Genomic DNA, 1,153,433 nt, shown 5'->3' with positions numbered 1-1,153,433 from the left:
TTATGGACCTTACACCAAGGCAGAAACCGGGGCATGGATTTACCGTGTGATATCGGCTCTTCACCGGGAGAACGTGTGAAGTGAGCTGATATCATGTGACACATGGTGCCACCGCATGAGTTGGCAGATCTGCCTTCAGTGCCCACATGAAGGAAGAGGGTGGACCATCAGGGCTCACATTCATCCTATAACCTACTAGCCCACAGCTTCTCACCAGATCAAGGGACCGCCAACCACAGAAGGTGGACCCAACATCAATGCTCGACCCTTGGATGAAAGCTGCTCCAAGAACTGTGAGTGCATCAGTTCCCAAAAAGCACAAGGCTGTTCCCTGTTTCGAGATAGAACACTGCTCCTAAGGGAGTAGGGCATTGAGCTCACCAGTAGAGACAAGCTCACAAAAGGGCCACTACTTTTCATGGGGTCCTTTCTGCACCCACAGAAGCCAGCAGAGGGTAGCAAGCCTCCCATAAAGGCCATCAACACCCAAACTTCGACTCTAAAACCTTAATAGTTTCTGAAACCACTAGGGTTTGCCACCATCCAGTTGACATCAAGATCCTGATTGACTTTGAAATTATCCTCACCATCCACCACCCCTTCGGGTCCAAAGGTCAATTTTTCTTTCATATTTGCCATTGACCCCCCAAACTGCCCTCGACATCAAACCCCCAGTCGACACCGAAGCCCGATTCAGCACCAAAGTTGCATCACCCTAGAGAGTTCAAGGACACAAAAACAACGTAAGCCTCCCACAACTCCTTTGCAGGAAGACATTGACACTCATACTTGATTGGCTTCAACATTAACTCTAAGCAACAGCTCCTCTTTATTTATCTGCTTACAGGGGGTATTTCTACCAGGGTTTCTCCACTATCAGACCCTGTTCTCACAAGAAGAACTCGTTTTTGAGAAAGAAATAGCTACCAATCCTTCCGCAAAAGAGCCTCCTCTAAAAAATAGACAATGAAAGTGCTACAATCCCTATTACTCTTCCACACACCTCCACCTTGCCCTCACAACTCCTCCATTGTATACTCTTGCCTCTGTTAGACTCCCTGCAACGGTCACCTCACTCGACCTCTCCACATGGCAGACCTATTGACCAGTTAGACCCATGTGACCAGCCTACAGGAGGGCAACCTCTTGATGACATATGGGAGAACTATAATGTGGGCACACCAAGGTATCCTGTTCTGGGCCACTGTTGTGTCAGGCCTACCACAAGGTTAATTATCTGGCAGCCTCCTACCCTAAGGTGGATATGCATGTGGCGCATTAAGAGGAAACCTTCTCATGGAAACACTCTCCAAATCAGAGATGTCAGTCCAGTTCCTCAGCATGTTAAAGGGGGTGTTAAAATCTGCCCTAGAAAATGTTTAAGTGCCCTTTCAGACCAGGGTTGTCATTCTCAAGGGTAGAAAAGAAAGTTAAGCCCTCCCCCCACCAACCCCACATATATTAGAGGGCAGGTCTGTTCCACAAGCTGCCTCCAGACAAGCCTCCGACCAGGCCATTGGTGATACCTCAAGGTAATGAAATAGATGTGGCAGTTAAGATGGTGGCAGTAGGAGCTGCTATCTACTGATGAATAGCCAATTTGGTGACTCTTCTGTTGCGTTATGACAGAGCACAGTGGAAGCAGGCAGAGGATCTCTTCAAATACTTCCCAGACCAGAATAGGAAAAAGGGAGCGGAATATCTGAGGTTTTAAACCTGAAGTACAGCAGCAACTTATCTACTTGCCATTAGATGGAGAACACCTCTTCTGCCTTCAGGTTGATTAGATACTGGAAAAGATAAAACAGATATGGATACTGCCAAATCTATGAGCGTTCTACAAACACAGTTACTGCCTCGTACTGCATATCACTCCTGCAACATCCTACCATGCGCCCACAAACTGAGTGCAGAACAATTTACCCTTTTACAAGTAAACCTGCATGCACTTCTGTAAAAGGGGGACATAGAGCCTGTACCCCCACAACACCAGAGGACATGAGTATGCTCACTGTACTTCCTCATTCCAAAGAAGTATGGCTCCCTCACACCCATCCTTGTCCTCAGGCCCCTCAACCTGTGCATCGTATCAGAATACTTCTGAATGACCACACTGCAGGAGGTCTCTCCCCTCCTGTGACAAGTGGATTTTATGACGGCTCTCAGTCTCGAAGATGCCTACTTCCACGATCTTATCTACCCTGCAATTAACTTCTCTTTATGGTAAGTGGTGACCACAACCAATTTAAGGTATTACCTTTGAGGGTCACCACAGCCCTAAGGGTGTTCTCAAAATGTTTGTCAGTTGTAACAGCACATTTCCCCTGGAGGCAATTCATGTAGTCCTATACCTAGAGGATTGGTTAATCAAGAGCAGCAGCAAGCTGCAGTGCCTAGTGCACACACAAGTAGTAATGTCCTTGTTTCATGTATTGGGCTCCACCATAAACACCACAAAATCCCACTGTCTACCCTTTCAATTGCAGCCATTCTTTCACAACATACTCAACACACTCAACACCCTCACTAACAGGGCATACCCCAACCAACAAAATGATGCGGCCCTCCAGAACATGCTCCCTCTTTTTCAACCAAACCATGATGTTCCGGTATGCCCAATTATGCGCCTCCCTGGGACAACTGTGTCCTGCATCCCAATACTACATTATGCAGGGTTATACATGAGGCCCTTGTGAGAGTTCCTTGCAGTCCTGTGATCACAAGGTGAGGGACAATTAGAAGATCCAGTGTTGGTTGAGGCCAAAGCGCACAAGTCTCTGCAGTGGTGGAATCTACCAACATCGTGCAAGGCATGCCTTTTGCAGACCCACATGTAACTATTACCAAGTACACCTCTCCTGGGCTGAGGCACTAATTTTTCACCACACTAAAACAGTGGCCCCTTAAGTGTCAGGAGTTCAATAGTAATGTCCTAGAGCTCTTGCCTACACCACTCTCTCTCAAAGGCTTCTTTCAAATTATTGAAGGGAAGATCTAATCAGAACAGACAACGTAAATACAGAAACAAGGGTTATACATTCACCGCAAAGCTCTCGCCTAGCACTTGAAATTCGGCGATTCCCTACATTCTTCATCTACTAGAAGAACATCCCTAAGGAGTAGTCAACAATTTTTCAGACCTACTCAGCAGGATGCATCAACAAGCCCACGAGTAAAAACTCGTACCCCAGTCCTTCACACATACTTTCAACAATGTGCCACTCCACAAGCAGACCTGTTTACTACTGCTGAAAAATCAAAATGTCCAAGCTTTCCGGCAAAATACCAACACAGTCCATGGGGAATGCACTATGGATCAAGTCGTCACGGGTATTTGTCTATGCTTTTCCACCTCTCCCACACTGCTTCCATTTGTGATCTGTAAGCTCACACAGATGTCTCTCACTCTCATTCTAGTTGCAGTAGCCTGGGCCAGGTAACCAGGTTCTCTACCCTTCTAGAACTTTCCATCTATCCCTGCGAGACACTTCCTCTCAGACCAGCATGCAGAGAGAGACAGACAGATCAGACACCCAAACCCAGAACAGCTCAATCTTACAATCTGGCACCTGAGGTCTTGGAATTTGTCTGTCTATACTTATCCCTGGAACAGATATCCGTCCTTAAAGAGGACAGAGATAACCAATATCTCCGTTTGTTACAAAGGAAAGTGGAAAACTTTGGTCCACCACTGCATAGCCAATAAAGATGACCCTTTTAAGCTCTACAGTACAACAGGTCGTTACCTTTCACATCTATCCACCTCCATCTAACCACAGATGTAGCTTATATGCCGAACTGGCAGTGTGCATCTATGGTCAAAGCTTGTATGGAGGAACTAAGAAGGGTAATCTCTCCATGACCCCTCTAGTCCCTGTCCTTACCAGACTTATGGGGCCACATTTTGAACCTTTGCATTCATGTTCTCTCCAATTCTTTTCATGACAAGTAGCCTTTCTGGTTGCCATTACCCCCCTTAGGCACATTGGTGAGCGACAAACTCTAAATATTAAAAACCCCTTTATACAGGAATACAGTTTTCCTCAGAACCAGCACTAAATTCCTTCCAAACTTGCTATCACCTTTTCTTCTAGACAAAACTATTGAACACCCAGACTCGGATTCTATTGGCAGAAACGACATTGCACAATTTAGATGACGAAAGTGCCCTTATATAATCTTTTTGGGCCTCACCAGTGCCTATTGCGTGTTCATGAAGGCTGTGGACACAGTGTATCTTTTGGCGGTTGTGGGTTCCATTCTTCCTCTACTTAGCTAGATGGACTGGCTCTTAAATACAGGCACACATAGCATTTGTCATCTTATCAGGCTGCCACTGTGGTAGAATCTTCTGTTGCAGCAGCAGGCAAGGTCTGTCATCCAGACCTGTACAATCTACATCTGATTGTGTGGAGGTTGAGTGGCGGTAGTTGACCACATTCGATCTACCTCTAGAAGTAGTGGATGTCATCCTGGCGGCTACTCGTCCTTCTATGAAATTCCTTTGGGCAGGATTTTGTACGGGCTTGTGGCTTGGTGTAGCATCCGTAATAAAGACCCATTACAAGCCCAAACTGTTGTATGTGTTACTGTTCGTCTTGTCTATGACTAAGCAAGGTCTTGCGGTGCTCACTGCTAAAGGTTACTTGTTGGCCCAAATCTGCTACATGATGGCAAAAAAGCAGCCTCTGGGCCCACTCTACAAGTGCCAAGGTTGCTACAACTATGTTAGCATGCAGAGTGCTTGTCCTGGATATTTATCAGTCTCCAACGTGGGCATCACAAAACACTGTTGCCGTGATAGCATAGTGTACTGGTTAAAGGCATTTTGGCCATTTGGTCCTGCAGGACTTTTAGGTCTGCGTCATTCCAAAAACCTTCCACCTGGGGAGGTGCTGCTTTGGTATCTATTCTGAAGGTGAAGAATCAGTGGTTAGATAAATTAATAAAAAAACGAGTTACTTGCCTCCGGCAACGCTTTTTGTGATGGATACTCTAATCACAGATTCCTCACTGCCCTCCCACCTCCCTGTTCTATGGAATGGACTCTTTTCCATCTGAAGAGGTCCCAGATTACAGAACCGCACACTGGCAAAAGTGATTACTGTTGGGTTCCTGGAGATAGTTAGCAGACAATGTCCAGAAAGAAACTGACATCAGCGCACCTGTCAAATCAAACTATAACTAACTGATGAACCCTAATATGGGCAAAACTGGTCTATGGGTACTGGACTGTTACTATTGGAGCAGGGTCAAGACTGATTTGGAAATTTCTGGTTCCAAACTGTGATGCCCCCCCCCCCCCCCCAATGGATTACCAGTTGCTGAAATGAATTAAAGCATTCCATCCATCACTATCTGAAAGAAACACGTTAGTTAGATTCCTCACCTTAGAATATCCCCAGGCGTCAGGCTGGATCCGGAAATAATTTTTCGTCAGCAATACCCTTGCGCGTCGCTAGGCATCGTCTGCGGCTCCGCGTCCGTCGTCGGTGTCGTGATCGCCGGGATGACGTCGTCGGAGTACTTAGACGCCGCCCTCGCGCCCGGACGTCAGTAAGCGCCGATCCGGGAAGAGCATACCCTTTTAGTCACTTTTTGACTAAACTTTTTTGAACTCTTTTGGTTCTATTCTTGTCGACATCGACTCTGGTGCCGGTAGGGATGCCTGGCTTTAAGGCTTGTGACTCCTGTCACCGACTGATGTCGGTCACGGACCACCACCGCCGGTGCCTCTATTGCCTTGGAACTGACCACAACGCCGAGTCGTGCCTCGACTGCCGGGACTTGACTTCGAAAGCTAGGCGGGAGCGGTCCCGCAAGCTACTCAAGTACTGGCAGTCGGCTCAAGGTCCCGGTCGAGGAGGAGGTCGAGGGACCGGTCGCGGAGCCGCAGCCCCCACCGCTCGTCGGAGTCCAAGTCTTCGAAATCCGGTAAGTCGAAGCACAGCAAGAAGTCGAACAAGCGACATCGCTCTTCTGACTCCCCTCGCCGGTTGCGTGACTCGGCTGAGGGTTCGGGTGGCACCACCCGCGCGACTCCGTTGGAGCCGCAGGGGTCCCGTCCGTCCCCCCTCCGGTCCCTGGGACTGACACGACTCCGGCGGAGGTCCGTGCCTTCCTAATGGCTATGAGGAACTTGGCTCCGCCGTCGACGCTTGCCGGCGCGCCTTCGGGCCCCGCAGGCTCGACTGGAAGGCCTAGCGAGCCGGCGGCTCCGGCCCCGACATTGACTCCGGTCCCGACGCCGCAGGTCCCCGGGGGATCCAGGCCTGGATCCCAGTCGGCGCCGGTCGACCTCACGACCCCTCCGCCGGCGCAGACTCTTCCGGTGCCACCCCGGCGCCGTCCCAGGACGACGCCGTTCCCCAGTTTAGTCCCGGTCCGTGCCCGGCGTCGGAGCAGCGCCGCACCCAACGCCGATGGGTGGCAATTTCATCTTCCACGTGGCTCCGATCATTCCACCTGTATACCAGCAATTGGATGACGGTGACTACTGGGAGGGGTCTGAGGACCCTCTGGCCCGGCAGGGCCAGTTATCTCAGGACTGGGCTGACAAGCTGGGGGATGCCAGTGGTCTTGACACCTCCCCTGACACTGGCTTCATCTTTCCTCCGACCGTGGCTTCGGAGGAAGGTGCTGCATTTTCTGTGATGCTGCGCAAGGCGGCCGAAGGACGAACCTCCTCACCGAAGTGCTTCAGCCGTCAGCAAGGTTCTTGGAGCCTCTGCTGCAGTTCAATGAAGCACTCATTGACGTTCTGAAGGGCACCTGGTCCAAGCCCTCCACAGTTCCTCTTGTGGACAGTAACGTGGTCCGGCGCCACCGCCCTGCACCGGGCGACCCCAGTTTTCTGTCCCAACACCCCACGCCCGAGAGCCTGGTTATCCAGGCCTCTACCTCCCAGACCTCTTTCCCGTCTGCTCCCCTGGATCGGGAATCCAAAAGGCTAGAACAGTTAGGGAAGACGCTGTTCTCTCTTAGTTTGGGGTTGCGATCTATGAACACCGCGTGTCTTTTGGACCGCTACTCCCACTCCCTGTGGGATACGGTGGAGGACGTGCTGCCCCAGTGTCCGGAGGAGGCCGGACACGGCTCGCCCAGGCTCTTGCAGAGGGGCGGGATGCGGCACGGCATGTAATCCGATGTGGACGGGACACGACGGACTCGCTGGTGCCTTTACTGCCTTGGGGCCGACCACGACGTGGAGTTGTGCCCCGACTGTCGGGCCTTGACCTCGAAGGCTAGGCGGGAGTGGTCCCGCAAGCTTCTCGAGCTCCGACACTCGGCTCCACACCGTTCACGGTCCCGTTCCAGGAGGCGGTCCAAAGACCGGTCGCGGAGCCGCAGCCACCACCACCACCGATCGTCGGGATGCAAGTCTTCGGGTAAGTCGAAGCACAGTAAGAAGTCCAAGAGACGACATCGCTCTTCGGACTCCCCTCACCGGTCGCACGACTCGGTCGCGGGTCTGGGTGGTACCACCCCCGCGGCTCCGCCAGAGCCGCAGGAGCCACGTCCGTCCCCATACCCACTGGTTCCTGGGACTGACACGACTCCGGCGGAGATCAGTGCCTTCCTCTCGGCCATGAGGGGCCTGGCTCCGCCGTCGACGCCTGCCGGTGCGCCTTCGGGCCCCGCAGGCTCGACTGGGAGGCCTAGCGAGCCGGCGGCTCCAGCCCTGGCGCCGTCGTCGACTTCGGTCCTGACGCCGCAGGTCCCCGTGGGATCCACGCTTGGATCTCAGTCGATGCCGGTCGACCTCACGACGCCTCCTCCGCCGGCGTCGACACCGGTTCCACCCCCGGCGCCGTCTCCAGACGACGCCGTTCCCCGGTTTAGCCCCGGTCCGGGCCCGGCGCCATCCGGCGCCGCATCCAACGCTGATGGGTGACCATTTCATCTTCCGCCCGGCTCCGATCATTCCCCCTGTTTATCAGGAATCGGATGACGGTGGCGACTGGGAGGTGTCTGATGACCCTCTGGCCCGCCAGGGCCAGTTATCACAGGACTGGGCAGATGAGCTGGGGGATGCCAGTGGTCTTGACACCTCCCCTGACACTGGCTTCATCTCTCCTCCGACCGTGGCTTCGGAGGAAGGTGCTACCTTTTCTGTGGCGTTGCGTAAGGCGGCCGAAGCCCTTGGGCTGGAGCTACCTACTGTGGCCGTGAGGACTAACCTCCTCACTGAAGTGCTCCAACCGTCAGCAAGCTCCTTGGAGCCTCTGCTGCCGTTTAGCGAAGCACTGATGGACGTTCTGAAGGGCACCTGGTCCAAGCCCTCCACAGTACCTCCTGTGGATCGGAACGTGGCCCGACGCCACTGCCCTGCACCGGGCGACCCCAGTTTTCTGTCCCAACACCCCACCCCTGAGAGCCTGGTTATCCAGGCCTCTGCTTCCCAGACCTCCTTCCCGTCCGCTCTCCCGGATCGGGAATCCAAGAAACTGCAGCAGTTTGGCAAAAACCTGTTCTCCTCCCTTAGTTTAGGGCTGCGGTCGATTAACACCGCTTGTCTCTTGGACCGTTACTCCCACTCTCTGTGGGATACGGTGGAGGACGTTCTGCCCCTGTGCCCGGAGGAGGCCCGGACACGGCTCGCCCAGGCTCTTGCCGACGGGCGGGACGCAGCGCGGTATGTCATCCGATGTGGTTTGGACACGACGGACTCACTTGGCAGGGCAATGTCGTCCACGGTGGCGCTTCGGCGTCACGCCTGGTTGCGTTACACGTCTTTTTCCGGGGATGTCCAGAGCACCCTCATGGACATGCCCTTTGATGGCGATCGCCTCTTTGGCGACAAGGCGGACAGTGCGCTGGAGCGCTTTAAGGACTCCAGGGCTACGGCCAAGTCCTTGGGTCTCTCGGCCCTGCGCCCGCAAACTTCCGCTTTTCGCCCCTTTCGTGGCCGGGGCGCTCCCTCACGTCCGCCTAGCCACAGGCCGCAGAACCATCCTCTATGCGGTCGCGGACGTGGATTCCGCCGAGGCGGCACAGGGGGGTCAACGTGCCGGTCCATCCACATCCACCCCAGCAGCATCCGCCTCAAAGCCTTCCTAGTCCGTGCTTTCAGGCCCATTCCACGCCAGTGGGCGGCAGAGTTCGCCATCACCTGCTCCACTGGCGTTCCATCACTTCGGACAGGTGGGTGCTGCAAATCGTCCGAAGGGGCTACTCCCTCCCCTTCGAGACGACCCCTCCAGCCATGCCACCGCAGTGCCACCGCATGTCGGGGATCACTTGAATCTTCTACGGGAGGAAGCTGCGGCCCTCTTGGCCAAAGGGGCCATCGAGCGCGTTCCTGGTCCAGAAGTAGGCCGTGGTTGTTATTCCCACTACTTTCTGGTTCCCAAGAAGGGCAAAGGGGGCCTACACCCGATCTTGGACCTCAGGAGCATCAACCCCTTCCTCCGGAAGGAGAAGTTCAAGATGCTCACCTTAGCTCAGGTTCTGGCTGCCCTAGACCCTGGAGACTGGATGGTAGCGTTGGACTTGCAGGACGCTTATTTCCACAACCCCGTCCTGCCGGCCCACCGGCGTTACCTGCTGTTCACGGTGGGCCAAGAGCACTTTCAGTTTACCGTGCTCCCCTTCGGCCTCACCAGTACCCCTCGGGTGTTAACGAAAGTGATGGCGGTGGTCGCAGCTCATCTGCACAGATTGGGGGTTCCAGTCTTCCCCTATCTCGACGACTGGTTGTTGAAGGTGGGCTCGCCCCAAGCAGTCGTTTCCCACCTCCAGACTACAGCCGACCTCTTGCATTTGCTGGGGTTCTCCATCAATGTGCCGAAGTCGCATCTGAGTCCCTCCCAGAAGCTCCTCTTCATCGGAGCGGTTCTGGACTCGGCGCAGTTCCGGGCCTATCCTCCGGAACAGCGGGTCCGGGATATTCAGGCTCTGATTCCCATTTTTCAGCCTCTATCCCAGGTTTCGGTCAGGTTGGTGCTGTGGTTTTTGGGTCTGATGGCCTCCTGCATCCTATTGGTGCATCACGCCAGGTGGCGAATGCGGGCTCTGCAGTGGGACTTGAAGTTTCAGTGGGCCCAGCATCGGGGCAACCTGTCCGACCACGGCCTGATCTAGGAGGGCACTGCGAGACAGTTGCAGTGGTGGCTCACGGACCGCGATTGGGTCAGTGGCAGATCTCTCTCCCTTCCCCAACCGGAGCACGTAGTAGTGGCGGATGCGTCCCTCCTGGGATGGGGGACCAGATGGGAGAGGTGGAGATCAGAGGCCCATATCAACCTTCTGGAGCTGAGGGCGATCCGACTTGCACTGAAGGCATTCCTTCCCTCTGTCCGGGGAAGTGTAGTGCAGGTGTTCACGGACAACACCACCGCCATGTGGTATTGTAACAAACAGGGCGGGGTGGGGTCGTGGACCCTTTGTCAGGATGCTCTGCGCCTCTGGACATGGCTGGAACATCAGGGCATCACCCTGGTGGTTCAACATCTGGCGGGCTCTCTGAACGCTAGAGCAGACGAACTCAGCCGCCGGTGCATGATGGATCACGAATGGCGTCTGAGCTCGGACGTGGCACAAGGTCTCTTTCGGCAGTGGGGAGAGCCTTGGTTAGATCTATTCGCCACCGAAGAGAACACGCAATGTCGGCAGTTCTGCGCGTTGGAGTTTCCAAGGCGGCACCCGCTCGGAGATGCTTTTCTTCATGAGTGGAGTTGCGGTCTGTTGTACGCCTTTCCGCCTATACCACTTCTGCCCAGAGTGCTGAAGAAGATCAGGCGCGACCGGGCCCAAGTCATCCTGGTGGCTCCGGATTGGGCACAAAGATACTGGTATCCCGAGCTACTCAGTCTGTCGATCGATCCCCCGATTCGACTGCCTCTTCAGGAGGACCTTTTGTCGCAGCAGCAGGGACGGTCCTCCACCCGAACCTGTCCAGCCTCCACCTCCATGCGTGGAGATTGAGCGGTGGCAGTTGATGCCATTTGACTTGCCTCCTGAAGTCTGTAATGTTATTCTGGCAGCCAAGCGTCCCTCCAAAAAATCGGTATACTCCTGCAGGTGGAACACATTTGTGGCATGGTGCACAGCAAAGGCAGTGGATCCCCTTTCCGCCCCTCTTTCTGAAGTTCTCCTCTTTCTTCTTTCCCTGGCCCAGCAGGGCTCTGCTCTGGGCACCCTCAAGAGACATATTTCAGTTATTTCTGCTTTCTTACGGCTTCATGATCAGCCTTCTCTTTTCAAATCCCCTGTTGTTGCTCGATTCTTTAAGGGCATTACTCACATGTTTCCTCCTGTCCCTTTCGTAATGCCTCAGTGGGATTTGAATCTGGTATTGACGTTTCTGATGTGCACTCCCTTTGAGCCACTTCATAATTGTCCCCTTCGTCTTCTCACTCTTAAGACTGCTTTCCTGGTTGCCATCACCTCTGCTAGACTGGTGAGTGAGCTCCAGGCTCTCTCTTCTAAGCCTCCTTTCCTTCTGCATCCGGACAAAGTTGTTCTCAGGACTCGTCCTTCCTTTCTCCCTAAGGTGGTGACTGCCTTTCACATCGGACAGTCTGTTACTCTGCCCACCTTCTTTCCGCCTCCGCATCCCTTGAAAGAGGAAGAGAGGCTCCACCGTCTGGACCCAAAGCAGGCGCTATCTTTCTATCTGGACCGCACCAAACAGTTCCGGGTGGACGACCAACTCTTTGTTGGCTACGTGGGCGCTAAGAAGGGGCGGGCGGTGCACAAACGTACCATCTCTCGGTGGGTCGTTTTGTGTATTAAGGCCTGTTACTCCTTAGCTAAAAAGGATCCTCCTGTAGGGATGAGGGCCCATTCCACTCGGGCCACAGCGGCGACCACTGCTCTGGGCCGGGGAGTCCCCTTACAGGACATCTGTCAGGCAGCAACGTGGGCCGCGCTGCACACGTTTGCCAAACACTATTGCCTGGACAACCAAGTCCGGAGAGACGGCTTCTTTGGCCGTTCTTTTCTCCAGGACTTTCTGGTGTGATCTTGGTTCGCAGTCCCACCTCCGGGGTTGGTATTGCTGGGGTATCTATTCTAAGGTGAGGAATCTAACTAACGTGTTTCTTTCAGATGAACAAGTTACTTAACTTCGGTAACTATATATCTGTAAGAAACATTAGTTAGTTAGATTCCTCACCGCCCCACCCATCCTCCCCGTTATGCGAACCGATATTTAGGGTTGAGGTCATCCCTTTCAGGGCCCTAGAATTTTTGGGCACCAGTGTCGGTCTCTTGCATGGCTCTGCGTTCCTGGCGCGGAAAGCTATGTACAAGAACTGACGTCAGCGCGCGAGGGCGGTGTCTAAGTACTCCGACGTCATCCCGGCCATCACGACGCCGACGACGGACGCAGAGCCGCAGACGACGCCTAGCGACGCGCAAGGGTATTGTTGACTAAAAATTATTTCCGGATCCAGCCTGACGCCTGGGGATATTCTAAGGTGAGGAATCTAACTAACTAATGTTTCTTACAGATATATCGTTACCGAAGGTAAGTAACTTGTTCTTTTGGCACCTATATACAACTCCAGTCATCACTTCCTTCATCTATACTAGTGGTAAAGCATTTGATGTTTCCCTCCTAGAATTCAGTTTAGGTTCATGCTTCTTTTCTAGCAATATTTTGACTTGCAAAACAATCAAGTAACTAGAACTCACACCCCCACCATACACCGTGTTATCAATGATGTCATTACAGATGTTGCAATGATGATATCAATGGTGTCACAGAACATGTCACATTCTCATGAGTGTTGTAATATGTGGGGTCATAAGCAGTGTATGACGAGGGCGCGAGTTATAGGTCTATAAGATAATTATAAATGGTGAATTTTAGTCGTTTTATTAGTTTAAAACAGTATGCTTTAACTCACATGTTCTCCTGACTATAAAGTCCCTGTAAAATTTGTTTTTTTCAGTGAGTTTCTTTTTCTTTTAATGCAAAAGAAAATATTGACTTAACTCACTATGTCACTTTAACATTTAGTTCTTTTTTCACAGAATTGTTTTTCTTTTCGTTTTGTAACTAAAGTTAGATGTCCATTGCTGTGCGTTTCATGGAGTTAGGTGGCCGGACCTTGTGCTCATCCCCCTCGCTAGCGCCCAACACCCCCCGCCCCCCCCACCCCCATCCCACCCCCCTTTTTCGGCTGTGCATGACATGGGGTTGGGTGAAGTGCGCCAAAACTCCACATATATATCCCCCACAACATTAGAAAAGTATGTGGTGGTGCCCATGTCCTGTCCAGGGGCACCACCAGCACTCAAAAATATAAAGAAATAGCCTTTGAAGGGCTTTATGGAGTGGTACTGCTTGTCTGGTGTTGCTCTATTCTTTTTTGTTTCATACACATTTGTTTGTGTGTGCCCCACCAGGGTTGCTCTCACCTTTTTAGGTTGGGGCTGTGGGGGAGCCCCAGTGCTCCCCCGGCTGGCTTCCCAGCCACCACTGTGGCAGACGAAGGTCACTTTTTCATTTTTTTGAAGTTGTCAAGGAGGGCCCCTGCAGCTTTAGCCAGTACCCCAGCCAGCAACTTAATAGGTGCTAGCAGGAGCCAGCTCACTAACTTTGCTCCCGCATCTTTTAGGAGCAAAGTTCTGTTTTCTGCCTGGGAGAGTGCGTGCAGCGTAAGCCTGCACTCTCCTTAGACAGAATATAGTACTGTCTTGGGGGTGGGGTCCCGGGACACTGTAACTGTATAGTGCCCTGAGGTATGGGGTCCCCGCGACCAATCATTCATTTGGATAGGGGAGCCCCTGTCCCCTTTTGTGGATTATCAACCCCAGGGGATAGGGTTCCTGGGCCTGTTCAAGGCTCGGGGAAGGGGCCCACGCACCCCCCCTAATAATAACTTATCAGCCTTGGGAGATAGGGGGTTCCCCAGGCTTTTAAAAGACTCAGCGAGGTGGGCTGCACACCCCCTCCCCTTAATATTGAAGTACTGATCCGAAGGATGGTGTCCCCAGGTATAGGTGCTGCATTTACCTCTCCTTATTAACCTGTAGGTGCCTCCCCGTGTCCCAGGCCTACCCCTGGTGGTATACATTTTTTGGTTTTTTTTTGCCCCTGTGGAGCACCAGACCTAGGGCGCTCATACACACAGACATACCTACCTACCTTCTTCTAGTGTCAGTCACCACTAGGAAGTTATAGTTAGGTCTGCTTTTGCATTGACGGGCGAGGTTTTTGTGAGTTGGTGTAAAGCCAATCAGATGTTTTTGAGGAGCTAAGGTTTAAACATATTTGTATATCTGGACGGTTGTGTCCTTGGCCCAGGGAACTTTTTTTCTCTTGGGCCATCTCGCTCCCGCTGGAGTCGGATTCCCACAGGAGGGAGCGCTCTGATGGGCTGTCAGCAACATGAGAAAACTGTTGCTGGCAGCTATTACAGAACTTGGGAACTAAGTCCCCCGTCCTGAAGCTAAAACAAAATAAGTGGGCAGGGTAGGGATAGCCTGCCATCCTAGGCCTCATTGGGGGGACCCAAAGAAATTAACCTGGGGCTAAAATACCAAAAGAACATAACATTTCCTAGCTATCGTGAAGTAAAATTTCAATTCTATTAAGTATGCGGAGGCGAGGATTATGCATTTCTCTTCCTTTATTTTATTGCTGAGCAGCCTTAAAAACCATGCTACAACCAAAGACTACAAATCCCAGGAGTCTTTGTAAGAAACAGAAAACAACCATAGAGGCAGTCCCATATAAACAACATCAAGGAGCGACACTCCCTCTTTCTTCGGGCGAAACACCTGGTTCCGTTTCTCCGTTAATAATCTCTGCTCGGACCCTGAGAAGACAAGGAATCTGTATCAGAAATGTGATAAACGACTGCTTTCCCTGTAACAGTGCGATAAAGAGGCAGGTTAGTCAACCATGAACAATCATACGTTCACAAAGTAGATTAGCCGTACGTGTACATTAATCCGAAACCCTTCTGAGTTATTATACTTATTCAACGTGCAGACTGCCAACTTTGAGGGAGGGTAAGAATAACAATTCCACTGGGTGAGATAATCCACGCCTCCTCGTTCTTAATAGAATTTAATCTTTCCTTCACGATAGCTAGGAAATTTTATTTTCTGTGTCAGCACTGGAGGCTCAGATTATGCTAGTTCAAAGCTGATCGACCACCAGAGAAGCCATGCCCAAGATGGGTTTAAAGAAGAAGGCCTTAAAAGTGGAGTCAGAGGACCAATCCACTGCTCTGATGCTGTCCTCTAGGCGCCCCCCCAAGGGTGAAGGCTTTCAAAGCCATGGCTCCCCTTGCCGAGTGGGCCCCGAAGGCCGCTGTATCAATGCCAGGTTTCTAGAGCATCCATCTCACCCAACGGGCAATCGTGGCAGCTGTCACTGATTTGAAAGGTTTTTTGAGCGAGAGGTAAAGTTGTGACAGCCCTTTTGGGCCTGTATTCCTCTGTCATCATCTTGTACACCTTGAGACAAAAGTACCACACAACTTGGGGTGACCCGGGAAAGCCGGATTGTGAACCACTCTAGTGTTGTGCAACGGTGAACCCCGTCTAGTGTGAACACCCGTGCCCAAACTTCCAAGGCCTATACATCTGATACCCGTTGACACAAAATAAGACAAAGGAGCATCGCTAGCTTACCTTTTCAATTTGTTACGGGAAAGGTAAGAGTTATCCTGCCAGGATTGCAGCAGAAAAGCACCATATTAACGTCACACAAGGAGGAATATCTTGTGCGAGGTGGAAACGACAGGCGTATGCCTCTCAACAGTCTACATACCAGAGGGTGCTCCCCTACAGGAACCTCCTGAACAGCCAAGTGGCCGCAGATATTGCCCACCTACTCACGTTAATGGAGCGATAGGTCAAGCCCTTGTCTACTAATTCTGACTAGTAGTTGACTACATGGACTACATCTGCCCCCACAGGATTCAAACCCCGTCGCAAACACCAGCGTGACCACTTTCTCCAAGAAGACCTATACCGCTTGACTGTAGAGTTTGCCCATGCCTTCCTGATAAGGGAGGGATCCCTCTCTGGACTTCCCAACGTCCCGTGTAATCCTCAATCAATCAATCAATCAAGGCATTTATAGAGCGCGCTACTCACCCGGAGGGTCTCAAGGCGCTTGGGGGGGGGGGGGTAAGGTGCCGCTACTGCTCGAACAGCCAGGTCTTGAGTTTCTTCCTGAAGGAGAGGTGGTCTTGGGTCAGGCGAAGGTCGGTCGGGAGGGTGTTCCAGGTCTTGGCGGCCAGGTAGGAGAAGGACCTTCCTCCTGTTGTCGCTCTTCGGATGCGGGGGACGGCGGCGAAGGCGTGGTTGGTCGATCGAAGGTGGCGTTTGGGAGCGTAGAAGTTGAGGCGGTTGTTGAGGTAGCTCGGGCCTTGGTCATGTAGGGCTTTGTGTGCGTGGGTGAGGAGACGGAAGGTGATTCTCTTGTTGACGGGGAGCCAGTGCAGGTCTCTCAGATGTCCGGAGATGTGGTTGCGTCGGGGGACGTCGAGGATGAGTCTGGCTGAGGCGTTCTGGATCCGCTGGAGTCTCTTCTGGAGCTTGGCGGTGGTTCCGGCGTAGAGGGCGTTGCCGTAGTCCAGTCGGCTGGTGACGAGGGCCTTGGTGACCGTCTTCCTAGTCTCGGTGGGGATCCACCGGAAGATCTTCCGTAGCATGCGCAGGATGTTAAAGCAGGACGCGGAGACGGCGTTGACTTGTCTGGTCATGGAGAGGGAGGAGTCCAGGATGAAGCCCAGGTTGCGTGCGTGGTCTGTTGGTTTGGGTGCGGTGCCCAGGGCGGGGGGCCACCATGAGTCGTCCCAGGCGGAGGGCGAGGAGCCCAGGATGAGGACTTCCGTCTTGTCTGAGTTCAGTTTCAGGCGGCTGGTCGTCATCCACTCGGCTACGTCTTTCATCCCTTCGTGGAGGTTGGTTCTGGCGGCGGCTGGGTCGTTGGTCAGGGAGAGGATCAGCTGGGTGTCGTCGGCGTAGGAGATGATGTTGAGGTTGTGTTGGCGTGCGATGGCCGAAAGGGGGCTCATGTAGACGTTGAAGAGGGTGGGGCTGAGCGAGGAGCCCTGGGGAACGCCGCAGATGACTTCCGTGGCTGCAGATCTGAACGGTAGTAGGCGAACTCTCTGTGTCCTTCCAGCGAGGAAGGAGATGATCCATTCCAGTGCCGTCTCCTGGATTCCGATGTTGCTGAGGCGCTGCACTAGGGTGCGGTGGCAAACAGTGTCGAACGCCGCGGAGAGGTCTAGGAGGATGAGGGCCGCTGTCTCACCGTTGTCCAGCAGGGCTCGGATGTCATCGGTGGCAGCGATGAGGGCGGTCTCGGTGCTATGGTTGGCTCGGAAGCCAGACTGTGAGGGGTCGAGGGATCCATTCGTCTCGAGGAAGGCGGCCAGCTGCTTGGTGATGGTCTTCTCGATGACTTTGGCTGGGAACGGGAGGAGCGAGATGGGGCGGTAATTCTTGAGTTCGGTGGGGTCCGCTGTTGGTTTCTTTAGTAGAGCGCTGAGTTCGGCGTGTTTCCAGCTCTCAGGGAAGGTGGCGGTGTCGAAGGAGGTGTTGATGATGTCCCTCAGGTGGGGTGCGATGACAGCGTCGGCCTTGTTGAAGACGTGGTGGGGGCAGGGGTCGGTCGGAGATCCGGAGTGGATAGAGTTCATCGGCGGAGGGCGATGGAGGGCAGCCTCCAACCCATAAGGTTGAGGCTGCCCTCCAGAACCAGAGGGTACAAGTTGCCTGAGAGTCCATCAACAGAAGAGGAGTCCAGGGAAGTTGTATTGGAAAATCTATAGAAAGTTCCATAAGAACTGGATACCAGACTTGAGATTTCCAACGTGGTGTCACTAGAATGAGCTCTGCCTTCTGTCTCCTGACCAGTGCCGTAAGCCTGGGTATCATGGCAAACGGGAGGGGACGCATAACCCCATAAAAGGCTCCAGTCTTGCAGAAAGGCATCGGTTGCCTCCACCAGAGGGTGTGGACACCAGCTGAAGAATCGGGGCATCAGGCAATTGAGGCGGGACGCAAAGAGGTCCTCCTGACATGGACCCCACCACGTCATAAGGTCTGAAAGATAGCCGGATCCAGCTTCCAGGCTTTGTAATCCTGCCGATGTCTGGGATGCTAGTCCGCCGTTTGGTTCAGCCCTCCTGGAAGGTACTCCGCTCTGACTGACAATTTGTGTGCCAGGCAATAATTCCAAAATTCCTTGGCCAGATCCGCTAGGAGTTTGGACCGTGTGCCCCCCACCCGATTGATATTTCTCACTGCTGAGATATAGTCCCTTTTCAATAAGATTGCGCAGGAGACTTTGTCGTACACCAGACTCCGAATTGCGAAGGAACAGGCCAGAAGCTCTAAACAGTTGATGTGTAACGATTGCTCATGCTCGGACCAATGCCCTCCTGTAGTAACATCTCCACAGCAGGCGCCCCAACCCAGTCGACTGGCGTCTGATTCGATCACCAAATCTGAGGCGGATCTTACAATGGCCCTTCCATTCCAGTCCTGCATGTTCTCGAGCCACCAATGCAGCTCCGTACGAGCTTCCTGAGAGAGGGATATCTCCTGAGTATACGTAAGGCCATGATGTAAGTGCTGCGTCTTGAGATGCTGTAGAGCCCGGTAATGTAACGGGCCCGGAAATATTGCTTTTATCAAGGACAACCACAGGCCCACGATTCGAGCTAAGTGGCGTAGCAAGAAGTTCTCTCTCGCCAGGGTACGACGCAGCTCCCTGCGGATCAAACGCATCTTCTGCTGGGGCAATCTGGGGCACTGCTGTACCGTGTCGACCTCAAAGCACAAGAAGGTCAATTGTTGAGCTGGCATGTAAACAGACTTCTGGTCTTTCAGGATGAAGCCCAGTTTTTGTAGAAAGTTCTGAGTCAGTCGGAGCTGAGATACCAAGGTGTGTTCTCAGATACTTTTATAAGGTAAGAAGGGCACTCCCTGTGTTTGAAAAAGTTATTAGATATATTTAAAACAAACTAATTAGGTGTGCTTCTGAGGCCAGCACGCTGTCTAAACATGCCTTAGACAATTACTAACTTAATGCAAGTTCAAAAAAACTTGCCCTCTGAGCACCATAACCTAGTAGCTAATGCTAAATCATATATCATGAAATTGTTCTACCAATTCATCATAATCAACCACATGAATAATAACAAAAATCAGCCTGAAAAGTTTTTCAAAATGTCACAAAACATATGAAACATTTATTCTATTGAAGTCACAAAAAATAACTTGATTGTAGTCGAAATCAAAGTGATGATAACAAATCAGTTCATGACATTCATTTTATGCCTGCCCAATGCATTTCGGGCCTCTATGGCCCTTCTTCAGGGGAGAATTTCTGCAAACAATACAAATAATATTGTCATTATAGTGTACAGGGTGACACGTTATCAGAACCTAAAATACATAAAACCTCCTAACTTAGTCTAAAGACAAATATGTCACCATAACATTAATATTAACTTAATATCATTGCCAGTATTTATAGAAAAAAACGAAATAATTCCCATTCACCCCAAGTGATAGTGAAAAAATAGTAATTAAAGTGATAAGTCTCAAACGTGATCCAACATCACCATCTATCAATAATCATACCTGGTATTCAATCCGTAATCATGAACAACCTAAAAGAAACCAACTGAAATCACTTATAGATATACTCTGTAAGTGGTACAATCTTTGAACACCATAAACCCAAATTAAACTAACCTCCGAAAATTTCTTCGATCCGTGTAACGTAAAGATTCCAAGAGTGTTCTAAGAGCCGCTACACTTGTAAGTCTGGAGAAATCAATAAAAACAAATTGAAATCCCAACTCGACTGCTCCATGCCTACAGCATTGCCGCCTAGAACAGTATAATGTATAATGAGTTGTGGAATCGTTATAGAGTTTAGTATTTACGTTTTAGCAGTAGTTTTTGTTTTCAGATACATATCTGGAATGGGTTTTATTCCATTCCAAGATGGCGGAATTTTTTCTGGCGAGCAGTGAAACGTAGTCCGTTTTTCATCTTTTGCCCGGGAGGACTTATACGTCAGACGCGGTCATCACGAGAAACGATTTGTGGAACGTTGGCAATAGAGGCCGGTTCTTCGATACTGCTTTTTAGCACAGAAGCTTTTTTGCTCGAGTTCAAGGTGAGCACGGTGCTGTTCTAGGCGGCAATGCTGTAGGCATGGAGCACTCGAGTTGGGATTACAATTTGTTTTTATTGATTTCTCCAGACTTACAAGTGTAGCGGCTCTTAGAACACTCTTGGAATCTTTTCGTTACACGGATCGAAGAAATTTTCGGAGGTTAGTTTAGTTTGGATTTATGGTGTTCAAAGATTGTACCACTTACAGAGTATATCTATAAGTGATTTCAGTTGGTTTCTTTTAGGTTGTTCATGATTACGGATTGAATACCAGGTATGATTATTGATAGATGGTGATGTTGGATCACGTTTGAGACTTATCACTTTCATTAATATTTTTTCACGATCACTTGGGGTGAATGGGAATTTTCGTTTTTTTCTATAAATACTGGCAATGATATTAAGTTCATTTTAATGTTATGGTGACATACATTTGTCTTTAGACTAAGTTAGGAGGTTTTATGTATTTTAGGTTCTGATAACGTGTCACCATGTACACTATATGACAATATTATTTGCATTGTTTGCAGAAATTCTCCCCTGAAGAAGGGCCATAGAGGCCCGAAATGTATTGGGCAGGCATAAAATGAATGTCATGAACTGATTTGTTATCATCACTTTGATTTCGACTACAATCAAGTTATTTTTTGTGACTTCAATAGAATAAATGTTTCATAAGTTTTGTGACATTTTGAAAAACTTTTCAGGCTGATTTTTGTTATTATTCATGCGGTTGATTATGATGAATTGGTAGAACAATTTCATGATATATGATTTAGCATTAGCTACTAGGTTATGGTGCTCAGAGGGCAAGTTTTTTTGAACTTGCATTAAGTTACCAAGGTGTGTTCTACCTTGTGTCGTCCAGGTAAACTATGAGGCGCACGCCTCGTGCTTAGAGCCATGCCATGGCTGGTCTCAGCACCTTGGTGAAGCACCAAGGAGCTGACCACAGTCCGAGCGGCAGACAAGTGAACTGGTATATGTGCTCGCCCCATTGAAACTGCAGAAACCGTCTGTGGAGCGGAAAAATTGGTACTGTCAGGTAGGTGTCCTTTAGGTCAAACCAACCAATCGTTTGGCAATAACACATCTCTGAGGGTGAATGCCCTCCCTTTCGAAGTGGCGATTCACCACCCATTGATTGAAGTCTCAGAGGTTGATCACCGGCCGGACCTCTTGTCCTTCTTGTCAACAAGGAAGATATTGCTCAGGAAACCTTCGGCGTGCAGGGTTATGCACACGATGGCCTCTTTGCTTAGGCGATCTTGTACATCTCTGTCTACCACCTTGTGTGAGAAATATAGGGGTCTGGGACGAGAGAGTTGGTGGGGAGTCCTGTGGAACGCGATATGGAAACCCATCACCGTTTGTAAAACCCAAGCATCTCATGTAATTGCTGCCCAGTTGTGTCGGAACCACTGCAATCTTCCCCCCACCTCTGGTAGGAAAAAAGGGGTAGTCCTTACTGGTGGGTCCACCAGGTGCGTTAATGGCTCCTCAAGAGTTGCTTCTTCCCCCACGCCTTCTGCCGCGATCTCTCGAGGGGTAAAATCGTCCGAACTGCCGTTGGTCCTGACATTGCATGGACCGCTTGGTCTGGAGCTTATGGGGGTTGGCGTTGGAAGGACGGCCGGAGGAATGCCCCCTACCTCTTCCTGTCCCCCAAAAATTTGCTGGTTGAACACTTTCTTATGGCTTGCTGTGCCTTGTCCAAGGAGGAGAAGGTGTTAACAAAGCGAGACAACTCTTTAATAAACTGATCTCCAAAGAGACCCCTGTTTGCCACAGGCCTGGCTTCCATAGAGGCCAGGTCGCCATGTCTGAGCTCAATCTTGATCAATAAAGAGTGTCTACGCTCACTTGATAATGCGCAAATCGCATGCTCAAGGAAACATACGTCTCTCTGTGCCCATCCGAAGAGAATCACAGGATCAATCAAGTGGCCTCCCTTTGGCGTCCTCTGCCATATCTAAAAAATTTGTAAGGTGTCCCAGCATATCCAAGTCCTTGTCCTGGCAAGCCCACCAGGAGCGGTCAAGACCCTTCTTAGGATCTTTGATAAACTTGCTGATAAAGGTGGCCACTCTGACGTCAATTTCTGGGGTAGGTGACACTTTATTAGGCAGGGATGGCCGGGGGCATTCCGCCTTCAGGCGGCCATGGACCTTCTGGTCCATAGGCTTCCGAATTCGGCTAGCCACATAGAACGCCACGATGGGTGCCGGTACCCAGTCCGCAGAGCGGAGGTGGTAAATGTCCTCCGGGTTAAACATACCCAAGATATCTGCCGAGTCCTGGGTTTTAGGTACGTTCAGCCGGGGATTTTTGGCACTGCCTTCCAGTCTCCAGGGTCTGCTCGGACCAGTCTCATGATCAGAGTCCCTGTCAGGGGTGTCCGTGTCCTCGCCGGTACCCACCTTGGGGGCAGGAATCCTCCTTGGTCATCCCCTCCAGCTGGGAATCCTCATGCACCTCTAGATTATCCAGGCATCTCCTAAGGAAAGCCTGGTGCAGCCTCTCAAAGGCATCTGGAGAGGTAGAAGTCCTACAAGCCTTGGCGGAGCCTTGGCTTTGCCCTTGCAGGATTCTTTTACGCCCTCCATGGGCTCCCTCTAGTCTTCCTCAGTAGAGGTAACCACCCTGCACCGAACTGTAAGCTCAATAATGCAGCGATTTGAGGTTTTAAGGGCTGAGGAAACCGCCCTCTCCAGGGATGCATCAATCGCATCCACTAGCCTCATGTGAATGGGGAGAAAAGAGGGCTCTTCCTCTGCAGGTTCCCAGGAATTAGACTCACCTGCCATAATCAAGAGGATCAAGATGAGGCCAAACAAACTTACTGCAAGACAGATTAACAAAACCAGCTCAGTGTAGGCAATTGGATTTGCCAAGACTTGATGCCCACTAAATGTAAAGGAGGTTGGTATGAGATGCACTCCGCGGTATACCCGCAACACTGGAGCCACTAATTCAGGATGCAGGCAAAGCTGCTGGAACCTCTGACTGACAGTCTGTTTTAGAGAGGACACTGTCATACGCGGCCGGACGGTAGCCGAGGAACGCCAAGAACGCCAGGAATGTGGAGGGAGACTCCCCCTCTCTCCTACTTGCGCGTGTGTACTGCACTCCCTATTGAGGCGCTAGTGCACCACGACATGCTCAGGAGGAAAACCGCACAGCTGGGGGAGCCCCGCCCCTAGACCGGCACAGCCGTTAAGGCAAGCGCTATCGAAGCACGCAGCAGAAAAAACTGACACGAAAGCGTTACACAACTCAAGCACGATCGAAGCGCCCAGACAAAATAATGGTCACAAAGCTTCCGCCCAACAAACACTATCGCTTTCAATCAAGCAAGACACTATGCATCTGACACGCCTGTCAGCGTGGCCGCGACCCCCAGAGAGTTCTCTGGTCACAAAGCAGACACCGCTGAACAGAACACTCGCCGTGTGGCAAAGTGAAGTACCCAAGAAACCACTTTAAAGTACGATCCAACAGGAATAAACAAGATCAAGGAAAGGCTCTTATCTGGCTGCTGAGCAGTGAAGACAGAGGAAGTGCCGCTCCTTGATTTTGGTTCTATAGGACTGCCTCTATGGTTATTTCTGTTTCCTACTAATAACCATGGGATTTGTAGTCTTTGGTTGTTACATGTTTTTTAAGGCTGCTGAGCAATAAAATAAAGAAGAGAAATGCCTAATCTGAGCCTCTGGTCCTGACACCTGACATAGAATCAGCAGTTTTTGCTGCGATCCTGCAGGACTCCTGCAGGATTGTGCCATAAACAGAAAAAACTAAATGACCATACGGGGCAGCATTGTTTAATGAAGGAGCTCATCCCGTGCCGAAATGTCTAAAGAAGCGGAGGGGGCCGTGCAGACCCCTTCTCGGGCCTTTACAGTACTCGGGGACCCATCCCCTGGTACTGGTTCACTTGCTGTGTTCCAGGGAGCCAACCCCTGGGACGCGATAGTAACCCTGGCTGCACCAGTGCAGGCAGACAAACATGTTTGCTCCCGTCTGGCAGGAAGCATTTTTTTATCTCCTGCCAAACAGGAGCAAACACAAAGTCTGCTCCTAGTAGGCGAGAGCTTTAGAAATGCTCCCACTAGTTGGAAGCAGACTTTTAGTCCGTTCTCCTTTCAGCACTGATGTGGGCAGGGAACAGAACAAGATATTGCTCCCACCCGGAAATAACACCATAAATAGCTGCTTCCACCGGGCAGAAGCAATGACTGCTCCTGCAGCATGCGGTCCCAATTTGTACATTGTGGGTGCCCTGGGTGGGCATCGGGGCACCCACATTTAAAAAATGTGTATATATATGTGTGTGTGTGTATATATATATGTGTGTGTGTATATATATATGTTCGAGGCATATGAGCTGCAGATCACACACTTGGCATTAGATTGCCATCTGGTGTTGGGCTCGGATGCTTGCACCTTGTTGTTGTCTTGGAAGAAGTCTTTGTAGTCACGAGATAGGTGACTCCTCCCTTGGACGATAGTGCGCATGGGCATCGACTCCATCCTCAGATTGTTTTTTTTCCGCTATTGGGTTCGGATACAATTTTGCACACCGATTCGAAACTTTGTTTTCAAACTTTTTTGACTTCCAAAACTTTCTATAACTCTTCAAACTGACTTTGAGCATCGAAATCTTCGACATGCCTTTCACCGGTTCGATTCCAGTCGTCGACGCGGCCCGCTGGGCCTATCAACGCCGTTAAGGCTTACGGCTCATGGAAAGGACGCAGTTCATAAAATGCCCCCAGTGTGGAGCGAAGTTCCCACACAGTGACCATCATAAGGTCTGTAACCTGCGCCTTTCGCCAGAACACGACGAGTCCAGCTGCCATGCCTGCGCCTCTTTTCGATCGAAAAAGACCATTCGAGATCCTCTGGCTCGACGTCACATCATGGCGCAGAGATCAGCTCCGGAACCAGTGAACATCTTCAATGAAGGCACAGATGTCCCAGAAGAAGATTCCGAAGACCTACAAATCGTGTCAGAGGCAGAAGACTCAGACGACCCCATCACTCCTGGTCAACGAGTAAGTACTACTGCCCCTACCCCAACCCCACCAAAACAGAAGGCACTGGTCAAGACTTTGTTTGAAAGTATATATATAGGAAACTTATTCCAATAAAACAAAAATATTTTTAACAAAAAACAAATATACGTGACTGTGCCTTATGTAGTCATTGTACCAAAAGATAACCTAAGAAACAATTTTGTGATTTCTCTGTTTTTATTGTCTTATTTTATGAAATTTCTTCTTTTATGTACATATCTACAGAATATACAAAATGTCAATTCTTGTCTCTTACAATGCCATCTCTTATACGGACTATTACTCTCATGAATACTGAGTCATTAGTCTTTAGACATATTCATTCAGTTCAGTCTTGGCCAAAGAAAAATTCTTTTTTGATGTGGCTCTATTTAATTAAGTTGATAAATTACTTTACACTTGATATAAAAAAAAAAATGTTCATTGAAAACATGGCTTTATTAAATCTACGCGCGTTTCGGCGTTCAACCTTCCTCAGGTGACCATGATTCTTTAACTCCTGATAGCTGTTGCTATAATGTTGATCGTGTGTAACAATATACTAAGGCGTGTAGCGCGCACTTAATCGTCCGGTATTTGGCGCGGGTTGACGAAGATCTATATCTGCATCGTAGTTTCGCGGGCTCCTGAATCTAGTTATGGTTGACACTGTCTTCAATTAATCTGAACTAATTTCTAGGAATGAGTGAAGAATCCTCAGGGGTAACGTGAGGGGTTACGTATAGCTGATAACCCAGGCAACTGTGGACCCCGATCTCGGGACGTAATAATAGCACACAGCAGTTACGAGTTCGTTCGAGCATTGACAAAATTAGATTGTGACGTGGTACTCCAGCACACCCATGGCAATTTTCAGAGGAAGCACAACGTAAGCACTTCGACCCCACAGCTTTATGCAACCACAGCAGCTATTATTACGTAATGTATGACATTGTTCTGCATTCTGTCCATCAATTGTTGTTTTGTATCTTTTGGTACAATGACTACATAAGGCACAGTTACGTATATTTGTTTTTTGTTAGTTTGTTTAAAATATTTTTGTTTTATTGGAATAAGTTTCCTATATATATACTTTCAAACATTCATTTTAGACCCTGATATAGGAAGCTAAATTAGGGGTACCCTTGTTATAGTGCATTATATACTGGTCAAGACTTTGCCTGTTGGCCCCAGTCGACACCCGAAAACACACTTCAGAAGCCCCGCCTCCGGACCCGGCTCCGAAGAAAAAAGACGAGCCTTCCAGTAGCTCGGGACCGAGCAAACCGCATGTAATAGTCTCACCGGCATCTTCGATACTGAAGCCAAAAGAACATTCGGCTCCAAAATCCACGCCGAAAGACAAACCGGCCCGAACACCTCGAGGCCGATAGATAAACCGGCTTCGAATACTTCTAAATCTAAAGATCATATTTCGGCTCCGAAACCCAAGCCTTCGGAACCGAAAATAAGCCAAAGGATTCTACTACGCCCGCTAAGGCCAAGGATCACAAAACCCTCGGAACCGAAAAAAACGGCGCCGAATGCGGTTATCGAGGAATAGGAACTTTTTTCATCCGGATCCTGTCGATCCCAAACAGAACAAGCATTGACATAGCCAATAGGTCTCGCCTTTGGGACCTTAAAAGTGTTTAGCCATGCAACAGTTGCATAACTAAATACTTATAAGGTCCCAAAAGCTATGCAAAGCAGCCGTGCGGCCCCGAAAGTTAAAGTGATCGCGATCACGATCAAATATCAAAGCGGCCGTGAGGCCTTGAAAGTAATCGCGGTAAAGCACGTCGCACGCATCCGTGCACATGCACTGTAGCTCTATGCTGGCCTGGTAGCACTTTTTGGAGCCCTCTCAATAAGTTTCGCCAGACCAGCGCATGCGCTGGGTCAGGCGAGACCTAAAAAGATCTACATTCATCCCAAAACAGGACATGTTACAGCTGTGTCATGCAAAAAGAGGAAGTCAGACACAGCACATACCCCTCCAGTGCCTGTCAAGAAGGACTGTGCCACTTCACCTATGCCTCCTTCTCCTGTCCTTGCTTCTAATCCCCTTCCTCTCCCTAAACCTGTTACACCACCTCTACCTGTAACTTCTCCACCACATACACTACCACATGATGCTGATAATGATGACCTAGGGGGAGGGGGAGACCCTAATGACCCGTTCACAGATCCAGACAACACACCACAAGACGATTGGGATTACAACGACCCAATAGATCCACCAGACAGCCCAAGCCCCCAACCAGACCTAACAAAACCATCTCCACAGATGAAAACATTGGTTTTGGGCAACTCATTAATAGGGCTGCTTTCTTTCACGGTGTGCACATGCACTCAGACACGACAGAAGAGGACTTCCTTTTTGATACTTTTGAACAGTCTCAAAAAACTGTACAAATACGACCAATGATTAAAGGGGTCATTAAACATGCCCCTGAAATATTCAAAGATCCTGTACGAGCTAGGATTCTTAATCCTAGAATCGATAAAAAAATATACACCTGCCCCTGACGACCCTGCGTATATTAAAGGACAGCTGCCTTTGGATTCACTAGTGGTTTCCACAGCTAGGAAGCGTGCCACTTCACAAACCTCTGGGGATGCACCACCCCCAGATAAAGAATCCAAGTTACTAGATGCATCTGGCAAAAGGGTAGCTGTGCAGGCGGCCAATCACTGGCGCATAGCCAACACTCAAGCACTGCTGGCTAGATATGATAGGGTGCATTATGACCAGCTGGAAACCCTATTATAGCATTTGCCTGACCAATATAAAACTCAAGCAAATGACCTAATTCAAGAGGGCAAATCAATAACTAATGCCTCCATTAAATGCGCCCTTGACGCAGCAGACACTGCCTCTAGGTCTATTAATACTAGTGTTCTGCTCAGACGGCATGCCTGGTTATGCATTTCAGGCTTCAAGCAAGAGGTCCAGACAGCCATTGTAATTCAGCCGTTCAATCATGACCACCCATGGGAGCCCATGCAAACTGTATCTGCAGAGCTGTCATTGCCCCCAAGTGAAATGGTGCTTACGCCTTTCACTTTGGATATAAGGTTTCCCTTAGAAGTCACCCCCAAGGTAGGCTCTTAAGTCCAAGAGCATGTTGCATGGTTCTAAGTGTGTGGGCCCCCCTGCATGAGCAGAGGTAACCCTACAACCCCAAGACTCAATTTTCTGGGCTATTTATGTGTGGGACAGCCATTATAAGATATGTAGTGGACACTGGCAAGTCGAGATGTCCAACTACATAATGGTTGTCCAAACATGGTTATTTTTGGTATCAAACATGTTGTAATCATGCAACTACACTGATTCCAGTGTTAGTTGCATGATATGTTCTGGGGGGCTCCTTAGAGGACCCCTCAATACCTACCCGTGTAGCCTTACAGGGTCTGCCTGCCAGCCAGCCAGCTCTGCTGCCGAACCTAGACAGTGTTCTGCCCCCCTACTGACGACCTTAACTCGGGCAGGGGAAGCTGAACAAAAATCTCCTGGGAAGGAGAAGTGTGACCACCTCTCCTTTAGAATTAGGTAGGGTGGGGGTGCTTCTGAGCGCCACCAGACTTCATTGAAGGGCACATTTGGTGCCCTCCTTGCATTAACCAGTTTTGCCCAGTTCAAGAGCCCTTGGCTCCCACTCTGGCTCGAAATTGCATAAAGGACACGGGAGTGTCCACCCCCCTGTCATGCTCCTCCCTAAGGAGTTGCCCAGAGCTCTTCTAGGTGGCCACTTGATTCTGCAATGTTGAATCTTGGCCCTTGGGAGCATCTGACTGGCTAAGGCAGCTGAGTAGCGTCCCTGACCTCCTCTGGTAGGCGGGTCACCACAGAAGAGGTCCTTCCCCTTTTAGGTCTCGCCTAGGCAGTGCATGTGCTGTCTCGAAGAGACATGTTGTATCTAGGATATGGACTTCAAAAAACACCCATCTTCATTGAATTCTTTTGCTGTCCTTTAAAAATGCTGACTTTTCTTTGGTGAATACAGTTAGTAGTCCCTCCTTTTGGACTTTTGTACCCTTCTGGGAGGACTGTCCCTATTACTTGCACTCTTAGTCCTCAATTTACTAAGAGATCTACGAGAGCACTCTTTTTCTTTTTGTTGACATGCCTCTGCTCAAGTGTTATGTTTACTTTGGTTATTCCTGTGCCGTCACCCCTCCCACCACACTGCTTCCCAGCCCCCACCACTCCCTCCGACATTGTGCATTTTTTATTTTTATGTTAAATTAGTAGGGAGGTCAGGGAAAGATAAAGTGATTTGCCCAGATTCACAGAATGTTGAGCTGAGGCTCGAACACTGATCGCCAGCTCCTGAGTTGGTAACTCTGAATGCTGTGCCATGTCCTCTCACTCTGGGGATCCATGTTGGGAGTCTCCCTTTGTTCACCCTAAAAGGTGCTTCTCAGGAAACTTGCACAGCCTTGTGCCTTTTATTAGCACGGTGCCTGCTTCTTGTTGTTTTTAGAGCCAAACTCAGCAGTATTGCCTAATTTCTGCCTTCCATAGGGATCATATGGAATGAAAGAAAACTCTGCATCTTTCTAAGAACATCTGACTAGCAGGATATACACGAACATACATTCAGCGTGATGTGAGTTTTTCTTACTGAACGCCTTCCACTGAAGTAGGAGCTTAAATAGAACAAGTAAGTTTTCCTACATCTGCTCTCGAGCTGCACTTTGCAAATCTGTTTAAGCGAAAATATCGGATCAAGCTCTATGGGATCTTTAACCATATTGTTTTGCTGCTCTGCTACTGATTTTATTAAGATGTTTGGCTTCTTAAATAGCTTTGTTTGTAAATTCACCCTGGGGGCCATGATTTGTAAAGTGTAGTAAGGTGCAGCAAAGGTCTCATGGTGCTGAATTATAGGCACAGAGAGAGTAAGTGATTTGTCCAGCATCACAGGATGTTGACGCTGAGACTCGAATCAGGTTCCACCCCGGCTCCGATGGTGGCAGCTAAGGCTGCTGCGTCACATCCAATTACCAGTTTGCCGATGTCAAAAGGTTGTTGTGTTTGAAACACTGTATTATATGCGCTGTTTTCATTAGTGTTAAAGGTATCGCACAGTTTCCAAATTATGTTCATTTGTGCATGTGCTGTCCTGACGCATTTAATCGTTGCCCTTTTGTCACTCTTTCAAAAACACCTCTGTGTCCGGCATCGCAATGGTAATTAAAGACCTCAATAAACTACTTCGTACTGTTTTCCCACAGTCTCATTAGAACACACAATTTCTTCTATCACTTTGAACGTTGAATTAGTAAGTCGTTTTTTTTAGCAAAATATGCTATATCGAATAATTGTCATCCTTAATAGTACATCTCCTTTTAGAATCGTGCAGATTTTTGGTGAAGAGTCCGGCTTATATATGAATCTTGGTAAGTCCTTTCTGTGGCCGCTGCGGGGTGGAGATCGATTAGGCGAATGGTCGCAGGAGGTGGTGGTGGTCCCAGACGGGTTCAAATATTTAGGAGTCTCCCTCTCTGCGTCCCAGACTATAACGTGGGACAATAATTTAGCTCCCTTGTGGATGCAGGTGGGCGATCAGACACAAGTGTGGTTCCATATGCCGTTGTCTTTATTTGGCAGCTCCGCCATCTGTAAAATAATCTCCCTGCCCCGGCTTCTATACCAACTCCAAAATCACCCGTACCCTATACCGCCAACTTGGTTTCACCAGTTAAATGCCATTTTGGGCCGTTTCCTTTGGGGGCGGCGGCGCGACATGATTAGCCCTGAGGACTTGCTTTCAATCCACGTATTTGAGTGGGATAGCCACTCCAGATGTCCAGGCATACTACATGGCTGCGCACCTTCTTGTCTTCAATGATTGGTGGTATGGCGATTGGAGGGATCCAGCCTATGCTGTGGAGCGTTGGCTGTTGAGAGATAATGCCCTGCACACGGTCCTCTACTCTGCAGTACTGCTCAGGGAGCTGCCACCCGCGACCCCTACGTTTTTTAAGATCTGGCAATCTGTGCTTCGTATGATGGGTTGGTGGGGAAACTCACGAGAGAAACTCCTTTGTGGAGAAACGGACAGCTGCCACAGCTGGCACGACTGCCTGGCTTCCAAGGCTGGGAGGCTATCGGGATAGATACGGTAGGCGCGTTTATGCGTGGTCAAAATTTAAAGTCCTTCCAAGAAATCCAAATGGAGTATACTACGCCCCGCTCACAATTCTTTCGATATCTTCAGTTTAGGCATGCCTTCACCCCATATCGATCACAACAAACAGATATACCCGAATTCAACCTCGTTGAGCTGAAGGTCTTTATGGGCGAACTGGTAGACCATAAAATAACCAAACTCTATCCTACACTTATCAACAAAACGCCTACACCACTACATAAAACCAGAGATGCGTGGCTACATGACCTGGGCTCCCTAGATGAAGAAGATTGGGTGGAGGCTCTAGAATCCCTGCGCAGCGCAGTGATAGCGGCCCCTTTGCGCTTTATCCAGTTTAAATATCTACATAGAGCCTATTATACTAGACACAGACTGTGGCGTGCTGGCCTGATTGCATCCCCGCATTGCCTGCGGTGTGGGACTATGGAGGGTACCTTTCTACATACGGTGTGGGCATGCCCAACACTTTTGAGGTTTTGGAGAGGAGTGATCATGTGCCTGTCTGAGGTTCTGGGGTGGGAGGTTCCATTTTCTCCTCGACTGGCCATGTTACATATTACAGATGGTCTGGGTGGCAATAGGTACAAGCGCCACTTACTGTTTTTTGGCCTCACTTTGGTAAAAAGGGACGTTGCCAGGGCCTGGAAGGATGAGTCCCCGCCACTGGTGGCAGTCTGGAAGAAGGGCTTGGGCTTTAATATGGGCCTAGAAATCCCGTTTTTTGAGGCGAGAGGATGCCCTTAGTAGCATTTTAAAATTTGGAAAAGATGGGCAGATTATCGAGGGTTGTATCTGGAAACCTCCTCATCCCACTTCTACTGTCGAAGAACAACTGACATGATCATAATAAACTGGAACCTAAACTTCATAAGTATTAACTATGGTTATGGGTGGCTTGGAATCCCTCCATTTATAAGACTTCTCTACTTCCCATGCAGATATAGTGTGGCACTGTTGTTTGTTTTTCTAAAGCGTTATTTAGCAACTTATTTCCTGTATGAACGATACTATAATATCGTTGAAAAAGTTGATATCATTTTATGTAACCTTGTATGCATGTTGCTGGTGCCCTTTGAGGTATCAACCTTGTGTTGGCTGTCAACAATAAACTTATGTTGTGAAAAAACAAATAGTACATCTCCTTTTAAACAATTGTTGTGTTTTTTTAAATCTGTCAAAAATCATTGCTTGTTGAGCGCCTCACGCTTAACCCAGGCTTAGGCATTCTCTTGCACTCTCAGAATTCCCCACCAGACCATGCCTAGCAGATGGCACCTGTATTCAGATTTCACTCTGCCTAAACCAGCTTTGCAACAATCAGTTGGAGGTCAGACTGTGTTGCTGAACCACTCTTTTTAATGGGTACCCACTGTGAGTGAGCTACTTTCTGTGCTAAAGCTTCTTAAGTATATGTAGTTCATGTAATGTGCTGCAAAGTTTCAGCAGTGTACAACACATTTTATTTTGTTTGCATCTTATGTGCTCAGCGGACCAAGAGCCTGTCCTGTTTTTGTGATGGTTTATTCAGTGTAGTAACACTGCTGATGCACACGTGCCTTTTTGATCTTATGGGTCTCCTTGTAGGTCAGGTTGGCAATGGAATGGCATACTCGGATCTGAGGTATGTGAAACGCTTGCTTGAGCTCCCCGAGAATTCCAGCTCTTATGACTATGCATGTTATTTTAGTGGCTTTAAGCAATTCCTTTTGTGTTGTGATCTTTATAAATGGTCATTAGTTGTATTATTGTTCTAGGAACTTGCCACCAGAAAATACTGACAGAATCTCGGATATCCTTTAAAGCATCGAGGGGATACGTGAGATTTTCTTAAAGGGTGTTATTGGAATTTGTATTCAACACATTGACGGGTTTTTTGTTTTCAGATTGTAACTAATCTTTCTGACGAGAGGGATGGGGAGTTAAATACCAGTTGAGATAGGGCTTTACAAGGTGAAAACAAGAATCAAATGGACTTTTATAAAACCTTCTACTTTAAAGGTAATTGACTCGAGTTCCCAATTTGTCTTTGTAGCTCTGTCAACTGTCTGAGGGCCAATTATGTCAGTCGGAAGGCCTTTCTTTTATGAAGCAGCATTTTGCATTACAGAGACTATAAATGCTTCCAGGTGCTGTAAACTGTCGACCTCCTTCTCCCTCCTGCTTACATTAATAGAGGAAACATAGTGCTTGTAAAACTCCTCCAGGCTTCGCTCTGTAAAAATCGTTGTCTGGATCTTAAAAGAGACCCCCTGCTCTGGAAAAGCAGCCCCTGGGCGGCGGCAATGCAGGACTGTGCAGTCAGCTCCCAGGTGAGCTGAAACCTAGGGATTGTATGTAGTTACAAACAATATAAAAAGCATTATGTGGAGTACTGTTTGAAGAATTAAATGTGTTAATTTGAGAAAGAAAAATAACATTGGACAACATAAGTAAAAAACATCGTCATTTACAGCGCCAATAGTTCTAACCTTAACAAATGCAAGACCGATTGCATTGCAAATGCGTATTAGGGTTAGTTAAGGGCTCCCTTGAGGTTGGGTCCTTAGATTCGTCCCAACAACAACTTCAGGATCAGACTGACTGTCATCTGAAAACTGTCCAGAGAATCTTCTGGTGGACACTGGAACTCTGGTGCTCTTCAAGCCAGGACTCAAGACAAGACTGCTCCTGGTAGGAAGTTTCCTGTTGCATGTTCGTCCCTTTGTTTCTCCAAGTTCTGCAACTCCGTGGCCATTCATCCTCTGATTCATCAAGGACTCGGCCTGCATCCAAGCCTGAAGGAATCTCCTGTAAAGTGAAGGAGTCGCCTCCCTTCATCCGCAGGCACCTCTGCGATGGCGGCCGGTTTGCTGATCTATTGTCCCACAGACATCGCCTGGTTTTGCAATACAATTGGTTGTTTGTGGGTTCTCCAGAGGCCTGACCGGTATCCCCTGGAACTTGGCTGACTGTAATCCCTCTCCAGCCAATATGAACCGCCTCTCTGTTTGCCGTTACCAAGGCTTGTTGTCTCTCTTCACGAAAGATCTTCAAGCTCCAAGAAACACCAGCACTGCACAGCTCCAAGAACGACATCCTGCCTGCTTCCTCAGCATCGTGGACCTTCATCTCCTGTGTGCTGTTGAGGCTTCCCTGTGACTCCCTGTGCCTGCTACCAGAGGGTCCTCAAGGGGGCTCCATCGATTCCTGCTGGATCTCCTGTGTGCTGAGGAACGGCCCTGACTTATCCTTGATGGGTTAGTCCCACTGACCTTGCTGGTCTACAACACAGCATCTTCACCTGCAATCCTTTGTTTGCATTTGTCAAGGCTTGTTGGTGGTCCTGCCCGCCACTGACCTTCCTGCGCTCGTTGATTGTCATGGGACAGCTCGTGGATGGCTCTTGTGCTCCTATATTGTCGCCTGGGTTCCACAGTTGCTGCTTCAACCTCACTGTGCTACAGCAAGAACCTCCGACAAGGGCTTGTATTGTGCTCCTGTGCCTCCTGGTCATCTCCGGGTGGTTTGGACTCTGTCCCCTCTGCTTTCAGTTTCTTCTCATCTGAATTCCACATAATGGTTGCACTGGTCTGGTCCACAAGGCTCTGTAGCTGCTGATCTTTCACGAACCTCCATTGGCATCTACGGGCGGTCCGACACCACTTCATCCCTATGCACCTGGGCTCCCTTGTGTAGGTATCTTGGTTCCCGGGGTATCTACAGGTGGGGTGCCCCTCCAACTTTCTTTGATCCAAGTGGTTCCTCTGAGGTCCTTTGAGAAGGGTCCTAGAAATGTAAAATCCAACCAGGACTTACCTCATGTTATCCTATGGACGTTTGACTCAGTGTAACTACTCTGCAACTGGGCCGCTTGGGGTCACTGGCTACTCTCCTTGGGTGGTTCCGTGATTCCCCTAGGGTCCTCCATCCTTGGGTACTAGTCACGTGTTGGTACTCACTTCGCATCCCACTATTTTAGTATATGGTTTGGCCTTCATGTTGGGGCATGTGTGTTTTCCTATGCTACTTAACTATTTCCTAAGTATTTCTTGTGTGTAATTGATATCTCTAGGTAGGAGATATAGCAAGTTAGTGTCTAGTGTGTATTAATAAATGCAAAGTATTTTTATACTCACCTGGTGTGGTTCTTTCTTTTGTGAAAGCTTACTGACTGACTCAGTAGTAAATGTACTGACTTACACCCTGCTGAATAAGCCTTAGCTGCTCTCCACGGCTACCCCTTGAGAGCTTTGCCTATCAGGGACCTAAACGCTATCACTAAGGGCTACCTGAACTCCGTGCACAGTGCCTCACCATAGGTGGACACTATATACTGAGCCAGCCTCATACAGGTGTTACATTGAGTGTACATTGTTCTTAGTAGATACTTATCTGAAAGAGACAGTTAGTTATAGATTCCTTACCTCAGCATTACCCCCAGGCGTCAGACTGGATATGGAGAATTTTTTCTTAGCAGTACCCCTGCTCATCGGTGGGTGGTGTCGGCTGACTCCGCGTCCATCATCGGCGTCGTGGACGACGGGATGACGTTGCGGTGTGTACTTATACTGACGCCCATGCGTGCTGATGTCAGTTGTTTCTTTTTCCGTGCCAGCCTAGCGCAGATCCGGAGAGAGCTACCCCTTTAGTCAGTCTTTGACTAAACTTTTTTGTGTATTCAGCTCCTGGTGCATGAGGGATGTCCCACCGTCGGACCGGGTTCAAGCCTTGCGAGGCATGCCGCACCTCATGTGCCTTTGGTGTCTGGAGCGCGACCACAACCCGAAGTCGTGCTCCGACTGCTGGGCCATGAATCCAAAGTCTTTGCAGGAGCCGTCCCAAATGCACTTGGAGGCCTGGCGGTCAGCTCTGCGTAGCTACCGGTCTCGTTCAAGAGTAAAGTGAGGATGAGGCAGCGGTCCTCAGTAAAAGGGCTCTGAAAGTCAGAATTAAGAAAACAATCTATGGGGTCTCTTGTGAAAGGGATATTAAAATGTGCACAGAGAATAGTAATAATGACCGTATTGTGGGGAGTAGTATTGTCAAAAAACCCAAACCCTATGTTTTATGGAATCTTAAACATGGAGTACGTAGGGTGATTCTGCTGCCGAGACTGAATTTACTTCCTCTAAGAATTATAACAGGAGCTTGGGAGGGTATTCCTAGACAGGAAAGATATTGTAATTTATATAAATCTAAAAGAAACACATTAATTAGATTCCTTACCTTAGAATATCCCCAGGCGTCAGCCTGGATCCGGAAAGATTTTTCGTCAGCAATACTCTTGCGCGCGTTGCTAGGCTTTGTCTGCGGCTCCGCGTCCGTCGTCGGCGTTGCGACCTCCAGGATGACGTCGTCGGAGTACTTAGATGCCGTCCTCGCGCGCTGACGTCAGTTCTTCTTTTTTCCGCACCAGTAAGCGCAGATCCGGGAAGAGCACACCCTTTTAGTCACTTTTTGACTAAACTTTTTTGGTTCCCATTTCGAGTCGACCTCGACTCCTGGTGCCGGTAGGGATGCCTGGATTCAAGCCGTGCGACGCCTGTCACCACCTGATGTCGGTCACGGATCACCACCGCCGGTTTGTCTACTGCCTTGGGGCCGACCATGATGCCGAGCCGTGCCTCGACTGCCGGGCCTTGACCTCGAAGGCTAGGCGGGAGCGGTCCGGCAAGCTGCTCGAGATCTGGCAGTCGGCTCCGTAGCCATCACCGCCCGTCGGGGTCGAAGTCCTCGCATTCCGGTAAGTCGAGGCACAGTAAGAAGAAGTCGAAGAGGCCCACGCCTGAGAGCCTGGTTATCCAGGCCTCTACCTCCCAGACCGCCTTCCCGTCCGCTCCCCCGGATCGGGAATCCAAAAGGTTGAAACAGTTTGGGAAGAAACTGTTCTCCTCTCTTAGTTTGGGGTTGCGGTCTATCAACACCGCATGCCTTTTGGACCGTTACACCCACTCCTTGTGGGATACGGTGGCGGACGTGCTGCGCCAGTGTCCGGAGGAGGCCCGGACACGGCTCGCCCAGGCTCTTGCCGAGGGGCGGGATGCGGCACAGTACTCGATACGATGTGGGCTTGACACAACGGACTCGCTAGGCAGGGCAACTGCGACCACGGTGGCGATTCGTCACCACGCCTGGCTGAGATCCATGAATTTCTCCGGGGATGTCCAGAGCACCCTCATGGACATGCCCTTCTATGACCGTTGCCTCTTTGGCGACAAAGCGGATAATGCGCTGGAGCGCTTTAAGGACTCCAGGGCTACGACCAAGTCCTTGGGCCTCTCGGCCCTGCGCCCGCAAACGTCCATTTTTCGCCCCTTTCGTGGCCAAGGAAGGGGTGCCCCCACACGTCCGTCTAGCCACAGGCCGCAGAACCAGCCTCAACGCGATCGCGGACGTGGATTCTGCAGCGGCAGAGCAGGGGGACAGAGAGCCGGTCAACCCACAACTGCCCCAGCAGCATCCGCCTCAAGTCCCTCCTAGTCTGAGCTTTCAGGCCCATTCCACGCCAGTGGGAGGCAGAGTTCGCCATCACCTGCTCCACTGGCGTACCATCACATCGGACAGGTGGGTGCTACAAATCGTCCGAATGGGCTACTCCCTCCCCTTCAAGACAACCCCTCCAGCCATGCCACCGCACTACCACCGCATGTCGGGGAATCACTTGCAACTTCTGCAGGAGGAAGTTACGGCCCTCTTGGCCAAGGGGGCCCTCGAGCGCGTTCCTGGCCCAGAAGTAGGTCGGGGTTGTTATTCCCACTACTTTCTGGTTCCCAAGAAGGGCAAAGGGGGCCTACGCCCTATCTTGGACCTCAGGAACGTCAACGCCTTCCTCCAGAAGGAGAAGTTCAAGATGCTCACCTTAGCTCAGGTTCTGGCTGCCCTGGACCCTGGAGACTGGATGGTGGCGTTGGACTTGCAGGACGCTTATTTTCACATCCCCGTCCTGCCGGCCCACCGGCGTTACCTACGGTTCACGGTGGACCACGAGCACTTTCACTTTACATCTGCCCCTCTGCGCAGATTAGGGGTTCCAGTCTTCCCCTATCTCGACAACTGGCTCCCCCAGGCAGTCGTCTCGCACCTCCAGACTACGGCTGACCTCATGCATTTGCTGGGGTTCTCCATCAACGTGCTGAAGTCGCATCTGAGTCCCTCCCAGAAGCTTCTTTTCATCGGAGCGATTCTGTACTCGGCGCAGTTCCGGGTCTATCCTCCGGAACAGCGGGTTCGAGATATTCAGGTTCTGATTCCGATCTTTCAGCCTTTATCCCGGGTTTCGGTCAGGTTGGTACTGCGGCTACTGGGTCTTATGGCCTCTTGCATCCTGCTGGTACATCAAGCCAGGTGGCGGATGCAGGCTCTGCAGTGGGACCTGAAGTTCCAGTGGGCCCAGCATCGGGGCAACCGGTTCGACCACGTCTTGATCTCAGAGAGCACTGCAAGACAGTTGCAGTGGTGGCTCACGGACCGTGATTGGGTCAGTAGCAGATCCCTCTCCCTACCCCAACCGGAGCACGTAGTGGTGACGGATGCGTCCCTCCTGGGATGGGGGGGCCACATGGGAGAGGCGGAGATCAGAGGCCTCTGGTCTCCGGCGGAGTCCCGGCTCCATATCAACCTACTGGAGCTGCGGGCGATCTGGCTTGCACTGAAGGCATTCCTTACCTCTGTTCGGGGAAGTGTAGTGCAGGTGTTCACGGACAACACCACCGCCATGTGGTATTGTAACAAACAGGGCGGGTGGGATCGTGGACCCTTTGTCAGGAGGTTCTGCGCCTCTGGACATGGCTGAAACATCAGGGCATCACCCTGGTGGTGCAACACCTGGCGGACTCTCTGAACTCCAAGGCGGACGAACTCAGCCACCGGTGCATGATGGATCACGAATGGCGTCTGAACTCGGGCGTGGCGCAAGGCCTCTTTCGGCAGTGAGTAGAGCCTTGGTTAGATCTATTCACCACCGAAGAGAACGCGAAATGTCATCAGTTCAGCGAGTTGGAATTTCCAAGGCAGCATTCGCTCGGAGACGCTTTTCGTCGCGAGTGGAGTTGCGGTCTGTTGTACGCCTTTCCGCCTATACCACTTCTGCCCAGGGTGCTGAAGATCAGGTGCAACCGGGCCCAAGTCATCCTTGTAGCTAGGATTGGGCAAGAAAATACTGGTATCCCGAGCTACTCAGTCTATCAATCGATCCCCCGATTCGACTGCCTCTTCAGGAGGACCTTCTTTCGCAACAACAGGGGACGGTCCTCCACCCGAACCTGCCCAGCCTCCACCTCCATGCGTGGAGATTGAGCGGCGACAGTTGATGCCATTTGACTTGCCTCCTGAAGTCTGTGATGTCATTCTGGCAGCCAGGCGTCCCTCCACTAAAACGGTATACGCCTGCAGGTGGAACAAATTTGTGGCATGGTGCACAGCAAAGGCTGTGGATCCCCTTTCCGCCCCTCTTTCTGAGGTTCTCCTCTTTCTTCTTTCCCTGGCCCAGCAGGGTTCTGCTCTGGGCACCCTCAAGGGATATCTTTCAGCTATTTCTGCTTTCTTGCGACTTCCTGATCAGCCTTCTCTTTTCAAATCCCCTGTTGTTGCTCGATTCTTTAAAGGCATTACTCATATGTTTCCTTCTGTCCCTTTCGTAATGCCTCAGTGGGATTTGAACCTGGTGTTAACCTATCTGATGTGCGCTCCCTTTGAGCCACTTCATAATTGTCCTCTTCGTCTTCTCACTCTTAAGACTGCTTTCCTGGTTGCCATCACCTCTGCTAGACGGGTGAGTGAGCTCCAGGCTCTATCTTCTAAGCCTCCTTTCCTTTCTGTCCATCAGGACAAGGTTGTTCTCAGCACTCGTCCTTCCTTTCTCCCTAAGGTGGTAACTGCCTTTCACATCGGCCAGTCTGTTACACTGCCCACCTTCTTTCCGCCTCCCTTGAAAGAGCAGAGAGGCTCCACCGACTGGACCCAAAACGAGCACTGTCCTTCTATCTGAACCGCACAAAACAGTTCTGGGTGGACGACCAACTCTTTGTTGGCTACGTGGGCGCTAAGAAGGGGCGAACCATCTTTCGGTGGGTCGTTTTGTGCATTAAGGCCTGTTATTCCTTAGCTAAGAAGGAACCTCCTGTGGGGCTGAGGGCCCATTCCACTCGGGCCACAGCAGCTACTACTGCCCTGGGATGGGGAGTCCCTTTGCAGGACATTTGTCAGGCAGCAACGTGGGCCTCGATACACACGTTAGCCAAGCATTACTGTCTGGACAGCCAAGTCCGGAGAGACGGCTTCTTTGGCCGTTCCGTTCTCTAGGACTTTCTGGTGTGATCTTGGTTCGCAGCCCCACCACCGTGGTTGGTATTGCTGGGGTATCTATTCTAAGGTAAGGAATTTAACTAACGTGTTTCTTTCAGATGAACAAGTTACTTACCTTCGGTAACGATATATCTGTAAGAAACATTAGTTAGTTAGATTTCTTACCGCCCCACCCATCTTCCCCGTTCTGCGAACTAATATCTAGGGTTAAGGTCATCCCTTTCAGGGCCCTAGATTCATGGCACCAGTGTCGTTCTCTTGCATGGCTCTGCGTTCCTGGCGCGGGAAGCTATGTACAAGAACTGACGTCAGCACGCGAGGGCGGCGTCTAAGTACTCCGACGTCATCCCGGCGATCACAACGACAGACGCGGAGCCGCAGACGACGCCTAGCGACACACAAGAGTATTGCTGACGGAAAATCTTTCCGGATCCAGCCTGACGCCTGGGAATATTCTAAGGTAAGGAATCTAACTAACTAATGTTTCTTACAGATATATCGTTACCGAAGGTAAGTAACTTGTTCTTCATGTATACAAGACTTAAATCATGTCCTATTCGTCTGTCCCGCATTACATTCAAAACGTCGCAGATACCTAAGGAATTGTTTTTAAAGTATAATATCGCCACAGCATAAGAGGCCTGGAACTGTCTGCTCTCACCCCCATCTGAACTAATGAGTTTTAAAAATTGTAATTTTTTAAAACCATTTTTAAATATATATTAGAGCAGTAATGATCGATTTAATACGTATGTTCTGAGCACTTGCATTTGTTGACCTTTCAGCCTTAAGGTTAAGGAACAGAAGAGGCCGATTTATTATGTACGCAACTGAGCACGTGCACTTTCTACAAACTTTTTTGCTGCTAGTTACGTGTCCTGTGTGATCGCTTGCACTTTAGTAAACCCTTGTTTTGCTGCTAATTATCGTGCGTTTCATGTCGAAAATGGCCCTTTAAAGTATGTAAATACTCTTGCACTGCTATTATGCTGCTGATTATCCTGTACTGTTTAGTGAGTAGACAAATTATCGTTTTTAATCACATGGCTACTTTGCTCGTTATCTAGTACTGTAGAGCGAATTGTCAAATTCTCACATTTTATGATAAGGTTTTAATTCTGAAAGTTTAATGATATTAGATAATACATTTTATACAAGTCCGCAAGTATTCATCTAGGGTAAAATTGATTTTTTTTATGGTTCAACTCTCTTGGCATTCGAAAATCTATAGAATGGCTGCTATCGATATGCTTATTTGTGCTTTTAGATAAGTTATGATGAATTTAGTACTGGTAATATTTATGGAGTGTAATGTTGTTCTTAAGATGTATTTTTATGTGGAATTCTTCGGAATTCCAAATCATAATAAAATAAGTTGAATTGAGTAAGGTCTCGAGGTCGCTCGCAAAGCCCCCACATCTCGTCACACTCAAAGTCTTCAAGCACAAGAAGAAGGCAAAGAAGCACCTTCGCTCTTTGCCTTCTCCCCGTTGGTCAGCTGACGTGACACGGGATCTGGAACGTTGTCGCTCTAAGGCTCCGTCTTCGGTGCCCCCTTCAGGGACGACTACGCGCCTCCCCCCCCTTTTCCGGGAGCCGAAGTGTCCCCTGCCCAACTTCATAAGTTCTACAAGGCCCTCCACCTCCTCTTTGGGCAGCCCGACTCCGCTGGCATGCCTTCAGGCCCACAGGGAGCCGGTCTGGGATCCTGGGCCTTCGATGCTAGTGGCTCCAGCACCAGAGGGCCCACCAGGATCAAGGCTTGGAACCAGACCGGCGCAGATCGATCTTGCCCGACCTGCCCCGGCGTCTATCCCAGCGACGACGCCCCTATGCTGACCATGCCCCCGGTCAACGCCGTCTCCATCCTCACCCCCCGAGATGGAGCCGGATCGATGTCTGATCTGACGGCTGAGGGTTCTTTAGTTCCCCTGTTCATCCCTGGTGTTCGCCATCTCCATCACCCAGAAGGTGGTGTTGAGGACTTGTAGGGGTTACTGGACCCTTTAGCAGACCAGCTAGAAGAGCCAGACTGGAGAGATGACCTGGGTGACGCCAGTGGTTTGGACACTTCTCCAGACCTTGGCATGCTTTCTCCCCCTAACATGGCTACGTAGGAGGGAGCGTCCTATTCTGTGGTGGTGAGAAGGGAGGCAGAGGTCTTGAGCTCCCTTCAGTGACGATCAGGACTAACCTCCTGACAGAGGTGCGACAACCTGCGGCATCTACTTCCGAACCCCTATTGCCCTTCAATGAAGCCCTCACTGACGTCCTCTGGGCACCTGGTCCAAGCCCAGTACAGGGGCTCTTGCGGAAAGGACGTTCGCTGCCGCCCGGCCCCGGGCAACCCAGTTTTCCTCACCCAACACCCTTCCCCCGAGAGCTTGGTTGCCCAAGCCTCTTCCTCCAAGGGTGCATTCCCTTCTGTTCCCCCTGCGGTCTGTGAATATGGCGTGCCTCTAGGGCCGATACTCCCATAGCATCTGGGACTCGGTTGCGCAAGTGCTGCCTCACTGCCCATAGGAGACCCAGGCCGTTCTCTCCCAGGCAGTGGTGGATGGGAGGGGCACAGCCAAAAATTACAATAAGATGTGGACTGGATACCACCGACTCAGAACGATTGCCACGTCGGTAGGCCTTCGGCGCTATGCCTGGTTGAGGACATCTGGCTTTTCAGGGGATGTCCAGTCTACCTTGATGGACATGCCTTTTGATGGCCGTCGTCTCTTTGGCGACAAAGCAGACCCGGCACTGGAGCGCTTTAAAGATTCTTGGGCTATGGCCAGATCTGTGGGCCTCGGTGTGCCTTCTTGTCCACTACAGTCTGGTTTTTGTCCCTTTTGTAGCTACCGAAGGGGCGCCCAGCCACATCCGGCCCAGTCTAGCCACCGGTTCACGCAAGCTGCCCAGCATCTGCGTGGTCGCGGACGTGGGACCCAGCGATCTCGCCGGTCTGGGAGCCATCGGCGGGCCAGTCCACCCTCGCACCCCACTTTCTGGTGCCACACAAAGACAAAGTTCTGCATCCTATCCTAGACCCTAGGGCCCTCAGCAGCTTCCTCCGCAAGGAGAAGTTCAAAAAATGCTCACGTTGGCTCAAGTCCTGTCTGCTCATCTGCGGAGATCAGGTGTTCCAGTCTTCCCCTATCTCAATGACTGGCTGTTGAAGGTGGGCTCACCCCAGACTGTCGTCTCCCATCTCCAGACTATGACGGACCTCTTGCATTGGCTATGTGTTCACTATCAACGTGCCGAAGTCACACATGACTCCCTTTCAGACGCTCCCTTTCATTGTAGCTGTTCTGGATACAGTGCAGTTTCGGGCATATACTCCCGAGCAGCGAGTCCAGGATATTCTGGCTATAATACCGATGTTTCAGCCTTTATCCTGGATTTTAGTGAGAATGACCCTGAGGCTGCTGGGCCTCATGGCATCCTGCTGGTGGGTCATGCCAGATGGCATGTGTGGGCTCTGCAGTGGGACCTGAAGTACCAGTGGGTGCAGCATCAGGGGAATCTTTCCGACTACGTCCTGATCTCGGAGGGAATTGCCCAACAACTACAGTGGTGGTTAACAAACCCATCTTCGGTCAGGCAGATCCCTCTCCCTGCCCCATCCAGACCTCACAGTAGTGACAGATGCGTCAGAGTCCGAGCTCTTTTTCAACCTGTTGGAGCTCCGGGTGATCTGCCTGGCACAGAACGCATTTCTTCTCTCTCTGAAAGGGAAGGTGGTGCAAGTGTTCACAGACAACACCACCGCAATGTGGTTCTGCAACTAACAGGGCGGGGTGGGGTCGTGGACCGTATGTCAAGAGGCTCTTCACCTCTGGGCATGGCTGGAACATCATGGCATGGTTCAACACCTGGTGGGTTCCCTGAGCACCAGGGCGGACAAACTCAGCTGTCGGGGCTTGGTAGATCACGAATGGCATCTTCACTCGGAGGTGGTGCAAGGAAATTTGTGGGGAGAGCCTTGGTTAGATCTGTTCGCCACCGAGTAGAACACACAATGTCAGCAATTCTGCTCACAGCGCTATTCGTTGCGAGTGGAGTTGCAGCCTCCTGTACGCCTTTCTGTCTATACCACTTCTGCCCCGAGTGCTGATGAAGATCAAGTGCAACCGAGACCAAGTTATTCTTGTGCCTCCGAACTGGGCACGAAGACTCTAGTACCCCAAGCTCTTGAGCATGGCGATCGATCCTTCAATCAGAGTGCCCCTTCGGGAGGATCTACAACAGCAGGGGATGGTTCACCCGAACCTGTCCAGCCTCCACCTCCTTGCGTGGAGATTGAGCGGCAACAGTTGGCAGCTTTTGAACTTCCACCTGAAGTCTGTAAAGTCATCTTGGCAGCCAGGCGTCCCTCCATGAAAACGGTATGCACCTGTTGATGGAACAAGTTTGTGGCATGGTTGATCCCCTCTCTGCCCCTCTTTCAGAGGTCCTTCTCTATCTACTTACTTTAGCACAGCAGGGCTCTGCCCTGGGCACTCTTAAAGGCTACCTTGCAGCTATTTCTGCTACCAGATCAGCCATCAGCCATCCCTATTCAAGTCTCCTATTGTAAATAGATTCTTTAAGGACATTATTCATCTCTTTCCTCCTTCTCCCTTCATAATGCCCCAGTGGGACTTGAACCTTGTTTAACTTATCTTATGTGTGTTCCCTTCAAGCCTCTTCACAACTGTCCCCTCAGGCTCCTCACTCTAAAAACTGCCTTCCTTGTTGCCATCACCTCTGCTCGTAGAGTGAGTGAGCTTCAAGCTCTATTTTCTAAGCCTCCTTTCTTCTCTGTTCATTGGGACAAAGTGGTGCTTAGGACAAAGCCTTTGTTCTTTCCTAAAGTGATTTCACCATTTTACATTGGACAAATTATCACTTTGCCCACCTTTTTCCCACCCCCTTCCAAGGAGGAGGAGAGACTCCACCATCTGGACCCTAAATGTGTGCTATCTTTGTACCTTGACCGCACAAAGGACTGCCGATTGGATGATCATCTTTTCGTTGGCTAGGTAGGTGCCAAAAAAGCCCGGGATGCTCAAAAACGTACCATCTCTTGATGGGTTGTCCTTTGCATAAAGATCTGCTATGCTATAGTGAAAAAGGAACCTCCAGTGGGGTTACGTGCTCCCTCCGCTAGAGCTACGGCAGCAACCACTGCATTGGCATGTGGAGTAGCACTTCTTGGAATCTGTCAGGCAGCCACATGGGCATCCTTGCATATGTTCACCAGACATTACTGCCTGGACAGCCAAGTCCAGAGGGACGGCTATTTTGCCAATTCAGTTTTCCAGGACTTTCTGGTGTGAACTTTGTATGCAGACCATCCTCCAGGGTTGGTATTTCTGGGGTATCTATTCTGAGGTAAGGAATATAAACTGTCTCTTTCAGATGAACAAGTTACTTACCTTCGGTAACAATATATCTGTAAGAGACATTTGTTAGTTATAGATTCCTTACCGCCCCACCCATCATTCCCGCTCTGCAAACTGACTTCTGGGGATAGGGACTCCCTTGCAGGGCCCTAGTTGTTGCGCAGCAGTGGCCAGTGTCTTTCATGGTTCTGCGCTTCTGGCGAGGAGTCATGTCAGAACTGAAGTCAGCACGCAGGGACGGCATCCAAGTAGGCACCGTGACGTCATCCCGGCCACCACGACGACAACAACGGACGCAGAGTCTACTGACGCCAACCACCTACCGGCAGGGGAAGTGCTAAGAAATAATTATCCAGATCCACTCCAACACCTGGGGGTAATTCTAAGGTTAGAAATCTAAACCTAACATATGTCTCTTACAGATACGTTGTTACGAAAGGTAAGTAACTTCTTCTTTAATACTCTGTGGTGTATTTCTTATGAGAGTTTCACTGTCTGCAAACTGTGAGATACAGAGTAAACTCTCTCAATAGAGTAAACACTTATCTGATATAGACTTCTAGCCACAGATTCCTTACATTAGAAATATCCCCAGGCGTTAGATTGAATCCGGGAATTTGTTTGTGAGCAGTACATCTGCACGCCAGTAGGTGGTGTCGTTCAGCTCCACATGGCGGCTGTATCTGAGCTGGAAGTGACACATGCGGAGGCTCTATAGACTCCTTCCCAGCACTCTGACATCAGTTGTTTTCTTTCCGCACCAGTCAGCACCGATCCGGAGAATAGCTACCCCCTTTTTTTGACTTCTTGTTAAACATTTTTAAGACATTGTCTCCTGGTGTGGAATGAATGCCCTTGAGGAAGGCTGGTTTTAAGCCCTGTGGCACCTGTCACTGGCAAATGTTGGGGACAGACCCACACTTTGTCTGCCTCTGGTACCTCGATCACGACGGCAAGACCTGCGTCAGTTGTCGTGCCATAAACCCCTGACCCCTGACTTATTTTCAGGCCTCTAATGCCATATTAGTTTATAGAACATGTGTGCAAAAGAAGTTTGGATGATGTCATCCGTGATGTCATCAATTGTCGTTTGAGATGGCATCAGTGATGTCATAAATTATGTCATTAAACATATGACTGGTGTAATGTGTGACGTCATAAGCAGTTCATGGGTGGGAACATGTTATAATTAGCTCTGCTACCTATAACTAGTGAATTTCTGTGACTTGTTTTTTCTTTTTTAGGTTCAAAACGCTAATGTTGTCACTTACATATTTACCTAGCTATAATGTTACTTTAATCTTTGTTGTAGTTCTCAAATTTAGGTTGAAAGCAGCTCCAGTATAGAGCACTCTTAACACCAGCGACACTCTAATTTTGCTCACCTCAAATGTCTGCTTTTCTATCAAAGTCTGTAAGCGTAGGATTAGCACAGTGCCATCCACGCTGAGATAGAAAGGGGCAAAGTCTTTTGCCATTTCTACAGCAAAGTCTTCAAGCAAAGGATTAGCACAGTGCTATCTATGCCGAGCTGTAAAATGGCCAAAGCCTTTTACCACTTCAGGCACAGTATTACAGCTTTGGAGCGGTAAAATACCATCCAAGCCAACCTGAAATTAATAAAAGCAACCCCTGACACGTGTTTCGTTCTCATTAGAGCTCTTCAGAGATATATAGCTTTGTCCAGACACAAGGTAGCACCCAGTATAAGTCAAAACAAAACCCTTTCAGTCATAGAGTAAAGCATAAATTATGCAAAAAAGAAGCAGAGATCTCTGGGTAGTTCTCAAGTTTAGGTGAAACGCTGCTCCAGTATAGAGCACTCTCAACAACATCGACACTCTAAATTTGCTCACCTCCAATTTCTGCATTTCTTTTTTTTTTTTTTTACCAAGGTGCTATCCATGCCGAGCTGTGCTAATCCTATGCTTAAAGACTTTGATTTAATTCTAAGATTCCCAGTGGTTTCAACACTGAGGAAGATTTACATGTCCACTTATTAATTTTAACCATGAAGAACATTTTATGTGACTTTGTTAGTTTATGGTTCGTAATCCCAATGATTTTGCTTTAGATTTTTACTATCTAAATCCACTCCTGCTTATATTGTTTTACCTATGTTTTTAAAGTTTCACTTATTTACACTGCACTTTAACACTACGTTCGATCTGCTTATAATCAGTAGGAATTTCAGACATATGTAAAACAAAGGGTATTAATGGGCACTTGCCCCGTATGATGGTTTTTATTACATTAGTAGCAATGTTGATGCATTAGACACTTTTATGACTTATGCTTGTTCTCAATGAATTGGACGATAAATTGTGTTATTTATATCGCAGAGAATTTGGGGAAAATAAGCACACTTGTGCAATACATTAATCCTCCAACACATGATTTGAGTGTGGAGACAGCTATCGACAATGTAAAGGCACTTTTAGTGCCTGTTGTCTTTTGTGAAAATTCCATACTGGCACAGAGTACATTCTATATAATTATTTGTTCAGATTGATTTAAGGTTGTTGAAACTTTGTGGTTGTATAAATGGAAACATGAATGGCGGCAACATTGGGTTTTACAATAAACAATAAAAAAAAAAGGGAGAGGGACCCCTTAAGACTCAAGGGAAATAAGGTACTTATAACCAGAGGAAAGAAAAGAATTCCCTTGATTCTACAATTTTAAAGCATACAATACTATGTCAAAAATCTATATAAATAAGATTTTATTCAGAAAAATATTTTTCTCATTATTTCAAAACAGGTAAAATCACAAATCATATCATAATCCTTCAAATAAAATTATTTAAAAACAACCTACAATACATATCAATCAAATATAATTGTCATTAAACAACAAAATACAATACACTGTGCACTTTTTGCTTTTTTGTACATTTTACACTGCAAAAAGAAGGCTGTTTCTTCGGCCAATACTACGATCACTAGAAACCATATCTCATGCTGGGGCCTTTGCTTATCTGCACTGCATGGGAAATTAAACTTTTGTTCATGCTGTTTTAAATTACATATCAAGTGCTATAAAGGTACGATCTTATTGTAGAACGATTTTGTCATCATACTGAAGCCTTTTAATACTTGCTTTTCGTGTTTGTAACACAATTCTCTGTTTATGAAGTAAGTTTTATACTGTATTTGTCTTCTTGTTGTGACTTTTATGGCTTAGTGGAGATGAATAAGGTATTTTTGATGATGATGGTTTAGGGAGCCTTCTCTAAGGAGAAGAGCATGAAATTCATAGATTTTTTTTAAAAATGGTGTCAAATTAAAAATATAGATTTACTTAGTCGATTACTTGCCATGGGTTTTTAAACTAATTGCATATATGCAGATTTCGAGAAGATGGGGTTGGAGAAAAAGAATGCTGACTATTTAAGAAAGGTCCATGACTTGTATGTGCATGTTATTTTAGCACCACGACAGGGCTGGCTTTTTAGTTCATCGGCCTTTACCCTGTGGCCATTGCAGGGCCAGTTTCTGAATGCTTGGGGCGCTGTTGTTGTCTCAGTCACTTTTCCCAGTGATTAATTGTAGATGCCACATGGGGCTTGAACAGAAATAGGGATGGGTAGAGCAAGAGATCAGGGAAGGAATTGGGAGGGGAAGGAGAAAGAGAAGGATGGATGGGAAAATAGCGAGGAGAGGAAAGAGGCGTATCTGGTTTGAACACCTTTGCCAGGACTTCTTTTAGTTCCCCAGTCCGGCCCTGTTTAGCATGTTTTGCTTGCTCGTTTCCTTACAAGGCTAACACATTTTTGTTGTATTTCTAAGTATCGCTAGTTAGATAATCTAATAATGCTGCCTAGAAGTGGTAGAAAGGCAGCTTCTTATTTCTTTCTCCTTTTTTTTTAGGCGAAAGACCATTTCAGTGTCATCTATGTGAAAAAGCCTTTAACCAGAAGAGTGCGCTGCAGGTGCATATGAAAATGCACACGGGAGAGAGGCCTTATGAATGTGACTTTTGTTCAATGAGATTTACACAGAAAAGCAATATGAAACTCCATATGTTTAGAGCTCATGGCTATCCTGGTAAGTGACAAATATTCGAAATGTTAACGCTCTTATTCATAAATTCAAAGTCAGGCCACTGTTATTTTTAGAAGCCATTCACTCGATTATACAGATTAAAATGGCAAAACAACTGTTTAAACACATACGTATTCCCATTCACAGATATTTTTGTACCCAGTTATTGTTACTCTAGATAGCACATCTGAGATCTTAGAATATAGTTCGAATTTTAAAACTGTTAATTGCACTTGAGAGGTTGAAAAATCCACTATGGTAATTTTTGTGTTAGGAGTAGTAAAGGGTTTTTTGCTAGTAGCCATGCAAAATGCACAGAACAGCTACAGATACATACATTTACGAATGTTCACAAGCATTGTTTATGACCAGCCCCTTTGTTGTAAGAGGCGTAAAGTTGCGCCTCAAAAAGGGTGGAATAATGTTGTTTCTAGATTGTCCATGAGGTATAAAGAACTACTAAATTTTATTTGGCTTTTAAAGGCGTCTGCCAAAGTGAAAACATATTCCCTCTGCTGCAGAAAACACAAAAAGTTAAATGTGCATAGCTATATATTATAGCTCCGTCCTGTTGGGTGATAATATACTGGTTGCACTTGCGCTCACTGGTTAACGGGTGTAAGTAAAATATCTATATCTCAATGGTGGTGCTCCAAAGGAACGGGGAATCACCCTATCCCCTAGAATGAGATCACAAGGATCCCTCCGTAATGAAAAACCTTTGCCCGAGCACACACTTCACCCAGTAAAAGTCACAATATTATAATACAATTCTTGTATATTTTTCTTTGTCTTTAATTTTCTTCCTTTTTGGTAGCCCAACCAGCGAACACGTGTTTCGTCGTTTAGGGTGTTCCCCACAACTGCATCAGGGCTGTGTTCCTGGGAATCAACTTGTCTCCAAACCCGTTGTACTTGGTCCCGGCATGACTGCAAGGAAAATCCCCTCTGCATCCCGATTCTGTATATCCTCCAAATTTCTTTTACGTACAATTCTCTATTATGTCCTCCTGAATGAAAATCCTCAATTTTCCCAAAAAATCGCAGTGATTTGTAATCACTGTATATATGGCCAGAATATCCGCCACCTCTAGAACAGAGGCGGCCTATAATCCAGTCCAACCCATTCGGAAGCTGTACCCAGTGGAAGATAATGGGCTCGCCACATGCTGTCGTCTCCCACCTCCAGACTACTGCAGACTTCCTGCATTCGCTGGGGTTCACCATCAACGTGCCGAAGTTACACCTGACTCCCTCTCAGATGTTCCCTTTCATCAGAGCTGTTCTGGGCATGGTGCAGTTTCAGGCCTTTCCTCCCAAACAGTGAGTCCAGGATATTCGGCTATGACACCGATGTTTCAGCCTATATCCTTGATTTCAGTGAGACTGACTCTGAGGCTAATGGGCCACATTGCATCCTGCTGGTGACACATGCCTGTGCATATGCAGGCCCTGCAGTGGAACCTGAAGTTCCATAGGACGCAGCATCGGGGTAATCTCTCTAACATGGTCCAGATCTCGAAGGGAACTGCAAAACATCAACAGTGGTGATTAACGGACCGCGATTGGGCCAGCGGCAGACCCATCTCCCTTCCTCAACCAGCTCTCACAGTAGTGACAGATGCGTGTCTCCTGCGACGGGACAGCCATCTGGGAGAGGTGGAGATCAGAGAACTCTGGTCTCCGGCAGAATCCAGACTCCATATCAACCTGTTGGAGCTTCAAGTGATCTGATTGGCATTGAAAACCTTTCTCCCCTCTATACAGGGAAGGCTGGTGCAAGTGTTCACAGACAACACTACCGCCATGTGGTACTGCAACAAACAGGGCGGTGTAGGGTCGAGGATCTTTTGTCAAGAGGCCCTGCGTCTCTGAACATGGCTGGCACAGCAGAACACATCCCTGGTGGTTCAACATCTGGCGGGTTCTCTGAATGCCAGAGTGGACAAACTCAGCTGAAGATGCCTTGCGGATCAGAAATGGCATCTCCATCTGGAGGTGGTGCATGGTCACTTTCAGCAGTCGGGAGAGCCTTGCTTTAGATCAAGCAATGTCAACAGTTCTGCGCGCTGGAGTTTCCAAGTCGGCTCTCGCCCAAAGACACTTTTTGTCTTGAGTGGAGCATAGGCCTCCTTAACGCCATTCTGCCTATACCAATCCTGCCTGGATTTTTTAAGAAGATCAGGAATGACCGGGGCCAAGTCATCCTTGTACCCTAGGATTGGGAACGGAGAGTCTGATATCCATAGCTGTTGAGCAGGTCATCGGTCCTCTGATCAAGCTGCTCCTTTGGGAGGATCTTCTGTCGCAGGGAAGGGTTCTCCACCCAAATCAGTCAATGCTCTGCAGCCTTGCATGAAGATCGAGCGGCTATAGTTGCCAGGTTTCGACCATCCTCCCGAAGTCTATTACCTTATCTTGACAGTCAGCCATCTCTCCACCAAGACGATTTACGCCTGCCGTTGGGCAAAATTTGTGTACAAAAAGACAAATTGATCCACTTTCTGCTCCCCATCTCAGATTCTCCTGTTAATCCTTTCCGTTGCCCATCAGGACTCTGCTCTGGGCACTATGAAGGGCTATTTCTCTGCTATTTCTTTTTTTTTTTTTCCCCAGCTTTTTTTCAGTTGCCAGATCAGCCATCCCCCTTCAAAACCCCCTATTTTAAATAGATTTCTGAAAGGTTTATAGCTTTTGTTTCCACCTTTTCCCTTTATTATGCCCCAGTGGGTCCTCAATCTCGTGCTCACTTTTCTTATGTGCACTCCCTTTGAGCCTCTGCATAATTGTCCACTCAGGCTCCTTACCATCGAGATGGCCGTCCTGGTGGTAATAACATCTGCCTTGGAGGGTCAGTGAGCTTCAGACCTTGTCATCCAAGCCTCCTTAACTTAACATCTACCCAGACAAACTGATGCTTCGCACAGGAGGCTTCCATTCGTCCTAAAGTAGTCACTCCATTTCACCTAGGCCAATCCAATCCATCTTTACGCCTACTTTTTATGCTCCGCCTCATCCCTCCAAAGAAGAGGAGCGACTTTACTGTCTGGACCTAAAATGAGCTACAGGTGGACGACCAACTCTTCTTGGAGTACGGCGGAGCGTAGAAGGGACGGGCCCTACAGAAAAAGACAATCGCGTGATGGATCATACTCTGTATCAAAAGACCCCAATAACGTCATTATGTAGTCCGCCAGACAAGGATAGCAAACCCTTTGACAGTCTGGTCAAAGAATTTCTTCTATGGCAGTATCAGAGTTTTGGGATGTCTAGTTTTCGTTGCTCATGAAGATCACAAAACTTCAGAGCAGGATTCAATCAGTGTGGAGGTCAGACACATTCATATTATCCTCAAAGACAGTCTGGATACAATCAAGGATACTCCTTCATCCAGAATCAACAACAGTCTTACAGGAGGTCTCAGAAAGGAAGAGAGGTTCGGGGGCAAGGCAGTACTCCAGGTACAGCGAAGCACCCTTCGAGCCTGCAGGAACTCACAGAGCGGCATAACGTGGCCCTGGAGTTCAACAAGCTCATGGTGAAGGAGTAGGTTCTATTGGAGGCTGCTTGTGGGGCGGTGTGATCCGGATGGGCCTGATGCAGTGGGAGTGGGGGATCGAGAGGCAGCCCTCTTCTGTCCTGAGGGAGATCCTTCCTCCCCTGCTTAGCCGGTGTGGAATTCCACGCAAGGGCTGCACCGCCTCAAGAACGCGGTCTGCGGAGTCTGCACTCTGCACAGCGGAGGGGGTGACTGCCGGCAGAGGCCTGCACCTGGGACGAAGCAGCAGCGCAGGCCTGCATGGCTTGGTGGCTGCTGATTCCTGCCTGAAGCAGGCACTTCTGAGTGGACCAGTCGGTTGGATGTGGACGGTGAGTGTGGCCCTGAGGGACCATTCTCGCTGACGGAGAGTAGAGCAGGGGGACCGGAAGTGGATTGGGCCCCGGCCTGCCGACGTGCCAGGAAGACCCTGACATCGACAAGAATCTGGAGGAGACTTGTAGGGCGACGGCTGGGGCTGCTAGTGTCCCTCTGGCCCCCCACCCCCACCCCATTCAGCATCACCACTGAGGAGATTTTTTGAGTGCTGCGGAGCAGGGAGGTGGGAATATGATCCCTTCCTGCGGGGTGGCGGGGCCTGCCCCTGTACATGTCTGAAGCCAGTTGTTGAGGCAGTGGATTGGGCCTCCTCAACTTCATTTCCCCCTCCCGGCGGGGTTCTGAGAGGATGCGGTGAGCCCGGTAGGGGCGCTGTGGATGTGAGGCTGCCTGCTCTGGGTGCCTCCCTCTTGGTGCCATAGCAGGGTGCGGTTGGCAGCAGCTTGGCTGTCCTTGCGTGTCTGCTCCTGGCTAGTGCGGCAGTGCAGCCTGGGGAGCAGGAATATTCTGGACCCCACTGCACTGATGCCAGTGCCTGTGAGGGTGCTTTGAATCTCTGGCTCCTTATCCACCTGAGGGGGGCGAACTGTGATCACATGAGTGGGTTCCCCGGGACTGCTTATCCTGCCACCTAGCAGCGCATCACACTGAGATGCCTTAAAGTGGATTGACTGTTCTGCTACCCTTGGCAGCAGACTGGATGGATTGTTTGCTTTGGGACGGTCCCCGTGAGTCATGGGGCAGCGAGGGGGGGGGGGGGGGGGGGATGGTCTAGGGCGCATTCTTTGGGCCACGGGGAGGTGAACCCACTGGTGAGCAGAGTGATGGATCCGGTGGATCATCCACATGTGACAAGTTTGACGAAATACTAGCGGCCATCGCGGCGACATGACAAAACTTATGTAATCTCATAGACGCAGTGGCAATAGATCTGAATCTGATCCGAGATGACCAAAAGAAGCTGGCTGGCCAAGTGAAGCAGACGGAGGGTACCCTCTGGGATCTTCAACCCAATTGGAAGGCCATGGAGGGTCAAATTCGTACATTGATGACCAGAGTGCAGGAGCTGGAGGAAAGGGACGAGGACTCGGAGGGCCTCTCCCCGGAACAATCTATGGGTTGTGGGGCTTCCAAGGGAGCGGAGGGCTCAGGCTCTGTCTCCTTCTTTGAACAGGGGCTGGCACAGGTGGTGGCTCCATCGCTTATCTCCCCACAGTATCAGATTGAGCGAGCGCGCAGGATCCCGGGGAGACGACCACAGCCAGGATCTCTCCCTAGACCGATAGTGCTTCGCCTATTGCACTTTAAAGACGAAACGACAATACTGAGGGTGGTTTGTGGCGCTGGACCACTGCACTATGAGAATGTCCTCATTTACATCCTTCCAAACTACACCCTGCTGGTGCAGCGTAAAAGAGCATCCTTTTTGAGTGTTAAAAGCGTTTAAGATAGGTTGGCCTTAAGTATTCACTGCTGTACCCAGCAAAGCTCAAAGCGATAGCCAATTAAACAAGCTATATCTCTATGGACTCAACGGATGCCCGGGACTGGGAAGACTAGAGATGATATGAATTGTCCGCCCCGGCCATGCGAAGCCAGCAAACAGGGACAGAGAGGAAGCAGCACACTGGGAGATGGCGTGATCGGGATGGCAAGATCCCGCACAGATGGGGCTCTCTCTCTGAAGCAGATGCGAGACCAACAGCAGCACACACTCTCGGATGTGTCACTCCTAACGGCGGAGCGCCGCTCCCCCCTGCCTAACGAATTTACTGATGACTCGCACTCAGACACTGAATCACCTGACTCGCCCAGCAGCACCACCTCCCTTATTCTGCCGATTGTTCCCCCACAAACAGCAGACAGTATGATTTGACCGCCTACTGTTCTACAATTGGCAATGTTGCTCATACTGCCTGCCTGTTACCTTTCGTGGAGCTCTTGTCTATGGGTACAATTGTTGGCTAAGATTACTCTTATCCTTATTGCAAAATGTTGATGTTATGTTGGATCGGAGCACGCTGACTGTGTGGATGGCTTATGGGCCGCCTGCTTTCCCTAACTTCTTTCCTCCTTTTAGATGTTAGTTTTCCTATTGTTGTGGGGGTTGGAGCACTGCCCTTAGCAGCTGGTTGCCTCCCCCTTCCTTTTCTTCTCTCTTACCTCAGGTGGTCCTACTCATCTCCCCTGGACTGGGGGATCTTGGTTGGAGCACTGGTGGGAGAATCTCTCGTAATGGGTCTATTGGTTTATTGTTTGGATGACTGCCCTTTGGTGCTTACCCTGGGAGGGGAGTTGGGAACTTCGTATTTTATGGTTACCCAGGATATGAGACAGGCAACGCATAGGCACTGAGCTCTCCACTGATACCGCTTATTATCCATGTAATGATGAATCTTAGTGTGTTCACCTGGAACGTTCAGTGGATGGTGAGAGCACACAAGCGACATCTGGTACAGCAGTACATGCGTCTGCGTGAAACACATCGCGCTGCTGCAGGAGAGACACGTGGCGGGAGGGGAGGATGTCAGCTTAAAAAAAGAAGTGACGTGGACATGTTGTAGGTTTGCCAGAGAGGGTGCTAATTTCGATTTGTCCAGGGGTCCCTTTTCACCCTGTGACGGTGGAAATTCTTTGCCTGTCTCACTGCCCTCCTCACAAGATGGTAGCTTATTCCCTGGTTATTTGGGGGAGACATTAACAGCGTGCTAGACTGTAAACAACACCCCCTGCCGACCTCCCTTGTCGTGACGGCCGCCTTGGGACTGTCACAGTGGATGGTACATTGTACCCTTCTATATTCCTGGCGCGCACTTCACCCTGTTGCAAGAGAATATTCCTACTATTCCCTACCTTATGACACTCGTCAGATTGGATCATATCCTTTGCTCCTTGGCAATACTTACACATGTAACGGCTGGAGAATATTTAGGCCGCACCTTCTCTGATCATAATCCCCTTCTTCTACACCTGTGCTGGGTAGCTCCATGCCTGCCTATACCCTCATGGTGCCGGCAATGATATAAGACAGTAGCTTCAGGGGTCGAATGTGTGAAATGCTGACAAACTATTTCTCTGCTAAGGGGGGCATAGCAACGTCTAGGAAGAAGGAGTTGGAGGCATTTAAAATAGTGCCTAGGGGGCACTGTAATAGAGCTGCGCCGAGGGTGCGGGCGGATTTATATAAATATTTGACAGTGTTAGAAGCGACCCTGAATGCACTCGAGGCACAAGTGCATGAGGCCCCATCGGAGAATCGTGCCCTCGCTGCTGCCAGGGATCGCCACTCCTATCTGATAGCGCAGTTGCAGCGACTCAACTTTAGGTCATACCAAGCCAGCATGCATGATGAGGTAGACGAAGCTGGCCGGCTCTTGGCCTGGCTCTTGTGCAGTGCGAACCCACAGACTCCTATCGAGGCAATACGACAGTACCCAACAAATACGGTCTTCACCCAGTCAGAGATACATAACACATTCACAACATACTACAGAGCACTCTATGACCCACTCCCTCTTGCCCATATAGTGCACATACAATCCTTCCTTGAGGACCTAGAGTTACCCGAGAGGAGCAGCATCTGCCCTTAATGGAACAGGAACTGCAGGCCGCAATACGAGGGTTAGCCACCAGCGAATTTGACAAAGTTTACAAAGATATACTAGTTCCCAAATTATTGGAGATTTATCAGGCAGTCTTAGAGGAGGAACAGCTACTGCTGACAATTCGCGAGTCTCTTATCCCTATCGAAGCCTGCAAAGACACACTTGATGTGACATCCTATCACCCCTTGTCGATGCTCGCCACAAATTATAAGATGCTTTGTAAAGTGATCGCTGGTTGCCAAATGGAACATATGCCAACGCTGTTGCATACGGACCAGAATGGCTTCATACCTGGTCGATCGACCGCCCTTAACATACGCAGACTACATAGAGTAATAGAACGGCTCCCCTCCATTGGCCTTTTGCCAGCTGCTTGGTTATAGACTAAGAGCGCGCGTTCCATCGACTAGGAATACATGTTTGTTGGACTCACGCGACTGACGCACCCGGGGAGGCTGCCCGGACTCATTCGCCTCTGCTACACTAGTCCTACCACCAGGGTTAAAACGAGACAGCTCATCTCGGCCCCCTTTCAAATCAGTTGAGGCACGCTCCAAGGGTGTCCGTTGTCGCCGCTTCTATTTGCATTGGGAGTAGAACCGCTGGCCAGCGTTTGAGATGCTTGGAGGGAAGGAATGGGGCATGTGTATAGGGACTGAATTACATGCGGTTTCCCTCTCTGCGGACAGTGTCCTCCTTTACTTACATCCGTGGGGGACTTGGAAGCATTGACTCGGTGTTTGAGCATTTTCAGAATGCTTCAGGGCTGAGAGTGAACTTGGACAAGACTTGCCTTTTCCTACGGAGCCCGATCTGCCCACCACAACTCTTTGTCATGTCCTCATCAGGTGCGTTGGGAGTCGACCATGTTCTGATATCTGGGCGTTCGTATCTACCACAATGCCAGCGACCTGCTAGATTGAAACCTCACGAGGGCAATTACCTCCCTGAGACCGCAGATCGCTTTCTGGAGCACGCTGCCACTCACGGTGCAGGGGCGAGTTTCATTCTCTAGGATGGGGATAGTCCCCAGGCTCCTCTATTATTTCCTGAATCTGCCGGTTGCTGTACTGCTCTCCCCATTCTTCACCCTGCATTGGCTGCTGGGCTTCTTTATCTGGAATAAACGGCGAAGACGAGTGACACTGAGGAAACTTCATTTGCATGTTTGGTTGACTTGGGCTTCTCACTGGACCGCACCACTCAAGTTGTACTTGAGCTGCTGCTGTCAGATGGTAAACTCTCCCGCGACCCAACATCTTATTGGCAATTGCACATACCAGCTACACTAGGAGTCCCCGTTTGATGCTGACGCAGGTCCCTTACATGCCAGAGGTTAGAGTATGGTACATACAACCTTTTAGGGACTTGCTCAGCAGGGCTGGTGTGGAACTCTGGGAGTCGGGGGAGCGGACACATTGGCTCCTTATCACATGAGAGAGCTCTTGCGCCCTTCAAACACCTGCGCACACATTATGGCATTCCCCCCGGTCATTTCCTAGAGACGACACACTACGAACAGCATTACAGCGCTTTTGGCTCATTACGGGCGAAGAACCTCACTCACCCATTGCTACAAGCAGTCCATATGCTGGGTTCCGGCCGGCACCTAATTTTTTTAGGTGGTGGGGGGGAATGTTTTTATATTTAATTTCAATTTATACCAGCAAGTTTCCATACATACATTTCATAGCATAACAGTAGCATTTGTTATGGTATGTACAGTACTATAACATTTGTACAGTATTGATTAGTGGAGCAAGTGCTAAGTGCAAAAGGCAGTGTATGCTTATAACGTGCAACTATGACTTTGTGTGCGACTGTGTATTTGCCCTGGTTCCATAGTTCATAATGTGTGCTAGCGCTATGGTATACTGCTGTTCCTTGTCTCGTGGTGTAGGGTGGCGGGTGATAGCGGTATAGGTACAACTTATAACATAATGGGTTCTATATAACAAGCTCAGAGTTCCCGTTCAGCTCCCCCGCTTAAGATATCATGTTATTATCTTTGACCAATATTTGTGCACTCACTGGCTTTTCAGCATTACTTGAGATGCAAGCGTGCCTGTCGCCTACTGCGACCGACCTGGTTATTCTGTTAGAATAATTCTGTTGTGCGCATGCATATACTCAATCTGCAGAATCAACCACGGGTGGACCCACCCCTCACTTCTCCCCCACCGCCCGATGCCTCTTCTGTCTTGCATTGCATCCCAACTTATCAGCTATCGGGATCTTGCGTATGCCCATGGTGTCTTCGTGCCGGTTGGCACCTCATTACATGGTCCGCACGTGCGATGGTCTCTAACTCCCAAAACTTGATGTAGCCCACGAAACTGCATTGGGAGCGAGACATTGGCCGAGAGATTACACCTAAAGAATGGGATGAGACGCTTATCTATCCCCGTAAGCATTCCCGCAATGCGAAATTTCAATATATTCAACACATCTTACACAGGGCCTATCTCACCCCTGACCGACTACACCAAATGCATGGAAGTCGTCTGTATGCCCTAGATGTAGCACCAGCAACACTGATATGGAGCATATCTTTTGGAATTGTTCAGATGCACAAGCACTATGGGGGACGGTCTTAAATGCTTTAGCGGAGGTTACGGGTCGAGTGGGTCTTAGTACCATGGAAGCGAGATTGCTGCAGATTTACTGACGGGGAAGGCGGAGAGGCATGACAACCCATTTCATAGACCTAGCCCTAATTATAACTAAATGCGCATTGTCATGACTTGGACGAGCATGTCCTACTGGTATGCGGCAATGCTGAAATAGAGCAGAGCGGAGTGCACAGTGCTGCCCAGAGAAGAGGCTAGGAATTTACCCATTGCGCAACAGTGGGATGCCCTTATGTGCGAGTTGCAAAACTACTCTGAAAGCCCTGGCAGGGTGGGTTGGTAAGCGAGTTGAGACTCTTCTCGCCGCCCTCCCTCTCTCATTGCACCCAATGCCATTCCTGGGATGCCCCTGCCCCCATTGAGCCTCGCGCCACCTACTGTGTGTGTATGGAGTGGTGCTGGACCATTGTGCATGCACCTGATGGGGGCTGTGGCGGAATTGAGGAGCTCTATGTCCACTATGCCCCATGTATGCACCTCCCGCATTGGAGATAGATTTTAGCTTCGGAACTGTTAGTGCTGTGCTTGTTGAACAATCAACATATGTTCTCCTTGGATGTCACCGCAACCATATGTAAGGCACCACTCCAATGGGGCATTGTATATTCAATACCTGAACCCATTTATGATACTGTACTTTCCATACCTATCGCCTATTTTCCGTGCAAAAGCTTAATAAGTGTTTTTTTTTTTTATTAAAAAAAGGAAGTTAGAGAGGTTCTTCCCAAACCTGAAACCATGACAATCAGAAAAGCGATTAGCTCATATCCCCCTTTTCCTTCTGGGCCTCAAAAGTTGGGGGGGGGGGATTTCCCTTTTTGCTCCCACATGGAAGAACATCGAATCAGATAAATGGTTGAAACAAATTGTCCATTAGGTAATCAGGATGAATTAATCACATAGTTCGTTTTACAGAGTCTCCTGGAAAATTGTAATGGAGACCCTCAGCCACACTGTCACAACAGCAGTATATCTTGATTCTCTGCTTGTTTGATTAAGTGAGATGAGTGACTATCCTCCACCAGGAGGGAGACTCTAGAGAATGACAGTTGTGAGTGGGAAAAGTGCAGTAAAATACATCATTAAAAATATCTTCGCTCCTGTATGGATTGTCTTTTTCAAAGGGGAGGGATAAGGTTAAAAAGGCAGATGGTGCTTATATGGACGTTTATTGGTCCAATGCACCTGGTGAAAGGTCGATCAATAGGTTTCAGATGGAATCGGTTGGCTTTCTTCAGGACCAAAGGATTCAGCCGTCTATAATCTCAGAAGAATGCAAAGATATTTTGGCGCCAGTGGCATAACAAAGGCCCCCACAGTGCGGGGAGGGGCTCAAGCTCCAGGCCGGGGCCCTGCATGTACTTTGCAGGGGGGGGGTCCTCAAGATTTGTTACGCCACTGTCTGGCGCAGACTCGAGCCCCAGCGACCAATAAGACTTACAATGCTAAGGGATAATAGTCATCATCCACTTCAAGTAAAACCTACTCAAATTCTTTCATATTTGTTGAATTTAGCCAAGAGTAGACTCCAGTATTCATCAGTCAGGGTCCATCTTGCCGCAATCTTGAGATTTATGAGAACTGAAGCCTCAAAGTCTACTCTGTTTTCCCAAATACTTATTAAACAATTTATGAAAGGTCTCTTCAGAGCATTTTCACCTCTTCGACATCCTCCAGTTCCAAGGGAATTTAATTTAGTTCTCGACCAGCTGATGTAATTTCCTACTGAGCCTATACATAAATCAGACTTAAAATTTGTCTCATATAAAAAAACACTACTCCTGGCTCTGACATTCCCTGGTAGAGTGGGAGAAATTCAGGCATTCACCATCAGAGAACCTTTTCTTCGGTTCACGAAGGACAAAGTAATTCTCAGATCCAGTCCTAAATTCATTCCAAACGTTCCTACTGACTTTCACCTAAATGAACCTGTTATTCTTGAATCCTTCTTTCCGAATCCATCTTCAACGAAAAAAAGATCATTACATTCTCTAGATTTGCGTAGAGATCTCAAATTCTGTATAGAGCAGACAAAAGACATACGCACATCGGACCAGCTATTTGTGTCATTTGGTCAACCGAGAAAAGGTCAAGCCTTGTACAATCATAGCTTATCTGTTGGCTTGCAGCCTGTATTTCTTTCTGTCATGTCAAATTTAAGTGTTCTCTTCAGGGACGAGTGAGGGCACATTCCACCAGGGGCATCGCTTCAACTCCAGCCTTATGGATGAAGGCGCCAAGAGACCCTCTGTTTGATGTGCGCTTTCAAATGGCAGTAACATAACATAACGAGGGAGTAAATGCAGTCCTTATATGGGTCATCCACATGAACTCTCTCATTCCCACAGGTCTTACATTTACGAAAAAGGCCTTTTCTGTCAGACATAGTAGAACAGTGAGGTTGAAAATAGCTTTTCAGATGAAAAAACTGCTCGGAGCTTAGGGAGACTCCCTTTACACACGACTTGCTGTGAAGATCTGAGGAAATCAGCCTTTCCTGAGTTTTTTAAAAGGTGCTACGACCTGATTGGTTATAGATAAAGTTTGGTCCTTTTTTTTGCTTTACAAAGGACACAGGCTATAATGGCACTAGGCCATGAATTTAATAGCCTATGTTAGTTATACTAACTGCTTTAATATAGTACCGTGGGACTCCTACTTCGACGGCAGGGAATGATTTAAGTACGTGACTCTATGAAAGATACCAATACTGTATAACTGCAGTTACATGTAAGTAATTTATTTTCTTACCCTTCTCGATGGTACCTCTCAGGCTCTTTACCTTTATTGGATACAACGCTGTTTGAAGGGATATACTAAAGCTTCTTAGTACTCTTACCTCACCCATTATTGTATCTCTTTACCTTTCCATTGCCTTGCCTTTACTGGTGTTGAAAGGTTAGTTTTTTAGTATTGAATCTCCTCAGCTAAGGAATCCACATTACATTGTGATCAGTAGCAGTATAATTATGAATTCATTTGGCACTGTATAGTCTCGAGCTGTAAGTTGCTCGTTCACATCAATATGTTGGCCCGAACTCCAGCCAATAGGGTGGATATGTTATCGGCTCCAGGCTGCCACGTTATGTGTATGAGTCCCTGGTCAGCCTTTCTCTTTTCTTCCAGTTCAGAAGACCAGATACCTTCTTCAGAAAGGAATGCTTGAAGGAGATGATGACAAAGTAAATTCTTGGGCACAGGAAAGTAGTTTACTTTCAAGCTTTTCTTGCCTTTGTTCCCCTCTGGAAATCTCAGCTGAACCTGGTTGCAGCTCGGGGATCTTCCTTGGGTGCATGCTTAAGCTTTTGATCCTGGTGAAAATGTCCTCTTACCTTTATAGTGTTGTTAGTCAAGCTATGATCACCAGTAAAGAAGAAAAATCAGAGCAACGGGTGCTCCTGGCCCAAAAGTTTCCCAGCTCATGTCTTTAAGGATGGCATTGACTTGTGGTCTACAATACTCCTACTGTCTCACTCATGCTCATTGACTTGCCAGGTAACAAAGAGTTGGAGGGGGCTCAATCTTGCATCCAATATTTAGGAAGGGAGATAGGCAGGATCCAGCCAACTATCACCTTATTGACCTTCTTAATATTGAAGATGAAGCAAACGCCTCCGTCCTCCGAAAAGAACTGGACTGCTATGCCGAGGTAAATGAAATGGTTCTAGTGTGCCACGGATAGTATAGTTGTACTTTCCTATCTAATACTTCAGACTACCAATCAGAAGTCGCTCCCCCTTTATGCATGTTTCATCAACTACTCGGCCGCATTTGACTTGGTGGACAGGAATAATCTGTGGAAGAAATTACAGGACTGGGGCATTCCAAACAGTCTGCTTCGGGTAATAATATCACTAACCTCCTCGACCTGGATGAGGGTCCATCTATATCAGACGGTCATTGCTAGGAAAATTCCTACAGACAATGGGTTAAAGCAAGGCTGGGTCCTCGCCCCCTTGTTTAATCTGTATCATGTGGATACGTCTTTGGCTTTAAAACAGGCTAATTTGATCCCCCTCAAAATTGGTGATGTCAAAGTTACAAAACTGCAATATGCAGACAACATCGTCCTTCTGGATCACTCCATAATTGGGATTCGGAAAACCTTAAATGCCCTTCGCAAGTACGAGGTGAACCTAATGACGGCAAATGAGTCGAAGACAAAAATTATAACTTTTGGAAAGAGGACCAAGAAATGAAACTATGACTGGAGCTTGGGCCCTTTAAAAATCGTACAAATATCTTGGCATGTGGTTGTTAGAAAATGGCAGCGCAAACATTTACTTTAGCTTTCTCAATATAAAGGCCAAACTAATTACCATCAGACTCTGGTAGCTCAGCAATGTACTAGTAAGCTCCTCTTCAGTCCTAATATGACGGGTACTCAGAGCAACCTTCCTACCTGTGACCAATTATGGTCACTAAGCTTTCCCGGGCCAACTTACTAAAATAATAGGAAAATTGCACCTTAAAGTGTACAAGAGTGTCTTTAGGATACCCCAATATATAAGAGGCTGCATAATTAGACCTGGAGGGCCAAAAGTGGGCTAATATGGGTGCCTTTCTAAAATATTACTACAGGATCATTAAGGCTGCGCCCAGTACTCTGAAATCTGTTCTCCTGTACATCTTTAAAACAAAGAAGAGCCCCTGGAACAACTTCCTAAACGAATCACTTAACACCCTCCAAATAAATCAGTCTGAACTGAACAAACTCCTGCTTTTGCATTCCGCATTTAAAACTATCTTGGAAATACAAACAAAATCATTGTCAATGTTAAGTGATTTGGTCAAACGGAAGAGCACAGTGATACTTGAAGCAGTGGCAACTTTCATACGTCAACAAGCATCCACCGTCTCTGAGACCCCAGCCATACCTTCAGTGCTCTATTGGGATAGCCTGCCTTGAACAAATCATGGTTGCAAGGTTTATGGGCCTCCAAATCAAGAGGTTAACCCAAATTGGCCCTCCCTTTCAATGACCATGATTTGCAGGCTATGCAGTTATAAAACTGAGTCGTTCAACTATTTATTATGTTGTTGCCTGGCGTTGCTGAATGCCTAGTGCACCCTGCTAAAACCGATTTTCCTAACCCACAGAATAAGAACTTGCAAAGAGGCCAGGAATCTTGTCTTCACAATGACTGAGCCACACGACCTGGGCAAATTTGGAAAATATATCAGACTAATCCAGGAACTTCTTTAAGAACTCTATAAGACTGGCTAAACTTAGCCTGGGAAGACAAACCCTACCCCATTAGGCGGCAAGCACTGTCTTTTCTGAACTTGTACAATATTATGTATTCTGCACTACGGCCGTCCTCGTTGTTTATTGTTTCGTGTTTATTTTGTCTCTTTTCTCAGTGAATCTTTTAATCTCTAGCACTTGACCAGACAGCAATTTTGAATATATATTTTAACCACCACTATGCACTTAACTTTTCTGTGTGAAGGCTATGACTGCTGCTAGGGCCTTAGGCTCATTTTAGAAAGTTTTGCAATTTATGGTTCTCCTAGTAGCGACTGTTGAGCACTTTATATGTCAGATGCAAACCCCAGGTTTAACTCAGAGCATCAAATATAGCCCTCAATGCCTTGCTTTCAAAGGCTCTTTTTATGTATTTTATTCCGTCATGAGCATCTTTGTGATACTAGTTATAAATGAAGACATTACACTATTTGCACTTAATGCTTTGTTATTGCTCCAATTATCTTATTTCTTTTTCTCTATAAAGATTGCAAATGTTTCAATTAATCATAAAATAAAAGGACAATGCACTGGAGCAAGAAAATTCCTCTACCTTTTATAGCATCTGGGGCCAGTAAAAGTGATTGACAAACCTGTCCAAGGTTTTGGTCAGCCCCAGATGTCCAGCTAAGGGGTTGCCATGGGCTAGATTAAGGAGGAACTCTCTGTACTGTTGGGGGACCACCACTCTCCTGGTTACCCCTGGTTTGGTGTCCCGTGTCTCATTGCACAGGATTCCCTCCTCCCAGTATACTTTAGATACCACTAACTTCTTCCTCCTTTCTGACAGCCAACTGTCTCAGGCCTTGAAGAGTGGGACAGGACTGCTTTCCCTTGCTCAAGACCTGTCTTGGGCCACCCCTGCTCTGTGAGGTTCTGCCAGTTCAGGCCAGTCCTTCAGGGCATTTCCCCCTGTTCAGAGACCAGAACTTCCACCTGAGGGTCAGGTTTCTTCTGGCTCTGTGGACTTTTGGAGGAGGCCTTTCCAGGCTTCCTCCCTCTCCTCTTGTTCCTAGGGACTTGGTCCCTTTCTCTTGATTCTTCTTTAAATCCTTTTGTGCTCTGGTGAAGACACACACCCACTCAGGAAACCTGTATCCCTCAAGGCCTGAACTTCCACCCATTGATTTTTGGCCACTGCCTATACTTTACCATAGTGCCAGGCCAGTGGGCCAAGGGTTCAACTTCCTCACCACCCAGGGAAACTAATGTGGATTCAGTTTGACCCCTGCCATGACAATGGCCAACTTCCACCGCAAACCCTACAGTGACAGTTCCCTTGAAACTATCACCAGTGGGTGATTTCTTTGTGCATGTAGGATCTCCCTTCTTGTGCCCTGGCTGTCTGCAGTCATAGAATACCCCACCTGTTGATGGGTCTTACCCCCTCCCCTTTTGGAATTGGAATGTGGCTCTGGGCTCCCCCCCTTGGGCATCTTTTAGGGCCTCTTTAGGTTTATCACTCTTTTTAAACTTTCCCCCATATTTCCCCTGAACGGGGGCTTGTTCTACCTTTTTTGCCTTCACCTCTAGTGCACACACACTCATCAGCTGTCTTCCCCAGCTCTCTAGGTCTAGACAACTTGGAGTCTACCAGATGCTGGTGTGACTTCTCTGAGGTACACTTTTTAAGAATGTGTTCTTTCACCACTAAATTGTATAATTTCTCACTGTTACCCTTAATCCAGCCCTCCAGTGACTTCACAGAGGAATCTACAAAGTCTACCTATGTCTGTGTTGGCTCCTTATATGTTCTCCTAAGCGTTTGCATATACTCCTCAGGGGTAAGGCCAAATAGTTCAATGAGTGCCTCCTTCATGTGGGTGTAAGATTCTACCACCTCATGCTCAAATAAGAGCAGTCTCTCCCTCCCTACGGGAGCTTTCAGTTCCCATAGTAAGGACCCCCAGTGTTGTGCACTCAACCGCCTCATCCTAAGAGCTCTCCCTTAGGGTGCTAGCCACTTGTCTGTTATCCCGCTCAGTGCATTTAGGAACTATCCCCTTGGACAACCTGGGATCATTGGCACCACCTGGTATTACCTCTGCTTCTCTTCTGCCACCATTTTCTTGGAGTCTCATCCCCAGCGTGACCCTCCTTTTCTCTAAGGCCTGTTTCTTCTCCTCCAAGGCCAGCTTCCTCCCCTCGAACTCCAAGAGGCTGAGCTGGGCTGATATGTGTTGTGGGCTCCTCACTGAAGAGTTTCTTTCACTCCCAGACAGGGAGTTGCCTCTTGATCTCTCGTTCTCATACCCTTTCTTGTCATCATACTCCTCTGCACCCCCTTTTCCACTGTTAGTGGGGGGGTATCTTATCTTCCAGTTGGATCTGAGCGCTCCTTGGGGGCCTTTGCAAGGTCTTTTTTGGATGCAGTATTTCCAGGGTAATATTTTTCTCCCTGCACAGAGAGCAGTGATCTTGAGTGTGGGCAGGCTAGCCACATTGATTCTACTGCTCTCCATCTTCGAATACGTTTTGTATAAAAGGCTTTTTTCTACTGAAACTTTTCTTCTAGAGAACAGGTGCATTTGGAATTTCCAGAACTTGGCAACTTGCAAACTTTTTCCCGATGTCGACTTGGCAGTATCTTATCAGTGGTTATCATCTTATTAGTTGTCTGGTACAGCTTAACATAAGTTCTGGATCCCAACGCTAGGCAACAATTTGAGGATCTGAGTGTACTATATGATATGGCTTGGAGCCTTATTCTGGAGTACACGCTCAGATACCATCTTGGGTCCAGTCAGTATTGTTTACTTAACCTTAGCTCAACACTGGGTAGCTGTGGCTGCGAACAGTAAGGCTTGGCATAGGAACTTAATGTGAAGCATTTAACAGCACCAAACTGCGAAATAAGAAAATCACACTAATAAAAAGACGCAACAACAATTTATAAACTTAGAGCGTAGTTTCATCACTTTTTAGAGACCTTGAGCATCAAAATCCACCGTAGGGTTCCGGAGACAAAGATTTTAACCATGTTTATCCCTTTTAAAGGCAACCGCAAAAAAGCATTGGTCAACAAAAAGTTTGTAAACTTTTTTAAAGTTTAGAAAAGCTAGTGAGGGTACTCTGGTCCGAGTTGGGTGACCAAATCCACAAGGATGAGATCTAGGGGCCAGTTTGGATGCTTTGGATAGTTACCTGGCCAACAAAGTGTTTTTAGAGCAAATTCTAAACTCTACTACATGACTGCAATAGAAGACAATGGTGTGGTCCTAATGCTGAGGGATGCAGGCAAAGAGGCTCAAAAGGATGCTCCAGTTGTGGTGCAGCTGACTGGATGTCTTGGTGGTGGTTTCTCAGAACACGGGCTTCATGAAGTGACTTTGGCCACTGAGATTAGGGTCCCTCAAAGTCCTCTACGTTGTAGTAGTCGGGCAGTCGATGCTGCACTACTGGTCTCGCAGCACTGCGGTTGGATGCTCAATCTTTGGTAAGGGCTGGTGTCCCTTAGGTGCAACAAATCTGGACTTTGACAGCACTCTTGGGACGTCTGCAGTGGCTTCCAACTTGTCTGTTTGGGCTCTTTCAGCTCGTTGTCCTGGAGCTGGTTCAGGAAGATCAGAAAACTGATCCTCGGAGTCACTGCTGTTGGTGAAGGCAGGAAATTGACTTTTCCCTGGGTCAGGAGCCACAGTTCCAGTTTTACTAGCCCAAAAGTGCAGCAGGGGGACGTGGCCAGGATGGTGAGCAGGTAGGACGTGTGTTGCTTCGTCTTCCCGACCGCCGATGCCCGAATCGGCCCCAAAATAACAGCAAATTCCCCCAGAAGCGGCCAAGCGGTAGCGGAGCTGCTCCCCAGCCGACGGGACGCTTTGTTGAGATGATTTAGCGGCTGGGGGCTGCACTTTGATCCTTACCGGTGGCAAACAGCGGAGCCCGCTGGAACCCAAGATGGCGGCCAGACTCTGAGCGTCGCCAGAGCTCAGTGTGAAGATCCGCCGCACAGGAGCTCGGCCATCACCTTACCGGGAAGCGACGAGCGTGCCCCTGACAATTCCGGTGAGTGGAGCAGCACTGCTGAGGCGTTTTAGCGGCTGGGGGCCGCATTTTGACCCTTGCTGGTGGCAGACGGTGGAGCCCGCTGGACTCTAAGATGGCGGCCGGATCCTGAGCGGTGCCAGAGCTCCATGTGTAGACCCGCCGTGCCGGAGCTCGGCCAGCACCTTACCGGGGCGCATCGGGCATGCCCCTGAAAACACCAGTGAGTGGCGCGGCCTTGGCGGACCTTGGGCAGGCCACCGGAGTGACTTCTGAAACAGCTGGAGGTGGACGGGGGCCCGCGACGTGGCGCTCCCGCCGTAGGGACGCCCTGCGGGCGGCGTGCGGCCACAACATCCAGGCCTGACTGGCGGTCCTGGTCGGTGGTGGGCGGCTGGGAGCAATCCCCGAGGTGAACTGGATGGCGTCCGGGTGCTGCACCCTGCCCGGAAATCCCTCCTGAAAGGCGTGCGGAGGGCGCACCGCAGATCGGTGGAGAGCTGCTGGCTCAGCGTGTAAGCGGCAAGAGGAGGCCGACGGTAAGCGGGGGACTCACCGCACAGCTTCCCGGACTTGATGGCAGCCCGTGTGGACCTAGACTGTGGCTGGTGCAGGCGGGCTGGGCCAGGGGAGCGTCAGCGCACCATGATTCTGAAGGAACGTGCGAGGCGACGGCCTGGTGCAGGTGAAGGCAGGTCGGGGAAGGAGGCGCGATGCAGAGCATCGGCCAGGGCGAGTCGGCTGATGCTTTGGAGAAGAGGCGATACCCACCGCTCGTTGACCTTCCCTTGACATTCTCTGTGGAGGAGGTATATTTAGGCCCAGAGGGGCCCGAGCCTCCATGTAGGTAGACCGTTCCATTTTGGAGACTGCGCACATCTCCTAGACCTGCATCAGAGGGCATAGAGCGTGGAGCGAAGGGTCTTGGCACATTCCCCTTGTTGGCGTCACTTAGGGTGCTCGCAGCGCCTTGCCAGCCCTGTATTGCGCCTGAGAACTGCGACATTGTTTCAGAAGCCCCCTGGAATTTCTTCAGGGCACAGCCTTCCCTGCCTGGGGCGCAAGTGGAGGCATGTTGAATCAAAGGGGATGGAAGGAGCGCACACTCAAGTAGATGCTGACTAAACCGCCCCAGGCTGGCACTGGCCAGGATGACGAGGACACTCCTATCGCCAAGTCTTTTCTGGAGACACTTTTTAATACCCTATCGGAGGACTTCCACACTCTGAAAAGCGAAGTGGCGGGGGAGGTGCATGAGCTTCGGAGAGAAGTGGACACTCTGGGAGATAGGGTGGCGGCCATAGAGGACCAAGAGCGGTCCAAGGAGGAGGAAGTCACGCAGCTACAACAGGAGGTGATCCGGCTGAAGGAGCAACAGCTCGACCTGCAGGCCCACGCCGAGGACCTTGAAAACCGTTCTCAGCGGAACAATATTCGGGTCCGCTGGGTGCCACCAGACGCAGAAGGGACTGACATCACCGCCTTCCTGCAGGGCCTAGTCCGAGACATTCTAGCTGGCCCCCCGGAGATGGAGATCCGCATCGACAGGGCTTACCGGGTGGGCCTATGGCAGGGAGCCAATGCACCGCCGCCCGACATACTGGCTTTCCTCCTGGATTACCCTCTAAAGGAACGCGTCATACGGGAAGCCAGACTGAAACATCCTGTTTGGTACCAAGACCTCACCATCACCCTATATCAGGATCTAGCGGCTAGTACTCTACAGAAACGAAGAGAATTCAAAGATGTTACGGCACACTTGCGAGAAGCTGGCATCGCAAACTCCTGGGGACACCCTTTCCGGATTATATTTAAGTGGCATGGCAGACTGCACCAAATACACTCCCTTTCTGAGGCCAACAAACTCTTGGGCCTCATGCACCGGCACCCGGAGACAGAAAGTCCGCCCAGTCCACGCCAATCCCCAGCACGCTGGCAAATGGTAAGGGGCAAACGCCCGTTGGGAGCTACCGGAGGGCCCGATCCAGAGACGCTGGCACAGGAGCGGAGAGAGGCAGTTGACGCAGTTACCAATGACACGTCCTCACAGGATGGGTCCTGAGAGGGCTCAAGGGGGCTTTGTGGCTGTTTGAGATGTCAGGGTGGGGGGGGGGGCGGAGACAGAAGGTCTTGCCACTTCGCCTTTGCCACAAGATGCCCTGGACTGCCTTATGTCACCACAGGTACACTGCTTGGCTCAGTGTGCACGGGACTAAATGGGAGGGGATGGGTTTGGGAGTTGGGGTTGGGGAGGGAGGGGGGAACTGGTGTGCTTCAAAAGGGATTACGATTTCACGAGATGGCGCTGTTGGGATGCGTTACCACGTGGGTGGGTGTTGGGGTCCACTCTACACATCAGCAACATGAGACTGGGAGCGCGTTGCCCAACCCCCCCCCCTAACCATGCCCGATTCAGAACTAACCATCATTACGCTTGACGTTAAGGGGCTCAATAGCCCCAATAAGAGGCGCGCCATATTATCTTATCTAGAGAACTCAGGCACGGATATCTGTCTGGTACAGAAGACTCACCTGCTGGCTCGGGATTGGCACAGATTGAGATCCAGGGTATTCCCCTACCAATATTTCTCTTCCATGCACGATAAGAAGACAGGGTGGCAATTCTACTGTCACGGAGGTTTCGAGGGTCTGTGGGGGGCAAAGTAACGAAGCTGAAGGGGCGATTGTTGGCGTACCGCTTTTGGATCAAAGGCCTAGCTTTAACAATCGGGTCTATTTATTAGCCAAACTCGAGCCAGGAGTCCTTCCTACAAACTGCCCTTTCCGAAATTCTGGACTCCCATGACCATTTCCTATTGGTGGGAGGCGATCTGAATTTAGTTATGGACACGACCGCAGACGGGTCTAGTAGTAGATATTCCCAGGCGGGGGAGGTCTCTGTGGAGGGCAAACGGTGGTTGGCAGAAAGGGGATTCGTGGACCTCATCCCCAGCCACCCAGTTTTCCTACTACTCACATGCACACCATACCTATGGCAGATTAGATTATCTTCTTGGCTCAGCCGAGGCCCAGGCAGCCATCAAAGACAGCGGCTACCCTGTCAGATCACGACGCAATAGTGGCAACCCTGGAGGTCCCCTACGCGACCCGGCCGACGGGCTGCTGGAGATTGAGGGAGGCAATGCTCCATAAACCAGTAGTGCAGGAACAGCTCCTCTAGCGCATCACTGAGTACCTCGAGATCAACGACACTCTTGACACTTCCATATCCACGCTATGGGGGGCGCTTAAGGCAGTGGTGCAGGGCGAGCTCATAGCTCTATCGGAAGTGGAGAACATAGAGCGCAAAGCCAAACGGGAAGAGCTTACGGCCCAAGTGCTGGAGCTGGAGAGGGTACATAGTCGGACGGGGGCACCTCGAATTTGGCGCAATTGAAGAACACGTGGGCCCTGCTGGTGGGGCTCGACTTGGGGCGGAATTCGTGGCCCTTTGCCTCAATCACTCATACTATGTAGGAGGGGATAGGATGGGGCGGATGCTGGCTAGCAGATTGAGGGCGAAGACGCAGCAGTGTAAGGTTAAAGAAATTGCAAGTCCAGAAGGCGCTACGCTCACCGACGATGTCGCCATTGCGCAGACCTTTCGGGACTTCTATGCGGCTGTCTACCTGAGTGACTCTCCGTCCCTCCCTCATATAGACACATACCTTGAAGGTGCACACACAACGGCATTGAACCACCATAAAGGAGAAATGCTCGATAGCCCTATTCGCATTGAGGAAGTGGTGGGGGCTATCTCCTGCCTCAAGCTCTCGAAATCTCCGGGCCCGGACGGATTCTCCGCTGGGTTCTACAAGACGTTCTGCCCCGCCATAGCCCCAATACTTACCAGGCTCTTCAGCTCCTTCACTGGTCCTGGCACCATCCCCCAGGAGATGCTATCCGTTTCAATAGTAGTGCTACCTAAACCGGGCAAGGATGCCTCCAGATGCGGTTCCTACCGGCCAATATCGCTGCTTAATGTCTATCTTAAAATATTCACTGGTACACTCGCGACACTTTTGGATCCTCTCATGCCAGGCATCATCTCATTCTCAGGTGGAGAAGTGTGGCTCAATGGTTAGAGCGGCAGACCCTGATGCACCGGTCTGGCCCAGACCAGGGTTCAATTCCCGCCTCGGCGGGTCTTGGGCTCAATTTCCCCGGATACGATAATTCCCGCCTCGGTGCCTATTCTAATCATGGGTCACACTCTGCAACTCTGGGCAATAGCTTGCTTAATCTCTACAACGGCCCCAACAGCACTAGGATGCCTGGCTTCACCTTGGGGGTGCCCAGGGTTCCACAGCGGTATGTGCACAGCGCCTGAGAGACCCTTTCGGGGGTGTGCGGAGCGCTATATAAATGCACTACATTTACATTTACATCGACCCAGATCAATCTGTGTTTATACAGTCCCAGCAAAGTAGTGACAGCACTAAATGCATCTTCCATCTTATAGATAAAGCTCACCGCACCAAGCTGGACGCCCTCCTCTTGTCCGTGGACGCGGAAAAAGCGTTCGACCAGGTGGACTGGTGCTTTCTTGACAAGACTCTGGTGCACTTCGGTTTTGGGGACAGGTTTAGAGCATGGATTTCGAGTTGCTACACTAACCCCTGGGCCACAATCAGGGTGAATGGTGTGACCTCCATGCCCTTTGAGATACAGCGGGGCACCCGGCAGGGTTGCCCGCTGTCACCTCTCCTCTTCGCCCTTTATATTGAGCCGTTGGCTCAGAGGATCAGGGACAATCCAGAGATAAAAGGGATACCTTTCGGGGGAGAACAACACACGGTCAGCCTCTACACAGATGATATAATTGCTTCTCTGGAGTCACCAGCCCAGTTGGTCTTGGCTTTCCTGAAAGAACTGGAGGACTTTGGCCAGGTCTCGGGACTGCGAATTAATAGGGGAAAATACTCGATCCTTAGGTTTCACAACGATGGCCACACGCACCCCCTCTACCTCTATGTGGGTATTCCAACTTATTCCTCTATCTCCTATCTGGGCATAGAGCTAGCGACGTCGGTATCTCAAACGCTACACCTAAATTATTCTAAATTCCTCCAGTGCCCCACGAAAGACCTGAATGACTGGAAACGGCACTCGCTATCCCTGCTGGGCAGTGTAGCAGCAGTTAAGATGTCCCTTCTGCCTCGAGCGCTGTACCTCTTCCAAACAATCCCAGTTTGGCCACCCTTACCTTACAGGCATTGCAGCAGGCCATCAACCACTTCTTATGGGGAGGGAAGCGACCCTGGATACGCAAAGACCTGAGTTATATGAGACCAGACGCTGGGGGATTGGGTATTCCGAACGTTCTCGAATATTTCCGCGCAGCTCAGTTGCGGTACCTTGTTGATTTGAAGCGCCCCGAATCCGAGAAGAGCTGGCTCTTCCAGGACAGGTCCTTAGCTCAACTGGGCCTATGGAAGGTTACCTTCCTTAAACGGGGCCCAGACCCCCTGGCCTGCGGGGCTCCCCTATCACCAGGATGCTTCTTAAGGCATGGGACGGGGTGGCAGTCAACAGGGGCCTGACGACATTTCCCTCCCCATGACCCTCTCTTTGATAACGAGGAGTTCTCCCCGGGCTTGGATGCGAATGCGTTTTCGTTCTGGCGGGCAGCCGATTGGCGATCAGCAGGTCATCTCTTCTCTTTGGAGGGCATCATTCCCTTCCATGATCTCAAGGCAGACTATGGGCTCCCAGAGACTGAGCACTTTCGCTACCTCCAGCTCCGGCACTGGCCCCTCCACGCCGAGGTTCTTCCAGGCATAGTGAGGAAACTCACTAAGTTCGAGAAGTGGCTTCACACCAAAAACACTGATAAAGCACTGATCTCTGACTTCTATGAACATGCTCAGACGTGAGGCCCCAGCAGCACCCACTGCAGCCTAGCGGAGGTGGGAATGAGAAATAGGGAGGGACCAGACAAATAAAGAATGGGCAGATATTTACTACCGAGCAAATCATACAGCGTGTAACATAGCCAGCAGAGAGTCAGCGGTTAAGGTGGCCATGTATTGCAATGTATTGGTATCTGACCCCGGCCCGCTTGCACAAGGGGAACCCAGCGCACAGTCCGCTGTGCTGGCGGGGCTGCGGAGAGGATGGCACCCTGGTACATATATTGTGGGAGTGTAGGGAGGTACAGGCTTACTGGAAGGATGTTTTAGACGATATCGCCTATTCGATACTGAGATACCGCGCTTTCCTGTCTACGTGGTCCTGGGGCTACCCAACCCCATAACATACCCACTTAGATCCAGACGGGGCAGACTAATGGGGATAGCTCTAGGGGTAGCTACTTGGAACATCTCGTCACACTGGGGCTCATCCACGAGACCGACGTGGGTAGGGTGGCTACACAAGCAGTGGTATATTATAGGCATGGAACGTATACAAGTCTCCCTATCTAACGCCATGGCCAGCTTTACAGACGCCTGGCAGTCTTTGCTTTGCCTTCTGTCCATGGAGATGAACGAGATTACATGTCCCAAATATCTCCATCTCCTCCTCCTCACCAGCTTGGCCTCCGCACCACAACCCATGGAAGGGGGCTCCTGATTTCTTCCTTCAAATTATACCTTTTTAACACACTACAATAGCACACCAGTTCAGGGGAGGGAGGAGGGCTGGGGGGGGGAGTTGGGGCAAAGTAGGGGCGGGGGGGAGTTTCCATGTTACTTTTTTTCTTCTCTTTTATTACTCATTAAAAGGCATCATACCCTTGCTTCTCCACAGACAGACTGTCTTGCAGGCGACCACTCTGAAGGCCTAATCAGGGCATGGTTCCTGCCATGTTCCCGGAAGAGCATTGTTAAATAGAATGGACACATTTATAAAGTGATGTAAAAGTGCTAGGCGGATATCTTCATTGCAAACTGCTTGTATATTGTTGATGCAAATGCCAATAAAATACAGTTAAACAAAAAAAGTGCAGCAGGGGCAGTCCTCTCAGTGGTGTAGCCTCTTTGTGCGAGGCAAGGCTAGCAGGGCAGTCCTCCTTCAGTCCTTTCTTCTTCTCCAGTGTGAACTGAGGGGCAGGTCGCCAGAGGTACCCTTCTTATCCCAGGAAAGTGTCCTGTGGGGACCATTCAGTCACTACCCAATGGGCTTCTGAGGTCCCCTCCTATCTAGTGATGAAGTTCCTGTGATGAGTGGCATCTGGCTGTCCCAGGGTACCCCATTCTTGCCCCCTTCAAGGCGGCACAACCCTTCCCCGGTCGTCAAGAGCAGGGTAGCCCACCCTAGAGGTGTGGCTACCCTACCAGTGGTCCACACGCCCATGGGAAAACCTGTTTGGGCACTGGTTTCCCCTTCCTTGGCTCTGTCCCCTAAGTGCCTGGAGGAACAAAAGGCATCCGGCTCAGGGATGTTGTCCAGCCGCAGCTGCCCTTCAAACGTCGCTTCACCTTAGAAGCCTGCTTTTTGGGCTAACACCCTAAGTGGCTTTCTGGGAGAGGAGGTAACACCTTGCTCTGTGGCAACTGCCTTAGTTCCTGGGCCTGGGAGTTGTTCACACATTTCTCCAGGTGGTCAGAAACCCATCTGTTTGTCAGTGCCTTTGTGAGATCACTGGACTAGCTGGAGTGCAGAGTGACGACGTTCTAAAAGTTGCTTATCCTTAATAGTGACTTTAAATCTGGCCTGGGCATCAGGTCGGATTTTATATTGCAATTAATTTGATACCTTACTCATTGTAGTTAGATTGTCCCATTGAGCAGTTAGCCGGACCGGGGTGCCAGCCGGTAACCCTGTGTTAGACAATGGGGCTCTTAACCCTTCCACAGCAAAGCGACAATTTGAAAGTGTTGCTGTTCAGACATCTAGAAAATCATATGTCTTGATAATGTATATCTCCCGGCCATAGGACTCTCCAGACTTTCATTAGGGGAAAATTACATATATTACTTAAGGTAAGTGGTGGCTTTGCCATTGGGTGAAATGACAAAGTCGAACTGGCAGTGTCACACACACTGCCCTGTCAGTCTGCAGTCCATTTTGTCTCTGTTACATGGAGGGTGGCACAAAGAGTGCTGCAGCCCTGGATGAACACTCTGTGTTTGATGCCTTGGGCACGTAGATACTATATCCTAAGGACTTATAAGTAAGTTAGTGCTTTCCAAATGTGTTTGTCCAATTCAACATAACTTGGTGTAGGTTTAAAGCACTGAGATCTGGTAGGCAGGCCTCAGTGCGTTCTCAGAGTTGAAAATCCAGCATCATCAGTCCCGAAAATGTGGGGGTGAACATGCACAAAAAAAAAACAATTTCCTTACAGTAGCCAAACGTCTACTGGAGTCTTTGAATTCCAGGACGGATGAGCTCTGCAGATCCAGTCAACAGACCACGAGGGCACCTTCTTCCAAAGGTGGTGCTGGACATTTGTGACCAGTGAGGCGTGCCTTGACTGAATCTTCTGACTGCCAGAAAAAATGCACAGTATTGAAACTACTGCAACGTTAAGTTTCCACTAATAGAGTCCCTTGGGGATGCTGTTCTGTGGAGCACAAATTCTGTATGCGTTCCCTCTGATGCCTCAAGTTCCGAGAACAATCAGAAACCACCAGTCATCTTAGTGACACCAGATTGAGCCTGAGATTGTAATATCTCAACCTGCTGAGCCTGAGCACTTGCGCCTGTTTCTCTTTGAGGACCCCCTGAATCAGCAACAGAGCCTGGTACTGCACCCAAATCTTCAGTCTAAATCTCCATTCATAGAGATTGGGCAGTGACAACTGACCAATTTCGACTTTCCAGCTGAAGTGGTGGATGGGATCCTTTCAGCTACACTCTCCTTGACTAATGCTATGTATTTGGTGCATTGGAACAAAAGTGTTGCCTGGTATTGAGAATGTCAGCTAGATCCTTTAAAGACTACGTAATCAGACGTTCTACTATTTGTTTTATCTTTGGCTCAGCAAGGCTTTGCTGTGGGTACAGTTCAAGTTTTTCTGCCTGCTCTTTTGGTCGTTTTATGTTTGCCTGACTGACCCTCTTTATTCAAGTCACTTGTTATGAGGTTTTTAAAAGGCTGGGCGTGCATGTTCCCGCCAACGCCCTTTATTATGCCTCAATAGGACCTTTATTTGGTCCTCCTGTGTCTGATGTGCACACTATTTAAGGCTGTGCACAGTTGTTCTCTATGGCTCGTCTCCATCAAGACTGTTTTTCATCACTTGATAAATTGGTGTTGAGAACCTGGACTTTCTTTCTGCCAAAGGTGGCTATCCCCCTTTCCCATGGGTCAATCAATCCTCACCCTGGATGCCTTTTTCTCTCCGCCACATCCCTGAAAAGAGGAGGACAGGCTAAATTGCCTAGACCTGAGGAGAGCCCATAGTTTCTACATCGAGTGCACAAACTAATATTGTGTGGATTACCAGCTGTTAGTGGGCTTTGCAGGTACTAAGAAAGGGAAAGTTGGTGCAGTGCGCTAACAGACCTGGTCCTGGTGGATTGTCCTATGCTTGAAGATATACTATGCCCTGCTCAAAATAGAAGCACCTGAGGGTCTTCATACTCATTCTTCCTTAGTGTTTGTGCATACTTTCACCAGGCACTTCTGCTAAGATATTCAGTTCTGCTGAGAGGGATGTTGTGCCCGCTCATTTGTTCTTCAGGACTATTTGGTTGGAGTCGTCTTGTCTAATTTCCCACCTTTTGGGAGGTTCTGCTAGGGTATCTTTTCTAAAGGTGAGGAGATCAGAAGAACAAGTAACTTCCCTTTGGTTGTGCTCTTTCTGGTGGATACTCTCTCACACCACAGATTCCTCACCACCCTCCCACCTCCCCATTCTGTGGAGGAGGGGGGGGGGGAGGAGGCCCCAAGGTTCAGCACACTGTCTCCTCCAGTTTGCCATGATTAGTCCACATCTAAGGGCGCAGTGGAGTATAAAACAAAACTGACGTTGCTGCACCCAGATACGACTGCGCTGTCACTTTCAGAGCGGTACTCAAGGCCTTTGCGGAGTCCGATGGCACCACCAGGGCCACACGTGAGCAATTGCTCTGAATATCCACATCCAGTATGATACCTGAAATTATTATTATTTTTTTTAATAGTGGTTATTAGTTTTCAGTTCGATAAACACAATCCCAAAAGCAATGGGAGTTGTACATAAATGCCTGAAATTGTCAAGGTGAGTGAAGAGTGTGCAGTTAGATTAGAGTATCCACCTAAAAGAGTGATGCCAAAGGTAAGTAACCTGTTTGATTGTATCATCTTGATTCCTACCAGCAGAGATTAATGGTATGTATTGTATTGTATTGTAATTACATTGCCTGACGAGGCGTCGAAGCGCTTTTTCGGCGAGTAGCACGCTACTCCGGGACCCATAGAGGATTAGTGTTGAATTAGTATAGGGAAACATGCAAATACATTTTAAGTGGTGGATAAGTTAGTCAGTTATGTGCAACCCAATCCTGTAATTTCCTCTAAATTCACTTGTCACGTATTGCCACCAGGCTTCAGTTGAGTGTCTAACATCCACAAAGTATACAAAAAGATATTTTATCACATTAAAAACACACACTTGAAAACTCTTAGAATGGCATGCTTTGCTCTAACTGTAAACAGCGGTCATTGCCACCGCAGATTGAAGGTCTAAAATAAAAAATGGCCAACGTGAAAATGATGCAAGACATCTGAAATAAGACCTCCTTCCCCGTATGTGAGCAAGGCCCAGGCAATCCAGATAGAAGTGTGTTTTTGTGCTCAGGTTAGTTTTCGCTCCTTTTATCTAGTGCATCGGATTTTAGAGGTTTCCCATAATAGCCATGCTTGCAGGCCTGGCCTCATCCCCTCATCCCTTTGAACTCAATCGGTTATATTCTGCTGAGAAGTAAATCGCAATTCGCTATTTTTATACAGCAGGGCAAGCCAGCTAACCATCGTACACAACTGCAAATAAATTACATTTAAGGGCGCAGGAAAGACAAATTAAAGCCAAGAAGGCAGCTCAAAACATTTTCTAGTTAACGTGTAAAATGGCAGAATGTTTTTCATTACAGCCTTTAATATGTTCTAATACACAATGTGATTTTTCTTTTTCCTTAGATAAGGTTACTGCTCCTCCAGAGGACGAGGAGGAACGAGAAGACATCAGTCAAGCGCTTAACTTGGAAGAAGTCGTGCCGGAACCCTCGAATGACTGGCAGTGTGGCTTAGCAAGCGTCTTCCGATGACTTGCCTCCTAAGCTTTTCAGGCCTAGAACTTCTGAACAATGAAAACTCGTGGATTTGTAACTTCTAAGGAATATCTCAACAGTCATCGTTTTGTGAGCTTATAATATTCCGAGAAAAGGCAATGTTTCACCTGAAACGGATTGCCTACAAATCAGCGCCTCAGGTATTGCTACAGGCAGTTTGTTTCTGACCTGCGAACAATTTATCTGGTTGTGAAGAATAAAAGCATCTTGGAATCAGTGGGATACGATCGCCTAATATTGCGAACAAACAACCATCAAAGCTTCTGATTACTAACTGCAACTTTTTATATATTTTTAATACAAAAGACTAGGAAAATGTTATTTACCAAAAATGTACATGCTATCTATAAAGTTTATAATGCACATTGACATATCTGTGTATTTTTTTGTTCATTTTTAAAGTTTTAGTTTCATCCCAGATGGATGACAACAAAAGAAAAACCCAAACTGAACTTACTTTATGATATCCGGAATTTGGCGGGAAATGGGGAGAGAGTCCCCGTTTTTAGACAATGATCTACCAGCATGTGATGATCAAACTGTCATATTCTACCAGATTAAAGTGAACATGAAAAAAGAATTGAAGTACACACAAACTGTGGCATGTCATTGCACTTCCCAGATGCACATATGTACTTTTTGATAGTCGGTCGAATTGTGGAAATCCGAAGCCATATGTTAAATGTAAATAGCGCTCTAAAAGTGCGCCTTAGAATATTAATGCATGCCACTAGTCATTTGCAAAGTTTCTGCAGCTGATAGATTAATAAACATGGGTTGACTTTTGGTAATAACCTGTGTGCGTGTGTGTGTGTGTGGAAATCACTTTGCTTGACACGGGTTTATTATTTCCCAAGGAAACCCCAGTTGCTGAGCTAAAAGTGCACCTTTTTCAAGGCTTCACATCACAGTACTTCTGTTTAATTAAAATAAAAAGTAATAGAGAAATGCCGTCATCATGCTCACTTACAGTTGACAGTTTTGTTTATTTAAATGTAATATACGTGTGTACATATCTATGTAAAAGGCGGCATATAAATGGGTATATTTTGTAAATATGAGTTCCTTTGGCTGAAACGGTCCCTTACATTTGTCAACGGTATATGAACGCGACAAGATGATCATTATGCTTCTTTTTTGTAACATAGCGTAGATCGATATATTGTATATCCATGGATATCTTGAAAATAAAATGGCTGCCTTACCTGGGCTTCCTTTACAAAAAAGTTAATTGATTTTTTTGTTGCCAATAGCCTTGTTTGTCTAACCTGTTGGACTACATGTTTTCGTATTTTTCAATGAAGACCTGTCACCATTTTTCAAGCTGCATATGTCTGTGGTTCTTGAACCTATCGTTATCTCGTGGCATCTGTATACAAGCATTGTAGCTGCTGTAAAAAAAGAGCATTTTGGTAATGTGAAATATATATGTAAAGAAAATGTTTAATAATATTACTTTTCCAAAGTCTGCTTTGTGAGGGTGTTATTTTTTAAGCTAAAGATAAATGAGATTTCTGAGGTGAAATGATGTTCGGTTTCCTCCTTTCAGGGCTGTTGAAGTTTGCAACCCTTTGAATCTCCCTTCTGTCAGGGCTAGATTCGGAAGCAAAAGGGCGGCTAAGGATGTTTAATGGCCCTCATTCAGATTAAATATGTTGCTGCTCCTCCTTTTCAGTGTTTACAGTTGTAGTCTGTGTTAATACCTAATGTGTATAACACCTTTCCCATTGTTCACACTACACCTGACGATTTCCAGTAAGATTCCCAACTTTTGAATACATTTCCCCCTCATTTATTTACTTTCACATCTTTGTGAGTCTGCGAAACTCAGTTGTTTTTGTTTTATGTTAGGTTCAGTCATCATCATAAAACTTTATTTCAGTCACTGAGACCATAGAAGTGCAAATGCATACAGTACAAGGAAACAAGATAAAAAGCATACCGAAGTTCATTAACTACAGATCATCAAGTTTAAACTGTGCTAATGTTCCTAGCCATTGATATAACCAATTAAAATGGCTTCCAGAGCGGTTAGAACTGTGTCAGCAAGAGCCTATTCCATGATGGAGCTGCGCAGCATGGCCGCCATGCAGTCACACTGCTAAAAATTACTCTATAGTCAAAGCTAAAAAACATATAATTAATTAAAAAAAGACTAAAAGATTGGTCAAAAAAGATTACAAACAACTACATTTTCAATAGGACCTTCTAATGATCCTCATTTTATCAAGAGACTTGGCAACTGCACAGGCAACTTGGAGACTTGAATCGGATTTTAGAATGCGCAACGCTTCGCGATGGCAGCGAGTTAGGTTCAGTCATTTTAAAGTGGCATTTTTGTTAAATTATCCGCCACCATAAACACTTAGGTTGTGGCTTGTATTCACTGCCTAATAGCAATTGATATTGACTAGGTAGTCTAGGCTACAGCTACTTAGATGAACGGGGATTTTATTTTGTCAGTTTTGCAGGGGCGGCTCTTCCATTGGAGCAGAGGAGCATCGCCCCACTTAAAATCCCCCAAAACCCCAAGAAAAATAAAATGGTAATTTATTACCATTTTATTTTTCATCCCAGTCCCGAGCCAAGCATCAAGACGGGGACGGGGTCGCTGCTGAGTGACAGCAGCATTGCGAAAGGTGGGCTTTCTATGCGCTTGTGTGCATTTCTTTTTGGCCAGCTGTCCTAATGAGACTGCCAGCCACACGTGCACTTTAAACATCTCTAACCCAGCTGTCTTAAGACAACTGGGTTAGAGTCCGTGCAGGCCTCCAGGACACTGTGGAGTGCAAAGTGAGGCCCCTCCCTCCAATCAGTGCGCTGCTCTCACTGCATGAGTATAGCGCGCTGATTGGTCAAGAGAGTTCCAGGCTCCAGCTTGCAGTTTCTGTGAAGGTCCACAGCGGAGGACGTCACATTCTCCTTGTTAGATTTATTTATTTTTGCATGTGCTCCCGCTTTCCCTCTCCCTGTATCTACCAGACGTTACTTCAGTTGTGTGCAACTTTTATTTACCATGCTGAATCCTAGATCCCTATCACCAAGAGTAGGGTACCTATGTCAAATCAGGTGTCTCCACTGTATGTTGTAAAATGCAAGACAATCTATTGAGATCGTGGCAGATAACTAACAGCTCATGTTGAATTTATCAGCAACTGTTGTCTTGTTCCATCTCATCAGCTGCGTTCAGGTCTGCTTTACCCTAAACAGCAAAATACCATACATGAAAGTGTTTTTTTTTTACTAGGTGCTGAGCATTGTTGCTTATTTACGTTCTAGTCCAGGTCGATTTATTTGTCAGAAGCCAGATTACCTAATTAAAACAGTTTTTTTCAGACTCCAATGTTCCCTCTCTAAGAGTTGCACACTAATACAAATGCCGTAGTGCTGGACTTGTGCACCTCTTTGCAATTGTTTCATGCAGCACATTAAATGCTGTGGATAGTAGTGGCTGATGGCCTTCCTGGAGTTTGAGTGATGTGCTCAGGAAATCTGGTGGCTTCTTTCTTTCTTTGTTTTGTTGCAGCAAAGTCACAAAAATGACCCTGTTCAAGCAGGAGGTAGTGGCTGGTACCACAGATCACAATACCCTTCATTGCATATCTGTAAAAGAACATGAAAGTATATAAAAAGGATTCCATGCAGGTTATGATTCCACTGTTGCAGAGACCTTGCTCTGCATTCTGTCCATCAGTTGTTGTTTTTGCATTTGTCACCCCGAGTGGGAAGGGTATGCTCAGACGTGGTTCCCGTGCTCTCCATGCCACTGGAATCAAGCTATCCTGGCTGAAGAGGGGTGAAACCCCGAAACCGGTCCTAGGATGGTTGTTTCCAGTCCAGGGAGGACCTGGCTTGGCGGTTCTGGCTGGACTGTTCCCATGAGGCACAGGGTCAAGACTGATTTGCATATGGCTTGGTTCAAACTGGAACGGCATGGTGAGCAAAAAAACAATGGATTTAGACCCAGATCTCTGTACTGGGGAGAATGTATGACATTGTTCTGCATTCTGTCCATCAACTGTAGTTTTTGCAGAGACCTGCAGTACATGCCCAGAATGCCACTACATTGCTCATAATATTTTATTAGTGGAGAAGCTAATCAAACCTGGTAAAAGAATACCGTAGAATGGGCATTTATTTTGCCATGTGGGCTTTGGCCCGTTTTTTTTATCTTGGCTGTGACTATTATATTCACAACCCTTGGCACGTGTCGAGGTCCTCTCCGTCGAGGAACTATTCAGGGATGTCCTCTCTCTCCCCTGATTTTTGCCTTGATCTTTGAACCTCTTGCAGCGTGGATCAGAGTGGACCCCTGGATCCAGGGCCTGCGTTGGGCTGAGAGCTGGGAAGACAGAATTTCGTTGTATGCCGACGATGTTCTTCTTTTCGTTGCCTCCCCTCGGTCTTCCATCCCCAGATTAATGAATATCCTGTCTGTGTTTGTGGAATACTCCGGATAGCTAATTAACTGGTCCAAATCGGTGATCTTCGTCCTTCATGGCTCAGTGCACCACCTTCCACCGGGATGTGAGGCTCATATAGCAGAGGAGAGTTTTCTATACTTGGGTATTCACATCACTACTGGCCCTAAAACGTTTCTAACTAAAAAGCTGCTTAGCCTTTTGACCCACCCTAACAGTGATGTGCGACATTGGAGATCTCTCCCACTTTCTTTACTGGGAAGAGCAGCAACTCTTTAAGGTGATGGCATTGCCCCGTTTTCTCTACGTGCTGCAGAACACCCCTTTCCCGTTGCCCGACACGTACAAGCAATAATCATCGAAATTAGGACTTTGCTGTGGGATGGAGGATCCCCACGCATTGCTTTGGGATAACTAACTCGGGGATGATATGATGGAGGGATAGCCCTTCCTGACCTGCAATTATACTACGCAGCAGCCCAACTAACGACGGTCAATTACTTGGCTCATAAGCCCAGTGAGGAACCTGCCTATTGCATCGATCACCTAGTCCCCCGGCCGAGAGGACATCGCCGTGCACTTTACACTGATCCACAACATCTTTCACTGGAGGGGCCGACAGCTTGAACAGTCACCCTCTGGAACACGACCCTGCAAAAACGGGTTTGGGAAAATAATATTACGCCGGCCACATTCTAATGGGACGCTGAACTTATAGGCACCATGGCTAAAAGGCAGGGATTCGATAAATGGGACTTAATAGGGATCTCTACTGTGAGGCACTTGTGTACAGGCAGAGGGGTGATTCCATTTGTTGAGTTACAAAAAACATATGAATTAGCCCCCTCTGAGACCTTCCGTTATCTACAAATTCGACATGCCCTCCAGGCAGTGCTGCCCCTTGATGAAACCCTACCAGAACCATCTCCACTGGAGGAAAGACTGCTGGAGGAACACCTCTCCAACAAGGCGATTTCACTCACATACCGCAAACTTATAAAGAACACACCAGACACACTCTCCCAACTTCGAAAATGCTGAGAAATAGATTTGGAAGATTTCCAGACGCAGACTGAGCAGAAGCCCTGGCTTCACCGACGGAAGTCGCTGTAAGACTACGTTTCCGACTAACCTCCTGCACTATAAGGTGAAAAATGGGCAGACAGATAGATGTGTAGTGTCTTAGGAAATGTGGCCAAATAGGTATTTTTTTCCATATATTGTGGGAATGCCCTGCTGTGCAAATCTACTGGAGAGCTATCCTGACATTCATTAACGAGATCACTGATATAACTATGACATTATTGGCTAAAATGTGCCTCCTTAACATTTGGGACGCCACAGCTTTGTCACGAGCCGACCAAACCTGTATTACACTGGGTATGGTGGTAGCCAAACGTAATATTGCATAGAAATGGATGGTGGTGACGACTCCATGTATTAATGACTGGAAGAATGATTTGGATTGGTGCATGATAGCGGAGAGATCTGTTTATGAAAGTAGGGGCTGTCCCAGGGAGTTGGAGAAGATCTGGGACAGATGGAACACATACAGGGGGAACCCATGCACAGCCCCAAGAACAGGGGTGTCAGACTCTGTGTCAAATGACCATGCTACATCACTGGGTTGTGAATGTTGAATGTACTACCCTGTTTCACTTGAGACTGCCAGCTCTTTTTGTAAAAAATAACTACCTTGTTAATGTATGCATATCAATTGAAGAACACTGAATTAAGTAGTAAGAAGATACTTAATCTTGACCTGTGTGTTTAACTCGCTAACTGTATTCAACAAACACATGCTATGTGGTGGATAACCTTTTGTTGATAAAAAGAAACTATGGAAAAAAAACGGGTAAAAGAGGGTGGGTTCTCTGTTGTTGATTCGACTTAGGCAAGAAGATTGATTAGACCTTAGCGTACTTTCGTCATTTGAAACAAACTCCTCCTGATGGATACTTGTAACCCCAGATTACTCGCCTTTGGAATTATCTGCAGGCAGCAGACTTGGGTCAGGAAACCTTTCATAGCAGTGCTTCTGTGCAACATTAGGTGGTGTCATGCTGCTCCGCATAGGCTTCGTTCTGCACCGGAAGTGACAGAGCAAAGCTGTATATAAGCGCATTCCTTGAGCTCTGACATAGGTTCCTTTCTTTCCGTGCCTTCAAATACAGATACAGATCTGTGGTCCCACTTTCTTTGGTCTTTCGATAACTTCCTAAACTCAATGCAATGTCCAAGGAAACAATGTCCCCTGCTAAAATGAAAGGCTTCCTGGGACCACTGGCGATGTGTAGGCCCCGAACTGGGAACCTCGAGGGCACAAAGCGAGGGCACAAAGTGGTTTCCCTCGTGACTTATGAGTTTATGCCGGCCTGTCCCTGCTGGGGCATAACTATCAAATCATTCCAGTGCATCGATCTCCAGAAGGTATCATTGTACCACACTTTTTATTTAAAATATTTTTTAACATAACTGGACGACTATAGCATCCTAACATAAGGGGATGTGACGTTTGCCCTCTGTTACATATTATTTGCCGCCCCCTTGAGAGGAGACGATTTTCTTAGGTCCTGACGAATTGCCGAGATCCTGTTGGACTTTTAAAAAAGGCAAGAAACATGTTGACCTTTCTGCTCATTTCACAAGAACTGACACAGGTCGAATTCCCCCTCTCAGTTTGTGATTTCTTTAGTCTGTTTTTATCAATGGCCCAGATACTCCACAAATAAAATTCCCTTAGGGATATCCTGGAGCCATTTTTGAACTGCACTCGCACATTCCCACATCTATTCACTCCACACAGGTTTGTCCACACATATCATCTAGCTTCACGGCAGAAAAACCGAGAAGACCTCCGGCAAACAGCCCCCCCCGCGTGGCCCAGCAGCGCCGGCCCAACGAGGAGCTGTCCTGTGCTGAAGCAGGACACCCCCAGGGGTGTGTGAGGGCCCTTGCTCCTAATTGGAGCTATCCCTGGACGAGTATTCACTCTTCTGCTACCTTCAGCACCTACCTTTCCCGACGTGCCTCTTCCCTTTCACCCCCTCTTCCCTTAGTTCCTAGCATACCTTTTGTCTTCCAGTCTTCAAACCGTGCCATGACTGCAGAAAATATTTGTCAGTCACGGATCTGCACAAGGTGTGTTCTTGATGCTTTGGTTCAGGGAAGAGCACTAAGCCATGCAATGAGTGCGCCCTTATGCACCGGAAGGCAATCCAAGACCCCTAAGCTGTATGTGGCCGAACACGGGAAGAAGTCACAAGACTTGTGGAAGTCCAACTCCCACTCCTACAAGGGCGTAGACCCGCTCCCACTAGTATAACCTTCTTGGTCAAAGTCTAAGCAGAAGCATAAAGAAGTGTAGCAGGACTAGACCCCATCTTCCCTATCTGTTTAAAAACAAATTACAAGGGTGTAATGGTGCCAAACCGGAGGAGCCAATCCTGCACTTTAGCCCGATGTGCCCTGAGTTCCTTGGGCCATTTGGCAATGGTATAACAGGTCAATGCCTTTAAGGAAGCCATGTTGGGTATCTTTGCCACTAATTCGACTCCCTCTGGGACACTTTGGGCCCAAAGGATCCACAGGGGCTCCCAGTCCAATTACTGCAAGTTTATCCATCCTTGGCACAGTATGAGGCCCTTGGACCCGCCGCTGGTACAGCACCGTCCCTGATGCAGGCTTCCACCCCATCTTCAAGACCCTTATTGACCCCTCCTTCATAAAAGCTGTCATCGGAGGAGAATCTGGTACCGACTAGTGTTGGCTGAACTCTGACTGCGGTCAGGCTTCAAATCCATTACAGCTCACCTGATACGCATACAACCTTAACCTGAGCCCATGCTGCCACACATTTTTAGATGCTCTCAGAGGGTCCATTGTCTTTTTGGTTCCAATTCTAACCAGAGCTTGCTGCTGCCCAGAGATGATGATGATAATTAGGAGGATTTTACCTCCAACTATCCCCCCAAACATTATGATGATAATCTTTACATGGACTTACAGGAAGTCAGTAAGCCGGATACTTCCCCTGATGCAGAGTTGATTTCACATGCTGGGCCCCTAAAGGAGAAGTGTGCTTTTTTTGCTGTGGTAATTCATAATTCAATGGGTGGCTAACGTTTTGGAGCTACTACTGCCTTTGTAAAGACAAATGTCCTTGCGGAATGTTTGCATCCTGGACCAGCCGCATCGGAAACCTTGCTTTGGTTCCATGAAACCCTTGCTGACACCTTACAATTGGTCCAAACCCTGTTCTTGCCTGCCGGGGAGTTGGCAGCTGGCATAATGCCAAAGACAGGCTCCTGGGGACCCTGATTTTCTTACTCTGCATCCTACCCCAGAAAGTCTGGTGGTCCAGGCTTCCACCAGCAAGGTGAATCTCAATTCCCTAGACAAAGAGGTTTGAGGCATTCAGAAAACAAACATTCTCATTGGCTAGTCTAGCACTGAGGTCAGTCAATGCGGTTTAATTAATAAGGCAGTATACTCGCGCCCTCTGGAACATGGCCAGCGAAATTGTGCTGGCGGTCCTGGAAGAACATAGGGCCTCCTTAGTTCAGGCTATTCAAGATGGTCAAGATACAGCCAAATATGTGATTTGTGCTGGGCTTGATACTAGTGATTGTCTGAGATGAGCGGTTGGCACCATTGTGGTTGCTCCATCACCATGTGGATATACATTTCAGTGGATCACGTATATTTGGTGAAAAAGTGGATTCTGCCGTAAAATGCTTTAAGGGAAGTAGAACCACAGCACCATTTCTGGGTCTCCCAAACCCTGCCAATTTCCTCTCTAGGAGATTCAAAGGCTACTCCAGGGGGCTGGCATACAGGCAGCGCCAGTCTCCCCAAACCCCTCTGCAGTCAAGTCAGCCCTTTTGTGGCCAAGAACATGGGTCTGGCAGTTAGTATGGAGGTCACCCTGGCAGCATCGCTCCTAGTTCCTCTTCCCTTTGGCAGCAGCTTAGCTTGCCTTTAGTAGTGCACAGCCGCCAGATGGGAGGCAGAATCAGTACTTTCTCCCGTTGTTACGAACCATCGCATCCTACTGGTGGGTCCTCCATCTTGTTCAGCATGGTTATGCCTTGTTTCTTAATGCACCATAGCAGCTCCCTCGCACACAAGACCAGCCCTCTGAGCAGCACATTTTCATTCTGTCGCAGAAGGTGCAAGCTCTACTCTCCAAAGGAGCGATCAAGAAGTTTCAGGATTCAGACATAGGGACAAGTTGTTACTCCTGTTATTTCCTCGTGTCCAAATAGGATGGAGGACTTATGCCTATCTGAGATCAACACTCTCTTAATGCCTTCCTGCAGAAGGACATATTTAGAATGCTCATACTGGCCCAGGTTCTGCCTGCCCTGGATGGTGCCTTTGGACCTGCAGGATTCGTAGTTTCATACACCTATCCTGCCTTCCCACAGATGTAACCCACAGCTCAAGGTAAGCCACAAGCATTTTCAGTTGCCATGCTACCTTTCGTTCTCACCAGTGCCCTTATACAAAGTGCCCCGGGGGAGCAATGTGCGTTTGCGCCTGCTTTGTTCACCCCCGTGCACTTTGGTATTACAGAAGCGGCCGCTGACAGTTGTGCGGCCCCTTTTATGATAAGTTAGTGTGCTGGCACACACATCGCCCAGCGCTATCATGAGAAGACGTCCTCTCATGTGCATGGGGGCATGGCCCCATGCAAAGGAGCGAGTCTCTGTGTCTGTGCCAGCACCGTATCCTAGACGTAGGCGCAAAGGTAAAGAAGCTGTCAGGAGGCGGACTGACAGTGTGCCACCGTAAAGGTGGCGCAATTTCAATGCGCCCCTTCATGTTAGCCCTCTAGAGTGGGTGAAGGGAGTTCTATGGACCCCCTAGACATCTTGTTGCAGGCAGGTGCAGTCACTCACTGCACCTGCCTGCAAGGTGATCTCTAATCCCTCTTAAAAGTGCAGTGGGTGGCCTCCTGCACAGTAAAACACTGAGCGGCTGCTTCAAAGCTGCTCTGTATTTCACTTGAATGCACTGACCCCAGCCCCCTCACCCCCCACCGGCTGTAAAGTACTACAGTGTTGGGTCCTTAACATCAACCACCATAAGCCTCTGTTAGAAGTCAAAACAACTGAAAAAGGTAGTTGCTTTTGATTCAAAATAATTTTACTGAAGGCCCAGTTAGTAAATACACTGGACCTTTGTGTTCATATCCCCATTCAATAAATATGGTTTATACAATTGACAAGTATTCAAAAAGGCACACCAGTCTTCTTTAACACAAACCACATTAATTTAGTAAATCAAATAAATCATTGATAATAGTGCAACCTTGATAACAAAACATATAAATAATCCTGCTACTTTTCAACATAAAGAAATTTAAAGACACATACTTATTCAAACCAGTCCATAATTTCAAAACCGGAGGGTCATATCATGGTAATTGAAAAAACCTGACCCTATCGGTACTGGCAATCAGGTTCCAAATTATCTATTATGGATGGATAAGGATTATACAATTCAATTCTACAGTTCACATAGATGTACAGTGAGTGGAATCTCAGATAGATCTAGCCAATGTGTTTGGGACCAAAGGTCACTGGGGGTTCTCTTCAGGGCTTTGGGCTGGTGATGGTAAATGTATATCTGGAAAAGAATATACATAACACTGTTTTTGATTTGTCATCAACAACCTCTCTCAATAAAGTTGCATAAAAACTACCTGAAAGGTAAATATTACCTTATATCTTCAATGGGGAACTGATCCCAAATCGAATACTGTTGCGCGCCGAGGTGACTGCTGAGTTTTCTTTCATTGGTAAAACATCACAATAATTTCTCTATCTGTACCAGGAAAACCAAATTGATATCCCTGCATGGCCTGAATTGTATCTAAACAATAGCACTATTAAATGTGACGAGGGCTTATGAAGCCCGGAAATAGCGATGTCAAATTATGTAATAATTTAAGCGTGGCAGATATTTAAACCAACGCATAATTGGGAAATTTTACAACTCAGAAATTTACACAAACACATGCGGGGAGTCTGCTTTTTAGTTGATGGCAACATTAGGTGTTATATCCGCCCTCTCCGTTCAAAGTGAATGCCTCAGTTGCGCGATTTAATATTTAAAGAAAGGATCTTGAAACCACATATGGAATTCATCACCGGTAAACAACGCTTATTTAATTTAGTGAAATTCACGGCTCACATGGACCTCCGTCTTCAATGGGAAATGAATGGTGGAGTGGCCCGCGGGAACATCTGTTTTTTAAGGAAAGGCAATTGATTGCCTAATAGAAGCTATAATGGTACATGTAGTGAATTCAAACTGACAGTCTGATGTTCTAAGAAAGAAGAAATTTGAAATATAATATAAATGATTGAGTCCTGATATTTCATTGAGGCCTTGACTGACTGTGTTGAATTTCATGATTAAAAATGCCTTCTTTTTCATCAATTGGGATTCTACGTCGCCTCCTCTGGGATTTGGTGAAATTAAGCTGAGCACTGTCCATCGAATCTTTTTCGATGTGTTTGAACTCACAAAAGTGATCGACCAGTGGGGCAGCTGTTGTTTTAGTCTTGATACAGGATTTATGGTGGACTATCTGTTTTACTTCTTGATTGGTCTTTCCGATGTTGATCTTTTCACAGGGGTAGATGACTGCATAGATTAAATTTTTTGTCTTGCAATTTGAAAATTCATGATGTTTCCGCGGAATCTGTCCGTACCTGAAAATTGTTCCTTCAATGGTTTGTCTACAAGCGACACAATTGCCACATAAATGGTGGCGTTGTACTGGTTTCAAATTCCATCTGGACAGAAGGTCAACTTTTTTGGCTGGCTGATGATAAGTTGCTCTCACAAGTTGTGTCCTTAAACTGGCATTTTTTTTCTCAAGGCAATAAGCAGGTGGTCAAATGCACATTCAGAGTTCTTAGTTAAAAGACAATTGCAACATATTGTTTTTTTGAAATTGGTAGTTTGAGGACAGAAAGTGGACAAACGTATCAATCTGGATAACTGAGTTCTGATTCTTCTCATGGTGTGAACCATGCCCGTCTCATAGCGTGTTTAAGCAGCTTATGTGGATACCCTCTTTCTCACGTACGATCTCAGCGTGGGAAAAAAAATCCTCTTTTGTGGTGCAATTTCTTCGGATTCTGAGCAACTGCCTGAAAGGTAGATTATCTCGTAGGTTCCTAGGATGGAATCTTCTATAATGCAAGGCATTGTTTTTGTTGGTTGGTTTTCGATGTAATGTTGTCAATAAAGTGTTCTCAGAATGTTTCACTTCAACATCCAAAAATGGCAGACAAGATTTATCTTTGTTCATACTGAATTGAATGTCTGGGCTTCTGTTATTTAGCCAGTTGATAAATTTCACTGGTCAGCATTCTTGTCCCATAGGCACCAGATGTCGTCTATATATCGCAAGCATTGTACGATATGGCCAGAAAAAGGATTGTTGGTATTATTGGATTTGTTTTCAAAACGTGCCATAAAAAGGCCTGCCATCTCTGGTGCTAAGGGACATCCCATTGCAGTCCCTTTTGTTTGAAGGAAGTATGATCTTCAAATTTGAAATAGTTCCTTTTGGGTGCAAATGTGGCTAACTTCAAAATGAACTCTTTTGGAACCCAATGAGGGCGTGGTCTTCTTTCCAAAAAGTACTCAATTGCCTCCAACCCCTCATTTTGAGGAATCCACATATACAAAGACACAACATCAAGTGTCACCATTAATTGGTTATGTGTATTAAATGGACGTCCTTCAACTTTGTTTATAAAATCCATAGTATCCCTGAGATATGAAGGGACTTCTTGAAGGAATGTTTTGAGAAAGGTGTCAACGTATTGAGAGATCAGTTCTAAGATGAAATCAAACCCCGAGACAATCTGTCGACCCGGAGATATTTGGACATCTTTGTGTAACTTAGGTAGGAAGTATATCACAGGAACACGTGGGGTCTTTTTATGCAAATATCTTCTTCCAAACCATCTTGAAGGATTTTCGCAAGCTCTTCCTGCATTTGTGTTTGTTGGATCTTGAGAAGTTGCTTAATACCACTCTTTGTTGTTCACATGTTTTATGCCTTCAATGAGATACTTCTCTTTTTCCCAAACCACTATGGCACCTCCTTTATCTGCTTGTTTAATGACAACAGAGATATCTTGTCTAAGTTCCTGTATCGCCATTATTTGTTTCTTAGTTATATTGTTTTAGCAGAACTGTTTTTATTTTTTAATCAAAGATGAAACTACTGCTTTTTCAAAAGTTATCAGTTCTTTGGGAATGGTATGTGGAGGAGGGCAAAAATTTGATTTATAACGAAGACCAGAAGGTTCCTCTGCTTTCATCTCCTCTTTCTTTAGAAAGAAGGCCTTTAATCTAGCTTTCCTAAAAACAAAAAAATCAAGGGCTTCAATTTTAAGTTTGATTAAATCATTTGGTTTCGAAGGTACTAAGGATAGGCCCATCTCCAGTACCGATTTTTGTTCTTGTGTCAAAGCTTTTGGTGATAAATTGACTATGCAAGAATCCTTTAATTCTTGTAAAACTGGTGTCTTGTGCGCCTCTCCAAAGATTGACTATTGAAACGTTCTCTGTTTTTGAGTTGATCTCGTTCTAAAAAAGAGGCCTGTCTAGATTAAATTTTGTGGGAAGTACTGGCATTTTAATCTGAATCTCCAGCTGACTCAGAGGACGAAGTGTCGGAAAAAGTGAGAAACCGATTCTTTAAACTTCCTTGGTAACCCAATATAACTTGTCTCGACTATTTCAATGTTGAATGCTTTTCGGTCTTACTCAAATCTATTGATCTTTAAATTTATGGTATTATCTCTGAATGTATGAATTTCTTTTTCAATTTTCTCAAGCATGAGTTTACAGCTGCCCTGGAGGCAGCGCATTCAATCTAATGTGGTGCACTCTCCTTGTTAGCGCAGAGCTCCCTTTTTGAAAGGTGCGCCTGCGCTAAGAAGGAAAATCTGCCGCATTGTATAATATGGCCCCCGGTGTTCACAAAATTGATGGCAGTAGTCACAGCCCATCTTTGGAGTTTGGGGATACCAGTTTTTCCCTACCTTGACAACTGGCTGTTGAAGGCGGGCTCACCGAAGTCAGTTGTAGACCACCTCCAGATAATGGCAAGTTTCCTGGCGTTGTTGGAGTTCACGATCAATGATCCAAAGTCACTGCTGACTTTTTCAGAGGCATCCTTTTATAGGAGCGGCGGTCTTGGACATGGTACCGGTCAGGGCATTTCCTTCATTGAAATATATCAATGATGTTCGGGCTATGATCCAGAGTTTTCAACCTTGGACCTGGATCACTGGGAGAAAAGCTTGGCGGCTTCTTGGCCTGTTAGCCTCCTGCATCCTGCTTGTCAACTATGCCAGGTGACTTATGCGGGCTCTGTAGTAAATCTGAACTCCCAGTAGCCTCAGTGCCAAGACAACTTGTCAGATGCCATCCAGGTTTTGGAGGTGACTACACGTGATCTGCAGTGGTGTCTGCTCGACCGCAATTGGACCATGATACACCACCTTCCCTTCTCCACCCAGAGCTGACGGTGGTGACAGATGTATCACTGCTGGGATGGGGAGGTCATCTGAGGAGGTAATTATCAGAGGAATGTGGTCTCTGGTGGAAACCAGTCTACGTGTGTAGGAAAGTAGGATCTGCTTCATATGGTTACCCCCACTTTTTGCTTGATGTTACACCGTTTTTGACTAGTCTGGCTGGCTGGGATCCTGCTAATCAGGACCCCAGTCTATCTGCTTTCTCTCTAAAATGTTATGTCATGTACTTGGGTACACTCCAGATTGTACCCTTGTCAGTCCCTAGTATATGCTACACATCTACCCAGGGCTGAAGTCTGCATTATGCCACCCATGAGGGGCCATGCAAAATGGAACTACAGGGCTGCCATTGCAGCCTGTGTTAAATGGTGCATGCACCACTTACTTTAGATATAGGTTTACTATATCTATAGGTCACTGCACTTAAAACCTATAAGTCACCCCTATAGCAGGCCTTGACAATCCTGAAGGCAGGTTGCTGGGTTTTATGTGAGAGGGTGCCCCTGCATGAGCAGAGCACCCCTGCAGCCTTCGGAGACCATTCTCCCGGGTTGTCGGTGACGCAGCCAGACATGTAGGTAGAAGTGCATTATATGCTCGCGTAAAATGCTATCTCAAACGGCTACAACAAACCATGGCGTGTTTGGTATGAAACGACTTTGAATCATACCTCCACACCTGTAACTATGATTCCACCCTTCTGAAGCAAGCTTCATGGGGTCCCTGGTCTTCCCGGTACCAGCCTTCTCGACCTGCACAGCACAAAATGGTTGCACCGACCAGAGGCACATTTCAGCCCTCTTGTTGCTGAGCCAAACTCGAACAGAAGAAGGCAGCACACTAAGCATCCTGTCACATGGGAGGCGTGACCACCTCCCAGACAGGATTTAGTGTATTGGGGCTGTGGGGATGCACTTCCAAAGTGCCTGAAGGTCTGCATGAGGGGCACATTTGGTGTCCCTGTGTATATTCCAGTTCAAACCAGTCCTAGAAGCCGTTGGCTCCTGCTCTCGCGTGATACTGGACAAAGGACAGGGAGGGTCCTGTGAATCTGTCCAACCCTCTCCTGTGGGTGCAAAAGGGCTTACCTGGCTGTAGGACCCTAGATTCGATGTGGACAAGGTTCTGAACAAGAAACCACTGACCTTTGACCGTTTGGACACTCTGGATTTCGACGGACTTCAACTGGGCCCGAATTCATCTCCCTCTCCATCCAAAGCATCGTCTGTACCCGTGCACAATACAGGCTCCATGCAGGACCTGTGGAGCATTAAGGACAACTGAAGTGTCTCCCTTGGGGTGAAGGAGTCACTCCCCTGCATTCACAGGCACTGTAACGCAACTGACCTGTCTCCTGATCCTGAGCTCCTGCGGACTCCGAAGGCTCCAGCAACACAGGAGGTGGGTTCCTACGTTCCTTGAGGTCGAACTGCCCTCTCACCAAGTTTGAGGCCAGTATCCCTCGTGGAAACCGCATAACCCGAATCCCTGTGCACCGAGTACTTTTGCAAGTGCATAGCTTGTTGATGGTCCCCAACTACATGCATTGGGCTATCAATAGTCCCAACTTCTGTGCACATTTCCTACAAAGGACTTTGGCCTCCTCGCACTCTGTGCCCTGCAAGCTGTAACTTTGTGAAACTGCTAGAGGCCCCCTCACGACTCCTGTGCCTGAGGCCTGTGGGTCCACTTGAGGGACAACACTGCTTTTCTTGGGCTACCCTGGTTGCTCCAGGCCTGCCCTGACTCCCCTTGCTGTGGTGAGTCCTCTGGTCCTTGCTGGACCAAACCATAATCTTCTTGGTGGGTTGCCGCTGCCAAGGCTTGTCAGTGCTCCCGCCAGACACCGACCCCTCAGCACTGGACATCCTTCATGGGACAGCTTGTATCCGGGTCCTGGTCGTCCTCGACGTCTCCTGGTCGCTGCAGCTGTAGAGTCATGATCTCCATCTTCACACCTGAATTCGTCTACCGAGCCCCTGGTCACTCCTGAGTGACCCAGACTCTGTCCCCTCTGCTTTCAGGTTTCTTCCATCAAGAATCTGCCTGTGGGTTCCACCAGACACTTTTCTTTTTAGCAGTGGCATTTCTTTGAAGACTCCCATTGAGAATGACGGCGGTTTCCAACGCCACTTCAGTCCTATGCACCCGGCTTCCCTGGGATTGGTAACTCTGGTACTTCAGCCTCCACGGTTGTGGTTGGGGTGGCTCTCCAACCTTCTAAGTTCCAAAGGGTTCCTTCGTAACCCACTGGGAAGGGTCCTTAAACTTTAAAACTGCAACCGCAACTCTCCCATTGAATTGTATGTAGCACACAGTCCTGTTCTCACACTGCACCCGTCCTCCATGGGGTCCCTACTTACTCACCTTGGGTGGTTACTTGGGGTCCCAGCAATTTTACACTCTCTAGACACTGTCTTGACTCGAGTCGTGGTTCTTATACCACTATTTTAGAATATGGTTTGGTCTGCCCCTGGAGCCCACTGTGTATTAGTGTTTCTTATGTTTGTTTCTGTGCTACAGTAGTGTGTGCTTTTTGTTTATCTGCATGTAGCAGTTACTGTGAGGTATTTAAGGTGTGTTTACAATAATAAATACATATTTTTATACTACTGTATGGTTCTCCTTTCATTTAACCAATACATTATGGTTGCATTCTGGTAAAACAAGCTGCTTAACATTCCTTCAAGACTAAGCCTGAAGCCTGCTCTCCACAGCTACCACTTGGATAGCTTTCTAAGGTTCTCTTTGACCTCTTAAATCACCAGAAGGGTTGTTTGGACTGGTGCAAGGTGCCCACTTTAATTAGTGGACATCATATACCAGGCCACTTCTCACACATAATAACCGGTTGGAGTTGCATGCCATTCAACTGGCACTGAATGCCTTACAGCTGTCCATCAAAGGGAAATTCCTCACGGACAACACCACTGCCATCTATTGTAACAAGCTGGGCGGAGTGGGGACCTGAGTCATTGTGTGAGAAAGTAGGTTTCTGTTGCAGTAAACCCTCCCCCATCCCCTTTTGTTTTATTGCCATACTACTGATGCTCTTTGACTTGATATGCTCTGGGGCCCTGCCTATCAGGACCCCAGGACCTATGTTCTTTCCCCAAAACAAAACCCAATTGGCAACTTTGGCCACAAGTACTCCATGTACCCAGGGCACTGTGACCAGAGAAGGCTCCTAAGGGCTGCAGCACCAATTGTGCCACCCTTAGGGGCCCTGTAACTTTTCACAAACACACTGCCTTGCAGGCTGCGTGTCTTGGTGCAGACCAAAAGTGAAGAGTCGACATGGCACACATCCCTGTGTTCCATGCCTACCACCCACTGCCCTGGCCTAGGTCAGTCACCCTTCTAGCTGGGTGCATTATGCCAGTGGTGAGGGCACAGAGGCATGAGCCCTGTGCCCCTGCAGTGTCTGAGTCCATTCTCAGACATTGTAAGTGCAGTGTACCATTAAAGAGTATATGGTGCTGGGAGGTTGTCATTACGAACTCCAAAGTACCATGATGGATACACTGAAGTCTGGGAAGTTTGGTATCAAACTTCTCAGCACATTGTACCCACACAGATGCCAGTGTGGGTTTCAATGTAAAACGCCGGACGGAGGGCATTTTAGAAATGCCCCCTGAACTCGACCCACAATCAGTGTCCCGACTGAGTGGCTGCTTAGGCTGCCACACCACCAGACATGTTGCTGGACCCCTGGGTCGAGAGCCATCTGCTCTCGAGGGCCTGCAACAATGCATATCCTTGGGCGAGGTGCTAGGTCCCCTCCCCCAGGATGGGCAGGGGAAGCTTCAAAGGCCTGCCGCCTTTGTGAGCTTCTCCAGACCACTTGCTGTACTCAGCAACTGGTCCCCACTGGTTCTACCCCCTACTTTGGGCGGGAGAACCGGCGGGAAAAACAAGTGAGGAAGAGAGGTGTGCCCACCTCTGCCAACTCCACCCCTAAGGTGGGGGAGGGGAGGTGAAGCACAACCTTGAGTCTCTGCCATCTTGAGGATGGGGGACCCAGCCAACCAGGGACAGGCTCCTGCCCCCCTCTCACTGGAGAGTGGCAGAATAGGGGGTGTACCCGCCTCAGGGAAGGGACCCATTGGTCCCTGCCCTTTACCTACCTGTAACGCCCCTAAATTTAGTATTTAGGGGCACCCTGAACCTTCCTTCCTCAGATCCAGCAGCCACAAGAAAAGAAGAGAAGAAGGACGAAAAGCCGTGCAGAGCTAACGAGGACGACGCCCACTGACTTGGTCCCAGCCCTACAGGCCTGTCTCCCCTCGAACCTGCTCCTGCGAAATCCCGGCGTGTCCAGCAGCCAGCAACCTCAAATACCCCAGAGGACCTGCCTGCCTTCACTTTCCAAGCTGTTTCTTCCGTGAACACCGGACGTGTTTGAACTGCAGCTTCTGGTGCCAGCCAGGAACCGCGAATCCCGCACACGTGCCACCCGCCGAATCCGGCCCGAGCTCGAGTGGACAAATACCACAAGGAGGTCCGCCCGGCGATCCTGACCCGAGATCCGGCGACCCCTGACCTGCCTCAAGCCTGCTGACGACGCCTGCAGCCTCAATCCAGAGGACCCCCCTACCGCGACCAGAGCGTGTAAGAAAATCCTACGTCCCATGGTACCCCAGCGCCCCACGGCCTTGTGTGCCCAACCCAGCGGTGCCTAACCAACTCTCAACATCCCAACTTACCCCTCAAAGTGGTGGTCACTCCTGGAGGATCCTCGTCCCCGAGCCTGCAGTGTTTCTTTGTCCCGGAGAATCTCCTTTGAAATCAACAGGGCACCTGACCTCAAAACAGCACCCTGCACCCGGCCGCCCTAGTGCCACTGAGGGTGCCCCTTTGGTGCTAACTTGGTCCCCAACTTGCCCTGAGCTTAACCCTAGGAGCTTTGCTCCCACAACCCCGTGGCCTGCTTGCCAGCAGCCACCATCCGGAGTCCCCCTATCCTCCATAGGATAACATTGGGCCTCAACACTCTGCACCCGGCCGCCCTAGTGCCACTGGGAGTGCAACAACAGTGCATCACTGACCCTGGGAGACCTCTGAGTCTTGCCCCAGAACCCTAACTTCAAAGACCGAATACTTATCTCGAAACCGATAACCTGTTTTTCCTCATAGGATAACATTGACACTTTTTCTCCCCAAAAGTTTGTGTCGACTTTTGAAAGCTAAGAATATTCCTTAAAAATCGCACAAATAACCTAACCAAATTTTCTCAACTGTTTGCAGGAAAGGTCCCAGCGCTGAACCCAGGTGTCCAGCACTGAGTAAGAAAAGTAACTAAAAAGTAACTTACCTGTGAATTGAATTTCCTTCCATAGGATAACATTGGGGGTTCTTTGTGAATAAGTTTCTAAGTGTCAACTTTTGAAATACAAGAATATTCTTTTAAAATCGTACAAACTACAAAAACGTAATTACTTACCTGTTTTTAGTAGATGTCCCAGTGCTGAATCTAGGAGTCAAGCCCTGGATTACAAAAGTAACGCAAAAGTAACTTACCTGCAATTTACAGGAAAAGCCTATGTATTTCAATGTACTGGTCCAAAAAGTTTTTAAGTGTGGACTTTTGAAATCTGAAAATATTCTTTAAAAATCGTACAAACTACGAATACATAATTACTTACCTGTTTTAAGTAAATGTCCCAGTGCTGAACCTAGGAGTCCAGCATTGGATTACAAGAGTAACGCAAAAGTAATTTTACATGCATTTTCTTTAAAAAGCCATTCATTTCAATGTACTGCATTTACTAAGTATTGGAACCTACTGCATCCCCTATAAATCAAATCAAGTACAATCTTCATTGCTTTTTAAAACTGTTGACAGCAAGTAACTTATTACTGAAAATAATTGAATGCTTACCTGTATCAGGCTTGCTTGGTTCTAATAAAATACCAGTATGTCTTTTTATACAAAAACAATTGGCCTAGAGTTCAGTCCTTGAGTGTGTGAATTCATTTGCTGACTGAGTGAGTACATCAAATGCTTAACACTGTCCTCTGATACTGCCTTACTGCTCGACCAAGCGACCACTTTAGAGAGTAAGGTTCTATCTAACTTTAACATCTGCCAAACCTCTGGAGACCCTTGGACTCTATACACACTGTACCTCACTGTGGTGCAATATATATAGAGCCAGTCTCTTACATTTGCCAATAGGTTCTGCACCGCCAGAGTTAACTGGAGCATTAGGGCATATCCCTGACTGCAAGCCCCCGGCGGGATCCTTGAACACCAATGTGGATTAACTCAGCCAGCAAATCACAAATACCGTCTGCATCCCGCTGTGTTACATGACATCTTCTGACAGTGTAAGGAGCAGACAACCGGAAGCTAGACCCCATGGCTAACCACACTACCTAGATATCATTTAACATGCCATGTGTGATGTAATATGTGAGGTCATAAGCAGTGCATGACTTGGGTGCCAGTTATAATTAGTTCTCTAAAATATAACTTGCAAATTTCAGTCCTTTAAAAAAACATTTTTAGATTAGTTCAACACTCAACTGTAACGTCACTTTGCCCTTTTTTTAAATATGAATCTGTTTTTCTTTGGTTAACATGAGTTAGGATTTTATTTCCATACTGAGCTATAGAGTCACTATAACTTTAGATTTTTTCCCAGTGAATTTATATGTATACATGTCCAACAGTAAATAGAATAAACACTCACTCTGAACATATCCAATGAAGAAAAAGGTTTTTTACTTCTCAAAAACTCATTCTGACGACGCGTTTCGACTGACTCAAGGTCTTGATCACACAAAGAATACAGAAAGGTTATATCCTGACATCCAGAGATAGTGCAGGGAGGTTCTCAGAGGCAGGATATTTAGCTAGAGGGATATCAGATTATGCCCCCCTACAGTTCATCATTCCTACCACTAGAGAAAGAGAATCTCACCCATGGAGGATGGCCACCTGGAGGCTAGCAAACAAACAAGTAGTTAAAGATCTAAATATGGCCACAGACCTGTACTTCTGTGAAAACACGGGCATGGTTGATAGTTCCAGCGTGATTTGGGAGGCATACAAGGCCACACTTAGAAGGGTGCTGATTGCTGGGGAAATTAGAGAGAAGAGGGAAAGAAGGCAGCGCCTTGAGAAGTTGGAACTTGAAATGGCAGATTTAGAGCGACGATTGGCCTCTCATCCGGGGGAGTCACTTTCTAGGAAGCTAGAGAGCAAACTCATGTAATACAATGGGGTAGCCAGATATAAAGTCAAAACCTCCTTCTGTAGTGTGTTTCTCTATGTATTTCTTAAGTCGTTTACATACAATTTTTTTAATCAAGCTTTGAGTTTGTTTATCTTTCAATTGTATTTATATTTTTAGTGCTTTTTCGTGCTATTATCCTGGCCAAAGGGAGGGTATTGTGTGTGTTGTATTTTCACACAATCAGCACATTTTTGTATTTTGTTCTTTTCATTGGATTTAGTCTGACCAGCCTAGGCAAGGTCAAGCAACAATGCTCGTTGTTATTCTCTCTGGTCAGACACTAGCACCTAGTCATAATAAAGGAATGCAGCTGCTGTTCATGAATACACATATCTTGTCATATATCTATCAACAGGGATTCTGGAATGGCGCACACAGAGCGAAGGTGCTGAGACGAGAGTGCAGCGTCAGCTGGATGTAGAACATCCACCTATGCATGCTAAGGTACGGGGTCTGCTACTAAACCCAGAGAACTATACTATTTAATCAATTTGCTTCAGTAGACAGGAGGGGTTAGGCAACTTTATCATATAGCATGACAGGCTTTTCATGTTATACGGTTTATTAACAATTATGATAGTATTATTGATATGTATGTTTTCCAAATTGTGGCACAATTATTGCACCTGAGAGCACAATAGTTTAAAAAAACATTGTAAACGTCCTTCGTGTCTCTATCTTATATTATTGTGGGCAGGTACATGTACATGTACGAAAGTCTGTGTCCTGTTACCGCGATCCCTGAGAGGATCGAGAGTGTTGTGTTCTGGGGTGCCATATAACTTTTCTCTCTGGAAAGTTTAGGAGAGCAAGTAAGGCTCTAAAGCCAGTCGGACTCAGGCTGATAGATACTGTTGTGGTATGGTGACTCAGTTCCCTAGATACTGATATTCTATGGTCCCAAGCATAGTTCTGTTTCCGAGCAGAATCCTGCAATATGGCCCTGCCAAAGTTTGGTCAGGTACTTTTTTGTGAGGACCCCAAGTAGTGCTTGTCCACAATGCCCTCGCAACTTTTACCTGAGATGTCCATGGTTTGGGATTAATCCTCCACAGTATTTAGTGATAACCTGATTCTGTTGGCTTTTTTAAGCTTGAATATTAAAAAGGTTAAACCCAGTTTGTGTTGCACTTTGAATCAATTTTCATTTCTCAATGGCGCAACCTATAGCTATTGCGGCAAACTGCCAACCAGCGGGATATTCACTTGTAACACAACATGGAGTCCCTAATGCAAGTGCTCTTTTGATCTATGTAGTAGAAGCGGTCGCTGCATACCACTTTGAAGTTTTTATTCTTGAGTCACATTTCCAGCTGTGGATGCTAACACAAACAATTTTCACGAATACACTGTCCCACAGACCCGTGCTGCATATACACCTTATGCACTTGTTGAAATTCCTCTTACGGTCTGTGATCACCAGACTTAGTTTAATGGCGCCCTTCCCCTTGTGCAGGGGCTAGTTTAATTGGGCCCTCTCAGTAATGAGGGGCTACTTGGCCAGCATTAGCTAGATATACACCATACCCTAATTTAGGCAATCTAAATCTCGTGCAAACCCGCGGTTTGTACAATGTACTTTGCATCTTATACAGGCCCCTAATGCTTTTTATTTTGCATACATTTATAACTGGTCCAGCGAGACTTGGCCTGTAAGCACAAACCCAGTTGCCTGCAGCGCCTGTTATTAGTCCTGTAATTGTTCATTCAGTTACGGGCAAAAGACCCACTAACTGTGAGTAAATTCAATTTTGGATTGCACCAAAAAATCGAACAACTTCAAGCTGTTAACTCTTTATGGGGCCACAAGACAGGCACCACATTTTAACTATGTGCTTACACACTGGGATGGTTCCCCCTCCAACACTTGGGGGGGGCGGGAATTTTTGCCACACTATATCTGCCATGACACTCCCTCTATGGCTTTTTTACCGAACATTCTCAGTCAGATACAGAATGTAAATGAGGTAGGTCATGCCCTAGATTTGGGGATGAAACTAATTCGTAATTTTACCCTAGTCTCCGTAATGATTCTTTCTAATGTTAAAGGTGAAGTAACATTTCTGGCTATATGCCAGCGACTTACAGCAGTGGCAGTAGTTGACCACGAACATGAGTTGTTATAATTATTGCTAATGTGTATACATATTTAGGACGCAATAATTTGGAAACCATACCTTCTGTACCTTCACTTGGCAAGCCTAGCACTGACAAGGATGCCAGACCAGCCCATGAGTTTGCTAAAAAAAATGGAATAAATCAAAACAACACCAAAAATGTAAACCTCACGGAGGTTCTGCACCCCCGGAGTCCTCTGAAAGGCAATACGATTTCTGTGATTGCACTTAAATTAAGACCCCAGGCAGGTAATCAGTTTCCTGATTACCTCATTTCATTCAGGAATCATCTGACCAACAGTACGAGAGAGGAGGGTGATCTGAGCAAAGACAGGAAGAGTATGTGAAACTGAAAAGGGAGACAAAACACTCGTCTGATTTGAAGATAAAAGAGGAGGACAAAACTCAATATAAAGCCCCATTTTGGGAAAAGGAAGTAGCTGCTTTGACTGCTAAATATGCCACAGACAGTGAGAACCCTCTTTGACAGCGCAGGTGAAGTCACTATAGTATGCCGAAATCTCCAGGAGTTTCTGGTAGCAAAAGCAACTGATACCTTTGTTACAGTTGAAACTGCAGATACAAGTTTAGCCCCTCCAGACAGATAATATCCTTAGATATTCAAATTGAAGGTGACGTTAAAGCAGTCTTCTGGGAGAATTTAACTTTGTCTTCTGACAACCTCTTGGCAGAGGTCGATTGTCCTCCCCCCAATTTGTACTTGCATTCCCCCAAAGAGAGGATGTGAATTTTCCGTCATTTTCTCACCTTGTCGCTGACCAAGTCAAACAAGCTTATGCAGCCGAATGGGCCCTTGCCTTGGCCCCTTGTACTTGACCGCAATCATGTTGGCTTGGATAAGAATTCTCCTTCTTATATTACACCTATACGGTCCACCCCACCGGTGCAGCCACAGTATCCTACAAAATGGGATGCTAAAGCACCCGTTAAGGAAATTCTCTTCCAATTGGAATACCAGGGAGTAAGTGAACCCTATGTCTCTAAGATGAGTAATCCTTTTTTCCTGTTTTAAAACTGTATCGTTCCTATTACATTATCCTAGACTATAGACATTTAAATAGTCATACATGCACATTTGCAGTACAAAATACACACAGTACAACACTCATCAACAATGTAGTCCGTAAAAAATATAAAACCATGTTGGATATTACCGTTGGTTTGTTCAGTCACAATTTGGCTCCTAAGAAGGCTTTTAGCACCCTGGGCTTTCAGATGCATTCCACAAGAAATCCTATGGGCTATAAGAATTGTCCAGGAGTTTTCGCAGCACGGACTGTCAATTGTTCATGAAATTGACCCTGACACCCTGTCTTACGTAGATGATATCTGCCTAATGGACGATGAATTAAATACCCTCTTGGCAAGAGTATCTCACATAATATTGGGATTTGCTGAACTTGGCTACAAGTTCAACTTTAAAACGTCTGATCTAGCTTTTCTAAGTGTCCTTTTCTTAGGATCTGAACTTATTCATGAGGGAAATTCTTGCCCCTCATTTTTTGGAGAATTGTGCACAATTGCAACATTCAAACTGAAGTACTGGGTATTTTAGACCCAGCGGTGCAGGGGCACACACCCTATGACTTCTGGGTTCACCCTGTTCCGGACCTACAGAAACACAGAGTCTTCTGGGTGAAGTCAAAGATTCGTTTATTGGCTGCAGACCAATGACAGGTATCCTAGAAGTACAACAGCGTGTATGTTCTCAGGAGACTGCTGAAAATCATAGGGATGGACTTCATCTTAAATACAAAATATCATGCTCCAGGCACACATTCCTTGGTTTACGATATGGCCATATAAAGGTATACATTACAAACGAAAAAGCAGAGTCATGATGACCATCCCACATTCCAGTTCGGCCAGCCCACAATGATTTACACAGTAAGGTTCAGATCCCACATCGTATGTCAATAGACCCCCCAATAAACATGAGCATCTCCTGTTTTGGGAAACAAGTCATAAAGCAGGAACAAGCAGGTGTGAAAGAGATTAGCCGGGGGATTGTATAGAATGAAAGGGTTTTATGACGGGTCAGGCCCTGATGCTAATCACAGGTGGACGGAGGAAGGGGAGCTCGTGAGACCGGTTTGACCCGGGGCAGCAGAGCCAGCTGCCCAGGTCACAGAGAAGTCAGAGGGAAAGCCCATGTACTGTGAGGCCCGTATTTACTCCATTATAGCCTATGTGAGGGCAATGACAAGATGGCCACTGCTTCCAAAATGGAACCCGCGTAGTGAAGCTGAATAACGTGTACACAGTGCATTCATAGCTAGAACGGTATATAAAGCACTCGTACATGCCGCATTTACCATTTGTGGTTCGCTAATACCAAGATAGACAGGGGTAGGGCCCTGTCCCCTACGCGGTCCCGAATATTAAAGTACGACAAAACACACTCAAAAAGTTGCAGTCCCTGCTAGGATTTCAGAATTTTTGCAGGACATACATACCTGGATATGCACAACGTATAAAACCATTTTATGCATTGAACATACAGATACACTCAGATCTTTACAATCTGATTTCATGAAACAAGCCACTTGCATACTCATGCCAATACCATAAACTGGTCATTTGTATTTTACCAGGTACAATTGGATTTACATACAGCACCTTTAACAAAGGTGAAACAGTGCCTATAGCATATAAATCACAGTTGTATTCCAGAGCAGAAATGTGTTTTGCTTCCACTGAAAAAATACTGGCTGCTGTGCAGATGGCTACCCTGAAAGAAAAGCCACTTGCTCAAAGGAAACCCATTATTGTTGTTACTCCCATGCCAGCCTTAGATGCGTTCACCAAAGCTAGCATCCCTAACGCCCTCTATCCCAGATGGATACAATGGCTACATCGTTAACAGCTGTTGATGTGGAGTTTGTCTTTGACACTTCTTTGCAGACACAAGAATTTCTACAGTATAAGCATGTGTACCTTTTGCCTTCTACTGTTCAGCCTCTTGATCAGTATAAATATATCTGATAGAAACATCTAGCCGCAGATTCCTTAACTTTTCTGTCTGGATCTGGAAATTTTTCAGCAGTCCCTCTGCAAACCGGGGGGACGGCATCGTACAGCTCCGTGATGACGTTGTCTCTAGATATGACGTCAATGGTGCCATATAAGTCCCCTCTGGCACGCGGACATCAGTTTCTTCTTTTCCGCGCTACAATGCGGATCCAGAGAAGCGGATCTTTAACTGTTTTTGGCCTGCTGTGACGATCTTTTTTTCGGAAACAGTGTGCTCTATGCCCCCTGGGTTTAAGTCTTGTGGGTCCTGTACGGTAAGCGGTGTCACAAGAAGTCGAAGGCCCAATCCTCAATGCCGTCTTTGACTCATGATGTGGGTGTTGCCAGTTCCACTTTGGCAGAGGTTTTCAGGAGAGTGGCTGATATCTTGAATCTTACTCTGCCTACTGTGGAGAAGACTAAAGACCCTCTTATTGAGGTTCTAAATCCCGGCCAATCAGGGGTTGAGCCAGTGCTCCCTTTCTGTGAGGACCTTACTGACATTTTGTTGGGGGCATAGGCAAAACCTGAGTCAGGTGCCAGTGGACCGCATCATTGCCCACACATACCGTCCTGCCCTGGCTGACCCCGCTTGCTTTGTTCGGCAGCTGACCCACCACAGCTTCTTGGTCCAGGCCATTACGGCGTCCCCTGAGATAGATAACTTCCCTCATTCCCCTCTTGATAAAGAATCCAGGGAACAGGATTCTCGAGGGAAATACATTTTTTCCTTGACAAGTGCGCCTTTAAGCTCCACTACTACGGTCTGCATCCTCGGATGCTTTCTCCATACCCTGTGCGTGTCTGAGTCAATTTTTACCCTTGTTCCCTGAGGCTAACAAGGGCAAGTTGCAACAGTTGGTTTCAGATGGCCGTCAAGCAGCAAAACTGCTCATCAAATGTGGAATGGATTCCACTGACACCATTGAACGGGCCACGGCGTCTGCTGTGGTATTGTGACAACCGCCTCCTCCTTTCTTTTTCAGTTTGTGTGGATGGGGGGTTCCCCTTTTTTTTTCTTCTGCGGACTTTCTTCCTTTGCACCTGAGTTAACTCAGTCTTTTTTTTTTTTTTGCACCACCTATTATATTGACTGTGTTATGGCTTGTTCTGCTGATCTTTGCAAACACGTTTTGTTGCGGGAGCCAAGTGCTTGTAGTATAGCTTTTCAGGTCTTTTGCTTCTCTTATTATACAGCGGTACAAAAGGGGGTGGTGATGGACGGAGCATCAGAACCAATCAAACACTCACACCCAGTCAACAGATCCGGGTTTGATCCATCACCGTTCTTTAGCCCACTCTGCCACCCCAGTTGAGACATGGCCATATGCAAATCAGTCTGACCCTGTGCCTCATGGTAACAGTCCAGCCCGAACTGCCAAGCCATGCCTTCCCTGGACCGGAAACAAGCTTCCTAGGACCGGTTTCTGGCATTTCAGCCGTCTTCAGCCAGGCTTGCTTGAATCTAGTGGCAAAGTGAGCAAGGGACTCACGTCCGAGCATACCCTGCCAACTTATGGCGAACAAAGCGGTACAAAAGGGGGTGGTGATGGATGGAGCATCAGAACCAATCAAACACCCACACCCAGTCAACAGATCCGGGTTTGATCCATCACGTTCTTTAGCCCACTCTGCCACCCCAGTTCAGACATGGCCATATGCAAATCAGTCTGACCCTGTGCCTCATGGTAACAGTCCAGCCCGAACTGCCAAGCCTTGCCTTCCCTGGACCGGAAACAAGCTTCCTAGGACCGGTTTCTGGCATTTAAGCCGTCTTCAGCCAGGCTTGCTTGAATCCAGTGGCAAAGTGAGCAAGGGACTCACGTCTGAGGAACACGGGAAAGACCTCGGGGATGCCATATCGCTGAGCGAGATTCGCGCAGCAATCAAACACATGGCCAGGCGAAAGACCCCAGGGGCGGATGGCCTGCCCGTCGAGTTTTATGCGGCGTACACCGAGTTGCTGGCTCCGCAGTTGCAGGTCATTTACAGTGAGGCATGGCGAGTTGGGCGTTTACCTGCCTCCGCCCGGGAGGCGATAGTGGTACCTTTGCTGAAACCCGGAGGTGATGCTAATGCCCGCACGGCATACCGTCCGCTCTCTATGCTGACGGTGGACTACAAAATTTTGAGCAAAATATTGGCGTCACGCCTGTTGACCCATATGACCGCCCTGGTTCATCCAGATCAGGCGGGCTTTATTCCCCGGCGTAACACGGCCACCTCAGTTCGACGATTGCTGCGGGTGATGGAGGTGGGCCGGGACACATACCCAGAGGCCTTCACGCTCTCGGTCGACATAGAAAAGGCCTTTGACAGTGTAGAGTGGCCATATCTCTATCGGGTGTTGCAGGCATTTGGTCTGGGGGATGGCTTTGTGCGCTGGACCACCTTGCTCTATAACGATGCCACAGCCCGCGTGAGGACGGGGGCGACCATATCGGCCCCCTACCGAGTGCGGAGGGGAACGAGGCAGGGCTGCTCGCTATCCCCATTGTTATTCGCCCTGGCCATTGAGCCCTTGGCGGCGCAGGCCCGACTGGGGCGCTCCTACGTTGGAGTACAACTAAGGGGGGAAGCCCACTATATATCCCTTTATGCGGATGATCTACTGATGTTCTTAGCGGATGCAGCTGGCGCGCTATGCGGAGCCGTCGCCTTATTGGAGGTTTTTGGTCGCCTGTCCGGGCTCAAGGTAAATTGGGGCAAGACATTCTTGTTCCCGTTGTTGCCGGGTGGACAAGCTCCCCAGTCGCTGGGAGAGATACGATGGGAGGGTAGCTGCCTGCGCTATTTGGGGGTTAATATATATCACACCCAGCCGGATTTGCTGGAGGGGAATGTTGGCAGAGCCATTAGAGGCTTGCGCGGTAGCATAGGTTTTTGGAGTACGCTCCCACTGTCGTGCGCTGGGAGGGTGGCGCTATTGAAGATGGTGGCGTTAACCCGCCTTTTATACTTCTTTCGCACCCTGCCCATATGGATACCAGCATCGCTTTTCGAGCGCCTTCGAGCACTGTCTACGGGCTTTATTTGGGGCTCGGGAAGGCGGCGGGTGGCTTTGACTACATTGCGGCGGCCGAGAGCGGAGGGGGGCCTGGCGGCCCCGGACTTCGAATGGTACTACCTGGCGGCACAACTCCAGTGGCTCACACAGGCGGTGGCTAGGGAGTATAGAGGCCCGGAGGGCCCGCAGGGCAGGTTGATCCCGCGTCATGTGCTTGCCTTCATAGTCCTTCAGCAGCGGATGGACCTTGCCCAACTTACTCTAGAGGAACGCACCCTCAGGTTGTGCTGGAACCGGTGCCAGAAAAGGGCCGCCATAACTCACCCTTATGCCCCGGAGATCCCCCTGGGTATGTGTACGGCGCTCCCGCACAGGGGCGACTGGTCGGGACTAGCCGCTTGGGAGGAACTGGGCGTCCAAGTAGTGGGTGATTTATTCAGAGAAGGGGTGTTGTTGCCCTTCCAAGACTTGCAAGACTCTTATGGGCTTCCGCGGGGGGACTATTTACTTCACGCAGCCCTTGTAGCGGGCCTCCAGAGACATTGGAATATGGGGCTCTCGGAGCCGCCGATCGCCGCGGGCTGCCAATATGTAGTGATGGCGGCGGGGACATCCAAGGCCATCACCTGTCTCTACTGCAGACTGTCGACGGAATGCCTGCGACCCCTAGACAAGTTGAGGGATAAGTGGGAAGTGGACCTCGAGAAACCCATCCCCGAGTCGACATGGTCCACGCTGGTGCGGCGGGCCTGGAAGGGAACGCTTAATGCCCGGTTTCAGCTGGTTCAGTTTTTTACGCTACACAGGGCCTATTTGACGCCGGTTAAGATATCGCAATATTTTGGGGGCGTGCACTCTGTGCCAGCGGTGTGGGGGAGAAGGGGCTGATTTTCGCCATATGTTCTGGTCATGCGCGCAGTTGGGTGACTACTGGGAAGATGTTATAGATTGCTTGAATCAGGTGACAGATCGCTCTATTGCGCCGGAGATGGGGGTCTGCCTGCTGCTTTGGTTTCGCCACACCCGCCGAACGAAGATTACCAGTAAGTTCTATGACTTAGGGTTGATCATGGCCAAGAGGGAACTGACTATGCATTGGAAAACACGAGCGGAGCCTAGCTTTTTGAGGTGGAGGACGGCGTTTGCGTGATGGGCAGGTGCAGAGGGCACTCTCCGGTTGCAATTAGCCCTTCGGAGGGATGATGAAAAGGCACTAGCGACGGCCCGAGCTTGGGAGGCGCTGGTGGTGGAACTTCAGGGGCTGATATCTGATGTGGGCAGAGAAGGGAGCACCTCTGATCGACAGGAGGAAGCGGTGAGCGGGGAGTAGGCAGGGGGTCGTGGTGAGGGCTGGACGTATAACGTATGGGTTGGCATGGGGGAAAGCCCGTGTCGCCTAGGGAAGGTTGAGCACCCGTACACGATTCATAGTAATGAGGGGGGCGCGTCAGGAGGGGAGTAGGTAGAGGGGGGCACACTGACATGGGGTGCGGGAGGGAGAGGGAGGGGGGGCTTTATGCGGGAAGGGCGAATTTTCTCCTGCATACTTGGGGGCAATGCTGAATGTAAAAGATTATTTTGGAGGGAGGGGGGTTGATGGGAACTGTACTGAGTTGTTGGTACGAAAACAATAACAAATGTTTTTTTTAAAAAAAGGGACTCACGTCTGAGCATACCCTGCCAACTTATGGCGAACAAAGCGGTGCAAAAGGGGGTGGTGATGGACGGAGCATCAGAACCAATCAAACACTCACACCCAGTCACAGATCCGGGTTTGATCCATCACCGTTCTTTAGCCCACTCTGCCACCCCAGTTTTGCTCTCTTATTATACAGTCACGGACATGGATCTTTAAGTTAGGTAAAGGTTTATTTCCTGCCTACGCTGCTGTTGTGTTGAATTATTAAGCACTACTTCTTTCTTATTGAGAGAGTGTTTGCCTCCGGTTTCTGATCTCCGGATGGTTTTTGCAGCTGAATAGCTGTTTTGTTCTTTCATTTTACTCTGATGAGGAGCTTAGTCTCAAGAGGTCATACCTTTTATGGTATACGCCTTACTCTATGTGGAGTCTTGGTTGGCTATTGTATAGCTTGTATGTATACTACTTATGCAGTCTACTTGTTTGCTATTGGATTAGTCCTTCTTGGACTATATTATATGTTCTTTAGAAGCCATTAGGTGGGCTCATAGCCATTATTTTTCTTTGATGTTACCTTTCACTCTTGTCTGGTTTTTTCTAACCAGGGTATTTTGTGAAGTTTCTTTTCTTTACTTGAAGCGGACTGCTTATGTATTATTAGTGTTTTGATTTTGAATAACCATGATTGTATTCTTAGAATACAAAGGTTTGTATATCCCTCCCTTTTTTGAAAGGCATAGGTAATTCCTTTGTTCAATCTTGGAACATGGCTCAATGCCTTAGACAGTCTAAGAGATAGTGTTTGAAACAATGAAGGCTGGTTTCAGTCATGCACTGCATAGTAGGAGATCTTTTTGGAATAAGAAGGTATTCTACTTACTCTCCTACAATACTTCTGCATATGTTTTTCTGTCTAAGGTTAGATCTTACTGGTCATTTTGAGGTATGTATCTAATTTTCTTTTCGATACTTAACAGTCCTGGAGAATTCATGACTGGTGCTTCTTGAAAAAGGGTACATTTTATATATGGAGTTGTTTATATATATATATATCAGTACCGGTGGACTAACGGAAAAAAAAATGTTTTTGGATCAGAAGTGTAATGGCAGGTGCTTCCTGCTGGCAAAGGTTTAGTTTTGCAAGAGGCATTATTTTAATGCCAGGTTACCTGTGGTTATGATACTTTTGGCAACTTAGGCGGTTTTGTTGTTAGGTGCAGTACCCTTTTCAATAATATTATAAAGTGTTTGGAACTGGTTTCTCAGTTCTGTTTCTCCATTATGTATACAGTATATGCATGGCTGTGTGAAACAAAACAGAAAGAGGATTTTTAATCTGAGATGTGGTCGCTTCTCTTTCCTCATTTCCCTTTGAGGCCTCAAGGTGTTCATGACTCGATGTCAAGCTTTGTAGTTCTTTGCAGTTCAGCAGAACACATTGGCCAGCAAAATTATGTGAGTTGTTGGGCCACTCGGTGTCTCTGGTGGAAGATACCTGGCACGTATATATAAGTATATATTTATATTCATATAGATATATATGAGCCCATATATATATTATCTACTGGCGGTCGCCAGTAGATAGTTATAGTTAGGACCGTGTTTCCATAGGAAATCCGCAACATTCTATTTGGAATAACTTTGGCGCCGATTGACGAATCCTCGCGAAATTTTCAAAATAGGTGGGGCGCTCCGCTCCTTCCCTGAAAGTCTCGGGGGGATTCGTCAAGCGGGGGCTGAGAAAAAGGGGGGTCCCAAACGCGTTTTTCCCATGCATTTTTCTTTAGGGACCTTTAGTCCGAGCTACAGCCCGAACGGCTGAACAGAATTAGTTGAAATTTGGCAGAGAGGTAGCCCTCAGGTCAGGGATGTGCCTTTTGAAGGTCTCGTGTAAATCTGTTCAGTATTTCCAGAGAAAATAGAATTTAAAAGCATATATATATCTATAGGCGCGTACGGTACGAGCACCCTAACGTGCGCGAGCGTAATTCTGATTGGTTGTTACATTTCAGTCAACGTTCGAATCGGTCGAAATCAGGAAGTGTCGGCCGCCATTTTGTTTGTTGTCAGTGCGAGAGTGGAAAAGGGGCACGGTGGACAGTTCCTGACCCCCTAGCCTTGGTTAGGGGGTCACAGAAAGACCACCAAGGGCCAAAAAAAGATTTAATTTTTTTTACGAAAAATCGCGGAGTACGCGTAGCGTACGCCAGAAGCGGAAAAATTCCGCGAACTTCACGTAAGGATTCCGCGAGCTACGCGTACCGTACGCGCACGGCGAGAATTTTTTTTTTAAAAAGTGATTAAAAAATTTTTAAAAAAGTTGTGAGGTAAGGTTGGCTCTTAAAAGAGCCGTTGTGTTAATACAGGGTCAGAGGAAGGAAAGAATGGGAATATTAACAAGGACCACAGATGTGCTGGTCTATCTTATTGTTTATTAGGGAAATACTGGACTCCCCAAAAACAATTAGACCATAACATCTGGTGCACCTCATTTGTACCCTCTGAAATCGAGGGTTAATGTCCAGAGGAGCAGAAGAGGGTGATGCTCCCACCACAGAGGAAGGGCTCAGCTGAGCTGCCGATGATGTACTCGGCTGAGCTTCTGAGGTTGGGCTCGGCTGAGCTGCTGGAGGGGTTGCTCCAGTAGCTTGAGCAAAGGTCGCAGGATGTACATTCCTAATGTGTCTGGACATAGAGCAGATCCCAAAAGAGTACTTCTTCTTAGGATCCCCTCTAGACAAGACACGCCCACAAAGTTTGCAGGTGACCTTAGGAGCATTAACTTTCTTCTGCCCCTCTGGAAATGTGAAATATTCCCAAACAAAAGAATCTTTCTGCTTCCTCTTACTCTGTCTGAGAAGGGTGTCCTGCTCACTCCCAGAAGTGGATTGCTGCTCTGCCATTGTCTCTCAAAAGCAGTTCAGGTCCTTCTCCTATGGAATCACAAGCAATAATGAGGGGAATGGGTGTGGTGTTGGATGTTTCTGGAAATGAAAGAAGTTTAAACCAATCAAAAGTGTTGTTTTTAGATCACATGACCTACCGTACGCGCTCGCTAAGCTTACCGTACGCGCACGGAAAAAAGTACGCATGCGCGAACATAAGACGTACGCATACGCGTACAGAGCACGCACGTACGACGCACGCGCGCATGCGCATTAGAGGCACTCGCGCAACCGCGTACGTCGGTTCCGCGTAAGGCGCATGCGCGAACAACGCCAGCGCATACGCGTCGCAGACGAAGTACGCATGCGTACGTACGTCGCCTACGCATGCGCACACGGAGCACACATATTACGTACGTATACCGTACTTATAACGTACGAAGCGCGTAGCGTCAGCTTACCGTACGCGCACGGCAAAAATTCCAAAAAAAAAAAAAAGTTTAAAGGGTAGTAGAAGATAATAACTGTGATGTACAACTATATGTAAACATTAATTTTAAAAAAAGTGAACCATTAAATATTGCAGAATATAGTAAATATATGATTATATACATAGGTAGGATATTCTTTAAAAAAAAAAAAAAAACAATAAATAAATAAAAATTGCATTTAAAAAACCTTGCAAATTCACTGAGAAAACCATAGGTTTCACACACGTTATAGTTAGGAATTAGCATTTAAAAAACCTTGCAAATTCACTGAAAAAACCATAGGTTTCACACATGTTATAGTTAGCTGGACATTTCTCTCGTAAAAAACCATTGAAATTCCCCCGTTATAGTTAGTGCAGGCAACTATAACTCACGCGACCGCAATCCTCAGCTGATGACGTCAGATATTACATCACTGATGACATATGTGTCTTTCTGAAAAATAAATATTTGAAATATATGTATAGCTAATGATTAATGGAAGAAGACATGGGTAAATAAGTGTCTAAATACAGTGATGTAATATCTGACGTCATCAGCAGAGGATTGCGGTCGCGTGAGTTATAGTTGCCTGCACTAACTATAACGGGGGAATTTCAATGGTTTTTTACGAGAGAAATGTCCAGCTAACTATAACATGTGTGAAACCTATGGTTTTTTCAGTGAATATATATATATATATATATATATTACCTACTGGCAGTCGCCCGTAGGTAGTTATAGTTAGGACCTATTTTCCATAGGAAATCTGCAACATTCTATTTGGAATAACGTTGGCGCCGATTGACGAATCTTCGCGAAATTTTCCAAACACTTGGCCAGCTCCGGTCCGCTCCTATCCTGAAAATTTCACAGGGATTCGTTAGGCGGGGGCCGAGAAAAAAGGGGGGGTCCCAAAACACATTTTCCCCATGCATTTTCCCATAGGACCTGTTGACGCAGCTACAGCCCGAACTGCTGAACGGAATTACACCAAATTTGGCAAAGAGGTAGTCCTCAGCTCAGACTCGTGCCTTTTGCTTAAATGGTGTAAATCCTTTCAATAGTTCCTGAGAAAATTAGAGTTAAAAAGATAGATATATCTGGGCGGAGCCTAACCACACATCTCATCGTGAGATCTGATTGGCTGTCAGTACTTCATCCAAGAAGTGTTGGCAGCCATCTTGGGACCAATATACATGATAGCACCTCATTAAAAAGCATTGCAGTTAATAGAAGGTTTTAAGACTTTAGTTACATTATAAATCATTTGTTGATGGTACCATACTCATTTTAGGAATTGTGGTGTGTTCTAAGGTGATTTTACCATGTGAAAAAGCCTTCTGCTGTGATATCATGAATCATGTTTGACAGAAAACTATTTTCTCATGCTTCTCCCACAGAGGTTTGGAAGGTGATCTATAAGCTAAACTGAGAGCTTATTTCCGTAAATTCACATTATCTTACTCAATCATGTGAGAATGAAGTCTGACATTCTCAGTAAAACGTGTACATCCAACAAGGGCAGAGACTTTCAGTTGATTCCTTTGTGTTCTACTGCAGCTTCCCAGAGTGTTCTAAAGAACAACTAAAGCACTAACAGTCCTACTTATGACAAACGTATTGTACACCTGAAGCCATCTTGATTGGAATAAAATGGTAACTCTTAAAACATTTAATTTAAAAAGGAACAAAATGAGGGGGTCCATTTTGCCATAGAAAGTATGATTAGTGCTGCAGGACGAAAAATTAGGGCACATTTTGAGTGACTTCTCAAATCCTCTTCTATTTCATTAAAAAATTCTGACATGCAGACTAAAACATGCACTTTCAATACCAGCAGCAGACTTCCCTGGTGAGCAGAAGCTTTACTACAGTGATCTAATGAGCAACTAGAGTGCTAACATTCTGAATTTATGGCAAATGTGTGACACATCTGAATACCTTCTACGATGGAATCAAAGTAAAAAACTGAAAGTATTTCCTACTGAGGAGACTGTAGTAAATGAGGAAATTAGGAAACTTCATAACACATAAGTCTCCCAAAATGGCCACCATTGCCAAAAGAGCCCAAATGTAGCCCAAATATCACCCAGATGTAGCCCAAATATAGCCCAATGACAGAATGTCCCAGAGTGTTCTAACGAACAACTAGAGCGCTAACAGTCTTACTTATGACAAAAGTATGGCACACCTGAACCCATCTTGATTGAAATAAAGTGGTAACACTTACAACATTTCATTTACAAAGGAACAAAATGAGGGGGTTCATTTTGCCATAGAAATTATGATTAGTGCTGCAGAAAGACAAATTAGGGCACATTTTGACTTCTCAAATCCTCTTCTATTTCATAAAAAAATTCTGACATGCAGACTGAAACATGCACTTTGAATACCAGCAGCAGACTTCCCTGGTGAACAGTGGCTTTACTACAGTGATCTAATGAGCAACTAGAGTGCTAACATTCAGAATTTATGGCAAATGTGTGACACATCTGAATGCCTTCTAGATGGAACCAAAGTAGAAAACTGAAAGTATTTCCTACTGAGGAGACTGCAGTAAATGAGGAAATTAGGAAACTTCATAACAAATAAATCTCCCAAGATGGCCACCAGAGACAAAAGAGCCCAAATGTAGCCCAAATATCACCCAGATGTAGCCCAAGTATAGCCCAATGACAGAATGTCCCAGGGTGTTCTTAAGAACAACTAGAGCGCTTACTGTCTTACTTATGACAAAAGTATGGCACTCCTGAAGCCATCTTGATTGGAATAAACTGGTCACACTGAAAACATTTAATTTAAAAAGGAACACTATTAGGGGGTTCATTTTGCCATAGAAATTATGATTAGTGCTGAAGAAAGAAAAATTAAGGCACATTTTGAGTGACTTCTCAAATCCTCTTCTATTTCATTAAAAAAATCTGATATGCAGACTGAAACATGCACTTTTAATACCAGCAGCAGACTTCCGTGGTGAGCAGTAGCTTTACTACAGTGATCTAATGAGCAACTGGAGTGCTAACATTCAGAATTTATTGCAAATGTGTGACATATCTGAATACCTTCTTGATGGAATCAAAGTAAAAAACTGAAAGCATTTCCTATTGAGGAGACTGCAGTAAATGAGGAAATTAGGAAACTTCATAACAAATAAATCTCCCAAGATGGCCACCAGAGACAAAAGAGCCCAAATGCAGCAAAAATATCTCCCAGATGTAGCCCACATGTAGCCCAATGACAGAAGTGTGCAAAACACTTATTTTTTTGTGTATTTGCAGTTTTATATAGTGCAGACTTGTCAGGTATTGGAGTGCTTTACATGACGTCAATGGTGCCATATAAGTCCCCTCTGGCACGCGGACATCAGTTTCTTCTTTTCCGCGCTACAATGCGGATCCAGAGAAGCGGATCTTTAACTGTTTTTGGCCTGCTGTGACGATCTTTTTTTCGGAAACAGTGTGCTCTATGCCCCCTGGGTTTAAGTCTTTTGGGTCCTGTACGGTAAGCGGTGTCACAAGAAGTCGAAGGCCCAATCCTCAATGCCGTCTTTGACTCATGATGTGGGTGTTGCCAGTTCCACTTTGGCAGAGGTTTTCAGGAGAGTGGCTGATATCTTGCATCTTACTCTGCCTACTGTGGAGAAGACTAAAGACCCTCTTATTGAGGTTCTAAATCCCGGCCAATCAGGGGTTGAGCCAGTGCTCCCTTTCTGTGAGGACCTTACTGACATTTTGTTGGGGGCATAGGCAAAACCTGAGTCAGGTGCCAGTGGACCGCATCATTGCCCACACATACCGTCCTGCCCTGGCTGACCCCGCTTGCTTTGTTCGGCAGCTGACCCACCACAGCTTCTTGGTCCAGGCCATTACGGCGTCCCCTGAGATAGATAACTTCCCTCATTCCCCTCTTGATAAAGAATCCAGGGAACAGGATTCTCGAGGGAAATACATTTTTTCCTTGACAAGTGCGCCTTTAAGCTCCACTACTACGGTCTGCATCCTCGGATGCTTTCTCCATACCCTGTGCGTGTCTGAGTCAATTTTTACCCTTGTTCCCTGAGGCTAACAAGGGCAAGTTGCAACAGTTGGTTTCAGATGGCCGTCAAGCAGCAAAACTGCTCATCAAATGTGGAATGGATTCCACTGACACCATTGAACGGGCCACGGCGTCTGCTGTGGTATTGTGACAACCGCCTCCTCCTTTCTTTTTCAGTTTGTGTGGATGGGGGGTTCCCCTTTTTTTTTCTTCTGCGGACTTTCTTCCTTTGCACCTGAGTTAACTCAGTCTTTTTTTTTTTTTGCACCACCTATTATATTGACTGTGTTATGGCTTGTTCTGCTGATCTTTGCAAACACGTTTTGTTGCGGGAGCCGAGTGCTTGTAGTATAGCTTTTCAGGTCTTTTGCTTCTCTTATTATACAGCGGTACAAAAGGGGGTGGTGATGGACGGAGCATCAGAACCAATCAAACACTCACACCCAGTCAACAGATCCGGGTTTGATCCATCACCGTTCTTTAGCCCACTCTGCCACCCCAGTTCAGACATGGCCATATGCAAATCAGTCTGACCCTGTGCCTCATGGTAACAGTCCAGCCCGAACTGCCAAGCCATGCCTTCCCTGGACCGGAAACAAGCTTCCTAGGACCGGTTTCTGGCATTTCAGCCGTCTTCAGCCAGGCTTGCTTGAATCTAGTGGCAAAGTGAGCAAGGGACTCACGTCCGAGCATACCCTGCCAACTTATGGCGAACAAAGCGGTACAAAAGGGGGTGGTGATGGATGGAGCATCAGAACCAATCAAACACCCACACCCAGTCAACAGATCCGGGTTTGATGCATCACGTTCTTTAGCCCACTCTGCCACCCCAGTTCAGACATGGCCATATGCAAATCAGTCTGACCCTGTGCCTCATGGTAACAGTCCAGCCCGAACTGCCAAGCCATGCCTTCCCTGGACCGGAAACAAGCTTCCTAGGACCGGTTTCTGGCATTTCAGCCGTCTTCAGCCAGGCTTGCTTGAATCCAGTGGCAAAGTGAGCAAGGGACTCACGTCTGAGGAACACGGGAAAGACCTCGGGGATGCCATATCGCTGAGCGAGATTCGCGCAGCAATCAAACACATGGCCAGGCGAAAGACCCCAGGGGCGGATGGCCTGCCCGTCGAGTTTTATGCGGCGTACACCGAGTTGCTGGCTCCGCAGTTGCAGGTCATTTACAGTGAGGCATGGCGAGTTGGGCGTTTACCTGCCTCCGCCCGGGAGGCGATAGTGGTACCTTTGCTGAAACCCGGAGGGGATGCTAATGCCCGCACGGCATACCGTCCGCTCTCTATGCTGACGGTGGACTACAAAATTTTGAGCAAAATATTGGCGTCACGCCTGTTGACCCATATGACCGCCCTGGTTCATCCAGATCAGGCGGGCTTTATTCCCCGGCGTAACACGGCCACCTCAGTTCGACGAGTGCTGCGGATGATGGAGGTGGGCCGGGACACATACCCAGAGGCCTTCACGCTCTCGGTCGACATAGAAAAGGCCTTTGACAGTGTAGAGTGGCCATATCTCTATCGGGTGTTGCAGGCATTTGGTCTGGGGGATGGCTTTGTTCGCTGGACCACCTTGCTCTATAACGATGCCACAGCCCGCGTGAGGACGGGGGCGACCATATCGGCCCCCTACCGAGTGCGGAGGGGAACGAGGCAGGGCTGCTCGCTATCCCCATTGTTATTCGCCCTGGCCATTGAGCCCTTGGCGGCGCAGGCCCGACTGGGGCGCTCCTACGTTGGAGTACAACTAAGGGGGGAAGCCCACTATATATCCCTTTATGCGGATGATCTACTGATGTTCTTAGCGGATGCAGCTGGCGCGCTATGCGGAGCCGTCGCCTTATTGGAGGTTTTTGGTCGCCTGTCCGGGCTCAAGGTAAATTGGGGCAAGACATTCTTGTTCCCGTTGTTGCCGGGTGGACAAGCTCCCCAGTCGCTGGGAGAGATACGATGGGAGGGTAGCTGCCTGCGCTATTTGGGGGTTAATATATATCACACCCAGCCGGATTTGCTGGAGGGGAATGTTGGCAGAGCCATTAGAGGCTTGCGCGGTAGCATAGGTTTTTGGAGTACGCTCCCACTGTCGTGCGCTGGGAGGGTGGCGCTATTGAAGATGGTGGCATTAACCCGCCTTTTATACTTCTTTCGCACCCTGCCCATATGGATACCAGCATCGCTTTTCGAGCGCCTTCGAGCACTGTCTACGGGCTTTATTTGGGGCTCGGGAAGGCGGCGGGTGGCTTTGACTACATTGCGGCGGCCGAGAGCGGAGGGGGGCCTGGCGGCCCCGGACTTCGAATGGTACTACCTGGCGGCACAACTCCAGTGGCTCACACAGGCGGTGGCTAGGGAGTATAGAGGCCCGGAGGGCCCGCAGGGCAGGTTGATCCCGCGTCATGTGCTTGCCTTCATAGTCCTTCAGCAGCGGATGGACCTTGCCCAACTTACTCTAGAGGAACGCACCCTCAGGTTGTGCTGGAACCGGTGCCAGAAAAGGGCCGCCATAACTCACCCTTATGCCCCGGAGATCCCCCTGGGTATGTGTACGGCGCTCCCGCACGGGGGTGACTGGTCGGGACTAGCCGCTTGGGAGGAACTGGGCGTCCAAGTAGTGGGTGATTTATTCAGAGAAGGGGTGTTGTTGCCCTTCCAAGACTTGCAAGACTCTTATGGGCTTCCGCGGGGGGACTATTTACTTCACGCAGCCCTTGTAGCGGGCCTCCAGAGACATTGGAATATGGGGCTCTCGGAGCCGCCGATCGCCGCGGGCTGCCAATATGTAGTGATGGCGGCGGGGACATCCAAGGCCATCACCTGTCTCTACTGCAGACTGTCGACGGAATGCCTGCGACCCCTAGACAAGTTGAGGGATAAGTGGGAAGTGGACCTCGAGAAACCCATCCCCGAGTCGACATGGTCCACGCTGGTGCGGCGGGCCTGGAAGGGAACGCGTAATGCCCGGTTTCAGCTGGTTCAGTTTTTTACGCTACACAGGGCCTATTTGACGCCGGTTAAGATATCGCAATATTTTGGGGGCGTGCACTCTCAGTGCCCGCGGTGTGGGGGAGAAGGGGCTGATTTTCGCCATATGTTCTGGTCATGCGCGCAGTTGGGTGACTACTGGGAAGATGTTATAGATTGCTTGAATCAGGTGACAGATCGCTCTATTGCGCCGGAGATGGGGGTCTGCCTGCTGCTTTGGTTTCGCCACACCCACCGAACGAAGATTACCAGTAAGTTCTATGACTTAGGGTTGATCATGGCCAAGAGGGAACTGACTATGCATTGGAAAACACGAGCGGGGCCTAGCTTTTTGAGGTGGAGGACGGCGTTTGCGTGATGGGCAGGTGCAGAGGGCACTCTCCGGTTGCAATTAGCCCTTCGGAGGGATGATGAAAAGGCACTAGCGACGGCCCGAGCTTGGGAGGCGCTGGTGGTGGAACTTCAGGGGCTGATATCTGATGTGGGCAGAGAAGGGAGCACCTCTGATCGACAGGAGGAAGCGGTGAGCGGGGAGTAGGCAGGGGGTCGTGGTGAGGGCTGGACGTATAACGTATGGGTTGGCATGGGGGAAAGCCCGTGTCGCCTAGGGAAGGTTGAGCACCCGTACACGATTCATAGTAATGAGGGGGGCGCGTCAGGAGGGGAGTAGGTAGAGGGGGGCACACTGACATAGGGTGCGGGAGGGAGAGGGAGGGGGGGCTTTATGCGGGAAGGGCGACTTTTCTCCTGCATACTTGGGGGCAATGCTGAATGTAAAAGATTATTTTGGAGGGAGGGGGGTTGATGGGAACTGTACTGAGTTGTTGGTACGAAAACAATAACAAATGTTTTTTTTAAAAAAAGGGACTCACGTCTGAGCATACCCTGCCAACTTATGGCGAACAAAGCGGTGCAAAAGGGGGTGGTGATGGACGGAGCATCAGAACCAATCAAACACTCACACCCAGTCACAGATCTGGGTTTGATCCATCACCGTTCTTTAGCCCACTCTGCCACCCCAGTTTTGCTCTCTTATTATACAGTCACGGACATGGATCTTTAAGTTAGGTAAAGGTTTATTTCCTGCCTACGCTGCTGTTGTGTTGAATTATTAAGCACTACTTCTTTCTTATTGAGAGAGTGTTTGCCTCCGGTTTCTGATCTCCGGATGGTTTTTGCAGCTGAATAGCTGTTTTGTTCTTTCATTTTACTCTGATGAGGAGCTTAGTCTCAAGAGGTCATACCTTTTATGGTATACGCCTTACTCTATGTGGAGTCTTGGTTGGCTATTGTATAGCTTGTATGTATACTACTTATGCAGTCTACTTGTTTGCTATTGGATTAGTCCTTCTTGGACTATATTATATGTTCTTTAGAAGCCATTAGGTGGGCTCATAGCCATTATTTTTCTTTGATGTTACCTTTCACTCTTGTCTGTTTTTTTCTAACCAGGGTATTTTGTGAAGTTTCTTTTCTTTACTTGAAGCGGACTGCTTATGTATTATTAGTGTTTTGATTTTGAATAACCATGATTGTATTCTTAGAATACAAAGGTTTGTATATCCCTCCCTTTTTTGAAAGGCATAGGTAATTCCTTTGTTCAATCTTGGAACATGGCTCAATGCCTTAGACAGTCTAAGAGATAGTGTTTGAAACAATGAAGGCTGGTTTCAGTCATGCACTGCATAGTAGGAGATCTTTTTGGAATAAGAAGGTGTTCTACTTACTCTCCTACAATACTTCTGCATATGTTTTTCTGTCTAAGGTTAGATCTTACTGGTCATTTTGAGGTATGTATCTAATTTTCTTTTCGATACTTAACAGTCCTGGAGAATTCATGACTGGTGCTTCTTGAAAAAGGGTACATTTTATATATGGAGTTGTTTATATATATATATATATATATATCAGTACCGGTGGACTAACGGAAAAAAAAATGTTTTCGGATCAGAAGTGTAATGGCAGGTGCTTCCTGCTGGCAAAGGTTTAGTTTTGCAAGAGGCATTATTTTAATGCCAGGTTACCTGTGGTTATGATACTTTTGGCAACTTAGGCGGTTTTGTTGTTAGGTGCAGTACCCTTTTCAATAATATTATAAAGTGTTTGGAACTGGTTTCTCAGTTCTGTTTCTCCATTATGTATACAGTATATGCATGGCTGTGTGAAACAAAACAGAAAGAGGATTTTTAATCTGAGATGTGGTCGCTTCTCTTTCCTCATTTCCCTTTGAGGCCTCAAGGTGTTCATGACTCGATGTCAAGCTTTGTAGTTCTTTGCAGTTCAGCAGAACACATTGGCCAGCAAAATTATGTGAGTTGTTGGGCCACTCGGTGTCTCTGGTGGAAGATACCTGGCACGTATATATAAGTATATATTTATATTCATATAGATATATATGAGCCCATATATATATTATCTACTGGCGGTCGCCAGTAGATAGTTATTGTTAGGACCGTGTTTCCATAGGAAATCCGCAACATTCTATTTGGAATAACTTTGGCGCCGATTGACGAATCCTCGCGAAATTTTCAAAATAGGTGGGGCGCTCCGCTCCTTCCCTGAAAGTCTCGGGGGGGATTCGTCAAGCGGGGGCTGAGAAAAAGGGGGGTCCCAAACGCGTTTTTCCCATGCATTTTTCTTTAGGGACCTTTAGTCCGAGCTACAGCCCGAACGGCTGAACAGAATTAGTTGAAATTTGGCAGAGAGGTAGCCCTCAGGTCAGGGATGTGGCTTTTGAAGGTCTCGTGTAAATCTGTTCAGTATTTCCAGAGAAAATAGAATTTAAAAGCATATATATATCTATAGGCGCGTACGGTACGAGCACCCTAACGTGCGCGAGCGTAATTCTGATTGGTTGTTACATTTCAGTCAACGTTCGAATCGGTCGAAATCAGGAAGTGTCGGCCGCCATTTTGTTTGTTGTCAGTGCGAGAGTGGAAAAGGAAGGTGGCAAACGTGAAAAGGGGGCAGGGTGGACAGTTCCTGACCCCTAGCCTTGGTTAGGGGGTCACAGAAGGACCCCCAAGGGCCAAAAAAGATTTTATTTTTTTTACGAAAAATCACGGAGTACGCGTAGCGTACGCCAGAAGCGGAAAAATTCCGCGAACTTCACGGAAGGATTCCGCGAGCTACGCGTACCGTACGCGCATGGCGAGAATTTTTTTTTAAAAAAGTGATTAAATTTTTTTTAAAAAAAGTTGTGAGGTAAGGTTGGCTCTTAAAAGAGCCGTTGTGTTAATACAGGGTCAGAGGAAGGAAAGAATGGGAATATTAGCAAGGACCACAGATGTGCTGGTCTATCTTATTGTTTATTAGGGAAATACTGGACTCCCCAAAAACAATTAGACCATAACATCTGGTGCACCTCATTTGTACCCTCTGAAATAGAGGGTTAATGTCCAGAAGAGCAGAAGAGGGTGATGCTCCCACCACAGAGGAAGGGCTCAGCTGAGCTGCCGATGATGTACTCGGCTGAGCTTCTGAGGTTGGGCTCGGCTGAGCTGCTGGAGGGGTTGCTCCAGTAGCTTGAGCAAAGGTCGCAGGATGTACATCCCTAATGTGTCTGGACATAGAGCAGATCCCAAAAGAGTACTTCTTCTTAGGATCCCCTCTAGACAAGACACGCCCACAAAGTTTGCAGGTGACCTTAGGAGCATTAACTTTCTTCTGCCCCTCTGGAAATGTGAAATATTCCCAAACAAAAGAATCTTTCTGCTTCCTCTTACTCTGTCTGAGAAGGGTGTCCTGCTCACTCCCAGAAGTGGATTGCTGCTCTGCCATTGTCTCTCAAAAGCAGTTCAGGTCCTTCTCCTATGGAATCACAAGCAATAATGAGGGGAATGGGTGTGGTGTTGGATGTTTCTGGAAATGAAAGAAGTTTAAACCAATCAAAAGTGTTGTTTTTAGATCACATGACCTACCGTACGCGCTCGCTAAGCTTACCGTACGCGCACGGAAAAAGTACGCATGCGCGAACGTAAGACGTACGCATAAGCGTACAGAGCACGTACGACGCACGCGCGCATGCGCATTAGAGGCACTCGCGCAACCGCGTACGTCGGTTCCGCGTAAGGCGCATGCGCAAACAACGCCAGCGCATACGCGTCGCAGACGAAGTACGCATGCGTACGTACGTCGCCTACGCATGTGCACACGGAGCACACATATTACGTACGTATACCGTACTTATAACGTACGAAGCGCGTAGCGTCAGCTTACCGTACGCGCACGGCAAAAATTCCTTAAAAAAAAAAAAGTTTAAAGGGTAGTAGAAGATAATAACTGTGATGTACAACTATATGTAAACATTAATTTTAAAAAAAGTGAACCATTAAATATTGCAGAATATAGTAAATATATGATTATATACACAGGTAGGATATTCTTTAAAAAAAAAAAAAATAAATAAATAAATAAATAAAAAAAAATTGCATTTAAAAAACCTTGCAAATTCACTGAGAAAACCATAGGTTTCACACACGTTATAGTTAGGAATTAGCATTTAAAAAACCTTGCAAATTCACTGAAAAAACCATAGGTTTCACACATGTTATAGTTAGCTGGACATTTCTCTCGTAAAAAACCATTGAAATTCCCCCGTTATAGTTAGTGCAGGCAACTATAACTCACGCGACCGCAATCCTCAGCTGATGACGTCAGATATTACATCACTGATGACATATGTGTCTTTCTGAAAAATAAATATTTGAAATATATGTATAGCTAATGATTAATGGAAGAAGACATGGGTAAATAAGTGTCTAAATACAGTGATGTAATATCTGACGTCATCAGCAGAGGATTGCGGTCGCGTGAGTTATAGTTGCCTGCACTAACTATAACGGGGGAATTTCAATGGTTTTTTACGAGAGAAATGTCCAGCTAACTATAACATGTGTGAAACCTATGGTTTTTTCAGTGAATATATATATATATATATTACCTACTGGCAGTCGCCCGTAGGTAGTTATAGTTAGGACCTATTTTCCATAGGAAATCTGCAACATTCTATTTGGAATAACGTTGGCGCCGATTGACGAATCTTCGCGAAATTTTCCAAACACTTGGCCAGCTCCGGTCCGCTCCTATCCTGAAAATTTCACAGGGATTCGTTAAGCGGGGACCGAGAAAAAAGGGGGGGGTCCCAAAACACATTTTCCCCATGCATTTTCCCATAGGACCTGTTGACGCAGCTACAGCCCGAACTGCTGAACGGAATTACACCAAATTTGGCAAAGAGGTAGTCCTCAGCTCAGACTCGTGCCTTTTGCTTAAATGGTGTAAATCCTTTCAATAGTTCCTGGGAAAATTAGAGTTAAAAAGATAGATATATCTGGGCGGAGCCTAACCACACGTCTCATCGTGAGATCTGATTGGCTGTCAGTACTTCATCCAAGAAGTGTTGGCAGCCATCTTGGGACCAATATACATGATAGCACCTCATTAAAAAGCATTGCAGTTAATAGAAGGTTTTAAGACTTTAGTTACATTATAAATCATTTGTTGATGGTACCATACTCATTTTAGGAATTGTGGTGTGTTCTAAGGTGATTTTACCATGTGAAAAAGCCTTCTGCTGTGATATCATGAATCATGTTTGAGAGAAAACTATTTTCTCATGCTTCTCCCACAGAGGTTTGGAAGGTGATCTATAAGCTAAACTGAGAGCTTATTTCCGTAAATTCACATTATCTTACTCAATCATGTGAGAATGAAGTCTGACATTCTCAGTAAAACGTGTACATCCAACAAGGGCAGAGACTTTCAGTTGATTCCTTTGTGTTCTACTGCAGCTTCCCAGAGTGTTCTAAAGAACAACTAAAGCGCTAACAGTCCTACTTATGACAAACGTATTGTACACCTGAAGCCATCTTGATTGGAATAAAATGGTAACTCTTAAAACATTTAATTTAAAAAGGAACAAAATGAGGGGGTCCATTTTGCCATAGAAAGTATGATTAGTGCTGCAGGACGAAAAATTAGGGCACATTTTGAGTGACTTCTCAAATCCTCTTCTATTTCATTAAAAAATTCTGACATGCAGACTAAAACATGCACTTTCAATACCAGCAGCAGACTTCCCTGGTGAGCAGAAGCTTTACTACAGTGATCTAATGAGCAACTAGAGTGCTAACATTCTGAATTTATGGCAAATGTGTGACGCATCTGAATACCTTCTACGATGGAATCAAAGTAAAAAACTGAAAGTATTTCCTACTGAGGAGACTGTAGTAAATGAGGAAATTAGGAAACTTCATAACACATAAGTCTCCCAAAATGGCCACCATTGCCAAAAGAGCCCAAATGTAGCCCAAATATCACCCAGATGTAGCCCAAATATAGCCCAATGACAGAATGTCCCAGAGTGTTCTAACGAACAACTAGAGCGCTAACAGTCTTACTTATGACAAAAGTATGGCACACCTGAACCCATCTTGATTGGAATAAAGTGGTAACACTTACAACATTTCATTTACAAAGGAACAAAATGAGGGGGTTCATTTTGCCATAGAAATTATGATTAGTGCTGCAGAAAGACAAATTAGGGCACATTTTGACTTCTCAAATCCTCTTATATTTCATAAAAAAATTCTGACATGCAGACTGAAACATGCACTTTGAATACCAGCAGCAGACTTCCCTGGTGAACAGTGGCTTTACTACAGTGATCTAATGAGCAACTAGAGTGCTAACATTCAGAATTTATGGCAAATGTGTGACACATCTGAATGCCTTCTAGATGGAACCAAAGTAGAAAACTGAAAGTATTTCCTACTGAGGAGACTGCAGTAAATGAGGAAATTAGGAAACTTCATAACAAATAAATCTCCCAAGATGGCCACCAGAGACAAAAGAGCCCAAATGTAGCCCAGATATCACCCAGATGTAGCCCAAGTATAGCCCAATGACAGAATGTCCCAGGGTGTTCTTAAGAACAACTAGAGCGCTTACTGTCTTACTTATGACAAAAGTATGGCACTCCTGAAGCCATCTTGATTGGAATAAACTGGTCACACTTAAAACATTTAATTTAAAAAGGAACACAATTAGGGGGTTCATTTTGCCATAGAAATTATGATTAGTGCTGAAGAAAGAAAAATTAAGGCACATTTTGAGTGACTTCTCAAATCCTCTTCTATTTCATTAAAAAATTCTGATATGCAGACTGAAACATGCACTTTTAATACCAGCAGCAGACTTCAGTGGTGAGCAGTAGCTTTACTACAGTGATCTAATGAGCAACTGGAGTGCTAACATTCAGAATTTATTGCAAATGTGTGACATATCTGAATACCTTCTTGATGGAATCAAAGTAAAAAACTGAAAGCATTTCCTATTGAGGAGACTGCAGTAAATGAGGAAATTAGGAAACTTCATAACAAATAAATCTCCCAAGATGGCCACCAGAGACAAAAGAGCCCAAATGCAGCAAAAAATATCTCCCAGATGTAGCCCACATGTAGCCCAATGACAGAAGTGTGCAAAACACTTATTTTTTTGTGTATTTGCAGTTTTATATAGTGCAGACTTGTCAGGTATTGGAGTGCTTTACATGACGTCAATGGTGCCATATAAGTCCCCTCTGGCACGCGGACATCAGTTTCTTCTTTTCCGCGCTACAATGCGGATCCAGAGAAGCGGATCTTTAACTGTTTTTGGCCTGCTGTGACGATCTTTTTTTCGGAAACAGTGTGCTCTATGCCCCCTGGGTTTATGTCTTGTGGGTCCTGTACGGTAAGCGGTGTCACAGGAAGTCGAAGGCCCAATCCTCAATGCCGTCTTTGACTCATGATGTGGGTGTTGCCAGTTCCACTTTGGCAGAGGTTTTCAGGAGAGTGGCTGATATCTTGCATCTTACTCTGCCTACTGTGGAGAAGACTAAAGACCCTCTTATTGAGGTTCTAAATCCCGGCCAATCAGGGGTTGAGCCAGTGCTCCCTTTCTGTGAGGACCTTACTGACATTTTGTTGGGGGCATAGGCAAAACCTGAGTCAGGTGCCAGTGGACCGCATCATTGCCCACACATACCGTCCTGCCCTGGCTGACCCCGCTTGCTTTGTTCGGTAGCTGACCCACCACAGCTTCGTGGTCCAGGCCATTACGGCGTCCCCTGAGATAGATAACTTCCCTCATTCCCCTCTTGATAAAGAATCCAGGGAACAGGATTCTCGAGGGAAATACATTTTTTCCTTGACAAGTGCGCCTTTAAGCTCCACTACTACGGTCTGCATCCTCGGATGCTTTCTCCATACCCTGTGCGTGTCTGAGTCAATTTTTACCCTTGTTCCCTGAGGCTAACAAGGGCAAGTTGCAACAGTTGGTTTCAGATGGCCGTCAAGCAGCAAAACTGCTCATCAAATGTGGAATGGATTCCACTGACACCATTGAACGGGCCACGGCGTCTGCTGTGGTATTGTGACAACCGCCTCCTCCTTTCTTTTTCAGTTTGTGTGGATGGGGGGTTCCCCTTTTTTTTTCTTCTGCGGACTTTCTTCCTTTGCACCTGAGTTAACTCAGTCTTTTTTTTTTTTTGCACCACCTATTATATTGACTGTGTTATGGCTTGTTCTGCTGATCTTTGCAAACACGTTTTGTTGCGGGAGCCGAGTGCTTGTAGTATAGCTTTTCAGGTCTTTTGCTTCTCTTATTATACAGCGGTACAAAAGGGGGTGGTGATGGACGGAGCATCAGAACCAATCAAACACTCACACCCAGTCAACAGATCCGGGTTTGATCCATCACCGTTCTTTAGCCCACTCTGCCACCCCAGTTCAGACATGGCCATATGCAAATCAGTCTGACCCTGTGCCTCATGGTAACAGTCCAGCCCGAACTGCCAAGCCATGCCTTCCCTGGACCGGAAACAAGCTTCCTAGGACCGGTTTCTGGCATTTCAGCCGTCTTCAGCCAGGCTTGCTTGAATCTAGTGGCAAAGTGAGCAAGGGACTCACGTCCGAGCATACCCTGCCAACTTATGGCGAACAAAGCGGTACAAAAGGGGGTGGTGATGGATGGAGCATCAGAACCAATCAAACACCCACACCCAGTCAACAGATCCGGGTTTGATCCATCACGTTCTTTAGCCCACTCTGCCACCCCAGTTCAGACATGGCCATATGCAAATCAGTCTGACCCTGTGCCTCATGGTAACAGTCCAGCCCGAACTGCCAAGCCATGCCTTCCCTGGACCGGAAACAAGCTTCCTAGGACCGGTTTCTGGCATTTCAGCCATCTTCAGCCAGGCTTGCTTGAATCCAGTGGCAAAGTGAGCAAGGGACTCACGTCTGAGGAACACGGGAAAGACCTCGGGGATGCCATATCGCTGAGCGAGATTCGCGCAGCAATCAAACACATGGCCAGGCGAAAGACCCCAGGGGCGGATGGCCTGCCCGTCGAGTTTTATGCGGCGTACACCGAGTTGCTGGCTCCGCAGTTGCAGGTCATTTACAGTGAGGCATGGCGAGTTGGGCGTTTACCCGCCTCCGCCCGGGAGGCGATAGTGGTACCTTTGCTGAAACCCGGAGGGGATGCTAATGCCCGCACGGCATACCGTCCGCTCTCTATGCTGACGGTGGACTACAAAATTTGGAGCAAAATATTGGCGTCACGCCTGTTGACCCATATGACCGCCCTGGTTCATCCAGATCAGGCGGGCTTTATTCCCCGGCGTAACACGGCCACCTCAGTTCGACGATTGCTGCGGGTGATGGAGGTGGGCCGGGACACATACCCAGAGGCCTTCACGCTCTCGGTCGACATAGAAAAGGCCTTTGACAGTGTAGAGTGGCCATATCTCTATCGGGTGTTGCAGGCATTTGGTCTGGGGGATGGCTTTGTGCGCTGGACCACCTTGCTCTATAACGATGCCACAGCCCGCGTGAGGACGGGGGCGACCATATCGGCCCCCTACCGAGTGCGGAGGGGAACGAGGCAGGGCTGCTCGCTATCCCCATTGTTATTCGCCCTGGCCATTGAGCCCTTGGCGGCGCAGGCCCGACTGGGGCGCTCCTACGTTGGAGTACAACTAAGGGGGGAAGCCCACTATATATCCCTTTATGCGGATGATCTACTGATGTTCTTAGCGGATGCAGCTGGCGCGCTATGCGGAGCCGTCGCCTTATTGGAGGTTTTTGGTCGCCTGTCCGGGCTCAAGGTAAATTGGGGCAAGACATTCTTGTTCCCGTTGTTGCCGGGTGGACAAGCTCCCCAGTCGCTGGGAGAGATACGATGAGAGGGTAGCTGCCTGCGCTATTTGGGGGTTAATATATATCACACCCAGCCGGATTTGCTGGAGGGGAATGTTGGCAGAGCCATTAGAGGCTTGCGCGGTAGCATAGGTTTTTGGAGTACGCTCCCACTGTCGTGCGCTGGGAGGGTTGCGCTATTGAAGATGGTGGCGTTAACCCGCCTTTTATACTTCTTTCGCACCCTGCCCATATGGATACCAGCATAGCTTTTCGAGCGCCTTCGAGCACTGTCTACGGGCTTTATTTGGGGCTCGGGAAGGCGGCGGGTGGCTTTGACTACATTGCGGCGGCCGAGAGCGGAGGGGGGCCTGGCGGCCCCGGACTTCGAATGGTACTACCTGGCGGCACAACTCCAGTGGCTCACACAGGCGGTGGCTAGGGAGTATAGAGGCCCGGAGGGCCCGCAGGGCAGGTTGATCCCGCGTCATGTGCTTGCCTTCATAGTCCTTCAGCAGCGGATGGACCTTGCCCAACTTACTCTAGAGGAACGCACCCTCAGGTTGTGCTGGAACCGGTGCCAGAAAAGGGCCGCCATAACTCACCCTTATGCCCCGGAGATCCCCCTGGGTATGTGTACGGCGCTCCCGCACAGGGGCGACTGGTCGGGACTAGCCGCTTGGGAGGAACTGGGCGTCCAAGTAGTGGGTGATTTATTCAGAGAAGGGGTGTTGTTGCCCTTCCAAGACTTGCAAGACTCTTATGGGCTTCCGCGGGGGGACTATTTACTTCACGCAGCCCTTGTAGCGGGCCTCCAGAGACATTGGAATATGGGGCTCTCGGAGCCGCCGATCGCCGCGGGCTGCCAATATGTAGTGATGGCGGCGGGGACATCCAAGGCCATCACCTGTCTCTACTGCAGACTGTCGACGGAATGCCTGCGACCCCTAGACAAGTTGAGGGATAAGTGGGAAGTGGACCTCGAGAAACCCATCCCCGAGTCGACATGGTCCACGCTGGTGCGGCGGGCCTGGAAGGGAACGCGTAATGCCCGGTTTCAGCTGGTTCAGTTTTTTACGCTACACAGGGCCTATTTGACGCCGGTTAAGATATCGCAATATTTTGGGGGCGTGCACTCTCAGTGCCCGCGGTGTGGGGGAGAAGGGGCTGATTTTCGCCATATGTTCTGGTCATGCGCGCAGTTGGGTGACTACTGGGAAGATGTTATAGATTGCTTGAATCAGGTGACAGATCGCTCTATTGCGCCGGAGATGGGGGTCTGCCTGCTGCTTTGGTTTCGCCACACCCGCCGAACGAAGATTACCAGTAAGTTCTATGACTTAGGGTTGATCATGGCCAAGAGGGAACTGACTATGCATTGGAAAACACGAGCGGGGCCTAGCTTTTTGAGGTGGAGGACGGCGTTTGCGAGATGGGCAGGTGCAGAGGGCACTCTCCGGTTGCAATTAGCCCTTCGGAGGGATGATGAAAAGGCACTAGCGACGGCCCGAGCTTGGGAGGCGCTGGTGGTGGAACTTCAGGGGCTGATATCTGATGTGGGCAGAGAAGGGAGCGCCTCTGATCGACAGGAGGAAGCGGTGAGCGGGGAGTAGGCAGGGGGTCGTGGTGAGGGCTGGACGTATAATGTATGGGTTGGCATGGGGGAAAGCCCGTGTCGCCTAGGGAAGGTTGAGCACCCGTACACGATTCATAGTAATGAGGGGGGGCGCGTCAGGAGGGGAGTAGGTAGAGGGGGGCACACTGACATGGGGTGCGGGAGGGAGAGGGAGGGGGGGCTTTATGCGGGAAGGGAGACTTTTCTCCTGCATACTTGGGGGCAATGCTGAATGTAAAAGATTATTTTGGAGGGAGGGGGGTTGATGGGAACTGTACTGAGTTCTTGGTACGAAAACAATAAAAAATGTTTTTTTTAAAAAAAGGGACTCACGTCTGAGCATACCCTGCCAACTTATGGCGAACAAAGCGGTGCAAAAGGGGGTGGTGATGGACGGAGCATCAGAACCAATCAAACACTCACACCCAGTCACAGATCCGGGTTTGATCCATCACCGTTCTTTAGCCCACTCTGCCACCCCAGTTTTGCTCTCTTATTATACAGTCACGGACATGGATCTTTAAGTTAGGTAAAGGTTTATATCCTGCCTACGCTGCTGTTGTGTTGAATTATTAAGCACTACTTCTTTCTTATTGAGAGAGTGTTTGCCTCCGGTTTCTGATCTCCGGATGGTTTTTGCAGCTGAATAGCTGTTTTGTTCTTTCATTTTACTCTGATGAGGAGCTTAGTCTCAAGAGGTCATACCTTTTATGGTATACGCCTTACTCTATGTGGAGTCTTGGTTGGCTATTGTATAGCTTGTATGTATACTACTTATGCAGTCTACTTGTTTGCTATTGGATTAGTCCTTCTTGGACTATATTATATGTTCTTTAGAAGCCATTAGGTGGGCTCATAGCCATTATTTTTCTTTGATGTTACCTTTCACTCTTGTCTGGTTTTTTCTAACCAGGGTATTTTGTGAAGTTTGTTTTCTTTACTTGAAGCGGACTGCTTATGTATTATTAGTGTTTTGATTTTGAATAACCATGATTGTATTCTTAGAATACAAAGGTTTGTATATCCCTCCCTTTTTTGAAAGGCATAGGTAATTCCTTTGTTCAATCTTGGAACATGGCTCAATGCCTTAGACAGTCTAAGAGATAGTGTTTGAAACAATGAAGGCTGGTTTCAGTCATGCACTGCATAGTAGGAGATCTTTTTGGAATAAGAAGGTATTCTACTTACTCTCCTACAATACTTCTGCATATGTTTTTCTGTCTAAGGTTAGATCTTACTGGTCATTTTGAGGAATGTATCTAATTCTCTTTTCGATACTTAACAGTCCTGGAGAATTCATGACTGGTGCTTCTTGAAAAAGGGTACATTTTATATATGGAGTTGTTTATATATATATATATCAGTACCGGTGGACTAACGGAACAAAAAAAAAAGGTTTTTGGATCAGAAGTGTAATGGCAGGTGCTTCCTGCTGGCAAAGGTTTAGTTTTGCAAGAGGCATTATTTTAATGCCAGGTTACCTGTGGTTATGATACTTTTGGCAACTTAGGCGGTTTTGTTGTTAGGTGCAGTACCCTTTTCAATAATATTATAAAGTGTTTGGAACTGGTTTCTCAGTTCTGTTTCTCCATTATGTATACAGTATATGCATGGCTGTGTGAAACAAAACAGAAAGAGGATTTTTAATCTGAGATGTGGTCGCTTCTCTTTCCTCATTTCCCTTTGAGGCCTCAAGGTGTTCATGACTCGATGTCAAGCTTTGTAGTTCTTTGCAGTTCAGCAGAACACATTGGCCAGCAAAATTATGTGAGTTGTTGGGCCACTCGGTGTCTCTGGTGGAAGATACCTGGCACGTATATATAAGTATATATTTATATTCATATAGATATATATGAGCCCATATATATATTATCTACTGGTGGTCGCCAGTAGATAGTTATAGTTAGGACCGTGTTTCCATAGGAAATCCGCAACATTCTATTTGGAATAACTTTGGCGCCGATTGACGAATCCTCGCGAAATTTTCAAAATAGGTGGGGCGCTCCGCTCCTTCCCTGAAAGTCTCGGGGGGATTCGTCAAGCGGGGGCTGAGAAAAAGGGGGGTCCCAAAACGCGTTTTTCCCATGCATTTTTCTTTAGGGACCTTTAGTCCGAGCTACAGCCCGAACGGCTGAACAGAATTAGTTGAAATTTGGCAGAGAGGTAGCCCTCAGGTCAGGGACGTGCCTTTTGAAGGTCTCGTGTAAATCTGTTCAGTATTTCCAGAGAAAATAGAATTTAAAAGCATATATATATCTATAGGCGCGTACGGTACGAGCACCCTAACGTGCGCGAGCGTAATTCTGATTGGTTGTTACATTTCAGTCAACGTTCGAATCGGTCGAAATCAGGAAGTGTCGGCTGCCATTTTGTTTGTTGTCAGTGCAAGAGTGGAAAAGGAAGGTGGCAAACGTGAAAAGGGGGCAGGGTGGACAGTTCCTGACCCCCTAGCCTTGGTTAGGGGGTCACAGAAGGACCCCCAAGGGCCAAAACATTTTTTATTTTTTTTACGAAAAATCGCGGAGTACGCGTAGCGTACGCCAGAAGCGGAAAAATTCCGCGAACTTCACGGAAGGATTCCGCGAGCTACGCGTACCGTATGCGCATGGCGAGAATTTTTTTTTAAAAAAGTGATTAAATTTTTTTTTAAAAAAGTTGTGAGGTAAGGTTGGCTCTTAAAAGAGCCGTTGTGTTAATACAGGGTCAGAGGAAGGAAAGAATGGGAATATTAACAAGGACCACAGATGTGCTGGTCTATCTTATTGTTTATTAGGGAAATACTGGACTCCCCAAAAACAATTAGACCATAACATCTGGTGCACCTCATTTGTACCCTCTGAAATCGAGGGTTAATGTCCAGAGGAGCAGAAGAGGGTGATGCTCCCACCACAGAGGAAGGGCTCAGCTGAGCTGCCGATGATGTACTCGGCTGAGCTTCTGAGGTTGGGCTCGGCTGAGCTGCTGGAGGGGTTGCTCCAGTAGCTTGAGCAAAGGTCGCAGGATGTACATCCCTAATGTGTCTGGACATAGAGCAGATCCCAAAAGAGTACTTCTTCTTAGGATCCCCTCTAGACAAGACACGCCCACAAAGTTTGCAGGTGACCTTAGGAGCATTAACTTTCTTCTGCCCCTCTGGAAATGTGAAATATTCCCAAACAAAAGAATCTTTCTGCTTCCTCTTACTCTGTCTGAGAAGGGTGTCCTGCTCACTCCCAGAAGTGGATTGCTGCTCTGCCATTGTCTCTCAAAAGCAGTTCAGGTCCTTCTCCTATGGAATCACAAGCAATAATGAGGGGAATGGGTGTGGTGTTGGATGTTTCTGGAAATGAAAGAAGTTTAAACCAATCAAAAGTGTTGTTTTTAGATCACATGACCTACCGTACGCGCTCGCTAAGCTTACCGTACGCGCATGGAAAAAAGTACGCATGCGCGAACGTAAGACGTACGCATACGCGTACAGAGCACGCACGTACGACGCACGCACGCATGCGCATTAGAGGCACTCGCGCAACCGCGTACGTCGGTTCCGCATAAGGCGCATGCGCGAACAACGCCAGCGCATACGCGTCGCAGACGAAGTACGCATGCGCACACGGAGCACACATATTACGTACGTATACCGTACTTATAACGTACGAAGCGCGTAGCGTCAGCTTACCGTACGCGCACGGCAAAAATTCCTTAAAAAAAAAAAAAGTTTAAAGGGTAGTAGAAGATAATAACTGTGATGTACAACTATATGTAAACATTAATTTAAAAAAAAGTGAACCATTAAATATTGCAGAATATAGTAAATATATGATTATATACATAGGTAGGATATTCTTTTAAAAAAAAAAAAACCAAAAAAATAAATAAATAAAAAAAAATTGCATTTAAAAAACCTTGCAAATTCACTGAGAAAACCATAGGTTTCACACACGTTATAGTTAGGAATTAGCATTTAAAAAACCTTGCAAATTCACTGAAAAAAACATAGGTTTCACACATGTTATAGTTAGCTGGACATTTCTCTCGTAAAAAACCATTGAAATTCCCCCGTTATAGTTAGTGCAGGCAACTATAACTCACGCGACCGCAATCCTCAGCTGATGACGTCAGATATTACATCACTGATGACATATGTGTCTTTCTGAAAAATAAATATTTGAAATATATGTATAGCTAATGATTAATGGAAGAAGACATGGGTAAATAAGCGTCTAAATACAGTGATGTAATATCTGACGTCATCAGCAGAGGATTGCGGTTAGTCAGACTCAGTTACCACCAGTATCCCTCTGAAAAAGTTGAGGGTACAGGATGATTTTGCAACAAGGCTTCTTTCTGCTCTTCTGTTTGTTCTTTCTGCACGTTATTCTTCTTCCTGCACTTTTCTTCGTCTTTGAGGACTTCTGTTGGTTCTTTCTGCATTTCTTTTTTTTCTTTCTGTGCGTTTTTTCTTCCTTCTTCACATGTCCTATCTCTGTAGGCATAGTTAGAAATTAGCATTTAAAAAACCTTTGAAATTCACTGAAAAAAACATAGGTTTCAGGCATGTTATAGTTAGGAATTAGCATTTAAAAAACCTTAGAAATTCACTGAAGAAACCATAGGTTTCAGGGGCGTTATAGTTAGCTGGACTTTTCACTCGTACAAAACCATTGAAATTCCCCCGTTATAGTTAGTTCAGCTAACTATAACTCGCGCGCCCGCAATGCACTGCTGATCATAGGTTCTATTAGGAGCCAGGCTATTTTCCTACTATTCCAACGTACATTTAGTTGGTTGTTTTGTTTTGACCGGCAGTTTCACTTTGAGAACTGTTGCAGGATTAATTTGCAGACCCTCCTCAGGTGGGTATAGCTATGGTATTTGATTCAAAAGTTAAGGAATCTGGGGGTAGATGTATCTATCAGATGTACAAGTTACTTACATTTGGTAACGTAATATCTGGTAGAGACACAGTCTAGCTGCAGATTCCTTAACGCCCTGCCCATCCTCCACGCTCTGCGAAAGACCTATGCGACAAAGGGTTATAACCTGTATCAGTACTGGTTTGTACACCAGTGGTCTCCAACTCATGTAATAGTGACTCAGTAAACATTTTGTTGTTGTTTCATGGGTCTTGTATTGGTATGGCCTTGCTTCTCACTTCCATTGGTGAATGGTCTGTAGAGTGAAGGGTGTTCCCCTTTTTAAGGATGGTTCTGCTTCGGGGTGCAGGGTTTCACATAGCCTAAGCATCACAGATTAATTAATGTGTTTTTTTTTTCCTTAAACCCTTTGGAAGATATTGTCGTGTAGTTTCTATAAACCTATATAGGATCTGCATGTTTATACAACATATACTGTAGGATTGGAGTTAGACTGATTCTAGACACCCCTACCGAATATGTTAGCCTGTATAACAGCTAGCTCACAGTGCCATTAGAAAGCCCTCTTACCAAGGAGAGAATAGTTCTGGGCAACTATTGAACATGACAACTCTGTCCCATCAGGGATCGTGGAAACAGTGTTCTACTTTTCGCTCAGTCACTCGTCCTTACTTTGTCTCAGAGAGATACACAGAATAAACAGTGAGGATGTTTTTCAATAAGCATTTATTGAACCAGCGTGATTCTAGTGTAAAATAAGTGTGCTGAAACAATCATTAGACAGTAACAGATATAAATAATTATAAGCACTAACAGAGTAAAAGGATGGTAGAGTTTTACCATCGTGCTAAAACAATTAATACAAGTAAGTATATAAAATACATGACAGTAATAAAGGCTTACTCCCACGATGCGTCCCTAACTAGATGTACCTAGCATGTATGCGGGTGTAAAGGCCAAGAATCCCTCTAGGATAAAGTCAACCCCATTAGCTGAAGTGAGAGACTGTAGGACCCCGTCTTGGTTTTGAGATGGACAACCCGCACGGGATGTCAGACCACTGAGAGCTGGAGTGTCTGTGTGCAGGAGCCTCAGCATCTCGCTTCAGTGTGTCAGCTTGGAAGTCCTTTTCTCTTCTGACTATCTCAGCAACAGATGATGTATATATACCCAAAGTGGTACCCCCTGGGGATATACCTTGCTGTGTCAAGTCGGTCTAGGATGACAGAAGGAATGACCCATATACATAGTTATTATGCAGGAGATGGTAGGCCTGCTGTCCTGCTGTGATTCCAAGAATCCTCATGCATAATGAATGAGGCTTAAGCTGTTCAAAGAAAACCCCATGTCATCTCTGGACATTACTGTAACTAGGTAAAAGGTCAGTATTAAGAATCATTATGCAGTGTAATGGTATGGGAGAATATGGCTGAAAGGTTTGGTGACCACCTGAGCTTATATTGGGGTACATATATGGAACATAACAGTATTGGCATACCATTTCGTGGTGTTCAGATTTGTTTTTTTAAGTGATTTTGAGGTTTTTTTTGGACACTGGTTCTACAGCCAGTTTCTACAGTGGCTCCGCGTTCTGGCACGGAAAGTTTCACGGATGAAACTGATGACCGCAAGCCGGAGGGGACTTGCATGGCTCTATTTACGACATATCCGGGGACGACGTCATCACAGAGCGGTACGACGCCGTGGCCCGGCGCGCAGAGGAACTGCTAAAAATGTTCCAGATCCAGACTTGCGCCTGGGGAGAATTCAAAAGTTAAGGAATTTGCGGCTAGAGTGTGTCTCTACCGGATATTATGTTACCGAATGTAAGCAACTTGTACATTATTTACACTGACGGTTCAGCTCAACCTGCTATAGGTTCTAAGCAGCAATATTCAGCCGCATGCACCATCATTATTGGTGTTATGTTAGATGGCGTTTTCCAATCTCAAACTACTTGAATGCAGTCTTTAGGAGACTGCACTGCACAGTTGGCTGAACTTAACGCTTTGCTTCTTGCACTTGAAAATACGGATCCTGAATTCCCCACTGTTATTGTGTGTGATTCGTATTACTGTGTACAGACCTTTAATGATAATCAACATTATTGGCAGCGAAACAGATTCAGAGATTCAAAGGGTAGCACAATCAAGCATAAACTGCTTTGGGTTAAAGTGGCAGACCTTAAAGACAGGTTGCCACGGACTCATGTGATACATACGGTAAGTCATCAGCATGTGGGTTCATATGCTGTAGGGAATTATCTGGCTGATAAAGCAGCCAAATCAGCAGCCGTTACATGCTCTAAAAATCGTATAGATAACATCTTGGCTGCCGTGAATGCACTTACAAATGACACCCCTTTACTCTTCATTTAAATAACCCGCATGATTCTTTTGTAACTATTCCTGGGGTTGGCGATTGCTTGATTCTCAACCAAGACTGCAGACATTCTTTCGTAGTAGCGGCACATGAAGGTGGTGCTTCTACGCACACAGGAGTGGCAGCCACTATTTTGCTGCTACAGCATCAACATTGGTGGCAAGGCTTATACCAGCAGGTCCAAAAATATGTCTTGTGTTGTGACATTTGTCAACAAATTAAAAGCTCCACTGTGGCTAGCCCACCGCAGACACACCTGTTGATTTTCAACAAGCCTTTTGGTTGTGTTTACCTGGATTATTGTAGTCCACTGATTTCAGATACTGCGTTCAAATTTATTATGGTTGCACTTGATTCTTGCTCTAGATTCTTTTGGGTCTGGCCACAGCGCTCAGCTGACGCTCAAACTCTTATTAAAGACTTGTAAGTCTTTATCTTGCAAGGCAAATGCCTTCTGTGCATTCCATTCAGACCAGAGTCCGCCTTTCTCTTCTAAAGCCTACCTAGATTCTATGATGTCCTTAGGAGTGTAGGTGCATTATTCTTCTTCATATAGCCCGAGGGCAATTATGTTGTGGAAAGAATGAACTGTAACTTAAAGCAGTCCTTAACCGCTAGAGTATTAGGTACTTGGCGTAGTTGGTCCAACCACCTCTATGGGGGTCCAACAAGCTCTTAACAGCCTATCTAAAATCTATGGGTGGGCAGACCCCATATGAAGTACTCTTTGGCATCAAGATGTATATTCTAGACCTTGACGGTCCAGACATTGTATAGGATTCGGCAACCTTTGACGTAGATAACCATTGTGCTGTCTTACAGGACCTAAAAAGCTTTTGTGATGCTTAATCAAGCACACACTTGCACACGTATCTCTCTCCTGCAACAGATGCAAAGTTTGAAGTTTCTGGCTGGATTCCAAAAATTGGAGATATCGTTTGAGAAAAAGTGGTGATTATAATGGAGTTTGGCTCATCCTACCGTGCTCCTGTGACAGTCCTTGTAGTCCAAGATACAAGATTTTTTTTTTATTTTTTTTTTTATAAAAGCCTTTATTTCTTCAAGAATCTGGACACAGCTATTCAGCCGACAACCCGGAGGTTCGGCAGCTTCATTAGGAGAGTATAGAGAATCGTCCACAGTACATTGAAGGAGCAGTGAGAAGGTTCCATTTTTAATAATTACAAACACACAACAAACCCCAGCAAGGCAACAACACTGAATGCCCACGGTGGTAGCCCCCCAGGGGGAGCCGGACCCCAATCATCTAACGGTCACAGTACTATGATAAGAGGAAAAAGGGGGAAAAGCAGAGGCCCAAGAGGTCAATTAACCATCACATCTACATACGGAGCTGGAAAGAAGGTCAAGAAGAAAGCTGTTCCTCGGGGGGATCCAGATCAGGGGCAAGACATATTCCCCCCCTGTATTGGTTCCACCGCCCCCAGATCGCATGCCACCTCCGAGGGCGGCCTCTGGCGCAATATACTGTCTTCTCCCTGAACATACTCCAGTCCATATTTTCTTTCCACGCAGTTAACGTGGGGGGCCCCCCGGAACCCCACAAGCGCACGATGTCCCTCTTAGCAACCATGTTACCCAGGGTCACCCACTGGGTCTGTGCCTCATCATGGTCAGTGGGCCCCCAGACATTCAGGAGACAACACCGCGCCTCCGGCTGCATGGCAATGCCCGTCACCTCCCCCATCACCGCATGAACTCGCCTCCAAAATTCCGTGATGACACCACATTCCCAGATGATATGTAGGAAAGTACCCACCATACCGCATCCCCTCCTACATAGGCCTTCCTCAGAGAATCGCATATGAACCAGTCGCGGCCCCGTCACATACACTCGATGCAGGATCTTAAGCTGCACCAGCCTCAGACGCGACGGGATCGCAACCTCCTTAGGAGAGGAAACAGCAGACTGCCAGTCCTCATCGTCCAACTCGAGTCCGTCCCTAGTCCACTGGTCCCGCAGCCCCAGTAGCACATCAGCCCGAACATTTATCAGTTTCTTGTAGATGAGCGAGATCGTGCTCTCCGGCATATGGCCATCAAGGATCCGGTCCTCCAAAGGAGAGGACTCAGGCACCTTCCCACCCTCCACAAGGACTGACCGCAGGGCATGACGCACCTGAACATATCGGAAAAACTCAGACGCCCCCAACTCATACTCCTTCTGCAACTCTTCAAAGGACTTCACCCTACCCTTAATCAGCATATCTCCAACCCTGGAAATGCCGATCAAATCCCATTTATCAAACCCTTTCGTATGCCAAAGCCTACCCAACCTTTCAGATTCAAACAACGGGGCAGCTAAGGTGAGCCTATCCTTCCAGCCCAGAGAGTCAGTCGCCATCTTCCATACACGCACCGCCACCCCAGTGGGCCCCGTGAGGGATGAGTCGAGGGACCGCGAGTACAACGCCCTAAGATAGTTCCCACCGCGCAACAACCATCTGTCCATGGCATAACCAGGGCTGAGGGCCGGGCCATAGAAACCGTGGTTAATCGCGGACAACTGTGTGGCCCAGTAATAGCGTCGGATGTCTGGAAGCACCAAGATACAAGATTTATAATATTGCCACCTCTTCCTGGCTCTGGAGATAAACACTTTGTCTCCATCAAACTTGTCAAATTACATCATGTGGCTGGTTCTGAATAGTAAGCCACGGGTTGTTTGAGCTCCTGCAAAAGATATTCCTTTGCAGCCCGTGAGATCCACCGATGCTGATACTCCCTTGCTGGTGGGGGGGGGGGGGAAAGAAGGGGAGTGACGAGAGGAGGCTGAGTCCTCAATCGACAATACTACTAAATTGATGACTGTTTCTACTGTTGCGTCTTCTACAGCGGATACTGATCCTTTGTCGGATTTTTTTAGTCCTACTATTGAACTGAGTGCCTGTGGGTATTACATGGATAAAGAGTATTCTTCTTCAGGCAGTTCTTCTGTTTTGCATCTGCCTCCAGCACTGATTTGTGTTTTTATTTCAAGGTTGTCATGGCTTGGATATATGTCTGGATCATGCTCTCCTTGGTTTTCCTGTTCATGTGGATTGGATTTTTGTGTTGGTTCCAGTGACTGATGAGATTGTTTGGGATAAAGTTCCTTTCAATATATTCGGCCCTACGAAGATCTTGCGGATACCATATGTGTTCAAAGTTTCTATGGGTTATGTAATAGTATCTGTGTTACATTCAGATGATTGGAATGTTGAAACTGTAAATTCTATGATTACAGAATTGGAACATTATACTGTTTTTGAATCAGAAAACCTATACCTTAATTCTGCTAACTATGCTGATATGTTCTGTTAACACCATTATGGACATCATTTCCTACACAGAACCAGTACATCCACATTTTAGTTATATACAATGAGAACATTGTCCGAAATCCACAAGGGAGTTCTAAAAATGCATTAAGTCAAATTAACATCTTTAACAGGATATGACACTTTAGACCACACCTCATATTATTTCAAATTAGTCCCTGCCCTACCAAAAAATATATGCTTACACAGTCTAAACTGATATATACGGTTTTGTTTGTTAACCAATTAGCCCTTAAAGGCTATGATTACTGGAAAGATACAATTGATTTAAAATCAGTTTGGGCAATGAAATTGTGGCAGGTTCAGGGAATTGAAACCTTATTTCAAGCCTGCTTAATTCCCACATAAATGATCCTTTTGAATGACAGTCCAGCAGACTACATGTCTGGGCGTGGCAGAAATTAAAGAAATGAATGCTCCAACACTTCCCTCCATTGCCCGCTTTGATAATTTGCAAAGTTTAACAAACTACACCAAAGAACAACTCAATAGCATGGTGCAGAATGGTATATTCAATTCCACACTTTCAGATCCTAATGGGTGGTTATTGTGACCAGTAGACACTAATAGTTGTCATGCTCGTTTTCTCAATTCCACACCTGGGTTCAAATCAAGCAGACCCGATCGCCGATACTCTCAATCACAACATTCTGGTATTGTTACCATATATTCGGCGGGAAATTTGTGTCAACAATGATTGGAAAGTTCCACATGATCTACAGTGGAGCAACATCTTTCTCTACTGTCCGAAGACCTGGATTTGTCAGACGTTCTAAAAGATTTATTTTTGCACCTATAATGAAATTTGGAAATTGTCCCAAATGGAAGCTGCCACACGTTTAAGACAAATTGACCAAGATAATTTGGACAAAGTGCTTGCAGTTGTTGATAATAGTATTAATATACTGTCTTTTCGTATTTACAATTCAAATAACATTGTGTCATCTGTTATTGATATTATTCAAAGTGATTTATCAACTTTGTATCATGGGAAAAGTCAGCTTAGATCTATCATGTAGTTTAGCTGGACACTTCAAATACTTAAGAATGGTCGCGTACCATGGCGCTATCTGAAATCAAGTGGTTTATTTTTGCCTTTTAGATAAACACACAAACAACAACGGATGGCAATGAAAAAAGCAAACCTACACAATGCTGCACTTAGAGAGTTAGAACGACTTCCATTCACTGTAGCTAAAACCCCTTCAGCTGTGTGGTTAATACAGGATGTTATCTCTTTACCTATTTTGACATTCAATTCACAGCTTGCGTGAAACATTTTCATGTTGGTAGATATGAACCCCTCGGAGGCAGCTTCATTCATGAGTTATAGTCACTTCCCTTCTCCTATCGTTGTGAATGTGCTAATAAGGAAGTTTTCCTTACTGGAGAGAAATGTGACTCTTCTGTTGGATAAATTAACAACTTATTTCTTAAGTCGTTAACATGCAATTATTTTAATTAAGCTTTGAAAGGGTTTATCTTTCGATTACATTTATATTTTTAGTGGGTTTTTTGTGCTGTCATCCTGACTAAAGGGAGGCCGTTGTTTCTTTCTCATATGGCCCATTGTCGGTTTCCCTACGTTACACTAATCATGCACGTTGGAGGCAGCTTTGGTTTTGCATACGTTACTAAATAACACGCTTACCTTTGTGCCACATTGTATTTTCCCATGGAATCAGCACATGTTTTTGTATTTTACTCTTTTAATGGGAATTAGTTTGAACAGCCTAGGCAAGGTCAAACAACATTGCCCCTTGTTATTCTCTCTGGTCAGACACTAGCACCTAGACATAATAAAGGAGTGCTCTATGTAGGATTAAAGGTCCCAAGATTCTCTTCCTGGGTATTATTGCCAATTCTTGAAAGTTACAGGAGGGTGTTGACTCGATGTACTGGACCTTACTGACCTCTATTATAAGTAGTTAGGAAAACATGTGAGTACGTAATCCTCCTTAGCAAATTTTAGTATACTTTTAACAAAGAAACTTCGAGATTCCAATTGGTATTTATCTTTTGCTTTTATTCTTCATATTTATTCTTGATTCATGAATTTCCATCAATCTCCAGAGTGTTACACGGATTACTTCTAGATATTCGCCACACGACACGTTTCGCTCTTTAGCGGTCATTCCGACCAGGGCTTTCTCAAGGCTTTTGTAATCTTAGCAGCAACACTTATTATGTAGCATAGTATTAGGCCAAATATACTGCATCAGAGAAATCATGGGGAAACAAGTATTTATTTCCATAAAAAGGCGTCAAGTCCAGGGATAAGCCCTTTTTCGTTACGGTCAGGAAGCGGAGTACGTACTCACATGTTTTCCTATAATAAAGGAGTGTAGCTGCTGTTTTTGAGTACACATATCATGTCATATAACTGGGAATGCACACACAGAGCGAAGGTCCTGAGACGAGAGTGTGGCATTAGCTGGAGATATAGAACATCCACCTATGCATGCTAAGGTGTGGGGTCCACCACTAAACCCAGAGATCTATACTGTATAACCAGTTTGATTTAGTAGTATGGGAGGGTTAGTCAGGTCTGTCAGATAACATGACAGGGCTTTTCATGATGAGCTGTTTATTAACCATACTGATAGTATTATGGGTATCTATTTGTTTTCTAATTGTGGCACAATTTTTGCATCTTAGAGCACAATAGTTTAAATAAACATTGTAAACTTCCTTCTTGTCTCTTTTTTATCTTATTGTGGACAGATACGAGTGAGAGAGCGAAAGGTTGTTTCCTGTTACTGCAGTCCCCAAGAGGATCAAGAGTGTTGTGTTCTGGGGTGCCAAATTACTTGTCACTCTGGAAAGGGTAGAAGGGCAAATGAGGAACTATAGCTAGTTGGACTCGGGCTCATATATACTGATGTTCTATGATCCCAGGCATCGTTCTGTTTCTGAGCAGAATACCTCAACACTTCCTGGCCAAACAGAAGTGCATCTATGACGCCGGAGATAAGGCAGTTAAATTGTTGTCTTGGGTAGGCAGCTGAGAAAGGGAATCCATGCAGTTAAAGAACTGCAACTAGAATCGGGGCAGGTGGTAAGGGGCAGTAGGCAGATTGCTGAGACATTTGCGACATATATGGAGACATTCTATGCCCCCAGGGTTGGGTGCACGGAGTTGGAGATTAGAAGGTTTGTTAAAGATTGCCCAATTAAGACTCTGACCTCGAAGCAGAGGGAAAACTAGAGTTGAGCCTACTAAAGCCTCTGCCAACTTTACCTCTGGCTCCACATTCCACACCAGTCTCTGGAACATCAGCACCAGTGCCGACTTCATCAACTCCAGTGGACATTGCACTACCCATTGTGCACTGCAACACAGAATCTGCGCTGTCGCGAACAAGGCCATGCTTGGTGTCATTGAGCCTTGCCCCCTCCTCCTGGGCCTCTCACCATTCCAGTTCCAAGGGATAGACCACATATGCTGCATTCCCTGTTTGGGACAGACTCTAACATTGAGAATGATGCAGGAGATTAATTAGGGCAACTCTATCATGAAAACAACTGGTATGCGAATGTTCAAGATGCCAGTGGCCTTGACACATCTCCTGATATTGGCTTAGTCTCCTCTCCAGGCCCAGCCACTGAGGAAATTGCCTCCTTCACAATGGTCATATAGAGGGCAGCTGAGGTACTCAACCTCCAGCTCCCCCACCTTGCAGGTCAGAACTAATGTGCTAACTGAAGTTCTCCAACTAGGGAAAACAAATACTGGGCCCTTGTTGCCGTAATGAGACCCTTACCAACAAATTCAAGATGCTAACTCTGGTCCAAGTTCTGTTTGCCCTCGACCCGGGAGACTGGATGGTAGCATTCGACCTGAAGAATGCTTATTTTCACATCTGTGATGCTTGCAGAGGTACTGCGTACAAAAAGTTTAGTTTTACATTATTGTGTGATTGGAAGTGGCTTAGTGTATTTTACTGTAATGGTTGGGAGTCCTTCCTGAGTGTTCTTCTTGACACCAATTTCTTTCACCAGTTCCTGATTACCACCCTCTTTTTTTTTTTTTTTTTGAAACCGTTTATTACAGAATCCAAAAGATGTACAAAGATGGGCCTACAACCTTCAAGCCGGCCACTAGCAAACAGGAAGAGCATATAATACAAGCAGTAAAACACACGCTGCGGCAGAAGAGAGGTCACAGGAGTTGAAAGAAGCGTCGGCAGCCACACCATCCGGACCCCACACAACGGTTTCATTTTTATATAAGAAACGAAAAAACAAATCCACAAGGCAACCAACAGTCGAAGCAGCAGCATGATCTCCCCTGGGGGGGACCCTACCGATCCACAGGAATAGCAGGGGGGGGATAGGTCGGGACGGAGACAAAGTGAACTCAATGCCCAGAACCAGGGAGACAAGCAGGCTAAGGAGACGGGGCCGGTGACAGATCAGGCGTCAGCGGCGGGGTACAGATTCCCCCACGGTAGGTGTTCCAGGGGCCCCACACTTTCACCCATTTCCCAGGCTTACCTCTCGCAACATACACTACCTTTTCCCGAAACATACACCAATCCATGTTGTCCTTCCATGCCGAGACAGTTGGCAACCTCTGGGAACCCCACAATTGCGCAATATCACGCTTGGCCACCATATATCCCAGAGTCACCCACCACGTCTGCGGCACTGAGTAGCCGGTTGGCTCCCACACATTTAGGAGACATCTCCTCGCCTCGGGCAGCAGCGTCACATGCGTGACTGCCTGCAAAACCGCATGCACACCACGCCAGAATCGCGCCACCTCCGGGCATTCCCACAAAATATGGAGAAAGGTCCCCAAAGAACCACACCCACGCTTACACAACCCGTCCACGGCATAGCCCATACGCATCAGACCCGGCCCCGTAACATAGACCCTATGGAGTATCTTGAGCTGGACGAAGCGAAGGCGAGCCGGTATGGCCACCTCTTTCGGGGAGGCCACCGCAGACACCCAGTCCTCGTCATCCAGCTCCAGTCCATCAGCCCCCCACGCCTCACGAAGGCTAGTCAGCAGTCCCGAGCGATCATTGATGAGCTTTTTGTAAATTAATGAAATCGTGCCGTCCGGTACATGCCCATCTAGCACTCTATCTTCCAGAGGGGAGTACTCCGGGATGGAGGCAACATCCGGGAATACGGAGCACAGCGCGTGACGGACCTGCATATATCGAAAGTACTCCCTGTCCTGCAACTGGAATTCCATCTGCAGCACCTCGAACGTCTTAAATCCCCCCCTCGTCCAGAGATCGCCCACCTTGCTGATGCCTATCATGTCCCACTTCTCAAAGCCCTTCGAGGTCCACAGGGAGCCCAGCCGCTCCGATGCATACAGTGGCGTCGCCCGGGTCAACCGGTCCTTCCACCCCATCGCCAAGTTAGCCCCGTGCCACACCCGTACCGCAACCCGCGTAGGGCCCGTCAGACGCGCGTCAAGCGATCTAGAATACAGCGCCCGATTATAGTCGCCACCCGGCAGTAGTAGTTTATCCATTTCAAAGGCCGGGTTAAGAGCGGGCCCATAAAGGCCGTGGTTTATCGCAGCCAGCTGGGAGGCCCAGTAATACCGTTTGATGTCTGGGAGGGCGACCCCCCCGTCGTACCACGGGAGCGTCAGCTTCGCAAGGACGATACGCGGCCTACCCTCCCAGAACAGGCGTCGCTGCAGACTCTCCACCTCGCGAAAGTAGCGCGCCGGGACAACGTCCATCGTATTCTGTAAAGCGTACAGGAAACGTGGCAGCGACATCATCTTAAACAATGCCGCACGGCCGAGCGGTGAGAGCGGCAAGCGCCTCCAACGCGCCACGTCATCCTTCAGGCGCTGGAGGGGGGGGAGCAAGTTCTGTTTATATCGGGCCTCCGCGTCCAGGGTAATGAAGATACCCAGGTACTTAAATCCCTGCGGAGCGATCTGGATAGGACAACCCCGCGGAAGGATAGGAGCCTCCCCGGAAAGGACATACACACAAGATTTAGCCCAATTGATGACTAAGCCGGAGTTGCGGCCAAATGAGTGCAAAACATCAACTAGTACAATCAGTGATTTACGCGGGGAAGCAAGGTATAAAAGAATATCATCAGCGTAAAGGGATACGCGATCCTCATACTCGGGGGTCCATCGGAGACCACGGATAGAAGGATGCCACCGCAGCCACTCCGCGAGGGGCTCCAAGGCAAGCACGAAGAGGAGTGGTGATAACGGGCAGCCCTGCCGCGTGCCCCTACCCAGCTCAAACGGAGCCGACACTCTACCGTTCACCGCCACCTGCGCCAGCGGTCCGGAATACAACAATTTCACCCAACCGATGAATCCCGGGCCAAAACCAAACTTCGCCAGTGTCGCCCAAATATATGGCCACTCAAGCGTGTCGAACGCCATAGTGGCGTCCAGGGACGCCAAAATGGCCGGCTCTCGTATGAACGGGACCCGCGCGAGCACCCCATGCAAATGCCGCAGGTTGAGCGCAGTGTTGCGATGAGGGATAAAGCCGGACTGATCCTGGTGAATCAGATCGCACACCACGCCAACCAGCCGATTAGCCAACACCTTGGCGAGAATTTTGGGTTCCGCATTCAACAGCGAAATGGGCCTGTAGGACGTGACCCGATCCCGCGGCCTCCCCTCCTTATGAATAACCACGATAGTGGCCAGACGCTGGTCCAGCGGGAGGGAACCCGCCGAGCGGGCCGCGAGGAACATAGCACAGAGATGTGGCGCCAGCGTATCCGGTCGTAGTTTATACAGTTCGATGGGGATTACCACCCTCTTGACTCCATCTTCACCTCCAGCAACAGAATGAAATTCAGCCACATCACAAAACTCACCTGGACCAGCCATGCAATCGCCCACTTCACCATCTCCAATGCATAGCACACCATCACCAAGCACCACAGTTCTTTCCACCTCAGACCTCTACCAGGCCATCCAGAAATTTTCTGTCTAGATTACTGAATATTCAGCCAGTCGCTTTGCAGAAACCAGCAAAATCCAACAAAACATCTAAACAAGCCAACTGGTACACCCCAGAGCTCAGAATTACGAAGTGCCACTGCTACCAACTCGAGAAACGATGGTGCACCTTAAAGAACACTGCTGACAGAGCAACTAAAATATCAGCCCTCAGCAACTACCACCTGCGAATCAAAGAAGCCAAGAGAGGCCATCACAGCCCACATCAACACAGCAGCCAACCACATGAAATAACTCTTCAAAATAGTCAAAGAATTCTCTAACCTGGGAGCCACATAGAATACCATTCACCCCTTCCAAGAACCCTACGACACCCTCTTGGCAAGATCGAGAACCTTCTACAACAACTTCGACCCCCAACCCACTGCTCTAAACCTCAACAGCCCCGACTAACCAGGGCACACCAGCTGAATGATCACCACCCGGTCCTTGTTCACCTCTCAAACCACCTTGGCCATCATGTCATCCATCCATCCACTTCGGGCACCAACCGACTCCTGTTCCCACTGCCTCTTCAACCACGGATCCAACTCAGTCAGCCCGGAACTAACCAGCATCATCTAAACCTCCATCCCCACAGCAGTCTTTCTGGACATTGAGAAACATGTAGAGGTCAGACCCCTCCTAAAGAAACCCTCCGCCGACTCCAGCAAACTCAAAAATTACCGTCCAATCTCCCATACCCATGCAAAGTACTTGAGCAGGCCATCAACCAACAGCTCACTGAATACCTGGATCAAAACCACCTACTTGATGCCTCCCAGTCATGATTCTGTGCCAACCACAGCACCGAGACTGCTCTGATCGCTGCCACAGACAACACCAGAACCCTTCTTGACCATGGAGGAACCTGTGACCTTGATCCACCTCGACGTCTCGGCAGCGTTTTACACTGTCTACCACCACACCCTTATCATCAGACTCTTCAACCGGGGCATACAGCACAACATCCTCAAATGGATTGCCTCCTTCCTTACAGGCCGCACACAGAGCATCCGGCTGCCTCCCTTCACCTGCGAACCCAAAGACATCATATGCAGCCTGCCTCAAGATTTATCCCTCACCCCCACCCTCAATACCTACATGACCACCCCCTCGTAGCCATTGTCGGATCCCATCGCCTCAACATAATTTCATACGCAAATGACTCTCAACTTATCCTCTCCCTCTCTGAAGACACCTCCACCACCAGAACTAACTTCTGCAACACCATGATCAACGTGGCCAAGTGGATGAGGGACAACTGCCTTAAACTGACCTCCGACAACACAGAGGTACTGATCTTCGGGAAGAACTCGTCCATCTGGGACCACAACAGCAGAACTCGAACCAGCATCCACACCAACAGACCATGCGCCAACCAAGGCATCTTCCTTGATAGTGAACTGAACATGAAACGCCAAGTCAACACGGTCGCCTCCTTCTGCTTCCAAACCCTTTGCATGCTTCGCAGAATCTTCCGATGGATCCCAACAGATCTACTACAGCAACGCTCTCTACACCGGCATCTCCACCCAGCTCATCAGACAACTTCAGACCATGCAGAATGCAGCAGCCAGACTCATCCTGGACCTCCCCAAAAGGACCCACATCTCCCCCCCTCTGGCATCTTCACTGGCTCCCTATCCAGAAGAGATGCCTGTTCAAGATCCTCATGCAAGCCTACAAAGCTCTACACCGCAATCAATGACCGGCTTCCATCAACCATCGTTAGAATTTGCATTGAACCCCAAGACACCTGCGCTCCTCAGCACTAACCCATACACACATTTCCCCGCATCCGTCACAGCCGCAGCGGGGGCTTCTCCTTCTCCTCCTTTACCATCAAGACCTGGAACGAACTGCCCCTCCATATTCAAACAGCACCCTCCCTGACGGACTTCAGAAATAATCTCAAGACCTGGCTCTTTGACAGTGCACCCTCAGAGACAGTGCTGCACTATACAAATGCTGATTTATTGATTCATTCCTGTCCACCAGGTCTACAGGTGGTATCTGCAGTTCATGGTGGGACAGGATGATTTTCAGTTTGGTGTGCTCCCCTTTGACAAACCACCTGAAATCCTTGGGGTTTACTACCAAAGTGCCAAAATCACAACCTGACTTCTTCTCAGATGCGCCCTTTAATCAAAGCTGTTCTGGATACGGTGTGGTTTTGAGCCTTTCTGCCAGAATGGGGAGTCCAGGATGTTCAGCAATGATCATGTACTTTTGGCCTCTTACCGGGATTTCAGTGAGGTGACCTCTGAGGCTGCTGCAACTGATGGCCACTTGCATCCTGCTGGTCAAGCTTGCCACCAGGCTATCCAATAGAATTTGAAGCATTGGGCACAACATCAAGGGGATCTCTCCGACCATGTCCAGATCTTGGAAGAGGCTGCAAACTACCTGCAGTGGTGGTTGCTCAACCGCGATTGGGTCAGTGGTAGACCCATCTTCCAACCTCACCTTGAGCTGACAACAGTAAGAAATACATCACTTCGGGATTGGGTGCCCACCTCAGAGAGGTGGAAGTCCGAGGTCTGTAGTCACCAGCGGTGGCTCCACTCCACACCAAGCTTTTGAAGCTGATGGCCATCTGCTTAGAGTGGAAAGCATTCCTAGCATCCATCAAGGGAAGGGTGGTGCAATTGCTTCCAGTCAACACCACCGCTTTGTGGTATTGCAATAAACAGTTTGGAGTAGGGTCATACATCCTGTGACAGGAGGCTCTACTCTTCTGGAAATGGCTGGACCATCAAGGAATCTTCCTGACAGTGAACCAAATAGCAGAATCTTTGAATACCAGAGCGAACAAACTCATCCTTTGACACCTAAAAGATTTCTAGTGACAATTACACCAGGAGGTGGTGCAAAGTTTCTTTGACGCATGGGGAGAACCTTGGCTCAATCTCTTTGCCACCGTAGACAGAGACAATGCTTAATTTGAACCGGGACTTTCTGGTGCCCAGCACCAGCACTTAATTGTCCACACCAGAAATTGTAACAGTGTACCACATGGTGGCTCTGCCTGTCTCATATCAAGATGATCACAACAGCAGTTGTTTATTAATTCACTATACATTTAAAATGACTATTGACTGCAGCTTGTTCCATTCCTTTCGATTTGGGGGTCTGGAATAGTCTGAATTGTCACACTTATAGGAGTGAGACGGTTAGTAGGTGTGTTTGTACTGCCGTTGTTAGTGCTGGGAGGGGCAATGTGTGGTGCGAGCTGCAGTGGCCTCCTGGCACCTATTTTATTACAAATTAAGCACTGACTGCCTTCATGATAGAAAAAGTCACTGGTCAGCAGCACGGGTGATGTACTTTCAAAGATGCCCATGGTCTGGCCAGGCTGCCTCTTTCAAATGTGCTCAGTGTCTCAGCTGGCGAGCATGAGTAAAGAGCGTGCGGCTGCTTCTGAGCTCCTTCGCGGATTCCTACTGTTTAATGTGCATTTCTGACAGTACATCACGCAGGCATGATATGTTACTTTATTCTGGGTAATTACAATATAAGTGTTTCCCTGTAGGTTTCTTCTGTGTCGCATTTGCCTCACTTAGATATATGAAAGGAAATTGTCAGTGTTCTCTAAAAATCATATAATCTTGCCAGCTTCTTTATAAAACAACGGAGGGATCGACTAGCTGACATATAACTTGAGTTTGTCCACTTGAAATTCCCTTCACCCTAATCCTTTCTTTGGTTAAGAGTCCCGAAGGGACAGAGAATGACTCCTGTCTCACCAAGAATTCTCTATTAATTCGCGGGAGCGGAGCCTGACTGGGTGGAAACTGTCTGAGTGTGTTTACGCGGCAGCTACCGGCCCGTGTGAAAAGATTCATCCCAATGACATGTCAAGAGGATAAATGTCAGAGGACTGCACAGAGAATCGGACACTATGGAGGCATGCATGACCTCCACGGAAGGTAATAATGGAGTCCCCTGTGTGAAAGAGATTGTCAATCGAAAAAGTATGTAATCTAAGAGAAGAGGTTTCTGCATTGGAGGCAGTAACGAACACTGACGAGACAATCGGGCTCTTTCCATACTGGGCCACAGACACCATCCTTCACTAGGTGTCGAAGAGAACAAGTAATGTCTTCAGAACTGCGCATTGGCGTTTTCAAGGTATCTCTCTCTCTCTCTCCCTTTCTATGTTGAGACTTGGGACTCCTGTATAACTTTCTCGTACAGATCTCTCCTGCTCCGAGTTCTGAAGAAGATCGAGAACAGACCCCAACTCATCCTAGTGTACCAGATTTGGCACAGAGCATGTTTACAGAGCTCCTAGGCATGAACATCGGTCCTACAATCAGGCTGCCCCTCCAGAAGGATCTGCTGTCACAGCAACAGGGCAATGTTTTTACACCCAGCCCTCCCCAATCTCCACCATCATGCTTGGAGATTGAGCGGCAACAGCTGAGCACTTTTGACCTTACTCTAGAAGTAGTTGACGTCATCTTAGCAGCCAGGCATCCCTCAACAAAAACTGTACTTGCCAGTCGTTAGGATACATTTTTTATCTAGTGCAGCACTTAACAGTTAGTCCGGTTTCTTAAACGGACTCCAATATTTGTTTCCTCATTCTCCCTTTGTTATGCCGCAGTGTGATCTCAACCTAGTTCTCATATATTTGATGTGCACTCCCTTTGTGCCTTAACACATCTGTTCTTTGCAACTTCTCCCCCTCAAGGCAGTGTTTCTGGTTTCCTTTATGTGAGGGAGCTCCAAGTTCTTTGTGTCAACCTTCTTCCCAGACAAACTAGTTCTGCGGACTAGGGCATCCTTTGTTCCTAAACTAGTGACACGTTCGACATCGGTCAAACCATCCCCTTGCCGTCACTCTATGCTCTGCCTCACCCCTCTAAGAAAGGGAGACTCCTTTGCCTAGACTCCAAGAGAGCACTGAGCTTTTACACCGATCTTATCAGAAAATAGAGTGGACGATCAACTCGTAATGGGACTTGCTGGAGCGAAGAAGGGAATAGCTATACACAAAAGGACCATCTCTCGCTGGATCTCGCTCTGCTTAAAGATCTGTTATGCATTGGCTAAGAAGCAGTCTCAGGAATGGTTAAGTGCTCATTTCACCAGAGGAAAGGCTTCTACAATGCATTGGTGGAGTTCCTATCCTGGTCATTTGACAGGCGGCTACGGTGGCATCCCTCCACATGTTCACAAAGCACTACTGTCTGGAAAGCCAGATTCACTGAGAGGGGAATTTAGCCCACTCGTTCCTACAGACTTTTTGCTTTGAGTTGATTCGCAGGCCCACCTTCGAAACGTTATTTACCTTCGGTAACACTCTTTCTGGTAGAGACTCTATCTAACCGCAGATTCCTCACTGACCCTCCCATCCTCCCTGTTCTGTGGATCAAACTGCCCCTAAAAAGATCCCAAGTCTGGGCATCTACACACTGGTCAATCCCAATTTGCTTCTGCGGCTCTTCATCTGGGGACGTCGACTGCTTCAAACAACTGATGTCCGTGCAGAAGAGTGGCAGCTCCACACATCATTTCCTCTGCCCGATTAGCTACCTAAGAAGGACCCATGATCAAATGAGAGGCCACTACACCTATACAAGGGCAGCCATTTTCGTGATTTCAAGCAGTGTATCAGTCATAAACATTTGGCAATCGGGTAATTTGATATATATATGTTCACCAAGCAGAATGTTTACCCTTACTTCGGAAAAAGTACCCATTTCTGATGGATACTACCCAGAACTTTGGACTAGTGGGTCTTCCAAATCATAGAAAGAGGCAACACTCTTCCCCAGGCTTCGCCCTTCATCCCTGCTGCGCTCCACCTCTCCCATCCTCTTTGGAGCACTTTGGCATCCTGCAACAAGAAGTTGCAACACTCCTTTTCAAAGGGGGTGTGGAGTTAGTGCCAGAGCAGGAAAAGGGTCAAGGATGTTACTCCTGATACCTCCCTGTTCCAAAAAAAGGATGGTCTAAAAAGTGGTCTAAGTCTGATCCTGGACCTCAGAGAATTGAACTTCTTCCTCAGGAAAGAAAAGTTGAAATTGCTGACCCTTGCTTAAGTGTTACCGGTGTTGGAAGTTGGAGACTGCATGTTGTCATCCGAATTGCAGGATTTGTACTTCCACATCGCAATCCTGCAGTCACATTGAAAGTATTTGTGTTTTATAGTGGGTTCTATGCACTACAATTTGCAGTGCTCCACTTTGGATTACCATTAGCACAGGCTGGTCAAAGACGGGTCCCCAGAGAGGGTGTCATGCCCTCTGCAGTGGACAATATCTCTTCTGTTTGACCTGGGCTTTTCAATCAACAAACTCCAATGCAGCTTCCGGCCATCCCAGCGACTCCAGTTCATAGAGGTCAGTAATGGACACCACCTTCCTCTGCACCTTTCCTCCGTTCTAGAGCTTGCCAAAATGCTGAAAATGGTTCCATTCATCCAACGGGGCACATGAGTTCCAGTTCTGAGAATCCTGCAATTCCTAGGTCTGCTGACTTCATGTATTCTTCTGGTGATGTACTAATGTTGGCATACAAGGGTCTGCAGTGGTGCACCCACAGACAGTGACTACAGTAGAGGGGTGACCTGTCAAACTTCATTATAATTTCCCTAAACACTGCGTCTGAAGTTGTGTAGTGGAGTACCAAGGCGAACCTGAGTTGTGGAATGGCCTTCTCTCCCGCTCCAACCATGGATACATTCGTGACGCATATCTCAACCTCAGGGTTGATGGCTACCTGCAGGAACTTGAAATCGGGGGTCTTTGGTCTCTGGGGGAACATAATCTTCATATCAGTCTGCTAGAACTGTGGGCAATTCGGCTGGCGCTGAAGGCCTTCCTCCATCCAAGGTCGGTCTGTCCAGATCTTGACAGACAACACACGAGCAATGTGGTACATCAAGAAACAAGGGGAATATGGTCTCACCTCCTTTGCCTGGAAAAGGTGAGTCTGTGGTCCTGGACACACCGCCAAGGAATCTGGATTACCACCAATCAACTTGCGGGGTCACTGAATGTCCGAGCCGGCAGCCAGATCTTGTCTTCTTCTCAGAGGAGCATCCACTTTGATTGACACAGTTGTCAATTAAAAAAAGAGAAAAAAAAAGAAAGTACTTCAGTAATGTCTTTTAAAGCATAGAAACTAAAGGAGGACTTTGTGGGACAGCCTTGACACAACCAGAATGAATATTATAAAACAAATAAATAACTTATATCTAAACATCACTGACTTGTAAATCTAAAGAAATATTACTTACCATTCTCAATGACAACAGCCGCTACCTTTACTATGTTAATTTACTATTTTATTTGCAATCTTCCAAAAGACAACAGTGTCTTCTTTATTTATTTTGCTTATTTATTTTGATATAACTTTTGCTTTTCTCTAATACTAAATAAACAATTGAAGGTGTTCAAATTATGCCATGGGATGATTGGAAGGGAGCTTTTGAGATTTATTTAGAAGCAATGGAAGGAGAGGTCTTTACATCAAAAAGGAAATTAGCAATGTTAAAGCACAATTTGGGTACCAGGGGTATCAAAAGTCTACCCAGCTTTGATATGTCAAAGTTTAATGATTATGAACTTAGATGATAATGACAAATTTGATAAAGCCTTGGTGGCATTACAAGAAATCTATGGTAAGAAATGGAATATATTTGTGTAAAGACATACATGTTTTCATGGGTTCAACTTCCAGAAGAAAATATTGAACAATATATTGGTTGTTTGAGTATATGAACAGCTGCATGTAAGTTTCGAGATTTGAGAGACACACTCCTTAGAGACCAACAGGATAATCAGAACTATAAACATCAAGGTCCAAGAAAAACTAAGAACCTACACGAAAGAAGTCAATTGTTATTGCTAAGTAAATACAAAGCATGACCACTTGAAAGTTTTGAAACTGAAACGATTATCCCTTAATTCTGAATTAGACACATCTAAAGGTGAGCGCTCTGAGGTGAATGTAGTGGTCAAGAAAAAAGATATTAAAAATAGCAATAGGAGGAATAATGGTGATAAAAATAACAAGTCCGATTGTTTTAGATATGGTAGTTTCTCACAATGTGTATCATATACCAACTGTCCTGCTTTAAAGGTCGAGGGTTATTGTTGCAATAAAATAGGACCTTTTTCATGTGTGTACAGCTATGGCAAAAGGAGAATGAAAAGCCTGCTCAAAAAAGGGTTTGCAATTGATTGAATGTAATGGTAGTCAGGATGACAAAATTCTAGTAGTTATTAATCTTGAAAAAATGGCACAAACTACAACTCGTAAACAAGTTACTCTGTACATAGGGAAACCACTTCCATGCATAAATGTGAAAGTAGGAGAACCGTACAATATACCTAAATGTTGTGTGCACTAAATTAAAATTTCAAGGAAGTTTACAGAGATTAAGAGCTATGTTATTGGGAAAGGAGAACACGTTATTTACCTCCGATAATTCCTTATCTGGTAGAGACTATATCTAGCTGCAGATCCCTTACTGACCCACCCATTCTCCCCGCTCTATGAACATTTTTCTAGGGACAGGGCTGACCCCTTTTAGGACCCTAGTTTTTCACACCTGCGGCCAGTGCACTTCATGGCTCTGTGCTTCTAGCGTGGAAAGTTGTAAAAAGAAACTGACATCATCATGCTTAGGTGGCGCCTATCTAGGTACAGCAATGTCACTTCCAGTGTGGATGATGCACGCAGAGCCAATCAACGGCAACTACCGGTTTGCAGGGTTACTGCTCACGAAAAATGTTCCAGATCCATTCTGACACCTGGGGAAATTCAAAGTTAATGAATCTGCAGCTAGATGTAGTCTCTACAAGATAAGGCAATTCATCTGGTAGAGACTACTAGCCACAGATTACTTACATTTGAATAGATACCCAAGCAATATCTCACAGGAGTTGGGTCTTCGGACCAATTTCACAGAAGGAAGCCCTGCAGGAGTGAATGGGCAAAGTGCCCCTCCCAATGGACCTCACTGTTCAGGCAGTAGTGCTTGGTAAACGTGTGCAGAGAACTCCCCATGCAAACCACTGGTCGCAGCTTTAGCTCTGGGGGAATGAGCTTGCAAGCCATCAAGTGGTTGCTTCACGGCCAGTGCATAGCAGATTTTGATACAGAGCACAACCCATCTAGAGATTGTCTGCTTCTGCACCGCTCGTCCTTTCTTTGCATCAACATACCCCACAGAGAGTTGGCTGTCCACCTGGAACTCTTGTGTGCGGTCAAGGTAGAACGCCAATGCTATTTTTGGGACCAGACAGTGGACTCACTCCTCTTCTTTAGAGGTATGTGGAGGAGCGAAAAAGGTAGGCAAGGTGATTGATTGGCCTAATGAAATGTGGTGACCACTTTCGGATGAAAGGAGGCCCTTGTGGGAAGCACCAGTTTGTCAGGATAGACAGAGAGGTAATGCGGTAATAAGGCCTGCAACTCACTCACTCTGCGGGCCGATGTAATTGCCGGAGGGATGGATATTTTCAATGTTAGGAGACTGAGAGGACAATTGTGGAGAGGCTCAAAAGGAGCACACATTAAGAATTGTTCAAAATGTCATTTTCCACTAGTGGTCCAGCACAGGATACTGTAAACAATATATCCAAATTAATGAGTCCGACTTATATCCATCAATAGTTTGCACTAGGAGCATATCCAAGAAGGTAATACACAACGTTAATCACAGCATCTGATGACAATGTTTCAATTCAAATATTCTTTTTCTTCATCTTTAAAAAGAAACGCCATTGTGTAATAATTGTAGTAGCCGACGTCTGAGTTTGTCTTCACTGGTGTTCAGAGAGCCAGCCAGGTGTTATACCACCAGGGATATACCCTGGTGTTACAGCCATGTCCAGAGGCACAGGGACTCTTGACAAAGGGGCAACGAGCCCAACCGCCCTGTTTGTTGCAGTATCACATAGTGGTGGTGTTGTCCATGAACACCTGCACTATCCTTCCCTTAATGAAGGGTAGAAAGGCTTTCAATGCCGGTCAGACACTCGGAGCTCCAGCATGTTGATGTGGAGTCCCGTTTCCGCAGGAGACCAGAGTCCTCTGATCTCCACCTCTCCCAGACAGCTGCACCGTCCCAGGAATGACGCATCTGTCACTACTGTCAGCTCTGGTTGGGGAAGGGCGAGGGGTCTGTCTCTGACCCAATCGTTGTTCTTTAGCCACCACTGCAGATCCTTTGCACTTCCCTCTGAGATCTGGACCATGTCAGAGAGATTCCCCTGATGCTGCGCCCACTGGAACTTCAGATCCCACTGCTGAGTCTGTAAATGCCAGCGGGCATTTGTGACCAGCAGGATGCAGGAGTTTGTGAGGTTCAGCAGCCTCAGAGAAAAGCTGAAACCTAGGATAGAGACTGAAACATCAGTATCATAACCTGAATATTCTGGACTCGCCGCTCTGGAGGACAAGCCCGAAACTTCACTGTGTCCAATGAAAGGGAGTGTCTGAGAGGGAGTCAGATGTGACTTTGACATGTTGATAGTGAACCCAAGTGAGTGCAGGAAGTTCACCTGTGTTCTGGACGTGGAAGACGACAGCCTGGGATGAGCCCGCCTTCAACAGCCAGTTATTGAGATGGGGAAAGACTGATCTTAACAGATGAGCTGCAACCACCGCCATCACCTTGGTGAACACCAGAGGGGTGCTGGTAAGGTCAAAAGGGAGCATGGTGAACTGGAAATGCTTGTGGCCTAGAGTAAACCACAGATAGCGGTGATGGGCAGGCACTCTGGAATGTGGAAATAGGCGTCCTGCAAGTCCAACTCTACCATCTAGTCTCCTTGGTCCAGCACAGACAAGTCTTGAGCCAATGTGAGCATTTCAAAATTCTCCTTCTTCAGGAAGAAGTTGAGGGTGCAGAGATCTAGAATAAGATGAAGACAACCGTCCTTTTTAGGTACCAGAAAGTAGTGCCAAAAGCAACCACAGCCTACTTCTGGCACCAGAACCCTCTCTTTGGCTTCCTTGGCCAAGAGACCCACGACACCCTCATGGACAAGGGACAGATGATCCTCCATCAGCCAGTCATGAGAAGGTAGCATGACGTCTTGACGTTGAGGGAGTAGCCCCTTCAGCCAATCTGTAAAACCCACCTGTCGGATGTTATGGACTGCCAGTAAGGTAGTTGATGGAGAGTTCTGCCTGCAACTGGATGCCCATGGTGGTAAAAGGGCAGATAAGGAAGGTTTGGAGGCTGCAACTGCTGGGGGAGTGGTGGACTGACTAGACCGCTGACTACCTGACCCACGAAGCCTGTGTGTACTGTGCCCTTTGGAGGAAGTGACCCATTTAGGGCCACCCGGGTCACTAATGACCACCTCTCAGCCGTCCGAGCTTAATGAAGAGTTGGTCAGACAGTAGAGAATACAAACGAATAACTGTTTATTGATGTGCACTCAGAGTGGAGCCCCATCTGTACAGTCGCTAGGAGTGCTACAGAGGGAACTGAAATCAACAAGCATAGAGATACATTATGTATGTTTCATAGCTGGGCAAAAACACGCCTACAGTGGAATTTTCCAAGCAGAACAGCTGGACAGTGAAATACAAAAAAGGTTTCAGCGCTCGTATCTTACACAAACTAGCATAGTCCACAGTTGTTCCATCCTAGGCCCAACACCAGAAAAGTGGGAGAGGGCCTCTATCTAGTGAGAAAGCTATGCGCTGACATGAACAGTGTACTCATTACTGAAACAAAACCTAACGTTGCAGATATGAAACGCAGGAGAGGGAATTTCTCGGAATTGAACAAGATCAGTTTCGAACAGCCTAAAATGGCACATGACAAGAAAATGGTGCAGCGAATGCTGACTTACACTGGACACTACGTGAGTGCAAATGGGTCCATTCTAACATCTTGGCCACATAGATGCTGGGGAGCATGCGAGGCTTGGTGGCTGGGAGGGAATTGGCGCGGTTGGGAGCCTCATCCATAGCCATGAAAGTACCAAAAGGCAGATTGAGGGTGACGTGGGGCCACATAGAGGCCCAAGGACCTGACCGTAGCACAAGAGTCCTTAAAGCGCTCAAGTGCAAAATCTGCCTTATCTCTGAAGAGATGGGTGCCATCGAAGGGCATGTGCTTAAGGGAAGCTTGGACATCCCCCGCAAAGCCATTCACCCTCAACCAGGCATGGTGCCTCATGGCCAGCATTTATGAAACTGCTCTTCCCAGGGAGTCGGTCGTGTCGAGTCCACATCGTATTGTGAACTTTGCTGCATCTCTCCCATCGGCAACAGCCTGAGAGAGCACAGCCCAGGCCTCCAACGGGAACTGTGGCAGCACTTGCGCAATGTGTCCCACTGAGTGTTGGAGTCACGGACCAAAAGGCCTGCAGTGTTCACAGATAGCAATGCAAGGCTGTTGGAAGAAAACATCTTCTTCCCCAAAGAGTCCAACCTGTTGGATTCCCTGTCGGGGGAGTGGTAGGGAATGTGCCTTGGGATGTCGAGGCTTGGACCACAAATCTCCTAAGGGTAAGGTGCTGTGTGAGGAAGTTTGGGTCACCTAGGACTTGGCAGTGGCGTTGAGTGATTGTCATCTTCACAGGACCCCCTGTGTTGGGTTAGGACCAAGTCCCCAAAAGAACGTCAGTGAGTTCGTCATTGAAAGGGAGTAGGCGTTCGAACAAGGAAACACCCGTTTACAATACCGCTGTAAAGATGTTAATCTTTACTGCCACCAAGGGCAACTGAAGATCAAGGGCTTCAATTGCCCTCTGCACCACCATTGCATATGAGGCTCCCTCCTACGTAGCCACGGTAGGGAGAGAAAGCATGTCAGTACCTGGAGAAGTATCCAGGCCACTGGCTTCCCCCAGTTCCTCACACTGGTTCATATTTGGGTCTTTTTCATTGGGCTTGTATTCTGCAGGGTGCAGCAACCCCACCCATTTCTGCCCGAGGCCTATCCCACAGAAATAGAGCTCAGACTCTGATCTAGGAAGCAAAGTTCATTCTGGTGTTGCATGCGGCATCAGGCTATGCCCCTCCGGCTCTGTGTTGGAGTAGGGGATCACGATGGGGATGGCGACACCAACAGCGTCAGCATTGGGCCAGTGCTGGGGAAGGTCGAGATGGTACAACTGGGGCAGATTCGGATCCAGGAAAGAATCCCTGGCGACCCACTGGAGCCAGGGCCAGAGCCACCAGCACAGAACCAGATGGGGACCCCTCTGACCCAGTGGGGCCCAAAAGTGTGCCAGAGGGGTCGAGCCACCTAAAGATGAAGCACAAGGCCTCATAGAATTCTTTTAGTTGCCCAGGGGTTGATCCAGCTCCCAGAAAGTCGGGGAAGCGCAGGCTCTGGGGAACCAGGCCTTCAATGCCAACGCTCCCTCGTTGCTTCAGCTGACCGATGAGGAGACGTTGTAGACTACTGTGACTTCTTGCTCTTTTTCTTGTGCCTCGTCTTACCCGAGCATCCTGAGGACTTGGAGTGGGATGATGTGGCTTCGAGCTCCGCGTCCACTTCCAGGATCTTCCTCTTTCCTGGAACCTCGATTTGCGCAGTCACATGCCAGGGAGCCATGAGGTTTAGGGACTAGTCCCTCAAGCTTTCAGATTCATGGCGTTGTAATTGGAGCATGACTTCGGGTTCTAGTCGCACTCCAGACACCACAGGCAGGCAAGGTGTGGGTCCGTCACCGACATTAGCTGATAACAGGTTCCGCATGTCTTGAATCCTGTCTTCCTAAATGACATCCTTCTATCACACCAGGAGGAAAACCTCAAAAGCTCTCGACAAAACTTCGAAATTATCCAGCCAAAAAGTGACTGTGGACTAACTCTTCTCCGGGTTAGTGCTGGTTGGAACGGAAAGAAAAGAACTGATGTCAGCATGTCTACATGGAGCCTATATAGGAACTGCAACGTCACTTCTGACACGGATGACACACGACACAACCTACCGGCACACAGGGGTACTGCTCACAAAAAATCTTCCAGTTCGAGTCTGATGCCTCGGGAAAGGAATCTGCAGCTGGAAGTGTCTATCAGATAGAATTTTACTTGAATGGTACAAACAAAAGAATTTCTGAATACCTTTAAATCAAAACTCTCCTTTCCACGTGGTAGAAAGGCGTGTATCAGACATAGATACAAGGAAAAGAGCATTTTTTGAGGTTTTGCAGCAGAAGTTAAAAGGATTCACTCATCGCATTGTTTTGTGACAGAGTTCTGTACCTATGACACATAAGGTGAGAAATGTTTCTTTGCCTTCAAGAGACTAGCTTCAGATCATGCATTGTTACAGAGTATGATTTCAAAAATCATGGCTGGAAAAGAACGAGTAGTGCTATTCCAGGTTGATATATTGGTGTGTGGGAAAGACCAGGTAGACCATGATCGTTTGTTGAGGCCAGTCTTAATGTTGTTAAAGGAGTCTGGGCTTACTGTTGGAGTAGACAAATGTCAATTCTGTGTAAGTAAAGTAGCATATTTGGGTTATTGTATTAATGGTGACGGTATGAAACCCAAGTTGCAACTGCTTAAAGCTATTGAGGACGAACCTACTCCTACAAATAAAGAACAATTAAGATAATTTTTGGGTTTGGCTGAATATTACAGCAAGTTTTATTCTGAAAATACCAGACCTCTAACATCCTAGTCAGGAAACTGCTCTCCCCTCGCGCAGCTCCGTCTTAGAGCCTCTGCCCCCAGAGCAGCCCAGGCTGGTGTTTGAGGCCCCTGTGCTTTCTGCGCTCTGTTAGGTCCTTCTGTCTCTTCACCTTGCGCCTTTCTCCTTGCGCATTTTCTCACTGTGTCTCATTGCCTCTTGACTTTTTCGCTCTTTTTACACTTTGCTTTATTTTCCATTTTTACTTGCCTTATTTTTCTCTTTCCCTCCTTTTTTCCTCTTTTTGCGACCTCCTTCCCGCCACTGCTGCCCTGCGGCCCCTTCCCCTCATGCATGTTCCCGCTCCCACCTCCCAGCTGCTCTCCCTCCCCCACCCCCTAATTAATGACGATCGCTGTGCGACCACGCCAAAGGTGAGTCAAAGGCAAGCCCGCCTGTGCCTGTCCGTGACCCGACCGGGACCAGCAGTGTAACCCTGGACCTCGGACCCATCAGCGCAACAGCTCCTTGGCCCTCTATGCACTCAACACAGGCCAGAAGAACAACTGCGTGGGCTCTTCACCTACTGACACCCACGGACCCTTCACCTGCCACCCCTGCTGCTACTCCTTCACCAAGACCCAGGACCCACCACATCTCTCCCGCCACACCACCACCGCACCCCAAACCCTGCAATGCATCCTCCTCAACGTCCGTTCCCTTCACAGACATGCCGCAGAAATCTGGGACCTCCTCGACAGCACCAACCTTGACGTCACCTTCTTCACAGAAACCTGGACTAACGCCGCCTCGGGATCAGTCATTGCTATCTCCAACCCCGAAGGATACAAAATCACCCAGAAGGACTGCTCCACCAATGCCCACAAATCCAACCTCTGACTGAGCACCCACACCGACTGGCCCTCAGACCTGATGGCACACCTACACTTGATGCTTGAAGATACAGACCAATCCGACCACCACCCTCCAGGGCACCCTCATCTCAGACCCCCAGACCCCGCGCTCCTTTCACCGACTCCATCACCGACATCGTCACCCTGCAAGCCATCACCTCCACCAACTACACCTTGCTGAGAGACCTCAACTTCCACCTAAACCACCTCCAAGACCCCTGCTCCACCTCCCTCCTGGATAACCTCCTCATAATTGGACTCAAACAGATCATACCAGAACCCACGCACTCAGGAGGACACATCCTTCACCCCATCTTCACAGCGGGAAACTCCATCACCTTCAGCCACACCTCCGAACTCCCATGTACAGACCATTGTTGCATCCACTCCACCTTCAAAACAACCACCAACTGTAAACCTCCACGCCAGCTCCCACGCAGAAATTGGAACATGAACACTGGCGACCAGCTCACCCCCTCTCTCAGCAGCTCCACTCCAACCACCATGGATGTCGACCCCTCCAATGCAGCCCAAACCCTGCACAAATGGATCACTGACTGCGCAAACACCATCGCCCCCCTGCGATAACCACAAACACACATGCCAAGAGAGTCAGCTGGTTGTCCACTGAACTCCGAGAATCCAGAAGAACATGCAGACGACTCAAAAATATCTGGCGGAACTCCAAAACAGCATACCATGACAACTTCAAAGCAGCCACCACTGCCCACCACCAGCTCATCGGAAACACAAGGATGAAAGCACTCCAGGACAGAATCTCCACCCACATACACAACAGCAAGGAACGATTCAGCATCATCAAAGAGTTCACCCAATACAACAGTGAGACTAAAGACATCTCCCCTTCCCAGGACCTCTGCAACAAACTCAGCTCTCTCTTCCACCACAAAATCAAGACCATCTACGACAACTTTGACGATGATAACCAACACGTGGAACCTACACCTCCCACTCCTGACACCACACAGCCAACACTTGACAGCTGGACCGCTCTCACCAGCGAAGACACCCTGAAGACTATGAAGTCAATCCACTCTGGGGCCCCCACGAACCCCTGTCCCATTACATCTCCCACAAAGCCACCGTCATCATCGCCCCGACCTCTGCCGAATCATCAACCGCTCCTTCGAGACTGCCTCCTTCCCCGACGACTGGAAAGACGCCAAGATCAACCCTCTCGTGAAAAAACCCTCGGCGGACACCACAACCTCAAAACCTTCAGACCCATCTCCTTACTCCCGTTTCCAGTGAAAGTCATCGAAAAAGCTGTCAACAACCAGCTCGCCTCCTGAATTACAGAAAACAACATCCTTGACACCTTCCAATCTGGCTTCAGGAAAAACCACAGCACCGAAACCGCCCTCCTTGCCGCAACAGATGACATCCGCTCCCTCCTTGACAGAGGGGAGACTGCAGCCTCATCCTCCTGGACCTCTCCGCAGCCTTCGACACAGTCTCTCACCGCACCCTAGCTCGCAGACTCCATGACACAGAGATCCACCCCCCCCCCAGCGCCTTGAGACCCTCTCTGGTGAGTAGCTGTGCTTAACAATCCTATGATTGATTGATTGATTGACCAATGCTTTGAGAACATTGCTGAATGTTAGAAATGGGGGTCTCTAGTTGGCAGAGGTAGGTACCTTTGACCAAGTAGGGGCCCTTGCTTCTAGTCAGGGAAAGGGAGATACACTTCTGGATAACCCTTGCTCACCCCCTTAGTAGCTTGGCACGAGCAGACAGGCTTATCTCCAAGGCAGTGTGTAAAGCATTTGTGAACACATACAGTAATACAGTGAAAACAATACAAATGAACACCACACCAGTTTAGAAAAAGAAGTAATCTTTACTAGACTTAACACAAGACCAAACGGCAAAAATCCACAATACACTATCAAGAATATGACTTTAAAATGGTAGAAATAGCTTAGTTCAATGCAGATGGTAAAAGCGACACATTACTCTCAAAGTACCTTGGATACGTCACGCAATACAAACAAAAAGGGTCGCAGAGGAGGTGATGCGTCGGTTCCTTGCTTCAGGGGAGGTGATGTGTCGGTTCCTTACTGCAGCGCAGTGGCGGTGATGCATCGGTTTCTTACCGGAGAGGAGGTGATGCGTCGGTTTCCCCACTGCGTTCCGGTTACGATGCGACAAGATGGCGCCTTGATACGATGCGACGATCCGGTGCGATGCGACAAAATGGCATATTTGATGCAATGCGACAACCTCTGCGGTGGCAACACGCTTCTCCAGTGATGTGACAGGCTTCCAGCTCCCAGCGACATGCAGTCTCCAGAGGGCCCAAAACAGCAGTAGGCACCTCACTGCAGGTAGAATTACCAGCAAGGGAATTCAGGGGGAGCTGGTGGTGAAGTATTTCTGTCCCTGAGACGTCAGGACAGGAGGCAAGGTCAACTTCAAGCCCTTGGAGATCTTCTTCAAGGTAGTAAAAGTTCACACCAAGTTCCTTTTCTCCTTTTCTTGGCAATAAAGTAACCACTGCAGGCCAACCCCAAACAGCACACAGCTCAGGGGCAGTAATCTTCCTTCAGCTTCTCCGGTTCTTCTCCTTGGCAAAGGTTCGTCTTGATTGCCAGCAATGATCTAAAGTTCTGGGGTCTGGGCCCCAATATCTATACTGCAAAAACCTTTGTCCTCTGAATGCAGAGGGTGTCTGTGCCCAGCCAAAATTAGTTCTGTCCTCCCTCGTGCAGCTTCCTGGCAGGAGGTGGAGACAGCATTGTTGAAAGCAGACCTGGCCCAGGTAGCTGAAATGAAAACTCCTCCCCCTACTCTCTATTCTATTAAGGCTTAGGCATGTGAAAGGAAATCTCCTCCCCCTACTCTCTATTCAACGCAGGTCCTATTCAGCCCAGCACTGACCCATCAGACTGCAGGAGCCAAGGCTCTCTCCAGCCCCCTGTCACTCACAAACCAGACATGGAATACACAAACCTAGCAGAGGCATACTGGATGGTTAGGCAAGAAAATACCTACTTTCTAAAAGTGGTATTTTCAAACACAGAATGTAAAAATCACCCACTCTAAAAGATGTATTTTAACATTCTGAGTTCAGGCATACTAAACTCGTTTTTCTACCTTGTTCCCTGGGTCAGTTAGGATTATAAGATGTTATAATCAAACTGCCCATTCTGGCCTATGGGAACAGGTACCCTTGCAATAGTGAAAAACGAAATTGGCTGTAATTCACTACCAGGACATGCCACACACATCAGGGCATGTCCTACCTTTCACATACAATCCACCCTGCTCTTGGGCCTACCTTAGGGATGATTGACATGTGGAAAAGGGAAGGTTTAGGGACTGGCAAGTGTGTGCACTTGCCAAGTCGACATGGCAGTCCCATACTGCATACAGGCTCTGCAATGGCAGGCCTAAGCCATATTTTACAAGCTGCTTCTGTGGGTGGCCCACCAGCAGCATTTGATTTACAGGCTCTGGGCGCACATGGTGCACTGTACTAGGGTTTGACAAGTAAATCAAATAAGCCAATCATGGAGTCACTTATCCATTACAACTATTTACAATAGGGAGCATATGCACTTTAGCACTGATCAGCAGTGGTAAAGTGCCCAGAGTCATAAAACCAACAAAAACAGTTCAGAATAAATACAGGAGGAAGGCAAAAAGTTCAGGGATGACCCTGCAAAAACGGCCAAGTCCAACACAACCCCCTTCCAGCCAAAACGCAGTGTAGACCAATCACTACCTTGATGAGCTTCCCTGCTTTGGGCGATAGAACATGGACCCTGTGCTGCAATTGCAGGGGCGTACTCCAGTTGTATGCCAATCTGAACCCATTTGGATCCCTCTGTCCATACTCTCAGGGTCCACTAAGCTAAACCATGGAGAACCCTTCCCCTCACCTGTGGACACCATCTGTGCAGCTTCTAACCTTAGCTTGCTCACAGGGGTGTCCCAACAGACAGACAGTACCCACATGGCCAACACAGAGGTGTGGCCCAGTCCACCCCGGGGGTGACTCCTGTCCCCCTCCCAGGGGCAACTTTGTCCACCAGGACAGCAAGCCAAAGTGGTCACTGACAGTTGTCAGTGATGCGACTCAGGCCTTATGCCTCTTAGGGCTCTCAAACCTCTGTGGCATCAAAGAGCGGGGAGCAGTAGCCCCAGGTGCCTGGCACCCTTAGTCCACTCTCCCTCCTGTCAGGTCAGGTATGACATCCTGACACTGACCCACCAGCCCTGGGTCTGTGTCCAGCGGCTGGACAGGAGACTGGGGTGGGCTTTCCAACACCCGGTCCTCCTCCTTAGGGCTCTGCACCCTCCCACCTGGAGCAGTACCCACTTCCAGAATTGTCAGGGCACGTGTCCTGCACAATTGGCCCACCAGTTTAGGGGTTCTATCCTGCAACTGGGACCCCAGCTTAGGATCTGTACCCTTAGACTGGGCAGAGGTCAGGGTGAGGCTGCCCTCTCCCCGCCCTCTTTACTGGTGTCCTGCACCCTCTCACCTGGAGTGGTGCCCCCAAAAAACAAACCGATAGGGACACTGATTACAGTTGTCCTTACCTTCAGGGCAGGCAACACCCGAACCTGGCTTCCCAACCCAGGGACTTGCCCCTGCCGTTGAGCACCTGCCCGACGCACCAGGACTTCCTGGAGAGCATACAGGCCCCGCCAGGGCAACACATAACTCATGTGTTTTTTTACAGTCTGCCTGGCGCAGACCTTCCGACCCCTGTCCTTCTGACAGTGCGCACTCTTACCCCACACCACTCTCCTGAGATTGGCAAGACAGTGTCTGACTGTCTCTGTCACTCAACCCACACTCTTCTGGGCGGTCTTCACACTCACACACCAGGGCTTCAACCATGGTGGAACCTCTCTCCCTGCACCTCTCATCTAGAGTCAGTAGAGTGTCCCTCCCACCACTAGGACTATGAACCCCTGTGCCAGCTCCCCAATCAACATCAGGGACACTGCGCACCACTGGAGCTACCTCATATCCTGGAACCCACTGGTGTATGTTAACCCCCTCCTTCAAGTCAGGTGCCAAATCCCTGGGTGTGTGTACTGCTCCCTCAGCACTAGATAACTCAATTTATTTTTGCTGCCACCATCTGAGCTGGACTCCACCTCCAACTCAGCCAAGCTCACTTCTTGAACTTCATACATTTCTTCTTCTTGAGCTGAGGCCCTCTTGGCCTCAGCCCTCTTGAGCTCCTCATCAAGCTCTCTCAGCTTCTGCTCACAAGCCAGAAGCCAGCCATCTTTTCCTGTTTCTCCCTCCCTTTCAGAGAAGTCCTCCTCCTCCTCCTCAGACTCAACTGGTAGTGTTGGCCCCCAGTGGGGTAACTCATAATAAAATAGAGATGCCTCTAGATCCTCCCTGGACCTTCTCTTCACAGGCAGCCCTCTCTTCCCGCAAAACACACGTGGCTCCTTCATTGTGTAGATGAACATGTGCCAGAAGTCAAGTTCCATTTTGCAACAATAACCAGAGTCTTTGTATCCAAAGATACTTCCAGGAGGACAGCAGAAAACAGAAAAACAGTATGTGGTTGCTTAATGGTCTGCACTCACTAGTAAAGTACACCAATCACTGTATATGAGTCACAAATGCAAGTCCAAATCCTCACCGCTGACCACCAGTGTTAGAAATGGGGGTCTCTAGTTAGCAGAGGTAGGTACCTTTGACCAATTAGGGGCCCTTGCTTCTAGTCAGGGAAAGGGGGATACACTCCTGGATAACCCCTGCTCACTCTCTTCATAGCTTTGCAGAAGCACACAGGCTTATTTCAGAGGCAGTGTGTAAAGCATTTGTGAACACACACAGTACTACAGTGAAAACACTACAAATGGACACCACACCAGTTTAGAAAAATAAGTAATCTTTACTAGACTTAACACAAGACCAAACGACAAAAATCCTCAAAACACTATCAAGAATATGACTTTAAAATGGTAGAAATAGCTTAGTTCAATGTAGATGGTAAAAGCGACACTTTACTCTCAAAGTACCTTGGATGCGTCATGCAATACAAACAAAAAGGGTCGCAGGAAGGTGATGCATTGGTTCCTTGCATCGGGGGAGGTGATGCATCGGTTCCTTACTGCAGCGCAGGGGAGGTGATGCGTTGGTTTCTTACTGCGTTCCGGTTATGATGCGACAAGATGGCTCCTCGATGTGATGCAACGATCCAGTGCAATGCGACAAAATGGCGTCTTTGATGCAATGTGACAACGTGGATGGGATGCGTGCACGCCCAACGGCCGTGCGGCAAAATCGATGACCTTTGGAGCCGCGACAGGTACTGCGACGCGCTTCTCCGGTGATGTGACGGCAACCTCTGCGGCATGCTTCTCTGGTGATGCGACACGCTTCCAGCGCCCAGTAACACGCAGTCTCCAGAGGGCCCAAAACAGCAGCAGGCACCTCACTGCAGGTAGAATTACCAGCAAGGGAATTCAGGGGGAGCTGGTGGTGACGTCTTTGTGCCCCTGAGACTTCAGAACAGGAGACAAGCTCAACTTCAAGCCCTTGGAGATCTTCCTCAAGATAGTAAAAGTTCACACAAAGTCCCTTTTCTCCGTTCCTTGGCAATAAAGTAACCACTGCAGGCCAACCCCAAACAGCACACAGCTCAGGGGCAGTAATCTTCCTTCAGCTTCTCCGGTTCTTCTCCTTGGCAAAGGTTCGTCTTAATTCCCAGAAGTGATCTAAAGTTCTGGGGTCTGGGCCCCAATATTTATACTGCAAAATCCTTTGTCCTCTGAAGGCAGAGGGTGTCTGTGCCTAGCCAAAACCAGTTCTGTCCTCCCTGGTTCAGCTTCCTGGCAGGAGGTGGAGACAGCATTGTTGAAAGCAGACCTGGCCCAGGTAGCTGAAAGGAAAACTCCTCCCCCTACTCTCTATTCTATGAAGGCTCAGGCAAGTGAAAGGAAAACTCCTCCCTCTACTCTCTATTCATTCCATTCCGAAACTTTATTTGATTGTTTAAAAACAGTCATAAAAGCACATGGCATCAATAATACAAAAAAAAAGGAAAACAAGGAAAGGAGTAGAGAGGTACCACTCAGCGAGTGGTGGAGGTGGATACTTCCTCCCGGTCAATTATACATAAACAAAAGGGATCCACCCATGGGTATAAGAGATCTCCCGATTACTCAATATGCATCCCACGGTCGTGGAGAATACACATTAGCTGTTTAAATACCCCTCACACACCAAAAGGGCCCTTGGTGTCATGCTTCATCATAGGGGTCTTCCTGCCCCTCTACGGGACAGGGCGTGCTGCGACCTACGACTACTTGGGAGCACTGTTGTTAGTGAGACAGCTATGTGTGATGCAGGGGTGTGAGAGGAAGGGTCGGGAGTGAAATAAGGAGTGAGTTAAAAAATACCTGGCTCTCTGGACTTGAAAGATTTATTCTGCCATTCGAGCTGGTATTAGTAAAAGGTGGGGTGAGGAGGGTGTATGCCTCAATGAGCTATGCCTCCTAGTGTTGTCGACATGTTTCGAAGCTTCCCCGTGCTTCTTCGTCAGGACCTTAAGGATCCCTTCCTGCCACTAACTGTGTTGTGTTAAAACAAAAATTGTAAGAAAAATGAAAAAATTGAAGTAAATAGCCTCCAAGAAGTCGTAATGTCTTAATAGGTCTTACATAATCCTATTTCCCTAAAGGGAATAAACGTGAGATAAAGGCATATTAGTTACGTAGGAGGTAGTTGAATCCATCGTGTGAGTACGGTGATCTGAAAAAAAGGTGAAGAGTACTGGTCTCTTAACGATATCCATAACGTTATCACGTGATCTGTGATGAAGGCACTGTGTGACAAATGAACATACAACATTGGACATAACACACATACAACAGAAAGCACACACTCTATTCAGAATGGGACTGAAATCCCGCATTAATTCAATGTATATCCATGCCAGTAACAAGATCCCCAAAGTATGGACATACTTGCTAAAAGGAAGTAAATAGCCTCATGAGCTCGTGGACCGAGTGGTGGGCGTGCCAGGTAGGCTACCTATATGAAGGGAGGAATGGGAGAGGAAAAAGTGGTCCAACGATCCAAATGTTAGCGTTGTCAAAATATTACCTCGTTCATCAAAAAGCGCCGTACTTACGTCTCCAAGGATCAATGTCCTGCCAAATGAACCACCCCGGTCGGCTCCGTCGATGAAACTGAGTCGAAGGGAGCCCGTTTAAATAGCTACTTCAATTAGGGTAATCGCGCCAAAAAAGGGGAAAGCCCTATGCGCGCTGACTCTGCACATGGAGACCCGGAACCGGAAGGGGACCGTCCGGGTCATCCAGATCAATTGCCTGAGCCGAGACTGAAAGGAGAAGGACCCCAGGGGGGAGATAGAGGTGTCTTGACCCACTGCCTGTATAGATACAAAATTAATAGAAATAAAAACGGGGAGCGAGTGCTGTAGTCACCTGGGATCGGGGCCGAGGCGGTCACTAAGAACGACTGTCTAAACCAAGATTGAAAGGAAAAGGACCCCAAGGGGAAGGCAAAGGTGTCTTAAACAGATGCCTGCATGGATACCAAACTGATGGAATGAAAGAGATCAAATAAAAAGAGAGCAAGTGCTGCGGTCATCTGGGTTTGGGAGTGGGTAATAGTAGTGGGCGAGGTGTGTATTAACTCACCCTACCATAATGTAAATTAAGTGATTGGCATACCTCCACACAGGTAAGGGAGAAGCCACAGTAGTGATGGGCTAAATAGTCAAACGTCATATATGAGAGACCGCCAGAGTGCTAAGAATGTACAGGAATGTAACAATGATTTTGATGAAAAAGTACAATCTTAAAAAATAGGCGGGGGTGACAGAAGCCTCACAGTGGTGAGGGAGAATTACCGGATAGGTATAGCCATGGAACAATCGCTCCCCAAAAACAAAGGAGTAGAAGGGGTGGTCCAGATAGGTTGTAGAGCTCATAGTAGAAAGCCATTTAGTCTGTAATCAGATCTTTTTAGAGATGGAACTGGTTCCATGGTATATCATCATTTAATCCATGGATATGGGTACCCAAGCGAAAGACCCACCGCTGTTCTTTTTCAAGAAGGCCATGTTCGCTGCCCATTTGTTCAACCACTGTCCATTGTAGATCATCAACGCCATGTCCACTGGAGATATAGTGGTTGGACATCTTGGTAGTACTGCTCCCACATCTGACATTGCTACGGTGTTCGCCAATGCGTATCTTGATGGGTCTTGTAGTCATGCTCACATATTCAAGACCACACGGGCTGGTGATTAAATAAACCACGTTTTTGCTATTGCAATTCGTAAAGCTCCTCTGGTCCCATTTTTCGCCATTGCGGAATTGAATATGTCTGCTTTTTTTTGTGAGTGGACAAGTGCTGCAGTTACCACAGGGATGATGACCCTGTACTGGCGGTAGTAGACCCTCAATTCTAGGCCGGGACGTGTTCTTGGGTCTGGTGTGGACAAGCATGTCTTTGAGGTTGCGACCCCTTTTGTGCGCAAACATAGGTTTAGTAATGTTCAAGCCACAACTGTTAAGGAGACGCCAGTGTTTGTTCACTATCTTAGTGATCTTGTTGGAGTGTGTATTGAAGGTGGTCACACAAATAGGTCTTTCTTCTGTCTGAGTGACCACTTTGTCTTCCAAAAGGGCTTCCCTGTTATTATTCCTTGCTCTCTTTAGGGCTTTATCAATGATCTGCTCGGGGTAGTTACGCTCCATCAGTTTTAGGCGCAGTTCAGATGCTTGTTTTTTTAACTCTTTTACCTCCGTGCAGTTTCTCCGAAGGCGGAGGAATTGACCATAGGGTAGATTTATCCTAAGGTGACGGGGATGAAAACTATCGAACAGGAGTAAACAGTTCTTAGCTGTAGCCTTGAAATGTGTAGTGGTTTTCAGTCTGCCCTGTTCCGGGTAGATATTGAGGTCCAGGAATACCAGGTTGTGAGCCGATACAGTATGTGTGAATTTCAAGAACATATTCTGTTGGTTGAGCCACACCATGAAAGCATCAGTTGAGTTTGTATCACCGTCCCATACAACCAGAACATCGTCTATGTATCTTTTCCAGACTTTGATGTGTGGGAGGAAGGGATTCATTGCGTGTAAGATCCTACTGGTTTCGAGATGGTGTACATAGAGCCCTGCTAGACTTAGGATAAATCTAACCTATGGTCAATTCCTCCGCCTTCGGAGAAACTGCACGGAGGTAAAAGAGTTAAAAAAACAAGCATCTGAACTGCGCCTAAAACTGATCGAGTGTAACTACCCCGAGCAGATCATTGATAAAGCCCTAAAGAGAGCAAGGAATAATAACAGGGAAGCCCTTTTGGAAGACAAAGTGGTCACTCAGACAGAAGAAAGACCTATTTTTGTGACCACCTTCAATACACACTCCAACAAGATCACTAAGATATGCTCAAAGACATGCTTGTCCACACCAGACCCAAGAACACGTCCCGGCCTAGAATTGAGGGTCTACTACCGCCAGTACAGGGTCATCATCCCTGTGGTAACTGCAGCACTTGTCCACTCACAAAAAAAAGCAGACATATTCAATTCCGCAATGGCGAAAAATGGGACCAGAGGAGCTTTACGAATTGCAATAGCAAAAACGTGGTTTATTTAATCACCTGCCCGTGTGGTCTTGAATATGTGGGCATGACTACAAGACCCATCAAGATACGCATTGGCGAACACCGTAGCAATGTCAGATGTGGGCGCAGTACTACCAAGATGTCCAACCACTATATCTCCAGTGGACATGGCGTTGATGATCTACAATGGACAGTGGTTGAACAAATGGGCAGCGAACATGGCCTTCTTGAAAAAGAACAGCGGTGGGTCTTTCGCTTGGGTACCCATATCCATGGATTAAATGATGATATACCATGGAACCAGTTCCATCTCTAAAAAGATCTGATTACAGACTAAATGGCTTTCTACTATGAGCTCTACAACCTATCTGGACCACCCCTTCTACTCCTTTGTTTTTGGGGGGCGATTGTTCCATGGCTATACCTATCCGGTAATTCTCCCTCACCACTGTGAGGCTTCTGTCACCCCCGCCTATTTTTTAAGATTGTATTTTTCATCAAAATCATTGTTACATTCCTGTACATTCTTAGCACTCTGGCGGTCTCTCATATATGACGTTTGACTATTTAGCCCATCACTACTGTGGCTTCTCCCTTACCTGTGTGGAGGTATGCCAATCACTTAATTTACATTATGGTAGGGTGAGTTAATACACACCTCGCCCACTACTATTACCCACTCCCAAACCCTGATGACCGCAGCACTTGCTCTCTTTTTATTTGATCTCTTTCATTCCATCAGTTTGGTATCCATGCAGGCATCTGTTTAAGACACCTTTGCCTTCCCCTTGGGGTCCTTTTCCTTTCAATCTTGGTTTAGATAGTCGTTCTTAGTGACCGCCTCGGCCCCGATCCCAGGTGACTACAGCACTCGCTCCCCGTTTTTATTTCTATTAATTTTGTATCTATACAGGCAGTGGGTCAAGACACCTCTATCTCCCCCCTGGGGTCCTTCTCCTTTCAGTCTCGGCTCAGGCAATTGATCTGGATGACCCGGACGGTCCCCTTCCGGTTCCGGGTCTCCATGTGCAGAGTCAGCGCGCATAGGGCTTTCCCCTTTTTTGGCGCGATTACCCTAATTGAAGTAGCTATTTAAACGGGCTCCCTTCGACTCAGTTTCATCGACGGAGCCGACCGGGGTGGTTCATTTGGCAGGACATTGATCCTTGGAGTCGTAAGTACGGCGCTTTTTGATGAACGAGGTAATATTTTGACAACGCTAACATTTGGATCGTTGGACCACTTTTTCCTCTCCCATTCCTCCCTTCATATAGGTAGCCTACCTGGCACGCCCACCACTCGGTCCACGAGCTCATGAGGCTATTTACTTCCTTTTAGCAAGTATGTCCATACTTTGGGGATCTTGTTACTGGCATGGATATACATTGAATTAATGCGGGATTTCAGTCCCATTCTGAATAGAGTGTGTGCTTTCTGTTGTATGTGTGTTATGTCCAATGTTGTATGTTCATTTGTCACACAGTGCCTTCATCACAGATCACGTGATAACGTTATGGATATCGTTAAGAGACCAGTACTCTTCACCTTTTTTTCAGATCACCGTACTCACACGATGGATTCAACTACCTCCTACGTAACTAATATGCCTTTATCTCACGTTTATTCCCTTTAGGGTAATAGGATTATGTAAGACCTATTAAGGCATTACGACTTCTTGGAGGCTATTTACTTCAATTTTTTCATTTTTCTTACAATTTTTGTTTTAACACAACACAGTTAGTGGCAGGAAGGGATCCTTAAGGTCCTGACGAAGAAGCACGGGGAAGCTTCGAAACATGTCGACAACACTAGGAGGCATAGCTCATTGAGGCATACACCCTCCTCACCCCACCTTTTACTAATACCAGCTCGAATGGCAGAATAAATCTTTCAAGTCCAGAGAGCCAGGTATTTTTTAACTCACTCCTTATTTCACTCCTGACCCTTCCTCTCACAACACTGCATCACACATAGCTGTCTCACTAACAACAGTGCTCCCACGTAGTCGTAGGTCGCGGCACGCCCTGTCCCGTAGAGGGGCAGGAAGACCCCTATGATGAAGCATGACACCAAGGGCCCTTTTGGTGTGTGAGGGGTATTTAAACAACTAATGTGTATTCTCCACGACCGTGGGATGCATATTGAGTAATCGGGAGATCTCTTATACCCATGGGTGGATCCCTTTTGTTTATGTATCAATAATACAATACAATACATAAAATGATAAAATAGCAATACATTCAGTTAACAGTAAGAAAATGGGGCAGAAAGGGGGGTGAGCCAAATGGACAACATCTGCAAGTATCATTTCACATGTAATTTCAGTAGATCATACTTTTCCTGACGGACACAGATTGCAAAATAAAGGTCGCTGTAAAAAAGCATACATCCGGTTCGTCAAGTGCAAAAAGAAGGCTCATCGCAGATCTGACATTAAACACTGAATATTTTTTAAAGAGGGGTTTAAGATAGGCAATTCGGAGATATAAATACAGGGGGCAAAGAAGCAGAAAGTGCTCAGTGCTCTGCTTCGATGTCCCATCACAAGGACAGGGCATTACCGTGTAATTATTAATCAACGGAAAGGCCACTAAAATGTGGGCAATACCTAGACGTAGTCTGGTAAGGACAAACTGATGAGATTGTTTGGTGACCACTTTTAGGTACTTGGCGAAACCTAGACTTGCCTTGTTAAGGGAATAATAAAATTGGTGAGTAGCCAACGTGCAAGTTATGTCTCTACGCACTTTGGATTTAATCCCCAAGTAAATAAGTTTTAGCTCCTTTTTTGAGGAATCTACAGCCCTGGCAGGGTCCACCAAAACATTCATATCGAATATCTCTCTATAGGATAAGATCACGTAATTAAGCCATGGGATCTGGTTATATTTATCCAAACGGTGGCAATCTTTTTTTTTTTTTTTTTTTGAAACCGTTTATTACAAGACTCAAAAATATACAAATATGGGCCTACAACCTTCCGGCCGGCCGCTAGCAATGAAAGGAGCATACGATATACATTTATAGAACACATGGTGCTGCGGCCGAGCATGCACAGGAGGTAACATCGTTGCGAGCCACACTGTCCAGACCCCACTATACGGTTCCATTTTAAACTTAAAGAACAACAAATACAAACAAACCACAAGGCAATCCTCACTCGGAAATAGCAGCACGTGCTCCCCTAGAGGGGGATCCTAGCCATCCATAGGAATCTCAAGAGGGGGGAGAGATCAGAACTAGGGCTGGGTACACCTAATGCCCAGGTACCGGGGGGATGAGTTGGCTAAGGGGACGGGGCCGGCGACGGATCGGGCAATAACGGTGGAGCACAGATTCCCCCGCGGTAGGCGTTCCAGGGGCCCCACACTTTCACCCATGTCGCAGGCTTACCTCTCGCCACATATACCACCTTTTCCCGAAACATGCACCAATCCATATGTTCCTTCCAGGCCGAGACAGTCGGGGGCCTCTGGGATCCCCACAGCTGGGCAATATCACGCTTGGCAACCATATACCCCAGAGTCGCCCACCACGTCTGCGGCACCGAGTAATCGGTAGGCTCCCACACATTCAACAGGCATCTCCTCGCTTCGGGCAACAGCGCCACATGCGTGACCACTCGCAGCACCTCATGCACACCACGCCAGAACCCCTCCACCTACGGGCACTCCCACAAGATATGCAGAAAAGTCCCCAGCGCACCACACCCACGCTTACACAAACCGTCCTCAGCGTAGCCCATACGCAGGAGCTTTGGCCCCGTCATGTAGACCCTGTGGAGTATCTTGAGCTGGACGAAACGAAGGCGAGCCGGTATAGCCACCTCTTTCGGGGAGGCCACCGCGGAGATCCAGTCCTCGTCGTCCAGCTCCAGCCCATCGGCTACCCAAGCCTCACGAAGGGCAGTCAACAAGTCTGAGCGGTCGTTGATCAGTTTTTTGTAGATCAGTGAAATCGTGCTGTCAGGGACGTGTCCATCCAGCACTCTATCCTCCAGGGGGGAACACTCCGGGATGGAGGCAACGTCCGGAAAGACAGAGCCCAGCGCATGCCGGACCTGCAAATACCGAAAGTACTCGCTGCCCTGCAACTGAAATTCCGTCTGCAACATCTCAAACGGTTTAAATCCTCCCCTCGTCCAGAGATCCCCCACTTTGCTAATGCCTATTAAGTCCCACTTCTCAAAGCCCTTCGAGGTCCACAAGGAGCCCAACCGCTCAGACGCATATAGTGGTGACGCCCGGGTCAAACGGTCCTTCCACCCCATAGCTGCATTGGCCGCGTGCCACACTCGCACCATGACACGCGTGGGGCCCGTTAGGCGAGCGTCGGGCGCGCTAGAGTAGAGCGCTCGATTATGGTCACCACCTGGAAGTAGCATCCTATCCATTTCAAACGCCGGGTTTAAGGCTGGCCCATATAGGCCCTGATTAATCGCAGCTAGCTGGGAGGCCCAATAATACCGTTTAATATCCGGGAGGGCAATCCCCCCGTCATACCATGGGAGCGTCAGCTTAGCCAGGGCAATACGTGGCCTCCCGTCCCAGAACAGGCGGCGCTGCAAACTCTCCACTTCACGGAAGTAGCGCGCTGGGACGAGGTCCATAGTGTTCTGCAACGCGTACAGGAAACGCGGCAGCGACATCATTTTAAACAATGCCGCCCGGCCGAGCGGCGAAAGCGGCAAACGCCGCCAGCGCGCGACATCCTCTTTCAGACGCTGGAGGGGGGGAAGCAAGTTCCGATCATACCGAGCCTCCGGGTCCAGAGTAATGAAGACACCCAGGTACCTAAATCCCTGCGGGGCGACCTGGATCGGACAGCCCCGCGGGAGGATAGGAGCCTCCCCGGAGAGAACATACACACACGATTTAGCCCAGTTGATGACCAGACCGGAGTTACGACCGAATGAATGCAAAACATCAACCAGTACTATGAGTGATTTACGTGGGGAAGCTAGGTACAAGAGGATGTCATCAGCGTATAGGGATACGCGGTCCTCATACTCAGGGGTCCAGCGGAGACCACGGATGGAACGCTCCCACCGCAGCCACTCCGCCAGGGGCTCCAAGGCAAGTGCAAAGAGGAGCGGCGATAAGGGGCAGCCCTGCCGTGTGCCCCGGCCCAGCTCGAACGGAGCTGACACTCTTCCGTTCACCACCACCTGAGCCAATGGGCCCGAATACAGCAATTTGACCCAACTGATGAACCCTGGGCCGAATCCAAACTTCGCAAGCATCGCCCAGATATATGGCCACTCAAGCGTGTCAAACGCCATGGTGGCGTCTAAGGACGCCAAAATGGCCGGCTCCCGTATGAACGGGGCACGTGCGAGCACACCGTGCAAACGCCGCAGATTAAGGGCTGTGTTGCGATGGGGAATAAAGCCAGATTGGTCCTGATGAACCAAATCGCCCACCACACCGACCAGCCGATTGGCCAGTACCTTGGCGAGAATCTTGGGCTCCGCATTCAGTAGCGAAATGGGCCGATAGGATGTAACCCGGTCCCGAGGTCTCCCCTCCTTGTGGATGACCACGATTGTAGCCAGACGCTGGTCCAGCGGGAGGGAGCCCACCGAGTGTGCCGCCAGGAACATAGCCCGGAGGTGGGGTGCCAGCGTATCCGGTCGCAACTTGTACAACTCGATAGGGAGACCATTCGGACCCATGGCCTTGCCGGAAGCGACCGAGCGTATGGCGAGGGCGATCTCGTCGGAGGTGGGAGAGGCGTCCAAGACACCCTGTCATCCCCGGAAAGGGACGGCAGCGCGATATCACTGAGCAGGGCACGGGAATCCTCTTCCGAGCAGGGAGACACCGGGGAATACATCCCACGGAAATAATCCGCGAAGCAGGAGACAATTTCTTCTGGCTCAGTTACACACACACCATCCGTTTTCTCAATCAGCGGGACCACACGATTCGCTCTTTCTTTTTTGTCCAACCACGCTATAAGTTTACCAGCCTTATCACCCACATCATACAGTCGCCCCTGTTGCTCTCTACTGAGGCCCCTGGCCGCCTCCGTGACGAGGGCCCTATAGGCCGCTTGCTTGAGTTGGAGGACATGTAATGCGGCATCCGTCACCCCACCTTCTAAATTACCCTCCAACTCGGCTATTTCAGCCTCCATCCGGGTCACCTCCTCCCGCTCGCGCCTCCGGGCGTGGGAAATAAGGGATAGGGCCTCCCCTCGGAGTACTGTCTTGAAGGCCTCCCATAGCGGTACAGCCGAAGGCACGGACCCCACATTCTCATCAAAATATCGCTGAAGGGATTTAATCAATTCAGCGCGAATGGTGGGGTCGCGCAGGTACCAAGGATTGATTGGAACCACCCTACCCTCACCCCTCGGAAAGACATCAAAGTGCAGTAGGAGCGGGGAGTGGTCCGAAATACCCCGTGGCAAATGGCGCACCTCTCCCACCCTCCCAACATAGGCCGCCGGGACAAGGACATAGTCTAGTCGTGAGAGACTACCATGGGCTCCCGAGTGGAAAGTGTACTGCAGCTGCGTGGGGTGTTTTAAACGCCAGCAGTCCACTAATCCAAATGTATCCAAGAGGCCGGGTAGCCACGCCTGTGCCCGGGGGAGGTCCCTAGGGGGGTGACGATCCACAGACCCAGATACCACCGCATTAAAATCCCCCCCCACAACTAAAAGCCCCCCCGGAAGGCCAAGGAGAAGGCGCCCAAGGTCCGCAAAGGTGGTCGACTGCAGCCCCGGTGGGATGTATACTGACACAAAGACAACCACTTTGCCCTCCAGTCTTCCCACCAAGACCGTGTAACGTCCCCTGTCATCGTGGAGCACCTCATCAAGCTCCAACGGGAGCGAGTTCTTCACCATGATGCCCACACCCCTTGAGCCGGACGTGAAGCCCGAGTGAGCCACTAGGCGATAGCCACGCCGATTCATGGCGCAGAAGGAGTTGCCAATAAGGTGTGTCTCCTGCAGAAAGACTACATCGGGCGAGATTCGCTTCAAAAACTGCAGGACCACACCCCGTTTGATCCTGTCCCCCAGTCCATTCACATTCCAAGACAACAAAGTTAGTTCCCTACCCCCCATCATATACAGAAGCCATCATTCGTCCCCCGGAGAGCACTTTAGAACTAACACAAAAATACGTTTGCCTTGTGATAAAAACGAACAACACCCCATCCCTACCCACCCACCCCAACAGAACTCCCCCCTCCCTGCACCCCTGCATGAGCCCAAACAGCCCCCCCAACGTGCAGTGTGCCTGTCGCCCCATATATAGTTAGACTAACTAAACCCCCTAGAGGAGGAGGGAGAACCCCCAATAGACCCAACACAACCTCCATAGGAGGGGAACTTACAAAAACTGACGCAGAATCAAAAGTGGCAACATTTTCGTCCAGAGTGAGGCCCAATATTAGACCCTCAGTCCCGATCCAGCGTGCCGTCTCCCCCCGCCGCCCCCCCCCGCCCCCCCGATCACGATCCCCGGGCAGAGTATCCAGCCAGTCCCCGGCCGCTTCGGGACGATCAAAGAAGTGAGTGCGACCATCCACCTCCACACGCAGCTTGGCCGGGAAAAGCATGGCGTATTTGAGGTTTAGGTCCCGAAGACGGCGTTTGACGCCTAGGAAGCTCAGTCTCTGCTTCTGGACCGCTGGGGTGAAATCAGGGTAAAAATTAACCTCCATATTGTCAAGCTTGACCGGTCCATGCAGTCTGGAGGTTTGCAGGATAGCGTCTCTATCCCGAAAATTGAAAATCCGGGCGATGAAAGGTCTCGGAGGGGCTCCGACCTTCGGCCTTCCCCCGGGAACCCTGTGGGCCCTCTCCACAGCGAAGAATTTGCTCAGCCCCCGTGGCTGGAGATGGGTAGCAATCAGGTCCTCCACAAAGAGATCCGCCGCCGCCTCCTCGCGTCCCTCGGGCACCCCAATAATGCGGACGTTGTTCCTCCGTGCCCGACTCTCGGAGTCCTCCAGGCGTCGATCCATAAGCGCACTCGCCTGACTAAGCCGGCGCACCTCTGTTTGCAAGGCCGCCACATCTGTCGTTAGGCCCGATGCGGTGTGGGCCAAAGAATCTACTCGGTCGTTGGTTTTGGAAAGATCGGCCCTCACCAGGCCAACATCCACAAGGACCGAGTCAATCTTCTGCGCCAGTGTATCAAACCGCTGGCCCACCGAGGCCTTCATCTCGGCAATGGCGCCCATGACATCTCGCAGGGTCAGATCTGCGGGCAGGTCTGGGGCATCAGGAGGGCTCTCAGGGGACTTGCGCGGTCCATCGGGAGATCCCTTCTGGAGGGTATAGCGGTCCATACTGTTGGCCTGATGGACGGCGCCACGCCGGGTCGATTTGGTCTTTGCCCGGTCTCCATCCACCAGTCTCCCAGTCGCACCAGCCACGTCGTGTAGGGCAGGAAAGCAGGGCCACGAGCTCCGGGGGGGCCCCCTCAGAGCAGCGGGGTGAATCACAGCCGGCAGGCAGGCAGGGTCTTCCAGCAAGGCCACACCACACCAACACCAAGGGCTCCGCGACCCAACCTCGCAGAAACGACAAGGTGGTGCGAAAGCGAAAGCGAAAGTGCGGGGTACGCGAGTCGCCAGGCCCTGCCTGCCGCTGTTGTTCACTTTGTCACTGGATCACCCCACAGCGCAAATCCGGGGTCCGGCGAGGGGAAGGCCGCAAACCTCAATCGGTGCTCACTCCGGTGTCCGAGGTCCGATTCGGAAGCGGGAAACGGGTGCCACCTCAGCTCGGGTTCACCAACATAGTCCCCTCATCCAGGACAGGATAATTTCAGGATAATCGTAGGAGGTTGCGGAGGTCCTCGGGAGCCTCGCACCTACGCGGCCATCTTGGTTGCGCGCTAGGCTCCTCCCCCCAACGGTGGCAATCTTGGATAATTTTCCTAGTGAAACCAGTTTCCCTCTTAGCCCAAATCGATCTCCAGGTCATTAGTGGGCCTAACCCCGTAAGGTCAGTCAGATATTCCAGCCCAACCTCAAGGTGGGACAGTCCAATAGAGGCTGACGTTGGGAGACAAAGAAGCCTTTTTAAAAAGCTATTTTCCTCCACCTGGAGGTCTCCATGGCGACAATGACCCCAAACCCCTGATCCATAGAGGGCCACAGAAACACATCTAAGGCGGTAAATGTGCAACATATCACAAGGACGCTGGCTTCCTAATTTTGAGGCAAATTTAAAAACACCAGAAATGGCTTTGCCCATCTTGGCCTTAACGTTACGAATCTCCTGTGCCCACATGCCATTACTACTAAAAGTGATGCCTAAATAGCAAAATGTATCCACAACTTGTATCTTTTGGTCCACAAACTGGAAAGATCTCAGGTTTTTTATTTTCTTGCCACAAGCCATAATAAACGTCTTGGAGTTGTTGATTTTTAATTCCCTCCCCTGGATAAAACTGAAAAAACTATCCATTAGTCTCTGCAGACCCACTGGAGTTCTAGATAATAAAACAGTATCGTCTGCGTAGAGCAATACAGGAATGGCTTGGCCCTCGGCTTGAGGTGCATCAGCGGAGACCAATCTCAATTCTGAATCCATGTCATTAATAAAAAGAGAAAAGAGTAGTGGGGCAAGGACGCAGCCTTGTCTGATACCAGATTTGACCTCGATATCATCAGTGCATTCACCCGCTTGGCCATAACGAATCCTGGCCGATAGTTTACTATATAATCTGGCCAGAAAATAAATAATTGCGGGTGGGGCGCCCTTGTTTAATAACGTGGTCCACAGAAGGGCATGGTTCACTGAATCAAAAGCGCTGGACAAATCAGCAAAGCAGAGGAATAAGGAGCCCTGTTTGGCTCGGGTGTATTTACCAATAATAAGATCCAAATTAACACACTGCTCAACGGTACCAAGGCCCCTACGGAACCCAAATTGGGAGTCAGCCAGGATACCATTGACCTCCGCCCATTCCTCTAGACGCTGTAAAAGCACCCTACTCATTATTTTTAGGGAGGAATCCAGAAGGGAGATAGGGCGGTAGTTCTTTGCCTCGCTCCTAACGCCCTTCTTGTAGATTGGTATAATGATTGATTCACCCCATGTAAGAGGGGTGCTTACCATAACTGCCGCGTTAAAAACTTTGGTCAAAAGGGGGCCCCACAAAAAAGTGTCAGCCTTGTAGAGGTCTATCGGCACCCCATCAGGCCCTGGGGCCTTTCCTCCCTTGCTGGTTTGGATGGCAGTAACTACCTCATCAGTTGTAATATTTAGGGGAAGGTTTGGACCAAGGGCTGCTGCTCTATGACACAAACTAAATTCCCCCCTGGATTAAAAATGCTATTATAAAACACAACCCAGTTTTCTTCACTAACATGTGCTGACAATACTGGGTAAGCCTCCCTCTGATGCAGAAAAGAACTATTCACAGTGCTCCAGAAGAGTTTGCTGTCCCGCAATTCTGCTGCTTTGGAGAAATTATCCTAGGCTTCCTTCCGTAATTCGTGCTTCCTACGGGACAACTGGTCCTTGTAGTTTGCTCTGAGGGATTTAACAACACACTTGTCCCTGGGGTGATTGCATAGGGCTTTCTTTAGTTCCTGCAAGGACTTCGTACAGGCCCTGTCAAACCATCCCACGTTAGCCCTGGGCCTGTTGGGGGCAGTAAGTATTTTTTTTAGTTATGGCATTGATTTCCTCGAAGTCAACAATAATGTTTGCCGCACTTGTATTATCATCTAAACAGCGCTGCAGCTCGGGGAGACTTACAGCCACAATTTTTGACATCAATTTCTCAGAGTTGTCACTGCGCCATTTTATTCTACATCCATTAGCCCTATGAGGGATTAATTCAGCAACTGTCCTACGGGCAACTTGGACCTTCCTCCCCCAAATCAAGGTGGTAAAAGTAATTCCGTTTTGATCACTAAGGGACAGGTCTACAATTTGCGGGACAGAACAGAGAGAGCTGATGTTCTCCGAAACCAACAGGTGGTCAATAACAGAGGCTGAGTTCCTCCCTACGAAAGTTGGAATCGGGTTGCCCTCCCTATCATTAGCGGGCACATGGATGAGTAGGTCCAATCTTAACAATAAGGCGTTTAGTGATCCTCCGTAAGGTGTATGTACGAAATGTGCCTGGACGGCCCCTTGGTCCCCATCAAACCCGCAGGCATTAGAGAAAAAGGAAGTACATGTGGGAATATTAAAATCACCCCCCCAGATAATAACAAATGGAACCGGGTTAGCCCTACATAGATTATCAACTTCAGTTGCAAGTTCATTGACTACAAATGAGCTCGAGGAATCAAACATGTTGTTATAGTAGTTAATCAGCAGGACATCACGGCCCCCACTTTGCTGCAGCCAAAGGACCTGTGAATGGGATCCCACAATGGTGTGAGGTTTAACTTGGACGGGAAGCTTACAGACAAAAGGATCACAAGACCGCCTTTGGCCCTACCCATGGTTGATGCCTGCGCCGGGCAGTTGAAAGAGACAAAACCATCAAAGAAAATCTCTTCTATGGACCAGGTCTCTTGGAGGCAGAGTATATCCTGGCCGTTAACAATCTCCCTCCACCCTAAGGCCTCCTCCTTTTTATGCCAGCCTGCAATATTCCAACTCAAGATTTTAAACCCTGCACCATAAACCACCGCATCAGATCCAAGGATATCCCCCGCGGGACTACTGAGGGGTGTCAAATCCTTAGTGGCCGCCAAGCTACTAAGTTGGCTGGCGCACACAGAGGGAAATTGGGGCTGATTGTTTGGCCATAGCCGAGCACCAGCCGTTGGCAGATACTCCGCACGGGCCAATTCTGGCTGATCGATACTTCCTATTAAAGCTTTTACACTCAGGGGAGTACTCCCCTCCCCAGGAGATGGCTGTGTTACCTGGGGTAGTCAGTCCACTGCATCAAGGCAGCTAAAACGGTTATAATCACAAAACGTGGCTCTGGGTGGCATAGGGCCTGAAACGCCATGATATCTCCTATTTCTGCCCCTATAGTTGACCCTAATCCACTCATTACTGCCACTCCCATAGGGCATCGGGGATTGGGGGTAAAAGAAAGAAAGTGGCAGGGTCTGAATAGTGGAGTCAAAAGACCTATTAAAACCGGCACAAATATGGTGAACTGGTCTGGGGTCCCTAAAATTAATTGTTATACAGTCCCCGTTTATAGTTTTTGCCAGCTTTCCCACCCAAGGTACCCTTCTTAGCATTATGATCTCGCTAGACAGCTGGGGTGGCAGGGGTCTGTTCCAATTAAGCCATTTGACAACCTTGCTTTTAAGTGAGGTAAATGATTCATCTTCCCCTTCTTCTAGGGCTGGGACACCCGCCAAGACCACCATAAAGCGGTTAGCTTCAGGGGGAAAGTCCGGGGATCGGGGTTTAACAGCCCTGGTATCTTTCACTTACGTTGGAGGTACACTATTACCCCTGTCTGTAACTCCTCCCTCTACTCTCTATTCAACGCAGGTCCTATTCAGCCCAGCCCTGACCCATCAGACTGCTGGAGCCAAGGCCCTCTCCACCAGACATAGAATACACAAACCTAGCAGAGGCATTATGGATGTTAGGCAAGAAAATACCAACTTTCTAAAATATCTACTTTCTAAAAGTGGTATTTTCAAACACATAATGTAAAAATCACACACACTAAAATATGTATTGTAACATTCTGAGTTCAGGCATACTTAACTTGTTTTTCTACCTTGTTCCCTGGGTCAGGTAGGATTATAAGATGTTATAATCAAACTTCCCATTCTGGTCTATGGGAACAGGTAGCCAAGCATTAGTGAAAATCAAAATTGGCTGTAATTCACTACCAGGACATGCCACACACATCAGGGCATGTCCTACCTTTCACATACAATCCACCCTGCCCTTGGGCCTACCTTAGGGATGATTGACATGTGGAAAAGGGAAGGTTTAGGGACTGGCAAGTGTGTGCACTTGCCAAGTCGACATGGCAGTCCCATACTGCATACAGGCTCTGCAATGGCAGGCCTAAGCCATATTTTACAAGCTGCTTCTGTGGGTGGCTGACATTCGGGCGGACGAGGAGCAACACCTTAGGCTGAGAACGGGACACTCTGCCTCAGATAACTGAACAGATTTGTCTCCTTCCTTATCCCCCCATGTGGCAAGTAGTTTGTCTGACTAGGGCTTTACAGTTGGAAGCCATCTAGGTAGTGGAGTGTGGCCTACGCCACACCCGCGCAGTGGTATTCTCTTGCTACCAGTTGGTAAGAACGGAGCCCTCTTTTTGTTAATCTAGGTCCTGATGAATGCCCTGGACCCGCTCGGGCCAAGAAGGCAGAAACATGTCGACCTCACAATAGACGGCTAGGGGACACCTAAATTCCCCACCTGCCGCAATTTTGTTTTTAACATCATATAGTTACTGATCACATTAAAAATATTTTGGTAACTATAATGATTTTTAACTTCACGTTCTACCCCATGGGCCCCCACTCTTTAGTTTAGAAGTGCATCCCTGTCTCCAGGTGTATGCCCGCCCTCCATCAAACGAAGGTTTTGGAGGGCGAGGACTGGCCGATGATGAAGCATGACACCAGGTGGTGTGTGAGGCCAGTCCGTCACTTTTTGTGAGATGTCCACACTCAACTCACAACTGTAGTAAGGTCACATCACTCTAGGAGCAGCTTCTTGTGGTTAACAGTAATAATGGAGGCCGCTAGCTCCTAGCACCCCGTGCCTCCCGTTCCCCCCTCCACACTCTGTGGAGTTCTTCTAGTGATTGCCATGTCCTACCTTTCACATACAATGCACCCTGCCCTTGGGCCTACCTTAGGGGTGACTGACATGTAGAAAAGGGAAGGTTTAGGGACTGGCAAGTGTGTGCAAGTGTGTGCACTTGCCAAGTCGACATGGCAGTCCCAGACTGCACACAGGCTTTGCAATGGCAGGCCTGAGCCATATTTTACAAGCTGCTTCTGTGGGTGGCACAATCCGTGCTGCAAGCCAACCAGCAGCATTTGATTTACAGGCCCTGGGCACACATGGTAAACTGTACTAGGGTCTGACAAGTAAATCAAATAAGCCAATCATGGAGTCACTAATCCATTACAACAATTTACAATAGGGAGCATATGCACTTTAGCACTGATCAGTAGTGGTAAAGTGCCCAGAGTCATAAAACCAACAAAAACAGGTCAGAAGAAATACAGGAGGAAGGCAAAACGTTCAGGGATGACCAGGCAAAAAGGGCCAAGTCCAACACTGAAGAATAGTGATAAGTTTTTGTGGACTAAGGAGTGCCAAGAATAATTTATGGAAGTAAAGAAAAGTATTATTAGTGCCCCAATATTGAAACCTTTCAATCCAGAGTTTAGGATATTATATTGATGCTATTGCAAAAGAAGTATTAGCCATTTGGGAGGAATTCTGTATTTCAGGACATACTTATGGGGTGTCCAGTTTGATTTAAGGACAGATCACAAGCCCTTGATTAATATTCTCTCTACTAATGGTGCTGAGAAAGATACTCAGAGACATGCACAGTGGGTTTTCTATGTACATGAATATATTTTTGACATTAAATATGTTCCTGGAATTAGAAATGTTGCCGCAGATTGTCTGTTGAGACTACTGTTAGATACTCCATTCGAAATTAATGAAGAATATTGGATAGTGGCAAGTGTGGGTCAGGTCTCCTGATCCCAAGTTGACAACTGTGTGGAATAAGTTGCCACATGGTTGGAAGAAGGAGTTTAATAGATATTTGTATTTGTGTACGTATAGACTTATTATTTGCAGAGTTATTTTTAGTGGATTGTTTACTTTACCGGGGTGACAGACTGATGATACTCATGCCGTTGAGAGTGAAAGTAATGTCTTTATTGCAAGGGGGCCTAGGGGGAATGACAGCAATGAAAAATAAATCACAGATTAGTTTTTGGTGGCAGGTATCAAGTGGTCACTGGATAAAGATTGGTTAGGTTATTTGAGGGCCATTTGGAATTGGAAGTTGAAGGAGCAAATATGTGATAGTGGTAATGGACTATCACTCCAAGTGGCCAGAGGTGATGGTTGTGAATTAAATAAGCTTGAAGATGTCATTAGTCTTCTTAGCGATGTTTTCTCATGAGAGAATTCCGGGGATGATAATCGCAGATAATGGTCCACAATTCACAATTGTAGGATTTATTTTTGTTGGAACATGGAATTCAATATCAGAAACTGCTCTGTATAATCCCAGGTAAAACAGCGCAGTTGAAAGGTTTAACAAGGTTTGATGAGATTGCTTCCAGATGGTAAGAACATGTGGATTGGATTGAAAGTATGAGTTGAGGTGCATGTTGTGAAACTTTTTACTGGTGTCAGTCTGTTTTTTTTACTAGTCTGACTAGGATCCTGCTAATCAGGACCCCAGTGACTGTGCTTTCTCCCTAAATTGACTATCATAAGTACTTCTGTACATACACAATCAGCTTTTGGTGTACCATTGTAAGATCCTAGTATATGGGAGGTACCCAGGGCATAGGTACACAAGGGTCTCCCACAGGCTGCAGCATGTCTTGTGCCACCCATGAGAGACCACTCAAACTGTGACTACAGGCCTGCCATTGCAACCTGTGTAAGGTGCTAACACTACTTATGACAGATATAAGTTTTCTTCTGTCTGAGGCCACTACACTTAAAACCTATCAGTCAGTCCTGAAGCCAGGGTGCTGAGTTATGAGTGTGAGGGCGCCCCAGCATGAGCAGGACACCCCTCCAAATGCCAGAGTCAATTCTCCAGGCTTTGTAAGTGCGGCCAGCCATTTTGATACAAATAGTGGCCATCCATCATTATGCAAAGGCTTACTATTACTCCGGGAAGCCACCAGTGCTCCCGGTAACAGCCTTTCAGGGTCTGCCAGCAAGCTAGTGCTGGTGCCGACCCCAAATACTATTCTGCCCTCCTGCTGCTGCTCTGAGCATGAGCAGGGAAAGGTAGAACAATAGGTTTCCATTCACGGGAAGTGACCACCTCCCAGATAGGACTTCATGGATTGGGCTGGGGTGGGGCACTTGCCAGCGCCACCAGACTGCTTTGAAGGGCACATTTTGTACCCTTCTTGCAAGCTATGGTTTAAGCCAGTTGAAGGAACCCTTGGCTCTCGCTCTGATGTGAAACTGGGCAAGGAACATGGGAGTATCCTCCCCTCTGCCAGCCCTCCTCTTTGAGGGAGCCCTGGGTCATCCTAACCCCTTTCCTAAGGTATTTAAGGGCTTACCTGTGGGTGGGTCCTCCGATTCGTTGTGGGACAAGACTCAAGTCTGAAACCTGTAACCACACCACTCTTCGACTGTTTGGACACTTGGACTTTGCTGGACTTCGCCTGGAACCAAGATTGCATCAAGTCACATTCCTGCTGCTCCTGGTCTTCTTCATGGTCTTTGCTTCTTCCAGGATCTTCAACAGACCTGCGGGAATCAAGGACACTTGAAGTAATCTCCCTTGGAGTGAAGACGTCACTCCCCTGGATCTGCAGGCACTGCAATGAAGCTGACCGGTCTGATGATCCTGACATCCCACAGAGTTTGAAAGGCTCAACAACACAGGTGGTGGTTCTACAACTCCCTCAAGGCCTGAACTGTCCTCTCTGCAATTTTGAGGCCCGTATCCCTTGTGTGTAACTGCTGGGACCAAACCCCTGTGCATCACATTGACCTGGAATTGCCAAGGCTTGTTGGCTCTGCACTTCAGAGATCTTCAGGCTACATGAAGCTACAGCCTCCAGGATCTCTTCCTGCTAAGATCGGCATCCTCACAACATCCTCTGCAACGTGGGCGTTCATCTTTGGTGAACTGCTCAAGGTCCTCTTGCGACTCTTGTGCCTTTGGGTCCTTTTGAGGGTCTTCTTCTGCTCCAGTGGGCTCCCCTGCTTGCTCGGGGCCTGCTCTGTCCCCCCTGCTTGTGGGAAGCCCCTTAGACCTTGCTGGTGCCAACTTCTTTGCTGTCCCGCCAGACACCGACCCACTGGTTGTCGATTTCTGACATGGGACAGCTCGTGAATGGCTCTTGGTCTTCCTCAGCTTTGTCTGGACCCCACATCTGCAGGACAAGGTCACGGTCAACTCCTCTGAACCCTCTGACATTGGTGGGCATTGCTGTTCTGTGCCTCTTGGTCACCTCCGAGTGGCATAGACTCTGTCCCCTCTGCATGCAGGTTCTTCACTTCAAGAATCCACCCTTAGATTCCAACAGACTCTTGCACAGTCTTCTCCAGCAGCATCTTTCCTGAAGTCCTCCATTGTAGTCTACGGCGGTTTCCATCGTCACTTCGCACCTATGCACCCGGCTACCCTGGTAAAGGTATCCTGGTACCTGGGGTATTCTCAGGTGGGGTGACTCTCCAACCTTCTGTTTTCCATGGAGTTTCTTCAGGGTCCACTGGGAAGGGTCTCTCTTCTCAAACTGCAACCACACTTTCCCGTTGACTTCTATTGGACATGTGTCTGTGTTTCCACTCTGCACACAGCCTCCGTGGGGTTCCTGGGTGCTTACCTTGGGTGGTTCCTTGTGGCCCCAGCTCCTATGAGTCTCCTGGTCCAAGTCCCAACTTTTGTTGCAGTTCGCATTCCACTTTCTTAATATATCGTTTGGTCTCCGCCCGGAGACCACTGTATTTTGTACTACTTACCTTATTGCAACTGAAGTATTGTTATGTGTTTGTGTTCCTATCTTTGGGTAGGAGATATACCAATGTGTTAGTAAGTGTTGTATAATAAAACAGACATATTTTTGTATACACACTGTGTGGTTCTTTTTATGTTTAACCTACACTACATGATTGAAACCAGCTGCTTAACACTCCCTCTGGATAAGCCCGAAGGCTGTTCTCCACAGCTACCACTTAGAGAGCTTTCCATGGTTGTCTAAGACCACTAAAATCACCATAGGGTTGTCTGAATTAGTGCAAGGTGCATCCCTTAAATAAGTGTGCACCATATACTATGCCAGCCTCCTACATTCGTGTGTAGCAGTTGGGATTTAAGCCTGCACTGTTTTACCAGCTAGTCTAGGTGTGGTTAAAACCATCACTAGCATTAGGCCCATATAAAAAACTTTTTGTAAGTAGTAAGTTCTACTGAACTATTTGGATTGACAGTCAAGGTTCTAGCACAATCCTTTCTCTAATCTTTGGAAGTTTCGTTTTCACTAGGGTAGGTAGGTGCAACACCACACTACACCTAGTAACCATGTATTTAGCTAGGGAGGCCAATGGGGCCCAGCTCTCTAGGTACTGTGGCCTGGAGTTCCAGGAACTCCGGACCGTAGCTGCATACAGAAGGCTAAAGACAGGTAGTAACCTTAATACACAGCAACTCATAGAGATGTTCCTGCAGTATGACATTCAGAGTCCTGAAGGGTCAGAAGGGCCGGTTGACTTTGGTATGGGTGGGGCTCAAGAAGTGGGGTCAGGTGTGGCTCACCCCAGTGATCATGATTCTGAGCATGACCAGGAGGAGTCTGATGACTCCGCACTGGTGAACTCTGTTCCCGGCGGGAATAGTACAGATGGTACAGAGGGAGTCCCTAGCCGTATGTGCCCCTTTATTCATCATAGGAGGGTGAAAAGAGTCCAGGGGAGGTGTAGGTCTTCCTCTCTCCATTCCAATGCCTCTAACACTTCCATAAGGACCTCCATTTCTAGCAAGAGGGAGGACTCCTTAAAAAGAGAATACCACCTGCTCAAACTTGAGCTCGCTAAGCTCAGGCTCAAGATGGAGCAGTTGGCCCTTGATAAGGAGATCCTGGAAATACAAAAGTTTAGGAAGAATTTGGGACTAGGGTCCCATGGTTGCAGCACTAGCGAGCCTAGGATCAGTAAACTGTTCTTTGATACTAGGAACCGGAGCAGGATAGTCCGTCCTTACCAGTGGGGGGATTATATAAACAAATGGATCACTGGCTTGAAGAGGGCCTGTAATGTACAGAAGGTCCCTCAAAGGCAGAGGGCAGCTATCGTGTGGCTCTCCTTTGCTAACAAAGGTAGAAACAAACTTCTCACTGTCAAAAAAGAAAATGCTGACAACTACACAGTCTTGAAGCGTGCCCTCATCGATGGGTTTGGTTTAACCACTGAGCAATACAGGGTTAAGTTTAGGGACACACAGAAGACACACACCCAAGACTGGGTTGATTTTGTAGATAGTGCTTTTAAGGCTCTTAAAGGCTGGCTTCATTGAAGTAATGTGCATGACTTTGAGGGATTGTACAATTTACTGATGAGGGAGCACATCCTTAATAACTGTCCAAATCAGCAGCTGCACCAGTACGTGGTGGACTCTGATCTGGCCTCTCCCCAAGAATTGGGAAAGAAGGCAGACAAATGGATCTGCACTTTCTCGGATACTGGGGGGCTCTCCGCCTCTCTGGCAATGGCCGAGATCGCACTGCTTCCCAAACAGGGGAAGGACCTCACGCTATGTTCCTCTTTCCGCCCCATCATGCTCTTAAACATGGATCTCAAACTCTATATCAAAATGCTGACCAAACGACTCGACCCACACCTACCTGGGCTTATTGAGCCAGAACAGGTTGGCTTCATTCGTCACTGGCAGGGCATGGACTATGTGCGGCACATCGCTCATTTAGTCGGGAAGGTTCACCACTGGAATATACCCGCGTGCTTGTTGTCACTCTATGCTGAAAAAGCATTCGACGGGGTGGACTGGGTCTTTCTCTGGGCTGTCCTGCATAAAATAGGGCTGGGACCTTGGATGATTGCTAGGATCATGGCTCCCTACCTCTCACCTCTAGTCCAGTTGCGGGTCAACGACCAACTTACCACCCCCATCTCTCTCCATAGGGGAACCCGCCAGGGTTGTCCTTTATCCCACCTATTATTTGCACTCGTTGTTGAGCCCCTCGCTGTCATAATACGCCAGTCTCCTGATATTCATGTAATTACTCTTGGAGGTTTAGACCATAAAATAGCCCTGATCGCGGATGACCTCCTCCTCACACTGTCCCGCCCGCGAACCTCTCTGCCCGCCCTTCATGGGGTGCTTCAGTCATTCGAACTTGTTTTGGGCCTCAAAATTAACCACTCTAAATCATGGGCCTTGAATCTCATAATCCCTGAATCAGAGATCCCTGTGCTCCAGTCTCTTGTCCCGTATCAATGGGCTTCGCAATCCATTTGGTACCTAGGGCTCAACTTGACTCCTATTCTTAACACGCAGTCGCAAGCCAATTGGCAAGAATGTAAAAAGGCAGTTTTGGAGGATCTGCAAATGTGGAACTCTCTCCCAGTCAAAATTGCGGTGCTGCCGAAAATATTATATCGATTCCAGACCCTGCCCACGCCTTTCCCCCAGCACCAGATTCAGAATCTTCAGCGTGAACACACTAACTTCATTTGGAGAGGGCATCAGCCACGCTTCTCCAATAAATTTCTTCTGCTACCGTGAGATGGGGGGAGGGGCTGGTTTGTCCCAATTTAATGGAGTGTTAATGGGCCTCTCACCTTCGTTTCACTACGGAATGGATGGCATGGGAGAGCGAGAAGGTCTGGTTCCATATGGATAGGGCTGTGACCTGTAGACCCATATGGGATCTTGCCTTGCTCCCACGGGAGGCTCGGTCACGCAGCGCATATAAAACCATCCCAACACAAACTGTGCTCAATATCTGGGATAAGTTAGCATTGTCCAGGGGTCTCACTTCTTTTCCGTCTCCTCACACTCCTATTGCACGCAACCCACACTTCCCGCCTGCCTTGCATCCACACTCCTTCTCGGCCTGGTCAGATAGGTGGTGCCAGACTCTCCGGGACCTTTTTAAAGGGGACTCCTTTAAATCCTCCGAACAATGCAAACGGGACTTTCAGCTCTCTGAGAGGGATCGATTACAGTATCTTCAACTCCGGCACTGGGTACAGGCATCATCCTCCGCTCAGGGAGCCACCCGCCCTTTCACCCCTTTTGAACGGCTGGTGTGCTCTTTTGACAACTCCAGGGGTCTGATCTCTCGCACATATCAAGTTCTTCAACACAGTCCTTGGGTTGCACCACATACCTACCAGTCCCGATGGCAGTCCGACGCATCTACTGACATCACCCAACGCAATGGGACTATCTGTGACATGACATTCCGAAGGTTTTCCGCACCATCTCCCAGAGGGAAACCACATACAAGGTTATGACACAATGGTATTACACCCCCATAGGTCGCACAAAATGTTTCCTACTTCCTTCCCTATCTATTGGCGTTGTACGAGCGCTAGTGGAGATTTCCTCCACATCTGGTGGAATTGCCTGCTCTTGACCACCTATTGGAAGGAGGTCCTTAGTCACATCAAACTGGTGATTGGTTACCCATTGGCTGAAGCTCCGTACACAGTCATTTTAGGACTTAAGCCCATGAACCTGCTTGTCATGTCGTGCAGGGATTAGCACCTACGCCTACATATGCTCGGCGCAGCTAAACAAATCATAGCACTATACTAAAAGAAGGCTGAAACGCCTCCAGTGAATATCTGGTTCACTCGCCTGTGGCATACTATGGCAATTGAGTTACTCACGGCACGTTTGCAACTCCGGGACACCAACTTTACCAAATTTTGGCAACCATTGATAGACTACATTTGCAAGCTGGACCATGCAGATCTTCAGCCCCTGAAGCTCCGGGCTCTACGCCTATTCGAGGATAAGTTACTCCCCTCCGATGCGGATAGACTCTGGGGCCCAATGGAGATGCCGACTAATATCCTCACTACGTGGGGTTACCTCTACAAACAGTCATGCTCCTCTCTCCCCATGCCCCTTTCCACTTATGGGGGATCAGATTCTAGATTTGGAACGCCCCATTCACCATGCCTCCACGGTCCACAACCCCCCCCCCCAGTTGGAACCCTTCATCATCCAACCACTTTCCACAAGCTGGGTAGCCTTGCCCTCCCCTAGAGCGATACTTTTGGTCCATGATGGCGTTGTGAAACACCACAGCCTTGCTTACTAAACCTGCACTTGCCAACCTTTTGGAATGCTGAATGTTGTCCTCCTCCTCCTCCTCCTCCTCCTCCTCCTCCTCCTCCTCCTCCTCTTCCTTCTCCTCCTCTCTCTCTGACTTTTTCTTCCTCTCCTCTTTTTCGTCTTCTCCTTCTTTCTGTTCCCTGATGATCTTGATTGGTGTATTGTTTTTATTTGAATTATATTCTCAATAAACATATTTGAAACTAAATGTTTTTGTAAGCTTTAACAATATCTATGGCTCTATGGGGAAATAAATAATATCAGGCTGTGTCCATTTCCTTTGTTTGTGGATGTAAACTCATGTTTTCAATTAATGGTGCTCTAAAAGGTATTAGATCATGATTGGAATAGAAATAATCATAATGTCCTCGCCTATAAATTAATGACAATAGGATGCTGCAATAAATAGCATACGATAAAGGCATGTGGAAATAGGTATCCTCTTCTGAAACTGAAGTAGGTAAGTGTGTGCATACGTAACAATCCTTTGCATCCATAGGGTTAGAGTATTTGTGTACTAACCTAGAATAAACATTAGTAGATTAATCATTTTTCTTACAGCTTACTAAGGAGTAACTAGAGGGGTTTTCCCTAGTATTGTAAATAGGTGTATAAGTAATGTTCTTTGCTTTAGGCTTTGCCTCTGGGGCTAGGCAAAACCCCTATTAGTACTATAGTGATCATTCCTACTGTTATTACGGAAACTGAGCCCATGATATATTTATACTTATTTCTAATGCAACGCTGTCTCTGAGTCAGTTCAGAACACTGGGGAGCATATTTACAAGCCCCTAATTCCGCCGGAGCGACACTTTTCCTGCCGCTCCGGGGTGTTGCTCTCAACACAATATTTACAAGATGTAGCAAGGTTACATACAGGCCTCTCAATAAAATCCACCTGCATCCTGTTGAATGGGCCACCTGATCTCCCTAGGTGTGTTAGAGTGACATGTGTTTGGTTCCTTACATTTAACTGTCGCACACCAGTGGCAAATCTCTTCTGCCCACATTCTGAATCTGGGGCTGTCTCAACTCTGCTCAAAAAGTCTCACCATTGCATCTTTCCTTAGATGTGTGTATCCATGATAGCATTGTTTCATTAGAAACAACAAGCTATCCTGTAATACTGGTCTCCCATTTACCGGCACACAAATGTTGTTTGAATTTTTCTTGCATCCTGCTCTTACACAAGCATTCTGTTCTGCCTAAGACACGTTTTCCTGCACCCGTTTCAGTTCATCCATGTATCAATAACTTTCATCAGCATTGCAAAAGAACTCTCATCTTCAGAAGCACATGTGAAATTTCCATTAACGGAACAGGCTACCAATGCACAATACCTGGCCACTAAGTCAGCATATCGATTGGCCACGTCAGTGCATCCGCTTCCTCCTTAATGTGCTAAATACTTTACCACAGCAATCTCTCCTGGCAATTGCAGAGCATCCAACAGGTCCTTGACAGATTTTCCATTTTTGAATGTAGTATCCAAGGAAGTAAAAAAGACCTGCTGTGACCATAGTTGTCCAAAATCATGTGCAACACTGTACCTGTATCAGCTGTCAGTGAATATGGCAACTCTTATTTGAGCAATTAAACTGCAAGCTCTAGTAAGAGCAATCAGTTCAGCAACTTTGGCAGAAAATTATTTTTGAAGCCATGATATTTGACCACATCATTTATGGCGCACACAGCACATGCCTATCTAAGTGTGCCACAATTTCCTCTCAAACTTGAGCCATCTACGAATAATACATGATCAGGCTCAATAAGGGGTTTGTCCTTAATATCAGGGTGGGGATTGGTGCACAATTCCATTACATCTAGACAATCATGTTCACTTTCATCACAATTATCATTTACATTTACAGGTAACAATGTTGAGGGGTTCTGCACTGTGCATCTTTTCAATACAATATTGTAAGAAGAGACTGTATTTTGCTCGTATTGGGTTAGCCTATTATGGGTCATATATTGTGTCTTTGTTCTCGTTTTAACAATAGTGCGGGACCATGACAGTTAAAGGATATCCCTTCACTGTGTTTTCACTCTTTTCCAAACTTGTACTTAATGCGACTACTGCTTTAAGGCAACTGGGAAGACCTGCTGCTTAGGGGCAAGTGTAGTAGAAAAATAGGCAATAGGCTTCTGAGCTCCTCCGTGTGTTTCTGTCAAACCCAAAAGTGCGCACCCATCTCTCTTGCCACAAAACAATGTCAATTATTTTGTATAATCTGACATTCCTAGTCGTGGGGCGCGGCACCATTTCTCCTTCAACTCTAGGAACACTCTTGTACATTAGTTGTCCCATGGAATCAGATCAGTGCTGTTAGCCTCAGTAGAGGCTTGGCGACCAAGTAAAAGTTTGGTATCCACTGTCTACAGTAGTCAACCATTGCTATAAACATTCTGATTTCTTTCTGAGTTTCTGGTGGATTCATCTGCAAGATTGCTTCCACTCGATCTGGTGACACTTTCCTAGCTACTTTCACTATATAGTGCCCCAGATATTGAACCTCTTTTTGACAATACTGCAGTTTCCCTGGAGACAGGTGGTTCAAGCGTGCAATGGTGCCATGTGGATGCCACAAGCAGGTCATATATGTACCGCACAAGGGTTGACCTGCCTGGCATTTTTCAGGGTTTCTAGATTTCTTTTCATGATTTGATTGAAAATGGATGGACTTTCTGTATAAACATTTGAGACACAATACCATGTTAATACATTCTCTGGAATATAAAGGAAAACATAAATTGGCTATCCTAGTGCAATGGCACTGAGAAGAAAACCTGGCAACAGTTGATAACTGTAAACCAGTCTTCAGTATATAGGATATAAAACAATATGGTAGCTGGATTTGATACCACAGGGAAACAGGGCACTACTATTTCATTTACCTTTCGTAAATCTTGAACTATCCTGTATTTACCCTTGGTTTCTGCAAACCCATAAATTCTTTTAACATTCCTTCTTGTAATATGTCATCTATCACTGGTTGTATTCCTGGAAATGTCTCTGGCGTCAAATGATATGGAGGTGTTCTGTGATATGCAGCATTTGGTTTCACAGTGTGATTCAGACTGGTTCTACACCTTTAATACGTCTTATGTCTCTCCCTGTATAATCCCAGACTCCTGCATTCACTGTTTCTCTCAAATCCTCAGGTACTTCATCAATGGTTAGCAAAGGAAATATTTCTTTTGAGACCTGTTGTTTAATTATTTTAAAATCTACATCCTCATCATGTGTTTGGAATGTCACACCATTCGGTGTACAATAGATAGTGTAATTTAACTTGCACAACAACAAATTGGTGCTTTTCTTTGAATGAGCCTATATTTACTGACACCTTTTCAGAAACTAGGTATCAGATTTGTTTATTTGTTACTACTACAGCTTGGACAGTTTCCCCCAAGAGAGGTAGGTCTGGGACTTCCACTGTCCTAACAGTGGCCCTGGTAGAACCAGTATCAATAATAAATGATGTGGGGTGACCATGGATTTCTGCATCTCCATATGGGCCACTCTGTTCTACCTCTAAGACTGCACCGAGTACACAATCTTCCTCCCCTATTATCTGAACTGGAACCATCATTTTCAAATAATAGGAATTGTTGTAATACATTCTAGTTTGGATTCTGAAATTGTGGCATGGCATTCTGAACTGGATTGGTATTTATTTTTGGCATTTGATTGAGATTAAACCTGGGATTTCCCATTTGTGCAGCTGCAACAAGCATCAATCGAGCTTGTCCCTGCATTGGCATGTACATACATCCATCCTGCTATTTCTCTAAGTGGATCAAATGTCGCTTCTCCCTTATCTAGCTCACTCTGTCTTCCTGCAATGGCTATCTCCCTCTTTTTCTTTTCATATTTCTTTTCACATCTGATTTTGAGTTTCTCAGTCTCTTTCCATCTGCGAATGCATTTGACTAATTTAACAATGTGCAAACTCATTCCTGTAACCCTCATGTTTTCTTTGCTTGAATCCTCCAAATGAACCCTGTAGCTCTGGCGCAGATTCACATTTTTGCAGAGATCTATTTCATATTTTGGGCTATTTCAGTCAATCTGTTGTGCACCAAACCTGATCTTCATGTCGTTTCCTTACACAAGTAGATTAATTATTTTCTCTGATACTGCTCTACGTGTTCAAACTCCAAACATCATTTTATTATTTCGTTCAATTCCAGTTTTAATGTGGGTATGTCTAATGGCTTCTCCTTTTCTATCTCTGGGCTTTCTGGTGCCTCAACATTCTCTGACTTCTTATTTCTTGTCATCTCCTCAACCCACGCTGGTGTATCTCCTTCCTCAGTAACATTTAGATTCCCAGGAGCCATTGGAGCATTAAAGGTCAAATTCCCCCCATCTATGAGCGCTTGTATCTCTGTGGGGGTTTCCATAAAACTATTTCTGAATTTTGAGAAGTCAGGAAAAATCTGATGCTAGTGGAGAACCTGGTCTAATTTCTGCTGTTGGAGGAGCACTCACAACAACTTGTGTTGTAGTCTGAGCAGGAACAATAGGTGCCAGGGCTGTGCTAGTCATTGCAGCCATAGGTGTCATTGTAAGAATTACAACTTGTGGTCGGGTCACAAACGGTGGTACAAATTGCAGATTTTGTAAAGATCTTTCAACTGATGTAATGCCCGGATTCACAGGGGCAGTAGCCACTTTCGAACCTAAACTAGCACCTAATTCCTTGGGATCAACAGGGGTGGCATTGGGTGGGGGTATGGAGTTTAACATTTGTTCTAATATTTCATTACAGGAATCCGTATCTGACCCTTCTTCCTCTTTCTTTATGGGATTTTTGTCCTTTCCTTTCTTACCAGTTTCTGATGTAATTGCAGGATATAATTTAGTTCCTTCTATAATTGCCTTTCTCCATCTACACTGTTTCTCATCCTACCGGGCACATGTATATTTCTTCACTGCTCAATTGGTTCTCCTCTAATATTTCCCCCGGTCTTTTTTCCATGCTTTAAAAGCCTCATATTGAATGGGTCTAGGTGGTGGCTTTATCTTGTACAATTTTCCTTTTAAATAATCAAGAATCCTGGTGTTAAATGTCCTATTTATCTAGGAAACTCAAGGCACCCTCCTTCCCAGTGATCCTACTCCATTGGCAAAGCCAAAGACAGGTGCTTAAACCATGCTCAGTAGTTATTTACCCTCCGGAGGTGCCTCTTCACCTTTGCGTACGGGAATTGCAATATCCCCTCTCACCAAAGTCTTAAAATATTTAAAACATTTCATAATGACAAGTCAATTTGAAAGAGCAAGAATTATCAGAATATTTTGAGTTTGGTTCCGTATATTCAATTTCCCAATGGGCCAATACATTTTTGGCAATTGTTTTCATGCTTTCTTATTAGCAAATCCCAAATGTTATATTTTCCCTGAAAATCCAATCTCAGCTCGACTTTACATCACCAACCAATTTCAGCTCTAAATACACCAACTGATCAATTGCAGCGCAAAACAATATGACGTTCAACCTCACTACTCACAGCAGTTCACCCTCCTTTACAACTGTCTTCTTATTCACACAATTTTTACAAATAACCTCAAAAACTCTTTCTTATTTGCTGTTCTAAAAGTGTAAGAAAGTAGGATCTTTCTAGCATAGTTACCCCCACTTTATGCTTTGTGTCAGTGTGTTTTTGACTGTCATGCACTGGGATCCTGCTAATGAGGACCCCAGTGTCTGTGTTCTCTCTCCCCAAATTACTGGTAGGTACTTTGTATATCCCACAATTGGTATACTGGTGTACCCTAATAGGTCCCCCTAATATATGGTACTAAGGTACCTAGTGCATTGTAGGTTTGACAAAATGCAAGAGAGCCAGTTTTCTATGCATGTTTCTAATTGGGATCCCGACATAGCAGCCGACATTTTCCATTATCTCCGCAAAGTGTACTGTTTTGAACTGCTGCCCCCGTAAAATTTCTTGATGACCCCCACTCTGATGCACCGCTGTGGCCCTCTCTGGGGAGCTTAGGGGCTTTGCCCATGTACATTCTGATTCCTCTGCCTGCCGCTTGATAATCCTCTTTTGGGTCTCCTGTCTCCTCTCTGGGGCGAGCGCCCGCCACCAATTGCCGCCAAGGTTCTCTTTGTTCTTGTTTCTTTCATTACAAGTTATATTAGCTAATACTGCACAGAATCCTTCTCTATGATAACTGTTCTGTATGCCACACAGATACCATGCGCCCAGCAACGAATCTGCCAAGCTGAGCGTATGGACATACGTGCAGACCGCTGTGACACCCTGTACTGCTACTCTGGAGTGTATGTTAATTGGTGTTTCTTTCCTTACACTTCTCTGATGCGCTGTGGCCTGATGGGTTAACATGTAATGTGATATGTGTGCAGTAATAAAATAAAAACAAGTAAAAAAAGGTACCAGGGCATTGGTACACCATGGGTCTCCCATGGACTGCAGCATGTAGTGTGCCACCCATCGGGGCACTGTCTTTGCAGGTTGCCATCACAGCCTGCCTGAAAAGGTACATGCACCTTTCACTTGCGACAAGGTTTTCCTTATATCCCGGTCACTGAACTTTAAATGTATAAATCTTCCCTAAGGTAGGCCTTATAGCCCACAGGCAGGGTGGATGGTTCTAAGTGCAAGGATGTCCCTGCATGTACAGAGACACCCCTACAAACCCCGGAGTCCATTTTCTTGATATCAAACATGTTGAAATCATTCAACTACACTGATTCCAGTATTGGTTGTGTGATACCTTGTACTGGGGGTTCCTTAGAGGACCCTCCATGTATACCTCTGTAGCCTTGCAGGGTCTGAGGGCAAGCTAGTACTACTGCCGAACCCAAACACTGTTCTGCCTTCCTGCTGTTGAGCTTAGCTCAGACAGGAGAGGGCAGAACAGAGGATTAACTTTAGAGAAGAGGTGTAGCCACCTCTCCTTTAGACTTAGATGTCTTAGGCCCGGGCGGGGGTGCTCTTGGGTGCCTCCAGACTGCTTGGAGGAGCACATCTGGCACGAAACTACACAAAAGATAGGGGAGTGTCCAGTAAATCCTCTGGGAGGTACCCAGAGCTCTGCCAGGCGGCCACTTGATTCTGCCATCTTGAAACTTATATGGGCAGAGGCCCCTGAGAGCATCTGACTGGTCAGTTCACCAGAGTAGTATCCCTGACCCCTCCTTATAGGTGGGTCACTGCAGAAGTAGTCCTACCCCCTTTCTGGGTGACTCAAGGGCTCCCCTAAGGGTGGATCCTTAGAATTGTCTGGACTTCGTTTTTAAGAACCGACTGGCTTCTCATGAAGATCTGTATAAAAACTATTTTGCTGTTCAGCATCGACCACTGCTGCTAGAACCGAGCCAGGAACCAAGACAAGCCTGCCTTTGGTAGGAAGACTCCTACTGCAACACTGTCTCCGTGCTCTTCCAAGTTCTGCACCTTTTGTGGCTGTGCATCCTCCAGAGTCACCAAGTACTCTGCCTGCATCAAGATAGCAAGAAAGAATCTCCCTTGGAGTGAAGGAGTCACTCCCCTGCATCCGCAGGCGCCTCGATGACGATGACCGGTTTGTGGATCCTGCTTTATTATGGACACATCCCGACTCTGCAACACAAGTGGTGGTTTAGTCGCTTCCCAGAGGCCTGACCTTTCTTCCCTGTAACTTGGGAGACTGCAATCCTTCTCCAGCCTACTGGAACCACATCCCTGTGCACAGTGTCTGTCTGCCATTGCCAAGGCTTGTTGGCTCTCCTGACTGAAGATCTTAAAGCTCCAAGAAGCCCCAGCCTCAAGCATCACACAGCTTAAAGAGTGTCATTCTACCTACATATCCTGCAATATGGGGCTCCATCGTGTGTGCGTTGTGTGTGGGTTTTCTCAGGGTCCTCTGGGAAGGCTCCTGAATCCATAAAACTCCAACGGCGACATCCCCACGTTATCCTATGGACATTGACCCAGGGTATCACCTCTGCACACGGGCACCTAGCAACACCTAGTTACTTACCTGTGGTGGTTCAGTGCTCCCCTGGTTCCTAGTTCTTTGGGTGGTAGTTCTGGTTTGGTACTCACCTCGCATTCCATTTTTTAGTATATGGTTTGCCCCCCCTATTGGGGCCTATGTGTATTATGTGCTTTGCTTACCTGTTTTGAAGTATATTTCGATGTGTATTGATATCGCTGGTTAGGAGATATACCAAAGTAGTTCCAGTGTTGATGTATAATAAATACAAAGATTTTTTCTAACGCTAGTGTGGTTCTTTCATGTGTGAAAGCTTTAGTGACTGACTGTGTGGTAATGTACCCGCTTTACACCCTCCTGCATAAGCCTTAGCTACTCTCCACAGCTCCCCCTTGAGAGCCTTGGTTGTCAGGGACCACTACTACTATTACTAAGGGTTGTCGAGACTTAATACAGGGTGCCTCACCAATAGGTGTACACCATAAACTGAGCCAGCCTCCTACACAACGAAATTAAGTTTCCCAACCATTCAATCATTCACAAGAAAGCTCCTTGTCCCTATGTCTATGGTATAAGTGATGGTACCTCACACAATACTTTAAATCTTTGCAAACAAGATTTCAATTATTATGTTATCCCAGGATCTTCCATTACAAGTCCGAAATCTTAAATACCTTTTCAACCAGTTACCAACTAGTTCTACTTCCCCACTCATTCTATTCAAACATTCAAACCAAAAGAAAGATACAATTACTACCACAACACATTTGCAAAACTGCAACTGTCTCCGAATACCGCTTTGTCGGATCTTCAAGTTCTAGAAATTGGAGTCAAGAATCGGGAATTTCAAATAGGATTTTTGGGTAACATTTTATAGCTCTATTCAGGGTGTTAAAACTATCCCCTGCTACCATATTTGATAGCGTGGAAATCTCATAAGAAGTTTATGAACATCTCCACCGTAAAACTTATTAAGATAGTCTCTAATTTCCACGCCAATTTCTTCCTCAGGTCAATGAACCTTTGCCACCGTGTTAGAATGGAGCACAACCCAAATACGTTTCTAAATCAATCATCAACTTGCAGTTATAATGATCAGCCAATGATGAGAGGTTTTAGTGAAGTTTTAAAAGTTTTATTTACTCATTATGAGATTAGTCTGTGTTTTTGCATTTGTATTCAGGTTAGTCAAATAAATCCATTTACAGAAATATTGAGAACATTTGGCTAGAATGAGCACACAAAATAACAGTGTGTTCCATAAAGGAATTAGGGCCAGATGTACGACCATTGGATTTAACGCCACGCAATTTGCGACAAATTGCAAGCGCTCAAATTGCGAGGCGCTAAATCCAATGTACAACAGTGTCAGAGACACTGTTAGCGAATCCCAATGGGGTCGCAAAACGCGAGGCTCATCAATATTCATGAGCCACTCGCAATTTGCAACTCCATTGGGATTGGCCAGCATCACAGGGATGGTGGCCTGCTGGGGTCAGCAGACCACCATGTCTGTGACTGCTTTTCAATAAAGCAGTTTTTTTTCTCAAATGCAGCCCGTTTTCCTTAAAGGAAAACGGGATGCATTTAAAAAGAAAAAATGAAACGTTGTCGTTTAATTTTTTAAGGGCAGGCAGTGGTCCCTGGGACCACTGCATGCCCTTAAAAAATATTTTTCCCTGCGTTCGCAAAGGGGAAGGAGTGGTAATTTGTGAGAGTTTTGTGACCGTAATTGCGGTCACAAAACATTTGTACATAGGGTTGCGCTCGCTATTAGGAAGGGAACGCCCCTTTCCTAATAGCGAGTCGCAGAACCCTAATTTGCGAGTCGCAATAAATTGTGACTCGCAATATAGGGTTTGTACATACCTCATTCCATTTTTGCATGCGCAAACGGGTTCGCAAACCCGTTTGCGCATGCAAAAGTGGTCGTACATCTGGCCCTTAGTCCCTAGCTTAATCTACAGAACCTTACCTAGCCTAGCAAGAACCCATGAAGAGTTCTTTTGGAAAAGAGCAAGAACAATATGGGGTAATAGGCGAATAGCTATGAAAGGTTGAACTCCCCATTAAGAGTAGTTCTGGAACATTTTCTCTAACCACTATATTGACATGCATTTAACATTAAGGGACATTTCTACATTGTTATGAGGTAAATTTACATCTAAATGTTCAACTTCCACACTGACTTCTCTTTCTACTTTATCTTTCAATTGCTAGGGTGGTGCATGGGGAGAGGGGTGGGTGGAAGTTGGGAGAGTCTGATTGGTTTTTACTGTTGGAATCACCTCCTGTAACATGATTGGGAATGCCTGCCTTATTTATGTATGCAACCATTAAACAATCAAAATGGTTGAAACTAAAATATGTCTTCCAGCTTTCGAGAGTCTAAAATATTATTAAACAGATTGATGTACCTAAGCCCGGACTGTTAAAAATCCAAGCGGCAATCTGTCTTCCATGTTGCTGTCAGTTTAAGGGCATGCCAGAATGGATAAACAGGGGCATATTTACAAGGGGATATTGCCATCAGAACATCACGTTTAGTGACATCTGGTGGCGACATCCCCTTCTCCTTATGTACAAAGCGGTGTTAAGCCAATAAATGCGTCTTCACACCGCTTTGTAAATAAGGCCTCTTTTCTTGCTTCACTTAGCGTGAAAGGGGCGTGCAACACCCATTGCTTTTTGATGCTACCCCATATTTATAAGGCGGGGGCAGCGCCAAAAACGAAGACCAGAGAATACCTGGTCTTAGACTGACGATACGAGGAGAAATTATTAATTTCTCCTTGTTTTTTGGTCTTTCTGTGTGCGCTGCATTCTGCAACACACATATAAAGAGAAAATCGCTTTTCAAGATTGTTTATGTGCAGTAGGGTGTCCCTTTCTGCACATGACAATCACACCTGCAGCGCAGACACCCTTGCAGCGCAGGCACCCTTGCAACATGGCACAATGCTGCTTGTTCTGGCGCTAGGTAGCTTTATGAGTGCCAGCGCTAGTGGAAACACAGGGGTGCGCTGTATTTTTGTAAATACGACACATCTTCGCATTTTAATATGTCAGAGCATGGCGTTACCAATTTTGGCGTAAATATCCCGTACAATATTTTTAGTTTTTATTCCAAGATACATACCTACCCTGAACTAGTCCAGGAATTTGAGTGTTTGCAGTTTACTTATGTTAGGATTTTTCTTGGCGGCATATGATTAGTTCTGACCAATACTATCTGTGTGTAATCTAGAAGTCACAGGTTTGAATCCCTGCGAAATGGACTGGCAGGAAAGCATGTGGTGTAACGGCCATTGCTGCCGGCTTTGGAAATAGGGAAACTGGGAGACATATTTACAATATTTTGGGGTAGAGCACCGCCTTCAAGCTGTGCTGTCATAGAAAAGAGCAGGAATGTGCTGTATCTACAAGATACAAAAATAACAATTGATAGACAGAATGCAGAACAATGTCATACATTCACCCCAGTACAGAGATCTGGGCCTAAATCCATCGTTTTTTTGCTCACCATGCCATTCCAGTTTGGACCCAGCCATATGCAAATCAGTCTTGACCCTGCGCCCCGTTGGGAACAGTCCAGCCCGAACTGCCAGGCCAGGACCTCCCAGGACTGGAAACAAGCATTCTAGGACTGGTTGCTGTAACATATATCTATAAGATACAGCTTAACCCAGTCCTTTCTGCCAGTGCCGGTGCACAAATGCACCTGAGTGCCAACGCAGGCACACTTGCACCATGGTGCAAGGGTGTCTGTGCTGTTGGCATGATTGTTTTTTGCAGGACGGGAGACCTTTCTGTACAAAACAAATCAAAGGAGGTTATTTCCTTGTTCTACGTATGCTGCAGAATGCAGCACACGTGGAAAGTGGAAAAAACGAGGAGAAACATTTCTTTTTGTTACGCCTGCTTTGGGAAGGCGTTAGCCTTGGCACTACCCTGGGTTAAGGTATGTCAGAGATCTGGGGCAGTGTAAAAAACCATGTGTTTTGTGTGGGAACACCCTCAGAAACACCCATGGAATGCCCCTTCCATGCAGAGTCTCTGGCGGTGTAAAAGTGCCGCAGGGGCATTGTTTCCATGCCCCCAGGTTTGGATGCTGGCATCGGTCCAACATCCTGATTTATCATTCTGTCACACAGCGCAGCAAATCACCTTACTGGGCTGTGTGAAAGGGAAAGGGCAGGAACGTGCCGTATTTATGATTATACTGCAAATTCCTGTCCTTTCCTAGCACGGCTGCACTGTTGGTGGTCTGGCTCCAACGCAAACACCCTGCATCATATAGCATAGGTGCCTGCATTGTAGACAGAATTGTTTTTGTGTAGGAAAGGACACATGAGAGGCATAATTTTCCTCATTCTATGTGTGCTGCAGAATGCAGCTCATGCAGTTAGAGGAAGAAATGGGGAGAAATAAAGATATACCTCCTTGTTATGCCTCACCTGGGGAGGCATGGTATTTGGATGCATTCCCAGATCGACCACTAATGGTAAATCTGGGAATGCACCAAAAACCATGGTTGGATGCATGGAAACACCCACACTTCACCCATGGAATGCTTCCCTGCTGCCGAATATTGCAAAGGCAGAGATTTGCTCTGCCTTACGTTACTCTAGATTTATCAAGCCATGAAGGGCCACACAAGGTGGTCTTGCGTCGCTTGATAAACCTCACTTAGGTTTTGCGTCGCGCTTGCGCCCCCTTCCGGACAGAAGGGCAATGCAAACCTTGATAAATTATGGGCCTTAATCTCCCCAGGGCTTGTGCCTAAAATAAAAAATAATAGTGTGGTTTTGTGTGCTCAAGTAAAGCACGTACATCTTTACGTAATTACACTGTTGGGTTAGGTTGTAATATTTGCAGCACTTTGTAGCTAGGTTCACTGTGTGTAAGTTAAATATTCGCATGCATGCCCACCGTAGGCTCTAATTACGATGTTGGGCTGACTTGAGTCTGCCCGACACCGTTTCTGTGTGGGAACCGATCGACCATAGGTCGGCGGTTCTGAACACCCTATTACAATGCGACCACACATGGTGCAGTCGCAAACTCCCATTTCCCAATGTGCAGCAGTCGAAAATCGGCTACAGCACAAGTTTTATAGGGAAATGGAAGTTCCTGTAAATCCCTGCACCACATAGCAGGAACCTCACGGTGCCTTCTACGCGGTGCAGGGATTTACAGGGGGGGCACCATAGGCGGTCCCCAACTGGAGCCGCAGAGGCATGGGGGGCCTTGCTAGGGGCCCCCAAAATCGCTTTTCATGTCAGAAAGCCCGACATGAATAGCTTGTAGGAAACCGACATCATAATACCGACGGCAGACACGCCATCTGTAGGGGATCATTTGCGGCCTCAGACTGGTCGACAGGCTCGTTGAGCCCGTCGGAAGCCAGTGAGTCCGACTTGGCGAGTAAAACTTCCACCGCCTATATTGTAATTAAGGGGTCGGACTTTATACCAAGGATGCCGGTCAGAGGCTTTCCGACCGACATACTATTGAGCCTCTAAATGGAGTTGTTGAGCTTTAGAGAGCACACTGCAAGGACTCTCATTACACGACTAATTTCATGAGCCTCGGAAAGATAAAGTGCAGAGTAGGTTATGTAATGTTGCCATACATGCCACCTTAAAATGGCACAAATGTCTGCAGCTGGCACATTAGTCAATTGAGCTTTTAACCACCTCAGGCATGGTGAAACTGGCTATGAGTGATCTGAAGCCTGTTCTTTTCCAGTACACTAAACTCAGGAACAGGCAGTTTGTGCTTGAAGGAAACATTGAAATTAAAATGACAGCCCCACCCCCAGGCTAGCAGACCTAGGACTGCTATTGATCTTCCCCAACTCAACGCAAATCTGAGCCCTCCTCTAACACCTGCCCAGGCCCCTTAAGGCTTTGCTGGGTGCACCCCAAATCATTCTCCTCCATCTTGTGAGTTGCAGCCTACCTATGCCCAGATTGCAGTGAGCAGAGTCCAGGAAATGGTAAGGAGGCAGACTAGTGCTGTCTCTTTCCCTAAAAGTTGTAATTTTTGTTTTCCCCTACCTGTGATTGCATCATCTTATTTTTTCTTTACCTGTCTTTACCTGTGGTTGTCACAGTTTAAAATTGTAGTTTTAACCTGCCAGTGATTGCATAATTTATCCTATGTTTTTGTGTTTAAACTTGTGTGTTTTTTCCTGCCCGTGACTGCTGCAATTTAACCTGTTGAATTGTGGGTTTTGCAGTCCAAACTCTGTAGTTTTTCTCTCTCATTCCCCGTGACTATCAGGTTTTCCCTCCAAATGTCTCCTTTGCTCTGTGCTAAGACCTGTATATTAAGCAGTGCACCCCCAGCGACCATTTTGTGTTAACAAGTCAGTGAAACCAGCCCCAGTCCCCCCGAGACAGCAGTAATCTGGTGTAAACTGTTTAAACTGTGTTTAATAGGGACTGTGCACTTCGTTTTTTGGCCAGGAGAGGGAGTAAAGCTTTATACAAATAGTGTTGCTAGAGGAAAAATTTGTTAGGGCCTTACCACATTGTGGATTGAGCCTGTCTGCCTCCTGGGAGTTTTCTGACTGGAGGAGCAGCTTCCAACTCCATGGCCAGTAAACTTTGTCTGAGGTAGCTGGGACCTTATATAGTCTGATATTGTTTGGTACATGTGTACACTGATTGGTGGTTGTATCTGATGTTTCTATTGGATTAGGGTTAGTGTCCTCATGTGTTGGGTATTTGAGGGTTCTGATTGGTTTCTGGGTCTGTGATTCAATTAATGTAGGGATGGGACTAGGGCTAGGGTTAGGATTTCTATTGGAACTAGGGACTAGGGCTTCCTGTGTTATTGGTTGTTGGGACTAGGGTGAGACTAGAGCTAGGGTTAGGCCTTTAATTGGAAGTAGCGATTAGGGGTTCTGGTGTTATTGGTTGCTGGACTAGGTGTGGGATTAAGAGTAGGGTTAGGCTTTCTATTGTAAGTAGTGACTAGGGCTTCCTGTGCCATTGGATGCATGGACTAGGGTTGGGACTACTGGTAGGGCTAGGGCCTCTATTGGACGTAGAGTTCAGGGTTTTGGAAACTGATTGGGTGCTTGGACTAGGGCTAAGATTGGCTGGAAGGTCCTGGACTCCTATTGGTTCTAGACTTTAGGGCTAGTGTTGTGATTGGATAGTGTTAGGGCTAGGGGTCCGATTGGCTGAAGGGGTCACCTGACTACTAGGGCGATAAACGGCCAAGGCTTAGGGCGTCTCAGCCCGGGCGTCGAGGCTAAGGGTGGAGAGGACAAGGGGGAGTGCCTGTTTGAGCCTGTTCGAGACTGGTCGGGACTGGTCGGGACCTGAGCCAGAAATGCTGCCCATTTTCCCATTCATTAATACCCACCCTATGTATGTGTCCCTCTGTATATAAGCATTAATTTCACTATAGATATGTATCTTTGTGTATTGATTTGTATAAACATGTAAAAAAATTATGTTGTTATAAAAACAACAATAAAACAACAACAACGATCATCTTTGGTCTACATGTACTTGCTTCCATTGTGCATCTATGTACCTCCATGAGCTTGGATCTGTGTGTCTGTTACTTTTAGCCTGAAAAATCATATCCAATGCACTACCATATTTCTCATCCTGTACCTCTATCAATATCTTTAATCTGCATATACTTACCTAATTTATGCATCTATAAACCTTCAATGTACTTATGGATCTCTATAGTTATCACTTTCTTCTAATTTAGCATTTACAATGCACTACCTTATTTCTCAGCCTATACTTCGCTCAATATATCTTGTAGCCCAACTTTCTGACTCATCTCAAACTTCTTTCTACTACTCTTTCCAATGTACTACCCTATCTCTCACCGTATACATCTATCATTACATCCTCTACACCCACTCTCTCATTTATCCCAAACCCCATACCACTACTATGTTTCCCAAAATAACCCTTTCTTGGCTTTCGCCTACTCCACCCCTGTTTGCATCATCTGACACTTCTTTTACTATGCCGATCCCCCAAAACAAACCTTTCTAAACTCTTTCCTCTGACACTTCCCCTCTAAAAACCCTTTTTACTCATCCAAAAACCTCCTCCTACTGCTCTGACCTAAAAAAAGAAATCCTCCACTCTTCTGTCCCTCCACTATCCCTTTCAATCAAAATAACAGATCAGCATGTTCACTTCTCTAATTCCATATTCCACTATACTAATTCACCACTAATCCTTTATGGGTTCTAGAGGTGCATGCTACTCTCCCACAAAGCGTTTCAACACCTCATCAGGGTTACAAGCGCTATATAAATGCAAACCTTTCTCCCTTTTTTACCCCTCCAACCCTTCTCAATCCAAATAACTGACTAACATATCCACCACTCAAATTACTTCATATTTCACTATACTAATTTTCAACACTAATCCTTTATGGGTTCCGGAGTAGCCTGCTACTCGCCAGAAAAGTGCTTCAACACCCCACCAGGGGTAACAGGCGCTATATGATTGCAAACCTTTCTTTCCCTTCTATCCCTCCGCTATCCTTCTCATTCCAAATAACCGACTAATATCCACCACTCAAATTACTTTCATATTTCACCATACTAATTCACCAGTAATCCTTTATGGGTTTCCAGAGTAGCGTGCTACTTGCCCAAAAAAAAAGCGCTTCAACACCCCATCAGGGGTAAGAAGCGCTATATAATTGCAAACCTTTCTTTCCCTTCTATCCCTCCGCTATCCTTCTCAATCCAAATAACTGACTAACATTTCCACAACTTAAACTTTACTTGCATGTTTCACTATACTAATTCAACAGTAATCCTCTATGGGTACCGGAGTAGCGTGCTACTCGCCGAAAAGCGATTCGACGCCTCGTCAGGGGTAGTAAGCGCTATACAAATGCAATTACAATACAATGCAATACAAAGGCGCTGGGTTCTCACAGAACTCCCAACCACATAAGCAATATTTATAGATAGTTGACGCCCATCTTAGAGAAATAGCTTTAGTGTAAGGATGTCCCACATAGCAGGGTAGTCACTGGCAAGAAGCACCCGCAAAAGAGATACAGACAGGTGTGAGATTTCTGCACCTGGCTGTCATCAGTCCATCTGAAAGTGTGATTAAGGAAGACAAAAGACTGGGCATCACCTAAAGGATCCCCTGAACTTTGCACAACAGAATCTACAGTTCCACCCCTGACATGTGACGAAGGGTAATGCTTCAGGAAGTCTGATCAGCAACCCCTTGCTAACAAAATCTTTATTTATTTTTTAGAGGGAGCTGGGCCACCATCCTCCTTACCTCAGTATCTAGATCTCCATCCACAGGAATGCAGGCAGTACACTTCCAATGTCTTGGGAAGCTGCCCTTTCCCTCCATCTTGTGCCATGCCAAAAGAGAGGCATCCTAAATGGATCCCATTGTGCTTCATAATTAATACCTTAAGCCACTATTGAGGATGAGCATCAGTAGACATCCTCTCCAGCTTTTGCAGAATCTTATTTCAATGTTTATGCCTAGCCACTTAAAACTCCTGTGCTGATCAGCTCTCCTTGCTGAAATGGTGGTCTAGTGGCAATCTAGCAGGGGGCTGACTGTTTAACTCACTTTAGCGCCTATGATGGTACCTGAAATATAACTATCTTCACATGCAATTAATGTTGTTTCATTCTACAGTCTTGCATCATCAAATTTCATGCTCTCTAAAAAAAAAACACTCAATGTAGTCCTAAAATCCTGCATGATAAACTGATCTTTGTTAAAATTTCCAATGGCCACCTCTCCTTTTTACTTTCAAACGTCTCTCTCCTTCCTTTCCATCCTCTGCATGCCTTTTCTCTCTGAGCACAGCCTTCTCTAAGTCACAGGCATGTTTGTCTGTATGAACATGCCCGCTTCTTGCTGTATTGTCTAACGCTCTGATTATATATAAGTTGTTTTGAATTTTTAAGTTGTTAACTGAGTTTTCCTGGAGACTGCAAATTGCCCATAACTCATTTCAAAGAGTACATCTTCTCCTTTTTTGAAAGCGATACCCCTTTAATCTCAAACTGTCAAGTCTCCTCTAGCTCATCTATTAATCCCTTCAAACATCTAATGACCTGTTTCTCTCTTTCCAAACAAATGACCGCACCTAACTCCTATCACTTTATAATGTGTCACTGCATTGAATGGTTTGCTTCAGCACACAAGAGTAATCCCATTAACCAATGACAATTGACTACCCATTAACATTGTCTTCTGGAGCAGTGTGCTGCTCGGCATGAAGCACTTCCATGTCTCATCAGGGGCAGTAAGGGATTTTTGGATACAAGTACAAGAGGGTGTTTATCTTGAGCAATGGTGTACAATATTGAGGATGCTGTACGCTATAGCTAAAAACCATTGACCAGAGCAGTAGGTCCCAAATGCGAGACCCATTAGCTTTGCCAATGCTTGTTGCTTGAGCTGTTCTTCAGCATTTGTGATGTGATGAGTTGGTTGCTTTGTAATTGTGTCTTTTGACCCTTTGACCCTCAGGCTGCTGATATTACTGCCAAGGGAATGTTTCAAAAGATGAGAAATCTACAGGAAGTAATTGCCCTCAGAGCAACTAGTTACTTACATTTCATCCTTTTTACGTCAAGCATTCGAGACCTCTTGTATATACTTAAATATATACTTATATGTGTATGTCTTTGTGGGCTCAGAAGATTAGCCCTAGGACTTGTTTACTTCGGCTTAGGGACTTTTTTTTTCTTTTCAACTGTTTCTATTTAACTGTCTTGATAGAAAATGACCAGAAGAGGTCAGTAAAATAACAGAATTGCTTTCTGCTTGTTCAACTGCCTCTATTTAACTGTTTCGATAGAAAACGACCAGCAGAGGTCAGTAAAATACCAGAATTGCTTTATGTTGAGGGACTTTCTTTTTTTCATTTTTCTGGCAACTGCCTCTATTTAACTTTCTTGATAGAAAACGACCAGCAGAGGTCAGTAAAATACCAGAATCTCTTAGCATTCTCTAGATTCCAGTCCACAGAAACAGTCTTCCACGAGCACCCGTAGACAATAATATTTTTTTCAAATCTTTTATTTTCAGTGATATGACTACTGAAGGCCCTGATTTTATATTAAAAACAGAGCTTTGGACTATACCATTTCCCGCTGAAAGGCAATATTTCTCTCCATGTGTTCCCATGCCTGGCGTGTCACGCAGTTTGGTGCTTACTTTCCCTCCATGTTAAAGAACAGTAGATGTTTCAGCACCCAGGCCAAGGTGCTGCATAGCTAAATACATATAAAGTCCCAAAGGCGAGACCGATTGCATTGCAAATGCTTGTTTCTGATGTATTGCCTATCTTTTTGCTGGGCTGGCCCATCATCGCCTTTCTTCCTTTTCTCATTTGATGATGTGCCTTTTCCTAATATTTACTTTGCTGTTACCTTTTTACCTGCCCGCTCTGAAGCAGGTAAACTACACGAGGCGGAGCCATCATTGAGTACATTTTTCTTCTGACTATGGTGATGCTACTGTGGTGCAGGGATGAAAATCGCTTCCTGACACTTGCTTAAGATATTTCAATCTTTTGATCGAATCTGAAGCCAGAGGTTATAAAAATGATACATCTGATGAAAGAAAGATCTTTCCTTAGAAGATGTGCTACCAAAGTCAAGTATCTTGTTCTTCAGATTGATTTCCTCACCTCTTTCAAACTATTATTTAATATGTTCCTCATTAGCCAGCTGCAATCTTTGCTTTCGAGACATATAATAATAATTAAAAAAACTTCAAAAGGCTGCTTTACTATAATAGGGTAGGACAGCCACCGCAGCTACAACATGGAGAATGCAAACTCTTTTGTGATATTTTATTTGAATCAAAAACACCACACGATTTGTGAGCCTGGTTTGTTTTATTAGACGTGCACCACCTTAATCTTTGGTTCACAATTTTGCAGCTACTGGCAACCTCATGCACATTAAGGTATTACAGCAAACAAATGATGGAAGGAATGCTGACAATCCAAACATTCTCCCCCAGTCAAAAGATCTGGGTTAAATCCACCGTTCTTTTGCCCACTACGCCACCCCAGTTTGGACCCAGCCATATGCAAATCAGTCTTGACTCTGTGCCTCATGGGAACAGTCCAGACCGAACTGCCAGGCCAGGTCCTCCCTGGACTTGAACCAAGCATCCTGGGACCGGTTTAAGGGTATGTCACCCTTCTTCAGCCAGGCAAGCATGAATCCAGTGGCACAGTGAGCAAGGGACCCACGTCTGGGCATACCCATCCCACTTAGGGCGAAAAGTGTTACAGCAAACAGATGATGGACGGAATGCTGACAATGCAAACATTCTCCCCCAGTCAAAAGATATGGGTTAAATCCAGCGTTCTTTTGCCCACTACGCCACCCCAGTTTGGACCCAGCCATATGCAAATCATTCTTGACCATGTGTCTCATGGGAACAGTCCAGACCGAACTGCCAGGCCAGGTCCTCCCTGGACTGGAAACAAGCATCCTGGGACCGGTTTCAGGGTATGTCACCCTTCTTCAGCCAGGCTATCTTGAATCCAGTGGCACAGTGAGCAAGGGACCCACGCACATTAAGGTATGGCACTTTGAAGAACAGTCCTGAGGGACTACTTTTCACCTTTTCCCTCCTTTCTCTGCCCTTCTATACTTCCACTTTCTCAGATTAATTCAAGTCCTTCACTATATTTGCTTTGGTTATAATTTTTTAAGTTAATTGGATTATGATTCTTTTCACTTGTAGGCGCATATACTTTAACATGTTTGAAAATGTGAAGGTTATGCTGACAAAACATAGCACAATGTATGTTGCGAAATACATTAATTCATTTAGTAACCCCCATGCAAGGGATGGGCATTTAATTATTATATAACCCTGACACTTTACCTTGTCTGGGGAGTGGCGGGGGACTTAGGGTATGGTGCAGCTAGAAGGGACGATGAGAGGGAAAACATCACAGAATACAGAGCCCGAGAGCTGGCTAGTTTTTTTCAAGTCTGTTTTGGTTCCTTCTATTGGTTTGGGAGCTTTGCACACTTTTCATTGACAGGTTGCCCTTTTTCAATCAGGCCATGTGATTCAGTCAACATGATGTACCTCTGTTGGTGTGGCTTGGTAAATCTGGAGTAACGCCGCTGCCTTGCATCACTCTGCCTGACGTTACTTTGTCTCAGGGAGGCATTCCATGAGTAGAGCGTGGGCATTCCCATGCACCTACCCATGGATTTTGCACATTCCCAGATTTAACCTGGGACCTGGGAATGCATCAAAATGCTATGCCTTCCCAAGGGAGTCGTAACTAGGAGAAATGTATCTGTTTCTTCTTGTTTTTTTTATATTTTTTAACTCTTTATTTTGAATTGTTTGATACAGCAGGGAGGAAACCAGCAAGCATCACTGTCAGTCATATAAGGAGAGACATCAAAAACACCATTTCACAGTTTACATTACATTGCATTGGGAACATCCTGGAGGTCGTGGCAATGCCACCCTTCATAGACAGGCATAAAAAAAAACCAGACCCACAAGTAAACCCTCCCGATGGAGAAGGCAGTCCCACCTCCGTGTCTCCCATAAGCCCTCTGCCACTATCCCTCAGCACCGCTATGAGGTACATCTTGAGTCTCATGTGCAGAGAGGTATCTCGTCAGGGGGGCCCAAATATCAGGGGGCCGGGACACAGGCGGCAACAATTCAGCATATAGCAGAACATTCTCCTGACAAGTACTCATATCCCGCAGCCATTCCTTAAACTTAGGGCTTCTCCCCCGCCCCCATCGGCACGCCACACGCCTCTTGGCTAGCAACAGCGCGCAGGTAACAAATCGTCGATCCACCTTGGGTATATCTCGGGTGTACCCCAGCAGGGCCTGAAGAGGGGAAGGATGTAGCGGGCCACCCAGCATCTCTCCCATGGCAGCATAGACTTGGCTCCAATAATCGTCTACACTCGGGCAGGTCCAGGCCAGGTGTAAGAAATCGGACCCAGGGGAATGGCATCTATCGCATCGATCGTTGTCTCGGAGATGAAACCTGTGCATCTGGACTGGGGTGCAATAGAGGCGGTGTAAGAATTTATAATGAATCACACGGAACCTACTACTCGAGGAAATCATTTCGGTTTGCAGACAGCAGTACTCCCACTGCTCGTCAGTGAGCTCTGTACCGATCTCAGTCTCCCAGCCGGCCCGGGACCTCAAAGTATCCCCCCTGTCACGAGTATAGAGGCGCCTATAAAGCGAGGTGACCATGTGCGACGGGGATGTGGCGTCAAGAAGGTAATGGAACGGCTCTAGAATTGCGGGCTCTGACGGATATGCCAGCAGTACTTTTTGCAGGCCACTGCGCAGCCGTATGAACGCAAAGACCTCCAGAGGGGTGGGGACGACAGCTCCAAAAAGGAGCGGGAGGTCACGAAACCTGCCCTCGTGGAACAGGTCCCCCCAGCACGCGATTCCGTTTTTTTGTTTGATTCGCTGAAACAGACCCTCCGCAAGAAGTGGAAGGGCCGGGTGATACACCAGTGGCATCAGTGGGGAATAAAGAAGCGGCGCACCCATATGGCCAGCCAGAACACTTCAAGCATGCGCCGTAGCCTGAACAGGATTGCGGTCAGCCCGTAACGCGGGGACCTCCGCGAGGACCACTCCCTCCAATGGGATCGGAGCAGCCAGCCAGTGCTCCACCGCTATCTGTGGCATGTAAGGGGTGGGGTGATACCAGTGATACGCGTAGTGTGCCTGAGCGCAGTTGTAGTACAGTTCAAAATCAGGGATATCGAGGCCCCCCTGTGCGTACGGGCGCGTGAGCACAGCCCACTTGAGCCGCGGCCTCCTTCCCCCCCAAACCAAGCGGATAAGTTCCGACCGCAAAGCCCTGAAGAAGTATCCCCCCGGATGAAACGGTATGTTGAGGAATAGATAGAGTAGTTTGGGAAGGATAACCATTTTTATAAGTGAGACACGACCAGCCATGGTCAGCGGCAAGGTCAGCCATCTCCCAACACTTTTGCGTATATCCTCCAGCGCCGTGCCATAGTTCATACGCAGCAACTCGTGTCGATCCCTGGAAACCCGCACCCCCAAGTACTTCACCTCGGTGTCGCACCACTCCAACGGGAATTCGAGCGGGCATCTGTCAACTCCCTCAGCAAGGGGAAAGACCGCGGATTTGCCCCAGTTGATATGTATTCCCGAGTACAGCGAGAACCGAACGAACTCCCTCAGGATGGGGTTCAAGTGCACACGGGGGTGTTTGATGTACAGCGTAAGGTCGTCCGCATAAAGCGACACTAGTATTTGCCGCTGCTGACAGCGCAAGGAAGCCGCGAGGTAATTTTGCCGAAGACGGGACACCAGAGGTTCTATTGCCAAGGCAAAGAGAAGCGGTGATAGCGGGCACCCCTGTCGGGTGCCCCTAGTAACCAGGAACGGTTCTGAGATTCGCCCGTTTATAAGAACTCGAGCCATGGGGCGGTGATACAGGATTTGAATCCATCTGGAGAATGCGATTGGCATGCCCATATTACGCAGAATCAAATGAAGGTAGTCCCACTCGACCGAGTCGAACGCTTTGGTGGCGTCTAAGAACACCGCCACCATCTCAAGAGAGGGATCGGCATTATTCAGGACCGAGAACAGGGTCCGCAGATTGTGGGAGGTAGACCTACCAGGGACGAACCCGGATTGATCAGGCAGGATCAAGTCCCCGATCAGAAGGTTAAGGCGGTTCGCTAGAACCTTGGCTAAGATCTTCACGTCGCTGTTGAGGAGAGAAAGGGGTCTATAGGAATCACAGGAATCGGGGGGTTTCCCCTGTTTAAGGAGCGAGACTATCAGGGTCTCCGACATACTGGGCGGTAGCGAGCCGGTCTCATTCGCCTCCTCGAAGACCTCACGCAAGACCGCCGCCAGCGGGTCTATAAAAGTTTTGTAGTAGTCAACAGGGAAGCCGTCTAAGCCCGGTGCGCTCCCCGATGATGTCTGCATGATGGCCTCCTTGATTTCAGCTATGCCTATAGGAGCCGCCAGAAGCTCCCGCTGGGCGTTTGAAAGCCATCCGAGAGTGAGCTCCGAGAGATACTCAGACATTTCTAACGGTGATTCCCGTCTGGATGAGTACAAGCCCGAATAGTGGGAGACAAAGGAAGAGAGTATGGAGGGTGTATCTCGGCAGAGGGAGCCATCAGGGCACTTGACCTCCAAGATATGATTAGAGCCCCGCGGGGGGCGAATCGCCCCCGCTAGGAATTTGCCGGGTCGCTCTCCTTCACCATACGCCCGCGCCATGAAGTGCTTCCCCTAAAGTGGACCTCTCTCTACGCGGCACGCTTGTATTCAGAGGGCTTGGTACGATATTCCAGCTGTGCTCCAGGATCTTTCAGGAAGTCTGTGGCACGTTCCAATGCCCCCAGATCACGCTCCAGGGAAGTTAGAGTAGCGCGGAGAGAGCGCAGCACCCCCGAGCCCTTCGAGATGCACACCCCTCGCATAGTGACCTTGAGGGCCTCCCACACCGTCGCAACGCTTTCCACCGACCCTCTATTGCGGTCTATGAAGTCCATGATCTCCTGGGACATTTCGTGCTGGAAGAGCTCGTCCCTGAGGATGTTAGGCTGCATGCGCCAGGGGAGCGGTGCACCAACCAGCCCAGTCCTGGCCAGAGTGATCAGTACAGGAGCGTGGTCCGAGAAGGTACGTGGCAAGTGGCGCGCCGCTAGAAGCGAGGTCCCCAAGCCCCTAGAAAGCAATATGTAATCCAACCGGGCCCATGTAGCATGTGGTGCCGACCAGTGCGTGCCCTCCCGCGTGTCCGGGTGAATCCGGCGCCAAGCATCTAACAGTGAATGGTGGGTCAGCAGGTCGGAGATATATGCCTGTGAGCGGGGATGGTGTGCAGCGTCTACATTGGAGCGGTCCAGCGAAGGATTCAAAGTAACATTAAAGTCTCCCCCCCAAAGCAGATGAGTGGATCCCACCCCCAGTATGACTTCCCATAGGGAGATAAAGTGCGTGGGCTCATCAATATTGGGCCCGTAAGAAGACACGATAGTAATCGTGGCATTGCCCATGCAACCCCACGCAACGCAGAAACGGCCATCCGCATCCACTTTTTCCCCCAGAGGCACAAAAGGGGTATGTCTCTTGACCAGGATGGCCGTTCCTCTTGAGTATGTGGAGTACGAGGAAAATAGGCTATAAGACGCCCATCGGGACGCGAAGTTAGGTGTGCCCCGGGGATCTGTATGCGTTTCCTGTAGCAACGCGATATGAATTTGGTGACGATCTAGATACCCCAGGACTTGGCGGCGCTTGCGCGGGTCACCCAACCCCCGTATATTCCATGCCAGGACATTCACTCTGCTATCTGGGTCTCGCAGCGCAACGCCCTCCTCCTGCGCCATCACACAGTCTGACACCATATGTCCCCCTGCGGAATGTCTCTCAGCCATGCCTGCTCACCCTGACACCCTCCCACCGCTAGAACAGACAGGCTGCCCGCCGCCAACTCAAGGTCCTTCCATAAGCAGTGCCCAACCATCCACTCCAATGAAGGTATGTGATCTGTCCAGTAGTTCCATGTAATGCTGTATGCACGTCTCCTCCCCTCACCCATTCCATCCGACTCAACCAACTCGTCAGAGGAAAACTTACCAAGCAACAACCCCCCCAACAAACCTTCCCCTCCCCTTCCCTCCCCCTCCCACCACGGCAGCCCAATCCTGCCGGGAGCCATACCTCCCCCAACCCTCCCATCAAGCAGAACCAGTCTTGTGGGGTACTCCCTCTGCGGTGACGCCAGTGGGCTGGACCTACCCTCCCCAGTCCCGATATCTCACCCACCATATCGCCGCCGCCAAGGGCAGACAGCGAAAAATGGGATGGGAGGGGGAGTGCCACGGCAAATAGCAGCCACCACAACCCTGCCAGCACCTCCGAAATAACAAATGGCGAGAAGAGCGGGGCACTCGACCTTCATGCTCCCCCCCAACCTTCCCGGGCTAGGGCCAGAGTCAGTGAACTGGAAAAAAAGTCTCCCAAAGAGTCAGATAGCCCAGCTGAGGAAGTCCGACAGCCATCCTCCACAGCCAGAAAAAAAGGCGTGAGCAAAGTGGGAAAAAGAAGAGACAAGGAGGAACAGCAAAGAGTGAAAAAGGGGGTAGTGAGAGGGATGCAGAGGAGGTGAGACAGAAGTGGACATTATGGCTTCGTGATATAATACTCATCAGTCCGGAGCCGACGTGGGAGATCGGGACCCGGACCTCGCCCTGGGGCCATGCCGCGGAGACACGGACGGCCGCCGGTCCCTGAGAAAGTCCTCCACCTGCTGCGGGTTACCAAAGAAGTGGACTTTGCCCTGGTGCGTAATCTTGAGCTTAGCAGGGTAGAGCATAGAGTACAGAATATTGCGTTGTTGCAGCTTCTTCTTCACTCCTACAAACTTGCGACGGGCCTCCTGCACCATCTGGGTGAAGTCCGGATAAAACGAGAGCGTAGTATTGTCGTGCTGGATCGGTTGTTGCTCTCGGGCCAAGCGCAGCAGGGTGTCCCGGTCTCTGTAGTTGAGGAACTTGATTATCACCGGGCGCGGTGGAGCCCCCGGAACCGGCCGGGGCCCCAAGGATCTGTGGGCCCGTTCCGCCACCAGTTGAGTCGAAAAAGCATCCCGGCCAAATTTATCCGTCAGTAGGTGCTCTATGAATTCCTCCATACGGCCACCGCCACTGGATTCCGCCAGCCCTTCCAGGCGAACGTTATTCCTCCGGGAGCGCGCCTCCAAATCCTCGTTTTTCTCCGCAATAACTTTGAGTAGGCGGACCATCTGCGTTAGTTGGGTTGCGTTAGTCCCGGCCCCATCTTCTAACTCCGAGATCCGACCCTCCGCCTCTTTGAGCCTCTCTCCATGTTGGTCCAGCCGGTGCACCACCGCATCCAGCCGAGTGTTCATAGTGTCAATCTTTGCGTCAATGGACGTCAAGCTCCGCTGCATGCCCACGAGCAAGGACCTCCAGTCCAGATCCTCCTCCTCGACGGTACTCGTCTCGCCCCCTTCTGCGTTCTGGGCGCGCGTTTTTTTCCCCTTCGCGGGATTGAATTGCAGCGTTGATTGTTTCGTATCCGTCTTGCCCATCGTGACTGCGGTAATGGGGTCGATTCACGCGGGGAGCAGGCAGGGCAATGCAGGCGATGGGCACCAAGGTCCCGGCGGGATGGCCGGTCACGCGCTCCCCCACGTCAGCTCCTCGGGGCCCACCCTCCGGGGCAGGCAGGAGATGTCCAACGAGTTATCCGATCCGGTCCACCACCGGCAGGGGGGCCTCAGCGTCCCCCACGCCCACCAGCCCCCTCACAGCCAGCCCCACATCCGTCAGTCCAGCCGCAGGAGCGGAGTAGGGCCGCGGTAGCTAGCCCTCAATCAGGAGATCACCTTCGTGCACACCTCACGTGAGGCCGCGTTCCAAGGCCCCGTGCACCCACCGCTCCGCACCGCCAGAAGCAGAGAGCCTTCTCGTCCACCCCAGCAGTCTCCAGCAGGATAGGCGATGGGCCGCTCGAGAGGCCACCGGGACACCACACGGGCAGTAGATCACCCGCAGCACCAAGGCTCCACAGAACCGGCACGACCGCGCCGCCAACGGCTGTCCCAGCCCACACTCCAGACTCACTCCCAGCAGTTCACGGAGGACGGGCACTCCACCTTCGAAGCTCCGCTCCTCCCGCCGCAGTATCGGCGCACAGCCCCGGCCCAGCGGCTCAGCAGACCTCGGGGATCCCCGGCCTCCAGTAACGCCAGCGGCCGTCACGTAGCTCCGCCCCTCTCCACAGCTCGGGCGCCGGAGGCCAACAAAGGTCGATTCCTCCCGCTACTGGCCGTCGTTCCGTCTCAGACTGACACAGGGTGAGCTGAGGACGCCCCGCTCCTCACCAACGTGGTCAGAGCAGCATTTGCTGGCCTGGAGGATGACTTTAGAGGATCGGCATTTGCCTGGCCGGTTGGAGCCTCACGTAAGTGCGGCCATGACAGTCCAGCGCCACCTAGCGCATCTGTTTCTTCTTGTTGTTACTTTTTCTACTTGCGCTGCATTCTGAAGCACACATAGAATGAAGAAAAAGCCTCAAAGGATTGTTTTTGTTCAGGATGGTGTCCCTTTCTGCACAAAAACAATCCTCCCTGCAATGCCGGCATCCTTGCACGATGGTGCAAGGGTGCCTGTGTTGCACCAGTGCAAGGAGAGTACAGAATTGTGCCATTTAATAATAAATATAGAGCATTCCTGCCCTCTCCCTGTCACCCAGCACAATGCAATGCAGCATGATGTCTTGTAAAGGCTGCACTGTGTTGTGCGACATTTTGATAAATCTGCCGCAAGGTATTTGCCAGGTACGGAACTGGTGCACTGATATTGGATTGTTAGGTAGATGAAATGGTATTCCTTGGGGATCTTTAGTATGAGACAGTGTGAGAAGTTGGCCTGGCACATGCTGGTCGCTAGTTATAGTGGCCACCTTGCACCAGTCCAATTCGACTCTTATGGTAGATAGGTTTAAGACAACCTTTTAAAGAAAGCTATCCTAGTGGTAGCTGTGGAGAGCAGCCTTCAGGCTAAGTCTCTGAGGAATGTAAAGCAGCTTGTTTTACCTTATAATCTCTTGAATTACCAAATGAAAGGACACCACACAGGTATATATATCAAATATATATGTATTTATTTCTACACACACTCTACTAATCTCTTTATGAGATTAGAAGTCAGGAACACATTCAAATATCAACGTTTCACAATAAGTTAAGCACAAATATGGCTGGGGCCCTAGGGGCGTACCAGACCATATACTAAAAAAGAGGTTTAGGAAAGCCGACTTGCAGAATGACAAGGCCTAGGGCCTGTAGAATCGCTGGGGCTTCACTAATGCAGCAAAAGCAGGTAAGTAAATGACCCACGGGAGACGCATGCAGTGTGAGAACACAGCCGCGGGTTCCCTATTGATTTCAATGGAGCAAGTTGCGCTTTGATTTTTAAAGTTTAAGGGTATTTCGAAGAAGTCTACAAGCAAGCCACTTACAAGGTAAAGTACAAGTGCACCCAGGCCCCTTAAGACTTTGCTGGGTGCACCCCAAATCATTCTCCTCCATCTTGTGAGTTGCAGCCCACCTGTGCCCAGATTGCAGTGAGCAGAGTCCAGGAAGTGGTAAGGAGGCAGACTAGTGCTGTCTCTTTCCCCAAAAAGTTTTAATTTTTCCCCCCCCTACCTGTGATTGCATCATCTTATCTTTTCTTTACCTGTCTTTACCTGTGGTTGTCACAGTTTAAAATTGTAGTTTTAACCTGCCAGTGATTGCATAATTTATCCTATGTTTTTGTGTTTAAACTTGTGTGTTTTTCCTGCCCGTGACTGCTTCAATTTAACCTGTTGAATTGTGGGTTTTGCAGTCCAAACTCTGTAGTTTTTCCCTCTCATTCCCCGTGACTATCAGGTTTTCCCTCCAAATGTCTCCTTTGCTCTGTGCTAAGACCTGTATGTTAAGCAGTGCACCCCCAGCGACCATTTTGTGTTAACAAGTCAGTGAAACCAGCCCCCCGCCCCCCCCGAGACAGCAGTAATCTGGTGTAAACTGTTTAAACTGTGTTTAATAGGTACTGTGCACTTCGTTTTTTGGCCAGGAGAGGGAGTAAAGCTTTATACAAATAGTGTTGTTAGAGGAAAAATTTGTTAGGGCCTTACCACATTGTGGATTGAGCCTGTCTGCCTCCTAGGAGTTTTCTGACTTGAGGAGCAGCTTCCAACTCCCTGGCCAACAAACTTTGTCTGAGGTAGCTGGGACCTTATATAGTCTGATATTGTTTGGTACATGTGTACACTGATTGGTGGTTGTATCTGATGTTTCTATTGGATTAGGGTTAGTGTCCTCATGTGTTGGGTATTTGAGTGTTCTGATTGGTTTCTGGGTCTGTGATTCAATTAATGTAGGGATGGGACTAGGGCTAGGGTTAGGACTTCTATTGGAACTAGGGACTAGGGCTTCCTGTGTTATTGGTTGTTGGGACTAGGGTGAGACTAGGGCTAGGGTTAGGCCTTTAAATGGAAGTAGCGATTAGGGGTTCTGGTGTTATTGGTTGCTGGACTAGATGTGGGATTAAGAGTTGGGTTAGGCTTTCTATTGTAAGTAGTGACTAGGGCTTCCTGTGCCATTGGTTGCTTGGACTAGGGTTGGGACTACTGGTAGGGCTAGGGCCTCTATTGGACGTAGAGTTCAGGGTTTTTTAAACTGATTGGGAGCTTGGACTAGGGCTAAGATTGGCTGGAAGGTCCTGGACTCCTATTGGTTCTAGATTTTAGGGCTAGTGTTGTGATTGGATAGTGTTAGGGCTAGGGGTCCGATTGGCTGAAGGGGTCACCTGACTACTAGGGCGATAAATGGCCAAGGCTTAGGGCGTCTCAGCCCGGGCGTTGAGGCTAAGGGTGGAGAGGACAAGGGGTAGAGCCTGTTTGAGCCTGTTTGAGCCTGGTCGGGACTGGTCGGGACCTGAGCCAGAAATGCTGCCCATTTTCCCATTCATTAATACCCACCCTATGTATGTGTCCCTCTGTATATAAGCATTAATTTCACTATAGATATGTATCTTTGTGTATTGATTTGTATAAACATGTAAAATAATTTTGTTGTTATAAAAACAACAATAAAACAACAACAACAATGATCTTTGGTCTACATGTACTTGCTTCCATTGTGCATCTATTTACCTCCATGAGCTTGGATCTGTGTGTCTGTTACTTGTAGCCTGAAAAAGCATATCCAATGCACTACCATATTTCTCATCCTGGTCCTCTATCAATATCTTTAATCTGCATATACTTACCTCCTTTATGCATCTATAAACCTTCAATGTACTTATGGATCTATATAGTTATCACTTTCCTCTAATTTAGCATTTACAATGCACTACCTTATTTCTAAGCCTATACTTCTCTCAATATATCTTGTAGCCCAACTTTCTGACTCATCTCAAACTTCTTTCTACTACTCTTTTCAATGTACTACCCACTCTCCCATTTATCCCAAACCCCATACCACTACTATGTTCCCCAAAATAACCCTTTCTTGGCTCTCTCCTACTCCACCCCTGTTTGCATCATCTGACACTTCTTTTACTATACCGATCCCCCAAAACAAACCTTTCTAAACTCTTTCCTCTGACTCTTCCCCTCTAAAAACCCTTTTTACTCATCCAAAAACCTCCTGCTACTGCTCTGACCTAAATAAAGAAATCCTTCACTCTTCTGTCCCTTCACTATCCCTTTCAATCAAAATAACAGATCAGCATGTTCACTTTTCTAATTCCATATTCCACTATACTAATTCACCACTAATCCATTATGGGTTCTAGAGGTGCGTGCTACTCGCCCACAAAGCGTTTCAACACCTCATCAGGGTTACAAGCGCTATATAAATGCAAACCTTTCTCCCTTTTTTACCCCTCCAACCCTTCTCAATCCAAATAACTGACTAACATATCCACCACTCAAATTACTTCATATTTCACTATACTCATTTTCAACACTAATCCTTTATGGGTTCCGGAGTAGCCTGCTACTCGCCAGAAAAGTGCTTCAACACCCCACCAGGGGTAACAGGCGCTATATGATTGCAAACCTTTCTTTCCCTTCTATCCCTCCGCTATCCTTCTCATTCCAAATAACTGGCTAATATCCACCACTCAAATTACTTTCATATTTCACCATACTAATTCACCAGTAATCCTTTATGGGTTTCGGAGTAGCGTGTTACTTGCCAAAAAAAAAAAGTGCTTCAACACCCCATCAGGGGTGAGAAGCGCTATATAATTTCAAACCTTTCTTTCCCTTCTATCCCTCCGCTATCCTTCTCAATCCAAATAACTGACTAACATTTCCACAACTTAAACTTTACTTGCATGTTTCACTATACTAATTCAACAGTAATCCTCTATGGGTACCGGAGTAGCGTGCTACTCGCCGAAAAGCGATTCGACGCCTCGTCAGGGGTAGTAAGCGCTATACAAATGCAATTACAATACAATGCAATACAAAGGCGCGGGGTTCTCACAGAACTCCCAACCACATAAGCAATATTTATAGACAGTTGACGCCCATCTTAGAGAAATAGCTTTAGTGTAAGGATGTCCCACATAGCAGGGTAGTCACTGGCAAGAAGCACCCACAAAAGAGATACAGACAGGTGTGAGATTTCTGCACCTGGCTGTCATCAGTCCATCTGAAAGTGTGATTAAGGAAGACAAAAGACTGGGCATCACCTAAAGGATCCCCTGAACTTTGCACAACAGAATCTACAGTTCCACCCCTGACATGTAACGAAGGGTAATGCTTCAGGAAGTCTGATCAGCAACCCCTTGCTATCAAAATCTTTATTAATTTTTAAAGGGAGCTGGGCCACCATCCTCCTTACCTCAGTATCTAGATCTCCATCAACAGGAATGCAGGCAGTACACTTCCACTGTCTTGGGAAGCTGCCCTTTCCCTCCATCTTGTGCCATGCCAAAACAGAGGCATCCTAAATGGATCCCATTGTGCTTCATAATTAATACCTTAAGCCACTATTGAGGATGAGCATCAGTAGACATCCTCTCCAGCTTTTGCAGAATCTTATTTCAATGTTTATGCCTAGCCACTTAAAACTCCTGTGCTGATCAGCTCTCCTTGCTGAAATGGTGGTCTAGTGGCAATCTAGCAGGGGGCTGACTGTTTAACTCACTTTAGCGCCTATGATGGTACCTGAAATATAACTATCTTCACATGCAATTAATGTTGTTTCATTCTACAGTCTTGCATCATCAAATTTCATGCTCTCTCAAAAAAAAACACTCAATGTAGTCCTAAAATCCTGCATGATAAACTGATCTTTATTTCTTAAAATTTCTAATGGCCACCTCTCCTTTTTCCTTTCAAACGTTTATCTCCTTCCTTTCCATCCTCTGCATGCCTTTTCTCTCTGAGCACAGCCTTCTCTAAGTCACAGGCATGTTTGTCTGTATGAACATGCCCGCTTCTTGCTGTATTGTCTAACGCTCTGATTATATGTAAATTGTTTTGAATTTTTAAGTTGTTAACTGAGTTTTCCTGGAGTCTGCAAATTGCCCATAACTCATTTCAAAGAGTACATCTTGTTTTTTGAAAGCGATACCCCTTTAATCTCAAACTATCTAGTCTCCTCTAGCTCATCTATTAATCCCTTCAAACATCTCATGACCTGTTTCTCTCTTTCCAAACAAATGATCACACCTAACTCCTACCACTTTATAATGTGTCACTGCATTGAATGGTTTGCTTCAGCACACAAGACTAATCCCATTAACTAGTGACAATTGACTAATCACTAACAATGTCTTCTGGAGCAGTGTGCTGCTCGACATGAAGCACTTCCATGTCTCATCAGGGGTAGTAAGGGATTTTTGGATACAAGTACAAGAGGGTGTTTATCTTGAGCAATGGTGTAAAATATTGAGGATGCTGTACACTATAGCTAAAAACCATTGACCAGAGCAGTAGGTCCCAAATGCGAGACCAATTAGGTTTACCAATGCTTGTTGCTTGAGCTGTTCTTCAGCATTTGTGATGTGATGAGTTGCTTTGTAATTGTGTCTTTTGACCCTTTGACCCTCAGGCTGCTGATATTACTGCCAAGGGAATGTTTCAAAAGATGAGAAATCTACAGGAAGTAATTGTCCTCAGAGCAACTAGTTACTTACATTTCATCCTTTTTAGGTCGAGCATTCGAGACCTCTTGTATATACTTAAATATATACTTATATGTGAATGTCTTTGTGGGCTCAGGAGATTAGCCCTAGGACTTGTTTACTTCCGCTTAGGGACTTTTTTTTCATTTCAACTGGTTCTATTTAACTGTCTTGATAGAAAATGACCAGAAGAGGTCAGTAAAATACCAGAATTGCTTTCTGCTTGTTCAACTGCCTCTATTTAACTGTTTCGATAGAAAACGACCAGCAGAGGTCAGTAAAATACCAGAATTGCTTTATGTTGAGGGACTTTCTTTTTTTCATTTTTCTGACAACTGCCTCTATTTAACTTTCTTGATAGAAAACGACCAGCAGAGGTCAGTAAAATACCAGAATCTCTTAGCATTCTATAGATTCCAGTCCACAGAAACAGTCTTCCACGCGCACCCTTAGACAATAATATTTTTTTCAAATCTTGTATTTTCAGTGATATGACTACCGAAGACCCTGATTTTATATTAAAAACAGAGCTTTGGACTATACCATTTCCCGCTGAAAGGCAATATTTCTCTCCATGTGTTCCCATACCTGGCGTGTCACGCAGTTTGGTGCTTACTTTCCCTCCATGTTAAAGAACAGTAGATGTTTCAGCACCCAGGCTAAGGTGCTGCATAGCTAAATACATATAAGGTCCCAAAGGCGAGACCGATTACATTGCAAATGCTTGTTTCTGATGTATTGCCTATCTTTTTGCTGGGCTGGCCCATCATCGCCTTTCTTCCTTTTCTCATTTGATGATGTGCCTTTTCCTAATATTTACTTTGCTGTTACCTTTTTACCTGCCCGCTCTGAAGCAGGTAAACTACACGAGGCGGAGCCATCATTGAGTACATTTTTCTTCTGACTATGGTGATGCTACTGTGGTGCAGGGATGAAAATCGCTTCCTGACACTTGCTTAAGATATTTCAATCTTTTGATCGAATCCGAAGCCAGAGGGTATTAAAAATGATACATCTGATGAAAGAAAGATCTTTCCTTAGAAGATGTGCTACCAAAGTCAAGTATCTTGTTCTTCAGATTGATTTCCTCACCTCTTTCAAACTATTATATAACATATTCCTCATTAGCCAGCTGCAATCTTTGCTTTCGAGACATATAATAATAATTTTAAAAAACTTCAAAAGGCTGCTTTACTATAATAGGGTAGGACAGCCACCGCAGCTACAACATGGCGAATGCAAACTCTTTTGTGATATTTTATTTGAATCAAAAACACCACACGATTTGTGAGCCAGGTTTGTTTTATTAGACCTGCACCACCTTAATCTTTGGTTCACAATTTTGCAGCTAATGGCAAACCCCTGGCTGCTGCACATTAAGGTATTACAGCAAACAAATGATGGAAGGAATGCTGACAATGCAAACATTCTCCCCCAGTCAAAAGATCTGGGTTAAATCCACCGTTCTTTTGCCCACTACGCCACCCCAGTTTGGACCCAGCCATATGCAAATCAGTCTTGACTCTGTGCCTCATGGGAACAATCCAGACCGAACTGCCAGGCCAGGTCCTCCCTGGACTGGAACCAAGCATCCTGGGACTGGTTTCAGGGTATGTCACCCTTCTTCAGCCAGGCTAGCATGAATCCAGTGGCACAGTGAGCAAGGGACCCACGTCTGGGCATACCCATCCCACTTAGGGCGAAAAGTGTTACAGCAAACAAATGATGGACGGAATGCTGACAATGCAAACATTCTCCCCCAGTCAAAAGATATGGGTTAAATCCAGCATTCTTTTGCCCACTACGCCACCCCAGTTTGGACCCAGCCATATGCAAATCAGTCTTGACCCTGTGCCTCATGGGAACAGTCCAGACCGAACTGCCAGGCTAGGTCCTCCCTGGACTGGAAACAAGCAGCCTGGGACCGGTTTCAGGGTATGTCACCCTTCTTCAGCCAGGCTAGCTTGAATCCAGTGGCACAGTGAGCAAGGGACCCACGCACATTAAGGTATGGCACTTTGAAGAACAGTCCTGAGGGACTACTTTTCACCTTTTCCCCTCCTTTCTCTGCCCTTCTATACTTCCACGTTCTCAGATTAATTCAAGTCCTTCACTATATTTGCTTTGGTTATAATTTTTTAAGTTAATTGGATTATGATTCTTTTCACTTGTAGGCGCATATACTTTAACATGTTTGAAAACGTGAAGGTTATGCTGACAAAACATAGCACAATGTATGTTGCAAAATACATTAATTCATTTAGTAACCCCCATGCAAGGGATGGGCATTTAATTATTATATAACCCTGACACTTTACCTTGTCTTGGGAGTGGCGGGGGACTTAGGGTATGGAGCAGCTAGAAGGGACGATGAGAGGGAAAACATCACAGAATACAGAGCCCGAGAGCTGGCTAGTTTTTTTCAAGTCTGTTTTGGTTCCTTCTATTGGTTTGGGAGCTTTGCACACTTTTCATAGACAGGTTGCCCTTTTTCAATCAGGCCATGTGATTCAGTCAACATGATGTACCTCTGTTGGCGTGGGTTGGTAAATCTGGAGTAACGCCGCTGCCTTGCATCACTCTGCCTTGCGTTACTCTGTCTCAGGGAGGCATTCCATGAGTAGAGCGTGGGCATTCCCATGCACCTACCCATGGATTTTGCACATTCCCAGATTTAACCTGGGACCTGGGAATGCATCAAAATGCTATGCCTTCCCAAGGGAGTCGTAACTAGGAGAAATGTATCTGTTTCTTCTTGTTGTTACTTTTTCTACTTGCGCTGCATTCTGAAGCACACATAGAATGAAGAAAAAGCCTCAAAGGATTGTTTTTGTTCAGGATGGTGTCCCTTTCTGCACAAAAACAATCCTACATGCAATGCCGGCATCCTTGCACGATGGTGAAAGGGTGCCTGTGTTGCACCAGTGCAAGGAGAGGACAGAATTGTGCCATTTAATATTAAATATAGAGCATTCCTGCCCTCTCCCTGTCACCCAGCACAATGCAATGCAGCATGATGTCTTGTAAAGGTTGCGCTGTGTTGTGCGACTTTTTGATAAATCTGCCGCAAGGTATTTGCCAGGTACGGAACTGGTGCACTGATATTGGATTGTTAGGTAGATGAAATGGTATTCATTAGGGATCTTTAGTATGAGACAGTGTGAGAAGTTGGCCTGGCATATGCTGGTCACTAGTTATAGTGGCCACCTTGCACCAGTCCAATTCGACTCTTATGGTAGATAGGTTTAAGACAACCTTTTAAAGAAAGCTATCCTAGTGGTAGCTGTGGAGAGCAGCCTTCAGGCTAAGTCTCTGAGGAATGTAAAGCAGCTTGTTTTACCTTATAATCTCTTGAATTACCAAATGAAAGGACACCACACAGGTATATATATCAAATATATATGTATTTATTTCTAGACACACTCTACTAATTTCCTTATGAGATTAGAAGTCAGGAACACATTCAAATATCAACGTTTCACAATAAGTTAAGCACAAATATGGCTGGGGCCCTAGGGGCGTACCAGACCATATACTAAAAAAGAGGTTTAGGAAAGTCGACTTGCAGAATGACAAGGCCTAGGGCCCGTAGAATCGCTGGGGCTTCACTAATGCAGCAAAAGCAGGTAAGTAAAAGACCCACGGGAGACGCATGCAGTGTGAGAACACAGCCGCGGGTTCCCCTTATTGATTTCAATGGAGCAAGTCGCGCTTTGATTTTTAAAGTTTAAGGGTACTTCGAAGAAGTCTACAAGCAAGCCACTTACAAGGTAAGGTACAAGTGCACCCAGGCCCCTTAAGGCTTTGCAGGGTGCACCCCAAATCATTCTCCTCCCTCCATCTTGTGAGTTGCAGCCTACCTGTGCCCAGATTGCAGTGAGCAGAGTCCAGGAAGTGGTAAGGAGGCAGACTAGTGCTGTCTCTTTCCCCAAAAAGTTGTAATTTTTTTCCCCCCGCCTGTAATTGCATCATCTTATTTTTTCTTTACCTGTCCTTACCTGTGGTTGTCACAGTTTAAAATTGTAGTTTTAACCTGCCAGTGATTGCATAATTTATCCTATGTTTTTGTGTTTAAACTTGTGTGTTTTTCCTGCCCGTGACTGCTTCAATTTAACTTGTTGAATTGTGAGTTTTGCAGTCCAAACTCTGTAGTTTTTCCCTCTCATTCCCCGTGACTATCAGGTTTTCCCTCCAAATGTCTCCTTTGCTCTGTGCTAAGGCCTGTATGTTAAGCAGTGCACCCCCAGCGACCATTTTGTGTTAACAAGTCAGTGAAACCAGCCCCCCGCCCCCCCGAGACAGCAGTAATCTGGTGTAAACTGTTTAAACTGTGTTTAATAGGGACTGTGCACTTCGTTTTTTTGGCCAGGAGAGGGAGTAAAGCTTTATACAAATAGTGTTGTTAGAGGAAAAATGTGTTAGGGCCTTACCACATTGTGGATTGAGCCTGTCTGCCTCCTAGGAGTTTTCTGACTTGAGGAGCAGCTTCCAACTCCCTGGCCAACAAACTTTGTCTGAGGTAGCTGGGACCTTATATAGTCTGATATTGTTTGGTACATGTGTACACTGATTGGTGGTTGTATCTGATGTTTCTATTGGATTAGGGTTAGTGTCCTCATGTGTTGGGTATTTGAGGGTTCTGATTGGTTTCTGGGTCTGTGATTCAATTAATGTAGGGATGGGACTAGGGCTAGGGTTAGGATTTCTATTGGAACTAGGGACTAGGGCTTCCTGTGTTATTGGTTGTTGGGAGTAGGGTGAGACTAGGGCTAGGGTTAGGCCTTTAATTGGAAGTAGCGATTAGGGGTTCTGGTGTTATTGGTTGCTGGACTAGGTGTGTGATTAAGAGTAGGGTTAGGCTTTCTATTGTAAGTAGTGACTAGGGCTTCCTGTGCCATTGGTTGCTTGGACTAGGGTTGGGACTACTGGTAGGGCAAGGGCCTCTATTGGACGTAGAGATCAGGGTTTTTTAAACTGATTGGGTGCTTGGACTAGATCTAAGATTGGCTGGAAGGTCCTGGACTCCTATTGGTTCTAGATTTTAGGGCTAGTGTTGTGATTGGATAGTGTTAGGGCTAGGGGTCCGATTGGCTGAAGGGGTCACCTGACTACTAGGGCGATAAACGGCCAAGGCTTAGGGCGTCTCAGCCCGGGCGTCGAGGCTAAGGGTGGAGAGGACAAGGGGGAGAGCCTGTTTGAGCCTGTTCGAGACTGGTCGGGACTGGTCGGGACCTGAGCCAGAAATGCTGCCCATTTTTCCATTCATTAATACCCACCCTATGTATGTGTCCCTCTGTATATAAGCATTAATTTCACTGTAGATATGTATCTTTGTGTATTGATTTGTATAAACATGTAAAATAATTATGTTGTTATAAAAACAACAATAAAACAACAACAACGATCATCTTTGGTCTACATGTACTTGCTTCCATTGTGCATCTATGTACCTCCATGAGCTTGGATCTGTGTGTCTGTTACTTGTAGCCTGAAAAAGCATATCCAATGCACTACCATATTTCTCATCCTGGTCCTCTATCAATATCTTTAATCTGCATATACTTACCTCCTTTATGCATCTATAAACCTTCAATGTACTTATGGATCTATATAGTTATCATTTTCCTCTAATTTAGCATTTACAATGCACTACCTTATTTCTAAGCCTATAGTTCTCTCAATATATCTTGTAGCCCAACTTTCTGACTCATCTCAAACTTCTTTCTACTACTCTTGTCAATGAACTACCCTATCTCTCACCGTATACATCTATCATTACATCCTCTACACCCACTCTCCCATTTATCCCAAACCCCATACCACTACTATGTTCCCCAAAATAACCCTTTCTTGGCTCTCTCCTACTCCACCCCTGTTTGCATCATCTGACACTTCTTTTACTATACCGATCCCCCAAAACAAACATTTCTAAACTCTTTCCTCTGACTCTTCCCCTCTAAAAACCCTTTTTACTCATCCAAAAACCTCCTCCGACTGCTCTGACCTAAATAAAGAAATCCTTCACTCTTCTGTCCCTCCACTATCCCTTTCAATCAAAATAACAGATCAGCATGTTCACTTTTCTAATTCCATATTCCACTATACTAATTCACCACTAATCCATTATGGGTTCTAGAGGTGCGTGCTACTCGCCCACAAAGCGTTTCAACACCTCATCAGGGTTACAAGCGCTATATAAATGCAAACCTTGCTCCCTTTTTTACCCCTCCAACCCTTCTCAATCCAAATAACTGACTAACATATCCACCACTCAAATTACTTCATATTTCACTATACTAATTTTCAACACTAATCCTTTATGGGTTCCGGAGTAGCCTGCTACTCGTCAGAAAAGTGCTTCAACACCCCACCAGGGGTAACAGGCGCTATATGATTGCAAACCTTTCTTTCCCTTCTATCCCTCCGCTATCCTTCTCATTCCAAATAACTGACTAATATCCACCACTCAAATTACTTTCATATTTCACCATACTAATTCACCAGTAATCCTTTATGGGTTTCCGGAGTAGCGTGCTACTTGCCCCAAAAAAAGCGCTTCAACACCCCATCAGGGGTAAGAAGCGCTATATAATTGCAAACCTTTCTTTCCCTTCTATCCCTCCGCTATCCTTCTCAATTCAAATAACTGATTAACATATCCACAACTTAAACTTTACTTGCATGTTTCACTATACTAATTCAACAGTAATCCTCTATGGGTACCGGAGTAGCGTCCCTTCACAGTTGACTTGGACCTAGGTGCAATTGTAGTGAGGTAAGTTACAAGACTGAAGCTGGCAATGTTCCCTCAAAGGTGGATATGTCGTCATTGACTTTCCACTCAATTTAGCGGGCCAAAGCTGGATTTCATAGTCACCAAGATTTCACCTTCAGTCTTAGGACCTTATTAAGAGTTTGGCGGACGTAGTACATGGTGGTAGAGGACATTATTTCCATCACATTGGTTCCTTTCAAGGTACAAAATGTTTGGTGGATGGCTGCTTTTGGTTGTAATCGGCGTTCACCAAAGTTTTTTCCAATGTTTTTCAGAAATGTTGTTTCTGAAAAACAAGAAACTAATGACCCCACACCCTGAGAGTTCTCTACCAGGTGTAGGGGGTTTATTTGTATTTTGCTGTCCCTCACTGCCAGCTTTTAGCTGGTGTTGACGGACAGAAAGAAAAGGACATTACATTGTCTTTGCCTAAGAAGACTGCTCCTAATCTGTCAGGTCGACAGAGGAAGTTTTCTCTCGACGCAGCCAGTGAGGGCTCCGTCAATGGTAAGCTTTCTCTAAATTAGGTGTATGGACAGAGAATATGTGGGAAAGGATACTCCAGTGCATTTGTGATGGAGTACCCTGTCCGTCAAGCTCTATAAGACCCTTAGTCACATTTTTGTAGCCTGTCAAGTCTTGATAAGGCTGGATACCTTCACTGCGAGCTCCCACTGGTCCTATTTTCAGTATGGCACAAAACCGTAAGTGGGTGGAACTTGGTTCTGTTACCCACCTAAGGTCTGACCTCTCTGGGGAAGCTCAACAACTTGTCCGGGTCCTCTGAATGTGGAGGGGGTAAAACATTGCTATGTCCCACTTTTGTCCAACTACTGGGAAGGTTCTTCCTGGTCACTTCTGAAGTCTTTTGGACATTTGGTCCTCAGAACAGACTTCTTGACACCAGGTACCTCTCCAGAAAGGGCTCCTGCCTGGTCTGTACACATTTGTAAGCTAGACCTTCTTGGAGTTAGGAGCTCATCTGCTATTTGTGTCCCTGGAGCAGGCCAACCACTTAAACCTTGGAGAGAAGTCCCAGTCTCTTGATGCCTGCCAAAGTCCTTGAGTCCTTTTCTTCCAACGGGGTCTTTTTTCTTCAGATGTTTGCTATCCAGGTCTGGGAGTGGTTTGTGGAGGTGGTGGTGAGGGCCAATGTTATCCTGCACACTTGTTAGTGATTGAAGAGTTTCTAACAGTCAAGTGTACTCTCTCATATTACTGTCACCACTTTTGCAGGTGATCCTCTTTGCTTAGCTGTCAAATTTTGCAGAAGCCATACATCCAAAATGATTTCTTCATTTTCCACCCGGAATGGGCTCTGGTTCTCCTTTAACCCCTCCCCTATTAAAATGAGATACCCTCCTCTTCGCTCAGAGTAAGAAACAGTTTTTTGCTTGGACTGAAGCCAAAAGGTCTAGTATGGCCATGGGGATAAATAGGAGAAGATCCTTTCTGCCGCATTTTGCAGCTTCAAATCAAAAGAAGAAGTGATAAGGCTCCCCTTTGTTCTGCCAATTGTTCCTTTTACCCGCATAGATTGGTACTCGCTGTTAAGGGGCCAATTGTTGACAACACCACTGCCTCCTTTGTCCCATGTCTAAGCCATTATCCTCTGGCAGGAAGGTCATTACCTCCCAGCCTGGAATGTCCATTGAGCCTCTGGAGTAGGCTGAGAGACAAACTAGTTCTAAACCAGTTCTGTCTTAAGCAGCACAAAGTACACTTTTATAAAGTAATTTTTTAACTAAAGCTAATAAAAATCTACTTTAACCATTACATTTGATTTTTTTTTTTTTAAACTAATTGGAAAATAACTTTGAATACATTTCATTTTCTGGTAATTTCCCAGGTGCAGGTATGAAACAAAGATTTTCACCCCCTCCCCTAATTCTGCTCATCGAAAACTTTGGGGCATATTTACAAGGGCATTGTGCCACTGGAGCTTAACTTTTTGCGATGCTCTGGTGGCGCAATGTCCTGCTACATATTTACAAGGCGGCCCTAAGCCACTTTGCATGGTTTAACGCTGTGTTATAAATATGGGCCTCTTCGTCTCCGTTTTCTGCGACAAAGGGGCGTGAAATGGGTGTTTCTGTGGGCGTTCCCACAAAACACCCTTTGCTTTCTGACACTGCCCTAGATTTACAAGGATCTGGAAGTCTGAGGCAGCACCAAAAACTAACGCCTTTGAAAAGGAGGAATTAGAGTGGTGAAATGAGGAGAAATACTTTTATTTCTCCTAGATTTTTGCTCCTTCTATGTATGCTGCATTCTGCAACACACTTAGAAGGAGCAAAACACCATAAATGATTGTTTTTGTGCAGGGAGGTGTCCCTTCCTTCACAAACACAATCATCCCTGCAACGCAGGCACCTTTGCACCATGGTACAATGGTACCTGCGGTGGCCCTAGGCAGCTTTTTTAGCGCTGGTACAAGGGAAAATACAGGGGTGCAACTTATTTTTGTCAATATGGCTCATCCCTGCATTTTTTTAAATGATGCAGAGTGATACTACTAAATTGCTTGCAGTGCCGTGCTGCACCATTTAGTCCTAAATATGCCCCTCAGTTTAACTTAAATGATGTAAACAGCTTTTGGGTATTTTTTCACTGTGGGCATACTATTCCCAATACACCCAGTGCCATGTTTTTATATATTAAGCTGTTAGAACTGGCAGTTTACAAGGGACACTTTAGGGGAGATTTATTGAAATATAGAAATAGGTTTTCCTACTGAGCAAAAACACTTTTCCTTTCCATGTGTCACTGCAGTGTGTCATTCCTGGCTTTTTATGCCTCTCCCACCTGAATTCTGGGATGTGTAATTTCGTTTTTTAATATTGCGTAGATTAAAATATCTAAACTATTAAAGTTCATTGACTAAAAAGCCAGAACTTGTAGAAGTTGCTGGGGTTTGGCAGCTGAGTAGCTGACAAAGGACTCTTGATATCACTGTGGCATAGACTAAAAGGTACAATTGCAGAGACTGTTGTCACAACAATTTCTTCATCTGTCATAAAATATTAGAGGTCATAGTTGCTCCAATACCTACCTGTAGGTAGTTATGATGCCTCCCATCCTAACTCTTTTATGTTACAGCTGGAACTACTTGTACTAGAGGTACTGCCGACGTTCCATACTCAAAGCACTCGAGGGGTTTAACTGATGCTATATATAGTGCATTGTATTTTGAGTTCACTGTTGTTCCAGCACTTCATTCATCCAGATCCTTTTGGGTCAAACCTCTGATCTATTACAATTTCAACACTCAAGGTGCGTATGGCATTCAGATAACCTTTTATCATTCAAAACACATTGTCCACCATGGTTTCTGGCTTACTTCTTCCCCTCACCCAAAATAGCCCTTTTCACCTGCTCTGACAGTCCTCTGGCTACAGTGTCTAGCTGACCTTGAGGAGTACTCCTTGTACTGCTCACTCTAGTAACCAGCAAATATCATAGGTGCTGCTAATATCTCCCAGGTCCTAGCATCAAAAACGAGCCAGTTCTCCACCTACACCATTTAAACTACAGACATAACTTTCGGTGTGTGGCTAGATTCAAATCAGAATATATAGCTACCCTGACATTTAAATGTTGGCCCCTATCTGTGAAGCCTATCTGATTTTTTTTTTGGTAGATAAGATTTTGTGTAAACAAATATGGGTGGTTGCATGAGAAAACCCATGCACCATCCATGGAACACCCCCTTGGCACTAAGTGGCAGATTTACAAGCCCCTATTTCCACCAAAACATCGCTTTAAGTGATGTCGTGATGGCGATAGGGACTTCACCTTATTTATAAGGCAGCATTGAGCCACTTAACGTGGCTTAACGCTGCCTTGTAAATAAGGCACCCTTGCACGCTGTACTTAGCATGAAAGGGGAGGGCAATGGGTGTTGGGGTGGGCGTTCCACCACAACACCCATTGATTTTGACGCTGCCCCCTATATACAAGAGTGGCGTAAATGGGAGGCAGCGCCAAAATTAAGACCAGGGAAAACCTGGTCTTAAACAGGCGAAACGAGGAGAAATGCTGAATTTTGCCTTGTTTCCATGTGTGCAGCATTGTGCAGCACACATAGGAACATCAAATTGCCATTGATTGTCTATGGGCAGGAAGGTGTCCCTTCCTGCCCATAAACAATAAAAAAAAAGAAATTACATTTTGCAACTTCTATATGTGGTGCATTAAGCATAAAAGTTACAGAACGTAATTTAAAGATTGTTTATGCGCAGGAATGGAGACCTTCCTGCACATATACAACATTCCCCTCAACGCAGACACCCTTGTACTATTGTGCAAGGACGCATGCGTTGCCGCTAGGCTGCTAAGTTTAGCACTGGTGCAGGGGGAAACGCAGGGCTGCACCATATTGTTATAATTATGGTGCAGCCCTGCGTTTCTGAAGTGGCGGGGTGCGGAAATAGGCCAGGAAGGCTAACGCCGCACTCTATCACTTCATTGTAAATATGCCCCTAAGTAAGGAAAAGCAATGCAAAGCAGTTGCACTGCTTTGCATAACTTCCAAGTGACTTTCCAGTGCAAAACATGTTTTTCACAGGAAAGTAAATTGAGAAAGAAAAGATTTTGCGTCAATTCGCGTAACCTTTATGAAGAAAACACGGTGCAAAATCTTTATGAAGAAAACACGGTGCAAAATCTTAGTAAATATACCCCGCAATCTGTGGAACAGTAATGCTGATTCTAAAAGACATTGGGGAGATTTATGAGCTTATCATGCAGTACAGCACTGCAAGTTAACTTGTCGCACTGCTTGACAGTGCAAGAATGCGCTGTATTTAAGAAGGCAATATGGCTCATTACTGCCTTTTTCCCTGTGCTGGCGCCCTTTTAGCAGGTTACAGGCACCCCTACACCATAGTGCAAGGGTGCCTGCGTTGCATGCAGGATTGTTTTGGAGCACTAAGGGGCATCCTGAGAGGCATATTCCTCTTTCTATGTGTGCTCCAGAATGCAGCACACATAGGGGCATATCTACCAGGCGGCGATAAAAAAGTATCGCCGCTTTTGTGACCGAAAAGTGGTGATAATTTTATCGCTATATCAGCAAGGTTACGCTATCGCGTGAATCCTTGCCTTAGCGCCTGTATACTGAACGCCGAGCTTTGCATCTCTAATGAGATGCAAAGTGGGCGTTCCTTCCCGAAATAACTGGAGAAATGTCGCTAAGCGACATTTCTCCAATTATCAAGGGAATCGCTAACAAGCATAGCGATAAGAAAAGTAGCGCTAACCATGGTTATCGCTACTTTCCTTACGCCTGCTTTAGTCCTGATTTAGCCATGTAATCCAATGGGAGGTAGATTACATGGCTAAGACCACCCTGCCCTATCAGCAAGGTATCGCCGGTCACAGTGGGGTTATCGCTGGATTTCCAGTTAACGCTTGCATTGCTAACGCTTTGGAGATAAGCGTTGCTGATAGCACACTATCTCCGCGATAGAAAGCAGCGATAGCTGGCGATAATTATCCTAGCGCTAAGTGCGCTTAGCGATAATTATCGCCGGCCCTTGCTGATATGCCCCATAGAAAGTAGCGAGGAGAAATAGAGATATTTCTCCTTCTTATGCCTCTCCCGGGAAGGTGTATCTTTTTGGCACATTCCCAGTTTTACCAGTTCTGGTTAATCTGGGAATGCGTCAAAAACCATGGAAGTTGTGTGGGTACACGCATGCAATGCCAATAGAATGCCTCCCTTGTACAGAGTAAGGCAATGCAGCGATTTGTGCTGCGTTGCTTTACTCCAATTTTGGGCCATGGAAAGTGCCCTTGTGAGGTTTCATAAATCTCATTTAAGGTTTGCATTGCGCATGTACCACCTTGCGTTGTGCAAATTCAACACAAACCAGTTCGTTAAATAGGACTCATTCTTTGAAGCTACAGGCCCTTTTACTATGCTTTTGCATGAGTTGTTTGTGGTACAAAACAGCAGAGACGGCAACGTCGATCAACTTTCCCCTTAGATTTCAACCAAAGCCAGATCTATTAGAGTAGAAGGCCTGGCTTTACGTAAAATCCCATTACCAAATGAAACCAGGCGCAATGGGCAAATTGGATTTCGTGTAGTATTCCTATGTGTAACGAGTAATTTCTTCAGAACAATAAGAGAGTAAGGAAAAATAGAAAGGCTACTTGTCCTGTTCCCTGGATAATTATTGAATAAACAAATTGGACAAGTCCTTGGTAGGTGTAAAGGTCGTGGTTCGTGACCGGGGCCCCGATGATGAAGCATGCCTCCTACTAGGTAGGTGGGTGAGGGGTTTCCTTAAACAACAAACAGTTGTTTGCGCTCCTTTTGCGTAGGTACAGGCCACGAACCACGACCTTCACACTTAACGAGTAATTTCCACAAAATTCCCCACTTTACATGGCTTACCTTTGGACGATTTGCATCGACTAGAAATTTGTACAGTCGTGTGTACCTCCACTGCAAATGTTACTCACGGCCAAGCTGGCTTGCATTTGCGCCTCGGCGCAATGGTAGCGGTGTGCTAAAACAGCATTTATTGCACACTAGTGGCGATGAGAATGTGGGAGAACAATTTTTTTTTAAATACCACTGCGCTATTTTTTTACCTGTCACATAATGTAGCGCAGCACATTTTCACGCATTAATAAAACTGTGCCTCAAAGTGTTATCTTCAGGCAAACAGCTTTGGAACATAGAGTGCCTCATGTTATCTTCTCTGCTGAGTTATCACAACAAAAAGTAATGCACTGTCCATTAGCAAAAAGCATTCAAACAGACAATAAAAAGGGATTTGATTCAATGGCCAATAGTATTGTCTGCAGTGAACATTACAAGAATGCTAAGTGTACCTGCAGCAAAGTGGGCGCATTAGCAATGCTACATTGAGTGGGATCAGAGAAAGCCATTAGGCAGCGCATAAACTAAGGTAATGCGGGAGAGCAAAAGTCATTTTACGAATCTGAAAAGGCATGATGAAGAAAGTTCATGATAAGAAAAAAGGCCCTCATTTACAAAGAATTTGAGTAGATCAGCGCTGCAAGTCATTTTGCTGCGCTGCCCTACGCCAATTCGAAAGGGCAGAAATGCACCACATTTACAAGATACAGTGGATTCCTGTTCTTTCAGCCAGCACCGGTGCACAATCTGCAGCTGAGCGCCAATGCAGGCACCCTTGTACCATGGTGAAATAGTGTCTGTGTTGTTGGCAGGATTGTTTTTTGTATAGGAAGGGGCATCTTCCTGTACAAAAAAAATCACAAGAGGCGTTTTCCTCGTTCTATGTGTGCTGCAGAGTGCAGCACCCGTGGACAGAGGTAAAACAAGGAGAAATGTAAACATTTCTCCTTGTTACGCATGCTCTGGGGAGGAGTAGGGTTTTGGTGCTGCCCCACGTGATGTTGTAAATATGGGACAGTGTCAAAATCCATGATTGTTGAGTGGGAACACCCATGGAACGCCTTATAGATTTACAGCAAGGCAAAGCAGCGCCCTATAAACTTAGGGTATTATTTATGAGTTTTTGACGCATGCAGCGCAGCAAGTCACTTTGATGCACTGCCCTGCGTCAAAAGAAAAGGGAAGGAATGCGCTGTATCTATGAGATACAATGCATTCCTGTCCTCTTTCACTGCTCTGATGCTGTTTTGGCTGCCTTGCACCAATGCAGGGCAAGGGTATGTGCGTTGTAGGAAAGATTGTTTTTATGCAGGAAGGTACACCTTTCTGCACAAAAACAATCAGTGGAGGCGTTTTTCTCCCTCTATGTGTGCTGCAGAATGCAACAAAGGTTGACAGAGGAAAAACAAGGAGAAATGTAAACATTTCTCCTCCTTACACATGCTCTGGGGAGGCGTGGGCTTTTGACACATTCCTGGGTTCACAAGTCCTTGTTAAATTTGGGAATGTGTCAAAATCCATGGGTGTTGTTTGTGAGCACCCATCACAACACCCATGGAAGGATTCTTTGGCAACACAGTGACTTGTGCTGTTTTGTCTTACTTGATATCTTTCAGGCCATGAATAGCCACACAAAGTGGCTCTGCCTGGCCTTGTAGATATGGGCCTTCACTCTGCGCTGACGGTGCCTTCCAAAAACTGACGCACTGGCAGCACAATGGGCTAGTAAATAGGCTCCTAAAGGCCAGGGAGGGATACAAATATGGGGCATATTTACAAGGAAATGATGGAGCACGGAGCTGCGGCAAATTTTGCAGCGTCACACTCATAGGGATGCACAATATTTACAACAATATGGCACACCCCTGTGTTTTCTCTAGCGCTGGTGGTAAAAATAGCTGCTTAGCATCAATGCACACACTCTTGCACCATAGTGCAAGGGTGTCTGCGTTGCAGGAAATTATTGTTTACATGCAGGAAGGTGTCCCTTCCTGCACATAAACAATCAATATTTGCAATTTGTTACTTCTATGTGTGCTGCATTCTGCAGCACCCATAGAAGGTGCAAATCACCATTATTTAATGATTGTTTATGTGCAGGACAGGATACCTTCCTGCACATAAACAATCATTAATCGCATTTGCTCTTTCTAAGTGTGCTACAGAATGCAGCACACATAGATTAAGTAAAAACGAGGTGAAATAAAAGTATGTCTCCTGGTTGCGCCAATCTAATTAGATTCCACTTTATTGTAAATCTGGGGGTAGCATCAAAAGCAATAGGTTTTGCGGTAGAAACACCCACAGCAACACCCATTGCACGCCTCTTTTACGCAGATACCTGCATGAAAGAGTACCTTATTTACAAAGCGGCGTTAAGCAACAAAAAGTGGCGTAACACCACTTTGTAAATATGGTGCAGGGCATTGCGCCACCGGAACATAAAAAAAGTGACGTTTCGGTGGCATAATCCCTTGTAAAAATGCCCTATGCGGCCATATTTATAGCCAAGTCAAGTAGTGCAGCGCAGCAAGTCATCTTGCTGCACTGCACTGCACAACGAATGGACAGGAATGCGCTATATTTAAGTCAATATGGCGCATTCCTGCTTTTCCACTGCACTGGCACCCTTTTGGCTGCCTAGCACCAATGCAGGCACCCTTCCACCATGGTGCAATGGTGCCTGCATTGTAAGGAGGATTAGAAGGGGCACCTTCCTGCACAAAAACAATCTGCTGAGGTTTTTTCCTCTTTCTATGTGTGCTGTAGGATGCAGTACACATGGAAAGAGGAAAAAACAAGGAGAAATAAAGATTTTTCTCCTCATTATGCCTAACCTGGGGAGAAATAGTTTTTTGGCGCATTCCGAGGTCTACCACTTCTGGTAAATCTGGGAATGCACCAATGGAAATGCCTCCCTGGAACAGAGTAACACTACTCAGCGATTTGCACTGTGTTGCATTACTCAAGATTTATTAAGCCACTCAGGGTCACACAAGCTGGACTTGTGTGAGTTCATAAATCTTATTTTGAAGTTGCATCACTCTTGCACCATGTTGCGGAAGAAATGAGGTGAAATAGAGATATTTCTCCTCATTATGCCTCCCCTGGGGGAAGGTGTAAGAGTTTCCAGGACTATAAGTTCCTGTAAATTTAGGGATGCATCAAAATCCATGGAAGTTGCGTGGGAACACCCATGCAACGCCCATTGAACAACTACCAAGGGAAGAGTAGCACAGTGCAACCAGCTGAGCTGAGTTACTTCGGATTTTTGAAGCCACTCAGAGCCACCTAAAGTGACTTTGGGTGGCTTTAAAAATCTGACTTGGAGGTTTGCGTCATGCATGGATCACTTTGCGTGGTGCAAACGTGACCCAATCCTCTCATACATAAGCCCCTAATGATACATGAGAGAATAAATAAGGATTGAGTTTTAGGAGATGGGATCCTGGCCAGTCATCTAGGAAAAAACAGTACTTTAATGTGGCTCCAAAGAGCATGATAATTCAAAAAAAGGGAATTAACTTTTGAAGAATGAATAAAAAATTCAGTGGATGGTGACCTTCATTATCTCTTTGTACCATTAGTGAGTGTGGAAGCAGAAATAAATAGAATTATAGATGGGTAACTGTGAATAACAGGACTGTTTTCACCAAATGGTCCTGAGTTACATCAAGAGTGAATCTCGAGTTGCCTGAGATGTCACAGAGTACCTCAAAGTGAAGAAAAATCCATGATATTCACTTGTTACCCATCTGTAATTGTATGGTATATTCCCCTCAAAATCAGCTTCCAGCGGTGGCTCCTCCGTTAAGGCGAGGAGCGTCGCCCCACTGCTCTCTGAGCAGTGCAAAAAGGAAAAATAAAATAATAGCACAATATTATTATATATATATATTTTTTTACATAGTTTTATACAGTGCAAACTTGACCCGAATCGGGTATCAGAGTGCTTTACATAGCACATGAGAACACATTCATTGTTTTTGTTAGGCACGGGGAGATTAAGTGGTTTGCCCAGAATCACAGGATGTTCAGCGTCATTGCCGAGACTCGAACCCAGTTTCCCAAATTCCAGGTCGACAACCCTAGCCGTTAGGCCAACTCCTCTCCCCTATTATCATTTTTTTTTATTTCACTACTGAGCCAGTTTAGGGCAGGGTGGGCAGAGCTGGTCTGTCGTCATGCAGGGAGAAGGTAAGGTGGGTACCATAAGTGATCATGACGGATTGGCAGGCCGTCTTAGGATGGCGAAATCGACATGCGCACTTCGCATTTCTCCACCCAGCTTTGTTGCACAGCTAGGTGGAGAACTGTCCCAGGCACTGTCTGAGTGACAAATCAGGCTGCTCAGACCAATCATGATGCTGCTGTCATGCTGGTAATATTATTACCAGCATGACAGCAGCGTCATGATTGGCTTAGGGGAGTTTGGGAGCCTGTGTGCTGCCAGGAGTGAGGAACAGAAGAGAATGGAGGAGCTGCAGCAGCCGGCATGTACGTGAACTTTTATTTTTTCTCCCCCATACCCTCCACCCCACAACTTCTGTTCACTAGCAGCTACCACTGTCATCTGCCCCTGCTTTCAGCATCTACACCGAACAGAGCATTAACGGGGGAACCATACATTACATGCCCCCCTTCCTCTTCCAAATATAAAACAATTTCCTGGCCTCCTGGCCCTCTACATTTACTCCCCAAACCCTTGTGTTCAAATTGAAATAAAATACCTGGTGTCTAGCCTATGATAACGATAAGTGATATATTTCCTACAATTGTTCTTTAATTCTATGTCTTCTAATATCATCTCTTGAGATGTGGGTTTTAACATAAATGTGCATTTTCCTGAGAAGAAAATTCAAGTTGGAATTCATTTTTGCCAAAGTCTCCTGTGCAGTAAGATCTTCAGTATTGCAGGTATTATGGTTGGTATATTCATATCAAGACTCCCATCCAATGAGTAAACAGGTAACATCTGGCAAGACAAGACTTAGACCGAGAATCTGGAAGAAATCAGGCAGCCAAATGAGAACCTTAAACTTTATATTATAGATGCATTAACAAAATCACGAAGCGCTTGTGAGTATCATATTTTTGTCAGGGCCACCATGATCACATAGTGTAAGGCAAAAAGCCACTCTGCTGGACTGATATGTACCCTAATAAAGGTACAACCCCACTTCAGACACACCTAGTCATAAATTGGCAGAAGGGAGATCGAACACAAAATGTTGGTTGTAGTGATAACCCAACCAAAGACCAACAATTAAGTTCCTTAGGACTGGATCCATCTTCAGGTTGAACCCACAGAGAGGTCTACTTACAAAAGCATTTTAGAGTAAGTAAAGTAGTTCTTCTGTACTCTTATTGCCCCCAAAATATCTAAAATGGGGAAAAGATTGGAAAATTCAGGGAATGTTCATTTACAATTAATCAAAATAGAAAGGACTTTGTCCTCCTTGCAGTTGTACTAATCGGGAGTTGGATGTTTTTGTACCAGTTCACCAAGGCATCAAAGATTATGTGAAAGAATACTCCTAAAGAGCTACCTCCTGTACTCATGAATGCTTCTCTGAATTAGCTCTTGAGGGTTTCATATCATGGGCCCGATTTATAAACTTTTTACAATGAGTTTATTGTCACAAAAGTGACCCAAACATGCGCAAAACTGTTTTTGTTGGATTTTCTTTCCAGCACAATACTTGTTTTGCTCTCGAAAGTTGCCTAAAAGTAATGCAGAGCAGCATTTCATGGGTGGTACATGGGCCTTCTTCTGCTTTTTGATGCAAAACCATATCTACTAACAATAGTAGACAGGGTTTTCCACCCACAAATAACACCACTTGGAAGGAGGAATTAAAAGGAGAAATACTTTTATTTCTCCTTTCTTTTCCGGTTTTGCATGTGTGCTGCACTGTACAGCACACACACTAAGTGGGAAAAGGTTTTACAGTTTTTCTAGGCAAAGTAATTTTTACTGGAAGGTCATCCTTCCAAGACAAAACCTATACTAGACTCACTCAGACACCTTTGCACTATGATGCAAAGGTGTGTGCATGGTGCACAGCTGCTAATTTCAGCACAACGCTAGGGAGAGGGGAGGAGAGTGGCATATTTCTGTCTATATGCCACTCTCCTGCTCTCTCCTTCTCACGCAATGCAGTGCAGCATTGTTGGCTGCTGTGCTGCGTTGTGTGAGATTTTAGTAAATATGGTCCTTGGTCACTCAATTGGCAAGTACAGGATTACAGGCTGACCCCTCATCTGTGCAATTCCTGAATGGTGTGACCCAAGTGGGCACTCCGTGGTATGAAACAGCTCCTTATATTCTCAAGCCAAAATTAATTTAACTTATTGCCATGTGCAGCTTCGGCAAAGATGCCACTTTGTTGCCTTTAAAACGTCTGTATCTTCCCAGGCGCACATGGAGCCTGTTCCACAAGACAGTTTTCTGTCCTCAAGGGGAGATGTGCCAACGACTCCCAGGAAGGAAAACAATGAGATAGTACAGGTCAGGGCGGTATTACCTCCCTCCTGCAGGAACCCTCTTTGGTGTTAGCTAAAAAAGATAGGCTTCAAATGGGAAGCCGCTTTTGAAGAGCAGATGTGTCACACTAGGGAGGAGGGCTGCCCCATTGTTTAGGCAAACAGGTTGGCACGGAGAGTAGAGAGGGAAAGCAGTTGCCAGTTTTTCAGGGGTGTGTTGCCCTGAGGTAGCCACACTTCAGGGGTATGCTAGGGAGGTCTTAACACTGATGCAGGGATCTTGCCATCTTGGGAGTGGGCAGAATGGTGCATCCTGGGATCACCAGAAGCCACACTATACAGGGAGTTGTCACCAAGTGTTAGGGAACTTGGTAGCCTATTGTCTAACAACTATATCCTTCCTGGCGGGCATTTTCTGATCATGAAGGGGGTACCCCTGACGGCCACACCTCAGATCTCAACCGACTTGTAGAAAGGACCAAAGATGTACTGTCCTGGTACACCACAGGACCAACAAAAAGAGGCGACACCATCAAAGACTGCACCTGCTGCACCTGGTGACTAGCCAAGACAGGGACTGTGCCTGTCGGGTACTGCTCAAGGGGAAAGCTGTTTCCAAAGCCCATTCAAGCCAAGGGCCAACTAACTGGCCCCCAGTTCGCAGCACAGGAACACAACAGCTGAAGAAGCCTGCTGGGACAAGTTGGTAGCCCAAAGTCTTCAAACCACTACCACTGTCATCGTGCAGCGCCTAGAACAAAGACCTGACACACAGAGTTGCATCCAAGTTTGCTGGGACAGAGAGTGCTATCGGAGAGTTGCTGGGACCCTCAGAAGGCAAGTTATTGACCCAGGAAGGATTGACGTGTAACTGCTACTCCGGACGACTTGTAATTCAGTGGCAACTGGACTTCAGCCAGACAGGAGAGGACCTCATGTGATGTTGACCGTGCGACCAGTACCCCCTCACCATCTTCTTGGACTAAAAAATCCCTGCAGGAAGACCCCCGTCGACAACATCACAACTGTAGGAAACTGGCTATTTATGTAGTGTACCAACATAGGAGTCCAAGAAGAAGATAAATTCCCTTTGGTAACCAAATAAAATAATTGTTCAACCAATCATCTCAAAGATACCGCAAACCATTCATATCAATCATACAAAAACACCCATATACCAATATTTGCAATGCCACCTATATTTTATTGAAGAAATGTTGGAGCCATTAAAAAATGTTCATTATACAGAATTAATAAATCTTCATATTATAAAAAACATATATCATTATACAATTTCATGTATTACGTAGACAGCATATCAATTAATCAAGAGAGAAAGGCAATAAATTCATTAAGTATCAAAAACAAATATTATATCACATATGTAAATCCTACAAATAGTAAATACACTATAACCACGTATTAAAAACAATTACAAATGTATAGTTTAAAAGAAAGATACAATAAAAGAAGAAGAGAGAGAGAGACAGACAGCAAATGCAACAGTACACTTATTAGTAGTTTGTGGACTAATCCAGGTAGAAAACCTCAAATGCCAGACATGTATGCAGTCCAAGTGTTTTTATCTCAATGACTAGCCGGTACACTGGATTTAGTTGATCCCAAGCGTCGACGCATTTCGGTGGTGTTCCTAGAATAATGGCCACCTTTATCAAGACAAAAATAATGTCCCTTTCATTTTAGAATCTTCAGACAAATACCTATGTATAAATAAACAGTCATTACTAGCTATACACATAGTACTAAAGTTATCAGGGGCATATTAACAAGGGCTTTATCTCCGCTTTTTTGGCTTTAAAAGCCAAAGAAGCGGAGATAAAAATATTGCCCTATCAACAACAGGGTGCTAACGTGCAAAATCGCATGTTAGCACCCTTTTTCACTACGCTTCCCTTTGCATCTCTAATGAGATACAAAGTGGGGGTTCCAGAGCAAAATAATAGGAGAAATGTTGCTAAGCGACATTTCTCCTATTATCAAGCTTCACGCTAACCCTGTTAGAGACAAAAAAAGCAGCGCTAACCACGGTTAACGCTGCTTTTTTACGTCTGATAATTTTCAGCCTTAGCCAAGTAATCCAATGGGAGGTGGATTACAAGGCTAAATCCACCATGGGCTATCAACAAGGATATCCCTATCCTTGTAGTTTAATCGCTGCATTACCAGCGATAACCTCCCAAAATGCCGCTGTCGCTGGATTTTTTATCGCCTAGGCGGTTAGCGTTGTTAATAACGCGATGACCAGGTGATATTATCCAGCGACAGCGGGCGTTAAAAAAATTAACCCTAAGCGCCCTTAGCGTTCATTTTCCCTGTTCCTTGTTAATATGCCCCAATGTTCCTTAACTTTCTTAATGTAAGGAACTCCCACAGTGAAGATACATAAAGATACTGTGTATTGTCACATCACCAAAGCAGTGTGTTGTGGCACTAACAAATATAAACGGTGCAGACACCAAATCACCAAAATGTGATCACTCTCATACATGTTTGCCTGTTATTGATGCCTCACATACCTGTTGTGTCCCCCACACTGTTCGATTCAACTGGCCCAATTATGCCTTAAGCCCATTCATTCATACATAAATACAGGGCCAGACTAGGAACCAAAACCGGCCCTGGCAAAGTGCTCGGCCAGCCCCCTCGGGGGGTTGGGGTTGCCGCCGAGCTCTTTGACAGGGCCGGTTTTCAGCCGATTTTGTTACAGGGCCGATTTTGCAGCTATGCTGCAAAAAAGGGCCCTGTAACAAAAACGCCCCCCGGGGGCCCAAAACCGTCCCCTACCAGTGCGGCCCACCGGGGGATTGCCCAGGGCCCGCTACGGCCAGTCCAGCCCTGCATATATGCCAGCTCACTACCAGTATTCTATTTTACATATCGAGATTGCAACTCACCCAAGCAACTGTGGCGAGTATCCTAAAGGTGTAAATAGTCCTTGTAGGAAAAAAGGTCCGCCGTATACTATAGGGATATCATCATCTCAATTGAAAAATCCCATCGTGAATGTTCTGTATTTTTGAGAAATATGAAAATGATAGGGAAATATATTAAGTCCACCAGACCTTCCGTGTCAGGACTGTTACCTAATTGGTAGAATTACAGTTTGTATTAAATACAAAGTTTACAAACTGTGCGCGGCTGTAAGCTCACCACAATATGTTACTTGGTGATTACCCCAAGAAACATCACATTGCAATCATTGTCGTTTGACTACCAAGAAGAAAACTGAGCATGAATCACACTGTAACCGTACCTATTCAATTGTGCCCAAGGATTCCAGGTCAATCTGTTTACACTGTCCTTTCTTATGTGTGTGTAGTCCAGGATCTCAAACAGCAGGACCAACAATCTCCCGAAAGCATTTTGATCCTGGATAAACAATATAAGATAAATATTTAGGGTCGTAAGGGTCCACCATGCAAATAGTCCAGAGAGCCTTTATTGGTTTACTGGGCTTAAATTAATAATTCCAAGTGCTCTATTTGTGGAAGTGTGGTTGAGCCGTGTAGGCTTATCAGAGGGTAGTGTTAAGCATCTGCGGCACACACAGAATCAATAAATAAGACACACACTCGAGAAAGAAATCCGAGACCAATTTAGAAAAACAACGCAGATTTTTATATAATTTTAGACACCAAGATCATCAGAATCAGGTAAGTAGTTTCGGAGTTAATATGTCTATGTAGCAATAGAAAAAATACAGTACGGTTTTGAGGTGTGAGCCTCAAACATGGTAATGTTATCCTATGGGAGAAACATACACTGCTTACATATACTTGCTATCCGTTTTGGAGGATACCTTAAAAGACTTAGGGTGCTTAGAAGCCAAGGTCCAAGAAATCACCAGCAGTTCAGGTTTGCCTGCACTGGGGTGTCCCTTTGCAGAGGTGCTGACCACGTTGGTAGCCTCGAGCGCTATGCTGTAAAGTCAATGGAAAGGTACCTGCAAAAGAAAGGCTACAAGTGGGGGCTTGGGGACAAGTCCAACAGAACCCAAAGGGGGGGTTCGACTCTTGAGGGTCTCTGGAGCACAGGGACACAGTCAGTTTCCGTGAACCCAGGCTGGAGGGATTGGGTGCAGTGGCCTTTTGTCTGGTGGGTTGATGTAGTTAGAGGTTCTCACTTGGCTTTGGTGACCTGGAGAGGGAAAGAAAATAGGGCAGCAGGGACACTTTCAGTGATGGCCTCATGGATCCTGAAGTGTCTCATTGGCAGGTCTGTCTCGTCATCAGTGGTGTCCGGACTGGACACATAATAAGCCTTGGTAGTTGCAAAGGCTCCGGTACCCAGGATATTGGGGCTGGGAGGCTCCTAGTGGGGTCACCATCTCAAGACTTGGAGAAGCCGATCGGGCTGACCTCCTGTACTTATGATAACCTGTTCCTGGTGAGTTGTTCGCTCAGTGGGCCTGATGGCCAGCAAGACACAGTACCAGGTAGAGTTGGTCAGTGTCTGCAGTTGCTGGGGGATGGCTCATACACCTTAAGGGAGATGCTGCTGAGTTGTTGAAGTGTAGAACAGTCATTGAAGTATTTGGGAAGGCTTCTCAGCTTCTGTAAGAGTTGATTTTGTGATTATCACGGTGCAAGCAGCCAGGCAGGGCTGGTGATAATTTCGGTGCAGGACCTCTGTTCTCACAACCTCAGCTCTTATTTCTCCTTTCTTGAGTTCCAAGTAGATGAATCTGAGTTCCTGGTGTCAGGGGGACCCCTAAATGCTGAATTTAGAGGCGTTTAGGGGAGTATAGGGTAGTGGCCAATGGGCCACTACCCTATACTCTACTCAACAGTGACTACATCCCCCTATGACCAATTTCTGGGGAGGGTGGGCATAAACCTGACCCAGAGTTCCTTGTTTCACCAAATCCAAGATGGTGAAACCCTTTTTCATTCTTCACTTCAGTTAGCCCACCTTCAGGGTGTGACTAGCCTGTAGGTGACTACACCTTCTGACTAACTAATTTTCCTGCATGCTCTGGTACACAATGGGCCTCAGGCTACAGCGTGGCATTCCCAAGTCTTGGGGGAAGCTAGGGTCACATATCAAATGTGGCAGAGACTTTGAAGCCTCTAGTCTTGATATGGTAAATTTGCGAGCCATCCTGATGGAGGACGTGTGATCATCTTCCTTCGGACAGGCATTGTTTCTGGTCTCAGAGAGAATGGTCTCTCACCTGCAGGGGGTCAGAACATCATCTGTGGTGGCAGACTGGAAGATACCACTCAGCCAGCACACTGAAGAGCTTATTTGCAAGCCCAGTGTGCCGTCAGCATGGCACTTTCATGATGTTCAATCAATCAATCAATCAATCAATCACAGCATTTATATAGCGCACTACTCACCCGGAGGGTCTCAAGGCGCTCGGGGGGGGGGGGGGGGGTCCGCTACTGCTCGAACAGCCAGGTCTTGAGCTGCTTCCTGAAGGCGAGGTGGTCCTTGGTCAGGCGGAGGTGGGACGGGAGGGAGTTCCAAGTCTTGGCGGCCAAGTAGGAGAAGGACCTTCCTCCTGTGGTGGCTCTTCGGATCCGGGGGATGGCGGCGAGGGCGTGGCTGGTCGAACGAAGGTGGCGTGTGGGAGCGTAGAAGTTGAGGCGGCTGTTGAGGTATGCTGGTCCTTGGTTGTGCAATGCTTTGTGTGCGTGGGTCAGGAGACGGAAGGTGATTCTCTTGCTGACCGGGAGCCAGTGCAGGTGTCTCAGGTGTCCAGAGATGTGGCTGCGACGGGGGATGTCCAGGATGAGTCGGGCTGAGGCGTTCTGGATCCGCTGGAGTCTCTTCTGGAGTTTGGTGGTGGTTCCGGCGTAGAGGGAGTTGCCGTAGTCCAGACGGCTGGTGACGAGGGCCTGGGTGACCGTCTTCCTGGTCTCGGTGGGGATCCACCGGAAGATCTTTCGTAGCATGCGCAGGATGTTGAAGCAGGACGAGGATGCGGCGTTGACTTGCCCGGTCATGGAGAGGGAGGAGTCCAGGACGAAGCCTAGGTTTCGTGCGTGGTCTGTTGGTTTGGGTGCGCTGCCCAAGGCGGGGGGCCACCAGGAGTCGTCCCAGGCGGTGGGTGAAGATCCTAGGATGAGGACTTCCGTCTTGTCCGAGTTCAGTTTCAGGCGGCTGCTCATCATCCACTTGGCTACTTCTGTCATCCCTTCGTGTAGGTTGGTTCTGGCGGTGGCGGGGTCGTTGGTGAGGGAGAGGATCATCTGGGTGTCGTCGGCAGAGGAGATGATGTTGAGGTTGTGTTGGCGTGCGATGGCTGCGAGAGGGCTCATGTAGACGTTGAAGAGGGTTGGGCTGAGCAAGGAGCCTTGAGGAACGCCGCAGATGACTTCGGTGGCTTCTGATCTAAACGGGGGGAGGCGGACTCTCTGTGTCCTACCGGCGAGGAACGAGGTGATCCATTCCAGTGCCTTCTCCTGGATTCTGACGTTGCTGAGGCGCTGTACTAGGGTGCGGTGGCAGACAGTGTCGAAGGCCGCGGAGAGGTCCAGGAGGATGAGGGCCGCTGTTTCTCCGTTGTCGAGCAGGGCTCGGATGTCGTCGGTGGCTGCGATCAGGGCGGTCTCTGTGCTGTGGTTGGCCCGGAAGCCAGACTGCGAGGGGTCGAGGGATCCGTTCGTCTCGAGGAAGGCGGCCAGCTGCTTGTTGACGGTCTTCTCGATGACTTTAGCGGGAAACGGGAGCAGTGAGATGGGGCGAAAGTTCTTGAGGTCGGTGGGGTCGGCTGATGGCTTCTTTAGAAGAACGCTGAGTTCGGCGTGCTTCCAGCTCTCCGGGAAGGTGGCGGTGTCGAGGGAGGTGTTGATGATGTCTCGCTCGCAGGTGGGGTGCGATGACAGCGTCGGCCTTGTTGAAGATGTGGTGGAGGCAGGGGTCGGTCGGGGATCCGGAGTGGATGGAGTTCATCGTGCGGATGGTGTCTTCGGTGCTGATCGTGGTCCAGGCGCGGAGGGTGGTGGTGGGTGGCGTTGGTGCGGTCGTGGGGAGCGTTGGTTGTGTGCTGAAGCTGTTGTGTATGTCAGCGATCTTGTTGTGGAAGTAGGAGGCGAGGGAGTTGCAGAGTTCTTGCGGTGGTGTGATGTCGTTGTTTCCGGCGTTGGGGTTGGAGAGCTCCTTCACGATGTTGAAGAGTTCCTTGCTGCTGTGTGCGTTGTTGTCCAGCCGCTCCTTGAATGCTGTTTTCTTGGTGGCGTGGATCAATTGATGGTGCTTTCGGGTGGCGAGCTTGAGGGTGGTCATGTTGTCAGGTGTTGGGTCTCTTCTCCAGGCTCTCTCGAGGGCTCGGCAGTTCTTCTTGGAGCTCTTGAGTTCGTCGGTGAACCATGGGGCCAGCTTGCTGCCGGGTCTGTTGGGCGGGGTCCTCAGTGGGGCGAGGTCGTCTGCGCAGTTGCTGATCCACTTCGTCAGGTTGTTTGCGGCCTGGCTGGGGTTCGCTGAGCTTGCGGAAGGGTGCTGGCTCAGGGATGCGGCGAGTTGGTCGGCCGTGATCTTGTTCCAGCTTCTTCGTGCGACCTGTCGCTGGTGGTGGTGGATCGTGGTCCTTCTGAAGCTGAAGTGGACGCAGCTGTGGTCCGTCCAGTGGAGTCCGGTGGCGTGGCTGAAGGCGATGTCTTTGCTGGATGAGAAGACGGCGTCGAGGGTGTGTCCGGCGAGGTGGGTGGGGGTGGTCACCAGCTGCTTGAGTCTGAGGTTGGCGAGGTTGTCAAGCAGGGTGGTGGTGTTGCGGTCGTTGTTGTTCTCCAGGTGGAAGTTGAGGTCCCCGAGGAGGATGGATTCAGCGGAGGGGAGGGCGTGCGTGCTGATGAGGTCGGCGATGTCTTCGCTGAACTGTGCGCGTGGTCCCGGGGGTCTGTAGATGAGGGTGCCTCTGAGGGTGGTCTTGGGGTCGGTGTGGATCTGGAAGTGCATGTGTTCGGCGGCTTTGAGGGTGTCGTCGGTGGTGGTCGTGATGCGGATGGTGTTCTTGTGGACTATGGCGATGCCGCCTCCGGTCTGGTTGGCGGTGCGATCCCTCCGGGTGATCTTGTATCCGTCCGGGATGGCGATAGCGATGTCTGGCGCTGAGGAGGCGTTCATCCAGGTCTCCGTGAGGAAGGCGACGTCTGGGGATGTTGTGTCGATCAGGTTCCAGAGTTGGATGGTGTGTCTGTGGATGGATCGGGTGTTGAGAAGGATGCACTTCAGGTGGTTGCTGGTGGTGTTCTTCTTGGCGGGTGTGGGTGTGGTGCAGGTCCGGATGCAGGCGAACTTGCAGGCGTGGCAGCTGAAGGGTCCGTGAGCCCGTCTCGGGGTGGCTCGGCAGCATCTAGGGGTGCGTCCGGTGTTGAGTGCGTTGAGGTCGGTCGCGTCGTAAGTCAGGCGGGTGGGCTGGGGTCTGCGCACTGGGCACGCACTGGGCTTACCCAGATCTATGAGGCCATGCAAAGCCACCCTGCTTGGCTTTTCATGGCCTCGTAGATATGGTTTGAGGCAATGCTGCACAAGTCGCTGCGTTGCCTCACACTATGATGCGGAGGCATGCCATGGGCATTAAGGTGGGTGTTCTCACATAACACCCATGGCATCTGACACATTCCTAAATTTACAACAAGTTGCAAACCTGGGAATGCGTCAAAAGGCTGCGCCTCCACATGGGTGCAAAAGGGTTGTTTTTGCAAGGGAAGGTATCCCTTCCCCCACAAACACAGCTTGATTTCAACACAGACACCCTTGCACCATGGTGCAAGCACCATGGTGCAAGGGAGCATGCATTGGCGCATGGCAGCCATTTGTGCACCAGCGCTGCGAAAGAGGACAGGAATGCGCTGTATCTCATAGATACAGGACATTCCTACTTATTTCTTTTGAAATAGGGCAGCACAGCAGGAAGGCATGCGGCACTGCCCTAAGCCACAATATAGTAAATGAGGCCCTAAGAGACTAATAGGATTCAGGGGGCATCGCTAAGGTGCCCTTTGGATGCGTGTCAGAATAAATCTACCACTAACATCAGTACAGATAAATGTTTGGCCCAATTAATCGAGCAAATCTCCCTCATGTGTGATTCTTGATCTTTGAGGACTGAGGTATTTAAAATCTCTGACTTATCTGTTTTTATAATAAAGCCTGCTACCCTTTCATATCCCTATAAACAGTTCTTGACCACTGTTAAGGAGGTTTCAGGGGCTGTTAGGCTCAGGAGACCATTGTCAGCAAATATACTGATGTTATGCTCTCACCACCAAAGGTCACTCTCTTTTCCTCAAATAGGGATCATATGTGAGTGGTAGAGGGCTCAATCGTCAGGGAAAAAAGTAGGGTGATAGCAGGCATCCCTGGGAGTGCCCCTCTGTAGTGTAATCTTGTCTGCAGGCATCCCATTAACTCGTATGCTGGCTTCAGGTTGGATGTAGTTGACCAGTAGTCTGCTTTTCAAATGTGGGTATAAGCCTATTCTGTCCAAAATGACTCTTAAACACTCACAACTCACCCTGTCAAATTCTTTCTCTGAGTCAAATGATAACAGGAGAGCTAGCATTCGCTTCTTCCTGCATTTCTCTACGATATGGGCCACTTTCCGTACATTCTCTGCGCCCTGCCTGCCCCTAACAAAGCTGACTTGGTTTGGCTCAACAAGGTCTGGAAGGACTGTATTGAGGCTTTCAGGCAATATTTTCTTAAAATGTTGACAGCTGTATTCAGAAGTGTTATGGGCCTACACGATTTGCATTCCTCAATGGGTTTCTCTGGTTTAGGGATCACTACCACGTCAGCCACCCTCATGGTGGGGGTCACAATCCTCGTATCTTGGAACGAATCGAATAAATCTGTTAGTGCTGAGAATTCTCTGTAAAAATCACCTGTTAGGCCGTCCTGGTCCGGTGGCTTTTGTGGTTCAAGGGATATAATGACCTGTAGAATCTCCTGTGGTGAAATGGGTACATCTAGCGGTGTTCTCCAGTCCAGTGGGACCTTAAGCAATGAGAGCTCATCCAGATAAGAGGCTATGGCTGCCGAATCTTCCGAGGAATTGTGGGGCATATTATCAAGGCACGGCGTTAAAATTATCGCCGCTTTAGCGGCAGAAAACTGCCGCTAAAGCGGTGATAATGGGCTTGACAATATGCCCTTGAGAATTCCCATAGAAGCCCATGTTCTGGTGTCAACATGGGCTTCTATTGGAATTCTCTGCGGCATATTATCAAGCCCCTTATCGCCGCTTTAGCGGCAGTTTTCTGCCGCTAAAGCGGCGATAATTTTAACGCCGTGCTTGATAATATGCCCCAGAGTTCAATATAGAAGTTGAAGAAAACGTCTCTTTTTCCCCTTTCATCTTTCACCTCCATACCCTCCGATGTGCGCATGACAGGACGATGCAACCTTAATTGGCTAACTAATATCCTATAGGTCTTGTTTTCTTTTACATAAAATCGTTGTTTTGGCCTGAGTAGCATTGTCACTACCATTTCAGTTCTAAGGACTCTTAGCTGACCCTGAACAGTATTCCTTTCCCTTTCTGTTCACCTTGAAGACCGGTGTTTGTGTGCAGAATCCACTCGATGTAGTTACTGTAAGAGGTGCTGCTCTCTACGGGCCATATCATCAAGAATGGTGATAACATTATCGCCGCTTTAGCGGCAGGAAACTACCACTAAAGCGGCGATATGGGGCTTGATAATAAGCCCTTGAGAATTCCAATAGAAGCCCAGGTTCTGGTGTCAAGGACATCAAACCTGGGCTTCTATTGGAATTCTCAAGGGCATATTATCAAGCCCCTTTTCGCCGCTTTAGCGGTAATTTTCTGCCGCTAAAGCGGCGATCATGTTATCGCCATTCTTGATAATATGGCCCTTAGGGGCATATTATCTACAGTCTGCTATAAATATCGCAAAGTGCGTTTAGCGCGATTTTGATTATCACCGGCTATCGCTAGATTTCATCACCGTGTCAGCAGCGGATTAGCAATGCTTAGCTGACAGGCGATGTGAAATCCTGCGATAGACTGCGATAATGAACATTAGCGTGTGAAATCCTGCGATGATTTCACAGCGCTAATATCAAGCTTGGTAATAGGGGAGTGTGGACTTAACCTTACAATCCATCACCCATAGGCATTCATTGCAAGTCAGGTTTTATTCAGGCGATAGAATATTGCGATGATGGGGGCTTAGCGCGCCTTTTCTCATTGCTTCGCTGTTCAGGGGCAGCGTTGGTAATACCGCGATGTAGGTTTTGCGGGCATTGCACTGTTTTTCCTACGATGGAACGCCTACTCCTACTTTGCATCTTATTAGCACTGTATATCGCTAAGATGCGTGGCGTTAGTAATTCGGCTGCTAACATGCGCTGATGCATGTTAGCGCCACCTTGGTAATGAGGCAATGGGATTATCGCCGCATTAGCGGCTAAAAGTGCCGCTAAAGCGGCGGAACTGCCCTTGATAATATGCCCCTAAGTCTTGCCTCACTGCACACATGAGCCTTCAGGCAGATGAATGCTTGGGACACATCCCAGTGGTTGTTATAGGTGGTGTCTTTGGGGTCGTTTTCAGCGAAATAATTGCATATAGTTTGGACTAGTTCTTCCTTATGTACTCTGTCTTAAATAAGGCATGGTTGAAATCTTCACGCTCTTCGCCCCATTTCCACAGTGTCGTCCTATAGTATTAGTTCAACTTGACTATGGTCACGATAGTACCCTCTTTGATCCGATTACTCTTTTGGATAGTTAAGACTATTTTTGATGTTTTTGGGATATTGTTTCCTTTTGGTGTTTTAATATTTTAGTGATGATCACCTAGTACATTATACTCTTTAAAATTCTTTTGGAGCTTGCAGGGCCTCAATTTCAAACTTCTGATGCATGACAGCGCCGCAGGCCTTTCGCGCAGTCAGAGTTTTTCACTCAGTCATTCATCCTTTTGAGGTAGATAAAATTAGTGGCATTGAGTAGGGTAACAACAAACATGTTACTCTGCACAAGATGTTCCAAGCGGCGAACATATGCCTTACAAATACACATGGTGGTGGGGCAGATTTACAAGGAAGTGCCGCAGCGTGGCAACACAAGCCCTATGGCAGCGCCACGCTGCGGCACTTCCAAAGCACATGAATGCGACATATTTACAATGATATGTCGCATTCCTGTGCTCCCCTCTGCGCTGGCGCACAAACTGCTGCCATGCACCATGGTGCAAGGATGCCTGCGTCATGGGGAGATTGTTTTCGTGCAGGAAGGGGGCATCTTCCTGCACAAAAATAATCACTAAAGGCATTTTCCTCTTTCAACGCGTGCTGTAGAATTCAGCACGCATTGAAAGAGGAAAAAACGAGGAGAAATGAAAACATTTCTCCACGTTGCGCCTCGCTACGGGTGGCGTAGCATTCAGATGCATTTCCAGATTTACGAATCCTCGTAAATTTTTAAATGTGTCTTGTTCCATGGGTGTTGCGTGGGAACACCCACAGCAACACCCGTGGAACGCCCCTTCCACGCAAAGTGCTGCATGTGAAGGGGCCATATTTACAAGGACATGAAAAGCCACGCAGGGTGGCTTTTCCTGTCCTTGTAAATATGGAGCATTAACATGCGCCACCAGAACGCCACAAAAAGTGACGTACTGGTGGCACAGGAGGCTTGTAAATCTGCCCCGGTATGTCTAGGCTCCTTTTTGGAGTATAGGACCCTACTGAATTAAATTAAAATGCTTGTATGGGAGATGACCGTATGGCATAGAAGGAAGTATCTGTGGGTCGTCACCTTGTGTAGGGATCTGCAGAGGACGCTACAACCACCAGGGCTGATCCTGTCTCAGTGAAGGCATCTGCTTTGGTTACTGAAACAACATGCCTAATGCACGACATGCTACGAAGTAATCATGATCTGTCTGAAACGTGGATAGAACTCACAGCGTTCATCATGAACACTTACTTCTGACCGCATCTCCACAGGAATAAAGCATGGGAGGGAAGAGACCAGCACAGCAGCATCTACACTGAAAGGAAACACAGTTTACCCAGGTTGGAAGGGGCAGGCACAGTGAAGGCACAGTAAAGGCAAGCCACTGCAAAGCTGTTGGGCAGAGCCTCCTCCACTTTCTGGAATCAATAAGTGGATAGAAGGGAAATGGTGGAATGCAGTGCTTAATTAGTAAAACAAAAGTGCTGCAGCCCAAGGTTTTGCTCAGAAGCCTCCAGCCAGCGCACCAAATATCAGGGGTGCTGAATATCCAGGCAACGTTTTGATTCCACCTCGTGCCTTTTTATTCCACCACCTGACACTCCCTGACCCTTTATCTCTCTACTGCTGATTCTTCTTGATCCCTGCCTCCTTTGGGCTAGATGTACTAAGATTTCCGTTTGCATTTCTTAAATAGCGACTCCATAGGAATCACTATTTAAGAAATGCAAAGGAATATGTACAACTTTTGCGATTCCCTAATAGCCATTCCTACAGATTAGCAATCTCAATTAGGGAATAGCAAATAGGAAACGCCATTGCATTCCCTCCTATGGGTGAAATAGGAAATGGTTTGCATTTCCTAAATTGCGATCTTCTAACAGCAAATCATAATTTAGGAAATGCAAAGCCAAGGGTGCCTCTGGGTTTAATGCTTCCCTGGAGGCACCCTGATTTTCCTAGTGCACATGTAAGTGCACATATGCCCTAGGGGCATATGTGCGCTTCACGTCACAATAATGATTTTTTTTTTTTATTTGCACATGGTTACCATCAACTTGAAGTCGATGGTAATTGCATTTCCTAAATGCCCAATTTGCATTTAGGAAATGCTTTGTACATGTGCTTTAGGAATTGCAACTAAGAAATCCCTAATTGCAATTCCCAAATCATGGTCACAATTTGCAATTTCTACTGATTAGAAATCCCAAATTGCGACCGTTTTTGGTCCTTTGTACATCTGAAAAGGCCCTTTAGCATTTCTTAACGGGTCAAAATAGCGAATAGGCCCATTAGGAAATGGTAAATGGCTTCGTACATCTGAGCTTTTGTGTTTTCTCTCTCTTGCTCTGAGTGAAAGTCTGATAAGGAAAAACGAGTGCAGAACCCCAAAAATGAGTACTGTTGGGCCCCACCTACAAACACTGGCTTAATTGAAGCACTGGCGGAATGGGGCATGCAGCAAAGCATAATAATATCGCCATGTTGATGGATTGATGGGGTGGTTGGAGTCCCCTGTGCAAGTAAAAATGACAGCAACAAAGATGTTCGTGGGAAAGAAGAAGACGATGTTTCTGTCTTGCACCTCAGTTGGAAGCGTTGGAAGGTCTCTACTTGAAGCTTCTGTTTTTTGGGTCATTCTGATTCAAATATACTCAGCTTTGGTATACTGCTCATCTTCTGAATTTTCAGCGCATCTTGTGGCATATGAGACTGGCAATTCATTTTTGTCATTGCCTTGCTTGCAGATTATCACTTCTGTGGTGTGCCCATTTTGCTTGCATCTCCCTGATTCTGGAGAGGGCAGCAGCTCTTGAAATCTCCTTTACCGCATTACCTTCATGGATTTCAGCAAGGTCAGAACAGAAGATAGGGCCATACAAGGCAGTGAACTGCCAGGCCATAGTACATATGCATGTGTAAGACTTTAAATAACTTCTTACCTTCACAATGGTCCTTCTAGGCACCCTCCTAGAATACATCTTTTGTTTGTTTATATTAAATGCCCATGTCTAGAGATAGCGCAGAATTAAGGCCAAAATTAAATAATGTGATTCAATCTTTTAAATTTACCATCACTTACATGGTGAAGCCCAGAACACGCACTGATTTCTTCTCACCAGGTGATGCACCTTTGATACCGTATTTTGAATCGGGAGCTATTTTATCACCACAAATCGGAATCACATTAACAGTTTAAGTTCAGTCAATGATGAGAGCTTAGAATAGTTTCAAAACCTTTATTCTCATTAAGATAGTATTAAGTTTTCCCTTCTTTCTTTATTGAAATTAGTCGAATAATCAAGCAAGTTTATAGAAATGTATCAAAAAAGTTTGGTTAGAACAAATAATCAAATAGTACACGAAGCACATTCCATAAAGGAATACAACCCTATTCTAAAGATCAAGACAGGAAATTCAGAGTTAGTAGAACTCATGAAGACTTCAAATTCAAGGAAAATAAGTGACATTAAAGGAGCCTGAAGCTTATAGCCAAATGTAAGCAGCAGAACTTCCCATACAGAGTAGCCCATGAGACACAGCCGAGTCTCAGTGACATGGGCAAATGATCATACAGTTGCAGTAACAATTTGTAAAACACAGCATCAAAATAGTAGGGATAAATAGGAGCAGTAGTAGCCACAACTGTCAGCCTAGGACAAGGGAACAGGAGAGCAGTCCTTTTTAGGTCTCACGCCTAGCGATGCAGTGCGTAGCACTGCTCGCGCAGCGAGAGTCCTTTTGTCCGGGGTTCCAAAACGGAGCCTGGAATCGCACACGCTCATGCGTGTGCTTTTCCTTTAGGCTTCCGTGATTGGCCTTTACGTGCGTGTGTTTCTGAAAGACGGCACGCAATAGGCCAAAGGCGGGCGCATTACTCCGCCCATGGCCTATTGGTGTCTGTTACGCGCACCAAAGGCCATGTGGATTCAATTATCGTGCCCAGACACGGGCGCGATAATTGAAAACACATGTTCGCTGTGGCGTGCGCGCTCGCACCACACGCAGGCGTGTTTTTTTTTTTTACAATAGTGCTCGCTTTCGCGATCGCTTTCAGTGCCGCTTGTCTTCATTTATGGAAGGGAAAGTGTTTCAGTTTCACGAAATATTGTACGTTGGTAATTTTGATTGCCTTTTGTAGTTCTTATATTGTTTTTATGCGGACTTCGATTGGAGCTCCAAATCATAAAATAAAATTTAATTGAATAGTTAAATAGTAACACGGTCTAGTTTTCCAGGTTCGAGGTACATTCGTCCCTTAAATAAAACTGCTGTAACACATGTGACCAGGAAGAGGGTTGTTACGCCAGTGCGCTATCATCTTATTCAAACTTATAAAATGTGCACAATAATCGTGTTGCGAGAGCGCCCCACTGTGGTAACAATGAGATGTGTGTATGGTGGAAGCTATATTTATCTCGGAGTAAACCGAGAGAAAGAAACACGCCTGAACCGGTCAAACAACCTACGCGCGTAAGTCTCAGGGGCACACACCTGTGCAGTGCCGCGTCGTCCAAAGAATGTGTTACGTGTACTCCTGTAAACACAGCCAAGCGGCGGCCAACTCAAAATAGTGTGTGCCAACTAGCTTGCATGTTCTAGATTATATAAACCTTTCATATGCAAATCTTGGGCTCCGGTTCATCTCTGCAGGAGGACGGTATCCTCCGAGCGTCTAGGTGCTTCGGAATGCAAGAGGTGCGGTGTGTCCTTTTCTACCCTCAGCTTCTTGTGGTCTGGAAAAAACCTGCCTGTTCCATAGTAGTTAAAGGGGAGGACGCTTGTCAGACGCACATACTTATTTACACCCACTACAACTCCGTGTTTCGAAAAGGCAGCACTATGTGCAACTAATGCCTGTAGTAATCAGCCTGTCTTGTTAACGGTGAACCCATGGTCCACGCACGAGGCTTGAGTCCCTCCCCAGTGTGTCATGCTGTGGACGTCTGGGCCGCACCGGGAACGCGGGCATGGCACCCGGGATAGGGTCAGGTCGACTATTAGAGCAGCCTAGCAGTGTTAGTGCCAGCAGGGCACCCCTGTTTTGTCTGTGAAATGGTGCACCCAACAGCTGGCAGCAAAGGTGATCACAGAAAAGGAACAGCGAACGACACAGACAAAAAGGGGAAATTTAGAACAGGGTGCGAATGGGCCGGCAAGCAATGTCCCAGGCATCACTGCCCTTATTCTGTCCACGCCTCGCCATTCTCAATGCCCAGCAAGCCCACCTGGCAGTAATGCTAGTCACCACGAGAGATGCGAGTACGGCAATGAAGAGACTGCTCCTTCACAACGCGAGACATTCTCTTGTCACTCCCAGCATGGGCTCGGATGATTGCTGCAATCCCACCATTACTGGGACTGAATGCGCACAAAGTCCAGTCAATCCTGACTACAAGCAGTCTTGTCTGTGGTGAACATGGCTAGAGGCAAGGGCGTCGCTGGATACTGTAGACCCACTCGAAGTGACCAGAGAGGAGATACAAATACGAATATCTGTGCGGCGCCGATTCTCTGAGCTAAGACAACAGTTCCCGAGTTAACCAAAGAACTGACTTAGTGAGGCTGCTCGTGTATCTCACAACAGAGCTGACAACAATAAAGGTGGCCCACACGGAAGCACCTTTTTCACTAGTCGCCATTAAAGACAAGCATTTGCAATGCAATAGGTCTCACATTTGCAAGACTTTGAGCTATTGGCATTGCTAAATGACAATGCCTTTTATTTATGTGTTGGTTTTTAAAACATAAATAAAAGGCATTGTGATTTACAATGTAAATAGCTTAAACTCTGCAAATGCGAGACCTATTGCATTGCAAATGCTTGTTTTGACTGGGAACACGCACTAATATAAATTTCATGAATACATATTGCAAACATTGTAGCAGGCTTCTTCCTCTCTGGACCAATCGACAGGCAGCACTTGTCGGTGAGCAGGTTCAGCTCTTCCTTATCGATGCAGCTTGAAAGGTTTTATCACAAGTTAGCTACAGGCATCTTGTGTAGTTAGATTCTGGAACCATAAGCCTTGGTTCCCACAGGCATTCGAATACAGGACGGCCTCTAGATTTAAAATGTTTCACTGCGAGAACAATAAACTATACTAAATAGAAGAGACGTCAGCTTGCAAAGTCACTGTAGGTAATGCACATCATTTAACACAAACAAGAATTAATGTTTAAAATGTGCAATTATTCTATTAAAACATTATGTGAGTCATGAGAAAATAGAAAGTCCTTGTTATTTATGAATAAAAGGTTTCTTATGAAAAGTAATACATTTGTTAAACCGGAACATTCTGCAGTTATGTCGAGCATTTCTAAGCATGTCACTTTAAGGTCAAGCATTCTAAATTATGTTGTGCACATTTGAGAAATATTAGGTTCACTTTTAGTTAGAAGAAACTTGACTCTGAGCTTTTCTCTTAGCTCTTAACCTATACAAAGCCTATACAAATGTCTGCTTATTGCGATTTGGCACATTTTTAAATATGTGTAATTTCAGTTTTGAATTTTACATTATTCGTTTCACATTAGCTGCTAAACTAAATAATTTGCATTTTATTTATGAGACTGTATCAGTACCCCATCTGAGGGTTATCTTAACCATCACACTATCTTGATTTCACATGTGAGTTCCCTTAAAGTACACTTTCATTATAATTTGAATCCTGTCTCTTTCATTTACGACTTTGAAATTTCAATGATTTCTTGAAATCGTCATTCATGATATTGTTTAAAGTTATTTCATTTTTTAATCTTTGATTTCTTTCCCTGTCTCTTCTTTTGTATAAGTAATATCTACAGCCCTTGAATAAAATAAATAGGCATAACAAACAAAGCCCTATTATTAGTATTGTCATAAGTATAGCTTTCAAAATAACTCCTACTGCTGCTGTAATCCAATTCCTAATGATATGAAGCTCTTTCCCAACATTTTCGAAAATTCTAGGTGTTTCTAACTCTTCTAATTCAGATTTCAAGTCTGAAATGTTCTATGCAAATTCTTCTATTGTCTTGCTTTCAGCAGGTATGTAGGAACAGCAATGGGTTAATTTAAGCATGTTTTAGACTCTGCCTTTTTCTGCGAGTAAAATGTCTAATGCTAAGCGATCCTGCAAAACCATTTATTTTATGGCCACAAGCTGACTGTTTACTACTAAAAAAACTCCAGAAGTACTAGTTGCCAGCTTGTCCACAACGGTTGACAGTTTTCTAATATTTTCATCATTTATTATGACTCATACAGGTGGAATGATTGCACCAAATATGTCTCTCACAAATTCTCCCCCATTTCGGCACTATGTGTATGTCTGTGTGCTAATGTTATTGTTCATACAGCTATGCTATTCACACAATACATTTTAGGAAATAGCACAGCTAAATAGCAGATACCCTCCTGGTCAGCTGGCATCAGAAAATAAGTATTCTGTCTACAAACAAAGTAAACTCCTGGAATTGAAGATTCTTCTCCCTGTAAAATTTGCCATGTTCCTCCCATTAGTTCCCTACATGTCTAGTTCATTTGGGTGTCCTTCTCTGTAAATGCACATTTTACCTTTATGTTGACTGTCTAATCTTAATTTCAGGAAAAACATTTTCTTTCTAAATTTGTCTTCTTCTTTCTACCAAACCTTTTTCAAAACATCACTATGTTTATCTTTACTAAGGGCCCGATTCACAGAACTAACTTAAGACAAAATCCTAAACTTACTACTGTTGGTATTCACAGAAGTTAGGATTTTGTCTTGAATTTGTCTTAAAACAAACTTAAGACAGACTTAAGACGTACTCAAGACAGACTTAAGACAAACTTAAGACAGACTTAAGACAGACTTAAGATAGACTTAAGTTAGGATTTTGACTTCAGTCTGTCTTAAGTCTGTCTTAAGTCTGTCTTAAGTTTGTCTTAAGTCTGTCTTAAATCTGTCTTAAGTAAGACGCACTTAAGACAAAATCCTAACTTCTGTGAATACCAAAAGTAGTAAGTTTAGGATTTTGTTTTAAGTTAGTTCTGTGAATCGGCCCCTAAGTGTTATGTTAATGTTTCTTTCTCTTGAAGCCATAATAACAATTTTCTCAAATGGTCTCATTAAGCAGGTTAAATTGTTTTGATAAGCCTTAACACTATTTATAGGTCTATGTGGCATAAAATAGCATCAAGCTGTGCCCATTTCCTTTCCTTGCTGGTATGAAGTCATAATTAGAATAGAAATATACAAAATGTTTGCATCTATATACAAGTGTAAGCAATACTACATGTAATTCCATAAGCTAATGGCATATGATAATAAGCTATTTCTTCTGAAGCAGATGACAGTAAATGGGGCACAGACATAACAGTTCTTTGCTCCCACTGCATGTGTGTATTTCTGTACTAATCTTAAATAAACGTTTGTTGAATATTTTCTCTATTGCTTACGACAAATTAATCTTTCAATTGCTCCTCATCATTCAAGCATGTATGTGTTTTCATTGTGTTTGCATTTCTAAAGCCTTTCTCCGGTGTAATCCTAGGCAGTGGCAACACCTCCTCTAAGGTGGAGGAGCGTCGCCCTACTGCTCTTTGAGCAGTGTAAAAAGGAAAACGAAAACGATAATAACTAACGTTATTGTAGTTTTAGTTTTCCTTCTTGCTTGGGTGTGGGGCAGGGCAGGTGGGCCAGGCTGGCCAGCGAAGGGGGCAGGGGACAAGTGTAAAGCACACTCTAAAGTGTGTATGATGGTTTGACCGAACCAAGAGGTCTAACCGTCATGCACACTTTGAATCTTCGCCACCGGGCAGCATTACATAGCTTGGTGAGGAACATGCAAAGCCTCCAAGCCCCTGTCTGAATGCTGAACCCCGGTGCTCAGACCAACAACAATACTGCGTAAGGCAGCATTGTGATTTGACAGGGGCTTCTGGGAGCTTCCTGTTGCAGTGAGGAGACAGAGCAGAGGCGGCAGCACCTGGCGGCATTCAGGAAAGTGAGGTTTTTTTTTCCATTTACCCCTCTGCTCCCCCCTCATCCGCCCACCACTCATGCTTAGTAGTGGCCACTACTAAATTAATCCTAGGACTACAATGGCAATCATTGTTACTGTAATTAAAAAAATTGAGCACATAATAAGTTATATTTATTTCCAAGGCAACACATGTTTTTTCTAAAAGAAGATTAGATATTGTCAAGTTCAGAGTTCAATGCAGAATTTTGAAATAGCTTCTGTAAGTGATTAGTTTTCAGCAAAGAAATCTTATAGATAATCCTTAACCCTACTCTTCTAGTAATATTATCCCTACTCTTCTAACACAGACTTGGGCCTGAGTAAATCTTTTGTAAAATAAAAAAAATAGGAATTTGTTAGTGTGAGTCTCTTGTTTTTTTCAAGGCTTCTTCTAATTTTTTTAATGCTTTTTGTAATATCACAGTTTGTTTTGCCAAGTATTGTTTAACCAAAAAAGCTAATTGTGGTGATGTTATGGAGGCTCAAACAGTTAAGATTTCACATCACACAGTTCATTTATTGTGACATTCAGGGCCTCATTTACTTATTGTTGGCGTAGGGCAGTATCACCAGCCTTCCTGCTATGGTGTTCTAATTCAAAAGGAAAGGGCAGAAATGCGCTGTATCTATGAGATACGGCACATTCCTGTCCTCTTTTACTGTGCTGGTGCACAAATGGCTGCCTAACACAAATGCAGTTGAAATCAGTTTTTTTCATGTAGGAAGCGACACCTTCCCTCACAAAAACAACTGTTACGCAACCCCTGGGGAGGCGTAGGGTTTTAACACTGTCCCATATTTACTGCATGTTGTAAACCTGGGAATGTCTCAACTGCCATGGGTGTTACATGGGAACACTCACCATAACACCCATGGCACACCTCCCTATCGCAGTATGAGGTGACATGGCGACATGCACTGCACCGCCTCACACCATATCTACGAGGCCATGAAAAGCCATGCATGTTGGCAATAAGTGGCCTTGTATATATGGCGCTGCCGTGTGCGCTGCCAGAGCATTATTAAAAGTGACGTTCGGGAGGCACATGAGGTTTTTAACTGAGCCCCTCAGTACTTTGCCCATGTAGTAAGACCACTAAGGTGCTGCATACTTCTGACTATGTACTCTTGCTCTGTTTGATCTTCTCAACTTTTGATAATCTCCTTCTGCATCACTTTCATCATTTGACTCTGTCTCCTAAGGGATAGTTGATGGAATCCGATCAACTGGGATGATCTTTCTCATTCTTTCTTGATTACAGTTCTGTGGCCATTCAACTCTATGGGTGAATCGTCTTGTTACAATGCTTGTTCCTTAACCCAGATCTTGTTGTAATGATGCTGGTTCAATCATGTTTCTAAATTAAGGGTCAGTCTTTGCTTCTACTTTGTTAGAGACTTCAGTGCCACTTGGTGTATCAGCAGGAACTAGAATTGGTACAGCTGGTTGCAGGTCTTCGCCACTTTCTTCCTGATGCTACTGTTGTGATCCAGCTGCCACTACTTTCCACGGTGTCACAGCTTGAGGTTGTGCAGTCACCAATGCTGTTTGTTCAAGATGAAAGAGTACAACTATTTCTTTGGGATTTCTAACTTTCTTGGTGTGCGAGGCATGCACCAAATTTGGAACTCGGCCACCTTCACAACAATATTAGTCACAAAGATGACTTGGAAGAAGCCTTTCCATCTTGGTTCCAGACATTTCTTCCGAACGTGCTTTTTGATCACGACCCAATCACCAGGATTGAGGTTGTGGCACTGTTCTTGGTGTGGATCTTTAGTGTCAGCTGCAACCTGGTGAGAAACAGAATGCACCACATCAGATAATACTTTAGAGTAATTGAGTATCATATCATCTGTGATGTTCAAAAGTGCATTTGCTGGTACAGCAGGCAGCCTCATTGAATGGCCAAGCAGTATTTCATGGGGTGACAGACCAGTCTTCCTATCAGGGATACTTAGAATAGTCATCAAGACCAAAAGTAAGGTGCCTGGCCACTTCAGTGATGTTAAAGCACAAAGTTTAGCTAGTCGAGACTTGATAGTCCCATTCATCTGTTCAACTATACCTAAAGCCTCAGGTCGATAGCTACATTGTAGGCCCTCATTTACGAGATTTGGGCGCAGAGCAACCCAACAAGTCACTTTGCTGCACTGTACCACACCAAAGTGAAAGGGCAGGAATGCACTGCATTTATGCAATATGGTTCTTTCCTGTCCTTTCTCCCTGTACTAGTGCTGTTTTGGCAGCCTAGCGCCAACAAAGACACCCTTGCACCATGATGCCTGTGCTGTTGGCAGGATTGTTTTTGTGTAGGAAGGGGCACCTTCCTGCACAGAAAACAATCCTAAGAGGTGTTTTTCCTCTTCCTATGTGTGCTACAGAATGCAGCACACATAGAAAGAGGAAAAAAACTAAGAGAAATAAAGATATTTCTCCTTGCTATGCCTCACCTTGGGAGGTGTAAGGATTTGGCGCTTTCCCAGGTTAACATGATTTTGCAAATTTGTGGCAGCGTTAAAATCCTTAGGTGTTGCGTGGAAACATCCACCACAATACCCATGGAATGCCTTTTGAGAGCATTGCGCCGCCTTACTCAAGATTTATGAGGCCACTCAGAGCCACACAGGGTTGCTTTGCTTGGCATTATAAAAATCTGATTCAGACCCCTGCCTCATGCATGTACTGCTTTATGTGGTGCAAAAGTGATGCAAGGCTCTCATAAATAACGTCTGTAGTCTTTGCACAATCTGTAATTCTGTGCAAATCATCTTCAGGACCTCATTGTTAAAGTGGGCCCCCCCTATCTGATTCCAGAGAAACCGGCATTCCGAAACTTGAAATCAACTCTCATAATAACAGTTTTGCTACAGTGAGACTGTCATTCCTTCTGGCTGGGTAGGCTTCCAGTCATACCGAAAAGACACATGCTATGACCATGACATATCTCAGTCAGTTGCAAACAGGCATTTCGATGAAGTCCATTTGCATTCAGTTGAAAGTACCACCTGATCTCCCTATGTGACATGTGTTGACAAGTCACACACCGATGACACACTTTTTCTGCATGGCATGCTGAGCAAAAAAACGATAGATTTAGGATCAGTTCTCTGTACTGGGGTGAATGTATGATATTGTTCTGCATTCTGTCCATCAATTGTTCTTTTTGCACTTTTTCTGCAAGCATTCTAAACCTGGGATTAACCAATTTTGCCTAAAGAGTCTGGTCATGTCATCCCTACCTCAAAGCGTGTATCTGTGAAAGTATCTGGTCATTGGAAATAAACTATGAGGTAGCACCGGTCTCCCATCAGCTGACACACATATGTCACTTGCATTGTTCCCACAACCTGTTCTGATCCAACTTTGTTGTTCTATTTCTGAAACATTTTCTTTTTATTTCATTCCAAGTATATGTTACTTTCATCAACATAGAAAATGACGGGCCTCATTTACAACAAAATGACGCAGCGCAGCCTGCAAGCTATTTTTCTGCGCCGAGCTGCATCATTTTAAAAGCACAGGGATACGTCATATTCGCAACAATATGACGCATCCCTGTGCTTTCCCCCTCGCTGGCGCACAATTGGCTACCATGCGCCAACACAGGCACCCTTGCGTCATACTGCAAGGGTGCATGCATTGCGGGCATGATTGTTTTGTGCAGGAAGCGACAAATTCCTGCACAAAAACAATAATTGATGGTGTTTTCCTCATTTTGGGCCTCATGTAGGTAGCCAAATACCGGTCGGTAACGGCCGATTTTCGGTAAATATGCCGTTACCGACCGGTATTCCGACAAGTGAGATGTAGGAGTCCAAAAACGACCATTCGGTAAATATGAGGCGGTAAATACCGAATCATATTTACCGAATTCTAAAATACCGATTCAGATTTACCGAATACATACTTAACGAATCGGTAAATATGAAGTGGTAAATATGAAGTGGTAAAAATTAAAATGACATGTAGGAGCACTCGGTAATTAAGAAATCCAAGAAAATCGGTAAATAAGAGTCGGTAATTAACACGGATTGAAAGCAGGTGGTAACCATCAACAGTGCATATAAGCAATCCCAAAATGCAACAGCGTGGACAACATGGCCGCTATGTATGTCATTGCAAGGCGCCTACGTCTACAGGCAGCAGGACTGAGGGTTTGGCGACGGGAGGAACGCATCTACAGACAGAAAGTTGTCTGCTGCAATAATGTTCTTTTTCCACCCCCGCATGGGCGGCTGGATGTTACCATCTGGCCTTCGATTCCAACCTTGAAAGCAGAGTTCAACAAGTTGTGCAGAATAAGAGCGCTATTGTCCCAAAAAGAGGTGCCTTTGACTTCCTCTCGTGAAACATTTGTCCTTCACGTTGCTAATACGCGCACTGAGGTACAGGCGCTTCTGAATACTGACCTCCCCCTGCATTTCGGCTCTTTGATCCATTCTATTTTCAATGCCTCGTCCACGACCGGCCTGGCTCATTTTTTTAAACTTGTGGGCTCGGGTCTCGTGACCTCTTTCCAAACTATTTTCGGTGTGATTCCGGCATTTCTTCATTCACTTTTCTCGAGCATCTTTGGAGGTGTCCCGCTGCTTCTGGCGCTACTGGCAGGTGTGCTGCTTTTCCTTTTGATACTCCGGAATGGCTGCTCCTTCTGTGCCACACGAGCACCTGTCCCGTCTGCATCTTCTTCGTGATAGGATGCTTGACTTTTATGGTACTTTGCCATTGGCGCCTTTGAGCCTGGCTTATGGATTATCCTTCAGGTATTCCTACTTCACCTGCGTACAACCTGTATTTCACTGCCTGGATTGTCCCTTTGAATGGCCTCTGGATTTGTGCTTGACCAACATGGTGTCTCCGGTGCCGGATTTCGATCGACTGATGAGGCCCTTAGTGTCTCACGAGTTGGCCTGTTCTGGTGTCCGGATTATGGCCTGTGGTGCGGCGCATGGTATCCTGGGTAATTGGGACATCTCAGCGGCCGCCTACGACTTCTTGGCTATGAGCTATTTGGAGGAACATTCCGGGTGCCCTCTGATTGTGGTAGAGGCTCCGATGGTTGGAGAACACGTATGTTCCTTTTCATTACTTAATTGGATGGCTGAGACTTTTAGCGGCCCTGCAAACGATTTTTTGTTGGAAGCAGTGGCCACATATGCTGCCTATACATTCATGGATTAACTGGACTGTCGTCCATTGCGCCTGTGCTACTGGACAGCACCCTGGCGCAACATATATTTCTTTTAAATCTCATTTTTTCTCTTCCTGATGGTCGTTTTGAGTTTTTTTATATACTTGCATTTTTTTGTAGAATTCTATGCTGCAATTTTTTGTAGTGTCGGACTTTGGCGCAGCATTGGTTACGCCTTGTTCTGCTCTGACGAAACTGAACTCTGCGTTCTCTCTTTTCTTGCCTATTGAATAGTGCTTCGATCAAGGGGGCGTGTAGTGAGTTCTCCCTGAATACGTACATACATTGTTAAGTTAGCATGACCACGTTAAATGTTAGCATGCCATCTTTTTGTCTTTGCACACGACACTGCGTTTACATGTTATTTCTTAAATAAACTGCTGACTCGAGACTTGCTTCACACGAGAGCAATCTGTTGTTACCATCCCAAGCTCTGCGCAGCGACCTTGGTCTGTACATGGTGTGACAAACATTCTGGAATATTACACAATGCATGTTTTCCACTCTAGGTTGATCGACCCACTGTTTAGCCATAACACACGCGCAGCTGAAAATACCTGAAAGTTGGTGCTTTTAATGTCACAGACATCATGTTTATGATTCAGACCGAAGACGAGCCTTCCTGCGAGAAGACTCCTGATGCTCCTGTGATGTGATTTCACTAAGCTGATCTTTGAGGTATGGGGTCCCCTATTCAAGCCTAAGAGACCTTCTATTAGCATAATAATAATATTAGCTTCTTAGTAAAGGGAAGGTGGTAGTATCCTCGGTATTTTCCGATTCGGTAAATACCACCTTGGTATTTACCGATTCGGTAAATACCACCTCGGTATTTACCGAATCGGTAAATACCACCTCGGTATTTACCGAATCGGTGAATTCCGATTCGTGATTACCGAATGTTACCGATTCGGTAACTGTTACCGAATTTTTACCTACATATAACTTACCGATTCTAATTTACCGATTCGGTACGGCTCGGTATTTAAGAAACGGTAATAATTATTTACCTACATGAGGCCCCTGATGTCTGTTGCTGAATGCAGCATGCATAAAAAGAGGAAAGAAATGAGGAGAAATCAAAGTATTTCTCTTTGTTGCGCCTCCTTAACCTCCCCTGGGGAGGCATAGGATTCTGAAGCTTTCCCAGGTTTACAAAATGTTGTAAATCTGTGAATGCGGCAGAATCCATGGATGTTGTGTGGGAACACCCACAGCAACACCCATGGCATGCCCTTTTTAAAAAATGTGATGCACTGGTCGCGCAAGGGGCTTGTAAATAAGCCCCAAAGTGTCCTTCTCAGACTCACATGCGAAAGCTTCATTAAATGTGCAGGCCAGCAAAGCCCAGTATTGTGCTAATAAATCAGCATACCTATTTCCCATGGCAATGTAGCCATTACCTTTTGATGAGCTGCACATTTAACAACTGCTCCTAAAAAGTCTCCCACCTATACCCCGTTTCTAACTGGGGTTCCTGAAGTGGTCATGAAATCTCTCTCTGACCATAATTGCCCAAAGTCATGGACAATGCCAAACCCATACTGACTACATTTAAATACAGTCACTCCCATTTGAGCAGTTAAACTGCATGCCCTTGGAATTGCAATCAACGACGTTATGAAGCTTCAACAACATAATTTATTGTACATACAGCACAGGTCCACTTTCAGTGTACCTTCATTGTTTCTCAGACATGAGCCATCTATAAAAATTACATAGGCTCAGTCAGTGGTTCATCATTAATATCCACTCTAGGCTTTGTATATAAATCTGTGACATCTATGCAATCCTGTTCAACTTCATCACAAACATTATCACTTACAGGAAGCAAAGTAGCAGAATTCATAATTTGACATCTCTTATCACCACATTTTCAGAGGACAAGATTCGCTGTTCATATTTCGTGAGCCAATTTTGGGTCATGTATTGAGTTTTTGTTTGGGTCAATAGAAGCTCCACTCAGTAAACATTACAGTTACTGGATATCCCATCACTATGCTCTCACTCTTTTCCAAGCCAGTGCTCACTGCTGCAATGGCTTTAAGACAGCCGGGTAGTCCTGCTGCTACAGGGTCAAGGGTGGTCGAAAAGTATGCCACAGAGTTTCAAGCATTATCGTGCATTTGTGTGAGCACTGAGGGAGCGCAACCCTCCTTCTCAATGCAAAATAGTGTGAATTATTTGCTGTAATCTGATATTCCTAGTGCTGGGACACAACAATGTTTTTCTTTCAGCTCTAGGAAGGCTTTCAAGGGTTCGTTATCCCATGGAGGCGGATGAGAGAGATTCTTGTGTGTCAGCTTCAGTAAAGGCGTGGCCACCAGGGACAAGTTTAGTATCCACTGACTACAGTAATCAACCATTCCCAGAAACATTCTGCCTCCTTTTTGTGTTTGAGGTGGATTTACCTGAAGAATTGCTTCCGCTCTCTCTGGTGACCTCTTTCTAGCTCCTTTCTCAAATATGTTTCCTAGATATTGAACTTCTTTTTGACAGTACTGCATTTCACCTGGTGCCATTTTATGTCCATTTTCAGCCAGGTGATTCAATGGTGCAATAGAATCTTGTTTACAAGCTTCTCATGACTCTGATGCCAAAAGTAGGGCATCAATATATTGCACACGCACTGATCTCTAGGACAGCTGTAATGAATCTAGATTATTGAGATAGTGGCAAGCGCACATGGTGAGAGGTGCAGCCGTATCTCTCCATTTCCTAATTACGTTCTGCATTGTGCCCTTTTGGTAATCATATGCACCTCGTTGATTACTTAGGGCCAGATGTATCAAAGGGTTTTAGCCATTCTGTCTCTATGGGAAAATGTATTCATACATATGGCCCCTACTGTGTGTTTTACATTCGGTCCGAAATACTTTTAAACTGTAGTTGACTTACTTTGAATTTTTAAACTTTTTTAAATCTCTTACTCGCCTGCTCCTCGATCCACTGCAGCAGTTCGTGCTGTTTGAGTGCAGGGTGTCGGTCTGGCTAGGGGGAGAATCACCTGGTTCCCCTCACTTCCTGCAGGCCATCTCAGGCCGCAATTTTGGTGGGGTGACATTCTAGTCTCCAGAATCTGGCAATAGAGCCTGCCTATTTTAGGAGCTGATGGCGTCGACGCGCAGCGGGCGTGCCGGCGGCGTGCTGAAGGTGCACTAAAGGCAAGCCGGTCTGCGCCTGTCCGCGTCTGGACAGCGGCCAGGGCCAGCCATGCTGCCCAAGATTCTGGGAATTACCAACTGAGTTGGACTTGTGATGAACTCCTGCCCCTTAGGATATCCACTTGCCAGACCCAGATACTCTCTGTACTAGGAGACCCTGATGAGAGCAACTCTTGCCCCTCTTGCAATTTCTGCCTTAACTCCAGACCTGATTGTGGGCAGAACAAGGTTTTATGTATGACCCTCCCAAAGCCTCCCAGACCCATTAACCTAAAACCTTGCCTCTTAATTGCAGATCTCTGCCAAAACACGCCTTAGACAAACACCAGTCTCTCATAGATAACAACTGGGACCTCATGTTCCTGACTGAGACATGGCTACGGGAAGATTCGAAACCAGCTGTTGCATTAGCTATCCCCCAGGGATATGGCATAGTATGCGCTAATAGAAAAGACAATAGACTAGGTGGGGGGCTAGCGTTCATCCATAAAGTCATTTGGGAGATTGCTACTTTCAATTTTGACCGGTTGGCAGTATTGAAGTTCTTCCCTTCTGTATTAAGTTGTCCGCCTCGATTTCCTGCTCAGGGCTCCTCCTCTATAGACCCCCGGATTGCTGTCATAGTGCTTCCCTCGCCCTAGTGGATCATATTGCCCAGGCTAGCATGCGCTATTCTATTTTCATGATCCTGGGCGATCTCAACCTCCATGTGGATGATCCATCTTGTTCACATAGCGCAAATTTTATTTCAGCACTTGCTGGTTGCAATTTGATCCAACTAGTTTCCTCCCCTACTCATAAAGCTGGTCATACATTAGACCTTATTTGCTCAAATACACCAGATATCTCAGTCCACACCCCTGAGCCGGTCATTTGGTCGGACCATTTCTTGATCCCTTTCCAGGTACACCTGAAGGGTGAGCTAAGGGTCACTTCCCGACCCAATGATTCAAGATGGAATTGGTGTAGGGTCCCCTTAGAGTCCCTTACCCCACTCCTGAAGGAGTCTAAACCTTCCCTCTCAAATAATCTTGATAACAGCATCATGAACCCTAATGCTTGGGTCAGTAATGCCCTTAATGTAATTGCGCCCTGGAGGCCTGTTACCTCCACAAGAACCTCCCCTTTCGCTCCCTGGTTTTCAGCAAATATCAGAGCCCAAAAAAGTGAATGTAAAAGACTGGAGCGCAAATGGAGATCATTGTATTCTCAGGAGGACAAAATTGGTTATCGAGCAGCACTAAAAGAGTATCATAAACTTCTCATTGGGGCAAAAAGAGCTTTCTTTACTGAATGGATTGCCAGCGCCAAGAACTCGTCTAGAGAGGTTTTTAAGGTTGTGAAGTTCTTCTCTAACCCTACAGCACTCACGCACTCGATTAGCCCTTCACAGGAGTTTTGCAATAAAATTTACTATTTACTAGAAAATAACCCAGATTTATGCGTCTTTCCAAGTAGCGCACTCTCACTCAGGAAAGGACACACCCAGCAGCCCCTGTGACACCCTGCCAGCGTTCACAACTATCTCCTTTGAGGCTTCCTTGGGGGAACTTCAGAAATGTAAATCCGGGTCACCTGGCGATCCCTGGCCAGCAAAACAATATCGTGCTCTGACTGAGTTGCTCAACACCCGCCAAACGCTATCTGGAATTCCTCACTTAGACAGGGGATCTTTCTATCGGCCTGGAAACATGCGTTTCTTCTTCCGATACTAAATAAAGCTAATGCTGACCCTGCAGTCACCGGTAATTATAGACCCATTTCCCTGTTGCCTGTCCCCGCTAAAGTCTTAGAGAAGCTAGCCCACCAGCAGCTGGCAGCTTTCATTGAGTCTAATGGCATACTGCATGAGTCCCAGTCCAGCTTCCGACCTGGCTTCAGTACAGAATCAGCTCTGATTGAGATGGCAGATGCCATTCGCTGGGCGGTGGATGGTGGCTCTGCGGTCATGTTGGTGTTTCTCGACCTGTCAGCAGTGTTTGATACGGTGTCCCATTCCATCTTACTGGATCGCCTTAAGCAGATTGGCATACAGGGGACAGCGCTGAATTGGATCACGTCTTACCTACATGGCTGAGAACAACAGGTCTCGATCCATCCTTTCACCTCCCCCGTGAAACCATTAAAATGGGGGGTGCCGCAGGGATCGGCCCTGAGCCTGCTACTTTTCAACATCTATTTGACACCGCTTGCGGAGCTCATCGCCGATACTGGGATCTAGGTGATATCTTATGCCGACGACACTCCACTGATGTTCGTCTTCAGTGGAGTGTCGGCATCTTCTTTTGACTCTCTGAAAAATTGCCTAAAAAGCGTTTCTGCCTGGATAAGCACTAACTTCTTAAAACTTAATGCTGACAAGACGGAGGTCCTGTTCTTTAATCAAGCTGTAGCACCCTCCACAGCGTTATGGTGGCCAGCTGACTTAGGATCTCCCCCCACACCTAAGGAGTCATCTAAGAATTTAGGAGTCAGGTGGGAAAAAGACCTGTCCCTTGCTACCCATGTTCAACAGGTATCTGCAGCCTGCTTTGGCAAAATAAAAACCATTAGAAAGTTTATTGACTTCTTGCCTGAGTCAGCATGCAAAACCGTTGTCCATGCATTAATCACCTCCTATCTTGATTATGCTAACGGTCTCTACATGGGTCTGCCAATCGGACTGATCCTTAGGCTCCAGATAGTGCAGAATTCAGCAGCCAGACTGGTCTGCTAGGTCCCTCTTCGCAAACGCATTTCTCCTTACCTGAGACGGCTGCATTGACTACCTGTGGCCAAGCACATCGAATTTAAGGCCCTTACGTTTGCTTTTTGGGCATAACAAGGCAGGGGGCCCAGCTACCTAAGGAAGAGGCTTCGTCCTTACCAGCAGGACAGATCCCTTTGGTCTAACCACAAACGATACCTTACCACCCACCGGTTCGCCAAGGCCAGAATGGGGGGAAGGACATTCGAGGTAGGGACCACTAAATGCTGGAATAACCTACCTGCTCAATTACGCGCATTGCAGTCCGAACAAGAATTTAGAAAGGCCTTGAAATCCTGGCTTTTCAATCGCAATGACTAAATATCTACTGACCACTTTCTTTGCTGCTGTCCGTATTAGCACCGGGACACCCCATCAGGGGTAGCTGTGCGCTCTATAAATATATTTTATTATTTTTATTATTATTTTTCAAGATCCGATGAAAGGTCGATGGACATTCTATATATACCCTTGTAGGACTCTGCACCATGTCAAACTCTCTGCTGGAAAATATATGAAATACAAAATTGGCTCTCTTCTTGCAATGCCACTGAGAAGAAATGTCGGCAAAGATTAAGGACAGTAAACCACTCTGCATTGCAAGGAATTTGGAATAGTATTGTAGCTGGATTCTGTACCACAGGACAATGGGACAACTATCTTGTTAATCTTCCAAAGATCTTGGACAATCCTAGATTTCCGGTTAGGGTCCTGCAAACCTGTGATCAGAGAATTACATGGACTTCCAATTAATTCCCTCAAATCCCTGGGGTGGGGTGGCTTCGCCATGCAGCAGAATGGCCGCCTTGTAAAGGGGCTCTGCAGGCTAGGCCACATTATTCCGTCAATAATCCTACCAGGACTCTAGAATCCACCGTCCAAAGCAAAGGGAATCCAACGAGATAACATCCGACCACACTTGTGAGTTGTTGCTGACACGTTAAAGAAGACGAGGCCCAGGAATCGTCTGGCGCAGCCGAGGCCCGCTCTGCCCTGCAACTTGGCCACCATGGATTCGGACTACTAACAGCAGCTGCCTGAGCCTGCCCAGACTCCCCCCTTTGGTCGGTTCGAACGGAGGGGACCCTGCGGAAAAGATTTGGGAATTTTAGCCTGAGCTGCAGCTGCATCAACTTGCGGAGCGCGGCTACCCCGCTGAGGAGAAAAACGGTCGGTGGGCCATGCGGATACCCTGCTGCGTTTCACCACCCCTGTGTGTGGCGGGTCGAGCGGGTGGACCCCGGCGATCTCGATGAAACCAAACCCCAGACCTGCAGCACGGATGCTGGCTCGGAGCCAGACACTGATCGTGGCGCAGACCATTGTGCTAAAGACATTGGTGATAGTCAGGAAGAAGACCTGCGCACCATATTGCTGGACGTTCATTCAAGCATTAAAACTATAGACAACAAAATTGATGTTCTCACCTCCAAACTCGACAGTGTCAAAAAAAGAGCGGACACCCATGAAGGATGCCTAGATACCCTAGAAAATAGACTTTCCGACTTCCATGACTCTCAAGCTGAATCTAGAATACAATTGCTAAGCATGGAAAAGGTGTTGGAGGTGATAAAAGCAAAAAACGAAGTTTTGGAAGCACGCTCTCGGCGCAACAACCTAAAAATCATTGAGCTGCCGGAGACCTATATAGAGTACTTACTACGCGAACTTTTTGGTCCCGTATTGTCGCAAATGTTCATTGTGGAGCGTGCCCACCGCTCATTGGGTCGTAGGCCGCCGGTGGAAGCTATGCCTCGGCCCATAATTGCGCGCCTATTAAATTATAGAGACAGATGCGGTCCTGCAAGCCGCCAGAGATAGGGGCAAAATTATGCACAAGGGCAACGCTCTTTCCTTTTTTCCTGACTACACTCCGACAGTGCAGGCCGCCTGCAGGGAGTTCGCCTCAGTAAAGTGTAGTTTGCAAAGTGCTTATGTTCCTTACGCTATGCTGTACCCAGCCAAGATAAAGATAACACACGAAGGCCAGTCACACTTCTTTACTGACACCAGAGCAGCCCTAAATTACACTTAGCACACATGCTCCAAAAAATTGCCACCACGTCCAGCCCGGCAAACTGACTCAGTGCAAAACTTAAGTGACATTGATTGATGCAACTAACCTCAGTCTGGTTCAGCAATATGTATTATTATGTTCTGTTAGTGCCCCAACAGAAGGACCCACACAGACTATCATCATGCATGAGTTGAAAGTTACATAGTCCCTTTGTCCTAGTTAACACAAATGGTCCATATTTGTTAGGTTCTGCTACAAATGCAACGGCCTAGCCACCCTGCTAATAGGCAGGTTTTTGCCGGTGTCCCTAGCCCCAACAGGGAGAACTCCCATGTGTTCTTGCTTTTCTCTTACTGGGGGGGGGGGGTACTCGGTGGGGGGTGGTACAGGGTCTCAACCTAATTGGTGGGTTGGTGTGGGTGGTGGAGGGGTCATGGAGATTGCAATTTTTTGGGACATACAATCATTGTTCACACACTGTGCTCGCACAGCAGTTCACAGATGTCACTATGTACCCAATCAATTAATCTAGCTCCTACTGATTTACAGATCTTATTTCAGCAAACGGGTTGCATGGCTTTTAGCTCTGACATGCTCTTGCTCTCTTTAGGCACAATCTATGTAACCTATCAGATACACAATGACAGAGGCTAAATTCATAACCTAGAACATTAGAGGGATCAATGACTTCAGGAAATCTAGATTGATGCACACATATTTAATTAGACAACGGATAGACATTTGCTTCCTGCAAGAAACCCACTTGAGACACGACTCCGATCCCAGATTAAAAAACAGAGGCTGGAGGAACTACATTCAGCTCCATACTCTAACTACGCATGGGGCGTCTCAGTGATGATCAGGCGTGGATTGGGCCGGACAACTATGCACAAACAAACTGACCCTGAGGGACGCTACGTAATTCTCCATGGTTTATTGATGACCACACCGATCACTTTGGAAGCCATATATGAGCCTAATGTGGATGACCCGCAATTTTTCATCACCATTGCGCAAAGGTTTTGGCGACCGGGGGGAGGAAAATTATATGGGGTGGCGATTTCAATGTCACGTTGAAAGACGAATGGGACAGAGTAGGGGCTGATCGCTATCCACACAATAAGGCTGCCCTACAATTAAACACTATCATACTTGAGCAGAATCTTCATGATTTCTGGCACAGCAGACATCCAGGGATCCGGAAGGGTGCCTGTATCTTCCCATACCATAATGCCTGGTCCAGAATAGACTACTGGCTGGTCACCGGCGATGTTGCCTCCTGCACTACTGATGTGCTACATCTTCCTCGTACGTTGTCAGACCACTCTCCAGTTGTACTGGGCTGGACTATCCCACAAACATTACCTGGAGCATTTAACTGGTGCCTTCCACCATGTGCTCTTTAGATGCAGCATTCGAAGAAGAAATCAGAACTGAATTCACCCAATTCTCCTCCACAAATGAGGGTTCGGTAGACTCTTCCTCCACCCTCTGGGAAGCATTTAAAGTAGTTATTAGGGGCGCATGCATGTCCAAACAGGCAGGGGTATTGAAGGCAATTAGAACTACTTTAACGAAGCTAGAGCAAAACATTAGATCCACTAAGTTTCTGTTTTACCAATCTAGCGCCTGCACACCTCGCTTCTCTGCGCAAGCTAATCTCGGAATTTAGTGTGGAGGCCGAAAGAGAGACACGATTTCTGGGAAAACACGCAAGAGCTCGCAGTTATGGAGAAGGTGACTGGCCAGGCAGAGCCGTTGCCAATACACTTTAACAACATTCCTCTCCAACCTTTATAACTGAATTACTCAATAATAAGCTGGCCCCCTTAAGAGGGCAACAGATTACTCATAAACTTCTCATCAGCTTCTACGCCTCTTTATACTCTGCCACACAGAACGCTCCCCACCGTGGGCTAGAATCATATTTAGATTCCAATGAATTGCTTTGGCTCAGTGATTCCCACAGGTCCTACCTAGACGAGCTTTTCACAGTGGAAGACATAACACAGATCATTATGGCCTGCCAGGTGAGAAGGCACCTGGGTGAGATGGGTTGACAACCTCCTTCTATAAAGCTTACGCAGAAGAGATAGTGCCCAGATTGTTAGATGTGTATCAAGAATTATTGGAATGTATGCTGCTGCCCCCAACTATGTGGAGGCAGTTATCATCTCTCTTCTTAAACCTGACATGCAGGTGAATTCCTGTGACTCGTGCAGACCCCCTAGCTTTAATTAATGTGGATGTTAAGATCCTAGCCAAACTAATAGCTAATAGGCTGCAGCCGCTTTTGCCACTCCTAGACAGACCAGACCAATTGGGCTTTATTCCAGTTAGGTCCACGGCCCACAATTTGCGTACCTTTTTTGCCACTGTCCACCAAATTGACCCCCTCCTACTGGCCATTGCTGCGTTTTTTGATGCCACCAAGGCATTTGAATCACTCGAGTGGCCCTTTTTATTCACCATATTGTCCAGGATGGGATTCAGCCCTAATTGTATTAATCTGATTAGCCTGCTTTATACTAAGCCTACAGCTAAGCTAAGAGTTAAAGGACTTCTATCTGAACCTGTTGAAATAACACGTGGCACACGTCAGGGGTACCCGCTGTCGCCACTAGCGATGGAGCCACTAGCTGCCAGAATACGTCAACACCATTCTGCTCGTGGGCTGGGCTTCACGGACAGGGGCCTCATAATTTCAATGTATGCAGATGACATTACTTTGTATATTCGCAAGCCAGAGGTAATTTGAACCCAGTGCTACGTGAACTACTGCATTTTGGTGGCATGTCCGGCATCAAGATCAACTGATCAAAATGGTCTAAAACTGCTGCCCCAGTTAAAACGGAATTAGAATTCCCGCTTAAATGGGCGGACGGCGCCATGAAATATCTAGGCTTATGGCTCGGTAGAGACCTACAGCAGATATGGCGTATGAACCTTGGTAAACTATTGGTCTGGCTGGAGCAAAAGTCTAAACTCTGTATGGCTCTGCCACTCTCTCTGGCCGGCAGAATAGCCATTGCAAAAATGATAGCCCTCCCAAAATTTCTCTATCTATTTGTCAACGTACCCATTCCTCTTACTAGGGCCTTTTTTAAATCTCTTCGTTCCATTTTAATAACAATAGTCTGGCCTGGTAAACAGCCACGGGTAGGCTGGAACTTGCTAACAAGGCCGCTTTCACAAGTGGGACTGGGAGCCCCTGACCTTGAGTATATGCACTATGTGCGCAAGCCCAATTTCTCCATTTCTGGATACATCCTACCCCATTTCAACCTCACATGGCCATAGAAAAAGATGTGGCAGGCCCTACACCTATGCACATCGCTATATATAGGCCATATCACATAACGACTGACGAAATAAACACAGTTGGAATGCTTGGATGGGCATGGGAGGGGCTTAGGAAACGTGTGGGCACCTCACTATTACATGCACCCTCTACCCCTCTCACATACTACCTGCTATTTCCTACTCTTCAGGACAAGGGCGCCATTACATGTGCTCGAAACATGGGCCTTTCCACACTGGGTGATCTGTACCCACAAGAGACATTCCAGGTGCCGCTGCAACCCCAAGACGACAATCCTACACCCATCAGGGACTTACTAATTTACTATCAGCTGAGAGCAACCTGCAAAACTCTACACTCCTCATTTCTCTCGCCCCCTGCCACCATGATGCCACTGGAACATCTGCTAGTCTCCCCATCCCCTGTAAATGGATCACTAGATTGTATAATCTTACGCAGACACAGGCCAACATTGACGCACCTAGAGTTCTGCACCAGTGGAGGGTGGATCTCTCAAATCTGCCTAAGACAAACAATGGGCATTCTGCTGCTCCCAACTGAGACACCTTTCCCCTAATTATAAATTAAGATGTATACATTTTAAATGTATACATCGGGTGTATCGCACTCCATTGCAACTTCATAAATTAGGCCTACGACAGGATGCTAGATGCTGGAAATGCAAACAGGACAACGCAAACTTCTTGCACGTTGCATGGAACTGCCCAAACATAGCTAGTTACTGGAAGGGAGTCTTTGATACCATACAGGAAATCACCGGGGTAGTTTTGGAATATACGCCGCTAGTGGCCCTACTAGGCTACGTTGAGGGAATTCCGCCTGTGAAACGTCAATTAATAGCTATGATGCTACTGTTGGTGAAACGTAGATTAGCTATTCAGTGGGGTGCATCGGGAAGTCCCCGGATGAGCGCCTGGTTGCAGGATGTGGCTTACTATCAGGGGCAGCTGGCAGCGTTCTGGGACCTATGCCCACGTCGTCTCGCCCCAGGGATATCTGGGAACTCTTCACGACATGGCTCTGGGAGAGATGTGTGTTGATTGACGTTACCATAGCGCAGGCCACAGATACTTAATACTAATGTTATATCAGACACTGGCCCGGCTCCCGCTATCCGAAGCTCACTGGGTGCTCACTCAAATACCGGTGCGCTCATTATACCCTATATTCCATAGGTCACAGTCATAAATGTAGTTTTTGCAAGTAGGCCCAATGATGCTCAGCCATACCACATGCACTGATAACTACTCTGTTCGCACTGCACTATTTGGATTAATTTATGCTTATGGTGTATACAAATCTTCATGCAGTCTGCAGTCAACCAGATGGAACATATATTAGATCTGTACTAGTGATTCAATGGGTACGATATATACGTTAATTGGTAATGTAAATGGTGCACACGGCTGCTGAATGTATGTCTGTAATACACAACTGTTTGTATAATTTTCAATCAATAAAATTAATAAAAATAAAAAAAATTCCGTCAAATCCCTTTGTGTATGCCTGTCTTCTATTACAAGCATGATTCCTGCAATTGTTTCTGGTGACAGATGGTACAATGGTGTCTTGGAAACACTGCATTTGACTTTATGGTAATCTGGACTAGCTCTAATCCTTTAATTAGTCCAATGTATTTCCCTGTAAGATCCCACACTTCGGGGTTCACAGTTTCTCTCAAGTCAGCGGGTAATTCTTCAATTGTCATTAATGGGAACAATCCTACAGCCGTTTTTTCTTGAGACGTTTTAAACTCCACATCTTCATCATGAGTCCGGAACAACACTCCCTCCCGTGTGCAATAGATTGTATAATTTAACTTGCACAACAAATCTCTCCCTCATTGATTTACTGGGCCTATGTCACGGACAACAAATTGGTGATTTTCTTCAAATAAGCCTATTTTTACCAGGATCTTCTCCAAAATTGGATTTCTAATCTGCTTATTTGAACCTCCTATTACTTGGATCTTCTTTCCCAAATGGGGTAGGTCTTGGACTTCCACAGTTCTAACTGTGGACCTGGTAGCATCAGTACGATGATATAAGAAATGATACGGGTGACCATTCACCTCACCTTCTACGAATGGACCACCCTGGTCTACCTCTGAGATGGCGCCAAGCATGCAATCTTCCTCCCCCTCAGGCACCATCATTGAGACGTATCAGAGTCAGAGCCATCATTATCAAACACAGGAAATTGCTGAAAAGCATTCTGATTTGTGTTAGGGAATTGTTGAAATGTATTTTGATTTGAATTTTGAAAAGGGTTTGTTTTTGGTTTTGTCATCTGGTTCAAATAAATGTTTGGGTTTCCCATATGCTGTGGGATCATTTGACCTGCATTCTCGGAACTTGCTTTTGTACTTGTACATGCATCTGTTGTCCTAGCTTATTTTGCATCTGCACTCACTTCTGTATTTGCACATTTCTGTTTATATTATCAGGATTAACGCTACACTCCCTCTTCCAATGCCCGACCCTGTGACCAAAGTGACAAGGAGTCAATTTCTTCAATGTGGCACCCTCCATTTCTGAACCTGGATCAACAGGAAAACTTCCACCTCTACCTTGGAAAACACAAATTTCCTCTGGACTTCCCTGAAAACTTGCCTGTGGAGCAACCACACCTTGCATACCCCCTTGATTGTCTGCAAAAGAATGATTCTGAAAACCTTTCTGAGCAAAGTTTGTCTGAGCCAACATACATTTCTCTTTAATCTTCTTCTGTTTAATGTCGAGTTCATCTCTGCAATCTTCTGCATACATCAGGATCTCATGTAGTGATTTATTCTGCCAGCAGATTACACTTTGGGTCATATGCAAACTCTCTGGTCTCAATCCTTACACAAATTGAAATACTAAGAACCCCATGCCTTTCTCCTCAGGGTATTCTATTCCACTGTGCTGCTGAAACACCTGCAACAACCATTCATAATATTCATGAACTGATTCTTGTGTCATTCAATCAATTTTCAATCAATCAAGATCTTGCGGAGGCACTCTGCCTTTTAAAAAGGTAATCACTGCTTCATATTTGTCCATAACTACAGGAGATGGTGCATTAGTGTGTGCATCTCTCGCTGGTCCTTCACGTGGCCATTGTACAGCAGTATTACACATAGCCCACAAATCACTGGGTACCACAACCAAAGAACGTATTCGAATCAATCCACAACACCTTAGAAATTTCCACAAATCTATCAACTTGTGTGTACTACGGCACAGGTTTGTCCCTTAATTTTGGAAACTTGTACGTAAAAGCTGCAAGATCACCTCTGCTCCAAGGCACATGGACATACCCTCCTCCAGCCGTTTCTCTCAGCGGATTAGCTGAATCTCTTTCACCTATTGTTCCTTACTTTGCTTTCCTACTTTGGGCAGTTTCTTTTTCTTTTCATGTTTTCTTGCCCATTTGTTCTCTAATTTTTCAAATTCCCTCCATCTATTAATACATTTTATTAATTCGGTAATGTGCAACCGTATACCTGAAGAATGAATGGTTTCATTGCCGCATTTTCCAATTGTACCCTGCAACTTTTCTGCAAAGGAGAAATTTTGAAAGATCAACCTCATATTTCTGAGTGAACTCGGTTAACTTTCCATATGTTATTGCTGCTTGTCTTGTCTTGTAATTTCTTTACACAGGTAAATCAACTCTTTCTCTTGATATGTACTTAAGTATTCTAAATCTAAATATCCCAAATAAATTTTTCCAGCATGATTTTTAATTTGGGAATATTCAGTGGTTTCTCTTTTTCAGGTTCTGGGCTAGTCACTTGTACTGTACTCCCTGTTTTTTAATCCCTACAGCTTCCTCAAACTATGGTGGAAAAATTAAAGCTTCAAACAAAATAGTGTCCTCCTGGATTATTGGGGTCGTAAAGACAAACCTTCCCCCATCTCTTCATGCATGAACCGTCTGTGGTGGCCTCCATACAACAATTTGTGAATTTTGAGAAGTCGGAATAAGTCCTGTCATAGGTAAACCTCCTACAGCTCCTTGTATCTCTGGAGCCAGGATAACATTTACTAGGACACTTGCAACTGGTCTAGGCACTGTCTGTACAGTTGCTACTTGCAGTAATTGCATTGGACTATGCTTAACAGGTGTATTTACCACAGGTGAAGCAAAAGTCTGTGGCTGAACAACTTTTGGTGGGTCAATCTATAGTATTTGAAAGGGTCTCTCAACTTGCTCCACTCTAGTTTCTACAGGGGCAGTGGCTATTGTACTGCTCGTTGTGGCATCACTCTGAGTACTATCTGCTGCTGTTGCATGAGGTGGGGGTCCTGCAACTAACATTTCTTCTAAAATATCATCCCAAGAATCACTATCTGTCTCATTTTCTTTTTCTTCTTTATTCTTGTCTTTTCCCTGGGTATTTCTTCTTCCCTTTCTCCAACGTTGCTGTAGAATTAGCTGGATACAGTCTAGTGCTTTCAACAGTGGTTTTCCTCTATCTTTGCTTTTCTTCATCCCATCGAGCATCTGAATATTTACACATTTCTCTCTTGATTTTTTTCAGATATTTCTTCCTTTCTTTTTCTCGTGCTGTCTTCTATCATAAGCTTAAGGCTTCTAATTTTGTGGGTCTAGGTAGTGTCTTCATCTCACATAACTTTTCCCCTTAACTTGTCAATAATTCTCAATTCAAAAGAACCATATTATGGAAATATCAAAGGACATTGTTTCCCAGTAATCTTGCACCATTGACAAAGCCGTAAACATGTATGTAATTCATTTTCAGTTGTCATATAATGTGCAGGTGTACCCTCAGGAAGTGCCTCCGCACCCTCCCATTTTAGAATTGTGATATCACCTCTCACAAAACTCTCATACCCTATTAAAAATTTCATGTTTTCACAAATTCGTTGAATAAACAATTCACAGTTCAATGTTTTGATTCTGTTCCGTTAACGTAAACTTTCTTCTACTCCAATCTTGTCACAAATTTTATTTTATTGAAATCCTGTTAAAAATCCCAATGCGACATTCACACAAGCACTGACCTATCACAGCATGGCACACGGACATCACTTACCAATCACAGCACGAAAGCACACCAACCAATCTATCTCAGTGAGAAATACTACGAGGCATGATCTTACTCCTCGCAGCAGCTCTCCAGCGTTTACAATTTTCTTGAACGTACACAATTCCAAGAAAAACTTTAAAACAATAATAGCAAAAACATGTAATAAATCTTGTTCGCTCTACTGAAGAAAATAATTGTAACTTAACAACCAGATTGTAAGGTTTTTACACCTTTCAACATTTATCCACACAAAAAGAATTTCATATTTGCAAGTGAAATCTTGACCAGCAGGAAATCACCCTTATCAATGCAGCTTTGCCTTTTTATGCAATTAGGTTCTGCTAACATCAATTAATATTATCAAACAACAAATTATTAGTATTTCTATCTCACTTGTGTAGGTGATGGTACCTCACACTCTACACAAGAAATCTCTGCAAACAAATACCATTTGCCAATGGCTTACTCAAGTGTCGTCTACATTTGTCTCAATATCTTTTATCGTTCTATCCCAGGATCTTAGACTACACTGAGTCTGGAATTCTTTAAGCTCCTTACACAGAAACAATACACATTTCACTCTCAACTCAATAATACAACAGTAAACACAATTAAAATAGACGTTGCATCACCCTATTAATACTCACACCTCTAAAACAGCAACTCCCTTCGGAAATTGCACCTTGTCAGCTCCTCAAACTCCAGGCATTGTATTTCAGGATTTGGGTATTTTATTCTAACTTGGGTAATTATTTTATAGCTCCTTGTTTAATGTATCAACTGTACTTTGCTACCAAAAAACTGATAGCACGGAATGGGGGCCAAAATTAAATAATGCTGTTGAATCTTTCAATTTACCATCACGTACAGGGTCAACCCCAGCTCCCATGCTGATTTCTTCTCACCAGGTGGTAGACCTTCGATACCGTATTTTGAATCACAAGCTATTTTATCATCATAAACAAGAATCACAATAACAGTTTAAGTTCAGTCAATGATGAGAGCTTAGAATAGTTTTAAAACCTTTATTCTCATTAAAAGATTAGTACATTTTCTTTTTCTTTTCAAATTAGTCAGATCATCAAGTAAGTTTACAGATTTCTTGTAAAAAGGTTTGGTTAGAAAGAAAGTTCAAATAGTGCCTCATGTGTGTTCCATAAAGGAAAAAAAACTTTTCTAAAGATCAAGCAAGACATTTCAGAGTTAGAAGACCTCATGAAGAGTTCAAAGGCAAAATAGGTGAGATTAAAGGAGTCTGGAGCTCAAAGCCAAATTTAAGCAGCAGAACTTCCCATATAGAGTAGTTCATGAGACTCAGTAGAGTCTCTGTGATATGAGCAAATGATCAGACAGTTGCAGTAGCAATCTGTGAAATAAAGCATGCATCAAAAACAGTAGAGATGAACAGGAGGGACAAGGAAATAGGAGAAAAAGCCTAGAGAGAAGTCCTTTTTTCTAACTTGGAACAGGCACTAATATAAATGTTATGAATACATATTGCAAACATTGTAGCAGGCGTCTTCCTCTCTGGACTAATCCACTGGCAGCACTCATCGTTGAACAGGTTCAGCTCTTCCTTGCCCACGAAATAGCATGCAGCTTGCACATTTTGTCACAAGTTACCTACAGACATTCTTGCATAGTTAGGTTCTGGAACCATAAGCCTCGGTTCCCATAGGCATTTGAACACAGATCGGCTTTCTAGATTTAAAATGTTTGACTGCAAGAACAATCAACTATACTAAATAGAAGAGATTAAATAAAAGAGACATCAGCTTGCAAAGTCACTGTTAGGAAATGCATTTCATTTAACACAAACAAGGATTATTGTTTAAAATGTACAACTATTCTATTTAACCTTTATGTGAGACATGAGGAAAAAGAAAGTCCTTGCTATTTAGAAATAAAATGCTGCTTATGAAAAGTGATTCATTTGTTAAAGCGGAACAATCTGCAGTTCCATCAAGCATTTCTAAGAATGTCACTTTGAGGTTAAGCTCTCTGAATGAGTGCACATTTCAGAAATATTAGGTTCACTTTTAGTTAAAAGAAACTTGCTCCTTAGCTTTTCTATGTACAAATAGCTATGTCTGCTAAAATTGCAGTTTGGCACATTTTTATATGCATGTCTTTTCAGCTTTGAATTTTCCATTAATTGGTGTACATTTAGATGCTAAACTAAACAATTTGCATTTTGATTATTAGACACAGAAACCAAAAGAATCAGTTCATAAATATTGTAAGAGAATACCCTGAGGAGAAAGACATTATGAGCTTTGTATCTCAATTTGTTTTGGAATTGGGACAAGAGATCAGTTCACATATAAGCCAAAGTGCAATCTGCTGGCCGAATAAATCACTAGATGAGCTACTGAGGTATGCAAAATATTGTAGTGATTAACAAGAAATTAAACAGAAGAAGGTGAGCGTGAACGATACCTGGATAAGTGAGTGGCACACAACAATTGCACCAGCAGACAAGAATGTGATAGTGTGACCAGAGAGGTCCAGTGCCACTAACTTGGCACAGAAGACAGGAATAGAATATTTGGTAGTGTGATGTCACGGCGGGGCTTAAAGGGCAAAGATACAACTATGTGAGTATTCCCAGTCATTGAAACTCAGGTGCTCATTGTTGTCATTGCGAAGATTTTACAATCTCATTGAACTGTGAAAATACAAAAAAAAATGTTTTTGTCTAGGTGAACGACATTAAGGTTTGCAGGGAGGGGAGTAGGATCCCCGCTACCCATGGTTTTGGTTGGCTGATTAACCTTCTACAAGGCTAAAGAGGAGGAGGATACATTTGGACCCACATGTGTGCTAAGGTCAGGAGAACATGTCCGGGCCGTCACAAGGGGAGAGCAGCTGGGGTTCTTAGAATTTTTGGTCCCTGCTCACCTGTTTAAACTAATGGCCTGATCTTTTCATTGTTGCTGCTGCTCATGCAGCAACACTGCCCAGCGGTACTAAATACGGGGGCATAATTACCAGGGAAGTGGCGGAGTGAGGCGTTAGCCTTCCTGGCTTAACGCCTCAGTCCGCCACCTCAGAAACGCAGGGCCGCACCATATTTACAAGAATATGGTGCAGACCTGCGTTTCCCCCTGCGCTAGCGCTACACTTAGCAGCCTAGCGCTAACTCAGGCACCCTTGCACCATAGTGCAAGGGTGTCTACGTGCAGGGGAAGATTGTTTATGTGCAGGAAGGTCCCCCATTCCTGCACATAAACTATCTTTAAATGTCGTTTTGTAATTTCTATGTGTGCTGCTTAATGCAGCACAAATAGAAGTTGAAAACGGCATTTAAAAAATATTATTGTTTACGTGTAGAAAGGGGGACCTTCTTGTACATAAACAATCATTGGCATTTTGCTGTTTTCATGTTTGCTGCACAACGCAGCACACATGAAAACAGCAAAAACAAGGGGAAATGAAACATTTCTCCTCGTTGTGCCAGGGTAAGACCAGGTTTTCCCTGGCCTTAATCCGGGCGCTGCCTCCTATTTACGCATCCATGTAACTAGGGGGCAGCGTCGGAATCAATGGGTGTTGCAGTGGTACACCCACAGCAACGCCCATTGCCCTCCCCTTTTACGCTAAGCATAGCGTGAAAGGGTGCCTTATTTACAAGGCAGCATTAAGCCATGTTACTTAACGCTGCCATGTAAATAAGGCGTAGCCCCTATCGCCACAGGAACAATAGTGACGTTCCTGTGGCGATAGGGGCTTGTAAATATGCCCCACTGTGTTTTATCTTTTCTGGGGCTGTATCTTCTTAATTACGAACTTCTCCTTCTATTAGCAGGCAGCCAACTTTCAGATAAATTTCACTGTACTAATAGAAAAGAAGCTTGGATTGTCAGGAGAGGATAGCAGCTTCTCACATCGCAGAACAATGTGATTGTAAATGGTTTTATATTTATTTACTATTTCTTTGGTGCTGAAATACCTGAAAGCATATAGCATGGTATACAACAAACAATAATGAAATACCGCTGTAATAAAGTTGATAGACAGATGCTGAATGTGGTACAAAAGATGCCTGAAGGAAGTCGGATGGAAGGGGGAACATGAATATAAAATATGAGTACATTTAAATCAGATGAGTGCGGAATAGATGTGTTCTTTTTTTTTTTGAATTTTTTTTTTTATTTAAATCAGGACAAGTGATCAGATCAACAATTCATTCGAAAATACAAAATAATTTATACATTATCATATCAATATATCTTAGACAGCAGGGGTATAAATGTCATAATTAAGTTTGCTAGAACACAGCATTTATATAATTCTCAATTGCAGGTACAGCATACAAAAAAAAAAAAAAAACACCCAAGGGAAAAGAAGGAGGGGGGGGGGGAGCGGGTAAGGATCAAATACAAATAGGCCCCCAAATTCTGTCTAGCTTCTGAAGAGAATTAACTCCTCTAATTTTAGCTAGAGAGGATTCCATAATGTAGATTTCTCTGACAAGAGTCCACCATTCCATCACATGTGGTGGATTGCTTGCGGTCCATGCACGAGCTAGAGTCAATCTAGCACAGCTTATTAAAATGTTAGAGAGATCCAATTGTGGATCTGCTTGTGCATTGTTAGAAATCTGAAAGCCTAATAAAACATTGATTATGTTAAGTGTTATTGATCTAGACATAATCAGTGCCATCCCTTGTTCTACATTAAACCAGAATTCCCTAAGTCGAGGGCATGTATAGAGCATATGTTCCAAGCTTGCAGCTAAAACAGCACATTTAGGACAATTAATCCGCTGATTACCAGTACTATTAATATACCACTTAGAAAGTCTTTCGGGAGTGTAATATAATTGGCAAATAGTTTTATAATGCTGTAGCCTCAAGCTAGAAGAGTGAGTTATACGATTTATATGACTGAAAGCAGAGGAGATCTGGTTAGCAGTAATATTAAGACCTAGTCTAGTGCTCCATTTCGACGCAATTTTCCCACAATCATCTACTTTATATGAGATTAGAAAACCATATCCGAAGCTAATAAGTGATCTATCTTTGCTGGAATAGAAGCATGTCCAAATATCAGAGTCGGAGACATTTAGGATCTTCATTTTACGTATAAAATAATCATGGATCTGTATATATTTGAAACGTGCATTTTCAGATAATTTATAAAGTATTCTAAGTGTCTCAAAGGTCAAAAGACCATCATTACCATATAAATCTCCGAGTGATTCTATTCCAGCATTTACCCAAGTTTTAAATGACCCATCATGGAATATTCCTGGGAGACCTGGATTCGCCCATAAAGATAGTTGAGAGTGATAAAAGGTCGTATTACATTTAGTCAAAATTGATTGCCAGATTTTAAAACTGTCTTTGACCGTCTTAAATTTTACTCGTTTAAAGTAGTTGGGATCATTCATTTTTGCTAGAAGCATGTTAGAATCCTCACCCATCGAAAGTTGATAAAAAAAACATGTATTCTTATTACGGATAAACAGACTCCGAAGACGACTAAAAAAAGCTGAAAAAAAATATAGTCTAAAATCAGGAAAATTAAGACCGCCTTGGTTATAAGACAGTTTAAGCAGATTGATTGATCTTCGAGCCTTTTTGTATCCCCAAACATAACTACTAAAGATCCCATCTAATCGTTTAAAATAAGAATTAGGAACAAAAAGTGGAATAGACCTAAATAGGTATAAGAATTTAGGTAATATGCTCATTTTAATTAAGTTAATTCTACCTATAATGCTAAGAGGAACCTTGTGCCATTTTTTTAATGTCAAAGCTGTTTCTTTAAGAAGGTCCTCATAATTAAGAGTAATTATTTCATTAATATTAGAGGAAATTTTAACACCAAGATAGGTAGCTGTTTGGCATGTCCCCGGAATCGGAGCGAGCGGCTGATAATTAAGAATAACTTGTGTCTTGTGTGAATTAAGTTTATAGCCAGAGACAGACCCAAATTTATTAGCCTCCTCCATAATACCCAATATAGCTTCTGACACATTAGTAGAATATATCGCTATATCATCGGCATATGCCGTAATTTTTAACGATATCTGTCCATGTTCGAAAGGGTTAATTCTAGGGTGGCCTTGCAGGGCAACTAGAAAAGGCTCCAGAGATAGCGCAAATAGTAAAGGTGATAATGGGCACCCTTGTCGTGTTCCACGTAAAATTGGAAAGCTAGGCGAGATTAACCCAGCATAGCTAAGCTTAGCTTTGGGTAAATCATATAGAGACTGTACCCATTTAAGGTATTGGCCGTTAAAGCCCATAGTAGTCAGTGTAGACCAGAGATACTCCCACCCCACTCGGTCAAACGCTTTTTCGGCGTCCAAAAGTATCATACCTAGTGGGGTGGGACCAGTCCCAGCCACATCGAATGCCATAATAGCCGTGTTGATATGAGAAGTGGTGTCTCTTCCCATAACAAAACCATGTTGATGAGGAGTCACAAGATAAGGTATACAAGGAGCTAATCGCGTGGCCAGCACTTTAGCGAAAATTTTAGCATCTGTATTGATCAGTGATATGGGTCGGTATGACCCACATTGGTCACCTGGTTTACCTTTTTTTAAAAAAAAAATGATCCTAGTTGTGTTCCAAGAATCAGGTGCTTTTCCGGAAACTCCTATGTTGTTCATCACACTAGATAGTACAGGTAAAAGTTCCTCTGAGCATAATTTATAAATTTCCAATGGAATAGTATCCTCGCCAGTAGCTTTACCTGAGGGGAGCGCGTTAATAGCTGATTTTATCTCTGACTCGGTAATATTATCAGAAAGCAGCTCGGATCCTTCAATCTGTTGATCCTTTGCTAAGTTAGTGTTTAAATATTCTTGGATCAGATTCTGAGCCGGATGCTCCTCTGGAGTATATAATGCTCTGTAAAATATATCAAATTGCACTAGAATCTGTTCTGATTGTGTATATACTATATTATTTGAGTCTTTGATTTCTTTAACAAGGGTTCTAGATTTATCGTCGGCAACTTTATAAGCGAGAATTTTGCCTACCCTATCTCCACTCTCATATTGAGAGAGGTGGTACTTATGTAAGCTTGTCATATTTTTTTCCATAAGCCTGGTTTTAATATTGAGCCTAGAGCTGGCTAATTTTTGACATATGTCTGCTAAATTTACTGAGCCCTGGATCAGAGCCAATGAGAGTTGTTTTTCCAATATACTTACAGCATTAACCAAGATATCCTGACCAAGTTTATATTTAGAATTTTGAATTAAAACATACTGTTGTGTAAAGCCCCGTATACTCGCTTTAACCGTATCCCAGACTATACTGAGTGTAGCTGAATTAATATTAAACGTTATAAACTCTGATATATGTGCTTTTAATTGTGAAACATAATCCTTATTAGACAGCAAATGCCGTGGAAATGTAAATGATCTTGGTTTTGGGCAACTATGTTGAATATTATAGGACAGTATAATGGGATTGTGATCCGAGGCAACTCTCGGGCAGATCTCCATACAACTATTAGCTATTACATTATCCGACACCCAAGCTATGTCGATTCTTGAACAAAGTTGATGTGGTGCCGAATAGTAAGTAAAACCAGCGGCAGGAGGATATAGTGAGCGCCACGCATCTTTAATATTATGAATGCGTCCAAGTTCGATAATAGCCGCTCTAGATCGGCGCATCCTCTGAAATGAGTGATGACGGGTAGTATCGATATTGTAGTCCATGATCAAATTAAAGTCACCCATTAAAAAAAGTTCTCCTCTACTATCAAGCAATTCAATATTTAGTCTATCGATAATAGAAGAATCATCTACGTTTGAGCCGTAAAACACACAGAAAGTATAAGTGTTACCATACCATTGTATTTGAGCACTGGCCCATCGCCCAGCTTTATCGACCTTCGTTTTAGTTATTGCTAGATTTAGACCCTTTTGTCTTAAGATGGCGACACCTCTAGTTGGCATATTACATTCTGAACAAACCACCACTTCATATCCTAATTGTTGGAGAAGCTTACGATCTGTGTAAGTGATGTGTGTCTCAGAGAGTAGAACCATCTGGGGTTTATACATATTTAATTCTTCTGTGACAAGTCGTCTTTTATTCTTGCTGTTGAGACCTGCAACATTCCATGCCATACATCTAATTCTATTCATTGAATGAATATATTTCTGCTCCCTGCTCATTATTTTGAAAATTCATATATTGTTTCAAAGAAAATTTTTAAAAAAAGAAAATCGTCTCTCTCGTCCTGATCATTTGAACATTTTTACCCACTCCCAGCCTACCCCCCCGAGCCCTACGAACCACCAAAGGAGGTTCAAACTGAACCCCCACACCCAATCCCCAAGAGGAGAAGAACCTCTTATACCCTGCTGCCGCTGGATGGGCAGCTCTAAAGAGAAGCAGCATAAGAGATTAACCTGCAAAAAAAAAACCATAGATTTATTTATTCATAAGCTCGAGAAGCTCCAAACATTCCAAAAATTCCATAAAGTCCGTAGAATCCAAGTTATATAATACTCAGGACAGCGGTTTTCCTCCCCATTAACTTAAATTACCACCCCTCAACTCTCACCCCATGAAAATAATCATCAGTAAAGCATGCCAAAGTGTAGGATGATCCTCCACCTAAGCATAAGTAAGCAGGTACGTGAAAAGATAGGGAGTAGATAGTAGGTAGCCACTGTATAGGAGTTAAAGCTAAAGGGTCTTTTCCCTTTACTATTCCCTTTCTTATTCTATTCTATTCTATTTCCCCATCAGCTTAGATTAGCTTTCCCTCCCCACCTTCTAAATTTTTAATTTAGAGAGCACCTGTTCTGCCTCCTTATCATCGGTAAATATATATGTGCGCCCCCCATTATTAGAATAGATGTGTTTTCAATTGTTCTCAGAACGAGAGGAGCTACGATGGAGTCCGGATATGGGGTGGTTTGGAATTCCATATCCCGAATGCAGCTACAGAAAAGGATTACTTCAGTGTTAGAGATTATTTACATTTTGGAAATTGCAGTTGGAGAGTGTCCTTGCTTCGTTGGTCCTTCGGGGCCTCTTTTATGAAGATTTGGCGTAGGGAAGAACCGCGAGTCTTCTTGCTGAACTGCCCTACGCTAATGTGAGAGGGCAGGAATGCACCGTATTTATGAAATACTGTGAGAGGGCAGGAATGCACCGTATTTATGAAATACTGTGCATTGCCGTCCTTTCCCCCTGCACTGGCACACAATTTGATGCCTAGGACAATCCATGGTGAAAGATGCCTCCTTTGCAGGCAGTATTGTTTTGGTGCAGGAAGGGGCCCTTATGTTCCCTGTCCAAAGTCAGCGTTTCCCTGTCCCAGTGTCCCCATCTCAGTGTCTCTCTGATCTGATGTTCCTCATTACCGCTCCATAAATTAATGTTTCCTAGTCCTGTACAAGATTCTTCTTTATCAATGTATCCATATCTTGCTTTATCTTATATCTAAGTCTCTCTGTCTCTGAGGTAGTTTGTGTCTCCCATACCAGTGTTAGATATTCTCTACACCACTGTCAGAGCCTTTCTCTTTTATGGTTTGCCCTGGGGCAGCTTGTGCCCTTGTCTTTGTTCTTTTCAAGGCTTCCTAGCTACTGTAACAGCAGTGCTTAATTTGAGAGGTTAGTTTCTGTGGGGGCCACCGGCACTCAGTTTTGGGGACCAGCCCTTTATTTGTCTATTCGGACATTTTCCGAGAGCATGAGAGGGAAAACCTACTAGGCGAAAAAAGGAGGAAGAGAAAGACGGAAAACCTGTCATAAAGGGAGAAAATAAGAACCCACAAGAGTGAGATAAATGGACTGCGAGTGTCTGACAGTGGATTTAAGAGGCCTGGGGTGGATTCAAGACTGCTCAGCCTTTTCATTTGGGATGCCCTTTGGATTCTGAACAGAGGTTTGGGCACTGGCACTTAGGCCCTCATTTATAGGCATTTGGCATATGCCAGTGCAGCAAGTTAGCTTGCTGCGCTGCCCTACACCAAAGTGGAAGAGCAGGAATGCACTGTAGTTATGCAATACAGTACATTCCTGTCCTTTCCCCCTGCACTGGCACAGGTTTGCAGCCTAGCGCCAACGCAGACATCCTTGCACCATTGTGCAAGGGTGCCTGTGTTGTTGGCAGGATTATTCTTGTGCAAGGAGGGGCAGTATTGTTGAATATTAAACAAGCATCTCCAGACCATGTGGAATAAGAGTCCCCTGTCATTCCAGCATCTTGTGCAAATGAGCTTTAAGATTTTCTGAGCTTGTCATAATTATCTGGGCGTGTAGTATGCACAGTATAGGTAGTGCAATTGAATAAGCCATAGCAGGGCAGATATTGCTAAGTGCGTGGCGTCATACATGCCTCCCTTCATTCTTCCTCCACTAAAGGGCCCAGCCAACCCTCCCACCATGTCTTCAGGTTCAAGAGACTGCAGTGTGAGTGGTTAACCAGTGCCCTATATACTTGTGATATACCCCCTATAAGTATTAGACTCATGAGGAGTCGTACCTCTAGGGGGTTATAGTCTGGCGGCGCGGCAAGCGCCTCCTGATAACTTGATCGGACATGTCTGAGCTGGAGTTCACAATAAAATTATTATCTAAATGAGGAAAATTCTACCTGAAGAGTGAGAAGCGATTTCATGTGGTTGCCCTTCCATACTTCCCCCAACCTCAACACTCCTATTCCGTCGCATTTACTGAAGCCCTCCAGTTGTGACACCTGGTGCAGCCACCAGCGGCCCACAGAGGTGTCTCTAGGGTCACCCGGTGAGCCCACCCTGTCCAATGGAGTGACGCCTTCCAGACATGAAATACTACCCTGGTCAGCTCCCGGAGAGTTTGGGGTATTGGTGTCCCGTATGGCAGGCCTATAAGGTTGTCCAAGCCAACCAGTGCCACTTCTATTCTGAAGATGGGGTCTGCCCACCCGTCTTACATCCAGTCATACTCTACCAGGGAATGAGCAGCCCATTAATAGAGATGGATATACGCCATTGCCAGCCCCCTATCAAATGTAGAACATACACATTTACCAAAGAAGATTCTGGGGGGTTTACTGACTCCGATAAATTTAGCATTTAGCAGTAATAACATTGAACCAGTGATTCGGGATGGAGAATGGAGAATTTTGGAGGGTATACAGGAGGTGCAGCAGAATTATCATTTTGTATTAGGCCACTATTCCCAACCGATTAAGCTGAAACTTGGTTTATCTATCCAGGTCCTCCTGCACTGCACGAGTAAGGGGCCTGGATTGAGGTCCATGCCAGGTCCGGTTACCAGGTCATATGGATTCCTCGTTATTGAATACAAAGACATCGGATGAGAAGATCAGGGTGCCAGGTTTCATACCCTTTGTCTTCTTGGAGTATGTCCAGGAGTCACTTGGACAAATTTACCTGCAGGCTGCAGCCCCAACACAGATCCAAAGGTGCCCAAAATGAATAGGAGGCATGGTCCGGTGTCAGCTGAGTGGGCCAGAAACAGGAAGATGTTTTCTGCATCTAAAGCTATCCTGTCCTCCAGGACTATTTCCCAGTCAAACCCCCAAACCTTGCCATCACACAGTATACAGGTTGCCAGCAGCTCAATCGCCAGGGCAAAAAGAAGGGGAAACTGAGTGCAGCCCTGTCTTGCACCTCGTCTAATCAGGTTTCTAGAAGATACGTCTCATTTACCCGCACCTGCGGTCTGGCATATAAGACTCAGATGAATGATAAGAACTGGGGACCAAACCCCAGCGTGCCCAGGACTTCATATAGAAAGACCCAGTCAAGCGAGTCAAGGGCCTTTTCGAAATCAAGAAACATAAGCATGGTATGCCGTAGCATTCGAAAGCAGGCCAGTGCCAGGTGAACTCTTCAGATACAGTGCCTGATGCTGTGATGGAGAATTAATCAGCCCTGGTCCAAGTGCATCGGCAGCTCAGGACCCGGGTGAGCCACCTTGCCAAGGTCTTCACGAACAATTTAACTTGATCATTTCTAAGGAAGATGGCCCAGTAAAAGGTGCACCTGTTGGGTAGCTTACCGCGTTTAAGGAGGAACACAATGATGGTCAGTACAATTTCCATAGGGAAATAGCCTCTCTCAATGGCTTCAAGGTACATGTTTAGAATGAGAGGTATTAATATTTGGCATGTTCTATGATAGTATTCCCTGGGAAACCCATCTGGGCCTGGGGCTTTGCCCGAGTTGAGCCCCAAGAGGGTATTGTTAATCTCCTCTTCAGTCAAAAGGCTGTCCAGGGTCTTCCACTTCGCAGGGGTCAGTATGGGCAAGGGAATGTGTGCAACCACCAGGGCATGTGTCTCCCGCTCCAAGTGTATGTGTGTAGCATAAAGGGACCCATAATATTCTGCGACTGTGGAGGCAATCTCAGTGCTGGTTTTGACTTGCACTCCACGTAGGATTATGCACCACTCTAAATTCTAGGGGCCATAGGGGGATCGCCCCTTGGTGGTGCCAACTTCCAGCAGGGCTTGGGCCTCCATGACATCTTTGTCTGAGTCTGATGAAGCAGATGTGTTAGGGTGCCCCCGGAGTCCCTTACGGGACCATTTCCAGCCTCTCGCACCCCAGTTTTTACTTCCATGGGCCTCCAGAGAAGCAGACCCTGGACGATCTGGCCATGGTGGAGGCTGGGTTGGCCGTATGTGTCTTTGTTCCATTAGCCAGTCCCAGTCCTCCTCTGGGATGTCAAAGAAATGTGACTTGCCATTGTGAACCACTTGCAGCGGTGCTTGGAATAAGAGCATACATTGCAGTACCATCGTTTTGGTTTGACATGCTCATATGATTTCCTTTGGGTTTGGACTTGATGGGTGTAGTCCAGAAAAGTTAGCACTTGGCTGGCCTGGCCAATGAGTTATCCCTTCTCTTTTGCACCTCTCAGTATAGTCCCTGTCACAGTAATTAAGGATATTGGTGATCATGGGCTGGAGGTGGCCCCCAGGAGGGGGTTTCTGGGCCAGGGATCTATGAGCCTGCTCGATGGTGAAACAGGCTGAGAGGACACCCTTGTTCCAGGAACAACTCCGGTGTTGTCCCCTCAGCCACCTCCGGGAACCCAACAAAGCGGAGGTTGCTTCTGCATTCCCTATTTTCGGCAACCTCAACTGGTCTGCAAGGGTTTTGGAAGTTGTGGCCAAGTGTGCCACCTCTGTTTTAAGATTACAGACCGTGTCCTCCAGCTTGGAGATGGGTCCTTCTGTCTTGAAAACTCTGGCTGTAGTGTTGTGGCGGTCATGATGTAGCAGGGTCACATCTACCCATACCACGCCAATATTAGATTCAAAGGTATTGAAAACATTCTGGATAGTTTGTAATCTCACTGTAGTGTCCCCGCTCTCTTTGCATGCAGTTGTCTTGGGGTCTTCCCCTCCAACACCCTTATATCCTCTGGCTGGTGAAATGAATTTATACATTTTTGGTTTGGCCCGGAGTTGGCGAGGGCTTGTCATGTCCCATCTTGGCGCTCATGGTCATTGAGATACGGTGGAGGAGGGTCTGTAGGTAGCGTAACACGAGCATCCGGAGGCCTCAGACCCCCAGGGTCCACAGGGTGAAAGCTTGTCTTCACTGAGGCGTCCCATGGTGGCTGGTGCTCCCGTCCCAGGAATCCACCTCTGGTCCCCCCCTGACCACCAGGCCCCAAGATGCTTCTGCACCACCCCAAGACAGGGTCAGTCTGTCTGAAACAGAGTCTCCCCAGTCCTACGTGTCCTCAGTCTGTCAGCTCACCGGTGGTGTCAGACCGGCAGTCCATAAAAGAAGGTGAAGGAAGGAAGAGGGCCCCTAACCTGTAGGCCTAACTTGCAGCAGCCCTCACTGCACAGTAGCCAGGTCTCTCACCTACAGCAGAGGGATGGTCCTGCAGTCGCAGGCAGCCTCTCCCAAATGGGGATACATCGGCAAAGCTCGTGTGGCCCGTGCAGGGTAAGTTACCCCATGGCCCGATGTCACCCAAGCTGGGTGGCCATGTCTGACAAAGCCATCCGGGAGGGAAAAAGGGGAGTGCCCCTGCAGTCCACTGGGTGCTGGTGAGAGCCATTAGGAGCCTGGGCACAAGCACTGCAGCTGAGAAAAGCAGCTGGAGGCTGCCATCTTCCCTCAGCCTCCAAGTCTCTCGCTCGTGCTACAGCAGGATTGGGTCACTGCGCGGGTTGGACACCTCGCCTCCGTCGGCCTGTCCCAGCCAGGCAGGGGTAGCTCAGGGAAGTTGCTCCCCCACAAGCCGCACCTCCAAATTATCGATCGTGCCAGGAGCTGAGCAGGAGCTCAAAGAAGAGCAACCACACCTTCAGGATAGATTCTTGAGATATCATCTGCCCATTTTCCATGCTCTAAACTGTAAGTTGGTGTACCAGTGTTTCCCTTAGGGCCAAGGTAAATCTACCAAGTGTGCTCAGAATTTATCACAAACACATATCAAGGAAAGTTAACCAGGGGCATCTCAATCTAGAATGGCTCCATTTATGACCTACCTCCTGGTGACCAGTGGTTCAGTTTTAAGGGGCATATACATCAGTGTGGTGTTGTAACTCATTGTGTTGCAATTCCACACCTACTGGTCTGAGCTGATGGGTTTTACGCCCCTGACTCTGCAGGTGCAATTCTCCTTGGATTGGGTCATCACTTCTACTGACTTGATTCTTTCTGCCTTTTCAGTACAGTACTTACATGCCCAAAGAGCAACAAATTAATCTGCAACTACAGTGCAGCAATGCTAATCCCGAAAATCTTTATGCAACTGTACTAATTAAGTGCAGTTAAGATGAACACAAAAACACTGCAAAGGAGATTTACCCTGTAAAATAAATTACCACATAGAAGCCTTTTGCTCTATTGAGGTATTTTTTTCTGGAGCTTTTAGGCACTAAGCGGTATATTTACTAATGCTTCACATATTTCAGAGAAGCAAGTAAAGTTGCTGAGCTGCATTGCGTGAAAGGGAGAGAACATTTTGGCACAGGGCAGCGTTGCATGGCTTCTTGTTGTCCTGCCCTGCATCAAAACAAAAGGGGAGGGGTGCACCGTATCCATGAGCACATTCCTGTCCTCTTTCACTGCACTTGCACACAAATGGCTGCCTCGCACCAATGCAGGCACCCTTGCACCATGGTGCAATGGTGTCTACATTGTAGTAATGACTGTTTTTGTGCAGGAAGGGAAACCTTCTGCACAAAAACAGTCAATGGAGACATTTTCCCCTTTATATGTGTGCTGCAACATATCGCACACATAAAAAGATGAGAAAACTAGGAGTAATACATTTATTTCTCCTTGTTACGCCACCTTGGGAAGGTGCACGTTTTTGATCCATTGCCAGATTTACTCTGTGTTGTAAACCTGAGAATGGGTCAAAATGCATAGGCATTGCATGGGAATACCCACCGCAACGCCCATGGCACGCCTCCCTTATGCAGTGTGAGGCAACACAGTGACTTGTGCTGCGTTACTTTACCCCATATCTACGAGGCCATGAAAAGCCATGCAGGGTGGTGGATGCGTGGCCTCGTAGATATGGGTCTGCACTCTGTGCTGCCGGAGCATCAAATATTTTTTGCTACGGCTGCACACAGGGCTCATAAATAAGCTCCCTATTTAAAAAGATATGGAGCATTTCTGCTCTCTCCTTGCACTGGGGCACTGTGTGCTGCCTAGCGCCAATGCAAGCACCCTTGCAAAAAGGTGCAAGGGTGCTTGCACAAAGGTGCAAGGGTGCCTGCAGTACAGGCAGGATAGTTTTTGGGCAGTAAGGGAGAGAATACAGCACACAGGGAAAGAGGAAACAACGAGGAGAAGTAAAGATATTTCTCCTTGTTAAGCCTCACTAAAGGAAGGCATAGTCTTTTGAGGCTTTCTTTGGTTTATTAGCTTTAGTAGATATGGGAAAATCAATTGGTGGATGCATGGGAAAGGCCATGCTTCACCCCTGGAATACTTACCAGCTTAAAATGTAATTTTATGCAGCTCATGCATCTGTGTTGCATTACATTTCTTTACAAAGCCACTCAAGGTGGTGCACATCGCCCCTTTGTCTTTGTGAATAATACTGAAGCTCAAAGCAAGGACAATGCAAAGGCTTGATAAATCTGGATCTAACTTTCAGAGAGCATTTATCCTTACCAAATGCCCGCTGGCTAGGACAGACAGTGTGTTTTCTAGAAACAGTTGCTCTTGCTTCAAGAATGTACAGGATTCATAACCATGTGTTCAACCCAAAATATCAATTGACAACAGTGCTGGCCAGGCCCAAGGATGTAGTCATATAAAAAAACAGAATAATGGAGAGTCTCCTAGTGAGGAAGGCAGAATATCTCAAGAGGTGGTAAAGAACAATCTGGGAGTAAGAAATATGGACAATCAATGGAACGAGTGGAGGGGGATTCCCATTTGAAAGATGAGCAGAAAAGTAATTGAATCATTAACCCATTAATTTAGAAAAATCGAATGTATCACTTACGTAAGAGTGATTACTTAAAATATGCCGAAAGTTCTGAAATATTAAGATATACCATAAATGAATTAAAATAAATTGGCATAAAAAACCTAAAATCTGTCATTTCTAAGGCAATTTAAAGTGACAACAGGACATGCGTGCCTTTTGATTTCTGAGTCTGAGTTTTTGTTAGGACATACTTCAGCCTATTTGGCCTCTTGGGCATTAACAAAATAATATTTATACTTAAGTTAACATACCATACAAAAATTTGTATAACGCGATAAAATCGAGGGCAGCAAACCTGTTATACAAAAACAGTAATATAAGCCTGAAAAGAAAGTGAAAGATTTGGGGGGAGTTAAGGATAAACAGAGAATCAAAGGTAAAATTAGAGGATCAGGTAATTGTTTAGAATCAGAATGTTTCAAGCCCCTTGCTTTCAGTGGCGGCTGGTTGCATTCGAAAGGGTTGAGGCGTAAAAGCTTGGGCTGAGTTTCCTGTGGCAAGCGAGTGCAGCTAGCGAGCCGGACTGTCATAAGGTGGATTTGGGGGGTTCCGCCCTCAGAACATTTTGAAAAAAGAGTGGGCAAATAACGCATTTTTAAGCAAATATGAGAAAGCAAGAAGGTTAATAAAGCTATTGTGAAATAGTAGATATGACATGAATAAAGAAATTACCTATGATAATGACATAGGTAGCTGCCTATTCAGTGTAACCAGAGAACTTCTAACAAACTTCAAGATAATAATGCAGTGAGTACCAATCCAACCCTGACGACCGGTTTTAGAAAAGCGCGTGGGGTTTTTGGGAATGCTTGTTGTGCAGTGCACACTGTTGGTGGTGTTTGTGGGACTTCATCCTATAAGTTTGCTGTGTGGCCCATTTTTACAAGTACGTGGAGCCAATTGAACACCTTGTAGAGCATTATTTAACTGATAGTGATCAGTAGTCAGGCTGGTTTAATCAACCCGTTAGCAAAACATAGGGGCCCATGTCATAGTATAAACACTAATTGGATGAAAGATCTCTTCCGGAATGTATGATACTAGTGATTGTTGGAAATGCAGGATAGAATAAAGAGAGATTTTCGTTTTCCCTTCATTGATTAGCCTCTCTGTGCCACTATGATGCAATAACGTGTTTGGAAAGTATGCAAGCATAAAACGTATTTTTTTACCTTAAGATCTGAAACATATGCAAGTGTTTCGAGACTGGGATTTAGTATTGTACTGCAGGAACCAACCATCTGGGGAGAGTTGGCAGTCCACATGCAAAGTCAATGTCCAGCTTATTATCTGCTGCAACAGACGCTCCCAGACACACCTTGGAGCCTGTAGAAAACCTTCAGGTCAAATTAATTCAAGCTTAAAAAATAACTGTTGGTTTGTTGTTCATGTGCGTTGCAGTCGATTTCCATCCTGATGTAGTTGAAAACATCTTGAAAGTTTCCACTTTTGTTCTCGCATTTACCCTTGAAATCACTGTTTCCTGGAGTTAAAATCGTATAAACTGGAAGATCACTAATTCGGAGAGGGGAATTTAAATGGCCTCTTCAAAAATGGGAGATTTAAAGATCAAGGCAGGTGGGTGGCATGAAGCACAAACAACGAGGTTAGCTTTAGCCCTCCCCTCAATTCCTGAGTGTTGAACTTCATTCAAACATCCTGGACCTGGAATGTTCTTAAACTGACTTTTTACTGGTAATGAAGCAGTAAATCATTTTTTCCTGAATACTCCACAGGTGTTACCACTGTCACCTGACCCTGATGCGATAAGTAATTGCCCGAGCCACCTACATCTTCACTGCAATTGCAGCAAGAAACCACACTATCATCTCAGCTGTGGGAAGCATTGCTCATTTTCTCAAATCTCAAGCTCATTTTTCTTTTAACTTTATTTTTTTAATTTTTACATGACATTAAAACATCAACTTTACAGCAATATGTAGGCCCCTTGAAAATGGAGTTGCAAAGCTAGGAGCCACATGCAGGGCCATATTATCTAGAACGGCGATAACATTATCGCCGCTTTCGCGGCAGGAAACTGCCGCTAAAGCGGCGATAAAGGGCTTGATAATATGCCCTAGAGAATTCCAATAGAAGCCCAGGTTCTGGTGTGAAGGACCACAAACCTGGGCTTCTATTGGAATTCTCTAGGGCGTATTATCAAGCCCCTTATCGCCGCTTTAGCGAAAGTTTCCTGCCGCTAAAGCGGCGATAATGTTATTGCCGTTGTTGATAATATGGCCCGCAGTCTTTTGAATGCAACAGGGATGCTGGCTTACATTACAATATCATGCAGCACATCAGTTTAGGACATTTTGTCTTGAGGCATGCACTTCTTACAGCTATTCTCCCGTTCCCTTCCTCTCTTGACTTTCCCCTTCGCCCGTTTCAATCCCACCACTCCCAGAAGCACTTTGCTCGGACCTTCCCACTCCTGCTGCTAGCCGTGCACAGCATAGTTCTCTCCATTCCATTAGGTCAGCCTGTAGCCCTTCATCCTTATATGTAAGTTTCATGTGCATTTCCTCAGTGACTTTCCACTCTCTGATTCTCTGAGCCACACAGTTACCTCTGGGCCTCTCTGCCCCATCCACGTTATGGCCACCTTACGTCTGGCCAAGACTAGTATCAACTGAAGTATTTTATCGGGCAATTTCCATTTTTTAGGCCTTTGCATATGGGCCAATAGGCACTGCACCGGTTCTTCCCTTAGCGGAAGACCTGTGACTGTGCGTACCCTGTCAGCCACCCCTGCCCAGAACTGCCTCGCAACAGGGCATTCCCAGGCCAGGTGGATAAAGTCCGTTTTCTCCGCAGCACACCTGGGGCATTTACTATCCTTGTTGTGGGAGATGAGTCTCAACTTCACCGGTGTGAGATGCGTCTCAACTTCACTGATGTGAGGTAAGTGTGATGTAAGAAATTGTAATGTATCAGTTTGCACCTAGTGTTACATGAGACTGTGTGTGTGAGGTCACTAATAGTCACCCAAGCCCTCTCATCTAGTTGCATGTTGAGGTCCCTCTCCCAGGCAGCCCTTGATGGTGGTGACGGGGCAGTAGAGTCCTGTTTCATGGCTTTGTATAGGAGAGATATCATCCTGCGACTGGTTCCACATGTGAGCAGAACATCTAAGGTATGTGTCGCTTGGGGGATGTCCGGGTATTGTGGCCAGGTGACCTTGATTACTTCCTGAATTCCCCTCTATTGCAGACAATGACTCTACCCAAGAGCGAAATTCTCGCTTGCCTGTTCGTATGTTGTGAAAGTCTCATTCTGAAAAAGGTCTGCGAGGACCTCGCAACCACCGTCCCTCCAGGCCTCAAATGACGTGTGTTCCCATCTCTCTGATGGGGGCCAGGATCCAAATAGGCAGCTCTCTATGGAATGGCGATCAACAAAGCACCTTTTCCACAAACCGCTGCCAAATGCTCTCTGTGTGTCGCACTACATATGGGAGAGCTCCCTCCACCTCCCTACCCTTCATCAACTCTGTCTAGAGGGTCACTGGGTCCGCCCTACCCACAAACTGTTGCTTTTTGCAGTTGTTCCCTTCTGCCATCCAACGCGCCACCTGCTGTAGTTGGGCGGCATAGTAGTATAAATCAAACCGTGGTGCTTCCAGTCCCCCTTCTCATAGCTACGTGTCAGAGTGTGAAGGGCTATTCTACTCCTCTTCCCCGCCCACAGTATTGAGGTCAGAATCATGTTCAGTTGCTTGAATACTCTTGTCAGGGTCGGGCAAACGAATTCTGGAGTGCATAAAGACACCTAGGGAGCATTACCATCTTTGAGATAGCTAGCCTACCTATTAAGGACAGCGAGAGGGTATTTCAGAACTCCACCGAACGATGCAGTGCCGTGAGTGTCCTGTCCAGGTTCAGAGCAATTGCTTGAGCATTAGTCAACGCAATCTAGACCCCCAGATACCTAAAACTTACCCGTTCCCATCCGAGCCTTAAGTCTGGGAGGTCCCCCAGGGGAACCGAGGTCATACCCGCCAGCGGGAAGATCAGTGATTTGTTATGGTTGAGTCTCAATCCAGAGACCTCCCCAAACCCATCCAGTTGCTGCAGCAGCTCGGGGATGGCCAGCCGGGGGCACGCCAAATAGAAGAGTGCATCATCTGCATATAAGGATGATATGGTTCATGTCTCCCACCGGGACACCTCACCTGTCTAATTCTGCTCTTACCCGCACCGCCAATGGCTCAATGGCTCAATGGCTAAGGCAAATAGTAGGGGCGAGTGCAGGCACCGCTGTCGGGTGCCTCGTCCCAGCACCCACTCCTCAGAGCGCACCCTCCCCAGTCTCACTCGAGCCTGTGGTTCAGTGTACAAAATTTGGATGCACTGGTGGAACCTGGGATCCATCCCCACGGCCCTGAAAACCTCCAAGAGATACACCCAGTCTACTGTGTCGAATTCCTTAGCCAGGTCTATAGACATGAGTGCCATCTCTTCCTCTCGGTCTCTCACTTCCTGCCTAATGTGGTTTAGACAGTGCAGGTTCATTGCAGTGTTGCGGTCCGGTAAAAAGCCGCATTGGTCCTCGTGTACGAGGTGTGGCATATGCGGACAAAAGTGGGACGCTAACAGTTTACAGAATATCTTTGTGTCCGTATTGATCATGGTGATTGGGTGATATGATGAGGGTTCACGGCTGTCCCCTCCCGGCTTCGGGATTATGCATATTTCACCCTGCCGCATACTGCTTGGGAGGATACCCGTCTCGAAGGCCTCCACATACACCTGCAGGAGGGCTCGGGACAACGTGCCTGCTAAGGCCTGGAAAACTCCTGGGGGTAACCGTCGCTATCCGGGGACTTAGCTCCCGGGAGCAGCTGTAGTGCGGACTGTACTTTTACGATAGATAGCAGAGCCTCTAGGTCCGCCCTAGTCTGTCATCAGGGTTAAGGTCTGTAGGTAGGGAAGGTAGGCTTCCTTGCTCACTGTCGGATCCACCGTATAAACTATCTGGAGGTGAGACCAGAGGGTCTGTAGTATTGCTGCCTTGAAGTGGACCATTACGCCTGTAGGTGTGCACAGCACCACTGTTGGGTCAGGGGTTTGTTCTCTTTTAAGGATCCAGGCTAGTATGCAGCTTGATTTGTCCCCCTCCCTGTGTAAGCGCTGTTGGTATTGGGTAAGAGTATATTTATCTAGCCCATCCCAGATATCGCATAAGCATGTCAGAATGTCCCATTCCCTAGTCCCTTCTGCGGTGTTCCGAGTGGTCCCAGGTCTGTACCTTTAACAAGGCCGCCTCCTCTGCCCTCAGGACCCTTTGGAGTTGCTCGCAAACCCCACACGTCACGCTAAGGTAGGCTGCTCTCACCACAGCCTTTAGTGCTTCCCATTTTGTTGCCCTGGACATGTCCTCCCCTTCCCAATTCAGTGTGATGTAGTCTGTCAGTGCTCCCTATATATAATGCTTGCCCAGTGGATCGTCCAGTACCTCCGACTGCAGCCTCCAGTCCCTCGGGTGTCAGGCCGGGGACCCCCAACAGACCATGCAGGCAATCGGGGAGTGGTCTAAGAGGAACCTGGCCTGATGGATCACTTCAATGGACTCTCTGAGTTTCTCTGTCATCTGTGGCTTTTTCCTCCTGCGAGGTAGGCACCTATAAATCTCGGGGTCCAACCCACAATTGAAGTCGCCCACCCATATAAGAAGCACCTCCGATTCCGACACCAATACTTCCTGAAGGGCTTGGAAAAATACTGGGTCATCTACATTTGGGGCATATGTATTTAGTATTGCTACTTTCCTACCATCTATTTCTCAGGAGGATATATCTTCCATTGATGTCAGCCTCCATGTATTGTAAAACGAACGGAGTCCCCCGGGCCACCCACACGAGCACCCCCCTGGCATACGTAGCGCATGATGAGTGAAAAATCTGTCCCCTTCATTTTTTTGCCAGCCTCTGGGCTCCTGCCTCCTGGAGATGGGTTTCCTGCAGGCATGCCACCGATACGTGGTGCCTCCGAAGAAATTAAAGGACCCTATAGCGCTTAGTGCATGTGCCCAATCCTCTTACATTCCATCTCATAATCTTAGTCCCATTTGTCCCTGTGATGTCTGTGTTGGTGTGCCCCGGCTCCCTCTCACACTTAGTGGGCCTACCTACTGCATGCTGTTTAACTGACATATAAAAACATAATATGAACATTCCTCAATAACTACTCCCCACCCATGGGCAAATGACCTGCAACAATGCATGTGTATGAGCCCTCCCCATGCTTGTGCCAGGACATGCACAGCTTCCCCGTCAGCCCAACAGGGCCTGTAGAAATTCCCCCGAACAATTTCAGGCTCCTGGTCTTACCCAACCGCTGGTGTCAGAAGACAAATCATGTGGCTGCACCCTGCGTTAGACCCATCCATCCCCGGTCTACGGCCTCCGCGTGCATCTCTTTGTGCCTACAGGATACCTGCTGAACAGTGAGCCCCTGCCCCTCCCCTCCCTGAGGTGCCCCCTCCCCAGCCCCTCCGCTGCCAATGCAGCCGAGTATGCTTTAGGAATGCTGTACATGTTTGCCTACTAGCCATAAGTTCCAGTGTATCAAGGCATGGCAATCATTCCCTTTCCTGGGGAGATAGGACTAAGTCCATGACAGTCTCAGCTATCACCTCATTCGTTTGGAGTAGGGTGTCAGGTACCAATTCCATTTCAAGATTCCCCACCAACGTCTGTGTTGAGGAGTCACCCAAGCCCAGGGACTCCACCTGCATGGTTCCATCGTCGCCCACCGTGATTCTTTGTCGTTCCGGTGGGTTGCTGTCTATGAGCGGTTTCTGCGCTGATGCCTACGAGTCTCTGGGGGCCAGGATCCCCATTCTTTCTGGAGTCCCCTCCGCTTCCGGGGGGTAAGAGCGTCCCCCTCGGATTTGCAACCACTCCCACACTTTCTCAGTGGACTCGAAAAAGTGGGCCTTCCCCTGCAAAATCATCTTCAGCTTGGCGGGGTAAAGCAGCATGCATTGTAGGTCCAACTCCCGGAGTTTCTGTTTCCCTCCAAGGAACGATTTCCTCTGCTCCTTGACCTGTCTGGTGTAATCGGGGTATACTGATACTTTTACGTTTTCATAGGTTAAGTCCGGGGCCTCCCGAGCACCCCAAAGGATGCAGTCTCTATCCCGGTAATTTAGGATTTGGGCAATTCTGGCCCTGAGAGGGACCCCAGGCAGCAGTGGCAGGGGAACCAATGCCCTGTGTGCCCTTTCAATCACAAACACCTCCGAGAGCCCCCTAGGGCACAGCTTGGTGCGTATCCAGTATTCTAGTAAGCATTCAGTTTTGCCCTCCTCCACACGTTCCGGGGTGCCCAAGACTCTGATTTTGCTGCTACGGGCCCGGCCCTCCACCTCCTTAGCTCTATGTTCCAATGCCCCCGTGATGTTAGTCAGCTGTGTCACCTGCTGCTTTAGAGCTGCCACCTCACCTTGGAGCTGTATGATGTCGCTCTCTGCCGTAGATACTTTATCTGCAACCTTCAATAAGTCTGCCCTGAGTACATTCACGTCTATTGAGACAGTCTCGATCTGCTTCTCAAGAGCTTTTCTGGACGCCTGGATGGCTGCCAGAATCTCTGCTTGAGACGGCTCGCTGGTAGCTTCACTGTCTCCATCCGGGCACGCCTGCCTTGTAATCTGTTGCGAAGGGAGGTGATGGGTGCTGTACTGGGTGATCCTGTTGGGGTTGGACGTGCGGACTGGCTTGTCCTTCTCCATTTTGTCCAGCTCCTGGTGCAGGCCCCTCCTCAATGTTACTCCTGGCCTTGAGCCTTAGCCTCTTCCTGCCTGCAGGAGTGGTATCCGGACCATAGCCCAGTTTTCCGTCTGCCTACTCGACTCTCCGCGGCTCCAAAAACCAGAGGAACAAGACCGGCCCCATAGGTCCCTCTGCATTAGTCAAGTAGGCCTTCCATTCCCCAGAAGGGTGATCCGTCGGAGACCAAGCAGTTGGCCAGCCCAGATCAGCCTGCAAGTGGGGTCCTACCTCTTCAGTTGCCCTGCTCCAGTCTGCAGCTCACCTTGCCTGCGCAGAGGTCCCCTGGGGGCAATCCTCCTATTAGGTCCTCCTATGATCGGATCCCTTGGCTCTGCCAACGCCTCTCGTGTAGGCCCCACAGTCCCAGGCCCTGTCGGGAGTGAGGTGCTCCAGCAGGCAGGACCCTCCTTGGCTTCAGTTCCCCTTGTGCCTCCTGGGCTGTGCCAGCTTGGGGTCCCAGCGGGTCTTCTTCAGGCTTCTCTGCCTGCCTGCCTGCCGCTAAACCGGCGATAATGTTATCGCCGTTCTTGATAAAATGGCCCATGGTTTGAGTCAGAAAATGTGAACGCTAAGGACCTTCATGGATGTGCCCTGTGTTAAGGGGGTTCTATCTTGTCACGTTTGGCATGTAATGTCACTACGCTAACTGTAGCCTTCCCCCTCCCTCAACATCTATGTTTTCCAATGGTAACTCCACTAATTATTGTGTGACTAGGTATCGGTGGGAGGATTTGCTGGGGTAACTTAATGGGTCCCTCCACTCATTCCGCCTTGTTAGTATGAACGTTTTATGTTATGTTTGGGAATAGGGAGGCTCATACCGTTACTACCAACATGCTGTTCGGTATTTACAGCTGGTCTCATCTACATTGGTTCACATATCCTTTTTGGAAACTAATTAGAAAACTCTTTCTGTATTTTGTCAGAGAATTTGGAAAAACTCATTTTTGATTTTCTACAAGACTGAACCCCACCAAAGCATTATTGGTCGTCATTTATTGTTTCTAAGATCAACACTTCCTAAAATGTACATGCGCGCTTGCAAAATATACACTATCTTTTTGGGTCGGTTTGTATCACGCCATAGTCGGCGCAAAACTTCAGTAAATGTGGCCGTAAAAGTAGTGAAATAAAACGACTCATTCAAAGTTCATTCAAAGGTGATTACTTTAATTCAGTCATGAATCTCGTTTCTTTGATAGCGGTATTCTATATTTTCAAAGAACAGTACAAGTTTTACTGACGTTCACTAAGACATTAAAGAGCAAGACATATATCTGGAAAAAGCTACATATTGAAAAATACATTTCATAGTGATGGAATCCAGAATTGCTTAAGAAATGGCAGTATTTGGCTTGTTTTCAGTACACTTTCTCACCCACTCCCCACTCCTTTCCTTTAGTTAGTGCACATTGCATAGAAACAACATTTAAAAGAGAGCTTATTTAAAATGAAAACAGATATAAGCCGGCTTCCAAAAATGGCTCTTGGGGTGTCAAATGGAAAAACGACAGATGAAGCCATGTGCTGATTTAAAAAGCTTAAATCCTCTTGTCGCTATAAAACAAGGACACAACATTTAAAGAACTGAGAAAGGAAAGGAACATTGTGTTAAGGAAAGTTTCAACTTAGGACACGTTATGTTATGAAACAGTGCAATTCAGAAGAGCTGGTTTTTGTGCATACGGCTGGACACACCAGTGCCATATGGCTTATTTTCTTAGTAGGTTTATAAATAGTTAGACCTCTAAAACTAATCAATGAGTGTGTTTATATACTTTCACAAGGCAACCATGGTACAACAGTTAAAGGTTCACAGTAGTTTTCTACAGACCTGTGAGATGTCACCAGATGCCTTAGTTATTGGGAAGAGGTTTGGGTTTATAGCTTCAATATCATGTTTTTTAACTTCATCGCTCCAGTGTAAAGAAGCAAGAGACTCTAACAAGAGCTGCAGAAGAGTCAGGGTACCCTGTATCCCGTGAAGCAGGATTTCCTGTATCTTTAGGTGTGAAGTGGCGTTATTCTAGTGAGTGGACCTGGGGTGCACCACCAGTGGCACCCATGGGTCACATAAAGAAAACCCCTTTGTAATTTGGGGGGATTCCCTGTTTCTGGATCCCCTTCTCTCTCTACCTTTCACTGCCCATAAGCCCATGCTCCAACCTCTAGGATCACACTGCGAGAATGCTGCGTCACCTCAAAACCCCCACAGCTCTCTGTCACACCATGATCCTCACCGGCCCGCAACCACCCTTAACCGCTTATCACATACTAAGAATTCAACCCTTCCCTTTTGTTTTACCAACATGAATCCATCCATTGCTGTCTTTTCCAAGTTCAAAAATAATCAAATAAGTTCATGCATGTGAGAGAGAGGTGGGGGTAACCAACAGACCAACCTAAAAGAAAAATGTAAACCAGCTGTAAAAAAATAGACTTTGCTGACCAGGCCTTGCACATTCTGAGTGTGGCACAGTTGACAGTGTTCCACTGGTTACAGAACTACAAACATGGCTGCCTTAGTTCTGTAGCAGCTTTGGGGATCTTTGGTTGACTGTCAACTAAGGTAGTGTTGGGGTGGGTCGGCTTCTACGTTTAATGTCCTATTAAGGTAGCACGGATTATGAATATACGAAAATAAACAAAAGCATCTTTCTGTGTTAATGCTGTACAACTTGATAAAGACAGCGCACTCAACTACATTGAGTTTTCCTTTCTTCTTTTCGACTTGTTGGCCCGGGGTCGCCAACGTAGTTTGATAAATGATCCTACTGCACGCACAACTCAACAGATGTTAACGTAGTAGCTAGGTAAGTCTTGCAAGTAGTAGTATTATTTGGTGTGGTGTAGGCACGCTATACTCTTTGGCAGAGTACATCAGGATTTTCAGGAGACCTCGCAGAACTTCAGCGTCTGGCGACAGGCGATCCATGTCGGCTATCCCTACCGCCCTGTGAAGAGAAATCCAAAAGTAGTTGAGACCAGGGGTAGAGCAGAGAAAAAATGAATCTAAAAAGGCTAACAAGAGCGCAGAAGGTGGAGAGTAAAAACACATAGAAAAAGTAAGAAAGAGAAAAAACAGCAAGAGAAATGTAAATACAAACAGCAAGAAAAAAATAAGGAGAAAGAGATAGGAAAAACAATTTGAAGACAGAGAGACAGGAAAAGGAACAACAAAACAGAAACAAAAAGCAATATAATAAGTAGGGGAAAAAATAAGGGGTGGAGAGAGAGTGGAAAAATAGAAATTAGAAATAAAATAAAAAAAGACAATTCTTTCCTTCTCTTTAGCCTGAAACACTTGACACAATTCACACACTATTTTCAAAGGCTGCAGGGCTTCAACAACCTTTTTCACATTCATTTAAACACGTTAGTTGCAGCAGACACCGGAAAAGCATGAATAAAAGCAATCAATGTTAGATTAACTTTTATATGGAATATAGAAAATGTTTACTTAATGCCTGTTTGAATTGCCACCGCTTTAAAAGAGAATTCTGTAAGATGCAACCTCTACCAGCACACAGAAATTATGACACGTGGGCATCCTGTAAATGGTGTCCTGAACTGGTCAAGCATCGTAACTTCAGTTTGTTACGCCCTAATTTCGGAATTAAATGATGCTCAATGCCAGGCCGCTTGCCTTGAGTGTTATTTAATAGTTTTTTTTTTATTTATTATTGGCCACAGTCCATTGGCAACGATCACAGTGAAGGGAAGGGCTGGTAACACATGACAGCTTGTAAGCAATCGGGCTATTCACCCAGCCTCCATATCTCACACTGGCAGGCAACCAGCGGCCTCCTGTGCCAAGGGTTTTATTGCTCGCAAATCCTCTGATTAGGTGGGTTTTTAAAATCGTTAAATGAGTTTAGGAAATCATCAGGAATTGATTTTTGGAAGATGCATTTTATGGGCGTACCTTCTAGATACCAATTCCTTATGGTATGTATTAATGTTTTGCAACTGAAATCCAGCCTCAAACACTAAGGGCCATATGTAGGTAGCCTAACATTTACCACTTCATAAATACCGAATTTTACCGGAAGTGGTAAATGCTATGTAGGTAATCCATCGGTAATATTTACCGATTCGGAATGGGTCGGTAATTTCGAATCGGTATTTACCGATTCGGTAATGGTAACTGGCTTCCCATTGATTCCTATGGGCCAGGAGGCCCATAGGAATCAATGGGAAGCCAGTTACCATTAACGAATCGGTAAATACCGATTCGGTAATGGGGGGAGCACAATCAAGGGTGGCAGGGTGTCACAGTGACACCCTGTTGCACCCCTGATTCCTGCATGTGTGCACATGTGGCACACATACATGCCCTAAGGGCATGTATGTCTGCCACATTGCACACTTCAAAGTGCAAAGAAATGCTTTTTTACAGCTATTCGTCATTTACCACCAACTTTTAGTTGGTGGTAAATAACGAATCCCCACAACAACCACACACTCCCGAAACCGGTCCTAGGATGCTTGTTTCCGGTCCAGGGAGGACCTGGCTTGGCAGTTCGGGCCGGACTGTTCCCATGAGGCACAGGGTCAAGACTGATTTGCATATGGCCAGGTCTAAACTGGGGTGGCATGGTGAGCAAAAGAATGAGGGATTTAACCCAGATCTCTTGACTGGGGGTGAATGTTTTGATTTTTTCTGCATTCCGTCCATCAATTGTGTGTCTTTTGCTTTCTAACCAATAGGGATCACCATAACAACAAGTGTTACTCTGAAAACATCACTTCTTGTTTATTATTTTCCTCTGTCTTCCTGCTGATCAATAACTTCTAGGAAACGGCCTCTCAACAGATCATTATTGGTTAGATCCAATTTTTTTGCTCCGTTAAGTGGATTCTGGATGTTTTAGCTGGATTACACGGATGGACTACAGTTTATCGATGATATAGAAATCTAGAGTGTGTTTTTAGTTAGTTGCACTTTCTGTACCCAAGTAAGGAAAATATCCGTTTTTTTTCATTTTGCCTTGCAGAGGGGGAAGGGGCAGGGAACAGGCACCCTCCGGCCATGAATCAGTAGACACTGCACACTAAAAGAACCGAGCAAAGCAGCCTCAAATGCTTGAACACCACAGTACATTATGGCCATGGCCCACCGGTTTGAATCCCAAGACCATCCTCAGCAGGGAATTGACTTAGTTTTAAATAATGTATGTTGTCCATGGATTAACAGCCATTCCAGATTATGCACTGGTTTAATCAGGTGAGCTTTATTTAGGGAGAGTAGCAGTAAAATGAGAATATCAGTGTATGGGCAGGCCTTCAGCGTGTCTCCTCAATCATCAAAACATCTTATACAAAAGAACACTATCATCCACCTTGGAAAACCAATGCTCTTTAAAGGTTAGAGGGGTGTTCAAACACAGCCAATCAATAAATTCAACTTTTCCTAACGGGCTGCCTGAGCCCAGGGGCGTAACACAGTCCCCTGCATCCCCTGCGGTGCGGCGGGGCCCCAAGCTGCAGGGGGCCCCCTCAGCCCAGTAATAAAACCTGAGCGCTCCGTATTAAATCCGGATCAGGGGCCCCTCTGTGTACATTGCAAGGGGTCCCTTTAAACTTTCGTTAAGCCACTGCCAGAGCCTTCTTTCTATTTCTATTACAGGTGGCTGGAGTCAGGTTCTCAGTGACCAGGCCATGCTCTGCCAACTTGAATTCTGACCATACACACAGCTGTTGGTTTGTGGGAATACAATGTAATTCTGACTGTCCAATGAACAGCAGGTTGTTGCTGGGCCAATGGAGTACAATTGAATCAGTACTGTGGAGAAGATTTACTATATTTTTGCATTGGGTTGCATCGCTTTTGTGGTGTAGTCCCAATGCAAAATCATTTTTGGTATTTACTAAGTCATGAAAAGCCACTTTGTGTGGTTTCGTAAATACAAAGTAACGCAAAGTAGCCTATAGCGCTGCCTTGCGTTACCTTGCATTAGGAAGGTGTTCCATGGCTAGAGCATGGGCGTTCCCATGTATCAATTCATGAATTTTGGCACATTACCAGTTACTAAAGCTAATAAACCTGAGAATGCATCAAAATGCTACACCTTCCCAAATGAGGCATAACAAGTAGAAATATCTTTAGTTCTCCTTGTTATTTACTATATTTCCACGTGTGCTGCATTCTGCAGTAGCCATAGAAAGAGGAATACACCTCTAAAGATTGTCTTTATTTAGGAAGGCATTCCTTTCTGCACAAAAACAATCCTAACCATAATGCAGGCACCCTCGTGATGCAAGGGTGCCTGCGCTGTTGCTAGGCAGCCTCAAGTGCTCTCACGCAGGGAGAAAGCTGAAGAGCGCCATATCTTAATAGATATGACGCTTTTCAGCTCTCTCCGATTTACTCAATGCAGCACAGCAATTTGCCTTGCTGCACTGCGTTGCATGAACTCTAAGTAAATCTACCCCTATATGTCAAACAAAACCTGACTGACATTCAAGGAGCATCTAATTTAGCAAGAGGTGTGTCAATGATACCATTAACTGCAATTATCTAAAAAAGTTTTTTAGTACCTCCCTAGACTGAGAGTGGTCCTTGTGTGAGATATTTACTCATAGTAAATCTTCCAATATAGATATCAGTGTTATGACAACTGAGGATATGTCACGTAAGATGTGCGATTTTACTGAAAATACACATCTTTTGCACAGAAATATTACATGCTGTTTTTCCTGACCCTTGTTAACGCTTGATAAAGTATGGCGCCTGGGAAATATTACCCACTTTGCCCCTTCTCCGGAACAACATGCCAAGCACATTCATAAAAGATTTCTCTCAACTCACCATCAATGGGATGGTGCCACCCTCCTTAGACTCATCGTCACCCTTTAAACAAGCAAAATGCCTCCCATAGGGAGACATGGGAGTGGAGGAACCATTAGTAGTCCTGTTACGTAGGTTACAGTCTAACACCACAGTTAAGATACGATACAGCATTGAGGGTGAGAAAACACAGCCGATATTGTGAGAAAACACAGCCGATATTTTCAACTGAGTGGGTTCGTCAAGGTTGTATCTTAGCCCCTTTTTAATTTCTTATGTACACAAATGGATTAGAGGCATACCTATTGCTGAAGTTAGATTTCCCGAGGATTGGCAGTGATTTTGTCCCATTACTCTCTTATGCATACCACAATGTCCTTCTGGCAAGGACAGCAATAAGCCTTCAGAAATCCCTTGATGCTATTATAGATCTTATGACATCCCTTGATCTAAAATGTAATTTTAAAAATATCATATAATATGGTAGGAGGCCCCAAGTTGATAACATCTAAAACTTTTGTGGTGCAGGATTGAGAAAGTCAAAGGTTTTTATTATTTTGGTAACCTATTTAATATACAGCTGCCATGGGACCTTTATTGACGCTAAAAGAGCAGCAGACAACTAAAGCAACAGATGCTGTTTTTCGCTTGCAGCTAAATTGGGACAGAAACCAGTAAAAGAAATGTTAATTCTCTATAAAGCAAAATGCCTTTCTATTGCCACTTATGGAGCAGGAGTAACAAGCTTCAAGTTGTAAGGAATAACTTTATTAGAAGGCTCCTGATGGTTTTTCGAGAGCAATTATTGTGGATTGTCTTGCTATGTTTAATGTTGAGAAGATCTCTTGGCTTAGCCACTTGAAACACATGTGTCATGAGGTGGGTTCACACGATTTCTTTGTTAACCATCAAAATTTGCCCCCCCCCCCCCAAAGCAAAATATATTATCAAAATGATATTTTTTTCCAGGGCTAGTTTACATCACAGGCAGTCTCAGACACAACATAGAAGGCTGAGTCTTGTTGAGGTTAGTCCTTTGACTAGTCAGCAACAAATTTACTTAATGTTTATTATGAATCCGCAATATAGATTTGATCTCACTAGGTTTCGGCTAGGCATAGCGCACTTTTTGGAAGCCTTTCCACATCAAGGCAGCTGGTCAGATAATATTACGCCATGTCCCTTTGATAATTTGTCTAAACAAAGCACTTTGCACTTTGTTTTATTTTGTGCACTTTATAAAATAGAGGGGGAGCAAGATGTGTGCTCCCAATTTCGAGAGTGCAACGTCTCTGCTCTTATAGAGATGGTTTTAGATAGTTGTACTTGGATTCATAAGAGGCGCACTTATTGTCCTCTGAGCTTTTTACAAAAACTGTGATAAGTAGCTTTAAACTGGATGGATTGTTCTTGCAGGTCAGCTATGTTTCTAATTATTGGATACAGATATCTTAGCTCATTGTTTCAATATTTTTGATTAAAAAAACTCTTTATTACTGTCCGTAAAAAATGTTTCATCTCTTCACCATCCTCCAAAATCACTTGATCTCAAACTCCTTAGAAACTCAAAATTTTGAGAGGTGTTTGCCTATATTGGATTGAAAAAGAAGCAGGAAGGGCTCAATATTTGGAATGGCCTGTGAAATCACCCTTGCATAGAAACTAAGGCCCAAATTTAATAACAGTTTGCACCAGGTTTGCATCACAGAAATGACACAAACTGGAGCAAAGTATAGATTTGGGATTTACTTTTCAGTGCAACCCTTGCTGTGTGCTGGAAAACAGCCCTAAGGTAACCCAAAGTAGAGCTTTGCACACTTTGTGTCAAAGGGGTGTCATACATTGTCATTGTACAGGGGCATTCTCATGCAAGCACCCATGGGTTTTGATGCAAATTCCTATCTACTAACATTAGTATACATAGATTTGCGTAAAAAATTATGTCTCCCCGATTTGAGTGTAATGGAGAAAAGTTGAATTTTTTAAAACTTTTCAAACTTTGCATGCTGTACTGTACAGGACACATTCAATCTTGAAAAAGTATTACAATAGGTCTAAGCACAGTATTTTGAACTTTAAAGTCACCCTTTAATTACAAAAACTATGTTAAACATCACACAAACATTCTTGCACTACAGTACAAGAGCATGTGTGTGCGCAAGACAGTCAAAGGTCCACCAGTGCAGGAGGAGAGAGATGCAGTGCCATATCTTAGTAGGTGTGGTGCTGTTGTCTCGCTCCCTTCGATGCAACACTGTGCAGCATCTTTGGCTGCTGTGCTGCGTCAAATCTTAGTAAACTTGCCTCTGAGCTTCTAAACTATCCGCCTTGATGTCATCAACTAGAAGCACTTCAGTTTGTTGTAGTGAAATGTACTAGTCACCTCAAGCATCCTATCATTCAGTGTCATGGTCAAGATAGCTCTGTGGGTTCGGCAGTCATTTATGAGCAGTCGCGGCTAGTGTTGGGCAAAGTGGTGGGGGAAGGGAGAGGGGGCACAACAACAAAAAATACCTGAATGCCGCCCTTTTGGCTCCACTGCAAGCACAGGCTCCCAGACTGCCCTGTGGCCAATCCTAGTCTTGCTCTCATGCATGAGAGCAGCATTAGGATTGGCCTGAGCGGGCTGAATTTGCGCTCCCAGAGAGGTTGGGATCCTGTGTCTGCTGTCTCCAACCCGGCAATGCAGCTCAGGTTGGAGGCAGCTTCAGTGCGCATGCCGGTTTGCCCGTCCGTGCACCTACCACTCCCCCTCGTGCCTGTCATCCCCATGACACCTCACCATGGAGAAAAATAAAACGATAGTAACTAAGACTTATTATTGTTTTGCTTTTCAAGTTTTGCAGCTGCTGCTGTTGGCAGGGGGGGAGGGGGGCAGGGGCGCCGCCGCTGCTTATGAGCCGTTTATTCGTATAGCGAACAGGTAACAGGTATAAAACGAGCAGGAGTCAGGTCGGCCTTACATTCCGCCAGTGTATGTAAAATCAGTTCCTGTGAGATGGATATACATAACATTAGTTAGTTGAGCTCCAGAAAAATTCGGTTTCCAGTTTGTACTACATAAAAGGTCAATATATCTGTTTTGGTGTTGAGCACATGCCTGGTCCAGCCAGCGAGTTCCACTGCATGACTAATGTATGGGAGCAAAAATGTCCCTCCTTTCTCTCTCTGAGCGCTAGGGGGCAGCATTGCACCAGCTAGACAAAATAATCTATCTCCGCCAGGAGTAAAGCCAGCGAATAGCTTTTACGATGCCCTGAGAGCTCAGGCCCGGCCGAATAATAGGTACGGTAAAGAATTACCTTCAAATACACTTTCACATGTGGGGATCTGGATTTTACTAATCTCCTTTGAAAATGAGTCCCGTCTTTTAGTTTTCTGAACCTAGAGGTGCTGGAGGAGGTCGAACTGTGCTGGGATTGGAATGGAAATATGGGGTTGGTGGCTTCTTGTGTCAGGCCAGCTGTTCGTCACCTCTGAAAGTATCCGAGGAGGCCTTTGCCAGCGATGGCCGCCGGCATCTGGCGCGTGGCGGCCACAGTTCTCCAGGGCAAGCAGCGTTTCTGACTTCATTCACACTGCTCTCACCCTGCCCTGCCAAGGTTTCTCTGCGTCCTGGCAGCTCCGTCCGCCGCAGAGCCTGCAGCTTTGCCAGAGTACATCATCCCCGAAGCAGCGACTGGAGAGACACCGGGCAGCAAAAGCTTGCTCAGCCATTTTATCTTATCCTCCTGCCCTCATCTGTGTTTATATGTCCCTTAATGTTTAAAACGAATGGTCGCTGCAGTTCTTGCCGCGCGAGCATCACTCTTCCACAGATAGTCAGGAGCCTGGCCTGGTGAATAACACAGCAACAAATCGAGCCTCTTTCCCACTGCTGGCTCGTCCCGGCGGCAGATGCTGAAATGGCAAAGTCTGAGCCGCAAACGAATCCAACCTAACAAGGCAGAGCAGCTCAACCCAAACAATGGCTTTTTATACCTATGTGCAACTAGTGGACAAAGTGAGGCGAGGGCAGCTGCTCATCACACGCACTTTCTGTTTGCAAAGATAGAGCAATGACGCACGTGTCCAGGGTTTAATTTGAGCCGGTCCTTGCAGGTGGTACACACTGGCACTCATTTTTTGGGGACCGGTAGTTATTTTACCTCATCAGACTTCGAACCAGAGCAAGAGAGAGAAAACACAAATGGAAGAAAGAAGACGGAAAAAGAAACCTGTAAGAGTCAGATATTGGGGGTGCGGAGTCTCTGGGGGTGCATTCACGAGGCATGTGGTGGGATCAAAACTACGCAGCCTTGGTATCAAGTACAGCATTCAATACCACACGATAAAGGGGCATATTATTAAGAACGGCGTTAAAATTATCGCTGCTCTAGTGATCTGGTGTGAACCTGGGCTTCTATTGGAATTCTCAAGGGCATATTATCAAGCCCGTTATTGCCATTTTAGCGGCAGTTTCCTGCCGCTAAAGTGGCGATAATTTTAACGCCGTTCTTGATAAATATGCCCCAAAGACTTCTGAGCAAATCTTTAGGCCCCTTGACTTATTATTTTGCAAATTAAGCACTGAACATGCCATACTTGAAATATTTTCGAACCTGTGATACCCAGATATTGTATACGGTTATATCACCCTTCTCCCTGATACTCGAGAGAGATTTTTTTTTTTATTTATAAATTTTGCTTTCGCAATCTAATGCCCTTATAGCTCGCCAGAGGAGCTCTATCAGCTGTTTAACAGTCATCCCTTTGTTACTGGATTTCGCCTTCTACTGAGGCAATAAGTCGGGGGTAGGTATTTACTGGGTCGCATAGCAGCGGTCTATAAGGCTATATTGGAACACTAAATGGAGTAGATGAGCAGGATCGCATATCCGGTGGTCTGACTCTTGTCCCAAAATAGGGCATCTACTGAAGCTTCCTGACAATACACACATTACTTTTTAGGGATTCAGGAGGAAAGGGTGGGGTGGCAACAGAGGTAGATTTATATGATAACATAATTAGTTAATCTTGGAGCTGATCAAAAGAATGAGGGGATATGTATAAGGAAATGGCACAGAGCAGTGCTGCAAATTTTGCGGCACAGCGCTGTGTAATAAAAAAAAACGCTGGGATGCGTCATATTTACAAGAATACGGCGCACCCCTGTGTTTTCACTTGCACTGGCGGTAAAAATAACTGTCTAGCACCAACACAGACACCCTTGCACCATAGTGCAATGGTGTCTGCGTTGCAGGGATGATTGTTTATGTGTAGGAAGGGCCCCCTTCCTGCACATAAGCAATCAATAATAGCGATTTTCTACTTTTATGTGTGCTGCATTCTAAAGCACGCATAGATGTAGCAAATCGCCATTCTTTAATGATTGTTTTTGTGCAGGAAGGGGGACCTTCCTACACATAAACAATCTTTAATGGCATTTTTTTCTCTTTCTAAGTGTGCTGCAGAATGCGGCATACATAGAAAAAGCAAGAACGAGGAGAAATACAAGTATTTCTCCTCGTTGCGCCAATCGAATGCCTGCTTTTTCATGGCATTAGTTTTGGATTTATACATCCATGTAAATCTGGGTCAGCATCAAAAAGCAATAGGTGTTGCGGTGGAATGCCAACAGCAACACCCATTGCACGCCCCTTTCACGCAGATACCTGCGTGAATGGGTACCATATTTACAAACCGGCGTTAATTCATGCAAAGTGACTTAACGCCGCTTGGTAAGTATGGGGCAGGGCATTGCGCCACCAGAACGCCAAAAAAAGTGACATTTCGGTGTCGCAATCCCCTTGTACATATGCCCCTAGTTCTTATCTTTTTCCAAACTTATGAATACATAAGTCAAGTAAGGACCAATAACTAGCATTAGTGGCCTCTTGCAACGAACATTGCTTCTTTATAATCTCTTGCCTAATCAATGCAACCAAGCCTTCGGCTCATGGCCATAATTGAATGAGAGCGACTAACTAGCACTATTGACTTACATAGTGGTCAATAATGCTTTGGTATCAGGTTGCATTCTATTTCAGCGGTGCACGGTAATGGACTGCTCAAAACATTCAGCACGACAGCCGACAACACACACCACAACTGCATAAAAAATGCTAAGTCCCAAAGACGTTCTGACTTTACACCATTTAAAATATAAAATAACAGTCTAAGGTACGTCACATACCAGGTTGAAGATCTTGGAGAGGGTCCCTTGTCCCTCCCTGTGTGAGTCCTTGTACCCCTTATGGGACGACTTGTAGTGGTGGTCCGATGATCTGGGCCATGATCCATGGGTGGGCTTCTGCCCTTCGGCTCCCTGCGAGGACAGAAAAATTGAATTTGTAGGAATCGTTAGAGATGAAGACTGATATTTTGAAACACTACGCGGGTAAAATGTTCCTAATGTTCTATTACCCCCCCTTTCTCTCCCCTCTTCCATCCTCACTACATACACCGGATTCTTGACATGGTTGACTTCTACCACTTGCGTACATCTAACTATATAGAGCCACCCTTGTGCATGACTACAGACCCTTTCCTCATAGATCTGTTAAAAGAAACTCTTGAAGGCACAGAAATATTGTACCATATTGTTATACAGAAAAATTCTCGCATATACTTATGGCTGACTCCAATGGCTATCAATTGCATGCTTTGTGACACCCGTACCAATTATTTAGTCTTATGTGGCTATGCAGTTCGTGCCTGTCTGTACAATACTATGTTGGGTCACAATATGTTACGCTTGTACCCATATTATGATGTATGTGCTGTAATACAATGAATTATACTGTACTATGCTATTATGACGCAAGGTCTATGCACCTTCGAACTGTTACTAAGGTAATTTAAATGCCAATAAAGTCTTTGGAACACAAACAAATTTTCCTAAGGAGGGAAGAACTCAATACCAACATCTAATCGACACTATTTCTCCTAGTGGCAAATTGTGCAAACTCTGGGACTCAGTAGAGGAATCAGTGCTTGCGGCATGGTAGTCATAAGTACTATCTTGGAAAGAGCGTGAACAACCTTTAGAAAGGGCGGAGATGTGGCCTAAGGACCAGAGCTACTGCGTTTACATCTGGAAAGCCAGATATGAGTCCTGGCCACGACCCAATATCATGTGTTTCTGGGCAAATCAATTCATCTCCCTGTGCGTAAAAAAATGAGTAATTTAATCTGGTGCTCATGTAAAACACCTATCTCGTTGTGCCAAGTTTGCAATATTTATAACTGCAAAAAATATGCATTTGTTGTGCAAGGACTCAGTGGATGGCTTTTACTCTGCTTACTGAGGAAACCTTAATTGGAGCTGAAACAAAAAAGGGCCATTTTGATGCCACAAACAGCTACACAAGAAAATAATCCAGCCTGCAAAGAGTCATCCAGATGCTAAATTGCATTTTTTCCCTCAAAGAAGCAAAATAGAACAGCCTGTGGAAAGAAATGTGTTAATTTCTGTCTGGTTAATATCTGGAAGAAATGAGGAAAAAACAAAATAAATAAATATCAAGCAGCGGGCAAAGCAGAGCGAAATATTTTGATAATCCCAACATCATGTAGCAAAAATGGCCGCTTTTTGGTAGAAAAGGAAATTAATTTTTCAGTCTTGCCTTGCGCATCCTTCTCATCTTCCGATCTGGGTCGGAATAAAGCAGAGAGCAATATTCTATTATTTTGTATGGAGAAATGAAGGTTGCACTATCACAGTGAGCTCAAAATGAGAGGTCTGGTGGATCTTGGATACGCTAGTCTGGGGTACTTAGGTACAACCCATACATACGCAGAACCATGTTGTTATATATTAAGCGCTAAGTAACAAGAGCAAGAACACCGAATTGTGATGACGTACACCACAAATCCAAAGGCAAAGTAGGAATAAAACACAATAGTAACAGTTCCAAAAGCTGGAAGGGTGCCAACTGAGTTCCAATGAAGTTGAGTACATTTTTAAAGGGTGGAACCTTCACCCCATGGAGAAGTACCTGACAGGAAGCAAGAGGTTTTAAGACCACCAGAGAGGTTAGGGATCCCAGGATTATCCTGTAAAACTGAAGTTTTATGGTTTCCTCAATCCATACAGAAAGTGACGTTGAGAGCTAAAGAAGAATGGCGCCTGACCCAAAAAGGATCATACACGCACACAAATAGGTTTTTCTCCACTGGGGGTGTGCAGTGCACAAGTCAGAAGATCCTAGAAGGATATGCAAGACTCCAGCTTCTCAGGATGTCCATTAGCACATCCTTTTCCAAAACACTTCCCTCGATAACCTGTGGGTTGGACTATCTTGTGACGTGCCCTATAATGTGAGTTGGCTTCGGCTCAGCCTGATAGGTCTCTGTGGGACTTGTATTGTTTTAGACTGCTGCCATATTCTGAAACTTTGAGACACAACGAGACTACAAATGTCATGTATGTGTACTGTTATAATCTAAATACATAGGAGGGCAGGATATCCCAACTTATTCCTAAAAAAAACAGAAACATTGCAAACTCATTGTTGGTTCATATTGGTATTTCTGCTTTACCCAAAATACTCTGCTCATTAACTAACTGAGTTGCCTGTTTTATGTAAATTAATGGAATAGGATGCATGTTGTGTACACAAAAATTAAACTATATGCTTTCTGAGCCTGTGAACACAGAGCAGGCGAGGAATTTGTGCCTGATGTATCAAAATGTGTGAGAATGGCTGTCCTCCTTTACATGCATGCTGCATGAAAACAAGCTGCATTGAGAAGATCATGAATGCAGATACAAGAGGCGCTCTACTTTCAATGCCAATGTTCGCGGAGCTCCGCATTAACGGGCCCGCCATTTTGTGAACGCTTTACAAATAAAACAATGCGAGGCAGACGGAGCCGCCGCGAACGGGCAATTTGTAGCGAGGCAGAACAGGGGAGGAAGGGGAAAATTATGAGAAAGCAATTGCGTCTTCCAGGAGCCTGTGAGAAAATAGGTAGCTTTGCCATGCAGCCTTTAATGGGTTTTATCAATTTGTGCAAATGCGGTGTGGTTTTAATCACAGCTGGGCCGCCATGCCTCTGGAGGAGCGCACCTTGTTTCAATCTACGAGTTAAAGCAGCAGCGCAATTACCACTGGAAGCAAAATTACTGTGGGGAGCAAAATGAGTCAGAAGAAAGAAAAATGAGGAGCGACAACCAAACAAAGCTTTAGGGAGCGAAAACATGCCATGTTGCTTGCAGCAGCTGGCACAGGCAGCAGTTGTTGGGCTTGGGGGAACCAAAGAGGCTGTGAATGAAAAATACATTTGTCACCTACCCAGCTAAATCTGGTGAGGGATAATCCTCTCTGCACATAGAAAAGACAGAAAGAGTGAGCGGATGATCGCCATGGATACCTCGCGCTTCAGACAGACAAGAAAAGACAATACAAGACAATACAAGACATGGGGTTGCAATTGGTTTGTTTGAGGGAGGAGTGTGTCCTGGTAAAATTAATGCACCGGGTTAGGAATTTGGGAACATGCATCGCTGTGCAATTCAATTTACCCACAGCAAAACAGCATTGAGATCTGCTCTAGAAATTCTAGGAGATACTTCATAGTGCCTGGACTAATCTGAGAAGTATTTGTTCCACAACAAATGTGGGTAAATAGCAGACAAAGGGCCTGGGAACGAGTTTGGTGGTGCAGCGCCGGGTCCACCCTGCCGCAGCACTGCCAAACGCGTGGTCTGGCCACCTGCCAGATTGCGAGTATTTCTTGTGTCTGGTGGGCTTTTTTTTTACTTTCCCACTGTGGTGCCCCGAAGATGGGCACAGCGAATGGTAACACCAAAAACAGTTCCTGCACAGCATGGACTGCAAAGTCCATGCTGTGCATGAACTGGTGTGCATGCCCACATGGGGGCACATGTTGTGCGCCCCTGTGTGCATCCACATGGCGTGAGGCACCTTTGTTTCCTCTCCGCCACAGTTTTCATGACGGTGGAACTGCCATGAAAACTGTGTGGGGAGGAAACTCGTAATATGCTTGGCGGACCGCGGCAGTCCGCCAAGCATATAGTGGCCTCCTGACCACCACAACACCACAAGGGAATGGCGGTTCCCTTGTGGTTGCAGCGGGCATTGACGGTCTGTCCTCCCTAATTGTAATAGAGTGGTCAGAAGACTGCCACCGCCGCGCCCTGGCAAGTCTGGCGGTCCGGGGACCACCAGACTCGAAATAGAGACCATAATCTGGGTGTGCTGGCAAGATGAATGTCTGCAAAGAGGTCTCTCTAACACAACAGTTTCCTAGTGTGGTCAATGAAGATTGGAGCCATGCCAAATTTTCAGCACATAAACATTACATGAATATACATCCAACAAATCTAAATCCGATTAATTTACATAATGATTTAATGAATATCTGGCCCTACTCCAGCTCTCATGGAACAATGTTGGGCACCCCTGCTCTGAGGACATGCATTCATTCTCTGGACTGTGTTGACCTAAACGTGATCAAAACAAGGGGAGGACATGCCCTTGTACAATAGCAACTATCCTTTGGCTTTTTAGCAAGTTGCAAAATAATCTAGAAGTACAGGTGTGATTTATAACTTAATAGGTGGCCATAGCCCCTCTCTCTACAATCCCTCTGTCTTAATCAGCAATGGCAATGAATAACCAGATTATACTCTGCCCAACTGAATATATGGTTTATACAATGGAATTTTTTCATGTGGGCTTGTTTTACCTAAAGATATTTAACCAAAATCTGGATTCAATGGGTTACATTTCAGCAGTATCTGTGCACTATTTTTTTGCTAAAATGCATGTATGCTTTAAATTCTGCGGATTTCCATCTATATCTACCTTTCATTTATTATTGTTTGTCTTTTTTTGAGCTAACACTGTTTCCCTCAGTCATCGAAAGTGAGACTGAAGGGACTTAGGGCTTGATTTTGACTTTGGCGGTGCTGCGCCGGCTCTGCTGGCACAGCACAGTCAAAGCCGTGCGAAGAGCGCCAACCTAATTACGAGTTCAACTCGTGCAGGCGTATTGTCCTTTTGCCTCCCACGTCGGTGCTCGGAAAAAGGGCACCGCAATCGGAAGGGCAAAAATGTTCCAGCATGGCATGGAGTGTGAAGTCGATGCCGTGCTGGAACTGGGTTGCAAGCAGACAGGGGGCCACATGTTGTGCACCCCTGAATGCATCCCCATGGCGAGAGGGGGGCATGGGGTCCCTGTAGGGCTCACCGCCATAAAAAGCTGGCTGTGGAGTAACTCGAAATAGGCTCAGCGGTACTTCACCAGTCCCGCTCAGCATATTGCATTGCCCCTCTGCCACGCCACCGCCAGGGAACAGGGATTCCCTTGTACAACTGGCAGTCTACCCGTGGAATGACTCAGAAAGTCACACCTCGGCAGTTGGAACACCACCACCGCGAATCTGGAGATCAAATTTAGCTTGAAATGTTTTTGCTAATAATGGATAGCCGCATTAAAATATGGAGGCATCTTAGAGCCACAGTAACTGACTTCACTAGTTACCACTATCTAGACATGGGTAGGCAAAGCCAGTGAGCTGCCTGCTTATACAGTAGGTGTCGTGGCTACTTATGGGACGACGCATGGAAACAATGCTTGTGACAGCCTGTAAAGGTAGGTGACTGTGGAGGATTTTACTATGGCATATGTCAGACCAAGAACAAGCACACAGGAGAAAGATGAACACTGCATTTTTGATTCTGTCTAGGAGGAAATGCAAGTTACAGTTGCAGTTCATGAAAAAACATTTAGCATCAACACTACACCATATGCAAAGATGTCATCCAGCCCAGGGTATCTTTTTACTCATATCCATCTCGTCAAATTCACAGCATGTGCAGCTAACATTGTTTTCAAAGTCAGTAGAAAAAAGGAACTGAAGTTGTGGGGGAACTTCAGTGCGGGACATACCCTTTGTTGCATGGGAGGTGTAGTCCTTGGAGACACCTGCAAAACAAGAAGAACATCGTCAACAGCCGTAAAAGAGCAGGGCGAGAAATAAGCTCTCCACAGAGTGTGAGATTCTGGTGGCCTCACCTTCCCCTGTCTTGGCAAAGGCTGATGGAGTAATTCAATGTCAACACAACCACTCTGTTTACAAAGTGTGGCTTGTTGCATTTACATAAAAGCATGGTAAACAGTGAATCAGACTAAAGTGTGTTTAGCACAGGAAATTGATAAGCTGATTTGGGCAAAGGCCCCACAGAGCTGCAGAAGCTGGTACCTACTTATGCCCCCCAATAGCATCCTCAGGACAGCCCATTATATCAATCAACAGTTGTTCAAAACAATGAAACGTGGCACTAGATTGCTGGGCATGAAAGGACTTAGACACAAGTATGCCCCTGGCCTGCATCTTAGATCTGTACCCTACCACTTGCAGTTTTTCAGACTTCTGACAAGCAAACTTTTCATACTAGCCCCTAAGTGAACCCACTGCAAAAGATGTGTGCCTAAGATGGTTGATCTTTCAGTGATTCTGGGAATTCCATTGATCACTTTCGTATCACCTAGTTCTATCCCCTTTCATCATTAAGAGGTGCTCTCCAGGGAACCAGGACAATTGGTACTAAGTGCCTGATTACGAGTTTGACCACCGAAACCGTGGTGGCGGTCCGACTACTGCCACACTGCAGGACTGCCTGCTGTATTATGACTGTGATGGTTGGACCACCACAAGTCTGCCGCCACTGTTGGGATTGAGGATCCCAGTGGACCGGCAGTCTTTCACCGGCAGGAATATGCAGCCGATGCAGCAGCCGGCACTGCTGAGCATATTCTGAATTGCTACTGGCATGAAAGCTGATGTCATCAACGATGTCATATCATTTGTCATCAGTAATGTTATCAATGATGTCATAGAACAGGTCATGAGTGTTGTGAGGTATGAAGTCATAAGAAGTGTACGACAAGGGCATGAGTTATAGTTTCTTGGATTAACTGTAAATGGTGAATTTCAGTGTTTTTCGAGCTTAATATGTTAGGAAGGACAGAAGGTCGGGCTATCTTCTCAATTTAGGGTTGTAAGGATTTCTGGTTGTTTTAGCAGAGTACTGATATCATCCCAAAGAAGGTCAATTACATGTAATTTCAATTGCATGGCCAAACTTTGTTAGGCATAGTATCCTGTAAACCACAGTCATAATCAGGTGTGGCACACACACAGAACTTACAATGTTTTTGAAGAAGTGGACAACAGCGTTATCCTCGCCATATCTGCCATGACCATGACCATGACGCGAGCCCTTCTGGGGTGAGTAGGACACATGGCTGGCCCGTGATGCATGATGATATTCCTGTAACAAAGGATGAGCATCAGAGTATTAGAACAGGATACAGAGGGAGTTCCAGTGGAGAGAGTGAAGGCCGACCAGACAGAAAAAACAAACAGCGTGAAGGAGAAGTATAGGTCTTATGCATTGCGTTTCAACTAATTTAAAGACTTACCCTGACATAGATACATTAAGTGGGGGCTAATAAGAGGAATTATTTGCTCAGCAAGCTATTACATTTAACCAGCTGAATCCTCTATGTCTCCATATGTTCCACAGCTGCTTCCGTAGAACTTCCCTTTTCCCCATCTGCCCCAGTAAATGAGTTAAATTTGTTTTCCAAATGTCATTCCAAAATCCTACCCATATGAATGTTAATTAATCAGATATTTTTCTAAGACACACCTCTCCCATCATTATCACCTTACCTGACATTGCAATGAACTGACATTTTTACATTGAATTCATATGTTAACCTAAACCCATTTACGAAAACTCAGATTTACTGGGTAAAGATTGGCTAAAATGCACCTCTTGAGTTTTTTGGTTGAGAAAAAGCATCTCTTTCTCCCACATTTGCATTCCTTTCATTGGCTTCTCGTTTAGCCCCATATTTAATTTATTGTGTTTTATCCTAGTCCATAAGACACTCATTTAGAGTTTAAGGAACAGGGTACTCTTACAACGAAGTGATGTTCCGCTCACTCTATTTAGAGTTGGGCAGGTCGTCATGTTTCTGCTGGCTGGCCACAGCCTGAGGTAACCTTACACCGACGGTCCAAAATACTTTTTGATGTTGGTGTAAATACCTTCGTTGATCCACCCTATTTATAGTGGATAGTCTGAGGTACTTTTTTCTGTTTGGGACCACTAGGAAATGCCTTGTGATACCAAACCGAAAATTAAAAAAGTTACCCTCACCTCTTTGGAGAACCTCAGGGTACTTTTCTTTTGTTTAACAAAATCAAACTCCCGCTTTGAGAGCTCGCATTTGTAAAACAAAAAAGTTTGCTGAGTGGCTGCATGAAATATGGCTGCCACTCAGCGAACGTAATGCCGTCACAAGCTTCTCTGAAGGCATACATCTCTGCCAAGCAGTCTAAAAATGGCGGAGAGCAGTCGGCAAAGACAGAAGATGTTATTGCTTCTGCGCCAATGGTACGAGGCAAGGGGGTGGAGATACCAGCACCTGCTGCTTTAGTGGACTACCACCCACTGTACTTAGAGGTCTTTGCCACCACAACGGTTCCTACAAAAGCATTAAACTTTTGCTGAGCAGCTCCCATGTTTCAAGAGGCCACTCAGCAAACATTTTTTGTTTTAAAAAAACAAAAACTCCCAAAGTGGGCGGGTACTCCATTGCATTTGTGGTGGAGTACCCTGTCTGTCAAACACTGAGACCCAGATTTACTAGATTAGCACAGTTCTATGACGGAACCACGTCTCCCAAAACCACTCATGCCTTAGCAATGCCATCTTAACTTTGAATGCGACTTTACCACGTATGCCTTTACACCGAATTTCATTGTAAAGGCATGACAGGTAAAGGTATATGCATGGTAAAGATCTCAAAGCAGCCCCCCCACCCTAAGCCCTGGCCCCATCCCTGTGATCTACCAGCCCCAGCCCTTAAAACGACTCCTATCCCCCATCTTGAGCCCTAAAACCCAGCCCGAAAAACTACCCGATCCTCCCCACCCTAAGCCATAAAACTCGGCCCCAGCCTTAAAACCTTCCCTGACCTCAGACCCCCCTGAACCCTAAAACCGGTCCCCAACCCTTAAAACTACCCCAACCCCAACCTACCCCACACACCCCTGGCCCCAGTCTGACTTACCAAGCCATGTAGTCCTTCCTCTCCCGATCCTTCGTGTTCCTCCTCACACCCATCCGCTCTGCATCTAGAGCGCTGACTGCTTTAACCACACATATGCCTGGTTAAGGCTTATGCGTGGTTAAGGCAAGCATTGTTCTCCTTCATTAGAAACAGCATGCATGGCTAACCCCTCATTGTAAAGGCCGTTTCACAATTATAATGCAGCCCAGAGCTGCAGCCGCAAATGCTATGCTGCAAGAGAAGGAGAGAGCAGGATAGCGCCATATTTACTGAATTATGGCACTCTCCTGCCCTCTACTTAGCGCCGGTGAAGAAATATGCTGCAGTGCGCCAAGCACACATCTTTGCACCATAGTGGAAGGGTGTCTGCGTGAGTCTAGCTTAGGTTTCGTACTGGAAGAATACTCTTCCAGTACAAAATACTAGGCCTAGACTAACTTTAAAATGTTTCTGACCTTGTGTGTGTGCTGAACAGCGCAGCACACATGCAAAGTCGGAAAAGGAAGGAGAAATAAAAGCATTTCTCCGTGATAGCACCTGGTTGAAGGGGATGCTATTTGTTTATGCAAAACCCTGTATACGTTTTTTTGTAAATAGGGTTTTGCGTCAGAAACCTTGGGTGGTTGCATAGGAAAGCCTATGCACCACCCATGGAATGCCCCTTTGGTGCTAAGTAATGCAAAGCAGCGCCATTTGCTGCTTTGCGCCACTTTCAAGTGAAACTACAGTGTAAATCACGTTTTGCACTGGAAAGTAAATTAGTTAAAAAATATTTTGCTTCACTTTTGTGACGCAAACACGGAGTTAAATCTTCGTAAATATACCCCTAAATGAGGCCCTACGTTTTTAACTAAATGACTGGCCTGGCAAGTACGTTAGCTTTCCCATTACCCTTGCATTTTTAGGACAAGTGGGATTTCAAGCTTGCTATAAACTTGAAACACTGGAACAGCAATATCATGCCTGTGGTTAACGACACCTTTATAAACCCAGAGGGAGCTATAGGAATGTTTGTTGTATCCTGAAGTCCGGGGTACACCGTAATGATTTGGTCCTCAATTCTTTACAGGTTGTTACAGCCAGAAAGAAGCTGGTCCGGTGCTTCCTTGAGGCAGTGGTAGGCTGTTTATTTATGGCGTCAACACCAGGGCCAGACTGGGAACCCAAAGCAGCCCTGGCAATTTTGTCAGACCAGCTGGGGGGGGGAGGGTGCACATGTGCACTGCTGCTTTTGTTACTGGGGGTGATGTTGCAGCACTGATGCAAAACATGCCCCCAGTACCAGAACAGCCCCCACCACTAAAAAAACGCCCCCACCCTTCCAGCCTCCTGGGGATACGCCCGATGCCCATTACGAACAGTCCAGCCCTGGTCAACACAAAAGGCCTCAAAAAACCTCAGATCAAAATTTCCTCACAAGATGATTTTTCCAGGCGCTCTAAATTTCTTTGTTACAACAAACAAATGATGGACGGAATGCTGACAATGCAGACATTCTCCCCCAGTCAAGAGATCTGGGTTAAATCCATCGTTCTTTTGCCCACTATACCACCCCAGTTTAGACATGGCCATATGCAAATCAGTCTTGACCCTGTGCCTCATGGGAACAGTCCAGCCCGAACTGCCAAGCCATGTATTCCCTGGACCGGAATCAAGCATCCTAGGACCGGTTTCTGGCTATCAGCCGTCATCAGCCAGGATAGCTTGACTCCAGTGGCGTAGTGAGCACGGGTCCCACGTCTGGGAATACCCATCCCACTTAGGGCGAAAAGCATTACAACAAACAAATGATGGACGGAATGCTGACAATGCAGACATTCTCCCCCAGTCAAGAGATCTGGGTTAAATCCATCGTTCTTTTGCGTGGTACAAGCGGAACATGGCTCATAAATATGCCACTATGTATCCAGAGGCCAGACAAGCTTGGGGGGGGGGGGGGGGCGCCCTGGACGGCACAAGTTTTGGGGATGGCGGCCACCCCTCCTTATCTGCCGTCCTGTGAATCGTCAGCACCCCCTCAAACTCCCGCTCTCACCTGCAGTCGTCGCAGGAATCGCCAGCACCTCCCAGCCCCTCCCCTGTCCATACATACTGCCGCAGGCGTCAAACGCAGGGACCGTTGTGGGCGGCAAACCCAGGCACCATCAGGGCGGCACATGGGCTGGCTACGCCACTGCTCCTGTCTGTGTTTAGAGACAGGTTAGAGAAACACTTCGTAAATCGACTCCTCTATGGCTCATCCTTCTTGACCTCTTTGCCCCTTTTCTGTTTGTATTGCCTAGCCTTGCCTTACTGAACTTGTTATCTCCTCTTCCAAACTTTGACTCTGTTGTAGGTTAGTTAACCAATGTACGCGCGATGTACATACACAAATGTGCCTCCTGCCCCTAATTATTTATCCGATACTGTATTTACGCAAAATGTGATCAATTTCATGATTCTAATGTTTATTACTTTTCCCTGCATTTACTTAACTTCAGGTCGCCTTTCTTCTTGTAAACCGCTGACTTCTGCGTAGAATATGTTTGCAATGTATAAATACCGGAAAATAAATAATAAAATATGCGACTGGCTCCGCCATCACCTGAAACTTTCGGCTTGAACTGCCTGGCTCGGATGAGGGCACACGTGACCCGAGACTTTAGAGCGTCTAAATATGGACGGCAGAGAGCGGGGATCGCGCGATAGCCAAATCATTTTACGTAAAGTCTGGTCCGTCATTTAGAACCGTGGAACTTTCTTTATTCGCCTGCTGCGCCTTGAAGCCACATCCATTGCATGCAGTGCTGAGTTGATATTCAGCTGCCTAATATCTGCGCTGGAATTTGTTTCAAAAACCAATCCTTCTCGTAGTCATGCAGGAGTAGGCTTTTGGCAGTTTTCTCTTTTTACATTGCTCTTTATTACAGTTTTATATTTGAAATACAGTTCCATCTTGACAAATGTCTTGCACTGCGGTCTCTTTCATGCACGCTTAATTCCCGCCACTCATTTACTCTCTTTCGTCCATCAAGTGATGACTTGCTGACAGTGTGCATACAGCCAGTGGCGGCTGGCACCAAACGGAGGTGGCGAGGAAGAGAGGAATGAAAAAAAAATTGCACTTACCTGGGTACTGCCACGGCTGCTCCTCCGTCCTTCTTATGACAAAGCACACAGGCTCCCAGACTCCCCTAGCCAATCACAATGTTGCTTTCATCAGCATGACAGCAGCGTCGTGATTGGTCTGAGCACCGTAGTTTGGCGCTCAGACAGAGACTGGGAGCCTCTTGCATGTTCTCCACCGTAGTACAGTTGGGGGGAGAACATGCTAAGTGCGCATGACGGTTTGTCCCGCCCAAGATGGCCGGCCAAACCATCATGCGCACTTAGAGAGTGCCCACCACTCCTCCCCCTGTTTTGGACTGCCAAGCCCTGCCCTGCTCCGCACGGAAGCCTGTGCAGAAAAATAAACAGAGAATAACATTGTGTTATTATCACTCTATTTTTCCTTTTTGAACTGCTCTGAGAGCAGTGGGGCGATGCTCCTACGCCTTAGCGGAGAAGCCGCCGCTGTATAAAACCACAGTCTCACACCTTCTTTTGAAGCCTTCAGTAAGGAGAGGAGTCCTTTCTCTGCTGAGCCACAGAAACGAGACCTTGTGAAGAGTTCATTTTCACTGAATTGGAATCAATAGCATTTTGCCACTATGGCGTCATGTTGATGGAGCTATGAAGCGGTAAAACGGCACATATATAGGACCTATATCAATCATTAAACACATGGGGGCAGATTTATGACCCTTTCACACAAAGCAGCGCAGCATCCAAAGTTTCTGTGTTGCGTGACAGGGACAGAAGAGGTCAGCACCATATCAACAGAGACATGGCACTCCCCCCACCCTCCCTTAGCGGCAACACACAGTTAGGCAGCCGCGTGCTACGCACACACCTTTGAACCACAGTACAAGGGTGTCTGCATGAGTCTAGCTTAGGTTTTGTACTAGAAGAGTACTCTGCTAGTACAAAATAGTATGCCTAGACAAACTGTAAAACATTTCCCACTTTGTATGTGTGCTGCTTTGCTCTGGAAAGAAAATCCAACAAAAAACTTTGTGGCATATTTCTCAAGGGAATGAGCTGCTATTGCACCCCGTAACGGTGTGCAAAAGCAATGCTACCCTAAGATGCAATTTATCAACACATGCAAGGCGGCCTTGCATGGCCCGAGTGGCTTGATAAATACAGAGTAAAGCAATGGAGCGCAAATCGCTGTGTTGTATTATTCTGCCCCAGAGAGACATTCCATGGGTGGAGTGTGGATGTTCTCACTGCACACCCAAGGATTTTGACATATGCCCAGATTTACCATTACTGGTAGACCTAAGAATGCACCAAAATATGACGACTCCCCAGGGGAGGCATAACCAGGAAAAATATCTTTATTTCTCATTGTTTTTTCCTCTTTCCTCCATAGAAAGAGGAAATTAACCTGGGGGATTGTTTTTGAGTAGGAAGCAGAGGTGACTGATGTTCATGGGCGAAAGGAGCTACCCTCTGGCAAGAGGCAAGAACAGGGAAAATAAACACAGAGCAGCTGAAAAGAAATTACTGCTCTGAGATGGTGTGCTGAATCTCCTGGCTGAACTCTAGTGAACTTTGCAGATGTCTGATTGCACAAGCGCTAGCTGGGCGAAGTTTTGTTTGACCTGAAGGCACAAGCTACAGCAGTGACATCACATGAAAGGGAGTGCTGAATTAGAAAGCCATGGATCCTGTTGCTTTTGGGGAGCATGAACAGTGGCCCTGAGAGGAGTTACAAAACTCCATGCACTTCAATGGCTGGAGGAGGGGCAGCCAATGAGGACAAGGAGGGAGTGGGTGGCATAATTTGCTGAATATCACAGAGGGGCAGGCTGTAGGAGGGGTGCATGAGGTTGCTCTGCTGGCAGTAACACCTGTTTAGTACTGCATTTGGTTTCACTTTGGAAAAAACATTATGGAGCTGAGCGCAGAGAGTGCTCATTTATCTCGACCCACGGTAGAGGCCCAAGAGAAAGAAGGAATCGGCAGCAGACAGCATTTGCATTAATGGTCTAAGAGGTAAATGTGCAGTTAAGACACGGCATCAGGGGCATTGTGAACTCCCACCCCCACCCCTCTCTCTGCTCTAGCAGCTACAGCGGGAGTGGGTTCTGGATGGGTCTCTTCTGTCTGCAGCTTAGCAGACAAAGACTCATATGAACTTGGAAGGGTGAGTGAGTGAAAGGATGGATGAATGGATGATGGATAGATTTATGGATAAATGAGTGAAAGGATTGATGTAACAATGAAAGAGTGAAAGGGAGAGAGGGTGAATGATTGAAAGAAAGAGAGGATGGATGGATAGATGGATAGGTGAAATGGTGAATGGATGGAAGAGTGAAGGGATGGATCGAGGAATGATGATGGAAAGGATGGATGCATGGAAGGATGTATGTTAAGAGGTTTGAGTAGAACAATGGGTGGAAGAGTGAAAGGCAGGTTAGAAGGATCTATGGATGAAAGGATGGATAAGTGAAAGGGTAAATTGATGGATGGATGAATAGATGTATAGATGTAAGTGAAAGAATGGATGGCTGAGTGTAAGGATAAATGGAGGGATGGATGGATGGAAAGATGGATGGGACAAAGGGTGGATGGATGGGTGTAAGGATGGATGGCTGAGTGAAAGGATGGATAGATGGATGAGCCAAAGGGAGGATGATGGCTGGATGGAGTGAAAGGATGGATAGATGGAGTGAAAGGGTGGGTGTATAAGCTAAAGGATGGAAGGATGACTTAAAGGATGGAGGAATGTATGGATGAAGGGGGTGGATAAGTGAAAGGATGGATGATTGAGTGGATGGATTGGATTGGATGGGTGTCCCTGGACCAGTGGCAGCTCTCCTTTATGGTTTCCAAAGCTACACTACACTCTCCTTGTTTTGTGGTCCATTTTTATTGTATCAAGAGTGAATAATTATTCACTTTTAGTACAATAAAAATAAAATGCATGCACGCTTTGGGTTCAGCAACAAACTGAGGCAGCTAGTGATATTGAGTGCTGACACAGGTGCGTAAAGGTGCCTGTGCCATTCCAGGACTGTGGGGTGACTGTGTGCGAGTCTGTGAATGAGTAAGTCAGAGTGAGTGAGAATGAGTAACAGTAAGGAACAGTATGTGTGATAATTAATGTGGGTTAGTGAGAGAGAATGACAGTGAGTGTAACAGCAAGTTACTGTGTGTGCGCCACAGTAAGACTGAGTAATTACGAATGAGTAGGACTGGGTGAGACAGAGTGGGTCAGAGTAGAATGAGTGAGACTGCTTGAATTAGTAATATAGAGTGAGTCAAAGCGACACAGTGAACTCAGGGGGTTATTTACAAGAGGCCTGCACCACCTGCGCATCACTTTTTTAGACACTCAGGTTGTGTAGGCCCCTCAATGATATCTATGAGGCTAAGCAAGGCCTCCCTGCGCGGCTTAGTATAGGCTCATAGAGATGGAGTAAAACAAGGCAGCGCAAAGCGCTGCATGCCTTACTCTGTGTCAAGGAGGTGTTCCATGGGCGTTGCAGTGGGTGTTCTCATGCAACACCCATGGATTTTGAAACTGCCCTAGATTTACAAAGTCACATAAATTGGGTCAGCGCCAAAACCTTACGCCTCCCCAGAGCAGGTGTAACAAAAAGAAATGTTGTCTCGTTCTGCAGGACAAATAGAATGAGGACAACGCCTCCATGTATTGTTTTTGTGCAGGAAGGTGTCCCTACCTGCACAAAAACATTCCTGTTGACAACACCGAACAAGTGTGCCTGTGTTGGCGCTAGGCATCAAATTGTGAGCTGGCACTGGCTGAAAGGATAAGAATGCACTGTATCCCATAGATATGGTGCATTACTGCCCTTTCAATTTAGCATAGGGCAGCGCAGCAAAACGTCTTGTGCCCCTGCCCTGCACCAAGTCCTTGTAAATGAGGTCCTTAGTGCAAGGAAGTGTGAAAGAAGCTCATTGGAATTCGAACCAAGGTCACCAGCCACCACTGGCAGGAAGGTGCCCCTTCCAGCGCAAAAACAATCCTTCTTCCAATGCAGGCATCCTTGTACCATGGTGCAAGGGTGTCTATGTTAGAGCTAGGCAGCACATTGTGCGCCAGTGCTGGGAAAAGGCACAAATGCACCGTATTGTGATAAATAGGGTGTATTCTGGCCCTTTCCCTGTAATGCAGCACCGCAAGTGACCTACTGCACTGTGCTGAGTTACTATTTGTTATAAAAGGCCCTTTTTCTGTAGGTTTGGGTCACTTATGTGATGCAAGCCCAGTGCAAAAGGTTTGTAAATCTGGCCCATGATATGAAATACTCAAGGGCTAATTCAGAGAAGCATTCATGAGTACAGGAGGCAGCTCTATAGGAGTATTCTTTCACATACTCTTTGATGCCTCGGGGAATTGGCATGACTCGACATTAGTAAAAGTGCAAGGAGAGCAAAGTCCTTTCTATTTTGATTTATGGTATATGAATATTCCCTGAATAGTCCACTTATTCCCCCATTTTAGATTTTTTGGGGGCAATTCACAAAAGCATGTGAGTGTACATAAAAAAGTACTACAGGAGTACTACTTTACCTTCTCCAAAATGCCTTTGTAAATAGACCTCTCTGTGGGTTCAAGCTGAAGATAGATCCAGTCCTAAGGAAATGGGGGCCTAATTACAATGGCGGTCGGTCGGCCTGACAACCGACTGCCATCGCAGCGGGAATCAGACCGGCCGACAAGGAGTTGGCAGTCCCACTTGCCATATAATAATAAGACCTCTGTGTAGGCGGTCGTACATTGCCTTTTTCTACTGCGGCTTGTGCTGCAGCCCTTTTTCTGGGCCGCAATGGAAAAAGGAAGTTTGTGCACATCCATGCACCGTGGGTCAGGCACCATGTAGTGCCTGGCACACGGTGCACTGTGCATGGATGTGTGGGGGGCACCACATGTGCCCCCCAGCCCACTTAGCAGTGCCCTTCAGGGGCCCTGCTTGGGCCCCCCAAATTCCATTTCCGTCTGCCTTTTCATGGCAATGGGACCGCCATGAAAAGGCATTCGGAAAAGGACATTGTGATACTGTCGGTGGTGCCTGAGTAGAAACCCCCACCATTCAGGCTCACGATTCTGACAGCCGCCCTGACAGGATTAGTAGATCCTGTCGGAGGCGGTGGTCTATCCCCTGAGACTCAAGGGTCTGACACCTGCATCGTAATGTGGCGGTCAGCCCAAATGGCTGTCTGTCAGTGAGACCGCCACCGGCAGCCTGTCTGTGGCGGTTCCATCGGCATCGTAATGATGCCCTAAATTCTCAATCATTGCTTGGGGCAGCATTACAGCCAGCATTTTGGGCTCATCTCCCCCTCACTTCCCCTGTTCATTACGGGTTATAATGTCTATTTCTACATGCAATACTATAATCCCTTTCATAATATGAAATTATTAATTGGTTTATTGCGAAACCTGCATGCTTCATTACAATGCATGGCTTCTTATAAAAGGTTTTCGTCGTGATTTTTTTTTGTAATGACTAAGTGGTATTTTTGCCACAGATTCTTAGTGCTCTCGCGTTTGTTCTAATACCGTTGCTTGCAAGTAGTTGATTAGAAATCAACTCTTGCTCGAGAGACGAATACGCAATTTTCATTTGCATTCATTTTTCTTTTAATAAAGGCCCTTGTGTGCTGAATAATGTATGATCTAAAGATATTTTAGGAAATTTACATTGTTCAAGCACACTACAAATGAATTCATCATTAGGCAGTGAAGTTGCTCAGTGGCATCACAAGAGAAACTAACTTAAGTCTGAGACAGACTTTCAGAATTGTCCTAGAAAACAGAAGTGTAAGGCTGGAATTGATGCTCATGAAAGCAGGTTCTTAAGACCAGGAGATTAGAGACATATTTTATGTTTAAAACTGGGATCCTCTATCTGGTTCTAAAGCATAGTGTTAAAGACCAATACTTGATTTTGCAGTGCATGGGGTTTAAGTCCATACTATGGCCCCAAATAGTGGGATAAGACTGGGGGTTAGACCCACATTTGGTACCAAAGAGCAGGTCTTAAGTGTATGTATTTTGTAAGAGGCTTTGAAGATTTGCACTTTGTTTCAAAGCATGTTGATTAGGAGCTATACTTGAGAACATAGTCCAGGACTTTTACTCTATAAGCTGCCTGAGCTGAGTGGAGTTCAAGATCACACTTGGTTCCAAAGAGTAAGAGTTTGGACCCTTGCCTGATTCCACTGAACAGAGTCTAAACTATCCAACTGGTTCCAAGTAGTGGGCATTTGGGCACAAAGATGATTATGAAAAGTGAGGGCCATTGCCAATACCTCGATCCAGAGAGTGGGGCTTAGATCACAACTGGTTCCATATAGTGGTTCTCAGATTCACACTCAGCTTCAAAGAGTGCGATTTGTGACCTAGAGTGTAGACGCTCAGACACACAATTTGTTACAAACAGAGAAGGGTTGAACTCAAACTTGGATCCATTGAATAGAGGCATAGGACCTGATTACGAGTTTTGGGGTCCTGGAGTGGCAGCATGCCACCACTCTGCTCCAGAACCGCTGAAACTCACCACTGCCCACCTGCCAGATTACAAAAGAAATTGTGGTCTGGAGGGCATTCGGGTGGCGTGACGGTCCCGCGGCGGTACTGTTTAAAGGCTCATTGTGACCTTCAAACAGCACCGCTGCTGGACCACGAGTGCATGTTCATGCACGGGAAGGAATGCACCATGTCATGCATTCCTTCCTGTGAAGGAACTGGGGGTGCAAAACTACAGGTGGGCATAACATGTGCCCCCCTGCATGCCCACCCGGGCACAGGGGCAAGAGTCATTGTTGCCTCACCTCCACCCTTTTCATGGTGGTGCAACTGCCATGAAAAGGGAGGTGGAGAGGCAACTCAAAATATGCTCGGCGGGGACGCTGAGCCACCATCAGCATATTTTGGCCTCAGACCACTGCCAGACCGCCGCAGGATCCTTCATCCGTGGTGAAAGCAGCTATTCAGTGGCAGTCTGACTTCCACACTTATAATACTGCGGGCGGTCCTGCAGTGTGGCGGTGGTTGGACTGCCACCACAAGAATGGCAGTCCCATGGACCACTGTAGTTGTAATAAGGCCCTTATATATCTACTTGGTTCCAAGGAGACAGTGTTTGGACTCGTACGTCATAACGAGGTGGGTTCTTCACCCATACTTGGGTCCAAATAATGATGTTTTGGACCTTCTAAATGAAATAACAGGGAGGAATAAATACCCAAATGGATACAAGGAGTGGGGGGGTTCAACAGGTTGTTTATTCACCATCCCATTACCCATGCTTGGTTCCAAGATGTATGGGCTCAGGCCCACACTCGTTCCCAAAAGGTTTAGGCCGGGATTTACTCTTGAGTCCAAAAAATGAGGACTTGGGCCCACGCTTGAGTCCAAAGACGGCCCTGGTTTGAATGAAAGGTATGAATCACTGAATCTGCTTGTAGTTGCAATCAAGCATATTTTTTCTTTTCGACACTGGGCCTGTGAAGGCAATTGCCTACCTCTAGATTACATTAACACAAAACCACCAAAGTGACTTACTGTTAATTTGATTTGACTAACATGAAAACAGTGGTGACCATCTATCATGCACAATGAACAGGAACATATTTCACTTCGAAATTAAAATTTGCACTGTGGGTGAGCAGTTTAAAACGTGGGATTTGAAACCAACCAGCATTGTTGCGCTGTGCGTGAAAAGCAGGGACGGCTCCTCTGCTAAGGCAGAAAAGCTTCACCCCACTGCTCTCAGAGCAGTGAAAAAGGGAAAAATAAAATGATAATAACTCTGTTATTATAATTTTTTTTGTAGCTGCATGTTTCCCACCAGGTGGTATTGCACAGCCTGGTGGGGAACATGCACAGGCTCCCAGTCCACGTCTGAGCGCCAAACCATGGCACTAATACCAATCACAACGCTGCATTGGAGCATTGTAATTGGCTTAGGGGAGCCTGTGTGCTTTTCTGCTTCCGGGACTCACCAGGAAGAGAAGCGGGGAGACGATGGTGGAGAGATGGCGGCGCTGAGGAGGTAAGTGTTTATTTTAATAGTTTTTTTAAATCCCCACTTCCCTTACCCCCGCCTGCCACCAGCGGCAACCAGCACGCATCGGAGGTAGGGTGGCGAGTGCAGAGACATGTGGAGCTGAGGAGGCAGGCAGCAAAAAATAAAATAAAAAACTTACCTTCTCACCTCTTCCTCGCCACATCTCTCCTTTGTAGTCCTCCCTTACTGACCTGAACAATGGGAAGCACACCCAGGCGCCCAGTCAGCCAATCACAATGCTGCCTTAGCACCGTTGTGATTGGTCTGTGCGCCGTGTTTTGGAGCGCAGATGCTGACTGGGAACCTGGGCATGCTCTCCATGCAGGTTGTAATGCAGCCTGCATGGAGAACATGCAAAGTGCACAAGACTGTTTTGGGCGGCCTGAGAGGGAAGGCCAAGCAGTCATTGCATACTTAAAAGGGTGTTACCACTCCTATCCTGCCTCCACCCCCTCACACAAAGCTGCAGCAGGAGGAGAAAATAAAATGATAATAATGCAAGTCATCAACATTTTATTTTCTCTTTATTTCACTTCTAAAAAGCAGTGGGGCGATGCTCCTCTGCCTTAGCGGAGGAGCCACCACTGCCCACCAACCCCATCCCCTGCCAGCCGCAACTGTAGAAAGGCTGTTTGATACACGAACGGAACTATTCTTCCTAATAATGGTTTTGGGACCTTTATATTACATTTCTAAGTAGCCTAAATCAGTGGTTCTGTGGACCCCCACTTAATCAATACTGCGACCTCGGATCCCCACTGAATCATTATTGAAATCCAGGGTCCCCCACTGAGTCATTGGTGGGGCGGGACCCTGGCCTAAGCATTTTTGAGGATGTAAACTGCAAAACAAAACATAGAAAATACAGAAACAAGTATTCATCAACAAACACACAAATGATGAAATATTTTATTTAATTTGCAAAAAAATATGAAAAATATCAAAAATGTAATTTTAATGGGGAGGGTGGAGCTTTCTAAATTCAATTAAGGACACTTATCGTCCATAGAGACGTTTTAAAATGTTCTATTTTGCTTCTTTAGTTCTATATGCTTTATTAATCTCTTAATATAATTTCATTTTTCTAAGCAGTTGCAGAACCCCTGAGTAGGCTTCTTGGATCCCCAGGGATCTCCGGATCATAGGTTAAGAGCTACTGCCCTAAGGGGCATATTTATGTAATTGTACCGCAGCACAGCAAGTCACCTTGTTGTGCTATAGTGTGTTACAGGGAAAGGGCAGGAACACGTTGTATTTATTTCAATATGGTGCATTTCTGTCCTTTCCCCAGTGCTGGTGCACAATAGGCTGCCTAGCGCCAATGCCCGCACCCTTGCATCATGGTGCAAGGGTGCCTATGTTTCATGCAGGATTATTTTTGTGCAGTAAGGGGCACCTATCTGCACAAAAACAAAGCTGAGAGGCATTTTCCTCTTCCTATGTGGGCTGCAGAATGAAGTACACATAGCTCGTTACGCCTCTAATGAGAAGGCATACCTTTTTGGCGCATTCCTAGGACTACCAGTGATGGTAAATCAGGGAATGTATCAAAATCATTGGGAGTTGAGTGGGAACACTCATGCAACGCCCATGGAAAGCCTTCCTAGGGCAGAGTAACGCAACACTACGATTTGTGCTGCGTTGTGTTACTCCTGATTTATCAAGCCAGAAAGGGCCACACAAAGTGGTCTTGCGTGGCTTGATAAATCGCATTTTAGGGTTTTCGCATTCACCATGTTGCATGGTGCAAACGTGATGCAAACCTTTGAAAAATAGGCCCTAAATGTATATTTTGCTCACTCCCACCCCATTCAAGCAATCTCCGAACAATGTTGCACGTTTCAATATTACGAACCCCAGACATCAAGATGTTGTTTGCTGTAACAGGTTATCCTTCCTGTTCAACTACATTTAGAAAGAATATAGAAGCCACACTCCAGGTGTGTTATAAAAGGAGCACCTTCTGCAGAAAAATAAATGGCAAAAAAGGTGATTGCCACCTCCTGAGTGAATGCACCCAAAAATGAACTGAGAGCTATCTAAGGAGCTGTCGTGGGAGACAGACGAATAAAAAAATGTCACTTTACTGTTCTGAGAGACCCTGTTATCGATCCCTGCAAGTGCTGCAGGAGCTGGTATGTCAGACCCAGAGATGATGCATTTCCTTCGAAGATGGCACACTGCATTTGCAGTGTGCAAGGCTCAATATAGATTTTGTTACTCTTTTCCTACTGCGGTCACCTTCCAGCCAACAACAGGCAATAAGATTGTTCAGTGGACAAGAGCATCTATAACACGTAATAGGTCATTACAAAAACGCAATAATTGATACATGCGAGGATTGCTAATAATTTCCTAAATGTGTTTTTCTGTTTGGTAAAGTGGATGCAACCACATATTTATGATAAATGTAAATACATATGTGGCTACGGACCAAATCAAATTATTGTTTTTGTGTTCACCGCAAACATACAGGAACTTGCCTCCCCTAAGCATAGTTTGTGATATTTTGTTTAGACCTACAATCTGTAATGCAAGCTTTCTTACCTACGCACATGGGGGCATATTGATCAAAAAGTAATCTTGCTGTGCTGCGTTACAGGGAAAGGATAGGAATGCAGCGCATTCAAGCCTTTTCCCAGCGCTGGCGCACAATTGACTGCCTAGTGTCTGCATTGTATGCATCAAATAATCCCCTGAGGCATTCACAGATAGAAAGAGGAAGTAACAAGGGGAGATAAAGATATTTCTCTATGTTACACCTCCCCTGGGAAGGTGTAGCATTTTGGTGCATTCACAGGTCTACCAGTAATGGTAATTGTGGGAATGCGTCAGATTCCCTGGGTGTTGCGTGGGAACACCCACACAACTCACAAGGAATGCCTCCCTGTGGCAGAGAAATGCAACACAGTGATTTGCGCTGCGTTGCGTTACTCTGGATTTATCAAACTGCTCAGGGCCACGCAAAGTGGACTTTCGTGGCTTGATAAATTGCCTTTTGGGGTTACAGTTTTGCATGCACCAAATTGCATAATGCAAAAGCGACGCAACCCCTAAATAAATATGGCCCACGAAGTACACCAACTACTTCCCCTTGTACAAGTAAAGATATGTGTTTGAAATTACCATCTTTTGCTTGGTATACCCCCAGATTTTTGCCTTGGCTGTTTTTGATGAGTGTAGAAATCGGGACACTTTATTTCTGCTAATCAGAGATAAAGTGCTTATGCTCCCCCGTTCAACTTGATGACATTGGCATATCCCTAGGTGGCATGTTTAAATTACCTGTAAGCCCCTAGTATATGGATACAAAGTGTTCCCAGGGCATGTAAGTTAAATGCCACTTGTGGACTGCAGCACATCCATTACAGTGGCAAACCTGACTGCAGGCCTACCATTTGTAGCCTGGCTGTTGCAGTTTTAAACTGCAAATATGACCTGTCAAAATAACCCCTTTTGACAGGACAATTCCTTCCTTGTTACTATATATAAGTCACCCCTAAGTAGGTCTTACTAACCTTTAGTCTGGGTGCATGGTATTTAAAAGCAGGATATGTGACAATCACTTAAAGCTATTTTCACTGTAGCAAGGAAGGCTGTATCAGAGGAAAACACTGGGTTACATCATTACATTTGATGATGCTAATTTTGGTTAGGAACCAGCTACAAAAAATAATTAAACACCATTAATAGTTATTAAAAATATTATTCAATGGTGAAGTCTGATTTTTGACAAATATTACAGAAAAAGCTACTTTTTAATGTTACCTTTTCCCTGCCTAAAACGCCTTGAGGCCCATTTGCATTTGTTTTTGCCACTTCTGGAGCCACTACTTAGCATCTGAATAGGTGTGAAGGGGTATTAAATGCCCCCCAGAAACCAACAATAGGCTGACTTGGATGGGCAGAGGCTACCCTCTTGAACCTAACAGACTATACAGGGTTGGGCACATGAGCATTCTTTTTGACACTTAAGTGTCAAATCCGGCTTGAAATTCGAATCCTGCTTGGCAGGTCTGTTGGGGTTTTCATACAACACTATGGGTGCACTTCAAAGAAGCCTCCTCTGTCACAGGCAAATGTTAGCTGACAGCTGGACAGAGTCCTTACTTTGTCCCCCCCCCCAGCCATCCAGGCTCAAATCACAGTGGGTCTCATTATGATATTACAGTGTCAAATCCTGCTTGAGTGTCAAAGCGTGCTTGGCAGGTCTGCTGGGTCTACATATAATACTTGAGTCACACTTCAAAAGAGGGAAACAGGATGCCAAACAATTTGTGTGTATCCACTATCTGGACCCTGGATAACCCTGCTTTGTTCTACCAGGTTTTATTGGGTGTACCGTGGTGGCTTTAAGCTGGATTTTTGTGTTAGATGTGTGCGGACACTAAGATTTGGGTAGTACAATCCCCACACACATGCACCCAGCCTTCAGAGCCCAAGTTTAGTGTGGCTGAAAAAGTTTGTTATCTTGAAAAAGTGGGTAGGGTGCGACCCAGGAAACATTACCCCATTGGTTAGGTCAGGGCTAGGAGTAATTCCCACCAATCAGATTGTGCCAGGAATACATTTAGCATCTCCAGGCAGCCACTTCAGAACACACCTAGTACTGTGGAAGATCAATAGAGGACTGACTCTGCTGCATGAGACTTGAGAAGAGCCTAGAAGACTGAACCTGTTCTCCCTCTTGTACCCAGGACAAAGAAGTGGACTTCTATGGTCATAAGGCTGACCTTCTGTTAAAGCTACAGGGACACCACAAGCTAAAAGAGACCTTTCCCTGCAACTGTCCAACTGACCAGTGGCAACAGGACCTGGACTGGACCCAGATATTTGGCCTCTGCGTGACACCCTGTGAGTTTCTAAGTGGTGCCTTCTCTTTGTGATACTGGGGCCTTTCGAAGTGTATTCCTGTGGCACATCGGCACTTAAAAGACTGAAGTCAGAAGGTAAATTCTTTGACAACAACAAACCATATTGGTGCATCTAATCCTTGCTTCATCACGGTCAGCATCAAATTTCACCTAGGTCCTGGTCTATTGCGACTAGCGAATATCATAGCCACTTTGTGCTTTTTAGCGCAGTTTTTACTTGGAAATGTAAAACTTCATACCTCTGGTTCCCCTATTGGATTTTTGTCAGATTGTGGTCATTTTGTTTATGAAAGTTTCTCTATTTTTCTAATTTGGTTTGGGATTTTTAATTTTTTTAATTTCAGTTTTATCACTGTTTTTGTACTGCATTAATACGTTACACATTGTCTCTAAGTTAAGTCTGTCTACTCTGTGCCATAGCTACCATGGGGTTGACCTCAGGTTTATTTTGTGACTTTGAGGGTTCACCCTGAGAAGGAGTGTGATTATTAATTGAGGTGGGTTTTACCTCCTCAGCTAACAGTTCAATTCCTTACAATATGGCATTTGTCCACACTGTTGCCGATGACCAAGAAACACTTCTGGGTACGTTCAGCATTGGCTTCCCCCACAACTTCAGATCCTGTGAAAGTGTTTGCCCCTGATTTAGACAGGTCAACACCATCTTAAACCTGCCTACTCATGGGATAAGATGAGATAGAGGGAACATACAGATAAGCCTGTATTCTCCTCTGTGTGTGTTAAAGTCTTGCTCAGCAGCAATAAACTGCTGGTTACGTTTCCAACCGTCCATCTAGAAGGTTGGTTGGGTGCTCTGGATCGCAAGAATGTGTATATTCCCATGCTGATCTGGCACCGTCACAAGTGATTCCTGGCAGGCAGTGAGCATTTTCAGCTCACGGTACTACTATTGGTTGTATGTCAGAATATTATATGGGAATATAGACCTGCTTAAATATTGTAGCCTAAATCTTGAGGGAAAAAAACATTGAGACAGTAAATATTGATAGGTAAGCATAGGTATAATAATAATCTTAACTCCTTATCTACATACACAAACACACACACACATATTTTATTCTGCTCCCGATGGGAGCAGAATAAAATAATTGGATTTATATTTCGAGTGTGCGCCACGCTTTGTTTCGTTCATAGCACTTGGAAACATTTTATTATATATATATACTTTAATATGTTGTACATAAAAGTGGAGTTAGGTATAGTAAATTTATAATTACCTATGTATGCTTACTGTGGCAATATTTTGGTCCTCAATGTTTATTCAAAGTCATAGCAAGGGGGGGTCCACTGTTCTGCCTCTATAATATGTACTTGAAGAGTTATTTTTAAGCTCTGAAATGCCCTTACCATAGTGAGTGACAATGTTAGTTGTTTAGGATAGAACAGCTCAGTATAGGTGTTTGAGGTCAGTGCTAGAGACCAAACCAAGAGGTGCTTTCAATCCTTTTGGCAGACAGACAGCAGAGAGTAAGATTTGGGGTCATATTTATCAAATGTTTATGCAATGCTGGGCAGCAAGCAAAGTTGCTGTGCTGCTTTGCGTGAATGGAAGTGAGCTCAAAAGCACCATATCTACTAAAATATGGCGCTCTTCAGCACCCTCCATACGCGGGCGCACTTGTGGCTGTGTAGCGCAATGCAGGTACCCTAGCACCGTGCTGCAAGGGTCCTGCAGTATGGGCAGGATTGCTGCTTTGCAGGAAGGGATACTTTCCTAAACAAAAACAATGTTGTACGGCAATTTCCTCTTTCTATGTGGGATGCAGAATGCATCACGCATAGAAAGAGTAAGTAACAAGGAGAAATAAAGATATGGGGGAAGGATCAGCATTTTGATGCATTCGCAGGTTTATAGCTTTAGTAAATCTGGAAATGCGTCAAAATCCATTGATGAATGCATGAGAAAGGGAATTTGCATCAAGGGGGTGCTACATGGATGTTCCCATGCAAACACCCATAGTTCTTTTTACGTAAATCCCAATCTACTTACAATCGTAGACAGGGTTTTACACCAAATACTAACACCTCTTTGAAGCAGGCATTGAAAAGGAGAAATGCTCTTATTTATACTAACTTTTCCCATGTTGCCTGTGCACCGAGCTGTAAAGTACACATCAAAAGTGTAAAAGTTTTAAAGTTAGTATAACCGTAGCATTTTGTACCAGAAGGGTACCCTTCCTGTACAAAACCTTTACTAGACTCACACAGACACCCATGCACTTTCGTGCAAAGATGTGTGCATGACAATCGGCAGCCTGATTGTGCACCAGCGCTAGGGAGAGAGCAGTACGGTGCTATATCTTAGTACATATGGGGCTTTTCTGCTTTCTCGCTCTCGGGCAACGCAGTGCAGCAACTTTGCTTGCTTCGCTGCACTGTGAGACATGTTTGTAAATCTGGGCCAAAGTATATAATGAATGGTATGGAGTGTTAGGCAAAACGGACAGCTTTACTTAAGAAGTCTGACTAACTGGACAACTTCTCCTTCTGTAATTAAGGTTTTAAATAGGGAACTGTTCTTTAAAAATAGCTCACAGTGAGACAGGTGTCAATGATAGTGATTAATGGTAATTTGTCTCCTCCAGTTCCAGGAAATGAACCAAATAGGGCTATTATGCACATCCCCATCAAAACTGAGGGGTTTATTTACAAGCCCCTTGCGCCGCTGATACGTCACTTTTCCCCATTTTAAAAATGACGCGCCAGCGGAGCAAGAGGCATGTAAATAAGCTCCCAAATTCTTCAATCTCACTATGAAAGCCCAAGAAACTACCCTCTGCACATGCTAATGCTCAGTACACATATAGTAAAACTAATACCAATACTAATGCTGATAACAGCTTGTATTTACATTGTGCTTCATTCCACACCTCCTTTTCTAAGCATTGGAAGTAGATGTTATTTACAAACACTGGGAATAGAGGTGCAAACCACTCTCACACACAGAACAGGCACCATAGGGCAGCTCCAGTGCAACTTTACTCTAGAACACAGGCAGCAATGCAAGCTTCTAATACATCTGCAAATCAGTTACAACATAGGCATTGGTGGCGCAAGCTTCCCACATACGCAGAACATTTACAATACAGACAGCAGCCCTACATGCTTTAAGCCCACGCATACATGCACGCGTGCACACTGGTTACAACAGTGGTAGCAGAAAGGTAAACTTTCTTCACCGAGATCAAGCATAATAGCAGCACTACATGCTTTTTAGATACAAGCTCAAGGATCAGGGGCTTAGCTTGGTCAGTTTCATTAGGGGGGTTGCAAGCTTCAGATTTACAGACAATCAGGCTGGCATATAATGTTAAAATACAGTATACGAAAAGCAGGGCGCATGAGAGAGGCTCAAGAGGCAGTGTAAAGGAAGAGGAATGCGGATTGGTAGGAGTACTAAGGGAGGGAAACATAACATTTTGTGTAAAATAATCAACATTTTTAGGGTTTCCAAAACAGATGAGAGAGAGTGTGTGTGTGGTTTTGCCAGTGTGTGCTTACAAAAATCCCAGGTGAAATCCCACAGCCATCTCATCATATCCGACTGAAAGCAACTCTTACCCAATTATTCATCAATAAATACATTTATTAGGGGGGTGTAACACCGCTAACAGACTCCTGAAGCTAAGCCCCTCTAAAGGATCAGGTACAGCGCAGGCAGAAATGCAGGCTTCCAACCCATGCAGCACACACTCAGAGTAGGTACATTACAGGCAGCAACAGTACATGCTTCTCACATACACAGAAGTTATTATACAGGTTTAAAGCTTTAAATCTCATCTGGAGATACATGGGAAACCAATGGATGTCATTAATGGCGGGTGTGATGTGATCCCTCTTAAGGAGGTAGAGGCAAGTTATAGTTTCCACATTCTGAAGTCTTTGGATCCAGACCCTTTTTACAAAGAGGACATTTTTTTTGCTGAAAACGTTTGCTAACTTTTGTGACCCTGTCATAAAATGACGTTTGCAACCCTTTCTGAACTGCAAACAGGAGATGGCATGAAAATTGTCCCCCTGCTATTTACGAGTCTGAAATATGTGTATCAATGGTTTGTAGATGCAATTGTCATAGCTAAAAACTGCAAGCTACCAACCCAGGACATACGGTGGTAACTCCATACCAGCCAACTTGAAGAACAATCTCACAGTGTGAGGAGCAGACAGGGCCTTAAAAGGGGACAGGCCTGCTTACAAGTAACTATGAGGCACTTTTGAACCCCACCCCGCCTCCAAGCCTCCTCCTCCCCCACAAAATAAATCTTGCTGAGGCTGGTGCTCATGTCCTGGGGTCTTTTCACACCCCTTAATGGACGTCGGCAGTTTCAAAGCCTCGGAAAACGAGCTGGAAACCACTATTTACAGTGGTTTTAAGCTGGTTTTCCCTGCCACTGTGTGTTATCGACTACTCACAGGTAGACCGTGTGATGGGAGCCGATTTCGTGTGCCACATGTAACTCATTGGCAAAGGCGTAGTGGGCCTCATGACCACTCAGTGGCGGACAGAACAGATTGGAGGTAGCAGGGCGGGTGCAGGGGCAGGTGGGTGTTAGGAAGGACATGGGGGAAGAGGGTAGCAAAAAATGAAATAAAAAACGTACCTTCTCGCCGTTTCTCTCCTCAGTAGTCCTCCCTCGCTGAACTGAACAACAGGAAGCACACCCAGACGCCCAATCAGCCACTCACAACTCTGCCTTAGCAGCGTTGTGATTGGTCTGAGCGCCGTGTTTCAGAGCTCAGACGCTGGCTGGGAGCCTGGGCATTTTCTTCACGCAGTCTGTAATGCAACATGCATGGGGAACATGCGAAGTGTGTAAGGCTATTTTGGGAGGCCTCAGAGGGCCGCCCAAGCACTAATTGCGCACTTAGGAGGGTGCTACCACTCCTCCCCTCCCCCGCCTCCTCACACAAACTGTGGAAGTAGGAGAAAATAAAATGATAATAACGCGAGTTATTATCATATTATTTTCTTTTTATTTCGCTGCTAGAAAGAAGTGGGGCGACGCTCCACCACCTCAGCGGAGGATCCGCCGCTCTGACCACTGCCTGCTACCTCGATGCCTTCTGAAAGGGAAACTTTTTTTTTTGCACGCTACATCTTTCCCTTTAATACTTTGACAGACACAGCCCCTCTCTAGGAATAAAATGTTTACTGTTTGCGAATTCAACCGCAGGCAGAAAGGTTGCCTCTACCTAATTAATATTCATTAGGCAGGACATATTGCGCCCCCTGCAGGTGTACAGTTTGCAGTGTGACTTCTCAGTACATACATCGCATAGCAAACTGCATTCCTTTTCGCAAACATGTTGGTGTGCAATTTGCACATCCCTGGTTTACGAATTGGATGGTACATTTGGTTCTTACCGTCTAAGGGAACAAAATAAACCCCAAGAAAGTACATTATCTGACTTTGATGAACCAGCAAGACCTTGTTTTCTTCATCTTGTGTTTCATCCCTGACGTGGTCGAGAGAACAACGCGCTAGTAGATTTTTACGCAGCCTTCCTGTCTCATCGTGTGACTCAAACCTCTCTCCACTGAAGGAGCAAACGTTAATAGCACCAAATGTTCTCAGCCTCAGGCAGCCGAGCGAGTCACTGCCAGTGACATGATCTGCGATTCAGCACGACCTACTTGAGTGCTTCTGAAGGGGGTAGTTTCTGGCAGCTCTTGGAAATACGGAGAACTTGAAAAAAGGTTGCACTTTGCGCAGTTGTTCTGTCCTGTCAGGATGACAATGATGTGAAAAGATACGACAGCAAACATAAAAGACAAAGAGACAGAATACTGAATTGCCACTGTAGGGCAACATGTGTTTGTGCCTGTATTTGGTGCCCAAGGTCACGTTGAATGTTACAAAAGTTGCCCAGACACTTGTGGGGTTTCTTCTGGAGCACTAGGCTTCCACCTGTATGATTTCATGGGGATGTGCCCTCATTTTCATAGAATCATGAGACCCTGCAAATAAGAGAGCACCTTTGACCCTGAGCAGTTTTACAGATGCTGGAGCAGGGGCAGACAACCTGAAAGGTGGCACACTACTGTGACCCACTTTGTACACCGTTAGTGCAACCCTAGAGGCAGTGCTTAATTTGTGGCGGTGGTTTCCGGTTCTTGGCACCTGCACTTAAGTGTCAGCACCAGTACTGAAGGCACTCTGCCACATGGTGCTGCCACATGGTGGCGCTGTTTGCCTGCTTTAGAGATGGGCACAAAAACTGTTGTTTATTAATTCAAAATACATTAAAAATGACTAACACCTTGCGCCCAACCTATTCTTATAGCTTTGGGGCCTTGATTAGTCTGAAATGGCACACTTGTAGGAGTGTGATGGTTAGTAGTTTCTGTTGGTACTCTTGTTAGCAGCACTGGGCGAGGCAATGGGTAGTGAAAACTGTGGTGACTTCCTAACGAGGGCCCTGGCACTTATTGTTTTACAAATTAAGCACTGGCTAGAGGCCGCAGCTTGGGATGTGCCACTGGACTACCAGGTAACCATGAGGTAGACACCAGCCTGAAGGGGCAGCTATGTCCTCTTTTTCAAAGCAGACTAGCCCCCATGCTAAGGCACTGTGGCAGCTTGAAACTGCTGCTCAGTCTTGCAAAGCTGCTATGACCCCAGTGTAAGTGTGAGTTTGCAACTGTACTGGTAACAGCACATTTTTTGTAATTTGGTGCATTGTACCTGCCTGCGCATCCAACTATGGTGCTGCCGTGTACAGGTTGGGCCTTTTCACCAAATTAATGTAATGTGGTCCCACATGGTTTAGTTCCAAGGCGATGTGTGAGGGTGACTTTAGGGCCCAAGTTTACTAATGGCTTGGGCTCCCCCTGCGTCATGCAAGGGCAACACAAGCCCTTAAGTGAGATTTACTGCGCCACGCAGAACCACCTTACATGGCTCTGCGTGGCATAGTAAATGTGAGGTAAAGCAAGCCAGTGCAAGTTGCTGCTTTGCATTACTCTGCCCTGGTAAGGCGTTCCATGGCTGGAGCGTGGGTGTTCCCATGCATTCACACATGTTTTTTGGCGTATTCCAGGATTTCCTAACAATAGTATACCTGTGAATGTTTTAAAATACTACACCTTCCCAGAGGATGCGTAACGAGGAAAAATAAGTCTATTTCTCGTTGTTTTTATCTCTTTCTATCTGCGCTGCATTATGCAGCACACACAAAAAGAGGAACAACCCCACAGGCTGACCCTTCCAGTGCAAAAACAATCCTGCTTGCAAAGCAGCCACCCTTGCACCTGCGTTGGTGCTGGGCAACCACTAGTGGACCAGCACAGAGAGAGAGAAGGATGTGCCATAGCTTAGTAGACATGGCGCATTCCTGCCCTCTCCATTTGACGCAGTCCAGCAAGTTGTATTGCTGCATTACGCTGCGTCAAATGTTAGTAAATCTGCCCCCGCTGACAAAGTTCTTCACGTACTGGAAGAGGGGGAAGCTTATTGCCCGGTTCGATTGTGATGTGCTCATGGTGCTTATGTATGTAAGACTGCAACATGTGTCCAGCTGCGGCCCATGCAGGTAAGAGCGATGGGGTGGTGGGGTCTGGTTGAGGGGGATTCGAAAGGCGACCACGAGGGGAAATTAAATAAATGATTAATTTTCCCTCGTTGTCATCCGCTCTTACCTGCATGGGCCGAGGCTGCATATGTCCTTGAAAGTGACCTTGTTGCAAGGAGATAGGTAGTGCCCAAATGGCAAAATTCTATTTTGCATAAGGAACCAACTATTCTATTCAATTACTGGAACAGGCAGCTACTGTTTCATAAAGGTGTCTAGTTCAAACCTGGCAATGTGGATTGGGGTGACAATTGCCTTCTTCAATTTCAATATTTAGGTGTTTCTTTTCATGAGTAGTGATTCATTGATTGGAGAGAGTTCGGGTGTTTGAGTACCTGGGAGTGACTATAAATGAGAATTTCCTATGGACTCAACACCAAACTAAATCCCAACTAAAATTAACGCAGAAAATTGGGGGGATTGTTAAACTTTGGAAAAACTCCTACATAAAACCTATTGGTCCACCTTTAGAAATTTATAAGGTACAGGCCAGAGCGGCAGCAATGTACGGGGCGGAACTGTGGGGCAATAATTGTCTTGAACCATTTATGGTTATTGAAAATAATTTTCTACAACAATTATCATCTTTACCCTCCAGCACTCCTCTTCTCCCCTTAAGGTTAGATTTAGGAATTAGATCTATTAAGGAGGAACTAGCCTTAAAGCCCCTAACCTTCTGGCGACGTCTATGGGCAACCCCTGAACTTAATAGCTACAGACTAGAATTCTTGGATCTATTGAAGTTCCAAACTATACAAAATCTTCCCTGGATAAGATATATCAAGGCTGAGTTTGATAACTTGGGTTGCCCTTCCTTATGGAGTTCTCCAGAACTTGCATCCAAGACCATTTCGCGTAAAGCTTTGGCAATAATGTATTATGAAAGAAACCGGTCGGTTTGGCTGACCTCTGATAATTTGGGCTCCATGACAAGTTCATTTATCCTAATGAAAGATTATTACAAGTATGAGATAGTGCTGAATGATATCTATCCTCCAACTCTTAGAAAGCTTTATCTCCAATGGAGATATAATTCCCTTCCTATTCGTGCTCTTACGAATAGATGGCACCCTTCAACTGTTCTTAATTGTCCCCTTTGCACTGTTCATCCTGAAAATGATATCCATGTAATTTTTTTCTGTCCTCTATATTTAGCATCTAGAAGAAAGTGGATTATTCCCCTATGCAAAAAATGGGGTTTTAGGAAATATATGGAGGCTTATCAAATACTAAAAACGGATTTATCACCATTAACCGTTTATGCTGTCAGCAAATTCTTAGACGCAATGTGGAAATCTAGAAGAAAGTATTTGTAAATATGATATCACCTAGTTTTCACATTTATTTTTTGTGCTATGTTGATTCCTGGCAAGTGGCACAAACTGTGTCTGCTAACTGATTAGTATTCTTTTTCGGCTATAAAGTGTATGATGGATATATCTTTTTTGATTGAAAGAATTGTGTAATTTTATGTTACTCTGTGTTTTCTTTTATGACTCATTGTAGTCGAAATAAAGATTAAAGAAAGAAAGAAAAGTGATTCATTCTGGTTTGTAGCATTCTAAAATGTTGGAGATATGAGAGAGCTGAAGCACAGGGAGATAACTTGATGTGCATAATTGCTTGAAGACAGAGAAATTCCTGGGATCTTGGCATTATCCATGGTCACTTTCTTGCAAGAAACAATTTCCTTCCTTCACCAGATCCAGAGAGCTACTGTCCTACCGCCAATGTATAGTTCTGCCTTCAGCAAAGCTTTGAGGTTAATTGTCATGCCTTTTGTTATCTCTCATCATTTTATTTTAGTTGCTTGATTTTGTATACTATATTTTTCTGTTTGCTCGTCATTCAGGGCCTGATGCACCTCATGGCTACATTTTGTTCTGGTCTTCTTTTAGTCTCATAATGTGTCATGTATACCTCTACAAATGTGCAGTACACTTTACTCGTCTGTCCTACATGCGTTGTGGACTACTAAAACATGCATTCTTTCTGTTTATCCTTTGTCATAAAAATCAATAATGTTTTTGAAGAAAAAAAAAGGTTTCGAGGTTAGTGTTTGAATGGGATTAGACTGTGGTGGGAGTCACATGCCTCATTCCTTAAAGGGAGAAGACAGAAGGTGAATCTGGGGCCTTCTTTCCCCAAGGTATCGGAAATAGCTTGTGCGGTGCATCACTTCTCTTCTCCAATCTTCAGTATCTACATATACAGCTGGGTGGCATTAAGATGGAAGATAGCAATAATTCCAGGACTGAAAGCTTGTTCAATGTTCAAAACTGGATGTAACATGTAGATGTAATGTGGTTGTTATCTGGAAAGCATGGGAAATAACATTCAGTCATCTTAGAAGGTTATTTTCTATAGGTTCATGAGAGCCATTATATTGGGTCCAGATGCCACGTGGCTGCCATCTTGGAAGTATAGAAAATATAAATCCAGGATGGCAGCCAGTGGCTTTGCCAATGCAGCTCAGTTTCACAAGCATGGGCAAAGTCAACATATGGAATTTTGTGGTGCTTAAAGGTCTGGCTTCCCTGCTCCGAGCTACCTTGCTTTCAAGACTGCTTTTTAGGGTGTCCAGTCTATGCATTGAGACAATGAAAAAATGTTCAGAACTGAGTTGTTGAAACTTTACCACTAATTTGAATTTAGAAGGCCATGTCTGTATGGGGCACTTCTGTATTGGCTGTCAGTAAAGGATGCTATGAAATTTTAAGTGGTGACTGTCATTTACCTAGTCTTGCCCTGGTACAGGCTTAGGGGGTGCCTGGCACCAGTGCCTAATTTGTAAAATATTAAGTGCCAGGGCTGTGACCAGGAGGCCACTGCAGCTTGCACCATCCATCACCCTAGTCATCGCTGTCAAAACAACCACTAATCATATCTCTTGCATGTAAATGTGACAGTTCAGGTTATTCTAGGTCCCCAAAGCTAAAAGAATGGCTGGGGAGGCAGGTATTTGCAATTTTAATGGATATTGTATTCCTAAACAACCGTTGTTCTGCTCATCTCTAAAATAGATGAGCAGCGCCACCATGTGGTAGACTGTTCTATGTATGGTGTTGACAATTAGGTGCCGGTGCCGAGCACTGGCAACCAATTAAGTGCTGGTGCTTAGCACCGTAAAGCACCGGCTCAAAGTAAACACTGCCTGAGACAAATAATAAGGAAACGTGTATGCCTACAATAGTTACATTCCAGTCCTCCCATTATAATAAACCTACCCCGGTTATACTCAGGTGGGCGGCTAAACTATGGAACTGCCTTTCTGCAGGGCCTCAGGGAGAAGTCACCACACCTCGATTCTACAAACATCTAAAAACTTCCGTAGAGCATATTATGACCAGGTTGTGGGTCCTAACCACGAATGAAGAACTTAGGGGCATATTTACGAAGAAGTGGCGGATGCGGCGTTAGTCTTCTTGGCTTAACGCAACGCTCTGCCACTTCTGAAACACAGGGCTGCACCATATTTACAACACTACAGTGCAGCTCTTGAAATCCCCCTGCGCTGGCGCTCATTTCAGATGCCTAGAGCCAACACAGGCACCCTTGTACCATAGGGGTGAAAGTGACAAACGATGGGATAGTGAAAATAGAATAAATAAATAAAACCACTTACCTTGCACCCATCACATCGCCAAACCCCCCGGGGCCACACATTTATGAACATGTTATATCTGCGCAGCTCTACAGACAAAAAGCTTTTAGAATCAAAGTCTGGAAACCCCATACAGAGGTGAGGGGGCCAAAATAAATCACAATGAAGGAGGCCCAGGTGGAGAAAGGAAGAGAAAAAAAGAGGGAAAGTGGGAGAGAGAGGCAGGAAGGAAGAGAGGAAGGAAGGACATACGAAAATAGGGACTGAACTGTTACAAGAAGGAAGGGCCAATAGGATTTAAGACTAGAGGCAAGGATGAAAATATTGACGGATGGAATGGTAAAAGAATATGTACATGATTGGGCGAAAGAAAGAACAGAAGGATTGATAAAAATAGGATGAATGTGTAGTTGGAAAAAAACCTGGATTGAAGAGTGAAAGGATGGATGTGGGAATTGATAAAAGGAGGGTGAAATAATGGGTGGATGCATGAAAAAGAATGCATGGATGAGTAAAAGGATGGATGAATGGTTGGAAGGGTGGTCGAAGAATGTAATGATAAAAGGGTGGATGGGTGAAAGGCTTACATTCTGGAGCGATTGATAGACAAAGGAGGGATGAAGGTACCTCTTCTTGGTTGGGAAGGGCGTATTTGCATTTGAATGACAGAGCGGTGATGCTGTCCCATGGGGATGTGCTATCAGTATAAATAGGAACCGTGTGGGTTTTTATGACTGTTTGAAAATCCTCCTCCATGCCCGAGGCGCGGCCAGCTCCTTTGTATTCACTGCCAGCCTTTCCTCAGCATATGTTTATGCCGTTGCGCATTTGTCAAATACCACGCGCCGCCTGAAGGCCACTTTTGTGACAGTAGGCAGCCCTGGCGCGAGCGGAGGGCCATGGGCACGCGCGCGCAGAAAGCTGACTGGAAATTGCCGTGCTGCTGTTCACAGAGGTATTGAGATTTCTTTGTTTTTTTTCTTTCCAATGCTAGTCAGATTTTAAAAGGCTTTATGAAAAAGCCTCGTGTTGTTTATGTGGTAAAGGAAATGCGATATCTTTAATAGGATCACAAATAGGGGTATCCAAAGACAGACTGTGGTGCCCCAGGCTTGCCCTCTTGTACGCCGGGCATTTGCTTGTGCTAATTCAAAGGTCATGAAGGTAGTGGCTGGACCTTAAATTAAACACGGCTCTACAATCTCTGATTATTTTCTATAGGCACAGTAAGGCACTAAGGGTCAGATTTACAAGCCCCTTGCGCCGCCATTGCGTCACTTTTTTTTGACGAATGGCGGCGCAAACTATGCGGTCTACTTACAATGTGACGCATCTAGGGAGATGCGTCACGTTGTAAAGTCCTGCGTCACATTATACCTGCGTCAAGTATAATGTATGCACGTGGGCGTTCCCACGCAGGAAGGCCTCGTAAAAGTGACGCAGTGAAATCTACAAGATCCACTGCGCCAAAACCTTATGCCTGCTTGAAGCAGGCGTAAGGAGTGACACAGTACAGCAAGTACAGGCCTAAAAATACATTGCTGGAGTTGTGTCGTGCTTGCGACACAACTCCAGCAATGCGTGACTTTTGGGCCAAGAGATGCGTCAGAATTTCTAACGCATCTGTTAATTCTTGCGCCATGGTGGCTCAAGGACATTTGACGCTGGCGCAAGGAAACTGACGCATCTATACAGAAGCATCAGTTTCTTGTAAATCTGCCCCCAAATTTCATCTACACTTTAGCTATCAACAGCAAATAGGTGCCCTTTGATGGGCTAGGGAAAGATCAAGGGGGCTACGCTGTGAAGTCACAAAGCTTGTTCTAAACCACTAGTGGGCAAATTCCCCAGAACTATTCCATCAACGGGTCCTCTATATATTGCAGAATGATGGTGGAGCTGGAGGCTTCTGGGAAACGGCCCAACGGATCCCATGAGTTAGTAAATAGGAGACACATGACAGATCACCCGTTTTAGGCTACCAATCTAGTGAGTGAGGAAGCCAAAGGTGGTACTCCTCCATAGACGACCCTGGATCAGCCTCATACTCAGTGAAATGTCATGCCACTGCCCCAATCGAGGAGTCTAGGATTGCCCAGTAGTCTGGAGTACCCTGGATCAGAGTGTGTTAGTCACTTGCACCGCCTCACCGGATCCTGTCACTTTACTCACCTTTGACGGTTCTCGCAACCAGAGTGTGGTGATGAACACCCACTACGGAACCGTGCTAGGAGGGTAAAGTGTCTCAGTCCCAAGTGGGTAATTAAAATATTAAAATACTTCAGAGTGATGACATGACTTGTGTCTGGATTTAAGTCAGGGTTACTAAGGCCATTTTAGGATGAGTTGTTCCTTGAATGCACATGATCCATTTATAAGACCCGGCATTTCAAATGACTACGATTCCTTCTTCCAAGACATGTTGGATTGCTTTATTGATGTTCTCCCTGTAGGCAACTAGACAATTTTTCCAGAACCCCTCCATTTGAGGAACCATGTAATTTACACCTGAGCGTTAACACTATCCTGATGAGTGGGCGTCCACATTCTTCAGGAAACGTATCTCTCCTGCGCCACGTAAATTAGGAGAAGGCACAGACTTTCATACTGCATTTTTAAGTAGTGTTCATTGTTTGGAAGGGTAGTGCAAGGGTAAACCTCTGAACACACATACATTCTCAACATGCACCCACAATTGTGATGAAGAATGGCGCTGGACCTGTCCCAAAGGGAGAAACAGTGCCTGCTGCGCCCAAGCATACGATCTCGCCCAGAAAGGAGAGACCGTTGCGACTGTGCCGAATGGCCGACCTTAGACCTCCACCAACTCCTAAAGTGGCATTAGGAGAGAGCTGCACTGTTGCTTCCGCCCGTCCCAAGTTCCGGCAATCCGTACTTTCCTGCCTCACCACGCTTACCTGCACCGACTGCCGCTGTGTTTGAGGGTTGATGTCTCTAAGTGGCTTTCTGCCAGTTTCTCCCTTAACTGTTCCTATCTGTTTTTTTATGTGCACAACTCACTTATTGTAAATGCATTTATGAAGTGCTTACTCCCCATGAGAACCCTTTCCAGGAGGCAAGTTGTCCCCCCTCCCTTGCTTTGACAACTGCGGCCCTTCCAACTTCGAGGAGGGGGTGGTGGTTTGTGTTTGATTGGGCCTGTAGGCCCCTATATATCTACCCCCTCGCCTAATCAGCTCTCTCACGGATTGGGGGGTTCGCGCTTGCCCTGGTGCGACCAATCCTGGTCGCCTCCTTTCGAGCGGGCTATTTGAATATTTGAGGGGGAGCTTCCCGCCTCCGGACAGCGTTTGGCTCGTGCCCCTAATGGGTCCGACTTGGCCTCCCGTCGGCCCGGGTTACGAGGCATTGAAGAGCTTATAAGGGCAGTTAGCACTTGATTGCACCCAGACCGTGTTTCTTCTCAACATGTCTACGAGGCCCAGCGTGTCCCTTGTTCAGGAGGTGGCCAATTGTTGGATTCACCTATATGGAAGTATAAGAAATTACGACACCCGAACAAACTGTCTGACAAGGTAAAGTTGAGTAAAGTATAGAAGATGGCCACAGATCAGCGCCATGAAGCGATGTGGAGATCGGATGCTTTATAGAACAATATGATCCTAATCTGAATTGTCAGTGACCAGGCGGGCTGATTGCCTGGTGCCTGCATGTTGTTGACTTTGCATTTGCAGGTGTCAGCTCAGTTATACTAAATCTTCCTAAGGGGAGATCGCTGTACAAATCCCTCAGCCCCTGGCACCCTGTCAAGACGCTCGAATTAAGCTCTCAGCCATTTTGAATCTCACATCCTGTCAATCACCTCGCAAAGGGCAGCAGTAAGCGACAGGGGAGTACAACTGCTTTGATGTCCGTGTAATCTCCTCGTTCTGGCACTTGTAATTAAACTGGTTGTAATTGACCCCCCCCCCTTTATTTATTTATTTCAGCATCTGTATTGACAAACGGGTGATTCTCACTGCTGGTGATGGAATAAAGGCAATTTCACGAGTGCAGCACATTTTCTTCTTACATTTTAGGATTTGTGTAAACTGTGGGGTCTGGCAAACGTTTTGCACGGTGGTCTGCCGCTCTGTGACTTGGTTCTAGAAAATATAAAGAGCAAGAGAGAAAATACGTGATGGGTAACCGTATTATGGGCTTATATTGCAATTGATGGATTCTGGCAATAATTTCAAACTAACAAGGCAATTTTAGTTGATTTTAGTACTCAGTCTGCAGATTTGTCTGTCAGGGTTTTGAGAAATGTGTTTTTTTGGGGGATACTGTGCTAATATTTAGGGCTACATTTATCAAAAATTCATGCAACACAACAAGCCACTTTCTGCGTTGTGTGAAATGTCAGGAATATGCTGTATTTGCCATTAAATGGTGCATTCTTGTCCTTTTCCAGTGCTGGCACACTTTTGTCTAGCGCCAACGCAGGCACCCTTGTGTCATGTTGCAAGGGTGCCTGCATAGCAGGCAGGATTGTTTATGTGCAGGAAGCGACACCTTCCTACACAAAATCAATACTCAGGAGCGTTTTCCTCTTTCTTTTCAGAAAGAGGAAACAACAAGGAGAAATAGATATTTCTATTTGTTGCGCCTCTGGTGTGGAGGTGTACAATTCTGAAGCATTTGCATGTCTACCAATATTGATAAATCTGGGAATGTGTCAGACTCCATGGGTGGATGCGTTGGAACACCCACGGTCCACCCAGGGCACGCTTCCCTGCCGCAGAGTAAAGCAGGGCTGCGACTTGCGCTGCCTTGTGTTACTCTAGATTTATCAAGCCATTCTAGGCCATGCAAGGTGGCCTTGCGCGGCTTGATAAATATTATTTAGGCTTTGCATCCCCCTTGCATGGCGCAAAGGCAACAAAAAAACATGATAAATAGGCCCCCTACAACGTGTATTATTATAAATCCCATTCTAAATGGTGCTTATATTTTGTAGTGTTTTGACACTATAGAGCAGGTTTAAAAAGACGTATATAAAGAATGAGAATAAAGTGCAATGTGGGACACTGCAGCATTTTGCTGTCAGGGTTCTGCATTTAGAAAGGTTATTTTTACAGACATGGGAAGTTTCATTGGTAGATGCCTGCGTCAAGAATGGGCCTGCAGGGATGAGCTTGTTAGGTTAGTTGATTACTGCTCTAAGAGCAGATTTACCTTTTTAGGTCTCGCCTGACCCAGCGCATGCGCTGGTCTGGCGAGACTTATTGAGAGGGCTCCAAAAAGTGCTACCAGGCCAGCCTAGAGCTACAGTGCATGTGCGCGGGCACGCGCGCCGCACTTTACCGTGATTACTTTCACTTTCGCGGCCGCTTTGATGTTTGATCATGATCGCGATCACTTTCACGGCCGCACGGCCGCTTGGCTTAGCCAATAGGTCTCGCTTTTGGAACCTTATAAGTATTTAGTTATGCAACTGTTGCATGGCTAAACACTTATAAGATCCCAAAGGCGAGACCTATTGGCTATGCCAATGCTTGTTTTATTTGCTTTGGGAAACTTAGGTCCAGATACATCAGTAGTTCATGCAACGCAGCAGGACAACTTGCAGCGCTGCGTGAACGGAAGAGGGCACACATGCACCATATTTACCAATATATGGCACATTCCTGCTCTCTGCCAGCTATGGCCCACAATCTGCAGCCTGCCACCAATACAGTCACCCTTGCATCATGGTGCATGGGTGTATGCAGTGCAGGCAGGATTGTTTATGCGCAGGAAGGTGCACCCTCCTGCACAAAAACAATCCTATGAGGCATTTTTCTCTTTCTAAGTGCGTTGCAGAATGAAAGAGGAAACCACAAGGAGAAATAAAGATATTTCTCCTCGGTGCGCTTCCCCTGGGAAGGTGTAGCATTTTGATGCATTTCGAGGTTTACCAGTCTTGGCAAATCTGGGAATGTGCCAAAATCCATGGGTGGATGCGTGGGAACACCCAGGATCCATCCATGGAATGCCTTCCCAGGGTAGAGTAATGCAAGCCAGTACTTGTGCTGCCTTGCATCACTTCAGATTGACCAAGCAATGCAGGGCCATGAAAGGTGAGCTTGCATTGCTTGGCAAATCTGAATTATGGATTAAGTTGCCCTTGTGACACCCTGCGTGACGCAAGGGCAATGCAATCTCTTGATAAATCTGGCCCTTAATATCTTGCAAACGACTTCAGCACTGTGGATTACGGGAATTAATTAGCAGTCAAGACCTTTTCTGTGAAGTATGGGCTTTCAAACCAATGGCAAACATTCAATAATAAGTCTTAACTGTGTATTAAATATAGCAGAAATAGCACCTCTGCAGTTATGGTTAGGCCACGAATTTCCTTTGAAAAGGCAATTATTGTTATGCTAATAACATTTGTGCCATTGGGGGAGCTTGCATAAAACTACCGCAAAAAGTTCATACTACTTTGGCTTTTCCATAGAAAGTTTCATGCAGCTCTATCACGCAGAGGCCTAAAAAACAGGCGGTCCAAAACGTGACATTCCCAATTCTAACTTCCATGTGATTCCTGGATGCAGTAAAACATAGCTGAACAGAATTACACCAAACATGTAAGCAGAACTTTACTAAAGGAAGTCGTGTGTGTGATTTGGTGTAGATCCCTTCAGTTTGTTTGAGAAATTAGCCCTTTAAAAAGTGCTCTGGTCTGTGCATAAAGAGGTTAAACTTTAGAGATTTTTGGCACATTAATACAGTTCCTCTACAGATCCAGAAAAAATCAAATTAAAAACATAAATGCACACTCTTGACTAGGGGGCTTTTTCTCCTATTGTTCATTACAGATTGGCAAATTCTGGCTGCAGATTGGCAAACCTGCTGCAGCCTGGTTGACTGGCCATTATTTAAAACTATTTGTTGCAGTTGCCATTACTCAGCATAGTGCACCGAGCCCTATGTTGGTAAAACATAAAAAACAACAAGGCCATCAATTGTTAGGGGGAGCCTACTCTGACCCCATGCCCATCTGTTGGGCATCAAAGGATCCCCCTAACATTAAGATTAAAAAATAATGTTATTGCATGATATGCAAATCCTGTGCCGGATTCACCTATCTCAGACCTCCGCAGGGACCCATGTATACATAGTGTTAAGAATCAAAATATAATTAAATAAAAACTTATATTCTAACCAAATTCATAGTCATCTGTGATAAGGGTAATATGCTACGAAAACTCACCTGTAACATTACTTACAACGTTTGTCAATGCAACTGTTGCTTTTAGGGTGAGGTCAGTATTATTACATTTGTTGTGTGGCTTATGGCTTGCATGGTATATATATATATATATATATATATATATATATATATATATATTCACTCCAAAAAAAGTTAAAGCGGAGTTATACATAATTAAGGAACTAAGATTGTCACTTACATTAAAAAAACCTTATAAATTCACTGAAAAAACACTACCGTTTTAAAACGAAGTAAGAACAGAAAATTAGCATTTTTACATAACTGACATAAGAATGACTTACACTGCCATAGACTTCAGACATCGTCAGTGATTTAATATGGGAGGTCATACACAGTGCATCATACTGGTGCACGTTATACTCATATCAGTTATGTATAACTGGCGAATTCAGTGCTTTTTTGTTTTAAAACTGTATTGGCTTGTTCAGTGGATTTCCAGTGTAATTTTAAGCAAAAGTCAATATCTTAGTTCCTTACTTAGATGTAACTACATTTTAACCTTTATACAAAAACCGTTGTGGTATATATTGCCACCCGCTGTACAGTTCCCAATTAAGATGCGCTCTTCCAGGGTCAACCGTTAAGAACAACCCAAAAACAAAACTTACAAAACTTATTAGAGAAGGAACACTGTGTAGATTAGATAATTCAAAAAAAACATTATAGTTGAGTTCACCTTATTCTCAATATGAATAGATCCATCAAAGTGACTGTATATTAAAGAAATAAACCCAAATGAAGCATCAAAATGTCTTTTATGTTTTTTACATTCTTTCTTTTAATAGTCGTTTCATATCTAAAACAGACAAGCACACAGCCAACGCGTTTCATCCTACCACATGGGGACTTCTTCAGGGAAAATATTACTTTGGGCAATCAGACACTAGTCTTGATATTATTGGATGGAAAATCCTGAGGTTCAATGTTGTGTTTCTATCAAAGTTGTATTGACAAAACTGACAGTCCAAAAAGGAGACTTCAAGTTTGTCCCCAAATTGTGTGTATTTTGTCGATTGAGGTTGCAAACAAAGAAACTGAGTTCACACCTTAATGCGGCAATCTCTGACATGGTCTTCAAATCAGTCCTCCACAGTCCCAGCTTGTTCAATATTGACGAAAGTCCCGGCAGATAGATAGATAGATAGATAGATAGATAGATAGATAGATAGATAGATAGATAGATAGATAGATAGATAGATAGATAGATAGATAGATAGATTGATAGATTGATAGATAGATTGATAGATAGATTGATAGAATTTTCTGTGGTTCATTTTTGCAGCACAGGCCTGAATTCTAGATGTAACTATAAAGTTGACTTAAGTGAAGGTATGGGAGTCTCTAAAGATAGATTTTTCCACAGACCTAAAAGTGTCCTACATCTAGGAGCACACAGAGAGAAATTAGTCCTTTTGGCAGACACATATTGAGCAATATCAGGCCTCAGTAAGTCATTGCCTACCTGTTTCAGATTTCTCCTTCCGGCCTTTTAGTTATTCAGACAGTTACCTTCAATTTTAAATGTAGACCTGTAAAATAAAATGCAACTTGAGAAGCACTGTGTGTCTGTCTATCTTTTTGAGCACATGCTATCAGGCACCAGCATTCTGGTCCGTTTTGGCGGACAATGCTGAAGTGGGCATCATTATGTTTTTGTACTTGATAACTTGTTTCCTCCATTTCTTCTCGCAGCGGCTTCCTGTTTTAATGTTGGGGCGGGCTAATGCAGTTTACCTTTCAAGACCACTGTTGTCTTGACACTCTTGAGTTTGTTTTCTTTCTCTACTGCAAAGCTGCTGTAGTCTTTCTTCTGTCCAGCAAAGGCCTATCTTCGGTGTGTTGTGTTGCACAATTATGTGATCAGCATCTGTCCAGAGGAAAGGCGGCTGTGAAGAGAAGGGTGGATTCACACTGTCCTTGGGAAGACGTGGAAAGACCGGGTATATTATGGCTCCTTCCACATTCTATCTTTCACCCCTGAATATTGACTTGACATTCTGACCTCCAAGCACATGTTGCAGTACCTCATAGTGAACCAGGTCAGTGCCATTATGACCTGAGATGGTTGATACAACCTTCCATTTTCTATCTCATGTACAGAGGGCACACCAATCTTTGGAGAACTGGGTCATCCGATCAAAAGGAGCACAGCAAGGAGATCAAAGACATAAAGAGATGTCAAGGGGAATTGTAGGTTGCAAGCTCCACCACTTGTACAAAACAAATTACAGAGCAGGCATTTCCCAGAAATCATCCAGACCCAACTTTAGGCATGGATACCAACATATATGTGCTCCGTGACACTCTTGGGGGGCAGATTTGCCAGCATTTTGCGCTGTGTTTAGCAAATTTTTCTAATTTACTTTCCTGCCCTGAAAATTGACTAAAAGTGACGCAGAGCGCTGATTTGCGTTACTTAGCGTCAAGGGGGCATTTCCATGCACTCTGCCATGCTTTTTGACACAAAACCCTATCTACCGGATATGTGAGACAGGGTTTGCGTCAAAAATTAACTCCATTTGAAAGCAGGCATTAAAAGGAAACATTTTTTCATTTGTCATTTCTTCTCTGACTTTGCATGTATGCTGCGCTGTACAGCACAGATACAAAGTAGGAAAAGTTTTAAAAGTTGTCTGGGCATAGTACAGTGCAAAACCTATGCTAGTCTTACGCACACACCCTTGCACTATCGCACAAAGGTGTGTGCATCACGCTCGGCAGCTAGGAAGAGGGGAGAAGAGTGCCATATCTCAGTAGATATGGGGCCCTCCTGGTCCCTCTCTGTCACGAAACGCAGTGCAGCATTATTGGATGATGCGTTGCGGTGGATGACACTTTAGTAAATGTCCCCCTTGGTGTTCCATTGCAGATATGAGGTATAACAAGCATGTATTTAGATAGAGTGTGCCTAGCATATATTTGAAATAGTTAAAGACTGTAAGCTTGACCATATACTTGGATAAAACGTTTTTAAAACACACTTAAATTCTACTCTTTATTTTGTGAAAAAACTTTGAGTCACTTCCTACTCATTGGGTTATTCAAGATGGTGGCTCTGCCAGCAAACGGGTCTCTTCATAATTACACAATACAAATAATGAAATTAGGTTATTGGGTAAAAATAATCCGACAGACATGTTAGTGCTTGTCAGTAAATGTCTAGTTAGAGTTTAAAACAGCAGCAGAATTTCATGGAATTGCTGATCTGAGAGGGTAGACACAAAATCAGCTGAAGAAGCCTGACCTTTGGCCTTCAGCCTCTAACCTCAGTGTGACCACAAAAAAACCAAAAAACACCAAGACGTTCTGCTACTGCTTCATCCGACACACTGCAGGTATGCACAACTTCGGCAACAGAAACAGGAAATGAAATATTACATGTTGGGTTTTGTTATGGTTTATTAAGAAGGGGATGCAAAGAAACACAAGGTACTGTATTAGCAATTAGCACACAAGTCGTCAATGTGTTACACATTTTAATAAACATTTGCAAAAGCCAAAGAATACATAATGCAAAAGTTCACAATCAAATTATGCTATTTGACAGCCACCGAAACGTCAGTAATATTAAACACATTACATCACTTTACACGGATATTGTTTATATACCACAAGGACAAGCAGTAATACAAGAACAAGCCTGCTTTCCCAACAAATTTAGAGTTTGCAGCAATATTTTGTGTGATATAAAAAGTTATAGGACACTGTAAATGGTTGCCTAAAATAAGCAAATTTTGGTCAGCATTGTTCACGTAGAAGTCAAATATTAAAAGCGTTCAGCAGTGCCAGCCAAGGTTACGCTAAAGAGGTGAGGAAACTGCCTTTGTACGGACATTAATTTGAGAACTAGAGACCTCAGTCCATTCAAAAAGAAATCAAGAATTACTGGTATTGCGCCATTCCAGTTATTAATTACTTTCAGGAGAAAATATAAGAGAGATTCCAGCATTTAGATGAATTCCTTTTTAACTCGGCAAAAGAGTAAAAATAAAGGGGTTTTAAAAAGCATTAATAGAAAGAGAGGCACGGGAATTAAAAAAATAATCTGAAATTTTGCCTGAAAAAGCCGACAGCATACTGTGTCCTTTACAATAGCATCAAAGGTTTCTCTGTAATGAAGTCCCAACCGTAAAGTTACCAGAGGGCGAAACAAAATGGCGTTGCATGTGCATAGCGGTGACAGCGTTTCATGCTCCCTGATGAGAGGCAAACCAAATGCCTGCCAGTGTTTCCTTTTGCTTGCTGTATCAAGTCACTTTGCAACTAAGTGAGACAAGGCTAAAACAGTGGGTGACTAGACCAGCCCAACCTGGAGGCTTAGACCCTGAAATCAAGAGCTCGCGCTTCAGGAACCTAAATGCGTTTTCCACTGTATAATATCCAGAAGCGAGGTCCCCCTGCCCCGTTTAACCCTACGCAGTCCAAGGTAGACATAGGGGCATCAGAGGTAGCCAGGGGTTGCTGCTGCTACCATTGCGCGTTCTTTCATACCACTGGCACTGCCCTTCAACGCGTTGGTGTTAGTGCCCCTAAAAGCATTGGCAGAACAGAAAATAATACAAAAAAGCACAATGGTTCTACTGGGAATCTTTTTATATCTTTTAATAGCTATTAATTTGATCAAGACTCCGAGGAGTCAAAACGCTTCTTTTTGTTTGTCGAGAACAAAATATTTTCGCAAATTATTTGACTTTGTCAGAGTGGCTGTTTTTCCTTCCCCGAGGACCACTGGGGACCGAAGGACTAATATATCCTATATATATTCAATTGTCCAGATAAATTCAACACCCGCATTTGGGTTCCACAAATATACAAACAAGCCCCAGAGGAACCATTTTTTTGATACTTTCCCTACCCAGGATCATATCTGAGACAGAAGGTAGCCCTGTTTCTTTATCGCAGGAAGAAAAGGCAAGCAAGGGTGTAAGATCTCGGTTTACTGTCTGTCAATATAATTCCTTGCGTTTTCTTATACTCTCAGTGCCAAATAGGAGGCTGTTGAGGGGATACGAGTGGGAAAAGAGGTGAATCCTGTGATGTCAGCAGGGATCAAACAGTGTATGGTATCACATTGGTTACCCCTAATTGAGGTGAATAAAACGTGACCAGAGTAATTACCAGTGGTTCATATTAATTTAAGCATTTATATCCATCAGTTTTTGTTTGCGGTCTATTCGAGGAAAAGTTGAGGTCACATAGGCCCTGCCGCTCTGTATCTGGTTGCATGGAACACAAAAGACAACCAATTGCCACGATGGGCTTCAAAAATGTTATGAAATTGGAAATTACAAAAGTAGGAGTGTTATTTAAATGTTGTTTAACCACCCGTAGCTCCACTGGCTGAGTTACAGTCTTTGCCTAGATTAAAAGTTAATGTCTTTGGAATTCAAGGCATCTGCCTGATCAAAGCCGCAGAATCCCTTCCCTATGCCAAGGGCCCCGCCCTTAAGGTTTATACTCGTCCTTGACTATATCTCATAGTGGAAGTACTTACTACAATCTGTTGAGATTTTAACACTCAGAAGATGAAGGACACCAGTTAGTAGGGAAGAAGCATAACTACCCTTTATATAACAGAGCGGGAAATAATAAACATGTTAATTGAGCGAGGTCACTATCACTTTAAGAACGTAGTCATTAACATCGTAAAATGCGCTTTTTGTGATGGGAAGCTTACTCTGTCGAAGAGAGTCCTGAGCAATCGTAGCTGTAGTTCATTGCAGTCAAAACCCTTTGAAAAGCTTGATCTGGTCTAATCCAATCCCATCCGAGCAGCCCTAACCTAGGCTTTAAAGCATCAAGCCTTTGCTGCTCTTATCATTCAAACCTATCTGAGTATACCACCTCAAACTGGGGACTGGCCCAAATTCCAAGTTAATAGATACACTTGGTTAGTGCGCTACAGCTCTAAGGTGGTGTGTGTGACCATGATTCAGGCGGATCCACCCGCCTTCAGTAAATCTCTCTATCTTAGAAGAGAAGGGATTGTAGGGAAAACGGCACTCCCCTGCTGAACTAGACACAAATATAATGTTTATGCTAATATTGGCTAAAGGAGGCCGTCTTCATAGATTTCTAATAAATAATGTATTAGCTGACGAGGGATCTAAGTTGGATCACTGGCAAAAAATGGTACAACATTCTTTTCAGAATGGATCCTCAAGACACAGCTACATGTTTTTAAACCTGCATGTGGTTACACATAGAAGGCATGCTTTTTGCAGAGTTCAACCCCCACCAAAATTAGAAAGCTTAAAAGAGGGCTATAGGGTGCAGGTTCTAACGCCGCACAGTAAGACATCTGGCACAGGTTTATTTGCCCCTTTCTAACTAGACAATTTTAGATCGCACAATCAGGAATGCTCATTCTAAAGAGGAAATTTTGATAGACATGCTACATCACTAGTGTTTTTAGCTGACTACAAAAGAGATAACTGTAAATGCAAATTATCCTCAGTGTTCTAACCAGAGAAATGGATGAACACATTTTGAGTACTCTTACTGAGCAAGAAGCAACTTTCCCTTGCTGGATTCAGCTAGAGAGGATGTCACTTAATTTCAACAGACCCACAGTAGAAACACATACACCACCTGGCTCTGGAGGACTGAGACAAAACAACCATTTATATATGTTACCAAGAAAAAGTGGGCGTTCTAACTCGTGTCATGGACAAAGAAGGCGGACAGACAAAATGCAAGTCTCCTCTCGGAATTTATGCTGTTGCTCCATCTGAATGCCAACCCCCGTGCCCTACAAAGGACAAGTGTTAGCCACCGCATTCCAACACAGGCCAGAGTGGGATGCTTAAATGAAGGCATTATGCTTAGAATGCTAGTAATAACTTAAATGGGTAAAAAAGGGACGTGGCCTAAGCCATTTGGAGTGGCAGTGTGGAACAATGGTTGACTCAGCAAGAGAAAACTGTAAAGGTTGTGGTCATGATGTGCATTCTACACAAACAGTACCTTGAAAGCAAAGCATCTTTGACACTAGACCAGAAGTTTTTGCAGGTAGCACTTATCTCAAGGGCTTGTTTTATAAATAGGTTCACCTACACTGTAACTTCGCCCTGTGATTACTATAATAGGGTAGATAGTACATATCCAGACTTTTCATTTGTCACATCTGGAACCAGTAGATTTGAAGTGCAGACAAGAAGTGATACACTGTGATTGTGAGAATTTGATTGCCACATCATCTCTGTGTGCCTCACATCCCTTAATTCTAGACTGGTGAGCACCATGCAAATCTTAAACACATTGAGTATGTTCGACCTTTCAAGATCTTTGTGGAACCTCAAGGGCCTGTGGTTACTTTTTCTGAAAAGATAAATATACACTGCAAACTGCCTGAAGTGTTAGAAGACAAACATATACATCTATCGTACATACATACCACTATTTGCATACTGCTGACAGTATCTTAGATGCAGATCCTCGTGGATGTACAGTCATGTGAGATGCGGTTCTTACGCCTCTCAAAGTAGATGACCGATTGAATTTGGCAAGTGAATACCAGTGGTGTATTTTAAACTGTATTACATTGGACATTGACTCATTCATGGATTGTTTCTCATCTCTTGTTACCTGGTGTATTAACAAGACTCTTCATGTGGCAGACTGTTGGATTGTCTGTATGTGGAATTCGGTCCAACTTAATTAAAATATCTTTTCTTCTGGGCCTGTGTGAATAACTCCATTTGATGTTCAAGATTTGGAGCTAGTGAATAAGCATCTATAGGCAAGCTGTTGTGGACGCGTAATTACAAGAATGCCTGTTTGTCCTGAGGATGGCCTTACGTATATATTGCTGTAAAGGCCGAAACATTGACAGCTAGCTTTGCTATCATTTGGGTGAAAAACTTCTCCCCTTATGAAGAATATTATGCCTAGTTGGTGTAGAAGTTCTGTGCTTTTGAAATCAACCTTTATTGTGGCACATATTTCATTGTTTATGTATGTCCAGATTGTTTTATGTTCTTTTAGTATTGTGTCCATTTTTGGGCCTCTTGGTCCTCTGATATATAAAACATTTATATTGTATCATAAAACATTGTACATAATGAATATGAATTAAGTCTCCAGCCATCCACATTTATCTTACTCATTTCCCTGTTAGCTACATGTGTAAGTACTGTAGATATATATTTTTGCCTTTTGAATCTGTTTCCTTTGGATTCCTTTGGTTACTGGTCTGCCCTTTTTTATATTTAATATATAGAGTATAAGGGCAGCAATGGTGCCCTCAGCTCTAATGTAAGTGAGGAAAATGGGGACCTCACCATCTATTTTGGTTGAAAAAAAAGTTAGCTATAACTAGGGTGCAGTGTACCTCTCACACCCTTAGGCTTCAGTGTCAAGGCAGCAGATGCCCAACTAATAGCTACACCCTGGTCAACAAAATGTAATCCTCCCCATGGCCCAAAGAGGAAGAAACCTCAACAGTTAATTAAATGCCAAGTGTTACATATTGTTGGGTCCATTGTAATAGACATTTCCACTAAGATGCAGTGTGATTCCTATGACAGACTTCTTCAGGAACAGTGAGAGCATGAAAAGCCAGAGCTTTCAGTATACCTCAATTAACATATTTAAAGCATGTTTGTGAAAAGGCTGGTATATGTTCTTGGTTTTCCAAAACATGTTTTTCTTCCTGTCTGTTCTCCAGGCATAGAGAGTTGTGGGGATTTTCAGATTGAGACAGCAGAATTTTTAAGTGTTTGACATAGCACGATAAAAAGCTAAGACATACAATACACTAGTCACTTCCACAGGTTTACAAAATTAGTAAACAGTTGTATACCCACAAATATCACCTCTCCAGGCATCATAATCCTATTGAATAGATGCTTGCCACAAAACACAAGCAAGCCCTAATACTTTTCACATGACCCTTTACTCGCTGAGGATGTGCGCTTTCTTCTGAGTCAACTTCACAAATAACCAGGGTTGGTGGGCTCACCACCATGGTGCAATGAAAATATGAAATCCTATAAAGTTTCATGGCTGTTGTGTAGGCACATTGGGTACTTTTTGCACTGTGGTACAGGCAAACTCTCCCTTTTTGTATAACTGTACGGGAGTAAAGCGTAATGGCTTGCTATACAACCGAAAACAATGCTTGCCTGTCAATAACTAGGATGCTTGAATTTGAGATAGCTGAACCCTCTTTTGTTATGGTTTAAGCCAAGTTTCAGGGTGCTTAAATTAAAGAAAGCAGCTCACCAAGCAGCCAGTGAAAAACAATTGCGCACCTTGAGCGGGAGTTGTGGGAATGCGCAACAGAACCAGAGGACCGGATTTCTAATGCGGACTTCCCTACTTGATTAAATCGTGTGATCCTTAGCAAATAAACCCCTTCATCTCCCTGGACCTCATTTCTCTAATCTGGAAGTACCCTAGAGGCAAGTTAATTCAGTGTTACAAATTAACGAAAAAAGGATCATTCACGTGCTGCTGAGCAAAGCATCAACTCAGACTGTGGTTCAGTCAGAGGCAAAAAGGCATTAGCGGTGACCAGCTGGTTAAGCCTCAAGCGTGAGAAGGCATCTCTCGAGTGCAAGAAACACAGCCATTTTGTCTTGCCTCTCAGAGACTATCAGCCCTTCAGCCAAGAAACATTTGTATGTAAATATCAGTGCTAGAATCTGGGGAAAAGCAAGAGCTCTGATCTTCATCACGTGGAACGTTTGATACACCCCCTAACAGCAACTTATCTAGTCTTGAGAGACGACCACCCGCTGGTGCAAAGTGGTGCTGAGGCGGCGTGGTTGTCCTACATTGCACGATTCACTGGTATTCACAGGCTCTCTCATATAGTAGCTCTCTCCTTCTGACAAGTGCTGTACTGTCTCTTTAAAAAAAATGGTAGAGCCAGCAGTGGAAGGAACGAGTCGGACAGCTCCAGGCCCTTTAAAGCACAGCACTCTTCCTCACATTAACTTCATTCATTAGAAGGGAATCCTATTGCAAGAGCAGCTGCTTTAAACCACAGCATGAATGCAACTCTGAGGTACTATACATTTATTGTTTTAGCGCTGTGCTGCACTAGAGCGTGTTTACACATGCCTCTCGTGCAATGGCGCCAATGCGGCCTGCAGCACTGAAAGGGTTAACGCAAACGCTACTCTCAAACTCAGACCCTGTTTCCGCTGCATCAAGGTCTAAAACCACCGCGAGTTAAAAACACTCAGGCGCCAAAGAGCAGACGTTTAAATGCAGATCAAAAAGTCATAATAAGCCCATCAGATTAGAGCAGGCGGCAGCAGTTCTGAATGCGCTCCTAACGCAAATGCAAAGCTCTCAGAATGTTGCCTTCATATTAGAGGCCGCAGTTCCTCGCCCTGTTAATGAGAAGCAAACCCTTAGAAAGCACACTTGTAGAAGAGTGTCTTGCGAGCTGTTACAGATTATCCAACACATTTCATTGAACATTTCAGACAATCACGCCTCATCAGTGGCCCTCAGAAGGCACTACTCCCTAAAAGCTGAACACTGTACATGATGTGCCAAAGCGGCGTTTGTGATGGACCGCCACATGGGACGCTGAGATGAATATATTGTACACAAGAAGCTGGGATTTTCCTTGACACACCAGTAGGACATATGATATCATTGGTCAATGTTCTAACGTCCCACAATGCTTCCTGAGATGCACCCACATTTACAATGCCCCGCTGTGCTGCCAATCTAAAAGAGGCTATGAATGAATCTGTAATGTATCCATCACATGTCATGCCAAGCTTCTGGTGAGACCCTGCATGCTGGCGAGGTCAACACTTGCACTCTGGTGGTTCCCTTCTTCCCCCCATCTCTTTCTTGGTTTCCCTCGCTTGTTAGTCTTTCCTTTTCAGTTAGTAGTTGTTGATTTGTTCTCTAGTCCTCAGAGCTCACCTTTCCTGATCCCCTCCTGACACCATGCTTGTCACCTCCAAAGAATCTGCCAATCGATTCGAGTATACCCGAGTCTCTGTGCCTTCCATGAGCACCGTGGCCATACCGGGAGTGGTCCGAGGTGCTTGCGGTTGCCATTTTTGATCCTAGACTGCGGGTGGAGTGCTTCTGGGATGCCATGGAATCTGATTCCTCTGAACTGGCTGAACTGTCTTCTTGGATGGTTTGGAGCTCATCTGACTCTGAGGGCCGGTCTTTGAAGGTGTTGTCCTCCCTGCCCGGGGCATCTCGGGAAAAGAGGCGGACCAAGTGGGGGCGGACGGCCGAGTCAGCTGGGTTGGCTCCAGTCCAGGCATTCTCCCTCTCGGCTGTGCCCTTGGAGTCTGTCACCACTGTGCTCTTCGAGGAGGTCCCATTGTTCTGGTTCACATCTGCCTCTCCTGCAAACAACAAGACAGAGATATGAATGCCTGCCTGTGAGGAACACAGCGGACACACAATGCTGCTTTCATTTAGGGATCCGAGCTGGTCACTGCATTCTCTCTACAAACTGCTTTTACAATTCACATCAGTTGAGCTATTTTGGGGTACACTCACCAGAGATTCAAAGGGCAAAATATTTTAGCTGATTAGACATCAAGATTACTTGAATGGTAATTTAAAGACTGTGGAACGCCTACGCATACTGATTTTTTTAAAACTAAATTTGGAATGTAAAATGCTCCCACTGGCATTGCAGTATTCACCCTGGTACAACCCACACCCTTAGAACTTTTTTTTTTGTTGTTGCATATTTATATAGTGCAAACTCGACCCAAGGGTATTGGAGCGCTTTACACGAGCACCGTATTTACATTAAGCCTGGGCAAAGCACTACGCTATGCTTCCGTAGTTTGCGAAGTTTGCGCTACTTCGCACTACATGAATTGCACGTAGCACAGTGCAAACATGCGTAGCGTAGCGTTGCGTAGTGCAGCGGTCATTTTTGGCTTGCTCGCGGTCCTCAACATCAAGTTGGCGCCGGCGAGCAAGCAAAATGACATCCCGGCGAGACTTTTTCCATGTTCGCGATCAGCAACATCAAGTTGCCGATCGCGAGCATGGAAAATAAACATCCCAGCGAGATTCTCAACGTGGGGAGGTCAGGTTTCTCATTGCGAGTGGTCGCGTATGCTCGCGACCGCTCGCGATGAGAAACTACCAGTCCACGTTGAGAAAGCTGCCGCTCGAGTAAAAATCTACTCGAGCGGCAGAAAACTACAGCTCGCACTGTGCAAGATGCCATTTTCAATGATTGCACAGTGCCGGATGCTTGCCCGCACTGTGCAATCATTGAAAACGGCATCTTGCACAGTGGGAACAGGGTACTATGCAGTTTGCGAAGTGCTAAGCGTAGCTCGCGTAGTGCAAAGTGCACTTGGCGTAACTTCGCGTAGTGCTACTTCGCGAACTACGCCTAGGGTTAATTTACATTACACATTCAGGCACGGGGAGATTAAGTGATTTGCACAGAATCACAGGATGTGGATGCGACCCCGAGGCTCAAACCCTGGTTTCCAGCACCAAAGTCGGCAGTCTAGCCGACGGACCACATCCCCTCCCCTTTGACTCCCTGGCTCTTTTCTCCTAAGATGTTGAGACTATTATGCTGTGGCACCCTATGGTCCAGGGCCGGCTTTAGCACTGCGGGGTCGAACCCTGGTTTCCAGCACCAAAGTCGGCAGTCTAGTCGACGGACCACATCCCCTCCCCTTTGACTCCCTGGCTCTTTTCTCCTAAGATGTTGAGGCTATTATGCTGTGGCATCCTATGGTCCAGGGCCGGCTTTAGCACTGGTGGCGCCCGGTGCGACAATGTTTTTTAGCACACCCAATGACTCCCCTCTGCCACGGATTCCCTCACTACCACCCATTAACAGTCTCCATAACCACTCTCTCTCAGTTGCATTCAATTAGTTTCATAGTGTCACTCATAAAAGTGAAGGCTGTCCAAACACTTTACATCACACACATTACACAGAGACTATCAATCATACATGTGCAAGTCAATGTATAGGAAATGTTACATAAGACAGAGGACAACAAGTTGTAGGAATCACATGTCATCCATATTGGTAGACAGCATAGTTTAAGGGCGCTTTGCCTGAAGAAGCACAAACTCTGAAGTTAAAATTTAACACAATGGTTGGGGTTTCTCTTAAATAATCAGAATTGATTTCTACCCAAATGAACCCTTTTTGCAACATTAGGATAATGGGAGGAAAATCACAACGCTCTAATCTATACGTTGATGTCTGCATGCAGTTCTTTGATGACAGTTAATTGCTTACTGTTCTATATTCGGATTTTAACCTATAAACTGCAAGTAACAAAAGGACGTCTCTGTTAAAAGCAGTAAGCCACTGACCTCTTTACATTATATTCACCTTGTGATCTGCATGGTACATGTTCTTTGCAGTAAGCATATTAAACCTCTGCACTACCTTACGATTAAACAAAACATCCAGGAGTCAAAACTTGCACTAGACAAAACTCCAGTCACTCTCCAGGGAGAACATTAATCACTGGAGTGATCTTGACATTTTTACAGTTGCCTGAAAATTGCTGGAGGCCAGGAACACAACAGCAGGTGCTTTTAAAACCATAATATACTTGCAAACAGGCGGCCCTACACAAAGTCAACACCTGGCGCACCGCCCTAGAGCCAGCCCTGCTATGGTCACTGTTGTGTGTCCCAATAATTCCATGTTACGGGCACTGGATACGCAGCAGGGACGCAACCGTGCAACTGTGAAGCAGGCTCACCAACCTAAAGAAACCCTAAATGCCAAACAACTCGAGGGGCTTTTCTGAAACCTGGCTCTATTCTGATCGATTTGCATGTAGATTGAAATGTTAAATATAATTCTAATAAGACAAATACACCTTTATTTCGATGCAACATTGTACACATAAGAATGTCTATGCTCATTGTGCTCTGCACAAACATTACTAAATGAGTAATGTATGCACAGGTACAGAGTAATTACTAAAAACATTCCCTGGCATTTGGTTATGGTACCAGCAGGTGTTTCTTTGGCTTCAGTTGTAGAGCTTCATTACGAAAGTAGGTACTTGCTGCCTTTGTGGACAATGCAGGATACGTGGTTGCTTATACTTGTAAAATAAAAGGTTTTTCCCACAAGCCTGCAGCCAGCGCTACTGTATGCCAGCGTGCCGAATACCAGGGCTGCATAGTTTACATTCCACCTCATGCCTCTTTTACCCTTCATCTCAATCCTGCATGCTCTTGATTTCGCTGTTTGTCACGTTTCTTCTGTCTTTCTCTTCCTTCTTGATTCACCCTTCTGTGTTTTTCACTCTCTTGCTCTGGGTCAAAGTCTGATGAGTTCAAATAAGTGCTGGTCCCCAAAAATGAGTGCCGGTGTACCCCTAACAGACCCTGCCTACACAAATTAAGCACTGGGTGAGACTGCACACACTGCTAACAATAACTAGTGAATTTCAGTGTTTTTTTTTAGTTCAAAACGTTAATTTGTCACTGAGATATTCTCCTAACTATAACATCACTTTAAGCTTTGTTTTTTTCAGCGAATTTCAAAGGTTTTTTTAAACAAAAACAGATCTTTTATCACACCTAACTATAAAATCACTTTAACCTATGATTTTGTCAGTGAATTTCTAGTTTTAAAAATAATAGTCATATTTTATTACCATATGTAAAGCCAAACCCCTGCCCGCAGCAGCCAACTCCCCGTGGCCATCACTATATATTCAATGAAAAAACAAAGGTTAAAGGGAAGTTATAGTTTTATTCCCTCAATGGAGCTACAAATGACAATCTTCTCTAACAAGGATGCTGCCATTGTATAAGCTCTTCCCACTAGACCGCTAGGTATGGGGCCGTGGCGACTTCACATGGAAGGGAAACTCTCTCATTTGCTCCAAATCACTATCATGTATTCTTTAACCAGTTTGAATATACTACAACCTCCACATCATTCTCCTAATCACACAATCCCTCCAAGGCTGGGGATCACACATCCTCTTCTGCAATTGAGGTAAAGGTTTTTTAAGTTTTAATGGAATGTGGGCACATTTTACTGCTAAGCCGCAACTGAAAAAGAGCGCTGAAAAGAAAGAGAACCTATGCAATACATACTTAGCTTAGGGATTTATCTCCAGAAACATGAATTCTTCCAAATACAAAATGCATATTTTGTACACGGTACATGTACAAAATGCAGTACAGAATACATGAGATAAATGTGCAACTGTGTAGTGTAGCAATGTGAGCAGAATGGCAACTGAGGCTAGATTTGTTAATTATTTCTTGAATTTGTATAGCACTGTATGTCAGAGACCTTTACATCAAAATCAGGGCCACTTGAATAATTAGATTTTGGCGGCTGCAGCACTTTCTGCATATATATAGATTTCCAGCATTTGCCACATAATCCATTATGAATGCAGCATCATTTGCATTTTTTCTGCCTCATAATTCAGTTAACCCTGCCACATAATTCGACCTTCCGATGTAGCATAATTCCAGTGGCTCCGATCAAGATAGAGAACATGGTAGGAGTCATTTAAAAATGAAGAACAGTTGTGGGGGTACAATCAAGGAGAACAAAAAAGAAACTGCAGGTGAACGCTAACGATACAAGGTGATTTTTCGGTGGGAAAAAAATTAAAGCCTTTCTGGTACAATATATCAAATTTTTGGACAACTACGAAATTCGCTCAGCTTGCGCAGTAATCAAAGCTCTTGGGCAGGTGAAGGGCAAAAGGACAGCAGTACAGACAATGAGCAGCTGAGAGAAGCAGCGTAAAGAAGTCAAGGACCCGCAAGCAGAAAGCGACCCCAAGCGTCAGAACAGCAAAGTTGGCAAGAGAATAAGAATAAAGGGGGGCGAGACCGTGACCACATGAAGGTATTGTAAGAGTAGCACAGAGAGTAAAAAAAATGAATTCAGTACTTTCTCTATTTGGTGCAACTTCAATATACATCTCATGGTAACAATTGCCATTTTGACGACTGTACCGATGGGAAAAGAGGCGGTACTCAGTATTATTACGCCCACGCTAGCTGCCAGCGTCATTTGCATTCAGAAACCTATTTCCCTGTAGGGGTCCAGCCTTCAAGCACTCATGTTGGGGAACGCGCTCCCCGGGGCATGCTGCAAGGCTGAGGAAACATCCTTCAGGGATAAGAGAAACAGCGCCCCTGAGGGACTCCACGAACGGGGCCTCCAAGAAGTTGCTTCGCATAATTTATTGCCTGACTTTCCTCTTTTTAACTCCATTAGCAACTGCTTTCAGCTTTGCCAAATGCTTTCGACTTCATCAGGACGCATTTCATGATTTTGTCAGTGCACCAAGTGGAAAGAGAAGTCGGGTGGGTGGGTGGGTGGGTAGGCGGCGTGGGAGCGTGCGTTTCACGCTAATCATGCCCACACAGGCAGCGTCAAGGTCACGAGACAAGGTGAAGCCCACTGGACAGAGCCGTGGGTAGGCACAGTAGATTTGAGAATATAAACAGGATTTTATAAACCACTTGTTGAATTCACAGCTTGCAACGCTGGCAATTTTTAGGTTGAAGCATACAGCTGTATGGTTAGTCATAAACACCTTTGGGGCATTCATAAAGCTTTCCTGGGAATGCATTTCGCCTATTGCTTACCATTGGCTTTGTGGTTTGTAACTCATATTTGCTTGCTTTCTGTTTGCTGGCTTTATTTATCTTAGGCTGTCCAGCTTGATTGAGGTCATCCCTCCCATGGAGCATTGCCTATTTACTGTATTCTTCTGAGTGCTCACTTTCTGTAAACTGGCCTTTAAATCTTGTTCTTATCTTGTCACATCTGCTGTGCGTTCAAAGACAGAGGTCAAAGGTCAGGCTATGTCTTCTGAGGGAGCTTCTTGTTTACTTTTCTTTCTGTTACTTAAAAGTTTGAGGGTTTATATGACTATCTTGCTGTGGAAGAAAGGCGTTTTTCTAGCGCACAACAACATTTAAATGTCTGTAGATGAACTGTGCAGATATATTTCAGAATATATCAGAATTAGGAAAGCACAAATGAAGCAAATCTTTTTAATTCTGAAGTGTGGTGGAAACAAATATTTTAATAAGATCAAATCAAATCTATACACTAGGTGATGATGTTTCCACACATTATTGTTTGTGCGCTGTACACTTTTATCAGTAAAACTGTATGACTGTGCAAATGCAACAGTCATTCCAATTGAAAATGCGTTGTCTGTAATGTCAGTGTGCTACCATACCATGCATACTGCACTTTACGCCAACATTTTGCGTCACTCTACTCTGCACCATTCCAGTTCAACAAAGAGAAATCCAGATATTTCTTCTCATTGAGCCTATGGTGTGGATGGGTTCAATTCTGACGCATTCCCATGACTACCAGTGTTGGTAAATCTGTGAATGTGTCAGGATACATGAGTAGATGCGTGGGAACACCCACACTCCACCCATGACACACTTTTCCTTCCGCAGAGTAATGCTAGGAAGCGATTTGCGCTGTGTTGCGTTACTCTAGATTTATCAAGCCACGCATGGTCACTCAAGGCCAATCTCATTCAGGGATAGCCTTGCATTTTCATGCATGGCCGAAGGGCGACACAAAACCTTGATAAATATGGGCCTCGATACCAATACACTCTAATGTATGCCACTCTACACTACACCACTGCACTCTTCCTACTCTTCTCTACTTTATGCCACTCCACTCTACGCCACTGCACTCTATGCCACTGAAATTTAAGCTGCGCACTGCACTCTATGCCACCCAACTATACTTTGCACCATACTAATGTACGCCACTCCACACCACTGTACTCTACAACAATGCACTCTACGCCACTCTTCTCTACTTTGTACCACACCTCTGCATACCACTGTACTCTGCAACACTGCACTCTATGCCTCTGTGCCACTGCACTCTGTGCCAATACACTCGACACCAATGCACTCTACGTCACTCTAATCTACTTTGCACCACTGCACTCTACTCTACACCACTGCACTCTACCCTGCACCACTCCATACCAGTTCCCTCTACTCTGAAACAATACACTCAATTCCACTGCATCCAATGCCACTACACTCTATGCCACTCTAGTCTACTCTGCACCATTCTAATTTATGCCACTGCATTCTACAATGCTGCGACACTCCACTCTACTACATGCCACTTTATGACACGCCACTCTATGGCATGCCGCTGTAAGCCACTCTACGCTACTCCACTCTACGCCACTCTTATCTATGCTACAAGCTTTTAGCCATGCTGAACAGCAGCCGTGCTAGTGTAAAACATGGCTAAGAAACATTGGCAAAGCCAATAGCTCTTGTATAGTCGAGAACTATTCGCTTTGCCAATGCTTGTTTAGTTTACTTATGCATAACATTACCACAGGGCACTAGATGCTACATTTCCATATTTTATGTGTGACACCTTGAGTGACAGTTTATCATGAGTTGAGCAAAGCAATTGGGGCCAAGTGTTATTTCTAATAACAGAAAGTAACCCATGTAGTGCTGTGCGCCCTCAAACTTGTATTACTTGAGCTCAAATCTTACACCTCTGCCTTCTCTTGAACTTTCTTCTCCAACCTAACTCCAGTACCATTTACTCTAGCCCTGCTCAAATAACCTGTACGCCCCGTTTCACAACAATGCCTCCTTCATTGTCCTTAATTATTCCTGCACCTACCTGCCACTAGGTACTGGCTCTTCTCCGTCCCTAAAGAGGTGCTCTTTGTCATACTACTTTTGTACCATACGTTATTTGCTGATTCTACCTCTGCAGACTCAATAAGATGTCTTCCACACCTCACAGGTTCCCTTCTTCACTAGTCAATCAAGTCAATTGCTTAGTTTATTGTATAGATTACTTAAAACCATGACACTATGAAACATTTAAAAGAAAGAAAAAAGACATAATATGCAAAATGACAAAGAGAATGGTAATTCCTTGCAAGACCCTAAAAGATGACTAACGCATAGTACCCAAGAATATTAAAAGCTCAAAATATACAAGCAGTTTTCGTTAAATTTTGGATAGTTTAACTATTTGCAGACTGTTATAATTGATCCAATTTGAGTTTTTTTTTATAAAAGAGATAAAATACCTTATCAAGCCCATCTCAGATAGTGCTAAATGACCAAACTCTACAATATATAATGTCCTAGGTCCAAAACTCAGGAGTTATCGGATCACGATCATCTCAATGCTTTGTTGTGAGTTTGTAAAGGAGTCTTGCACAGCTTTAAAGAGTTTGCCTATTCTTTCCAATTCGAGGGGTACCATGGTGCTAAAAATACACTTTATTGCCTGATTGCATGTCCTTATACCATTATATAAAAAGAGTGGCTTTAATAAAGATCGCCGGGAGTTAAGCAACGTCGGGCAGCCACAAAGTAAATGTAGAAAAGTTTCCGATTTGTAGCCGCAAAGCCTACACTTAACTATCTTGGAAAGCAGTGGCCGATTGGGGTTAAAGTCTTTAATGTGTAATGCCAGCATCCTTGCTGCCAAGATTTTGGTCAGCCAACCTTTCCCTATTGCACTATTGAGGTAAGGTTGTGCTTGGAATCCACCTTGGCTGTTGTTATATTATACTGCCAGGGCTCTTAATGGCGGTGTAGACTTAATGTTTTGCAAGTCCGTGGTCTTTGGGAGTAATTTGGTTTGTCTTTTCATTATACTTTTTACTCCAGTGTACGTGATTGAAGGGGTATTTAAAATGGTCAGATCAATTTGTAAAGTTGCTGCTGCCGTCATTAAATACATGGACCACGGGTTGTTTTTATGTTTGAATATAAGGTACCTCACAATGCCATTATATATCTATTGAAGTACTTTAAAAAAGATCCCATACTAGACCATGCAATGCCAACCAGGCCAAATTCAAGTCTCACCAGAGATCCCCTGATGTACTGGGGCAGTTTAAACACTCTTTTATAGGTTTTTAGGTGTAGTTTTACAATAGTTTTGGTGAGTTGAGCTGCGAAGGCCTCGCTGCCATAGGTAAATGTAGAGGGTAGTACGGCCCTAAGCACTTTTCTAATTGGGGCTGAGGTGAGGCTTTCAAGGACTGCATGTAATTAGCAAAATCTAGTAATTATTAATGCTGCCTTATCCTTTAAGTGGTGCTTGTGTATTGTTGATGTCCCATTCGCAGAGAACCAAGTGCCCAAATAACTGTAAGATTTAGCTCCTGAGATTTTTAGGGGACCCAGAGACCAGTGACTGCTTGTTTGTTTTAGCGTCCTTCCAAAGGATAGCACCTTGGTTTTGGATTCATTTACTATCATCTTGTTTGCACTATTGTATAAATGGAGTGAATTTAGTGCTCTCTGGAGTCCTATTTTTGAATTATCAAGCAGGACAATGTAATCCGCATATTGCAATATTGTGATCTTAGTATTGCCTATTTTTGGGGGGGATCAAGTTGGCGTTGTTAAATGCCCGGGACATGTCCGCTGTGTATAAATTGAACAACATTGAAGCCAGGACACGCCCTTGCTTCAGCCCTTAATTGGTGTTAATCTTTCTAGTTAGCGCAGTATCTGACAGCTTGACCCTCACCCAAGTTGATGTATATAATGATATAATGGCATTAAGAAGACCATTAGGAATACCCCACACCTGGAGTTTTCTCCATAAAATGCCTCTGTCCACCAGGTTGAATGCAGAGGAGTAGTCCACGAAACATGCATAGGGAGCTGTTGTCTTCTGACTTTTTGCCTGGTCGATAAGATAGGATAGGGTGATTCTATTATCCAGTGTGGAGGAATTTGGTCTGAAGCCGGTTTGACAGAATGGAATTATTGGATTAATTGTTGCCCAAGCCTCTAGCTCGTTTAAAAGTGCAGCTGCATAAATCTTGGCCTCAATGTCCAGTAAGACTATCAGGCGGTAATTGGTGGGGTTTTGTCTGTCGCCCTTTTTAAAAATTGGATACAATATAGAGCCTCTCCAGCTGTCTGGCACTTGATGGAGTTTGGCACAGATTGTGAACAGAGAGGAGAGTATTGCAGACCATAGTGCCAAATCTTCTTTAAACAGATGGGCCAGAAGGCCATTTGGGCCGGGTGCACCTGCAGATCTTGTTTTGCTTAGTGCTTTTTGAATACTGTTGGACATAAATGTGGAGGCACGGCCTATTGAGTCATCAGCCATGTCTTAGTGTTCGAGTGGCGAGGCTCCTGGTGGATCAACTATGTAAAGTTTTTTTACTTGGAAAGACCATGTGGCTTCAGTGATGGAGTTACTCCTTATTGCTTCCTGGCTTGCTTTATTTTTAATGAGCCTCCATAGGTCTGCCTGGTTATGCTTACTCAAAATTGTATACAGGTATTGCCAATCTTTTTCCCTCTGGTGTTTTTTTCTGCCCATATCAGTTGTCTATGTTGTTTTCTGGCACCTTGGAGTTCCAATGTTATTTACGCTTTGGCTTGTTCGTGCCAGGTTTTCTTGCATGCCGTCATCAACTTTCGAATGTGCCGTTGAGCTAGACAGAATGGCTTGATTTTTGTGAGGGAATTTTAACTGGTGTCGCCGAGGGCCTGCAGGGGGGTTAGTGTTTCATGGATGCCCCTAGTTTTGAGAGACCAGTGAGTTAGTAAAAATTCACCGCTTTGTGCCTGCAGAGACTGACCAGTAGCGACTTTCCATGATGCTAGATTCCGTAAATTGGCATGGCGCCAATTAATTCTTCGGGTTAGGTGTACAGTTTCATTGTTGCAAGAGGTGCCCAAAACCTTATGGCCTTTGCGTTTGGGTAAATTAATATCAAAAGGTGTGCAAAGAGGCAGATGGTCACTATCGTTTGATGGGTGCACTTTAAAGATCACAAGGTTATTTGTGAGATTTCCCGAGGCAAAGACATAGTCGATGGTGCTTATCCCCCTGAAGGTTTTCAGGAACTGAGTTGATGGTTCAAGGTTATTAGCTAAAGTCTGTACGGATAGTAGACCATGTTTTCTTAAAATATTATTTATCTGAGCACTTAAGGGATTTAGAGGTGGGCAAACAGTCTTATATGATCCTAACTGCCTTAGATTAAAGTCGCCACAAATTATTATATCATGATTAACATGATCACAAAGGATTTGATCGAAGTTGTCACTCAGCTCGCTCAGTCTTGTTGCTCGTGCTGAGCCAAAGCTGTTGAAGTAGACATTAATCAGGAGGATCTTAATTTGGGGCGCCGATGTCATGATGCTTGCCAAGATGAGCACTTGAAGCATCTCATCTTGAGTTGGAATTAATTGTGTTTTTATTTTTAGGTTCATATTGAAGTATATTGATAGGCCTCCAGAGGGCCTCCCAGAGATGGGTTTTTTCTTAGCTGCATGGTGGACACCTTGGAAGCCAGCAATTGTTAGTGGGGCTAATGCCCATGTCTCTTGAAAACAAAGAACATTGGATGCCATTTGGAGTGTTTTTGCTGTGTTCAAGCTTAAAAGTCTTGAGAGGCCAGCCACGTTCCATGACAGAAGAGAGATAAGTTGATGTGGCTCTGAAGGGTACTTCACACTGCTAGGAATAGACTGGGACTCCGCTGGGCAAGAAATGGGGTGCCCGTTTCGAGTGGATTGATGTTCTCCACCATTTTTCCCTGTTGCTATATTCCTTATCGTACCCCTTGTTGAGTAAGTGCAGGATATGTTTATGTTATCTGTCTGTAGTTGACGGGATGAGAGCTCAGTCCCCCTTAATATACTGTAGGGGTGGACTTTTGGATAGAGTGAATCGAGTGGCTTTCTTAAAGAAGCGGGGCATTTCGGCGCTTGTATTTTTAAAATTCCTGTACCCCATTCCTCGAGAATGGCCTTACAATCCAATAAATCTTCTGCCAGTGAAGTTGTTTTTAGTGTTATGAATGTGGCCTTCCTCGCATTGCAACATTCTGGAATGGTTTTAAATCCCACGCTCAATATATCCTCCGACGATATCTTTGACTGAATGGGAGTGGCCTGAAATAATCTTAGTATGTGGAATCGGTTCAAAACGTCATACCTCCGTTCCGAGGGATAGTGTGGAATGAGGCCAGTTTAGTCGGTCGATCCTCGCTTGGATATTTTTTAATATGACTATCATTGTAGGGGTCGACAGGGGGTGGGTGATTGTTACTATCTGGCCTGATTAAATCACGCCCTGGCAGTAATCTCCGTGGGTCCACATTTTCTGACGCGGATGAAAAGACTTCTTGCAGGGCTGAAGTCACCACCCATCCTGAAGGTTGCTGTGCCCTGTGCAAGTGGATGGTAGACTCTAAGTGTCAAGATATAGAGCTTAGGTCAGTAGTGGGACCTAGATTTTTCTTAGGTGAGAAATAGACTACTTTGACGATGCTTTCAGATGTAGGAGCCGGCGGTTGTCCAGCTTCTAAGTCTTTTGTCATATTGACACTGTTACTGGGTGGATGTGCCTTCTGCTGTTGCGCAATTAAAGGTTGAGATCCCAGCAGATATATTCCAGATGTGGTGGGTTGAGTTGCTGAGCTTTGTACCATAGTAGAGTCTGTGTTTGGTTTGGATAGTGTTGATGGCAAGACCAGAGTTGCCTGGGGTAATGAGGCAGCTGGTTGAGCAGGACGTAGAACATTTTTCGTGCTTTCATGGCCTTTGAACAGTGGATATACATTAGTCATATTATTGTCTAATTTTGTTGTCAGGGATCGAAGCTGGTTTGAGAAGCGTTCTCTCACTGCTTTGTTTCTTGCCTTCTTTTGTCCTTTTTTTGCTAGAGCTACTAGCCAATTGTTATCATTAGTTGAATTTTTTTGTGTTTTGGGGGCCTGGCAATGTTTTATCCTTCGATTCTAGGCTTGTACGAGCACTTTACTAAGGCCAACTTTATGTCCGTTAACATTAGATTCAAAGCATCTGGCAAAGTGCATAGTTTCTCCGCTATTAGGTGACAGGAGCATGATGCTCAATGTGTTTCTTTGCCTTTCTTTGCCTTCAGCATTGTTTAATCTCTCTTGTAAGGAGCTGACTTTTTCCTCGATCTTTAGTATTGAGATGGCCAGGGTTTGAATCAAATCAAGTTGCAATTCCAGCTTAAAGGACTGCCATGTCAGGACCTTAACTGTGTTGGCTAAGGTTGTGTTTATGGAAGCCAATAGGGAGTTTTGATTGATGTTATTTGTGAGCTTTTTGGAGGCAGATAATATTAGGCTTTCCATGAGACTCTGGCTTAACATGGCGCTGTGGGCCGCTGGAAAATGGGGCTCATGGAGCCTGGGTGCCTGCCAAGTCTCTGAGGAATTCATTGTGTCCTTGGCCATGATTCGTGAAGGAGCCCCGGGCAAGTCCTGACCATCCCCTTTGGCTGCCTGTAAAGTGTTCATGGACTAGTTGGTCAGTTGGCCAGAGGCTATGGCCTGCTATGCCCTGATGACCTATGCCTCCTGCTCCTCCTGCCCCTGTTTCCCCATGGCTATGGATCTGTGCAGCCGTAATTATACAGTTTGATCTGAAGTTCGGTGGTGCTCTCCCGGGCTTGTCTTGAGGGTTGAAAGGCAAGAGCCCTTTTCGACTTTTTGATCTTTCTCCGTCTTGCTTATTGTTAAGTCAATATCTACCAACATACTGTCCGGAGGGCTTCCAGAGGATATATCAATTACTGTGCTGTTTACTAAATATGGTTGCACCTGGATGTTCTTACTATTCGATCTGGGGGGCAGCGTTATGAGTGATATTATATCCACCATGGAGGCAGGGGTAGCTACTGGGCCTCCGTTGGGTTCTTTTTCCTTTGGTGAGTCTGGGTCATCAAAATGGGCTGGCTGAGTAGATTTTTTTTTAGAAAAAAATCCGGTATTGTGTTCTTTTTCCTTTCTGGGGGGCTTCCATTGTTAATATAGCTGGTCCTTTTGTTGTCCATGCGGGTCCTTACTATAGATGCATATGAGGGTTTGGGTGTTGATGGAGTTTCATAGTCTGCATCTTTGATGGGCTTGGGAGCTGCCGGTCACTCCAAAGGCGATTGGTTTGAGTGATTGAGGCCAAGGTTGGACACTGCACCAAAGGAGAGGGAAGTTCATGGTCCGTTGTGAGTTGTCTTCTGCACTTCAGTTACTTTGGATGTTTTTTGTCTGGAGCTATATATCTTTGATTTTTGAGCCTTCCATTTTTCAAAGGTGTTGGATCGCCATTAGTGAAATGCTCTGTGAGATGATTTCCATCCTTGGAGGAAAGGATAAGCCTTCCTGGTTAGGACCCTTGGCTGCTCTGTGGAGATAGCGACTTCTCTGAATAATCTGGGCCTCGGGTGAGGACATTAGAGCAGCCTAATTTGGCCTAAATTGACCCTGTTTGATCTACCGCTGCACGGCTGTGCTCCCCTCCAAAGGTCCTCGGCAATTTCCCAAACAGCAGTTTTCCAGGACAGGAAAAAAACAACGGCCAATCCTGGTTATAGCTGGTTATAGATCAGTAGAGAGACGAGCCTGTGTGAGCTGTGTGAACTGTATGGCTGTGCTACTGCTCCCAATGAGGCTCCTGTGCTCTTCTCGGCTCCTCTCTACTCCCCCTCCTCTGCTTCCCCTCCTGGGCCTCCTCTGAGCCGGGTTGTGGGGACTATCTGTTAGAGGGAGGGGGGTACTCTGTCAATGTGCCACACAGCACATTGACCGCCCTTCCACCGTATCCACGAAGTCAGGCAGTCAGTTGGTCGATCAAACGGGCGGGCAGGAGGAGCAGGGGCTCTACCGGATAGCCCCCCAGCGATTGTCCCCAACAATTACCTCGTTTAATCGAGCCTGCCGCATCCTCCGCTGGTCCTCCGTTGCTTTTACCGCTAACAGCTAGCAGGGTCGCGGGCAGGGCCGCGGGACTACAGGGCTGCAGAAAAGCCTGCTTGGCGCTCGATCAACTCACCTGTTCAAGCCGCTCAAACACGCCTTTTGTGCGACCTCCCCAGCCTCGGCACTCTGCACTCGATGCTCCCAGTTGGGGAATTCCGGCCACCGCTCAAAGGCTTGCACGGCTTGCTCACTTGCTCCTCCTCCTCCGAAGTCTGTTCTTTTCCTGCTGAGGGTTGATGTGACTGTCAAAGGGTCCTCGTGCCTTAGCATTCACCAGAAGCCGGTATGCTTCCTTCTTCACTATAAATCTCAGTCATTCTTTGCAGCTTGCATGCACCTCTCTTTCTCTCTTTAGGTCACAGGTGCTCTTCTTTCTCCTGTTTCTAAGGGACTCTCCCTACCTCTCAATTAATCTTCCCCACTATCCTGCCTGAGGTACCCCGCATCCTCTCAGGTTCTTTCTGCACCAGCACCTCAAATACTGTCAGTTACATCCGTCTCATGCACCCTTAATCCCCTTCAGAACATCTGTATCCCCCGGTACTCATTTTTTCATAATACAGCGTTTTTTGCCATTTTTCTGGGGTTCCTTCCATCGCTTAATTAAACTTGTGTACATATCATTAGGCACCAAACCACTTTCTATATGCCTTTGTGCCCATTTCCTGTGTCCCACAAAACAAATGACTTGTGATTTTCCTGGGCTCCACCCAGCGGCAGTTCCTCCTTTATGTAGGAGGAGCGTCGCCCTCCGCTGCAAGTGCAGCAAACATGTGAAACAAATGTAATACAATCTTATTTTTCATGCTAGGAGACAAGTCTGCGGGTGGGCCCATTGCTGCTGATTGGCAGCAGGGAAGAATGGTGTGTACTTCAGCTTAAAGTGCGCATGTCACTTTGGCCGGCTGTCCAAACAAAGTGACAGGTGCACTTTAAACCTCTCCAACTGAGCTGTCTTAGGCAGCTAAGGGGAGAGCAGGCACCGGCCCCCAGTGTCAGAAAGACCGTCGAGCCAGCCCGCTCAGCCAATCCTAGTGCTTCTCTCATGCTGCCTAACATTATGAGCAGCATGAGAGTAGACTGGATTGGTAGAGGGGTGTTGGTTGAGGCTCTGGGAGCCTGTGCTGGAGCCACGAGCCTTCCAACACAGAGAAGAGCGCAGAGGCAGTGGGTGAGTAAACCCTTTTATTTTTTATTTAGAGCTAGTTCAACTAATTGACCGGCACTGTGAAAAACTCGCTGTGCCTTCAGTCCCAACTCCGGAGCTCTTAATCATGGCCTGTTATAAACCCTGTTTAAAACACACCACGATTGAGAGGTTCTGACTATCATTACCTGTCAGTGGGTCAAAAGTTTTTCTCACCACTTGCATTTGTTAGCAGCCATCACTGGCTCCACCACACCCTGTTGCCATAAACATCATATGCTTTTACTCTGGATTCCTTGTGCATTTCAGATTTTGATCACATTTGAAACATTGACGGTTATGTACATTCACTCACTGGGCTAGGCATTAACAGACGTATGTCATGCTTTTTCAATCCACACACCGGAATAGGATGCAGAGGTTGAACTGTGACAGTTTACTGTTAAAGCAGCCGCAAGATATGGGGAATGTTCTGTCAAGGCGGGAAAGGCCTTTTATTTCACCAGGGATTTTACCGGTGGCTGAAACCCTTGGAGTCCAGTTTTGAAAGCGTGGGGGCGCATCTGGTGCCTCTGTCACGTTCTGCAGCTCCCCGGGGTTATTTGCAGCTCCCCGGGGTTATTTGCAGCTCCCCTGGGTTATTTGCAGCTCCCCGGGGTTATTTGCAGCTCCCCGGGGTTATTTGCAGCTCCCCGGGGTTATTTGCAGCTACCCGGGGTTATTTGCAGCTACCCGGGGTTATTTGCAGCTCCCCGGGGTTATTTGCAGCAGGCCCAGAGAGGCTTCAAGAGAGAGAGAGAGAGAGAGAGAGAAAGGACGGAGGGCGAAGATAAAAGACGAAGCGACGAGAGAGGGAGGGAGGAGAGAGAGGGAAGAGAGACAGAAAAGATGGACAGAAAAAGAGATTGCACAAGGAGGCGAAGGGAGTGGGCTGGTTTGAGCATTTTTGCCAAGGCTGCTTTAGGTTGCCCAGAACAAGTCTGAGGGTGGAGTCTCTTTGACATCTCAGGACTACTGTATTTGGTAGCATAGTGCATTTTGCATTATCAATACTCAATTTATTCAGTCGCTGTAATGGGCCACAGGTATGCATGTGACAATTTGAAATTTCGTGGCACATAGCTTATTGAAATCTGTCACCCCCCCCCCGCCACATAGTTCCTTTGGCGATGCTTATAGTACATATGATGGTTCACAAAATCAGATACAGGTCATAAAAAAATTGTTGCAACCACTTTTTGTGACCAGTATATATTAGTACATCTGGCCCCAAGTTCTTAGCTGCAGTGCTGCAGATATGGAATTACTCTGAAAACAGAATTTATATGACCAGTTCTCTGCAAATATGCAGAGTAATGCGGCACATTTTGTAGCAGTATCACTTCATTTATAGGCATTTTTAAGTGTTGACACCTATATTCCAGCAGCCAGAAAAAGAAAGGTCACCTGTAACTCTGTGGTAAAGGGCCTGTCACTGAGCAGCAACGCACATGGCAGTGTTTTTAGTAGCTTTTGATGAGTTTCAGTGAGAAACAAAATTTTTTGTTAAAATCACTAAATCATGCAGAAGGTGATGGATTATGTTGGAAGTGTGGCAAATCCATAATCCTGCAGAAAATTCTGCAGCTGCAGAATTACATCATTCTAGTGGTCCTTTTAGCTCAATGTTCAAAATCGCCCTTTGCAAGGGGTCTCAGAAAAAGCTGCCTAATAAATATTAATTAGGCAGGTCACAATTTGTGACCCCTGGCAATTGACTACAACCACAGGGATGGAGGCCTGCAAAGGACAACAGACCACCATTAGCATTTCCAAATCGATTGTATTTTTTAACAAGCATTGGCCTAGCCAATGGGTCTCGCCTTTGGGACCTTATAAGTGCATAACTAAAAACTTATAAGGTCCCAAAAGCGAGACCTATTGGCTATGCCAAGCGGCCGTGCGGCCGCTAAAGTGAAAGTAATCACGGTAAAGCGCGGCGCGCGCGCCCGCACACATGCACTGTAGCTCTAGGCTGGCCTGGTAGCACTTTTTGGAGCCCTCTCAATAAGTCTCGCCAGACCAGCGCATGCGCTGGGTCAGGCGAGACCTAAAAAGGAGCCCATGTCCTTAAAAGGACCTGCTACTGCTTGAAAACAAACTTTTCCATTTGGAAAGGCACTGTTCCCCTGGATCATTTCTAACTCCTTCTCAGGCTTGTAACATGATTTCCAAAGGGGGAAGGGTCCCAATGGGATTGATTTGTGAGCCGGTTGCCACTTCTTTTGAGGTGTCGGTAACTGAAAAATGGTTCGTAATCTAGATTGCGGTCACAAACCATTGATACATTCCATACTAAATCACCATTTGAATGGAACTGCCCTTTTACACCCCTTCCAAATTGAAATTCAGTATGGGTTGCAAAACCCACTTTACGAGTGGGGAAATCCTTTTCAAATATAAAATGAGTTTTGTACATTTGAAACTGCCATTTTGCAGTGGCAAACCAGTGATTTTGCGAATTGCAGGGCTTGCAATCATAAAATTGCTTAGTACATCTGACCTTTAGTTCTTAAATACAGTTTGACCTAAAGGCATAGCAAAATTATGCCACATTGGCAGAAAAATACGTCTATATGCTGTACTTCTGTGCATTTTTTTCACAAATGCGGGTTATTTGTTTTGCGGAATCATTTGCATCAGTACTTTTCCAGTACATTGTTTCTGCATGTCTGCAAAAACATACAAGAGCAAACTGCCATCAAATCACAGGCTTCGGGACAATAGTCCCAAAGCAAACAAGCATTGGCATAGCCAATAGGTCTCGCCTTTGGGACCTTATAAGTGTTTAGCCATGCAACAGTTGCATAACTAAATACTTATAAGGTCCCAAAAGCGAGACCTATTGGCTATGCCAATGCTTGTTTCTATGTGAAATGAAGATTGGATGGGAAGGAAGCCTTTATTGTAGCACTGCTTTGTTCAATGGCATTGATCCCAAAGAAAAATAATTAAACTCAGTCTCACCCGTAGGCTTCAGGATCACTTTTCAGGACCTAGTCCTCTCACACCTCGATGGTGGTAATACTATACTTGAAAGCCTTCCCAAAAAAGCAGCAGACACCCTCAGAGCCATTCTACATGAGGCTGTACACCTTGTCAAAGGAACCAAGAATTCAGAACATAGCACCCTAATATAAAGAAATCCAGTGGCACTGCCTCGATTGCAGAAGATGCTATGCACCACCTACAAATCCCTACACCTTGGTCTGCCATCCTAGCTGGAAGACAAACTTAGCATTACTGGAGTAATCATAACTGCCACTAGAAATCCTGGAGTAAAAAAATACAAAACACTGAACCAAACCCTCATATGTCTGGCTACAAGACTGAAACAGTCAGTCAGTCAAAAATCTTTATTTGGCAGCTATATAGCCATAAAAGAACAAATAAAAACATTTGAATTACACAAATGAATGTGATAAAATTCGACCGACATAATCAATACACTAAAAATCATTTTCTGGCAATATTACAGAGCCGGACTGCAGAGGAGATATACCTGTAAATCATTAGGCAAGTAAATTCCTCGTTTAAAAGGAGCAAATGGCATAATGCTGGTTGACACTTTCTTATATTTAAAAATCTTAACAATGGTTTTTAACTCTGAAACAATCTGCCTGAGAATCTCTGACTTAATGACAACTCAACTGCCATCCATGAGAAACTTGAAGAGCCACCTAATCAAAGTTTATCTTTAATACTACATTTTCCATATTTCCCTGACAAACGCAGATACCACCTAGCCACTGGTTATCATCACTATTATTATTAATCTGTCTCCTTCCTAATCTTCAGTGTATTCCTTTATTATTTATGAAGCATGCTGCTGCCCATGTGGCTACGCACATGCTACATAAATACATTTGCTAACTGAATAAATAAAGGCTTTGTTGCACGTATAGATTGGAAAAGAAAATGGTATGGGTTTACAATCAATGTGTGAAATAAAGCATTGCATTTATAAAGTGTGTGGATTTATTGCATTGAAAGCTATGCAGCAGGAAAAAAGTCACTCAAATAACTGGCAACAAAGGCTGAGTGACAAGTGGGAATTAGGATGGGAAAAGCAGGTGTCACATGCAGAATCAGAGGTCCGGAGCCAATCTGGAAATGTACAGTGATTTCTCTATCCATTTATTATTCATTAAGCATAAATCAACAGGATCCTAGCACTGGCAAACAACTTAAAAAGGGGAGTTCACATGGGTGATCATGTGGGTGGCAATGAGCCAAGGCAAATATACAGATGCAAATATTGCTTCAGCAGATGCCTGTGATTGAATCGCTGAAAGACAATATAAAAGAGACCAACTTGTGTGCAGGTCCATCAAGTCCTTTTGGTGCAGAGCGCAGCAAATATATTACATACAAAAAGCATTCACTTTATGTTACAAAGTTTATCACAAATGAAAATACTTAAATAATCAAAATGCTAGAAAACCTGTTAAAGGCCACTTGCAAACTGGGGATCTCTACCTATATTGCCCATCATATGGCTGACCCTAATTTTTAAACAGTAAGGCGGGCAGATATTAATGCCACAACAAATTTGATGGGTAGGTACTAAAACTACGCCCTGAGCACAGTTTTATATCTGGACTTATCAAGCAAATTCTTTGTAGGGAGCTTCGACGAATATTAGGTAAGTACAAAAAAAGTTAAAACAAATCCTGTAAATTAGAGAACTTAAAATTGCAGAAGTGCGGTACGAAGCACTATATAAAAAACGGGTTATTTTATTATTATTCACAATCCATAACCCCACTGCAATCACTTATACACTGATCCCTAGACAGGTGCAGACTGCTTGGCGTCTGGGCCACAAATGTTTTACCCAGGAAGAACCAACTGAGAAGACTTTAGTATTTACTGTCTGTGCAAGTTGTACTCCATTTCGATGTTAGCTCCTTGGACCAGCGGATAACTTGCTAACATATTATATTATTCCCCACTGACAGGAAAGCAAACGGTGATAGGTGCTTTATGCCACGGTGATTTGTGCCATGTGTTACCTGACAATTGTGCAGGAAAAAACACGAATTGTGCACGTTTACTGTGTCGAGAATACAAACACCATTCAGGGGTACATAAAAGTTTGTGTCAAAATCACTTTGTGCGGCCTCCCATAAGGAAGGACCTAGTAATCTTCTTTATCCCATAACACAAATTCTTCCACAAAGCAATCCCTCATAGGTATCCACCAGTCAAGTGTAAATACAACTCTTGTGCACAAATAAACCCTAGGCTACGCACATCAAGAGTGTGTGGTTCCAAGTCTACATCGTACGTTTCTTGGACAGCATCTTTAAAAGCACTTCAAAATATTTTCTGGGATCATGAAGCAGATAGTGATCGTCAACCCAAGTTCACTGTAAAGCATAAGAAACATTATCCATATGCCATACAAATATTCAAATTGATCAGTATAAAACTAAACAGCTGCTAGAAGTGCAAGATGAGTCAGATAAACAAAACATTGCGATTAAATTTGGAAAGTGTTTCACAGGTAAACGTTATATAGCATATTATTTAATCCCCATTCATCTATTAAAGGAAACAGACCTAGCGACCGCACTGCTGCCAAGTGAAGCTCTCAAAGAGGGCACGCCTTTTTAAATTTTTTTTGGGGAATGATGGATGGGCGGGGTGGTTCTGAAAACTGCAAACAATTAATAAAGTGAGACGAAGGCAAAATGTGTGAGTCTGGGCCAAATCTTCAAATCTAGTTAATATTAACGCGCAATCCGAGTTTGAGTGAAAATTAGAAACCATAAGACAAGCTGGGTACTTGGGGTAGAAAGAGAACTGGGTCGGGGGAATGAGTGGTTTAAGCAGAATGCTACTGTACTTCTTCTAATAAACCTCTTTGGCCCTAATAATATGCTATCTCAACTGCTACGTATAGGAAGGGTAAGGGACAAGTGCTATGTGGCCGGCTGGATGATTGGAGGACGAAAAGATTGGGTAAGAGAATGGGCATGGTTCGAGACAAAAAAGGTGGGCCTTTGGGGAGGGGAAAAGGAAATAGCAGGGTCCCTCACCAGGGATGGTTTGCGAGAGGCAGGTGAAGGTTCCTGGGACAGGCCAGCGTTAAATGCATCCGAAAGCTTGGGCAAGAGAAAAACAGCTTGTTGTAGAAAGATAAGCCCCGGCTGCAGGCGGGACCAACTGGTGACACAAATGCCCCCAGACCCAGTTTCCTTCAGTCACACCACACTTGCCATGATCGGACCCGTCAGGAGACACAGCTACAGCCACTGGGATCATGTGACTGCTGCCCCGCCTAAAAACAGCCGCACACTCTCATTGGACAAAGTCTTACAAGACTCGTAGAAATGCACCCTTCCATTGGATAGTAAGACGCTTGTGTCATTTCCAACAGAAACGCGTCTTCCAATTGGAAGGTCATACAAACCAGCTGCTCTACCAAATAGGGGTGTTTTCATTGGGCTTACAGTAGCAGTGAGTTTGTACTTGGAAGGTTAATACAAGTCTTGTAATAAGAACAAGCATTGGCCGCGCGGCAGTAAAAGTAACGCCGCGCGGCCGTACATTAGCAGCCCGGGAGTTGTGCGTGTGCACGCTAAAAGAATATTAAAAACAAAAAAACAAGCATTGGCCACGAAAGTCATCACGATCGCTGTGAAAGCGAAAGTGATCACGATGACGCAGAAAGGCATTCATGAGTGCTGCTGGCTGGCCTAGCGCATGGCGGCTGCGCGCGTGCACCCTCACGTGCACGCAAGCGCTAGGCCAGCCAGCAGCACTTAAAAAACTCACATACAAAATGTCTCTCCGAGCCAGCGCATGCGCTGGGCTCAGCGAGACCTAAAAATGACCCCAGAGCAGTCCAAAATGAAATAACAAAAAACAACTGAAGCACCACATCGCGATCGGGTCACAGGTCCAATGTTTGTGTTACTTCAAATATGGCATGAATTGTGTATGCCATTCACCATATTGTTTCGTTTTGAGACTGCAGCTGTCATACAGACATATTACTAACAATATACATTGAGTGGGCTTTGGGTCTACCCCTTTTCACTATTTGACAAGCTTCTTTCAAGCACCTATTTAAGACTTTGTCAATCATGTCTTGACTCTGTCCATTGGACTAGTCATCTCTCATCTAATGGTACTGGCTGATTTTCAGGTGTATCTTTCCACCTCCACTAAAGTGCTTACACTGAACTGCAAGATGAACTACTTTACAACAATAGCCCTTTCTGTTTCCTTCTGCTGACTCCTTCCCACGTTTCGCTCTCTAATATGCTTATAAGCACATTAAACCCAGGCCTATTGGCTTTGTTAAAGTTTGTTGCATTATTGCTGAACAGGGACCCATACTCCAAATAAAACAATTTATCACTTCTCTTTCACTCCAGCTGTGGCCGCCTCTGTCACTACCCAAATATTCTTGACTGGAGTGTTGCCTCTTTGTCTATACACATAATGGATGTCACCTCTCACCATGTCTTCTGATCCTAGTTGGAGTGCAATTTATTTTAGCTGAAGAGAACCACATTGCTACAATTTCTTCTCCACAGTGGAGGATGGCTGTCATTTGTCACTCCAGTTAATCAACATGTTTGGGACAAGCATTCATCCCTCTACTTGCAAGGTTATATGAAGCACAGCGCATGCCTTTACCACACATGTCTTTACTATGTAGATGCCATTATTGAGTCTGGTCAGTATAATAAGGTAAGTTAAACCCATATCTATCTATCTATCTATCTATCTATCTATCTATCTATCTATCTATCTATCTATCTATCTATCTATCTATCTATCTATCTATCTATCTATATGAATATTAGATGTAATTGTTTTCTTTTTGGGGGGAACCCCTCTCAGCCCCCATTTGTTACTTACTCCTAACCTACCTTTACCTCTACCCACCCCATAACCATAAAAATACCCCTACCACCCTTCACCACTACCCATCCCTAAACCAGAAAATTACGCTTACCACCCTTTAACACTCTCTGTCTCTCCTTTGCAAAGCTTTACCACAACCAACCCCAAAACCCTAAACTTACTCTTATCACCCTTTACCACTACCCACCCAAACAATAAAATAACCCTTACCACCCTTTCTCTCTCTCTCTCTCTCTCTCTCTCTCTCTCTCTCTCTCTCTCTCTCTCTCTCTCTCTCTCTCTATATATATATATATATATATATATATATATATATAAAAAAATATAAAATTGCAACCCTCTTTCCAGCAAAACTACATGTCCCAGAAATTCCTGTGATGAAACAGGAAGTCACATGATGAACATTTTGAAAGTACTAGTAGTGATGGGAACCGCGAAAATTCAACCATGATCAAGGTCTCGGAGAGACCGAAACGCGTTGGTTGGAAGCGATGATATGCCCGTAATACATAGGATTGTATATTGAGGATTAAAAGAATATTGTGATAACACCCGTGAGTGCGCTCCGTTCTTCTGGAAAGAAGGTTGTAATTATATGTAACGGCTTGGCTCCGCCATGGAAGCTGCACCGCTGTAGATGCGCCAGGAATCCGACGAACTTGAGCCCAACTTGAAGGATATATATATATATATATATATATATAGTTCCACAAGGTTGCCCCCTGAAGAAATGCCCCAAACAAGAGAGTTTCAACTCCTTTAATGTGCGGGTTGGCAACACAGAACAGCTTTATCCTCTCGTGCTTCATGTAAGGCCAAACGCGTTTCGGGCAGCCTTCTGCCCTTGATCACTGGCAAGTTCAAAAACCCCGGCAGGCAATGAGGAACACCTGATATAGGGACCCACCCCAGTGGGCGTGGCCACAAGGCATTCTGGTCCGTGTAGTTCCCCAGTATTAAACCACAGTGGGTGCCGTCGAGATTTAAAGTAAAACAAAGTCTGTTACCCCAGTGGGTTGCTCGATGGGGGAAAGTCTTGCCTCCGTTGCCTTTCAGCTCCCACACACCAGACTCTCTGTCCCAGGAAGCGTAGGAAATCCGACGCTGGCGGTCCGCTCGAGGAGCAGCTGGGCATCTCCGCGGCCGGGCCAGCCGCTACACAAAGTTCCACAAGGTTGCCCCCTGAAGAAATGCCCCAAACAAGAGAGTTTCAACTCCTTTAATGTGCGGGTTGGCAACACAGAACAGCTTTATCCTCTCGTGCTTCATGTAAGGCCAAACGCGTTTCGGGCAGCCTTCTGCCCTTGATCACTGGCAAGTTCAAAAACCCCGGCAGGCAATGAGGAACACCTGATATAGGGACCCACCCCAGTGGGCGTGGCCACAAGGCATTCTGGTCCGTGTAGTTCCCCAGTATTAAACCACAGTGGGTGCCGTCGAGATTTAAAGTAAAACAAAGTCTGTTACCCCAGTGGGTTGCTCGATGGGGGAAAGTCTTGCCTCCGTTGCCTTTCAGCTCCCACACACCAGACTCTCTGTCCCAGGCAGCGTAGGAAATCCGACGCTGGCGGTCCGCTCGAGGAGCAGCTGGGCATCTCCGCGGCCGGGCCAGCCGCTACACAAAGTTCCACAAGGTTGCCCCCTGAAGAAATGCCCCAAACAAGAGAGTTTCAACTCCTTTAATGTGCGGGTTGGCAACACAGAACAGCTTTATCCTCTCGTGCTTCATGTAAGGCCAAACGCGTTTCGGGCAGCCTTCTGCCCTTGATCACTGGCAAGTTCAAAAACCCCGGCAGGCAATGAGGAACACCTGATATAGGGACCCACCCCAGTGGGCGTGGCCACAAGGCATTCTGGTCCGTGTAGTTCCCCAGTATTAAACCACAGTGGGTGCCGTCGAGATTTAAAGTAAAACAAAGTCTGTTACCCCAGTGGGTTGCTCGATGGGGGAAAGTCTTGCCTCCGTTGCCTTTCAGCTCCCACACACCAGACTCTCTGTCTGGCCGCGGAGATGCCCAGCTGCTCCTCGAGCGGACCGCCAGCGTCGGATTTCCTACGCTGCCTGGGACAGAGAGTCTGGTGTGTGGGAGCTGAAAGGCAACGGAGGCAAGACTTTCCCCCATCGAGCAACCCACTGGGGTAACAGACTTTGTTTTACTTTAAATCTCGACGGCACCCACTGTGGTTTAATACTGGGGAACTACACGGACCAAAATGCCTTGTGGCCACGCCCACTGGGGTGGGTCCCTATATCAGGTGTTCCTCATTGCCTGCCGGGGTTTTTGAACTTGCCAGTGATCAAGGGCAGAAGGCTGCCCGAAACGCGTTTGGCCTTACATGAAGCACGAGAGGATAAAGCTGTTCTGTGTTGCCAACCCGCACATTAAAGGAGTTGAAACTCTCTTGTTTGGGGCATTTCTTCAGGGGGCAACCTTGTGGGACTTTGTGTAGCGGCTGGCCCGGCCGCGGAGATGCCCAGCTGCTCCTCGAGCGGACCGCCAGCGTCGGATTTCCTACGCTGCCTGGGACAGAGAGTCTGGTGTGTGGGAGCTGAAAGGCAACGGAGGCAAGACTTTACCCCATCGAGCAACCCACTGGGGTAACAGACTTTGTTTTACTTTAAATCTCGACGGCACCCACTGTGGTTTAATACTGGGGAACTACACGGACCAGAATGCCTTGTGGCCACGCCCACTGGGGTGGGTCCCTATCTCAGGTGTTCCTCATTGCCTGCCGGGGTTTTTGAACTTGCCAGTGATCAAGGGCAGAAGGCTGCCCGAAACGCGTTTGGCCTTACATGAAGCACGAGAGGATAAAGCTGTTCTGTGTTGCCAACCCGCACATTAAAGGAGTTGAAACTCTCTTGTTTGGGGCATTTCTTCAGGGGGCAACTTTGTGTAGCGGCTGGCCCGGACGCGGAGATGCCCAGCTGCTCCTCGAGCGGACCGCCAGCGTCGGATTTCCTACGCTGCCTGGGACAGAGAGTCTGGTGTGTGGGAGCTGAAAGGCAACGGAGGCAAGACTTTCCCCCATCAAGCAACCCACTGGGGTAACAGACTTTGTTTTACTTTAAATCTCGACGGCACCCACTGTGGTTTAATACTGGGGAACTACACGGACCAGAATGCCTTGTGGACACGCCCACTGGGGTGGGTCCCTATATCAGGTGTTCCTCATTGCCTGCCGGGGTTTTTGAACTTGCCAGTGATCAAGGGCAGAAGGCTGCCCGAAACGCGTTTGGCCTTACATGAAGCACGAGAGGATAAAGCTGTTCTGTGTTGCCAACCCGCACATTAAAGGAGTTGAAACTCTCTTGTTTGGGGCATTTCTTTAGGGGGCAACCTTGTGGAACTATATATATATATATATATATATATATATATATATTCACTGAAAAAACCATAGGTTTCACACACGTTATAGTTAGGAATTAGAATTTAAAAAACCTTGCAAATTCACTTAAAAAACCATAGGTTTCACACATGTTATAGTTAGGTGGATATTTCACTCGTAAAAAACCAATGAAATTCCCCGTTATAGTTAGTTGAGATAACTATAACTCGCGCGCCCGCAATCCTCTGCTCATGACGTCACATATTACATCATTCATGACATGGTCAGTGGCATCACTCATGACATCACTGATGACATCATCCTTGTGATAGAGTGGCGGTCGCGTATTAATTATTATTTTTTTAATGGTTTTTCACCGTGCGCGCAGGGTGCGCACACCCCCGCGATTTATAAAAAAAAAAATTTAAATGTTTTTTTCTGCCTTCGGGGTCCTTCATGGACCCCCTGACCAAAGCTAGGGGGTCAGGAACTCTCTATCCTGCCCCCTTTTCACGTTCGCCACCTTCCTTTTCCACTCTCGCACTGAAAACAAACAAAATGGCGGACGACACTTCCTGATTTCGACCGATTCGAACGTTGACTGACATGTAACAACCAATCAGAATTACGCTCGCGCACGTTAGGGTGCGCGCACGGTGCGCGCACGGTGCGCGGCTATAGATATGTATGTGCTTTTTAATGCAATTTTCTCTGGAACTACTGAACAGATTGACTCCATATATGCAAAAGGCACATCCCTGACCTGAGGACTACCTCTCTGCCAAATTTCAAGTAATTCTGTTCAGCCGTTCGGGCTGTACCTTCGACTAAAGGTCCTATGGGAAAATGCATGGGGAAAACGCGTTTTGGGACCCTCCTTTTTTCTCGGCCCCGCTTGACGAATCCCCCCGAGACTTTTAGGGTAGGAGCTGAGCGGAGCGCCCCATTAGTTTTGAAAATTTCGCGAAGATTCGTCAACCGGCGCCAAAGTTATTCAAAATAGAATTTTGAGATTTCCTATGGAAACACGGTCCTAACTATAACTATCTACTGGCGACCGCCAGTAGATAATATACATATACATATATTTATAAATATATATATATATATATATATATATATATATATATATATATATATATATATATTCACTGAAAAAACATAGGTTTCAGGCATGTTATAGTTAGAACTTAGCATTTAAAAAACCTTAGAAATTCACTGAAAAAACCATAGGTTTCAGGCACGTTATAGTTAGAAATTAGCATTTAAAAAACATTTGAAATTCACTGAAAAAACCATAGGTTTCAGGCACGTTATAGTTAGAAATTAGCATTTAAAAACCTTTGAAATTCACTGAAAAGACCATAGGTTTCAGAGATCTTATAGTTAGTTGTAGTTGGACATTTCACTCATAGAAAACCATAGAAATTCCCCTGTTATAGTTAGTTGAGCTAACCATGACTCGCGCCCCTGCAATGCACTGCTGATGACGTCACATATTACATCATTCATGACATGGTCAGTGACATTACTGATGACATCACGGATGACATCTCAAATGACATCACGGATGACATCATCCCATGAATGTGTGTTTCTATAAAATGTAAATATGTTTTATATATATATATATGCCAAGGTGTATTGAAGAATGAATGGGTGTGTAAGAGTCAGGATGGATGAAGGTTCCGTGCGCGGGCGGGGCCATGACGGAACGGTTCCGTCATGCGCACAGCCCAACCGACGTGCATGACGGAACCGTTCCGTCATGCGCGTCGAAGGGGTTAATGCATATGTTAGCGACTGGCACAGACATTCACACAGTTTAGGTTGTCAGTTGGTGTGTAAGCAGTTTGGTTTGGTTAGCAACTAAATGAGAATCTATATGAGCTATTGATTGCTTCTCTGAGTACCTATATGGGTGCCTGAGTGTCTGTGTGGGTGGGTGGGGGGTGTGACTCTGTGCATAGATGTGTGAGTGGATAATTCACTGGGTATATGTGTTCAATTCTGTATCTGTGAAGGTCTGTATGGCTGGGTGAGTGTGTGTATGAGGAGTGTCTTGGTGAGTGAATGGATGCCTCAGTGGTACATGTGTGAGTAACTCCATATGTGAAAGGCAGTATATTTGAGTGTTGGACTGTATAAATGACTATATGTGAGAGTGAGTGATTGTGGAAGTGCCGGTATGGATCAGTGTGTGCTTGTATTAGTTATTGTATTAGAGTGTAAGTATGTTTTAGTATATGTTTAAATAAGTGACGTGTTATGTGTATGATTACAGGTGAGTAAATGAAAGTGTGAGTGATTATTTCGGTGTGTGAATAACTCTATGAATGAGAGGCGGAGTGTCTGTATAGATATGTGACTGGATATGATAATGCTGTATTGATGGCTGACTGTATGTATGAGTGAGTGTATGGGTGAATGAATGGATGTGTGTGTAGACCTACAAATTAGTGAGTGGATATGTACTAACTGGTATTGGTGTGTTCATGGTTTCGAAAATTATAGTCTGTATTTTAGAGTGGGTGTATCAAGTGTTATATTAGAGTCTGATGAGGTGCATCAGATTTTGACGTGGATGATGTCATCAGAGTCATCAGTGATGTCATTTGAGATGTCATCAGTGATGTCATCAGTGATGTCACTGACCATGTCATGAATGATGTAATATGTGACATCATCAGCAGTGCATTGCGGGGGCGCAAGTTATAGTTAGCTCAACTAACTATAACAGGGGAATTTCTATGGTTTCCTATGAGTGAAATGTCCAACTAGCTATAATATCCCTGAAACCTATGGTTTTTTCAGTGAATTTCAAAGGTTTTTTAAATGCTAATTTCTAACTATAACGTGCCTGAAACCTATGGTTTTTTCAGTGAATTTCAAAGGGTTTTTAAATGCTAATTTCAAACTATAACATGCCTGAAACCTATGGTTTTTTCAGTGAATTTCTAAGGTTTTTTAAATGCTAATTTCTAACTATAACGTGCCTGAAACCTATGGTTTTTTCAGTGAATTTCAAAGGTTTTTTAAATGCTAATTTCTAACTATAATGTTCATTAAACCTATCTTTTTTTCTGTGTTTTTTAATTATCATTCCATTCTCAACTTGGTGAAAACTGCAAATCTCACCACTCTTACACCGATACCTTATGCCAACAAAATCGCCAGAAACGAGAGCCACAACTAACGCTAATGAAATGCAAAGTAAGCATTCAGGTGCAAAAAAAACATGAAAACACCACTTCTCCATATTTTCAACGACCAGCCAAATCTGCAATGCAATCCAAAAAGCAGGCGATAAGCTGAGTTAGCAGTAACAAATTAACATCAACCTTTAACTGGTGTAAGGAGGTCGACTATCTACTCTGTGAATTGGACCCAACTCACAGCCACATCTAAAGACCAACACGTGATAGAGCTACTGATCATGCAGCTCCGACACCCAACAAGGCCACAACACCTAGCGCCACCACCACCAGAACCTCCCCTCCGCACCCCCCCCCCTACTACCACCGAGGCAGTGCAAAACAGGACAACGGACCTTCCCAAAATGCCATGCCTCTCAGCCACACAATAGCTGAATGTTGGGAGATCTGGCAACCAACTATGTATGAAGGAGGCAAGTCACCCATCAACAATAAAGCACACAATGCCAAGTGTAACGCTGCTGTGCAGCACAGACCTCACTATGGAAAGCACAAACCTCTCCATGTGGAGATATACTATTGATACTTGTAGTGTAGTGCACAGTGGACGCAACCATGTTATCTCAAGCAGTGGGGAAGATCTCGGTCATGTAGCTGTGTTGCCCCCCGCTGGAAGAGGAAGCGGAGTGGGCTGCTCCAACGTACACCACTCCAGCGTAGGAGTATGAATAAATAGGCCAGGCCCTAGGCGTGGCTCACTTGTGGGAAGACCAACGAGTCTGTCAGAGCGGCAGTCCTCACCCTGGCACGTGGCTGCCGCCATAACCGCGGGCCTCCTCAACACAGGCCCCCTGCAAACCCAGCGGCACAGCACCGCAGACCTATGTCTGTACCGACTACTGCCTTCGATCTACACAGCAGACAGCAGGGCTCACAATTCAGATGCAGTGGCGATTGCAGATGTCGCAGTTCAGTTCGCAAGACACGTTGCTCCCAGTGCGGCCTGCCCAAACCACGCATCATCGCAGGGTACGCACACGCTGTGTGCTTCAGGTGCTACTAACTCACTGCACCATAAGTCAGTGCCACGTAGCCTCATCAAGGCAGAATTCATTAGACAAAACACAATGCTCCCAGTGCTGCCCGCCGGGACCACGTATCCTCGCAGGGTGCGCACACCCTGAGTACTCCAGGTGCCACTTACTGTGCAGCTCAACTCAATGCCACATGGCTGTGCGCCCATCCTGACCGCTGCCTCCACCCTACACTGGGGTTAAATGGTTCACAATTCAAGATTAGTAGCGATGCAAATTGTGTAAGAGACTATAATGGGTTAAGAAGACCAAATACTCCCAATCTGTGCAGCTCAAGTCAACTTCACCTGCCTGTGGGCCTTTGCTGACCGCTGCCTCCGGCCTACACTGTGGAAGACAGGCGACATGTGGTGCCAACTAACCCTGTTCAACACAAGCCGATCCTACATGTGTAACTGTGTCCTGAGTCCTGAATGGCAGCAACCACAGCACGACTACCTTCGATCAGTGAGGGGTATTTGCATATGGAAGGCCGGCGACACGTGGTGCCACTGAACCTGCACTACGCAGGCCGGTGGTGCCACCAACGTATGCACGTGGCTGTGGGCCCTTGCTCACCGCTACCTCTGGCCTACACTACGGTCAGCAGGCCTCACAATTCAGATAGAGTCCTGATTCCACATGACGCAGTCCAGTAGCCAAGACACATTGCTCCCAGTGCGGCCCGTCCACACCAAGCCTCATCACAGGCTCATACAGTCTCAATGCTTCTGGTGCCACTAACCCTCTTTAACACAAGCCAATCCCACATAAGTAACTGTGTCCTAAGTCCTGAATGGCAGTGACCCCAAGTCCGTGGCACCGACCACTGCACCACACTCCCTTCGATCAGTGAGGCATATTTCGATATGCAAGGCCGGAGACACGTAGTCCCACTAACCCTCTTTAACACAAGCCGATCCCACATGTGTAACTGTGTCCTGAGTCCTGAATGGCAGTCACCCCAACTTCGTAGCAGCGATCACAGCACCAGACTCCCTTCAGTCTTATTTGTTCTTTTCTTTAAATAATTATTTTTATATGTAAATCTACACATGACTAAGATTCTTCTTTGTCCAACCGCACAGGGACACTTCCAGGCCCAAGAAGGTTGTTGGGGGTATGATGGTAATGTGGGAAGAGTGTGCGTTACCTGCTGATGTGGGGAGAGGCAGCGTCAAAGGGGTATCTATCACAGAAAGAACTCCGATATGTTTTCACAAATGCCTCGGACAAATGCCAGCTGACGGACTGAATCACAAAATGGTTTTTCAATGCCTATGTAGTGTGAGTTATGAACAGTTCACACCCAGGCTCACAGAGGGAGAGCTGCGGCCCATCCGCTCGACTCACAGATGCAGTACTACGAGCTGTCTGCATCATTGTAGCTATCCCTGCCCTGTTCTGTCATACGCCATGCCACGCCACTCCGATTACGTTCCGATGTTGGCCCCACATAGCTACCTGTTGCAGGTGTACTCGCTGTTGGTGTGCAGGTCAGTGGTCTAGTTCTCAACATCTCACGGCCACTCCCTGAGGGCAGGTTTGCACACACACCACACCCATCCAGCACATGCGTCACAGGCCATGTGACCACGCAAATATAATTGATCGACAACGTCACATCCTTTATTGCCGGTGCTGACTAGATGGCGGACGCTCCACATGTCTCAACCATAAAGAGTCTTTGAAAAGTTGCGCAGAAGGTTAGTCGCACCCTGATCTGTATAGCCGTCAGGGGCCTACGACCCCCTTGGCGCGGACTTCAGATGCACAGGGTTAGTGCAACCCGAAGCTCATATGGCCATCAGGGGCCTACCACCACGTGGCACGGATTTGAGTTCCACAGGCTTAGCGGCCCCAAAAGCTGATGTGGTCTCCGCCATTGATGACTCAGGACTCAGCGACATGTGTGAGATCTGCCGGGCCATGGAGAAGATTATGTGGTCTCTGCCATTCATGACTCAGGACTCAGCAACATCTCTGAGATCCGCAGAGAAGCTGATGTGGTCTCCGCCATTCATGACCCAGCGACATATCTGGGATGCGCGGAGTTTTGACGGGCATGTGGAGTGCCCACTGCTGCACACTCTGGTGGCACCAGGTAATTATTTGCTCATGGATGAGTAGGGGTGGCAGGGTCTCTCTCTCTCTCTCTCTCACTCTCTAACTCTCTCTCTTCCTTCTCCCTTTCTCACTCACTTTCTTTCCTTCCCTCTCTTTTTCACTCTGGCTTTTTTTTCCTTCTCTGTGTCTCTCTCCTTTGATATGCCCATTACACACGTCCTTATTTTGTGCTTTATTTCCAGGCTCTGTCTTCGACATTCATGGTCGCCACAGGAATGTTCCGCCTTGTTGTTTTGTATTATTTTTGATAAATTTTGTTTATTAGTTTATCGTTCATATATATATATATATGTTAATAAAAAAATAAAGTTTGAAAATAGTTTATCATTTAAATAAATATGTTTATAAAAAAATAAAGTTTGGAAACAAAAATGAATAACGTTTTTGGTTGTTCTCTTAACTGCTGTGTGACTCTGTCTTGTTCTTATTACTGTTATTTGATGGAGTCCACCATGGTGTTAAATTTTGGGGCACTTATCGTGGGAATACTGGTGATGTCTGCAGTTTGCACCAACTTCTGAATAGTGCGTTAGATGTATCTCAACTTTACTTCCATTAAAGTGCTGATAATGAAATGCAGACTAGCCGTTCCCGTGCAAAAAGACACGAGGTGCACCTTTGCAATTTATTCTAAATACTAAAATCCTGTATTGAATTGCACTGAGGTAGTGGCTGCACTTAGAGTGTACACACAAAATCAATTAAGAAATCTCATTGTATTTATATTGATTGGGAATAGTGCGTCAGGTGCTGGATCTTGACGAGATACACTGCTCAGTTCGTATATTGTTCTGCACACGAAAAAAATCACATCACAATTTTCACACCAACTGCAATGCGAAACAAATTCCGGCGATAAGCCACGATAGTACCAGGGATTTTACACCTGCTTTCTGCTGGTGTTAAGCAGGACGACTACCTGCACCATGAAAGGGAACACAGCCAAGAGCCACACCAGAACACCCACAGGTGCCATAGAGTTAATGAGCATGATACAGGGATACCCATGAGAGCCACAAGACTCATCGCAACAAACTCCAGGACAGCCAACGCCCCCCAAACCCGCATCTGAGCAAGTGTGTCCCTGTGGTCATTGTCTTAGCATGATAGGCACGAGCCCTGCAACATCACAATGTGCTGTCACCTCAGCGTTGGCAGTGAGCCTGGACATGTAGCTACGCACGCATCCTCCTGCATGTACAACCGGCGTGTTCTTGTCCGGGGTACACAGGTCAGCGCAGGGGTGTGCCTATCCGGCAAGGGGAATGGGGTGTCTCGGGGACATGTCCGTGTACAGGAAGTGCTGTAAGTGTGTCTCTGTGTTCTGGTGTGGCCTGCCACAAGGGTAGCAGCAGTCAATGTTGTAAAGTGACATGCAGCACCTCCAAACGGCACTGTGATGATGTAGTTGGAATGTAGCAGGACATGTGCGAATAGGCATTACAATGGTGTGCCGAACGAGTGCACGAGATACAACGGCGCACCGTACAAAAGTGTGGGGGCTCGTGGGAGGGAGGAGCAGCTGTTTGACAATGTAACACACAGTGAACTTGCCCATGTGCCACGTGCTGGGCATCTCATCCATGATGACCAAGGTCGCAGTCATCCCACAACACCAACGACCGGCCTTTGTACACATTCTGTATGAATGCAGCATGGTTTTCACTTCTATGCTCGTTCAGTGGTGTGATGTTGACAGGTTGTGTGACTTGTGCTGCTTGTTGGTGTGCTTCATTTTGGCCATTGTTTGTCTATACTTGTGCTGTACTTAATTGTGCACGTGTGCCATTCTGCCCATCTCCCCCGCTCCCCCACGCCCTGCTTTTTCCTCTTCCTGGTGCTGTTGTGTCTATAATTTTGTTGCTCCACACGTAAATACATGTAAAGAACAAATTAGAATAGTTCCTTGATTCTTTTAGGTTTCAAAACTTCTCTCTATTGGTTTCTTTTTAATTTTCAATATAACCCGTTTTTTTAAAATTCAACAACACATAGAAGTCCGCAGTGCAACGTATTCTATCAACACACTTTCTAGGACATTCTACAACAAGTGCAGGTTAAAAGTTCATCAATTTTTTTAAACTTAACGATATTTTTTTGCAACATTTTCTCGAACATTTAACGGCACGTGCAGGTTAAAAGTTCACGATTGTTTTAAGTTCGAACAGTGCCTTCCAAATGCAAGTAGCAGGTGTGGTTGAGTTGAGCAAATTTTACCCTATGATATGTACTCCACGTTGAAACTGCTTTTTCTTAACCAATCACAAAGATGATTTTCCACAAAACTAATGTGCACCCTACTTTTAAGAAAGAATGCTTTTCATCTCCCAATCACGTATCGTTTTGTATGGCAAAAAAAAGTAGTTCCACATCTTTAAACATATCTCTTATTCTACCAAGGACCTGCATGAGCTACAGACATCTTTCCATACTTTCCAGCCATACCTTCAAAATGCTAGTGTGGATCGTGGGACATAGCTATATTTTCTGGTGCAAGAGGTATGTAGAACACAGACGTATTGAGTTAGACCTAGGTTTACAAAATGTGGACATTAAATGGTTTGCACAGAGAGGATTGAAGTGGCACTAATTGCTACCTTTGGTTAAAACCTCCTTGCATCTTCCACACCCTGACCTCATGATTGTGCATTGTGGTGGAAATGATCTAGGCACATTGACTGGGGTAGGTATGGAAATGCTTATGAAGGACACCTCAGCTCAGCACCATGTGACTCTGGGCAATAGCTCATTTAATAGCTCACATAATTTCCACGCCGGCCTCGAGGGCCTTCAGATCCATAGGGGTGAGTAGTTTGCGCTTTACAAATACCGTATTGATTTGATACGTGCAAATTTATCTTCGCACTCCCTGTATAACACCCCCTAAGCACCATACACAAGTTACAATGTTCGAAACAAAAGTTCCTCTGAGTAGGTATAACTACATGCTGACACTACTTGACAGATGTGGCACAGCGGCCAGAGCACATGACTTCACAGAATATGACACACAGTTTGGACTCACGCTTCCATCCCTGACTCCGGCAGCACCTCAGCTTAGCACCATGAGACTCTAGACAATACCTCACTTATTTTCCGTACCCCAGGACTTTCAGACCAGTAGGAGTCAGTAGTTTGTCCTAGTAAGTATAAACACATGTTGACACTACTTCCACAGGTGTGCTGCAGAGACCAGGGCACATGACTTCACACCATAAGACACACAGTTTAGGCTCACGCTTTCATCCCTGACTCCCGCAGCAGCTCACCTTAGCAGCATCAGACTCTACGCAATACCTCACTTAATTTCCGTACCCAGCACTTTCAGACCGGTAGGTATGAGTAGTTCACTTCGCACCCCCTCTATAGCACACCGTAAACACCATACAGAGGCTACAGTGCTCCTACCCTCCTCTTTCCTACTTTTTTTGCCCTTTTTTCCCCTTACTCGCTTAAACAGAATCACAAAATGGCGGCCAACACTTCCTAATTGCAACCGCTTGCAGCGTTCTCAACCAATAAGCAGCAAACTTGTGCTCGTAACACCTCAGCCAATCAGATGTCAGGATTCCCAAATATCGATATCTGTAAATAAACAAAAGCGTGCTTTCTAGACCAAAACCCTTCTCCCTGCCAAATTTGGGGTAATTCTGTTCACCCGTTCCACCTGTAGCCTTGTCTAAAGTTTCCTATGGAAATTAACATGGAGAAAACACGTTTTGGGACCCCCCTTTTTTCTCGGTTCCCCCTTGACGAATCACCCCCAAATTTTCAACAAAGGAGCTGATATGAACAAAGAATTAGTTTGGAAAATTTCATGAAGATAAATCAAACCACGCCAAAGTTATAAGCAAAACAATAAATGCTCTTCCTATGGAAACTTGGTCCTAACTATAACTACCTACTGGCGACCACCAATAGGTAGGTAGGTAGGTAGGTAGGTAGGTATATATATATATATATATATATATATATATATATATATATATCAATATCAATCAAGCAAGCTGCCCTTGCGGGAGGAGCACTCGTTAGCTGGTGCCGGCGGCGGGGTAAGGACAAACCTCGCAAAAGTATCTGAAACCAAGTTTTAGAAAACAAACGCCGCACTCTTCCTGGATATTTGAAGAAATGTAATTTGCTCTTCACCTACGCGTTTCAAACTTTAACAGTTCTTGTTCACGGTAGTATACAAAAGTCCCTTTTTAATTTCCATTATTTATACCAAAACTCCACATGGCCATCAATGAGGCATTGTGGGTGTGGTAGTTTTATTACAAATGCAAAATTGCACAAGGTTTAAATCGAGTCCTGATCCGCTGAATTGACATTTTAGCCACTGTGTAAGCATAATTATACGTCAAAAGTTGTTACCAGCCTCGGTCGTGGAGCTTGCACCACCACATACATAATGGACTGTAGCGATATACTTGCATTTCGCCTAACACAGAAGAGACAAAGTTATGCTTTAAACTTAAACCGAATTTCATCTCTACCTACTACAGGAAATACTTGATACTTTGGTTATGTGGCACCAACGTTCATTCCTACAAGTCCCAGGATACCCTCAGACTGAATACAGATCCAACCCACCTGGGGGCAGTCAACTACTACTTAACAGGGGCTTGCCGAGATGACGTTATCACCGCATCCAACCAGCCGGTCCATGAACAAGAAGCAGGAGCTTTGAAACGCGTTGGACCTTTTTTTGCATAAATTGAAATGAAACCCGGTTTGCGATGAAATAAAGGACCTTCTTGAAAGCCATGGGGGCCCGCTTTTGTCTCTTGAGTGCATCTCCGAGCATGTGGCAATTTTTTTGGTAATATATTACGGCCAGCCTCGGTGGTGGAGCTTGCACCACCACATACATAATGGACTGTAGCGATATACTTGCATTTCGCCTAACACAGAAGAGACAAAGTTATGCTTTAAACTTAAACCGAATTTCATCTCTACCTACTACAGGAAATACTTGATACTTTGGTTATCTGGCAGCAACGTTCATTCCTACAAGTCCCAGGATACCCTCAGACTGAATACAGATCCAACCCACCTGGGGGCAGTCAACTACTACTTAACAGGGGCTTGCCGAGATGACGTTATCACCGCCTCCAACCAGCCGCTCCGTGAACAAGAAGCAGGAGCTTTGAAACGCGTTGGACCTTTTTTGCATAAATTGAAATGAAACCCGGTTTGCGATGAAATAAAGGACCTTCTTGAAAGCCATGGGGGCCCGCTTTTGTCTCTTGAGTGCATCTCCGAGCATGTGGCAATTTTTTTGGTAATATATTACGGCCAGCCTCGGTCGTGGAGCTTGCACCACCACATACATAATGGACTGTAGCGATATACGTGCATTTCGCCTAACACAGAAGAGACAAAGTTATGCTTTAAACTTAAACCGAATTTCATCTCTACCTACTACAGGAAATACTTGATACTTTGGTTATGTGGCAGCAACGTTCATTCCTACAAGTCCCAGAATACCCTCAGACTGAATACAGATCCAACCCACCTGGGGGCAGTCAACTACTACTTAACAGGGGCTTGCCGAGATGACGTTATCACCGCCTCCAACCAGCCGGTCCGTGAACAAGAAGCAGGAGCTTTGAAACGCGTTGGACCTTTTTTGCATAAATTGAAATGAAACCCGGTTTGCGATGAAATAAAGGACCTTCTTGAAAACCATGGGGGCCCGCTTTTGTCTCTTGAGTGCATCTCCGAGCATGTGGCAATTTTTTTGGTAATATATTACGGCCAGCCTCGGTCGTGGAGCTTGCACCACCACATACATAATGGACTGTAGCGATATACTTGCATTTCGCCTAACACAGAAGAGACAAAGTTATGCTTTAAACTTAAACCGAATTTCATCTCTACCTACTACAGGAAATACTTGATACTTTGGTTATGTGGCAGCAACGTTCATTCCTACAAGTCCCAGGATACCCTCAGACTGAATACAGATCCAACCCACCTGGGGGCAGTCAACTACTACTTAACAGGGGCTTGCCGAGATGACGTTATCACCGCCTCCAACCAGCCGGTCCGTGAACAAGAAGCAGGAGCTTTGAAACGCGTTGGACCTTTTTTGCATAAATTGAAATGAAACCCGGTTTGCGATGAAATAAAAGACCTTCTTGAAAGCCATGGGGGCCCGCTTTTGTCTCTTGAGTGCATCTCCGAGCATGTGGCAATTTTTTTGGTATTATATATATATATGTTATGTTATGTTAAGCCGAACTTTTTGAGCGCACGGCTACCCCAAAAGGGTGTCCCGGCGCTTTAGCAAAGAGGCCCAGAGAAACAAGAAACCAAAGGCAAACCTACTACAGTCACAGCGGATTACTTGGTAAAGAGCAGAGTCTTCAACTCCTTCCTGAAAGCCAGGAGGTTGTTCGCTTTCCGAAGGGAAAGTGGGAGCTCGTTCCACAAGCAGGCTGTCACGTATTGGAAGGAACGACCTCCCATCCGAACACGTTTGACCACAGGCACCTCCATTTTAGCCAGGTCCGCCGACCTCAGCAACCTCCGCGGCACATAGAAAGCAATACGCTTCCTCAGATAGTTAGGGCCAATCGCATGGAGGGCTTTAAATGCCAGAGTGAGGAGCTTAAATCTGATTCTCCCCGAAATTGGCAGCCAGTGCAGCCTAGCCAGGAGCGCAGAGGCGCTAGCTCTCCTGGGCAGCCCATAGATGGCTCTGGCCGCCGAATTCTGGACAATCTATATATATATATATATATATATATATATATATATATATATTACCTACTGGCGGTCGCCAGTAGGTAGTTATAGTTAGGACCACGTTTCCATAGGAAATCCGCAACATTCTATTTTGAATAACTTTGGCGCCGGTCGACGAATCCTCGCAAATTTTTCAAAATAGGTGGGGCGCTACGCTACGCTCCTACCCTGAAAGTCTCGGGGGGATTCGTCAAGCGGGGGCTGAGATAAAAGGGGGGTCCCAAAACGCGTTTTTCCCATGCATTTTTCCATAGGACCTTTAGACAGGGCTACAGCCCGAACGGCTGAACAGAATTTAATGAAATTTGGCAGAGAGGTAGTCCCCAGGTCAAGGAAGTGCCTTTTGTAGGTTTGGTGTAAATCTGTTCAGTAGATTCTGAGAAAATAGCCTTTAAATCAATATATATATCTGTGGCAGCTTACGGTGCGCTTACCGTGCGCTTACCGTAAGCTTACCGTACGCGTACGGTGGCGTGCGCGAGCGCGATTTTGATTGGCTCTTAGATCTTAGTAAACATTCGAATCGGTCGAAACCAGGAAGCGGCGGCCGCCATTTTCTCTCTCGCTTCCTGAGTTGGGCAGCAAAAACGAACCCCAAAAATGTGTAAAGAGGCAGTTTCATGAGATCCTAACCACCCAGCATTGATACAGGGGTCCCCAAACCACCCCCAACGCCAAAAAAAAAATAATTTTTTTTTCCGGAAAATCGCCGATTACGCTTACCGTGCGCGTACGGTAAAAAATTGTAAAAAAAAAAAAATTATCCACATTCTCCCCACCCCGTGTGCAAATGGTTCCCGAAGGGCACCATTTGTGCATGGCATATAACATCTAAGAAGTTAACAAAGAATACATTTCACAAAGATGCGCAAAATATGTCCCCCATGTGCGCACGGTGCGCGAAGCGCATCGTGCGTACATGGCCCATCCCGCTTAATGTGGGCACGCGGTGCGCGCAGCGCACCGCGTGACCACTGTGCGTGCACGGCACTAACTGCGTAAAGTGGGCGCGCGGTGCGCGCACGGAACGAACTGCGTTAACTGGGCGCGCACGCCACGAATGGCGTAAAGTAACTTAGCATTTAAAAAACCTTGCAAATTCACTGAAAAAACCATAGGTTTCACACATGTTATAGTTAGCTGGACATTTTACTGATAAAAAACCAATGAAATTCCCCCGTTATAGTTACTGCAGGCAACTATAACTCACGCGACCACAATCTTCTGCTGATGACATATGTGTCTTTATGAAAAAAAAATATTTGTAATATATGTAAAGCTAAAATTTAATGGAAGAAGACATGGGCAAATAAGTGTCTAAATACATTATTAGCATCAGCAGGGGATTGCGGTCGCGTGAGTTATAGTTGCCTGCAGTAACTATAACGGGGGAATTTCATTGGTTTTTTATCAGTAAAATGTCCAGCTAACTATAACATGTGTGAAACCTATGGTTTTTTCAGTGAATATATATATATATATATATATTATCCAAAAAAGGTGTCCCCCTGCGAGAACGCACTTGGCAAACAGGCGAATGCTGCACTTTCAACAGTATTCTTTATTTGTTAATGACCGGACATTGTTCTGCTTGTTTAAATTGAAATTACCAGCCCTACGCGTTTCTGCGCTCCTGCGCCTTGGTCACGGGCTCCTTGCAGTGTCAATAGGCGGAGAAAAAGCAGGAAACGAGTCACTTCATTAAGTAGCCTCAGGTTAGGTTACGCCCTCTGGTGGGAATTGCCCTCTGGTGGGAATTTCTTTCCGCAGCATTCTGGGACTCGTGGTTTTCTTACTTTTTAATTTGATGTCCTCCAGTGGTTTCCGCCTGAACAGACACTCAATCCTGCACATTTGATGCTCTCCAGTGAGCTACAAACATAAAACTCCGTTTTTTCATTATTAAAACTGCTTGTCCTGAATCCTCAAACACAGCCAGTCTGTGTGAAGCAGCCTGCATTTCATTCAGCGAGAGTGCAGTTCTCTCGGCCAGGACCGGCCGAATAAATTATCCAAAAAAGGTGTCCCCCTGCGAGAACGCACTTGGCAAACAGGCGAATGCTGCACTTTCAACAGTATTCTTTATTTGTTAATGACCGGACATTGTTCTGCTTGTTTAAATTGAAATTATATATATATATATATATATCTATCTTCCAATCCTGGTTTCTCCGATACGAAACAGGCACTGACTCCGTGGGATGCTGTTCAAAGAAAAATCTTTATTCCATACGATATCGCCCAGACGCGTTTCGGCGGACAAGTCCGCCTTGCTCACTGTGTCTGGCATCACTCAGGTAAGTTTTATTTAAGCATTTCTAATATTCGTGACACAAACCAAAAGGTCGCTTAGCAACCAAATTAACCAGTGATAGACATAGAAAAAATACTAAGAAAAAAAACATATTATAACTCATAATGCCTTGATAAGCAATTCATTAACCACCTTTAACACGTTTGACACAGTATAGAATGTATAATATTACCAACATTCTGCTTAAACATTCCAAACATTTACTGCATTAAATTAAATACGGACTACGAGGGTATCAGTCCATTGTTATAAGCCTATGCCATATCCAACATTGGTAACAAAACGGATAATAATGTTACTTGCCACAAAGTGAAACGCATGTGCTTAAGTTAATCTTTGGGCATTGTGATGGATGTAACCTGTAACACACTTGTATACTCATTGTGCCCAAGTGGGCATTGGTGTTTCTGGCATCGCGTCATACCCTTTCTCGATTCTGTTAGATTGGTAATTGGTGGAGCAATTTGAATAGTTATTGCTATATTGAGAGATCTAAACAATTTAATAAATAAACAAGATTATGATGATTGGTGTATGACGAGTGAAAAACATAGTGTGAAAAAAGAAGAAGAAAAAAAGAAGAGTGAGTCAGATCTCATGGAGAATTGGTTTAAAGATGTAGAGTAGGTAGTTACCGCTATCTTAATTTTGACAGAGATAGATGATTAAAGGTGTACATTCATTGCCTCATCAGCATTCATGCCATTTGGAATTTTACAATCCAACTGGATTATATATCTCGATTCTAGTCTCCTAAGTGCTAGTTGTCTATTGCCTCCTCTGATGTTCTTCTTTACACTGTCGATAACAAAGTAAGTGAGATCCTCCACTTTGCGGCCATGTAATGCATTAATATGGCGGGCCACTGGATACGTAGGGTCATTATTATTGATGGCCCTTAGATGTTGTAGTATCCTAATATGTACGGGATGAATGGTGCTTCCCACATACATTTTGTTGCAAGTGCAACGTAACACATATACCGCGAAATCTGTTTTACAGGTATAATTCTCCCTGATCTCGAGTGGAGTTTTTCTTAGAGGAGTGGAGACTAGTCTAGTGTTAATTCCATGTTTGCAGGCATTTGCATTTAGTGCATTTGAAAAAACCTTTTTGGGATTTGAGCCAACTAGCACCTTTGTCCTGCGCAGGAGCATTGGACACAAGTTCTTGTTCCATGGATTTGGCTCTCCTGAAGGTTAAGTGAGGAAGCTTAGTGCAAGAAGGGCCTATGGTGGGATCACAACGCACTATTGGCCAGTGTCTATACAGAATTTTTCGTAGATTGGAATGGTATGTATTATACCCTGTAATTAATCTCGGCGTCTGTTCTACAGATTCCCTTGAGACTATCTTGCTTTCCCTGTTTTTGAATATAAGATCTTCCCTGGTGATGGCTGTACACTTCCGTTTTGCTGTCTCTAAAGTTTTTGACTTACAGCCTCTGTTGCTAAGTCTCTTGAACAGGTTTTCTGTGGAATTTTTCAAACTCTCTGCAGTGCTGCAATTCCGTTTCATTCGCAAACACTCGGCATAGGGGATACTTCCAATAAGTTTAATGGGATGAAAACTTTGGGCATGCAGAATATTCACTAAATAAGACACAGGTTACAGGCACGTTATAGTTAGGGTCAGATTTTACTCATACAAAACCAGAGAAATTTGGCCTTTATAGTTAACTGAGTTAACTATAACTCACGCCCCCGCAATGCACTGCTTATGACCACATATATTACATCACTCATGACATGGTCAGTGACATCACTGATGACATCTCAAATTATATAACTCATGACATCAGTGATGACATCATCCGTGACTGTTTCTAAAAAGTTTATGAGTGTTAAATATATATACTAAGGTGTTTTGGTGAATCAGTGGGTGTATGTGTGTCTGTATTGATGACTCAGTGGGTGCATGACTGACTGTGTAAGTGAGTAATTAGGTGTCTCAGTGAATGTATAGGTGAGTGACTAGTTGTATAAATGAGTGTATCTGTCTGTCAGTTGATATCTAAGTGGGTGTATGAGTCTGTTAGGGGGTACATGAATGGCTATATGGGTGATTGGTAGTCTGACTACCTCTATGGTTGTCTAGGTGTCTGTGTGTGTGGGTAATGAGGTGTGTGACTGCCTGTATAGATGAGTGAGTGGGTGAGTCAGTGGCTGTATGGGGTGCTACGTGTGTGCCTCAGAAGCTGCATGGGTGAGTGAGTGTCTGCATGGATGTGTCAGTGATTGAGTGTATGTGTCAGTATGGGTGAGTAACTGGGTATGTGAAAGGCAGTGTAAGTGAGTGATAGGGTATATGAGTGACTGTATGCATGAGTGAGTAAATATGAGAGTGGCTATATGGATGACTGCGTGCTTCTGTCACAAACTATATAGGTGAGTGAGTATGTGTTACTATTTGCATGAGTAAGTAAGTGTGTGTGTGTTAATGTTTGGGTCAGGAAGTGGTTGTATGACTAACTGTATGGGGGAGTGCCTAGGTGTGTGAGTGCCTGTATGGGTGTATGAGTGGATAGGTCAATGGCTGTATTAGTAAGTGAGTGGGTGTATGAGTGGCAGTATGAGTGATAGGAGTGGATGCATGTGTAGATCTATGAATCAGTGAGTGGGTGTGAAAGTACCAGCCTGGCTCTGTGAATGGGTTTGTGAATGGTTGTGTGGAAGTGGCAGTAGCAGTGGGCGAATAAAATATTTTATAGGGGTGTGAGTGGGGGGTGTGTCAGAGATGCTGTGGAGGAGGTCATGAGATGTCATCAGTGATGGCATCAGTGATGTCACTGACTATGTCATGAGTGAAGTAATATGTGAGGTCATATGCAGTGCATTGCGGGGGCGCAAGTATAGTTAACTCAAGTAACTACAATGGCTGAATATCTCTGGTTTTGTATGAGTAAAATCTGACCCCAACTATAACGTCACAGTAACCTTTGTTCTTTTAGTGAATTTCTAAGGTTTTTTAAATTCTATATGTGAATTATAACACCCTTGTAACTTTTATTTTTTAAGTGAATTATTATTTTTTTTTTTAAATGCTAATTCCTCACTATAACGTCCCTGTAACCTATATTTTCTTAATGAATTTCTATGTTTTTTTTAACTAGCATTCACGTTTGCAGAGTGGTGGAAAAAGGGGGCTGGGTCTCTGACCAGCTCTCAGGAATTACAGAAGGAACCAAGAGGGCTTCTTGGCACCCAAGGTCCCTCTGGAGCCAAGGGGACTTTATTGCCTAACTAATAGTGTGCCGGGAGGCACGTATGCAGAGTGGCGGAGAAAGGGGGCGTGACCTCTGACAACTTCTCAGCAATCCTTCTGCGTGGGACTTACTGAAGGTAACAGGAGGGGTAGTTGGCCCCCAAGGATGTCCTTGGGGGCCAACCTTTGCATTTTTGTTTTGTGAATTTGTCACTTTTTTATTCTATTTCCTAACTGTAACGTCCCTGCAACCTTTAGTTTTCAGTGAATTTCTATGAATTTTTGTTTTAAAGGAATTCGTAACTATAATATCCCTGTAACCTTTATTTTGTTCAGTGAATTTCACTGTTTTTTAAAATATACATTTTATAACAATTTTACGTCTACGTTCATATTAGTAATACAAATTTATATACACTTTTTAATCTCACATTTATTATTATTATTATACATTTTAGAAGTAAAAAAAATCACAATTCAAGGTAATATAAGTAATGTTGTGTATTTGTATCTTTGTGTGCATTTTCGTCTGTGTGTGTGTGTGTGTCTTTGTTTGCCAGTGTAATATATTTCTGAAATATACATCGATTTTTAATTTACTATTAAGCCACTAACTTGTAAGAGATTGTTTTTGGAGTAAGGCAGGTCTTCAGTGCAGCCTCTCCCATCACCTTTATGGCATACATATCGAATGACCCATAATTGCCTATTTAGTGGATGCCCAGGCTTTAAGATTCATATTACACGCTTCTGCAGCAACAATTTTCAAAAGGACAATTCAGACAGCATTAGCTTGCCTTTCTGGCTCAGAATTGGGAAGTCAGGATTGGCACGCACCAGCGGCCACACAAGTGCGGGCTCATCATAAAGGTTCTTGTGTGTGCAGACAACACACCAATGAACTTGGAAGCCTCAAACCCACTTAAACGAATGACTCCAGTGCTCTCAAGTCAAGGATATGTGCACATATTACCAAGGAATTGCGCATTCTAAATGCCCTTGTCATAAACACACCTATAATTCTATCTGTTGTGCTGTATTTCACACTGTTTTTTAAGTCATTGCTTTTACATTTTGACTACAGCTACTTCGCAATTTGCGAATAACGGAAAGCTTTTCTGACACTTACTTTCTAATTAAATATTGCTGGTATCATTTTAGCTAATATTTTGAATGTACATTTAGGGAGATATCTGCCACCTCAACACATTCAGCAGAATTCCAATGGGTGAAGTGCATGAATCATAATTTTAAACTACAAAATGGGAACCAGAAATATCAGTCATGAAGTACCTGGAGGCTGCGGAGCTGTGATAAACACTGGCATCTGAAGTGCCAGCTCCCCAGTGCGTATGCTCCGAATATTGAAGGAAAATATGTTTAATGTAACCTTGATTCGCTGGATTTGCACGGTGTTTGCATCTAAAGAAGGCTGCAGCAGCGACGAAGAGACAGGGCTTCCCTTTATGCAGTTAAACTGCTGCCTGCAACACGTCATTCGTTGTAGTGCCCTGTCTCCAGCAATGTTTTTTTGGGAGGAGGGATTATAATGGCAGAGGAAGCCTTTCTGTTTTATTGCTTGGTAAACCGTTGGGCACGTAAACATGTAAAAATTGATGGAACAACCTGCATCGATAAGCACGCGAACTTGAAGACAGAGGCAACGAAAATAGTCTTATCTACCCTTGAACAACAGATTCAGCTGCCAAATGAAATAGTTTGGGTCTTTCGAGCTGTGGTAGCTTCCTGCCAATCATCTTCTCCTGCACCGATTCTGGCAAGGTCTTTCAAGTGGGAGACTGGCCAGATAAATCGAAGTGCTGCAAGCACCTGGAATGAAACATTGCATATTCATTGAGTTTATTTACTGCACCTTTATTTTATATATATATATATATATTCACTTAAAAAACCATAGGTTTCACACATGTTATAGTTAGCTGGACATTTCACTCGTAAAAAACCAATGAAATTCCCCCGTTATAGTTAGTGCAGGCAACTATAACTCACGCGACCGCAATCCTCTGCTGATGACGTCAGATATTACATCACTGTATTTAGACACTTATTTACCCATGTCTTCTTCCATTAATCTTTAGCTATACATATATTACAAATATTTATTTTTCATAAAGACACATATGTCATCAGTGATGTAATATCTGACGTCATCAGCAGAGGATTGCGGTCGCGTGAGTTTAGAGGGACAAAAAGAAAGTCCTAGACATAGAGTCCTTTTCTCAGTTTCGCTCATCACTCTTTTAGAAAGATTGATGATGGTCTTGTTTACCATATCACTGTCCATTAGCGGGCTCTTCTGGGGCGTGTGTTGCCAGTTCCCACTCTGCCCCTTGGTAAGAGTATTCTGCATCATTCAGAAACTCTGTCCATCACCACCCCCTTTTTCCCAAATCGTTTTTATCCACACTCATTGTGGGAGGGTATGCTCAGACGTGAGTCCCTTGCTCATTGCACCATCAGGATTCAGGCAAGCCGGGCCGATGAAGGCTGTGATGCCAGAAACCGGTCCCCGGAAGCTTGTTTCCTTCCCAGTATAAGAATTGGCTTGGTAGTTTGGTTTGCCCTGTTCCCATCATGCACTGGGACAGGTACAGACTAATTTGCATGTAGCCAGGTTCTGAGCTGGGATTGTGCAGTGAGCTAAAAAACGGTGATGGATTAAAACCATGATCTCTTGACTTGGTAAGAGTATTCTGCATCATTCAGAAACTCTGTCCATCACCACCCCCTTTTTCCCAAATCGTTTTTATCCACACTCATTGTGGGAGGGTATGCTCAGACGTGAGTCCCTTGCTCATTGCACCATCAGGATTCAGGCAAGCCGGGCCGATGAAGGCTGTGATGCCAGAAACCGGTCCCCGGAAGCTTGTTTCCTTCCCAGTATAAGAATTGGCTTGGTAGTTTGGTTTGCCCTGTTCCCATCATGCACTGGGACAGGTACAGACTAATTTGCATGTAGCCAGGTTCTGAGCTGGGATTGTGCAGTGAGCTAAAAAACGGTGATGGATTAAAACCATGATCTCTTGACTTGGTAAGAGTATTCTGCATCATTCAGAAACTCTGTCCATCACCACCCCCTTTTTCCCAAACCCACTCTGCCCCTTGCCCTGCCTCTTCTGCCATCGCTGCTGTAGTCTCTTTCGACGGTTTCTGCGCTTCCCCGACCTCTTCCTCGGCCTCTGCTCCTCTGTCCCCGTGTTCTCATTGCCGGAGCTTCCTGCTTCGTCCGTCTGCTCCGGCGTAGATGACGATACTCTTCTAAAAAATTGACCGGACGTGTTGAAAAGTCATTGTTGGAGGATGTCTCAGCTGAGACATCCGATTCAGTTTCGCATGCTGTCGAAATGATGATCTCTTGACCTTCATGTGTGATGGGGGAAACAGTGGTTGCTAGTTCTTTGTTCATGTACAGATGGTCATATTTGCGGCTAAAAGTCAAAATCCTGCCGCTCTCGTAGTCATTGTAATCCCGGTTAAGCTTGCGTTCTTTGCGAGCTTTAATGTCCTCTTCATATTTTTTCAAACGTTCTTTCATATCATTACAAAGTTCATCAATTGTTTTGCCATCAGTTAATTTGCTGAGTTCCTCCCGCACTTCTTGGATCTGTTTGAGGATGAGATCTCTATCAATCCATGCAAACTTCACTAAAATCTCCAACATTCTTCTGGAGCTAAGTGCGGAATTATCTGACCATTCTTTGAGCATTGCCGGATTCGGCATCTCGTAGGTGGGTGTGGAAAGATCCTCAAACCTCTAGGGACCATCTCCTGATCTATGTAGTTCTGCAGTGAAATTGCCTCCCACCACTTGGAAATTTCTGTTTTTTTCAGTTTTTCCAACAGTTTGATCTTATCCTCAATAGTTTGGGATGGTGCTACTGTCTCCACCCTGCCCTTTTGAGATTTTTTGTTTTGGAACAGATTAACATAAATCCCAGGGGCGGCAACAGAGTACTTAAACTCAGACAAAGAGAATCGAAGTACATCATCGATTTTCAGACTAAGACACTGGGTGGGTTGAATCAGGATGAGGAGTTGGCTATTCATCTCAGGGAATAACACATAGTAGCCTCTGTCTTTTCCATATGACACCATTCTGTGTTGCACCCTCATGTGATGAACAGTATATCCATTTTATGTTATTTTTCTCTCCTTGTGACAGATTCTCTCCCTCCATGTGATAGATCTGTGCCTACTTGAAATTTAATATACTATACATGTTGTATATATATTTTTTAACATTTTTATTTTTTACATTGTCTCACCATTTCATTTCTTCTTTTCACAGGAGGAAAGGAAGGGGCCCATACACTGGCACGTTCACTTCACGGGCAACCTACCCTTTTCCCCTCCGGCACACTGAGCACCTTGACTTGAAGACGCACGGGAGTCTGCATTAAGTACCATCTGGCACTTGCCATTTATTTATTTTCACCTGAACTTATTTGATGGAATGAGGGTGGTTGGTATTTATCGAGACTGTAGTGTCTTTATATGAAAGGGTCATCCAGGCATCATGAATTGTGAGGACACTTGCCCTCGCTTACCTCATTTCTTCCTGCTGGCATAGTTTTCACACTGATGGAACACTGCGCTCACCTTATGGCACATACAGGTCTGTCAATTACTTCATCCGCAGTGGCCACTTATGTGTTATGTGTGATCTTCACAATTTTTGCTATTTTCGCTACCCTAGCCCTTTTAGCATTTATTATAACCTGTCACTATACATAAGTTGATTCATGCAGAGGATGTAATTACCTCTGGACACACATACATGTTGGTTTCGCCTAGCAGACGACATCTACTTTTGGTTAGACTTGACGGGCACTGTGCGTTATGTATTTTTGACATGCACAGGCACGCGACCACTTTGTATCGATAGACACTTTCTAACACAACACAGATATTTACCTACCACACAACCCCTAGCAGACACATGCGCTATTCATTACTTTGTAGACACGCTCCTGCAAATTCCGTGGTCGTAATTGTTACTCACACTTGTAATTGACAAGTCAACATCCCATTGAATATGTGCTCTATTCTATTATGTATGAAGCATTTATTATTGTGTACTATCTCTTGACCTATGACATGCACATATCTGTTGTTGGATTTATAGCCATTCATGCTATGGGACTGTTGACTTTTGACCATCTCAAGATGTCTGCTTTTTGCAAACAGTATTCGATTTGCACTGTCCTATTTTGATGTTTAGCGCCATGCAACTTTATTAGTCATGTTTGTTACATTGCACTGTTAGTTTACGTGAGCAAGACTTCTGAGCAAGTCGAAACGCGTCGTAATAAACACCCTGGGAGCCTCCTTGTGTGTCCTGTGGTCTGCTGACTGAGAGCGCGTTTACATTGATTTTCTGAACTTGATATATATATATATATATATATATATATATATATATCCAGCTCGTAGGGGAGATGTCCATGTGTGAGCTACAAACCTGCACGAATTGAGGGCGCATCCATTCAGGAACTATGAGGACTCCAACTCCCACAAGGCTACGTGGGAATTAATGCAGCCCATTGGGGCACACGATAATGCCAAACGTAGGGGGATTGGTGGACCTACATGCACCCTTCTGACGATAACGCCCAGGAAGAAGATGTTAATCGAAACGCGTCGGCGATGTCAGGTGCTTTGAATTACCAGCGCGCACTGCCTGTACCAAATAAAAGCGTTTGGGGAAAGCTTCTCACACTCGAGTGCGGCTCGCTTTTTGGACATCTCCCCTACGAGCTGGATATATATATATATATATATATTATCGCTCCTTTTCCTTAAAGAAAATCAGCACTCGCGGGTGGATTTGAAGAGCTTTGTTTCTCTAGCAACAAACGTGTTTCGGCGATCTGCCTTCTTCGGTGTTACTGACACACTGGAAGAGGCCATGTTTAAAAACCATTTCATTTTGTGCATAACAATTGAGAAGGGACAAGCGCTGATGCGCCAAAATGAGCGCCATTTTGTAATGTCTTATAAACATACAATCTTCATATCGCATCTCAATTCATCATATATATATTTTATATTTAGCCACATATTTAGTTACACACTTTTGATAATTACAATCAATTATTGCAGTTATCATCAATTTATTGCTCCAAATTTATCCTGTGACATATCAACACATTCCGTCATATATCGGCCAGAGCAAAAAACTGAAGCACAGTGGTATATTGTTATCTTGCCGTCCAGGGTACACCCTGACCCCCTAGGCCTGCTCGCCCAAAAATGCATTTTTTTTTAAATGGCGGAATTTGCGTTGGGGTCGCAAATCCAGCCGAAAAATTTAAAAAAATGAAACGTGGGCTCCTGTGCTTCGGGGCTATGCTGATTATGTGCGGGAGGCATGCGGCCCCCCGCAGCTCCGGGGACCGCCACAGCCCCAGGGCTTTTAAAAAAAAATAATGCTCAAATTCTTGGCCTCTTTTATTTAATTTTCCTGAGAGCAGTCCGCTTTTCAGCATGGTCATATTTACCCTAATACGTCACTTATGTGTTTAGCGACGGTTCTAACGGGGCTATTTTGTTTGTTTAATCAGATACCGTTTTCAGACGCATTTCCTGCTCTGTACTAGTATATGAGTTTCCCTTCAGTGTATAACGATGCACTAGGGGTTGTCTGAATATTATGAGTCCCCTTAATTACTGGTGGAGCCCCTCAGTAGTATTATGACTATTGGTGATGACGGGATGATGATTTCATATCTAATACCATCCCATTTTTAATTTTCAGATACCCCATTGGATGAGTGACTCGTTTCTATAATACTTGAATGTTAGGCCTTCCTAGACTAACGGCTAGGTGAGTTATGGCCCCTTTATTGCATCTTTGTAGATTTAGGACCACATACATTAGACTATTAAGTGCTACACATTGATACGCACTTTACTTGCTTCTGCAGGTTGCCATCGTTTATTTTAAAGTCCTGATGAAGACCCGCATGATGATTTAATATCGCTTATACTGGGTTGAAACGTCGACGACAATAGCTAGGACCAGTTCAAGACCCGGTTTCACACATATCTTGATTTATTCGTGGAAACTGTGTCACTGTACCTTTCTTCATAACTGGCCCCCCTTTTTATATTGTGTACATAAAAAATCTTTTGTATTCAATTTTTGTACATATTATGCACAACTTTGTCACTTATGTCACTATTTCACTGATTCACGAATTCACTTTATGGTTTACTACTTTGGTAACCGTGCTTTGCTATAAATGATATGGGTGTCAATATAAATGATGCAATTTATATATAAAGAACAGCATGTCACCCACCAAATTTCATTTCACCGTGATTTGTATTTTGTCATTTGTTTATGCGATGTGTACCTTATAATTTATGTGGTCCTTTCAAAAAGGGAATACTCTTCTCTATGATTGATTTCTTCATTTTCTGATTGATAAATTCAGTGCTTTTCGATCCATCAGTAGAACAAAGTAATTGTTTGATCATACCCGACAGAACCATTGTTTTCTATAATATTCATACCCAGGTTCTGAGGGACACAGGGTTACCCCATTGTTCAGGTAATATAGATTATGTGCGGGAGGCATGCGGCCCCCCGCAGCTCCGGGGACCGCCACAGCCCCAGGGCTTTTTAAAAAAAATAATGCGTTGGGGTCCCACCCTTCCACGCTGCCCCGGGGACCGCCACCTCCCTAGGGCTTTATCAATTGTAAGCAGGTGGCACGCGGCCCCCCGCAGCCCTGGGGACTGCCACCTTCCCAGGGCTGTGTTAATTTTTTTTTTAAATAGAAAGTGTGGGGGGGGGGCCAAGAGCCCCACACACGCCCCTGGGACCACCACCTCCCCAGGGCTTTATACATTGGGAGGGGGGGCTGCATGGCCCCCCTCCTGGAGCCCTTGATTGCCCTGGGGACCACCACCCCCCTGGGCTGGCTCCTGCAGTGTTCAGTGACACTGCTGTTTGCCATGACAGGGCAGGAGCCGCGCGGCTCCCGCCCTGTCATTGAAAACTCTGCATTGCTTTGTTGAAGCGAGAGCAGGGAAACCTGCTCTTGCTTCAACAAAGCAAAGCAGATGATTGCTTTAGAGCAAGGGGAGCTGCATGTCAGCAGCTCTCCTTGCTCAAAAGCAATGCCGGCTCACGCAGGAGGCAGGGAGCCGGCGGGTCCCCAACGGAAAGGGCCGACCCCGCGGGATGGGGTCCCCGAGGCTACAAGTGGCCCGGGAGGGGGGCCACACGGCCCCCCTCCCTCAATAAAATTAAATACAAAATAAATAAATAAGAGGCACAGCCCCGGGGGATGGGGCCCCCACAGCCAATAGAGGTCTCAGGAGGAGAGCCCCGCAGCGCCCCTCCTTAAACAAAATATTTAGAAAAAAATAAAAATATGTGGCCATGCCCCGGGAGATGGTGTCCCCGGGAACGAAATTGGCCTCGGGAGGGGCCGCGCTGCCCTCTTCCCATTTTTAAAAACAAATGGTGTTAAAAAAAGGGCAGGGGATGGGGTCCCCAGGGCCAAAATAATGTAAAAGAAGGGGGCCACACAGCTCCCCTTGTAAAAAAAGCCGGCTTTGCGCCAGAGGCCCCGCCCCCTCCCTGCAGCACTCCGCAAACACACCCCCTGGTGCGTTGTAAGTTGGGGAACTAATTCCCCTTGAATACTGAGGGTCCCTGGGGGCCAACTTGCCCAACAGGTACCTCCAGCATGCACCACAGAGCAGCATTGCAGAGACGTGTTCCGAGGCCACTCCCTTTTTACACCTCTCTGCAATGCCGCTCTGTGGCACTTACTGGAGGTACCTGGTGGGCTAGTTGGCCCCCAGGGACCCTCAGGACTCCAGGGGAATTAATCCCCCATTTTACAACGCGCAGGGGGCGCGTTTGCACAGTGGTGCAGGGAGGGGCAGGGACTGACATAGCAAGTGTTCAATGGCACCCCCTGGCACATTGTAAATTGGGGGATTAAGTCCCCTTTAATCCTGAGGGTTCCTGGGGGCCAAATAGCCCACCAGATATCTCCAGTAAGTGCCACAGAGCTGCGTTGCAGAGAGGTGGTCTGAGGCCATGCCCCTTTTTACACCTCTCTGCAACACAGCTCTGTGGCGCTTAATGGAGATACCTGATGGCCTAGTTGGCCCCCAGGGACCCTCAGGATTCAAGAGGACTTAACCCCCAACTTAGAACACGCCAGGGGGCGAGTTTTCAGAGTGCTGCAGGGAGGGGGCGGGGCCTGATATAACAAGTTAGCAATCCTGCTGTGTGGGACTTACTGGAAGTAATAAAAGGGGTACTTGGCCCCCAAGGTTGACGTTGGGGGCTAACTATCCCTCCTGGTAGGTCCGCCAAATCCCACACAGTGGGATTGCTAAAAGGTGTTTGAAGGCCACGCTCACCTTTCTCCACCACTCTGCCAACGCGACTGCTATGTTATAGTTAAAAAATTAGCATTTAAAAAAACTTTTGAAATTCACAAAAAAAAAACAAAGCTTTCAGGCACGTTATTGTTAGAAATTAGCATTTAAAATCCTTTGAAATTCACTGAAAAAATCATAGGTTTCAGGCACGTTATAGTTAGAAATTAGCATTTAAAAAACCTTAGAAAGTCACTGAAAAAAACCATAGGTTTCAGAGACGTTATAGTTAGTTGGACATTTCACTCGTACAAAACCAGAGAAATTCCGCTGTTATAGTTAGTTCAGCTAACTATAACTCGCGCCCCCGCAATGTATATGTATATATGTATATATATGAAAAACATTCTCCCCAACCTTCTTCTGATTAAGGAGCCTGCACTCATGTTGTGGGTATTGCTCCCGTTTATTTCAGGATTTGCATTAGTTACATCGTGGAACACAAGAGGGACGCGTTTCGGCAGTCATGCAGCCTTTCTCAACCTAAAGTGCGCCAAACTGGGAGCTTTTTTAAAGCTTACACATAATAAAAATAGAAGATGCACTCCACTATTACCCCCCTGGTATTTCACATGCTCGTTGGGACACTTAATGATGTTTTTGCACAATTTAAATACAAAACTTTACAAAAAACAGCGCTACATAGTCCTGTACAAAATTCCTATGGAAGTTAACATTGGAAACGCACTTTATATGCCCTCACTTTTCTCGATCCCCACTTGACTGATCGCCCCGAAACTTTCAATGCACAACAAGTCCCAACTTGACACTTATTTTGTGAAAAATTCAGTGGAGATTTGTCAAACGGCACCAAAGATATAGGGAGCGATTCCTGTGGAAACTATTAACTATAACTTTCACTATAAAAAACAAAGGTTACAAGGATGTTATAGTTAGGAGATCGAATTTTAAAAAAAAATATTAGAAATTCACTGAAAAAAACAAATGTTACAGAGACATTATAGTTAGGCTCATGTTTCACTCATACAAAACCAGAGAAATTCAGTATAGTTAGTAGTTAGCTGAGATAAATATAACTTGCACCCCCGCAATGCACTGCTTATGACCTCACATATTACATCACTCATGACATGGTCAGTGACATCACTCGTGGTGCACACCACACAACTTAACAAAGGCTTTTTGCCAAAACGTATTTTTTTTAAACAATACATGTTTGTGCTATCATCTGACGTGCCGCATCCGTTGTACCTTTGATTGGATTTGTTTCCAATACTTTGATGGCTGCTGCTGCCATCACTGGCACCAGCAGCGCAAGGCAGGTTGAGTATTGAGCAGCAACATTGGTTGTTATATATACATTGCTGCACACATGGACAGAAGATTATGTCTCTGAGGATTCCCTTCCAGCACAAAAATAATCCTGACCACACCAGTGCATGGAGGGAGCTGACCAGCGCTATATCCCTGTAAATATGGTGCTGTTCAGCTCTTTCCCATTAACACAGCACAGCAACTTGCCTTGCATGAACATTTAGTTGATGTGCCCCGTAGCATGTGTTACTGCACATTTGAACAAACTTGCCCTTTAATCAAACCACTGGGCCTACATGCCCAGGAGAATTGGCTTTTTGAGAGCGACTGGCGGGAAGGTAAGTGGGTGCCCTGCTCTCTTGAGCAGAAGGGTGCAATTAGTGCTCCATAACAGAGCAACTCACTGACTAAGACGAGCTCTTTTACAAACAAGCAACTTAATTAAAGAAGAGCACTACATTTCGAGTGGATGGCACTTCACCCGGTGCTGAAAATCAATTGAGTTCACCCAGCTAATGCGGCAAAGCGATCAGCCGCACGACTGAGCCCAGTGCGGCGGCCAACGTCTTCCCAGTGTACACTGGTGTTCGCGACGCTGCAAGCGCTTCATTGGCAAACAATTAAAACCCAATCAGACCAAGAATGAGGCCAAGCCCTATTCTGTGCCTGCAGAGCTACCCATGGATATTTACTTTCAGCTACGATAAATGATTCCCCGAAGCAGAGTCGCGCAGGCCTTCACTGGGCATAAACGCGTGCTCGAGGTTGGTCTGGTGTAATCACCTGACGGTATTGCTCGGTCTTCCCTGATTAATTGCGCAGGCAAAAAGGTTGATCACAGAGTGACACGTTGTTCTGTGGGGATTTATTTGCAGCAATGAGCAAGCATGCCAAGCATGTTATTTTTTAATATTTTTTTGCAAACACCTTTAATATGCATTAAAGTCGTAAAAACGTAATAAAACAATGTCTAAATGTGGCTTTCTCATGTTTGCCAAAAAAAAGTAAATAAAAAATAGCGCATTACATGAATATCCCATCACTAAAATAAATAAAAAGAAGTGAAATGAAAGCAAAAATAGGCCCTAGAACTGGAGTGGACACCTTCCTAGATGGATGTGCTCATGAGCATTAGGAAAGTACAGTCACACACAGTGAAGAGAGCCATTGGCTGGAGAGACTGGCCCATTGCCTCATTTTGTAGATCAATGGTCTTCAAACATTTTAATGGTGTCCTTCGCCCCCGCTGCGAGGAAAATAAATCATTGGACCCACCAGAAAGGCAACATATTTTCTCACAATAATTCTACAAAGTTTGGAGCTTTAGACAACAATTCAAACGTTAACGTTATGTTCAGCTATCCCTTTTAAAAATGTAGTCAAATACATGATAGCCAATAAGTTATTGTCAGGCATATCTTCCCCCAAAAAGTGTAAGTATTCACACTGTGTTCCTTTATCAAAAAGGAGATAGGGATTTTGAGGTGTATTTGGAAACCTCCAACTCTGACACCTACATTACAAAAATAGCAAAAGGCATTAACAAAGGCTCATTAAGGAGAGGCTCACTGCCAGTCTCTTTTCATTCACTAACACAGAGCTGGTTTCACTATGATGTTTGTCTTGGTTCCACTCCACTTGGCCAGAGGCTGAGGCCCCAGACCAGCCGCGGCCCGTGCAGGTAAGAGCGGTGGGGCCAGGTTGGGGGGGGGGGGGGGATTCGACAGATGACCACGAATCAACATTAACTAAATAATTAACTTTCCCTCATCCTCGTCTAGCAAAATCCACCCACACCCTGCCTCACCGCTCTTACCTGCACAGGTCACAACTTTCTCTCACCCCATCAATTCGGGCCCGCCCCAAAGTTTGAAGACCTCTGTTTTAGACGGTGGTGGGCAGAAGCAAAACAAGAAAAACACCTGAACAGCCCAATGAATAAAGAGTACTTAATAAAAGTGTATTTTTATTATGATTTTTTTCAAAACCAGAGGCTGACAGGCACTGGCCTTACATAATGTGTTTATCTCAGGTCAACTACTCTGGAACGGTTATGTAGGGGGGCTTGCTGAGTGAAGGACAGAGTTTGTAGCCAGTAGAATTTAGCATTCTGCTAGAAAAGGTCCCGTTGGGATATTAAGGGTTTTTGCCTGTTCGAATAAAAGGTGATTGCTTCTGAAAATTCCTCTGGGTGATGGTTCCTGGCACCAGCTTTTTGCGTAAGACTACTCAGAGAGCTCTGCAACCATCTAGGGGTGTACAAAAAGTGTATTACATGAGAAAAGTTTTGTTCAGTTACCTATTACTGACTTTGACATAGTTGGTGGAGTTTCCCGCTTTCTCTTTACCAACGGCCAAGCATGTTTTTTCATCCTGCGAGTGGTAGTTGGCTCTCAGACTGGAGGTGTCTTTTCTCAATAGTAATTGTAATTGCATTTACATGGTGCTTACTACCCCTAACGAGGAGTCAAATTGCTTATCGATGAGTAGTACGCTACTCCGGAACCCAAAAGGTATTAGTTGTGGATTAGTATAGAGTACTGAGAAAATATTTTTGAACAGGTAACACAAGAGTTTTGTATGGAGTGTAAACATAGCATAGCTTTTACTCATTGGTGACTCAACACTGGCGTGGAAAAGGTATGCTAAATTAGACTACTACAAAATGTTGAAAATGGGGCGTAAGCATTATTAAAACATTGCAAAAATGGGATTGCCACGTGAAAGTGACACTCATGCAATGCTTTAAAATCTTCAAATATTCTTCATATTTTTTGAGAGGGAGGTCCCAAGTAAAGTCTTGGCTACCTGGGCATAGTCTTGCAACTAAGTCAACTTGCTAGTCTTGGGAACTGACTTACTAGACAACAACAAATCCTAGAGCAGCCTAAATTTACCCTCTTGTGTATTTGCAGTATATGCCAAAAGAAAAATTGATGGACAGTATGCAGAACAATGTCATACATTAACCGCAGTACAGAGATCTGGGCCTAAATCCATCGTTTTTTTGCTCACCATGCCATTCCAGTTTGGACCCAGCCATATGCAAATCAGTCTTGACCCTCCACCCAATGGGAACAGTCCAGCCCGAACTGCCAGGCCAGGTCTTCCCTGGACTGGAAACAAGCATCCTAGGACTAGTTTCAGGCTTTCATCCCTCATCAGCCAGGATAGCTTGACTCCAGTGGCATGGAGAGCACGGGACCCACATCTGGGCATACCCGTCCCACTCGGGGTGCAAATGCAAAAAGAACAATTGATGAACAGAATGCAGAACAATGTCATAAATTCACCACAGTACAGAGATCTGGGCCTAAATCCATCGTTTTTTTGCTCACCATGCCATTCCAGTTTGGACCCAGTCATATGCAAATCAGTTTTGACCCTACGCCCAATGGGTACAGTACAGCCCGAACTGCCAGGCATGGTCCTCCATGGACTGAAAACAAGCATCCTAGGACTGGTTTCGGTCTTTCAGCCCTCATCAGTCAGGATAGCTTGACTCCAGTGGCATGGAGAGCACGGGACCCACGTCTGGGCATACATGTCCCACTTGGGGTGACAAATGCAAAAAGAACAATTGATGGACAGAATGCAGAACAATGTCATACATTCACCCAAGTACAAAGATCTGGGCCTAAATCCATCGTTTTTTTGCTCACAATGCAATTCCAGTTTGGACCCAGCCATTTGCAAATCAGTCTTGACCCTGCGCCCAATGGGAACAGTCCAGCCCGAACTGCCAGGCCAGGTCCTCCCTGGACTGGAAACAAGCATCCTAGGACCGGTTTCGGGCTTTCAGCCCTCATCGGCCACGATAGCTTGACTCCAGTGGCATGGAGAGCACGGGACCCACGGCTGGGCATACCCAGAAACCGGTCCTAGGATGCTGGTTTCCGGTCCAGGGGGGACCTGGCTTAGCAGTTCGGTCTGGACTGTTCCCATGAGGCACAGGGTCAAGACTGATTTGCATATGGCTGGGTCTAAACTGGGGTGGCATGGTGAGCAAAAGAACAATAGATTTAACCCAGATGTTTGTTTATGTGCAGTATATAGCAGAAGCTATTCCATATTTTGCTTTGGTAATAAAAGCCCAGCCAAATGCTGCACACTTTATGCCAAAGCCCATCAAATGTTGAACACAGCAAGTGAACGCTGGGAACAAAATGCACCATCTACCGAGCCTTTTCATTAAGGCCCCTGTCCGGCCTAGGCAAGTGGCGTACTTAGACTACTGCCAACTGGGCAGGTCCTAAGATTGCCACCCGGTGCAGGTAAGAACGTTCGGATGGGGGGGTGTGGCGGCTGACGGACGGCTTGTTCCAGGGGACTGATGGGTGACTTGTTCTCGGGGGTGGGGAATGGTGGTAGTCGACAGACCCGACTTGCTCACCTCTGTCGCCCCCCAAAAAGAGTATCACCTGAGGCAGACTGCCCCCTTTGCCCAGCTACGCCACTGGCCTAGGCATCTGAACCACACTCGCCTGCAATAATAGGCCCTTCAACGCAGCAAGTAGTTAATAGTGTGTTATTCAGAGGTGCGCTTACAAAAGCGACAGCTGCCAAGCAAAGTATCTGCAAATGGGCTCAAAAAGCAATACACCTATTAATTATCATTATGACTGAAAACACTTCACGTTAGTTCAACTATGCGTAGCTTGAATTTTAATAGTTTTACAGGATTTGACAGCATTACAATTTTGCTCAAACAACAGCAGCGTCAAGTACCGGCATGCCATTCTGGAGGTGGCTATGACCGCCAGAGTTATAGGTGGGAGGAAACTAATGCATAATGCATGCAATTGAGAGGCAATGGGAGGAATTGTAATACCTGCCCTACCATAAACTCAGAGGCATCGTATCAGCTCAATCTAACCAGCCACACAATGCAGACATTGTACAAAACGAGATGCAGGAACAAAACACCAGCATTTGCATACCAACATTTTTACAACAGTTTTTCTTTGTGTCACTGAGCGCAGTTATTTTGGGAAACAAAGGAGGGCTTTTGAGCTACACAAGAAGCTTTTCTTTGGAGCATCAGAAGCGAGGTACCGATTGGAAGTTTTACATTTTTTTAAATCTGCTTCAAACGGCTCACAATACACTTCACCTGCACTTATTGGTCTCTGCAGTTTGTTTTATTTGAGTAGCTTATAAGAACGTGTTTCCAGAGCAATGACCCGGAAACAGATCTAAATAGGGCTCATTCCGTGACAGGCATAGTAATCAAGCTGCTTCCACTTGACCCCAGTGACTGGTACCAGCACCTGCTTCTGTGTGTGAGTACAAGTTGTAAATAACAGGTTGAAATTCCTATGAGTATTTTGGCGTTCAAGTCGGAGGCAGGGTGCAGGTTCAGCTGTGCTTTATTACACGTTAGCAATAACCCTCATAGGGGAGAGCCGGTCCGCTAGCTGCAGTCCTGCAGTCGGAATGGCCACCCGGCGTCACGTCTTCCCACAATGCCTTGCGGCGGGTCACGTGACTGCCGGGAGGCTGGACCACGACACTACACATCTTCCCCCTTAACAATTGCAGACATAACTATACTGTGGCCCACAGGTGTGGGAGAGAAAGAGAGAGAGAGAGTGAGAGAGAGAGAGATACGACAACTGAAAGTCTCTGAAGTATTCAGGTGGCTTAACCGTGTTCACACCTGAAAGTCACTGAAGTGTTTGGGTAGCTTCACCGCACGGCCCTTGCGGGTGTGCGTGCCAATCTCTTGCTCCTTTCCCCCGCGGGGTCCGTTTTACTTCGTGCCCTCCTCCTGGTCTCTACCGAGGGCATTGGGTGTCTCACACGGAATGGCCCCTTCGTCTGCATCCTGGCTGGGCAAACGCGGGGTTGAGCGTCTGGCTGACTGACCTTCCGTATTTGTTAAGGTTCCAGCCTCACTCCTGTTGCACCCTTCCGTTCCCTCGCTCCTTTGGTCTGTAGCTGGTGCTGCCGCTCCTGCGACGCTGGGGCTTTCTTCTGTATCACTGTTGTTCGTGCCCCACTGCAAGATCTTGTTGCACTTGGCCATCCTGGATTGTGACCAGACCTTGCCATCGCTCAACAAGCCAGAGCGGGTGTATACGTCCAAGACTCGCAGGGGCTCACTGAATTTGCTATCTCCTTTTAGTCCTAGTTGGCCCTTCTTGACTCGGACCCAGTCACCCTCTGCCAGTGAGGCTTCAAGCACGTTGTTCCGCTTGTCGTAATGTGCCTTGTAGATGCTTTGTGCCTTCTCTAGGTTGCTGCGGACGATGGCCGGGGACCATTTACTTTGGAGTCGCATGATCATCCAGGCTGTAGCCTGTTAAAGTGGGTGCGATGCGGTAGGCCCATACCGTGTTTCTGACTTCGGACTCCCAATTCTTACCGACGCTGATGGCTGCCTGGATCGAGCCCATGATCATCCGGTTAAAGCGTTCCACTAAGCCGTTATCCGCAGGGTGGTAGACCGGAGTGCGCTTTGTCTGGATTCCGTTGTGGTTGGTGAAGGCAGTCCACATGGCTGACGTGAACTGGGGACCGTTTTCGCTGGAGATGGACTTGGGGATGCCTTCCCTCAGAAAGATGTTGGTGAGGAAGGCGATGATGATGTCGGAATCTACTGATTCGCTGATTTCGACTTCTGGCAACTTTGAGTAGCGGTACACCACTACGACAAGGTGTTTGGGTGTACCCCATGTGTCTCGGGCAGGGCCTACTATGTCGATGGATAAATCCTCCCAGGGGTTGTTGGGAGTGGAGAACTCATCCATGGGGGGTCTCATGGTGATGAGTGTTTTGTCGGCCCTGACGCAATGGGCGCATGCTCTCACGAACCTCTCCACTTGGATGTCCATGACGGTCCACCAATACAGCAGTTTTATTTGTCTTTTGGCTTTGACAATGCCTATATGGCCTTCGTGGTTGATGTGGAGAATGCAGTCATAGAGGGGCTTCGGGGGCACCATTTTTCACCCCGCAGCAGAATTGCGGTCCTCACCGATGGAGAGTTCATCGCGTACCTTCCAGTATTTTCTGAGGTCGCTTCCGATGTGCTTCTTCTCTGGCCAGCCCTGCGTGATATACAACTTGACTTGGGAGAGTACCGTGTCCTGCATGTAGGCTTCTGCCCAGTCCTGGGCACTGATGGTGTTTTTGTGGTCCATCATAAAGGCGACGCTGTAATCGTCCCAATCCGATGGAGTGACAGGTTCTTTCATGGCTGCTGCCCTGCTGAGGAAGTCCGCCACTCTGTTCTGTGGGTCAGGGATGTACTCCACATCGTAGACGAAGTCCAAGAGATGCAATGTCATTTTGGCGATGCGTGGAGTGGCTGTCACATTGCCACTGGAGGTTAGAACTTTGATCAGGGGTTTGTGGTCGGTATGGAGCGTGAATCGTGACCCCCAGAGATATTGTCGGAATTTCTCCATCGCCCAGATAGATGCTAGCATCTCTTTCTCAATTACGGTGTACTTCTCTTCACTGGGGGTGAGGGAGCGCGAGGTGAACCCCACCGTCGTTTCAGTGCCATCCGTAGCTTTCTGGGAAAGGACTACACCCAGTCCTTTGTTGCTGGCGTCCGTGGTCAGGAAACTGGCCGCATCTCCATCGAATCCCTGTAGGGGAACCGCTTCACAAATATCTTGTTTGATGGCAGAGAATCCCGCTTCCGTCTCCTCCGACAAGGAGAAAGGATTCTTCTCCTTAAGCAGTTGGCGTAGGCTATGCGTCTTCATCGCAAAGTTCCTGACTTATTTACTGTAGAACTCCGCCAGCCCCGGGAAAGAGCGAACATCGTCCTTGGTTTTGGGGGAGGGTGCAGACATGATGGCCTCCACGTTCGCAGATTTGGGGGTGATTCCCGTGTCGCTGATTTCATGCCCCAGATAGGTGACTTTTCGGAGATCAAATTTGCATTTCTCTAACTCCGCCCTGAGGCCGTTGGCTGCTAGTGTGTGCAGAACGGTGTGCAAAATGTTATCATGTTCAGCCCTGGATTTCCCCATGACGAGGATGTCATCTTGAAAGTAGAGGACTCCTTGGACCCCTTGGAACAATTTGTGCGTGAGTTTTTGAAAGACTGCGGCTGCAGATGCGAGTCCAAATGGCAAGCGTCTGAATCGGTAGCAACCGAAGGGCGTGATGAAGGATGTAAGTTTCCGGCACGACGAGTGGAGTGACACCTAATGGTAGGCGGCTTTGAGGTCGATGGTGGAAAACCACTTGATACCTTTAGTCTGGACCAGCATTTCGTTTATTTTGGGCAATGGAAACTTGTCCACGATGATGTTTTTGTTAAGTTCACGAAGATCAATGCAAAGGCGAATCTTTTCGCTCTGTTTGCGCGCCACCACCAAAGGCGAAAGCCACTCGGCGCATTCGATTGGTTCAATGATGTCGCTGTCTTCTAATCGTTTCAGTTCCAGCTGCACTGCCTCTCTGCAGTTGAACGGGATGTTTCGTACTTTCTGAGAGACTGGTACCGCTCCGTCTTTGAGCACAATCCTGTGCGAGAACTTAGACATCTTCCCAATGCGGTCGCTGAAAACCGTGGGAAACTCTGCTTGGAGCGAGGCAGGTTTGGATGCTTCTTCCATCAGGAGAACTTGTGTGTCAGCACCGGGTTTGAGCTGGATGCCGAGCTCTCCCTGGTCCGCCCATCCAGGACCGATGGGCCTTTCTGCGCCACGTACAACTTCGCTGTAGTGTGCCTGCCCCTGAATTCGAACAGGAGCCACCGGAATCCCACCATGGGAATCCGTTCTCCCGTGTATGTGACTGGATGGACATCCGTGGGGTCGAGATTGGCCACCACCACGTGGGTGAAGTCCCAGTCCCAAATCTGCTTCTGGATGATGGTGTATGGTGAACCGGAGTCAGCTACCATGGTGACATGAACATCCCCGATTACCAACTCACCGGACGGCTTTTTGGTTGCGACGCCCCCAATGCCCAGGATGTGGTCCTCAATGCAAAGGATGCTGTCTTGGTCGGAGAGATCTGCTCCCTCTTGATCGTCGGAGGTCTCCTGAACGTATTTGACGGCAGCGTTTCTGGGCCTCCGGCAGCAGACTTTGCCAAAGTGTCCTGTGATACCAAAGAAGGAGCATTTGACGTGGAACGTCAGGCATTTTCTGTCATTCCACATGTGGGAGTGGCTGCCGCATCTGTAGCAGGCACCTTGTTTGCCCAGAGGGACGCGACTGGGGCCTCTGCCTTTGGGCGTAGATTGTCGGGTTGAGGCGGAGCTCGTCATGGTTTTTGCTGGTGATTTTGCACACTGTGGCTTGAGGAGCCGTGTCTTTCTTGGCCGCGAGAGCGCATCGTTTGGAAAACTCCGTTTGCTTTACGATTGCGATGATCTCTGGAAGGGCCGCCTCTCTGCTTACCCAGAGCTTTTCCTGGACAGTAGTATGGGTGGAGTGCATGATAATTTGGTCCTGTATGAGGTCGTCGTGCAGGGTGCCAAACTTGCAGTTGATGGCCAGTTTCTTGAGGGCCGCCACTTAGTCCTCCACTTACTCTCTTTCTGTTTCTGCTGGAAGAAATTGTAACGGTCAATGGCCGTGCATATTACCGGCTGGTAGTAGCCGTCTAGGTCGTCAAGGGCATGTTGGAACACATCGTCATCGGATGATGCCCTGGCCTTCTTCACCATTTGGTCGTACAAGCGCAGACCCTCCGGTCCCAGATTGTGTAACAGGATTTTCTTCCGCCGTTTGCTGGAAAATTCCTCTTCGCCTTCGTCCTCCAACGCTGAGAGGCTCTTCAAGAAGTACCCCTTCCAGTCTGCCCATTTCATGGCTGGTTCACCGGGCTTAGGCAGGAAGGGCACCGGGTTAGTGAGGGAGAAGGTTTTGGCACACATGGTGCGTGTGGCATGGACGGCAAGGACCCTCATGGTTCACGTAGAATCCAACAGGACTCCCACTGAATTGGTTGGGAGCAGGGCACCTCTTGCTGAATTGCAGGCTGCTGAGTGCTGCCACGGGGCGCTTATGGTACTGGTGGCAGGCAGTGGCGTGGCTTAGTAGTAACTGAGGCCGCAGGAGGCCTGCTCTGGGCCTTGTTGTGGGAGTGTACGGCAGGGCACACGGCCCTCTTGAAGTGCGGATGGCGTGGATAGTGCACGCCGAGGTACGTACCGAGATCACCGCGTGCTGAGGTTGGCTCCTCTATAAGTAGGCCTGCTGGCGCTCGCCCTCACGCCCAACCTCGCAGTGTAACTGTTGGCTCCTCTTGCTGTGTGCTCAACAGTGGTTGCCCCCGGTGCACCGGCCTAGTGGTGCTGTGGTAGACACCCTTGAACTTAGGCCTGGTGGGGGCCGCCTGGGTGCACAGGCCCCTTAGTGCTGCAAGTGGCACCTAATGGGGTTAAGCCTGGAGGTTGCTGCTCTAGTTCACAGGCCTCGCTTTGGCCTGGTGGTGGCAGCCCATTGAGCGCAGGCCTCGCTGTACCGCATAGAGTGTGGTTGGAACACCGCACGCCGAATTGCGCACCAAGTGTGGGTTAGGCGAGGGCAGCGCACTGCGTGCCGGATGATGAGAGGCGGGAGGACAGCCGCTTAATGATGGGACTGGAGGAGCGCGAGAATGATGCGCCCCCACTGAGGATATATACGCTGGCTCCCCCCTAACTGGACGGAGGTCCGATGGTGCACTGGTTCTTCCTCTCTCGTCGCCACTGTGGGGTTGGGGAGTCCAGCCCCTCTGGAAGGAAAGTCGGCGGCAGGGTGCAGGTTCAACTGTGCTTTATTACACGTTAGCAATAACCCTCATAGGGTGTCACGTCTTCCCGCAATGCCTTGCGGCGGGTCACGTGACAGACAGGAGGCTAGACCGCGACACTACAGTTCTGATTAAATTAACGAAATGAAAAACACAGAGGTGAGTGTTATCTTTGAACTGAAATAAAGGAGATTGGTGCCATATGTGTTCTGTAGTCCATGTATGTTGTATGGTATCTGAATGTTTCTCTTTTGGCCTTCTGACTAAATGAACAAAATGAAAAACGCCAAGGTGAGGGAGGTAAAAAAAGCGTTATTTTTGATGTTAAAATAAAGGAGAATGTTTGCCATATGCGTTCTGTAGTTCATGTATGTTATATGGTATGTGAGTGCTACCTACCGACGATGGTCTCAATAGAGAGCCCAACTTCCAGAAAGGTAATCAGCGCTGCCGAAAAGGTAATCACTTAGATATCGGAGCCTTTTAACTGTTTTAAATCGCATATTTTATTATTGTGAGCTGCTGCATATTGGGTTATTATTCCATTTACCCCTACATTCTTACCCGCACATTTTCTCTCTAGTCTGCCGCCTGCTTTGGCCGTTCGTTGCGTAGAGAGCCATTTTTCCATCTACATTCTATTTCTTTGGGCCACTAGCCCACCACCTTTTTGAGTAGGTTGGCGGTCCAGACTCTTGGGCTCTAATCAGAGAAACCGCATTCAAGTGTAGTCAGGGGGCAAACACGCCACTGGCGCATCTCTGGCAAGCCTGTCTCAATCTGTGCCTACCCGTGTCTGGATTGTGTCCTGCACCAGCCCCCCTTTCTGTTTCTTGCTTAATTTTTCAAATGGCACTTCATTATACCAGGGAGCAACTACTGAAGTTTCGTCCCCTAGGTATGGGTCATCTTGGCAGCTCTATAGACCCTCGCAAACGTACTAAATCATTAAAGTGTACTGGTTGTGATATCGCGTTTTTAACACCAAAGTCAGCACTGTGATAGTTGAGGAGGCGCTCAGAGCTGAATTCTTGATAAAACAGCAACCGCTATGCAGGGCATTTATTAACACTAGATCACTGTGTAAAAATAAACTTGAATTATGCTACTTTTTACAGGCTGATAGCCTGGATGTAGCGTGTATCACAGAAACTTGGGTGGATGCCTGCTCAGGTCCGGATTCAGAATCTGTCATTGTTGATGGTTTCTCAATCTTTAGGCTGGACTGTGTTGCTAAGAAGGGTGGTGGACCTGCGATTATTTATCTCTATGATCTCTATGGCATTTTTTTCCCCTGTCCCAATACGTTCGGGTGCAAGGCACTTGTTGTAATCCACAATTATAAGTTTATTAAACATATATTTATAACCTATATTCAACCATGTCTGTAAAACATTACCCTTGCCCTTCTGTTCCCCCCTGCTCTTTCTCTGACTTGGTGCTTACCAACATTCTATTGTCAGTGGGTATGAAAGTTGATCTCTTGTGAAGAGATGTTAACCAAACAGCTGATGTGGCTGAGGGAGGCTGCCGTAGCTTAAAGAATAAAACGCTGTTTGACTTTAATAAGAAGTGTTATTCTTAGTTTATAATATTAGTGACGAGAATGGGATAAACTTGGTCTGGATATTATTGGTCCTCTCAAACTCTCCATGTGGGCTGGAAAATGTATGCAAGTATTGGTGGATTATCATTACCATTGGATTATGACCAAGGTGGTTGGAAGTATCAACACTCAATCCCTGATAAGCTTCCTTACGGATGTGTTCATGACAGAAGGTGTGTCCCGCACCCTCATTACTGACAATGGGCTGCAGTTTACTTCAGATGAAATGTGTGGGTACCAAGAGATCATGTCCATACGACATCTCAAAACAGCAATTTACTTCCCAAGGACGAACAGTTTGGAGAAACCTGTTATTCGGATGATAAAAAAAAGGTCTTAAGCTTGCTTATACATCTGGTAGTCCTGCGAATAAACACCCTCAAAAAATGCTTTGGTCATAATATACTACCCCTATTTTGATCATCAATGTTTCACCTTCTCTGGCACTAGAGGGCACAAAAATGTCTCCTAAATTGCTGGCAGGAGAATCCAGGTGGGTGTCTAGAGATGAAATGAGCAGACAAGTGAAGCAATATCAATTGGTGTATTGGAAAAGGTATGATCTGAAAAATGGTACCAAGGTAGGTAACTGGAAGGTAGGAGATTGGGTTAAGATTAAACTACCTGCTCTGCAAAAAGGGGGCAGCAAATTTGAAACCTATGAAAGTGGTGGAGGTGGGGAAAATGTAGTAACCTTGAGGATGGGAGGACTTGGAGTATGACAGAGCATCCTGTCACCTATCTCTGAACAATGTTGAATCCAATGAGATTTCCTGTGAGAGTGTGAATTCTATTGCGACTCATAGGAATGGAAGGCCTCGTAATGTTCCTTTGTGGCCCAAGGACTACATTCTGCACTAATATGAACATATGCTGCAGTTATGTTAAGTTACCTCATGCTGCTGTTGTTAATCATTTCTATTGTTTCACAGGTTTAGGTAGGCATTAGGTGGAAGGGACATGAACTGTCAAGTTTTCATTACTTGTCTAAGGTCTTGCTTTAAAAGATCTTTATGTACAGGTGTCCCCTAATCGGTTAGTTGTTTTATATGTCTTCCGGGGCATAAAGGTTTTGTCTTTCTTTATAATAGCAGGGAGATGTGTTGTAATCCACAATTATGCATTTATTAAATATATATTTATATATTATATTCACCCATATCTGTAAAACATTTCACTTGCCCTTTTGTTCACCCCTGCTCTTTCTCTGACTTGGTGCTTACCAACATTCTATTGTCAGTTGGTATGAAAGTTGAGCTGTTGTGAAGAGACACTCACTAAACAGCTGATGTGGCAGAGAAAGGCTATCATAGCTTGGAGAATAAAACACTCTGACTTTAATTAGAAGTTTTATGCTTACTTTATAATACACTATCCTTTAAAATTGCCCTTAACAAAAACCAGGTAATTAAATGGGCTCTTGATTTATCGTCCGCCAACCCCAAGGTCTCCCTTTGTTCAATCTATCAGTCAACGGTTGGACACTAAGATGGACTTTAATTTCTACTTAGAAAATAACTATGATAAAGGCCCGGAAACCCTTACTGACCTGATGATTAATCTTGGGTTGAAGCAACTGGTCGGTATATCTACACACTTGGTCAAACACAAACTGAACGGTATCTATTCTGATAATGGCTCGCTAACATTTACTGACACACCGCCACTCACGTGGTTGAACCATCATGTGGTGCTGTTCAATATAAAAACTGCAGCCATTCCAGCGGTGCCTGTAGTCTTATGTAAACCGAGGAAAAGTCGCCTTTGGCACAAAATAGTTTCTACCAATTTAGAAGAGGTTGTTTTGGTCTCTTCACTCACCCCCTCCACCAACTTTGATCTCGCCATCACCATTTACCACTCTTGGCTCGATCTGGCTAGTAGACAACTAGCTCCAGAAAAAATCTCTCTGAAGAGAAGAGCTTCCCCTTCACAGCCATGGTTCTTGGATAAACTGAGAGTATGCAAACAGGCCTGTAGGAAGCAAGAAAGTAAATGGATGCACAATTACTACAAAACAAAAAAAGAATGTTATAAACAAAAAATTCTAAAGATTTATAAAACTTTACACGTAAAATTAAAATGGGATGAAAACTCTACCAGAGAGCTATTTATTATGGTAAAAAATGATCAAACATTGAAGATTCTCAAAAGACAGATAGTAGTCAATCTTTGTGCGATTCTATCGCATCTTTTTTGTGGCAAAGGTGGTGACACAGAGGGGGAAACAGAAAGCTTAACTGGGCCTTAAGATAAGAATGGTATCTTCGGGGCGTGGCTACGCTGCGAAGCGTGATGGCCGCGAGTCAGAGCGCCTCCCGATCTCTTAGCTCCCTTCCTCAATCCGACACAGAAATGCACCACCCCCCCCCCCCCCTCGGGGTGTGCAGAGCATCGGAACCTCCCAGGGCACCACAGAGCTACAAATCGCGGTACCCGAACTCAGAACAACGGTGCATTAGGGGCTGACAGTTGCGGCCTGAATAGGCCTTAAAGCCGGGGTCTCAGGTGAGGCTCCGCGGCTCCTGTGGATGACCTGCATGCGACAGGCCGGGATCATGACCCACACCTTGGAGTGGATTGGAGGTGGAATCCGCAAAGGGACGGCTCTGCTGAACAAAGGAGAACATAGAGGCAGCGACGACTGAAACCAGGCTGGTAAGCATGATCCTGTCGTGGGCCCGCCCTCTGCCATCCTCTTGCCTCTCGACTCGACCTGAGTGTGGTGGTGCTGGACGAGGCTGCGGGCTCCCGGTGCCGAGGGCGGGGTACAGCGGCATCGCAGTGGGCCCCTTGGCGGACCGCCATTAGGCTGCTGTGCAGCGCAGTCTCTGGCGCACGAGGGGCGGTGTCCGCAGGAGCGGGCTACACCATCAAGTGGAGGGCCCCAGGTGGCATCCGCTATCAAGACGCCGGAGTGCCTTTGAGCCGGGCTGGCCCCCCGGTGAGTGGATTGGGGCCCCTGGCAGACACTTCGCTTAGAGGGACGGCGCAGCATTGACAACTGGCTCCGCCGCAACGCAATAGCTCCTGGCCAGAACTGGGGCTGTGCCGCATGGTCGCTGCCGGGTGGGCTGCCTGTTTGAGTAGAGGGGAGCCAGTGACTAGTTCGGCCTGCAACCACAGACTAGCACAATAGACGTGGCGCCAAGGTTAGGGTGCGGGTTGGGGGCCCCTCGCTCCCTCCCTTCCAGCCCACAGTTGCCTCTTGTGTCTCAGGTCTCGGGCTTGAGCTGAACGACCGCCCGGCAAGGGAGAGTGAGACAACTAAAGTGCCCGTATAGCTGAGTCTGCAGTCCCGCAAAGAAGGGAGGACATCACTATCAAATCTGCGACTATGTCGGGCTCAAGAGGCATTAAGATGTCTCAGCAGAGCAAACTGGACAGATACACCCAGCCTAACCTGACTACACCGGAGCAGCCGATCAGGGACAGCCGACCTCAGCAGAGGGTGGCCCAACTGAGCCCACCCTAGATGATGTTATGGAGGCAATCTCGGGAGTCCGCGCGTCACTGGAGCAGAAGATGGGCGCAATAACATTGAAGGTGATGCTTATTAGGGCAGACTTAACGAAAATTGGTGAGGAGGTGAAGCAGATGGAAATCACTACCTCCTGCCTTCTTGACGATTCATCACAAATGTAACGCGACATCAAAGAGCTGCAGGATTTCCGTAAACTTGCAATGAAGAAACTCGATGACTATGAGGGCCGCACTAGAAGAAACAACGTGCATATAATTGGTGTGCCCGAGAGGGCAGAGGGGCAGGCAGTCGACTTGTTCATTGAGGACCTCATACTTAAGCACCTACAACCGAAGAGCTTGTCCAAATTCTTTATGGTCGGGAGAGCCCACAGAGTACCCGGGGGACGTCCCAAGCCGGGTGCTCCTCTGCATCCCATCCTGGCGAAGCTCCTGAACTTCAGAGACCGAGACCCCATATTACAGCATGCAAGAGTGGGCCCACCTCTCAAATACGACAATGCGGAGATCTCCTGGACTTCACCCTCCAGGTACAGAGGCAACGGCATTCACTCCTCTCAGTCATGAAACAACTAAGAGACAAAGGAATCAAATACTCAATGCTGTTTCCAGCCAGTCTTCGGGTTGAAGTTGACGGTAAAGCTTGGATTTTTGGCCAACCTGAGGAGGCTGCTGATTGGCTGGGGGGTTGGAGTGAGGCTAAAGGACATAATGTTCGCTGAAGGAACAATCTATGTCACTTAAGGTGAGGGCTGTCCCGGGTGGGAGGGGTAAGCCTCAATGGTATTGACATTCGGGAGGTCATCTGGTGACATACTATAATGGTCTGGCCCGTAGCCTTGGAGTTATGCTTTGTTGAACGTTCAGTTTATCCTATTACATGTTAAGGTAGAGGAGGATTGGCATCACAGGGGGAATTAGCTATACTTGTCTACAGGGGGGAGCGGAGGAACGGAGCAGCCTACCCCACACAAGTCTACTTTTAGTTCCAAGTTGGGCGACAGGCACTCTGCATAGTTGTTCAATGGGCAGTTTTAGGCCCAGAGTGCAGGGGAACAGGGTGGGGGTTAGTTGGGAGGGGATGGGTGGTTATCACACTCACAAGTTCAATCGACATTTTTTGATCCGGAGACGACGTTGCACATGCATAAACCATGTTACCTACATTGGGTACCCATTGGGACAAGAGTCTTAAACTCCTGAGCTGGAATGTCAGCGGGTTGGGGATAAGGTAAAACATTCCATAGTCCTTTAGGCGACACTTCCCAGACGTCGTGCTACTCCAGGAATCCCACCTGGTTGGAAACACCTGTAAGGCCTTAAATAGACACTGGTCGCTCACTCTGGTTTTACCACGGGCTCTAGAGGGGTTGGTATTCTCCTTAGGTGTTCCTTCCCGCTCTCCGTAAAGCACACCTGGACTGACTAGCTGGGTCGTTACTCCGCAGTTTCGGGGCAGTGGGAGGGTCAGACGCTTACATTAATGACAGTCTATGTTCCACCGGTCTTACAGGGCTGTACCTTTAAGGACCTAGGGACAATTATGCTCTCAATCCCAGATGGACACATACTGGTGGGAGGAGACTTTAACTTGGTGGGATCGGGTCCCCTGGATCGATGTCCTCCCCAGGACTTCGGTCCTGCTCATAGATGGCTTCCTAACTTTTTGGACGCCATGGGTCTTGCGGACGTGTGGAGGACATACCACTCAGATAGTAAACAATACACATTCCACTCGTGTGCCCACAACGCCTTTCCCGTATAGACTACCTACTGGTGCCCGCATCCCAAATTGCTCACATTCGTGAAATCAGGCACATGGCTAGAGGGATCTCGGACCATTCCCCGGTGAGGGCCCAATTGGTGCTTGGGGAAAAAAGGGTAGGAAGCGTTGCACCTATTAACCCATGGTATCTCAAAAACCCCACAGTCAAAGAAGCACTCCTGCGGGCACTGGATCACTACTTCCAGGAAAACAAAGGGTCAGTAGGCTCGGCCCAAACGCTCAGGGAGGCATTTAAAGCGGTAATGAGAGGACAGGCACTGTCGTCAATCGCCGGGACACGTAAAGAAAAATCAAAGAACCTAGCCAGCTTAGAAGAAGACATCCTCCGCTTGGAGGTGGAGATGGATGGAAATGACACCCATAATACTCTCCACACCATCAACCTCAAGAAAGAGGAATACAAACCTATCGCTACAGATATGGACAAAGCTCTAGGCAATTTACTACAGACCCCGGCGATACCGCTTAACAGGACCAACTAATCACTCAGTTTGTGTCTGGCACGCAGCGAATCGGAGTTTGGGGTGGGACAAGAAACTCACGTTGGCCACTCTCGTATGGGACTTGGAACAGTTGGGTGACTTGGGGAGAACAAAGGGGTTTGACAAATGGGATCTCATTGGGATCTCTAAGATCGGGGACCTTTGAGTTAAGGGTGAGGTGGTGTCGTTTGACACACTCCAGCGTGAACACGAGCTAGCCAACACCGAGTATTACCGATACTTCCAGGTATGTCATGCACTAAAGTCACACCTGCCAGAGGGCTCCACCCCCCATAGAATACTCTCCACTAGAAGACAGGCTACTTGACGGCTACCTCCTGGACAAAGCAATTTCTCTGACTTACAAAAAGCTAATAAACAACTCGGACAAACTCCTTGGAAAGACACAGGAGCAATGGGAAGCTGATGGATAGCGAGCCCAGGACCCATGTCTGGGCATACCTGGCGCACTTAGGGTGAGAAAGCAAACCCAGATCTCTTGACTGGGGGTGAATGTTTTGATTTGTTCTGCATTCCGTCCATCAATTGTGTGTCTTTTGCTTTCTTGCCCCAAGTGCACCAGGTATGCCCAGACATGGGTGCTGGGCTCACTGTGCCACTGGAATCGAGCTATCCTGGCTGAAGAGGGGTGAAACCCCGAAACCGGTCCTAGGATGCTTGTTTCCGGTCCAGGGGGGACCTGGCTTGACAGTTTGGCTGGACTGTTCCCATGAGGCACAGGGTCAAGACTGATTTGCATATGGCCAGGTCTTAACTGGGGTGGCATGGTGAGCAAAAGAATGATGAATTTAACCCAGATCTCTTGACTAGGGGTGAATGTTTTGGTTTGTTCTGCATTCCGTCCATCAATTGTGTGTCTTTTGCTTTTTCGCCCTAAGTGCACCAGGTATGCCCAGACGTGGGTCCTGGGCTCACTGTGCCACTGGAATCAAGCTATCTTGGCTGAAGAGGGGTGAAACCCCGAAACCGGTCCTAGGATGCTTGTTTCTGGTCCAGGGAGGACCTGGCTTCGCAGTTCGGGCTGGACTGTTCCCATGAGGCACAGGGTCAAGACTGATTTGCATATGGCCAGGTCTTAACTTGGGTGGCATGGTGAGCAAAAGAATGATGGATTTAACCCAGATCTCTTGACTGGGGGTGAATGTTTTGATTTGTTCTGCATTCCGTCCATCAATTGTGTGTCTTTTCCTTTCTCACCCTAAGTGCACCATTTATGCCCAGCATGGGTCCTGGGCTCACTGTGCCACTGGAATCAAGCTATCCTGGCTGAAGAGTGGTGAAACCCTGAAACCGGTCCTAGGATGCTTGTTTCCGGTCCAGGGAGGACCTGGCTTCGCAGTTCGGGCTGGACTGTTCCCATGAGGCACAGGGTCAAGACTGATTTGCATATGGCCAGGTCTTAACTGGGGTGGCATGGTGAGCAAAAGAATGATGGATTTAACCCAGATCTCTTGACTGGGGGTGAATGTTTTGATTTGTTCTCCATTCCGTCCATCAATTGTGTGTCTTGAGCATCTATAATACGGCACATGCCCAGAGGCACAGGGATTCCTTAATGAGGAAACGCCCTCTTTGGAAAGCCCTGGCGCTTTATGTGCACCAGTGCTTTCAGTATTACAGAAGGGGCTGCACAAGCGTTTGCGACCCCTTCTGTAATACAAAAGTGCCCTGGGGTGCGCAAAGTAGGTGCAAACTCCCATTGCGACCCCGGTGTAATACGGCCCCTGGTGAGATAAAAAGTAACTCCATGTGGTGAAAAATATAAGTTTTCTACAGCCAAGGCTTTAACATCAGACACCCTTCTTAATGATAATAGACATAATAGCATGGTCACTTCAGTACCAATTGTTCCAATGAGAGTATTACATTATGCAGACACCCTTCTTAATGATAATAGTCATAATAGCATGGTCACTTCAGTACCAATTGTTCCAATGAGAGTATAACATTATGCAGCCAAGATAACATTAATTTAAAACCACTTTTACATTCCATTAAGCAGGGCATTTAGGCCTCGGTAGAATTTTCAGCGACAAATCGACTTGAAATCTCTGCAGACTAAGAAATATTTGCAGATTGTTTCCCCTTTAACCGGGATATGACGTGCAGAAATAGCTGCTCTGTAGGAATCAAGAGTTCTATATGCCTTGACTGAGAGGAAGAGAGATACCAAAACATTTACTACACCTACCGCAATCACAGATATAGGATCAGTTTCCCATTCCACATTCCAGGCAACCCAGGTTGTCCAGACATCTTTGCATCTGTATTTCTGTATTGAGTGGAAGTAGCCCAAGAACCGTTGGTGAGAGACAAAAGTTCCTGGGCATACCAGGTTGACTTGAAGTCTTCCACACTCTTAGAAAAAGATGGCCTTGGAGACTCAATCATGAGAAAACCTTAGGGATCTGTTAGTAAAAGGGGAAAGAAAGGAAGATTTCTTGGAAAATCTACAGAGAGCTATAGAAGTTGAGGGAACCACACCTGGGATAGCTAAATGGGGTCAATTACACAAAAAAGGTTAAGTCCCTCCTGACATGTATTAGGATTCTGAGAATCATTGGCATTTGGAAAAAGGTGTAGGGTAGAATTCAGTCCCATAAAGTATCCACTGCTTCTGCTGCTGGATCTGATCTCAGGCTGAAGGATCATGGGACTTTGCATTTCGGGCGAGAGGCAAAGAGGTCCACTTGAATCAGACTCCATAGGTGTAGATTCTTTTGAAAGATATTAGGATGTAGTGACCATTCGCTGTTGTCATGGAGAAAACTGGAACCTCAATCTGCTACTATGCTGGAGAGTCCTGAAATATGCCCTGCCTGAATTATGATCCCTCTATCGAGGTAATAGGGCAAGACGTCTTTTGTTAAGTAATTAAGCCTTTGGTTTGACTGCTTCTAGTTTGTTTATAAAACGTACAGCAAATATAATGTCCATGTAGAGTAAAATGCAGCAATTCATCTGAGTTGGAGCTAAACCTTTTATTGGGAACGAACCTGCAAGCAGCTCTAAGTAATTTATATGAAACTGGCGACTTAATTCACAAAGGTAAACTTAGACCTGAAGTCTAGGTTTAGACCTGAAATCTAACTTTAGAACTGAAGTCTAAAATTTGACTTCAGGTCTAACTTTACCTTTGTGAATCGGGACCTGAGGTTCTTCTGTCAACGTATACACACTTGAGAGGGAGGGACAGGGAGCATAGAAGATGAGAAAGGGTTAGGTCCTGTACCGATGCTCCTAGATTAAGTACACGTACAAAAGAGGTAGCAGTTCCTAAGAAAAACAGTGCCACTATGGTCTACTGTAAGGCAAAAGAAAAACGGAGCCTAAGGTGAGGTGAGCTGTGGATAAGGTTCGAGGGTAAAAGTGTAGTGGAGACCGGATACTCCAGGGTGGTACTAGAAGTGCCCTCACACACCCTTGCGGGTGCAAAGCATCATCATCGGGCGGTGCTCCTCGTGGGGGTGGCGCCGCAGTCCCTCACGGGCCCTTCAGAAGGGCTCTTTATCGGAGATCTTTTTGTGGAGTCGCCGTAGTTGTGCGTGCGGGTATGTGGGGTGGTTGGAAAGAAACCAGTGTGGTGGTGAGGATAAAAAGACCTTGTGGTACCCGGACAATTTATTAGTGGGTCCGTAGGGTCTAGTAAAATATAACGGGGGATAGTGTATAAGTGACACTCTGAGTAGGGGACGGCTAGATGTAAGTAAGCCCCACTGCTCTCAACCCGTATGAGTGAAGGTTAAGGTCAGAGAGAGGGTGTGAAAGGGGTGGTCAACATGTTTCGCGCTGCCCGCGGTCCCTAGTGGATCCTTAGCGCTTCGTCAGGACCTTAGTGGAAAAGTAAAAAAAAAAAAAAAAAAAAAAAAAAGGAAGAGGTGGATTTAGGACAAAAAAGGGGAATAACCTATAATCCCAACATAGAACAAAGGAGCACGTATTATTCGTGTCCTTGGCGTCGAACCTATAGGGAGAGGGAGAGAACACAGGAGTTAAAAAAACATGAGAAGCTTCTCTCGGACTGGGACTATGATACCGTACACCAGTACAGAGAGCGTGCCAGCTGTAACCATGCTGGGATAAGTGGTTGTACAAAGTGTGATAGGGAGGTAAAGTGAGTGTCCAACCATGTCCGTATATGGGCCAGACCGAGATACATGAAAGCTCTATTCACCGTGTAGGGATAACGGATAACCATCATGGTGAAACATGCGGCACGTGGTTTACATAGATGCGTGACCACATCATGCTTGATGTACAACAAAAGTTCAAAAATCACAGTGCCAGGCATTAATTGTACAATCTATGGTAAACGAGGGATGCCAGGTCTAAGTGCATAGGTAGCGTGGGGGTGAACTAAGTCCGTAGCTAACCGTCATTGAACAAGTGCCCGCAAGAAGTGTAGGCTAAATAAAACATTCAGTGGATGCTAGAAGCATGATGGTAGACTGGGGAGGATACGTGAGTGTACACATGCTGAAGGTGGTGGTTCTCGATATCCTACCCGCAGAAGTCAGGGTCAGGACAGTACCGGGTATAGACCGTCTGGGGCGGGGGCTACAGCTGTGAAAAAAAACCAAGTAGTTGGAAGTAAAGGCTATGTAAACAGAGGGAACCTGGAAGCAAAAACACTGACAATTCCAACTGGTTTTGAAAAAAAGCGATAAATGTAAGGAAAAGTATCGGAGTTTAGTCCGCTAGTGATCGCCGGTGACGGCGGTCGTGAAAGTTCCTGACAAGTGCTTACATCTGCCCCGGAAGTTCCAAGTCTGAAACCTAGGGTGCCGCCAGAGTCGCCGGTGGAAGTCAATGGTGGGGCGGGACATTATATACTGGCGTTGATTGGGAGATGGGTCCCGGGATAAGAAATGAAATTGAAGATGGACTTGCCTAGGGGCTGGAAAGGTGGTGGCCATATTGGAACGGGTGATGATGTGGAACTGATGTGTATAGAGAACCATTTCTTATGTATAGCCAAATTAATCTCGTAGGTCTGCGAGATGTAGATGATGGCAAAGTTCGTGCAGTAAAGTAGAGTCGTAGTGCACACATTATGCGGGTCATAATGGAACGGGTGATAATGTGGAACTAATAGATATCGAAAACCATCTCTATTCTCGTAGGTCTGAGAGATGTGGTCGATGGCAAAGTTAGTGCGCAGCAAAGTAGAGTCGTAGTGCGCACATAATGTCAGTCAGTGGTATGTACTCCGTGTATGGTACCCAGCTGTCTATACGGCATGTGTAGTGAAGGGTACTGCACCACCCATGTCAGCATAGGCACAGAGATTGAGTAGGAGTAAAGTAGAAAACCCTAACTACGGGTAGTGGGTGCATGTAAATCATCGCTACGGGTGTCAATTAATTGACAGAGGTCATCAGTGAATTCACTGAGCGGGACCGTGACAGGCATACAGTAGTATCAGGGGGAGTGCATTCACAGTTGTTCCTGGACCGATGTGTTGCTGATAACTGGGGCAGTTAGGGTAGAGGGTATTATGCAGAATATCAAGGAAGGAGAGCACTCCATGGAATGTCGTCGTTAAGGCCGGTGACATTTGACCTGAGTCTGAAAACCCAGCGTTGCTCAGTTTTGAATAGGGTCATCGGTGTCCACGTAGGGTTGTGGTCAATCACCGTCCAGCTTAGACTGTCAGGAGGATGGTTGAATTCCAAGAAGTGGTTCTGCAGCCTAGTCTGAGTTCTTTTGCACCGTATCGTGCTTTGTGTTCCCCGATCCGGGTTTTTACAGGTCTCGCGGTCATCCCTATGTAGCGGAGTCCGCAGGGACAGGTAAGTAGGTAAATGCAATTTTTCGAATTGCAATTGGTATGCCGTCTTAGTTGCCATGGTCTGGGCAGTCCTAGATCCACCTCTTTCATAGGTTTCGTTTGAGGACAGCAAGAACATGACCCCACAGGGGAAATGGCCGGTAACTGGAGGTAAAGTCCAAAGGGTTTGGGGCGGTTTTGAAGTGGTCCTGGGACGAGTGTGTACCAGAATGTCTCTCAAGTTCTGAGTGCGTTAAAACGCAAACAGGGGAAGGGGGCCCGGGTCAAATGATCCAGTTCTAAGTATCCGCCAATATCTTTTCACTATTTTCTGGATAGTGTTGGAAAGAGGGGTGAAGGATGTAACGCATGTGAGAGCAGTACTCTCAGCTCTTGTTTTAGTTTCCAAAAGGGAGTCACGATGGTTGTTCCTTGCCCATAACCTCCCTGTGGGTCAATTTCTCCGTCTCAGAAGAAATTGTAACACTCTCACTGAGTTCGAAGTTCAAGCGGCCATCCTCAAGAAGAACCTTATTGCCAGGGACTACCCCAGAAGCATCATAAGAACAGCCCACAAGAGGGCAAGGAACAACCATCGTGACTCCCTTTTGGAAACTAAAACAAGAGCTGAGAGTACTGCTCTCACATGCGTTACATCCTTCACCCCTCTTTCCTACACTATCCAGAAAACAGTGAAAAGACATTGGCGGATACTTAGAACTGGATCATTTGACCCGGGCCCCCTTCCCCTGTTTGCGTTTAAACGCACTCAGAACTTGAGAGACATTCTGGTACACACTCGTCCCAGGACCACTTCAAAACCGCCCCAAACCCTTTGGACTTTACCTCCAGTTACCGGCCATTTCCCCTGTGGGTCATGTTCTTGCTGTCCTCAAACGAAACCTATGAAAGAGGTGGATCTAGGACTGCCCAGACCATGGCAACTAAGACGGCATACCAATTGCAATTCGAAAAATTGCATTTACCTACTTACCTGTCCCTGCGGACTCCGCTACATAGGGATGACCGCGAGACCTGTAAAAACCCGGATCGGGGAACACAAAAGCACGATACGGTGCAAAAGAACTCAGACTAGGCTGCAGAACCACTTCTTGGAATTCAACCACCCTCCTGACAGTCTAAGCTGGACGGTGATTGACCACAACCCTACGTGGACACCGATGACCCTATTCAAAACTGAGCAACGCTTGGTTTTCAGACTCAGGTCAAATGTCACCGGCCTTAACGACGACATTCCATGGAGTGCTCTCCTTCCTTGATATTCTGCATAATACCCTCTACCCTAACTGCCCCAGTTATCAGCAACACATCGGTCCAGGAACAACTGTGAATGCACTCCCCCTGATACTACTGTATGCCTGTCACGGTCCCGCTCAGTGAATTCACTGATGACCTCAGTCAATTAATTGACACCCGTAGCGATGATTTACATGCACCCACTACCCGTAGTTAGGGTTTTCTACTTTACTCCTACTCAATCTCTGTGCCTATGCTGACATGGGTGGTGCAGTACCCTTCACTACACATGCCGTATAGACAGCTGGGTACCATACATGGAGTACATACCACTGACTGACATTATGTGCGCACTACGACTACTTTGCTGCGCACTAACTTTGCCATCGACCACATCTCTCAGACCTACGAGAATAGAGATGGTTTTCGATATTTATTAGTTCCACATTATCACCCGTTCCATTATGACCCGCATAATGTGTGCACTACGACTCTACTTTACTGCACGAACTTTGCCATCATCTACATCTCGCAGACCTACGAGATTAATTCGGCTATACATAAGAAATGGTTCTCTATACACATCAGTTCCACATTATCACCCGTTCCAATATGGCCGCCACCTTTCCAGCCCCTAGGCAAGTCCATCTTCAATTTCATTTCTTATCCCGGGACCCATCTCCCAATCAACGCCAGTATATAATGTCCCGCCCCACCATTGACTTCCACCGGCGACTCTGGCGGCACCCTAGGTTTCCGACTTGGAACTTCCGGGGCAGATGTAAGTACTTGTCATGAACTTTCACGACCGCCGTCACCGGCGATCACTAGCGAACTAAACTCCGATACTTTTCCTTACATTTATCGCTTTTTTTCAAAACCAGTTGGAATTGTCAGTGTTTTTGCTTCCAGGTTCCCTCTGTTTACATAGCCTTTACTTCCAACTACTTGGTTTTTTTTCACAGCTGTAGCCCCCGCCCCAGACGGTCTATACCCGGTACTGTCCGGACCCTGACTTCTGCGGGTAGGATATCGAGAACCACCACCTTCAGCATGTGTACTCTCACGTATCCTCCCCAGTCTACCATCATGCTTCTAGCATCCACTGAATGTTTTATTTAGCCTACACTTATTGCGGGCACTTGTTCAATGACGGTTAGCTACGGACTTAGTTCACCCCCACGCTACCTATGCACTTAGACCTGGCATCCCTCGTTTACCATAGATTGTACAATTAATGCCTGGCACTGTGATTTTTGAACTTTTGTCGTACATCAAGCATGATGTGGTCACGCATCTATGTAAACCACGTGCCGCATGTTTCACCATGATGGTTATCCGTTATCCCTACACGGTGAATAGAGCTTTCATGTATCTCGGTCTGGCCCATATACGGGCAGGGTTGTACACTCACTTTACCTCCCTATCACACTTTGTACAACCACTTATCCCAGCATGGTTACAGCTGGCACGCTCTCTGTACTGGTGTACGGTGTCATAGTCCCAGTCCGAGAGAAGCTTCTCATGTTTTTTTAACTCCTGTGTTCTCTCCCTCTCCCTATAGGTTCGACGCCAAGGACACGAATAATACGTGCTCCTTTGTTCTATGTTGGGATTATAGGTTATTCCCCTTTTTTGTCCTAAATCCCCCTCTTTTTTTTTTTTTTTTTTTTTTTACTCTTCCACTAAGGTCCTGACGAAGCGCTAAGGATCCACTAGGGACCGCGGGCAGCGTGAAACATGTTGACCACCCCTTTCACACCCTCTCTCTCACCTTAACCTTCACTCATACGGGTTGAGAGCAGTGGGGCTTACTTACATCTAGCCGTCCCCTACTCAGAGTGTCACTTATACACTATCCCCCGTTATATTTTACTAGACCCTACGGACCCACTAATAAATTGTCCGGGTACCACAAGGTCTTTTTATCCTCACCACCACACTGGTTTCTTTCCAACCACCCCACATACCCGCAACGCACAACTACGGCGACTCCACAAAAAGATCTCCGATAAAGAGCCCTTCTGAAGGGCCCGTGAGGGACTGCAGCGCCACCCCCACGAGGAGCACCGCCCGATGATGATGCTTTGCACCCGCAAGGGTGTGTGAGGGCACTTCTAGTACCACCCTGGAGTATCCGGTCTCCACTACACTTTTACCCTCGAACCTTATCCACAGCTCACCTCACCTTTGGCTCCGTTTTTCTTTTGCCTTACAGTAGACCATAGTGGCACTGTTTTTCTTAGGAACTGCTACCTCTTTTGTACGTGTTCTTCTGTCAGCCACTTTCCACCTAGGACCATGACTCCACATCTTTCTCCACAACCTATTTTGCTGATATCTGACATGATATCTGGGGCCCAGCCAAAAATGGAGTTTCTATTTCGGGCATCCATTTGGGAAAGCCACCACTGCAAATACTCCCTTGTCTTGGTAGAAAGGGAAAGTAATGCTGAGCAAGGGAGGTTCCTGTGAAGATGTAGAGCTTTGTGTGACTGTAGTGCTTGGTAGTGAAGAGGAGCTGGGAAAATTGAATGAATGGACACAGACAAAAGGCCCACTATTTTTTCAAATCTTCAAAGAGAAAACGTGTTTAGTTTGAGGATGGATCAACTCTCCTTCTTTATGAACTTGATCTTCTTTTATGGTTGGAAATGTGCAGACTGTAAGGAATCTATTGTGAAGACCAAAAACTGAATTGTCTTAGATGGAGCCAGGACTGATTTCTTCTGATTTATTACACAATTCAACTACTGGGGGAGAGAAAATATATACTGAATCTGAGTGTGTATCAGGTTGTTGGAATGGGCCGATAATAACGTCATCTAGATATATTACAAGCCTGATGTCATGCAGCCTTAGCAATGCTACCACCTTCTTTAGTAGCTCAGTGAAGCATCAAGGCGTTGAGGTGGCTGAGGAAGCTTTGTGAAGATAGCCAAACCTTCTGAGTGGAGTCCTTGTAAATCAATGTTTGAATCTTTGTAATAGGCACTATCTGGAAACTGCCAGACAGGGAGGCACTATCTTTAATGGGTGAGTGTAAAAGTCTATCTTGTACCCTTGAATAGTTTGTAAAAACCAATTGGTCTGATGTAATTAACCTCCTCGCTGAGAAAGAGATTGAATCTGCCACTTAACTTTCTTAGGGAAGAATTTGAAAGTGATTTCACCAACATGGATTGGCATGTGTTCGTCCTTTGCCACACTAAAACCTTCCTCTGAAGTGACCTCCACTCTGAGGAAAAAAGGATGTGTACTCAGTTCTCTTTCAAAAACATGTGTTGGGAATACTTTACATAGCTTTCGTTGTGATTTATCTAGAGAAATTAAAGTCTGAACATAAGAGGAAATATCCATGGCAAAATGGTCCCCAAATAAATGACCTTGTGCTTCTGGTTCTAGTTCTTTATTAGCCATTTAGGCAAATTTAGGGTCTATAGTGATGAGAAGAGTTTTTGTCTTTCTCTGATATTGCTGCTTTGGCATTGCTCAGTAGACAAATTGCCCTCTGACTCCACCCTCTGAGAACAAGAGTATTAACGATAGCCACAGTAAGAGACACACCCTCAGTAATTTCTATTATTTGGGATAGATGACCCAAATTATCGAGGGTCTTATCTAACCCTTTTTAGGGTCTTTGCTTTTTTTTTTTTTTAAAGAAATGCTATCATAGCTGAATCTACATCCAGGTTAGAGGATAATTTATTGGGAAGAACGGGTTTGGGAACATTCTTGCTGGAGTTTGTTCCTATTAATCAGCTCCATGGGGTTTCTTATCCAATCAGACACAAATTGTGTTTTGGAGGCAGATAGGGCCCATTCCCCTGATCTAGGCCGAGGGATAACCTCCGGTTCAAAATAAGGGGTTCCGAAGGCATCTAATATGACATCAGTAGGTTTGGGTCAGTGTTGGGTGTAGGGGATACCACAGGTCCTCGAGATACACTATGGTGATTAATGGTTCTCCTGGATAGAGATGGAGTTATGTCTAGTATCAGTTTTGACTCATCATAAAGTAGTGCAGAGGGTTATGGTTGGGAGCAGTAGCTAAGCCACTGCACAGTGACATGGGGGAGGGGGAACAGAAGGGCAGCGGGGATAGGTACATGCATAATGGAGCTGGTCTAAGTTGAGGTTGTTGGGTTTTTACCCGTTTCGTTTCATTGATATCTGTTTAGAAGCCCGTATGGATTCAGCTAGGAGACCTCAAGTGACATTTTGATGCAACTGTGTTTCATTGCAATGTGCTGTAATTTGCTATGTTTAAGGGCTGAGCTGCATCTGGGACTTACATACAATCTGGTGCGGCAAGCACTTCAGGAACTATTGCAAAGCTCTGCCTTTTTGCATTTGACATGTAACTCTATCAGCAATACGTGCTATGATGTATGATTCAATACAGAAGCAAGCCGAGATCCTGCAAATGTAATTGGAAAAATCAATAAAAACAGATTTAAAAAAAAAAATAATAATAATAAATAAAGTAGTGCAGAGGGTTAGTGTGCCTGCTTCAAAGAACGTGTACCATGCACATCAAAGTACTGAGTGTACGGAAAACTAGGAGTACTGCTATAAAAATGAAATGTATAACAGGAGGGGCTATGGAAAGATGAGGGGCACTTTTGGAGGGTGCGTATTGTGAGAATTTGTGGAGAAGGTCATTGGGGCAGTCGCTGAAAAAGATTGAGGCAACAAGTGCCACCTGCGCTAAAGCAACTTCTCAGTGTTGTGCGTGACTTCTAAACATGATACAGTTGCATCTGAACATACACAAGAATTAGAATTCTTTAAAGCTCTGTTCCGGACAAACATGGACATGGTGTTTCTACTGGCTCACTGACAGCAGATACACCACTTCATGCTGAAAACACTACTACTTAAGAAAGACGAGACTGCCAGTAAATAGCTTCAGTTCTGGAGACATAGAGCTATGCAACTTGGTGTTCTCCTGTACAAAAGTCAATGTCATACATTTGAGAAGCCCTCTGCTCTCCCAATAATCACCACACTAAGAACAGTCAAGTTCTTGGTTGCTATTGCACCAACAATCCACACCTCTCAAGACTGGCATTTAGACACTGCCCATTTTCTGAGTTTGAAGTCTAGTACAGATTTGCTGGAACTGGGCAGGTGGCAACTAGTTCCTCTGTTAGCCCCTGATCTGATAGCCATACAATTGATGCCTCTGGTATTTTGTCTTTGGTTACCCTTCAGGGAAGCCTTCTCAGCATAGAACACCAATGGATAAATCATAGTTAAATCATCCAAAGGGCCCCCAATGTGTTAGAACAACATTCTTGGCCAAGACCATCAGAACTTGGGCAGGAGTTACTCTGCAGTCTCCATCCAGCAACAGAATATTTTCTGAGCAGGGAGAAAGGACCAGTGGACAAGCCCACTTGGAATTCCATTCTTAGACTTTCTAGACCCTGCCGCAAAGAATCATAGCATCTTGGCTGGATCTTTTAGCAGCAGAATAAAATGCCCTTCAGCCAGACTTATGCTTTCTATAATTGTTTCTTTGAACGTGAAGGATAGTTGCCTATTACCTTGGCCAGGTGACGTCTCTTTGCATTCCCATCCTTCCAAATATCTGAAGTCTTGATATTGGTTCCATTCTGTCCCTTGTTGTCCCTAGTTCCCTCTACTATGCTAGTTAGCCAGTGATACTGCTTGCCACTTCCCAATGTTTTCAACTCCCCCAAGTCACCATCCAACCTCACAACCTGCATCTTCATCCGGTGGTTAAAAGTATAGTGTTCTAGGACAAGGTCGGTTCCAGGGATATGACACCCCATGGTAAACAATCTCATCATCATGTTTCTCTGGGAGCCTATGCTCACCAATGGGGTAGTTTTAAAACTGTTGGTGTTCCAGAAAACTCAATCCTACCTGAGTTCTCCTTGCTGGACCAAGCTATATCTTCATTATTCTCCCAGTGGGTAACAAACACAGTGCTTAGGGTCTTCTGGCTATTTCTTGAACCTGTGGCTAACAGGCTACACTTGTTTGAACATGCAAAACCCATTGCTCCTTTCCTAGTACCCTTATTTTAGGTGCACTGGTCCCCCCAGTCAGATATCCTTGAGCCCCTGTTTGAGTAAGACCTTAGAATTGTGTCTGTCAAAGTATCATTTGATGCTATTACCCTTAAACAAAGACTGCAGGAGCGTGCAACTCACATATGTCACATATCTCAGAAATTGCGCCGTCTTACAGAGCTGTCTTTTGTACACGTTCTTTAACTAAAATTCCTTTCTCATTTACAGTGGGCTAAGACAGGGTTCTGTCAGTTGTTTTCCAGATCCAGTCTGGAAATTTAAATAATTTGCTCCAGGACATCACCGTCTGCAAAGAGTTATTGACATAGTGGGGATGGTGAAGAGCGGCAAATCTAAGAGGAAAGCCAGTGTCAAGTAGCTTTTCGTTTGAATATATCCATTATTTTTCCAAAATTTGACCTGCAACAAATTCCTTTATTAGATCTGTCATCAACTAAAATCGACACAGCTGTACACTCTGTCTACTGTATAAAAAACCTTAAAGTGGACGGAGTTCCAGGCAATGATTTTCACTGAAATGCCATTCCAGTGTAATCCTGACCATTTCCCACCTTATTAGTGAATAAATAACCCATTTTATGTGTAATGGAGACAACCTAAAAGACCCATAACCAATTTCTGGTTTATACATGCAGTAATCTTAGAGGACACACTTTAATGCACATTCTGAGCTGAGCTCCATCCCATGGGAAATACTACTGTGCCCAAATACAAGTTTTAGCAAGTACGGGAATGCACCTGGTAAAACCAAATTTGATTGTCACAGAAACAAGACCAGAATTGAAAGAAGCATGCAGAATTGGATCTGGAAATTCTGGGTCCCGCATGTTATTTCCCAATCCTGAGCCAGTAACTTGGAATAGTTTTCAATTGGTTTCAAAAGGCCTGCTGGAATCAGCATCTATGGCCCTGATGTCTCCATGTACAAATACTAGACTGACTTGGAATTGTGCCCTTAGAATTTTACTGAGTTGAGCTACTGCTTCCAATTTATGGCATTTAGTTTATCTTTCACTAGTTCTTCCAGACATATCCCAGGAGGACCATCTGGGCTCCAAATGTTCATTCATGTCTTTTGACACCAGGGGCCATATTATAGAACATGCCCCAGGAGCGCAATGGGCCTCTTTGTACGCACTCTGGGCACTTTGGTATTACGGAAGGGGCCACAGATGCTTGTGCGACCCCTTCTGTAATACTGAAAGTGCCAGCGCGCATGTAGCACCACAGAATCTCTTTGCCTCAGCACCCGCGATGTATTATAGACGTGGGCGCAGGAGCAAAGAAGCTGTCAGGTGGCGTACTGACAGTGCGCCACAAGAAGGCGTCACACTGTGAATGCGCCCCTGATGGCAGGCCTCTGGAGAGGGGAAAGGGGATCCGATGGACCCCCCAGACTTCCCCTTGCAGGTGAGTGCAGTCACTAACTCCAACCACCCACAAGAGGATCTCTTTCCCATCTTAAAAGTGCAGGCAGGTTGCCGTCTGTACTGTGAAACACGGAGCGGCTACTTCAAAGCTGCTCCATATTTCTCTTGAATGTGCTGTCCCCAGGGCAGCCGTGATGGCAGAGCATTCAATATACTAGGGCACATTTTGCCTGTTTGCACCCGGTGTACCTGTTTTAAGATGTGCCGTGGTTTAAAAAGAGCGTGTGCACCCTATCTGTAATAGGTCCCCAGGGGCCCTATTACACAGAGTGCCCCAGGGGCGCAACAGGTGTTTGTGCACACTTTGCATTTTGATATTACTGAAGGGGCTGCAGACACTTGTGCGGACCCTTCTAGGATACTGAAAGCGCTGGCGCACATACAGCACCAGTGCTTTCTCAAGAGGCTGTTCCATCATTTGCATAGGGGCGTGGCCCCATGCAAATGAGGGAATCCCTTTGCCTCTGTGCCTATGCCGTATTATAGATGTGGGCGCAGAGGCAAAGAAGCTCTCAGGAGAAGCACTGTCAGTTCACCAACTAAAAGGTCCCGCACTGTCAGTGTGCCCCTGATGGCAGCCCTTTATAGGGGGAAATGGGGGTCTTATGGACCTCCCACACATTCCTTTGCAGGCGGGTGCAGTAACTCACTGCATTTGCCTGCAAAGGGATCTCTAATCCCCCTTAAAAGTGCAGGCGGGTTGTTGCCTGCACAGTGAAACACAGAGCGGCTGCTTCAAAGCTGCTTAGTTTTTCACTTGAATGCGCTGCCCCAAGGGCAGCAGGAGTTCGCAGCTGCCCTGGGGGAGGGCATTCAGTGTAATAGGGCTCACTTTCCCTGTTTGCAGCCGAAGCAAACAGGGAAAGTGTGCCCTTTCCATAATACAGCCCGAGGTGTTGACAGTTATTATTTGCCATTAATCAATCATGTTGAAAAGTATTTCTTTTCATTTAAAGTGTGCTTCTCGTCCTAGTGAGATTTTGACCGCATGTACAACGTGCCTGATTTATAAACCCCATTTGAAAAGCCCAGGAAAAAAATCCCTCAGGCAGGCCACTGCTATTAAGCAGCAATATAAGGCCAAATTAAATTCCAGGGGCGTTTCAGTTTTAGCTTCCTTTCCATTTACTTACAGGTACAATTTCTACAAAAGAAACTTTGCTGACATGTTAATTGTGGTAAAAGTTAAATTAAAAGCATGCCAGAATTGAAGCACAATTAACATTTAATGTTAATGTCAAAAGTGAGGTAGAACTATGATTATTAGTGAAGTAATATGGGCACCCCAGAAAGTGTATATTTATTAAATTATAACCTTGGAGTAGCTGACGTAGGAAAACGAAAGAGATGTTGGCAATCTATTCACACAAGGTTGTTAAATTTAACCACAAAATGGAGGAGCAATGACAGGCCTTGGCAGGTTAATTTTGATTGATGAATAACGCCCTTGAATACGCTTTTTGGAATCCATAGTAATAAAAAAATACCATAATTAGACGACATGCACTTAAAGTGCTGAGCGGTCATTATTTGAAGTCAAACGTTTCGAAAATGTTATCAAGTACAAAGAGGATAACAATGTGACTTCGAAAGTTGAGTTTTAATAGGAATGCAGAATAGGAGGAAAGAGTTTTGCAAGTTCGCCAAAGAATCTGAGTAAGAGTGTCTGCTTCAAACATGAAATGAAAACATTGTTATCATTTTTATTGTTTATAATACTGAACACCCAGACCTGGGACTGGTAGAGTGAGTCCCACAACATTAAACTTGTGGAAATGCTGGGTTGTTGCAATAAATGCCACGCCATAGCCATGTATGTGCCTGCATCTACAAAATGGCAGCCTGCGAGGCTAAGAGCGCGCGTGCAGCCTTCAGAATAGAGCGTACATACTTCAACTGTATGGGTCTATATAGATGACATTTTTTGTGAATTGTTTTCTAAAAGGTACTAAATGCTGATATGTAAGTTGTGCCCTTTAAGCGTGTGCTGGTTGTGCCTTCTACATGGCCTCTTGGCCAGGGCCGGACTGGCTGTAGTGGGCCCGGTCGTGCTCCTGGTGGGCCGGAAGGGTGGTGGCCAGTTTTTGACCTGTGGGGGCCAGTTTTGGTACTGGCGGACAGTTTTGCAGCAGTGATGCAATATCGCCCCCTGTAACAAAAGCGGCAGTGGTGCATCAGTGCTTGACCTTGGCACCCCCCTCCATCCCTACCCTGGGAGAAGTGCTTCTCAGTAGCAGGTTAATTACTATAGCGTGTGGCCTACATTACACTGTCTATGTTATGGAGAAATGGAGAATATTTGTTAACTCTTTTAATGGACAAATCTAACTGTTGGGCTTTGTTGACAATTTCATTGGCCATGGAAAGGTTTGGGTCCATACCCTTCTCCATTATCTTCTTCTATCTTGCGACGGAAGGTCAGTACCCAATATGGAAGACCAGGCCAGGACAAGGGTGATGTTCCCACTAGCATGACCTTAGTCTTGGTGAGGTTAATATTTTTTACTTCTTGCATCTACCAACCTAAGGTCAAGAGACAAGATGGAAAGTTATTGTTGATTGGTCACAGGCTGGAGTCTATGAATCAAATGGGTATGATTGGTTGCAGCTTTCCTACTATGGGTCTGATTTAGAGTTTGACGGAGAGTGTACTCTATGTGAAAGACGCCGGAGTACCTTCTCGGTACTCCATTGCAAAATGTGAAAGAGTACCCTCTATGCCAAATTGAAGGTCAAAGGTTTTGCCATTTGTATGCCTTGCCTATTTAGAGTGGGAGAACAAATGGCACATTTTCACTGTTTGTCACTGCCACGTAAAACCTAGCAGTAAGGGGAAACTAAAACTGCAAAATGACCCCCACGCCATGGAAGAAAACTCCTATGGCAAGGGGGTTATTGATTTTTTTATTTTAAAAAACAAAAATCCCCCTTTTGGATTTTGTTTTTGAAAATAAAAATAAATAACACTGCAAGTTTGATGCAGGCTCCACCGTGTTCAATGCATTTACAGGAACTGTTGAACAGGATACCTGCACTGTTTGCTGAGGCAACTGAAAATGTCACTACCAAGGCAGATGATGTGGTTTACCGGCCAGAGCTCGTGAATTTGGCACTGGGAACCAGGTTCGAGCCTCGGCATCAGCACAAAATCCTCGGATTCTGGACAAATCACTTAATCCCCCTGTTCCTAAAAAACAACAACAAAAATGACTGCATGTGTCCTTATGTAACTGATACTCATGTAAAGCACTCCAATACCTTCAGGTCGAGTTTGCACTATATAAAGCTGCAACAGAAAAAACCTTAGAACTCTTTGCTCGCTGATTGTACGCAACAGAAATAGAGATAATGTGTAAGCCTGGACTACCCATGCAACATAAGGGTACACAGTGTAAACCTGGACTGCTTGTGCAGATTTGGATACACTGTGTAAGGTTGGACTACCTGCGCAGATATAGATACACGGTGTAAGCCTGGAATGCCTGCGTATATATGGATACATGGTGTAAGCCTGGACTGTGTGCGCAGACATGGATACTTGAGGTAAGCCTGGATATGGATCCATGAGTTAAGCCTAGACTGCCCATGCAGATATGAATACATGAGGTAAGCCTGGACTGCCTACGCAGATATGGAGACATGATGTAAGCCTTCACTGTAGCAACACAAAAAGATGATGGACGGAATACTGAACATTATCAAACATTCACCCCCAGTACATCAGCCAGGCTTGGTTGAATCTGGTGGCATAGCAAGCACAGGACCCACATCTGGGCATATCTTACCATTTAGGGCAACTTTAGCAACACAGAAAGATGATGGAAGGAATACTGAACATTGTCAAACATTCACCCCAGTACATCAGCCAGGCTAGCTTGAATCTGGTGGCATAGCAAGCACAGGACCCGCATCTGGGCACACCCTTCCCACTTAGGGGGACTTTAGCAACACAAAAAGATGATGGACGGAAGGTTGAACATCGTCAAACATTCACCCCCAGTCACAGATCTGGGCCTAAATCCATCGTTTTTTTGCTCACTATGCCATTCTAGTTTGGACTCAGCCATATGTAAATCAACCTTATCCCTGCTCCTATGGGAACAGTCCAGCCTGAACTGTTCAGCATTCCGTCCATCATCTGTTTGTGTCGCTACAATCACCCTAAGTGGGAAGGGTATGCCCAGACGTGGGTTCCCTGTTCGCTATGCCACTGGATTCAAGCTAGCCTGGTTGATGAGGTATAGATTTAACTCAGGTCTGTCACTGGGGGTGAATGTTCTCCCATAAGGTTGTTCTGATTCAAACGATAACTTAAACAGTTTTTTTCCTTTTTTTCAGAGTTTTATATAGAGCAAACTTGACCCAAAGGTATCGGGTATCACAGCGTTTTACATGAGCACCAGTTGCGTTACACAAGGAGACATTCATTTTTGTAATGCACGGGGAGATTACGTGATTTGCCCAGAATCACAGGATGTTGTGACTCGTTGCTGAAACTCGAACCCGGTTCCCCAGATTTGAGGGCGACCACCCTAGTCATTAGGCCATTTCCTCTCGCCAGTTCGATAATGATTGGCTGTATATGTACAGCGGTAAGCCCTTTGGGTAAACATGCTATGAGAGACCATATTCTCTCTAAAGGCCCATGTTTTTCTTTTCTTAGTACATGTGTTCGCACAATACTGATGCATTACTTTCTTGTAATAATTGATTAAGCATGGCTAGAGATGTAAAAAAGCCTACCCTCTCCACACCTTTCCATTACCTCACACGTGGAAGCTTGGATTCCCACAGTTCTTTTCACAGTTGGAACCAGACACTTTGTTCCCTTCCAGCAGCATACGCATTTGTCTGTCTGCCTGCCTCACACTAACTCATGTGCCGAAAAAGGAGGGCCTGACTCGTACCTCCCTTAAAAACACCTAAACAGCATCTCTCTACAAGATCAAAACTGCCTCTATCTGCAAAGGTTGGCCACATTTTTAGCTATCTGATTCGCAAATGGAGGCCATTTTTATTATGGTGCCAGAGCCTATAATCTATCCCAGTGTGACTGCCATCACTACACAGATCTGTGCTCAACTTGCTCTCTTTTGCACACCCTCTATTTTTCATCATGAAAGGTTGAACATGCACTGCTAAAAGATTTCAAGCTTGAAAACTGCACTAAATCCATACATACTAATGGGAGAGGTGTGGTGCAGCGGCCAGAGCAGCGGACTCTGAAGCTCGGGGCTCGCAGTTCTATCCCCGGCACTGGTGGCAGCTCAGCTTAGCATCATGTGACTCTGGGCGAAAGCTCACTTAATCTCCCCAGCGCCTGGATAGCAATAGGGGTGATAAATCGCGCTTTACAAATCTGGGGAAGCTATATGTCCCCAATATCTCCGAAGCTATGAAATATGTTGGCACACTTCAAATGAATTTTAAAATATTTTTTTGTACTGTGGTTAATCACCTACAGAAGATGCGTTAAAGTATAAAGATTTTTTTTTAAATGTCCGCTTTTTGTCTCTTACAGGTCATGGGACGCCATGGAAGCCACTTTAGCTTTAATATTTACGTTTGATTATTCTGAAATGTATAGCACAATTGTTTTGATACTTCACATGCAGTGCTGGTATTGAACCCCAACCAAGTATAGGGTGTATGCTTCTTTTGGTCCTGAAGAAATGCATCTGACCCCCCTGGGTGACTAGGGCATGAAACATGTCGACCACATGGTAAAACCAAGGGCTCATCACTATGCCCACTGGGTTCACGTTTTGTTTATAACCTTGGTATGAACAATAGACAGGAATAACACCTAGAGAAGAGGTATGGCCCGTAGCCAACTTTAACTGCACCATCACCCAATCTACCACTTCCCCTTACAGCCCACAGTGAAGGGCAGTTAGCTGTGCCTAGGCAAACACCAGGCCAGGATTGTGATAAAAAAGATCTCCGCTAAAGAGCCCATCCTTTTGGGCCTGCTGGATATTGCAGTGCTCACCCAGGGAGGAGCTAGCCGGATGATGAAGCATGCCACCTAGGGGGTTGAGGGCTATTGCATCCCAATAACAGGACATTCAATGATCAATTGATGACACTGACTCCACCATTGCGATTTGAAACAATGTGGCGAGGTGGAACAGCACACTACACTTATTTAAGAATTGCTCTTTGAGGAGGATGTCTGAAGGACCACGTTAAAGATTTAATCTTTTTCCCTTCTTTGCTTATTTAGCAGTACAAATGAAACTAGTGGCAAGCTGAGAATGGTTGCCAATCTTTGAACTACAGAGGCGGAACAAATTTGACACCCAACATCACAAGTGCTTACAATACACCAGTGTGGCTTTCCAAATATTAACTTCTAAGGAAGAGGCACCAGAAACATGACAAGCGAGTCTACTGAACCAAAGACTTTGCACAGACTGGATGAGGTAAACCCAACACACATTTGACTGTAACAATGGCCTAACTTTATTTGAAACCGGTGGGTAGATAATATCCATTTGTGTAAAGGAAGAGAAAAAAGCCCCTGCTAGCTTTCTGGAGACTTGCCAAATGCCTGTCATAGTTTCAGAATCTCTACCCTTGCAAATCCCACCAGTCTTAACTAGGGACCTTTCTGTCCTCAGTGAGCCCCCCCCCTCTTGCCACAAACAATGGCACCACGCTTTGCCTTCAATGAACAAGGGCCCGCTGAAGATGGGCCCACGCTTGGGGATTCCATTGCTGACAGCCTGCTATGTGGGCCTCCCTCCCTCTTTCCATTTGCACACTTTGAGCTAAGGCAACGAGCTGACATTGTATGTCAAATCATGAAATACGTGTGAGGAAAAAATGTAGGGTTGCAGCAATGGACGCCCAACAGCATTCCAAGTGTTCCTTGCGGAATGCAATACGATATGTTGTTGGTTTGGATGTACGTTGTCACACAGAGTTCTAAAAATAAAATGAGTAACATAGGACCAAATGAATTCTGCCCGCCTATCTTGGACTTGGCTGATGCTTCTTTGACTGTGTTACCCCTGCTTTGCCTTTGGCTGGGGTAGACGCTGGCCATTTGTCCATGTTTTGAGATCTGGAAGGGCCAGGAGGTGGCACTATAATAAGATGCTGTGTAAAATGTTTTGCATTCTTTTTAAGATGACAGTTTTGTCTCTGCTTGCTTTAATGAATGCTCAGGGGCAGTTTAGACATCCACTAAACCTAACTTACAAGCGAAGTCTTGTATTTGCAATTTTCATTTTTACATGGCCAAACCTATTTTGCTGATTTTCCCCATATCTTAACAGGTCTTGACATAAAAATACTAGTCGCTTTGGTAAAATACTGGTCATATGGCAACACTGGAGTAATAGGCAGCAAAGGAAGCTTGAGAGGAGGGCGCTGTTGGCTAAGGATTTTGCAATGTCCTCCCTTTTTGGCTAAGCTGCAGGTTTATGCCGGGACCGGTGCCAGGCTTTTCCCCTACCCACGGCAAGGGATGCATGCATCATTCAAGTGCAAGCTGTAGCCAAGTCACTGGAATTATGCACAATGGAGGATCAAATTATTACTCTTGACACTAGCTGCGGGTATACGCTCTTCCCGCAAGAACCCTATTTTTAACCCTGGCCCAGGAACACTCAAATAAAGGGATATTACATACCCTGGAGCTAGTTTTACGCTCATATATTTTCTTTTGCGCTGCTGTTCTCGCTGACCTTGAACTCATCATAATGGTATTTAATATACCTTTCTTCTCACACAACTTCCCTGAGCTCCTCCCTCTCAGTGAGGGGGCTGTGGCCCGTGCCATGACTAGGCATCACGGTACGAGGAGAATCCCAATGATGAAGCATGCCACCTTTAGTGGGTAAGGGATTTCGTCCTTTGAAAGAAATACCCCTTTGTGGCTAGGACGCCCCTGTGACATTTTGTTTTATTTCTTAGACCCGAGGGTTTCTTGTTTTTGATATATATTGGATCAAATAATGCACCAGAGATGACTAAATTATGTGATACAATGTGTTAAATTAAGTTTCAAATGTGGCACATTCTTTGGACAGTATTAGTTCCCTGCTTTGTCATTTTAACACACATTAATGGTTTTTGGGTCAATTTTTACCTGAATGGTATCAGTTGAACACACGGATGGTAAATCAGCAATTGAAAAGGGATCAGTTTACCTCTGGAAAGGGTCTACACTGCATTGCTGTACATGTTCTGCTTTTCATAGTACCTTTTGATCCACCTGAGCTAGAACAGACTTGAGGTACATATGGCAAGTGATGTTATGCAGATAATGCCACGGCTGCAGAATTGTATATTTCCAGTTGCTCTGGCGGTAGCTAATAAATATTAAAGCACAACACTTGGTCATGTTTTACTTGTGTTTTCTTGGGCACACACAGCCACCACGCAGCGTACACATTACTGCAAGGATCGCAGCTCTAGAACTCTTCATATGTTGTCTACGGTCCGTCAATTTTAGAAAATTTGTGTCATACTAGCAGTCCCTTATTGCTATCGGGCTCAGAGATCTGGGTAGGGGTTTTAAGACATTCTCCAATCACATGATGGACACCCCCCAATTGCATACAAGAAAAAAAACAGGAAGAACCTAGATAGTCAGTATTTCCAGGAGTTAACTCCACCCAGATTTTGATATACATCTTGAGTCAGCACCCCTTTAATCAAAATCATGGAAAACTTTACAAAAATCTGCAAGTTCTAATAAATTCGTCAGGAAATTCCTTAAGACATGCTTTTCCAGTCTCCACTAAGTACAGTCCCTCCTTTGCTGTGCTAGGTTGGTCTCAGTAGTTGGCTGCATCTACTTTATATTTGCCTTTAAACTTAAGAAACTACTTTCTCTTGCATTCAGAAATGCTTCGAAATCTACACTTATAGGAGCAGAACAAATTACTTCAATTTCCAGTTAAGACTTCTCAAGGCATTGCTTAACCTTCTGAATTTGCCTTACTTACAAATGTAACACCTCCTCTGACAACCTCAGTTTAAACACCTTGAGACAAAACCAAATTAAGAAATGTGCTTGCCGACACTAGGACTAGAAGTGTCCATGTGGTGTGGTTAGGACCGGTTTTGCTTCCTGATGACGGTATGAAGCTGATAAAATTAAAAAATCTTTCCAGGTGATATACAAGGTGTGACAAGCTATCTCTTGAATATCCTTAGTAGGTCCTCACAGCTTTATATCAAGGATCCATTCGCCGGTTTGAAGTGGTATGCTGATTAATAAGGAGAAGAGCCAGAGGAAGATCCCAGTATTCTCATGCTGCACTGCAACTCATATATTGTAGAGCTTCAGTGAAGAATGTAAAGGAGCAGAAGGGTTCTGAGTGAGTGGAGACCAGGCATGAGACTTCTAAAAGCTTCAAACAGCTCATCATACCTGATGAAATGTAAGATGTACTTGGCTACAATGTTGAACCTCAAAGGCCTACTTGTCTAGAAGGAAAGACAACTAAAATGGTGATTTTTCTTCTAACAAAACACAGATCACTTGAAACCTTGTTCTGCCCTAGTTGGCCCTGCCCCATCTGATTGTTGGGATATCCTGATAAGATACATTTACGTACAATTAATCTAAATGGAAGTAATATACTTTGCGGATATCCTTAAAATCTGGCTTTGATCTGGTGTGCTTGGACCTATGTTTGGCTTGCCTGTATTACACCACAGAATCAACTGACTCACATTTGACCACTACATAAAGATTGCCTGGAGTGGGGATAATGTTTAGTGCTCAGGCATAATGTAATGGCACAAATATCTGACTACTCTGCAACACTGGACTCTATGCCACTGCACTCTGCGCTTATACACTCTACGCCAATACACTCTACTCTGCACCACTCCACTCTATGCCACTCTACTCTGTGTCATTGCACTCCATGCGTCTCTAATCTACAGTGCACCACTCTACTTTATGCCAATGCATTCTGTACCACTGCACTCTACACCACTCCAGTCTAGGCCACTCCACTTTGCACTGAACCACTTCACCCTACACCACTCCACTCTAATCTGCACCACTCTTCTCTATGGCTGTTTCACGCCAATCTACTGTGCAAAACACTGTACTCTAAGCTACTGCACTCTATGCCAATACACTCTATGCCAATGCACTCTAATCTGTGCAACTCAATGCCACTGCACTGTATGCCAGTCCACTCTATGCCACTTTAATCTACTCTGCACTCTACGCCACTGCACTCGAGCCTGCACCACTCCACTCGATTCCACTTCACTCTACTCTGAAAAAATCCACACTACGCCACTGCACTCTACGCCACTCTACTTCACTCTGTTGCCACTCCACTCTATGCACTGCACTCTACACCTCTCTACTCTACTCTGCACCACTCTACTATATACCACTGCGCTCTTTGATCCTGTACTCTAAACCACTGCACTCCTCGCCACTGCATTTCACACCATTTTACTCAAAACCAATGCACTCTACACCACTCTACTCTACATCACTCTATGCCGCTGTGCTCTGCAGGTCTCCCCTCTGTGCCACTCTACTCTATGCCACAACTCTTTATGCCACACTACTCTGCACCACTCTACACCACTGTGTTATGTTTCATATAGGTACCCCAATATAGGCTCAGGGAACCACCTGACCTTTCACCTATATTCTCCCCTACCATTACACTCCATAACGGTTCTTGGGACTGACCTTTTATCTAGTTACGGTACTGCTTACAGGACATGGGCTTTTCCCTGAAAACTAGCTTCATCTATTATGTATGAGGATTCTTTGTAACTCAGCAGGACTACCATCTCCTGCATAATAACTATATATAAGGGTCATTCCTTCCGTCATCCTAATTCGACATAACACAGCAAGGTAAAACCCCTGAGGGTACCACTTTGGGTATATATACACACCATATCTTTGCTGAGGCAGGGAGAGGAGAAAAAGGACTTCCATGCTGACACACTGATACGAGACGCTGAGGTTCCTGCATGCAGACACTCCAGCTCGCAATGGTCTGACATCAATCACGGGGTGTTCATTTCAAGACCAAGATGGGGTCCCACAGTCTCTCACTTCAGGTAATGGGGTTGACTTTATCCTAGAGGGATTCTTGGCTCCACACCTACATACATGCTAGGTACACTTAGGTTCATCTAGTTAGGGTCGCATCGCAGGAGAACGCATTTTATTGTCATGTACTTTTATCCCTGCCTGTATTCATCGTTTTAGCAATATGGTAGAAATCTACCATCCTTTTACTCTGTTTATATCTGTTTTGTCTAATGGTTGTTTCAGCACGCCTATTTTAAACTAGAATGACGCTGGTTCAATAATTGCTTATCGAAAAACGTCCCCACCGTTTATTCTGTGTATCTCTCTGAGACAAAGTGAGCACACATGACTGAGTGAAAAGTAATGTACTGTTTCCACGATCCCTGTTGGGACAGAGCTGTTATGTTCGATAATTGCCAAGAACTATTCTCTCCTTGGTAAGAGGGGTTTCTAGTGGAACTGTGAGCTAGTTGGTATACAGGCGAACATACTCAGTGGGGGTGTCTGGAATCAGTCTGGACACCAATCCCACAGTCTATTTTGTCTAAATGCGCAGATCCTATATAGGTTTATAGGAACTACACAACAACTGCACTCTACTCTACACTACTGAACTCTATGCCACTGTACTCTACACCATTATTCTCTAAGCTACTGCACTTTATGCCGCTCAACTCTGCGCTACTGCACTCTATGCCACTGCACTCTAGGGAACTCTAGTCTACTCTGCATCACTCTAACCTATGCCACTGAATTCTACGATGCTGCGACTCTCCAATCTATGGCACACCACTGTACAACATGCCACTCTACGGCACCTTATGCCAGCCCACCTTATGCCAGCCACTCTATGCTACTCCATGCAACGCTACACCATTCTCCTCTATGCCACAAATGTTTAGCCATGCTGAACAGCAACCAAGCAGGTGTACAACATGGCTAAAACACATTGGCAAAGGCAATACCTCTTGCATAGGTGAAACCTGTTGGCTTTGCCAATGTGTTTTCTCACTGGTCCCTTTTGATGGTGGGAACTGCATCAATCACTCAAACTGTGCTCTTGTGAGGCACGGCTCCACCACCTATGACCAGCAAGTAAAAAATAAAACAAAACTGGCCTTGGCCGGATTGGGATTGGAAATAGGCATGGGCTCCAAAAAGAACAAGCATTGGCATAGCCAATAGGTCTCGCCTTTGGGACCTTATAAGTATTTAGTTATGTAGCACAATAGCCTTACTGCAACAACATTAACTGTTGCATGGCTAAACACTTATAAGGTCCCAAAGGCGAGACCTATTGGCTATGCCAATGCTTGTTTCTAATTGGTTTTAAATGTTCACAGTAAAAGAATATTGCAAAATGTAACGACTGGCTGCAATATTTACACCCCTGCTGTGTTTGTAATGTTGTGTGGTTTTTGCTCACTCAGTAGGAAGTTACTGGCACCACAGAGGAGCTGTGACATCACCGCCACACAAGGTGCAGGGCTCGCTAACGCACAACCAATCATGAAAAAAACCAAAAATAAATAAACAGACAGAAGTAAAGTGCACTCCAAGCAACAGTGTAAATGGATTTTAACAATGCTTGGTAAAACCATGGATAAAACAACGGATAAGTGGCCACAAACTGGAGATGACATTTAAAGGGGGTTCGAAAAAAAATTAAATCTGCCACCTCTCTGTTTAGAGCAGTACTTTACATAATGACATACTAAGAGGGGTGTGATAAAGGATTTCACCGCTTCACGTGATGCCAATGAACGTAGCTAATGTCTACTCAGCTCCCAGGACAGAATGCTGCATGGCAATTTAAATTTTAGAAAAACAGGTTTGAAACAGGACACCTGGCCGCTGTGGTGACCCCGATTTGTGTGTGCGGGGACTTTAATGGGGGAAATAATGTATCATGTGCTGTTTCTACTAAATACAAACGGATGAAGTGAAATGGGGTGCGCCCCAGAAGCATGGAAGAGAAACTCTTCCTGGAGGCCAAGCAAATTAGAAAACAAAACCACACAAAAACGAAACCATACAGAAAATTATACAGATTTATATGCGAGAGAGAGAAAAAAGGGAGTACAGGCAGCAGATTGTGCAATTCATACCGCTTCCAATCATCCATGTTTAATCAAATCTACTACATTTCCAAAAAATATATAACCATTTTGCTTTGTACTCTTCAATCTGCCATCTCAGTGTGAAGATCTCCTGCAGGAAATTTTTGTAGCAGTTTGAGTACACCTAGAAGCTGATGCTAACAACGTGGTAAGTGTGGGGGATGGAGAGGCTGTACTTGAGGGGCTATGGAAGAAGAATTAGGTTTTCTCAGTTGAACCAATGGTTTTGAGTAAACGAGGCGCTGGTTCAGTTGAGTTTGGAGTTGGCCGGTTATAACAAATGTGTAAAGTGCACATTTCGTCAGTTTGACACTTACTTGTTGAGTAGAACTATTATATTTGGGATGTACCAGAGCAGACCCATCAAAGTTGCTCCAGGAAGTTCTGTTTTTTCTGCCCGGAGGGTGAAGGAATAAATAAAATGAAAGACAAAAAGGAGACGGAGAGGGCGGAGTGAGTGGGCGAGGAGAGAGAGGGACGTGTGGGCGAGGAGAGAGAGGGAGATGAGGTAGGGAGCAGGAGGTGAGCCTGCGAGTGGTGCGCGTGTGCGCCTCAAATGAAAGTGAAAGCAAAGGATGTCGAGCAGGGAGAGCAGTCTGCTCATTTTCAAGCACTGCACTCGTGCTTGTGGCGCGCCCCTGCTCGCCCCCGCAAGGTGGATGCTGCCACAAGCACGAGTGTGTGCTTAAAAATGAGCAGAGTGACGGCTAAAGGCCCTCCTAAGCAGCGCATGCGCGCTGCGTAGTCGAGACCTAAAAATGGCCCCTGTTAGTGAATCAGATAGTTAAAAATGTGACCCACATTTGCAAATAGGGGCAGGTATGAACTTGTAAAGACCCGCTGTATAGGTGTTTCACGAGGTATGGGAGACTGCATGCATTTGTGCTTGCTGCAGGCAATGTTTGTGTTAATAACAGGGCAATCATGTTAAAACTAGCCCAGCAGACCATAAAACAGACCTGTTGGACTTGGCCCTTTTTGGCTAAAGTTCTCTAAACGATTTGCTTTCCCCCTAGACCTTTTTTCTGACATGGTGTTGACAACGTAGATGCTTTGGGCACTTTGTCGCTGCTGATCAGTGTCAAAGTGCAAAGGCTCCCTGTATGAAGTGTAATGGTAATTGGTTGTCCATGATTGGTATGTTTGCCTTACTAGTAAAGTCCACTATATATGCCAGGGCTAGTAATGCAAATGCTACAAGTGGGCCTGCAGCACTAATTGTGCCCCACACACCAGTAGCCTTAAAGAGGGACCTCAGGCCTGGCACTGCAGTGCCTGCGCGCAGTTGTTAAACTACCTTGTTGTCCTGACAAGTGCACCCACTTGCCCGGCTTTACCCTTCACTTTTTATACACATCAGACACCCCTATGGTAGGCCCAAGGTACCCCCCTGGGCAGGGTGCAGTGTATGTGAAAGGTAGGACATGTACTGAGGTGTGTACCCTGTCCTAACAGTGAAATACTCTCCATTTCGTTTTTCCATGTTGAAAGGCCATCTTGCCCATAGGACAGAATGGGGAGGCTGTGTAATATGTTTCCAGCCCATCTTCCCATAGGCTTAAGATGGAGAGGGGAAGTTTAATGTGCTGGAACTCACAATTTAATAACACATCTTTTTGTGAAGGTGGTTTTTGCATTGTGTGTTTAGAAACCACTCTTTTAGAAGTGATTGTTTTTTTGTGTTCTAACTTTTCTGTGTGTCTCTGTCTGGTTGTGGATTGACTGTCTGGATTTGAATGTGATAGGCTCTGGGGAATGTGGCCAGGGCTGCCGCCATAAACCAATGGCTCCACCCCCTGTTGAGTGATTAAGGATCCAGACCGCCACTATCAGAGGAAAAAGGTGTCACTGGCAGGGAGACACCCAGAACTGGTTTGCACAGGGGTCAGTGCCCCCCTGAACACAAAGACTTAAAAGACATTTAGGGGTATAACTATGAGAGCTGAAGCCCCTGAGCATTGGAATTGGACTGATCAGGACTTAAAAGGATTGAAAACTACTTTGTGGTCAAGAGGAACCTCTGCCAAGGAAGAAACAGCTGGAGACTGAAGGAAAGGACTGAACCTTGATGTGTGTTCTGGGGCTGTCCTGCAGTTTGCTGATTTAACCAAGGAGAGGCTAAGGGACTTTGCGGTGTGCTGTGTCCCCCTGCTTGAGAGGACTTTGCTGTGTGCTGTGTCCTGAAGTAACTTATTCCCAAGGGTCCGAGGAGAGCTGGCTCCCTGTTGTGGAAACTCAGGAACATAAAAGTTTCCAGGAGAGTCTCAGTGACGCTGTGTGCGTGTGCTTATTGCAGCCTGAGACCCTCGTAAGAATTGCCCTGTGATCGTGCGCACCTGAAATCCAAGTGAGTGTCAGAGAAGCTGTATGTGCGTGCTTCATGCAGCCTGAGACCTTCGTGAGGATTGTCCTGTGATCGTGTGCACTCAGAGTCCTAATGAGTTTCAGCGACGCTGTGTGCATGTGCTTTGTGCAACCTGAAATCTTCGTGATGATTGCCCTGTGATCGTGCACACCCAGAGTCCAAGTGAGTCTCAGCGATGCTGTGTGCTTTGTGCAGCCTGAGACGTTCGTGAGGATTGTCCTGTGATTGTGTGCACCTGGAGTCCAAGTGAGTCTCAGCGACACTGTGTGCCTGTACTTCGTGCAGCCTGAGACCTTGTGAGAATTGCCCTGTGATCGTGCACACCCGGAACTCAAGTGAGTCTCAGAGACGCTGTGTGCCTGTGCCTTGTTGCAGCCTGAGATCTTCGTCATCACCATCGGCCCGGACCGGCAGCCCCAGAGGAGCTGTGCCGCTGGCCCAAGCCTGCCGGTTCCAAAGCGGGACCTCGAGGCCGTTACCACTGCCCGGAATCAACGAAGTCGCATTGGAGGCCCAAGTCGCAAGGAGAGGAGAGGTGAGCGAGGTCGCGCCCCCCAGGTAACGTGTATCGCCACCTGGGGCGGGATGCGGGCTCGGAGAGAGACGCTCTCGGCCTTTCTCATTCTCGCAGCGCGAGCCTCCGCTCAAGATCAAAAAGCGGCCCGTACTTGCCAAGGAGTGGCAGTACCCGGGGTCGGAGTGTGGAGCTGCACTTTGGTTTACACCATACCCGTGTTGGGGCAGATGTTGGCAGAAGTTGACAGCGAGTCAGTATGAGTGGCATAGAGACCGTCCAAAGCACCGTGATCGGTGCCGAAGTGCATTATTTTTGCATTATTTTTGCATAACGAACTGCCTGATTGTTGCATTATGCATTGCTTTATTTTTGCATAAAAAACTGCCTGATTGTTGCATTACGCATTGCATTATTTTTGCATTACGAACTGCCTGATTGTTGCATTACGCATTGCATTATTTTTGCATAACAAACTACCTGATTGTTGCATTACGCATTGCATTATTTTGGCATTACGAACTGCCTGATTGTTGCATAACGAACTGCATTATTTTGACATTACAAAGTGCCTGGTTCTTGCATTACGAACTGCATAGCATTGCATTAGGACTGCAGGGGATCCTAGATAAGTGCTCATTAATACTTCAAGAACCTACAAGGGCTTGCTGGCCTAATAACCGGCAAGGTGAAATATTACAAATATGCATATGTTGGATTTTTATTGTGTGGTCTCATCGTATATCTTTTATATAAACTTAATATTTTTTTTTATGAAACTCATGTGGAGTCCATTTGTGGTGTCATCATTGGGTTGCTGAGAGCATGGTTGCAAATACTTTACACACTTGCCTTGAAGATAAGCCTGGCTGCTCGTGCCAAGCTACTGAGAGGGTGAGCAGGGGCTATCTGAGAAGGTGTCCTTCCTTTCCCTGACTTAGAAGCAAGGGTCCCTATTTGGCCTAAGGTACCCACAACTGCCAACTAGAGAATCCCGGTTCTAACAAGACCCAAACACAGAGCCACAAAACTGCCCTTTACACACACTGACCTGTCAGATCAGCCCTTTTACCACTGCCAGACTGCATCTACCACTGCATGCTCGATCTGGCTCCTTACCGTCACATCTTTTGTATTTCATATTAATCTAAAGAAATGCAACATGATAATGAAACCTGATGAATGACGGTCATTCTAATGAAGCTGATCTGCTGGGAGAAATCTGCTGCAGTCAACTAGAGGAGAAAAAACTCTGATCTAGCATTTCTTTCACCGTTCAGAAGGAGGTATTGGCTGTATTGCAAAACAACGACAGAGATAAGACTATCTGTTACAGAACAGTGAACAGGTTATTCTAGTAGCAACTATAATCAATGGGTAGCTTCTTTGATGGATATATTAGTAGAATACTGATCAGCTGCGGCTTCTCCGTTGGGATGGAGGAGTGCTGCCCCAATGCTAAAAAATGCTTCAAAGTTGAAAAATAAAACGGGAATAAATTAATTTATTACCATTTTATTTTTCACAGCACCCGAGCCAAGCATCAGGGTGGGCGGGGCCACCACTGCTGCTGATTGGCAGCAGGGGCAGGTGGTACCAGCCTTACAACCCAAGCTGTCTTAAACAGCTCAGTGGAGAGCAGGTACAGGCCCCCAGTGCCTTAGAGAGCATCGAGCCAGTCACTCCAACCAATCCTGGCGCGTCTCTCATGCTGCTAAATATTGTCAGCAGCATGAGAAAGGCATCTGGCGTGGTTAAGGGTGTTGACTTTGAATCCACGGGCTCCCCAACTGAAGAACACAGAGGAGGACCGGAAGAGGCGAGTCAGTGGGTAAGTACATATTTTACTTTTAATTCTATGACCCGTTGACATGCACTGTGAGAAACTCTCACTGCCTTCAGCCTCAACCCCAAGCTCTCAGCTGGGATATGTTATAAACTCTGTTTATAACAAGCCATGATTGAGAGCTTTGGCATCCCTAAAGGCATTCTTACTGTTTCACTGTGCCTGACAGTGGTTCAAAATGATTGACTGTTTGCCTCACCTCTTATGCATGTCACCAGCTGCCACTGCAAATGATAAGGCAGCAGAGTCAACGGCATGGGGGCATAACAGCTAAGATATCTTGCAGCCAGGACAAATGACTACCAGTATATTAGCACACTACATGCTAAAGTATAAAACCAGTTAAACAAACTGAACCAGTCTGCATCTGCTGCACATATCATGTACTTTGTGCAAAGCGTTAATTGATGAGCTGCAATTTTAAATATAAACCAGATGTTCCTGCATTTTTTACTTAACTTTTGTTTTTTGTAAAGGGCTGCAAGCCACCATGCTAGCCTCAGAGCACTTTTGCTTTAGGTACAAGAAGAGAATTCAATGAAAATTCAGGGGTGACAAAAATTTGAAACCTAAGAAAAGTATAACAATGATAAACAGATCTTAAAGTCTTAGAAGAGGAAAGTCTGTAGATGACCCTATGGAATGGCGAATTTTAGGCATCAAACCAGAATGTCCATTTTGATTACTTTGCCAAATGACAGATTCAGCCATACTCTGGATGGGCACACCGGGACATTAAACAAGGATGATGCTGCATATCTGAGAACTTGCAGCCAGATGCAGTTCAAGGTCAATAAATTCATTGATTATGGCCAATACCCCACCCACCTTTTCTGGTTCCCAGGGGCAAGGATTTGAGATGGCAGGGGTAGGGTGAAGTCTACTCAAACTGTTTAAAAAGAGTTTGAAAGCTAAATCATGCTGGATTATTGTTTTAAGAAGATCCTGATGAAGAATGACACAGGAAATAATGGGCAGTACTCAATGAATGAATAGTGAATTATCCGCAGCAATGGTGGCTGATGACCATTTGAAGTGGTGCCACATAATCTGTGCTCCATATTCAAGTGAAAAGGCCTGAAGGACACACCGAATCAAAAAGAAATGCTGTTATGGTCCATACCGTGGCCAGCACTGATTTGGAATTCACCATTAGTTCTCGTTTACACTATGCAGGCTCCTCTTTTCTTCTCTTTCTAGGCAGACATACTTCTGCTCCTTCAACCAGTACTCCTTCCAGCCTCTCTGCAACCTTTTACATGTGGCCTCATCAAGACCCTTAACGGAAGCAATGACTGGGCCTTCTTCACCTAGCATCCGGTCTTACCCTTTGAAGTAAAAATGTAATGTTTCAGTGATCACTGTTGGAGAAGTGCGCCCTCCACCTTGATATGACCACAGAAGGTGTGTGATATATCCTGTCAAGGTACCCACCAAGGCTGCCACAGATATTTACATGATTCACAGGTTCAGGGCTGCCAGACCACTTTCTATCCTCTCCATTTTCTGCTAATACATTAGTGTTGCTGGGGAGAACAGTGCTGGAATTAAAGAAATTCCTTGTGGGAGAGCGTAACATTTCCATTTTTGTAGCCTAATATTTCTTGTTAAGCCCTACACTGCTCCACCAGTCGGCATACATCTGAAAAATTCAGTCTGTCCATGTTTATTTCCCTCATAGCCATTGTTATTCTGTGGGTGGTCTTCCACCAAACTTTTTGCCTACTCACCTCCTGTTGCTGAAATTAGTTTATGTTGACTTTAGGGCCCTGTGCACTTTACCACTGCTAACCAGTGCTCAGGTGCTTGTGTTCACTCCTTAAAACATGATACAACTGGCCAACACCTGGTTACCACATTTAATTTACTTTAAAGTCCCTAGTAAAATGGTGAAACATCTACCTAGAGCCGGTAAAGTTGATGCTACTAGTGGGCTGGAAGCACAAACTTAAGTAGCTCTTTAAAACATGTGTGACCCACTTAAGTAGCCCTTTAAAACATGTCTCATGCCTGCCACTGCAGCATGTGAGCAGTTCTAAAATGCCAGTTTGACCTGGCAAAATAAACCTTTTGCCAGGCCAAAACCTCCCTTTTCAATACATATATGTCACTCCTCAGGTAGGCACTAAACTGCCCATATGGCAGGGTTCATAGTATTTAAAAGGTAGGACATGCATGTTTTAGTTTTACATGTACTGGTAGTGAAAAACTCCAACATTTGTTTTTCACTATGTGAGGCCTACCTTTTCCATAGGATAAAATTGGGTTACCTTATTGCATTACATAAGTGATAATATTTGATTGGTAGCAGGTAGGAATGTCATGTTTACTCTCGAAGGAATTCTGAAAATGACAATTTTAGAAGGTTGGTATTTTTTTTGTCCTAATCATTTGTTGCCTGAAGCCTTTGTCTAAGTTCACATGACTAAATGTAGTTGGCAGTTGGTCTTTGTGTATTTTACCCAGACATTGAGACAAAGGGGGACTAGTGTGTTCGCAGGATGGGCCATCCTGCCAGGATGGGACTGTGGGCAGAGCCGTTCCCTGCCCCAATTACATTTCAAAGGAGCGGCCTCCAGCACACGCACAAAGAACTTGACACCAGCCTATTGTCACTACAGACCCCTTGGAGCCTGGGTGGGTGAGGGAAGAAAATTCTAGAACCAGGGATGGGATGGGAGTCTAAAAATGTCTTGCATTTCAAAGCTGGCACCAGGTATACATTTTAGACCCCCTAGACCAATCCTTCAGTGCACTTCTGGACCTGTGGACATTACAGAAGAAGGACTGCACTGCTACCAGAGGGATCCTCTGCTGCTTGAGCCCCGCCCTGATCTCTGAGAAGAAAGACTGGACCTGCTCCCTTCATCCTAGGCTAACCTGAGAGACTTTAAGGGTCTGTTCGCTGATCTCCTGTTTTGAGCGACGCTCTCTTCACTCCTCATAGCTTCCTCCACCACGAACTGGACTCTTTGTGCCCTTTTGAGAAGGTAACATTTTCAGTGGGACTAATCTAATCCCTGTTTCCAACCATTACAGTTGGCCTGAATTTGTGGCTTTCACCAGGTCTAGCACGACCAGATGACCGCGAGTGAAGCTTTGAGCCCTTAAGCGCTGTACTTACCTATAAATTTGAAATTGCATATCTCTGGGTCAAACTGTTAGCTTTTTGTTGTTTTTGTCTCAAAGTATTGATAGATTTTTACTCTATTATTCTAAATTGGCGTGGGATTTTTCTTGTGTTATGTTTTCACTTTATTACTGCTGGTGTGCTGCATGAATACTTTACACATTGCCTCTAGGTTAAGTCTGACTGATTTTGTGCCAAGCTCCCAGAGAGTGAAGCACACGTTATTTTTAGTGACTTTTGTGTTTTACCCTGGCAGGGAATTAGGTTGTTGCTTGGGAAGGGGCTTCATTCCCCCCAATCAAAACCCCAATTTCCTACAGCCACTATTGTTTGAATGTGCTGTCAGCCTTCGTGTGAGCATTTGATCTGCAAAGTTGCTCATTCCATGCAGGTCAAGTGGAGAAGGCTGTCCCTGGAAGATCCAGTGGCCAGAACCTGTGTCCACATACCTTTCGGTATGGGTGAAAGCCAAGATTACTGTACAGAGAAAGAAGCAGAATAGGTCACAATGTAGAGTCAATGTACATAACTAGTACCTGTTGGGCATTGTAGAAAAACATGGCCAAGAGGGGAATAGGGCAGACACTGTGGACAAAAGTGTTGAGTACCCTAGTGGTACAACTAAAGTCTATTCCTAATAGGCACTGTGGACAGGCAAACTGTGCATATAGAGCTTTCACATGCACAGTGTCTGATAGTCAAGAATGACCATGACCTGTAGTTCACTTATAAGCCCATAGGCCACAGTCTGACCCTAGAGACTGCTTGGCATGGGTGCAAGTCATGCCCAGTGGGTACTCCAGGCTGGCAAACTGGGCACGGACACATGCTATACTGAGCAAGTACTGGTGGCTCAGGTATAGGCACTAAAGTATCCAAAACAACTCACTGAACATGTCTCTGTTCATGGAAATTATCTCTTTCGACTGATATCACTTAGTAATCAATGTTATTAAAAATAGGTTACAAATTCCTCAAGAAAACTTCAGTTGAAAGTACTTTATGGTTAGGAACCAAAAGCCTGAATTTCCACTATTATGGTACTCTATACCAAACATAATGCTCCTCCCTGTGCATTGTCAGTCAACCGAAGTGCTATCCTAGGGGAAGGGATGGAGAATGACAAACAAATACAGGAGAGCACAAAAGAGAAAACCTCTAGTGTGGAAGACCTAGAAAATAAGCAACTGTTTTGTTGTAAAAAGTGTAACCGTAGGCACCGTGCTACACCAAATGCAAGGAAAAACAATGAGAAAAAACACCAAAGTCCATTTTAGCCAGGTGACACATAAAGAACAAAAAATATACAACACAATTGATATTTTGCCTTTAATCTAACAAATAAAGCGATTTTTACTTACTCTTCAGTGTTGAAAAATGAGGTAGGTTGTGTTTAAGAAGGATTTGTGTTAGCAGTAATGCAGAGGTGCTGACTTCATTCCTATCACAGAGTTCCAGCCTGATCACAAAGATAGTCTAATATTCTGGCTAGCAAAGTAGATTTTGTTCACAGGCTTATTCGCTTCTTTCCAAAAATAAATCTTTTTGTTGTCTTTATCACGTATAGGATCGGCTTATGAGAGAAAATTCAAAAGCCAGACAACCAGCTTTAAACTTTCTTTAACAAAATGGACTTTCGTGGTTTTTGCAAATGATCTAATCACGGGGTCCCCTGAAAAAAGTTCCTAAAAACACAGTGAAAATGATTCTTTCCTCAGCAACAGATTCCTTCATTCGCCTCTTCTACTGGTATCACAAAGAAATTAAATTACTTAAAAGGCATACAATCAATGAAGCCTGCAATAACAGCCTGAATAAGGAAATTAGTGTAAAGTTGGTAAATGAGCACTCGGAACAAGTGTTATCTTTCCGCTATGTTTATTGGCACAACAGTTGAGCAGTCACACCTAGGAGCGCCGGCCACCTCTATCTCTGCGCTCGCTGCCACGCACCCCTCGCCTCACGCTCCGCGCTTCCCCTGCGCGCGCATCCTGGCGTCAACCTGCGTACCCGCGTCACGTCACGTGACGCGCCAACAACTAGACCGCTACATATCTCCCCCTTTTACCGACCCAACAATAAGTCACTTACAGTTCGCAGTCCAGTTCAAAGTCTTGGAACCTGGAAGGCCTTACTACTTGTCTTCCGCTCCTGGTCACCTTACCGCTTGACCCTCGAGCCCCTTGGCTCTGTGTTTCCTCACGTTCTGTCCCTTTGGCCATCGCTCCCCCACTGTTCAGATTACCTCCCAGCCTGTCCATCTCTGCCACTGGGGTCTCACCCCCTTGCTCTCCTCCTTGCTCCTCTCCTGTACCTGCTTCTTCCCTTTCTTCACTTCCGCCCGCCTTATTCTCTCCATCCGCGTCTCCCGTGCCTTCGCCTTCCGTCTCCCACTGTTCCCATCTCAATATTTTGTTGCACCGGGCCATGCGGTCCTGCGACCACACGTTCCCGTCGCTGAGCAGAGCCGCTCTGTCATACACTTCCTTGACCTGCATGGGCTTGCTGTACTTGCTGTCTCCTTTCCTTTGTAGGGTAGCCAACTTTACTCTCACCCATTCTCCTCTCACTAACCGAGTGTCCTTCACACTCCTCCTCTTGTTGTAGTTGTTGGTGTAGATGGCTTGAGCCCTCTCCATATTTGCTCTCACGACTGCCGGAGACCATTCACTGGTCACTACCTTCTCCTTCCAGATTCTGTTGTCGTGCGTGAAAGGTTCACGTCCTCTCAATATTTGGAACGGGCTGTACCCTGTGCTTGTGGGCGTTATCCTGTAGGCCCATACCATATTCTCCACCGCCTTCTTCCAGTCTTTGTTGCAGGTGATGGCTGCTTGAATGGCCCCCATCACCACCCTGTTAAATCGTTCCACCAGACCGTTACCTGCCGGATGGTATATGGCCGTGTGCTTTACCTCGATGCCGTTCCTCCCCATGAACTGTTTCCATTTTTCTGATGTCAACTGTGGCCCGTTGTCGCTTAAGATGGACTTGGGAATTCCCTCTCGGGTGAATGTTTCCGATAGGAACTCCAGGATGTTCTCCGTGTCCATCGTTTCGCTCACTTTTATCTCTGGCCACTTGGAATAACGGTCGATGAGGACACACACATATTTTTTGCACGCTCTGGTCATCCAGCACCGGCCCTAAAATGTCTATAGACAACTCTTCCCATGGGTTTGCGGGCGTGTCGAATTTCCCCAGAGCCGGGCGTAATGGCCTCAACGTTTTGTCCGCCCCTTGGCATTGGGGGCACTCCCTGACATGTCTCTCTGCTCTCATGTCCATGCCTGGCCACCAGTAATTCTGTTTCGATCTAGCTTTGAGTTTCCCAATACCCAGGTGGCCTTCATGCAATAGGTCCAGTAGTTTGTTGATGAGATTCGTGGGGGGGATTACTCTGTCTCCCCGGTATATGAATATGCCCTCATCTCCCACGGTCAGTTCTTCTCTCACTTCATAAAAAGGTTTGAGGTTGGGTTTCACCTTTTTCTTGTCAGGCCACCCTTGGGTGACGTGGGCTTTTATCTCCATCAGGTCCGCATCTTCGTCATACGCGGCTGTCCACTCCTGTCTGCTGATGATCTTCTCTTGATCCTCAATGAGAGCCACCATGTCTCCTCTGTCCGCGGGGTCTTCTTCTCCCGGCTCCATGGCCGCCGCTCGGCTCAGGTAGTCTGCCACTCGGTTCTTGTTTCCCGGGATGTACTCTACATCATATCTGTAGTCCAACAATTTTAGGGACATTTTCGATATCCTGGGTGTGGCGCTGGCGTGTCCACACGACGTCAGAACCTTCACTAACGGCTTGTGGTCCGTTTTGAGCAGGAATCGGGTACCCCATAGGAATTGCCGGAATCTCGTCATGGCCCACACTACCGCTAACATCTCCTTCTCAATGACGCTGTACTTGCCTTCTGTCTCCGTCAGTGCTCTGGAGGCGAAGCTTATCGTCTCCACTTCTCCACTTCCTCGGTCTTGCATGAGTACAGCGCCCAACCCCTTGTCGCTGGCGTCCGTGATGAGTATGGTGGCGCCTTGCGGGTCGTAACCCTTGAGAGGCATCGCTTCTAGGATCCCTTTTTTGATGACTTCAAATTCCGCCTGGGCTTCCGGTGTCCATTGGAACACCGTGCTTTCTCTGGTTAGCCTCCTCAAGTTATAGGTCTTGGATGCGAATTGTACCACGAATTTACTGTAGTACTCCGCCATCCCCAGGAAGGACCTGACCTCCTCCTTGTTCTTGGGGGCCGGAGCTTCAACGATGGCCTTCACGTTTTCCATCTTGGGGGTGACCCCTTGTTGCCCTATTTCGTGGCCTAAATAGGTCACCGATTGCATTCCCAACCGGCATTTCGACCATTCCGCCGTGAGACCTTTAGCTTCCAGCGTCCGTAACACCTTTTCCAGTGTCCGGTCATGGTCCCTCCTATCTCTGCCCATCACCAGTATATCGTCCTGGAAGTACTGCACGTCCTTGCAGTCTCTGAACAGCTGGTGCATCATCTTCTGGAAAACGGCCGCCGCCGAGGCCAGCCCGAACGGCATGCGACAGAATCTGTAGCACCCAAACGGGGTAATGAACGATGTGAGACTTTTGCTGTCCGGGTGTAGGGCTACCTGGTGGTAAGCCGATGTAAGGTCGATGGTGGAGTACCACTGGACTCCTCTGGTTCGTGCCAGCATCTCCTCTATCTTGGGAAGGGGAAATTTCTCCACCACTATGTTCTTATTGAGTTCTCTCAAGTCTACGCAAAGCCTGACCTTCCCGTTGGGTTTCATCACGACCACCAAAGGCGCCAACCATTCGGCACAGGTTATGGGTTCTATGATGCCCTTCTTCTCCAGGTCTTGGAGTTCCGTCTGGACAGCTTCCCTTACTGCAATGGGCACATTCCTTACTTTGTGTGCTACTGGTGTGGCTCCTTCCTTCAGCACTATTTTGTGTTGAAATTTCTCCATTTTTCCTACTGCACCCCCAAACACTCTCGGGTAGTTTTCTTTCCATCTGTCTGTGTCCAGCCATTCCACCTGGTCTGTGAGCAGGATCTGTTCCTTCCCCCCTGGGTCGAGTTTTATGCCCAGGTCGCCCTGGTCCAACCATCCCAGGACGGAGGGTCCTTTCTCGGCCACGTACAGCTTGCACCACGCCGTACGGCCTCTGAATTCGAACAACAGGCGTCGGTACCCTAGCATGGGGATGCGATCACCATTGTATGTTACCGGTCGTATGTCTAGTTTCTCCAGCCTAGGGCCCAACTTGGTTTGGAATTGTTCTACCCACACTGCATGCTGTACGATGGTGAATGGGGATCCGGTGTCTGCCACAACCGAGATGGTTATGCCGCCCACGGACATTTCCAGGACCGGTTTGGTTGATCTCTTGGCATCCACGCTCAGTACCTGTTCATATATGCACAGTACGGTGACCACCTCCTCCTCCGTGGCGTCTTCCGGGTCTTCCGCGCTTTGGTCCATGTATTTCACCACTCCTTTCTGTTGTTTCTTCCGACACACCTTCTCGTAGTGGCCCATGATACCGCAGTGCATGCATTTGGCTCTGAAGGCCGGGCAACGTCTGTCGTGGGCTTCGTGGGACCAGCTTCCACACCTGTAGCACGTTTTCTTGCTCTCACCGTCCGCTTGTTTCCCTTGCCATCTGCTGGTTCCTTTGGTTGTGGGAGGCTTGGGTTTCTGGTCCCTGCGGTGATCACCCTCCTGTATCCTGTTCACCATGGTTGGGGCGCCTGTGTCTTTTCTGGTAGCATCGGCGCACCTCTTCGAGAGTTCCGCCCTCTTCACAATGACCATTACTTCCTTGAGTGTGGTGTCCCCACTCGCCCACAGCTTGTCCTGCACGTTTGTGCTGGTGGTGTGCATGATCACCTGATCTTTTATAAATTCGTCTTCCCACAGTGCGTACCTGCACGGGGCTGCTAGCTTCCTCAGTGCTGCTACATATTCTTCGATGGATTCTCCCACCTTTTGTTTCCTTTGCTGGAAATTATATCTGTCTACCGAAACACAGACGGTGGGGCGGTATCGCTCATCCAGGTCCTCCACCGCGTGCGCATACACGTCATCGTCTGTGTCTTCTCTCTTCGTGGGCACTAGGCTCTTGTATATTCTCAGACCTTCAGGCCCTAGATTTAGTAGCAGGATGCGTTTTTTCCTCTGGGGTGTGAATTTCTCTTCGTTCTCGTCCTCCAAAACCCCTATGAAATTGTCTATGTATTCCTTCCAGTCCTCCCATTTCATCATTGGTTCACCGGGTTTCGTTAGGAATTGCACCGGTGCAATCGCATACCCTGCCGGGGTACTCATCTTTGCTTCCTTGGCGCTTGTTTCGACGGTGACTTTACTCGGGGGGCTGCCTGGGGTGTTGTCGTTGTTTCTTGTGTGCTCGATCCTCTGGGGGCTCTTGTCACTGGGCCCCACTTCCTCCTCTTTGGTAGCCAGTGCAGCGCTTTCTGTGCTTGATTACGTGCGAGGGCAGCTCGTGTGCTTTTATTGGTTGAGGACGGCGTCGTCTCTGTGGCCTGTTTGTGGTTTGGTTACTGTACCGTGGCACTGCCACGCTCCTCGGGTGCTCTGTGCCTGGGGTCGATCTCCGCAGTTGGCTGGGTCGTATCTCGCGACTTCCCCCTTCCAGGCGGCCCGTGCGGTGTTTTGTTTGGGCTTGATGGCCTGGTAGCGTGTCTTCCTTCGACTCGTGGGGCCACGTGGAGTGTAGCCTTCTACTGCGCTTCCCCCCGTCGGTCCGGTTTCCGTCCCGACCTCGTCGCCACTGTAAAGTTGGTAAATGAGCACTCGGAACAAGTGTTATCTTTCCGCTATGTTTATTGGCACAACAGTTGAGCAGTCACACCTAGGAGCGCCGGCCACCTCTATCTCTGCGCTCGCTGCCACGCACCCCTCGCCTCACGCTCCGCGCTTCCCCTGCGCGCGCATCCTGGCGTCAACCTGCGTACCCGCGTCACGTCACGTGACGCGCCAACAACTAGACCGCTACAATTAGGGGCATATTTACAAAGAGCTGGCGCCGCCGCAGTGTCATTTTTTTAACGCAGAAGCGGCGCCATCAGTGCTCTACACTGCTCCATATTAGCAGACTGACGCATTGGGCCCGATGTGTCAGTTTATAGAGCCTACATTACATTATACCTGTGAAAGGTATCATGTGTGTGAGTAGGTGTTCCCCCATTAAAAGCCACGCAGAACTGACACAGTGAAACTTACAACTTTCCATTGCGTCACTCTATGACTTTACTGCGTCAAAATCGCTATGACTTCTCAAACCAGGCATAAGAATTGACGAAGGGCTTTTAACAAAGGACTCGCCTCTGTGATCTCATCTATTGCTGGAGTTGCGTCTGTCTTACGACCAACTCCAGCAATATGTCACTTTAACGCCAAAAGATGTGTCAGAATTTCTGGCAGATCCGTGAACCCTTGTACCATGGAGCACTGTATTGCAAATACAGCGCATCCATGGCGTTGTTAGGGCATTTGTGGCAGGCGCATGAAATCTGACGCATCGATGCCAATGTATCAGTTCTCGTAAATATGCCCCTTAATTTCGTAGTTATATTTGCATCAGCTACAAGCAGTGCTTAATTTGTGCACACAGTTAAGGGTGGTTGGCACCAGCACTCTTCTTCGGGACCAGGTCTTGTTTTAATCATCAGGGTTTGACCCACAGCAAGAGAGTGGAAAGTAGAAGAGGGAGAATAAGGATGAAGAGAAAGATAGATAAGGAGTGACAAATGGAAGATAAACAGTGCCAAAAGTGAAAAGGGAATGATAGAGAGAGCTAAAGAGACAAGCAGTGTACGATGGTGGAAGAAAAAGGCATGATGTAGAATCAAGATTAGGCAGCTCTTGGAATCCGCAACCCTAGTATTCGGCAGTGATGGTGGTGGGGGCCTGCAGCTATCATTATAATTATTATTTTCACAAATCATATACCATACTCTCCACAAATATCTGTGGTGGTCTGCAAGAGAGAATTTTAAGTATGATAAGAGTAGCATTAAAAGCCAGTCATTCAGAGCCCAACTATTTGAACATGGTATGAATTACAAATGTTGTGCAGCACTTCAGTAAGGGTTTAGCTCTCACTTGCCTTGGAAAATAGAGGGTAGCATGCATCTGGAATTATTATATTGGCACAACACTACCATGAAGCTGCTGGCAGAAGTAGACAGGCCTGTATCAAGTGCAAAGAAGGTGGCAAGGTAAGAAATGCTACCAATGGCACCTTTTGCTGGGATAGCAAGCAAGCCACAAATAACTGCATCACAAGACTTTGCCATCAAATCTTGACTTTTCAAAATAAAACTAAAGTTTGAATGCACAATTTTTCATTCAAGCGTCTTGGATTGAGATCCATAACTCTGCAAACTGTGCCTTCTATAAATTTACCAGATTAGAAACAAAATCAAATACTTATGCTGAATGAAATAAGTCTACCCTCACTGTAGAATTGAATGCAACATTTTTCATTCAAGCTTCTTCGATTGAAATCAGTCATTCTGCAAACTGTGCCTTCTGTAAATTTACCAGCTGTGAGACAAAATCGAATGTTTATGCTGAATGAAACATGTCTACCCTCCTTGTAGAGGGAATATGATGCATTTGAGGAGGAAGCTATACGCTTAGTATTCTTTCTGTAGCTGAAACAGATGTAGCTGGTTTACTGATCCATTGCCTCTTGCAATTGCATTGAAGCATGCGTGAAAATGATCCTTCAAAATCAATACGCGTCGCTGGGTGCCTTATGGCTGTGTATGCAAGCCTGGGCGGCTCGAGCTGGAACACACCCAGGGGTCTGACACTTTAGGAAGCTGGATCACATCAAATCCATCACATTATTGATTAGGTATCGTTCCTGCCAATGCACTGGAATGAGTTGGACTCCACCCAGGAGCCAATCTGCAGCTTTTCTCAGCCATAAAACCAAGATCTTAATTGAGACTAATTGGGTCTCTTGCTAGCAGCCGAGAGTCCACTGATCATAGTGGCAGTGCAGCTTTGCCAGGCGCTTGCAGTAAGAGGGATGTTCTCCACTTCACCGACGAGGGAGGAAGAAACCTTTGCTATGGGATGAAAGATATTATTGATCTACGAGCAACCTGAAGAACTGAGTCCTACAAATTAAATTACACTACCATGGTTCACAAAAACAGATCCACCTATAGAGATGCCCACTACCTTACAGGTCAAAATCCCAAAATATATAACCCGTGCCCACTCGAATAAATATTTGTAGTAACTTTTTGGGAAGAGTAAGTTGTGCTTTAAGCAGTGGTGTCGCTAGCCCTTCGGCCACCTTTGGCGGTCCCTGAGTTTGCCACCCACGGCGGTTGGAGTGAAGAGCGGGGGGGGGGTCCTGGATCTCGGTTACGTTTGGGCAGCCGATTGAAGAGCGCGGGGGAATTCCTGCTTGAGACTGCAGTTAAGAGTGGTGGGAGGCCGCTGCCCCCAAAACTTGTGCTGCCAGGGGCGGACCCCTCACCTTGCTACGCCACTAGTTTTAGGTTTTCCCATGCCCTAAGATGCTGGCTGACGGCTCTTGAGGTCTGAATTCTGATCCAGTAACCCAGGTTTCAGGAATTCATATACCATGAAACTGAAAGGGGTGGTATTTGCAGGCTGTTGTAATCCAGAAGATGTACTGGACTTCTAGCGTAGATTAGTTAAGTTCTTTATTTAAGTTGTTAAGAAGTCAAGAGAAACCCCACCAGGAGCAGCTGTCCTGCTGCTCAGCCCATACCCAACTGACATTCACAGACATCCAGCATTCCATCCATCCAAGATTCCACACCACACTCATTCTGGCTGAGCAGCAGATAAACGTAAGTTACAACATATCTCCCTTCTTTACGGGGAACAAGTGCATTGTGAAATAAGTTAGATGAAACACTTAAAATAATGACAATATGGCAAATAACATATAGTCAAGAAATTGAATACAATGCACTAATAATAAGAAAAATAATGCAATACAATATAAACATCTCACATCACAACCTGTCACACCATACCACATCTCATCAAACTCACATAACGAAACATCCTATCACTGCATACTACACCTCACCAAACTCACATAAAAGAAACATCCTATCACACCATACTACATCTCATCCCGCACACAGTGAATAATTAAAAGAACAATCTTTCACCCCATACTGCATCACAACACGCACAGAAACTATTTTAAAGATTTCACACCACATTACATTCTGACCAAAGTAACACGTCACTTCCTGAAATAAACCACCATCCTACATCATACACCAAAACCCATATGCCACAATTCACACCAGTTGGCCAGACCGGTACGACGAGCACATACAGGGAACAAACCTTAAAACAATATGTATATCAGGAAGCAACGTGCGCACACACTTCTAAACACACTTCCAATAAAACTACTACTACTCTCACTTACCCAAAACTCAAACATTAAGACAATGGGTGTCTCATTCACACACCATTATACAACAACCAACACCTAATAATGAGTGACTTAAGCAAAGCACAGCCATCTCATACACAACTCAAACCAATGAGTGGCCTAACACCTCAATGCCAACCCATACACAACAATATTTTGCTTCTGGGACTATTGTCCCTGTTGTGGATCAAGTTCTGGGACCTTTGTCCCCAACATGGGCTCTTTGACCCCGTGTTTTGGGCTTTCCGTTGTGTTTCAAGTTCCGGGACATTGTTCCCGACATGGTCTCTAAGACCTGCTTCCTTTAGTGGGACCTTTGTCCTGTTTCAGCTTCTTCTGGGCTCTCAGACCCGCTTCCAATACTGGGACCTTTGTCCTATTTAAGCTTGTTCTGTGTGCTCTGACCCCATTTGTGGGATCACTGTCTCGGTTCTGACTCAGTTCTGAGCACAGTCTGGACCCTCAGACCATCATCTGGGATCTCAGTTTTAGTTCCGGGCTGTCTAACTCACTCCTGGGCTTGCTGTCCCAGTTCTAGGCAGGGGAAATAATAATCACTGTCATTCCTGTTTCCAAGCTATTGAAGCTCTTGACTGTACTTTTACGTTATAAACCAAAACTTACAGCAAATACCTTTGAGTAATGGAAGCTCTGATGCAGGGGTGCAGACCTGTTAACCTCCGATCGTAAAATCCATAATAATACACGTTTCACACGCACTGATAAAGTTTTGTTGAAATTGAGTAAAATGGATTGAGTACAAGATGGCGGAACGTTCTTGACGCTAAGCCGGGTGGCTGTCGGCACGTCCATGCAATATAGCGTGAAAGCTGCAAGACAATGCATGTAAAGAATACTGGGCTCAAGCTAATTCAAAGGTCAGTAAGCACGAGCTGAAACCGTTGGGGTGAGTGCCAAACTGTCATTCCTTTTTTTTTTAAATATCATTTTACCGATGAACAATTAAGTATTCCAAAAAAACAGACAATGCCTTATGCCTTAAATACCGCAAAGCAGGAAATGCGCTGTTCATCAAATCTGCACGGGTTCGTGCATCAAACCCAGACGAAGCTGCCATATGATTCAATCTTGTTTTCACATCTCTGTATCCAGGAAATCCTCAATCTTGTTGACAGTATTCATACCAATAGTGAACACCACAATCCTCCACAACACACTGCATCCTTCATGTGTGTTAGTCTTCCCTTCACTTCATACCGGGGCTCGATTTTTTTTTCCCTCACTCGACACTTCCAAAGAATCTATGTTATGCATCCCTGCCAAACATCAACAGACTACAACGGGGCCCGTATTTTTCAGTCAACAAACTGCTTAACAGCTTCTCACCGGGGCCCGGTCTTTGCCCCCGAGTAATATATTTCGAAATACACACCGGGGCTCGATCATTGCCCCCGATCAGCACACATAAAGATTCCTCAATTTAAAACCAAATCCTTCAATAGTTAGCACTGGGGCTCGGTATTTGCCCCCAATCAACATATTTTAAGTGAAGTACTGAACTTGTATCTTGTCCAAGATTAACACTATATCTGGCACGCTTGGGTTAAAGGGCGACCATTGGCAGGGTCACTGGTGGGGATTGGGTGCCAGACAGCATTACACACATACTTTTAATTTTCGTAAAAAGTCTTTTACCTTGTGGTTTCCATGGCTATTTTTCCTGTACCTGTCAGATTTCAGTTCTCCAACATGCTCGGACTTCACTTTTCTGTTCCTGTCAAGTTTCACTTTTTCTTTCCTTTAATTTCCATTAGGTGGCACACGTGGATTCTTCTTCTAATTCATCGCCAAAATGTTGTAATCCAAAAGATGTACTGGACTTCTAGCGTAGATTAGTTAAATTCTTTATTTAAGTTGTTAAGAAGTCAAGAGAAACCCCACCAGGAGCAGCTGTCCTGCTGCTCAGCCCATACCCAACTGACATTCACAGACATCCAGCATTCCATCCATCCAAGATTCCACACCACACTCATTCTGGCTGAGCAGCAGATACACGTAAGTTACAACACAGACTTACTGGTTAAAAACTGAAAACCTGACCTGCTGCAGCTCTCCATTAGAACTAACCATGTTTTATGTTTTTTAAGACATGCCTTATTATGTTGAGTCAAAATTCTTTCATGCTGGTCAGATCAAGGCAATAGAAACATAGCAATAAATCTTTTTTTTTTTTAATTAGGCAACAGTATTTATCTGTTATTCAGTGTTTGACAGCGCCAAGAGGCCCTTTGGGGTGAACATGCGCTTTACACATACACAGAATGTTTTATTATATCGCAATACATTCTAAAACTAGCGTACAAAAGCAATGATCCTGTGACAAACGGGATCAACTATTAGGGGCACTTTCAGATTTTTCAAAGGATCACTTTGAACTTAAACAATTTCCATTCTTACATAGTTAATACGGGCCTTTGTGAACTAGACCACACAAGAATCATTGTACTGCAAAAGGAGAACAATAAAAGTAAAGCATGTTATACCAGCTGATGCAAGTGCAGCAAAAAATGCCACATTTAGCTATTTTGCACTATCAAGCCAGTATAATGGTCCACTGTGTAAAACAAAAACAAAAGCAGGATTACAAGGCGTTATCGCTCATAATCAAAGTGATAGACAGCACCCTTTGAAAAGAGGCGTCGTTACAAATAAAAGTTGTCTTTTACAAGTATGATTAAAATGCCTAAGAGCATGCGGAAAAACATCACTGCTTGGCTGGGTACACTCAGGAGGACACAAAGTTGGCATCCAATTGCTGTTGCCATGAAGGCATTTGAAAGAAGAGTCATTTCCTTTGTGTAGGGACCAGACCTTGCATTTCCTCACCCCTATTAAAAAATAAATGAGATTTCTCTGTTTTATAATTCGCAATAATGTATCTGCCCCCAAGGGCAGGTCTATGTGAACCAGCGTTTTGTTTGTAGGCTGGGGAAATAAGGACGTGTCTCCTTCTTTACATCTTTCCACTGGTTCCAACTGATTGGAACAAAATGTGATTAAAAAGACTCCTTCTTGAGCGCAGCCAGAAAAGTAGAGTGGCGGAGTATACAATTAAAAGCCAGTACAACCATGCACAACAAATTAAATCAACGAAACACTCATGAACAAAGCAAGGCTACCCCTGGATTATTCATCTCAACCATGAATAACCACATTTTAACTTGTGTTCGGCGGTTAAGTAGAGTACGACCCACTTATCTACACTGAAACCAATTCAGAGGTAAGACAGCAAAATGGTGGATTGGCTATAACACAAGTCTAACTCTAAAAGGGAAAATATTTGACTAGGCACACACTGGTGTGAATGAGGGATGGAAGTGGGAGAGGTGGTAGGGCGGAGACATAGACGTTCAAAGATGTGGATTTCACTCCCCATTCTGATCCGTCAATCTCCATCCACTTCTGGAGCAAGCAGATGGCTCACCTCATGGAACATCTCCCCTCTTGTGCCATCTTGATCATTGATCCAAACTAAGACACTCCCTTTATCCCGTCCTCTTCCACCTTTCTCTTCTCTGTCTCTCTTACTCCTTCTCCCCAGATCTTTACTCACTGGTCTCATCTTCCCTTTTGCAGCACACCACATATAGCGTTTACATAGGTTTTCCCCTTATAAACAGTAGCTGTCAATGCAAGTAAGTATGGTTGGGCAGTGGGGTGGGGATGTCGACAGACGACGGAATACGATTTATTTATTTATTTTCCCCTATTCCATCGTCTGTTGATCCCCCGCCCTGCCCCACCGCGCTTACCTGCACAGACCGCCATTGCTTATAAATACCTTTAAATGCACACAAAAAACAAACTTTGAAAAGAAGAGCTATGGGGAAAAAAGTGAATGGATTATTTAAAAATTGGGTATGAAAGAAACAAGGATGCAAGAATGCAGGGAAAGCAAAAGTAAAACTGATAAAAATGTTCAGTTGCTGCCATCAAAGTTAATTCCATCAAGTACATTCTCTTGGATGGCGAATCATTTTGGGAAGGTAGAGGACATGCAGGACAGACTACATCCTCACACCCTTGAGGGCTATGCAAGAGAAGAAGGTGAATCGTCTGAGGATACATAGTATGGCCCATGTTTTTGTCTGACACTAAGACAATAGTTAAGAGGGACTTTACTGAAATTCTTGGCAGCTGGAGCAGATGAAGAAATATTGGCTGCAACTGGCAAAATGAAATCTATCCTTTCCTTGCATAGAGCCAGAAATGTAATGTTTGAAATATACCAGTACTTGCTAAGCCAATTAGGCATTCTTCTACTGGAGAAAACAAAAAGAAATCACTCACATGGACGAAATCTTAAGTTGTACAAGAATACAAACAAAACTAGTACTGGAAAGCCCAAAGATGTTATCAGGTCGACCAAGATGGGAAAGAGCATATGAAGAGGGTGAGGGATGAGGGAGACAGGAAAATAAGATGGAGAACGGAAGGAATCGCTCTCCGATTGAGTGCTGGAAGTAACATACAAAAGTCTCCTAAAATACACAGCGGAAGGATGCAACTCGTTTAATGTGAGCACTGTGGGACCGAATCTCTCCTGGGCCGGACAAACACAAAGGGCCAAAAGTCATCAAATCCGGAGCTCACAACTGAGGCAGACAAAAAAGCCATCCAATAAGGAGCAAGGGGCTTACCCAAAGTCCACCATAAATATATTGGAAACAATAGGACATCCGAGACTGAAAATCAAAACTACTGAATAGACTGAAATACTATTGCCCTTGTTTAGAAATGATATGGGGAGGAAGTAGTTTTACAAACTCTTAGTAGCCAAAATTCAAACAATGGCATGAGTCGCTTTTTAAAAATTTCCAACAAGCAAATAATGATCTAAACACCGAAGCCTACTGGTCTTTGATAGATAATTGACGATTGGCTTATTTACCCCTTATCACTGTAGCTTGGAGTGCACAACTTTCTGTGCTTTATGAGGTGCGTGCCAGATTCCCGTCCTATGACGCGGCGTCAGGACCAAACCTTGTTGTAATGGCACATTCCAGCATTATGAAACAAACACAAAGTTCCCTTCTCCTTCTACTCTGAAAACATGAGGATTCAATCCTCTAATTGGATTGGTTACCTTAGTTATAGTAAGGCCATACACTGAGATATAATAATACAAATTTTACCAGGTTGCTAAATTTACAGACAAAAATATATAAAATCATACATAGAATAATCAATTTCTAATCAAACATATGAATTCAAAGGAATGTATTATCAATATTTTATTCAAAAGATCATGTTCTATACAATTGATATTGACAAAGTTAAAAACATGTAAAATCATATATTCATCATATTTTTCAATAAAAGATAAACAATATGTGCAATAAATACATGAAGAACAATTGTCGACGCAGCGTTTTGGTGCTAAGGTGGATCGTCACCTTCTTCAGGACAATAGTTCAATATTAAAATTCTATTGATTTATATGGAAGCTCTTATATTTGCCTCCAATGAAGTTTTGGATGGGTTCCTCATCTGGTTTTTACAGTCTCATAGGTGCCGGATGATACCCTATAATTTTCTTTGGAGGGTCTTTGTTTAGTTTTCTCACCCTTCTATTTCTATGAATCCCTTCATGGCGTAAATGTATTACCTTTATTGGTCACACTTCAATGGGATCATTCACAAATAACTTTTATATTGTCAGGTCCATCTTAACTCAAAATATAGATCTCTAATGAAAATCTTGTTTATTAGATCCACCCACTTTTTCTTCTTTAGGGGTGCTGGTTCCAGTTCATTTTAGTTCTGGTCCAGATTTTATTCAGGTATGAAGTTAAAAGAACAAGCATCCGTCTTGCTGACCTGCATTCCAGCATTATAACACAGAACAAAGGTTCCTGCGGCCCATGTGTCTGAATACTTGATAGGAACAAACGCCAAATGGCAAATAGATGTGTGGGTGGTAAATGTCAGAAGGAGAATCAGAACCACACACTAGATATAGTTATCAAGACAAACATTTTTACTGAGTAATAGTTGTTTTACAAGTGCAGTGTTCTAAGTGAATAAGAGCCTTGCAAAGGGAAAGGAGGTGTGGACAATTGGTAGAAAAGGTTTCTATATAGAACAAACGACCACAATACAATATGTTGAAATCATCAATCAATCCTCTGGGACAGTACTAGAGGTCTGTAAAGGTGGTTCATTTGCATGTTGACGATGTTTCGACCCCGAGAACAATGAGGACCTTATGGTATGGGACACACCTGCAATAAAGTGATAACAAATATATATAAAAGGAACTGCCAAAACAGCACCAACGGGGGGGGGGGGGGGGGGTTTGTAAATCACTCTGTTTGCGCTTATTTGAAAAAGTACCTGAGTTAAGCCAACAAACTGCCAATGTGAACAGGGCGGAAAAGACCCAGGGATTGGAGTGGCTCAAGACTGGAGTGTGAAAAAAAGAAAGAGGACTCACAGTGTGGCCGGTCGGGCACTGTTTGTAGGAAAAAAGAGAGATAGGCACAGCTGAATATAAAATTTCATTAATTGATGCACTCGGATACATAAAAACATAGGAAGTACTCACCTATGGTGAGAGGGGTGGTGTGTTTTTGCAGTCTTATTTGGTCAAATATGGTTGCAAAATAACTGCACTTGTGACTGCTTGCTTTGTAGCAACATATGGCAATAATCAGACTTTAGTGGGTTTCCTAGACCTTTTGGCTCCTGTGCCACTGCACCTGCTGTACCAATCAAACCATGGACCTAGTGCCTGCAAGATAACGGCACCTGTGACTGCTTGCTTAGTAGTAACATATAGCAATAATCGGTCATGTGGGTTTCCTAGACCTTTTGGCCCATGTGCCACTGCACCTGCTGCACTATTGAAATCATGACACTGGTGCCTGCAAGGACAAAAGGAAATCGTTTATATCCAGTAGTGTATGTGTTCTGAAAAAGGCACAGTTGCAGATGGAATACATAATTATTGTGTAGGTAAACAAACACAAAAGCTTTCATAAAAAGTGCCCTTAAACTTATCCAGTTCTCCAAAACGAGTTGCCACAGATGTCACAAACAAAGCATATGCTTTACACATCAAAGTGAAAACCAAGCATTGTTAAATTGTATTACAATGTGGCTGGCTCTTGCCTGTGAAAAGATCTTGTCCTGTACTTGACAGTAAATGGGCCATAAACAGTTTAAATTGCCTAAGATCACCATGTGTTAGGCTGACGCTAAGACAGAAAAGTGGTTTTGTACTTTGTTCCTGAAAAGGCAGTTTTACGAATTCAATCGACTCACCAAAGAAGAAGAATTTTGCTAAAAATATGTAAATGTATTGTGCAGATGAAGAACGAGATACCTTTTGAGATGGCTATGTCTAAAATATTTTTTTTTAAAGGGCTCAAGCAGGCTCCATGGAGAAAGTACGCTGCATTCCTCTTTCGTATAAACGCTCTCACTTTGAAGTCAGCCGAAAGCAAAATAACCGGACTTCCATGAAAACACAGCTTGACATTTGACCTTAGTCTTTGAATGTCCAGCAAACGTGATGAGATAAAAACACATTTTAAAGGCCTGTTGACAGAAAACAAGTTAGTGGAAGAATACAGTGAACACGTCTTTCTCATCGGGCGGGACAAACTGAACCTGACAGCCTAAAGCAAACAAAGGCAGCAAATGGAAAGCAAGAAGACGTGAGTTACAAACCACAAAGCCAAAGGCAAGCGACGTGCAGAATGTATTTCCAGGTCAAATTCCTGAAAAACTTCAAGATGTGTTTCGCAAACAACACAGCTGTGCTCTATGGTAAGCAGCGACCTAAAGAAAGGCACCCATTTTTATTACCAAGCTTAGGTTGAACCAACTGCCCTTTCAACCATTCACAGGGAAAAAAGGAAGCTAAAGTATAGGGCTTCACTCCTATGCAGCTTTTAAAAAAATGATTTGATTCATTTTCAATTATGTTGCCTATTACGTTGGTCGGATGTATGAGTGTCACCGCTGAAACCATTACTAATCAGTTGGTAAAAAAGGACATTGTAGAGAGTTACTGGCTAAAGCCCCTAAGGGGTGGTCCATACAACCTACCTTTGTTTGAAAGGTGTCAGCAGTCCAGAAGAGAAAAACGAGTAAAACGGGTGACTATTTCACCTAACCAAACCTGGTGACTAGGGACCATGGATTAACTGTGAGACTACTGTAGGTGTGCAATGGAGGGATTATCAGGCACTATGAGGCAAATGTAGAGCCTGATAGATGGTCTACTGGCTTGACAGTTCAACAAAGGTTACAGCCTCCACTTCCTTTGCTGAGGACCTCCAGCTACCTGCAGCAGCTCCAATGAAGGCAAGGATCCTTTGTCGAGCAAGTGCCACATTTGATGCACCCATTCAGCAAAGCTTATATCTTCATAATTTGTTTCCAGCAAGCAAAGCTATCACTCTGATGCATTGTGGTTCTGGGTGGGGAGAACAACTAATGGTTATCCTTCCCTAAATAAAGGGAAGTAGAGTGCCACTGAACAAATGAAGTCCCCTGTTCACTGGTGGGCTGCCAGGACAAGGGCCTATGCTGACAGCACCAGCTGTGGCTCCGCTGGTGCAAACCCACGCTTCCTCAACTCTAAACAGAATGCGGACAGGGCTGGTCTGGCAGTACTGTGTATTGGGCATTTCCCCTCGGGCTGTTTTTGGAGTGGTGCCGGCTAATTTTGCAGCAGTGCTGCAATATCGACCCTCAGTAACAAAAGCAGCAGTGCTGGTGGACAGTTTAGTTGAGCAGTAGTGCTTCACACTAGCAACCTCACCCAACCCCTGACACCCCACACCGCGCTCCCGGGGCTGGTCCAGTCCAGAGAATTGCCAAGGCTGCTTTGTGTTCTCAGTCCGGTCCTGAATGTGAGTCCTGCAAGTTTGCCGGCAGGGCTCGTGCTCCACCAAACTCCAAATGACCCCTAATATTTCTGCCATCCTCATGTCATTGAAGTCTAGCAAGACTTTATGTGAGCAAGAAAAATGGTCTGGGTTGGGACTTGAAAGGTAGAAGAAGCGGGCAGTATGGACGGGAGAACTCTGGTTGCGGTATAGATAAGGGTTTTCTGACTGTTTTGCTTACTTTGACATTCGTTTTTGGTGTGTTCTGTACGGTTCCTTGTGGGTACAATGGGATGGGGGACAAATAGGCAGCTTTAGGGGGCATGAAGCCATTCACACTTGGTAGGAAAGTAACTTATTGTCCCGTCTCTATCTTGTTCATTCAGTTATCCCCACTTTTGTGAGCCCTCCTATTGGTCTTCATATTGAAACTCCTTGTATTATAGGAACACAGAGTTCTAAGAATTTTCTTAACTTTTTATATGGCTAGAATAGTACTTTTTTATAATCTAAGGTATGGGAAAATGTTTAGTGCTACTGCTGTATATATTGCCTTGATAGGTGCTCTGAAAATAGCAATGTTCATTTTTTTTAAACATCTTTTTATTGGGTTTTAAAAAAAAACATACAGCAATGGGGATGAGAAGACGTTGTGTTATATTGACACAGCAGACAACATGAGTTGAATAATATATGAGCCTCCAACAATGTTGAGAGACTTGTATATACAGTAGTGAGTCCACGTATCAGAGCGTAGTGTATTGCTCAATGAGTTGAGAGTAGTTATTTGCATTGCACTAAAAATAACACTGTTTATATAGTGCAACTTTCTACCTAAATACATTTAAACACTGTTGTACACTATAAAATACAAGAATGAAAATGGATCGTGGAATTAGGCATATGAACTTCTCTTGGTTTTGTTATTAACTAGCCCAATAAAAATACATTTGATTTAAAGTAATAAACTCCTCGAATCTATCTTTGGAAAAAGACTGAGCGGTTATGTTACAGGCAGAAGAGCGGCCAGTGCTTAATTTGAGCCGGTGGTTTTCGGTGCTCAACACCGGCACTTAATTGCTAGTACTGGCGGTTATGACAAGCTGCCACGTGTTTTTTAACCGCATTTTAATTTAATGTTCCAGCCATGCATCGTGCACGCTCTTTTCCCATTTCATTAGATCACACTGAAAGGTGTGCAAATATTGCTAAGCTCACGTTTTCCACGACAGTATTTCATTTTACTTCTACCTTGATTCTATTTCTGGGTCATGGAAGACTGAGAACACTATGAGGACTGACCTAACAACATTTCCAATGGCCGTAGTTCTACTTTCAAGTCTCCATCACAAGCTTCAAAATATGGCTACAGGAGGGCGCACATGATCTGAGAGAATGCGAGAAATCAGGCTTCATCAAGATCCTCTCAGAGCTAAAATATCCTCGAAAGCCACTCTTGATAAGCCCCCCTCATCTCTGGGGAGCACGGCCGGACTCTGAACCCAAAGCAGCCCTGGCAATTTTGTGGGACCAGCCCCCAGTCCCGCCCCGGGAAGGTGGGGGGTGCAAGTGTGAAGCATTGCTGCTTTTTGTTACTGGGGGACGAGATTGCAGCACCACTGCAAAACCGGGTCCCAGTAGCAAAACCGGCCCCCACCACCGCAAAACCGGCCCCCACCATTCTGGCCGCCCGGGGAAATGCCCGATGCCTGCTAGGGCCAGTCCGGCCCTGCTGGGGAGTAGGAAGAAGATGAGTTCAACACCAGCTCTGAGCTGACCAAGCAGCTCCTCCACTGTCCAGGAACTCGAAAGGGACTCCTGACTGAAGGACATATCTGCCGGCATCTCTACTGCGGGACATATTACGTAGCTTTCTGTTAACCTGAGGCAATAGTCCCACATCTCCACCATCCTCGCGTGGTTGGGATGCCCCTGATCTCTTATCCCACGTTCGGGGCTCAGTGGAGGTTGACTCCTGCACTCTACACAAATTCTCACTACGGACGACTGCAACCATTATCGAAGGATCCATTACCCACCACTGCTAAATTGGTTTTTTTCAAAGGCGCTCCTAAATGCCCAGAAGATGGTATGCTGGTGCAACATAAAACACTGAAATAAATATGTATTCTGCTCTTTTCTTTATTTTATCCTATCATTACATAACGTGTGCAGTTGTAAAGCACACATTCACCAGAAGGGTATCTTGGCGCTGCATAACAGATGTTTATTGTAACCCAACTCAATGGTACTCATTTTATCAACATCAAAAGGATGGAAGACTGAGTGATGTGAACCTCTGACTGTGAGGTCAAACACATGTCCCTACCGACATGGCATTAGTTCACTAAGCCACCAGAGTCCCATGGTAACAGGATGAAAAAACACATTCTATGGAACACGAACATCTCCAAGGTATCCACTTCATGCTAAGCAAAATTGAAAAAATATTAATATATCTAGTGCTTTGGTACTGTACTCCTGTCAGGAACAGCGATCCTGTCACTTGGCACTCCTCCAAGTATTTCATCAACATAAAGTTTTATTTTATCATGAGAAACGCTTTAAGAAAAAAACAGCCCCCTTTGTAAAGCTTCATCATGGCTAATAGATGAAGGCTGCATTAAGCATCTCTGCGACCAGCATGGCGTTCTGGACCGAGAAAGCTTTTTGGTACACCACTCCTGCTGAATCAGAAAAGGCCCCACTTTGCAGCTCAATAGAGAATCGTTTGAAGCAGGTCAGTGAACACTTCTGAAGTCAGCCTGCAGCCTTAAAAACCAGCATGCACTCACACAATACAGGCACAATTAAGCGGGTCACGCGGAAAGATGCTCTCAACTCAGTAGCGGCGAGAATCAGAGAAATGGAATGGATCGAAGCTACGTGTGCGATTAACCATTTCTGATATACTGCACGGCCATTGGCTAGGGTGAGCTGTCAGTTATTCACATGGACACTGATTTTGGATGAGGATCCGTTGTCCGCAAATGGTGGTATTACGTAATGCATTTGTCTGTAATTTTAAGGCTGCGGAACCGAGATAGCCAATCAGTGCAGGAAATAAGCGTGTTCGAACCAACCCCAGCCTAATATGCTGAATACATCCAGCAGCAACCTGCAGGAGGTGAGCTGGTTTCCTAATTTTCATTTCCAACTAGGCCCAGCGCAAAGACCTCACTTAAAGGACCATCAACCCTTCTTTAGCAAAGGGAAGTAAAACTAGGGGCTTCATAAAGGAGGCATTTGAAAATAATCTAGAATTCTTGGAGGAATCCCGAATGATAGTAACCGAAAAGGAGACAGTAAGTACTCTAAAGGGGATTCATATGGATGCAGCCCCTGGACCAAAAGCCTACCGGGCAATATCTTTAACGAAGACCAGGATTACTGGGATCCATACATGCATAGCTTGTTCAACGCATGCTACTCAACATCAGTCATTCCAGATTCATGGAAAGGTTCCATTATGCATCCCATAAATATAAAGGAAGATGACTCCTGTCCAGAAAATTACAGGCTGATTGCTTTACTGGATGTTGACGGTAAGGATTTTGTGAAAGTGATTCTGAACGAGCTGGAGGCTTGGATCAGCAAGAATAACATCATACCTCAGTACCAGATGAGGTCCAGACCAAATTCTTCCACCATGGACAATGCTAATGGCCTCTCTTATTTGGTAGCTAAGGGTAGAGAAACCACTTCCCCCCACTCTATGCCTGTTTTGCTGACTACAGCGCTGCTTTCGACGGCATTGACAGTAACATCGTTTGATCAAAATCAGCAAAGTGGGAATTTCAGGGACACTTCTTGTGATTATTACAGCACTGTACACAGGCATATGGGTCTGGGCCAAGATCATCCGGAACCATGATACTGGCCTGTTTCAATTAGCTCCACTGCAAAGGGTGTATCTAGAGATAGCAACCTGGGCATTAACCCCACCCCCAACGGTGACAAGGATGTAGGGGGAAGAAATTGGAGGGAAGCCTTACTTGAATTAGAGTACCGGGCAATCAAAGGAAACTTTCCAAGATGTCTGTTCTGCATCTTCTTCCCATCAAGGAGTGAGTCGTGGTGCTCTGGTCCTGGGCAGCATGGTGATGAGTTGCATTTCAATTTATGTGAGCTTCTCACCAAGTTCCCTGGGGCATGTTTCCATATTGGTAGGTTTGTGGTACACGGTTCCACATTTCGTGTTTGGGGTTTCCCTGGTGCATGTTTCCCTGTGGTGTACCTTTTAGGTTTCCGGGATTATAGTTCCACATTGTTGGATGACCTAGGGCACATTTTCTTGTTGCTGGTTGACTTGGCGCATGTGTTTCCCTTTGGTGGTTTCCCTACATTGAACTCCAATATAGGCGAGGACCTGGTGTGGTCCTGGCTGTTAAGTAGGTGCATTCAACTGTGGGTGAGTCACCTGATGAACCTTTTTCTTTTATTGGGTTATCTGGTGCAGGCTTCCTGGTTGGCATTTCATCATTGGAAGGGCTACCTGTTTTTTTCCCTGTTGGTATATCCCGGGTGTGTGTTCACTCTGGCAGGTTACCAAGGAGAGAGAGGCCCTTTTAAGCCATAGTCCACAGGCCTACATCAAGTGAGTGTAGTCCAGTGCTATAATGTTATGTGTGTCATAAAAGAGATAAGAAAAGGGAAATCAGATTAAGGGGTATGTGTGTGTGTTTACTATGTTTTCTAAGTAAGCCTAGGTACATGTGAATATTTGCTCAGTACTCCAACGTTGTATACAAAGCAAAGAACATAAACCTGTCAGCTACCTATTTATAAACTTTTATATTATTGCTTGACCTCTGCAGATGGCTCCATAAAATTAACCTTTTTTCCTGAACTTTTAAAATCTTTTCCCAGAATTTGCTACATAATAGGTGGTTACACTAACATTGACTCAACCTAGGGAAGCGCTAACATGATAACGCTCAGGTGTGTAACACAATGGGTGCCCATTCACCCGTAGGACCATAACTGATGAAGCTACATGAATCCTCTGGTTTAACATATTTCCTGTGGTTACATTGGAATGAGTCTCTGTGACACTAAACACTGGGGCATATTTACAGTAAAATGATGGAGTGCAGCGTTAGCCTACCTGGCTTAAAGCCACACTCCCCACTTCAGAAACGCAGGGCTGCACCATATTTACAACAATATGGTGCAGCCCTGCGTTTCCCCCTGCGATGGCGCTAAACTTAGCAGCCTAGCGACAACGCAGACACCCTTGCACCATAGTGCAAGGGTGTCTGCATTGAGGAGAAGATTGTTTATGTGCAGGAAGGTCCTCCTTCCTGCATATGAACAATCTTTTTCATGCCGTTTTGTAACTTCTATGTGTGCTGCTTAATACAACACACATAGAAGTTTCCCAACAGCATTTTTTTTAAATGATTGTTTATGTGCAGGAAGGGTGACCTTCCTGTACATAATTGCTGTTTCTATGTGTGCTGCACAAGGTAGCACACATGGAAACAGCAAAAACGAGGAGAAATAAATCATTTCTCCTCGTTTTGCTTGTTTAAGACCAGGTTTTACCTGGTCTTAATATTGCGCTGCCTCCTATATACGCTGCCCTTGTAAACAGGAGGCAGCGTCAAAATCAATGGATGATGCAGTGGAATGCCCACCGCAACACCCATTGCCCTCCCCTTTCACGCTAAATACAGCGTGACAGGGTGCCTTATTTACAAGGCAGCGTTAAACCACATTAAGTTGGTTAACGCTGCCTAGTAAATCAGGCAAGGCCCCTATCGCCGTCACAACGTCACTGAAAGTGACGCTGTGGTGGCAATAGAGGCTTGTAAATATGCCCCACATTTTTCTGCATGTTTTGCCTGTTTGTCAGATCTAATTGACTGAAGTCTGGCCTTGAAGCATGGTATTGGGCATCAGGGCTGGACTGGCCGTAGCAGGCACTGGGCGTTTCCCAGGTAGGCCGCTACGGTGTGGCCAGTTTTAGACCCTGGGGGGGCGTTTTTGTTACCAGGGCTGGCAATATCGGCCCCCTGTAACATAATCGGCCGAAATCGGCCATTTCAAAAAGCTCGGCCGCATCCCCTCCTCACCCCAGTGGGGCCAACCGAGCTGTTTGCCAGGGCCGGTTTCCGTTCCCAGTCAAGCCCTGTTGGGCGCCTATCCAGAAGAATTAGGTTACTGTGTGCCAGGTCACCAGTCATTAAAGGATTGTTTGAGCAGGTTATTTTCAGGAGTCTTCTGAAAAGCAAGGTGGTTTGTGTGTGCTCTCAAGAATAAGTGGGAATAATTCACAGCCAACGGCCCTCAGGTCCAAGTGACCTGCTCCTGTGTTTTTGCTACGTAAGTTAAGTTGCTTATTTTCATTTTGGTCAATGTCAGGTTGCAGTAAGGTAGACATGGGTGCCTGCAGGGTAAAGAGAACTGTTCATTCCGTGCTGCCATGAAAGCAAAACTGAGTGCTTATATGGCACGGTTCGAACGTTCCTGCTTATTCTAATACAGCTGGGTCTTTTATCATGCTTCTGCACACATTGCAGCCTGCCAGCTTGCTTTTTGGAGAAAATGCCACCCACACACAAGAAAACAAGTTTCTCCTTAGCTCCGCCCAATGTACCAGCCACCCAGGCCCTTACTTTGGAGGAAAGCGTTTAGTCTGAGTCAAAGATCACTCCTGGGGTCTTGTTCTTTAAATTTCTATGTCTGGACAGGGGGAGACCTCAACATTGTGGCTGATTTAAATTTGGCTTCTTTGTCTTTGGTGTCTGCCAGAAATGTTATCTGTTCTGGTGCCATATAGTCGACATATTGTCCGTTACCCTATAATGTGATCAAGACGCGCTTAGATCTTGTCCTTATTTCCTGTTCCATATGCTGGAAACAGATAGATTTTGGTGTCAAATGTGGATGTCTGGAAGTGCAGATTGTGTTGGTGGATTTCCTGTGCTAAAGGGTACTGGCATGTGTTAAATAAAAGGGTGAGGTGTACACAACTAGGCCCATACCAGCACACACTTTCTTCCAGATGGATTCTGGTTAATGGAGTGCTTCGTAACAGTCACTTTAGTTTACTCACACATATTGAAGTGTTTGATATTGTTTGCATGGCCAATATCTGATTTGATACACATATTTGCAGAAGCTTTAGAGCAAGATTGATGATTCTTTGCTTTCAAAATAAAATGTTCTTAAAAAAACATAAGCAGGAAAAAAAACATTTTGCTAAACTACTTTAAAATTTCAGGTACCATTTCTTTGCAGCATCAATTAGTAGAGTGTGTTGATTCATGATAGCATTTCCCAATAATATTCATAATGGAAAATCAGTATAACCAGTTTCAATAGGATTTTGGGAAACACAAATAAGCAAGCATTGGCAAAGCCAGTGGTCTGAAATTGGTGGTCAGCTTTTTCGTTTTGTCAATGTATGAATTGTTTTGCCATGATTTTTGTAAAAGCTTATTGGTGTGGGAGCTGCGGGGCCCTCACCATTATAACAAACATTGTCAAAATCAAAACTTGTTTTTGGTCTCAAAAAGCACACCCCTGCCACAGTAGTTACTGGCACTGAACAAAACTACTTTGTGTGCCGATATGCTCCTTGTGAAAGAGCAGTATGCTGTCACTCACAGTGAAGCCAGCCAATACAGAGAGAGACAGAGAGACAGACAGAATTTTAATAAATGCAAAAGGTCATGGTCAATGCCAGACCAAATTAGGGGCCCAATTATTAAAGAAAATCACAAAAGTGCACACATGGTATATATCTGTGCATTAAGTGCAGCTATACGGCTTTCGTGAATTCCCACGAATTTACAGAATAGTATTCCTAGAAAATATTTGTGAACTGCGTTTTAGCATGAGCAGATATGCATGTGTAGATTTGCTCATGTGAAAATCTGAGTGTTTTCATGATCACTTTCCCTCCAACCACTTTTTTCCCAACTCTGGTAGAAGTTTTACATCTGCCATGGTCAGAAGAAAATTTCCAACATTTCTCAGTATGGGAAAAGATTAGAGAAGAGTTGTTGAGAACCTTTAAAACATGCGAGTTAGTAGGTTTGCACAGACACAAAAGGACATTCTAACCCTGGAACTATTGCTTACCACTACCTTCAGCCCCAGTATGTAGATCTGTGGAAACGTGGCAACATAAGGAGATTGCAAGTATTCAAACACTTCTATGGTATAAGCTCTGGCTTAAGCAGAGAGGCTATATCAGATCTCTTATATAATGCAATTGCTGCCATAATTTGTTTCTGCGCTACATTGCACCAAAGGGACAAGTGGATTTTGGTACAGGACAAGTAGATTTATGAAGCAACCTGCCCCCTTGACAAGTAGATATTTTATTAAATTCCACACCCCTGACATTTTTAAGGTGAGTGATGTGTGAGAGTCTATTACGGTAATTTTGCAGAGAAATGTTGTGCTTATATTTCATGTATCATCTATAAATGAGTTTGTTTAGGATCAAAACAGGATCTCGCATATGAGAAATGAGAGGGTGTCACAGAGATTATTTGCAGTAATATTGGTGCGCTGCTGCTGTGTTACAATATTGAAACACATGCCTAAATATTACATATAACAACTTTAGAATTTGGAAAAGTATGCCTGTGCACTGTCAGTGAGAGACCTGGCCAAACAGGGCCTGACAGACCTGAAATTAGACCATACATTCAAAGCTGTTCCAAACAAGGGCCCCCAAAATACATTCAGCTCTGTGCCTCCAAACTCCTTGAGATGTACCTGCCCTCTGGAACATTCCTCACTTTCACTTCAAAACCCTTCAGATATTTTCAACTTTGAAACCTGCCGCTTTTTATCCTCCCTGAGCTACTCTATCCATCACAGACATAAAGCACACCAGACTGCCTCCTTTAAAACAAGTTCATGTACAAGTTCCTGTTGCCATAGGGTACAAATTCATCCATGCCACTCCAATCCCACCATGCAAACTCCTTCAACGCCTGTTCTGCTGCCTGCAAACCAAACACCACTTTATCACCTCCAAACCACTTTGAACCACCTCAGAATTCATATCATTTCCCCTCCTGGCAGGCTTCTACTTAAACGCTCTTCCCCAGACGCATCATTAGTATCAATCGTAAGTACCTCCAGAATGGCCCAAAAACCTGCCTTCCACCAGTACCTTCTCTTCACCTCAGTACCCTACCTACTTAAAAAATCGTATTGTAATGATTATGATGATTTTAATGGCTACTCTGTTTCTCATGTATTAGTACTCTTGAAATATCTACATTCATTTAACATATTGGCACAAATTGCTGGAGACCACGACACAGGGTAGAATTCTAGCTCGTCTCAGAAGGCTGTGGGCAGCAGATGTCCAGTAAGGGGCATGGAAAGACCCCAGGATATCTGCATCAGCCTCCGAAAGTTCTATTTACTTTGGGGTGAAATAATATTTGGTAGGGGGGTGGGGCACAGAAGGGCTTTTTAATGCACTCTTGGTAAGAAGCCCCACCCCCTCAAAGGTCTCGCCCCCTCTCACACTCTGAATTTTATTTTTAAGTTGGCAGGTCTGCCAACTTAAACAGACCTGCCAACTCATTGGTGCAACAGGTGCTGTGGCACCTTGGTGCCACAGCACCTGTTGCACCAATGAATGCTAAGCCCCAAATTATGCCAATTTATTAGTACTCCCTGAGCGTGAGTTGCAACCGAATTCTTTCCAAAACAACTTGAACTGAACTTATCTGTAATTTGGGAAAACAGTTCTCTGGCAAAAGGACACTCCTCCAGGACTTGCCCTTACTGGTGTTTCCTCTAAAAAGAAGCAGCCCACCAGCCAGCATCTTTGTCTACCAGTTTTCTCGTAGACTTCAGGATTGCGTAGTTTAATCCCTTCAGTTAGTTAGCCTGGGCAAGAACAGCAAACCGTCCCAAGAGGATGATTTTTGGGCAAAAAGGTTTACTCAATACCGAGCAGAAGCCCAGACATTAAAGAAGGACGAAATACTTCAGAGTTATGTCATGAGCTCAAAGTGGGAATTAAATTAATAAAGCCGGCTTGCTATATGCTAAATCAGGTGATATGTAAACGTTATACTATCCATGAGTGTTCTCCACGAACACCTTTCCCAGCACTGTGTAAAAATGTTACGTAGAATACGCAACACAACAGCTCAGCATTGCAAGTCCATAAGCAAGGATGGGGAAAGGACGATTGTTGATATCCAAATTTAACTCCTCCCTCGGAAGGCCAGAAAGGCAATTTTTGGAAGGTCATGGGCATGGATCTAGGGAGGGTGGACCAATCAACCCAAAATGACCCAATGGCTGAGATTAATTCACGCATTCCATCCATAACTTTTGTTCTTGATATCAGAATCAAGTAATTCATTTGTTGAATCGCTCACAGTGGTGATGGAACAAAGAGCAGTCCTGAGAAGCGCCCCATTCTTTTACGCAGCAATGCGCGCGAGAAAGTGACTGAATTCAACAAACAAACAATGGTGACAAACTGTATGTAACGCCAGCAGTGATCAATGGTCTACAGCACAATATCTGCTTTTCTTAGTGCAGAAATAGTGTTGTGCTGTGCCAGCCCATGTACCAGTGAGTGGTAGCTGTGATTAAGAAAGCGTATTCGTCTGCCCGGCACAACTGAGAACTACACAGTTAAACTCGTACACAGCACAGCGGACCACAGTTTATAGTAGGTATTCACAGGAAGGGCACTGAAGCTTGAATTAAAAAACAAATTTGGTATTGCAAAAGCGATTAAGGTAAATCAAGGTAAGGTGGTTGAACATTGTGCCCAAGTGAACCAAGAAATAACACCACTGGTCTGTGTAGAAAATTCATGTTATGTTATGCAGCTTTGTAGGGTGCACTTTCACCTGGGAGGGTATTATGGCGCAGATGCAGAAGCGCCATTTTAATTGGTTCAAGAGACCAATTGAGTAGGGACGGATAGGCGGTAAGCTGTAGTCTGTATTTATCCCTACAAACAATAGGAAATATGAATTGGCTTGAGCAGCTTTGTTCCTTTACAAGAAAGGAACCAAAGCATTTGTGTTTCGGCACTTGTCAGGCAAAACAAAGTGTTCTGTAAAATAGTTAAACATGGAGTCAAAAAGGGGAGCTGATCGAGAAGTGCCTCCAGCTGTCGTGCGGCATATAGTGAAAAATAATATTTGGTCATTTCGGCTTGAACTGATACCTGCCCGACCGCGACAGTGTCCTCGTCCGTGCACAGCTTGCTTATATAGTCCTTTGACCATGGCTTTTTAAGTAGACCCGCAAGGGTTTTGCCAGCCTGGTCGCCTCACCTTCCTTGTAGGCACGCGACTCCCGCACCAAGTAATGCGTTTCTTCGTGCGCCGACTCCTCAAACTCCGCTATCTTAGCCTTAATCTGTCCGAGGATCGCGAGCTGACTGGACTTGAAAAATTCTGATTCGAGGAAGCTTATCTCTCTTTCAAGCCACCGCAGATCGTTCCTTAAGGAGCGCTAAAATAGTCAAACGTGATGCCAGATGCACTGCATAAGATGGGACACACTTTATTCCACATCAGCCACAAACAGCCAACTCCCAACTGTCCTTCTTGGAACTCTCCCTCACAGTACAGTCACAGAGCTCTCTGTTCTAGAACTTGGAAATGGTGGAACCCAGTTCTAACATTCGAAACACCACAGGTTTGCGTGACCAACAGGGCCGGACTGGCCGTAGCTGGCACCAGGTGTTTCCCCGGTGGGCCGGAAGGGCGGGGGCCGGTTTTGTTACTGGGGGCTGGTTTGCAATATTGCCCCCCTGTAACAAAACCGGCAGCAGTGCTAAAGTGGAAGCAGTGCTGCTTCTCACAAGCACACACCCCCTCCCCTCCCCCCCCGTCCGGCAGAATTGCCAGGCCTGGTTTGTGTGCCCAGTCTGGTCCTGGTGACACAGTGAATCAGATTCAAGAAATGTCCTAGAACGTGCGCTAACTCTGATACAAGACCTTATTACAATGGTCTTTAATTCTTAATCGCCAGATTTGGACTATGTTTCGAATAGGCCCCAGTACTTTCAATCACTGAAGCCCAGCTCTTCAGCAACACTGTCCTTGCAGAGCATGTGCCAGCCTCTTGGAGAAAGGCAGTACATATAGAATTATATAGATGGATAACTGAATTACGGGGATGTTTTTCACCAAGGGGTCCTGAGCGAAGTCAAGTAGACAATGAGATCGGAGCTCAAGTTGTTTATAATGTCACTAAGAACCCCAAGGTGAAAACCCTACCAGTAATTCACCAAAAATATGTTATGTATGGCCTCCAAAATCATCTTTCCCTGCCTTCAATTGCTGCACAGGGCAGAGGAGTAATGGGACAGCTATATAAAATATGCCCTCTCCACCCTGACCAACTGTTAAAAATAAATACCTTACCCGCCATCTTCAAGCAGCCCCCACCACCTTCCTTTCTTTCCTTCCCCCTCCTGCAGCTGTGTTTTCTGCTTTCATTCAACGCAAACAAGCAGTGCTGTGGTAACAGGCTCCCAGAGAGGCCCTTCAGCCTTGCCTGGAAGGCTTTTAGCAACAATGAGCAACAAGTTTGGTTATCAACTGTTGCTATATCATAGCAGCGATTTATCAGATTCAGAAGCTGTTATAACGATAGAGACTCTCTGCGAGAGCCATACATAGCATATCGATTATAGATATTTTTCACCCAGGGGCGCTGAGTGATGTCAGATAGACGAGAGCGAGGCTCGAGTTATCTATGCTGTCACTCAGAACCCTGAGGTGAAAAACATCCCCTTAATTCACTTTTTACTCATCTACAAGTTTATGTTATGTTGGCCTCCAAAGTCATCTGTCCCTGCCTTCAACCACTGCACAGAGGCTGGGGGTAGTGGCAGAGCATTATATAACAAGCCCTCTCTGCCCATATGTTAATGTGAAAAATACAAATAAATATCTTATGGTATTTTTAACCAAAACCCACTACCTTCCCTGCCTTCCTTACCCTTCCTGCAGCTGCATTTCTGCTTTCAGCCAAAGCAGACAATCAGAGCTGTGCGGACAGGCTATCAGAGAGCCCAGTCACCTGGCTTGGAAGGCCTTTATGGCAAAAACTGAAATAAACAATAGAGGCTCTCTATGAGAGCCATACATAACAGCGGCTAACAAAGCAATTAGACCAGGGATGTCCAATGAAGGTCTAGTTGGGCTGGCGACGTTTAAGAATTTCACAATAAGCAATGACTATGCAAATGAGAATGTAAACGAGATATTCACAGAATAAAGACAACTAATTCACCACAGCATCATTTCCTTTTCGCTCAAACATCACACAATTTAGAGCACACTATGTAGGAAGAGTCAGTTATTGGCACCACTGAACAAAGCAATCTCACGAAGGATCATCGTGTAGCCCTGTCTGATCCCAAGCAAGTCTGAAAATAGTTTTGCGAGTTTAGGTAATTCACAGCTCGCTGTAGGACCAGTCTTCTGCAAGAAGCTTCACTATAATACCTCCAAAGTCAATTTCCAGGGACCAGTGTTATTTGTGATAGATATCTAGGACCAGAATAGGCTTTGTCACACTTGGAAATTGCAATACTGCACCAGAGCAGGGGGTCAAGAATGAAGAACTCTTTTAGATCTTTGATTCTCTGGACACAAAATAGTCTAGACTGCCACATTATATTTTCTCTTGCTTTTTCCAATAATAAAACTTTCTTTCCTCGCTCTCTCACTTTCTTCTAAGTCAAGCTAACTCTTCAATTGAGCAAAAAATAAAGATACCAGACTCGACCTCACTAAAGGGAATCCGTACTTCACATGTGCACACGCCAATATGACCACAACCAAATTTCGGGCCTTGCTGTGCCCTCTCATTTCACCCATGTTTGCAGCTCCTCTGTTCCCATTGCACGACTGGAACAATGTTACTAAATCTTTGGTTTATGCAAGAGGATCAGGCAACGTCTTAACCCTACCAGTTTTTGCCCCAGGCACGCTGCGTGCACACCATCTGCACCAGTGGCTGATGGAGGTAGGAGTTGCCTCCTAAAGTCATGATAGATGAATCTGCTCAAGGAAGGGGAAGGAGGTGGTGTGTGGAACGCTGTGTCCTCTCAAAGTGATTGTCGCTGTATCAGCATGTACTCTGGCTGTTGAACTATCATGTCAGTCCCTTCAACACCAGCATGAGAATGAATCTCAGCTTGAAGGAGGTGCTTGTGAGGGAGCTCTGCAAATCGTGGACGAACTGCTCATCAAGGAAACCACAGACAGAGCACGTAATTCGAACACATGTTTCTTCATGAGACTGCCGCCAATCAGCAGAAGTTCAGCAAGAGTTGGCGGAGATTGAGATAATCGGGGAGCAGGGTGACTCAATATGTTAGGCAGCCATTTCGCTTGCCTACCATGACAATCCCCAACTGCACCCCCATTCTGTCCTCCCAGTTGACTAGCTGACAATGACTTCCACTTAATCCAGTTGCTGGAATGTGAGATTGTGGACATGAATTATCATGAAGAAGTTGTCAGTGGATTCCAAGTGCATCTTGGATCTGGTGAAGGGTTAAATGGAGTCTATTGGTTTCACTTTTTTAACAAGGAAAATTCACCTTGTTTTTTACACTGGACATACACTGTCCAATGGCTAAAGCCGTAAAGGCATCAACTACATCCATTTTACAGCATTGATCTGAATGAGGACAGTAAAAGGGTTATGATTATGAATATTGGTGCTAGCCAACACACTACCTTGTAAAAAGCACCTTGATACTGTTCAGAGGAGGGATAATGAGTTGTACAACAACAATAAAATAAACAGAATTTCTACTAAAGATTTTCATATGCGCTGAAGCAAAGTAACTAGAGGATGGATGTACCTGGCCCATTCAACTCACATCATTGCAACTGCGTTTTCTTTCTTCATCATCCTTACCGACAAAATGCCTTTTATCATCTATCTGAACAGAAGAAATAAACTAACACTCTATGATTCTTTTAATGCCTTGTGTTCCCTCTTATCCTACCAGTGATTTTGCCATCTTTAGATCCAGTCCCAGAATCAGCTCTTCTCTTCTCACATCATCTCCAGGTTCCATTTAGATAAATCCAGTGTCACAATCTGGTACCATTTGGTGTATCCCTAGTATGTGCACTTCTCATCAGATCCCTCGTTCTACTTTACAGGTTACGAATAAAGGATTCTCTATCATTTGCACTTCCCTTTGGTCACTGCTACTTTCTTCCTTGACGCCTGACTAACCTTCCGGTGCAGTGCTAGCACAGACTCAAAGAAGGACCTCTCTGGCTGCACATGGCCTCATGGGTTGGCAGGCTCCTTTTATTTAGGGTTGCTTCTTCTCCACCATGATATGGGCTTAGCACAACATTTCAGGATCTCTCTTCCTGTTGACAATCATCAAGGTTCTTCCGTCACTCAGCAAAGGGTCTGGCCTTACTCTCATCTTCCTTTAGCACACCCTGTCCCACCCGCAGAGACCCACCACCAGACCCACCTGTGCTGCAGCACGCTTCTCGCTAACCTGCTCCTGAATATCTACCAGTCACAACCCCAACTCAGATGGATGGCCTCGGTGCCAGGTGGGGCTTAGTGGCTGCCATGTTGTTGTGGTTTAAGTTCAACTTGCACAACAAGGATGCCCTTGTTCATTGCTGTCTCCCAGTGTAATGCTGCTCGAATGGAGGACTCACTCAGCCCCTGAAAGGATGGCGGGCCCCAGTACAGGAAGTGTGCCCGGATGATCAAAACCATTCGCCTGGCTTGTTCTATACTTGTGGATTTTTCTTGAGGAAATGAAAAGCTCATTATCTTGAATTACTGAAAATTATGTTGAAAAGTTCATTCATTTATTTGCTGATTAGATGACTCAGACTTAATTTGCCTGAATCAGTGATTGTTGTCAAGAGAACGATTGCAGCGTACCAGTGAAATATAGAAATACAGATACTATAGAAAATAACCGTCATTTTCCATATCGTTATTTAAATTGATACTTATTTGTGTACAATTTCAAATGAGAAATTCATGTTAAAAGACATGCTATTCAAGTATAGGAGCTTAAGTCTTCTACAAATTCCTGACCTCTTCCAGACCTATTTAAAGAAAGAAAAATAATAAATTCAATAAATAACTAAGGGCCATATGTAGGTAGAACGTGTTTTGCGATTCTCTAATTGCAATTTTTAGGGAATCGCAATTAGAGAATTGCAAAACGGAATGTAGGTAGGATTAGCAAATAATTTTGCGGATCCTACATATTCCTTAATTGCGAATTGCAAATTGCAATTCGCAATTAAGGAATACCTCCCCATTCATTCCTATGGGCCTAGAGGCCCATAGGAATGAATGGGAAGACATTCTCAATTTGCGATTCTCAATTAGAGAATCGCAAATTGAGAATGCAATTTCAAGTGTGCCAGGGTGTCAAAAGGACACCCTGTTGCACCCCTGAAATGAGCATGGGTGCACATGTGGCACACATAAGGACATGTGTGTGCACCACATGCCACTTTGAAAAATGCAAAAATATGCATTTGTGAAAGAAATCGCAAATTACCACCAACCTGTAGTTGGTGGTAATTTGCGATTCCTTAAGGCCAAATTGCACTTTTTTGGTGCTTCTTACATTGCATTTAAGGAATCGCAAAATTTGCGATTCCTTAAATGCAATTGCAAAATAAGGAATCGCAAATTTAGCGATTCCTTATTTTGCACGCAGATTTGCCTTCCTACATACCACTTAGCAAAATTGCGATCGCAAACGCCGAAATTCGGCGAATTTCGGCGTTTGCGATCGCAATTTTGCTTTCTACATATGGCCCCAAATGTTTTTTCCATTTTCGATATTTCAATAGTGTTATTTGAATTTTGTGGTTCATATTTCGAGGCAATGGACCATCTCCATTGTTTTCAAATGCAATGATTAATGCTTTGCTATTGAGAAATGATCTCAAACCTACTGCTGATCACATGTTATCAAGCCACAGAAGTTAGCATGCCTACAACATTTATTTTTTTGTAATATTCAATACACTTTCTACCCTGCTACTCTGTAAAATAATATAAGATCATTTGGAGGCAGTAGCAGCAAATTTCTGTACAGAGTTGCAGTGTGAAAAGTGTATTGAATATTACAAAAAGATAAATGTTGTAGGCATGGTAGACCAAAGGCACATCTGGTTTGCTCACACTTTTGGTGTGTGAAGCAGGAATCCAACTCAGGACTCCAGCACACTTAACAGCAGTGTGTGTGCAGCGGACGCGCTTAAGAGTAATGGTTCCTCTTAACTCACGCTAACCTTGCTCGCTTGATTAATCTTTTTAACCTTTTTATCCTGTTAATCATGTGCTAATAATTGTGTTTTTACCAATGTTTGTGCTCCAAATATTCGATTTGTGATTTTATCTTGGCTCTCTACTAATACTTAGTACTGCCCCCACCTTAGTCGAGCTCCCGCCTGTTCTTCTTTAGCTCTTTGTGCAGACTCACCCCTTCCTCCCCGGTCCACCACGGGATTTCCCATTTGCGTGGAGGGAGTTAGAGGTAATGTCTTCCTCTCGCTGATGCACTTTCGCCCTGGGAGAAGTCCAGGGTTTACTGTCTAGCAGCTTCTTGGCCTCTCTATATATTCTGATGCTCTTCTGCATGCGCAGCGAATGCACGCAGCGGGCGCGCCGCTGGCGCGCCAAAGACAGGCCCGTCTCCACCCGTCTGTGCCAGGCCGTCGCCAGGAGCCAGGACCCCTGCTCTTCTCGGCCCAGAGCGAAGCGTTAGCCTGAAATTTACCTACACTAGCATGGAGTTTACAGCTCTGAGAAGGGTCAGCACCCATGCATGCGTTCTTTGCCTGTAGAGACTGTCAATTCCACAGCTTGGAATCCCAGCGGACTATTTTAGGAGCCGCCACTGTAGGTAAGGGATTCCTTTATGGGGAATCAAAGTTCCGCCCCAACTATTCTACCAGTAATCCCAGAGAAGCGTGAAACTGCTTCTTGGTCAATGTTAGATCACTGCCAAAATACGCCACGGAAATTTGGGACTTGCTCTCCACAGGACATACCGATATTGGTTTCCTAACAGAAACCTGGCTTAAGCCTACCTCCACCCCGGCGATTGCGATGGCTATCCCTGATGGCTACCACATCCAGAAACTTGACAGGCAGGATAGGGTTGGGGGAGGCATAGCCATAGTTTATAAAGATTCCATCAAGATTACCATTTTAGAACAGCACTGTAGCAATAAATTAGAAATCCTTATGTTCTGTATTGACTCCCAACCCCATTATTGTTGGAAAGGCACACTTATTTACTGACCGCCAGGCCCCCTTCAAGACTTCTCGCTACAACTCATGGAGCTTATTGCCCCCCACATTATCTCTTCCAAACAGTTTTTAGTATTAGAAGATTTTAACGTACATAGTGAAATCCCTTCTAATGTGGACGCCTCAACTCTCCTGGCAGACCTAGCCACTCTAGGGAAGGAGAAGTCCAACTCTGGCCATACACACCTCGCAGGGCATACTTTAGATCTCATTTTGACTACTTCCCCAATATCCGCTGTGAGGCTCCCTTCCCTCTTACTTGGACAGAACACTCTCTTCTTAGATTCCAAATAGAAGAAGTAGGGGCCTCCCCTAGTCCCGATAAGGCCACCTACAATTTGAAAAGGCAATGGCATAAAATCACGCCCGAACGCTTTGCTAATGACTTTCCAACGAATGCCTATCTGGCATCAGACAACATGGAAGATGGTCTGGCCAGGTACGACAACATAGTCGAAGCCACTCTATAACAATTGACCCGCTAAAACCCCATCTAACCAAGACCGGGCGAAAGCAGGCGGCATGGTTTTCCCCCGATTTGCGGAAGGAAAAAAGCCTATGCAAAAAACTGGAAAGACACTGGCGTCATGCCAATGACAAAGTAACCTTCACAAGTTCGCCCGTCATATACCACAAAAATCTAAAGAAAGCTTGCAAAAGACTTATTGAGTCACAGCTCAATCAGGCTGGTAAATCCTCCAAAGAACTTTTTCGTATCCTCAACTCTTTTACTAATCCCAAAACCTGTCACAATGAGACAACACCCTCACAAGAATTATGTGACAACCTAGCTAACCATTTTATTCAGAAAAAATAGAACATTTATGACAGAATTATCAAGGACACGGATGCTCCCAATTACACCTCTATTCCCTTCACAGCCCTCTCTCACACTACACACTCCCTGAATCGCTTTCCTCCACTCTCCATAGATATGGTGGAGTCTCTTATGAAAACGACCAAATCAGGCTCTCCCAGGATATTCTACCTGCTAAAATATCTGCCCTTCTATATAAACAGTTGGCACCCACTATTTGCACCATTCTTAACTCTTCTCTGGAAAAGGGCTTTCTTCCTTCTGAGTGGAAGGCTGCCCAGGTTATCCCCATCCGGAAGAAACCTAATGCCCCTCAGGATGATATGTCCAACTACCGCCCCAATTTCGTAAACTCTTGAAATTCACTGTTTTTTGATTTTCCTTCCCGCCTCTTTAAGAACTTCTGCAGCGCAGAGATACTCTTCAGGGGGTGATGCAAGCCTCAAATATTAATAATTATTATTTGCAGGAATGTCAGGAAATCTCATTGCTCTGCCCTGGGGAATGGCGGAAACACAGTTTTTTATTTTAAGGAGGGGATGCGGCCCCCCTCCCCATGCAGATTATGGCCCCTAGACCCCATGCCCTGGGGCCAGAATTTTTAAAAAAGGAGAGGGAACAGTGTGCCCCCTCCCTCATCCTTATTAGGCTGTGGGGACCCCAGTCCCCAGGACCATATATATTTTAAAGGGAAGGTAGCCCACATGCCCCCCTCATAGAACCTCATCAGGCCCTGGGGACCCCTTCCAACAGGGTCAGTTTTTTATTTTAAAGGAGGACTGCACGCACTCCTGCCCGAAACTCATAGGCCCTCAGGACCCCATACCCCAGTGCCTTATTTATTTTAAAGGGCCCGAGCTTCTGTAGGCCCCGAGGACCCCATGCCCCATTACTGTTTTTTTATTGTAAAGGGGAAGGGGGCGCTGGACTTCCTGTCCAAGTCTATTTTGTCCCTAGACACCCCATCTCCCAGGCCAGGGCCGTTTATTTATTTTAAAGGGGAGGGGTGCCGTAAGGCCCCCCTCTCCGCGCCTTACCAGGCCTGTGGAGACCCCATTCCCATGTGACATTTTTTTAAAGGGGGAGGGGGGTCACAGAACCCCTCCACGAGCCAATATAGACCCTGGGGAGCCCACCCACGGGGCTGACGATTACAAAAAAGGGGAGGGGCCACATAGCCCTCCTTCCCAAGCCTTAAAGAGGCTCTGGGGATTCCATCCTGCAGGGACCTGTGTTTTTCAAAGGGGAGGGGGATGTACTGTCCCCTCCCCAAGCTAATTTTGGCGCCTGAGACTTTATCCCTCGGGCCTCTCATTATAATAAGTGGGTGATCTCCTGCCCACCCAGGGTACCCATGTACACGTTGGGGCCGTGGCCCAGCCCTGGGCCCCAGCAGCCCCAGCAGGTTCCGCGCATGCTTCTAGAGCGGTCATTGCTCCTGCCTGCAGTATGTTGTTATTTATGCTGTTCCCTCCGGGAGGGAGCAATATCTTGATCTGTTTCCCTCCCCGCATCATTGCATTAAGACAAATAGATTAAAAGTCTGCTCCAAGCCGGCTGGAGCAAACACACGTTTCCCTGCTCACGCCAATGTGGGCAGGGAAACTGCTGTGTCCCAGGGGTAGGTTTCCCGGGATACAGCAAGTGAACCAGTCATGGGAGATGGCATCCCTGGGGCCATTGCAGGCTTGGGGGGGGGGGGGGGAGGGGTTGGTGAAAGGCCTACCTCCCTTTTAAAAGGGCTAGCAGCCCTAGGGAACGGGGTCCCTGGGGTCTTTAGAGACTTGAGGGAGCGGGCCAGGTGGTCTCCTTCCCTTTTATTTTATTAATCGCCCGTGGTGGGCTCCCTGGAGCCTTCAACGGCTTAGGAGGGGAGCCACGCATTCTCTCACCCCTCATCAGGACCCGGGGACCCCTTTCCTGAGGGTCAGTTTTTTATTTTAAAGGGGAGGGGGACTGCACGTACCCCCTGCCTGAGCCTCACAGGCCCTAAGGACCCCATCCCCCAGAGCCTCATTTATTTTAAAGGGCCCATTCTATTAAAGAGGAAGGCGGCCATGTGGACTTCCTCTCAAATTTTGCCCCTGGAGAACCCATATCCCAGGGACATTTATATATTTTAAATAGAAGGGGTGCCTAATGGCCCTCCTCCCCGAGCCTTATCAGGCCCGTGGAAACCCCATGGGTCACATGGCCCTCCTCCCCAAGCCTTAAGAAAGGCCGGTGGGAATCCATCCTGCACGGACCTGTATTTTTTAAAGGGGAGGGGGATGCACTGTCCCCTCCCCAAACCAATTTTGAAGCCAGGGACCCCATACATCGGGCCTCTCATTATAATAAGTGGGTGATCTGCTGTCCACCTACGGCACCCACCATGTACACGTTTTGGCCGTGGCCAAGTCCAGGGCCCCAGCAGCCCCAGCTGGCTCTTCGCATGCTGCCAGAGCCGGCATTCCTCCCACATGCAGGGAGTAGCTAATTATGCTGCTCCCTCCCAGAGAGAGCAATATCTTGATCTGTTTCCCTCCCCGCATCAGTGCGGTAAAATAAATAGCTGGAGAAAACACAAGTTTCCATGCCCACGACGATGTGGGCAGGAAAACTGCTGTATCCCAGGGGTGGGCTTCCCGGGATACAACAAGTGAACCAGTCATGGGAGATGGCATCCCTGGGGCCATTGAAGGTTGGGGGGGGAGATGGCCTGCCTTCCTCCCTTTAAAACGGTTTAGCAGCACTAGGGGATAGGGCCTCTGAGGTCTTTGGAGTCTTGGGGGATGGGGCCACGTGGCGTCCCCCCTTTTATTATATAATCGCCCAAGTATGGCTCCCTGGAGACTTCAATGGCTTAGAAGGGGGCGGGGGCACGCATTCCTCACCCCTGAATTGAATGCAACAACCACCTTATATATTTGTTTTTTTTTACTTCAGTACGGGGAACTAAGTCCCCAAGTCCTGTAATGGCTGCTGCAAAATTTTTCTCATGTTGCTGGCAGCCAACCAGAGCTTTCGCTCCTGCGAGAGCCAAGGGAGATGGCCTAAGGGAAAAAAAGCACTGCCGGCCGTTTAGAACACTCTACATCTTAAGACTGGCTCTGAGGGACACTCGCAAGAGTCCTTAGAACCCAACCATCAGGATATACAAATATTTTTCATCTTTTATTTCTCAAAAACTACTTAATGGACAAATCCCAAAAAGCACAATCTTCAGACCAAGATCAAGCTTCCTCCCAAATTTGGTGCAATTCCATTCAGCATTTTCTGCTGTAGCCCTTCTTAAAAAAGTCTATGGAAAATGCAGCACTGCTTGAAGGTTCATCCTGAAACTTTGAACGTCCCAAAAAGATGCTACTCTTTGACTTGTTTGTACGTGGAAAGTTTCAGGGAGACCCGTCAAGTATCTATCTATCTATCTATCTATCTATCTATCTATCTATCTATCTATCTATCTATCTATCTATCTATCTATCTATCTATCTATCTATCTATCTATCTATCTATCTATCTATCTATCTATCTATCTATCTATCTATCTCGATAGATAGACAGACAGATACTGCTTCTCTCTGTCATGCGGGTGCTAAAACATGAGAAATGTGCCTGTTGAAGCAGGATAAGGCGAATCCTTAGGTGCCAGACGCAAAGCGTTAGCAGGCTATGTCTACCATCTTGCGCTGCTGGTCACGCCCCCTCTAAATGTCTTTTTGACCTAAGGTTACATTTTCAGGGTAGAGAAGAAAGAGGTTTACATCTGTATACCATATACAGTTATGTTCGTTGTCTCCTGGATTGTCTATATATTGTTCAGGTTTATGGCAATTAGTGTGGTGTGCTGCATCAAGAAACACACGATTTTCACAGTGTTTTAGTGATATTTTATAGTCTTTTACCTGAATTATTGCAGCCTTCGTGATAAAAAAAGTCACGGGTGATGTACTTTCAAAGATGCCCATGGTCTGGCCAGGCTGCCTCTTTCAAATGTGCTCAGTGTCTCAGCTGGCGAGCATGAGTAAAGAGCGTGCCGGATGCTTCTGAGCTCCTTGGCGGATTCCTACTTTTTAATGTGCATTTCTGACAGTACATCACGTAGGCATATGTTACTCTATACTGGGTTATTTCAATAAAAGAGTTTCCCTGTAGGTTTCTTCTGTGTCGCATTTGCCTCACTTAGGATAGGAAATTTGCAGTTTTCTCTAAACATTCACTTAATCATGCCAGCTTTTATATAAAATAATGAGGAATAGACCAGCGGACGAATAACTTAATTTTGTCCAATTTAAATCCACCTCATCCCAATCCTTTCTTTGGTTAAGAGTCCTAAAGGGACAGAGAATGACTCATGTCTCACCAAGAATTCTCTTATTAATGCACGGAAGTGGAGCCTGACTAGGTGGAAAATGGCGGAGTTTTTTTAAACATCAGCTACAGGCCCCTGTAAAAAGATTTATCCCAATGACATGTCAGGAGGGCAAACGTCCAGTGGCATAGCAGGGGGCGGGGGAGGCGGCCTTCCACGGGCGTCAAGAGTTTTGGGGCGGCGGCCTCCCCCCCACTCTTACATGCGGCGCTGGGCGGCAAAGGGCGGGACCGCCATGGGCGGCAAAGTGTCTACCTTCGACACTGCAAATGTCAGAGGACCGCACAGGAAATCAGACCCGAGGGAGGCATGCAGGACCTCCATGGAAGATAAAATGGAGGCCCTGTGTCAAAGATAGTGTCAATCGAAAAAGTATGAAATCTAAGAGAGGAGGTTTCTGCATTGGATGCCAGACACTCAGGATCTTTCCATGCTCGGCCACAGACACCATCCTTCACTAGGGGCCAGATGTACTAACGTTTTTTGCGGGCGCAAATGGGTTTTAGACCCGTTTGCGAACGCAAAAAACGTGTGGCCCATGTACTAATCCTATTTTCGAGTTGCAAATCAATTTGTGACTCGCAAAATAGGATTAGCAACTCACAGTGTGCAGCACACATAGAAACAGCAAATTGCCATGAATGATTGTTTATGTGCAGGAAGGATAATTTGCAGCTTTTGTGTGTGCTGCACACATAAAAGTTACAAATCACAATTCTGGATTGTTTATGTGCAGTAAGGGACACCTTCCTGCACATAATCAATCATTGTCTCAACGCAGGCACCCTTGTACTATGGTGGCAGCTGAATTTAGCGCCACCGCAGGGAGAATCGCAGGGGTACGCTCTATTGATGTAAATACTGCGCATCCCTGCATTTGGGAGGGATGGAGCGCGGCGTAAGCAATTTTGGAGCTAATCCACGCTCCGCCACTTTCTTGCAAATATGCCCCTCTGAGCCTTGAGACCCAACGAGACATGAACTGTTTTGATTGTGAATACAGTGCGACTCTACAGGCCTTGTGCTCCATCTGTCGGAGTTACGTTTAACATACCAGGTTTAACATATGTTTTGCAACTCAAAATGGCTAAATACCATTTTGATGCTGTAAAGGATTAGAAGTGGCATTGTGGATATCTGGTGAACATCCTTGACATACTATTGTGATCTATTTTATGTGGGGTAGATTCTAGCCATGTAGGGCATCAGTGCAAGTAAATACCTGATGAAACGAACAACAAGATATTTGGGTATCAAATATTTGTATTCACTAAAAATAGAAATGGGAATTTAGGGACACAAAATTCTGTTCCCTAACATGATTTTGAATTGACGAATTGCGTTTATTTACTCAAAAAGCTGGCCTTTAGCAGCAAAAAGTGTGCAATTTCAGAAAATGTTACAGCTATGTTTAGGGGCAATGCCCTCTGATAATTCAACAATGACATTTGAGTGATAATCCATGCACAGTTGTTGATACCTACTGATGATGTTATTTACCTTGTGCTAGATGGCACTTGATGCTGTCGCTGGATTATTCCGCGACTGATGTGGCTGCATTTCGTCATCTATACTAATATGGCTTTTTTTTACATAATCATCACTATTTCTTTCTGAGGCCGGAGACTGTAAGGTTGGTGTAAAACAAGCGAGATGCATGCTGTCTGAAAGTCCTTGTAGAGGTAGATTTAGTATCTGAGGCTATCATATATGTCTAACCTAAGAGATACTACTGCTGTTCATGACTTGAGACTCTGAGATCTATTCAACCTCCCATTGTTTAACATTTCCACTTCCAAGGAGAGTCTCAGGCATTATTTGTGGCTGAGAATCTAGCTAGATGGTCCATGATGGTTAAATTGATTGAAATCGAAGCTAGAACTAAAAAAGCTGTATACATCAAAACAATTGATAGGAGGCCACACCAAATTTAGTAGCCAGTATTTAGTTTACCTATGAAAGGTGTGACTTTTCAGTCAAGCGTCAGGGAAATTGTGAGGAAAAATACAACATTTTTCCCCCATCCTTTGTAAAGTTTTCTTGGGGGTGTCTACTTCACCATCCACCCAACATCTCTTAGAGAGGGTCTGCCATGCTTGGCACATGATGAAAATATTGCAATTGTTCACTAGTGCCCTTTGAGAACTGCCTCACAAACTTTGTAGCCAACTTATTTAAAAATTATGTTGTTAAAGGCACAGTTTAGCAGTACCTTAAATAAGCATAGGGGAATATGCCCTGGGTATCAAACCTTCTTTCTAGGGAAAGACATGTTCCATAATTTTGAACACTTCTTAGAAGGCCATTTATGCCCCATGGCTTTTATAAGGTGTCAGCTGCCATTGATGAAATAGAAGCAACAACAAGGTTTGCATTATACTGTGGTTTTGAGCTGGTTAAATGTGACCGCCTGTAGCATATGGGAATAGAGAGGTTTATCCAAAGGATTTGTTGCTAGGCGGAAATTACTGAGCATCATGTTGGGTGTGCACAGGGCTGGGGTATTCTGGCATTTCCCCAGTGTGCTGCAAGTGGGAGTGGAAAAAATTAAGTAATAAATAAGTTTTCTGGCTCTTTATCTGAAATTCCAGAAACATAAGGGGGAAGGTAAAGTAACTGCTTATAAATACAAACACTGGTAAAGCCAACAGAGCTGGCCTTGGCTAGCTGGTGTGATGGCTTCTCCTCAAGTAAGGCTGAATCCCTCTACTGTCCTTTACAAAAAGGAAGTTAAAGTGTTATTGATGGAAGACATTTTTAGGTCTCGCCTGACCCAGCGCTTCCGCTGGTCTGGCGAGACTTTAAGTAAGGGCTTCAAAAAATGCTACCGCCGGCTACAGCTTGCAGTGCATGTGCGCGGGCGCGTGCTTGAGCAGAGGCGCCATATGGCATTCCTCATGCTCATTAAGCGCATCGCTCGCTGCATGCTTGATCCCGATCACTTTTACTTTCACGTTGCGCGTCGGCCGTGCGCGCACCACTCGAGAGACTACCACTGCCACCCCGTGGTCTTAAATAGCAATGGCATCTCCTGTATTTAAAGGCTTGCAGGTACCGGTTGCGTAATTCAGTGATATTATGCAATAATGAACATTGATATTATGCAATAATAAACATTTTACAATAACTGTGTGCAGATCGGATTCTTCTCGGAAACCAATCCTTTTAGCCATGAAAACCCCCAATGTGCTAAACAGTTTAATATTACTAAAGTTAAGATTGTAATTAACTAGTGTGCATATTTACATCTCGTAATTAAATTATGTGTAACAAGACAGCTTCATTAATGTTCAATACATCAAGCCAGTACAGGAATCCAAGTCTAATAACCTATGATACAGAGCCACCCGATTTATCTAATCAAAACCAACGCACACAAGCTCTCTCTCTCCCGCTCTCACACACGCATGCACGCACATATGCATGCTCTCTCTCTCTCTCTCCCTCTCCCCCTCTCTCTCACACACACACAGGCATGCACACATGCACGCTCTCTCTCTCTTTCTCACACAGGCACACATGCACGCTCTCTCGCACTCACACACACACGCATACTCACACATGCAGGCTCTCTGCTCTCTGCTCTCTTTCTCTCTCACCCTCTCTCACACACATGCACACTCTCTATCTCACACACACACAGGCATGCACACATGCACATTCTCTCACTCACACACACACACACGCACAAACACATGCACTCTCTCTCTCTTTCTCTCACACACACCCAAGCAGGACACATGCGCGCTCTCGCTCTCTCACACGCATGCACGCAAACATGCACGCTCTCTCTCCCTCTCTCACACACACACATACACACACACGCACACGCTCTTTCTCTCTCTCCCTCTCTCTCGCGCACACACACAGGCAATCACGCACACATGCATTCTCTCTCAGTTCTTTGGTGTGTAGTGCCGAAGCACCATTGATTCCTGCTACGCACAGTAAGTCATTCATTGGTGCTTTTATTATGATACAAGGACCCCTTGCTCGCTGCCAGGCCTCCAGCACTGGTGGCGTGGTGGGGGTAGTTACAGTAAGACCTTCACTGGTGCTTTTAGCTTGACTGTGGTATGATGATACAAGGACCCCTTTGCTCCCTTTCAGGCCTCCATCACTGGTGGCGTGGTGGTGGCAGTGTGCAGTGCAGAAACACTTTTGACTTCTGCTATGCACGGTAAGGCATTCATTGGTGCTCACTGCTTTCAATAGGGCCATGACTTGACAGCAGGCAGGCCTCTGCTCCCTGTCAAGTCTCCAGCAGTGGTGGTGCATCATTCATTCCAGCTGCTCAGGGCTGGTGCCTGTTAATAATGCTCCTGCAGCTGCGGAGTCAGCAGTGGGTGCGGTTGTGAAAGGCTAGGGTGGTGTGTGTGCGTTCCCTCACATCTTTTCCTGCTCTACTCCACGCTCCCCACTTGTCCCTTGTGTGTATATAACAGAGGTCCGAAAAAAACAGCATTTGAAATACCTAAAAACACGAAAAGATTGCATGAGAACCGATGCCGCGGGGCGCCTTTCCTCTCATTGATTGGATATACCCGCTCTCCCTATAACTCTCTCTCTCTTTCACGCACACAAGCTCTCTCTCTCTCACTCTCTCACACACGCATGCATGCACACATGCACGCGCTCTCTCTCTCTCCCTCTCCCCCTCTCTCTCACACACACACAGGCATGCACACATGCACGCTCTCTCGCACACACACACACACACACGCATACTCCATCCTCAGTAATCCCGCACCAGTACTCTCCGTGTTGCTTCTGAGCCCTGCTTTCGTTATTTCCCTCCACCCGCCTTAAAAAAAAAAAGCTTTGGCACTGCTTTATTTTTCTTTATTTACCAGTACAACTTGGATCAGTAAATTAACCCCTTCGCCGCGGCAGGAATTCTGCTGCGGCGCTGGGGGGGGTTTGGGGGCAGCGCGGTGGCGCAGTGCTCGTGACCGAACCGCTCCGTCACGAGCCACGGTTGAGCTGTGCTCATGACGGAGTGGTTCCGTCACGTCTCCGCCCACTGCGCTAATCGTCCGCACAGGCGGGGAATTAGCGCCGCGTGGGCGGAGCGGCCGCCAACGGCCGTAGCATGACGGAACCACTCTGTCATGAGCACAGCGCAACCGTGGCTCATGACGGAGTGGTTCCGTCATGAGCGGGGAAGGGGTTAAAAAAAAGAAAACTTCACACGCACGCTGTAGGTGCGTTCATGTGTTGTGCTTTTAACTAAAAAATGACACAGCTGCTGCGACTGCATAATAGCATCTTTTTTTTTTAATGGGGGGTTCCTCTTTATCCATGCTGCACAACATCGCTAAACAAGCATTGGCATAGCCAATACGTCTCGCCTTTGGGATATTAAGTGTTTAGTTATCCAGCACAATATCCTTGGTGCAACAACATCAACTGTTGCATGGCTAAACACTTATAAGGTACAAGGTTTAGCCATGCAGCAGCTGATGTTGTTGCACCAAGGATATTGTGCTGCAAAACTAAATACTTATAAGGGCCCAAAAGCGAGACCTATTGGCTATGCCAATGCTTGTTGCCTTAGAAAGGGAACTTCCAAGGAGACTGAGGACACCATCACAGGTTTGAGTCTTAGCTCCCAAGGCTCCCTAGGTCGCCAGCTTTATAAGGCTGAAAACTTTCTAAATAAAATAATTAAATAAAATGGCTATTTTATTTATGTATTACTGCAAGCATATACAACAAAAATAAAGACCAAACATGCTGCCACCTAAAAGTGACTGTCATATGCTTGTAATAAAAAATAAATATATTTTTAAAAAGTTAACCATTGGATACAATTTTAATAGTAGAATACAGGTTCTTCCTAGAAAACAGGTGTAATAAGAAAAGAGATAAAAAAAATATTTAAGTATCAATGTACATTAAAGGGAAATATAATCTTATTGGCACAATTAAAAGTTACTATTTTGTTTGAATGACTGTAACCTGAAGACATACTGTAAACATAAAAGCATGACGAAATAATAAAAAAAGAACATCAAAACCAAACAGTATTGGCAAAGTAAACTTTTGACCCACCAACCCCGACACTGAAGTGAACTTCTTTGTAGGCGGACATGCGCATTGATACTGAAAAGAAAAAAACTATCACTTATAGTGTAAGAGTGCTAATGGTATAAAAGGTCTGAACCATTGCCCATGCTATATGCTGTGGCGGAGGAAGATAAATGTGAATGACAGCTGAACAGACCAATGGTTGAACATGAAATGGCCCAAAGCCCCTCTACGTATGCATAAAATATATGTGTTATTTATTTGTGATATTTGTTTTATTACACGAGGGTCGCAAGACAGCTAAAGGCGACTCTGAGCCAGACTTAACAAAGTAACTTTAATACATTGATTTTCATAAACAAATAAAATTAATTAACATAAATTCTTGCCTATGACCTACAACAGAATCAATCATAAATGCAAAAAGGTGAACACTGTTCTTTTTTCAGATGAACGATTACATGTAGGCCCTTGGTGTGCTCCTTCTAAGTAGGTCTACTGACAGTATCTGCTTGCCGGAATTTGTAGAATGCGTAATCTTGCTTTACAAATCATTCTTCAAATTCCATACTTGGCCGCGTGGGCCAGCAGCCCTGAAATAGACAGAGCAGCAAACTCTGAACACTACTCCATAGTCTTTTTTCTCTTTGTATGTAATGAAATTAAATCTCTGTGCTCAACAAACATCATATGGGAATGCTATAGTTTGCAAGACGCTTGCACTCACATGCATGTACAGTAGCAGAGGCTCTACCTCCTTACTCCATTTTGAATAAGAAAAGCTGTGGTGGACAGAGGGATTATCTATAAGTGTGTTGATAACTTTAACTAACCATGCACGTGGCACGGCTCTGAATGTGAAAAGTTATATTTTCAAGACACTGAAAGTCTCTAAATGAGGAACACCATGCACACACATGTATCAAATATTCAGCGCTGTGGCCCAGTACACTCTTGTAATTTTGTAATACAAATGCTTATCCTGCTTCAGGTAATCAATAAGTCTATAAATTACCAAACCCACTAGCTGTTGTATACGGGCCTAACCAGTTAAACGTAGCATGTAAATGTAGCCTGTGATTGGATGTCAGAATGTTATAAATAGCACTCTTTAAATGCAAGACATATGATCAGATGTAAATGAATATGGTTAGATGTGTAGGGATCACGCCGCACACTCTGACTAAGTCACATTGGTCAGCACTCTAGTGTGGGAAGGAGTCGGTAAATCAAGGCAACTTTTAACCCATATTGGCCACTGTCCACTCAGCAGACAATGAATTGCTTTTAGAAGTACAGGCCTTTTCCCATGCACTCCTGGTCGAGAAGCCAGCTAATCATCTTGGTAAAGTCCAATCAGGCATTCTCAAATGGAATCCTTCTTTTTTCTCTCTGTGTTATATGGTGGATGTGGTTTGCGGTACAGACGTGGGTGCCTGGAGATGGCACATTATATCTGGTACAAGTAAGTGGGTAGAAATTACTTCTGGTGAAGCCCCAACCCATGGGTTAAGGGTTCCAGGGACAACCCCTACCCACTGTGGTAATTTTCAAGATGATTGAATTCTTTGGCCAAACACTACACTTGGTGTGTGTGTGGGGAGTATACTATAGTAATCCTAGTGTCCTAAAACATTAAGACTAAAGTCCAGTTTTAGGCTGTACCCCAAAAAACACAAAGTCAGAAGGCTGATAGGACAACGCTGTGCTTTCAGAAACAAGACAGTGGCAACACACAAACAGTTTTGGCACTCTGTTCCCCCATTTGAAGTGTGCTCCCAATGTCCTATAAAAACCCCAGTAGACCTGTCAAGCCGGTCTTGAACACTACATCAGTATCTGACACTGTGATGTAATCAAGAGGCCCACTGTAACAGAGGCCGGTCTGGCTGGAGGGGCAAAAGAGGGATGTAGGCCTTGGTGTTAGCTGCAGGGTAGGTCTGCTAGAAGTTAATCAAGTCCCTGGGCCCAGCCCACAGGCCATGATGTGAAGGGCCCCACACCCAAGGCCTTTTGTCCTGGAGCCTGCTCACACACCTCATTTACACCCATTGTAATGCTAATTACTGGCTGGCAGAAAAGAGAGCGCAAAATGCCGATTTAGCTACCAGGGACTTCAGGCAGGGCAAAGCTAATTTTTTTATGTCATTTTTCCAAAATAAATATTACAAATCTGAGTTCACCAGTGAGTTAAGCTTATAATAAATGTTTCAAGAATTACATTTGGAGCTGCTTCATAGGTAGAGAAAACATTTAATAATCAGAATATTCTATCCCAAGGCTTATAACATTTATTAATAATGATATTGTATACCAATGCTTTCCTATGGAACAGCCAACACTGCTACAGTGAACATATCTTTGAGGTGCTAGCCACTGTAAGAACATATTTAACATTAAGATTCACAAGTTCTATTTTTAATACCATGCACCCTGCCTTAATTGGCAGTACAGCTTACTTAGGGGGGACATAAATATTTAAAGAGAGGGTTTGAGGCCTGTCATAAGGGGTTATTTTGAAAGGTCTAATTTACAGTCTAAACCTGCACACTCTGGCAACTAGTGGCACGCCTGCAGTCATGTTTGCATTATCACTGCAGTGGGTGACACAATGAGTGTTGGAGACCATTGGTGACATTTAACTTACAGACAGTGGATACCCCTTGGTATCATATACTAGGGAGTTATAGGTAAGTTAAATATGCCAATCAGGAGTACACCAATTTTACCTTTTGATTGAAGGAGCACAACCATTTACCACTGGTTAGAAAGAGTAAAGTGCAAAGAGTTCCACAGCAAGCAACAATAGGCGTCAGCAAAAAAAGGCAAAAAATGTGAGGTGATCCTGCAGAAAGAGCAAATTACCAACAGTAACTCAAGAAAAAAGGTCAGGGTTCAGGCAATTGGTCAGGAAACAGTACCAAATGAAAATCCAGAAACCAGGTTGGAATTCAGGCAAGAAGAGAACCAGGGGAACCAAGAAGGAGTACAAAACAATATAGGTAGGGGATGCAACAACGGACACAGAAATGAGCAAAAGTGATGAACCATAAAACAATGAAACATTGCCAGACACCTTCCCATAAAATCCTGTTGCCACTCATAACCTGGAAGTCCCTTCTTTGAACTTCACCAGTGATGATCCTGATGCCCCAACTGCCACAGACCAGTTCTCCACAGCCTTCCTGGCTTTCTTGACCATATTCTAAGGTTCCAAAACGCCGACTTCATCCTCGGGGACTCCGACACAGACCCTGATTGGAATCCAGGATGGGGGATGTCTCATCCTGAAGGACACTGGGGTACGAATTGAGAAACGAACAGAAAGAACACAGGGAAGGCACCGGCTCAGCAGTCAGCAAGGAGGGGGCTCTGGTCCATGGAGAATGGGGAGGACGGGTACACGCGCTAAGGCGGAGGAGCGTCGCCCCACTGTTTTAAAGAAGTGCAAAGTAAAGGAAACTTTGCAGGCTGCTTTGTGGGCGGGCAGGTGGGCGGGGCTGCTCTGCTCTCGGAGCAGGGCAGGGGAGGAGTGGTTTGCCCACTCTTAAGTGCAAATGACTGTTTGGCCGGCCCTCCCGGGCCGCCCAAAACAGTCATGCGCACTTTCCCTATTCTCCATGCAGGGTGCATTACAGCCTGCATGAAGAACATGCCCAGGCCCCCATTCCCTGGCTAAGTGTCGAATCAGGACACTCAGAACAATCACAACGCTGTATTGCAGCTTTGTGAATGGTCTCGGGAGCCTGGGTGCTTATCAATCACAACGCTGCATTGCAGTGTTGTGATTGGTCTGGGAAACTTGCTGTGCTTTCCGTTCCTCGAGTCAAGAAGAGGAGAGCAGAAGCAGAGACGCGGAACCCAGCAGCAAGGTATGTGTTTATTTATTTATTTTTTTCCATTATGCACAACCCGCCTCGCCACCCGTGAGTCATGCCGGCCACCACTGAATGAATAAAAAAACAATACCAGAAAGTCGAGCTATAACAAACAGCGCCAAGTAGCTGCCAAGCTTAGTAGGCTACTGGGCCAAGAACACACAGCAATACTCCTAGGAATCTTGCTCGCTTCAGTCGGAGCACATAGTGTAACAGCAGCTCCACACACTTGGCCCATGCTACGCCATTTGCTCAAGAACATAGAACGAGAACAACTTATAAAAAACTCATAGCAAAAGACCCATGTTTGAAAGCCTCATTGATCTATCAAAATCTAGACCACAATGTAGATGTACAAGGCAATACATCTATCAAAGGATTATCCAACAGCATCTGCCACTTTTTTAGTTTAGTTTAATATTTCTAGGGCATAGATTAATAGTAATTGCTTCTATACAATCTGTGCCACGATACAAAGACCAACCTTGGCGAAGCAAATATGTCTGGTCTTAGTACGCATGTGAAGTTTTTATTAATGTTTTGCAAAAATGGGCATTGAAAGTAGAAAAGTAATAAAAAGTAAATATGCCCTATTGTACTCCCAATGACTGCGCATCAATGTCTGCTGTTCAAAGTGGCATGCACGTGTGCAAAAAAAGAAAATACAAAGTATAAAATGACTCACTGCAAAAATACATTACAAAGAAATGAATGCAGAGATTGGCCCACCTGATTTGGCACTGAAGTGGACTCCTTTTCACACAGATGTGCACATGTGCAAGAGAAGGATGCCTTCACAGTGAAGAGAGTCAAAGGCGAAAGTGGTCACACCCATTGGACATGCTATACACACACTGAGAGTGCTAGCAAAATGGAATCACACTCGAACAGATCATTGGTTGAAGAGGGCTAATTGAAAGCCCCTCTATTTGTTTATATAAGTATGTGTATATATATATATATATATATATATATATATATATATATATATATATATATATATATATATATATATATAAATATATATATATATATATTCACTTAAAAAACCATAGGTTTCACACATGTTATAGTTAGGTGGATATTTCACTCGTAAAAAACCAATGAAATTCCCCCGTTATAGTTACTTCAGCTAACTATAACTCGCGCGCCCGCAATCCTCTGCTCATGACGTCACATATTACATCACTCATGACATGGTCAGTGGCATCACTCTTGACATCTCTTTTGACATCATCCTTGTGATAGAGTGGCGGTCGCGCAAGTTATAGTAATCTGAAGTAACTATAACGGGGGAATTTCATTGGTTTTTTACGAGTGAAATATCCACCTAACTATAACATGTGTGAAACCTATGGTTTTTTAAGTGACTTTGCAACGTTTTTTAAATGCTAATTCCTAACTATAACGTGTGTGAAACCTATGGTTTTTTCAGTGAATTTGTATGTTTTTTTAAATGCTAAGTTATGTATGTATTTTTTTTTTAATATATTTATTTTTCAATAAACTGCGTATTAAAATATTTTAATTTTTTTTTAATGGTTTTTCACCGTGCGCACACCGTGCGCGCACCCCCGCGATTTAAAAAAAAATAAAAATGTAATTTTTTTTCTGCCTTCGGGGTCCTTCAGGGACCCCCTGACAAAGGCTAGGGGGTCAGGAACTCTCTACCCTGCCCCCTTTTCACGTTCGCCACCTTCCTTTTCCACTCTCGCACTGAAAACAAACAAAATGGCGTCCGATACTTCCTGATTTCGACCGATTCGAACGTTGACTGACATGTAACAACCAATCAGAATTACGCTCGCGCACGTTAGGGTGCGAGCACGGTGCGCGCACGGTGCGCGGCTATAGATATGTATGTGCTTTTTACTGCAATTTTCTCTGGAACTACTGAACAGATTGACTCCATATATGCAAAAGGCACTTCCCTGACCTGAGGACTACCTCTCTGCCAAATTTCAAGTAATTCTGTTCAGCCGTTCGGGCTGTACCTTCGACTAAAGGTCCTATGGGAAAATGCATGGGGAAAACGTGTTTTGGGACCCCCCTTTTTTCTCGGCCCCCGCTTGACGAATCCCCCCGAGACTTTCAGGGTAGGAGCAGAGCGCCCCATTAGTTTTGAACATTTCGCGAAGATTCGTCAACCGGAGCCAAAGTTATTCAAAATAGAATTTTGAGATTTCCTATGGAAACACGGTCCTAACTATAACTATCTACTGGCGACCGCCAGTAGATAATATATATATATATATATTATTTTTTTATGATGATTTTTTGGGGAAAAAGAGGTTGCCAAGTCGATTTGTTTTGGAAAACATGAGGTTGGTGAGACAGCTAAAGCTGCTTCTAGGTCAGACCTAACAGCTGATTGAGGCATGGGCAGAACAAAACCACTATATAAGCACTTTACCGGGAGTACATTGAGAAAGTAACACAAACTGGAAATAAAGTAAGTGTGGAAGTGTTAAACCTGCTGCTGTCTGAAGCATACAAATTATTTTCTGAGCTATAGATTGTGTGTTATTGGGGACAGGGAAAATCAAAACCATTAAAAAAATCTTATTTGTTACATGGCATTTGCACCTATGTGTCTTTGCAGAAGTGAACATAATGGGACTACTTTTGTCAACTTTAAATTGATGGAAATCTGAGTCAGTCCCAGGGATATTTGAGCCTGCATCGGTAGGTTGCAAACAGACATTCATAGCAGAATCATTATCTCACTGAGCAATTCACTTTCAGATTTGTGGATGACCCTGCAGGTATGAGTCAATCAATAAATTCCTTCTAAATTATAGAATATGCTTTATAAATAAGTGAAGAAGGGAAAGATGTGCTGCAGTGCAATTATCTACATATCATATATTGCATAAACATAAAATTTAAAGATTCAATTGATTTAAATGACTCTTTGCATACAAACACAGACGCGAACACAAATTAACAAAACATGATAAAAAAGGCATCAACAGCCAAAATACTTACTTAATTTGTACAGTTATACAATACGGGGATGAGAAAATGACTGTTAAGTTACTGGGCAATGACCTCTTTCTCCTTCTTCCTCGTAACATGATTTACTAGGTGAGGATCGACCAAAACATTACATCTGACATGACCAGCAAGGACTACCATAAAACAAAGTGCCAGACACCGATGTACTCTAGCGCCAGGTCACTTATTTACAAACAATCAATGAGTGATTCACAAAGACCAAGAGATCAGACCCAAAAGAGATAATTGTGAATCTCCCGACTAAGGGCCTGGTTTAGTTCTTGGCGGACAGGTTACTCTATCACAACAGTGACGGATATCCCATCTGCCGAAATATATATTCCATTGTATCCTATGGGTTTTATATTTTGGCGGTTGGGATATCCGTCACCGTTGTGTCGGAGTAACCAATCTGCCGAGATCTAAATCAGGCTCTAAGATTCTAAAGTAAGGAAATACATTAAGTGGTAACACAATGGTAGCCCCACAACAAATGTACTGGTGACAACCCTGTGGACCCCTGCCCAGTAGGTATATTGCCAATCTCAATCCTTAAAAATTGAAGTTCTGACTCCTGATATGAATAGGAAATGGTTCAAGATATTCCCCAGTTCTTAAAAGGCATAAATGGCTTAGCTTGGAGAAAAATGGAGGCAGCACCAGGGATGAAGTCACATTTTAGTCCATATGATCTTTTCAAATTTCTTTATTCTTCTTTAAGATAAAAGATGATAGGACAATAGCCAATGCGATTCGTTCCTTTTAAAGGAACTTCATCAGGGCAAAAGATTCCTGTGCGGACAGAGTCCTACTTTGTATTTCAAGAGGATAGTCAGCCCCATGATGCGTACAACGTTATATCTAATTTCGGCCAGAGTCATCTAAGTGATGTCGGCGCAATATTCCGACTGGATAGAAATAGGTGTAGACGATCCCTCAAATGTATTCGGAGATGTCTACGCAGTTTAAAGATCTAAAATGCCTGGCCCAAGAAAATATGCAAGTGCACAGCAGTGTCCGAATGCACAGGAATAATATTGATCAATTGAAGCGTATAGAATCCGACCGCAAAAGCTACCGGCGATCCCACAAAGCGAATGAAGTGTTAATAAACTTCAGCCGAAATAGTCTCATGAGCCTTGTATTACGTCGGCGGCAGGAATGCCCGAACCAACAGTAGAAAGAGCAGCCTTCCATGCCAACCCTAAGGTTACAACGAAAAGGCCCAGTTCCCTGAACGGGGAAACGGAGATGCCCAAATAGAAAAGAACACTATGTATATCCAAAGAATACAGCAAGATCTCTCACCGCCTGGACTTATCTGCCAAAAAGACCCGAAGTTTAATAGATTGATGCATTTTAAAGGCGACTAGAATTTGTGACACAAACCCTGACCAGGATGGTGGACACAGTTAGGATTTCTGATATACAATCTTACTAAATCTACCCTCTGATGTAATAGCAACCTGAAAAATGCATCAGCTATGACTAGTGAAAATCTGAACAAGGGCATAGGCAAGAGGAACACTGGTTATCAGCACTCATTGCTGCCAAGAAGCTAATGGCATCAATGGTGAGAACTAGCTCTTCATTTCTCTGAATGCTCTGATCGCTAACCACTAACAGCCCAACAAAAGTAAAATCCCACGAAAATTCAAGATTGTGTTAGAGGTGATACAATTGGAGATGCAATGCCTAAGGTCCTTGCCACATGAACATATGACCCAAATTCCCAGAATAAGCCTTAGAGTACATGGTTGATGTACAGAAAAAAATAAAATGCAATCAACTTTAATCACTCCTTATTTAATAAACCTAGTATTATAAATTCCAGACCACCCCAAATGGGGGGTGACAAGGGAGATGGTGCTACAAGAATATCAACCAATAATACTAACATGGTATTACCAGAAGTGAGACTGTTCCACCCAACAAGCCTTCAGCAGGGCCTTAGGAATATAGGTATGTGGTGAGACCAGGCGGAAGGACAAGTAATTGAAAATGTAGTTTGCCCAAGGCAAACCACAAGCATTGTTGAAAAGCTGGATGAATGTGAGCATGCAGGTAGACATTCTGTAAGTTTATTGCTCTCAAAAAGTTGTCTATGTATACCAAGGAACTTATTGACTGCATGGACATCATCTTTAACATCTGATGGGATGAATCGATTCCATAATTTTAAAGCCAGAATCAATGTGAAGTGCCCTGATGTAGTGAGGGCAAGAAAGAGCGTAGAGTAGGACAGTCTTCTCTGTTAATAGTCCCTGGATCCATCCATTTCTTGATTCCCTGGAGGAGGACCGCTTGCTCAATCAGCCACACTAGCCATGGAATGGAAAAGAAACAGGATGGTGGCATGGAAGGACCAAACCTGCTTTGGTATCCATTCTTGATGTCGGGAACCGATAGACACGAGATAGAGGTCTAGTGACTAGTTTCGAAGGCTGATGGTCTTTAGCTTGGAAAGAGGCAAGCGTGGAATGACATCCCCTACATTGGCGTTCATTCACAGGCCGCCTTTGCAAATTTATGCTGTGGACATGTATCCAGCACTAAAATATATTGACTCTGTTGACGTCAGCAAGCTCCTACCCACTCAAAGGAGCATAGGTGCACTTAAGTTTATTAAGTGTGTGCTCTTGAGATAGGTGCCTGTTACTTCCCTAGGATAGCCATGACCACACATTTTGTAATAGGTGTTAAAACAGGTGTTATTTTGCAAATGCCAGGTGTGAATATCAGTGCCAGCTGGTGTTTTGGGAAGACGATGGGGATGGGGAACAGAATGTACATTAAAAAAAAATACAAAGAACTTACCTGCCACCCGATACTCTTTTCTGTGTTCTCGCTGCCACAGGCTCTGGATGTGGTCAATTTCCTCCTGACACTCTCCTCGGCTCAGGCGGAAAGGCAAAGACCTCCACCCTAGAACACTAAACCAGCCAATCCGATTGGCTGGAGCAGGCTAACCCAGTGCTCATTTTGAGGCTGGGGGCCTGCGGCTGCAATCCCTTGGCTGTTTCTCAGACTTGGGATTGCAGGCTTTGAAGTACGCATGTGAGTTTGGTTGGCTGTAGGCAGCCGGCCAATCTGACCTGCACACAAGCAGGGGTTGCATTACTAGTGCAATTGCACTGATCAGCCCCGCCCTCTGCCATCGTGCTAAGCCTTGGACACATTAATAAAATGGTATTTAATACCATTTTATTAATGTGTGTGTCTGTTGCACTCCCAGCAGGTGGGGCGACGCTCCTGCGCCATAATGTAGGAACCGTGCCTGTGAATTAGGATGGGACCAAAATGTACCGTCTTCCAAACTGGACTGTGAACCTGGCCTTTAAATAATTACTAGTGAATAGTCACCCTATTTCCAAAGACTACCCAGGCTAGCTGTGTCAAGAATTGCACAAGAGGCCTACATAACTGTAGCTACATCGTGAGAATCAATTGCATAAGGATGGGGAAATGTAGATGAAAAAGGAATAAACATGATCTAGCCGAAGAAGAGATCCACATTTCTCAATCCTTAATCCCCAGGATATGTTTGAGTAAATCTAAAGTAGCCATCCACTAGTTTTGCCCAAAGTTGCATCTACCATTAAACAGGTTTTGATGCAGCTAGCTCTCAATGCCACAGTGTAAAATCTCAAAGGGCATGTAGTATTTTTAAAACAAAACATAAATTGGCCTGACATTACTAAAGTGCTTTACAACAGACCAGGCTACAGTTGCACATGTTTTTTACTAGGCACTGGGAGATTAAATCATTTGTCGACAACAGCGGTGGCTCCTCTGCTATGGAGGAGGAGCGTTTCCCCCCCCCCCCCACCCCCCCGCCAGCATCGGCAGCTCCAATACCTGAAACATACAACGATAATAAAGCGTGTTTATTATCGTTTTATTTTTCTCCATACGTAGAGTATAGAGGGTTTGGGACATGTGGATGACAGGCACTGGGGGAGTGGCAGGTGCACTGCCTTCAGTGCGCATGAAAGTTTGGCCGGCCGTCTCAGGAAGGCCAAACCGTCATGAACACTGAAGCTGTCTCCAACCCAAGCTGCGCTGCTGGGTTGGAAACAGTAGGCATAGGCTCCCAGTCTCCCTGGGAGTGCAAATCGAGGGCGCCCAGGTCAATTCTGACGCTGCTGCCATGCTGTGAGATCAGCGTCAGGATTGGCCACAGACAGGGCAGTCTGGGAGCCGGTGCCTGCAGTGAAGCCAGAAGAGTGGCAATGCTGCGGGATTCAGGCAAGTTTTTTTTTGTTTTTTCTTTCACTTATATTAATAAAAAGGAGAGTCTTCAATTTTTGTTCCTCTTCATCGGATTCTCTCTGATTTTTACAAAAGATAAATTATCCCCACGTAAGCGCAGTATTCGGGTACCCATCTGTCAAATAACCATATAAACTGAAAGCAGTTTTAACCAGAAAACTTGCATATAGGAGAAAACGTTTGCTAGTGTTGCTGATGGCATTCACGCCACCTTTTTGTATTGGGCTTCTTGACATATTTCTTTTCCAGTTCTTATTTTAAAGAGTCCCCCTGGATACTTCCCCTGTGGGGAGCTGATTCATTAGGTAAGGATCCATGCTGAGAATTTCTAGGAAAAGAACAATAAATAACCCAATTAAAATAAATCAAGTTAGCAAATTCAGGCAAGCATCCCTTCAATGAACATTATCCAGCCTTCCAAATTACCTTAAAAATATGAAACATCGGATATGCTATAATTATGTAAAGATCCTGTTTCGTCGCTGATTATGCATCAAATGAGCCTAGTTATACAATTATCAACGCTGCTAACTCTCCTCTGATTAAAAAATGTAATATGCAATTAAGGTTTATAATTAGCATATGATCAGAAGAAATTAGCTGCTAGCTAACAATGTAATTATTAATTACATATTATCTGACAGCTATAGGAGGTATTACACTCAAAAATGCTCACAACGTCCATCATCCATTCCCACCCCAAGCTCCACCCAGCAGATCACTGTCTGGCCTGTCACCCAGCCTGTTGAAATTACCGAATAAGGCGGAAAATTACTGCCATAATGAATATGTAAATTGATATGCTAACAGGGGAGTTATTGTAGCTGTTCTTGAGGCCTGCAATGTTACTGGGATTCAAGTTTTACGGCTATAACTACTGGAATAATTGAATTCCCGCAACTGGTAGACTTGTGCCAGGAATGGTTGGACCCATTAAATGCCGCTCAAACGTCACTTCCTGCTTGGACTTTTAGAGACAGGATGCATCTACTGCGCAGTCAAACGTGGTAGATCTGCATGAAATTGATTCTAAAACTGCAAACTAGGCAACACTTCAACCCTGCTTTCAAACCTCGTGCACAACATACAATCCCCCTTCAATACAGACCAGCCTATAATCATCCCTCATTCAATCATGCACCCAAATGTGGCCCAAGATGTGTTGAAAATTGGAGGTCTTCATGTCCTCATCCACGAAGCGCTATCCGAACCATACAAACGAAGTAGCTACTTACTCAACAACAGAGAATGCATTTAAGCCCTCACAATATGGTCTCGAAAGCACTATATAAACTTTGCTACAATATACTCAGGACCACTGGAATTATGCAACTGCGAGGCCTGTGCGATTTTTGCATGATTATGGATAAGCTGCATTTGCCACATGATCCATCCTCAGCTGCATTATCTGCAGATTTTAACAACACAAATGCTGTTTCTAGCTTCATCGGTTCAAGTTACTAAAAACACAGCAATGTGTTGTCGCGCAGTGGTAGGCTGTTTGAAAAGGTTAACTGGTCACTTATTAGTATATGTGGGTGCTAAAATGAAGTGCAACCAATGTCCAAACAGTGTTAAAAAGTGTAAAAATGACAAAATTATGAAGTAATACCATCACAAAATGTGCAGCATTGCGCAGCATAATTTGACTTTTCTTGTCACATAATCTACTTAAACCCGCCGCATAATTTGCCCCTCCCCTGCCACATAATTCCAGTGGCCCTGAAAATACATGTGTGACCTCTCGCTTCACGTTCATCGGATCGGAGTCTCCTGCGCAAATCCAGAGTTCATTTGGGCGCCCACTTCATTAAACCATGCATAGGAAACATTTATTTTTTGTGCAAACTTTAAAGTTCTTTTGTGATCTTTCTGTCCGGCTGGTTTTTCATGCAAATCATAGAATGTGAGCTAATTAACATCATGTCTGATACATTAAGAATGTATGGAATTTGAGTGGACTACTCAACGTGACTGTTGCTCGGTGGCCTATATAAACGGAACGACAGGTCACCGAGCAAATCCAATTTACGACCTATTTATGGCTGCAAACTTACATTTACAGCCAGAAATGGCTCAGTTTATGCCTGACGGTTATCCATAAATGAATATATCTGTCAGGTGTGAATGTTTTTACTATTGCCTACTTTTATGTCACTGCTGTGTACAACTGCACAGTAATAAACCCAGCAGGCTCTGGGAGATTCAAAGCCTGCCTGTGAAAGTTTGAAAATGTCCTCAAACTTGTGTGTTGGCAACCACAAACTCCTGTCTGAGGCTCTCCCTGGAAATGACTGGAGATTTACTCCAGCAAAAGGCTGGGTGGGAAAGGGAAGAGAACATCGTGAAACTTTGTGGGTTTGAATGGGTAAGAGTTTGTTCATCACCAAACACAACTTCCAAGAAGGGATGAAAGCCGTTGCCATCTGGATAAAGAACAGCTGCTTGAACCTCAACTCAGAGAAAACAGAAGTCCTCATCCTTGGCTCCACCCCCTTCGCATGGGACAACTTCTGGTGGCCCTCTGCCTTCTGAAATCCCCCCACCCCGACGGACCACGCACAAAACCTCAGCATCATACTCATCACTCACTATGAACCGGCAGATCAATGCCATCTCCTCGACCTCCTTCAACACCCCCCGCATGCTTCGAGAGACTTTCAGATGAATCCTATCTGAAATCAGAACAACTGTCACGCACACTCTCATCAGCAGTAGACTGGACTATGGCAACATTCTCTATGCCGGGATCAAAAAGAAACTCCTTCACAAACTCCAGACCGTTCAGAACGCTGCAGCCAGACTGACTCTTGACATCCTCCATCACAGCCACATCACCCACCACCTCCGCGATCTCCATTGGCTCCCAGTCAAAAGAAGAATAACTTTCAAACTCCGCACCCACACATACAAGGCCCTTCACAGCACCAGACCCATATACCTGAACAACCATCTCTCCTTGCACGCACCCAAAAAACACCTCCGATCAGCTGATCTCTCTCTGGCCACCATCCCACATATCTACAAGACCAGAACAAGAGGAAAGTCCTTATCCTACCTCACAGCCAAAGCCTAGAACGACCTCCCCCTCCAGCTCTGGCAAGCTCCCACATTGCCCTAGTTCAGGAAGTACCTCAAGACCTGGATCTTTGGATGAACCCAGTGATCAACGGAGAAGCCCCCCCTCCACCCCAGCACCTTGAGACCCTCACGGGTGAGTAGTTGTGTTTTACCAACGCTGATTGATTGATTGGTTGGTTCATGAGGAAAAAACGTTTTCAATTTCAATTTCAAATTTGCATAATCTCCTTATGAATTGTAATGTAAAATTTCAGAAAACGTTTACTAAATAACTTAAAGTAAAAATCTGGTCCTAAGCTATCCACAATAGACACTGGGATGCATTTTGTGCTAAAATAGTAGCACAAAAAAAACCAGTGCCACGCCAACCACCATTGGTGGTTTTTGCTGTACTCCCAAAATAGGATTTTTACCTGAATGGTCTTTAATTACATGACCAGGCATAAATGGCATACATTTGGGAATTTCATACTAAAATATAATGTGAAGTTCCAGAGGTTAAGTGAGATTTCATTCAGACCTACCTAATTAAAACTAGCCTCCTCCCTGCTACAAAAATGCACCATCCTGCTGATTCTCTTAGACCGGGGGGTATTCACATTACAATACGACTTCCCCCTGGCCCACCTTCTTACTTTATTAGGCTATTGTTGGAGCTTTGAGGCGAAACGGAGGTCCAGGCGGTCCGCTGAGAGAACCATGGTTTGGCGAGCCCATAATGGTAGACGGGGGCCGCAAGGCAATGCCTCGGATGCCGGAGGCAAGGCCCAGCCCAGGCTCGCCCTTGGAAATGCACCCCTGAAGTAGAGACCTGGGAGCCCTAATCAAGACTGCTGCAGAGCACTTCCGGTGGTGAGTGATCCTACTAAGGGTGCTGCTGCCAGGAAGCCGGGAGGGGAGCGAGCTGCCTGTTGGGGGCCTACCGATGGGAGAGAGTGAGAGGTGAAGAATTGGTGACTCAGCATGGAGAGCAAAGCAGCTTGCCATGAGAGTGACTTTATCCCTGCCACATCACTGAGGATCAGACCCCAGGAGCTGTGATTTGGGCACTGCAGCCCTGAGATGGACCTTTGGCCACTATTTCAGTACTATCATGATCGAGGGCGCTCAAACTCTGTTGTTTGCCTTCTTGCTGTCTCACTGGGCCAGGCTGAGAGCAGAGGCCCTTCATGAGACACAGTACTCTGAGGCGCACGCTAGCCCTTGTACCCAATTGTTGTCCTGCACCGCTTCGACTGCCGAGCTCTACCTACAGAACCCTGGTGGTTTAATGGAGCCTGCATTGCTGCCTACTGGGTCCCACTCTTGTGGTAAGCGTTGCTTTGCTACAACAAAAAGCGCTGGCTGCATACACTGAACTCTGAAAGAGTTAACCTAAGAACGCTACTAAAGGCATCCTGGGTAGTGTCCAGGACTCCCCCCCATCCTAGTTATACATTGTTGATGCCCTCTTCTCCCCCTCACCGGATTGATGATTTCCTGGTCCTGTGCTACAGATATAGCGACAATATACTTTACCTGCTCAAAATCACACTGCCAGTTTGACATCATGGGAAAAGTTACCCAAAAAAGGAACCAGACACTGGAGTTCGACCACGTGCAAGCCTGCTGAACTCCCACATGGTAATGGGCACCTACGCTATGGTCAGGAAGTCCTGGAGGCCCCATTCTCCAAATATCCTACAGGCCATAACCACCTCCAGGGAAGTGCTGAGATGAAGATTGACACACTGGTGGCAGACATGGGAATCCTGAAAGATGACCATCGATGACTGGCGGAACGAGTCACGATGGCAGAGAGAGAGCTGGTGGAGATCACCTAGTGACAGTGAAAGAGCTACTCACCAGCATGGAAGCAAAGTTTCGGACACTTGAACTCACGGTGGAAGACGCCAAAAACAGATCACGTCACAACAAAGTCAGGTTGATAGGGCTGCCAGGGGTGTTGGGGGCAGCTTGCTAGACTAGCTAGAATGTTGGCTGCACACAGAAGTGGCAACAGAGGGTCTCTCCCCATTGTACTCCAGCGTGGCCTCCTCTGCCGGGAAAACCAAAGCAGCCAGTGCTGGCCAGACTGTTGAATTATATAGATTAGGACCACATTTTGAGTCACACCAAGCACAAGGGAGACCTCAAGGTTGAAAATAGCAAAATTATGATATTCCTGGACTTCACTAGAAGAGTGCAAAAACAGCGCTTTGCATTTTTTTTATGGCGAAACGGCTCCGCTGACAACTAGATTTTTCCCGCCCGGCTTTGAGTAACAACTTCAGACGGCGTGCAGGATTTCTGATCCCCACAGGCAGTGTGGGAATGGATTGACCTACACCCACAGCCCGGTCCTAGCCAGGGATCCCGTGCTGGAAATCTACAAGGACCAGACTGGAGCATAGAGCTAAAAGCTATACTGGGGCGGACCCTTCCAGAGAAATAGTCCAACAGGAACAGCAGAGAGCGGTAGAAGTAGTAGCAACAATGAGTGGTAGTGGAGAGAGCCCCACATCCACAGTGGAGGATAATGGCACTCGAGATTCAGACTCTGATCGCAGATCCAGCTCATTTGGGGACTCAGATATGGAACTGCCTAAAGTAATACCCAGACCAGCTGAAAAACTCATATAGTGTAGCTACAATGCTGAGAGAACTATTTTCATTGACTAGGGTATGATCTGCCACAGGTACTTGGAGGGACATTGGGTATTTATCCTGGGTCCTGCACCTTCAGCTCCCCTTTCTTACCTACTGCTTCATGGGGGGGAGCAGCGAGGTGCTTCTGGATAGTAACAACCCCTCTGTTTGTGGTACACATGGATTCACCCGTGACTGTTTGTGGTTTGACTGTGAGTTTGGATGAGGGGTCGTTGCATACTTCTCCTGGGGTGTGGGAGTTGGGTTGCATATTATTTGATGGCTGCAGCGGTTCTGAGAGTCATGATCCATTAGCACTCCAAATTATGTCCCAGCACTGGATGAATGTGATAACCTATGGAATTGAGACCAGATAGGAGTTGATACTGACTGCATGTAGTCACATGCAATGACAACCCTCATGAAGTACAAACTCATCTCCTGGAAAATTAGGGGATGAATAACATGACCAAGCAATACAAAGTGTTGTCATACAGCAATAGACGGGAATCCGTATCGCGCTCCTACCGGAAACACAGCTAATGACTAAGGAAGGGTGGCACTTAAGAGGTGATGGTGGGGACAGGCTAACTACACCACCTATTCAGCTTATGCGAGAAGGAAACTGATTTGGATACACCCAGTGGTCCGCTTTCAACACACTGGACAACCTGATTGACCAAGCAGGTAGATTAGTGTTGGTAAAGGATTGGCTTGAGGGCCAGGATATAGTGATAATTAATAGTTATGCCCCAAACGTAGAACAGGGAGCATTCCTAGCAGACTTATCAACAGCCTTAGCCCCATACCTGGTGCACTCATACATCATAGGAGGGGACTACAACTGCATAGCGGCACCCCGCTCTTGATCGCTCCCACTGCGGGACTCCCTAGTCACCAAAATAGTCCACGTATTTACAGATTGGCAGACTAAATGGGGGTTAATTGACACCTGGTGCCAGGCCTACCTACTAACATGGGATTACTACTTCTTTTCGAGTCTCGATGCACTACATGTGCAACTGGACATGTTTCTTTGCACCTCAGTTATCCATGGTTTGGTACACCAGGTTAATACTTCACTAGAACCATTTCATACCACAATTCGGTCCTCCTCCATTTGGGGTGGGGACAGACAAGACCCTGCATACCAACGCGGAGACTAAAGCCAGAATCCTTAGAGGATCCAGTGTTTCAAGATACCATTGGGGTTTGCATCTGGCAATACTTTGCAGACAATGCTGACACAGCATCTTCACCTCACTTGGATTGGGATACTTTTAAGACCATGCTCAGAGGGAGGTGCATTGTGGAGTTGGTAGAGGTGAGATGCACCTTATTAAATGAAGTCATAATTTCAGAGGCTTTGAGGAAGTTAGAACAGCGTAGACTGGGTCGGCCAGACTTACAACAGGTCTTGCTAGATGCAAAAGAGCAAGGGGCGGAATAGGTCGAGAAATTGAGATATTTTGATACAGAGCATACATGACACGGGCGCATGCAGAGAGTGACCACATTGGCTCACTCTTGGCATGGCTCACTAACCCCACAAAATTGGGGTTGGTCATTGTGAAACTCAAAACAGAACAGGGAACCAGGATCTGTAGGCAGGTGGAAATCAACCAGCAATGTATTTGTTATTACTCTGAACTTTTTTACGAGCCCCTCCGAACCGTTACCTCTCCCTTCTCTTACACCTGAGGAGGCTGAGGGGATGGGGACACTACCCTGCAGGAGATCTGAATGGCCATAAGAACCTTGGCACGGGGCAAAACACCAGGAACGGATGGGTTTCCAGTTGAGCTCTATGCCACATACAGCGACAAGCTGGCCCCTAGCCTTGCAGATTTATACAAAGCAGCTAAAGATATGGGCCTTCTTCCACCTTCCACCCTAAAATCATTGGTGGTGCCATTGCTCAAACCAGGGAGACCCACGCATGACTGTAGAGCTTACTGGCCATTATCGATGCTTAACATAGACTATAAAATCCTCAGCCGGATCCTTGCAACCAGACTCCTTCCTCACACTAATACACCCCGATCAAGAAAGGTTTATCCCTGGCAGCAACAGGACAATCAATATCAGGAGCCTCTTGACATTGCTAGAGGCTGATACGTAAGATCGTAATGAAGCATCCGTATTCGCAGTAGACATAGAGAAGGCTTTTGCCAGCTTTCTCTATGGTGTTATGCAGCATCTCCGATTGGGGCCCTGATTTATAGCCTGGACTATGTTACTGTATACAGACCCCACATCCAGAGTCCGGACTGGACGGATTATCTTGGAGAGCTATAGGGTGAGCCGCAGGACCAGGCATGGATGCCTCTTGTCACGCTAGCTCTTTGCGCTGGCAATGGAGTCGCTAACCGGCTATGCCCGAAATGGAGGCAGATACCGGGGATAGAGGCTGGTGGAGAGAACCATTACATTGTCTTGTATGTGGAAGATCTCTTAATCTTTGTTTGAAATATGACGACGGATCTGGAAGGGGCTAGAAGATTACTAGAGGAGTTTGGCTCATTATCTGGGTTAACAGTCAACTGGCAGGAGCTGCGACTTTTCCCAACACTTGCGGATCGCAGCCCCCCCCAGAGGGCTAGAGTTACTACAGTCAGAACCCAGCTGTTTACAATATCTGGGTGCTAAAGAATACCACAAGCAGGCTGACTTATTGGATGGGAATGTGGGATGACGATTTGGGCAGTCAGAATGAGCACTGACTTCTGGAAAACGCTACTCCTATCCGTAGCGACCCATGTAGCCCTGCTTAAAATGATTGCACTCCTTAGAAAGCTGTATTTCTTCGTTGTGCTGCCTGTATAGAACCCCCAGGCATTATTCCAGAAACTCGACTCATTCATCATTGCTTTCATACGGAAATAGGGCCTTAAACTAGTGGCTCTGACAACATTGCAGAGGCCTGTGGGAGAGGAGGAATGGCAGCTGAGGAACTCTTCCCATTTGAGGAATCGGAGTCTGATTTGCCTCAGGGTCACATCCTGCTCCACAAGGCATTGACGGCCTTGATCTGTAGGCACTGGGGCAAAGGCATGTTGAAACCACGACACCATAAGAGCAGTCAATACATAGTCAGGTCCTCAGGTACTTTCAAAGCGGTCACCTGCTTATATGGGGCAATTAGGGAAGATGTGCTACTGCCGATAGAAATACTACAGAGCCGATGGGAGGAAGACCTGGGGATCCCCACACCTGGGGTGACTGGGCAACTTTATTAGATAGGGTCCCCAAAGTATGCAGGAATGCACGATTCAAGCTAATTAACTTCTATGTTTTGCATAGGGCATACCTCACCCCGGGAGAATAAATAGATATTTCAATACAGTAGGAGCAACATGCCTGAGTAGTGGGGAGGTGGGAGTGGACTTCTTACATATGTTCTGGAGTTGTCCGTCACTCAACACTTACTGGGAAGAGATAACAAACACAGTGGCTGATATCACCACATGGGAGGCCCCTTGTTCTCCAGGGCACTACTTATTAAGTTGGTTCCCACACACTGCTAGGACCAAGGCCACAAGCAGGTTCCAAGACTTGGCCTCTATTCTGGCAAAGAGGGAAATCACCAGGAATTGGAAGGCTATCGGGGGACCCCGAGCAGTAACATGATGCAAGGAGCTTGAGAGGTGGGCAGGATATGAAAGTGAGGTGCTGCTCCGGGAGGCTAGGCGGGTACGTGGCTCATTAGATATGGCCAGGGCCTGGGAGGTGTTAGTAGACTGCATGAATGCCCCGGATCCCCCGTCGCAAGCAACAGTTCCAGGTCGCCCATCAGAGGTGGCACCTGCTTAGAAATGTTGAAACGCTTGCAATTCCGACTATTAATGCCTGACCCCCCATAGACCGGCTTCAGGCCTCAAACTCTAGTTACCTAATACTCTTCAACTGCTTAAATGAGGTCATTCCTAATGGAGCACAAGTGTTGTCTATATGGATCTATGGGTGTGCCTCAGGGAGGCAGGAGGGTAGTATGGGGTCGGGGTTACTACAGATGGCTTTGTACTGATGGTCTTGTGTACGAGGTCAATGTACATTTTTTTATATTTGCTGCCCGATGCTTGGCGATATTTTGAAAATGATTAAAATCGTTTAAAAAAATGTAATTCACAGAAAGCTACAGATTTAGATCTGTTACTTTTAGAGATAAACGGATTCTCCTTTTAATGCAGCCATGAAGTGTACAGTGTGACACGGTCAATACCTGTCTGGCAGCCTCTTCCTCCAACGATTAATGGACCCAGCACACTGACAAATGAAGCACAGCCGGACGCGGGTGCTTCAAATGGCATCCTGTACGACTGAGAATAACAAATGGGGCCTCAGTCAGGCAGGCAGCAGAAAAATAAGGTCCAGATGGATAGAGGTGACTGATAAACAAGGCCCTGCTTCCTTGAAACCCCTGGGGTTATGACTTCTTGAATTATAAATGACACCCTGGTCGACTAAAGTGTCTAAAAAGGTAAGTCGTGCTTCACTGAATGTCCTAAAAAATTGTTTTGCAAGACTGAGGTCAGTGATACGCGGGGCCCGCCTTGACCAAGGGAAGTAAATATTGAGGCTCCTTGGACTCCTGCACACTACTGCCTCCTCTGGTGCACTGATCCTTCGTAGTCAAGGTCCTGTCTCTCCAGGCAGGGCTGTTCCTTGCAATACTGCATCTCCTTGAGGTAAGAAGAGGCAGAAAAGACATGAGTAGACCATGTGCAAGGGGTAGAGAGCGTGCAAGACTACTACACTGGCGCATAGTTTAACAGGGTGCATTGCACACCCAAGATGGAGAACAGGAAGCAAGTGAAGATACTCAAAATGTATGCATATAAGAATATGCAGAGTCGGGTGGTGTCGCAAGATAGGCAGATGCATTTATAAGTGGGTATTTATGGAAGTGAGGTAGCTCACATCAAGCGAAACAGCACTATCGAGATGCTTATTGGTGATGACTACTGCTCAGTGGAGGTGTGGATAAGTTGCAAACCAGAACTCTTGTGGCCTGAACCTAACCTTTCTTGCTTGACTAAAATGGACGAAAATGGTATCATCTTGGGCAATCACTTCAACTCCCAGCGTTAAACCTCATCCAGTTGCTGAAAGCACTACAAGGTGAGTAACTTTGCAGTGTTGCACCATGCAAGCAATGGCGGCCGACAAAGATAAAGTGTGTCAGGGAGGGTGGAGGCACAGCTGAAACGTGCAGGAGAAGCACGTGGTGGGGGGGTTCTAACCACAAAAAAAGATTTACCTGGTACTGCCGGCAGCCTCGCACTCCTCTGCTTCCAACTCCTGGGACAGCCTCATGGACTACCCATCCAATTCCGATCTGCTCTCAAGCATGAGAGCAGCATGGGGATCGGCCTGAGGGAGCTGGATTAACTCTTGCTCAGGCACAGGGAGTCTGTGCTGTTTCTCCAGCTGGGTGGGAGAAACCACATGCGCATGTCAGTTTGGCCGGCCTAAGAGAGCCGGCCAAACTGACATGCACACTTAAAAGTGCACCAACCACTCCTCCTCCCACCTCTCGTGGGCCGGCCCCACCCCTCCCTGCACATGCTGGCTCAGCCAGCTTCTGAAACATAAAGCGATAACAAAATATTGTTTAATTTTTCAGCTGCTGGCTCTGCGCCAGAGGGGCGACACTTCTCTGCCATTGCGAAGGAGCTGCCGCTGTATACAAGTATCCTTACTCCCTAACAATACTTTATAGATTCATACGTAATATCTGAATGAAGGAGGAGCCATAACACTAGTGATGCCACCTGGTAGAGTCCTTGTCATTGCAAGGCACAACTCCACAGTACAAGGAGGAGTGGGATTCAGCCCCACCACTAATGAAGACAGTGACTAAAGTCTTCATTCATTGATTGCCCTGTGCAATTTCAAACCAGCCTTGAAACATGAACTTATCGCAAAATAGCGTTTCCAGATCAGAAAACTATCTTTAATGAAGATGGGGCTTCGTGTGATACCGCTAAAGCAAATAATGAAAAAACACATACATGAAGACTCGTACGCCCTTGTGTACAGCGTTTGACAGTTAACATAATACAAGTGCGTAAACCCTGACTGATGACTTTTTAAAAAATAAGACAAAGAACCAAACGCAGATAGACAGGACTGAATGCAAGAAAAGTGAGATCACAAATACAATGATGTAAAATATTGTCACAATAACATCGATTACAAAAATATCATGAAGTTTACTAGCTATAGATAAGTATACATATACATTTATACAGTTATTAACTTCACATCTACGTACCATGACGACATATACATTAACCATCAAGATACAAATGGTAAGTATAGTAAATCTAAAGTTAGCTAAATGTAATTACCTTTTAAGTATATTTGTTTTCGATATTTTTGTTACAATATATTTGTAGCATGATATTTAGGGATTGATATTCCAGTATAGTCATGGAAAATATCTTGTAATAAATTGTGTATAATTATTTCCCAGTAAAACGTTCTACAGCACAAATATTGTGTTATAACGTGCGATCCTGCGCCCCCTGCTAACCTGCTCCAAAGAATCAACAATGGGCCCAAAAATTGTATTTCCTAATCTCTCCACTCCTATTGGGCCACGCCGCATTACAGCACTATGGTGCATGATCTAAAGAGTCGAACGTCCAGAGTATTAACCCTAAACTACAAATGCCCCATGCTCCATTACATAACATGGCATATATTTGTAAAGTGCACATTCACCCCCAAAGGGCTTTTGGGTGCTGAATAACAAATGTTGATTGTTGCGTAATATATTGAGGATTATATTTTGGATAAAGGGCCAAGCGGAGCCTCCAGGATTTGAAACTGTGACCCTGGAGTCAAATACAGACCCTGGAAGTGGATGCATTAGTCCACTAAGCTATCCCACCGGGACAGGTTCACAAGTTCCTCGGCCACCTTATGCTCAGCTTGGTTGCACTGAAAAGGAAGTTTACGGATGTAAAATATCAATTTTGTATTGTATTGTAATTGCATTTATATAACACTTGCTATTCCTGACGTGGCTTCAAAGTGTTGTATGCCAGGCAGTAAGATGCTCCAGAACCTAAGATCATTGGTTAATCCAGTGGTTATTGAGATTAGTCTTGTGCTTTCAAGGAAACCATTCCATGCCTTTACTCCTCTTTGTGTTGGAATAAATTATTAGAAGTTAGGTGTGATCATTGGTCATGATTGGTGGAATTTTACCATTCATAGGATATGGTTAGCAAGCCTAAAATGTCACACTTTGCCACATTTGCCACATTTACAGGTTTACAGCAAGATCCGTTTCTGGATATTCCTCTGTGGAGAATCCTGCAAAAATTGGGGAATACTACCAAATAGGTAAGTTTGCGGTTCATCAAATACCTCTTTCAGGTAGATACCTAGCACAGAAACACGTATAAGTTTACTCCTTTCCTAGACAACATAGGAAAAACAAGGTTGCCTGTGCAAAGGTGTGCTAGAAACTGATTTACATGTGTATAGTTTTACCCAGGGTAAATTCAAATGATATAAATGTCTCACACTAACATCCTTAGGAAAATCTCTGACTGTGATAGCTTTTCAGGCGCACTTATAGACAATCTCTAATAAGTCAATTATTTTACCCTAACCATTAGAAAATGTGGATCAAATTTCCAACTTTTAAACTGAGACCCTGAGTAAGAATGCCCCAAACCCAAGTCAGTAGAATTGTGAAGCATTCAGAAGCTTGAACAGGCAGCAGTACGTGGATGCACTTGTTATTTATATGGACTATTAATTTCTACCAGAAATGGCAATTGTGGTGTCTGTAGGTACGCTGCACAGCACCCCCACCCCCTCTGCATGTCTAGAGGAACCTCCCAAAAAACAGTCTGTTGCTATGCTCTTTAACCCCTTCGACGCTCATGACGGAACGGTTCCGTCATGAGCGTCGATTGAGCTGTGCTCATGACGGAACCGTTCCGTCATGACCACGCCCGCGCAAGCAGCAGTCAGCACCGCGGGGGAATCCGCCCCGCATGGAAGGGGTTAAATATATTGCTGCGTCTTATTAGAAACAGACACACTTATCATTACCCTATATTAATGCACAACTTTGAAGTCAAAAGAGAATCTGTCACCCTCAAGGAACACAACACCAAGAAAAATAAGACGGCCTGGTGCCAGCTTTCTCTACTATAAAAAGTGAAACCATTCCATCCAGAAAGTGACTTCAGAACTGATGTTCAAGCTCTCTTACTCTTGCATCTGGATGGTGGCAAATGCCCTGCTGCATGACCTTCCAGACTCCACAATGCAACCATTAAGGGCAAGCTACATGAAGTAGCATGCCTCAACTAGGGCCTGAAGAAATATGACATCACCCTCACCTGATGAAACTCCACTGGCTACCACTGGCAGTCCTCACCATCATCAAAACCTCAGCACACTCAAAGCCAGAACACAAACTGATTGTAAGATGATAAAATGCAAACAAAAACAAAAATGAAGTTTGACCGCTTTTCTCCCTATTTGCCTTTAGGATCTGGATCATCATCAACATATGCATCAGAACCGCCACAATCCTGCTGCAATTTAAAAAAGACACCACCTTCAAGTACACAGTAACGTGATACAGTAGCAGTTCACATTCACTCTTAGAAATTGTCTACCCCTTCAATTGCAAGTTGATTGTGTCCTTACATTGGACCCTTGACAGCTCTCTGCTGCGTTTTGGATAGGTTCTTCCTATACAAAAACTACATACATACATCATTACTGTCCTCGTACTGTAACTACATTACCACAGCACCTCATAAACCCTCACAAGGAGTCAAAGTGCACTGGTAGGCAGGTAGCATGCTACACAGTGAGGGAGTCCTTGCTTGAAATGTGTTTTTTATATTGCAGTGTAGCCGAAGTGGGGAGTTATTTGGTGATGTTCTTGAGTGACCAAATTGGTGCTGTTATAGTGTCTTAGGTTGCTGGGAAAAATGAGTATGCAATGTAAGGCATGTACGTCACCTAAATGTACTATTATCTCTAGTTGAGAGGTCTCTATCGGATCCACACATGAATGATAGATGAGTAGTAAAAAACAATGGATATAGGCCCAGATCTCTGTACTGTGGGTGAAAGTTTGACATTGTTCAGCATTCTGTCCATCAATTGTTCTTTTTGCATTTGTCTCCCTGAGTGGGACGGGTATGCCCAGACGTGGCTTCCATGCTCACCATGCCACTGGAGTCAAGCTAGCCTGGCTGATGAGGAGTGATACCCCAAAACTGGTCCCTGGATGCTTGTTTCCAGTCCAGGGAGGACCTGGCCTGTCTTTGGGTTGGACTATTCCTATGGGGAGAAGGGTCAAGACTGATTTGCATATGGCTGAGCCCAAACTGGAATGGCATGGTGAGCAAATAAATGATGGATTTAGGCCCAGATCTCTGTACTGGGGGTGAATGTTTGAAATTGTTCAGCATTCTGTCCATCAATTGTTCTTTTTGCATATGAGTAGCTGACACATGCTCTTCCACTCAGTTACAGCAGATGCTCTATATGAGGGGTTTCCACACTTTATTTTTTAAATATGAGATTCTTATGCTCAATGAGAATCATCCCAAGCTACTACTAATAATGTTGTAATAGTGATTGCATCAGACAATATTACATTAGTGGCCACCCCATGCAAGATTACCAGCAGTAATCCCCTCAGTGCTTCGAGGAGAATTCCCAGTTGTGATGTCAAAAAGGCTTTGCCAATTTGGAATGCCTTTACATGGGTAATACATAACAACCAGAACTGCAGCCCCCTCCCCCCGGCACCAAGGTAATAATATGAGTAACAAGCCTCCCCAGTGCCATAACATTTCTAACTCAAATATCAGCTTTAAATATATTTGGGAAATTCAAAAGCCAAAACATAAGCATATGAGTTTTGAAAATACACTAATTTTTGTCTCGTATACATGTGCTTCAATTTTGAAAAAACATATATTATTTCAATCAAACAAAAGCTTCTAATTTAGCAGGCAGGGCTGCACACAGGGGAGCAAATTACAGATAGATGGACAACTAACAGTAGCTCATGAGTTACTAGTTGGAGAAGCCTGCTCCAAATAATCTAAATAATCTTTACCTCTTTCGGCAACTTCAGAAGCGATGGGGTCCGTATTCTATAGATCTTTTTGCGTCCCAACTCGACTTTCAGCTCGCAAAGTACTTCAGCTGGACACTGGATCCCCAGGCAGTGGCCATGGACCCTTCCTTCATGACTGGAGAAAGAAACTGTTCTATGCCTTCCCACCTTTAGCAATGATAATGCGACTGGCAGCTCAAGTGCGCAAGCAACAAGCGGACCTAGTTGTGATTACCCCGATATGGAGGTCACAAGTCTGGTTTCCAGAGATGATGATTGAACTTTCCTGGGATTTTCAAATCCCTCTACCTCTGTTTTCGGATCTTCTCTGGGATCCCCAGAACAACCCTCACCCGCTGGTCCTAGCGGGATCTCTTTGTCTCATGGCCTTGGAGGGTTACTGGGAACGCTGGACAGTTCGGGGATTTCACAAGAGTCTACCTCTGCTTACCAATGCCTGGGCAGACAGTACAAACAAACTGTACCAGTCTGCCCGGTCTAGATGGTAGGGTTGGTGTTTCCAATACCAAGTGGATCTCATGGGGGCAAATGTTGTCCAGATTTTGAACTTCCTGGCGAGCTTGGCTTCTCAAGGTTTCGCTTACAGATCAATTACTACCTTCAGATCGGCAATATCGGTGGGCTATCTTCCAGTGGACGGCCACCCAGTAGGGGAAACACATGTTGGTCTGTAAATGATGAGGGGTATCAGGTGTCAGTTCCCCCTGAACTGAGATATTCGATACTATGGGATGTCAATAAAGTCCTTTCTTAGTTTCAATCTTGGCCTTCTGATAAATACCTGTCTAGGAAGCAGCTATAGGTGAAATTGGCAATGTTATTATGTTTAATTTCATGCCGCCGGATCTCAGATGTTTGAGTCTTGGACATCACAGGCAGAGTTTTTACCCCGGAAGGGGTGACTTTTCATATTGCTCGACAAACAAAATGTAACTCTAAATTGGTGTCATATCTGAACTTTTCACAGGTTCCTAAGTTGTATGTGTGCGTACCATTAAAAGGTATGAAGTGGTCACTAAGGTCATATGATCTCATGGGGAAAACCAGCTATTGATTGCCCTCACGAAACTCCACAAAGCGGATTCTTCCCATACAATTGCCAAATGGGTCATGCAGGAAGAGGGCATTGATACATCCCGTTTTGGAGCCCATTCAGTGAGAGGTGTGATGGCCTCCAAGGCTTTGAATTTAAACTTTCATTTATGATAGCTAGGACATTTTTCATTAAATCAAACAAAAGCTTCTAATTTAGCTGGCAGGGCTGCACACAGGGGATCCAATTACAGATAGATGGAGAACAACCAGTAGCTAATGAGCTACTAGTTGTAGAAGCCTGTTCCATATAATCTCCCCGGAGCAATATCTAAGTGACGGACAGGCATGCACTATAAACAACCTGCAATTGTAGACGATGTCAGTGATGGGAGTCCATCCAGAAGTATAGAGACCTACGCAACAGGCCCATACTTGGGAGACAAAGCCACAGTACATGCTCTTTATTCGCTACTAGGGTGGAAGTAGAACACCCCACCAGTGTGCACTGGTCACATGCACTCAGAGTAAATGTTCTCCATGGTCCAGCCAGGAGGAAGAAGAGACCAACACATTGGAAACCACTGATGACATGCAGCCTGGAAAGTGGGTATATGGTCCACCCAGAAGTGGCAAAGCAGCAGCCCCACTGCCAGCATCATATGCAGGCGGCCATCTTAAATGTTCCAAAGAGTCTGTTTTAGAAATTACGAAATGTAGCCTAGGGGCAAGCACAGCAGAAATGTAGCTGTATTAAGTCTTCTTTAGAGTGTACTTAGTAGTGATAAAGAAACAAGCATGTACAAATGGGTAATAGATATTGATTTAAGCAATAACGTTATAATTTGCTATGTGTTGCCTTTGGGCAGAGAGAAAGGAGACTGCCCAAGCTCCTTGGTATAAAGCACTCTCTCAGGCTGTATCTTTTTGTACTACTTACTTCTATGTGCAGCACCTCTGCAAAAGGACTCTTACAATAAATAACAATTATTTCACCATCTTACAACAAAACTAATCCTCATGTGTTCCATTTTATGTGGAGCTATGCAATATGAGTATGCATCTACATTTCCAATTTTTAATGGCATTTGCATACTGACATGTCAGCCTAATATTATTGTATTGGTATTCCAGGACTGCATCTGGGGAATGTTTATATTTCACCTCTACGTTGCATGCCGCAAGTCATATTGGTGAGAGCAAAACCCACTGGCCCATTTACATGCAGAGATGTTTCCTTGTAAGATTGGGCAGTTTACAACCTTAAATGAAGTAACCATCTTTAAATGGTGACTGTCCTTATGGATTGCAAATGCAGCCACTCACATCCAAAACAAGTGAAACATTTCTACAAGGCTTCACGAATTCTTATAAGTTGTCATTATTTGAATAAACGGCATCGATCAGTAAAACAATACTACTGTTATCTGTTTAAGCATTTTTTCTTACAAAGTTGGATATCTGTTCAGAGGTTCTTAACATGTAGGGAGATATTGATTCATATGCTAAGATTTAAAAAAAAAGTGCCATATAAGAGACCGGGCTGACTTTTATTTCAAGGACAATTCAGGGGTCGGTGGACTCGGCCCGTGTGCTGTGGGAGGCATTTAAGGTGGTGATTCGAGGCCAGGCACAAGCCGTAATTGGGGGACTTAAGAAGGAACTTGGGCTGAAGTGCAGAGCTCTGGAGCATGAATGCGCTCTCTTAGAGACAGCCTGGTAAACAAGTCAGCTTCTCCTCCACTGCACCAGCAGCTGCGCCTGAAGCAGCACGAGCTGAGGGAGCTGATGGAAGACAGTGCGGCGACTAGGTGTCGGCCACTCAGCACCGCTTGTATGAAGTAGGGGACAAGGCCAATAAACTGCTTGCATGGATAGAGAGGCGAGACAGGGGATGAAACTGGGTCCTGGAGATCCTTGACTGCGACAGGACAATGCAAAGGACGGGAAGTGCCATTGCTGAGATGTTTGCCGCCTATAATGAGGCCCTTTATACCACTACCACCGCTGTGTCCGGTGAGGACGGCATGGACTTTTTGAAAGATTTGGCCCTTCCTAGGCTCTCAGATGAGGATCGAGTCAGGTTGGACGAAGACTTGAGGGTAGGAGAACTAAATACAGTAATATGAACAAGTTGTCACCTTAGAGGCTAAATCTCGGGTGAGGTGGTCTGGCCTCGTTATCACAAAATATGGCTTGCTCTAGCATCGGGAGTGGCTGAGCGCAATATTGCGGGACTGTGGCGGGCCGTCTCCCCCACCTGTGTAGCTGATTGGGAAACATACATTGATTAGTGTCAGCGAGCGGAGCACATAGTGTCACATTGTATGTTGTCAGGGGTTGTCCTCACAAATGGGAAAAGGTTTGTGGGGGATGGCAGGGGTACCGGGGCTAATAACCTGCAAGGGAGTTGTGGATGTTAAAGGTGTACTTTACCAGAGATTCAGTTATGTTTTTGGGAGGAACTGTCAACTGACTATCGGGACAAATAGACTATGTCATCCATTTCTTTATGTAGATATTGTACTTTTGTGTCCAAATGATCTATACTATGGTGCATTGTTATTACATCACAGAAGATACTGTCCTTTTGTGGTCAAATGACCTATACTATGGCACATTATTATTACATCACAGTACTGTTGATTGAGAACTCATTAATAAAAAAGAGTTTAAAAAAAAGAGTTTTAAAAAGTGCCATTTCTATTGTCATTTCCAATTTTTTATCATGCTGTAATAGAGTAACACTGCTCATTTGCCAAGAAAATCAACAAGAATTAATTGTTGAAGTAAAATAGATTTGTTGCGTCTCACTTAGTATAATATTAGGATGACCAGATTTTCAAAAACCAAGGCAAGTCAAAGGCATACACATAGGCCCAAATATCGACACTGGCCATGGATGCGGGACTACAATGTTGGCCCCCATTGATAAAGAAGAATGACTACAAGGGGGCAGTCCATAGACCTATATATACAGCCAGATATGAGACAGACATAACAGACCAGAGTTTTAAAGGTTGCCTACTTTGCTGCTTTGAAGAAATCTTTGACTATCATAAGCCATAATACGCATTTTACTTTTTTGGATGTACCACTGTAGTATCTCACTCAGACCCTATTTCTTACCTTGCTGGAGCATGTAGTCCTGCACTTATAGTGGTAAAAACATAACTACATATACCAGAAAGTGAAGGGCAAAACCAGTACTGGAAAAGCGCCACTGTGTGTCTGGAAGGCAGAGGCTTAGGGGGGTAGATGTACATGAATTGTAACGGAAATAATTATGAAACCAAAAAGAAATTAATTTTTCCCTATTTTAATATAGTTACATAGTGCAAACAGGTGTCACATGATTAGAGATACAGAACTCTCAACTAAAATGGCTTTGCGGTTTCTCCAGTGGACGGTCAAAGGGTCTTATAACTGGGATAGTCAAGTAGCCAATTTTAACTAAAAAATGGCCGCCACCTTTGAGACTGAGTAGTAGTGTGAAGGTTAGGAGGAAGGGCACCATTTTAGTTGTTGATAGCCACCAGAATTCCACATGGTGGTATCCAAGAGGCTCTTGATAAGATGCCTTTGGGCAGTGAGAACCTGACCCCAACCAAACAATCGGCTTCAGTGATTTAGGATAGCCAGGGCACACCGTTGGAGGATACCAAAGTGCCAGGACGCAGCCCCGTCCCTTTGTTCATGGCCTGATACCCTATCTTGATGAAAGTATTTCCTCATGCACAAAATTAGGCCGGAAGTGAAGCCAACACTGGGAACCCTAAGCAGCCCTGGCAATTTTGCTGGACCGGCCCGGACCGGGGGGGGGGGGGGGCATGAGGGGGAGGGTTGCAAGTGCTGCTTAAAAAAACACAGCCCCCGGCACTGATGCTTTTCTTACAGGGGCTATATTGCAGTACCGCTGCATAATCGGCCTCCAGTAACAAAACCGGCCCCACACTTCCAGCCTCCCAGGCAAACGCCAGATGCCCGCTACGGCCAGTCCGGCCGTGGTGGTCCTGGTATGATTTACCAAGAGAGTACTGATGCACAGCAGATGGACTAGTGCACATGCTCACCTGAAACTCTTTAAAACTGGGACACCTTTGGCATAATGAAAATTGTAGCAAATGACCTGATCACCCTTCTAAAACCATGACTGTCCAAGCAAACGCGGGACATCAACACAGAAGATGGATGATGAAATCAGAGCTGTTACGGCTTTTTATCATCTCTTGTTTTATTCTTGCTTTTTGTTCAAGATTAAAAAGCATAACATTCCTTCAAGTCCCTAAAATAACTGTGGTTTTCTTCAGGGTGACATAGTCATCGAGAAAACCACAGGCTTGTTTAATTCAAGATGAAAAATATATCTTTTGGGTAGGGCTTAGATTCATATGACTTAATTGCGGTAAGCTGGGAAAGAAGTGGAAAGAAAGTCACAGATGAGTCCTAGAACTCGACAGGGCATTTCAAATCGATTTAAGAGGATCCGGAGAGACCTTTCTCTTGAAGGTTTTTGATATCCACTACAATGCAGAACTAACAGTTTTACACCCTATCGACCTTAAACAAAATTCTGCGTCAAATATAGAATTTCTCACAAAAGCCCCAATATAATATTTCCACCAGGCCACTCATCACTGGGGTTCATTAGGAAAAAAACATTTGCTCTAATTTTCCTTCCTGAACAAGCACATAATGACAGTGCTCAATGGTAGTCTGTGAGCAAGTGCATGGCACGCGCTGGCGTCTCCAACAATAATCATTGATAGGGTGGCTGTACTGAATGATAAAGGAATCCTGTATAAATAGAGAGCAGAGAATCCTAAAGGCAGAAGTGAACAAAGGATTCAAGGAAACTGGGGATGGGGATGTTTCTTGTATTCTGCAGTCTTGCACTGCATCGGTTTTCTCAAGGAAGTTCCTAAAAAAAGAGTATTTTTGATGCACACCAAAAATAAAATACCTATATTGGGCCAGATAAATCCAATACATTAACACAGTACATGGAATATGGCACAATACACTCAAATATGAAAATATCAATATGCTTTTTCAAATTATGGAAATACTTGCGGTGAAGAAACTAAACGGGGAGAATAAACCAGGGGTGAATTTTGGAATTAAATTCTTCATAGGGCTTTTTAGATTCCTGAAGAAAGATTGAAATTGAACTCCTAGGATCGTCCAAGACTCATTTTAAAATATTTAAGTAGTAAATGTCTTTAACACATTTGGCCTGGTTCTATTTTTTCCCCCAAGAGGAATTTAGACTAACCTTGGATAAGTGAACATCTCCATACAAATTCCGACTCGGGGGGGAAGGGTCAGAGAATTTCATCACATGGAGAATTCACAAGTGCAGACTTTCCGCCAAGTATGTGAAACCAAGGGGGATATTTACAACAACATGTCGGAATGCGGAATTGGTAACGCAGCGCTCCAAGATTTTTAAAAAGCAGGGATGCACCGTAGTTACAAAAATATGGTGCACTCCTGTGTTTCCCCTAGCGCTGGTGCTAATAAAGCTGCCTAGTGCCAGAGCAGGCACCCTTGCTCCATGTTGCCAGGGTGGTAGCGCCGCAGGGGCATTTGTTTATGTGCAGGAAGGGGCACCTTCCTGCAAAGAAACAATCTTGAAAGGCGATTTGCTTTTTCTATGCATGCTGCAGAATATAGCACACGCGTAAAGAGCCTTGTATGTCCAGTCTAAGACCAGGTATTCCCTGATCTTAGTTTTTGGCGCTGCCCCAGCCTTGTAAATATGGGGCATTATCAAAAAGCAATGGGTGTTGTGGCGGATCGCCCACTGCAACACCAACTGCACGCCCCTTTCACGCTAAGTGAAGCATGACTAGGGGCATTATTTACAAGGCGGCGTTAAGCCACATTAAGTGGCTTAACGCCACTTTGTAAATAAGCAGAAGGAGATATTACCACCAGAATGTCACTATAAGTGAAGTTCTGTTGGCGATATCCCATTGTAAGCATGCCCCCTAGTGTGTGCCTTCAGGTGAGTGACATATGCAAATGAGATAACCATTCACTGAACTGCAATGTGTTTCCATACTTTCAAGCACTTTTATGTTAAAATATGAATGAACCAAGAGAAAGTGGTGCAGTAACTTAATGCACAGAATGCACACCATTTTCATAAGTATACGAGAGCAGAGAAAACTTCACATTGAAAAAATAATTTTCATGTCACATAAAAGATAGCAAAAATATTTTGTGAATCTCATACATATGCCTACTCGACAGATTTGGATTTTCTTCACATGCCTAAGGGTAAAGTACACAGGTATATGGCAGGAAAGTTATTCAAGTCAGCCTTTATCCTCGTGTATCCCAGACATATTTGTGAATCGTGAACTTGTACAAATTTCCAAATTGTATTTATTGTTTCAGCTTGCAAATGTAAGCCATGCAATATCAAATCCATAGTACTAAAAAGTGTAAAACATCACTACACAAATTTACTTGACTAGCAAATTTCATAACAATACCACATTTTTACAAAATAGTAAGTAAGAAAATCTAATAATATATAAATATGCTTTATTCTCTTACTTCCACTCCATCAGAATTCCATAATTATAAAAATAAAAGGGAAGGAAATCACATCTATATCTCGCTCCATCTCGGTATACAATCTAAGCTGCAGCCTTCCCAACTGAATCTCTTTAGACAATTTAAGTAAGAGTCCAAAGATTCAACATTGTCCAACCAGTGGTACTCTACTTGCAATCGCCTCTTGGAACCAAAACCCATTGGTCTCAAAGTCAATTGGCCCTAAACTGGGGAAATATTTAAATAACCTACAATGCATAGACATAGGACTTTTTTCATTGATAGAGTTAGGACCTTATAATTTTGCAACGCCACATGTTGTTTCAAAAGTTAAGCGAAGACATCAAAATAAAATGATTAATGCGAAATTTGAGTTGGCCACAAACCTTAGCTCAAAACCAAATAACAAAGTTAACTTTGGGTTACACAGCGTGAATGGTATAGTTAAATATCAGTCTATAGTTATAATTAAATGTCAGTCGATTTGTGAGGTGGCAGCTATGTAATTTTGCAAGCTGCATAAATATAAGAAACCACTGGATTAAAAATGGATTCACAGTCAATTTGAAGGCATAAATTCATACCAGTATTCCAATGTCTTATGTTTTCGAACCAGAGGGCATAGATGTAACCTCCTTGCTGGCAGAGAAAAAGTGCATAGCAGCATAAAGTGCAGGATTAATTGATTGTATAGCAATTGCAAATAGTTTCCTGATTCTTGTTCGACCATTTCCTTGTGACGGCTGCCATCGTGTAGTACGGGTGAGGCGGGGAGTAGAAAAATACATTAAAAGTTACTTATCTTGCTGCCGGCTGCCACCTCACCTCTGTCTTCTTCTGTTCCTGCCGAAGCAGGAAGCCAACAGGCTTCCCTAAGCCAATCACGACACTGCTGTCACCATGACAGCAGTGTTGTGACTGGCCTGAGTGCCGTGGTTCGGAGCTCAGAAGGGGACTCTGAGCCTGTCCATGTTCTCCAGCCAGACTGTAATACGGCCTAGTGTAGAACATGCAAAGTGGGTATGACTCTTTGGCCGGCCTAAGGCGGAGGGTCAAACCGTCATGCACACTTAAGTGCCCCAACCACTCCTCCCCTGCTGGCTGTGACGACGCAAAACCAAAGGGGATGATGGACGGAGTGTTGAACATTGCAAACACTCACCCCCAGTCAACTGATCTGGGTTTAATCCATCATCATTCTTTAGCTCACTCCGCCACCCCAGTTCAGACATGGCCATATGCAAATCAGTCTGACCCTGTGCCTCATGGGAACAGTCCAGCCCGAACTGCCAAGCCAGGTCCTCCCTGGACCGGAAACAAGCATCCTGGGACCGGTTTCTGGCTAATCAGCCGTCATCAGCCAGGCTAGCTTGAATCCAGTGGCAAAGTGAGCAAGGGACTCACGTCTGAGCATACCCTGCCAACTTATGGCGAACAAAGCGGTACAAAAGGGGGTGGTGATGGACGGAGCATAAGAACCAATCAAACACTCACACCCAGTCAACAGATCTGGGTTTGTTCCATCACCGTTCTTTAGCCCACTCTGCCACCCCAGTTCAGACATGGCCATATGCAAATCAGTCTGACCCTGTGCCTCATGGGAACAGTCCAGCCCGAACTGCCAAGCCAGGTCCTCCCTGGACCGGAAACAAGCTTCCTAGGACCGGTTTCTGGCATTTCAGCCGTCATTAGCCAGGCTAGCTTGAATCCAGTGGCAAAGTGAGCAAGAGACCCACGTCTGGGCATACCCTGCCAACTTAGGGCGAACAAAGCAAAACCAAAGGGGATGATGAAAGCACAGCCCTGCCCTGCCCAGTAAACATGCCTGCTAATGGAAAAATAAAATGATAATAACAGGGTGTTAATCATTTCATTTTCCTTCTTCCAATGCTCAAAGAACAGGGGGGACCGCGCTCTTCCGCCTTAGCGGAGGAGCCGCCGCTTCTTAACAGGAAGTGAGCGTAGCCTAAACTTTATAAATAAAGCTCCTTTCGTTTCGGGGAAATGTTGATCAAAATATTTCTCATAACAAGAGGCAGGTTTAATTTCCTGAAACAATGTTAACAGATTACCTCTCTGCATTTTGGACCTCCGTAACAAAAACATTTCTTTGATTACTTCCAAAGTCGAAGGAAGGATGTTCTGTGGATTGGTCCATAGCTTCTGACATACTTATGATACTTGTTATAAAAGTCTGCAAAGCATTAACGGATTTCTAGGAATTGAAGATTCATTACCTTTTTCGAAATCTCCCATTTTGTTTGGACCACAGAGGATCAGAAGGGTACATGTACCATAAAAAACCCTAACCCAAGTTCAGCATGATTTTTCTCACAAGCTGAGATGTACATTTATTTTAATCTTAAGTAAATACCTAAAGTTTCAAATGCTACCTTTTAAACATATATTAAAGCCAATTATAAAGTCAAACTGCACCCTATCCCCACCTTTCCGATCAGGCCTGCAACGTCACACAACAGCCCGGAGCACATTCCATCAGCACATAAACAGAATACAAAGCACTTACCTGAACAATACATACCGGTCTGTTAATCATTTACAAATCCATAATTATTAGCAGAACACTAAGAGGCTGATTACAGGGTCCCTGGAATTCCCATGGGGCCGGTAACAGAATAACCTAAACTTCCAAGTGAAACTACGGAGAAGGTATTACCGATTCCCTGGTAATTCCTAATTTTTAAAGGAAATAACATTCCCTGTTTACTCTCAACCCCCGATCCTCCGTACCCCAAGAGTTACCAGTACCTGTGATATCAGTAACTCGGGGTGGTAAACTTAACAGGAAGAGGAGAGAGTTGGCCAAACGGCTAGAGCCGTCGACCTCACATCTGGGGAACCGGGTTCGAGTCTCAGCAAGGCCGCACATCACCCTGTGATTCTAGTCGAATCCTTAATCTCCCCGTATCTAAATAAAAAATGAATGTGTCCTTGTGTAATGTAACTGGTGCTCATGTAAAGCACTCTGATGCCTGAAACCTTCGGGTCAAGTTTGCGCTATATAAAACTCTGAAAAAATACAAAACAGGGCCTTGTAATGAGGTCCTAATTGTTCAGGTGTTTACACTTTTACATCCAAAGCTTCTAGTTTGTAGTACTGCATGCCCCAAGAACATCAAGATGACAAGCCTTTTTGTTGCGTGTCATTCCATTTTCTCTCTTTCCACCCTTCAAAATGTTGACCTCCTTAACCTGTTACTGTATTTGGGATTCATGGTTGGTTGGGGAGGGTGCCACTGCACCTGCTGCACCAAGGGAAGCTAAACCCCTGTGTGGGGCATATGCTGGATGCCTCAGATGTAGACTTGGTGGATGATGCAGAAAATGAACATCTTTGAGTAAGGCATCTTTCCTCTTTTTACTGTGTACTCACACAGAGGACACAGTATAATTTAATGTTGCCAAAACATGATAATTTGACGACTGCCTATCAACAGAATTATTTCTCTAGCTTTATTTTCACAACAGGACAGCGTAGTTTAACAAAGATGCCAAAGAAAACCTAGGGCCACCTTATGAAGCTGCATACTTAGGGCCTCAATCCAAATGCTCTGTTTATCCTGATTCAGCTGCAACCGGGGTTTGTCTGAACTGGGATTACAAAATGGAGTATTTCACCCAGAGCCTTCAGGAGCTGAAATATCATGCAAATCCATGGGGGAAATCACATTTATAATATCGATTCCGGCCTATCATTCTTCAAAATCCTGTGATTTGGGGTATTTCTCAGTGCCTAATTTGAGCCGGTGATTTCCGGTGCTCGGCACCGGCACTTAATTATCAACACCGGTGCTGATGACACTCTGCCACAAGGTGACACTGTCTTGCTTATTTACAGCTGACTACAACAACATGAATTATTAATTCAATATTCATTAAAAATTACTTTTACCTGCCACCCAAGCCATTCTTATAGCTTTAGGGGCCTGAAATAGTCTGAATTGTCACACGTGTAGGAGTGTGATGGTTAGTAGTTTTGTTGTTACTATCTTTGGTGGCATAGCAGGGGCAATGCGTGGTGTAACCTGCGGTGGCCTCCTGACAAGGGCACTGGCACTTATTTTTTTATACAAATGAAGCACTGGTATTTCTGTCCCAGTATCCATGACTTCAGAAGGGGTTGAATACCAGGAAGAAATCTGCCCAATTTAGTATGGAGCTCATATTAAGTAGGCACGACAATTCAGAAAATAAACTCTAGAAAAGTCTCTGTAAAGTTAGTTGAAAAACAAATAATGCTAAGGATGTACTGAATGAGGACTCATTAGCCAAATTATAATAAAACACAAAATATTTGTTGAAAAAGACTGACTCCAAGTCCCGCTTTGTAGGTACAAATGTATGTATTTTTTGGATCTGTTTTGATTACATGTGTCTGGTGATTGAGCTGTAGCTGCCTCTAGGCTAGATCTAAAAAAAGATAGCATGCACTTTAAGGAAACCATTAACACTGGGGTTAAACTGTTTCTAAGTACTTCAGAAATTTCACAAGGGAACTGAGGAACAGTCAGATAAAGTGAATTGCTGGGATCAGTGTTTGGTCGACTGTATATGGGAATAGTCTTTGGACCTTACAGTTCCTAAGCAGACAATATTATTGCTAGATCACCAGGGTTGGGCTGGCCTTTAGGGCAGTCAGGTAGTACCCGAAGGACTGGTCTGACATGTTAGTGTCTGGGACAGTGTTTTGGCTGTTTGTGGGCCTGTTTTATGATCTGGTGGGGCTCTTTGTATTGCTGATTTCCCTGACATTTCCACAACCATGGCCTGCAGTAAGCACAAATGCATGCAGTCTCCCATACTGTGCAAAACACCTATACAATGTCTTTTTAAAAAACTACCCTGATTTGCACACGTGAGCTCTTTTTATGGTCTGTCTTCACAGTGCATCAGTCGCCAGACTATTAAGTGAGAATCATCACAAATTGACCGAGACGATGCCCTACTGAAGAGTTTCCCAGAGTCTTCAGTGACATTGGCCAAAGCAGTTCTTCATGCCGCAGCTTAACAGACCAATCAAGAAAGTTTAATCACATCTCACCTATCCTGTATGAACTGCAGTGCTTCCCTCGCTCTGTCACAATGCACTTCAAAGTTTGTTGTGAGCTCTATAAAGCACTCCCCCTGAGACCAACTGAATACCGTGCCTCGAAACTTAGGATATCTGGTCGCATGAACACTACTAGGAGTACATCCTTTGCCAGCCTGCTGGTAACGTAAACGAATCACAAAGAATGCACATCTAAACTGGCCCTTTTGGCTTAAGGACCAAGAATGTGGAAGAATAAACTTTCTCTGCTCCAAAGATATTTAATATCATTACTCATCTCTTTACAATCTTGAATTCACCTTAGAAGATATTCTTTCACCCCAGTCTACCCCAACTCTTTCCACTGAGTTGATGCATTTTGTCATGCATTTTTCAAATGCATCACCTTGCATTCTCATTGTATATCTACTTGTGTGTCTCTTGGCCTGCACAGATGTGTGATCTATCCTGTTGATATGTACAATTCTTCGCTCCCCGCTGGGGTTAGGCCCGCCATTTATAAATGCCAACAATAAAATGACACAAACCAAAATAAAATAAAGGATGAGAAAAATAGGATGGTAAGGGAGAAGCAGACAGGGTAGCAGTGTGAGAAATACCAGTGGGTGGTGCTGGTCTGAAAATCAGAGTCAAGAGAATCGTTAGAGGCTAGGATCAGCTCCATTGGGCAGAGGTGTCCATTACTGGAGAGAGCTTTCAAAGTCTTTGCGAAAACATCTACCCCTGGGGTGGCTGATGGTGTGATAATTGCTTGAGAACTAATATTCAGATTAGATCAGGTTGCACATGCTTGCTTATGCACTGCGGCCATCTTGCGGGTATACCTTAACAAAAACTATTCCAAATGGCAGCCCCTTGTGTCCGCTTTCATGCATGGCAGCCATCTTAAAATGCATTAAGCAATACACCAGACTGAAGCAAACAAACAGTCAGAAAGCCAATATGTCTGCACCTGGATACTAGAGGCTTGTATAAATGTATGCCTACAGACACCCTTGGTTTTCTACATCCCATGCAACAGGCTTCAGAAGCTACAGGCTTTCATCTGAAAACACACTGACCCAGGACCACCGTGGTGTTAGGAGTCATCTTTGTGGCTTTCAGTTGTGTTTTAGCTGATTACTCAGTGGATGCACACCGATTATCTTTGTGTGAATGCAAGGCAGGCAGAATTAATGAGGGCTGATTTGCCCAGTGATGTTCCTAATTCTAACTCCTTCTGCCTCTAGGCTGATGCCCTTAGAGCAGCAACAACTAAAAGCATCTTGTAGTGTTTTTTTCCAGAATCCAATATTTGGTCACCCAATTAAGTGTGCTATAAAATAGTGATCATTTAACCACTTCTGCTTAAGGAATGATTAGCCCCTATGATCATGTATGGGAATAGCTTTGATTTTTCAGAATGTCGTTTTTACATCTCACCATTTGTAACAGTCTCCCCAAGGAAAGCACCAAACAAAACTTTGTAAATGTGCTCGTTTTTATAAAGACGAGAGAAGACCACACTACTTGACTCTCTAGCCACACTACCCTGCAAGTCTAGTCATTGAAGGATGGATTTTTTTTATTATAACATTTCAGATCATTGAAATCGTTGGACCCAAGAAAGCAGCTTTGTTTAAAAAATACCATTGATAGCCTCAAAATTTAGATACGCATATAAAAATGTGAGGTGGTCCCCCGCCATTTTGGGGGGTCAGCACACATTGCAGCCCACAATACAGTGAGCATAACATATTTAAGAGTGGAATATGTGTGACATTGGACATGGCATGTTTCCCCAGTGACTAGACTCAAAATGACATTGGCTGTAACTGCCGGACAGGAAAAAGACAAAGTGTAGATTATACCCTTTACTCAATAGCCTTTGACCTGTAACACATACAGACTTCATTCAAAGACTTATTTTTATAGTTATTAAAAATCTAATGATGAAGTCGGATTTTTATTAAATATATGGGAAATATAACTTCTAGAAAGTTACCTTTACCCTGACTCAAGCTGCTAGATACTTATTTGCATGACCCCTCTAGGCTCTGACCAGCCTGTACATGGGCTGAATAAGGTATAAAAGAGGTGTGAAAACTGCTACCAGAGAAGAGACAATGGCTGGGATGGGGAAGTCTTTTCTATCCCTCACAGGAAGACCATCTTGGGAGTAATTTATTTCGGAGGAGCCTGCTGGGTCACAAATAAATGGTAGGCAACACCTGGAAAGGCCCAGACTTTGTCCCTATATTCTGGCTGGCACCAACCCCAGTGGGAGAAAAGCTACACCCAGAACTGATTTTGAGTGACCACAGAGGAGGGGACTGCTCATTACCTGGGCACACAGGCTCTGCACAAGGGACATAGGGCTTCCCCATCCTGTTATCTTAAACCGAAGGGCACTGTGGGATTATTCGCTGGACAGCAAACAGAACTGTTGAATAAGCGAATACGGCTGCACCCCGACACTCTTATCTCATTGGCTAGTGGGAGTCCGAGAGTCACCACCATCCACCAGCTGGCAACAGACATAAATGTGGCACCCCAAGGCACTGTTTTTAAAACACTCTCTAGAACTGTGGAAGAACAGACGAAGACTGCAGCGTCTGTTTGAAACCTGTGAGAGGACCTGAAGGGTTGGACCTGCTCCCAATTGTACTCAGGCCAAAGAAGTGGACTCCAAGGGTCAGCTGACCCTCCTCATGTGTGACTACAGGGCATATTATTTAAAGTGCCCAGCTGATCTGTGGCAACTGGACTGGACCCTGCTGTTGACATCTGCCTGACACCCTTAGAGTCTGTTAGTGCCTCTCCTGAGGTTCTGGGAGCCTTAGAAGCGTACTCCTGTTGTCGTTAGGGCACTGGAAGAAAGTTTGGAAAAGTTGAAAAACGTTTCCTTCACAGCTCCAGTGGGACCCACAGAAAAAAATATCCGACTAGTAGTTCCATGGGATTGGATTGAATTGCAGGTTCATCCCGCTCAAGGCTTCCAGCGCATCTGGGAAGATGACATGTCTCATTCTGTGTTGAGACGTTAAAACTTTTTAAGCAAGAAAGCGCCAGCTGGACCAACCTGCTTTAGGTATCCAGTCTTTGGCTCCATGGTGTCGATTAAAGTTCGGCAGCCAGATTTTTCTCCTCAACAAGTGACAAAGTCTGTTTCTGTGTTGGGACTTAGAAACTTTTTTTAACTTTTTGACTTCCAGGCTCTCAGTGTGAATAACCTTGTTGGTGTATCTGACGCGGGCTTCACCCGAGTCGACCTCAAATTACTCCTTGGTCTCGGTCTACCGCTACCGTTAACATCCATTGGCATTTTGTGCTTTTTGGCATTATTTTCACTTAAATCTTTAAACATTAATATCTCCGGTTCATTTTATTGCATTTTTGTTCATGCCATTTTGCTTATGAAAGTTTTCTTTCTTTTTATAAATTAGAGTAGGATTTGTATTGTGTTGTGCATCTGATGTTGTATGTTTTGGTACTACTAAATGCTTTACACATTTTCCCTAACTTAAGCTTGTTTGTTCTGTGCCAAAGCTACCAGAGGTTCAGCTCAGGCAGTGGTGCTGGAACAATTTTAGAGGAGTGGTGCTGCCATTAATGTTATATCACTGACGTCATTGGGATTGTGAAAACTCCAAGCACCACACAGAGAACAAGTGTAGCAAATGTGCCATGCACATTCAGCAGGACAGTGGTAAGGTGGTGCATCCAGGACCCCTCCCAGTCAGGATTCCGCAGCAGCCACAGCACCGAGACCGCCCTCATCGCCGCCACAGACGACATCAGGATCCTACTGGACAATGGCAAGACAGCGGCCCGTATCCTTCTGGACCTCTCCGCCGCCTTCGACACCGTCTGCCACCGCACACTACGCACACGACTCCACGACACAGGAATCTGAGACAAGGCCCTGGACTGGACCTCCTCCTTCCTCTCCGGCAGAACCCAGAGAGTCTGCCCCCCCCCCCGTTCCGATCTGAAGCCTCCGAGATCTGCAGCGTCCCGCAGGGATCCTCCCTCAGCCCGACGCTGTTCAACGTCTACATGGCGCCTCTCGCACGCATCGCCCGACATCACGACCTCAACATAATCTCCTACACCGACGACACGCAACTGATCCTCTCCCTCACCAAGGACCCCCTCACCGCCAAATCCAACCTCCACCAGGGAATGAAGGCCGTCGCCGACTGGATGGAGGATAGCTGCCTTAAGCTGAACACAGACAAGACAGAGATCCTCATCCTCAGGCCCAACCCCTCAGCATGGGACAACTCTTGGTGGCCCACGTCGCTGGGGACACCCCCCGCACCCACCAACCACGCACGCAGCCTGGGAGTCATCCTCGACTCGAAACTCACCATGACCAAACAAGTCAACGCTGTCTCCTCCACCTGCTTCAACACCCTCCGTATGCTCCGCAAGATCTACAGATGGATCTCGACAGACACAAGAAAAACAGTCACCCAGGCCCTAGTCAGCAGCTGACTCGACTACGGAAACGCCCTCTATGTCGGAGCCCCTACCAAGCTCATCAACAGACTGCAAAGAATCCAGAATGCCTCTGAACGCCTGATCCTCGACGTCCCGCGCCGCGACCACATCACCCCCCACCTGAGGAACCTGCACTGGCTCCCTGTCGACAAAAGAATCTCCTTCAAGCTCCTGATCCACGCACACAAGGCACTCCACAAGACTGGCCCAGTCTATCTCAAAAGCCGACTCTCCTTCTACGCACCCAACAGGAAACTCCGCTCCGCAGACCTCTCTCTGGCTACCGTCCCACGCATCCGTAGAACCACAGCCGGAGGCAAATCCTTCTCCCACCGCGCCACCAAGACCTGGAACACCCTCCCCCTCATCCTACGACAAACCGAAGACTTTCTAACCTTCAGGAGACAACTCAAGACCTGGCTGTTCGACCAGTAGCAACAGCTCCCCCCTCTCCCCATCCTCAGCGCCTTGAAACCCTCGCAGGTATGTAGTGTGCTTTACAAATTATTTGATTGATTGTGGTGGCTGTGGTATTTAGACAGTGGCAGGTGGTGCTGGTATGTAGAAAGTGGTGCATTTTAGAGCACTGCTGTAGTAGTGCATGGTCATTTACAGACCGCATATTTTCAGTTTAATTGGCTACTAAACAGGCTTAGACATGTATTTTTGTTGTTAAAACTAAATTTCACATAAATGATAACGTATACAAATCGGATGTCAGCAAATATTCATAATTTGCGGTTCACCAAGTAAAGTGTTGATTTGTTTAGATCCTATTAAAATCTTTGAGTCCATCACACTTCAAAATTACAAAAAATGTGCTTCATTTGTGATTTCCTAATTACTGATATATTTTGAAATATGAGTATAGTTCATTTACAGGTTCTTAAATGTTATTGTTATTGTGTACTCCCTGTACCCCAGCAAGACAGCTCACTTCATAAAATCAGAGAAATAAAAGTAAACACCAGTATCCAAATAAGCTGCAATTCGTCAGAAGACACACCCTGACATTTGACCTTTGTCTTTAAGCACACACCAAATGTGACAAGTTAAAGGAAATATTTTAAGGTATCTTAAATGTGCATCCACTTTCTGAACTGGAGTATAGTAATCATTGGGGGTGCTGCCGCACCTCCTGCACCTCCCCCCCTTTTAGCACCCCCCCAACACTACTTCCCCTGCAGATTTAAATTAATGAAACCTTTGCCTGAACCTAACACATTAGTGACTTTATTACCTGAGGTGGACTACCATCCACCCTGATTAATAATGCACTTTATTACACTCTGCCCCCCAGGCCTGCTTCATTTATTTATGGCACCCTAAAAAGCCACTGTGCTTGTGAAGGGAACTTTAAACTAGACACAGAAACGCTACCTTTCCTGTTAAAATGAAGAATCCTGCAAATCAGGGGTTCAAGTGGGATGAAACAACTGGGGGGGGTCTCTCAGAGGGGAGTGGTTGATCTAATTGAGGACGTGGCTTAAACAATTTAAGCTAAAAATCAGTGTTTAGCATAGTGTGCCGCCCGACTAGTATTTTGCCTCTTCCGTCATTGTACCCAGATATATAATATAACATGTAACATTACACCTACAACAAGCCAGGACTATTGGCTTTCTCAATGGTTTGGTCGTGAGTTGCATAAGATAAATAAGCAACAACTATGGCTTCGTTATTTATAATATTAAAAATGCTTCAGTTGGGAAATGATGAGACTGTGAAATAACTATAGCGAGTCTCTTTGAAGTTACATCAAAGGCAGTGAAGGGTGGCCCTGCTGCAGAGTTAAGATTTTATTTTTCACACTGAGGGTGAGGGCAAAAATGGAGAGCCCGATAGGGACCCGTTTCAGCACCTGCTTTATATAACTGCCGCAGGACAAGGTCCACTTAAAGCCCTGCTGCAGAAAAACAGAGTGGACGATTGCGTTGCTGGCTGAAAACGCATTCCTGAAGCGTTATTTTAATTTAACTAAAGAAGTCAACCAAGCAGCAGACTCATTTTCAAACCTTTGTTACTTCTTTTTGATTCTAGTGGTTTTTGCTCACAGAAAGCAGAAGCGCGGACAGCGGTGGCTGCCGGATAAACTCCGGGCCTTAGCTGTGTCCAGCCAACACCACAGAGCTGAACTAGGCGGGGAACAGTGTGTTTATTGAGGAGAGGGCGAAGCTTAGGAAAAGGCGCCACAGCGGCCCTGCTTTGACTATCTCCTCAGAACAATGGCGGCCATTGTCGCTTTACAGCAGAGACACTTTGCAAGGCTTGCAGTCTTGTCACTACCAGGGTGTTTCTGAACAAGAGCCAGTGTGTTGCAGCGCATACTAGTTCTTTTCATTGCTCAGTGCTGAGATGAAACCACCTACAGATACACATTTTCTGTGGAAAGCGCCCCCGTGCTACCAGAGTTTACAGATCCACAGCTGTCCTTTGTATCACTCTCCCCCACAAATGCTTCATGCTACTAACAACAGAGTGACTTCTACATGCTTTCACAACGACCAACGCCAGGCAGGCAACATCTGATCTGCAGCTGCACAGGGACTTGGATGGCTAGCGGTCTTGGGTCGAGGCAATGGCGGCTCGATGCATTTACATGCAGGCATGCTGGTGGCCTGTAGGAGCACTCAAGTCCCCTTTATTTAAAACCTGATGCTGCGCCCAGGCGTAGTGTTGGGGGGGCGAGCCAGAGGGGCGGTTGCCCCGGGTGCAAAAATCATTGGGGCTCAAAACTGGGAGTGCAAATTGCGCCGCACAATACTTGCCTTGCCCCGGGCGCTGGCAACCCACGCTACTCCACTGGCTGTGCCCAACATTGAGGCTCTTGGCAACGCATGATGTGTTGTGGCCATTCAGATGGCACATTACATCCCTTCCCAACTAAATGGTACATGGGCTGGCACAGGGCAACACAATTTCTTGCCCTAAGAAAAAGCAGTTATTGTTCAGTAGACCTTTGATCACTGCTGGTGTTACATACAGTTTGTCGCCATTATTCTGTTCCCTGGATTCAGTCACTTTCTAGTGCGCATTTCTGCGAAAAAGAATGGGGCCCTTCTCAGGACTGCTCTTTGTCCCATCACCATTGTGAGCGATTCAGTAAACGAGTTATCACCAAAGACAAATGACTTGATTCTGATATCAACCCCCGGTCCGCCTTCGCAAGATCCATGTCCAAGTCCTTCCATAAAATGCTAACCAGTCTGTTCTTGCTGGCCTGAAGGAGGAGCGAAATTTGGATATCAACAATCGTCCTTTCCCCATCCTTGCTTGTGGACTTGCAATGCTGAGCTGTCGTGTTGCGTATTCTACGTAACATTTTTACACAGTGCTAGGAAAGGCCGGCTTTATCAATTTATTTGCCACTTTGTGCTCATGACACAGATTACCCTCTCATCTAGGTGTGTTGCCCATGTCTTTAGTTGCAGAGGGCTTTCTGGATGAATTTCTTGTCCCTTGGCTCTGAGACGGGGGTGATTTGGGTGTGGCAATGGATTTTGGGGCTTCCTGTGCTTCCCATTCAGCATGACACTCTTGGTGTGTTCCTGTTTTTCCTCACAAAAATGTATTTTTTCACCTCTAGAGTTGTCAGTTTGCATTTTGAATATTGACACATTTCTTGAGATTTCTTAGTGTGCGATGCAGTGATCATGGAGTTTTGACAGCAGCCACAATCAATGCCCCACCTTCAAATTGGGTCCTAATTTCCCCCAGTGGATATCAATCCATTACCAGTACTTTGTTGCATACCCATACGTCTATTGACCTCCTCCTCCATCCTCGGCTTGTGGTGTTGTATTTCTGGTGACATTGTTTTTTTTTTTGTTTTTTTTGTTTTTTTTTTAAACCGTTTATTACATGTTAAAAAGGGTTACAAGTATGGGCCTACAACCATCCGGCCGGCCGCTAGAGTGGCAGAAGCACATGACATACCTACAGTAAGAGTCTCTTGGCGGTGCAGATCGGTAAATCAGGAGATATCAATAGCGCAGGCCACATAGCTCCAAGCCCACAATACGGTTTCCTTTTTTCAAAACAGAACAACACAAAAAACCACACCCGCAAGGCAACCCGCCATCCAAAGTGACGGCTCGTGCTCCTTAAGTGGGGGATCCCAACCAGCAGCCAAACTCTGAAGAGGGGAATGGGAATAGATCAGGGACAGGGGAACCACACGCCCGTGGCTGGGGGAGGGGGTCGGCTAGGGGGACGGAGCTGGTGAGGCGGCCGGTAGCAGTGGCGGCTCACAAATACCCCCGCGATAGGCGTTCCAGGGGCCCCAGATTTTCACCCATGCCCCAGGCTTACCCCTCGCCACATACACTACCTTTTCACGAAACATACACCAATCCATATGTTCTTTCCAGGCCAACACCGCTGGGGGCCACTGGGATCCCCACAATTGAGCAATGTCGCGCTTAGCTATCATGTATCCCAGAGTCACCCACCGCGTCTGCGGGACCGAATAGTCATTTGGTTCCCACACATTCAGCAAGCATCTCCTCGCTTCAGGCAACAGCGCAACACGCGTCACCACACGCAGGACCTCATGCACACCACGCCAGAATCGCTCCACCTGTGGGCATTCCCACAGAATATGCATGAAAGTTGCCAAGGCACCACAGCCACGCTTACACAATCCGTCACCAACAAAGCCCATACGTAGAAGCCTTGGCCCCGTCACGTAAACCCGGTGGAGGATCTTAAGCTGGACAAAGCGAAGGCGAGCCGGGATGGCCACCTCCTTCGGAGAGGCCACCGCGAAAATCCAGTCCTCGTCGTCCAGTTCCAGCCCGTCGGCAACCCAGGCCTCGCGGAGACTAGTCAGCAGGCACGTTCTGTCGTTGATCAGTTTTTTATATATAAGGGAGATCGTGCTGTCTGGGACATGGCCATCCAGCACTCTGTCCTCCAGGGGGGAAGACTCCGGAATGGACGCGACATCAGGGAAGACGGAGCCCAGCGCGTGGCGGACTTGTAAGTACCGAAAGTACTCACTGCCTTGCAGCTGAAATTCCGTCCGCAGCGTCTCAAAAGTTTTGAATCCACCCCTTGTCCAGAGGTCTCCCACTGTGCTGATTCCGATCGTGTCCCACTTCTCGAAGCCCTTCGATGTCCACAGGGAGCCCAACCTCTCAGACGCGTATAGAGGTGTCGCCCGGGTCAAACGGTCCTTCCACCCCATCGCTGCATTAGCCGCGTGCCAGACACGCACCATGACACGCGTCGGTCCCGTCAGACGGGAGTCGGGCGCGCCAGAGTAGAGCGCTCGATTGTAGTCGCCACCGGGCAGGAGCATCTTGTCCATTTCAAATGCCGGGTTCAGGGCGGGCCCGTAAAGGCCATGATTAATCGCAGCTAGCTGGGAGGCCCAGTAATACCGTTTAATGTCCGGGAGGGCAACCCCCCCATCGTACCACGGGAGCGTCAATTTAGCCAGAGCAATACGCGGCCTCCCGTCCCAGAACAGGCGCCGCTGCAGGCTCGCCACCTCACGGAAGTAGCGCGCCGGAACCAAGTCCATAGTGTTCTGAAGCGCATACAGAAAGCGCGGCAAGGACATCATCTTAAACAAGGCCGCTCGGCCAAGCGGCGAGAGCGGAAGACGCCGCCAGCGCGCAACGTCCTCCCGCAAGCGCTGGAGGGGGGGTAGCAAGTTCCGCTCGTAGCGGGCCTCCGGGTCTAGAGTAATATATATACCCAGGTACCGGAACCCCTGGGAGGCAATCTGGATCGGGCAGTCCCGTGGTAGGGCCGGAGCCTCCCCGGAGAGCACATACACGCAGGATTTCGCCCAGTTGATGACAAGGCCTGAGTTACGACCGAAGGAGCGCAAAACATCAACCAGGACAATCAGCGAGTTACGCGGGGAGGCGAGATACAAAAGGATATCATCGGCGTAGAGGGACACGCGGTCCTCATGCTCGGGGGTCCAGCGGAGACCACGGATAGAGGGGTGCCACCGCAGCCACTCCGCCAAGGGCTCCAAGGCCAATGCAAACAGGAGCGGTGACAAGGGGCAACCCTGACGCGTGCCCCGCCCCAGCGCGAAGGGGGCCGAGACTCGCCCATTCACCACCACCTGCGCCAATGGGCCCGAATACAACAATTTGACCCAGCTAATGAATCCCGGTCCAAATCCAAATTTCGCCAGCATCGCCCAGATGTATGGCCATTCAAGCGTGTCAAACGCCATGGTGGCGTCTAAGGACGCCAAGATGGCCGGCTCCCGCACAAACGGGACACGCGCGAGTACCCCATGCAAGCGTCGCAGATTAAGAGCCGTGTTGCGATGGGGTATAAAGCCAGATTGGTCTTGGTGGACCAAATCGCCCACCACGCCAACCAGCCGGTTGGCCAGTACCTTGGCGAGGATTTTGGGCTCCGCGTTCAAGAGCGAGATAGGCCTATAGGATGTAACCCGCTCACGGGGTCTCCCCTCCTTGTGGATCACCACGATTGTGGCCAGACGCTGGTCTGGTGACATTGTTGACTGACCAGAACCTTTTGTACTTGCCGTTTCCAGTGAAGCACCAAGAACACACTCTACACGAGAGCTCATTCAAATATTATTGAGGCAGGGTAGGGCAGTGAGGGATGTTTCAAAAGATCTTCAAAGTTATGGATCGCCGTTTCAAAGTCTTCCTGTTGTGCTTCACTTATTCCCAGTGTCTTCTTTGGAGTCCTCATAAATCTCTTTACTTCCACATTTGCTTGTAGCCACCACTGGGTGACTACAATCTTCTACACACAGCAATTGTGGAAATCGCTACCTTGAAATATAGGCCTGATCTTTCTAATGGGCTTGCCTGAACACGAATCACTCAAAATAAGAGAGCAGCTAGGAATCAAACTGCGGCACCAGTGCCGCCACTGCCCCATCATAGATGGATTTGTCACCAGTACTTGGCAAATTTACAGATTTCCTCACACATAGTGCAGATGTAGTGAACACTTGATTGCATGTGGCTTTAACATAGTTGTTCAGGTACCTCATCCACAGTTCTCATTGTGGAGCTGCTCTGTAGTGGGTACCCCCAACTCACTGAAGAGGATAAGTGGGTTGGTCACCATATTGGTATGTTGTATTGTAGGGCCAGGAACTGTCATCCTGTTTTTAACTTCCATTGTACACTGACTAAGTACAGTGAAACTGGAAAACAAAGTGAATAGTATATTTGGTTTTAAAGACCCAGGTTATCTTTCACTTCTACAGCATTTTTGTGTGTGTTGTTCTTTTGGAGACTATTGTCCTTATTTTGTTGCAGTTTTGCCTCCTTCTCACTCTCTATGAGGAGCCAGCTGTGCTTCTTCCTTTTTCTTCACCTGTTTCCTTAGTGCAAGGAAAGCCCTGGGGGGGGGGGGGTCAGTGGCGGTTGCCACAAACAAAGGTTGGTTGGGCGGGTGAATGGAACGTGGGAGGCAGAGCGCAGAAGGGGGTAGCGCCGGGGTGCTAATAATAATAATAAATAAATAACTCACCTGAAGCCTCTGGCCGCCTCCCGTATCTCATTGCGCCTCCTGTCCTTTCTGGTCCCAGCAGCCCCTGGGACAGACTCTCTGTTCAATCCCCTGTGCTGCTCTCATACCATGAGGGCAGCGCAGGGATTGGCCTGAGCAGGCTGAAAAGACGATCATCTCAGGTCAGGGAGTCTGTGTGGTTTCTTCAGCCCGACTGCTCAATACAGCAGGGATGGAGAAACCTGTGCGCATGTATGTATGGCTAGCCTAAGATGGCGGGCCAAATACACATGTGCACTTAGAAGTGCACATAGCACTCCTCCTCCCATGCTTCGGCCCCTGCCCTCCCTGCACGCGCTGGCTCAGAGCCAGCAAATGAAAAATAAAACAATGCTAGAACATCGTTTTATTTTTCACTTGCTGGCTCTGAGCCAGGCAGTGGGGAGACGCTCCTCCGCCTTTGCGGAGGAGCCGCTACTGGTGGGAGTCTGATCGTGCATCTGAGGCGTGACCTTGCCGAGTGTTTCTACGACCTTGAAGCTCCATGTTGCAGCTAAAGTATTATACTACCAGCCATCCTCGTCATCACAGTAGCGAGGCGATAGCGGATTGGCATATATACATTCAAGTAAATTGATGGCTACTTCCAGTAGCAGGGCTGAGCACAAGCACTCAGGTCTCATTTATTTATAACCTGATGTCGTGCCCTGTGGTAGGTTCCCTGAGAGCACGTGATGTCATGAACCCCTGCTGGATGGCATATTAACAGCCCCTACCAATACAGGTAACATTTCTGCATTTCAGACCAGTTCAAAAAGAAAATCATCAGCACATCCTAAAGGTGTGACAAGTGCCAAGTCAGAAGGGAAGTTAAAAGCATTCTGGACATACAGCAACATTTTCACTGGATGCACAAACTAAACAAGAACTATTAAGATACAATTAAAAGGACCTCCGCACCGCAAATAATGTTTGCTATGTGGTGAGAAGGGTTAATATTCAGTGGAAAGGCACCAAGTCACTAGATGCTGTACATTTCCACATGCACATTTCGATTACTTACGCACCAGGTGTGCATCGCATTGCCTCAGTGGTCAAAGTGCATTAAAAAAAAGTATGGGAACTGTGATCCTGTGCACAGGGAGGGTGAATGAGCATGGGGTGGGGTCAAAGGTGTGGCTAAAAAAAGAAAAAAAAATCTGTAACTTTTTCTGGTCTTCCACATTCAGGTAATTTCATATCAAATAAAGCAGCGCTTCAGTGTAAAAAAAATGCAACTTAAGTGAATCAGTGAGAAATGCACTATCGTACATTATGAAATCTCTATTAGACAATGCACTGCAAATGTATGTGTCTGCAACTAGAGAGACATTGCATTGAATCCTATGTAGTGCAGTGGAAAACAGTGACCTGTGTATGTTCAGTACTATGAGGTTCCAGACTGTGACAGAAAGCACTGTGAATATGTAAGTCATTATTTTAAACTTGCATTACACACTGTATAAGATAGGTTGCTAAAAAATGTGCAAAAAGAATTAGGCTTCCAAGCACCCTTTAAATTTGCAGATTGACAAGTCGTGCACATTTACATTTCAGTCAGGCAAGCAGGCACCCCGGCCAGAAGGCTTGTGCAGCTGTCTGCCATGCCATTTGTTTCACAGCACAGGAGACTCCCTGACTTTCATTTCAGCTGAAGCCTTTCAACTCTCGGAATTAACTGTCCAGGACGGTTGTCTCTTCACAAAAAGTAGGGGAACGTTTTTTTCTTAAATGAAAAAAGTATGGGCACACAATTCCCCTTAGATCCCGCCCACTTCGACCACTAGGTTGCCTTAGATGTCAAAATAGTGTGACCCACAACAGACCACCGCAGGGTGGTCCACATGGGCATGGCACAAATCACAGGAAAAAGAGGTAGGACAATACACAAGAGGCAAGGAAGGACAGGAAGGACAACAGGGTGGAAAACGGATAAAGGGACCGAGTGAAACATGGCAGGAGAGACAACATGAGGGGTGGAGCAGATGAAGTAGAGTGGGTTGGCATGGAACTGATGGGCAAAATAGGTAATACAACAAAAGAGGAATGGGCAGACATGGGGGACTTTAAGGGCTCTGATGATGAGGAAGACAGGCTGAAGACAATAAGGTGGAGTTTCATGGTGGTCTGTGCTCTTTCTACCTTTGGTTCTTTGTACGTATATTATTCTCTATATCAGCAGAGAAACACATTGAGAGGACACAGAGCCCCTTGCTGTTTTTTTTTTCTTTCGATTTTTTTAGTTCAAAGGTGTCTGTTGTGACTTTTTTGTTTGTAACATATTTTTATTGGCATTTGTAGTTTACAGTATCAAAGTGCATTTGGATACAGGATGTCGATTTGTATTTCTCACATTTATACCATATTACATTGCCATCCGTACAGTGATTAGACAAATAACTTGCCGGTCTGAAGACGTATCATTTCTATGTAAAACTGGGGTACAGAACTGGGGATGCATTCAAGGAGTTCTGGCTGCGGATGTCAGATGGGGCAGTAGGGCAATATGCGCTTCGTTTGACGATATTCCTGAGTGGTACATAGGATGAGGGGGGAACTGTGATCGGTCTTGCTCCGGGTTCCAGCTGTCGAGTAAGGCCTGTTGTGCGGTATTAGTATCAATAGGTGTGTGTTGCGGAGGGAGATCTGCTACATGTGTTTGTGTCTGCACTTGCGATTGTGGGTCCCTTGGGGCAGGTGGGTCACCCTCTGGGTCGGCGTGAGGTATTGATTGTTTGAAGAGTAGAGCCCATTCCATAGATATAGGGTGCTCGCGCATTCCTTTCACCTCTTCCTCTCGCAGCGCTTCTTCCTCTGCGGTTGCCCACTTGTGTACCGCCCCCTCCCATGCTGCAATCAGAGGACTTGTGGGGGACCGCCAATGCATGGCTATCCGAGCCCCTTGCTGTTGCCATGTATAATACACAACCAGCTCCAGGGGCTGCAGAGAGGTAGCACACAAATATATGACATAAAGGTTTGTCCTCTCCAGCCAGGAAGATGATCTTTTAATGAAACGTGTGTCAGAATGCACTTGTTTACATTTGGCTCAATGAATACCTCTTTTGCATTTTATCAATTACTACTCTTTTTGTAGAAATGGGGGTATCGGTTATGGGTGCATTATGTGGAATATCTTCTTAGATATTTACAAAGGGACAGCTGTGTGCAAGAGCCATGCCTCATGTCAGACTTTTTCCTTGATCGTGCAGTTACAGAGAAAACCGACCCCTATCAAATGTTAGAGTCCACGTGTTCCCCATTAACTAGTAAATTGGATGTTTGGTTTATGGTGGAAAGGTGCCCCTTAGAGGACTCCTTGATCTTCAGGGTAGCGAGCTGTCAATGATTATCTCAAACAAGGTGGTGTGAGGCTGAGTCTCATAAAGATGTGAATATCCTCCTAGGATTGTTTAGTTTTTTTTTATAGACACAACTATTTAATAAATCTATCTCAATGTATACACATATACACAGTAAATTGAAGATCAAATGGTAAATAAAAATACACAATAGAAAGCTAATAGAGTAAGAATAAAGCAATAAAACCATGGTCCCATCTAAATGAACATTTGATGGCCACAAGCACCAGAACTACTAAAAGAGAAGTGATTACACCATAATGACGATAAGGTCAAAAGAGTTAACTTCCTCCTATGTTGCTCACAAGCCTATGCCACTCAGGATCACAATTGGATTGTAAAACTAGTATTGCAAAAGGAAACACCAGAATATTCTGGCTAAAACCTGGTGACTTTGTATATACGGTTCGCAATCTTGTCCAGTGGCCTACATTCAGAGGTAGTAAGCATGACAAAGAAGAGGGGCAGAGGGCAGTCAATGCATCCTTTTGCAGTTCCAAAATGTAAGCAGACCTACCCTTCTCTGAAGGGTTTCTGGGAAGGTCAATCATTGTCCTCATTCCAGAAGGCTTGTGGTGGGCCCTGCTAATGCACAAGCTTGTGTGGCTTGCTTGGATGGGAAATCTGGTGTACCCCCCATAACAGTCCTGGAGTCAAAGGACGCAGGAGAGGAAGAAGTAGATGACAGACTATCCTAACTGTTCCATGTGGGTAGCAGCATAGTTCCATCTTGCATGCACTATTATCACCTATATAAAGATGTTTGTGATCACCTAAATCAATTTAAAAACAACAGGTGTATCGCTAGGAATTATGGACTTGTTAAAAAAGCCATGCTTATAATGTTGCCAAATATTTTGACTAAAAATACAAAGTGACTTCATTTACCACTGCTCACTGGACTCGGTTTTAGAGTAGGAGGCCAGCATCCATCACCACTGTGTGATGTTACCCCACCCAAAAACCTACAATTCTGCCAACAGAAAAGTAGGTGTTGAGCTACTTCATTGAGCCTGCAAGGGGAGGGGGGGCAATGAAGGGTCTTACCATCTCAGGACCAGGGCCAGACTGGGAACACAAACCACCCCTGGAAACTCACCTGGGGCCCGCCCCTCCACTCCCGCTTTAGTTCTGCTGCCGCTTTTGTTATAGGGGGCTGATATTGGAGCACTGCTGCAAAAACGGCCCCCACCGCCACAAAAAACGGCCCCCACCGTTCCGGCCCACGGGGAAAACGCTGGGTGCCTGCTACAGCCAGTCTGACCTTGCTCAAGACACACTACAGCTGACATTGAGTTGCAGTTGGAGGGGTCCCTCAGTATCAGAGGGCCCACACACTGTTGCTGACAAAAATGAAGGGGACAATGACGGGATGGTACCGCCGCACAGATGGCCGGGTACCATCTTCATGAATGATGTGTAGCTTTCTCACTGCAATAATGGTTAAGCTAAGCTTTTCATTGGTGTCATTGTTATGAACAATTCTGTCTGTACAGACAGCACTGAAGCCTAACATTTGTTGTAACAGGATGTGTGTTTCACTAGCAGTATTCCAGCATCGCTCATGGTAACAAGGATCCCTTATGTTCCACAAAGATTCATTGTGTAGAGTCCACTGCGTGAAAAAAATGTACGCCACATACACGTCTGTTAGTTCTCATTAAGGTCTTGTTTGTGGCTCTTAAGACATTTTTGTTTAGAATGTGAGACAATGAACAAGCCCTTTAAAAGGTGCATGTTTGTTGCAGTTTGTCATCTATCTTGGCACACTCAACATTACTGACCCAACCACCATGTGTACATCTTCTGGAAACAGTATGCATAATTGTCTATGCACAGCATTTGTGACAGAATTGCTAAATAATACATTCAAGCAGTGTACTATGTCAGGTGGACCTGAAAGAAAACATTTAAGTTATGCTTTCTACCATGCCCTCTCATGTTCTGTAAATACAGCCCTGTCGTATCTGGCTACCTGGTTTAGACCACAAAGTTATTTCTGTGCATCAATGTAAAGCGACATGGATCAAAGTAGCACAGAGTGACATGTAGCTAATCTCCACTTTGTGTTGTGAAGAAACAACCACCCTGAATAAAACATCTAACAAATACTGTTGTTACAAACGTTTGTCATCACAACAGGAACCTCAGTTGTTAGGTGATGTGTTTTTCTCAACAAAAGTCTCTACTGCCCAACCAGTTGCTACATTACTTTCTATTTATAAGTATGGTAAATGAAACTTACTACCTCTCCACTGAGATTTTGCACAATATTTTAAGGATGAAAGTCCATGACCGATTGTGCAAATCTGGTGCTCCTCAGCACCTTAATATGGGTGCGCCCATCCGAGGCTCCCCACCCCTCCAAATTACTGCCAATCCAAACCTACACAACCCGTCCTAAACTGGCACGCTTATAAACAAACCATCCCTGCCCTCAAAAACTTGCTGCCAAAAATTCACTCCCTCCCCAGTGGTTTCGGGCACAGGAAGAGGATGATTCTCCTACCCTGGCCCTTATAACCTGCCCCTAATCCCCACCCCTTAACCCCAATAGCCGTGTCCTTCCGGCATATCGCGCGAAAACCCCGGGGGAAGACTAGTCTGCAACTTTACTTCCCCCGGGGGCCGCATTATGAAACATGGGAACCTACATAAAATGGATATCGCCTGTTTGGTTTGTATTATTGATAAATCAGTTGCACAGGTGGGTAATTATTTGAAATGTTGGAACAATTCAAACAATACACTCTAATTATTTAAGATCAGGTGCCGATTCCCACAATGTACATTATACTTACAAGATGGCGACTACGCATATAACGTGATTTTTGGCTATGACAGCATTTCTTTTATGCTCATTTGGTACTATGTTTTTTATGTTCAACACATCAACTATTTTAAAGGGAAGCTGAGCACATTGTCTTTACCTGTGAGCGAGACCATTGCAGGGGAAATGCATTGGATTAACTCAGGGTTCCATTGAGCAACTCCAATAAATATTGAGCACGAAAAAAAAAAGGTTCACCTCGGCATTCTATGTTCCACGTTAAAAAAAGGTAAGCATTGGGGAATATATGTTAACCTTTTTATAATCACTTACCAGCAAAGAAAAAGGTTCCAAAAGTTAAGGTAGTCAAACTAACCTGCGAATTAGTGACTACTGTTGTACTTACTGCAATGCATTGACTCCTGATGTAAACTCTTACCCGCTGTAATGATAGTCCACCACACCTATATGTTCAAGCATAGAGCCTTGTATGTTGAATAGTGGGATCACCAGCCTCTGGGGAAGTGTAATCCTCTGAATATATTCAGAGAATGGACTGTAATCAGAAGCAGCGCAGAAATGTGTGGAACGGACTACGCAAACTCTCGTGATTTATAGAAGTGCTTTTGATGTCTTTCTCTGTGGTGATTTTATTCAAAAGACAATGCATTTCTTTCGACAGGGACTTGATTTAGATGAGTTAATGAATGTATTGATAGTCTCACGAGCTAGCTATCTAAAGCTTTAGCTACTGTGACTGTCTGACATCAGCTAGGAAGGTGACCATGATGTCACCAAAGGGGAAATCAGCTTTACAAAGCGGGCAGAGCTACGCGTGCCATTTCCCCGCAAGCTCAACCACGCATGCCTTAACCACACATATGCGTGGTTAAGGCAGTATGCGGTACAAATGCAAAGGAACAGGATGGATAGGGAGAGGATGTAATAAGTGGGGATGGGGCCGGGTTTTGGGGGTATTTTTTTTAAGTTTGGGGTAGTTTGTCGGGCTTGGGAGGGGGTCGGGGTAGAGTTTAGGGCTCCGGTGGTGGGTCGGGTAGTGTTTAGGATCAGGGGGGTAGGGGTCGTTTTTTGGGCTTGGGGGGGTTTGGGTTGTGTTTTGGGCTTTGGGGGATTGGGGTAGTGTTTAGGGCTGGGGGTCGGGTAGTGTTTAGGACTCTGGGGGGTCACGGTAGAGTTTAGGGCTCAAGGGGAGTCAGGTACTGTTTAGGGCTTGGGGGGGTCGGGTAGTGTTTAGGGCTCAGGGGATGGGTAGTTTTTAGGGCTCAGGACGGGCGGGTTGGGGTGTGGTCTGTACCACACATCCCTTTACCAGCCATGCCTTTTCCATGAAATTGTGTGGTAAAGGCATGCATGGCAAAGGAATGCGTAGTCTAGACGCATTCGTTGTTTGGGGCCGCGTAGTAGAGGCACACGTGGTTTAGCAATGCGTGCCTCTGTCATACAACCCACCAAAGGATGCTGAGGCAGGTGGGGCCTTTGAAATTGTGAGAGCCAATAAAAGTCTGGACGGGAAAGAGGGATGGCGCGGTGCTCCAGGTAGGGAAGTCTTTGCAGAAACCCATTCCACACATGACTGGACAGCTTCTGGTTAATACTGAATGTTTTGAAGATATTTCAGAGTGTCACAGTGTCGGCTCTTGTTAGAGAATATGTCACTTGCAGACCTCAAAAGAACAACACAATCCTCTTGGTTTCAGAGTATTCCCGCTAGAACACCAGGGAAAGCAGTTACATACATCATTAATATCAATAAAGGTCATAAATTGATTGCATCTGTTGCAAAAGTGCAAATATAAAAACTACCACACATAGCCTTAAAAACGAACCTGCAGGTCATGTCCTCTACGAGAAATAATAATGACAACAGAGCAGTGAATATTTGTGTCTTGAATGCCACACTGCCCTTTGGGAATGGGAATTCATCAACAGTGCAGTGAGGGAGGAGCAGGGATAGACTGACTGAGCTACAGGCTGGCACACCACAGACACCCTCTTTGAGGTCAGTTTTGCATTCTAGATTTCCTTTTCATCTAAGATTGTCAAAGCCCCATGTTTCATCACGTGATGAGTGACGTGGAAAAAGCTTTGAACATTGACAGAAAATTGGAAAAAACACATTTAGAAGAAGAAAGGCACACAGGGGCTAACAGTGCCAAATTAAACCCTGTGGAAGCCCCTAGGCAGTCGAAATATTGAGGCTCCCCTTGTAAACTATCTCTTAACACCCAATCCACTTTTTTTTTTACAAACTGACCGCTGCCAGAAGCTGAGCTTTTAAGAGACAAACTGTTAAGGGAATCTGATGTCTCTGGTTTATGTACTTTAACTTGATAATGGGTACATTACATTAATACAGTAGTTTCTCTATAGAGTCTTTAATGTAGGGTTTTAGTTTCTTTGAGTTGATTCATATACAATATTTAAGAATGTTTGATTGTAATTTTTTTTCAAGATCAAATCAATATTAGTTTGATCCATTGTCCCGGGCCCCAAAAAGGAGTGGGGCCTTTAGGCCGGTGCCTACTTTGCCTATTTGGTAACCCGGAACTGCCGACACATCATACTATCTGACTCCTGGGGCTTCTTTAATTCCTGCTTTCTTCCTTTGGAACTGCTCCTATCTTTCTTTTTCTCCTTCGTTCTTTCTCTGGGCCGAAGTCTGATGATGTAAATATGTGTATGGCCCCAAAAATGAGTGCTGTAACCCTTCACTAGCAACCAATGGCACACATTTAGCACTGCTACAGGGTCCACACCTAATGTACCACTGCCCGACCCCCAATGCAGGTTTCTGAGGTGATCAAACTCTGTTGATGACAATATCGGGGAGTAAGATATACGGAAGAACAAAAGTCATGTTTCCTCTTTGATCTCCCATAGGGAAGATTGTTCACCCTCCCACCAGAAAGCACTGGATGGAATTACAACAAACTTGGGAGAAAACTAGAACTTTACTCAGGGTATGCATTACCTAAAAAAAATGTGGCCGTCAGGGTAAAATTGCGGATATATCTCCCATTGTCGAATGTGGAAATTTGTGGCTCCTCTGAGGATTCGAGGATCCGGGCAAACTGAGTGGCTGGGAGCAAATGCAATTTCATTCCGCGGTAACCTTTACTAGAGGCCAGCGCTGAAATTTGTGTACTGCAAAAAAAGTAACAGGAAAGTACCACGGATAGGAGGAGCACTCACAGATCTTTGGTTGGATACGTCGGTTTCAGAGGATGCGATCATGACCCAAAAATAAAAAATAAAACCAAAGTTTTTTCTCACTGGATTTGTTGATCTGAAATCGGGTTCACTTATCTGTGAATCTGTAGAGTGACATACATTTTGTTTTTGTAAAATGTTATTTTATTTTTGCAAGTCTAATAAATTAAAACTAAATAAAAATGACATTATAGCTATGTAGAGTAAAGACCAAGCATTGAGGTGGCACTCGGCAGGAAGCATCCAATGTGCAAGCCTGCAGCCAGATCATAGACTGCAACACTGAACCAGCTCTGTACGGCCAAACGCCAAAGGCCATGCAGACCTGGTTCAGTGGCCTGGGATCTGGTCTGCAATCTGCCTGTAGCAGGCTTGGCTCTGTGTCCAGAGTCTTTTGTGCACAGCATGATGCCAGCACAGCTAGTTGGGTGTTACAGAGGATGGCGTGGGCCTGGCCACAAGCTAATCACTGCATCTAAAATGGCTTCCACAATGGCATAGACCATTTGTAGCTCAGCGCCTTGAGACCCTCACTGGTGAGTAGTTGCGTTTTATCAACCCTTGATTAATTGTAGCTAGTCCAGTGGTACAAGGCACTGGTGCAGGTACTACACTCAGAGACTGAAGGCCATGTGCAGCTTGTCTGGTGACATAAGAAGCTAGTGCTGGGCCTGGCTGCAGGCCAGGCCATGTCCTCAAAAGCTGCCGTGCCAGGCTGAAAGGGTTGGATGTGCAGGAGGTTGGCCACAGGACTTGCCGAAGGCCAAATCATAAAAAAAAAATTTAAAAGAATGGAAACTATATCTTACCCTTAGCAAAGATTTTGAGGGAATTTTTGAGGGACTCTTACAGTTGCTCATACAACTTGTCATGTAAACATGCCAAACCTTCTGGATGCTTTCCCTTACTTCTGTTAGTTACATTTGATGAAAGTCATGAAAGTTATTTTAATGTGGGTAATACGTGAGCCAGTGTTTATTTTGAAACAACGTTTGCAGAGATTGTTAAGGGCACAATGCGTGCTTTTCTTGGAATAATAATAAGCATTAGACTTATCAATGTTTTTTTGGCTTATGCTTGTATTCCAAAAAGGCTTGTTATGTTAATGATTATCGTGGCCTGATGTTTATCAGCATGCTTGGGTCTACGCCCTTACTGGAGATGATGACACGGCTGCTGGGTCTGTATCTAAAACAGAAGTGTTGCAGCACCATGGCCAGGTCTTCAGAGCCAGGTCTTAACCAAATTCCAGTGTGTTATTTCATTTTGCGACATAATAATATAAATATGTGAGCTATCTCATTTCAGTGGGGATGCTTCCTTCCGCAATCCACCTTTCTCTTTCCTCTTTATGCAAATATCAAACTGTGTGAACTTTAGGTGCTGTTCCATAAATCAAAATACAAAAACGAAAACCGTCTTGAAGTGTAAAAATGTAGGCATGATAAGACTAGCAAAGACCTCAAGCTGCCTTGCAGTGCTTAATTTGTAAAAAAAAAAAAAAAAAAAAAAGATTTTTCTTACAAGCCCACCAGCCGGACTGCTTCTATTACTTACCAGTAATTGTATTACTCTGAGTCCTACTCTCACTTATTTCCATTAACACAATGAGGCACAGGGGCCTCACTGTGTAATGGAAATAAGCGAGAGGGGCAAGGAGGTGATACTCAATGCCAGGGTTGCAGAAAAATAAGACAGTCTAGTTCTGATTTCACCTCATGCCTTTGGTGACGCGCTGTCATTATTTTCTATTGTGATTAAACATGTACTATTGCATATTAAAATTATTTGCATATAAAGTGGGAGTTTATGTTAAAGTTAACCATTGTTAATATATGTTTACGTTAAGTTAGCCATAGTTAATGTAGGTCTCAGTAAAAAAATTCTGGCTAACATCGAACCTAACCTTTGGCGGTTATGTGTTTTCACATTCTTTCTCACGTTTGAGGAGCTGAGTAGCGATGTATTTTTATGCACATTACGGATTACCTTATGAAATTGGAGTGGCTGGACGAAGGACCCGGCTCCTGATGTAAACAAGCATTTGCAACGCAATAGGTCTCGCATTTGCGAGAGTTTGAGCTATTGGTATTGTACAAGACAATACCTCATATTTATGTGTTCTGAAAACCTGCAAGCAATGCATAAACACGCACTTTGTACTTATATTCTCTGCTTGTGAGAGGCAAGGTTGGCAGTAAAAGAGGCACAGTTTTTGCCAGCTGTGGTTCTCGTAAGCAACAACTATAAGTAGCAAGTGTCTGTTTGCGCACCACTTACAGGTTTTCAAAACACATAAATAAAAGGGATTGTCATTTACAATGCCAATAGCTCAAACTCTAGCAAATGAGGGACCTATTGCACTGCAAATGCATTTGTAATGCAAAAGGTGTCACATTACTGAAAGTTTGAGATATTGACATTGCATTATTATTTACAATGCCAATAGCTCAAACTTTCAGTAATGCGAGACCTATTGCATTGCAAATGCTTGTTCCAGATGGAGCATGGGATGCTCCGATAACCTGTACTTCACCTTTGCATTTCACTTGCAGATGGTCCGATAAAAGTTATCCAGGCATGGAGACGTGCGTAATTTATGTCAGCAGAGGGTTAACTCTGGAGCTGAACAATGTGCTCCCCTGCCTCGGTGACTGGCTGCAGGAGACGCTGCCGGTGGTTGTTTGCCGCACTGTAACTAAGAGCCCTGAGGTGGGAGACTGTTGGATGCAAACAGGAGCGAACTAAAATATATGTAAATAAAACAAAACGAGTTGGGTGAGCCACGCACAACGAGACACGCGGCCGCCATTATTACGTTTGTAAATTAAAAAAACAAGTTGAGTGAGCCGCACACAACGATACCTGCGGCTGCCATTAATTAGTATGTAAATTTAAAAAAATGAGTTGAGTGAGTCCCACTCAACAAAACGCGCGACTGCCATTATTTAGTATATACATTTTAAAAATGAGTTGGAGAACAAATCATGAGCTGCTGTTTTAAATCTGACTGGCGAGGAAAACTGGGCGCAGTGAGGCAGAAATAGGAAGCAGAAACCAGATACCACGGTGGGTGGCAGCCCCTGCTTGCGGTAAGACAATAGCCTGCTTATGCACACATTGGATCATCTTGTGAGCTGCCGGGCTCTTGATAAGTAGAAAAACAAGTTTGCATTTGAAGCTACCAATATGGGGTAGCTTACAGAGCTGCCGACCTTGTGGCTGGGGAACCGGGTTCGAGTCTCAGTGTCGGCTCTCCAAAAACATGCCAATCTAAATAAATAAAATGAAACTCCTAACAATTAAACTTGAAACAGTGGTGAATCTGAAACAAATAGTGCAAGAATCAGGCCAAAGCAATTCAAATTAAATAAGCCGGCCACAAAGTAAACAAAACACGGGAGGTGGAAGTGAAAAAACAGATGCTCTTGGACCGCGTCTGATGAGTAGCAAACCAAGAAAAGCAAAAGTCAAATCTGTTGGGCAGGAAGCTGCCACCATTACTGCAGCTGGCGTCCAGTGAGTGCTGTGCACATTAATTAAGTAAATAGTTCTCCGAACTGCTAATGAAAGCTCCCGAGTAAGGACACATGTAAAAGGGCCAGTCCTCATGGGCGGTAACAACAGAGTAAAGGGAGATACTAGAGAGGGACTAATAAGCATATTAAGAAATCAAAAACCCAAATTTACCAAGGACAATGATTCAAGTCAATGAAAAATATGGGCAGAACTTCAAGTCTATACATGAATACAGCATGACTCGAAGAGACAGTGCAAGAACAGCCTAGGTGAGACCTAAAAAGGACAGTTAGCCGAAAGTGAAACAAGTGAGTTCTGAACCCATAAGGAAGGTGGAAGTGTAGTTGGTTTGGCTTGCTTTAGGATATTTTGACAATTGGATTAAACGGTAGTCAAACATAGATATGTTTTACTGTACCTGCATGAGAAACGTGTGGTGCCTGTTGACCATATTTGTAACATATGTGAAATTGCTGTGTCTTGCTAATCATGGGAAAGTTTCAATAAAAAGTTTTTTTTTTTTTAATGGATATGTTTGTGCACTGTAGGATTCCTGCAGCAAGGAAGGAGTGAGCAAGAGAGGGCCCAGATCCAGTTAGGAGGACTGGTTACACATTGCTTTTGTGAGTTTGAATCCAAAGGGGATTAAATTAGAGGATAAGGCAGGGTGGGTAAAAACAAGGAGTGGTTAATGAGTTCTATTGGCTCCCCCCTTTTTTTGTGTTTTCCTTGTTACGTAAAAAAAACTAGGACTTTCAACCCTGTCGGTCTCTGTTGTTAAGCGTGGGGTAGAATATAGTATTATTGAGTTTATACCCCAATCAATGAATGAATCACCAGGTAGGTCGTTGAAAAATATTTTGATGCGAAAACCGTTTGAAGAAACAATGTACTCTGCATAATGATTATAGCATGCGGATATAATAACGATGGGTGAATATACTAATTGTATTATCACCAATAAGGTATGTTATTCGGTGTAATATGCATGAACAATACGAATATGAATAAAGAAAGAAATTAGGATTAAATATGTTACAACATCCGATTTGCAGCCAGTTATTTGAATATTTCATGTATATTGTTATAATGAGTGATGTATTATGTAATGCAATGGTAAAATAATCATGTCTCTCTGTCTCTTATAGTAATTGTTTTAAATGATATATTCTGATGAAGGTGGTGTGAACCCTATCTGATACCACCGAAACACTCTGTCAACAGATTTTTAGACCGATTTATTTAAGAGTTTGATGTTAATATGAAATGAGTCATGCACTTGATCATCATATGGGTGTACTAGATTGTTTTATTTATGGAATATGCCTTTAATATATGCAATTCATATGTTTTGAATTGAGATTAATAAATATTAGAACATTGGAATGTTGGGAGCTCCATTGAAAACAATGGAGTGCTCCGGGCTTATAATGGCTGGTATAAGCCCGGAGCTCCAACATTCCAATGTGTTTTTGTTGGCTGTGAACAAAGACTTCAGGGAGCCTGAGGGGATTTGAATCCCCTCGCACTCCCTGAAGGCTTTGTTTTGTTAGAACATTCTGCCCTCTAGTGGCAGAATGTTCTAATAGCCTTATAGCCCTTTGTAGCAGGACTATACCGGCTTCTAAAGTCCCTCTGCTTTGTTAAAGTCCCTCGCCTTCGGCTCAGGCCTTTAACGCTGCAGCAGGCCTTTAACAGCCGGTATAGCCCGCTACGGCGGGCTATAAGGCTATAGTATTGTTTTGACTATAATGAGACAGAGTGATTTTATATTGGCTTTAGAGTGATTTTACATTGGCTTTGGATGTGAAAATTGGATAACCGTTTGATTCTTCAGAGAACGGTTCATGAGAAAAATAAGCACAAGAGGGAAACATATTTCTCTCTCCCACAACAATGGCACTACGGCAGAAGAGACAGTATGTTGCTGTACTGCCATATTGCTCTATAATTTCATGATTCTGCCTCGAAAGATTCAGCGGCACCACAATACCAGGTGCAGGTACTGGTGGAGGGACAGATGCACTACGTGTTGGTGGAAGTGCTGATGGAGCAGAAGAATTACAAGATGTTACTGAGGGACAGTTGCAGCAGATGGTGGTTGAGCTACTGACAAAGCAGAAGAAGTTGAAGGTGTTGCAGAAACCAAAGAATTGGCTGCTGCCAATGTTTCTGCTTCGGCCTCTTCTATTTCCTGCTGATGCGTTCTTTCTGCAAGAGCCAATCTGGTGGAATAAATTGCCTAGCAGATGTTTTCTCATTCCTGTGGCACCAAACGAGCATTGTTTCACTTTCCCACTAGGAAATAGCTTTATTGCATAGGTTGCAGGTAACAAGTTTTCAATTCACCTTTTTCCCTCCAGGTGGCAATGAAAACAAATTTCATACAATGGATTCCTTTCATTTCTTACTCTGATCCACCTCTGCTTCCTCCTCTTGCAACAGCACAGGATGACTGACCTTCTTCAACTATTGCAGTTCTGCAGTAGTTCAAAGCTGGCTTCAGAACATAAGATATTCCGCTCAGCCAAAGAGCACAAGGCTCTCCTTAGAAGATAACAAATTGAATGAGGATAAGTGGTATGCACTTCCTGTTTACTACAATTGACAGAGCTCTAAGCAAATTAAATGCTGTTTTACAAAAATGAAAGGGCTGCGGTAGTATCTTGATCAGTGGCGGCTGGTGAATTTATAAAGTGGTAGGGCGTAAAAAAGATTTTGATTGAGCAAGACAGCAAAGAGGACAAGCTACATTTCCTGGCCAAATATAGGGAGGACATTACAACAGACTTCCCTTTCAGTTCAGTAATTGCACTTTCATCAGTTAGGGGGGTGTATATTTCTAAGTTGGAGGCAGTATGCACCATCAGGAAACCATTTTGAATCCTGGTGAATCTCCTTGTGCCGAAAAGGGTAACCCAATCTGGGTTTCAAAATACAAAATGAGCTTTTCTTCTTTGTTCAATGCTCAGTCTTCTTATAGGAACTGTATTGACCCAAAGAACTTCAAGATGTATGCCGCATCTTATTTTCCACTCGGCTAGCAGGCACTACTTAACAATTCTGTTTATTGCTTGCTCTGAGGTCGTTGCACAGGTGTTTCTTCTGTGGGTTTATATAAGTGCAGCCATAAAGGGGGGGTGTTGCAGCGAAAATAATGAGTCACGAGACTAGGGCAGGTCAAACCTCGGTGACAAGGTCATGTATCTCCACTCTCTTGCTTGTTCTCAGACCTGCTCGATGCCCAAGACGCCGATTTAAACGTTTTTTTTTTACAATTTGTTTGTTTTGAATATAGTCTTCTTTGCTGATAACATTCTGAAAAAACACATGCATACAAACACTCATACAGACTCACATACAATAAATGCTTACTCGTGCACACACACACACACACACACACACACACACACACACACACCCACACACACATAAACAACATAAACATAGTTTTACTCACACAGGAGCAGGAACGTCCTCTGAAGCGCATTTCTCTATTTTCAACTTCTCAGGTCCAACAAACGGTGCCAGACCGAGGCACACAACCATATGCCCAATCATAAACTCAGATAGGATGGGAGGCTGTCCCTTTTACTTTGTCGGAGCTTCTGGGGGGCACATGACTGACCCCCAAATCACCATTATCAGACATACTGCACTGCCGGATGCATGTACAGCATGTCAAATATGTACTGCATCTGTGAAAGGACGAGCTGTAACAGCCCACGCCTGACACATGCGCAATACAACCCACAAGAGATCTCTTCTGGTGCCAGGTTATATTGGAGCTCTTATATGTAAACAAATGATCAGTAGATTGTTTGTTTTCATGCGAAAGCTGTAATATGTAGTCAATAAAATACAGAGTGAGGGATGATGGTTTGGAGGATCGTCGCCCCTTGCGCCTCCATGGAGAAACTGACACCGATCTTGATACTATCGAGATACACATATGATTCACAAACACAACTTAACAGTTACAATACTAACACATATACAATAAAAAACATAATTGTCTCTATCCCTTTAAATCTTAATTATTTGTAATTTTCAGGAAAAGGAGACAAAGTCCCTGAGTCCTGTTATGGCCGAGGCTACATTTCTGTTATTGTTGCGACCAGCCAATCAGAGCAAACACTCTTGTGGGATCCCTTCGCTCCCGCGAAAGCGAGATGGTCAACTGGAAAAAAGACCCTTGAGGTCTATCAGATCGCTCCCTAATTTGACGTTGCGTTCCCATGGGAATGTTGTGAGACTCTTGCATACCAAACCGCCATGATATCTAATTTTGCATAAACTGCTGAACAGATTTATACCAAATCACGTCAAGCACGTTTGCTGGGATAAAGGTCTGGCTTTCTGCCAACTTTTGGTGTAATTCCATTGTGCAGTTTGGCTGTAGGGTTTACTACAATTCTCAATGGAAATTGATGGATCACCCCAAATATTTTCAGGAAGGAGCTGAGGTGGATTAACTTTAATTAAAGTTTTGTGAAGATTCATCAAATGACGACAAAGTTATTAGCCAAACAAGTTGCTGTCTGTCAATCAAATAGCTTGGCAAACACAACAAGATAATGGATGGAGTGTGTAAACTTTTCAACCACTCACCCCCATTCAAGAGATCTTAGTTTAATCCATTGTTCTTGTGCTTGCTATGTCACCCCAGTTTGGAACCAACAATATGCAAATCAGTCTTGACCCTGTTCCTCATGGCAACAGTCCAGCACGAACTTCCAGGCAGGTCCTCCTTGGACCAGAAATAAGCATCCTAGTACCGGTTTCGGGGTATCACCCTTATCAGCCAGGCTATCTTGAATCCAGTGGCACAGCGAGCAAGGGACCCACGTCTGAGCATATACCTGGCCACTTAAGGTGAGAATAGCAAACACAACAAGATGATGGACGGAGCGCTGAAACCTTTGAAACACGCACCCCTAGTCAATCAAATAGCTTGGTAACCCCCACATATCTATTAATTATGACCCTTAATTTCTCAAAAATGACTGAATGGCGTAACACCAAATCACAAAAGCACTCTTTCAGGGTATGGATCTACCTTTCTGCCAAATTTGATGTAATTCTTTTTCGCCATTTTTATCTGAATCGCTGTTCAATTTTTCTATGGAAAACTGCATGGGGAAAAAGCGTTTTAGGACCCTTCCCTTTTGCTCGGCTCCTACGTGACGGATCACTCTGAAACTTTTCAAGAAGGAGCAGAAGTGGATGAGACTTTTTGGGGGTAAAGTTTTATGAAGAATTGTCAAATGGCACCAAAATAAATCAAGAAATCTGTTTCCAATGGAAATGTGGTCCTAACTATAAGAAACAAGCAGATGGCGATTAGATGTTTCTTTACATGTGGTGATCACTTTACTTCCCATACAGCCCCAATAAAGTTATCTCTAGGGTGATGAAGCAACAAGATAGAGGAGGGAAGAGAACTCACTGTATGCAAGGGATGCTACAGACATAATTCAAAAGTATAAAAAGTGTGAGTAAGCAGAGGTCGCAGGTGGTACTTAGAAGGGGGGCAACTGGCACACAATGGGCAGGATGTAAGCATTCTCTACGCAAGCATCAATTAACATGATACAAATCATAATCCTATGTTGACACCAAGATTGTGCAGCTTTTGAGGTGTTATGCTTTTATTTGGGGTACATGGATTTTTTTGGCCTATTTTTATTAATACCTTGAAAAAGTGACTCTTCTCTTCTAGATACTGTGTACCTCAATACTCCCTCCTTAATCCCCTCTTATATTCCCCATTCTCTCTCAGGTTAGTTGATCTAATATTGCTTGGCTGTTCCCCACTCCCCTTTACTTCTTGCTTTCGAGTTGTGCTATGTAAGAACTTTTAATCACTATGGTTGGATTCCAGTTTAGCATCTTCATAGTTGAGATGCGGCTGTGTCCCAGGCCCTTCCTGGGACACTTCGGTAGCTGAAGTATTACAGCTATCTACTACAGCCCATCATCTTCCCTCAGTTAGTCTAAAAAAGGCTCTCTACTCGCCTCAGCGCTTCGGTAAGAGTTCCGACCATTACCCCTTATTTGAATTTCACCAATATAGGAAATGAGTATACATTGGAGAATACCTCTGTGTTACCCTTATGGGCAGCACCTTTGCTCCAAGCCTGGCCTGTCTTTATGTAGCGAATTTCGAACATCTTCATCTGACAGATAACATCTTTCGCGACAACATTGTATTGTGGAAACGCTACATTGACGACATCCTGATCCTATGGAAAGGTGATAGTGAGACGTGTGACAGGTTCTTCACATGGGTCAACTCCCTGGACCCATACTTGAAGTTCACCCGTTCTGTTTCATCCACAGAGATCCACTTCCTAGATCTCACCATAACCTTACAAGATGGTGGGCTATCAACCAAGACTTTTAAAAAACCAACAGATCGGAATAGCTTATTACTATATGGAAGCTATCATCCAAAAGCCTTAAGGGATAACCTACCCTTTGGACAGTTCCTCCGTCTTCGCAGAAACTGCGAGAAAACCAGCGATTACAAAAAGGAAGCAGCTATTCTCAGTCACCAATTAAAGACTCGAGACTACCCCACATCTATTGTAAAAAGATCAAACAAACGAGCACTCAACAACAACCGAGAATCTCTGCTGGAACCAAAAATTAAACTCAACGATGAGTCACTGACATGCGTGACAACGTTCACACCAGAATCTAACATGATCCAGAAGATCATAAAAAAGAACTGGAAAATCCTGACTACGGGAAAAGTGGCTTTATCCCCTCCAAGATTTGCGAATAAACGCACAAGCAATCTACGTGACATCATAGTACATACCCGTCCTAAGATTAAAAAACCAACAAAACAAAGGACCCTGTGGGATATGGATCCCGTACGTGGACATTATCCTTGCGGACAATGCGGAGTGTGTGACCTTACCAAGGCAACCAAAGAACTTACTCTTGAAGCAGGCAAAGTCTGGACTCAGAAAAATCATACCAACTGCAACTCCAATAATTGCGTCTATTTAATTACTTGCCCCTGCAAATTAAGATACGTTGGCATGACAACACGCCCAATTAAGACAAGAATTATGGAACACCGCAGCAATATACGGTGTGGAAGATCCACGACAAAACTGAGTACACACTACCTTACTCACCCGCATGGACACAATGATTTACAATGGACCGTGATTGAAAGTAACCCCTCATGGTCTCAGGAAAAACTTTTTGAAACTGAACAGAGATGGATTTTTCGTTTGTCCACTCAAGAAAGGGGTCTTAACGACGAAATCCCATGGACAGAACTAACGTGATAACACACCTAATATACATGGCTCTGTCAGTACCACACCTCCACTAACATGACGGTGGTGTAAGGCCTCTAATGGTATCGTATTATTCCCCAAAAACTCCTGTCTCTATATATACATGGAACTAACGGGTATATAAACATGCTTACACTCCCTGGTTTTTATCACCGAACCATACCTTCTGTTTTACACATAAATTACATTTCCGCCCTGGGTAGTGATGTAACATTTCTAATTATATACCCTGCTACCTCTGTAAGGGAGAGCACCATCTGGGTTCTATGTGGGTTTATTGATGGCTACACGGCTACTAATAACCTCTAGTAACCTTTATCACTATTGGGTTTGCTACTTGCCAGCTTCAGTATCCAGGTCTGTGTGAAACGATATCACAGTTTATCAAGATATAACGTTGTATTTCAACGTGTGTATCTTCCCCGTACCATACTAACCAGCTCGAAATAGGGTTTCGATATCCAAGGTCAGGCACCACTCTTGGGACAAAATGTCGCCCCCCGTAGTCTCGCGAGACCTCGCAATCTACTTGAGGTTAAATACAGGAAGCGAACCCGACACCGGTAATATTCAGGTGAGGAGCAGACACGTCCTGTTTTGGCCTGCCCCCCGCCACCTTTTGGGTAAGTCTTCAACCATGTTCACTGTATGCGATATGATCGCCACTGAGCCCCGACCGGAACTCTAGCCATGGGTGAACACGAGCACCACGCACTCTACTTATGGGTCTGTTCTGCCCACATCTGTTTGGCCATAACACGCTACCCTTATGGGGCTTGGCAATTACTGGTATTCACTTATTAGAAAATTACTATGCACTTACAGTCGGAGGATCACCACGATGTATACCACACCTCCTATCGACCTCGCGTAACGTGTCTTGTTTAGTTGATAGAGATCGGACTTGTTACGATCCAGATATATTTTTTTCTTCTTTGTACGAGTCTGTGCTACAAAATCCAACCGCTGCGGTTTTGTGATATTGGTTTATTCCACACCGCTGCGGTTTTGTGATATTGGTTTATTCCACAGCCATGGATTTCCATGACTATCACCACCGTCTTTCTGTACACCAACCATCACCACAGTGTACTAGACTACTTAGCCCACACCACTTTAAAGTATTCCTGATGTGAGGAGTGAGCAGATCGGCACCAGTAGCGTATTTATCACCCCGAGCAACACATCTCACGCTCTTAACAGAGATAGAGTATTTCATTTACATGTTGTACAGTATGTTATTTTGCGATGCTTATATCTCTGCCACAGCGGGACCGTTCCAGTGGTCCGGTTGCTACTCTCTCACCTATGAAGCTCTGACCCCCTCACTCTGAGGTAAGATCGATATTCTGAAATTTTCTTGTGAAATTCTCTTGTTAATTTTTAAGGGAAATTTAGTTGTTTATCACTGCTTGAGCATATTTAGTTGCGTTTTATATGTACCAGTTCAAACTTTTAATGTCCTCTCTCTAACTAGTTCGTTATTTAGAGTAGAAATCATGGTCCTTTGAAGGAGATAATTGACACCTCAACATGACGGTTGGACCCTTATCTCTTGACTAAGCTGCTAATGGGTGGCTTATACTTGTCCTCTATATTTTTTGTCTCCCTCTGTTTAGGCGGAGCCATCTATCCTGTACCATACTTGGGTTCAGCTTTACATGTGGTTGACCTTAAGTACCCCGTTATAAGAAATTGAGGTATATGTACTTATAATTGGTCCCACGGTCCTGAAGAAGTGTCGCTTGAATTTGAGCACCCATGACACGAAACATGTTGACCTCTGTCAACTATAGGCTACCCTGATACCTAGAATCACCTGAGTAGCCTCCCTGGTTTTATCTAGTCCCAGCCCTACCTAACCTAATTAAAATTACTGAGGGGCCAGGGCCTATTTTAATCTTTTTTGAATCCCCACATTCTTAGGAGTTATTACCCTCCACAATCATTCACATGGTCTTCACACAAAACGGCGTTCTCAGATCAAAAGATCTCCGCTAAAGATGCCACCAGGCCCGTCGGACATTGCAGCGCCGGTCCGACGAGGAGCACGCCCAATGATGAAGCATGACACCCTAACAGGTGTGTGAGGGCAACAAGATCTGAAATTGAATTTTCCCTTCTCAGATCAGATTAATCATCACGATCTTTTCCGAATTGGCCATTTAGAGGAACTGCTCTTACCTGTCTTTTCCTACGTAGACCCCTGGGAGCATTAGAACAGGACCTCTTTAAACAACCAGCTCTCCTGTCCCCCCTTCCTGATTACATGCTTATGCACGGCATCATTGCCGAGGGACTAATTCATTCATACAATTGAATTAATACCACGTTTGACTCTGTACTATCATTCACTCTAAGTCTCAAGCAGAAACATATTCCCGATTCCCAACGCCCCAAAAAAACCCTCAACACCTCACCATGGATAATCATGGGCTTAGTTTTTCTGACGACATGGTGTCGGAAATCCTACGGGCTCCCTCCCTACTACAAACTGACAGCAGCACGCCTTCTTGCAGCACTACTGAAGATTGGAACTCTATTACAAATCAGAAGAAATTACAGACTAAGATTGCACTTCATGGTGCAATGATGACAGAATACTTGAGGGCAAACATCGCCCCGTACGGCCTACTGGTCACTAACGCTCCTAGAATCTTCCTGGAAGACATTGGGTTCAGAAAAGAATGGTCCCTGGTGGCTTGGAAGTGCACCAGGGACTGGTTGATCCTGATTATTAACACTGCTAAACGTTTGGCTGACAAACTACTTATTGAAATCACCATCGCGGAAAACAACTTAAAAGCCTCCATTAACATCACCGCTTTCAAAAGTAGACTATCAGAAATTAATGCTGAAATAGATGACCACAAGAATCATCTTATGCGACAGAAAATCACAAAACTGCAAAAAGATATGAAGAGATTCGACAAGGAGAAAGTGTACCCCTATATTAAGGAGGATTACCAAGCGCCAACTGGCGAAGGCTCCTCAGATGGCAGTTCGGTAGAGAGCAGACCACGCTACAACTCCAATAGCAGTTCATCAAGCAATGAAAGTCGTTCCAGCTTGAAGAAAAACTGGGGACAACCACCACCACCCATGTATGGATACCCAATGAATCCCTTCTATGGCCAACAACCACCATGGAATCCTATGTACCACATGCCTGCACCCATGTACCACTTCAACCAGAACCAACAGCCTTTTTTAGGAAGAGGCCGGGGCAGGGGAAGAGGCAGAAGACGGGACGGTCAAACGAAACAAGTCCAATGGCAGGACCAATCCATTCCCCAACAACAAGAACGAATGGAATTGAGGAGCAGGAAGAACAACAAAACCTAGTGGTCAATTTATCAGACAAAAATCTAACACCCACTGAAATAAAAGTTCTAAATAGGGGTCTAGGATTTGTACCCACTCCGCGTGTGGACCATTTTCTCCAACACAAAGAAATCCACAACTTCTTTAGAAAGATACGCCTAAGGGCCTTCTTTCAAGACAAGAACCCCCAGGAATCCATGGATTCAGGCCTGCGTCCACCATCTACATTTACACCACATGATGGGATGGTTCCTCCTGAGGTGTTAACCTTTGAACAAGCAGTTTTGAAAGAAATGAATAACATTCCCACAAGGTCACACTACGACAACTTTCCAAAAGCCGAGAGAGAGGCCATAAAGACCCTTAACGAAGACTCCACCATCACAATAAAACCGGCAGACAAGGGTGGTGCCATTGTCCTAATGAACACTACAGATTACGACAATGAGTGCCTACGCCAACTCTCACAAGAGAAGTACTACAAGAGAATAACGGCGGACCCCACAGGGAAACTGTTGACGAGGATAAAATCTATCGTCGAATCCGCAGAAACTCAGGGCTGGATTTCTAAAAATGAGGCCGCCTTTTTGGTGAACTCACAACCACGCATACCAGCGTTCTACACGCTTCCCAAGATTCACAAAGGTCAAAACTCACCTCCTGGACGCCCTATAGTATCAGGGATCGACTCAGTCTTAGAACCCCTCAGTAAATTCTGTGATCATTTTCTTCGTCCGCTGGTGAAACATATACCATCGTACCTACAGGACACCAGGGATGTTTTGAATCTCATATCCGAGTTCAATACCAACAATCAAGTGAATCTCCTTATGACATTGGACGTGGAGGCACTCTATACAAATATTCCTCAAACTGAAACCCTTAGAGTGATTGAAGAACTTCTGCTAAAAGAAGACTGGACCTCTACTACACCAGTGTCGTTCATTATGGAGTGCGCCACAATAGCTATGTGTGAGAGCTACTTCCAATTCAAAGACCAGTTCTTCCACCAAACCCAAGGTACTTGTATGGGCAGCACCTTTGCTCCAAGCCTGGCCTGTCTTTATGTAGCGAATTTCGAACATCTTCATCTGACAGATAACATCTTTCGCGACAACATTGTATTGTGGAAACGCTACATTGACGACATCCTGATCCTATGGAAAGGTGATAGTGAGACGTGTGACAGGTTCTTCACATGGGTCAACTCCCTGGACCCATACTTGAAGTTCACCCGTTCTGTTTCATCCACAGAGATCCACTTCCTAGATCTCACCATAACCTTACAAGATGGTGGGCTATCAACCAAGACTTTTAAAAAACCAACAGATCGGAATAGCTTATTACTATATGGAAGCTATCATCCAAAAGCCTTAAGGGATAACCTACCCTTTGGACAGTTCCTCCGTCTTCGCAGAAACTGCGAGAAAACCAGCGATTACAAAAAGGAAGCAGCTATTCTCAGTCACCAATTAAAGACTCGAGACTACCCCACATCTATTGTAAAAAGATCAAACAAACGAGCACTCAACAACAACCGAGAATCTCTGCTGGAACCAAAAATTAAACTCAACGATGAGTCACTGACATGCGTGACAACGTTCACACCAGAATCTAACATGATCCAGAAGATCATAAAAAAGAACTGGAAAATCCTGACTACGGGAAAAGTGGCTTTATCCCCTCCAAGATTTGCGAATAAACGCACAAGCAATCTACGTGACATCATAGTACATACCCGTCCTAAGATTAAAAAACCAACAAAACAAAGGACCCTGTGGGATATGGATCCCGTACGTGGACATTATCCTTGCGGACAATGCGGAGTGTGTGACCTTACCAAGGCAACCAAAGAACTTACTCTTGAAGCAGGCAAAGTCTGGACTCAGAAAAATCATACCAACTGCAACTCCAATAATTGCGTCTATTTAATTACTTGCCCCTGCAAATTAAGATACGTTGGCATGACAACACGCCCAATTAAGACAAGAATTATGGAACACCGCAGCAATATACGGTGTGGAAGATCCACGACAAAACTGAGTACACACTACCTTACTCACCCGCATGGACACAATGATTTACAATGGACCGTGATTGAAAGTAACCCCTCATGGTCTCAGGAAAAACTTTTTGAAACTGAACAGAGATGGATTTTTCGTTTGTCCACTCAAGAAAGGGGTCTTAACGACGAAATCCCATGGACAGAACTAACGTGATAACACACCTAATATACATGGCTCTGTCAGTACCACACCTCCACTAACATGACGGTGGTGTAAGGCCTCTAATGGTATCGTATTATTCCCCAAAAACTCCTGTCTCTATATATACATGGAACTAACGTGTATATAAACATGCTTACACTCCCTGGTTTTTATCACCGAACCATACCTTCTGTTTTACACATAAATTACATTTCCGCCCTGGGTAGTGATGTAACATTTCTAATTATATACCCTGCTACCTCTGTAAGGGAGAGCACCATCTGGGTTCTATGTGGGTTTATTGATGGCTACACGGCTACTAATAACCTCTAGTAACCTTTATCACTATTGGGTTTGCTACTTGCCAGCTTCAGTATCCAGGTCTGTGTGAAACGATATCACAGTTTATCAAGATATAACGTTGTATTTCAACGTGTGTATCTTCCCCGTACCATACTAACCAGCTCGAAATAGGGTTTCGATATCCAAGGTCAGGCACCACTCTTGGGACAAAATGTCGCCCCCCGTAGTCTCGCGAGACCTCGCAATCTACTTGAGGTTAAATACAGGAAGCGAACCCGACACCGGTAATATTCAGGTGAGGAGCAGACACGTCCTGTTTTGGCCTGCCCCCCGCCACCTTTTGGGTAAGTCTTCAACCATGTTCACTGTATGCGATATGATCGCCACTGAGCCCCGACCGGAACTCTAGCCATGGGTGAACACGAGCACCACGCACTCTACTTATGGGTCTGTTCTGCCCACATCTGTTTGGCCATAACACGCTACCCTTATGGGGCTTGGCAATTACTGGTATTCACTTATTAGAAAATTACTATGCACTTACAGTCGGAGGATCACCACGATGTATACCACACCTCCTATCGACCTCGCGTAACGTGTCTTGTTTAGTTGATAGAGATCGGACTTGTTACGATCCAGATATATTTTTTTCTTCTTTGTACGAGTCTGTGCTACAAAATCCAACCGCTGCGGTTTTGTGATATTGGTTTATTCCACACCGCTGCGGTTTTGTGATATTGGTTTATTCCACAGCCATGGATTTCCATGACTATCACCACCGTCTTTCTGTACACCAACCATCACCACAGTGTACTAGACTACTTAGCCCACACCACTTTAAAGTATTCCTGATGTGAGGAGTGAGCAGATCGGCACCAGTAGCGTATTTATCACCCCGAGCAACACATCTCACGCTCTTAACAGAGATAGAGTATTTCATTTACATGTTGTACAGTATGTTATTTTGCGATGCTTATATCTCTGCCACAGCGGGACCGTTCCAGTGGTCCGGTTGCTACTCTCTCACCTATGAAGCTCTGACCCCCTCACTCTGAGGTAAGATCGATATTCTGAAATTTTCTTGTGAAATTCTCTTGTTAATTTTTAAGGGAAATTTAGTTGTTTATCACTGCTTGAGCATATTTAGTTGCGTTTTATATATACCAGTTCAAACTTTTAATGTCCTCTCTCTAACTAGTTCGTTATTTAGAGTAGAAATCATGGTCCTTTGAAGGAGATAATTGACACCTCAACATGACGGTTGGACCCTTATCTCTTGACTAAGCTGCTAATGGGTGGCTTATACTTGTCCTCTATATTTTTTGTCTCCCTCTGTTTAGGCGGAGCCATCTATCCTGTACCATACTTGGGTTCAGCTTTACATGTGGTTGACCTTAAGTACCCCGTTATAAGAAATTGAGGTATATGTACTTATAATTGGTCCCACGGTCCTGAAGAAGTGTCGCTCGAATTTGAGCACCCATGACACGAAACATGTTGACCTCTGTCAACTATAGGCTACCCTGATACCTAGAATCACCTGAGTAGCCTCCCTGGTTTTATCTAGTCCCAGCCCTACCTAACCTAATTAAAATTACTGAGGGGCCAGGGCCTATTTTAATCTTTTTTGAATCCCCACATTCTTAGGAGTTATTACCCTCCACAATCATTCACATGGTCTTCACACAAAACGGCGTTCTCAGATCAAAAGATCTCCGCTAAAGATGCCACCAGGCCCGTCGGACATTGCAGCGCCGGTCCGACGAGGAGCACGCCCAATGATGAAGCATGACACCCTAACAGGTGTGTGAGGGCAACAAGATCTGAAATTGAATTTTCCCTTCTCAGATCAGATTAATCATCACGATCTTTTCCGAATTGGCCATTTAGAGGAACTGCTCTTACCTGTCTTTTCCTACCCTTTTAATATACATCCATTACGACTACTACCTATTTTCATAAGACGTACATTTGTATGTACCCCATACCTGCGAGCAAGCTCCTACTTTCCTCGAAGTCACTACTTTTTGTATTTAATAACTAGAATCACAGGGGATATTAACTGCAGATCGATATCTATGTAGACACATTATGACCCTAATTACATCCACCACTTGCAATTGGCGCTTGAACCTATTCACTTCTTTGCACATAAGTTATTCTATGGCTCGATCATAGGAGATTTTATTTTTAAAATCCCAGACCCCTTGGTACAGACTTGCTGGGTTGTTATGTGACACTTGTTTGTCACACCAGCTAAACATGGCACACCACCACCAGCCATAGGATACTCAGTACCAGTGCCACCGACATATTGATTCCCAGAGGACATACCGTTCCAATATGGCACCTTCCATGAGTCCTCTCTCGATGTCTGTTGCCACCTGTCTCAACCAGAAATCAATCCACTAGCAATTCCTGTGCATTGATCAAATTTAAACACCAGCAGAAAGCGGCGCCACACGGAGAGAGACTCCAGCGGACCTAGGAGGACTCACCGTTTGATCAGACAGGCAAGTACTTTTTGCGTCATACTGCACCTCTATCCCTTAGCATTTGGTTTGCTGTTTGGCCTGCCACTATCAATGGGTACATGGAGGTTGGGCGCGGCAAGTGCAGCTAGCGGGCTTCCCATACCATTTCTCGCTTATCTGCCGAGTTTGATCAATATTAAATGGCATCAACGGACGCGGACAACCGCGTTAGTGTTAATGTCAGCTAGCAAGGCGCGGCGCCATATGTTTCTTTGACATAACCAAGGGGGGTTCGTCACACCGGTTTTTAAACAATTGCGATATTCAAACAACAACAGCAGGAACCAGTTTGGGCCGCCCTTTGCCTGGAACCAATATCATTGTTCGAAGCAGCCATAGAATGTTCCCTATGATCTGGTATTCTACTACAGGGAACTCTATTCTACTTCCTTTTTCTTCCGTCATTAATCATTGCACCGGGGCTCTTTTGAGGGAGTCTCACAGGCGTCCCTTTATGTTACACATTAGTCGAATGGGTCATTCCACCTAGACGTGATATCATAGATCGTTCTACTCTGGCTGGGCTTTCCATAACCAGTTCCCCCTCTATTTATACAGATTCCAGGTCGGACTGTTCCGCCTTCTCTGAACACTGTGGAATATCACACATCACCGGACATAACAGCAGCCATTAACAAAGTACTGGAGGAGTCCTCACGGCTCTTTGGCACGCCCACTGGGCGACCATACAGGTCAGTATGCACATCTAACACATGACTATGTCAGCCTAGAAGCTTGCCCTGCCAATCTCATGAGCATATACTTTGCCATTTTCAGGAAAGGTAGCTTTTTATTTCCAAGCTCCAGGGTACTAGACACCTCTGCCAGTTGCATTCCCCATCAGCGTTGCACATCCACATGGTTTGTAAGTGGGCATATAGACGTAACCACATTAGTACTAGTGACTGACCACAGCTCACTTAATTGTACAGTAGATTTCATTTTTATGCTTTCTCATTTTGTAGCCCAATCACATTGGTTTTATTTGTATAAAACACTGGAGTCATATGGCTACACCATCATGACAATCGCAGCCAGTACATCAGAGATATAGCATGTAATATATAAGGTAACAGAGTTTTGATTTCTCTGATTCTAACCCCTGGTTCCATCACATTTGGACCATCATGGACATCCAACATAAGTAAACCATGACACTTGCATCTTTGTCCCCTTATAGGAATTGGCTACCATTCCTGGAAATTCATTCAGCCATCCCTACCGCACCTTGTTCCCCTAGCAGAATTTTGTTTTTTTTTGCATGAGATTCTATCTAGGCCCTTGCAGAGTCTCTACTTGGATCATTAAAGATGGATCAATCACTAGCAGCATGTTGTTATCTTTTTCCTCTGTTTTGTCTTGGTTAGCACGTCTGGTTCAAATCTTATTTCCAAGTCTTAGAGATTCTCCTATCAGTCTCCGCACTTTGGTCACCCTTTACCCTACGACCACATATTGGTGCGTCTCACTTTCTACACATGCATGAGTAAATGTGTATGGGTTTTCTGTTCTGATGTACACTATTAGTAACTCCACACGGGACACAACTCATTGATCAGGAGTTCATCATTCTTTTGATCTTTTTTCAAAGACAACCATTAACAATGCAAAATGTCTCAGGCATAAAAATCTAGGTTTGTGATGTCTTTCATCCTTTTCAGTGTATACTGCAACGGACCTCTGACAAAGGCCGGCGTCGGATTGGTAATACAGGCATTCGGGCAATGCCCTAGGGGCTGGTATTCGAATTTCAGCTGTGTGCTGCCTTTTTGAGCAGTCTGGGGGGCCGATTTGGGTGGTTTCTGCATTGTTCGGATACCGCCAGCGGCCCAGTGGGTGTGAGTGGCCTTTCTCGAGATAGATGGGCGACCATTACCTCCCATTTAGGAACAGGCAGAGGTGTCACTCCCTTTCTCTCCCTGGGCCAGCCCATTAATGTATGCATATTGAGCAGGGGCAGGGGGCCTGAGCAGATGTTTTCAGGTGTGTTTCACCAGTGTAAACTAATCCGTGCATTTTCTTTATTACTCCCCCCCCCCCCTCTTTTGTTTATAAAACTTCGCCGAAGCAGTGTTTTGTGGAAAGGCAATATGCAAATGTGGGCCACTTTTTTTTAGCCTGCCAGTGACGATTTTTAATCCCAATCCAACCCTGATGAAGGCTCTGCCGAAACACGCGTAGTGTGTCAATTTACCGTCAGCTACTTTGTAACATTCAGCTACTCGCATCATGCATTATGTATATAGAACAATCATGTTTTATTAACTGATGTGATTCTTATGTCAAAAAATAGGGAAAAGATATTACCCTTTTTACACTCATGTATCATTTTTGTCATTTTCCATGTATTCACTGTAAATTTGGACAACGGATATAATCCTTTTAATGTATTTAAACAAAATAACAGAGAAACATCTATGTATATTTATTGTAAATGAACAAAAAACTTTTCTACAAAAAATCGTATTGAATAAATATTTTGATAACATCAGTCTATGCAACACTGTATGTTTTTCAACCCAGATTCCATTATATAATTCATGTTCTAGATTTTTTTGCCTGCGCTCGCATTCATATTGCCTTGCCGAGGCTTTTTCTTCAGTTCCTTATTTTCCTTGTTATTGGCAAGTTCATCTTTCCACACAGGGCCCCTTTATTTCCAAAGTTATTATAACCCGCTCACCCACATTCTCTTCTCGGCTTTAACGTAAAGCGTTATGATGCCTTCAGGCCTAGTACGCGCCATAGAAACCTTTAACTAAAATGTGCTAAACTTGCACAGAAGCCCCAAGCTTGCATTGTACAGGGTAAAAGAGAAATGTCCTTTCAAAAGGAACACAATCAAAAAAACAGATTCCCAGGTATTTTTCTCAAAAGCTCACGCCGGGGCAAATACCCTAGTGAAGAATAGCACCAGGTTAGCGCTTTCCAGTTGAGACCGGTCATTCCAGTTGGAGAACAGGCGCTTATTGTGCTGGACAACAAGTGTGATGGATCCACAGAGGATGGCTTTGAAGCCCTGTGCATAGCACCCTGATCGCGGAAACTAAATGGCGATGGTCTGGTCTGGGTGTGTGGGGGAGGTATCTTGATGTCTAATCAAGTGCTAGTGGAGTGTTGCCCCCTGGTGACTTATCTACAAACTGCAATAGATCATTTAAAAAAAGTTAAATGGAGAAGGGGATTCCTTGTAGGCTGGAAGTGCTTGAACATTCCCAGATGAATACATACTTGCAGAGAGAATAATTTAATCATGGTATTTGTCAATGATTGTGATACAAACTGAGATAGGAAAGCGCTTGCAAACGGGATAATGATTGTCAAAGTAATTGCAAAACATGACAAAACGTGTGTTTGTAAAGCGAACGTTCACCCAACTGTATGTTGGGGCTAAATAACAGTCTATTGCTACCCAACTTAATAGTACTCATTTTATCGACCTCAGAAGGATGATAGGCTGAGTGGACCTGCTGAGATTTGAACCTGTAACCATGAGGTCAAACACAGGCCCCTACAGTGGATTCTTTAGTCCACTAAGCCACCAGACCCGACACACACCTACGCATTCAATACATGGGGTATGTACAGAAATATAGAAGTATACCTTTTGTGTGAACTTGTTAAAAAGAAGGCGCGCAGTCTGGGTCTGGACAAGCAAACTCCCAGAATGCACTAAGCACCCTCTCCGAGGTTGCTCGGCGGCGCACCGCTTATTTCTGTGTACGGTTCGAATTTTGCCATTTACAGAAGCAATTTCGTTCTCGGGCGGAGATGGCCGTGCTATCAGGTTCTGTAATTGGTGAGTATGACATGCCCGAAGCGGCTCCGAGCAAACACACCGGAGCAAGACAGCCAGCAAAATGGAAGGTTATTTTTCTTGTTTTTTCCTCGTTCTAATATCAATTCCTCTTTACCAGCTTGGGAAGCAGAACACCAGCCCGGGTAGGGGCGGAACCCTGCGATTGAAATCTTTCAAAAACACCTTGTATTAGAGGCAGGGGAGGATCAAGTTATCAGGGAGGGCTGATCCAGAGCTCAGGCAAAGGTCTGAGTTGGCTGCAAGAGGCTGTGGGCGAGTCGAGCCACAGAAATGTCTGGCATGTAAGTTGTGCAACAACATCATGTAAAAATATGGTAAAATCGCTTCAAAATTCAAACAAGTGCCTTCATTTAACGTGCCGAAACGTTTCACTTTACTACATCAGATTATATCACTGTTTTGAGAGGTGTTTATTAAAAGTGATGCTTTTTATACATGAACCTCGACACATTATGCACCCCCTCCTCTTAACTAGGTGGCGAGTTCGTTTTCATGTGCACCCTGTATGTGGCCTCTTCCAATTACACATAGGGAGTGCTTGAAATGGAAAAATAGAAGTGCAGGTACTCTGTACCAGAGTACCTGCTTGTTTCTGAGAAGTGCCGGTACTCTCCAATTAAAAGTATTGCATTTCTCGTGAGAAGTGCCGGTACTCTCCCTCTCAAAATAAAAAAGTGCCGGTACTCCGTACCGGACAGTACCGGCCCATTTAAAGCACTGCATATAGGCCTACCATATATTCTATTAAATCACAGACAAGAGTGATATTTGGCTAGGGTCACACAACTTGGTCAAGCAGGGAAGACGAGATTGATCCTTGTGACTGTATTACAGAGGTACCCTAGGTGCGCAACATGCATTTGCGTCTACTTTGTGTGCCCCCGGGGTACTTTGGTATTGCAGAAGGGGCTGCAGATGCTTGTGTGTCTCCTTCTGTAATTCTGATAGTGCTGGCGCACATAAAGCGCCAGCACAAAAGGTTGTTCTCTTATTTGAATGGGACGTTGCCCCATGCAACTGACGGAATCCCTTTGCCTCTGCGCCCGTGCCGTATTACAGACGCGGGTGCAGAGGTAAAGAAGCTGTCAGGAGGCGTACTGACATTGCGCTGCCTAAAAGGGGGCGCACTGTCAGTGTGCCCCCTGATGGCATCTCTCTGGAGGGGAGAAAAGGGGTCCCATGGACCCCACTAGAATAATCACACTTGTAGGAGTGTGATGGTTAGTAGTTGCGTTGCTACCGTCATTGGCAGGGAAATTGGTGGTACAAGCTAGGTGGCATCTAGACGAGGGCCCTGGCACTTATATATTTTTTTTTACAAATTAAGCACTGTAACTTGTCCATAAAAACACTGCCCTTTAGAGATCTGTTCATGAATTTGTCCCTCTTACTGAACAAAGCATGACAGACTTCTTTTCAGTGACTGATTCGGATAACAATCATACATTTTGGGCGATTTTGGTAGTAACTACACGGTCACAGGAATTAGGAATTAAGACTCACATCCTTGCTGTGCTTGGTTGATATACATACACCCACTGGCTGATTCAAATATTGAACTTGCTTACCTGTGAAGAGATTGTATAACTCTCTGGGGTATATTTACTAAAGCATTCTGTATTATACAAATGAGTACGCCTGTAGTATTCTTGTACTTAGTTTTACATGGCTTTGTGCATAGAGCCCAAAATATCTGATTTGGGAATAATCAGGGACTGTTTATACACTATTAGCAAAGATAGAAATGCCTGTGCCCTCTTTGCTGTTTAAGTAATAGAGAGTTGGACGTTTTGGGGCCGCCTCACAAAGTCGTGTAAGAGTACCTAAAAGACTACTCCTGTGGTAACACTTCCCCTGCTCATAAATGATTTTATGAATCCCAAGAGTTCCCAAAACCCATCATACTTTGCTTAGATCACTTAATGTTCAGACAGTAAATTTGAAAGCTTCAACCTTTTCTTTGTTTACCCTCAGGCGTTTGAATGATGTGTTTATACTGACTGCAGAGTTAATTAAACCTGCAATTAGCACGCGCACAAGAAACGATGCCAGCTAAATTAGCTCATAGGAAACATCAAAATAGGAAGTAAGAGAAATCAGGAAGTCAAGAAAAAATTAAGAAAACAAGTAAATTCTCAAAGTCTTGACTTACAAAAATGTATGTATCATGAAACGAGGAGATGCGATTGACTTTGGCACAGAGGAACTAAGGGCCAGATGGACAAAAAAGTTAGTTTGCGATTTTCATGTACATATGTGTCTTAGACACAGGTTGCGATTATTAGTGGATCGTAAATAGACCGACCTCATTATTATTCATGAGGTAGGTCTCGCTTTGCGACCCATTGAGAATGGACTGCACTCACAAGATTGATGGCCTGCTGGGGTCAGCAGACCACAATGTCTGTGATTGCTTTTTATATAAAGCAATTTTTGTTGTTGTAATGCAGACGGTTTTCCTTAAAGGAAAATGGGATGCATTTCAAAAATATAAATGAAAAACGACCTTTTCATTTTTTAAGAGAAAGCAGTGGTCCCGGACCACTGCCTGCTCCTAGAAAATGCTGGTCCCCTCATTCACAATGAAGACCCCTTCCCATTTGCAAATGGGTTACCACCAACTTCGAATGGTTTGCGACATTACCAGTCGCAAAACATTCCTACATACCAGTGCGACTCGCTATTAGGCAAGGATGCCCTTAACCTGCCCCTTCCAAACAGCAACTTGCAAACCCTATTTTGCGAGTCTGCAATAGGTTACTGAGTCGCAAAATAAGGTTGGTACATGGCAAAAGCATTTTACCAGTCAGGCCGTTTGTGACCGGTAACATGTTTTGTATATCTGGCCCTTGGTTCTAATCCTGGCCTTGGTTTGACACCCTGTGATTGCGGGCAAATTGCTAAAACGCTTTATGCCTTAAAAACACAAATGTGCAACATAGTGAGGTTCCCTTATAAAGGGGTCGAATGCAATTGGGCCAAGTTACTGCCAAATAAAACTGTAAAAAAAAAGCCAGCAGCGAGGCCCCTTTTGTGGGTGTGTTTGTGATTTGATTACTTCATGCATTTTTATTAATAAAAGGGTGTATATGCCAGCAGGCAGGTATACAGTAACTGCATAGCATCATTTCAGAATGTTTCTTGCTAGAGGGCACTTTCATTCGCACAGAGCGCGTGAGCCATCTATTACAAGAATTCTTCTCGTTGCCAGAGCGCGTTCTGTTGCATGTGTGTCAATTTCGGGGATATTTATTAACTGCATTAATCTGAGTGGTTCAGGAGACATGGGGTGAGCGCTAGATACATTAGAGTTCAAGGAAACCTGCCTATACGGCTTTATAATATTATAAAAACAAGCACTGGCATAGCCAATAGGTCTCGCCTTTGGGACCTTATAGGTGTTTAGCCATGCAAAAGTTGCATAACTAAATACATATAAGGTGCCAAAAGCGAAACCTATTGGCTATGCCAAGCGGCCATGCGGCCGCGAAGGTAAAAGCAATCACGGTAAAGTGCGGCGCGCGCGCCCGCGCACTTGCACTATAGCTCTAGGCTGGCCTGGTAGCACTTTTTGGAGCCCTCTCAATAAGTCTCGCCAGACCAGCGCATGCGCTGGGTCAGGCGAGACCTAATCATTGCACCCTGTACCAACTGAGAAACTGAAACAGTTGTATTGGGTGTATGCTAGTCACGTGCTGGGACTTGGACAAGGAGCGGAAACACACAGCTACACACATGGAAAGTGCATGCACACGGGAGACAGCAAGCATTTGGTTTTGGTTAGGTAGGGTGACAGTATTTGGAAAACCAAAAACTGGGGCATTGCACGAAAACAGAAGAAGGACTACAACTTTGCATTAATCAAGGAGCACAGAATGGCTTGATTAACAGTGCTCAGCAACACAGAAAACACACACAGTGTGGTACAGGGGAAATCAACGCAACTTTGGCACCTAGTATCATCTTTGTTAACCAAAGTGCTTTCTGTTAGGGGCTGCTAACAAATGCTGCAATGGAACATATACAAACCTGCCTCGCTCTTCGTTCAGCCAACATTGTCTGAAAACCAGGTCATCTGCTAAATCTACTGAAATTTGCTAGGACACATGGCGAAAAACAGGGACTCTCCAGGCAAAACCTAAAATCTGGACACCTAGTCACCCTGTAGTTGGCTTATGCAACCAAGCAACCTTTTCTTAATAAATGGCTCTGAGGACTTGGGCGTTCCCTTTGAAGTGTTGTAGGCTGTCCCACTGTTACGGGCCTGGTCCTGTTCTGCAGTTTGTCCAATACATACCAAACACTTCATTATCATCGACTGACTCTTGTCGGGGTTGGTCGGCTGCTTCCGGATGGTCTTCCTTTTCTGGTTCACCCACGATGGGAGTGGATTCAGCATTCTGCAACACAGAACAGAGCTGGTGTCAGATTGTACAGTATTTATCCTGGGGACTCACTCAATTGCTTCTATTTGTGTTCCAAGTTCAGGGGGGTCACATGTCATCTATTATTAGGCGGTGGCAACGGTTGTGCAAAACGAATACAGCGGTGCACAGTGTGGTAGGCAGAGTGCATAAGCCAAAGTGAGGGGTTGATGAAATGTGCAAAAGTCCTTTTGTGTGTTTGAGAATCAGCAAATGCAAAACAGTAAACAAGGTACACAGTGAAGGTTCCACAAGAAACATATTTTCAATTATTGATTTATCAGTTGGCATTGGTTACTGTCTTCCGTCTGCGTGATAGATGCAACCCTGGGAAAAAATACATAACAAACAGCCTTAGGTGAGGAGTGTGATACTGCCAGTGGACGGACCTGCCTGACCGAGCTCACTTATGCAGCGCACACATACCTGCACCATTTCTCTACACGCTTGAGTTGGGGCTAGTGGAGCTGAGATGCAAGATCATTCCACCCTCACTCTACCTAAGGGCAGTTATTATCAGTTTAAAAATTCAAATCATGGACTCCGACCCCCTTCCCCCACCGCCACCACTCTGCAAATAGTCAAACACACCCAGCAAAATAAAAAAAATAAAAATCACAGTACAGAGAGGAAACAAAAACAAGGACAAAAAAAACCTGAAACAAGCCTAGATTGGTATGAAGTCAAACTCCTGAGAAGTCAACCCTACCTTTTGGAGTGGCTCTCCCTATAAGGGACCCTTGGTGCATAGGAGAAAACCTATGGACAGGCTGACCTACCTGCACTCTCATTCAAATGTAAACACCTTTCCCAGGTATACTGCTCCCAGTCTGTCAAACCGCGTTCCCACTGATACTACCTCAGGCCTCTAACAGCAGGCAGGCAGGGCAGTGTGGGAAAGTGCCGAACAGTCCCACTCAAATGTAGGGGTGACTGGGAACCCCATGCTGCACCGAGGAACCCAGCAAGTGATGTGGACCCTTTCCAGGTGGGCGGGGCTCGGCTCTCCCCTTCCCAAGACGTTTCTTTAACAACAAGTCAAACAATTAGTTTAGTTTTACAACACATTTTTCCATATATAATGTGCAAACAAGAATCAAGTTTTAAACGCAGGTCAGAAGATAAACTCGTGATGTGTTCCAAAGCTTCAGGGAGGCGTTTATCTTTACATAGCCGAAAATCATATATGTTGCTGAGAGAAAGTGAGCTGCACTCTCAAAACTGTTGTTTTAGATGGGGTGAAGTGTTTTTTGTCAGCCAAGGGGTTAAGTGTTTTTGTCAGCCTAGGAGTGAAGTGTTTTTTGCTCAGTTCTGAAAGTATCCCACTACCCTCACACCTGACCTGCATGGAGCTGTTCATTATGTCTATATGGCCGGTTCAACTCTGCAAGAACCAGAAGGGGGCTTTGGAAGCCCTCCTCCTCCGGTGGAAGGACAGACACGTTTACTTAGAAAGAGAACAATAGTAATAACTTAAAACTACACAAATTCTATACATATCATAACATGCATGATACAGTCCTATGTGGCAACAAGCTCGACATGTGGACTTGATGGGCTTTGAAGAAAGCCACAGAATGGAAGATAATAACACAAATGAGTGAATGTGTGCATTGTAACAGTGAACGTTTGAGTCGAAACGCGCTTAGACCCAGGAAAAAAAGTGAATCTCCAGTGATCCCAGGTTATTTAAAAATCCAAAGGGTAATATAGACAGCCTCCTTTCTTCTCTTGTTTTATTGATTTCCTATGTCTTTTCTGTCACAGACGATAGAATGATAGACCAGGAGGTCTGATGGTAAGGCTTCATACGTAAGCCTGGAAAAGAACCTACTTTTCTAGCGCCTTGATGCCCTTGGGCAACTCTTGGCGCTTTATAGGTTTTTCCTTCATTCACTTGTTAACCAGACCAAAGATTTAAAAACCATAAGGCTGCAAGCTATTAGTGTCACTGTAGATCCATTTAGGTGGCCACACAATGATCATATTGCTTGAGGATCCTGCTCAGCAGGTGGCCATGTTTTGATCTTCCAATTTCCAATGGGCTTTGAGGGAGTCAGGTTTATCCTAAAGTTTGGTGACGAGATAAATAGCGATTGTTGTTTGCTATAGCTTTAGAAAGGCCCATAAAATTAATTCATTTTCAGCATTATATATCAGTTATGCTTTGTTATTATTGTTAGTGCATATCACCCCCACAGAGTGGTATCCTGGTGCGTACAAGTTGTAGTACTATGCGTGGAACAAATAAAGGAGAGAGCTCAAAAAACAAGCGCGGCTAAAACAACCATTTTTTTTTTTATAACCAATACAAGACTCGTAACCATGCGGAGGAATAGGGAAAAAAGAGTTCCAGTGATGAGCCACCAGGAAAGATAAAGAGCCATCACCCGCTCCTACCCGAGAAATTCTGTGAGTATGTACTAAATGCCCGATTAGCAGATCTTAAGGTTCTGATTGGTCTATAAAGTTAGATTTTGTTTAGCAAATATAGAGGACCAGAAAGCAGGAGAGGCCCTTGCTGGTAAGAGCAATGGGGCGGTGGGGCCGGATTGGGGGGGGGGGGGGGATTCGAGAGATGACCACGAGGGAAAATTAGATAAATAATTAATTTCCCCTCGTCATCGTCTGTCGAAATCCCCCTCCCACCTGGCCCCACCGCTCTTACCTGCACGGGCTGCTCCTGCCAGAAAGGTAAAGGGCTTTTTGCGTGTAGCACTGAAGCTTAAATATAGCCAATTTACAAACGAGCAACCAGTGCAACATGATGAGCATGCCAGATGATGAGGATGTTAGAAGAAGATAACATTCCAGGTGGGCCGCAGTATTTTACTGAGCTTCAAGTCGAACAAAAAGCTAGTCGGCAGTTCCTACATACAGTACATTACCATTATCCAATCAACATGTGATGAGAGCCTGTGTAAAAAGTTATTCGGTGTTGCATTGGAGGATGTAACCAAGCCCAAGGCACCAGGAAAACTGTCAAGGCCAGATATCCCTGCAGCCTGAGCCACAAATCCACTTCGGCTATTTGTGCCTCACCAGGCCGAAAACTGCTTCTGAATCTTGGCAATCCAAGCAGGCAGTAGCAGAACCTTTCTTTGGAAAGTCTAAAATCGTGCCCATATAAAGGTGAGATCTTGCACTGTTTTAAAATTGGATTTTTTCAAATTTATGATAAAACCATGAGTTTGAAGAATTTCCAAAGCTCCGTTTGTATGGGACATCAGCGAGTCCTCTGAAGGAGCCTGGATCTACCAATCATTGAGGTATGGGTGGACAAAGATTCCCTCCGCATATAGGAGGGCTTTTAAAGGTGCCAAAACGTTGGGGAAGACCCTGGGGATGATTTGAGCCCAAAAGGAACAACTAAGAACTGATAGTGGGTGCTTTCTGGTGCAAACCACAAACCCCTTTGGTGTGAACTTCTGAAGGAAACATGGAGATACGCATCCTCAGGATCTATAGCGGTCAACCAATCCCTTGACCTTAATAATAGGATAATAGATTGCAGAGTCACCATATGAAAGTAAAGAGTTTGTAGCCAAAAACCGACCCATTTTAAATCTAGAACAATTCTGTATGCACCCAATACATTCTGTACCAAGAAGAGGACAGAATATGCCCCTGTACCCCTCTCCCTGGGAGGTACTCTGACAATAGTCCTCTTTTTTGGGCAACAATTCCACTCCTTACCACAGAGCCCATATTTGGGACCTACTGCTGGAAGACTTGTGATTCGCACCCCTGTTCTTTGGGGTTGCTACCGAAAGTCTATCGCATTACCTTTGCTGATTATGCCCAATACACACCTGTCTGTGACATTCAGGCACCAACAATCCAAGAAGTGATGCATTCACCCTCCTACTGGAAGAATTCTGCAGGAACCCTAATTGTCGGGATCTCTTTTTGGCTGGACCCTTCTTATTGGTGTCCTTCTTAGGGGAGAATCTACTTGGCTGGTACCTCTGCTTTTGAGCTGTATATGGCATGGAACCTTGAAGGGGAGAAGATCTCACTTTCCTGTCTCAAAATCTCCTGTGATTTGATCTCCCTTTGTATGGAAGAGTGTGCTTACGGTCGTTGAAAGCTTCTATATCACTGAATCCACGTGCTCCTCAAAGAGCATCTTGCCTTGAAGTGGGATTTTCATCAGCACATTGTTCTTCACAGCCTCCGTTCTCCATTTCCTCATCCAGAGGGTATGCCTATCTGCCACCGAGGCTCCTAAATACATCGCTGTTGCTTTAACGACATCAGAACAGATATCAGTAAAACAACGTACCTCTTACTCCATGCCTGCCAAGAGCTCAGGACACTCTTGACTCTCTGGTAAAGCCACAGTCCTTAATAACCGACTTGGCAGTATATGCTGCATACAAGCGTGCCTTGAGTGCTACATTTTGTGCTGGAAACATCTTCCTAATGCCAGCATCAACTTTTTTAACAGAGGAGTCAGAAGGGTACCAGTCCTCTGGATTAATGGTTGTTTTACCAATATGAGTGGCCAAAAATCGTCTCCACCATAACGTTATGTGGAAGCACATAATAAACTTCCAGCAAATACAGCTTTTGCAGGAAATGCGGCACTGTAACCTTATCCACTTCCTTCCATTCTGCCAAGACCATATCTTTAATTGCTTCATGAAATGCAGTTGTCATGGCGTGCAGCTTGACATACTGTGGAAAGAAAATATCATCTTTGATCTCCACTCGAAAGGGAGAAATACTCAAGTTATGAATGACATGAGACAGGGCGTCCCAAATCTCCTCCCTCCTGAGATATTTTCCTGTAGACTTGTCAGAATCAGAGAAGGATGAGCTTCTGTCCTCTCCTTTGTTTGAAACTCTGCCACCCTTCTTAGACTTGGAGGCGGCTATGTCTTTTGTAAATACTGCCTTAATCGTATCTTGAATCTCTGTCTGAGACATGAGAGGCGGCAAGGAACCAGATGTAGTCCCACTACTAGTGGGATATTTAGCTGGTATAGGACCTTCTTCATCAAAGGATGAGGGGTAAATCACATGCTTTCTCTTCATGGCTCGTTACCTCGACATAGTGAAGCTCACTAGAAGCTAGACTCCCAGCCCATACATTTGAGTCATTAGGATTACCGCACAAACCAATAGGCTCCACCATCCTCAAATTACCTTCAATTGTAGACAAATATTCAATGCCCCAATCACCAACAGAGAAATCAAGACATGAACATAGAATGAAATTGTCTCCAAATTAGACCTTATTACCTCTGCCCGACATGAGAAAGGCCTGACTCTCCCTTGTGGCAAACTGCAAGCGGGGTACCAGAAACCGCGTCCTCTGACCCAGAAGCAGTGCCTTCGCCCCTTTGGATCTGACCAACTTTGTCAGGGCGTACCACGCCAAGGTAAGTCGGTAGCAGACCTGTCAGCAGACCCATCAATCAGCACGGCACCACCACATCTCAGCAAAAGGCCCCGCCAACCACCGCAAACTCCAAACATCTTAGATTCTGGCTGTGTCAGTCAACGAAGGCCCTCATAACCGACAAAGTGTCTATGGTAGAAGACAAGATAAGACAGAAGGAGCGGTGGGGTGGAGGGGTTTCTATTGATTAATTTTGCATGGGATTGGTGTTAGGGGACTGCAGGGAGGCCCCATTTGTTAAAAATTCAAGCGGGGGGGGGGGGGACGAAAGGGTAATGATCGTTACAGTGGTTTCGATGTATAGAACTAGCACAGGGGTATTTATGTGGGCACACATTTTATTTCAATTATACATGACAAAGGAGCTTTTAGGCTTTTGGCAGAATTCCTTAGGGCTAAGCTGGACAGCCAAAAAGCACATTTGCTTTGTCTATCTTCTGCTGTCCCTCTGTTGGAGGCGGATGGGAATGGTGCAGCAATCCTAAAAGAACTGAAGAGGGCATTAGTGACTGACATGAATTGGCTGAGAAATGTAGTTGAAGGATAGTTGAATTTGTTTACGATCTGATATGAACAGCTATTTAGTTATGTGATATCAAAGGTATATAACCTCAGCTAATGAGGGCCATACATCAAGTGCAGCTCATAAAATGCGAGAAAGCTGATTAAATGGTTAAGTTAAGATGGTAGGCCAGTCAGAAATACTTTCTTCAGTTAATCAAAGCCATAAAAGCAGACATAAAATCATACAGTACCAAAATGTTATAATTCACTTAAAATAAATATCCCATCAATTAATCACTTTCGTTAAAAGAACATTCATAAAAATTGTTTTTATTAAAAAAATGAATACAATCTGATGACTACTGCCCGAACATATACAGTACAATTTATAACCAGCATTAAATAAGAATATAATTTTAAATTGTTCCTAGTTCTGAGGGCTCCTGCCAAGAAACTTGCCACATCAAATCATACAAATGGGCTCTGGAGCATTTGCAGATATATTAAGGCAGGTTTTGCTCACAAGCATTGATTCTCTCTTAATAAAGGAAATATAAACTGCTGCCTTAGGGTACAGTAGTGATCACAAAACATGATGAAGTGTACTGTGTCTTACTATCACATGAGCAAGGTTCCAGATCCTCTACTTTATATTGGCCACGTGCGACAGCCAGAGAGCGACGGATAAGGCTATCAAGCCAGCATCATCTGTGTATAAAAGTGTAGAGATTAGATGGGATCCTGCCCGGGGGCTATGTTGGACCTAGACTATTGATATAAAGAGTGAATAATAGTGGGGCTAGGATGCACCCGTGTCTAACCCCTCTTTGAACTTTCACAGGTGTGGAAAGACTGCCACCCAGGTTATACCTCACTGACAGGTCAAAGTAGAGCTCGTGTGAAAATTATATTCACTCCCAGCTTGAAGAGCATGGCCCAGAGTTTGGATCTATTCACTCTATCAAAAGCTGACGTAAGATCCATAAATGCCAGGTGTAGTCAACCCCTTTTGGCAACTGTGTATTTGCCAATGATAATCTAGGAAGGCAGGCAATTCAAGCACGGCAACCTAGGAAAAGACTTTCATGGTAACAATAAGCGCTCTGATTTCTACGGGTCAAGTTTGCGCTAATACAAAACTCGAAATAAATAAATAAAATGGTAATGGGTTCTAGCCACATGTACATGATAGTGGCAACCAAAAGTGTATATCCTACTACAATGCTAGCAGGGATGGCAGGTTTTGAATGGACGCAAATGTGGAAGTCCTGCTAATGTTATAGAGAGGTCGGCGAGCTGTTCAAGTGTGATGCATTGCAATCGCTTAAGACCTGGAAAATTATATGAGGAACAAGAGCTTGTGGACAGAGAAAAGGGAATTGAGGCAGGCTATTAGTATTGTAAGCCAGCCTTGCAAGGGATTTGTGGCTCACTAATCCTCCAGAGGCTACAGTGCAACCATGTTGAAGAGATGAGCATGTACAGTGTGTGTGAGCACATGATCCTAGCAATGAGCAGAATGGTGAGCAATGCAATCAGAAAGTTTCAAGAACAGTCCCACACTCAGTGGGGGAAGGACCATGGACCATAGCCCATGGCTGGAGAGTCCAATAGTTTTATCAGTTATGGGGAAAACACAGGGAATGCAGTGGTGAAGCAAGAGTGCCAAGGACCATAACACAAGTACAGAAAATAGTATCTCCTCCTCCGGTTAGGTACTAAATGACTGCTATTATTAGGGTGTAATGGGACACCAATACCACCGAGCCCATGAGCCACTGCACCTACTGCACTAATGATAGTTGAACCTCTGGACTACGTCAGGTGGCAAAGACAAATGGCATGGGACAAGAGGTGCATGATGCAACAAAGTCCTGTGTGAAAATATATGGAATTTGTCAAGTGGTGGCAAGGACATGAAGGTGGTAAAGGGACCCCTAATGTAAAAAACAGTTCTGTTTATGGATCCCAGGCTAAAAATCACCAACAATAGGCATTTTATAATGTTCCTTTGTTTCATAATGTATAAGTGAGTTGTGAGGTCTATTGGGACATCATTCACTGGATGGCCCCTTTAAGGTGACTCAGCAGCTCTGAAGGAAGTTGCAGGTACAAAAAAGGCTAATAGGAAATACAAGTATGAGGATAGCCCCAGGGCCAGCCCTGAAAATATTAAACGTTATAACCCTTTTACATTCTGCGTAAGAGGGAGGCAGCCACCCCTTATCTGCAGGGTCACTGGAATAAGGTCAAAGTGTTTTCTGGCTAATTATTGGCGTGCCTCTACTGCCTTATATTCCACCACTTGTGGCATAATTTGCAGACTTTAAAAAAAAATTAGAACACTGGAATGATGACAGCTCCAATGGAGAAGCATGGGCTATAAATATTGGTATAGGGCCGCTGCTGTCAACTTTCCAATGTCCTAATTTACACCTTCTGACTCTCCCTGGCCTCTCTGCAGCTTATGTGGATTGCTCATGGGAATGAGAGAGCCAGAGGCTAGAGAGGAGAGCCGGTTCTTAATTTGTAAAATAATAAGTGCCAGGGCCCTGACTATGAGGCAACAGCAGCTTGCACCACCCATTGCCCTATCATCGCTGCCAATGATGGAACCAAAACAACTACTACCCATCTCTCTTGCATGCAAGTGCGTCCGTTCAGATTATTTCAGGTCCCTAAAGCTAAAGGAATGGCTGGGGAGACAGCTATTAGTATGTTTTTTAATGTCTATTGTATTCATAAACAACTGTTCTGCTCATCTCTAAATTAGATTAACAGCGCCACCATGTGTGAGAGTGTCATAAGTGCGGTGATGACAATTAAGTGATGGTGACGAGCACCAGAAACCAATTACATGATGGTGCTGAACACCAGTAACCACCGGCTCAAATTAAGCACTGACAAGAGCTCACACAAGTCTTCCTGCTTTTTGTTTCTGTGCCACTGGAGCCTCAAAAGAAAAAATGGAGGGATTCTCAGTTCCTGTCTTCCTTGCCTCTACCAAACAAAGAAAAACTGTTTGGAAGAGCCCCAGGAGAATAAGGGCTTAACTGCTGCCCACTTCCAAAGCTCTTGCTGTGTGCGCATGCTAGCAAATGGCAGGCACACACACAGCAAGAGCTGTGAAGGGCACTCAAGCTTAAGAAGCGCAAAGAGTTGTAAACTCCTGCCTCATCTAGGAGCCTGTTTTTTTTATTTTGGACTTTCCGCCCTGATATGTTAGAACTTCTAATAGTTTTATAGCCCAATGTAGCAGGCTATACTAGCCATTAAACGTTCACACCCTTCTTACAGGTCGAAGATGATGGCCAGTACCGCTGGCTGGGGCAAGCTATAAGACCACAATGTTTCTAACAGATACATATAAAGAGTTTTAAAAAATCCTGAGGCACATTTGGAGCGTTGCAGTTGCAGAAACTTTACGAAAGTTTAACTGATCACCTTTCAGCCATTAGTTGCTGTATTTGGGTATTAAACCCAGGGGCGGCTCTTCCGCTATGGCGGAGGAGCGTTGCTCCCCCCTGCTGGCAGCAACAGCTGCAAAACTTGAAAAATAAAACAATAATAAAGCATATTTATTATCTTTTTATTTGTCTACTACCGTGGAGACTCGGGCTGGGCAGGGGGGTGACAGGCACTGAGGGGGAGTGGTGGGCACTTTTATCAGTGTGCATGAGGGTTTGGCCGGCCATCTTATATACTTTTTTTGTGTTTATTTTATTTTTTGTTCTGTCCCCATCCCCCGCCACTTTGACCTGACACCAGCCATGACTGATTAAACTGGCACTAACGAGGTGAATTATTAGCAAAGATACTGCTAAAGTCCTCAGCTGATTAAACTGGGGAAGAGGTATTTTCTGATACTTTAAAGAAATCCTCACACAATATATTCAAATGTAAATCATACAAGGTATAAATAAATATTGCTTTTTTGTTATGAAAATGTTTTGTTTCGTTATTCCTGCAAATTCATGTTGCACCACAGACACCACTCTCAATGAAGCATTATTTTCAAAAATGCACTTGGAGTACAAGAAAATCCCGTGTAGTACTCTTGTTACCGACTGATGTGTTGTATGTTAAAGTGCCTCCTAGAGAGACATGTTTTAAATATGCAATGTGCAGTAGTATTCTGTAGGCTTTTCTTGATGGAAATATGTGTTTCCGAATGCCCATAGCGTGGGCCAAAAGTTAACCTAAAACTAGGACCAGTTCTAAAACCTATCTGCGATGTGCAGAACTAAAGAGGGGCACCTTTCATTTCAAGAAGTGCACAGATGAAGACTTGTTTTCTGCTGAGTAACACTGTATGTTTCCTTGTTAAGCTACTTTTGTATTTCGCATGGTTATATGTCAGAATATTGTCTGACAAATACCTGCCCTAAATAGAATTATAAAAAATATTGCCCCCTAACTCCACTTGTGAATACCACTAAGAACATAACATTTGTTCAGACAACATTCTGCTACCATACACATTTTTGGCAGCGTTTTGATCCCTTTTCTATAAAAGTGACAACATTCTAAGATTATATTGCTGTGTAATATTAACAGCGAACTATGACCCTTGTGCTCTGAAAAGATTCCCACGCTAAATTATTAGGCAGTAAAAGCAAGGCAGCTTGCTGTTTTTTTTCTGTTTTTTAAACTTGCCGGTGATATGGGAGATTTAATCCACCTGCTAAAACTGTGCTTGGAAGATATTGATATTTAAAAGACCGCAAGAGGGCGCTTTAGTCATTAAACATACTGCACGCTTGACACTGGCAGGGGCAAACTACCGCGTGGTAAAAGGAGGGGTGCTGTGACGCTTCCCCCAGGCTGATGTACGCACCCGGGAACACAGCCGCAAAGGCTAAAAAAACACAGGTTCGGCTGATGGGGGTGGGCTGGAGTAGGTATGAAAACCACGCACCGGTGGAAGTGACTCACCCACAGGACGTTATCGAGTCGTGTAGCTGCCTGCTTTTGCAGTCAAAGGCGGAGAAAGGAAGACGATTAAGCAAGAGATAAGCACGAAAGACAAAGGGCGTGGCTCTGAAATTAATTAAGGAGGCGCTTTTGCGTGGAATGTTGTTGGTTTGGGCTTTTGCGCCACCGATTCCCGTGTGTTTTGATGAAACGCGATTTCATTAATCATTGGTAAATTACTTTCCTTTCACTCCCGACTTGCTTATGCTAAAGTACAACGATCCCATGTAAATGCTTTTGATGGCTCGGTACTGTCATAGTCTCAGTACCTACACGTATATGATCTGTGGACCAGCATTTTTGCAAGTGTGCCTTAAAATATCTAGTAGTCATTTTCGCTGGGATTTTGAGTACAGGCATTTCCAAGATTCCATTTTAAGTTGGCATCTTTTTATCTAATTGTTTATAGTTCTAGTATACAGTTCGTTGAGTTAGATATTGCCTCCCAACCTAGAGCTGAGTTTGAACACCGCACCCAAACATATCACAGGATTCATGCCTTTAACCCCTTCGCTGCTGCGGACATTCCGCTGCAGCGCTGGGGGGGGCAGGGGGGCAGCGCGGCGGGCCTGTGCTCATGACGGAGCCGCTCCGTCATGAGCCACAGTTGAGCTGTGCTCATGACGGAACGGTTCCGTCATGACTCCGCCCATTTGCGTTGTCGCCCCGCACAGGCGGGGAAACAGCGCCGTGCAGGCGGAGCGGCCGCCGACAGGATTGTCATGACGGAACCGTTCCGTCATGAGCACACGGCAACCGTGGCTCATGACGGAACGGTTCCGTCATGAGCAGGGAAGGGGTTAAGAGGGATGAAAACAATGGGAGGGGTCTCTGAAAGGGGTGTGGCCGATATAATTGAGGGCGTGGCTTAAACACAGCTACAGTGTGCTGCCAGACTGGTATTTTGCTGCTTCTGTCATTGCATCAAGATTTATAATACAAAAGTAACATAACACTTACACCAAGCCAGTACAATTGGCTTTTTCAATGGCTGATAATTGCATAAGATGAATAAGCAACAACTCTGATTTTGTTGTATAGAATATTGAAAATGCTTCAGTTCTGAAATGATGAGACTGTGAAAGAACTATAAGGAGTCTCTTTGAAGTTACATTAAAGGCAGTGAAGGGTGGTATTGCTGCAGAGTTAAGATTTTTTTCTCCCTAAGTAGGGTGACCAGATCTTGAGAACCAAAAACCGGGACATTTTAGAAAAATAGAAGGAGGACTACAATGTTTCATCCACGGAATGGCGCAGAATGACAGCTCTCATCAACAAAGGATCACAGAAGATGCATGAAGCATATAAAATTTAATTTCTACAACCAACATCATGACTATTGTAGGAAAGTAGGATCTGCTTCTTATGGTTACCCTCACTTTTTGCTTGATGTTACACTGTTTTTGACTAGTCTGACTGGGATCCTGTTAATCAGGACCCCAGTCAATCTGCTTTCTCCCTAAACTGTATTGGCATGTACTTAGGTACACTCCAGATTGGATACTGGGGTACCCTTAGAAGTCCCTAGTATATGGTACCCATGTACCCAGGGCATAGGTACCCCTAAGGCCTCCCATGGACTGAAGCATGTATTATGCCACCCATGAGAGGCCATGCACAATGGAATTACAGGCCTGCTATTGCAGCCTGTGTAAGCTGGTGCATGCACCACTTACGATAGATATAGGTTTACTATATCTATAGGTCACTACACTTAAAACCTATAAGTCACCCCTATAGCAGGCCTTAACAATCCTGAGGGCAGGGTGCTGGGTTTTACGTGAGAGGGTGCCCCTGCATGAGCAGAGCCCCTCTGCAGCCTTCGGAGACCATTCTCCCAGGCTGTCTGTATCACAGCCAGACATATAGGTAAAGGTGCATTGTAACCTCGCGGTAAATGCTATCTCGAAAACGGCTGAAACAAAACATGTCGTGTTTGGTATCAAACACCATGGAATCATACCTCCATACTGGTAATCGGTATGGGAGGTATGATTCCACCCTTCTGAAGCAAGCTTCGTGGGTCCCTGGTCTTCCGGGTACCAGCCTTCTTGACCCGGACAGCACAAAATGGATGCTGCCGACCAGAGACACATTTCTGCCCTCCTGCTGCTAAGCCAAGCTCGAGCAGGGGAAGGCAGCACAGTAGGCATCCTGTCACAGGGAGTTGTGACCACCTCCCAGACAGGATTTAGTGTATTGGAGCTGGGTGGGTGCACTTCCAAAGTGCCTGAAAGTCTGCACAAGGGACACATTTGGTGTCCCTGTGCATAGTTCAGCTCAAACCAGTTCTGGGAGCCGATAGCTCCTGCTCTGGCGCGAAACTGAAAAAATGACATGGGTGTAACTACCCCTCTGTCCTGACCCTCCCCTGGGAGGGTCCCCTGAATCTGTCCAACTCTCTCATGTGGGTACAAAAGAGCTTACCCGGGTGTAGGACCCTAGATTCGACATGGACAAGATTCTGAACAAGAAACCACTGACCTTCGACCGTCTGGACACTCTGGACTTTGCTGGACTTCGACTGGGCCCGACTTCGTCTCCCTCTCTGTCCAAAGCATTGTCTGTGCCAGTGCACCATACAGTCTCCGTGCAGGACCTGTGGAGCATCAAGGACAAGTGAAGTATCTCCCTTGGGGTGAAGGAGTCACTCCCCTGCATTCGCAGGCACCGTAACACAACTGACCGGTCTGCTAATCCAGAGCTCCTGCGGACTCCGAAGGCTCCAGCAACACAGGAGGTGGGTTCCTATGTTCCTTGAGTTTGAGCTGCCCTCTCACCAAGTTAGAGGCCAGTATCCCTCGTGAGGACCGCATAACTTGAACACCTGAGCAGTGCGTACCTTTGCAATTGCATATGCTTGTTGGTGTTTCCCGACTTCGTGCATTGGGCTATCGATAGCCCCTAACTCTGCGCACATTTCGTGCCAAGGACTTTGGCCTCCTCGCAGTCTGTGCCCTGCAAGCTGTTGTATGGTGAAACTGCTAGAGGTCCCCTCGCAACTCCTGTGCCTTCGGCCTGTGGGTCAATTTGAGGGACAATGCTACTTTTCATGGGCTCCCCTCGTTGTTCCAGGCCTATCCTGAATCCCCTTGCTGTGTTGAGTCTTCTGGTCCTTGCTGGGCCAGACCGTAATCTTTCTTGACCTTCTTCGTGGGTTGCCATTGCCAAGGCTTGTTGGTGCTCCCGTCGGACACCGACCCCTCAGCACTCAACATCCTTCATGGGACAGCTCGTATCTGGCTCCTGGTCGTCCTCGACGTCTCCTGGTCCCTGCAGCTGTAGAGTCCAGGTCTCCTTCTTCGTACCTGAAGCACCTGACGGTGGGCCTTCGTCTACCGAGCCCCTGGTCACTCCTAAGTAACCCAGATTCTGTCCCCTCTGCTTTCAGGTTCCTTCCATCAAGAATCCACCTGCCAATTCCACTGGACACTTTCTTCTTTCCAGCAGTGGCCTTTCTTTGAAGACTCCCATTGAGAACGACGGCATTTTGCGATGCCAATTCAGACCTATCCACCCAGCTTCCCTGGGATATGTAACGCTGGCATTTCGGTATCAAACCTTCTATGTTCCAAGGGGTTTCCTCGTAATCCACTGGGAAGGGTCCTTTAACTTTAAAATTGCAATTGCGACTCTCCCATTGAATTGTACGTAGCATGCGGTCGTGTTCTCACACTGCACCCATCCTCCGTGGGGTCCCTACTTACTCACCTTGGGTGGTTCCTTGGGGTGCGATTCTACACATTCTAGACACTATTTTAGTATATGGTTTGGTCTTCCTCTGGAGCCCACTGTGTATTGGTGCTACTTACGATTGTTTCTGTGCTAAAGTATTGTGTGCTTTGTGTTTATCTGCATGTAGCAGGTACTGTGAGTTATTTAAGGTGTTCTAATAATAAATATATACTCTTATAACTACTGTGTGGTTCTCCTTTCATTTAACCAATGCAATAAGATTGCATTCTGGTTCAACAAGCTGCTTAACATTCCTTCAAGACTAAGCCTGAAGCCTGCTCACCACAGCTACCACTTGGATAGCTTTCATAAGGTTATCTTTGACCTCTTAAATCACCATAAGGGTTGTTTGGACTGGTGCAAGGTGCCCACTTTAATTGGTGGACATCATATACCAGGCCAACTTCTCACACCTATTAATTAAATTGCTTACTTTTAACAGCTGCTAACTAGCACAGCTTTAGTACACTCAAAAAGTGTCTCTCACTGTTTTTAGTCGACCCCCTCTAAAACGGGGGCAAGATCCAAAATTGCCAAAATCTGTTGGGATAGCTGGTGAAAAAACAGGACTGTCGATCCGGGACGTCTGGTAACCCTTATCCCAAGGATGAGGGCAAAAATTGACAGCCTGATAGGGACCCGTCTCAGCATCTGCATTTTAGAACTGCGGGTACTGAGCACCAGCAAGACCCAGCCCACTTAAAGCCCTGACAGTATTACAGGTTCCAGTCTGTGATGGAACCTTGGGGAATGTGTTGAAGACAACCCAGATGAGCAGAAGAGCTGCAAGACCTTGCTAATGTTAGATAGTGCGTTACACAAATGCTACCAACTTAGCGTAGGGGGCAGTATCCCTTGAATATTTTTATTGCGCCTTAACATCCAAGATCACTACTTTACAATTTACATTAGGGAAAAAAACCTGTGGTTTGCCCATTGGGTAAGCTTGCAAAAAGAGGTACCTAATGCATGGTAAGCAATTATTATATCACTCGGGGTGATATAATAATTGCTTACCAGTGATTTGCACCAAGGTGTGTAACAGAATTTTCGATCTGCCACTCACTTATAACATAAAGCACTTTTAGCAGTAAAACAGCCACACATACGTTTTGTATACGTATTCGGCCAGGGCATGCTTTTTACAGTTAAAGAAGGTGCTGCTGAGAGTCCCTTCTGGCAACAAAAAGCGACTTGCCACATTTTTGTGGTCTGGCTAGGTAATGCAGCTTTCGCCAGACACTTATGTAAGCATCACTAAAGAGGGGCTTTGGCTCCGCCCACATGTTGGGAGCCAGGAGTACATGTTTTGATTGGGCAGAAATTGTGTGCGTGCACAAAAAAGTGCTTGCCCTCCAGAAGCTGATTGTTTTATTTATCCGGCTGCTTACGTTCGAACTTTGAGGAGCACACATGTGTTAGGCGGTCTTAGATAACTAGATAATTTATGTTGATTTTCTCTATCAGTAGCACAGACGGTAAAGGGCAGTCATTAACCAACATGGATTTTTTGGTCTGGCTTGACAGTGCAACTGTCACCTGACCTTTTAGCCTACACAAGATTATTCTACAGTTATTTGCTTCCACACAACTACATATCAATTCCCTTGCTATTTACTTCTAATGCTTCACATTACCATACAACCTTCTTGTAAAGCCAAACCTATTGGCTTTGCCAGTGCTTCCTCCTTTTCACACTGGAGCTCCTTTGCCTGCTGCACATCCCATGCAAGGTAGCTGTCTCTGGTGGCGCCAGGGCCGGACTGGGAACCACAACTGGCCCTGGCAAAGTGCTCGGCCGGCCCCCCTCCCTCCCCCCCCGCCCGGGAAGGTGGGGAGGGGGGGTGCCGCCGAGCTCTTTGGCAGGGCCGGTTTTCGGCCGATTTTAAAAACGGCCCCCAGGAGCCCAAAACTGGCCCCCACCCATGCGGCGCACCGGGGGATTGCCCGGTGCCCGCTACGGCCAGTCCGGTCTTGGGTGGGGCATACACTATTATAGTAATATGGAAGCGGGCAAGCAGAGGGTAGAAGCGCGCAGCTGTTAAATCACGTCAGAAGTGATGGGCAACATCTCACTCTCCATGTATTTATGAGCTGAGCATGGGAGCTATAGCTATCCTGGGAATGCTAGGCCTCCTGCTGCTTCTGTACTGTACAGTGCTGCATGGCAATGTTCAATGAGCAGCACCCAAAGTCTGCATGCCGTTCAATAGTAGGGAAAGTGTTTTTAAGCTCAGACTAGTCCCACGTGTACAGGGTGCAAGTAACTTAGCCACCTATGCCCTAAATCACTAAAGCTAAAAGGGAAAGTCTTTTCAATGTGACAGTTTGATGAGATAAATGTAAATGTACTTGATTTTAAAACAGGTGGACTGTGCCGCGAGGGGAGGTCAAAATAAGGGATTCTGCTCTACAGAAGCTCCTGGCGCACAAGGGCAGGGGCACTGGCGGTCCAGAAGTGGGTGAGTCGGACACCGCTTCCATGGAAGGTCTCACCATACATGGCGTACGGCTGCCTTTGCCGATTTCTTAAAGCAGTTCAGAATTGAAGTACTGGCATGAAGAGAGGGGTGTGACTAAGTAGCTACTGGCAAGGCACAAGAAAATTAGGAATGTGCTGGCCCGCTGCACCACTGTGACATTAATTGCTTATGGTCAGCACAATATCACTGCAATGCACCTACCTCTGGCACCTGCAGCCCTTGGAGTAATAGAAATTTCAGTATCAAAAAAGGGGTCCTACAACTAAGGGGTGCAGTGGCGTAACAAAACTCGAGGGGGGCCCACTACAAAGTACATGGCGGGCCCCCCTTCCTGCCACTCAGAAGCTCTCAGGCCAGCATACTTTGCCGAGGGGGCCCCCTGGAGCTCGGCGCCCCCCCCCCCCCCCGAACTGCGGGGTCCGCAGGGGCCTTTGTTATGCCCCGAAGGGGTCTGGGCGATAATTAAGCAATAAACACATCTCCTAGAACGTTTAGACCAATGGAAATCTCCTAGAACGTTTAGACCAATGGAAACGTCTGCTGCCAGAAGAATCTTGTCCTCCCTCCATCATTTGAAATGTAGATCTCTCACCAGAATTTAAGAGGTTTGTAGCCATTGTTACAATGGGCTGTAGCCATTACAAGGTTCAAGTCTGTAGGAGTAGCGCTTTTTGTGACATTTGGTGTAGCACGACCCAGAGCTGTACTGACTCTTGGCCCTTAAATAAATTACTTGAGGAACAATTATTGCAGAGAAATCATGGCTGTACCACAGACCTCACCCTTGTAAATAACTGAATGGGAATGAAGAAAGGACAATCTGACACCAACAGAGTGATCCTTAAAATTGGACGGATAAGGCCCTTACTAAAGTCACACAGAGGACCTGTTGATTCATAAGACAAAATAGGTTGAGATGGATACACTCCATTCTGATAGACACGAATGCAGTGCTTTGTACTAAAACTGCTATGGGTACTATAAATCACATTTTATCAGAAAAACAGCAATATGTGTTGTGCAAGATGCCTGATAAAGAGGCCACAGTATTTGCATTTTCAAATTTTGTTACAACTGGCTGGCAGATAAGGAAAAGATTTCAAATAATCTAATTATTTGGCCAAATTGTGAGAGATTCTTCGTCTCTCAGTACCCAGAGCTCGAGCATGAAACAACACTATAAACACCGGTACTTTTATATTGAATATTTTTATAATGAAATTATTCTCATTTTTCACTTTGATTTTATTGAATGAGTATGACAATTGTTTATTTTTATGCAATCTTTGACCTGTATGTAATGTATTATGGATGAAATGGAATCCAGATAAACAGATTGATTAACCTAAATATAACAGATGCACAACTGCAGTGAAGTTTAATTTTGGATCGGGCATTAGATAAAAACCTTTGATTTTACTAACTATATATATATCAGAGGCGCAACTAGAGTCAAATTTCGGGGGCGGGGCTACCCAAAATTTCGGGGGGGGGGGAAAGGGGGGCTGAGTCTTCTACTAATATGCAGAGTGGAGATGCAGAGGCTCTAAGAAGGGGTGAAAACACAACAGAGCCTCGTTTGCAAGTAAATGGAGTAAGATTGGATGACCCACCTCAAGTTATCGAGGTTACCGGCTTATTCAGCTGCGACACATGACATTCGTATGGCAAGAAATAACCACCAGCCCACCTTGCACTCTCAGAGGTAGTGTCTAAAGCCAGTTGGGATGCAGGGCAGGCACGAGCAGTTGGTGGCAGAGGGCACCTTTGCTGGGCAGTCACTGTAGGAGCAGTCAGCGTAAAGTGGGCTACTAAGAAGCTGAGTTATGGGATGGGAGGACCATCTGCGGCAAGCAATGTCTAAAGCTGGTTAGTAGGATATTGTTTACAACCAATTGGGTTCAAAGTGGCCCAGTCAATGTGAGAGCATAAAGTCCTGTCTATGATTGTATTTGAGGGCACCAGCCAATTGCAGCCTTAGCCTCCATCGACAGAACATCCATGGGGCCACTCCCGGTCAAAACCTCAAAGTCACACAATGGGGAGGGTGGGCAGCAAGAAGGGCAAATGGGATTCACCGGGCCAGGAAGGTCCCCCGTCTGGTCTGCGCCTGTGCCGCACACCAAGTGATGCAGGCTCACCAACCGCAGGCCCAACCGTGTACATTGATGTTTTAGGCCCAGGTCTGCGTCGGTTTTGAGATCTGGAGTTTGACAAGTGGAGGAAAAGTGTAGCACTGAAAAATCTCAGGCTGCCTCCAGCTGCTGGGTGTGCCAGATTTTGAAATATTTTATTTGGTGGTCCAATTCCAATGGTTGTCTAGATGGTTGGCAGGTCATCATTATACAGAAACAGGATTCTTGCCCATGCGACTGGAAGAGAATGCACTGCAACCAGTCCTTCACTGGGGCAATCCTCAACATAAGGGACTCCCGATGCTAGCCCGTGTTAAGGTTGCTTGTTTAGGGAGAGGTTGTAGGCTCGCTTCCGCAGGGCATCCGTATGCACCTCTGATTCCACTAAAGAACTTATCATTGTTTATTGGTCCCAGGGTGCTTGCTTTCCCGTCCAGGGAGGACTGGGTGAATGTTTGACAATGTTCAGCATTCCATCGATCATCTTTTTGTGTTGTTATAGTAATCCTAAGTGGCAAGGGTATGCCCAGACGTGAGTCCCTTGCTCGTTGTGCCACTGGATTCAAGCTAACCTGGCTGATGAGGGGTGATACCCTGAAAACGGTTCCAGGATTCTTGTTTTCCGTTCCAGGGTGGACCAGCCCTGGCAGTTTGGGCTGGACTATTGCCATTGGGAGCAGGGTCAAGACTGATTTGCATATGGCTGGGTCCAAACTGTGGTGGCGGGGTGAGCAAAACAATTATGGATTTAACTCAGATCTGTGACTGGGGGTGAATGTTTGACCATGTTCAGCATTCCGTCCATCTTCTTTTTGAGTCATCATTGTACAGAAACAGGATACTTGCCTCAGTGACTGGAATAGAATGCACTGCAAACAGTGCTTCACCCGGCAATCCTCCACATAAGGGACTCCTGAGGCTAGCCAATGTTGAGGTTGCTTGTTTAGTGAGAGGTTGTAGACTGGCTACCCCAGGGCATACTTATGCACCTCTGATTCCATTAAAGGGGTTATCACTGTTTATTGGCACTGTTACTGCACCTGAACTACAGGGATGGGAAGTATTCAGGGAGAGTAACCTGATTACATTCCAGAAACTACATGAGGGGACTAAGCTGAACAATGGACAATTCTTGTAACACAGGAGGCTTTTACTAGTCTTCAAATCTCTCTGGAACATATCGCATGACAAGTCAACAACAAATACTGTCATACAAACAATCCCTGTAATGAAGTATTACAGTGAGGGTAGTTGGAGCTACCACGGTATACTTCTGCCAAGTATATAAGGCTTTAGATACGCCCATGTCGGATGTGAAATTGTATGAGCTTTAAGCAGGCATTACACAAATATTTGTGGCGATAACATACAGTTTTAAGCCAATCTTTGTGATTATACACTTGACCGCGCTCACACTTTCTTCTCACTGGGGCTAGTGAGATGTCATTACATTGCAGAAATGCTTTTTAGAGCCAACTAACCGGGTGACTCCTGTTCCCCGTTACATGGATTGTTTGCATGACAGTGTTTGTTGTTGACTTGTCACACGATATGTTCCAGAGAGATTAACTAGATTAACCATGGATAGCGTCTGAAAGTGGAGGGGGCAGAGCAATGTTTGGATATTATAATGTGAAACATTGCACGACAGACGCTGCCATACTGCTATTCCTTGTTGTGATAGAGCTACACCTCATCCGACACGGTGGTGGCAGTTACAAAATGGTGCTTGTGCATGGAGGTGAAGTAAAGGCCTGTTTCCTCCTGGGACCTACAGACCTATCTCACACTTTGAGCAACACACTAAAAGTAGACATGAGGAAATTGGAGTGCCTAGAAAAAGTCAGATGTGTATCAGTTCCTGAGGGCGAATGCTTAAGATACATGGTAAGGCAGTGGCCTGGAAGGCACAAGAGGGCAAAAGCTGTGTCACCCGCCCAACTGGGAGCTTCTCCAGAGCACATAGAGACCCTGCCACAGCCAGAAAGAAGTTAAACTAAAGGTTTTGTTTTCATAAACAGTGGTTGCAATGATCATTGTATGGAGCTGTTTGCGGTTAACCAAGTTTAAGGCACTATTAATGGCTGCAAAGAAACTTAATGTGGGAATCTGTCGCACAATATAGAAGGAAAGATGACCCTAAAAGTGCCAGTGCATCACGCGCATAGACAATACGGCTCCCAGCAACTCCCCAGAAAGTGGAGGACATGCCCCTCTACTCCGCCAAGGAAAGCCTATGGCTTGTCATGCTGCAGAAGTGGTCCAGTTAGATCTGAGAGTGAATCAAAACAGGGATCGAAGAAACACTTCAGCTCACACTACAAGATAGCCTAGGAAACCAAGAAGGGTTCTGGCTCGATTGGCAGCAAGGCCAAACCAAATATCATCAAAAGAACAAAACGAAAAGCCAATGCTGCACACGACTCTCCTACACTTTAAAGGGTGAACTGAATGAAACAGTAACACTAGCAACCACTTTTTCCGTTGGATTTAATCCATGAAGTATTTTACATTTTTATATTAGCTGCATTTTTAGTTGATAAAACGTGTTCATTACAAAGACAGACAAATTAGACATCATTACCACAACAATATCAACAATTTGGCTTAATTTTATACAATTTGACACCAATACAAAAAAACTGCAATCAAACATATAAACATCTCAGTCATACAAATCATCCATCCTCACTAGACAGTATACACATTAGAATAATTATAAACAAATAATGTACAAAAAGGCCATCAAAAAGAAAGAATTTGGCATAGTTGTGAAACACTACACTGTGTTATTTTAGAGAAGATTGGCCAAAAGCGAAAAAGAGGTCTTTTTATATAATTATTCAAATGTGTATACTGTCTAGTGAGGATGGATGATTTGTATGACTGAGATGTTTATATGTTTGATTGCAGTTTTTTTGTATTGGTGTCAAATTGTTTAAAATTAAGCCAAATTGTTGATATTGTTGTGGTAATGATGTCTAATTTGTCTGTCTTTGTAATGAACACGTTTTATCAACTAAAAATGCAGCTAATATAAAAATGTAAAGTACTTCATGGATTAAATCCAACTGAAAAAGTGGTTGCTAGTGTTACTGTTTCATTCAGTTCACCCTTTAAAGTGTAGGAGAGTCGTGTACAGCATTCACACTACAAGATGGCACCTTTTTACCAGCTGAAAAAGGGTCGATAGTAGCATTAAGTGGGCGAAGTGCCATCTATACGAAGGTACGATTTAGTGAGGGAAAATGAAGGTGATTCAAGATAAGTGTCGCGTGCAAGAGGTGTAACACTTACAGAAGATGGATTCGGACTAGTAGCACTATTATGGAGTTATTAAGCTGTTTTGTTGAAGTGATATTAAGGTTGGACTCCCTAAATGTAATGATCTTATTGGAGAGATTTATTTGTCCACTTCTCCCTTCACTGTCTATTTCCTTACCCTCCCTCACCATATGTACTCAGGGTTTCAAAGTGCAGATGGTTAAAAAAAAAAAAAAAGGGGAGTTTCAGACTCGATGAAATGCACTACTTTTGGTATGTGCTTAATTTGTAAAATAATAAGTGCCAGTGTCCAAAGTATTTCTGAGGAGGCCATTGCAGCTTTCACCACTTACAGTCCCTGCCAGTGCTGCCAAACACCAGTACTAACAATACCTACTTACTGTTACAGTACTATAAATGTGACAATTTGGACTATATCAAGTGACCCAAAGCTATAGGAAGGACCTGACATCCTGGCATTATTCTTTTTTAATCGTATATTACATTTTTTAACACTTTCCTCATGTGTTTTTTTAAAAATAGACTGAGAGAGAAGTGGACTGACATAAATATTTGCTGATGTTATGAAATATGCGCCGGTACAGAGCACAGGCAAACACTGGCACACATTTAACACTGCTTTTGGTGCATTGCAATGTTCGAAATTTATCAAAATATGTCCCCAATCATTTTGCAATACAAAGACCTGAAAAGAAAAAAGCACAGTCCTACAAAGGATACAATATGTGTAGCCGAGTGATAATATTTGGAGTAAACACCTATGTCATGTAGCAGTACAAATTGCTGTCTAGCATTGAGCAATGCCATTCCCATTGGCACTGCACACGGTGCTCTCTGCACGGATCAGACTCCCTTGCCCTTGATGATAATACTGTACAAATGGCTGGTAATTGGTATCTTTGAATCTGTGTCCGGGCTCACTCATTCCAGTGATTTACACATTATCGTCTTGTACTGTCAGAAATTTAGATTGAATTTTTATGTGACGATTGGATTATCTACAACAATTTGCGGTGTGAACGGAAACGGTTAGTCAGTTCATCTTTGGTAAATATAAATAACAGCGAGATGCCATCCGATCAATTTCTTCTCAAATCAGGTGGATTTGAGGGAATTGTTTTAATCTAGCTGGAGCATCACCCACTGGGCAGGAAATGAGATCAGGACCCCAACCCCGCTGGGGCGGGAAATAGTATGTAACGCTTTCTCTCACCACCTAAATCCACAATCCCATCACATCTAACTACCGGTCTATCTGTCGCTCTTTTTCTCTTTTGCTTTTTCTACCCCCTCTCTATTCATTTTTCTGTATGTGTTTTTTTTATTAAATCCAAGGAAACAGGTAGTTTTCAAGCAAAAGGTAAATTTAAGTCAAATCCTCAGAACTGCCTTTCAGGCTATACTACTCCAGCGCTGCCCTCCTGCAACTCCTTCTAACACCTTCTCCCTTTTTCTCGCAGCCGCTACACACATTTTGTTTTAAATAATGATTTTTTTTTTAATATTCATTACATTATAAATTCTTTACCTGTAACGTTTTCAAACAATATAGCCATCTTCGTACATGTGGTATACAACGCAGTAATTCCTTAAATGGACCATTGATTACACAGCAGTACATTAGAAAGCACCACACACACTTTGAAACGCGCTTGTATCCAACATATACACTTGCTATCTCTATAAATGTGCGATACCCATGTGCTACCACACCAATTACACTATGACATATCTAGGTTATTTACACTTAGCATTCTCTCCACTTAGGACTTCTTCTGGACTGGTTTGATCTTCGAGGTGCTGTCTATACTTGAATCCTTTCCGTACTCCAACCGTCTGATAATCCTTCAAGCCGCTACCCTGTCCTTTTTCTGAAGGTCCTGGTGCAGAGACCTTTGGATTCGTGTCACTGGTTGTAGTATTGTCTTTAAGTATAATAATGTCACTTTTATTCCACCATCTCTTAAAGGCTACTGTAAATGTTGAAGAAGAAACCTCTACTACTTCCTTGGGTGAGCCAAACTTGGATCCACCTTTCACTTTCAGCCTGTCCGGTAATTTCAGTCTTATTTTATCCACCAATTCCTTCACTATCTTCAATCTGACGTACCGCTGTTTACGTACAGCTAGTATTCTTTTTTAGTTGTTCCGGGCTGCTTTTGAAACAGATCCAGAAATATTTTTTCTTGCAACCGCCTCACACACTTTGAAGCACATATTGATATCCAACACGCACGCCGTACACGCACTCTACCCACATGTGCTACCACAATATGACCCAGGAGTTTAGCTTCTAGATATATGCAAAGGGGCTGCTCCTTCACACAAGGTGAAAGAAGAGTTGTGAGCTAGAACCAGAATTCCCATGGATTAACCAGCCTGTAGTCGCTGTGTTAATATTGTACCAAAACTGGGTGAGAGTTGTGGGTGAGGAAGACTTATGTTTGTGTATGGTTTAGCCTTTGTGGGAAACTTTGTGGCCCTATCAGTGAACACAGACATCATATTGTTTCATTGCTACTTTTGATTTTTTTTTTTCTAAATGTTAAGCTTAAGCGTGTTTGGTGCCCCTGTGCTTCCCTCGTCGTACACCCCCTCACCCCTCTTCCTGGTTCTTTTATCGTTATGAAATGCAAATGTACAAGTTCTTGTACCCCTGGTGGATACAGTGGGAGACAACAGGGCTGATGAATAAATACAACATACAAAGCCAGTAAGAGTAAAACAGCCTAATGTGCTGGGTCCAGTGCTACTTAAGAAAGAGACCACACAAGCTTTTGGGTTCGTGTTTGAGCAGCGTTGGCTTCTGTACAGTTCGCTGCTAGCTACTAGCACTCTGCTGCTAACTATGGGGGCCTAAAGATACTGGAGCGGTTTATCAAATGCCACCTGTTCATCAGCGTCACCAGCTCTCCAGAGCAGACCAGGTGCAGCAAAGAGCCCAAAGCCCTTACAATCTGTCACCGGAAGTGATGGGTTCTACCTCATTAACCACCATAGACCGCGCCAACTAAGTCTTTAAGGAGGCCACGCGCACAGGGAGTAAAACTGTACGAAACAATACCAGAGAAGCAAGGCCTTGTCAAGAAAGGGAGCACATGTTTGATTCAATTTATGTTTGCCAATAGAAGCAATCACTGATTTGACTTTTCAAAAAAGTTACAAAACGCCAGTTTTGGACTGGTAGATATCAAAGAAAAATGTAGCTCATGGTAGCTTGTGTAATGTGTGATACATATTACGATATTATGAAATCACATTAAAACATGCCCACGTGTCTACTGAAGTCTTCCGCAGTGGTAATGCAAATATTCCTGTCATCTATAGACAACGCGGAGGCTTCATCTGATGGTAAGTGGAGAATTTATTGAGGATTGTGTCCAAACCTGGCCCGGCTCACCTTTGAGGCAACTACAGCCCACCTGAAAGTGACAGCAGAAAAATCTACAGAGAACCCCAGCAACATGATTACATCACAAGCTGCAGTACCATTAGCAGTCCAGCACTAGTGACATGCTCTAAACCAGGGGTCTCCAACCTGTTCTGTAATAAGAGCTACCTATGTTCAATGAAACTCATCGAGGCCTACTAATATTATGAGTGATCTTATAGTGACCACATCAGACAAGATTACATTAGTGGGCTCCATATTGAAGATTACCACCAGCGATCACCTCAGTGCATCCTAAAGTGGCACTGAAACTCCCTGGCCCTGTGCCAGGGACAACTTTGGGTTTGTTCTTATGTTATTTCTACATTTCTGCAATTGAATAGAATATGAAATCATACATCAGAAGCCCATGTTTTCGTTTCCACAGGGCAAACTTTATTGAAACTGCAGACAAGGCAGTTTAATGGAGCTGTGCCGCGCTTTGGAGTTTTTCATAAATCATTTGAGGCTATTATGATTTTTCTGCTGGTGATTTGTTTCCTTCGTGTTTATAAACCAGTGGGGCTTGTGTTGTTAATGGAGCCGAAAGAAACAGATTACTGAATCCCACACGTTGGTTTCAAGTCTCATTTATCACTCTTGCCAAATCTCTCTCCCTGTAAAAAAAAAAACTCATGAGGCCTAGATGCTAGATGTGCAACATTTCTGAGGAAATCATCAAAGCTTCTTCACCTTAATTTTCCTGCTTCAAAGTTACTCCCGTGTATTTAGATTATTAGCAGGGCTCGAGTGGGCTGCATTGTTTTAATGAACACTATCACTAATGCCAGCAGCAGTTTCCTAAAATTCCATGCGATCAAAATAAAACATTCACATACAACCTTTTTCTCAGCATTCTGAAGCATCCTGAAGAGAGTGTCTTGTTTCAAATCTGTGAAAACTCTTAAGAATGTTGAGCCAGCTTTTTTATCAAAAAACACTGTAGTTCTTTTCAGGGTGCTTTGTCCATCAAGTTAAGTGCAGTCACAGAATTTGAGGGTCAATGCTCCTTGTCCACCCAGGAGAGCACAGCCAAAGTGTTTTCCCAATTTGTACGTTCGAAGACTTGTGCACAGGGATGTGTTCCAACAAGTCTTCGGTGGTTGACTTGTACCACAAGAGCCAGTAACCACTTGGAGATTATCTACTTTGCTCCTTGGCTGCAATCTACCCACCTCCAACCTGTTACTTATTGTCTTTACTTCGCTCCTCAGCAACTGCCCCAACTTGCTTGTTGACTGTACTAATAATGCCAGTTAATCTTCAAACCTGGAACAACAGCACCACCAACACAACCACAGATTGACCAGTGCATCTTTACACCATTACCTCCCAGGCTGCAGGGATGGCACAACCTCTTCCCAGAACATGAGCAGACTCATAAAATCACTCAACAAAGCTATGTGAAGTAGTTGCACTTACATGTTTTTCAGTATAGGAAACAACCAAAAGAAGTAATTTCTGACTTTTTTTTGCATTTTGCTGTATACATCTAGGAATGTGTCCAGTCACTGCACCTTTGGGCTAATTATGGCTTCATTGACCTCTTTCATTTATTGCGACTGCATAACTATGCGTCTGAAGGACCAGGAAATAACCATGCTAGGAAGTGAACCTTTGCAGCCTGGAGATAGCTTTTTGCATAAGACTAAACGAAATGTGTAATAGTCAGTTTGGAGGTACAGAGCAAAGGCTGCATCTATTAGGGGAGAACTATAGTTAATGTATGGATGAAAATAAAATAAGGGCAACAGTTAGTCATTTTTTAATTTTACATCTCTTGTTCTTATCGTAGTCAATTTCTTAAGGGATGCCACCTTCTGTAAACTCATTAGAATCAAAGGTCACATGACTATTTCCTGTGATGTTATCAGAGCCCACGGGCAAGTATGTAATGCCGCTACCAGTGATTTCATTGGGAGTGGAGTGTCTCCCAATACCGTCACAAGGAGTCAGATGTAGAAGTGTCATTATTATTAGTCTCAATCAATCAATCGGGGATTTATAGAGCGCACTACTCACACGTGAGGGTCTCAAGGCGTGGGGGGGTGGGGTTCGGGCAGCGCCGAGGTCATCTGAAAAGCCAGGTCTTGAGGTCCTTTCTGAAGATTTGCAGTGTAGGGCTTCGTCTGATGCTGAGGGGGAGTTCGTTCCAGTCTCACTGCTTCCCGTTCAAACTTAACATGTGGAAGATTCTCACCATACAAAAGCCCAACTCATTGGCTTTGTCAACACTTATTTTCAATCTTTATTGCTAAAATACCAAATGCTTGTTTTGATCATCTTAAAGCTGGATTACGTTATATGGAAAAGCTCTGGAATACAAGCTTGTTACTGCGACATAGGCAGTGCTTAGTTTGTAAAAAACATAAGTGCCAGGGTTCTCATCAAGAGGCCACTGCAGCTTGTACCACACATTGCCGCAGCCACGCTGCCAATGGTAGTAACAACACAACTACTAACCATCGCACTCCTACAAGTGTGACAAATCGGACAATTCCAGGCCCGCAAATCTGTAAGAATGTCTTGGGGGGCAAGTAATAGCCGTTTGTAATGCGTATTAAATTCATAACTGACTGTTGTTGTGGTCATCTAGAATATTAGCCATACAGCACCTGTCAGCCTGCCTCAAAAGGCAGTGTTGACAATTAAGTGCGCGTGCCGAACACCAGAAACCACAGGCTCAAATTAAGCTGAAAGAGAGTTTTTGCGGACACAATGAATGTGAGGTTTGCAAAAAGGTGTTTGCCAATGCTCCATACACAACACTGTAACAACCTTTTTTGTCAATACTGCTATCGACAAGGCCCAGTGCAGTCTCAAGGGTATGCACTCATCACCAGATGTCAATCATTTGTTCACACTAAAGCAACCAGCACTTCTGTCAATATTTCAGCACGTGCTTTAATGCTGATCGAATATGTATTCATAGAAATGAAAGGGTGCTGATTGAATGTTTTTTGATTCATTGCCAGCTTTGATTCTTATTTTTTTTTATATTTAAGGGCCCCATGTGTTTGGTGCCCCCGGGCTTTCCTCATCACACAGCCTTCCCCCTCTTTATTCTTTCTCCATTATCCACAGCAAATGCAGTGATACTTATAACCATGCAGATAAAGAAAGTGCAGCTTACAGGACAGATGAAAAAATATCACATACAACGCGAGCAAGAGCCTTTTGTGACTGGCAGCATTTTCACATAAAACAGTGGCTCCAGGGTTTTTGATTTCTGTTTGGGAAGAGTTGCCTTTTGTACACATCACCTGGTAGCTATTAGGCCTAAAAGACACCTAAAGGCACTTGGGCAGCTGCTCAGATGCCACCTGCTCAGCAATGTGGTTGGCTGTCACTAGGAGACCAGGCGTAGCAAAGAGCCCAGAGGCTGCACAATCCTATGGAGGAAGTGAACAGTTCTACCACATTATCCACAACAGGCAGAGTAAACTAACGGTCTCTGATGAGCTCAGGTATACTGGGAGTGAAATTGCTTGAACCAATACATTGCCAGCGAAGTCAGGGCTCCAGCTGGGGATTCCCAAAAGATGCAATGGCTGCTTCTACTCTAAAGTTTTCAAGATAAAAACTGGCAAAGGTAGGTTGTCGATATGGACCAGTAGGCACAAAAGGAAGGTACTGCTTAGAAAAATGAACTAGAACAGGGGTCTCCAACCTTTTCGGTAATAAGAGCTACTTATCCTCAATGAAAATCATCAAGAGCTACTAATATGGGTAGTGTTGTTATAAAGACCGCATCAGACAGGATTACATTGGTGGCCACCCTATGCAAGATTACTGGTAGTGGTCACCACAGCGCAGGGCTGCCAGCAATGATCAATTCAATGGATTAAATCAGGCAGGGTTGCCGGAAGCAACATAAAAAGGTTTTGTCAATTTGGAATGCTTTGACATGGGTATTACATAGCAGCTATAGCTGCAACCTTTGGCACAAAGGCAATTACATTAGTCACATGTTTCCCCAGTGCCACACGATTTATCACTTACATTTTAGCATCATATATATTTTGTAAAATCAACCATTTGTTTCCAAACAAGCTTAAAAGTTCTGAAAAATACAAATTTTATTGTCTCAGATGAACACATTTCAATTTTGGAATACATATATTAATTCATCCAAGCAAAAGCTTCAAATTTAGTAAACTGGACAGCTCACAGGAGAGCTACTTTTAGGTAGCTGGAGAGCTACTAGTAGCTTACGAGCTACTCATTGGAGAAGCCTGAACTAGAATGTATTGGGATGTTGTGAACTCACTCGCATTAAACAGTGTCCAGATGTGTATTGAGACTGCATAAGCGCCTTCAAGAATCTTGCACCCTGAATACTGTATTGTTTTAAAAGTATACAAGCTCATTGTTCCCATACTAAAATGGCAAACGCCTTCAAAGTTAATTTGGCAAATATTACAGATGGTAGAAGTAAAGAAACCCAAGCCTGTCAGGCCAGTTATCTGGAGATTAGGAAATTGAGGGTCCACTGGACAATCCTTGCGAGGAGCAGGGTCGGAAGCATACAGGGCAATCAGGCACTGCCCCAAGGGCAGGGAGCAGGTAGATATATTGGTGGGGCGGGCAAATGGCTGGTGGGTTGATGTGTGAATGCAGACAAGGCCAGTGGCTATGAATTAAAAAATGAAGTCACTTACCTTGCTTGATGCACATCTGACATTCTCCTTGCTCTGGTCCCTCGGCTGTGAGTACTCCTGCTCCAGCCAATTCCATTAACCAATTCTGTCATTGCTATCTTGCTGGTAACCAGCATGAGAGAAGCACCAGGATTGGACGGAGCAGGCTGGCTGGACGCTCCTTCAGGCCCTGGAGGTTTGTGCTTGATCCCCACCCAGCTGTCAAAGACAGCTGGTGGAGAGCTGCAAAGTACGTATGCCACTTTGGCCAGAGCAAGAGAGCCTGCCAAACTGACATGGGTACTTTGGAGTGTCCAGCTAGCTCCTCCAGTTCTCTATGTTGCCAATCCACAGCAGAGGAGGGCACGCCCCCATTTCTCCCAGCTGGGGGAAGCCAGGCAGCTGCGGCATCCCGGGTGAAAAATAAAATGCCAATGAAATAATTTTATTGTCGTTTTATTTTTTATGTTTAGCGTGGCTGAAACGGGCGGTGGGGGGGGGGGGGGGTGATGTCCGTCTGCTCTCATGCAGAAACCGCCGCTGCATTGCCCGATGGCCTAGTCTGGCAGGTCAGTGAGTGGACCATTTTTTTTCTGTTTTATGGGACGGTTTAATTGTCCGCTGGGCCAGTTTGTGCTGTTAATTTCCTGATATTAAAATAGGCATTGTCAACAGCAAGCACAAATCCAACCAGTTTCCCATAGTTTCCAAACACTTATACAGCGTATTTAAAACTGCTCCAGTTTGCAAACATGGACCACTTCTTTATCTCTCGTCTGAATCACCAATGAGGGTCACTATTATTTTGGTGCCCAGGCCTATTTTCTGTTCCAGTCCAACCGTGACGGTAAGTATTGCCTGTTGTCCCTTGAGCTAAAGAAACCAGAGATAACAGCTAATTAAGGACATTGTTAAGTGTCTACATTTTAGGCATTAGAATTCAGCGTGTAGTGTGGTCAAACAGAAAAGGTCTAATCTTGGACGGTGGAGCGGGTCAGAACATAAGATACAGAAACAATGCAATCATTATTGAGAAAACATGAGGCTTTAACTGTTAAGTTCATTTGCCTAGTAATATTTGCCTTGCAAAGCTTGCAGTGGTAATGTTATGTTAAACAAACAAAGAAATGGTCAGGCTCTCTGGTTACAATATGTGCATAAGAAAGACAAATGCATTATCTATGCAAACCAGCTTAGGAGAGGAGTCTAGTCTCTGAGAGCAAGCAGATCATTCAGCGCAACATTCAGCAGTCTCATTTCCATCACACTAGGCGCATTACTGTCGCTTGCTCCCACCATGGCTCACTGCGGGTAACTTGGTCAGTTATGTCAGTGGGAGCATTCAGCATAAGAGAAACACTGCTGCAACAAGGCATCCTGGGAAAGCAGAAGGAAGGAGCAGGAAACATGTGCTGCTCACTGCCACTGCCGGAGCAATGTGGAGGCAAGTGTGCAAAGTGTTCAAGGTTGGCAGGTCCAGCAGAGCTGAGAGACATCAGCAAACAGGGGAGGCTCCTCCATTGGAGCGGAGAAGTGTCGCCCCACTTAAATGCCCCCCAAAGCCCTAGAAATGAAAAATAAAATGGTAATTTATTACCCGTCCTGAACTGAGGGACAAGACGGCGTGAGCCTGCTAAATGGCACCAGCAGCAGGGAGGAGGGTGGGCTTTCTGCGCACTGTTTAAAGTGTGCGTGTCCCTTTTCCGGCTATCTTGAGATGGCCAGCCACACATGGACACTTTAAACCTCTCAACCCAGCTGTCCTAAGACAGTTGGGTTGAGAGTAAGTGCAGTCCTCCAGTGCTCTGTGGATTGCCGAGACAGGCCACTCCCTCCATTCAGGGCCCTGCTCTCATGCTGTAAGCAGCACCAGGATTGGTCAAGGGAGTTGCAGCATCCAGTTTCAGTTCCTGAGGTGAAAGAAGAGGTTCGAAGGGGAGGACGTCGTGTTGGTAAGTGTTTTAGTTTTTAATATTATTATTTGTGTGCGCGGATGCTCCCCCCTCTCCGTAGATGCCAATCACCACGGCCAGCATAAGCCAAATACAAGAAGGCTGTGCTTCATGACACAACAAAATGAGCCAGGTTGTGGGTATTGAAAAGGAAGAATGTGACAGAGTGGTCAATCCTCTTAGGCCTCCTTCTACGCACAACTACATTCTGGCTGAGGTTCAGATTGCCGATGGCTCGCCATGTAGCATGCAGAATACTTTATAGTGGAGGTTGCAGTTGTGGCACACAATAAGAGATACTTAACTTGTATAAAACACCCATCAGCCTATTGGTGAAACCATTCTCCTGAGGGTGAATCCATTCCCAGTTTTACGTTGTGTTTGATTACCCATGAAAACCTTCCTTTACTGTGAACTACATGCATAGAGCAACAGTGTAGGGTGAAGGATACTGCATTATCACAAACCATTCTTAAACTCTGTAACTGTGTGCCACTCTACTCCAACTACCTAATTGCCTTTTAACTCAGTCTCACTCCCCCATCTCCAAATAGAATTTCCTGCCATAACTTTCCACTTCCTCCTCACCCACAGCACTAAAACATTAAGTCTCGGATTACGAGTTGAGGCGTTATTTATCGCCCCTGATAAATAACAATACCACGGGGTACGTTATTTATCAACTGCGATAAATAACACCTATTATGAGTATATGGGTAAACAAATGCTGATTTTGGTGTTTATTGCACCAAAATCTGCCTGCTACAGTAGATACCGTATATTTCTCCGGTTAAATTTCATCACGTTGGACCTGCCGAAATTTAACAAATGTTGGGCTATGTAACATGTCCAATAATTATGTGATGCATGAAATACAACTAAACTCATGATTCCAATGGATCGGTATACACTGACCAACTTGTAATCCCGGCCCTAATAAGTAAAAACAATTCTGTTCTACTACTTTCCAGCAATGCAAGAAACAGCCAAACCCATATTTGCAAGAGGCTCAGTATGACAGACATGTTGTCATGCACACACTAAGAAAATCCACTTGAGGCTTTAGTTTCCAACTGTCTTTGAATTTCTGGGATCTGGGGGAGGAAGAAGAGGCATCAGGAGCAAGGTAGCAGGTGTGAGGTAGGAGCATCTGGGGCCGTATTACAGAAGTTCCCCTGGGACGCAACAGGCGTTTGCACCCGCTTTGCGTGCCTCCTTCTGTAATCAGAAGGGACAGCAGATGCTTGTGCCGCCTCTTCTGTTGTACCGATAGCACTGGCGCAATAAAGCGCCAGTGCTGTCATCAGAGGGCATTCCCTCATTTGCATGGGGGCGTGGCCCGTGCAATTGAGGGAATCCCTTTGCCTCTGCTCCCGTGCCGTATTACAGACGCGGGGCCAGAGGCAAAGAAGCTGTCAGGAGGAGCACTGACAGTGCACCCCTGATGGCAGCCCTCTGGGGACCCCCCAGACATCCTATTGCAGACGGGTGCAGTCACTCACTGCACACGCCTACAAAGGGATCTCTAATCCCCTTAAAAGTGCAGGCAGGTTGCCGCCTGCACAGTGAAACACGGAGTGGACTTAAAGCAGCCCCGCTGCTTCAAGGACAGCGCGACTTCGCGTCTGCCCTAGGGGCAGAACGTTCATCCGAATACGGCGCATTTTCCTTGTTTGCGCCGTGCACATCTTTTAAAAGGTGCACCCAACGCAAACATGGAAAATACGCTGTATGTATGATATGCGTTATAACAAACAAATGATGGACGGAATGCTGACAATGCAGACATTCACACCCAGTCAAGAGATCTGGATTAAATCCATCGTTCTTTTGTTCACTACGCCACCCCAGTTTAGACATGGCCATATGCAAATCAGTCTTGACCCTGTGCCTCATGGGAACAGTCCAGCCCGAACTGCCAAGCCATGTCTTCCCTGGACCGGAATCAAGCATCATAGGACCGGTTTCTGGCTATCAGCCGTCATCAGCCAGGATAGCTTGACTCCAGTGGCGTAGTGAGCACGGGTCCCACGTCTGGGAATACCCATCCCACTTAAGGCGAAAAGCGTTACAACAAACAAATGATGGACGGAATGCTGAAAATGCAGACATTCTCCCCCAGTCCAGGGAGGACCTGGCTTGGCAGTTCGGGCTGGACTGTTCCCATGAGGCACAGGGTCAAGACTGATTTGCATATGGCTGGGTTCAAACTGGAATGGCATGGTGAGCAAAAAAACGATGGATTTAGGCCCAGATCTCTGTATTGGGGTGAATGTATGACATTGTTCTGCATTCTGTCCATCAATTGTTGTTTTTGCATTTGTCACCCCGAGTGGGACGGGTATGCTCAGACGTGAGTCCCGTGCTCTCCATGCCACTGGAATCAAGCTATCCTGGCTGAAGAGGGGTGAAACCCCGAAACCGGTCCTAGGATGCTTGTTTCCAGTCTAGGGAGGACATGGCTTGGCAGTTCGGGCTGGACTGTTCCCATGAGGCACAGGGTCAAGACTGATTTGCATATGGCTGGGTTCAAACTGGAATGGCATGGTGAGCAAAAAAACGATGGATTTAGGTCCAGATCTCTGTACTGGGGTGAATGTATGACATTGTTCTGCATTCTGTCCATCAATTGTTGTTTTTGCATTTGTCACCCCGAGTGGGACGGGTATGCTCAGACGTGAGTCCCGTGCTCTCCATGCCACTGGAATCAAGCTATCCTGGCTGAAGAGGGGTGAAACCCCGAAACCGGTCCTAGGATGCTTGTTTCCAGTCCAGGGAGGACCTGGATTGGCAGTTCGGGCTGGACTGTTCCCATGAGGCACAGGGTCAAGACTGATTTGCATATGGCTGGGTTCAAACTGGAATGGCATGGTGAGCAAAAAAACGATGGATTTAGGCCCAGAACTCTGTACTGGGGTGAATGTATGACATTGTTCTGCATTCTGTCCATCAATTGTTGTTTTTGCATTTGTCACCCCGAGTGGGACGGGTATGCTCAGACGTGAGTCCCGTGCTCTCCATGCCACTGGAATCAAGCTATCCTGGCTGAAGAGGGATGAGACCCCGAAACCGGTCCTAGGATGCTTGTTTCCAGTCCAGGGAGGACCTCGCTTGGCAGTTCGGGCTGGACTGTTCCCATGAGGCACAGGGTCAAGACTGATTTGCATATGGCTGGGTTCAAACTGGAATGGCATGGTGACCAAAAAAACGAAGGATTTAGGCCCGGATCTCTGTACTGGGGTGAATGTATGACATTGTTCTGCATTCTGTCCATCAATTGTTGTTTTTGCATTTGTCACCCCGAGTGGGACGGGTATGCTCAGACGTGAGTCCCGTGCTCTCCATGCCACTGGAATCAAGCTATCCTGGCTGAAGAGGGATGAAACCCCGAAACCGGTCCTAGGATGCTTGTTTCCAGTCCAGGGAGGACCTGGCTTGGCAGTTCGGGCTGGACAGTTCCCATGAGGCACAGGGTCAAGACTGATTTGCACATGGCTGGGTTCAAACTGGAATGGCATGGTGAGCAAAAAAACGATGGATTTAGGCCCAGATCTCTGTACTGGGGTGAATGTATGACATTGTTCTGCATTCTGTCCATCAATTGTTGTTTTTGCATTTGTCACCCCGAGTGGGACGGGTATGCTCAGACGTGAGTCCCGTGCTCTCCATGCCACTGGAATCAAGCTATCCTGGCTGAAGAGGGGTGAAACCCCGAAACCGGTCCTAGGATGCTTGTTTCCAGTCCAGGGAGGACCTGGCTTGGCAGTTCGGGCTGGACTGTTCCCATGAGGCACAGGGTCAAGACTGATTTGCATATGGCTGGGTTCAAACTGGAATGGCATGGTGAGCAAAAAAAACGATGGATTTAGGCCCAGATCTCTGTATTGGGGTGAATGTATGAAATTGTTCTGCATTCTGTCCATCAATTGTTGTTTTTGCATTTGTCACCCCGAGTGGGACGGGTATGCTCAGACGTGAGTCCCGTGCTCTCCATGCCACTGGAATCAAACTATCCTGGCTGAAGAGGGGTGAAACCCCGAAACCAGTCCTAGGATGCTTGTTTCCAGTCCAGGGAGGACCTGGCTTGGCAGTTCGGGCTGGACTGTTCCCATGAGGCACAGGGTCAAGACTGATTTGCATATGGCTGGGATCAAACTGGAATGGCATGGTGAGCAAAAAAACGATGGATTTATGCCCAGATCTCTGTACTGGGGTGAATGTATGACATTGTTCTGCATTCTGTCCATCAATTGTTGTTTTTGCATTTGTCACCCCGAGTGGGACAGGTATGCTCAGACGTGAGTCCCGTGCTCTCCATGCCACTGGAATCAAGCTATCCTGGCTGAAGAGGGGTGAAACCCCGAAACCGGTCCTAGGATGCTTGTTTCCAGTCCAGGGAGGACCTGGCTTGGCAGTTCGGGCTGGACTGTTCCCATGAGGCACAGGGTCAAGACTGATTTGCACATGGCTGGGTTCAAACTGGAATGGCATGGTGAGCAAAAAAACGATGGATTTAGGCCCAGATCTCTGTACTGGGGTGAATATATGACATTGTTCTGCATTCTGTCCATCGATTGTTGTTTTTGCATTTGTCACCCCGAGTGGGACGGGTATGCTCAGACGTGAGTCCCGTGCTCGCCATGCCACTGGAATCAAGCTATCCTGGCTGAAGAGGGGTGAAACCCCGAAACCGGTCCTAGGATGCTTGTTTCCAGTCCAGGGAGGACCTGGCTTGGCAGTTTGGGCTGGACTGTTCCCATGAGGCACAGGGTCAAGACTGATTTGCATATGGCTGGGTTCAAACTGGAATGGCATGGTGAGCAAAAAAACGATGGATTTAGGCCCAGATCTCTGTACTGGGGTGAATGTATGAAATTGTTCTGCATTCTGTCCATCAATTGTTGTTTTTGCATTTGTCACCCCGAGTGGGACGGGTATGCTCAGACGTGAGTCCCGTGCTCTCCATGCCACTGGAATCAAACTATCCTGGCTGAAGAGGGGTGAAACCCCGAAACCAGTCCTAGGATGCTTGTTTCCAGTCCAGGGAGGACCTGGCTTGGCAGTTCGGGCTGGACTGTTCCCATGAGGCACAGGGTCAAGACTGATTTGCATATGGCTGGGATCAAACTGGAATGGCATGGTGAGCAAAAAAACGATGGATTTATGCCCAGATCTCTGTACTGGGTGAATGTATGACATTGTTCTGCATTCTGTCCATCAATTGTTGTTTTTGCATTGGTCACCCCGAGTGGGACAGGTATGCTCAGACGTGAGTCCCGTGCTCTCCATGCCACTGAAATCAAGCTATCCTGGCTGAAGAGGGGTGAAACCCCGAAACCGGTCCTAGGATGCTTGTTTCCAGTCCAGGGAGGACCTGGCTTGGCAGTTCGGGCTGGACTGTTCCCATGAGGCACAGGGTCAAGACTGATTTGCACATGGCTGGGTTCAAACTGGAATGGCATGGTGAGCAAAAAAACGATGGATTTAGGCCCAGATCTCTGTACTGGGGTGAATATATGACATTGTTCTGCATTCTGTCCATCGATTGTTGTTTTTGCATTTGTCACAACGAGTGGGACGGGTATGCTCAGACGTGAGTCCCGTGCTCTCCATGCCACTGGAATCAAGCTATCCTGGCTGAAGAGGGGTGAAACCCCGAAACCGGTCCTAGGATGCTTGTTTCCAGTCCAGGGAGGACCTGGCTTGGCAGTTCGGGCTGGACTGTTCCCATGAGGCACAGAGGCAAGACTGATTTGCATATGGCTGGGTTCAAACTGGAATGGCATGGTGAGCAAAAAAACGATGGATTTAGGCCCAAATCTCTGTACTGGGGTGAATGTATGACATTGTTCTGCATTCTGTCCATCAATTGTTGTTTTTGCATTTGTCACCCTGAGTGGGACGGGTATGCTCAGACGTGAGTCCCGTGCTCTCCATGCCACTGGAATCAAGCTATCCTGGCTGAAGAGGGGTGAAACCCTGAAACCGGTCCTAGGATACTTGTTTCCAGTCCAGGGAGGACCTGGCTTGGCAGTTCGGGCTGGACTGTTCCCATGAGGCACAGGGTCAAGACTGATTTGCATATGGCTGGGTTCAAACTGGAATGGCATGGTGAGCAAAAAAACGATGGATTTAGGCCCATATCTCTGTACTGGGGTGAATGTATGACATTGTTCTGCATTCTGTCCATCAATTGTTGTTTTTGCATTTGTCACCCCGAGTGGGACGGGTATGCTCAGACGTGAGTCCCGTGCTCTCCATGCCACTGGAATCAAGCTATCCGGGCTGAAGAGGGGTGAAACCCCGAAACCGGTCCTAGGATGCTTGTTTCCAGTCCAGGGAGGACCTGGCTTGGCAGTTCGAGCTGGACTGTTCTCATGAGGCACAGGGTCAACACTGATTTGCATATGGCTGGGTTCAAACTGGAATGGCATGGTGAGCAAAAAAACGATGGATTTAGGCCCAGATCTCTGTACTGGGGTGAATGTATGACATTGTTCTGAATTCTGTCCATCAATTGTTGTTTTTGCATTTGTCACCCAGAGTGGGACGGGTATGCTCAGACGTGAGTCCTGTGCTCTCCATGCCACTGGAATCAAACTATCCTGGCTGAAGAGGGGTGAAACCCCGAAACCGGTCCTAGGATGCTTGTTTCCAGTCCAGGGAGGACCTGGCTTGGCAGTTCGGGCTGGACTGTTCCCATGAGGCACAGGGTCAAGACTGATTTGCATATGGCTGGGTTCAAACTGGAATGGCATGGTGAGCAAAAAAACGATGGATTTAGGCCCAGATCTCTGTACTGGGGTGAATGTATGACATTGTTCTGCATTCTGTCCATCAATTGTTGTTTTTGCGTATGTATGATATGGCCCCTGGTACGTAAACTAGAGAGGAAGCTGGGGGAAGTTGCTATCCAATGCTGTACGATCACATGCATTCACCAGAAACCATGTTGCCTACCCAGAAGACCTCAGAATAATGAACAATGCCCTTTAGATTCTACTGAGCCTACTGCTCTTCGGCAGCAGGACCATACATTTTTCTGTGTAAATCAATCACAAATAATGCTTCCTTCTCACCAACATCTCCTTTAAAACTAGTGTATGTTTGGACTACAAATCTGTAGTGCAAGGAGAGAAATAGATTTGCATATATACTGTCAGGTATGCCTGTAAAAATTTACAGCTAAACCATGAGACACAGCAGTGCAAGAGAAAAACGCCCAAAAACCCTTCGATCATTACATAGACGTAGGTTTTGGAACAGTAGAAAAAATGCGCCAAAAACATGGATCTCCTCGGAGAAGAAAATCCACACAATTGCGTTGGAAAGTGATACATGATAAAACAACAATGGCACTGGGATCGGAAATTAACATAAGTAATGAAGAAAAAAAGAACTGCAACCAAACAATGAGATACCCAGTACAGCAGACTGCAGACTACATTATTTATTGAGTGGGAATAGAACCAGAAAAACAAATCAACGCAGATTAAACCACACTACTGTAAATAAAGCTTGACACCTCGTTTCTGGGTGTGAGGTTCAAATGGCAGATGATGTGTACAGAAAAAAACAACTAAAATAGCCAATGTCAATCATGCTCCAACAAAATGACAGAAAAAAGTTATGACCAGATGGGATGCTGCTATGCCAACGGAGTGAATTGTTAGGATATTTAACAAAGTGTAAACAACTAGAATAAACGATATGATATCCAAGACCTTACCATAAGAACTTCCAACAACACATACATAAGCAACCTATAACAGCAACACCATAAAAAGATACAAATTAAAACTATTTGCAGGCACTAATAATGATAATAATATTTTGTTAGAAACCTAGGAATATGCATAGGTAGAGAATGTGGGAAGAAAGAGTCACGGGGGATAAAATGGAAGCTTATATAAAGCGCATTTATCCTGAATACATACATTAAACTTCAGGGACTGTTCTAAAAACAGGTATTGATAAAGGCAAGTATATGCACTCAGGAGCACAATTTATAGATGCGCATTGTGCATGCAGATAAACAAACATGCCTACATACGCTTAATACACAATTGGGTTTTTGTAAGAATAAAAAGAAAGAACTGGTAAAAAGCTTTATCCTCCAGTGGCCCTGCCACTGGAGGATAAAGAAAATGCCACTTTATCGCCTCACCTTGCAGTACTGTTTATGTTGTTTTCTGTGCTCAATATGATAGTTAGCTGTTGTCTGCTCTCTGGTAGGTCCCTGCCCATGGTTATGCTGAACCATTCTGTTCCTTCACCTTCAGCATAATATGTATCCACCAGTTAAGGTACACTGGCCAACTTGGGGACACTGACAGATTGTTGTCCCTTTTCACAAACTCTGCTGGGGGCACTTTTGTTCCGCACATACTAGTCCAACCCCTAAACAGGATGCTTAATTCTCTCTGGGTTTGTCACCTCCAAAGAATATTGCCCTGGAAGCCTCCTCTCACTAATTTGGTCGCAGAAGCACCTCCAAGAACATGACACACATGAGTAAAATATTACCTATTAAAGAACTGGAATGTTGGGAACAACATTGAAAACAATGGAATAGCTCAAGGCTTATAATGGCTGGTTTAAGTCTTATGCTTCAGCATTCCAATGTTTGTCTGTATATTTCTCCCTTTTGAATTTAGAGCCTTCTACCCTGAGTGGGTGGAATGGTCTAATTGCCTTATACCACTTCTGTCTTGAGCTACACCAACTCTAAAAGGACCAGTCCCTCATTATAGGCCCGAGCCACAGGCGAGGGCCAATAACTCTGGTTCAGGGCCTCTAACAACCGGCTTAGCCCTTGGCAGCGGGCTATAAGGCTTTAGAAGTCTAACGTTTCTCAGCAATTCCATTCTCAAATGGGATATAGCACATTCTCCATCATATTGAAGAAGGAATTCAAACAAATATAGATTTGCAAGAAAGGTTTTCTGGCGTACGCTCTTGTAAAATGGTATTCTAAAATCAAACTCCCTTTTACAATGTTGAAGCCGTGGACCTATACAGGCAATCCATAGGGAGGTTGACTTGCCAAAAGGGTAGTAGTGGGAACAAAATGTATGTAAAGTGATGGAGCAAATGAGAAGGGGGTAGGAGTTTTAAGCATAATATATTTAAAGTGGCAAAAAATATTTAAAGAGAGCGCTTTTTTAGGTTCACTATCAAATACCCACACTGATGTACTCAGGCTAACATCTTCTCTGCTGCTCAGTACCTTCCATATTTTAAAATGGAAACATTTTGGTCTTTTTTGTTTAAATATTTCATCTAAACGTTTGAGAGCAGATTTTTTTTTAGAGGTGCTGAGCTATTAAAAGTTCTAATATTTAAAATTAACAGATTTGTGCTCCAATGGGTAGTGATATTCTCCAACAGAATTGCTGTTTGAACATTTTTTTACTTTATCCCACTTCTTCACAGTAGCGAATGCTCACTTGCTTCAAGATACTTGTTAATGGAGTTAAATATAGAGAAATGGTACAACATATTTAAAATATATTGTTATTTCCTATAAAATGTCTTTCTGTATTAAATCAAAAAACAGAGGGGGGACAAGGAGCTAATTAGAAAGAGGTCCTGAACCAATGCTCCTAAGATTGATACAAAATCACAATGGATGGTTACAGTTCCTTCAAAGGGAGGGGTTTACAGCAGATAGGTAAGCTGTAAAAATAGGGAATGTCTCCAAAGGATAGGTGAGTGTGCAGAGAGGAGAGAGAGTGTACTCCTTTGTATGGTACTTAGTGCCCTCACACACCCTTGCGAGTGTATAGAATCATCATTGGGCAAGGTTGCTCCTCGTGGGGGTGGCGCTGCAGTCCCTCACGGGCCCTTGTTAGGGGCTCTCTGGCGGAGATCTTTTCAGGAGTTGCCGCATTTATGTCTGAGGGTATGTGGGTTGGGGAGTGATAGTGAGTGGAAGTTAAAATGAGCCAGGAGGCCCTAGTGATTTATTCAGAGGACCCCTGGTTCAGAGTAAAAAATTCACGGGGATGGAGATGCACTATAGTGCCAATTGGAGAGGGGAAACAAAACCAAATAGAATCCCACTTCTCTCAACCCGTGCAGTATGTGACTAAAGTGATTTTGAGACAAGGGTCAACATGTTTCGTGCTGTGAAGTGGTCCCTAGTGGATCCCAAAGTGCTTCATCAGGACCAGATAGAAAACAGAATGGCGGGAATCAGGAAAAGGCAACCTATATTCCCGTGTATATCCTAATTAAGGTTTGTTCGACAAATATTGTCTGAGGACACGTTATTGTACGTAAGTCCTGTTCACAGCCCTCCCTGGATAGAAGAAGGGCTCCGTCGGCGGTACCGCGGAGTGAGGTAGAAATCCTGCCTCACGTAACGGGAAACCTACCCGTACTACCGTACTGCCGGTAGTCATTTTCTGTATACCACATAAACTGCTGCATTCAAAGATAATTAAAATATATTTTAAAATAGCATAACTAACATAGTAAATGAGACAAAACAATTCATTTACTATTTTAAAACACAGTAAAAACAGTCATAGACAAACACGAGACTGGGAACAATTTAAATGTATAATAGCAACACATAGAAAAAAATGTTTTCCTCAACTTACTTATTTCAGGAACTTGTAGCAGCAGAAATATAAAACATCATATTCTTCATCCTCTATGCTTTGAAAATGTATTTTTAGTGAACAACATATGAAAATAGTTTAAAAACTAAACGCTTTGTGAATTTAACTTAGCCTACAACCCACTGACCAGGCTCCTCACTGCAAATATGTGCATTTTTTGTGTGTGGAATATGTATAAAGCAAAAGTAGCCAAGGGACAATGGAGCTCGTAACCATGCAAACAATCTGTGAGTTTTCCAACAGGGCAGAATTGTATTTTTATGAATCCGACCTTAAGTGTCGCACTGCCACAAGATGGCAATATCATTCATTTCGAGATATAGGTGCAGTTCCCTTGAAATGTGCATTGACCAGAACAATTCGGAGAGAGGGTGAATAAGTAAAATCTCAAAGGGTCTTATGATGTAAACAGCCCTGCACAGAGATGAGAGTTAACTATTAGCCCTGTTTATGGAAGCTAAGTGGAATCAGCCAATCGAAATGGTGAGAATGCTACTAGAAACTACTAGAGTGTGGCAGCATTCTCAGTTTAGTGGGTGTGTGAAGCTGGGGCAGAATCAGCTAGGGACAGCGTGCTCGTTTGTCCATCCATGTTGGGTGAGATTATGGAGACAATGTCATTAGTCTAGTTGCTCAGATGCCCGCCTTCCCTCACCAATCACCCTAGCCTTTTGCTTGGGTTCCTAATTACTATGCAGAAAATTAATAATTGGTCTTGTTATCTGTAGAGTTTAACAATTAAATGCTCTTCCCTACATCATTAGGTTCCTGGGCACCCAACTGGATTGGAGAAATACAGGTGCGGCTGGCACTGGTAAGAGCGGTGGGCTGGGAGGTGAAGTTGACAGACGACAAGAGAGGTAAAATTAAATAAATAACACCACTTACCTTGCGGTTGACGCAAATGCAAGGTGAGTGGTTTTATTTATTTTTTATTTATTCTTACCTCTCTTGTCATCTGTCGACTTTACCCCACCCAGCCCCGCCCCACCCCTCTTACCTGTGGCGGCCACGCTTGGAGAAATATCTAGCTTTTGTTAAGATTTGGGGAGAAAATGAAAACCTGAGAGTTATGTAGATAAGGAAATCAAAAAAGAAGGCAGCAATATACTGTGGCGATTCAAATAGTGTATCTATATGCTCTTTTTGTAGCTTTATCATTCCCAGGTATGAAATTATTAAGTTGAAGCTGACTTTCAAAGGTGATGGAACAAGATAGGAATAACAAACTAATACACTGTTTCAAAGTCAATCTTCCTGTATTCTCCAAAACATGAAACTGCTTTTTCATATGGATATCTGAGGTGAAAACAGACAATATAAATTCATAGCCATGCATCTCGAGACAGGGAAGTTCAAGAAATCAAGATGAAATTGTAGCATGAGAAGTAAGCTTCTCATTTTCAGCTGCAACTATGCAACACCTGCAGAATGATCCTTTAGATGGATTTTTCGTTATCAGTATGTTGGAAAGTAGAAGTTGAACAGTACATATTTATTCCTATGGTGAAGCAATGCTAGACCTGTAGTCTTCTACAAACAAAGCTGGTACGGCCAAGCTTCCATGGCCCTTCACAGGCAGCATATGAAATTGATGTTCGGACTACTGCTTCACTGGCATTACTTCTTCAAACAGAATACTGCCAGATGGTTAGATGTTTAATTCTTATCAATCAATCAGTATTTATAAAATACGGCTAAACACCCGATAAGGTATGCTGGTGTTTGAAGGCGGGGTAGGCTTATTCGAACAGCCAGGTCTTGAGGGCCATTCTGAATTGCGGAATTGAGGTGATGGTCTGGAGGTGCGTGGGGAGGCTGTTCCAGGTCTTTGCTGCAATGTGGGAGAAGGTGCATCCTCCACTTCTGCTTCGGTAGATGCGTGATAGCCTCCCTATCCATATAATCTGCAGAAATGCTTTGATTATATGCCGGTAATCCTCATTATGCTGAGTCCCATTCTTCATTTTCATAGTCCTTACACTTTTGGGGTGAAACCGTAAATGGGATCAAGGGAGGAAGTAGACATTAAGCTTGGATAGAGCAGAGTAGGGCTGCAATGAGGTTTACCATTAAGAAATCTGAGCACTACCTCTTCAATGAAGACATTGTCACAGGTCGACAAATAACCACACAGTGCAAGTTTTCGACTGACAAGCCTCAGCAGTCATCTAACAAATATGCACACTTGTGGAAGCACTTGTCCCAAAATACCACTTCGGAAGGAAGATGACAGCTTGATCCCAGATCAATGGCAACAGAATGCTGTCATTGTAAGCCCGTACTTTGGGATAAATATCGTGTGGCATACATATTGCATCAGAAACATAGATTGTAGACATGTCATCCAATTGGAGATAGTAATAGGAAATGCACATGATCTTTATGAAAGTGATATTAAGGATGCGGCACATACCAGACTATATTTCTGACATTGAAATTCTGAATTACAACATATTTTGATACGTTGAAACAGTCCATCTGCAAGAGAACAGTATTGTCAATCAGCAAGGGAGCGCCAAATTACTTACAGCGTCAAACGAACAACTACAACACCACAAAGGTACACCTACAGATAGTGCTTAATTTGCGCCGGTGGTTGTTGGTGTGGGCACAAACACTTTTTTAGTACCGGCACTTATTTTTCTGCATCAGACATTAACAATGAGCAAAAGAGGGAAAACACACAAATGGGACAAACGGAGAAAGAGAATCCGTTTTTGGAGGCATAAACATGAATATCCACTCAAAACATTACTATGAGTTACGTGGTATTACCGCCTGTCAAGACTGGATGATGCTTTCTGAAGAAAAAGGCCCAGGATTATGCTTTCACTTTCGGGAAGTGGTGCAGTGCTACTGGACGAGATTAAGTGATACCAAAATATAGATGAGGAAACCTTATGGAATAAAAAAAAAATACGCGGAAGCAACACAGCATAACTTAGAATGGCATAATATAAGTGCAAAACCAAATACGGTCAGGATGACACCTTGCAGACTGCAAGACCAAAGGAATGTGTGGCACAGGTCAAACCAACAATCTAGGCACAATCACCTTTCCTAACTTAGTGAAGCAGGAGAATGTAAGAATTTGCATGTGCCAAAATCCCCTCTCACTTATAGAAGAACCTAAGATTCACCATTTTCCTCCTCATGCGCAACCCCTAATGAACAGCAAAACCAAATAGGCATTTGCAATGCAATAGGTCTTGCATTTGCGAGAGTTTGAGCTATTGGCGTTGTAAATGACAATGACTTTTACCCATGTGTTTTTTGTTTGGCATGGAGTGGATGTATGTGGTGTGGGGTGGAATTATGCAGGTTGAATTGGAATTGTGAGTTGTGGAATTGTGTGGAGTGGAGTGTATTTGTGCAGTGGATTTATGTGGCATGGTGAATAGATGGGGTGAGAGCTGCACAGAATATATAGAAAGGAAGATAGAGAGGGATAGGTAGTTGTTGCATGAAGTGGTGAATGAACTCCAGACAGAGGAGTAGAAAGAGTATGTGAGAAAGAGAGAAAGAAGGGGACAGCAGGCCAAAGATGCATAAAGAGGGAGCCTCTGTGTATGCAGAAGACAACCTAGGAAGAAGAGAGTGTGGGCTTGAGGGGTAGGAATTAGAGAGAGGGAGCAGAGGAATATAAGAAACAGGACGAGAATGATAGAGAGAGATGAGGAGAGAAAGAGAGAAACACAACGCGGGAGGGAGAGAAGAGCAGACAAGAGGTGGACGGGTGATAAGAAAGCGAGTGTAAGAAGAAGAAAAGAAGAATGAAAGAAGAGCATGGGAAGTGTAAAAAGAAAGAGGGTGGGAAAAAGAAGAGATGATTAAAGCAGATGAACGATGAGGCACACAGAAGCAAGGGGAATGGAGACCGAGCAAGTTAAAGCTGGAGCGCAGGCCAGACACTGAACGGATTCTTATCAGCCGATGAGTGATTGTGCGATAGATAAGTCACCACCAGGACCAGTGCCCCCTCCATTTCTTTTCTTTTGCTGCCTCCTATGCTCTACCAGCAACATTAACAGGCGTAACACCATGTGGGTAAGAGAATTTATGGGATGGCAATTACTTAGCCAACCACCAAAGATATTCATTTTAATTTAGAAAATTGATAAAATATTTATTTTCACTTTGTTAAGCTCAGAAGGTCGAAGTACGGAGAAAACTGAACAGCTCACGCCAGGGCCAAACAGGGAACCGCAACCGGCCCTGGCAAACTGCTCGGCCGGGCCTCCCTGGGGGGTAGGGGCGTCCACCAGGTGGTTTGCTAGGGCCGGTTTCGGCCGATTTTGTTACAGGGTGTGATTTTTCCGACCGCCGGTAACAAAAACGGCACCCGGGGCCCAAAATCGGCCCCCACCCTGGCGGCCCACCGGGAAAACGCCCGCTGCATGCTACGGCCAGTCCAGCCCTGGCTCACGCCTGTGATAAATCCATATACGGTTCCGTGGGCTTGAAATCCTTTCTGCTGGTTGGCAGGTAAAAGCCAACAGCTCGCCAGTACACGGGCCATTAGGCATGCATCTCTGGAGGCAGAGGGCTGGGCGAGGTTTACATTCGCCCATAGTGAGGTCACAGAGCATGACGTTGTGACCACACCACCATCACCTACGCTGCCAGTAGGGTTATACTCTAAAAATGTAAAACAAAATATAGAACAAGTAAAGGATAGTGCATGTGGGCACATAGAATACAATAAAAAAAGCACAGACTGAGGGCAAGTGTAAAATGTCCTTATGGTAGCTAGCTGGTGGGTGTTAGAACCGATTGTGGCCGCTGCATTGCATGAAGCGCTCAGCATCGAAAGAGGGACTGTTTAGGCACACACGTGTGTTTGTTCCAACCATGTGCACACTTCTTGTTTAAACACTTTATGGCAATGTTAAAAAGCAAAAATTCTTGCGCATGTGCAGAATGAAACGGCATTGCCTTCGCTCACGATTTTTTATAGTATAGAGTTACTTGCAAGATGTGATCACCATTGAGCCAAAACCGGTCTCAGGAATGGATACGGTCGCCGCATTTCCTCATTATGTGTATGTTAGCATGTTGCGGTTTTTTCATAAGACAGCCACTTGAGTGCCTCTACAGTATTTTACCAATGGGTCTGTACACACAACAATGTACGAAAGGAATCACGCCTTGCTACAGTAATTTTACTTGTGCGAAACCCGTGTTGACTGTGCTGTGAAAATACTATTTGTTGAAAATGTAAGTCGGCAACTAAATCGGATGAATCAATAAAGAAGAAACGCAAAGAAAAAGATTGTTTTGACAGGTTTCATTATGAAACTGAAAATTATTTCTACTTCAATGTTGCATAGCCAGATCTACTGCTTAAATTGTATTTTAGGGTCCCTTTGAGGTCCTCTGAAATCCCCCATGCAATGCAGGGTGTCAGCTTTGGTACCACTATGCTATATTCTGGGGGTAATATTTAAGAAGGGGATATTTAGAAGGGTGAGCGTTATATATACATCCCTGCTGCTCTTTCTTCTCCAGTTCCTTTAAAGTCTGCCGCCAAGTAGTGAGGAGGCTGGCAGCCATTTTGCTGTGTTAGCTCTAGAGGAACCAAATCATGTGACCTGCCAACAAATAAACAGAGCAACAAATTGTCACCTGAATGAAGCCCACCACCATGGGACTCTAAAAAACACAGGTCTAGCAGGTGGCCAATGTCCAGTTTGCCGCAAAGTTTGTATTTTATACAACTTGACAACCCATCTGCAAACAGCCTACATCAAGCTTAGCAAAATGGCTAAGGAAATAAAACCTGGCCTCTGGAATAGAGTTAAAGAATAAACAGCTCATTCTGGAAGACCATAAAAACATTCAGAAACTGAGATTGAAAGTCATCCCCACAGGTCTTCGGCTCGCGCCCATCTCTCCCTTGAACAAGTCCAGTATAATCTGTAATCTAGAGCAGTCGGAAGGGAAAAGAGCGGTACTCTGTGAAAAACACTGCCTTTTGACTAGGGGAGCCAGACTTAGTGGAGTGACCCTGGCTCGAGCAAGCATCCTGGGGGAGCTGGACAGAAAAGGCAAAGGAAGGGGAAAAGGGATCTTACTACCAAGTCACAGTTCCACAGCACAGTCTACATATCTCTATAATCTCTAAATAAAAAAACACTGCTTTCACTCAGACGTGTGGGAGCTGAGGCGGATGTGTGGTTTCGAGCACAGGTTGCTCCTTGATCAGAGCAAGGGGTGCTGTATGTCATACACGAATTGTAGCTGCTGCTCATGGATATGGAGCAAAGTCAAAGCATGGAAAATATTGACCACACGATGACCCCGTACATTTCGTTAAAGGTGTAGCAGTTGCTAGTCAGCACAGAAGCACACACACACAGACAACCTCAAGCACACAAGGACACACACACACAGACACACACACCAAGCATGCACAAATATACACTTGTATTTTAACTCCTCTGGAGGACTAATTTAAACACCTTAAAGTTGTGCAAGAATCTTCTCAACGGTCCCGTCTCTTCGCATCACAAAGGCCTTGCAGCTGTCTTAGGCCTGGGTGCTGTATGGCTGTTCAGCATTGCCCTGACCACATCTAATTCAAATAATTTAATACAAGCATAAGTCCCTTCAAAAGAAGCCCAAAAAGTCATATTGTACTAAAAGAAGTCCAACCATGGAAACAAAACAAAGACTAACAAGGACGGGGCAGGCGTGGTGTGAAGGGGACAGCACATGGAGAAACGGTGGGAGGGAGGGGAAAGCACGAACGTTGCAAAAATCGGCTGCACGCATTTGCCGAGAAAACGAGAGGCAATCTAAAACAATGACGGGTTATGGGGTGGTGCAAAGGGGACAGCACATGGAGAAACGGTGGGTGGGAGAGGAAAGCAGTAACGCTCCAAACATCAGCTGAGTGTGTTTGCTGAGAAGAGGAGCCAAGGCAATCTAAAAAATTAGTACACAAAGCCCACTGAAATGAATAGAAGCAAAATGAGACATGTAACAGGGCCAGTGGCCATGAGAGGAACGACACACCAAAAGGAGGGACAAATGGCCATAATTTTCCACTCAAAGCAATGCATTTACAAAAGCACAGGAAAGAACCAATGAAAAGCAATGGGTGAGGTCAAACCCCTGAGAGTGAATACCACATGTCTCGAAGACAACGCATGCTCACTGCCTAGGCTCGACCTTTAAAGCACTAGAACAGAATGAATATGTCCTTCTCGCAGTTTCAATATGTTTTCCTGTACAAGAGACCAGTATTACTAGCCTATTGACCAGTGCTCTGTGTGAATTTGATGTGTTGCTCACCATCCGACTGCTATACTTTTTTGGGGTTCCATACATACTCAAGGGTGCACCCCATAACTTACCCATGAGCCTGGGACAAACAACTATGGCAGATCAGTGTTTCCTGAACTTTTCTGAACAATCAAATATAGAATAATGAATTTCATAACAATTCCTAATAAGTAATATTATACCTGTGTACTATGAGGCACTACATATAAATATTATTCATACTAAGTTACATAAAAGAGAAGGAAAGATCAAAAACTGACTAATGACAAAGAATAAAGGTGAAATGACATGCTCAGTGCTCAAGTGATCCACAAAACATACTGCAAAGATACCAAGTGTAAACACATGTAGCACCCATATGACCATTGCCCAATTTGAGCCAGTGGTTGCGGAGGGATCCACCAGCACACTTTTCAGGGACTGGAACTTATTTCAGGCAGGGATGAAAAGGAACCTGCAGGAGTGAGACGAAAGAGCAGGGAGTGTATGGTGGTGGATGAAAGAGGGATGAGGTGGAATCAAGATTAGGCAAAGATTAGAGATCATTAATATTCAGCAGCACCAGTAACAAAGCACCTTGGGTTGCGTTGTAGTTAAGTAAGCAATTTCAACATGGGAAGGAAACAATCAGAGAGGTTCATATGGCTGTAGTCAACTTCGTTTCAACCCGAAGGGCTTGCAAGATCATCACCAGGCATGATAATGCAGAATGCTCGAGATGGGAATTAGAGGTAGGGCCAAAGGTCCCCAGTCCAAAACAGAGAGAGAACAACACGCTGAAGTTAAGTAAGGTGTGCCTCGTACGGAGAGTCCAATGCATGATTGAATTGCAGTACATTGGAGCAGACATGAGCTAGTGCCGGGAAGTAAATGCAGATCCTACAGCACTGGAACCAAATTGTTTGAACTTGGGAAGTTCTCAAACATGGGATCAGCCATTATGACCTGCAGGGGTAATCGACAGATAGGGCTATAGGGCCACCAAACAACAAATTGCACTGCCGCTTCAAATAAAAAATCTGGCAATCCTGTTCGAAGCCAGTGAGCCAGGTGGGAGCTGGGCTTGAGCCCTACCAGTTGCCATCAGAATGGGTGGGGTGAGCTAGTGGAGGATGACTAAATAACAGAGCACTGTCCCAATTGTTAACGGACACCTGCACAAGGCAAGTGAGTCCTTGGCAGAGGGTAAGCTGTGGAGGAGTGGCACCAGTTGCGGTATGACTTGGTGAGGTGAGCTGACCCATATGAACGTCTCAGTGCAGGCACAGGGGCCTCAAACACCAGTTCTGCGTATAGGTGGCATCCAGCTTGGCTTGGGGTTTTGGGGTCCACCCAACATGATAGTCTTTGTGGCATGGGTATCTATTGTCCCAATCAACACTTCATGACACTACGAACCATGCTGCTGATTACAACAGTGGGGTCTAGGCCTTTTTAACTGAACCCCAGTGGTGACAATACGTACTAGCGCTTCCTTGTAAAATCATGTAGTATGCTATGTCTGGGCTTCTCATTCCCCTCATAAGATGTGGTATGTGTTTGGATGATCATGCATGTATTGGGCACCTGTGAGGTGATGTACCAGTGTTGGGGTCATACCCATGAGTTGATAGTCCCTAATGTTATTGGGGGTCCCAACGGTTAGTGGTAGCCAGAGCTAGCTCTCTCTTCTCGCTGCTCTTTAGATTTCTCCACCACCCACATTATATGTAAAGCCAAGTGCAGTAAATACAAGGATGGGTCACTGCTCCAAAGACAAGTGCAATGATGGGCTTTGAATCATCTTTCAAAGAATGGACATTTTGTTCCAAGGGATTGAAAGTAAATCAATTCAGCAAGCCAATGTGTGGCCTGGCCAGAGAGCAACACTTGGCCAAAGATTGTGGCTTTGAAACCTGGCCTTCATCACAGAAAGACTTGGGCTCCCTCCCCTTCAGAGGAGAAGTTGTTTACCTGCCATCCACAAAAGGAGAGCTTGCAGAGCTCCCTCCAAATGGTTGCTATGGAGTTGAGGTCAATTAAAAGGATAATGCAATTCACTCTCAGTTTGCTGCCTTCAAACGTTTGGAACTAACTCAGAATTTGACTGGGCACTTGGAAAAGCAAACGTTGTACAGGATTTTATATATGCTAGCCCCTCCTGTAAATCCAATGTTCACCTTTTCACAGTGGGAGCTCTGCACACCAGTGTAGAGGAAGGTGAGAACCAGAGACAAAGTAGTTGGCTGTCTTCCTTACATGGGTAAGGACTGTCCTCCTGCTGCTAAGAAGCTCTGCTGAAGTAGACTGCCTGGTATGAGAGAACATTCTTGATCAGTCAGAGACGAAGTTCAGTACAAGTGTCTACGGTCAGGAGGTCGGAGAACCTGGGCCTGCAGAGACCAAGAGTTGGGAGCCGCAGTTCTGATGAACTGTGTGCTGGCTTCCATGCAGCATTCTTCACTGTGTTCTGCTTCCAATGATCGTTAAAGGCCCGCGTGCCTGAAACCTGCATCACTGCAACCTGGTTCTCTAAAATGAATCGCGACAGGCCCTTGTGCCTGAACCCTGCATCATTACATCTTGTGTTGCACCCATGATTTTGTGTACTTGAATATTGGATCACCCCTTGCTGCTCTGTGCCTGATGCTCTGGAGGTATCTGTGCATCTTAACCCTGCCTGGACACGTCCTATATTGTACCAAATGAATGTGTGAACCCCATGCTCATCAACCATACATAGTTGCTCCATTTCTTCAGTCTTCCACTGTCCAGACCTATGCGCACTGCATAATTTCTTCAACCCACTGTGTGCTACGACCCTTAAGCACCACGTTGTTGCTTTGAGTGATGGTTGCGCATGGGCGTCCTGTGAGACCCAACTCCCTAAAGCCCCTGTTGACCGCACTCTCCATGCTCAGAGGTTTCGATTAATCTCTACAATGGACACTAAATTAGCCCGCAGTGCAGCCATTATTCCAGTTTCCCTAAAATGTACATAGAATTTAATCTCCGTGAAGGTGCGGTCACCTGTCTTAGTGTTCGCAACCAGGTGTAACTTTTGTCATAATTTACAAGACTAGATGCTCTAAGGTGTCACAAGCCAAAGTGAGTCATATTACAATAGGATGTGCTAAATCCCACTGAGAGACACTTAGGCTGAATAAGAACTCAAGATGAAGGTGGGGGTTGAGTGCATTCTGGCAGATCCAGCAAACTTGTTAGACAAAACTTTTCGGAGCCTCACTCTCCACCACGTGTTTTCAATAATTGTAGCTTTTAAGCACTCACTGGCTTTTTGTGTGCTATCTTTTTGGATGTGCAATCCCAGAGGTGAAATGCTGAAACTGGCTCTGAACACTTTGAACATCAAATATTTGCTGACACGCGTGGCAGCTCTACACTTATCCAGAGTACCTGCCCCAAGGCCTTCTTGAATGAATGATGTCTGCAGAGAGTTCTCCATCTGCAGAGACTTTGGAAAGTGAATAATTATTGATGAATAAATAAACAGCTCCAACTGCCCAGCGGGGACAGTATTAAATGAGCTGCAAGTCGCCAGCAAGGTGAAGGAATTGAAATAGTAATACATGGTGAGTTTGATAAATGAGACCTGCCAGCCACTCCTTGCAGGGCACGTGCGCATCACAACCGCAGGTGGCATGATGAAGGAACAGGAAGGAAATGGGTTATATATGTTGTGTTCACTAAAATGGCCAAGACACAGGTATCCTGATTCACAAAGATTTAGCTGTGACTTACTCTTGTAATACTCCTTACTTACACATAAATTCCAGGAGTAAATTAGGAGTACTCCTAGCAATTTCCTGGCTAACTCCTTAAATAATTCAGCAGCAACCCAGGCACACCGCAAGAGTAAGTCACATCGGTTTGTGGCAAAATCTTTGTGAATTAGGGCCCACGGTGTTATACAGTTCGATCATAGGGATACAACAAGGGGGGTGGCTATCCAGCACGGAGCAGCAGTATCACACTGCCGAGCCTCCTCTGCGTCTGTCCAGTTCGTTCCACTCGCACATCACAAAAACTCTTCAGAATCCACACCACCAGGGTTAACCACGAATAAAGGCCTTCCAATGGCGTAACCAGACCTGGCACTGGGCCTGAACAGCACCGCCTGCCTGCTGTAGCAGCTCCGGCAGGAAAGTATCAAAAGAAATGTCTGACAACAGCCTTGTCTGCTGTTCCATGACTGCCGGGGTAGGCATGATGTCCGTCTCCTGCTCCATAACTTCAGCTAGAGAATGATAGTCTTTCAAAAGAGACTGAATGGTGTAGGAGAGATAAACAGATGACCTAATGGAGAAGTTGGCCGTGGCGTAAGACCTTCTTAACGGCAAGTAACCGGTGCATCCCACTCTCACATCACCAAAACTCTTTGGAAACCACACCTCTAGTGTTAACCAGGAATAAAGGAACACGCAAGCAAGACGATACTATTTCAAGATCTCACAAGAGTTTGGGGAGAGAAAGACTCCAAAATAGCACTTTCGGTTTCCCAACACAACACTAAAGAGCAGAGCTGACACCACCATGAAATACCGAAGGCACCCATACTACGGAATAAAAGAACAAGCATTTGCAATGCAATAAGTCTCGCATTATAAAAGTTTGAGCTGTTGGCATTGCTAATAATAATGCAACACTAGAAGCTCCAAGATCCAGTAATGTGAGACCTATTGCATTGCAATTTTTTTTTGGGTTGTGTTATTTTTTATATAGCACGAACTTGAGTGAAAGGTGTGTATTTATGTTGCATTGAGTACAGTGTAATTATGTGGCACATATTGGTATTGTGTGGAGTGTATTTATGTTGCATTAAGTAGAGAGTAATTCCGTGGCGTGCAATTATGTAGTACTGAGTGGTATGTGGAGTGTATTTATGTTGTACTGAAAACAGTGTAATTATGTGATGTGTAATTATGTGGTACTGAGTGGTATTATGTTGAGTGTAGTTATGTACTCTACTCAATGCAACATAAATACACCCCTCATACCACTCCGTACCATACGATTACAAACCACATATTTACACACTAATCAATGCAACATAAATACTCTTCACATCATAACACTCAATACCACAATTACACAACACATATTTACAACACATATTTACACTCTACTCAATACAACATAACTACACTCAACATAATACCACACAGTACCACATATGCTTGTTTCAAGTACTGTGATCAGTTTCAGGTATTGTGGATGATTTGAAGAACTGTGGTCTGTTTTATGTTGTGTAGTTAGTTTGAGGCAGTCAGGTGCTAGTGTATTATTATTATTAGCAATGCCAACTGCTCAAACTTTTATAATGCTAGGGGTGAGTGACAGATTGCAAACAGTAGTGAGCTGGGGTGTAGAAGGAGGTGCGGAGATCATCACCCGGTGTGTTCCAGGCTGGGACGCACAAGTGCCAGGCCAGACTTGGGTGGATGCAAGAACCTCTGAAAGGCGGGTGCCAGGTCACTCGTAACCTTAGTACACGAGTGGGGTGCGCAGGAGAGAGTAACATCTTCAAACAAAAAACTATTCAAAATCCTGAAAACTCCACTTTATGGTCTTGCACCTTATATGGAAAATATGTGGAAAATAATTAGCAAATAAATGGGCTTCCGTAGCGTACTTGCAGCTTGTTACAGCAACTTATTGATATAAAGTTTGCATTGCAAATAAGCCAAAGCTAACACAATTTGAATTAGTAACGGTAAGACTCGCAATGAACTAGAGACAAGTTGAAAAAGCACCCCAGAATTAAACCGAGGATACAGAATAATAACAAGGATATTGTGCTGGATAACTAAATACTTATAAGGTCCCAAAAGCGAGACCTATTGGCTATGCCAATGCTTGTAGCCCATGTTAGCGCTGCCTTGGGAAATGTTTCTCCTCACTAGTACCACTTTAACACCAAAATACAGCAGTGAGCTACTAAAAGATGCCCAGTCAACCTTTGTGAAGGGCTTTCCACTGCACGGCAACATGTGATTATAATTGCATTTATATAGAGCTTACTACCCACGACGAGGCGTTGAAGCGCTTTTTCGGCAAGTAGCACGCTACTCCGGAAACCCAAAAAGAATTAGTGGTGAATTAGTATAGTGAAATATGAAATTAATTTGTGTGGTGGACACGTTAGTCTATTATTTGGATTGAAAAGGATAGTGGAGGGATAGAAGAGGGAAGGGTTTGCATTTATATAGCGCTTGCTAGCCCTAAAAAGGTGTTAAAGCACTTTTCGATGAGTAGCATGCTACTCCGGAAGGCAAAAAGGATCAGTGAGGAATTAGTATAGGGAAATATGAAATTAATTTGAGTGGTGGATATGTGAGTCTGTTATTTGGATTGAAAAGGATAGTGGAGGGATTGAAAAGGGAAGGGTCTCGAATATGTATATATTTTTGGGGGGAGTTCATAGCAGTAGAAGGGGGTTTGAGATGAGTAAAGGGGAGGTGGAGGGGGAAAAGTCAGAGGGAAGGGTTTAGAAAGGCTTGTTTGCGAGATCTGAATAGTAAAGGAGGTCTGAGATGATGCAAGGAGGGTTAGACGAGGAAAGAGTCTATAAGGGTTATTTTGGGCATCATAGTAGTGGTATGGGGTGTGGAATGAGTTGGAGTGGAGGTAGAGGATATATTGATAGAGGTATCGGGTGAGTTATAGGGTAGTGCATTGGATATGCTGAATTAGAAGCAAATTAATAAATATATAGATGCATAAGTACATGGTAGGTATATATATGCATAAAGAAGGTAGTATTTGTAGATTAAAGATGCATGTAATAAACTCCGGTTTTCAAGTGTTGCTGTACTTTAAATAAATGTATTTGTTTTTAATGTTTTGTAATTCAATAGTGAAGCACTTGTTAGCTTTGTTCATGTTGAACTCTCTCTTAAAGCCACTGATACTCGCTGTAAGTACAGACATTGCCTTTCTGTGAGTTGGTCTCATATAAACTTGCAGGAGCGCAGTTTGTCGCGGTTCTTATTATACTACACGTTGGTCTGCACTAGAGCTTGCAAACCTTGTACTGGGTATTCTAGGCGTGTGATTGCAAACTGAGCTAGATTTACAACACACATAAACAAATATGATGTCATCCACACCTACATTACTGATGCAACTACTGTGCAAACAAACACAAAGCAGGCTTCGGTCTGTGATGGGATCTTCGAGACAGGGTGTGATGGTACCCAACCCACACAGCGCTGCGAGGCCACATTCAGCGCTATACAAATCTGTTACCATAGGCTGTAATTTTAGCAGGAGCTACTACATGCTGCCCGTGTGAGTTTGTCATCCCCATTATAGGAATAAACAACAGAAAAATAAGCCGCTCAGTTATGATATCAAGTAAATTCAGCTTTAAATGAAGTCCTGTACATAATATACATAACATTCTCAATAATATCATTTACACCATACACTGCGCAGGTGCTCGAATAATCTTGATTACAAAACTCAACTATATGCATTTTATCAACCTCAGAGGGATGAAAGGTTAAGCCAGCTCTGCAGTGGTCCAACGGTTTCATACGGATTTTTAGAGCATGCAGCCCACAGAACCATCGACTTTCGGATGATATCAATGGCAGGGCGCAATACAGTATGTAAATGAGCATTGGCAAAGCCAATAGATCGCGCTTTATTTTTCTATTAGATTTGTCAATCAATGTGTTTGCCGATGCTCTGCAGCATCGGTAAAAAGCAAAACGCTTGCTGATGTTGTATAGCAAAGAGAAAAGTGAAATAGAATATACGCTGCTGTCGTTATTATTCGCGGCTGTGCCATTCCCTGTGAGGATGGGCCTAGAGAGTCCTTTCTGTACAAGACATAATAAAAGCAGGGAGGGCTGGGGCAAGCACTGGACCAGCTTGGGGCAGGGATGAGAAGCAACGTGAAGGAGGGTGAAGGGAAGCACAGTGTTGAGGGATGAGAAGCAGCGTGAATCACCAGGGTGAAGGGCAGCACGGTGTTTAGGGAGGAGAAGCAGCGTGAAGCAGGAGCAACGTGAAGCAGGGTGAAGGGAAGCATGGTGTTTAGGGAGGAGAAGCAGCGTGAATCACCAGGGTGAAGGGAAGCACGGTGTTTAGGGAGGAGAAACAGCGTGAAGCAGGAGCAGCGTGAAGCAGGGTGAAGGGAAGCACGGTGTTTAGGGAGGAGAAGCAGCGTGAAGCAGGGTGAAGGGAAGCACAGTGTTTAGGGAGGAGAAGCAGGGTGAAGGGAAGCACGGCGTTTAGGGATGAGAAGCAGCATGAAGCAGGATGATGGGAAACCCAGTGTTTAGGGATGAGAAGAAGCATGAAGGGAGGTCCGCTGTTCTAGAGGAGAAGCAGACACGGGCGGGATAGAAAAAGTGCACTCTAATAGAATGCTGACTAAAAAAGACAAGCATTAGCCGCGGGGCCAAAGCAAAAGTGATCGCTGGGGAAGCACGTGAGTGGTGTGCGCGCAGCAGTAATCACGGCATATGGCGCCTCTGCTCAAGCGCGCGCCCGCGCACATGCACTGCAAGCTGTAGGCCGGCGGTAGCATTTTTTTAAGCCCTTACTTAAAGTCTCGCCAGATCAGCGCAAGCGCTGGGTCAGGCGAGACCTAAAAACAAATTGAAAGGCAAGGCTGCTTTACTCATACAGGTGCACGTGATGTCTCCCTTATCGAATAGGATTACCAATAAAAAATGTTTTACTATCGAGTAGCTGGGAAAAAACCAGGATGTAAGTCGACAAACCAGCAGCCCACGTGTGAGATGCTAGCCGGCCATGTTGAATCGGCAGCTTAAGGTTTGACGAGAAATAATTTTGGTAAGCCGCCTGGAAGGAAACATTTTATCGAGCAAGTATGGCTGCCAATTTGCGAAGGGTACAAAGGGCACTGACAGCACTGGAAAGAACAAGGACGCGGTCAATAACTGCCGCAGCGCGCTTCCAATATGTGCAAGTCTAATTAGGGAAGCCATGGCTTCAAACAAATGGGTTACATATACGAAAGGCGCGAGGAGGTGACGGAGCGCGCGCTCGGCACCCAGCAGGCCTACTGATGAAAGGATGCTGCTAAAGTGCAAATTCTAACCGTGGGGAGCTGTTTTAAGAAGGACCTCTTGAAAACAACTCAGCTCCCCGCAGATAGTAAGATTCTGAGAAACGCGAGCCACTTGCCATTTCCCCTATTTATTGATTTATACTTGGCCAGTTCTCGCCAACCTTCTGTAGTTCATCAAAGAACAACGATTGCAGCCCGAGCGAGTCAAACAGGCAGAGTCGTCTTTCTGATGAAAGGGAACTTCATTTTTCTTTTCCTTTTAATGAACACAATGAAATGCAATTTCTATGCCAAAGTATGATGTGTAAATGTGGGATGTGGCGAGTGTAGTGGAACTGCTGGATTTGTAGTTGGATAAGCTGCCAACAGAATGTGCTGGAAATGGAGAGATGCGTCTTCAGTTGTATTCTTTCTACAGCATTTGCTAATCTTTTATTTGGTGCCTTCTCCCAAGTCAGAGGTGTCTCACTGTCTGACTCAACAGGTTTCTCCAGGTTTTTCTCACATTGCATTATAACCATTCATTGCGATGCACCCCCTGCGTCAGGAATTACATGAAAATATTGGATAAGGCATCTTAAATTTTACTTATGAAACGCTTTTTTTGTTCAGAATGCTGAACACCAAAAAAAAAAGCCACAGAGAAAACAAAGCACTAAAATAAATAGTAATTAAAGGAGCAATCTTATTTCATGCTCACCCATGGGTGGGGTGAGGAGCTTTTGACAGGTTAAACACTTACAGCCCGGTAGTTTTGCTTTTACTTCTGAGTCCACCTCCAAAATGGCGACATTTTTAGCTATCTTTCTGTGTATCAATGCATCTCTGCAATTGCGCTCCCCAAGCCAGCGCTAAAGCAGCGGTCCCTGTTTTTCAAGAGTTTCTATAGTAACAAGATCTCCTCTCGTGAAATGTAGGTCTCTATAGAAAGCCTTCAGTGCCGGGCTTCACCTCCCGACGCACGCGGCCAGTGCACGCAGAGGCCGTCGCACCCCACCACAGAGAGCAGGATCCTGGCGTGGCACACTTGGCTTTAAAGCCTTCCCATCCCAGCTCAGCACGTGGACTGGAAAGGGCAAAGCGAGCCGTGGCTCTAATATTTGCCCCCGCTAAAGCAGAACACCAAAAGTAATGCATAACAAAGAAACAGACACGCCTACTTTATGAGAACCATCTCTGAGACCGGACAAGCACGAGGTGGAAAAGGAGCATTTATGGGGCGGAGCAGAGATGAACGTCCCAAAATACGTCCTAAATGATGTTTAATAAACACCTGGGCAAAAACACTGACCAGGGATGAGGCCACCTTATAATGGAAGCACTTGCGTGCGGGAGACTGATGAAAGGGCAACATACGTCTGTGTTTGTGTGACGAAATATCGTCCTTTCTTTGTTTCAAATGAGTCACCTACAATCTAGAACAGTATTTGCACTTGACATCACCCTAATCATGTACAAATCGAAAACAATCATCAGTACACTTTGGGCTGTATTGTCAACAATCATCAGAACACCATGGGCTGTATCACAAAACAGTTTTGACCTGAGCTCTTTCTTGTCCTTGGTGGTACATGAAGGCATTGCTTACTGTGAACACCTTTTTAACACCATCATTTGAAACCAGGGTAATTGAGGTAGTAATTGGTGACAAGAATATTGGTGCCCAATGTTGTGTAGCATTTTGTTGTTCAGCGCCTGGACCCCCTCATGGGTGACAAGCAGCACTCTGCAAATCCACCATACATTACATGATGATAATGTGGACTGTTGTTTTTTCTGCTGCTGTGTGTTTTATTGCACGTGATGTTCTGTTGTACTGTGGTTGTTGTGTTTCGGTTGATGTTGACTGTTGTGTGTTACACTTCAATTGTGTTGTGCTGCTATTTGTATGTTATTGTGTTATGTTCTGAAGTTTACTTTAGCCGTGCCAACCAATAAAGCTTCATTTCCATTCAAAAGTAGCAAATGGCTTTAAAGTTCCTGTGAGAAGCAATCATTCTCCGCTGTCTAAGGTGGTAAAGTAGCGCTACTCCAGCTCTCAAGCTACTTAGAACTCAATTCCTCCGAAAACTTGGCAGGGAATGTGACATAAATTGGCACTGGCAGTGATCACTTTATGTGATACATCCCCGGTGTCTTAAATTAGTATTTGCACAACTCACTTGATGTGATATGGCCCTCCACTCGTGGGGGGTATACCCAGGGTAACACCTATTCCAGTTTTAGTTGAATCGATTCTAGGTGAAATACCCAGCCATAATTTTCGTGCTAGGTCCAGTGCTCTCCATGCCACTGGAGTCAAGCTATCCCGGCTGATAGAGGGGTGAAACACCAAAACCGGTCCTAGGATGCTTGTTTGTAGTCCAGGGAGGATCTGGCCTGGCAGTTCGGGCTGGACTGTTCCCACTGGGCACAGGGTCAAGACTGATTTGCATATGGCTGGGTTCAAACTGGAATGGAATGGGGAGCAAAAAACAATGGATTTAGGCGCAGAGTTCTGTCCTGGGGTGAATGTATGTCATTGTTCTGCATTCTGTCCATCGATTGTTCTTTTTGCACTATTGAATCTCCAGCACTGGTTGTGCCACCCACTTAAGTAGTCCTCTTAACAGGTCTCAGGCCTGCCATTGCAGAACCTGTGTGTGCAGTTTAAACTGCCATGTTGACCTGGTAAGTTAAACCTATTGCCAGGCCCTCGCCTTCATCTTTAATGCATATAAGTCACCCGTAAGGTAGGTCCTAGACAGCCCAAGTTTTCATGTCATGGCAGGGAAAAACTCTTACCTTCATTTCTGACTACTGCAAGGCCTATCATTTGATAACATTGGGATTACCTTATTATATTTTATAGGTGTAATTTCCAATTTAGAAGAGATTGGACCTCCAAAGTTTGGTGTCTCTGGAATAACAATTTAAAATCACAATTTATGGTGAAGTCGGATTTTAAATTGTAATTCTAGATATAGCACTTTTAGAAAGTTGTCATTTTCTTACTTTAGCCATTTGGTGCCTTCTGCTTCTTTCTGAAAACACATCTGGGGTGGGTGATAGCTGGGCTTGTGCATTCCCTCCAGACAGCCACACAATGGGTGCTTAGGCGTGACTTGATAGGTCATCCACATCTTGATGGGCCGTCCTGGGTAGGTGGGAGGGAGAAGCTGGACACAGCCTTACACTTACACCTGAATAGGTTGTATCCTGTACACACACAAAAGGCTGCATACTGCCCTGTAGTGAGTCTGGATCCAGTGCAGGAAGGATAGGGGCTCTGTGCATTTCAAAGGCATGCCTCTGAAGTAATTTTTTGTCACAATTCTTGAGAAAGTAAAACTTCGTCTGGACTTACTTGGAACTGTATCCGACCCGCTCTCCATCGTGGTCGGCATCAACGTTTGGATTTGACCCAGTCCAGCGTGACCAGATATCCCAATTGGTGCTTTATGCTTTTAAGTGCTATATTTCAGTTTATAATTTAACAATTTATAACTCTGGTTCTACTTATTGGATTTTTGTTGTTCTGGTCTTGTTTTATTTATATAATTAAGCTCTATTTTTCTATCCTGACGTGGAGTCTTTTGTGGTGTTTTCACTGTGTTACTGTTTGATGTGTTGCACAAATATGTTACACATTGCCTCTTAAGTTAAGCCTAGCTGCTAGTTGCCAGGCTACCAGAGGGTGAGTACAGGCACATTTAGGGTGTTTTTGTGACTTACCCTGACAAGGATTGTGGTTCCTGCTTGGACTGGGTGCATACCTCTGCCAACCAGAAACTCAGTTTCTAACATTGAACATATTTAATTTTCAGTTGTGTACTCATGACAATCCCTAGCACTTTGACTCAAGGGTTTTCCATCAGCTGTGTTCTGTGTTGTTGTTCTTGCGTCTTAGCGATTGCTATTGTAGATTTATCAGTCATGGTCTGCCAGGCTCCTGTTTCCAGCACACGTGTCAAAGTGTTCTTTAATTTTGTCAAGACTGAGTACCACAGATGTTGGCGATGAGGAGTTGGGCATAGCATCAACAGTTGTGGAGTAACTGGCACAGACGCACAAGAGTCCATCAGCAACTGAGTGGACATAGGAATCGCACTGCAGGCACTACTTTGCAGGGGTTCAACACTGAACAAGCACAGCGGAGCCGGTATCCACGTGTTTTGTTACATTTAGAGGAGGACAGTTGCCTCATGAATGGTAAAGCAAAGGTCAGGCACTTCAGGGGGCCTAGCCAGGAAGAACGCGTAGGTGACAACGCACCCATCATACACATGTCAACATGCGCTGTCACTTGTAAGGTTTACCGTGCTTGCGGCCATTTTCTAGAGAATTACGCGCATTTCAGTGACAAGATTGGAGAGGAAAGTACACATTAGATTAATGTTGTGCTTGCCAATAGAAATTTTAAGATGAGGAACAAGGTAAATGAAAAACTACTGTGACATCCTTGAAGCAGAACAATCTGGTTGCTAGCATTAACATTAAAAAAAGCTTGGTTATGATGGGACCAGTGTAGTGTGTCAATGACAAGTAACAGTGACATCCAGCAACCACCATACTTTTTACAGAATCCTGGAAAACTGGTACAGAAAGGCAAGCGATGTTATCAAGTGTTCTCTCTTAGCTATGAATGCAAAGAATTGTAGTGCTCAGAGGAAACAAGGTATTGTATTCACCTGTTTGGGCACGGACACATAACAAATTTGCGATTCCCAACATAACGTGTTTATTTGTAAAGCGCATGTTCACCCATGGTTATCTTGGTGCTGAATCACATATGTTTATTGTTACCCATCCTCAATGGTAATCTTTTATCAGCCTCAGAAGGATGAAAGTCTGAGTGGAGCCACTGGGATTTGAACCTGTGACCATGAGGTCAAACACAGGGCTTTACAGTGGATGTATTAGTCCACTAAGCCACCAGACCCAACATAATCCAACAGTAGAGGATTGTCAAAGGTGGGATGAATTTCATGAGGAAGTAAGGGGATTAGAAAAACATTTCCTGGATGAGCCGAGCATTGTTGTAGAAAGAGTGGAGTAGAGTACTGTAGAGTGTCAGTGGAACAGAGTTTAATGTAGTAGGATATCATGAGTTGGAGTATCATAGAGTGAAGTGGAGTAGAGTGGCCTAGAGTAAAGTAGTGTAAAGTACAGTGGTGCAGAGTATTTTGACGTAGAGTGCAGTTATGTAGAGTGAATTGGTTCCGAGTAAAGTGTTGCACTGGCATACAGTGCAGTGACGTAGAGTAGCATAGAGTGGGGAGGCACAGAGTAGAACAGTGCAGAGTAGATTGCAGTGGCATAGAGTGCAATGGTATAGAGTGGAGTTGCTCAGAGTAGAGTAGAGTTGCGTAGAGTGGTGCAGGGTAGAGTGGAGTAGTGCAGGATAAGGGGCAGAGATGTAGAGTAGCATAGAGTACAGTGCTTAGAGTGTAGTGGAGTAGAGTGCAGTAAGCATAGAGTGAAGCCATGTAGAGTAGAGTGTCAGAGTGCAGGGTCATGAAGTGCAGGGTCGTAGAGTGGTGCAGAGAGCAGCTATGTAGAGTACAGTAGTGCCGAGTAGAATAGAGTGGCATAGAGTGTAGTGATGGGGAATGTAATGATGTAGAGTGACATAGTGTGCTGTAGTGTAGAGTGCAGTGGCAGAGTAGAATATTGTAGAGTATAGTGGTGTAAAGTGCAGTGGTGCATTGTAGTTGGCACAGATGCAGTGGTGTCGGGTGCATTGGCTTTGATTAAAGTGATGCAGAGTGCATTGGCATAGAGTGCAGTGGTTTCGAGTACAGTGGCACAGAGTGCAGAGGCGTAGAGTGGGGCAGCATAGAGTGCAGTTGCGTAGAGTGAAGTAGAGTGGCATAGAGTGCAGTGGCGTATGGTAGATTGTTTCAGAGTAGAGTGGAGTGGTGCAGAGTAGAGCAATTGCTGCAGGGTAGAGCACAGTGGCATAGAGTATAGTGGTGTAGAGTAGAGTAATGCAGCATTAATTGCATTGGCATAGAGTGGAGTAGAGTGGTGTAGAGAGTAGAGGCATAGAGTGCAGTGGCGTAGAGTAGATTGTTTCAGAGTAGAGTGAAGTGGTGTAGAGTGAAGTTGTGCAGGGGAGAGTTGAGTGGTGCAGGTTAGAGTGGATTGGTATAGAGTAGTGAAGTAGAATACATTGACATAGAGTGCAGAGTTGCACAGTGGAGTGGCGTTGAGTGTAGTGGTGAAGAGTGCAGTGGTGCATAGTAGAGTGGAGTAGTGTGCACTGGCACAGAGTGGTGTAGAGTGGAGCAGAGTAGAGTAGAGAGGTGTAGAGCGAAGTGGCGTGGAGTGCAGTGTAAGAGTGCAGTGGAGCACAGTAGATTAGAGTGGCATAGTGTGCATTGGTGTAGAGTGCAGTAAAGTGGTGCAGAGTGGTGCAGAGTAGAGTGCAGTGGCAAAGAGTAATGTGGGTATGAGTAGGGTGGCACAGAGTAGAGTGGCATAGAGTTAGGTGGCAGAGAGTGCTGTGGGGTAGAGTAGAGTGACGTAGAGTGCATGGGTGTACAGTGCAGTGGCGCAGAGTAAAATGACAGAGTGTAATGGTGTAGAGTGCAGTGGTGTAGAGAATAGTGGCAAACAGCGCAGTGGTGCAGAGTAGATTGGCATAGAGTGCAGTGGCGTGGAGTGCATTGGTCTTGAGTAAAGTGGTGTAGAGAGCATTGGTGTAGTGCAGTGGCATAGAGTGCATTTGTGTAGAATAGAGTGGTGTAGTATGGAGTGGCATAAATTGGAGTGGAGCAGATTTGAATAGAGTGGCATAGACTAGTGGCATAGAGTAGATTGTTTCATAGTAGAGTGAAGTGGTGTAGAGTGCAGTGCTGCCGAGTAGATTACAGTAGCTTAGAGTGGATTGGTGTAGAGTACTGTGGCGTAGAGTGAAGTGATACAGAGTAGAGTGACATAGAGTTCAGTGGTAGAGAGAGCAGTGTTGCAGAGTAGAGCGGCATAGAGTGGAGTGGTGCAGCGTGGAGTGGTTCAGGGTAGAGTGCAGTGGTATAGAGTGGAGTGATGTAGAGTAGAGAGGTGTAGAGTGCATTGGCATAGAGTAGAGTTGTGCAGTGGTGTAGAGTGCAGTAGATTGGCATTGAGTGCATTGGCGTAAACTGCAGACATGCAGAGTAGAGTGTCAGAGTAGAGTGGTGCAAAGAGCAGTGACATAGAGTACAGTGGTGCAGAGTGGAATAGAGTTGCATAGAGTGCAGTGAAGTACAGCACAATGGTGTAGAGTGACATTGCGTGGAGTGGCATAGAGTAGAATGTAATAGAGTATAGTGGCGTAAAGAGCGGTTGTGCAAAGTAGCTGACATAGGTACAATGGCGTAGGGTGCATTGGTTTTAAATAAAGTGGTGTAGAGTGAATTGGCATAGAGTGCAGTGGTTTAGGCTAGAGTGGTGTAGCATGGAGTAAAGTGGCGTAAACTGGTGCAACAGAGTGCAGTGGGATAGAGTGGAGTAGCGTAGAGAGGACCAGAGTGGCTTAAAATTCAGTGGCATAGATTGTAGTGGTGTAGAGTAGATTGTTTCAGAGTAGAGTGTAGTGTAGTTGTGCAGGATAGAGAATAGGGTGCGAGTACAGTGCAATGGCGTAGAGTACAGCGATGTAGAGTAGAGTGGTGTAGGGTTGAGGTCAGTATTGATTGCAATGGGTAGAGTCGAGTGGTGTGGAGTAGAGTGGCATAAAGTGCAATGAAATAGAGTGCAGTGGCGTAGAATAGATTGTTTCGGAGTACAGTGAAGTGGCATAGAGTGAAGTGGTATAAAGTAGTGGCGTAGAGTGCACTGGCACAGAGTGGAGTGGCGTACAGTAGAGTGGTGCAGAGGGAGTGGCCTAGACTGGAGTGGTGTAGAGTGAAGTGATAAAGAGTGCAGTGGTGCATAATAGAGTGGGGTAGAGTGCACTGGCATAGAGTATAATGGTTCAAAGTAGAGAGGCATAGAGTGAAGTGGCATAGAGTGCAGTGTCAGAGTGCAGTGGTGCACAGTAGATTAGATTTGTGCACAGTGCATTGGCGTAGAGTGCAGTAGAGTGGCATAGACTGGTGCAGAGTACAGTGCAGTGGCATAGAGTAAAGTGGTGCAGAGTAGAGTGGTACATAGTAGAGTGGCCTAGAGTAGAGTGACACAGAGTTCAGTGGCAGAGAGTGCCGTGCTGCTGAGTAGAGTGTTGTAGAGTGCAGTGGTGTAGAGTAGACTGCAGTGATGTAGAGTGCAGTGGCATAAAGTAGTGTAGAGTAAAGTGACGTAGAGTGCAATGTTGGAGAGTAGAGTGGTGTAGAGTGCATTGGCATAGAGTAGAATATTGTGGCGTACAGTGCAGTGGTCAAGAATAGATTGGCATAGAGTGCAGTTGCGTAGAGTGCATTGGTTTTGAGTAAAGTGGTGTAGAGTACATTGGGGCAAAGTGAATTGGTGCAGAGTGCAGTTGCATGGTGGGTAGTGGTGTAGAGTGCAATGGCGTAGAGTGCAGTGGTGTAGAGAGCAGTGGCGCGGTGTGGAGTGGTGTAGAGTGGGGTAGAGTGGAGTGGCGCAGAGTTGAGTGGCGCAGAGTGGAACAGGATGGCATAGACTGCAGTGGCATAGAGTAGATTGTTTCAGAGTAGACTGAAGTGGCATAGAGTGCAGTGGCTTAGAGTAGAGTGTAGTAGAGTGCAGGGGTGCAGAGTAGATTAGAGTGTCTTAGAGTTGATGGGCATAGAGGGCAGGGGCGTAGAGTGTAGTGATGCAGAGTAGAGTGGCGTAGAGCTCAGTGGTGTTGAGTTCAGTGGCATAGAGTTCACCAGCATAGAGTTCAGTGGCGCAGAGTGGCTTAAAGGAAAGTGGCATAAAGTAGAGTGGCAGAGAGCACAGTGTTGCAGAGTATACTGACGTAGAGTGCAGTGGTGTATAGTACAGTGGTGTGGAGTGCATTGATGGAAAGTGCATTGGTGCAGAGTAGAGTGGCGTAGAGCGCAGTGGCACGGAGTAGAATATAATAGAGAGCAGTAGTCTACAGTGGTGCAGACTAGAATAGAGTTTCATAGAGTTCAGTGACACAGAGTAGAATAGAGTGGCATAAAGTGCAGTGGCATAAAGTATAGTGGTGCAGAGTAGATTGGCATAGAGTGCACTGGTTCTGAGTACAGTGGTGTAGAGTGCATTGGCACTCTACACCACTCCATAGAGTAGAGTGGAGTGGCGCAGAGTAGAGTGCCACCAGTGCAGTGAAACCGAGTGAAGCAGCATAGAGTAGATTGTTTCAGAGTAGATTGCAGTGCTGCAGAGTAGATTAAAGTGGTGCGATGGGGAATGGCATAGAGCGCATTGGCGTACAGTGGAGTAGCACAAAATAGAGTGCATTGCTGTAGTGTGCAGTGGCATAGAGCACAGTGTTGCAGCGTAGGGTGGCATAGAGTGGAGTGGTGCGGAGTGATGTAGAGTGCAGTAGCGAAAAATACAGTGGTGCATAGTAGAGTGGTGTGCCGTTGAGTGCAGAGTGGAGTAGAATAGAGTAGAGAGGCATAGAGTGGAGTAGAGCAGAGAAGAGTACAGCGACGCAGTGTGGAGTGGAGTGGTGTAGTGTGAAATGGAACAGAGTAGAGTGCAGTGGCGTGGAGTGGTGCAGAGTAGGGTAGAGTGGAGTGTCGTAGTGTGCAGTATGCATAGTATGGTAGTGTACTGCTACTACAGACAACACATCCTCGATTGAAATGATCATTACTTTTGCACTCACATACAGTTTTACTGCTAAACGAATACAGTGCACAAATGATAATGTGTGGAAATGTCATCACCCAATATACTGATTTGATCGTCAGCACATTTCATTTACAGACATCGTACAGCCTTCCTCAAGCAGACCCAGAGTATCCAGCATGATTGTCAAATAAATCCTCTCACTTTTAAGTCAGAGAATGTAAAATAAACACCAAGCTCCCTGGAAAACACAGCCTTGCATTTGACCTTTGTCTTTAATCACACAGCAAATATCACAAGATAAGAACAAGATTTAAAGGCCTGCTTACAGAACGTTAGCTCCTGGAAGAATACAGTAAACAAGGTTTGGGCAACAGGAGGGACACACTTGAGCTGGACAACCTAAAGCAAATAAAGCCAGCAAATAGAAAGCCAGAAAATGTGAGTTACAAACCAAAAAGCCAATGGTAAGCAATGGACGGAATGCATTCCTAGGTCAACTTTCTGAAGGTCCCCAAGATGTCATTAGCAAACCAGCTGTCTGGTAGGCTGAGACATAAAAAGGGGCTGATTTCATGTATATGCAGTCCTCTGCTCCTTCAATAAATGTATTGTTGTGGAATGCTGTCCGCTGCCAAAGATTTATGAAATGTTGGCACTAGTTAGGAATGCTAAATTGTTTATCTCTATTGACTTGCACTCTACATGTCATCAGGTTCCACTGGAAAAAGAAGCATAAATGCTCCCTTATTCGTAACACCATTGGACACAAATAAGTATTTGCGTCTGCCTTTTAGTCTGGGAAGTGCAGCAATCTAAAGAGTTGTTTTTATGTAGATGTCATGGGATGATATTTTGATTTTTGCAGAAAGTCCAATTAGAACACAATAGGATTTTCATGCAGCTTCTGTCTATTCTGAAGAAATGTGGGACAACAACGGTATCTAAAGGCAAGTGTACATTTCTGATGGCATCCATACATTATTTAGGGCATCAAACTACAAAAGAGAGCACAAGGCCAAAGGATGACTTGATCAAGGCCATCAGAGAAGCGCTGGCACCCCGGGGGATAAAGAACAGGTAAAGTAATTTATTGGAATGAGTGACCTACTCCAGATTCATGGAAAGCTATGCAACATTAATGGAACGATTAAAGTGCATGTTGAGGAAAAAATATAAATTCACATGAATTGAATTAGAGCATAAGGTGCTTGAACATATCCAATGACTATTAGCCACTGTGCCTGCATTGACAATGTATATTTCTAGAAGAGAATGCCACATAACTGTTGATGCCAGTATAATGCAAAATGACAGGGCCTACCCTGCAGAATGTAACAAGAGGACCCTGAGACTCCTATATTTTACAGATTTATTAGGTCTAAGGATGGAAGCCCCCCCCCCCCCCACGGGTGCATAGCGTGCCACGGGGACTGCAGGGGCCTGTGCTTCACTCCTGCACCAGTGCAATAAGAATAGGTGCAGTATCAGGAATATGATTTTGACATTCAATATATTGCAGGTGGAGCAAATGTGAGGGTCAATTGCTAGGTTGCCAATCTGTGGCGAAGAGGAATATATGAAAGACAGTAGCCCACCGACTTAATCAGGGCTAATAAGTCACGGTTAAAATGAATCTCCAGTATTATATCTAGGTCTCCCGGTTTTATGGTATTTATTTTTTCTATATTTCCATCTGTATTTATCCATATTTATTTTTTGCTAATTATTTTGGTATTTATCCATTTTTATTTTCTGTTTTCTGTATAATTGAAGGTGCAATGGGTATTTTCCCACATTTATTTGACTGATAAATGCATATTCACATTTGAATGTCCAAAAGGTTTCAGCGGTATACAGTGTAATAGTGTTATCTGAAAACCCTTTCTTTGTAGAATAGCATAAATAACTGTAGATTTGCACTTAATTAAGCTTAATTATGAAATGCATTGTCTTTTTTCATCTCCCAAGCCCCCCAATCTGTACACCAACTGATTGGCATCTATGATTGACAGTCACAAAAACATTCCAAGAAGACCTATTTTCCGTATTTTTCTGTATTTAAAAATAAATACAGACAGGAAAATAAATAGTTTTCTGTCTGTATTTATCTGTAAAAATCAGTAAAAACGGAAAACTGGGAGCCCTGATTATATCCCAGCGAAACGCAGTGGTACAACGAGGAGCACTCAGCGAGCAGCCGAAGATACTCAAGCAGTGACTTGGTTGATAATACTGACATAACAGATTGACTGCTGAGATATAGGTGCGATGAGAGTTTATTGGTCATAACCAATAATACTGGAGATTCATTTTAACCGTGACTTATTTGCCCTGATGAAGCCGGAGGGGTACAGTCCACAAGACAAAACACGTGTTGGCTAAATTTTTGTTCAGACTGGCTGTAACATTACAGACTTTGGAACTCTAACATTGTAATTAAGCATAGAAGTTACTACAACTACTAATTGGTGGACTTACTTTGCGTTGGACATTTGATCAGGATAAAACCTTGTTTGTATAGCTAGAGATTCGGTCCACCTTATTACACATGCATTATATACAATAGCACTTGTAGTAAGATGGCGTTTGAGACTGAGTACCTGTCCACCAAACTCTAAATAAGGCCCTTCGTTTTCATTTTCACCATTTGAACAAAGCATTTGCTTCTCAAACATATCATTCACCTGTATCTGTTCCACATAAGTGGGGCCTTTTCTTTGAAATTAACCTTTAACAAACACCTTAATTGATTGCCATGTAAAACATAAATCACAATACAATTACAACATTTAGGTGCAGCTGGCACTTAAGAATTTATTGAATTTGCAGATATGTACAGCAGCAGCTGCGGGGCACCTGACTACAATCTGGTTAGTTCTAAACAGCACCATTTGCCTTTCTCTTTCTTGAGCACTTACAAGGCCCGAACCTTACTCCTGGTCAGTGCTTAATTTGTAAAATAATAACTTCCAGGGCCCTTCAAGGGAGGCCAGCGCAGCTTGCACCACCCATTGCCCCTGCCAGCGCCCTCAATGACATTACCGAACACAACTACTAACCATCACACTCTTCCAAGTGTGACAATTCACACTATTTCAGATCCCAAAAGCTATAAGAATGGCTTGGACGGCAGGTTTTAGTTGTTAATGTATATTGAATTATAGACAAATGTTGTTCTACTGATCTCTAAACTACATAAACAGTGCCACCCAGTGGCAAACTATTATAAGTACCGGTGTTAAAAATTAGGTGCCCTTGCCACTAACGGTAACCACCGGCTCAAATTAAGCACTGCTCCTGGCATTACTTAAATATCATTACCATTGCACGTTTCAATAAAGGTCTGTAAGGTCCTCGATAAATACAGGTGAACAATCTAAACACATTTTCATTGCTATTACTTGCGACCAATTTATGAGATCTAGAAAAGGTCTTCATGATGCTTTAATACTATGGTTCTAACTTGCTATTTTGTTGTCGTAGGCATCACAGTTTTTTGGGTTAAACCTCAATGGTGAAGTGCTCTGTTGAGGTACCCAAAATGGACTCAGTGGCACAATGCCAAGGGAAAATGAAGGGCCTACTCTCCTGTATCCTAAGAAGAAAAAGAAAGTCACTCACCCCCACATGCACTCCTCTATCCCCCATCTCCCAGGCCTCCAGCTCTCCCATGCGCCCCTCCTCCATGCGCCCTCTCCCAGAGCTCTCCGATACACTGCTGTGCACAGACCTTGGCCCCCCTCCACCCTCTTTCCCTTAACGCTCTCTGAGGTAGTCCCCTGTACCCACTATCACTTTACTCCTCCCAGCACGCCCATGCATTCCCTCCAAGACCAACCTCAGGAACTCGAGTCCGCGCCCCCATCATCCTCAAAGTGCTGATGAAACCGCACCTAAAGCAGCTCAGCAGAGTTCCACAGAGGAGCGGCAGAGCAGGAGCCATCATAGCTGTGGAAGGTAAGTATAAAAAAACAGAAAATGCTGTGGTGTGCATGCCTGCATGCCAATTTGTATAAATGTGTGCATGTCTGTGAGTATGTTTGTGTGTGCATGTGTGAGTGTGTATGGGTGTTGCTCCCATTTCTCACAATGGACCCGGCTCAATGGTGGTAATTCTTGGCAACGTGTTGGCATACAGGGCACAATGCCCACTGCTCTCCTCTGATGAAACGCTAGCACTCGCAAAACTTTGGTATTTCATGGAAACCTGTAGGCATCCATGGCATGATGTCCCCCCTTATTGCCACCATCACAATGCTTATATTTCTTGGCAGCTTGTGGACAAGCATGCTGTTTTACCTGACAATATGCTGGTCTTCATGCTACAGTGGCAATAATTGTAAACATCTAGCCTTCCAGGCCATGGCGCTAAAAGCCCAGACCTGATAGAATCCTGGCCTTTGCTCAATAGTGGTATTTCATGGCAACGGGTGTATGACAGAGGCACGCATGGCTAAACTAGGTGTGGGCCTCTACAACGGAGCTTGAACCATGAATGCATCTTAACCATGCATTCCTTTACTATGCAATTTCGTCCCAAAGGCATGTTTGGTAAGGGGATATGGGTGGTTAAGTACGCCACTACCCTGACCCCCCCTCCAGCTCTAAGCCCTAAAATTCTATCTAAAAAAAAAAAACTGTTCTTTAGCCAATTGGAATCTCTTGCAATATAGACATTTAAGGACAAATACCTCACCCAGCCATAGGTGGCGTGCTTCATGTTGACCGTTTTATTGCATTTGGGGTAAAAGTTACACTCCCCTCTTTTTGCTATTTTTAACATGCACCTCAGGGATATATATCAAATTTGGTTTAGGTTCACTTAGAAGCATTTTAACCACTCCTATGTTTTCACTACACCCTGCTTAACCTCACCAACACCAACCCACTCACATTGGTGTAACTATCCGTCACAGTAGGCTAAGTGGCTCCTCTTCTGTTGGTCAGGAAGAGTTGTAGCCCACTGCACCACAACACCAGCTTGTGGTGACAAGGGGAACCTCATGATGAAGCATGCCACCTAAGGGTGGGTGAGGGCTTGTGTCGTAAAAGGACTATATTCCACGAGACTCGAATTGGAATTATTTTGTCTCTCCTCGTCCTATAATTATGTCTTGCGTAATTTGGGGTGACGTAGGCTGAGTCTTTAAATGCCCCTGCCTGGCCCTCTGTGTGTTTTACTGGTTGTTGTAAGTATATCATGGACAATCACTTTATAATGGTGCTAAACTCTGACATAAAGTTGACATTGGCATAATGGGGGTAATTCCTGCATATTGTGGGCATCTATGGCATGAGTGGTTGTGAAGTACAGTGATAATTCTTGCATACTGTCTCCTTCCACTAGTAATTCTTATCATATTATGTTGACACATGGCACAATGGTGCTCTCACTTGCTATTATGCGGGTCAGTGCATTATGGTGGTAATTCATGACATCCTGGGGTATGCATGGCACAAAAGTGCTCACCTTGTCAACATGCGGGCCCTGGCTTAATGGTGGAAAATCCTGACATATTGTCGTCGACCATGGTATGATGGTGAGAAGGCACGAATGTGAATACTTCTGAATACATTAAGATGTAAGCAGGTTCAGAGACTAGAGAATGTAATATATGAATGCTTATCCAAATCTCTCTCCAAAACCCAGGGCAGACATGCATTGAAAAACCTACTGCATTTGTAAATGTTTGTTTTAATACACCATTGTTTTTATTGCGAGACACTCTTGTGACTCTTGAATTCTGCATGTTTTCTCCCCCAAAAGTGCGTATTTTTTTTATTTCTCTCACTTCGTATGATTCATCTTCTATTTCCTTCCTGCTATTTGGTTTTGACTTGTCCTTTAACTCTTTCTGCTATGCTGAGGATCTACGTTGCTCCCTGCTCTCAAAACCTTACCTCTATTGCCTCTCTACCCTCTTGTCATTTGTCTACAGTCTTTTCCCTTTCATATCTTTTATCATCCTTTTGAAGGATTGCTCGTCTAAGGATTCTTTCTCTATTTAATCTGAGCTGGCACAAGCTGGTGACACTACTGTGACACTCTACGCGTGTGTCTGGATTCACTTCCTAGTGTACTTCTATGGCCACAGGATGTTGACTTAGGGCCTGATTAAAATCTTAGCGGATGGGATACTACATCACAAATGTGACGGATATACCGTCCGCAATATCACTAGTTCCATAGGATATAATGGAATTGTAATTTGGCGACTGCATATGTGTCACATTTCTGATGAAGTTACCCTGTCTGCCAAGATCGTAATCATGCCCTAAGCCTCGCAAGCGGCACTCATCAACACACTGTCACACCACCTGCATTGGAACCACAGAAGGTGAAACGCCCTAATAAGCGTGGACGTAGTCTAAATGGCATATCTTGTTTGACCGGCACTACTTATGCAGAAATATGTATTGCTGCATACACTAACTTGATGCTCTGACAAGGGCTGAGACAAAGCATGGTCTGGCAAGACTGCAATTATTTTAGGAACAAAATTACAACTGTACCAACAACTCTTTAGGTGTGTCATGTGTTGTTTAAATCATGCTTTTATTGTGTTTAAATTCTATTGTGACTATATATATATATATATATATATATATATATATATATATATATATATATATATATATATATATATATATATATATATATATATATGATATATATATATATATATACAGACCATGACCTCTGGTTACAACCATCACTTCTGATTTTGACCTAGACAAAGGAAGCCACTGAATAAAAATAATTTTTACGGTACCCCTTAGCCTATTTTAACTCATTAACACCAATTTACAGTAGAGAGCCCATCCATACACACCCTAGCCTCACATACAGCAAAAGAGCAAAAGATCTCCGGCAAAGAGCCCCCTTGTGGGTGCCCGTCCAGCACTGCAGCGCCGGCTCGGCGAGGAGCAACACCCAATAATAAAGCATGACACCTCTTGGGGAGAGTGAGGATTCTCGCTCCTGAGCATTCAGATCCTCACCATCAGGGTCCGCATGCCCTTAGCACTGACATGTCTGTGTTCTCGTTCTACTTTTCTTTAGTAACTGCATACCACTTGTTTTAGTCAGGCCAGGGTGAAACATATATCCCGAGTGTATATTTACATCCCCTGGCTTAATACCTACACTCCTTATGGCACTTTAAGAATGGTCTTATTTCCCTGGCTCAACTCATTATCAGATTCCAGGTCTTCTTTGCCCTTGCTGGGCCAAGTAAATTACTCTGCTCTCCAGCAGGAGGATCAATAAAGCCATTGACAGTGCTCGACACAGTTCCTGGAAATGGAAGGGGTAGGGAAGATATCTACATCAAATAATGAGCTTGTCACGCTGCAACTGCATTGAGGCATCCCAGGCCCCTAGAAGCAGAGGAGAAGAGCCATACCTCTGGAGCCAAACACAGATGGCCCTTCTTTGACGTTTTGGTGGTAAGTGATCAAGCAACTGTGTCAGCTAGGGCTGGGGCCAAGACTCTCAGGAAGCTTTATCCACAAAGAACGTGAAGTTGCCATATTGGATTGCCCCAGAATGCTGTGCAGGCGGGTTGAGACAGGGGTGGAGTGATGTGACACACTGGAATTAGCCCAGGGTGCCTGCCTTCTAGAACGATCAATCCTCACTTAAAACACCTGCACAAATGTGAGGTAGATGAGAAGACACTCCCAGAGTAACAACATTGAATGGATGCCCACCTGCAAGGAGAAACAGCCTGAAGCCAGTGCAAGGATGGATTGAAGGACTTTAGCTGACCCCAGGACTAGGATGGGTCTCTCCCGGTCCAGTGGCACTGGCCCCCTTACGAACAGTTGGGTGAATAGATATGCTGGGAGACTCTGGAGGATTTCCCTGGGACTGCTGTGAAATGGCCTGGGCCTCTGCTGACACACAGGTACCTTGCACGTAGCAGGAGGCTGTGGTACCTGGGGAGTGTGACAGGGAGGATGTTCTTCTGGACAGTTGCAGAAAGGGTGAATAAGACACCCTCCAAAATTAGAAGAGAGCAGTGCTTAATTCGTGCTGGTGGATTCTGGTGCTTGGCACTGGCATTTAACTGTCAACAACGGCACTTATGGGTGTCTGCCACATAGTGGTGCTGATTTAGAGACGAGCACAACAACAGTTGTTTATTAATTTAAAATATATTACAAATGACTAATAACTTGCGTCCAAGCTATTCTTATAGCTTTGGGGCCTGGAAGAATCGGAACTGTCACACTTGTAGGAGTGTGGTTGTTAGAAGTTGTGTTGGGACTGGGTTGGCAGCACTGGCAGGGGCAACGGGTAATGCGAGCTGCGGTAGACTCCTGAAGAGGGCCCTGGCACTTAATGTTTTACAAATTAAGCCCTCGAAGAGAGCATAAGGAGCCCAATGAAAAAGCCTTGTTCTGAAGCCAGGAGACATGAAGAGGATGTTCCTGGTGGTTATAGCGCTTCACCAGGAGCAAAATGTCATCTTGTGAAAATAGGCCCAACGGGCTCCATGATACTTCCTTGTCTCCCCGGGGGATTGAGCAGAGCATCACCACCTTTTCTGAAAATGTCCTAGGGGAGAGCTAAGCCCCTAGAGGTGAGGTCGAAGCAACGTCATTTATATGTTTTTGTTGGAGAGGGGGCGTGCCTGCCTACCGAGCCAACTTCATGAAGCAGGGACCCAATCACTTGTGGCCTGCCACAATAAATAATGTCCCAGGGGATCATATTCCCCTTGGACAAAGAAGAGGAGAAGCAAGAGAGGACTCCATTCCTCCTGCCTCTGGTGGAGCCATGAACTAGCAGTTCTGCTCCCACTATGGCAGGAGTAGAGAAGACGATGCACAGCTCTGTGCAACACACATCAGCTGTGTTGCAGCAGGAGGTGACAGGACCATGCTGGAGTGAGCTCCCTGTGCTGCCCTAATAAGAGTTGTACACCAGTTGCCCCATCAAAGGAGCAGGGACACCCAGCTTCGGAAAAGGGAAAAGCGCAGTCCGAAGCTGCTAAAGTAAAATAAAAAACATAGGAGAAGGATGCCTCTTAGTGGGCAGGTATTCATCAGTCTGGCAAAGAAGTGACCCATAAGCCCAAGGGCATAGTCTAAAATTTGCATGATTGCTCATACGTTGCCCCAGTAAGGACACGGGCACCACCAAGGGACAATAGCATGCTCGGGGGGGGGGGGGGGGGTTGGTCATGAAGTACAGCAGCCAACCTCCCCAACCTTCCCTTAAATAGGCCTTATTCTCCCAGTGTATTGTGTTTGTGACCTTGGGTGAGCAATTTATCTTTGCTTCACTCACTCCTGTAACTTTGGCTTTTATCTATAGGTTTTGGAGTGCAGGACCTTTATTGATAGGTATTAAGGCTGGGTTTGTGACCGAAATCACAAATGGTTAGGGGGGGCACACCCTGAAATAAGAGCATTTTAATTGTCCTTCATTGTGCAATTATGTCCAAAGGAATCCAGTGAGTTGAATAAGAAGCCGAAGAGTCAAATGAATCATATGAAGTTGAAAAGTATTCTTTAATTTATAATATGAAGAACACAGCCAACAAGTTTCATCCCAGAAAACCAGGAGACTTCTTCAGGGCCAAAGTAACTGTTTCAAATCTGACAACTATTAGACTTTCCAAAAGTGTGAGTAACTCCAGGAGTCTCCTGGTTCAGTTTAGAAAAACATATCAAGAAGTTCCCCTACAATATAATACCAAAATGCTATATAATAATGGTCTTACTCCTATTGGCGTTTGTGTCCGATAGTAAATGCTACGTGTCATATCATCCATACAGAGAATCACTAATATCTCTTTATGCCTAGTGCCAATGCAGGCACCTTTGCGTCATGTCACAAGGATGTCTGCGTTGCGGTCAGGAAAGTGTTTGTGTAGGAATGCAGCCTTCCTGCACAAAAACTATCCTTAGAGGCTTATTTCTGTTTGCCTGTGTGCTGCACAATGCAGCACGTATGCAGAGAGAAAGTAACAAGGAGAAATTAAGATATTACGTCTGCCTCCTGTAGACGCACCATTTTGGCGCAAACCCATGTTTACAAGTCTATGTAAAAATGGGTTTCAGTCAAAATACAAGGATGGATGCACAGTTCCGCCCCTGCACCACCAATTTAATGCCTACCTGATGGAAGGAAATACAATGCAACTCTATTCGCTGCATTGCAGTACTTTTGTTTTTACATAACCACTCAAATCCAAGCAAATCGGGATTTGTGTGGCTCTGTAAATCACAACATAGCTTTTGTGTTGGGGCTGCAATAAAAAAGTGATGCAACTCAGATGGAAAATCTCTGTGAATCAGGACCTTATGGCAGGTATTTAGAGTTTGTTAGATGTTGGAAATCTGCCCCAAAAAAACTGGCAGATGATGCGTCCAAACTATTTAGAGTCCACGCATGGGTATAAACTCTAATTAGGGAGGACGGGACTTCCGGCAAACTTTGGCAGATGTCCTGCATCTGATAAATGCTAAATAACTCTCTTAATTCTTATTGAGGCTTGTACATGTACAACTCTCGGATGGAGATTAGACATTAGTTAAAATGAATTTTCATCCATCATTGATCTGTGAGCGGGAAAATAATTCAGATCCTGGAATCTGAAACTCTACTGTGCATTTATGTATGATATGTTTTCTACAGAGCCAGGGAGGGTCAAAGAATGTTCATGTTCTGTCTCCTCTGAAATTCCAGGTTGATGTGAGAATTGGACAGAAGAAGGGGTTAGCTGTATCTCCACATGAGTATACCCTTTTCGAGTGTCTGCTCTACAGATCTGTTGCCGAAAACAAACCTATGTTATTTTAGTAGAACAACATGGAATAAGTTCACTCATATTGAGTTCAAGCTGTTATGGGGTCGTGAATGTGGCTAATCCTGATCCTTCATATGTGGTAACACTTATGATGGAGGCATTGCAAATTTGATTTGAAGAGCAAATTTCACTAAATGTAAGTGTTCTTGTCAACGTGTCAGGCCACCTAAACTCAGTTTTATTAGAGGGTCATACATCCATCTCCGATGACGCGCCTACAAACACCCACTGTATATCCTCGCCTGCAAATAGTAGGGAGCAGAAAGAGAATGCTGGGTGCAATCAACCACCCCACTGTTCAACCCCTAGTAGAATTGGGATCCTTCTCTTCACAGGAGTATGTGTTAGTCTTCTACGGTTAACCAACATCACAAAACACACTCATTGATCTTTTATAAACATAGCTATTATTGTGTCAAACACTCAGTTCCATAACTGCCGCAGCCGGTACACAGAGCATCAATTAGTGCATTAAGCACGTAGGGTAAAAAATCACTGGAGTGGCAAAGCCATTTGTGCAAAACAAATTTGGAGCTAAAACGGTAACCGCGAGGTATCATTAGAACGCCTGCTGAACAACGCCACAGTGTTACCACAATGAATCAGCCCAGTAAAGAACACCTACCTCATTGAGATGTGTCAAGGGTGGGAGACGCCTGCATCTCCCCGCTGAACTGAACTCAGATCTCAATATTTATGAACTGACAAACGTGGAGAAAACGTAAGCACCGCTGCATCAAACAATACATCCTTTTAATCAATATTGGCTTTTTAGCATTAATTCGATGCTAAATATATACAGGCACTATGAAAAACGTGGCGCTAGGATGAAAATGGGCCTCAACTCCCAGAAACGGTACGCTAAAATAATAATAATAATACCAACAACAATAATAATAAAAATAGTACTAATAATAATAATAATAATAATAGTAATAATAATACATAATAATAATACATAACAACGATAATACCAAATAACAAAAACAATAATAATATATACATATTAATATGATAGTAATAAAAATAATAAATAATAATAGTGATAAATAACAACAATAATGATAATATTCATACTAACAATAAAAGTAGTAAAAATGATAATCAAAAGAATTATAATAACGAATAACAATAATAATAATTATAATGATAATAAATAACTAAAATAATAATGATACTAACAATAATAATAAATAACCACAATAATAAGACTAATAATTATATAAATAATAAATACAAATATTACTGATATTAATAATAATAATAAATATCAACAGTAATAATACATAATGATAATAATAATGTGGATAATGATAATAATAATAAACAGCTATAATATTAATATTAATAATTATTAATATGGCCGTGACCTTCCTTTTATAACACCTTGATCAGCTCTCCCACTGCAGCAGAAAGGTCTGCATGGTCTAACCCCAGTCTAAATGCCCCTGTCTACAGGCTGACATCTATGAATGGGAGCATCAATGCCGTGACAGATGACCTCATACAGATTTAAAGATCAGTGGTAACTGAAAATACCCCAATTTCTACAGGCAACTAAATGCGTATGGGAGCCCACTGGTTGACTTTCGCCTGCATTACTGTTCGCACGGTAAAGGAAATTCAGCTGACGGATTCTACTCTCATAGAGTTTCCTCCTGAAACTGGAGGATTTTCAGTTACCACCTAACTATAGATTTGTGTCCTACTTTCAGAAGTCCATATGCAATTGTCTTTTTATATTGGCATTCTACTTCCCTACCCTACAAGACAGGCTGTGGGCAGTACCATGAATGACGGCATACCTTCAGAAACATTATAAGATGGGTGCAGAGTTGCAGTGATTGACAGAAATGGACTGCAGCATGTTGCAACTACGTCACCCACTAGCTACTACTATACAGGGCACAGCATAGCATGCTATCTGGGTGGTACTTTTTAGGTCAATGCTAACTATTTATCAGGCTTAGGAAACAAAAAAAAGGGATTCTTGGTAGGTCTAAATTAATCGCGGCCACTGATAATTAATTGGGCGCATTCCAGTCCATCATTTTATCGTTTTTTTAATCCATTATGTCACTTTAGACAGCGACCAGCTGTATGCAAATCAGACTTGGTTCAACCCAGATGCCTGCAAACACTCCCATCCCCAATGGTTTCACTGCTGCCCCCAAGCAGTGGGCAAAGAATAGGAATTGCATTGGGATGAAATGGTCTAAAACTCCACAATCACATTAAATTATTTTTTTTAAACTCCACGCTGCAATCCTCTGGGGACTGTAGCTGAGGTCCTCTGGAAGTTCCGGTGAAAATATTGGTATAGTGTATGAAGGTGAATGGATGTGCCCTTTTCCTCCAACCGTGCAATGTTTTTTTATGTGCATGGGAAGCCAATAAATGGTACCCTATCGCAGCCTCTGCCTGCCAAAAACAAATAAAAACCTTTCCTGGTGAAAAAGGAGTGTTGGCAGGTCGGGTTTGTGAAGCCATTGCCAGTAGATGGCTAGCCATCTAACCCAACGTCTGCTTTTCCAAGATGCATCCAAGCATCTGAGGCTCCTTATAGTAAAGTGCATCCTGCCTACAATACCCTGAAACAATCCCTCCACCCCTAAGAGGGGGATTACACTTTATCACTAGAGCTTTCACAGACCTAAGGACTGTCAGAGATCCAAGATTGTGGTGAAAAGACATCTGGTGTTCTCCCTAAGAGCAAGAACCGTAGACTTGCTTCTGCTGGGTCAAAGCCAGTTGTCTCACATCCAGGAGTTGGGGTCCAGAAGAAACTGTGAATACTGAGTACAAAGTTAAGGGTTGAATTTCCTCAACAATAATATCCAAAGGGTGGAGGAAGTTTAGTTGGTTGATTTTTCTCCATTTTTGAATTTCCTCCAAAAATTCAAGCATCTGCAACTCTAATGAGGCCATTGGTCTGTTTATGACACAACACAATCAGAATTCAATACCAAGGTTGGCGCTTGTTTAAGATCTTCCAGCTAACTATTTATAATTATGATTTCCCCTTTTCCAGCATTGTCCTTTTTACAGAAGGTAAGTGACCTAGACTGTAATTTAATGGAATGTTTTTTCCATTTTGTTTATAGGTGCCCAATTCCCATTTGCAATCCTCAGGTGGCTTCCAAATGTCTGTTGAGTTTTTAAAAAACTTTCCAAGCGGCGTTAGTAATATTTTATCGAGTTGCGTGGAAAAGCTTGGATCAGCACTGTACTTAGACCACTGTCTAGCGATCTATACATTTACGTCAAGAGCACTATGCCAAACAAAATACACAAATGTTCCTTCTGAAGAATACAGCAAACTGATAGATTAAATAGGTTAACAAAATACTTTATCTGCAGACTGTTGGGACCAACCATCACTTCATCAGGCAGGCCCTCAATGAAACATTTGTGAACTCACAAATAACTAAATACTCCGAAGGTAGTTCACTCTCGTTGTTGATTGCACAGCAGAAGAGTGCAAGAAAGTTTGCTCCATTTCACTAAGTAAAGTAAAGTAGACTTTTAATACTGAAGCTAAACATTCATGGAGTGGTTTGTCTGCCTTCGAGTTCTTTTTTAACAGTTTGTCTTCCCATAATTTGCTGCCAGCTCAGATATGGGCCCTGCTGAATGGAAACGCCTTAATCTAGTCCCTTTACTCATGTTTTCCACTTGAAATGAAGTTCACGATTTGCAGTAACATCTTCCATTGAACCTCGGGACAGCTAACTAACTTCTGCATTTTCGTTATGTTGCTTTTATTCTCGGCTTTCTGACGCAGATATTCCAGTCTGCCAACGTTTGCATCTTTTGAATAAAAAAAATGGGCCAGTAAATGCCACTGTCTCCCCATCTCTTAGAACTATTAATCAACGGTGACCATTCCGCCCTAGGCACAAAAAAGCCCTTTCATTTGGATCTTTTTCAACACGGCTATCTCGCTGGTGCTGATTAGCATACTATCTTTTTCCGGAGTGTCATTTTTGGTCCATTCATATAGGTTTGTATCCCGGCATAGCAGACTATACCGGCCATTAAAGTCCTGCTTCAGTGTTAAAGGCCAAAGGCAAGGGATTTTAACAAGAGAGCGGGAATTTAATGCCGTTATAGCCCAGCTACAGAGGGCTATAAGGCTATTAAAACATTCCGCTACTAGAGGGCAGAATGTTATAACAAACAAAACAAAGACCACAGGAAGGTCGAGGGGATTAAAATCCCCTCAGGGTCCGTGAGACCTTTGTTCGCAGCAACAGATGTGAACAAAGTCAAACATTGGAATGTTGGAGCTCCGGGCTTCTACGAGCAATTAGAAAACCGGAGCACCCCATTGTTTTCAATGGTGCTCCCAACATTCCAATGTTCTAATATTTGTAATATGCACCCACTTCCTTGCTTGTTGGTCTGCAGTGCAAGAATACTGTCAACATTTGAGCTTTGTTATCTGTTTATGGACACTCATAGCATTGTCCATTGCAGCTTATTCACTGGTACCCAACAACCAGATTTGGCATCTGTACTCCAATGTCACAACTGCTCCTTTTTTATGTCCCCACCCAGAGCGATAAGAGGTCACCAACCAGTGGCATAGAGCACCCCTGAATATAGAAATACATAGCCGAGCTATTCGTTTTCACATTGGCCCACATTATATTTCTTGTTACAACGTTCAAATTTGACATCTTATTATAACATGAATGCTTCCTATGTCTGTCTTTTCCAATAGTATGTTTGTAAGCAGTATTTGTTCAATCATCAATTTTATTTTGCAAGCTAAATAGGACTTTTAATCATATGAGCATCAGCTTATTTTTCAATTTAAAACCTATCCGATTTGTACACACAAAAGTATTATCTACGATTTGGCACTTTTAGTAGAAAACCAAAGGGAGCCTTGCACATGTCAGCGTTATTGAAAGTCCATTTTGCAACCTCTGCCCAGAGAGTGCGTCAGAATCTCGATATTGTAATCACCAATATTAGATCACCGAACATCTGATGACATGCTGAAGTTTCTGCCTTGTGGATAAAAGTGTATAGAGGTCTTTCGCACAAGGAGTCCCTTAGGTCTGCTTATACGTCCTCTACCTTTCAGAGCTATAGAGGGCAAGAATGTCCATCTGAATTGGATGTGAAAACAAAATGGACGTCGGTGAGAACCTTGACACATGGCTCAGAAAATGCTTGAAGTGAAAGACAATTATTAGCTTCTAAACAGATGTATGTCACACTATCAAGTGACAGAAAAATCATTCTACCAAAATATCCCATCCAGAATATATCTGAATTCACAATATCATCAAAGTAAGTATATATGGGTAAGTATATGTTCACTGTTTTTGTTTTTTTAGTACATTTTTAGGATTATTTTAATGTAAAGTAGTATTTTATCACCATATGGAGCAGTGAATGATAAATGAGTGGCTTGTATCGCTCATTTATTATTTTTTTATGAGTCCAGGTGCCCACTCGGAAGACTCTTCCTATTTACTGGGGAGTATTACCATATGTAACCCCAATCCCACACCGTGCACGGCCTTCAGCTTTGCGCAGCGTGCGGTGGGGAGCTCGGGGCATGGGGTTTGCTGCAGGGACTGCATCCACCCCTCGCAGACAAGCAACTACATGCCATGCAAGTTCGAGGGCATGCGCAGCATGCAGTTGGTCTCTTAGGTCCTGTCAGCACTCAGGCGAAGAGTCACAGCACCAAAATATAACAAGCATTGGCATAGCCAATAGGCCTCGCCTTTGGGGCCTTATAAGTGTTTAGCCAGAGCTATTTACTTTGCCAATGTCTTCAATCTGTGCTGTAGAGAAGTGTGGCTGCTGTGTAGCATGCTGAAAAGTTATAATAAAAAAGTGTCAGAAGCATTTTTGTTATCTTATATATGACCAAGAAGACATTATGTACAACTGAACGACCATATTAAAAAAAGTATTTACAAGAAAAAATGTCCTCAGTTTTCTTTTATTCTTGCAATGCTGGCAACTTGTTTCTGCCTATTCCAATGGTTGTTTGTTAAAGCTTTTTTTTGAGGGGGCATAAACAGTCGGAGGGTGAAGGTTGGGAACTAGTACATGTATTATAACACTAGCAGTGGCCAGACATAAGACCAATGAAAAATATGGGTGGAGAGTGGGCGGAGCTTCATGAATACAGCATGCCTCACAGCGCATGCACTGCCCAGGCTCGACCTGAAAACAGGGGAATTTTACAAAGTGCCTCTGGGGGAATCATACACTGGTCCCTTGGACCACTGTGTCCTCCCCACTACTGATGATGCCAGCAGCTGTCTTTCACAAAGTGTAAGCAGTCCTTAATGGGCAAGGTTGCAGTCTTATGTAGGCCCTAACGTTACAGCCACAAGGTGATAGATCCTGTTGTGGCTCCATTATTCCTCCAACTATAATCAACTCCGAGATATCACCCACACATACACACCAACATTGCATGCATCATTACATTCCCACAGCATCCACAAACAGCATGTTCATTCAGCCCATGCATACACAAACACGTCACTACAGACAGCTTCTGTTGTTGTCCTGTTAATGACTTGAGAACATTATAGCAGCTATAAACCACAGAGATAGCCGTTGTGAATTTCTAGAAAAGGAGAACGTCTATTTCAAGCCCCCTTATTCCAATTGAGAATGAGTCGCAGTGTGAAAATTGCAAGTCACAAATTATTTTTGTGCTTTGCAATTTCAGTACAGTTCATGGCTGCATTATGTTTTGTACTGGCAACCCTTCTGTTTTTGCAAAACTGAGAGTTCTTCCTAGGGGGCCTATAGACAGTATATTCAAATTCTTTCCTCCAATTGGGCTCTTCATCTCAACCCAGAATTTACCTGATATAAAACCAAAAGAATTAGTAGCTTAGAGGTGATGTAAGCGCCCAACATTATCAGATCGATTAAGGGTGGGGAAAATAGATAGGTCGAGTCACTTCGAGGTCAGATTTGTAGTGTGATGTATCCAGGGTACAGAAGACATCAACACAAGAAATGGCTGTTTTCGCCTGCAGAAGCTAATGTGTGTTATGGTCATTTGTATAATGTAACTAGATCCAATCTGATCTAGCATAGCCATGTGATGTCATAGAACATGGAATGTTTAGCATGTCATGGGTGAGACTAGAACTGGCAACTGCTGTCCTGTCTTGGCAGTTGCTGTCATGTCTTGCCAGGGTTGGTCGCACACTTGTTACCTGACTTCTAATAAACCGTTGTGAAGAAACTGATGGTGCATGTTCACTTCAATTGTGACGAGGATGGGATCCACCCCTGAGAAGACCACCCTAAGTGAATTTGTGTGGGTACACAGCGGTGGCAGAGACGGCGCTGCGGTGGTGCTCTGTAGCCAGGAAAACAGCATCAGGACGTGTAAATGTTAGTGCTGGTAACGGGGAGAAGAGCACCGTGAGGCTGTGATAAGTTTAATCCCTGAGGAGAACTAACGTAAGGAGGGCTAGTTTGGGGAGCGTGAGGAGGTAGTGTGCCTATTACTTGTGAAGTTCGGCGAGGGACAGCATGTGGTGTGGCAAGTGTGTGACTGCACGAGCGCAGGCCAGCGCGAACAAAGTGGAGCTGTGGAAGAAGCCTCAAGTGCCGCACGTGAATTGACTGCACACATACCATTCTGCGTTCTTGCATGTGGTGCCGCAAACCGTGAGCAGGAGGAAGGGGATGGCGAACGGCCTGAGTGACTGTAGCGGAGCATGTTGCAAAGTGTGCCAGGTGAAGAGGTGTTCGCCCGAGCGGTGAGAGGAGCACATCAGCCTAATTGAATCTCGTAGGAAGACGATTGAGGGCTGCAGGAGGCGCGTGGAGAAGTATTGCTGGTAGCACAGAATTCTGCATTGCTCGGTGTTTGAGGCAGAAGGAAAAAATTACAATTCAGAGGCAGTTGCTGGCAGTACGTGCGCAATGCGGCAAAGTGAAAGCAGCTGCAGCGTCCCGCGCGCGGGGGCAAAAGTGAAAGCAGCTGCAGCATCCCGCGAGTGTAAGGGTGGAAAGCCAGATGGTGCCTGTGCGCGTAACCGTGCGCATAACCGCACTCTTTAGGCCACACAAAAAGCGTGTGGTCGGATTTTTGAAGCCGACTTACTAAAAGCCTCGCCAGAGCAGCGCATGCGCTGGCTTAGGCGTGACCTAAAAAGGGAGACTATTGGATTTATTAAGGGGTGACTAAATCAATATATATAAAGCAGTTCTATCATCTTTCTCCAAAACTAACCTGTCTTTCATTACATGTATTTTTCAGTAATTCACACTGCAATGTTTAATAATAGTGGTTATTATAAAAAAGTGTAATAACATTTTAATAAAAAATGCTTTAAAAAATATGGTAAGCTCCACTCAGGTCATGCCTTCACTGACCCATGAGACTTACTGTTTTTATGTTTTTGTTGCTGCTGAGGGGCTTCTGCACTCCCTGCAGCTCCCCACAACATTAAAAAAAGCCTTTGTGGAGGTCTTCCTCATTCCAAGGACACTACAGCGCTCACAAAAATGTTTTTTTTAAAAACACTTCAAGGAGCAGTAAATAAAAAATGAGCAGCTCGTGACCCTCATTTATTATTTTTTATATGTCCCAGTGACCTCTTGGGAAACTCTTTTCATAATTAGGGAAGAGGGGTGCAAGTGCCTTCCCCGAACCTTTACAGGCCCCAAGTATCCCCTTCCCTGGGGCCCATCCTGTATATTAAGAGACAGGGGCATCCCCCCTACCTCCACAAGCCTCTTCAGGCCCCGGGAAGCCCATTCCTGGGGCTGTTTTCTTATTTTATGGGGGGGTGCATGGCCCTCACCCCAAGGACCCAATCCCCTGGGTCAATTTTTCTTTATAAGGTAAGGGGGCCGCAGCATGTATGTCCAAAGGGACTTTATCTCCTGGTGTTGTTTTCTTATTTTATGTGGAGGGGTGTGTACTGCCCCCTCCCTAAGCTGCTAGAGGCCCGCATTCCCCAGGGTCTTTTTGTGTAAGGGCAGGGGGTGCACAGCCCCTCTCCCTGAGCCTTTATGGGCCCTGGGGATCCTATCCCCCAGGGCCATAATGTGGGTGTCCTGGTGCCCACCCAGCACACCCTCAGCACACACCATTGGGGGCTGTGAGGGGTGTCCCAAGGCCCTTGTGGCCATGCTGGCTATCCGCATGCATGAATACTAGGAACATCGGAAGCCGCCATTGTTCCTGCATGGCAGGAGCATTAATTTTTTATGCTCCTCCTGGGCGGGAGCAATCTGAGTTTCCCTGCCCTACAAGAGCACATGCAGGGAAGCAAATGTTTGCTCTCACCCGCCGGGCGCATTTTTTAATCTCCCACCAGATGGGAGAAGACTAGTTTCCTGCCTGTGCTCTTGAGGGCAGTGAAATAGCATCCTGAGTATGGGCTTCCTGGGAACCATAGTGGAGCTGGCCACGTGGGATGATTCCCAGGGCCTTAAGAGGCTCTGAAGAGGGGGCAGGGCACCCTCCTCCTTTATTTTTTATGTATTGGGCCCGGGGATACAAGCTCATGGAGGGGGGCCACACCCCTCACCCCTTTTATTTTAAATCTGCCCCAGGGAATGGGGTACCCGGGAAGGAGGGCGTGCACCCAGCCCCCCTTTAATCTATGTATGGCCATGGGGAATGGGGTCCCTGGCACCATAGTGAGGCCCAGGGATCGGGCCGTGCAGCCCCATCCCAAAATATATAAAATGCTCTTCCTTCTGGGTCCTGACCCTCTCCAGTGGGGACAGGTTGTTTTTTCAGGCACACCTGCATTTGTTTAAAAAATATATATATATTACTATGGATTTGTGGATCCTCTGAAATTTGAGGCAGAACTTTAAAAAACAAAAACATTTTTGGCTCAAGTGGTTCCTTCACCAGGCCTAGTGCGCAGGGTATCGCTGCCTTGCCCCTTATATCTTTTTGTAACTTTTTTTCAAGGACTCTAGACTGAGTCCTGAATCCTCAGATGGCTGCCGTCACATTGTTGATGTGGTGGCAGCCAATCAGATCACTGTGGCGTGATATAAACAATTTTTTTAGCCTCAGTAGTTTAAAAACTACATAACTGATTTACACCAAAGTGCAAAAAGCATGTTTTCTGGCCCAATTTCTAGCTTTCTGTCAAATTTGGTGCACATACGTTCAGCTGTTTGGGCTGTAGCTGTATCAAAATTTCCTATCGAAAAATGATTTTGGAATTGCACCCTTTTTTCTCGCCCTCCGCTTGATGAATCATCACAATATTTTCCAGTTAGGAGTTAGGGTAGACGAACATTCTTTTGGAAATTTTTGTAAAGATTCTACAAACAGCGCCAAAGTCAGCAAGAAAAGAAAAAATACTTTTCGTATGGAAATGTGGTCCTAAATATTTCTACCCAGTGGCAACCGCCACTGGATACTTTATATTACACAGTTGAGGTCACAATGGTATAGTGATAGTTAGGTGAGAATTTCCATAGGAAAAGTGTTTTTTTCGCTAATAATGTTTGCAGTGTTTGATGAATTTTCATGAAACTTTCAAAAACAAAATTTCATCCACCTCAGGTTCTTCTTGGAAAGTTATGGGGTGATCCATCAAATGGGTGCCAGGAAAAGGGGGTATCCCAGGCCATTGACTTACCGTAATAATTTCCACAGAAACTTTTGAGAAGTGATGCAGAAAAAACAACGGAAAAGAGTTAATCCAAATTTAGTAGAATGTTAGATCTTTACTCAGAAAGGACTATTTTCAATATTTGTTGTAAATCCGTTCAGCCATTTCATGAAATGTGAATTTTATAGGGGTGCTTGGGTGGTCATAAAAGGATTAAACAGAAAAGATATATCTGGTAAGTTGGTCCTGCAGGAGTTCTGCTGTACTGCAAATTAAAAAAAATAGGGCCCACTGATTGGCCAAGGTAGCTTTTTCTCCTTTCAGACTTTTTTCGGTACTGTAGGATGGGTACCATTTCTTCGATGCAGAGAGATCCAACTGGATGGCCGTAACTTGGTGAAAAATGTTGTGACTACCATTGAAGGATGTAAATACTTGGAATAATCGAAAGTCTGTTCTAAAATCATGAGAAAAAAAACAGGAGTCTCAGGACACTCACCCACGCACATGAGACGTCTTCAGAGGTGTGTCAGAAGCTCTTTTGACCAACTTTGGATTACTTGACTTATGTGACTGGTAGAGGTCAAGGTACTTGAGAGACTGCATATAAGATCAAAATCAACTTAGGTACTGACTTGAAACTGGTATTAAGTTTTCCAAAACATGGTATGCTGGCCTTCTACAAACAGTGGCGAGGATGATCTCTCAGACTTCAGAGGTGATCTGTTTAAAAAATCTAAAGTAAATTATTAAATTTCTCTTCTGAAGAAAGAACACTTGGTCTTGTACAATCTGAAGAAACCAGACTGTCGACCACTTCCAATAGTTTAAGATGAAGGGCCGTTTGTACGTCACTCTTAATGGTGACCAAAGATTACTGGCTTAGCCTACTCGCACTGGGATATGAAATCAGTTACTTACCTGTAGGAATAGCTTTCCAGCTTGAAGCTACTCTAGATGACATGCTATGCATTATTCCGCTTTTTAGTGGTTGGGTCCAGAAGTGGTTAATTACAAACTATTTCCCTCCAGGAAGGGCATCACTAATAGTCGGAGGCTGTTTGACTCATTTTGACGTTGATCATAAACTTGCAAAGCCGCCTAATGTGAGATCTCCATATTTTATTTTTTCCGCCGGTCCGTACCATAAACGTTTCTTATAAAGGTTCTTCCTCACTGACCCTAGTTCCCTGATGTACATAAGGACAGTGGAAATGCCTCTGGTAGATACCAAAGGCAGTCACCCCCATGTTCAGGCAGCAAAATGGTGATCAGGTAATCTGTTGCTAGGGTAGGATAAGATAGGGTAACATTTATAGAGTACACTACAACCCTCTGGTGCCAAAGTGATATAGCAGGACAGATATATATATATAAAATCAAACAAGAATTGATATATTTAAATTCATCAGGAAGATCAAATTGATGAAATATTTCCAATTGAACAAATACTCTCCTGCAACCGCTATGCCCACTGTCAATACCTCTGAAAGTAACCTATAAGTAAAAGATGTCCCCTTGCTACAAACACTCCATCATCTTTCTGATGCTGATTGCACCACTGTCAATTATGAATCAACTCAAAACACCATGAGCAATATGGGCATTAGTACCAACCAAGAAGCCATTAGCCCATTCCACCCATCCTCAACCTTCCAACCATTAATGCAGAGAGATACGGTAGATATTTTTAGCGAAAGAGTTGTTGATGAACTTAAACGCCTTAACATCAATGTAAACAGGAGACAAAAATGCAGAAACTTCAAAAATGCCCAATACCATGCCCTGATGAACGAATTAAAGAAAAATCACGATATTATCATCAACAAGTCTGATAAAGGCGGCAATGTCGTCTTGAGGCAAAAAGATCAATATCTGACAGAAGCTAATCGCCATCTTTCAGACATTTCTTGTTATAGAAAATCAGCTAAAATAGAGATCCGACTGATCCAGGAAAAAGTGGTTAAGGGCCTCATCCAATGGAAGAGACAGGGCCTTTTAACAAAGGATGAATTTAACTTTTTGAAGGTGGACTTTCCAGTCATCCCTATCATGTATTTTCTCCCGAAAGTACATAAGAAGACGGTCCCTATTCCTGGTAGGCCAATCATTTCTGCTCAGAATAGCCAACTTGAAAAGATCTCAAAATATGTGGACCATTTTCTTCAACCCCATGTCTTTGCTTTACCGTTGTTTGATGTCTCAGACTTCTTGAGCAAAATTAAAGAGGTGGTATGGCAGTCAGAGTTCTTGCTAGTAGTCATGGACATAGAATCGTTATACACTAGCATTAAACATGTTGATGGTCTGACTGCGGCAAAGTATTATCTAGCTGAAAGAGATATTGGAATGAGAGAACATAATAACATGCTACTAGCTATGATAGAACGGTGCCTTTACAACAACTACTTCTTATTTAATCAAGAGGTTTACCAACAATTGAAAAGTGTCGCCATGGGGGCATGCTTCTCCCCCAGCTACCCATGTTTGCATGTTGGCTGGAAGGAGGAGCATGTCCTCAAAACCAAACATCAGATGGAATGGACTAACAATGTTATGTTCTATTGACGATATATTGACGATATATGCATGGTTTGGAAAGGAAGTATAAAAACACAGCTACCGAATGTGTTAAGTCCATTAACTGCAATGATCAAAATTTGAGGTTTACAGCTACCATCGATGCGTCAAGTGTTGAATTTCTAGACGTGTCTCTATATGTCAGCGAGGGTAGGTTACACACTAAACTGCACTGTAAGGTAACTGCGGGAAATTCAATCTTGCATGCCGAAAGCTCACATCCCCACCACACCATACGGGGTATACCTTATGGCAAATTCATAAGAATTCGCCTTATTTGTAGTGAGAAAATTGAATGTGACAAATGTCAGCATGAGGCTTTCCTTCGCTTTTCAAATCGAGGATACACTAAAACGTTATTAAATCAGGCCCTGGGAGGAGTTACTAATTTCCAAAGAAAGACCGTGTGACAACTTTGGTCTCCCCCACGCTTGATGTTGACAATGATAAAAGAAATGTTAGACTTATTACCACCTACAGTCAGCAGGAGAGCAGAATTCATAGAATAATATACTCTCAATGACCAATAGTACTAACAGACATTACACTTAAATCCATTTTACCTGTTACAACAGCTATTACATTTAGAAGGGCTCCCTCTATGAGGGATGCCCTTGTTAAACCGAGTCCAGAAATAACACCCAAAAACACTTGGTTGTTAAGGAAAGGAGTTTTTAAGTGTAATTTGTGCCGTGCATGCACTTTCGCTACTAATACTACTGAATATTCAACAGCTTTTAGCGATAAAAAGATTCCTATTAAGGAACATCTGACATGCCGCACTGAATTCGCTGTCTATAAGGTATGCTGCACATGCGGCCTAAACTATATGGCAGCACTAAGCTCCCTGTACACAAACGCATCCTGCAACACGTGAGGGCCATCGTCAATTCCGACCCAAACTACCCAGTGGCCAGACATTTTAAGTTGGTCCATAACAACAAACTTAAAGATTTAGAATACACAGTACTAGGGGCTGTTCCCATTTCCGGACGGGGTGGGAACAGTGAAAAGAACCTTCGGCAATTAGAGACACATTTTATCTTGGCACTTGATACCAAGATGCCGAATGGCCTTAACAACAGCGAAGACATGCATAACTTCCTGTAATCTGAACATATTTTTTACATTAACAGGTAGTCTAATAGTTACATTGTTTCTCTCCTTTTTTAGACTCTGTCTGTATCCTATGGATTGACTTTTCTGATATTGTGATCTTTTTTATGAGCGTATATATTTCTGTTATTTAACACTATCAGCAACTGTATTGTATCTTTGTTCAGGCTTGGACAAAGAGTATCTGCTGCTACATACAATGTATTTTAACAAAGATGAAATCTTGCTTGCACTTTCTTTCACACAATTTTCACAATGCACAGCACTTTAACAGACTGTTTGTTTAAATGGAATATTCAGATTTTAGACCCGAGATGACCTTTTAAGTATTTTTGACTTTATAAAATGATGATATATTTAGTGGAGGTAGTATTAATTTATGACTAATTTTAGTATTCTTTACACAGCGCTTTGTGATATTGTGCACTTGCACTCTTTGCAATAATTTTAGAACTTGGTCTCATGTCTATCCGCTCACACAATATGGTTTTATCTTTCTGTAATGATACAATGTGTCCTTATCTTTATGTATTGGTACAATGACAGGCACAGTGTCATCTGCCTATCACGCGGATTCTTGCACTAGCACTTTATTGTTTACACCTATAATCCTAGTGTCTATTATGACCCTGATCTTTGGAAGGGAATGTCTGTAGCACTTGCTCTGACATTTATAAATGTAGACTAGGACCATCTCGAGCTATGGTGTTACCTCAGTAAGAATGTGAGCCATATGTTGTTATTACCTAAATGCCATGACTAATTTGCACTTTGTGATTTTCTAGCTATTTTTCATAATGAATTGACCTATCTCCAATTTTTTGTATATTCCAAAATGTTTCTCCTTGTACTTGAGGCATGAGGGTATTTCAAACTATAATGATGTTTTCTTACAGTCTGTTTTTCAGTTCTAGTCACAAGGTATTCACTCTCTGTAGCTAATAGTGCACCTTTTTGTATTTATTGTTCCCTATCTCTAAGCGCGTCATGTGATCAAGCTCGCGTGAGCGAGCGAAACACGTCTATGGCAGGCACTAAGCCAGAGCACTCCTGGATGTAATCGTTTATGACCAATAAACCTTGCACTGCTCACCGCAACATTCTTGTGGTTCTTCAATTTCGTGTGGAGACTGGAAGAGGTCCATGCCAGAAGTCCCCGTTAGAGCAGTTAACGGGGCAGGAACGTTGTTAGATAGATAGATAGATAGATAGATAGATAGATAGATAGATAGATAGATAGATAGATAGATAGATAGATACATACATACATACATAAATACATACATACTAATTGTACCCACTGGGAAAAACGCGAGATTTGCCTGCACTAGAAGACCTTATTCTGGCTTTCAACCCGGAGTGAACATTACACAGAGCTCCAGGAAGTATACAACATATACAGGAACAGTAATAGCATCAGGTAATCCCGGAGGAATCAAAGAAACACAGCAGAATTTCAAACCGTGCTTGCGGGCCGTAGAAGGGGAAGCTTTAATCAAAAGATCAGACAGGAAAAGCTGAGGCGGCCGCTGCCTTACAGCAACTTAACACTAATGCATCTGAGTCTCTCGCGCGCGCAGCTTCTGTTCTGTTCCACGCAGTCAGCGTTGTGCTGTGCAGAGCACCGTCTCTGTCGATACACAGGTGACTAAAAGTCTGCCCCCGTCAATGCTTTATACCCGGCGTGATGAAAACATGCTGTATTGTTATCTTTCTATACTTCAGGAACGACGAAGGGGGAGGTCGAGTGAATATAGGGTGGCATGGATGCCCTCACAGAACAATTTGAATCCTTCAAACACCTTTCATGTTTCTAAGGACCCTAAAAAGGTAAATGGCGACAGATAAAACCAAAATATTCGGAACTGGCTCAAGTGCATTCGTCCTAGTTTTGGTTGGAGTTAGAGAGCTTGACTCGTGCAAAAAGCTACGACCTTATGACACTACAGACAAAGGATGGACAGTATTGAGAAACCGGAGGGCTGCGAATCCACTGTGAGGAGGTTCCCGGATAGATCACACTGTCCTATCCTAGCCTTGTTCTGGCATACACAGAGTGGACAGTAGATGTACGGCGCTTGACCTCTGGAGTACCGGATAGCCCACACTGTCCTACCCTTGTTCTACTGTACACAGGGTGGACAGTAGATGTACGGCGCTTGACCTTTGGAGTACCAGATAACCCACACTGTCCGACCCTTGCTCTACCATACACAGGGTGGACAGTAGATGTACGGCGCTTGACCTCTGGAGTACCGGATAGCCCACACTGTCCTACCCTTGTTCTACTGTACACAGGGTGGACAGTAGATGTACGGCGCTTGACCTTTGGAGTACCAGATAACCCACACTGTCCGACCCTTGCTCTACCATACACAGGGTGGACAGTAGATGTACGGCGCTTGACCTCTGGAGGACCAGATAACCCACACTGTCCTACCCATGTTCTACCGTACACAGGGTGTACAGTAGATGTACGGCGCTTGACCTCTGGAGTACCGGATAGCCCACACTGTCCTACCCTTGTTCTACTGTTCACAGGGTGGACAGTAGATGTACGGCGCTTGACCTCTGGAGTACCGGATAGCCCACACTGTCCTACCCTTGTTCTACTGTTCACAGGGTGGACAGTAGATGCACGGCGCTTGACCTCTGGAGTACCGGATAGCCCACACTGTCCTACCCTTGTTCTACTGTTCACACAGTGGACAGTAGATGTACGGCGCTTGACCTCTGGAGTACCGGATAGCCCACACTGTCCTACCCTTGTTCTACTGTACACAGGGTGGACAGTAGATGCACGGCGCTTGACCTCTGGAGTACCAGGTAACCCACACTGTCCGACCCTTGCTCTACCATACACAGGGTGGACAGTAGATGTACGGCTCTTGACCTCTGGAGTACCAGATAACCCACACTGTCCTACCCATGTTCTACTGTACACAGGGTGTACAGTAGATGTACGGCGCTTGACCTCTGGAGTACCGGACAGCCCACACTGTCCTACCCTTGTTCTACTGTTCACAGGGTGGACAATAGATGTACGGCGCTTGACCTCTGGAGTACCGGATAGCCCACACTGTCCTACCCTTGTTCTACTGTTCACAGGGTGGACAGTAGATGTACGGCGCTTGACCTCTGGAGTACCGGACAGCCCACACTGTCCTACCCTTGTTCTACTGTACACAGGGTGGACAGTAGATCTACGGCGCTTGACCTCTGGAGTACCGGACAGCCCACACTGTCCTACCCTTGTTCTACTGTTCACAGGGTGGACAGTAGATGTACAGCGCTTGACCTCTGGAGTACCGGATAGCCCACACTGTCCTACCCTTGTTCTACTGTACACAGGGTGGACAGTAGATCTACGGCGCTTGACCTCTGGAGCACCAGACAGCCCACACTGTCCTACCCTTGTTCTACTGTACACAGGGTGGACAGTAGATGTACGGCGCTTGACCTCTGGAGTACCGGACGGCTCCACACTTTCCTACCCTTGTTCTACTGTACACAGGGTGGACAGTAGATGTACGGCACTTGACCTTAGTAGTACTAGATAACCCACACAGTCCTACCCTTGTTCTACTGTACACAGGGTGGACAGTAGATGTACGGCGCTTGACCTTTGTAGTACTAGATAACCCACACTGTCCTACTCTTGTTCTACTCTACACAGAGTGGGCAGTAGATGTACGGCGCTTGACCTCTGGAGTACCGGATAGCCCACACTGTCCTACCCTTGTTCTACTGTACACAGGGTGGACAGTAGATGTACGTGCTTGACCTCTGGAGTACTGGATAGCCCATACTGTCCTACCCTTGTTCTACTGTACACAGGGTGGACAGTAGATGTACGGTGCTCGACCTCTGGAGTACCGGATAGCCCACACTGTCCTACCCTTGTTCTACTGTACACAGGGTGGACAGTAGATGTACGGCACTTGACCTTTGGAGTACCAGATAACCCACACTGTCCGACCCTTGCTCTACCATACACAGGGTGGACAGTAGATGTATGGCGCTTGACCTCTGGAGTACCACATAACCCACACTGTCCTACCCATGTTCTACTGTACACAGGGTGTACAGTAGATGTACAGCGCTTGACCTCTGGAGTACCGGATAGCCCACACTGTTCTACCCTTGTTCTACTGTTCACAGGGTTGACAGTAGATGTACGGCGCTTGACCTCTGGAGTACCGGACAGCCCACACTGTCCTACCCTTGTTCTACTGTACACAGGGTGGACAGTAGATGTATGGCGCATGACCTTTGGAGTACCAGATAACCCACACTATCTGACCCTTGCCCTACCATACACAGGGTGGACAGTAGATGTACGGCGCTTGACCTCTGGAGTACCGGATAGCCCACACTGTCCTACCCTTGTTCTACTGTTCACAGGGTCGACAATAGATGTACGGCGCTTGACCTCTGGAGTACCGGATAGCCCACACTGTCCTACCCTTGTTCTACTGTTCACAGGGTGGACAGTAGATGTACGGCGCTTGACCTCTGGAGTACCGGACAGCCACACTGTCCTACCCTTGTTCTACTGTACACAGGGTGGACAGTAGATCTACGGTGCTTGACCTCTGGAGTACCGGACAGCCCACACTGTCCTACCCTTGTTCTACTGTTCACAGGGTGGACAGTAGATGTACAGCGCTTGACCTCTGGAGTACCGGATAGCCCACACTGTCCTACCCTTGTTCTACTGTACACAGGGTGGACAGTAGATCTACGGCGCTTGACCTCTGGAGCACCAGACAGCCCACACTGTCCTACCCTTGTTCTACTGTACACAGGGTGGACAGTAGATGTACGGCGCTTGACCTCTGGAGTACCGGACGGCTCCACACTTTCCTACCCTTGTTCTACTGTACACAGGCTGGACAGTAGATGTACGGCACTTGACCTTCGTAGTACTAGATAACCCACACAGTCCTACCCTTGTTCTACTGTACACAGGGTGGACAGTAGATGTACGGCGCTTGACCTTTGTAGTACTAGATAACCCACACTGTCCTACTCTTGTTCTACTCTACACAGAGTGGGCAGTAGATGTACGGCGCTTGACCTCTGGAGTACCGGATAGCCCACACTGTCCTACCCTTGTTCTACTGTACACAGGGTGGACAGTAGATGTACGTGCTGGACCTCTGGAGTACTGGATAGCCCATACTGTCCTACCCTTATTCTACTGTACACAGGGTGGACAGTAGATGTACGGCGCTCGACCTCTGGAGTACCGGATAGCCCACACTGTCCTACCCTTGTTCTACTGTACACAGGGTGGACAGTAGATGTACGGCACTTGACCTTTGGAGTACCAGATAACCCACACTGTCTGACCCTTGCTCCACTATACACAGGGTGGACAGTAGATGCATTGATCACAATGTCCTCTCCTCGTTCTACCATAGACACCCGGTGGACAGCAGATGTTTGACACTTGACCTTTGGAGTCCCTGATAGATTGTACTGTCCTCTCCTTGCTCTACCGTACGTAGGGTGGACAGTAGATGTACGGAACTTGGTCTGTGGAGTCCCGGATGTATTACACTGTCCTATCCATGTTCTACTGTACACAAGGTGGACAGTAGATGCACAGCACTTGACCTTTGGAGTCTCAGATAGATCACACTGTCCTCGCTTCCTTCTTCCTCATCAATGTGGACAGTACATCTGTGACACTTGACCTCTGGAATGCCATGGAGCATTAACTACAGTGGAGCTGTTTGCAGGGCCTATTTTATCATAACTACAAGCAGACTTGTGAATGAAAATGAGACTTTAATTCACAACATGTAAGTGAACCCTGATGCCCAGACTTTGCATGAGACAATCCAAACTGGGAAATGGATTTATAGTATTTGATATAAACAGAAATAATTTTCCGGCTGCTCACTGGTATCTAGATGCCAGTGGAGAATGGAAGGATTACCTCCTAGCTGTCAAGTGAGCTAGTTGGGCTCCATGATGTATCTGCCCGCGAAAGGCTTTGCAAGCAGTCTGATCCAAGCCTGTTGCTATTGTCGTGTCTCCTCTAAACTTTCTGAATGCTGTCCATAACTTTCTTTTTCAAGGTATTATCATTTGCTCATTCTAGTGTACTTTCCACTTCAATTTCAGAGCAAAAAGTGGTTCCTAATCATCCCCTGCCAACATACAATCGAGGTTAGAGTATGCACAACTCTCCCATGTTTTTTACAAGGTGGTCTGACAATGGTGTTTGTGATAACCACAACATAGACCATAGCAAACAGATGTGGTAGAAATGTGCTCTGTGGGTATGTGCATCACTCTGAAAAAGTTAACAATATCGCTCTATTCTTTTTTTCTTAAATGCCCCAAGTATATCGTATATTTGTAGTTAAGGAGAGAAAAGTCTCCTTTTCTAATTAATATATGCTACTTATTTTATTCAAAGTATCTTTCTGAGATCTTCAAAAGGCTCTCCCTGCTATGTTTTTTTCTTAGTCCTAGGCACTTTTCGACTCATTAATTCCTATTTTAGTCTGTGTCTTACTCTGTCCATCTTCAGTCTTTTCCTAGACATCCTCATATGCAAATTATCCACACAGTGCCTTACAAGCAGTGAATTAATCATTTTATGAAAACACTTGCCTATAGGTAATTATTAGAGGGACTCCATTCACCTAAAACCCCACTTTGTGACTAGTGATGATGTCCAATTCGGTATATTTGTTACCTCTTTCTCTCGTTTCCATCATCATTTCTGTATGTTTCCACAGAGACAATTTTTCTGATTCAATCTTAAGACTCCTTGGCCTTAAACACCAAAATCATGCACCCATGGATCAATTGATCAAGGAATAACACAGACACCTTATCTGGAACAGTCCAAGTCACAGAAACATGGGTTTATCCTCTTATGTCTGGTTTGATCCTCCATCATTTTAATGTGTCTCTGTCCCTTTTAGAGGTTTTGCATGCAATGTCATTTCCTTCAAAATATCTTTGAAATGCGGATTCAAAAAAATGGAGGGCTTCTGCTCCTCCAACTTCTCAAACTGTTTTTTAAAGGAACTTTTCCAACTTTGGGTCCTTCTTGAAGATGGCCAACATAAAAAAAACGGAGGAAACCAGTGTGAACAGAAGGCTTCATAGTGTAAAGGAAGACAAGAGCTTAGGGTTTTGGGGGAGATTTCATCCAAGAAAACCCCTTTTTGCTGGACATTAGCCCTTAGGCAAAGTTGTACGAAGTTGACAAACTTTAAAGCTTTAAAAGTTGCAGAGTTGTCCACTTCCTACAATTCAGCCAGCAGAATGTTAATGTATATACACCCATAGCTTAATTGCCATTTGGCTTCATCATATCACTTGGATTTTTTTTTTATTGAACTTTTTTAGTGCAGGTAGCGCTGACTGCCATTAGGAATCGACTATGATTGACTAAAAGCAATGTGGAGTAATTGTGTCCTCCTTCATGGTTCGTTTGACTTTTACCCTACTCCTAAGCCATCACAAAGTACCAACGTTATTCTACATTGTGGAAATATTGGCACCAGCCAAGGAGGTATGATTTTTATCATCAGTGGTGGCCGATGCAGATAAAGAGTGGTGAGGTGGGTGGAGGGGGGGCATGGGGGGAGAGCGTGAGGGGGTTAATATTAAAAATAAAATAGAAAAAAAGACTTACCTGGATCTGCCAGCCACTTCTCACTCCTCTGCTTCCAATTCCAGGCATAACGGACTCTCCATCCAATTCCCGCGCTGCTCTCAAGCATGAGAGCAGTGTGGAGAGTGGCCTGAGCGGGCTGGATTAACGCTCGATCAAGCACAGGGAGTCTGTGCGGTTTCTCCAACCCAGCTGTGCAATACAGCTGGGTTGGAGAAACCTAAGTGCGCATGTCAGTTTGGCCGGCCTAAGACAGCCAGACAAATTGACACGCACACTTGAAAGTGCATCTACCACTGCACCGCCCCACTCCCATGGCCCAGCCCCACCCCCACCCCTTCCTGCATACTGCTCAGCCTGCAGCTGAAAAATAGAACAATAATAAAATATTGTTTTATTTTTCAGCTGCTGGCTCTGAGGCAGTAGACCGACACTCCTCTGCCATTGCAGAGGAGCCGCCGCTGTTTATGATGCTGATTGCATGTACTGTGGTACCTCGGATGTTCTCTATTGTTAAAATGTGAACAATCTCTGCAGCGGGATGATTTATACGACACTTCTTGAACGAATGATGGTACCAAAGTTATAATCTGTTGAAATAGAGGCAATATCAATGGTGGTATGATCTTTACTATACTCCTTGGATATAATGCAGTGCCGATGTTACTCTGTGTTGTTGAACTAGTAACAACCGCCGTGAGGTTTGATTGATCCCATAACCCTTGGACGTATTATGGTACCACAGTTACTTTTCTTTGTTGAAATAAAGACAAACTCTGCAGTGGTAGGATTTCTCTTTCACATAATAACCCCTTGCCTGGACTGATGCCTATTGAGAGCAGCAATCTTTAGAGGCACTTCCAGAGAACCTTCTTCCTGGTATCATCTCAGAATACACGCTGAAAGCAAGACAGCACTTCAAAGAGAGATGAAGGCTGAGAAGGATGTGTGCGCATCGTCCTTCAATCTCCGGAAAGACAGCGAGATAATCAGCCTCAGCCCGAGTACTTCTTTGCATTCGAAATTAGCAGGCTCCAATCATTAAAATTGAGACAATCAAGGGCCATTTTGTATAATGTCTTCCTCAGTGGTACCTTGTCATGTGTGATGGCGCACACAGAAAGCTCTACATCACACTGGATCTCACTAGGAACACTGTCCTTGTGTTCAGCTGCCGTACTTGTACCCGCAGTTCTTGAATGTGGATCTGCATGTTCCACTCAATACAGATCAATCTCAGAAGTTAGAAAAGCAGAGAAATAAGCTAGCTAGAAAGATAACACTGTCCATAGTATTCACGGATATTGATGATATCCACATCTTCACTAAGCGAGCAGGAGGTGTGGATTGTAAACAACGTTTATAACAAAACTTTTTTTCCGCAGGGAATCACAACGCAGTCGTTACAACGACAGCGTTGTGATTCCGCATACCATTACTCCACAAGTCGGAACAACTACTTGTGGTGGGGGGGGGGGAGGTGTTGGATTTAAAATCCAACACCTTCCCTACTGTCCGCACAGACTGGAGTTGGAATGGTAAATTATACTATTCCAACATCCAGCGCCCCCCCTCCGCAAGTCGTTGTTCCGACTTGCGGAGTAATGGTATGCGGAATCACAACGCGGTCATTGTAACGACCGCGTTGTGATTCCCTGCGGAAAAAAAGACTGCGGGATAAGGAGGCATATTCGGTGTGGATGTATCGAATACAATGCCGGTTCTTGAATTTGGCTGTGCAAGGCATAGCCCCACCAGAAGCCACAGAGGCGCCCTTCCATGGGATCCTCTGCTACCCTACTTTCTACCCACAACAGTATGAGAGACAGCCAGTGCCGGCTTTAGAGCTGGTGGCACCTGGTGCAACAATGTTTGCTGCAATATCGGCCCCCAGTAACAAAAGCAGCTGCAGTGTTTTCCTCTTGAGACCCCCCCCCCCCCGAATCCCTCCCGCGGCCGGTCCAACTCAATTGCCATGGCCGGATTACGTTCCCAGTCCGGCTGAATACTGCATTTTTGCCTCATCCCTCATATGCTTTTTGTATCAGTGGATGTTATAACTTAACCCAAATACAGAGACTCTGGGAATATCAGTATTGACGGGAAAAAACATAACTCATAGAAAAGTGTATTTATCAAAATTACACTATGAAAGCATTCGCTTTGCATCTGGGAAAAATGTGAGTACCGCTTTTATCTGCACTCCTCAAACTGCAAAAGCAACTGAAAAGTATTGGAATGGGGCATCCCCTTCCCCCTGCCCCCTGCTCTTAAAAAACTCTAACCCCTCCCATTGACTCAGCATCCAGCATCTTGCACACCGGCAGCCCACTGAAGTTTTCAATAGGTGGCAGGCAGTGCAGGGGCGTAAAAAAACTGGAGGTGGGGCCCCTGCAAAGTACATGGAAGGGCCCTCCATGCTCCGGACCCAGTCAGGAGCTCTCACGCCAGTCGCCCGCCACCTGTGTACAGTGCTATGGGGGCCCCTTGGAGCTCAGCCCCACTTCCCCGCACTGCAGGAGCTGCTGGGGCTAATGCTACGCCACTGACAATACTTTGTACAGCCCAAAAACACATGGGCTTATTTACAAGCCCCGCGCGCAGCAAACACGTCGCTTTTCCCCTTGTTAAAAGTGACGCACCGGCGGCGCAAGGGACTTGTAAAGAAGCCCCACAATGTATAAAATACCAGAGTAGGAAACTCTGCTTTGGCAATTGGCCACCACTATTCCAAATGTTTCCTTTCAAATGGCAGGAGAAGCAACTTCGATGAATAATGACAACTCCAATACATATTTCAATAAAAATTCTCCTCAAAAGGTGGCAGGCGTCAGTAGCCAGGGGCATTTTCTGATACAGGGGGGGCTTTGTTAGGTATAACTGAGCGATGTCTACGGCTAGGGTTGCCTTCTGGGTGTTTCACAGAAATAAATTCAACATATTGTTAAAAAAAAACAAAAAACACCGGCCACTGTTCCCCGCAGGACGCAGACGTCTTGCTTGCAAGCTGACACAAAGCGGCAGAGACGTGCTTTCAATTACACTGGAATCCTATTTCATCAGCACCATCTAAAGGATTTCCAATTTACCCTTTGCTCGCAGGGTGTTCATGGTTGAAAAGCACAACTCAGTACTGTAAATGAATCTAAAAAGTTCCATTACTTCTTTCAAAGCCCTAAAAGGCGGACAAAGGCAGGCAGATGAATCATTTCACAAACAGATGTTTCTCACAGCGGTTAACAAATTCCCGAGTGATCCGAAGGCGCTTGCAACAGGCTGCGCGAGGGAAGGAAGACAATGTAGTGTGCAATGGGGCTGCAGGAAGCACCGGAATACGTAAACATAAATTACCTTGCCTCATCCCAGAAACATTAATGCAGCACCTGCTAGAAATGTACTGGATGGCAGTCTATGGTCATTGGTTGGAAAGAACAGTGCTTGCGATAAAGGTCTGAAATTGAAAAGGCTTTACTCACTCCTTCTTGGATCATTGGATCCCTGGAACGGAAGGTGACCACAACAATGGCTAGCGCAAACTTATACAGACTTGGCACATACGCAGTGATAAATAATGAATACAGAATGCAGAAAGCAAACACAAGGAGATGATGGATGGGGCGCTGAAACTTTTCAGACACTCACCCCCAGTCACAGATCTGGGGTGGCGAAGTATACTAAAGAACGATGATGGATTCAACCCAGATCTGTGACTGGGGGTGAGTGTCTGAAAACTTTCAGTGCTCCGTCTATCATCTCCTTGTGTTTGCTTTGTTTGCCCTAAGTTGGCAGGGTATGCCCAGACCTGGGTCTCTTGCTCACTTAACTGAATTCAAGCTAGCCTGGCTGATAAGGGCTGTTAGCCCGAAACCGGTCCCAGGATGCTTGTTTCCGGTCCAGGGTTGACATAGCGTGGCAGTTCGGGCTGGACTGTTCCCATGAGGCACAGGGTCAAGACTGATCTGCATATAGCTATGTCTGAACTGGTGTGGCGAAGTGAGCTAAAGAACAATGACAAATTCAGCCCAGATCTGTGACTGGGGGTGAGTGTCTGAAAAGTTTCAGCACTTCATCCATCATCTCCTTGTGTTTGCCTACAGAAGGCAGAAAGTCACCAACTGTAGAACTATTTCATTGAGAGACATAACACGTTTATGAGAACTCCAGGCTTTTGCAACTAGTAAGCAAATATTTGGGGCCTCATTTATGAGGTCCCTTGCGGCACTGGAACGTCACTTTTCGAAGTTCTGGTGGCGCAGTGTGCCCCGGCATATTTACATGGCTTTTCATCGCCTTGTAAATATGTGCCCCTTTCATGCAGAACACAGCATGAAAGGGGCATTCCATCAGTATTGCTGTGGGTGTTTGCATGCAACAGCCATGGAATCTGGCATATTCCCGGATTTACGACAAATCGTAAACCTGGGAATGCCTCAGAATCTAACGCCACCCCAGGGGTGGCATTAGGGAGGCACAACGAGATTTTTTTTTTAAATTTCTCCTTGTTCTTTCCTTTTTCAATGTGTGCTGTATTCTGCATTCAGGTGTTCTTTCCTGCACAAAATCAATCAGCCCCGCAACACTGGCACCCTTGCACCATGTTGCTACGGTGCCTGCGTTGAAGCATGGCAGCCCACTGTGCGCCAATGCAGGGGAAAATGAAAGGAATGCGCCGTATCTTATAGATACGGCACATTCCTGTCCTTTCCTTTTGATTTAAAGCAGCGCAGCATGATTTCTTGCGGGGCTCCCCTACGTCAAAACATCATAAATGAGGCCCCCGGTTTGAGCCAAAAAGTCACGCCATTAGTGGAAGGACAGACCTTACCTGCTTTGTGAAATCTAAAACACTAATAAAAATAACGCTGATCATGCTAACCTGAGGAAAGAGGAACATTCAATGAAGAGGAAGAATCTGACTCTCCCCAATCATGCGACTGGGTATACAGAAAATTTCCGTTTCAAATTATAGCGGATGACTAGGAACATCTGAGAATACTATGTCCGAAGAAGGATTACATGAAGTTAGAAGGTTACCACTGCATTTACCCTGAGTAAGTCCATGCAAAAACTATGGACGTTACACCATCTGATTTTTAATTGCTGAGATGTAAAGGCAGATTTGTAACATCAACTACAAATGCCGACAAGGAGTACTTATGAGTTTGTCCTGAAGAAGGCCTAAATCCATGAACTCCTGATAAAAATGGAGTTCATTGACAACAACCAGAAACTAAATTCTCCTGCACAAATCAACACCTAGACATAGGACAGATGTCCTGCATAATGTAGCACCCAACTTTATGATTTATTGTGTGGAATACATCACTTTCATCTATCCATGATGCAATATTTATGTTTCTTCACATTTCAGAACACGATATTTATACAAACCCATTAAAAGTTACTTGATTGTTTATTTACTGCATTTATGCAGATGAGAACACTTGCTCTTGTCTTTTGTAATATGGCTAAATAAAGTAAACTGTAAAACAATTCATGTCTGCTTATAAACCAGAGATGCATAAAAATCCACATGTAAACTGGATATCACCTATTCTTTCGATTTCCCTTAATGCATTAAAAAAAGCTTCCTTTTCAAGCACAATCACAGTTAAGTTTTATTATATTAATTCTCTAATTTTTATTTTATTAATTCTCTGAAATTGCAAGTTCCGAGGTGTAGTATTTCTACTAAAAAAAACAGAAACTAGTATCACTTTCAATAAAAAAAATAGTCAAATCGTTATAAAAGTTAATCCTAAACCATGTTTTTTCCAAACTTTTACCATATACTGTTATGTAAATCACAACCCAAACCGAAAGCCACATGAGGTCCACAGACTGCATTGCAGCCACCAATGCAACAGTTTTTTTTCAAGCTCCTACAAACGACTTGGATCACCGCCCCCCAGTCTCCCCCCCCCCCCACCCCACGGAGGAGCTAAGCATTTTTTATTTACTAACTCTCTGAAAAGGGAAGAGTGCCCTGGTTATAAAAAATAAAATATATTTTCCTGCCTGTTGGGGGAGGGATGTGGGAGGAGGTGGTAATTATATCGTCGGGAACCTGCTGCTACCCAAAAGGGTTGGGTACTCCACAGTGTGAATGACGTGGCAGCGTGTTCTGTGCGGCTAGCCGACATAGAGCTTCTACACTGCGTGTGCATAGGAGTAAAGAGAAACATCCTGTGGGGAATCCTATTTGGATTTATGAAAATTATTTTTAAAGATTATTGTCTTCTGTTAGGGACAACAAGGAGTTTAAACCCATCCTTTGTGCATCCTAGCTGGCCATCATGACGGAGAACTGACTGACACTGGTGCCTCCACGACCACCCCCAGCTACACAGTAATGACCTTATGATTCCAAAAAAGAGGACTGCCATCAGATTATGTAAATTGTACCCTACAGAGGAAGAATGCATAGAGAAAGAAATCATCTGAAAACTACAGCACCAAACTCACTACAAACTCACCAACAAGCAAAGAGGTTGAGTACATTCCTGATGGTTTGTTGTACTGGAATATTTCCCAGCTTTATTCAGGATGAGTCAGATCCCCTTGTACAGCACTGGTCAGAGTAATTAGGAAATTTCTTTTTGTGTTTGTATGTAACCATATAATCTCTTATTTCCTTTTCTTTACTTCGAACCCTTTGGTTATTGGTAAATATTTTAAATCAAATGGATGCTTTTAGTCTTCTTGCTCAAGCTTAATTCTCGAATCAAGGTTGATTATGTTAATTTTTAGATCTTGCAGAGTTTGTTTCTGTCACCACGAAGAATAAAAATGAATGAGTGTACCTCCACGGACTGGTAGCCTTTAAGGACTGGCAAAAAGGGCGTACATCGTAACTAGAATCAAGCTTGTGAAATGGCCTTCGAAGGAACTCCTTGTTGATGTAGACTGCAGTGACTTACAAATACTACCATATGTAAAGCTGGTAACCAGAACGACTGTGAGGCACAAGAGTGCAGAACTAACAGAGCTAACATCAATCAAAGTAGGGTTAGAGGTTGTACTGATGGCACTTACAGAAAGAATGAAGAAAGGTCCAGAGTCCGCTTATCAGATGCCACCATAGTCCTAGGACCTATAGTCCAGCAGGCAAGGTAATAAACCATCAGAAGTTCCAAGCAGCAAAAAATTTAATCTGGAACTAAATACTTTTCAGAACCCATAAGAAAGGCTTCAGCCCAACATGACAAAGTTTCCAAGAACTGGGTGAGGTGCTCCTCTCTGTGAGGAAGATTAGATGGGTGGCTGTTACAACAATGATTACAACAACCAGGTGATGGTTAGGATGCTTGAATTAATCTCAGCCACTGGCAATCTCTCAGGACCGCATACCAGTCAAACATTTCTTAAACGCCATGCCACTCTAGATGTAGTTCCGCAGTATGTAAATCTGTACTGAACCTGCTCCTCAAGGGAACAGTCTATGTCAAACTGCCAGACAAGGCCCCCTCAAGAAGGGACAGCAAGCAATCCCAGACCATTTCGCCATACTTAAGGCTTGTCAATAGGATGTAACTTGAGTCGTACGGCACAGTGAGCACAGGACCCACATCTGGGCATGCCCTTCGCACTTGAGTTATCTACTGCAACAACAACAACAACAACAAGATGATAAATGGAATGTTTGAATTAATATCATCTACTGGTAATCGCTCCGGCTGCATATTAGTTTGTGTTCCAGTTCAAGGAGGACCAGGAGGGGCAGGTCAGGCATTAACTGCTCCAAAGAGAGCTTGGTCAAGACTGATTTGCATCTGGCTGGGTCCAATTTGAGATCACATGGTGTGCAAAATAACAATGCACTGGGATCTGCCCCGAGTAATTACCAGTGGTTAAGATTAATTCAAGCATTTCATCTATCATTATTTTGCATACTTTAGTGTGTCGCCCTAAGTGGCAGGAGTATGCCAAGACGTGGGTCACATGCACTATGTGTCATTGGAACCATGTTAAACCTGACTGATAAGCCCTAACTAGGGAGAAAACTGTGCTAGGTGGCTGGTGTTCCGTTCGGGAGGACCTGGCCTGGCATGTCGACTTGGATTGGTCCCATTGGAGCAGGATTAAGACTGTTTTCCCTAAATCTGGGTCCAAATTGAGTTCTCACGGTGTGCAAAAAAACGATGACTGGGATGTGCCTGAGTAAATACCAGTGACTGAGATTAATTTAAGCATTCCATCACTTTTTAAAACACTTTGATGTGATATTTGAGCACCTTCAGAAGACTCCAGCAACATATATGTGACATCCACTCTTTGACAACAACATCACTTTTACTATATGATATGAGTATTGTCAAAAACCCATAACCAGTTCTGCACTGAATAAATGAAGTAACACAGTGAGTGGCCTGCATGCGTGCAGACTGAGTGAGGTTACTCAGCGAAAACTCAATTTAGAGAGACTGCAGATACCACAGTCTCTGGGCATGCAACTTCCAGTTTGAGGCTCAGCGAGAAAAAATACTGCTTTATTTGGTAAAGTTCATACAGAAGGTGATATTTCAGGGTGTTCAAAAAGTATTTCCGAATCATGCAGCAATGCCATGGCCAGGAGATAAAACTAAGACTTGCTTCAATGTTGCATAACTAGTCAAAATGAAGGGGCTTGGAGTTCTAGTTCAAACTCAACACTAGGTGCTATTGCAAATGGGGTGTAATGCTATGTAGGAATTTAAATGAGTATCTGGCTTGGGTATGAATTGGTCGAAATCTTGTCAGTTCCCCCATGTCCTGATTGCATGTCACACACCTTAGATAAGGGACGTGGGCCAAATAAATGAGCACCCACAACATTCCTGTACCCTTGCATCCAAATATATCACACGCATCAAGACCTACTTCATGGTAATTTATCCAAAGCAATAGCATCATTTAGATCCCAGAAAACATTTTGGAAGTCAATCCGAATTTTTGCACCTGGTAGAATTACTCTTGCCAAGATGATTATCTTACCTTGTTTTTTGTACTTCTTTACAAATGTATCTCTGTACCTTCCACGAAAACGTTTCCATTCCCTTGATAGTGTGTTTGAAGAATTTAATATGGAATACGGACAGGGACATGGTCTCACTGACAAATTAAAACTCCAACCTGAACAAGTGGGGTTGGGGGCCCCCAACTTTGAACATTACTGTCTGGCAGCACAGCTCCAATGGGCTTCACCGTAGTTAGCGGTCCACTCTTTAGCTGAATTTACCCTTGCACCCACCTCCTTAAAAGATAGATATGGCAGATGCTCTTCTTCACTACCATCATTACCCTAAGCATCCATCTTGTTTAGTGGATAAGACCCTCCACTTCTATAAAAGGGGCTTAAATATTAGTTGTCGGGGACACTTCTTACTGTGACTGGGGCTCCCAGGACCCACAAGCCCCAGAGTGCTACTGTTCTTGGAGGAGGCGGGGGAGAGTCACAACACCAGTCAGGTGCCATAAAACGCACAGTACGACCCCGCAGAGCGGGACGTGCCCAGACGAAGACCAGGCCAAGAATGGGCCCATCTATGGCCAGACAAGTGTGGGCTATGCCACCCATCTTTCTTATGCTCTTCTACAGGTACTGTTATTCTATAATAACTCTTTCTCCATTCCCGGTGGTGATATCTGTGCAACATGGGAAAGCGTAAGAGTACAGTGGCCCCTCCCCCCTCCAACTACAGGCACTACCTTGGATGGTTTCCTAAGGCTGGCAGTATGGGTCATCTTGAAGGAGATCGAACTGGCAGAGCCCCGCCTGTCACTCTTTTCTCCATCGGTGTTGCTTTAAGTCCTGCACCAGGAGTTAAGCCCCGAGGCAGATGAGTTGGTTACAGCTAATGTGTTGTAACTTCTCCTTTAAGCCCTGGGTTCTGGGTTGGAATGTGATGACATGGGCCAGAGGGAGAAGGGACTGAAGGGACAGTTGGATCTGAAGCCGTTTGGTCATCGCTGCATATTTGGTGGGTGTTGAGATTAAACACATGAAAGAGACATCAGACTGCGTGTACTCTGTTATTACAATACTGGCGACGATCTACAAGAGGCACCCACCAAAGGAAACCCAGCGTGCCACTTAAAGTGAAAGAAGAAATAAGCTCAAAGGTCGGTTTTTTTTTTGGGAGTAATAGTTGAACTGAAAGGCTGCCTGCGTGACTCTTGGGAGTAGAGCGAAGATCACCGATGGCATATTTATGAGAGGCAAGACTGATTTGTTTCGAAATTACAGTCTTAATTTAAAGAAAGAAAAACGCACATTTCTGGAAATAAAGTTTGAGGTGTAATTCAGACGCGTTTGATGAGCGCAGGATGACAGTGGCTTGAAGATCGATTTATGTACATTTTTACGAGGCAAGACTTGTTTATGTTGAGAATTATGGCCTCACTTAAATAACGCGCATTGTTTAAACAGAAGCGCGAGGTGAGAGTCAGACGTGTGATGACAGCTGCTTCCTCGAGGCCTGTGAGCCATGGAATGTTAATGGACTGAGTCAGCTGTGTAAACAAAGGCTGAAGGAGTCAGCGAAGGATGTCATTATTAAAAGGAGCAGCTGAAAAAGATTTGCTGAAGATGTTTTAGATTTTTTTTTTTTTACGCTTGCTGGCAAAATAAATACGAATGGAAGGAAACAAATGTGAAATCCTTATTCACAAATGGATTATGTGCTTACTTGTTGTTTAGAGCATTCAACAAGTAATTAATAGTACATTAAATGAATATTGTTTGGTGAAGGTTCCTGTTATAAAAAATTAATAGGAATCCAACAAGGACTGGATTTTGACATCGATTTTTATCAAGTTTTTTTTTTATGTGGAAAAAAGTGTCAACAGTTCTAATTCCAACATTGTAATTCTGCACATGAATATTCATGCATATTTTCAAGTTCATCTCTACCATTTGAATTTAAAATAAATTTAAGAAAAGTGATCTTCAGTGAGAAAACATCCAGACATGGCGTCAGGAAGTGGCATGAGTCAACCACCACAGTTTTTAAGTGAACGAGGGGAACCTGTACTTCCCTGGAAAAAATGGGTACCGTTTTTTGACTCATATTTGTTGGCGATTGGTGGTGAAAAGTTTTCTGCAATTAGGAAACAAGCTATTCTACTTCACAACCTGGGCACGGAAGGAAGGAATATTTATGATAGCCTGGATCCTATACCAATTGGCAGAGGTGCAGGTGAACCCAATGATGTGTATGAAATGACTCTTCTGCAATTGCAGAGACATTTTGGACCCCGCATAAATGTAGTTATGGAGAGACACAAATTTTTCATGCGTGCACAGGCTAAAGGAGAGAGAGTAGGGAACTATGTGGCAGCATTAAAGTCTTTGGCACAGACTTGTGAATTTGAACAATTATCTGACTCTCTCATCCGTGATCAACTAGTACGATGCACTAATGATCCAAAAGTTCAAGAAAAACTACTATCAAAAAATCCTAATCTTAAAGATGCTATTACGATCGTGGAAAGCATTGAACATACTTCTTTTTGGGTCAAAGAGATGCGAAGTGGCGCACCTTCCTCTGTTCCTATGTCCAGTGTCAATGTAGTGGATCAAGAAAGTGCGTCATGTGAAACACCTGTTGCGTTGGTTGGTAAAGCAAATACTAACCAAGACAAGCTTGCCGTTAAATTGGATAAACAGAAGCCTAATTTTACTTTTAATAAAGAGAATAAGTATAAATGTCCCAGATGTGGCAGTCAAAACCACGGACAGAATTACCCAAACTGTTTTGCCAGAAGTACTATTTGCAGAAGCTGTGGGAAAAAAGGTCACTATGCTCGCATGTGTAGAAACACTAAAGTGAACATGTTAAGGGATGCTGATGAGTTCTCTCAGTTAGCAATACACTGTATCACTGATAGCAAAGTCGAGGCAGTGAATAATGAGAAAACAGTAGACAGTGGTGATGTTAACATGCCTTTATGTGATGTATACATTGGGGGTAAATGTGTTCCTGTGTTAGCTGATTCTGGTTCACCTTATACTCTTTTGAGTGATAAGTTTTGGTATACCACTTTTGGTTCTTGTGATATCGAACTTTTGACACCTGACATCAATCCGGTGGGTTATGGAGGGCAGAAAATCGATTTAATTGGTTTTTCTATTCATCCTATTGTATTCAAGGGAAGAGAAACAGTAGGTAAAATATATGTTGCAAAACGAGGTGATAACCTGTTGGGTTGGCGTCATCAAAGGGATCTGGGCATCATTCTGAACCCCAATGCACCAAACCAAGTTATGTTAGTCTCACAACAGAGTGATGTTCAGGATATTTTGGGGAAGTTTCCCGAAGTTTTTAGTGATAAGCTGGGGTGTCTCAATGATTTTGAACATAAAATAATTTTGAAGAAAAACTCCACACCCATTGTACACAAGGTAAGGAAAGTTCCCAATCTTATGTTGGAACCCTTAAAAGAAGAAATTAATAGGCTTCTTGACTTGCAGGTAATAGAAGAGATAGAGTCGTCTGAATGGTTGGCTCCCATAGTTTTGGTTCCAAAAGACAACGGAAAAAAAATCAGAATGTGTGTGGACTTGAGAAGTCTAAACAACTGCATTTGGGTAGACAGACAACCTTTACCTAACATCAATGAGGCATTATCAAAATTGGGGGGGGCCAGTTTATTCAGTGTAATGGATTTATCTGCGGCTTACCATCAAATTTTGTTAAATGAGGAATCAAGACATCTCACATCTTTTGTAACCCTTTAGGTGCGTACAGATTCATTTGCATGCCTTTTGGTTTGGCAAGTGCTGCAGCTTGTTTTCAGAGAGTGATGAAAAATGTTTTGAGTGGAATTGATTCTGTCTTATTTTTCCAGGATGATATTCTTGTCCATGGTCAAGATAGGGACAAGCATGATGAAGTCTTAATCCGTGTTCTGACAAGGTTGAAGGAACGAGGTCTCACGTTAAAAAGTGAAAAATGTAAATTTAGAGTTACTTCTGTTTCCTATTTGGGACATTCAATTTCTGGAGAGGGCATTAGTCCAAAAGTAGATTTAGCTGAGGCAATATTACAGGCACCATCTCCTGTGAACAAAGATCAAGTTAAATCATTTTTAGGATTATCTGAGTTTTACTCAAAATTTGTGTATAATTTTGCGAGTGTTATGCAACCTTTAAGAGTTCTGCTTAAAAAAGGAGTGGAATTTAATTGGTCTGAGGAGTGTGAAAATGCATTTAGAAAAGTAAAAAAGGAAATTGTGAGCATGCCTACTTTAGGACACTTTGATGTCCAAAGAAAAACTATTTTAACCACTGATGCCAGTGTGCGAGGATTGGGTGCGGTGCTATCACAAGTGGTGGATGGCAGTGAGAAGGTGATTGGTTTTGCTTCTCGTTCATTGAAGGGTGCGGAGGAGCGCTATTCGGTGATAGAGCGTGAAGCTTTAGCTTGCTACTGGGCTATCAACCATTTCAGATTTTACTTATGGGGTATACCTTTTCTTGTGAGAACAGATCACAAACCACTTGTACACATGTTTTCCTGTAGGAATGTCGAAAGCACCACACCAAGGATTAAAAGGTGGGTTGAGGGACTATGGGAGTACAACTTTACTGTGGAATATTTACCTGGATTAAGAAATATTCCAGCAGATTTCCTTTCTAGGATGCCTTTAGAGAAAGGTTCAATTAATAATCTTGACAGCACTGTTTGTTGGGTGAAAGAGTCAGCTATTGATAAGAAGGAATGGGAAGATGCTTGTGAGGGTGATGAGGGAAGAAGTATCATCATGAATTTTGTTGTCAATGGTTGGCCTTCTTTGAATATGGTTCCAAATTGTGGAAGAGGTTTCAGGAATGTACGTGAAGAATTGAATATTCTTCAAAGTGAACTCTTGCGGGGGGATAGGTTGATACCTCCTGTTGGGATGAGAGAGAAAGTTGTCAATCTCGCTCATGAGGGGCATCTTGGGCGTAGTTTAACCAAAGCGAGAGTTAGAGAGTCTTATTGGTGGCCTGAATTAGATCGCCAAGTGGAAGAAGTGGTCAAGGATTGTGTCATGTGTGCGGGAAATGACAAGTCAAGGAAAGCCAGGACTGCTCCTCTTTCCCCCGTTGCGATACCTGAGCGTCCTTGGTCAAAGCTTGCGATTGACATTGTAGGCCCTTTTGACACCTTGTCTCCCTCGGAAAGGTTTGTTGTAGTTCTAGTTGACTATACATCCAAGTGGGTGTCTGCTTCCTGTATGAGTTCAGTGGTAACTAAGAACATTATTGAATTTCTTAAAGACGCTTTCACTTGTGAAGGTATACCAGATGTTCTTGTTTCAGATAATGGGGTGCAGTTCACTTCTCAAGAAATGGCAGATTTTTTGAAAGAACTTTCTATTACACATCACAAAACTGCTCTCTATGCTCCACAGGCAAATGGGCTAGTTGAGAGTATGAATAGATTGGTGAGAGCTTCTGCTCAGAATGCCCTGGAGAGAAGTGCCCCACTCAAGCCCATCCTGAGAGAGAAATTGTGGGCACATAGGAATGCACCAAATAGTGTGTTTGGGTGTTCTCCGTTCGAAAAACTTAAAGGGAGGATAGCTGGTTCAAAGTTAAATCCTCTTTGGTTGAGTGTGAAAGATAGGGGTTGTGTTGTGCAGAATTGGAGACTGAACAAATATCAAGAGGATTACAAACGTAGGTTTGATATAAAAAATGGTGTGTGTCAACCTACTTGGAAAGTTGGTGACTTTGTGTTTGTTAAGAAAGCAGTTTGGTCTCCCAAAGGTGAAACAAAGTATTTTGGTCCGAGACGCATTGTTAAAGTCATGAGGAATGTAGTTATGCTTGATAAGGGGGATGTGTGGAGTATGTCCCGGTTGTCAAAATGTGTCCATCCGGCAAATGGTTACAGAGATTCGTTGTATCAGCCCAAGGCTCCAAAATGTAATCAAGATGGTACTCGTACTGATTTGTCCATTCATGGGTCCAGAATCAGGAGACCACCAATGTATCTTCAAGATTATTGTGTTAAGTACAAATAGTATTTGTAAGTCTTATCTTTGTATCTGCAAGTTAACTGAAAATGTGATTGACTGTTTCTCTAAATTTTGTGATTTACTTATGTATTTGCTCAATCTGTTTTATTGCATCTTTCTTCTATTCTTTTCTTTCTGTTGAGTTCTTTCACATTATTGTAAAGGGAAGATGTGTTGTAACTTCTCCTTTAAGCCCTGGGTTCTGGGTTGGAATGTGATGACATGGGCCAGAGGGAGAAGGGACTGAAGGGACAGTTGGATCTGAAGCCGTTTGGTCATCGCTGCATATTTGGTGGGTGTTGAGATTAAACACATGAAAGAGACATCAGACTGCGTGTACTCTGTTATTACAATATAATGCCTCCCTGCTAGCACAAGCATTAGGGGATGTGTCTAAAACCAAACACAGCGGTATAGCCACCAGGGCCCAGACTGGTAAAAGGAAGAGCGCATCTGTCAGTTATAAGTAAAAAAGGCCCGTGTATCCAATCTTACCTCAAAGTTTGCTAAGAGGCCAGCAGACGAGGATACTCTCCTGGGGAAAATAACAGCCCTCTATTTAGATCTCAAGGACGCTATCCTAAGTAAGCTTGATCCCATTTACGCCTGCCTGGGGGCCATTGAAGCCAAATCAATGACCCCTCCGCCACCCAGTTGCCAATCACCCAGTTTGGAGTGCCATAAATCAAGGAGGACAAAGGGGGAGAGTCACACACAATCATGTTGCCACTGGGGTTATTGCTCCACGTGCTGGGGCCGATCAATGTACATCTGCACCCGAACCTGTGTCTAGGGGCCCACACGCAAGAGGTTTTAACCCCTTGAGTATCCCTTGTCAACCCTTGGGGGTTGTGTTTGCAAGTATATTATGGTTTTTTAAGGACCTGCTGCCGAATTCCTTGCCTCCAACAATTTTCAGGCAACAAAAATGTCAAGATAACACTGGACTCATCATAAAGCAGGCAGAGGGTTAGTATGCCTGCTGCAAAGAATGTGTAATATTTAGCTGTTTCCAAAAAACATATTGCTCTGTAGAAAAGCTATCACCAGCATGAATTTATGAAGTGAAGCATTTGTTACATTGTAAACTGAGGAGTGCACACAGCAGAAAACCTGAAAACAACCCTTCTCATTCTAAGTCCCCAAATTCTAGAATGGTGGATAGGCGAAAGTAATTTGAGTGGAATCGCTTTAGAAAATAGCTGAACCAGGTAACCTGAGGACACATTGGGGTATATTTGTAAATGTTTGCACATTGAACACAGCACTATTGTGTGTGCTCCTGGGCCTTTTTCTGTGTAGTAAATAGATGCTACATGTTGTGTTGTATTATGCCATGCTTGCATCTGTGCAAAACGTAAGTAAATATACCCCATAACGCTCACCTGAATTTAATCTGTCATTCCTTTCTCCTACCCCTTCTATTCCAGTAGTAGGTAACTCCCAATCCCCAACCCTAAAAAGATTTCCATTCTTCCCATTCCTCTGTTATGCAGACAATCTCTGAGTCTTGATACTTCATTCTTTTATTGTGCGGGATATTTTTCAGCGTTGTGTCTGTTGCAGTCGGCTGCTTGCACACTCTGGATCTGCCCTCGCCAGATACTCTATATTAAACAAACATTGCATTAGATAATGCAGTGCAGGTTAGCTCTGCCCTACTACCTAGTAACAGCTCATTCCTCAAATGGATTTTCACAGTAAGAACCTCATATTTTATTAAGGGAGCGGTGTGGCGCAGCGGCCAGAGTGACTGACCCCCGGAGCGTGGGTCTCGCAGTTCGATGGCCCGCCGCAGCTCAGCTCAGCATCATGTGACTCTGGACAATAGCTCACTTAATCTACCCGACAGCCCCACAGCGCCTGGATATCCTAAGAGGTGACAAGTTTGCGCTTTACAAATGTGGAATTATTTATTATGAGGCACTCTTTAACTTCTGGAAGCAAGGCAGCCATCAGAAATGCCTGAAGAGGCAGCCATAGATTTAATGGGAAAGTTGGTACATTTCCGCCACCATTTCATAAAGATCCTCAAACTGGCGGGCAGCTTCCCGGTGCACTGGGGGGTAGTTTAGGATTATCCCTAAGGGCGTGGGGTCTGCCAGTCTAAGAAAAACAATTATTATGCCCTTAGGGAACAGAGGCAAACATCATTCTTAAAAGTGAGCTGTGCTTTTAATAAAAGAAAACATTTTGGCAGTGAGCCGCCCTGTAATGGGCCATCAGTAATGCCTTTTTAAGGTCTCGCTGAGTCAGCGCATGCGCTGCTCTGCGAGACATTTAGTAGTGTGCTTTTAAAAGTGCTACCCCATGCTTCTGCTGGCCTAGCGCTTGCATTCACGCGCTAGTGCATGCGCAGATGCCAGCTTTCAAAGCCCGATGCTTTGCTTGCTCTCTAAACGCTCCTCTGCCCCTCCCTCGCGTTAATTATAAACATATGTGCAAACGCGCTGCTTTCACTTTCAGTCGCGCGCGCCCCACTTTCAAAGACGGGCTTATTGTAGAAGGTACCTAGCAAAGCTTGTCAGACTCCCAAATGAAGTCTTAGAATGTGTTCGTGTTTAGTAAGGCCAGCTGTAGTTAAACAGCAAATGGGAAAATCCACGTCACCATTTTTTTGTTTTAACTTCAGGTGTTACATCGTTGCTTAAAGTGCGTCACTGTTGCACATCACTTCACTCGTGGTTCGGGCGGAACACCACAGGAAAACATATTTTTCTCATACTTTTCAACTTTTGACATTTACGCATGTGCACTAGTAACATTGTACCCACTGCTGCATCCCAAGGGCATGTTTTGTAATCCGATTTGACTGACTTAATAGGATATCCTTCTTGTTTGTTATGCGTGTGTGGCAGCATCTCATTTTCCGCTTTTCTATTATGCCACCCTCTCCCTGCCTTTACCTGCTTCAATCGTTCTTCGATGCTTCTCTTGCGACCCGAACATTCTTCTGAAGGATTCATGGTGTCACTGGGGCACCGGGGACCCTTTCTTACCAGAATTATCTCTAGTCCCCTGGAGCCACAACTCCGCTCAACACATTCCAGCTGCTGCAGCTGTCAACATTGGCACTTCCGCTTTACGCAAGACTGTGCTGGACGTCAATTCAATCACGCTATGGCCGCCATGTTAGTAGGGGCATATCACTGAATAACGGTCTCGACCATAGAAACAGAAAGAAGGCACACATTCAGCTCGAATTACCTTTACAGGCACGACAACCTACTCTGGCATTGACAGGGTAGTTAATGCAGCAACAGCTATTACAAATAGGGAATACAACTTGCCTGGTGTACGTTTATACATGTACATACTGATTGATAAACGTGTTAACATACACATATTTGTGTAGGCATACTTATAACTGCCTTATCCAGCATCCAAACTTGTAGAGTTACCACCGTTCCTAGTGAAGAATACCGGCCATCCGTTCACGTTTTAAGATTCTGCTAAGGCCCGGACATGCTTCTTGAGTAAAACTTCAAATTAAATCCTCCGTATTCGTTATTGACATTACCTTTCTGTCTCTGCTGTAGAACACATTTTAAAGTATTTTCTTCTAATATTTGCTAGTTAAAGGTTAAAGTATGTACTGATAAGGGGGAACAATGTCTGGTGTTTTTTCTCATATTTGTACTAATAGGTCTCGCCTTTGGGACCTAATAAGTATTTAGTTATGCAGCATAATATCCTTGGTGCAACAACATCAACTGTTGCATGGCTAAACACTTATACGGTCCCAAAGGCGAGACCTATTGGCTATGCCAATGCTTGTTTAACTCATGTCCTGTTTGCAAGTAAGTGTCATGTTTGTGGGGCGAAGGCAATGTTAAAGGTTTGCCAACCATCAAACTCCCTCCAACCAATTCCGATAAAGGATCACGCTGTAACATGTTGGCAATTAAGCATTTTTCAAAGGGCTAACTTAAAATATCTGCAATGTTTGACCTGCTATATATGTTCAGAGAAGCCAATTGAATAATTATGAGAAAATATATTTTTCGTTCTCGGGTGACCGGAGATTGAGTACGGCATTAAAATGTTTGAATACAATTAGTCTAAGGTCCCAGCTGTAATAGCAGTTATGTTAACACTTTCTATGGCCATTAACAGCACCTCAAGCTGCCAATTACTGGCACAGAGTTTCGTTTTGTTCAGGAAAAATAAATAAAGTATTTTTGTCATGTCCAGGCCTAGGGAGGGCGATCAAGGCCTGTACACACACAAATGAGAGGCAGACATGCTGCTCAGGGTCCACTGTCTGGAAAACCCCAATCTGCCCCCACTTCCTTCATTTGTGCCCTGACGCTGAGCCCAGTCCCTGAGGAGCATGTGACGTCATCTGGATGAGCATAAGGCCTTGTGGCTTACTATATTCCTTCCCACTTTAGAATCTGAAACAAACCAGCAAACAGTTATGAACACACAACTGCCAGGGGCGGCTCCTCCATTTAAGCGGAGCAGCATCACCCCAGTTAAAATTCCCACAAAACCCCAGAGATGAAAAATAAAATGGTAATTTAGTACCATTTTCTTTTTTAACCCCCGTCCCGAACAGTGTCAGGATGTGGACGGGGCTGCTGCTGAGAGACTGCAGCACGGGAGGTGGGTGGGCTATCTATGCAATTTATAAAGTGAGCATATCTTTTTGGCTTGCGACGGCAAGCCACACATGCACACTTTAAACATCTCTAACCCAGCTAGAGCAAGTGCAGGTCTCGAGAGTGATGTGGAGTGCCGAATGAGGCCGCTCCTTCCAATCAGGGCACTTCTCTCATGCTGCTGGATAACAGCATGAGAGCAGTACCAGGATTGGTCAAGGGATTTGCTGCATCCAGTTCATGTGGAAAGAAGAGGACCGGGTTGGAGGGCGTTCCAGTCAGGTAAGTTATATTTATGTTTATTCTATTTTGCGTGCCAGCTTCCCCCCCTTCCTGTAGATGCAGCCCCCACTGACAACTGCAACATCATAACTTAGCAAACAGTCTCTCAATCTCTTGTGGCCTGGGATTTGGCCAGAAATTGTGCCTCATAGCAGTCATCTGACCTAGAATAAGTCCAACAATCAGATCCTTCTTTACAATTCCTATATTACCCCCACTGTTCCATATTGGTAACAGCTTAGTTTTTCTCCAGTCTAACATGTATTCACATGGTTAGTATTATAGGGATCATCCCTTCCTGTCTGGGCTCATACTTTTCGGACATCAGGTCCCAGTTCTCTGCCAGCTTTTTTGGCCTTTCCTCACTAGGGTAAGTTCCCGAGATATTCATCTCTGGTGATTTATCTGGCTGGCTATAGTTGGTATTAATCACCCGATTCCTTTTTTCAGTACCTGGCTGGTTCTTATGTGATTATACCCTCCCTCCTCACACTTATGGTGTGGACGTCACCATTCCTGACATTGGTTTATTAGTTCATCAGGTATGCCTCACACTCTACTTTGTCAGGTCATTTTTATAGGTATTTTGTTACCCCTTTGTCACATAGTTGCTAGGGGTTTTGTTGTTTTCTTTCTAGTGGGATATCGTTGGGTTTTGCTGTGTCTCTGCATAGTAGGTGCTGGTGAGTGTAGCTGTCTCTTGCAAGTGAATCGTATAGTTTTCGAGTATATAGATCTTTGTGATGAAGGCACACATTTTTTTTACTTACTTATTTTGCACAGTGTTGGTTGTTGTTGACTTGTTTGTGCAGTCTCCTTTCTAAGTAAGGATAATGGTTAGCCGCAGGATTACTGCTCAGCAGGTTGTTGGTATGCTTTTTGAGTCTTCCTCTGACTATGGTTCAGAAACTGACTCTGAATCAGAGGCAGAGGAGGGAATGGAAGATTCAGGCAGTGCGTTTTCTGTCCACGAGGAATCATTGGATGATGAAGCTACTCTCAGTACGGATGAAGCTACTCTTAGTGCGGATTAATGGCCTGTTTTAGAGGAGGACATTGAGGTGCCGATAGTGCAGTAAGAGGCATCTGGGCTGGAGCCTGGGGCTGCAAGGCTTCCTGTTGGAAGTGCTGACCTCTGGGTTGCCCCAGGCATGGCGCAGCCGGAATTGCCAGACTTTACTGGTGTTCCAGGGTGTTGAGTGAATACTGAAAACTTTTTGCCGATACATTTTTTTCAGTTGTTTCTGGACGATGTAATTTTGGCAGAGATTGTTGACCAGACTAATTTGTATGCTGAACAGTATTTGAGAGACAACAGTGCCAGCCTTAGGCCCTCTTCTAGAGCTACCCGCTGGACTCCCACAAATCTGGATGAGTTGAAGAAGTTCTTGGGGTTAACTTTTTTATTGGGCTTGCTAAGGAAACCAACAATGTCTTCATATTGGTCTACTAGTCCCTTGATGGTAACAGCTTTATTTCCGTCAGTCATGTGTCGTGAGAGGTATTTGCTTATGCTTCGGATGCTGCATTTTGTCGATAATGGTTTAGCGTTGCCACAAGATCACCCTGACTGTCATTGATCACTTTGTAGATCGATTTTTTTAGATCTATGCTCCAGGTAAAGAAATAGCAGTGGATGAGTCTTTGGTCTTGTTCAAGGGCTGCTTGGTTTTTAGGCAATACATTCCTAGTAAGAGGGCACGCTATGGAATTTAAGATGTATATGCTGTGTGACAGTAGGACTGGATATGTCTCTAATTTCAGGGTGTTCACTGGTAAGGATTCCAGGATTAACCCCCCTGGTTGTCCGTCTACTTTTGGAGTGACTGAGAAAATTGTGTGGGAACTTGGTAGAGGACTTTTTAACAAAGGTCACCATTTATATGTAGATACATCCTACACCGGTGTGCAGTTGTTCAGGGAATTGGCCAAAGTGAACACTGTTGCTTGTGGCACAATCCGCTCTAACTGTAAAGGTTTCCCAAAATAAATTGTTTGTCAAACGCTTGTGCGAGGACAGTGCAGTGCGTAGTGAGGAACTTCTAGCTGTGAAGTTTTCAGACACGAGAGATGTGTACATGCTGACTACCATCCATGATGAAAGCACTTCACCTGTGACTGTTTGGGGTCAGGTTCCCGAAGCGTGCAAACCAGTGTGAATTTTAGACTATAATAGACACAAGGGTTGGTGTTGATAGAGTAGATGAGAGGTTGGAACCTTACACTGCTCTTCGTAAGGCTTACATTTGGTATAAGAAGTTGTCTATTCATCTTTTCCACTTGTCAACCTTTAAGGCTTTTGTTGTATTCAAGGATTGCTGTCCTGAGTCAAAGATGACTTTTGCTAAGTTTCAGGAGTCTGTAATAGGCAGCCTTGTTGTAGTGGAACAGGCAAGTGTTCCTAGAGTTGGAGTGGTGGAGGATTTGGCTGGATTGAAAGATTGCCACTTTCCTGATCACACTCCTCCCGCGCCCTCAAAAGACTTTCCCAGTAGGAGATGTAGAGTCTGTTGGCGAAGATGTACGCGGAAGGAGACTCGTATGTACTGCCCGAGTGTCCATCTGACACTGTGCTGTGTGTGCCTGCTTGTTTTAGAACGTACCACATGCATAATAACTTTTGGGAGCATCCATGAGTGGTAAAGTGAACTGCCTGGTATGCACTGTTTTATTTTTTTTGTTCAGTTTCAAGGTTGGCATTTGTGCAATGTATTTAGTTTCAGATTTTTTGTTAGTAGATTTGTATCTATTTACAATTTGTTTGTGTTTTCTTTTTTGTATTAAAAAAATCCTAAATGTGATGGTGGTGTGTGTAGGCTGGCGCTTGGCTGGTGGTGTGCGTGGAGTGGCACTTGGCTGGTGGTGTGTGTGGACTAGTGCTTGGCTGGCGGTGTGCGTGGACTGGTGCTTGGCTGGCGGTGTCCGTGGACTGGCGCTTGGCTGGAGGTGTGCGTGGACTGTCGCTTGGCTGGTGGTGTGCGTAGACTGGCACTTGGCTGGCAGTGTGTGCGTAGTGACTTGCTGCTGGTCACTACACACACTGCTAGCCAAACGCCAGTCCACGCAATCCGTCAGCTGGTGTGGTTGCTGTGTCAGGAATGTGGGCGTGTGAAAGTGATGGGCCCTTGAATGGCACTGTCTGCCGGTGTGAGCGTTGTAATGTGATGGGCCCGCAGCTGGAGGTGTGAATGGTTTTGTATGTGTCACACGTTTGAAAGGTGTATGAATGGCCTGTAAAGAGGTTGGTGCCTTGTCGTGGCTTTACAGCTCACGAGCTGTGAATCAGTGGTTCAGTTTCTCGGCCTTTCAATTATTAGCAGTGCATTTCATTTTTGTGAAATCTCCTGTTAATACAATTGTATATACTGAACCATCACTCACCCTCGTGCCAAATCCAACCAGTATGTATATGTGCTTGAGGAATAGATGGTTGTGCAGTAATATTTGTTTTTTTCTGTCTTTCTCAAGCAGGGTGTACCTTGCCCCTTTTTATGAATGTTTTAATGTGTTGGTTTCATGCCTGGTGGTGTGAATGGTCTTGTGTGTATCACATAAGAAAGGTGTGTGAATGGCCTGTAAAGCGGTTGGGGACTTGACCAGGCTTTACAGCTCACGAGCTGTGAGTCACTGGTTCAGTTTTTGTCCTTTCATTTATTGACAGTAAATTTCATTTTGTGAAATCTCTTGTTAATAGGATGTTATATACTGAACCATCACTCGTCCTTGTGCCAAATCCAACCAGTATGTGTGTGTGCTTGAGGAACAGATTGCTGTGCATTAATATTTATATTTTTTGTCTCTCTGCCAAGGTGTACATATCATCTATGAAAAACCTACCAACTGTAAATATTGTCGTAAACTAAACACCCATGGGAGTACATGGTGATGTCTCTCTTGTGGATTCCAACAAGTTATCTTACCCACAATGTCCTGAAAACCTCAAAATGTGAATGTCACATTTTCCTTGCATCATTGTGCCAAAACTTTCACGCTTCAGAAAGAAACAACAAATTTCCTACCACCCAGCATTTCTCCAACTATCCCAATAGAAGTGGTACCTCACTTTTGTGGGTGGGCCAAGTACCCGTGGCAAGGAAGGGCCCAAAACGTATTGTGGAGACATCAAAATTACCTATTTTGAAAGAACCTGGTTTTGTAAGGGGGTGGTCACCTGAGTTTTTGGCCCTGGGCTCGGTGGCCATCTTAGTAAACCTACCAAACCCACACATTTCTGAAAACTAGACACCCTGGGGAGCCCAATTAGGTATGGCTTGCGTGGATTCCCCAATAATTCCCTACCCAGAACCCGCTGCAAACCTCAAATTTTGCTGAAAAAAAATCACCATTATCTAAAATTTCTGTGTGGGAAAGTTATAAGATCACCGTCCTGACACAAATTTCCTCTTATCCAGCATTTCCCCAGGTCTCCTGATAAAAATGGTACCTCACTCGTGTGGTTAGGTCAAGTACCCGCAACAGGCAAGTGCCCAAAACGTATTGATGAGACTTCAAAATGACCTATCACAAAACAACCTGGTTTTCCAAGGGGGTTTACTGGATTTGTGGCCCCAGGCTTGCGGCCATCTAGGGAAACCTACCAAACCCACACATTTCTGAAAACTAGACACCCAGGAGAGACCAACAAGGTATAGCTTGCATGGGTCCCCTAACATTTTCCTACCCAGAATCCCCTGCAAACCTCAAATTTAGCTGAATAAATCTATTTTCTCAAATTTCTGTGTGGGAAAGTTCTGGAATCTACGTGGATCCACAAATTTCCTACTACCCAGTGTTCACCCAGGTCTCCTGACAACTGGGGGAGTCCAGCGAGGTATGGCTTGCGTGGGTCCCCCAACGTTTTCCTACCCAGAATCCCCTGCAAACCTCAAATTTAGCTGAAAAAAATCACTTTTTTCTCAAATTTCTGTGTGGGAAAGTTCTTGAATCTGCGTGTATCCACAAATTTCCTAACACCTAGCGTTCCCCCAGGTCTCCCGATAAAAATGGTACCTCACTCGCGTGGGTGGGTCAAGTACCCGTGACAGCCACGGGCCCAAAACGTATTGAGGAGACTTCAAAATGACCTATCACAAAACAAACTGGTTTTCCAAGGGGGGTCATCTGGGTTTTTGGCCCCGGGCTCAGCGGCCATCTTGGGAAACCTACCAAACCCACACATTTCTGAAAACTAAACACCGGGGGGAGTCCAGCGAGGTATGGCTTGCGTAGATCTCCCAACGTTTTCCTACCCAGAATCCCCTGAAAACCTCAAATTTATCTGGAAAAAAGCACATGTTCCACATATTTGTGGGTGGAATCACCGTGCCGGCACAAATGTCCTACCCTACAGCGTTCCCCTATTCTCCTGAGTAAAATGATACCTCACTGGTGTGGGTAGGGCAAGGGCCTGTGACTGTGAAGAGCCCAAAACTTTTGGATTAAGGGAATTCTAAGCGCTACATTTTAAAAACAAATACGTTTTTAGCCAATTCTGCACTGGACACCCACACAAGGGAGGTATCATTTTACTCGGGAGACTAAGGAGAATGCTGTGGAGTAGGATATTTGTGCCGGCACGGTGATGGAAAATGTGTTTTTTTCAGCTAAAGTTGAGGTTTGCAGGGGATTCTGGGTAGGAAAACGTTGGGGGATGCATGCAAGCAATACCTCGCTGGACTCCCCCCGGGTCTGGGTTTGGTAGTTTCCCAAGGTGGCCGCCGAGCCCGGGGCCAAAAACCCAGGTTGTTTTGTGATAGGTCATTTTGAAGTCTCCTCAATATGTTTTGGGCTCTTGCTTGCCGCGGGTACTTGATCTACCCACGCGAGTGAGGTACCATTTTTATCTGGAGACCTGGGGGAATGCTGGGTGGTATGAAATTTGTGGATCCACGAAGATTCCAGAACTTTCCACACAGAATTTTGAGAAAAAAGTGCTTTTTTCAGCTAAATTTGAGGTTTGCAGGGGATTCTGGGTAGGAAAACTTTGGGGGACCCACGTAAGCCATATCTTGCTGGACTCCCCCGGGTGTCTAGTTTTCAGAAATGTGTGGGTTTAGAAGATTTCCCAAGATGGCCGCCAAGCCTGGGGCCAAAAACCCAAGTGACTCCCCTTGCAAAACCAGGTTGCTTAGTGATAGCTCATTTTGATGTCTCCTCAATACGTTTTGGGCCCTTGCCTATCGCAGATACTTGGCGCACCCACATGAGAGAGGTACCATTTTTATAGGGAGACCTGGGGGAATGCTGGGTGGTAGGAAATATGTGGATATACGCAGATTCCTAAACTTTCCACCACAGAAATGTTTTTGTTTTTTTTAAGTTTGAGGTTTGCAAGGTATTCTGGGTAACAGAACTTGGGTGTCTAGTTTTAAAAAATGTATAGGGGTGCTAGGCTTCCCTAGGTGTCGGCAGAGCTAGGGTTAAAAATCTACAGCTAGGCACTTTGAAAAAACAGGGTTCATTTCACTGTAAAGATGAGGTGTGTCCACGTTGCATTTTGCGGCGTTTCTTGTCACGGGTACTAAGCCTACCCACACAAGTGAGCAACTGTTATTACCTATTGACTTTCAATGCATTTCTGCCTTCCAAATGTAAGACAATGTGTAAAAAAGAAGTCACTTTGAAAAATGACCTATAATTCACATGCTGGTGTGAGTACCCACAATTTTGGAGATGTGCAAATAGCTACTGTTTCCAAACTCTATATTTTGTTCACATTTCATAAATACATCCGTGACTTTCACACTCATATTTCCCTGTTTATATTTTTCCAAATAAATTGCTATATATCCGGTACACAATAAAAAAACATTGCAAGACGCTGCTCAGTTATTGGCTCTGGGTTCCTCGGGTTCTTGGTAAACCTTTAAGTCCTATATATCCCCACAACCAGAAAGGTCCAGCGGATGTAACGGTATATTGCTTTCAAACACCTGTCATACTTAGTAGAAGTTACAGGTAAAATCGTTGGCACAAATGGCTGTTTTTTTAACTCATTTTCATTTGTTTCTATTTTCAACTGTTAGTTTCTATACAAAAACCTTGAAAGATCTACACAAATGACCCCTTGCTGAATTCAAAATGTTGTCTACTTTTCAGAAATGTAAAGCTTTTCAGGATCCATCATTGCTTTCATAACCATTTTTACCATTAACTGGAAGGAGGTTGAAAGCACAAAAAAATTGCAAAAATAGGCTATGTCCTAGAAAAAAGCCAAAATTGTGTAAAACATTTTTTTTTCTGACAAAAGTCTGCTTGTCACTGAAAGCAGAGAAGATGGTGATTTCAGCACCACAACCCCTTTGTTGATACCATTTGCAGGGGAAGAAACAGACGCTTTCATCTGTAGCCCTTTTTTCCCATTTTAAAAAAAACAATTGGCTGTGTTTTGGCTAATTTCTGGGTCCCCTCCAGGGGAAATCACAAACCCTGGGTACCTTTAGAATCCCTGTGATGTTGTAAGAAAAGGACACAAATTTGGCGTGGATACCTCATGTGTTCAAAAAGTTACAGGGGCCTAAGCGCAAACTACCCCAAATAACCCAAAAAAAGGCTTAGCACGGGGAGAAAGGCCGAGCAGCGAAGGGGTTAACACAGACACACTTGGAGAGGGAGTTTTCTAGGGAGAAGAGCAATATGCACCTGTGATGTAGAAATATGATCTATGTCCTAAAGATATGGGGTCTGCTGACAAAGCCCAGAGATCTTCTATTATGTAATACTTCATATTCAGTCCACGGGGAGGGAGTTGGGCAATGTAGTCCCGTTTCCAATGTTTTTGTAAGATGGCATCTCCCTTCATAATGTATGGACTTGCTGCTATGCTGACAATATTTGTATTATGTATTATTACGCTAGTAGTGGCATGTATACTACATTTTAGATTACGTTAGTTGAAATAAATATTTTAAACTAATTCAGTGACTCTGTCAGATCTTGTTGTGGACAGGTACAAGAGAAGTGAGCTAAAGGGGTGACTTCTTACCGCGATTCCTGAGAGATCCGGGAGTGTTGTGTTCTGGATTTTCTAATGATTTCTTTCTCCATTTGTGAGTGGATGAGCCAGTGAGACACTATAGCTAGTCAGTCCTGGGCTCGTGGGTACTAAGGCAGTATGAAGGTATAGCCTTTATACACCGAGGTCCCATAATCCTGTGCATAGTTCTGTGTATATATAAGAAACAAACATTTCTTATATATTGACTACAGGAGGGTGTGTTCACCCCCATTGCTCTTTTGAGTATTAACTCTTCACTCCCCCCTTTGGTTTTTTGATTAGTTCTGTGTATGTGCAGAATCCCTACAACACATTAAAGAAGCTCTCCATTATTTATTTCAGGGGTCCCTTATATCTTTGGTCCTGATGAGACCCTGTATTGTTTCAGGGTTCGTAACGCCATTGACTAAGATTCATAATGAACCATTTTTTAGTCTACCAGATTGAAAGGAGGCACTTGACTTGTATTGTGCAATAACTTTTGGTCATTGTTATGTTTTAAGAAACCTCAATTTATGAAAAAACTTTTTTGTCACTTGGTTTGTTGCTTTTTGTCACTTGGGACACTGAGCACAGTCCACATGCTTTATAATACAGTCATTACTTTTGTTACAAAATAAGTGTTTGGTTGTGTTTATTATTGTGTGTATTAAGGTTCTTTCTTAGCATTCCACATCAGTGTTTGTTTTGCCGTTGTGCCTACAGAAATAATATTTATAATTGCATTGCCCGCAAGAACTGTTGCTTTTCTATTACATTATGTGCCCTTGTTCCATGTGAGTAGGGTTGCCCTTGCCTTTCAGAAATAAGCCACTGACAATTGCAGCATCATGACTTAGCAAACATAGTCTTCACTCTGTCATATGGCCTGGGATTTGGCCAGAAATTTTACCTTTGGCTCTGTAGGTTAGAAGGTGTGGTTCTTCACTTTACTCAGTTTGTACAATTGGTGGGCTGCCCTCATGGTGTTGGGACGACCCACAGCTGCTCCAGCCATTCCCACCAATACATTCTCATTGGGGGATGGTGAGGGTGTGGTATGTTCAGTAGCACCAGGATACATTTGATGAAAAGGATACATTACTTGTGACCCTTTCAAAACCTCTTGTGACTATAATCATTGTCACCTTTAAATCGCACCACAGTTCAAGGATCCTTCTCATTAGGAATACTACATTTCAACCCTGTCTGTCAGTCCCTCACCAACACTTATCAAGTAGTGACACATTTCCAGATAGAGCTCTCCACTTCTGACTGGTCTGGTCATTTGTGGCCATTTGCTTTAAATGAGCCATTTCCATGTCCCACTGACATGGCCTCCATTGAGAGGCAGATAGAATAATGTCTCGTAAGGGTCTTCCAAGCAGCAAGATGTCTAGGGCACACTGGGTTGTACAGTGTGGGGTTCTGTTGTACACCCTATCGAAATGCTGCATAGTCCATTCTACCTCATTGATGTGCTCAACCTCAATCCATTAGGCCTCGTTTGGGGACAGCATGAACCTTTCTACCAATCCCCCTATTAGCAGGAGCCCCCGCAGTGAACTTACAGTGAGGAACTCCTAATTATCGTGGGTGTTTTGATACTCTGCCCCTTGGAACGGGTATGCAGAACTTATTTTCAGCTCCAGAGGTATTCCGCAGATAGTGATTATTTTCTCCAATGTTGGTTTCACATGTTCAAAAGTCAAAGACCTTATTACTTCTACAGTGACAAATTTTGGGCAGGAGTCTATCAGCACCAGTGCCTGACAGCGGGCAGGATATGCACAAAAGTCAGCACTGAGTTGGGCACTTTGTTTGGGATGGAGGGTTTGTGCCACAGTTGGTGCAAGGGCTTCTTCTTATCAGTGTTTCGTCTTGCCTCCTCCTTGTGTCAGAGCATGTTGATGGTTTCCTCCTTGATTCAACAAGCACAATCAGGTGCTGATTTGCTGAAAACTCATGCTAGAGGTGTTTCCATCTGCATCGCCCTACTATTGGAATGTTCAAATGGTCGTGTTTACGCCAGCATTGCTTTCAACTACATTCCCTTCTCCCTCAGGATGAGTCTTCTTAACACCAAAGACCTTCATCCTTGTACTATTTGGGTGCAAACTTCCTTTGCTGAATCATCATTGGTGCATATGTTGGATAGCTCATGTTCCTGAGCGTAGAAACACTCTATGGATTCTCCTTCCCGTTGTCTCACATGTCATAGTTTAAACCTCTTGTAATCAGGATTGAGTTGAGGGTCAAAATGGTCAGAGAGAGCGGTCACTGCTGCCTCATAGTCTTTCTCATCTCCTGTGTTTGGAAGGTTCTAAAATAATTCATAGACCTCTTCTCCAGTAAAATGTAGACCTCTTTAAGGTGTTGTCCATTTCTCAATAAGGCCCAGAAGTAATTATTAAGCCTTCCCCGCCATGCTTTTCTCCTAGGAGCATTGGATAGATCCACTAGTTCACTCAATGATGGGTGGGCTGCCTTGGATGAGTGTATTGATGGTACCAATGATGTCATCAGTGATGTCATAAGTGATTTCACTGACCATGTCATGAGTGATGTAATATGGGACGTCGTCAGCAGTGCATTGCGGGCGCGCGAGTTATAGTTAGCTGAACTAACTATAACGGGGGAATTTCAATGGTTTTGTACAAGTGAAATGTCCAACTAACTATAACGCACCTGAAACCTATGTTTTTTTCAGTGAATTTCTAAGGTTTTTTAAATGCTCATTTCTAACTATAACGTGCCTGAAACCTATGGTTTTTTCAGTGAATTTTTTAAATGCTAGTTTCTAACTATGCCTACAGAGGTAGGACATGTGAAGAAAAAAGAAAAAACACACAGAAGCCCCTGGTGGGCTAGTTAGCCCCCAGGGGCCCTCAGGATTCAAGGGGAATTATATCCCCAACTTAAAACGCGCCACAGGGCGTGTTTGCACACGTCACCTCAGGCCCCGTCCCCTCCCTTCTTCACTGTGTATACACGCCCTGTGGTCATTTTAAGTTGGGAGATTAAGTCCCCTTGAATCCTGAGCGTCCCAAGGGTCCAACTAGCCCACTAGGTACCTCCACTAAGCACCACAGAGCTGCGCTGCAGAGAGGTGTAAAAAGGGGCACGGCCTGGACCACCTCTCTGTAACGCAGGGCAGTGGCGCTTACTGGAAGCACCTGGTGGGCTAGTTAGCCCCCAGGGGCCCTCAGGATTGAAGGGGAATTATTTCCCCAACTTAAAACGCACCACAGGGCGTGTTTGCACACTTCACCTCAGTCCCCGTCCCCTCCCTTCTCCACTGTGTAAACACGCCCTGTGGCCGTTTTAAGTTGGGAGATTAAGTCCCCTTGAATCCTGAGGGTCCCAAGGGTCAAACTAGCCCACTAGGTACCTCCAGTAAGCGCCGTTGCAGAAAGGTGTAAAAAGGGGCACGTCGTGGACCACCTCTCTGCAACGCAGCGCAGTGGTACTTACTGGAAGCACCTGGTGGGCTAGTTGGCCCCTAGGGGCCCTCAGGATTGAAGGGGAATTATTTCCCCAACTTAAAATGCCCCAAAGGGCGTGTTTGCACATGTCACTTCAGGCCCCGCCCCCTCCCTTCACCACTGTGTAAACGCACCCTGTGGCCGTTTTAAGTTGGGAGATTAAGTCCCCTTGAATCCTGAGGGTCCCTAGGGTCCAACAAGCCCACTAGGTACCTCCAGTAAGAACCACCGAGTTACGTTGCAGAGAGATGTAAAAAGGGGCACGGCCTGGACCACCTCTCTGCAAAGCAGCGCAGTGGCGCTTACTGGAGGCACCTGGTGGGCTAGTTAGCCCCCAGGTGCCCTCAGGTTGAAGGGGAATTATTTGACCAACTTAAAACGCAGCACAGGGCATGTTTGTACACATAACCTCAGGCCTCATTCCCTCCCTTCACCACTGTGTAATCATGCCCTGTGGCCGTTTTAAGTTGGGAGATTAAGTCCCCTTGAATCCTGAGGGTGCCTAGGGTCCAACTAGCCCACTAGGTGCCTCCAGTAAGCGCCACAGAGCTGCGTGCAGAGAGGTGTAAAAAGGGGCATGGACTCTGAACACATCTCTGCAACGCGCATACTGGAGGTACCTGGTGGGCTAGTTGGCCCCCAAGGACCCTCAGTATTGAAGGGGAATTAATTCCCCAATTTACAACTCGCCTGGAGGTGCTTTGCACAGTGGTGAACGAAGGGGGCAGGGCCTGAGGTGACAAGTGTGTAAACACGCCCAGTGGCGCGCTTCGTTTTTTTTACATTTCGGCCGAAATTCGTGCTGGGTGCGCAAATCTCGCCGTTTTTTTTTTAATGCTTTTTTTGGCCCTGGGGGTCCTTGTGGGACCCCCTGAGCAGGCTTAGGGGGTCAGGGTGTTTCTACCCTGCCCCCTTTTCTTGCTTTTGAGATTCTTTTTCTATTTTCTTGTGCCTCGGTTCTACCGAGGCACAAGATGGCTGCCAACACTTCCTGGTTTGGAGTGTTGACAGCCAATTAGCATGAAGCTTGTGATCGGGAGGGTGCGCGGATCTAACGCGGCCATAGATATCACTATATTTATTTCTTAATTTCTCAAAAACCACAGAACGGATTTACACCATTTTTTAAAAGGTCGCTTTCTGAGCCAGGCAGTACTTTTTTGCCAAATTTGGTGTAAGTCCGTTCAGCAGTTTTTGCTATAACCATGTCTAAAGTTTCCTATGGGAAAAGGATTTTTTGACCACTATGTTTGTAATTTCTCAGGAACTACTGAACGGATTTACACCATTTAAAAAAGGGCGCTTTCTGAACGAAGGGCTACCTTTTTGCAAAATTTGCTGTAATTCCGTTCAGCAGTTCGGGCTGTAGCCGTGTCGAAAATTTCCTATGGGAGATAACATGGAGAAAACACCTTTTGGGACCCCCCTTTTTTCTCGGCCCCCGCTTGACGAATCACCCCCAAACTTTCAGGAGAAGAGCTTACCGGAACGGGCCATTAGTTTTGAAAATTTCACGAAGATTCCTCATCCGGCGCCAAAGTTATTAGGAATAGAATGTTACTATTTTCCTATGGATAATAGGTCCTAACTGTAACTACCTACTGGCGACCGCCAGTAGGTAATATACAGCCCACTGGAGGGGAATAAAAGACACTACAGCTCCCAATATGCAACTCACCATGGAGTGCATGCTAAAGCGGAAATTACAGCTGCAGCGTCTCCTGTGCTGGTTTCGTTAAATCCCCATGAAGAAGGAGCAGCCGCTCCGAAACGTGTTGGGAAAGTATGAAACGGATGATGGTTGTGCCGGTTTTTAATAAAGATTCAGTAGAATCGTTGCTTGTGGAGTAGCGTCCTAAAAGAATTGGGGCAAACTTGGAATCATATATATATATATGTATATATGTATATATATATATATATATATATATATATAAATATATATATATATATATATATATATTACGGAGTTTTTCGTTTCAAGCGCTCCTGTGCGCCTCAAATCCAAAGGAGACCAGGAACAAACGAACGCTGACCCAGGATGCGGGTGAGAAATTTAATTTATTATCATTAGAACAGCAATGCCTGCATGACGCGTTTCAGCCTACAGAAGGCCTTGATCACATATATATATATATATATATATATAAATACATACACATGGCACAGCAACAGAAGGTGGCACTCCAGGATGTTATCAGGTCAAAATGAGAAAATTAATTACATCTCAGAGTACCGTCTTCTGTTGCTTTGATGGAATTACAGGTGTTGTTTCTCTAAGATGCTGGGCACCGACAGTATACTAACTGTGCATCGCGGTATGGAGGAACCATATTCAAGATATATATATTTATATATATCCAGTAGGTGGTTATAGTTAGGACCAATAGCAAAAGCGTTTTTTGTTTTGCCAATAACTTTGGCGGCGCTTGACAAAATGTTCACAAAACGTCCCCTTTTTGGTTCAGCTGCTGTGTTGAAAGTTTCGGGGTGATCCGTCCAGCGGGGGCTGAGAAAAAAAGGGGGTCCCAAAACCTTGTGTTAAGTCTATTGGGATTTTTCTTTTTTTGAACATGACTACAGCTCGTACTGCTGAAAATGAATGACACCAAATATGGCCGAAAGCTAGATGTTGGCCCAGAAAGTGTGCTTTTTGTGATTTGGTGTAAATCCATTTAGTAGTTTCAGAAAAATTAAAGTGTAAAAACTATAGATATCTGGGACACGAGTTCTTGCAGTGGACATGCGGATCCTACTGAAATTTGATTGGTTGCCAACGCTTCAACCAGGAAGTGTTGGCAGCCATCTTGGGACTCATCTTGAAGCCGAGACCCACAAACAAAGTAAAACATAAAGAAAGGAGGCAGACAAGGAATACCCTGACCCCCCCAGATATGGTGGGGGGCCCACAGGGACTCCGCCGGGCTTTAAAAAAAAATGTGTGATTTTGCTGTGGACTCACGGGTATATCCACAAATGTGTGGATACATTTGTTTTCAAACAGACGCGCAGGCTCTAGCGCATCTTTTTTCTAAAGCCCCCGGTGGGCCAAATCCCAGGGGCATGTGGGTAATCAAGAAGGGGTGCTCATGTGGCCCCCCTACTAGGCTTTTCTTAAGCCCTTGGGACCGCCACCTCCCCATGACACTCAACGGTGTAAATGCTGATGTCCCCGCTGCCCCGGGGACCACCACCTTCCCGGGGCACATAGATTATTTAATTTAAAAAAATTCCGGGGGTGGCCCTACGGCATCCCCCTCAGCCCCGGTGACCGCCACCTCCCCGGGTCAGTAATAATATGCATGGGAGCCTCATGGTTCCCCCACTGCTCAGTGGAAAGCCAGTTCCTCAGGGCACTGTTGTATACTAATGTAGGGGCCCGCTCTGCCCCTCCTCTGCTCTCGGGACCGTCACCTTCCTGGGGCACTAAGCAGTTTATTCGATAGAATGCAGTGGAGGCCCTGCGGCCTCCCCTGCAGCCCTAGGTACCGCCACCTCCCTGGGGCTGAAATAACATATTTGCCGGGGGCCTCACTGTCCCACCTGCTGCCCCGGTACATCCTCTCGTAATGAACTTCTCTTTCATATAATTAGCTCTTAGATCACAATCTGAGAGATCAGTTCCTTTGAAGCCTAAGAAACTGTCCAAAGGGAATGCTTTGCCTTTGGGCTCTAGGATGGAAACTCTCAAAGTGGAGTAATGTGTTTCTAGTTGTAGGTTTCACATATAGATCCACTCCAGTGTGCCATTATTGTTTCTTATCAAGATGCCCAAAAAATCTATCTGTTGTTGGCTTTTAAGTGTTGTGAACTTCATAGTCATATCACAAAAATTCAACCATAGCAATAATTCCTCAAAAGTGTCCGATGTTCCAGTCTAAATGATAAAAATATCATCAATGAATCATACCCACTGGGTTACAGATTCAAAGAAGGGTGCCACCTCATTGTGAATGAACTTCTGTTCAAATCTAGTCATGTATATATTGGCTACTGTGGGGGCACAAGAAGCCCCCATGCTGACTTCTTTAATTTGTTTGTTGCAGTCACCTCCAAATTCAAAGGTGTTTTCTTCCAGGACCACATATAGACATTCTATGATGAACATTCGTGGGCCTTGTACATTGTATTGTCTCATAAACCAACTAACTCAATCGCATCACGTTGGGGGAAGGTTACTGTAGAGCGATTCGATGTCTAAAGTAACCAAAATGTGTTGGTTCCTGTTGTATAAAAGGCCGTCAACTGTTGTAATCATGTCCCTGGTATATTGGATGTATGATGCTAATTGCGGTACATACGGATGTAGAATGGCATCCACATATTTTGATCCAATGGTGGTGACTATGGGGCGAAATGGCGGGTTGGTCTCATTCTTCTGGATCTTTGGGATTCTGCATATACTCGCCATTTTAGGATGGTTCACATTCACATAGTTGTGTTCCTTTTCACAAACCTCACCATCCACAAGAGCCCTCATTGTGAGTTGTTTGATTTGACGTTTTACTCTGGGAGTAGGATCTGAGAGAACCAGGGAATAAGGAGCTTTATTCTCTAAGAGTTCAGTCATTTTGCTGATATACTAGTTAGTTTCCAAGATGACTATTCCTCCTCCTTTATCACAATGTTTAATTGTAATTGTTTTCTCTCTACTCAATACTGTAAGAGCTTTAATTTCCTCTGCTCCTAAATTGTAGGGAGTACAGGGTACATACCTAGTGGCCGCTTTCAATCTTTGATAAACAATATTCTCAAACATGGAACATCAGGAACCTACCTGTTCAAGAGTGGGAATGAATGTAGAGGGTGGATATATATATTATCAGATATATCAATGTTGACCGTATCTTTATGGTTCAGAAAATATTTCTTAAGTCGGATTTTTCTAAAGAAAGCGGTCACATCCTGGAAAAGTTTAACCACATTAGGTTTCGTATGTGACACAAATGATGACACCTCCTTTGGTTCTCTGTTAATGTGACACTAGATCTGCGAATATAGGTTCATGAGTTGGACTATTTATTTTTCAATCTTTCTCTTCCTGTTTTCCTTTTTAGTGTACATTGGTACACATCACTTGATATGTTGTGTGATCTCTTGCACTCTCATATGTAACACACTAGGGTGATGATATGGTAAGTCGTTTTGGTTTATTCACTGGTGATACTGAAGGGAAATATCCAGGTGCACAGTTAATGGTTACACACGCCACATCCTTCTATATGTATCTGCATAGCTTTTAATGTATTATATATCTCTAGGTATTCTTCAAATACGAGAAATATGGCTCCTCTGTGGAAGGCTTGTGTAGAGCTTTTCTGAGTGTATCAATTTCTCCAATTGTATCATATTCATCAACTGTCGATGACATTAGGCCATTGGAAATTTTCTGTCATAATAGTTTATCTTGGTTTGTATAGGACAATACATGCTTGAAGGGTCACCCCCAGATTAAGACCTGAACAATTTGGAACTGTATCATCTATCAGGTGTTATTTGTGATTATGTATGGGCTATGACAGATGTGGGTGATTAATAATAATAATAATCCACATTTGTAAAGCGCAAACAATCACCCGTAAGGTTCTCTAGGCGCTGGGGGCCATCTGGAAGATTAAGCAAGCTATTGCCTAGAGTCACATGGTGCTGGTCTAATCTGCCGCTGGCGCAGGTGTGAGTCAGTCGCCCTGGCCGTGGCGCCACACCTCTTTAGTGTGTTTTAGAGCTGTATTTTTATAAGTATTTATGTATATGTTATATATGTGTACATTATTTGAATAGTAAAAATAAAACAATGTAATTTCTCTAATATTCATTTGTGCTAATTATGTCATTTATATTTGTAAGTAAAGATATAGGTTGCCTGAGGATTTACACTACAGTTGTTCTTTTCCCTGCCTTAGGAACTCTCCATTAATGAAGGAGGTCCCCTATGGATACACATGTTTGTGTTTCATCCTGGCACAATAAGCAGTTGTGATGGTGGCGCCAAAGTGATGAAGGTGGCAGAGCAAATAGAGCTGGTGAGCCAACCCCATCTGACCCCTTCTACAGAAGCCACGACCAGAGAGTGTGTGCAACATGAGCTGGGGGCCGGGTGACCCCACTACAGTTTTAATTTCACCAAGAAGCATATGACATGATGCATAAACGACTATTTCAGAGAAGTCCGAAGAAAATTCACCTAGAAACTGTCTTTGAGACTTTGGTTTCTTTGTGTGGGAAAAATTAGGCTATGTATTTATTAATCAGTCTCGCCCCATTTTAAAATAATAAGCTGCTAATGTTTTAATGCTGAGAAGCATAACTAGTTCTTATGGCTTCTTTCGCTGAGCAGCGATGAGCCGTGAACGACGTCGAGCGCGCGCATTATTCCTCCACATTAATCACGCCAGCCCGCGCGCTCGCTGGTGCGGGGTCTTGCGTCCCTATTCCGAAAGAAAGAATCGTGCGCCACTTAATCTCTATATTTAAGGATTATTTGCCAGTTTATCAGCACACTAGGCGCGGGCATAGCGAGAACTGAAGCTCGTCTTGAATAGGAAGAAAAAATATAAAATTTCTTGATGTAAACGAGGAGCGTGGGGCCGGGTTTGGCGAATGCAGAGTAGTGGGCGCCAAGAAGCAGCTTTCCTGTAAACAAAAAGCCATGAAATGAAAGGGGGTGAGTCCTTGTGTATATTCTGCCCGAATATTATCAGCGGGCAGCTGCTCCAACAATACACCCTTTCCTTGTCATTTTCATCAAAGGAGGCCTCTTGAGCTGAAGCATTCTCGACACTTCAGTATTGAACTCGTGTTGTGGCTCGAGAAGAGATTCGCGCCACAATGTGGAGCTATTGTGCTTCCACTGAATAAAGCGCTACAGTAAATGTAATTAAGTACCGCCTCCAAGACTGAAAGGGAGAGAAGAATGGACTGCACACGCCGTACAATAAACCCAACAGCCTTTTCTTTGCTGAAAATTGTACAAGCCTGGATGCCAAAGGCAAATTCAACGGTAATTGTCGCCGAAGGTTGTGTGCTGACCACCATTCTGCAGCTGCCCTCAGCCCCCACAGGGGGCCACATCAGAGGGCGGCCACCCTTAGTTGCATTTGGGCTCTTCCACCACCCCCCTACTCTCCCGCGGGACTCCAGGAGGAGTCCCCTTACAGGGCGTGCCAGACACGTTATGTCCGGCGCGCCGGGGGATGGGGAGGGGTATTTAGGCCTCCCCCCCTCCATTTTGGACCCTCTTTGCTGCCCTTCACGCCGTTCGTGCCGTTGGACACTCTTTGCTGCCCTTCACGCCGTTTGTGCCGTTGGTCGTGTGTCGCCCCATCGCCTCGTGGTTTCGGTGAGTGCCTAAGATCCTCCCCCCCATGCCTGAGCACCCCATCTGGTGCAACACGGCGGGGCGGCCCAGCATAGGCTGGTTGGCTGCTAGGGGGGTTGCGGTCATTCGGAGGCCGCGCCGTGGCCAGGTCACTTGATAACCCACTCCCATCAGAAAGATAGTTAACATAACAGAGCACAGAATATGCTGCAAGGCACCCCTTTTCTCTCAGGCGGGCAGCATTTGGGTCGGCGGCGAGAGCCGCTTTCGCGGGCACAAAGAGAGAATAGGGGCGGGGAGAGGAGGTGTTCCGTCGGTCAAACTGCCGACTTTGGGGGGCGGGGGGGAGTCCAGGGTTCGAGCCTTCGAGATCACGTGCACCCTGTGAGCCTGGGCAAATCACGTAATCTCCTTCCCGGTCGCGGAGGCCCCGGCTCCCGTTGTGAAACCACCCCCCCTCCCCTCCTTGCAATGTAGATTCGGGGCACGGCATCTCCGACCCGGAGCGGGCGGGGAGGCCGGTCCGCTGTCTCAACGCCGCTTGCCCGGGCTAGACTCGCCCCCACCGCACCACCCGTGCAGGCGCTCACGTGGCTCTCCCAGGAAGAGGGGATGCGGGTAGCGGCCAGATCTGTTTATTGGGCTAATGAGGAGCCTGGTTCTAATCTCAGCCTCGTCTCCATTCCCTGTGTTTCTGGGCAAATTATGCTCTAAGAGTCTAAACAGTTCATATGCTTTTTCTGCCTCATCACGGCCTGTATGGGCACAGACCACGCTCTTCATTGCTGTTGGCGCGTCTGGGGGGCCTGGGGGGCCCGGGGGGGGACGGCCTCCGCACCGACTGCCTGCCCCCCCATTTTCGAGTATCTTAGCGCTCTGCGGGCCACATCCAGGCCAATGTCCGGGGGAAAGTAGTGAGGTTGGTGGGGGCGGATTCCGCCACGGTGGCCACTGCTTTTGCCCTGCGGGGCTGTAGCTCAATGGTTGAGCGCATGCGGTGCATGCCTGAGGCCCCAGGTTCGATTCCCCGGTGCTCCGCTGCGTGCATAGTGCTGCCGACCTCGGAGCGGGGGACCTGGGTGCGAGAGGCGGTATTGTTTTGCCTGCTGCGGCGGATTCTGGGCAAATCGCTTAATCTCCCCGTGCCTAACAAAAATGAATGTGTATCCTCATAAAGTAACTGGAGCTATGTAAAGCACTCTGATACCCGACTCGGGTCAAGTTCACGCGTTATATTGTCCGCTTTCGTGGGGGCCCGTGTGGGGCCTCTCCGCACGTGGTCCGCTTTCTGCATCAGGTACCAGGGACCTCGCGCTCTATGGACTATGGAGAAGGTTGCTTAATCACTGAGTATGCGTCGGTGAGCTCACTCGTTAAGGCTATGCTACCGCCGGTCCGCGCCCAGGGGCATAATGTGTATTTTAACAATGCTGGTTTTCTTTTACAGGAGGTATGCAGGCCACGTGGGGGTGGGAGTCTGTTCGACAACGGAGTCAGCGGGTGCCCGCATAGACCGCATCCCCAACCCGAGCTACCGACCAACCATACAGTAAGTAGCCCCCACCCCCGCCTAGTAAGCCCTGATGGGATCGCCTCGGGGAGATTACCGAGAGGTGATTTAATGATTGTAAATTTTTATCACCAAGGTTCACCGTCAGTTCGCACACTACAACCAGGAGGACGATCAGGAGGCCGCACTAACGTCTGAATCAGTACGTTTTAAGCAGGACCCGGCAGTAGTGGGGGAGGCAGGGCAGGTGTGATACCAAGCAGCTTCGAGGGTTTATTACACTAATCGTTGTTCTTTCCAAGTAGGGGGAACAGACAATTGCTAGGCAGTCGCTCCAGCCAGGAGCAAGTCGCAGCAGAATTGTTTGAGGTAAAACAAGTGTACACCCATCGCTTACAACACTCCCCCCCCCTCTCCACCGTTTTCTCCATGATCACCAAGACCCTCCATGTTCACATCGCCTCCAGGTAATGACGGTAAACCGGATAAGCACTTACCCATTGTTTTATTTACAGCATAGAGAAGCCACCCCCCCACTCGCCTGCAAACACAGACATCGCACCCCCCCAACAAGGGCAACCGTTAACGGACGTACGGAAGCGACAGTGGACGTGTCGACAGGCTAGGGTGAGCCAGGTGACAAAGATCAAAGTAAGTAAGGGCAAGTGTGAGGGGGGGGACTCTGATAAACAGAGCCGTGACGGGGGAGGTTTCAACCCGCAGGTCAGCACTAAGGCCCTGGGGGTCAGATATTCATGATCCTTTATCTCTGCAGGACCAGAGTAGAGTTTTCGTCACTACGAAGCAGAGGCATGGATAGCCAGGGATCCCCTCCCCCCCTGTTTTCCCAAAAAACCACAGTGGAAGAGTCGCAGCCCAGCACGTCGCAGGAAGCTATCTGGGCAGACTTTTGGGAAATGGCAAAGACCAGAGGAGTCTCCTGGGCTAAAGAGATGCTTGACGCCCGAAAACAAGTAGATTCTGGTATAGTTGAGGATGTACCTGCTGCGGCTTCAGCAGGGCCAGCTGAGGCAGCACCCGGGAGGTCGAAGCGTGCCCGCCGGCCGACAAACAAGGATTTTCCGGCAGAGCCGCCATCCCAGAGAGTCAGGGTGATTGCACCCACACGGGCAGCAGTGCCAGCAGTCATCCTGGCCAGCCCGCCACCTCTGATCACAGTCAACAACACGAACTCTGATAAATTCGGTAAGATGATGGACTCTATGTTGAGCATCTTGGACGACTTTAAATCCCGTTTTGTGAATACAGTACAGACACCCACGCCAGTGGCCGAGGGCACGCGGGGGGAAAGTACATCATCTATTGTGCGAGTGTGGGGTGAAGTTGCTGGACACGGAGGTGCTCAGGAAGGACCAGGCCCAGCAGCCGCCGTAGCGACAGCAGGGTCACAGCAAGGTTACACTGCGCAAACAGCAATAGAGCGCGACAATAGGGAGACCCCAGCTGCGAGCGGCAATGCTACCACGAGCGCGCCTACAACGGCTACACCCATATCACCGCTACCAGCAGTCCCTCCCTCCCCCATCCCCAGTCTGACAGACAAAGCTGCCCCACCAGCGGGTAAACCCTTTATGCTCCTAAGCCCGCAGTACCGTCAGTATCAGACAAGGTAGACACAGGGACAGCGGTGCCGCTAGTCACAGTAGCACCACTGAAAGCGGGACGCTGCTCCCTGGCTTGGGAAGTACCACTGACAGCTAAGGAAGGGATATGGAGAAGGGAATTTGTGGACATCTTTACCCTTCTGATGCACGGGGTAGAGGGTCAAGATACTAGGAAAATGGGGGGGAAAGACGAGGATAAAAAGGTGAAATTTCAGACTTGGCCAGAAAAGACAATTAAGAACTGGAGTGATGCCTTCGCTATTTTGGCAGCAGTGGTTTCTGAGAAATTCCCAGAACAGGCACCCGCAATGTGGCAGTATTCTCACGTAATCCATGATGAGGCGGAAAAAACAGGGGGGATCGGGTGGTATAACTACGATCGCGAATTCCGCAAGAGGATGGCGATGTGTCCAGACCTGAGCTGGGACCAGAAAGAAATACAGCTCTGGGTGGAGCATATGGGGAAATTTACGACAGACATCAAGGGGGCATCAAAGAATCAGAAGGGGCAGGTAAATTACAAGGGCCAGAAGCAAGTGGCGAAGCGTCCCTTAAAACAGTCCTTTCGTGGAGGCCGGGGGGCAGCCATCAGGGAAGGGGGGCAAGCGATTTAACTCAAACTCTTGCAGGTTGTACAACGCAGGGTCTTGCTCATGGGGAAAGGCCTGCAAGTTTGGACACATTTGCAAAAGTGTGGCGCCGGTCATACGGCATTGTCCTGCAACAACCAGCCAGCTGCCAGTATGCCAGACAAGTAGCAAGTCAGACAGAGCGGCCCCCTCCCTTCCCACCCTTCTGCCTCCTATCCCTCTCATAGCCGATGGCCCAGGCCCCCCACAGCACCTGACTTCACTTATTGTAAGGTTTCCGCAGTAAAGGGACCCTCACCAATTTGCACTGACACCCTCGTCCCCGTGCTCAGGGCGTACCCCAACACAAAGGACAGCAAGATTTTTGCTGAGGGTTTCATAGATGGATTCAGGATTCCATACCAGGGGCCCCTAGTTGGCAGGGACGCAGAAAATCTGAGGTCAGCCAAGGAACGTCCGCATGTGGTGCATGAAAAAATCATGAAGGAGAGGGCTTTGGGGAGGGTGGCAGGGCCATTTCTCCCCCCCCTAGATAATTTCCTGGTGTCTCCCCTGGGGGTGGTCCCCAAAAAACTTTCCGCCTCATACATCACTTGTCTTACCCAGAAGGCAACTCAGTGAATCACTGGCTTGAGGAAGAAACATGTTCCGTTTCGTACTGTTCATTTGACATGGCGGTAGACATGGTCAGAAGAGCAGGGAGGGGTGCATGGCTGGCCAAGGCTGACATAGAGTCAGCCTTCCGCCTGCTCCCAGTGCACCCAGAGAGTCACCATCTGCTGGGCTTTAAGTGGCAGAGCAAATTTTACTTTGACAAGTGCATGCCGATGGGTTGCGCAGTTTCCTGCGCTTACTTTGAGGCATTTAGCAGTTTCCTACAGTGGGCACTCATTTGGTCATGCAATACAAGTGGAGTCACGCATTATCTGGATGATTTCCTCTTCATAGGGAAAGCTGGGACCCAGGACTGCAGCTTAGCACTGCATCATTTTCAGGAACTGTCAGGGCGCTTGGGGGTTCCTCTGGCTCCGGGAAAAACCGAGGGTCCGGCTCAGGTCCTCACTTTCCTGGCCATCGAGTTGGACACGGTCAAGGGCGTGTCCAGGCTCCCTGCTGAGAAGATGCAGGCATTGCAGTTGGATATCCAGGATCTCCTTGGCAAGGACAAAGCCCCCCTGGGTGTCATTCAGAGTCTCCAGGGTAGTCCCGGCGGGCAGAGTCTTCGCAAGGAGACTAGCGAGGGCCACAGCCAATGTGCGAAAAAAGCATCACATGGTTAGACTAACGAAGGGTCTAAAGGAGGACCTCCTCATGTGGCATGAGTTTCTGCTGAGTTTTAATGGTACAGCCATCTGGAGATCCCCCTGGGCTGGTAGCCCAGACATTTGCCTGTTCACGGATGCGTCAGGCAGGGAGGGGTTCGGCGTCATAATGGACTGCGAATGGTGTGCTAAAAAATGGCCCAATGCTGAAAGAACATAACAGCGAAAATAACGGTACTAGAACTCTTTCCCATTGTCATCGCACTACATCTGTGGCCAGAGGCGTTGTCAGCCAGGAGGGTGGAATTCTGGTCTGATAACATGGCGGTGGTACAAGCCATCAATGGGCAGACAGCCAAATGCCCTCTGGTTCTGTGCCTGTTAAGGGAGCTGATCAGGGCCTGCATGCGCTGCAATGTAGAGTTTCTGGCACGTCACATTGAGGGGGTAAAGAATGTAGCGGCTGACGCTCTCTTTCGATTTCAGTGGCTCCGTTTCCGGGAGGCCTGGCCACGAGCGAGAGCGACGATGACCCCTTTCCCTGCGCAGCTATGGAGACTTCTGCGATGGAACAGCAGCTAAGAGCGATGGGCGAATGTTCTCTCGCACCAGGGACCAGGAAAAGATACAGAAATCAGCTATCGACTTTTCATAACATTTCACTGACACTGGGCCAAGCTGCGCATCCCCTAGAGCAACGGGTGCAAGGTTTCGTACTCTGGGCGAAAAGGCAGGGGAAGAATCACTCGTGGGTGCGTGTTCATTTGTCAGCTGTAACCCATGACGCCAAATTGAGAGGAGAACAAGATCCCACTAAGTCCTTCCTGATCTCTGCAGCTTTAAAAGGGTGGGCCAGAGAAGAAGTCAGAGGCCCCCATCGAGTTCCACACACTCTAGGCTAAGCTGGACGTGGTAGAACAGGTTACCGTTTCACATTTTGAGGCTCGACTCTTCGCAGCAGCGTTTTGCCTCGCGTTCTTTGGGGCATTACGTACTAGTGAATTGGTGGCTAGGGCAAAAAACGACCAGTCAGGAGACGCATTAGACAGCCAGGATGTATGTGTGTCAGATAGGCTGGTGATCCACCTCAGGAGGTCTAAAACTGACCAAGCTGGGAAGGGGAGGGACATAGTGCTAATGCCACTGGGTGACCACAGATACTGCCCTGTGGCGAGAGTCAAAGATTTCTTGGCGATGCGCCCCAAGGTCCCGGGTCACTTTCTGATACATGTGGATCAAGTGCCTCTCTCTAAATTTCAAATGGATAAGGTCATGGGGGCTTGCCTCGGGCGTGCAGGGCTTTCCCGCCCTGGCAAGAGGTTTTCAAGTCACTAATTTAGGATTGGGGATGCTACTGCAGCATTTAAGGCGGGCATGGGTCAGGAAAGCATAAAGAAAGTGGGACGCTAGGAATGCCGTTGCTTCAAGCGCTACATTCGTCCTTGAGTGGGACAGCTAATGGCAGCATGTCATGCGCCTCCCCCCCCCCCCCCCAGCGACAAGAGACGGTTGTAATTTGTGTGCAGTGAATTACAGTGACAGATTTGGCGTTCTGTATATATATGTGTGCAGGGAAGATGAACAGCATAACATGTAATGCTTTTGCAGATACGGAAAAGTATTAAAATAAGTGTGTGAAAATTGCAGGCATTTATTTTGCCAGGATTCCAAGTGTGGGTAATTGGCCACTCGTTCGTCGCCAGACTGGCTCAGTGGGCTGCGCGCAGGAAGTGGATGCAGGGTTTCCCACACACTAACTTGGTCTGGTGGGGTTTCCCCGGCATGAGATGGTCCATCCTACTGAACAGGCTAGAACAGGGTCTGGCAGGGCGGGAAGGCTTTCCCAACATCTTGATAATACACCTGGGAGGCAACGATCTCACTACTATGGGCAGGGGTGCTCTCTTATAGGCGATGAAGACTGACCTGGGGAAGATTAGCAAGCACATGGGACAATGTGAGCTTTTTTGGTCTGAAATAGTGCAATGCTTGGCCTGGCACGGGGTCAAGTCCAACGAAGCAGTTGAACATTCCCGCAAAAGGGTTAACAGTGCAATGCGCAAGTTCGCAGACCAAAGTGATTTTGGGTTTATCAGACATGAGCTGATCCAAATGAAGGTGAGAGGCTATTTTGATGCCGATATGGTTCACTTGTCACAGGTTGGAATGGACCTGTTCCTCTTGGACATGCAAGAGACACTGGAGGGAGCCGGGTGCAAGTGAATAAAGTGCTGTTGGTTGGTGGGGGGCTCGGTAGGCGACGGGGGCCGCCTCCAGAGCTGTGCAGGAGTTACAGGGCGATCTGGAAGCAGGCTGGGTACAGAAAAATACCTCTGCAAGAGCACAATAGGGGTGCCAGAGCCAAACCACAGGAGCCTCAGGAGAGGGTCCTGGAACAATGACGTCGGCGCCCCGTTAGTCCGTAGGGCGGTTGTGGGCCTGAACAACCGGGGGCTTTCCTTGCTACGCTCCACCCTGAAAGGGGCGTGAGTAATAAGGGACCAATGTGCCACGTGATCCAGTAAGGGGATCACCCCGATAAGGGTAGTGCTGTTTGGGGTTTTTTCCACAGTGCTTGGCTCATCAGGCGGGCAGGGCAGCATAGGTTAGTACGGCTGCCTGCCCATGGATCACCCGTAAGATAACCCACCGTATGTTGCATACTTTTGTATGGAATAAACCTGCAGTAATAACTTTCTCCCAAACAAAAAATGGTGTGGTGTATTTATTCATGCATGCTTATTCTGCCGTGGTGTGGGTGGGGGTCTTGTGCCCATAATGGAACAATGCGGCGGCCCTCGGCCCCCACAGGGGGCCATCCCAGAGGGCGGCCACCCTTAGTTGCATTTGGGCTCTTCCCCCACCCCCCTACTCTCCCGTGGGACTCCAGGAGGAGTCCCCTTACAGTGTGTGCCCAACACATCATGTCCGACGCGCCGGGGGATGGGGAGGGGTATTTAGGCCTTTCCCCTCCATTTTGGACCCTCTTTGCTTCCCTTCACGCCGTTCCCCACCCTACCGCTTACCCGGCATGGGACAGGCAGGGGAATTGTGGAGGACGTTGTAATATTTTCTTTGTCGTTGCATGAGGAGTTACAGGGCGATCTGGAAGCAGGCTGGGTACAGAATGATACCTCTGCAAGAGCACAATAGGGGTGCCAGAGCCAAACCACAGGAGCCTCAGGAGAGGGTTCTGGAACAATGACGTCAGCGCCCCGTTAGTCCGTAGGGCGGTCGTGGGCCTGAACAACCGGGGGCTTGCCTTGCTACGTTCCGCCCTGAAAGGGGCGTGAGTAATAAGGGACCAATGTGTCACGTGATCCAGTAAGGGGATCACCCCGATAAGGGTAGTGCTGTTTGGGGTTTTTTCCACAGTGCTTGGCTCATCAGGCGGGCAGGGCAGCATAGGTTAGTACGGCTGCCTGCCCTTGGATCGCCCGTAAGATAACCCACCGTATGTTGCATACTTTTGTATGGAATAAACCTGCAGCAATAACTTTCTCCCAAACAAAAAATTGTGTGGTGTATTTATTCATGCATGTTTATTCTGCTGTGGTGTGGGTGGGGTCTTGTGCCCATAATGGAACTATGCTCACTCCCTTCTTCAGTCCTCGTTGGTCGTCGTCTGTGATAGAAAAAGAAAAAAGCACGAGGCGGCAGCCACGAATCAAACATGTATTCTCGCAGCACACAGAAGCGCGCTTCAGTAGCATATATTCTAAGTGTTTTGATGTACTCGGAACATGAGGGGATATCACAACTGGTCTGTCTTGATTTATTATGACTGTACAATGACTACATTTGTTTCTTATATATCTTTGTGGAATGTACCACCTGTTGTTATATTTTTACCTGATTTTAAGCCGTTAGTATCAAGGTTTCTGAGACATGCCTCAAAAATATATTCAAATATTTTTACTATGTTTTAGAACCAATGCAAGCGAAAACGTTACCATGTTGTTTTTATGGAATCGATACAGGCTCTAGCTCGAAGGAACTTGGGGACTCTATGCAAACTGATGAGGAAGCAGGGTTTTTGCCTTTCTGTCGCTCTGTTCAAATGTAGTACTTTTTCCATTAGGTTTGTTATGCCACATATAACAGAAAGTTCTTCAATGTCCATGGCAGATATATAAACACTATACAAAAGAACACATATTTTAGATGCTGGCGCAGATGTGTACTCTTAGAACTTGAATTTCATGTACAATATTGCATATTTCAGCTCATCATACCATGTAACCATACGTTTACAATATGTCGTCTTTGTATGTGGGTCATGATGTGAGTAGCAAAATCAAGGTTGGGCTGAGAAACTTCTCACTCAAAATGTGCTCCACAAGGAATAAGCATCTTTGCGTCACAACATTCTGCTGATCTGTCTCAGAACGCACCTTGGAAATTTATGATTGATCTAAAAGTATGTCTATTTAAACAATTAATGTGCCTGAATTGAAATTAACTTGAATCACACACACCATGTCTGGCAAAACTGGAAGCAAAGACTCATTGCAATAGGGGTTTATAACTACCCTTCCTACCTTACCTCTTTTACAAAAATGTCTTAATTGATTGGTCTTTTACTACAAAACGTGAAAACAGGGGCTATGGAATGCCTTCAGAGACAGAAAAGTTAAGAGTTCACTGAAAGTCAAGCAAAACACTGTGTAGCCAAATTGCCAGAGCTTTAAGACAACTTAGTGAGGACTGTGAAAATTAAGACCCTGGCACAAGAGTGACAGGGAAAGTGAACACACGCTACCAGAACTCAGTTTTGAACAACTACAGCACACACAAGCTCACTAGATTAACTTTTAAAAGACTGAAATAAATAATTTGCCCCTAATCCTTTATGGGTTCCGGAGTACCTTGCTACTTGCCGGAAAAGCACTTTCACGCCTTGTCAGGGGTAGTAAGCATTATATAATTGCAATTACAATACAAAACACCTATTTTTGAAATGTACATGCTCCCAAGGAGAACCAATTAATGCAGATCACATTCACGAGAAACTCAGACGTGAGGCACACTATAGTTTCTCATATGCAAAGGCAACTTTCCTTACAGACATCTGGTCAATATGCCTGTCCTCGGCCACTGAGCTACTTCTGAGATTGAAGCGAGGAGGGGGTCACAGCTTCGCGAGACCAGGAAGCTTTACTCTAAGCCTCACAGACAGAACAGAGATGCATAAACAGAAGTAGTCTGTTGGTCTTTTCAAGTTCTGACACAATTCTAATTCTGCCTGCCATTTAATGTGAAAGAACTTCTTTCACCAGTAACTGTAGTCAAGAACTAAGGGGCTCATTACGATGGCGGGCGGACTTGGTCCGCCCACCACCGTAGAGGTGATTGGGTCCGACTGCCATGCGTGCGGCGGTCCTGCATATACAATTATGCCAGAGCTGCGGTCGGATTCCACACCTTTAACATTGCGGTGGTGGCTGCTGACGGCAGCACCGCCGCGTTGTTAAAAAGAGCATGTTGTGCACTATGTGGCAGGCACTACACTGTGCATGGCTCTTGGTGCAGTGAAATGTGAGATGGTACCTCCCAGTGCACCCATACCTCCCACCAACACAAGGGGGGCCTGCAATGGGCCCCTGAAGGCATTCGCCGCCAGCCTTTCAATGGCGGTTCAACGGCCACAGAAAGGCTGGCTTCTACCGGCATCATAATTGTGCCGGCGGAGCCTAGCCATTGTGAGCATGCTGACTGCTCCGCCAGGCAATCGTGACGATTGCTACTGGCGGAAAAGCAGCAGACGGACTTTCCGTCCGCCGCGACACCCACCACCATCATAATGTGATGGGGGGTAAATCTCATGACGATGGCGGAACGATCGCCACCGCCAGCCTAGCGGTGGCTATTTTTCCGCCATCGTAATGAGCCCCTTAGAAGTCATTTGTGATAATCAATTGCCATGAATCCCTCACATCAATCAGTCAAAAAAAGAGACTAGTTTACAGCTCAGTTATGCTGCAAATATCACAACATTTTTCCTATTAATCAAATAATTACAATAAGCGTCAATGTAATGTCACAACTTAATCATTGTGACTTGATGCATTCTGACCTGCCCCATATCCTATAGTCAGGATTTCAATTTTAGCAGAATAAGTCACCCAATAAATTATTCACATAAACCTACAGAGCATTTCAAGCCTGAACTCAAAATCCTCTAATACTTCCAGTGACTCTGATTTTAAAATATTCTGTCGGGCAGAAGCTTCCCGACTATCTTGAGTCCAGATTACACAATACCACTCGTGAAGAAATCCTCTTATGGATTTATGTGGAATCAGCATCAGGGCTGTGTAGTAGAGGTGAGCAGGCCAAAAAATTAACAGAGAGAGACGAGCCAGAGCGGAGCCAAGTGTGTGGCTCGGATCTTAGAACACATGCACGAGCCGAGCCCTAAAAATGTTTGCTCGTAAATCATACAACAAACATCACGTAAAATATTATAAAGTATCTACAAAATCCCTAAAAGCTTATTGTGCAACATTTGGAAACTGATAATATGTCACATTATACAACTGCACTCAGAAGTACTTTGTTAAAAGTTATAGGCCCACATGCATCAAAGCAAAAACCGGTCGCAAACGGGCAGATTCTCAGAATATGCCCCTTTGCGACTGGTATTTTTGCATTTGGGATGCATCATCCCAAATGCAAAAATCGCAATTTAAGTAATCTCTAAATTTTGATTACTTAAATTGCGATTGCATTTAAGGAATCTCAAATTGAGATTCCTTAAATGCAATGCATTAAAGTAAAAATATTAGCGATTTCGCTAATAGGGGGAGCAAGTTCCATTTCACACACACACATGCCCTTGGGCCATGTGTGTGTGCAAGATGTACTCATATGCAGATTTCAGGGGTGCAACAGGGTGTCCTTTTGACACCCTGGCACCCTTGAAATTGCATGAGCAATTTGCGATTCTCTAATTGAGAATCACAAATTGAGAAAGTCTTCCCATTCATTCCTATGGGCCTCTAGGCCCATAGGAATAAATGGGGAGGTATTCCTTAATTGCGACTCGCAATTTGCGAGTTGCAATTAAGGAATGTTTAGAAATCGCTATTTTGTATGCGATTTCTACATGCATAGCCTTTTGCTATTCCTTATTAGCGAATCCTTATTTTTCGCTAAGAAGGAATCGCAAATGGCATTGTTGATGCATGTGCCAGATAGTTTTTAAACATGAACCATTAGTGAACTAAAAGGCAAGACAATTGTCATGTTAACCCTCTACGTGTCCCATATTAGCATAGGGCAAATTATAATCCATTAAATCAAACAGAATAGGTTTTTGCACAACAGGTATTTGGATTCACATATTTAAAAGTGTTTTCATATGCGAAAATGGAGCGCTTTACACGAGCACCTGTTACTAGTGGCGGCTGGAAACATTATTAAGTGGTGGCGAGAAAACTGGCACTGAGAGACACCAGCAATTCCTTTAGGCTCAGTGCCAAAGCTCTCAATTGTGGCTTGTTTAAAACAGTGTTTATTACGAACCACAGCTGGGATCTCTGGGGCTGAGGTTGAATGCAGTGAAAGTTTCTTACAGTGCCTATTAGTGGGCCAAACATACAGCCCTGCCAACTACCACAAATCAGGAGTTAGACTAACGCATTTCAGTGTGGTGGTCCATATCACTGCACTGAAAAGTAAAGATGTGCATTATAGCACCTCCTCAGCTGTCATGCCGGAGCACTGGCTGCTAACTCACCATTTACTGACTGAAAGCTGGAGTGGCAATGTTCAGAGCACGCTGCTTTGGCACGCTTGGGGCCAGCTGGCTCAGCTACTCTGCTACAATGTAACACATGTAGGATCTGGCGCACAGCATTACCTTTCACTGAAGTCAGGAGTCAGTGCCCAATGGCTACTACTGAGACAGTGAGGTCAGGACATGAGTAATAGTATTAGGGGCCATCCTGCCACATGTGGCACAAGCAGGTGCCAGTTCATGAAAAAGAGTGAAGTTTTGACTGCTTGCCGCAATGGTAGCGCAGCTTGCTGCTGCTTGCACCGTGGTAATGAATCCTGCAACTGGACCTGCCTCCCCCTGGCCACCCCCAGGCAGATGAGTGAACCCCAGACTGTGGCAGGCGCCGTAGTGGTGGTTCCTCACTAAACAGCCCAAAGCAAACCTCACTGTGCAGCCTAGCTGAGAACCTCAATCATGCCCGGCCGGCTTTGCCAAGGGCCAGGAGTCCAAGTCGACGTAAACAGTGGCCAGCCACCAGGCAGGCCATACCGAATTGCTACTCTCACAGCACCCCCTGCAAAGAAGTAAGTGCCTAGCCTGGAGTGAGGCTTCATTCCTAAGTTGCTAATGCTTCCTAATAAAAATGTGCTTCTTAGACTAGTTAGTACTCTGCGTGGTCATGATTCTCAGATTTATTCTGAGCTGCCACACTGCAGTGAGCCTGTCTGCTCACTGTGCTAGGATTTAGAGTTAGTCAGTCGCACAAACTAGTATTTGGATCGCCGGGGTGAGCCACTGAATATCATGGCTACACATTTGTTTAACAGTGCGATCAGGTCACCCGGGCACTCGGTTAGCGCCCTTCCATTTCTGGTACATTCCAGCAGTTTTAAGATTTTTTTTTAGAGTTTCTTGTTGCTCAAATGGGTGTAATTTCTGATATCTATATGCTTCCCTCGTCTTCATTGCTTGATTTTGCTTGCGAGAAAGTGTCACTTATATTCTTCTACATGCCACTCATAATTTCACTGAAATTATGAAAATGTCACACATAGCAATCTGAAACGTTGACAGCTATGGACAAGTGCGGTTGCCGACTCGAGCAAAATTAAATTAAATGCCCGACTCGCATGCTATAAACAGTAACTAATTCGCTGACATGCATTACATTAACGTTTTGAAGTTAAACTTTACAGTTAACTTTAAAACGTTAACGCAATGCATGTCAGCAATTGTTATTGTTTCTTTTTTATTTTAAATATGTGAAAGAAATACAATATTTATTCACCTACTGCCTACATATCTTCCGGTCCTGGTGTTCTTCTTCAGTTGTCCGGGGCCCCAGAGCCAACTCCCCTAAAAAATCCAGACGCTGCTCTGATGCTATTCAACACGAGAAAAGCACCAGGATTTGTTGGAGCGGGCTGGCCCGGCACTCTTTGAGACACTGAATGCCTGTGCCTTCTCTCCATCCGGCTGTCTCAGACAGCTCCAGGTTGGAGAGGTTTAAAGTGTGCATGTCAAGCTGGTCATCGCAAGACTTCAGCCAAAGTGACATGCTCACTTTATACTGCTGTAGCCAGACACCACTTCGCCCGGCTGCCAATCTGCAGCAAGGGCCCCGCTTCACACTCACAGCTTGGGCTGTCAGAGGACAAAATGAAATGGTAATAAACTCAGTTTATTAACCTTTTATTTTTCACTTTAGCTGTGCCTGCAGCGGTGGCGGGGTGATGCTCCTCCACCTATATGGGTGGAGGAGGTCGCTTTTCATTGTAGTAATGGCAAGATTAAGTGATTTACCCATAATGACAGGCTGTTGAGCTGATGCAGATACTCAAACCTGGTACCCCAGTTCCAAAGTCGATAGCTCTGGCCATAACGCCACATCCGGATTACAGAGAAAGAGGCAGGCAGAAGCCACATGAAAGCTTGGCTCAAGGTTCTCATATGACCTTGAGCTGAGCCACAGCCAGGTTTCAGGCTCGGGCCTGGCTCACTCACCTCTACTATGTAGAACCAACTCAACATGCCATGGGTAGATTGGGTGGGGCAACAAGCATGACCCCTGATCCTCCCATGCCGCTATCCCTATACTGGCTTTTGGGGCAACAGAGTGGCTTTCAAGATCCTTCACCATGCAACAAATTAATCTACTGTAAAGCCAACAAAAGCACCATCAGTAGAACAAAACACAAAATCTGTGAATGCTCCCTATCCTGCCTACATAAATGTAAATCACAACCTCAGGACATGTGAATAATTCAGTGGGGGAAGGCATTCAAATATTAGAACTGCAGAACTTGTTCAGAATGAACATTCAAGCAAACAATCTGGCTTTCAGAAAATAAATAAAAAATGCATGTCTAAGCGTTCTGCCACCATGTTCTCTTCTGGAGTTGGAGGGGGGGATGGGGGGGGGGGGTTAGAAGTAAATTAATTTCCTGCGTTTTCTATACACATCTCGTTGATTTATTCATTCAATCTTGTGGGTATTAAAAAAAAAATCTCAACGAGATGGGCAAAAGGGTTAAAACAAAGAGTTTGGCGTTGGAGTGTGGAGTTAAGAATTAAAGTTACCAAGCATGGTTGGCCTAGTTTTGACTACACCACGATCTCTATGCATTATCTTTGAAATACACAATACACAGCAAAACAAACCACTGAAACTAAATGCAAACAATGTATATTGGAGTGCGGCATGGTTTCTCCCCGAAAATCAAAATTTTACAGTGAACGCTTTAGAGACAGACCCTTTATTTCACGTTTTCCTCTATACTTTGTCTACTTTCCTTTAGTAGATGATAAAATCATACTAGTATTTGTGATAACAGTAAATTCCAGACAGCAGACTAAGCTATATTTGATCCCGGTGATGTGAGAAGTGCTTCACAGCACACCGTCAATGTGGAGCACCCTGACCCTGAACTGGCACCCTATCACACTCAAGCCCATCCAAAACACTCACTTGTGTGCATAGCTAGCGTTACTTAAATTATTAGGTTACCGGTTTATGAGGCACAAGGATGTCCCAAAAAATGCACCAAAATATGGGGGAAGTGGTGGGCATACTATGGGACACTGTCATAAGCGAAATGTTATTTGAGATTGCTGTTCTATGTAATATTGTAGCCCACATGTGCTCTCTAATTGATAATTGTATCACAGTGGATGATGCTTGCACCATTAAACATAATAAAATGTGGTTATCAAAAACTTATTAGGTAAATTTAAGTTTGGTTCTATACAACTGTCTGAAACTGTGCTTATAAACACTCAACCTGAGCTTAATAATTGCGTTGAGTTTATGAGAAATGTGAATGGATATATTTTGATATAGCTTGACATAGAAATGTGAAAAGTTAGAAACAATTAAATAGGAGGAGGAGAATAACAAGGGAATTTTATTGTATGTTACCTATATTTGTATAGCGTGCAATTCACCCAGAACTGTATCCTGGCAATGGCACGATACCGTACCGTCTGGGCCGAGCAGTGGTCTGGCCTAGGTGAAGAGCCATGTCTTCAGCGTCTTGCAGAACTCAAGTACTGAGGAGGTGGACCTGACGGGCAATGCTACTGAAATAGTAAGAGAGTATTTGTGAAACGTATTGGTGCCTGATGCCTTAAACAATCCTTTGGAATTAAGCCCATGAATCATTGTAGGCCAGAGGTGCAGCAAAGTATGCAATTGTGTCATAGGTAAGATGGGTGTCAAGGACCATAAGAAAGAGAAGCATAGTAGGAGTGTGGGCTTCCTCCAGCTTCCGAACACATGAACAGTGTACAGAGACGTTTTAATGCAGGGGCAAAGTGGGCTCTGGCCCAGGGCCCCAGCCTTTCAGGGGGCCCCCTGACAGAGTCAGCTCCATTCTCCAGAGTTTTGCCCTAATGACCTTGATTATTTCTTAAACTGATTGTTTTAAATACTGTTTTCCTTTAATTTATGTTTTATGTGCCTGATGTGTGAGAGTCTAGTACAGCCATTTAGCTGCGAATGTTGTGTTTATGTTTCATGCAGTATACTGAAAAAAAGTTTCTTTTAGATCAAAACAAGGCCTAACATATAAGAAATGGGAGGGTTTCACAGAGATTATTTGCAGTAATATTGGAGAGCTGCTGCTGTGTTACAATATTGAAAACACACATACCTATCCCTGAATATTAGATGTAAACACATTTAGGGCCTTATTTATGAGAAGTGATGCATCGCTGTGTGAAAACAGGGATGCGTCACTTCTTAGTGCGCCCTCCTTGCGACATGACGGATGCGTCATATTTACTGTATGTCGCATCATGTCGCATGGAGTTAAAGATATGTCAGTATTTCTGGCGTATCTGTAGTCGCAAAATTGATGCATTGCTGGGGTGTGTCTGAAAATAGACACAAGTCCAGCAATGTGTCCTTTCACATGGGGGAAGCCCCATGTGAAAGGGCCTGCATCAGTCTTACACCTGCTGTGAGGCAGGTGTAAGATATTGACGCAATGGCCTCCTAGAAGTGGCGCACTGAGTTTTCATAGATTTCAATGTGCCACTTCTACGAGGCTTTTTGCGGGGGAACACCCACCCTGCATACATTATACCTGGTGCAGGTATAATGTGGTGCAGGGGTTTACAAAGTGACGCATCTGCCTAGATGCGTCACTTTGCCAATAGGGCGCAACATGGCACATTTTTGTCGCTGCCGGTGAGTCACAAAAAGTGACACACCGGCTTCATAAAAGTGAAACAAGGCCTCATAAATAAGGCCCTTAGAACTTGGAAGAGCGTTCCTTTGCACTGTCAGGGACCTAATGAAATTAAATTAAATAATGTATTTAATAAAGTGCGCAGCCACTCAGACTAGAGTGTCCTGGCACATGACAGCGGGAGGAAAACGTGCGTAGAAGACCCATCAGTTATTAAAAAGCCAGGTTTTTAAGTTCTTCCTGAAAGAGAGTAGGTCTGTGGTTAGTCTCAGAGACTCAGGGAGTCTATTCCACAATTTTGCGCCTAGAAAGCAGAGGGATCTGCCTCCAGTGCGGGCACGGCATATTTTAGGCACGATGGCCAGGTAGGCATTGGAAGATCTTAGGGGTCTAGATGTTGTGCAGTGATTAACGTGCTTATTTAGGTAGCCGGCTCCTAAGCCGTGGAAAGCTTAAAAGAAGATGGTCATCGCTTTGAAGTTGATCCGTTCTTTTATGCAGAGCCAGTATAGAGACTTAAGAATAGGGTTCATACTAGGCCTGGGTTTAGGTCTCAGGATGGCTCTGGCCGCGTTTTGTACTACTTGTAGGCGCTGGAAAAGGGCTTTGGGAAGACCGAGGTACAAGCTGTTGACATAGTCAAGCTTTGATGTCACCAGAGCCTGCACCACGATCTTTCTACTCTCATGCGGTAACAGTGGCAGGAATTTGTTTAGCATCCGGAGTATGCCAAAGCAAGCGCCAGTTAGAGTTTGGATTGGAAAGCGCATGGAGAGTGTCTTGTCTATGACAATTCCTACGTTTTTGACTTTCTCCTTTTCCGTGGGCGGGGGCAGCAGATCTTTTGGCCACCAAGAGCTCCAGTCAGGCGTTTCTGGATTACCAAAGAAAATAACTTAAGTTTTGTCAGGATTGCACTTCAGCTGATTGATCTTAAGCCAGTCAAAAACCTTTGTGAGGCAAGACCTAGTCATTGCTCCATCAAAGTCAGTTCCTTTTTCACATGTAAAAATCAGCTGAGTGTCATCAGCATAGGAACCAATTTTGGCGCTCTCTTCCTCTACCAGAAATGCAAGGGGGGTAGATATATATTAAAAAGGGTAGGACTGAGAATGGAGCCCTGAGGGATGAGAAAGGGGGAGCCAGATGTCCTGAAATCTATTTGCCAAGAAGGATGACATCCATTGTAAAGGCAGTCCCCCCTCAGACCGATGTTAGCAAGTCTCTCCGGGAGCCTCTCATGTGGGACCATATCGAAGGCCGGCGACGTATCGAGCAGTATCAGAACAGTCTTGCCTCCCTGGTCTAGCTTACCCTTGAGAAATTCAGTCTCTTCCAGTAGAGCGGACTCTGTACTGTAGTTAGCCCTAAAACCAGATTGGGACTCATGAAGGAGCTTCCCATCATCAATGTGTTTTTGGAGGACCTTGTTTACATGCTTTTCTAATACTTTGGAGAGGGCACGAAGAAGGGAGATTGGCCTGTAGTTGGCGGGGTCCGTCAGTTTGGCGTTAGCCTTTTTCATCAGTGGAAGAATCTAAGCATTCTTCCATAATCTCGGCATGTTGCCTGAGGGGAGGGAAGCATTAAAGAGCTGGTTTACCGTGGGGTTTATGGTGGGAGCTAATAGGTTCAGGATATTCGCTGGACATGGGTCGGTAGGAGAGCCAGACTTAATGCTTTGGAGAAGGGTCAGTGACTCTTCAAGCTAAAACTCAGGGAAACTAGTAAAGATGGAGGATCCAAGAGGTGAAAGTTGCTATTGGAACTAAGGTAGAAGGTCAGTTCTTCCTCTGAGATGTTACTGAAGGCTTGTTAGATCACAGAGATCTTTTTGTGGAAGAATTGAGCTATTTGCTTAAACCATTCTTCCGTACATGGCCCTTCCTTTGTGCCTGCTTTCGGGACAGTAAAGGATTTAACTATGCTAAAGATTTCCTTACTCTTATTTTGGGCATTTTCTATTTTGGTTTGAAAGAAGTTTTTCTTGGCTGCCTTCACAAGAATGTAATGAGCTTTTAAGGTGTCTTTATACACCTTCCTGTCCTCAGGTAGATAGGATTTACGCAATTTCCGTTCCATTTTTCTACAATTTCTTTTGCTAGATCTGAGGGAACTGTTAAACCACGGAGCTGGTGAGGCCGACCTCTTTGAGGAGCGGGAAACAACTGGTACCACTGTACCAATGTTGGTACGGAGCTATGAATCTATTGAGAGGGTGTCTGAGTCGGGGCAGCCAGACAGCTCCAGTGAGGAACAACCGAGGGCATCTGCTAACATCGGGATGGATATTTTATGGAAAGTCCTGTAATTAGGGACCCTCTGCCCTGTGTGAGCCCGAGGGGCTGTGGCAGAGTTGGGAATGACACATTTTAATAGGAGGTGGTCAGACCAGGTAATGGGAAGAGGAAGGCTTGCTTATATGTGAACGTTGTGAAAGATTTGGTCTAGGGTATGGCCCTTCTCATGGGTGGCCGAAGAAATAGATGAAAACATGTTGCAGGCCTGCAGCGTCCCCAACAAGGAAATTGTTTAAGGGTCTTTTCCATTGTCCATAAACATATTGAATTCTCCCAGAATAAGGCAGTTGTTGTATTTTAAGGCCAGGGAGGTGGTGGCTGTATTAAGCATAGTAATAACACTTCCAATTGCACGAGAGGTCTGTAAATCAGAAAAACAGCTATGCTATGATGGGGGGATAAGGTACAGCAGAAGCCTAAGGACTCTGCACCCTCGATGTTTTCCATTGGTATGGGAGAGCAGTCTAGTTTTTAATTGTAAATGATGGTGACACCGCCCCCCTTCCCACTTTGTCGGTCTCTTCTAAAGATTTTATAACCCGTAGGGATGGCCAAGGTGATAGTAGGGTTGGAGGCTACAGACAGCCAGGTCTCAGTGAGAAATAAAAGATCAGGCTGTTTGTCTAAAAGAAGGTCATAAATGTGTGGTTCATGCTCTTGCATAGAACGACAATTTAAAAGGGTGGCCTTTAAGTCCTCTGTTTTCTTATTGTTTTTACACTTATTGTTGCGTGGGAGGATCTTGGATGCGAGTTTCCTAGGCTGGAGGAGAGACCAGTTGCACTTATTAAATCGAAAGTCTACCTCCAAGCTCGGATCAGCGGCTGTACACTGACATAATGTAGCCGCCAAAGGCTAAGCAGTTTTTCCCTATTGTAATATAGTGGAAGAAATTCACCGGAGGGGAACTCGGCAGCATGGCCAGAGCCAGACGCCTCCGGGATGCTGACGGGCGCAGAGGGCCTTGCATTTGGCACACAAGCGGCGCGCCGAAGGCACATGTCCGTTTGCATCGGGAATATATAGGCTAATGCCTTTGATGAAACTGGACCGCTAATGCAGCTGAGGAAGCGGAAAATACGTGGGCGGAAGTGAGGAGCCCGATAGCAGCCCCAGCCCTCCGCACAATCAGCGTATCAGCCACGGCGGACCAGGACTGGAGAAAAAGCGAGATGCGAATCGGAGCAGCTAAGGAGGTGCAGGCAATCAGAATCAAGTAAAGTACAAGTGCGCGCAGGTAGAAGAAATTGTTAAAAAGCACAGAGTAATTAAGACACAATATACAATTTAAAAAGTATTAAAAACCTAGTAGCAGGGCTGGAAACACTAAATCTTACCGCTGTCAGCTGCACGCGTCTGTTTGCCTATGATGCAAAGTGGACCGCTAATGCAGCTGAGGAAGCAGAAACTGCGTGGGAAACAGGGGCTCAAATTGGATCATAAATTCAAAGCTGTTCTGAACAGGGGCCCCCAAAATATGTTTGGCCCAGGGCCCCCAAAATCCTTAAGATGTCCCTGACAGTGTAGCATAATGCTAAAATACACTGGCCCTTAAATCGCCACTTATAGTCTCTCAACAATTTTTATGAACTGGTGCCACTACATCTCCTTCTGGAATGTGTCTAAGGAACACGTGCCTAACAATCTAGCATTAAGATTTCGTAATTTCAATACTTACCAAATTGCAATTAAGAAATCACAATTCCTGATGTATGAAAACGTTAAACTTTCAAATTGCGATTCCTAGTTGGTTGCAAATCGATCTACCTCATGAATATTAATGAGGTAGTTTGCAGTTTGTGACCCATAAAGAATCTCAGCCATCATAGGAATGGTGGCCACTGGGGTCAGCAGACACCATGTTTATAAATGCTTTTTCGTAAAGTCAGCTTTCTTTTTTTTTTTTAAATGCATCTCGTTTTCCTTAATAGAAAATGGGATGCATTTAAAAAAGAAAATGGAACTTTGAAGTTTAATTTTTTAAGAGTAGGCAGTCGTCCATGAGACTTAAAAATACTTTTTTTTATTCTCAAAGGGGAGGGAGCCCCCTTAGGACCCCTTACCATTTGCAAATGGATTACCACCTCCTTCAAGGACTAGGTAAAGTATTATTACTTTTTTGTAACTGGAATTCGGTCGTAAAACATGAATACATCCCATTCAGATTCAGCCTTTGGAAGGGACTCCCAAAACACACCCCTTTCAAATAACGAATCAAAAACACAAATTTCGACTCTGTAGCTTGCTACCAAATCGCGATTTGTGCTTTGAACATACGTAAAAGCATTTGGAAATGGCGTGATCAGGCCATTTCCAAATGCAAAAATGCTTTGTACATATGGCCCTTTATACAGAATACAGTGTGTTCCAAACTGTAAAGACTGGCTCATAAAGGACAAAACTGATCATTTTAAATGAAAGGAAAACTATGACCTTGCAGGTCGAGATATCTTACAAAAATCTGAACTGGGAGCTGTTCTGATACCCACCCTTGAATGTGACTGTGCATGTTACAAGCAACTAAATATTGAACCCAATTAGCTGTTCAGCTTCAAATGAAATCCGCGGAGGCCCTCAAATTAAACACCTTGAAACGGAGGGAATGAAAGTGATTATTAGGCCTGGGCGAAAATTTCGTTCCGTTCGCGGAAATTGCGATAATTTGACATTTTCGCGTTCCGTGGAAAGCGCGAAAATGCCCAAATTTCCGCATTCCGCAGCTTAGCGATAATTTGGTTCTTGCTCGCGATCGCGCACACGCGATCGCCTTACCTGAATCCCTGCGTTCGCCGACAAATTTTCTTGATCCGGTCGCGTTCTCCATGAGATGTTGTATTTTTTTTAGCCATTTGCGCTGTCTCGCGACAGTTCGCGCCCGCAGTGACGTCATGCGTCGCGCGATCACGTCTTTCTTCTCGCGATCATGCACCGCGAGACAACTGAAAACAAGATGGCCGCGCCCGCGAGCAACCACATGGGTAAGTTGGCGAGCCGCAACCATGCAGAAAATCTCGCGAACATGCGGGAATAAAACTTCCGCATCTTCGCGATATTTCCGCGTGTTTGGGATAATTTTTAACATTTTCGCGATAATTTGCGAAAGTGGATTTCGCAAATTCCGCCCACCCCTAGTGATTATCCCGTTTCGGTAAGCTTCTTCAGGTGCAAAAATCACACAGTTGGGACCAGAATATTGTAGATTTAATATTGTTATGCAAAAATATTATATCCAGAATATTGCCCAAAAAACTATCATGAAGTCAAGTATATACTGTTAAGTATAGGTTTATTACTTTACCTATCTGTACCTTGATGATATCTTCAAAGTACAAAGAAGTGGAGTTCAGATTTTAGGACGATAGGAACAGATGTGGTACTCAGACATTCAAACGACAGAAAGCTAAGGTCAGTTAAAAAGAAGCAATGGCCGCCAAAGGTTAGCACATTGAAGAAAGGCCTCTCTACCCCTTATTTCACTTCGTGTTGGTGTTGTCATTTTTATGTCTTTCTCTCCTTCTGGTCACCTGCAACCACGCAAGGCTAATGCAGATTTTACGCTCATGTGCAATGAGAGAGATGACACCATGCGCACGAAGCCTCAGTCGTTGTTGCTGTTTCTATGTTTTCTTACTCAATAACTCAGCACCATTAAATCGCAAACAAATAACTATTTGCTAAATTATTCAGTCTAGACACACTGGGCACTAGATACAACATATTGTTCAATAATTAAGTATCAGTGTGTGGATTGCTAACTTGATTTGTTTTTCGGTCTTGAAGTCCCTGAATGGCCCTTAATTGGGCAATTTAACGGCAATAAAGCGGTAAGTGGCACCACCGGCAACAAAAAATAGTTCGCTTACCGGGGAGAGCAGGGGGAGGTGGAGTACAAAACGTCTCGAGCTTAGAGTCAGAATGCAAAGCAGGTCTTTCGTGGATGGCCTTAGCAAGAGATCTTAGTTTATTGAAAACGATGGATATTAACCGAAAGAGGTCCTTAGTGCACGACAAAGGCTGAAACAAGAACGATGTAATGTACGTTGTAAAGAACGATATGGTATTGCAGTACTGGTTGAAAATGAAAATGTTAATAAAAAGAGTTTTAAAAAAATAAAAAAAATTAAAAAAAAGAAAACGATGGATATTCTGAGACAATGGTTTGGACATCAGAATAGTTATTGTCTGCTTCACTTACTACTTAAAGTTGAGGGACATTCTGGCAGTAAGAGAAGATTGCACTTATCAGATAATACCCCACTAAACTTTGTTTGCAAGCGTAACTAACACCTAGTTGAGTTAAGCATTTTGCTGAGCAGAAGCAGATGCTGCTTCCTAGCACTTCTAACAGCAGTCATTCATCAAAAGTTGCAAGAAAAAATATAACATGGCAGATAAGGTGGTACAAATCCTTCCCCAAGTCAAGGTAAAATGAAGCACAAATTGGAATAGAACATCACATGAGGTAACTCAGAAAAAAAATGTACAGCCACAAATTACAGTGCGCGGCTGTTCTTTTTTGAGACACAAGCATGAGAGATCACAGCTCGGGGGTAATATGTATAGGGTGAGATGCAGGCCAACGTCTCTGTGAGAGGAGGTGGGAATGGAGGACCATATCAATGCAGTGACTCGCCCGTCCATTGCAATAAGGTTGTTTAACAGCGAGCTGCCCCATTACACACAGAAGTCCTTCCCTGTTCCCGTGATTTACAGTCTCTTTGCAAACATACATCCCTGCTGTAGTTCATAGCTCTGCTGTGTAATGGAGCAGCAATGGCAATAAATAATGGTGTCAGGGAGACATTTTTCCTTTGCTCATGATAATGCAAACGCAAAAGTCTATTTTATGGGCAGAGTGGAGAAATATCTATCTGTAAGATGGTGGCGGAAACCTTGGGGTTCCTAAAGCATTTCTACATTGAATATTAACCACAGGGGCATTATGAATAAGGACACCACCAGCTTGTAACCAACTGTGGGTCCCCTGGCCAATGCCTGACTTAAAAGTGTCAAGGTACAGAAACACATTTTTCAGGGTATACTCTAGCCTCATCAAACAAGCAGTTTCGGTCACCATTCCTTCCTTTTGGGATCCTACACCTGCGCTTCAGGTCTCAGTACCCGTCTGTGGACTAACCAAATAAACATATTTTATTCTAAGGTGAAAAGCAACATGAGCTTTTAAAGCCTCATAAGCTCTGAAGATAATGTAGGAGTGCACCATACTCACGAATCGTCTGCACTTATACTCTGTCATGACTAATGTACTAAAAGGAGTGGGATATTATATATCAATGATATTTTACTTGAAACGCATTTAGAATGTGAACAATATGGGTACAGGATGAGTTAGATATTAACGCAACAGGAGAAAATAACACGAAATGTCGTATTGTGAGATACTTAGGATGTGTACAACTAATGTTAATGTTTATACGCATAATTTGAATTACGTGCAGACACATTTAAACTGAGACTATAATTAATTGCATTTATTTTTCTTGTAGAAAAGTGCACGTATTCTGTAACCCTGTCCACACGTTAACTTAGTAAAACTAGGCCTCGAGAGGAAATTAGTTCAGTTGCTACTCATATTAAGATTTGAAATGTAATTCACATTTAACCTTCATTATTGAATGCATGTTGCTGAGCTGTTTCTATTGCAGGTGGATAAGCTTCATTTTATAGAATAAAGGAGTCTTGTGTTAATAGATAGCAAAGCACGAGAAGGAGGAGCCGGCAGAAGGAATTGTTGTAACAAGAGAGGGGAGGAGTTCTCATGGGAAAGGAATGGCCAAGGACTAGAAGAGATAGTGGGTTGTCTGGGTGGGAAAGGTGCCAAAGGTTTCCTATTGTGCCGGAGCTATGGAAATTTCCCAAGGAGGAGCCACATAAGAGTGTTACATTGACTGCAAACAATATTATGTGCTGTGTTTAGTTAGGGAGAGAGTCCATCTTGGGTTTCCTTAGAGAGCAGACCTAAGCTACTGCTTGTGTGGCTTTAACCTACTTGACTCATTATCAGGGTTTTCTACTGAAGACTCAGATGGCTGACACCTTTCTTCTTTTCAACTTTTATTACATCCTTATTCAAATTCTTTAGTTTAGGGTTGCCCCTTTTGGCAGTGTAGGGAAAGTTAGGTTACTCATGCTCGTTAGAAAGAATCATATGATGCAATTTAACCTTCATTTCTTCTTTCAGATTAACTGTGTCGTTATCTTAGAGTTAGTCATTTGCTTTGTACTATATAGGGTTTTATCTCTTAATGAAATTTGGACTTAATCTGATCTTTTTGTATTTTTATATGATTATATTGAGACCAATCTATATTGATTTGTTTCTGAACTTATAATTAAACGTACTAACTTCAGGTCAAAAAGTTGTGTGGATTAATACGCGGCCACATTGATTACACTGTACTGAAATTACAACTATTGGTTTGATTCCTTTCACCGCTCATTCTACTAGAAAGACCTGTCCCCTCTGGATGGAAATGTGTAAATGGGCCTAGGTTTTAACGGCTCCTTCAGAGGGTAGATGAAGGTCCACTACTGTACATGTTATGTGGTATTCACAAAACACATTGTGTAGGGCTGCAATAGGCCATGGTTCTGTACAACATAGAAGTAGCAACCATATTATGTTTCAAAAAAGGATAAAATAATTACACCAAAGGAAGTCCAAACATGGTTTTATTTTTATTTTTTACATGTGAATATTAGGCTATGATTCTGTACATATATACAAGTGATAACCATATTATGTTTTTGAAAAGCTGGGTATTTTTCATTATCTGTCTTAACCATGTTAGAATAAAGCTGATACTGGTAACATATAATATTATCACTTTTGAGATAAATTTGTTTAATGGAGAAATCTTATGGAACAATGTATAAGGTGTTCCTAGGGTAAGGTTGAGATTTTTAATTACGTTATGTGGCAAAACATGCATTACGTAGGGATCGAAGTAGAAAAGTGGGTTCCAGGTAGAAGATGTGTACGCAACAAAGAGAGTCGGGGAGAAGACACCGGCATTCTGATCAGGGTTCCATATTTTACACACTTTCATCCTGGGTAAGTCAATATCTATCTTCTACTGAAAACTGGAAGAAGCTAAAAGCAAGGGACCCCTGAATTAAGCTCTATGTGGAAAAGCCAGCTGTCCGGGGAAGTTCAGCACATTTCACATCATTACCCTCAATACAGAAGGTCAGCAACATGTAAAACCCAGTCCACAAGTCACAGTTCTAGCTCCTGGCAATTCTACATTGGAGGCTTTGGTTGAAACTCCCTTAAAGAGAGAACTCTGTAGGTCACTTTAGACTCTGACAAGAGGTAAACAGGTTATAGCACTAACCAGATCATACCTAAACATATTCTCTGTGAGTTTTATACTAACGGAATATAATTCAGAAGGCAGACTTTCAAAATAAAATAGAAAACATTAAATATAAAAACCTGTCTTCTACAACCAGAAATGGCATGAAGAATTAAATCGATTTTATGCTTGATGCGGAAAGCCTCAGCAGCTCTTCTCAGGATAAACTGCTACATGCTGTCTTGCAGCAACAATCCATCCAGGCTTTTAAAACTGTATTTTGTAAACACACAAATATTCAGTTCCCTTGAAGAGAAATTTCCTATTGCTAAGCTAAAGATTTAGATGAGGTGGTGGTAACTAGGTAGTAGGTGTCAGCAAGTAAAGCCTCTAACAACAGAACCAAATGAGGGTTCAATTAAGCAAGGAAAGATAGATTTACTCAAGAGTCAAACTCAATGAGCAAGGCAAATAAGCCTTAAGTCTCAAGAGAGTGGAAAGTGCTGTTGAAAGAGTAGATAGGAGCATCTGAAACTAACTAACCCAGCGGTGCACAATTAAATGTACAATTTCAAGATTGAATAACGACTCCCTACAGCTCCAAATCTAGTGTTTCGTGATAAGATGTCCTTGCTTTCTTTTTTCAGGAATTGCACAGAGAAAGCTCACAGCTGCATGGCCTACAGAACCTTGCACTGGATGGTACATCATGGTCAGACCATCCTGGCCACAGGTACATGAAACCATTTATTCAGTTATACTGAAACTACCAATAATAGCATTTTCATGTGAACCTGGCAATTTTACAACCATTAGCCTTTTCAGACTACTGTAGCTCAGCTCCTGGAACGAGAGAAAGAGCAAGAGAATAACAGCAGCAAAGGTGCACATTTTTAAAATTTGCTGTCAACTGAGGTTTACATTAACTATGGGTAACATAAGGTGAACCTACTTTAACTATAGTTAATTTATAGAAATTGGCTAACGGTGGTCAAACTTAACTTAACATGGAAATCACACTTTGTATATAATGTATATGTGCATTAGTACATTCAAAGGGGTCATCAGCACAGCCATGCACATTGTTTTAAAAATAATAGCCATTAAAACAATAGAAATGTTCATATCAACATTAATGACACTCTTTTCTGCATAATATTTTCTATTTTTTTGCCTTTTTCTGGACTTTTTTTGCGGATATTATATATATGTAGATTGCCATACTGCCGATCTTTGCCACAGTGCATGTGCTCTGTCCCTAAAATGGTACTGTGAAAGTAGTTTTATCGAACTTGGGTATTGAACATTCCAGAAGGTCATTTTAAGTTGGCACAGAAATTGCATCAGTGGTGAGGAAGTGTTATTTGTGGGCTGCAATATGTATTTACACCACCCACATTTATGACAAAGATTTAAAGTGGCCAGGAGCACCGTTGTGTTCTGGCTGGGCTGCAATTTAAAAGCAGTAACATATGGGAGGAAGAAGACCCTTTGCCATAAAGGAAAACATTCTCATATGCATTAAAGAATTCACCCATAAAGTGTGCCATAAGCCCATATAATTTATACAAACGTTACATCCTACATTTTAGTAATAGTGTGCCCCTGCAGTGAACAATTACCCAAAAGTTGTTTTCACTGTTTAGATAAGGCTTCATTTTCCAAAAGCAGACCTACATGTAAAATACAACTTTAATTTTATATCTCCATTTGTGAATATGCTAGAAGAAGAATTCAAAGTTATCTTCCAGGTAGTTTCAAAAATCCTATTTAATGATGCAATTAGATGTTTGATAACTATGGTGTAAAAGTAACTTTTGAAAGTGCAATTTGTGCTGCCTGAGAAAGACCTGTTTTAGAACCAGATTGTCTCTTTGCCTGACTGTGGAAGCTCATTAAATATTCTAATAAACTTTATGAACTGTGGCTGCCTAGGCAAAGCAAAGGCATGCCATTCAGTACTGCAAGATGTAGCTGCATGCATTTGGACTCCAATCTTGCACTGGAACTCTGTGCACAGATATAGAAGCCAAAAGAGCTACCTTGAAACATATATAAAACTGTGTCCAAATTCAGCTGGTCACGTAGAGTATTGAGCATCATATTTCAACATTTTTTTGGGGGCCCCTGTATTTGAAAGTAAAACATTTTTGTATTCTCAATTCCCAAATTATTAGTACATTCTTTTTCTTTTCTTTAAAAAAGTTTTCTACACTATGAAATGTACCTTTCCCTATGTATTTCTCCATGGACAATACTTTTTTCGAAGGATCTCAGATTTCTTTAGACTGCGTGACCCACCAAAACTGGTTGCTATTTTTTTGCCGTAATTGTTCAATTCAGTGTACCAGTGTCTATGTATATTTTTAGAACTACAAAACATCTCTTGACTTTCAGTGGAATTTAGATTGACATTATTACCATTCCAACTTGACCTGGCAATGTATTCTGAGAATCACTGAATGGATTTGTAAAATAACCACTGTGCATTAGGCAGTTATCAAACTGCTCACTCATGCGTATTGAGTTGCTGGAGATCACATGCACAGATTGTTATGGCACTAGGCTTATGCTATTTTTGCACAGTAGTTTTTGAGTACCATCTATGGGGAGGAGGGTAGTGCAATTTATCGATCTCTCATTGGACAGATCCTAGAATGTGACCACTAAGCCATTTTGTTTCAGTTATCATTTGTTGTGAAACACCTTAAGTCTTCCCTTGTCCCCGCCCCATTCTATGTCAGTCTAGCTCAATAGAGAAGACTATGCTGTTCATACCAAGCGTGGAGTGAATTTTAAACTAGATAAACCAGTCAATTTAGACTTTATAAGAGACCTTGCTCACTAGCTGGCTGAACCTGAAAGTCAACAACAAAGCTATTCCTCTTGGTGCTTAATAAAGTGATTAAAAAGAAAAACAATAACCTGCTTTACTCCATTCTCAGAATGGCATACAAATTAATATTACTAAGATTCATTCACATCACGTGTTCACATTCTACCATGTTCCAAAGGTACACATGTCGCAATGCGGATAATACATATTAGCTTTTTTTGGTCATCTGACAGTGTAGTAAAGAAATAAATCAAGGGCGTGCATGCAATGTTTATTCATAAGACATATTATCTCTCTCACATATACATATTTAGAAAACAGAATAATCTCAATGTTCATGTTACATTTGATTAAAGGATGCAGTGAAAAAAACCTTCTAGATCTGGCCCACTAGTGTAACACTCTGTGCAAAGTGATATGAAAGTGTTTATATTTTGTTAGAAAAGGGGTTTCTGGTTGACCAGGGTATACACCTAAGCCAGGCAGAACACACCACTCTAGTCAGGGGAAGGGAGTTACACATCAATGGTAGCCTCCGCTCACTCCCTTGGTAGCTTGGCACGAGCAGTCAGGCTTATCCCAGGGGCAATGTGTAAAGTGTTTGAGTAACACAAATGCTACAGTGATACAGTAAATACACCACAAAAGAGACCCCACACAATATTATATATAAATATAATGTATTTTATACAAAAGGTATGGACCACAACATCATAAAACAGTGATTACTTTGCCAACTAGGAAATGATCATAAACATCACAATGTGCAATCAAATAACTTCTGTTATACTGTAAAATAGCATGAAAGAAGCAAATACTGTGCGTATTACACACTCCCTGAAATAGTACTCGTTATCCCTACCAGTATAAGGCATAAAAACAACATACATACATCTCAGAGCTTATAATGCCACATGAAATAAATCAGGCACAGGGATCACCAACTACCGACCAGAACTGTAGTCAACATATTGCACACCTATGCTCATATTACATGTTATGCAGTAAACTGTTCCCCAAATGGAGGTTGCTGGGCCCTCTACAACATTGAGAACCGTAACTGAGGGACTCAGCAGGAATGGGACCTCTGTTGAGGATTCCTTCCCCTCCGGCCAGCTGATCCATGAATTCCCTTCAAAGTTATGCCACAAAAGGAGGGCACATACACTTTCCAAGTCAGCAGAGAGTCTGTGCTAGATCTCCGTGTATGTGGAATAAAACAAGGAAGCTGCCCACGAACGTGCGGTGCAGATGCCGAAACTCAGTCCCTCTTCGCAGGGCCTGCAGACCAGAGAAATGCCCCAAGCTCCCACAACTATGGAGCTATTTGGCCTCCCCTCCAACGAGGCAATACCTGGCTGCAAGGAAGAGAGTTGTGCAGGGACATGGTCCCAAAGTATTGGAGGACAGTCCCAGTGTTGGTAAGGGCACACGACGAGCAGCTGCTCCTCCAGTGAGACAACTTCCTCATGCAAAATGGGGGGCCCACAGGGGATTTCAGACAGCCGGCCCCAGTATCTCTAGTGGGATGGGCGGCACATCGCTTCTTTAGGTTGCCTGTTGCTGTCCCCTAGGCTGGGGGGGGTCCATACTGCACACAATGATGCACTCACCGGGCATAAGTCCTCACTTTGTGCTGAAGGAGACATTGAAGTGCTCACCCTGCGCGGGTTCCAGAGCCAGGAACCATCAATCTCAATCTCTAATTAGGGTACAATGAAAACGGGCTGACAGCTGAGTTGCTCAGGTGCAAACTCTTACGGTCCTGAGTTTGCAAAGATCAGGGGGCAAGCCATCATTCCCTGGGAGGTCACTGGCAGCACACAAGCAGGAGTGTGGGCAGCAGGCCAGACCACAGGGTACTTTGTACGAAAAGGCAGTCCGACTTGCAGCCCAGCAGGCCACAGATCAGCACAACAAACAAGGGAGTCCAATGGCAGTTCTTACTGGCAGCAAAGCAGTTCCTTCTGGCAAGCTGCAGTTTGTAGAGCCAGGAGTGTCAGGTTAGAAGTCTCTGCAGTGTCCAAAATCATGGGCTCTGAGCCGCTGGACTTATATTCAAAATGTCTGATGTGGAGGTAACTTCAAAAGAGCTTTAGGAGTGCACAACACTCGCATTCAACCCCAGCTCTGAATCCAGACATTAGTAGGGGTAAACAAGCCCTTTATTCGAGGGCATAATACAGCCTATACAAATGTAAGTGTGCCCTGCATCCCTCTATCCCAGCCCAGGAGGACCATTCAGTATGCAGATTTAACCCTGTTAAACCCCAGCCTTCCTGTGTGATGTATGTCTGGAATGTATGCACAAAGACTAGCTGTCACTCTTTCCTATACATGGATTGGAGTCAGGCTGCAAAGCACATACAGTCATAAGGACATAGAAATGCCCACTTTCTAAAAGTGGCCTTTCTACAATAGTAATGAAAAATCCACCGACATCAATAAGAAGGATTTATCACCACTATTCCAAACATACCATACATGGCAATGCTACTCCCTTCAGACCAGAAATGACCACAAACATATAAGGGAATTCCCAATGCCAACCTATGAGAGGAACAGCACTGACTGTAGTGAAAAATGAAATAGGGTGTTTGTCACTACCAGGACATGCAACACAATAAAGGCAAAAGTCTTAAATTTTACCTACACAGCGCCCATAGGGGTACCTAGGTCTTCCCTTACGGGTGTCTTATATGTCATAAAAGGGGAGTTTCAGGCTTGGCAAGTAACTTTATATACCAAGCCACTGTGGCAGTAAACTGCGCACACAGGCCCTGCAGTGGCATGCCGGAGACAGGCTTGAAAGGCAACTTCTGTGGGTGGCACACTCTGCGCTGCAGGCCCACTACTAGTATTTCATTTACAGGCCCTGGGTGTATGGGATACCACAGTACAAGGGACTTACAAGTAAATTAAATATGCCAAACAGGTGTAGACCAACCATACCATGTTTAAAGGAGAGAGCACATGCACTTTAGCATTGAATAGCAGGGGTAATTGCCCAGAAGTCTAAAGCTAACAAAAGAGGCAATAAAAAAGCCAGGAGGAAGGCAAAAAGTTTGGGGATAATCTTGCAAAGAGGGCCAGGTTCAACACATTTCTACTGAGACCACCATATACAAGAAAGTATCCCAGGCAGTAACAAGCAAATGCCAACTAAGCACAATAATTTTGTTTTCTTTGTTCAGCCGAATCAGAATTAAGGGGTCGTTTCAATACTTAAGGCAGAATTCTATGGGTGACCAGTAGGCATAAAAAAGCACGCACCCTCATAGCAATGGATTAAGGAATATTTATACATTTTACTTGTTTGCGTAATTTCTTTGAGTATCAACAGTATGATGTGCTAAGCCTCTCCCGAAGCAGGGCAGTGAAGTATTGTGACTATGGGGCAGCAAAAACGTCAGTCAGTGTTTAATTCCCTGTCATATGATGCTTCACCACCAAAAAACTAAAGCCAATTGTTTGTGAGTCTTCATTGGAATAGGCATGACATTTGAGTCACAGAAATATGTTGAAGCATTTTCACTTATCAGTGAGACTTTCCTACGTCTTTGACACACAACTTCTTCTGTCCCTCACGGACAACACGCCCAGTACTTAGATAAGTTCGATGCCTGCATGATTGAAATTGTCCACAGGATGAAGACCAACTGTCTAAAGCTGAGCATCAGTAAGACCGAAATTGTGATCTTCCGGAAGGGAACTTTAGCCTGGGACTCTTCTTGGTAGACAACAGTGCTAGGACTGACACCCATCCCCACCATCCATGCTAAGAACCTCAGGATCCTCATTGACAGAAAACTCAAAATGATACCAAGTCAGCGCCATCACCGCCTCATGCTTCCATAACCTTAGAGATGCTGAGGAAGACTTTCAAATGGCTCCTAATCAGCAATCAGGAAACTATCAAGCATGCCCTGGCCACAAGCAAGCTGGTCTATTGGAACACCCTCTAAGCCGGAATCAATAAAAAACTAACTTGAAGGCCAATCAAAACTTGGTGGCCAGAATCACTCTCAGCCTCCCATGCCACACTCACACCACACCACACCTGAAGGAGCACCACTGGCTCCCTAATCATAAATGAACACAATTTAAACACCTCACCAACACCTTCAAGGAACTACATAACACTGGCTCAGCATACCTCAACAACAGCATCTGCTTTCAGAAACCTTCCAGACACCTCAGCTCGTCCAGTCTCTAATGTGCACACATCACACGCAAATGGAAACCTAGATCCGGCGGCTGAGCCTTCTCTTACATCTCTCCTAAAGCGCAGAATGGCCTGCCACTACACATAAGAACCTAGCCCTCACTTCTTAAATTCTGCAAGAAGCTGACGAATTGGCTTTTAGAGTGGTCTGACTAAGCTCCAGGTTTTGCTAGGCTCACACCTTTTCAATGCCAGGATCCCTACCCGGGTGATAGTGCAATCCACAAATCTGCAATACAGAACATGTTTCCTCTCATCTTCTGTGCAACCTGAGATAAACTGTAAGATGATTTATTTAGTGTAAAATGTACACCGTGTTTCAAAATCTGTCTGGCAAGTGAGAATTGCCTAAACAACCATGGTGCTTCAGCCAGTTAAATTTCTTTGAGTTTAACTAGATGAAGTCAAGTAAGCCATTGCAGCTACACAAGACTTATCACAAACACTAAATGCAACCAGAAACATTAGCAGTGTGCTAGTAGGCCGAAAGATGGCATGACAATCTGACCATAAACAGAGAGTGAAAGAGAACAGTGTCTAATGGCATGTATGGGACATAGTTAGAAATTATGCCACATGAATGGTGGAGTTTCAAAATCAGGCAGTCTTGGCCAATCTAGGGAACATGAGAAGCAGGACGGACGAGCTGGGCCCAGGGCTCCAATATTCTGTGGGGCGCATGTAGCTGTGTGCATTAAGGTTATGCCAACAGCAGCATCCTTCTCATCTTGCCCGTGCCCAGTCCTTGTCCATGCCTGTTCGTGATTTCAGTCATTCATTATTATACCACAGCGATGTTTTTAACATCCCTTTAGCCTCCTTCCTTGCCCTCCCTTCACTCTCTGACCCCTGCTGACACACATCAAGAAAACCATAATTTGCTTGAGGCAGTTAAGTTATCGATGATTTAGGTGCACTGGGTAAGGTCCGGGGAAGTTTGTGTTCAGGGCCCAGTACCTGCTTGTCCAGGTACTGATCAGTGAACACAAAAGGGCGCCCCTGCTGCCTCATTTAATTCACTACTATCATCAAGGGCCCCAAATTTCTGTCCGTTCACACCCAGGGTTATATCTTAGCAAAGGCCGGCTTTGCTGAGAAGGAAAACTGCAGCACAGTCCTCTCATTGGGTAAAATGGGGCACATGCAGACAACTGACTCTTGTATGTGCGGAAAAGGACACTTTATTGAAATAAGTGCGTCTCACAAAAGAATCCTCTGCCTAAAGCCTTACAGAACTAAAACCTCACTATACATTCAACAACCTACATTCCATACCCCAGTATACATACCCTTCAAACTTTAACATCCTGGCCTATTGTACTTCTCTTTATTGTCTCACTTTAAACTTCTCCTTCTGCCTAACAGTGAGCTAATTAACTTGTGCTCAGTTTGATATTACTATGACGTAACATTTTAACTCCAGGACTTCCGGTGTGAGTTCGCTAGGACCAACCCTTTCTGCCTGATTAGCCTATAGTAACCAACATTACCTTAAGTACAGGCATGCAAACTCGTGGGCTAACCACCACCAGAAAAAGGCACCCCTGAATTTTCTGCTCCCCATGACAACAACTCATTCCTGTCTCCTCAAGATCCTAACTGAAAACTCCCTCAACTCCAACAAATATAACCTCATCCCATACTCTGACAGATGCACACTATCATTCCAGAAAAACTCAGCCTCCTCGTAACCTTCCTAAACCTTCGTCCCCACAAAAAGTCTATTTTCCACTTTCAACTTTCTCCTCAGTTTATCTATGGCTGATGGCTTGACCGCACCTCTCCAGCAACTCCTGGGAATTAATTCTGTCAATGCTACAAAGCACCCTGACCACTGTGCTTTTAATTCTCTTAAATCCTGTTTCATGGATTGTAATAAAGCCAGGCCCTTCTCGACTACCATGGCAGTCTCTCCCAGATGTATCATCAAGATATCTGGACAAGTATCCTTCTTCATCAATGAGTTGACCTTGGGCAACAACTTGTGCCACCTCATACCTCTTCTCCCAAACCACTCAACAGACGAAGAGCTATCTAGAAAACTCAAGTTCCTATCCCACGCCCGTTCCACCCACTCTATAAAGGAATGTCCAACCAGCCACACCGACAAGCCAGAGGCCAAAAGACCCAGAATCAAAACTGCAAAAGATAAAAGTGTAAACACATCATTGGGACAAAGATGCACACCTTCCCCAATTTCCACTCCAACATACCTCTGGTAACATTCCAACAACCACCTGCCTAGCCCCATTATTTGTTCCCTAGACCACTGTTAGACCACTGTTAGACTTGACATCTTTTGGCATGTTTCCCCTGAGTTTTTGCTTTCTGACCTCCCGGTTTTTGCTGGCGTAGTGTTTCTGCGCACTTTCCTCACTGCTGATCATTGGTAAAGTGCAATTGCTCCTGTGGTAAATTGTGTTATGGATTGTTGTTTCCATGAGTGGATATTTGATTTACTTGTTAGTCCCTAGTAAAGTGCACTGAGTGTACCAGGGCCTGTGAATCAAATGCTACTAGTGGGCCTGCAGCACTGACTATACCACCCACGTGAGTAGCCCTGAAAAGGTAACTCAGACCTCGACTTGGCCAGTGCACACACTTGCCAGTACCTCACTTTCCCTTTTCTTATATGTCAGCCACCCCTAACGTAGGTCCAAGGTACCCCTGTGGGCCGGGTGCAGTATATGTGAAAGGTAGGACATGCTGTGGTGTGTGTGGCATGTCCTGATAGCGAATTACGGAAAATTTCATTTTTCGCTATTGCAAGGCTACCTGTTCCCCATAGGACAGAATGGGGAGTTTGTTTATAACATCTTACAAACATATCTGGCCCGGGGAATTAGGTAGGAGAATAAAGTTTAGTATACCTGAACTCAGATTCTAAAGATGCATCTTTCAGTGAAGGTGATTTTTACATTCTGTGTTTGAAAATACCACTTTTAGAAAGTAGGTATTTTCTTGCTCAGTCATCCTGTGTGCCTCTGCTGGAATGTGGATTGCCTTTCTGGGTTTTGGATGACAGAAGGCTGGGGAGCAGGAGTGGCTCCAGATAGTCTAGGTGGGTCAGTAAAGAGTGGAATAGACCTGGGGTGCAATTGGGGAAGGGGGAGGAAATTTCTTTGCACCTCAAAGGGCCTGGTCTGCCTTGGACCATGCCGTCTCCACCTCCTGCCAGGAAGTCACACAAGAGAAGGCAGAACTGGTTCTGGCTGGGCACAGACACTCTCTGCCTAAGAGATCAAAGGATTTTGGGATATAAATATTGGGGCCCAGCCCCCTGAACTTTAGATCTCTTTGGACCAAGAAGACTGCCAAGAAGAAGAGCTGGAGAAGCTGTGAGGAGGAACTACCACTTTGCTGTGTGCTTTGCTGTGTTGGCCTGCAGTGGCTGCTTCTGTCTTGGGCAGTGAAAGGACTGGACTGAACTTTCTGCAATCTACTTTTGTGAGTTTTCTCCAAGGGCTTGAGGTAGAGCTCCCCCTGTTCAAGAAGTCTCAGGCACAGCTAAAACTTCAAGTTCTTCTGCCCTCAGCACTGGGAACTGTGTGTTTTGTGCTGCAACAGAAGAAAAGCAACCTGACGACGTCTACGATGCCGCTGCCCACTCAGTGTCCTGAAGGCATCGCAGAGGACACCACCACAACGCCGCACCGCGACCCTGGTCTCACCGACGACGCCATCTGATGCCACCACTGAGCCGCCTCTCGCACCGCGACCTGTGGGCACCGCACTCTGCAGCGCCTCGCTTCACGACGATGCCTTGGTATCCCCGACGCCACCGCTCCATGCCAAAATCCACGCCGCTGCTTGCACCGTGGTTCGAGGGCACCGCTCGTAAAGTTACACGACACACCGCCCTCATCCCGTACTGCAGCCTTGGCCTACCGATGCCGGCGCCATTGACACCAGTTCATCAGCCGACGACAGCGCTTCAGCCACGACGACACTGCTGCTTGCACCGTGACCTGTCAGCATCGCGACGAGCCCGCCTTCATCTCGCACCGCGACGCAGGTCTCACCGACGACGACATCTGATGCCTCCACCGAGCCGCTGCTCGCACCGTGACCTGAGGGCACCGCACGCCTCAACGTTGCACTTCGCACCGCAGCACCCGACGCCAGCGCTCCTGACACCAACAGAGAGGCGATAGATCTGCAACACGTGTGACTTCGAGGGCCCCGACGACGCCTGCACCGATCTCCGGAACCGACGCCTGCAGACGCCGTGTTTTCGGAAGCTCAACAAGAGGTTGCCAACTCCCTGCATTTCTAAAAGGTACTATTTGCGGGTCTTTCTGACACCGTAGGTGGCCCACGACACCGCGGTCAGCCAGAACTGTTTGGATTTGTTTGCTCACGACGCCGTGATAGCTCCGGATGGCGCTATCGACATCAAGGAACTGTTTTTCAAGCATATTGTGGTAACCAAAGATTTTTAAGTACTGTATTGTGGATTTTTATCGTTTTTGGTCTTATCTTAAGTATATAAAAATATTGGATATTTTTCTAAACTGGTGTGATGTCCTTGTGTAGTGCTTACACTGTATTACAGTTGGTTATGTGCAAATGCTTTACACACTGCCTCTAAGATAAGCATGACTGCTCATGCCAAGCTACCAAGGGGGTGAGCAGGGGTTATTTTAGGAGTGTAACTCCCTTATCCTGACTAGAGTGGCGGTGTCTGCCTGGCTTTGGCACATGCCCTAGCCTACCAAAAATCCCATTTCTAACAACCACCCTCTCCTACCTGCCTCTGCAACTGCCCCAATCCTAAAGGAATGCATACCAAAGTCTGCAGCAACTGATCCCAGCGTTGTCACAGCTTCTCTCAGGACTGCCAATAATTGGAAGGAAGTCACTCGATCCCCTTGCTGATGTATGAATACTAACCCTTCCTGACCCCTGGCATGTCTTCTGAGCTGCCTGCCCCATGCTACCGGGCATACCTCTCCTTCCTGAGCCTCCAACAACACAGTAATTCCCGTGACCGCTGGTCAGTCTTAGACCTGAGCAAGCGAATTTCCAGACCTTTGTTCTTCCCATCTCAAACCTTGCACCCTAGTCCCCTAATAATTCAGATACCCGAAAGGCCCCAAAACATCGACAACGTTAGTGTGGAAAACAAAACGGTTTCAACCCGTGAAACACAAATCCCCTACAAACTATGAATCACTCCACAAAAAACTTGCCAAGAAAGAGGCTTCCTCCTGTTTTCAGACCTACGCTGCTCCCTAGCCCAATCCTCTAACATCCTCTTTCTTACCCTACTCTCCTGCTGATGGTGGAAAACCCCACAACATTTTGCCTATGAAGGCAATTCCTGCCAGATTTCCTGAGATCGTGACTCAAGATGAACCTTTTTCTGTCAGCCACAGGATGAACTGCAGTACGTCCTCAACCCTCTACCATTCCCTCTGGCGGCAGCAAGCTCCTGAGCCCACAATTTCAACCCAAGCCTGTTAATATGCCTTATGCATTGATGCCGCCAGAGACCCTACTACCAGTTGACACATCCTTTGCCTCCCACTGTCCATAACTCTGGTGGTATCCGAGTTCTGTCCCTGTCCTTTTCTGTGGCCACTCCATGGAACCTCTCCCACTGCGAGTGAGACAAAGCATCCGCAATATCGTTGTCCACACCAGGTACTTGCCTAGCTCAAACAGAATATCCTGTCGCAAACATTCAAGCATGAACACCCTCAACAACTTAAGGAGCTGCGCATCTCTTGCTGACTACCTGTGAACCACCTGAACCACAGCCATATTGTCAACTCTAAACAGTACCTTTCTGTGTTGTAACCAAGCACCCCACAATGTAGCAGCTACCATTAATGGGAAAACTCAAGAAATGCCTACATACTTGCCAATACAAACCAAAGCCTATGTCACCTGATGCGTCAGAAAATATCTGTCCGTTCCAATCAACCTCCAGCAGTGCACGGATTGGAATGCCATTGAACGAGTCTAAAAAACTCATCCACATCCAAAGATCTACCTTAACTACCGCAGACAACCTAACATGATGGTGTCACCTTCTTGTGACCTGTTCTCTGCATGAAAAGCCATTGCAAGAACGTACTGAAGCATTCCAATAAAGCGCATGAAATTGAACATCTCTTTGGGAGGGCATTATCCACATACCAGGACCCCTTAAATTGGATACCCAGTTTTGGAAAATCATCTGGGTGTACTGGTAGTGGGCAGAATGCTGATTTTATGTCACATTTGGCCATGCATGCTCTGAGCTCAGCTTGTTCATCATGGCCATTGCCACATCTACCAATAAGTAAGACTCTGAGGCTAGTTCGTCACCAACCATTGTCCTTCCGGCCATGAACATTGTTGAACGAGCAAAAATTGCCCTGTCTACTTCTTGGGCGTGAACCCTATCGGGGAAACAGTCAAGTTTTCAAAGGGCTTAAGTGTCAAAAGCGCCAGCCATCCTCCCTTCCCGTACTTCTTTCGCAAGCTTGTAATGCACCACTTGTGTATGTTTTCTCACTGAACTCAGATTCTCTGTCCACCGCCGCACTCTTGGTTCAATGTACCCCAACCTGACACCCAAAGTAAATATCTTCCAACAAGGTATGGGTATCTTTCTTGTTCGGGTAAGATCCCAACCAAAAAGTGAGCCTATCTAACTTAACCGGTGAACAAACTTTTCCCCCGAGGTTCCTGTGCCCCTCTTACTCCCGTGTAGCTACCCTTAGACCCTCTTACTCCTCCTGAATTCTGTTGCCACAGTGAACTGTGGCAACCACGCTGGGATTCTGACACACCACCGGCATTCCCATAGCAATTAACGAGGGGGTGCCTCCCAGAGCACTTGGAGCATTCATGTCAGAATCTACAATACTCACTCACTCGCCTTTGTTGAAGTCCTAACACACCCCTTGTGTGCCACGCTGACTCTAACTGAAGTTACCTACCCCTCCCCTGGGTGGGACGTGCCTGAAAGCGGCAAACCTCTGGCCATTTATATGGTCTTCCCAAATTTAGCTGATCCCAATGTCTGCTGCCATAGATCTGTGTCCAACTCCGCCCAGTGGGCTTCAGGGGCCCATGCCATGCATGCCCTAAACTCCCTGTTATATTGTGTCCAGGCAGTGCCGCCAAAAGATACTTGTGCCTTGTGTATGACATCCATATATTTGAATAATGCTACACTTCCTTCTGGATATTTTTCGCAATACACAATGTCATAAATGAGGAACGGTGTCGTCCAGTTTTCAGTAGTCATGTGTTCCCTTGGGTGCTAAGCCAGCTCATACTTCTCCTCTTTTGAGACTTCCTTAGGTTTAAGTTCTCTATGTAGGAGTTTAAACATTCTACATATTCACCCTTCCAAATTCACTCCTTAGTGGACAAAATCAGGTGTGCCCCCATATATAGGAGTTTTTGTATTTTGAGTTCCTTACTTTCTTTCCCTACAGTGTCCTCTGCCTTCCTTTTGCCCCCATGCTTGTCATCCTCCCCAGCCTGTGTTGAAGCTTCCTTACCTTTTGTCTATAGGCTCGTCTCTTGATCTATGCCCAACTTCTCCTGTGCGTCTAACCCTTCTCTTTTCACTTCCTCTGTACCTACGCCACTGTCCCTTACATACTTCCTCTTCCTCTATCTTGCCTCTATCTTGCCTCCTGTTCCCACTCACACCCTGCATCCACCCGTGTTGACACCATAATTGGACCCAGTTCTTCAATTGCATTCTTGCCTGGCTGTAAGGACAGTGCCCGCTCTGAAGTCTGCCGCCTTACCAGTGTATGCGTCTTTTGCGCCTTCCGATTGTACTTTAGGCGTTCCTGATCCCGGAAAGGAACGAGAAAAACAGCACTAGAGATGGGATTAAATGAACCACCCCCTCACGTAGCTACCATCCGCTCTATTGGTGGCACCATTATGCCCTGGTCCTCTGTTTTCACAATTTTTTCTCCCTCAAGACTTTTGTCTCCATAAACCGAAACTTCTTCTTGCCATGCCAGACCAACAGGCCCGCTTGCCATTGCAGCCACACCTCGTGGCTCTTGGCACCCAAATTCAGGGCTAACCTCCAACAATCCATGAGGTGCTGTGCCAAACCCACTCAAGCGTTCCACCGATGATGGCCGTCGCTCCCCATGCTGCTCCCCACAGAGAGATGCTCTTTTCCTCTCTTGTGTCTGCCATGGCGACGCCTCCCTTGACATTCTTGTGCCAAATGCTGCTGGGTCCTATGACACAGCCTGGCTGACCTTTCTTGGCTATGGCATCTCTTACCCCTGGGGTATATGAGCCGCACTGTCCTCACCCAGCTCTGGAACCTGGGGCCCGCTCTGTACCTGAAATGAGGAAAGTAGGCCCAGTAAGCTGTGCCCTAAAAAACTGCTGACTTCTCCTGGTCCCCTCCCTCACTTGGAGACAGCACTGCCCTATTGCTCTGTCTCCCCTTCTGTCCTCCCTTATTCTGTCTAACATACACCTTACAGGGTTCTGTGGGGCAAATCCCCATACCACCTCTGACCTCTCACCATTGCTCCACTCGAGCATGGCTGCCACTATGGTGGAAGCTTTACTGCGATGCGCCACTTGCGTGGTGTCGCCCTCTTCTAAATGCCCTTGGCAACTGCCCAGCCGGATCCACAACTCTCCCTTCACATCAAGGGTGACTTGCAGCCGACTCCCAGGCCCAACCTCAGGGGCCTGCTTAGCCCCCACCCACCCCCTGTACTCCCACTTCTGGGGACCCTGCTCTGCTATCCTCACCATTCCTACACTCTCTAAACAGATCTTGACTCCCTACTGTCCTTCCCCTCACCTGTATCCTCCTCAGACCCACAAACTCTTGTCCGCCAAAGGGCAACACTAGATTCCCATCCCCCACAAGGAGTTGTCCTAGTGCTAAATCAATGCCCTCAAACTGGCCCTGACAAATACCCCCTACTGAGGTATCTCTGGTGCCTGGTCTTTGTGCACAGAGGGCTCCCCCTTTTCCTCCTGCAATCGCTGGGCTTCTGACATGATGCTCCACACCACGGCCCCAGGGAGCCTTCAAAACCCATCATGCTGTTTTACTGTGGACTCCACCCCGCCCCGGCTGTCTTGTGGATAAGCCACTTATGACCCGGACCCCGTCCTTCGCTCCGCCCATATCTTCCCATGTCATTAAGGCCGCACCACAAGCTCGTGTGCATCCTCTCAAACTCACCTGGGCCGTACTGCCTGCTGCCGGAAGGTCCAAGCGCCTGGCCTCTGACAACAGCCGGAGCACTTCTCTCAAAAGCTCGTCCTCCTTTGCAAAAAAACTGGCGAATACAGGATTACTAAGGGGCAAACTATGTGGCCAAAGTACTGAAAGGCACTTATACTAGTACAGGTTAAATAATTTATCCCTACCTAAAATGGGCTGCCACCATGTACACCTGCAATAAAATGGTCGGTGGCAGCCCAAAATGGAAGACTATATATATCCCTTGGGCTACATCTTTTACCAGATGTAGCCCAAAGCGCACAGTCAACTAGATTGTGCCTTTCATTCCCCCAATACCACTGGGGGACAGACCTCTTGTCGTCTGCTGTCTCCCAAAGCCCTATTAACATGTGAGCACATTCAATTTATCTAGTCATCATGCAGTCTCAGACCACATACCAGTATAGAATAATGTATTAAAATAAGCCAAGGCTTGCAAACATAAGCGAAGAACAAACCAGGGTCATGTAATATATAAGGCGCAGTGACACACTGCTCCTGTTTAAGCCAGAGGGGGCACTGTAAGTTAAAAATTATATATATATGTGCGTGCAATTTCAGTCACAGGGGTATTTATTCACAGCACTTTCACACACACACACACACACACACACACACACACACACACACTTCCAGTTCAAGAAATACATGAGGTAAAAATACTTTAAAATGTCAGTTTGCTTTGTTGATAAAATAAAAGATTGGTAAAAAGTAAAGTGTTTTAAAGTCAACATACTGCATTCAAACAGGATAAATCATATTAGCTTGTATGGGCAGAATTAGCTAACGTCAGTAGAATGGATACATACATTTGCATGCAGTACTCTAGCAATTTATGTTCCTTAAAGTTCAACAGGGTAGAAAATCCAATTATTGTAGTGAACATGAATTTCAGCATTACAGGAGTCATTACAGAGTCTGAAAGCTACTCATGCCTCTTGATTCTGAACTTTGCGAAAGTTAATCTACCTATTTGCAGTTATGAACCCCCAGTCACACACTCGTCTCCATCTGACCTGACTGCTTTATAAAGCCAATGCTAATTAAACTGCGCTGTCTCCATTTCCATAATGAGCTCGGAGGCAGATGTGAAGCAAGGGAAATAGCGGGGAACTGGCCGATAGCAAACAAGCCCCGCTCCGAGCACGAAAAAACACTGTAAAATCGTGAAAGCAGATGTGAAAGGAATAAAGACTTCTAAACAGCCATGAAGCAGTAGTGGCTCGTGGAGGGAGTGCCGCGGGGCGGTGAGGCGGGGCGGGGGAGGGGCAGGGTGGGGGGGAGGGTAGTAATCCCCAGCTCACGGCCGACCGCAGTAATGTAAATAAATAAATAAATAAAACAAATTTCTTTGCGCGCGCTGAAACACATTTGGTAAGGGGCTTAAACCCCTCGTGGGGGGAGGCTTATCAGATTCCAGCTCATCCATAACAAAAGCCAACGTTAAGGGGCCATCAGTATCCTGGCTGGGAGCTATCAGGAGCCCCTCACGTAGATGCAATGGAGGGGGCACAAAGGCTCACAGCTTGTTATCACTTCACAGGTACTTAGGAGAGCCATGCTTTTTGAGTTTGTTTAGTCCTTGTGTATAACAGATATGAATGCACTGCAAGAATGTCAGATGTGGGGAGGAGGAGCCTAGCGCGCAACCAAGATGGCCGCGTAGGTGCGAGGCTCCCGAGGACCTCCGTGACCTCCTACATAAATCCTGAAAATATCCTGTCCTAGATGAGGGGACTGTGTTGGTGAGCCCGAGCTGAGGTGTCACCCGTTTTCCGTTTCCAAATTGGACCTCGGACACCGGCGGGAGCACCGATTGAGGTTTGCGGCCTTCTCCACGCCGGCCCCCCGGATTGGAGTTGCGGGGCGATCCGGAGACAAAGTGATCAACAGCGGCGGGCAGGGCTGGGTGACTCGCGTACCCCGCACTTTCACTTTCGCTTTTGCACCCTCCTTGCTGCTTTGGCGAGGTTGGGTTGCGGGGCGGTGTGCGGTGGTGTGGCCTCGTTGGGGTGCCCTGCTGGCCCGCCGGCTGTGATCCGTCCTGCGGACCTGTGGTGGCCCCCCCCCGGAGCCCGTGAACTGGTTTGTCGGCCTTTCCAGAGGTGATTGGCACGATTTGGGGACTGAAACCATGTCCACAAAGCAAGATGGCGACCGGGCAAAGGTGAAATCGACCCGCCGTGGCGCGGCCCACCAGTCCAACAGCATGGACCGCTACACCCTCCAGAAGGGATCTCCCGAGGTGCCGCATCGGTCCCCTGAGGGCCCGACTGATGCTCCTACGCTGCCCGCGGATCTGACCCTGCGAGATGTTATGGGCGCTATTGCCGAGATGAAGGCCTCGGTGGACCAGCGCTTTGACACACTGGCGCAAAAGATTGACTCGGTCCACGTGGATGTTGGCCTGGTGAGGGCCGATTTATCCAAGACCAATGACCGGGTCGATTCTTTGGCCCACACCACTTCGGGCCTTACGGCGGACGTGGCGGCCCTCCAAAAGGAGGTGCGCCGGCTCGGCCAGGCGAGCGCCCTGATGGATCGTCGACTGGAGGATTCCGAGGGTCGGGCCCGGAGGAACAATGTCCGCATTGTCGGGGTGCCGGAGGGACGTGAGGAGGCGGCGGCGGACCTGTTTGTGGAGGATCTGATTCTGACCCATCTCCAGCCCCGGGGGCTGAGTAAACTCTTTGCGGTGGAACGTGCCCACAGGGTTCCCGGAGGAAGACCTAAGGCCGCAGCCCCTCCGCGGCCTCTCATTGCCCGGATTTTCAAGTTTCGGGACAGAGACGCTATCCTTCAGACTTCTAGGCAACAAGGACCGGTCAGACTTGACAATATGGATGTGAACTTCTATCCTGATTTCACCCCAGCGGTCCAGAAGCAGAGACTGAGCTTTCTCGGAGTCAAACGTCGTCTACGGGACCTGAACCTCAAGTATGCGATGCTTTTTCCAGCTACATTGCGGGTGGAGGTGGATGGCCGCACGCACTTTTTTGATCGTCCCGAGGCAGCCGGGGACTGGTTGGACTCCTTGCCCGGGGATCGGGGCCGGGGGGGTGGTGGGGGCGCGGTTGGAGGGGAGGGCTCGCCGGATCACGACTGAGGGACTAATAGTAGGCCTTGCTCTGGACAACATTGTCGTCATTTTTGACTGTTCGTTAAGTCTCCCTCCTGTGGAGGTGGTACGGGGTCTCTTGGGGGCTCTCCCTCCTCCTCTGGGGGACTAGTTAGTTTTAATCATTCATGGGGCGACAGGCACACTGCACTTTGGGGGGGCTATTTGGGCTCATGCAGGGGTGCAGGGAGGGGGGAGTTCTGTTGGGATGGGTGGGTTGGGGTGGGGTGTTGTTTGTTTTTACCGCAAGGCAAACCCTTTATTGTATTTGTGTTTTTAAGGTGCTCTCCGGGGGACGAATGATGGCTTCTGTATGTGATGGGGGGTAGGGACCTGACTTTATTGTCCTGGAACGTTAACGGACTGGGGGATAGGATTAAGCAAGGTGTGGTCCTGCAGTATTTGAAACGACTTTCGCCAGATGTGGTCTTTCTGCAGGAGACACACCTTATTGGTAATTCCTTTTGTGCCATGAATCGGCGTGGCTATCGTTTGGTGGCCCATTCGGGCTTCACGTCGGGCTCGCGGGGGGTGGGCATCATGGTGAAGAACTCGCTCCCGTTGGAAATAGACGAGGTGCGCCATGATGAGAGGGGACGCTACACTGTCTTAGTGGGGAGAATGGAGGGTAAAGTAGTTGTCTTTGTATCAGTGTACGTCCCACCGGGGTTACAGTCCACGACTTTTGCAGACCTAGGGCGCCTCCTCCTTGACCTTCCGGGGGGGCTTCTGGTGATTGGGGGGGACTTCAATGCGGTGGTTTCTGGGACCGTGGATCGTCACCCCCCTAGGGACCTCCCCCGGGCGCAGGCGTGGCTGTCCGGCTTCTTAGACACACTGGGATTGGTGGACTGCTGGCGCTTAAAACATCCCACGCAGCTGCAGTACACTTTCCACTCGGGTGCCCATGGTAGCCTCTCACGGCTTGATTATGTCCTTGTCCCTGCGGCCTATGTTGGGAGGGTAGGAGAGGTGCGCCATTTGGCGCGGGGTATTTCAGATCACTCCCCGCTCCTGTTGCACGTTGATGTCTTCCCGAGGGGGGAGGGCAGAGTAGCTCCAATCAATGCCTGGTACCTGCGCGACCCCACCATTCGCGCTGATTTGATTAAATCCTTGCAGCGGTATTTCGATGAGAATGTGGGGTCCGTCCCTTCGGCTATCTCCCTGTGGGAAGCTTTCAAAACAGTTCTTAGAGGCGAGGCCCTCTCCTTTATTTCCCATGCCCGGAGGCGCGAGCAGGAGGAGGTGACCCGGGTGGAGGCCGAAATTGCTGAATTGGAGGGTGATCTAGAGGGTGGGGTGACGGATGCTGCACTACATGTCCTACAACTTAAGCAGGTGGCCTACAGGGCCCTCGTCACGGAGGCGGCCAGGGGCCTCTATAGAGAGCAACAGGGGCGACTGTATGATGTGGGTGATAAGGCTGGTAAACTGCTTGCATGGTTGGATAAAAAGGAGAGAGCGAGTCGTGTGGTTCCGCTGATCGAGAGGATGGATGGTGTGCGTGTCACCGAGCCAGAAGACATCGTCTCTTGTTTCGCGGAATATTTTCGCGAGGTGTATTCCCCGGTTTCTCCCTGCTCGGAGGATGATTCCCATGCCCTGCTTAGGGATATCGCGCTGCCTTCCCTTTCGGTGGAGGACAGGGTGTCGTTAGATGCCGCTCCTACCGCCGACGAAATTGCCCTCGCCATACGCTCGGTCGCATCCGGCAAGGCCATGGGCCCGAACGGCATCCCTATCGAGTTGTATAAGCTGCGACCGGATGTACTGGCACCCCACCTCCGTGCGATGTTCCTGGCGGCCCACTCGCTGGGCTCCCTCCCGCCGGACCAACGTCTGGCTACAATCGTGGTGATCCACAAGGAGGGGAGACCTCGAGACCGGGTTACATCCTACCGGCCTATCTCGCTCTTGAATGCGGAGCCCAAAATCCTCGCCAAGGTGCTAGCCAACCGACTGGTCGGCGTGGTGGGCGACCTGGTCCACCAAGACCAGTCCGGCTTTATTCCCCATCGCAACACGGCCCTTAATCTGCGGCGCTTGCACGGGGTGCTCGCGCGTGTCCCGTTTGTGCGGGAGCCAGCCATATTGGCGTCCTTAGACGCCACCATGGCGTTTGACACGCTCGAGTGGCCATACATCTGGGCCATGCTGGCGAAGTTTGGATTTGGCCCGGGGTTCATCAGCTGGGTCAAATTGTTGTATTCGGGCCCATTGGCGCAGGTGGTGGTGAATGGAAGAGTATCGGTCCCATTCGAGCTGGGACGGGGCACACGACAGGGCTGTCCCTTGTCGCCGCTCCTGTTCGCGCTGGCCTTGGAACCCCTGGCGGAGTGGCTGCGGTGGCACCCTTCCATCCGTGGTCTCCGTTGGACCCCCGAATATGAGGACCGCGTGTCCCTATACGCTGACGATATCCTCTTGTACCTAGCCTCCCCGCGTAAATCATTGATTGTCCTGGTTGATGTTTTGCGCTCATTCGGCCGCAATTCAGGCCTTGTCATCAACTGGGCTAAATCATGTGTGTATGTGCTTTCCGGGGAGGCTCCCGTCCTCCCGCGGGGCTGTCCGATCCAGATTGCCTCACAGGGGTTTCGGTACTTGGGGGTTTACATTACTCTGGACCCGGAGGCCCGCTACGAGCGGAATTTGCTTCCCCCCCTCCAGCGCTTGAAGGAGGACGTCGCGCGCTGGCGGCGCCTGCCGCTTTCGCCGCTCGGCCGGGCGGCATTGTTTAAGATGATGTCGTTGCCACGCTTCCTGTACGCTCTCCAAAATACTATGGATTTAGTCCCGGCGCGCTACTTCCGTGAGGTGGAGAGTCTACAGCGCCGCCTGTTCTGGGACGGGAGGCCGCGTATTGCCCTGGCGAAGTTGACGCTCCCATGGTACGACGGGGGGATTGCCCTCCCGGATATTAAACGGTATTACTGGGCCTCCCAGCTGGCTGCAATTAATCATGGCCTTTACGGGCCCGCCTTAAACCCGGCATTTGAAATGGACAAGATGCTCCTGCCTGGTGGCGATTATAATCGAGCGCTCTACTCTGGCGCGCCCGGCCTCCGCCTGACGGGACCTACGCGTGTCATGGTACGAGTATGGCACGCGGCTAACGCAGCTATGGGGTGGAAGGACCGTTTGACCCGGGCATCACCGTTGTACGCGTCTGAGAGATTGGGCTCCCTGTGGACCTCGAAGGGCTTCGAGAAGTGGGACATGATCGGCATCAGTAAAGTGGGGGACCTCTGGACGAGAGGGGGATTTAAAACATTCGAGACGTTGCAGACGGAGTTTCAGCTGCAGGGCAGTGAATACTTTCGGTACTTGCAGGTCCGTCACGCGCTGGGCTCAGTCTTCCCAGACGTCGCCTCCATCCCGGAGTCTTCCCCCCTGGAGGATAGAGTGCTGGATGGCCACGTTCCGGACAGCACGATCTCCCTTATTTACAAAAAATTGATTAATGACCGCTCGGGCCTGCTGACTGGCCTCCGCGAGGCTTGGGTTGCCGACGGGCTGGAGTTGGACGACGAAGACTGGATTTCCGCGGTGGCCTCTCCGAAGGAGGTGGCCATACCGGCTCGCCTTCGCTTCGTCCAGCTTAAGATACTCCACCGGGTTTACATGACGGGGCCAAGGCTTCTGCGTATGGGCTATGCTGAGGATGGGTTGTGTAAGCGTGGGTGTGGTGCTTTGGCGACTTTTTTGCATATTTTGTGGGAATGCCCGAAGGTGGAGCGATTCTGGCGTGGTGTGCATGAGGTCCTGCGAGTGGTTACGCATGTTGCGCTGCTGCCTGAAGCGAGGAGATGCCTGCTGAATGTGTGGGAACCAACTGACTACTCGGTTCCGCAGACGCGATGGGTGACTCTGGGATATATGATAGCTAAGCGTGACATTGCTCAACTGTGGGGATCCCAGAGGCCCCCGGCGGTGTCGGCCTGGAAAGAACACATGGATTGGTGCATGTTCCGAGAAAAGGTGGTGTATGTGGCGAGGGGTAAGCCTGGGGCATGGGTGAAGGTATGGGGCCCCTGGAACGCCTACCGCGGGGGTATCTGCGCGCCACCATTGCTGCCTGCGGCCTCACCAGCCCCGTCCCCTTAGTTGACTCCTTTCTTAGCCCCGAGCACGGAATTCCCCCAGTCCTCGATCTGTTCCCCTTCCCCTCTTTAGACTCCTGTGGATGGCTGGGGTCCCCCATTCGGGGAGCACGTGCTGTTACGGTCGATTGCAGGTTGCCTTGCGGGTGTGGTTTTTTGTGTTGTTTGTGTAAAATGAAACCGTATTGTGGGGTCAGAGTGATGTGGCCCACGACGCTGATACCTCCTGATTTTGCTCCTCTGCAACGCCAAGTGTTTTTGTATGTATGTCATATGTTCCTGTCATTCTAGCGGCCGGGGCCGGAAGGTTGTAGGCCCATACCTGTATATTTTTGAGATTGCAATAAACGGTTTCAAAAAAAAAAAAAAAAAAAAAGAATGTCAGATGTGTTGGTCTTTTTCCAGTATTTAAACAATCAACAATTTAAATACCACTATTTTGTTTTATTTCTTTTATAGCACTTTAGAACTACTCATCCCAATGCAGGGTGTCAAAGCGCTTTACATCACACGTACAAACTATACTTGACAATAAATCATGTGTGTAAATCAATGTACAGGTTGTGTTACATAAGACAGCGTGGGTTACAAGGTGTGGGCCTGTTTTATGTTCTGCTTGGCCAGGTTTACTGTCAGGGTGCAAGTTAATGGTGCCCTTGTCTTTCATAGCTCACTGTGGTATAGTGGAAGGATTACAATTTATGAACTGCAAGTATCAAAAAGATCTCTGAGTTAAAAGGAGTAACCCACTTACCAATTTACCTAAAATACAAATCAGTCATCTGTGTGTTACATAATGTGCTTTGCAAGAGACATATTAACCCTCTATGCTACTTTGATTCAATACTGGGACTAGACAAATCACAGATTTGCCCAGCAAATATGTTATCCTTCAGAGTTATCTTAGCATTATTATTATTACCTGAGATTTAGCTGGCACACAAACAACTCTGAAGCAGGTGCCTTAACCCCAAATGATATATATTAAAATACAGACTTTGCAACCACTTACGCTTTACAGATTTACTGCCACATTTCTACTTGTTAATTTCTTTGTGGCAGGGTTTTAACAAATAATTGTATAATTTGAGGCTCAGATTTTGCATCAAAGTTGTTCCAATTTTTTGCCAAAACCCCAATGCAAAATCTTGTAATGTGCTCAAATGTACTCTTGATAGACCTGCTGAACACATGTGAAATCTTAAGATCTGATGTCTCTTCCTGGTAGGTCATGTGTTGTGATGCCACTTCCTGTGATGCAACATGCGATGTCACATGCCGTGATGTCCCAAAACATGATGTGACTTGCATACTGCCTAATTTGGTTAGTCCTCCCACTTCTTTTATAGGACTTGTTCACTGTTTACTGTAATTTTCCCTGATATTAAAAGAAACATTGCCTGCAGCAAGCTCAAACCCTTGCAGTCAACCATACCTTGCAAAACACTTGTACTGATTGTCGTTACAAGTTCGAAACTGCCCCAATTTGGAAACATGGGTCACTCTTTTAGCTATCTATTTCATTAATGGGGCCACAGATTTGGAGACATTAGTCCACTGAGCCATCAGACCTTGCATCCAGCCTGCATTAAAATACATTCAGCTTTACACACTTTTTAAAATATAATTGTTAAAGAGAGGCATACATATAAATATTTACAGGTTGTGACAAAGAAGGCCACAGGCTGTATTAGGAAAAGGGTGCATGGTCAAGATTTGGGCTACTGCTCATTTTCACTAGGTGCACCCCATGCGGGCCAGGATTGTACATCAACTTGGAGAAAATTGTATTTTTTTTAAAAAGAGCATTTGTATCAAAAGTGAAGCATGGCAGTGCTCTGCAGGAAGGTACACCTTCAGGGTCGTAGGTAGATATACAGCTCCCAGGGCAGCCCCTAAGTTTGCTGCTCGGTGCAGGTAAGATAGGGGGAGGTTAGGGGGTGGCAGCCGAGGGACCACCAGAAGACTTGTCTGGAGGAGGTGAGGTGGGGGCAACAGATGACTTGTTCTCGGGGCCGGGGGGATAGTGGTAGTCGACAGGCATGACTCCCACCACCCCCAAAGCAGTGCCACTAGTTACGCCACTGCACACCTTCGTGATATGGCTGCCGGCTGCTTTTCTCGTGGGTGTGTCCCCATGTGGTCACTGTGACACTCCATGTAGACCTCCAAAAGGTTGCTGGGGAGGGGCATTAACTTGGTAGTGAACAGTTACCGCCTATTGCCCATCCTGAAACCTCTGATAATATAACTCTGCATAAGCTCCACAAGCAGGCACCTTAAAACTTGACTTTGTTCAAATTTTCAGATTAAATCGAACATGTTCCTTTCACATGCATCAATGCGCATGTCGGTTTTGCCGGCTGTCTCAGGCCGGCCAAACCGACATGGGGACTGAAGGTGTCTCCAATCTGAGCTGCGTTGCTGGGTTGGAGACAGCAACCACAGGCTCCAAGTCTCCCTGGGAACGCAAATTGAGGGCGATCAAGCCAATCCTGAAGCTGCTCCCATGCATGAGAGCAGCTTCAGGATTGGCCATAGGGGAGTCTGGGAGCCCGTTTCTGCAGTGGAGCCACGAGAGGAGCAGAAGACCGGCAATGCAGCGGGGTGCAGGCTGCCGGTAAGTTGTTTTTTCCCACTTTTTTCATTGTCATTGTGATCTCTTCCACCCCCGCCGCACTACTCACCTCTGAGACTGGCCGCTACTGATGGCACGGTCCTATTCTCTCCTCCTAGCACAACGCAGAGAAGCGACTTTGGTACTTTGATTATTACTCTTGCATATGTGCAGAGAAGCCTTAAGTCACACTGTTTCAGATTTATATTTTATGTGAGAACCAATCATGCTCAAAAGTCAGTTTTTTTCCCCAAGTAAGTGGGCTTTTTATTTTTCATGAATGGTGCAAAAGGTTTATAAAACAATATTTTAGATTCGTAGGAAGACCAGCTGACGCGTTATTGCTTGGGTAGGTTATGTCCACTATGAGCTTTCTCAAGGTTGCGGGGGAAGGAAAACAAAAAATGGATACAAGAAAACTAGGTTAGGCCCCCATTATGTCTCTGTGGGCCACAGAAGTTCTCGAGGTGGCTTGTGCACACCAAGGCTTTGTATGGCCTTGTGACCCCCTCACCATTTCCACAGCAAAGAAATCAATTTAGCCGTCACTGTGCAAAGGGACTGTGTGCTGGGAGGCGCCAACCACCTGCCAGATTAATATATTAATAGGGTGGGAATTGGCTTAGCAACTTATTGGTATAAATAGCGAAATATATTACAGGGCCTGCAGGGTATAGGAGATCGTGTCTCAGCATCCAAATGTACAAAGTGCCGGTATTTTAATCCCTATCCTTTACAGGGACAGAGGCCATGGTTGTTCACAGGGGCCATGGCATGGATTTGCTAATTACATTGTGAACAGTCACATTTCCATATAATTGATGCATCAGCCCCACTGCCTTTTTTTCTTTTTCTTTTTTTGCAGAACGAGTTCATCCGGTTCTTTACAACTGAGAATTACATTAAAAAAGTCAAAACATTTGACAACTGAAAAGGGGAGATGAAAAAAGCAAACGAGAACGGTATCATCGCCTTTGCTGCCAATATATGAATTAAACTTAGCCACATTTAACAGCGCCATCCGACCAGGGCAATGTCTCACTAAAACACTGCATTAAGTGTGCAACTTTCTCACCTTAAAAAAAATATATATAAAAAGATTGAATATTTATTAACAACTACAAAACGCCCAGACAACTAGTTTCTTGATTTAACTAAATCACATTTTTGACAACCATATCCCTGCGCTTTAACGTGACCTCTGACCCTGTTACAGTACTAACAGTCGGCAGGAGAAACGGGCGAATACTGCAGCTAAACTTGAAACACGCGAGACCCCCAAACTGAAGACATTCCAAGCACAATATGGCACTTTTTTAGGAATTCATTCTGCTTGGTGGATTTCGTGGAATTTTGCACTTTGCAGAAAATGTATGGGGGTTCTCACCATCTGTACCGACGTCCGACCCAGCAAACTGCAAACCAGCACAGAGCATGACCTGGTGAAAATGCCATGAATGCAGGAAGCTTGTCCTGTGTGGTAACAGTTTATGGCAAATAGTGAGCACTACATTTCTGTCGTATTATTATTTTGCTTTTTTAAAGCAATGCTAGTAAAAAAAAAGCCCATGTTCCTTGAGAAAGAGAGCTATACACGTTCCCCTAGCCCTGCCAAAATGTTATTTACCCAAATCTAATGATTTCCTTTCTTGCATAGAAGCACAGGAATGCCATTTATTTAACACCTTTCTTTCGCCTTCATAGAGTAACAAGCATTGGCCTAGCCAATAGCTCTCGCTTTTGGGACCTTACAAGTATGTTTACTTTTGCTATAATCGCGGCACGTAAAGCGTGGGTGCTGCGATTATAGCAAAAGTAAAGAAATAGAAAAAATCTATTTTTTTCCTTTTGCTATAATCGCGGCACCCGCGCTAGGGATCTGATGTGTGACGGGGAAAGGCAAGGGTGCAAACAGGAGCAACAAATGATGAAATCATTTGGAAGACGACTTTAATGTTGAAATGCTGGCAAAGAACTAGAATTCCTGAAATGCATGCAGTGTGCTTTAGATATGGGATGGCATATAGAGCAATTATCCTACACTGCAGCCGATTTCAAGCTGTGCCACAATTAATTGAGTGAGCAACCCAAGTGAAAAGTTCTGGAAGCGAAGAAAAGTATGCAGACTTTTAACTCTCGCACCTACAGCGTGTATGTAGGTGAGGTTCAGTATTAAGGGCTCACAAGATCTCACCAGACACTCCACAGCCATCTACCGGCACAGAACATAATTCATTCAGCTTGCACTAACCTGTGGGCAGGGTGAAGCCAAAACATGAATTTTACGAAACTGCTCCCCCTCACCCTGCATGGCAGCCTGTGATGCCAAGCGTCCATTTTCCCTCCCTCGTACCAATGAGATGAGTTTTCTGTTGCAACGAAAACCACATGACTGGAATTCTTGGAGGAGGTGCAGCATGAGCCCTGCCTTTCTGGTCCCCCGCTGGCAGCTGTTATCTGGCTAGAGTGCATAGGCACGAATGAAGGCGGGTAAATAGCAGGCAGCCACCCACCCTGGACAAACCCTGCACTTACCCACTCGGAAATCGATGACACTGAAAAAAATACAAACTCAGCTGTTGTTAGCAAAGTTTGCTGTGTTGCTGCTAAGCTGCGCTTTGCGTGCCTGGAGTAATGCAACCTCGCGGGTGCCGCGCTGAGCCAGGAAAACGCCCATTCGAATCTAAACAAAAAGTTCCTGAACAGAAAGTAAGAGAGACAAACGTGCGCCTCGTGTGGCAGAAGGGGAGGGGGCCTGCGAGATTCCCTTACGGGGGCGTGCGACCATATGGCGCCTCCATATGGCGCCACGCGCTCCTGCAAGGATATCGCCAGATGTGCACGCGTTGCCATTGCAAGCAATGCAACGCATGCACGTTTTTGCCTCCAAAGCTGTGCCGATGGCATTAGGTCTCTCTCCTATGCAGCGCATGCGCGCTGCGTAGGCGAGACCTAAAAAAGATCAGTGGTTTATTTGAGCTGGTGGTTTCCGGTGCACCGGTGCTTAATAGGTTTCCGGGACTCAGTAGCGGCACTTAATTGTCAACACCACACTTACTACAGTCTGCCACATGGTGGCGCTGCTCATATTATTTAGTGATGAGCAGAACAACTTTTGTTTATAAATACAATATACATTATCAATTACTAATGCTGTTGGCCCTTGCAGGTGAGAAAGATGGTTAGTTGTTTTTTTGGTAGCGATGACGGGGGCGATGGGTGGTGCAAGCTGCAGTGGCCTCTTGGTCAGGTCCCCGGCCCTTATTATTTCACAAATTAAGCACTGAAACAGATTGTTTAAAACTAACAACGTTATATGCCACAAAAAACAAGACTGCATGGCACATCTTATAATGAAAGTGGTTTCCCATTTGCTCAGCACACCCTATGGTCTAAAATTTGTCTTCAGCTTGGGCTCACACAGAAGAGCGATTGACGCACTGCTTTAATGTAAGAAACGGGTATGCAAAACAAAATAATATAATTCATATTTAATATATGGACGAGTCTCTCTAGGAGATCCTTGTAAGATGCAATACATATAACCTTAAATGGAGGTGCATCATTTCTGGAATACATCAATGTGAGTGTTATTTGGAAATACCTGCTGCTTTGTCTTTGTTGTGTGAGCATTGTAGCAAAATATTTTTAATAATTGATCACTTATTTTACCTTGTTTGGATTACATTTAAGTACATTAGAATTTTCTTTCCTGGTGCAAGCGAAATCCCTCTTCCCAGTACAGCAACTGGGGATGTTTACTTTAGTAAATATTCCGCCTAAATAGAAGCCAAAACACAGCATGCTGCAGCTGAAAGGGGTCCAGTGAGCATCTGCAGAGAGTGGGCTGCAGTGCTGCATCCTGTGTGCTGTGGTTGGAATATCTGTTGATTTGTTTCAGCTAAACAACTTTACTGTGTTAGAAGCTGAAAATTATACAGCAGGGTGAGGTCTACGTTTATCTGGCAAGTTCAGCAAAACCCAAGCCGGTGCTTCAGGGGGGTATTTTGGTGTTAAACGGAAACCCCCCTAATAAATGTATTTTGTGATTAATAGTTGGGTACAGGTGCTTTCAGTCAGGTATGGTGAGGTGTCTGTAGGATTTCACCAGGTCTTTTTACACACACAGACTAAAAACGCACACACACACTTTCCCTCTCTCTGTCTGGAAAGAGAATGAAAAGACTTGTTGGTAATTTCACAAAATTATGTGTTTTCTCACTTAGTACACCTACCAATCCACATTACTCTACCTTTCCACTGTTTCATAAGCCCCTCTGATGCCCCTGCCTGTCGAATAATGTATTTTGTTTTTAAGAATTTGTTTATTTATAGTTTCACATTTGCTGACAGGAACAGTGTTATCTCAGATAACCATTACAAACACGAAATCGAATAATGTATTTTAACAGTATGGGGTATATTTATTATGATGTTGTGCCGTGTTTGCGTCACAAAGGTGACGCAAATCAAGAGAAATCCTTTTTTTCCCAAATTGCTTTTAAGGAGATTTTTAGCGCAAAACAAGTTTTGCACTGGAAATTCACATGGAAGTAATGCAGAGCAGCGCATTGAGCTGCTTTGCATTACTTAGCGCCAGGCGGGCATTCCATGGGTGGTGCATGGGCGTTCCCATGCAACCGTCCATGATGTTTGATGCAAAACCCTACTTACTGGCAAAAGTATACAGAGTTTTGTGTCCAAAAATAACGCCCATTTCAAATAGGCACTATCAAGGAGAAATGGTTTTATTTTTCCTTTCTTTTCTGACTTTGCATGTCTGCAAGTTTGCATATTTACATGAACAAATCCCCTCCCTTCCCAGACTCACATTTTCCAGTGGCTCATGGCTATAGTAATAGTCTATCAAATAGTCTCTACAAGAACATTCATCCCACTACAGGAGATTCAAAAGTCTTTGTCTGCATTACTGTTGGGTGGAGATCTCCAAGTTGTACCATTATTTTAATACTAAAAACTTTACAAGGCAACCTACATGTGATTTACAACTACATACGGCCATGTACAACTCAATATCCATGCTCATTGCAGAGAGGAAAACGTTACTTATCTCCAATAATGCCCTTTCTGGTGGATAACTCAATTTAACCTCAGGGTCCTCACCTTTAGGTTAGCCCCTGGACAGAGTGGATCCAGACGATTTTGCAGCATAGCACCTGCATACCAGTAGGTTGTCTTAAGTGGCTCTGTGTCAACTTGTCTCTACTCTGGAAGTGATGCCGGGAGCTGCATATTAGCGCAACTCAAGCTTGTTGATGTCAGTCTATTTTTGGACACCCTTGAACTCGAAGCTCAAAAGCAAATTATTCATACCAGTGTGCATATCTCTAATTTGGGGCAATGTTAGATGGAAAAGAGTCCATTCCATAGATAGGGAGCTAAGAGGGTGGTGGGAAAGGGAGTACACATAAGGAAAGTATTGACCAAATTGTCCCAATATGGCTACACAAAAGGATGATCAGGAAACGTGGACCAATATTTTGAGAAAACGCATCCCGATAGCAGATTTAAACAAGGATGGCTGGTCCACTAAATGGAATCAGAATAGCAGATTTAAACAAGGATGGCTGGTGCAGTAAATGGAATCAGAATAGCAGATTTAAACAAGGATGGCTGGTGCAGTAAATGGAAAAAGGGTGAAATGGCTGACAGATACTCTAGAGCAGGCACCCACCACAAGTTGATGCAGATCTCTTTTGGAGACCAGAGTCCTTGGAGCTCCACCTCTCTCAGATGACCTACTTACCTCTGGTGGGGTAGGAAAAGGGGTCTGCTGCTGGTCCAATAGCAGTCGAGCCGCCCCCACTGCTGATCTTTTGCAGTCTCCTTAGAAACATGGATGGATCCCTTGGTGCTGAACCCACTGAGACATCAGATCCCACTGCAGAGTCCACAAGGTCCATCTAGCATGATAGATATGCAAGATGCCATCAGGCCAAGAAGCCTCACAGCCATCCTCACTGAGACCTAGACCTGAGGCTGAAACATCAGGATTACAACTTGCTGATCCAGAGGGATGGCCTGAAAATACGCCATATCCAGCATGGCACTGATAACAGGAGTCAGGTGAGACTTCGGTATGGGAATTGTGAACCCATGCAATAAAAGGAGGTTAGCCATTGTCTGGAGTTGTTCTCTGCCTGACTGAGGGGAGCCCACCTTCAACAGCCATTTATCATGGTAGGAGAAGACTGGGCCCCACCTAACCTATAAAGACACGCTGTGACTACTGCCATCACTTTTGTGAACACTCAGGGGTCAATGGTGAGGCAAAAATGGAGCAATGCAAACTGAAAATCCTCCTGGCCCTTCTTTCACTGGAGGTAGCAACTGTGAGCCTTCAGGTTCAACACCACCATGTAGTTTCCTGGATACAGCGCAGATAGAACCTGGGACAGCACGGGTATCCTTAGCTTGTACGTACACAGAAACAAATGAAGGGATCAAAGGTCTACAATAGGACACAAGAAAATAGTTGGAGTAGTACCATGTTACGATCTCTGAGGCTGGGACCATTTCTACGGCTTTGTTGTCCATAGAGCCTGCACTTCCTGAAACAAAATGGACAAATGGTCCTCTGAAAATCGCTCTAATGAGGTGGTTGTGTACAACGAAGGCCAAACTAAACCGACAGCAGCCTCCAAGCCGCAGGAGCTGTGACCCGGGAGGTTTACCGTCCCTGTGCGCCTCAATTCAGCCTGCTGGATCCCCTACTCCAGTCCCAAAAAGACTGGGGAGCCTGTTGTTGAGGTGGTGGGCACTGACGTTGCCTGTAGGTGAAGCTCCTAGTGATGCCTCTAAAGAGGCAAAATTGTTGGGGATACTGCCTTATGGGTGTGGAAGGATGTATGACATTACAACAAATCCAAATACCTCACATGCCTTTTGCATGCAGCCTTTACCATGCAGAATCCTTTACCCCGCATGTTAAGTATATATAAGGTAAGTAAATTTCCGATATACACACACATAATTTTAATTTAATATTTAATTTACTTGTTTTCTTTTTTGGGGTACACCCTAAAATTACCCACAGCTCTCTTTACCACTGGCCACCCGTAAACCCTCAAATTACCCTTAGCTCCCTTTAAAATTGCCCACCCCTAATCCCTAAATTACCTCGAAACTCCTTCACCACTGCCCACCTCGAAACCCTAAAATTACCCTTACCTCTCTTTCCCACTACCCAACCCATATCTCTAAAATAACCCTTTTCTCCCTTTACCACTACCCACCCCTTAACTCAAAATTTACTCTTGCCTCTGTTTACCACTACCGAACCCTAAGCTCTAAAATTACCCTTACCTCCCTTTACTACTACCCACCCTTAAACAGTTATATTATCCTTACCTTCCTTTACCACAACTCACACCTAACCCCTTTATAAAAAAAGAATAATATCATAATAATTAAGTATGTAAAACATACATACCGGCATATTAAAGGCATGCATGGTAAAAGTACAAATATTTACCTGTGTGATACTTACCTGCATGGTGAAGGTTACGTGCTAAAAGCATTGCCTGTTGCTGCATCAGAAAGGCAGGGCCATCTAGAACGGGTCTGTGGCAACATGCAACCTCTCTGTTCACAGGTGGCCATGAGCATGGTTTAGCCCAAGTGACAATGAGCGTACCACTCAGGGCTTCGTTGAATGATAGTAGTGATTCAGAGGATTACTGTACAGGCTATAGCACTTCCGTGAGGGCATTGATGTTTTCCTCCATGGAAGGTAACTCTAAATTAGTACTTGAACTGCCTGTCTAATGTCTAAGGCTCACTTCCACAGAAGGGCCCGGGGGAGAACCCAGCCCCGTACCAGAGGAAGTGGCCAACCACTGGCCTCTTGTAGGTAAAACAAAATTGTCATCATATTGTAAGGAGAAATTCTTCCCCACCATCACCATCATAACCAAAGGCTGGTGGTCACTGCTCAGACTACGATCAAAAGTTGTGTTGGGTACCTGGGGAGGCACCTCTTGGGCAAAGGCACTTTCTTTTCAGAGTCAGAATGTATAGGGGTGAGCGTGTCAGAATTGTGCCAGAGTGAGGCTTTGGGTAAGGTCGAGATAGATTAAATTTGGAGTCTAAAAAAACAATGAGATCAATGCCCTCTTTTGGCTTCAAAGGTTCTGAGACAGCAGGGATCGGCTAGGATCATTTTGTCGGGCATGGAGTTGACTTCGTAGCTAGCGATGCATTCAGGAGGCACAGTTCGCACCTAGGGAGTATGCGACAGCAGTAACGCATCAATTTGTTTTGGTGTCCTGGAAATTTGGGGTGCATTGAGATCAGCTGCAAAATCTGCTCTTAGGTAAAGAACTAGCAGTGAGACCGTGGGGCACCTTGTTGTCTTCGTGACCTCTCAGATAGAGAGGGGCATGGTAGGGATGAGGCCCACTTGGAATTCTTGTGTTTCTTTTTTGATTCAGACTTACCTGAAGACTTGGGCCTCAACAACAATCTGTCGCCGGACCAGAGAGCTGGAACAAGCCTGTGTCCGTGATTTCGAGAGTAAGCAGATCTCACAGAACTTTCTGTGGGGTTTGGCAATGTACAGCTTGGCTTCGTGGTAATAAATCACCTTCAGGTTCATCAGGGTATACTTGCTGCACGACTTGGAGTATTGGCCTATACCCAGACTCCAATATTTGAGAGAAAAAAGCTTGTCAACTGATAAAAGAAAAAGTAGTAGCCAGTTTTGGATGTGCATACGAAGGCCAGGAAAGAAAAGAATTGACAGTGCATTTGTATAGTGTCTATATGCGGCGTCAGACCTTAATTTCGGGGTGAAGGGGAATCATCATGAAGCCACATAATGCCACTTACTTACAAGCAGTGGCCATGCTGAAAAATCTATTGGATCCAGTTTGGCAACTTGGATATTCTAAAGGTGAGGAATCTGCAGTTAGAACTCTGCAGGTTCTCTTTAGCAGTGATGTCTCTTTTTGGAAAGATCCTTGCAGTCTTTTGAAGCCAGAAGTTGAAAATGTATTACTTTCTCTGTTGCTGATCTGTGTCCAGTTGATGGTTCTGGTCTGAAGTAGAATTGAATATGTTGCTGTCCTGTTGCTCCTATTGAAACAACTACTGCTGCTTTTCAATGTTTCAGGTTTGCATGTTGACATCCTGCCGCGCAGGGAGTATGGGAATGTGGCATTGAAAGCTGGGTATATTTATGTTGAATTTTTCGAGGTGTTTTTTGGAGTGGAGATGAAACCCTAATTTCCTTCATAGTCTGGAAAATAAACATTTAGAGAACGTGTAGGTACTAAGACGAAAACAAGATAAGGAGGGCATACATGCAATGTAAATATTCTAGAGGAAGGAAGTGGTCTTGCTGCATGAGGGACCATGCTGTCCAGGGAGTCAGGGCATTGAGTGGAGAGACTAGGGGGCATATTTTCTACAGAATGGCGAAGAGTGGCGTTAAGCAAAAATTGCTAACACCACGCATCACCATTCTGAAAATGCGGGAATGTGCCATATTCACAAGAATGCAGTGTACCCCTGTGTTTCCCCTAGCACTGGCACTCAATATAGGTGTCAAGCGCCAACGCAGGCACCCTTGCACCGTAGTGCAAGGGGGCCTGCATTGTGGGGAATGATTGTGTATGTGCAGGAAGGTGTCCCTCCTTGCACATAAACAATCCAGAATGCAGATTTGAAACTCTTATGTGTGCTGCATTGTGCAGCACAGATAGAAGTTGCAAATGGTCATTGTTATTAATGATTGTGTATTAATCAATCAATCAATCAGGGAATTTATATAGCGCACTACTTACCCGTGAGGGTCTCAAGGCGCTGAAGGGAGGGGGGAACCGCTACTGCTCGAAGAGCCAGGTCTTGAGATGTCTTCTGAAGGTGAGCAGGTCCTGGGTCTGCCCTAGGTGGGTGGGGAGGGTGTTCCATGTCTTGGCGGCGAGGTAGGAGAATGATCTGCCGCCGGTGGTCTTTCGTTGGATGCGGGGGACAGCAGCGAGGGCGAGGTTTGCTGAGCGGAGCTGGCGGGTGGGGGTGTAGAAGTTGAGTCTGTCGTTCAGGTAGGCTGGTCCGGTGTTGTGGAGTGCTTTGTGTGCGTGGGTGAGGAGTTTGAAGGTGTATGTGCAGGAAGAGGCACCTTCTTGCACATATGCAATCATTCATGGTGATTTGATGTTTCTATGTGTGCTGCACAATGTAGCAAGCATAGAAACAGCAAAAATCGAGGAGAAATAAAGCATTTCTCCTTGTTTCGCCATGTTAAGACCAGTTTCCCCTGGTCTTAATTTTGGCGCTGCCTCCTATTTACATTACCCTTGTAAATAAGGGGCAGCATCAAAATCAATGGGTATTGCGGCGGAACGCCAACCGCAACACCCATTGCACGCCTCTTTCAGGCTAAGTGTAGCATGAAAGGGGGCCTTATTTATAAGGTGGTGTTAAGCCAAGTTATGTGGCTTAACGCCGCCTTGTAAATAAGGCGAAGGGTTTATTGCCACAGGAACATCACAAAAAGTGACGTCCCTGTTGCGATGGGGGCTTGTAAATATGCCCCTAGGTGTATGACGTGTATTCTGAGGTAAAATAACATATCGAGTTAATCTAATCAATGGAGACGTAAGATACAGAAATAAGTAGCGGGAAAACGAACAGTAGAGAATCCTCCGTCAGCCTACCTCACCGGCAAAGAAGTATCGTTCAGTACGCGAAACTCGGCTCACCTTTGACAGCTTGGCCTCAATCACAGGATTATCCAGGCGAAAATACGTAAATGTGTTCAAACAAGCGAAACAAAAAAAAAAAATCAATCAATCGTGTTCCATCTCAGATATAAATATCTATGAAAACAAAAGGTACACTATAAAGTTAAAAGCATTCCAGCGCGACAACAATGAAGCACGCTGGAAAGGGAATGATTGGATACAAAAAGTTTAAAACTATTTTCTAATCACATTCACAAAGCTATTTTTTCCATAGCCCAGTACAAGTGCCCATTATTTCCAACAGGGCTGTTATCTCCATTAATACTGATGTCTCAACCAGTGCTTGATTTGAGCCCACTAGCAGTAATTTTAGGCAACGGGACAATTGATTTTTACCACCAGAATTCGATTCAGAGCAAGAGAGGGAAAAACAAAGAGAGAGAAAAGAAGGAGTAAGACAAAGAAATGAAAACACTGACAAAGGGAGAAAGAAGTGATGGAAAAGAAGTTACAAAAGGGAGATAAAGGGATAGACAGTGTAGGGAGATGGATGAAAGAATCATGAGGTGGAATCAAGACTAGGCCGCCCTGGTATTCTGCTACCCGGACATTCAGCAGAACTGGCGATGGGCTCTTGAAAACAACTCTGCCCCCTGGCACTTATTCTTTTATAAATTACATTGGAAATTGGGCAGAAAAATCTAAGATGGATTTGGAAATTATCAGAAAAGAGCAAAGAATATTGAGCAATATTCTTTGGTCTTTTCTGATAATTTCCAAATCCATCTTAGCTTTTTCTGCCCAAATATTGTCCTCACTTCAAATATTTGTGTGTTTTAGGTGCATGAGACATTGTTCCTATAAATATGTCTCAGTCATGTCATGATACAAATACAACCGCAAACAGGAAGCGTGCAAACAGAAACTAGAGCACAGCTCTAGTGGTGTTGCAAGCACAAGCACTATCACTTCCCCAAACACTGAGAGACTTCTAACATCCTTTCTGCTTCTTATGCCTGCAAGTCATTGCAGGTAAAGAAATAGACCATGTTAAGAAACAGATTCGACATCTGCTCATCTGACACCCTTATATTGAGAAATTAGAAACTTTTATGTCACATAGATGGTAATTTGCAGTATGGTAGTGGTCAGCAATTTATTACTAATAACAATTCAATAATTAAGTCCTCCAGACGTACTGAAATTCACATGCACCCAAGAAAAAAAGCAAACATATGATAATGCAGAAACCGATACAGAATTTTAAATCAACCTCTGAACAGAAGCGATTAGCAATTTTACTATTCACAACTGCATACCTCAGATTAATTTGTGGCAGCCAGTTCCTTACTCAGAGTTGTCAAACGTTAAAAGAGTCATCAATATCGTTGGTTTAAATGCCAAGATGTGCACCTACTCAAATTTAAAAAACTGGATATAGGAGAATATTTTTTTGTTGGTCGTATTAACACTATTTTTGGAAAAAGTTTATTTTACAGCACTTTTGGTTACAGAGGGTCAGTAAACCATTTTTACTATTTTCTAAAAAAAAAGTAATATGACTTGATGTAATATTGCCTCAGAAAACCGATTGTCTATTAAAAATGTCTTCATTTGTTAATTATATTTGGTTTATCTACACTGCTTTACCTGAATTCTTTAGTACCAGTCCTAAATATAGATCTTTTGAGGTAACAATTCCAATTTAATTGGTACCAGATCACCACTGACACAACTTGCACACATGCATTTCTTCCCAAATGCCTATACACGTTTGGGATTACATTGTAAAAAAATGCCATTTTCAGTTGTAGCGAGAGGTTAACTTTCCCTAGAGGTGGCTTGCTTAGAAAGTTAGCTAGCTCAAACAAAGTGGCGGGATTTGTGGAGTACGATAAGCCTATGCTTTATTTCAAATGTAACAAAAAACAGTCCCCCACTTTTTTAGGTCGAAGCCTACGAGACAGCGCAGCTGCCTGGTTTGCTAAAGACAACTTGGGGACATTCAGAAAGCTGACCTAGGAATGCCTTCCGCCCATTGCTTATCATTGGCTTTTTGGTTTGTAACTCACATTTTCTGACATTCTATTTGCTGGCTTTGTTTGCTTTAGGACATTCAGCTTGAGTTTGTCCCTTCCGTTGCCCAAACTTGTTTACTGTATTCTTCCAGGATCTTGCTTTCTGTAAACATGCCTCTAAATCTAGTTCTTATCTTGTCACATTTGCTGTGCATTCAAAGACAAAGGTCAAATGTTAAGTTCTCTCTCCAGAGGGAACATGATGTTTATTTTTCTTTCCCTGACTTCAAAGTGAGAGAATTTATGTGGCAAGTATACATGTAAGAGGAGATGGTGTAGTATTATCTTTTCTCACACACAACAAAAAACATGAACTGGGCTGATGTTTCAGAATATATCAGAATTGGCACAAATTAAGCAAATTCTTTTGTAATCCTGAAGTGTGGTGGAAACAAATATTCGAAGACAATCAAAACACATCATGATGACATTTGCACACATTTTCGTTTGTGTGCAGTAAAACTGTATTTCAGTGCAAATATAATGGTGATTTCAATAAAAAATGTGTTGTCTGTAATGGCAGTGTGCTACCACACCATGCATACTCCACCACTACACCACCCCACTCCACTCTATGCACTTCCACTTTATGCCACGCCACTCCATTCTACGACATTCCACTACGACACTCCACTCCACTCTCAGCCCCTTCACTCTGACACTCTATGACACTCAACGACCCTTGACCTTCCTGGTAGGTCGCTCCCCCCCGCTGCAGCACCACCTGCATCCCCGCTGAAGTGTCCTGATTGCCACCAAAGTCGAGGCCCTCCACCACCCGCAGGCTTCCACCTGCGCCTCATCACTGGTGGCCAGTGGTGGCCTTGGTTTGTATCCGCTCTACCGTGCCTTCTCTGCCTGTCCGCTCCTCCTCTGTGCCCCCCGCTCGCCGCTCTGTTCAGTGCCCCATTGCCTGATTCTGTGCTCCGTTTTACTCTGCTGTTGCCCCCTTTGATTCTGTGCCCCGTCTTCCTCTGCTGTTGCCCCCTTTGATTCTGTGCCCCGTTTTCTCTGCTGTTGCCCCCTTTGATTCTGAGCCCCGTTTTCCTCTGCTGTTGCCCCCTTTTATTCTGTGCCCCGTTGCTGCCTTCCATGCCCTCCTGATCCCTGCCCCTGCCCGTCTCCTTTCTGAGATCGCCCCGCTCCGCTTCCCTGCCCCCGCCAGAGCTTCCCCTGTGGCCCCGCCCCCTCCGCTCCCATTCACTGCCCCTGCTAACACACCTCCCACCTCCTAGCTGCTCCTCCCCATATATGGTGGCCGTTGCGCGCCGTGCAGCGGACGAACGCAGCGGGCGCGCCTAAGGCAAGCCCGTCGCGCCTGTCTGCGCCTGGACCGCGCCCAGCGCCAGAACCCCTGCCCCCCGCAGCAGCCACGAAGACCGCCGCCGCTACAACGCCAACACCCTCGTCGCTCTCAACCCGGGAAGGACCCACACCTGCTACAAGGATGCCCCGAAGCGCACCCATGATCCCTTCACCTGCCTGAACTGCAGCTTCACCTGCCACGATGGAACCCAACCAGCTTAGATGAATCCTGATCAACACCCGCTCCGCACACAAATACGCCTGGGACCTACTCGACACCGCATCACCGGACGTCGCCTTCCTGACCGAGACCTGGATGAACGAAGCTTCCTCGCCAGATATCGCCATAGCCATCCCCGACGGGTACAAGATCACCCGGAGAGAACGCACCAAGAGGGCCGGAGGAGGAATCGCCATCATCCACAAAAACACCATCAGGGTCTCAACAAACACCAATGACACCCTCAGCACCGCCGAACACATGCACTTTCAGATCCACACGGACCCTATGACCACCCTAAGAGGCACCCTTGTCTACAGACCGCCAGGACCCCGGCCTCAATTCTGTGACTCCATCACCGTCCTCATCAGCACGCACGCGCTAACCTCCACCGACTACATCCTCCTCGGAGACCTGAACTATCATCTGGAGAACAACAACGACAACAACACCTCCACCCAGACGGACAACCTCGCCAACCTCGGACTGAAACAGCTCGTCACGACGCCGACCCACTTCGCCGGTCACACGCTTGATGCCATCTTCTCCTCAAGCCCCCACGTCACCTTCAGCCACACGTCCGAACTCACCTGGACAGACCACCACTGCATACACTTCTCCTTCCGAAAACCCCTCACACACCACCACACCCTACAGACCCCCCACCGCTGCTGGGGCAAAGTCACTGAAGAACAACTACTGACAAGCCTCGCACTCAACCCTCCGACCAACCCCACCAACCCCGATGATGGTGCACTCACCCTCGAACGCTGGATGAATGACTGCGCCAACACCATAGCCCCGCTGAAAAAACCCACCAACAGAGACACCAGCAAAAGAGTCAGCTGGTTCACCCCGGAACTCCTCGACTCAAAGCGCACCTGCTGGAAATTGGAGAACATATGGCACAACGACAAGATGCCGAACAGCTGTGCCGCACACAAAGACGCCATCCGCAACCACCACCACCTCATCAGGACCGCCAAAAGGACCTCCTTCACAGACCGCCTTGACAACAACGGACACAACAGCAAGGAACTCTTCACCATCATGAAGGAACTCTCCAACCCCAGCTCCAGCGCCAATGACATCCCGCCATCGCAAGCCCTATGCGACTCCCTCGCCACCTTCTTTCACCGGAAAATCACCGACATCCATGACAGTTTTAAACCCCGGATGACCCCTGCAGACCTCGCCGCACCGGACCCACCGCACCCCACCTCACACGACACCCTGACAACCAGGGCCAACATGAGCATCGAGGACACAATCAAGACCATGGGCACAATCCACTCCGGATCCCCGTCCGACCCTCTCCCACACCACATCTTCAACAAAGCCAGCAATTCCATCGCACCCCACCTGCACAAAATCATCAACCTCTCCTTCGAGACCGCTACCTTCCCTGAGAACTGGAAGCACGCAGAGATCAACGCCCTATTGAAGAAACCCAAGGCAGATTCGAGCGACCTCAAGAACTTCCGACCCATCTCCCTGCTTCCGTTCCCAGCAAAGGTCATCGAGAAGATAGTTAACACCCAGCTCACCCGTCACCTCGAAGACAACAACATCCTGGCCCCCTTCCAATCAGGTTTCCGCAGCAACCACAGCACCGAGACCGCCCTCATCGCCGCCACAGACGACATCAGGTTCCTTCTTGACAACGGCGAGACAGCGGCCCTCATCCTCCTGGATCTCTCTGCCGCCTTCGACACCGTCTGCCACCGCACACTACGCACGCGACTCCATGACGCAGGGATCAGGGAGAAGGCCCTGGACTGGACCACCTCCTTCCTCTCAGGCAGAAATCAGAGAGTCCGCCTCCCCCCGTTCTGGTCTAAGGCCTCAGAGATCATCTGCGGCGTCCTACAAGTATCTTCCCTCAGCCCGACGCTGTTCAACGTCTACATGGCTCCACTAGCACGCATCGCCCAACAGCACGACCTCAACATAATCTCCTACGCCGACGACACTCAGCTGATCCTCTCCCTCACCAAGGACCCTCTCACCGCCAAATCCAACCTCCACCAGGGAATGAAGGCAGTCGCTGACTGGATGAAGGAAAGCCGACTTAAGCTGAACTCAGACAAGACGGAGATCCTCATCCTCGGGTCCAACCCCTCAGCTTGGGACGACTCATTGTGGCCCGCATCACTGGGGACCCCCCCCCCCGGCCCCCACCGACCACGCACACAACCTGTGAGTCATCCTCGACTCGAAACTCACCATGACCAAACAAGTCAACGCAGTCTCACCCTCCGCATGACCCGCAAGATCTATAGATGGATCCCGACAAACACAAGGAAAACAGTCACCCAGGCCCTAGTCAGCAGCAGACTCGACTACGGAAACGCCCTCTACGCCGGAGCCTCTTCCACGCTCATCAACAGACTGCAAAGAATCCAGAATGCCTCTACACTCCTGATCCTCGACGTCCCGCGCCACGACCACATCAACCCCCACCTGAGGAACCTGCACTGGCTCCCCGTCGACAGGAGAATCTCCTTCAAGCTCCTGACCCAGGCACACAAGGCACTCCACAAAACCGGACCAGCCTATCTCAACAGTCGACTCTCCGTACCCAACAGGAAACTCCGCTCTGCTGACCACACCCTGGCCACGGTCACACGCATCTGTAGAACCACTTCCGGAGGCAGGTCCTTCTCCCACTGCGCCGCCAAGACCTGGTACACCCTCCTCCTCTACCTACGACAAACCGAGGACCTGCTGACCTTCAGGAGACAACTCAAGACCTGGCTCTTCGACCAGTAGCAGCAGCACTTCCCCCGCACCTTGAAACCCTTACGGGTAAGTAGTGCGCTTTACAAATTAAATGATTGATTGATGCCATGCTACTCCAATCTATGCCACTCACTCCACTCCACTCCACTCCACACCACTTACCCCACTCCAATGTACCCCACTCCACTCCAGTGTCCCCCAATCTACCCCACCCCATCCCACTTCGCTAAAATCTACCCCAATTTACTTCACTTCAATCTACCCCACTCCACTCCACTCCACTCCACTCCACCTCACCTCAATCTCCCCATAACATTTCAATTTACCCCAGTCTAACCCAATCTACCCCAGTCCACTCCACTAGGATCCAATCTACCCACTCCACTATGATCTATACCACTCCACGCCATTCCACTCCACTAAAATCTACCCCACTCTGCTCCAATAAAGCCCAGTCTACCTTACTCCACTTCAATTCACTCCAATCTACCACACTTCAAAAAACCACACTCCAATGTACCCCAATCCAACCCACTCCACTCCAATCTACCTGACTCTACTCCAATGCACTGCACTCTACTCCAATTTGCCCCTCTATCCAATTTACCCCACTTCACTCCAAACTCCAATGCAATCTATCCAACTCCTCTCCACTCTAACCTACCTCACCCCACTCCAATCTACCACAATCTACCCCACTCCACTCTACCACACTCCTATCCACTCTACCCAAACCTACCCCTCTCCATTCCATACAATCTACCCCACTTTAGTCTACCACACTCCACTCAAATCTACCCAACTCCAATATAACACAGTCCACCCCATCCAATTTAGCTCACCCTCTGTACCCCAACCTACCCCACTCCAACCTACCCCTATCTACTCACTCACCCTACTCCACTCCACCCCAATCTACCCCACTGCAATATACCCCACTCCACTCAACCCCAGCCCACTTCCATCCCACTCCAATTCAACCCACATCACTCTAATCTACCCCGCTCCATTCCAATCTACCCCACTGCAAACTACCCCATTTCAATCACCTCTTTTCAATCTACTCCACTCCAATCTACCCCACTTCATTCTAGTTTACCCTACTCTAATCCACCCAAACTAACCCATTCCACCCTAATCTACCCCACTCTGCTCCAATCTACCCCACTCCACTCTTCCCTAATCTATCTCACTCCACTCCAATCTTGACTCCACTCCAATCTATCCACCTCCACTCCATCCCACTCCACTCCACTTTACCCCAATCCACCACACTCTATTCAACTGTACCCAATCTACCCCACTAAAATCCGATCTACTACATGCCACCCAAATCTACCCCACTCCAGTCAAATCTAACTCATACATCTAAATCCACCCTACTCCAATCTACCCTACTCCAATCCACCCCACTTCAATCTAGTCCTCTCCAATCTACTCAACTTCAGTCTACCCCATCTTAAATCAAACTACCACACTTCAATCTACCCCACTGCAATCTACCACATACAACTCTATGGTGGGGTATGATGGAGTGGAGTAGATTGCAGTAACTCTACTGCAATCTACTCCACTCCAATCTACCCCACTCCAAACTACCTAACACATATCTATTTCACTTCAATCTACCCGACTCTACTCTAGTCTACCCACTTCACTCCAATATGTCCTATAATAACCCACCCAATCTATCCCACTCCAATCTATCACACTGCACTCTACTCCACTCCAATCTACCACACTCCACTCCAATCTACTCCTCTCCACTCCAGTCTACCCCACTCCACTTCAACACTTCAATCTACTGTACTTCACTCTTCCCCAATCTACCCCACTCCGCTCTACCCCAATATATCACATGCCAATTTGCCACACTCAAATCTACCCCACTCCACTCCAATCTACCCCACTCCACCCCATTCTACTCCACTTCACCCCAATCTAACTCAATGTAATCAACCGCAGTCCCCCACTCCAATCTACCCATTCCAATCTACCTAAATCTACCCCCACCATTCCAATATACCCCACTTCACTCCAATCTACCCCATTCTACTCCACACTACCTCGATATATCCCACTTCAATCTACCACACTCCAATCTACCCCACTCCTCTCCAATCTACTCCACTTCACCCCAATCTACCTCAATACCACTCTCCCCACTCCAATTTACCCCACTCCAGTCTACCTAAATCTACTCTAATCCACTCTACTCAATTTAACTCCCATCTACACCTCTAACCCAATATATCCCACTTCACCCCACTCCAATCGACCCAACCAACCCAATCTACCCACACCACTCCAATCTACCCACTCACCCAGTCTACCCCACTCCACTCTACTACCCCAATCTACCCCACTTCAAACTACCCCAATCTACCTCCACTCCATTCCATTCTACTCTACCATATCCACTCAATTTATCCCACTCTAACCTAACCCACTCCACTCCACTCCAATCTATTCAACTCCACTCCAGTCTATCCCACTACACTCCAATCTACCTCAATCAACCCCACTCCACTCTCCCCAATCCACTCCAATCTACACCACTCTATCCCACCCCAATCTACCCTACTTCTATTTACCCCATTCTAATCTACCCCAATCTACTCCCCTCCAACCTACCTTGATCTATCCGGATTCAATGTACCCCACTCCAATGTACCATACTAATCTACTCAACTCCGCTACTCCAACCTACCCTACTCCAATCTACCAAAATCCACTCCACTCTATCCCACTCAACTCTACCCCAATCTACCCCATTCCCCTCTACACCACTCCAATCTACTGCACCCCATTCCCTACATGCCGCCAACCTTTAGCCATGCTGAACAGCAGACACACTGGTGTACAAATGGCTAAAACACATTGCCAAAACTAATAGCTCCTGCATAGGTGAGACCTATTGGGTTTGCCAGTGCTTGTTGTTACATGACAACTGTCCTGGACGGTTAATTCATGCTTGCCTCAAGTGAAGTGGAAGGGAGGAAGTCTCCTGTGCTGGGAAGCCGGGGGAGGAACAGACAGCTAAACAAGAAACTAGCCTTCTTGCCAGCGTGCCTACTGCCTGAAAGAAATGTAAGTGTGTGCAATTGGATAATCTGCAAATGTAAAGGTTACTTGGGAGCTTTGGGCATCCTTATGGCAAAGATTTATTATTTTTTGAGCGGTATTGTAAGGGTGGGACCAGGTAAACTGTGGAGTGCATGCTCTTACCGGACAGTTATAAAACTGCTTGCACTGGGTACAGTCTGCATATTACAAAAATTTGGAAGCACTTTATTTATATCAAATCTAAATCTTGTTGCCCATTTTGTGGCAGCTTACCTTATACTGTGTTTAACTAAAGTTTAAAATAATTATTTACATGTTCACAAAGCTTTCTTGTCACAGGCTGGGACCTCAAAGCACAAAAAATACACATATCACTCTTTCACAATGCACCAAACAGGATTTGATTCCGTGGCTCTCTGATTACACACATAGACATCTGTGGTGATGTGTTAATCAGCAGAGGTTTCATAACATAATACAGTGCAGTTCCAAATGATTCGTTTAGTTTCTCTTTTAAGGTGTGCATTATTTCATATGTAGTTACCTGAAGGTGAACGACCAACAAAATAGTTACAGAATAGTTTGTTCTTCTTAGCATTGCCCTTGAGCCTGCCCCATGCTCACTGACCCCACCCCATTGCACTCAGGATGACAATTCTAATACTTTGTTATGCACCTCGACTGCTGAGCTTGAAAACGACATCTCAAACGTAACATCGGAAACTTAATCACGTATTCAATGTGAGAAAATGATAAACATATTAGCTACTGGCTAACATTTCAATCCTGCTAACCATATCAGACCAGGAAGTCCGATTGAGTGGGTCCATTGATCACTTTTTCGAATTATAAAATATTATAAAGAGATGAATGTTCCTCAATTCCTGCCTTCCGCTGCATTCTGATGATAGATTTGGCTTTCAGGCAACTGCCATATTCACAGATTCATTTTTGCTTCAGAATCCCTCCCTACGCTCTTTCCGCTTTTCCACACCCACTGCTTGGTGCTCAGGTTCCCTACCTTCTTATTTGCACATGGTTACGTTTGTCTTTCTAAAATTAAAATACTATATTTTTTTATTTCAGGAAATATAGGCACAGAGCGCAGCTTATTTTAAAATATTTTAGATCCACAGATCTCCCACAAGAAATGCAGCTGATTTACCACTTCCATTCATCTTGACTCTCTTTAGACGTATCTTAATATGGTGCACAAATTACATTATGTACTTAGCACAAAAACATGATTTGATATTTCATTTTCATGGCGAATGCTATCTCCTGCACCCCAACCGGCGAACACATTTTCTATCGGCTGAGGAGAACTCTCATGCGTTTCAGGCACATCAATATACGTGTCCTGAGTCTAAACTTTGTAGAATGCAGTACACATGCCATGGCACATGAGATTCCTAGTTGAACACGCACAGGATCCTGGGCAGGTCTACCACCAATGTCATAGTCCTCTCTACCAGGACATCCACTCACAGACAGACAATTGTAGTGTGTCTTGAGGGGTCGTGGGTCATCAAAGTAGGTCCCCACTTACTCCAACCGTGATCTAGAGAGGTCCATGTTCTGGAATCCAGGAGAAGTGCAGTAGAACCAGCATAAAATGTTCAGGAGAGTTTCCATCTCATTGACGCTCCACATGGCCTAGTTATCACCAACATGAGTTTCCAATCCTTCTGGTCGAAGCTGAGTTATAGCTCCCCGACTCATGTCTCCTACTACTTCCAGACTTTCTTCGTATTTCATTGCACATGATTCTATATAAAGTTGAGACTCCATGACTCCCTAGCCTTTTGTATAAAGATTTCATAAGCAGTGCGTAGCCTAGTAGTGTCCCTCAAAACTACAGTTTGCATTATCCGGTGTCCGATACATGTGTATCTCAATCTATCTGGCTCTGCAATTTGATACTCAGTTTTGCACTGCTCAAAAGACTTTAAATTACCTTTGATACATGTCCCCAACCTTTAAGCAACCCTTCTCAGACTTAAAATTAGAGCTGTTGTTTCAAGATGAAAAATTTGGGCTGCCAAACTGGGGATGGGAGGGTCTGGGTAAAGAGGTGTGAAGTTGCAATTACATTATACCAACCTTGCCTCTTGCATCCAGCATCACCCTTGACAGAGAGATTTGATTCAAACTTAGGGCCTAGAGGTGTTGGCTTCAATTATAAGCCTAAAAGATAGAATCGTCCAGGGCGTGCTGCAAACAAATTATTGTTAAAGTGTTTCTACGTTAGCCCATTCCATCTTGTCTTTCAGCAGAAAAGTGAGATTGTATGATAGAAGTTTGGGATTTGCCACTCTGCAATCCCTCCTGGGTATGTCAATTGGCTCAGTCTGTCTTCTGTCATTGCAATAGAAATTGTGTTAACCTACTTTTATTGTTTTGAGGATGGCTCATATTACCAAGACCAGCCTGACCTGGAAGAAGTATGTTAATCTTAAAGGTGGATATTCTTCCTAACCAAGCTATCAAATAATTCTATCATTTGGACACATCCCTATATGCTTTTTCAATGAGAACTTGCGTACGTGGCTTTACTGATATGAGGCCTCAGAAAGACCCTCAGGTTATTTTTAAGGATTTGATGGTGAAAGAGAATACAAGCTTTCCTGCTAGCCTCTTAGTCTGTTCCACAAAGTATCAGAATAAGGAATTCTGATTTACCCTTGATTAGTTAGGGATCCTGAAACTGCCTGGTATATTTTGGGGTCATCTATCAGGACCGTAGTAATGTTACTGGCCCCCAAAGCCTCACAACATGGCCTGCAAACATCAAGAATTTGCATGAGTCATTGCCCACTTTTCTGACATTTATAATGTTGGTCATACATAGGTCATGGGCTAAGGTCCTGTCTGGCAGTCCTCCATTCGCCAGCAACTAGGATGCAAGCATAGCCATAAACAGAACCATAAACAACTTGAGGAGAGATAGGCAGTCTACTCTGGCCACCACCTTTTCTCTACCAATCCATAATAACTGATCCTCTTTCTTAAATCTATGCACATGCAGTTTTCATTATTTAGTGGCAGAAGCGGAGGTGATGCTTAGCATTTAAAAAGAGCCCCCAGGGAGTAGACTCAGGGGATTGAACTGGTGAGCACAGCTAGAGTGCAGTGTGGCTAAAGGTGACAAAAAGAACTGATGACTGCATTGCACCGCAGACAATAAGGAACATTAAAATACCCTAGACCCACACAGATTGGGGATGGTTTCTGGGGCCTCTGCCTGTCAACCTGAAGTGCTGCTGGAGTTAGAAGGTAACAAAATAGAAACAGAAGGATCTGCAGACAATCTGTACAAAATACTAGAGGTTATCACCATCAACAGCAGAAGTTCTGAAACACAAGATCGATACAGTAAGGCTCAATCAGGTCCTCCTCTGGGAGCACTAGAAAAAACTGGTGCATCAAGTCGATCAAACTAAATCTTAGATGGAGGAATTGCGCCCAGTGACTGACATATTACATAAGCAAGTTCTCAACCTCATAGAGAGGGCTTTCTGGAATATAGGGTCAGGGTGGGGGCTCAGAGGAACTGCCCTGAAGAAACAATACTTGAATGGTGGGCTACCTAAGAAAACAGAATGGCCCAATTGACAATTTCCATGGATCAATGGATAGAGCAATCAGGAGCCATTGAAGGGCTCACAACTTTCTATGCTCTTGAATGACTACATAGAGTGCTGACTAAATCTTCAGCACCAAGTTCACTCCCAAGACCAGCAAGACCAGAACATTAAATTCATGATCAAGAACTGCATCTGTAAAAGGCAAGGGAGGCCAGATATTTTGTGATACACAACAGTAAGGTTATGCTTTTTCCTGATTACACAGTGCTGCACATCACAGATGTTCATCATCCTGGAAGAGAAGTGTAAACTTAGAATTGGGAATGCAATATGTGCTCATATTTCCTTCACAAGTAAAAGTGATGGTTGTATAAAAATCATTCTTTGTAGCTGAATCTGAGGAAGCTCTGGACTGGATGGAGATGTACCTATACATATATTTGTCTGCCAAAATGTTACTTTTGTAAAATTAGGGCTCTGTTGAGCAATTGACAAAAAGGGTATGTTGAAAAACCGGATGTGGAAAGGGGATGCTGTGCTTATGCAGTCATTTTCCTTTTAAACTATTTTTATTTACTTTGAAATTTCATTATGACTCAAATTTATAAAAACCCATACATCTCCACACATTTTTACCCTACCTGTTTAATACCTGCATTAACTTCTCGCTGCTCATTTATTTCAGGCTGCGATTTAGGCAAGGCTTTATATCCATAGCTCCTAATCCCAAAAAATGGCCTTCAGGTGTGCCTCACGTGTGTCCAGAAAAAACAAAATGTTAGCCTTCTATTTGTTCATTAGACCTCTGTGGTGTTTCTGCAGTCGATTACGAGTGAGTTCATTGACTGACTGCTGCTGATATTGGAAGTACATGTTTCACTCTGAGTGTCAGACTGTTTTACTTAAATGGCTGAGAAATGTATTTGAGAACTTAGAAAATGTGTCCCCATTTTAGCTTTCTAGAGCACTAGCTATGATTTCTATGACAAAAAGAACCCACTTATTTGGTTCATTTCTGAAGTCAATGCTTTACGTTGTATGCTTTGAATCCATCACGTTGGCTTCAAGTATTGCATACTTCTGTCATAAATTTAGAATGTTAGTGCTCTAGTTGTGTTTTAGAACACAGTGCGAAGCTGCACTAGAAGACTGAGAAGTTTTCTGACAGACTGCTGCTGTTCTTGAAAGTACAATTCAATCTACGTGTCAGAATGTTTTACTGGAATGGATGAGGAAGATATTTGAGAACTCATGACAAAACATATTTTGATCTTGGTTTTAGGAGATTTTAATTTACACCCTTGTACAACTTGTGCTTTTAATGAGGGTAGGGATGTTCCTTCCTGGTTTATATTAGTGTCAGCTAGTTTATCTTTCTCCCTCATTAAATGTTAAACGGTCTGGGATGTGCATAGCAATCATAACCCTTTTATTTGCTACCTTTAGATGGGATGACTCTAGGCGTGTGACATCCCTCTATTTAAGGAGCCTATTACAACTAAGGAGCAGTGCCCTAGATGAAGCTAGGCCAAGGTTATCCCCACTGATTTCTTAGAGAGTCTGGTGGTAGCACGTTTCACTGATTTCATTTCATGTTTACAGGAGGCGAGCTCTGACTTGGACGCTCTGGTTTATTTTAATAATATTTGTAACAAAGTGAAGAAAGCCTTCACTAAAGAGGGACGGGCGACCCTTCTACTGGACATAAATAGTTTGATAAAAACTGTTCAAAGGCTTATAAAGTTCTGCTAGCGTCTTTGCATCAGAAGCCAAGAATTAAAGATGAGTTAAGGGAGGCTAGGGCCCTGCATAATGCTGCTCGCAAGGAGCGAAACAGAGCTCTCAGAAGGGAGGCTTGGGCTTGTTTACTTAAGGACAGTTTGGCTTTTTGGAAGGTGGTGAACCAGACCATTTTTAGTCAGGAGTACTTGCCCATTTTGGCTCTATCAATCCCTGCTCATATCTGGGTTATCCACTTTGAGTCTATCTATCGTCTGGAAGGACCAATTCTTTCTCATATAAGCCCCCGAGAGAGGGGTGAGCCTCATTTCAGCTGTGAGGAGGTAAAAGAAGCGATCCTGGCTCTCCCCTCTAGAAAGGCCCGGGCCCGGATCGAATTCCAAGTGAACTATACAAATCTTGTGTGGATCTTTGGGCCCCCATAATTACCTTGCATTTAAATGCCATGGCCTGAGGACACAGCCCTTTATCCTGGGAAGACTCTGTGATTGTCACGGTTTTCAAAAAAGGCAATTGAGCCGACCCAGCTTGTTACAGGACTATATCCTTAGTGGACCCAAAAGTAAAAATGATTGGCCATGTCCTTTTGAATCGGTTGACAGCCTGGGCAGATGAGCATAAAACCCTGGTAGATTTACAATATGGTTTTATACTTGGGCGTGGGATGATAGAGCACAATTTGAACTTATATTTGTTGATCAACAAATATAAGAAAGCAAAAAAGGGAGCTATTCATTTGGCCTTCATTTACATCAGAATGGCCTTCGACACTGTTAACAGAGCTAAGCTCTGGGCTGGAGTCCATGGGAATAGAGAATGCACTAGTCGCTTTTTTACGTAACCTGCATGACGGGCTTGTGGCTTCTGTGGGATACGGCCCCAATGGGGAGTGCACGTCGTACTTTAAGCTGAGGAGGGGAGTCGGACAGCGCTGCATACTAGTGCTTTACTTTTCATCTTTTATAATAATCTGCTAGAGTCTTTCTTTTACTGTAACACTGCCAGGATGTCCCAAAGGTTGGAGGAAGACTAGAGCCAGCTCTGCTATTCGCGGACAGCACAGTACTGATTGCACGTACTGCCAATGGCCTACTGCATGTATTAGATCATTTCATCAATTTTAAGGATAGTCTGGATTTGAAAGCTAACTTTCTAAATCACATACTTTGGTTTTTGGTCCTAAGAGAGTTAAAACTAAAAAACATATGATGAACGACTACTATCTTTGCAGGGTAGTTTAAGATTGATACCTGGGCATTTTATTGCACACTCAGCTGAACTGGCACCCTTTTGTTAATAATAGTGTACAGTGAACAGTAATAAGGCGCACAAAAAAGGGAAGTTCTTTCGCTGACCAAACATTTGTTGACCCACTTCTCTACTATTAAATCAATGAACCCTACTGAACTGAATTTGACACTAGACATGCCCCCTCATCATAGAAAACTTCTGACTTATTTTCCACCGAATTCTTTTCCACCAGCTTATGTTAGGATAGCATACGCCCTCTGAGCTCCTTGTATGTACATATGATCAGGCTGCTATTTCGGATACGTTGCGCATTGTTCTAATTTGTCCCAAATTTAATATGTCACGATACAGTTTTATCTGCACGCTTTTGTCAATGAATTTTAGACAAGTGAGGCCAGCTTTAATGTATTTGCAATTTCTATCCACACCAAATATATGTTTTTATTTATCAGGGTTCTTAGCAGGTGTCTTAAATTCATTTTGTTGCGATGGATTAACTTTGATGGTCCACTTTTACTTTCTATTTTACAAAGTTTTAATGAATTGTTTGATTTTATGTACTTTTATGTTTGCAATGATCAAATCGAATAAAGTGATTCTTGACTTGACTTGAGAACTCATTGAAAATGTGTCCTCATTTAAGCTTTCTGGGACACTAACCATAATTTCTATGCCAGAAAGAACCGCCTCATAAGGGGCATTGCAATATCACCTGCAATTGGTTTGTGAGTTATGGCTCTCATAGCTGCCCCGCGAGTGATGAATCGTAGTACTATCATTCACAAGTAGTTCAGCAGATTGAAATGGTCGGTACTTATGAAAAAGTACTGCACCTTTCCCCACTGAATTCTCCATGACCCCTCAATTTCCTATGTCTTACACAAGAGTTACTGGATTTAATTTGGCTGAAAACAAATGAAGCAATATCTAAAATTCCACCACCGACACAAAGGCATGTTTGTTTCAGCTGTCAACGTCTCAAAATTGTTTCCTTCATTCATTTGCACACATCCTCAAAACCCATCCAAGAAATATATGTTGGCTCGCTAACGTTTGCATACATTAGAAAGCTTTCCTGTACAGATGGAGCGAGAAATACATGGAAATCTGTTGGGTATGAAAACAAAATCTGGCGGTGAGGTGAGACTTGAAGAAACAAGGGAGAAATCAAACACTAATGAAAAGAGATGGGTGAGGAAGGAAAGTTTGTGATAACTAAAACTAAACAGCGGCTGGAAAGTAACTCATAAAGCCGCCCCACACCAAATGGTGTTCTGGAACTATTGCTGAGATCAATCCAAGTACAGGGCTAGTTAAAAAATGCTTAATAAAATTAATTAATCTTTAGCTTTTACCTGAAAAGATTGTGGTTTTAGTCTGCTTTAATTTGAAATGTAGAAGTATTTGTTTACATTTATTCATCAGTTTCTTAAAACTATTAATATACAGTTACCAATTAATAGATTCTAATAACACCAAAAAGGTTTGAAAAAAAGAATCCTTTGCTACAAAAATAAAGAGCTGTGCTACTAAATTTGTTATTATTGGCAGATCGGGGCCTAGTCCTGCTCTGCTTGGTCATGGGTGAGAAGTCTGGAAAGGAATTTATATGCATATAATTATTTATAGGACCTTTGGTGATTGGAAACAATGTTGTTAAATGAAAAAGCATCTGAGGTAGTAAAGAAACTGCATGGTGGAGCACAAGCTCCAAAGGGATTTCCCGTGTCTCTTTAGGCTGAAATTGCACTGTCTGCCGCACATATTATTGTACTGTTTACAGCTCATACATAAACTTGTGGGTTTTCATATGCATTGTCTGCAGTGCAGTTGTAGTGAAACCAGAACATACACACCTTCTGGAACTGCATATGGTGTTCATGATATGGCACATTAGTGGCATAACAAACGCCCCCGCAGCCTCCGCCATGCGGGGGGACCTGAGCTCCGGGGTGAGGGTGTCCGCTCCGGCACGTCCCTGGATGAGGGCTACGGACTCAGCCCGGAGCGTGGGGGCCCCTGCATTTACTTTGCAGGGGGCCTCCCTCAAGTTTCGTTATGCCACTGTGACACATGACCTTCTTTGTTAGAAAATGGGTCTCATATACGCATGACTTTCAGACCGCCATGTTGTGTAACTAAGAACAGGATTGTTGGGTGTAACACATTGGAGGAGGGCATTGATTCTGGAGACATTCGTATGCAAAGTGATCTTTGTTATCATGAGCGGTAGGTCACGATACTTGAGATTTTAGAAATAAAAACTTTGGCCCCTCTCACTGAAGGTGCCTCTTTTCCTGGGTTGAGACCAGGGCCGGACTGGGAACAGAAACCGACCCTGGTAAACTGCTCAGCTGCCCCCCCCTGGGGTGAGTGGGAGTGCAGCCAAGTAGTTTGCGAGGGCCGGTTTCGGCCGATTTTGATACCGGGGGCCGATATTGCCGACCCCCAGCAACAAAAACGGCCCCCCAGGGGCCCCAAACCGGCCCTTACCCCAACGGCCTACCGGGGAAATGCCCGGTGCCCGTTATGGCCAGTCCGGCCCTGGTTGAGACCCTGCTGGGAGTTCAGCTGAGAGCCTGCTGGTCACTATGCAGAAAAACACAGTGAACAGTGGGCTGAAGCCATATGACGTGAGCTATGCTCCCAAAGCTGGAGTGAAAGTCCGTCCTGGGGGTCCTGAGACCTTGTCAACATCCCCAAGAGCGCCATTGGATCCTACCGGGATAATCAATCTTAAAGAAGTGCTGAGGGGAAGGACTGCACTTCTGCTGCTTTGACTCCAGAAAGCATCAATACAGTTAAAGTGCAGCAAAATGGAGTGTTTTCCGGTTACTGCTTAAAAGTGGTGTTTGATGAGTTATAACTGGATGCGCCTGCAAAGGAGAGAACCATTTGATACTTTTACTTCTGTCCGCAGATCAGCCATACATCAATTTTGCAAACCACAGCGAACACATTCCATGAGCTTAGACTGAAAAAGTAGAATTTTTAAGGCACATGAAATATATACTTCTTTTTACACCTGGCTATACAAATGCTACATACACTTACCCAGTAACCCACTGCTAACTAGCTAGTCGGTGCACCGCTTGCAATGCTATATATGTGACCATGGACAAGCGTCTATTCTGGCCAGGTCTAAAGCAGTGGTGTAACAATATCCCCTGCAGCCCCCTCTGGCACTGTGCATGGGCAGCTGGCCCGAGGCCTGAGAGCTCCTGTCTGGATCCAGAGCATGGGGGGCCCTCATTGGTCCTTGCAGGGTGGCCCCCTCAAGTTTCATTATGATACTGATCCGAAGCTCAATGGTCAAGCTGTTAACAAAAACTACACTTAGATTCCTGAGGGTATCTCTTGGATCTGAATCAGTCCCCAGAATTGTCTGCTACTCAAAGGGGATGGCTGCAGTTATTGCCTAAACAGATAGGAGAACCTCTGTTCTAAGTGGGTTGTGCATTGTGAGCTTTCATTCATCCATCGTTGGTCCTTGCCATGCTACTCTCTAAAACCTCTGCTGTCACCTAAGTGTGAATGGAGATCAAGACGAATCGGGGTATCTTTCGTATCCAACTGACACTGCGCACCAATACTCTTAAGCATCTCAGCCAAAGGGAACATATAAATAATACAGAACAAGTACAAGTACTAGGCCAATCCCCCTGGGAACTCTACATGGTGCAATTCCAAACCACTCGTATTAGTACATGCTGACAACGTTTGAAACAAGCATTTGCAATGCAATCTGTCTCACCTTTGGGACCTTATATGTATTTAGCTATGCAGCACATTAGCCTGGGTGCTGAAACATCAACAGTTCTTTAACATGGAGGGAAAGTAAGTACCTAACTTTGTGACACGGCAGGTATGGGAACACATGGAGAGAAATATTGCCTTTCAGTGGGAAATGGTATAGTCCAAAGCTCTGTTTTTAACATAAAAGCAGGGCCTTCAGTGGTCATATCACTGAAAATACAAGATTTGAAAAAAATATTATTGTCTATGGGTGCTCGTGGAAGACAATTTCTATGGACTGGAATCTAGAGAATGTTAAAGTGATTCTGGTATTTTACTAACCTCTGCTGGTCGTTTTCTATCAAGATAGGTAAATAGAGGCAGTTGAACAGAAAAGAAAGTCCCTAAGCGGAAGCAGACAAGTCCTACGGCTGATCTCCAGAGCCCACAAAGTACATACACCTATAAGTATATACTAAAGTATATATACTAAAGTATATACTAAAGTGTATACAAGAGGTCTTGAATGCTTGACCTAAAAAGGATTAAATCCAACCTAAAGCTACCTTACAATTGCCCAGAAAATGTTCTAGTAACGTGAGAAGAACAGTATGGACACTGGACATATACAGCGTAATGGGTACAGCTGCAGGACATCTCTCTGACCTAAATCAATGTGGCATCTGTGGTTCAAAAGCAAGCCAAAAGGAACAGGTGGCTTAGAAAATTGCATATGTATGGAAATGTGCACCACACAATGTTGCATAAGGTGGAAATATTCACTGCAGCACACTCTGATGGAATACCCTTTCTTTTCTGCAATCAGAGATACCAGGAATTACACTTATTCTATAGACGCGGTTGCTAATAATAGATGTCATCTTTATTTTCAGATGGGTCTCAAAAAAGTTTTTTTCAATTTTAATCAAATCTTGTATTGCCATCTTGAAAAGAGAACACATATTGCCTTGGTAAGTATCGGAAGATCGGGCATAAGATGACAGAGTGGTAAACGCAGGAGTGAGGGTGTAGGTAAATTACAAAGAATACTGAATTAAAACAGTTTCACGACAAAGGTGAAGGCAAGTTCACTCAAAAAAGGGTAAAGTTCTGTACTACCTTCAATAGCTCACCCTGATCTTATGGCCGTCTTGCACTGCTGAAATGTGACTCAAAGAAGAAAGCAATAAATCGAGATCACGAGCAGCAGTTTCTTGCTCTACCAGAAAGAGCCTTGGTGCACCATGCATCAGTAATACTACTAGAACAACATCAGGAAAGAGTCTCAACATATTCTTCATGATTCTGTCATCAGGTTTCTCAAAACAAAATGGCTGCATTCACCTGCTAACTTCCACTTCCTCTTTCAATCACAATGAAGAAATGCAAAACTTGCAATGTTTGGGGCTAGCTGTTTGCATGACCACTGTTGATGCAGGAAGGCACTGACCCTTCCCTGTGCCACAGAAGGATTACTCCAACACAAGCTAAACTTCACCTTCTTCCACACTACCACCAACAGGTATACATGCCACTGGCATTATACATCCCACTGGTATCAGTGACGTATTATACAGAACCGACATATGCCTAACGAGGCTGTATGATGCTTATTTTTGGAGCACTGTATCACCCTTAATCGGGAGATATTATGGACACCTTGGGATAATCATACCTTATTTGAAACAATCTGGTGTCTGCCTGGGGGAAATATCATGGAGATGTTAGGCTCAACTCCACCCTCATTTTGGAGGCAACGTGGAGCTGTATCATAGATACAGCGCATTTTCCTTGTTTACGCCGGGCACACCTTGTAATTGGTGCGCCCGGCGCAAACAAGGAAAATGATCTGTAGTAGGATGAATACGATGTCCCCCCCCGGGGCAAACGAGAATTCGTGCAGCCCTTGGGAAAGTGCAATGGTATTACAGAAGGAGAAGCACAAGCGCCTGCAGCCCCTTCTGTAAAATCAAAGAGCCAGGGGGTGCACAAAGTGGGCGCAAATGAGCATTGCACCGCCCCCCCCCCCCGGGGCACTCCGTAATACAGCCCCTGATGTTTACTCAGTGACTACTTAAAAACAAATTATATGCACAGTTATACTGTCATGCCTTCATTTGAGGAGCATTTCTTGATAATTTGAGGGGTCTCAAATTTACTGTAAGGACTATTGGATTGTCATTTTTGCAACAATCAGAAACAGATGGGCACTGCATGGGAAATCTCTTGTTCATTCTACTGCATATGTTAAAACTACAATATCGTTCATTTTAGGGAAATGATTGCAGGTAAGGTACACGAAGATGGAAACCTCAAGCCTGCATTTTTTAATTATATGAGGAAAAAAACAGCATTTAACTAACTGAACATGCAGGTATAAAGAAAGAACTAGTATGTTCCTTTTTTTGGGAAACTTGTGCGAAAAAGGGTCTTGAAATCAATTTTAATTTCTTTATTTAACGTTCTGGTGGCAAAACCTGTGCTATGCCTATATTAAAATGCATAATGTTTTCCTTTAATGTCAGAAAGAAGCCAAATCCATTTTTTTGTTTCTCTAAATTGCCTGGGGTAATTCCTGCCCTCCGCCAAAACCAACTACCGTACTTTCGGGGAACAAGACACAGCTCGCCCTTGTCAAGAGGCAGCCCATTTGCTGCTCCTCATTCCTAATACTGTCCAATGAGAGAGCAGTGTTACTCATGGATCCTCCTATTGGCCAAGGTCTCTTTGTATTGAATTCGAAATAAACTTCAAAAAACCTTCAAGACCCAAAGACGCACAAGCACCAACTTGAAGATTTTTCCACAGCAAATAATAACATTTTCCACATAAATAAGATGTTTGTGCATAATGGCAAGAGTGCGCCTCATTTAGACGGATTGCATTTTTGCCTAAAGTTTTTAAACCACTTTGGTTCAAAGAAAAAGGTTCAGAAGTGGTATTCCAACAGTACCTTGACTGGATTCTCAGTGGTGTGATCTCGTTTTGCTACATGGTTTCCCATGGTGAAACGATGAAGTTCTTCAGAACCTACAAATGAAAACAAAGAAAGGTATAAATAGAATGCTGGAGAACAATATCAAGTTAAAGTAGTCTTTATTTGGCATGTGTTGCCCATTAAAAAATACATAACTACAAGGTGGAAATCATATCTTAATATCAGACTTGGAAAAAATGATATCTACTTAATGAAAAACGAATGTTTACTTTTAGCACCATATTATTTTGAAGCAGGAGTCAATATCCGAATTTATCACAAAAAATCCATATGGTAGACACTCAAGCAATATGTGGGACCAGGAGAGATAAGGTTAGAAAAACCCTCCTTGAGAGAGTCATTGTAAGCAGAAGCATGGAAAGTTGAGTACATAAAGCTGTATGTTTTTCCCCACTTATGGACAAAATCTCCCATGGGTGGGTGGGAGCCCTTTGGTTTTCCTCCCTCTAAAAGAAAAGACCTTCTGTGGCTCCCTCCTCTACCAATCTACAGGTCTCTGGGGTAAGTGAATTGTCAATATTCCCCTCTGCCCGGCGTAAATATTTCCACTCAGTGGTTTTGTCGGCCACTGGACATAGATGGTCATAGTGTGAGCAAGGGGTGTTTGACCCATCACCTACGACAGCAGAGTCATCACTTATTGCTAGAGACGACAGGGGTCAGGATCTGATTTGCATGGGGATGATTCCATGAAAATGAGGCCACACCCAACAACTGGCCACGATGAGCCTTGCTATTACTGTAGGTAAACTCGCATCAGCAAGAACCCATACCCATAACCAACATCCATTCTGTTGTTGGCATAGCGCTCAGCCTGCTGGTGCTGCAGCAACAAATGTGGACGGAAGGCTGAATGAATCGAAGATTCACCCCCAGTCAAAAGATATGGGTTAAATCCATTGTTCTTTTGCTCACTACGCCACCCCAGTTTGGACTCAGCCATTTGCAAATCAGTCTTGACCCTGTTCCTCATGGGGACAGTCCAGTCCAAACTGCCTAACCAGGTCCTCCCTGGACCAGAAACAAGCATCCTGGTGTAGGCACTGCTACTAGCCTGGTGGTAGCACTGCCTACGACTTCGAAGAAAGGGACACACATTTCTGTAATGAGGCTTCCAGTGTTTTGTGACTTTTATGTGTCTGCACTGATCTCTGTGGGACCTACTTATACTCAATTGCATCACAGTAGAATTCCAGAGAAACATATTGATGAACAATTCAAATGCTAGAGAATCACAGATTCACACCATTACCATGGATAATTTCCACAAATGGGTGCCAATGAAAAGGAAAGGCATTAGTTAAAGAAATGCACATCAGCTGCCTCAATACTGATCACAGAATATTTGGATGCTAATTTCAAGACCATTGGGGAAAAATTGATGTGCAGTATGAAGATATCTCACCTCAGCTTCAGTAAATATTTAAGCAGCGTGCATTACTAGGAGCGCTTATCCACATAAAGTGCCCTGCTACGTTAACTGGTGGTAAGGCAAACCACACTGATGAAAACTGAGGGCCTGAATCACAAAGGTAAACTTACACTTTAGTGTAGCTTTACAATTGTTTGGTATTCACAAAGGGATATATGAGTAGTATCTTTATGAGTGCAGCGTCTCCACACATAAAAAAATAGGAGGACTGTCCTATCTATATATGTGCGAAGACTCCGCACTCGTAAAAACACCAATCGTTAATCCCTTTGTGAATACCAAACAATTGTAAACTTAAAAGTATACGTTTACCTTTGTAAATCAGGTCCTGAGTGTAAGAACCAATGTAAATTTGTGAGGCATGTTTACATAATGTATCCGCCCAGATATCAGAATGAATGTAAACACTCTCAAGGAAGGTTTCGGTTTGTCATTAATTCTCAACATGTCTATGCAAACATTTATGCTTGGTCCTTTTTCTTCTTGAAATACCTATTTTTCATCGCACGTCTCTTATTCATTCCCCAACATTTTATCTCCAATTAACTCATTTTGCCAAATCTTTTCGACTCTACATCCAGATTAGCAACCTCGCTTCCAGGGACTTGGATCCCTAATTCCCAAGTTTCTGTGTTGCAACTTCTCCAGACACAAACAAAAGCAGGCTAGTCAGATTTCTGAACATGGAGGACCTCCCTCACAATCGATCCTGTCCTTATTAATCCTGGGTAACGTGGTCTCTCGTCTGCCTCTTCTCACTCCTAACTTGTATAGCAGAACACACCTAAATGAGAAGAAACGCGCCAGCAGTTCACGGCCATGCTTAAAACTGAAGTAAAAACAATGTCTATAGGGAAGTTGATAATGCAAAATGGCAGCTGTACTGAAAGTGTTTTTTCAAACATGAAGGGCCCAATTCATAAATTTCATTTTGTAGTGTATAAGGTAGTACAACAGTCATGCTACCTACTACATAATGCAGTTCACTAACCTAAAGGGGGAGGTCTCCACCTCCAGGTCTCCTTTTCTTTTATACGGAGAGATGTCAGCAAATCTACGTTTACTGTGTACATGGGGAACCATGGCATGTGGTGGTAAAATGAGCAATATGTACTACAAAATGGAGGGGTTTAGGGAAAAGCAAGGAGGTGTTTATGGAGGGACAGCCTACTAGAAACACCTACCCCAAAAAATAAGCAACTTGCAGTTACCAAACTACACTTCTAAAGTTACTACAACCCTAAAGGTGACAAAACAGTAGTAAAGGTACTCCGGCCAAGATTTGGAGTAAGTCAAGCACAACACATGGCCATGCAAGCAGATACTGCAACATGCTCTCAAAGAAAATAATGAAGGCAGGGCGAAAATAACACACATATGCAAATCCAGCAACTTGATAAATCCAAAAAAGACCAGCTGCAGACACCATCTGACTGCTCAAATACTTTTTATTTCGTTGTTGTGCTCAATCTCCTGTGGCACGTTGCAGTCATCACATGCAGTCTCGATCACACATCCATATATATAATATTTTAGGATGGAATAAACTCGATTTAAAAATACTATTGAATTATACTTTTGCTAAAAGTGTGAAAGGAAAATAATAATTTCAATCTATTCCACCCATGACATTTGACAAAATGTAATACATCTTAATAAAAAAAAATGTCGCTGCGGTGGATTTTTTTAAACTGATTCTTTAAGAAATTGTATTATAATTGAAATAATTTAATGAATAAATATACTGTAACTTATATTTGATTAGTTCCATGTTTATAATACTAAGCTTAATTTGTTTACATTGATATATTATGTATTAAATATTTTAATAATTTCTAAAGAAAAATAAACTTAAATAATTTTTTTGATACATTACCATAGGAAGATCGCCACGGTGGCAGGCTCCTCCATTAACAGGTGAAAAGTTATGAGTAGTAACATTACACTCATAAATACTGTTGTAGGAGGCCCTACCAGTAGGGGGAAAAGTGCAAGGCTGCTATTATGTGTACAATTTAAAATGGTGAAGAGCAAAAAACTGTAGATTTACACCTAGGTGCAGTAGTTGAGTACATATGAGTACATTTCCATGTTTAATTTACCTTTGTAAACTGGTACCAATGCCTCATAGTGTTGATCCATCACCCCACCCTTTTTCCCTCAACAGCCCTTTGACAGATAATGGATGTGGCATTCTTAGTGACTCGATTTACCACAAAACACAAATGTATAAACGCATTTACTGTACTCATTAGATGAGAATTGGCAATTTAGAAGAAAAAAGTCTGGCCAAAATATTAACCACAAAAATTTGAACTGATAATGCACAAAATAAAGGCGTACATAGTCAAATCTAATTCATTGCCTTTTCTGACAATGACATAATGCTGTTAATTGTTTTATTGAAATCATGTGAAATTTCGTATCACAGGCTGTGTCGGGGAGACAAAATTAAGGCTGTGAATGGAGCAGGCCGAGGAAAGAAGTAAACCTTTAAGAAGTGCTGGAGGAAACTGAAGGATGGCAGAACATATTGATAGTGCAAGTAACTCAAATTCATTACTTTTGAAAAACATGCAAGGTAGACACACCCAATAGAAGGGGTTGATAAGTGCTGCTTGGGATGCAGTGGCCTTTTAGAAGGATTACAGTGAAATAAATTAGGCACAGAAGAAAGCAACCCCTGTCAGATTCACATTTCTACCACAATCAAAGTACACCCATAAAAGTACTGAATGTAAACCAGACTGAAGCAGCAGGCATCATAGAAAGGTAGTGGGGAGTGAAATATCAAAATCCTGCAAAGCGCAGTTGATGTGACTCCGACACCATCTCAAAGAAAGTGTTGATATGTCACATTCAGTCATGCACAAGCAAACACATTTCAGCATTCTGTGCTGGCGCAAAAAAGAGTTGTCAATGACTAATGAGTTGGATATTGTGGATAAGAATTTAGAATGGGTTAAGGATGTCGCTACAACCGCTGCAGGCCCAAGGCTAGCCCTTAAAAAAGGAGACTTTTAGACAAACTTTATCTGACAAGAAATACACGATATAATTCTAATTTACAATATGTACAATATACAATTGGCGGTGAGGAGATCATTTGTATATCTTGTCCTTAAAGAACCAGTAGAGTTGTAATACAGCACTGAAACTTAGGGAGGACAAGTGAATATAAGATTGAATACACACCTTGTCTTGTGCAATGAATAACTTATTGTAGTCAACAAACTGTGAAACCTACTCAGTAGCCTAGAGAAGGACTGAAACCAGCGACAAATTTAGCATGTTAGGTAATCCACCTATATGCAACAAATGTAACTACATATTGAGGTATTTTACTGTTGACACCAACATTGAGACCCGGCAAGCCATACCAAACAAGTGCAATGTCAGAGTTTCAGGTATTGCATGAATATATTTAGTGTAATAGAACTAAGAGAAAGGCAGTTTATTAAATCAGTATCACTGTCCCTGAGGTAGCAAAGCAAGTATTCTAATGCTACATTGGTTCTTTCCTTGTGTCAATTGAATGTATGACATTACAACACAAACATTTACACCGCATGCCTTTACAACGCAGTTGTTACATCGCAACATCCATTACAAAGCATGATTTTACAACGCATGTAATCACAATGCATTTTTCGAAGATACATTTACAACACATTCCATTACAACGCATACCATTACAATGCATATTACTTTTAGGGCAACAGTAGGGTAAGTGTTGGATAGTGTAGGGTTAAAAATTACTATCACCTATTACTTACCTTATAATGCATTGTAATGGCATCCGTTGTAATGACGTGTTGTAGTGACATGCGTTGGAATGGCATGCGATGTAAAGGATGTTGCGTTGTAATGACTGTGTTGTAAAGGTAGTGCGTTGTAATGAATGCGTTGTAAAGGTTGTTTCCCGTGCCAATTAATCTGCAAGCCCCAACTCTCTCAGAGAACACTGTTGGTATTCCTAACTATTGAAAACAATCTTGTTAATGAGAGAAGATGTGAAAGGGGAGTCTGCATGGAAAATAGGTCTTCCAAAATATTAAGATCAGCAGGGAAATAAACTAGTTTGGTTAAAAACAATACCACCTGGTCAAAACAAGATAGAGATCACGATGAAATAAACAGTTAATTTTACATAGGATACCAAGAGACCTCTTACCAGTCTTCATAGACTTCGAAGTTTACCATGTACAAGTCGAGCTATGTCCCACATTAAGTATAATGTACAAAAGAACATATATTTTTGCTCACTGCTGGCCACCACATATAACAGAAGAAAGCAATTCGGATAAGTTGTCTAATAACATGTTCTCTGAACAATAATGTTGCCTGAGCATCCTCATGTTACATACACATTCATTAAGCTTCAGTGGGACTAGCTTTGATGATTGGCCCTGCCCCCAAAGTAGCACTACTCTAAACTAAAAACACCAGGCTGCTGTCACAGCAGAATTATCATCCCTTTAAGTAGCATTTTTTATATTATTCTTGTTTTAAGAAATGTTGAGTTTTCCACTTGATGCTCTTCCAACATTACTTCTCTGCTCATTCGCCTCCATTTTCACAACTAAGCTTTTCCTTCTATAAAATGTAAGTAAATCTTAACCAACTTACTGATCAATCTAAGCGCCTTATTTAGGGTATGGCCGATGTGAGACATGCGCCATAAATGGTGGTTGTCATGTCTGCCCTATTTAGAGAGCATGAAGCATCTATGCACTCTAAATATGAGGGACAGGACACCCACCAAACTCTAAATAAGGGTCTGAAAGCCTGAAGTACAAAAGCATTTTCATGTTTATGTTTATATGTTTCTAAAGCGCTCGAATGCCGAGGCGTCTTGGCGCTGAGGTGTAGTAGCAGGGAACATAGGAAAATCACTCATATGGTTTCAAAGAGGCGAGTTTTTAATCCTTTCCTGAAAACCTGGAGGTCGAATTGCAGTCTCATGGCCTGAGGCTAGTTATTCCACAGCCTGGCAGCGCAATATGTGATCGTCCGACCCCCCCAGCGTACTCTTCTGATTTTTGGGACTCTAACAAGACCCTGCATAGCTGATCTCAGGGGGGCGTTCAGGAACATAGGGTACAAAGAGATTCTCTAGGTCCTCTGTGGCGCCACCATAAATTGCCTTGTGCACATAAGTAAGCGCCTTGAATTCTATACGTTGTTTTATAGATAGCCAGTGAAGAGATCGTATCCCTGCTGAAGTTGACTGTCCTCTATTTAGACCCAGCAGCAGCCTGGATGCTGCGTTCTATAATGACTGCAGCTTCAACAGTTGACATTTATCGATCCCCAAAAATAAGGCATTGGAGTAATCCAACTTAGAGAGAAACAGGGCCACCATCCCTGTTTTTTGAAGTTCTAATGGAATGAAAGGAAAAACCTTTCTCAGAGTTTTCAAGAGGTAAAAACAGGAAGACACTAGACTGTTCACTTGGGCCCCCAGATTAAGTTTGTTATCAAAGAGGACTCCCAGATTTCCAACCTTCTCTACTGGGGACGGACATAATCCAGCCTCTAATGGCCACCATGATTTATTCCACTGGGGCAAACCTGGCCCAAACTCCATCACTTCTGTTTTATCTGTATTTATCTTTAGATAATTCTGACCCATCCAGTACATGATCTCTGTAAGGCAAGAAATAAATCTGCCTGCTATAGCTCCGAGCTGAATGTTGGTAGCTAGGACAAGTTGAGAGTCATCAGCATACGAGACCAAGACAAAGCCATGTTTCCTGACGAGATCAGCTAAAGGTGTCACAGACAGACTGAACAGTGTGGGAGATAGGGCTGACCCCTGTGGGACTCCACAAGGAAGGAGAAAATCATCCGATGTCATACCTTCCCAAAACAGCTTCTGCACCCTGCTACTGAGAAAGGATACCAGAAGAGCCAGGGCTGTTCCTCCTATCCCAATTTCCCGCAGCCGCTGCGCCAGAGCCATGTGGTTGACGGTATCAAAGGCGGCTGACAAGTCAAGGAGTACTAAAATTGCCTTTCCACCACTATCTACAGCTCTGCGGATCTCTTCGGCTGCCTTAACCAGAGCTGATTCCGTCGAATGTCGTGGCCGAAAGCCATGTTGGGAAGGATCTAGCTTGCTATTAGTGTCTAAATAAGCTGTGAGCACTTTATTCAAATATTGCTCCAGAACCTTGGCTGCAAAAGGGAGGCCGGCAATGGGGCGATAGTTATTAACATTGGCCGGGTCCAAGCTTGGTTTTTTAAAAAGGGGAGTGATAGCCGCCCGTTTCCAGATAGCGGGGTACTGTCCAGATTTTATAATTTGATTCAGAATGGGTGTAAGGTATTTACAGATCGGATCAGCTGCTCGGTGCATAAAAGAGGGTGGACAGGGGTCGGTCGGAGCTCCAGATTTCAAAGAGAGCAAGATGTCATTAACCTCCTCTTTGCTCATCGGCTGAAAACGAATCATCCTGTTCGAAAGCTGTGTGGGGGGCACCGGCGTATCCCGAGGTTGTATTATATTTGAAAATTTGTCATAAATTCCCTTAACCTTCTCTTGAAAATGTTCCGCAAGAGCATTACAGAAAATCTGGTCTGGCTTAAAAATACTAATTTGCTGGGGTTTAATCAGCGAATTAACTGTTTTGAACAGTTCTCTAGTAGAATTACCCGCCTCTTTAATTTTAACTGAAAAGAAATATTTTTTGGCGGCCACTATTGCCTCCTTGTATTCTTGAATGGCGAGATTGTATAAGATTTTCTTAGAATTGTCATAATCTATCCTCCAGAGGTGCTCCGCCTTTCTGCAGGTAATCTTTAAACTTTTAAGTTCGGGGGTATACCACGGAGATGATGTCTTCCCTTTCTGTATTTTTACTAACTTTACTGGTGCAGCCTTATCCGCTGCTCCCAGAAGCCAATTGTTGAAATGCTGTATTATAGTATTGTTGTCGCAATTTAACCCAGTAGGGCCTGGTCCCAAGGCTGACTCAAAGACTCCTTCCTTTACTTTATCCCAGCGTCTAATGGAAATTTTGGTTGAACTTACTTGTACTGTGGGCTGCCTTTTAGGCATTTTAAGTTTAAAATGAATGGCCTTGTGGTCAGTCCATGGCAGATCCACTAGATTGTAGAGGGAGATATCTACATCATTAGTGAAAATCCCGTCCAGCGTATGACCTGCCATGTGAGTAGGACCCACTATTATCTGACCTAGATTAAAAGCCGCCATGTTATCTAAAAGTCTCGCGGTCTCAGAATTATTGTTTAACTCCAAGTGATAGTTAAAGTCTCCCAGGACCATTCGAGAGTGAGGATCAGTGTACGATTCCAGGAGCGTCATTAGCGTTTGCGCGAAAGTTCCTCTGGGGCCAGGAGGGCGGTATATTAAGATACCCTGGAAGATCTGCAGATTATTGACTTTTATACGAAATTGCAGCGCTTCTGCTGGAAGAGTCGGGATGCATTCTATGTGGACTTTAAGATTAGCTCGGTAGAAAATAGCTATCCTTCCACCTTTCCCTATTCCTCTATTTTGCAAGAAATATGCATATCCATCCGGGACTGCAATATTCCAGTCAGGGGCGGAAGAGTTGTCTGTCCAAGTTTCAGTCAAAAAAACAATATCTGGAGTGGAAGAGCGTATGAAATCTTCCACTTCATACCTATGCTTGACCACGGAGCGAGCATTTAACAACACACATTTAATATAATCAAATGTGATTTCCTTAGAGGTAATAGTTGCTTGCTCCGAGGCCCTCACAGCAGGACCTGGCTTCATATAATTATCTGGAGAATTCTCCTCTGTCTTTCCCCTCTGGCCTTTACACTGCCCATATTGTTCCAGTTTAAAATAGCACTTTGGACAGCCAACCGCAGCTCTCATGCCTTGAAGTATGGGTAGATTGTGGGGTACGCAAACTGTGGGTCTTAAATTCAATAAAATCTGTCTGTCGTACCTTACTGGTCTGTTTAGTCCAGGGGTCCTAGCGCTGGTCCCGCTCCGGACGCCGACGGGTGCAGACGGGCTTGCCTTTGGCGCGCCCGCTGCGCGCACCTGCTGCGCGCACGCTCCAGCGTGCCAGATATAGTGGCGGCGGAGCAAACAACTAGAGCGTCAGTCCCTGGTGCAGTGCGATTCCCGATGTACTTACGGGAATCGCGGGGGCCGAGCGCTCAACACTAGGATATGGCAGAGTATACGTGATCAATGGCGGAACACAATTGACAGGTACGTTGAGCCAGATTTTAACAACTTTAAAATGAGCAGTTATTTAAAACACCTATGTTAAAATATGTTTTAAAAATAGATCAGACTATCAGCAGAAAACTGTAGAAGATCAGTTATTGCGTCAGGACTAAAGTGCAAGGTAGTAAATGTGCAAATTACGCAGTAGTTCACCTCCAAATAGCGAGACCGAAGCCCCCGCTATCTACACTTTTGTGATTTTCAATCACAAACCCAGTGATTTTGCACAAGCTCAACATTTATGGTCACACAAAATATTTCTAATTTACTAAACCTCTTTTGTGATTTGGAAAATAGTGTATAAATTACAAAAGGTGGGTAGCAACTCATTTTTAATTGCAATTAGAGGGGGTGAAAAGAAATGTCCCTTAATTGTAGATCACTTTGGAGTGTCACGAAAAGTTAACAACTCATCAAAGGAGGTGGTAACAGAAGTGCATATGGGAGCCTGTCCCTTTGGACAGTTTCCTTGTGGGAATCAGTGTTGTGTGGCCTCGGGGGCACTGCCAGGGGTCACTGCTTGCCTTTCCCATTCTCTTGCCAAATGAGAAAATTTTTAGGCATCACCAGTCCCTATAAGGAACTTGGGCTACTTTAAATGAAGGATATGTATCCTGTTTTTATGTTTGGGAAGGCAAACTCAGGGATGGTGGTCTGATGTACCAAACCTGTGTTTGCAGTGAATCACAGTGGTCGCAAACAGCGACCTGACTAATTGGGCAGGTCGTCTGTACCTCCGGCGACAGGAGATTTCAGGATGCAAACTACCAGAACATAGGTCGCATCGCAAAATTACAGAGGCTGCAAACTGCCAGTTTGTAATTTGCACCCACTATTTGCGACTTTTCTGTTAGTACATCAGGCCCAAAGTTATATAAAAAGTAGATACAATTTCTCCTGACCTTTACCTGTAGGTATCACGAGAGCTATGTAAAAGCAACAAATTCACTCAAATTAAAAAAGCAAATGTTAGGTCTCCTGTTTAGAAACCAAGTTTAATTCTGAATTAAGAGATGACATTCAATCATTTATTGAAAGGAAATACAGGACTAGTTTTATGAAGCCATCGATATTTTTTAATGAGCTGTAAATCATTCAGGGAAACTTCCATGAGAAGCAAGTTATGTCAACCCAATCTGTTCTTGATACAGTAACTCCATTCCTAAGCCTCCAGGTGCCGTTCAATGAACACAAAGGTTTCTTCAAGAGAAAAAGCCCTTTATTTGTGAACTGAACCCTCAATGCTGAAAGGCACTCATTCATTGTCTTCTTCAGTTTTTGCAATGCTGTCCACCTGCTTTTTTAATTAAAGATAAGCAGCCTTAAAATATGCATTTTCATTATGTGACTTAGGGAAGCCATATTCACAGAATGTATAATAACTACCACTCCAAACAGAACTTTTGTGTTTGAGAGTTGCTGTTATATCGAAATGGGAAAAAAAAAAGTTTGCAAAAGTTTATTGTGTACGACCATTCTGCTTCAAAGTTCTATTTCTGTAAAATAAGTTATCTTCAAGAAAGTTTTCAGAAAGGAATGTTCTCGAAATCAAGCGTATGCCAAAAGACCAATAAATATGACACAGAGAAAACATCACCTGGCACTCATGTGCACAGGCTCAATGGACCTTGCATTTTGTTGAATCTGATTACCAAACACACTTGGGCATTCGTGCATGTTGCTTCCAGTGCTTTACTTCATACACTCAACAGCTGAGCTGCACACTCTGGAACCTGGAATACAGAAAAGTGGTAAATACCAGGCTGTTTCCTAATAGATGACCCTTTACTGTTCCATTACAGAACCAGTGCAACTCCCTGTCCACCCCATAATTCCAGTTTGGTATGCATTAGTAATATATGTAACTGTATCTCTCATTGCTCTTTGCTTTACGCTGTGCATAAGTGATGACAGAACTGTATAACAACAAACAAGGAGCAACCCTACAATCCACACGCACACCAAAGTATAGGCTACACAATAAACATACCATTGACCAACCAAGCTCCACAGAGCAACCCTTTAACTGTCCACTGAAGTTCTTCGTCAGGGGTATGAGACACTTATACAAATCTCAAGAAAACACAATACAATCCGTATCGTTTTTAATTAATTCCCTGTATTCAGGAACAGATTATTATTTTAACTGTTTGTTTCACCCAACAGCATTGGGAAGCTGTTCCAAGAAGGATTACAGGTCGTAGGACACTGAAAGCAAAACTACAACTCCCAGAATACTGAGGGCTGTTTGCTAACACTCCAGAACAGCAGTATGGGACGTGACCGAGCTAGTTGTCAACTACATATCCATCACTCTTAAAATGGAGTCCCATAAACATTTGTCCTGCTCGGCCATTTTGTTTCTTCGCATATCACTTTACAGTATCTCAGGCAGAGGCGCAACTAGAGTCAAATTTCGGGGGGGGGGGGCTACTAAAAAATTTGGGGGGCTAATTCGTCCAGCAAAAGGCATTGTGGAGATGAAGGGGTGAAAAAACAACAAAGCCTCGGTAACACGTGAATGGTCTTTTAAAGATATGTGAAGTGCTCGGCTGCAGCTGCCATAAGCTCAAAATTATCTGTGTGTGTGCCCGGGAAGCTGTCTAAGCTCAGGCTGACACACATGACGGGGGCGGAGGGGGGCGCCGCGGCTGAAGACCTTTGAGCCCAATGGGCGTTGCACGCCTGATCTCAGGCACATTACCCGCTCCGCCAGGTGTACCCTATTGCTTGGCTTTCCAATCATGCTTTGTGACTCTAATTTACCATAAAACACAAAATACAATCACCTGTGTGAGGCAGAAAATTTCAAACAGCTGAGACGTACAAGGGTGCATGCACATGCAGGCTCAAGCTAGGATTAGGGACTGAAATATGAAAATAACCATTTCCTTTTTTCACACCACACAGTGCTCAGAATCAAGACACTTTGTACATAAATGTTACTACTATCCAAATTAACATTACTTGCATTTGATCTCATAAGAATGAGAGGCTGATTTGACCCGGAAGCTATTCAAGCCTGTGTTCCGCATAGTCCTTCAAACAACCTTTTTTATTTTAATAGTTTATCAAAGCATAGGTTCAATAGATAATATAATATAATATAATATAATATAGTATAATATAATATAATAAGATATGATATAATATAATATAATATACATGTAATAAATCTTATTTTCACTACCTGCAAAACTACAAATGCACTACCAACAGTTATGTGTACTACCTGGTTTCATATTGTTGACTCTATCTCAATTAATCTGATATAATAGAGATAAAGCTCCTGTGTAGGATCAGGGACATCAGAGACGGTGCTGTCCTGAAGAACAGATGAGGAAATGTGCTCATAAAGGTAAGATCCAAAACAGCATTTCAAATAGCAATCAATTAATTATCCTTTAGAATCAAAAAGGCATCAGTTAGTTAGAAACTAAGAAGTTTCATTAGAAATTTTAAAAGTGCAATACGGAAGGCCAAAAAATACTATGCTTCAAAGTCTGTTAAAATGCCTAATAATCAGTCATAGGGAATTAGCAATAAGGCTCAGAAATAATTTGCCAAAAAGGCATGCAGCATTTAAAATAGATGCAGCATGAGCAAAATCTGGAAAATATTATAAATCCAGAAAATGCAGCAAATCAATAAGAAATCGGGTAGCATCCCTAGGGAGTCAGAGAAAGGGCACCAAAGAGCCTCAACATGATATTCTTTTATAGACTAATTCATCATGGAAACCAATGTAAATCGCCACGGTCAGCAGAGGCTGAGCAAATGTATCACATATTGATGAAACAAATTATGGAATTAATACAACGTCATATAATGCCACCATCCTAGCAGTATCACCTTAAATGAGCAATAATAAACTCCACTCTGACCTCATGTCCTCCGAAGTGACTGTATAAATTTGATTACATGAATCATGAAAGTCACGTAAGTGAATTAATCCACAGTGAACCAGGCAAGAAGAGAAATGTAAGAGAGAAGCAAATAAACAAAAAAACTTCCCTCGAGGCACTACAAGAAAAGCATCAGCACACATTTTGCTGCATGCATGCAGTGTCAATGAGAAATCAAAACATGGTGAAACCATGGCTATTCTGAAGACCGACATAAAGTCAATGACTAGTTGAGGCCTATGTTGGACCACTGGCAGCTGGTGACATTTGAAAGTGGTGAGGTGTAAAAGTTGGCCATGACTTTTATGTAGCAAGCGACGTAAGCAATCTTAATGGAGAAACTTGGGGTCCAGGGTGGGTCCTCCTCCCGAGAAATGATTGAAAAAAGATTGGCAAATGGTGCATTTTAAAGTAAATAAATTCAGAGATAAATCATGGCTTATAAAGCAGTGGGAAAATATAGTAATGTGCAAATTGTCCAGCGCAACAACTTCAGGCCCTTTAAAGTGTGTGCTTGTCCAGTGTCTTGCACTGCATGGGGCATCAACTTTGGAAGAAATGCTCTAACCAGGCTTTGGGAAGCACCCACAGTTGCTAACTGCAATGAGTCATATAGAAATATGTGCAGACAGGTTTTTAAGTGGGATGAAAATAGTGGGAACTCTCTAAAAGGGAACATGAGAAACAAATTTCCGATTCCCTTAGTGTGCCACCTGAGCGGTATTTTGGTTTCTCTCTGAGATGTAATTGCATCCAGATATATAAAACAACAACCTACATACACCTAAAACCTGTCAGTACGATTGGCTTTGTCAATTGTTAACTGTTTAAGATAAACGAGTAACAACAATGAATTGTTATAAATAATAAATATTGGAAATGTTTCACTTCGGAAATTGTGAGTCTGTGGATAAAATAGTATTGAGGCCTGTGTAAGGTGTTTCAGCCTTCAGTTATTTGTGCTTTATGTTAGAGATGTATGCCCTTTTGCTCTGCACATCTCGTTCAACTGCACATCTTCAACCGCCTCTCTTTCCTCTTATGTATGCGTAAGAAACGGGGCAACCCAGTAACCCTGGGACCTGGATAATACAGTAATAAAACAAAACAGTGATCCCTAAAGGGGGAAGCATGAACCTTTACTTCTTTGGAAAGAGTAATTTTGACCATCAAGAGATTGGTTCCATTTCTTAATTCAACAGTTTTAATTACATTTTTAACAAATCGAAAAAATTACTTGCAGTTTTTATGCTTCCATCACTTTGAATGTAAGAAGGTGATCCCAAACGGTGCAACCACGCAGTGCATGTGAAAATCAGTGACTATATAGTATTTTGGTCCTATAAAGTCTATACATAAAGTAGAGACTGATCCAGGATGCATAAGTAGTTGTTACATACTCTGACATGAGTGAAAATGATCCAGAATGCAAATAAAAATGGGAATTAGATGTGCGGATAGTTGTGCTTCGTTTTTACTTGAAAAAATCGACATTGCAGCCTTGTAATCATTATGGATTGGGTTCCAATTCCAGCCAGCTCAGAGTCATCACATGTGTGAATTTACTCTGAAGCATCTCATGCATCAATAACGCTCAGAAAATGACTTTGCATTCATTCTATACATTGGCCAGGTGCTTCCCAAACCTACGCCCTGATGATGACACTGTCTAAATTGTATGGCTGGGTCGAAACGTTGAATTCACACCATAATAGTGTACTGTTTTTATTTGGATGCTGCAGCATTTTCATTCTTTGTCAGGGCATGTACCAACTACTTATGCATCCTGGACCAGTCACTATTTTTTTTACTTTATTTTAATTAGGGTGGGTTTAAGGTGTTTTTTTATTTTATTTTTAAGAAAGCTTAAGACTATGAAATAAAAGCTTCTTATTAATAAGGACGTCTGCCTTGTTGCTCAAAGACATCGCCGAATTGCTTTTCATTTACAAGACGCTGTTAAAAAAGAACTTGAATTGTTGCTTAATCATGATATCATTGAATAGTCTACTGGTCCCACGCCATGGGCATTTTCCATAGTGGTAGTGCCCAAATAGGACAGTGATGGAGGTTTACGCATATGCATTGGCATGTGTAAGGCAAACAAGGCAATTGAATGACAGCAACATCCAGGTCCACACATTGCTGACATGATAACATAATTAAATGGTGCAAGGTCTTCTCTCGCCTTCATTTGAATAAAGGTTATCATCAGTCAGAACTTGAAGAAAATTGCAGTTACATTACAACCATTTCTACACATGTTGGCCTGTTTCAATACAAAAGACTAAGTTTTGGTGTGTCATGAGCTGCAGAACTTTTTCAAGACGTCATTCAACTTATCATACAGCCTGTCGTGAATGCGTTCAATTATAGCAATGACATATTGTTTTTCGGAGCTACACAAAAAGAGCATGATAAAGCTCTCACACAAGTATGTTGTTTACTTGCTAATACAGGTTTGACTTTGTCTTGTGGAACTCACATTTATTTGCATTCAAAGGTAAAATTATGTTTCCATATCTTTACCATATCTTTTCTGATGGGGGTAGGACACACAATCCTGCAAAAGTACAAGTTCTGTCAAATGCTGATCCCCACAAGATGTTTCTATGGTGCATTCATTTCTTTGCATGGTCAGCTACTGTTCCAGATATTTTCAAGACTTTCCCACTGTAAGTGCTCCACTGAGAGAGTCGACAAAAAAAATGCTTCATTTCATTGGTCATATGAATGGGAGAACGGTTTTAAGAAAATCAAGCAAGCCATTGAGAATGCTTCTGAAAAGGCATATTTCAATCCGGAGCTTTATACAGAGGTTGTTTTTCGCTAAAAGCCAAGTCGGGTTCGGTGCTATCATTGCACAGCACAGCGGACACCCAAATGCTGGAAAGGATATTGGGGCAAATGCAAGTAGGAGTTTGTCCCAAACAGAACGTGCTTAATCACAAACCGATAAAGAAAGTTTTGCCTTGGAATGGGTTTGCGAACATTTCCGTGTATTCCTGTACAGAAATCCTTTTACGTTGTTATCCGATCTTCAAGATACATTACCAAGACAAGAATGCTTGTATTTGGGAAGTGTCACGGCTCAAGCACCGTCTCCCCCACCACCCAAATCTATGCCACTTGTGCTGATGATGTTTCCCGTTGTTTTTGGGCTGTTGTCTTTTTGTGCTGTATTATTGTGTTTGCTGTACGGCAGTTTTTGTGTAGTGTTTTCTTCCGACTGTTTTCTTGTGACATGTCATGTTATGTTTTAATTGTGGTGTTATATTGCTTTGTGTATGTTATTGCTAATGACAGATTCTCAAATGGCTGCCTCAGTTCTCAGGTACTTTTGCTCCCTGCCCAGGTTGACACAGCACATTGCTAGAGAGTGAGGCCTACCTAAGGTCAAGCCTTACATTGCGAAGTGAATACTTGCAACATTTTTGGTTCACAAACTTGTTGCTACAGTACAATTTAGTGCTAGTTATAAAAAGGTACATGAGTGATGACATTTCTCCCAGTTGGCAGAGTTTTGCAATGGGACAGACATTTGCCTTCTTAACAGACACACAACGAGGCAAGAGACCAGTGTATCTAATTTAAATGGATAATTCCCTGCTACAGTTAAGAAAATAAGAAGATACAGTCATTTTTCATTGAATGTAACACATTTGATTTTTTATTGAGGGTATCATGTTTTTAGCACTTTATTTTCTAATTGGTTATACAATGGCACATAAAATCAGCCATTCTGTGGCAAATACATTAACAATTGGATGCAGCTGTCGTTGCTTTCTACGAAAGCAATGAATACAATATAACATGTTCTACAGTACTTTCCCAGAAAACCAGAAGTAGTTTACACCTTGGTATTTCTCCCAAGAAAGCCAATTCACGCTAATTATGAAGGTGCAGACATTTATTTCCAGGGGCAGTTTCTCTTCGTGGGCGGAAGAGTGTCGCCCCACTTGCTGCGAGTGCAGCGGTAAACACAGAATAATAACATGGTCATTGCTATTTTATTATTCTGTGTGCCGTCGGCCGTAGCAGGTGTATGGTGGGGCGGGGCAGATTCCTGCAAATTGTTGGATGACGTTGTAGGTGCCCAGTACGCATGTACGCCTACAGCTGGCCAATCTGACATGTGCACTTCAATGCCAGCACTGTAAAACAGTTGAGGGATTGCAGGCACAGACCCCCAGCTTCAACATGAGCTCTGGGTTAGCCTGCTCCAACCTATCAGCTCCAGGATTGGTTGCATTCACACTGCACAAGGAGGGAAGTCCTCTCCTTTCCTTCCTGCTCCTTGTCACCGCCAGGATCGGTGTGGGGAGATGAGCATCTATTTGGAGAGCCGGGTGGCCAGCAGCATTGTGTTGCCAGTCGCCACGGCTCATTTCTTCCTTCGGAGCATTCCATAACTGCTGACTTTTACCCCAGCATGGAGCTCCCCACTCCTCTCTGCATCAGCAAATTTGAGATCTCCAAATTGGGAGTACAATAAAGCACACACTAAATTTCAGTGGGTCTCACTAGTTTTGCTGAGGACAATTAGCTGGCAGAGTAGGAGCATGATTGCCTATGAACTGATGATCACAATTACAACAATAAAACCCCATTAGTCACATATAGAATGTCTTCTTGCAGTCCTGTGGAAGTCTGCTCTGGAGCCTAGCAACTCTTCTGGCTTCAAAAAGATGCAGCATTCTCTCCTGTAACAAAGGTCCTGGTGAACAGAAACCTGCCCAAAATATTTGCATCACCCACCTTTCAATTAAAACCTGGGATCTATGGGTAGTTTAGCACGCCGCCTTGCCCTGCTAGGGGCTGCTGAAGACTCAGGAGCCTGCGGGTCCTAAAGAGACCTAAGAGATGTGAGTCCTGAGACAACCTGGACACTGCTGTGGATAGTTATGAAAATGGAAACTCTGTTGTCGATTCCTGCTATGTAACTTGCGGTGCCTACTTGCACTTGTGTCTGAAGACCACTACCAGTTTAAAATTAAACCGCGTCTAAATTTGCATCCACTTGTCCTATCTCTCGTAAATTCCCATTATGGTTGTTATGTGAAATTCCCGAGATTATTTCATTAAAGTATGTCACCTAATTACGTGTTGTTCTTAGCAAAAATTTAGTGAGAGCACATGAGAAAAAGGGAACCACCATAATGCGAATACTGTTTGCAGTGCCTGTAATGTTTGCACAATTTTTTGGGTGCGAAATGTGTAATTGTGCTCAAAAGAGATGTATGGACACATTTCAAACTAAATATTGTGCCAAATGGCATCTGAGCAACTCACATAATTATGCTTAATTTTGTGCAATTTTTGGTCAATTTTACATAATTACGCAAAAGCTAATTATGTGAATTTCACACACACCCATTTAAAATCCAGAAAACCCTGACTACAGGTGTGTAACTGGTAGTTGGTACAATACTTTGTACAACTTTACCTTAAGAAAGTTATAACAATTTTATCTTACATCAGATGACTGATAGGATAGCTTAACATCAATCCAACTATGATAATGCTCACTAAGATGGCCGCCATGTAGGAGCTCCCGCCGGGGAGCTCCCCGCGCTAGTGATCGCCTTATGGCAGAAATCCCCAGAAAAGACCCCCTGCAAGTTGCCACTACCTGGCCAGCAAGCCGCGACGCAATGCTGATTACAGATTGCTGGTCGTAGCGGCAAAGACCCTGCAGAGGAATGAAATAATTAAGTGGGAACCTGGGAGGTTCCCCAGTTCTGGGCTCGAATCACCATCGGCACACATCCCACTGGGTGTAAGGAGACATGTCTGCAGACGGTCGCCTGCCCTTCCACTCCAGTATGCCAGTCCCTACTTGCAAAGCAGCTATTTCTGATCTGAGAAGTCGCTGCCTTCCTCAATACCCCGTGCCCCTGTGACCTGTCAGGGAGAGAGCTGGGCTGCAATTCTGAGGCAGAGCGAGCCCACAGCCGCCCTCCTTCGCCGACCACTGGATGTCTACTGATGGTCTCCAGTCCTACTGTCCTGCACACCCCATCCTCTTTCTGCAGAAAATGGGAATCTGAGCCGGGACCAAGCTGCAGGGGCGCTCCAAAGTTGCCTCTCGGCTTACCTACACGTCGGTGATCTCCCGGAGCTGGGGATGGTCGAGCGCGGGGCAGCCATGATGTTCAGGAGGAGAGCTCACCATAGCACACCTCTGTTGTTGGCCTGCCCCGGCCCATGGTGTTTGATCGGCTCTCTGGGGTAAGAAACGATCACTCGGAAGCGCATATTCAATGCAGGATCGAGTGGAAAGTGAAATAAGGTGAAAAATGAGAGGTGAGCCTAATGGTGCTCCAACTCCCCCTGTGCACCTGACCTACGTTCGACCTCGGTCTGCACAATAGACTGCCATGGAGTGTGGGTCTTCGATGTGCTCTGGGAGTAGCCCGCCCGTCTGACCCCCGGCACCGCCGTGTTGTGCGGATCTACCCCAGAGTTCCACCGACCAAAGGACTGCCACCCCTCTCACCTCCATCAGACCCGAAGGTAAAGAGGAGTCCCTCGCTGCTTTATGACTCTAGCTCTATGCCCATTCAATGATCTATATTGTTATTGGATGTTTACATGGTGTTTTATGCCTGCATGCTTTTCTGCTCACTTGCCAGCAACACTGCAAGCTTACGCACATAGGCCTATGCTATGTAATATAATTAGGCTAGTTCTATATTCTTTGCGCTCACTTCCCGCCAAAAGTGGCACATTACATCTAAGCTATTATTTTAACTTGCACATCTTTCGTATACGCCATTGCAACGCTTTCTTTTTGTGTTTAGACGCATGTATCTGTATCTTATATGTAATTCATGTACTCAGAAGTCCTTATGTAATGTAACTGGTTCTAATGTAAAGCACTCTGACACCTTCATGTAAAGTACACACTATTGAAAAAGCATAAATAAATAAATGAAGTCCCAAATTAGCCAGCCTGCTGCAGCACCTGAATTTGTCTCGAATCTTCCTTTTCATTCATTTCTGCAATGCACTTTACCAAAGGCTCATGCTGGCTATATGAACGGCTTTAGAAAATTGTTCACATGAACCATGAACCCGCCAACCAACCTAATTTACAGAGATAAGCTCAGTAAAGACCTCGACCGGAGATTCGACAAAAAGAGTCGCAGGGCTTGCATCCAGATTCAGCCATTCAAGAACAATTGATACAGTGTGGAGCTTTTGGGATTTTGGTTTTCTTCTTCAACAAAAACACATATATGACCTTGTGGAACCCTTGTTGTAGGCAGTATGAGTCCTTCTGCTGCTCATGTTTTGGTTACAGAAAAGTAACTAGGTTTTAACTTTCTTCACTGGGCTTAACCCACCCTTCTCATTTTACTATGCACACTTCACAGTCAATATATTTGCTACTGGGGCAACTCTAAAAAGACCAGAAGAAACACTTAGGGCCTTGTTTAGACCCTGGTGAACACTCAATAAACCTCATTGTACAAGTTTAAACATTGAATAACATTTGTGTCCACTGGTGCCCCTATATGTGGTACAATTTCCTTGATAAACATTTGTACCGTAGAACTACTTATATCTTTTTTTTTGTGTAGTTTAAATCAGGATCTACTTTATTTTGTTTTCAATGTTTCTAGAGCTACATATGAAGTGTTTAGTAGCAAGAAATAATACCTTGAAGAGCAACCTAAATCTGTCGACGATCTCCAAATTTGTGATCTTCTTGCCAACTTTGCAAAAGTAGGCAAGAATGGCGTAACCACATCCCGCATGGAACAACGCTAAAAGAAACATTAAGCATCTGTTCACTGTAGAACAATGTAAACAGGAGCCGATATGGACACTCGCAGGGAGAAAATGCAGAGTTATCATTTATCCGAGTTAGATCCGGAGAAGACTTAGGGGGCACAAACTTTACCCTGGAATTAAACTCTTTCTCTTTAAACAAGATAAACTAAACAATGAACAAATGGAATCAAACAGTACAAATGTCAAATGAGAACGTTATTACTTGCCAAGGAGCTATTTTAATTTCAATACAATTGTTTTGATGTGCCATCCAAATTAAAAGTGATTTGATGAGGAAATGTGTATAGGTTTCCATTTACGAAAATGCAGGACTGAGCATTCGTCCATACATACGAGAGCAAATGGTCTTGTGATGTGGGTGAAGACTGCGCATCACCCCTAACCCACCCCACCCCTGAATTTTCAAAACAACAGTTTCAGATCACTACAGGTTCAAAAAATACATGGACTGAGCAGAAGATGAGGAACATGTTCTTCTTCTTGGATCAATACTGATATTTTCAATAAGATAAAGTAAGTGACCGTGTTTGGAGCATTTGCCATCGTAGTTTTTCCCCTCTGCAGGGTCTGGGAGTAAGTCAGTGAACTTGCTTATAGATCGGGGGAGGGGAGGAAGAAAGGTGATGTACTAAGCCTTTGCCAACTGAGAATGAAAGAAAGGAGTTGGTACAGTAATCACGACCGACATGGCCATTAAAGAGAAGTACGCCTTTTATCATGTGAAATGTACTCACTGAGAGCTGATTTGAAGTAAGTCAATGTAATGTATACAGTGATATTATTTTCAATGAAATGTATATATGTACAAAAGGGTTCTTTGATAAGGGCACTTTTTACATGGATATACAAGCGCAAACAAGGAAAACATGCCCTTAATTGACAGAAATATTTTTTACTTTCTTTAAATTAAAAAGAAAACCACACTTTGCAATGTTCATCCATTTTTAGGTTGAGCATTCGAGACCTATTGTATATACTTTAGTATATACTTATATGTGTATGTACTTTGTGGAGTCTGGAGATCAGCCCTAGGACATGTCTGCTTCCGCTTAGGGACATTATTTTCTGTTCAACTGCCTCAATTTAACTGTCTTGATAGAAAATGACCAGTAGAGGTCAGTAAAATGCCAGAATTGCTTTCTGCTTGTTAAACTGCCTCTATTTAACTGTCTTGATAGAAAACGACCGGTAGAGGTCAGTAAATTCCCAGAATTGCTTTCTGCTGAGGGACTTTCTTTTTTTTACTTTTCTGGCAACTGCCTCTATTTAACTTTCTTGATAGAAAACGACCAGCAGAGGTCAGTAAAATACCAGAATCGTTTTAGCATTCTCTAGATTCCAGTCCATAGAAATTGCCTTCCAGGAGCACATGTAGACAATAATATTTTTTTCAAATCTTGTATTTTCAGTGATATGACCACCGATGGCCTTGATTTCATATTAAAAACAGAGCTTTACCATTTCCTGCTGAAAGGCAATATTTCTATCCATGTGTTCCCATACCTGGCGTGTCATGCAGTTTGGTGCTTACTTTCCCTCCATATTAAACAACAGTAGATGTTTATGCACCCAGGCTAATGTGCTGCATAGCTAAATACAGATAAGGTCCTAAAGGCGAGACCGATTGCATTGCAAATGCTTGTTCTAGAAGACACTTGTTTGAAAGCAATTTTAAAATCGTGCAAAGTATCATCTTTTCGCCTTTTGCCTCTTAAGGAAAATAAAACACAGGACTCAATTCTGATTTTTAATTGACAGCTCAACTGAAAGTCTGTGAGGTATGGGTTTTTGACATTTGTGTTTACTCACTCTCTTTCTTAAAAGGTGAATGAGGGCATTTTTAATAAAATGTGTGAAGAGATTTAACTATCTTTTTTTGGGGGGGAATCTTTTTTTATTGTGCGGAAAAGTAATAAAGCAAGAACATTGATTAGCATCACAGTAAAGTGTCTATAGTTGTACAGAAAATCATGAGATTCTTCTTATCCCATACGATTCCAAAGATTCAGCTTTCTTAATAAGAAAGTACAAACTGAATGAAAGGGCAAGGTTGACCATGCGCAAGGCGCAAATAAAGGATACAAGGAATTCACCATGTCTTATAAGATACGGGACTGTCCTGCTCTCTCCCTAGCGCTGGTGCACAATCAGGGTGCTGAGCACCACACAAACACCTTTGCACCATAGAGCAAAGGTGTCTGTGTCATGTCTAGCATAAGTTTTGCACTGGAAGGGCACCCTTCCAGTGCAAATTCCTATGCTTACACTAACTTTTAAACTTTTCCCACGTTGGATGTCTGCTGTACAGTGCCGCACACATGCTCAGTGGGAAAAGTTAGAATAGATAGAAGCCCTTCTCCTTTTTAACACTTGCTTCAAACAGGCAGTATTTTTGGTGCAAAACCCTATTTACTATTTTTTGTAGATACAGTTTGACCTAAAAAATCACACAGGTGTTTGCATGAGAACGTCCATGCACCACCTATGGGACGCCTCATTGATGCAAAGTAATGCAAAGCAGCACAATGCACTGTTTTGAGCTAATTTCAAACAACTTTCCACAACAAAACTAATGTGGGCTAGAAAGTAAATAAAAAATAAAAAATGTGTGCAAAGTGACGAAATCCGAGTCCAGAATGTTTATAAATCTGGGCCTAAGCCACAAGGTTATACATGCAAAATGAAGATTTATGATCACCGTCTAACCTTTACACCATTTGACCAGCACATTAAAAATTCGAATATATATCTGTAAACATGGCCATAACACATGGAAAATATTCAGGAATCGGGTGCTATGTAAAGCGTGTTTACATAAAGAAACATGTGAGAGCTTGACAGATAAATGAGCACAGACAGCATGGAAGTGAATGCCTAACAAGCTACTTGACGGCAACGCCCTTTCCTGCAATCAAAGTCTCAGCACGCTGCACGTTAAACATTAACACGCCCCAGAAATCTGTGCAAGTTGCACTATCTGGAAAGACAGCCTTGGTTAACTCCCTAAGGAAAACAGAATTTGTAATATGGGCCTGCATTTTGAAAGCAGTGTCGAGCTCTTTATCAAAACCCTGAGTTTTGAATCAAGGTTTTATTTAATTCACTCTCACAAATGCCAAAACACCTACATTTATTGGAGTCAAGAGGTTGACAAGTATGCGCACTAACCTAAATTACGAAACACCTTGGTAGCCTAAAAGGAATACAAAGCTGAAAAATCAGGATTGAGGTATTGGAACATTAAGCTGCAATGGGAAAAGACCAGTCACACTGAGTCATTGCTGCAACCAGGGCCGGACCGGGAATCCAAAGCAGCCCTGGCAATTATCTCAGACCAGCCCCAGGGGAAGCACTGCCTAGATACCGTGGGCTGGAAACGCTTGCCTCCTACTTTTTTTTACTGGGGGCCGATATTGCAGCACCAGTAACAAAACCAGCCCCGCCACTGCAAAACCGGCCTCCACCCTTCCAGCCTCCCAGGGAAACGCCCAATAAACACTGCGGCAGTGCAGCCATGGCTGCAACTGTGTATTGCAAGTGTTGTTAAATGTATATCCACTATTGACTACAACAAACGATCAGAAGGTACACTTACATTCTTGTCTCTCAGTCACCAAAGGAGGAGAAGGTGGCTGGATATACAGGAGCTAAGTTTCTACATCCTCTGAATACAATACCAGGAGAGCGTAACTCAAATAAAACAAATGTGTATGAAGGAAAGATCACCTACAGCACAAAGAGTAGATGTTGAACAGAATCAAAGAGAGATAAAGTAATCAGAGAGGGAAGAGAGAATGAGAGGGAGTTTGAATGGATAGAAAGAATATGATAGAGCCAGAAGACAAAAGGAGTGAAGCTGGTTTGAGCATTTTTGCAACAGAGTTTAGTATGACAAGAGAAACCACTGTTATGAAGGCCTGCTTTGACCATCCTGGAAGGGTTTTCCGGAAAAGAGATCCATCTTGTACCCAGTACTTCAAGAGAGGAAAGATTGCTAAATGCTGCAGAAAAGCTAAAACAAACTCATGGAAGCAGGAAGTCAGGATAAGCATTCCAAGACAGGAAATGAGAGCTTCTATAAAACTAAACAAATCTCCTTCCATGCCTTCAAACTTCCTAAACATGGCAGCCCAAATGGAGATACCAACACACATGGACGGTAGAACAGAATTATTAATAGGTACCCTGCACTAGCTTCAGACGAATGCACGGCTACTGTGTGCAGTAAGTAGGCTCTAAATCACAGATAGAACCAGTGGCGTAACGTAGGACCCCACAACCCCTGCTAATGCTTTGAAAAGTATGAACCTTCCTCAAAGTATTTCTCCGCTGGATGGCATCCTTCTGTGCGACCTTGAGGGATGCTGCGTAGTAAAATAAAGAGACAAGAAGTGTAGGGTGGCTAAAGCGAGAGGCATGACGTGGGATCAAAACTAGACAGGATAGGAATCCAGGAACCCGACGTTCAGCAGCATTCTCTAAAGAGAACCTTTACGCCACTGCCCTTTCTTTTTACAGGTGAATCACTGGATGCACTGCTAGAGAAAGTGGGAACATAAAGGACTCTACCTCTTGCCTTTTACTAGCAACCCACCACAGAGGACAGGTTGAGATGTCGTCTCCTCAAAGCTTTAGCAGTTAGGTTTCAGGTACACAAGCCATAACAGATCACACAGTTACCTGTAAGAATTCAATGCTGATGATGCTGGGGCAAAAAATGATAAATTTGAAAAAATATCCACTGCTTTAATAGGACTGGGAATGCCTGCTTCTGAGAGGCCTTTACTGATATGTTTATGGAGATCAGCAAGACTAAGATAAACAAGCATTGGCATAGCCAATAGGTCTCGCCTTTGGGACCTTATAAGTGTTTAGCCATGCAACCCATTATCACCCACCGGGCAGATTTCTGTAATCTAGTACTTATGTAAGTGCTTTGATACCTTAATTCGCGATACATAATGCAAAAAATGAAAAGGAATGAAAGGAGAAGTGCTTGCAGATTTCTGAGGTGGGGGAGCGAAAAAATGCACTCTGTAGAGTTACGCTGTGCCTACCTGCTGTAGATGTTTGGATTTTCTCCACAACCGTTAGGGTAAAATGATTGCTAACGCTCTTCTGTTTTGTTTAACCAGAAGCGTGATCATCTGGTCAACAAATGGTTAAGCATCACAATATAGCTATTTACTGAAACCCCACGAGGATCGTTCCCTTCCTCCCCAAGACATGAGTGGTCTTTAAGGAGCTTTAACTACTGTAGCAGCTGCTTGTTGCCTTCAAGGGTAGGCGTGTTGGCCAAGGCCCGCTCATTAGACGGTGCTGACGATTCCGCTGAAAAGTAAGATGTCAGCGTAATTGATTTAGTTTCGGTTCCTTTGTGTTTTAGAGAAAATGAAAGCGCACTCTTGTGGAGGAGGGGTGGAGGGAACGCGCCTTCTAATGAAAGCGGCAAGGTCTGGAAATGAAACCTGACCCAAAACAGATGGCAGCCTGCGCGCCGCCGCTCTTGGCTCCTATTATATAATGCCATTACCAAATCAGTACAAAATCAGAAAGCGAGCACAGTACAGAAAACCAGGAGCCAAATTAAAAGGAGGCGAAAGTGAGTTATCCCAGTGTGCAAGTGGGCTGGAGTATGCTGCATCTTGGTGCCGAGTAACAGATCTTTAATGCCAACCAAATGAATCTAATTAGACCGTTGGCTTAAGTAAGAAGAAAGGCGGAGAAGACGCGCTGGGGTTCGAACCTGCGGTTGTGAGGTCAAACATAAAGATTAATAGGGTGCTTGCCTTAAAGTTAAGATTGCATTATATAATGCCACTACCAAATCAGAAAGCGAGCACAGTAGAGAAAATCAGGAGCCGTGTGTGTAAGCAGAGGCCTCTCTACCTCTGCCTCGGCCGCCACTGTCAAAACACGATTCTGCTGCCTTCCTCCTTCTACAAATCAACAGCAATGGGCCTAGCATGACAGCGAATGCACAAGTTTCTCACTGCAAACAGAGCATTGGCAGGGCTGTGAGTGTGCATGTGGCATGTGAAGGGAGGGTTGGTTAAAAAGAATGGCGAGAGAGAGAAGCGGAGGCGAGTGAGCACGGCAGCGCGGCGAATGCAGTAATTAAAAACAGATGGTGGCATGACCCTGAACAGATGGCGCCCCTGCTTGTCACCGCAAGCCGTAGGCCGTGGGCACATACATTTACTGGGAAAGGTGGGACATGCAGCCGCCTTTGCCCAATTGCGTGCTGTCTTTTTAGAAAGACACATGCAAAGACCAATTGAAATAATGCAGAAAAAAAACACACGCACGAGCGTGTGACAAGTCCAGAGTGATTCCAAGAGGTCGTTTTCCTAGGCCAGCGCATGCGTGCTATGCTAGGCTCGACCTAAAAAGGTGAAGCCAATAGAGCTTTATTTCAATATCTGCTTAATTTGGACAGTCTATGAAATGCTATCCTGGGCTAGAGTTCAATTTGGACTCATTGTGGGATTTAGACATGTTTAGAATACTTTCTGACAGAATGTAGAAGTCCTGTTTTGAAACACAGATGTAAAATCCATAAAAATATATATTTTTTAAATCCCAACTAATTGTTAAATAGGACAAATCTATAATAGGGAAAAACTAGAAGTCTTTCAAAACAAGTGAGGCATACAAAGAGAGAAGATCATTTAAGGATAGCCAGTCAATAGCCAAACCCTAACAATATTTTCAAAAATAGTGAGGCATGTGTGGACAGTGAAAATCAGTGGAAATCGATTAAACACTACCAATTGGAGATAAGCCTTTAAAAGTCTCTCAAACCCATATCATAAAGCAGTATTAGTAAGTGCTACAGAAAGGGGAGCCAAAACAAAAAGGAAGTTGGTGAAGCGTCGAAGTGCAGTTGAGCATTTTGTACACGCAAAGTTTGAATTCAACATCTCAATGTGCGTGACCCAATAGAACAAGTGCAAAGGGCTGATCTGGAGAGGTGGTTGAAGATGAAAAGATGCAAAGGGATTGTGGAAAATGATAGTTGTTTATTACCTTGGTCAATCACAGTAGCACTTTAGATAGCGGAAAACTGAAATAGGTGCTCTTTTGAGGTATGTAGTGTTATTATATAATACATAATATAAACAGTAAATAAAATTGATTTCTGTAAGCTCTTAGGCAGCAGAAATTGGTTATGGATGCAGCTCCCCAACTCAAAGCATAGCTATATAACGAAGTAGTGGTTTTACATTTGAGGAAGCATCAGACACAAGCCCTCTCTGCAGTCTTCTTCGATGTAGCATCAAGAGGTTTTAAAAATTCAAGTTTGATATATAAGTTTTACAGATAAATCTAGTAGGTGCAGTGTTATGACGTCACTGTCCCGCCCCTCCTCTGCAAAAAGGACACTTTTTAATCCTTGGGTCACTATGAAATCCCCACCCAAGATAGGGTTGAAAGGCTACTTTGGTGGGTGCGCAAGCAGCGCTGCTAGCCCACCAGTAGTATTTAATTTACTGACCCTGGGTATATGGGATACCACTATACATGGGACTGATATGTAAATAAATATGCCAAACAGGTGTAGACCAATCTTACCAAGTTTACCATAGAGAGCACATGCTCTTTAGCACTGAACAGCAGTGAAAAAGTGCCCAGAGTCATAAATCCACCAACAACAGGTCAGAAAAAATACCGGAGGAAGGCAAAAAGTTCTGGGATGACCCTGCAAAAACTTCATGTATCAATGGGCAACGGTTGGTCTTATTTCCAACATGTCTTTAGACACATTAGAAAATCATCCAGTACTTTTATAAAACAATTGCCTTAAATGAAACCAATTTAAGTTAGGTTGCCATTTAGGTCCTGATATGGGATTTCCAGTGGGGAAACGACAACCCTCTTATACTTTCCAAAGTGGGGCAATTGTGATCCCTTGCACAAGTATTGTAAAAAAAGAAGTAGAAAAAGTTTAACTTTCCACGCAATTGAAGAGATATATTGGCAATTGGCAGTGACATTCAGTCCATATCTAATTATTCATGAATATATATTTGCTCTTGGGGGGGAAAAAATCCAGCAAGTGTCAAGAAGCCTGACCTTCTATCACACAAAAGGTCATTTGGACATGAAATGTTTTTCTTCTTTTTCTCTATGGCAAAATGAATAAAAATGACAGAAGGCAGAGCATCCAAAGATCATGCAAGCAGGAATCAATATTTCATAGCTGCATCATTTCATCACTTTGGCACCTCTGAATGTTAACCAAGTTGTATGCTCTATGAGCTGTCAAACACGTGATGAATAAGACACCCAAAGCACACAGTTCAGCGCTTGATGTGCTGTCTGAGTCCTATCATTTCTCCTCGTACCATTAGGCATTAGCGACAATGGGTGCCTGAAGATCTGTCTTGGAGATCACAATGGTATTGTTATTGAAACGTCCTTCCCCACAGCGTTTTCAAATGATTTGACGGGAGGGTCCTGCATCATGGGAGGATATTACCTTACATCAAAAAGTTGAAAACATTCCCAAAAATTGATAGCTTTTAAGGGATGTATAGATTTAATATGCATAGAGGGTGCATTTGTGTGTTCAACTGTTGTATACTGCATTCAAAAGGAAGTGTATGTACATCCACACAGACCTACTAGCCATTTAGTGGCATAGCATGGGGTGGGCCAGAGTGGCGGTTGCCTGGGCGCAAAATTCTGAAGGGCATTCTTAGGGGTGCAAAATTTTAAAAGCAAAGTGGAAAGATACTTGCCTTGCCACGGGCGCTTGCAACCCACACTACGCCGCTGTAGCCATAGTCTTTAATGCATACAAAATAGCATGTATGCACATCCGGGCAATCCAAATTCAAACTGTGTTTAACTAAGACACCCCTGTCCCACGACCTAGCTCAACACAGGCCTATCTGGCTGCAGTCAACCCTGCTGATTCCATGAAGTACATTCCTCAAAGATCTGGTAATTGGGAGACATTTTCTTGAAATTATGAAAAGAAAACACTTCCCACAATCTTAAAGCTACCCCTGACAGAATATTACGCGTTTGAACACAGTGCACTTTGGTTCATGATACTGTATACCATGCCAGCAGCCTCGCTTTGACTACAGAATGGCTACCTGTTTGCTCGAGGGTGACAGAGTGTCAGAAGAGCGAATTGCAATGTTAGTCCTCTCTTCCTGTCTGTGCAATTTAATTCAGTGGAACATGCTAGGCATTCTGGAGAGAGTGCCGCTACAATTGTCTTGGAAGCTTCCATTCCTCATCTGTCTGTCTATCTGTCTAGCTATCTAGCCATAGAGCATCACTAGAGTGCAGTGTTCACCCTCAAGACCTTGCTCTTTGACTTACTCAGCACCTTGAGACCCTTACGGATGAGTAGTCCCGCTTTACAAGAAACCTGATTGATTGATTGATTGATGAGAAGGGTCTCTTGGCACTGCACAACATTTTGGAGCTCTCAATGGAGACAGATGCAGCTCATCTACGCACCTTATTAAACACCTATGTCTTAATTATATTTTCCTAAAGGAGAGGTGATATTTTTTAATTTCCATCTGGGGGGTGCAGAGCACCATAGTTTGGAAACTTGAACACTGAAGGCCCTCCTTCTCCAGGCTGCACGTCTATAGTTGGGCACAGAAAAGAGATATGAAAGATCACAAGGAGTGTAACTGCTAAAATTTCTTTTGACATGAAAAGGGAAGTGATGGGATGGGGATAAATGTAAAAAATCAAATGCAAAGCACAGTGAGACTGAAGAAGAACCATTTTCTCACTGGACGCCAATTAATAAGTCTGATCTTCCCTGATAGATGATCAAACATCTTGAGCCCAAAAAATAACCAAACGCACTTCAACGCTACAACTTCACAACTCAGATTAAGTCATTATCATTTATTGAAAATTCAATGCATTATACCAAAACAAACAAGAAAATAACTGCCTATAAGGTATTATGTCTTGACTTGCCTTGCAAATGAGAAAATGTTATATAATGCATGGTTGAATTTCGCTTCAGGTAGGGCATTCGCAGGGGTGGATCCTACGTAATGGCGGGGAAGCGTCGCTCCACTCGTCAAACCCAGTCAAAGAAAAATAAAATGATAATGAAACAATATCATTTTATTTTCTTTGACTGGATTTGACATGCGTAGAAGGCGGGGTCGGGCTTGGCCATGACAGGCAGGCGGTGGCACTTAGAAGTGCGCATGTATGTTTGGCCGACCATCCTAGGCCGGCCAAACATACATGTGCACTTAAATTTCTCCAACCCTGCTGTGAAAGCGGCTGTGCACACAGCCAGGTTGGAGAAATGCCTCAGGCTAAGAGGCAGTGTCTGAGCCACAGAGCAGACCGCTCAGACCAATCCAGGCACTGATCTCCCAGCAGAGCAGCATCGGGGTTGGCTGAGCAGCCTCTGCCTTCCCAGAGACTGCTAGGAGAGCTCTGAGGCGGGCGGCGGGCGTCTGCGGCTGCCGGGGAAAAGGTACGTTTTTTATAATTATTTTTTCTTCCAACCTCCTGACCCCCGCCCATCCCGTCCTTCCCCCACCCCTCCACCTTCATGTTGAGGCGGTCGCAACTAGGCATTCTGTGGCAGGATGGCGGCGGGAGTGGTGCCCTCTTCACATGAGCATGAAAAAAGGGTGGATAAAATGTACTACTGTTGCAGAACCAAAATACTTTGATTCATCCCAGCCAGGGCTGTAACACAGGTCCCAGCAGTCCCTGCGGGGCAGGGGTCCCCAAACCTTCAGGGGACCCCAATCAGCTAAAACCCTATGGATACTCCGGGGCCCCTTTTCACATTCTGCAGGTGGGACAGGTGCATGATTTTGGATTACGCCACTGGTGCCAGCTCAAAAAATCAGAGGTATCACTTCTTATCATATAGCCTAGCCAGGTATGGATGCACGTAGCTGATTGTGAAGGACCAAATCTATCAAAAAACAGGAAATACACAATTACTAATTAATAAAACTGTTAAAATCACTCCAGGGGTGGCTCCTCTGTTTGAGCGGAGGGGAGGAGCGTCGCTCCACTTAAAAATCCCCCTAAAGCCCCGAGATGAAAAATAAAATGGTAATTCGTTATGCAGTTTCACAATAGCAAATAGAAAATAGCAAACTGATACTGGAGCACACAAAATAACTCAAGGTGAACAAAACTTAGCTAAAGGTTACCAGTGAAAAATAACAATGCAAATTCTTCAAGGTGGGTTGTGGGCAATGAGACAGCAGACAGAGAATGCAAAAAAAGAGTGAAGTGGGAGATGCAGAGAAGACCATTTCTGTTTCAAAAAGACACAGGTGAAAGGAGGGAGGAAACATGCAGGCTGAATAGAAATAGAAAAATACATAGTTTTACAGACAGCTGAGTTTGTTCACTAATGTCCTCCAATTCAGCCTGACAATAATAACTGCTGAACAAACATTTGAAAGTATTCACCAGCTTTTGAAACTTAGTCACTGGACCCTCGTACATTGACGCTGTAAGGAGGTAATGAGTTAGACAAAATAATTCTTCTTTTAGCGTAAAGAGAAGTTTGGGATTCATAATATACTCTGTCCAGTCTAGGATGCAGCTGAGAGTGGGGCATATAAGACAAGACACATGCTGAAAGACACTAGTGTTTTCTGTTCTGATGTACACATTATGTTGACTCAAAATATGGTGATTTAACTGGGCTCTTCAAGCAACCCCTGGGAAAGATTCTGCCATTTTAGTGGTTGTCATTGCCAATACGTCTTTGTTTAATTCGCTCCCTGTAACATAGCCATCCATACTTTGAATTGTATGGCATCACTTAGAACAGAGATTAGTTAGTACCAGAGTTGGGCTGGGGCAGAAAATAGGTCCTGGCACCAAAATGAAAGTGGCCCACATTTGAACCTGATAGTAAAAAAGAAGTGGCCCGCATTTCTAAATTGAGCAGCTATTGAATTTTTACAGATGCTCTCCAAGTGGTCTGTGATGGTTGGGAAAACATGGATTTGTGCTTACTGCGGGAAATGTGTGGTGATAATTGATTAATGTGGTATTGAAATTCCCTACATTGCTTCCCTATCAAAAAGAAAAAAAACACCACAAAGAGCAATTGGTCTATCCATGCTGCACACAATGAGATAACAGCATCCACTGTCTGCACAGTGCTGCTTGCTACTGCCACCTATTCTATTTAAAGATGTTTACAACACAAGTACATGCAGCTACAAGACCAGCCTACAACACCACAGAACCGACCAACACTATTTATAGTAAAAAAGGAATACTTTGTAGCCAAAATAGAAGGAGCCATAAACTCCTATAAGGAGCTCTTTGCTACAATAAAAAAAATATAAAAATTTCCAGAGGCCAAGAACCCAAATACAACTCAACATTTTTGCAACAGGTTAGCACTTCATTTTCAAGATAAAGTCAAATCGGTCTACGACTCTTTTCAAGACAATAGTCAAACAACGGACTCTATCTGCAGATCTTCTAAGGAAATCAACAATGTCTCCACACTAACCCACTTTGGGCCTTTGACAGTTGATCAGGACCCTTGTCCTGCCTGAATCATTCACTTATTCCTGAAGGTGATAGTTACTCACCTCACGACCATTTTTAATAACCTATTCAAAATGAGCTATTATTATGTAGGCTCCATTCTGCCGTTATTAAAAAAGACCCATCTAGATGTGGATGACCCCCACAAGTACCGACCAATCACCCGTCTACCATTCCCTGCTAAACTTGTTGAAAAACTGTACAACAAGGAATGAAGCACCTTCTTAGACAAATCTAACAGTTGTGACCCATCACAATTCGGTTTCCGTACTCACCACAGCACCGAACTGGCAATGATTATGGCCACCGAAGAAATCAGGCAAACCATAGACAGCGGAGGAAATGCGACACTGATCCATTTGGATCTGTCAGCCGCATTTGATACGGCCAACCATGCTCTCCTAATTGGCCGCCTTGAAACAATAGGGATCAAAGATAACACGCTCAAATTAATTTCCTCTTTTTTGGAAGACCGCATCCAGTCCGTCTATCTTGGTGATTTCGTTTGACCACCCTTCTCATTGCCTTGTGGAGTCCCCCAGGGCTCATATCTAAGCCCCACTTTCTTTAACCTTTATGTGACCCCACTTGCAGACCTGATCAGATCATTTGTCTTCTCTCTGGTCTCTTACGCAGACGATACACAAATTGTTGTTTCCATCATGGACAATCCCGGGGACACGGCAGTTCAGTTCCACGATTGTATGAGCCACATCGGGAATTGGATGAGAAGCAATTGTTTGTAACTGAACTCCTCAAAGACTGAGGTTATGCTATTCGGTAATAACCCTTCTTTCTGGTCCAACAACTGGTGGCCCCAGGAAATGGGCCCCCTGCCTACCCCCAGTAACAGAGCAAAAAACCTAAGGATAATCTTTGCCACCAACTTATCCTTTGAAGGGCAGATAAAGCAAATCTCCTCATCATGCTTTTTTTTTATCTTAAAAACCTGAAGGAAAGTCTTGCCATATATTCCCAAATATCTTCAAAAGAGGGTTGTTACTACTCTTATTTCCTCCAAAGTCGACTATGGCAACGCTCTCTTTGTCAACATTCGAAAGCGTTTCCTTCAAAAGCTCCAGACACTGCAGAATGCCGCGGCACGACTTTTAATGGGCATTCCAAAACATAAATCAGCTTCACAAGCACTGATTCACTTGCACTGGCTCCCCATCGACAAGCGTATTCAATTTAAGGCACTTTGTATTGCCTTTAGAGCTCAACAGGCTGTTTGCCCAGACTACCTGATTCAGCGCTTCCAACGTTACATTCCCTCCCGTCCACTACGCTCATCCACAAGCGGTAATCTCATCATTCTCAGATTTAAAAAAGCCAACTGGGGTGGGAGAGGCTTCATTGTCTGCACTTTCAGGCTATGGAACTCTCATCTGACTGAACTTAAAACCAAGACAAATCTACTGGACTTTAGGAAACATCCAAAAACCTGGCTCTTCCGCAAATAATCCTACATTCTCTTAGCCTGTTTTTGTCCGACTAGCGCCTAGATACCCACGGGTGATTGTCGTGCTTTATACATTTTCATTTAATTTCATTTCAACACAGAGCCACCAAACCGGCCAAAACATTGACCTGTCAGACTGTCCAATCTGGCGCTGCCAGATTGCCCTATTAGCCAATCTAACTCCGATTAGAACATTGGAATGTTGGGAGCTCCATTGAAGACAATAGAGCAGGAGTGGCCTATATGAATTGTTATAGGCCCGCTGCTCTATGTCAATGTCCAAATACACAGCATCTGTCTTTCTCTTTCCCCTGCCTCTCGAAAATATGTTATTTAGGCAGAGGAAAACATAAGACAGAGGTTGTGCAGAAGGACACACACAGCCTTCACCCTTCCCTCCTCCTCCTGTACCTCAGTATCACTAGGGCTTCAGAAAGAGGGAGGATGAATGCTGCTCATTTCCTGGGTCTCCTTGGCTTGGCTGAACTACAAAAAGCAGTTCAGCCAGGCCAGGGAGAAGCAGGGGCTGACTACATGTCCCGTTCACAGCTCCTACTGTGAACGGTCAACAGCTAACAGCCATAGCCTCCACGTGCTATTAGCGGTAGATCATTCACAGCAAGAGCTGTGAAACAAAGGCTTTGGGGCCCAAAGGGGATTTCAACCCCCTGGGACTCCGAGAGGACTTTATGTTATTTAATTAGAACATTCTGCCTTTATGAGGCAGAATTTCTAATAGCTTTATAGTCCACTGTAGCTGGGCTATACCGGCCATTAAAGTCCTGGTTCCTTGTTAAAGGCCCAAACTGAACTGGAGCGGGCCTTTAATGGCCAGTATAGCCCAGTACGGTGGGCTATAAAGCTATATTAGTACACCATACATAGATAGCCTTCGACACACAGAAGCCTCTAAGCGGCTAAAGAGAAATATGCATTTTTTTACACTAGGCTTTTAATTGCTGAATATATCAATGTTAACTCTGAAATACTGACTGTAGTTTCTAGGCTTAGCGGACCCTAGTGATGCAGTTTTGCCCACATGGGCAACTGTCACAAGAACGTTTAGCTCATTCATTTATTGCCAAGTCCATCACTTACAAGTGTGGTCTCAGTATATGGCGTCAGCCACTCAGTAGCAGCAGCCACATGTGTTAACATCAGGCACAGACTATTTTTGGGCAAAAGCCTTGCAATTGGCTCTTTAGTGCCTGCGCCAGTTCCCTGATGTTTAAGCCCAGGGTGAGAATAAGGGGAAATTGGCAAGTGAGAGTGGAATGGTGGGGTTAGATATGTGGTACCCAATAGTCAGTTTACCCAGATATAGCTATATAAAAAAGTGGCTTGGATACTCTTCCCAGGTCTTACACTTTGCTCCAGTACAGACACAGTTTAAGATAAGCCCCCGTGCTTGGTAAACTCTGCACTGAATAACCATGGGCCCTCATTCTTGACTAATCATTCAAGTACCTCACGCCACCCAGGACCTTTGAGTTCAACTCTCTATGCCAATCTACGCCAAAGGACTGTCCTCAGGTTCAGAAAATGCTGTAGTACTTTCTCAGCTCTGGCATCACAACTATGGCACCACTCATATTTAAACTTTAAAATAATAATTGCTATACACTGTGAATCACAGTTAAGACCTTTCTTTCTCTGCCCATGCTGTTTATATAATCCATGTCTATGCTATTATTACTTGCAATTCACAAGGGACTCAACACAATGTTACATAATGCATGCTAGCAAAAACCAACCACGCCCGATTTGTTGTAATTTATACATACACATGACAACCAGTGTAAATAAAGAACTCTATCAGACTGAAAGCAACTAGGTAATTACTGGAAAAGTACTACCTGTGATTAAAAGCTTGCCACAGTAGAACATGCCGTCTTTCAAAGGAAACAATCATTGCTGTGGTGGAAATTTAGAGTGACTGATTACAAAACGTTTTGTAATTCAGTGTGGTACATAAATGAGGCAGATAATAAGGTTATCAGAGAGACATTATCGAGTTTTTCACAATAGAATATTGACTACCACTATATTGTCAATGTAAATATATGTGACTAATAACATATGCAATATTCTTATATCCACATATATGTACTGCCAAGTTACGTAGATGTGGAGCTCAGAATAGTGTATCTATTTTGACTTATTTATACTTACCATAATGGGTGGGTTGAAGAATTCCCCTCCGCTGGCAGAGTTCATAGAGTTTTGCCCACTCCGCATTCCGTGCAGAGTTCCGAAAACTCTGCGAAGTGATGCGGAGTAGAGTTTTTTCTCTTGAGTGGTTCGCCAAAGTTAAGCTGGCGAACGCTCATGAGAAAACCTCTTCCTGGCGAGATTTCTCAACCCGGGCAGTCGCGACAGGTCGCGTTGCTCAGGTTGAGAAAGCTCATTTTGAGGAAACTGCGGCTCGAGTAGAATGTTCACGTGAGAAGCAGAGAGCAGCAGTGCCCTCTGGCATGACGTGTAGTGCCGTTCACGCTGATTTTATAGTGCAGGATACATTTGCAGCTTAAAAATCAGTGCATGCAGTGCGACTTAAAAGACTCTGCCGCTGGTGGAACTCTGCGTAGTGCAGCAGAGTTTTTCCAGCAATTTGTGGAGTTCTGAGGAGTAAAACTCCACAAACTCTGCTCAGGCCTACTTACCATGACAATATAATGGTTGTCGGTTTTGATTTTGGTTGTTCTGGTTTTGATATTGGAAAAACTTAATATATTGACATACAACTTTGCCATTTTAGACTATCCTTAAATAAGATAGCTGTGGTGCTTTCATCGCCCTTTTTCTCTTAAAGCTACTGCTACATTATTTTTTTATGTATATAGCACACAAAACGCCGCCACAAAATATTTTCTTGGCATAAGAAATGTTACCCAGAAATAAAACAAAAAATAAAGCAGATCACTACAATTATATACTATCCCACACTAGGACTGAATCATCTCTAAAAACCTTCACGACCAGAAAGCTCTACTGAGCTACCTGAACGGATTAACACACACTTGACATTGCCAAACTCTCCTTGTTTTTAACTCCACATATTCATTATTGAGTTAAAATACATTCAGAGGTTGGTTCTCCAATTTCCTTGGGTCTTTCTACACATGACAAACCCTCCACACTACCTCCACCCTGCCACTTGCACCCTTTGTAGGTTGAAGCCTACCAGACAACTAGGCTGTCTGGTTTGCCAAAGACATCTCGGGGATATTCAGAAAGCTTCCCTGAGAATGCATTCTGCCTGTTGCTTACTATTGGCTTTGTGGTTTGCAACTCACATTGTCTGACTGTCTATTTGGTGGCTTTATTTGTTTTAGGTGTGAGTTTATTCCTACCAAGGAGCAAAGACTTTTCACACTATCTCTCACAACTATTGTATTCTTCCAAAAGGACTCCTTTCTGGAAACAGGCCTGCAAATCATGTTCTCATCTTGTCACATTTGCTGTGCATTCAATGGCAGAGGTCAAATGTCAGGCTCTGTCTTCTGTGCAAGCTTTGTGTTTTCTTTTATTACTCTACCTTCAAAGTGAGAGGATGTATGTGACATCTTGAGGGATACTGGGGGTAGGCAATGTTTTTTTTAGCACACAGCAACATTTAAATCAACTGTGCAAGTATTTCAGAATATATCATAATTAGGAAGCATAAATGAAGCACCGTTTTGGTTAATTCTGAGGTGTGTTGGAAACAAATACTTTAATATGATCAAAACAAATCAATACACTAGGTGATGCCATTTCCACACATTATTGTTTGTATGCTGTATAGTTTTATTAGTAAAACTGTATGTCTGTGCAACTTTATCCTTTCAATTGAAAAGGTGTTGTCTGTAATAGCAATGAGCTACCACATCATGCATACTCCACTCTACTCCAATCTACTCTGCACCACTTCATGCCACTCCACTCTAATCTGCATCAATCAACTTTACATCATTCCACTCTGTGCCACTGCACTGTGCCACTGCGCTCTACTCCACTGCACTCTACACCACTCCACTCTATGCAAATGCACTCTATGCCACTCTAAACCACTGCATTCTACACCACTCCAGTCTAGGCCTCTCCACTGTACTCTTCACAGCTCCCCTCTATGCCACTCCACTTTACCCCACTTTGCAAATTGCACTATACACCACTTTGACTGCAATATTTTGGTACAACATCCAATTACATCCACATCTCTTTGAAAATGTGGTCATTTTTAAACTGTCTCAAATCTCCTCCTGCGGTCTAACGACTTTCCAACTTTTAAAATATTACCATACTCATTTACAATGGTATTGTTTCTACTACCCTGGCAAAAATCACATCCTACCTATAAAATATGTGCAGTCTATTGTGTGTAGTTCTTGTAAGTTGCTACATAAAAACCGATATGGACAGTTATAGTATGCTGGAATTTAAACAGGTACTTGATTTACATTATGAAGAATGAATGTAGCATTCACGAAATGATTGAGAGAGAGGAGAAAGTTATAATTAAATGTTTCTGGACCTTTCATTCCAGATTTAATTCGGTCAAAAACCCTGAAGAGAACCCCAAAAATTGTTTAGGGGCTCGAAATGCGACTGGGATAACACACTAATGAACAATACTTGTCTATGTTGAGCAATTTGTTGGAAGATATTTTGCCCTGTTAGATCTCTAAAAATGTGTACCCAGCAGGCAACAGCCTTCACAGTTCTAGCTACTAATGGTGTAGAAATAACCATCTAATTGACTGGTTGTAATTTGATTGTAAACTCATTCATGTTGCATCTTGTATATAATGTATGTTATGTTTAATTCAATGTCGAGCACTGTGCATATATGTTAAATGTTGTAGGTAGTCTGTCTTTTTGAAAGACATGTTTCACTAAGGTTTGAATATGCAAAAAAAGACGTAAATAGAAGTGAAAAAATACTTCAGACCAATTGAATCAGAAAATAGTCTTAGTCTGTTTAATCAATAAACAGCCTCATTAAGTCAGCGGTCAAGAGTTTGTTTGTATAAAAAGTTGTATCGGCCCTTCCTGACCGCTTCTGGGCCCAATCCCCTTTTTTCTAAAAAACAATTTGAAATGGAGCACTTCAGTCAAAGTGTGTGCAGTCACTCAAACAGCGGTCAGATTTTAAGAGCAGAATAAATGTGCACACTCATTTATGGGGGATGTGCCTCAGTCTTTCCCACATTTTCCAAAAGAAAAGCGTATCTCTACCTCGCCTTAATTACTTAATTAAATAAAAAATAAAAATGTGCTATCAGTTGGAGATAAATGAGCATTTTATCTAGTTAATAAATTATTGTTGATGATTTCAGAATATTGTTTTTATGGCCTGGCTTCACAGCACAGCTGTCACCAGACAACTATGTGAGCATCACTAGAGAGGAACTTTGGCTGCGCCCACATCTCTGCGCTCTGACAGAATTTTACAAGCATTGGCAAAGCCAGTAGGTCTGGGTTTAATGTGCTAGCACATGCAGCATTTGCACATCTGAACAAAATACTCGAGTGGGAGCCAGCAGGTGTTGAGTGAGAGAGCTTGAGTTGTAAAGTAGTCTCACATGTAGTTCAATGCAAGCACTAGAGTGCAGGTGAAAAGTAACACCCAGACAAACAACACTGTTACGTGAAAGATTAATACTTCCCTGGGCAAAGCCAAGATAAGATTGACGAAGTCTCAAACTAATGTCTGAAAAAGGTCGGTCAAAGAAACACAAGAACTGAAAAGGGCAGACCCAAAGCTCACTTTGTATATATTGTTAGCAATAGGTCATCTTGACAATTGTTCTGTCAAAACTCAGACCTAATAAAGGTAGGTCCAGAAACGTGTGCTCCAACAACACCGCTTTTATTCCTCAGTATTTCTTTGCCCTTTTCTATCCCCGCTATTCCTATTTACACCTTACTTCCAGATACGTCAAGTACCCACATTGGATTTAAACTTTCCAAAACCCCTACTGGAAGATGGATAACCCATGTTTCAAATAAAGTTAACCAGTGCAAGGGACATCTATTCCACTAAATATCCCTGTTTATTTAATGAGTTCAGGCATCTTCAGTTGCACTCTACAGGTATGTGCCTGTCAGAGATCTGCACAGCAGCTACATGAGGTATTCCACACACATGCTGCTGGCACAGTGCCACTGATGTTTCTTAAAGAGGCTATACACAATTTGGAACAAAGCTCTTAAGAAAGGTATTTTGGCCCAGTGCTACATTTCTTCCCATTTCTGAGGAATTTACTCATAAAGTATGTTTTGAATTTGTCTTTGTGTGAGCTTCATGTCACTACATGGAGTACTGATTACATATTGAGCAACATCTAGGCGTAAGCCACTTTCTTTCAGGAATAAATCTAACTTCAATTTATTTTAGAGATCAACAGGTTGGCCTGATGCTCCCTAGAACAATGGTTCTCAACCTTTTGACTTTTTAGGACCCCCACTTCATCATTACTGGAACCAGGGGACCCCCACTGAATCATTATTGGAATCCAGGGACCCCCACTGAATAATTACTGGAAGCCGGGTACACCAGCCTAAGCAGTGTCGATGATTTGAACTGTAAAACAATACACAAAAAATGAAGAAAAAAGCATTCATCAAACAAATACACAAATTATTACATATTTTATGTAATTCACAAACACATATAAATTAAAAAAATTAAACTTTTAATAGAAAGATTGGAGCTTTTCTAAAATTCAATTGAGGACACTCATCGTCCATACTATACTCTGTTTGATGCACCTGCACTGCTCCCCCGAATCAATCTGAGCATACTAATCTAATTTTTTGCCTCCAATTTCACATTTCTTCACATTTACAGTATGTTTTAAAATGTTCCATTGTATATTTAGCTTCTGTATTTATATAAACTTTATTAATCTGTTAATATTATTATTTCATTTTCTAAGTATTCGCCTACTTCCTGAAGAGGCTTTGCAGACCCTAGGGGTCCCCGGACGACAGGTCGGGAACCACTGCTCTAGAACATCTAAGGGTGTTGAATATTATTTCTACTCTATATTCTTCCTCCTAATATAAGTATTGACACAATTCAACAGCCAATAATACTGGTACATGTAGTATATATCCACACAGTTGGAGGAAATTTAGATACAAATTAAATGTGAAAATGTACCATTTCAAGTAAAGAATTGGGACTATATTTCTCTTCATAAAAAATATCCTTCTGTTACAATAAATTTACACTACAATTTCAGTGCCTATGTACATCAAAAGTGTTACAAATACAAATGTTAGGAATGATGTTTCTAATGATGCTAAATGTGTTATGAGGATAATATTTGAATAGAGTTGAACGCATTACATATACCAGTGTTATTGGTTGTTTGGTTGTGTCATTATGTATATTAGGATAAAGCAAAAATCATATTAATAAACATACTTAGATATTCTACAGAGCACCAGACTAACCTTGTGGCCTCTCTAAATAAATTGCTGATAGACTTATGACTAGTGGGAATTAATTTAGACTGAGATTCTGCTGTATTCCCCCATCTTCCTCTGAGGCTACAGAGTCCCTACGATTCTGAGACTATGAACCAAGCAATGTTCCTCTGGGAAAATGCACTGCCCTTTTCCAAGAAATGCTGGTTGGATCAGCAATCTGTAGCAGATTGCGTGCCTGACCTTCGCCAATATTGCAAGAAGCACCAAAGAATATTTTGGTTTAAGCCTACCAAACAGCGCGGCTGTCTGGTATGCTAAATACATCTTGGGGACATTCGGAAAGCTTCCCTGGGAATGCATTCCGCCCATTGGTTGCCATTGGCTTTGTGGTTTGTAACTTACATTGGCTAACTTTTTATTTGCTGACTTTGTTTTAGGCTGTCCAGTTTGAGTTTGTCTCTCCTGTGGAGCATATCCTATTTACTGTATCCTTACATCCGTGCTTGTTAATGTAAACAGGTCTTTAAATCTTGTTATTATCTTGTCCATTTGCTGTGCTTTCAAAGACAGAGGTCAAATGTCAGGCTCTGTATTCTGAGGTTTTTACTTCACTTTTTCTCTGACTTCAAAGTGAGAGGATTTACATGACAATCATGCTGGAGGAAGGCGCTGCAATGTTGTATTTTATCGCACACAGCAATTTAAATGTCCGCAAATGAACTGTGATGATATTTCAGAATATATCAGAATATATATATCATATATCAGAATTACGAAAGCACAAATTAAGCACATTTTTTTGTAATTCTGAAGTGTGGTGGAAACAAATATTTTAATACAATCAACACAAATCAATACACTAGGTGATGACATTTCCACACATTCTTGTTTGTGTGCTGTATACTTTTATCAGTAAATATGTATGTCTGTGAACATGTAATAGTCATTTTAATTGAAAATGTGTTGTCTGCAATGGAAGTGTCCTATAACATCATGCATCCTCCACACTACGCCACTCCACTCTACAGCGCTCAACTCAACAACACTCTATACCACTCCATCTCCATGCCCATCCACTCTTCGCCACTCTATAACATGCCAAGTCAACAACACTCCAATCTATGACATTCCACTCCATGTCACTCTACTCCATGCCACTCTACCCTCTCCCCTCCACTCTTCAACATGCCACTCCACTCCACTATACGCCTCTAAACTCTACACCACTCCATTCTAGGACACTCCACTCCACTCAACTCCAGTCTGCACCACTCCGCTCTGCGTCATTCCACCTTGTGCCACTCCACTTTATTACACTCCATGACACTCCACTCTAAGGCACTCTACTCCGTGCCACTCCACTCCACTCTGCAACACGCCACTCCAAGCTATGCCACTCTGCTCTACAACACTCAACTCCACTCTGCGCCACTCCACGACATGACACACCACTCCACTCCACTCCACGACACACACCTCCACTCTACAACACATTACTCTATGAAGCTCCATGCCACTCTGTCACGCCACTCCATTCTATGAAATGCCACTCCACGACAAGCCACTTCACTCTATGCCACTCCACTCTACTCTACTACACACCATTCCACTCTACGCCACTCCACTTTATATAACTCCACTCTATGACACGCCCCTCCACACCACTCATTTCCACTCTACGCCCCTTTACTCTACAACACTCCACTCTGACACTTTACTCTACTCTACCCTATGCCGTTCCATCCTACTCCACTCCACTCTTTGTGACTACCTTCTATGCCATTTCACTCTAATCCACTCTACAGCACTTAACACCACTCTATGCCCTTCCACTCTATGAAGCTCAACTCCACTCTATGATGCTCTACGCAACTCATTCTATGGCACTCCATGACTCTTTACTCCACTGTATTTTACGGCACACTACTCTACTCTATGCTGCTCCACTATACGCCTCATCTTCTACGACACTCTATGCCACTCCATCTGCTCCACTGTACTCCACTCCACTCCATGGCTCTCTACAACGCACTACCCAACTCTATGCCATTCCATTCTACAACACTGCTCCACTCTGTGCCATTCCACTGAACACAAATCTACTCTGCTTTAGGCCACTCTATTCTATGCCACTCTACTCCACTCTGCACAACTCCCTCTACACCAGTCCAAATTACTTTACTCTACTCTACAACACTTCACAACACTCTGCAGCACTCAACTGTACAAAAAATAAACAAAATCAAATTAGTACACAAGGTGATGCCATTTCTATTTATTATCGGTTGTGTGCTGTATAATTTTATCAGTAAACTGTATGTCTGTGCAACTATAATATTTATTTCAAATCAAAATGTGTTGTTGTGATGGCAGTGTGCTATCATATCATGCATACTCCACACTACGCCCCTCCACTCTACAACACTCTATTCCACACTCTATGCCCCTCCATTCTAAACCACTGTATAACAAGCCACTCCACAACACTCCAAAATACTCTACTCCGTGCCACTCTAGGCCACTCAACTTCACTCTGCGCCACTCCACTCTACAACACTCTACTCCATACCACTCCCCTCCACTCTATAGCATGCCACTCCACTTCACGCCACTAAACGCTACATTGTGCAACACTCCCCATCTCTCAGCTCCACTCTGCACCACTCCAATCTATTCCACTTCACTCTACAGCACTTCACGCTCCTCAATGACATGTCCCTTCACTCAAGAACACCTCACTCTATAGCATGCCCCTCCACTCTGTCATGCCACTCCACTCTACAACATGTCACTTCATTTTACTCTATGATAAGCCACTCCACTCTATGTCACTCCACTCTACCACACGCCACTCCACTCTATGTCCCGCCACTCCATACCACTCCACTCTGACACTTTACTCCACTCTATGTTATTGCCACTCCTTATTGCTGTTTGTTTCTGCTGACCCTGCATTTCAGAGGACATTTGCCGGTTTTCCATTCCACGCCTCGCGGTACCCGCTGCGCGGGTCCCGCTTCGCTGCGAGGCACTTTCCAACACCTGGGAGCAGCTGACTGGGGCGTACCTGGGGCTGAGGGCTGCGAGCACAAGGGATAGGACTCCATCTCCCAGGAGTCTCTGGTCATCCCCCGCCCGCTCCACCTGGGCCGCTCTCCCTCATCGCCCCGCCCCCAACAATCCTCCCACCGCTGCAACATCCACAAAGGAGTCTGCATCTGCCGCTGCGCGGGAGCGCGCGGGAGCACGCCGGGAGAAGCCCGGGACAAGGGCGGGACCGTCTGTGGCCGTCCGGGGCCGGAGGAGGCCGGGCTGGGCCCTATTATTAACATTTTCTTCCTAATTACGTATTTTTGAACCTTATTAACTGGTATAATTATTATTGTTACTGTTTGTGTCTAAAGTGACGTTAAAGTCCCCATATTTGGAAGGATAAATACTGTGGCCTGAGTGGCATCGCTGATTGAGTATTGAGGTTGGTTATATCCCCGCCCGCTGTATCTTAATAAGAATAACAAAAATGCCCTTAAGGTCTGGTAAGGAGAGGCAAGTTCAGGTCTCAACCTCTAATGGTACTTTCACTGGTACAATTGATCAGTTTTTTAAACGTTCTACTGCTATATTAGAGAAGGAGATCGCCCTGGTTGAAAAACGCCTTTCGCTTGATATTATTACTGGCAAGCGGTCTTCACTAGGTAAAATCAATGAGGCTGTCTCCCCTGTCCCACGTTCCACGTTGAACTCGGACAGTAATGTAGAAGTAATGTTGGTAACTGCTCCTGAGATTCATACTGTGGAGATAGTGGATTCTAACCAGGAAAATGCTTTTAATACTGCGCACGTTAACTTACCAAATAGCGGGACCACTTGCCTAGATCAGTCCAGGGATAATTCTGGTCTTTCAGACTCACCAAATCTCAATATTAGTACTGAACTAATGGATTCCCTTTCCCATCCACAACAAACACCCACTCATAACCCTGGGAAACGCAAGAGGGTAGTCTCACCGGACATGGAGGAACAAGCTGAGGGGTTGGGAAATGCCTCACCATCCCCCCCACAGCTACCCAATATTAACGCTACTGCCCAGCAAGGGGGAGGAGAGACTATGATTAGCATTACAGAAGAGATATTTTTGGCTAAAATTGAGCTGCTATTCAAATCTCTACTTTTACCTCTTTTTGAAAGAACAAGGTTACTAAATACAAAAATGGATTCCTTAGATCTGCTAGTGAAGGATAATATAGCGACCTCTGACAGAATCCTCGCCAGCTTAGCAATTGCTGGTCTGACCCCTCCTGTCCCGACCATTCCGAAGCCCACCATTATGATGAACAATAAAGCGGGGGGTAATAGTTCACAAGTGGGACCCTCTATACCCAAGGCCCCGCAAAAAACTGTACCCGCTCCTAAGAAAGCAGTTTCTACAGAGAACCATGCAAGGCCAAAGCCTGTAAAAAACCAGCAGGTTCAGAAAAACTCAACTTCCGTTAGGGGCAAAAATATTAGTCATCAGCCCATCGCCAAACCCATCGCAAAGAAACAGTGTGTGAACCTCCCACCGGAGTCAGTGCCTTATACAATTGTTTTAACTGGCGTGGCTCCGCTTGTAGATGGCAAGAGGGAAACACACAAGGATCTTTACAATAAGGTTACGTTCTGGCTTAATAAAAACCGGCCACTCCCTCCTAACCTAAATCCTGAAATACTTAATGTAAGGAGGGTGGATTGGATAGGTTTTGGTAAGAAAGATCTTGAGGGGGATTGTGTGGTGGTTAGCTTTAGAGAGCCTTGGGTTGCCGAATACATTTGCAGGGAACCAAGATTCGGTAGAGTTGGGGATGTACAAACTTTACTATTGCATTATTTTTATCCAGCTTTATATGCAAATAGATCCCACACCCCGTTTCATCACTCAAGAAGGGACAGGTCTAGAGGGAGATTCCATTTTGACACTCCGCTCTATCCAATGTTTTATCCCCACCTTGCGAACCGGTTTGCTCCCCTTTCCGGCCTGGAAGGTGTGGATTGACATGATGTAGAACAATCGATTACTGGGCGTTCTAGTGCTGTAGTAACTTGCTCTTTAAATAATGTGAGTGTCCCTGGGGTAGAGACTGTCCCTGTGTCTAGCGCAAATTCACAGAGGGTGGAAATAAGGGAAACATTCTTGTCAGGTACCCCTAGACAGACGATCACTAAGGCTGTCGCCAACCCAACCGCCAAGATGGCAGAGAAAACAACTTACACCCTCGCAGTCTTGTCTTGGAATATAGCGGGCTTAAGGGGGAAAGCGTCAGAGGCTGATTGGGGCTCCTTTGTGGATTTACATGATGTTATTATCCTGCAGGAAAGTTGGTCAACCGACGCTATTTATCGGGTTGGCTACCTTAATTACTACAAACCAGCTAGTAAAGGATCGAAGGGTCGCCCTTCAGGAGGTCTAGTTATTTGGATTAGACAATCCTTAGCCATTACTATCACGGAACTTCCTACTCTGAGTAATGACATCCTAGCGTTGAAATTAACCGGTAAAAATAACCAGGACCTTTGTTTGTTCAACATATATGCTAGAGGGTTACCAGGTGGGAAGCCTGCGGGAGTGGTAGCTGAACTTGACTCCCTACTGAATAATATTAGTAGTGACAAATGTGTCATGGTGGCAGGTGATTTCAACTGTTGTTTCGAACCGTTTCCTAATCTTGATAGCGGGGGATATGGGGAAATTGATCAGATTTGGAATATTCCCCCTTTGTCTATTCCTCCAATTAAAAAAGTCACGGAGGCAGTTATGCAGTGGTTGGGTCTTTGCCTTGAATGGGATTTGCGTGCAGCGAATGGAAGGACCAAATCAGACCAGATGGGAAAAGTTACATTTGATAACTCCCTAAACTCGAGCCGCATTGATTATTTTTTGTTAAAGATAGAGTTTTGGAAAATATTGGTGGACATGGAAATAGTCACTAGATCCGAGAGTGATCATAACCCCCTGGTAATAAAATTATCAGTGGATGAGGGTCTCCGCATGAACCCTGCAACAAATATTGATACAGCAGACGCTGGTCTCACAAATGATTGCAGAAGGGTAAGATGGGCTGGGCTCCAAGACAATACTGCTACTATTAGCAGGATTGCCATGGAGGTCCTAGCGGCTACAAAACAGATGGTACCCATACTTGAGGCTGGAACCCCACTTGACCAAATAGGGACAATTCATGAGTCTCTTTTTAGTAAAATTAAGTCTTTTTTTATCAAACCCGTAAAAGGAGGAATTAATGTCCCAGCACAATCTAGGTTGAAATGGTATGATAAGACCTGTAGTATTGCCCACAGCTCTCTGTTAAGGGCTATTAAATCCAAATCATGTCCGGATATAAGGATAGCCAGGGTGAATTATAAGAAAGCATTAAAAGAGGCAAAAATCAAATGGGATGATCAGCGTTGGTTAGATTTATACCAGGCAAGTACCTCATCTAACCAACAAAAATTTTGGGAGGTTGTGAAATGGGGAGGGGCGGGGGAATTACATACTCCAGTAAACCACGTCCCTGCAGAGCAATGGGTCAAGCATTACGAGGCACAGTTCAGCCACACGGAACGGATCTCCCTTACTACTATTAGGGAAGATGCCAGTGTGCAGTCTGAGGTGTCCTCACTTGATCACATTGTTTTCACTGAAACTGAAGCTATTTCTGCTCTTAAACAAGTGCAGAATGGCAAAGCCCCCGGCATGGACTGCATCCCTGCGGACCTCTTCAAATATGATCAAACACACTGGGTCCCGTACATATTAATCTTAGCAAATGCTATAGCTAGAGGGACTAGGATCCCAAACTCCTGGAAAGGGGCTGAGATTTTGCCAGTGCACAAAAAAGGGGATAGATCTGATGCGGGAAATTACCGCCCCATCAGCCTCATCGATGCCCTACAAAAAGTAATAGCCAGAATGCTGTTAGGGAAAATCCATTCGTGGATGTCAGAAGTAGATATTCTGTCTCCAATGCAGGCGGGTTTTAGAGCACACATTAGCACAGTTGATCAGATATTAAGATTTGTCATGATCTATTGGAAAACTGTGTTATTGAGAGACGGGAAGATCTTCGCTGCATTTGTGGACCTCAAATCAGCGTTTGATCTGGTCCCCAGAGGGAAGATGTGGGCAGCATTGAGAAGGATGGGGGTCCCTAGTGCACTATTAGAAATTACCATCAGGATGCATGAGGGTAACTTTGCAAGAGTCAGATGGGGTCGCCAGGGCCAGGTTACCGATTCCTTCCCCGTAACTCGCGGTGTGAGGCAGGGTTGTGTCCTGGCCCCCACCCTATTTGTACTCTTTATTAATCAGGTGGTTAAGTTCCTCTCAGATACCCCCACTGATGCTCCTTCACTGGGTGGGACCAAATTCCCTCTTTTAATTTTTGCAGATGATACTCTCATATTGGCCAAAACACAGAAGGGTTTACAGGCAGCAATAAATAAATTCATGGACTTTTGCAATATGAATGATCTTGAGATCAATATTAATAAAACCAAGTTCATGGTCCTGACTAAGAAAAAGCCACTGAGGGGCCATGTTTTAATGAATGGGTCTAGACTGGAGCAGGTTGATGTAATGACTTATCTTGGTGTTACCTTGGATTATAGGCTACAATGGAAAGATCAAGTAGCGGCACTCTGTTTGAAATTTGCCCGCTTGACTGGTTGTCTAGTAAAAGTACAGCGGTGTTCCCTGACTAAAAGAGTACTGCCCGCACTTAAAATTTATAGTGCTAAAATCAGCTCAGCCATATTATATGGGGCCGATATTTGGGGATGTGTGGATCTGGCTGTCCTGGATAGGATACAGAATAAATTCCTTCGAAACTTAGTTAGTCTCCCCCCCTCAACACCAGTCCTTCCACTTTTGATGGACATGGGCATGCATACCATTAAACACCAGGCCCTCTATAGGATGGTGGCGTTATGGAGACGCATATGGTCCACCCCGGAGCTGGCCATGTTTGCCCGTGAATTACAGGATGTGAGAATGCAACAAGGGGCAGGTGACATACCGTGGCTAAAGCTAATTAAGAACACTCTTACCGAAATGGGTCTTCCCTTGCTTTGGTCGGAGCCGGGTTCTCAAACCTTCCCTACCAAGAATGAATTTAAACTTCTCTTTTGGTCTATGGTAAAAATGGAACATGTGGCACTTTCTGAGAAAATGAATTTGACAGGCCAGTTTTTGCTCCACAAAGCAGTACCTAACAAAGAAGTATACTGGGATGTTATCCTTAAAACATTAGATAGGAAACTATACCATCAGTTCCGTGTAGGTACACTGCCTCTGAGGGCTTTTACTAGTGGCTGGCAGAGGTTGGAGTCAAGTTTCTGTCCCTGTTGTACCGTTTGCAAAGAAACACTAGGTCATTTTTTATTTGTCTGTACTGCTTATTGTGAACCACGTAATAAGTGGCTGAAACCTATATGTACTAGACTAAACACCCGAGTGAGTAGTGAAGCATTGTACATCTTGAGAACCAACACTTCTGAATGGCTAACCATAGGATTGGCCAAATTCCTTGGGTGGGCTTGGCTGATAAGGATTAAGTCAGTCAGCTCATAGTATCATGACCCAAATAACTTGTATACTGTGTTATCCCACTGATTTTTTGGCCTATGATTTTATTAGTATTGACGATCTGCTATTTTTTATATATGCTCAAATGTTTTTACAATTCCCCTTGACGTCTTTACAAGCATGTTTAATTGAGATTTTTAACTAGATTTGCCTTGCCTTAACTTTTCTTGTCTTGTTTCTTTTTGATTTGTTTAGTATGTGTATTTAAATATTTATGATTTTATGACTTCGGCGCACTAATTGTATTTAATGTAATTTTGTGTATATGTGTGTCTTTTATGATGAAAAATCGAAATAAAGACGGTAAAAACTGAAACTGTTATTGCCACTCCACTCTACAACATGTCACTTCATTTTACTCTATGATAAGCCACTCCACTCTATGTCACTCCACTCTATGTAACTCCACTCTACGACACGCCACTCCACTCTATGTCCCGCCACTCCATACCACTCCACTCCACTCTGACACTTTACTCCACTCTATGTTATTGCCACTCCACTGTGCGGGACTCCACTCAATGCTACAACACTATAGCACTTTACGTCACTCAATACCCCTCCATTCTACGCCCTTCCACTTTATGACACTCTACTTCACTCTACTCCATTCTACCATGCTCTACGCAACTCCCTCTATGCCATTCCATGACACTTTACTCCACTCTATTCTATGACACACTACTCCACTCTAAGCCATTCCAATCTACTACAGTGCTCCACGCTGTGCCACTCCACTGTACAGCGATCTACTGCGCTCTACACCACTTTACTCTATGACACTCTACTTGACTCTACACAACTCCCTCTATGCCAGTCCATGTTACTTTACTCCACTCTAAGCCATTCCACTCCACTCTCTGCCACTCCACAACATTCTATGACACTCCACTCTATGCCACACCATAACACTCCACTCTACACCTCTCTGTGCCACTAAACAACACTACACTCTACTCAACTCCTAGACACTTCACTCTATGACACTCCACTCAATGACAGTCTCCTTTACACCACTAACTTTTACCATGCTGAACAGCAGCCATTCTGGTGTACAACATGGCTAGAACACAAAGCCAATTGCTCTTGCGTAGACAAGACCTATTGGCTTTGCCAATGCTTGTTTTTTCCAGCAGTGGGAAAACTGTTCAACTATAAAAAGTGCCTTCAAGGGGGCATTCCCAATAGTCAGTCATTGTACCGCATGACCAGGTTCCATTCAACTCACTTTTCAAAAAAAGACCTGGTCATGAGCCCTTGCACGGTGGACTCCGGACGGTAAGAGCCCTACTCCTCTAAACGGATTGGCTGGGAGCAGAAATACATTCAGAAGGCACCCCGGACCCAATACAGAACAAAGGCCTCTTTTAAAAACTTTCTTGAATATTAAAAACTAAGGGCGTGTTTTAGAGTTTGGTGGACAGGTTACGTCATCATAAATGTGACGGATATCCCGTCCGCCTTATTACAAGGGCCATAGGATATAAGGGACTTGTAATACGGCGGACAGGATATCTGTCCTGTTTGTAACGGAGTAACCTGATCCACCAACCTCTAAATCAGGCTCTATTTTTACCAACATTTTCATGTTTCCACTACTGTATAGTTCGTGTCCATTAAGTAGGGCTGTAAGTTTTTTTCAGTAACTGATACTATGCATGAAAGGACACAGCACCGTGAACACATGCCTATTGTTTATCTCCCTATTTCCCCTAAACTGTTGGTTTTTCCAAGAGGCCCCCTCTTTCTAAAAATTATGTTTTGGTTAAATACACTTTTGGTTCGGTTTCAGTAACCTCTATTAGGTGTATTGTGCTATTCAATCTTTTAACGAGGGATTCTTTCAAGAGCGAGCAGCATCCAACTGCACTGCCCAGCAGGGGGTTCCTGAGAGTAACTATGAAAAGTGTTCTTTTAAACAGTGACTTTACAGTTCCTTTCTGAGATCGATGGCTGGCTGAAGCTAGATTATCCTCGCAAATTAGATTGTCCTCACAAATTAGATTGCCCTCACGCTCCCAGGTCCGGCTTTTTTCAAATAAGGGAGAAAATCTTCCCCACTACATTTGTACAATAGTTGCACTTCCCTCTGAGGGATCATATGTCTGTATGTTTTGGAACCAATCCACTCAATAGCGCTCAAAACCAACAGATAATAATCATTACTAATTCAAACATGTTTAATTGCCCCTCATTAAAACACAATCAGGAATGCTCCAAGTAATCAAAGTTGAAAAACTCAACGCGGAAATACTTCTGACTGGGAAGCGCAGCTGCTGTGGCGAGTTTTTTTTAAAGCTGAGGCATTACATTAAAAGGCATTAGTGGGCAAAGAGCATTTGTCACGAAATGACAATGCCACTAACTGCCCGGCCTAATGGGACAGTTTTGTGACAGCTGTGTGGCTCATAAGAGCCTTCTAGCGAGTTCTGCTTCAGAAGTGCAACCCCCAACAGAGGCGGCGCAGAGTGGAATACGAAAACCAGAATGCACAAAGTGGCTTGGCCGAGATTTAGCCTTCATTTAAAATGCAATTCCTTGTGTTAAAACCCATTGAACTGGTACTGAGGGGGCAGAATCAAGCATGCATGCTCCACATCTTTTTAGGCTTTCAGGACAGAGATAAGTAAGAATAGCAAGGTTTGGGGTCTGCTCATGTGTGTCAAGTGCAGACCATGCTTAGAATTTTGCCCACATTTTCTAAAGGTCTCTGCGTGCTCTTGCTTGCCACAATGCGACGGAAAAGATAGTGTAAATTTAATTCGTTTTTATTTAATTTCTATTTTAAAGTTTGCGACTCAGTGATAAATTAAGTTGCTACACAAGAGACCCCCTGGAAACTTCAGAGCCTTGGTTTTACCTCATAAGGAGAGGCTACCTTGTATTACAGAGGGAGTGATTACTCCAATCCCATTTTCACGATTAAAACCTGTAGTGTGCTCTGATATGTTTTTGAGATTGATCTAAAGCACGGCAACTCTTTCTGTATAGCTGTGAGTCTTTTAAACGTGGACAAGCACAAACCATAGGACAATCCAGGTTCTCACTTTCCTCTATTTCTGATATGGCACACTTTATCAGCAAAGGTGTGACTAGTGTAAGGTGCTAGTTCCCCTGCCCTTAAAACACTGACACCAGCACTTGGCCTTGCTTAGACCTGCGGTCCTATCACCTCATCTTGCACTGCCACCCCTAAGACATCCCTATATTATTCCACCTCCAGAAACTCCAGCAGTTTAAGAAATCATATTGAAGCCCAAAGACAGGTGTCAGTTCCCCCCTTTTCCCTCATGCCTTTGAACAATGAACAGAAAATCACTTCACTTGAACTAATAGGACTAGGGTACCAAATTACAATGAGTACTAAAAGAACATAGTGCCCCAGTGACACTGAGTTATCCGTAATCACAAGTATCAACAGTCATTTTCGTTGGGTGTTCCTTTAATTTCACTACTTTACTCATAGCATGTACTTGTGGTGTCTGTGTTAGCTAGTTGCAATGGAGATGCATGCATTCTAGAATGGGGGGAAGGCAGTTGGACACATCGCTGGAAGAAGACTACAGCTCATTGTAGATGTTACTGACTGCTCTAAATGAAGAAGTTTACTTTCCTCTGCATCCTGGATATCATTACAAATTGGTGAAGAAGGGCTTACCAGTCTGTTGAAAAGTTAGCCAAAGTGATCTTTGCCAGCAGCTCGAAGAATGTGTGGACCTGGACATTTGTGGTAAATTCAGGCATTTTCAAAGAAGTTTCAGTGAGTGGTATTTGCTGTGTGCTGATGAAGCTATGCTCGATAGCACTGTGTGCAGGTTACACTATGTGATCTACGCCACTATCTTCACAGCCATTTTGAGGTGGGCTGCAACATAATAAAGTGAATTACTGTTCTGCACCCCACCTCCAGAACACAATGTAGAGTAATACCCAAAATGTCGTGCCATCGTGGATTGGACCACAACATTGATACTTTGGATCCTGGTACTGCATACCGGTTTCAGCATGCAATGTAACATCGGGACGTCACAGTCATATTGTATTGGGCCGTACAAGGAAACCGCGCACTGTGCTAATTAAGTCGCCAGCAAGGCTTTGGTTACCCGTGGATTATGTTAATTTATAACGGTGATACGCACACCCTTCAAACATATTGTGGGCATGTCACCCTAACATCCTACGTGATATGTGCAGCACATTCTACAGTGATAAGCACACCATCTTCCTTCACATCCTATGGTGATACGCACACCACATCCTATGGTGATACACACACCACCTTCAGCAATCTGAGTATCAATTGTGTATAAATTCCAAACTCTACGATGATGCACACACCAACCTAAATAACATTATTGGCTGTTGCCTTGTACATTCCTGTGTTTAAATTAATTAATAACTTATCACGTGCGCCCAAACATTTATTCTTACACCTCTACAACCATTTCTTTCCTTACTGGGTGAGCCGCAAATGAAAGGGCCAAAGTGGAAGGATTACTTCCTGAATTATATTTCAGCCATAGAGGAGGAGGGCGCAGAAGAGATCGCTCCTTTAAGGGAAAAGGAAACCTTGTTAAACAGCTTAGATCCAGAAGGGTTGCGTGTTTATTATTGCCAGATAGAAAAAAGGTAAGAACGTAGGAAGGTAGATATGTTTTTAAACATACCTTTGAAGACTTAAACAACTATTATCAACCAGCTGTAAGTGCAGCCATAGATAGATATCGTTTCTTCTAATGTAAACAGGGGACATCTGAAAATATTGAGGATTATGTGTCAGAGCTCAAGAAATTGGCCATTTCATGCAAATTTGGCTCCTTGCATAATGAGCTTATTCGTGATCATGTTGTCGTGCACACTAACAACACTAATATACAGGAAGGGTTGTGGGTAGCAGAGCTTTAAGTATCATTGCAGTCCCTTATAGCAAGGTATAGGTGTTATTGCTGGGTGAGCCGGTAGGAAGAATGCAAGAGAAGATGTGTGACAACTTTCCTGATGTATTTTCAGGAAAGATTAGAAAGTTAAAAGGATTTTAGCATTAATTAATACTTAACAGAGAGACTAAACCAGTTTGTCTCATGGTGAGTAACATACCTTTGAGTGTCAGAGAAGAAGTAGCTAATAAATTTGTCAAGCTTGAGTGGAGAGGTGTCAGAGTCAGTGGAGTGTGCAGAATAGTTGGCAACTGTCGTAGTTGAAAGGAAGGAAAATGGGCATATAGGATTGTGTATAGATTTAAGGATCCTCAATAAGAACATTGTGGTAGATAATTTTCCTCTGCCAAGGACTAATAAGATGTTGGAAAAGACTAATGGGGAGAAATTGTCTCCACAGCTGATCTGACTTCTGCCTACCACCAAATATGTCGCCTTCCTACATAAAGAGACCTTACTGCCTTCATCACACTGTTTGGATATTATAGGTTTTTTCAGATGCTCTTTGGCTAAGTGTCAGCGACAGGCATCTTCCAACAGTTGATGCATAAATTATTTAAGGATTTCAAAGGAGTAGTTTATTTCCAGGATGATATTCTGGTACTGGGATGCGATAGACTGGTACATGATCGTAGGTTGGAAACAGTGTTGAAGAGATAAGTGTCCAAAGAGTTGACTGCAGGATTGAAAAAATGTAAATTTTTGCAATGGATTTGGTGACTTATTTAGGACATGAAATTAGTAGAACTGAGATTGCTCCTAAGAAGAAGATCATTGAGTCCATTAGGGATGCTCCTGCTCCCACTTGTAAAGACGAAATTAGATCCTTCCTGGATCTATCGGAGTTTTGCTTCAAGTTTGTTAGAACTTATGCAGGAAAAACCTATGAGTTGAGACAATTGTTAAAAGATCATCAAGAGTTTGCATGGAATGAGAACATCCCGAAGGAATTTTAAAGTATAAAGGAAGATATGTGCACTTCAGTTCCATTGCAAGGGATTGATTCTACTGCTCAGAGTATTCTGGAGAATGGGGTGGAAAACACTGTGTTGTTTGCTTCATGCTCTTTATCACCCAATGAAGAGATTTCAGTGATTAAGAGAGAAATGTTAGCGTATGTTTGGGCAATCGAGAATTACAGGCAGTATCTGTGGGGTTCTAGATTTACGTTGCAAATGGACCATAAGCCACTTGTCATAGTTTAGAAAACTGAGGATGCTGTTAAGAACACTCATCTTATTGCCAAAATGTCTTTTGGATTGCGCTTATGATGTAGAATATTTGCAATGGAGCAAAAACAGGGTAGCTGATTACTTGAGCAGATCCCCGTTGTCATTAAGGGACCATGAACTGAATGACTGAGATGATGTTGCAGTTGTGGATGATAATGATGCTATTGTCAAGGAAGACTAAGTGTCTAGTTATGGAAATGATGAAGTATTGATGAATGTGAAAAGGAATATAGTACAAGATTGGCCTGACAAAAAGGAGCCTAGGGATGTACTGGGACCTCAAGGATGAGTTATGTGTGTGTGTGTGTGAGGCCAAGGTTCCTCTTGAGGGCAGAGAGGGTGATTCCTGCACATAGTCTGAGACAAAAGATCTTGAGTAGTACGCATGAAGGGCATTTAGGCATTGTCATATTTAAAAACAAGAGCGAAGGCTTCATATTGGGGGCCTGGTATCGGTTCTGATATGGAAAAGTTTGTGAGGTCATTTGAACAATGTATTAATTCACAATCAGTTTTAAGGACCCTCGTTAGGCATCAAGGAACTACCTGATAATACATGGGGGGCATTAGCCATAGATATTCTGGGTCCCATATTGAACTCTTGTGGTACCTTCAAGCATCTAATAGTGCTCATCGACATGAATGGCCTGTAATTGATATTCAAGCTAAGATTGACATTACTGTGGTTATTTAATATTTTGAAAGGATTGTCTTAAAGGATGGTATTCTGAGGTCCCTGTTGTGTGACAATGGTCATCAATACACAGCTGAAAAGTTGAAGGGTTTCTTAGTAAGAAATTGTGTCAAACACACTGCTATCTTTACCCCAAGTGGTAGAGTGCTTTAACAGGCTGATTATGGGTAGCATACAAGCTGCTATAAATGTCGGAATGAATTAGGAGAAGGAACCCTGCAAACTGTTTTGGGTATAGTCCTTCCAGAGTGCTCAAAGGGAAAAAGCTGTTTACCAAAGAAGATAATGCATGAATGTCTGTAGAGCATCAGAGTAAGTGGTCCCTTGCAGTGGTCAAAAAGAATTTAATTGAAGTTCAAAAGATTTACATAGCGTATTATGGCAGGATGCATGGTTTGAAAGAAGTCAAATTACGGCCTGGTGATTCGGTACGTGTGAAAATCTGTCATAAGCGTATGAAGGGGTAAATTCCCTGAGCCATTACAAGTGAAGGATGTTAATTCCTGTTCTGCTAAACTGAGTAATGGTAAGATGTGGCCTTGGGGACGAGGTCGGAGTAAAGTGCCCTCCACTGTCAATCCTAGAATGTGATAATGGGGGAGGATGATGTACCTAATGAGGTTGACAGAATTGAAAATGTTTCAGAAATAATTCCAGGTGAGATTGTTCCTCAAACAAGTTCAAATTATAGTTCCTCAAGTGAATTAGTGAATGTGTTACCAAAGTCAGCCACCAATTCATTAGGTAGAGTTGCCATTCTCCTTATGAAGTTGAAGGATTTCATTCTAAGTTGATTAAGGAATGCATCTTAAATAAATGTTGTAACCTATATTTAATATTGTTAGGGAGGCGTTAAGTAATATCTACAGCTGTTGTATGATGTTGTGTTGTGCAAGCCAAAGGGAGTGAAGTGTGATATCTGTGCCAGCTAGTTGCTATGGGGATGTAGGCGAGATTGGTAGTTGGAGAGAGCGTTGAAAGAAGACTGCAGATCGTTGTGGATATTACTGACTGTACTAAATAAGGGAAAGGTTTACGTACCTCTGCATCCTGGATCTCATTACTTAATATCTATATTGCACAAAATAATGTCAGCTATTTAAGTCAACTCTGACCACAACAGAAAACAGCAAAACAGAACAGCCTCAATGCCTGACATTTTAGAAATCAGTTTTGATATTAGTTAAAAAGCAAGAAGAAATTAATTAACCAAATATATTCAGCGACTTTAGACACAGAAGCAAAAGCTGAATGGTGCCTATTTTTAAGCAATGTGTAGCAAAGTGATGTAAAAAAAGAAGGCCTGGGAATTCATAGCAATGAATTGTCGTGGGAGACCCACAAGGGAATGTGCAATGTGATTGCAGATATCAAAAGTTAAAGGAGAACCCCCAGCCTCCTAAAATTTACCACTACATTGCTCCATAGGATAATTGATTGTTTGATGGCATGGTGTTGTTAAACTGGGCAAAGTCTGGAAGCCACAGCTTGAATACACACACACCCATGCATGAGAGTGAATTCTAACTTCAATATGTGGATCAAAGTTAAACAGTTTCCGTTATATTTTTCTTCACTTAAGTCTGATACAAATATGTCAGTTTATTTTCCACGTGTTAGAATCTTAGCCAGATCCAATAGATGATTCTGAATGTACACAGTTCTCACTGTTTGGTATCCAGAATTTCTGGCCCTCCATGGGGTGTGAGGGGCGCAGGATGGTCGAGTTGCATCCCGCTCCCCCTAAACACAGGACAAGTTCCTGACAACTAGACCTCTCTACCTGTGCCTGTATTTCCATCTTTTATTACCATGAGAATTACCTGGCAGAATTAATCTGCTTATCGAACACTTCTAGTTTGTGTAATATACTTTACACCTTCTATAAGAACAAACAAATATTACTCAGGCAATAACTTCCCAATAATATAATTCTAGAATCAGCCAGAACTGGCATATGACGCACACAGATGAAAGAGCAAATGCACAAGTTACATATGTGCACTTAAAAAAGTGATCACATTACTTAAGAAAAATACTCATTACACGGAGGCCTACGTTTCCTTGGCACAATCCTATAAGTCATGTAAAGAAAACTTGCCATGCGTGAATGGCTTAAAACCAAACTTCTCACCAGGAAGTCCTGCTTATATTCATGGCGGGTGCCAATGGTGCTCAATGGTCTCCAACAGTCCCAGACCATTACTGTATTGATGTACTGATGTAACAGAGTTATGCATCAAGCCAAGACCAGCTATCAAAGTTGTACCACTCAAGGTGTCTTGTTTAATTTTATTTGTGGATGATTCTTGTCTGAGGAATTTTTCAAGCAGCATATGCAGTTTGCACTTTGACATATTCGTAGAGGCATTATAGTTGTGAAATATAACTTCAAGGTGAGTAGCAGAATTGATTGCCATTACAAGATCATGCTGTGTAACCAAATAATTGGGTGCTACAGTCTACACTGACAGTCAATATGGTTTTAGAGTGGAAGAGGTGTGGCGCCGCGGCCAGGGCGACTGACTCTGGAATCTGGGGATCACGGTTCGATCCCCGGCGCCGGCGGCAGATTAGCCCAGCACCATGTGACTCCTAGAGACCCTTGCGGGTGATTGTTCGCGCTTTACAAATGTAGAGTGGTTCATTACTTTGGGCAATTGTAGTCTTTGTGGGGTTTCATGACTTTTGCTCACACTCCAATAACAAATAACCCAAGAATTTTGGATTTACTCAATGCATTAAAATTGCCAAAGAAATTGCTGTTGTAAAATGTGTTGCACATAGAAGTAGTGATGATATGGTTTAACTTTGAACACAAAATTGCTCAATTATGTCTTCTTATGTCTAGAACACTCCTATCAAATAAGAATTCTGAAACAGAAGTTGAAAATGTAAATTGTTTCCTGTTAATGTCAGTCCAAACTCTTGAAGAACTTAGGGATTTGCAAAGTGAAACATCAAGGGATCAAAAGAAACAGGAAAAAGGAGGATGTACACAAGATAAAAATGATAAACATGCTACTGGGGATGGCAAGGCACATACATGGACCTTTATCTGTGGGACGTGAAGGCATGATGAATGAGATAATGAGGGTCCTATGTGTTGCAAAAAGGATCGAGCAAAAACTCCATCGTAATTCCCATGAAGAAGTATCAGGTGTAGCGGAAAGAATTATTGGTATGATTAAAGCAAAATTGGCTAAAGTGTGTTCTTCCAAGTCATTGAAATGGCCAGCTGCTCTTCCTTCAGTTCTGCTCAACATAAGAAGCACAACCACAGCGTTATCAACACATGAAATGTTACTGTTGAGAGCCATGGGGATTCCTGCTGTTTCATCAGCTGGCTTCAGAATGTTAATGATGATCGGATTCTGGATCACTGCAAGGGTTTGGTGAATATTGTAACATTCTATCTCTCACTAGGTGAAGATTGTTACACCTTCAGCAAGCAATGAACCTTACCATGACTTAGAACTTATGGATTGCATCATGATGAAGAAGTTTGTGCGGAATCATGTCTTGAGCCCAGGTGTAATGGGCCTTACCAAGTCACATTGGTGGCTAACACTGCTGTGAAGTGTGGGGGTTTACCGTATTGGATCCATGCATCTCATATGAAAAGAGTGTGTGTGGAATGCAGATGTAGTAGTGATACAAGCTGCTGATTCACAGAGCTATGTCTGAAATTCACTAAGTGGGTCCGTGGGGGGGGGGGGGAATTCACAAAGAACAACAAGAAGAGAACAAGAACAAGATTAAAATCAAGAAAATGATATTTTTAAAAATCAAAGTTTGGAAGCCTCGAGAGAAAATCAAAGTGTTCCAGTTGCAAGAGCTACAAATCAAGATGTAAATGAAGATGAAAAAGGGACAGATAAAGAAAATGAATCAGAAGATGCACGCTTGATTCAAGCTGAATGGTCCGAAGGTGTGAAGGAAAGAAGGGTAGTGTTACAAAGATTTAACAGTATGAACAAAAGGTTTTAAAAAATCATCTGAAGCAGTAATAGAATAGAATGACAAAAAGACTGATAAATCAGTGTTCGAAGATCAACAGCAGTAAGAATGCCAAACAAGAAGCCTAAAGCTTCTGAATGGGCATATCTGACAACATTTGTGCCAGGCAAAAGAGACATTGATCTGAGAGTTTTTAGATTTCTGCTTGAAGAACCTATGTGAATTGGCATAATGACTGAGCCTGAAAATGAATAACAATAAAAAATTCTCCGCTGAAGAAATGGAACTGATTTGTTTTACATTTTTAGAGGAGTTTTGAAGTGTGAATGTTTGAGAATTTAAAGTGTCCTTGAATAAGTCTCTCAGATTAGGAATTTTTATGTTTGCCTCCATTTTGACAAATATGACTCCATCTTAAGAAGACTTATTTTAGTATTATTATAGAGTGTAGCTGTGGTTTTTGTGCCCAAATAGTTGAATGGTTTCCTGCCCAAATAGCTTTGAAGATCTTTTCTGTCCACATATGGTACTTGTTAACACGACTGTTGAAGAACAATTGTTTGCATTGTTTCTAGATTTGCTTGCATATATTGCTTGAAGAGACTGTTTTTGTTCATGCTTGCATTATAGTAAGCTTACTATTTTTGGAGGATGTCTAAATTTCTGCATTTTGTCATTTGAGAATTATATTATTGAGAGACTGTATTTTTAACAGATACAAGATGGCTTTATGTAAGGAAAGATTTTGTATGGCCCTTAAAAAATTTTTTAATGATTTTTATTTTGGTAATAATAATTGGAATCTTCCTGAAATAATATTTCCCTGCTGGATATGTTTCAAGTCATACAAACAATGCACAGCATAATATTATTACTAAAGATAGTAGGTTAGATCATATGGAAGGTTTTATTGGATATTAAGGAAAAAATACTTAGACTAATTTGCTTAGTGCTTTCAAGGAGATTATGAATGTTTCGAATTGCTGTATCTCAATTCATTAACCAACTTCTGCTTCAGAAGGTGGCACATACCTGCAACTTCCTCCATCATAAGGGTTAAGATCCTCTGTTTATTTTAGTATATTGGTGAATCAAGACTTTGATTATAATCGTTCTCTAAATAATATGTCTGAAGTTGTACGATTAGATTTCCCCATTAAACATAACAGTCACATTGTTAAATGTAAACAGTGTCAGCAGAATTCAATTTTAACCTTACAGTTATTATCTGATTTGGTGTATTTATGCATGACGTTTGTATATAATTCTATTTTATTGATGTTTTAATTTAACTTCTTTGGCACTGTGTAAATTCTAGTTTTAGAAGATCAATGTATTTAACAATACTAATAATCTACTGTAAAATGTTGTGCTTATAAGGAAATTTGTGCCGAATACGGCTTTTCTGACCTGACTGATGTAGAACCAAATGTTATTAGAGGATATAATGCAAGAAGAGTGCAATTTAGTATGACTGGTGTTTCATTTGAAAGAGGAGACTATGGTTAAGAATTCACAGATTCATCATAGATTTTGAAAGAGAAGAATGGAGAGGTGTGTAAGATGGGATCAAAGTGTGATAAATGAGATGTTTCGTCTGTGATTGGAATAAGCATGTGTAGTTATAACTATATAGCTGATAGAAATGTTATGTTGGGTCAAGGCCCTATTTTAGGGGCATTTATCACATCTGTACCAAAACAGCATGTTTTAGCAGTACCAGCCCTTTTTCTCCAGACATCGAACAAACCCAAATCCTTCATTAACTGCTGCACTTGTGCTAACGTCTTTGGGGAGTTAACTATGCCTCTCATGGTGGATTGGTCGAGTATGGGGTCCAATAGTACATTAAAATCACTCCCTATCCCTATTAGCACTGCTACCTCAAACAGCTGACAGTATAATGTCTGGAGGGGACCGGGGTCATCAACATTTGGGCCATAGAAACCTACTGTTGCATACCATGTACTGTGTACCTGAGTTGGCTATTAGCCAGTGCTCCCCGGGATTGCTGTGTAATCTCCCAGGGTAGCATGAGCAGAGCTCTTGATCAAAAGACCCACCCCCTCTACACAACATATCTGGCCTGTACATGAAAAATCCCTGATCCATCTTTGCTGCCTTAGGATTTCTACGCACTCCTTCTTCAGTAAGTGAGCCTCTTGTGATATTACTATCACATATTTTGACTGCCTTAGGTATTCCAAAATCTTCTTCATTCTACTTCTTACCCTAAGCCCATTTACACCTTTTAAAATAAGAAATATGGTCATACTTCTTTGTTTTCTCTTAGATATTGGATTGACCAGTAGAGTGAAAGAGATACGTCACCTTCCAGAGCATCCGTCTGCTCACTCTGCAGTAAAATTAGATCTGCTCTTGGGAAAGGGACTGGAGTCCCCCAGATTGACTTTAGATAGGACACTAGTGCTGAATCAGATAGTGGTCAGTAAGCTGAGGCAAGATATGGTGGAATTTTGTTAAATCAACAATTAGTTAGCCCCCTGCGCGTAATTTGGGATGCTTTTAAGGTATTTAATAGTGAGAAGATTATACGTTTAGTGGCGTTTTAGCATAACAAATCCAAGCGTAGACTTAGTGAGTTACAGGTGAGTATTACAAAAGCACAGAGGGATAGGGATAGAGACGTTCATTGTGGAGCACAGGAACTACTCTCACTAACAAGATCAGAAAGGCAATGAGGGAGCCTGCTGATTATCTGGAAGGTATTTTGCATAGGAAAGGCCAGTAAGTTAGCCCACCATGAGAATGGGGAGGGATGAGGGAGGTTATTAGCCTGAAAAATAAAGGTGGATAACTTAAGGAACAGCATCCGGGGGATTTAAGTCAGAGAGAGACAGAAAAAGGAACAGGCTTTTGTCAACTTCTTTCAAGAGTTATATACTGACGGTTTGAAGATTTTGGAAGATGAAATAGAAAATTGGCTTAGGAAGGTTGCTCTCCCGAATCTTGGGCTGGATTTGAAATCAGGTCTAAACAAAGAGGTAAGTCAGGAGGAGGTGAGGAGACAGAGAAGGTGCTAAAAAAGGGGAAAGCTTCAGGTCCCAATGGCTTACCAAATGAGTTGTATATAGTATTGGCGGATGAGCTAATACCTGTATTGGGTAGATTACTGACAGATATTTTTTCAAGGGGAAATCCTTTACTGCGATCATGGGATGGGACCACAATAGCTTTAATAGTGAAACCTAACATGGACCCTTAATTTTGTGAATGCTACAGACTAATCTCTTTGCTTAAGAGTGATTATAAAGTCTACACTCATATTTTGGCGTAGGGATTGGATAGGGTAACTGTGGCACTAATCCATGAGGACCAAAAGGGCTTAATCAGGGTATGGCACTTACATGAACTTGCACACGATTTACTGGGAGCAGAGGATATAGCAGCAGAAGAGAAAACAACATTAACAATCTTAACGTTTGATGCCACCAAGGCATTTTATAGAGTGTGTTGGCTTTTTCCGAACGGAGTGATTAAACATTACCACTTGGTGGAGGAATTCTCAAGAGCAATCCGGTTAATCTACAAATAGCTGATGGCGAGGGTTGCAGTGAATGGGACTGAACAGGTTATAAAAACAAAAAGGGACCCGGCAAGGGTGCCCGTTGTCTCCCTTGCTTTTCATCCTGCATATTGAACCTCTACCGATAAGGATGAAGGGGAAACCCAGTATTACTCCTTTCGTATGTAATGGGTGGGAGAGAAAAGTTGGTTGTATGCAGACAATCTGATGGTCTATACCTCGGACTCAGCATGTTCATTTCCTGGTATTTCACAATCTGTGGAGGAGTTCAGGAAAGTCTCAGGTTATATGGTGAACACGTAAAAAAAAGAAATAATGGCATGGAATACTCTGTGTGATGGCCTAGAACTCCAAGGTATCTTGGAGTTCTAGTAGTACAGGATCTGGATAGGATGGCCCAAGTCAATTTCAACAAAGGCACTGCGGACACTAGAAGATTGTTAAGGTCATGGATGTGTCGCCCACTTACGATCTTAGCGAGAACAAATATTATTAAAAAGTTGATACTCCCAAAATGCACCTTCATCTTTAATGTAATCCCACTGACAGATCAGGGTTTAAGAAATTTTAGGGAGAAGTAAGCAGTTTTATCTGGGTCTCTGAGTGGTGAGAATTGCCTGGAAAAACTCAGCAGGAAAATGACTGATGGTGGCATAGCAGTAATTTTACTGTGGGGCCTTCCAGTTGAAGAACTTCAGAAAATTGCTAAGGGGAGAGGATCAACTGCAGACAGGTCTTATGTTTCAAGCCATGATGAAAAATCTGCCACGTTAATAGACATTTCTTGTATGAGTTTGGAAATCCCAAATTATTTTAACAGGTCAGATTGAAGACTCTGAATGTTGCATGTAGCTATAGGTGCATATTAGACGGGTTTTGGGGATACTTTTTTACAGTGAATTTGGCCTGGTTTGGTATTCACCTGGAATGCCGGAATGATTGCAGGATAGCACCGCAAGACCTCGGATAGAAGCAGAACTAAATAGATGGGGTCAGATCATCAAGAATTGTAGTCTGATATCTTGGGAAGATATAACTTGGATTACAGGTGACAGGTTATCTAGATTTAAGTACTATCAACTGGCCAGCTGGGCACCTGAGGTGTGACAAGGAAGAGAGAGGGAACGTTGAGGGGGTGAATTTAATGCAAGGGTGCTCCCCTCATAAAGAAAGAGTAGGCGAAATGGTACTTGATGATAGTCTAGGGTACTGACAGAGCCTTTACCTTGCCAGAGACACCTTGGAGAAGGGACCTGCCGATGCTGTATTTAACACACTTTTGGCAAGTATCTATGTTTACTCTATGTGAATCAGTGAAGCTTGCATCTCTAAAGAAAAATCATCTATTTACACTACACAGTGCCAACTGGACTCCAAAACGCTGTAAAAATTGGAAAATCATGTTGTGAAGACTTGTCTCAGAAGTGGTGTCCAGATGGCTGATGATCAGCACATGTTTATGCAGTGTCCCCTCATTCAGATTTTCTGGCGAAAAGTAGGTAAGACTCTGAGATGTTGGCTAGAGAAATAAAGGTAAGCCTGGCTCTGGTGATCTTTGGTATTTTAGAGTATAAATGGACTATCACTAAGCTACCTAAGAAATGGAGTTCACTCCTATTTGCCCTAATTCTATTGGCTAGAAGGGAGATTTGCATGAAATGGATATCCTCTTCCCCTCTGGAATTTATTGAGGGGGCAATTTTGGTTCAAGGGTTAGCAAGCTCGATTGTAACAGTCTCTCACTGAAAAAGGTTTCGTTTTTGAAGCCAGTAGAGGGGATGGTGGTAGAAACAGTATGGTGACGGACTAACAATCACTGGGAAGATATCTGATGATTAAGACCTAAAAACCAACACATGAGAAGTACCAGGGCCACCACGACAAATGTTGGATCAGGTCTTGCTCAAATTGAGGCATATAGTTATAGAGACTGTGGTTTTCAGCAAACCCTCGCCTGGCTCTTTGCTACCTGTTGCAAAATAAGAACAAAAAAACCTGCTTATTTTTACATTACATGTAATTAGGTATGTGCGTGCTATTTAACCATGGTCTTCCCCAATATGTACAATTTGAATAGGTTGAATGAAATGATTGAAATGAATTAAAAAAGACTGAAACATCGAATGGATCAGGCTATTTTGAACATGTTTGGTGTGCTGATTCCTCCTGTTGTTGAGGCTTTGAATGATGATAAGATTAGAAACGTGTCTACATTGGTAGATTGTTGGCTACTAATAGTGCAGGGGCATCAATTAAAATTAATGAAGTAATGTTCACCACATATGCTATTGTGATTCAGAATAGCCTTGCTTTAGATATGCTCTTGACAAAATAAGGTATGTATATTGTGCAATCAAGGTACAGCAATGTTTTATGCCAGATAACAGCATGAGCATTAAAAGGTATATTGATGGGGCGTGGCTTGGATGCCGCGCAAGATGGCCGGCTAGGTACGGAGCTCCGCCGCATCGATCACCTCACAGCGTATTTTTCCCGATGTAAACGGGACCGCTATTGAGCACCGTCGCCGGATTTGGCTGGCGGAACATTAACGGAATCAGCGGAGCAGCTTTTCACCGCTTGTGGAGCCGTTTTCGCCCCTCTCCGCGATGAATTCCCTGCCCCTCACGGAGCCGCCATTTTGAAGCTCTTCCGAACATCGGAGCCTCTGCTGACAGGAGCTGTCACTACACGACGTGCCACTGGACACCAACGAACTTTCAGACACTGACTTCACTTCAGGGGTGAGATTTATATATATTGTGCAAGTCGCCTTTACTGCATTTTTTCTCTCCTCCTCCACATTAGAGGAAACGTCCAAATACGCAGTTTTACGGCGCTTCACCCCTGACAACTGGATGTTTCCCGCCCTAACATGCTCACTGCTCTGAAATACTTTTTATCCTAAATTTCTTCCTCATGGCGCTATGACAACAACGTTCTCTGAGACTTTCTGCCCGTTTCTCCTGCGCCTCAGCTACTTCAGGATGCTCCTTCCTGTGCTTCCATTTTAGTCATCCTCCCCTTTTTGTACTCGTTATTTAGCACACTCTAATTCCCTGTCGCCTTTTCCACGGAGTTACGTCTGGGTGCTTCACCCTTTCTTTGGAGATATTTCACATGCACCTTTAGTCGTCTCACAGGGAATTGAGACTATATTGTCGCACGTTCATTTCTTTCTATGGTCAACTTACGCAAACCTAAATTTGTCTTCACACCATCGGGGAGTACTTCAGGAGCATCTTCATCTGGTACAAATAGAGCCACTGCATCTGCGAAAATGACGACTCCAAAATCATCATTGGCTCATACTAACACCAGTAAGTCTTCCCCACCCGCTCCGGCGGGCAAGCGCCTCAAGCAAAATTCTCCTACGCCAGAAGACAATCCTTCACATTCTTCTACTGACCAAATTCTAGAGGAATTGCGTGCGCTACACCCATTTATTGAAAAAACGAGTACAGATATGCAGCTTTTAAAGGATAAATGGGAAAATATGGATGCCCGTCTTTCTACTGTTGAACAGCACCTTCCTGAAGTTCAGTCCAACACACAACGTATAGACTCTTTAGAAAAAACGGTCCTCTCACTCCAAAAGCATACAGAGGACTTGGAAAATCGAAATAGGAGGAATAATCTCCGTATTTACAATCTGCCGGAAAACCTTGAGGGGGATAATCCAGTAACTTTCTTCACCACTTTCTTGTCGAAACTTCTGGACCTACCAACTTCCACCTCCATTAGTATACAAAGAGCCCATAGACTAGGTGCCAGAACGGGCTCCTCCTCAAAACCTCGTGGAGTCATCATTTTATTTCTGAAATACACAGATCTTTTATTGATTCTCTCAGCTGCGAGGAGTAAAAAACAAGTGTCTTGGCAAGGTCAACGAGTATATCTATCTCAGGATGTCTCTAACGTCACTGCCTCCAGACGTAAAGAATTTCTGGCTATGCGTCCCTCTCTGCGCGCCTTGGGAGCAAGATATGGCTTGTTTCATCCTTGTACTCTCAGAGTCACCTATCGAGAAAAGACTTGGTCATTTCAGGAACCTGGAGAATTAAGGAACTTTCTTCTTCTACACAGTGAAGAAGGGATGGACGCCTCCTCTTCTGCTTCGACCAGTGGCTGAAATTGGACTTTTATTGTTTAACTTGTTTGTCTCCCTAATGGCTTGTCTTTGACTTCATGTATTCTCCTTACTTCTCATCTCAGTTCTTACACTCTCTTTTCGTATCTCTTCTCTCCTTTATCCGTTTCTGGCATCTCCTATATATCCCTCTATTTTCTTTTTCTACTTTCTGGACTTCTGTTTTTACGTCTACATATTATGTATGTTAACATTTTTTCCCTTTTTTCCTCCCCAGACGGATATGTATCGGATACTCCTCTCAACACCTTGTCCCATTCCATGTTCCTTTTGTGCGGTCTCGATGTGGTTCTCCTCCTGATCCTGCTCCGTACGTCTTGTAAAGCATCACCACCTCCCCACCTTCCCTATGTGTATTTTTTCTCTTTCAGGTATGTTTAATACAGTCATCCTTCTGGATTTGTACTGTCTTCTATGCATTCTCTCTTTTCTTCCTTCTTCCTTCCCCACTGATCTCCCTTCCCTTTTCCCATCCCTCTCCTCCTCCCTTTTCCTTTTTCTTCTTCCTTTTCTACCTGTTCTTCCTTCTTCCTTTTTGAAGAGTTTTATGGTTAATACTTCTATACAGTTTGAATTATTATTACATGTACAGTATGCTTTTGCAATTCTTGATTTAGATCAGTTTAGTAAGCTTTCACCTTCAAAGTTGTTTCATGGAATGTGAAAGGATTTAATCACCCTATCAAAAGGCAAAGAGTACTCTCCCACCTTTCCTCTTACAATCCAGATATCGTCCTTATCCAAGAAACTCACCTATCTGACATCGAATCTTTAAAGCTAAAGCGACTATGGGTTGGAACTGTTTTATTTTCTCCTGCTTCTCAAAAAAAGAATGGAGTAGCCATTTTGATTCATAAGCGACTCCAGTGTAAAGTAGTTCTAGAAGAAAAGGATGACGAGGGACGCTGGGTCTTAGCTAAACTACTAATTAACAATATCCCACTTACGATATTCAATGTTTACGGTCCCACATGTTTTGATTCCTCTTTTTGGCCCTCCATTACAGCAAAATGTATTCAACATAAAGATGATGCTTTTCTATTGGGTGGAGATTGTAACCAGATCATTGACCCATTTTTAGACCGAAGATCCTCTGTTCGTTTTTCCCCTCATAAGCCACATAAACAATTCCTTGACACTATTACCCAAACTCATCTTGCAGACTCATGGAGACTCACTCACCCAGACGTTATGGATTTCTCCTTCTTCTCTCCTCCTCATGCTTCCTTCTCCCGCTTAGACTATATCTTTCTCTCTTCAGCTCTTTCTCAACACCTTATTTCTTCTTCTATTGAACCGATTGTTATCTCTGACCATGCTCCTATTATTACTGTTTTTGACCTTCTTCCTCCTACTCCTAAATCTTCTCGCTGGCGCTTCAACCCTTCTCTTCTTACTGATCCTCTTTTTTCCTCCTCTTTTCGTGCTTTTGCTTCTGAATTTTTTCATCTTAACTCTACGCCTGATACCCCACCTCATATTCTTTGGGATTCCTTCAAGGCCACAGCCCGAGGTTTTATTATTGATTTTGTCTCTAAAAAGAAGAAAAAATTCCTTCAAAAACGTAAAGTCACCCTTGCACATATTAAATCTCTGGAACATCAATTCTATACTTCCTCTGATAAGATTATGTCTCCTGAATTGCTTAAGGCTAAGATTGCCTTTAACAAACTTACCACAGACTCTGCCTCCTCTTTTCTTCTCCGGAGCAGCGCGCGATTTTATGGAGGTCGAAATAAATCAGGTAAACTGTTAGCTAACTATTTAAAATCTCGTAAAGAACGTACTAATATTGATTCTATTTATTCCCCCTCTAATGTACTTCTTCATACCAATGCAGAAATTTTGGAACAATTCCACTCTTTTTATGAAACTTTATATACTCCGGAAAACCCTCCCACCCCAGAGCTTATTCAATCCTACTTTGACAACATACCTCAACCAGATACTTCCCACCTTAATATTTCGGCCGTTGATTCTGATCTTACGATTTCGGAACTGGCCTCTGCTCTATCCTCCCTCACTAAGGGGAAAACCCCAGGACCTGACGGCTTCCCAGTTGAATTTTACCTACATTTCTCAGACCTTCTTTTACCCCACCTTCTATCTCTATTTCAGTCTTTTTGTTCTACTGGATCAGCCCAAGGCTCTTTTCAGGACGCTACCATATGCCTTATCCCTAAAGATGGTAGAGACCCTAAGTTCTGTAAAAATTATCGACCTATATCTCTAGTTAATGTTGACTATAAAATTTTTGCGAAACTATTAGCTCTTCGCCTTGACTCGCTCCTACCACATCTTATAGGGAAAGAACAATGTGGCTTTGTTAAGGGCCGCTTGACCTCGGATAATTCTAGACTCTTCCTTAATGTTTTAAGTAAAGCCCCTTCACTATCGATTCCCCTTGCAGCCATTTCAGTAGATGCTGAGAAAGCCTTTGACCGGGTCGACTGGTCTTTTCTTCTGGCCTCCTTAAAATGGCACGGCTTTAACCCCAAATTCATATCTTATATTTCTTTGATATATTCTATGCCTAAAGCATCTGTTCTCGTTAATGGTCAACTCACTTCCCCATTCACACTCCAACGTGGTGTTCGTCAGGGCTGTCCCTTATCACCTCTTTTATTTATTTTAGCGCTTGAACCTTTCCTTACCTCCATACGCAATAATCCATCCATCTCTGGCTTCCCGTACGGTAAACGTCATCTTAAATTGTCTGCATATGCTGACGATATTCTTTTATTTATTTCTGACCCGCCTACCTCAGTCCCCGCATTACTAGACGAATTTCAGAAATTCTCCTTGGTCTCCGGTTACAAAATAAACTCGGACAAAACAGAGATTCTTCCTTTAACCAAACTTTGTCTCCCCCACTTTTTCACGGCTACTGGCTTTGCTTGGAACTCTACAAAAATTAAATATCTCGGTGTTCTTTTTTCTAGCTCTATATCCTCCTCCATTCAACTCAACATGAATGCAGTCATATCTAGGATAGACTCATCACTCACCTCTTGGAATCCACTATTTCTTTCCTGGTGGGGCCGTCTTGACTCCATCAGAATGATGATTGCCCCTATTTTGATTTACTTATTATCCATGCTCCCACTTCGTATTCCAAACTCCTATTTCCGTCGCATTGATTCTGCGTTGTCCAAATTTCTTTGGAAGCAGAAAAAAGCCCGCATATCGCTTTTCATCTTACGTAAATCTAAACTTAATGGTGGTACCAACTTTCCAGACTTTCGCCTCTATCATAAGTCCTTTTCCCTTCGACAGGCTTCCCGCTGGTTATCTCAGGAACCCTCCCCTTTTTCTCCCCTCTGGCTTTCTGTTGAACAGGAACTACTGCTTCCGTACTCTTTCCAAGAAGTAATTCGTTTTACCTCTAAAGCCCCATGCCTTAATCCCCTTTTATTCAAGCATACTTCTTCTCTTCTGCGCCCTTTAGTTTCACCTTCCTCAGTAACGCAGGAATCCTTCCTACTATTGCCTATATGGTACAATTCACTTCTATTAATTAACAACCGACCTATCGCATGGCCCTCATGGAGAGCGAAAGGTATCATTTGGATACGTCATCTTTTTGATGGGTCATCCCCTTGCTCATTTCCTGCATTTCGGTCTCAATTCCACTGCCCTCCTTCTTTTGCAAAGAAATTCCCTATCCTTATGGAAACCATTCTAGATCGTTATTACTCTCTCCCCTCTGAAGATCTACCTACCTCATCTTCCTCTCTACTCACTGTCCTTTCTACAACTCCTAAAGCTTCCATCATTTACCGGTACTTTTCAGCCCCCAATCCAGATCGTCTCAAATCAAAATTAGAATTGTCCTGGGAGACAGACTTACATTCTTCATGGCCGACTTCTCTCTGGGACAAAATATGGGCTCGATCCTTGAAGATTTCCCGTACTGCCTCTCTCACTCAATCCCTATTTTTCTTTTACCACAGACTATACCTTTCTCCTCTTTCTATCTCTCGCTTTCAACCTGATGCTGTATCTAATTGTTGGACCTGTAATGCCCCTTCTGCGGATCTTTTCCACCTCTTCTTCTTCTGTCCTTCAACTCGTATTTTCTGGTCTCAGCTATTCTCTCGCCTTTCTCGCATTTTCAACCTCTCTATTCAATTTTCTCCTTCTTTAGTATTTCTTGGTAGCCTTTCAGAGGATTTAGACCTCCCCCCACATTCTCGCGGTCTTTTTGACCTTATGCTGGCTCTGGCATTACAGCATATTGTCTCTAATTGGAAATCTCTGAACAAATTGTCTCTCAATTGTTGGTGGAATCTTGTATGTCACTCACACAGACTTGATGTTGCCTTTGCTTCCTCCTGTAAACCCTCCCGAAATGTTGAATTTTACTGGCTACCTCTTACTCTATACCTTGATCAATCCGCCAAAAAGAGTTACTCTCCACTATCTTCAGATAATTTCAAGCCCCCCTGAACACATGTACTCTTGCCTGCAGTTTTTCATGATATTTTTCAGTCTCAATATTGTAATTATTTAGCTTTATATTGACCTTCTTCATACTTCTTTTTCATTCATGCAATTACTCATATGATGGTTTTTTACTGTACTTTTTGATTGCCATTTACTGTATTTCCTATTATTGCTTACCCATCTTCTACGATAAATACCATGTTTTTGTTTTCTTCTCTCCTCCCTTCCCCCCCCCCCCCTTCCCTCCCCATAACTTAAAATGCTTTGTTTTTCATTGTGATATTGGCTGCTTCTATTTTCTTTGTCCCATCTTATACCTTTTTTCTCATATTTGCTGATGTCACCTTATTGTAATACTTATTTTTCTCTAATAAAGCTTTCAAACATAAAAAAAAAAGGTATATTGATAATTTGACTAATATTTTAAGTGAAGTTTATCCTTTGGGAGAAACTGGTGTGTGGGAAACTGTTGGAGATTGGTTTTGTGCAATTGCTAAAGGATTTAAAAGACTGGTAAAATGTTAATTATAATAATCTTAATCATAATGGGTATAGCTTTTGGAAGTTATTTGCTTTTAAGGATTTTAAAGTGTGGCTGTGAAAAGAAGAAGAATGCAATCAGATGAAGAAAGAACGAAGAATATCAAACTTGATGGGCCCGATTCACAAAAGTAAAATGAGACTAAAGTTTACAACTTTTGGTATTCAGAAAGTGCATTTACTATTTGTTAATGGACTTTGTTAAGTCATAATCTCTACAGTACAAAGCTAATAGTTCATAAAACCTTTGGACTTGATCACCTTTCATCGCCAGCACCACAATTACTGTGGCTCATAAGTTTTTCTTGTTAAGTTGTTTTAATCTTTTCCATTTTTAGAAATATATAGATCAAACTTTGCCTGATCGTCTTGTCTTGATAGGTCATTAAGTCTCTCATCCTCATTATTGACATGCTGGGAGTCTAGAGCAAGGATAACTAAATTTGCCGGTTTTGTACACTCTGTAGATTGTAGTAGGTGTTCCTTCACATTAGTGTTTGTTCTAAGTATTTAAAGTTCCAATGACAGTAAGACCTAATTCTGGTGCATGTACTTCTTCATTTTTTGGAGAGTATGTTACCCAATCTGGTGTTTTTTGCAATTTGTGATTGTATTTGTTATTAATAGCTGTATGTTAATACATGATGGTGATGATAATGATTGTGATGATATTTATAGAGCGCTCAGCTACTCAAGAGTGTCTCGGCGCTTTACAGTCAAAGTGAGACACAGAAGAAGATAACAATTACTGTGAAAAGAGCCAGGCCTTGAGCTTTTTCTTAAAAACAGCTTCAGCCTTAGTTTGACTCAAGTCTAAAGAAAGCTTGTTCAAACCAACCAGGACCAAAAATAATTAAGAGGCAAACTCTAGGAATGTTGACCAGATACTTACTGGATGAATGTAGCACTCTCGCCAGGCTGTAGTAGGCAATCCTGGCAGAGAGATAATCAGGTCCTGACTGATGGAGGTCCCTGTGCATTCAGTTGATAGAAAAAGAATACGTTTTCAATGGGGAGCCAGTGCAGATTGAGCAAATACCTGGAGATGTGTTCACACCTTGGGAGACAAAGAACCAACCAAGCAGTCGCATTCTGAACAATCAGGAGTCTATTCAAAAGATGCTTTGGCAGGCCTGCATATAATGCATTGGTGTAGTCCAGCCTGGACATAACCTGGGCCAATCCCACTGTGATCTTAGTAGGAAATGAGAGGAAGTGCAGAATTAATTTTTGCCATGCGTAGGATGCATGACACAACTTGAAACACAACACAACATGAAAATTATCTTTAGGCCAGACGAAATACAATGGCTCCCAATCGAACATGCTAACCTTGAAAATGTAGGAGCTAAATGGCGGCCCAGGAAACCCTCCTTTTCACCCTGGGAAGAACATAAGGAGGTAGTAGGGCATCAGCAGTTTTGGAAGAGGGAGGGTCAAGCTTGCTAATGTGGGAGAAGTCACTAGCGAGGGAATGGAATGTGAAGTGATTTGTCACTTCCTTGTCTAGGATCCACTCTACTTAAATCATAAAAGCAAAAGCTTTCCCATTGTGGTGCTAACATGACCCCCACACTAAACCATAAATTACGATGATTGATGGGTAAATAAAAGACTTATAGATCATGTTATGTTTTTGCTTCATACCTTTGCATAAACAGTTTAAATATTGATATATTGGAACACAGTAGAACGTAAAAGAGAGCACTATCTATACTAGGTAAGAAATGAGTACATATCTGTCATGAGTTCTTTCTAGCTGCCAAAAGCCCCCACATGATGTGCAGCTTTTTGCAGAATTGGGCAGTTTGCATTCGAAAGACTGCCTTTCCCTATGTATCAAACCAATTTTGCAATTGGTAACCTATTACCGAATCGCAAAATGGGTTAGCGAAGGGGTGTGTTAAGGGTGTTCCTTCCTAATAGCGAGTCGCAAGAATGTTTTGCAACCGGAATGGGGTCTCAAATCATTGGAATTTTACCACCAACTTCAAGTTGGTGGTAACCCATTCTCAAATGGGAAGGGGTTTTGTGAATACATGCAAAAACATTTTTTAAGGGAAGGCAGTGGCCTAGTCTTAAAAAAATGAAACATTTAATTTTTCTTTTTGAAATGCATCCTGTTTTCCTTTAAGGAAACCTGATGCATTTAAAAAAAAAAAAGCATTGCTTTATTTAAAAACAAACACAGGCATGGTGGTCTGCTCTCCCCAGCAGGCCACTATCCCTGTGTTTTTAGCAATTCTCAATGGGTCGCAAATTGCGACCTACTTCATGAATATTAGTATATATGGGTTTGCGATTTCCTTACAGCGAATCGCAAATGTTCACTATTAGGAGCTCACAAAATTACACCTACGTACATGTGGCCCCTAGACACTTCTAGCTTTTTAAACAGTGCCACTATTACCAATAAAGGGGGTGGTTGAAATGGAACTGGATTCATTTCCTCACAATAGCATCTAGCATTATCATGTGATTGTACAATGAAGATTGAAAATTATCAAGAGAAAGAATTGGCAGCTTGTAAGTGGATAACCTACCCTGATATGACCCACAAAGAATGAAAGCTACCATTGAGGTTGAAATATGTACATAGGATGAGAGATTATAATATACTGACTTAAAATGTATGTCCAGTTCTGCTGGGGAATAAAGCATTTGATGATAAACCAGTAAGGAAAACAATCTGTGGGACCTTCCAAAAACAATTTTAATTTGATCAGAAACATGGCATCTTCATTTGTGAAAAGCCTGTGCATAGGAAACAAATCACTCCGCTCCTCTTAACATTGAAATCAATATGTCTGCACAATGTGTGCCCCAGGAGTAAGGTTTTCTATTACTCACTTTTTTACATTTATTTCAGCCAACAGAGTAGGTAATTACAAGATGTCTCCTGTGGCCAGTGGGCCAAGGAAATAAATTGGTTAAAGAAACTATGAACGCTGAAATCTTGAGCAATAATTGTAGGGAATAAACATGAGAGTTCTGTTGTCTCAGTGGCATTTAACATATAATATGCTTGCTTTTGTGGGTAATTAAAACATATTGTGGAAGGACTGTCAGATTTACAAGAGTAAGGAAGTGGAAGTGTTTAATTTTAAATGACTATTAAAGTCATGTAACTGCCGCAAAGTGAGCCGGACATCAACAAGTAAAGAAACAGAGCAAAGAGATTTTACCCATACAGGTGGCGACTCACAATATTAATGCCTTAATATCGACCAAACCAATATCAACTCAACATTACAAACTTGTAGGTTATCAGCAATGTGACTAGGTGTGGAATCACAATAGTAAATCTTACCTTAACAATATAGTGGTAATCAATATTCTGGATTCGACATTTGAGCAGATTGATATCTTTTATCTTAATATTGTTACATCTACCCCCAAACAAATACCACAACACAAATAAGACAATGCAAAATAGCATGCCTGAGTGCTTATGGAAACAAGAAAAAACCAACTTATGCAATAGGCAAGGATTTATACAATAAACATTATACATTTGAACACCAACAAACATTTAGCAGGCTACTGATGACCACGGTTATATGTCAAAATATCATTTACAAAAATGTCATCCCGTTGGGGGTAGGTTTTCTATTGAAAACTCTCAGTGGGGCAGTATTTTTGTAGATGATATTTAGGATGCAATATTCATGTCAGGCACTACTCTGACAACACACTGATGGTCACAGACCACACTCTTGGATTGTTAATTGCAACAAAGAGAAGAGAGAGCGGCCACAGCAATGAGCCAAATTCAGTTTCCTCTCAAAGCATATTATATTTCTTATTCGCATTGTATGGCATTGTTTATTATTTGTAATCCGCAAAAATATACCAGGGACCCTGTTTCTAGGAGCAACTAACAAAAAGACACGATTAATAAGACTGAAAGAAAACACAGAGTGGAACAAAATAACATTTAAATATTGAACAGAAAATTAATATGAGAATACTAAAAAAGTTAGTAAAAATGATGGAAAACACACAAAGTTGTCTTCAGGCAATAACAGTATTCACACTTTCCTACAGACATTTATTTCCTTACTTCCTACGAAATTGCGCTGGATGACTGCTCTTTTAGAAAAAATTACAACTAATCTTTGTTGAGGAATGCAGGCTTGGGGGGCAGCCTTCAGGAGAGTTCACCCCCAGGGAGATTTTGGGCATAGTGCAGTCCAGTGACTGCCAGTGTCATGTCGGGCTATAGTTAGTAGGGTGGGCTATATTAAGCCAGGTAATTTGGGCTCCCCGACACCATTTTGTGAGGTATCAACACAGTGGGTGATAGCATAGACAGGGCTTTTTTTTTGGGAATAGACAGGGGTAAAATTCACCATGTTGTGGGCAGGGCAGTCTGGCAGGGAGGAGATGGAGGATCCACATGTGGTGGAAGCACTCTAATTGCTGCAGGCAGCAGGTTGGGGGACATGATCGCAGGCAGCAAACAGGAAGCGGTGCTCGAGTGTCAGACAAGGCCTCTGTGCCAGGTAGATGATGGCGTGTCGGCGGAGAAATGGGCTTGCCCGTCACCTCAGCCTAAAATGAGAAGATGTGGTGAGTGCGGGCAGAGATGGGCACAGATGGGGGTAGCAGTTCCACCTGACCGGCATTGCTATTGTATGAGCCAGCTGGGGACAATAGCGGGAACTTCCTTTTTTCAGGCCGCATGTCTGTTGAGGCGTGATCAGTGAAGCAGAGGCGGGGCAGATCACATACGCATCCTCCCACTGGGCTGCAGTCTGTGGTAGGAGGTCGGGAGAGTGTATTGGTGCGGGCAGTGGGGGGCATTTGCCAGCGTGTGCGAGCAGGGAGTGGGAAAAAGAGAGGGAGACGAACGCTGGGTAAAAGAGGCCAGGAGGAGACACAACAGGAATACTAATGGCAGGAAGGGGAATAGGGAGAGCAGCAACAGCCTCAGCAGGGCCACTAGTAGGTGGAGAAGTGGAGAATGAGATGGCACAGTGGCCAGGGAGACATGGGAAGGGGCATTTGGATCTAATGGAGGGCCTGGCATCCGCTGTGGTGAGGATCATGCTAGACTGATGCGAAGAGGAGGAAGACAGACTGGGGCGAGAGATGATGAGCGAAGACTAGGTGAAATTTGAGGCCGCTTTTGGGTCCTGGAAGGCTCCCAAAAAGCTGCTGAAGTTATGTGGTAAGAAGGAGAAGGCTAAAGCGTTGTTGGGGTCAGCAAGTGGAGGGCAGACAAGCATCAGGGGGCAAACAGATGTGCAGATGGGAGCTATTGGGAGGGGTGTAGGAGAGTGGGGCAGTGGGAGGCGCTGAGGATTGCAGACAGTGGGGTGCTTGGCTTTGGGAGGAGAAAGACGAGGGCAATGAAAGGGGTACCTTCAATTCTGCCAGCTGATCGGGATAGCTCAATGGTGTTTTGATTGTAGGAGCAGCTCTGCACCCGGAAGCGGAAGAGATTGGTGTGGTTCAACTGCCATGTGTGGTAGAGAGGGCACAGTCTTGGGTGGTCAGCCTGACAGCGATGTGGGACATTCCAGCTAACTGCTGAAGGTCTGGTGGAGCCTCTGCAGGACCAGCCCTGTGTAGGTCTTGTGAGGCCGCACAAGAGCGGAAGAGCGGCTGGTATACCAAGACTGGTTGGATGGAACAGGGTGTGAAGAGAGGCCCAGGACAAGCAGTTTGCAAAGGCGTAAAGGGAGCCATGGAGGTAGATCTAGTGTTGGACTATGAGGAGAAAGCAGACAAGGATAGCAAAGGGCAAGGAGCAGCACGACCGGATAAGAAAGAGACTAAAGAAGTTAAGTTTAAGTAATTCCCGTACATGTGGATTACAAAGGCCTTAGGGGCTCACTTAATGATGTCCACTACAGAAAGTATCTGGAATGGGAAATTCATGGAAGTGTTTAAGCTACTGCGTAGGGAGGTCAGAGCAAAAGAATGGTTGAAAGATGAGGACTATGAGTTGATGCGGAGACCTAAGGTGCCAATGATAATTGAGAACTGGACCACAGCATTTCTGATATACACCAGAGTGTATTGCAAGGATTTCCCAGAATGCTGCATAGCAATGTTTAAAAGCATGGACGTTATACACAAAGCGCACAGTACATATGGCGGTGGCTATTTGTGGGTATGCTATAATGTGGAATTTAGGGCTTGATTGGCATATGGCACAGATGGCAAGTGGGGAGAGCTGGATAATTATCTGTGGCTGCACATGATGGGACCAGCCAGACCTACACCAACAGTGTTCATTGCCAGTAGGTTACTGGTATTTTACCAGCCCTTTCAAGGGCTCCTCATAGGTAGAGGACAGCTAGGACAAGAGGCTGGGTGTCTAACAAGGGGTCATATATTAAGGAATTCTGCTAATTTAGACATGAAGGCTTGAGATGTGGGAGGACACCCACTAATTCAATGTAGAGAACGGGGTGGGGGCTGATGTGAATGCACGGCTAAAATTGGCATCCACAGGCAGCAAGGATGCACGTGCATCCCCATCAGTCCGGCCCCTGTCCTCTGCATCGAATGAGTAGGTGGCACAAGGTACTTTGGGGAATGGCTATTACATCAATTGAGTTTGTGAGGTTGGCTTACTGGCTGAGGCAATAATGGGAGGTAGGGGAAAGTACGCTTCTGTAAAAATGGTTTCAACCAGGTTTCAACTTGGCTACATGGGGTTGGCAGAGAATTGAAATCAGCAAAAGCTCACCCTCGGGTAGTCAGGGATAATATGAGGGAGGAGGTGAAAGGGGGCAGAATAGGGGGACCATTTGAGGACTGGCCACTGGAACATCTGATGGTGTCTCCCTTTTGTGTACTTCCAAAGAAAGAGCATGGTTAGGTCAGATTGATTCAGCACCTGTCACAGCCAGGAGGGCAATCAGTGAATGACTATATAGCCAAAGAATTGTCAGAAGTACGATATTCAACAGTTGATGTAGCAATAGAACTGGCAAGGAGGGAGGGCCACGGAGCATACATGGCAAAGAATGATATCAAGTCAACATTTCACATTTTACCGGTGCACCTAAAGGATTTTTAGCTTTTGAGGATACAGTTTGAAAGCATTTTGTTACATGGACAAAGCGCTGCCTATGGGTTGCTCCATATCCTGTGCACTGTTCGAGAAGTTCAGTTCATTTTTGCAATGGCTGTTCATATGTGTCAGGTTTCACAATGGTGACACACTAACTTGATGATTTATTTTTTGTGGGACCCTCTGGCTCTACAGACTGCCAGCAGATGCTTGTAAGTTTTGGGAAGCTCTAGGAGGATGTGGGGGTCCATTGGCTGAGGGCGAGACAGTGGGTCTAGCCACATATTTCAAGTCAAGTCAAGTCAAAGTATGCTTTATTCGAAGGATATTCATAAAAGCAAGATACAATATACAATAACAATTTATTAGATACATTAAAATACTATTAAATACAATACATTTCGATACTACATACTTTTATAAAATCTAGTTAAATTACATCCATAAGGGAGACATTATTTCATTTGGCAGCGGTGCTGTTCAGATCACATGCGGGTTGACATAATTAAAGCCCTGGGTTAGACATTCCGCGGTAATTACAGTGGATACTTTTTGTTAAAACAATAATATTTAAATAATTAAAAGTTTTAAAACAGATTACATACGATAAAATGCTAAACATTAGCAGGGGGGGGAATAGTAAAAAGACTAGCAGTCTCCCCCGGTTCAAGAGAATAGTCAATTGACTAGCAGTCTCAATCTAATCATCCACGCCCATCCTAGATACTTTGCAGTGGCAATTGAAATCCAAGGCAATGTGCTGGTGCATATAATGCGTAGAGCAACTGTGCCACTAGTAGTTCCTAGATTTTTGCACATTGGAGTAAGCCATATACGCCGTGGAGCAGCATAGATTTCACAAGAAAACAAGAAATGACCAATGGTTTCATTTTTTGTACCACAGGCAGGGCAAACAGCACTATTTCCCGCTTCCCATTTTGCTGTTAAAGATCTAAGGGGAAGTGCTCCAGCTCTTAGTTGGAAGAGAAGCTTCCTATCTCTTGGCTTGGTTATGATATCCCAGTAAGGCTCAAGATGGGGGTACATCTTGGCCTCTAGGAACTCTCTAGTCATGTTACCAACACTTGGGCTACACCAGTTCCACTGGGCAACCTTCTCCCAATAAATGATCTTGATCGTACTTTTAGAAGGGAAGGTTGCTCCTGCAGGATCTTCCCAAAGTGTGCTCAAACCAAGCTCAAGCAAGGATGCCCTAAGCGCTTTTAGCCAGCCTATTTTATGGTGGAGGTCAGTTCTTATGATGTCCAGAAAGCCCCCTGCGTAGTGGGAAAGCGCAGGCGTGGTCCATAACCTGCGCCAGTACAATATTGGGCGGAGCCGTGCCATATCTTCAATGGCTCTTCTGCCCAAGTCATACTTAAGGGGCAGCAGCGGGGTGCTTTTGGGAACGCCTGTAATGGCCCTAAGAAATATATTCTCTGCAAGTTGAAGAGCCGGCATTTTTTCAAACCCCCACAGCTCAGCACCATAAAGTACAGAACTCAGAGCTTTAGCTTCATAAACCTGTAAGACAGGTTTCACAGGTTTAGTGAATGATTTTCTGTGTTCTGAGCTGATTGCGCCTGCCAATTGCCTATGTTTGATTGTTGCAATTTCAATATGGTGCCGCCAGGCCTGCGCATTGGATATATGCATACCCAAATAAGTAAAATTGTTAACTACCTCCAGCGGGCGATTGTTTAAGGTAATTTTTGTCTTGAAACTACGATGGGGATTAAAAGTCATCAACTTCGTTTTTGTAATGTTTACTTCAAGGCCATACTCTTTACAAAATTGGTCAAAGATTGACAAAGCACACTGCAATCCACTTGGCGTTTTAGCTAGGATGAGTGTGTCATCCGCGAACATTAAAATGGGAATTTTAATACCATCTAAAAAAGGAGCATCCACTTGGGCGGAAGTCATACGTGCTACCACATCATTGATGTAAAGTGTAAAAAGGACTGGGGCCATCGAACATCCCTGTCTAACGCCCCTCTCCACTGGAAAATCTGAGGTAACTGAGCCTAAGCCACCCCACTGTATTCTTGCATAATTTGATTCATGGAGTCTCATAATCATAGATAACAAATCGTTTGGGACGCCCTGCTTCTGTAAAACCGACCATAGCTTTAGTCGAGGGACCAGATCAAAAGCGGCCCTTAGATCGACAAAGGCCGCATACAAGCTTCCTTTGCCGAGGACCACCGTCCTCCATTGAATCATGGTAAAACGAAAGACCTGGTCCACCGTACTTGTGGATCGGCGAAAGCCAGCCTGGAAGGTTGATAGGGCCTTGGTCTCTTCCGCCCAATCCAGGAGCCTATTGACGATCACACGCCCCACTACCTTTTGGATGGTATCTATAAGGCTTATAGGGCGGTAATTACCTGGCAGTGATCGATCTCCTTTCTTGAAAATGGGGATAATCACTGCACCCTTCCAGGATTTTGGTACTGATGCACCCAAGGCAATGGCATTAATAAGATGGTGGATATATGAGCACCAGCGCTCTTTATCGTTAACAAATAGATCCGCTGGCACGCCATCAAGGCCAGGGGCTCGTCCGCAGCCACATATTTGACATTCTTGAGGACTGAGACTGGCTCAGTGCAGTAGGAGGTTGATTGCCGGAGGACTAGAAAGCAGCTTTGATACAATTGATTGGCCAGTTACTGGGCAAAAACAAAGTGCAGGTAAGGGAGGTGCAGGTACTATTGGGACACCAGAATTTTGCATGCTGGGTGGTACAGGCAGGCAGGACATTTTCTAGACGATTGAGTTTGGCTTTATTGGTCCTGACACTGCCCCAACAAAGACTGAGGTAGAAAGAAGTGGTGAGAGAGGACTTGAGGATGTGGCATTCATTTCTCGAATAGTTCAATATGAACTCTTTAGAATGGCTTGGTGAGGAGAAGGAGTTGAAGATTCAGATTTTTTCAGACAGAGCAGGAGCCTTGGGCTTCGGCCTCTTTTGGCAGGAACATTGATATGCAGTGCAATGACCGGAGACTTTGTAGGGTGAAAGGAGGAATATTTCTTTCTCTGAGCTGTTTCCTTTGGTGGTTGCTTTATCCTTATGGAACAAGGAAGTGGGACTTAATGTGGATAACATGACAGTGGTGTGGTACAAGTCACCAACAGGCAGTCCACTAGAGACTCTCATGTACTGAAGTTGATGAGAGTCTTTGTGTTGGCATGTTTGGAGAAGAATATAGTGTTCAGAGTGTTCCTTTGTCTCATTTCCAGTGGCTGAAGTTCCGTGGCCAAGCTTTGGGAGCAGATGAAGTCAAAATGCCGATGCCAGAGAGACTGTTGAGGATAGGCGAACATGGCTTTTACAGTTAGTAATGGAGTGGTTGGCTCAGTCCATGTGGAGGGTCTCTTGGCAACCATGGAGGGAGTTCCCAGGTCGGAAACAACGTGGACCAGAGGAGGTTTGGATGAGGCAGGAGGATGTGCTACAATTCATCATGGACATGACTGAGAAATGGTTGTTCAGAGTGACAACAGCTGAGAAGTTTGCGGGGATTATATTTGTGGGCAAATTGGCATGGGGATATGCGCAATCAGTAGGAGAGTTGGGGACAAGGATGCTGGAAGGATGGGTGAGGGAGACAGGGAATGGAGGGTGTTTGAGAAAACCAATAGGATGGTCAATGTTGCGGAGGGTGATGGCAGAGCTGTTAGTAGTTTGCCGAGATGACAATGAAAATTTGTTTGCTTGTTTGGCGAGCTGGATGTTGTTTGGGGCTCTGAGGGTGTCGGAGTTGCTGTGAAACAAGAAGGGGGTGGGCTAGAGAGGTCAGAGGTGAAGCTGCAAGGTGATTCTGTTGAATAATGGTAAAGAAGTCACAAGACGGGTCAGAGAGCTCAAGTGTACACCTGAGAACCATTGCAGAAGAGTGTGTCTGTATATTGGAGACACTTATTACAATTGGAGGGTGGGAAGACAAGGAGTTTAGTGTTTCAGCATCTGGACGGGACCACTGTGTCAGCTTTCCTGATCCTGATGATTTTGAGTAGGGCATTAAGTAAACTGGGTTTACCAGCAACAGAATATGGGACCCAGTCCTTCAAGGTTGGGGCGGTGACTGAAGCGGGACAAAGGGGTTGGGCAAGGGACAGGATTATGAGGCTGGAGAGGTGGTCTTCAGATAGTTATACGAGATATGTGAGGAGGGCAGAGGATCTGTTACGAGCGGTAGGAACATTTAATTGTGTTTTATCTCCCCTCTAAGCTGTGTTTCAGGCCTATAGAAAGAGGTGATGGATGTTGGATAGTTGGGCAGTCGTTTGTGAAATGGGCAGAGAAGCAAGCGTATAGGAGGAGACATGGAAGACACTTGGAAATGGAGGCTCTTGGCGTAAAGGTTGATTGGTACAGGAAAGTTGCAATGCTATGGAAGGAGCTTATACCTGTTTTGAACAGATGGTGGGGGGAGAGGACTTGCCCATATACACTGGACACGCATCTAGGGGCAAAACATTTGGTGAGAGTAAAAGGTTTATGTTGATGAAAGCCATGAAAGCAGATATGGGAAAACATTAAGAGGGCTTGGGCGAGGACTCTCCTATTGTGGAGAGAAGTGGGGGTGGGAGGGTAGGGCAAAACAATAGTTGTTATGAATTTATAGTGAGGTGGTTAGTTTTATAAGGCAAGTGGCCTAGGTCATGTTTATGCTTTTGTGTTGTGCACCTCATCCAATAAAGTAGTCTTTTTCACATGACAAACGGCAGTGGTTTGTGCTGTACCCTCCTGCCCAAATCTATGTGTTTGGAAAAGTGACTGAGAGAAGAATCCTAAAACAGAATAAAGTAATATTTACATGAAAACAGCATGCTTTCTTTGACATCAATGGAAAAACAATATCTGACTAACGACATTACAAATCTAATTAAATACAAGGGTGCAGCACTAACAAAAGGTTTGTAGAACCAACACCTAACATTCTATTGACCTGTATTTTGGTTGCCTTTATACAGTGTTTCGTACCCTCAGGTGACCCTTGATATATTGCTTTGAAAAATCAATACAAACATATTGAGCCTTGAAAAAGGCCACACTAATAAGTGGAGATGGCTGCAATATTGCAAATGAAAAAGAACACCCAGATGAAGTTCCTAGAATGATTCCTCAGCTGAGGACTCTTTAAAACAAAACACTATAATACAAGCACTGGTAAAGTCAGTAGGTCTGGCCTTAGCAAGTCTGTAGTTTATTTTTTATCCAAACATATGGAAAATGCACCAAACATTTAGAAATAATAAAAAGAAAAAATGCTACCATCTAAGGTTGGTGTTCACACATTTGGTCAACAAGGAAAAAATGGCCCATACCAAAAGTAAATACGGAAATTAAAAAAACTGAAATGAACAGACCATTGCACAAAGAGAGTGGACCAAAAACCCCTGCATCTTGTATGTGTTTTTTTTCCTACCCACTGCTGTTTGCCAGTGGGTAGTTATCGTTGGGACCACGTTTATATAGAAAGCTGATTTTTTGGCTTGCTAATAACTTTGGTGCTGTTTGACAAATCTTCACAAACGGTTCCCCAGAAAAAAATGTTCATCCACCTCAGCTCTTTCCAAGAAAGTTTTGGGGTCATCCATGAAGCGGTGACTGAGAAAACAGGGGGAATTACACCAAATTACACCACATTTGTCAGAAAGCTACATGTTGGTCCAGAAAGTGGGCTTTTTGCAATTATGGGGTTAAATCCATTCAGTATTTTTGAGAAATTAAGGTTAACAAATATTTGTATCTCTTAACAGTTGGGATTGCGAGAGTCTCTCGAGGGTCTCTCAAGAGTCCGACGGTGGTGGAAAATAAAAAATAAAGCAATTTAATTGGTAGAGAGGGCCTTTTTCCAATCGGCGTCTCGCAGAAGAGAGAAGCTCCCGCTAGTCCCATAGGAGCTTGTGCTCGTATTGGCTGACTGTTGGAGAAACAGAAATGAAATGGCCAAAATTACTGTATATGGGGAAAAAATCCTGGTGGTTTGATAATGAACAGAAAAAGCTATATAAGGGGGCAGGGTAAAGCCATGCTGACTCACAAGTAATTCTGAGGAGGTCTAAGAGGTATTAGTAGTGTGATGTATCAAACTGTACATTCTTGAAAAAAATTCTGATCCAACAGGAGTTTGTGGAAACTCTTGCAAGAATCTCTCAGGATTGTGACAAGAAATGGAGAGGTCAGTCCCTCTCCACACCCTACTACGCACACCGGTCATTCTGAGGAAAGGTCTCACTCAGTGGGTTCAGTGAAGAGGCCAGTCCTTCCCCACACCCTACTACACACACCCGTGGCCCTGGAGAGAGGTCTCCACAGAGAAGGCCACACATGGTCGGGGTTGGCTGGATGTGGGAGGTTGTATGCCCATGGGTGATGGAATGTAGGCCCATCAGCCAGCCTTATGTCATGCATGGTCAAAGGTGCAGTGTGGGGTTGGCTTTAAGTATGGTAATAAAATATTACTTTATGTTAAAAAATATTAGAAATTCACAGAAAGAAATTAAACTTAGGTGAAAATGTCAGTTAAAATATAGTGTTTTAAATTAAGAAAACCACTGTAATTTACCAGTTACAGTCATCTCAAGTAACTATGACTTGCACCTTAAAGTAACTATACCTCGCGCCCCTGCCATACACAGTGTTGTTATCAATGATTTCATTTCAGATGTTGCAGTGATTTTATCAATGATATTATAGAACATGTTGTGAGCGATGTAATATATGAGGTCATTAGTAGTGCATGGTGAGGGTGTGAGTTATAGTTACTTCATGGCACAAGTTATAGTTACTGAGGATATCTATAACGGGTGAATTTCAGTGGTTTTGTTTGTTTAAAACTGTTGGTTTTAGGTTTTAACTGACATTTCCACTTAACTATAACATCCCTTTAACCTTTGTTTTTTTTAGAAACATTGAGACCAATGGGACAGCTCTAGCTGTCTCTAGGCGATACATAAAAAACAGTCAGTACCTCATTCCACCAGCAGGTAGTGTCTTATGTACCTATGTTTCACATAAATGTTAGGTCCTAATTGCACTGCCTTTCACTTCCGAGCATTTAAAGATAAAAATTTACTTTTTTTTAGAATGATTTTTAAATAAAATGTATTTAGTAATTAACAAAATATGCACCAGTAATGTCGAGCAATATTACAGCATAGAATGATTCTGGGCTAGGTGGCCTGATGTTATTTTGCCTGTGAGTCTCTGCTAAAAGGAGTGAAGAGAAGTTAACAGCATCCCTGGATAATGGCTGCAGAAGATCATGGGATGTAAAATACATCAAAAGCAAAACGAACAGCAAACCCAGGGAGTATAAAAAGAAAGCACAGGCTTGTATTTTTAAAACAATGGAAAGCTGTCTGAAGTCCCTAGACTGATTTAAGAAGTCACATAGAGTCTTTGTAAGTACAAATATTTAAATTGAGAATTAATATCAGCTTGAGTGGGCAGTTTGACTGTGTAAGATTTGGAAAGTGAATACTGACCAGTATGTAGTGTTCTCAGACTGAAGAATATGCAAAGTATTGATCGGATACATATGCAGATCCAAGGAATACAGTACATTATTAGTTGGACAGTAAAGATAAAATGTATACAAGAACAGTTTAAAAGTGGTAGTCATGAGATATATCAAAAGGATACTGGCTTGACCTGCATAAATAAATAATTGTGTCTGCAAAGTGGTTATCATTTTGGAAGACCAGTTCCTATATTTGCCTCTGGAACCTCCTTAGTTTATGAGCATACTGGAAATAACACAAGAAAGCTATGCATTCACTTGCCAAGTGACACAACCATGAGCCATGCTCTACTTCACATGAAAGAGATACGAGGTGTGCTTAGTGACATGTGGCAAAAAACTGTCATGTGGTATAAAAATAAACCTCTCTGTATATGTCACAGCCAAGAACGCTGCAGCTACTACTGGACTGGGAATTGAAACTCACAGAGGTAAAATGTACAGAAGACATTGATGCACAGTTTTCACTAAATAAAAAAAAAAATGGGATAAAGTACGCGTGCCAAACATTGCAAGGATATTGGAAGTCACTGAGGAGAGACTGAACAGAGTTCCTTTTTCAAGTCACGGAACTATGAGGTGACTAGCAATATTCTTTTAACATATAGCTGAGGATAGTCTAGTCCTTATAATACATTGTCATCACCCTTCCGCAAACCAATTAAATCCATGGTATCTTGCTGTTTCATTTGAAATAGATAGTATGTTTACAGACATAAAGTATAAAAGTAGAATCTGTAGTGTGAAATCAAACACCCTCGAAAACAGTTATGAATGTGTTGCAAAAAGATACTAGGATCAGTATAATACAAGTTAGATTATAAAATGCTGTACACACAGAGATTCTAGCTTTTCTGTAATGACATACTGGGGGAAAAACAAATAAACATGTTGCCATAAAGATCTTCTTTCCACTGATCACTGTTCATTTTAGAAAACCAGATCAGCAAGCCAATTCTCATTGTTTAAACTACAGCAGCAATTATGCCCTGTGACCTGCCTTTCATCGTGTCTGCTGGCAACAGGCATTATGACATCAGAACTCAACTGTAATACTGTATTGTAGTTGAACAGCTCCATCATTTTCTTATTACAGTTGACCAGAGAAGCCACAACCCAGCCATAATAAGGAAATTAGAGGCAGCCTTTTATACAGATATTGCAGGCTAAAATGCATTACAGATATTAGCTGGCAAAAGGCATTATGGGAAGCAGGGTGGTTAAGATCACAGGCTGCAGTCTGTATAATCAATCAGATACCAAGGTATCTATAACATTGGGTGATATAAAAAACATTAATAAAACATATCTGCCAAGTGGTGGTAGAAGTTCTGCTAACAATGTTCCTGCACAACAACTGTAGGGTAGCACATGTCATTCTCTGCTGATAGCCTACTTGCCATTGTGGAGTATGAAGTGGGTGTCTCCTTCCTAACCTGGCGAGTTGCCATCCTCCATACTCAGGGCCAGACAAGTAACCAAAATCTGCCCTGGCAAAAATGTTCCTATCAGCCTCACACTGTGGGGGATACAACTAGGATATGACAATGTGAGCATGGTTGGGTCATTGCAGTCCTCTACCCTGCTGCCCACTGGGAAAATGAGAGAGTGACAGAATGGTCATTCCAGCCATGCTCATGTTTATGGTGTAGAGCTCCTTTTTGAAAAGGAAGCAAAGTGGGGTTTGGTGGAAGTGCTGAGGTACTGTTTCCTGATGCTCACCCAATGGAGTGTGCACAGTCAGGGCCAGGTGCATATGATCCAGGTAGATTTCTGACCTGGCCCTCTTTTGTCCGTTATCCTCCATACCATCGCAAAATACAATCAGAAACCCACCTTTCAAGCTACACAAATGAACAAACTACAATGCAAAGCTTTCTTTCTTCCACCACACCTAACACACATACAGCAACACAGCAACTCTGTTCTAACTGCCTCTTATCCATTGGAAAATTTAGAAGCTTACTACATGACCCACATGCTGCACCACCACCCCTGACTCATACACCTTCCGCCCTAAACATACGCAAACAATATACGCAACCAGCTACACATCACAACTTTGCTTCTCCATGTCTACTGCACAACAAGGTTACGCGCACAAAAACAACACAGCACACTAACTCATTCTCGAACCCCGTCTCCACCACCTACGCATGCAGACCCATCAAAATGCCTTCTTAGCCTGCTGGATGAGGAACACATTACAGAACAGCTACATGATTGCTGTCCTAATACAGATAATTCCAGCACTAAAAACACACCTGCTCCTAACCCACACAAATCTGATCACTCTTCTACAAAACAAAGTCTCACTGTCACCAAGGCACATTCTCTAAACTGTCTACTATTAAATGCTCGAACACTCTCTAAAAACAAACATCACATCTACCACCCTCTCACTGACACAAAACCAGACATACTATTCATAATTGAATCATGGTTGGGAGATAATACGACTCCAGTCCTGCATGAAGCCGTTCTTCTAGGCTATCAAACGATCACCCAAAATTGTATAGGGAAAAAAGGAGGTGGCCTAGCTGTTGTGTTCAGGCAAACATTACATATCACTAAAGTTGACGACATCTCCATAAAGAATTGTGAGGCTCTTCTCACCAGATGCAATCCTACACCGTCTTTCTCCTGTAACTTCCTGCTTCTGTACAGACCTCCACCTAGTAAGGAGGCATTCCCAGATGCACATCTAGACACAGTTTCAAACCTGATAACAATACACTCCAACATATGCATTCTGGGTGACCTCAACATTTGGTTTGACAAACCCAATATGACCCATCCAAAAACAATATTCACTGGCCTAGATGCACTGAACCTGCATCAGATCATCCACAAACCCACACACATCGCTGGACAGTTCATAGATGTCATATTTGCTAATACCAAACTAGAAACCTTTCAAACTATAACTCCAGTCACATGGTTAGACCACCATTTGCGTGTTTCCAACATAAAACAACACTAAGCGACTTACCTAAAACCACCTTACATGCATCCACCTTTCGACCGTGGAACAAACTCAATTTGGAACAATTAAAAACACGACTAACATCCAGTACAGATCTGGAAACAATACATTCTGTTAAAAAACTATATGAGTGGCTATAGGAAGCTTTTGATATCCTGATACCACTCAAAACCACACAACAGAATGAAGAAAAGAAGCACCTTTGAGAAATACAGAGATAAAAGACATAAAACTACAAATTAGAAAGCTGCAACATGCCTGGCTCAAAACAAAAACCAACCAAGACAAACTTCACCTACAGAAAATTAACAGATTATACAAGTCAGCTATCAAAAAAGCAAAGAAAAGGTACGATTCAGTCAGAATTCAAAATGCTAAATGTGCAAATAAAGAATTCTATAAAATACTCAATGAATTTCGTAAACCAAATTGCCTAGAAGGAACACATCCCATTACTCAAGATTTCATAGACAAACTGGCAAATCATTACACAGACAAAGCAGACACATTGGACTCAAACTTAAAACAGAGACAAAGCACAAGCACTAACTCTTTAACAAAACAACAATCCAAGAATACTCTAACTCAGCCTCTCCGGTCCTTCCAGCACATTTCACACAATGAATTTATGGACCTGGTCAAAGCAAGCAGGCGTGCCGGCAGCCATTCTGACCTGTGTCCACCGCAAACTTTCAAGACAATTCTTCTAACAACCTCTGCAGCCACTCCAGTAAGATGAATCATCAACGATTCCATAACTACCGGAATATTTTCAGAAGAACTCAAAGTCAAACATACGACCTTTGCTGAAGAAAACAAACTTGGACCCGCTGAACCCTGACAACTACAGACCCATTACAAATGGACCTTTCCTGGGCAAACTGATGGAAAGAGCAGCGTTCACCCAGATGTCACAATTCATTGAAGACAATGCCATACTTTCAGACTTCCAAACAGGATTCCGTCCGGGAAGAGGCCCAGAATCTGCCCTCCTCGCCATCTGGGATGACCTGAAGAACCCAGTTGACCGCAATGGGGTTGCTGCGCTACTCCTCTTGGACATCTCAGCTGCCTTTGACACGGTTGACCATGACACTCTGATACAATAACTCTAGGAAGCTGGCATAGAAGGGATTGCTTTAGACTGGATCACATCCTTCCTTCGAAACAGAACTAATGTCATCCATACCCCACCTTTTTGTCCAAACCGGACTCCACAAAAGCTGGGATCCCTCAATGCTCTATCATCTCACCCATGCTTTTCAACATCTACATGGAGTCATTACCGGTACTGATCAATCAATTTCACCTCATGTGCTATATCTATGCAAATGACACAAATACTCCTTCAACTGGAATGCCCTAAAGACATTGGAAACTCGCCAATTTTCAGTTGCCTCAGAGCTGTGGATCAATGGATGACGTGGAGCCATCTCAAATTGAATGCTTCCAAAATGGAAATACTCACGTGTGGCGATTGGAAACATTATGACCCGCTTGCCGTCTGGCCTGATGAACTAGGATCACCGCCTAAAATATAGAAGGAAGTAAAAAACCTCGGAATGACCATGGACTCCAAGCTATCGATGAATGCCCAAGTGGACAAACTAGTAAGATCAAGATTTATTACTATAAAAACCATGTGACAAATCTTCCCCTATTTGGGATTTCCACACAATGTCCAAGCTACCATTTCTCTTGTTCTGTCCAAACTTGATTACACCAATAGCCTCTACCACATATCCCCATTAACGAGCATGAAAAGACTACAAGGGATTCAGAACTCCGCTGCGAGACTACTCTTGCATATCAAACAGCGAGATCACACTTCCCCTGCCTTGAAAGTCCTGCACTAGTTACCGGTTGCCCGAAGATCCACGTTCAAGCTGCTTTGAATCACCCACAAAGAAATACATGGAATGGGACCACTCTTCATCAGGAATAAAATCACCAAACACATTCAACTTAGGAACCTCCACTAGAGTGGCACCTCGCCTCAAAATCCCAAGATAAAAGAAAAAAACAATGGGTGGCACATCCTTCTCTGTTCAAGCAGCCAAACTATGGAACTCTTTACCCCCAAATAAGATCCGTGGATAACCACCTTATCTTCACAAAAATACTTAGGAATTGGCTCTTCCACACATAAGCACATAAGCACCATATGCAAACAGAAATATACAGCATATCCCTCTGTATATAAGCATTTTTGGACTATAGATATGTACCTATATAACACTTGAAAACCAGAGTTTATCTAATGCATCTTTAATCTACATATACTTACTTCCTTTATGCATCTATATACCTTCCATGTACTTGGATCTATACATTTATTACCCCCCCCCCAAAAAAGGCAAATTCGATGCACTACCCTATTTCTCACCCTATACCTCTATCAATATCTTTAATCTACATATACTTACATCCTTTATGCATCTATATACTTTCCATGTACTTATGGATCTATATATTTATGACTTTCTTCTACTTCAGCATATCCAATGCACTACCCTATTGCTCTCTCAATAAATCTTCTACCTCAACTCCCTGACTCATCTCAAACCTCTTTCTACTACTCTTTCCAATGCACTACCCTATTTCTCACCCTATACCTCTATCAATATATCCTCTACATCCACAATCTCATTCATCCCAAATCCCATACCAATACTAAGTTCCCCAAAATAGCCCTTTCTAGACTCCCCCTACTCAACCCCTCCTTGCATCATCTGACACCTCTTTTACTATACCGATCCCCCAAAACAAGCCTTTCTAAACTCTTCCCTCTGACTCTTCCCCTCCACATCCCAAGCCTCCTACTACTGCTATGACCTCCCAAAAAAAGTCTAAATCCTTCACTCACTTATCCCTCCACTATCCTTTTCAATCAACAGACTAACATGTCCACTTCTCAAATTTCATATTTCACTATTCTAATGCAACACTAATCCTTTATGGGTGCCAGAGTAGCATGCTACTTGCCGGAAAAAGGGCTTCAATACCTCATCAGGGGCAGCAAGCACTATATAAATGCAAACCTTTTTCCCTCTTCTATCCCTCCGCTACTCTTCTCTATCCAAATAACTGAATAACATATCCACCACTCAAATTACTTTCATATTTCACTATACTAATTCACCACTAATCCTTTATGGGTTGCAGAGTAGCGTGCTACTCCCTGAAAAAAGTGGTTTGAAACCCCATTGGGGTAGCAAGCGCTATATAAATGCAAACCTTTTTCCCTCTTCTATCCCTCCGCTATGCTTCTGAATCCAAATAACTGACTAACCTATCAACCACTCAAATTACTTTAATATTTCATTATACTAATTCAACACTAATCCTTTATGGGTTCCGGAGTAGCGTGCTACTCGCCGAAAAAGCGCTTTCACACCTCGTCAGGGGTAGTAAGCGCTATATAAATGCAATTACAATACAATACCTCCGCACTAACACCTCTTTCTGCATCGTCAAAAAGTACCTTAAATCCTTCTCTTCCAAAGACACTGTTAGCAATAATTTCATGTTTCATATTCCTCACTGGAGAACTAATTCGTCCTTCTGCTTCATCGATTGAATATGTACTTTTGAAACCCCAATCCCTCCAACTTTAGCTTGCAATGTGTACATTTTTAGTAAATCTGTATTTTGTATAAATATATATCCATCGCTTTGATAACTGTATTAGTTATACATCCTTGCACAAGTCATATGTCTCCAAAGTTAGTTTGCAATGTGTAATTTTTAGCGCATCTATATTTTGTAAATATGTAACCCTCACTCTGCATTACTCTAGCAGTTATACGTCTTGTCACCTCTTCATGTTACCTGTAATGTCTCATTGAATGTACTTCACTCTATTGTAAGCGCTCTGACACCGCTGGGTAAAGTACGCGCTATATAAAATTGCATAAATAAATAAATACATATGCTGAAGTCACATTCACCAGACAATAGTGCAAAATATTGAAATCCAGCGACCAGGTTAGCATCAATATATAAGAAGTGACTTTAACATAAAGAAATATGCCTGAAGGACACTGATAAACGATTTTTGGGTGACAGGGTAGAATTTAATCCTGGTGCTTATCCAAGGGAGAGGGCACAGTCAGTGCCAGGTGCATATGACCCATGAAAACCTCTGACCTGGACCCCTTTTGTTCCTTGGCCAATGACCGCATTCACATAAACTGAACTCACCTTTACCTGACAATAGTGCACAATACTGAAATCAGCCAACCAGGCAAATTCAATATAAAGGAAGCAATTTTAACATAAAACATGTCTGCTGGAGAAAAGTAAACAATATATGGGTGACAGAGTGGAATTTAATGTTGCATAAAGCAAACTGATTCAGAAAAGTAAGAGCATGGCACACTAACGAAACAAAACAAATACTGTATTCACCTCTGGCACAAACATAAGAAGACATCTTGCTTCAAGCTTATCTCGCAAGAAACCAGTATAATGAGATTGGAATGTAGCCTGAGAATGGCCCTACAGCGAGTATTGACATTCATCTAGCAGTTGCAAAACAAGCAGAAAAAATAGATGATTATGCCCTGTCTTCCTCAGGAAAATTGTTAATTTGACAACAAATGCATAAGCCACAAAGTCTGGTTCTGCTTAGATCACAACAGCAATCATTCTACACTATCTGTAGGCGTCTTGGGGTTTAGCTCAATGAATGCCTCTGTGACAAGTCATTTTGAAGATTTAAAGACTCAATTATTCCACACTCTGCGATTGGCTCAACAAGAAAGCACTGCCAGCGTCCCGCTTCAGGGGGGTACTGTGCCCGGTGCAGCCCCTAATCTGCCTCTGCAGGTTCCATTGCTGGCGCTTGCAGGGCTGGACTGGCCATTGATCTCATTTAGCATTTTCCCTTTTGGGGAATAACTGTCCTGGGAGGGCCAGTTTTTAAAGTCCCAGGGATATTGTTTTCACCTTTTTTACTCTCTCCTGCTCCACAGGGTGAACTGCAGCCGGCAGAGCGGGGGCATAAAAAGAGAGAGAGAGAGACAGACAGAAAGAGTGGAGATTCGAAAGGGAGAAGAGAGCGGTTGTAGCTACCACCGGTGCAGCAGGTGCGGTTGCACTGGGGCCCAGAGCACTGGGCTGCCCCTTAAACCTTGATAATTGCTGTGTTCTACTGAAATGTCAATCAATCAGCGCAGCTACTCACCCACAAGATTCTCAAGGAGCTGAGGGGGGAGGAGGGGGGGTACCTAGAATGCTGGGGTCATCCAAAGAGCCAGGTCTTGAGGTCCTGCCTGGACGTGACAACATTTTGAACGTGGTAAGAAGGAGATTTTGAAAAACAATCGGAAGAATTGATTTTCCCCATTGACTTACACTGAAGAGTAGGAGATTTTACAGGGTAAATACCTAAAACCATTTTGGGCTTAAAAAATCAGAAGTCTCCTGCCTGAATCAGCCTGTCAGCATGCATGTCTACTAGCACAACAGCAGTCAAAGGCAACATGTTCCTCGCATGCGCCAAGGCCCACTGCATCCTTGCTGCGCTAATGGAAGCGAGAGAAAGAGGGGGCAGAATGAGAGAGACAGAAAATGGATGGATGGAAAGAGAGAGTTCAAGAAAAGAGTAGTCCTTGGTTGAACACTTTTACCGGGAATGCTAGTGGATGACAGCCCTGGGCGCTGCTAGAAAGAGATTCCACTCCAACAAGAAAGCATTTCAGTAAACAAGACGTAACAGGCCATATATATGCGTTTGAGCTTCAGTGTTTGTGCACTGACTGACCTCACCTGACGTCATCAACTTCCACTTTCAGCAGCTCTTAACCGCCTACTAGGAACATTTATTGTAAGGGGAGAATTTAAAGCTCGACCGAAAGGTGAGCACAAAGTTTCAACGGCAGGTAGACGAAAAGAAAACATATTTCCTATTGACTTCGCCACAAAACCCCTAAGTCTATAAAGAAGAATTTTCGAAGACGGAAACCATATTAATTCAAAGGACAAATGCCGAAAGTCTGCTTAGGGTATTAAAATCATTTTGTTACAATTAATGAATGTAAATAAGTTTGCTATAATTGATGTCTGCAAACTATTGTGAGAAACTAGGGTTGCTCCGTCTCTACACGTACATTAAAAGCCAACTTTATACTGTTGGTTTGTCACTTAACAAATCGTTGCACTTTAGGAGTTGTGGTCATTGACCTAATTGGAGTAACATGGTTTGCCAAACGAAAGCCCAAGGCTGGTCACAAGTTGAGGCTTGTAAATGGCTCGAACTGTTAACCTGAATGTGACACCTTTTTGTTCAAGAGAGAGACAGCTACTCCATAGAAGCGCTGTATAATAGTAATAATAATAATAATACACATTCACTCGCAAGGGTCTCTAGGCGCGGGGGGCCGTCGGGAAGATTAAGCAAGCTATTGTCCAGAGTCACATGGTGCTGGGCTAATCTGCCGCCTGCGCAGGGGATCGAACCGTGTTCCCCAGATTCCGTCGCCCTGGGCGCGGCGCCACACCTCTTCCGCTATAATATCATAACTGAGAGGGCAAGTATGGAGTGTACATACAGGTATTCAATGCAAAGAAGGACATGGTTTAATGGGCATGGAAAATGGAGTCTGCCAGTATCCTGTAAATGTGATTTTTCAAAGGAGAGGCCAAAGATTGAATGAGCGTCAAAAGTCCACTGTTTTCTCCATAACTCATGTGACTTCCTTCCTCGAAGAGCTACAAATGAAGTGGACATGGAGCCTGAATCTCCGCAGCAACAATTAAGCCCCCATCAATCTATCTGTACCATCTCTGTCCCTCCGACTCACTGCTGTCTGTGTATACCTGTACGTCTCCTTGTGTGCAGTATGACTATACGTATGTTCCGTGCATCTACAGAGAGAGTATTTATGTGTGTGTGTGTGTATCTGTCTATGGATGGTGTGTGTCAGAGAGTGATCTGTCAGTTCACTGTGAGCACAATTGGCAGAGCTCAAGATTATGACAGTGACTACAATATCTGTGCTAAGATTACACTGTGGGCATCTGCATTTGTCCTGAGATTGCAATTCCATCTCCAGTTTAAGTGCCAAGGTCATGCAATGCCACAAGTGCCTCTGCCAGAGTTTTCACAGTTTCATCTAGTGCTGGACCATGGACTTTTTTATGTAAATAATTTTGGCTGTATTCTTTTATTTTTGTAATAACTCCAATGCAGCAGATTTCTTCCATGTCCATACCTTTCTGCACTCCAGCCTTGCCATGTTTTTTCATATTTCCAGAAACGTAAGTTTTTCCATTTTGTTTATTAAATTTCTGCTTTTTTTATTTTGGAAGGCAGAAATTGTTTTTTAAGATGGTGTCGCTAAACTTCTGAGACTCCCAGAACTGTCCTCAAAGTGTCCCTCGCATATCCTTTGATTTGACTAAAATTATACATATAACATTCTTCAAGAGGTTTTCAGCCAGCCCTCTTCATCCATTGGTCTGTTGTTGTCATCATTCACATATTTCTTCCACCCACTGCAGCATACCATATGGGGTAATGGGTCAGCCCCCTTGCTAACTTTCAGTGTCAGAGACTGCTATGACAAAATGTGCTTTTTGAGACCAAAACTATATTTTCACTTCTAGCCATTTTTTACATATTGTTAAAGGTACAAGAGCATCCCAACAATAAAGTGCTACAGAGCCCATGTCAAAAGACATTGAGCACTGGCAAAGCCAAAAGCTGGCGGCCAACCCCACACCTATTGGGTTTGCTGATGATTGTTTATTTAGGGCTTCAGTGTTTTGTGTTTTTCACAGAGGGCACTCTCTCCAGATATCTCTGTTTTACTCTACTCCTCCACAGTACTTTGCTCACATTTGTTTGGATAATGGCAACTCTGGCATCCATGCTAAAACATAAAGCACAGTTAAATAAACGGGCCCTACAGGAAAAACTATGGCAAAGGGGTTGTTGGCAGCGTCTTGTGATGTAGGTAACTTGGAGCTATAGAAAATTCACAAAATGTCCCTCAACAACATGATCAGGATTACTCATGGGCATAGACAGAGGATTGTTGTTCTTTACCACGCTATCAAGATCTACAGGGAACACTGTGTCTATCGAAAGCACTTTAAAGAGGCTTTATCGGAGGCATATTACTTAAAACATCATCATTTATTTCAAATCATAAAAGGCAAATAAACATATACCTACACCTCCCAACCTTGGGTTACAATCTATAATCCTTAAAAATGAGTTGATACAATATATTTGAAACATAAGAGTTAAAAGTCAAACTTGGAGCTAACATGAGGACCAGAAAGCCCCTTTTATGAAAATGAAAACAATGGCGTAGTTTGTCCCGGACAGAGATCCTTTTCATGGGGCAAATATGAATCATAGCTTACAACGTTGTGTGCACATTAGACCTGCCAGTCACCGATGCTCACAGGTTTGTGAAAAAACAATGTATGCATCCAGCGCAGTTCAAAGCCAGACACGGTTATTTATCAAGGTCACTTTCTACATTTCCTGACCACTGTGCACAGAAAAACACGTCTAATTTTCAGCTGCACATTTTAACGCTTAGCTCCGATATTCTGATTTCAAAAAGTGAATATGAGCGTGAGATCAAGGTGTTGTACTTCTTTTAAGATCCGGAGGAGCAAAAACAAAAATAACATCTTTTCACCCACACGAGCGGGCAGCTCCATGAAAAAAATGTTAAGTCTCGCCTGCAAGCAACTTCAACTGTTGGTGACAAACACACCTACTGCGCCGATTTAGAGTGGGATTTGTGTGGTAAAGGAAGATACAGAGTCCATCTGGAGAATAGTAGACAAGTAATTTACTACAACTTGTATCCATCCTTTGCTGATGATTCAATTCCTGCCTATCTCAGTTCCTTGCTCCTGATTCAATGCCTGTCTTCACTTTCTCTGTGCTTCTCCCATCAAAGAAACACTTTTTAAAATATTGTATTTATTGTCAGAAACTAAGCAGTACAAAGTTCCTCTCACCTCATATCAACAACCGCTTTCTTTAAAATGCCCACTCCCGCCCACCGTTGTATCTGAGCCCTGAATTCACTACATGGATTTTAACGCATTCGAAAGCGGCTGCCCGTGTGTGTGTGCATGTGTGGCGAAAAGTTTGAAATGTTTTTCTTAAAATAAAAGAAAAATGATTTACCTCGGCCATTTCAAGGTTGCTTCCTCCATTTGCATCAACATTAAGCGTGATCGAGCAAAAAGCCAAAAGCGGAATATGTGCCAATATTGCAATGACATGTTTCAGCATGTGAATATGTACAATATGTTAATAAATATCTTTGCAGTGAAGTAGTGCAGACAAGTTTATTCACACTGTTTTAATCAACTGCTGTTGATGATCCAAGCAAAGTTCCTCCAAATGAGGCCCAATGATGGACCAAGAATGGAGGGACGAGAAAGAGTCTTAAAAGTAAGGAAACAGTGGAACCCCGACAGACGCCAAGAGGAACAAGGTAGAGAGGAAGAGAAAGAAATCATTTGAACATGGAAAGAAAAAGGAGATCCCACCAAAGTCTTTACGGAGGATGCCAATTTCAGAAAGAAATTGGAAGAGAGTAAGATGATGTCACATGTCAAATGCAGAGGGTAGATCTAGGAGGATGACCACTTCGGCTTCATAGCATCCAATTGTGGTTTGAGATCATCTCAGTTAAAAATGGCAGAGGATTCTGTCATGTGACTAGGGTGGAAAGAAACTGAGAAGTCTGCCAGAAAGTTATTAAACTCAATGTTTTGAGATAGATGCTGAATCGCTGCCCTCTCAAAATGTTTTGCCAAGACATGCAGGTCTGCAACTCATCTATAAGTCTCAGAGTTGAGCTTGATATAAATGATGAGTGGGGAAGGCTACAGTTTCAGTGGATAAGAGTGACTGTGGTTATCTACTACAACAAAGCAGAGAAATCATATACCTGCAGAGGGGTTAAGAAGGGCTGCCTTTTGACACCACTCCTGCCCTCCCTCTATATAAACAACCTGTATCAAGAAGTCCAAAAAGTAGCTGGCGCCATTCTGTCAATAAATAGATTCAAAATTCCAGCCCTTCTTTATGTCAATGATTCCATTTTAATAGCACAAACCCCTGAAGGCATGGAAGCCCAGCTTTCAGCTATGGAAACTTACTGTAAAGCAAACACTCTGGTAATTAACACCAGTGAAACCAAGATATTGACCTTTAGGAGCAAACGTGAAAAAAAATTGTTTTGGGGTAAATCAGGAAACACTGGAAAAAGTGGCAATGTTTAAGTACCTATGGGTAACAATTAGGAGAAAGTTAAAAGGGAAAACCCACATGCAAATTTCCAAAGGGAAATCAAAAGCTGCCACAAATGCCATCTTGAGGATGGTGACCAATCATAGTTATCAGTTTTGCAGCTTTATTGACAACGTTTTCTAGGCAAACATCAGAAGTCAAATCACTTATGGAGCAGAGTTGCGGGAGCTGGACAAGTCCACAGAGTGTGTAAGACACTGTGGGAGGACATTTTAGAAATCGCTACTTAAATTGCCAGCAAGCTTGCCTAATCGGTTGTTGAAAATGGACATTGGCCATTCTTCCATCAAAAACAAATGCCAGATGGCTCTTATCAATTATGGGCTAAAACGACTAAGTTTGAGTGGCACAAATCTAGTGGATCAAGAAAGATTGGAAGGAACATTTCTCTATGGATGCTTAATCTACTTACGCAATTCAACTGAATAAGGAAACCAAGAGGCTGGGTTTGTCCCTGCCCTCAACCATTAATTTGTTGACACTCAAAAGGACAAACGCTATATTCTTATCTTAAAGCTACACAAAACAATTAAAGCCCAATGAAACTTTCCTCGGAGGTGTCATGTTGGTTTGCTTAATCCAGCGCTGAATGCTCAACATTACAAACCAGAGGGAAAGAAGATTGTTTGCACTATCAAGGGGGGTACCTGTTACTGAATGCAACTAAGAATAGAAGAAAACCTGCAGTGTCTGACAAATGTCTGTGTGGTGAAAGAGAGGATTTAGAGCATTTTATGCTGTCCTGCAAGCTTTACCGCCCGGACCGGTCTAACACAATAGCAAAGATTCTATGTAAGGAGCAACTTGAAAACCAAGCAGACCAAATATTTTTCCTGTTAAGCAACTTTGTGACCCATACAACAAAAACAGCTGGCAAAGTACCCACTAGCAATGGAATGGACCCAACTACTCTTTCAGTTCACCAAAGCCTGGCCCCCCACAGGAACGCACGTGACGCCGCTGTCGCCGCCCGGGGACACCCCCCCCCACCCACCCCCTCCAGCCCGGGGTTTTGGAAGGTCACGGCTCCCACGAATCCTGATACTCTGACCACAACACCCAATGGATCGCATCCCTCCTTTCACACCGGCCGGGTGCGCCCCCTAGCGCGGAGGCGGAGAGTAATCTCACCAGGTTAGACACAGCAGGATTGCATGCGCAACGACGTCCCCGACCCGCCCCCAGTTTTCATCCCCACGGCGTATACTAACACGACCTACCTCGACGCACGTACCCTGGCACACACTTCACGGTTTGTGGTTTCCCCCTCCCTAGTTCCCTCTCTGTTAAATGATTATTTCAGAAGAAAAACCTAATAAAAACGAGATCTAAGTCACCCTGTGTAGTTACCACTGCCCCCCCCTGACGCGGCCGGCCCTACATGGGGTTGTAGGCGGCTTGCTGTGTATTTTGCCCCGCCCCCCCTACATGCCACCCAGCACTGTTACTTTGGCCCTGCCGGCCCGAAGGGATGTAGGCAGTGGTTGAGCTGTACGACTGATGATACCAATAAAGATCTCGTTTGTTCAAAAAAAAAAAAATACAACAAAAACAGCTGGCCTATATTTGTAGATATGTTGGGACATATGTGCTAAACTACAAAACGGTAAATAAGGAGGACTAAAGTAAAAAGTTAGCACATGAACATTTGGGATGAACCCTTCATGTGACCTCACCGGTTCTTTTAGCATGATTTTGTATCGATTATTAGTTATTCTTAAAGACTTGGTGTGATAAACCAGGACTCATGCTATACTTCACTGACGGCCCTCAGTAGGCTGAAACCAGTCTTGATTTTGTTCCCTTTTAGAAGGGATCTTGCCTAGAAGTCCGGGCAGGACCAAGGGTGAATTGAAAATGGCTGGTCTGTCTAGAATGACACAGTGAAACGTCAAGGAAATAGAAATTGGCTTAGATTAATTCAAGCATCTCTTCCATCCCTTTGCATCCATACTAGGCCTGGGCAGAGTTTGCAGAGATCCACTACCCTGACTTCACGAGGTGACCAAAAACCTCTGCCCAGCTACGCGGAGTGCTTTAGGTCACGCTCTTTGTGCTGGTTTTAAGCGAACAACACCATGCGCAGCACAAGAGGGTGCTCCTTCTTTCTGTCGCTCGAATAGATGTTTTACTCGAGCAGCAGCCTTCTCAATGTGAGCGGAACTCTGCACGCTCCGCAGAGGGCGGAGTGGGAAAAACTCTACAACAAAGTGGAATTTTCACATGCAGGCCTAATCCATACCCTATTGCATGAGTATGTGTAATGCACATGCAAGGGGAGGCTTATGGAGAGAACAAGATTTAGTAAAAAGGGATAAATGGCAGGAGCAACATAAGACTTTTCAAGCAATCTGAAGTAGGTTGTAGCAGTAAGAAGACAAAGGCTGAGGGTGGCCATCAAAGTGTGGAAATTTTTGCCAAGGAGCAAACACTACATGGGCGTAGATTGAAATCCCCAGATAAAATCAACTCAGTTTGGTAGATAGGAGGAGAAAGAAGACAAGCATCAAGAAACCTCCCGACTTTCACTAAGGCCTCTGTGTCCTCATTCCCATGCAGGAGGTTATATATGTTGATAAATAAAAAAAATAGGAGGATAATCAAATTTCATTGGCACCCCAAAAAAATGTAGGGAGTTGGAGTGAATCACCTTTCTGTTACAAGTCAAATCCACTCTCACAAGTGTATTTTGGCCCCCTCTGGCTCTAACACTCTGAGATAGGATTGCCTTTACACTAAAAGACAAGTAACCTTCTAAGAAGAATTCCCCTTTTGTGTACCATGTCACCTGTAAATTAATGAAATCATGTGATTTAAGGAAGTTTATAAGTTATACGTTCGGGGTTCCCGTCTTTACCATGGATGCTCGCAATATTCCAACTCAGAATGACTAGAAGCTGACTAGAAGTCCATTTGGGATTCGCATCAGACGGGGTAGTACCAATCTCATCTGGATCCAGTCAGTCCAGTTTGTTCAGCCCACTCAGTGCTTCAAATCGGTTACAGAAGGGGACAAAGACACTCAATAGCTGGACTGGGTTAGTATTAGAAACCTCTCTGGAGTACATTTTTTTCCTTTGGCCTTCCCTGCTCCCTCTCATAGGGGATTTATAAAAGAAACCCAAAGGGAACACAGAAATTGACATGGGGAGAGAGGTAGAAATGAGAATTTACTCAGAATAAATCCTTCTCTCCGAGTGTTAGAGAAATTTACCACAATACAGTCACCACCCATCACTTTGGGGCAATTACCCATCAAACTTGTTCTCCTGATCATTAATATTTCCTCAAATAACCACTGGTAATGAGTAATAGAGAGTTTCCCTGCTAGTCAGTGTACCACCTTATTTTTGACTTGATTATAAGATGCAATTTCAGCTTGTTTCAGTGGGGGGACATTGGACAGAACTATTAAATACGGTGTACAGGCTGTTGGAATCTGCAACACTACCTCATCAGATACAGGAGTCAATGGTGTTCTAGCTACAGTTGCAGCTGGATTGTTATGTCTACCAAGGGACCGATAACCACCTTGGGCCCCCCTTTGTTCCCCAGGGGGATGAGTAGAGCACAACGCTTGATGACCACTGGAAAGGGGCACATGGAGCTTGGCATTGAATTTATTGATACTACTGCCCCATACTTTGGGCTCCTCCCCTTGTGCTAGATTAGACAACGGTTTGGCTATGAATTGGTTGTTCAGGCTAGTAGATGTGGTGGAAGCAGAAGAGGGGGTTACTGTCGTCAAGCCATTGGAAATAGGGTGGGATTCCAGCTGTGCACGCAATAACCCAACCTCCTTGCCAAGGGAGTCTACCAATCCTTCTAATTTTGAGACTTTCTGTATAAGGGTATCTAAAAACCCCATTACATTAATTTCCATATTGGTTAGAGTTTCATGTGGGTTATAATTTTCGCAAACTGGTGGTAAATGCCTACTTTTTCGACCTTTCACCTTAATTTTGGTTGGGCTGTGATCTGAAATAGTTGTGCCTCAGATTTTTTTGCCCTCACCCCCCCTTCCTTAGTGGTGCTCAAAGAGTTGCAAAAGCAATAATCAGCCAGGGGTCGGCAGAGGGATGATTGGCCTGAGCCGTCGGGTCTTCATGGAGTTGGCCATTGGCAGGGGACAGTGTCTGGGCCGGCATGAGAGTGTTGTCTGCTGGGAGCGGAGAGGCAGTCAGAACCTGTTGAGTTTGAGAGCATCCCAGTTGCTCCTCTACATTATTGATTTCTTCTGTGAGAGCGCCCACTGCATTAGTCAAAAAGAGCAGTATAGTACTGTTTGTCCAAGGACGCTTATCTCCCACATTTGTGAACTCTACTTTTCTGTTCCCCATGGCCTAACCAACCGGGACAGCAGCAGCAAATGCAGCGCTCAGTAGACAGGAATGATTACAGTAGCTGGGATAAGCCTTCTTAAAAGCAAACAGGACTCCCCTGAAGTCACAAACAGCTAGTTCAGCAGGGTCAGTGCCTATTAAGTGCCCCACAAATTAACATGTAAATAGCAACTGCACAGCAAATGTCCAGCAGAGGAACAAAGAGTTTCCCCATCCCAGATACCACTATGGACAGTAAGGCTTGAGGAGCCAGTTCACCCTTACTTCAAAGTGTCTTGTGGAAAAAGGAGGCCAAGGAGGATGGCCCTGCCCTGCCTCTTCCTGTCACTGATGGGTCTTCCCTTGGCCTGAGCTTTGCCCGGGCTTGATGCCGTGGGGCAACAGTGTTCACTTTACAGGTCGATGATGGTGGCCACACCCCCTCCAAACAGGACTCTGCAGCTGCGCCACCTACTGCAGAGAGAGCTGGGACACGAAGTTCCGTGAAGTCTTCTGGGGCACTGGCATGCTTTGGACCCCCTTGCACCTACAGACAGCCTGCACCATGGGACAGCAGTGTGTGCTTTATAGAGCGATAACGGAGGCCACACTCCCCCTCCCAACAGGACTCTGCAGCTGTGCCACCTAGCGCAGATAGAGCTGAGACATGAACTCCCCTCAGGTCTTCTGGGGCACCAGAATGTTGCGGGCCCCCTTGCAGCAATAGACAGCCCCCATGCCACAGGACAGCAGTGTGCACTTTATAGTGTGATGATGGAGGCTACACCTTCCTCCAAACAGGACGCTGCAGTAGTGCCACCTAGCACAGACGGAGCTAGGACACCAAGTCCCCTGAAGTCTTCTGGGGTGCTGGAATGCTGCGGGCCCCCTTGCAGCAACAGACAGACTAATTTTTTGGGCCAATTGTTCACAGTAGTTCTTAGAAATCAACATCTGAGTGGGAGAGTGTATCCCCCACAGTTCTTTCCAAATGAGTAGAAAAGAAATTGGCATTATTTTTTTGGGTGACATGCTTCTGGTGTATTTTACCTGTTCACTGAATTATTTTTAGTTCTGACTTGTTGTCTGATATTAACCCAATAATATTGTGTGTTTGTTCTTCTGTGGTTTTTCCAAATATCCAGAAATCTCACCTACACCATAAGCTTATAGCAAAAAGTCTTGATTTGGCAACACTGCCAATCCTTTGTCCTTTCACCTGATTCTGATTGTGTATTCATTGCCAACTTTTCAGCCTTTATGCGAGTCTAGATGACCCATCAGTCTGGGTCTGACCACTCTCCTTACTGCGATCTAGTGTAGCTCCTCCCTCTCCCACTTCAAGATTCTCACTCTTATCCAGGCTGTATGTTTAAGTCACTTTGCAGCAGTATTTGTATCTGTCCCACTGTTTATTTAGTTGAAGTACGTGGTATGACTGTAGAACCCTTGGCTATCCTTCATGTCTTCCGGTGCCACTCCCCAGCCCCGCTGGTATCCAACTGCAGAAGTTGAGTATTACTCCCTCATTCTGCTTAAAGGACCAGACTTCTCCCAAATATTTGCCAAGAGAAGGGTGGGACGGTTTTCACTGTAGCCATGGCCGGAAGGTCAAAGTAGCCCAGCTGTCATCTCAATGCTGAAGTAGCGCCATCATCTTAAGCAGAGGAGTTCAAGCCACCAGGAAGAAGGGCCATGTATTGATGAAGATATTGTGTTTTGAGCCTGTTATTCCCATGCCGTTCATCTGCCAATGAATTTCAGATTTATGTAGCTCATCAGATTCCATTTTAAGAATGTTGCTCAAGGATACCATGTGTTTCCTAGATACCTCAGGTGCAAGGCAGGAGTCATTCGTTGCGTATGCACGTATCTCCTTGAACTTGTGTCAAAAATGATTGCAAACTCCCCAGTAGTCATCCATTCATGGCATTTTTTTTTCTTTAATGTGGATTTGGAAATAGTTTCAATTGCTCGAATAGACTCATGAGCATTTCTACTTGCATTGTTGTTTAAAAACTAAAAATAATAGGGACTATCTAGTTGTATTCATTTTTTTTTACTCCCTTAAACAAAAAATACCAACCTTTTAAGTACATTCTGGGCTGAAGGGAAACCTTACTCACATGATAAACTTGATCCGTGGCCTAGATGTACAAAGCATTTTTGCTGGCGCAAACGGACATATTCTACTAATCGGGCCGTTTGCGACTACAAAAATGCGCATTGTTATGTATTAATCCCAAATTAGAATTCGGTAAAATGTTACAGAATCACAATTTGGAATTGCAAATACATATTAATTTGGTATTTGGAAGGGGCGTGTTTAGGCCACCTTCTAAATAGTGAATCAGAATGGGATGCATGAATGTTTTGCGACCAAATGCTGTCACAAAGCATTCCCACTTTACCACCAACTCAAAGTTGGTGGGAACCCATTCTCAAATTCAGGGACCCCTTTCCCTTTGCAAATGTTTGACAGGGTAGACAGGAGGACACTGTGGAGAAAATTGGGGGCCCTAGGAATTCCTGCTTATCTTTTGAGGCCAATAATAGCCCTTCACTCCTCTACTTGGACAGAAATGTGGATGGGAGCGAACCAAGGCCTATTGAGAAGAGTGGAGACGCACAACGGTCTGAAGCCCGGAAGGGTGTCTGCTGGCGCCTTTTCTCTTCTTGCTCTATACTCAGAATTTGCTTCAAAGAGTCAGTCTGGTACATAGGTACCCACCTAAAGTTGGTCTAATGGATGTTTGTTGTCTTTTATATGCTGATGATGTTATTTTGTTGGATTTAACCTCAATAGGTCTCCAAAGACACCTTTATGCTTAGGAAAATTATGCAGAGGTTTATTATCTAAAAATAACCACCTCCAAGAGTAAGATCCGTATTTATAGAAAGAAGGAGGCTATAATCATGCAAAACTTTAATTGGTTCTCGGGGAGTGTTAAGATGGAAAAGGCACAATTGTATTCTTACCTTGGTAGAATTTTCTTAAGTAATTGCTTAAATAATGATCATATAAACCATTATAAAAGTAGGGCATTGTCCCAGGCCTCTGATATCCACAGATTATATAGGTGCACTGGGAGAAGGCACTTTGCACATGTCCTATCAGTGTACAAGGCAAGAATTCTGCCCACAGTCTCCTGAGGCTTGAGCCGGGAGTTAGAGCATATGTTGATACTTGCTGCTATCCTCGCATTTTACTCTTTTAAAATCTGTTTTTAACGTGTATTTTATGGTTGGGGATTTTACCTGCTGTAAATTTGGTTGTTAAATCAGATTGCTAGCGCAACGCTTTTCTTTGCCTACCTGTCGCTTTTGGGGGGCATCAGCACCTGGGACGCCTCCAGTTCGGCACTCCGGCTTCACGTGTGGTGGCTGGGGGGACGCCATCTTGGAGGTACTCCTGGTCCGCTCTAGTGTTTGCATCCCATGTCAGCACTTAAGCAGACGCTGACTCGGGCGCGCTACCACTGTCTCCTGAGGCTTGAGCCGGGAGTTAGAGCATATGTTGATACTTGCTGCTATCCTCGCATTTTACTCTTTTAAAATCTGTTTTTAACGTGTATTTTATGGTTGGGGATTTTACCTGCTGTAAATGTGGTTGTTAAATCAGATTGCTAGCGCAACGCTTTTCTTTGCCTACCTGTCGCTTTTGGGGGGCATCAGCACCTGGGACGCCTCCAGTTCGGCACTCCGGCTTCACGTGTGGTGGCTGGGGGGACGCCATCTTGGAGGTACTCCTGGTCCGCTCTAGTGTTTGCATCCCATGTCAGCACTTAAGCAGACGCTGACTCGGGCGCTCCGCTGGCGCGCCGAAGGCGCGCCTAAGGCAAGCCCGTCTGCGCCCGTCCGCGCCAGTACGCCGCCAGCTGCCAGCCACTCTGCTGGTCGTGTGTCAGGTACGCTGGGGTATACTAGGGACTTCCTGCTTGCTGTCAGATACAACCTTCCCCTGTGCAGTGTAGTTCACTGTATTGCTGCAGAGGGACCTTTCTGCTGTAATAGCTGCAGGTTTAATTCCTACCCCCCACCTCCACCGGTCATTCTTACCCCTACCAAACTCCCTTTTAAAATTCTCCACCTCAACACGCGCTCACTAGTGAAACACCACAACGAAATTTACGATCTCATTGAAACTGAATCTCCTGATGTCTTTTTTATTACGGAGACATGGCTTACGACCGATACGGTGGTCGAACCGGGGCTTGCTCTTCCTCCAGGTTTTAACATCCACACCATTAACAGAGATACCAGAGGCGGTGGTCTGGCGGTCATTTATAAGTCTTCCCTTCTCTGTACTTTCACTCGCGAAGACATTGTTGGCTCCGAATGTGCACGCTTTTCTATCTCTCCCAATGCCAATTTTACCCTCTCTGGCCTCTTGGTATATCGCCCTCCCGGCCCTTCTTCTGAATTTAAGATAGCCTTTATGGAAGCTATTCACGCTCTAGCCTCTAGAACAGCTAACTTCACTCTTATTGGCGACCTTAACATCCATTTCGACCATCACCTCAAACCAAATGTCAGCTCTCTGCTCGCGGACTTGGAAGCCTGCCAACTTAAACAGCTGGTGTTGGAACCCACGCATCTGGCTGGACATCTTTTAGATCCGGTCTTTTCCAATATCCCCTTTCTCCAGGTCATTCCCCCTAGCCCTGTCTGCTGGTCCGACCATTACCTTATCACTATTCTCCTTCCTCTGGCAGAGACCCCCTCCAGAACCACGCCTAGGGCCATGCTTAAACGGTGTTGGCACAAACTCAAACGGGAGGACCTGCTGGCCCTCCTGTCTTCTAGTCTTCCTATCCTAGATAACCTTGACCCAGAACAAGCCTACAAGGAGATTTGTGACTGGATCTATGCTGCACTTGACTCCCTTATCCCTTTAAAGTGGTCTAAGGGACGCGGCGTCTGCCCCAATCCTTGGTATACAGACTCTCTTGCCGCAATGCGGAGCATCTGCAAACACAGTGAACGAGCATGGCGTAAGGACTATTGCCCGTTAAGGAAGAAACAATATCAGGCTACTTTAAAAAGTTATCACAAAGCCATACACTATGCCCGCACTGCCTTCTTCACGAACCAAATTGCCTCCAGCAATAACCCTACTAAATGTATTTTTAAAATCCTTAACGACTTGAAAAAAAGGAAGGATCCATTTACGTCGCATATTACTTCTGATAAACAATGCGAAGAATTGGCCTCCTACTTCGTTCAAAAAGTTGTAGACATTTATCAATCCTTCCCTAATCATTCCATAAAGCAAGAACACCTTCCTATTTCTACTCACTACTCCCCCCTGGAATGTATTCCTCCCATCTCGCAAGAGGAGTTCCTGACTCTCAGCTCTAAAGTTAAATCAGGGTCCCCTCTGGACCCCATGAGACCCACTCAATACCGAGACTGTCTCCCGGTCCTCCTTCCGCCTCTCCTCTCTACTATTAATTCCTCTTTCAGCAGGGCTTCGGTCCCTTTGGCCTGGAAACAGGCCAAGGTACTCCCCCTGTTAAAAAAACCGCTCCTCGACTCTTCCAAGCCTGAGAATTTTCGGCCAATTTCCCTTCTACCATGGGCGGCAAAAGTTACAGAGGCCCATGTCAACAAAGTTCTTGCTGAGCACATAAACAAAAATAAGATTTTAGATCAATCCCAAAACGATTTTCGTGCGGGCTATAGCACTGAAACCGCTCTTTTAGCTGTGAGCTCTATCCTCGACAGGGGCCAAACAGCAGCACTCATATTATTGGACCTGAGTGCTGCTTTCGATACGGTTTCCCATCGGATTCTCCTGCGCCGACTTGAAGAAGCCGGGATAAAAGACGCCGCTCTTGAATGGTTCCGTTCTTTCTTGACCGACAGATCCTTTCAAGTTTCTGCCCCTCCTTTTAACTCCTCTATGAAACCTATTGCGCAGGGGGTCCCCCAAGGTTCAGCGCTCAGCCCGGCTTTGTTTAATCTTTATGTTCAGCCCCTGGCCGCTGTCGCACGCCACCATGGACTCTCTATGGTTTCGTATGCAGACGACACCCAGCTTACGGTAGCTCTCTCAGACGATCTTGCTCAAGATGCCGCTCATTTCCAACAAGGCCTTGAAGCTATCGCGGGCTGGCTGACGGAGAACTGTCTCCAGCTCAATGCTAGCAAATCAGAGGTTCTTCTGGTAGGCAGAAACAGGGAGCTCTGGAACTCCCATTGGTGGCCTCCATCCCTGGGACAGGCCCCCCCCCCAAATTGGTGGTGAAGAACCTCGGCTTTTTGTTCGACTCGACCTTAAGCTTTCAAGAACATACCAAAAAAATAGCTGGCACATGCTTTGGGCTTCTACGCGCTTTAAGACCCTCCCTCCGCTTCTTTGATTCAGCTACTCGTCAACTTATAGTCCAAGCAACCATTCTTTCAAGACTGGACTATGCCAACTCTTTGCTGCTAGGGGCCAATAAAGCGGAGCTTAACCGTCTCCAGCGCACTCAAAACTCCGCAGCTCGCACCATCCTTGGCCTTTCTAGATCATGCTCCGGAAGAGGGGCTATCCGACGCCTTCATTGGCTTCCAATCTCCAAAAGAATTGGATATAAATCCCTCTGTCTCACCTTCAAAATTCTTAAATTCTCAACTCCCGAGATCCTGTCTGACCTAATCACCCCCTACATCCCTAGGCTCATGTTGCGCTCCTCCGAATTGATGCTGGCTGCTGTCCCCAGAGTTAAGAGATCCAGAGCTGGTGGCAAATCCTTTCGTTTCTTGGCACCTAAGCTTTGGAACTCCCTGCCTTTGTCAATCCGCACTTTGGACTGTTTGACCTCATTTCGCAAAGCTATCAAGACTGCCCTCTTCCCTGTGGCTTGATCTCCTCCTCCCTCCTCTGGATTCTTGTGGTTAGCGCCGGGACGCCCCTTTGCTGGGGCAGCTGTGCGCTTTATAAAAAAGCTTAACATAACATAACATAACATAACATTGAGTTATGGCTGTGAAGTGTTTGACATGCAACATTGGTCCTTCTTTGACATTGTTGAGGGGCGTACTTGGCATCAAATTTGTAATCTGTATTCCCTGGTTTCTCCATCTGCTCTTCGACTTGAATTTGGGTTAACCTCTACCGTTGTGCCTGTTATGGCAGCAGTTCTGAAGGGGCGGAACTGGTTGTTAAGAAGTGAAATGGGGTCTATGCGAGCAAAATTGAAGCATGAAATTTCCCAGACTATGAGAAAGAGAAGCGCTCTGTATACTTCCTACACAAAAGCATTGGAAATGTTTGAGATTTTCCAGAATGAAAATTCACTGTTTCAAAAAGAATTTTTAAAAATCTAATAAAACATCATTGCATGTAGTCAGTAGGAAAAGGGATATTTTACTCAGTACACAGTATGTGAGGAATAACACCGTGATAGAAGGTAGTATTTGTAAAAACAAACAAACTACGTCCTATGGAATCTTCCACATTGTATTCGGAGAATTATCTTGCTTTTAAGGCTAAATCTGCTTCTTTTAAAGGTGATTACAGGAGTATGGGAAGGTTTTTCAAAGGATGAGAGGCTTTGTGATCTTTGTCTCAACTATGTCCAAGATCTAAATCATGTGGTCTTTGTATATCCATATCTTCATTCTGCACATTGCCACTTTTGAGACTGATCTTTCTGAAACATAACAGCACAGGTACACCACACAACAACTAAGACAAAGAATAGTATATAATCCATGTCAACAGATATTCTTCCAAATTTCTTCCTTTATTTTGAATGAAGTCTTTTTAAAACATGATCAGGGTGATTGAGACATAGCCAACGCGTTTCGTCCTTATCAAAAGGACTTCTTCAGGGCAAATTGATCTTTATTACTGATTCTATTTGAAACCTGGACCACCTAGTAAGGCGAGTGTGGAATACAACAGGCTTCCGTCCTTCACAATTTCACTTTAAACACTTTAATTTCTTTAACTGGCGCCTTAATATAAAAGGAAAAAGCAGAGAGGGTGTATGATAACTCCCAGTCTAGACAATTCTCAATCCCAAATCAGAAGACTGGATGGTATGCAGAACTGATTGTACAATTGCAACAGCCGGCCAGAATCAGTCGGAGCAACCCTCGTCAATCGGGGGCCAAACGGGTACCCCTCCCCTTTAAAAAAGATAAGGCCCTGTGGGGGACTTGCCGTAGGGCCTGACAGCAGGCCAAGCCCTGGGCCTACCCCCTGCCACACATGGCCTGGCCAAATCCGTGTCACGCACAGCCTTTGGGTTGGCTTTACGTATGGTAATTAATATTACTTTACATTAAAAAAGAACTAGAAATTCACTAAATAACAAAGATTAAAGTGGCATTATAGTTAGGTGAATATATCATTGACAACATTAACGTTTTGATATTTAAAACACACAGAAATTCACCAGTTATAGTTAGAAGAGCTAACTATATCTAGCGCCCAAGCCATGCACACCTTATGACCTCACAATTTACATCCCTCATGACATGTTCTATGACATCTCAAATCACAGGTGAGAGAGGTTGTGGCAGCACAACAAACCATGATGGGCAAGAGGGAGGGGCAGTAGCAGAAAAATGGACCATGGAGGGAAGGAGAGAGAGCACAGATTCAGACAACGGAGGGCAGGAGGGCAGTGGCAGGGGCAGCAAGCTGACAACATAGGGCCGGTGGCAGGAGTAGTGCCAGCCCAATAGACCACACAAGGCAGGCGGAAGGACAGTGGTAGCACAATGGACCATGAAGGGCAAGAGGAAGGGAGCAGGGTCATGGACGAAAGAGGGCAGGGGCAGCAAGCTGTCTATGCAGAGCAGGAGGGGGACCAAGGTCGTGCACACAGACAAAGGAGGGGGGTAGGGGCAGTAGCAGCACAACAGATGACGTAGGGTAGGTAGAAAGGGCAGGTTTTATTAAGTTTTCTTGGGCATTCTAGGTTTGCTTTTCTTTGTGCAGAATTTACTTTGTTCAACATTCTGAGTTGTGAGGCTCTGTGTATATTTAATTGGGGCTGGAATGTTAGGGGGCATTCCTGGCAAGGCATTGTGCTACCAACAGATGTCCCCTTGGAGTTAACAATTAAAGGAAGGTTCCCGAACAACATTGTATGCCATCATTTTAGCGACAAAGAGTCTGTCAACCCCTTGAACCCACAGAAAGTTATGCGTTGAATTTGGATGTTTATGATACTACTCGGTGTATCCCTACTTTACTGACTTTTAGGTTAGGAGGATTTGCCGACTTTCAGGTTTGGAGTGCGGAATAGGGCACTTTTTTCTGGTTTAATCTTTAACATACCTGACTGTCACTGGTATTGTTCAATCCTTTTCAAGTTGTCCTGTTGCCATTTGAAAAAGGACCCTGAGCATCAGCCACACATGTCCCTCACACCACACACTCCGATCTGACAGGAGCATTCTTCGCTATATCGGCTGCTTGCATCATTACGTACATGCTTCGCCTTCTTGTGAGGTCGCACTAAGTGACCACAAAGTGACGCCATTTGTACCTTTACAATTATTCCAGACTTAATGCTTTTGTGTGAACAAGTACAAATTATTGAGTGAGTGTTTCCATGTGGCTAATTATATGGAAACTACCCATTGGCTCCATACATAGGTATATATGTTTTAATGGAGCACTGTTACTTGAAGGTAAGTATTCTACTTTACCTATCACCATGGATGCAGGCACTTCTGATAGAGTTAATGTTGGTATAACCTTGAACATACCTAGAGAATTCCTCTCAAATCCAAGAAAACCTTGTTTTAAATGAGTAGAGTCAAAGGAGTATTTTTAAAACTATATCACTACTTTAGAAGACAATGGTAGAGTTTTATCTTCTGAAAGGAAAAAACTGAATCCTTATGCAGTGTCTGGGTCCGGAGAGGCTCAGAATTTACAATCAAATGCAAAAAACTGATATGCCAGGAGATTTTAATGCATTCAAAAATGCTGTTCTAGACTTATATCAACATTATACCCCTAGTGTAAGTGTGACTGTCATGAGATGTACATTCTTCCAAAGGAAACAGGAGGAGAATGAATCGATCAAGGATTATGTATCATTCTCCCAGAAATTAGCAGAAACATGCAGATGTGGCAATTTGCATAACAAATTAATCTGTGAACAGATTGTTATCTCTGCAAGAAACAAAAGCATACAAGAAAGGTTGTAGATTGAAGGGGATTCTAATTTAGAGGACATTATTGTCTTAGTTAAGAAGGCAGAATTATCTGAGAGATATACCAGAGCTACTGTCCCAAGTGGTGACAATTCATCGGTAAGCAAGATTACTGAAAGAAAAAAAGGAAAAAGTGTGGATTCAAGAAGAGTCAGTGACCGGGCTAACAGTAACAAGGATTCATGGAAAGAGTCAAACAGCAGTCATTGGAAGGTCACCAGCTGTACTTGCTTCATTGTGGTAGCACTACAGTTACTGCCAGAATTGGTAAGAGCCCTGCTAAAGCTGCTAAATGCTGTGGGGGGTTAATGGTAACCTTGCAAGAGTTTGCAATAAAAAAAAAGAAGAGTAGCTTGTCTTACAGAAGGTGGTCTGAAATAATTTGGAAATGAGTCTGATGGAGTCTCTGACAAAATTGGTTTACAGAAGGATTGCAGTCGTACTGAACATGAATGGGAATGATCGCAGTAAACCAGTATTGGTGGATTTCTTTACAGGGTGCAGCAGATTCGGCGTCCGTTTTTGCCATCATTGCACATTCTGTATGGGAAAATAATTTTGTGAATATTATTGGTCCTCATTTGGAACCCACTGATGTTAACCCAGAAAGGTTTACTGGGGAAAATATAGATATGCTGGGATTAAGACTTTTGGTGTTCGAATTCAAAAACAGACGTGTCACTTGTAAGCTATCTGTGGCAGCGGATAGTCCTTCTCTTTTAAATTGGAAAGATCAAAGGGAGTTACACATCTTCTTCGATACAAATAGTCCTGAGCAAGTTTTAGTTGCTTGTGATGGGGAAGACACAAAAAATGGGTCTTGAATAAGTTGCAGAATTAGTTTTGTGATAAAATTGTAAAACGCAAAAGGTCTTACTCCTCAACTTAAAAACTCAGTCATTCCTAAAATACACAAGGTTTGTAATGTGCCCATCATTGCGAGAGATAAAATTAAGATGGAACTCAGAAAATTGCAAGATGCTTGTATTATTGAGTCTATCAAAGTTTCTGAGTGGATTCCGCGAATGGTCACCACAGGGTGAGCCAATGGTCAAATTTGGTTGTGTGTGGACCTTAGATGTTTGTTGACAGCATTGTGGTTGACCAATTTCCATTGCCTAGAACTGATGAGATGCTTTCGTTAACCAGATGTGCGAAATGGTTCTCCACTATAGACCCTTCATTGGCATATGACCAAATTTCCTTACACCCCTCTAGTAGGAACTTAACAGCATTTTGCACCCCGTTTCGTTGTTTTAATTCCATCATATGCCTTTTGGTCTAGCCTCTACGGCAGTGGTGTTCAAGAGACTTATGATGGAGTTGTTTTGTGGTTTGCCGGGTATTGTGTTCCTTCAAGATGACAACTTGGTTGCTGGTCACAGTATGAATGAACATGATGAGAGGTTGAGGAAGGTCTTGGGTGTACTACAAAAGAAGAAGTTAACAGCAGAACTCAAAAACTGTACATTTTCTGGAAAGAAACCACATACTTAGTCATGAATTTAGTGGTGAGAGCATAAGTCTAAAGGAAAAACTGGTGAGAGCCATTCATCATGCACCCTCGCCCAAATTCAAGGATGACTTCCGACCATTTTTTGGGTTTGCCCACATTCTATTCTAAATTTGTGAATAGATTCTCTGAATAGACACATGCCATGAGAACTTTGCTAACGTACAAAGTGAGTTTTGAGTGGTCCGGTGTGTGTCAACAATCTTTCAAGAACGCCATTAACAAAGCACCTAATCTGCAGGGATTTGATCCTGCTGCCAGCACTATTGTCACCACTGATGCTAGCAGTAGAGTATTAGTTGGTGCTCTTTCCCAAATTGATGCGTGTAAAATGAAGTTATCATTGCGATAAATTTGACAGTAATGCTCGGTTGGAGGCTGAGAGTAAAGTTGTTGTATTGTTGGAGATGTGAACGGTTTGGGTATCAGGATAAGAACTGTCATAATGAATCCTTCAGAAGATTCTGGGAGGTCAGACGTGAGCTGAGTGTGTGTGAGTCTTTTGTGTGAAGGGTGGAAAAAGTTATTCCCCCAAAAGGTTTATGAGAAACAACTTTTAGCCTGTGCCATGGTGGGCATTCAGGCTTCATCTGTTCTAAACAGAGAGGGACTGATCTGTATTGGTGGCCAAAGGTCGATACAGAAATAGAGAGATTTGTATGATTATGTGTGAAGTATGAAATGGTGGATAAGTCACAGTAAACTTTTAATTCCACATTGAGTTCATTGGGATGCCCGAAGTTGCCCTGGGAGGACGTAGCTTTGGACATCATGGGCCCCATATGTTGGCAAGATGGAAGTTCTAGTAGATCTCTTCTAGTTTAGCAGATAGGTTTTTAAGGTGGTTTGAACTGTGTATTCTTGATAGGGTGGATACTAAAACTGGGATTACATATCTGGATGATGTATTTTGGAGAGAAGGATTTCCTGCAAACATTCTCACTGATAGTGGTGTGCAATTTAAATCTGATGAGATGAATGGTTATTTAAAAGCATCTGGTGTAAAGAACAGATTTACTGCTCTTTATCATCCCAGTGGTATTAGTGTTGTGGAAAAGATCAACAGTATTATCAAGGGTATTTTACAACTCTCCAGTAAGGGCAATGTGTGCTGGGAAACGGAGTTAAGGAAGATGGTGTGGGCGTATAGGGTGGCTTGCCATAGTTCTTTAGGCAAGAGTCCTTTCTCATTGATAAGAGGAAGAGTGCCTTGTTCTAAGGTTAATCCAGGATGAATGAGGAGGAGTGTAATTGTGGAGTGGGTTGTTAATGAAGTAAGGAAGTGCATTGTGGTTTCTCAAAAGAAAAATAAGGTGCATTATGATTCCAAACATGGAATGAAACAAGTGAAATTGAGTGCAGGGCAACGAGAGTATGTGAAAAGTGTGAGGAAAGTCATTAAAGGAGAAAGCAAAGTTAGTGAACCCAAAAGGTCGGTAAAAGTAATGAAAAACACTTGTGCTGGAAAATGGTGACATTTGACACAAGTCGCCTTGCGCTGGCAGAAAGAATATGGAGTAGATGAGGGCAAAGAAAATAGAACCACTTCTAGTAATTATTTGTGGATTTCTGCTTGTGGTTTCATTTCAGGTGTGCAGTGTGATGCTGACTGCATTAGTATTGGAAATTGTCCCCATATCAAATGGTGATTCTCATTATATTCAGGGGCCCATTTCAAAGTGTGGAATGGGATAATACCTTCCTGATTCCCACCATGTAGTTGAAGTAAGAACATCTCATGGAAGAATTGTGAAGAAACCAAAATAATGTAATATGTATTTATTGTCTATTCGTTTCTTTCTAAAGGAGGTATTGTGTAGTATTGGCTTTATTAAGCTTTCTTTGGCATTCTAGGTTTGCATGTCATTGTGCAGAATTTACTTTCTTCAACATTCTTAGTTCTATGGTTCCATGTATATTTAATTGGGGGCAAGAATGTTAGGGGAGATTCATGGCAAGGCATTATTGTGCTGTCAACGGATGCACTTCTGAGGTTGACAAATAAAGGAAGATTCCTGCTCAACATTACACGCATACTCTATAAGACGCCACAGCAGATCAATGGACCATGGACGGCAAGATGGAGGGGCAGAGGTATGTACACAGGCAACAGAGGGCAGGGGAAGTGGCAGGGCCAGGAGTAGAAAGCTATTCACACAGAGCAGGTAGGAGAGGCCATGAAATCACAACGCACCATGGAAGGCAGGAGAGAGGGGAAAGAGGCATGAACATGGACAACACAGGCAGGAAGGTGGGGGGTAGTCTGGGCTGCAATCAGACCAAGCATCCCACGGCACAAGAAGGCAGGCAAAATCAGTGGCCACCCAGCAGCCCTGTGGTGGACAGGGAAAAGTTCAAGGCTTTGTGACAGTGGAGCTAACTGAGGTTGTGCTGTCAAAAACAGAGTAGGTCCCCCACATTTAAATGAGAAGTGGAACAAGAAGCTTGGAAGTGCAGGAGCTCTGCCAGTTGAAGCTGGAGCTCCCAATCACTGAACTCTTAATTAGGCACTTAATTGTTCCCTTTATTTATCAATTACTGTACCAGAGGATTCCTATTTTACATTTGCTTTACACAGAATCCCTGATCAACAGCTATTATGCCACATAGTATTGATGATGTTGATGATGTAGGTTCTAGATCATAGCTATTACTCTAGTAGCAGAGAATTCTAGCACTGACTGCACAAGGAGCAGGGAAAGGAACCTAATAGCTGCAGTGAAATCACAGGATTATGGAGCATTGCAGGAGAGAAGGTGGTCATCAGTAGCACATAAGAACAAGTGAAAAGAGTTTCAAGCGTTTGCCAAGAGCACGAAGAAAGTACAACTGCACATCCCTCATTTTAGGGTAGAAAAGCAATGTCTTCCATCAATTACTGCACCACAGAACGAATGCCCATGAATTACTGTACAACAGAATGGCTGACCATGAGACTACAGCCTGTGGGTTGGGACAGTGCACAAAATAAAGTGTATCGCATCTCTCGGATGACAAGTGTTGTGGTACACCTTTCACCTGAGACTTGTCATCCAGCAACCACTCTCACATCTTGCTATCACCAAGCAGGATTTATTTGATGAGTTTTATATAGCGCTGGCTAGACCTAAAGGTATCAGAGCGCTTCACATGAGGTTCCACAATTTTACACAAATCACATCAGTTACAGGTTACATCAGTTGCCCAAAAAACTTTTGAAGATCATTGAAGACGAGGTCAAAGGAGCGCAGAAGGGTAAGGGGGTAGGGTAAAGGGGTAGGAGGGAAATACGACGGAGAGACGAAGGGAAAGTCTTCCCAAGGTCTGGCTGTGTAGGTGACGGCCGAGGGGGAAGTCCACAGCCCATCTCCTCTATAGCTATCACATAGCTCCACCGGGCATCGGCCAAATAACTAGGTCTCAACGGAAAAACATTTAAAAAGCATAGGAGATGAGATGAATGGAGCGTAGATGGGTAAGGGGGTAGGTTGAAGGGGTAGGAGGGAAATACGACGTCAAGACGAAGGAAAGTCTGCCCAAAGTCCGGCTGGGTAGGTGATGGCCGAGGGGGAAGCCCACAACCCATCTCCTCTTTAGCTATCAGGTAGTTCCACCGGGCATCAGCCCAAAAGCTAGGTCTCCACTGTCGGAGGTAAGTTCAACAGGTTTTAAGTCCTGATGGGTAAGCAGGATGGGGGATAGGTTCAAGGTCAGGTTGAAGTCCAGTTTTTGTCCCAGAGTAGTAGCACAACATGCTAGGGACCACTGTGGCAGCCATCCTGGGGTGAGGCAAGGGAATTCTGATGTTGGTGTTACATACAGCCAGTCCCATTATTAACTTTTGCTCAAATGGGGGTGTTTATTGAGCAATGAAGCAGCTAGAGGCCAGAGCCAGTGATCGCTCACCTCCCGAGGAGGATAGTATTGCCATGTTACAGCTGCAAGGGGGAGAAACGGCCACCATTTTAGGATCAGGCGGGGAGCCTCCGATATCCCTCTCACTCTCTCATAAAAACGAATTGGTCTCAACAAAGATGAAGCCATGTTTCGTGGTGAGCAACAGACAACTCAGACACCTTGAATGTCATTTAGATTGCAATGATGGTGGGGTAGAAGCGGCGGGGCTTCCACTTACTCTGGAAGACAAGGCAAAATAACAGAGGGGCTACAGGAGGACGATCAACTACTCACCATGCCCTCCGCTGAGTAGTCCTTGCCAGGAGTAAAGAAACTGAGCTGTGTTTAGAATGGAGGACCCCCGGGAGCAGTGTTAGGTTGCCCGGGTCCACCTGACTGCGGGCGACATTTTGGGGTCAGGCGTCGGTCCCCCTGTTCACCAAGAGTACTACTGAATTACGTCCGAGTTGGGAGAGCCCCACTTCTTCGTACGGTGCTCCTGCTCTCCAATTGGGGATGGTGAGTGAAGTGGAAGTGCGCCCCGTCTCACCGGCATGGACGGAGCTGTCACTTTTGCTCACCGGTGGCCATTCACTTTCAGAGCCCCGTCCGTCCTTTTAGTCACCGCAGTGAGTGGCCCTCAGTTCAAGATGTGGGCCAAGGGTTAGGGGTGTTGTCTGCTGCATGATATGGAGGTTGGCGGCCTCAAGGTGCAGTTCCTTCGGCCCCGGGCAAGACCTCACTGCTCACCAGGCGCCATCTTAGCGTCTTCATAGGTGGGGACATCACAGCGCATATCTCTACGATGCTAAATTAGAGAAGGGCGATAAAGATCTTCCGGTGATCTGCCAGCATTCCGGTTGCAAAATCGTAGTTCTGGGTGTGAAAACAGTGTGGCAGGATGCCGCTCCGGAAGCTGAAAGGAAGGTTCAACACGGAGCATCAGCTCCGAACGGCCATGATAGGCTGGCTCCTCCCACTAACTGATAGACACAAGAGGGGTTTGAGAGAAAAAGGAGGTGAGTAGGTTGTAGAAGCAGGAATACAGGGTGCAAAGTAAGCAAATGATCACAATTGTTCATCCCCAATGCCGTCCAGGTGTCACATGACTTTTTAATCAGTGATGGCTGGCAACGTAATCCAACAAGAGGGCAGTGATTTAAACGCTTGCTGCTGTTGCCAACATCTAATGTGACCTTGAGGTCATGAGTTCTAATCACAGAACAACCAGCCCAGCCTTCTATCCTTCCAAAGTCAGTAAATTGAGTCCAATTAAACAGGGGAATAGATCACGTGTTTGGAATAGTGCTTAGAGGTAACAAAATGATGTACGAACCACTATATAAACGACAAGTTATTATTAATCAGATTATATACCATGAGATTTCTGGCTATACATTTTATAGTTCTTGAAAACATTAATCTTAAAAAAACACAATTTGTTCTCATTAAGCAAACACAGCAGCCAGCAATAAATGTTTCACCTCTCCTGTGATATTTCCTCACCCTCCCTACTAACCTACCACCCACTAAAATAATTGATGTTTAAACGTGCCCCCAACAACAATTTCAGGCAATCTTGCCCTGAAATGTTCCTTCTGGTAATCTACAGGCAATTTACAAACACCTAACCAAGGTTTGTTTAATAGGTTATGCAAACAATGAAGATCCTGCTGCTCGCCTTCCTTTTAGTGGACATAAAATTAAAATGAATCGTCCATTACTAATGTTAAGGGTAATTATCCTCTACAAATTGGAGCACGCTACTACCCTGTAAAAAGCAGAGTGGTTGCAGTATTCTGATTACTGCTAATGTTCAATTTATTTCACCTCACTTTAATATCTGTCAAAAGTTCCCCTTTTACCTCTTTCAAATATGCCAGTGTTAGATTTACAAAAAGCACTAACAGCCATATTGACACAGTTGGTCCACATGTACATCACAATGAAGAACTGTGCTTAATTTCCTCGGCATTTTGTAGCCTGCGGTCCCCATTACTGGTACCTTCATTGTAATACTTGTGAATGACTAATAAAAGATTTTGTGGTATTAAATTAAGCGGCAGGCTTGCTGAGGCTGGAGGCAAACTTGGGAGAGTTTAATTGGCCAGTTATTAGGGAACAAATATCTGACCAAGTGAACATGATTAAAGTTTAACACAAAGATTTAACAGGCATTGGCACAGCCAGTAGGTCTGCTACTGGCTCCCAGCCTCTTGGCATTGTAAATGATTGTTTTTTTTGCAATGGAATTTGCACAACTTTTTTGTTGGGGAAGCTGTTGAGACCTCTTCAATCTGAAACATAACGTCAAAAGCAATAATCTGTATTTTGGTCTAAAAAAGCACACCATTCCTTAGTAGTCCATGAAGGGAGTGTGGATGGTCTCATTGTGAAACGAAAGAATGACGTCTCTCACAGTGAAGTTAGAGAATGGCTGAAGTTAGCTGCCCTACTGCCCTTGATGTATACTGTAGAGGGTGGAAGAAAAATGTGAATGACACAATAACAGACGTAGAGGGCAGGCTGAAAGCCCTTTATAAGCAAATAAAACATACATAACCAGTAGCGGCTCCTGGTGGGAGTGCTGCGGGGCGGGGGAGGGGCAGGGTGAGGGGTAGTAAACCGCGGAATACGGCAGAACGGAGGTAAGTACATAAATAAACAAAACGAATTACATTGCGCACGTTGCATCGCCATTTGGCATTGCAGTGTGCGCAATGTAATTAGTTTTATTTATTTATTTATGTTCTTACCTCCGTTCGGCCGTATTCCGTGGTTTACTATCCCCCACCCTGCCCCTCCCCCGCCCCGCAGCACTCCCACCAGGAGCCGCAACTGTAAATAACATTTTAGTAAAATAGAACGTCTTTGCAAAGCCAGATCTAAAAATATAAGAGTATGAATTCGTCCACCTAACTTTTTTTTCAGTAGCTAAAGAGACTCAGCACAAAAACAAATACAGCAACAGCTCAGTCCAGAGTCCCTTCAGGTGCCACTTACAAGAGACATTCAAGGGAAGTAGCCACTGTGTCAGAAGCTGGGGGTAAATGACATTACTCTGGGTCAGTCCCTGGCATTTAGTAATTGAAGAGAGGCCCTGGAGGAAACATTCAGACCAGCAACAGTAAATACCAGTCCTTGCAATGTGGATTTAGAGATGTCAGCCACCTTGAAATATAAACAGGTAAAATGTATTTTTAAGAAATGCTAACTTCTCAGGCAACAGTGGATTTTAATGTTAAATGATGAATTGCTATAATTACTTGTAATTTTTTTTATTTCAAAGACATTTTTTTAATATGTTTTCAAAAAAGCGTTTCTTAATGGCTTACACATTATGTGATCGAAAACTGCACTTCATGGCCAATGAGTAGGAGTTCAAGAGTAAAACAAGACTCGGGTGCATGTGTCTAATGGTGGTTGCAACTTTGTGAGACAAGGTATATAATAGCAGTATATAACAGAGAAACTTGTAGTCGAAGTCTTATTTCTATGTCTATGATGCCCTGAACAACAGAGCTTCAAGCTTTGCAGTCTCCAGTGCACTGCCAGTTTGACAAAGGATGTGTGGAAGACTGTACGTTATTTTTGCACCAAGGGAGCATCAGGATGTTTTCTTCCCATCTTCCAGTCCTTAATCCTGCCAGAAACCATCGCAGATGGCACATGTTCTGATCTGATGCTTGAACTTGTAAACTTGTGAATTAAATTATTAATGCAAAGCTGTAGCTCACCAGCTGCACAGAATGAGTGCACTTGTCCTACTGTGAAGTCCCTGCTGCTATAGAAATTCCCTGGAACTGAACTAGGTTTTGGATCCATGGGCAGAATGCCGTCATTCACAGTAAAGCTAGCCAATGGCTGAATTAGGAGGACACATTGCTGTAGTGGGTGGAAGAAAAATGGCAATGACAACAATAGGTCATTGGATGAAGAGGTCTGGCTGAAAACCCCTATAAGTAAGTATATTATACATATAATAGTATTAAAATCAATAGGTTATGGCTAACGCCAAACCTAAAATTATAAAATAAAGAAGGGAGTAGATTTGGCCTAAAGGCCAGGGCTGCAGACTTCCCATCTACAAAGCCAGGTTCAAATCCTGCCATCGACTGAACTTCTTCTGATTATGTGCAAATCAGTTTCCTTGTGTCTAAAAAAATGCGTACTCATACTCATGTAACATGCTCTAAAGCTCTTGGGACACGTGTGCAATATATAAAACTGTGTTATATCTGCGTAATTATCAGTAAAATTAGCACTCTTCTGGGATTTATCTGAGGGAGAAAATCTTGTATGTGCCCAAGAGAAAGTCTCCTGCCTGAGAGAAACAATGGATTTACAACCGACCCAACACTCTGTCACATCACTAAAGAAGTGACAGGGATGTAGCATATCGCAACTACATCAAGAACATTGAAATCATAATCCCTACCATTGTTAACACCAGCATTTTTATTGACATGTCATGATCTGTAATGGCCATCATCATACCTATTGCATTCAATAGCCTACCAAAATCCATGCGCCAGAAAATGAAATATCATTAGAATTGCTGCAGGGTGTCACCAACATATATCCCAGGGACGCTGCTATTGAATGTCAGAGTTCTGCTCTATAAACCAGTTTATCAATGTCTACATTCTCATGCCAGTTGCCTCAGTGCCATGCGTATTTTGCAGTGTCACATTATTCAATCGGTCGTATTACGCATATAGTTTTGCCTTCTTTTGCCCTTAGCTTTGCACTTCATTAGGGATGCAACCTGATCGCCTCCCCCAGTGGGTAAACTTTCCCTCACGTCCACATCACACAGGTAGTAAGAATGAGGCCTAACAAAGATTAGACCTTAGGTGATGCCATTTCCACACATTAACATTTGTGCACTGTATAGTTTTATCAGTAAAACTGTATGTCTGTGCAAATGTAATGGTAATTTCAATAAAAAAAATGTGTTGTCTGTAATGGCAGTGCGCTACCACACGACCTACACCACAACACTCAACAACACTGTACTCCCTCTATGATACACCGCTCTGCTCTACGCCACTTCACTCAACGCCACTCCACGCCATTCTACACCGCTCTATGACATTCTAAACCATGCTACTCCACTCTACAACACGCCATTCTACTCCAGTATACACCACGCTACTCCACTCCACTCTATGGCACTTCACTCTTTGACATCCTACTCCCCTCTATGCCACTCTACGCCATTTCAATCTATGTGACACTACTCTATGACACTCTATGTCACTTCACTCTAGGCCATTCTACTCCACTCTACTCAAATCCACTCCACTCCACTCTCGACACTCCATCCTATGACACTCTACTCCATTCTACTCTACTCCACTCTGCGCCACTTTATGCCACTTCACTCTGGGCCACTCTTTGCCACTCCATCCTGTGACACTCCACGACACTCTACATCACTTCACTCTACAGCACTTTACTCCACTCTACAACACGCCGTTCTATGCCCTTCCACTCTATATCACTCCACTCTATGACACTCTACTTCACTGTACGCCCCTCCACTCCACTCTATGACATTCCAGTCTACTCCACTCTACGCCACGCCACTCTACTCCATTCTACGCCACCATATGACACTCTACTATAATACACTTTATGGCACTCCACTCTACATCCCTCCATGACACTCTATGACCCCCATTCTATGACACACCAATCTCCAACATTCAACTCCACGTCACACCTCTCCACGCAACTCCACTCTATGACCCTCTAATTCACTCCACTCTACTCTACCCTACACAAGATCCCTCCACTCTATGCCACTCCGACCAGACACTCTACGACACTCCACTCCATGACACTTTACTCTATGCCACTCCACGCTACACCACTCTAAGAAACTCTACTCAACTCTACGCCAGTCCACTCAACACCACTTTAAGAAATTCTATGCCACTCCATTCTATGCCTCTGCACTCTACTCCTCTCTATACCACTGCACTCTATGCTCCTCCACTCTACGCCACTCCACACCACTTCACTCCACTCCACTCCACTCCATGACACTCCATGCCACTCTACAACACTCTATGTCACTCTACTCCACTCTACGTCACCCCACAACCCTATGCCACTGCACTCCACTCCATGCCACTCTCCTCTACACCAATAACTTTTAGACATGCTTAACAGCAGCCTTGCTGGTGTACAACATGGCTAAAACACATTGGCAAAGTCAATAGCTCTAGCATAGGCAAGATCGATTGGCTTTGCCAATGCCTGACATATTTTCAATGAGACTTGGGCTGTGGCCCACATGGGCTCCTGACAATAATCACTCTCAATAATGTTCTTTTGTTTCAACTTTCCTTATACAAGTCCTTGAGGATTTTTTTGGTTTGCAGAGTATTTACAATACAAAAATACAAATCTACTCTAATCGACTATTAGAACACCGGACGGTATTGTTTCTTTCAAGTTGTAGTTTAATGTTACATTTATAAATTACAGTATTTACTTAAATATTGCTTTTGCATGTTGACTAAAAATGAACTGCGAGCAAAAAGAAAAGTGTGTAAAATGTTTAGAGCATTGACGAAAAGGCAGCAAAATAAAGGAGTTTAAATGTGACAAGAAACAGGCGAAAGAGTGTGAGAAATGTCTCTCACTAGGGAAGGGTTCTGGGGAGGTATCGTTTTGAAAGTGTACTGCTGAGGCAGGAGAACAAAGGATATCAATTTTTCTTTGCTGTGTGCGGTACAATCTTTATTTCTTTGATGTAAGGAGCTGTGCTTGTTATCGGCCGCCATTGCCACCCGAAGTCTGTCTTTTACTTCTGTTGATGGAGTGCTAGCAGTAGCTGAAGCTGCTGACTACACTGTACGGAGCATAATTCGCTTTTATAGCTCCATAATGAGACTACAAAATTGCATTTGTGACCAAAGTTTACAGAAGACCCGCAACTGCCCTTGAACGATGCAGGATCAGCCATATGTACAGAGGAATATAGCCCTCCAGGGTGAAATGAAAAAATCGGCATGTAAACGAACTGGATAATAACACTCTGGATGAACATAAAGCACAGCATGACATTTTGCAACGTTATTCAGGTTCACAAGTCATGCGATTGCTACACGCTGAATATTTAAGGATGTAGGTTTTAGGGTCGACAATTTGAGAAAGTCAAAGAGAACAAGCAAAAGATGAGGGTGTATCAATTTCCTGCAAGGCAAATTTGCCTATGTTTTAGAGTCAATGACTGCAAGTAAGTTCTCTTAGTAACACTACAGTTTTACGGCAATGTCAGTTCAAAAGTCCCATGAAGCTGGGCATGTCTCTAGGATGATCAGCTAAAACAGGAAGAAGTTTATTAGTGGTCCAGGTAGCCTTTGGCCACGCTAGATTGGGGTTTCTGGATGGAGGTCAATTCAATAATCCAAACCCTAAGGCAGCTTTGTGGTTGTCATTGTAGAGTTCTTCTATACAGCGGCATAGAAACCCTGCCAGGGAACTTCGTACAAGCAAGGAAATTGCCCTCCACCTTGTCTGTGTAGTTAAAGGCACCTTCTCCCGCTGCAACTTGCTGGACTAATGATAATTGCACTCTTTTCCAGGGATGCTATCCTGTGGCTGTAGCATCCTTTACCACCATATTCAAACTCATCTGTGTATTTCTTTATTGGTGTATAGGTTTTGTTTTCTGCTTACACATTATCTGAAGAACAGTTCACAGTGGTAGATGAAGGGGGGACGCACTTGGTCCCATAAGACCCCTTCTTATAGGCAGCAGTTCCACTGGTCCGTGGGTGCTGAGATCTGGTTTCAAAGGTGTGGTGCCGGGGGTGTGGCTACGGAGCCATCGGTGATAGCCGCTCGACTGGAGAACTCAGTGACACCGTAGGTCGGCGGACATCCTCCTGGCTTTCACTTTGCTGTTGGAGACCCTGTTTTCGGCGCAGATGCGTCGGAACTTCTGCTGCATCATAAGCAACTATTGCGGACGCTCTGGGTGAACCCAGAAGATGTTTAATTGACTTTATTTGCCGGCCGCGGCTATTTGCGTAGTCGCGGCCGCCAATTTATATTTTGATAGTCTCTCCTGCTTGCCACCTGACAACCTGAGGCGCATTTGTACCTCATAAAATGCCCGCATTTTAAGCACTACCTCCACTTATTTTTCAGTGCTCTTCCCCTTACAATACTGCTTTCTGCTAACAAGCGTTTGGGCAATAATTAATTACTTATTTCCTCTCGCTTTTTCACCTCAGAAGCGTGAATATTGTGCATTTAACCACCTTATAAGACTGTGGCTATATCTTCTACACAGCTCGATGCCTGACGACCTGAGGCACATTTTTACCTCATAAAATGCCCGCATTTCAAGCACTACCTCCACATTTCCTTCAGTGCTCTTCCCCCTTTTAATTTTGCTTCCTGTTAACAAGCGTATGGACAATAATTATTTATTCAATCTTGCTTTTCACCTCAGCAACACGAATAATGTGCATTTAACCACCTTTATAAGACTTTGGCTATTTTTTTTTCAACTTAGCTTTCTGCAATTTCATTTGGGAGGTCTCATATATTTATTTATTTTATTTTTACCATGGCAAAACCACGCTCTAACAGTAGTGGCGCTCAACACACGGACCACACTCCTATAGAGGAGTCTAACCCTTTTAGTGTCTAACAAGACAATATGGAGGATATAATCTCTGGACCTTCTGCTACAAGTGGCTTATCTCCTACCACTCCTAGATCCAACTCCAAATCAGGGTCCAAAATACCCTCTGCGGCCAGCTCAGCTCCAGGCAAATGAGTTAAGAAGGATCCACCTTCTCCTACGTCTCCTCCCGCTTCAATTTCTATGGAGCTGCTTCTTGAAGAAATTCGTGCCTTCAAGCCTTACATGGAGGAAACCAATACCCGTCTCCAGAGTCTTGAAGATAATTGGTCAAATACAGAGCAAAAAGTTGAACATTTTGTGAGGCGAGTTGATACTATTCAAGCAACCACTGATCAGGTTTCCTCCATGCATAGAGAGATATCTTTCCTTAAACAACAGGTGGAAAATTTGGAAAACCGCAACAGACGTAACAACCTATGCATTTATTGCCTTGCTGAAGGTCTCGAGGGTTCTGATCCTCTCTCCTTTTTCAAATCCTTTCTGCCAACTCTTCTTGGTCTTCCTGAGTCCCCTCCACTGAATAGTCAACGAGCTCATCGTTTAGGACAGAGTCCTCGCTCTTCTTCTTCTTCAGCGAAACCTAGAGGAGTTATTTTGTACTTTCTGGAGTATACTGATCTGCTTAAAGTCCTTCAGGCTGCCAGACAAAAAGGGAAAGTTTTTGGGAATGGTTCTAACCTCTTTTTCGCCCAGGACTATGCCAAAGTGACAGCGGACCATCAGAAACAGTTCTTGGATATGAGAACAGTGCTTCGCAATTTGAATGCTCGTTATGGGCTGTTTCATCCCTGCCTTTTCAAGGTGACTTATAATAACAAAACAAGTAACTAGGAAGACCCTGCACTTCTTCAGCGCTTCTTGGATACCTGCAGAGACGAGTCCATGGACATTCCTCGATCATGAATTAATTAATTGTTCCATTAATATTTGTCATTACTTGTATTTTTCCTTCTCCTTCTTGTACTTATTGTTGTATTGTTATGTCTTGTTAATAATTTCTTTTTCTTCCTTTTCAGGTGCGGTTTTGTGGTCCCTAGATATATTTCCCCTCTTGCTCTGCCTGGAGGGTGTCCCCTGTTGCAGTCTTGGTCCTGGAGCCCTCTGCTCAGCGTGCTATCCCCCCATGTGGCTTCACCTACCCCGCTTTTATGGTCTCTTTGTGGTATGTCTTTTGATTATCCTTTTTCAATATCAATTGTTTGATTTGTATTGTTTTTTTGTTCTTTGTTCTGTTTTGTCCGTCTCCTTTTCTTTTTTCTTCATAACCTCATTTCCATTCCTTCTTCATAACACCTATCATAGCTACCCTTCTCCCCTATTCTCTAACCTAAAACAATATTTCTACTTTCACTTTTTGTTCTTTTCCTCTCTCTCAATTGTGAATTTAATGGTTTTGCTGTTTGCATATTTATTGTTCAAGTCAAAATGTATTCGACGTATTTATAGTTACTACATGGACTGTTAAGGGAATAACTAACCCTATAAAAAGACAACAGGTGTTAACACATTTAGCTAAATTGAAAACCGATATTGATCTAATTCAAGAAACTCACTTAACCGACTCCGAGTCCTCTAAACTAAAAAGATGTTGGGTAGGCAATGTATTTTCTTCCTCCGCTTTAGGAAAGAAGAATGAAGTTTCAAACCTTTGCCACAAGAAATTTCAGGTGTCTGTTACCCATCAAGAATCGGATTCAGAGGGACTTTGGGTAATAGTTAAACTTCTTATCAATCACATACCTTTAGTTCTTTTTAATGTTTATGGTCCAGTTACAGTTGACAAGGTTTTCTGGACTCAAATCTCAGACAAACTTCTTTTATTGGATGATGATTACATTGTTTTTGGCGGTGATTGTGATCACATATTAGATCCTCTATTAGATAGACATTCCTCAGTTAAGTTTGTTAATACAAAGATGCACTCACAATTCACCTCCACCATACGTTGCAAATCCTTAATTGATATTTGGAGACTTTGTAATCCAGACCTTCTAGAGTAAAGTTTCTATTCCCCCCCACACCAATCACAATCCCGACTTGATTACCTTTTTCTAAGTAAATACCTATCTCAGCAGATTCTTCATTCAGTAATAGGTTCTATTTTAATATCTGATCATGCTCCAGTTTACGTTGATTTTGACTTGATACCTTTTACCCCCCATGCTGGTAGATGGCGCTTTAATAATACTTTATTAACCGATCCTAATTTCTCTAGCCAATTCAGCTCTTTTGTCTCTGAATTCTTTTCTCTCAATTCAACTCCAGACTCCTCTCTTGTAATGGTTTGGGATTCTTTTAAGGCTGCAGCCCGAGGTTGTATAATACATTTTGTTTCACAGAAAAAAAAATCCTTTGAAGCTCAAAATGCCCAATTACTCTCCAAGATTAAACATTTGGAAAATAGTTATTATCATTCAAACACTGAATCTTTTTAAAAAAATCTTATTGATGCAAAACTCACTTTCAACAAATTATCCACAGAATCTGCCTCCTCTTATCTTTTTAAAAAGTAGTTCTCGTTATTATGGAGGCCAAAATAAAATGGGAAAATTGTTAGCCATTTACTTGAAGATAAGACGTGAACTGACTAAAATAGATTCTTTACGAAATGCTGCCGGTACTATTTAAGGACGAAGATATTTTAAATGAATTTGTCTCCATTTACAAAAATGTATATACCCCTGAACAACAACCATCTTTATTAGATCTTTCCTCTTATTTTCAATCTGTTGATTTCCCCCATCCCGACATGTTGATTTTATCTCTTTGGAGAATGATATCACTTTAACAGAAATTACGCATGCTGTCTCGGTGTTAAGGAGAGGAAAAGCATTGGACCTGATGGTTTTACTATTGAATTTTATGCGCATTTTGCTAACCTTCTTCTCCCTATTCTCTTATATTTATTTAACTCTTTTGTTACAACTGGTTCCTCCAGTGGAACATTTCAAGAAGCCATGATATGTTTAATTCCTAAAGACAATAAATACCCTTCTCGCTGCAAAAACTATCGCCCCATTTCATTAGTAAACACTGATTATAAAATATTTGCAAAAATTCTTGCTCTCTGTATTGACCCTATATTACCTGTAACTTATCGGCCCTGAACAATCGGGTTTTGTAAAAGGTCGATCATCATCAGATAACTCCAGAGTTTTTTCAAAATTCTTAGTAAAGCTTCCTCTCTTGAATATCCTATTGCAGCTATAGTTTTAGACACAGAAAAAGCTTTCAACAGGATTGGATGGAATTTTATGTTTCAGGCCTTAAAATGGATAGGGTTTCCTCCAAAATTAATTTATTTTATTTCTTTATTATATTCGGTCCCCAAAGCTTTTATTTTTGTTAATGGTAAGATTTCAAATTATTTTCCTCTCTTCAGAGGAGTCAGACAAGGATGTCCTTTATCACCTTTTTTATTTGTAGTAGCATTAGAACCTTTCTTAACTGAGATTAGACAAGATACTCATATCACTGGTTTTCAACTCGATACCTACCAGGTCAAAATGTCTGTATATGCAGATAATATTCTTTTATACTGTTCTAACCCTACAAAGTCCATTCCTTCTTTTCTTAACCAGGTTGATATATTTTCTCAACTCTCCGGATACCGCCTTAATCAAGATAAATGCGAGGTTTTACCTCTCAATGTGATTTGTCTCAAACACTCTTTTATACAGACCGGTTTCTCTTTGCAACCTTCTAAAATAAAATATTTAGGTTTATGGTTCTCCTTGAATATTTCAGACACATTGAAATTAAATTTTGACCATATTACCAAAAATCTAAATGATACTATTGAACGTTGGCATCCGCTCTTTCTCTCTTGGTGGGGGCGACTAGATTCCATCAAGATGATGCTTTCCCCTCTGATTTTATAAGCTTTATCAATGATCCCTGTACACATTCCTGGATTTTATATTTAAAAAATTGATTCTATCTTAACAAAATTTCTCTGGAAAGGTAAATCTCCTCGGATAGCTTTATCCTCCTTAAAGACAGACAAATCTAATGGTGGTCTTAATTTCCCTGATTTAAAATCTTATCATTATGCTTTCTCTTTAAAACAATCATCCCGCTGGCTCTCCCTTGAACATGATACTCATCCCCCATATGGATTTCCATTGAAAAGTTTTTTGTGTCCCCCTTTGATTTTAAAGAGTCTCTTGCTTTGACTAATAATCTTTCATCTTTTTGACCTCCCGTTATTTCCCATACTCGGAAAATTCTCATCCCTCTTTTACCTTCCTCTTATCCTTCTCCTTCTTCTCTAGATCAACAACCCATTTGGCACAATAACTTATTACGTCTAAAGAATCATGCCATTTACTGGAATTCTTGGAGACATAAAGGCTTGTTATGGATTTCACAACTAATATCTAATGATGTCCCTCTATCTTTCGCTGACCTTCAAACACAATATTCATTGCCGTCGTCTTGTAAATCTCAATATAATCTTTTACTTCCTGTTCTTACTCAATATCTTCTCTCTCTATCATCTGCCCCTAAACCACCCATGAGAAGTTCGAATCTTTTTCCCTTATTAACTTCCTCTCCTTCTGCTTCCTCTTTATACAAACTCTTATTTCTTTTCTCTGACAGGGATAGGACAACTGCTAAATTGGCTTGGGAAAAGGACTTATCTCAGTGCTGGTCGACCCTCATATGGGATAAAATATGGTTCAAAATTCGCAAAACATCTAGAGCAGCTAACACTTGTCAAACTCTATATTTTGTTTATCAACGCATTTTATATACTCCTGCAAAATTGGCATCCTTCTCTTCGTATGCTTCTTCTACTTGTTGGTCCTGTCCTTATACTCCTGCTGATTTAAAACATATGCTTTTTGATTGTCCCAATATTTCTCACTTTTGGCATTCAGTTTGGAATCAAATTAATAAAATCTTTAAAACTGATGTACCTTTTTCCCTGTCTAATATTTTCCTAGGATCTTTATCACCTCAATTGCCCCAATCCCCTTCTAAATTTAAATTAATAGACTTATTATTAGCAGTAGCCTTACATTTAATATCTTCAAACTGGAAACAATCAGACAAAGTCACCTTCAGAGTCTGGTGGAACGCAGTATGTTTTCATCATCGGCTTGACACGAATTACATTACCCCCATATCCTTATCCAATAAACAAGATCTTTTGTGGCTCCCTCTGACTACCTATTTAACCTGTGTTGCATCAGCTATTGTTCCTCCTATTACCCCTCCGGATGAAGTTCGAAAACCACCATAATTCGCCATGTTGTCTTTTTCTTTTGAAATATCATATCATTATTATCCCTTACCTCGTTTTCGGTATCATAATATGATAGTTTCTTTTTTATTGTTCTTTATGCTCACAGTAAATATTTCCATATGCTACTTTCCTTTCAATGTTACAAAGTTATGATATACTCTTCATTCCCTGTTTTTTCTCCCCCCTCCTCTTCCCTTCCTATCCCTTCCTTTACTTCCTATTTTACGCAGCATGTTTTTTGATAATGATTGTATTTTGATTCTTATTGTTCTCTCTACCCTATTTATATTTATATGAGATGTATCATATTTTCTGTACATGCATTTTGCTTCTATTTCTTCGTAGCTTAATAAACTCAAACTTTAAAAAAAAAAAGGTGTGGTGCCACTGCTCCCTCTCACTAAATTGCAGAGGTGGAAGTGGGCGGGATCTGAGGGGCACGACGTGCCCATACTTTTTTTTTAATTGAACCAATACAGTTCCCCTACTCTGTGTTAAAAGATAACCATCCCATGATGGTTAATTCCGACAGTCGAGATGCCTCAGTTGAAATGGAAGGGAGGGGATCTCCAGTGATGTGCAGCCAAAGGAGAGCAAGAAACACTCCTTCTTGGTAGGATGCCTATTGCCTAAAAGAAATGTAAATGTTTGAAATTGGTTAATCTGCAAATGTAAAGGCTACTTGGAAGCCGGTATTGGATTTAATTGACAGAATCACTTGAAGCATCATGATGACAAAGATGTTTTGTTTTTGAGAACTATTGTAAGGATGTTACTAGCTGATCTGTTGATAAGTCTGCTTTTAATGGACATCTAAAATGTTAGGTACAGTCTGATTGCTATTTGTATAATTTTTATTTTGAAAGTCCTTTTTATGGTCTGGTTTGACAGTGCAGCTGTCACCAGAAAATTATATGAGTATCACTAGAGAAAGGGTTTGGCTCGGCCCACTTGTTGGGAGCCAGGAGTACATATTTTCATTAAGAAGAAGTTGTGTGCTTCCAGAAAGAAAGTGCTTGCCCTCCACACAACTGTGATCATTTTATTTATCCAGTTGCCTAAGCTTGAACTTTCCATGGAAAACACAAGACATAATGCATTTAATTGTCTTAAATAACTTATAGTGTTTTTCTTTGACAGGCACCAGCACAGATGGGAAAAGGGTGGTCATTAACTTACATGACTTTTTAGGTCGGGCTTGACAGTGTAACTCTCTCCTGTTCTGTTAACCTACACCAATATTATTTTACAGTTCTTTTCAACAGAAAAACAAATCCATTCACATGTTGTTTTCTTGTAATGCTTCACATTACCATACAACATTCCTTTAAAGCCAGACCTATTGGCATTGCCAATGTGTGTTTCTATCTTAATCCTAATTTTTGTGCGCATTTTGTGGCAGACTATTTTATACCGAGTGTAATACAAGTTTAAAATAATGACTAAAATATTCACAGTGCTATCTGTCAAACACTGAGACCTCTTAGCACTAATACACAACCACATTAGCCAATAGAGGTTTCATTAAATAAAATAGTGCATTTCCCCCTGATTAGTTCAACTCGGATTTATTGTTCATTTAAGGTGTGTGATATTTTATATGCAATTACCTGAAGGTGAAAGACCAACAAATTAGTTACTGAATATTTTGTAATTTTTAGCCACAGCTTTGACCCATTCCCTAATGTACTCAGAACCACAGTTTCCATATTTTCTTCAGTGCACTTCAACCTCTACTTCAGTGGGGTTGGGCATAGCATGTGCTGGGGTCACACGCTGTAAAGGGGAAGAGCAAAAGGTGGCTGGTTTTGGTTTAATATGTGTCCAAAAGACATCCTTGAAGAGAATGCCTCTCAAAGAATTCTCAAACATGTGGTAGTTTTCTTGGTCTCTCAATGTTTTGGCTATCTCATTCCTAGGATGACCATGTACATTAAGGTCATCACAGAGACAGGTTATAGTCTTGGACTTTTGTGGGATAGCCTAATGCATTCTGGATGTTGTAGTCCTGTTGTGCTTCCATTGAATGAAATTAGACTCATGCACCTGAATTGTTAAGTAGGTGAAAAGTTATGGACTGTTCTTCTCTGAAATGTAGTTTCAACAACAAGGCCCCTCCACAGCTGCTGCTGAACAGCAAAAACGAAGACGAATACTTCCAAGGAAGCAAAACCCGAATGGCAAGATCAAAAACAGGCTGCGTCACTGGTCTGCCTACAGCACTATATTGAGCAATATAGGAGCTTTCAGGGTGTATGTTTACTACACTCAAATGACATGGTGAAAACATTGCTCAGAGCCCACGTGTTATGATTCAATCTAAGTGCAAGACGCCACAAATGGTGAATCATTCGAGACATTAACAGTTACATGAAAAATTTCCTTTCAGTCGCAATAGCGAAAATGGCCACTGTATCTGCTGTCAGCCATTTTCTTACAAATTTTCACCTTCAAATCTGAATGTAATGCCAAGGAGGCTATCCACGTTTTGACTAGTGAAACTGTAAAGCGCAGACACACCAGTAGTGGAATTTCTAGATTTTTTATGCTAACGAGAACGACCGTTTGAACGAGAAAGGTGCTTGCTTGCTACATAGTGACTGACTGCTGAGGTCTTGGCACAATGAACTCGTTTTCTTTTACCTATGCCAAAGGAGAGGTAATTATTCTGAAGTCTGCAGGGCTTTGGGAGAGTAGTCCAGTGTCTCACCATAAGTAAGAGCCACAGATTTACTGACCTCACCCTCCTGGACCCTTCAGCAGTCTTTGATGCAGAACACCATGCCACCATTTATTTTAATAATTCACTGGCTTTGTTTAGTACAATCTGTGCTTTCAAGCAAAAGAACAATAAATCATGACATTTACAGTCCAAATAAATACAATTTAAAGTTTCTATTTCAAATTCCACATTTATGTTGTTCTAAACGTAAGCTGCCTGATGGGACCTGAACGGGCAATTTGAGGGCTGAAGCTGGGTTGTCTTGTTAGTGTTTGCCGTGGAGTAACACAGGTACAAAGGGCCATTTTCACCCATTGGACTCCCAGTGGGGTCTGATTGTCTTTCTCCTCTCTCGCTTGCCCCTGCAAATCCACCCCCACCCCGCCTGCCTGCTGGGACATTGAGTCCATGATGGGCGGGGATGAGGTGGTGGCCAACCTGGTGCACAGGTGAGGTGGGGGGAGGTCAACAGACCTTTTCTTTGGAGGCCAGTATTGTTCTTCCCCTGACCTCGACCCTGCTGGCCTCTGCATATGCTCGGGACCCTGCAGTGCTCACTGTCTGCAACTGCAAGCTTTCCGGCTGTGGGGCTTTCTGCCGAGGGGAGAGGAGGGAAAACGGGGGTGAGTGACGGGGAAAGAGCAGAGAGTTTAAAGTACAGACATATAGAGAGGCTGAAGGGGTAAGCACAGATATAGATATGTAAGAGATCCAGACAGGTTATAGAAAGAGGTAGAGAGGCGTGGAGAGGGCAGATTAGAAATAGAAAGAGTGATGGTAGAGAGAGTGTTAGGATACAATAGGGGGACAGAATTAGCTATAAACGGGAGAGAGGTGAGTGTGGGAGGGATTGCGAGGTTTGAGATGTGAAGACAGAAAGTGTATGTTTGAGAGGAACAGAATAAGGACGAATTTGAAAAGAAATGCGAGGAATGCTTGTTTGTTTGTGTGCACTCTTGAATATATAAGGATTGCACCGGATGCAAGCAAGTAGGAACATTAGAATTATTATATTAAGAAGCAGTAAATATTACAAAACAAGGAAACATGAACATTTGGCGTTTGGCCTTCATTTTGTGTAACGAGTTAACACATTTTGTTTAGAGCTATGTTGGTCTCACGTTGAATCACTTAGATTAGGCGTTGAACTTAATAAGAACCTCGTATTTCAACATCAACTTACATTGGTTTCTAATGATATTCAGCCATATTTAACTTGGTGTCAGGTGGGCTTTGACCGTTTTTTTGCTCACCAGGCTAAGGTTCGATGTCTTTTTCCGCTTAGTTTCCTTCCCCGCAGTTAATGACTGGGCAAGAAAATTATGTAATTGCCCATGTGACAATCTGTCTACCCAGTCAACCCTGCATGTAATCTGTTTTTGCAAATTTTATTCGATGGAAAGATCTAGATGGATTAAGCCATTTTTAAAATATGTATATATATTTCTCACATGTTTTGTTCTGTCCCACAACCGATGTAAGTGGCAGAGTCTCTCTCGCCCTAGAGCACATTGATTATTAGCCTGAACGTGCTAATAGTACTGTTGATGGCTTGGCACATTCAGGGTTTTAGCTATTAATCTGCACATATCAACGTTTGAGACCACTATCCAGGAAATGCAAGGGCAAAAAGAATACTCAATAGAAGTATTTTTGTATCATGTCTCACTCCGCCTCTAACCCCGCACACTAGCCACGCCCCTAACTCAATTTCATGAGTATCTGCACTTATTTTTTCCCATTTAAAGTACTGCCCACAATGCAAGTCTGTACATAGAAGTTTGGTCTTCCATATACTATTCCATCCAGGAAACAAACAGTTTCACATTACAGTATCTTTAATGGTCTTAAAGTTTAGCTGCATTCTTAGTTCTTTGAGTGGTCTCCCGGCCTAACGGCAAGCTATCTTTATAGAATTTATTTTCCATTAAAGGGCCAAAGAGTTCACTCCTAAAGACAGAAGCGGTTATAACATTGATATTACATATATCCTTTAACTTCATGCAGGAACAGCTTTGAAATTCTTAATTCTTTTTGTTACATGGCAGATTTCTCGATTTTAGCAGATCGATCAAGTGAACGAGCAAAATGACTACTCAACTAATCAAAACATTTCTCTGGTCTAGTACCGATCATTTTATCTGAAACCGACTTTAGAGTTTCCCTCTGTCACCAACAACCATAACCGTGGTTTTAAACTTATTTATAGTTAACCCTTTCAATAGCAAATAAGAAGTTACCCTTTCAAGAAATTTACACATAGATATTTCAGTTTGCGTTAACAGCATTGCATATTGGGAGAGGGGTATTAGGGAAAATAATATGTAAAAAGCTAATAAAGATTGTTTAGAAAAACAGTGCTGCATATTAAATAAATACATCTTCAATAAAAGTGGAACAAAATTATTGTTCATTGATCGGTGATCAAGGTTCAAATTGAGTGCATAGGAGTTCTGGTCATACAGGAGTAGGCTAAACAGCATAGATGCCATAAAACATCCTTGACTCACCCCAGCAGATACTGGTAGAGATTCAGTCTTACTCCCATACAGATTAGTTCTGACACCGCCATTTGTGATTTCATTCTAACACTTATATCAGGCATAGAGCCAGCTCCTTCTTCTGACGTTTTGAACAGATAATGGAGTCAAACGCAGCTTTTATATCTATAGAGACGAGGTAAATATGATTTTTCTTGATTATTATGTTCTTTGCCAGTATGACCTACGGCTCTAACCTAAAACATTGATGGATAGTTGAAAAGACAGGCCAGCAGCCGGGGCAACTTTGTAAAGATTTATTGAAACGTTGGTAACAGCAGGAGAGAGCTGCCAGCCAGCACTTGACGGTTCCTTTATCAGCGTTTGCTGCAGAATCTTCTCGAGGCGCACGCGGCGTGAAGAGCTGACCCGCTTCACATTTTGCGTGAAAGAAACACGACAGATACTAAATGCAACACATCTCCCTTCCCATATTAACCATATAAAACTTGTAAGCTAAAGAAACAGCATAGCACGCATAAAACCCAGGAAGCAACACAGGAAGAAACAAATCAGAGAGCAAATAATAAAGCCTAACAATCTAAGAACATATCGATGGGATAATGTACCTGCAAAACTAGGTTCGTACACATAGGTCAGAGGGAGACCCTTACACAAAATGCGCAAATATCTATCTATCTATCTATCTATCTATCTATCTATCTATCTATCTATCTATCTATATATAGACACACACACACACACACACAAACCACATGAAAAAGAAATAGTGCAAAAAGATAGAACACATATCATAGCCCAAATGCTATTACATTGTCATTCCATGACATAATCCTCATGCCAAACCAGTTTCATCCTAACTCTTGCATAGCACTACTTTCACTGTGTCTTTCACTCCTTCGCCCTTCACGCCTCCTTTCACACTGCATATCTTGTTCTCTGTCCCCATCTACATCATCAACAATATCCCCCTCCATTCTACACCTCAACTAGCAATCCGCAATCCTCACAATTATTTTACAGTTCTATACATTACGGTCACTGAATATTACAGTGTAGGGATACTCTTTTCTCACCTGTAACTGATAAGAGAATTTGGCCAACCTTTGTCTTCTCTACCTCCTTTCTTCACACGCACCCATTCTCCAATGACAAACCCTTTACCAGGTCAATCAACATTACCTGCCCAATTTTTCCTTTCCACTCCTTTGGACAACATCCCTCTGGCTTTCTTTCTAGGCATAATCTCAAAAGGCACCTTTCCCATGACACTGTTGGGTCTATACAACTCCTCAACCCCTCCGTTGAAACCAACATATCACCTCTAAAAACCACCTCACCCAAGACAGACAACTCTGTGTCAATGTTCCTGTATGACTCAGCCATATCAGACGATTAACCCTTGGCTGGCCATTCCTTGACCAAATACTCCTTCACTTCCTGTAATACGGTGTCCTCGCTAACTGCCTGCACCCACTCCAGGTGCGATATGCGACCCTCAGTGAGCACATCTACACTTGCCACCTGCCACCGTTCCTCCTCCTCATCTCTCTTACCCTCATTCTCCACAGGTTATCTGGAAAAGCAGTCAGCAGCTACGTTTTTCCTTCCTGGCACCTACTCCATTCTGATGGAATATTCCATCACTCTCAATACCCACTTAGTAATTCTGGAGGAAACCTGCCCTGTACCTTTCCTGGCAAACACCTCCACCAAAGGTCGATGTTTGGTGAGCATCATGAAGTCAGTACCTCACACAGACTTCTGGAAGTGCCATACACCCCACAAACAAACCAAACCTTCTCTTTCAATGGTGGAATATGACAGTTAAGCACCTCTCAAGGGCCTTGAGGCATAGGCTATGGTCACTGCCTTCCTATCCCTTTGTTGGAGCAATACGGTACCACTCGCATCAGTACATGTAATGTATTCATCTCTGGTGTCAAAAGGCATCAAGGGTGGAGCCGTAGCAATACATTTTTTGATAATGTCAGATTCCTTCTGACATTCAACATCCCATTTGAATACAACCTTTTTTGCAATGAGTTTCCTCATAGATGCAGTTTTGTCAGCAAACCTGGGACCAAAACGGGAGTAGTATTCTGCTAATCCCAAGAATGACCTCAATTGGTCTTTGTTAGGGTGGGCGGTGCCTCCTCAATGCCCCTTACCAACTTAAATTTGGATACTTTTTCTGCTTAATCATCAACCCACATTCCTGCAAAATCTTCAACACCCCATCATGTTTTTCCACATCTTTTCCAAAAACCAGCATGCCATCCTTGAATAGTTGGTGCATGGCCCTTTGAAATACCGCTGCTGCAGATGTCATCCCAAACAGCATGCACTTAAACCGGTATGCCCTTTCAGTGGTGACAAAAGATGTGAGGGACCTTGACTTCAGGTGCAATGCGATCTGGTGATATGCTGAAGACAAATCGAGTGTAGAGAAGAATTTAGCTTCTTTAACTGTCATCAACATATCACCAATTTTGGGCAGGGGATGTTGATTGATCCAGATACATTTGTTTAGGTCATGCAAATCTACGAACATCTGCAAATCGCCATTACCTTTTTTTGCTAAAACCACAGGGGCCAACTACTCTGAAGCTTCAATCTCTTCGATGACATCATAATGACATAACCTTAACAATGCTTTCCTCAAAGGTTCTCACAACACCAATGGTAAAACTCGTGGTCTGTGCACAATGTGAGGTGCTTCAAGATAATTTTGTGTGCAAACCCCTTTAACAATCCTAACATTTCTAGGAAAACCACCAAGAATTCCATCTCCCACTTGACCTCACTCACCATGGTCACATTGGTCAAAGCCCCCACCACCTGGTCAGGATGATTGGGGTCCAATTTGATCTTAAGTTCTATCTGTTGCGTCCAACCCAACATATTTGACCCATACTTAGCCATGTACACTTTAGAGAACGTCTTTTCAACTTGAAACTGTAGTGTACCCATCCAATAACCCACCAAATCAATGGGTTTGTTCCTGTAGGCTACTAGCTTGATGTCTGGTGGAAATAATTCCTTCTCAGGAAATGTTTTCCCTCATTCTTCCCCCAATAATGTGTACCCTGCCATCATGCACACCTCCACTCCATCAATAGTGATTCCACAAAATGGTAGATCTATTACCCCCGAAACCCCCACCTCGCACACTTCCAAGCAAAAACTATTTCTGCAAATTTAGCTCCACTTTCTCGTCATGCAACATATTAATGCTTCTGTTGTCATCCAAAGGATTGGTTTGATACCCCTTTTATTTACAAACCCTGGCAACTTTGTCCCTTCATTTTACAACTCCTGCACACCTGCTCCACAGCCGGACACATAGGATCAATCGCCACATGTTTTCCTCGAGGAATCCATCACTTGTTTCCTTTCTTTTGATGTCTTATAAAAAACACTTTGTACCTCTTCTAGTCTCTTCTCATCTTCAGCCGCCATCTCCTTCATCTCTTCTTTCGTGCTCACTGCCCTTTTTGTGATTTTCACAGCTTTTTGTAGAGTCAAACCCTCTGTGTTCAACAACCTCTCTATAACCCTTATATCCTTTAATTTTTGCATTGATTGGTCCTGTAACATTTTGTCTAGAAATCCCTTGTAATTGCAGGTTGACCCTAACAACCTAACCACTGCTACAAAAGCAACTGTGATCGTTTAAAAAATTTATAACGCTCCACCACCTCATTTTTCTCCCCCAAAGTTGCGATCCAATTGCTTCATTGCCATCTCATAGTCGTCTCCATCTGAATCATCAGCACCTAAATCCAGTAATGGAGGAAAATGCTTTAAAATGTTCCTACCTTCTGCCCCCAGACAATGCTTGAGCATACCTAATTTTTGTGAAGCAGAAAATTCTTCACCACCTACTGCCTCAACATACACCTGGAATCCTTCCTTCCAGTCGTACAAAATGACGTGTGGCTCACCTGGCATGTTAAAAAATTATGTTGATGCCATTAGTCACCCCAAAAGGCTTAATACAAAGTAGAAAATGATATGAATATTTAATAAAGCTGTGGACTTATATAGAGAGTGTGCGCATCACCGTGGATGAGCACCAAAATGAAATAAAATCCCATGTGGGTCACTTATAATTAGAGCAAAACGTGATATGTTTGAAAGTGTACCCTGGTTTGACACATTTCCTATTTGCCAAGCATTAAAGACAGCCCAAAGCCTCAAAATGGTACCAGGGAGCGTAGTTCTGTTGAGTTTTCCGATGGAGATCGAGCTTGTTATAAAGTTGCAGTCAGCTGAGTACTCGTCACAATCAGAGGTATCATGAGGAGCAGCGTGTGTCAGTGCTCACGTGCTCCAGGACACCACAGACTGGTGCGAGCCCTGTGAATAATTGAAGTGAAGAATAAATCAGACCTTATAGCAGCAAGGCAGTCTGTACTTGCGGAAGGTGTTCCTCTCTTCTACCATAGCAGCAGCGCCACGCAGAGTGTTGGCAGAGGTTGCACACTGCATAAGCTACTGGCCCCAAAAGGGTGCTCTCCTCCTTGTTACCCCATTCTTGCCACTTGTCGCCATTGAAAAGACAGGCAGACAACCATGGTAACTTCGTAAGGATTTATTGAAACATCAATAGCAGCAGGAGGCAGCTGCCAGCCAGCAGTCAATGGTTACTTTATCAGTATGGGCTACAGACTCTTCACAAGACTCGCGTGGTGCAGAGAGCTGCCCCACTCCCCATGTTGCGTGAAGAAAAGATGACAGATACTAAATGCAACAATAGTACTAGCTCCAGTATAGAAACCAACTGGGCAATCACTTGTGATACTTTCCTGGTCAACCCAATTCTGAATCATGTTAAAAATCAAACCACTAGTCAAGAAGGAATATTAGTCTATAATTGGTGCGTATGTCGTCGCATGAGACCATGGCAAAGTCTTGATAGAGGGGGTTGGGTGGTACTAGATTTTAAGCTTTATTATTGGGCTGTGGCACTTCAGTATATGTGTCGGTTGGTGGGCGGTGGTATTAAAGACGCTGATTTGGTAGATAAGATACCAGATGTATACAGACTACTGTTGGGGGAAGATGCAGTAAATTGTTTTTTGAAATTCAGTGAGCCAAGCTACTTTAAGAGAACCACATGTAAGTCTATACAAGCAGCTTTTGAAATATGGGCTGCATTAAAGAAAAATACAGGCTTAGGAAGAATAAACTTTTATACACAACTGTATGGCAACCCTACGCTACCACACATTTTTTCAGATAAAATTATGGCAGGATGGGCAACGCATGGTCTTCTGAAAGTCGGGGATTTAATAGGTCCGGATGGCTTCTACCAATTTAAGCATATTCCGGATAAGTTCGGAATCGACACCAGGATTTTTTTTAAATATCTTCAACTTAGAAGTTTTTTTAGTAAAAAGATCGGCGGGCGTATTGGATTTAGTCAAGTTGAAACTATTGAGGCAATAAAAAGTATCCAGGGATGTACCATTAAAAGAATTTATAATGAACTATCTGTAATAAAATTAGAAGATCTTGAAAAACACAACAAGAAATGGGGGGATAGACTCGGTGTCGATTCAAATAACTTTATTCAATCCTTACAGATGGCACGGATAGTACTTAGCTCTGCCGGGCTTCAGGCCCAACACTACAAAACAGCCTTCTCTTTATATTATACACCGGCCAAGATACTACAATGGGGAGGCCAAGAGGGTATTACGTGTCCACGATGCAAAGCATTTAATGCCGATATAGTACATATGTTTGCCACCTGTACATGTCCTGATGGACTCAATTCATCCATAGTGAAATCCTTTGAATCTACGTTGGGTTTTAAAGCTAAGTTAACGCCAGCTCTGATACTCTTTGGGGTGGATAACAGCCAGGGGCAATCAATGCTAGATTACTTTCTTTTTCTCGTGATGGCTGTCTTACGCATAACTATTGCATCAGATTGGCTGGATCAAGTTGCACCAATTTTCCAGGCATGGCTGGCTCGGCTTCTTTCAATATTCAATCTGGAAAGGGGAATTTATGAAAGGAAGAGTAAAAGGGGGAAAAGTTTAGGCAGACGGATATGGGCTCCCATATACAGTTGGAAGGAATCTTTGTCCCATAATGGGCTTTAAATAATATATCTGTTTTGGATAAAAGCCTGTGATATGTAATAGCTTGCTCACTTTCCTCTAGTCGTTATCTTATCCTTTCACATTAGACCTTGAACTAATTTTTTATTTTTTTTGTTCTTTCTTCTTCTGCTCTCCTTCTTCCCTCTCCTTTTATGCCTCTTTAATAAGCAACAATATATTTAATGTTTTTTCTCTCTGCTTTACAACATGTATTATGTATCATGAATAGTTATTTATTCTGCAAAAGGTTATAAAATGTATATGCTGTGCTGTTTAATAATAAAACAATTGGTAAATAAAAAAATTAAAAAAAAGAGACCATGGCAAAGTCAAAAGTTAAGGTTGACTGCGAAAGAACGCAGGTTGGATACACGAGCTGGTTAGGACCCAGTCTCAGTTTACCTTCAGACTTAGAAGAAATTCTGTGAAAAAGTCAAGGAGATGGTAGAGTTCAGTGGGGCAAGACAGCAGATTGTGGCAAAGAAGGATTCGTTGTCACCAAGGAGCGCTGGACAAAGTCTCCGTGAGGCCATTGAAGATGAGAGGAGAAATCCCCAAGCTGGAGAAGCTTTATTTCCAGGCTGAGGAGGCCATCGTCATTGATGGGAGCCTGTTCCCATCAAGCCAGTGAATGGGGCGGGATGAAGAATGCGAGCCATAGCCGACAAGTCCACAAGCTGGATACCGTCTGTTAGAAATAGGGTCTCTGGATGGCAGTGGTTTGCACACTGTCCAAGCAGAGACCCTCACTCTAGTCAGGGTAAGTTACACTTTAGGAATAACCCCTCCTCACCCTCTCTCCTCCCTCCCCCCCTTGGTAGCTTGGCACAGAGCAGTCAGGTTTATTACCAGAGGAAATGTGTAAAGTATTTGTTCACACACAGTAATACAGTAAAAACACCACAAAATTACTCCCACACCAGTTTCGAAAAATAGCCAATATTTATCTGATTAAAACAAGACCAAAATGACAAAAACCCAACATACACAAACCAAAATATGAATTTTCAAAATTAAAATGCAGTTATAGTGCGCGTGAACACAATAGCTCCAACTGTGGCTATAACTACATGGTTGACGGAATTGAATATCAAGGTTTGGGGCTGACTATGGTGGAGCAGATCCCAGTTACAGTAACTTCGAAACGAGGACAAAACAAAGAAATTGTAAACCACCGGGGATGTGAGGTGTCCCTAAGGATGGTGCTGCATCAGTTCCTTACTGTCGGTGCATGTTGATGGTATGTTGGTGCTTGGGATGGTACGATGCACAAATGAGATGAGGAGTCACTGAAGCAAGAGAGGCGTTGGTTACTGGAGGCAGTGTGGAGTTGTTGAGCTGGTGATGCACGGGACACTGCAAGGCACAGGGGAGGTGGTGCAGCGTTGGCGGCGAGGTGCCGGTTCACTGGCGATGCGGGATTGATGAAGTGTCAAGAGTCAGGCCATGCGGCATCTATTTCACCGTGTCGCCGTCCCACAACATGGCCATTAGTGTGGCGGCGGAATCAGAGTTGGGTGCCACAGACTTCGGTAATGCGGTAGTCGAGGCTCCCTCTGTGGCTTTTCTTCTGAGGTGCTGTGGCGGCGTTGTGGCCTGCATTGTAAGATGTGGTTGTTGCGTGGAGCTGGAACCATGGATACAGTGCGGGCAGCAGCATGGTGTCAGAGAGTGCCACCAGCTCCGAAGTCACATTCGAAGTAGATGTACTAGTTTCTTCTTGGTGAACACAACAAACTCACTTACAAGGGCCCAGGAACTGGATTTGGCACCACTTGCCAGAGTAGTGCTCTCAGCAAGAAAGCCCAGATGCAGCAGGTGAAGGCTTTGATGACCCTGAGACTTCTTGACAGGAGGCAAGCTCAGATCAAGCCCTTGGAGAACCTCAGAAAGCAGGATGTAGAAAGCAAAGTCCAGTCCTTTCACTCCCAGGACAGAAGCAGCAAACCGTAGGTCAGGACAGCAAAGCAAAGTGTCCGTCCCTCCTGAAGCAACACAACTCGTCTTCCTGGCAGAATGTCCTCAGACCAGAAGTGCTCTGAGTATATAGTGTCAGAGGTCCAGTACTTATACCCATTTCAGCCTTTGAAGAAAGCAAACTTCAAAGGAAAGTCTTCGTAGTGCACAAGACCCTGCCCTTCCTGGCCATGGTTCCAGACACACTACAGGCAGTAGAGAGTGCTTTTTGAGGGGACAGGCACAGCTCTACTCAGGTGCAAATGTCAACTCCTCCCATATCTTGAGCTCAGGAAGACCCATCAGCCTGGTGATGGGCCATCAGGATATGCAGAGCATACCTTAGCTTCCCTCGTGTGTGACTGTCTAGAGTGAATTAAACCCAACTGTCATCCTGACCCCGACATGTATTCTAGTCACAGGAAGAGGCACAGAATGTCTGAGTAAAAAAATGCCAACTTTCAAAAAGTGACATTTTCAGACCTGCCATTTAAAAACCAACTTCACTGAGAGATGCATTTTTATATTGTGAGTCCAGAGACACCAAACTCCAATTTTCTTCAGCACCCAATTGGATGATACACTTGTAAGATGTTACCAGGCAGCTCCAATGCTAATCTATGGGAGAGATAGGTCTTGCTGTAGCCAAAAATAAATTTCGCAGTTGTTCACTATCAGGACATGTAAAACTCAAAATCACATGTCCTACCTTTTAAATGCATGGCCCCATGAGCATGGTGCCACCTTGGGCCTACCTTAGGGGTGCCTTACATGTAATAAAAGGGAGGGTTTGGGCCTGGGAAGTGGATGCAGATGCCAGGTCAAATTGGCAGTTTAAAACTGCTCACACAGACACTGCAGCAGAAGGCCTTAGACAGGTTTGCAGGGCTACTCATGTGAGTGGCACAATCAGTGCTGCAGGCCCACTTGTAGCATTTGACTTACAGGCCCTGGGCACAAACAGTGCTCTGTACTAGGGACTTATTAGTAAATCAAATATGCCAATGATACAATTTTTTAGAGGAGATAGCATATGCACTTTACCACTGTTTAGTAGTGGTAAAGTGCCCAGAGACTTAAAGTCAATAAAAAGAGGGTCGGAAAAATAGGAGGAAAAAGGCAAAATGTTTGGGGATATCCCTGCAAAAAGAGCCAGGTCAAAACCTTCGCTTAGAGGTCCCACTGAACTGGATTTGTACAAGTACCACACACCTGAATCTTCTATGTCTTCCACAGGAGCAGATGACTATTTCCCCAATCCCCGACTCCACTAAAAGCAAAGGATATTTTAACTTCCAGTAAAGAGGGGGAAAGGGGAATGGGATGAAAGAGAGACTCCACTGCTCTGCTTCTTCACTAGGGAGTTCTGCCCACTTTTCTCTGCACCTATAATACAAAGTGACAATAATATTACACCTAAAACAATTCCTAACTAAGACACTTTAGCTATGAATTATTCAAACATATCTCGTACCTGAACCCCAGCAGTGATTTGCCTCTCTCTATATGTAGTTCTGAATAATAGATGTCTATGTTGATATATGTTCTTGCTTAAACAAGTCTGACTCTCACTTTTCTCTTTTTGTAGGTGAATGAGAATGCCTTGGTCGGTAAGTATAATAATATGTATATATATATATATATATATATATATATATATATATATATATATATATATTGCTACATGCTAGTTGTTACTTCTGAAGAAGATTGTTCGGCCGCTTATTGTTCAGAAAGTCTTTTTAAATTTAGTTTTAAGCACATATATACTTTCTTGACTTGAACGCAGCGTAGATATCCTCTGCTGAATTCATTTAAGTAATGTTGTCTTTATTAAAGAATTGCCCTCAAATTAAATCTATGCGCTGACAGTTCTGGACTAATTCAGGTCCACTCTCTCTCAAAAACTCCTGTTAAAATCACAGGAAATAAGCGCTGAAAAGAATAAATGCAAAACTCCATGACTGGAATATCGCTGCTTGAAGGATTAACAAGACTTTTGCTAACAGCTGACAACCGGTTTCAAAAACAATTAAACCACCGGTGGCTGCGCTGATAACTGAGCGCTCAAAATCTTTTGAATAAACATGTTGGGCCAGAAAATGTCAAATAATTTCAGTGAACTACTTACTGAGTGAGGAATATCCCCCCCCCCTCAACTCACAGCACCAGTTCACGCTGAGGAGATTAATTTTCCTTTCTTTCTCTTCTTAACTGAACTCCTCCGCTGATTATTCTTGAAGCGATAAATACCTCTATGTCCGGAAGAGACTCGGACGAGAAGCCGGTCTCCAGAACTATGGAATTTCCAGACGACGAATGAGCGTGAAGAAAATACGCTCTGTTCGCCAACAATGACAGTTGAAGTGGGCCGCACACCAGGTGCGAGCGCACAAAGCATTAGACCCCCAGAATTTTGCCAAAACATAGAACACCTACTTAAGCACCGCCATATTGGGGTACAAAGAATTGCTTGAACAACATTAAGAGCTGAATCGGCGAAGCCGATTCCAAGGGTAACAAAGTACCCTCTTGTGCCTGACTCTAAACGGAGGTCTGTTTCTCTTCACCACTGCCTTGACATTCTGCCCCCCCCCCCCCCCACCAAAACCCCTTCTCTCCTCTCCTTGGGTTTATGTGGATGGGTTCTATGGAATGATTGAACCAATTTGGGAGCATGAACATTGGAGCCAGGTTCCCAAGATCTGTCTTCAGATTGATTGATTGATTGATTGAACAGGGATTTATAATGCGCAACTTTGCCCAGAGGCGTCAAGGCGCAGATGATGGAAACAACAATCAGCCAAAACTAAAGGGAGAAGACCGAAACCCTTCCAGTCAACCAAATAGACTCCCCTCTCTTAATCTTGGAATCAAGAATGCGTTTGACTTCAAACTCTTCTCCTGACTGACACTGAATTGGAGCTGGCGGTTGTACCTTCCATAAATTTATAGGATTTCTTTTGACTGGGGAGACATGGAACACGGGATGTAAGAGAACATTAGAAGGAAACTTGATCTTTACACTGACTTGATTCACCATTTTATCAACCTCTAAGGGGCCCACAAATCTAGGTTGGAATTTCCTATTTCCTTTTAATCTCATGTTCTTAGTAGAAATCCAAACCTTATCGCCAGGCTCAAAAACAGGGTTCTCTCTTCTCTTCTTATCAGCCTGCCTCTTGTAAGGATCCTTTGCTTTCTCTTAATTTTGATTTGCAGTTAGAAAAGCCTTCTGCAACTCACCTACCACCTCCTCTACTGCGAGTACCTCACTATCTGCCTTACCCACCATTGTGTTTGGGTGTCTGACTGCATTTATAAAGAATGGGGAATAACCAGTGGACGAGTGAATGGCGTTATTATACGCAAATTCAGCAGCCCAAATTAAATCTGGACAATCACCTTCTTGATCCATCAGATAAAGACGTAGATATTGTTCCAATTCTTGATTGACCATGTCCGTCTGTCCATCAGTTTCAGGATGGAAGCTGGAAGACAACTGAGAATCCATTTCTAATCTTTTCAAGAAGGCCCTCCAGAAACGGGAAATGAATTGGGATCCCCGATCTGAAATCACCACTTTGGGAATACCATGAGACTTCACTAAGTGTTGCGTGAATAATGAGGGCAATTGAGCAGAATTTGGAAGTGATTTCAATGGGACAAAATGACCCATTTTGGAAAAATGATCTACCAGGACCCAAATGGTGGAATATCCCTGACTAGAGGGCAGATCTACAATGAAATCCATAGAAACAGTATGCCATGGATATGGAGCTACGGGCAAAGGCATGAGTAAACCTTGTGGGGCCTGTCGGTTGGACTTCCCCTTAACACACTGTTCACAGGAGGCCACATACTGTCTCACCTGAGCCTCTAACTCAGGCCACCAAAATTCTTGTTTGATCAGTTCCAAGGTCTTCTTCACTCCCTTATGACCTGCCAATTGGTTATCATGACAGTGCTTCATTATTTCAAGACGTAAATCTTTTTCAGGTACATAAAGATTTCCATGATGGTAAGGTTTGCCATCCTTCTTCGGAATGAAGAAGAGTGGAGAAGAAACTGGAGACTGGGAAGGCCGAATGAACCAGTTGGCCAAATATTGATCCAAATATTCCTTTAGATGACTGTTCTCAGTTTCAGAAAGGGCATAAATACGACTGCAAGGTAATGAGGCTCCAGGTTTAATTTCGATCTTGCAGTCATACTCCCGATGAGGAGGTAACTTCTGAGCTTCCGGTTTATCGAATACTGCCTTTAAATCTTGATATTCCACAGAAATCTCTGGAGTTTCTACTGCACAAATCACCAATGGAGTTTCCACCAGCAAAGAAGATTGATTAGGCTGATGATTTGATATCCTGGAATGAAAACAATGCTCCTTGCAGTATTCTGAATTCATTTCAATAGTTCTTTTAGCCCAATCAATTCATGGATTGTGTTCAGTCAACCACAGGAGCCCAAAAACCAACTGGAATTGAGGGGCGTCAATGGGACTGAATTTTAAATAACTCTGGTGAGACCCTGGATCAATTAGGATTAGTTCTTCAGTATCAAAAATAATAGGTCCAGAAGACAAATTAGTACCATCGACTGCACACACCTATCCAGGCTGGTTTTTCTTTAAAAATCGTATGCCTAAAGACTGAGCAAATTTGATGCCGCAAAAGTTTCCCGTCGCCCCCAGAATCTACCATAACAGAGATTTCATCCTCAATGGAGCCAAACTTTATTGAACTGGAAATGATGAGATGTGGGGCCGCTGATTGTAAGGTGTTTGCAACCAATTGAGAATTTGGAGTTGTCTTATCAGAAGCTCCCACCAGAGCAACTCCTCTTACTGGTCCAGTCCTCTGAGGTTCTATGACAGTCCTTCTGAAGTCCTCTACAGGGCCAGGAGTGTACTAAAGAGTTATTCTGAATGCCAAAAATTATACCTGGTACCAGCCTTTGAATTTTCTAGGCTACCGCCACATCTGGTTCTGGAAAGTTCCTTACTTGGCCTGCCAAGTCTCTAAGAGATCTGGGTTGACATAAGACTAGTGTTAGGGTTCTTTGTGTGCTACAGGTAAGCCCATTCAAAATGCAAGAGGGGCAGTGAACAGCTCCGCCCCTCCCATCCTGTCAGGATGGCCCATCCTAAGCCCCTTTGTCTCACTGTTTGAGAGGAATACACATAGCCTAACAGCAGGGTCATGTGACCCGGGGCACCGGTAGCAGGGACCAAATGTTTGGGACAAGAAAATACCAACTTTCTTAAAGTTGAATTGACAGAACTGGGACTTTATATCAGATTCTTCCAATAAAGAGGGTTTTAAATTACAATTCATTTGAGCCCAAACACAACATTCCTACCTGTTTCCAGTCAAACGTTAGCACGTATTAAATGTAATAAGGTAACCCAATGTTATCCTACAGGAGAGGTAGGCCATACATTATTGAAAAACGAATTTGAGAGTATTTCACTACCAGGACATGTAAAACTTAAAAACATGTCTTACTTTTTAAATAGAATGCACCCTGCCCTATGGGCGGTTTAGGGCCTTCTTATGGGTGACTTATATGCATTAAAGAGAAAGGTTTACTTTGTCAGTTCACCACTGCACTAAAGGCTGTAAGGGCAGGCATGAGGCATGTTTTAAAGTGCTACTTTAGTGGGTGGCACATTAAAAAAAAAGTATTTGTAAAGCGCACTTTCACCTGTAGGTATCTTGGCGCTGAATAACAGATGTTTATTGTAACCCAACTAAATGGTACTCATTTTATTGACCTCACATGGATGAAAGGCTGAGTGGACTCGCCAGGATTTGAACCTGTGACCAAGAGGTCAAACACAGGCACCTGCAGTGGATGCATTAGTCCACTGAGCCACTAGACCCGGCTATACATTGAAGCTGCAGGCCCACTAGTATTTAATTTACAGGACCTGGTTACATATTTTCCCATATACTAGGGACTTATAAGCGAACTAAATCTGCCAATCAGGTATAGGTCAATTTTACAATGTTTATGGAGTGAGCACAAGCATTTTAGCACTGGTTAACAGTTGTAAATTGCACAGATCTAATGCCAACACAAACTAATTTTAAGCAATAGCAGGGTGAAGGCAAAAAGCTTGGGGTGAGACCACACCAAGGATGTCATGTTTAACGATGTAGATTACTACAATTAGTTAAGTAGACATGTCTAAAAACCATCTGCCTTATCAGAAGCCACTCTTTCACTTAATCGGGGGTTGGTGGGATTCTGATTGTGTCCTTATCAGTGGACAGTTTCTCTTTCTTTTCACTTTGCATCATGCCCTCCTGGACACATTTTCCCCATCATTGGACTGTGGCTTCTACTTTACTCTGATCTTACTGCATCACACATCCTATTTAATTCTCTCTCAAAAAAGACTAAGCTATGCATAACAATTTGTTTTGGTTCTGGGGCTGAGCTATGCATTTCAAGATTGGCCAAATTCTGTGCCAGATCTTTAGACTAGCCTTATCACATCTGTGGATGGGATACTAGCCATGGTAAAACCTGTGTGTGTGTATAATGTTCCTTTTCGCTGCTAGTTTGTCACTGCTAATTATTGATTTTCAGTCCCCAGTTTCTTTAAATCAGTATCAGTCATTATTGATTAGAGAATTAGCGTTTCCATTTTTACTCCTATTCACTTGTGGAATTCCCATGAGATAGATTTTATGTCTGTTCTTATTCCACTGCCCCATAGGTCTTAATCCCTATTCCCTTTCTCTTTGCACTATTGAGCTCTTATTTGTCTGCTGGTCTCTCTGTTTAGAACTTGTGATGGTTGTTCTCAATGTTCTTAATAACTGCCTCAATAAATCCAACCTCTCCTATCTCATTTGTTTGGGGGCCCACCTTAGTCAACACCTCTGCATTATACAGTATTTTTTTTACACATTTCTACATTTCTTTCCACATCATCTCACTAATTAATTTTGCCTTTCCATCTGCCAGAATTCTTCCCTTATGATGGTTATTTCCTCTGACAATTTCTTTAAGGTATGTCATTTTCGTAATTAAGGCTTCAATTTATCACTACCATCAATATAACATTAGTCATCTTGAGGCTATTGCATACAACCTTCAACTGCTGGTTTTTCTTATCCATGAAGGCCTGCTCAGCCCATACTTGCCTGGGATTCCTATAATTACTAAGCCTGGTGTCAAACTGCTCCACTATACAAATATCATCTACAGTAGGTACAGACTTTGTGGGCATAATGTTACTCCCGTCCCATAAACAGCTCAATGTTCTGACGCTTTTATACCACCCTCTTCACAAGATTAACCCTTGAGAGCATGCAGGAGAAGGCGTTTGGTTGATTTCTGACTCCCGAATCAACCCTGGTGTGCTCCATTTGTAAAAGAATGAGTGCCGGTGCCCAAAGCCCTGCTAAGAACCTGCGGCTGGTGCAAGTTAAAGTTGGTGCAATGAATACCAAGGCTGCCTAGGCTTTATTCCACCTCTTGCCTCTTAAATCCACTACCAGACACTCTGCCTTACATCTCACTCTTGCAGCGTCATACTTTCTCTTTTTACGATGTTTATTCCGTCTTTCTCTTCCTCAATCTTTCTATTTTGTTGGTTTACCTCTCTTTTCCTCTAGGTAAATGTCTGATGAAGAAAAATAAGCATCAGTCCCCAAAAATGAGTGCCGGTGGGCGCCACAAGCAACCACAGGCTCAAATTGAGCTCTGCCTCTCGTAGGTGCCCTGGTTGATGACAAGATGAAAATTGGATGAGCAGAAGCCTCTGCGAACTAGTCATGAAAAATCAGCTGTATGGGAACATGACCATGCGTTAGAGCTCCCTACAAGGACATGTAGAACTAAACCTTGTCCAGTGCACACCAGCAGTGCTAACAGCTTACGAGTCATCCTTAAATATCACCCGGGCTCCCCAGTTTAGCATCTATGTGCAAATAAAGAAACTCACTACCAATGAAACCATTACCAAAAATGTTTTACCTGATTTTTCTCTAATATTGCTCTTTTTATTTTGAGGAACACCTTTCCCAAACCTTTCTATCTGCCATGTGTGGTTATCTTAAGTAATGTTTTCGAGATTGTAGGTTTCTTCGTTATGGGTCGAGTTATTCGTTTGATACGTGACTCAGTAGTGCAATCCATGCTCCAAATGACGATACTGCTAATTAGGATTTTCTCCTTCCTGCGATTCCCCCAACATGTTATACTTGTACTTTCTATACTGGACTATCCTAAACGTTGACACTTGGTCCCACTTTCCTATCTCCTGTGCAGACTTCTGAGGATAAAGACATTGCTTGAAGGACTCCGGGGCAGATTTGCCACTCTTTACGCAGCGCAGTGCAGCAGCCGCAAATGCAGTGCTGCGTGAAAAGGAGAGAGGAGGAGAGTGACAAATGTGCTGACATTTGGCACAGTCCTCCCCTTCCCCTAGCGCCAGCGCTGAAATCAACTGCTGTGCGATACGGAGACATTTTTGCGCCATGGTGCAAGGGTGTCTCCGTGAGTCTAGCATAGGTTTTGTACTGGAAGGGTACTACTATGCATAGACTGACTTTAACTCTTTTCCCCTTTTTGTATGTGTGCGCTACAGTGCAACACACGTACAAAGTCAGAAAAGGAAGGAGAAATTAAAGCATTTCTCCTTCCTTGCCCCTACTTCAAAAGTGTGCAGTTTTCTGATGCTAAACCCTGCCAACTTTATTTAGTAAATTGGGTTTAGCATCAGAAACCTTGGGTGGTTGCATGGGAACGCCCATGCTTCACCCATGGTATGCCTCCTTTGGCGCTAAGTAATGGAAAGCAGAGCTATGTGCTGTTGTGCGTTACTCTCACGCTATTTCCAGCACTAACCAAGTTTAGAGCTTGAAAGTATATCGGAAAAAAAGATTTTGCGCCAATTTGCGTCACTTTTGTGAAGCAAACACAGTGTAAAATCTTACTAAAGCCCCCCATACTTTTGCGTGGGACCAGATCTCGCAAGCTTTGCAATATCTACACTGCTTCCCAGTTGCGAGATGAATGTCATTCGAAGCACTCAGCTTTAAAGAGAGAGACAGTTATAGTAGTGGCCCCCATTTTCTACAGAATAAATCCTGAACCTACAAACCAACAAGAAGCCTTTAGATCTAAATCTAGGTTATGATCCGAGCTCCCTACCTACCAAATGTTTTGCTTGGGTGGTTTCTCCTTCTCTGCTTATTTGGATAAGCTATGGAATTCAGTGCCATTGAACATTTAAAAGGTAATTGACCACCTTCCATTCTGACTTTACTCTTGCTCCCGCCATAACTCAGGGCCAATACATTTCAAGCAGATGCAAGAAACCATTCTTGGCAAATCATATTTAAGCATTATGACTATTTGCGTTCCTTGAAATCTGCCTAGGGCTCAGTGACCAAGAATTTTAGTTCATTATACCCTGGATCTTTACATTAATGTCCACTATCGAGGCATGAGAAGAGACACCCAGGGATAATTAGTCCAGGTTTTCTGTGCTTCCATATTGACTTTTTATCCAATCCAACAATCCCTGTTTACCAGGAGCTACGGCTCCTGAGTCCTGCCATGGAGCAACCATACCGATGAAAATTCCAAACGACACCACTGAATGGGGGAGTAAAGCTGTATCTTCAGTCGATAGTTGGGCCCAGAGCGCAATCCAGCTCAGGAGGGCACATAACCATTATCTACATTCACGCCCATCTGAACTGTTCTCTTGTATATTTCTGAGTTCAGTGACTTCTGGCTGGGCCATAAAAATAATTTTTCTTTCCTCCAGAATGCTTACTTTGACTCTACCTTTAATTTGCTAAGACTGAATTTTAACTTTAGACCCTGAGACCCATGCCATGGCCTTCCTCGCTAGTAATGTTCACCAGCCATAACTAAATCTTTGCCACGGTGTCCCTAGGACATGAATTTGAGGATGTCACAGAACTTCACACAAAATATCAAATACTTTTCACCTAGAATGCTATTTAACTACACACTCTGTGTACCATGCTTGTGTTACGTTCTACAACGTTTAGACAGAAATAGAGCCCCCAAGACCACACTAGTAATAGATGCACATTATACAAATAGTAGTGAAAAATCTGGTTCTTTTGGAACAGTAAAAGACCAAGACAGCCCAATCCGAATTAGAAACTAGAACAGTGTCTATTCAATCCTACCAGAAGCAAAAGTAGTCCGATGCCTCGAGAAGCCACTGAGGCCATGAACATGTATCTTTTGCCACTGTCACCAATTTATCAGGTGATCTGAAACAGAAACCATCATCTTTAGGCCTAAAAAGGATCTTGACTGGGTCATTTGGAACTGACCCAAGACCGTGAACTTAATATCTGGGGAGATCCATGTTAAGACAACTACAATGGCCTAAGGAGTTCGACACAGTCTCACAGAGCACTCATTAGCAAGGCGAAGTCTTTAAATACTATTTTATTGGTTACCCAGGGCTAACCCAAACATTGAAGTCTATAAAAATAATTGACAAATGAGGAGGACAGAATAGAATGCACATTTATTATAATAGAAAGAAAAATTTAAAGTGACATACAAGATAAACACAGAAGCATATCACAAAGATCTTTGCCACAGATATGCCCCAAATAATGCGATGTGCTCCAAGAGTGAGGATACATGGATTTGGTTGCTATACTATATAGAATTCCAGTCCTACAACCACCTCAAGGAGGTATTACTATTCAGCAGATTGTAGAGGGTGTGAAAATTGAAAATGGTATACTTACAGAACCTCCATGACCTACCACAAAAGGTATTTGGCACAGAAAATCCATAAATACCTTGGTATGCTCTAAGCCTAAAATTATGGAAAATTACTTCTGAGTGCAATAGCATGGTATATGACTTCCATGACAATGTAATACAGTTTAGCAAGTCAATCCATTGTAGTGGGCAGAAAAATTAGATTGTAAAGAGATCAATAGAAAACATATCTAAGACATAGCATAAAGGTTTAGTAATTAAAAGTGTGCTTCCGGGTGCTGGTGGCTATACATATGGATAAATGTTCCCTTGCACCGACTGTTTGAACAGTTTGTGAAGCAAATTGTGGCATCAATACTTAACTCCATACACTGCAGAATACTACACTCCTCTCATGACCTCACAACAGAGTGAAATATGTGTTATGAGTTGCACTGAAGTAAAATGCGAGGAAATGTTTACCTTATCAATAAATACAATGACCATAAAGCAAAGAGCTGTCAGATTGTGGGCTACTGAAAGCATCAATTGTGCTGTAAAATATGAGCTTTGATATATATGACCAGAAGGCAATGGAAGACAAGAGATAATGAAAGGGCCAAAAAAGCTGAGGAGTACAAAAACTCTGGTTGTGGTGGAATGTGACCCAGAAACATGTATTTGAAAACATAAAGGTAAGTCGCGCGTGTTCTTCCACATGTACCCTTACATGTTCTGACAGAAAATATGTTCAATACAATGACAGCTGTTTTCGATGACCCGATCACTCAAAATAGCAAATCAATGCTTTAGAATAGGCCACACAAATCAAACCCAGAGACAAGTCACACCGATCTGTGGGACTGAAACTTTCTGAAGACCCCCTCCACCCCCCCTCCCCCCTGCAATACGACTGAAATTATGGGAATGACTGCCGTGTTTTACAGAACGACAGCTTTTTTGCGCGGAGTATAGGACCAGAAAGAATGATGGACTAGAACTGCTAGCAGAACAAGATTATGTGTGTAACTACGTATGTAACTTCCACAACCCCCCCCCCAAAAGTGCAAGGTTTGTGGTGATAGGATAAAGCATGGACACGCCCATTCTGCATCATGAGTGGCAAACTGCATAGATACAGTGGAGTCACGGGGATCCTGCCCTGGTCTTGTCCAGCAATTGACTCACTACATTTAATGAGGTTGAACACTGAGTTCTCGCTCCTGTGCAGTGTTCAGCAACTGACTCTGTAATAATCTGTACTCAAAAATTCTCGGTGAACAGTCAGCTTCATAGAAAACCTTGTAAATAAAATAAATGTATACCGATGGAATTAAATTTGTTTGCCTCAGTTGGAATTATCCTGAGCTTTTCTCGTGGTTTACATATAGCAATTCCCTACTTGCAATGTATTGGGCATCATTAGACTTGAGAACATCTCTTGAAGATCAAAATACAATGGCAGTTCAATGCCAGTTGACTACATAGAGAAGCAAGTATCGGAAAACGTGGTACATCATCATGACAAAGATCTGTGGACGAGCACTCTTCGAGTGGATATCACACTGTAGTCCGTAAACTGTTTAGTCTGCATGCTTTTACTCCACGAACTTTACTCCTCAAGCCTTCACTTGCCAGTTTCATTTAAAATAATGATAATTGAATTTACAACGCTAGTCTTTACTCATATACATTTTACTCCAATGTTATTTTGCTTTTTAAAATTGCATTTATATCTTTTTTGATTACCCAAACCCTTCTTTTTTGTTATCAAAAAACCCTTAAAATCCTTACCTCAATTTACCTTTACCCACCCCTAAATCTTAACAACCCTTTTCTCCATTTACCTCTACTCAGACCTTAGCCCCAAAATCACCCTTTTCTTCCCTTTACCTCTACCCACCCCTTAGCCAGAAAATCAGCCTTACCCTCCTTTACATCTGCCCATCTCTAAACCCTAAAATTACCCTTACCCTCCTCTACTCCTGCCCACCCCTTAAGCCTAAAAAACCACTAACCTCTGGAGTAAAGGCATGCACAGTAAAGGCATGCACAGTAAAGGCACAAGAGGAGTGAGGACTGAGGAGTAAAGTCTGTGCGGACTAAAGACAGCGGAGTAAAGGTTACACACCCTCCAAGTAACTTGCACATTCTAAGACAGACATTACAGAGGCCTACAGATACAGCCTGTAGTTTGACAGCCGATTTCCATGCTCAGGAAAATTAGATGTGACATAAAAACAAAACCCTGGGACATCTTAGACCGGTCTTTGGCTCAGACAGACGGATTAATACATGCAAACTATGATTATGTGGAATGGCAGCCGTGTTGCAAAGACCGAAAGCTATTTTCTAGAAATGACAGACTGCCATAGAAACGGGTTACACCATGTAAAGGAATTAAAGGCGACATACAGATAAAAACCCTGAGACATATCACAAAAATCAGCAGCATATGTAGTTCCGGCGGTGCTTAATTTGTGCCTGTGGTTTCCAATGCTCAGAACCGGCACTTAATTACCAGCACCAACTCTAGTGACAGTCCACCACATGGTGGCACTGTCTTTTAATTTTGAGATGAGCACAATAACTGTGAAAATCAATAATACCATCCTCTCATGCCAATATATTACAGCTGTTTGTGGCCTGAAATAGTCTGAATTGTCATACTTGTAGGAGTGCAATGGTTAGGGGTTATGTTGGTACTGCCATTGGCAGCACTGTCAGGGTACGGTTGGTGCAGGCTGCAGTGGCCTTCCAAGCAGCTCATCATAAGACAACTCGTTACACATGCAACAAACCTAAGACTTAGGCCATGCGCTGTGCTTTCTATGCATTCTGTGACTCTGTTTAAGACTCCTTCTGTGTGCTGCAGTAACCTTAAAACGGGGAACAAACATCCTTTACGCCCGGTTTGAAACAAGGGGTTGTCTAAATTGTGCTTGGCCACAGTTTTACTCATTGTACCTGGAGAAATGTGCACACCTAAACAATGCACAGAGGGGAATACCGGGCGGTAATACAAGTTACAAAGATCGTTGGCGCACTTTATTGCCCAGTGTAGAGGAGAAAGCTTGTAATTGGGAGCAACACCTGCTCCATACCATGTGGTAACAGTAATTCCCCTGGTAGGTTTTCCACCCGTTTTTGAAAAATATCAAGCCTATAGGTGTCTTTTTTCTGCATCGGGCAGGTATTTATGTGTGCTTGAGGTACGCAGGCACCATTTTGTAATGGCAAAAAGAGTCCAGCAGCCCTTTGGGATCAAAATATGTCCCAGCTCAAATCTTAAAGACTCACGGCCTTATCTAGAGATTGACAAACAGCATACTCTGTCAAAACGTGATGGATATCCCGTCCACTGTAAGTGCCACAATGCACTGATAATACGGTTGATGCGGCATCTGAAACCGTTGTGATGGAGTATCCCGTAAGCCAAACTCTAAATAAGGCCTTTAGCTTTGATGCTTCCTGGTGGTTAAGCCACTATTTTGGGGGGAAATTGGGCTAGTCTTGCTACTTGCTTTTCATAAGTGGAGAGAAGACCATCTGAACGCAGCCGGTGAAATGTTGCATTTTCAACAGCTTCTGCTGAGCCTGTGCCTGTGCCTGCAATTCACACATGAGCACTGACAAGTCTGTACTTTTGCACTCCCAGTGTGTCAAAAGTACGGCAAGGCTCACAAAATACACTTTTCTCACTTATTAGAGGACTGAAGTTAAAAAAATACATCTTCCTCTGATCAATTTTTTGGCGCATTTTACGCCTCTCAGATTTTTAGGGAAACTGTAATAATAAAAAGGCATCGGGGAGGCTCAGGCAGATGGTGGGTTTTCTCATGTGAGAGCACCGCGTAAAGGTCGGCGGCAGAATACTAAGGCTGGAACTCTTAAATCCACCTCATGTTTCTTCCCCCTCTGCTGCCAGATCCTTACGGCCCCTTGACCACTCTTGCATGTCCCTACTTTCTCCCTTTGTGACTAATTTTCTGTCTAGCTCTTCCTCAGTCTTACCAATCTGTGTGATTTTCCCTCTCTTGCTCTCGGTAAATATCTGATGTGAAGTGAAAAACTAAATGCTGGTCCGCAAAAATGAGTGCTGGGAGGGGCACCAGCAACCACAGGCTCAAATTAAGCTCTGTTCCTGAATCACTTATTTTGAGATACCGAATGCACCATCCTATGGCTGTTGTAAGATCCTGTATATGGTGTCTTAAGACAATTCTTTTATTTGCAAAGAACACTTTCTGCCGAAATTTGACATGATTGAACTGCTTGTGTGCCCACATATATCCAATAGAATGGAATAAAAGGCTCAAGGTTTACTTTAAATTTAGTTTATTACCTAAATAGGTGAGTAAATACATAACCAAATTAAATATTTGAACTAAGCAGAAGAGATGACCATAGTTAATTAAAAAATCTTTTGCACCTCTTTACTGAAAATGTGATATGAATCCCACCACAAGTGAAATTATACTGCGGATTTCATACGAGATGAATTATAGCCAGCGGTAAAATCAGTTCTGATGTGTTACTTCAGCAGTAATTGCATTACTGCTAGGAATCCTCATACCAGAAATCCCTCCTTACATAAAACAAAATATCCTGCAAATGGACGAAACTGCTACTAAAATATAAGGGCATTTGAGGATTAAAAGAAGGAAAACCCTAACCAGCTTCCAGCAGTTACAGCACAGAGTAGGTGCACTCTGGCATGGCAGAAAATTGCTTTGTGCTGCCAAGAGTCAGCACTAGAAATTCAAACCAAATGAGGCTAGCAGATTTAGTTTCACCCCAAGCTTATGCTCTAACAATCTAACTCAATGCAGTGTTTTGTTCAGCCGCTGGAAATGATGTGAGTATTAAGAACTGACCTGTTATACCAGTAGCGTAAGAATGGTGCAGTGGGCCGTAATGCAAGCTGGCTTTGTAGAATAAAAATAAAAACAACTAGATGGGGTGCATTTGGCCCTTCAAACACCTGGGTCATGGTGCCACTGGACCTGCTCCACCATTGAAAGCTGTGTCTCTCTGTTACACTAATTGTATTTTTGACACACACATACACCGACACGCACAACCGCAATTCGCTAAGCATGTCCATCTACCATGAAACAATTTGCAAAGCTCCTCCATTCTTACCTCTTAAATGCCAAAACCATGCACACAAGTCTCAATGATGAAGATATAGCCACCGGGCCAGTAACAGGTCCAAAACAGATCCCACACGCTAACTCACTGTCACAAGCACTATGAGGATGGTAGGAGCTGGCTATACGCCTGCCAAAGACACACATATCTGTCATTAATTCACGCACAAGAAGGCCCACACATCCAAAGATCTTGAGCCATCCCTGTGACCTTAAATTGAAATTTGCTCAATACTTCTTAATGCTCAGGATTACAAAATGTGGGACGTCTATGTGGAAGGCCCTTAGTACTGGAACATAATAAAATCTGAGATCCAGGGTCTCCTACAAATATGCACATAACATTTTCCTTAAAATCTTGCTTGCAACTGACCTGTGTCACACTTTCTGTAAAAGAACTGCCAAGAGGTCCCCTTGTGGGTACCTTCTGTAGGATGCCGACCATCACCTATCTCATTGATTCAAACACGTCACATAGCAAGCAGGGTGCTGTGCCTGAGAGAAACGTAAAGCTAGGATCATGCAAGATTGTAGTTGTGGGAAAGGACTGTTTTGCTGTTGCCTACTAATTGTCTTTTTAGCCACAATAACCATCTTTAGGTGTTCTCTGAATAGGCTAAGTTATTAACCTGCATCAATGATCTCTCACTATATGGAAACCATGTACATCACATTCTTTTCCCCAATGTGTGCTCTCTAAAATAGTTGCTCTTTATATGGTGATTATGTGGTTTCTTAATTCAGTGTTCATTTAAGTCATTGTATTTTTTGTTTGTTTGCTCAATTAGCTAACTGCACCTTCCCTTAAATGTGGATTAATGTGGTATACATCTTAAGTTATGGCACTTCTGTATAAAGATTATTCCAAAGAGCCTTGATCAAAAATACTCATAAACCAATCTCAACACCTTAAGACACCTTTAAATACACATAACTATTCATGTGAATGATGCTACAAGAAGGGCAGCAAAATCAGACGAAAAATGCGCACTGGGACTAGCCAATCAAACATGTTTACCTTCAGCGAAGAAAATGGCTCTACGGAGAGCGGAGTCTTTGACAGATCGAGGGCACAGTCATTACGTGAGGAGATAAATCTGAATACAGCCTTCCCATTAACCTACTTGGACCTGGTGATGTTACCTTTTACATCACAAATTGCTATTGTTTGCCATTACAAATAGTGCCTGTCAACTGACAAGCACTGACAGGTATGGGTACACTGATGCAATATTGAGTGAGGACACTAAAGCTCCAAGCGCAAATATTTTTCTGTATAAACGTTAGAACTTAACATGAACAAGACCTTTGATAGACGGGCAAAAAAAAAAGCATCTGCACTGCAATAGGTCTTGCATTTGCGAGAGTTTAAGATATTGGCCTTGTAAATGACAATGACTTTTATTTATCTGTTTTGATAATTAAAACATAAATGAAAGCCAGTGTCATTTGAAATGCCAATAGCTCAAACTCTTGCAAATGCGAGACCTATATTTCTTTTCAAAGAAGTGACTGCCATTGTACCGGGCTGTTTGGAAAATGAAAGCACGCATGGCCGCTGAATGTTGCAGGAAAGCAGGTCCTGCCTGCAGTAGGAGAAACGCATTAAAGAGAATAGTGCTTACAGACTAAATAAGACATACCTGGTAACAACAGAAGTGGCTAAAGATTTCCTGGGAGGTTACAAATTAAGACAAGGTGATACTAAGGAGGGGTTAACAAGCCTTTTAACGAACCAGAAGCCAGCATTTACAAAGGACAATGACAAAAGTCAATGAAAGATATGACCGGAGAAAGGGCAGAGCTTCAAGTCCCTACTCGAATCCAGCATGCCTGGCAGAGCAGTGCATGCGCTGCCCAGGCTCGATCTAAACATCACTGATGACAACTCAGACTCAGCAGACATTCCCTCCCAGTGATTTGGTTTACTTTAGACAATAGTCTTCTAGTTTTGCAGGTTGCTCACTGGCGGAAATCTCAGACCAGGGTAAGGAAAAGGCTATTCCTGAGTTGGGCAGCAGGCCACGTGAACGTTGTTGAACCGCTACAGTCTCACAAGTTTGAAGGTATTCACAAACGTGTTATTTTTAGATCTTTTCCTACTTAAGAAAGTACTTTTAAGTAAAGCACGGTCAAGTATTTTCTTGAAAGTGGGTAAGTAATGGTACACCCCCCCACCCCATTGGATGTAGGAACAGTTTTCTCCACATGAAATAATGCCTCCTTCGCTCTCAAGATTTCCAGTTCCATGTGTGCAAAGCTAATCCAGTCCTTTCTCCTCTGCATTCTGTAGTGCTGTTCATCCTATTTTAAAACTTGGGCTACAAGTACCAGAATATAAAATAAAAATGCAGAAAGTACAATCTACTCACGCACGGAGATGGGGAACCTGATAGTACTGTTTTTCCCTCATGTTTTAAAAAAAATGCAACTTTAAATCTTTATGACATGATTAATCCTGCGCACCGTTCAGCAAGTCGAAGGTCCACTGGAATACGCAGAGAGGATACCGAGTATGCATTGAATCTATGATTTGCATACACTCCATGAAGCACTCATCTGGTGTATTAAATCAACGAAAATTTGAAAAATCTATGCAAAGTGTATGCCATTGGAACACGCTTCATTCTCGTTTGAAAAGCCATGCAACTCAGATTTCTCCTTTTTAGATCGAACCTGGGCAGCGCATGCACTGCTCTGTGAGCCATGTTGTATTGGAGTATGGACTTGAAGCTCCGCCCACTCTCTGCCCATATTTTTCATTGGCTTGTGTTATTGTCCTTCGGAAATGATGGCTTCTGATTCGTTATTAGGCTTGTTAGTCCCTCCTTAGTACCGCCTTGTCTTCATTTGTAATCTCCCATGAGGACTGTCCCTTTTACTTCGGTTGTTACACGGTACGTCTTCTTTAGTCTGTAAGCACTATTTTCTTTAAGGAGTTTCTCTTACCGCAGGAGGGTCTCTCATGCGCAGTTGTGACCCCCGGCTTGTTTATTTAATTCGTAGCAAATGGGGAGCTCTTCAGGGGCCATGTGAGACAGAAAGGGGCAACTCAGAGATGCCTTCAATCATTTGGAATGGAATAGGTCTCGCATTTGCGAGCGTTAAAGCTATTGGCATTGTAAATGACAATGCCTTTTATTTATGTTTTAAAAACCAAAACATAAATAAAAGGCACAATGCCAATGGCTCCAACTCGCCAAAATGCGAGACCTACTGCTTTGCAGATGCTGGTTCTTCAATAGAATCATAAAAGGGAGTGCTGTTCTCTGACTAGTACCTGTGGGGCTTCTGAGGACACAACAGTGATTCTTCAACATTGATGTGTGACTCAAGCATGAATACTGTTGCAGTGTAGATTTAACATTTGTTTGTTACAATTACAAAAGTTCAAGCATTGTTTGGCTTTGCTGCCTGCAGCACCACATTGCCATTGAGAAAAACAAATATGGCAAACTGTATTGTAACTGTAATGTAATTGCATTTATTTAGTGCTTACTACCACAAACAAGGCGCTGAAGCGCTTTTTGGCAATTAGCACGCTACTCCGGAACCCAAAAAAGATTAGTGGTGGATTTGTATAGTGAAATTTGAGTTAATTTGAGCAGTGGACATGAGTCTGTTAGTTGGATTAAAAAGGATAATGGGGGATAGAAGAGGGAAGAGTATAGAAAGTGTTTATTGAGAGATCATAGTAGTAAGATGAGACTTGGGATGAGTATAAGGAGAGACGGAGGAGGGAAGAATCTCTAGAAATGGATTCGGGAGATCATCGTAGTGAAATGGGTTTTGGGATCAGTCAAAGGAGGGATAGGTCAGGGAAGAATTTAGATGAGTTGTTTGGGAGTTCATAGTATTAAAATGAGCTTTGGGGTGATCCAAGGAGGGGTAGAGGAGGAAAGAGTCTAGAAAGGGTTATTTTGGCGATCATAGTAGTAGAATGAGGTTTGGGATGAGCCAGAGAGTGGAGGTAGAGGATATATTGAGAGAGGTATAGGGTGAAATATAGGGAAGTGCATTGGATACAACATGGCTAAAAAACATTTGCAAAGACAATATCTATTGTAAAGGCAAGTTGTATTAGCTTTGCCAAAGCTTGAATTACTGTAGCTGTATGGTCCGCTTGTACTACAGTGAGAGCAGCTGCCATTTTTACTTCACTTTCAATTGTGCCATTTTAATGGTGCCATATTGGAAATGAGCTCTCTAGTCTTTACCAGTTGGGATATGTCATCCATCCACATCCTATTTTAGACTGTCAGCAGAGAGAAGCATGCTAAAGGCAGGCCTGTCCGTGTCCCGTCTATGCCCAGACCATGCCCAGGACCCGGGACACTGCCCTAGCATGCTTAGCAAAAACGTGCCTCAGAATGTGAGTATTGGGTTCAGATGCCAGAAAATGCTTATCCCAGACCCTGAAATTTGGGCATATTTTCACATCTTTGGTGATTCACAGAATCCCAGTGAGCATGCCACTGACATCTACACTAATAGTTGATTTTCAAGCGTAATCATGATCCACTGTGCCTTCTCCAGGGGAACGGCAACACATCAGAAAATCTGCTGAAAAATATATGGCAAGCATGTGCAAAAACATTTTCTTATAATTATTTTTAACTGACATGGAAACATTTACCCCGTAGAGAAACCAATTCCCTTGCACTCCTTGGGAAATATGGGGATTACTCGTTGATGTGCCTTTTTGGAGGGGAATTCAGGGCGGTAAATGATCTAACAAACAATCATGAATACACACAAATCTATGCGCGTGTTCGGGCCCATGGTTGCCCCTTCCACATTCCAGGTCATAGATGGAGAGTCCACCAGAGTAAATAGATCTGTATGGAGCGTATTCCAAAGATCCAGATTCTGTGAGTCTGCACAAATCATTTAGTTTCTCCGTGTAGGATCAATTTACATTTAATCAAGGCCACCAACAAATGACACACAGGAAGGATGGAACTAATCACACATCGGATTAATAATCTCTCTCAGATATTTTCAAAGAAAGTAACAAGCCTTTCAGAAATAAAATGCATCACAGAGGATTACATAAATGTAGCACCAGTGGCATAACCAGTGTTTCATGGGCCCTTGTGCAAGGAAGGAAATAGAGCTACAACTAATTTTCATAAACATTTTGGGTCCAAACCAAAAAAACAAAATGTAAACTAGGAGCGGATATTTCCATTTGCCACTGAACTGACTTTTTTCAGCTGACAAACATTCCAAGTAGTACGCCCAGAAAGAAGCGCCAGTCAGTGTTTAATTTGTAAAACAATGAGTGCCAGTGCCCAAAGTGCTGCTCAGAAGCCTGCGGTCTGTGCTATTAAATGTCAGCGTGCCTAATACCAAGGCTGTGTAGTCCTGAAAGTACCTCATGCCTCTTAAATGCACACCCAGCCACCCCCCTGTCCCTTTATCTCACTCTTGCAGGTTCCTGGTGTTTTCCTTGGTGACAGTTTTTCAGTCTTTCTCTTCCTCCTTCTCATTTCTGGGTTTTCTCTCTCTTGCTGTTGGAAAATGTCTGATGAGGGAAAATAACTGCCGGTCTCCATAAATGAGTGCCTGTGGCCTCCCCCGGCTAAAATTAAGCACTAGGGTAAAGTTTCCAGGCACACTACTGGGAACATGTTGTGCCATCTCCTGAGGGCGCCCATGCCCCCAGGCAAAAATCTATACAACGTAGATGTCAACATGGGAAATGGAGTCCGCAATATGAATTCTTATTTTTCCTTTTGTTTTTTCTCCGTTTAGAGAACACTTCCCCAAACCTTAGCACATATGGGGATGATAAGTTCCCCTTCCCATTAAAGAAGAGGAGTTACTCCAGCACTTGTCCGGGGTAACTTTCTGACCATTTCCAGGGTGGGAAGAGGGTATATCGGAGTTTGTGAAAGCACACAAACATACATGAAGTATGTGTGACTAGGGTCCAACAGCACCATGGCAAAAAGTGAGCAAACTATTTCTGCTGTGTTGATAATGATGAAAGGAACAAATAGTGTTCTCCACTTTTGAATATGTTAAACATGAAACAAAATTTGAGGCACAAGCTCTTTCTTTTCAGAAGCCCATAAGTAGTGAAAAATCAGTTCAATTTTAACCATAAATTGCTCTGCGTTCTTTACTTTGTTAAAATATATGTTACGCCTGTACAATTATGTATAATGGCTCCCCGTGGAGAAGAGAGTCACTTTCAAAATTCTCACTCACGCCTACAAATGCCTACACAACAACGGACCCAAATACCTCAACGACAGAATAAACTTCCACGTACCCAAAAGAAACCTTAGAGCCGCCAACCTTGCACTAGCTGAAACCCCACATATCCACAGAGCCAGAGCAGGCGGAAGATCGTTCTCACACATTGCAGCAAAAACCTGGAACAAGCTTCCGATAGACATCAGATGCGCCCCCTTTCAGACCACCTTCAGAAAGACCCTCAAGACCTGGCTCTTCGGCTGAACAGATCTGCTTATCCCCCCCCCCCACCCCGAAGTGCCATTAGACCCTCACGGGTGAGTAGCGCGCTTATGATTCCCTGATTGATTGATTGATCAAGGGATGCACAATGTTTTTGAAAACGCTCTATTACTGATACTACTTTTATCTCTTTGGTCGGTGAATCTTTATTTGTTGCATGAGAGACAATAGGAGTAAACACAAATTACAAATTTAAAAAATAAAGTCACAAAGTTTCATTCAATAAGAGTAAAACTACTAAAGAAAGTTAAAGGGTTTTTTTACAAACTCAAAAACAAGCTAATTTAAATGAGTCTCCAAAGCATATTATAAATATATAGTATTTGAATCTGAAACTCGTAATACATCTCAATCTAATCAATAAGAAACACAACAAAAAATCAGTTGCTGCAATGCAAAAAATAAAGAAAAGAATCTGAAGGTTGATTTGCAGAATTCGATAAGTCTAGTTCATCCTACTCTGTAACTTCATGGAAACCCAAGTAAGTTATGGGAAGCAAGGAACAGGTGTCAGCATCAGGCAGTCTTTTGTAAAAGTACTCGAAACTTACAACGCACACCATGAAGGTACACAATGAGAGAAATCACGTCAGAAGACTGTAACTCATAAAATCCTAAAGGGTTCCGCTACTCTACCAATACATCTATTAACACGCAAACATTCAAGGTAAGCAACGTTGTTACTCGTTTCTTTTCAGTACATTTCCATCATCTTAGAAATTTGCAACTTTGAGCTCCTCTTCCACACTCTTGATGGTGCACATTCAATTGTCTTGAGCGTCCCTTCTCCACCATGAGAATTCGTCTCCCACCTCGTTGATACGTCTTCTTATTGCCAAGAAACTCTTCCCATACCTTACTATCGCTACAAACAATTCCTGATTCTAGCTAAGGAAGCCTTGTATCTGCACCTGCAGAGGGGAGAACATTCGAACAATGCAACTCTCACGTGAAAGTTAAACATTGAAATTCAGAAGCTTAGGGCCTTTGGTTACGCTAAGTTAAAATAGCTGTTAAATTGTACTCTGACGGGAGAATGCTGTGAATACTGGTAAAGTAGTCCACCGACTTTCAAATAAATACATGTATGAAATATTAAGAGGAATAAATCATGGTTACATAATATTGTGTGTTAAATTTAAATCATTTGTAGGATTGTGAGTAAGGGCTACATTTCTAATAAAATATTCAACATTAATACACACATTAAATGATTTTGTTATGGCTATCATGGAGCATTTCAGTAATACATTCAAAATCCCCCCTAGTATATTAAAAGGTTAGGACACATGGACTAAAGAAGTAGTAATCTATATAAAACGATGTAAAGAATAGGCCTGTGCCAAAATTCTGTTCCCTTCGCGGAAATTGCGATAATTTGGCATTTTCGCGTTCCGCGGAAAGCGCGAAAATGTCAAAATTTCCGCATTCCGCAGCTTAGCGATAATTTGTTTCTTGCTTGCGCTGTAAAATAATACATTCTCGCGTGCGTGCGATTGCCTTACCTGAATCCCCGCGTTCGCCGACAAGTTTTCCCGATCCGGTCGCGTTCTCCACGAGATGTTGGTTTGTTGGTAGCCATTTGTGCTGTCTCGTGACAGTTCGCGCCCGCAGTAACGTCATGCATCGCGCGATCACGTCTTTCTTATCGCGATCATGCACCGCGAGACAAGTGAAAACAAGATGGCCTCGCCCGCGAGCAACCGCATGGGTAAGTTGGCGAGCCGCGACCACGCAGAAAATACCGCGAACGGGCGGGAAAAAAACTTCCGCATCTTCGCGATATTTCCGCGTGTTTGCGGAGATTTTTAACATTTCGCGATAATTTGCGAAAGTGAATTTCGCAAATTCCGCCCACCCCTAGTAAAGAAGTAACGTATAAGAGGAGCTCAATTATGCTGCTCCAGTTTCTTTTTTTTTTGTTGCTCTGGTGGAAATCCGTTTCTTTGACATTGACTGGTGCAAAATCTGATACTTTCCATCAAAAATAAGCACAAAAATTGTGAAAAGAGTGTTTACATTATTTTTTGCAGTAGTGCAAACATAAGGCCTCAGGACTGCCAAGTCATCACAACCACTTGCTCGTGTTTTTCCATTTGATGTGTGCTAAAGTGAGGGACATATATATTGTGTCCTAAGTGTTGTTTACAGAAGTATTACCCCACTGGAGTTAACAATTCGAAATCTACACGCAATAGGATAATATGTTTGTAAATGAAATTTAGGACCAGATCTTCATTTGTGAAAGAAAAATTGTATAAACCCAAAGATTTTCTTAGTAGCCCATCCCAAGCACTGCTGAATGCCAGTTTTACTGAATAGTCCACCTCTTGCCTCTTTAATCCATCTCCCTAAACTCCCGGCCCCTTTATCTCTCTCTTGCAAACACCTTTTCATCCCTTCTTTCTCCCTTTGTCACTATTTTCTTTTATCATGGTTGCTTCTCCATTCTGCTTTTTCACTGTCTTTCTCTCTCTTATTTGGAGTCAATGTCTGATGAAAACAAGTATTGGCAAAGCCAATAGGATACACCTATGCAAGATTACTGGCTTTGTCAACGGAGACGAAACAGATCTAGAACTGTGCCAGAGCAAGAACAGCCCCAGACACTAACAGGCCCAGAACAGATGCAAAACACAGACAGACCAGTAGGCCAGCCATGGAAGAGGAGATGTGATGAAGACGAAATAGATTATATGAAATGAGTGTGTATACAGTGATTGGGCTTGGGGTATTGAAGCATATATACAGCAAAGACAGCCACGAGAGGTAGAGTGGTAAGCCTAGACAGCCCATCAGCCTGTAGTCACTGCACTCTGTGTATCTCTTAACACTCTCAGTGCATGTTGTATCCAGGGTACAAATCGGGGGCACATGCGGTTAGATGGTGTCCAGCCACTATTTTCACAGGGTGGCCGCCGTCCACCCTGTTATAAAGTCGGGCCCCACTAAAATGTGCTGAATTCATCCCGGTGTAGGTTTCAGACAGCGGGACACATTCAGCAGCACCTGCACGTTATCTGCTTTCGTTCCAAGCAGCAAGGTGCAGGCGGGGATAGAGCTTTCTTATATTAAATTCCAGCTGTCCCAAAACAAAGGCAGGAGTTAATAGGGCATTAGGCCTCCTTTATTGGAATGTCCTAGCTAAGAGCTATCTGAGCCTCACACCTAAATTCAATTGATGGGACACAAAAGGCACACAGCTTATCACTTCACAGGTACTTAAGACTGCCAAGCTTTTGAATATGTTCAGTCCCTGTGTATAAGAGATATTATTGCACTGTAATAATGTCACATGTGTTGGTCTGTCCCATTATTTACACAATTTAAATAATACTATTTTTATTTTTTTATTTTATAGCGCTACTCATCCCTATGCAAGATGTGAGAGCACTTTACATCACATGTAAACAGTATACATTGACAAACTGGGACGAGTATCGCTATAAAATAAATAAAACAAAATAGTGGTATGAAAATTGTTATTTGTGTAAATACTTCGACAGACCTATACATCTAACCTTTTTATAGTGCAATCATATGAGATTAAATCAATTTACAGGATGTGTACATGAAATAGTAAGGGTTACAAGGTGTAGGAGCCACATGTCCTTCATAGCTCACTGTGCTATATTAGAAGAATTACAATGTATAAACTGAAGGTAACAAAATGAGCTATATGTTAAAGGCAGTAACCTACTTACCTAGCTGCATAAAATAAAAAATTGTATCTGCATGTTACACGATGTGCTTTGCAGGAGACATATTAACCCTCTATAGTACTTACATTTAAAACTGGGACTAGACAAAACACAGATCTCTCCAGCAAATGTGTTAACCTCCAGAGTTATCTTACCATTATTATTATTATTCCCTGGAATTTACTGGGCACACAAAGATCTCTGCAGCAGGTGCCTTACCCCACAAAATATTTTAAAATGCAGACTTTAGAACTAATTAAGCAGAATAGATTTACTGCCACATTTCTCCTTGCTGCCAATTTCTTTGTAAAACCAAAGGAAATGATGGACGGAGTGTTGAACATTGCAAGCACTCACCCCCAGTCAACTGATCTGGGTTTAATCCATCACCGTTCTTTAGCCCACTCTGCCACCCCAGTTCAGACATGGCCATATGCAAATCAGTCTGACCCTGTGCCTGATGGGAACAGTCCAGCCCGAACTGCCAAGCCATGTCTTCCCTGGACCGGAAACAAGCTTCCTAGGACCGGTTTCTGGCATTTCAGCCGTCTTCAGCCAGGCTTGCTTGAATCCAGTGGCAAAGTGAGCAAGGGACTCACGTCTGAGCAGTCTGAGAAAGTTAAGTTATTCACGCACTAGCCACCAGAGAGGTACATGATGGGATGAGCTGTGGGCAGTGGATCGTTGATCTTGGGTTAAAATATTACTAATCTCAATACACTAGCTTCCCTACAATGTGTGACCCTGGGCAGATACTTTCATCTCCCAGGCCTCAATTAATAACTCAACTAAGTGTAAGACTGGTTGTGCTGTCTGAGGAGGTGACATTGGGGGTTGGACATGGGGAATGGGAGGGAGCAGCAACAGACAGCGAGAGGAGGGGGGCGTGCATTCTAGGGTACATGGCAAAAATTTACAGAAAAGGTACCTACTGAAATATGAGGCCAGTGGATGGGCACTGGTCACAACCAGGAAGCTGTGACAGGACAGAAGCCCTGGATAGAAAGCAGGATGTGGCAGTAGTCTGGAGGAGGCAGAAGGCGTAACGAACAAGGAGAAAGGAAACAAGAGTGACATGGAAGCCAACCAGTGGTAATTATTGGTAAGTAATGGGCGGGTTCTAAGCCCATTTTTAAGCTTTTTTAGGTCACAGCCTACCAGACAGCACAGCTGTCTGGTCTGCTAAAGACATCTTAGGGACTTTCAGAAAATTGACCTAGGAATGCATTCCACCTGTTGATTACCATTGGTATTGTGGTTTGTAACTCACATTTTCTGGCTTTCTATTTGCTGGCTTTATATGCTTTAGGCTTTCGAGGTTCAGTTCTTCCCTCCTATTGCCTAAACCTTGTTTACTGTATTCTTCCACAAACTCTCTTTCTGTATATAGGCCTTTAAATCTTGTTCTTATCTTATCACATTTGCTGTGCAATCAAAGACTGAGGTCAAATGTCAGGCACTGTCTTCGAGACCACTTGTTTACTTTTCTTTCTCTGACTTCAAAGTAGGAGGATTTATGTGACAATCTTGCTGGATAGTGGGACCAGGAAAGAGGTATTTTTCTAGCACAGGACAACATTTAAATGAACTGTGTAAGTATTTCAGAATGTATCAGAATTAGGAACACAACCGAAGCACATTTTTTGTTATTTCTGAAGAGTGTTGGAAACAAATATTTTAACATGATCAAAACAGATCATTACACTAGGTAATGCAATTTCCACACATGTTTGTTTGTGCACTGTATAGTTTTATTATTAATAGTATTAACTGTATGTCTGTGCAAACGTAATGGTCATTTTAATTGAAAATGAGCTGTCTGTAATGGCAGTGCGCTACCATATCATTCATACTCCTCTCTACCCCCACTACACTCTACTCTGCACCACTTCACACCACTGCACTCTACTCTGCACCACTCCACTTTACACCACTCCACATTACTGCACTCTACACCACTCCAATCTAGGCCACATCAGTCTACTCTGCACAACTCCACTCTACGCCACTGTACTCTATGCCAATCTGCAGTACTGCACTCTATGTCAATACACTGTACACCAGTGCACTTTACTCTGTAACACTCAACTCTATGCCCCTACACTGTATGCCAACCGACAGTATGCCACTCTAATCTACTTTGCACCACTGCACTCTACACCACTTTACCCTACACCATTACACTATATGCCACTCTACGCAACTGCACTCTAACCTGCACCACTCCACTCTTCGCTACCTCACTCTACTGAAATATTCTACTCTTCGCCACTAAACTCTATGCCATTCTACTACACTCTGCACCACTGCACTCTATGCCCAACCACTGCACTCTACACAACTGCACTCTATGCCACTGCACTCTACTCTGCATCACTGTTTTCTATGCCACTCCACTCCACTCTCCAACACTGCTCTCTGACACTCTACTCTGCAACACTGCACTCTCCACCACTGAACTCTCCACCACTCTACTCCTCACTACTCCAGTCTATGCTACTCCACTCTCCGCTACTCCACTCTAAGCCACTGCACTTTATGGCACTATACTCTTCTCTGCACCACTCTACACCACTCCACTCTACACCACTCTACGCCACTCGGCTCTATGCCACTGCAGTCTAAGCCACTGTACTCTGCGCCACTCCACTCTGCGCCACTCTACTGTACTATGCACCACTCTAATCTATGCTACTGCCTTCTACGATGCTTGATTGTATGCTGTTGAATTCAATGTGACTGCACTCAATGCCCCTGCACTCTACGCCACTATACTTTGCAACATTCTACGTCAATGCACTCTACACCAGTCCACTCTACTCTATGTCAACTCAGTGTATGACACTCTACGCAACTCCACACTGTGCCACTCCAAATAAACGACACTCTCTGCCACTCCTCTCTATAACACTCTACTCCACTTTGCCATTTCAATCTACGACACTCCACGCAACTATCCTCCACGCCACTAACTTTTAGCCTTGGCTTTCCCAATGCCTGACAGCGAATGCGCATGGTTCAGACGAAACCTAAAAACAAGTCCTGGTGCCTAAAAGCGTGTGCTGGTAGGTCCCACCGACTCACATTAAAAACTGTTTGTGATACCACCTCTGGGAAGGGCCCTTTTGCTGAACAATGCTGTGGGTGGCTGAAAAAAATTCAAACTCGTAAATATGAAGTGCTCTGAAACCAGAGGAGGTCCATGGCAAGAGTGCTACGTGCCCCAGTACAACATAGTAAATAAATGCTCCTGGCTGGTGAGTTAAATTCAGCCATAACTGTTGAATTTACATGTTCGTGCATGAGTGCCAGGTAGGGAAGCGGTGTGAGGGTGTGCACTTGGGTACTAGGTGCTGTGGGCCCCTGGCACTCCTGACTCCATTGACACAGAATTTGAAGCACTAGTGGCTAGTAGCAAGAACTATGCTATGGGTTGCAAGCTTCAAACTCTGATGAGAACATATCTTGGAAGTAAATATCCCTGCTGCATCCGCGCGCACAGACTGAGGAGTTGCACGTGCCTTGGTTGGGGCAGTCAGGCGGCTCCGCGTGCATGCAGCATATAAACAAAATAATGTTCGAGGTAAGCCTGCAGCAGATGCCAGTAAATAGATCTGCTACATGGTAAAAAAAAATGCAGGTGAAGGAATGTCGGTAGTAGCTGCAATAAAAACAAACGAAGCTCATAATTCCACGTAGCAGAGAAGAGAATGTGCATTCATATTCAATAAAAACAAACGCGTCTCCAAAATGCCTAGAGCTACCAGCATCCTATTCATTGGTAGTGATACTGCTTTTTTCATTTTTGTTATTTTTGTATATGTTACTTTGGCTGTAACCAGTCACATGAATAACTGCCTATTGCTGGACTGTCCCTTCAAAGGGGCAGTATCTTGGCCCGGGTCACAGAGAGAACGTGTGCACAATTCAAGCAAACAGAGAAGTTACCTGCATATTAATACCCTACATTAACCTTATGCCCTCCCGCAATTAAAATTGCACAATCCGGCTCCTCTCCCCCCCCCCCCCCCCCTTCCCCACACACACGGACATCTTCAATGATTTTGGGGGCCCGGGGCCGACTGTGTTTTGGGGGGCCCTGTTTTGAACAGCTTTCAATTTATGATCCAATTTCAGGTCTTTCATACCCTCTTTGGCCAGGTAACTCACTGACAGTGCATTAGCACACTTTTCCAAATTCTAAAGTTGTTACATGTAATATTCAGGGATGTGTTTCAATATTGTAACACAGCAGCAGCTCACTAATATTACTGCAAATAATCTCTGCCACCCTCTCATTTCTCACATGAGAGATCCTGTTTTAATGTAAAAGTCAACTTTTTTTATGGATGTTGCATGAAACATAAACACAGGATTTCTCTGCAAAATGTCGGTAATAGACTCTCAAACATCACTCACATTATTTTATTTTTTAAGGGAAACAGTGTTTAAAACAATCTGTTTAAGAATCACTCAAGGTCATCAGGGCAAGACTCTGCAGAACAGAGCTGGATCTTTGGGGGGGGGCCTGAAAGGTTGGGGCCCTGGGCCAGAGCCCACATTGCCCATGCCCTAAAATTTCTCTGCTCCCACCCCAGAAGAAGAGGCAGCATTAACAGACTTGAAATCATAAGAGGCCGCACCGCCCAGTCGCTTTTCACTAGCCTAGTAGTATTGTTATCCCAAGGGTCACTAGCACATATAATTGAGACACAGCATAGGCAGCACCAACAAAAGGTTTCCAACACAGACAGAAGCAGGTAAAGCACACACAGCAGCACACACTGCCTCACATGCAGATGAAGTACAGCATGTGCAGCAGCTGTGAAAGATGTCCAAAAGAAGCAGGTAAAGCACAGACAGCTGCACACACTGCCTCGCATACAAAGGAAGTACAGCAAGTGCAGCAGCAGTGAAAAATGTCCAACAGAAGCAGGTAAAGCACAGACAGCACCACACACTACCTCGCATATAGTGGAGGTACAGCAGGTGCACCAGCAGTGGAAGGTGTCCAACAGAAGCAGGTAAATCACAGACAGCAGCACACACTGCCTCGCATATAGAGGAGGTACAGCAAGTGCAATAGCAGTGGAAGGTGTCCAACAGAAGCAGGTAAAGCACAGAGAGCAGCACACACTGCCTCACATACAGAGGAGGTACAGCAGGTGCAGCAGCAGTGGAAGGTGGCCAACAAATACAGAAGCAGGTAAAGCACAGACAGCAGCACACACTGCCTCGCCTACAAAGGAAGTACAGCAGGTGCAGCAGTGAAAAATGTCCAACAGAAGAAGGTAAAGCACAGACAGCAGCACACACTGCCTCGCATATAGAGGATAGAGGAGGTACAGAAGGTGCACCAGCAGTGGAAGGTGTCCAACGGAAGCAGGTAAAGCACAGACAGCAGCACACACTGCCTCGCATATAGAGGAGGTACAGCAGGTGCAGCAGCAGTGGAAGGTGTCCAACAAATACAGCACCAGGTAAAGCACCAACAGGAGAACACACTGCCTCACATACAAAGGAAGTACAGCAGGTGTAGCAGCAGTGAAAGATGTCCAACAGAAGCAGGTAAAGCACAAACAGCAGCACACACTGCCTTGCATACAAAGGAAGTACAGCAGGTGCAGCAGTAGTGAAAGATGTCCAACAGAAGCATGTAAAGCACAGACAGCAGGACACACTGCCTAACATACAAAGGAAGTACAGCATATGTAGCAGCAGTGAAAGCTGTCCAATAGAAGCAGGTAAAGCACAGACAGCAGCACACACTACCTCACATATAGAGGAGGTACAGCAAGTGCAATAGTAGTGGAAGGTGTCCAACAGAAGCATGTAAAGCACAGACAGCAGCACACACTGCCTCACATATAGAGGAGGTACAGCAAGTGCAATAGTAGTGGAAGGTGTCCAACAGAAGCAGGTAAAGCACAGAGAGCAGCACACACTGCCTTGCCTACAAAGGAAGTACAGCAGGTGCAGCAGTGAAAAATGTCCAACAGAAGAAGGTAAAGCACAGACAGCAGCACACACTGCCTCGCATATAGGGAGGTACAGAAGGTGCACCAGCAGTGGAAGGTGTCCAACGGAAGCAGGTAAAGCACAGACAGCAGCACACACTGCCTAGCAAATAAAGGAAGTATAGCAGGTGCAGCAGCAGTGGAAGGTGTCCAACAAATACAGAAGCAGGTAAAGCACAGACAGCAGCACACACTGCCTCACATACAACGGAAGTACAGCAGGTGCAGCAGCAGTGAAAGATGTCCAACAGAAGCATGTAAAGCACAGACAGCAGCGCACAATGCCTTGCATACAAAGGAAATACAGTGGTGCAGCAGCAGAGAAAGATGTCCAACAGAAGCATGTAAAGCACAGACAGCAGCAGATACTGCTTCGCATATAGAGCAGGTACAGCAGAGGAAGCAACAGTGGAAGGTGTCCAACAAGTACAGCACCAGGTAAGGCACCGACAGGAGAACACACTGCCTCACATACAAAGGAAGTACAGCAGGTGTAGCAGCAGTGAAAGATGTCCAACAGAAGCATGTAAAGAACAGACAGCAGGACACACTGCCTAACATACAAAGGAAGTACAGCATATGTAGCAGCAGTGAAAGCTGTCCAATAGAAGCAGGTAAAGCACAGACAGCAGCACACACTGCCTCGAATATAGAGGAGGTACAGCAGGTGCAATAGCAGTGGAAGGTGTCCAACAGAAGCCGGTAAAGCACAGAGAGCAGCACACACTGCCTCGCAAATAGAGGAGGTATAGCAGGTGCAGCAGCATTGGAAGGTGTCCAACAAATACAGAAGCAGGTAAAGTACAGACAGCAGCACATACTGCCTCACATACAAAGGAAGTACAGCAGGTGCAACAACAGTGAAAGATGTCCAACAGAAGCAGATAAAGCACAGACAGCAGCACACACTGCCTCGCATACAAAGGAAGTACAGCAGGTGTGGCAGCAGTAGAAGGTGTCCAACAAATACAGCACTAGGTAAAGCACAGACAGGAGAACACACTGCCTCACATACAGAGGAAGTACAGCTGGTGCAGCAGCAGTGAAAGATGTCCAACAGAAGCAGGTAAAGCACAGACAGCAGCACACACTGCCTCGCATATAGAGCAGGTACAGCAGGTGCAGCAGCAGTGGAAGGTGTCCAACAAATACAGAAGCAGGTAAAGCACAGTCAACAGCACACACTGCCTCGCATACAAAGGAAGTACAGCAGGTGCAGCAGCAGTGAAAGATGTCCAACAGAAGCAGGTAAAGCACAGACAGCAGCACACACTGCCTCGTATATAGAGCAGGTACAGCAGGAGCAAAAGCAGTGGAAGTTGTCCAACAAATACAGAAGCAGGTAAAGTACAGACACCAGCACATACTGCCTCACATACAAAGGAAGTACAGCAGGTGCAGCAGCAGTGAAATATGTCCAACAGAAGCAGGTAAAGCACAGACAGCAGCACACACTGCCTCGCATACAAAGGAGGTACAGCAGGTGTGGCAGCAGTAGAAGGTGTCTAACAAATACAGCACTAGGTAAAGCACAGAGAGCAGCACACACTGCCTCGCATACAGAGGAGGTACAGCAGGTGCGGCAGCAGTGAAAGATGTCCAACAGAAGCAGGTAAAGCACAGACAGCAGCACACGCTACCTTGCATACAAAGGAAGTACAGCAGGTGTGGCAGCACTAGAAGGTGTCCAACAAATACAGCACTAGGTAAAGCACACACAGGAGAACACACTGCCTTGCATACAGAGGAGGTACAGCAGGTGCGGCAGCAGTGAAAGATGTCCAACAGAAGCAGGTAAAGCACAGACAACAGCACGCACTGCCTCGCATACAAAGGAAGTACAGCAGGTGCGGCAGCAGTGGAAGGTGTCCAACAAATACAGAACCAGGTAAAGCAAAGACAGGAGAACACACTGCCTCACATACAGAGGAGGTACCGCAGGTGCGGCAGCAGTGGAAGCTCCACGTCCCCCACGTACAAGCACACAGAACAGTCACAGCACAGGCATCAGCAAAGTCGGCTTTCCTTGCCCTTGAGCATGCCAGAGTTCTCATATCTGGTGACCTCTAAGTTAGTAAATAATATGACAAGGGCAGAAGAAGAGCAAAAGCAATCTCAGGATATAGAGGAAAACATAATAAAATCAGCTGAAAAGGCAATTACTGTTCAGGCTGAAACGTTTTTGATAGCCACAAACCTCATTTGCTGCTGCAGCAGGACGTTTTAAAAAGTGGAAATCACCAATATTTAGTTACAAATGACATGAACCCTGAAATAGAGAGATATTAGAAGCCGGTACATGAATTAGACGATAAAGCATCGGGTAGTAGTTTAATAGCGGTCGGTCACTTCGACTTCAAATGATTTTTCATTTCTAAATTTCTGTCCGCTGTGATGGGTAGACATTTTCGGCCAGCACGTGGCCAGTGACGTGGCTTCACCTCCTATGGAAGCTTCCTTTAGGCATAGGCTGCTGCAAGCAACACCTACATATTCACCTTCATAGCACCCCACCCTCTCCAGTGAGATATGCTGCCTGTTGCTTTGACATAACGTGTATTTGTAAAGCGTACATTCACGCGACGGGTATCTTGGTGCTGAATAGCACATGCTTATTGTTACCCAACTCAATGGCACTCATTTTAGCCAACTCAAAAGGATGAAAGGCTAACCTGTGACCATGAGGTCAAACACAGGCCCCAACAATTAACGCATTAGTCCACTGAGCCACCAGACCCAGCCATTAACTTGTAGAAAAACAATTGCTATCCCATTCCGCCACTAAAATACACTTTGATAAGATGCACCAGTAGAGGAACTGTTTTGTCACAGGTAGGAAGGGGCATAAGGCTGGGACACCAGCACCTCTTTTGGAGCTTTACAATAGATTTGACAGAAGTGGCGCTAAAGCACCAAATCTTTCAAAAAATGAAAAGTAAAAATGGCCATCTCCAACTCTAATCTTGGCTTCTTTGTATGTATTTCCTCTAGCTGGTAGCTCACCAAAATCAACTGGATGAAAGCAAAAATATAGTGAATACTGTCAATACATTGATGGCATAGGCGTAAAGCAATATCTGTGGACAATTCTCTACTCACATGGATGCCAGGCATTTTTTACCGATTAGGCTTGGACAGACACAAGTGGGTGAAACAATAGACAAATAGGCATAATTTTTACTAAGTGATATTTCATGTTTTTGCAACATAGAGTATAATGAAATGGTTCAATTTGTAGGTCTCACGTTTGACAGCGCATGCAGTGTATGTGCTCTCGCTTGCGAGAGATATTGTTAGGTCTTGCCTGCGACAGCGCATGCGCTGCTTGTGGTCTTGCTTACGAGAGACATTACATTCAACAAGGGGCTTGCAGCCTGCCCATTGCTTAACATTCGTTGGTTTCATGGTCACTCATATTTGCTGTCTTCTAATAGGCCCACCCTTGCTCGCTTTACTTCTTCTTATGGCTGGAGCATGGACCAAGTACTGATTGCTGTCCTTTAGCTGTTTGAGCTGTAATTGAGGTACTACTTTTATTTTTTCTTCTTCTGTCTCCCTTGTTGAACCTCTTGCAATTTGTAGATATGTTTTCATATGCCACAAGCACTTCAAAGAAGTCCTTTTCTCCTTTGAAATGGATTTTTATTGTGACATCAGATGGTATTTGCTTTACTGGGACAATAGATGTTATATTCTTTCGAATGTGTTTTCACTAAAACATTGACATGAGCACAATTGCTTTCTTTATGTGATAGGATTTTTTTGCCAAATGTCATACATTTTTTATGCATGGGGAGATTATCTGATTTGCTCAGAATCACACCGGTGTTTTGCCTAGATCTAACGAGCATTGGCACAGCCAACAGGTCTCTCCTTTGAGACTTTTGGCTCTGTCATTGCTTTTGCCTCATGCTGTACAGTATGGGTATTGCTAACTTTGACAATGATTTGTAGCCATGCTGTATAGCAGTGTGGCTGCTGTGCAGCATGGCAAAAAATTATTATAAAAAAAGGACTGATGCATCCAGCACTAATTTAAAATATCGCATAAGCCCTGGCTGCATCACAGCACTTTTAAAAATTAAGTTTAGCTGCAGCATGGCTGCAAAACACTACCAAAGCCAAAAGCTCACATAGGGGAGACCTACTGGCTTTGCCAATGCTTGTTTTTACTGAAATCTCTGCCTTATCCATGGAAAACGATGAGTAATTTAACAGCATTTTGCACAGTAGTTTCTCTACCACTGATGAAGCACTGAAGTGGCTTATACTAAATATGACAGAAAAAGGCTGCTTTAAAGGCAAAAATAAAAAAGAGTACTGCTCGACCCTAAGCATTTCATCAACTTTTTTTGAAAGAGGAGCTAGCTAAAATTAAAATTAAGGGGAAGAACCTGGCACAAATATGGCCTCACTGACTCAAAGATGCAGATAGGGTATGATGTACTTTATTATTATTCTTTTTTAGTTTCTTTATTGGTTTTTAATAAACGTTATACAAAGTAACTGTGGTGGTTTGAGTCTGCTCATAGGTATCGCACTATTACTTGTCAGTGGTATTCACCACTTTCACTATTATCTAGCAAACATCACGTCTTTAACCTTTCCCGTCTTCCTGTTGTGTTGATTTGGGTTTGTGGGTACCTTTTTTTCCTTTTACTACCAGGTGAGGTTTACCCTGTATGGTGGCTTGTTGTGATTTTAGAGTGAGCTGTGTCCTTTGGTAATTAGTAATGTGTTGGACTAGAGTTTGTCCGCGGCCTGATCTCTAGACACCACGTTTGTTCATTTGGTTTGTATTTAAGAGCCGCCTACTGTTGGGGGGGTCGTGTGGCAACATGTGTGTTCATCAAGAAATTCGTGGCCTAGGTCTGTTGCCCATGCAGTTGTGGGGATTGGGTGAGCACTATATTTTGTGTTCTTGCAATAAATTAGAAAGTGTCCTAATTGCTCTCTGGGTTGTGCTGAGTGCCATTATCGCCTGAAGGGAGGGGGGGAGACGTTGGCAGTGGTATGAGGTACTTTATAAAGAAGGGGATGTTACTGAGAAGTGTACTGGACAAAAAATGGGTGTATCTTGCAACTCCATCAAAGATGCAACCATTTTATCAAGAGGGAAAACGTATTTCATTCAAGAGCTAACAGAAAGTTTAAGAATGTTAGATGCCCTACCCAACACCACTGTCAAGATATCCTTTCCCTCTTTCCTTCTTTCACTCTGAAACAAGAAAAATATCAGAAGACCAAGTAGAACCAGTCAACTCCTAATCCCTTGTCAGACCAGTTCTCTGCTTCCAAGTCAACAGAATAGAGGACGTTAAGAAGCAGACAGAGGAAATGCAAGCCTCAAACCAACCAGTGCAGCCATACAATACTTCATAGGTCTAGGAGTTTTCCAAACATTCACTTCAGACATATCAGATCTCATCAATGTATCACTAATCGAGGCAATAGTGAACGTTCGTTTGAATGAGCCTCTAACTACCGCACTCCTGAAGAAACCAAGAAATGACACAGAAGTACTATCCAACCACAGACCTATTTCAAACCTCCTCTACCCCAGCAAAATTCCAGAAATGGAAGTAACAAGGCAATGGCAGGGACATTCAGAAAACAACTAGCTATGCCAAGATCGCCAATAAGAATCAGACGCATGTGCGAGTCATAAAATGTGGTAGTTTTACAACAGGACGTTCTTGTCACCAAACATGGATATCATTAAACAGCAATGTTTGGGCTAGACCTGTCCGCAGCTTTTGGAAAGGTACACTAAGACATCCCACTGAAAAAGATCAAAAGACCAAGGGGAATTTAGAGGCGCTAACTTATACTGGACCAATCATTCCTACATTGAGAAGGTCAACTAATTTGAATAGAATCTACTAACTGGAAGATTGCATGAAGTGTGTCCATAGATTCATTGTTATCTCTATAACGCTCTTATTTATGTGTCATTTGGCTCAATTAAGGATATACCCTAGATTTCTAGAGCAGTGCTTTGAACGTTCACATGCCTTTCTCTAGAAGAATAAACAGCAAACCAAAACACTATCACAGAAAGTGTAGACCATGTCTACCCTTGGATGTGGGAGCAACTTATAAGTATTATTGATACCAAAGCTTCAATTCTGTTAATAGGTGAAAATGAGGAGGATACGATCCCCTTCGCACGGACTCTAACATTGGAAAAATTACCACACCCGCTAATAGGGCCTAAATCTGTGAGGATTACCAATTAATACTTATCATTTATCACAAAGTCAATTCTTCTGAAAAAGGAACCCAAGTCCAAATGTAGCTTCTCCTCACAGACTTCTCCATTCCTCCAATGAGAACAAGAAGCGAGCTAACCAGTTTAGAGGTAATGGATTAGATGGACTACCATAATGTGGTTTGGGCTCGCTTACCCAAAAAACTCATTGACAGTTCTCAATGAATACAAAATGATACAGCAAGACATTCATCAATTGTAAGAAACTAAACAATATTAAAACATCTTTAAAACACTACAGTGGCAAATGGTGGAAGCCAGGATTCGGTTTAAAGTTATATCCATCGTTTACACAGTGTTCTGGAACAGATGCTAAAGATAAAGGTGTAAGCAGGTCACATTTCATTTCAGACAATGCAAAGACTATTTGCCCAGAAAACGTTCAACAAGCTACAATATGGTGATGATCCCTGGGAGGCCTAGGTCCAAAGCTTTATAACACTCTCCAACCCAAGATAAGGGAACAACAAAACTATACATGCTTTGGGAATGTGCTGAAAACAGAGATGTTCAAATGCTTACAGAGAGGAAAGTTGAGACTTGCGGACACTGTAGTGACTGGCCATATTCCTGCTCTTTCAACAGTGCCCTCTAAGTGCACAGGTTCTGCTACACAAGCCGGTATGAATATGCTCTCTCCTTACTCTCTCCTTAACTTCACCACAATACATAACTTCTACCTTTTGTAACGTGGTAGTTCTTAGCCGATTGAATCATTCACCTCACAATCAGCATTTAGCCACCCATTATACCTTATACCTTTCATCAGTCAAGTGTATGCATGATGCTCCAAAGTGGCAAAAGTATGGCATGCATTTTGGCTGGGTGAAAATTCTCACACTGTGTGCTGGGCTGTCTCATCCTGCTCCTTTTGCGTTTTCTTGGTGAGTCTGTGTTATTTTCCTCAGTGGTTTTATCATCATTGTGTCCACTGAAGGTACACCACATTGGACTTATACAGTTAAAAGACAATAGTAAATAAATAATTGTAGACATCACTATTCATTCCTATAATTCAACAACTCATCACAAATTCAGATAGGGTGGCCAGGATCTAACTCTCGACACATGTAGTTCATTTGAATAATTTCTATCAATTTATGTGCTGAATGGAGTGAGGTCCTTGACAAAGATAAAATAATCTACACGTTTCAGCCAGGTGCAACAGGGGGTGGTTTCATCAGGATGTAAGCAGACCTACGCAGGATTCAGTCAATCCTTATGGAATATGAGCAGAAGAGTGTTCAGCATTGACTCCAGTGGAGGAAAGTTAACTGTGTTTGAATAGATATGTGAATAATATAAAAAGATTAAACTGTTGTGGTGTTTTTCAGCTGAGGGCTGTTATGTGTACACAACAGAAAATGGCCACACACAGAAAAGCTGGCTTCAAAAACTCACATGACCCCCAAATTTCAACATTACTAGTAAATTCATAATTTCTTTGTTCTGATGCAGATTTATGCACAGGATTTGTCCTTCACAAGATTACAGCCCTTACACTGGATCTAACTAGGGGCACAAAAATGAATCTTTGGGCATTGCACACCGCGTTCTATTCATGGAAACAACTCTGTGATGGAGTGGGCATTTCTCTAGGCCTGGGCGGTGAACTCCTGTCCGTTTGCAGAGTTTTCCGCATTCCGCGGAGCATGAGGAGTTATTCACAACAGCGTTTTTTCCTCGCTCACCAAGATCAAGTTGGTGCACGAGAAAAATCCACCTCCCGGTGAGACTTCTCAATGTGGGCAGTCGGATTTCTCAATGCGGACGGTAGGGTTTGTTGCAACCGCTTGAGTTGAGAAACATTCCGTTTGTGTTGAGAAAGCTGGCCCTTGAGTAGAAAATCTACTTGAGAGGCGGAAAATAGGTTGCGCCCTCTTGCACTGCGCATGGTGCCATTTGCGCAGATTTTACAGCATGGAACAAACACCTGGCACTGAAAATCAACACGAACGGCGTTACCAAACGCAGTCCGCCGCACAGAACTCCACGTAGCACTGCAGAGTTTTTTAGTCAATGTGGAACTCCGCTCAGGTCTAGTTTTCTCATGTCAAATGCATATACTGAAGACATACAACATTTTAAATTAGCTAATTTGCTTATATTTACAATCATTCTTCATGAGGTTTCAAACCATCAAAACATATGTAAAAGTATACACATGAAAAGTAGAAAGTCTTTTTTCAGCATGGGAAAGGGAAGGCACCCTCAAATCCACATATCCCTTCAAATGTCATTGAGGGTGTAGCAGAATTAATTCTACACAGAAACACACTTTCTCATGGAGAATTTATATCAAAAATGGTTCGCGCTAATGCACAAATTCATCATCTTGAAGTGTCAGCTTTGTGGGTAATCTACAAAAGTCAAATTAGTGAAGTGAGAGTACACACACTAGAAAGTTCATTTTTTAATAGACCTTCCTACAATTTCACTGCATAACCCTCTGAAGTTTTGAAAAATCCCAGAAAGTCGATAATCTACACGAATTGCTGCTATGTGTCTATTTGCTTTTTTCTGCTTGTTTTTTTTATATGTCTGGGTTGACAGCACAGCTGTCTGTATTGCCTATTGTTATCAGCTCTATAAAATGCAGATAAAGTGGGCTTCTAATGTATTATTCTGTCACTTCATGATCTAGTGTATCATTTCGCCTCCTATGGAGTGTTTACATTGAAGTGTATGATAGATTATTTTACATCCCATAGATGCACTGCTTACAGAAAGCAACTGTTTGTTTATGTGGCTTTTCACTTTAACAGGCTTTTAATTTTTTTTAAACAGCGCTCAAAATGCAAGGCAGACGTATTGGTTTTGCCAGGTCTTGTTTGTATCAGGCGGCTGACTGCACTCACCACAGGCACACTAAGTGGGACAGGTGACCTGGACCTTTTGTCACTGTTAGTCATATGTTGGAGCCTAAAAAGGTCCCCTCAGCAGATGCTCTTCTTCAAAGCCTGTTCAATTAATGGGTTCTGGATCATTTCAAATTGCTGCTCAAATGTTCTCAAAACGTCAACATTTAGCCTTTAGCTCCCAGAAGGGCCGGATACCGAGGATGATGTGGCTGCCCCGACTCAGGCTTGGATGTGCTCACCTCATTAGTGTCTTTCTCAGTCATAAACGAAAAAGATGTCCACAGTATGCCGGATATCTGGCAGAATGAGGTCAGTGTTTTATAATACGTTAAGCTCAATAACACCAGGGCTGGACCAAGGGTGTAACACAAGCCCCTGCAGCCCCCCACAGGGCAGGGGGGCCCCCAACCTTTCAGGGGCCCCCAAAGCTTCAGTGGCACCCTATTCAGTCAACGGCCAATCAATACCTGTGAGATATGGGAGACAAAACGACTCTTCTTCACATTCTGAAGAGGGGGGGGTCTATCATTTCTTGTTATGTCATTGGGCGGGACTGGCCTTTACCTCCTCAGGCATACCCCAAGAGGCTGGAGCCATTGTAGGTAGGTTTCTGAACGCCCCAACAACTAACCGCGCCGCACATCTGTCACTCTCTCCAGCTCTCCGGGATTACTGGCAGGAGGCACAGCGGGGACATTAAAGAATGAAGTGAGGGAGAGAGGTAAGTGAAAGAGAGTGCAAGAAAAGAGAGAAGAGAGACAGAGGGTGGGTAGATGGAGAATAAGATGGGTGGGGGCCAGAATAAGTAGGGTTGGTTTGAATTTTTTCGCCATGGCTGCTACTGGTTCCCAGTCCTGCCCAGACAGCATGAACTGCACCTGACAGACGTGCAACGCCCATAGAGCTAAAAGGGCTTCAGCCCCCCCATTGTTGTGTGTCTCAGCCCGGGCTGCTGCAGCCCAAGCTGCTGTGGGCTCGGCTGGGCAGTGTCTGGAGTCTTCTCTCCGGCATGCCCCTTTTGCACATTTACCTACCTTTGTAAACTGGTTACCGAGGCTTCGTATTTTTTCTGGTCCCAGTACCTCCTGGGTCCCCACTTTGCCTATTCCTTACGTTTCTATTTCACATTTACTGCCATAGTGTGAGAATGCATTTCATAAAAAGGAATATAAAGTTGGGTTGTCAAACAAAAAATGACCGCCAAGTGTTGTTTAAAGAGCCTGCAAAGAACTCGTCTTGACACTAAATAGGGTTATACATAAAAAGTATGTATTTATTTATAGTGGGACTTTTCTGTTTTTGTTACCTTTAATTATCACTCATAGATCATTCAGGCAGCCCTAGAACACAATTAAAAGTGCTTTCTATTTATATTTGCTGTTCGAAGTATGCACAGCTAAGTGCTGTAGATATGCTTAAAGGCCATAATAGCACTTATATCTGAAACCATTCGCCACCGTCAATAACATGCTGAGCTACTGCAAGTGTCTGGGAATGTACGCTGCATTCAGCCAACTCACTCTTCATTCTCACCCTTCCCTTTCACGCTCACCCTGCACTCAACAGCGATCACAATGTACTCACACTGATCTCCATGCACTCACACCATTCACCCGCTCACCCTGCATTCACAGTGATCACAATGCACTTACACTGATCACCCGCTCACCCTGCACTCACAGTGATCACTCTGCACTCACAATGCACTTGTGCTGTTCACCCTGTGCCTCACCCTGCAGTCACACGTACACACTCCTCACCCAGCACTCATGTGACACTTCACTCACCTGTAACCCTCGCTGCTCAATCTGCAATCTCACTCAAACAAGCCCATCACTAACCATGCATTCATTCGTCCCACTCTGCACTTACATCCGCACTCAAATTCATATGGTCACCTCACTTACCCAGCAATCACTGCTCTTACCCTACTCTCACACTGTTGCATCGCTCACCGTGCACAAACATGGGCACTCCTGCCACCCACACACCACAGAGGGTTAATGTGCCTGCTACAAAGAACATGTACCATGCAGATCACAGAACTGAGTGAGAGTAAACTATGAGTAGCGCTATAAAAAAATAAAAATGTTTGTCAGAAAGATGCTATAGAGAGATGAGGTGCATTGTTGGTGAGTGGGAGTGAGGGAATCATGGAGAAGGAGGAAATGGGGGGGGGGGCACCAAAAAGACTGTTGCACCATGTGCGACCAGTGCTAGGGCCAGCCCTGGCTGGGAGTGTTACCCGCCCCCCCCCCCACCTTGAAGTTCAGGTCTAGTTGCACCCCTGGCACCTGACTCACAGCCTTGCAGTGTGATGCAAAGAAAAGCCCTTTAATTCTGTTTTAAGCACATCCAATTTTACACACACAACACTCAAACACTGGTCACAAGAGCACCAAGAGGATATCGTTCTTGGAAAGTAAACAAAAAAACAACGTAGAATGGTACCATGGGAACCAGCTTCCCCTTGAGGTTTATGCGTGTTAAATTTAGCAGCGTTATCTCTAAATTGCTTGTGAGTGGAAATTTGGAAGCAAATGCCGGTCAATCATTCTAAATCTTATTGCAAATAAGTTCCACATTGTTTACTGAACTACTAAAATATGATATATCATTTTCATAACTAACGATAATTTGCTAAAAGTCAAAACAATGTTATTACGTATCATTGATAACATTTACCTATTTTTTGCAGTTTCACTAGCGCAAACTTAAGCCGAAGGTATCCGAGCGCTTTACATGAACATCAATCAGTAGCATTACAGACGGACACATTCATTTTGAGGCAGAGGGAAATTATGAGATTGGACCAGAATCAGGGGATGTTTGAACCTCCCTAGACTCGAACCTGGTTCCCCAGCGTCACAGTCGGCTGACCTAGCCATTAGGCCACACCCTCTCTGCGTCTCATCACTCTTCGGAAACAGAGTGTGGACATGTTGGCTCTCACTGAAATGTTCGGTTGGCTGTCAAATTATTTCCCAACTGCGGCACGTGCAAATCAATTAACACCTTACAGTTAAACTTTACGGCACTCATAAAATAAACTACGAATTATACCTGTCGACAACCTAATTTCAGCCCTTTCAACTGACGATTCAAGTCACTTTAATATTGCTGGTAGTTCATTTTTTTTTTATTTTTTGTTATTGGTAATCACAGTTAACAATAAATAAACTTTTTTTGTTTAATAATTTTTGTGGTAATCACAGTTAAAAATATTATAAATATAAGCCACGCTGGTATTTCTAACAGCGCGACATTTTATTGTATTGAAACTGGATTTATAAAGTGATTACTACCGCTGACAAGGCGTTAAATCGCTCTATGGCGGTATGTAAATTCAAAACATTTTTTACCCTGAATATAACCATTTGGACAGTAGAACTACCTAGAATACAAATTTTACAGTGGGTTATGCAATATGCGTTGCACCTGAGATATTGTTTCGTAATTGTATTGTAATTGCATTTATATAGCGCTTACTACCCCTGATGAGGCATCAAAGCACTTTTTCGGGGAGTAGCATGCTACTCCGGAAGCCATAAAGGATTAGTGGTGAATTAATATAGTAAAAATATGAAACTAATTTGAGTGGTGGGTATGTTAGTCAGTTATTTAGATTGAGAAGGATAGTGGAAAATAAAAGAGGGAAAAAGGTTTGCATTTAAATATCGCACACCTAAACCGCTATATCAATTGCACACTAACTTTCTCACATACTCACCTTGCAATTTCTCTGCCATATTCTTCAGAATGGCCCCCACAATGGCTATTACATATTAAGATCAAAGAATACCAGGACTGCTTAAGTAGACACCAATCAACAGTCCCACTGAATACAGCAATATTTAATATTCAACCACACTTATAATGGTCGACTTCAAAGCGACATTTTTAAAATAACCATAACCTGCTCTGTGGTAGATCCTTCTACACAAAGTCAGTATCTTATAAGGCGATGCGTCAAGAGAGAACTCAAACTAAATTTGACAATTAAGACTTTACAACATTTTTTGCCCCATCAATATATTAATTTGGAAACATATAAAAGTAGAGACCTCATATTGGTTTGATCAACAAATGTTTTCCATGTAATGGTTTTAAGTGATATAATCAATAATGAAGGTTCGAGTTGTCTATGATGGTGTGACATATTTTAATTTCCCTGTGTATGGATGTGCCATATTATGTTGGAAATCCTATGTCAATTGGACGCCCCTTTCAAGGAGGAGTCTTGAATAGAAGAGAGGAAGCCTTCCCTGCCTGCTACGGTTAGAAGAATGTCTGTCTGTCGGTGAAAAGTAAATTAGAAGGGCTGTCCCAACCTCTGGTTTGAGTTTATGCACCGCGGAATAATTTACAGGAGTGTGGAATGCAGTATGCTGATTGGCCCGCAAGGATAGGAGGTATGCTATGGATAATTGCTTGCCTGCTGGAGGACCTTCTTCTTTGGAGTCTGAAGTCACCACGTAAGAAGGTTCTGACGTGTAGCTGGACACAATACTGGAAACACGTATTGTTAGGGAGTCATTGAATGTACAGATCATTGTCAAAATCCTACTGGTAAAATCATTGAGCCATCTCCTATTAGAGATGCTGTAAATCAATGCTGTAACTGCACTGTAAAGTCCCAGCAGTCGGGTAATCATAAGATGAGATATAGTGTTATGGGCAACAATATTAAAATGAGGCTGCCACATTGATGGGAGGAGTTACTCTGTTTCGCACATACTCTTAGCCAACTATACTTAAGAGTGGCCATGCCATGCCTGCCTTCTCCACCACTCTTCCAACACCTATCCAACACCTCAGTTTATCAGATGTCTTGAGACTCAGGGGCCCTTTTTTTAGGTAGGACAGGAAGAAGGCATTTTGCCTGCAAAAAAGGTGAAGCCCTACTTCCCTGCCCATCGCCCATGATACTTTTACTTCAGACCTGATGGACTTAAATCCATTGCATCATTTTGAATCCACCCAGGAATATGGAGTGAGACTGGACACCAATGTCGATCTTGACACAACACTGCTTATTCACTCAACAAACCATCACTTTTCTCGTGACCTAAAAAGATGTTCCTGCCATGCAAAGTCAATTGCTGTCGTCATTATGTTTGATTCCACTTAGCTTGCTCATTGTCCCTGAATGGATGTACTACACTAAGATATCCTATGGAGGTTACACCCTCACCAACTCCTGATGCTATGCTAGGCTATGCTACTGAATACAGCATCAGCTGAAGTACTGCTCGTGGGCTTCAGGCACACAGAGAAGTGGGCCCAACCAGTGGTCTGTGTGGGGTTCAGAGCCCCTAACTCCACTCTGTCTAACCAGAATTGGTGCCAACGGTGCCACTGTCCTGAGCTGGGAAAAAGAGCAGAGTAGTGGTTGCTGCAGTGGCTTGTAGGGCTACCACTGAGGCAACGCTACGGGAGGCTAAGGCGGCTTCTCTGATTAAATGCTGCGGCTCTTCCCAACTTTGTGGTAACCTGTGGCAGGGTTAATGCTATCGGCAACTCTCACAGGTTCTAGAACGTCGAAGACAGAGTCATGCGACTACAAGGAGGACGTGTGGGTATGCGAAGTAAGAACCAGGAAAGAGAGCTGATGGAGCAATGAATATCCTGGAAATAGGAATGCCCAATAAGTGGTTATAAGGTAAGGCATTCCTGTATTTACAGTTACGCTGCACAGGGGATTAGGAGGAATTTTAGGACACCTTTAGTGAGTCATTGAAATCACAAGAAAACGGTGGCCCTACAATCTGGCTGCTGTGCCATTGCTTCAGATGGGAATTCTTAACAATGAATATGGAGTACTGTGTGCTTACTGCATACTGCTAACATATGACCTTACCATATAATGCTGATGAATGCCATGTGTCTTATTACCCAAAACCGGTTGTAGGATGCTTGTTTCCAGTCCAGGGAAGACCTGCCTTAGCAGTTCGGGCTGGACTGTTCCCATGAGGCACAGGGTCAAGACTAATTTGCGTATAGCTAAGTCCGAACTTTGGTGGCGTAGAGAGCTAAAGAACGATGAGGAATTGAACCCAAATCTGTGACTGGGGGTGAGAGTCTGAAAAGTTTGAGCACTCTGTCCATCATCTCCTTGTGTTTGTATCATTCATGTACAGCATGCTAAGAACAGTGTGTAGCTTTGGGAGCAGTTACCTGCAGAACACAACCAGTGCTTAATTTGAGCCGGTGGTTACCTGTGCTCGGCACTAGCATTTGATTGTCAACACTGGGGCTTGGGACAGTCTGTCACAAGGTGGCGCTGTCAGGCTAATTTAGAGATGGCCACCACAACAGTTAATTATTGCCGCCCAAGCCCTTCTCTAGCTTTGGGGCCTGAAATAGTCAGAATTATCACACGTGTAGTAGTGTGACAATTAGTAGTTGTGTTGTTACCATCATTGGCAGCATAGCAAGGGCAATGTGCAAGCTGCAGTGACCTCCTGAGTGGAGCAGTGAATACAACCATGTTTTCATTCCTTTCACTAGGACCTAAATAGTTGCATATCGTTTTACTCCTCATCACTGTAGGCCAAATACTGATCCAAAAATCAAAAAGTTTGCCCTCTGTGCAAAATATAAAAAAAAAACAAAAAAACACCAATAAGATTTGTTCCAAAAGGATACTGTTTCCAGATTGAGATGTCCTGCTGCATGTCTAAATACTTTTGCAGTGGCGCAACGAAACTTGAGTTCCCCCCCTCATGCAAGGTACATGGAGGTCCCCCCCTCTGGACTCAACCTGGAGCTCGCCCCCCCCCCCACCCCCGCACTGCAGTGGCCTATGTTACACCACTGTACTCAGAGCACAAGTCCTAAAAAACAGAAGTGGGGGGACGCTGACGTCCCAACAGGAAGTGACGTCAGGAAAGGTGGCTTGCACCATCAGACTCATTGCCTCCCCTCGCTCACCCCTTAGATGCGACTGCATCAGAGAAGCCAGCGCGTGAGCAGCGTTCTGAATGAGCTCCGATCTCGCCCCAGAGAGGCCAAAGAGTGAATGTGTGGCTCCATTTGCTCCAGTTATCGAGCTCCCGGTAAAATAAGTGGGGGGACGCCATCCACCTGCGTGGTACCCCAACCCGAGCCCTGACTGTACTTCCTATAGACAGAAAGCAGGCCGCAGCACTTCCTGCATGCACGTGGCCTGGAAGCCACAAGCTTTCCAAAGCGAGTAGGGCCCACACTGTGGCGCGTCTGCCAGCCCCGCGTCTGACACGTCAGGCACGCCAGCTCCAGAAACACTCACCCTCCAGATGGCGGCCTCGGATGCCGCACTACCAGCCGTGGGCTGGCTTCCCTTTATTTCCACATTTGTTCAATTTACTGTAATTTGCTTGCCATGCTTCCTCATTACGTCTACTAAGAGCAGGAACAAACAAGTGCACAAACGCAGCAAGGCCCTCTTTTATATAAACAAAATGGCAAGCCTGGGGTGCGTAGTTCGCGTGTTATTGTCAGTAAAAACATGTCATTCTGGAAGTGTTATATATCATATTAAACTGCAATTCCTGCTGAATAGGAAAACGTACAAGTATTTAACATATATCTGCACACATCAGGCCCCCCCCCTCTGTTGTCATAAACGTGCGTGGCTGTGGCTGACTGTTGTCGGGCGAACACTTCTCACACTTCCAATGAGCGAGAGATGACGGTCTGTACTTGAAACGGTTGGTGAAAACGGTGTGGAAAACCTATAAAAGGGGTTTGTCCTTACAAGGGTCCCTAAAAGCCGTCACACGAGGCCTGGACTGTCCAAGGATCTGGCCTAATATATGTGCAATAGAAACTTGTGCTTGACAGATTGATACATAAAATCTCATTGGTCAAAGAATGACCGAAATAAGAAGGTAAGCAATAAAACACTAGAGAAGATAAATGTAAAAGTAAGTCGCACCTTAAATGCTTGCTATTGCTACCTTTGGGGTCAAGTGGGCAGGGTCGGACTGGGGCACATAATAGGCCTGGGTGCCAAAATAAAAGTGGCCCACCATTCGTAAAGCAGATAGCTAAAAAGTTGTTAATATCAAGAAAATCAACTGTAAAAACTGGCCCACCTGGCCATAAAACCAGCCCACAACTGCTAAACAAGCATTGGCATAGCCAATAGGTCTTGCCTTTGGGACCTTATAAGTGTTTAGCTATGCAACAGTTACATAACTTAATACTTATAAGGTCCCAAAAGCGAGACCTATTGGCTATGCTAAGCGGCTGTGCGGCTGCTAAAGTGATCGCGATCAAACATCAAAGCGGCCGCGAAAGTGAAAGTAATCGCGGTCAAGCGCGGCGCGCGCGCCCGCGCACATGCACTGTAGCACTAGCCTGGCCTGGTAGCACTTTTTGGAGCCCTCTCAATAAGTCTCACCAGACCAGCGCATGCGCTAGGTCAGGCGAGACCTAAAAATGGCCCACATACTGCTCTGTCAGACCAGCTCGTGTGACAGTGCCTGGTTGCCATATAGGCCAGTCCGACCCTGACAGTGGGGTTAATTTGTTTATTTAACTGGAAGGAAAATGTCTCTCAGATACTGGGCATCAAAGGATAAACGACAGTGTGCATCATCTCTCTTCTTCCTCGGGCAACAAAGGGGGTTGTCAAGCTCCAGACTGTGATAAACTGATAAATTTTTTTCAGTCAGCAAGGGACAGAAATAGCAGCCCGTAGTACCCTTGTCTAATGTTAATGCATGTTTTTTTTTTTGCTCTGCAAGGGTTCAACCCTGATAAGCTTTGGCCCATGTAAAGCACTACAACAGAGGCTGTGTGCATGTAAAGTGTTTTTTTAGCAACAGCAGACACCAATGTATCATTTTATCCTACAGAGATTGAAATGCCTTCAGCCACTAACACTGGTTATCCAATATATTTTCATTTCAACGCCCTAGGAGTAAGTGCTCACAATCAAAAACAAGCATTTGCAATGCAATAGGTCTCGCATTTGCGCGAGTTTGAGCTATTGGCATTGTAAATGACAATGCCTTTTATTTATGTGTTTTGAAAACCTGCAAGTGGTGCGGAAACACGCACTTTGTACTTATAGAAGTTGCTCTTTTATTGCCAGCCTTGCTTCTCATAAGCAAGGAATAAAAGTACAAAGTACGTGTTTATGCACCACTTGCAGGTTTTCAAAACACAGAAAAAAAGTCATTGTCATTTACAATGCAATAGCTCAAACTCTTGCAAATGCTAGACCTATTGCATTGCAAATGCTTGTAACTGTGGCCTTCTACACCGTGTATTCAATCCTTGTTTGACAGCTGTCCTGATAATCTATTTCCTCAATACCATAACATAACCTCCATAAAAACTCAATGTCCATCCAACAAATCAGAGGCAAATCTACTGGTGAGGGGTCTGCCCTCATGAGGATTTATTGCCCGTAAAGTGATGGCACGAACCCAAGCCAGCCTTCCTGGACCAGGACTACCATGAATGGGTTGTAGCCACATTCACAGCACATTAACGCACTGGAGAGTGACGCATTTTACCAACTCAAAACACAGCTTAGTTTGTTGTATTAGAAAGCAAAGATGCCCATATCTCAGAACAGGTTCACAAAGATCTATTTGTTTGGAGTTTCAAATCAATGAAAATACTTAAGCCGAGGCCCCCAGCTTACAGCAATGACTCAGTGTGGGCTTGTACTAGTTTTTCATCAAAATCTGATCCCATGCGAATGCAAGAAAGGTAAAAAAAAAAGATAAAAAGAAAAAAAATGTGACTAAGAAAGCAAGGATGGCAAGTGTGAGATAAGGAGAAATGTAGTGTGTGGGGTGGAAGAAAGAGGAATGAGCGGAATCTAGGCTGGGCAGCCCTGGTATTAATAAACCCTGCCATTAAACAGCACCAGATGGGCACCTAAACTAACGTTTGAGCCCATGCACTTCCAGATTAAACACTGCAATTATTCCAAAAGTCACCCATGCGTGACTGTGCAAGTGGGGGGCCAAAAAAACCACACACACACACACATACACAGGTAAGATGGGCAAGCAGTGTAGCATCTGAAACAAGTGGTGCAGAGAATCATGCTGGAGCATTTCAAAGAAAACAAGCTGACCACAAAGTAACCATAACAAGAAAGGGAGAAGTGCACAAACAGATGCCTTGGACCGCTGATCAGTAGGAAACCAAGAAATGCAAGTGCAAAATATGTAAAGAAGCACCCACCATTGCTGAAGCTAGCGACTCGTGAGAGCTCCCGAGTTAGGACACATGTAAAAGGGCCGCTTCTCATGGGAAGTAACAGAAGACAGGGAGGAACTAAAAGAGGGACTAATAAGCCTATTAACAAATCAGAAGCCAACCTTTACAAAAGACAATGTCACAAGCCAATGAAAAATATGGGCGGAGAGTGGGCGGAGCTTTGAGTCCATACCCGAATACAGTATGACTCGAAGAGACAGCGCAAGCGCTGCCTAGGCGAGACCTAAAAATCCACCTCCTGTCACACCTCAGATTGTCAGATAAAGCCCTTCACTTTGAAATCAGAGACAGAAAAGTAAACATCACGCTCGCTTGCAAAACAGAGCCTGAAATTTGACCTCAGTCTTTGAATGCACAGCAAATGTGAGAAGATCAGAACAAATTTTAAAAGTCTGTTTACAGAAGGTGAGCAATCGTGGAAGATTACAAGGAGCAATTGTAAACAGGCTATACTCTACAGGAGGAACAAAAACATGGTGTACAACCTAATATAAATACAGAAAGCAAACAAAGGTGAATTACAAACCACAACGTTAATGGTAAGCAATTTGTGGCAGGCATTCCTAGGTCACCTTTCCGAGTGTTGCCAAGACGTCTTTAGCAAATCATCTGGTATGCTTCAACCTAAAAAGGTACAATGGCAAAGCCAAAAGGTTTCATGGCGAGACCTATTGGCTTTGCCAATGCCCATTCTTTTTCCCATTTCTGTCAATGGCTTGGTTCTTAGTGGAGCGTAAATTGCGTGAGATAGGAAGCTGTGCAACTATTTAGTAATGGTTGATTTTATAAGTGATGTAATAGAACTTGAATTTAAAGCATTGTTTTAATACTGGGAGATGGAGTCTTGCACCCCAGTGTGAAAAGCACAGCTCCTTCAGTCTTGGCAGGATAGAGGTTCACGCGTGCATGCTGGCAGTACTGTGGGAAAGGCAGATATTGACTAATTTTGCAATGGTAAATCTGCACAGATAAATAGGAGATTTTGTACTTTATTTTGGTATGGGAGCATTTTTTTTTTAGATTGCTAATAGTCAGTAGGATCAGAGCATCCTTAAGCAAAACACGAGAATGCAACGCTGTGCTGGAGTTATAAGGAATGTCCTCCCGAAGTAAAGAAAAAACAGCAATAATGAAATAAAATATCAGGGAGACTGAAGACCAGGACAAACATGGAGCTCAACTCCAAAGGAACATTATTTTTACAAATCCTCTACAGTTACATTGAAAAAAACTCCCAACAACAATGAACGTGTCGGGAACAGGAGGGTATGGGGGTAAGAGTCGTAGGCTAAACAAAAGTTAAGATTTCATACAGGGTTAAGTTATTAACTTGGACAAATCCGTGCAAGGACAGTTACAGAACTCCCGCAATGATCTCCATGGCATTTATTGGCAGCCCCGGACAGTCACGTGGTATCTGCCAGATGGCCCTTATGTCTCCCTAGCACAGGCCATTAACACCCATCAATCTTCCACATTTAGGATAAGAAATAAACATTTCCCTCCTCACCGATTACCACGTGCTCCCAGGGCCCGAATTCATTAGCGTTTTACTTGCTATTGTCAACAAGCCCGCGAATGGTGAGCGCAAGCGCGCCACAGCGAGACATCTGGTTTCAATTATCGCGCCCGTGTCTGGGCATGATCATTGAAACCACATGGCGGCCGTGCGGGTAACCGACACCAATAAGCCATGGACGGAGCAATGCGCCCGCCTTCGGCCAATTGCATGCTGTCTTTGTTAAAAAGACGCACGCAAAGGCTAATAGCATGGGCCAAAACTAAAAGCACACGCACAAGCGTTTGCGATTCTTAGGTTAGTTTCGAGAGCCCCTACATGAAGTCTTCGCCAGAACAGCGCATCCGCGCTGCTACTGGCTTGACCTAAAGAGACGGTGCCGTTGACAGATGTGTGAATGACGTTTTTTTAGTCTTTATGGCTATCGTCAATCGCCACCTGTAGCAGGACAGCCAACATGCATTTCACCCCCTAAAGGCGTGCAGGCCTGGGGCTCGTTCAAGGACGGGCTGTGTGAGCCTAATTGTGGTCAAATACTATATGGTTTCAAGAATGACACTTGAAGTCTGTAACTTAGTTAATCTGGAAGGTGATTTCCTTGAACTGAAGTTACCCTGGAAAAGAATCAAAATACGGTTGTTGGTCTGACTGGAATGTATGGTTGGGGTGCGATGCGGGCCTTTTCATAATGCACAAACTTAGAATTCAATATGTGGGATGGGGGGCTTACCCACATATAGAAATGCACTAATTCACCAACTTACTATCTGGTCCTCTCTCTTCTGAGACATTAAAGTAAGCGTCTTGGCCTAGAGGCCAATCTTCTCTTTACACTCTTTCCTCCCCCTCTGATAAGATGTACATTACTCCAGCTCTTGCGTAACACGGGGTGGTGCACCCCATGCTTTAGCCAGAACCATGACTATCTATGTATGTTCTAGTGCTTCTGCCTTACTCACTTAAATACATGGAGATAGCAGAGTAGGGTGACCGCCTCCCTCTGGGTCATTAAGGACACTGTTTCCCTTCCTAGACTTTCGCATGCAAGCCCAATGCAATCTGTGTGGCAGTCTTGTTTTATTTGCACAGAACTAACACACCTGCAATAAGTAGTGTATAGGTGAAAATTTCAGGATTTCACACAGTGTCTGTGATGACCTTGAATACGGTGGTCACCCTACGGAAAAGCAGCCACAGTAGGAAAACAAGCAGTGGCAAAGCCAATGTGTTTTTCCTATGTGAGAACTATTGGCTTTGTGCATGATTTTTACACACGTGGCACAGCAGTGTGGTATGCTGTGCAGCATGGGTTAAAGTACCCGTGCTGGTGCAATATAAGGCAGGTGGCGCAAGCAACATGAGGGATTTGGGTGGATGGAGGGAGGAAACAGAAACAATGGTTAGCAGGTCGGGGCAAGCAACACCAGGGAGGTGCATGGAGGCAGTTGTTGGAGGGAGAGCAACAGGAAGACGACACTAGGGAGCTACGATGGAGGAGGAAGGAGAAGCATGAATGGACAGCATGGGGGGGAAAGACCGTACAGTGCCATGCACTCTTATGGGGTGCATAGTAAAAAAGATTTTTTTAAGTTCCTGGAGGAACACATCTCTAGTGGAAGGACACTGGCTACAAACAGGAAGCTGTGCTAGGTCTATGCTCTATGGCAGGGGCAATAGCCCCAAGAGAAAGCAGGTGGAGGCCAGCTGCGGGGAGGGAGCAGGAGGCACAAGCAATAAGAAGCAAGGAAATGAGAGTGATGTGGACGCCAACAAGTGGTAAGTATTGATAAGTAATGGGCGGGTTCTAAGCCCGTTTAAAGCTTTTTTTTTTACAAAAGATTTTCCCATCATCGCATGCATGCTGTCTAAGGCGAGACTTAAACAAACAACACTTCACTGTGGGAAATGTAAGTGAATCCAAAAACATTTTTGCAGGCCCAACAGAGTAGTCAAATGTATGTGAAAATTCAGGACCAAAAGTGTGATATCTCCTAAAAAGTGATAAGAGCTCCTCAACACCTTATAGGAAAGAAATCAATCTTCGTGTATGGCCTTAGGACCACAAGTCGCAGGATCAAACTTCTATAGTGCACCCACTTTTTCGGCCTGCCTGTGTAGTAGAAAGTAAAGGAAAACACTCCTACCTGCAAACTACTCCATGTCTCTGTAGTCTTCAACAAGATATTTTCCTGTTACCATACTGTAGAGGGGTGATTGTGTGGGTATATATGTGTGTGTACCTGTGTGCATGTGTCTCTCAAAAGCAGTGTTTATATTCTGGTTGGTGTAGAATGGATGGCACATTCTTACAAGAAACCTGTAAAACCAACCAACACTGAAGAGTCTAACTTTGCCATTAGCAGGTGTGCAGTTGCCGACATTGTGCGCAACGCTAAATTAGAGAGGAGGGTCAGAGTATTACAGACCACCATTGATGTCTATCTTAAGTTTGTGCCATGGGAGAGGCACTCATATATAATCTGTTGCCCCCTTATTATATCACAGAACCACGAAGGGGAAAAGCAGCAAATTAATAAATACAAATTTAGCAAAAGCTGGGTCTCTTTTGGTTAAAGCATAGTGTGGAGGCCACCCACCTGGTCAGCTGTAATTTAAGCGTGCTTGACTTTACTATGTTAAAATGGTCCCTACTTTCTCTTAATAGTGTGCTAGGCTGGTCTACAGGGCTGTACCAGGCAGCAATGAACAGCTGAAAAGGTACCCCAGGAAGAGGAAATCGTGATTATTCCTCAGGTAACTGGGAGTCACTATGCCAGGGCATTAAGATGAATGAGACAGCACCCCAAACGCTACTGGGACAATTAGAGTTTTGAACAACTGAAGGGCTGCCCTTGTGAGACTCCGCCTTGTGCCTGAGTAATGATATTAAATGCTGTTAAAAGATGGAAAAATCCGTGGAAAAAATGACTTTATTAAATATTTAAACATAAAATGGACATGAATGATTCACTGTGTTTTTGACTTTAATAGGATGGGGTCAATGATTTAAATCAGGTGATTTCCAATATTGCCCAAAAGTTAACCCAACTTTTGTTTTACTAAATTTCAGACAATCCATTCTTCCACTCGAAAGTATCTGGTCTCAATTATTCATGTATTTTGACCTAATGTCTGTGGAAGCGTTTTCCTAAGCCTATATTTTGTGAAATAAATCATAAGGAATAGACATAATGTTTTTGTGGGATCCAATACGCAAATGATGAGTTATGAGTACAGTTGAAACTGTTTTAATATGATTTGTGGAAGTGGGTTTTATTAATATGATTTAGCTATGCCACATTTATGTGGCAATGCCACCTTGGATAATATAGATGATGTATACATAGCTTTCAATTAATTTTCTAGTGTTCCTGATATTTTGTACTTTCTGAAATCTTTCTGCTGTAATTGTGCTGCTTAGGCGGGTCTTATTCATTTGTGTGAGGTGATACTGTTGAAATGTTTCATATTTTGTTCGAACATCTCCGGATAGCAAAAGCACAGAGGATGCTGGATGCTTTCTTAAAATGGGATAGTGCTTATGTGTTAGGGCATGGACGTTCACGTTTGTGATTTGCTAAAGGGTTGCTACTTACGATTATACCATGATGGATTTCTGTTCTAACTAACTTGTTATGCAAGAACTGTGTATAAGAACCCTTGATTTTGGGGTTGAGCTAGATCTTTGAAGACTTTTGTGTTCTAATAGGGACGATGTACGACCCTTTTCTGATTTTGCTGCTCATTTGGGACTTAGAATGTTTTCAGAATTTTGACTATTCTATATAAGCTTGAAATTGAGCCTTGATGGCATTTGTGCTATAGCATTTGTTTTTGGGATTTTTATAATAAAACCCTTTAACTTTTCCCTGATCTAGAACTGAATCATTGAGTGGTTCCTGTTACTTGCCTTCACTACTCTGCTAAATGGGTGTCAGGGAGGGTGCTTTTGTCCGCAATTATTTCCAGTGGGAGAATTGCATAAGGTAAAATGTTGGGGTTCTTGAATCTTGGGGTATCTTGAATATTGGGGTACAGTTTTGCTCCCATATGGCTAATGCACAATAGGGAGACACTGGGGATTTGGGAGCAGCAATTCTAAGCTCCACTGTCTACGAGTGAAGGTGGTATTGTTAACTCACATATCACTCTGTGATTTCCTCTTGCTCCTAGGCCTTTATTGTACTGTTGCCATAGAAGAATGTTCAGGGCACAAGTCTTAAAAAAAGAAGTGGGAGGACTAACCTAGTTAGACAGTATGCAACTGACATCACGGCGCGCTACATCGGTGCGCAACATTACGGAGCATTACATCACAGCGCACAACATCATAGCGCATGACATCACACATGGCATCACAGGAATTGACATCATAGAAAGTGGTATCACAAGCCACGACTTTACAGGAAGTGGGTTCACAAGAAGTGACATCAGATCTAAAGCCCGCACATATATGTTTAGCAGGTCTATCATGTGTACATTTGAGCGCATTGAGAGGATAATAGCACTGTGAGCTATGTGACTTCTACACCGTGCAATCCCCCAGTGTTATGTAACACATCCAGTCGCGGCCGGCATGACTCGCGGGTAACGCATGTGGGGGTTCGCGGGGAGGAGGGAGGTTAATAAAAAAATTAAAAAAACATTTAAACTTACCTTTGCCTCCGGTCCCGCGTCGTGTCTCCTCTCTGAGCCTAACACCTTACAGAAAGAAGCAGCCTCCCTCTCCTCCCCTAAGCCAATCACAATGCTGCAATGGCAGCATTGTGTTTAGCTAAGATGTGGACTTCACAGGTGTCTATGGGGAGGTCATTTTCTCGATGTAGGCTGCATGTAGCCTGCATAGAGAAAATGCAGTGTGTGCATGACGGGTTTGGTTAGCCCTGGGGCCAACCAAACAGTCAGTGCCCACAACAGTGGGCAAGCCACTCCTCCCCTGCCTGGAGCAGGAATGCCCACCCTCCCGCCCTCAACCAGGCATAACCTTCTGCTTTCTCGCAGTGCTTAAAGCAGAAACATAATATGGTATTTAAAATACCATTCTATGTTTCTGCTTCTCGCACTGCGAGAAAGCAGTGGGGCGACGCTCCTATGCCCACGTGGAGGAGCCACCCCTGAACACATCCTGTACATTCATTTACAAACATATAATTTATTGTACATGTAATATGCAGATGTTGATGTAAAGGGCTCTGACACCCTGCATTGGAATGAGTAGGGATATACAAGAAAAAATAGTGGTACTTAAATGATTTCAACGCCTCCTCAGGGGAAGTAAGCTCTATATAAATGCAATTCGTTTTTTTGTAAATACAGGGAAAGACCAACACATCTGATATTCTTACAGTGCAAGCATATCTCCTAAACAGGGACTGAACAAAGTGGAAAGCTGCCTCTCTTAAGTATGTGTGAAATGCTAACAAAGTGTGAGCCTTTGTTCCCCCTCCGCTTCATTTGCATCAGGTGTGAGGCTTCTGGCTGCTCCCAGCCAAGAGACTCGAACAAAATGAGGCCTGATGACCTCTCAAATTCTGCCTTTGTTATGGGCCTAGCAGGAGTCTTAAATAAGAAAGTCCCATCCTGTCCCTGCCTGCACATTGTGCAGGCGCTGCTGAAAGTGTCCCAGTGTTTGGAAATTACACCGGGAAGAGTTCAGCACATTATTAAGTGGGGCCCAAATTCTTGGCAGGGTGGATGGTGTTCACCCTGTGAAAAAAGTGTGTACCCCCAACTCATGCCCTGGGAATTTTGCACTTTTTACTAACAAACCCGTTATACCCTCCCCGCCCTCAATATTCACACAAATGCTACCAGCACCATTATTATTTGCACCAGAGGCTTGTTTGCAATGCTTGCAGGCTCTTGTGCTCTGGCCAGTCTTGCTTGCATCATTTCATTCTCGTCCAGGTCCCTCCTTGCATTTTTAAGTATTTTATGTGAACCGCATAGCAACCATTTCACCTTCATTTTTACAGACCCAGGGATATCAAAAGGGTAGAAAGGCCAACACAAAAGCAACATAACAATAAACAAACTCCCAGCGCAGCGTCAAAAGCAGCCAAAGGTCCATTTTTTTCATGGGTATAAAAAGCTTAGGAACCAGTGGTGGGTAATGCAAAATCTTAGCCAGCTAGTTGGTTATTGCTACTGATAAAGTTGGCTAGACTGGGCCAATTATGAAACATACCATGCCCACCTCAGGTGTATATTCACCTAGTACTGCAGCCACAGACTGACCTGAGGATTACAAAATCAATCTGTCCGTCACTGCAGGTGGTGCACAGGCTTCAGAGTTTCGAGAGGGTAAGGGGCGGCTTCTCCATTGGAGGGGAGGAGCGTCGCCCCACTTACAAGTCCCCCAAACCCCCAGAGATGAAAAATAAAATGGTAATTTATTCCCATTTTATTTTTCATGCCCTGTCCCGAACAGAATGTCAGGGCGGGGCGGGGTCGCTGCTGAGTGACAGCAACATGTCACTCAGCAGGGAGGAGGGTGGGCTGGCTGTGCGCTGTTTAAAGTGTGCATTTCTTTTTGGCCGGCCGTCTTGCGATGGCCAGTCACACATGCGCACTTTAAACAGCTCTAACTCAGCTGTCTTAAGAACATTGGCGGCTGGTTACATTTGAAAGTGGTGAGCGTAAAACAATTGTCGTACTTCACTGCGGCAAGCGAGCGTAGCGAGCGAGCCTGAACCACCTATGGGGGATTCGCAGGGGTTCTCCCCCCGAGAAAACTTTTCAAAAAAGAGTGGGCAAATGATGCCTTTTCAAGCAAACCAGAAGGTGTGAAGAACAGCTCAGTCAATACTACTGTTTAGAGTTGTGGGAGTTAAGAAACCTTATAGAAGTTTGACACATAATGAGAATGCTCTGGGAATATGGAACTAAAATGAACAACAATTTACTGGTACCACAGTAGCACAACTATTCCTAATCATACTGGATAGAACCACAGTACATCAAACATGAAATAAATTCCAGTTAGGAGTCTCATATAGCTGTGAATAGTATGCTTTTCCTGCTTCCTGGTTCAAGCCTCTATTGATAGCATTAAAAAGGATCCCTCATGTAGACATGTGTTGTTTTGTGCATCTTTGCATATGTATACTATAAATGGAACATTTTTATTTAAAACACGTCTTCAGTCCTCGTGGCTCTCTCCTTTCTCACTCCTACTAGTATGATCGACTCTTTCAAAACTGAGAGCGTAACCAACTGGCTGGTCCCAAAGATACTAACGCTATTGTTTTTCTTTTCTTCAAAGATGAAATACAATAAACCCATAGGCATACATACTGACATGCTTGAGAAATAAGAACAAAGCAAATATTGAGGAAAATAGGCTCTGCGGTTGGGAGAAAACCTCAGAAGTAAACAGAACAGACAGGTATGAAAATGCATATAAAGTTCCACACTCTAAAGTAGCAGTGGTGTACAAGAGACTAAACGAGAATAGGGAAACAATAGTATAAACTTCAATTCCTATCACCAGGAACTGTTACCAATGTCATGCAAACATAGTCACACTGCAACTAACAATATTTTGACTAGATGAAAAATGCTTGCTATGATTCAGCAGTTTGGTGTATAAAGTGTACTCCTGTTTGTGAGAAATGGACATTTAGAAAGGGTTCATACATATGGTCAATCAGTTGTGCAGATAGTGTCTCTGGAGGTCAAAAACTGAAGATATCCTGGGGCCTAAGTGTTTACCATACTCTCAACATCACCAGGTCCAAAGGACACTCATCAATGCCCTTGATATATACAACCCAAGCAAAACTATGCATAGAATGTTCTTGCAGCCTTTCCTCAGAAGCCTAATTCTGTGTTTTTACACTACACTGGGGGAAGACCTCTGATCGATTTGAAACTCTGGGTGAGCCTCCAGAGCATTCTATAGTAGCCATACCTTTCTGCCACCTATGGTACAACTAGCATTTCAACAGAACCAGAAGGCTGTGCTAATACTGTAGACTGCTTTGTTTCTCCACCCCAGGAGATACCTCTTAAACACCCTAGCCCTCACAATATATCACCTCTCAAACATCTTCTCGACTCCCCACAGCATTGTAAGTCCCTCACCAGCTGCCAGAAAGACCAACAAGAAAGATTCCAAACACCATTCTGGTGTTTAATGCTGTGTGGTATGCCCCTCGGAGAGTAATAGAAGAGTGGTGCCTACAGTCCCAGAACACATTACTTGAAATTACTATGAAGTACTCCCTAGAAAGTAAACCACACAGGGGGCATGAGCAAAGCTGGTCAGAAGCATCCATGATCTGGGAAATAAATGGGATGGCGAGCTCACTACAGCCACATTCATGAAGAACACTAAGAGGCTGAGAAAAATAACACAGATCACGTTTCTGGCCAACTTATAGGTCTCCATTTTTATTCTGATGGTTTACTTTTTCAGTCAAAACATGGGAAAAAGCGATGGCAGATGCATAAAAACTATAGTGCTTGAGAAAAGTAAGCATTTTACTGCAGCTAAACTTGTGCCATTAATGCTTGTATGTTGTATTGGTGGGAGGTGGGAGACTAAGACATGCATACATTTTTTCAAAAGGTTAGTCAAGACACTGCCTAAATAAGCTAAATATAGTTTCTTATTTGTTATAATTTCCAACAAAACGTGCTAAAGGCGTGTATATTAAAGTGGCAATTTCACAAACACTTGTTTCTTCCCCATCTACTACTCTCATCCGGACATGTTCTCTCTTTGTGACCCTCATTCTGATGTTTTAAGGTCCCTTTGAATAGACATCTACTTTGGCAGCTAAAAGGAAAGTGGTTCCAGCTGGAAGCTTCGATTTTATTCCCCAAGACAGAACTCCACCCGATGTGCGTAGACTCAGAAGGAGAGAGAGAAAGTGGATGAATGGATTGCTAGATATATGAATGGATGCCCTTTTGGGTGGGTGGGTTGGTGGGTGGATGGGTGGATTGATGGGTGGGAAGAAGCTTGCCAAGTGGGAGAAATGGTGGATCGATGGAAGAAGTTCCGATTGAATGAATGAGTGTTGCAACGGTGGGTAGGTGGATTAACCTGTGGACGGGACGGCAGGATAGAAGATGAGTGGATAAAATGAATGGTGGATAGGTCCTGATCCATGCATGCTTGGAGAGGCGGACAGAAAGGCGGACACGTCTAATGGAATGGATTCTGAGTGATAAAATGTATCTCTACATTCAGTGTTTATAGTGGATACATTAATTAAGAGCCTTAACATGCTCGTTCTAAGCCTCTCGCATTACGCAAGAGTTCACTTATCACCTTGAAAGTGTGCTGCAAAGTGTGTCCTGTCTGTCACAGTAGCAGCTTGAAAGAGCAGAGCCCGCTGTGTATCATTTCATTGAGACTTGTCAGAAGTGACCTCCTTGGCCGGGACTGCCCATCACTGGAGCCTGGGAGGATGCACACAGTCTGGGGAGTATCTTGTGCCTGTCACACGGGGTATTTATGCACTCCACCTCGCCGTGTTTATGCATCAGCTGGGGCGCTGGGGCAGAGGCTGGCTGGGTTCAGAAGCTGGAAGCTGCCCCGATACCAACAGTGCAATGATATAAAGTGACCTATAAATGTCAGAGAACCCGCATGTCAGAGAAAGGTGCCTTTTGAATTTAATGAGACTTTATCATATTTTATCTGATGCTTGATGCATGATTTACTGGTGAACATTTCAGCACGCAGCTTCTACAAGAGCCATAAAATAAAAGATTCAACAGCTCGGCCTGTGCACTGATGCAGGGAGAGTGAGTAGGCTGATCTGTATCTTTTTTATTATCCCGCCAAGGAGTGGAATGGGTTGCCCAAAAACAGCAGAAGTTGTCCCAGCTGCATAAACCGCCAGCACATAAACGTGACAATGCCTAGCGCACAGACTTTTAAAAAACATTATAAACGAAGACCTTGCAAGATGTAAAACAACCCTGGTCCAAAAAACAAGTGTTTCTATCTTGAGCACATACTGAGGTATTGACAAGCGTGATGACCGAACAGTGCCAATTAGTACAATTAAGCAAAACCAAAAGGGGATGATGGACGGAGTGTTGAACATTGCAAGCACTCACCCCCAGTCAACTGATCTGGGTTTAATCCATCATCATTCTTTAGCTCACTCCGCCACCCCAGTTCAGACATGGCCATATGCAAATCAGTCTGACCTAGTGCCTCATGGGAACAGTCCAGCCCAAACTGCCAAGCCATGTCTTCCCTGGTCCGGAAACAAGCATCCTGGGACCGCTTTCTGGCTAATCAGCCGTCTGCAGTCACGCTAGCTTGAATCCAGTGGCAACGTGAGCAAGGGACGCCCGTCTGGGCATACCCTGCCAACTTAGGGCGAACAAAGCAAAACCAAAGGGGATGACAGACAGAGTGTTGAACATTGCAAGCACTCACCCCCAGTCAACTGATCTGGGTTTAATCCATCATCATTCTTTAGCTCACTCCGCCACCCCAGGTCAGACATGGTTATATGCAAATCAGTCTGACCCAGTGGCTCATGGGAACAGTCCTGCCCGAACTGCCAAGCCATGTCTTCCCTGGACTGGAAACAAGCATCCTGGGACCGGTTTCTGGCTAATCAGCCGTCATCAGCCAGGCTAGCTTGAATCCAGTGGCAAAGTGAGCAAGGGACCCACGTCTGGGCATACCCTGCCAACTTAGGGCGAACAAAGCAAAACCAAAGGGGATGACGGACAGAGTGTTGAACATTGCAAGCACTCACTCCCAGTCAACCATCATCATTCTTTAGCTCACTCCGCCACCACAGTTCAGACATGGCCATATGCAAATCAATCTGACCCAGTGCCTCATGAGAACAGTCCAGCTCGAACTACCAATCCATGTCACAGTATCCTGGGACCGGTTTCTGGCTAATCAACCATTCTACATTCTGTCCATCAACTGTTGTTTTTGCATTTGTCACCCCGAGTGGTGGGGGTATGCTCAGACGTGGGTCCTGTGCTCTCCATGCCACTGGAATCAAGCTATCCTGGCTGAAGAGGGGTGAAACTCCGAAACCGGTCCTAGGATGCTTGTTTCCAGTCCAGGGAGGACCTGGCTTGGCAGTTCGGGCTAGACTGCTGCCATGAGGCACAGGTCAAGACTGATTTGCATATGGCTAGGTTCAAACTGGAATGGCATGGTGAGCAAAAAAACGATGGATTTAGGCCCAGATCTCTGTACTGGGGTGAATGTATGACATTGTTCTGCATTCCGTCCATCAACTGTTGTTTTTGCATTTGTCCCCCCGAGTGGTACGGGTATGCCCAGACGTGGGTCCCGTGCTCTCCATGCCACTGGAATCAAGCTGTCCTGGCTGAAGAGGGTTGAAACCCCGAAACCGGTCCTTGAATGCTTGTTTCCAGTCCAGGGAGGACCTGGCTTGGCAGTTCGGGCTAGACTGCTGCCATGAGGCACAGGGTCAAGACTGATTTGCATATGGCTAGGTTCAAACTGGAATGGCATGGTGAGCATAAAAACGATGGATTTAGGCCCAGATCTCTGTACTGGGGTGAATGTATGACAATGTTCTGCATTCTGTCCATCAACTGTTGTTTTTGCAATTAGTAAAACTAGGCACTGCCGTCAAAAGTACATTCTATAGAGGTGCAGCTGCTGCCTGTATACCCACGTATCCCTGCGCCTATCTTCAAAAGTCTTGCTTCGCATGCAGCCCCACACACTGCTGTGGAAGACGAATGCTAAACCGCTCCTCTCCTCTTGCATGGGTGTCTGGTTTTCCACGTGAGATTGCCGCTGTGGCTCCCTGTGCTTTCTAAATATGCAAGTGACCGTGCTGCTAATGTTTGTAGGACAACAGCAGCTGCAATAGTCTATGTGTGAAGTGTGTGCACCAGTCGCGGCCGGCAGAACGGGCGGGGGGGGGGGAAATGGAATGGTAATCCCTTTATATAATTTTTTTTTTTAAACTTACCTTCCTCCAGTTCCGCAACTGCATCACACGCCGCCGCCGCGTCAGCTCCTGCTGCTCCTGGCGCGTAGGCAGCCTCCCAACTACTGCTCCCTAAGCCAATCACAATGCTGCAATGGCAGCGTTGTGATTGGTGAGGTGCACCGGAGAGCGCCCCAGCAGGGCCATTTTCTCTAAGTAGGCTGCATGCAGCAGCCTACATAGAGAAAAAGGGAGAGTGCGCATAACTGGGTTGGTCGGCCCTGGGGCCGACCAAACAGTCAGTACCCACAACAGTGAGCAAACCACTCCCTCTTGCCCTCGAGCAGGACCGCCCACCCACCCTCCCACAACCAGGCACTCCAGGCACTTCTGCTTTCTCGCAGTGCGAGAAGCAAAACATATTTCTGCCTTCTCGCACTGCGAGAAAGCAGTGGGGCAACGCCCCCACGCCCCAATGAAGGAGCCGCCACTGCTTAAGAAAAGTGGGTTAGAGCAAGCCAAAACCTTTAGAGCGCTGTGGAGCGCCGAGTCATCCTGGTGAGAGCAGCGCCAGGATTGGCCAAGGGAGTTGCTGCATCCGGTTCCAGTTCCTGCCAAAGAAGAGGTTCGGACCGGAGGATATCGTGCTCGAGTAAGGTATGTTTTTTTAAATATATTATTTGTGCGTGCATTTTTTTAAATATATCATTTGCATGCCCAACATCCCCCGTGCCCCCCCCCCCCCATAGATGCCAGCTGCCACTGGTGCTGAGTGCGTCCCTAAAATCCACATACACTCCCAAAAGTCAACCCTGGGGGCTGTAATTGTATGCCATTTCCTAGGTCCACAGTCAGTGCGCCTTACAGCATCTCATTTGCCCAGTGCCCACTTCTCATGGTACGGGCACAATGGTAAAGGCATTCCTCTATCTATTGCCTAGGGCACGCTCCCATGAAAATGAGAGAACGCCCTCTTAACATCACATAGATGGAAACTGTGTGCCTGTGACATCTGAATTACAAGAGGGAATGCATACGCTTAAATGCCAGAGCTGCTGACTTTACAATTGGGGAACCAGCTTCAAATCCCATCAACAGCCCAACATTCTGTGATTCTGGACAAACCACTTAATATCCCCATGCCTAGTTACATTAAAAAACTGACCTTTTATATTGTAATCTGGGGCCGTATTACAGAAAGTGGGCATGTGTGCCCACTTTGTGCGCCCCGGGGTTCTTTGGTATTTCAGAAGGGAAAACAGAAGCATGTGGGGCCCCTTCTGTAACACAGATAGCGCTGGTGCAAATGTAGCAACAGCAGTATCTCAAGAGGGAGTTCCCTCATTTAAATGGGGGTGTGGCCCCAACCAAATGAGGCAATGTCTTCACCTATGCACCCGATTTGGTGGAATATTGTAATAAACAACAAGGGCTATAAGAACGTTATAGTTAGATTGAGATTTTACACACATAATCCATAGAAATTGAGCAGTTATAGTTACAATTATCTCAAGAAACTATAATTCATGCCCTATGGTAACTATAACTTGCACCCTTGCCATGCACTGCCAATTACCCCATATATTGCATCAGTTATGCCATCTTCTATGACATTATTGATAATATCAATGCAACATTTGCAATAAAATTATTTATGAGATAACCTGTGCATGGCAGGGACACAAGTTACAGTTACCTTAAGGCACGAGGAAATTTTTCTTGAGAGAACTATAACTGCTGGATTTCTATGGTTTTATGTGTGTAAAATCTGAACTTAACTATAATCTCCCTGTAACCTTTGGTTTTGTAGTGAATATGTATATATGTCATTCTCTTTGTATGCACCCCTGCACTTTGCTGTTGCTGACTTCATAACCATGAGGCTTGCTGTAATAACTAAATAAAGCCCTTTGTTGCCAAGACCGGTTTGTGCCGTCCTTCTGCTGTGAAGGGACAGGAGGAACGCGGGGGAACTTCTACGGTGCAACTTGGATTAAGCAAGACCTTCTGCCAACCCACTTGGGATATACCGGTCTTTGATGGGGCAGCGCACCACTACTCATTTGAGAAGTACAGACATGCACTACAGGGACCAGCAGGCAATGCGCCTACACACGCCCACTGAGGCGGGCCTCTTGAATATTACCAGGTGCGTGATAAGTGGTACGAATGCTCCCAGACTTTGTTTTGCCCATGACTAAGTGCTTGGTTGCACGAAACGCGTCAGGCTCAAGATTCAAGGCGTTTTGTCCTGTTTTCCACGCTGCAGCTTTCCCCAATAAAGTGGTGATACTTACCTCCAGTGTGTGGCTTCCTTCATGGGGATAACTTTTGTTGGAATTAAATACGGCCCATCCTGCTGTAAGAGGAAGCCCCGCCATGTTGTTACGGACCCATGCCGGCACTGGGTGGCGCCATGCTGTGAAGGGACAGGAGGAACGATGGGGAAGTTCTACGGTGCAACTTGGATTAAGCAAGACCTTCTGCCAAACCACTTGAGATATACCAGGCTTTGATGGGGCAGCGCACCACTACTCACTTGAGGAGCACAGACATGCACTACTGGGACCAGCAGGCAGTGCGCCTGCACACGCCCACTGAGGCAGGCCTCGTTAATATTACCAGGTGCGTGATAAGTGGTACGAATGCTCATAGACTTTGTTTTGCCCATGACTAAGTGCTTGGTTGGCTTGGTTGCACGAAACGCGTCGGGCTCAAGCTTCAAGGCATTTTGTCCTGTTGCGTGCACCATGCGCCATGCGTGCAACAGACAAACAGATGAGCCATTCTGTGGTATCACTACGAAGAATCCTAATTATAGCCCTCATTTGTCTTGTTGATAAAATGATACAAATTGGAATTAGCCAAGTTTTCCTAATATTAATGTAAGAGGGACAGAAGAACAAAAAATGTCTTCTGTTTCGGGACTGGTCAAACAAGATGGGCATTTTAGTAAAAAAGTACAACCCTTACATTTACTGTCAAAATTATTTAGTGGTAAGATACCATATCGAATTGTAAGTATAAGAATTGGCCTGAGGCGGTTCAATATGATTCAAGGATTCCTTGCAGTGCATATTTTCCTTAAAATACAAAAACCTTCCTGTTAACTCCCCAGCAGTACTATGATTCAACCAAAGAGCATGAACATGATACCAGTATCTTTTTTTGGGGCAAGTCAAGGTGTCTTTTCTGATGCTACCTGAATTAGACGACAGTTCACTGTGCCCCAATTGCTTAACATACTGGAGCCGGGATATACTCCCTTTATTGTCAAGAGCAGTCACTTCAGCAAAAGATTGTCTCATAGGGAGCGGGGAGTTGTTAACCCAAACCCAAGTCTAATAGACTAGGGTCTGAATGCCGCCATATGCACTACATTTTTAAGCCCAAGATCCAAGCAAATGGGGGTGAAAGGCATGTTCCGGGGCAATTCAAGATTCATTCTCATGAATGTATTCACAGTTTTTTCAATAGCCCCAATATTGTGCAGACCCCAGATCTCACCTCGGTACATTGCAGCTCCTACTGCCTTGGCCCGATACATTTCAATGGGGAACAACCTTTACAACGCAACTTTTACAACGCACTACCATTACAACGCATTTTTTACAATGCATAATCCATTACAACGCATGATATTACAACGCATGACACTACAACGCATTTTTAAAAACTACCTTTACAACGCATTCCATTACAACGCATACTACCATTACAACGCATACCATTACAACGCATAATATTACACTATACTATCCAACACTTACCCTACTGATGCACCCCCTGGAGTTAGAATAGTAATTTTTACCCCTATACTATCCAACACTTACACTACTGATGCACCCCCTGGAGTTAGAATAGTAATTTTTACCCCTATACTATCCAACACTTACACTACTGATGCACCCCCTGGAGTTAGAATAGTAATTTTTACCCCTATACTATCCAACACTTACACTACTGATGCACCCCCTGGAGTTAGAATAGTAATTTTTACCCCTATACTATCCAACACTTACCCTACTGATGCACCCCCTGGAGTTAGAATAGTAATTTTTACCCCTATACTATCCAACACTTACCCTACTGATGCACCCCCTGGAGTTAGAATAGTAATTTTTACCCCTATACTATCCAACACTTTCCCTACTGTTGCACCCCCTGGAGTTAGAATAGTAATTTTTACCCCTACACTATCCAACACTTACCCTACTGTTGCACCCCCTGGAGTTAGAATAGTAATTTTTACCCCTACACTATCCAACACTTACCCTACTGTTGCACCCCCTGGAGTTAGAATAGTAATTTTTACCCCTACACTATCCAACACTTACCCTACTGTTGCACCCCCTGGAGTTAGAATAGTAATTTTTACCCCTATACTATCTAATACTTACCTTAAATGTAATTTAATATTATGCGTTGTAATGGTATGCGTTGTAAAGGTAGTATGCGTTGTAATGGTAGTGCGTTGTAAAGGTATTTTTTAAAAATGCGTTGTAGTGTCATGCGTTGTAATGTCATGCGTTGTAATGGATTATGCGTTGTAAAAAATGCGTTGTAAGTGCATGCGTTGTAATAGTGTGCGTTGTAACGTCATACATCCCATTTCAATTGCTGGTATGACTGGCTATTAGGTGGAGGATTTCAATTTTTTAACCAGAGCTGAGATTACATGCTGAAGGGATAGCTGGCTCTTGGAAATATGGGAAGCCCATGATAATGAATTTGTTAACCTAACCCCTAAGTAATCAAATTGTTTAACTTGCTCCAAAAAAAAGAACACACAATTTGACCTTCCCCTAAAGGACTTGTGAGGATTAAATGCCATAAATTTAGTCTTATCGACTTTGACTTCAAGCCCAAATTCCTCACATACTAAGAACCGATCCAAAATGTTTTGCAATCCCATCAGGGTCAATGAAATAAGAAAAGTGTTGTCTGCAAATAGTAGGAACACAATTGTGTCTTCAGCAATCATGGGGGGATCACCCTTACAGTCAGATAGGAAGTTAATCAGCCCATTATTATATAGGGTAAACAGGTCGGTGCCAATACACACCCTTGCCAAACCCCTCTGATCACCCTTATATGCTCGCTTAATTCACTGTTACGTCCCCATCTGATTTGGGCATAATTGTCCTTGTGAAGCCTGATAATTACTTGCAATAGGTAGTTCGGAATCCCTAGCTGCTCTAGAGCTGTCCACAGTTTTCCTCTTGGTATAATGTTCAATGCGACCCTAAGCCCATGAACACAACATATATGTGTTCTCTTTTGATTAATACATATAGGGAGGTAATCAGCCTATTAATATATAGGGTAAACAGGGTTGGTGCAATACACACCCTTGCAGAACCCCTCTGATCACCTTTATATGCTCGGTTAATTCACTGCTACGTCCCCATCTGATTTGGGCATAATTATCCTTGTGAAGTCTGATAATTACTTGCAATAGGTAGTTCAGAACACCTAGCTGCTCTAGAGCTGCCCACATTTAATCTTCTTGGTGTAAGTTTGAATGCGGCCCTTAAGTCCATCAATACAACATATATGTGTTCTCTTTTGATTAATACATATTTCCATAAAATTACTAAAAACCAAAATAGTTGGTCAGTGGTGCTCAGGTTCTCTCTGAAGCCTGCTTGCAGGGGTGACAGAATCTGTCTCTCCCTAATCTAGTCCCGGAGCCTCTCTAGCAGGTGCATGCAAAACAATTTTTGTGAGCTATCGATTAGGCTCACTGGCCTATAATTTTTGGTTCACTTTTATCCCCCTTCTTGTATACCGGGACTACCTCTGCCACCAAACATTAGTCTAGTACCTATCCCCCTTTTAAAATGGAGTTAAAACTAGGATTGAAAATGGGGCTCCAAACATAAGGTTCTGAGAGGAAGAGATCACCTCGAAAATTGTCTAAACCTGGTGCTTTATTCCTTTGTAATGTTGTGAAGGCTGAGTTTGTTTCCTCCATACTAAAAGTGTTCTGATCTACTTCCCAAGATGCCCTAGCATCACCTACACAGGCTTAATCAGAACACTCATTCTCTTGCCAGTCTTATCAACTGCCTCTGCGTAAAGTGAACCAAAATGAGCTATCCAAACCTGGGGTTGGATATGTGAATCTTCTTCCACAACTTGTTTGCGGTCCTTCAAGCCAGTATGTGCCAAAACTGTCTACTGTCCTTGGTTGTTGCTGCAATTAATAAATCTCTCCAAACCTCTCCTTCCAGTTATGTTTGGCGTTACATAAACCATTTCATAGTGTTTCCTACACCATTTATTATTGCACGCATGTACTCCATTCGAGCATCTTTACACTGATCATCGCACCATGCAGTTTTATGATTGCTTATGGCAGTACTGTTCACAGTCTTATCAAAAATCTTGTAATTTTCCCCATTAAATCATTAAAGATATCCGTGATTAGATGCTCATCATGAAAATGTTCAATGATGTCATCTAGTGAGTGTGCTACAATGGTGTATATCTGGGAAAGAGTGTCTTCATTTCCCTCTACCATGGGCCACTTGACTCTCCTGTGACTATTACTAAGCATGATTGGATTAGTCTGATTACCCTCGGGTTGAGTCAGATTAGGGGAGAGCAAGTGATCCAGTTCTAAACTAAGGACAATATGGTCGCTAACAAGTCACTTGATTACTCTCGTGTCAATCAAGTGGGACAATAGATCTAGATTTAGTAGGATGTAATCAATTCTAGTGCGGCAGTTAATCCAATTAAAGGTATAATGTAGTTCTTTGCCTGATATTGAGTGCCTTTTACAGGCTCGTAGTCTATACTTTAGTGTGAATGACTCTAGTTGGAATGCTACTTTAGTGTTTCTGTGAAGGCCAACATAACATAATAAGAATTCCCATTCCTCATCCCTCCTCCTCCATGATGTCTGACATCACTTAGAGGGGTTCATAGGTGGTGTTCACGTCCCCTGCTAGAATTAGGTGATCGCTACCTTCAGCCCTGCCCAAAAACTCGTTGAGGGCAATTATAGTAAGAGAAATCTGATTCTGCGTAGAGAATCTGTTATAAATGTTGACCAAAAGTACATTCATGTTCCCTTTAGTACTATGTGGAGTTAGAGGCTGTAGGTCCTCGGACTTAGTGTTCAGTTTTTAAGGGTGCGATGTGAATGAATATTAACCCAAATTATAAAGCCCCTTACTGGGCGTCCCATAGGCGAAGGGGAGGCCTCTATGCTGAAATAGTGCAGCCCACCCTATGGACCACGTCTCCTGGAAAAAAATATATATCGAATATATCGATGAAATTACCACATTTCTCTGAGCTGAGTTTGGATTTGATAACAGCAATGTTCCAGGACAGTATCATCAAATTAGCATGTATGTATGTCTCTCTCTCTCTCTCTCTCTCTCTCTCTCTCTCTCTCTCATATATATATATATATATATATATATTCACTGAAAAAACCATAGGTTTCAGACATGTTATAGTTACCGGAAATTTTACTGATAAAAAACCAATGAAATTCCCCCGTTATAGTTAGTGCAGGCAACTATAACTCACGCGACCGCAATCCTCTGCTGATGCTAATACTGTATTTAGACACTTATTTGCCCATGTCTTCTTCCATAAATTTTTAGCTATACATATATTACAAATATTTTTTTTTCATAAAGACACATATGTCATCAGCAGAAGATTGCGGTCGCGTGAGTTATAGTTGCCTGCACTAACTATAACGGGGGAATTTCATTGGTTTTTTATCAGCAAAATTTCCGCTAACTATAACATGTCTGAAACCTATGGTTTTTTCAGTGAATTTGCAAGGTTTTTTAAATGCTAATTCCTAACTATAACGTGTGTGAAACCTATGGTTTTTTCAGTGAATTTGTACGGTTTTTTAAATGCTAAGTTACTTTACGCCATTCGTGGCGTGCACGCCCACTTAACGCAGTTCGTTCCGTGCGCGCACGGTGCGCTTCGCGCACCGTGCGCGCACAGTGAGCACGCGGTGCGCTTCGCGGACCGCGTGCCCACTTTACGCAGTTAGTGCCGTACACGCAAGGTGGGCACGCAGTGCGCTACGCGCACCGCGTGCCCACGTTACGCACCGTGCGCACATGGAGGACATATTATGCGCTTCCTTGTGATAGGTAATCTGTCAAATTTAATTTGTAATAATAATATGCCATGCACAGAGAGTGGTTTTTTTTTTTATTAAAATTTGTAGCGTAAGCGCACCGTACGCGTACGGTAAGCGTAATCGGCGAAATTTTCAAAAAATAAAAATTTACCGTTTTTGGCCTTGGGGGATCTTTGAGGACTCAACTAACATGGCTATGTGCATGGGCGCTGTCTAAACAGCCCCTTTATATGTTTTTTGCCTTTGTTTACAGCCCCCCCCCTCAGAGTGCGAGAGAGAAAATGGCGGCCGCCGCTTCCTGGTTTCGACCGATTCGAATGTTTACTTAGATGTAACAGCCAATCAGAATCGCGCTCGCGCACGCCACCGTACGCGTACGGTAAGCTTACGGTAAGCGTACCGTAAGCTGGCTCAGATATATATATTGATTTAAAGGCTATTTTCTCAGAATCTACTGAACAGATTTACACCAAACCTACAAAAGGCACTTCCTTGACCTAGGGACTACCTCTCTGCCAAATTTCTAGAAATTCTGTTCAGCCGTTCGGGCTGTAGCCCTGTCTAAAGATCCTATGGAAAAATGCATGGGAAAAACGCGTTTTGGGACCCCCCTTTTATCTCAGCCCCCGCTTGACGAATCCCCCCGAGACTTTCAGGGTAGGAGCGGAGCGTAGCGCCCCACCTATTTTGAGAAATTCGCGAGGATTCGTCAACCGGCGCCAAAGTTATTCAAAATAGAATGTTGCGGATTTCCTATGGAAAAGGGGTCCTAACTATAACTACCTACTGGCGACCGCCAGTAGGTAATATATATATATTCACTGAAAAAACCATAGGTTTCAAGGACGCTATAGTTAGAAATTAGCATTTAAAAAACCTTAGAAATTCACTAAAAAAGCCATAGGTTTCAGGAACATTATAGTTAGTTGGACATTTCACTCGTATAAAACCAGAGAAATTCGAACCCCGCACCATAATAAATCATTGCTCCCGGGACCTGGCCCACACAGGGGCTTTAAAAAAACGAAGCGCGGGAGACCTTGCTTCTTCTTTTTTTTAAATGTTTAGCCGGATTCGCTCACCCGGCTCGACTCCGGCTGGAATTTTCAACAAAAATGCTTTTTTGGGCCCAGGGTGTTCCTACACTGCCCCCTTTTCTTGTTTTTTAATGTTTCTCTCACCTTTTTGATTCTCACTCTGTACCAAGTCACTAGATGACTGCCAACACTTCCTGGTTTGAAGTGTTGGCACCCAATCAGAAACAAGTTCATGATCGGGAGGGTTCAGCCAATCAGATCTCACAATTCTCAAATATCGATATCTGTAAATCTTTAAATATCGCATAAACTACTCAATGGATTTACACCATTTAAGAAAAGCATGCTTTCTGGACCAAAAGCTACGTTTTTAGCCAAATTTGGTGTAATTCTGTTCAGCAGTTCAGGCCGTAGCCGTGTCTAAAGTTTCCTATGGAAATTAACATGGAGAAACATATTTTTGGGACCCCCCTTTTTTCTCGGGCCCCGCTTGACGAATCACCCCGAAACTTTCAAGACAGCAGCTGACATGAGCGGGCCATTCATTTTGAAAATGTCTTGAAGATTCGTCAAACGGCGCCAAAGTTATTGGCAAACGCATAATTGCTTTTCCTACGGAAATATATATAGGTAATATATATATATTAACCTACTGGCGGTCGCCAGTAGGTAGTTATAGTTAGGACCCTGTTTCCATAGGAAAACCGCAACATTCTATTTGGAATAACTTTGGCGCCGGTCGACGAATCCTCGCGAAATTTTCAAAACTAATGGGGCGCTACGCTCCGCTCCTACCCTGAAAGTCTCGGGGGGATTCGTCAAGCGAGGGCTGAGGAAAAAAGGGGGGTCCCAAAATGCGTTTTTCCCATGCATTTTTCCATAGGACCTTTAGACACAGCTACAGCCCGAACGGCTGAACAGAGTTACTTGAAATTTGGCAGAGAGGTAGTCTACAGGTCAAGGAAGTGCCTTTTGTAGGTCTGGTGTAAATCTGTTCAGTAGTTCCTGAGAAAATAGCATTTAAATCAATATATATATCTGTGGCAGTTTACGGTGCGCTTACCGTGCGCTTACGGTAAGCTTACCGTACGCGTACGGTGCTGTGCGCGAGCGCGAGCGCGATTCTGATTGGCTGTTAGATCTTAGTAAACATTCGAATCGGTCGAAACCAGGAAGCGGCGGCCGCCATTTTCTCTCTCGCACTCATTGGGGGGGAGGAAAAACAAAGGTTGAAAACATGTAAAGGGGCAGGTTAGACAGCTCCTCACCACCTAGCCTTGATTAAGGTGTCCCAAAAGAACCCCCAAGGCAAAAAATTCAATTTTATATTTTTTCGAAAAAACGGCGATTACGCTTACCGTACGCGTACGGTAAAAATTAATTATATAAAAAAAATTATCCTCATTTTCCCCCCCCTCATGTGCAAAAGGTGCCCGCAGGGCACCTTTTGTGCATTGCATATTAGTAAATGGAACATTTAATAGTTTACCTTTCACAACGAAGCGCATAATATGTCCTCCGTGTGCGGACGGTGCACGAAGCGCATCGTGCGTACATGGCCCATCCAGCATAACGTGGGCACGTGGTGCGCGTAGCGCACCGCGTGCCCACCGTGCGTGCACGGCACTAACTGCGTAAAGTGGGCGCGCGGTGCGCGAAGCGCACCGCGTGCTCACTGTGCGCGCACGGTGCGCGCACGGAACGAACTGCGTTAAGTGGGCGCGCACGCCACGAACGGCGTAAAGTAACTTAGCATTTAAAAAAACGTACAAATTCACTGAAAAAACCATAGGTTTCACACACGTTATAGTTAGGAATTAGCATTTAAAAAACCTTGCAAATTCACTGAGAAAACCATAGGTTTCACACATGTTATAGTTAGCTGGACATTTTACTCATAAAAAACCAATGAAATTCCCCCGTTATAGTTAGTGCAGGCAACTATAACTCACGCGACCGCAATCCTCTGCTGATGACATATGTGTCTTTATGAAAAAAAAATATTTGTAATATATGTATAGCTAAAATTTAATGGAAGAAGACATGGGCAAATAAGTGTCTAAATACAGTATTAGCATCAGCAGAGGATTGCGGTCGCGTGAGTTATAGTTGCCTGCACTAACTATAACGGGGGAATTTCATTGGTTTTTTATGAGTAAAATGTCCAGCTAACTATAACATGTGTGAAACCTATGGTTTTTTCAGTGAATATATATATATACATATACATATATATATATATACATATGCAAGAGAGTTGCCCTCATGAAGATGCCACACACATCAGGGTTGAACACAAATCACCGCAGGCAGCAGTATTGTCAGCAGGCTGCTAGCGTTTCGTGGGCCATACGCGTTTCGAGCTGCATCCAGCTCTTGATCACTGGCGGCAATGAAGCAGGAAGCGGGCTCGTAAGAACAACAAATTTATTTGAATTCGAGTCCCGCCCAAATGGGCGTCACATAAAGGAGCATGCTGGTACAGGTAGTCCATTATACTGCCCTCAAGACTCGCCGTTCTTTAACCAAGTGGTGTCCGCTCCTGCTCCAAAGTAAATTAAAATCCCTGTAGGGCGAAAGGCAATGGCAGCACCGCTTTCCTCTGCCAATATATTCCTGCGGCTGAGGCCCCCTCTGTCCATCAAGTGCTCGAGTTCGCAAGCACTCAGGATCCGCTTAACTCACGTCGGGGCATCTTCGCGGCCGGGTCGGCCGCTCGTGTATACAAACGCAAGAGAGTTGCCCTCATGAAGATGCCACACACATCGGGGTTGAACACAAATCACCGCAGGCAGCAGTATTGTCAGCAGGCTGCTAGCGTTTCGTGGGCCATACGCGTTTCGAGCTGCATCCAGCTCTTGATCACTGGCGGCAATGAAGCAGGAAGCGGGCTCGTAAGAACAACAAATTTATTTGAATTCGAGCCCCGCCCAAATGGGCGTCACATAAAGGAGCATGCTGGTACAGGTAGTCCATTATACTGCCCTCAAGACTCGCCGTTCTGGAGGCAGCGGCATCCACTTGGACTGGGGAACTTGAGTCTGCATGAACTACTGGGACCACAATGCCTTAGTTTGTGACGCCCACAAAGGCGGGACTTGGTATCCAATAAAATGAGGGTTCTCATCTAGTCCGTTGTTCCTCGTCATTGCAGCCAGTGATCAAGAGCATGGATGTTGCTCGAAACGCGTATGGCATGATTTGGGAGGTTTGAAGCAAGCTGTCTAATCCTGCTGCCTTCGGTGATTTGTGCATTACCCCTCCGCGTGTGGCATCTCTCAAAGGGCAACCTTTTGCGTGTGATTTATTGCGGCTGGTCCGGTCGCGAGAATGCCCTGCCGCTTCTTGTGCGGATCCTGAGTGTTTTGTACACGGACACTTGAAGGGAACGGAGGAGGCCTCAGCCAAAGGTATATATTGGCAGGACTGCGGCATTGCTGATGCCTTCCACCCAACAGGGCAGGATATTTTAACAATGATGGAGGCAGCGGCATCCACTTGGACTGGGAAACTTGAGTCTGCATGAACTACTGGGACCATAATGCCTTAGTTTGTGACGCCCACAAAGGCGGGACTTGTTATCCAATAAAATGAGGGTTCTCATCTAGTCCGTTGTTCCTCGTCATTGCAGCCAGTGATCAAGAGCATGGATGTTGCTCGAAACGCGTATGGCATGATTTGGGAGGTTTGAAGCAAGCTGTCTAATCCTGCTGCCTTCGGTGATTTGTGCATTACCCCTCCGCGTGTGGCATCTCTCAAAGGGCAACCTTTTGCGTGTGATATATATATATATGTTTATATCTACACACACACACACACACACACACACATTTCCATACTAAATAAAGAAGCAGGGCCAGAAGCAAAGAAGGAGCAAACATCACCACCGGAGCTCATGCTCTGCCATTTTACAAAATCAAACAATAATGGTTATAGTTGACTACACCGAAATTAAATGGTATGGTTGAGAAGAAGACCGTAGGTACGGTCGAAACTCGTTACCTCAAGCCGCAATAATCCATTAACCAAGAACCCAAGCGTGTTGGAACCTGTTTTCTGACTGGGAATGGGTTGTTGTGTGACACACACACACACACACACGCACGCGCACACACACACTCACACACACTCCCAAACTAAATAAAGAAGCTGGGCCAGAAGCAAAGAAAGAGCAAACCTCACCACCGGGGCTCGTGCTCTGCGGTTTTCCAAAATCAAACAATAATGGTTGTAGTTGACTACACAGAAATTAAATGGTATCTGCCCTACCTGCACCTGTGAAACCAACGCTTGGTTATATATTTGCTGTTCTGATTAGGGCTGAACAAACGTGCAAAACAAACTTACAATGATATGAAATGTCTCTGCTTCGTGCATGTCATGCGCTTTATTTGTGTCTCCAAGGCAGTTTCTAGCAACTGCTGCAGATTTTCACAAGTAATGCACCAAAAAAAACTCAGTCCACTCCCTATAAGATCACGGAATAGCATTATATAGGACCAGTAAGACTGCTTTTCTGTTAACAAAATATTGCACAGATCTACGTATCTTGAGCTACATAAAGGGTAATAAAGGGTAATATTAAAATAACTTTAATTTGATCCTTTTATAACCCTTCATGCCGCCTTTATGCTGTCTCTAAGCACTGAAAACAACAGATGCAAACCTTTCTCTTAATAATATCCCTTCATATACCCACCTTGGAAGTATGAAAAGCAAAGCTGTCCTTACCGCAATCCAAATGTGTTCCCAGTGCTATGGGCCCTAATGCAAACAAGGAAGACTATTGTCACAGCTACTGTTGTGGTAGGAAAAAGCAGCCCTAATCAGGGAGCAGTGGGTCCCTCATGACCCTACACCCTGGTGCCACTGCACCTGATCCACTTTGTATAGCTACACTCCTGTGTGCTCCTGAACTTGACAGCATCGTAGGAATTGAGGAATATGGTGAAACCGTTGCAAACTATTCCTTGACTTTAAAAAGATTGCTTTATTCAGGGACGGGCAGGGTTTTGCAGAACACAATCCTAGCCCTGAGCGAAATCTGAATTACTACAGCGTAATTAATATAATGTATGTAATTTCTGACATGTTGCATTGTTGGTTACTCAAAATTTCAGAGATTTACACCACTTTGCTTAATTAAACGAAATTCACTGAAAAAACGTAACGCGAATGACGCTATTTGTGGTAAAATGCATGGGAAAACAGTGCGTTAGCGATTGTTATTCATGGTGCTTTTTGTTTAAATTCTTTCTCGAGCCAAAAATTGACAAGAGAACACAATTCATGGTATAATATAGAGCGAAAGGATGGATTTGCATCTCACATAATTTCATGTAATTTTGCTGACATTTCACATAATTACGCAAAAGCAAATTGTGCAAATTTCTCAATCCCTATGCAATACACTTTTTTTTCTTTCTTTCAGCAAACTAGGCTAACCCCTCAATGACGCATGACGCCTTCTATTGTATGTTTCTGATTCTCGCGTGTGCCCAAATTATTTCACCATGGGGCTGATTACTTCACTATGGAGCAGCTGCAGATACAGCTACTCCATTCCACTTATCCCGCCCTTTCCCCAGAAAATCTTCACTACACCTAAACCTATTACCACTAAAATCTCCTTCGGACAAGATGCATAATCACCGTTTGTTCTAGGTCAGTTCTCCGCCATTCTATTGTGCCCCTATTCTAAATGAACAAATGGCATGTTTTTCTGCAGCCCATACTCCCTCAAGTACTTTTTTCAACAATGCTTTTTAAAAAAAAATCATTTTATTCTCATACCTGGAGCCATCGGATTGACGTCTCCGGCTGCTTGAAACCTTCTAACATTTGAATTTCCAAAACAATTTTTGGAGAAAAAAAATTGTTCTTAACATTTTGTCATATATTGGGAGGAAGTCAGTCCTTTCCCCACCGATACCCTCCTGTGAGTCATAAGGTCACTCTTCTGTGTGCCAAATAAATAGTTCCTCTATTCCTTTTTGCCCAACCTGGCAGCCATTTTTTACTAAGCCTGTTTGAACACTTTCAACCCCGCCTCAGGTAAGAATGTTTTTGTAATACAGATATTCACCCCTTCGTCCACTTCTCTTACAATCCCATTGAATCACGCCCACTGCCAATAAGATAAAGTGTCAGCAAAGTAGTTAACTCTTCAACGTGACTCCTCCATTACAAGGTTCTATTGGCAGCGTTGCTCTATCAAGGCAATAATAGGTCATTTTATGACCAATGTGTCTTTGGGTGGCGTTTGTATAAGATGTTGTAAACCATGAAGGTGCGGCAGCCATGGTGATGGCTGCCGCATCTTCATGGTTTACCTCAAAAGACACTTTTGTCTGCCAACTTCTGCGCCAGGGCCCTAATCAAGATGCCACTGCAGCTTTCACCATCCATAGCCCCTGCCAGCTGCCAATGATAGTACCAACACAACTACTAACCATCGCACTCCTACAGGTGCGACAACTCAGACCGTTCCAGGCTACCCAAAGCTATGAGAACTGCGTGGGTGGAAGGTATTATTCATTTTTAAGATATACTGAGTTATAAAACACTGTTGTGCTCATTTTAAAATAAGACAGAGGGTGCCATGATGTGGTTGACTGTCATTAGTGCCAGTGTCGAGAATTAAGTGTTGGTGCCGAGCTACGGAAACCTCCGGCATCACTGGCTCAAATTAAGCACCACGTGACCTGTCACTATAATCTCACAGACAATACTACCAGGAAGAATGTATTCTCTCCCTCCAACTTCGGAACCACTGTTCAAGGCCTCACATCTCACTTCAATACAAACTTAAACTGGTTGCACTTGTAGCAGCTATATAACTTAAGATCTGACACTCAGCCTCATTAAACTATTCTGGGAATACATGCCACATCAGAAAAACGTCTTACTCCTCTGGAAACCCTTACTTTGTGGTGTGGCCTGCTCTTCCCAAATATAGGTATTGAATTACTCCTGAAAAAACACGCTACCTGAAGTAACCGCTATATAAACAAAGTTAATGTGCACCAGCAACAGCAAGATCTTTTGCAGTTAACAATACTTTTTCAGTCTCACTTCATCTACAAGACCTTTGAATGTCCCCAGCTTATTTTGCAGCAACCTGGATACACCCTTCTCCAATCTAGCTCTGTTCCCTAAAACTGACCAGACTGGTTGTATTTTGGGGGGCCTGCTCTCATGTTAGCTCATCCAGTTGCTAAAAAACTTGCACCAAACCCCAACATTTGTTTTCCTACTTTTTCCATAATCAGAAAGTCTTATAGGTAATGTAGTATCTACTCTGCCTTAGGGGCCTTATTATGACTTTGGCGGTCACATAGCGGGGCCGCCATGCCGCTGCCCTGCTCCGAGACCGCCTAACCCATAAAGAAATGTCCACCAGAGTACAACTTTTAAAGTCTCTGGCGGGCAGATGTTTGTCGGTCCCACAGCAGAAAAAGGCCTCGCAATAGGAGCGTCAAAGGCAGTTCCTGCAGGACACGGACTTTGAAGTCCATGCCCTGCAGGAACTGAGGGCACATGCAGACAGAGGGCCACAACATGTGCATGTACCCCATGGTGCAGAGGCACAAGGTCACTGCCATGAAAACTGTGGTGGTGAGGAAAAATGTCGTATGCTTTGCGGGGCAGCAGCTGCGGGCCCTGGCTTGCCCCTTGCTACCACTGGCACTGCTTTTTCAACCCCAGACCTCACAGGAGGCAAAAAGCAGTGCCTAGAACACATGGGCATCTGTTCCTAATGGTTGGAGCTCCACTTGCCTGGTTTCTGTTAAAAACAATTATACAAATAATGAATAATATTCGCTATTAGTGTAAACATCAGCTGGAACATGACCCTATCTGTAAGATAAGGTAGGCAAAAAAGATGTTAACTGTATGTTGCATGCATGCTTGCAGATGAGAGTGTGTGAATGTGTTGGTATGTGTAAGCATGTGTGTGTGTGTGAGTCAAAGTAAAGGTCAAATGGCGTGCGATGTCACTTCCGCTTCCCCAGGCATTTTGGTGAATTGACGTCCTTGTTCTTGAAGTGCTTAACCAGAGGGTCAGCGTGTTATCGACTCCATCGCACAGGTAGTCGGAAAAGGCTCGTTTCTGTAATCACGACACTTTCCACACGTGTTTTCCCTGCTTGTTGAATGCCCGTTTTGAGCTTAAAAACACACTCCAATGCAAATTATATTAAGGGCCTGGGAACCTAAACAAATCATGACTTGGTTAAGAAAGCAATTGCTTTTTTGATAGGATAGCTTTCAAGGGTGACTGGTGCCAGTGGTGAGATTAGAGCGATTGGGAAGCAATCTAAACTGATCAGCTAGAAAAGATTAGTACGGAAATAGAAAGAAGGCGGGTCCAGGGTATATAAAAATAAACTAAGGTAAAAAACACGCGCCTTTTTGTAAATTAATTCCCTATTTTAGAGCAAGGAGCTGGTTCAGTTTTTCCAAACTAAGGTTATTATGTAGTAATGCATTTTCCAATAGGCAGAATGGATAAACCCTTTGATACACGAGTCCATAGCTTCAGAACATTAATACACCATTAGCAAATGAAAAGAATAGTGTTAGAATAAACTGCAGACACGGAATGATGAAGAGAAAAAGTTTATTCAAACCAGATCCTCAGGCACCAGCTGGTTACTGAGGCACACCAACATTCTAAGGTCAGCTTCTTTCCAACATTCTAAGATAGGGACGTACCAAGGGTGGGGGAAAGGAGGGGAGGAAAGGCAGGGAGATACCAAATGTATAACTAATCTACATATGTGGAATAGAGGCATAGATTACAACAAATAGGCTACCAAAACACACTAGCTCTCTTTTAGATATGTGAGGTGATGACAGAAATTGCGATATTTAGGATACATCACATTCCTGCAACGGATACAAACGTTACTATTGTACGGAATCACAACAATTCTGTTACAAATGTTAATCGAGCTGAAAAAAAAAGGTATATCGTGCGACAGAGACAATAAATCGTACAGTTTCCCATTTCTTTCTGTAATGTAAGCCATAATCCTATAAACCAGTGGTTCCCAAACTTTTTACTTTTGAGGACCCCCACTTAATTATTACTGGAATCCGGGGACCCCGACTGAATCATTATTCGAATCTGGGGACCTCCCATGCGTCATTACTGGAAGTCGGAGACCCCGGCCTAAGCAATGTTGATGATTTGAACCACTAAACAATGCACAAAAATACAAAAAAAGCATTCATCAAACAAATACACAAATTACACATTGTATTTAATTAGAAAACATATAAATAAAAAAGACATCAAAATTTAATTTTAATAGAATGGTTGGAGTTTTTCTAAATTCAATTGAGGCCATTCATCTCCATACTATATTCAGTTTGATACACTTGCGCTGCGTTCTCAAATTAATCTGAGGATACTAATTGTATTTTTAGCCTCCCATTTCAAATTCCTTCACATTTACAGTATGTTTTAAAATGTTCAATTGTACGTTTAGCATCTTTATATATCTACACTTTATTAATCTGTTAATATTATTGGATTCTCAAAGTAGTCGCGGACCCCCTGAGGAGACTTCGGGGACCCCCAGGGGTCCCCGGACCCCAGTTTGGGAATCACTGCTATAAACCTATGGTAAAACACTTCCAAGTGAATGCTAATGGCGTGCTATCGAGGTCCAATTTGTGGTGATCAGCTAAATGGCTGCCACAGGTTGAGAGTCAAGCTTTAGGTAGTTAAGTTCTACAAGTTTTAGGACCTCAGGGGCATATTTACAAGGGCCTTATTTCCGTTTTTTTGGCTTTAAAAGCCAAAAAAGCGGAGATAATATTAGCGCCCTATCTACAAGGGAATGCTAACATGCAGTAGCGCATGTTAGCACCCTTTTTCCCGACGCCTCGCTTTGCATCTCTAATGAGATGCAAAGTGGGCGTCACTGAGCAGTACAACCTGTAAAATATTGCTGATGTGCACATCGCGATATTTACAAGGCGGCCCACGCATTTTAGCAGACGTTAGTTTGGGGCGAAAAACGATGTTTTTTGCCCAAAACTAACGTCTGCTAAAATCCTAACTCATGTATGTTTAACATGGGGGGTGGATTCTTGTGTTACGACCACAGGGTCGTATCATCAAGCATATCGCTGTTTTGCAGGGAACATTGCTGGAAAACCAGCGATGTTCCCTGCAAAACGGCGATTTCCCCGCTATCTCTGGAATTTACATCGCCATGGAGAAACGTGTTGTTAATAATGCGCTAACAGGGCGATGAATTCCAGCGATATACGGCGATAAATACAAAAGCGCTAAGCGTGCTTTGCGTTATTTATCGCCGTCCGTTGCTGATATGCCCCTAAGTACTTTAAGAGCTAACACTTTACCGTATGGTTGGATATGGTGTGTGCACTTCCCATAGAAGGTGCTACTGACTCAGCCTCAACATTTTCAACTTTCAGGATAAGTACAACAAACTAGTACGCCCTACCCCTGAATCTGAGGTTACCCAAGGATCAACTTGATACAGGAATCTTAACAGAGTTAAGCACACCTAACTGTTGTGCAAATGTTAGTGCAGTGTACATGAAGGACACTCCTACAAAGTTGGAACTTTGTGGTTATTCACAAACATCTGCAGTGTCTTTTTAGCATACTAATTCACACTGCCAGGCTAACATTTGAATGGCCCAGGTGCGGGTGAAGCCTTTACTATGGGAAACAGCATCAAGAATCCCATATTTCCAGGACCACTGCAATTATGCAATTCGTCATTTTCCGCATGATTAGGGATTTACCGCATTTCCTACCTAATCCATCAGCTGCTGCATAATCGGCAATCTTAACAAAAAAAAATTGTTTGTAGTTCAATCGGATCAAAAGTTACTAAAAACATGGCATGGAAGACTGTTCGCAAAAGTTGACTAGTCATGTTTCAATTGCTTATTGTTGCATTATGTTTTTAAACAGATACTTATGAGGGGAAATCTTTGATCAGACAGTGCAACCATGAGTAAATATGACAAAATAATTAAGTAATACAATGCCAAAAAGTGGCACATTATGCTGCATAAATTGGTTTTTATTAAGCATAATGTAGTCCACCCTGCCACATAATTTTGACCTCCCCTGTCGCATAATTCAAGTAGTTCTGTCTATTTGACAGGTGTGTGAGGCAAAATGAAGCCTTTTGATGGACAATGAATTTCCAATAACATGGAAAAGCAAAGAAAGAGTACTTTAAAAACATTTTTCATATCCTAACCCTGTGTATGTGTAAACTCTGCAACGCAGAGACTCCACCCATGCAGGGGTACCAAAATACGATTGAACTCTACACAGTGGTGTAACACAAAATGATGCCCCCCCATGCAGAATGTAACGTGGGTCCCCTAATTACCCCATACCTCATAGATATTCGTTGCCTTGGTAAGAATGGGGAGCCTGAAGGGTGTGGGCCCTCCTGCGCTGCAGGGTCAAGTGTTACGCCCCTGACTCTATATATATGTATGTGAAGAGCATACATGTACATGTATAAATTCCAAACCTCGCAGGTGAAGTACATGTTCTGCTGTAGATTTTGTGAATCAGGCAGACTACCATAAAGCTAGGCAGTGTACTGGCGTAGGGTTACAAACGAGAAGCTTCACAACTTTGTCAATCAGCCAGTCATTAATATTTTATTCGGTTTAAAACAACCGTAAAAGCATACAAACAAGACAGTAAAAACATCCAATTAATTAACTACATGGATACAGCAGTGGAAAACGATCATAAAATATGTCTCCAGTTAAAATGCTGCAATATAAAGTTAAGGTAATCACTCTAAAAAAAGGTTCCATACAAAATTTAAAATAGTTTAAGGCAGCTGGCACTGATACAACTCATTAGTTCCCCAGTAATTGACATTAACATGAGTAAGAAATCTAAAAACCGTAATACACACTTGATCTGTCTGGAGCAATTGTAAATGCTCTAAAGCCTCTTACATTTCCTGATGTTTAAAATTCTTCGAAGTGCCTTTCGAAACTGGTTTATTTGAACTTTATTGAGCTCACAGAAAAAAACGAATGCAATTCAGATTGGGGGGTAGTTGCGTTGCATGGGCGTAATTCCAAATACTTCTCAGAAAAAAACCATTGGAAGGCTAGGACACCAAGAAATGGGTTAGGTAAAGTCTAAACTTTAGCAAAAAAAAAAAATCTTTGATGGTGAGGTACTTTGTGAATCATATTGAAATTCTTGTGAATTAATAAATTAATGAATATTGGTCTTATAGAGCGCAAACTTTGCCCAAAGACGTCAAGGCGCTGCGGATAGAACCGGAGGTCATAGGAAGCACAAAAAGGAGCCTAGCAGTTATAGTGTGAAGAGCCATGTTTTTAATGCCTTACGAAACAGAAGGTGGGAGTCTTGCCCAGAGATCAATAACGGGAGAGAATTCCAAAGATTAGAGCCAGCAACAGAAAAAGCTCCTGCCCCCCACCTGGACCTCCTGAACCTGGGAACTACCAACCCAGTTTTGCTGGCAGACCGCAGTTGTACCTACCTACCGTTGGAAGAGCCTTTTAATTCCTTCGGAACCCGAATTATGAAGAGCCTTATGAACAAGGCAAAGGGACTTCAACAGATTTCTATTTTCTAAAGGAAGCCAGTGCAGCTTATGAATAGATGCCAAAACTGGGTGGGATTTAGGAAGATACATCACAAGACTTGCTGTTGCATTTTGTACAAGCTGCAATTTATGGATGGATCCCTTATTGATGTCCAGGTAAAGGGCATTACAACAATCCACTCTGGACAAAACCAGAGCAATAGCTGCCTGCTTTCGAGAGGAATAGGAGAGACATGGAAAGATCTTCCTCAGGATCCTGATGATACCAAAACAGGTGGAAACCATTCTGTTGATTGTTGGCATAGACACTAACGCCATAGAGTATTGGTTAGGCAAAATCTCCTCCGGCGGCCTATAACAGAAGCTATACCACAGTGGCAGAATAGACCGTTAGATTAATGGGATGGTTAGGTATTACCTTGTGTCATTTTTATGGTCGCAGATATGTTATATCACCCTCTGTTCCATAAATAAACACCAGAGGTCATAAACAGATATAAATAGTTCTATCAGGGCCTGTGCATGGACTGTGTTAACCTCCAAGCATACTCCAATGTGCATAAAGTATTGTTTATTACAAAGGAGTATCGAAAAACCCTCTTCTATTAAACAGCAATAATTCTTCAAGTGAGGACCAAATTGTACGGCAGGGTAAACTAAACCATGCAGCAAGAAAAGGCAAATTATGGAGCATAATGCTCCACATTTTGTGGTAGTGTTAGTTCATTATATTGTTATTTTTGCACTTTTTTACAATGTCTGGGCACAGGTTTCACCTCATGAGTATCTGTTTAACTCCAAAATATACCAATAATAAACAGAAAGGTGACTAACCAACTTTTGCAAAGCACATTCCACTGCAAGGCAACGCTGGCCTCATTTACAAGGATGCATCAGTTTCCTTGCACCAGGGCCAAATGTCCTTGCGCCACCAAGGATGCGCTGTTTTTACAATACAGTGCTCCATGGCGCAAGGATTAACAGATGCGTCAGAAATTCTTACGCATCTTCTGGCACAAAAGTGATGTATTGCCGGAGTTGCTCATGAAAGTAAGCAACTCCAGCACTGCGCCACAACAGATAGGTGAGTCCCATTCAAAAAGCCCTGCATCATTCCTTACACCTGGTCTTAGCAGGCGTAGGGATTTTGATGCAGAGAAGGCATAGAGTGACGGAGTGAAATGTTGTAAATTTCACTGCATCAGATCTACATGGCTTTCTGGGTGGGAACGCCCACCCTGCATACATTATACCTGATACAGGTATGATGTGGCGCAGAACTTTACAACATAACGCATCTCCCTAGATGCGTCACGTTGTAAAAGAGCTGCAACATTGCACATTGTTTATGCCACAGCTGCGTCACAAAAACTGACGCAATGGCGGTGCAAAAGTTTTGCAAGGGGCTTGTAAATCTACCCCAAAGTGGTTTAGTTACTTTTGATCTGTCTGAGCTAGAAACAACATTTTCTTAAATAAAATCTGCAGTTTATGCAGCAGATGATGGCCTCAAATAAGCATGGTTCATGTGGCCCGACTATAATATAGTTTATAGTGGGCCGTTTATTTAACTCAGTGGAACCAAAGCTACTTCATCTCAATTCAAGCTCATAAAAGGAAATGACTTTCAAAGCCAGCTCCTTACACAGATTTCTGCAGCGATATAACTTTCCAATGGATTTTCATGGTACGTATTGTATTGAAGAAACCGTTTTTTTCCAGTCTAGATTCCACCAGTGTACTAAAAGTGTATATTTAGAAACAGGATAGGAAAAGAAGAAAGGCTAGAAATACTTAGGCTCTCATTACAATAGCCAGCGGTCGGACCGCTCCCTGATATCGCGGCGGTCAGGAGACGGCCCGATAAGCAGGCGGTGGTCCAGCCTTTGCATTACAATGTGATTACATGTGTTGCATGGCTCACTGTGCACGGAGGTACATGTGGGCATGTGCACCCAGGGCCACTTTACACTGCCCACGAAGGACAGGGGCCCTGTTTGGGGCCCCCAAATTCCCTTTCCGACTGCCTTTTTATGGTGGTCTTCCCACCATGAAAAGGCGACTGGAAAGGGATATCTTAATCCCAATGGTGCCTGCCTCGGCACCACCACCATTCTGGACTATGAATCCAACCGCAGCCCCATCGGGAACACTGATCCTGGCGAAGGCGGCCGTCTTTCCCCCCACCGCTGTGGGTCCGACTGCCAGTATTGTACACCGGTAGTTGGACCGCCACCAACAGCCTGCCATTGGCAGTCTGTTGGTGGTGCTCACCATCTTAATCAGCCCTTAATTATCAAGTTAGTCAAATTTATGAACAATCATATTTATGCTGTTTTGCAGGATTTCAGATCAGAGTTTAGAGCTCAATTGTATTCCTTGGGTCAAAGGTCAAGGACAGAAATGACTCCGGCAGTCAGAAGAAGGAAATGTAGAGCTGCCAAAAGTCTCAGCAGAATTGAAGGCAAACCATTGACAATGATAAAAAAATTCACTGAATTGCTGGGTATTCTACCAAAGGATATGACATTCTAAGGATTTTGATTTCACAAAGCCAATCTAGGGCACGAGGATCAGGGATCACATGGGGAGAAGAACAGGGTAGATTACAGAACCAGATGATCTCATTAAAGTAATTCAGGCGTCAGGAAATTGTGTCAATTGACTGCGAAATGAGAATTATTTGAAAAGGCATCAACTGCAGTTTATGCGACTGCAAGAAGATATATATATATATAGAAAATCAGTGCCAAATTCACACATGCTTTTGTTCGAGCTCTCTGTTAGTTGAGGGTTGCAGCAAATTTGGCCCAAAATTTGGCAGACACACTTTAAAGTAACTCTTCACCAAAAATGCGAGAGCATTCCTCAAATAAATCTCAGCCATCTAGAATTTATATGGCATTGGATGTTCACAAGAAAAGCAGATAGAGCTTATTGATCAGTCTTGGATTCAGTAGCACATTGCTGCTACATCTGCATGCCATCTTCGGTGACATACAAAAATAGGCCTTGCAATGGATGTACAATACAAGGTGTTGCAAGTGAATGCCAAGAGACAGTGTGAGCAGCATTGTATGAAAAATCTTTCCTGATATCCACTCTGACAGTGGGAACAGACACACATCATACTTGGTTTAGCGTGACACCACCATCATATACTGAGTCAAATGCAGCACCTTAATCAGGTAAAATCAAGGCTAGTGGCCCGAAGCAGAGGCTAGTTCTAATCTAATGAAGGCATGCCAAAAGCTGTCACCACCCTACAGTCTGAAGAAAAGTAACCTTTTACAAAATTCAGCAGGACATTTACTGCAGGAAGTGCTGCACCACAAAGGTGACCACCCGTTTTTAGGATCAGCAAATTAGCTATTCGCTTGTAATTGGCCTGTGTGACAGAAACCACAAAGAACTTCAACAGTCTTTGCAGACGTTAGAGGAATAGAGAATTGCTTCTCCATGTAAAAGGATCAGTTTGACAGTGGCAGGAACTAGGGTAGAGAGAACTAATGACTTGAATATGTGTGGCCAAACATGCATCCGTTAGGGAAAACAGTCGGAACAACGCGGGCAGACCCATGAGTGTTCAGACTACGCAAGCGCTACCATACTTGCCTTAACCACGCATATTCGTGAATAAGGCAGTGCGTGGTCTAGCTGCTGCCTGCAGCTCAGCAGAAGCAGCAAAACACCAGGAAGAGAGGACGCGGTGAGGTAAGTGGGGCTAGAGCCCGGTTTTGGGGGGGGGAGGGGTAGTTTGTATGGGTTGGGGATCATGGTCGTTTTCGGGGCTGGGGCGGTAGGGTCGTTTTCAGGGCTGGGTGGGCTTGTCATTTTTAGGGCTGGTTGGGGTGTTTTCAGGGCTGGGGGATCAGGGGTCGTTTTCAGGAATGAGGGGATTGGGTAGTTTTCAGAACTGGGGGGTTGGGTTAGTTTTCAGGGCTGTGGGAGGGTAGGGTAGTTTTTTTAATTAGGGGTTAGGGTGTTAGGCCTAAGGGCAGTAGAAGGGGTTGGGGTAGTTTTAGGGAGAGCGCGGGGTGGGAGGAGATCGGGGTAGTGCATGTTAAGGGACAGGGTTTTAGGCCTCAGGGGGAGGGGAATGGGTAGTCGGGGTAGCTTTTAGGGCTTAGGGGAGAGCGGGGTAGTGTTTTTAGGGCTCGGTGGGGGGAGGGATAGTTTTTTAAAATAGGGGTTAGGGTTTTAGACCTAAGGGCAGTGGAAGGAGTTGGGTAGTTTTAGGGACAGTGCGGGGGTGGGAGGGGATCAGGGTAGTGTATTTTAAGGGTCAGGGACAGCGTGGGGAGGGGGTCGGGTATTGGGACCTCAGGACGGGGGGAGTTAGGGGGTTTGTAGCTTAGGGCGGGGGAGGGGGGTACAGACCTTAACCACGCATACCCCTTTACCATTCATGACTTTACCACGAAAATACGTGGTAAAGGAATGTGTCAATAAGATACCTTTGTGGTTTGGGCTGCGTGGTAGAGGCAGGTGTGGTTTAGCCATGCATGCCTCTATCATACAACCATCCGTTTGCCACCACTGAAAGAGCGAGAGTTCTCCCAATTAAAAAATTTTAAATTCAAAAACTGAACAATGGAACAGGAGAGGCGCAGTAAGTAAAGGCCATATTATTCAATTGTTCTAAATGGCATAGAGTTTCTGATCTCCTGCAATGTAGTGACAAATTGAAGAAACTGGGACACAATGAATGGTGATGCTGGCCCTCACAGAAATACTTTGAAAACCTAACAGATTCTATTCATGGCAATAGAAATTCAGCATAAGTAGCAGTTTCACGGCTCCAGAGAGGTATGTCATATTTCAACCTTTCAAAAAGAATCAAGGTTTTTTTTTAACCAAAATGTGGACAGAACAGTTTTTGGTCTACCAACACACAGTTTTAGCTAACTGGAAGGCCTCATGTCATCAATTCTTCAAAAAGTACAATAAACATACAAAGAGAATACAGTTGGGTCAGCCCCTTCAGTCATTAGCTTTCTTGTGTTTTTCATGGTTTGCCATTGCTTGGATTGCAGTCCTGCTCCCGCTAGGTTTTGGTGATGGGGCATCAAGTGGTACCTTTTCAGATGCAAAATGATGCAAAGCGTGTCATATATGACCAGCTTCTGTTTTTTGTAGAATGTACTTTGCTGACACAACCACATTTTAATTATTGATTTATAGCTCTTTTGTTTGGGAAGTGTTGCTGTGTTGATGCCTTTGCTAGCCATAAAAACGCAGCGCTGTTTGCTAATCTTGCTTGTGTGATCCTTTCTAGCTCTTTGATGTCCTGATAAAATACAGATACATTTACAGTTTTTTTTGTTTACACAATAGAAACGTGCACACACAAGGGCTTTCATGAAGAGGAAACAATGCTGCAGTTTTCATTAGAGAAGCACACTGTGAAGAGAGATACAAAACAAAAGAGGCGTTTCCTGCTGCATTATGCTTTTAACGGGTTTTAAATAAAAACAATAGAGTTTTATTATTATCACACCCATCGATGTGAATATTCACAAATTGTAGTTTTTGTTTAGTGAATTATTTTGTTAAGACAGACTTACAATATCATAACATTCAAATCATATTTCATTTCCATGACTTTTCAACCACTCCACATTAGTCCTACTTTATACCTACTGGACCATATCTACCCTACCTACCATGCCCAACTTACTATACCTATCTAACTATACCATACCTAACTTACCGTACCTACCTCCCACCATTAACCTACCATACCCATCTATCAAACTACCGTTAATAACCTCTCATACCTACCACACATACTATGCCTAATCTACATACCTAAACTACCACACCTAACCTAGCACATTTTCATGCCATACCTAAATATAATCCAATATACCTACCTACCATACATAACCTACCAGTGCTACCTACTACACCTATGCACCTAACATACCTATGATACCTATCTATCAACCTTACATACAATACCTAACTTACCATATTTACCTAGTGTCTCTAACCTACCCATATCTATGCACCAGACCTACCTACCATGCATATCCTTCCTGACATACCCAACCGGCACTATCCTACCAATTGATCAGACATACTAAAATCTACACACCATTCTACCTTACTTATTCTATCATATGTACAACCATACTTAATGGAACATAACTACCTACTTACACACTACAGCTAATCGAACACACCTACCTACAATATCTAATCTACCACACCTACCTTCCGTACCTAAGTACTCTACCTAACATGTCATACCTAACCTAAATTGCCTACGGCTCCTACTTACATCTAACCTTACCATACCTACCCTACTGATCAAACCCTGTCACACTTGCCTACCCTACCTATCATATGTTACCTTACACATAAACACCTATCATACGTGCCGCACATATAGTATACCCACCTAACCTACCATACATTAATGCCATGCTTACCACGTCTACCATACTTACCTAATGTATTTAACCAATCATGCCCTTCATTGTATCATGGTTACACCATCTCACACTTCAACCCCAAATGTGGGCAGACGACTCAACGGTCATGTTTTAACTTTCCAACATGACACACAGCACAGGCCATCAAAACAAGCTATGAAGCCACCCAATCCGGATCAAACAGCTAAGCAGAGCAAACAAATGACTCTTGCAGAACACATGGGTAAATAGCAGTACAAAAGAGATCACAAGAAATTAACTAGCTAGTAGAATACTTAGGAACACTCTACCAAAACATACCTATAATACTGGATAGAGTTGCCTTCTCAAAAAACAAAAATACTAAACGGTATAAAAGTCTATCAATCAGTCGATTTCTACAGCACAGCTAATAACCCGGGAGGGTATCCAGGCGCTGTATAGCAAAGTGTATAATGAGGAGTTGGATAACAAGGAACTTGCAACGAGGTTGGAAAAGCTCCCATAAGGATGTGGATAGAAGTTGGAGGAATCAAAGAAGAAGTAGATGTTTAACATCAGTGAAATTAACAAAAATGTTGCGTTGCACTAACTGCTTCAAATAGAGAAACAAACAACAGACATTGTAACTTGTTAGCTAGTTAACAAAACCAAAAGCTGTAAGGAGCGGTCCATGTGCAACAAAACAACACTCTGAAAACCTCTAATTGCTCTATGAATCGGAAAAAAAAAATAAAGAGAATAGTACAAACAAAGCAGAACATTTGTTGCACCACCCCCTCAAATTGCTCTACCACCTTTGGACGTCTCATTCTTTCCTCTTCTGGCATATGCAGACGAGGCGAGACATCTGCCTGACATAAATAAACATCTCAACTCTACTAGTGGAATATTGTGCAACCTTTTGAGTTAATGATTGTACCCTAGCAATTGTCCCTGACATTACACACCTCAGACATACTTCCTTAGTCAACAGAAACTCCTGCAGCGATTGGTAATAACCGCCAATATGCAAGAAACCAACAACAGGTCCTAAAGTCCTAGCCAATTAAAGAAAAATATCAAATCTTCAACACCTGTACTGCAGTTCTATGTGGAATATGACAAGATCTACTCCATGACAGCCAATGTAGGCCTAGATTTACTAGAGAACAATGCCACCGAAGATATGCAAGGAGAAGACTTCCTCGTCTCCCCTAGAAGAGGAAATCAGACAGCAACCAAGCATCCTGGAACTATCCACAGGATGTGACACAGCACAAGAAGCATTCTACAGAAGACTAAAGACATCATCAGAGATGAGAGGTAAGTGAGTGGTAATTGGTGAACCCCATAAATACTGATTCTGCAGAGAGTATTATTTATTTCATGCAGGAATCCCACCCTTTCTAAATACAGCATCGGGATGAGGGATAACATGTGGGATCTGTGGTAGGTGCACTCAATCCAGTTGGTTTAAAAATAATTCTGAGCATTTTTCGCAAGGAAATTACATGTGGTTTCTCCTGACAAAAAAGTGTCTGGGGAAATGGCAGATATGTGGTAATTACTGCAAAACTCAGAATCCTCATTGGTGTGCATACTGGATTTTGAGCACAAATTAGTATTTCCTTAGAGACTGGAATGAGGTGCAAAGAGTGGTCTGAAATCACAGGAATGGCCATGGCCCATGAAATTTGCCAGGAAGAACGTCACGTGAAGAACACAATTGGTCATCTTTTTCAATACTACCCTTCTGCATGTACATGACTCAAGGAGCGCCATTAGTCAAACATTACCACTTGCAGGTACAAATGCTTGCAAATGACGTACAGATCCATCTCCACTTGGAAAATGTGTCTGTGGATCACAAGAACGTCACAGATTACCTAAATCTCATCTAACACTAGACAAGGAAAGACTTTTGAACCCAGATGGTACACAACTCTGCTACTGTAAGCAACATACAGGAGAACAATCTCCTTAGCATGGTTGCTGGTCTTACAACAGCCTCACTTCTAGCTCAAAACTTAGAGAATTTACAGGTAATTTTGCCAAACGGTTGGATTTCTCCGGTGAAAAAAACCTTCATCCATGCTGGGTCTGGTGGTTTAATGGACTAATGCGACCACTGTAGGGGTCTGTGTTCAACCTCATGGTCAGAGGTTCAAATCCTAGCGGGTCCACTCAGCCTTTCATCCTCTTGAAATCGATAAAAATAGTACCATTGAGTTGGGTAACAATAAACATCTGTTATTCAGTGCCAAGATGCCCATGGGTGAACATGCGATTTACAAATACACGTTATGTTATCCAGAGATTACCTGTAACGCTTCCAATATGGCACCTAACTAACCTTTCCTCAACTTCAGTAGAATCTCAGAAGCACTTAATGACATTGGAGAGTGTTTTAAATTAAATTGCATTTATATAGCACTTATTACCTCTGATGAGGCGTCAAAGTGCTTTACGGCGAGTAGCATGATACCCAGGAGCCCAAAGTTAGTGGTCAGTCTATTAGTTCTTGGAGTTAGTTTTGCATGTGCATTCCATGCGTTCACGACAGTTTATTTGTGGTACATTATTGACAGAGATGTGATCATTAGAAGGGGATTTGTGAGAAGCAAATGATTGCTGGAATTAATAGATAGAGTTTCCAAAAAGAGCTTAAGATGGATAGGCACAAGAGTTAGAGTAACTTGTGTAACAGAAGACGTAGGCAGAAGGAAAAGGGGAAAAGGTGGTGCACTTAAAAAAAATAGGGGATGGAAGTAAGTAAAAGTTTGATAGAATGTCAATTTTTTATACACGATTTTAAAGAATATAGCAGGCAAAGAATTTTAGCATGCAATTTGTGGATGTAAACCTGTTGAAAGAAACACTTATAAATTCTGCTCCTAAGAAATGTAGCTCATACAATCTTTCAAGAGGCACTTAAGAGATAACACAGATGCTTCCAACAGTGAAAAGGAAGCCCAGTGCTTGTTGAAACCCCTTTACTGTCAAGCAATCAGACAAATAAGCACATTCAGTTACCTGTAATTACAATGAGAGCACCTAGAGAGACCCTGTTATACACCTACTGCAGCAGTTTATTTACTACTGAGAAGAATCGGTATCGTTTATGCATATCATATGCCCCATACATAAACTATACATATAATATGAAACATGTGGTATGTAAGCACCCACCAATTTTAAAATAAAACAAGGCAAGCGTAGAGTTAATCATGTATAGCCCTCAACATTGCATTTAGGTAGTCAAAGGGCGCCATGTTGGAAAGATACAAAATACCAAAACAAATCAATTGATTACCTAGGTACGATCTATAGTATAAATGTAATGGAAGAAGTGTGGGGGGGGGGCAAACTCTGGATACTGGAGTTCTAGGTAAAATGAACATTCCTTTCAGTGTGTTTTTCGCACAGTTAATTAATTATATTTTTTGTATTACTTTTAAGGGCAAATGTGTGTTCACCTTTAATTGTACACCACGAAGTCATTGTGAAACTTCCATATGAAAAAAAATGAAGCAGGCTGCTGTAGAAGTATTCTCTTAAGTACGGGTCAGTACAGGCAACAGAAGGGTGTGCAGAAGATATTTTTAAAACAGTATATTTTATATCGGATTACGTTTAGCCATGCATTTCCGTATCTGGGTCAGTGAGACGTAGGCTCTGTTAAGGAGGAGTTTGAACAATCATAATAAAAGGGATTATACAATAAATGCGGATGTGGCAATTCACACACACACTACCTTCAAAACGTTAACTCTGATAATGGCCCTACAAACTCGGTTCACACGGAAGAGGGAGGGGGTAGTAATACACGTGGTTTAAAATTGTGTTTATAGAGCGCTTACTATCCCTGACGAGGCGTTGAATGACGTGTCACTGGGTAAGAATCGTTTTAGCTCACTTAGGCCTCGGCGTAGAGCGCTGCTCCCAGTCCCCGTGCACCACCCTTCCTGGCATTTCCCAGCATGCACTTGTATTTTAATCTGCGGACAAGACAGGTCTTGATTGCTAGCGCTTGTGAACGCAATCAGCTGAGCCGGAGCTCTCAGTAAACCTGACGTGGAATTCCAAATATGCTCAGGCCTCACCCAGAGGGCTCGTTGCCTCCCGCCGCCGGGGCAGTGCACTGCGTGGCATCAGGGCTGGTGATGGTGCTTGTTCAAGCCTGCTGGTTCAAGTGGCATAACGGCCAGAGCTGCCGACTGTGGAACTGGGGAACCAGGTTCGAGCCTCGGTGTCACCTCAGCATCCTGTGATTCTGGGCAAATCACTTAATCTCCCCGTGCCTACCAAAAATGAATATGTCCTTGTGTATCGTAACTGGTGCTCATGTAAAGCGCTCCAATACATTGGGGTCGAGTTCCCCCTAAATAAAAACTGCCCAGAAAAAAAAACAACTAGCGCTATAATCCTTCCATTGTAACTTAGCAGGCGCCAACTGTGCAGCTTGTCCCTTGTCTTAGTAAACCTATGAACACACAAGGCTCACAAAAACAGCAGACATGACGAGCAAAGATGACGCACACGCACACGGGGCCTCTCAATGGGGAAGTAATTACTCATTTGTCTCCAATTTAGAAGGATGGAGGACACAGTCATCCCGTATGTACTTTCATCCTGTCACACAAGTCTGGACGACGGACCCCTGAACCTGCCGAGCTATCTTTATTAATGTTTTTCCTGCCATTAAATGCCTGCTTGCGGTTATAGAACTGTTTTTTTTTCATTGTAAGTCCTTATGCTCGTTTTAAGGAACTTTCGAAAACAATGTGAATGACGACATCAAGTGATTCCAAAGTATATTCCGACTGCACGGTGCCCCCATGACATAGGCGGGGGCAGGGTGCCCGAAACCACTGTCCCTTGTAATTGCAGCCACACGGCGGAAGAAACAATTACCTTAGGCGGCAGTTGCTTTTAGCTGTGAGCTGCAAATGAGCTAAAGGCAATATAGAAGGAAAGGTTTCCCTCCGTGTTAAATATGATGTTTATCGTGCTGAGAGATTATACGACTAAGCCTAACAGAATCCCAGACAGTAAAAACAAAGGTTCCTCCTTGTAGGAGGAGTCTAATGTCATCTCACACACCACAGTACCTCATACTGCTATCTCAAGAGGGGCGCTCCATCAGTGCTTAATTTGAGCCGGTGGTTTCCGGTGCTCGGCGAATACCTGCCACCCAAGCCATTCCTATAGCTTTGGGGGCCTTGAGCAGTCTGAATTGTCACACTTGTAGCAGTGCGATAGTAGTAGTGTAAGTGCGGACAGTGGCAGTGTGTGGTGCAAACTGCAGTGGCCTCCTGATGAGGGCTCTGGCACTTTTTTTTTTTCTTTTTACAAACTAAGCACTGCCTCCATCCCTCACTATAAATATATTTATAGTGAGGGATTCTATGTATAGTATTTTTGTGCGTGTGTGTATCATACAAGCCACTCCTTTCATACAATCGGAGTAGGTAAAACTTGTTTCCTTGCATTTTTTGGCTTTAAATTGATCTCATACCAATTCGAACTTATTTTTTCATACTGTCTGCTTTCTACTTTATTTCTTGTTTTGCAAACTGCCCGTGCAGAAAGGGGAAGGAATGAGATGTGATGGGCAAGGGGAAATAGGCAGACAGTAAACATGATTGGTTGGTCTACGAATTGGGTGCGGGATGACACGACAGCTAGAATGACCATGTTAATTACCGGTAATCTTCATTACTCCAAGTCCAGGGCTGGGAGGGGCAGAGAGACGAGGAGGTAACACGGTCTCCAGACCTGGTGTATTACTGGGTAGGTCGCAAGCCAGCATGTGCAAGTTACACACCGGCTTGTTGCGACCTGCACAATCATTAGTATGGCAACTGATGGACTGATCAGGCTTTAACGAAAGATGGATATTCACAGGATGTTGCAAAACCTCTTTGCTCATGAATAGTAATTAGGCTGGAGGCAACCCCCTGGGTATGCCTGTGAACACATGCAGAGAGACAGTGGACCTCCATTCCTGTGTTAGCATTCCTTCAATTAAAAAAATATATATATATTATGAAGAAAAGTGTTGGTGGGCCATGCAGTGTCCCCCCTGAACCGCTGCCAACTCCAGGGACACCCAACTCCATGCGAATCAGTTACCACCCCTACTCGTCAACTGGTCAGTGGTTGTGACCGCAACAAAAGGCAATAAACCAATGATTCATACCATTGAGACTTTTAATTTGGAAGAAGTTGTTCCTTTCATGCCTCTTCCTATTTTCAATTTGCAATGGGTCTCAAAACCCAAATTGTCTTTTCGTCTCGTAATATGGCTTTTGCACTTTGTACAAAGGTAAGCGTTCATGCCTTTTTTAGGTCTCGCCTGACCCAGCGCATGCGCTGGTCTGGCGAGACTTATTGAGAGGGCTCCAAAAAGTGCTACCAGGCCAGCCTAGAGCTACAGTGCATGTGCGCGGACGCGCGCGCCGCTTTTACCGCGATTACTTTCACTTTCGCGGCCGCACGGCCGCTTTGATGCTTGATGGCGATCACTTTCGCGGCCGCACAGCATAGCCAATAGGTCTCGCTTTTGGGACCTTATCAGTATTTAGTTATGCAACTGTTGCATGGCTAAACACTTATAAGGTCTCAAAGGCGAGACCTATTGGCTATGCCAATGCTTGTTATTTATTTGACAAGGCTTGCTAAAACTGCTACTAAGTTCCACTGGGCCCCGATTCATAAAACTTTTAGCACACCTGCTTTCCCCTAAGTGCGAAAAAACAACAATTTTCTAAGGCAAATTCCAGATCCTGATCAGAAGAGTCAGAATACTTCGAATTTTACCCTAAAAAAAGTGCATTTATAAACACCAAAATGGGGATTTGGGGGGCAGCCGACGACTGCTCAGAGGTTAGGCGATATTTGGGATGTTTTTGTAGTCCAAGGGGTATATATTTCACCCATTTATAAATACAGTATTTTGGGCACTCCTGGGATGGGCATCTTGCAGGAGGAACTTACAATTCAAACTGGTAAGTTTGTGGGTGTATTAACATCTCTTGCAGGTACTCTCCCAGCCTAGAAACACGTGGAAATGTGCTTCTGTTGTAAAATGCAGCATTAAGCACGTTTCCAGAGTGGAAAATAGTAGGAGTTTCCCTAAGGGAAAAAATATGTAACTCTTTCGAAAAAATACTCAGAAAAAAACCATGTGCTCTTAAATGCTTGGTTTGGGCATGCAATATTTTGCACTACACAGAATTAAGCATACATACATTTTGTGGCCTGGAAATCTACCTAAATTAGAGATTTACAGAAATAGTTACAGGATTCTTTATGAAACATACAGAAATCAGACATTTGATCCAAAAGTAGTTGGAAACCAATGCAAGTAAACTACAGACTTACTTATACTGGCTTTGTGTATTAGGCCTTGGACTGGTGTCTTGTACAGAGCATGTGGCACGTTTCTTTGGGGAAGCTAAAGCTAGGTCTCTGATAAGTAAAGTAACATCATCTTTAGTGCTGGTGGGTAGTGGGGCATCAGCCGGGCATGGCCTTGCGGATTAAACTAAGGGCTTCGAATTTCATGTTTTGCGAGACCAGAGGCAAAAAAAGTGCACAAACAGTTAGTACACCATGCACAATTTTGCTATCTCAGAAAAGGCCACAATCACTTCCAGGTGACCAAAAAGGCAAAGTAGGCACCGGCTAATGGGCCCCACTCCTTTTAGGGGCCCGCGACAATGTATCACAATAAAATTGACTTGATCTTGAAAGAAAATTACAAGCAAGCTTTTTTAAATATGGTTTCCAAGAGATACAAAAAAAAATGAATCAACTCATAGAAACAAAAACTGTACATTAAATAGACTATAGAGAAAAAACTGTACTAATGTAATGTACCCATTAACAATGTAAAGGACGTAAACCTGAGACATCAGATTCACATAACAGTTTGTCTCTTAAAAGCTCAGCTTCTGGCTGCTGTCAGTTTGTAAAAGAAAATCAGGTGTATTGGGTATTAGGAGATAATTTGCAAAGGGGACCCCGATATTTCGACTGCCAAAGGGGTTTAATCCGGCACTGGCCACAATGCGTTACAGCACACCTGCAATGGGTAAATCTCTTTGGTGTGGAGAGGCACACCTGCAAAGGACATGCTCAGTTTTATATATTTCATATAACTTCAAAAGTGATGGCATGCCAGGAAAGTGAAAATCTTGACGATCAAGAAGCAAGCGGATTTCCTTCACTGTAAGAGATTAAAATATCAGTTGGACACTATTATCCTTTATCTAATGCTATTTACATCCTAGTATCCCGTCTTTATATTGTCTTTTAACCCTTTCGCTGCGGCGGGAATTCCGCCGCAGCGCTGGGGGGGGGGGGTTGAGGGGCAGCGCGGTGGCGCTGTGCTCATGACGGAGCCACTCCGTCATGAGCCACGGTTGAGCTGTGCTCATGACGGAGTGGTTCCGTCATGACTCCGCCCAGTTGCATTGTCCCCCCGCACAGGCGGGGAAACAGCGCCGCGTGGGCGGAGCGGCCGCCAACGGCCGCAGCATGACGGAACCACTCCGTCATGAGCACACGGCAACCGTGGCTCATGACGGAATGGCTCCGTCATGAGCAGGGGAGGGGTTAAATGTCCCAACGTGGTATTTGCAAAGTGTTGTTAAATGTATTGCTTTGAATTCTTGTTGTTTGCAAACCTTCTACTTTTCATAGGTATGCACTACATCTACTTATTTACTGGATGTATATTTCTAGGGCACTGGAATGATGCCACAACAGAGAACCAAATTATATGGCAGGATTGGCAAAAATACGTAGCAAGGCAAACTATGTGGCATAAAGTGGCACAGTCTGTGGCAACGTTATTTTTCTATTTTGTTGTTTAAACAATTTTTTGTGCTGCGTGGGAAAAATGTTTACACCATTAGTACCGGTTTTACACTTCAATACAGCAATAAGCAACTGAAAGGCAAGGTTTCTGACACTGTCCAGAACCACGGGTGGCTATCTTTTTTTTAAAAGTAATTATTGATCCGTTGAGGTAGAAACATTTTTTTGTGTAGAAAACTGAAAATTATCCAGCAGATTTCAGATTATGTGGCAATTCAATAATTAATACTTCCGCCACAGGAACAGCATAATTTAAGTGACCCAGATTTGCGGCTACAATATGCAGTGTATAAACAGACACTGACAATGCTAATAGGTCTCACCCCACTGCCTTGAAGCAGTAAAAGAAAGGAAAAAATAAAATTACAATAACATAATGTTATCATTTTATTTTGACCTCCTTCTGCAGCAGCTTTGAGTGAGGGGGCGGGGAGGGGCTGCAGAGGAGGGGAGGAGTGGTAGAACCCTACTAAGTGCGCAATGACTCTTTGGTCGGCTCACTAGGGCAGACCAAAACAGTCATGCGCACTTTCCCTGTTCTCCATGCAGGCTGCATTACAGCCTGCATAGAGAACATGCCCACCCCTCCAGCCCATGGCTGAGTGATGTGTCACGGCGCTCAGACCAATCATAACACAGCGTGTGTTTGGCTGCCGCTGCGTGGGGGCCCTGGTGCTTCCGGTTTCCCCCAAGAAGCCAGCAAGAGGACGCAGTAGAAATGGCCAACCAGACGGCCGGCTGGGAGGTGATTTCTTTTTACCAGATCCCCCCGCCTCTCCCCCCCAATCCCCCCCACTGCTGCTTCCAGGTAGCAGCCGCGACTGTCACCTTTGTGACCTACCATCTTTGCCAGTGTTCTATAGCCATGCTGCACAGCATCTGCAATACTGTGCAACGTGGTTATAGTTTGAAAAAGAAATTCTTTGAGGCAGGCACACACACCATGCATGTGCGTGCCTGCAAAATGACATGGGCACTTTTATTTTATTTTTAGCTATCACACCAAGCTGGAGCGGTAACCATAAAGAAAATTATACATGCAAAAGTATTTGTTTGGTTTTCAAGTGAGACTACAGGAGGAGGAGAAGCAAAATGGGGGCCTGGGGCAGGGGGGGACGGTGAAGCAGCGTGGGGGATGGTGATGGGTGAATGCTGAACTAACGCGGGAGTAGACGCGAAAGCAACATGGGGGCAGGGCAGGAGCAAAAGTCACATGGGGGTTGGGGGAAAAACACTGCAGGCACAAGTAGGGAAAGCAATGGGGAGAAGCATATGCTGAGTGCAAGAGGGAGGAGGGTAGGGAGAAGCAATCAGGCAACAGAGAGCAACATGGAGTGCATGGGTAGAGACGTACACAAAGGAGATGGCTCGAAAAGACACGCACTCTAATGGATTGCTTCACACAAAAGAAACAAACATTTGCAATGCAATATGTCTAACGCTAGTTAAATGTCGAGCTATTGCTTTGCAAATGTAAAAGAAATGCGACGTCCCCCTGCCTTTGTGTTTTATATTTATTGACTTTTGTAGCAATGGTGGCATGCCGCGCTTTAGTTTTAGATAGTTGAAGCTTAAGAGCGGTGTGCCGCTATTGTTAAAAAAAGTTTTTAAAAAATAGAAAAAAAAAGTTGTGCGGCCACCTTTTTTTTCTGTTTATTTACTATTGTAGCAATCGCGCCAAGTATTGCTTTAGACGTTTAAAGCTAAAGCGCTGTGTGCCGCCATTGCTATAAAAGTCAATAAATAGAAGAAAAAAATACGTGCCCACCTTTTTCTGTTTGTTTACTATTGCATCAATCGTGGCTCGCAGTGCTTTAGCTTTAGATGTTCAAAACTAAAGAGCGGTGTGCTTCCGTTGCTATAAAAGTAAATATATAGAAATGGAATGCTCCATCAGCCCGCCTTTGTTTTTTATTTATTGACTTTTGTAGCAATGGCGATATGCTGCACTTTAGCTTTAGATGTTTAAAGCTAAAGCGTGGCGTGCCGCCATTGCTACAAAAGTCAATGCAGTGTCATGCAGGGGGTCGGGCATGCCGCAGGAAGGACGGCAGCAATGACGTGAGGGAGGGGGTGCAGGCGAGGAGGCAACAGATGTCCAGAAATAGCCAACAAAAAAACACAATTGGTGATGTCTGCTGGGAGGGAACCAAGCACACAAAGGCGGGGCAGATGTACAGTACTGACCAACCAGAGTAAAGGAATTTAGAAACACAGGCCAACTACCCAACCAGAAGCGCTAAACATGTTGAATGCCATGAACAAGAGCTGCTTGGACGAGACCTAAAAAGTAGCGGTTGAAAAGTAAGCAGTTGAAGCAGAGATGGCAACCTTTCAAATAGATTGTAAAGAGGCAATGCTCCATGGGAAGGACAAATACAATATTGATAACATGGGACACGATTAACCCCTTCAGCGCGGCGCGGATTTCCGCGCCACGCTGAAGGTTCCGAGCGCGGGCGGGGCCATGACGGAACGGTTCCGTCATAAGCACAGCCCAACCGACGTGCATGACGGAACCGTTCCGTCATCGGCGCCGAAGGGGTTAAGAAGCAGGCATTACAGAGTGGCAAGGCTAGCCAACCCATTGTAAACAATGGGCGGGTTCCAAGTCCCTCTATGTTCTTGGCAAGCCACAATATGTCTTGCAAAAGACAGCTTATAGGCTCGACCTAATGACAATTTAAAATCCACAAAAACTTTTACTTGTGTACTATAACAGCATAGGAAGTATGTTTTACTAAAAATCAAGTTTTGCAACAATGTGAAAGAAAAACAACGTATCTGGACTTATTACAAAGTCAGAAAAGTTAACTGGACAATCTTTGGTTAAGGGATTGAGCTGCTAAATGACTCAGTCACATGATCATTTTAATCAGTCATGTGTTTTACTTTCAAACTGATCCAATTATGAGCTATTTGAAGAAACAAAATTAAGCGCATCAGGGATGTAGATAAAAATTCTAATTGCGCATTTAATTTGAATGAATTCAGAGCAGAAATGGAAAACAAACAAGCACTGACAAAGTCAATAGGTCTCTCCTTTTTGAACTACTGGCTTTGTCAAATGCTTTTTGCCATAATGAACAACTTGGCTAGAGTTAAAAAACATAAATCTTTGACATAGCCACCCACGTCATTTTGTGGGCCCGTGCACCATGTGTGTGCACGCTTTCAAAATAATGTACGTGCTTTTTTCTGTTTAGCTACCGAGCCGAGTTGGATCGGTTACTAAAAAGAAAAGAAAATGCTCAAAAGCTAGCGGGGCAGAAGCAACATGGATAGGATGAGAAAACACAAGCAGCACGGGTAGGCTGAGAAGGAGGCTGAAAGCAACATGGAAAGGTTGAAGTGAGGGAAAAGCAAAACATGGTTTGTGGAAAGCAAAACAGAAGGCGCATGTGTAGAAAGGAACAACCGGGAGAGAGAAACAGGGCGCAGATTGGGGCAGCACCATGAAAGGTGCCGGAAGGCAATGAGGGGAAGCAACAGGGAGTGCGAGGAGAACCACTGAGTGACAGTGAGCAACACAAGTGCAAGGGAAGAGAAGTACATGAGGGAGACAGCTCGAAAACACATGTACTCTCATGGAGTGATTAACACAAAAGAAAAAAGTAGTGCTTGAAAAGTAAGCAGCAGAAGCAGAGATGCCAGGCAACCAAAGAGATTGTAGTGCCAATGCTCCATGGGAGGGACTAACACAAGATTTACAAATAGGGACACGAATAAGAAGCAGGGAAATGAGAGTAACAGAAAAGTCAACCAATGGTAAGCAAGGGACACGGTTTAAGCCCTTCGCGGTTCTTGGTAAGCCACAATATGCCTCAGCTCTGTCTAGTTGGCTGGACCTAAAAAGTAGCCAGACCTCCGATGACCTTTGCTAGGCAGCCAGAAAGAACAAACAAGGGCTAACCCCATGAAAAGTCAACTGACCTGCCAGCAAAGATGGAGGTAGCAAAATGCTGTTTTACCACTGTCTTAAAGCAGGGCCCTTCTTAAAGGCATATATACAGAGAGAAAGGCTGCCCGTGGGTTGAGGCGATTCCATAAAGCCAATCTGCAATAACCTCTCCCAATTAAAGGGGTCATCCTGCAATTCCTGCTAAATCTTCACACAACAGATGCTTCAATTCTGTTACCACTTTGCTTACATTCCATGCATCCGCTTACTTGAAATCATCTAGCACCCAATATTTGTCTGCAGGGTCTTTCCCATGATCCTCATTTGAATTGCCAGATCTTGGCGCGAATGTGACTGGCTGGCATTTGTGAGGTTCCTACTGTAATGAAGCGGTCTGGGAAAATTAGCTGGAATGACAGAAGACTATAAGATTACATTTGGACTGAGACTCTCTTCTGAACTCCCCTCAAAAAGATGAAAAATATCTTTCAAAACAGAAAACAAGATTTGATAAAGCAGATTCTGCAGGCGTAAAGAATCACCCCTTAAAACAGGGAAAAGTGCATTGAAAAGTGTTGAGGTTTTTCACGGTTCAAATGTTTCCTACTTTTATGCACTGCATTTCCTGTTCCCTACACTGCCAGTCAATATGGAAACATATTTGACACATTCTGTCTACCCTTACTAGATATACGGCTCTCATGCCTTCTCTATTCAAACACAAGCCCTTCCTCTGCAGCTTCTTTTGCTCCTTCTTTGCCAACCATGTCACCCTTCCCTTCCATGATTTATGTTTCTATATAAATTTATAAAGCTCACTTACAATTGCAAGCAGCCTCTAGGTGCTTTTGAAACAGCTATGAGAAATTAGATACTACAACTAACTGGGGTATTAAAGATCCTGGCCGCGAACCTGTTTTGACACATTAGTAAAGATATATAAACAAATCCTGCGCGCACGTTTGAGAGTAAAAAAAACATTAATAATATAGAGAATCAGGAGTAAGTCAGCATTGATGGTTCCCGAAATGTTGGTTTAATGCAAGTTTGAATTTGATCAGAACACGAAGCGCCAGCCGACACGTGTTTCGTCTACAGGTGGTGGCCTGTGACTCTTCAGGGCTGATGGTGGCGGGTCGTTCAAATATCGAAGTAACGGTGAAGAAATCAAAGGATTCGAAATTTAAAAGAGGTCTGTATAGGAAAGCAAACTGATGGAAGTCACACGGGCGGGTGCGTCCATGTTAAGGTGGCCTGGTGCAGGCTAATCCAGAGCGTGGGTGTCTCGTTGCCGAATTGCGCCTGCTTGCACCGTGAAGCTTTTGTTCTCTGTTTTCTCTCTATACCCTACTGTTCACCTGCCTGAGCGCCATATTTCCTGTTCCCTTAAAACCCTTCGCAGAGAATTCACATTAGTAAAGATGGTTCAACTCTCATTTACAGAAGAAGAGCATTCTGAATAAGTGTCCTCTGGTGCAGGAAGGCTCTGCCATCCCATTTATTGCATCTGGTCCTAGAAACCGCACACTTCTCCCCAAGCTCCTCTTTCTGCCATCTGCAGGACAGGGACTCTCGTATCAGCCATTACCTCTTCTAACCCTTGTTCTTACTCACTCTACAGCAGTGGTGTATAGCAAAAAGATGCTCTCTAACAATATGTTATGAGGGCCTCCTAAAATATCAGTTAGAAAGGCTCCTCGCAGCATGTATACAATGGCTTCAAGCCATGGTGGCCTGCCCGGCCTGTAAAGGCCTACTGAACGGCCTTGCTCTGCTCTAGCCTCCCAGCATAAGCACTCGCATGCATATTCCAGTGATTTGTATTTTCTGCACAGTGGTGTCCAATGCTGTCAAGGCCTGTAAAAAAACGAGAGCATCAGTTTTACATCTCACCTCGATGGCCTAAGGCACTTAGGGCCTGGTTTAGAGTTTGGACGCATTACTCCATCACGTTTGTGAGGGAGTAACCCACCCGCCTCATTACTCTGTCAGCTTGTAACGGAGTAACCCGTCCGCCGAGCTCTAAATCAAGCCCTGAATATGGATTTATTAACTTTGGTTCTCACAGACCTAGAACAGATCAGGTCAACGGGACATTGGACCTGTATACACATGATGTATGTTTACCTACAACGATTCAGGTTGGGGCTCATTTTCAAAGCAATTCTTTACCCTGTAACCCTGAACTCTTTGCGGCTCATGAGTGCACCTGTCACACGAAGGTCACTTTCAGTACCAGGACCTCAGCTTGCTTACTGACATGTTTTGTTTTCATTCACTGCACACTGCTGACACGTACAGTTCCATTTTTAGGTCAAGCCTGGGCAACGCATGCACTGCTCTGCGAGGCATGTTGTATTCGAGGATGGACTTGAAGCTCCGCCCACTCTCTACCCATATTTTTCATTGGCTTGTGTCATTGTCCTTTGTAAATGCTGGCTTCTGATTCGTTAATAGGCTTGTTAGTACCTCCTTAGTACCACCTTGTTTTCATTTGTAACCTCCCATAAGGACTGGCCCGTTTACTTCTGTTCTGATATTACACAGTGTGTCTTATTTAGTCTGTAAGCACTATTTTCTTGAATGAGGTTTTCCTACTGCAGGCACGACATACTTTCGTACAACATTCAGCGTGCCATGCACGTTTTCACTTTCCAAGCAGCCCCGGACAATGGGGGCCACATCTTTGAAGTGAAATAGATCTCGCATTTACAAGAGTTTGAGCTATTGGCATTGTAAATGACAATGCATTTTATTTAGGTGTTAATTATCAAAACAGATCAATAAAAGGCATTGTCATTTACAATGCCAATAGCTTAAACTCTCGCAAATGCGAGACTTATTGCATTGCAAATGCTTGTTAAGAATGCCAGAGGATACAAACATCACATTTGCAAAGGTAAACATTTCAAAATCAGGTGCCAGCATACTGGCTCTGGCACATTAAAGCTACACCAGCTTTCAAACAAGACGATTAACAGTGGCAACCACTGAAACCACAAAGCCAGGCAAGGAAAAAATAATTATCTGAAGGCGCAGCCAAGTGGCCTGGCCTCCTGGCTTGAGCACCTCCTGTCCAAACCTGCGTAGAGAAGAAGCGTTCGGTCGCCAATGGAAGCTAAGAATGAAAGTGCATAGTGCGTCATGAAAGTGAATGTGGTAAACATTAGAAAAAAACAGTTCTGCAAAAGCAAGACAACATGCATGCTGTGTAATGATTTTCATGTATATATAGCGCTTGTATCTGTGTGGGGGGGGTCTGTATAAGCGCTTGTATCTGAGTGCGCAAAGACGTGTGAGCTGGTTTTGTGTGAATGTGCGTGTATGTGTACGTCAGCATGTGCATCAGAGTACGCGCGAGGCATTTCTTCGAGGGCGTTGGGCTCTCCACAATGCTTGGCAGTGATGGGCCCAGCAAACGAGGAATCTGGGGGAGGGCCCTCGACAGCCCGTGCTTTATTTACATACGCTCTGTCTCTGGCGCTGTCAGTGTCTGCAGCGCGGACAAGGAGGAGCATCGCCAGAGCACAACAAACCGCATCTGTACACGCCCTCCCGCCCGTGCATCTGTACCAGGGTGAGGAACAGGCGCAGTGACAATGGCTGCTAACGAGTGGCCTTGCCCGTGTGCACACCTGCCTGCCTTCTGGCAGCACACGTCCCTTCTGGCCACTGCCCGCACAGTCTGTGAAGAGATGCTGGGAACTGAATAGAGCCCTGAGTCAGAACCGTGATTCACCTGTGCCATCCGCGGCCGGGCACGGGGCTCCGTGCAGGCACAAGCAGACACACTGTGCTCAACAGAAGCATTTTCTGTTAAAAAGAGGAAGCCCATCCTCACCCCCAGTCCAGCCTCAGGGTATGAGCCGCGCGCGTGTCTGTGTGCACGCACAATGACAGCGCGCTGCTCCCTTCAGCCCTCCCCTCCTGCCCCCTGAGACTCATAGGATCCTCCCCCATCCGCAATCACCAGACGAAGGTACAGCAGAAAGACAGACAGGGAGAGAGAACACCCACCGCATACACATGGAGGTTCCGGGTCCGACTGGCAGGCTGCAGCAGGCAGGGCCGAGAATGGTCAGGAACACTGGGGGGCACTGATCTTGGGGGGCAATAAGGAGATCAGGTGTAGGGGAAGGGAGATACCCCACTGCCAGACTGCGTCTCTGCCTCAGGTCTCCCGCCTGAAGGCACTGCTGCTCCCTCCGCTCCTCCTCCCGGTCCCCGTCGCTCAGGTTAGCAACAACAGTCGCTTTTTTTTCTTCAAAACTGGTTTCAAAATAAATTCACGTTCAGATGGCTCTGGCTGCCTCTGCGGAAGGCTGTGTGTACGGGCAGCGTGTAGCGTGGGTGATTGACAGGGCCCGCGTCCCCCCCGCCCTGGCTGGTACTCTCCTCCCACCCGCGGCAGAGCCACTCCCGCTTCCTGTTATCAAGGTAGCATCACCACACGCGCACTGGCTGCTGTGGTGGCGGCGGCGGGCCTCGCACATCTGCCGCTTCCTTCTGCCCTGCTGCATACAGTGTTGTGGGTGGGGTCCGGGGTGGGGCGGCCGGGCTCCCCAGGCAGGAAGGAGGAGGCGGCGGCAGCAACCCGGGCGACCTTACCTTCCTGTGTGAGTCCAAAGTTTGTCATAGCTTTGCTCCAAGGAGGGGTCTGGCTGACACACCTGCAAACCTCCACCTGACCTACCCGCCGCTCCCCTTTGCTTCATTCGGAGTGCGCCACTGAAATACGGGCGCCAGACACCACACGTGAAAGCAGTATTCCAGTGACCCCGCAACAGTTCGTGCCTTCCCATTGCTGGCCACTGCTAAGGACCATACGGGACGATTTCGAATAGTTATCACACCTGGTGAAAGAAATAAAAGAAAACTATACACGTGCACCTGTTTTTCACTGTTATACATTTGTGCTGCCGCGCTTCCTGGTCATACTAGTGGCACAATGTGCTTTGTAATTGAAAGGACCAATTGTAGAGCCCGGGTCTTCTGATTGGATAGGACCAATAGATGCAGTAGTGAAGGAGATATGGATGGTAGAAGGCTGGTTTGGTGAGTTACAAATTACAGTCCTGCACCAGAGGTTAAATCAACACTGCATATCTTTTTGCAAAGGAGTGTAGAGAGTGTTCCTCTACAGTGGTCAAATACATGGGAGGGATGAAGGGTCATCAAGGAAACGCTAGTTGAGATGCATTTATTGTTGGGAATGAATGAGGCTATCTAAAAGTCCCATCATAGACTTGAATGTGTAACTGGATGACATCATAGGCATGAGGCCTCAGAGGTGGTTAGCCACGCTTGAAGCCTCTGTGGTCAGCCATTGAGGATGCTATAAGCTGGCATGTTGAAGTGCCTGGTCAATAAACCTGTCCTGGTTCACACAACAAGATGGTGATTGATTTAAAGAAGTATAGTGCTTGTTTTATCTGGTGGGTGGGATTAACCAGACTGCAAGAGCCCCTTTCAGAGAGCAACAGGGCACACAGAGGCTACTGGGCCCAGCCTTGGTGTTCGAGGCCTTTTACTCCTGATGTCCCTGGGCCCGGCCTACTATGGATTCTGAGCAGCTGGGCAAAGTACCCCTTCTGCACTTGACTCCTAGTGGTAAACAAGGTTGAGCAGTCCAAGGATCCCTTGGGGGGCGGGGGGAGTGTGAATACAGTTTAGTGAACACAGGCTCACAACTCAAAATGAGTGTAGCAGCTGCGATGAATCATTGTCCAGCCAAGTACTCACTTTTATGAAAAAAGAGAAGTATTTTATTTCTACCTCTACCCACACAGACGAAGGATATGACTTTCACAAACAACAACACAATTCCTCTTGAGGGCGCGGCTCTAGTGTTTCAATGCCAATTTTCTGTCCCATTCCCCTTTCTTGTTAGCAATGGTGGTTATTCCCTATTCACTGTTGGCAAGAACCAGGAAATGCCCTACAAGGAATCTGTGTCTTAAGAGTTCACTCTGACTCTTAATTTCAAGTCACAAGTGCCCTACCACCATAGCGTTCTGAGCAGCGAGTTCCCTAGGGCTGATAGGCCAGAAACAAGTCATACCTGCTGCGGTAGCAATAAAGCATGCAGAGTCCTAGAGTGCATCTCCTTTGCGGGCGCTCACAGTGGCGCAAGCCCCGATTAGGTGAGTCGGCTGAATGCGGACTCAGCGGCTGCACCCGGCAGGTGCAGGTTCTTTCTCCCTTGCAATCACGCTCCGGCAGCGATGGAAGGTTTCCTGGACTTCTCCTGTGGGCTAAGTGTCTCCATGATTGGGGGGAGGGTGATTCCGATGCTCCTGTCGTTGATCTCAAACTTGGGTGACAATGCTCTCATGGCATCCTCACTTGCGTAATGGGGTTGGACCAGTCGCAGTCATCTTTGCTCCAGGTGGCCTACGGGTCACGGCCATGTGCAGTCTACGGGCTCCAGCTCAATCAAGACAGCATAAGTTTTCCTGTCAGCCCCTCTTGGGACAAGGTGCTGCCGCACGGCTGCCACACAAGGCTTCAGCACTTACCACATGGCAGTCTTTAACATGGCGGCTCCTGGCATACTGGGTCGCAGCAATTTTACAGCACAAAGCTTTAGCCCTCACTGCACAACAGCCTTTTCCATGGCTATCTTCAAGGTGGCCCTATCCTGGCATACAGAGTTCACCGACTCAGTCCTGCACGTGGGCAACAACCCAATCAGTGCAGCAGCCTTTTCCTTACACTTCACTTTCGGTGTCTCCTCGACAGGGCTCTCCACTTAACCTTGTAATTCCAGCTCTCTCCTCTTCCTCGTAGGGCACTCTGGTCTTGGCAAGCAGGTAGGGGCTGGTGCTTAAGGCTCCAGGGAAGGCGGTCTTGGATTCCTAGGGTGATGTCTCCTCATGCAGAAGGGAGACTAGCAGGCCTTCACCTCTAGTCCTGGCCACAGGCAGAAGCCTTGCAGAGATTCCCATCCTCACACAGCCAAACTGGCTGCCTGGAAGATGAAAGTTATCGTAGTCTCAAACTCCCCTTGTTATAGTTCATTTTCAGACACCAAATGTGATTTAGTGTCTAAGTCTTTTCGGTTTTATGGTAGGGTTCTGCTTCTTTTGAAGTGACTACTCCTCTGATCTCTCTTTCTCTTGAAAGGCTGTCTGTCGCAGCAGGGATGTCACAGAAGCTGATAGTTCCACAACACAGGCCATGGAAGTGACTAGAGACCACACCTGGATGCCAGCCACAGTGATATGTGTCTCAAAAGTTTAGCCCCGGGCTCCCAGCCCTAATTTTTATAATTCTCTTATCAGCCCCATCTCCTACTGAGATGTGCCCAGGCCCTTCCTTGTGATCTCTCACTGAATCAAAGAGCACCCTTTGAAGTATACAGGAGAGCCCTGGTCCTCCCCTCCCCAGTGTGTGTTTCACCCAGTTTACAGTAATCCAGCAATCCACATATCTGTCTGGGGGATCTCTCTACCTGCACTCCATGTTTCACCATGCAGGCCTGGCTCTCCCAAAATTGAACCAGGGCCCTCCATGTATTGTACTATCCACAGACACACATACACCTAATACATGCATACAGCATACACAGTCTGCACAGTGCTCCATGCACAATGTACTGTGCCACTCACAGGCACACATACGTCCAGCAAATGCATTTAATATGCTCAGACTGCTCAGCACTGTATCCTGTATGTGCTGTACCTCTCACGGCCACACATATATCCAGCATGTGCATTTAACATGCACACACAACATCCTTCATGTATTGCACCACTCACATGTATACATACATCCAGCATGCCCTTCTAAGGTACGCACACTGTATCCTTCATGTATTGTACCAGTCACAGGTACACATAGAGCCAGCACTAGCACTTATACTGCACGCACTGTGCAGTACTACATCCTCCAGGTACTGTACCACTCATAGGCACGTGCACCTCTAGCACATACATACACCATGTGTGCACTACTCGGTATTACATTATCCTTGTATGGCACCCTTCCAGGCACACATACACCTGGCACATTTACACCATTTCTGAGCTTCCCAACACTTCACCCCAACCTGATATAGGCCAAGGGTGATTTAAACACAGAGAAGTGGAACCTTTAAAAAGCCAGTTAGCCTGTAGGTCAACTCCAGCGACACAAGTTAACAAACGTTGGCAAAGCCAATAGGTCTCGCCTATGCAAGAGCTATTGTCTTTGCCAATATGTTTTGGCCATGATGTACACCAGCTTGGCAGCTGTTCAGCATGGCTAAAACTTACAGGCATAAAGGAGAGTGGTGGGAAATAGAGTAAAGTTGAGTGTTGTGAAGTAGAGTGGGATTTTATGGAGTGGCGTAGAGAGTCGTGAATTGTCATGAAGTGGCGAATAGTGGAGTGGTATAGAGTGTTGTGGAGTATCGTGGAAGGAGTAGAATGTCATAGAGTAGAATGGGCATAGAAGGGAGTAGAGTGTGATAGACTTGAGTGGTGTAAAGTGGAGTAGAGTGTCAGAGCGTAGTAGAGTGTCAGAGTGGAGTGGCAAAGAGTGTTGGGGAGTGGTGTAGAGTGGAGCGGCCTAGAGGGTGTTGTGTAGAGTGGAGTAGAGTGTTGTAGAGTACAGTGGAGTAGATTGTCATAGAGTTGAGTGGAATAGTGTTGTAGAGTGTAATGGCATGGAGTAGCTTCAAGTGGAGTAGAGTGTCATAGAGTGGAGTGGCATAGAGTGTCATAGTGGAGTAGCATATAGTGGCATGGATTGGAGTGGCGCAGAGTGGAGTACTGGAGTGACGTAGAGTGGTGTGTCAGGGGATCAACACACCTTACCTGAAGTGACTGTGATGTGTCTCTGCAGAGACAATATGGATCAACTCTTTAACCTTACCTTCTCTTTTGAGATGCTAACATACAGCAAGGTAGATAGAGGGGGAATATGTAGGATGGGTAAGTTTCTGCGTGGCTTTGTGTCTTTACTCTAAGAATTACACTGTCAAACGTTGAACATAAAAGATAAGTACCATAAGATTATTTTCAGAACGTTCTGATCCACTCCGTTCCCCTGAGGGTTTAGGCAAATTTCCCTCTAATCTACCTGTGATTAGCTCTTTGATAGTCTCTCTGAGTTCACGCCTTAACTTCTCTTCTTTCTGCTGAAGTAGCCTGAGCTTCTATAGAGTTAGTGGATCCTCTCAATAACGGGTTAATTCTAGAATCACCTGCATGCACCTTTACTTATCTTTTGGCTTTGGTCTCAAGTTCTTGTTTTGTTTCTTCTTCATGACTCAGTCAAAGATGCCTGTGGCAGTACGACGACTCCCCTTAAGGGTGCCAGAAGGTGTGGAGTGCTGCCGGAAAGTGCTCCTTCCTCAATGAAATCCTCAAGGCAAATTGTGGTTCGGGCCTTGGGTGCGGTTTAAATAGGGCCACCCTCAAGATGGCTGCCGAGACTTGTGATATCTCATGGAATCTCGGTGAAAAGGCAGTGAGAAAGCGCGGCCCACTCAAACATCCCTACTCAATTAGATGGTCTTTTTAGCAGCTTGAGAGGTAAGAGTAAAGCATTAGCATGCTATCTCTCCCTACACAGCCTTAAAAGGGACAACCCTAAACCAGGAAGCATTACATTAAGGTGACATCAGAAAGGGGTCAGCTGCAAGAGTCTTCAGTAGAAGAAACTCCAACCAAGGGTCTAGTATCATGAATCCACTTAAAGCAGAAACAGAGGCAGAAGTTTCTACCTCATGAAGTCCTAAGATGTCCCTCTGTCCATCACTACAGTACAGCATAATACATTAGTTTCACCCAAGGTAAGTCAAATGCTCTTCCAGTAACTTTCCACGATTCCAGCGCAAATTGGTTACTGGCACCACCTTTCCGACATCGATAAGTTGCTACTTCATTCATCCTAGGACATTCTGCTCCTCCTCCATGAGAACTCGTCTCCTTGCTCGTTACCACGCTTCTCCTTGCCAAGATCCATCTTCTCATACCTTGATATCTAACTAAAACAAAAACCCTTCTTTTCTAGTTAAGAAGGCTTTGTTCGCACCTGCAATGGAAACCAAGAATAAAAAATTACAAGCAAGTACATTATACATTGAAGGTTAAATACAAATGACATGTTAGGCTTTAAATGTAAGCTTGAAATGAAACTGTTCTCGAGGCTCAAACTTATGTCATTTTAACAGTGCACAGGGTTATAAATATGTGCACATTTCTACACAAACAGCAAATGCAGGTTCCTAATGCATGAATAAATTGCAAAGAATTATGAAATGTTATTGCAAATGAGCCAACATTTAAATAATTGCCACTTACACATATAAATGTTTAAACATTAGTCTACATATATACATTCTGTTTTATCAACTTCTCAATGAGATACATCTGAACGTTAACTTCTCCTGAAATATTAATATATAAATGTTACAAAGAAATTTCGTAGTCACGTTTCTATGCACACAGTTATATGTCTCATTATTTTTGCGTGGAGTACTTTAAGTATGCAATACCACATCTTCTCTTAGTAACATCAATCACACAGAATATATTTGAGTGCTGACTACGCATGATTATAATGCACTCCTACAGAATGTTTAAGATGGGATCAAAATTACCCTGCTCCAGCGGCAATCTTTACAGAAATGCAAGGCCATTGCCGCTGCTGTGCCTTGGGCTGAGAACCAAACACAAGGTAATTGCTGTTGTGCCGGAGGGGGAAGGGGCTGAAATAGCTATAATAATAAAACCAATGGCACAAAGAAAATGCCTATGGACATAGCAAACCTGAAAACATAATAAAATCAACGGCTAAAAGAAGATACAATAACTCAAGAACACAGTTGTGACAGTGCTGGGAGCTGAGATGTGGGGAGCACACGGTGCTGGGTGGCTGAGATACTTTGGACATCAGAGGAAACCTGGCGACGGGGATGACCCTGGATGACGAGGGGAATTCTGCGATGATGACCCGATGGGTCAGATCCTGACATGGAGTAGTGGAGTGGAGTAGAGTGGAATAGTGTGTCGTAGAATAGAGTGGAGTAAAGTGGCATGGAGTGACGTAGAAGGAGTTGCATAGAACATCATAGAGTGGAGTAGTGTTGTAGAGTGGAATAGAGTTTAATGGAGTAGTGTTTCATACAGTGCCATTTTGCAGAGTTGAGCATAGTGGTGTAGAGTGCAATAGCATAGAGTGGAGTGGCCAAGAGTGTAGTGGCACAGGGTGGAGTTGAGTGGTATAGAGTAAATTATTTCAGAGTAGAGAAAAGTGGTGCAGGGTGAAGTGGAGTGCTGCAGAATAGAGTGCAGAGGTTTAGAGTAGAGTGGCGTTGAGTGCATTGGCTTAGAGTGGAGTAGAGTGCAGGGGCGTGGAATGCAGTGGTGCAGTGTAGAACAGAGTGGCATAGCGTGTATTAAAGTTGAGATGAGTGGTGCAGAGTAGAGTGCAGTGGCATAGAATGCAATTGTGCCAGTGGTGGCTGGCATGTATTTGGGGTGGTGTCGCAGGCAAAATACGGATTGCATTAAAATAATTTTAAACAAAGGCAATTACCTTGCTGACTTGCTACATGACGTTCTCCTCACTTGGGTGTCTTTGCTTCCGGAAGCTCAGGACCCAGAAAAATTGCACTACCCAATCCTGGTACCGGGTGTAGCCTCCCTCTGTGCTCTTAAGAACACTGGAGGCCTGTGCTTTCTCTAACCCAGCTGTCTAAGATGGCGAGGTTACAGAAGTTTAAAATGCGCACACCTGGCTGGCTGTCTCAAGCCGGCCGACCAAATGGACATGTGCACTTTAAACATATGTGCACAGCTCCACCGTTCTGACATCACACGACGTCAGAAAAGTGCAGGGAATTGAATAACGAGAGGACTTATCAGGGTCCCATTTGCACACCATGTTTCCTGTCATTAAGGGAAATAGACAGGAGTAGAGGATTGTTTTCTACACTGTCCGCAACAGGGACATTTTAAAAGACCTTTACCCGTACCTTGATGTGGTATTACGGAATCTGTGAGACAAACTGACTATTCACAGGGGTTCTCATTGTCCTTTAGCCTTGAAGAAGTCCGGGGGGATGAAACACGTGTCTGCTGCAGTGTTTTGGATTTCTTTACCTGTGACTTTGATTGTGAAGTAAAAGAAGAACACAAACTTCAGTGGATTGGATTGATTTATTGCCAGCTACCGATTAGCTCAATACGAGTTGGACTCTAAAAATACCAGGACTAGTGTGTGCTTGTTTGCTTGTTTTTTGCTACTCAGCACCAATTGCCCCACCATGTCCTGACACTCCATTCAGGACGGGTTGCTGAAAAATAAAATGGTAATAAATTAACTTTATTACCATTTTATTTTTCATTTGTTCTGGGGTATTTAGCAGGGCGACGCACCTCCGCTCTCATGGAGGAGCTGCCCCTGAATGGTGCAGAATAGCATAGAGCTCAGTGGTAGAGAGTGCAGTCCTGCAGAGTACACTGTCTTAGAGTGCATTGGTGTAGACTGCATTGGCATAGAGTGCATTGGCGTAGACTGCAGTGGCGTAGAGTGTTGCAGAGTAGAGTGCTGTAGAAAGCATTGGCAGACAGTACAGTGGTTCAGAGTAGAATATAGTGGTATAAAGTGCAGTGATATTAAGCGCAATGGTGTAGAGTGGCATAGCGTTCAGTGGTGTAGAGTGCAGTGGTTTAAAGTAGAGTGTTGTAGAGTGCAGTGGCATAGAGTGCATTGGCTGTGAGTAAAGTGGTGTAGAGTACATTGGGTAGGGTGGAGTGGCATAGAGTAGAGTGGCATGGAGTGCAGTGGTGTAGAGTAGATTGTTTCAGAGTGAAGTGGCATAGAGTGGAGTGGTGAAGTGTAGAGTGAAGTGGAATAGAGTAGTGGAATATAATGCACCGGTGTAGAGTGGAGTGGTACAGACTAGAGTGGAGTGGCCTAGACTGGAGTGGTGTAGAGTACAGTGGTGAAGTGTGTAGTGGGGCAAAGTAAAACAGAGTGCATTTTCATAGAGTAGAGTGGTGCAGAGCAGAGTAAAGAGGTGTATGGTGAAATGGCGTGGAGTGCAGTGGATAGAATGCCCTGGTGCACAGTAGATTAGAGTGGAATAGAGTGCAGTGGTGTAGAGTGGAGTGGTGCAGTGGCACAGAGTTCAGTGTTGCAGAGTAGAGTGGCACAGAGCAGAGTGTTACAGAGAAGAGTGTCATAGAATGCAGTGGTGTAGAGTGGCATACAGTGGAGTGGTGCAGTGGGTTGGAGTGCAGTGGCACAGAGTGCAGTGGCTCATAGTTCAGTGTTGCAGAGTAGAGTATCATAGAGTGCTGTGGTGTAGTGTCGCATAGAGTGCATTGATGTAGAGTACAGTGGCGTAGAGTAGAGTGATGCAGAGTAAAGTGGGGTAGAGAGCAGTGGCATAAAGTACAGGGATGTAGAACAGAATAGAGTGATGTAGAGTTCAGTGAGGTAGAGTGTAATGACATAGAGTGCAGTGTTGTAGAGTGCAGCAGCATAGAGTAGAGTGTTGTAGTGGCAAAGAGCGCAGTGGCATAAAATGTATTATTTTGAGTAAAGTGGAGTAGAGTGGAGTGGTGTAGAGTAGAATAGAGTGGTGCAGAAGGCAGTGACATACAGTAGATTGTTTCCGAGTAGAGTGAAAGAGTGTAGACTACAGTGGCACAGAGTAGACTATCCTTAGAGTGCAGTGTCATAGAGTGCAGTGGTACAGAGGAGATTAGAGTGGCTTAGTGTGAATTGGCATAGAGTGGAGCGGTGCAGAGTGGAGTGGTGCAGGGTAGATTACAGTGACAGAGAGTGGAGTGATGCAGAGTAGAGTGGCATATAGCGTAGTAGTGTAGACTGGCAAAGAGTAGAGTGGTGCTGATTTGACTGCGGTGGCATAGAGTGCAGTGGGATATGGTAGACTGGGTAGATGTCAGTGGCAGAGAGTGTAGTGTTGCAGAGTAGACTGTTATAGAGTGCAGTGGTATATAGTAGAGTGGCATAGAGTGCATTGGGGTAGAGTGCAGTCGTGTAGAGTACAGTGGTGCAGAGTAGAATAGAGTGGCATAGAGTGCAGTGACAAAGAGTACAATGGTGTAGAGTGCAGTGGTGTAGAGGTTTGTAGAGCAGAGTGGCGTAGAGTGCAGTGGTGCACAGTAGTTTGGAGTAGAGTGCAGTGGAATAGATTGCATTGTGTTTTTGAGTAAAGTGGTATAGAGCTCATTGGCATAGAGAGCAGTGGTGTAGAGTAGTGTAGTAACGAGTAGAGTGGCGCAGACTGGAGTAGTGCAGTATAGATTGCATTGGCGTAGAGTGGAATGGTGCAGAGTAGATTGTTTCAGAGTAGAGTGAAGTGGCATTGAGTGGAATGGTGCACTGTAGAGTGGAGTGGTGCAGGGTAGAGTGCAATGGCACAGAGTACATTATTGTGGTGTAGAGGGGATGGGATAGAGTGCGCTGGTCTAGAGAGGAGTGGTACAGAGTTAAGAGGACAGGCGTAGAGTACAGTGACATGGACCTCAGAGTTGCATAGTAAAGTGCCACAGAGTGGAGTGGCGTAAAGTGGTAAAGAGTGCAGCGGTGCATAGTAGAGTTGAGTGGGGTAGAGTGATGCATAGTAGAGGGGTGTAGATTGAAGTGGCATAGAATGGAACAGTGGAGAGTAGAGTGCAGTAATGCTGTGTTGAGTGGCATAGAGTGAGTAGCATAGTGTGGAGTGGTGCAGAGTAGAGTGCAATGGCATGGAATGGTGCAGAGTAGAGTGGAGTGAGGTAAAGTGGAGAATGCATGGTGTGGTAGCACACTGCTATTACAGACAACACATAATCAATTGAAATGACCATTACATGTGCATAGACATACAGTTTTACTGGTAAAAGTATACAGCGACAAACTAATGTGTGGAAATGTCTTCAACTGCATTGATTTTTTTATGGTAAAACATTAATTTCCACCACACTTCAGAATTACCCCCAGTAACCAGAACAATTGCGACATAAATCCATCTACCTTGAAGTCAGAGAAAGAAAAATAAACACCAATCTCCCTCGCCTGACATTTGACCTCTGTCTTTGAATGCACAGCAAATGTGACAAGATAAGAACAAGATTTAAAGGCCTGTTTACAGTAAGGGAGCACTCCGAAGGATGCTGTACATAAGGTCAGGGCAAGGAAAGGGATGAACTCAAGTTGGACAGCCAAAAACAAATAACGCCAGCAAATAGAAAGCAAGAAAATGTGAGGTACAAACCAAAAAGCCAATGGTAAGCAACAGGCAGAATCCATTTCCAGCGAAGCTTTACGAATGTCCCAAAGATGTCGTTAGCAAAACAGACAGCTGCACTGACTGGTAGGCTTCAACATAAAAAGGACCTGTTCGCTCCCACTGATCATTATACAGTATGCTGCATCCAGCACACTTGTGCTGCTTACCTCCTGGCGAAGGCAGTAACCTTCCCCCTCTATGAGGCTAGTAATTTAGGTGCCGCTCTTGTTCCAACAATACCGCAATCCATGAGAAAGGTCTTTGTCATGTTGCACACACTTGATTCGCGTTTGCCTATGACAACAAAAATCCGCCTTAGAGCTCCAGACATCAGAACAGCTGGGCACTCAGGGCATGGGTGCACACCCATTACCATGAAGAAGACTTTTCATCCCAACACAGGCAATATGACATCCACTGCAGAATTGTGCTACTCTCGCCATGGATTTCAGAGAGGTGAAGGAAGAGATATTGAGGTCAATGCTACTCAAACCACCTGATACTCAAACTTCTGTGTCATTTAAACATCTCTGAGCACCTGTGGACCTTACACTGGCTTCCAATAGAGCAGCTTAAAAAAAAAGCCCTTGCATATGCTTTAAGGTCTTCATGATTCTGGCCCTCTATTCAACTCACACATGATCTTATGGTATTCCTAAATTAAAAAGATTTCCCCTTCAGGCCTTTGTTCTACATGTCTCTAACATAAGGGTGGCCCACCAGGGGGTGGGGGAGTGGAGGTTATTTTGCCTATCAGGTAGTGAAAGCTTGAATGCTCTCAATTAGTAATGTTGTGGCTTTCCAATTTTGTGGTTTGTAGGAAACAACTACAACCTGGATTTTGAATCATAGATCATCCAAACAATTTTTTGCTCTGTCTTTCATTAGCACTGAGATGCCTTTATTGGTAATTGAACACTCTACAAATATTATATGGGATAAGTTCCCACTAACTTACATTATAATGATACAAATCGTCATGGTGTGATTACAGAAGAACAAGGCCGCGGGCCAAGTTTATATGGTCGTGGAATGACTAGGTGACTTGCAATAGTATTTTAATGTACAGTAGAGGGTATGTTATTCCTTATAGTGCATGATCACAACATCACTCTTCCCACAAACTTCTTAAACCCTTGGCATGTTGCTCTTTCGCTCCTTCATATGCAAGGGATAATATTTTTATACATACATAAAGAATAAAAGTGGAATATATAGATTGAAATCAAACACTTCAAAACGCAGTAATGTATTTCAAAAACATATTAGATTCAATTTATTGTAAATCAGATCAAAAGAGGTATTAGCTCAAAATGAGTCATGCAGTAAGTTTGTTTCTTTCCTGTAATAAAGTAGGTACTTAAAATAAAAACATTGCCACAGACGTCTTCTTTCTGATGATTACTGTTCATTTTAGAAAAGGCAGGAGGCACTATGGTGTCACAGCTCAACTGTAATGAGTGAGGTATTACAGGTGAAAAGAAACATCACAACTTGAATTTAGTAAAGAAATTAGAGGCAAGGTTTCAGACTGGGACTGCAGACTGATATATATATATATATATATATATATTATTGCTAATATTAATCACAATAATGATAATCATTATTTTTGTTTTTCTTAATATTAATAATAATACATTGTGTTGAAAATTATTAATTATTATTATTATTGATTTTCTTAAATGAAATGCAGATGGTCTTCTTTGTTCACCTAGTGAGGGTTTGCTGCTCCTAGAATATTCAGCATGATATACAGTTAGACTCAGTGCAGTCCAGTAAGAGCAGACTGGAAAGATCCAGTTGTCAGAGGAAAAAAAATCTGAGTACAGATAAAAGTGTCTAAAGGCAGGCAATGACTAGCAGAAAAAAGGGAAGGATTACTCAAGGCAAATAACAGCTCAGAGTGATTCAGAATAAGCAACATACAACTACCCTTGTGACATGCTGAAACTCAGTCGGGGTCTGCTTATAAAGGTAGCCATGCCCCTTGACATGGAATTTCCTTGAGGCCATCTTGGTTTGAGAGGTTACCTGAAGAAGATAAGGTAGCAAAAGCAAAACTGAAAGAAAAATGCACACTGGAAAATGTACTCAATAAAAGGTAAGATCTGGATTCAGCACCAGCATCCAAAATGGCATGGTGAGAAACTCTGCCTACCCAGCAGAAGCCACAATGTTAGTTACTGGAATTGCAGATAACTCTCAGGGGAAAAATGATGTAACAAGGATTCATTTTAGCGTAGTCGCTGACTCCCGAAAAACGTGTTACAAACCAAGGCGTTTGCATCAAAAAAGTAGCAAAAAATATACTCAAACTTCTCATTAGCTCACACATGTTTAGATTGGTCACAGGAAGTTAGCAGCTCTTCTCTAATCTAATCCAACTAATTTCTGTTTAGTGTTAAAACCCAAAGGGGATACCCAAGTGCAATATCTGTGGCACCAATAGATCAAGTTTTTAAAGAGAAGCAGTTATGATGAGCTTTCTACTGGTCACATGGGTTTACAAGTTCTAGACATGTTTCAGGAGGACGTTCCTCATAGAAGTAACATGTACAGGAAATGCTCTGCTCTAAAAATTGATGCAGAACCATTCTTTTTCAACCCTTAGTATAAGATCATTCTGCTCTATACAATAGCATGCTATTGATGCAATCTAGGGCTGGGGCACAGATTATTTTATAGACATGTGTTGAATATCACTCTTCAGTTCTAAAGCAATGTATTTTCAAATGTAGGTCCATTTGCTTTTGTGGTTTTGGCTATGTCTCAAAAATAGGTTTTGAAGGCCTTTCATTTTTTAAATATTTTTGTGCATAGTCCCATTTAGAGAGAGTTACAGTAATCTATTCAAGACGAAAACCAGGCATTGCAACATGCATTGTGAAAATGGCATAGAAGGACTCATTCATTCGTTTGATGTGTAAAATGAAAAATCAATTAGATGTTTTTGAAAGGATTTGTAAGAATGTTTTGGATATCAGCAATAGATGTCTTCTTATTGCAAAGATTGTGCAATTTCTAATTAGGGAGGCTACTTGAACATTGACCAGACCTTCTGTTTCTTGTCCTATCTTGTTCAATTTTTTTAAAAATAAGTTATTCTCTTGCAGATCTAATGCCCTATATAATACCTTGGAAGTGATGTTTTGATTAATAATAATCTTTATATTGAGCTACTTGAAAATAAAATTTCACATAAAAAAAACTAAAAATTGAAGGAAGATAAGAGCAACAATTCAGTTTTCAGCTCATTCAAGCTGAGACAACTGGATCCCACTGGTTGTTGCATTAACAGTAAACCTCAGGCAACTCGAGATAACCAACACATCAGCAGCACACATATAGAGCTACATGTCAATCCTGCAAAGATGATTGTGGAGAGTTTGTATCTATACATTAGATAGGGCTGGGGATAACATACATCTTAGGACACTTTACTTAACTCTGTGTGGATTGGCATTTAACTACATAAACACAAACATCAGACCATCTGCCCTTTAAGAGCAACCTGAGCAAATCTCTAGCTATAAATGGTACTCCAGTAACCTTCATGTGTCTGAAAAGTAAAATGCCTTCGACACAGATATCGAAAGCAGCTTCCTCATTGAACTATATTAAAGTAGAGGAACCTTGTCCAAGGTGTGCAGAAATTGTACTTAACATCTTAGGAAGTAGTGCATGTGCCTTTGTTGATCCACAGACTGCCAATTTCCCATAAGCAGTGACCTAGCAAGGATGCAACAGGCTCTAGTACAAGAAAGAGAAATTGGCCCACCGCTATTGGCTAAGTAGGTAAAGAAAGTCTTGATTGGAGTTCCGTAGGCCCCTCATAGCTCAAAGGTGCCAATTACGATCCTGTAAAAACCGGGTACGAACCGTCGGACGGAGCATATTTTCCGTCCGACGCGTACCCGGTCGTCAAAATATACAAACATGGAATTACGATTCGCACGGGAACACCATTTCCGTACGAATCGTAAAAAACCCCGACCGAACAAAATAAACCTACAAATGGGATCCGGGAAAGCGCCGACCTGACGTCGGGACGCTCGCAGCCTGCCATTCACGAACCAGGAATTACGATTCGCACCGACGTCATCCCGCACGGTGAATATTTTCCGGCTGCCAAAAACTGCCGGGAAATCAGGACGACGCGAACAAGGACTACCAGTACGCGACGGACAGACAGGACGACGCGAACAAGGAGGACCAGTACGCGACGGACAGACAGGACGACGCGAACAAGGAGGACCCGTACGCGACGGACAGACATGGACCCGAACCTACGTGTCATCCCGGCCCTCATAGCAGTTGACCTCCTCTACAGGTTCGGACGCAGACGCCGCAGAAGGTCAGAACAACTAAGGGAGGGGGGAAAGTGGGGTGGGGTGGGGGTGGCAGGACCAGGGCAGGCCACAAACCCCCCACCAAAGTCACACAGCACACATGCCCTGGACATACCTGACTCCCATGCCCTGGTCACTACGAGGGGGTGGGGGCGTGTCCAGCTAAGCCAGCGACCGCCACAACGGAAGTCCGTCACGACGTGAACCGGCAACACAACCAGACATGTACGTCCTGTACCCACGCCTGAAGAGCGTGGGTACGAGTCGTACCACGCCCACACCCACGTCACCCCAACAATGGCGGGACGGCTCGTACCCACGTGGCAAAGGCCTGGGTACGGGCCGCACAAGCATCACATAGCGTGGGGACGGATATGTACGGACCCTACCCCCACCCGCGTACGTATGGAGCGTACCCCCACCCCAACAGTGTAAGTATGACCTGTACCCACACCCGCGTACGTATGGAGCGTACCCCCACCCCAACAGTGTAAGTACGACCCGTACCCTCACCTCGAATGCATGGAGCATACCCCCACCCCAACAGTGTAAGTACGACCCGTACCCTCACCCGCGTACGTATGGAGCGTACCCCCACCCCAACAGTGTAAGTACGACCCCCACCCCGTATGCATGGAGCGTACCCCCACCCCAACAGTGTAAGTACGACCCGTACCGCCACCCGCGTACGTATGGAGCGTACCCCCACCACAACAGTGTAAGTACGACCCGCACCCTCACCTCGAATGCATGGAGCGTACCCCCACCCCAACAGTGTAAGTACGACCCGTACCCTCACCCGCGTACGTATGGAGCGTACCCCCACCCCAACAGTGTAAGTACGACCCCCACCCCATATGCATGGAGCGTACCCCCACCCCAACAGTGTAAGTACGACCCGTACCGCCACCCACGTACGTATGGAGCGTACCCCCACCACAACAGTGTAAGTACGACCCGTACCCACACCCGCGTACGTATGGAGCGTACCCCCACCACAACAGTGTAAGTACGACCCGTACCCACACCCGCGTACGTATGGAGCGTACCCCCACCCCAACAGTGTATGTACGGACCGTACCCTCACCCCAACAGTGTAAGTACGACCCGTACCCTCACCTCGAATGCATGGAGCGTACCCCCACCCCAACAGTGTAAGTACGACCCGTACCCTCACCTCGAATGCATGGAGCGTACCCCCACCCCAACAGTGTAAGTACGACCCGTACCCCCACCCGCGTACGTATGGAGCGTACCCCCACCCCAACAGTGTAAGTACGACCCCTACCCCCACCCCGTATGCATGGAGCGTACACCCACAAAAACAGTGTAAGTACGACCCGTACCCACACCACAAATGCATGGAGCGTACCCCCACCCCAACAGTGTAAGTACGACACGTACCCCCACCTCGAATGCATGGAGCGTACCCCCACCCCAACAGTGTAAGTACGACACGTACCCCCACCTCGAATGCATGGAGCGCACCCACATCCGTGCATGTCATGAGCGTACATATTGTGAAATTGGAGAGGTGGGTGCAGAGTCCTCCCAGCAGTGCCCTGAGACAGGAGGGGTGGGTGCAGAGTCCTCCCAGCAGTGCCCAGACACAGGAGGGGTGGGGGCCTATCACTCCCAGCAGTGCCCTGAGACAGGAGGTGTGGGTGCAGAGTCCTCCCAGCAGTGCCCAGACACAGGAGGGGTGGGTGCCTAACACTCCCAGCAGTGCCCTGAGACAGGAGGGGTGTGTGCCTATCACTCCCATCAGTGCCCAGACACAGGAGGTGTGGGTGCAGAGTCCTCCCAGCAGTGCCCAGACACAGGAGGGGTAGGTGCCTAACACTCCCAGCAGTGCCCTGAGACAGGAGGGGTGTGTGCCTATCACTCCCATCAGTGCCCAGACACAGGAGGTGTGGGTGCAGAGTCCTCCCAGCAGTGCCCAGACATAGGAGGGGTGGGTGCCTATCACTCCAAGCAGTGCCCAGACACAGGAGGGGTGTGTGCCTATCACTCCCATCAGTGCCCAGACACAGGAGGTGTGGGTGCAGAGTCCTCCCAGCAGTGCCCAGACATAGGAGGGGTGGGTGCCTATCACTCCAAGCAGTGCCCAGACACAGGAGGGGTGGGGGCCTATCACTCCCAGCAGTGCCCTGAGACAGGAGGTGTGGGTGCAGAGTCCTCCCAGCAGTGCCCTGAGACAGGAGGTGTGGGTGCAGAGTCGTCCCAGCAGTGCCCAGACACAGGAGGGGTGGGGGCCTATCACTCCCAGCAGTGCCCTGAGACAGGAGGGTGGGTGCAGAGTCCTCCCAGCAGTGCCCTGAGACAGGAGGTGTGGGTGCAGAGTCCTCCCAGCAGTGCCCTGAGACAGGAGGGGTGGGTGCAGAGTCCTCCCAGCAGTGCCCTGAGACAGGAGGGGTGTGTGCAGAGTCCTCCCAGCAGTGCCCTGAGACAGGAGGGGTGGGTGCAGAGTCCTCCCAGCAGTGCCCAGACATAGGAGGGGTGGGTGCCTATCACTCCAAGCAGTGCCCAGACACAGGAGGGGTGTGTGCCTATCACTCTCATCAGTGCCCAGACACAGGAGGTGTGGGTGCAGAGTCCTCCCAGCAGTGCCCAGACATAGGAGGGGTGGGTGCCTATCACTCCAAGCAGTGCCCAGACACAGGAGGGGTGGGGGCCTATCACTCCCAGCAGTGCCCTGAGACAGGAGGTGTGGGTGCAGAGTCCTCCCAGCAGTGCCCTGAGACAGGAGGTGTGGGTGCAGAGTCCTCCCAGCAGTGCCCAGACACAGGAGGGGTGTGGGCCTATCACTCCCAGCAGTGCCCTGAGACAGGAGGGTGGGTGCAGAGTCCTCCCAGCAGTGCCCTGAGACAGGAGGTGTGGGTGCAGAGTCCTCCCAGCAGTGCCCTGAGACAGGAGGGGTGGGGGCCTATCACTCCCAGCAGTGCCCATGGAACGCAAAGGGTGGAGTAGTCACATATACCATGCCCACAAATGTCAGTCAGGTGCACAAAGACCCTGCAGTACATGTACCACATGTGTGCGAGGCTGGGAGTATACGCATGCATAGCGCAGAAAAGAAAACATGTACACATGAAGTCATGTCAATAGGCCACATACACAAGTACAATGACTACCAAGGATGCCACGAATGATGCAGGTGGAGACATCGCTCTGCATGCATGTGCAAAGGTGAAGGACTAGGTCACACACCCAGCTAATGGACACACAGCTCTGTGCTAAAGTCAGGGGACACCCTGCAGGGAAGAAGTCAGGGTACACAGAGGAAGGAATACACCTTGGGACAATTGCAACATGCAGCAACTGCATACATGAATGGAGAAAGGTAGCTAACACCGTGTGAGGCACACAGATCCCAGGGTCCCCCCTATGAGCAGCACACTACTACATTTCCCACACACCCAACACATGACCAACACCCACAACCATGTAGCAGCCCCACCAACAGCAATGCCAGCAATGCAGGAGTGTTCCAAGGGAAAAAAATAAATAGCTTTATTCAGCATGAGCAAAAAACTAGTATGACGTAAGTCCAATATTAACAACGCCCATAGGGCAGTCCAGGAGTCCCAGCTGGATGGGGGACACAGTGGGATGCGTGTCTCCTAGCTTGCCTGCACAGTTACAATCCGTTGTCTTCCACAGGGGTGAGGGCATCATGTGGGGGTGAGGAAACAGGCACCGCAGGGACAGGAGGGTGAAGGGTAGGCGTCATGGGTGCAGGGATGGAGGACTCCACCACAGGGGGTGGGGCAGGGCCAAAGGCGGAGGCCAGGATCTCGCTGCACACCTTTGCAAGGTCCTCCAGGGACTCCCCTGCACCCGAAGGAACCACAGGCCCCAAGGAGCGGGGGCGGGGGGTCAGAGGGATGGGTCGCAGCGCCACTGGGGGAGGATGTGGACAGGGGGGGGACTCAAGCACCCTGACCGGGGACCTCCTTGACCGCTTGCGGGGTGGTGTCAATGTGGGGCTCAGGGACAGAGCGGCCATGAAGGAGTCCTTGGGGGAGATGTGGCCAGGAGAGCTGAGGGGAGGGGATTTGGAGGGAGTGGATTGGGTGGAATGCGGACTCCCACTCTGGCTGCGTGTCACACGTTTGCCCCCCGACCCAGTGGGTGTGCCTACTGCACCCTGTGTGTGCGTGTCAGGAGGTGTGCGGCGGACCTTCCCTGCTGGTGTGGTGCCTGTGTCTGTTGTGGTGGGTGCATGCTTACGTCTGGGTGTATGTGGGACAGGCATGGGAGTGGGAATTGTGGAAGGAGCAGGGGTAGGGGGTGGGACGTAGCGCTGCAGGAGACCCACTGCTGCAGTCAGTGTGGAGTCTATGGACCTCAGCAAGTTGCGTTGGTCAGCCTGCGATGAATGAATGCCCTCCAAGTATGCCTCCATGTTGTTGAGGACCTGGCTGTGGCCATGGAGGACATTAAGGATCGCAGTCTGACCAATCTGCAACTGCCGCTGGATGTCCACAGACTCAGCATTGGCGGCAGCAGTGGAGACAGGGGCAGGGGGTGTGGTGCCTGGCAGGAAGGAGACATGTGGTGACCGGGCACGTTGGGAAGGGACACGGGCACGTGGGAGGCGGCTGATGCCAATGGAGGGGGCGGTGCCAGATGTAGGGCTGCTGTCAGATGGTGGTGCAGCCACCGCCCATTCGGAGTGATCATCCTCGGACCCGTCAGCTTCATACTCTGTTGTGCCAGTCGACAGGTCCCCGGGTTCACTCTCCACCGCCTCAGTCCCACTCGAAGTGCCAGCCCCGATGTCACCGCTGGCACTGGTGCTCGGTCCCTCCGCGCCGTCTGTGTCCATGTCTCCCTCCGTGTCCCCCGACGATGCTGTGGGCAGGGTGAAGAGACAGAAAGTAATCATACACCTGTATACATATGTCACATGAGTCAAATCTACGTAGGTTACAGTGCATAGCCTGAAACGAAGGAAGAGTTACATCTACAAAACAAGGTACATATGTAGGGCATGCAACACACAGTTTTTTGACCCACCATGCCACCTAAAAACTATGGAGAGCATGACACAATAGCAAATGAGATGATATGGAATTTTGACTGAGGAGCAAGGCCCTGGGGACAATCCAGCACTGCATCTGCACCACACAGCGTGGCAGGAAATAGGGATGAGCAGGGACCATAGGCAGGAACTAGAGGCACATGCAGCATAGGTAATACTGATAACATGCCCACCCTGACTGGCACACTGCACCTTGAGTGTATGTCCAGGCAAACATCACACACTGGCCAGTCCTAGCAAGGAGATATCAGGTCTTGACATGTCGGACATGCCCGCACCACCCACCCCCTACATGAGACAAATCTATGGAGACACAGGAAGCACGTACATCTCTTAGTCAGGGTGAAATACACATGTGATGCAAAACTTCTATATTGCACACAAACTACCCAAGGTGCGGCTGTGCAAATTATCATGTACAAATGGGCAGCATCAGATGATTGCAACAAGACACAAAGGCAATGGCCACCGTGAGTATGTAATAGGAAAATCAGGTCAGGCTGTACAGTGGACACTTGTAATACATCGCACGTCAATATACATGTTGCCAGGGGACAATGGCACAGAGCACAACCTATGCTGTAGACCCAGAGATTGTCGACATTCTCGGATTACACACATGATACCTAGGAAAAGATGCCCCTGGGGACAGTAGTGGCCACACAACTCCATGCTCCTGAATGGGAATGACTGCAACACACGCTAACATCCCTGCACTATGCCTAACGCACACTCATGCACATCATGTCAAAGGCCACCACATGGGACATGCCTGCTGGAAGGCCTGGCACTCGAGAGATTAACTCCCATGTCTGGAATCAGCATTAGTGCCAACTGACATGGAACCCACAAGTCCAGAACTGGACAGGGCACAGGCAAGGTCACAAAACCTGTTACACACCACCCCCACACATGATGCTGCAGGCATTGTACACTTGTAGAAGGTGTCAGGCTACATAACCTTGTGATGGAGTGACTACACACAGACCAGGGAACACATTGCAAGGAGGGGAAGGGAGGCAGGAGAGCACTGCAATACTGTGGGGAACAGGATCTGCACAGCACCATAAACCCTGGAAGTGTATCCATGGAACATTGCACTTACAAATGCTGGTGAAACACAACAAACACACACATGTACCTACCCCCTTCCGGCTGCTGCATCTCCTGTAGACACCTGTCCAAGTCAGGAAAGACCACCGCCAGCACACGTCTCTGGATGTGGGAGAGACGGCGGCGCCCGCGGTTCTTGTGGCTCTCAGGTGAGTCCCCCAGCAGGACCCGTGCGATCCTCCGCGTCCAGCACCGGATATCCTGCCAGCGTTTCCTCACCTGGGACAGGCGCCGCTTGCGACCATCCGCACTCCTCACGGCGCTGACGGCGTCCAGCCATATCTGCTCCTTGGCAGAGGCGTCTACCTGTGAGGATGAACAAGTGACACTACATCAATACACCTTGCACATGTCACGGGGACACAGATTAGAACACATTTGCTGTTTACAACAAGGCATAGTGTGCATCCAACGCATTGCAACTTTGTCATAGGGACATGATCCTGTGGGGGAAGGCCAATAGCTGTACGTGCCATTGAAAGGACACAGGTGGAATTAGGTCAACTACACAATCAATGAGCCAGGCTCACACTGTGCATCACACCCACCCCTCCTGTCTCAGGGCACTGCTGGGAGGACTCTGCACCCACCCTCCTGTCTCAGGGCACTGCTGGGAGTGATAGGCCCCCACCCCTCCTGTCTCAGGGCACTGCTGGGAGGACTCTGCACACACCCCTCCTGTCTCAGGGCACTGCTGGGAGTGATAGGCACCCACCCCTCCTGTCTCAGGGCACTGCTGGGAGGACTCTGCACACACCCCTCCTGTCTCAGGGCACTGCTGGGAGTGATAGGCCCCCACCCCTCCTGTCTCAGGGCACTGCTGGGAGTGATAGGCACCCACCCTCCTGTCTCAGGGCACTGCTGGGAGTGATAGGCCCCCACCCCTCCTGTCTCAGGGCACTGCTGGGAGGACTCTGCACACACCCCTCCTGTCTCAGGGCACTGCTGGGAGGACTCTGCACCCACCCTCCTGTCTCAGGGCACTGCTGGGAGACATCAGGCATTCCCCCCCCTGGGACCCCCCCTACAGTACATAGCATGTGTGTCACACCTGGACACAATGGCAGAAGTCACAGTCACAAAAAAGGGACACGGTCTGTGGCAGTGGACACTGCACTCACCTGATAACCTGGTCGCCCATACAGCATGGGGTACCGTGGGAGGATCACATCCACCAAAGCCATGTTCTCCTCCAGGGTGAATGGCTGTGACCTCTCCACAGCCCTTGACATGGTTCCAGGGAATCAGTAGCAGCAGCTGGGTCGTGGAATACAGAGATGTGCAGGCAAGTGCTCCCTCATGGGACCTGGCTGCCTTATATCTGCCTTGCTGGCCCATCTCATGCACAGGAGTACAGAGTGATTGGTCACTCACATTTGCATCCTATGTTTCCTCCAATCCCTTCAAACCTAGCAGTCTGTGGGTTCTCTATCGGTTTCATTCTCCAGCATGATGTCAGCCCCACAAACACATAGCAACAAAGTAGAAGAATTCCAACTGACTTCTGCTGTGCACCTTCCAGAACAAATTCGAAATTTGAACTTGGTCTCCATGACAACCAGCATGCATGTAGGCCTTAATACTTGTCCCTCATGTGTCCCCTATGTAATTTGGAGCGTCACACACAGGTACGGTGCGTTTCGGGGCCCTAGGGCACCCCAAATGCATTGCAACTGCCCGTACACGCGTGCCTACGTTCACTATCACTATGGGTGTCCTCGCGTATGCGTACTCGTAGTGGTACAGGCCGTACACATGCTTGTACGCTCCCTATCACTATGGGTGTCCTCGCGTATGCGTACTCGTAGTGGTACGGGCCGTACACACGCATGTACGCTCACTATCACTACGAGTACGCATACGCGAGGACACCCATAGTGATAGTGAGCGTACATGCGTGTGTACGGCCCGTACCACTACGAGTACGCATACGCGAGGACACCCATAATGATAGGGAGCGTACAGGCGTGTGTACGGCCCGTACCACTACGAGTACGCATACGCGAGGACACCCATAGTGATAGGGAGCGCACAGGCTTGCGTACGGCCCTACCACTATGGGTGTTCTTGCGTATGCGTACTCGTAGTGGTACGGACCGTACAAATGCCTGTACGCTCGCCATCACGATGGGTACACATACGGCAGCACTCCCATAGTGATATGGGAACGTACACAGGCCCTCTTAGCAGCAGTACGGCTGTTTTCACACATCACAGTCGTGATAGGCGGCACACAGGTAGGAATAGGGCGGACATACTTGTCCATGGATGGACATACTTGTCCAGGAATGGACATCAAGGCATCGTCTGTGCATTACTACATGTGTGGGGCACAGGTGTGACAGGCTGTGATGTGGAACATCACTCCTGAGTGGAGAAGGCACCAGATGTATGATGAGATGTGTACAGATGTACTGTGTGACGGTGCAATGTGTGCCAGGCATGCCCTTGACTCCTTTGACATGTGTGCATGTCGTACTGCACACTTGGGGTGAGCGTCACTGGCATGGCACGTCCACCAACACACGCAAGTGTCCCCTGATGCCCGGTACAGGGGTTACCACACCTGCCTTGTCACTACCCACGGTGCACAATGTGACAATGTCATGTATGTGTGGGGGCTTCCCATCAGGTTGATGTTGGAGCACCCTCAAAAGCTGCAGCTGTTGCAGCAACCAACATGTGTCTGTGTGTCGATTGACATTGCACACTGTTCCGCACACCATGCCACATGTGGTATCGGATGTGAGGTGCACATGTATGCATGGGACACGGAGTAGCGTGACAAGGACATGTCTGCATCCTCACAATGATTGTGTGGTGAGTCATGACATGTGCACCTTCATGGCAAGGTGTGTGGGCTGTCCTAGTGTAATGTCATGTGACCTGTGGCTCTAGTGTTCCGCTACCAGTCTCTGCAATTGGCATCCTACTTCTGCTGATGTGTGGGCGTATGTCACTCCTGTCTTGCGTCTGGCTGTTCACTTGCACTGGGACACAGCTATTCCCATGGCATGGCATGGGGAGGTTCTCAATCTCCGTGTGTAGCTGGGTCTTGGTAGGAGTGTCACCTGGCAGCCATACGTGTCCTGGGCATGTAGCACATACCTGACTCCCATGTAGCATATGTGTATTGACAGATTAACATGTGCTCAGTACATATGAATTGTTGTCGTAGTGCACTCACTCTTCCTTGTCACTTCCTAATTACTGCAGAGCGCCGCCTCTTGCCCGACCAATTCCGGACTTGGCTGCCATGCGGGAGAATGACAGCATCCGTTGCTACCGCTTCCCCCAACCGTTGATTCTGGAGTTGACGGCGAGACTGGCACCACACCTGCAACCACAGCACAGGTATCCTACGGCACTGACACCCCAGCTGAAGGTAATGGCTGCCCTACATTTTCTTGCCACGGGTACCTTTCAATATACCATAGCTCATGTTGGTGGCATGTCCCAGAGCATGTTCTGCCGTGTGCTGCATGATTTCTTAGAGGCCATGTTGATTCACCTGGATGACTTCATCAAGTTCCCAACCCCTGAACAGTTGACTGGGGTCAAGCGTGGATTCTATGCCCTGGGAGGGATGCCCCATGTCATTGGGTCCATAGATGGGACACATGTAGCTTTGGTACCACCACACGCACGGGAGGTAGCGTACCGCAATCGGAAGCACTACCACTCCATCAATGCCCTTGTGGTGTGTCAGTCCAACATGGTGATTTCACATGTCTGTGCTTGTTTTCCAGGATCAGTACACGATGCCTACATCATGAGGCGTAGCAGGATGCCTGAAATGATGATGCAGCTGCGCAACGAAAGAGCATGTGTTGTTGGTGGGTACAGTCTGTCTGTCCTGTATTTTGCATTGCCTACCAGCACGACCGCTTCACCAGTTCTAACGATGCCCATGTGCTTCCCATGTAGGGGACGCTGGCTATCTCAACATGCCTTGGCTGCTCACACCTCTCCGCAACCCCATCACGCCGGCCCAGCTCCGCTACAACACCGCCCATGGCCGGACAAGGCGAGTGATAGAGAGGACGTTTGGCCTGCTGAAGAGCCGCTTTCGGTGCCTCCACAAGACCGGCGGCGCCCTCCCATATGCCCCTGCGAAGGTCTGCAAAATCTTCATGGTCTGCTGTATGCTGCACAACATGGCAGTTGAGAAAGCTGTGCCACTCATCCTGGATCAAGATGACGAGGACCATCCACCCGTGGAGGACGAAGGTCTTGGCAATGGGGCTAGTGATGTGGAGGATGTGGAGCCGCAAGAGGACATCCGGACTCGGCTCATACGCGACTTCTTTGCTTAGTGGTGAGTACCAGTGTCTGAGTGTGCACGCATTGGTCCCCGTGTGGCATGTGTTGTGATGTGTGTGTCCACCTGCATGTATGGCATGTGAGTCAGAGGTGTGTGTGGGTGTGTCACTGGAGTGATGGTGGCAGTGATGGTTGTATTTCCCCAGTCATAATTGTGACCTAGCATGTTGTCATCCATACATGTGTCGAGTAAATGCACATGCAAGTGGCTGTTCTTTTTGTGGCTGACTTCTTGTGTGTCTCTCTTCCCCAGGTACTTGCGCATGCCATCTGCTGGTTGCATTGTTGTGGCACTGCTATTCCTCATGGACACGTAATCGTGGGCTGACTCAGCGTTACAGGCACGGACACGTTTGGAAGTCTCCATAGGGTAAGGGATGCATCAGGGGTGTATTGGGTGTGGCAGTTGTTCACGATGTATGCACACTGCCCCTGTCGATGTTTGGTTCCTCTGCAGCCATGTAGCATCACCATGGGACACGACATGCAGCTGTGTACACCTGAATAGATGGTCTGACTGGTTGACAGTCATCAGTGATGGGATAGTGGATTGTGATGATGGCATCAATGTGTGTGACACTGTCCTCGGGCACATACGGTTAGCATTGGCTTGACATGGTGTGGGACTTCCACATCAGCGGATCAATGGTGTATGGCAGGCTCTCCGTGAGCAGCTGTGGGTGTTTAGCTGTTAGCCGACAATTGTGTGCCAGTTCCATGGCTAACACGCATTTGTGCTGCAGAAGGGGGGTGCCAGTGTTGGACCCACATGTTACTCCACAAGATGTGTTCATGTGTACTTCAAGTTGCCTCTGCAATCCCGAAAACATGACAAATAAAGGTGTCCCTATGCCTCCAAGGTGCCTCTTCTCAGTCAATGCTGGTGTGTTGCCATGGTGCATCCAGCATGTCTGGCATGGTTTTCCCTGATTGTGGCTATGTGTCAATGTGTCGAGTAGCAAGATGCAAGCTGTGTGTGTGGGCTGAGACTGTGTTTTGGGCATGATGTCCATGACTGTGTGGGTATTGTGACATGTGCCATCCCCATGCATCCAACGTTGGCCAGGCCACCATTCTCTGCATCCACCGGACTCAAGCTTGCAGGACATGGTTCTGCCACCTGTCTACACATACCTGCGTGCCCCCCAGGACACTCCACATGATCCCTGACCTCTGCGCATGACTGTTTCTGTACTCAATGTGTCTGTCAGCACGGTTGTGCGGCCACCCCCTCAGCTGGTTGGGCCCATCACGGGTGTGTATGGTGCTCCATGTCTGTCTTGCCTAATACACTGTGACCCGTGTGTCCTGTGCCAGACTCAGGCCCCAGGGTGTGGATGGTTGAAGTCAAAAGAGAACTCAGGCATGTTTAGACTTTACAACACACATGTAAGGTAATAATGCAACCAGCAGGCATCTTCTCTTCATAGTGTGATTTATTATTTGGGGGGGGGGGGGATAAAGTGAGGGGCTTTCCGGGAGTTTGGAATCCAAAGTTCAGTAGGGGAGTTGGTGTCCTTGCCATTGGAAATCATCAGAGTCCATGCCACAGTCTTTGTCAACATTGGTCAGACAGTGACCAGCAGGGCCATGTGGCAGAGAATGTCTCTTGATGCTGTGATGCTGTTGCTCCAGTGGGCCAGGTGCCAGGCCAGGTGTCCTGGGAGATGGTGATGTTGCGCCGACCCTCACGGTCTTTTCCGTGGACGACCCGCCCTCCTGCGGGGACCCTCAGAAGCAGGCCGTGACGACATCTGGGATGCTCCATCGGATGTTTCCTCCTCCTCCTCCTGCTCCCTCCCTGTGGGTGGTGATGTTCTCCGCCTTCTGGCACAGGGAGGGTCGGCCATGTTGTCGGCCATCCGACGGAGTGTATTGTGAATTCCCGTGTACGCCGTCACGAGCTCAGCCTGTCCGTCCTCCATCCTCCGTTGGTGTTGCAGTAGACATGCATGTAGCTCCGCATGTTGCTGGGCCTGCTGGGTTTGATCCCCTCGAGGACGGACACAACCTGGGCCAGGCCCGTGGTGTCCTGCCGGTATGTGTCCAGGATGTTACGGACATGGGAAAATACCAGTTCCCCAGCCAACTGGTCAGGCTCGCGCCTCCGCCGTCCTCCACTCCCACCACCCCTGCCCACTTGCACCTGGCCTGCCCTTGTGGGTACATCGGGTCTCCGGGACCCCTGAGGGGTGGCATTGGCGTTGTCGCCTGCCTCCTCCTGGGTGCCCGGGACACCGTGTCCCTCCTGGCCAGCCTGGCTGCATTGTGGTGGTGGGGCAGGGATCCTGGGTGTCTCCTGGGATGTGGCAGGAGTGGGGGTGGTGGTTGGCACAGTTGTACCTGACGCAGGCGTTGCAGGTGGTTGGACACCAGAGGGGCCAGGTCGGTCGGGGTCGTCCACAGAGTGGTGAGAGTCGTCGCTGCCGGTGGGATCGGGCTCCCGCAGATCCGGGTCCTGTGAGTCTTCCCCCCCAGTGTTGGGGGGTGAACCACGACGTTGACCTGTGTGTGAGAGAGACAATGTTAATTTTGGTCCATGCAACATCCATGTTTCATCAGTTTCAAAGTTGGCACATTTCCTCTTGGAATTAGGATCTGTCGGCAGGTGTGGCGAGCCATGCATTGGCGCCTTCCGTGTAGCACTGTACATGTGCACATGGAGTGGATCCACACACTTATATGATGCAGGTAGCTCTCGTTGTGCTCGTGAACAGGTTGTGACATGGCCCTGTGTTTTGGCATGGAGAAGAGGGGGGGTTCTGGCACTGGCCACCCTTGGCTACATGCACGCAGTCTACCTGCTGACGAGCAGACATTCCCACACACCACACGGCTGATTTGCTCTCCCTGTGTCTCCCTCCCTCTCTGTCCCCCTCTCCCTCCCTCTCTGTCCCCCTCTCCCTCCTTCTCTGTCCCCCTCTCCCTCCTTCTCTGTCCCCCTCTCCCTCCGTCTGTGTGTCAGCCTCCTCCCTCTGTCCGTCTTCCTGTGTCTCCCTCCCTCTCTGTCTCCCTCTCCCTCCCTCTCTGTCCCCCTCTCCCTCCTTCTCTGTCCCCCTCTCCCTCCCTCTCTGTCCCCCTATCCCTCCCTCTGTGTGTCAGCCTCCTCCCTCTGTCCGTCTTCCTGTGTCTCCCTCCCTCTCTGTCCCCCTCTCCCTCCCTCTCTGTCCCCCTCTCCCTCCTTCTCTGTCCACCTTTCCCTCCCTCTGTGTGTCAGCCTCCTCCCTCTGTCCGTCTTCCTGTGTCTCCCTCCCTCTCTGTCCCCCTCTCCCTCCCTCTCTGTCCCCCTCTCCCTCCCTCTGTGTGTCACCCTCTGTCACCTTAGCCCAGCTTCCTGGGCACACACTGTTAGCAGATCTTTGAATGGCCCTTGGCTTGTTGATGTGAGTTTGTTTCTGATCTCCAGGCACCCATTGGGTGTAGTGTCTGTGTGTGCGCTGCTGCTGTGGTGGTGTGTGCTGCCACTCTTTCACATTGTTGGCTGTTCATTAGCTGCTGTCATGTGCTAAACAGTGCCTTCACCCCCATGTGTTGATGCAAGGCTTCCGCCATTTGCTGGCAAGTCTTTCCTGTGTGGGGACACACTGTTTGTCTGTCTGTGACCTAGGCCATATGGGCAGAGGGCATTGTTGTCTGCTTCTGAGTTGCACTATGTGAATTTTGGGGCCCACCCTCCCGCCATCCGGGTTACCGTGTCATGTGTTGGTGTCTTCTGTGGCCTGTGACTTGACATTGTCCAGCTGGGTGCATGGGGCATGGTGGCGGCAGTGGCATGTGCGTGTCCATGGAGTGTGGTTGAGTCATGCAATAGCTTGGGGTGGTTGCGTGCCTGTTTGTGAGTTTGGTTGTGCATGACGTTCCCCCCATGTGAGGTGCGTTGTTTGTGTACTCACCCGGGTCTCGGAGTCCTCCTACTCCTTCGACTGCCTCCACCGGCAGTATGGCCATCACCCTCTCCTCCCAGGGCTGGTAGTGAACGGGTCTGCGGGAGGGCCCTCCTCCAGTGGCGTTGGCCTGGTTGTGTTCCTCCAGCATCTTGGCTCGGACCCTCCTCCGCAGATCGTACCACCTGGATTGGCATTCCTGCCTGGTCCTTCTGGTGTCCGCAACAGCATTCACAGCATCAATGATGGTCTGCCACATGGCTGTTTTTGCTGCCATGCTGGTGTTTCTGACCAATGTTCCAAAGAGCTGTGGCTCGACTCTGAGGATTTCATCGACAAGAACCTCCAACTCTCGGTTACTGAACTTTGGATTCTTGGTAGTGGGCATGGTGAGGGGTGTGGGTGTGGATGGTGGGGGGTGTGTGTGGATGGTGGGGGGGGTGTGGATGGTTGTGGGTGTGTGGGTGTGGTTGTGCAGGTGTGTGTGTGTGTGAATGTGATGAGGGGGTGTTTGTGAAGGTGGTTGTGTGAAGGTTTGCAAGTGTAAGGTGTGGTGAAGCTTGTAGTATGGTGCTGTAGGTTGTCTGTGGTGTCTGGCAGCAGTGAGTCTGTTGCAAAGGCTCATGGTTTGTGTGTGTGGGCCCTTTTTATTGGTCCATTGGTGGGTGTGGCTGTGTTTGAAGTTTGGGTGGGTGTGTTATAAGGAGTGGTGGTGTATTGGGCCTCTGTTTTTTTTTGGCAGTTGCAGGTCAGTGAATGTGTTATTTTAGTGGTTGTTGGACATGTTTAGTGGCTTTGTGCCATTCGAATGGTGTATTCTTATGTTGTTTTGGTTTGTCCTGGTTGTGTACGTGCATTTTGAGCGTGTGAACGGTGTGTACATGGGCCATGTGGTTGTACGGTGCTGTCCTTGTGTGTGGCTTGGTACGACTCGTACATGCGGTTGTGATGTTGGGGCCTGGGGTGCGCTCCGTACTTAGGAGGTTGTGTTGGGGGTGCGACTGGAACGTACTGGGGTGTACATAGATGGTGGTACGACACGTACAGGGGTGGGGGTACGACTCGAACGTACTGGGGTGTACATTGACGGTGGTACGACACGTACAGGGGTGGGGGGGTGTACATAGACGGTGGTACGACACGTACAGGGGGGGGTGTACATAGACGGTGGTACGACACGTACAGGGGTGGGGGTACGACTCGAACGTACTGGGGTGTACATAGACGGTGGTACGACACGTACAGGGGTGGGGGTACGACTCGAACGTACTGGGGTGTACATAGACGGTGGTACGACATGTACAGGGGTGGGGGTACGACTCGAACGTACAGGGGTGTATATACACGGGGGTACGACACGTACAGGGGTGGGGGTAGGACTCGAACGTACAGGGGTGTGGGTAAACGGGGGTACGACACGTACAGGGGTGGGGGTAGGACTCGAACGTACAGGGGTGTGGGTACACGGGGGTACGACACGTACAGGGGTGGGGGTAGGACTCGAACGTACTGGGGTGTACATAGACGGTGGTACGACACGTACAGGGGTGGGGGTACGACTCGAACGTACTGGGGTGTACATAGACGGTGGTACGACACGTACAGGGGTGGGGGTACGACTCAAACGTACTGGGGTGTACATAGACGGTGGTATGACACGTACAGGGGTGGGGGTACGACTCGAACGTACAGGGGTGTACATACACGGGGGTACGACACGTACAGGGGTGGGGGTAGGACTCGAACGTACAGGGGTGTGGGTAAACGAGGGTACGAC

The 1,153,433-nt window shown here is 45.0% G+C and overlaps 2 protein-coding genes across 4 annotated transcripts in view; one reads left to right on the top strand and one right to left on the bottom strand.

The window, feature by feature from the left end:
- Nucleotides 1-82,071, top strand: part of ZNF236 (zinc finger protein 236) — a 1,017,074-nt gene extending 935,003 nt beyond the window's left edge. For both annotated transcript variants that reach the window (XM_085606997.1, XM_085606996.1), the window contains 2 exons: nt 49,869-50,045; nt 80,455-82,071. In XM_085606997.1, the coding sequence (XP_085463123.1) occupies nt 49,869-50,045; nt 80,455-80,582 (305 nt within the window). In that variant the 3' untranslated portion in view covers nt 80,583-82,071. The remainder of the gene's footprint in view (nt 1-49,868; nt 50,046-80,454) is intronic.
- Nucleotides 82,072-321,274: 239,203 nt separating this feature from the next.
- On the bottom strand, nt 321,275-1,122,084 carry MBP (myelin basic protein). 2 transcript variants are annotated; one of them, XM_085606994.1, is made up of 9 exons: nt 1,121,720-1,122,084; nt 861,962-862,038; nt 634,691-634,793; nt 387,327-387,766; nt 340,079-340,201; nt 338,817-338,852; nt 336,194-336,223; nt 333,091-333,222; nt 321,275-323,079 (listed from the first exon to the last, which is right to left on the bottom strand). In XM_085606994.1, the coding sequence occupies exons 2-9, from the start codon at nt 862,010-862,012 to the stop codon at nt 323,035-323,037; spliced, it is 960 nt and encodes a 319-aa protein (XP_085463120.1). In that variant the 5' UTR covers nt 862,013-862,038; nt 1,121,720-1,122,084; the 3' UTR covers nt 321,275-323,034. The 2 variants fall into 2 exon arrangements, with proteins under 2 accessions (XP_085463120.1, XP_085463121.1); XM_085606995.1 differs by lacking the exon at nt 336,194-336,223.
- Between the last annotated feature and the right edge of the window lie 31,349 nt (nt 1,122,085-1,153,433).

The sequence above is a fragment of the Triturus cristatus genome, chromosome 5_2 (genome assembly GCF_964204655.1).
Source record: "Triturus cristatus chromosome 5_2, aTriCri1.1, whole genome shotgun sequence".
Lineage (NCBI taxonomy): Eukaryota > Metazoa > Chordata > Amphibia > Caudata > Salamandridae > Triturus > Triturus cristatus.
This window is presented reverse-complemented; position numbering and strand designations above follow the sequence as displayed.

Excerpts from the sequence above, each read along its gene's own strand:
- MBP (XM_085606994.1), bottom strand. The coding sequence starts at position 862,012 with ATGGGAAACCATGTAGCAAAACGAGATCACACCACTGAGAATCCAGTC. Across the intron at positions 340,202-387,326 it reads TCAGGAGGGGATCAGGAAAG|GAATATCATCATGCATCACG; the intron begins GTGAGCTCTGAG and ends CCTTTGTTACAG. Across the intron at positions 333,223-336,193 it reads CCCTCACCAGATTTAGCTGG|GGAGCCGAAGGGCAGAAGCC; the intron begins GTAGGTGACAAA and ends CTGTCCTCGCAG.